At 38.0% G+C, this 1153433-nt stretch overlaps 2 protein-coding genes, 1 non-coding gene and 1 pseudogene across 5 annotated transcripts; 1 reads left to right on the top strand and 3 right to left on the bottom strand.

Annotated features, from left to right (window-relative positions):
- Nucleotides 1-227478: 227478 nt before the first annotated feature.
- Nucleotides 227479-968635, top strand: LSAMP (limbic system associated membrane protein). 3 transcript variants are annotated; one of them, XM_066240924.1, is made up of 9 exons: nt 227479-228069; nt 608223-608455; nt 692038-692163; nt 919152-919286; nt 929995-930115; nt 930603-930751; nt 939313-939348; nt 959159-959191; nt 965172-968635. In XM_066240924.1, the coding sequence occupies exons 1-9, from the start codon at nt 227915-227917 to the stop codon at nt 965267-965269; spliced, it is 1086 nt and encodes a 361-aa protein (XP_066097021.1). In that variant the 5' UTR covers nt 227479-227914; the 3' UTR covers nt 965270-968635. The 3 variants fall into 3 exon arrangements, with proteins under 3 accessions (XP_066097021.1, XP_066097023.1, XP_066097024.1); XM_066240926.1 differs by lacking the exon at nt 959159-959191; XM_066240927.1 differs by lacking the exons at nt 939313-939348; nt 959159-959191 and having other exon boundaries at nt 227480-228069.
- LOC136312304 (U2 spliceosomal RNA) lies at nt 251570-251763 on the bottom strand. Its single transcript, XR_010726926.1, has one exon. It is a non-coding gene; the product is annotated as a U2 spliceosomal RNA (small nuclear RNA).
- On the bottom strand, nt 279088-280162 carry LOC136312095 (isocitrate dehydrogenase [NAD] subunit alpha, mitochondrial pseudogene; annotated as a pseudogene).
- A 43839-nt stretch (nt 968636-1012474) lies between the features above and the next one.
- On the bottom strand, nt 1012475-1132876 carry GAP43 (growth associated protein 43). The gene is made up of 3 exons (XM_066241161.1): nt 1132739-1132876; nt 1055628-1056246; nt 1012475-1012701 (listed from the first exon to the last, which is right to left on the bottom strand). The coding sequence occupies exons 1-3, from the start codon at nt 1132766-1132768 to the stop codon at nt 1012613-1012615; spliced, it is 738 nt and encodes a 245-aa protein (XP_066097258.1). The 5' UTR covers nt 1132769-1132876; the 3' UTR covers nt 1012475-1012612.
- Nucleotides 1132877-1153433: the final 20557 nt, after the last annotated feature.

Genomic DNA, 1153433 nt, shown 5'->3' with positions numbered 1-1153433 from the left:
TTTTCTTTTTCCTTGTCATTATTTTAAAAATCTTTATACTTTTTATTGTATTTTTTCACTTCTTATTTTTATTTTTCAAGTTGTTTTTTGTTAGACTTCTTAACAATACCACTCTCAAATGCCATCAAGAAAGAAGAAATTGAATATCATGGTTACACAAGACAGAGATGCAGAGATGTAGTTCAGAAAAAAATGAAAATTTTCTAGAAATTAATCTCAATCATATAAAAACCTTGGAGTTAAATAATAGAGAATTCAAAGTTGAAGTTCTGAAAATACTCAATGAGATGCAAGAAAACATATATAGGCAATTTAATGAGCTCAAAAAAACAAATTAAGAAACAAAATGAGTACTCCACCAAGGAAATTGAAACTTTAATTTATTTTTAATTTATTTTTTATTTTTTATTAAATGAGAAGCACGAAAGCAGAGAGACAGACTCCCACATGTGCCCTGACTGGGATACACCTGGCAAGCTCACTAGGAGGTGATGTTCTGCCCATCTGGGGCCCTTGATCCATTGCAACCAAAGCTATTTTTTTAGCACCTGAGGTGGTGGCCATGGAGCCATCCACAGTACTTGGGGCCAACTTGCTCTAATAGAGCCATGGCATAGGAGGGGAGAGAAGAGAGAGAGAGAGAGAGAGAGAGAGAGAGAGAGAGAGAGAGAGAAAGCAAGAAAGATAGATGTGGAGAAGCAGATGGTTACTTCTCCTGTGTGCCCTGACTGGGAATTGAGCCTGGGACATCCAGACACCAGGTCAGTGCTCTACCTCTGAGCAACTGGTCAGGGCCTGAGATTAAAACTTTAAGAAAGAACCAAACAGAGATGAATAACTCCATAAATAAATTAAAAATGAAGTAGCAAGTTTAGCTAATAGAACAGTATGGAAAGAGAATAGAATGAGTGACACTGAAGTCAGGAAACTAGAGATGTTACAGAGAGAAGGAGAGAGACTCACAAATTAAAAAAAAATAATAGAACTCTACAAGAATTATTTGACTCTATCAGCAAGAGCAATATAAGAATAATAGGTATCAGAAGAAGAGAGGGAGAAGGTAATGGAAAGTCTAGTCTAACAAATAATCGATGAGAACTTTCCAAGCCTATGGAAAGAGTTAGATCCTCAAATCCAAGAGGCAAACAAAACACCAAGTTAACTCAACCCAAACAGACCTACTCCAAGGCACATCATAATAAAATGATCAAAAATCAATGTCAAAGACAGAATCCTGAAGGCAGCTTGGGAAAAGAAGAACATAACATATAAAGAAAGGCTCATTAGGTTTTACCATCAGATGTCTCAGCAGAAACTCTACAAGCCAGAAGAGAGTGGACCCACATATTAAAAGTACTGAAAGAGAGGAATTACCAGCAAGGAATACTATATCCATCAACGTTATCCTACAAATATGAAGGAGAAATAAAAACTTTTGCAGACATACAGAAACTGAGGGACATTATCACTAGAAAAGCTGGACTGCAGGAGATACTCAAAGAAGTTATTCTACCAAATACAAAGAACAAAACAAATCAAAACTACAAGTAAAAGCTCCAACAAGGTCACAATATAGACAAGGGTAATCTGTGACAAAAATAACATAAAGGGAAGAGGATAAAGATATGCTGTAGCAAAAGAGGCACTCATAAAATGAAGGATTCTTGTACATATGATAATTTTTCTCTTAATAACCTAATGATAACCACCCATGAAATAGCTACTACTGAAACACATAGTTTATTATTTATTTATTTATTTATTTATTTATTTATTTATTTATTTATTTTCTGAAGCTGGAAACGGGGAGAGACAGTCAGACAGACTCTCGCATGCGCCCGACCGGGATCCACCTGGCATGCCCACCAGGGGCGATGCTCTGCTCACCAGGGGGCGATGCTCTACCCCTCCGGGGCATCACTCTGCCGCGACCAGAGCCACTCTAGCGCCTGGGGCAGAGGCCAAGGAGCCATCCCCAGTACCCGGGCCATCTTTGCTCCAATGGAGCCTCAGCTGCGGGAGGTTAAGAGAGAGACAGAGAGGAAGGAGGGAGTGGGGGTGGAGAAGCAAATGGGCGCTTCTCCTATGTGCCCTGGCTGGGAATCGAACCCGGGTCCCCCACACGTCAGGCCGACGCTCTACCGCTGAGCCAACCGGCCAGGGCCTGAAACACATAGAAAACAAAGAGCCAGGGGAAAGAAGTATGGAATACCACCAAAAAAAAAAAAAAAATGACAGAAACACACAACAGAAGAACCAAAGGAGACACAGAGTTACCAGAAAACAAAACATAAAATAACTATAGGACATTCTCAATTGTTAATTACTACCCTGTATGTAAATAAACTGAACTCACAAATAAAGAGGCACAAAGTAGCAGATTAGATGAAAGAGTATCACCCTTCATATGTTGCCTTTAAAAGACACATCTAAGCTGCAGGGACAAAAGTAGACTCAAAGTGAAAGGTAGGAAAACAATTCTCCAAGCAAATAACACCCCCAAAAAAGCAGGTATATCCATAATCATATCTGACTATGCAGACTTCAAGACAACCAAGGTAACAAGAGAAAAAGATGAACATTTCATAAAGGAAACATTTTATCAAGAGGACATAGAACTTATTATATATATGCACTGAATCAGGGAGCACCAACATATATATATATATAAAACATCTACTAACTAGTTGTCCCCAACTTTTTTTGGGCCACGGACTGGTTTAATGTCAGAAAATATTTTTACGGACTGGCCTTTACGGTGGGACAGATAAATATATCACATGACCGAGACAAGCGTCAAGAGTGAGTCTTAGACGGATGTAACGGGGAATCTGGTCATTTTTAAAAAGTAAAACATCATTCCGACTTAAATATAAATAAAACAGAAATGATGCAAGTTATTTATTCTTTCTCTGCGGACTGATACCAAATGGCCCACGGGCCTCTATCAGTCCATGGCCTGAGGGCTGGGGACCACTGTACTAACTTATCTAAAAATAGAAACTAACAGAAACACAACCACACTTGGAGTTCTCAACACACCGTTGACAGCTTTATATGTATCATCCAAACAGAAAATCAATAAATAAATATTGACCTTAAATAACACATTGGACCAAATGGACATAATAAACATTTACAGAACATTTCATCTCAGAATATCAGATTATACATTCTTTTCCAGTGTGCATCAAACATGCTTAAGAATAGATCATATATTGGACCAAAAAACTAACATTAACAAATTCAGGAAGAATGAAATTATACAAAGCATATTTTCTGAACATAAGTCTTTAAAATTAGGGTTTAACTGCAAAAAGGAAGTAGAAAAACCCACAAAAATGTGAAAATTAAACAACATATTTATAAAAAGTGATTGGGTCAAAGAAATAAAAACAGAGATCTAAAGATATATACAGAGAGATGAGAATGACAACATGCCAAAATTTCTGGAAAGCAGCAAAAGCAGTAATTAGAGGGAAGTTAATATCATTACAGTCTTATATAAAGAAACAAGAGAGATTCCAAGTAAATAACATAACATCACATCTTAAAGAACTAGAAAAAAAGAACAAAGTTGACCCAAAGTCATCCAAAAAAAGAAAATAGTAAGAATTAGAGCAGAACTAAGTAAAATAGAAAGCAGAAAACTATAGAAAAATTTACTACAACAAAGAGCTGGTTCTTTAAAAATTTCAATAAAATTGACAAACCCCTGGCTAGACTCACTAAGGAAAAAAGAGAAAAGACTCACATAAACAAAATTCGAAATGTAAGTAAAGAATTTACAACAGACATCTTAAATATACAAAGGATTTATTCTAGAGTACTATGAAAAATTATATGCCATCAAATTTAACAATCTAGAAGAAATGGATAAGTTCCTAGAACTACTCAATATATAATCTTCCTAAACTAAGTCATGAAGAAGCAAAAAATCTAAATAGACTCATAAGCAGGGGGATTTATAAACAATATCAAAAACTTCCCCACCTTTGGCCAGTTAGCTCAGCAGATAGAGTATTGGCTCAGTGTATGGATGTCCCAGGTTCAATTTCCAGTCAGGGCACACAAGAGAAATGACCACTTGACTCCCATCCCATTGCCATTCCCCTTTTCTCCTTCTTTCCCTCCCTCAGCCAGCGGCTCTATAGGTGCAAGCCTTGGTTCCAGGCACTAAGGATAGCTCAGTTGGTATAAGCGTGTCAGCCTCAGGTGCTAAAAATAGCTCAATTGATTCAAGCAAGCACTGACCCCAGGTAGGGTTGCCCAGTGGATTCCATTCAGAATGCATGTGGGAGTCTGTCTATCTCTTCTTGTCACTTAAAAAAAAAAACAAAACCCACCTCCCCCAAAATAGAATAGAATTGCAGAATCCAGGACAAGAAGGCTATTCTAGTAAATTCTACCAAACATTTAAAGAAGATTTGGTTCTAATTCTTCTTAGTGTCTTCCCAAAATAGAAAAAGCATACTCTCTAACACATTTTATGAGGCCAACTTAACCCTGATACCAAAACTTGGCAAGAATAACGTGTGCGCGTGCACACACACACACACACACAACAAACAAACAAAAAGCTACAGACCAATATCTCTAATAAATACAGATGCAAAGTTCCTAAACAAAACATTGCAAATTGAATGCAATACATTAAAAAAATAATACATGATGATCAAGTGGGATTCATTCCAAGATCACAAGGATGGTTCAACATACATAAATCAATCAACATAATACACTACATCCACAAAACAAAACAAAAATTATATCATCCTATCAAGAGATTCAGAAAAGGCATTCAATAGGATACAACATCCATTCATTTTTAAAACACTCAATACAGGAAAAGTACATCAACATAATAAAAGTTGTATATCACAAACCATCAGCTAATGTCATACTAAATGGTGAAAAAAGGAAGGTTTTTCCCCTAAAATCAGGAACAAGAAAAGGTTGCCCACTCTCTTCACTCTTATTCAATGTAGTTCTGGAAATTTTAGTCAGAGCAATTAGGTGAGAGAAAGAAATAAAAGTCATCCATTTGGGGAAAAAAGAAGTAAAGGTATCACTTTTTGCAGATGACATGATCCTGTATATAGAAATTCCCAAAGACTCCACTGAAAAACTATTAGAAACAATAAACCAATATAGTAAAGTTGCAGGATACAAAATCAATATGGGAAAGTCTATTGCATTCCTATACACCAACAAAAATACTTCAGAAAATGAACTAAAAAAAATTCCTTTTCAATTGTAACAAAAATATTAAAATACCTAGGAATAAACTTAACAAAGGATGTGAAGGACCTATATACTGAAAACTACAAAGCATTATTGAAATAAATTGAAAAAGACATAATAAAATGGAAAAATATTCCATGTTCATGAATTGGAAGAATCAACGTAGTAAAAATGGCCATATTACCCAAAGCAATATATACATTTAATGAAATCGCCATTAATATACCACTGCCATTTTTTAACGAAATAGAACAAAAAATCACCAGGCTTGTATAGGACCATAAAAAACTCCAAAAAATTAAAGTAATCCTGAGAAAAAATAATGAAGTCAGATGTATTACACTACCAGACTTCAAATTATACTGGAGAGCCACAATAATCAAAGCAGCAAGGTATTGGCAGAAAAATATACATACAGATCAATTAAACAGATTCAAGATCCCAGAAAGAACACCACATATAAATGAACAAATAATCTTTGATGAAAGGAGCCAAAAACACACAATGGAGTAAAAAAAGCTTCATAAATAAATGGTACTGGGAGAATTGGAAAGCATCATGGTAAAGAATGAAATTGACTAGTTTGTCCTCCTATACAAAAATTAATTGAAAATGGATCAAAGGCCTAAAAATAAGATCTGAAACAATAAAGCATATAGATAAAAACATAGGTACAAAACTTATGGACCTTGGCCATAGAGAACAATTTATGAATTTGACCCCAAAGGCAAGGGAAGTAAAGGCAACCATAAATGAATGGGACCATATCAAACTAAAAAGCTTCTGCACATCAAAAGAAACTGACAACAAAACAAAAAGTCAGCCAGCCAAATGGGAGGTAATATTTGTAAACAACAACTCTGATGAGGGGTTAATATCCATATTATATAGAGAACTCACAAAGCTCAGCAACAAACAATCCCATCAAAAATGGAGAGAGGACTTGATCTGATATTTCTCCCCAAAATACATACAACTGGCCAAAGATATATGAGAAATTGCTCATCTTCAACTAGCTGTTCAAGAAATGCAAATCAAAACTATAATGAGATACCACCTCACACCTGCTAGATTGACTATTATCAACAAGACAGTAACAAGTGTTGGAGAAGCTGTGGAACAAAAGGAACCCTCCTTCACTGTTGCTGGGAATGTAAAGTGGTACAGTTATTATGAAAGAAAGTATGGTATGGTGCTTCCTCGAAAAACTAAGAATAGAACTATCATATGACTGAGCAAACTCTCTTCTGGATATCTACCAAAAAACCTCAGAAATATTGATGTGTAAAGACTGATGCACCCACATGTTAACTGCAGCATTATTCATAGTGACTAAGGCATGGAAACAACCAAAGTGCCCTTCAATAGAGGACTGGATAAAGAAGATGTGGTAGATATATACAATGGAATACTACTCAGCCATAAGAAATGATGATGTATTGCCATTTATGACAACATGGATGGACCTTGAGAACATTATACTCAGTGAAATTAGTAAACCAGAAAAAGCTAAGAACTATATGATTTCACACATAAGTGGGATATAAAACTGAGCCTCCTGGATGTAGATAATAGTGAAGTGGTTACCAGGGGGAGGGGATTATGGAGGATAGGTTGGGGTGGGGAAGGGGAGTAAAAAGGGACAAATGTATGGTGACAGAAAATGATTTGACTTTGAGTGATGGGCATACAACATAATCAACAGTTCAATTGCTATAGAGATGTTTACATGAAACCTATTTACTCTTTTTGTTCAATGTCATCAATTAAATTTAATTTTCTAAATTAAAAAAAAGAAAAAAAATAATGTGAAAGATATTTAAGTCCCCCTTAACTGAAAGATGATATAAAACTCTAGCATTTCATAGTTTCCATGAGGAAAAAATATTTTAGCCTTGACATAAGAAGCAAGTTGAAGGGGGAGGGGTAGAGTGAGGATTTATTCCATTTTGGTCCATTGACTCTATGCCTCTCATTCATGACAGCACATTAGAATCACCTATGATGCTTTAATAGAGACAAATACCTTGGTGACAACCTAGACTATTTAAATAAGAATATCTGGAGGTGGGTCTGAGAACTGATATTTTAAAACAGCTTCTTGTGATTCTTGTCCATAGTCAGAACTGAGTACACTCATAGAATCCCTATCTCAAGTGACTCAAGGATAAGAATTACTATCGATCTACCTCTGATGTTACAGTATTAGCCTAAGAGAAGACAAAATAATAACTTAGAAGATAATGAATGCCTTAATTGAAGTTGCAAACTATGTAATTAAAACTAATCCCCAAATTTATAACCATACCACCACGCTGTTTCCTCCACGACACTCTACCTTCTTTTCATATATGCAATAATTGATAATCTTGCTCAGGGTGTTCTTAGGCTGTATTTCCTCTCTTTTGTAAAAACTCCCTTAATTACCAGCTATTTCAAATTTTGTCATAGCAGTTAATCTTACTTTTGGTTCTTTCAGATGCCTACTCAGCCCCCTGGGGGGAAAAAAATGACAACTTATTAATTAATGAGACAAATCAGGATTCAAAATATCTCTTCAGTCAGGAGCTTCTAAAGACTGACAAAGATCAAATGCATGTGAATTTGTCCACTGAAATTAGCATTAGGGGACACGGTGAGGCCAGTTCTGCCATGGGCTGTGACAGCCACGTCTGTACCTTACCAAGAAAGCCCCTCCTTATTTGATCTTTACTGTAACTCTGTGAAGTAAGAGTGAATGGGAATTATTATACCCATTTTACTGATGAGGAAATTGAACTTTAAATCTACTTAATGGCTTCTGAAGTATAATTTTACTTCACTAGTATCCACCACTCAATTTTTGTTTGTAGAGATGGTTTTTATATGTTGGTTTTTATATGTTCGCTTTGCATTCAGACTCCTGTCAAACTCCTCTTAATGGCCCAATGCTATTTCAGTTTTATTTCCTCATCTGATTTTGCTGACACATGAGCATGGTACTTCTAAATAATGACAACTGCTTTTACTTTTCTATTAGCACACACCTTATTTCTTTATCTTGTCTATTTATAGTGAACACTGATTACAAAAAAAATTAAGTAGTTTTGGTACTGAATATTTTTTCTTGGTACTAACTTAATAGGGAATATACAAAATGTTTCACATTTTAGTTTTAGTTTGAGAGAAAGAAATCTGTGTGTATGTTTATTATATATGAGCTTATAAGATAGATTCATGTTTAAAATGCAATAATAAATAAATCTAACACTAACAACTAAACTTATAATATGACTTACAACAAAATCAACAACTAAAAGACAAACCACAACATTTTTAAAAATGGGTAAGAGACCTGAACAGACATTTCTCCAAAGAAGATATTCAAGGGCCAGCCAATAGGCACATGAAATGATGCTCAATCAACACTATTTGTCATTAGAGAAATGCAATAAAAATCATATGATACTACTTCATTCACACAAGGATGGCTAAAAATTTTTATTGGAAATTAAGAATGTTTGTGAGGATATGGAGAAATTGGAACCCTTATACAGTGCTGGTGGGAATGTAAAATGGTACAGCCACTGTAGAAAAGTTTGTTAGTTTCTAAAAATGTTAAATATAGAATTACCATATGCCTCAGTAATTCTACTCTTCAGTATGTATATACCTTCATGTAAAGATGTTATGGGCTGAATTATCTCTCCACTTTCCCCATCTTGATACATATGTTGAAGTTCTAAATCTCAACATGACTACATTTGTAGGTAGAGATTCTAAAGAGATAATAAAGCTTAAGTAAGGTTATAAGGGCCCTATATGGCCCTACTCCAACATGTCTGGTGTCATTTTCAGAAGAGAGACTGCATCCTCACGTAGTCACATCTGAAAGGCCATGTGAGGATGCAATGATAAGGTAGCCATCTATAATGAAGGAGAGAGACAGCAGGAAAAACCAACCTGCTGACACCCCTGATCTTGGTCTTCTAGCCTCCAGAATTGTGAAGAAATAAATTTCTGTTGTTTATGCCATTCAATTGATGGTATTTTTGTTATGGTAGTCTTAGCAGATCGGTACAAATATTTAAACAAAAACTTGTACATAATATTTATAGCAACAGTACTTACAATAGCCACAAAGTATAAACAACATGAATGTCTGCTAACTGATAAATGGGTGAACAAAATATTGTATCTCCATACAATAGAATATTATTCAGCCATAAAAAATGAAGTACAGGTACATATAACAACATGGATTAATCTGAAAACATTTTGCTAAATAAAAGATGTCAGACACAAAGGGTCATGTAGTGTATGATCCCATTTCCATGTAAACCCAGAATCGGCAAACCCATAAACACACACAGACAGCAAAGTAGTGTTTATCAGGGACCAGGAGGGGAAAACAGGAAGTGACTGGTTAATGGGTACAGGATTTCTTTTGGAGTAATTAAAATATTTTGGAGCTAGATAGAGGTTATCATTAATTGCAAAATATTGTTAATGTAGCAAATGTCACTAATTGTATACTTCAAATGCATAAAACTGTGAATTATGTGAATTTTATGTTAATAAAAAAATATCACTGGCAGGAAGCACACATGATCCCAACTGATAAAATTAAAAAAAAATTATCCATGTACTTTATTCAGATATTTTTTTCTAATCAGAAAGGCAAGCATATTTTTAAATATATGTTTAACATTTTTCCAATATATTTTTATACTTCTTATTTTTGTATTTTTCTGAAGTGAAAAGCAGGGGGAAGCAGACAGACAAAATCCAGCATGTGCCCAACTGGGATCCACCCAGCATGCTCACCAGGGGATGATGCTCCGTCCATCTGGGATGTTGCTCCGCTGCAACTAGAGCCATTCCAGTGCCTGAGGCAGAGGCCACAGAGCCATCCTCAGCACCTGGGCCAACTTTGTTCCAGTGGAGCCTTGGCTGCAGGAGGGGAAGAGAGAGACAGAGAGGAAGGAGAGGGGGAGGGGTGGAGAAGCAGATGGGTGTTTCTCCTGTGTGCCCTGGCCGGGAATCGAACCCAGGACTCCTGCACACCAGGCTGACACTCTACCACTGAACCAACCAGCCAGGGCTATTTTTATTCTTGACCCTTTAATATGGTGAACAGTATTAGTAGATTTGCTCATTTGAAACTCCCGTGCTATGAATCTTGCTATAAGCCCTAGTTTATATTCCACTACATGCTATTTAGTATTTTGTATGTACATGTATAAAATTTATGTAAGGCTTCTATCTTTTTGGCATTCCTTTGACAGGATTTAATATCAATGTTTGTTAGCTTTGCAAGGAGAACTTGAAAGTTCTATCTCACTTATACTCAAAAGCATAAGATTTTTCTCTGGGTGGCAAACATAAAACTGTCCTTAGGGGTTCTGATTGTTTGCTTGGTTATTCATTCATTCATTCATTCATTCATTCATTCATTCATTCATTTATTTATAGCATGTACCTGCATGTGTGTGTGACAGGGACAGACAGACAGGAAAGGAGAGAGTTGAGGAGCATCAATTCTTTGTTGTGGTATCTTTTTTTAAAAAATTTATTCATTTTAGAGAGAAGAGAGAGAGACAGAAGGAGAGAGAGAGGACAGACAGAGAGAGAGAAGGGGGGGTAGGAGCTGGAAGCATCAACTCCCAAATGTGCCTTGACCAGGCAAGCCCAGGGTTTCCAACCGGTGACCTCAGCATTTCCAGGTCGACACTTTATCCACTGCGCCACCTCAGGTCAGGCCATGTTGTGGTATCTTAGTTGTTCATTGATTGCTTTTCTCATGTGCCTTGATGGGGGGAGCAAGGGGACTCCAGCTGAACCAGTGGCCCCTTGGTGAAGCCAGTAACCTTGGACTTCAAGCCAGAGTCTTTTGGGCTCAAGCCAGCAAGTCATGTCTATGTTCCCACACATAAGCACACAACCCTATGATCAAGCCAGATGAACCATGTTCAAGCTGGCAACCTCGGGGTTTCAAACCTAGGTTCTCAGCATCCAAATTCAACACTCTATCAACTGCACCACCCTTGGTCAGGCTTGTTTGATTACTTTTGACAGTGGTAATGGATGGTGGTTTATGAGAAAAAGTGGTAATTTTTTGACAACTTTTTAAATTTTTTTCATTAGCAAAAATCTTTTAAGTTCTCCAGATCTTCTGGGGTGATTTCTTTTTAGGTGCCTTTCAATGAATTTTCACTGAATATTACTTAGTTACTGACATGCAGATGAAAATACAGAATTGTTCCAGCATTCTAGCTGTTAACTCATTCTCATTGCTACCCCATTCCCAGTGGAAACCTCTATTGTTACTTCTCCCACTGTACCTTCCTTCTGACTATTTTTATACTTTATATAAATAGAATTCTTCACTTAGATACTCTTTGTATCTAAGTCTTTTTCTTTCTCAACATTATAGTTGTGAGATTCATTCATATGATTCTGTTGTTTATTCTTTTTGCTGAGCAGTATTCCACAATGTGAAATTGTGAAAATACCACAGTGTTCTTCTGTTAAACATGTTGGATGTTTTCAGTTAGAGGTTTTTGTGAATATTTCTATCCCTCACATTCTAGTATTTTTTTAATTACAGATTTATATCTATTTAATACATACCTAGAAGTACACTTTCTGAGAGGTAGAGGGTGTTTATTCAGGTAGAATAGATATTGTAAAACAGTTTTCCAAATGGCTATACAGATACATATTTCTGTCAAAAGTGTATGAGACTTCCAATTGAGCTAATTTCTTACCAACCTTTGTAATTTCTCTTTTTAATTTTAGTCATTTTTTTATGTGGGCATTGCTAAGTATTGTGGTTAAATTTGCATTTTTGGAATGACTAATGAAATTACACAACCTGTAATATATTTATTGGTCACTTAGATAGCTTTTTCTATAAAGTTTTGTTAACTCATTTAACTAAATATCTAGTAGATTGTCTTTTTCTTATTGATTTTTATAAGTTATTTACATACTATGATTATGATTTTTAAACCCTTTGTTATAAAGGCATTATAAATTTCTCTCCTACTCTATAGGTTGCCCTTTTATCCCCTTTTTGATAACACCGTATATAACTTTCTTTATGTCACTGCTTTTATTCCTGGTCAATTTTGTATTGTATCCAAGTTTTACTAGCATCAGTATACATTTAAGAAAGCCTGCCCTGGCCGGTTGGCTCAACGGTAGAGCATAGGCCTGGCATGCGGAAGTCCCGGGTTCGATTCCCGACCAGGACACACAGGAGAGGCGCCCATCTGCTTCTCCAACCCTCCCCCTCTGCTTCCTCTCTGTCTCTCTCTTCCCTTTCCGCAGCCGAGGCTCCATTGGAGCAAAAGATGATCCCGGGCACTGGGGATGGCTCCTTGGCCTCTGCCTCAGGTGCTAGAGTAACTCTGGTCGCAACAGAAGCGACGCCCCAGATGGGCAGAGCATCGCCCCCTGGTGGACGTGCCGGGTGGATCCCGGTTGGGCGCATGCCGGAGTCCGTCTGACTGCCTCCCTGTTTCCAGCTTCAGAAAAATACAAAAAAAAAAAAAAAAAAAAGAAAGCCTCTTATTCTTCTTGTACATTATTCAGTGTCTTATATATCTGTGAATCATTTTCCAAAACTATTTGTAATTTTGAGTTTTTATACTTTTTTTCTGTTATTTCATTGACTAGGTTAAGTAATATAATATAAGTGATTTTATTTTCCTCCTCAAAAAGAGCAGTCTAGATTTATTTACTGGCTCTTTAGTTTTTAATGTATTAAATTTTACTTGCCTTTTATATTTATTAATACTTTTTTGTTTCTATTAATTTTAATTTGTTGCTCTAATTTATTGAGTTGAATAATTAATCCATGTATTTTTATTTTTAATGTAAAATTTTAATTATATATATAAACGTTTGTTCAAGCACAGCTTTCTTCATGTCCATTAGATAGGATACATAATGTTTTAAAAATTATTATTTTATGAAGTAACTGTTTAAAAATAAGGGGAACAAATAATTTAGAAAAACAAAAATCTTCACTTCAGGTAAGTTTTCTCCAAAGAGTTTTCTTATCAAATTCAACATGCTCTCTGCCACAGTGACATGTCTTTATTCCTTTAGGTTCTGCCTTCTTAATCAGCAGCAGCTTATGTGCTCCCAATTCCCTTGGCAAACGCACAGCCTTCTGTGTCCTGCTTCAATAATTTACCCACCAGTTTCTTGCTGCCTCTTATCCATCTTCTTTTTGCCCACGTTCCACGCTGAAACTACATTACCTGCCTTCAGAAGAGAAGGCATACATAACCCACCTGAGTGCAGCCTGCTGTTCAATTTCCTCATCCTCAAAGAAAGGGGTGCCTGTATGTGCTTGTGCCCACATGTGAGGACTTCCAGTGAGAGATTGCCTTTGATCTATGCATCTAAGAAACATTACTCATAACTTTGCAGTTGAAACTGTAGCTACTTGCTAGTTTCATGGGAAACAGGGTTTTCTTCACTTTACACTTGTCTTTCAGTTTTCAGTTGGCTTTGTGAAGAGCAGATTAAGCCCTACCCTGCCATGTTCATGCAGAATTCTGTAGTGTTAGTTTACAAGTAAATTTTATTAATCAGAAAACACAACATAATAATTTTAAATGAGCAGTTTTAAAATGTGTTTTGTGTTTCTACTTTTATATTATTCTTTAATGAGGTGATCTCACTTTTCTCTCTCTACTCCTAGTAAAGCAAAGGAAAGTAGTAAAATATATATGTTTTTGTGAATACTCTTAATGAGGTAATAAAAGAAAAAACATTTGATTAGACAAATTAAATACTCATTGACAGCATCCAACACTAAGTAAACCCGATTTATTTAAATTTTCTCCAAATTACTTAATCCAAGTCTGGTTCTTACAGCAAGTTCTTTCTGACACCATCTTGCTAAGACACTCCAAAGTTCCTAATAGGTTTATTAATTTGTTGCAATGAATTTATAAACCTAAGTTTTAATATAGTAAAGTTTATAGTAAAAATCTACTATAGATGTTTCTGGTGGTTTTAGCAACAGGTCATTGACAAGTAATATATTTCTTTTAATTTCATAAATTTATTTAGGACTGTTTATTGAGCACATTTTATTTATTTTATAAAAAAGAAATTAATAATAGATAATATTGTTATATATTTTATATATTTAATAGTAAGTTTATTATATATAATATGTGAGGTTTATAGAATGCTTTTACATATGTGTTTTAACCAACAAACACTCTTTAAAATGACATCTTTCACTTTACAAAAATTGAAACTCAGCAATAGTAATGGGAAGCTATAATGTTAAATTATTAATTACATACATTTGTTATGAAGTAGATACTACTGAGATAGTTACTAACCATTTTAAGTAACCAATGAGGGAATTGAGTTTCAGAAATGCCTGGTAAATTTCTAAAGGTCATATACATAGCAACGGGCAAAACCAGAGCTTGTTTCTTTATCTGTTGTTGTTAATTATTTTTATTTATTTTAGTAAGGAGAGAGAGAGAGAGAGAGAGAGAAAGAGAGAAGAGAAGAGGAAAGGAGCAGGAAATATCAACTCCCATATGTTTCTTGACCAGGGAAGCCCGGGGTTTTAAACCATTGTCCTCAGCATTCCAGGTCAATACTTTATCCACTGTGCCACCACAATTCAGGCAGGGCTTATTTCTAAAACTCATCACCCCTGTTTTATTGAGTTGTAATTTATAGGTAACACTGTGGTAAGTTTAAGGTGTACAACCTGTTGGTTTGACACATTTATATGTTGTAAATTATTACCACCATGCCTTCAGCTAACACATGCATCGTATGACACAATTATAATTTTCTTTTTGTAGTGAGAATGTTTAGGGTTTACTTTCTTAGTAAACTTCAAGTATATATTAGAGTATTAATAAATCACTATGCTGTATATCAGATCCCCAGAATTTATTCATCTTGTAACTGGAAGTTTGTACTCTTTGACTAACATATCCCCCTTTCCCACCACTGCTCAGCACCTGGTTACTACCATTCTAGTCTCTATTTCTGTAAGTGAAGTTTTTTTAGATTCCATGTACAGGTAATATCATACAGTATTTATCATTCTTTCTCTGTCTGACTAATTTTACTTAGCATAGCACCTTCAAGTTCCAACCATACTGTCATAAATAGCAGGATGTCCTTCTTTCTCATGGCTAAATAATATTCCATTGTGTATACAAATTATGTCTTCTCTATCTATTTATCTATTGCCAAACACAGGTGGTTTTCTTGTTTTGGCAATTGTAATTAATGCTATAATGAACAGGAGAGTGCAGATATTTCTTTACAATCCTGTTTTCATTTTCTTTGAATATGTACCCAAAAGTGGGTCACTGGATCATAAAATAAAACTACTTTTAGTTTTTTGAAGAACCTCCATACTCTTTTTCTATATGGAGGTTGCGCCAATTTACATTCCCACCAATAGTGCAGTAAGGTTCCCTTTTCTTCATATCCTCACCAACATTAGTTATCTCTTGTCTTTTTGATGATAGTCATTCTAGCTAGTGTGTGATAATATTATCTCAGTAAGGTTCTTATTTGCATTTCACTAATGATTAGTGAGGTTGAGCACCTTTTCATGTACCTGCTGACTATTTGTAAGTCTTTTTTGGATAAACCTCATCATTTTGAATTCTATGCTAATATTTAGATTCTGAGAGGAGAAAACACATCCCAAGCAAAAAGAAAAGAGAGAGTATATGGTGTTTTTTAGAATATGCAATGTATTTATTATTGCTTGAGTATATGCTTAGTGATAGAGAAACTAGAAATGGGGCTGGAGAACTTAGGAAGGCAGTAGTGTGTGTGTGTGTGTGTGTGTGTGTGTGTGTGTGTGTGTGTGTAGGAGAGAAATTGGAATCTGTTTCAAATAAAATAAAAAGACTTATACAGAGGAATGCCATGTACAATTGTGTGTTTTTGAAATAGTGCTCTGACTTCAAAGTAGAAGATAGATTTAAGGAAAATAACACTAATGATAAGGAAACCAATGAGGAGGTTATTTTAGTGTTCTGGGAGAAAAATTATGTTGCTTTGAATGACAGTGGTGACAGGAGCAATGGAGAGAAGTAGGAAGATTTAAGAGATTGTAGGGCTAGATTCCATGGGATTCTCTTGTTGATTGAATTGAGGGGATGACAGGGTGACTAGAGTCAATGATAACAAGTAAGTATCAGGCTTGAGTAATTACTGGGATAATGATAAGTAGAAGTAAATTTGATGGGGGAAGAGAAGTTTTGCTTTGACATGCTGATTTTCAGAAGTGCCTGTGTGTAAGCACTTAATTAGGCAGATTGATATTCACACCTGGAGTTCAGGAGATATCTGGAATGAGTGTCTGTTAGTTATCTGCATATATATCTCGATACAATAGGACTAGAAAAACTGTCCTGTGAAGTTTCTAAGAGTGAGAAACATGGAAGAACCAGGACAAAACACCAATATTAAAGGAGAAGTACAGGAAGCAGAGTATGCAGAGGAGATTAAGAAAGAGCAACAGGAAAAGGTGATGCCATGTAAGTCAGAGCTCATGGAGCCAGACAAGAATTCTAATAATATTGGATTTGGCAGAGAGACACAAGAGTGTTGAAAGTCTTCTCTTCCTTTTCTTTCATATTTTTCATTGACACAAACAGCATCTACAGTGTCTTCTCAGATCATCCTTTCTTTTTATACTTTATGTTTTCATTGGTCATTTGTTTTTACCCTCAATTCTGCCAATGGGTGCTGACTTCATCCAAGAAAGCACACCCCAAGGTCTTTGTGGTCCTAAGATTGTCTTGGAGGGGTATCCATTCTTTATTATGCATCTTTGGCTGATGTTTCTAAAAGATCAAGTTCTGAGATCAGTACATCTGTGGACAAAGACTCCTTTCTCTTGATAATATTGGTCAACTCTCATTGAATTACTTTGATGAGTTATTATGTGAAAAATATAATCCCAGGTTCCTACTCTGTTTTACCAAAGACCTTCTTCCTAAATAAGTAATAAGGGAGGAGAAAGGAAAATAAAGATAAAAAAGTTGTGTCTTACTATTCTGAATATGTATGGAAAGACTGTAGAGAAGATAGACATTGTGGTTAGACGTGCTCATTCTACTGGTTATTCATAGACAGTGGAGTTCACAAATATTAGTCCCTCTCCATTTAATCCCATGGCATTTCCAGGCACCTATTTGAAATTATACTTTTAAAAAAACTGTTATATTTCAAGTGAAATAAAATATATTGTCATCATCATTATTATTATTCACATTGGACGGTTTCCTCCCAAAGACAAAGAGAGATCAGTCTGATATAATTTTCTAACTTTTAGTTTAATTTTGTAGGCACTCCAGTTTAACATATATTCTGCATAATGGTTTTAAGTTAAGAAATGGACTCTTGATATTCTTTTATCATTTTAAACATATAAACCATCCACTCTTAAATTTTTCTTTTTGCTTTATCTAACCTTATGTTTCTGGCCATTCTGATAGGTTGTATATATGCAAAGAGAGATGGAGGTGAATAATACTGCTACTTTTTCCTTTTCTGGGTCCTGATATTTTTCTGTTTTTATTTATTGTCTTTATTTTTATGTTTTCCACCTCCTACTCATTTTCAAAAAAGAGAGGGGGAGAGAGCTTTTTATATGCTTTAAAAAAAAACAACTTTGAAACGATACTATCTCTGTCATTTTACTCTCACTTTTTAAATTATAAACTAAAATTAAAATTGGCATATTGATAAAAAAGTTTCAAGGCTGCTGCCTGCTGCTTCTGGTGATTAGGTATGAGAAGGTAGCCTTCCTCAATTCAGATAAAAATTATGCAAATGATTATATTTAAACCTAAATGACAATGTAGTAGAAGAGAGATGAGCATATTTATTACCTTTTCTCCCCACCGTTTTTTTGTTTTGTTTTGTTTTGTTTTTTGTATGGCTTTGTAGGCAACACTTTAAAACTTTTTTTTTTCTTTTCTGAAGCTGGAAACGGGGAGAGACAGTCAGACAGACTCCCGCATGCGCCCGACCGGGATCCACCCGGCAAGATGCTCTGCCCACCAGGGGGCGATGCTCTGCCCCTCCGGGGTGTCGCTCTGCCGCGACCAGAGCCACTCTAGTGCCTGGGGCAGAGGCCAAGGAGCCATCCCCAGCGCCCAGGCCATCTTTGCTCCAATGGAGCCTTGGCTTCGGGAGGGGAAGAGAGAGACAGAGAGGAAGGGGGGGGGTGGAGAAGCAAATGGGCGCTTCTCCTATGTGCCCTGGCCAGGAATCAAACCCAGGTCCCCCGCATGCCAGGCCGACGCTCTACCGCCAGGGCCAACACTTTAAAACTTGAATGGGGAGTTAAAGACTAAGGAAAAGGTCATACAGAACTGCATAGTATAGTTCTTCACTGTGAACAACAAAAAACAACAACCCACAAAAACAATCCTGACCTGGATCAAAGATTCCAAATTATTCCTTTTTTATTTGGATGATGACTTAGTCTTGAGAATTTTCTATATGGACAGAAATCTGACCTATTTTTAGCACTTGTTATGGATCAAATTTATGATGTACTTTTTTTTTTTTTTTTTTTTTTTTCTTTTTTCATTTTTCTGAAGCTGGAAACAGGGAGAGACAGTCAGACAGACTCCCGCATGCGCCCGACCGGGATCCACCCGGCACGCCCACCAGGGGCGGTGCTCTGCCCCCCAGGGGGCGATGCTCTGCCCATCCTGGGCGTCGCCATATTGCGACCAGAGCCACTCTAGCGCCTGAGGCAGAGGCCACAGAGCCATGCCCAGCGCCCTGGCCATCTTGGCTCCAATGGAGCCTTGGCTGCGGGAGGGGAAGAGAGAGATAGAGAGGAAAGCGCGGCGGAGGGGTGGAGAAGCAAATGGGCGCTTCTCCTATGTGCCCTGGCCGGGAATAGAACCTGGGTCCTCCGCACGCTAGGCCGACGCTCTACCGCTGAGCCAACCGGCCAGGGCTATGATGTACTTTTAAATATAACTTTTCCTGGACTCCATTCAATAATCCTTTAAAGTAGGTACCATTATCCTTATTTTCAGTAAAGAAAATACGACACAGTGACACCACACATCCAACATTAACATATCCAAGATCACTCAGTAGAAAGTGAGAGACAAGGACTGGGTCTTTATAACTTTAAATTAAGTACTATTGTCACCACACAAGAAAAGAGATGGGTAAACTCAGGGTGGAAACTAATGAATGGCCAAAGTCTCTGTGCATGAGCTTGTGTCTGGCATAGCTGAAGATTAAAATCAATTGTCATGTTTATTTCAGTGACTTCAATCAGCAATATAGATGCGATCCAGAAGACTGTACAGAAATACTGTAAAGAGACTGGAGAGAACATAGTGATAACTTCTCAATTGCATGCATAGAGTTTGTGGCTGCACTAATAAAGTCTGAGTCAGAGCTTTTGAAGTCCATCATCTACTCTGACATATTTATAGTCACAGTCAATTTAACATGTCACCCAATAAACTGATGCAATCATAAGTTATAATATGTATACAGGTCAGGAATTGGAGTTTTCTGGTATAAACAGAAATCTAAGAACTGTGACTTCACAAGTGCTATGAATGTGTTGAAACTTAATGGATAAAAGAACAGAGTGTAAATATAGTTTACCACAAAATTTGGCTAGATGTAATTGATGTGTGAATATGTATGTATTGTGTTCAGATGTGTGTTTTTCTGCACAAAAATAGGCTAATAAATACCTGGAAAACTGGAATGGGTGAAGTTTTCCAAACAGTAGCTATGTGTATTGAGTGAAGGGCAGCCAGACTGCTCAAATTCTAAATTCCCATTTTTAGCATGCATGAAACCTTTAGCAATACCAGCCAAGGTTCCGAGGACAGAACAGCCTTCAGGACAGAAACAATGTCCCGATGAAGCACTGGAATTACTTGCAGTTCCTGCTGCATCCAGAAGCAGGCATGTGGACCCGTTTTCTCACTAGGAAAGTTAATACTAACTGACTTAGTATCAAACTTCCTCAGACTCCTGATATCACTTAAAGTTAAATATTTAGTAAAAATGTTAGGGAAAGGGAGGAAGAAAGAGCATGGTATCAGCTAAGGAGTGGGTGCGTACTCCTTTGGGTAAATGTCTAAAATGATTAGAGCATGGATACTTCTGATGCTGTTTCAAGGACCACATGTCCCATTCATACTTTATGGCCCCATTATTCAGCAGCTTCTAACAAAACTGTCTTTTTGTCATTTATTTTCCCACAAAGTACAATCCTTCAAATGGAGAAAGGTAGCAGTCTATCTCTGTAGTTGAAAAGAAAATGTTTGATAGGAATTGGACATGTGTGCCTTTCATGTCATCCATGTGGAAGAGACAAAACAAGGGGAAGACAGTAGATATGGCCAGCTGGTGCTTCGCCTATTGTGGAGACCATGGGAACCCAGCAGCTTTCTCTAGAGACAACACATCTCTTTATTCTCTCATCAAAGAGAATTCATCATGTTGAAAGTCTAAACCCCTTTAGCGAGGGAAAGACCTGAGGGTGCTTTTTTTTTTTTTTTTTTTGTCTCCTATCTCTTACTGCTGTTTGATATGCAAGCCTTTTGAGAGGTAGGTAGCATGAGACCAGGAACCTAACACCATATCCACCTCTCCACACATTCTTCTTTCTCTTCCTTTTTACTCAAATGCTATGGGAAGAATGAGAATGAAGCCTTGTGAATTTGGAATGTTTCGGATAGTTTTCTATGAGAGAGAGAAAATGGAAGTAGTCTTCAGGCAACAAGTATAGGTTCATGTTACAGGCCTTAATAGTCTGTGAAATACAAATGACATGCAGTATTAGACAAGATTGACCCAGAATCTACTTAACATATTTCTAATCTTTGTACTAACAACAGATAATCTTTTTGAGGACTTGAAGTGCAACAAGGAAACCAGGATGCCATAGTGCTCTTTTTCCTTATAATTCACTTAAGGATAAAAAAGCAAAACAGAAACCACCAGATTTATCAGCAGTTCTGCCTTTAACCTAAACTTGTTAGGATTTACCAATCTTATATCAGTCACACCTCCCTATGTACTCAGAGTTAAATAAAATATAAAATAATGGGTCTCCCCTTCTTTTGGCTTCAGTTATCTCTGACCTAGCACAAGCAAGTATTGTTTATTCTGACAACAACTGGTATATTGCAGCTTAATGCTGGCACTAAACTCTCAGAGTTAGTGTCAGACTTCACAAGTTTCCGGCTACAGTCCCCAACACGACTGTCATTACAGCAGGTACCAGTTGAACATGAGGAGTTTTCAAATCACTCACTCTCTGACTGCAAATGCATGGGTTCCTATGACCCTCCTCAGGTTCAATAATTTGCTCTGATACCACACAGAACTCAGGAAAGTGCTATACTAATATTTCAAGATTCATGGTAAGGGATATAAACCAGGACTAGACCAATAAAGAGACACATAGGTCAAGTCTGGGAGGGTCTAAAACAGAGCTTCAGTGCTCTCACCTCATAAAATCAGGGTGTGCCACCCTCCTGGCAGAGTAATGTGCCCACTAAACCAGGAAGGTCTATTGAACTTCAGTGTCTAGAGGCTATACTGGGGTTCATTTACATAGACACAATTGACTAAATCATTGGCCACATGATTAAACTCAATCATATATATATATATATATATATATATATATATATGGACCTAAGATTGTCTTGGAGGGGGTATCCATTCTTTATTTATGCATCTTTGGCTGATGTTTCTAAAAGATCAAGTTCTGAGATCAGTACATCTGTGGACAAAGACTCCTTTCTCTTGATAATATTGGTCAACTCTCATTGAATTACTTTGATGAGTTATTATGTGAAAATATAATCCCTGGTTCCTACTCTGTTTTACCAAAGACCCTGGTATGTATGTATATTTTTTTTTTTGTATTTTTTCTGAAGTTGGAAATGGGGAAGCAGTCAGACAGACTCCCGCATGTGCCTGACTAGGATCCACCCAGCACGCCCACCAGGGAGCAATGCTATGCCCATCTGGGGCATTGCTCTGTTGCAACCAGAGCCATTCTAGCGCCTGAGGCAGAGGCCATAGAGCCATCCTCAGTGCCCGGGCCAACTTTGCTCCAATGGAGCCTTGGCTGCGGGAGGGGAAGAGAGAGACAGAGAGGAAGGAGAGGGGGAGGGGTGGAGAAGTAGATGGGTGCTTCTCCTGTGTGCCCTGGCTGGGAATCGAACCTGGGACTCCTGCACACCAGGCCGATGCTCTACCACTGAGCCAACCAACCAGGGCCCTTATATTTTTTTAATATACAACAATTCTAGATCTAGATGGATCTTAAATATGCAAATATAAATGTTAGCTCACCCTTGATCATAAAACACATGAGGGAGAAATAAAATGAGTACTACAACCCAGGCCTTGTGTCTATGTACCATGTCTACGCTGCCCATGTCTCTCATTTTATTAACTTACAGTAAATTGCCCTCTTAGATTGTCTATATCATATGCATGTTGGTTTGTCTGATTTGAAATTAAACATAAAGTAATTCAACATGAGATGGAGCTTTCTCTCTTCCTCTCTCCCTTCTTATTTAACATCCAGAAGTCCCTTCACTTTGTCAAATAGAGAGATGGCTTCTTAATGGTAAATATTTTGAGGAGAGTAGAGTGACTGAAATATATTTAAGGCATGTTTTTTGAACACGAATAGTCCAGCCCTGGCCAGTTGGCTCAGTGGTAGAGCATTGGCCCAGCATGTGGAAGTCCTGGATTTGATTCCTGGCCAGGGCACACAGGAGAAGCACCTATCTGCTTCTCCACCCTTCCCCCTCTCTTTCCTCTCTAATTCTCTCTTCCCCTCCCGCAGCCAAGACTTCACTGGAGAAAGTTGGCCCAGGCACTAGAATGGCTCTGGTTGCAATGGTGCAATGCCTCAGATGGGCAGAGCATCACCCCCTAGTGGGCATGCCGGGTGGATCCTGGTCAGGTGCATGCAAGAGTCTCTCTGCCTCCCTGCTTCTCACTTCAGAAAAATACAAAAAAAAAAAAAAAAAAAGAATAGTCCAATCTTCAAATGAGGAAAGTGAAGTTTTGAAAGACTCAACAATTTCTGCCATTGTGTGTTGCTCTTATTCAAGAGCCATTTCATTGTTCCTTCATTCTTCCAGGGAGAAAGACCACACTTTCCTTTATCTGAGAATCCATCAATCCAATCCAAAAGACTGGATGAAAATGGTACTTAGCTTGCCCCTTTTGGATTTATCTCTCTTGTCCTAAAAGAGAAAAAAAAAATTGCTCTCTGTGCTGAATCAACTACAGGATGTACCAATGAGCCAGGCTTGGTATTTGCTTTTTCATACACATGTGGCCACATTTACACATTAGCAGGATTTGAGGTTCCTAGTGATCATTTGTGCTTGAAGATAATTACGGCTTGCAGGTAAGGCCAGTTTTGGCTTGATTTCAGTTGTATCTATTTGCCTGCCCTCAATCAGATGCTAAACCTTATTGTTTCTCTTCACCCATTATTTTTTCCTTTTTCTTCACTTTCCATTATTCCAGATATTGAATGTATAGTGAGAGATTTTCAGCTTTTAATATTGTTAAGCCATTAACATTGTCACTCTTAGTCTACATAATACTGCTACTTATTTTTTTCATAAATATTACTAATCTCTCAAAATTTTTTTATGATCTCTTGTTACCCTTCATTAACTTTTAAATGAAGTACAAATTTAACCTGCCATACCAGGTCTTTCCTAACAAAATTTATCTCTAATCTTATTTTATACTATTCCATTTGTATACACTTGATCTGCTTCCCAGCTGGACCAAAAAGTATGTCCTAGATCCCTATCAATATTTTGCCAACTGCTCCATTGCCAAAATTCTTCTCCTCAACCAATAAAATTGAATTTTTCAAAATCCAGTTTTAAAGCCATGTCTGCCAGAAAACCATTTATTCTTGTCCATATGTACTTCTTTTCTTCTTCCATGGGAGATACACTTTTATTGACAAACCGTGGTATGTTAGGCCCAACATTAGTTGCTGGAAATATATACAATGGTGAATAATTTAGCAATAGAAGTTTTGTGCCTTCAGGATTATTAAGCCCAGGAAGAGGTGAATGAGAGCATGATAATGTGCAAAAGGTGCTGTACTGGAGAAGCCAAGAGGTTCTATGGGGACACATAAAAAGGAAACTTAGCCCAGTCTCAAGCAATGAAAGAAGGATTCTAAGAAAAAGTGACATCTTTGCCAAAGCTGAAATAAGAATTCAGCACATGTCAGAATGATGAATAAGAAAGAGGGAAGAAGTTTCTATGCAGAACGAAAACATGTCAAATCTCAGAGGTGAGAAAAGACACAGAATATTTGGGGAGTACACAGGATTTCCAAATTATCTTAGCATGAAACAAGTCAAAAAAAGTGATAAAAGTTGACACTGAGAGGAAAGTAGGGGCTTATAATAGTTGCTATTGAATTATAATAAGAAAATTTATCCAGTAAGAAAATAGATTTACCAAAAGAAAAAAGAAAAAAAAAGATACAGTTTGAAAATTTAGATTTGAAAATCTTCAGGATACTGATAGTTACTAACTCACAACATAGTATGATATCACAGAAGATGAGTGTGCAGAAGTGAGAACCTAAAACATAACTGTGAAGAATACTAATATTTAAAGAATAGTCAAGTAATCTAAGCAGAAGTAGCCAGAGAAGTGGGAGAAAACGTAGAGTGTGATAGCACATCAGCCTGCAAGAAATAAAGCAAAGCTGATCAGTAGAGTTAAATGCTCCTAAGAAGCTATGTGAGATAAGAGATAAGACGTGCCCATTGAATTTAGCTGATAGGAAATCATTGGGAGCTCTGGCAAAAGCATCTTCAATGGACTCATGGAGGCAGAGCCTTGAGTTAAAATGTGAGTGGGAGGTAAAATAGTGATACAACAAGTGAGACCTATTACAACAAAAGTTTGGCTATGGGGGATTAAAAAGGACATTGGTTGGTTGCTAAAGGAAAATATGGGTTGAAGAAACGGTTTTTAAATTATGAAAGAGATAATATGTTTACACAGTATAGAGAAAGGGCCTATAAAAAGGTCAAACTGAAAAATACAGAACAGAGAAAAAAAATTGTTAAGTAAGTCTGTGGGAAGAAGGTAGAGCACAGCAAAGCATTAAGTAGCCTTAGACAGGAGGATAATTAAGTATTTAAAACAGTAGGAAAAGCAGAGGGTTCAATGCATATTTCCAGTATGTGATATACAGTTTGGGGAGCAGGAAGTTGGGGCAGCTTCCTGAATGATAACTTATACTCTACAAATTTCCATAATATTTCACTTTTGATGTCTTTTTAGCAATTGTCACCTTGTCTTATAACTTTTTGTTTTACTTGTTCTATCTCAACCAGACTATAGGTTAGTGCTGTTCAATTAAAGTATAATATAAGCCACATATATTTTCTTAGTGGGCTACATAAAAAATGTTTTAAAAGAGAAAATTAACTTTAAAAATGTTTTATTAAATTTAACATATCTAAAATATTATAATATAATTCAACATATTACCTACATAACAGTTACTGGCATGTTTTCACATTCTATTTTCTGTACTAAATATTTGAAGCCTGATGTATATTTAAAATTATATTAATTCTTAATATAGACCAGACGCATTTTAAGTGTTCAGTAGCCACATCTGGCTAGTAACTATTGAATTGGACAGGACAGGCATAGGTGGTAAGTATCATGAAAAAAAGATATTATTATTTCCCTTCACCTCAAGTCTCTTGCTCACTCATTTGGCTGCTGAGTCAAAACTATGTTAAATGAAAACATCTATTGATGTAGTCACAAAGCATTCAAGAATTTAATAAAGAATATTGAATTGATGCAATAAATATAAGTTGGCAGTACTTATGTAGTCTGTCAAATCTGCTACTGGAAGAATCATGTTTTCCCCCTCAAAGGTCGTTGGGACACTGAGCTAATCTTTATAAAAGGAAATAATGCTATTTTAATTTGAGTGACTTAGATGGGAGTAAGTTAAGTTGTTTTCTTTCTGCTTTTCCAGAATAGATTCTGATATAATGAGTACAGATTAATAGAGAATTCTTCTGATTTGGTATTAGAGTAGTTTGTCTTCTTTCCAGTAGTAAATTCTACCATCTCCCAGAAAGGTGATAGGTGGGGATCAGTAGAGGAACTGAGGACTTGCAGGCTCCTCACTATCGTCTAAGCACACCCAGAAAGCAAATAAGAATCAGAGACTTTCTCTCCTCTACAAATAGTCCTTGTGCAGATGGAAGCCTACTTTTCTTAGATACATAGCTCCTAGTAGTGCCAAATGTGCTACATGAATAAACTAGTCACAGAATCATACTATTAGAGTTGGAAGGGACCTTAAAAATCATCTATGCACACTTCTACACCCTCCTCTCTCAAGTTCTTATTTTACGTGAGGAAGTAATCATAATAGTATTTATTCTGATACTAAAATGAGAATTGAGCCCTTGCATTAAGATTTTCCCTAGAAACACATTTTCTTTAAAAGCATGGTTAGACCAGACTGAATGCGTGTTATGCCCTACAGAATAATTCTTGCGCATGTGGCTTTTGTATCAGCCTCTGATAAAAAATCGGTCTGCACAGATTCTCTTCCTCTAATAGTTAAGTTTAATATATTCTTGCAGCATTGAATGTGTCCCTTTAAATGGATTTTCTCATTCATTTTAAATTTTCTAAAATAAAAGAAGGTCCCTGCTATGTATGGAATTCTTTGTCAGTTCCCACCACTGTTCTCCCGGCTGTGGCTACTGAAGAGCTCCCAACAGATTGCTCAGCCTTGCCTAATTCCTGAATCATTAAGATTCATGTATGGTGGTATATTAGAAACTAATTCCCTACCAGCAGGAATAAGAAAATTAGTCTGTAGCCCTATGCTAGGTGTGCATTTTTCCCACAGACTGCATCAGCACCAAGCTGAGCTTTCTCTCTACCACCATCTCCCCCTCCCTGTTCTCTGCATTTCCATTCCATTCTACTGAACCACCTACCCAACTGGGTCCTTTGCAACAAACCCCTAGCCCAAACCCAGTTGTCAAGGGCTCTGAGCTTTCTTCCAATCTAGTTCCTGCCGACCTCGTGCTCCAGGGTCTAGTTCTTGTCCCCAGCATCATCAGTCACTGGTTGCTTCTCTGAATCATTTCCAGTGGAACTCCCTGACATCACAGCTCAGTGCCCTCACCTACTTCAAAGTATCAAACCAATCCCTTCTTTGGCTTCTCTTCCTTTAAATCATATTTTTTTGGAGACGTGGCCCAAACCTGGATGATTGCCTGTGTTAGTCTGAATTTAGCAATTTAAACTTCCAACTCTCTTCCCCAGAAGTTATCACATCTACCCTAGGATTATTCCTCCAAGCCTAGATTTCCATAGCCTCCTCCTCCCCACTCCTCTGCAGTAAGGCATAGTATGCTTCAGGCTAAAAGTTATGTTGAGAATTAGATTCAGGCTGATTTTAAGAAATGGAATAACAAATATTTGTTTGTGTTATACTATCTCATTTCAGTGGCTATCAGGAGTCTTTCTGCAAGGTTATCATACTTTTAGATCTTTGATAGCTGTCTTAATAAGACAAATTAATCACCTACCAATTTTAAACATCTAATTTAAAAGGCACTATCAAAACTTTAGCTATGATATAACATCTCATAAAGATGAGAGAAGAGATTCTAATGCTGTGAGTCCAGTTTATGTAGAAAACCATAGATATTCAGGCTGGTTGTGAGAGAATGCAAACATGTCAAATATTACTGTTTACTATTTATTTCTTTTGTTTTTACAATTTTTTCTGCTTTTGAGATGCTAAGAAGAAATTCACTGTATAAAGTCAAGTCAGAATATTTAGGTGTGGAAATATTTGTTATCAGAAATGTGTACACTAGAACATACCCTGGCTCCATATATTAGCCTGTGGAGACTTCATCATATATGAGCTGCAGCAAAAACACAAAACAAGAAATATGTTTATATAGCCATCTTGAAAATTATCAGACAATATATCACTTAAAGGCTGTCATGTCAAAGAAAGCATTAAAAGGAATATTTGTGGGGTGTTGTGCTGTCTATGCATTACAACCTCAATAAGTCATTCAGAAGCATGTATCCTTCCCTCCTTCCCTTCTTTCCTTGTAAAAGTGGCGCAGCCTAACAGTTGGTTAGAACTCGCACAGTCACACGCCTGATAGAATCCTGACGTGGAGAGTGGTGATTCAACTGTCACGCTGCAGGGTGTTGCTCCCTAACCTGTGAGCACCAAATGACAGTTTGCACACTCCTTGAATGTATTTAAAACTAATTTGTTAAAGGAAAATGACTACATAATAGATTTCTTTAAAATCGAATTCCTAACTAGCACTAGAAAAGTGCAAATTAAAATAGCAGCCAGTCCGAGTCATTTTGACAATGTACCAACACTGAGCAGTTAGAGACATCACACTAGCAGTGGGTTTCAGAAGTGCTGTTAAGTAAGTAAGTAGTTTATCTTTCAGCAGCTGTGAAGCTCTCCTGCTCTTTCTGGTGCTTTCCGGGTCTCTGTTCGTTCTTGGGTCAGCCTCCATGCTGCCCTCAGTAAGAGGTAAGAAGTCTGAACAAAAGTCAGAACTTTCATTCTGATAGGCAGCCCATTTGAGGGGAAAAAGAAATAGTGAATATTTCCAGATGCAATTTCTGACATTCTACATATATGAGCAATATTGTTGACTTAGCATTCAAAAGTACCTTTTTTTGAGTTTTAATTTTTGCTTTGGATATACTGTGAAGTTGCTGCTGGGTCTGCAGTCCACTGGAGATGCTAATGTATTCACAGTTTAGAAGGATCTGAAAAGGAATTGAACCTGGGTTTTGAGTACCATTAATATTCAGAACAGCTTTCACAGTGGGGACCCCTGGCCAACATGACAGGCAGGTGTGCAGTGCAGCTAGGATTCAGGAGGGGAGGGTGTTACTCAGGTCCCCATCTTCATTTGTATTTTGTTTCTGTACATTAAGTTTTGAAAAAAATGTGGTAAGTACCTTTAGGCTTTTATTTTCTTCTTCTTCTTCCATATGTAGTTCTCTATTTATACAAAGATGAGAATGGATATCTTTCTCTTGTTTGAAAATCTCATTTCTTGTCATCAAGATTGCTAAAATAGTAGGTACAAAATGCAAAAAAATGCCATCACAAGACGAAAATAAAGAGATTAACAATATATGTGCAAGGCAGCTAAATGTGACATGAATATTCACTCCTTATATCTTACTCTGTCATTTAAGACAGACACATAAATAAAAAGTATTTTTCTGTAATGTTGTGAATGAACACTGTGAAATCCAAGCTACAGATTTGCAATGAAGACTTAAGATAACTAATCTACAGTGCAGTGTAGTGAGCATGGTGCCCACTGTCATGACCCTGCATAAAAATTGAGTATATAATTCAAATTGCTAATTAATTTGCTTACTTGCTCAGTTAAAACACATATCTTAGATTTCAATTTTTCTCTAATTAAAGGTTTCTTCTTTTTTAAAAAACTGTCTCATATTTTAAACCCCCTGCCTTTGATCAAATTATAAATTTAGGTAAGTGAATAGTAATATCAAATTAAACAATGTTTATCTTAATAAATAAACTGGCAAACAAAATTTGCATATGACATGTAAAACTGTTCAAATAATATCAATTTATATGTATGTATTTATGTAATTGAGGGCCTCCCAGCCTAGGAGCCGGATTTGTAATCTCAGGGAATTTCTTTGATTTTTTTAATCGGCATGTTTATAAAATAAAGATCTGATAATAAAACAATACTGTGACTCCCAAAGAATTATACAAAATTCTGTAAAGAACCTGACTAAAGTATTGTGTTGTAATAGTATTAACCTCACGGACTCTGTGAAGGAAAAGGCAATGGTTATGTATTTCCTGAACCTAACATAGTGATTGGCATATAGTAGACAATAAGAATTCTTGAATTAATGAATGGAAGCCCTTTGGTTGTAAAGTCATACATTTTTAACATCAAAAATAGGTTATGCTAAAAAAAAAATAGGTTATGCTGACCTGTGGTGGCGCAGTGGATAAAGCGTTGACCTGGAACACTGAGGTTGCCGGATTGAAACCCTGCACTTGTCTGGTCAAGGCTCATATGGGAGTTGATGCTTCCTGCTCCTCCCCCCTCTACTCTAAAATGAATAAATAAAATAAAAATTAAAAATAGGTTATGCCATGTATAATCTATGACCTTGAGCAAATTACTCAAATTGTGTTTCGGTTTTAGCATCTGAAAAAAAAATAAGGAAAAAAAATAGGGTAATTTTGAACTTTAAATTTAAAGGATTTTTAATACATTAAGAGCTGGCATCTTTTCAGGACTCAAAGCATATAACTTTTCTTCCCTCCACACATTCTATGTTGATATGGTAGGAATTAAAATTCAAGTCTAAGTTACAGAAACTTGCTAAAACATGGTTCTTCAGTCTTTCCAGTAAAGTCTTTCTTTCTTTTGATGTAAAAATATTAGAACAATAAACCTGGAATCAGGGATAGTGAGTAGCAGAGAAAGAAGAATGAAGAGGAAAGAAAGAAAGAAAAATATTAACCTGGCCCTTGGGAATTTGATGGATTGTGGGAGATGCTTACTTCAATGCCAATGGTGTGCACTACAGAGCTGTGAAGCAGATAATATATGTTTCTGTTCTACTTTGCTTCTTCACAGTTGAATCTTTTTTTTTAAGCGAGAGGTGGGGAGGCACAGAGACAGACTTCCACATGTGTCCCAACTGGGATACACCCAGCAAGCCCCTACCTGGCGATGCTCTGCCCATCTGCGGCAGCTGCTTCATTACACAGCAACCAAGCTATTTTAGTGCCTGAGGCAAAGCCATAGAGCCATCCTCAGTACCAGGATCCATCTCAATCATTTGAGCCATGGCTGTGGGAGAGGAAGAGAGAGACAAAAAGAGAGAGAAAAGGGAAGGGGTGGAGTGGAGAAGCAGATGGTAGCTTCTCCTGTGGGCCCTGATTGGGAATCAAACCCAGGACATCCACTCACTGGGCCAACACTCTACTACTGAGCCAACAAACAAGGGCCTTATTTTTTTTAATTGAGGTATAATTGACATAATTTACTACTTATATTAGTTAAAAGTGTAATGATTCAATATGTGTAGATACACCAAAATAGTTACCACAATAAGTTCAGTGAACATATATCACCATATATGGTTGCAAATTTAAAATAATTTTTTGGTTAAGACTTAACAGTGGTTGGTGAGAGCTGTTTTGAGCTTAGCAATTTTGGCCTTTGAGAAGCTAAAAACTCTAAAGAGGGTATTTTTTCTCAGTCAACATAGAAATAGTTTTATCCAAATTTTTGGTTATCAAGGTAATCCATACACATATTATACCACTGTGGATAACATACAGATAAAAAGAAAATAATCTCTTATAAGACCTTTATCCAAGAACATCAACTCTTAATATTCTGGGTTATATATAGTTTTGATATTTTTCTTTGCTAATATAAATAAAAGTGGATTATATGATATAACATACTTTATCCTCTCCCCTTTCCATAACTATATTATGGAGAAATTTTCATATAAACAAAGACAGACCTATATAACAATTTGTTATGGCTGCATAGAATTCTATTGTTTGTTATTATTATTTGTTTGATCACTTCCTTGTTAATGAGCATTTTGATTGTGTCAAGTTTTACATTCTTTTTTTTTTTTTGTATTTTTCTGAAGTGAGAAGCGGGAAGGTAGAGAGACTCCTGCATGAGCCTCACCGGGATCCACCCAGCAAGCCCACTAGGGGACAATGCTCTGCCTATCTGGGACATTGCTCTGCTGCAACTGGAGCCATTCTAGTGCCTGAGATGGAGGCCATGGAGCCATTCTCAGTGCCAGGGCCAACTTTGCCCCAATGGATCCTTTGCTGCAGGAGGGGGAAAGAGAGAGAGAAAGGAGAGAGGGAAGGGTGGAGAAGCAGATGGGCACTTCTCCTGTGTGCCCTGGACTTCCACACACCAGGCAGATGCTCTACCACTGAAAAAACTGGCCTGAGCCAGTTTTACATTCTTATAAACAATATGCATGACCTTTTTTAAAAATACAATTTCAATAATAACCTGATTATACCCTGATTGTATTTTTAGTTGAGTCTAACAGAATACATATTTAGAATGATGATTTATTTTGTCAGATCGCTGTATGTGTGAGCCAATTTTCCTTTCTACTAGAATGCTTAACGGATCTAGGAGCTGACATATATACTTGGTAATAATGAAACCCATTTTGGTGTTTTCAGAATGCTTTCACAATCATTGAGTCACTTGGTACTTATCCTGTGTTTTAGGCAGGGCAGCTGTAATATGCAGTTAAGTAAAGTGAGTCAAACAAATACGTGCACTTCCTTAATGGCCCAAGGAGTACTGCTTTCAGTTTATCTTTCATTATCATCTCTTTGTGGAGTTAGGATGATGATTTAGTATATTTATATTTCAGATCTATTCAAAACTCTTTGATCTCTGCTAAAAGAATATAGCAATGGCAACTGACCTTTCATTTGCATAGTGTTTACAACTAGTTTATAAGATGACATTGTGTACAGAAATCCTCTTAGACCTTATTAAAGAAAGCCACCTATGGGGGTGAAAGTAACACTCAAATTTTTAAGTTTTGTGCTGTTGGGATACCTTATTATTGAGAAAGAGGAACTTCACTGTGCAATACCATTTTGCCTCTAAGGGCCAGCTTCCCCATGGGATTCCCTTACTATTAATGCTGACATTTCAAAATTTCCCACAAGACTTGATTTCTCTTTTAATACACTGGTCATTTTCTAAAGTCTTCATTGAATACTCACCCTCAGCGGAGACAAAAGGAAAATCAACAGAGGACACATCTTGTCATTGTGCTGTTATAGACATTTGAGAATCAAATGTAAACCATGGAGTCACTTACTGATTAAATTTCACCTAAACGATAAAATGTTTTTATATTAAATAATAAAATTCATGAATTCTCTAGAGTTCATACATAGACCACAAATAATAATCTTGGGATCTTTACTGGAGATAATGTGATCTAAAAAATCAGCTTTACTTTCTTGGGTTACTTCTGGTTTCTTCAAAAACAATTTTTGTGTTTCTGTAGTCTTTCTTCATCTTAGTAGCGAGCAACCAACACTACATCTCTATATACCTAGACTCTCTAAAGTGTAGATCAAGGAAGGTCAATGCATATTATTAACTATTATTAGCCCTGAACTCCAGTATTTGGCTGTTTGTTCTCTGACTTCACCTGTCAATCAATCTCCTGGTTCTACACAGACATCAGAAGAAGAGCCACGCTTCTATATAACACAGCCATCACAAGACCCATACAGCCAAAAAAGATGAATCCACACAGAGCTTAGGTGGTAAAGACCTCCCATCCCTACTCTTGTTTACTGTTTTCCTCAGCCTCTTGTCAATGTTTGGTGTAGTTTTCTTCATATTTGCTGAAAGAAAATTTAAAATTCTATATTAGTTTGTCTTCTAAAGCCTTCTGTGACTTGAAAAAACTCTTTCTCTCTGTATCTTAAACAGTTGCTAGGAGACACTTGTTAAACAATGATACATCAATAAACCTGTGGTCTTATGTTCCCTGGAAGTAGAGGGGTAGCATGTCCTTGTGCAGCAGAGAATATACTAGAGACAGCTGAGCCAACTACTCACAGACAAGATCTCCTAGTTCTTAGCAGAGGATGAGAGAGAACAGAATAACAAAGATGATCTTTTGAAGCAGGAGCTTCTGAGATGAAATAAAAAGCTGGGATTTGATGCAGAACTTAAGAGAGTTGGTATTAAAATGAAGAAGTGGCTTTCTGCAAAGCTGTATAAAACTTATACAAGTAAAGTTTTCTGTTTAGAGCATTTTAACCAGATGCTTTACAGTCCAAAGGGTGGCGCTGAGAAGGAAGGAAGGCCTCTGTCTCATTTGGTAACTTAGTAGAGTGGCTTTCCTCAATTTCTCTGTTTCTAAGTCTAATGAAGGTTTTTTCATCGTATACCACTCAAAAAATAAACCAATTGCTCACAGGGGTGTGGAGGGTGGGCTCCATTTTTAGTTCTCTGGAGTTTTAGGACTAGGCTAGAGTTTTCTCTATTGTTTTATTTGAGGAGCAATAGAAGGACTATATTGCTTCTCTGTTTTTGTTTGTTTGTTTGTTTTTTGTATTTTTCTGAAGCTGGAAACTGGGAGAGACAGTCAACAGACTCCCGCATGCGCCCGACTGGGATCCACCTGGCACGACCACCAGGGGGCGACACTCTGCCCACCAGGGGGCGATGCTCTGACCCTCCGGGGTGTTGCTCTGTTGTGTCCAGATCCACTCTAGCGCCTGAGGCAGAGGCCAAGGAGCCATCCCCAACCCCCAGGCCATGTTTTTGCTCCAGGCCATGTTTTTGCTCCCGGAGCCTCAGCTGCGGGAGGGGAAGAGAGAGACAGAGAGGAAGGAGAGGGGGAGGGGTGGAGAAGCAGATGGGCGCTTCTCCTGTGTGCCCTGGCCAGGAATCGAACCGGGGACTTTCGTACTCCAGGCCGACACTCTACCACTGAGCCAACCGGCCAGGGCCACTCCTTCTGTTTTGTGTGTGTGCACTCTGTATGTGTTCTCTGTATGACTGAAATTCCTCAATGATGGATTCATTCCCTTTCCTATTAAAAGACTGTGGCATGTTAAGCACACACTATTGAAGGAAGGAAGGAAAGAAGGAAAGAAGGAAGGAAGGAAGGAAGGAAGGAAGGAAGGAAGGAAGGAAGGAAGGAAGGAAGGGAGGGGGGGAGGGAGGGAGGAACAAAAGGAGGGAGGGAGGAAGGGAGGGAGGGAGGATGGGAAGATGGAAGGGACAAAAGGAGGGAGGGAGGGAGTGAGGGATGGAGGGAGGAAGTAAGGAAGGAAGAAAGAAGGAAGAAAGGAAGGAAGAAGGGAAAAGGAAAGAAGGAAGGAAATAAAGAAAGATGAACCCAAGTAAAAGGTAAAGAAAATTTATTATTATCAGCAAAGACCTTAGAGTAATTAGTTGCTATAGTAGGAGCAGAGCTCTCAGCAACATGGATGTTTGGATGAGGGTTGAGACCCTGAGTGGGTAAATATATTACTTCAGCAGTTTTTCCAGAGGTCGATCAGACTAAACCTCTAAGGGTTGTATAAGCTCTGAGGAGCCAAATAAGACATTAAAATATCCAGTTTGGGAGGCTAATTTTGGCTGATCACTCAATCTGGTACAGAATTAGTATTCTGTAACTTTCATCCCTACTGGCACATTCCAACTCAGTGACCCCTAGTTCCTAATGGTTTTTAACTTCATGCTTTTTCAGTAATTTAGGTTTTTGTTTTGTTTTGTTTTGTTTTTAGGTAAGAAGAGGGCAAATAGTGAGGCACTTGCTCACATGCTCCCTGACCAGGATCCATCCAGCAACCCCATCTGGGGCCTATGCTCAAGTACCAAGCTATTTTTAGCACCTGAGGCTGACACTGGGACCAACGTGCTATCCTCAGCACCCAGAGCCTATGCTCGAACCAATTGAGCCACTGGCTGCAGGAGAAGAAAAAGGAGAGAAGGGGGAGAGGGAGGGGGAAAAGAAGCAGATGATCACCTCCCCTTTGTGTCCTGATCGAGAATCCAACCTGGGACATCCTAATGCCAGGCCGATTCTCTGTCCACTGAGCCACCAGCCAGGATCAATTTAGGTTCTAAATAGCATCTCTTCCAAAACTACTCCACAGAAAGCCTCATTGCCGTACAAATAGTAATGACCAGAGCATTTTTCAGTCATGTTGATACAAAGAATGAACTTTTTATCTTTCATGAACTTTCAATGTGAGTTCATAAAAGCCTTTCTGGGCTTGTTGACTTCCTTTGACCTCAGCATCAGGTCTTACTTGACCCTCAGCCCCTGGAAATCTTCATATTGCTCCCTAGGGGGAAGTAGCAGAATAAAGTGTTAAGAGTTGTAGCCATGGGAGAGACCAGATTTTAGCTGTGATGTACTATGTAATGTTTTTACTTCAACAGGTCACTCCCCCTCCTCCTCAACCAGGACCAAGTTTCTGCATTTGTACAAGGAGAATTTATTCATTCTTATCAAGCAATAGCTTACTAAGAACCTACCCATGTCAGACATGTGTCAGACACTGTGAGTCTAGTCCTTAACTCCTTTTTATGATCTAGAATCCTGAAGCATTGCTTTCAGGGCACTAGGTCCATTTTGCTGCTGCTGATCATGATATAGTCTTCAAATCCAGTCAAATGATTCCTTATTTCCCAAGAAGTAGTAAAGGTTCAACATCTAAGTCTCTCAAACACTGAATTGTCCCCCTGCACCATTATAGTTATTACTACTGTATCCCTTACCTTGTAACCCCTGCCTATTAGCCGCTATTGGAAACTCTTTTCTTGTACCTTCTTCTGTTTTGTTTGTTTGTTTGTTTGTTTTGTTTTGTTTTACAGGGACAGAGAGAGAATCAGAGGGAGGGATAGTTAGGGACAGACAGACAGGAATGGAGAAAGATGAGAAGCATCAATCATCAGTCTTTGGTTGCGACACCTTAGTTGTTCACTGATTGCTTTCTCATATGTGCCTTGACCAGGGGCCTTCAGCAGACTGAGTAACCCCTTGCTGGAGTCAGCAACCTTGGGTCCAAGCCAGCGAGCTTTTTGCTCAAGCCAGATGAGCCCACGCTCAAGCTGGCGACCTCGGAGTCTCGAACCTGGGTCCTTCCACATCCCAGTCCAACGCTCCATCCACTGTGCCACCACCGCCTGGTCAGGCTACCTTCTTCTGTTTTAAAGGACACTTTGGCCTCTGGCCCAGTGTTCTTGAGGTTGGCATTCTGCTTTCTCTGTAGGTTGGTCTGAGTCTTGATCTCTGCATGATCTTCCCTGCCTTACGTACCTGCCACAGGCACGCTCTGCTGGGGCATACTTGCTGCTGGCTTTCCCACAATAGAACGCTTCTGCCACATGCTAATCCCAGTTCTGACAGAACTCTGATTAAAACACACCGGCCGAAAAATAGAAAATGATTATAGCAAATCTTCAGGCAAATAAAGCATCCTTAGGTTGGTTTGTTTTTGCTGTTTATCTAAATAGAAATGCCAAACAGCAAGAACTTTGTATTCTAGTCGGTAACAAACTAAAAGAGAACCAAGCGCCACATTTCTGTTGTCTCATCATCCCCTTTTCTGTTTCTCTTTATTTTTGATTGTGTTAAATATCTATCTGCGCATAACCTTCTCACCTCTTAAGCATTGACGCTCGTTAAAGTTTTGGTTTTAGAAACATGCACACATATATATGCAATTAAATGCAGACTTTGACTTTTCTCCTGGGAAACGGGAAGGATAAGGTGAGGTAAGCTTTTAATTACAAGTACCCTTCCGGGAGGCGGGGAGTGCGAGCTTCCGACAGCTACCGCTGCTCCGCCTGATCCTGCCTTTCGAGAAAGAAAAATAAAAGCCTACATGTATCTATCTACAAAAATGTTGACTTAGTATGTTCAGCATTTTTTTTTATATTTGCTAATGTAAACTCTTCTTAAAAACCAGAGAAAAGAATATTATTATTGTTAAAGTGAAGGCTTAATGTACGTATGATTCTTTGATTCCTTGTAGATTCTTGAATTGTTCTATTTCTGTTTTGTTTAAGGTTGTTTGAAGATACACAGAAATGCGAGTGCTCTGCACTTTTCTAACTGGCTTTATTCAGAATCCCAAATCTCTTTACAAATACTAATTATTGTGATCTAATGTCACTGGAAATTGTTAAATGTGCTTCAAAGAGGTTAAACACTTTAAATCCCAATTTACAAATTAAAAACTAGAACTTGGGAAAGCTAAATTTTGATGGGGATTTAAAGGGATTTGGGTTGAAACAACTGGAAATGACAGCTGTCAACCCAATCCCTGGGCCTTGGACTCATTTGATATCTTCCACTTCTTGAATTATTCTACACGTAGGAAGACAGGTTGCCATTGTAGATTCAGGCATCGAAGATCTCTTTTCCTCCAAATAATATATCGTACCTAAAAATATCATGGTAGAGTGGTGGCAGCTTTCAAGGTCAGACTTGAAAATATTTCTGTCTTATGAAAGTCATTTTCTTTTTAAAACCAGAGATTGTAATCAGTGAAATTATTTCTTTCTTTTATAGTAATTTCTAAATATCTACCAATTGGATTCAGCTTTGTAAGTTAGAAAATAGAGATACACATATAAATATAGGTATGTGTATATGTATGAATATGCATATATGCTTACATATAACATATATATGCATATATATTATATAATATGTACACACATAAAATAAGACAAACAAAAATTACTCCTGTTAAGATCTTGGTGTAAGGAATAAGCAATTGAAGTCTCTTGTCTTTATACAACCATGTGTCGATATATTTCTAGCACTGCCTTCTTATTTTTAAGGGCTTGTCTGTGTATCAAGTTTTGGTGAAGCAAGAGGACATAACATCTGTACACATGAACTAATAGTTTAACTTCATCTCAGTCTTACATTAATATATTTTTATCTCAAAAACTATTGAGCAAGAAGTGCTACTGAAGCCAAATTGTAAGTATACACAGGCTAGACAGTGTGTCTAAAGAACACAGCTGATCTTAAAATAGGTAATAGGTGATAAGAACTTTATTAGGACTTTCACAGGCATGAAGTAAATACATGTGGCATTAGGAGATACAGAGTAGGTATTTGGAGAGTGAGAGTAAGAAATTTGAAATATATTCTATTGTATATAGGTAGGGAAATTAAAAGACTGCCATTGAGACAAATAAATTTTTATTGAGATTGCAAAGAAACTTGGTAATGTTACAAGCAAGTGTTGCCATATTTCCTCCTGAGCTGTATCCTAGAGTATTAGATCCTTTGTGTCTCAATCCAAAGAACCTGTTGTCCTTCCTGGATGTGGATCAAAGAGTATTCTTGGATGGCTCTTCTGGAAGTGGATAACATTAGGTAGAAGGAGAGATATTGGTTAGTGAATGGGTGAGATGCTAATAAAACATTTCAATTAACAGTCAGAGCACTTTTTTTTTTTTTTTTGTATTTTTCTGAAGCTGGAAACCAGGAGAAACAGTCAGACAGACTCCCGCATGCGCCCGACCGGGATCCACCCGGCACGCCCACCAGGGGCGACGCTCTGCCCACCAGGGGGCGATGCTCTGCCCCTCCGGGGCGTCGCTCTGCCGCCACCAGAGCCACTCTAGCGCCTGGGGCAGAGGACAAGGAGCCATCCCCAGCGCGCCCGGGCCATCTTTGCTCCAATGGAGCCTCGGCTGCGGGAGGGGAAGAGAGAGACAGAGAGGAAGGAGGGGGTGGGGGTGGAGAAGCAAATGGGCGCTTCTCCTATGTGCCCTGGCTGGGAATCGAACCCGGGTCCCCCGCACGCCAGGCCGACGCTCTACCGCTGAGCCAACCGGCCAGGGCCTAGAGCACTTTTTGTACCTAATAACTGGAAAAATTTATTTCTTTTTCAAAAATGTACATTTATTAAAATTACTTTTACTAATTTTTAAGTCCTCCCAAGTTGCCTTGCAGCATAAAGTGATGATTGTAAACTGATATTTCTCTACTGATAATTTCCCTCAAAATGTACTTTTGGTTTAAAAAAAATAATCTTGGGTTTTAGGGTCTCAAAGTCTACATGTGGAACGTCATTATCTAAATTCAACTTATTTCTACCTTAGTCTATCATTAGAAAAATCCTAAAGGGTTTGCTACAATTGTAAAGGAGGTTTTGGCACAAGATTACAAGCATAAATATCTGCAAACATGGAACCTGTGAATCCCTAGGTTCCTTCTGATAACTGGATGATTTGGGCACAGTTTATATGTGAAAATTAATGTGACTTTGATTTATGTATGCTCTATGTATACACACACATCCATATATATATGAGTTATATGAGTTAATAGATGTAAAGCATAAGAAAATGTTTCTGGCCCATGGTTCAAAGCTGTTAGCTGTGCTATTGTTGTTACTGTTGTTTTATTTGTCTCTTTTTTTTAGTTGTTATATGACATAATAACATTTCCAGGGAAGGGTGAACCATGATTTAAAAGGAACCTGCATGATTAGCAGCTCTCAGATTGGCATGTCATATACCCACAGACATGCTAACTAGCTCTCCCCACAGCCAGAAGGCTTCATCTCACTTAAAGGTCTCGTATCTTCCACTCTAGAAGGTTCCTCCATGATAGACACTCTTTTCCTGATGTAGTCTCCTGGGAAGGAGTTGCAGGACCTTCAGAACATAGGTCAATATTAATTACTTTCTCGTGATCTTTGAACAAGCACTCTCTGTGGAGGATGAGTTTTTAGTATGGTCAGTTATGAGAAGGATATGGAGAGCAGACAACGAGGAGATGTCCTAGTAAAGCTCACCTAGGCCTTTTCCTTTGGCTTGTTGAGGCTCAAAGGTTGGCCCTGGAGGTTCTGGTACTGTCTCATAGCTTCAGGTCCACAAGAGATTGGGCTCATATCTCAAGTTAAACGCTGTTCTGATTGGTGTACAGAGAAAGTGAAATGGCATCTGGTTTGGAGCTAAGCTTTGTGCCAAATGAACTGTGAGTCATCCTCCATAAGCCCAGGGTTGTTATCCATTATCACACACATGAATAACCTCTCCATCTTGTCACTCCTAGGCAGCATCTTCTCTAATATTTCTCATCCCTGCTGTTCATCTCTCCAGTCTCCAGGCTAGGCAGCATAGCCTGCTTGCTCCCATCATTATCTATCTTAAGAGTGTGTATTGTTAGCAGTCAGATTACATCCGCCAAATTGCTCAAGTCTCCAGAAATTAATAGTATCGCAAAGCTGTTTCAATCACAGACTTTGGAATCAATCCCACTTAACTTCATATTCCTTCTCTAACTGGCTAGTTGTTTGATCTTGGGCAGGTTATTTAACCTCTATGAGTCTTTTGTTTATTGTCCATAAAATAGTGATATCAATAACTACAGTTTTCTTTCTGGAAAGACTAAAAACATTGATATAGATAAAGTGCTTGATACTAGCCAGCAGTTGTTTAATTTAAATGAGATGAATATGCAAAATACTTAATACACTATTTTGACATGGATAAGCCCTTACAGTATCCTAGCTGTTATTACTGTTTGCTTCTTAGCCCTTTCTGCTTTCCTCAATCCCTTCTTCGCCTGCTCCCTCCCTTTTCTAGGCCCTTTGGAATAGAAGAATAGAATAATGAATCATCTCTGGTCCTCCAGCTGTTGAGGGTGGGAAGATGGCCAGGGTAGGTAGAAAAAAAGTATAAGCAATGTATATATTATGGGAATTCTGAGGAGGAAGACATTGATTCCAACTAGAGAGGGAGGTGTCAAAGAAGGCTTCACACAGCAGGTAACATTTGGGCTGACACTCGGAGCACTCAAAGTGTTTGCTTAATGACACGGAATAAAGGAAGGAAAGAAAGACAAGAACTGTGATTGTAGTCAAATATATGTATACTTGAGCTGCCATAACTTGCCAGGTAGTAGGAGTGAGGTCAGCAAAAATGACATCTGTGTGCTGAGAGTCTGGATATAAGAGAAACATCTGTTCAGAACAGTTTGGTTAAATATTCATTTACTGTTTCTCAGCTCTGGAAGAGACTTCAAAGTGAGCAAGCAGAAGGCTAACAGTGAAATTCTTATTTTTGCTGTTATTTTAAAGCCTTTATAAATTCTGTAACAAGTAGATTTTTCTCTCAGGAAACACATTTTTCTGAGTCAGAGATAAGATGGTCTGCAGTCTTATTTTGGAGGCACCCCGCCCCAATCCCCCACCACACAAACAAATCTGTCCACATCCAATACATTTGTTGAATCGTAAATAAAAATAACATTGAAAGTATAAACATTCATCTTTCCAAATATTAATCATGACTAACCAAACGTTGTTTTTGTTTTTAAACACATAAAAATAGATAGCTTCCTTGAGAATACAGTTGCTTGTGCTTACACATGTATCATTTCAAAGAGCATTGCAGGAGCCAGCACAGTTTGAGTGAGACTGAGAGGAGAGATTATCAGGATTCCTCCAGCAGAGTTATTATGGTAATCACATGTCACTTGTCATTACGTATAAATCCCATTGGTCTTCATTCCTCAGTTTGAGCTTGGACTTAACTTATACTTGAGAGCTCACTCTTTATTTTATTTTCCTCTTTTAGAAATCACTTCATTCATCTGACCGGATACCAATCCACCCTGACTTATCCTATGATCCACCTTCATGCTGTCTTTCTCTAAAGCAAAAAAAAAAAATATTTTTGTATATGTATATTAAACATAGACAGTGCATATGCTGTTATGTTGAATGAGATGCCTCATATGATGCAAGCAAAAAAAGGTACTTAAGATAGCCCAGAGTCAATAAAATGGCATTGAATTGCTCTGAAAAATGTTTGTGTTAATAGGCTGTTTAGAAATTCTATAACATATCTTGACAAAATTCATCTTCCCATAATGTGTACTTGCATTTTGGAATAATAACTCTAACACAGATATTATCTTACAAAACAAATATTTTCCTTTTTCAATATTTTCTTACTCCATTCTGTTTATAGTTTAAAAATATAAATATTTTTCTAATACTCTACAAATGATTCTTTTCTTTGCTATCATTTGCTGGCTCATTTCCCTATGTGACTAAATGTGACTACCCACCCCATGCATACATTTATTGCTTAATGAAACTTGCCTATTCCTACTTTAAAGACCTTCCTTGGCTTTAAAGTAGCCTAAGAAAAAAATCTCAAATTTAGCATCAAGCTCAATGTTGGACATAAAATGAGATTTCATTGTCAATTTAGTAAATAAACAGAAATGCTAGGAGCTATAAAAAATGGAATTATTTATAGTCTCTACTCTTGTTACTTACTTTATGTATACTATGTATCAATAATTTTTTAGAGGGGACATCCGTGTCTGTGAAGAAACTGCAGTAAGTATCATATTTTGACAAATGCATTAGAAAGTTTGCCAATACGGACATCAAAAGAAACCCCTAATTTCAGGCCAAAAATAATTATACTGCTAATGACCATTGAGTTTACTTTCAAGATGGTTATAAAATACAACTTTATATTTGAAACACAACTATTACTGCCTTCATCACTCTTTAAAAAATTTTCTTCATTCCTTTGTGCACTCCCAGCTCTCTAAATATATTCTGAGAAAGATCTTATTCTTTTATAAAGTTCTGCAACAAAAAGTTTTCCACAGTAGTTTGCGACAAACAGCTATAATTCCATCCGCCAGTTAATAAATTATCGCCAATCAAAATATTAAGAGGGGTGGAACTCACTTCCATTATCAGGTCTTAACAGTTTAACCTGGATCTTTTCATCATCACCTGGGATTTCCTTTCTACCAAAGGAAGCAGGAGATAAATAATAGTGGGTTGACATGTGTAAAGATAGGATTAAGAGTCATGTATGTAAGTACAAATGCACCAGAGTATAAGACTTAAAGGCAGGCCTGGATATGGGAATGCACACTCAGAGCTGGTTAGAATAGGGAATGGGGAGGTTTGATGGCCTGACGAGTAAAGAAGGCAGGAAAAGGGACTCAAACAAACAGGAAGCTATGAAGACCTTCATTTTGTCTAGGGCTGAACATAAACACTTCGGTAAGGTGAATTACACTTGTACTGTACATATTAATAAGATAAATATGTTATAATCTGCAAATGATAGCTTGTTGAAAGTGAATAATATCTTCCTGTAGGCAGTAATTTCTACTGATTTACTATCAGGACAGCATTCCTGAGTAAGCATGATTTGTATCGTACATGACAGATAATCTTTCCTTTCTGTCTCTGAGAATATACACAGCACTCTTAACAAAGGAAGAGTCAAGTAGAGCAGGGCTCACTTCTGAGATCTTTGAGTTCTCTGCTGATATTTAACACTTCTCTAATTAGAATAGACTTTGCCCTCTTTTTTCAATTCAGATCTTTTTTTTTTCTTCTTAATATTTTCTATCCACCTAAAACAAAGAAGACTTTTAAACTGTGTTGGTAAAAATAATTTTACTCTATTATGCAACTTTTGCCATAGCCTAAATAACCTGCGTAGCACAGGTTTTTTTATCGAGTATGTAGTGTAGACCTAGGCATTGGCAAAACCACAAGACTTTGTAATTTACCAGCTTTCAGAAGGGAAGAAGTGAAGAGGAGGGCCTGGTCTATTTATTTTGTAGTACTTAATGATAGGATAACTACAGAGGAGAAGGGCTCTTTTAAGGAATTCCTCTTAAAGTACCAGCGATGGCCCTTTATAATGGCGCTAAATGATTCTACCTGTAGGTCCCTTAAAGCTATTTGGTTCTGCAGTCACGTTCCATTTTATCTTTTTCAGTATCCTGAATGTACACATGGCTTTCAACACAATTAGACCATCATTGCTCTGACTTTTCATGACTTTCCTCTTTCCTTAACCAGCCTTCACCCTCCACTCGCTGTCACTTTATATCCCCCAAGCCCAAACTCATCTTTTCTCCTTGAACTTACTTAGGTCTTTCTGGTCTAATGCTCCCAAGGCTCTATCATTTAACTAATGACATCTAATTTCAAGACTAAAAAGTTTACAAGGTTAGAAGTTTCTGTTTCAAATATTTCCCCATCCTTTGTCTTCAATTTTGGCTGTGCCTTTTTTCACTTATTCTAAATTAATCTTCTTCTCAGGCATAGAATTTATAAGAATTTTTCAGTTTCCTGAACTCCTAAATCTAGCTTCTTTCTCAAATTCTTAAGCCAAATACTACTTGTCAGGTTATTTATTCTGGGTTAAGAATAGAGAAAAGAAAAGTCACCTACCAGATAACCTACTTGTTTTACTCTTCTGTGAAAAAGAGAGAGAGGGAGAGAAAGAGAGAGAGCCCTGTACCAGACTTTTTTGTTGTTGTTGTTAGTAGAACTGTTCCTAGGGGGGGAAAAAAAGCTTATAAGGAATATAAACTTATAAGACTTATGCCACATCATAAGGCAGATGATGTAGCTTTATGAATTTCAAACTTAAAGGTGAGGATCAGCACACTGTGAGCTAAATTGCATGATGAAATATGTAATGGGGAACAGTCAGTCTCATACATCCAGGTCCTATCATGTACAATAATTTCCAGTAACAATTACAGTTTAGATGCCAGTAGGCATAGACCTTTGTCCTACATGCATTTTGACCGTAAAATCAAGAACAGCCACAGACAGAACTTAACGTCAGTGTAACTAGCCAGTCAACTAGCCAAGGCCTCTCTTTAGTAAGCCTCTTTCTAATTTTAAACTGTTCAAAATCATTTGTTTCACTGACTACTTCTTGCTTCCCGCAATATACAGTTTCCAATTCACTTCTTACAACTTCTTTGCTAACTTTTATTTTTAGTTGTTGAAAAAAACTAGAAGGATATGAAAGAATTCCCTTTGCTTAGATGTCTTCACAGCATTTCAACAAAGTGTTTTCATAATATACCTTCTTTCTCAAATTGCAGTTTCATGCATTTATCTTTAATACCTATCATCTCCCTAAGAACCTTTTTTTAAAAAATTTTAGTCTCTGTTTTGCTTTGCCCAATTATCTTTCCCGTGATGAAATAGAACTGTAGTGAAAAGAGCACATTTCCTGCTAAACTCTTAAAGAAAAAGATGGATTAGCTGTACTCCGACAGTCATAATTTAGTTTAGACAATTAAAATAATACATAATTATTTATAAAGCACTAAATAGATTTAAATGTACTTTCTATTAAAAATCAACATGTCTGATTTCACTAAAATTAGCATTATTGTTACTATTTTATGAACATGAATAAATCCTGAATGGATTAAAAAATAAAATACCTTTTCTTAATAGCCCCACATGCTTTACTACTTCTTACTTCCTTAGGAAACAATTAACAGGTCTTTTAAGAACACCGACTATAATCGCACTCAAGGCTGTGATGAAGTAATGTGTTTCTCTCACTAGAACATTGTGACCACTACCTGACTCACAAACTTCTATAAAACTCTAGCTGTTCCATTATGAACTCCACATTTATGGAATTACTTACATTTTTATTTATCCATTCTGTTTCCTGGCAATACAGTCTATTTTTTTCAGATTCCAAAACTTAAGGTTTAAAAGAAACATTTACAATGAAGTAATATTTACTCAACAGATATTTATCAAGGGCTTATTATAAACAGTACTCTTCTAGGTACTGGGAATAAAGAAATATAAATACGAAATCCCTGCCCTAATAAGCACTCATTCTTCTTAGGGGAGATAATTGCTAAAACCTGAATAGGTAAATGCTATAGTAAGTAGGATAGTGCTAAGGGCTGCAGAGAAGAACAAGGCAGTTAAGAGGAATGGAGATTCCTATTCCTACAGTGTAAGTGTTGTGTAGATGTGTAGATGTGTGTATGTGCATGCCTCCATGTGTGTCTGTATGCAATTTTTTTTAATAGAGTTGGCAGAAAAGATTTCATAATAATATGACTTTGGGGCAGATACTGAAGGAAGAAAGAGAACAAATTATGAAGCTCTGGAGAAAATTTTTCCAAAAGAAAACAGCAGGTATGAAGACTGTAAGTGTGACTTTGCCTGGTATATTCATGGAACAGCAAGGAGACAAGAGTGGCTGGATCAGAAAGAAAGAAGTGTGATCTGAAATTAACAGGGTGGAGCTGAGGGAAAAAGATCATATTCAAGCCTCTAAAGCCTTTGTAAAAATGTTGACATTTTTACAGGACTGCACTGTCTTATGTGTATTTTTAATTTTTCTTTTGTTTAAATTATTGAAGTATAATTTACAAACAAAATACACTGCTCTTAAATTTTCAGTTCTAAGAGCCTTGACGATTATACATTTCTATACTGTATACCCATGTAACCACCACCCAGAGTAAGCTATAGAACATTTGTATCACACCAGAAAATTCCCTCAGGCATTTTTCCATTCAATTCTCCACTTTTTCTGTTCTTAAACTTTATATAGATGGAACCATTAGTATATACTACACTTTTATGTCTTGTATCTCTTGCTAAATGTAATATCTCTGTGATTCAGTCATATTGTTACATAAATTTCTTTTTATTGCTTTGTAGTATTCTAATGTTTATTTGTTTACATTGGTTATTTATGCATTTTCCCATTTGATGGATATTTGGGCTGTTTCTAGTTTTGGTTATGAGTAAACCGTGATGATGTCTTTTTTGAGGATGTGTTTTTATTTGTTTTGAGTATATACATAGCTGTGGAGCTGGGTCATGGGGTAGAATAGAAGTACATTCAACTTTATAGTGAACTCACAGGCAGTTCTCCAAAGTGGTTGTATAATATTATACTTCCATTAGCATTTTATAAGAGATGTGGTTGCTCTCCACTGGTATAGCTAATATTTTTCAATTTCATTCATACAAGTGAGTGTAAAATGGCCTGCCTTTGTTCTTCTGATTTTCATTTCTCTGTTGGCTAATGATAATGATAAGCACTTTCCTATGCTTACTGGACTCCTGTATCTTCCTCTGTCAACTGCTAGTTCACATGTTGTGTCTGTTCTGTAAACGACTGGCTTGACTTTTCATTGTTGATTTGTGGAAGTTCTTTATATATTCTCTCAATAAGTACTGCTTTCACATCTATGTTTTGCAAGTATATTCCCCAGTACGCAGTTTGCTTAATTTATTTTCTTCATGGAATCTTTTGATGAGCATAAATTTTTACTTTTGATAAATCTAATTAATCATTTTTGTTCTTTTAAGATCAGTACTTTGTGTCCTGCTTAATACATTTTCAAAGCTATTCTCTAGGACATTTTTAAATAGCTTTGCAAAGCTATCCTTTGGTTTCTTCTAAAAGTTTTACAATATTAGTTTTTACATTTAAGTATATGATATATCTCAAATTAATTTTTGTATATAAAATAAAGTAGAAATTGAGTGGTTTGTTTTTCATTTAGATGCATATGTTAAAAAGATTCTCCTTTTCTCAATTATATTGGCTCAGTGGCTTGATTTAACATCAACTGACCATATATGCCTCACATTCTTAAAAGATTACTGGTTCCCATGTTGATAATATACCATTGAAAGTGCTGGAAGGGAAGAGGCAGAGTTAACTGTTAAATGGCTATTGAAATAATTCAAATGATAGGCTTGGACAACAGACACAGCCAATTTACTTTTGGACATGTTTTGATGGTAAAACCAGAAAGATTTGTTACTATATTAAATGTCGTTTGTAAACAGAGAAGACAGCAAGCATGGCTCCACGTTTTTTAGGCTTGCATGATGAGTAGAAAGATGGAGCAATGGAATTACTATTTACTAAAATGAGCAATACTGTGAAAATAGCTTTGAATGGCAAAATCAGGAGATATGCATATATGCCTTTTGGTCTCTAAATGAAGATGTTCTTAGCATTGAACAACTGTGATTAATTTTATTCTTTTCAGAAGCCACTGGTGATTTCCTCAGGCATATTATTGGAAGTCTAAGTCCCTATATCCAACTGCCTACTAGACGTTTTCACCTGGAATGCACTCAAGACCTCTGTGTTTAAAACCAGACTCAACAGCTCACCCTACCCTTGCTCTGCACAACTTTTTTTTAATAGTTGGATGATGTTCAAATGAAACTAAAGCTCTGGAGTCATTCCAGACGCTTCCCCCTCACTTGAGTTATATCTAAGTCTTATCATTTGCCAAGCCCTAGCCACCTATATATTACAAATTTATACAAAAGTGACCTTTCACTTTTAGCTTTTTTATAGATCTTGTATAAGCCTTTTTGAGAACACCCTGATCATATTCCCACTAATTTCTACCTCTTTGTTCCTTCTTACTAAGGAAATCTGACTCCATCGAAGAGTAGTACATGCAGCACCTGTTGGTTAGACACGTTGTTCCACCTCTTCCGAGCTAGTATATTACTTCAGACAGACCGGGAACCATCTCTGTACAATGAAGATAACATTGACAATAACCTCATAGGATCACTGTATAGATTTGATTAGTTAGTAAGTGTAAAGTGCTTAGTTCTTGGCATAGGACACAGTGTAGATGTTAGCTGTGTAGCTCTTTTTTAAATTATTTCTAACCATGAAACATCACCCCTACCACCATCTCTTTAAATTCAGCTGATATCACTTCCCACTTGGCATTACCCTCCCTACTGGATTCTCTGCCACCAAACGGCAACTGTCAGTGATTCTTCTCTAAAATAGAAACCTGTTCAATTTATTCTACAACATAAAAAGTCTACAATAACATTGAAATTACCTATGCGATAAATTCCAAGACACAGTGTATGGCCTTTATAACATTATCTTGCTAATCTTCTCTCTCCCCAGTTCCCACTTTATTCCTTTCTAGTCTTGACTCACTAAAAATTTTATTGATTTTCATATATTTGCTTATGCATGTATCTGTTTCCGCACTGGACTACACTCTCACTCAGTACAGATGAAGTATCTTTCTCTCAGTGGGGCAACACATGAGTCACAGCTAAGACAGGGTAGATGGGCCATGATATTTTTTTCAATAAGTAAAAGCTTATACAGATTTTCTATAATTTTCAAGAGGATGAAATGCAAGGCTAACCTATCGTCTCTTTTCTCTTCCAGAATCTTCTTTGAATACAACTTTTTCCATTCTCTTAGGCTAAGCAAACTTAGCTCATAATTTGTCTGTAGTGATAATTAGTCCAAGACTGAAATATTTTGTTTTAAGGCAGAACAGAAAAGTAATTTTACTTTTCTATAATATAATTGTTTTCAGCCTGATTATTTCATGTCTAAACAATAGAAGGAGGCAATATTTTGTCAGAGAAGGAAGCTGTCTTCCTCAGTGAGCCATTGTAAGCTCTCTAACAATTCAAAATCTAGAGAGAAAGGTAGACATATAAACAAATAATTATACTACAATGCGAACAAGGGGAGAAAATGTCACTGGGATTTCCTTGCCTAAAATAGTGACTGGTTTAGAATAGGTGCTTGCTAGATTAATGTAAAGAGGCCTGGTATAAGCCTGACTATCATGAAGTTTAATAAGTGGCCACTTGAATGCAATGTGTATAAGATTTGTATGTGAGTATATTCTTAGCACTCTATCAGGACCTTCCTAAAGGACCTGGCTACGTTTACTGAGGGATTCAGGGATCTCCATGTTATAATGTTTTTTTGAGGTTCAGTCTGAATTTGGAGAACAAAAGACAAGGAAGAAAAATTTTGTTTCTTCACTGGTTTTGTCCCCGTATTCTCATAAACACTACCCTCTGTCCAGATGATAGCAGCTGTAATTCCCAGATGCTGTCTCATGGGCTACATCTCTATCTGTTCCCTTCTCATGAAATTACTCTCCCTTTACCTCACCTATCAAAATCTTACTTGCTTCTTAATATCCAACTCAAAAGCTCCTCTGCCATAGAGCCTAATAGACCTCTCCCTTCCTGAGCATCAACACTGAGTTCATCACACTTGATACCAACTGTTTGAAATTCCATGGTCTGAACAATACCCTTTGTTCAGGTGAGGGGAACTCTCAGTAGTATAAGTGGCATGAACTTTTGGTCATGCAGATTTTTTAAAAAGTATATATTTTACTTGAGACTTATTTTTGTCATCTATAAAACTGAAAGAATAACATATAGGACTTAAATCAGGTAGCATCTATAAAATGTATTAGATGTTCAACAAGCCCACTATTCTGCCATTTCTTTTTCATTTGAGTGTAAGCTTCTTGATTCTTTTCTTTTTTGGTCTAGAACAGTACATAAAAAGTATGTGCACAGCATTCTTTAATAAACTTTTTTTGAGAGCATTTCTAGATTTACAGAAAAAAAAAACTGTAGATAGTACATGAAGTTTTCATTTACATTGCACTCAATTTCCCATTTAAATTCCTGATTATACCTATGTGATGGCTTGAGAGTTGTTTTCGGACCTGGCAGCTGGCTCTGCAGTAGAGCATTGGCCCAGTGTGTGGAAGTTTCAGGTTTGCTTCCCTATCAGGGTACACAGGAGAAGTGACCATTTATTTTTCCACCCCTTCTCTCTCTCTCTCTCTCTCTCTCTCTCTCCAGCTTTGGCTCATGGTTGAGCAAATTTGGTTTCAGGAACTGAAGATGGCTCCATGGCCTTGCCTCAGGCACAAGAGTGGCTCATTTGCTGAGCAATGGAGCAGCAGCCCAGACAGGCAGAGCATCGCCTGGTAGGGGTCTTCCTGGGTAGAGCCAGTAGGGCACATGCGGGAGTCTGCCTCTGCCTCTGCCTCCCACCTCTCACTTAAAATAAGAGAGAGAGAGAGATACAAAGAGAGTTGTTGACCTGCACACCTATGAGAAGCAACATTATCAACTTCATAATTACGTCGGTCGTCACCTTTCCCCTGCCCTCCGCAGTAGAGTTGTCTCATACATATGTAAAACAATCAGATTTTTATTTTCACATTTTTTTATTCTATTTGGGAGCCTGAACATCATAAATGATTTTTTTAATTTTACATACATAATCACTTTATTGCTTTAAAGGTCTATAATATTTAATAAATTTATGGTATTATGGATGCACTAGTACAGTATATGTAGAATAAGTTCCTTACCCTAAAAAATAAGCCATGCTTCACTTATTCCACATTCCTGACCCTTGAATCTCTGGAAAGCACTGATCTTTTTACTGTCTCTATAGTTTTGCCTTTTCCAGAATACTATATAATTAGTGTCATATAATATGTAGCCTTTAAGACAAGCTTCTTTTCCTAGCAATACATACTTAAGATTCATTTGTATCTTTTTATTGTTTGATCACTTATTTCTTTTTATTGCTGAATAATAACCCCTTGCATGGTTATATCGCTGTTTATTTATTCACTTATTGAAGTAGCATCTTGGTGGTCCTAGTTTTTGGCATAACCATTTTTGATCAGTATAAGAATGGAATATGGGATTGAAAGAACAAAATAAGTACTCAGCTTTGAAGATCCACAAAAAGAAAAGAACCTAACCTCTTTCATTTACTTCAACCTCTGATACTTTAATACCTCTTCTTTTCTTGCCAACCCTATGCCTACTTAACTGGAAATTAATTTCCAATTGCTTGTCACTGAGGAATGTAGCTTTTTAAGCAAAAATAATTTGCAGAATTATTATACATAGCCTGAAAATAATCAAAAATCAAAGAACAAAGAGTCTGCATTATCGTACTCTTTTCCTTGAAGAATATATGGATAAAGACATAAAAGGAAAAAAAAACAAGCTAAACATATAGCCATCATGAATAATTGTAAAATGACTTCAACTATTATATTTTTATTCATATGCTCTAGAGCAGGGGTCCCCATACTTTTTACACAGGGGGCCAGTTCACTGTCCCTCAGACTGTTGGAGGGCCAGACTATAAAAAAAAACTATGAACAAATCCCTATGCACACTGCACATATCTTATTTTAAAGTAAAAAAACAAAATGGGAACAAATACAATATTTAAAATAAAGAACAAATAAATTTAAATCAAACTGACCAGTATTTCAATAGGAACTATGGGCCTGCCTTTGGCTAATGAGATGGCCAATGTGCTCCTCTCACTGACCACCAATGAAAGAGATGCCCCTTCTGGAAGTGCGGCGGGGGCCGGATAAATGGCCTCAGAGGGCCGCATGCAGCCCGCTGGCCGTAGTTTGGGGACCCCTGCTCTAGAGTTCCCCATTTCTGGATTTTCATGAGCCACAACTTTAAGGAATGGAAGTTGATAGGTACACTGGAGATAAAATACATAGAGATGATAATTATATGTAAACACTTATTTTTAACAGCAGGTGGATGGAAAATGCATATGCTATGCTATTTTCCTTCTTTACAATATGTGCTCAGGGAGCCTCAAAACCTCCCCAGACTGAAATGCAATAGCCCTTACATCTCAGAAGCAGAATATGTATTGGGGCACCGTTTCGTAAGCAGCAAAGAAAACACGCCATCCTCACTGAAGCATGCCAATTCTAAGGCTGATTCACATTCTAAATTGAGTTGTTTTGCCTTTCTTAGATTTCCTTTGAATCTGTTTCTGAGCTATAATCTGTAGACAACTGTTCGCCCACATACCTGTGGTTAGGGCATTGTGAGACAGTTTTGCCTTTATTCCATATTAAATGTAAAAATTGCTTTAATGCAGCACTGAACTAAAAATGCTGTAGGCACTCCAGAAAATAAAAGCCAGAAATTTCTAACTTAATGGTCCTGCAGAAGAAAAAATCTCAGCTTCATTGTGTATCCTATGCATATCACAATGCACATTTACAATAAAGAGGGAAGATAAATAATATATACCACTTTCATCTTACTATTTATTATGAAGGATTGGAAAAACATATCAAGGGCAAGGTGCTTCTTACTCTTTACCCTGTTTTGCTTTTGTGTATCTGGGTAGGGAGTACTTAAGTCAGATTTTTAGGATGAGCACAGAAGTAGGGCAGAGAAGTGAATCATGCTCAAATGTACAACCTCGTTGTGTATATGTCTTTTCACACATAGAAACTATCAATCCATTTTTACACCAAAATTGTTGAATATTCTTGTGGTTGTGTGTTTTAATTGTGGGAGGATTTTTACATAATCAATAATTATTTCTCAAAAGTTTACTTTGGCCATAGAATGCTGATAAATTCTGAACAGACACCAAAATGTCAAGGAGATAGGTCACATTTATTACCTACTTGGAGAAAATAGACTCAGAAGATGTGAACAATAAAACAAGATATGATTAACTGCCTGAGAAGTGGTACAGAATAGTTGTTCCCATGAAAGGAACACTTGTGGCATGAGAACACTTGCATGAGAAAATGACAGGATCTCCTTGAACTATTGGAATAGTCAGAACGCTGTAAGAACTCAGAGAAAAAGAGAGCAAGACAGCATCATGGAACCAGAACATTTAAGGAAGACATCAAAAAGAAGGGGAAAAAAGGCAACGAATGTATTCACTTCATGATTTTGTGGATGACTGGATAGTTATTCTAGACCAGGCTGGTTCTGCTCATTTTCATTAGGTCTCTCGGCAGTTGTTGGTTTGGCTGATGTCTGGTAATTAAGAATGGCCTCATTCCGTGTCTGGCGATTTTCCAATGTCAGCTAGTGTGCTCCTCCACTGTGCTAGTTTAGAATTATTAACACAGTGTTCTCTAAGTTCCAAGTGCAATAAGAATATGCAAGTACTAATGCAAAACCACCTTTTCTGTGACAGAGACAGAGAGAAGGACAGATAGGGACAGATATACAGGAAGAGAGAGAGATGAGAAGCATCAATTCTTCGTTGCAGCCCCTTAGTTGTTCATTGATTGCTTTCTCATATGTGCCTAGACTGGGGGGCTACAGCAGACCAAGTGATCCCTTGCTCAAGCCAGCGACCTTGGGTTCAAGCTGATGAGCCTTGCTCAAACCAGATGAGCCCGTGCTCAAGCTGACAACCTCAGGATTTCGAACCTGGGTCCTCTGCATCCCAATCTGATGCTTTATCCATTGTGCCACTGCCTGGTCAGGCCATTTTTATTTTTTATGTATTACTTTTAATTTTATTAACTTTATTGGGGTGATATTGATTAATAAGATGACACAGGTTTCAAGTGTAGATTTCTATGATATATGACCTGTATTTTTCATTGTGTGCCCACCACCCAAAGTCAAATGATATTCTATCACCATATATTTGGCCCTTTTACCTTTTCCTATTCCCACCCCTCTTCCCTCTGGTAACCACCATACTGTTGTCTGTGTCTATGAGTTTCAGTTTCATATTTCACATATGAGTGAAATCATATGATTCTTAACTTTTTACGACAGAGTTATTTTGCTTAGCATAATATTCTCAGAGTCCATCTATGTTATCACAAATGGAGTATTTCATCTTTTCTTATGACTGATTGGAATATCGTAGTATATATGCACCAGATCTTCATTAACCAGTCCTTTATCAAAGGAAACTTTGGTTATTTCTAGGTCTTGATCACTGTGAATAATGCTATGAGGAACATAGATGTGCATATATTTTTGTGAACAAATGTTTTCAAGTTTTTTGAGTAGACAGCCAGAAGAGGAATTGGTGAATCATATGGTAACTCTATTCTTAATTTTTTGAAGAACCACCATATTATTTTCCATAGTGGCTATATCAGTTTACATTCTCAACAGCAGTGAATGAGTGTTCCTTTTTCTTCACAACCACTCCAACACTTATTATTTGTCTTGTTGATAATAGCCATTCTAACAGGTGTGAGTTGGTATCTCATGATAGTTTTGATTTGTATTTCCTTAATAACTAGTGAAGTTGAGCATCTTTTCACATATATGTTAGCCATTTGCAAAACCACTTTTAAAGTCTCTGTTAGAGTCATGTTTGTTATTGTCCACTTGGCCAAAGCTAGTCACAGGGTAAAATAGATGCCACATTACAACATGTTAGTTATGTGAGGATGGGAAAAGTATAGTGATTTTATCACTATATTACAATTTATAAAGCAATAAGCAAAGATGTAGCTTTAGTGGAATAGAGTTAATGTTGAAAAAAATTTTTTAAGTATAATTTGGCCTCAAATGAACTACTGGAGGGATTTTGCCAGGAGGAAAAAGAGGTAACCAAATTATCACTTTATAAATAGTAATCTAAAAGTTGGGATGAGGATACTTTAGAAGGGAGAGAATCATTCATGTTTGTGAAAACAGCTAGCAGTATCTGATACCTAGCAGGTGCTCACTAAATGATTTCTATATCTTAATCTAAATCCAGATGTGAAGTGATAAGGACATGCAAAGTGAGTAACAGATTTTAGAAGTAATTTTGAATGACTTATTAGTATGCCTTGATTACTGATGGATTTGGAAGTTAGGGGAGATAAGTAGAAGAAATAAAGAAAGATAGCTTCAAGGTTTCAATATTTAGTGAGACTCTGTATACATGAATAGATACAGAGAAGAAAGAAAGAATTAATTGAAGTAAAGTTTTATTTGGACATATTAAATTTTAGTGGATGGCAGCATAACCCATTGACTATGATCAAAGTGGCATTGGAAGTACTAGTGTGAAGCTTGAAAAAGGGTTGGGAAAATATAATTAAATACAGATTATTACCTACCTTATCTTCCAGATAGAAATCTAGAAATCTGATCATTGGATGACTTCTCTGAGAATATGGTATAGATAAATAAACAGATAAAGACATTAAAGAATAATTATTAGAGGAACTAAAAAAAATTAAAGAATAAAAGGAGCAGAGGGCAGAGGAAAGAGTGAGCAAAAGATTGCAGAGTCAAGGTGGGGGAACAATGTCAAATAATTTCAGAAAGGCTGAAAGAGAAAAGGGTTTTAGAACAATTCCCTGAGTTTTTATAAGGATAATTAGAAAATAAAAATTAAATGAAATTGTTTTGTAGAAACAATAACAAACAAAAGAAGTTGTCATAAGGTTCACAGAAATACAGAAGAGTCATCTATAAAGATAACAGAGGCCCAACCTTCAGCTACAAACACCTCCCCTAGATAAATGGGAAGTTTTTTTATTATTATTAAGTGAAAAGCCGGGAGGCAGAGAGACAAACTCCTGCATGAGCCTGACCAGGATCCACCCAGCATGCCCACTAGGAGGCAATGATTTGCCCATCTGGGGCATTGCTCCATTGCAACTAGAGCCATTCTAGCACCTGAGGTGGAGGACATGGAGCCATGCTCAGTGCCCGGGACAACTTTGCTCCAATGGAGCCTTGCTGCAGGAGGGGAAGAGAGAGATAGAGAGAAAGGAGAGGGTGAAGGGTGGAGAAGCAGATGGATGCTTCTCCTGTGTGCCCTGGCCGGGAATCAAACCTGGGATTTTCACATGCCGGGCCGACACAAATGAGAAGATTTAACCAATAAACTTTCTGTGTTTTGGTTCATCAGCCAGATTCACCATTGGAAAGAGAGCAACTGTATATGAAGAAAAGAAAATTCTCTGACCTGAACAGACACATGAGCAGAGTCAATATTTTATTTGTTCATTTTGTTATCATTTCTGCTCTTGAAAATAATGCCAACATTTGTTATTTTCCAGTGTTGAGTGTGTGGCCACTGTTTGCATGACCACTTGTTGATTATGAGATACAAAGTTGGTGGAAGCAAACACTTAACTGAACCTCACTTTTTACTCTGTAGTTTTTATTGATAAGATCCTCTAGAGTTATTGAGTGTAAAATGTATGTGACCATTTGTGACAAGTTAAGATGAAAGGAAATCACCTCTGAATGATTTACAGTACACTCTCACATGGTGGAAGACAGAAAGAAAAAATACAGCAATTGGAAAAATCCCAAAATAGTTCACAGAAAGATCAGTCAAAGGAACCCATGACCAGAGGAGATTCTGAGAAGTTGTTGTCTGGAGAAGAGTAATTAGCCAAGATTCCCTGAAAGAAAGTTTATGTTGGAGATAAGTAGGTGACAATGACAGAAAACCAAGTATGTAGGTATTCAAATGCCCCAGTCTAGAGTTTAGCTATTATCCCTAGGTTATATAGAAACTTGAGGGGTAGGAATATGTTCAGAAGAATACTGAGTGAGGGAAACAGTTAAGGTATGGTTTCAGACAAATAATCACTTTTATTTTTTATCTTTTATTTGGAAATTAAAATCAATGGGGTGACATAGGTTAATAAGAATATATAGATTTCAGGTAAGCATCTCTATAGTGTTTGAACTGGGTTTTTTTAATCTTAAGAATTATGTTTACCTGTACCCTGACAAGGCGGTGGCGCAGTAGGTAGAGAACTAGACTGGGACGTGGAAGACACAGGTTCAAAATCCCGAGGTTGCCAGGGTGAGCACAGGCTCATCTGGTTTGAGCAAGGCTCATCAGCTTGAGCCCAAGGTCACTGGCTTGAGCAAAAGGTCACTCGGTCTGCTGTAGCCACCCCCCCCCCCCGTCAAGGCACATATAAGTAAGCAATTAATGTACAACTAAGGGGCTACATGATGCTTGTCATCTCTCTCTCTCCCTGTCTGTCTCTCTGTCTCTCTGTCTCTCTCTATCTCTGTCACAAGAAAAGAAAAGAATTATGTGTATATAAAGCAACATAAACTTGTCTGATCTGCTAGGCCAAGTTAAGAATTCCAAAATAAAAGAAATTTGTTCTAATTTATTTTACAACTTATTTCTGGATTCCTAGGGACATTGCAAACTGAGTACTTTTCATATACAGTGAATAAAACTCAAGTAATTAAGAATACATTTACAGTCATCAATGCCAAGCATGTTGTCCTAGTACATTATTTTTCTTATTCAACTCTCTTTAAATTAAATGATATTAAGTTGACTGTCATAATCTTGTTGACTTGCTTAATTTGATAAGCACAATTTTCATTGAATGGATATGAACAAATCAATTGCTAATCAGTTTAAATAGCAAGGATTATTGAACATATTCATGGGAATTTAATTACTATACCATAGTGACCTGTGAAGTGTGAAAACGCATTAAAATATACTAGGATGTGTAACAAGCAATGTCAGAAAGTGCAACGGATTATAAACCCATTAAACTTTTATATTTTTATGTACTTTACTTGGACAAATCATGAAATCTCAGTAATAACTTGCAAAATATGCAGATTAGTAATATTGAACTTCCAAGCAAGCCATGACACATTCTTGGCCTATTTGTACATTCACAGTATGCCACACAACTTACCATCAGGGTTGCTGTTGTTGAGTTCAGATTTCAGTTTTTCATCTGAAATTCTGATGATGATCTTAGACAGGTGGTGAAAACTGCATTGTCTGTTTAAGCAATTCTCTCTAGATCTATCTTATTTCTTTAAAATATTTTGTACTTTATAAGTCAGCTTATTTGACTGGACAAGCTTGCCTTAGAAAATGGGAATGAGGGGTATGAGACAATGGCAATACAAATGTTAATGCAAAGGTTCAGAACCCTGTGGTGTGTGTAGTATGGCCAGGAGAGATTGGTTCTAGTTAGAAATTAGAGTGGGGACTCAGTGAGCATGAGGGGAGGGAGAAAGTGGCTGCAAAAACGTGAGAGGAATGTAAAGAGAATTATTCCCATTTCAGTTTTAAAATCATTTTAGAATCCAAGATCACAAACATTTTGTTGGTAGGAAGCCAACACTTATTAAGAGATGTTTTTATATCTGTCAGTTATATCCATATCTCTCACTATATCTCAGATTCAGGTGCATACACCTGTCAGGGAGGAAACAAATTCCTTCAACCCTTATAGATTCTCCTGGCTGATTTAAGAGTTAAATTAAGGCCCTGGATTGTTGGCTCAGTGGATAGAGCATTGGCCTGGCATATGGATGTCCCAGTTTGATTCCCATTCATGGCACACATGAGAAGTGATCATATACTTCTTTCTCCCTCTCTTACCCCTTTTTTTTCCTCTTCTCCTCCCAAAACCAGTGGCTCAAATGGTTTGAGTATTGGCCTGAGTGCTGAGGATAGCTTGTTGTTCCCAGTATCAACATAAGATGCTTAAAGTAGCTCAGTTTCCAGGTGGATCTCAGTTGGGGTTCATGTGGGAGTCTGTCTCATTACTTCTCCTCCTCTCACTTAAAAAAAAGAATTAAATTGACATGATACAGATTAACAGAAGAAAATCAAGTTTAATTTTGTATCTATAAAGGCCTCATACTTATAGAACCTAAAGATATGACCAAAGAAACAGCTTTTATATTTTTTAGACAAAGAAGCAACAACATGTTGGGCTTGGGTAGTGATTAGTTAAGAATCCAAACCGAGTTTGTTTACACAGTCTTTGAGCCTTGAGTTTTCAATCTGTGACAATGAAGATGTCTCCTTACCTCCTGGTGCAGCATAGACTCAAAAACATTGGTACGTAAAGACACATATACCGTCATGTTCATCACAGCATTACTCACAGTGATCAAGACATGAAAACAACCAAAGTGTCCTTTGATAGAGGATTCCATAAAGAAGATGTAGTACATATATAGAATGGAATACTACTCAGCCATAAGAAATGATGACATAGTGCCATTTACAACAGTATGGATGGCCCTCAAGAACGTTATACTAAATGAAATAAGTAAATCAGAAAAAGCTTAGAACTATATGATTTCATGGATTCCTTTCACATTGGAGATTCATGTCCTACTTTCAGGGAGAAAGAAAGACAGATCAGAGGGTACTTTTTTCACAGTCTGTTTCTCAAGTAACTTTAATTCCAAATATCAATATGCCCAAGTGGGATATTTTGGGATGGCACATTTTGCTCCCCTATACTTCTACCTTGAAACTTCCCCAAGAAGTTTCATAGACCTGAAGTTCAATTTGTAGATTATTATATCTCACTGAACCAGTCTCTTAGTCCAGACAATAGGTAAGTTCAGGTAAAGAATTACGTCTTATATCAGGCGGTGGTAACGTAGATGGGCTCGCAAAGTTACACATATCGTACAAGCAATGGGTATAAATACAGTTCTATAAAAACAGAAGAAAGCCAATGGTTAGTGATTTGTACAATTTATAAACCAATTTCTGAGATCTGAGGTAGCTAGTGGGAAAGAGTTCTATATGTCAGGGTGAAAGCATCCTTTGTAGTCTGAATGTTTCTGATGATGTCATGAAGTGTTCAAGAAAACTGAGAGGCCCACACAACAGGTAGAAAGACTGCCTAATCATGGAATAGTGACATAATTTCTCTGAAGTTATCATAAGTCATCTAGCTTCAGTTTGCAGTTTCAGGAGAAAGGGCTATTTCAGTTCTCAATGATTTCAAATCAGAAGGGAAGGGTGAGAGAAAAATTGAAAATATTACTGTGGAGAGTTGTATGTGCATATCCACATTCTCAAATATGACATTTCATTCAAAGCCTCGGCAATAAACCAACGTTTTCAGTTGTGTCTTGTTACAAGAAGAACAGATTTTCATTGAACTTAGTAAATAACTATAATGACATAAAAATAAGAATACTTACTAAGTTCTCAAATTCTGGGAAGTTCAGTCAAGGGAGAAAAATATAGATTAATATTTCCATTATGCTTACAAAGGTGTAATTTACCAAATTATTGTAATTAGCTCAACAGAAAAGGTTTCCTTATATCTGAATGTAATAAATAAATAAATAATAACCAGCAAAATTTCAAGTAAAAGTTTATAAAGTTATAAACATCCTCCTCAATTTATTCAGTCCCATGATATTAATTCTTGTTGATGTTGATCTCTTTTGTAGCAGTTTTATGAATTCAGTTTTCTCTTGATTTCTGTGTATTCTTACCCACCTCAGTGGTATGATCTGAAAGTTATCAGAGACCTGGATTTGTCAGAAGTCCTTTTTTTTAATCTCCTTGAAGATGAAACATTTTTACAGAAACATTTTTGCAAAGCATCATATTAAAACAAATCTATAAGTGACAAAAGACTTTAAAAATGCCATTGTTAGAGGTCTGATAAAAGTTCATTATAATGCAAATGACAAAGGGACTTGGTTCTATTTGTGATATATATTATTTTAAGAAAATAATTGGAGCCTGACCAGGTGGTGGCGCAGTGGATAAAGCATTGGACTGGGATGCAGAAGACCCAGGTTCGAGACCCCGAGGTCGCCAGCTTGAGCGCGGGCTCATCTGGTTTGAGCAAAAGCTCACCAGCTTGAGCCCAAGGTCGCTGGCTCAAGCAAGGGATTACTTGGTCTGCTGAAGGCCCGCGGTCAAGGCACATATGAGAAAGCAATCAATGAACAACTAAGGTGTTACAACGCGCAACAAAAACTAATGATTGATGCTTCTCATCTCTCCATTCCTGTCTGTCTGTCTCTGTCTATCTCTCTCTCTGACTCTCTCTCTCTCTGTCTCTATAAAGAAATAAAATAAAATAAAATAAATAACTGGAATATGACTGATAGTATTACATATCAGATTTTTAGAAATGTTATATAATATGTTATGATAATAACATGCTTATAAATATACTGTAATTATTTTTTTCTTATTTGATAATGTTTCTTATTAATTTTAACATGTCAAATAATCCCAGTTAGTTTACTATCTCTTTTTTTATATGAAAAGAGAACAAATTTTTGAGATATGTAAGGGGCACTCTGAAAAATGTCAAAGTTAATTTGAGGCTATAAAGACCTTAGTTAGACCTTGGACAGATAGCTCGGTTGGAGCATCATCCTGGTACACCAAGGTTGCAGGTTTAATCCCTGGTCAGGGCCTATGCAGGATTCAACCATTGAGTGTATGGATAGGTAGAGCAAAGAATTGATGTTTTTATCTCCCTTATTCTCTCTCTAAAACAATCAATAATTTAAAAAATAATGACTTTATTTAAGATATGAGAAGTTTGTCAAAATATTAAAGTGTTTTAAAACACTTGATTAATAGGATCATAGGTCACTGTGAAAGAATACTATTTATTCATTTAATCATAGTGAGAAAGACTTCATAGGCAAATATTGACAGGCCACAGGCAAATATTGAAAGTTACATAGTTAAAAGCAAAACCAAAAATCTTACAAAAAATTGAAAATTATATTGGTAAAACATAGAATCTTTGTTTTCTAGGCAAACAGAACCCTTCATAATTTTATTAAGAGTAGATAATTAGTCCAAGATAACTTTATTCTTTTAATAGAGAAAGAAAACAAAATTTTAATTTTGTACCAGCTTACTCAATATTGAAATTTATTCACCCACTTATATTCATTTCAATCTTAGCCAGCTTGACCACACATTAAATTTTCTTTTCAAAGTTCCCTTTGAGTGCCTGGCCTGTGGTGGTGCAGTGGATAAAGCATAAACCTCAAAGTTCCCTTTTTTACAAAACTATTACAACTTTCTTTTTACATTTAGATTTTGTCATGTTCTTCCTCTTTCCCATTCTGCCTCTCTTTTGGATAAAATAAATTTTCCCCAACAAAACGTATTTCCATTTTTTATGCCTTCTTTTATTGAAAACTCACTCCTACTTACCTTGCATTTAAAATTATTCTTCTAATTATTTCTAGTAGTTTTAATCACATACACTTGTTAGACTACTTAACCTTTAGAAACTTTAGTTTCTAGTGCAAACTAAGAAGTATGCAATTGTGAATTGTCGGTTACATTAGCAATCTTTAGATTGGCAAATTTATCAGTACATTTCATAAATTCATAAGCATATACTTCTTTATAGTATGATTTGTTAAGTGTGGCACAAGGCATGTTTGTGAACATACCCAAATATCTTTAGTTCTTCTCTAATAAGAAGTCAAAAGTAAACTTAGACTTTTTTAGCAGTTAGTGTTTTAGTATTTCATCTTATTTGGGAATGATTCAGACATTTAGTGAATTCTCACCATTTCATTTAACTGAGCAGAAATTTAAGGGAAAAAGTTACACAAGAGTTTTGGGTAACTATTTTTAAGTAGGCATATTATTAAAAAACAATGATTACTGAAAAGTTTATCTAAAACCTATTGGGCCCAACTACATCTATTTAATTTATACTTGTTCCCAGAAACCATGTCGAACTTACTTGCAAAATATTTATTAGACATTAGACAATGTCAGCTATTATATTCAGTTATTTTTCTGACTGACAGATTTTGCAACAGAGACAACACAAACTTATTTGACCAATAAGCTTAGGTAGAATAAAATTTATTTATCTGCATTATATTTAATTCTGGATAACTCTGAAGACATGCCTACTCAATTAAACCAGCAAACTTAAACTACAGTTGACTCTTGAACAACATGGAGGGTAAGCGCACCAACCACCTGCACAGTTGAAAATTCACATGTAACTTAAGTTGGCCTTCTGCAAGCACAGATCCCCAAACACAACTCAAAAACATAGTTAAACCTTTAACAATGCAGGTTTGGGCTTTGTAGGTTCACTTAAACAGTTTTTAAAATCCATATATACCTAGAACTGCACAATTCGACCCTGCATTTTTCAAGGGTCAACTGTAGTTTCTATTTGATGCAAATTATCCTAGATAACGTGAACTTGAAAATATTCAATTCATAAATGCTTAGTTTTAAACCAGCTAAACAGAGCTTTCATACAAATTAATTTTCATAAATCAATTTGGAAATAGAAAAATTACATACTTATAATGTATCTATGCAGACATACATACAAAGATCTCATTGCTTCTTTATTTTTATTTTATTTTGTGACAGAGACAGAAAGAGAGAGACAGAGAGAGGGACAGAGAGACAGGAAGGGAGAGAGATGAAAAGCATCAAGTCTTTATTGCAGCACCTTAGTAGTTCATTGATTGCTCTCTCATATGTGCCTTGACTAGGGGGCTACAGCAAAGTGAGTGACCCCTTGCTCCCGCCAGTAATCTCTGGGCTCAAGCCAGTGACCATGGGGTGATGTCTATGATCCCATGCTCAAGCCAGTGACCCCATTCTCAAGCCAGATGAGCCTGCGCTCAAGCTGATGATCTTGGGGTTTCAAACCTGGGTCCACTGCATCCCAGTCCAATGCTATCCATTGTGCCACCACCTGGTCAGGTTCATTATTTCTATTTTGAAACAATTTAAAACTCCTAGTTTATAAATAACAGTAGGAATGAGTTATTTCTTCAGATGGCTAAAGCTTTTTACTGTATACTGAGAAGACTTTTAAGATTTGTATTTGTCCTTGGAAGTAATCTTAAAGGGTCTACTGTGTGAGCAAGACAGCCCTCTCAGCAGTTTGTATATTAAGAAAGCTTCTTTCCATTTTTTTTTTCAGTTTCAGGCAATTATGAGGTGGAGTGTTTATATATATATTTAAAAGACATAGATATATTTATATATTCTTTGGTGTTTTGGCATATATCAGAAATGTAGAGTAATTATTATTTAATTCTTTTAAGTAAAGGACAATTATACTTCCAAATGTTCTGATTTTTATATCTGCAAACACCTGAAGGCACATAGGAAGTGTCTAGATAGATAGTTCTCTCATAGTCATGCTTTTGTTTTTCCAAAGATTTAAGTTGCTATTCAAGAATTGTTGGTTCTCTTTTTTTCTGCATTTCTGCAAGCTATCTTCAAAAAATTGGGTAGCTGCCAAGTGGATCGCATAGGAAGGCCTGAAGCTGCAGAGCCTGATTATAGAGTCGAGCAAATTGAGCCTTATTTTCCATCCTTGGTGTTTTTGCTGAATTTATTTTTTGGTGTTTAGCATTTCCATTAGTAACTTTAGCCTAGAGATTAGGCTGGAGTGGTATGTGTAAATCTTGTGGGGAAAGGGATGTTACAACAGGCAGCTAGCTGGGTGTTTAAGGGCTTTTCTAGGAAGGGTGGAGGAATTTTAAGGTTTAAGAGAACTGGCTAAGGAGATGGAGCTGGATTTTGATAGGGATTGGGTATTAGACCAGGGCACAGTGATCCTAAAGATCTCCTGGAGGGTAAGAGACAGCTGGTTGGGGATAAGGGAATACCCAGGAGGAAAGAAAAGGGAAATTTTAAGTTTGGTGGGAACTTTAATTTTGTTCTAGGTTCAATTTCTGAAACCTTAGGAGTATCCCTAAGGGTCTCCCTAAAGGCTAACTATTATATTTCTTTGTATCTTTTTTTTTTTAATTTGGTCTTTCTATCGATACCAATAAAACAATTAAGATGAGAGTACTTTGAAGCTTTTTTCAGTTTAGAAGTATTTCCAATTCAAAGAATCCATCATCTGGCCACTGATGAATATAATCTTAATAGTGACTCAACCCAATAAGTCTTCTCATGGCTTAACTGTGGACACAGAAGATGTCCCCCCAAAAGGTGTTATACATATGGGACCCAAAGAAATGACCAAACCAAGCAGCTTTTATAGTTTTTAGACAAAGGTGTTTTAGGCATGGATAGTGCTTAAAGACTCAAGTAGTGTTTGTTTGTTCACACAGCCTTCTGAGCCCTGACTTTCCTGTCTCTGGCAATGAGGATGTCTCCTTATCCCCTGGTGCAGCATGGATCCCTTTTCCATGGGAGATTTAGGTCCTGCTTTCAAAAAAACAGAGGGAAATCAGAATGTCCTTACATAAGCTATTTCTCAAGCAACTTCAATATAAAATAGTCAGTATGCCAAAGTGACATATTTTGGGATGGCAATTTTTTTTCCTGTACACTGCGAACATGCTCATTCTCACAGACATATACACATTCATAGACACACACACATCCTGTTATTTCATGTTTCCAACATGAAATAAACATTATTGCTACTCTTATCTTTCCACTACTCTTCCTCCCAAATGCTTCTGCTAAGCTTTTATTGAAAAGTCCATTCCAAAAGCCAGATCATCAATTAAAAAGAAAAATATTCTTCTTCTGTTGTATGGAACCCTTTGTCTCCCATTTTGAATCAAAGGCAAAGTAGGAAATAAAAGCAATTTTTTTTCATCGTTTTCCCCTGAAAGCCTCTGAACCAAGAGCACTTGATCTTGAGGACTTTTATGTTGCATGTATTCATTCCAGAGTTTCTATAAGAGATAAGATATTTCTATTTTTTTTTCTCACCTTAATTAAAACAGTGCTTAGAAACTTGGAGGCAGAGTAAGGAAAAGGTAAAAAGAGTTAATTTTAGTCAGAGAATAAGTTTGAAAAGAGAGACCAAGACTTGGCAAGAGAGACAAAAATAAGAATGCCGGGGGCTAAAAAAAAAAAAAAAAGGCAGAAAGAAAGTAATTACAGAGGTATATAAGCCTTGGCCAAAAGGTACTGGACAACTCTGATACATGTGTTCTGGTTTCATGTCTTGGCTGCCCCTTTGTTCACTCAGAACTTTCATATTCTTTGTATTCCCCTAAAAAAATAAAAGGAAGAAAGAAAAGAAAAACCTCCTGATGGATTGATTGCTATGACACTTGCACCCATAATACAAAACTCTTCCAAATTTGAGCAGGCTAGGGTCATGAAGATGCACATGTATGGAGATTGCTGGCTCATAATGTAAAATACCCCTAGGCCCTTGAATAATGAAAATTTAGACCATCTCATCTGTAGGCTCCTTTCTTTTCTTTTTTGAGAAAAGATATACAATTCTGTATCTATGTGCTCACATGATGTATAACCTAAGAGTTTAGATTAGTATGTTTTCCTTCAATGCTGAGACATTTTCAGGTTTAGGTTTATTATAACACTGTAAGGATGAGGACATATTTGTCAATTTTACTAAACTACTAGCAAGAAAAAAAAGAAAAGAAAACCAAAAGCCATAAACAAAACAAACAAACAAGCACATAATAATACACAACATAAAACAATGAGTAGCGAGAGAACAATCACTAAATGGGCAGTGGGTGCTGTCTGGATTTTGAGTTACTGGACAAATACAAAACTACTCATTTTTATATCTACAAAATGTTCTTATATCCAATATGCACAATAATATTCATATGGATATTACTGCCAAAATTTGTAATCGGATAAATGCAGAGTAAAGGAAAGCATCCTGCTAAGTTCAAGGAAAATCTGTTCTGGAGACTAGAGGATAGTATGTCATATTCCTTCCAATATTTTATACATAGAAAGTGAAGAGAAGAGCTGACGGAAGCAGCTGGATATTGAGAGTTGTTGATGAAAAAGCTTTGAATTATCCATGCTAACTCTCCAATAAATCAGATTCCCTACAGAATCATTCTTTTCTTCCCTCTACTTTGCCCTACAGATGATCTGATTCTTGTGTTTTGTCCATTTAATAAGATAAGCATCCCTTCCAAAGGGAAACAAGCTGACCTTAAATTTTCAGATGCTTGTTGGAATGAATCTCCACTGAGATAAACTACTACTATCTCTCAAACCAGAAGTAGAACATGAAATCCATACGGCTCATTAAAATCCTAGACTTCTCCAGCCCCATCTGTAAAGATGACAAGTAGTAATCAATGTAATTGCAAAGTATACTTAATGCCATCATATATCAACACATGCACACATGTGGCATGGTTTGGAAAGGTTGGGAATATTTCAAGACTGTTTAGATGTCTTTCAATTTCAGACTGTATCATAGTTTCTGTTACACAATGTAACTGAAATGGGTAATGATCTAGATAAGAGAGAAGGAGCTGCTTTTGTGACTTTTTCACCCATTGTGGGCTTTTCGGGTTTCAGAAGCCCAAAACTCTCAGTACCCAATGTGATACCCAGGGATTCTGAACATAAGCCAGACCAACATCTAGTGTTAACATCCAGAGATGATACAACCAGCAAATGTTTCCTTCTGGGAGGCCTTTAAGGATCCCAATTACTTCTAATCAAGGGAGAAGTCAGTCAGGCTTGAAGTAAGGGGCTTGCATTTAAAATTAGCAGAGAGGGAAAAAAGTGATGAACAGATGAAGTTTCTTGGCTTGTCAAATCTGCTGAAAACTATTACTGTCAAACTTCCCACCTTCCTTCCACCCCTCCTTCTCCTATATGGTATTGATAGGAAATGCAATCAGATCCATTTTTCTTCATCTTCCTGCAAGACCATGAGGTTCCTTATTGACATTCTCTAAATTTCAACTCAAGAAGTTATCTTTCAGCACAAAATTATGGAGAAAGTCCTGTATATCTCTCTTCACTCAAAATTAAAACCCTAGGAGTGCTTCTCAGGGAGAAGAAAAGAAATATCCACAGCTCTATCTGATGACAAAGGACTTAAAGATTGCACTTACCACATCCTCTGTACTTGTGTTTCAGCTTGTTCCGCACCTGGGAGTCCAGTAGCCACAAGGGAATTATATACGAACACATTGTCCTCCATGGCTATGGAGGCCGGCGTAGAGAATGAAAAGAGCATTCATTATTCACGGAGATTTTCCATGGCTCCTTAGGAGGGGGTCAGATGGGAGGAGTCCTTGGGCAGCAAAACACTGAAGCTATGCTTCCAGGATGCATTTGACAGTCTAGCTAGTCACATGCTACTCGTTCTTTTTTTTTTTTTTTTTTTTTTTTTTGTATTTTTTTTTTCTGAAGCTGGAAACGGGGAGAGACAGTCAGACAGACTCCCGCATGCGCCCGACCGGGATCCACCCGGCATGCCCACCAGGGACAACGCTCTGCCCACCAGGGGGCGATGCTCTGCCCCTCCGGGGCGTCGCTCTGCCGCAACCAGAGCCACTCTAGCGCCTGGGGCAGAGGCCAAGGAGCCATCCCCAGCGCCCGGGCCATCTTTGCTCCAATGGAGCCTTGGCTGCGGGAGGGGAAGAGAGAGACAGAGAGGAAGGAGGGGGGGGGGGTGGAGAAGCAAATGGGCGCTTCTCCCATGTGCCCTGGCCGGGAATCGAACTCGGGTTCCCCCGCACACCAGGCCGACGCTCTACCGCTGAGCCAACCGGCCAGGGCCGCTACTCGTTCTTTAACCATAGCTCTTCTAAAAGTTGTAGTAAGAAAATACATAAATATTCAGAGTAAATTGCTTCCTCTGCTTCTAAAACCAGCTGTCCAGCTATAAGGTATTCAGCTGTTTTGGGCCAAGAAGCTTTATTATAGATTATGCATTTTCTTAAAATATTTTTTAAAAATTAACTATGGTAAAAACATAACATAGAATTGACCATTTTATCCATTTTTCAGTATGCAGTTCAATACTGTTAAATACATTCACACTGATGTGCAACAGTTCTTCAGAACTTCTCCATCTCACACTCCATCTGAAGCTCTATACCTGTTGGATACACCATCCTATTTCTCCCTCTGCAGTCTGTAGCAGCCACCATTCTGCTTTCTGTTTCTTGAATTGGACTACATTATGTACCTCAAAAAAGTGAAAACATACAATATTTGCCTATGTTGTGTGTTTTTATTTAAGTAGTTGTTATCTTGTTAATACTGGCTGAGCACTAATTCCACAAAAATGATTTATTCTGTTCTAGCAACTATAAGAAGGCCTGAGAAATAAGTTTTCAGCCTCATGAAACATACAGTCTAGTCAAGGAAACTGATATTTGAACAGTGACTACAGTACAATGTAATATACACCATAACAGAGATATGTGCGTATCGTAATATTGCTTCAGTTAATAATCTTGTTTCACCAACATATTTCCCACCATGTTTCCATGTCAGAAATTTTCTCTTGCACCTGACCTGTGATGTTGCAGTGGTTAAAGCATTGACCTGGAACACTGAGATTACCCGTGAGAACCCTGGTCTTGCCTGGTCAAGGTACATATAGGAGTTGATGCTTCCTGCTCCTCCCCTTTTCTCTCTCTCTCTCCCTTCTCTAAAATAAATAAATAAAATCTTTAAAAAAGATTTTTTAAAAATTTTCTCCTGAATTTCTATATTCTCACAATAAATTTTGTTTCCTGAAACTAAGATTATATTTAAATCCTTTTCTTTTTTTGGGGGGGGGGGTAATTTTATTTATTTATTTATTCATTTTAGAGAGGAGAGGGAGAGAGAGAGAGGAGAGACAAGAGAGAGAGAGAAGGGGGGGGAGGAGCTGGAAGCATCAACTCCCATATGTGCCTTGACCAGGCAAGCCCAGGGTTTTGAACCGGCAACCTCAGCATTTCCAGGTCGACGCTTTATCCACTGCGCCACCACAGGTCAGGCTAAATCCTTTTCTTAAAAGTCCAAGATCTTCTTTTATTTTAACACTCATACATTGAATAATGGGATTGTAAGTCCTAAGTCTTGTTTTTCACTATTTGTTCTTAGAGATCATAATGAAAAGTTCCCACCCAGCCCTGCCTTTTTTTTTTTCCTTTCTTTATTACTCCATAATTCTCTATTACTTCAGATATTGTACGAGGATTCTTCTTCATCCATTTAAGATTTTATGTCTTCTACCAAGCAGAAGAAGTTCTTCCTCACTTTGTAGATGTACTGTATACTCTAGGAATCCACATTATTTTTATTAAAAAGCTGCTATTTAATATTTTTTCTTTGAAACACCCACATAGTAATCTTTACTTTGACTACCTACATTAAAAATCTCTTCCAAAATTATTATTTTAAAATGTAGATAAGGCCCTGGCCGGTTGGCTCAGTGGTGGAGCATCGGCCTGGCGTGCAGAGGTCCCGGGTTCGACTCCCGGCCAGGGCACACAGGAGAGGCGCCCATCTGCTTCTCCACCTCTCCCCCTCTCCTTCCTCTCTGTCTCTCTCTTCCCCTCCTGCAGCCGAGGCTCCATTGGAGTAGGGATGGCCCGGGCGCTGGGGATGGCTCCTTGGCCACTGACCCAGGCGCTGGAGTGGCTCTGGTCGCAGCAGAGCGACGCCCCGGAGGGGCAGAGCATCGCCCCCTGGTGGGCAGAGCGTCGCCCCCTGGTGGGCATGCCGGGTGGATCCCGGTCGGGCGCATGCGGGAGTCTGTCTGACTGTCTCTCCCCGTTTCCAGCTTCAGAGAAAAAAAAAAAAAAAAAGGAAAAAAATAAATAAATAAAATGTAGATAAAATTTTACTTGTACTGATAACTGCTACTCAGGTATTGAAAGCATATAATTGAGTATCTTGAGGGTACTCTAAATATCATTGACATCAGTGCTCTCATTTTAAAAATAAGAAAGATAAATTCTGGAACTCGGAAATGACTGTTCAAGGTTAAAGTTACATTCCAGGTGTCTCTGACTCAACCATTTTTTCCAACATAAATCAACAGAGTGGGTAGCAAGTGGATTTGATGAGTTTTGGGAGGATCAGAATCACCCCTTGGATGAGTGCTCTGGGAAAACTATCACTGAACTTTGTCAATCCACGTAAAGGTACTTTTAAGTGACTGTGCTCATAACTTCCTCTAATAAGATGCCTTGAATTTATTAGTGCGTATAAATACTCCTTAATGTAATATGGCTCATGGGAAGTAGCTACTTCTTCAACTGCTATGGGAAGAGACATATAATGACTTTATTTTAGATAATACAGATTTTTTTCTCCTTATTGTCTACATAATTTTCTTCCTCTAAAATACTATAAATCTCCTTTTCATTCATTCATTCATTCATTTTATAAGATATCATGTTGCTCCTAATACATCCCAGCCATTTGATTTTACGCTGAGCATAAAATAGTAAAGCTAGACTTGGTTTATGCCTTTATATCTCTTTTAGAACTGTCAGGCATAACCATAGTTTGTTTTTTTTTCCATTTATTTTGTTTCTTCTAGAAGACCTTAAGAATACTGTAATTTTAAATAAATATGATGGTAGAGAAATATTCCTTGAATATTTCTATTTTACTATTAATTTTACTATTCCCATTGCATAATTTGGACATCTCATCCAAGAAAACCAGTGTGATAGAGATTCTCTAAGACACAAAATGATGAGTTCCTTGACCATTTCCTGAGATTGCACATTGTATCTAAGTTCTTTGCCCATAGAATTACAGTGTGAATTTTGAAGGTAAACTGTTTGTTGTTTTTTTCCTCTTAGATTTGTTCACTTGTGGAATACTATGCATTCAATAATCTATAAACTATTTGCACAGTCTGTAGATAGTAACATGTTTATCTAGTTAAGTACTATGTATCTATAGTGCCTAAAACAGTGCATAGAACACTTTAAATTCAAAAAATATGGGAGAATAAATGAAAAGAAAATGAATAAATGAGCTTCAAGAAAGTACTGATTGTATCCTGGCTGATCATTTTTCTTCCTTATTCTTAGAATTTCCATTAATAGACCTTGAGAATATTATATCAAGTGAAATAAGTAAATCAGAAAAATCTAAGAACTATATGAGTTTACACATAGGTGGGATATAAAACTGAGACTCGTGGACATAGATAAAACTGAAGTGGTTACCAGGGGAGGGGGGCTCAAGGGAGGGAATAATGAGGGACAAATATATGGTGATGGAAAATTGTTTGACTTTGAGGTATGGGTACACAACACAATCAATAATTCAAATGCTATAGAGATGTTTACCTGAAATTTATGTACTCTTATGATCATTGTCACCCTGTTAAATTTAATTTCTAAATTAAAAAAATAAAAGAACTACAGATAACCTGAAAAAGATCAGTAAATAGCACTAACTTTCATAAACCTAGCCATAGTATGTATTGTTGTGGTAAGGACAAATGCTTTTTGTAGTCTCTTCTATATCCTGGGGCTTTCTTTATTCAGCCTCTTTCTGGAGGTTTAGCCATCTAGAAGTCCTGACATGAGCCCCACCTGATGGGGCCCACGTGCAGTCAGGCACCTCAGTGAGTCTTGCTTTGGAGCAAGGGCAAGAATTAGCAAGGGACCTGTCCTGGTATAGCTACTCCCCACAATCTAGTACATATTCCCACTGTGTGCTTCATTTCTCTGCCTGGGTGATGAAATACTTTAGAAAAGGTATGAGGCAGTGAATTTAAAAAAAAATGCATTGTGTTTTTTTTCTCTTCAATTAGTAATTACTGCACTGCAGCAAACAGAGCTGGGTCTGAGTGAGTGAATGTTGACATCTAATTTTCAGGTTTTGAATTGCTTGGAGAAAAGCAAATCTCTCTGTTTTCATCTACTAACTTTTCACTGTGAGGTAATTATGCAGAACAGAGTATGGTTGTGAACAATGTTTAAAACAGGCCCTAGCTAGACAGAAAATGTACCCTTACTTTTAAGATAGAAATAACTAAAGCAGTAGTTCTCAAAATGTGCACCAGGGCGCACTGGTGCTCCCTAGAAGATTTCCAGGTGTGCGTTATGGTATTCCAGAGAAATATGTGCCTATTGGGGACCAAAAAACCAACAGGGTTTTTGGAGTTTAGATTTGGGGAGACAGAGGTGTGGGGAATTGGCTGTAAGCTGACAGTCTGCCCAACCTCCCATCTCACTTGAATGATTAGGTTGCAAAAGGCTGTTAAGCTGTGGTGCTGGATTGTTTACACTACCCTCCATGTTCCCCGGAAAGACTGGAGGCAAGTTTCTTCTATCCTTTGTTTGGTGTAAAGTTAAGATGATATGTATGGTGGGGGTTTTCTGCACTCAACACAATTAAAAGTAAAAAGAAAGGAATTCTTCAATGTATTGATAATGAAATGAGAGTTTGCCTTTCAAATATATGCCCAAACATTGAAGAAATCACTAGGACACATCAGACTCCTGTTTCTCATAAATATAAGAATGAAAAAACTTAACACATTTGCTTGAGGACCTGCTGAATTTACTAAATCTTACTAAGAATGTATCTATTTATATAAAAAGATAACTTTTTATTGTTTTTTTTATTTTTAACCCCTCTTTTTTATGAATTCTAAAGAGCATAACTCAAAAAAGTACCATGAAAATGTTTTTTAATGTCAGAATAAATTTAATTTTGTTGTATTTATTTCATTTAATGACCATAAAAACACGCTTGGACTTTATATATCTTTTCTTTAATATTTGACTTAATTATTATAACATATTTCTCAGAAATTTGTATATAGTGTGCATACAATTATTTGTAGGATTTTAAATGCACCCCAACTTCAAAAAGTATGAGAACCACTGAACTAAAGGTTCATAATTTTGGATAGGCAGTAGTAATGTCATTTAACAGACATAAAGTTGCAGAGAATTGCACATCTGAAAAGCATGTATGTTACCATTTTAGATCATTCATAAAATGCCAACATAATTTGGAAGCAAAGCCACTTTCCTCTTTTTGTCCCAATGGTGAGGGTGCATTTCTGTCTCCATGGGCAAGATTGTGCTTTATGGACTTCTTGATGATTTTGCTTATTTGCAAATGTATGTATGTTTATATTGCAATAGGTTGTTTTTCTCAGAGTCTAAATTAACCAAGTAATTGAGAAAATGTAAATATAAATGGAAAGTAGCATGGAATAATGAAATGAGAATTTTAGGATGTAAAGAACTTTAAAGATAATATTTAACTCCTTTTTAATTTTATTTATTCATTTTAGAAAGAGAGGGAGAGAGAGAGAGAGAGAGAGAGAGAAGAGAGAGAGAGAGACAGAGAGAGAGAAGGGGGGAGGAGCAGGAAGCATCAACTCCCATATGTACCTTGACCAGGCAAGCCCAGGGTTTTGAACCGGCGACTTCAGCATTTCCAGGTCGACACTTTATCCACTGCGCCACCACAGGTCAGGCCTTAACTCCTTTTTTATACATTGAAAAGTTAGACAAACATCACAGTAGGAGGGACCAGTCCCCATGATACTGCCTTCAATAAAGCAACAGCCATCCCATTTCAGGGCTCCCAGGGTCACTCTCATTTTAGATCAGATGACTCTAACTTCAGGGATTCCTATGACCAAACTCAAGTTTGATCACTTGCTACAATAACTCTCAGAAATGAGGGACGTGTTATTCTGATGACTGTAGTTTTATTATCGCACAAGAGCATAAACTAGAACCACTTAGAGGAAGAGATACATAGAAATGAATCTGGAAGGTTTCAAAATGTGCGGTTTCCATCATCTTTAGAGACATGTTTTCCTCCTAGCATCAATAGACAGCAATACAAGTATTGCCAACCAGGGAAGTCCACCCAAGCTCTAGTGTCTGGAGCTTCTATTGAATTTTCAAAACATAAGCATGATTGATTGAATTATCACCTATATGGCTGAACAAGTCATCAGCCTCCCTCTCTGAGCCTCTGAGCACCAACCCTTTAATCACATGGTTGGTCTTTCTGGATTGGCTAACTCTCATCTTGAGTCATCATGTTAGCATAAGTAGGAACCTTTTTGGAACCCGCAATGAGTCACCTTGCTAGCATAAATTATCAGGTGTTGTTGAGGAACCCACCATTAATAACAAAGACACAGCTATCACTTGAGAAATTCTGTAGTTTTAGAAGTTATGTCCATGATCTATGACAGTGGCTAGATCACTCTTTAGGTGAGGGCAAATATCATAGGACACATACATGCACAGCCCAGATTGCTGATTTGATTTAAGAAAGTTCAAATGTGTTAGAAGAAAGACTGAATATTAAGAAAATATTTCCTGGCTCCTTGTCCAGAATATTTTCTCCACTAACCAAAATGTTAACTATAATATACTTTCTAGTAGCTCTCATAATAAAATATATTGAAAAATACAAAATTATAAGACAATGGAGGGGTGATTACTGATTTTAGACCTGAGGGCCTACTTTGCATACGTGACTTCATCCACATGAGGGTGAGAGCCTAATAAATCATGATAAATATGTTACTAAAGAGAAAGGAATTAAGGGCACAGAGAAAATTCTTCAGAGAATAGGTCTTTCTACTTAGGGATTGAAAAAGAACAACCCAGGATTATTTTTTGGGCGGATATTAAAAAAAAAGTGGTGAGAGAATTAAAGAATACCATTGCTTTTATCATATTAAACTAGGAAGATATTGAGTAAATGTAGTTGAAGATGAAACTACAAAGTAACATATAATCTATTTATCTAATTATTAAAAAAGATAATCTGTTTATCTAATTATTAAAAAAGAATCTACAAATATACTTGAATTGATAAACTGGATTAATGATTTCACAATTAAAGAATAGGTCAATAAGAAGTTTCTTCATCTTGTGTTTTTAACCACATAATGTAGGCATTAGGTACTCACAAAAATGCTTGTATAACAGTAGAATATCTTTTGTCTTATGCACAAGTAAGTTACTATAAAAGCTTATATATTATATGCTAGATTTTGTGTAAGAAAAAAGAAAAAGTAAAAAAAAAAAAGTATGCATCTGCTTACTTTAACAAGAGACATGTAGTAATAGATATAACCCAAACAACTAATATATACCTGCAAGGTAGGGGTAGAAATGTAAATGATTAAGAGAGGATATGACACTTTACTGAGTATAATTTTTTGTATATCAATAGTTTGGATTTTGGAAAGTTTGTTAATGATCCACAAATTCAAACATAAATGTTAAGTCGATAAGGATAGGAAGAAAAAACTGATAACTGGCTACTTCCAGAAACAAACAACCCCAACCATTTTTATTTATTTTTATTTATTTATTTATTGTGACAGAGACAGAGAGAGGGACAGATAGGGACAGACAGACAAGAAGGGAGAGAGATGAGAAGCATCAATTCTTCGTTGCGGCTCCTTAGTTGTTCATTGATAGCTTTCTCATACGTGCCTTGACCAGAGGGCTATAGCAGGGCCAGTGACCCCTTGCTCAAGCCAGTAACCTTGGGCTCAAGCCAGTGACCTTGGGCTTAAAGCCAGCAACCTTTTGGGCTCAAGCCAGCAACCATGGGGTCATGTCTATGGTCCCACGATCAAGCCAGCATCCCCGTGCTCAAGCTGAATGAGCCCACGCTCAAGCTGGCATCCTCAGGGTTTCGAACCTGGGTCCTCTGCATCCCAGTCCAACACTCCATCCACTGTGCCACCGCCTGGTCAGGCACAACCCCACCCATCTTTTAAATGAAGAGCCTAGTTACACTTAAATAAAAAGAAACTAAACCAAATCATTTTAATATACATATATACTTATCAACATATAATTAGCATTCAATAAAATTCACCCATTTTAAGTATCTACCACTATCTTTTTGTTTGTTTGTTTTTTGTTTTTTGTTTTTTTTTTCTTTTTTCATTTTTCTGAAGCTGGAAACAGGGAGAGACAGTCAGACAGACTCCCGCATGCGCCCGACGGGGATCCACCCGGCACGCCCACCAGGGGCGACGCTCTGCCCCTCCGGGGCGTCGCCATGTTGCAACCAGAGCCACTCTAGCACCTGAGGCAGAGGCCACAGAGCCATCCCCAGCGCCCGGGACATCTTTGCTCCAATGGAGCCCTGGCTGCGGGAGGGGAAGAGAGAGACAGAGAGGAAAGCGCGGCGGAGGGGTGGAGAAGCAAATGGGCGCTTCTCCTGTGTGCCCTGGCCGGGAATCGAACCCGGGTCCTCCGCACGCTAGGCCGACGCTCTACCGCTGAGCCAACCGGCCAGGGCCTACCACTATCTTTTGAACACAGTACTTTGTATACCATCAAACTTGAGGCAAAACTGGAAACAAATCTTAAACTTTTGTTTATTCTTTTGTTTGTTTGTTTTTAGTAGTGGACTGAGTTAACAATTCTGAAAGTATTTTGTGTGCTTTGCAGGACTGAACAAATGAGTAATTGTGGTCATGTTGGAGGAAGCCAAGGTTTTCCCTGTGATAAAAGGGAATGTGAAATGAGGGAAGGCAAATAAGAAACTTGTGAGGTGAGACTGGAGTTGGAGATGCTAATCGGAACAAAAATGTAAGAAGCAATGACACCTCAGGAATAATGAGAATACTTTAAGCCTATATATTGCTTTCTAAATGCCATTCTCCACTAACAAAACTAGGACTAATCGAAGATATGACTGAGTCCTGAACTGGGTCAGGAAAGGTATAAGATGAGTCTGGAATATCTTACTGTTTAGAAGGTGCTCAAAAAAAAAAAAAATGGAGTCATGTTAAAAGGACAGAGAAGCCAGCTTGAAGGAACTCCTATTGAATGAATCCGGTTTGATTTCAGCATCCATAATTAAGAAGCATAATGAATTATGACAGTATATAAAATAAGAACCCATGAATGCATACTGATAAATAATAGATAAACAATAAAATAAATGGAAAAGAAAATGAGGCTCTTTCTAACTTCTGCCAACTGACAGATGTGGAAAAAATAGTGAATTTGGAAAACACTATTTGCAACCATGACAGAACAAATTTAGGCAAGAATCACCAATAAACACAAGACAGAGGAAGAAAAGTTTGAGGAAAAAGAAAATATTTGCATACCCCAAATTGTTTCCACACATACTGCTTATTAGTTGCAAGAGGAAAATAGAAAACACTTTGACCTGGTGATTAAAATTAACATCATAACGAGTAACAGACAGAAAAAGTGCCTTCAGATATGACACCTTAAGGAGGACACATCACTTATGTAGTAGTGCATGAGGCATATGTTACCTGAATAGAATTCAGAGGAAGTATCACTTGTGAAAACTGAAGGAAATAAATAACCATGAACTGCTTGGTCTTATAATGGTGGGGAAAAATGCTATAAAAGGAAAAAGTTGGTCATTTCATAAAATTGGAATATAGAATGTAAATTAAATAAATATATTTTATTATATTTTGTGAATTTGAGATAATATAAATTTAATATACCTATCATATATATTGACATTAAATTACAGTTGACCCTTGAACAATGCTGAGGTGGGGGGGTAACTCACCCCTTCCCTGTGCAGTTGAAAATCTGTGTTTAATCTTTGCTCAAAACCTTAACTACAGTTATCCCTGGTAGTGTGAGGTATTGGCTCCAGGACCACTCATATCCCCAAATTTGTGGATGCTCAAGTCCCTTATATAGAAGTGGCATAGAACAATGCATAGTTGACCACTGTATCTGCAAACATCCAACCACAAGTCAAAAATATTGTTTTATATTTATGGTGATTTCATTCAAGGTAAGCAACCAGACAGCTCTCCCAACCATCAAGGTGTCCCCGTGTAATAGGAACTCACTTTTCATCTTCTATGGCTGTTGAGGATTAACAAACCTGACCCGGCAAGTTTTATATTGCCTCATATTCGTGATGCTGGCAGCAGCTAAGAGAGCTTTAGTGACATCATTTCATTTACCCTCCCACAGACTTTGAGAAGTGATAAGGGACAAGTGTCACTAACCCATCAAAAGAAAGAAATGATACCCAGATCTATTATGTATCCTCCTTGTAATCCCAGCAAAGCCTTCTCTTCAGTAAAGAAAGATTCACTTGTTTGACAGCAAAGTTTTGCTCTGAAAAAAACTTTTGAAGTTATAAAATGAAATAATCTGAAAGAAGTATTTTAAAAGTATAATTATTATATTTTTTATTGCTAAACTGTACCTTTTTTTAATACATAAATTTTTATTAATTTTAATGGGGTGACATCAATAAATCAGGGTACATATATTCAAAGAAAACATGTCCAGGTTATCTTGTCATTCAATTATGTTGCATACCCATCACCCAAAGTCAGATTGTCCTCCGTCACCTTCTATCTAGTTTTCTTTGTGCCCCTCCCCCCCTTCCCTCTCCCTCCTTCCCTGCCCCCCCATAACCACCACATTCTTGTCCATCTTGTCCATGTCTCTTAGTCTCATTTTTATGTCCCACCAATGTATGGAATCATGCAGTTCTTGTTTTTTTCTGATTTACTTATTTCACTCCGTATAATGTTATCAAGATCCCACCATTTTGTTGTAAATGATCCAATGTCATCATTTCTTATGGCTGAGTAGTATACCATAGTGTATACATACATGCCACATCTTCTTTATATATATATATATTTTTTTTTTTTTTTTTACTGTGATTAAAGCCTTTAAGCAAACTCTTGGCCAATATAAAAGTATAATTATTAAGCATCTATCTCAGGTCACTGTAGAATGAATGCCCTATGGCATCTTTCAGAGTTTTTATCTGACCTCCAGGGTGTGATGTTCGTGTGTGTGTGTGTGTGTGTGTGTGTGTGTGTGCGTGCACGCACAAGCATACAGGTGTGTATTTTAGGAACCCCTATGATGCGGATGTTATTTCTTTTCATGTTATCCAAAGCTCTCTTAGAGTTTCCTCAGACTTTTTGAGTCTCTTTTCTTTCTTCTGCTCTGCTTCCATGCCTTTGTTCATCTTGTCTTCCAACTTGCTGATTCAATCCTCAGTTTCATCCATCCTGTTTTTAATTCCTTCCATTGTGGTCTTCATTTGTGATACTGTATCTCCGACTGATTCTCTTTTAATATTTCAGTGTCCTTTTTTATACTTGCTATTTCTTTATTTAAGTGTTCGTAATGACCATCCATTGTTGTTCTAAGATCCCTAAGCATCCTAAAAATCATTATTTTAAACTCTGCATCTGGAAGTTTTGTTATTTCCATATCACTCAGTTTATTTCCTGGAGGTTTCTCTTGTGGTTTCATTTGGATTGCACTTCTCTGTCTTCCTATTATGTCTGTGTTTTGGGGAGTGTTGTTTGTAGAGCTGGTTGAGTCTAGGCTTGGTATTGTCTCACATGTGTGTATTTTAAATGTTCTGTTAATTATTTCCATGTAATTACTCTTTGAGAAAAATGATCAGATTAGAGGATTGATTATTTTCACTTTGGATTTTGGAGATTAGATGTTTCTAAATGTACATAATCACAGAGCTGAGAGAAACTTGCATTGCCACATTGAATACATTTATTTTAGCAGGATTCTTTTCATGTGAAGATTATTACATTTTTCCTTACTATTCTTGAGATCTAAGAGACAGTGGGAACATAATATAGAAAGGTTGTCATCAATATCAATTGTTATATTTAGTAACAACAAACTACTTTTTTTCCAATATATCTCACTGTGGGTCTCAAGCATTGTTAACTCAAATGTTTTGATTCTTCATTTTGTTCATAACTTACTAATAATGTTGATTTTTCTCTCTGCCCTCTTTGCCTTCACTTTCTTTATACATTCTTTCTTTAGCCTGATTCAGTAGCCACACACTGGTTTCTTCTCAAATCCTTGGAACATTTTTTGAGCTCCTATATCTTCTTTTGTTTTCCTCTGGCTTTTCTCCTTCAGCCAAAACACTGAATCTTTGAATTGGACCCAAAAGATCTAGTCTTTTGGCCCTGGCCAGTTGGCTCAGTGGCAGAGTATAACCCTGACATGTGGCTCTATGGCTTCACCTCAGGTGCTAAAAGAGCTCAATTGCTGAGCATCAGAGCAACGCCCCAGATGGGCAGAGCAGCATGAAGTAGGGCCCTTGCCGGATAGATCCTGGTCAGGGTGCATGTGGGAGTCTGTCTCCCTGTATCCTTGCTTCTCATTTAAGATAAATAAGTAAATAAATAATTAAATAGATCTAGTATTTCCTTCTTGACCCACAATTATGAGGTAAAACAAACATAGCATAATTGTGGGATAACTTCAAGGTTTTTATTTCCAAAGTAGTTAAGAATATTTATTTTAACAGGGTTTTAAAAAGATAGTCATTAGTCAAACTATTTTCCTCTGTAAGTTATGTGGTATATTCATTTCTTATTTTATGGCTAGAATTTTTACACCCAGATTTATTAAAGAAGTGTTTCTGGGTGTTTATTAATGGTGTTCAAAAGCTGATCTCTTTTTAATATAATACACAACTGAATGCTGAAGTTTGGACCCTGGGCTTACTGTAGGCAAAAATACTGAGAGAGATTTTGGTATGCCTTTTCACGACCTTCTTCCACATACTATAATGTTGCATATGATTAACCCAGTGGTTCTCAAAGTGTGCACTGGGGCACACTGATGCAACCTAGAAGATTTCCAGGTGCACCCTATGGTATTCCAGAGAAATATGTGCCTTTTGGGGACCAAAAAACTAACAGGGTTTTTGGAGTTTATATTTTGGGGGGACAGAGGTGTGGGGAATTGACAGTAAGCTGACAGTCTGCCCAACCCCCCCATCTCATTTGAATGATTAGGTTGCAAAAGGCTGTTAAGCTGTGGTGCTGGATTGTTTACACTACCCCCCCCCCATGTTCCCCAGAAAGACTGGAGGCAAGTTTCTTCTATCCTTTGTTTGGTGTAAAGTTAAGATGATATGTATGGTGGGGGTTTTCTGCACTCAACACAATTAAGAGTAAAAAGAAAGGAATTCTTCAATGTATTGACGAGGAAACGAGAGTTTGCCTTTCAAATATATGCCCAAACATTGAAGAAATCACTAGGACACATCAGGCTCCTGTTTCTCATAAACACAAGAATGAAAAAACTTAACACATTCACGCCGGGACCTGCCGAATTTACTAAATTTACTAAGAATGTATCTATATATATAAAAAGATAAACTTTTTGTTGTTGTTTTTCATTTTTAACCCCTCTTTTTTATGAATTCTAAAAAGCATAACTCAAAACATGTAACATAAAGATGTTTTTTAATGTCAGAATAAATTCAAAAAGTTTGAGAACCACTGGATTAACCTCATACTACAGAAATTCAAGGAAATTTTTGATATTTCAGTGTTAAAAGTTGAACCAGTTCTATCAACCAATTTGTTACTTCATTTAACAAGTTTATATTGAGCACTATATCAGAAAGTATTGTTTTAGCTAGAAACTAGATATGGGGAATACAGTGGTCAATCAAACACTGCTTTCAAGCATCTTATATCCCGTTTAAAAAAGACAATAAACTGGCAAACAGACAATGAATAGGGTAGCTTCAAGTAGTAGTAATTCTATAATAAGAAACAACAACAAAACCCAGGGTATGTGTGAAAAAGTGAAGGACTGAAGGAGTGCTAGAGAAGTTGTTCAACTTGGTATTCAATACAGAAAGTATTATCTATATCAAGATATGTATAATAAGAGGACTTTCTTGGAGAGTGCAGATAAGTTGGTCCTAAAGCCAGGAGGTTGCTGCATTTGGAGAACAGGAAGGTCAGGTCCCCATGCCTGACCACGTGGTGGTTAAGTGGATAGAGTGTTGGCCTGGGACACTGAGGACCCAGGTTCAAAACCCTGAGATCCACCAGCTTGAGCGCAGGCTCATATGGCTTGACCAAATGGTCGCAAGCTTGAGCATGGGATTATGAACATGACCCAATGGTCCATGGTTGCTGGCTAAAAGCCCAAGGTCGCTGGTTTGAGAAAGGGATCACTGGCTCTGCAGGAGCCCTCCCCTTCAACCTGCCAAGGCAAGGCACACATGAGAAAGCAATCAATGAACAACTAAGGTGCCACAACTATGAGTTGGTGCTTCTCATCTCTCTCCCTTCCTATCTGTCTGTCCTTGTTTCTCTTTCTCTCTCTCTCTCTCTCTCTCTCTCTCTCTCTCTCTCTCTCTCTCAAAAATAAAGAAAGAACAAAAGGTCAGGTTCCAAAAGAGAACAGTAAATGATGATGTCAGAAGATTGGTAGAGCCAGCAGGTGTTGTATATGGTAGACTAAGATGACAACTCCCACAATTCGTAATTTCATGCTAATTTTGCATCTATGACAAGCAAACACATTGGAATACAGGAAGTAATTGTATAGAGAAGATGAGGAACAATGAGTTATTGATCTAAGAGAATAGCTGTATCATTTAGGCTAAGGAAAAATCTGAATATTACTTGGGTCTTTTAGCTAAAACCTGTAGAGCCATTGAATAGGAATTGTGGGATCATTTTGGGAGGGTTGGGCTGTGAATGAAAATGTAGTGTCACTATTTCTAGCTCTAGATTGCCTTTCAACAAGCTGAGATCAGACAACCTAGCATGCCCTTACTACCAAGGTATATCTTAGTAACTGGTAGATTTCAAGGGATATTTTTGTTTTTGCTTTTTTAAATCCAATTTATTTGAGGTGATGTTGATTTGCAATACCATAGAGATTTCAAGCGTATATCTCAATAAAATATCATCAGCACACTGCATGGTTTGCCCATTGCCCCAAGCAAAATCTCTTTCTGTCTCCATTTTGCTCCCTTTGCCCATGTACACCTACACTCCTATCCTTTTCCTCTGGCTATCACTATGCTATTATCTGTATCTATGTCCTCCAGTCCTCCTCTCCTCTGAAAGCTGTTAGTCTATTGTGTGTACCCATGCCTCTGTTTTTATTTTTTTCATTAGATTTCACACATAAGTGAGATTACCTTTCTCTTTCTTTGTCTTTCTCTGCCTGCCTTATTTTACTTAGCATAAAAATCTCCAGGTCCATTCATGCCACCACAAAAGGTAAGATTTCCTTCTTTTTCACAGCTGTGTAGTATTCCATTGTGTATATGTACCACAGCATTTCTTTCTACTCGTCCACTGTCAAACACTTGGGCTGTTTCCAGATCTTGGCTATTGTAAACAATGCTGCAAAAAACATGAGGGTGCATATCTTTTGTTTGTTTAATGTTTATTTTATTGACTTTAGAGAGAGAAAAAGAGAGAGAGATGGGAACATCAAGTTGTTCCTGTATGTGCCCTGACCAGAAATCAAACCAGTCATCTCTGTGCTTTGGGACAATACTCCAAACAACTGAGCTATCCAGCCAGGGAAGTGCATGTCTTCTTTTGAATTTATGTTTTAGAATTCTTAGGATATATTCCTAAAGTGGAATAGTGGGGTCAAAAGGCAGTTCCATTTTTAATTTTTTGAGGACATACCATATTGTTTTCCACAGTGGCTGCACAAGTTTGTATTGCTACCAACAGTGCAGGAGAGTTCCTTCTTCTCCACATCCTCAACAGCACTTGTTGTGTGTTGATTTGTTAATGAGAGCCATTCTGACAGGTGTCAAATAGTGATTTTAATTGCCATTTCTCTGATGATTAGTGATGTTGAACATTTTTTTCATATGCCTATTAGCCATCTGTAGGTCCTCTTTGGAGAAGTGTCTATTCGGTTCTTTTTCCCTGTTTTTAATTGGATATTTTACCTTTGTGGTGTTGAGTTTTAGAAGTTCTTTATAAATTTTATTAACCCTTTATTGGACATGTTGGTGAATATGTTCTCTCAATGAGTGGGTTTTCTTTTTATTTTATTAATGGTATCTTGCTGTGCAGAAGGTTTTTAGTTTGAAATAGCCCCGTTTGTTTATTTTGTCCTTATTTCACTTGTCCATGGACATATATTGGCAAAAATACTACTACGAGAGATATCGGAGAGTTTATTACCTATGTTTTCTTCCAAGGTGTTTATGGTTTCATGACTTCCATTTAAGTCTTTTATCCATTTTGAGTTTGTTTTTGTGAATGGTATAAGTTGGTGTTCTAGTTTCATTTTTTTGCATGTCCCTGTCTAATTTCCCAACATCATTTTTTAAAGAAACTTTCTTTACTCCATTGTATACTCTTGTTTCCTCTATCAAATATCAATTGAACATAAAGGCATGGGTTTACTTCTGGCTTCTTTGTTTTTTTTTTTTTCATTGATATCTATACCTGTTCTTATGTCAATCCCAAGCTATTTGCTATTGCCTTGATATCAGGAAGTGTGATATCTCCCACTTTGTTTTTCATTTTCAAGATTACTTAGGCTATTCAGTTTTTTTTTGTTCATATAAATTTTTAGAATATTTGTTCTATATCTGTAAAGTGTGCCATTGCTATTTTAATAGAAATTGTGTTAAATCTATAAATTTCTTTGGGTAGTATGGACATTTTAATGATGTTCTTCCTATCTATGAACATGGTATATGCTTTTATTTGTTTCTATCTTCCTTGATTTCTTTTTTCAATGTCTTATAATTTTCCAAGTACAAGTCTTTTACCTGCTTGGTTAAAATCATTTCTAGGTACTTTATGTTTTGTTGCAACAGTGAAGTGTAGTTTCCTTTTTTTCTCTTTCTGACAGTTAATTGTTGGTGTACCAAATGCCATTGATTTCTGAATATTAATTTTATATCCTCTTACCTGGCAAAATTTATTTATCAGGTCTAGTAGTTTTTTGACTGAGACTTTAGGATTTACTATGTACAGTATCATGTCATCAGCAAATAATGACAGTTTTACTTTTTCTTTTCCAATTTTGATGCCTTTTATTTCTTCTTCTTATCTGACTGCTGTGGCTAGAACTTCCAAAACTATGTTGAATAAGAGTGATGAAAGGGGGGCACTCCTGTCTTATTCCTTATCTTCAAGGGATTGCTTTAAATTTTTGCCCACTGAGTATGATGTTGGCTATCATTCTGTCATATATGGCTTTTATGTTGAGGAATATTCCCTGTATTTTTACTGTGCTCAGCGTTTTTATCATGAATGGGTGCTGAATTTTATCTAATGCTTTTTCTGTATCTATTGATATAATCATGTGATTTTTATCTTTCATTTTATTTATGTGATGAGCCATGTTTATTGATTTGCAAATATTGTACCAGCCTTTTTGTTGATTCCCTTGGGTCATATTTCTTTGTCTGCCCATTTTTTCTGTGTATTAGGTAGCTCTTCTCTGAATTTGAAATTTGTTGAGGCATCTTTATGAGGAAGATGGACTCAGTGGTACTGACCTCCAGATCTTCTGAGTTCCTTGTTCTAGAAATGCTTCTTGAGTATAATATTTACCATCCTGTTGTATGTGAGTATTGAATGCTGTTGGTCCTTTCATGGGTAGTTGTCTAGCTCTAAAGGTCAACCTTGATCATTTTATTAGACACTGTGCAGTGTCTGTCTTGTTGAGCATATTTATTCTTGGCAGTGACTGATGCCTGCTGGACTCCTCCATTGGGCATGCTGCTTATATAGCTAGCTGAGTCTAGTGTTGGTGTGGTCTTCCACCTACTACTGTTTGTGTTGTTTCTGGGTCTTCTTTGGTTGGTGTCAACCATTGCTTGTAATCCGCCATGGGCTACCTGTCTGGAATTACTGCTCTGTTCGCTATTTGTGTCTGTGTTTTCTGTGCCTGGGTAGTGTGGAAGGGGCCAGCCTGTGTATAACAATCAGCTTTCTTCTGCTTAGATACCACAGCAGCTCCTTAAAAGTCCCAAGCTCCGTTTGACTTGCCTTCACTTTTCAGTTGCTTCACCTCTTCTTGCAACTGCCTGGTCTTCCCGCAGACTCTTATGTAGAAATAATGTAGTATGGGTTCAGACTTTCTTCACCCCATCAACCCCTCTATAGGTGGCAAACTTGGTGGGCTAGGGCAGCTGAGGTCTGGAATACATTAACAGGACCTACTACTGAAGGGGTTGCTTGGTCAGGGGCTCTGTATGGGGAAAGTGGCCCTGAAGCAATGGTCTCTGCAGCTAGTCCCTGGCACTGATCAGTGGGGGATACTGCCTGAGATGAGCCCTCAGCAACCTTCTTAGAGCTACTAGCAATCCAGAGTTTGTGGCTGCCTCTGCTGGGCCCAGGTGCACATAGAAATACCAAGCTACACAACTTGGCTGGTTTTTATCCACCCTGTGCCTGGAGGAAGGTCAGCAAAAGGCCTAGGTTCCATAAGCGCTGCCTCCTGCTATCTCTGTCTACTGGCTGATTGTTGTGCTCAGCCACTAAAATAAAGCATCTGGCAGAATCTATAGCCTGGGGCAATTCATGAATTAGGAAGGGTGGTTGGTATATGAGGCTCCTACCCCTCAACCCCAGGTGTCAGCCTGTCCAGACTTTTTTCACAGACCTCAGTGGGATATGGCCCCAGGAGTCCAGAGGGTGTGTTCTCTGAGACCCAGAGCTATGATCTGCCCACAGTCCGGACAGTTTCTACTGAGTCTTCCATGAGGCAGAAGCACCAGCATAGTCTCAAGAGAATGTATGGGAAATCTCTGACCTTACTGCCAGAAAATTGAGTCATTAACTCACCCCTGCTTTTTATATGACTTCTCAGGACAGCCCCTCTCTATTAGGTCGGGCAGGAGAGATTCCCAAGGGTGGGGCAGTGATTTCCTCAGGCTGAGGCCACACAGAGGGAACTGCTTTATCCAAGAAAGATTGCAACCGCAGTATTGGAGAATGATTCAGCACAGGGGTTCCAGATGCCATCCCCCACAGTGTATCTCCCTGGGCCTTGAACTTCACACTCTCCTCCATGACTAGTCTAGTCCTTTTAGCCCTCCCTCCTCCAGAGTCCCTGGTAAGTAGCTGTAAATGAGATTTTGTGTGTGGATCCTTTAAAACAGAGCCTGCATCTATAAGAGCTCTGTCTCTTTCTCATAGACAGAAACCTTGCCTCTTTTCACCTCCAAATGCTCTGTGGATGCCTCTTCTAGGCTCTGGGGCTCTTGGTTGGGGTGCCCCGCCTGGAGCTGAGGACCCTACCCTCTCAGGGCGACCCTCCCCACAATGAGAGACCCTCCAGACCCTTCACCCCACTCACTCCTGGGAGTGGGGCAACACTGTTAGCATCTCCACCCTTCCTACCAGTCTTGGTGTGGCTTCTTTTGTGATCTTTGGTTATAGACTCCTCTTCATTTATTCCAAAATTGGTTTTTCAAGATGATTATTTTTTTTTCTTGTATTTTTTTAGTTTGCTCACTTTTTTTTTATTTATTCATTTTTATTAGAGAGAGAGAGGAGAGAGAGAGAGGGAGAGATAGAGAGAGAACAGGAAGCATCAACTCCCATATGTGCCTTGACCAGGCGAGCCCAGGGTTTTGAACCGGCGACCTCAGCATTCCAGGTTGACGCTTTATCCACTGCGCCACCACAGGTCAGGCAGATGATTATTTTTAAATTAAGTTGTAAACCAATTTGGTCCTAGGAGGTGACAGTTGGAACATCTGCCTACTCTGTTGCCATCTTGGAATCTCTTTATTGTTGATGGTTTCTTTTGCTATGCAAAAGCTTTTCATAGTTTCATTTGTTTCTTTTTCCCTTTGTTTCCCTTGCCCAAGGAGATATGTTGGCAAAAATATTGCTGTGAGAGATGTCTGATATTTTCTTGCCTATGTGTTCTTCTAGGATTTTTATAATTTCATGATTTCATGTTTTACAAAGAGACCAAAAGATAGCTCTACTCTGAATCTCTTCATCAGCACAGAATGGGTTTTTTCTGAAGCTTCCTCAAATAAAAATGAGTTTGTTTGTTTTTTTAAGTAAAATTTTGTTCACCATCATTTCAGAAGGCAACAATGATAGTAATAATCCCAAACAACAATGAATGAAAATTTTCATCTAATTCTGGTTCTTAACTGTATTGGATTGCTTTGCGTCATTTAGTATTTAGTAGCTATATCATGCTAGCCAACCTACTTAACCTCCCTAAGTCTTATTTTCATCTTATGTATAACTAGACTAATAATAGTACTCACCTGGCAAGATTGTTGTAAGAATTATATTAAATGAGGTAATATGTGCAGAGTTTTCAGCAATGCCTATTACCTAACATCCACTCCACACAGTTGCACAGTTGCAGAAGTTAGCAATAATAATAACCATTCACATTTGTCTGATGCTTAAATTTCATAAGATGCCTCCACATGAATTGGATAATTACAGTTATCCTGCAGGGCAATAGTACTTGCTCAAGCTCATGCAGCTTTAAGTGATCAAAGCTGATTTTAAAATAAATCTCTGTACCTAAAGACTAGGCACTTTTTAGGAGGAAGGAGACAGGGAAAGCAGGAATAATGACCTAGAGGCCAATTAAGTGGTAAGAGAATTCAATCTAGGGTTAACAATTTTTATAATCTATAAAATAATGTCTTATGCATGGGTAATAAAATTGTCAATCCATTTGGTGTATATTAATTAAAATGTTATTAATACAATACTTTTCATTCTTTTGGAAAAACCATGACAAAGATTCATAGCTAAATTGTATTCCAAATTAGATTCACACACCACTCATTAAGTGATGCAGATGATCTGCTCTGTTCTATTTTAGACTTACTTGTCTGACATGCAACCAGCCCTCAGAAACAACATGGGTCCTCTTTAAAAGATACACAACTATGTAAATTCTTCATATAGGAATGGAAGAAGGTTCTACTTCCCACTGCAAATAGCATGGAGATCAGGGGTGACATCACCAGCAGTAATGTATAATTAATATGTTTCTCTGTAGTGCATGAGGCACTCTTACTAAACCCTGTAAGTGGTTCAGCATGCAAACTGGGATTTGGCTAATGCTCTGGAACACTCCTTTAGCACAACCACTATCTCTCTTAATAGAGGAATAGGGCCAAGTTGACCAGAAGTGGCACTAAATAGATTGATAGAGAAATGTCTGCAGCAGCGATATTTTCCTATGGGTTGTAGCTATGTTTTCTTCATTCTCATCACCCTACCTTTGGGAAGTTCCTCTTTTATTCAAGAATGTGACTCTATATGAGGGACAACCATCCTTGACAGCCTCCTTATGCCTTCAGGTCAATGCCAGACACACAAAGGTCACTGACTTACAAAGAGAAGACTATATATTGCTCTGACTCAGACAAGATACAGGAAAGCAATGGCTCCCTTAGCCACCTTTGTGTTTTTCTTAACCTGAGTTATCCTTGGGCAAACAGTAAAATAGTTGAAACCTGAAGCTGATCTTTTGTTTCTGTTTCTCAATATCCTATTCCTCTTGTTAAGCCTTTCTCCTGTTATGCAGAGCTTACACTGTGCAACACACTGTAAGAAAGGTTACAGAAGATACAGAGTTATATATGACACTATCCTTTTGCAAAGAAACTTTTGTGACTAAAATAGCTAACGATACTATCATTTCTAACATAAAAGTACCTGAGAAGTTGGGCCAATTTATGATGAGAGGGTGTTCTCCAAATTATAGGCATCTGAGGGCCACCAAGACTGCCTAGGAGAGATAAGCACACTATAAATAAGGAAATGGACATAAATGCATGGCCTCTAGTGATTTGTCTCTGAAAGAGCCACTGGGTTGACACATTATACTGACTGTCCTTATATCATCATTCACTGTCTCTAGGGTAAAGCACAGGTATTATAAATCAAGAATCATAACTTAAAAACCCTTGGACATGATAGAATTACATAGCTTACAGCACCTGACTACTGCTCACAATAATTGTTCTCTAATATCTGTTGATTATTTGGATCACAAATGCTAGAAAATTCTAACATAATTTGATGTACCTCAGTTTGATTTATTTATACGTTTAAGTATCCTGGCTCTCTAAACTGCTTCGAGAATTTAATAATGTAGTTAACTTCTCCAGTAACAAATGATGGCCAAAAAGAAAAGAAAGTGAGAAATATGGAGCATATTTTTCAGTGCAAGTTATAAATGAGATGAAGAGTCAATAGTGTTTTCTGTATTCTTCCAATGAGCAGGGGTTCATACACAGAATAGGTCACAATGCTGAAAAGTAAGAATATAAAACCACCAAGACTCACAGACAGTGAACTCCCAGAACTCTAAATTAAGAAGCTTGTCCTCCACCACTTGCACGCACACACACACACACACACACACACACATATACACATTTCTACCTCGATTCCAACCCTTTTATTTCATGCTATCTAATATGTGACTTACATAGCCTACAAGTTTACACAGCAGACAAGATTTTTCACTGCTAGTGTTGAAGTCTGGACTACGTTCTCACTGCCTTCTCTCTTTGACCCAGATGCAGTGTATCACGAAACAAACAAACAAAAAACAGACTTGGAATCAGAAAACTAGAGCTTTAGTCTTGACTTAACCATTTAATATTAGTTCTATGTCATTTAAAACATCACTTGTCCTCTCTGATCCTTTCTTTACTTAGAATACAGAAGCTAATTATAGCTTGCAAATACAGTATTAAGTAAAAAATCTGCAAGTGTACAACATATATTTAAAAACCACGACTGTCATTCATGTTCCTGTAATTGGAATGAGTTTAAGTTGAATGGAATTTAGGGGCTGTTTTTGTGGAAACCTTGGCTAATGTGGAAGCTTTCACCTAGTGATCAGAGACTTGAGTGGTGCTCCTGACAGGAATGATAGGAAGTAAAGTCCACGTGTCAGTGAAATGTGTTCAGCTGCAAGTAACAACAACAACAAAAAAAATTGTAGTCATTTTTAAAATGAGTGCTTATTTTTCTTATAAATCAAGAAGCCTAGATGTTGGAGGCTGTAGCTCTTAGTTCAATATCTCATTGTTGCCAGGGCTAAAGTATCTGCAATGTATTTAGGCTTTTCTTTATGATGATAGGATGATGGCCTCAATTTCAGATACTGGGATCTTTTCAAAGCAGAAAGAAGAGTGGAAATATAACAGACAGAAATAGTCTCTTTCATCAATAAACCAAAGCTTTCCCAGGAAGCACAGGCAAATATTCACTTTTGCCTCACTAGAAAGAAGGCAATATGGCTGTACTGAACGTATAGCTCAGTTTGGTTAGAGCATCATCCTAATACACAAAGGTTGTAGGCTTGGTCACTGGTCAGGGCACATACAGGAACAGATCGATGTTTCTGTCTTTCTCTCTCTCTTCTTCTTCTCTCTCTAAAATCAATAAATAAAATTTTAAAAAAAGAAAAAGACAGCATTATGGATACCTCTTAGTAAAAAGGGGACTGAAAAGAATAAGGTTTACCTAAAAGCAATGCTATTCTGAACCCACTGGGGAGTTTCTAGCTAGAAAGGGAGAGAGAGAAAAAAATTAGTTGACTCACAGTATCTGCCGCAAACTAAACTTCAATGAAATAATTTAAATTTGAATTATTTCTCTGAATTAGGCACCAATATTTTCTTTAAATTGAGATTTTAATCACCAACATTTGGCATGTGTGAAACATTTTTATTTACCGAAATATGTCACTCCTCAAATAGAATGACTGCATTTGGTGTTAAACTGACTTTTCTAATTAGTTACTCTAATTGAGGAACATTTAGTTTCTTGGAACAGAAAACATCCAAACCATGGTTTTTTTTTGTTGTTGTTTGTTTGTTTGTTTCTGCTATGTCTGTAACCACAGAAATAAGCAAATAGGAAGAGCCAGATCAGCAAGGCATTGACTTGTATACAAATAAAAGTTTACCAACAGCAGCTAATTAGTAGTTGTGCCTGGATGAATTATAAATAAGAACATGGCAAATTGGCAACTATGACTCCTATGCAGGCGGCTGATCTTTGTTGCATCTGTAAATATGGCAAGATTCAGTATTGTGTGCTCCTTACATATTTGAAGAGAACATGCTAACTTGTGTATATAAAAACATTCTGCACATATTGACGATGGTAACAGAGCTGCCCTGCATATCTCAATGAACTTATCCATGAGTTTGACAGCTTCTCTTCTGTATCCATGGAGGTAAATGCAGTAACATCTATGTGATCAGTATACTATGCTTTTGGGATAAGGATTCTGCTCTAGTTATGGCCTTTTTTTTTTTTTTTTTTAGTTATGGTCTTTAAAAGATGAATTTGAGGAAAAGCTAATACTCAAAGGAGAGGAAAGCCAGAGGGTGGGGGGGAAGAAGTGTGTTGAAAGACATTTGGGACAGGAAAAACCATCTATCTATATACCCAAATGTCCAGAATGTATTTCTTTAGTTCCATTCTTCATCAGTCTTCTACATAGGTGTAGAATGATAGGAGTAATGCTGAATGCAGTTGAGCTTTGGGATTACATGAAAATTACACTATGTTATACACAATTTCAGAGTTCTGGAGCAAGAGCATGGACATGCATGGCCTTACTTGTCTCAAAATATTTAGATATTCATCTCTATGGAAATTGAGCTATCTCAGCAATTTGATTCTAAAATAGGAAAAAATGTCAAAATTTCATCAAAGCTGAAGTCATCTAATATTAGAACAACTTTATCTTTCCCTCTGAATGGCCAACACCAAAGCACCATTGACTAGCTTGGTCTAATACATTCATTTGACTGGAAGCATGTCCTATTATTGGATACAGTAGTAAATCCTAGTTAAAATCCTTAGAGATTTCTGTAGGGCATCATCAATCACAAACCCACAGAATAACAGAATGGTTTTAGCTATAGTTTACTATACGTTGTTTCCCCCCCTTAAATCTCAGTCTTAAGAAAGTAGAAAGACTAATGCACTCTGCTCATTCACTTTAAAAAGTCCAGAGACTTTTAGAAGATCTGGAAAACTACAGCTCTCCTGCAGCTTAGTTGTTCCAACAATCTTGCCAAGGCTACTTGATGTGTTTTTGTTCAGTCTGTTGCTGCCCAGCCTGCCTGTCCCCATAATTAGCAAAGTAGAGCACTGACACAGTAGGCTCATTAGCATGCTAGTTCTTACGCCATGGTACTGCAAGCCATAAGAAGCTTGGAAGACAACACTAGAACACCATCCCCGACAGTTGAAAACTTTTTAGCTCAGTAAGATTATTACAGCATTATAAACCCTTTGGACTTTATAGTCTGTAGACAAAAGACTTTTTTAGTAGTGTCCGTGCATCACAATGTGAAAACAAGCAGCAGACTGCATCAGTCTGCAACTGAAGAAAATAAAGGTTGTATACTAACGTGCCTCAGAGAAAACAGATAAAAAGTATAGCTTCTATTTGAAATATAAATGCAAGCTGAGTGCCTGACATTGATAAACTGGTTGACCGTAGCCAGTCAAGTAAAATTTAATTTTGGCTTTTTTTTTTTTTTTTTTTTTTGCATCAATCATCTCTTACTTGAGAAATCATTATGTCCGGTTTTCTTGTAACTCTGATTAGCCATATAGGCCCAGGAGAAGATATCTGACTCAGAACTGGCCAATTAGAAGAGCTCACCCCTGTCCTGACAACAGTGATTGGTTCAGGAGTGGTCATGTGAGTAAGCCTGCTGACTCAGAGTCCTCACCAGACTATTTATGGACTATGGAGGTGAAAATGCTTCCTAGAGCTTCATGTAACAAACTTCCCCCCTATGTAGAAGAACATCTGCTTGAGAATTCAGCCAGTGGAGAAAAACCAATCTGAAAGACAGATGGAGGGAGAAAGACAGAAATGGAAGAGAAAACTGACAAAGGGAAAGTGAAAGAGAGAAAGAGAGTTTGATAAATCGTTTGAGATGAACCCAGCTGGAGTTGATTCTAGATTTATCTTTGGAATTATATTGCCAACAATTTTTTTTTCTTAAGGTAGTTTAGTTGGGATTTCCTCACTTGAAATTTTGAGTACACCATCAAATACACAAAATTTAAATTATAATAAATTCCAGAAACTAGCTCGTGCTTTAAAAAGTTTTTAAAATACAGTCCAAATGTTCTTACACAGCAAGACAAACCAGAAGCTGGTTTAGTTATGCCCTGGCTGTACTGTGGGTGGGGTGTGGACTGTGAACCTGCTAACCCTGTCCCACCTGGCTCTGTCAGTGATCTCATAGCTAGTGTTCCAAGTCAGGCCTGCATCAGTCATTGACATAAGTAGCACCATGCTCTAAGAAGCTCACAGAAAAATACTTTTCAAGCTAATGTGAACTTAGAGCCCAGGATACTGGGAATACCAGAGGGTACTCAGCAGGAGTGAGCAGCACTATGTATGTAGCTAGAGGTTGGAATTTTGCCAGAAATACTGATAGAAGTTACTGTTATGGAAGAAAATTCAGTGAGCATGAGTTTAACGCTCACAATATATTTGCTGCACTAATATCTTGCACAAACAACAATGTGGTGATTTCCAGGGGTAGGGGTGAAAGAAGATACAGGGGGGATGAATGGTTATAGATAGAAACTTGGGGTGGGGTAAACACACAGTATGGTGTACAGAGATGTGTTGAAGAATTGTGAACCTGAACCTGTATAATTTTGTTAACCAGTATTACCCCATTAAATTTGATTTTTTACAAAATTATATTCTGTGGCAAAAAAAAAAAAAATGTTTTTCACTATCTCCTGGTCTGAGGCAGGAAACAGTCCTATGTTTATCTTAAGGGGGCGCAGAGTTGTGCTTAAGGGCCTAACGTTTAATCTTACACCATTGCTTCTCTACCCACAAGCACTTAACCATAAGTAGTAACCATAATGACTTATGTATAATAGCATGACATAAATGGGAATCCTGAATTCTGACTATATAACAAAGCCTAAGGAAAAACAAAACTACTTAGTTGAAGAAAAGATGACTAGCAGTGCTTATCTGTCAAAGATTTTTAACTAAAATGTCACAGGACAAAAAGGAAAGAGGTGGCCCTGGCCGGTTGGCTCAGTGGTAGAGCATCGGCCTGGTGTGCAGAAGTCCTGGGTTTGATTCCCGGCCAGGGCACACAGGAGAAGCGCCCATCTGCTTCTCCACTCCTCCCCCTCTCCTTCCTCTCTGTCTCTCTCTTCCCCTCCCGCAGCGAGGCTCCATTGGAGCAAAGATGGCCCGGGCGCTGGGGATGGCTCCTTGGCCTCTGCCCCAGGCGCTAGAGTGGCTCTGGTCGCGACATAGCGATGCCCCGGAGGGGCAGAGCATCGCCCCCTGGTGGGCGTGCTGGGTGGATCCCGGTCGGGCGCATGCGGGAGTCTGTCTGACTGTCTATCCCCGTTTCCAGCTTCGGAAAAATACAAAAAAAAAAAAAAAAAAAAAAAAAAAAAGGAAAGAGGTTTCGCAGACCAGAGGTTAAAATCCTTTCCAGATCAAGTTTATTTTGCAAATAGCCATTTGACATACATTAGTCCACTGGGTCATTTTTTTTCCCCTTAATAAGCATGTTGTGAGACTCATCTGGAGACCAGACAGTCTTGTACACATTGGCTTTTTAACAGCTCCATGAGGGGATTGATCAGAAATACTCTCTGGTTTTAACCTCAGAGCATGGGGTAGGCTTAGTTAAGTGTACTCACTGTCAATATTTCTCCTCCATATATAATGCAGAACACATGCTCCAAGTGCTAACTGGGTAATTTGGAGTTCAATACTTAGGACAGTGAGAGGAGGAAAAGCTCACATTATGCTTTATAACCGTTCTTGTTTAACACTTAGATCAAAAGCTTTACAGCTATCACACCTTTGGTATATTTTACTTAGCAAGAGTGGCTGGAGGTGATTTATTTCTATTATAGCTTATTCCCCATGGAAAAGGTAGTAGTTGTCAATGGCTAATGCATTAGGAAGTGTCATACTCTGCATGACTGTTGTGAAGCTAGTGGTGATAGGGACAGAGAGTGTCTGTGGGTCTGTGGCACTGTTAGCCACAAACTGCTATAAAAGCTATACATTCTGATTTGGAATAAACAGATAATATTGCCATTTTTTTATTTTAATTATAATATATGTATGTACACATATATTCTTTGTATGTATAGCAGAAAGGACTTGATAGACTTTAGGAGGATAGTTTGATAGCTTTAATATATTCCACATTGCACAGGAAATCAGGGGCTCAATTAAATGACTATAACTCAAGCTGTCCTTTACCTGAAGGGAGTCTCATACATTAGGACATCACCTATATTGGTTCCCAGAATCAGTGAAGCTTTGTCTACTTTTATTTTATTTTATTTTATTTTATTTTGGGCAGGGGTTCTCTCCAAAAAGAGCTTATGGCTCTACTGGTAAAGCAGTGTCATGCTTAGGGTAGCCCATTTGTATGCCAGGGGCCTCTAATCTCTAGGGCAGCTCCCAGGAACCGCATACCCAGGGACTCAGATGCCTGCAAGGGGTATTTTAACACAGATCTAAACCCTAGAAGTGTGAATAGGACTCAGTCTTTGTTTAGAATGAATTCTAATTTGACCTCTGCAGGACATCTTTGAAGACCTCATTTTGTCTAGTAACGCTCAATGATTAGTTTGAAATCTGGCATTTAAAACAGCAGGTGGATAGTCCCACAGATCTAGGTGTTTTGCAAACTCTGTGAGTTAGACTTATTCTGACATATTTCAGACAATCTACTATTCCAGTTTCACTGAGGCCTTTGTCACAATAAGTATAAACTGTAAATACTATTTAAAGCAACTGTGAAGTAAGTGAAGTCCATTTGTTGATCTCCACCTTGTCCTTTGAAGAGAGACGGTATAGAGAGGAAAGAGTCAGAATGTGGGATTAGGAGCCAGAAACACGAGCCAGCCACTATGAACTCAGTCACTGGGTATAATGATTCCATCACTTAACTTTCTGAGTCTTAGTTTCCCTTACAAATAAAAAATAAGAAAATTTTGCATTTGATTTCATACTGTCAGATACTGAGACAATGAAATAAATCTTCTGGGATCATCTTATTTGTCACAGCTCATGAAGTAGGCATTATCATTGTTCCTAACACACTGGTGAGGGGTTCTTACTACACTGAGGCATCGAGGTTACAATTTCTTTGTGAAATCACAAAGGTAGAAGAAGGTGGTGAAACAGGGATGTAAACTCAGGAAATTTTGACTGGAAGCATTTTTGTGAATCATTGCACTCTACTGCTGATTCTACTAATTTCTTTCAGAGGGTGGTCATAGGCATAAAATTAAAAGTGTACATGAAAATATTTTATAAACTGGAAGGTGATTCATAGATATGGCTAATATACCATCTTAAGTCAAATTTTGAAGTCTCATTCCTCCTACCCTCCACTGATTTGCAGTTTCCCAGCGTGCCTGATCTCCTATCTCAGTGACTCCTTCCAAATGTTTCTGCCTGCCCATTAATTCATCCCTGTCCAGTCTCCAAGTTCTGGTCATGGTTGAAGTCTAGCAAAGTGTTTTCTGTGCTCAGTATATATTAAAAGTCCCTGGTATATTAAATATATTATTTTTCAATTTAATATAATATACATTCACATTTTAATATTCCATGATAGCACCACCTCAATACCTCAATAAAAATGTGGTTTTTAAAAATAATTATATAACATGAAGAACCTAAAGGGTGAGCTTCCTATGAAGACTTCAATTCTGTGAGTCAGGATTTCTCTGAGTCTGGCCAATAGACCACTTGCATATGAATGATCAAGCCTATGTAATCAAAATTCAGACTCCCAAGCCCACATACAGATTCTGATTCAGTTGTTCTAATAGGATCTTAGTTGAATCTTGAGCACACTATAGTTTGATGCCCATTGCTCTGAAATTAATTATAGCTTCCAGTCTATAATATCTTACAGATAGTTTTATACACTAGTAGGTATTTCCCATGAGGAATATCAGGGCCAGTTTTCTCAGGAAAGTGTTAACTATCAGCTATCAAGAATGAATATAACATCAAGTTGAAAAAGATTTTTTGCATCTTGAAGGAGTAGATCTATGAAAAATATAGACTGATCTATTTATTAAAAGGTGTATTTTTCTCATTGAGGGTCAAATGACTTTTTTTTGGTAAGAGGACAAGAGTCAGTGAGGCAGATTCCTACATGCACCCTGACCAGTATCCACCCAACAACCCCATCAGGGCCAATGCTAGAGTACTGAGCTATTTTTAGTGCCTGAGTCTGATGCACTCCAATGGAGCTATCCTCAACACCTGGGGCCATGTTCAAACCAATTGAGCAACTGGCTGTGGGTGGGGAAGAGGATAAGAAAGAGTAGAGGGAGAGAGGGAGAAACAGACGGTCACTTCTCTTGTGTGTACTGACTGAAAATAAGACTGGGACATCCACACTAGGGGTTGACACTCTACCACTGAGCCACCTGCCAGGGGAGCCAATTGACACTTTTATGTTATGGTTTGCATAACACCTTTCCTGGAATCAACTAGCAATACAAACAAATCCAGCCACTGCAGTTGCACTTAGCTCCAATTTTTTTTTTTTTTTGGATGTCTAGTTGATTCACTTGTGACTTTGCTTCAAATTATTTTTCTTTTTGCTGAAAACAATATCATCAGCGGTGGGATTCAGCTGGTTCACACCATTTCAGCAGAACCGATACCAAATTTTTTGTTGAGTTTGGCAAACCGGTTGTTAAAATGGCGCTTGTAATCAGGGTTCTTTCTAAGGTGGGCGCCTGGGCAGCTGCCTAATATGAAAATCACAAATGTACATACCTTACACTTTTTTTAAATTCATCTGCACAACAGCATATTCTAAGTGCCTGTAGTAATGTTCATTCCATCCATAGGTGAAAAAAATTTGATGGAACTAGGCTTGGAATATTTATTTATTCATTTCATAAAACTTATTATTCGTTTGATGAAATACTACATTTTAATTCCCTCGGGTTTGATACTTCAGTAAACAAACATATAACTTAAAGAGAAAAAGTACCAAGCAACCAGGGGGTGACAAGCTGTCACTGGAAATATCTTAAATAACAGTTTTATTGTTTTTTGTCACATATTATTTAATATTTTCTCATTAATATTTTAAAACTCTTTCTTATAGCATAATTTAATTTTGTATACCTCTTTGTTGTTCTTAATTAAGTAGTAAATGCATGATATAATAAACTACCTTTCAGTATTTCATTTTTATACTTAAAATGAAAGTCATTAGGGCAGAGAACTCATTGTTAAATTATTTGAATCCCACCACTTAATATAATAAATATGTAGAGATGTTTATTTTAAGACATCTGCTTTTCCATCGTCCCTCCTGGATACCATGTAAGAGACAAGAGATGAAAAGAAGACGTTTTCTAGGTCTGACCAGATTTCAAACAGCCAATGAGCGGGAGGAAAGGGGTCATTGGAGCAGTCTGTCTCTGCATGGTACTGACTTGTAACACAGGAGCTTCTCCTGTGACTGAAAGGACAGGAGAAAAATCAACCATCCTAGGAACATTGAGGTCTACTGAACCATGTACTCTAAACAGCCAGAAGAGTCTCAAGTCTTTAAAGGTATTGGAAAACTTTCAAGTACCAATGCCAGAGAGCTGGGGACCCAAGTTGAAAGAGAGTAGTGTGATTTTTGTTTTATTTTCAAAAGAGAACAGTGTTGCCTGACCTGTGGTGGCACAGTGGATAAAGCGTCGACCTGGAAATGCTGAGGTCGTCGGTTCAAAACCCTAGGCTTGCCTGGTCAAGGCACATATGGGAGTTGATGCTTCCAGCTCCTCCCCCCTTCTGTCTCTCTGTCTCTCTCTCCTCTCTCTCCCTCTCTGTCTCTCTCTCTCCTCTCTAAAAGTGAATAAATAAATAAAATTAAAAAAAAAAAGAGAGAACAGTGTCTTCTGGAATCACCACATGTCCTTTTTTTTTTTTTTTTCTGAGTGGGAGTAGTTTTTATTTAGGGACTCTGAAACCAAGACAAAACGTATGAAGTTGATTGTAACACTCAAAGCACTTTCGTTCCCGAGAGTCTGTCAGTCATCATACTCCATGCCTGTTCTGTCCTAGCTATATAAATTGGCCCCAAGGTGCAGTTTTTGACACAGAAAGCATCAGTTACAGAATATTTCTCTCAACCTAGTTTTCTTTGAAATTTGTCTGGCTATTAAGTTAGAAGACAAAAACAATGTAACCTTAGTGAGGGACATCTCACTAAACAACTGTATTTCCCATTCACAGGGACATCTGCCACTCAAGGCCACTGTATTTCCACAGTTCATCCATGAAGTGCTAAAATATTCATGTCTATTGAAGGACATAGGAAACAGCAAATTTTAGTGACTATTTGGAGATGCGTTTATGGAATTCGATATAGATTCCTTTGTTGGAACAAACTGGAAGCTGCTCCTTTGGGACCCCATTCATAGAATTTTAGTTTCCACTGAGTTACAAAAGCAAAGGGAATTTTCTTGTGGTTCAGTGGCTACGTTAGTCAATTATTTACAGAGGGCACGACAAAAAGTCTTAAGACACATAAAATATAAATGGCATAAGATATTTCACACCTTTTGAAAATCTGTGGGTAGACTTATCCTCTGCTAATGGGTGCGCTGGGGCAGCTGGAGGGTTTTAGCAGCTCTCCTCTCTCTGGCACACGTGCGCACGGAGCGGGGGGGGGGGGGGGGGGGGGGCGCTGTTGCCTAGTGCGGCTGGCGCTCTGAGTGAAGTCAGGAAATCTTCAGAAACACACTGCAAATAGAAATTGGTTAGTACAATGCAATTGTTCTTCAAATTTCTGAATGAATGACTTTAGGAATGGTTCCAGAAAAAAATCTTCCATGATCTGACCCAGACCCTAGTCTAGTCCAAGTTCACTAGTTAAATGTGTAACTAGGATATTTGATATTTAATTTTCCCCATTTGGGCTATAGAGATATTTTAAGATTTTATTGTTTTAAAATATGCTTATGATTTTTTTTACTGGATGGTTAGTGGGTTATTTCCAAATTGTGTGCGTGTGGGATCTGGTGCCTCTCTTATTAGCTATTCCTTCATACTGGGGAGAATGTGGCAGAATTTATATCTGAATGAATATCAGAGAGAATGGTGTGTCTCATATGTGTCAAACTTATTTTTTTCGCCCAAATCAGCAAAGCTTCTCTCATGGAGCTTATGTTCTAGGTAAAGGAGAAAAACAAACAAACAATTAAACCAACAAATATAGTGTATATACCACAGGATAATATGGTGGAACGATATATTGAGCATAAAAAGTAATGATGTGGAAGACAGCAAGTAGGCCTATATTACTATCTTTTATCAAACCAAGGACACAAGCAATTTCAAATACATACCTCTATTTTTCTAACTAAAAAAAGAAACAAAAGCTTCCAATTATGATTGTAAGATGCCATCAATTGTAAGATACATCCAATACTTAAAGATGCTAAAATTTAAAGAAAAGAAAAAAAAAGAAAATGGGATTTTAAGTCAAAGAAAATGAGTGCATCATGAGTTGTCAGAAAATACTCTATTGGAAAAGTGATTTTTAAGCAGAACCCACGGGAATGGAGGGTTAGAGAGGTATGACTATTGGAGGAAGAACATTTAGACAGAAATCAGCAGGTGTAAAGTTTTTTTTTGTGGAGGATGCTTTAAATTCACATGTTTAAGGCTAGCAAGCAGGCTGGTGTGACTGGAGAAGAACATTCTGTAGGGCCTTCTAGGTCATGGTAACATTTTTAGATTTTACTCTGGGTGAGAAGGAAAGTCAAAGAAGGTTTTGTCTAACTATTTGAGTTGAGGAGAATTTCAATATGATTTAGAATGTCAAAGCATTATTCCAGCTACTCTCCACTCTGAGAGGAATAGGCAGTAGAAAATAAATGGCAAAAAAGCAGAACATCACAGTAGGAAGCTATTGAAATGCTCCACACAGACAGGATGGTGGCTTTGACTAATGGGTAGGGTGCTGCAATGAAGATGAGAAGAGGTCAGATTCTCAGTGTATTTCAAAGTGACAGTTCTTGAGAGCAGGAAACTATATAACCCAATTTTTAAAAGGGTATCTATTCTCCACGGATGCTAATCGTGTTGTTATACAATTGAGCTGGTATCTAAGGACATTTCTTAGATAGGAAAGAAAAAAAACTTGATGGAAAGTGTTAGGAAGGATCAGAATTTAGAAACCAGAAAATGTCAATGTCCAAGATCTCTGGAAGAGGAGCTCAGAGGGAGCCCCACCTGATCACAGATACTCGCTTAAAAGAATAAATTAAGAAACAGAATTTCTCTGCAGAGTGAGAACAGCCTGTGTGCCTAAGTAGTTAATGTACTGAAGAAAAATGAAATAGCTGGTATTAGATGAGGAAAATTCCTGGATGCTGAGAACTAGTATATTTATCCAGCCATGTTGATGATCCCAGACCACACTGTTTTATGATGTCTATACTTGGCAAATCAATCTTTTTATCTATTTTTTATGATTTCTTTAAAGTAAACATTGCTTAGCAGAATTTAGGCTTTTTTATTACTGAAAATTAAGTGGTAATTGAGGATAAGTAAGTAAATGTAATTTGGAAGTCTACATATTTGGGCTTGAATGTCAGGCTCTTTTTTGCCTGGATTTTGGAAATTAATTAATTTTTTGAACTCACAGGGTCAATGTCTAAAAAATTAATCTAACAATAACAATAAGATTAATAATAATACCTTCTTCATAAAATTGTTGTGAGGAATGAAAGAGATTACATAGTTTTGGCATCTAGAACAATTAGTGGCACATAGTAAGTTTTCAATAAATAGCTATCATTATTATGAGTATCATAATATAAAAATACCGAGAAGCACATAATGCCCTGGAGACCATGTGACAGCAGTCATCCTCACCACTGCAGAACCAAAAGTCAGTCTGCTCATCTCCTATAGACAGGCAAATCTAACTCCAAAGGGGCAGGATAAGGATGAGTTCCAGTGGAGGCTCTTCTCCTGCCTGGGTTTTCTTCCTCTTACAACAGGAGGACTTGCTTGGCAACAATGTATCTCCTTAACCCAGGGTCTCCCTTGAGTTCTGCCTCTGATTAGAATCTGTGTTAGCTGGTTGGAGTCGCTGAGTTAATTAGGTAAGCAGGTAGAACCCTAGAGAAACATTAGAATACCTGCTACGGAGTGGCCCTTTGGGAACTTCTTTAGCAGTCGCCTGGGGATCGTCCTTTATTATAATCGTGCACAGTTGTTGGACATCTCAGAGAAGCCCTGCTGAATTCAGCTGTGGTGAATTTATTGAACTGAAGTCGTTGAATTCAGTGGTGTAGTTCCTGTTCTGCCTTTGACTAACTTTCTCCTTCTGTTTTCTGCCTGAAACATCATCAAGTTCCTCTCTTGCCTCTCTCTCTTTCATTTTCCATATGTCTGTCTCTCACTTTTCCCCGTTCTGGTCTATACACATTCCTGTGGCACCTTTCACCACAGATCCTCAGAGCGAAACCTAGTTGTTACCTAGTAGGCTTTGTAGAGCATTCATCATTGTTTTTGTCAGAGGACCAATTAACTCCCTGCTGCCCTTCACCAACCTGTAGCTGGCCCCATGCCGTTTCTGGTTAGTTTAAGGCAGCAGGGAGCTAATTGTTCCTTTAGTCAGTGTGGTGGTAAACTCTTTTTACAATGTTTACAGATTCACACCCTGCTCTTAAAAGCATCTATTTTTACTAACTTTTTTGGCTGATTACTACCCTGCCTGTAATCCACTGTATGGCAGGAAAGGTGCTGTCAAGGCAGCTCTAGGCAAAGTGGGATAATACAGCGTTTTTGACACCATTCAGTGTGAGCTCCGGCTTTCTTAAGTAATGGAGACAGACTGCATCATTATTTTTAAGAAGAAAGATGTCACTGTGTGGCTGAGTTTGTGTTCACTAATAATGTAGATTTGGGAGGCCATCATTTTCTATTTTCCTCGCATGCATTGTCAAGAGATGGATAGAGCAGAGTGGTCCCTGTCTCACATTCAATGCTACAGGGCCTTGAAAAATGCCGGCATTTTACAAAGGCTACAATTTATGGTGTGCTCATCCCACCTAGGCGGTAGTTAACACCTGCAAGCATTGTGAATGAATGTTAGAAATATTCATGAGAAATGGTAAGTGCAGGCACCACTTATATCAGAAAATCTCTATAATACCTGGGGGCTGGAGGACTGTGTGTGCCTGATATTATGGAGGCAAATATGCACAGTAAAAATGTTATCTTGCCCCATAAAGCCCAATTATTGATTAGTACCTGCTGGTTCTACCTGTACAGCATACATCCTGTGACACTGCCAACAGTGAAAAAGAGAGGTTTGCCTAGCAGTACCCAGTATATGTGAATGTGCAATAAATATTAGGCCACTACTACCTCAGTAATTGAAAGATTAAAAAATAACATTGGAGAATTGATTTACTGACACTACTTATGAGTGTGATTCTTTTAGATGAATCACAATGCACACACACCTAACACACACATGCAATTCTTTTCCTTTTATACCTGGCTCTTCTTCCCCTCTACCTCCTCATTTCTTTCACCCTCCTTCTAGCCCACCTTCACTTCCTTTTCTAACAGCTGTCTTTTCCCTTGGTCTTTTAATATTTTTTTTTGCATTAAGTTACTTCAAATAACAAATGTGAGATTGGCATAATGACTTCTAATCAGTCATGTCAACTCTTCCTCACATTCATCTTTCTCTCTAATCCACAGCCTCTACTTCAGTGTAGGGGTTTGTTTACTTTCATTTATTGACCTCAATCCTCCCTACATGCATTTATTCTTCATACAGCTTTCACATAATCTTTTCTTTTCCTCTCAACCCCAACCCCCCAACACGTTTCCTGAATGCCTACTGAGTCATATTTTAGCCCCAAGCCTATAATTCAAGACCCTCTGTCATCAGCCCATGCCATTCTTTCCCACTGGAATCACTTGCCACTCTTGCTTTTGAGCTGTCCCCATTTCAGCCAAGTCTGGTTGCTCACACCCCCATCAGACTGTTGACTCAGTTCCTTCAAAGTGTTTTGAAGCATGTGCACAGATTGTCCTGCCAGTACCCTGCTGGTGAATGGGCTTCATTTTCTTCCATGGGCTCAAAGCTCTCACCCTCCTGGAAGTGTTTCTGGATATTGTCATATATCTTCACATATATACGTTCTTCTACTTTGCACCATGCATCAACATTGCTGGCAGCTGGGTTTCATTTGCTGCTCTGTTACCTAGCAGTATTTCTCAAGGAGTTCAGGACATGTATTTCTTTCTTATTTTCTATTGATATATTTCTTGTGTTGCTGTTCCTTTCAAAATAGATGTAAAAAAATCATCCTAACTGGATTATAAACCCCTGAAATTATAGATATTGACTAATTTGTAAAACTCTACATTCAATGGGTCATCAAAATTGTTTTGACATACCAAAACAAAATAATAAAATTAATGTTTTTTTATTTATAATAAAAGATTTACCACCTTTTGGCTATTGCTGCTGTAATTCATTTTGATTCACTTTTCAATTTTTTATTTGTATTTATTGTTTTAGCAAGAGAGAGAGAGGGACAGACAGACAGCAAGGGAGAGAGGGAGATGAGAAGCATCAATTCTTCTTTGTGGCACCTCAGTTGATTATTGATTGCTTTCTCATATGTGGCTTGACCTGGGAGCCCCAGCCAAGCCAGTGACCCCTTGCTCAAGCCAGAGACCTTTGGGCTCAAGCCAGCAACCATGGGGTCATGTATATGATCCAACACTCAAGCTGGTGATCCCCTGCTCAAGCCGGTAAGCCCATGCTCAAGCAGGATGAGCCCATACTCAAACCGGTGACCTCAGTATAGCAAACCTGGGTCCTTTGCATCCCAAGCCATTCTATCCACTGTGCCATGCCTGGTCAGGCATCTGATTTTTTAGATATTATTATTATTATTAAAGGAAAGTTGCAAGCTCCTTGAGGGTAACTCAAGGATTAATTTTTATGTCTGTACCTATATAGTACAAAACACTGAAAAAGTTAAGCTGAAAAAGTGTTGGTGCTAAGTAATAATTTGCTAATTGACCTTAAAAGAAAAACAAGACTCATGTCAAATACTTACTGGAATAAAAGCTTAGTGTGCAATAATTACTAAAAGTATTTGTTATTACATCTTTCCCTCAATTTGCACTATAGTTCAGTCCAGTAGTTTTCAACTTAACTCTAATCTTTGATGGCTACAATAATTATTCTCAGCTTTGGAGCTTTTAAAAAATAAATTTATATTCTTTTTTAAGTGATATAGTGTCTCATGCTCCCTTTCTTGTAGATTGGTATTAGTAATGGATCCTGTTAATATCAGCAGATCCAGGAATACTAGTTTATAAAATAACAACAATGAATAATAAAGTTAAATAAGTATTTAGAGACTATACAGAACACACACCTGCAAAGTGCAAGTGTAACTAGTGTTTAAATTGTCACTGCAGTATTCTGAGTTCTTGACAAGAAGAGTGTGTATAAATGGGTGTTGACATTTTTGAGATGATGGCTTTGAAGAGAGGTGATTTTTTTTATAGTGTTATCCTTGGAAAATTGTAATTTGAACTTAGACACTAGGTAGCTGCATCGCTCATGATATATCTATCTACCCTCGGCCCAGAATCCCTTCTTCCTCTTATAACTGTCTTAAGCCTCCACCCCAGGCAAACTCTTATTCATAATTCAAAATACAACTCAGGTGTCATTTTCTAATTCTCTGTCCCTCTTCTCCTACCTCCATCTCCATAAATGTAATCAGTTCTCAAAGCTTCTTCCACACTCATATTCCTAACGCTATATTTACCACCTGTGTTCTAATTTATTTGTTTACATGCCTGTCTTCTTTTGGCTTAGTTACTTTATGGACAGGGCTTTGATGAGCCTTCTATCCTGAATTCTAAGCCTAACTCTAGTACACTTTAACTACCCAAAGTTTTTGTTTTGTATTAGTTTGTTTACAGAATTTTTATCATATTTTAAAGTTATTTTATTAAATGTTATGAAGTTGTTCAATGGGAAATTAAAGAGTATTAAGAGCATAAATTCAGTATTGATACTAAAATTCCTAATAAGAAATGGACGTTAGCCCTGGCCAGGTGGCTCAGTGGCTAAAGCATTTACCCAGCATGCCAGAGGTCATAGGTTCAATGCCCTATCAGGACATGTATGAGAAGAAATTAATGAGTGCACAACTAAATCAAACAATTAAATGAAACTAAGAGTTAATGCTTCGTTCACTCTCTAGTAATGAGTATTGTCTGTGTAAAGAGTTAAAATGACACAAAAAGGAAAAAAACTTCAGCTATGTTTTCTCACAGAAAACTAGACACTTAAAAGCAGAAGTTACAGAGGGCTGAATGAGAAACGAGTGTTTGGGCCGAGGCAGTAAGAATATGTTTTAGGGTCAGGTGGACTTGGTTTCTAACTCTAGTTCAGCAACTTGTCATGTGACTTTAGGCAATTAATGTATTCTTTCTTATCCTCAGTCTATTTACATGGAAAATAAAACCTCTCTGTGAGGGCTGCTATGAGGTTTAAGTATTTCAAGCTTAAATGCTTGGCCTAAGTTACTGCTGAATAAATATTAACTATCACCATCACTAGAATATGTAAGATCCAGGTTCATTTGTGGAAGCAATGTAATAATAGCATGACCATTATTTTAGCGATTTAATTTAGCAAAATTCTTGAGAATGAAATCCATTCAAATTTGTTAAAAAATAGTCACTCAGAGGTACTACTAGGAAATGTTAGTACCAGATATTCATTTTCGTAAACACTTTATTTTCTCACAGTATGCCAATCTGTACTTTTAAAAAGATTTAAAAAAATTTAAGTCAGGTACAGTGCCTTAACAATGAAGTAATATTGAACTGTGGTGTTTTTTTAATAAAATCAAATATATATATACAAAGTAAATGTTTTCAGTGTAAAGTTTTAAATAATTATTTGATGTTTCTAGATCCATAGATCATCAAATATGTTAAAGGAAAGGGTTAAATTCAAGCAATACAACTTTCCATTATTCATGGATAAGCCCAATGAACTAATTCTATGTGAAAAGACATGTAACTCGATCTAGTTTTATATATATGATTAAAAGTTTGAACTCCCTAGAGTGTCAAGATGTGACCACTCTAAATGCCCCTTTTTTAAGTTGATAGGACTCCTGAATTGTGACCATAGCTTTAGAAAACATTAGACTTAAGGTTTGTTTTCATTCTTCCCTTCCCCTACCCCAGCTCCTAGAAAATAAAGAAGAATGATACTCTTGAAAAGTCCAAGAGTTTTAGCATATTAGTAATAGAGAATTTTCATTTCAGCTTTTCATAACTAGGTAATTTTTAAGGGAAGAAAATTGAGTATTGTAACATGGTTTCATTAGCAGTCTTTTTTAAAATTTATTTATTTATTTATTCATTTTTTTAGAGAGGAGAGGGAGAGACAGAGAGAGAGAAGGGGGGGAGGAGCTGGAAGCATCAACTCCCATATGTGCCTTGACCAGGCCAGCCCAGGGTTTCGAACCGGCGACCTCAGCATTTCCAGGTTGACGCTTTATCCACTGCACCACCACAGGTCAGGCCTCATTAGCAGTCTTATTAATAAGTTCAGTGGATTGGCACCTAACAAAAACAAATGCAAAATATTTGCATCTTTCATCATTTTAAATTTTCTCCTAGAGCTAAAAGGTTGAATGACTCCAAGCCTGATATATAGAGATCTATATCTGTTATAGAGATCTTCCTCCACACATCTAAGAATAAAATCTTACACTGTCCTCACTTTAGCTTGACACTATTATTTTTATATCATATTATCACTTGTGTGTTTCTTCATAGCATCCCTCTGTTAAAAAGTTCTGCATCCATTTTCAGAAAAGTCAGAACATCATATCTTAGTAACTTACCCAAACTCATGGATGAGTCATAGCAGAGAAAAAACTCCATGGGTAGTTTCAGAAAATAAACTGACACATTCAGTAGTGGAATTCAAATACTTTAACAACCGGTTCTCTGCCCTAATGACCATTTTAAGTATATATATAAAAAAAGATATACCAAAAAGTAATTTATTTCATGCATTTAATACTTAAATAAGAACAATAAAAGAGGTACACAAAACTAGATTATAAGAGTTTAAAATATTAATGAAAAAATTATTTGCCTGACCAGGCAGTGGCACAGTGGATAGAGCATTGAACTGGGAGGCAGAGAACCCAAGTTCGAGACCCTGAGGACACAAGCCTGAGTGCGGGCTCATCCAGTTTGAGCACAAGCTCAGCAGCTTGAGCGCAGCATCACTGGCTTGAGCATGGGTTCATAGACATGGCCCTATGGTGGCTGGCTTGAGCCCAAGGTCAGTGGCTTGAGCAAGGGGTCACTCACTCTGCTGTAGCCCCCCTCCAGTCAACGCACATGTGAGAAAACAATCAATGAACAACTAAGGAGCCACAACGAAGTCTTGATGCTTCTCATCTCTATCCCTTTCTGTCTTTCTGTCCCTATCTGTCCCTCTCTCTGACTTTCTCTTTGTCTCTGTCATAAATAAATAAATAAATAAATAAATAAATAAATAATACCTGACCAAAAAAGAAAAATAAAACTGTTATTTAAGATATTTGCAATGACAGCTTGTCACCCCTGGTTGTTTGGCACTTTTTACATTACATGTTTGTTTACTGAAGTAAAAAACACGAGGGAATTGAAATGTAGTATTTTATCAAAGGTATAATGAGTTTCATGAAATGAATTAATAAATATGCCAAGCATAGTTCATCAAAATTTTTTCACCTATAGACGGAGTGAACATTACTACATGTGCTTAGAATATGTTGTTGCTCCGATGAACGTTAATAAAGAGTAAGGAAAGTAAATTTGTGGTTTCCACATTGGGCAGCTCTCCAGGTGCCCACTACAGAGAAAACCCTGATTATAAGTGGCATTTTAACAACCAGTTCGCCGAACTCAACAAAAAATAAGGTGTTGGTTCTGCTGAAATGGTATAAACTGGCTGAATTCCACCACTGGAAACATTATAAGTTTTCTAGTAGTTAGCCAAGGAGTAATTTTTAAAAAGGTAAAGGAAATCTGTGCACACATATATAAGGATTAGGAGATATTTGGAGGCTTGAAATCCTCTTAATAATGCACTTCTTTGTGAGCCTATGCATTTATATAGCCATCTATCTCTTCTTCTTTATCCTCCCCACTCTTTCTTTATTACAAAGGGACTACAAACAAAGTTTCCCCATAAAAACATGGCCTGTGTCGCTCACACTATTCTCCTGCTTATACGCACACTGCCTTAGTTTGACAGCTAAATCAATTAATCATCACCAGGCTCCTCCTGGCACTGACACAGAGGCCCTTTCAGTTGGCAGAAGACAAAAAGAAAATTACATAAAAAGAGGAAAAAAATAAATGTTTCAGTAGACTAATACTGCATTTGCATTCATTCCTGCCTCCCCCACTTATTAATAGAATAAGCTCAGATTTTCACTCAATTCTGAAAAAGAACTTGCTCCTATGTTTCCTATTCTAGTTTTCTTAAGGTTGATGCTACTTCACATTAAAGCTCACTGGAGACAATTTGTCTTTCATGGGAGATAAAATATAAATTCTCTCATGAGACATTATGAGGGACATGTGCTAAGGTTCCAACTTTCTTCAGTATCTAAGTGGATCTTGAAAGTCTTAAATTGTTATAGGTACCAGGGATCTTCAAACTGAAATTACAGTAATCTTCCAGAGGTGTCCCAGATTAAAGGCCATAATGGCAGACTGCCTTTATGTAAATATATATAAAGGTTCTCAGAGCATGGGATTTGGGTGGCCCATCGCATTCATCATGAACTGCTCTTAGATCCAGCAAGGAGTAAATATTAATTTTACTAATTCCCTCTGAATTCAAACTTACTGTACATTTCTATATCCTTGATGGACAAAAATAAATATCAGAGTTCTTATAATAGCCTGCTTCATTTTGAGATTGTTTTCATACACTCTTTATTTCTGTGGTAGCAGAGATTTGGGGATGAGCGAAAAACTGAAGCCCTGTTTGCCTCATTTGACGCTATGCAGAATTGTCACCACTATGGAAGCCCTCCTGATAGTCTTACAGTTTGGAACACCTGGGACAGACAGTTTTATATTTCTCTCCTTGGTCTCGAAGCAAAAACTGTCATACACAGTATCACTTCAGATTTAGAACTAAAATTCCATTTAACAAAGTTTGCAATTGCTTATTTTGTATGTGGGATAATTTTCTTTTTAATGAGTTTAGAGGGGTCCCTAACAGAATCGAAAAGAAAGATAGATAAGGATGCAATAGAAGTTAGTTTAGAAAGTTAATCTGACCGGCACTTAGTGCAGATGCCCCTTCGGACGCACCACTTGGGGTTAGTGAAGGTAGTGCCAATATTAACTAAATCCCTGAATACTCCAAGTTCAAGAGTACCAGTGGTAGTCAACCTGGTCCCTACCGCCCACTAGTGGGTGTTCCAGCTTTCATGGTGGACGGTAGCGGAGCAACCAAAGTATAAATTAAAAGATAGATTTAACTATAGTAAATTGTTTTATAAAGATTTATTCTGCCTGACCTGTGGTGGTGCAGTGGATAAAGCGTCGACCTGGAAATGCTGAGGTCGCCGGTTCGAAACCCTGGGCTTGCCTGGTCAAGGCACATATGGGAGTTGATGCTTCCAGCTCCTCCCCCCTTCTCTCTGTCTCTCTCTCCTCTCTCTCCCTCTCTGTCTCTTTCTCTCCCTCTCTGTCTCCTCTCTCTAAAAAAAAAAAAAAAAAGAAAAAAGAAGAAGAAGAAAAAAAAGATTTATTCTGCCAAACTTAGCGAAAATCTGACATAAAGTACTTGGTAAGTAATTATTATTATATGCTTTAATTTGCTATAACTCTGCTTTATAAATTTTATAAAGTAAAGTTACTTCCCTATTTTATAAATCACCATTACTGTGGAACCAGTGAGCGGTTAGAAAATTTTACTACTAACAGAGATACAAAAGTGGGCGGTAGGTATAAAAAAAGTTGACTACCCCTGATAGACAATCAAGAAACTTTATTGAAATTTGCAGATTTTACTTGATCAGTTTGAATTCAGAACAAGTAAAACTTTGATATTTTATAATTGCACTCACAAGGTTCAATAACACTTAGATGATAAAACTTAGTTTTAAAAACTAACTTATTTCATGTCATTGGTTCATAAAATATTTTTGCAGTGATAGTATCTCTTTCATGGCTTGGGACTCATTTTGGTTGACTCTATAATAATTTTGAATCATTCCCAATACCACCTTTAATAATCATTATTTAATCTGAGCTCCTTTTCCACCCACTGTGTCTAATCCACCACCTGCAGCTGCTCCTCAGGCCACCCGTCCTTTTCATTCCTGTCTTCATCAAGTTGGTCCTACTGTCAATGTGCTGAAATCTTGCCATGGCTCCACAATTCCTGTTTTCTTTTTATGTGGTCTCCGACCTATCCTGCTCCTCCCCACAGTTAAAAGGCATTTTAAAAAGACCTTTCTGATGATAATTCACCCTTTCTTTAAGCTTTTTGGGAGACCCATTTCATTTGGAAAAATGCTAGAATCTGATATGTAAGGCCCACAACCCGTGTTCTATCTTAAATTCTGTTATTTCCCCCCACGAGTCATTTCTTGATAGAGTAATCAATGGGCTATCCACTGAACCTTTCATGCTCACCCCTTGCCGTTTGGATTCCGCTATGTGTGCTCAGGGTCTGATTCCCTCTGCCCCTTTCCTTGTAAACATTAACAGTGAGTCATCTTCCTCTTCCGTGATGCCTGCTCTACCAGACTTCTCAAAATTCCCCATAACTCATGCCTTTATCATTCATTCTGTCAGTTAATCATTTTCTCTCTTGAATTATTATATAAATATTCCCCCTGTATGTCATATAAACTAAATTCCTCAGCATCACCATTTCCTCTGAATTCCCAAATCACCTAGCAAAATCATGGGGAGGTGGCAATAGAGAAAATGCATAGGTGTGAAAACATTACCAAAAAATATTTGATAATGAAATACTATTATTCATTAAAACTGCATTTTAGGCCCAAAACACTACATTCATTTTTTAGATGTAAAATATTCAAAACAATACATGCACATTGAAGGTAGGCATTTTGGCCATTTGTAGCTTAAGGGTAAAAAAAAAAAAAAGATACTGGTTTATATCTGTACATTTTTGTTAAATAAGAGAATATTTAATAAATTGTACTAATATGTTTAAACTACCAAATGTCATACCTCAATCACTGCTTTCTATCATTTCTATATATTTTTTCCATTTCTGGACCATTTCAAAGTATAACAGTGGTAACTTACTTTGGTCTGATTACTTTATGCCCTCACCCCAATCCTTGATTACTGTAGCCCTAATTTCATTTCATTCTATTAAATAGCCTGTATATCCTACATCCTTTCTTGGTCCCCAAACCTATAACTTCACCTTTCTATGTAAAGGTAAATATTTTCCTTGCCAGAGAAAATACCAGAATCCATAAAACTACCTGTTTATTAATGTCTAGTTTGGGAAAGGGAAAGGCCAGTATGTTAAACCTTCCTGCATTGATATAATTAAGGCCTAACTTTTCAGTTTTAAAATGGAACGTACAGTGCGAATTTGCAAACAATGAAGGTAAAGGTCGAATATAGAATTACGTATGATTCAATCATTTCACTCCTGGAAATATAACTAAAATAATTGAAAACAGCTATTCAAGCAAAAACTTGCACATGAATGTTCATTGCAGCATTATATTTAATATCCAAAAAATGAAACTAACCCAAATATCCATCAGTGGGTGAGTGAGTAAACACAATCTCTTTTATCTGTACAATGAATATTATTAGTCCATTTAAAAAAAAGTACTGACTGATACAACATAGATAAGCCTTACAAACATTATGTTAAGTGAAATAAACCAGTCATAAAATAACATATTATGTGATTCAATTTATGTGAAATATCAAGAATAGTCAATACTATAAAAACAGCAATGTGATTAGTGACTATTTAATGCTGAGAGTAGTGATATCGAAAGGGCACAGGGTTTGTCTCTGTGGTTACAAGTGTTCCATAATTGGTTGTGGCGAAAGTTGCACACCTGTTTGCATATACTAAAACCATTAAATTGTATATTTTAACTGGATGGATTGTGTGGTATGTATTATAGGCTATATGTATTAAAACAGTTTAAAAATTAAACTTAGAACAAATGATTTTCTATTTTCACCGAGACATTTACTCACAGATAATGGAGATGTAAAATAAAACTTAAAAAAAGAAAAAAACAAGTTTCAGTACTGCCTCCTGACATCCTGTCTCACTGAAAAGGAAATGAAGGAGCCCTTACCTTAACTGACTCTAGGGGTTATAGTTCCCATGTAGCCTAAGGCAGCACGTGCTGAATTTAAGGGGGCCAAGGATCCTCAGGGAGACGTCCCTTGATCACAAGTCAGAGGAAGGACAGGAAGTCTGTAAGGTCCCAAGCAGATACAATAGCATTGGACTGGCCCAGGTGTCCATCTGTTCATCTCAGATTGTACTGGTAAAACAATCAGATCTCTCCTTTCTTATAAGGTTAACAGAGTATAGTTTGATTTTTTATTGCCAGAGGACAACCCTTGACTCTTAACCTAGTTACTGGTACGTGTTAGTTGACTGGATGTTTAGAGGTGCTGTATGCTCAGGATGCTGAAGGTTAAAGCATCCTAAATAAAAAAAACTCACCCTTTAAAAACACATAGCATTAGTGCCTAAATTCCAACTACTACAATAATTTTTTTTTTACCCCTCCATGATATACTTCACTAGTTATATTTACACCTAGGATTTACAGCCTTTATTTCACAGAATGAAGTAATGATCAACAAAGAAAGTTGCATTACACATGGTATTTACTTAAGAAGATAAAGTCCCAGAGTGGGCCAGTGCCAGAGCCTATGGATCAAATAATTGAAATATTCCCCCCTCCCTCTAGTTTCTGGCCTTGAATGACCTCATTTCACCAATGAGCAGAATGATGTTCTGCAAGGGGATTTCCCATGGCCAGGAAAGATGCCATGAAACATAAATGATATCCAGGGCTGCAACTGTTGCCCGATCCTTCTTTCCTTTGATTTCTGTTCCCAAATATAAAAAATAAGGAACTTATAAACACCACCTGTCAGTAGTGGCAAATCATTCCCTCCTACCACAAGAGACTTTCTCTGAAAACTCAAACTCTTCACATTATACTTTTTTTTAATTAAAGGAATTAGTGAAGAATGATATTAAAGAATTCTAGATTCTCAATTATTTGCTTGACTTTCCACTATTGTCTAATAAAAAGGATTGTTAATATAAAGGCTAATTAAGGTTTCTGATGACTATAGTAGAATATAGCCCACAAGTGACCTGATTTTACTTCTCCTTTCATCCACCCAATTTAGAGTGAAAATATTAACACACCAGAGGAGGAAACTTTCTGAGTAAATATAAGAATGTCTTCTACCCTTCCCAATGTTAAAAGCTAAATATTTTTAATATGAAGACCAAAATATGTATGTGAGTTCTATACTAGTGCTATATTACTTGTGACACTGAGAGCATCTCTATACGTCTATACCTTCCAGATGAACAACGGGGGCAAATATATACACAACGCAGTTGGTACCAAACAATGCCTTACTGATAAGTACAGCTTGTAGTAGAAACTTAAAAACCGTACACACATTCATAGTAAAATTATTAAAAAAACTTTTTCTCTCTCTCTCACCTCCAAGATTCCATGACCTCCTTCACTTTTGATATAGTTAATATAATATTGAAGTACCAGCATAAATGCAAATGCTGAGCTGGCAACTGCTGGTGATTAGCTACAGTTGCTCAATTATACCCCTTCTGATTCTGATACGTCTACATATCACACTATGGAATATTTTGTGTGTGTGCACATGCATGTTTCTTGGCAGTCATGGCATATGACTGTGCAGAAAGCACTGATCTGACAAATGACTTTATATTTCTCTAGAGAAAAATTGAAGGAAAAAAAAAAGCAGATACGTGCCCACATGCATGCTTCTTCTATCTTCTCCACACACCATGCACTATTGAGTGGTGTCTTTGATTAGAATACATGAACCAGAAAAGAGTAATCGGCTCTTGTTGAAAAGTAGAAAATCTCATTGATAACTCTAGGGTTGTTTTGCTCACTTATGTGGAAATAGCTCAAAGTATCTCTGTATTAAAGGAGGTGTTGAAATTTTTCTCTTGTGCTTCCTGAGTGAGGATTAGAGAATACCAGATTTCCGTGATTATCATAAGTAAAACTGTTGAAGTTTACTCACAAAGAAATTAAATCAGGACCCGCATAATTATCTATAGTCAGCTCACTGAGAAACAGGCCAACAGGCTGAAAGTTATGTGAACTTTTTATCATTTTATCCTTTTCTCATTGTTGAATTTGGGAATATATGCCTCTGCTTATTCACTGCTGCCTTTTTTTTTTCCAGGAGTAAAAAAACTGTTAGTAGTCCCTTATAATGAGAGAAATTTGTTATTCATTTTGTATTATCAAAGCCCCCAGCCCCTAAAATCCCAAAGAGTGAATTAATTTTTCATTTATATTCACTGTGAAAGGCAGTATAACATTCAACTGTGTTTTTATGAGAAAACAAAATGGTTATCTATGGTAGTAACTAGTAGAGTACTGTGCATCATCAGTTCATCCTACAAAGAGGAGTGCCCGAGGATCAAAAAAGACCAGAAATAGGCATGAATGACAACTCTACCAGATTGATCATGCAAATTAAGTCTTTAGCATAAATGCATAGGGTATCTTCTTAGGGGAGTTATGTAAATACTTGAAGTATATATATTTTTTTAATTTTCTGATCTTGGAGGAGAGTTAAACTTAGGAAATATTGATGTAGATCATACTTGATATTCACAAAAAATATACATGATTTCATGTTGTGGGCATCTCACTCAACAATTCTCTCCTTGCCACCTACCACACCGCCTATCAAAGTAATGGACTCAATAGAATCATGAGATACTAGTGTGCATTCTTGGGTTGTAGACTTTTATATGGTGTCATTGACTCTAGGATCTAAATACCTTTGCAGTCAGGGCCAAGAATGCCCACTAAGTGGCTGACTCTTAGAGATCAGGGAGCCATCTTTGCCTTCCTATCATGCAGAACACAAACAAATTTGTTGAGTTTAAATAGATTTGATGAAACTTAGGGGAATTTAAGAATTTTTCATTTTCCTTCTTATCTTTTCTTTTTTCCCCATCTCAGGGTAAAATTTAATTATCATTTTGTGATGAAAATGTAATTGGATTATTATGTAAACTTTAATGGGTCACTTATCTGGGAAGATGCAGTGAGTGTCAACATATACACATTAATACACAATAGTGGGTTATATTTCTGTAAAAAGAAAGCCCCTAAAGGGTAGAGCAAAAACTATAATGATCTTGGACTACTGCAGTGGTGGCTGAGGCAGATGTTAGGCAAACAGAATGGGGAAAGAAAAAAAAATATGAAGATTTTTGATGTCCATCAGCATGAAGCCTGGCTGCAAAGGGTACAGGGAAAACAGATGTGACCTACTTTTTAATTACACTTCAGGCAGGCATCATTGAAAATTAGTTTTGGGGAATATAGAAACTTGAATATTTTATTATAAAAGTTTTAATGGTAAATATTGGGGAGAAAACATGAGTCAGAGAAAGTCATACACACACAGAGGCATATATATAGAACATGCATGTAATATATATTTATATATACAGTGTGTGTATATATATATACCTATTTATATACATATGCATAGATAAGGAGTGGTTCAAAATATTTTTCTTTAAATAAGTAAAAATTTGACTAAAAATGAATAATAATGTGGAAAGAAACCATTTGATTAGAGAATGATTTTCTATATACAAACAAGCAAAGTTACTTGCAATCAAAATTTGCCATTTCAAGTCTGACACTCTATAAGCATACATAAATAAGCAAATCAATCACTTAAACACCTTTTATTCTTGGACTTTCAGCGTCTCAATAGTTCTTGAAACTTTCACAGGAAAGAAAAATGTTAGTTTTTAGTTCTTTTGCCAGTTACTTAGCATTCTATCCTCAGAATAGGAGCCAAAGCTGATTTTCACATTTTTCATTAAAATTATATGTGGAGATGTATCTGTTAAACAAACATTTATTTATTAGTTCCTACTATGGGTAGGGCACTAAATGTTACACATAAGTTGAATAAATTTTCTGCCTTCCAAAACTTCACTGGAAAGCAGATGTGTAAATATATAGAATAAGTAATAACAGTAAGCATGTAAGCCTTGTTTGCTGTATGCCAGACCCTATTCTACCTATGGTATCTATCTATCTATTATCTATCTATCTATCTATCATCTATCTATCATCTATCTATATATTTATGTATCTATCTATCTGTACATACTCACTGATTCTCAGAGAACATGAATGTGAAAACAAAGATTACTATCCCATTTCACAGATATGAAATTTAGGCATAAAGATATTAATATAACCTGTCCAACATCACACAGCTGTTAAATGGTAGAGTCAGAATATGCACATAGACAGTTTAGGTCCTGAATCTGTTGTTTTAACCATGGTTCTATAAAGGCAAAACACATGGGATACAATGGGGATATAAATGAAGGAAGTCATTGGGGATAGGAAAAGGTTTCCTAGAGAAAGCTCAACCTGAATTGATTCTTTAATGCCTGACCAATGGTGGCACAGTGAATAGAGCTTCGAAATCCCGAGGTTGCCGACTTGAGCGTGGGATCATCAACATGATACCATGGTCACTGGCTTGAACCCAAAGGTTGCTGGCTTGTGTAAGGGGTGATTTTCTGGGCTGAAGCCCCCTGGTCAAAGCACATATGAGAAAGCAGTCAATGAGCCCTGGCCGGTTGGCTCAGCGGTAGAGCGTCGGCCTAGCGTGCGGAGGACCCCGGTTCGATTCCCGGCCAGGGCACATAGGAGAAGCACCCATTTGCTTCTCCACCCCTCCGCCGCGCCTTCCTCTCTGTCTCTCTCTTCCCCTCCCGCAGCCAAGGCTCCATTGGAGCAAAAAGATGGCCCGGGCGCTGGGGATGGCTCTGTGGCCTCTGCCCCAGGCGCTAGAGTGGCTCTGGTCGCAACATGGCGACGCCCAGAATGGGCAGAGCATCGCCCCCTGGTGGGCAGAGCGTCGCCCCATGGTGGGCGTGCCGGGTGGATCCCGGTCGGGCGCATGCGGGAGTCTGTCTGACTGTCTCTCCCTGTTTCCAGCTTCAGAAAAATGAAAAAAAAAAAAAAAAAAAAAAAAAAGAAAGCAGTCAATGAATAAAGAAGGTGCCACAATGAAGAATTGATACTTCTCATCTCCCTTCCTCTCTGTCTCTTTCTCTCTCTCTCTCTGTTTCTCTTTCTCTCTCTCTCACACACACACACTAAAAAAAAAAAAAGAAATCTACTTTATCTAAAATATTTTCACTGTCAGCCTGCTTATGCCTTGGTGTCACAGTATTTAAGGCAGCAGATATTATCTGGAAGAGATAAACCCTTTGATGATCATTAACACATTAGTTTGCATTACATTTATTAGTTCCGTAGCAGAGTGCAAAAATGCTGAATGCTAGTCAAGTGAGGCAGAGAACAGATAGGTTATGACTAGTAGACTTTGGAGGCAAGAAGAAAACTAAGAAAGATGGTCCATGCCTTAGGGGCTATATCAGTCTGAGATAAGCAATGGTGCCCAGGGCAGAGGGGGCATGGGCAAGGGAAATACTAAAATCTCAGTTGTATAGCCAAAAATTGCACTCAAATGTCCAGGAATGTTTAACTTGGAAACACAGTTCCAGAAACAAAGGGGTATTATTATTATTTTTTTTCTGTGAAAGGGGAACTGGGACATTCATCTATATCCTGAAGGGTTGAAATAGGATAGAAACAGACAAAAGACAAATCCTTGGGTACAAATGTCTCCCTTGACTGATTACATGTATAGAAAAGTTAAGAAACTGTCAGAGCTTAGAGATCATTCAGTTCTCTGAGTGGCAGGATTGAAATACAAGATTATTCTTGTCAGTTCAGTTGTTTCTCCCAGTTCATGGCATAACTGGCACACTTTTGCTGTCATTGATGATAAACGTTATCCTGCAAACTTTGATAATCTTCCCAAGAGCACAATGCACCTTGTAAGTGTTGACCTAAATATGGGAGGTAAACTGAGAAAAGCTCAAATTACCAGAACAGAAATTGAGTTTATTCTGTAATAGCAAAGGGACTGCAATTTGGGAAACATATGCTGTAGTGAGCTGCCATTGAGTCCATTGTGGGTTTGGGATGGACTGTATTCATGGGAAGAGGGGAAAAGAGGGGAGAAGTTCAACCAGAGGCTGAGCAGTAAGTTCATTGGTCTGAGGATGGGGAGAGGTTCTTAGTGGTTGTTCATTGGTTCAGGAGAGTATCAGTCCTCTATAAGTCAGGCATTTAGTGGAAATTAGTCTCTCGGTTCTTAGTTTTCATTCTTCTAAGGGTGCATGAGTAAAATTCTCCATTTCCTATCCTCCATTTCCATTTTAGATTAAAATTCTTTCACATAGGAACCTGCTGACCCTGGATAAGATAGGTTCCTCAATACTCTCTCCTCTTTTCAATGAAAAACAACCTTTCTTTATAAATGCTTTGCTCCCTCTCAAAGATAGACAGCTGAATCCAGATAAAATATATAGCAAGAGTTGTCAAGCTTACCAAATTTAAAAAATAAAAAGGATATTCAGTTAAATTTGAATTTTAGATAAATAATGATACATTTTTGGTAGAAGTATATCCCGTGCAATACTTGGGATAGACTTAACGCTAAAGAAAATTATTTCCGAGCAGATGTGTAATTTACTTTAAATAATTTACTTAGCCTTTCTGGGGCAATTGCCTTCTTTTAACAGAGATAATCCTAAATTGATTACAGGGTTAGTAAGAAGATGAAATAAGTGAATATGTGAACTGAGTGGTAGAATGCCTGCAAATTAAAGAGTTTCAATAAATGGTGGCTTTATCTGGGGTATACCAGCATTGGGGGGGGGGGCTAAACACTGGTAACCGTTATTGATGATGGGTTTTTTTTGTTTTGGGTGTTTTGGTTTTTTTTTTGCATTTTTCTGAAGTTGGAAACAAGGAGGCAGTCAGACAGACTCCCACATGCACCTGACAGGGATCCACCGGGCATGCCCACCAGGGGGCGATGCTCTGTCCATCTGGGGCGTCGCTCTGCCACAATCAGAGCCATTCTAGCGCCACAGAGCAATCCTCAGTGCCTGGGCAAACTTTTGCTCCAATGGAGCCTTGGCTGCGGGAGGGGAAGAGAGAGACAGAGAGGAAGGAAAGGGGGAGGGGTGGAGAAGCAGATGGGCGCTTCTCCTGTGTGCCCTGGCCGGGAATCGAACCTGGGACTCCTGCACGCCAGGCCGACACTCTGCCACTGAGCTAACCAGCCAGGGCCAGGGGTTTTTAACTTCTTACCTTCTGTCTGCATTTTCTTTTCTCAAGGCATGATCAATATCTAACTTTCATGTAAATTTCAATATATTTTTTAATTTCAGAAGGATTTAGAGGATGTGCTTTTTCTGTAAAGTATTTTAAAATCTCCCTGAAAGCAATCAGCCCTAATGTTCCTTTGCAAATTCATCCTCTAAAACTTTGCGTGGTGCATACCTCTGTTTCATTCCCAAAGCTGTACAGCCACTATGCCCATTACCACCTTCCCTTTTGTATATGACTAAAGACATGTGAATTTTGCAGTACTGTGACTCTTTGCCAGTGAATTCTCAGGCTCTGTCTCTGTCTGTGTATCTCTTTGTCTCTGTTTATTTCTCTTTCTCCCTTTTGACACACACATATATGAACACATACTCACTAACTCACTTACCTTTCCCTGGGGAAAAAAAACCTATTTGTCTGTCTCAAAGTGAATAGGGTAGGTGTTCTAGAAATTTTTTTTAAATGTATTTTCGATTTAGAGAAGAGAGGAAAAGAAAAAAGAAGAGAGATAACCCCCAAGAAAGTCAAACTATCTATTTATTTAGTTATGTGTTTGGGGTTGCATTTTGCATTAATTGCCACCATACACAGGAGCCCTGCAATTTATTATTGCTGATAAGTGTGGACAGTAGCTATTATTTTCTCTCCCTGTTCTAAAATGTGGCATAGTGGGACATTTAGATTTATGGAACATGCATTATTCAAAACTCTAGGTCTGGAATGGTTCAGCAGGAAGAATCCAGCTATTTCCATAAGCTTTTTTTCAAAATTTTTCATCATTTGCTTTATTCAAACTTTCTATAAGAAGGTATTAGAAATTACTCAAAATTCAGAAGTGGGAGACTTCATCATGGAAATCAGTCAGTACAATATTTTTCATAAAGAGAAATGAGTACAAATTCTCTAATCTACAAAATTTTCTAAAAAGCCTTTTAGAAACAAAAGAAATTTTCATTGAACTAATGACATAATCACCTAATTCTCTACCAAATTCTTTAGGTGTTAATGACCCAAATGATAGAGCCTTCCTCACCTTGAACGTGCTAGTAGCCAGGAATTATTTGTAATCAATTGACATTTTTACTCTGTATCCTAGCGTTTGTACATGAACAAGAGACCTGGAAGGAAAAAAAACAAAGTAGGAACCTGAGAAGAGTACACATTTTAAAAAATTAGGGAATGGGAATATTTATAAAGAAAAGTATATGTATAGTATCAACACTATCCTATATGTATCCTTTATATTAATACTAATATATGTAACGTGAATGCATTTGCAAATATGAAGTATTTGGAATTGTCAGAGTGCATTACTCATAATTGCTACTACTAGTAATTATCATTGTATGTGTATAATTTTATGAGAGCCTCTCAATAAATGGGAATTATGTATAATTAACTCATTCATGCCTGACCAAGCAGTGGTGCAGTGGATGGAGTGTTGGCCTGGGACACTGAGGACCTAGGTTTGAAACTCCAAAGTTGCTAGCTTGAGCATGGGATCATAGACATTTGGTATAATGTAATTCTTGGCTATAAATGATACAGAAGAGAGATTATAGAGGTGTGGTTACTTCTTGGCTATAAACGATACAGAAGAGAGATTATAGAGGTGTGGTTAGTTCTTGGCTATAAACGATACAGAAGAGAGATTATAGAGGTGTGGTTAGTACTAAGCTCAAGATAGCTAGCTGCTCTATAGCACTGAGTCTGTTTGATAGATATTCCTCTAGCTTTCAAAGTGTAAGTTCTGTGCTTGACTTTCTTCAGATTGGTGAGACTATTAACTTCTTAAAGTCAGGAATTATACATCACATTTTATGACTTCTAAATGCTTAATTTGTACTATCATCTATACTTTTTATGTTTGTGTATGACAAATAACCATTCATAGATGCCTATTAGATGTAGCCACCATGCTATAGCTATCTATTATCTACCAATTGATCAATCGATCAATCTATCTATATCATCTATCTCCTTTCTTCCTTTTTCTTCTTTCCTTCTCTTTCTTTCTTTCTTTCTTTCTTTCTTTCTTTCTTTCTTTTTTCTTTCTTTCTTTCTCTTCCTCCCTCCCTCCCTCCCTCCCTCCCTCCCTCCCTCCCTCCCTCCCTTCCTTCTTTCCCTCCTTCTCTCTCTCTCTTCCTTCCTTCCTTTCTTTCTTCCTTCCTCCCTCCCTCCCTCCCTCCTTTCTTTCTTTCTTTCTTTCTTTCTTTCTTTCTTTCTTTCTTTCTTTCTTTCATTTTTTTATTCCTTTCTACAAGATCTTAGTGAATTCTCATAACACCTTGAAAAAGTTTTCTATTAATATCCTCAGTTTTACAGATACTGAAAAGGTAGGGACAAGTTTGTTTACTGAATACCTAAAGAATTTCTCAATATTGAGATACAAATGAGTGAAGCTTTGGTTCACTGAAATCAGCAATTACCTGAAAGTTAATACAAGTTTTATTACTATTCTTTCTCCCAATCCAACAATGAAAGTACTATCTAATGCGTTCAGGCTGGATCCAAGTTCTGCCATGTAAACAGAACTCCTTCAGGCCCAATTCAATATAGTATAATGGTTAAAGACTGGCACTAGACTCTTTGGAATTGAATTCCAGTTATGTAATTTACTAGAATATGACCTTGATCAAGTTACTCAGGTGAGCATAGTGATGGTATATATCCATGTCATGGGTTTGCTGTGAGAATAGTAAATAACTATGTAGCACTTAAAGCAGTACCTGGCATATAGCGAGAATTATGTTTTAGCCATTCTATTACCTGCCTTCTTGCTGTATCCTGGGTCAAATGAGACTTTGAAAATATTTTTCCCACTGAGAATAAGCAGGGAATTTTACACAAGCACAGGGGAACACCCCAGACTCTGATAAATTGGGATGGAGAGATAAGACATAACTTTAGCCTGACCAGATGGTGGTGCAGTGGATGATGCATCAGACTGGGACACAGAAGACCCAGGTTCGAAACCCCAAGGTCGCCAACTTGAGAGCAGGCTCATCTAGTTTGAGCAAGGCTCACCAGCTTGAGCCCAAGATTGCTGGCTTGAGCAAGGTGTCACTGGATCTGCTGTAGACCCACGGTCAAGGCATATATGAGAAAGCAATCAATGAACAATTAAGGTGCCACAACCAAGAATTAAGCTTCTCATCTGTCTCCGTCCCTATCTGTCCCTCTCTCTGTCTCTGTCAGAAAAATAAAAATAAAAAAGACATAACTTTACCTTTTCACTCCAAGTCAGTTCACAATTATCTAAGGAAAAGAGGGATGACAATTCAGGTCATTTGAATATCTTACGATTGTAATTGGAAAGAATGAGTCATGCTATCAGTCAGGTATAAAACAAATCCAAGGTGATCTCTTTAATGGCAATCTTCTAAAAAGAACCTCTTCCCTGAGTTCTCACATTGTGGAATATTCTGCTCCCCAAGGTGAGAAACAGCTTTAAACAGAACCCTTTCTTTACATTCTTGTTTACTTGATTGGTATGTATGGTTGGGTGGTTTGGGATACATAAAGGTTAGTAGGGAAAAGGAGGAAACGGCAATTGAAAATGTCCTGAAAATGCACATGGTGAGAGTAAAACGTCTGGAGCCAATATTAGCTTAAGGAAGATGATAAATATAGCAGGCTAAAGGATCTGTTTACAGGAAACTCAAGAAAAATTATTGTCTTACCTGTGAGATATTTAAGAATAAAGTTAAAATGAATGCATAACTGCGTTTTCAATATTGAGAGGAAAATTACTAAGGTGAATAGAAGTAATATTTTTTCAAATATAACTTCGCTATAGTTTTTTTCTGCGAACACTAGTAATTCACGTTCATGAATGGAGATGCTCTGTTATGTTGTATTTCATTTTGTCGGTAAGGTTAGATGTACCCGATACATAACTTTCATTGCTTTAAGGCTCATATCTCCACCAAAACCTCATCCTGGCAGCATGAAGAGTTCTTAAAGTTTGGGTGCTCCATCACAATACATGCACCTCACTTACTTTCATCCTCTTTGCAATTAACCATCCGGGTATGTGTTTTATTTCTTGTAGAAAAAAAATGACAAAAATTAAATATGGCATTTTAAGTGAGAAAAAGTGTGAGTTTGGTATAAGTAAAATCATGGTTTGCATTTCGTTTTCAATCCCCTTCCTGATAAAGACCAGTCTTCTACTGCTTATTTTTATCTTACAGAAAAACTATTTCAGATTTTTTATGGATTAATCAGGACAGGTTCAAAACATTTCTTTCTACATTGTACCTGTTAGCCCTACACTTAATTAAGGGTTCATACTGTCCTTCTAAACATTTTGTTTTTTAAAAGGTATTGAAACACAGTTAAATGTAAGTTATTTATCAGCTATTTTGTGTATGTGTGTGAAATCAAACCCAGCCTTTAGGATTTTTCTGCATTTGAATATACTTTGAGTAACTTAAGAGTGATCATACACCTGAAATTTCACTGTTCACCATATTCCAGAATTTATAACAGTAGTTAAAATAGGATAAAATGGCCTCACCAGGTGATGGCACAGTAGATCAAACATCGACCTGGGAAGCTGAGGACCCAGGCTTGAAACCCTGAGGTTGCTGGCTTGAGTGTAGACTCATCTGGCTCAAGCATGGCTCACCAACTTGAGCTCAGGGTTGCCGGCTTGAGTGTAGGATCATAGACATGACCCTGTGGTCTCTGGCTTGAGCCCAAAGGTCACTGGCTTAAAGCCCAAGGTCACTGGCTTGAGTCCAAAGTCACTGGCTTGAAGCCCAAAGTCACTGGCTTGAGTAAGATGTCAATGGCTTGGCTGCTGGCCCCCATGAAGGCATGTATAAGAAAGCAATCCATGAACAACTAAAGCAGCAGAGCTATGAGTTGATGCTTCTCATCTTTATCCCTTCCTTTCTGTCTGTGCCTGTCTGCCTGCCTGTCTGCCTGTCTGTCTGTTTCTCTCTTGTGCTTAAAAAAAATCAGGATATAACAAAGATATCTGAGTAAGCTCACTACAGTACTCTTTCCTTCCCCTTGGGGGATACATTCCAAGACCCCCCTGAGATGCCTGAAACTGAAGATAGGACCAAACCATATCGTTTTTTCTACACATTCATATCTATGATAAAATTTATTATACTTTAGGTGCAGTAAAAGGTTAATAATAATACACTAATAATAAACAAGAACAATTATAACAATATACTATAATAATAGCTATGTAAATTGTGTCTCTCAAAATATTATTGTACTATATTCATTCTTCTGAGATGAGTTGACACAATGTTTACATAATGTAGTGAAGTGAGGTGAATTGTAGGCATGCGACCTACTGTTAGGTTCCTTGAACACAAGCGCTGCGATGTTGCAAGAGTTGATCTGATAATCAAGACAACTGCTAAGTGACTAATGAACAGGTAGCATACACGGTGTAACTCTGCCAGCCAAAAAGATGGGTGGGATAGAGCTGGATGGCAGAAGATTTCATCACACTACTCAGAACAGCACGCAATTTAAATATCAATTGTTTATTTCTGGAATTTTTCATTAAATATTTTCCAACTGCAGTTGATCACAACTAACAGGAACTGGAGAAAGCAAAACCATAGATAAGAGCAGAGTACTGTGTATTTTTTCATTAAAATGTATAGTGATTGGTTTGTTTTCTATATTTTACTAACACTCCATCATTATTTCACTTTTTTTATTATTGCTGGTTAACTACCTTCAGATTACTAAAAATTATTATGAAGCTTTAAGAAAATCTATAGAAATAATTGTTACCGATTTTTATTTAATCATATGATTATTTACTTTCTTTTGAAAACCCTAGCAAATTAATGAACACATGCTTTAATAGGTTTTACTTATTCCTTGATCCTACTTTCCATAGATACTATATTTGGGATATGTCTTTAGTTCTCTTTATCTCCCTCTCTTTTCAATTAAAACTAGAAGAGGTATTTCGGAATGAAGAGTTGTAATATAAACCCTAGCAAGAAAAATAATTTAAAGAAAAAATAATAATAAAACAACAACAGCACCTAGCATGTATTGTGTTTCCAATTTGTCTATTATTTAACATGTTTTCTAAGTACTTTAAATGTATTAAATCATTTAATTCTCTCAACAACCTGAGTGAAGTCGAGAGAGGTGACATAACTTGCTCAAGGTCTTTAGCTAGTTAATGATGAGTCAGGATCCAAACCCAGAGACTCTGGATTTAGAACTTGAGCTTTTAACTATTTGCTGACCCTGGCTCTCAATTCGTTTTTTATGTGGTAGACTTGAGAGCATACTCAATAAAGATATCTCAGAGTAATATAAAAAGAATTAATTTTTTTTCTGCTGGAGAGAAGTAAGTTCCTTAATACTATTTCTAACTTTGTTGATAAACAGAGAAATGTTTCTATGATAAATTTCCAAGGACTCCACTTATAAATTAGTTATTACCATGTAATCATTGTATTAACATAACAGATGTTTGGGTTTTGTTTTTGTGTTTCAGTGAATAATACATGACAAAACCAAAATACTTAAACATTAAGATTATTTTGATTATGGCTTCTCTTGGATCTATGTAATTGTTAATCTTAGATATATTTTTACCCTAATTCAGAAATGCCTATTGTATACAGTAGATACTCAAGAATATTTTCAGGAATGAATGAATTGCATACATGACAGATAAATTCTTGAATTTTCTCCATGACGTACACAGTTTTAGAGATTTATCCCCTTTGCCTCTTCTGATAATATAACTTTTTTGCAACATTAATTTTATCATGTGTATACATTTATTTCAGCAAAAATTTTAAAGTCTTTGTAATCAGATAGATGTAGATTCAAAGCCCATGGCTGCCAAGTGGGTAATAGTGGATAATCAATTTCTACCAGACTCAGTTTCCTCACTCTCCCTACATGAATGACCACAGTAGTTACCCCAAAGGGTTACTGTGAGAATTAAATAAGGTAATTCTGTGAACTGCTCAATACACCACCCACACTTAGTAGGCATAACATTAATACTATATAAACTACTCTTGAGTGATGGTAACAATAACTGCTTGCAGATACTTTTGCTAAACCTTTTTCATCATAGTCAATGTGCTCTTAAAATAGATCTCTATTAAATAAGTTTGAATACTGTTAAGCTGAAGCATTGTCTCTGCTACAACCATTTGTTGATATATGCATCAGTTCATTGATCATAATAAGCTCCTTGTAGACAATACAGTTCTGAGTTCTATTAGATTTATGATGTATGTGTTTATTTTTGCTGATTAAGAGTAGAAAAATAATAGAACACCTATGCTATATGAGGATGTTTTTCCTGTTCCTGTGTTTTCCTGTGAAAGATCTGCTGCCATGAAGGATCTGTTCCCATGCAGCCCTATTCTGTTTTTGTGAGCTCTGGCAATCCTTCCCTGTCCTTTGAGACCAAAGGGCTGTCATCACCATTCCAATACTTGCGTAATTACACATAATGCATGCATAATCTGCCAGTTTGCATGTGGAGAGCTAACATTCTGGCATGTTTATGTGTGTATTCCAGCCAGTCCTCTAAATCCTGTGGGCAGCTCTCAGCACAGCTTTTAGGGGTTCTGTGAAGAACTTGAGTCAGAATTAGATGGGTGAAAGAAAAAGGGGTATGGGGCAAAGGAGCAGTTACACCAGGGTCTTACTTCTGATAGTTAGGCTTCAGATTTTGGGAAACTACAAGAAGCACCTGAGTTAAAGATTATGCTTTTTCCATTCTCAAAGATATCACTAATTCTGGTGTCAAAATAATCATAAAGATGTTAAGACAGTATTTTACATAAAGCATGATAAGAATGGAGTAGAAGGAAGAATGAAACATTTGTTGAACTCCTATAATGATCCAGAGCAAGGTATTTTTTATATGTATTATCACATTTAAGTGTCACAACAGACTGCAAGGTAGGTAGCATTTGATCCATTTTGGATATGAGGATTCTGACCCAGAGATGTCAATTAGTTGGCCAAAGTTCATCCAGTTGAAACCCAAAAGGAAATATTTCCAATATTAGAAACTTCAAGTGTTTTTAATGCATACATAGCACTGCTTCCAGAGGAATTTTGTGGATAAGGATGTGTGCCAACATTTCAGAACATAACTGAACTCCTTAGGGAAGACCCAGTGAGAAATGATACATTTCTATTGTAGATGGTTCTAGGATCCCAGCAGAACAAGGTTACCGTTACACTCCTCCGCTGCAGTCTTTAAGAAAGAGATTGATCTCTGTGTCATGATGAAAAAGAAAGGAAATGGTTGAGCAGTGTATAGGGAAGAAATTTGGTCCACTTGACCTTGTACTGAAAGTTTTCACCTTGAAGTTGTCCCAAGTCTGCCTGAATAACGAGGGCTGTCATGAAGGAGACTGATAAAGACCGAATGTCTGACACTGACAACAATAACATTTCATCATTGGTAAAAATGTTCCACAAGGGGCTGATAATATACCCAGGGATCATGCATGACTTATTCACATAATGGCAGTGACTCCCATTCAGAATAGCTTCTGAAGACAATGGAATATGGGCTGGCAAAGTGTTTCCGCTCCATCAGCAAAGACACCTTTGTCCAGCAGAGAAGATAATGAAATAACACTACTTGAATCCTGTGTGTGTGTGTGTGTGCGAGAGAGAGAGAGAGAGAGAGAGAGAGAGAGAGAGAGAGAAAGGTGGAAGGATGAAAGTTTAAGGCAAGATTTAGTAGTCTCGTGTACTTTTATGTTTGAAATATGGAATTTAGTGATACTGTAAATTGGTACATGAAATAGACTTTGACAAAAAGTAAGAAGAAGATAAAGTTCATTTGGTGTTTTAGAACTGATTGTATTGTGGACATCCACTTACATCCTTTGAACAATAATATACCTGCCTGTGGATTTTGTAAAATTCAAGTATGTAATGCGATAGACATTTTACCAGAAGAATTTGATTTACTTTAAGCATTGTGTAAAAGTTAGAAAGGAAGACAGTGTCACTCAGTTCCAGGGAGCATATAAACAATCAGACAGAGGTATGGACAAATAAAAATTGGTACAATCCTTTTTGAAAAAAAGTTAAATGTGCATGTCAAAATTTGAAAGGTGGTCTCTTTGGTTCTGCAATTTCTACTCTATATAATATTTACACAGGAATAGTCATCCAAGTACACAAAGATAGACATATACTCAAAGATATTCATCATAATGGCAAAAAAAAATGGTAAACCATCTAAATTCATAAAAATAATTAGATAACTATTGGAAGATGTGTACAATAAACTTCTAAACAATTGATAAAGAATAAGATAGGTTTATGTCCAGGTATAGGCACATCTCTAATATGTATTGATAAGTGAAAAGAAGCAAACTAAAAACAAGAGGTGACATCTTATCGTGTAACATTAAATAAGATAAAGTGTGTGTGTGTGTGCGTGTATCTGTGTATATAGAGTATTATACAAAAACAGAAAATTGCAATTGAATGAAGGGGTATAAAAATAATGTTTAATGCAATTAAGGGATTTAAATTTTACCAATTTTACATTTTTATACTATCTTATTTTTCATAATAAATAATATATATTTAACAGAATCATATAAACTACATACATATAAAAATAGATATGTATTTATGTAAAACTACAGAGTAAACTAAGGAAAAGGAGCAGAAACCCAGGCCTGGGGAAGCTTTTCAAGCTACTGTTATGGCAGACATACATGAACAATACTCTTAGGGTCTCGAGTGTGTGCTAAAGAAAACCCAATAAAACAAATGCACAGGCCAAAAATACCTAGAATTTAGAGTTCTTTGATATTTCCTAGTTCTCCCTAAATAATTCTTTGAAAGTCTTCATATTTCTCTATCATTTTTCTATATTTCTTGCTGACTGATATTCTTAAATGGCTCTTCAATGACAGAAGATAAGCAGAAAAATGCCCTATGTGAAGAAATAAAACTCACTTAACAGAAGTTTTGATGTTGGTAGTCCAGAAATTGAGGGAGAAAGGGGTTGATTTTATTTCACATTTCTAGATAAATTCTGAAGAATCATATCCTCAGCAATGTCTATTTATGAGATGATAGATGGCTAAGACTATTGAAAGAAATTCTGAAGACCTAGTAAGAAGAAATATGTATATTGGTTATTATTATTTTTAAAAGGCTAACTCTAAAGAATTACCTGCTTGGAAACTAAAATTTGGCTAGTATGATATTTTTTATTTTTATAAAATATATGTCTTCTTTCTAAAAATGGAAGTAATGCTAGAATATTCTGTGTGAATTTTTGCATAAATTGTTTCTTGAGAGCATTGACCTTATTCAGAAAGTGGTAAGAGTGTATTTTAAGCAAAAATTATTAAAGAAAGACAACATTGATTCTGAATTCATATGGACATGAGTTATATTTGATTTTTAGTAAGTTGTAAATATTTAAAATGTACAATTTGTTGGGTGTAGGCATATGTAGAGATCCACAAAGCCATCACTACAATGAAGACAACTAACATTTCTATCACCAACAAAATTTTCCTTCTGCGTCTTTGAAATGTGTTGTTGTTTTCTCCACCCCCATCCTTAGAAAACTACTGGTCTGCTGTCTCTTACTGTAGATTATTTTGTATTTTTTAGAATTTTATTTAAACTCTAGACTCACTCAACATGTATTTTTCTTTGGTCTGGTTTTTTATTTTTAATTTATAGATTGATTTTTAGAGAGGGAGGAAGGGAGAGAGAGAAAGAGACAAAGAGAAACATCAATCTGTTTCTGTATGTTCCCTGACCAGGGATCGAATTGGCAACTTCTGCATGTCCAGACAGTACTGGACATGTATGCATTTCAAATTGAGCTGTCTGGCTTTTTTCACTGAACATAATGATTCTGAGATTCATCCATGTATTTGTTTATATTGATAACTTCTTTCTTTTTATTGCTGAGTGGTATTACGTGTACAGATATAATCTGTTTATTTGCTTGCCAATTGGTGAAATTGGGGTTCCAGTTATAAGCTAGTACAAATATAGCTGCTATGAACATTTCTGTATAAGGCTTTATGAGGACATATGTTTTCATTTCTCTCAGGTAAAATACCTTTGTGTAGAATGGAAGGATCATACAGGAAACATATGTTGAACTCTTTGAGAAATTAACAAAGCATTATTCAAAATGGTTGTAGCATTTTACATTTTCACCACCCACAAACAAAAATCCCAGTTGCTGTACATCCTGAGCAATTCAATAGTTGTGTAGTGTTATCTGATTGTGCTTTTAATTTGCATTTCTCTGATTACTAATAATGTTAGGCAAATTTTTAGGTTTTTAATGGTCATGATCAAACCTTTTGTCTACCATTTAGTGTGCCCATCTTATTATTACTGAGTTGTAAGATTTCTTTATATGTTTAACATACATACAAGTTCAACATACATACAAGTTCTTTGCCTGGCATATATGTTGCAAATAGTTTCTCTTAATCTGGGGTGTGCATTGCCTTTCTTTTAATTAAGATTTTTTGAAGACTATAAGTTTCTAATTTCAGGGAAGTCCAATAAAAAATTTTATTTTGTGCTGTATGTTTTTTTGTGTTTCACATAAGATTCTTTTAAGTACTCTAAGGTCACAAAGTTTATGACATTTATTTCATTTAAAGACTTTATTGTTTTAGGTTTTACATTTAGGGTTATGATCCATTTAAAGATAATTGTTGATGGGGTGAAGAATTAATTTTTTTTGTCATATAGATATCCAGATGTTCCCTAACCATTTGTTGAAAAGATGTTCCTTTCCCCATTGAGATACTTTAGTATCTCTGTGGAAAATTATTTTATCATGTATGTGTGGATTCATTTTTTGGACTTTCTATCCCATTTATATATATATATATATCTTATATATTAATATTTATATCTTGTGAAAGATATAAATATTATATCTTTCACAAATATTAAATTACCTTGATTGCCATTAATCTTATAATTAATTACTTCTGAAACCAGGCAGGGTGAGTCTTTTAACATCGTTCTTTTTAAAAATTGTTCTGGCTTTTCTATACCTCTTGCATTTCTGTATACAGTTTAGAATTGACTTACTTTATACAAAAAAAAATCCTTACTATAAATTTGATTTAGATAAGTGAATTTGGAGAAGGGTGCACATGGAATCTTTTAATCAATGACCATGGTATATCTCTTCACTATTTCAATCTTTACTCTCTCTCAAAAATGATCTGTAGCCTTACCGGTGGTGACACAGGGGAAAGAGCATCGATCTGAGACACTGAGATCCCAGTTGTGAAATCCTGAGATCCTGGGCTTGAGCGCAGGCTCATCTGACTTGAGCGTGGGCTCATCAACTGGAGCGCGGGGTCAACGGTTTAAGCATGGGATTATAGACGTGACCCCATGATCACTGGCTTGAGCCCAAGGTCACTGACTTGAGCAAGGGGCCAATGGCTTTGCTGGAGCTCACAGGTCAAGGCATGTTCAAAAATATTTTTATTTTATCTTTTGATCTTTTTAAATTCATAATGTTAATAATTTGTAGATAATTTTGATTTCCTAAATATCTTCTTACTTATTTATAATTTAATTTCAGAAGTATGCAGAGATTATTCTGGGTAGGTAGGTGTTTAACCCTTTTCAAATATTATAAATTGCTTTATAGTTCAGCATTTAGGCTATCTTACTGAATATACCAAGTAAACTTGGAAGTATCTGAATTCCAAAGTTCCTATATGCACTGTTCTATAAATGTCACTTGGTTGATAGTACTGTTCAGATGTTCTATGCATTTACTCATCTTTTATGCATGATACTTCTATGCAATTACTAATTTTGACTACTTATTAATTGCTTGGAGAGTAGGGTTAAAAATCTCTTGCTATGATTATGACATTATCTATTGTATTCTTCAATTCTTTTAGGTATATGTATGATTATTATACCTCCTTGATGAATGGCCCTTTCACAATTCTGTCTCTCTTTATCCTTGTAATATTCTTTGTATTGAAATCTAGCTTATCTGATATTAATGTTGCCACTTCAGCCTTATTTGCTTGTTATTACCTGATATAGGTAGGTAGGTAGGTAGATAGATAGATGATAGATAGATAGATAGATAGATAGATAACTTTCTGTGTGTCTCTGTGTGTGTGTTTACAACCATTTTCTTTTTTTTATGATTTTATTTTTTTAATGGGGTGACATCAATAAATCAGGATACATATATTCAAAGATAACAAGTCCAGGTTATCTTGTCATTCAATTATGTTGCATACCCACCACCCAAAGTCAGATTGTCCTCTGTCACCTTCTATCTTGTTTTCTTTGTGCCCCTCCCCACCCCCTATCCCTCTCCCATTCCCCCCTCCCCCCGTAACCACCACACTCTTATCAATGGCTCTTAGTTTCACTATTATGTCCCACCTATGTATGGAATAATACAGTTCCTGTTTTTTTCTGATTTACTTATTTTGCTTCGTATCATGTTATCAAGATCCCACCATTTTGCTGTAAATGTTCCGATGTCATCATTTCTTATGGCTGAGTAGTATTCCATAGTGTATATGTGCCACATCTTCTTTATCCAGTCATCTATTGATGGGCTTTTTGGTTGTTTCCATGTCCTGGCCACTGTGAACAATGCTGCAATAAACATGGGGCTGCATGTGTCTTTACGTATCAATGTTTCTGAGTTTTGGGGATATATACCCAGTAGAGGGATTGCTGGGTCATAAGGTAGTTCTATTTTCAGTTTTTTGAGGAACCACCATACTTTCTCCATAATGGTTGTACTACTTTACATTCCCACCAACAGTGTATGAGGGTTCCTTTTTCTCCACAGCCTCTCCAACATTTGCTATTACCTGACTTGCTAATAACAGCTAATCGAACAGGTGTGAGGTGGTATCTCATTGCCGTTTTGATTTGCATTTCTCTAATAGCTAAAGAAGATGAGCATCTTTTCATATATCTGTTGGCCATTTGTATTTCTTCCTGGGAGAAGTGTCTATTCATATCCTCTTCCCATTTTTTTATTGGATTGTTTGTTTGTTTGTTGTTGAGTTTTATGAGTTCTTTGTATATTTTGGATATTAGGCCCTTATCTGAGCTGTTGTTTGAAAATATCATTTCCCATTTAGTTGGCTTTCTGTTTATTTTGTTATCAGTTTCTCTTGCTGAGCAAAAACTTCTTAGTCTGATGTAGTCCCATTCATTAATTTTTGCCTTCACTTCTCTTGCCATTGGAGTCAAATTCATAAAATGCTCTTTAAAACCCAGGTCCATGAGTTTAGTACCTATGTCTTCTTCTATGTACTTAATTGTTTCAGGTCTTATGTTTAGATCTTTGATCCATTTTGAGTTAATTTTTGTACAGGGGGAGAGACTGTAGTCCAGTTTCATTCTTTTGCATGTGGCTTTCCAGTTTTCCCAGCACCATTTATTGAAGAGGCTTTCTTTTCTCCATTGTGTGTTCTTGGCCCCTTTATCAAAAATTATTTGACTATATATATGTGGTTTTATTTCTGGACTTTCTATTCTGTTCCATTGGTCTGAGTGTCTATTTTTCTGCCAATACCATACACATTTTATGAGGCCAACATAACCCTCATACCAAAACCAGGCAAGGATGGCACAAAAAAAGAAAACTACAGACCAATATCTCTAATGAATACAGATGCTAAAATACTAAACAAAATACTAGCAAATCGAATACAACAACATATTAAAAAAATAATACATCATGATCAAGTGGGATTCATCCCAGAATCTCAAGGATGGTTCAACATACGTAAAACGGTTAATGTAATACACCATATCAACAAAACAAAGAACAAAAACCACATGATCTTATCAATAGATGCAGAAAAGTCTTTCAATAAAATACAACACAATTTTATGTTTAAGACTCTCAACAAAATGGGTATAGAAGGAAAATATCTCAACATGATAAAGGCCATATATGATAAACCATCAGCTAACATCATATTACATGGCACTAAACTGAAGGCTTTCCCCCTTAAATCAGGAACAAGACAGGGTTGTCCACTCTCTCCACTCTTATTTAATGTGGTACTAGAGGTTCTAGCCAGAGCAATCAGACAAGACAAAGAAATAAAAGGCATCCATATCGGAAAAGAAGAAGTAAAGGTATCACTTTTTGCAGATGATATGATCCTATACATCGAAAACCTCAAAGAATCCACAAAAAGACTACTAGAAACAATAAGCCAATACAGTAAGGTCGCAGGATACAAAATTAACATACAGAAGTCAATAGCCTTTCTATATGCCAACAATGAAACAACTGAGAAGGAACTCAAAAGAATAATCCCCTTCACGATTGCAACAACAAAAAAATAAAATACTTAGGAATAAACATAACAAAGAATGTAAAGGACTTATATAATGAAAACTATAAACCATTGTTAAGGGAAATCGAAAAAGATATAATGAGATGGAAGAATATATCTTGTTCTTGGCTAGGAAGAATAAATATAATCAAGATGGCTATATTACCCAAAGCAATATACAAATTTAATGCAATTCCCATCAAACTTCCAATGACATTTTTTAAAGAAATAGAGCAAAAAATCATCAGATTTATATGGAACTATAAAAAACCCCGAATAGCCAAAGCAATCCTAAAGAAAAAGAATGAAGCTGGGGGCATAACAATACCTGACTTCAAACTCTATTATAGGGCCATGACAATCAAAACCATTTTCTTTTAACCTATTTGCCTCTTCATATTTGAAGTATGTCTCTTATAAGCAACATCTAGGCTATTGCGTTTTTTTCCGCTTGGTAATCTATACCTTTTTTTATTGTTGTTTTATTTGTAGGTGTTTTTTGTTTGTTTGTTTGTTTATTTGTTTGTTTTTTGTTTTTAAGTGAGAGGAGAGGAGATAGTGAGTCAGACTCCCACATGCACCCCAACCAGGATCGACCTGGCAATCCTCGTCTGGGACTGATGCTCGAATCAACCAAGATATCCCCAGCACCTAGGCCAATGCTCAAACCAATCAAGCTACTGGCTGCTGGAAAAGGGAGAGAAGGGGGAAAGGGAGGGAAGAGAAGCAGATGGTTGCTTCTCTTTTGTGCCCTGACAAGAATCAAACACAGGACGTCCATATGCAGGGTAACACTCTATTCTTTGAGCCAACCAGCCAGGGCAATCTATATTTTTTAATATAAGCATTTAGATTATTAACTAATATTGTTGAATTTAGCCATGTGTAAATACACACACACACATACACACACACACACACACACACACACATATATATTAACTATAACATTGGCATGGCAGGCAATTTCTTCCTATACATATGATACATGTGTGTGTGTTTCAGTCTACTTAGAGTTAATATTACACTACTTCATATAAAATGTAGAAATTTCACCACCATAAAGAATAAATGTTCACTCTCTCATCCTTGCTTTCTTTTATCTTATAATGTTTATATGCCTTATATCAATATATATTGAAAACACTAATGTTATAATTTTTGCTTTACAAATCATAGGTATTTTAAATAATATAAAGTAAAAATATTTTATATCTATTCACATACTTACATTTCTGATGCTCTTTATTTGTTCCTAGAGTTGCAAATTGGTGTCACATAATTTGCCTTCAATTTGAAAATGTTTCTTTACATTTAGTTTAGAGTAAGTCTGCTTGCATCAAATTTTCTTAGCGCTTCTTTATATGAAATGTGTTTATTTTACTTTCATTACTAAAAGATATCTTTTTTTTTTTTTACAGAGACAGAGAGAGAGTCAGAGAGAGGGATAGATAGGGACAGAAAGAGGAATGGAGAGATGAGAAGCATCAATCATTAGTTTTTCATTGTGCATTGTGACACTTTAGTTGTTCATTGATTGCTTTCTCATATGTGCCTTGACTGCGGGCCTTCAGCAGATCGAGTAACCCCTTGCTCAAGCCAGCGACCTTGGATCCAAGCTGATGAGCTTTTGCTCAAACCAAATGAGCTCATGCTCAAGCTGGCGACCTCAGGGTCTCGAACCTGGGTCCTCGGCATCCCAGTCCGACACTCTATTACTGCACCACCACCTGAACAGGCACTAAAAGATATCTTTTTTTTTTTTGTATTTTTCTGAAGCTGGAAACGGGGAGAGACAGTCAGACTCCCGCATGCGCCCAACGGTGTTCCACCTGGCACGACGCTCTGCCCACCAGGGGGCGATGCTCTGCCCCTCCAGGGTGTCGCTCTGCCGCGACCAGAGCCACTCTAGTGCCTGGGGCAGAGGCCAAGGAGCCATCCCCAGTGCCCAGGCCATCTTTGCTCCAATGGAGCCTTGGCTGCGGGAGGGGAAGAGAGAGACAGAGAGGAAGGAGGGGGTGGGGGTGGAGAAGCAAATGGGCGCTTCTCCTATGTGCCCTGACCGGGAATCGAACCGGGGTCCCCCGCACGCCAGGCCGACGCTCTACTGCTGAGCCAACCGGCCAGGGCCAGAAGATAGCTTGATTGTACAAAGTTTTAAGTTTAAGGTGAGAGGTTAAAAACTTTTTTTTTCAGTATATAAATAAATTCTGTCATTTAGCTTCCATTTCTTAAAAATCTATTTTGTTTATATGGTTTATCACATTAATTAATTTGAAGACATTGTACCAAACTTGCATTCCAGGAATAAATCCCACTTGATCATGGTGAAAGATCTTTTTAATGTATTGCTGGATTTGGTTTGCTAATATTTTGTTGAGGATTTTTACATTTATGTTCATCAGAGAGGTTGGCCTATAATTTTCTTTCTTTGTAGTATCTTTATCTGGAATTATGATAAATTTGACCTCATAAACTGGAAGTATTCCCTCCTCTTGAATTTTTGGAACAGTTTGGGAAGGATAGGTGTTAATTGATCTTTGACTACTTGGTAAAACTCAACTGTCAAGTTGTTATCAGTCTGTTTAGATTTTCTATTTCTCCTTAATTCAGTTTTTGGAGATTGTATGTTTCTAGAAATTTATGTATTTCTTCCAGATTGCCTAATTTATTGCCATATAGTTGTTCATAATATATCAGTCAGAGAAAAACCAATACCATTTTGATTTCACTTATCTGAGGATTGTAAAGAACAATATAAATTAATAAATAACACAGAAACAGACTCAGAGATACAGAGAACAGGCAGATGGTTGCCAAAGTGGGGAGTATGGTTGGTTCTGGGACTGGGTAGTAAAAGTGATGGACTGAGCAGTACAGATTGGTAGTTAGAAAATAGTTATAGGGATGTAAGGTAGCATAGGAAAGATGGCCAATAACGTACGGCTCACAAAAATTAGGGGATATTTCAAAACAAATATGAAGCTATAAAATATCCCCTAATTTTTGTGAGCAGTATTATAACACCTATGCATGGTGCCAATTGTGTACTGGAAATATCAGGGGGAAGGCTTTATAAACTATATAATTATCTACCACTATGCTCTGCACCTGAAACTAATACAAAATAATATTGAATGTAAACAGTAATTAGAAAAATAAAATTTTAATTACTACAATAAAATATTTTAAAAGTCTATTAACTCTGTGGTTATTGGAAACATTGCACCCAAGTGCATAATATGTGAATTTTCTCTAGTTGCTTTTAGGATATAGCCCTGGCCAGACAGCTCGGTTTGTTGGAGCACCATCCCGGAGCATGGAGGATGCCAATTTAACTCCCTGGCCAGGGCACAGACAGGAGCAGCTCCATGTTCCTGTCTTTCTTTCCCTCTCTCTTTTACTCTCTTGCTAAAAAACTTAATAAATAAAAATTTAAAAATAGATATAATTTAGCTTTGATTTTCATCAATTTAATTATGATGTACCTAGATATGATTTTTTAAAAATTTATCTTATGTGGGGTTAATGAGCTACCTGAACTTACAAATTTATGGCTTTCATGAGTTTGGAAGACTTGAGTTATTATTAATTTAAAAAATATAATTTTACCTCAACCTTTTTGTACTCTTCCACTGGAACTCTAATGATATTTTTGACCTTTTGATAGTGTCCTACCAATTTTTAAATATCCACTCATTGTTTAAAGTTATTTTTCTTTCTGCCTTTGTATTAGGTAATTTCTATTGAGATATCTTTAAGTTCACTGATGATTACCTCTTTTGACTGTCACTCTTTTTGAGATGATCATATTTTTCTGGGTTTTTATATGTTCAGTAATTGTTTTAATAGTTACCTTTTATAATATTTTTAAAAATTTATTTATTGACACTAGAGAGGGAGAAAAACATTGATTTGTGCCCTGGCTGGGGATTGAACCTGAAACCTTCTCCAGCCAACCAAGGTATCTGGCCAGGGCTGTTGACTAATTATTAATGTGATGTTATATAGACTCTGAGTCTTTTTTTTGTTAAAGAGAGACAGGAAGGGAGAGAGACCGAAAGGAAGAGAAGAATCAACTTGTAGTTGTATCACTGATTGCTTCTCATACATGCCTTGACAGGGAAGTGGGGTTACTCCAACAAATCCAGTGACACCTTGCTCAAGCCAGGGACCTTGAGCTTCAACCTGGCAATCTTTGGGCTCATGCCAACGACCATGAGATCATGTCTATGATCCCATGCTCAAGCCAATGACCATGCACTCAAGCTGGTGAGCCTGTGCTCAAGCCGGTGACCTCGGGGTGTTGAAATTGAGACCTTTCGGTCAATGCTCTATGAGTCTTGCTATAATCCTGTGGAGGATGTTGAAGTTTTTGTTTTTTGCAGCAGTTCAGTTAGATGACTATAAATTTGTTTTCATTTTCAGTGAGATGTTGTTCATATTCCAGTTCAATTTTCTCTGCCTTTGTCACCATTGTATAATGTTAGCCTACAGAGGTGTGACTCATGGTCTATGCTAAGATTTGTGTGGGTTCCTGTACAGAATTTGAAGGTGTCCTTTCGCTATTCAAATCCTTCCAGTACTTCCTTCTTCCCCTCTGGCTATTCATGTTCCACACTGAAGTTTCCCTGGCACTTATGGTTCATTATCAGAGTGTCAATTAATCCTATTCTCCCATATGAGGCTCCTTCTTGAGGCAAAGCTATGAGGAAAAAAATATAAAACAACAAGCTCATCATGTGAGTTGCCTTTCCAACTGTTTTGTCCATCACGTTCTACCTGCTTCTGTCTAGTTTTTGATTCCTCAGAGCGTTGAGATTTTTTGTATGTTTTATCAAAAGCTTTTAGTTGTAATGAGTGTGATCATGAATATCAATGTTAAATCTCAGTTTTATAGTTCATCAGTTTATGATATTGGGTTAAATGCTAAACCATTTTTGAGCTTTGATTTTATCACTTATAAAATGGAGATAACATTCACCCTTTATGAGGGTTAAAAGAGATAGTATTTATAAATGTCTCACAGAGTTTGCACACCATTTTCTTATACTTCCTTTTGGATAATAAGCCTATGAAAGGCTATTTTCTTGAGTTAAATTAAAATTCCTAATTGGGTCTCTGGAGAAAGATATACTGCTCAGATAATTTTCCAATCAGTCTTCAGCTTTCTAAGTTAGGTCTGGAGTGAACTTTCTATTATGCTTGGGAAAACTGTTCTCTTCTGTATGAACATCCTTAATATTGACTTTTCTACCTTTGTACTGAAAATCAGCAAGAAGTAAAAAAAAAAGAGTTGGAAGACATCTAAGGAACCATCTAGTCTAGTCCTCACAGAGGGGCTTTTTGATGTAGCAAAAGTCACAAATTCATAGGTAGAACTTAATTTTTCTTTACTACTCCAACTCCTTCAACTGTTTTGAAAATTAGTGTTTATACACTCATTCTGAGATATAAAGGGAGACAACCATTTTTACTTCAGGTCTAAAAATGTTAAGAGCACTTTTTAAAATTTTATCCAGACACCCAGAAGTTAAACAAATGGTTTTGTTCAAACTCAGGGTAAGTGTTCTGCTCAATGTGCATATCCAAAGTTAGCCAAAAAATTCTTGTAAGCATGCCTAAGAATCTCTATTTTTAAATGCATAGATTAAATGTGTATTTAACTCCTTGAATCAGCATAAACTCTACTTTTATGGGAGTGCCTGGTCCTTTCCTAGATACCTAGAAGTAACACTGGTGAAATAGAATTTCTTCTCATTAAAATGCTGTGCTGCAGCTTGAGTTCTTAACATCACCAGTCTTGGATCCAAGCAAGGGCTCTCTAAATGAAGATTATAAATATAGTTTTAGACAAATGTATGATAATGGCTTTTCCAAGCTTTCTTTGTTTAAGTGTCATGTCAGGGACTTGTTATGGAGACTGATTGTGGTAAGGCTGAAGAGTTTGTGGTAGCTGTGAATTCATTTTTGTGCAAACAGAGTGGAGGTGAACTGTTGTATGTGCACCAGCCACATAGAAGTTGACAAGGTTTTGTCTGTTAGTATCTTGACATGACCATATCATTTCTAACAGTCATAGCTAGCCAAATTCAACCACAGGTAGTAAAGAAATAAAAAAAATAGAGTTGGAAGACATCTAAGGAACCATCTAGTCTAGTCCTCACAGAAGGGCTTTTTGATATTGCAAAAGTCACAAATTCATAGGTAGATCTAGAACATAATTTTTCTTTACTTTCTGCTTCAGATACTGTCCCAAATTCTGGGCTGACAAAAATAACATCTGATGCTATATAACAGGAAAAAAATACCATTTTATTACATATACCATGTTATTACAAATCCTACCTCTGGCACTACTCTTGTTATTCTTGTGTCTTTGCTTGTCATTCTCACAGATAGTTTCCTTGAGGGTAGAAATCCTGTATTGTTCACCTTTGTATTCCCAGAGTATAAGTCAATGTCTGGCAAAAAGTGGCTCCCATGTTTTCTGAATGAATTTAAAAAAAAAATCAAAGGGCTAAACTTAAGACAAAATTAGTCAGCACTTCGCCTGACCAGGAGGTGGCGCAGTGGATAGAGTGTCGGGCTTGGATGTGGAAGACCCAGGTTCGAGACCCTGAGGTCGCCAGCTTGAGCAGAGGTTCATCTAGTTTGAGCAAAGCTCACTAGCTTAGATCCAAGGTCACTGGCTTGAGCAAGGGGTTACTTGGTCTGCTGAAGGCCCACGGTCAAGGCACATATGAGAAAGCAATCAATGAACAACTAAGATGTTGCAACGAAAAACTAATGATTGATGCATCTCATCTCTCTCAGATCCTGTCTGTCTGTCCCTATCTATCCCACTCTCTGACTCTCTCTCTCTCTGTCTCTGTAAAAAAAAAAAAAAGTAGCACTTCTTAGAGTAAGTGTGCATGGGCTATGGATATCTGGTTCATTTTTAAAATAGTTTTTAAAAATGTTTAAAAAAATTTTAAACTTTTCATTTTTAAAATAGTTAAATAATTTTATATACTAACTGGTAATGTGTCTGTTTCCCCTGATCATGATGGATTCTCTCAATTGAGAAGCATTTGAGGGTAGAAAAGAACATTCTTTAGCCCAGGGGCTGAAAGCTGAAAGCAAAACTCACTCCTCTCTATTCTAGATTCTCTATAAATTAGGATTAATATTATTCTGTCTTCGGTCATTTAAATATTATTCCACTCTCAATTCAATCTTCATCTGCATTTATCATTTTAGCTTTACTCATTAGAAGAATGGTATCAGCTACTTTGTTACAGTTTTGGTGTCACACATTTTCCTTATAAATTTAGGTTTAGAGTCAAAATTCTTATGCAATATCCCTATGCAGATGAGAAGCCTTTCCTTTGTTTTCTTCTAGGGAAAGAAAAGAAATAAAAAATTTTAAAAAGGATCATGGGCTGACACATTGTAAACTTAAGCCAGGCACATCATTAATGAACCTAGAAGAGTTTTTGTTTGTTTGATTGTTTGTTTGTTTCTTTTGTTTTGTCTTTAGCAAGAGAGAGGGAGAGGGGGAGAGACAGAGACAGACAGAAAGGGAGAGAGATAAGAAATGCCAGTTCTTCATTGTGGCACCTTAATTGTTCATTGATTACTTTCTCATATGTATCTTGGCTGGGAGGCTCCAACTGAGCCAGACCCCTTGCTCAAACCAATGACCTTAGGCTCAAGCCAGCAACCTTGAGCTTCAAGCCAGTGACCTTTGGGCTCAAGTCAGAGACTATGGGATTATTTCTATGATCCCACACTCAAGCTGGTGACCCCACACTCAAGCCAATGTGTCCTTGCCAATGCTCTATCCACTGTGCCACCACCTGATCAGGTGAACCTAGAAGTTTTGATGAGGAGTCTGATGGGTAATGCTAGTGCATTGTGTTTGCTCCCTTTGGACACAGCTAGCTGTCCTGTTTCTCAAGCCTCTGCCATACAATTCTGGCAAGTAATTGAACTTAACTTTTTTTTATTATTATTCTTATACCACTGTTTCTTTTGCCATCCCCTAATTATTCAATAAAAATAAATAAAGAATCAGAATGTAAGAGATAACAAAGAATCGAATGAAGTGAAAGATTCAGACCATGCTCAGACAACTGAAAATAAGCAGGTTGTGCCATAGATGGTCTAATTATTTTAACTTCTTTGATGGCTTGTTCAGAGTACTATCGTTTAGCTGTGATTAATTATTGGGCGATCTCTTATTAATATGACATGGTAAAAAAAAAAGAATTAACTATGCTGTTGCAGATTAGGCATGTCATATAGACATTGCAAAAACTTGGGTTTATAAACTCAAAATGAAATAATTGCTGAAAAATTAAGGGTGACTAATCAGTGCAAACTACCAGTATGGAAAACTCAGCATTTCTCAACATCTATCACCCTCTCTGCTCTCCCTCCCCTAGCCATCCTCCTTTTCCTGTATCTGAATATATGTACTAACTTTGGGAGATACCAAAGCTATTAGTTTGTGAGTGATAAGCGCTATAGCTAGATGATGATGGAGAAACAGCAGTTGCCTCTAATTTAGGTACGGCAATATCATTCCGATCTTAGAGAATAAATTAGAAGAGCATAGACCCCTGCGGGGGGAGGTGGAGGTCAGTTCAAAGTTAAAGAATAGGAGGACTATTAGAGATGATATTATTAATAATAGTCACTGAAAACTCATTTAATGCTAAACTCATCACTAAGCCCTCTTTATACCATTTCTTGTTTAATCCTCATAATAATTTTGATGTAATATTATAATTATTTATTGTTTACAAATGAGGGAGTTGAGGCAGAACAATTGGTTGCCAGAGAATAAATGATATAGTTAGAAGTTTTACTCAGACACTAATTCCAGAACCAACAGTCTCAAAGAGCATTAATACTTAGGTAGCCAGGTGAGTGTGGCTCATAACAAAATGAGAGAAGAGAAAGTGAGGTTTAGAATGTGTCAGCAGCTGGTTGTGATGGTAGAAAGATGTAGGGGTCCAACACTTGAATTTCTAACATGACCAAAGAAGAGATTTCCCAGGAATCCAAATACCATGAATATTGGAACAAAAAATGGCTTGGCTCTAGGCATCAAAGTCATAATTTAAGAAAATCTTATATAACATCTAAGTAAAAAAAAAAAAAAAGTCTATCCATACTTGGTTAGTGTCTTATGAATGGACTTCCTAGATATCATTAGCAATTTAAGAATAGTTTCTTTATAGAGACCACACCTGTTGTTTTCCTCAACACTAATTTATTTGTAAGGTGTAGGCTCACTTCTAGTTTTCTTTAGTAAAAAATTAAAGAGTAGGACTAACCATCTAGACACACTTACTGAACATGGGCAGCAAGCCTGTTGCTTTTCACGAGGTTTTTGCATTAACCTTGCTTCAAAACTGTTTCCATCTCATCTTTAATTTGTCCAAGTTGATAAGGACAGAACTATTTTTTTTTTTTTGCTACATAATTCAGGAAACTGTAGAAGAGATAAAGAAGAACGTAATTAGTATTTTTTAATGGAGAGATATCAATCAACGAGCAGAGATTATTTTTATAAGTCAATGGTTGGGGGAAATACATTAATTTATGTGTTGTTACTTTTACAGATGCTTTATAGAAAAAAATAAAGTTTTAAAAATACTAAATATGCTTTTTATTTCTTGAATATTTGTAATGCATGTTTGCATATAAAGTTCTTCGAAGTCCTTTAGTAAAGAATTCCTACTAATTTTTTTTAACCCTCTATATCCCAAATATATTTGACCTATAGAATCTATTATTTTGGAGACTACCTTTTAATATCTAACTGGTGAACTTTAGATCTCACTTTGTGAAATATTTCTTTTTTTTTTTTTTTTTTTTTTAATTTTTTATTTATTTATTTATTTTTACAGAGGCAGAGATAGACAGGGACAGACAGACAGGAACGGAGAGAGATGAGAAGCATCAATCATCAGTTTCTCATTGCGCGTTGCGACTTCTTAGTTGTTCATTGATTGCTTTCTCACATGTGCCTTGACCGCGGGCCTTCAGCAGACCGAGTAACCCCCTGCTGGAGCCAGCGACCTTGGGTCCAAGCTGGTGAGCTCTTTGCTCAAGCCATAGGAGCCCGGGCTCAAGCTGGCCACCTCGGGGTCTCGAACCTGGGTCCTTCCGCATCCCAGTCCGACGCTCTATCCACTGCGCCACCACCTGGTCAGGCACTTTGTGAAATATTTCTATGGTTAAAAACATTATTTTTTTATTTGATTTTTAAAGAGAGTAAGAGAGGGAAGAAGTGGGAAGCATCAAGGCATAGGTGCTTCTTGTACGTACCTGGACTGGGCAAGCCCGAGTTCCGAACCAGTGACCTCAACATTCCAGGTCAACAGAAAGATTATTTTAGAGATGAAGAAATTAGGAGGTAATTTAGATATAGATATAAATAGAAATATTTACTGATTCTTCATCATGTGCCAGGCAGTATTCTAAGTTCTTGGTAATGACTATGATCACTGCCCTTACAGAGGTTGACAGATGGTCTTCTCTAGCCAGTATTGGCAGAACAGAACAATTTTATTGGTAATTAAGTAACTTCCATCTATGACTTTCAGAGCCTACCCAAGAACCAAACTGGTATTTTAAAGACATTAAAAACTGAAGGGAAAACTGAAGGGAACATATGATATTCTTCAAATACACGATCACAGTTTTATCAGAATGAGATATGATTCAGATATCAAATTACATTTGTTTAGTCCAACACAGCCTAATAAATCACAGTCACATTTAATAAATACTTATCTTCTTTTAATCGCCATGTAGCATATTTCAGTATTCTCATTTCTTTAATTATTTCACTTCAATGTTTCTTAGATAGAATTTCCATTTATAATCTATTCACCTTTATTTTATTTTTATTATTCAAATTTACTTTGCCTGCTTATGCAAGATTTAGTTAAGTTTATGTTTAGATCTATAATTTTGAAACATAAATTCCTATATTTTTACAATTAAATCATTACTAAGTAACATAATTTTGACATTACTATCCATTAGTACAATAATAAATTGCAAACATGGCCTTTAGTATTACTAAATTCAGAAGTTCTTTTAAAGAGAAAATGATTCTGTGGTAGCTAAGCCTACCAACTGAAAAAAAATTATACAACATGATTATTTAAAGAAAGTATAACCAAGGATAATATTTTCTGTATGCATTTGATATAATTCTCAGATTTTAATTAGTAAATGGCAAATGAAAATACTCAAAAATTTTAAGAAATGTCATCATTCTAAGAAACTGTAGAAAAGCATCTAGTAAAGTTTGGGTTCTCCGGTACTTTTGAATTGCAATCTAATTGAGAGTTTTATTGTTATTATTTTGTAATAAAATATGTTGGGCTTTCATTATTTCTGGAGCACTGATTTCTGTTAGGCATACCTAGAAAGTGAGCAACCATTGTGAAGTGAAACCAGATTGCCATAGCCTCTGCTCTAGATGATAAGCTCTCTTTATGAACAAATTCTGAATCAACTTCACATTCTTCCAGAGCAAGGGATTTTATTCAAAGGAAATTTAATAAATGTTTGTTAAATAAGTGAATTAATGCATTGAATTATTTAGCCAATGAATGCAGTAGAGAACTTGGCCGCCTTTAATAACATTCTCTAATCTTCCAGAATTATAAATTTACAAAGTTTAGAATTATGAGTTTAGCATGTGGGATTCATTTGTTACTTAAATTGTTTGGTTTATAGAAAAGTAGCTAATGATTTTGAGAAACACTTTGTTATAACTACAGCCTGGAAAACAGGCTATTCCATTTAGAGACAATGCCTGAGAAGTTCTCACAAATAGCATTTTCATTCATTCAAGCATTGTTCTCAGTGTTATGGATACAACAAACTCCTGCCTTAAAGAGTTTATTGGCCTGACCTGTGGTGGCGCAGTGGATAAAGCGTTGACCTGGAAATGCTGAGGTCGCCGGTTCGAAACCCTGGGCTTGCCTGGTCAAGGCACATATGGGAGTTGATGAATAAAAATAAAATAGGATAAAGGGCATAAGGGGATAAGATAGTAAAGGGGTAGCATATCTAAAATACGATGTTCAGAGGATTTTTTCAGTAGCTATATGAGTTGAGATCTGAAAAAAGTAAAAAAGAAAACTATTTAAGATAAAACTAGAAATATTGACATTTTTGCTACCTGTCACTGTTTCAGTTAAATAAGTAGAGGCAGGGATTGAATCTTTATGGGTGCTTTATTTAAATGGCCAGCCACCTGAGGTGACAGGGGTTATGTATCCTAATAAACTGTCTTGCCCTCCTATCCCAGGCCAACCTTTTTATGAGACAGAAAAGGGTAAATAAGAGTTTTGAAATTTCAAGAAATAGTTCATCAAATTATAGTCTTAGTTAATTGGATCCTGCTCAGCAGGCTTCCATCCTTGGAGCACAAAGGCTTTCTTTGCAGACCCCTGGGGCACAAAAGTGGATTAATTACAGTCACCTGGGGCACAAAGGTGAATCCCTGGCAGATCTCCTGAGGCACAAAAGATTACTTGCATATCTTGTTAAGTCATGTAGGCCTCTTCAGCTATCCCAGTACTTGAAACAAAGTTTTTACTTGAATTAAACATTAAGTCTATTGCTTATAACTAAAACCACTACTACCTAAGCTAAAATTATAACTCTTGAGTTCTTCCTATCAAAGATTCCAGAGAGGAGTTTTCCAGAAAGAAAAAATAGTAAGAAAAACTGCCTAGAGGAAGAAGGCCAAGACTAACAAAAAAGGAAAAGGACAGTATGTCTAGAAGATGGTATGTGAAAAACTAATAACAGAGGATGAGGTCAGACAGAGGTAGCAAGAGGTGGATAATGTGGGACTGTCTGAAATGGGAAACCATTGGATTGTTTTAAATGTAATGACAAAACCCGACACATTTTTAAAAGATTACTTTGGTTGTTGAGTGGAGAATAAATTCTGGGCTAGGCAGTCTTTTGTGGAAGGAGAGGTGCCAGTTGGGATTATTATAACAATCCAGACAAATAAAATAATGTCTGGGATAGGTTTGGAGCTAGGGTGATTGTTAAAAGTGGTAAGTTTATGGGATATATTTTAAGAAAAAAGATAACATGATCTGTTCATGGGTTCAATGTAGGGTATAAAAGAAGGATTATGACTCTAGAATCACTCTATGGTTTGTAGCATAAGCAACTAGAATAATGGAAGTGTTATTTACTGAAACAGAAAAAAAACCCAAAACAACAGAATATATAGGTTGAGTTGTGGCAGGGGTTGAATTAAAGAGTTCTGTTTGTTTGACCAGTGGTAGTGCATGTATAGAGCATTGACCTGGGATGCTGAGGTACCAAGTTCAAAACCCCAAGATTGCTGACTTGAGCATGGGGTTGCTGACTTGAACATGGGATCATTGACATGATCCCATGGTTACTGGCTTGAGCCCAATGTTTGCTGGATTGAGCCCAAACTTTGCTGGCTTGAACAGAGTCAATAGCTCATCTGGAGCCCCTTGGTCAAGGCATTTATGAGACTCAATCAATAAACAACTAAAAAAAAGTGCTAAAACTACGACTTGATGCATCTCATCTCTCTCTCTTCATATTTCTGTCTCTCCTTAGGAAAAAAGAAAAAAGAGTTCTGTTTGGAATATATTCCTTTTCAAATGCCTGTTAGACAACCATGTAGAGATAACTGTTGAGCAGGTATAAGATTCTGGATAAAGGAAAAGGTGTTAGGTAGGAATATATATTTGATATGTACTAGATAGCATTTAAAGTGTAAAGAGTAATGAGATTATCTGAAGATTAAAATAGAAGAGATAATATAGATACAGAGAATAGACTGATGGTTATCAGAGGAGAAAGCATGGTTGGGAGACTGAAAAAAGTGAAGAGATTGAGAAGTACAGATTAGTAGTTACAAAATAGTCATGAGGATGTAAAGTACAGCATAGGAAATATAGTCAATAATACTGTAATAACAATGAATGATGCCAGGCAGGTACCAGAAATATAGGGGGGGACACTTTGTAAAGTATATGATTGTCTAACCAGTATTCTGTACATTTAAATACAAAATAATATTGAATGTAAGCTGTAATTGAAAAAAATTAAAATAATTTTAAAAATGGAAGAGAGAAGTAATATAATACCAGGTCCTAGGTCATGGGGTAATTAGTACATATATAATAATAAAATTTAATTAACATAAATAATTATAACTGTAAAAAAATTAAGACCAGAGAATCAAAATATAAATTTTGTGTTTTGAGAACCAAGACATAATCATGCCAGTGATATATTTTTTTTTCCAAAAGAAGGCATTGGAATTAATTATCATCACCTTTTAAGCTCTGATTGAGCCAATTAGTCTATTCTATTTCCTTGAAGCTCTACTTACTCTACTTATATAGGATTCTTCTAAATTTTGCCTTGCATTTTAGTTCCAAGCAGTTTAAGAACAAAAATATAAGCTCTTCCTGAGATATTGAAGGTATGGAGAACTCTGGATCCAAAATCAGATGAGATGGCCCTTCACACGACGCATCAGACATAGTTAAGATTGAGGATTATGGCCTGACCAGCCAGTGGTGCAGTGGATAGAGCATCAAACTGGCATACAGAAGACCCAGGATCAAAACCCGAGGTCACCAGCTTGAGCACAGGCTTATCTGGCTTGAGCATGGACTCAACAGCTTGAGCACAGGGTCACTGGCTTGAGTTCAAGATCTCTGGCTTGAGCCCAAGGTCGTTGGCTTGAGCAAGGGGTCACTTGCTCTGCTGTAGCCTTCAGTCAAGGCACATAATAGAAAGCAATCAATGAACAACTAAGGTGCTACAATGATGCTTCTCATCTCTCTCCTTTCCTGTCTGTCTATCCCTATCTGTCCCTCTTTCTGTCTGTCTCTGTAAAAAAAAAGAGAAAAAACAAAAGATTGAGGATTATGGACCTTAAGTTTTCAGCCTGCACTTGAGGAAGTAAAAGTCTTGACTGCTGTAGAGTCAAGGCTCTGTCTCATCTTCTTCATAATGCAGTGAATGCCTTTGTATATTTTAAAGGGAGAAACAAGTATTCTTTTATTTTTCTCCTCCTATCTGCTCCTGCAGGATAGGAAACTATGAAAATTACATAGTATTAGTTCTAACTTTACCTTGGCTTTACTAAGAAAGAACACAAAAAAGTGAGCTGTCAGAATTAAGTGGAACATAAGGAAGACTGGCGTGGCAACCAGGGTTGTTACTAAACTAAAATACATTATTTTTAAAACTGTTAAGAACTTAAAGGTTTTTTTTTTTCTACAAGGCTTTCAAAATCACAACTAATTCTATTTTAGAAGTGTTTTAGCTGTAATTTGGATTGAAGGGCAGTGGCCATTGTAAATTAATATGTTTTAAAGTCTCATTTACTACATGATTTTATTATTTTGTTTCCTTGGGAAGTTAACCTCATTTACCTTTCATGTGGCAGCTTTTTCCCCTTTCATCATATTTTCCAGATGACTGCGCAACTATTAGAGAGATGCATGTTACATAAAGAATAAGAATAAGGAGGGAAAACACAGCCAAGAAAGTACACAAGAGAATAAACCAAGCTAAATTTTATGTTATGAAATCAAACAGCTATCTCTTTATCATAGTAGCTGAAGAGGATTGGGATCTCAGTGGAAAATTACCTGTTCCTGGCCTTCTAAATCAAGACACAATTAGCTATACTTATGTTTTTACAATATAAAAGAAAAGTAAAGTTACAATTGTTATGGTCCTTAGTACCCAAACTACGCAAACATTACAGAGGAAAACCTTGAAAGTATATTCAGAATGTAGTAGACTATTTCATAGTCCATCATTGATGAGATAACAGTGCTGCTCTATTTGACTATGAATCATAAAAGTATAGCATAGTCAAAGAAAAATCTGTATTGTAGAGAAAGTATTTCGTTATGTGTGACAAATGGAAATGGCTAAATAAGGATTGTCTTCCAGAATTTCAGATAGTTTGCACCTGAATTTTGTGAAATTTAGTTGCATAAAACACATCAACTGTGGACGATTCCTATTGTTGCTCACCCTGCTGCTTGTGGTTTTATTAGTTAAAAATAACAGCTATTTTAACCCTGTAGTTTTCTCCTCTTTTAAAGAAGATTCTTTTTGCCCTACTCTCCAAGAAGATTTTCATGCCTGTTACTTATAGCGTGCATGTTTGCCTAATAACTTACAAAGAACATATAAAAAAGATTACTATGTTACAGCTCATTTCGATTTTAATTTTTATTCAATATTCTTGATGTATAACATTCTAATCTTCTATAGTCAAGGCCAACATTTTAGAATTTTCAAAATGTACCAAGAGACTCTATGCCTATCAAATAATTGATTATTGACATTAACTGACACAATAGACTAGCTTTTATCTTCTTCTCTATGTACCTATAACATAGCCAGAAAGTATTTTGGACATGCAGTGGAGCTATTTAGGGTTTTAGTAATAGATTAATGTTCATAGTTTCATTTACCTACCCTTACATTAGTCCTGAACAATGAAATTTGAAACAGCTGTCTATTGGAATCACTAAAGAATCACCAGGTAGAGGTTAATTTTTGTACAACATTATGCGTAGAAGAGGTGTAGTTCTGATTCCTTATGGAGCAGTGAAGCAAGTTCTTCCAAATTCTGTAGTATCAAGTAGAAATACTGTTTCAATGTTCCAAGCTTAGTGGGAGGTACTTGTGGAATAAGTGAGCTTATCCCACTGTACATAAAGGAAAACAAACCTTGATGAGACTAGATGTAGAAATAGACCTCTAGACAAGTACCTTGGTTTCTTTGAATAAAGATACTTCCAACTCTGCAGTTCTATGATAGGTTCATTCAAAAATCCTCATTATATCAATCTTGAAGTTTTAAATTTAACATTGTCCTGCTTTATTTTTACAAACTAGTTAACAAAACAATGTGCCATTACATAGAATCTCAGTCTTTTGCCTTGTACAATTTTTTTTTCTTTAGTGAGAGAGACAAAGACAGGGACAGACAGACAGGAAGGTAAATAGAAATGAGAAGCATCAATTCATAGTTTTGGAGCCTTAGTTGTTCATTGCTTTCTCCTATGTGCCTTGACGGGGGGCTCCAGGGGAGCCAGTAACTCCTTGCTCAAACCAGCGACCTTGGGCTCAAGCCAGTGACCTTGGCTTTAAAGCAGCAACCTTTGGGCTCAAGCCAGCAACCATGAAGTCATGTCTATGATCCCATGCTCAAGCCAGCGACCCCACACTCAAGCTGGGAAGCCTGTTAGCAAGCTGGATGATCCTGAGCTCAAACCAGTGACCTCAGGGTTTGGAACTTGGATCCTCAGTGTCCCAGGCTGATGCTCTATCCACTGCATCATTGCCTCATCAGGCTTGCCTTGTACAATATCTGATGGCTAGGAAAGTCTATTATGTCAGAAATGCCCACATTTTAGCTTGCAATTTTGTTGAATCTTATAAACTAACTTTATCACTAATTGCTGAAAAGTTAGTACATTTAGGAAAAAGTTCAAACATCTTTAGGAAAAAGTGTTTATGACTGCTTTCCTTGTTCTGTTTTTTTTTCAAATTTAGTCAATTTTATAACCATAACCCACTTAAAGTGCTTTCTTTCAGATAAGCTGTAAAACCAAACACCATAACACACTTCTTTATGCAAAATAAATGTGTCTGAACTAAATTAGTTGTTTATACATTATGCTAAAAGTTAAAGGATTCATTATCTTGGTTCTTTTTAAACAGAGAAAATTAATACTATGTGGCACTGCTTTAGACAGGGGAAGGCAATCTACAGCCCATGAACCAAAGCAGACCGACCACCTGTTTTTGTAAATAAAGTTTTATTAGAACACAGATATGTTTATTCCTGTATATATTATCAATAGCTGATTCTGTACTCCCACAGCAGAGTAATAGTTGAGACAAAGAACCTAAAGCCAGCAAAATAAAAAATATTTACTTTTCAAACCTTTACAAAAAGTTTCCACACCATGCTGTTTAAGCTGTGATTCAATGGGAATTTGGCATCTAAAATTCCTCCAGAATTTCCTGGTCAGATATCCTGATCAAAAGTAATATTCTTGTTATTTCATTAACATAGGAATTTGAAGTCCAAATCAGACTTTTAAAGGCCATGATATGTGGAGAGAAGTATTTTCTCTTGTATACAATATTAATATGTAAAGGCAGCATGTATATCTTTTAAAAAATAAAATTAATGTTGTTAATTTTATCTTTGTTTCCATGAGGACATTTCAATTACCTGTAGTTGATTTGCCCATCACCTTTCCTATTCTTGTCACAGATATTAAACAAGTTATTGTGTGTGTGTGTGTATGTGTTTGTATGTGTATGTTTGTAATATGCAGTGTCCATAAGATGGAAATAATTGGCCTGACCTGTGGTGGCGCAGTGGATAAAGCGTCAACCTGGAAATGCTGAGGTCGCCGGTTCGAAACCCTGCACTTGCCTGGTCAAGGCACATATGGGAGTTGATGCTTCCAGCTCCTCCCCCCTGTCTCTCTCTCTCCTCTCTCTCTGTCTCTCTCTCTCCCTCTCTCTCTCCTCTCTAAAATGAATAAATAATAAAATTAAAAAAAAAAGATGGAAATAATTTTTGATTTTTTAATTAATTTTTAATAGATTGGTCTTTTCACTTATTCTGAAAACTATCTCTCTTTTTAACCCTTAGTAGAAAAATGTAACAGGACATCATGCAAGATTTCATTGTTATTATCATCTATTTTCTTCTATTTTATTCCTTTCTACAATTTATAGCTGCTTTATTTTCTGTGTCACACTCGGTCTTCCTTGATACAGCAATGTTTATCCTTTGCACTCTTTTTTTTTTTTTTTTTTTAAAGAGAGGGGCAGACAGACAGGAAGAAAGAGAGATGAGAAGCATCAGCTCATAGTTGCGGCACCTTAGTTGTTCATTGATTGCTTTTTCATATGTGCCTCGATGGAGTGGAGCTCCAGATGAGCCAGTGACCACTTGTTCAAGCCAGCAACCTGGGGCTCCATTTAGTGACCTTGGACTTCAAAGCAATGACCTTTGGGTTCAAGTCAGCGACCATGGGGTCATGTCTATAAGCCCATGCTCAAACCAGCCACCGCGTCCTCAAGCTGATAAACCTGGGTTCAAGTCAGATGAGCCCACACTCAAGCCGGAAGCCTCAGGGTTTTGAACCTGGGATTTCAGTGTTCCAGGCTAACACTCTATTCACTGTGTCACTGCCTGGTCAGGCTATCCTTTGCATTCTTAATTTCATCTGTTTTTGTCACTGTTGTTGTTTTCTCTTGTTTTGTTTTATAACTTAAGACATTTACTACTAAAGAAATAATGTCCTAGTTAGAAAAGTCTATTGAAGTCATGAATCTCTGAATTCCTTTGTAGCAGACAGGGTAATAGATTCATACTTAAGTATACCCAGGTACCAGAATATTGATCTGTTGCAGGGAGTTTTAGGAAGGGAGAAGCAGATGAGAATGATTGGTTCTAATCTTCTCTCTGAATGTTGACCTTTTAGCTTACAAAAGTTGAAATATAAATTAAAGATTTATATTTTCAGCCATAGAGGTATCATTTTACAGAAGTTTTTCAAGAGAATTATTGGTTAAAAAGAAAAAGAATCAAGCCAGAAAGAAATGTAAGTCTTAATGGAGCAAAAACAAAATAATTTATATTATCAATTTCTTTCAAAATTTTAAAGATTTGAAAGAATATGGGTCAGTGTCTCACTGATGTGTCAGAAAGTCTTTTTCTCCTTTCCTTAAGTTTCTGTTTTTAAAAGACACTATATAAAAGAAGTTGGAAGATCCCCTCGTGTATCTGATTTTCACTTGTTAATTCTATTTGAGTAAAAGAAATAAAACAGCAATGTTGTACAGTATTTCCATCCTCCAAATGCTTTATTGTCTGTGAGGATATTGTCCCACAGTTCTCTTGGACTTTAGAAGAATTTTTCTCTTAATTGGTCTCTGGAGCTTTGACTTTCATTAACTATTTTAAACAAACTTTTTTCTATTGAAAAGAGACCTAGAAACAAAGTGTGATATTGGTGATTTTTGTGATCTTAATCATGTTCATATGAAGCCAGTCCCAACTGGACCTGTTGCTGAATAATCAGACACCAATGATAAGCTAAGCAACAATGTAGGTAAATAGGGGAGAAAATCACGTACATTAAATGCCTTGCTGAATCTGATATATAGTAAACGAAGCAGCAAAATCTATAGCAATAATTAAGAAGACACACTTACAAATGTCCCAAATAGAGGATGATAGGATTCTTGACAAAATAAAGCAAATATATCAATTCCTTCTGATTCTCTTAGTAGTAAACTTAAGTTTACTTACTCGGTAAAAATGCAATAAACAGATGATGTATTATAGAATTATACACCTAAAACCTGTATAATTTTATTAACCAATGTTACCCTAATAAATTCATTACAACTTGTTTTTGTTTTTAATTTAAGAGACCTGAGAAAAAAAAGAAAAAGAATGCAATAAATGCTAAGAGTTGACTGATGGAAAAACCTGTGGGATTAAGTCATTCTCAATAGATGAATAACAAAAATTAAAATTGTTATTTGAAGGCTTATGTAAGCGTTGCTTAACACTCACTCATTCCTTTTTCTACCACTTTGATTGCTTTACCTGTTTAGTTAATTATAAGGGAAGTCAATAATCACTATGTTTTCCTAATTTTTAATGCTGTAAAGCTAGAGAAATTGAGCAATTTTAAATTTTCTTTCTTTTAGAATGTGCCTTTTTAGGTATCAATTACAGGGCAAGAAAAATATAACATAAAAGATGAGAAATGAAATATATCTGGAATCATAATAAACATCCACTGAAAAGTAAAAAGAAAGTTCTTTTTGATCCAGTCACCAGTCTAACCTATTCCATTGTACTGTCACCTCAGTTTCATTGCATACATTTCATGGGCATCTAAAGTTAGTTCACTAGAGCAGCATGAGAAATAGATGGCATGTTTGTAAACAACAGTTCTAGTCACTGCCATGGAAACATTCATTTTAAGGCATCTGCTTCCATGGTTCTTACTTTTATAATAGAGAAATGAACACAGATTTTTGTTTTCTGGAGAGTCTCCCACTCAGTTTACTTCCAACTTTTACTTGAATTCTACCAGGTGTCAGATACCATGTCTTAAGCACAACTGGAAATTATGAAGATCTATTCATTCATCAATAAATATCTATTAAGTATCTCTCATGTGTAGTTTTCCAGGTCAAATATGATAAATGAAAGTCATAACTGTCAAGAAGCTTGTAAGTAAAGCTGAAAAAGAAAACAAGTGCAATAAGAATTGTGATACAAGGCAACATGAGATAAACATTATTCAAATGTTATAATCAACAAATTTCAAAAACACTTGAAAGAGAAAGTCATCACCTCCTAGCTGAAGAGAGTCCTGAAGGAAATGGCACTTAAATCGTGTTTTGAGGGAAGTATACAAATTTAACAGACATTGATGTAGGAAATAGAAATTGTCATTCCAGACAAAGGCAGTGGTATGAACAAAGACATAAACCCGGGGAATGGGAATGTGTGTTAATAGAACCAAATGTATTAATAAAATGTGGCAAAGATGAAAGTGTACTAATGAGTCACTTTGTATGTAGGAAAAGGGTGTAAGTAAGAGATAAAACTGAGAAAAGCCAAAAGTAGGACTAAATTAGAGAGGACTCGGATGGCAGGCTTAAGTGTTTGGTCTTCCAGGCCTGACCTGTGGTGGCGCAGTGGATAAAGCATTGACCTGGAATGCTGAGGTCTCCGGTTCGAAACCCTGAGCTTGCCTGGTCAAGGCACATATGGGAGTTGATGCTTCCTGCTCCTCCCCCTGTTCTCTATCTCTCCCTCTCTCTCTCATAAAAAAGGAATAAATAAATAAAAATCTAAAAAAAAAAAAAGTGTTTGGTCTTCCAAAGGCAATGAAAGCTAATGGAAGATTTTTAAGTGATGGATTTAATTTCATAGAATAGTTTGGCAGCGTTTGTTAGGAGAGAAAATAAGAGGGCAAGAGATGCCATGCAGCGGGCTGGCTGGCATGCTAACAGAGCAGTGAAGAACAGAACTAAAAGCAGCAGGCCAGCACAGTGAAGACACTGTAAAAAAAAAAAAAAAGAAGTTGATTCAAGTGAGTGACCCTAAGAACCCTTATTTTATCCATTTTACATTCACATAAACACGCTGGCAAGTACAACAAGAGACAGGGAAAATGTGGCAACAAGTCCAGGAGATAAGAAAAACTTTATCACAAAATTTTTTACTTGGTTAAAAAGTGTTTTGCCTTGGCCTGACCTGTGGTGGTGCAGTAGATAAAGCGTAGACCTGGGAATGCTGAGGTTGCTGGTTTGAAACCCTGGGCTTGCCTGGTCAAGGCACATATGGGAGTTGATGCTTCCAGCTCCTCCCCGCTTCTCTCTCTCCTTGCTCTCTCTCTTTGTCTCTCTCTCTCCTTTCTAAAAAAACGAATAAATAAATTTTAAAAAAAGTGTTTTGCCTTAAAAGAAACACTCATTTTTCTAATGTTGAAAATTCATTAGACCTGTGGTGGCACAGTGGATAAAGCGTCCATCTGGAAATGCTGAGGTTGCTGGTTCGAAACCCTGGGCTTGCCTGGTCAAGGCACATATGGGAGTTGATGCTTCCTGCTCCTCCCCCCGTGTCTCTCTCTCTCTCTCTTTCTCTCTCTCTCTCTCTCTCTCCTCTCTAAAATGAATAAAATTAAAAAAAAAAAAGAATTCTTTTTTCATATCATGTTTGCTGAATTTAATATCACCACATATATGCATATTATATACATAAAATACATAAATGCATACATATCCACATATATTATACATACATATAAATGTAAATACATACTTTTGGACTAATGAATTCATCTGTGCTACTAAAATGTTTCTAAGTTAGTCTTTTTCAGTTTAGGCTGCCATACTAAAACAGCACAGTCGAGGTGGCATTAAAAAGAGAAATTTATTTCTCACAGTTCTGGAGGCTGGAGGTCCTTGATCAGGGTGTCAGCATGGGTTTGTTCTGTGACCCTCTTCTGGGTCACAGGCTGCAGACTTCTCTCATGTCAGAAAAAGTGTGAGAGAGTTTTTTGGGCCGCTAATTTCATTCATGAGGGCTCCACCCTCAAAATTTAATTACCTTCTAAAGGCCCCACAACCTAATACCATCACATAGGGGGGTTATAACTGCAACATATAAATTTGAAGGGAACATTAGTCTGTAACAGTGTTGGATGGAAAAGTGTTTTTTGTAATTTAACAACTATGTTTAGTTAATGTTCATTATTTATTGCATATTATGATGGTGAGGATTTGATTATTGATTTAAATAGTGATGATTGAAAATGTATAGATAGATCTGTGTTTGTTACAGGAGTGTTACACTTCATTAATTAAGTAGCACCTAAATCAGCCATGATTGTTTGTCATACATTAGCTCTTCAAGAAAAATGGTATAGTTATAGCTGAAGATTCTCTACAAATCACCAACTTTTCAGTCTTAATGAGTCTCTCCTCCTTGGAGCTTTATCCGTCTTGGAGCCCCATCTCCTTAAACACAATCAGTTCACTTGCAGTATATTTTAATGCAGAATATAGAGAGAATGTGTCAGTCTATGGTGCCCAGGTTTAACTGCAGAAAAATAAAGATTGCTTCTTTTGCCTAAGGCCTTCCTCTCAGCAATGTTTTCTTTCTACTCTGGCTCTCTTTATTCCATTGACTCTTCACTCTTCTTTTGGGAGAACTCCAGTTGTCTTCAGTAAGTCTTGGAAATGTTCAGACACCTGTCTTCCTTGATTCTTTGGGTACTCTCTGCCCAGATTAAATGCCCTTTCTTTCTCATGGATTACTGCTATATCTGACTTTTTAAGGCCCACTGATCACCCTGTATATTCTAAATAGTTTGTGAAAAAAAATAGTTTTCTTGGTATTTCATTAAGCTTTACTTGAATAGAAAGATGAGTTTAAATTAAAAAACGCAACGGTAATGTGTGGATTTAAAGAACAAAGATTTCAGATCTGAATGATTAGCTAAATATAGACTTAGCTTGGCTTGGCGAAGGAAGCTGTTGATTTCCCTCATCTCAAATATAAAAGAATTTAATGTAGAGGAATCCACAGTTGGCAGATGCTCAGTCAGTTACCCCAAGATTCATTTGGTTTAACGAGGAGAATTTTATTCCTCAGGCTCTAGCATAGCCTATGTTACATTTTTATCTACAGGCAGAGATTCCAGGTTTATTCCTTTCACTACAGGTTCAGTAGAAGTTTCTGCTCTGCCTGGCCTTGACCTTATTGATCTTTTTCAGTAACAACAAAGTATCTACTCTTCCGTGGTTCTCTATACGTGGAATCCCTGACTCATTGTTCTTTTCTCCTATTTGATTTATCTAACCTAATGATGGATTGGTCCTACTCTATGGGGTAGCCAGGGTATTTACTTGTATTTCTTTTCTAAGAGCCCTGTGGCCTTCTATTTACCCAATGGAAGAATAAAGCAGTTTTAGAAAATGGCCTCCAGAATAAAGCTCTTGCCAGTTAGCTCAGTCGGTTAAGAGTATCATCCTGAAACAGCAAGGTTGTGGGTTCAATCCCTGGTCAGGGCACACACCAGAAGCAACCAATGAATGCATGACTGAATGGAACAATAAGTGAATGCTTCTCTTCCCCTTACTCTTCCCCTCTCCCTTCCTCTCCCTGTCTCTAAAAAAGGAAGAAAAAGCCTGACCAGGTGGTGGCGCAGTGGATAGAGCATCAGACTGGGATGCAAAGGACTCAGGTTCAAGACCCTGAGGTCGCCAGCTTGAGCACGGGCTCATCTGGTTTGAGCAAAAGCTCACCAGCTTGGACCCAAGGTCGCTGGCTCAAGCAAGAGGTTACTCCATCTGCTGTAGCCCATGGTCAAGGCACATATGAGAAAGCAATCAATGAACAACTAAGGTGTCACAATGAAAAACTAATAATTGATGCTTCTCATCTCTCTGCGTTCCTGTCTGTCTGTCCCTGTCTATCCCTCTCTCTGACTCCCTCTCTGTCTCTGTTAAAAAAAAAAAAAAGGAAAAAAAAATTAAGGCCTGATCAAATAACATAGTGGGTTAGAGCGTTGTCCCAGAACATGGAGGTTGCCAGTTTGATTTCCTGGTCAGGGCACATATAGGAACAGCTCTGTGTCTTTCTCTCTCTGCCTCTCAAAAACAAAACGAAACAAAACAAAACAAAGCAAAACATAAAGCCTTCTTTTTCTACTTAAAATCAAAATTCCCTTGTAATTTTCTCCTATTTCAAGTATGTCAACTTCCTTTTTTGAGGTAACTACGCCTCATATCATCTTACTTTATTCTCAACCCCACTTCAGTTACTAAGTTCTTATCCAATGTGTCCAATGCAAGAACTGACTAAGAACCTTGTTTTAAAAAAAAGTCAGGTCCTCAAAATAACCAAATTTCCAAACCATAGTCTAACACAGGGGTCCTCAAACTACGCCTGCGGGCTGCATGCAGCCCCCTGAGGTCATTTATCTGGCCCCTGTCCCACTTCCGGAAGGGGCACCTCTTTCATTGGTGGTCAGTGAGAGGAGCATAGTTCCCATTGAAATACTAGTCAGTTTGTTGATTTAAATTTACTTGTTCTTTATTTTAAATATTGTATTTGTTCCTGTTTTGTTTTTTTACTTTAAAATAAGATATGTGCAGTGTGCATAGGGATTTGTTCATAGTTTTTTTTTTATAGTCCGGCCCTCCAGCTGTCTGAGGGACAGTGAACTGGCCCCCTGTGTAAAAAGTTTGGGGAACCCTGGTCTAACATGTGACCAGTGTTCTCATAACTAATTTCAATTCCTAAATTAATCTCATTTGATTCACTTTTGTGATGCAGTAGCAGGGACTGAGAAGGTAGTTATTAAATCCATACCCTGATTGCTTTTATTATTTGATTTACCTAACCTTTTGGTGGCAGTGATCCTACTCTATAGGGTAGCTAGGAGCATTTATTTCTAATTCTTCTATAAGTGCCCTGGGACCTTCGTTATGGATCAACTTTTTTTTTTCTAAGTTAGAAGCTGAGAGGCAGTCAGACAGACTCCCACATGTGCCATGCTGGCATGCCCACCAGGGAGTGATGCTCTGCCCATCTGGGGTGTTGCTCCGTTGTGGCTGGAGCTATTCTAGTGCCTGAGGCAGAGGCCATGGAACAGAGCCAACTTTGCTCCAATGGAGCCTTGGTTGCGGGAGGAGAAGAGAGAGATAGAGGGGAAGGAGAGGGGGAAGGGTGGGGAAGCAGATGGGCGCTTCTCCTGTGTGCCCTGGCCAGGAATCAAACCCGGGCCTTCTACACGCTGGGCCTATGCTCTACTGCTGAGCCAACTGGCCAGGGCCTCAACTTCCTTTTTTGAGGTTATGTCTACCTCATGTCATTTTTCTTTATTCTCATCCCCTATTCCCATCATCAAGTTTCTATCCAGTTTGAGAATTTGACTCCTAAAAATCAGATATTAAAGCCACATGTATAACTAATGTGTATGCCTGCCCTCACAGTGCTTATAAGTGGAATAAATCGCTGTATACTTAGAATTATTGGTTTAATATTTTTTTCTGAAAACCAGGTTTTAATGTCTTATCTGAATAGTCCCTATATCTTTATTTTCCAAGGAGAAATGATTGAATTTTTTTGTCTAATTAATCATTAGGTCTTTCTTGGCTCAGGTAACCAGCTCCTAATATTTCTCCTCATTCTCTTTGCTGAATCTACCCTTAATTAACTCTAGAGGTATGACAGTCCAGCATTCTATCACCATTATATACGGTATCAAAAGTATTTTAAACCTAGATTCTAGGTCCTTGAGGAATAACAACAGTAAAATTGTTTCATATAAAGAAATGTCTAAAACAGAAAACCCTGTAATTACCAAACAAAATTTAATATACTTATATTTTAAAGTAAATATTAGTTTAGCCACTTTTGAATGGGGAGAGAAAATAATAACATAAAACTGAATCAATAATAAAAAGGCATTGATATTCCTGATAGTTTTAAAGTACTTTTTTTTCCTACTATAGTCAAACCTTCTCTTACTGCCTGTCAAAGAAGCCTTTAAAATATGAAAGGTTTTATTTTTGATTTGTCATTTCTAACCCAGAGGTTTAAAAGTCCTATATCATATTCTTTCAAGAACTGCTTTTAGTTTTTTTAGTTTTTTTTTTAATTTTTACTTTTTTCTTTTAGCTAGTTCTCTTTTTTCCTTTCTTCTAAGAAAGGAGAGAGATGAGAAGCATCAACTCATAATGGCAGCACCTTAGTTGTTCATTGATTGCTTTCTCATATGTACCTTGACCTCGGGGCTCCAGCTGAGCCAATGACCCCTTGATCAAGCCAGTGACCTTGGGCTTCAAAACAGCGACCTTTGGGCTCAAGCCAGCAACCACGGGGCCATGTCTATGATCCCACGCTCAAGCCGGCAACCCCACACTCAAGCTGAATGAGCCCCCACTCAAGCCAGTGACCTTGAGGTTTCCAACTTGGGTCCCCATCATCCCAGGCTAATGCTCTATCCAATATACCACAGCCTGGTCAGTCTTATTTTCTATTTAATCTCAATATTGTATTTTTATCCCATATATTTTATGAGAGACCATAAGGCACCAACATCTTTTATACAACTCAAGTAAAATGTACAAGGCATTTGTGTTTAGTTTGGTTTTATTTTAAGAAGTTTTCTCATATGTGCTCCCAGCTGCAAGTCTACACATGCAGATGCTTTAAAAGTACAGTTCTTTGGCTTTGGCATCCCAAGTCCAGTAGATATCTTATTCCTTTGAAAGGAAGAGGCCAAGTGTCTCTATTTCTATTTAACAATAAGTTACCACAAGGTGGCATTCTCTCAAAACACAATATTGCTCCTACATTTGCCACTTGCATTTTAAAGATTTAGCACATTTTTAGTTACATTAATGAGTCAACACAAATGTTTGTTGTTTTTGTCCCTTTGGGTACCTTATTGAATTTCACAGAGGTTCTTAGTATACAGATACCGTAGCACTGATATTTTATTACCATTCAGGGTTCATTAACCGGATTTAAGATTCCATAGGCAAGTCCTTCAACCCCTTTCACACCCGTAACTAAAGTTTCTCTATCCTCAAGGTATTTAAAAGGCCCATTTTTAATCCCAAGACCTAGAAACTCACTCTTAGATAGTTTACTCACAGAATACACAATAAAATATGGTGGTTAAGATCATGGTTTTGGTAGACAGATTGGACGGAAAGCTCACCACTGCCCACTATAACATAGATAACCCTAAGCAAGCTACTTGACTTCTCCAATTCCTTCCTCAGTAACACTACCTCACATGTTTATTCTTTACATTAAATGAGACAATGCTTGTAAAATACTCGGTACAGGGCCTGGTACATGTTAGGTGCTCAAAACAAAATAACTACTTATTCTTAATTACAACCAGCCTCATAGTTTCAAAACATGTCTGCCACAGCCCTCCTTGCTACCTGAAATACTTTCTATATAGTAACTCTCAGATTTAAGAAATTGCCTCTAGAATGGCACGGAACAGTAATGCATCACTTAATTGGTATGGTTGAATTTGTTAGAAGCACTGATTTTACCTCACTTTCGAACATGGCCACAAAACAATGACAAAAAAGCAGAGAAAATTGTGATAAAATGATGAGGTTGAAAGGATGTAGAGCCTGACCTGTGGTGGTTCACTGGACCAAGTGTTGACCTGGAATGCTGAGGTCGCTGGTTTGAAATTCCGGGCTTGCCTGGTCAAGGCAAATATGGGAGTTGATGCCTTCTGCTCCTCTCTCTCTCTCTCTCTCTCTCTCTCCCCTCTCTAAAATGAATAAAATCTTTTTTTAAAGAAAGGAAGGATATAGAAAGTCTACAATGTTGAGGGAGAATAGAAGAGAACAGAACTTGGAGACAGTGTGGCATCCATTCTGGAAATCCAGCAAGGCCAAGGGGACCTGGAGTGCAGACTTACTTTTTTTCTATTTTCCACTCTATCTGCTTCTCCTGAAACCCCAGTAGGAGTGCCTAATCTAAACTACTTTCATATGAAACATAAGAGAGCTGATATTTCTAAATTATATTAAAATTTATTCAATATATTGATGACAATAATCATTTTGAATTTTAACAATAAATGTAACTATGTATACATTAGTATGTTATACATAAATAAAGTTAAGTTAAAGGGATTGCCTACCAAGTTCCCATAAGTAGTAAAATTTGGTTACCATAGGCCCTACACTTAGGAATATTTAACTCAAATTCTAGCTCAGCTTTTTAATCTACTCATCCACTAATGGACACTTGGGTTGTTCCAGATACATTGGATCATTTACAATGACATGAATGGACCTTGATGACATTATACTGAGTGAAATAAGTAAATCAGAAAAAACTAAGAACTATATGATCTCATACATAGATGGCACATAAAAATGAGACTCAAAGACATGGTCAAGAGTGTGATGGTTACTGGGGGAAGGGGGGAGGAGAGAGATGGGGTGGGGGAGGGGAGGGGCACAAAGAAAACCAGATAGAAGGTGACAGAAGACAATATGACTTTGGGTGATGGGTATGCAACATAATCAAATGTCAAAATAACCTGGAGATGTTTTCTGTGAACATATGTACCCTGATTTATCAATGTCACCCCATTAAAATAAAAAAAAGAGATCCAGAAATATGACAATAAAGAAAAATTCACTGACAAAAAAAAAATTTAGCTCAGGCACATACCTACAATATAATCCAGGGATGGTTAAACAGCCTCAGTATTCTCTCACTGTACAAAGTTGATAGCATAGTTTTTTCTTTGAAAAGCCATTTTTATGAAACTGTGCAAGATTGTATGTAGAAATGTGTGGCACAGTACATGACATATTGTGCTTGTTCAACAAATGCCAATTTCCATCTCTCTGATGCTTAATGCTGTGCTGTTCTTGCTATCCTATGGGATTATTATTATTATTATTTTGTACTTCTAAGTTTAGAAAAGAGATAATCCTCTTGCATCCTCACCTAAATCCTATCCTTTCTTTCTTATCTCTATTCATCTATACATCTCACACACTCATTCTTTATTGATTAATTTGCTAGTTAGCAAATTGGATTACAGTTTCCTTTCTTCAGCATTTTTTCAGTCAAAACACTTAGTATTTATTTATTTATATTTTGTATTAAATTTATTGGAGTGACATTGATTAATAAACTTATATAGGTTTCAGGTATAAAATTCTATAATGCATTATCTGTATATTGTATTGTGTGTTCACCATCCCAAGACAAGTCTCCTTTCATTACCATTTTCAAAAACTAATTATGAGTATGAAAAAGATCTGTCTTTCAAAGTCTTAGGCTTCCAATCACCAACAGAATGTCTAGTGCTATATTATGGACTCCCTGTACAAAGCTGGCCCTTCTTAAAGATGTCAGAACAAACAGACTGCCCATCTGTGGAGATATTATGCTTTCTACAATTAGTAAGAACTGTAACTCAAATGAAAGGGGGTATGTAATAGGTAGGGCATCTTAGATTTTAATAGCAGATACATAAATGTCAATAGTCATGCCTGGATATTAAGCTGAGCAGATAAATTCTACTCCAGGTGATCATGATGGGACCAGGTCCTTCCAACTTGTTGCTCCACAATCCCACAGAGCCATGCCATAATAAATATACAACCATAGAAAGAGCAAAAAGCAATCATGGAAGAGATACATGTCATTCTCTAATAGCCTTGGTTTGACAGTGACCCACATAACATTTGCTCATATCTGTTGGTAAGACATAGCTACAGGCACACCTAGCGACAAGGGAGCTTCCTAGTTACGATCCTCTTACTGGAGGAGGAAACATAATAGCATTCAGTGGACAGTGAAAGATCACTGCTACCGTGTATGGAAGAGAAGCTACATTTCAACTGTGTTTTTCTTGACTCTAAAATAATAACTTGCTAGTCTGTTGATACTTATCCCATTTTGCTGAATAATCCCTCAAGAAATAGTAATTTAAATTCTGTCTGTTTCCAAATGGATAACCTGTTATTTGGGAATGTGGGTGGCATTAGTTGTAGAAGGGGAGGGGGTAATCTTTCTTAATGTAATTTTAAACAACAGACCCAATTTAGTGTGGTACCAGCAAAGTATTCAATTAAAATCACATTATTAAAATAAAAATTAATGTTCTGTTTCCTGAATTGCTTGGCTGAATGCACCAATTAAAAGTTTTCTTATTTTCTGGCCCCGTCTCCAATCTCTGGGGACCAGAGGTACACACAAACAAATTTCAGAATAAATAAATTGAGGCTAACGATGAACTTTGTCCCCAAGATAGTATAATCTAAGAATCACCCAGCAGAGGTCCCCAAACATTTACACAGGGGGCCAGTTCACTGTCCCTCAGACCATTGGAGGGCCACCACATACAGTGCTTCTCTCACTGACCACCAATGAAAGAGGTACTCCTTCCGGAAGTGTGGCGGGGGGCCAGATAAATGGCCTCAGGGGTCCACATGTGGCCCGCAGGCCGTAGTTTGGGGACACCTGACCTATAGCATTTGAGTCATTTGTAATATAAAAAAAAAATTTTTTTTAAATGCATAATGCAAATACTTTATTAAAACAAGCATAGCTTATATCTTCTCTAACTTCAAAATTTAAAAAGAAAACTATATTTCACTTGAATTTCCCTCTCTTCCTTGCTTTATCTTCTAAAAAGGATTTGAGAAGTCACCAGGCCTACATGGAAATTAGCGGGGAAAGAACGGTAGGATAATGATTGTGAAAAATCTTAGATTTAGCAAGATATAGCCTCTGACTTTAAATACTACAGTTTTTGTTCTCATTCAAGTAGCCCATATATCAGGGAAGACATCACTCTGAGCCCAGGTGACTTACACAAGACTTTCACCCCAGAAGTGCTAGATGAAAATCCATACCATGTTTGACAACTATGAAACAAACCATTTCTTTTTTTTATTAGCCCTTTATTACAAGTCATGCTCTTATGTAGACTTATGTGGGGGGGGGGGGGGGAATCAAATGTATCCATGAATAAAGACGCAGCGCATAAAGTGACATATGCATTCCAGTTTTCGCGCCAGACTCATCGGGCGCCCAGAAAAAGCTCTTGTAAAACGGCCTGCCTCACAGTGGGGGTGGGGGTGGGGGTGGCCTCAGGCAGAGTGTGGGCAGCCGGCCTCCCCCTGTGGCCTGGTGGGTGGCTCAGTACCAGCTCCCGTGGCTTCAAGGGCAGCAGGAACCCCAGACCAATGCACCTTTAGAAGCCCTGGCCCTAGTTAAATTTTTTTTTTTTTTAAAGAAAGATTTCTATAGAATGGCCCACACCTGCGAGTCTGTTTGGAGGGAGAAGTGCAGTGCTTCCAGGGAACCGAAGGTTGAGTTCATCTCGCCCCTTCCCACTCTGTATTGGGAACCTATCTGGAGGGAGCCGTCAGGGCTCCGAAGGACCCGAAAGTGTCTGAGTGGCCCTGCTGCCTGGCCTCCTAGTCCGACGGGGGGCGGTGAAAGGGCAGCAGCTCCACAGACCCACTGAAACGCTTGGCCCCAGGTGGACTGTGGAAGAGCCTCTCAGGCCCCAGCTGCCAGCAGAGGCGGAAACGGGTCAAGTCCCCACCCGCGCGCTTGCGCCGCCGCAGGAGGCACTCCTAGCGCTGAGGGCCTCCTCCAGGGCAGTGTAGCCTGTCAGGAGGCTCTGCTCACTTCAGCCGGCGGTCCACGGTCCCTGTATTCCTTTCCTTCCGCACTGCCTGCTTCCCAAAGTCCCGGCCCGTCAGTTTCTGATCTTGCCCACCAGCCAGCAACAGTGAGTTCCCACGTTCTGGAAGGACAGCTTGACGTGGATCCACAGATTGGCCTTTCATGGGTCCCCATAGGTCATGTCCTTCTCAGGGTTTCAGACCTTATCCACGGAATATGGCTCAGGAACCAGTCCATGGGCTTGTCCCACTAGAACATGAGGATCAACCCCATAATCAAGCTCAGGTCCTGGGATTTGAACATCTTCCCAATGAAGTCCAGCTGGGAGAACTATGGGACCATCCAGTTCTCTGAAGGCGGCTACAGAGCGAAGTTCTTCCTGGAACTTGGGTGTTGGCTCAAGTGTTGTTGTCCAGCTGCAGGTAATAGATGCCTTTGGGCTGCACATACATTATAAGAGAGCAGCAATCAAGACCCCTTTGTCATTTTCTCCTATTTTAAATATTTCTTTCCAATCTTTTCTGCAGGATATTTTATATCTAGAGTCCCCTAAGATCCATCTATATATATAAATGTGCTCTACCAGACCCTTTTCACCTTCTGAGAATGCTAATACAGTGAGTATGTTTTAGCGTTCATCCACCTTGAGGAAGTTTGTTTCTCAAGATTTCTTTGTGGATGTATGAAATATTGGAGCGCCTGACCAGAGAGCATCTGCCTGAGATGCTAAGGACCCAGGTTGGAAACCCCGAGGTCACCAGAGCACGGAGCCGGGGAACCTCATCCCGCTTGAGCGTAGCCTCACCAGTCCCAGCACGGGGTCCGACTTGAGTGTGGAATTGTAGACATGACCCCATGGTTGCTGGCTTGAGCCCTAAGGTTGCCCACTTAAGCAAGGGATCACTGGCTCAGCTGGAGCCCCTTGGTCAAGACACATATGAGAAAGCAATCAATGAACAGCTACGATGTCCACAACTACAAGTTGATGCTTCTTATCTCTCTCCCTTTCTGTCTGTCTCTCTCTCTTGCTCGCTAAGTGAATAAATAAGTCAGTCAGAGAAAGGCAAATACCATATGATTTCATTCATTGTGGAATCTAAAGAACAAAATAAAATGAGATTGAAACAGTCATAGACACAGAGAACAGGCTGATGGTGGACAGAGAGAAGGGGGTTTGAGAGACTGAGTAAAAAGGTGAAGGGTTTCAGAAGTACAGATTGGCAGTCACAAAATAGTCACAGGGATGTAACTTACAGCATAGGGAAGAGTCAATAGTATTGTAATCACTACGTACAGTGCCAGGTAGGCACTGGAAATATCGGGGTGGGGGACCACTTAGAACAGAATATGATTGTCTGACCACTATGCTGTATACCTGAAACTAATAGAAAGTAATGTTGAAAGGAAACAATAATTGAAAAAAAAAAAAAGAAATATAGGATCTTCTGAAGCAACAAGTTTTCCAGTTTGATCTGGCTTTCATTTCCCATCTTCTTTGAACCATTACTCTTTAAATAAGTTAGCCTTTTATTGTAATGGAAAATTCTTCCAAGTTTGTCTGTAAAGCTTTTTATTCAGGTGAACATTGATTGCATAGAAGTGGGAATAGATATGGAGTTGCAAACCAACCCTCATATCTGTGTGCATCTGCACATGCTGATTGACAGATTTTTATGAACTGCACCTAAGTTAAGATTCCCTGTTTTTGTTTGTTTGCTTGTTTGTTTTTAGATGTAGATAGAAGACTTTTATTTTATTTTGTTTTTTTAATAAATTTTTATTAATTTTAATAGAGTGACATCAATAAATCAGGGTACATATATTCAAAGAAAACATGTCCAGATTATCTTGTCATTCAATTCTGTTGCATACCCATCACCCAAAGAAAGATTGTCCTCCATCACCTTCTATCTAGTTTTCTTTGTACCCCTCCCCCTCCCCCTCTCCCTCTCCTTCCCTCCTTCCCCCACCCCCCGTAACCACCACACTCTTGTCCATGTCTCTTAGTCTCATTTTTATGTCCCACCAATGTATGGAATCCTGCAGTTCTTGTTTTTTTCTGATTTACTTATTTCACTCCGTATAATGTTATCAAGATCCCACCATTTTGCTGTAAATGATCCGATGTCATCATTTCTTATGGCTGAATAGTATACCATAGTGTATATGTGCCACATCTTCTTTATCTAGTCTTCTATTTTTTTTTATTTTTTTACTTATGATTTATTTTTTTACAGTGATTAAAGCCTTTAAGCAAACTCTTGGCCAATACAGCAATAATCCATAAAAGAATAGTGTTCTTAACATGTTCACCAAGTCCAAGTTGGCCCCAACACCATGCCAAATCCCTGAAAAATGCAACCCAACCACAGTTCAGTCTGTTAGGAGCTGTCACAAGGAGCAGGAGTCCAGGAAAAGTTTGCATGGCACTGGAATTGTTGTCATAATTCTATACTTTGGAGTTCATGTCCAAGTCCCAAAGACCACTGCTTCTAGCTGGTAATGATTCAGGTAGACTGGAAAAGCCATCTGCAGCATGTGTGGAGATGGAGCTTCTGTTCTCCTCTGCCTGGAGAGATGAGACCAGGTTGCTTTCCCTGGAGCTCTGTGACTGTGGTTTGGTAAAGAGAACCTTGGGATACACTAAGCTGGGTGGCAAAGGTAGATTCATAATAGAAGCTGGAAAAAGGGGGAAAGAGAGCTCTAAATTAGGAGTAGGTCCCAGCCTGTAATATGAGTGGGGCATTGAGGTAGAAGGAATAAAGGAAACACTTTATATTAAACAAAGCATCAGAAAATAGGACTATCAACACCCACAACAGAGATCTTCGAGGGAAGAATAAAAAAACCTGACTATTCAGGCAAGACATAGTTAAGAGGCCCTTGTGCAAATGAGATCAGTTTACCTGCTTCTTGGAAGAAATACCCTAGGCTCATCCACAGTGTTGTAGATGGGACTGACAGCCCTGGGCACCTTCAGCCTTCAGTGGCAAACCCCAGCATTCTGGGCAAGGTTAGGTCATAGGTGGCTGGAGCAGGGCTGGAAGAGACTGAATCCTCCCTTAGAGGAGTGAGGGGGAAACCTGCCTTCCAGTGTCCCTGTTTCCTCACAGCAGAGGCTTGTAAGTCTGGCAGGCTTTAGCTCAATGACCTTCCTTTCCACTATTGAAGCAGAACCCAGATGGCATCCTATGCGACCCCTTTGGGGTATTGGAGTCTTTAAGGGCGTATCCTAAAAGCTGGTAGTTCCCCTGATCTTTATTGGGCTTTTTCTGCCTCTAGGTATCTTAAAAGCCATGCTCAGAAGATTTCGCTGAGGGGTTTGAGGATCCCCATTCGCCTATATAAATCTTTTCCATATATCTGGAGCTATTTGGAAAAAGACAAAACAGTGTTATTAGCTGGATCAAATAAAGAAGGTAGTAGTTTGCAGGCAAAAAAGATTTGGCATCTCCTGTTCATCATCATTCAAAAGAAATTTAAATTTTTTTTTAAGTAAAAAGCATGATATGGTAGACCTGTAGGAGTTCCAAGATATGACTACCCCCTTTTAAATTTTTTTAAATTGACCATAAAATTTTTGCTGGGTACACTTTAATAATACCTTAACTTTAAAGATTGTAAGAATGACAAAATAAAGTAAATACTTTTGCTCCATATGCAGGAGCATTTTCAGTTTAACCAGTTTAAGAAATCCAATAATAGAACAATGCATACAGACAATGAGCTATAACATGCTTAGCAGCCTCTCCTGTTCTGACAGAGGTTACTATAAATCCAGATTATGAATCCACTGTAATGTGGACATAGGACTGTTTGCCAAATGAAGGTATATGAGTAACATCCATTTACCAAAGTTGTCCTGGTAGAGGTCCTTGAGGGTTAACTCCAAATGAAGGGGCAGATTGTAGTATAGGACCCCTTGGACAGGATTTCCCAATCTGCTGTGCTGCTTCCCAAGAAAGTTGAAACTGTTTACACAGGGATGCAGCATTCTGGTGATGAATAGTATGAGACTGAATTGCTCGATCTGTCATGGTTGCTCCAAATAATTTTCTTTTGGGTAGCTTGATCAACAAGGGCATTCCTAGGCCCTGGCCGGTTGGCTCAGTGGTAAAGCATCGGCTGGTGTGCAGGATTCCTGGGTTCGATTCCCGGCCAGAGCACACAGAAGAAGCGCCCATCTGCCTCTCCACCCCTCCCCCTCTCCTTCCTTTCTGTCTCTCTCTCCCCCTCCCGCAGCCAAGGCTCCACCAGAGCAAAGCCATCTCGGGCGCTAAGGATGGCCCCGTGGCCTCTGCCTCAGGTGCTAGAATGGCTCTGGTTGCAACAGAGCAACACCCCAGATGGGCAGAGCATTCCTGCCTGGTAGGCGTGCCGGGTGGATCCCAGTTGGGCGCATGCAGAAGTCTGTCTGACTGCCTCCCCATTTCCAACTTCAGAAAAATACAAAAAAAAAAAAAAGAAAAGAAAAGAAAAAAAAGGGGGCATTCCCTTGTGCTGAAGCTCCCTGGTTTTAAGGAACTCTATGCCATCCAAGAACACAAATGGCCAGAATGGTAATTATTTGAACTGTTTTTAAAATGTGGCAAGTGCATATACACTATGGAATACTACTCAGCCATAAGAAATGATGACATCAGAACATTTACAGCAAAATTGTGGGATCTTGATAACATGATACGAAGCGAAATAAGTAAATCAGAAAAATCCAGGAACTGTATTATTCCATACGTAGATGGGACATAATAGTGAAACTAAGAGACATTGATAAGAGTGTGGTGGTTACGGGGGGAGGGGGGAATGGGAGAGGGATAGGGGGTGGGGAGGGGCACAAAGAAAACAAGATAGAAGGTGACAGAGGACAATCTGACTTTGGGTGGTGGGTATGCAACATAATTGAACGACAAGATAACCTGGACTTGTTATCTTTGAATATATGTATCCTGATTTATTGATGTCACCCCATTAAAAAAATAAAATTATTAAAAATAAATTAATTAATTAAAAAAAAGAACAAAAAAAATGTGGCAAGTGAAGTCATAACTAATCTCAGTTTCTAAATATTCAATAAATCACATTCAACAAGCTTTCATGATAGGTTAGAAGGAGGTTAGAAGGCACTTACTAATTTTTGAGTGTGTGTGTATTTTTTTAAAGTGAGATGCCAGGAGGCAGAGAGACAGACTCCTGCATGCACCCAACTGGGATCCACCAGGCATGCCCACTAGAGGGCGATGCTCTGCCCATCTAGAGCATTGCTTTGTTGCTACCAGAGCCATTCTAGTGCCTAAGGTGGAGGCCATGGAGCTATCCTCAGTGCCCTGGCCAACTTTTCTCCAATGAAGCCTTGGCTGTGGGAGGGGAAGAGAAAAATAGAGAGAAAGGAGAGGAGGAAGGGTAGAGAAGCAGATAGATGCTTCTCCTGTGTGCCTGGGCCGGAAATCAAACCCAGGACTTCCACACTCTGGGCTGATGCTCTACCACTGAGCAAATCGGCCAGGGCTAAATACTAATTTTTTTTTAATGGCAAATAAAGATAGCTATCAGGAATGGTCTTTGGTCATATCAGGGTTTAGAAAAAAAAGCAGTACCCTCAGAAAATTCTGTCTGGAAAGAGCCAATTATATTATTCATAAACAAGGATAAAAACACACATGCAGCCCATGTAAAGAGACCTAACAAATACACGCTTGAATTCAAAGACTGCTGCATACAGAGGCACAACAGATATCCACACACTAAATGAAAAACAAATTGGGAAAGAAAATTAAGTACAGGATAAGGGATTCATGTATAATCTTAAAGCCATTGTCTCAAGCTGCTTTATTCTTCTAAACTTTTAAAATTGTGCAAATGTCTCCTAGATCAGGGGTCCTCAACCTTTTTACACAGAGGGCCAGTTCACTGTCCCTAAGACTGTTGGAGGGCTGAACTATAAAAAAAAAAAACTATGAACAAATCCCTATGCACACTGCACATATCTTATTTTAAAGTAAAAAACAAAATAGGAACAAATACAATATTTAAAATAAAGAACAAGTAAATTTAAATCAACAAACTGACCAGTATTTCAATGGGAACTATGGGCCTGCTTTTGGCTAATGAGATGGTCAATGTCTGGTTCCATATTTGTCACTGCTAGCCATAACAAGTGATATGATGCGCTTCCACAGCCATGGCCGTGTCACCGGAAGGAGTACTGTACGTGAGTGACGCTGTGCTTTGTGGCGCTGCCACATACAGTACTCCAGGAGAACAGGATGCGGATGCATCCTGTGCTTCTCTCACTGACCACCAATGAAAGATGTGCCCCTTCCGGCAGTGCGGCTGGGGCCAGATAAATGGCCTCAGGGGGCCGCATGCAGCACGTGGGCCATAGTTTTGGGACCCCTGTCCTAGATAGTGTTTTATATTTTATTTTATTTTTTTTTTAAAGCTGAAAACGGAGAGAGACAGTCAGACAGACTCCCGCATGCACCCGACCGGGATCCACCCGGCACGCCCACCAGGGGCCACGCTCTGCCCACCAGGGGGCGATGCTCTGCCCCTCCGGGGCGTCGCTCTGCTGCGACCAGAGCCACTCTAGCGCCTGGGGCAGAGGCCAAGGAGCCATCCCTAGCGCCCGGGCCATCTTTGCTCCAATGGAGCCTTGGCTGCGGGAGGGGAAGAGAGAGACAGAGAGGAAGGAGGAGTGGGGGGTAGAGAAGCAAATGGGCACTTCTCCTATGTGCCCTGGCCGGGAATCAAACCTGGGTACTCCACACGCCAGGCCAACGCTCTACCGCTGAGCAAACCGGCCAGGGCCTAGATAGTGTTTTTTAATGAGATCACAGCCTGGAAAACATAGTCACTCATTTTAGAAAACTTGTATATTTGCTGCAGAAGTGTGACAAGACTGAGAGCCTTAAAGACTTGCTTGGGTTTATGACTTGAAATGCCAGTAAGACACCTAATACAGAGAGAGTTCCTTGTTCTCAAATCCTAGCTATAGTTGCATGGTTACTCACTCATCTCACATGAAGACACATTCTCTGTCATCTCCACAAGAGTAACATGCACCTGGCCCTAATGGGTCTCAATTCATACTCTTCTGTATCTGTTTTTGATATGCTTCCAATGAGGAGGTTCTTGGACACTTGAAGGCACTTTATGATGAAGTTTATATCCAGCCATTTCAAGGAACAACATTCTTTGTTACAGGAAGCAACTAGAAATCAGGAATGCTTTCTAGTCAATCTCCCTATCACCTCAGGACACCTCTCAGACCCTAAACAAACTTACCTATTCCAAATGAATATCATCGATATGCATTTCTCAAGAAGTGGCTCAATTATTTAACTCAAAATTAATCAAATTACCTAAAAGTAATGCAAATTATCCTTTCTAGTTGATGAAGTTAAAAAAAAATAAAACCACATGAGGCTTTATTGTTTAGTGTGGTTCCTATTAGACTGTAGATGAACAATAATTGTTTTTTTTTTTTAAAAAAAGACTGTATGAACAGATTGCCCTCCCAATGGGAATGAACTCTAAATATCAAGGAGAAGGATGACCTAGAATCTTGAAAAGCTGAAATATTCCCAGGAGGAGGCAGCCTCTCAAGTGGCTTCCTTCCAGTCTTTGCATAGCTTCTCATCCCTGAGAAGTGCACAGTATTGAAATAGGTCAGCATGTGGAGAAATATTAAAGAAGTGTTATCTTCCTCTGAGTTATGTCATTCAGTGCTTTATGTCCCCTAGAAAGTGAGGAAAAGCAAAACATCATTAGAAAAAAATAAGACCCAAATTTACAAGCATGTTTTGCCTCTTTTGTGATGGATTCTGCTTGGAGTTCAAATTGAGGTTGAAAGAATGACAAACATAGGGGCAGGGGAATGGCGAAGTGGGGTCAGCATGCACCCTCTCCTATTATTGTTTGCTATTCACCTGTGCCTCAAACGTCTGTCTCTTCATTATGCATAATAATTGGGTATGTGTTGCCTGGGATAAAATTATACAAGTACTGCTTCCAAAGAGCTGACAGGAAGGGATAAGGAGAAATGTTAATGTGCACATTTAATTTGAAAAATATTATCTGATTTCTAGTTGTGTATATATATCTGAGCTTCTGGCATTTTTCCAAGGGACTATGCATGGATTACCTCAGGTGATTCTCACAAAAATCCAGTAAGGTAACTGTATGCTTGGTTCCATTTTGCAAATGAGGAAGCTGGAGTTATTGAGCTCAAGGCTGTATACTTTCTGCGTCCAGTCTCTTCAAATTTTTATTTTTATGTGTTTTGCACATGATTGCCAAAGAAATCTAATACTGCTTTGATTCTATTGACTTTTTTCAATGATCCCTACAGTGCACATAATAAAGCACAGTGGTGGACTTGAGACCCTAAGATCAGAGCCCAAATTTGGCTGCCTTATTGGCTTCTGCTCTTTCACAGGAACCAGTTGCTTTTGCCTGCTTCTCTTGCTATTGACCCACATAACTTAAACTTTTTAGCCTTTGTTACCTCTTTGTGAACTCCTGTTTTCTGGGTAATTCATCCTGCCTCAGGGAAGACATTTCATCCAGCCTGACAGGGCCTCTGCCATGGCACCTGCCATTTGGTTGGATTTTATACCCGACTGTCCCTTCTTGTTTGACACCTGTACTTCTCCCAGTTGTCTACAAGGCATCTTTTCAACTTGACTTCCTCTGTTAGCTTTCCAAGGCTGCTGTAACAAAGTACCACAAACTGAGTGGCTTTGGCTTAACCAACAGAAATATATAGTCTTACAGTCTGGCAGCTAGAAGTCTGAGGTCAAGGTGTCTGTAGGGTTGGTTCCTTCTAATGGTTATGCGGAAGAGTCTGTCCAATGCCTCTACCCTACCTTCTGGTGCTTTGCTGGTAATCTTGACCATTCATTGGCTTGTAGAAGATTCACCCAAACCACTGCCTTCATCTTCACAAGGTATCTTCCTGTGAGCATGTCTGTCCTAAATTTCCTCTTCTTATAAGGACATCAGTCATATTGAATCAGAGTCCATCCTAATGACTTCATCTTAACTAATTATATCTGCAGTTACCCTATTCAGAATTAAGGTCACATTGGAGGTACTGGGGAATAGACTTCAGCATATGAATTTCGGGGTCCTATATTATTTTTCCAGTGCTTTACTATGGCGCCCTCTGATTTACTTTGCAGCCACCGAGTCCTACATTTTTATGCCTTTGTTACTGTGTGTAACATATGGTAGCCTGTGAAGCATGGTAGGAATTTGGGAGATATAAGCAGTTAGGAAAGATCCTAGTGTTAGTTCATTCTCATAGTCCTCGTGCAAGCGATTGCTTCACAGCTCATGTCCAAGCAAGGAGCAGAGAGAATTTCTAGTCATAATTATTTGGAGAGGGGGTACTTCACAATTCATTTCTTAAAAATTAAGAACTTGACAGATGATTCACTATGGCTATGTCTACAAAGCATAGTCTAATCATATAGAATGAAGTATGGCTGAATAGTAGAGCTGGACCCAAGGAAAATGTTATTAAGTCTTTCTAAATGTTATTAAGACAATTTTTTGGAACAAATCAGATGGATTAAATGTTTCCTTCTGGTATCTGGGACAAAAGTACAAAATAAAGCTTATCAGTGTCTCTTTGAGTTACCATGTAATTCTACAAACACATTGCTTTATCCATATAACCCATCATAGGGTTTTCACAATAACATTAGGACTTCATAGTGGCTACAAATTTGGCCTGCTAAACCAATGAGATATTTTTAGCTTTTGATGGATATCACTGTGACTGTGTTTAAGAATCATTTTGTCCTTTTACATTTCGAACCGTTTTTAAAGGTTAAAAAGAGGAAAAACCATCTGACCAAGCAGTGGCACAGTAGACCGAGTGTCGGCCTGGGATGCTGAGGACCCAAGTAAAAAATTTTGAGGTTGGCTCTGACCGGTTGGCTCAGTAGTAGAGCATTGGCCTGGTGTATGAAAGCCCCAGGTTCAATTCCTGGCCAGGGCACACAGAAGAAACACCTATCTGCATCTCCACCCTTCTCCCTTTCCTTTCTCTTTATCTATCTCTTCTCCTCCTGCAGCAAAGGCACCATTGGAGCAAAGTTAGCCCGGGCATTGAGGATGGCTCCATGGCCTCTGCTTCAGGTGCTAGGAAGGCTCTGGTTGCATTGGATCAATGCCTCAGATGGGCATAGCATCACCCCCCAGTGGGCATGCCAGGTGGAGCCTGGAAGTGTGCATGTGGGAGTCTATCTCTCTGCCTCCTCACTTTTCTCTTCAGAAAAATAAAAAAGACTCTGAGGTCAATGGCTTGAGCTCAGGCTCATCCAGCTTGAGTATGGGATCATAGGCATGACCCCATGGTCACTGGCTTGAGCCTAAAGGTCACTGGCATAAAGCCCAAGGTTTCTGACTTTAGTAAGGGGTCACTGGTTTGGCTGGAGCTCCCCAATCAAGTCATATATGAGAAAGCAATCAACAAATATCTAAGGTGCCACAATGAAGAGTTGATGATTCTCATCCCTCTCCCTTTCTGTCTGTCTGTCCCTATCTTTAGGGAAAGAAACCTATTTTTAAACTAAGGCTCAAAAATATTTTAAAAGATTTTTTTTTGAGGTTTTATAGCTAAATTGTACAAATCTGCTCTAATCCCTTTTGCAATAGGAAACTCATTCAATATTTACGAGTAATTAAAAAGAGATAATATTGTAAAATACCAAAGGAATAAAAGGTAAAGGAGAGAATGAGAGCTTTGTCTCCAAGGAAAGTATATCAAGATTAGAAAATTAAAGTCAGAAGTTGATAGGAGACCCTGGCCGGTTGGCTCAGTCGTAGAGCATCGGCCCGATGTGTGGAAATCTTGGGTTTGATTCCCAGCTAGGGCACACAAGGGAAGCACCCATTGGCTTCTCCACTCTTCCCCTTCTTCTTTCTTTCTATCTCTATCTCCCCCTCTTGCAGCCAAGCTCCATTGCAGCAAAGTTGGCCTGGATGCTGAGGATGGCTCCATGGCCTCCGCCTCAGGTGCAAAAATGCCTTCGGTTGCAATGGAGCAACAACCTTGATGGGCAGAGCATCGCCCCCTAGTGGGCATGTCCAATGGATCCCAGTCAAGAGCATGAGGAAGTCTGTCTCTCTGCCTCTTCACTTCTCATTTCAGAAAAAAAAAAAGGTTGATAGGTAATCAGTAGGAAATGAGGACTTAGTAGACTTTTAAATACTTTTTAAAAGTACTTTTTAAGTACTTTTTAAATTTTAGCCTTTTCTATTTTCCTAGCTGTATTATTTGCTATGAAAATATGGACAATACTTAAAACTATAAGAGAACTGCCTAAAGCCAATTCTCCATACTTCTATAGACAGTCACTAAAATTGTTGGACAAAATACTAATAATAATTAATTTTTTTGACTATGACATGCAAAGTCCAGTCTGTATTTTGAGATAGCACTCAATACTATTTATTCCCATGCATACCAATTGTTTTAATAGAGGTGCCCAAAATTTTATTAAATTTAGTTGAATTTGGTTTGCAGGGCAGTTTGGAAGAATTTGACATTTGCTGTCAGAGATTTAAGGTATGACTAATGACAGGGACATGAAAAGTTGGCATCATAGAAAAAAGCAGTGGCTTTTAAGCCTTTATTTAAAATGAAACCAGATGGAATACTACTCAGCCATAAGAAATGATGACATTGGATCATTTACAACAGAATAGTGGGATCTTGATAACATTATACGGAGTGAAATAAGTAAATCAGAAAAAAACAAGAACTGCATTATTCCATACGTAGGTGGGACATAAAAATGAGACTAAGAGACATTGGCAAGAGTGTGGTGGTTATGGGGGGGGAGAGGAGAGGGGAAGGGGGAGGGGGAGGGGCACAAAGAAAACTAGATAGAAGGTGATGGAGAACAATCTGACTTTGGGTGATGGGTATGCAACATAATTGATCGACAAGATAGTCTGGACATGTTTTCTTTGAATATATGTCCCCTGATTTATTGATGTCAACCTAGTAAAACTAATAAAAAAAAAATAAAAAAAGAAAATGAAACCAGGCCTGACCAGGTGGTGACACAGTGGATAGAGCCTCGGACTGGGATGTGGAGGACCCAGGATCGAGACCCCATGGTAGCCAGCTTGAGCGCGGACTCATCTGGTTTGAGAAAAGCTCACCAGCTTGGACCCAACGTTGCTGGCTTGAGCAAGGGGTTACTCGGTCTGCTGAAGGCCCGCAATCAAGGCACATATGAGAAAGCAATCAATGAACAATTAAGGTGTCGCAACAAAAAACTGATGACTGATGCTTCTCGTCTCTCTCCATTCCTGTCTGTCTGTCCCTATCTATCCCTCTCTCTGACTCTCTCTCTGTTTCTGAGAAAAAAAAAATGAAACCAGGCTAATAATTTTGAAAAAATAATAATAATAGGTATTAGAAGAAGATTAGGAAGAAGAGCACACAGCATAAGTAGATATGGACACCATGGAAAAATGATAAAGGCGGAGAGACTCTCTACAGGATGACACAGGACAGAACTTTCAGGATGATAGTGTGGGGATCTATGGAAAAATTGTAGAAATTGTCATAATTTTTAAACTTTGTATACATTCAATTAATAATAAAAAAATTAGAGGACTGTTATAATTACATACAAGTAAATAAGTGGTTATTTTGAGAAAAAACATCAGCCTGACCTGTGGTTGCGCAGTGTATAAAGTGTTTACCTGGAATACTGAGGTTGCTGGTTTGGAACCCTGGGCTTGCCTGGTCAAGGAACCCAGGAGAAGGAATTTACTGCAAGTTGATGCTTCCTGTTCTTCCCCTCACTCCCCCCCTCTTTCTCTCTTTCCTCTCCCAAAAATCAATAAATAAAAAGTTAAAAACAAAAAAAAATAAGTACAGCATGCTGTATTTCTCTCATTAGACACAGAAGCTCTTAGAAGTTTAAAATGCTGTATTCAAACCGTTTTTATAGAATACAACAAGTCATTTAAAACTTTTCAATCACAAAAGAGTAGGAAGTAAAGAAGGAGAAATCTAAGGTTGATTAAATGCCAGAGGAAGATGAAGGCAAAGAGATAAAAATTACCGGAAGTCATGCTTTAGTCAGGATAGAAAGACATGTCCTTAAACAGATTTTCATAACTTTTCACCACAATTCATTATTTAAAAATAATTGTCAATCATTAAAAGTCACTTGGGGTAGATTTTATGTCTTTTCTAACAAATTGTATTATTTTGTGTGATATTTTGAACTAAATATTTAATAAACCAAGTTTTTTTGTTTGTTTGTTTGTTTGTATTTTTGTGAAGTGAAAGGAGGGGAGGCAGAAACAGACTCCCACATGTGCCCGACAGGGCTCCACCTGACATGCCCGTCTGGGGCACTGCTCTGTTGCAACCAGAGGCTTTCTAGCACCTGAGACAGACCCCATGGAGCCATCCTCAGCTCTTGGGCCAAATTTGCTTGAATGGAGCCTTTGCTGCAGGAAGGGAAGAGAGAAATAGAGAGAAAGGAGAAGGGGAAGGGTGGAGAAACAGATGGTTGTTTCTTCTGTGTGTCGTGTCCTGGCCAGGAATCAAACCCAGGACTTCCACACATCAGGCCAATGCTCTACCACTGAGCTTGCTGACCAGGGCCTCCCCTCCCCTTTTTTTTTAAGTGAGAAGAGGGAATATAGATAGATTCCCGCATGTGTTGTCCAACTGGGATCTATCCGACAACTCCTGTTTGGGACCAACGCTCGAATCAATTGAGCTATTTTTAGTATCTGAGGCTGATGTGCTCAGACCAATTGAGCTAACCTCAGTTCCCAGGGCCATTGCTCAAGCCAATGAAGCCACTGGCTATGTGAGGGGAAGAGAGAGATAAGAGGGAGAGGGACAGGGACAGAAGCAGATGATCACTGCCTGTGTACCGTGATTGGGAATCAAACCCAGGATGTCCATACACCAGGCTGATGCTCTATCAATTAGTCCAACTGGGCAAGGCCTAAACCAAATTCTTTAACCTCTATTTCCGTTAAATTTTTCATCTATAAAATGTAGGTGATACTAGTAATGAGTTCTTAGAGTAGATTGATGGAACAATTATTATCTTAAAGGATCTTCAGACATAATAAATAATTACTGAGAAATAAGAATAGCTGTTACTATTTGTAACAATAAAATAATTTTTATATGAATTAAATAAATCAAAAATTGCTACCTCCTTTTAAATTGAACTATTTTATATATATTGTCACTATTCATATTCATATTTTATATATTTGGAGGATACAGTGAAGACATTTTAAATCTATGCTTTAGAAATTTTATGCAATATTTTTTCTAAAAATTATTTTCTATCATCTGCTTTTTGTGTGTGTGTATGTGTGCAAGAGGGACAGATAGGGACAGATAGGAAGGGAAAGAGATAAGAAGCATCAGTTCTTCCTCATGGTACCTTATTTATTCATTGATTGCTTTCTCATATGTACGTTGACCAGGGGGCTCCAGCTGAGCCAGTGATCCTTTGCTCAAAGCCAGAGACCTTGGGCTCAAGGCAGCAAACTTCGGCTTCAAACCAGTAACCTTTGGGCTTAAGCCAGCAGTCATGGGGTCATGTGTATTATTCCACACTCAAGCCAGTGACCTCATGTTCAAGCTGGTGAGCCTGTGCTCAAGCCGGATGAGACCACGCTCAATCCTTGGGGCTTTGAATCTGCATCCTCTGCTTCCCAGGCCAACACTGTGTCTACTACACTACCACCTGGTTAGGCTATCACTTTTTTTTTAAACTGTAGCAATGTATATTGGAAATAAACTAGACATTACATATACCCAATCATCTTTTTTATTTTAAAGGCTATTTTAGAAAATAGTACATATCAAAGGTAGTTTGAAAGGCCTCTGTAGGAATATGATGCAAAAAGAAATGTGAGGTATATGCACATATGTATATACCTTATATATATACACACAGGTGTCTATACCTTATATGTACACATAAGCACATATACATTCACACACACCCCAATCATGGTTTAGTAGAATATCTCACAACAAAAAATGTAGGGATTCTTTTAACTTCTAAATAATTTTAAATCTATTTTAAAAACACTTATTTGAGCAGATGGAAAAGTCTACTTATTGATTGGCAAAGTCAGTTATGTTTGTTGTTTCAAAACAATTTTGAGATAGAATTTTTTATTCTGAGCTCCTCCAAGACAAGGAATAGGTGTTACTCACCCAGCACACTTTATGGGTCATAATAAGACACTTAATACCTATTTATAAATAAATGAGTAAATCAATCAATAAGTAAACACATGAATGTGAGAATGAAAGATAAAAAGGTTAGAAGCACCCTGGCCGGTTGGCTCAGCGGTAGAGCATCGGCCTAGCGTGCGGAGGACCCGGGTTCGATTCCCGGCCAGGGCACACAGGAGAAGCGCCCATTTGCTTCTCCACCCCTCCGCCGCACCTTCCTCTCTGTCTCTCTCTTCCCCTCCCGCAGCCAAGGCTCCATTGGAGCAAAGATAGCCCGGGCGCTGGGGATGGCTCCTTGGCCTCTGCCCCAGGCGCTAGAGTGGCTCTGGTTGCAACATGGCGACGCCCAGGATGGGCAGAGCATCGCCCCCTGGTGGGCAGAGCGTCGCCCCATGGTGGGCGTGCCGGGTGGATCCCGGTCGGGCGCATGTGGGAGTCTGTCTGACTGTCTCTCCCTGTTTCCAGCTTCAGAAAAATGCAAAAAAAAAAAAGGTTAGAAGCAGAACAAAAGGAATCGAACAACGACCGTACCTGTCCTTCCTTTCCCACCAGTTTTATTGTTGTGGCTGTGGTGGTTGTTTTGCTGCTTAGACAGAGAGATCCTAGGAAGATGTGTTTTTAGAATGCTGAGCAACTTGCTTAAGCAGGAAACATGTATTAAACAGAAAACTGTAGTGGTAGTTTGCAGTTTAGAAAGAAACTAGGTGTACCTTGCTACCTTGAATTCAAGGGTCACTGAAAAGCAAATCTAAAGTACACACTCACAAAACAAATTAAAAAAACTACAGTTGGTTAGAGCATCATCATGATACACAAAGGTTGTGGGTTTGATCCCTGTCAGAGCACATAGACGAATCAACCAGTGAATGAATAATAAGTGGAACAACAAATTGATGTTCATCCTCCCTTTCTTTCTCTCTAAAATCAATAAATTAAAAATTAATAAATAAAAGCGTCTCAAGAGGACTTAATAAAGACAATTCCTACAATTTTTTTAAAATGTCTCTTAGGCAGGGCATTTTTCACCCCTGTTTTCCTAGCACCTAGACAGCATCTTGCATGTATGATTTTGGCTTTAATAAATTTTTATGTAATGAGTGAATGAGTAAATTAGTGATATGGGAAGGGTGTTTTGAATGATGCAAAAGTTTAAGGGGTTGTGGGTATGTACTAATGGAGAAAAGGATTGATAGAAATACATTAAAGACTGTGCACAGAAAGAAAGATATTGGATGGATATGAAGGAAGAATGAAAAGATGTCAGATGCCAAGTTAAAATGAGAGACACAGGGTATGGAAAGGGGCCTCTGTGTCAAGATTTGGTAATGTTGAGATTGGGTTATTTTCTCTAACCAAAAAGTGTTTAAGTAATTTGGGAGGAAGGCAAAATTCAAAAATCACAACAAAAGCCAGTTATATATTATGTTTCTCTGAAGACCTCATAAAAGAGCAATTTACTCTTGTATGTTCTCTAAATATTTATGAGAGTGTTTTATGGGCATACAAATTTTAGATTTCTTCTCTGAGTCTTAACTAATGCACATAAAAAGTAACTTTCTACACCTGGCAAACTACGGCCTTTCTACAGCTGAGATCTTTGATTTGAAGATTTGAGTTCTGGGTTGGTCACTCTTTCTCAAAATTAACATAATTGAAAAGCTATTTTAAAAGGAAATTAGCATGACCAGGCAATGGCGCAGTGGATAGAGTGTTGGACTGGGATGCAGAGGACCCAGGTCCAAAACCCCCAAGGTTGCTGGCTTGACTGCAGGCTCATCTGGCTTCATCATAGGTTCACCAGCTTGAGCGTGGGGTCACTGGTTTAAGCATGGGGTCATAGACATAGCCCCATGGTAGCTGGCTTGAAGCCCAAGGTCACTGGTTTGAGCAAGGGGTCACTTGCTCTGCTGTAGCCTCCCAATCAAGGCACATATGAGAAAACAATCAATGAACAACAAAGAATTGGTGCTTCTCATCTCTCTCTCTCTTCCTGTCTGTCTGTTCCTATCTGTCCCACTCTCTGACTCTCTGTCTCTGTCAAAAAAAAAAAAAAGAAAAAAAAAAAAGCTATTAGAATTGAAATAAAGACAAAAATAGTCAGGTCTCAGTTTCCCCCAAATCCCAAATCTTTGTTCAGCCCTTGGTTTTACTCACAAGCATTGGCTCAGTGAAAATACCATAAAATGTCAGTTAATGAGAGTATATATAGCCTGGCCAAGAAATTGGAGTCATCTTCTTCCATGATGAACAATTTCCCCCCTAACTTACAGCTTCATTGTAAATAGATGATATCATTCTTAGTACATGTAATAAAAATAAAAACCAATAAAGATGTAGAGCTTAAAAGAATGTTGGACATTTACCCTTGTTTTGCAGATAAGGATATTAAGGATAAATGTGTTACTCAAGGTCACAAAGCTAGTTAAAGACAGAAATATGGATAAAACTCAGGACTCCTGACTTCTTATGGCACACATTTTTCAGAAAAAAAATAGTTGTTATGTTGACAGTAATGAGAAGGATGTAATGAGATCCAAGTCCTTGAATGGCCAGAGAAAGGTCACTTATTGGATATCTTAATTTTATGAGAGCAGAGTTCATCACTTTATCTCTAGTGAGTTGCACAGAATCTGGCACTTGGTAGGTTATATATATATATATATATATATATATATATATATATATGTGTGTGTGTGTGTGTGTGTGTGTGTGTGTATGTGTAATTTACATACAAAAATTGCATAGCTCTTAAACGTTCAATTTGGTGAATTTTGCAATTATATATATATAACCATGTACAGAATATAAATATTCTGGATATGTGTGCTTTGCTGTATATATGTATTAGGAAATATTTTCTCAGTCTGTGACTATCTTGTTCTTTTTCTTGATAATGTGATGTATACTACCCCAGAAAATTTCCTCATACCACTTTGATCAATCTTTCCTTCAGTCTGTCTACTTATGAAAGTGACCACTCTCTGATACCTATCACCATAGGTTAGTTTGTCTATTTTTGGAAGGGATATAAATAAAATAATTAAATTAATATATTTTTGTGGTTGGTCTCTTTTACTCTTTTTTTTTTTTTAAGTACGAGGAGGGGAGATAGTGAGGCCAACTACCACATGGGTCCTGATTGGGATCCACCTGGCAACCCCTTCCTGGGGCCAATGCTCAAATCAGCCAAGCTATCTGTAGCACCTCAGGCCAGTGCTTAGACCAACCAAGCTATTGTCAGCAACTGGGCTGACACTCAAACCAATCAATCCACTGGCTGAGGGAGGGAAAGAAGGAAAGAGAGGGGGAGAGAAGCAGATGATAGCTTCTCATGTGTGCTCTGACCAGGAATTGAATCCAGGATGTCCATCGCCAGGATGCTGCTATATGCACTGAGCAACTGGCCAGGGCCAACTCATATTTTTGAAATCTACTGATATTGTTGCCTATATGAGTAGTCTCTCTTTATACTATGTAGTAGAATTTTATTGTATGACTATAACAAATTTTGTTTATTCATTCTCCCACTGATGGATATTTGTGTATTATGTATAAGAAAGTTGCTATGAACATTATTTTACAATCATTTTAGCCATTTGGAACACATTTTTATGAACTTATTGGCCATTTGTATTTCTTCTTTGTGAAATATCTGTTCATGTTACTCCTCATTTTGTAATTGGGTTGTTTTCTTTTTTGTTATTGCTTCATAGGTGTTTCCTATATTTCATGAATATGAGTTCTTTGTTAAATATATGTGCTAAGCCTGATCAGGCAGTGGCACAGTAGATAGAGTGTCGGCCTGGGACAGTGAGGACTCAGGTTTGAAGCCCAAGGTTGCCAGCTTGAGCATGGGTCCATCCAGCATGAGAATGTTGAGAATGGGTCTATCTGGCTTGAGGGCAGGCTCATCTGGCTTAAGTGCAGGTTCACCAGCTTGAGCGCAGGGTCCGCAGCTTGAGCGTGAGATCATGGACATGACCCCATGGTTGCTGGCTTGAAACCCAGGGTCACTGACTTGAGCAAGTGGTCACTGGCTCTGCTGGAGCCCCCATCCCCATCAAGGCACACATGAGAAAGCAATCAATGAACAACTAAGGTGCTGCAACTATGAGTTGATGTTTCTCATCTTTCTTCCTGTCTTTCTCTCTCTCTCTTTCTCATTATAATTTTTTTTAAATAAAAATAAAAGTATATGTGTTAAGAAATCTTTTTTTTCCAATTTGTTTTGCCTTTTAATTTTCTTAGTATTTATTTCTAAAAAATGTACATTTTAATTTTTTTTTTCTGAAGCTGAAAACGGGGAGGCAGACAGACTCCCACACGCGCCCGACCGGGATCCATTCGGCACGCCCACCAGGGGGCATTGCTCTGCCACAACCAGAGCCATTCTAGCGCTTGAGGCAGAGGCCATAGAGCCATCCCCAGCGCTCGGGCCAACTTGCTCCAATGGAGCTTCGGCTGCGGGAGGCGAAGAGAGAGAGAGGAAGGAGAGGGGCAGGGGTGGAGAAGCAGATGGGTGCTTCTCCTGTGTGCCCTGGCCAGGAATTGAACCCAGGATTCCTGCACACCAGGCCGACGCTCTACCGCTGAGCCAACCGGCCAGGGCCTGTACATTTTAATTTTGATAAAGATTATTATGCTAAGTGAAATAAGCCAGGCAGTGAAAGAAAAATATTATATGATCTTAGTTACATGTGGAATCTAATGAATAAAGTGAACTGAGCAACAGAATAGAAGCAGAGGCAGAGTCACAGGGATCAGAGGGATGGCTGTCAAAGGGAAGGGGGATGATGGGATGGGATCAGAGAAGGTAAAGGGATTAGTGAAATTATATATACATAACACATAGATACAGATAACAGGGGACAATAGGGGTATAACAGGGGACATGGGGGTGAGGATGTTATAATGAGTGAACACTTGAATCAATTTTAACACAATAAATTAAAATTAATAAAAATTTAAAAAATAACACAATGTAATGCACACAAAAAAAGACTAAGTTTTATTTTTTTTCTTTTAGCATTACTAATTTTTAAAATCAGTTGAAAATATTTTGTTTTTTAACCTATTGAAAACACCTTTACTTATCCCTAAGGTCACAAAGATACTCTTCTTTTTCTGTGCTTTATGAATTGAAGTCTATGATTCATCTCTAATTAATATTTAGTTTATGAATTATAAGGGTTGTAACTCTAACACCATTTGTTAAAAATACTTTTCTTTCTTCCATTGCATGAAGCTGGATTCTTACCTTTTTTTTTTTTTTTTGATTCAGAAAATTAAATTTAATGGGGTGGCATAAATCAGTAAGAGTACATAGGTTTCAGGCAAACATCTCTATAGCATTTGAACTGTTGATTTCTCTCCATCACCTCATACTTGTCCCTCTTTATTCCCCTCTTCCACCCCCACTCCCCTCAAATCTTCCCCCCTGGTAGCCACTTCACTTTTATCTATTGTCCATGAGTCTCAGTTTTATATCCCACCTATGTGTGAAATCATGTAGTTTTTAGCTTTTTCTAGTTTATTTGTTTCACTCAGTATGATGTTCTCAAGGTTCATCCATACTGTAAATGGCAATATGTCATTTCTTATGGTTGAGTACTATTCCATTGTATGTATGTACCACATCTTTTTATCCAATTCTTATTTTATATTTTTAAGTCAATTCTACTGTGTTGCTTATCTGTGGCTATATAGTAAATCTTGAAGTAGATAGTGTTACATACTATAAGTTTCTTTAAAAGATCATTTTGGCCATTCTACATTCTCATTTTACCCAAATTTTAGAATCAGCTAGCCAAGATCTTGGAAATGGCCTGATAGATATTTAATAGGTATTTCATTAAATATGTAGATCAATTTAGGGAGAAAAATATTTCTAGAAATATTAAATTTTATCATTGAACATAGCTATAGGTCTGTATTTATTTGAGTCTTTAAGTTTCACAAAAATATTTTGCAGTTTCATTGTGTAACTTTGAATATTTAAAATAAATTTTCCTGCCTGACCAGGGGGTTGGCACAGTGGATAGAGCATCGGACTGGGATGCCAAGGACCCATAGACCCCAAGGTTGCCAGCTTGAGCGTGAGCTCATCTGGTGCAAGCTCATCTGGTTTGAGCAAAAACTCACCAGCTTGGACCCAAGGTCGCTGGCTGGAGCAAGGGGTTACTCGGTCTGCTGAAGGCCTGCAGTCAAGGCACATATGAGAAAGCAATCAATGAACAACTAAGGTATTGCAATGCACAACAAAAAACTAATGATTGATGCTTCTTCTCTCTCCATTCCTGTCTGTCTGTCCCTGTCTATTCCTTTCTCTGACTCTCTATCTCTGTAAAAAAAAAATTAAAATAAAATAAAATTAAATAAATTTTCATTTTATATTTAATATTTTTAATAATACTGTAAATTATTTTTTTTATTTTGTTTCATTGCTAATGTATAGAAACACTTGATATTTGTGAATTGACTTTGAATCTTGCAGTCTCACTAAATTTACTTAGTTCTAGTCTTTTCTTTGTAGATTCCATGAGGATTTTTAACCTATATAATTATTTTCCTTGCATATAACACGTTTTAAGTCTTTCTTTTAGATCTTTAAGCTTTTTTACTTGTTGCTTTATTGCACAGGAGGAAAGCTCTAGGAAAATATTAAATAGAAGTGATTAGAAAGGCCTTCTTACCTTCTCTGGGAGAATAGGAGAAAAGCATATAATATTTCACAATTAAAAATATTAGCTGTGGAGTTTTTAGAGGTGTTTTTGACTAAGTTTAGGAGGTTTCCTTTTATTCTTAATTTGCTGAGATTTTATCCAGAATCTAAACTGATTTTGTCAAATGTAGTTTTCTACATAGATTTAAAAGATAAGACTTTTTCTCTTTTATTTTGTTAGCATGGTGAATTATATTGTTTTTTAAACATGTTGAACCACTTTTGCGTACCTGAGATAAAATTCATTGCTCATGATTCATCAGTCTTTGTGTATGTGTGTGTTTTCAATTTGTCTCTATAGTTTTGAAGATTTTGCACATGTGATCATAATAAATATTGATTCATAATTTTTCTTATAATATCTTTGCCAAATTATTATATCAAATTATATTTGTTGAATGATTTATCATCCTCATTCATTTTTTTGAAAAAATTTATGTAGACATGATATTATTCCTTACTTAAATACTTCATAAGATTTTAGTGATGCAATCTGAGCTGGGAGTATCTTTTTAAGAAAATTTTTTATTATAAACTCTATTTTTTAGTTACAGGATAATTTTGATTGCCAATTTCATAGTTTAGATAGGTGTATTGTTCAAGGAATTTGTCTATTTTATCTAACTTGTAGAATGTATTGGCATTATAAAGTTGTTTATGTTTTAAGATTTATACAATCTCTACTGATACACCCTTTTGGTTCTTGATGTTGGTAACTTGTATTTTCTCTCTTTTTTGATAAATCTTACTAGACATTGATCAAGTTTACTAATCTTTTTAAGATTCTACTTTCATCATTCTGATTACCAAATTTTTAAAATATTTTGTTGATATGTGCTTATCTTTATTTTTTTCTTCTTTTATTTATTTGGGGTTTAGTTACTACATTTTGTTTACCTTCTAAAGTAGAATTATTTATCATATTTTAAAAGTCATTCTTATTTTCTGTAAACATTTGAACTATAAGTGTGCAACTTTAGCTAAATCATAAAGATTTTGACATACTTTCTTTTTGTTATAATTTATTTTGTATTATTTTCTAATTTTTCTTGTGACCTCTTCTTTGATCCATAGGTTATTTAGAAATCAATTGTTAAATACAAAAAATTTTAAGATTTTCTATGTAGCTTTTAAAATATTAAGTTCTAATTTAATACCACTGTGTTCAGAGAATACACTTTATACTATTTAAATTTTTTAACATTTTGGGAACCTTTTAATGGCCTGCTGTGCATTCTGTTTTGGTGAATGATTTAGGTGCATATGAAAAGACTGTACAGTTTTGTTGGGGTGGCATTATATACACACAGCTAATGGGCATATAAAATGTCTGACCACACATGTGGATTTCTCTGCTTCTCCTTTTAGTCTGCTAAATTTGCCTGCTGTATGTTGAAATCCTATCATTGGGTGCATACACATTTAGAATTATGACTTCCTGAGCTTCAACAACTTTAATTTTATGAAATGCTCCTCTTTATTCCAATAATAATTTTTTTCATTTGAAGTAGACTCAGTCTGATATTAAGATAGCCTCTCAACTTTTAATCTTAGTATTTAAATGTTATATTTAACATAGCAAATTTTAAAATTATAATTTCTTAATCTTAGTGTTTAAGTGGTATTTTTTTTAACACATTTACTTTTAACTCCTCTGTCAGTACACATAAAATCCATACAGTTGTGTCTTTATTTACTTAGTTATTTTTACAGTGACAGAGAGAGAGTCAGAGAGAGGGATAGATAGAGACAGACAGACAGGAACGGAGAGAGATGAGAAGCATCAATCATTAGTTTTTTGTTACGACACCTTAGTTGTTCATTGATTGCTTTATCATATGTGCCTTGACCATGGGGCTGCAGCAGACTGAGTAACCCCTTACTCGAGTCAGCTACCTTGCGTCCAAGCTGGTGAATTTTGCTCAAACCAGAAGAGCCTGTGCTTAAGCTGGTGACCACAGGGTCTCAAACCTGGGTCCTCTGCATCCCAGTCCGACTCTTTATCCACTGTACCACCGCCCAGTCAGGCTGTGTCTTTCCTTTTTATACAACCTTTTATTTCTGACTTTTACATGGGATGTTCAGCATATTAATATTTAATATAAGATTAATATTGTTTTGTTTAAATTTTCTGTCTTCATATTTGTTTTTAATTTCAGTTATTTATCTGTTTTTCTGTTTCTCCTTCTTTGGGGTAAATGACATACTTTTTGTATTTCATTTTTACTTTTATTTTTAATGTTTAGACATGATTTTGTGTCATTATTTTTGTGGTTTATCTAGAACAGTGCCGTCTAAAATAACTTTCTTCAGTGATGGAAATATTCTATATCAGTTTAATGTGTAATGGTAATTACTGGACATATGGAGTTATTTAGCACTTGCAAAGTGGCTAGAGCAACTAAAGTACTGATTTTTTTATTTTGTTTACTTTTTTATTATTTTCTACCTAAATTTAAATACCAACATGAATCTAATGTCTACAATATGAATCTTAGATTTGTTACAGCCTGCCTTCCAAGAATATTATGATATTTCACAAACAGTATTTTTTTAGTCCTCTTTCTACCCTTAAAGGCATTTTATGTCTTATGTTCTAGTTTTACATATGCTATAAACCATTCATTATATTCAACATCTTATTATTATTTTTATTTTAAATGCTCTTTAGTGTTTTAAAGGAATGGGCAGATAGATATAAATATAGAGAATAAAAGTCTTTTATATTTTCCCAGATATTTACTTTTTCTTATGCCTTTTATTCATTTCTGCAGATCTGGGGATTCATTTGGTATCACTTCTACTCAGCCTGAGGAACGTTGCACAGGGCTGCTGAAAACAAATTCCTGTTTTTTGTCTTCGAAATGATTGTATATATATGCCTTTTTTAAAAAAACGAGAGCTAGGTAGATAGCCAGATATTTAACAGGCTTATTTTATTTAAATATGGTTTTCATGCCCTAGCCAGCTAGCTCATTTGATTGGAACATTGCCATGAGGCATAGAGGTTCCTGGGTTGATCCCTGGTTGGGTCATGTAGGGGAGCAGATCAATGTCCCTGCCTCTCTCCCTCCCTTTCTCTCTCACTAAAATCAATCAATAATAAATAAATAAATAGCCTGACCGGTGGTGGTGCAGTGGATAAAGCGTTGACATGAATGCTGATGTCACTGGTTAGAAACCCTGGGCTTGCCTGGTCAAGGCACTTATGGGAGTTGATGCTTTCTGCTCCTCCCTCTCCCTTTCTCTCTCACTCTCTTCAACGAATAAATAAAAATCTCTTTTAAATAATTAAATAAATAATGGTTTTCAGAAATATGACTATGAAAAACATAAGTGTGTTTGTTTTGTAGTAGTCTGCATGGGGTCTACTTAATATCTCTAGTATGTGTGTTAATGTCTTTCAATCATTTTGAATCATTTTCTGACATTTTTATTTTGCTGTATTTATTTAAATATATTTTTCTACCCTATTCTTTCTCTACTCTTTCCATATCCATGGTCCCATACATCTCAAACATTTTACTATTACTTTTTCCACTATTTCTTGCTTCCTTTTGGATGCCTTCTATTGACTTATCTTTGAAGATACTTATATATTTTTTTCTGATCCAGTTTGCTGTTAAATCTATCTAATGAACTCTACATATATAATACTGCATTATTTTCTGGAATCTACAGTAGATTTTGTTTAATATAGTAGACATGACTGCTAAAATTTCTGTATCTCTTCATTCATTTTGCATACTTTTTCTACTAGACCTTATTAGATGTATGTTATTTAAAGTTTCACACTGATAATTAATTCTAACATCTGATTTATCTCTGAGTCTGCTGCTCTTCCTAGGATCTCTATCATGATTTACATTTTCCTGAGTCTTTGTTTGTCATGTAAATTTTATGACACTAAAGATGTTTTGCATAAGAAAACAGTATAAATGAATGTAAATAGTATTTATTTGTAGAAAAGATCTAAAGTGGAGAGGTAAATAAATCTGATGTCTAGGTGAGATGTGTTTCGACTTTGTTGCAACATTATTTTGACCACAGGCTTTAAATGTTTTGAAAGTGGAATTAGAATTTAGCCCCTGTAAGCTTGAGGTGTGAGCATCAATGAGATTCATAGATCTCTCTGCTTTTCTGCCCAAGTACTAGCTTTTTTAAAACTTGGCTTCCAACTCTTTGTATTTTGGGGGAGTTTTCTTTGCTCTCCTCTAGTTTTTCACCCAACTTTCTATGCTTGGGAAAATCTCTCTCCTTACAGAATGCCTCAAAGCACTCTCTCTCTGAACTCCTGTTAATCCTCAACTCTTAAAAGCTGATATGTGGAGGTGAAATTGATCCGCCTCAGCAAGCAGTCCTCTCCTGCCTTCAAGCATTCAGAAAACTACCCCTAAACACTCAGGAAGGACCCAGGCAATAGAATTTGTGAGTGAACCCATGTTTACTCTGTGACTGGGGGCTCAGAATTCAAATTTTTCTTGACAGCCCACACACAGGCCTTAAAATTTTTATTCAAGATTCTAATGATTTCCTGTCCATGGGGTATTTTTCATTTCTGCTTGCAGACAGGGAGGAGAGAAACTTTGTGTATCTTTTCTCCCATGAAATATTCATTACTGAGGTTTAGTTTATCAAAGATTCTTTGCAATGTCATTTCTCTGATGAGTTCAGAAAGACTGATTTTGCATCTCACTTGATTTTTGCTTGTAATGAGAGAGTTACACTCTTTTGTAACTTCCTACTTTGTAACTAGAGGTGGGATGGTCACTCAATACATTTATTGATGGAGTGGAGGGAAGCAGAAGGGCATTTCTACTGTGTTCAGTTTTCAAATTCCAGGTGTGTTCCTAATTTGCTCCTTGCTATAATCTTGAAAAAAAAATGTTTAATATTTGTTTTCTCAAATGTAAAAGGGGAATAATAATAATGTCTAGGTTATAAAATTTTTGTGAAGATGAAATGAGTTCTTTGTAAAGCACTTAGAATGGTGCCTAAATCATTTAAAATTACGAATGTTTAGTTTTATTTTTTTATTTGGAATAGAAATAGAAAGCATAGAGTGTGTTCAAAAATCTCAGCACAACAGAGAGAGGATCAAAATAATTACCCCCACCTCCACATTGTAAGGGTGGAATTAAAAACCACTACCAATTACTAAAACAAAAGGTATTTCCATGAATAGAGCTGTGTTTAATCAACCTGAATAACTACTTTCAAGTTGCTGGTGAGTTAGGTCCTTCATCAGTGGAATGAAATACTTTGTTGAGTGGGGAGAAAATATGTTGTTACATAAATTAAAATAATTGAAAATGTAATCAGCCCCTCTGGCTTTGAGATATACACCATCATTGCTGGTCAGTACATTTCCTGGGGTTGATGGAATACCCTAAAAACATGGCAATCAATGCACAGCTGATGCTTACTCTTCCTTTTTTTTTTCATCATATTGTGTGTATTTATTGAAGACCTTTGACACATACTCCAGTGTGGAGCATACAGATTTAGTGTAAGACATTGCCTTGATTTTAGTAAGTTTGTACTTTAATGTTTTTTTTAATTTTAATTTTTATTGAATTTATTGGGGTGACATTTGTTAATAAAATTATATAGGTTTCAGGTGTACAATTCTGTACACCTGAAATTCTGTACACATCATCTGTATATTGTGTTGTGTGGTCACCACGCCAAGTCAAGTCTCCTTCCATCACTATTTATCCCCTTTACCCTCTTCTACCTCCCTCGTTTGGCAACTATCACCATACTGTCGTCCATGTGTATGAGTTTTTTTTTTGTTTTTAGGGGTTTTTTTTTTTTGCTTAATATCTTTACCTTTTTCACCCCGCCCTCCAAATACCTTTCCCTCTGACAGCTGTTCTCTATCTATAAGTCTCTTTCTATTTTGTTTGTTAGTTTATTTTGTTTATTGGATTCCATGTACAGTGACATCATATGGTACTTTGGTACTTGTCTCTCTCTGACTGGCTCATTTATGTCACCCCACACTAGCTGACTGTACCTGATTCTACATTCCTGAGATTTTTCTATAAACAAAAGAAATAGCTGCAGAAACCTAATGGAACATCATTTTAGCCTCCAGTCTCTCCCTTTTCTTGGTCTTTGACTCTCAGAGTCTTTCCCCTCCAAAGTCTTTTCATTTCCAAATACTTTCTTCCTACTTCTTAATACCATGTAGCATCTTCCAATAATCTTCCCATTTTTCCTCTCCTTTCTTCTCATGAACCTTAAGCCAAAATAACAATAAATCATCATCATTGTCAATTATCATTATCATCAATATAGTATTTCTTATAGACTACAGAGATGGATGTCTGATATTCTTCAATGAGTATATTTTCTTAATAATAATTATTCATGACTCTAAAAATGTAGAAAAACATTAGATATTTAAAAATCTTGAAAATTAAAAAAATAAAAACCAAAATTTCAGTATCACCTAAGTTTGGTCTACCCTGTCAAAATTGCAGTCTAGAAGAACTGTGTTCTGACCAATGAACTCTTGCAATCTCTGTCATTTTCAGCTCTGTGTTTTAGGTCTTCTTAGCCTGTCTGGTTCTCTCCAGTTTTTAATAATACAATCAACAGCAAGGTTAGTATATTAACTACTACTGGGAATATTGAAACACCCTATTTCTCTGTCAGCCTCATTCTTCTCTAACACCCCCAAACAACACACCATTTTTTATTCACCCACACAGCTGAAAATAATACAGTATATATTGATGCATTTTCAGGTTCTGTGATTGCTGGTTCAGGGAGGTGTTTCTAGGTAAGCGGTTCTTCCAATATAAACAACAAATTATATATGTAAGTCTGGCTTTGTTTCTAATGAATTTGCCAAGAAACAAGGGTTTCCGGATATAGTATGTACATTTTCTGAAGGAGGAATTGAAAGTGGGCAACCTACACTCCCTCCCACTGGTCTCTGTGCACTCTGTGTGGCCAGCAATGGTCCGCAGCCACATGGTCTGCCCCATCTCCCCACTGATGGATTGTTTCCTCTTTGCCTTGTTTGATAGTCACTGAGCTAGACAGGCAGGCAGCTGCAGAGGACAGGAGTACAACTCTCAAATCCTAAGATAATTGCCAAAGGCAGCTGAGTTCAGGAGCCCCACCTGTTAACGAGCTGCCAATTATTTATATGCTTATAAATCACCTTTTAAACAGTAACAAGCTCTAATAAGCCTTGGCTCCTTGTTACCATGGTAACCAACCATGTCCCAGAGGGGAACGCTACTATTGGCATATGGACTCGGGGTCAATTCTCCAGTATCTCTTGGGACTGACATTTTTATTCCTGCACATGAACTGTTCTGTCCAAGTATAACCTAAAATCACATGATAAAGGAGGCATAAGATATGATGAAATGCTGCTTTTCCTGCTACAGCCCAGAGTGTCTAAAGGGAATAAAATTGTGTTCAACTCCCCAAAAACTATCTATGGGCACCAGCTACCCTACCTTGTTTAAGTGGCAGTGTCTATGTACAGCCACATAGCTAGTCTACCCCAGACCACCTACTATCAGATATTTTATTCCTCAAAGCTTCCTGGTAGGCTCCCCCAGTCTGAAGAGGTTTCTCTTATACATTTGGTTTGCTGTTACAAATAGATAAAAAGATAAGCGATTGCCTGACCTGTGGTGGTTCAGTGGATAAAACGCTGACCCAGAACACTGAGATCACTGGTTCAAAACCTCAGGCTTTCCTGGTCAAGGTACATATGGTAGTTGATGCTTCCTACTCTCCCCCCCTTCATGTTCTCTCTCCTTCCCCCTCCCCTCTCTAAAATAAATTAAAAGAAGAAGAGGAAGATAAGCTACTTTTGGGATGCTCAGTAATATTTTGTGAGATGAAAGGAATGGTTTCGGGTGAAAAAGAACGTATTTTTGCTCCCAGCAAACTGAAGGCATTTTTTCTCTTTTAAAAACGCACTGAGAAGGCAACCACCCATGACATGAAACTCTTTTTATAGTAGAGAATAAAAAACACCTTCTGTCTTTAACTGGTTTTCAAGACTAGGTATTAGGAAGCTCACCACAAGTGGTATTAGGTATGAGATGACAGCTCAAAGACACTGGTGGTTACAAGGCTTTAGTGAACATTGACCTAATTAAACAATAGAGAATTGTGATTGTAATCATTTTGTCTTGACTGACCCAGAAATGGCTCTCACCATGACTTCTAAAGATACTAGTTTTCAGTAGAAATTTGAATTGCTGATACCACAAAGAGACTCCTTACCCTTCAGCAGGTGTTCAAATGGATACCTTTTATCTCCCAACTGCCTATTATAGGGCAAAGAGAATGAGCTTTGGAAGAATCAGGATTAATTAGTATCACTACCATTTTTGTGCCTCCCCTCGGTTGGAGAATCCAAGAAATGGATGCAGCTCTTTGCAAATCCTCAGATATTGATGATGGTCACACTGGTAGTGGGAATATCTTGCACCCACTACGTTGGGGTGTTTTCCAGCCACTGCATGTACTATATTATGGAAGGGATAGGAATTCAGAAGCTGCATGAGATGAAATTTATTTTATATATCTAATTTTATCTGTATCTATATTCCTATCTTTTATATATCTAACTGAATGCATGCAAGTTTTACCTCGGAGTTATGCATATGCCAGTGCTGGGGAATTTTCCTTTTCTTGTCATTGTTATTTTCTGTAGAGAGTGTCTACTTCATGTTTGGCTACTAGCAGTCCTTCTTTCTTCCTGTCTCTTGTGCTTACTAGACTGAATAATTCAGATAGATGTTTAGAGTCTCCATAGAGGGACAAAGATATAGTCAAGGTTTGGGGTAATGTATTACACAGGGTTCTCAAAATGAAATATTCTGGTGTGGATAGGGTGACTATGTGAATAAAATCTAGTGGGAGGGGCCATGGCCGGTTGGCTCAGTGGTAGAGCATCGGCCTGGCATGCAGAAGTCCCGGGTTCGATTCCCGGCCAGGGCACACAGGAGAAGCGCCCATCTGCTTCTCCACCCCTCCCCCTCTCCTTCCTCTCTGTCTCTCTCTTTCCCTCCCTCAGCCGAGGCTCCATTGGAGCAAAGATGGCCCGGGCGCTGGGGATGGCTCCTTGGCCTCTGCCCCAGGCGCTAGAGTGGCTCTGGTCGCGGCAGAGCGATGCCCCAGAGAGGCAGAGCATCGTCCCCTGGTAGGCAGAGGGTCGCCCCTGGTGGGCGTGCCAAGTGGATCCCGGTCCGGCGCATGCGGGAGTCTGTCTAACTGTCTCTCCCCGTTTCCAGCTTCAGAAAAAATACAAAAAAAAATATAGTGGGAGGGAAAATGTACAACTGATGAGAGGGCAAAAGAGAATCAGTTATGTTAAAAAACAAAAGAGTGTCAAAATTAAAAATCCTCAAAGAATGCCCAGATGAAAGGGCAGTCAACCATGTGGATTGTAGAGAAAGTGTATGAAGGAACATATGACCCTTTAGTCTTGTCCAGCCAGATAGTGGTAAGGTTGGCAATTTGACAGAGTAATTTGTAAGTGTATGCATGACTGATTTAATATGGAGCTAAGTCATTTGAAATGTCAAGGGAAAGCAGAGTAATCTTCCATTCAGGTGGGAATTTAATACATTCTACCACCCAGTCCTCTTAATTTGTAGTGGTCAAGAAGAAAGAGCAGAGCCTGGGAAACAGAACTCCAGCCTGTTTGTGTTTCTAAATAGTTCTGAACCATTGCCAAGTCATTTCTCATTTCTGGGTCTTTGTTTTTATACTTGTATATTGTATTTCATAAGGTTTATACCAATAAAATGTATGTGTCGATCCATAAAAGCTGAATGTCTCTAAATAAAATATTTTCATCATGGAAGATCATAATATGATAATGATAGTGACTCCTCAATTCTTTTGGCAGTGGACTACTATTCTCAGAATTGATGAGAAAAGGATATTTAATAAAATACACAGAGAGAACTAAGACAAGACTACTCTGGACACAACTATAAAGTGCTGAAAGAAGAAAGAAAAGTGGGTAAATTATCAAAGGAGAATAAGTAGCAGTCAACTGGGTGGAAAGAGGAATTAGAGGATTTGGGGGTAGAGTGGCAGAAAAGATGCAGAGCCAATGAAGACTCTGGAGACCTGGTTCTAATCCTGCCTCTGTCACGAGCTGAGTGATCTGAAAGAAGTTTCTGAATCTCTCTCAGGCTGGAATTTCTCATCCACTAACAGAAAGGTCTTTTATCAAATAAAATTGAAAGTGGAAGCTCAGAGTATAAAAGCAGCTTAAAGTCTTGTTCCTTTTGTTGAAACCTTTCTTGGCGTTCTTTCTGCTCCTACTCAGTACTGTGGCCTTGGGCACCTGTTTAAAATTCCAAACTTGTAGGATCATAATTTGAAAACCAGGGAACTGGATGGCATCTAATAGTCTCTCTAATAGTATCATTCTTGCTTTTGAGATTCAAGCACTCTTGGAGTAGTTTCATTTCCCTTGAGAAGGGAATTAAAGTGGATGTTAAAGATCAGCTCAGATGGAAAAGGTAGCCATTGAATGTTGACTAAGCTGATTGTTGACTGCTCTGAAAACAAATACTTAGAAACAACATTTCACCATAAAAGAATGATGAGTTCATGGGGAAGTAATGACCCCAAATCAATACTAGTCTAAGAAATATTTATATACATAGAGTAGAAAGAGGAATGATGAAAGTACTCCATGAAAAGAACTTGGATCAGAAAACTGAACCCTCTACAATTCATTGATATCCAATACAGCACGGTCAAGTTTGCAACCCAGAGGAGCAGAATGCCTCAACACATTTCCAGCAAGAGGTTGTCAGGGATATAATCTAAGCTAGTTGTTGTTCATTCAGGCTCTTTTGTTCCATTCTTTCCCCCTTCACCCAATAATCAGTGAAGTTTCTTAAGGAAAATATCAAATGTAATAGCCTACTTCTAACACGAGGCAGCTGGGCAGACAGCTGACCAGATTCATTCAATCTTTTGTAAGCAAGAGTAAAGGAGGGTTTGTGAAGTAGGTAGTGAAGGAGCTTTCTGATTTGTACTGAAATTATTCTCTACCAGAGAGTTCTGCAAAATGCTAATATTAGCAGTGCTTTATACAGAAAAGTTTACACACCTCTTTCCTCAGTTTCAGAATAGGATGGCTATAATTGTTTAGGGATTTTGAAGCTTTTGATAAATCCTAAATATTTTCACCTTTTCTTTAAGGCTGAAATTTTAATGTCCAGGTTTGAATTCTTACATGGCGTACACGCACTGCCAGGGTGGCTAGTGAGTTGAGAGAGAAAACGGAGCAATGGAGTTTTGGATGGGAAAATACATTTATACAATAGTCCTTTGATAGCTCTCATCTGTATATTGTTGTAGTCGTAATAAACCCTTGAGATATTTGTTAAAATAAAATTTTTTTATCTCAAAAATTTTTTTCAATGTTCTAAATTTATAAGTCTGTAATACAAACATTTTAAGTTTCTATAGCACCCACTTTTGTTGGTTTTCAGATCAGAGGCTCTCACTAAGGATTATTAAGTCAGACATTTGGTTGAAATCTCATTTGATATTCCTGATGATCCTGGAAATTCAGCTTATATAATGGCTAATATCTCAATGGTCAATTAATGAGTGAGAGGAAGTAGCATCCTAAAAGTTTTTATTTCTTCTTGTCTAAGCAGTTGAAGATCTCATTTCCAGTCACTCCCATTGTTCTGTCCTTCCTTATATACATACGTATCTATATTTGGTCTTCTTTGACTTTCCTAAAACTTCCTGTGCATGTAAGTGTGGTGTGTTTTTGTTTATGTTTGTGTGTGTATATGTGGTATAAAGAGGTATATGTGAAGAAAATAACAGGTACTAGACTTAGAGGTTTGGGAATAAAATATAAGGATGCATTTAAATTATATTTTTATTATTTCAAGTTTTTTATGCCCAGAACTGAGCCAGACCTTAAATGAGTATTTACTTTTTTTTTTCTTTTCCAAGTGAGAGGAGAAAAGATAGAGAGACAGACCCCTGCATGTGCCCCAACCAGGATCTACCCAGGGACCTATCTCGGGCCAACGCTCTGCCCATCTGGGACCATGCTTGCAACCGAGCTATTTTTAGCAACTGAAGCAGAGGCTCAAGGAGCCATCGTCAGCACTTAGGGCTGATACACTCAAACCAATCAAGCCATGGCTACCATAGATGAAGAGATAGAGAAGGAGAAGAGGGAGAGGGCAGGGGAAGTATGGAGAAGCAGATGGTAACTTCTCCTGTTGTGTCCTGACTGAAAATCGAACCAGGACATCCACGTAAATGGGCTGATGCTCTACCACTGAGCCAACTGGCCATAGCCTTTAAATGAGTATTTAATTTGGACAAATATGTGATATTCTACCTCACAAATATAGAAAGAAAATGATGTGTGTGGTCTGTGTGGAGTGTGTGTGGTAAGCCTATGTATGGCTGCAGAGGAAGTATGGCTCTGTGACTATATATGTTGTCCTCCTACATCATCTTGCCATTCCTGTTTGGTTGCTGGTTAAGAATTAGCACAAGCCTGCTGATCCTACTACTGTGTTTTTCTCTAGATCTCTAGCTCATTGCCTAATTCTAAACGTACTAAACAGCTTGCACTATCAATTGTATATAACAATGATGACTTTCTTTCCACTTTTTTCTTTTAAATTATTTAAAAATATATTTAGTTCCAGCATTCCTTTAACCATAAAACTTTTCTTGAAATTACTTGCCCTGTTTGGGAACTTTGAGAACATGTAATTCATCTCACCTTTGTGCCTTCATTCTTCCTCTTGCAAATGTCTTATCCCAGCATCTCAAATTTCTACTGTGGTAATGTATTAGCTGGATGATATTTCCTATTCCACTAAACTATGAGATGGTATCAGAAATGTAGCAAGCCTGAACTTCTGGAAGGGGGCTGGTGGAGGATTGAATTGCTTGGGGCTGATTAAGTCAGTGTCAACAAAATAAAGTTGTGGTGACATTAATGGCTTAAAAACATTAACTTTACAGAACTATTTTCCTAAGGCCTTTGGGCAGATTCTAATTTGATCCAGCAACAATATCTGCTTGGCTCTAAACTGATGGGCATCTGCTAATTTTCTAACTGCTTTAATCATTTTAGGGGTTCTGCTTTAAAATCTCTCCAAGTCTTCTTCTCACTAATGCTTCAAGTCTTCGAAGTCTCTGCCAGTTTTAAAAGTGGTATTGAAAGATCACCTTATGTTTCCAATTTAGCATTCCTTTGTAATATTCACTTAATATATCAAAATGTAGAGTGGAAATTCTAGAATTTCCATGAGTCAGTGACAACAGAAACAAAATTTGAAATTCAATCCAATATCACACATAAGCAAAAAGTGGTTTGTATGGGTATCTACCTTATCCACTCTAGTATGATATTCTTGAGAACGAGGACTATTCAGTTTTCGGAATCTTCCCCCAGCACTTAGCATGATATCTGACTCTTTTTTATTGTTGTTGTTCTTTTGGTCAAAAGTAAATATTTAGGGCTATTTCACTGTTTCATCTTCAAATACTCCTGATCAAGTAGACTTGGTACCTGAAAACTAAATGGTAAATTGACAGCCAAAAAACAAACAAACAAAAGAAAAATCACTAGAAAATATTTTCAAGACACATATCAGATAATTTTCTTTTTTCATATTAGATAATTTTTAAACTTTTGGCAACCTTTTTATGATCTAGTGTGGGGCATAGGATAAAAAGTGAGATAATACAGGGCCCTGGCCAGTTGGCTCAGTTGTAGAGCATCGGCCTGGCGTTGCAGGAGTCCCGGGTTCGATTCCCGGCCAGGGCACACAGGAGAAGCGCCCATCTGCTTCTCCACCCCTCCCCCTCTGCTTCCACTCTGTCTCTCTCTTCCCCTCCCACAGCCAGGGCTCCATTGGAGCAAAGTTGGCCTGGGCACTGAGGATGGCTCCATGGCCTCTGCCTCAGGTGCTAGAATGGCTCTGGTTGTGACAGAGCAACGCCCCAGATGGGCAGAGCATCGCACCCTGGTGGGCATGCCGGGTGGATCCTGGTCGGGCGTATGCGGGAGTCTGTCTGACTGCCTCCCGTTTCCAACTTAAGAAAAATACAAAAAAAAAATTGTGAGATAATAGAAACAAAAAAAAATTAAGAGGTGCTAAGAAGTATAATTTTAGGAATGAAACTAGACTGAATATGAATTAGAAGAGTAGGGAAAGTAGGGGGAAGTAGAAATAGAGAAAGGGCAAAGACAGAGATGTTACATGTTTTAAAAATGCAAATGCTCTGGAATGACTTCCCCTTACTTCCCCACTGATCAAAATTTTCATAGTTTAACCTGAGAAGTCTGGACATACAGCTTAGGTTAAATGATCCTTCACAATCTGTCATGAAAGACACAGCTAAACTAGAAGGTTGGCCCCTTTTTTTGTCTTATCCTCAAAGGTCTTACTCATATATTCCAAAATTGTAGCCTTCTCTAAATAATCTATTTTTAGTCTTATAGAAATAGATGTGATAGTTCATATATTCCCCAGTAGCAAATCTTCAGGCTAGTGAATAGATCGTTAACTGAAGCATCACCCACTTAAGATGAGGCCTAAAATTTCAGATTGTCTCTGATGACTTTAGCAAAATAGCTGTAAGCAGATGAGAAATGTCATCTTTACACAGGAAGATAGCAGAGAGTTTTTATAGGTCCTGGGAAGTTATGGTGCTGTTTCTATAAAATAAGACTTAATGGGAAGTGGAGGTACCGGAGCTGCTTGTCTTTCAAGGATGTGGTGCATTTCATCTCAGTTATCGAATTGGCGGCATAGATCAGTGTTGCTTCTGAAAAAAAAAACCAAAAACCTGGCTCACCCCCAATGTCCCACAAAGTACTTATTAAAGTCAGGTCCTTAAAATGTGTAAACATTCCAGATGAATTAAAACAAAGTACATTATGATGCCTAGAGTAAAGGTAAAATTCTTAGTTGAACAATATACTATGAAGGGTAAGGTTTAGCTCAGTTGATCTAATGGAAATTGAACCATTTCTGCAAACCATGTGGAGCACTCATCACTATGAAGCACTGCACTAGGCACCATACATTCAAAGGCAAATAGTCTGTAGCTTCTATCGTGGTGCAGTGATGATAGTTCATCATGTACTTAGTGAGGTAGACAGAAGTATTTGCCGAGAACGCTGACATGTTTGACAATTGTGTTACCCAAAGACTCAAGTGCATCAAGAAGGATATAGCACACTGCCTGAAATAGGTCAATAGGTCAAGAAGGCAGGAGAAATGGTGGTTGTTTTTTGTTTGTTTGTTTGTTTTTAGTGCGCACAAATATGCATGCACTCATGTGCGCAAGAGCGTGAGGGACAGAGACAAATAGACAGACAGAAGAGGAGATAGATGAGAAGCACCAGCTCATAGCTGCAGCACCTTAGTTGTTAATTGATTGCTTTCTCATATGTACCTGGACTGGGGATGAGGCTCCAGCCAAGCCAGTGACCCCTTGCTCAAGCCAATGACCTTGGGATCAAGCCATCAACCTTGAGCTTCAAGCCAATGACCTTTGGGTCATATCTATAATCCCATGCTCAGACCAGCAACCCTACAGTCAAGCTAGTGAGCTCAGGGTTTTTTTTGTTTGTTTGTTTTTGTATTTTTCTGAAGCTGGAAACGGGGAGAGACAGTCAGGCAGACTCCCGCATGCACCCCACCGGGATCCACCTGGCACGCCCACCAGGGGGCGACACTCTGCCCACCAGGGGGCGATGCTCTGCCCCTCCGGGACGTCGCTCTGTTGCAACCAGAGCCACTCTAGCGCCTGGGGCAGAGGCCAAGGAGCCATCCTCAGTGCCGGGGCCAACTTTGCTCCAGTGGAGCCTCAGCTGTGGGAGGGGAAGAGAGAGACAGAGAGGAAGGAGAGGGGGAGGGGTGGAGAAGCAGATGGTCGCTTCTCCTGTGTGCCCTGGCCAGCAATCGAACCGGAACTTCTGCATGCCAGGCCAACGCTCTACCACTGAGCCAACCGGCCAGGGCCGAGCTCAGGTTTTGAACCTGGGTCCTCAGCATCCCAGGCCAATGCTTGATCCACTGCTCTACCACCTGGTCAGGCTAGTGATGGTGTTTAAACTGGATCTTGACAAAGAAATAAGAATCTGCTGCATAAAAACAAGTTGGAGGCAGGGAAAAGGGGAAGGAGGTAAGGATATTTTCCTCAAGGAAAGAGACTAAGCAAAAGTACACACATACACATAGATACACACTTGTGTACGTGTTCCCCTGTGTCTGTATATCAGTATTGTTCAGAGTTCTGAACTGACTATAAGAAGAAGTGCTTTTTCATCCTGGCTCTGCTAGGATTTATTGTGTGACCTTGAGCAAGACCTTTAAAAATCTCTGGATCTCAGTTATTCCATTGGTAAAATGAAAAGGCTAGATTATATGATAACTAGGACCCTGTCAAATGGAAAAAAAAGAAAGAAAGTGACACAGTTAAGTCTGTTTGATCTAAAACTTATGATTTAGGGGATACAAGAATAATTTATCAGAAGTAAGCTAAACTAGCATATTTGTTATTTCATAAAGGGGAAGCATTTTAGACTCAATCATAGGAAAAATAGTTGCAAATTATATATTTCTTTGCTATGTGCCAACAGAATTCTTAGGATATAAATTTGACATTTTTAAAAAAAATTAAGGATACATTGTTTTAAATTTTATATATAAAAAAAGCACTGCTAACAGTCAGGACATTGACATAAAGTATACTAAAATACTCTGGCTCTGCCTAAAAACATAGAGATGATACAGAATCAGTGTCATACACAGCCCCAAGTTCCAGGTGACAGCAAAAATTTAATGACTGGAAATATGGTGGAGATGTACCAAATCTTCTGTTCGTATCTGAATATCTGTAGGATTTGCATTTGTCAAATATGAAAACTTGAGCTCACAAACTATGTATAATACCAAAGATAACACCAGGGACAGTGTCCTTCCTTCTGCAAATCTCTCAGAGACTTGGAGCTCAAGTATTCAATTTACTGTTCTCTGGTACCTCATTTGCCCCATCTGGAAGCACCACCAACACAGATAAGAAGCAACTTGAAATTTAAACTCTGTCAGTCACATAGTTAGGTTTTAGTTGAATTAATGAGTTACTGGATTAATAATTAATAATTAACTGGCTAATAATGTCTTAATAAGTCACCAACTGTCCAGTTGTTGGTTTATTTGTGATAAACATATTTTTGCACATGTGCCTCTATGTGTTTGTATGTGGGGAGTGATGTTCTATATCTTTTCAAATTTCATTTAGATGTTTCTTGGATTTTAGTACTCAATAATATTCCATGTCTGGATATATCACAGTTTATCTGTTCACCTGCTGAAGGACATCTTGGTTTGTTCTAATTTTTGTCAATTATAACTAAAACTGCTATAAACACGAAAAACATAAATAAATGTTTCTTGGGGATAATTATCATTTAGTGCTGGTTGTCAAAGGTAATTTTTTCATTTATAAAATGTGTACCTGATATCAAAATTTCAAACTATATTTGCGAATTAGAGTAACTATTGTGAAGTGGAATTTAAGGACTAGAGTTTATTTCAGTTGTTTACTAGGAAAATAATCAAGCATGTATTTAAACCATTCCCTTCATAAAGGTCCGTCATCTGCTAATGATGAAGTTAGGGCCTGTGATGTTAGGATTTCACTTGAGAACGTGGAAGTCCCATTATACATGTAGCAATCATCTCTCTATTCATCTGTTGATGAATCTTCCTAATCATCTTTTGAATTAGTGACAAGCCTAAATGAACTCTGGGTAAGACAGAGGGATGCATTTGGAGTAGGGACCATCCCCTTTTCCTGAGGGTCTTTATCATCTCATTGCATGCATAAGGATGTCCTAAGCTTTGTCGAAGCTGATTTCTCATTATTCTTTGATATTGATCCAAACACTTAGTGATGAATACAGGCTGCACTCTCCTTCTATTTAAAGGTCTTGAGTATCTATTATTGTTTTTGTGTTTATTATCTTAATACCTGACATTTATAACATCTATCTTCAAAAAAGCTCTCTGGAGTGCAATAGAGTGTCAGGTGAAGACAAATGGAGGTGAAAGCACTTTGCATTTTACAGACGAGAAGAGATTCACGCAGGACCTGTGGCTTTCCAAGAACACTTCCCTTGCTTCCTCCTTGTTTTCTTGTTCCAGCATGGCAAGCCCTACCCCACGTGCAGTTCGTAGACTCTGCTCTTCTTCTTCTTCTTCTTCTTCTTCTTCTTCTTCTTCTTCTTCTTCTTCTTCTTCTTCTTCTTCTTCTTCTTCTTCTTCTCTTCTTCTCTGTCTCTAAACAACACACACACACACACACACCTACCTACATTTCAACTCTCACCTTGATCCCGATGACTCTACAGACTTTATTTTACTACTGGATTCTTTCTTAAAGTCCAGGTCCATATTTATAGGTATCTTGTGTACATTTCTTCTTTAATATTTAAACAAATTTAACAGTGTCAACATAAAGCTCATTATTTATTTATTGTTAGAAAAACTATTTTATAACTTTATTTGATATTCAAAAATGCATTTTGAAATGTACTGATTTTTGTTTAAATGGCCTGGCCCCAGTTAAGAATGGATCGGAATAAAGAAAGGCGGAAGAAGCTCAAGGGCAGAGGAGGATGATGAACAATCAAATCCAGTAAACATAGTTTGGAATATTTTGGACTCTGAGAGTTTGAGGATGAGATCTAGTGAGAACTAGTAAAAAAAAAATCTAGCATTGTATTAAAACAGAAATTTAGCACTCAAACTGTAGTGAGGTCCATTTTAGCTCAGGTGTTATGCATATTATGTTCCAAAGTGTGTATCACATTTTTAGAGGATGGACATTAGCAAATAATTAATGCTAACTTATTTGAGTAATTATATATAAATATAAGCATCATACTGAAAGGATCATATGGTTGTTTTTTTTTTTTAATTTTGAGTTTTTTAGTTATGCACATCTGGGAAATTAATACCAATTGTGCTAATGCAGCCAAATTCATTAACAAGCACTCCCTCCAGTAGCAGTAGCTAACCAAATGGCAAGCCTGATGCTTAGGAAGGATTACTTACTCCCACTCCCACTTCCCAAAACACTCCACTCTGCTTTTTCAACTCTTCGTTCTCTATCAATTATAATACATTCTTCAGAAACCCAGGAGAGGATGACAGGACTCATCTTGGTATCTTCCTCTTATTCATTTCATCTACTCAGTAAACAATTCCATTTGACTCTTGGTTTTTACCTTCTATTTCCTTTTTCACCCATACAGTAAGGTCATGACCTGTAAAGCCTTAGTTGACACAATATCCTACCTTCATTTGTTACAAGAACAATCTGATTTTGAGACAGCTCAGTGCACTCAGCCAATTAAATGAGATGAACTGGACTGAGTATATAAGAGTGTCTTGAATTCAGAAATACCAGTACCCAGGAAGGCGGGGGAGTCCTGTCCACAAAGCTGCCTTAACACTCTTCTAGTGCTGGCAGTTTTTATAGGGTTCAGGGGGAAAAAAATTAAAGTCCATGCAGTTAGTCACGTAACAATGTGCAGCATGTGGGGGTTCAGCTGCAGAAACATCTCCTCCGCGAGTCTTTCTGATGTAGCACAGACCCAATCAGCATAGTCCTATCGGGCGTCCTTGGGAAATCTTCAAGACAGTGGGGGTCAGGTGTCCCCCAGGAACAGCCAGGAGGGACCTGGTGCCTCTGGAAATTATCTATGAAAACACTCCTTGTTCCCTTTGGATACAAAGTAAAGATTTAAGATTGGTGAACTAAGTTTTAATTAATTTATAGCCCTTAACTTTTCACAGTAAATCTGTGACACCTTTCTGCGGACACCTGTGGCTAGACATTCCTTCAAAAGTAAACTTTTTGCTACATTTCAAAGTAAAGGCCAGGAAGGCATTAAAAGAGATTAGCAAGCTAATTAACTATTTCTTAACCTTTACATATCTCCTACTCATTAAAACTGAAAAGCTACTATTACTGGACCAAAATACCTCACTTTTGGGCTGCCTTATCACATTTTATACAATTGCTACACTGAACGTCCCTTTCAAGAACTTGTCCAAGTTTAGGTCTCTTCCTTTTATCTTTTTAAAATATTTTTTATTCATTTTTAGAGAAAAGAGAGAAAGGAAGAAAGAGTCAGAGAGAGAGAGAGAGAAGGGGGGAGGAGCAAGAAGCATCAACTCCCCATATGTTCCTTGACCAGGCAAGCCCAGGGTTTCGAACCAGCAATCTCAGTGTTCTAAGTCAATGCTTTATCCACTGCACCACCACAGGTCAGGCATCCCCGTTTTGGTCTTTTAAGACACTTTATAATCCATTGCCATACTCTTTATCCTACTACTGAGTAGGAGTTTCCTACTACTCTTCAGCGTGGACCCTTCTTGGTTGGGGTCACTTTCTTCCCTGCCCAAGATGTTGCATTCTAAGTCAGCATTTATATCTCTTGTTGATGCTTATTTCCAACTGTTAACATCCCTGATATTCTTAATTCATCCCACTGTCCTACCCTCTCAAATGAATTCTCTTTTAGGACACAGCTCAGTTACCATCTCTCTCAGAAAACCTTCCCTCCAGTCTGGAGTGGGTGGCTTCCTTTCTGCGGACACACTACCATGTGGGTACTTGGTGTAGTTCACACTCATTGTCATTGCCCAACTATCTGTGTCTCTTTTAAGGCTGTTCACTCTGAGAGCAGGGATCCTTTCCTGTTCTTTGTGACCTCGGTGCCTAGTATCCTGACTGTCACATAGAAGGTTGAAGTGATCTCCACATATTTGAATTTCTCTGTATTTGGAATTCTTTTCTAAAAATTTTAGATTTAATTATATACTGGTTCTAAATCATTCACCAGTCTATTGATCTTCTTTTCCTAACAAGGTTAAAATTCCGTATTACAGGGGAAATGTATCACAGAGACCATACTGAATGGTTTCCACGATCTTTCAGAGCTCCCCCTTCCACAGTAGGTGATCAGTAAATTTTTGTTATTCAAATGATAGTATCACAAACCAAAAGTAGTGTTAATCAAGCTGGTATGAGTGGAAAGAAGTTGCAAATCAAGGTGGTCAATTTTGTCCCATGAAAAATCATTCTACTTAGTTACTATATACATTAAAACACGTACCAGCATTAGATGGTCTCACATCAGCTGGTGAATAAAAATGTCCTGTTTTAGGAAATAAGTGATCCCATTACAAATTGCCCTTTACTTAATGGTGGGATTCAGCCAGTTGCACTGGTTCGGCAAAACCAATACCTAATTTTTTGTTTAGTTCAGTGAACTACTTGTCAAAATGGTACTTGTAATCAGGGTTCTCTCTAAGGTGGGCGCGTGAGCAGCCACCCCATGTGAAAATCACAAATGTACATTTCTTAGTCTTTTTTTTTTTTTGTATTTTTCTGAAGCTGGAAATGGGGAAGCAGTCAGACTCCCACATGCGCCCGACCGGGATCCACCCGGCATGCCCACCAGGGGGTGATGCTCTGCCCATCAGGGGTGCTGCTCTGTTGCAACAAGAGCCATTCTAGCACCTGAGGCAGAGGCCATAGAGCCATCCTCAGTGCCGGGGCCAACTTTGCTCCAGTGGAGCCTCGGCTGTGGGAGGGGAAGAGAGAGACAGAGAGGAAGGAGAGGGGAAGGGGTGGAGAAGCAGATGGGCGCTTCTCCTGTGTGCCCTGGCCGGGAATCAAACCCGGGACTCCTGCACACCAGGCCAACGCTCTACCACTGAGCCAACTGTCCAGGACCTTCTTAGTTTTTTTTAACTTTCATCTGTGCAACAGCATATTCTAAAAGCCCATAGTAATGTTCATTCCGTCCATAGGTGAAAAAAATTGCAGTTGAGAACTCCAATCAAGAAGTAATATGGAAATATCTTAACAGTTTTATTTTTTTGTCAGGTATTATTTGATATTTTTAAATTAATATTTTAAAACTCTTATAATCTAGTTTTGTGTACCTTTTTTATTGTTCTTATTTAAGTATTAAATGCATGAAATAATAAACTATTGGTATATCATTGTTTTATACTTAAGACGGTCATTAGGGTAGAAAACCATTTGTTAAATTACAGTATTTGAGTCCCACCACTGCTTTACTTCCTTGTTTCTCTCATTGCCTGTGTTGGCTTACACTTCCTCTTGTTCACTTAGTGCTGTCACAATCCAAATAGTTGCACCTGGTGATTATTTTCTCCATTCTTCTACTTCCCTAACTGTCTAGTCCTTATATACAAGCTAGGTATTTCCTAGATCAAAGTTCCACCTATAACCTATTTTTCCTGAAACAGTGAATCATTCTTATATCTGCTCATTCTCATTGCTTTCAAACATCACAAAAAGCTTCTAAAACCGCTTACCAACCTGATTCTATCCTAAGATCAATACTATGTCATACCTTCTTGCAATAGAAAAAGAGAACAGCATTGAAGAAAAGACTATAATTTTGAGTTTGCTACTAGGAAAAAAAAACTTATATGATAATTTTAACTGATAAATTGTTGTTGGATAGGGGTATTGGGGATATTTACTATTTGTATTGAAAATTGTTTATATTTTAGAACTGTCAGTATTGTCTATATTTCTTTATAGCTGTATATGTATATTGTATAAAATTTAACTATTATTATTTCTCTATTCCTGACCAATATTTATTATCTATATAAAATCTTTTTTTTAATAGGCACACTTTGTTGAATTGATGGTCCAAGCTGAGTTTTCTTGTGTGCGGGGGGGGGGGGGGGTTAATATAATTTAATGTATCATATAGATTAATAAGATCATATAGATTCTTTTTTTTAATTAGTTTCTTTTTTTTCAATTTTAATTTTAGCTCTCTTAAGATACTTTAACAGGTTTTGGCCCAACAGACTTTATCTCTTGTCAGTAAGAAACAAAAGTTACAAAAGGACTGTTTCATTTAAAAATATTTTTTTTACATATTTTACCTGTTAGAGAAACTCTTCTTGCATGATGATCAGAGGCTGGTGTTTCCAACTCAGTCACACACAAGTATAAATTATTTTAATCAGCTTTATTTATTCTGTTAAGAGAGAATGGGACTGTCCATCAAGAATAGAGATAACTGGGAAGTAGTATGTTAGGTGGAGAAGCAGAGAGCTATAGTAGACTGTCTGTGGAGGGCATACAAGCAGAAGAAAAGACAGCCTCAGGCAGTTAGAAGGTGAGGCATTCCACTCTAGTTCTGCTGCTGACACAATTTATAATACTCTGACATCCCTAAAAGTACTCTCAACCTTGCCTGTGGTTCTAGAGCTCCAGATAGTATAAGAGCACAGATATATTTAAACAGGTCATTGGGGTTGATCTTTTGCCTTGTTATCTATTTGTCCAACCAATGTACTTTTGTTTTTGTTTCTTACTTGCTTAAAATGTTAACATAGCTATGAATTGTTCTAAGCCAATGTAAATCTAGCCTAAGAGACATAGGTAATTCTAATCTACAACCCTGTCTTCTTCTGTAAATGTTTTAGCTACAGTATAAAGGATTCATATCCTGACATTATTAGGCAGGCAGCATGGTCCAATAGAAAGAGCACTGTTTGTAGAGTCATGTTCTCTTAATTATTAATCTCAGTGATACCAAATAACTGTGTAATCTCTTAAATTTCCATGTATCAACTTTAAAAAGGGTAAATTAAACAAAATCTTCTGGTTCTTTTCCAGCTTTAATATTGTGAGAGTCTTTTAATTACATGTGCTTCCTGATTTTCTTCTAATTTCTCACATTTCATATAAGATCTAATGGCTTGGTGTCTCAAAGTGTTTTTTCTGACAAGTGAGGTAATAATACTTGCAGTGTTGATCCACAGGGTTATAATAAAGACAAAATATAAAATTATGTGTATTGCTACATATTGTGAACTGTGAAGCCCGGTGTTTGTGTTAACAAATTATTATTGGGTTTTTCTATTTCTACTATTACTCTGGTTTAAAAAGACCCATGATACCTCAAAGTACAACCAGCAGAGGGAGACAAGTTCAGATTATATTTCTTCCTGAAACTTACAATCAGTTAATTGATGTGTGCATGTGTTTTTAACAATGAAATGAGGTTCATGTTATTGATAAATATGTCACTTACTCAATGCTATATTTATATATCAAAGTTACAAAGAGAAATGAGAGAAAACATAAGGAAAAATATGGGAGAAAAATCTTGATTTGGTGACTTAATTTATTACAGAACTCAGAGACAGTGCCCTATGAAGAAGGTGGTATTCCCGTGACAACTTCCTGAGTATGTCCATCTGGAGGTTCAGGCTATTTAAGTACCAATCTGGGAACCAATTCTAAAAGTAGAATTGCCAAATATTCTTCAAAACCAACTTCTTAAATCCTTTCTCCTATTTTATCAGTCTAGTTTTCGAGGGAAAAAAAAATACAGAACACTGTTTTGCCCTTCCTGTTTCTTTAACTTTTATATCCAATTAATTGACAAGTACCATCAGTCCCCCTGTGAAATTTCTCTAAAAGTCTTTGCCTTTTTCCTTTTCCACTGTCATTGCCCTGTGGCCTCCTCTTGTCACCTCTTGCTTGTTCTATTTCAGAATCGTTATAACTGGTCTTCCCTGACTTTGACTTGTCTCCACTACATTGCTGGTTAGTTATCTTTTTAAAATACAGATGTGATTATGTCACTGGCTTCCTGAAAAATTTTAAAGGCTCCTTTTTGCATACGAAATGAAGCCACACTCATTAACATGCCTATCAAAACCCTCACTGCCCCCAATTTACAAAAACCAGTCATTTTTTCATCCTAACTTTTCCCCATCTCTACCACCACCCCCTTTTCTACAATTTCCCTCTATTGCTGATACAGTCTTTAGGAAGAACTTCATGTCTCATTAATATCAGAAAGCAATAGTGAATATAATCAATGACATTTATCCCTTTCTTTCTTATCATGTCATCAACAACTTTATTAATCTTCTAGTTTCTACTTTTTCTTCCATTTCTCTAAATTTACATCGCCAACCTAAGCTCCCTCAAATGTCAGTATCTCACTTCACTCTCTAGTCTTCTGTGAGATGACGAGAAGTGTGATTTTCATGCAGGATTCTCAATTTTGCAGTTTCTCTCTCCAACCTTCTCTCTCTCCTCCTCCCTGCTAGTCAGGTAAGGCTTCCTCCAGGTACATTGTTTCAGGCCGGCTCTCATGGTTTTACTTTGCATCTTTTGCATAAGATGCAGTGTTCCTCCATTGTTCTCTTCCATATCCTCCCAGGGAGGGCATTGGAGAATTTGAGCAGAAAAGGCTCTGCACCTTTATAATTTAGTCTTTTATCACTCACTGGTCATGCTTATTATCTGTGTCATGTGTGTTCACCTTACATTCACCATTTTGTTTGTGAGTTCCTGGGTTCCTGGGAACTCTGAATTTTATTTATTATTTTGTAGTACTGGTCAGCAACAGAGAGGTTTGGTTATATGTGTTTATTAATTTTGGTTGAGTTCTGTGATGAAGAGCAGGTTTGAAAGGACTGCCTTATAATTGTACAAAAATAACGTGTGGTACTTCTCGAAGAGAAGCTTTGAATGGCATAGCCCTAATTAGATTGCATGAGGTAGTGTCAATTTTAGTTTTTATTGTTTCCTCAGAGCTTAGTACAGTGTCTATCATATGAGAGGTCTCAAAAATATTATTTTAATAAATTGTTTTATAAATGGCAACACAACTGATGAGACATATCTTTTGAACCCTCTTCCTGTTATGTAAGCTGTGCTCCTACATTCATGCATTCATCACTAAAAGCAGAGAGCACTGAAAATAGTAAAGAAAGATACTCTTTTTATTTTTTATTTTTTTGCGAGAAAGACAGAAACAGACAGGAAAGAAGAGAGGTGAGAAGCATCACTTCTTCGTTGTGGAACCACACTTGATCACTGATTGTTTTTTTCAAATGTACTTTGATGGGGGTGGGAGTAAGGGGGGGTTCCAGTCAAGCCAGTGACCCCTTGCTCAAGCCAGCAACCATGGGGTCATGTTTGTGATCCCATGCTCAAGCCAGCAATCATATGCTCAACATGGCTTAGCCTATGCTCAAGCTGGTGACCTTGGGATTTCAATCATAGCTCCTCTTTGTCCCAGGCCGATGCTCTACCACAGGGGTCGGGCACCTTTTTGGCTGAGAGAGCCATGAATGCCACATATTTTAAAATGTAATTTCATGAGAGCCATATAACAACCTGTGTACATTACGCATTATCCAATAAAAGTTTGGTGTTGTCCCGAAGGACAGCTATGATTGGCTCCAGCCACCTGCAACCATGAACATGAGCGGTAGGAAATGAATGGATTGTAATACATGAGAATGTTTTATATTTTTAATGTTATTATTTTTTTATTAAAGATTTGTCCGTGAGCCAGATGCAGCCATCAAAAGAGCCACATCTGGCTCGCGAGCCATAGGTTCCCTACCCCTGCTCTACCCAATGCGCCACCACCTAGTCAGACAGAAAGAAAGATACTTTCAAGCAGGCAAACTTCTGGGACCCTTTGAGTAATGTGATGACCTAACAATAGATTTGCCCTGCAGCTCAATATTGTCAGTAAACTCTTGAGAAAACATATTAGTGTTATTTACATGATTTATAGCTTCAAGATATTTAAGTAGGCATTCTATTAAGATTTACTAGGGTAGCTATTGCCTGCAAAATAAATATAAATATGTAAGAAAATATTTAGTAAAGTTTAGCAGTTAAATAGCCTCTGCTCATTTTGTGAGGTACTTCTTAATCTGTAACAAAGCACTTTCTATGACATTTAATTAACATGTAATAAACATAATAAAAAGTAAGAGGAATTATACTTGAAGAAAAGCACCAATGGAAACACATTATTTTTTTTCTATCTAGTATAAATAATAGTCTATTTGAAATTTCTTCGGTTCTTATTTGATGAGTGTTGGTTCCTTCAAGGGAACACTAAAATTAAACAATTGCTGTAAGAAAGAATGCTGGTATGTGGAAACATTGATCACTTGTGAGAGAATGTAAGCCTTCTCACTATGAACAAGTCAAGTTAACTCAGTCATCTCTCCATTTCCATTGTTAACCTCTAACCCAAGCCTGTTGCCACTGGATGACTAAGATTTCTTTTTGTTTGTCTCCTTGTTCCTACCATTATCTTTTACTATCTATTCTTTATGTGGTATTCAGAACAAATCTTTCTAAAATGTAAATCAGATTATGTCAATCACTTGCTTAAGATCTCATACCATTCAAATCACTAGAATAAAATCTAAATTACTTAGTTTGGAATCTCTTCATTATGATGCCTCCTCAATTTCTAATTTAATCTGCTTTTTTCAACTATCTCTTATAACAAACACAAACTTCACTTCAGGTATATTGTTCTTATTTAGATGCCTGGTGTGTGACATACCTATTCCTACCTCAGGGCCTTTGCACTTGCCATTTCTTTTATTTTGAGGGGCCTTTTTTTATAGATATTTGCATGACTGCCTTCTTAGACTTCAGGACATATAGTCCCTTGATCAGCATCCAGGCCATTTTTTTCTATATCATAAACATTTTTATTTGTAGACTTTACTTTAAAAAATAATGTTAATATGTATTTACTTGTTTAGTGTCTGTTTCTGCCTCAAGGATGTAAGTTTTACGAGAATATCATCTTGGTCTGTCTTGATTTACTACCACATCAATAAAAATATACTGAATGAATGAATGAATCATAAACCTACTGAGCATGTCAATATATACCTGTCTCTACTCTTCCTCATTTCTTCTTGGCCCAATTTTTTCCTTTTTATTGAATTTATTTGGGTAATGCTGGTTAACAAAATTATATAGCTTTCAGGTGCACAATTATATAACGCATCATTTGTACACTGTATTGTAGCCTAATTTTTGACTGTAGGAATCTAAGTCACTGTGGCAGTCATAAATGGAGAACATAATCACCTGATTAATTGCTTGTATTCACATCTTGCTATAATGAGGATGCTGCTACTGCCATTTTCCCAGATGTTTCGGTGTTCTTCCTATATGTAAAGATCAAAAAGTGCAGCAACATTGCAGATACAGCATTACTTAGCAATTGCCACCTCCTTGTACCTGGTGGCAGAGTGGGCAGTCTAGAAAAGAAGAAGGTCCAAGGGCTAATGAGTACATGTTTGAGAAATAATAAGGCATGTATGTGAGAATAAGTTTTCTGGTATTGGAAGACTCAAGCAGCGGCTCAAGAATTACAAAGAGCTTTTGAGAACTTGGACAGATCTGAGTAAGCCCTGACACCTACCAAAACAATGAGTGAACAAAGAAGCAGTAGACAATTATGAAAACAATGGCTCAGAAAGGCATGAACTAAAAGCAAACCATGAAAGAGCAGTTTTAATTGTGAAGGGGATGGTTTGAGTGTTTTACATCATTGGGGGTTCCATAGCAAGGATTTGAATGATATGTAACTGTCTTACTTAAAGCTGATTGACTTTGTTAGGCAGCAGGACACATGTGAAAGAAACTTCTGTATTTGAAAGAGGCAACTTCCAAAGGAAACACACGAGATAGTGCCATGCTTATGAGCATAAACTGAGATACTTGAACATTGTTAAATTATGATGAAATCATTGAAGATGTCATAGCAGGGATCCTAAGGAGAAGTTTTAACAATGTTGCATTTCTAGTTCATATGGAAATGCTAATACCACTTATGAAAGTAGAGTAGAGGAATAGTGTTATGATTAAGACCTTACAACTGTAGAAATGTAGAATGGTATATTAATAATATTATAGACATCTTTAGCATAAAATGCAAGCAATGTAGCTAAATTAGTTATACATTCCAGGCTGCATCTGGATTTCCTGTGAGCCTATTACCTTCCAAAGCTAACAGAAGAATAAACCTTTCATGCTTTTTAGGATGCTCAGACATTAGCCAGTTTTGTTTTTCCTGCAGCATTTGTCCCTGGAGAGTGCCAAAATCTTCTAAAGCCTCTTTTAGAATGGCAGTATGTTATTTTAAAGTAGTAGTTAAGATCATCTTACTTGGGTGATGATGGCAGTTTCACGTGGCTACCAGCCATATTGCCTCACAAATAACCTGAAAGTATGCTCATTTTTGCCAGCCCTCTTGGAAGAATGAATATAGTGGTTTACAGAAAAAAATAGGTTGTATAAATTTTAGTAACTCACTGGTTGTTTCTTTCTCTTTGTTTCTTAGAAAAGTAAGCGGAGGAGTTAATATTGAAGTAGATTTGGAGGAGTGACCATTAGGATGATATAAGTTACTCAATATAGAGTGACTGTTGGATTTATTAGATCTTATTGAAAGGAGGGAAAACCAGAAGGATTCCATAAGGGACTGAAAAGGGAAAGGATTCTCAGACAGCATAAGGTTGAAGTGGAAGTCAATAGTACACCCACAAATAGATTTATTATTTTGTAAATGATGAGATGTGAGTGGACTTGGACATTCAACCATTTCTTTATTCATATATATATATATATATATATATATATATATATATCAATATAGAGTGTCCCTTTTTGCTAAGGCTTGGGTTAAAAAATTGTATTTGGGCCCTGGCCAGTGGCTCAGTGAATACAAAGTTGTCCTGGTGTATGGATGCCCTGGGTTTGATTCCTGGTCAGGGCACACAGAAGAAGTGACCATTTGCTTCTCTCCCTCTCTCTTGTCCTCTCCCACAGCCAGTGGTTTAATCGGTTCAAGCATGGCCCTGGGAGCTGAGACTAGCTCAGCTGGTCTGAGCACATCAGGCTCAGGTGCTAAAAATAGCTGGGTACTCTAGCATTAGCCCCAGACAGGATTGTTGGTTGTATCCCAATAGGGGTGCATGTGGGAGTCTTTCTTACTATCTCCCCTGCTCTCATCTAAAAAAATTAAAAAAAGGAAAGTTGTATTTGAAGTGATGTAAATTTTACATTACATTTTACACTTGGATGTAAGTGATAATGAATAATTAACTTATATAATAAACTTCATGATTTTGAACTTGTTCAGAAATCCACTCTGAATTATAGAAGTCTAAATGAGAGCATTTTTAAAATGTAGTTTTCTTTTTGTGTCTTCTAGTGCACACATTAAGTCAATGTAGTTTAATAAATGTTGGCCAGAAATGGACTTCATTTGATGAAAATATGTTTAAAATATCCTTTAGGCCCTGGCCAGTTGGCTCAGTGGTAGAGTGTCAGCCCAGCGTGTGGAAGTCCCAGGTTCGATTCCCGGTCAGGGTACACAGGATAAGCACCCACCTGCTTCTCCACCCCTCCCCCTCTCCTTCCTCTCTGTCTCTCTCTCCCCCTCCCACAGCCAAGGCTCCATTGGAGCAAAGTTGGCCTGGGCGCTGAGGACGGCTCCATGGCTTCTGCTTCAGGTGCTAGAATGGCTCAGGCTGTGCCTGAACAATGCCCCAGATGGGCAGAACATTGTCCCCTGGTGGGCATGCCAGATGGATCCTGGTCAGGTGCATGTGGGAGTTTGTTTGACTGACTCCCCCCATCTCACTTCAGAAAAATACAAAAAAAAAAAAGCCTTTAGTTGCATTATATGACTTTTGTATATAATATATACTTATGATTTTAACCTCTTAAGTAGGTAAGGCATGTCTATGTTAATTTTGATTATAATCCTGATTAGCTTAATACATCCTTTTCTCAGAATGATTGTAGAGACAAACCCCAGATCTCATTGCTTTGCAACAAATTTTATATTCTTACTACTTTGGTATGAATTATTTGTGTCCTAGTATAATAAATGTCATGCTTTATCCTAGGACCTGACAAATCCTTCTGGTAACTTGAGATTACTGGTATAGTCATTAGTTATAAACCATGTGTAAGTATCCCCTACAAAAAATAGTGTATTACCACCCCACCATACTTCCTCCTTGCCTTGGAAAAATTCTTTCTCTTTTTATTCAAAATGCAGTCCACTGATACAAGGATATACTCATACTCTTGATATATCTGATCCTTCCCCTCAGAGTTTTTTATTTTTTTTTATTTTTCTGAAGCTGGAAACGGGGAGAGACAGTCAGACTGACTCCCGCATGTGCCCGACTGGGATCCACCCGGCACGCCCACTAGGGGCTACGCTCTGCCCACCAGGGGGTGATGCTCTGCCCCTCCAGAGTGTGGCTCTGTTGCCACCAGAGCCACTCTAGCGCCTGGGGCAGAGGCCAAGGAGCCATCCCCAGCGTCCGGGCCATCTTTGCTCCAATGGAGCCTTGGCTGTGGGAGGGGAAGAGAGAGACAGAGAGGAAGGAGGGGTGGGGGGTGGAGAAGCAAATGGGCCCTTCTCCTATGTGCCCTGGCCGGGAATCGAACCTGGGTCCCCGCACGCCAGGCCGACGCTCTACCGCTGAGCCAACCGGCCAGGGCCCCCTCAGAGTTTTTAGTTTCCACTACGGTAGACAGTCACACAATTCAAGTAGCATCATCAATGAAAACAGATGTGCTAGCAGCCCCAGTCCTTTATGTCTTTCATTTTTTCCTCCTGATGCTGGAGAAACACAACCCGCCCAAAGAAGATTTTATACTTAAGCCTTTGTCTAAGCCAAACCTTCATCTTTAAAAGCTCAGAAGAAAACTCCTGGGGCCTGATGGTGGCACAGTGGATGCAGCATCAGTTTGGGATGCTGAAGGCCCAGGTTCGAAGCCCAAGGTTGCTGGCTTGAGCGTGGGTTCATTCGACTTGAGCATGGGCTTGCCAGCTTGAGTGTGGGATTGTAGACAGGACCCCATGGTCACTGGCTTGAAGCCCAAGGTGACTGGCTTGAGCAAGGAGTCACTGGCTAGGCTGGAGCCCCCCCCCCCCCCCGGTCAAGGCACATATGAGAAAGCAATCAATGAACAACTAAAGATGCCATAACAAGTTGATGCTTCTCATCTCTCTCCCTTCCTGTCTGTGTGACCCTGTCTGTCCCTATCAACCTCACCACCACCACCTTCTCTCATTCTGGCTATATAAATAAATAAACTGCTGGTGATTTTCAAACCTGGTGTTGGTGGTGGGTGCACTTTTCCCTGCAGAGAGTTATGTAATTTATCTCTACTTGACACTTGCAGCTAATTTTTCCACTGATACTGGGAACCATAGAATTTGGAATTTTTTTTAGATCTACCAACCAATTAACCTTTTTTTTTTCCTGTGGCAAAATAGGTTCTAAGTTTTAACCATCTTAGTTACAAATTAGTGGTGAAACATCATTGGCATATCATCTGGGGACTGCTTTCAGCCCCAACATAGAACAGCTTGATTTATATAAATGTAATGTAGAGTAACAAGAAAAATTAACTCTACTAATCTTGAATTTTTGACAATTCTATCTCCAGCTTTTCAGATTCTTTTAAAGAAAAGTAAGTCTTATTTTTTTCCTCTCATAATCTAAAGGAGTGTATCTGCCTTTTACATTGATAAAATGGAGTAGATAAATTTTTTGAATATTCTGGGGAAATGAGGCGGGTGTCAGAGTGGTAAATGCCTCCCTACAGCATGTATTCTAGTGGGTTTGAGAAGAATGACTAAACATATTTTTTCCCCTAAATATCCTTGGCTAATTATGTGTAAGACTGGTAACATAATACATGTGAATATGTATGTGTGTGTGTGTATTTACTTTTATGAAATTGAATATTTGGGAAACGATGTATAAGAAACTGGAACAGTTTGTTGCTTCCAAACAGGAGAAATGGGTTGACTAAAACAGGGATAGGAAAGATAACTACAATGTACTCTATAAGTCCGTGGCTGGTCCACTCCCATTTTTGTATCCTCAGCATCAGTACTGAGAAAGATGCCTAATAACTAACTAGTTTTGGGATCTCACATGAGTGACTATTAGCTTTAGCCCCTATGGCCCTTATCACTTGGCTTGACTCTTGGACTAGAAGCAATAACAAATGATGATAAACTGTCAGCCATTTACTGAAGTGCTGTATGCAGTCTTATTGTCCCTCTGTAAATGACATGCTTTCTGATACAAATCCCCTGCCTTGCATATGAACTTTTCAAGAAGAAAGTGCCGGTGGAAACTTGGGTAGCAACTGCAGCATGACGTTTAAACAATCACCCTTAATACTATTCCTCATGCGCGAGACTGAGTGAGGTTGGTTTAGGGATCAGGGATCAGCTGCTGAGGCTGGCACTTGGAAAAGACAAACCAAGCATTCACACCCCAGACCACTCAATACCAGCATTGTCTCCAATCCATCTTTCATAAGGGGGCTCCAAGAGGGGGAGGGGGTAAGGAAGGAGAGAAAATAAACCTTTTTAATCCTGTAAGAGAAAGCGCAGGAGAGAGAGGGAAGAAGGAACAAGATGTGAGCCTGAAAAGGTAGTTGCCAGGAATATTTAGCTTTGAAATCAACTTTGGCTTTTAACCTTAGCCTCCACTGTCAAGTTTATTCTGTTTTCCATTCCTCATCTCATCTTTGAGGGCAGGTTCCCCCCCACCCCCACCACCCCATGCTTTCTTGCCCTTCCCTGTTTCACTCCCTTGGTCGTGCTTTGCCTTCTCTTCTCCCCACCTCCTTTTTCCTGCTTTCCTCATCACCTTTCCCTCACCTTTCCTGGACTCTTGCTCCTGTCCTTTTACAGCTTGAGTCTCTCTCCTTCTCCCCTTTCTCTTGCACAGTATCTCCGAGCTCCATTCCCTTCTTCTTAAGGAAATCAGCCAGGCCTCAGATGGAGCTGTTGTCCTGACAACCTAAAGGTGCATCAGGCTTTCACTGAGGCTGGCTGCTGCTGAAGGGGGCAGTTGTGCTAAGCGAGGGGCTACGCCAAGGGGAGCGCGGAGCGGATGACGCGGAGAGGCTGTTGAAATCGTGGGGGCTGGGGGAGGGGCTGCGCTGGGAGAGGGAGGGACTGGAGAGAGAAACAGGAAAGGGAGGAGGGGGAGAGACACTGGGCTGCTGCCACTGCTGTGTGGGTTTCTTTACACTCCCTCACTGCCCACCCGCCCGCCTGCCTAGGAAAGTGGGTTACAGAGGAAGAAGCTCAACTGACACACTGGCAAAGGAGCATCCAGCCACACACAGAGCAGAGAACACCTTCCTTCTGCAGCCTTCTCTTCATCTTTTCTAGAGAGTTTTATATTTCTACTCTCTCTTTTTTTTAAATCTTGTTTCTTTGACTTTACCCCCCACCCCCTTGCTTGGGCTTTATGAGTGCTTTGTTAAGTCTTGGAGGGAAAAGAGACTGAGCGAGGGAGAAGGAAAGAGAGAGGCAAAGTGGAAAGGACCACAAACTGGCCAAGCCCGTTCTGCTTTGCTGCTGATGAAAGCCCTCTGTTTGTAAAGCCCCCTGGCTGAGCGGCGCGCACACACACACCCCGGAGCACACGGACCCGCAACTCGGCGTGGCCACCATGGTTGGCAGAGTTCAGCCTGATCGGAAACAGTTGCCGCTGGTCCTACTGAGATTGCTCTGCCTTCTTCCCACAGGACTGCCTGTTCGCAGCGTGGATTTTAATCGAGGCACGGACAACATCACCGTGAGGCAGGGGGACACGGCCATCCTCAGGTAGGGCTTTCCGGCAACTTTTCTACTGTATATATGTGTGTGTGTGCCTGTGTGAGTGTGTCTGTGTGCGCGCGCACATGTGTCTCTGATCTCCAGCTCTTGGTGCTGCAGGCGTGTGTGTGTGTGTGTGTGTGTGTGTGTGTGCGCGCGCGCGCGCCTATATGTTATGACTTTTACTGACTGACCCATGTGAGGTATCTACCAACAAATTTCAAGGGAATTCGGGTACCTGTCAAGGACTAGTATGGCTGGTTACATGTTATTTGGTTCTGAGGACCTTGTTTCTCTTATCAAGAAAATCTGACTTCCCCTCTGGTATTGGTGACTTTTGGACAGTTCTTTTTTTTTTGTAATTACAGATGCTTTGCACTTCAGAGTTAGTTGAGGTTCCTTAATTGGGCAAGAAGAGTTGTTATATTATGGCTCTCAGAGAGTGGTATACAGTACTGCATTCTCCATGGTGTGTGTGTGTGTGTGTGTGTGTGTGTGTGTGTGTGTGAATAAGCATATCAAGGTTTTTCTTTGCTCCAGCAGCAGACCTACAGGAGATTTGCTGTAGGGATCTTCTAATTGACATTGAGACAATAAATCAATCTTAGAACTTTGGTTGATTATGGTGCCTTTTTTGGAATGTGGATAGAAATCAACAAAAGAATGAAGAGGAGAACAAGAGGAAGAAGAAAAAGAAAAAAGAACTTGCCAAATTGCTGCTATTTAAGAATATGATTGTTAAGCACAGAGGATAGAGAAGAATTAACCTGGCATAAAATGAATATTTCAAATTGATGACTGACCTCAAAGTCTTATCTCTGCAGCTCTGCCAAACTCTGAAATATAATTTGGGATTGAAATTTGGAAAAAAAAGAGTCCCAAGTCCTTGGTAGTTTGACCCCTAAAAGGGACAGTGAACTAGAGAAACTCAAATGGAATCTAACCATAATTCTATTTCTGCAAAGCTCCAAGCTTCTTTTCCTGTGTTTCTATTCTTTTTAAACCTCCTCCACCTAGCGCTACCCTTAGTCCTTTTTTTTCTAGCTTTCCTTGGATTTCCATCAGTCTAACAAAAATTTAAAAAAAGAGAGAAAGAGAAAAAAGAATGAAAGAAAATGTTTTCCTTGGAGAGCTTTTAAAGTCTCACTTATCCAATAAAATGACCCTGTGTCATTTTGTCTATCTAGCTAATATTGCTTGTTGTGGCAATAAAATAAACAGTATACAATAGAAAATAAACCTCTAATCTGTGTGCAAGGAGCTGAGAGTGCATAAACCCCGGGCATCAGGGAGCAGTTTTGTGGCAGAGCTGCCTACAGCAGCAAAGTTTTCTTTCTCTTTCTCAAAAATAAATTTGGTTGGCTGTCACAGTGTCCTGCTTTGGGATCTCTAGCCTTATTAGAGAGGAGTGTGTGTGTGTGTGTGTGTGTGTGCTGTACATACTATGTTGTGTGTATGTTGCTGCTGATTGTAAAAACTAAGGGAACCCTAATGTGTAAGTACTCCTTTCTTCATTTCCTGAGCTCTGGATGATTATGGATCCCAAAGATCCTGGTATCCTAAGCAGATTTTCCCTTCCAGCTCTCCAGCCCTATAAACCTGCATGTATGATTTATCCACATGGAGTAATAAGATTTATAGAGTAATTTATCTGTTTGCGGAGGGTTTTGGACATGATACAGATAATGTTTTTGCAAACACATGAGCATGCTGTCTACAGTGCTAGAATTTATACTTTCTAACGTCATTAACCCTTCACTACTAAAGCAGTCTATGTAAATTCATGCTCTCCCTAGAAATATTTTTTTCCCACTGATTGTAAGAATAAGTATGGGAGACATAAATATCCTGGATGTCTAAGTTTTTATTTAAAATGCCTATGAACTTTGTAAGATCTTTCTACATCAGCAACTCCTATATCTTAAGCTGTAGCTAGTGAAGAGTTAGATAAGCATCTAAATCTTAATTCAGAGGGAAAAAAAGGTATTCTAATACTTCCACAGACTGTATGCACAGAGGTCTGTGTCTGTGAGAGACAGTCTTACTACCTGAATATCTCTGTATAATATAGATGTGTCTTTAGTCTCTGTGAGTCTGCAGCTCAAAGCAAATGGAGATTTTAAGCAATAACACTTTAGTAGACATTATAGTGTGAAATGAGGGTAGTGAGAAAAGAGAATAAATATAGTCGCACTTATTCCTTGGGAAAGAAGGGAGAGCAGCAGAGCATGCAAAGAAGGCACCTGTGAGAGTACATTGCTTCCCCAGACCTCTCACCTAAGGTGCCCTCATTTTCATTTATTTTGCCTTGGATAAGGCTTTCTTTCTGGGTTGGTGGAGCTCGATCAGAAATAACTATCGAGAGAGTCCCCTTTGTTTTCCTAGCTGACCTTCTCAATCTCTAACTGAATCCAGTAAGCTCTGTGGGTCAGTTTCCTGATGAAGAATGGTGTTCTTGCGTTCTGTTTACAAGTCCAGCCTGGGAAAGGCTTGCTTCTACTTTATTTGTGACATTTTACTGAGAGCACGAGCTTCAGGGGAGGAGAGGAAGGAGAACTGGATTCATTGGAAGTCACAGTAGATGTTTGGCACTGTGAAAGTTAAGTGGCAAGCAAAAAAAAAAAAAAAAAAAAAAAAAGAAAGAAAGAAAGAAAGAAAAATTCTCCCTCAATGAGTCTGTGGCCCTGAATAATCTGAAATGGTGTCAGAAGACAAGGGTGGTTTGTAGTTCTGGTGATCCAATGACAGAAGTTTGGCTGACAGTCCCCAATACATTTATCTTTACTGCCTTACAAGTGTTTCTTTTGCGAATTGTGCTCATTTTTGTATGATTATGATCTTTGGTGTATAATTATGCATCTTGCTAGAGAAGCATACACTAGTTTGGGGGGGGGTCTTGTTCTATAATTTCTATCTTTTGGAGGGGGAGACTATAGAATGAGGTTGACAAAACTAGATGGAAAGAGAGATACTCGTGTATATAAACATAAGCCAGATGTTTCCCAGAGAAGACTGTAGATCCTTATGAAGTCCTTACTGAGATTATTTAAGAGCTGAAGAAAACCACAGTACTATCATCCAACTCAAAGGCAAATAATTAAAGTATGATCTACAGACCAGTCGTGGCAGCAGCAGCATCTGGGGATACTTCCTTGGTCTACTGAACCAGAATTTGTGTTTATATTTGTATGAGCAGTGAAGTATGTGACACAGTTATTTGCCGGACTTATTTGTGGAGAAGTTTTAGGTGGCTTTTTTTTTTTCTGAACAAAGCCCATCTGCCTCACTGCCACCCCTCACAAGTGGAGGACTTCATCAGTTACTGGGTGAGGTCCTAGCACTGAGCTTTCCAACCCTCTATCTTTGCACACAGGCACCCATAGTGATTCATCTCCTGGTTAATCTCGGCAGATTGCAACCATGTTGCACTCTTGTGAAGTCAAGGGGAAAGTAGGACTAGATAATGTTCCAATCCAACCTTTAAAATTTAATTTTCAACAGTCCCACTGAGCATATTTTTTGTATTAGCATCATGTGTCTCTAAAGATATTTATAAAATACTTGATCTCAAGGTATCTGTTCAAAAAGTAACTTTGTAAAAATTACAAATACACATATATCAGGATATATAGCATAATTATATATATATATAATAAAATACAGGTGCTTCACATTATTATGACTTTAAATATTTTAAATTTGAGGTATTAAATTTTTATTTATTTCATGATTTTGACTATTTGATGTTTGGGAATATTATAATACTTTTTATGGAGATAACATTTTTCTCGTTTTAAATTGTAAATGTACCTAATAAGTGTTGGCTGTAAGAAACTTAGTATCTAAGTTAAGATAGTAACTATTTTTAAGTTTTCAAAAATTTAGGTCTTTTGTTCCCTCTATGTGTTTCTACATTAAGGAACAAAAGAAGAATCAACATAAAGAATGTGATTAATTGACCAGAAAATGTAAAAATTGTGTGCAAATTTCAAGGGAAAAAATAGCTTCCCTTCTGTATGGCATCTGCACTCAAACTCCTGACACAATATGTAGGTTTCTACCACTTACAATTCACTCTTTGAAAACAAACTTTGTGGGCTTGAGTCTATAGGGAGAGCCTGAAACAATTGTAGATTATTTTGTTCTGTAACTGAATCACTAAAAGTAATCAAACTTTGTTTGTTATTACTGACACTTTAAGAACCATCCATTGTCCTTAATATCTTTTATTAAATATATCTGATAAATAATGGAGTATAGCATACTACATATTATCTAGGAATATAGCATATTATATACTATTTTTAATATATTGATTTACAGAGAGAGATGAAGGGACACGCACACACAGAGGGAGGTAGAAACATCAATTTTGCTGCTCTACTCCTTCATGCCATCATTGCTTGACTCTTGTATGTGCCCTGAATGGGGATCAAATACATAACCTCAGCATGTTGGGATGATGCTCTCACCAACAAGTTACCTGACCAGGGTTTTATATACATGTTTTTAAAGGATGTTCGTGTCCCTGTGAATAATATCATCTGTTGTCATTAATGGCCTGAGAAACACAGCAGGCAAGTTTCATGTGACAAATACACATTATGATCATTTGTGTTTCTGTAAATACGAATCACCTCAGTATGTACACACACACACAATCACATATTTAAGTGATTTTTCTCTTATATGTAATTTGACTTTGATGAATTATTTGTAGAATTGTAGTACAAACAACCAAAAGTGACTGACTCATCCACAAAGTCAGTTAGTGAGGTTTAAACATTTTCTTCCTTCCTTCCTTCCTTCCTTCCTTCCTTCCTTCCTTCCTTCCTTCCTTCCTTCCTTCCTTCCTTCTTTCTCTCTCTCTTTTTCTCTCCTTCCTTCCTTCCTTCCTTCCTTCCTTCCTTCCTTCCTTCCTTCCTTCCTTCCTTCCTTCCTTCCTTCCTTCCTTCCTTCCTTCCTTCCTTCCTTCCTGTTAGAGGAGGGGAGATAGTGAGACAGACTCCTGCATGTGCCCTGACTGGGATCTGCCTGGCAGCCCCATCTGAGGCCAAAGCTCAAATATTCAGCTATTTTTAGCACCTGAAGTTGATGTGCTCCAATGGAACTAACTTCAGTGCCTGGGGCCACACTTGAACCAGTTGAGCCAATGGCTGTGGAAGGGGAAAAGAGAGAGAAGGGGGTGAGGGAGAGAGGGAGAAGCAGATAGTCACTCATTCTGTGTGCCAAGGAATCAAACCCAGTTTGTTCATATGCTGGGCCAATGCTTTAGCACTGAGTTACCCGCCAGGGCCATTTGTGTTTCTTGAAGTTGGTTCCACATAGTGGCAAACTCGGGCTAAAAATTGATAAGTGCATTTCGCTGTGGTCTCTGAGTGCTCCTCTTACAAATATTTGTGACTCACCTGATAGGAGGTTGCCTAAATGTGCACTTGTACTCCTCACTGTCATTACTTGAGCCTTAGAGAGTCCTTCTGTTTAGGTCATTACTTAGGGCCTACAGCCATTTGCCCTGTTCTTTTCTGAATGTCCTGCCTGTTACTTTGTAAGACTCAGAAGGTGTGGGCTCTAATTTTGGATCTATCCTTGCATACAACATGACTTGGAGCAAATCCCTTAAATATTTTGAGCTTTAGTTTTATTTATAAAAGGCTAAAACTATCTAGTTTAGTTACTATATGGGATTATTTACGGAAGCTCATAGAGGTAAAGTTGGAAAGTTTGTTGATTTGTAAACTGCTATAGTTAAACTATTAGTGATTTTACAACCATATGACTTATTAGTGATTTTCCAACCATAAGAAGACAGTTGTTCAGACTTAAGGCAGATCATTTTTGAAAATCAGTGTTTCTCATTCTTGAAGGTATATCAAAATTACATGAGTGCTTGTTAAAGCATAGGTGAGTTGGACTCTACATTCAGAGTCCCTGATTCAGTGAGTGTCTGGGAGGTTCTGAGATTTGCATTGCTAAGAAGTTCTCCAATGATGCTGATGCTGCAGGACTAGGCCATGCTTTGTGAGCCTCTGACCCCTGCTACTACAAGTATGTTCTGCAGATGCACATCTTAAGTATCTCATAGTCATTTATTAAAATCCACAATCTTAGGCCCTGGCTGGTTGGCTCAGTGGTAGAGCGTCGGCCTGGCGTGTAGAAGTCCCAGGTTCGATTCCCGGCCAGGGCACACAGGAGAAGTGCCCATTTGCTTCTCCACCCCTCCCGCTCTTCTTCCTCTCTGTCTCTCTCTCTTCCCCTCCTGCAGCAGAGGCTCCATTGGAGCAAAGATGGCCCGGGCGCTGGGGATGGTCCTTGGCCTCTGCCCCAGGCACTAGAGTGGCTCTGGTCACAGCAGAGCCATGCCCGGGAGAGGCAGAGCATCGCCCCCTGGTGGGCAGAGCGTCGCCCCCTGGTGGGCGTGCCGGGTGTATCCCGGTCCGGCGCATGCAGGAGTCTGTCTGACTATCTCTCCCGGTTTCTAGCTTCAGGAAAATACAAAAAAAAAAAAAAAAAAATCCACAATCTTGAGGTCTATCCAAGACCTAATAAATCAGAATTCACTTGTACCAAGTCCCCCAAGTGAATTATAAGCATATTAAACTTAGAGACATACTGCTTTAGACAATTCACAACCGTGACTGTATATGACAGTCAACTGGGGACCTTAAAAATACTAAAGCCACACATTCTCAACTCTCAGACAGTCTGATTTAATTAGTTTAGGTTAGGACCTGGGCACAGGTATTTTTTAAAAAATGATTCTCATATGTACACATGTTAAGAATCACTGCTTTTCTGGTTGAGGAACGTCTTTTGAAAACAATTTTTGACTATTTTTTCTTTCTTTCTTTTTTTAAAGTGAGAGGAGGGAAGATAGTAAGACAGAGCCCCACAAGTGCTATGTAATTTGATTTTGATGAATTACTTGTAGAATTGTGGTGCAAACAACCAAAAATGATGGACTCATCCACAAAATCAGTTGGTAAAGTTAAAACATGTTATTTCTTTTCTTTTCTTTTCTTTCTTTCTTCTTCCTTCCTTCCTTCCTTTCTTCCTTCCTCTCTCTCCCTTTCTCCTTCCTTCCTTCCTTCCTTCCTTCCTTCCTTCCTTCCTTCCTTCCTTCCTTCCTTCCTTCCTTCCTTCTTCTCTCTCTTTCTCCTTTCTTCCTTCCTTCCTTCCTTCCTTCCTTCCTTCCTTCCTTCCTTCCTTCCTTCCTTCCTTCCTCCCTCCATCCCTCCCTCCCTTCCTCTCTTCTTTCTTTCTTTCTTTCTTTCTTTCTTTCTTTCTTTCTTTCTTTCTTTCTTTTTTCTTTCTTTTTTAGGTTAGGAGAGGGGAGATAGTGAGACAGACTCCTGCATGTGCCCCAACTGGGATCCACTTAGCAACCCCATATGGAGCCAAAGCTTGAATCAACCAAGTTATTTTTAGTACCTGAGGATGATGCTCAGACCAACCAAGCTATCCTAAGTGCCAGTTTCCATTCTCAAACCAGTTGAGCCACTAGCTGTGGAAGGAAGGGTGAGAGAAGGGAGAGAGGAAAGGGGATAGAAGCAGATGGTCACTTCTCTTCTGTGCCCTGACTGGGAATTGAACCTGAGATGTCCATATGCTGGCCGACACTTTATCCACTGAGCCAGCTGGCCAGGGCCTAAAAACTATTTTTGGGATGCAGCATGTAATAACTATATAGTAAAATATTGGAGTTATATTGTATGGCTTAGAAAATATGTCAACAGCAAAGTTTTAAAAATTCAGTTGGGAGAGAGAAAAGAGATTGTCACCCATCCATTTTTTTTTTTTTTTTTTTACCATATGATCTCCTGTCTACAGTGTCATGGAAAATGGAGTGACTTTATTTTAATATGGATCCAATTTACATAATATCTATTGAAATAACATTATGCTTGATTTTTTTAAGTTGATTGTCTTGTGTTCTTTCATTTATATGAAGCAAGACACAATGCAGTTCTAGATTTTTGGTTTTTGGTTTTTTAATTTTTTTAGCTGTCTCTAAGAGAGAAAAGAGATAATATTTAGGCAAGAAAAATCTCTTCCGTGTTAACCAATGCAAACAGGCTTAGTTGTGTGTCTATTTTCATATACTTAAATATACTGCTGACAAAAATTAGGAGATACTTTATAGCTTCATATTCATTTTAAAATATCCCCTAATTTTTGTGACCAGTATAGATGATTTATGAGATACTGGTTACATGTTTGTAGAATTCATTATAACTTTTACACAGTGATAAATCTTTAGCTGAAATTTATAGATAAGTCTTTGTGTCATAAAGACTTTCATTGATGATACAGTACATTCAGAATTCTCAATAAATACACAGACTAAGATCTCAATAGCTTGAAACAGTCTGATCTACTAAATGAAGGTAACTGACAGTTACTTGGCCTACTATATAAGCTATTTTTATAATCAAATAAGATACTTTGTATCCATGTGTTTGATAAACTGTGAAATGGCATAAATATAAGCTCTTAATGAGATTATTATCATTATATTCACAGTAGGAAATAACTTTTAGAAAATGAGAAGATTTAATAAAATGAGCTTTTAATTTTTATTCTATGGTCAAGTTCGGTTATTTGCTCTAAGATGTTTGTATTGGTTTAAGTTCTTTAAAGTCACATATATCTTAGCATATATTTGACTTATTTTTTTCACAGGAACACAGGACAAATAAACACATTTTTTTTTTTGTAGTTACCTATAATCCAAACACAGTCTCAAGTTAATGAGTGATTAGCATTTACACACACAAAAAGAAACTTTGCTTCAGATTTTGTTAATTACTCTAGGATAAACTTTTAGAAATTTAGAGTATGGGCAGTCTTTGGATATTAAGCAGTCTATCATCACATTTTTAAAAATATTTTATTTATTGATTTTAGAGAGAGGAGAGAGAGAGAGAGAGAAAAGAGGGGCAAAGAGTAGGAAGCATCAACTCATCATTGCTTCTCATATATGCCTTGACTAGGCAAGCCCAGAGTTTTGAACCAGCAACCTCAGCTTTCCAAACTGGCACTCCATCCACTGTGCGACCACGGGTTATGCAGTCTACCAATTCATTTTAAAGTGTTGTAACTGAGAAGAGAAAAAAATGTAGTTGTCTGTCCAAAGATTTGAGTGACCATTTGAAAACTAGAATTCATATTTCCTAATCATTATTCAGACTGCAATGATCTTCCTGGTTTGCATCTTATCCCACGTTGTGCTGTTTTTAACCAAAAATTATGCTAAAAATGTCTCTCCCTTTCTTCTCTTCCTTCCTCTCCCCTCCCTTCCTCTCTCCTTTCCCCATCATTCCCCTTCTCCCCTCTTGCCTCCTTTCCTATTTCTTTTCCATCTTCTCCCCTTCTCTCCCTCCTCTCTTTTTCTTTTCCTCTTTTTTTCCCTCTCCTCTGCTCCCTTCTTCTTCCTCTCCTCTCTTCCCTCTCCCATCCCTGAAACTTAAAGCTGGACTTGCCCACATGGAGGACTTTCTAGCTAGAGGAAGTCAAGAAGGAATTTTGGAGGAAATGGCTCGCTTTTCACATACCCACTATTTGTATTAACCAAGTAGGTTTTCTTTCCTTTACTTGAAGCCTCCATGTTATATTTTCAAAGCCATTGTTATTGGCAGAACCTATACAACATTTTGTAAAAATTATTTTCTCCTTGTTTCTGGTACCCTGCCTATTACTCAAATATTTTTTTTTTTGAATTCTTAGCTTATCCCAACCCCACCAGTACTTTCCTTGGGTTCCTAAACCTTATTACCTTCTCTTTGTTGCTTATAACCTTCTGCCTGGTTAAGTCCCCTAGTACTTGTCCTTCTCAGAGACCCTAATTAGGATGGCTATAGTGATTGCAGTTCAGGCCACTGCTTTCAGCGGGCAGGCTGTCTTCTGCGCAACCTCAAGGATTACTCTGCACCTCGTAGTCCTTGTAGACGGTAGTTAAAATTCCTTGAGGAGGGTAGAATTGTTTTTCTAATTTGTACAAACTTTACTTTGGGCTAACAGTCGTCTAGGGGTGTTAACCTGGGAGGAACTGGACAGAGATCCAGACCAGTCTTCTGTGATGGTGGAAGCCCTGTGTGATAAGCCCTCCTGCAAGTAGCGGGGGGTTTCTGGGATGGCATGCAGGACCAGGTCTTGTGAAGCTTAGCAGGAGAGTGGTACAGCCAAGGGGGCTCCAACATGTTATACCAAGAAAAGGGTAGAGCACACTAAGGGAAAGAACAAGTCAGCAGGTCTCAGTAAGCCCCTCAGGGAGGTCTGTTAGATCATTGGAGAGACTCAGTCACATGGCTGAGGCTCAGAGAAAAAACAGAATGCTTTGGAGAAGGACTGGCTTAAATAGAGCATAGCTCTCAAAAATAAGAGACCGAAACCCTAGATATATTATTACAATAGGTAACATGGTCAAAGATAAAGTGAAGATCTGTATCAAAACTGTTGTAATCAAGAATACGGAGCTGTATCTTTTAAAACACTTGCTATCTGAACTTGGGATCATAAATCCTGGTCCAGCTAGATGCGGGAAAATGATGGCAAAGGTCTGAGATGAAGTAAGAATTGGCCCTACGTGCCTCTTCAGCCTTAGGCAGCTTGAGCGGATTACATCTTTAGTCTACTGAGGACTTCCTCAGTAGTAGTTAGCAGAACCATGGACCTATCTCAGGCCTGTTGTTTTCCATTATCAATCTAGAAATGGGACTAGATCCTTCAAAGGCTTCTCACCCTTCCAGTTAAAGTTAAAGCTCCTTGTATTGGCTACTTCTTCATGACCTGCTACCTCATTGTGTTCACTAATATAGAACCACTTACAGTTTCTGCTTGTGAATATATGAATGTATGTACACTACAGTGCTGGTTCTGACCTTTACGATGCTCTCTCTGTCTGGAGCCTTGTTTCCTCCCTCTTGAACTGCCCTCTCCCCCAACATACTTCTTTGATAAGTTACCTCCATCTGTTCCTTCCAGGTTCAAGGCTAGTGCTGGTGCTGTCTCATCCAGTAAATTTCTTTTCCATTCTCCCAAACTGGGCTAAGGACTCTCTTTATTATTACTGATAGTCTCTTTGCATATTTCCCCTTAACTTTATTGAGGTATAACTGACTAAAAAATTTTATACATTTAAGGTGTATAACCTGATGATTTTAAATATGTATAAATTTACATATATATGTGTGTGTATATATATATATACACATATATATAGTGAAATGATTACTACAGTCAAGTTAATTAACACATCTGCCACCTCAGATTGCTACCATTCTTGTACATGTGGTGAGAATACCCACGATTTACTCTCCTAGCAGACTTCAAGTATACAGCACATTATTACTAATCATGCTGTGTATTAGAGCTCCAAAATTATTCACCTTATAACTGAAAGTTTGTATGCTCTGACCAACATCTTCACATTTCCACCATCTTTCAGCTCCTGGCAACCACCATTCTACTCTCTGTGACTTTGATTGTTTTAGATTCCACATGTAAGTGAGATCATGTGGTATTTGTATTTTTCTGTTTAGCTTTTTTTTTTTTTTTACCATTTAGCATAATGCCTTTCAGTTTATCCACATATTTGCCAATGACAGGATTTTCTAGTGTTTTTTTTATAGCTGACTAATATTATAGTGTGTGTTTCTATGTAGATAGATAGATAAATAAAAATGTAGCTCACATTTTCTTTATCCATTTATCCATCAGTAAATACTTGGGTTGTTTTCATATGGTGGCTATTGTGAATAATGCCACACTGAACAGAAAGTGCAGTTATCTCTTCATGATACTGATTTTGTGTCCCTCAGATACATATCCCGAAATGAGAATGCTGGATCATATACATACCTCAATTTAGCATTTACTACACTTTAAAACATTTATATCCACTCTTGTCTTAAGTATATTATCAGCTCTTCCAAGGAAGGAGTCTCATCTGTTCTATATCCCAGAATTTAGCTTATTTCCTGCAGGTGCTCAGCTAAATATTTGCTCACTGAATTGAACAGATAGGGATAGTCATACTATAAATCAATCAGACCAGATATTGGCTTATTAAAGAGGAAACAAATCGGGAAGAGACACAAGAACAAAGCAAGAAGTGTTAGTGGTGAAATCAGCCAGTGCTGAAAAAATATGGATGTCTACTTTATGAAGATAAAGTCATAAAGTCAAAGGTGGATTCTTTTCTGACCACTGGTGGCAGGGGGGACTTGGCTAGTCCCACTTTCAACATTTTCATTTCAGCTACTCTTTTCAAGCATAGATTTCTGGAGAATGAGGAAGGCAAATAGAAACATTTTAGGGGGATCCAAAAACTTTAGTTGCAGGCGCCCTAACAATGTGTTCCATTCTCTGATAATTAACTTTTGGTGAAACTAGCAGTCACTCAGTGCACCTGAAGTGAGGCACGTGCAACGTCTGTGAAGAGCTCAGCACCACAGGTGGGTGTGAGAGAAGGCAGCCACCTTCTCTGAGCTGCACAGGCTTTCTCCCTCTAGTGGTGGCTGTGAACTTTCAGGGACTAAGTTAGGGATTTGGGAGTTCTGCAGTGTTGAGGTTGTTGTGCTACAGGTATATTCCCTTAATCTGTTCTATTTTCTTGTGAAGTAAGGCAAGGTACAGATTACTCACACTCATTTGACTCAAAATAGTTATTTCTACTGACCAATGATGACAACCTGGCGTTTTCAGTGTAGAGCTCATGACCCACTCCTGGAGAATATCAAACTTGGTTGTGCAGTAGACTGTAAAAATCCCAAATTTCCTCCTGTATATTTTGCCATAATGCACAGGGCACTATTTATATAAGTCAGAGGAAAATCCTGTAACTGAGGAAAAGTACAGTTTGGCTTCCCATACAATCATACATTACTACTTATTATAATATTTTGATGATGCATTTCTCTATTGACTTCATGCTTTGAAGTTATCTACAGTTAACAATATTCTTTCTAAAATTGTGCTTTAGTCATGCTAATATTTCCCACACTGTTAGGGACAAAAGATAAACATAAAAGTGAAACAGTTTAACACTAAGCCATGCATAGCCAAATGTCTACATGTGAAAGCACTGAGAAAATTAATTGGTTTCCTAGTTTCTAATTTTTGTGCTGCTTCAGTTACACCTCATTCTAGCACTTCTACAACAAGCCTGTTTATTCTCGGGGGGGGGGGGGTTGAGTCATATGTGATTGCCAGTTTTCAGCTTATCACCATCTGGCAATAATCAAAGATTGCTGTAATCTTATGCATGTTCATAATATAATTGTATGAGCATCTCTTAAGATCAGCGTTTTATATTATTGAATTTTTAACTTAGCAGATGAACAGATTTTTCTTTGACTTTCTGACCTCAGTTCTTCTATCTTTTGAGATTCTAATATAGTGAACTAATATGTAATATCATCACTATGACAAGGAACTTCCTAAAGTCTATGATGTCAATAGATTAGGTTAATTTCTAGATTGAACATTAAGGAATTTAAGTGTTGGTTCCACCAAAATTATTAACTGTATAAAGCTGGGAATTATCTTTTCTTGTTCCAATGCAAAAATGAGTATAATACTTTTTTTTTTTGTATTTTTCTGAAGTGAGAAGCAGGCAGGCAGAGAGAGAGACTCATGTGTGTGCCCGACCGGGATCCACCCGGCATGCCCACTAGGGAGTGATGCTCTGCCTATCAGGGGCATTGCTCCGTTGCAACTGGAGCCATTCTAGTGCCTGAGGCAGAGGCCATGGAGCTGTTCTCAGTGCCCGGGCCAACTTTGTTCCTGTGGAGCCTTGGCTGTGGGAGGGGAGGGAAGGGACAGAGAGAAAGAAGAGGGAAAAGGATGGAGAAGCAGATGGGTGCTTCCCATGTTGTGCCCTGTCAAGGAATCGAACCCGGGACTTCCACATGCCTGGCTGACACTCTACTACTGAGCCAACTGGCCAGGGCCTAATTCTTTACTAACCTCTTGAACAAAGAGATGCTAGTCTGATGAAGTGACATAGTTTTTCATATGGCTGAATACATCAGAAGAAGTGCATAATTTTATAAGTGTGATAATGCTATGCTTTAATTAAAAAATAAACTCTGACATTAACTTATAAGGGTCATTTTATAGGGAATTTTAAAAAAATATTTTTCATTGATGTCTTGAAACTTGTATAATAATAAAACAGAACTCAAAATTCAGTTCTTCAAAAAATAAGAATATGTATTTATGTGGATTATGTAATGGTATGTAAACAATTTATGATCTGCATTGTATAGATATGTTTGAACATAATATTTTAATTTTAATTTTTTCTGCTTATATTTATAACTATAAAGCAAAGTAAAAACATGTACTGTATGTGCTTTTTGTATGTTCATAAAAATTACATAGACAAAATATCAAAATATAAATGTGATATAATTGTGAACTTGGGTCATAACACAGTTTATTGGAATAAGTAATTATGATACACTGATGACAGGAAACTTTATTTCAGAAAACCAAAATTTTCAGGCAATTACGGATGTGAACAGATACAATATATAAGAAGGATCACCTCACCAGGCAATGGCACAGTGGCTAGAGGATTGGCCTAGGATGCTGAGAACTAAGATTTAAAACTTCGTGGTCCTCAGCTTGAGTGCGGGCTCAGCTGGCTTAAGCACAGGCTCACCAGGTTGAGCATGGAATTGTTGGCTTAAGCCCAAAGGTCACAGACTTGAAGCCCAATGTTGCTGGCTTGAATCCAAGGTCACTGGCGTGAGCAAGGGGTCACTCTCTCAGATGGAGCCCTGAGGTAAAGATACATATGAGAAAGCAATCAGTGAACAACTAAGGTGCTGCAACTATGAGCTGATGCTTCTCATCCTTTTCATTTCCTGTCTGTCCCTCTTTCACTCTCTCTCAAAGAAGAAGAAGAAAAAGAATCATCATCTAAGGGCTTTCTTAATTTATTTTGGTTAATATGTTTATTTTTAATTAATCATTATGCGAGTGCTAAAATAATTTTGTAAGACAGGCCAGACAGTGTTTCTTGTTTATATTACACTTTGACTATCATATAGCTCCTAAGAGCAAAAGAAAATTTTATATTTTTTTTCTATATGTATTTTAAGATAGACACCAATGTTGTCTTAACTAAATCAGAAATAACTTTTAAAAAAATAGAATACTTTTTTTGTATTTGTGATCTCGATTCTAGGCTAAATTTCGCTTTTCTTTCAGGGTAAGTCATCATGAGATCTAGCGGTTGTTTACAGTCATGTTTAGTCAAGGTGAGACTGGCCACTGAAAGAGAAGAATATGAATTTAATTAAATTTTAATGTTTTTCAAGTAAAATAATTATAATTATGCTTTTATACCATTTTCAATACTCAAAACCTAAGACATGTAAAAAATTAATAGAGCAGTATGAACAGTTTCAGCTGTAAGATTCAAATGCATATTCCCCAAGTTACTAAAACAACTTGATGGCATGATCGCAGAAATACTGTTGCTACCATGTGAGACCTGTAGAAAACAAAAGGCATTTCACACAGTTGGTGGCATGCAACATTGTCCTAGTTGTAAATAAAATGGGGTAACTAATATTAAATCAATAATAACAATAAAAGCTTAAGTACTAGAATATTATAAAAAGTTAGCAGTGAGCCAACATGGGTTCTCTGGGAACAAAGTATAGCATGGTAAATAGATTTCTTTAAAACAACAAAATTTCAGAATGGTAGATCAGGGACATATCATTCACTCTGAGTATCTGTTGTTTAACAAGTTTCTCCTGATATAAACAGATGTTGGGTCTATAATGAACTAGATTTTGTTTTTAGTTGTTTGGATAATTATGACAAAGAAACACAGACTGATAGTGGTGAAGGATTCTCCTAGTCTGTGTTTGGCCATGTTCAATATTTGAAGAAAAACACAGGAAGCAAAGTTCCTACTGTGCATATAACACAAAGAAAAAAAGATTGTTTGTTGGCAGAATTATAAGGTAAAAATGAATGAAATCTATAGGGGGCAGATTGTAGCTTTATATAGAAAGAATGTTATTCATATTTCATAAATATGTGAGTTCATATATCTCATTAAAAAGAAGGAAGAAAAGAGAGAAAGCAAGCAAAAGCAAAGCAAAGAAAAAATATAAGGTGGTTTATAATTTAAATAAGCAAATAAGCTTGAATTATTTTGAAAATGAACATTCAACTAGATTTATGGCATAAGGAAAATAACGCAGCTCTGAGCCAGGAGTCATAGCTCCAAGTATCGCCTCTGCCAGTACGAGCTTGTGAAAGTGGGCAAATCACTTATGCCTGCTGAACCTCAGGCCCTTTATTTACAAAATGAATATGATCATAATAATATTTACCCTCTCACCTCAGAAGGTTAGAATAAAATAAAAAGGATCTACAATTATATTTAGATAGATGTATTTATTTTATAAATATCATTTGCTATATTCTGCCAGGTGGAATAGTTTTCCTTGCAAAAAGTAAGTTTTTAGTCACTTTAGTATTTAAGAAAAGGCTAGGTAACCACCATTAGGAAACATTATATTAAAAAAACCGTTATGTAATAGAAGGTTAAAATAATGTCTCATATTTATCTACCACTAATAATCTATTATTCAGTATTATTCTGAATTTCCACTGTGGTTTATTTTCTGTGTGTGTGTGTGTGTATTTTATTTTTGCTGACATCCCATTATAATTTTGCTTATGAAGAATTTCATTATTCTTTCAATGGATGTTAATATTCATACTTCTACTACTTTCTTTCCACTGGAGAATTTGCAAACATGTTGAGAGAGAGAGAGAGACTCTGTTTTCTAAAATGGTCTATTTAGGCCTTTCTTCTTTCTATGTGAAACAATGTCAAGACAAATCCGGTCATAGAAGGAAACCTTTTCATACATCCATCTTCATTGAAATAGATAACATTGATCAGGTCAAATGGTGAGCTCTCTTACTTATTCTTTTTTTTTTTTTTTTTTTTTTTTTGGACAGAGACAGAGAGAGAGTCAGAGAGAAGGACAGCTAGGGACAGACAGACAGGAAGGGAGGGAGATGAGAAGCATCAATTCTTTGTTGCAACACCGTAGTTGTTCAATGATTGCTTTCTCATATGTGCCTTGACGGGGGTGGGTGGGTACAGCAGAGCAAGTGACCCCTTGCTTAAGCCGGAGACCTTGGGCTCAAGCCAGTGACGTTTTGGGCTCAAGCCAGCGACCATGGGGTCATATCTATGATCCCATGCTCAAGCCAGTGACCCTGCACTCAAGCTGGTTAGCCTGCTCTCAAGGCAGATGAGCTTGCGCTCAAGCTGGTAACGTCAGGGTTTCAAACTCGGGTCCTTCGTGTCTCAGTCTGATGCTGTATCTCCACTGCACCACCACCTGGTCAGGCCCTTACATATTCTAACTACATCTATTACTTCAGCTAATATGTTAATATAATTTCACCTGAAGTACACCTTATGGTTCTATACTCTACTAATGTTCATCTCTAACTGAGTATCTTGTTGCCATCTGAATTTGGAAATTATGGGGAAAAAAAAAAAATTTTTATATTAACCCTTAAGTAGTCACCATATCTCAACCTTTTTGTCCATGGCTCATTGTTACCTCACCTCCTGCTGAAACCAATCCCTTTTACCAGGTTCAGCATTTTAGCTTTCTTATATTTTTGTATGCATCTTTACTTATCATTTTTTTGTGGAACAACTTTAACTTACCAAAAAGTTCAACGGTCAAAATTTATAGACTACAACTGTCAGAGTATGAAACCAGTCTCTTTCCTGTTGAGCTGACAGGGACTAATCCAGTTACCTCGTCATCACCTCAGCGGTGTTTACGGTGAAAGAAGCAGTGATGCGCAGCTTTGTCTTTGGAACCAGGTGACTTAATACACAATGTGGCATTTTGGGTAATAGTTTTGAAAGGACTCAAAAAGATCAAGGAAACAAAAGTGGGGATTTAAAAGGAGAAATGAAAAGACAGAGACAGATTAGGAGCAAGCAGATTAGGGAAGAATCATATGTCTAGATTTGAGTAAAACACAGATAGCCCCATTCCAAAGTGGGTTATCTATATGTAAAGCTGATAATATTCCCAGGAATGTCACAATTTCCCAATGGAAATCTGTGGGTGCTAAAATTAAAATGGAGCTTGTTAAAAGATAAGGACAAGGGATCCTAAGAATTATTCAGTTAAATCCTAACTATGTCGGAGTTAATTCCTTGTGGAGAGTCTCAGTTTTCTTTAATCTTAGTACAGTACTAAGAGAAAAGGTTTATGTAACCAGTTTCCAAGCTGTTGTCTCTTAGCAGCTACAAAATTATTGCAAAGGTTTCAAACTCCCATGAATAATGTATCTTAAACATTAATAAAGTACCTTTTTAAAATATGTGTAGACTATTAAAATAAAAATGTTTTTTTCTAAATTTATGGTAACTTTTTAAATGTTTTTTTTTCCTGCTTTTTATAATTTCCTCAATTACAAACAGGTTAGAAAATTTGATGATAAAAGGATTCTGCTATTTAGAAAGTTTGAAGACCATTCTATACCAAGTAAAGATAAGTTCAATTAAAATATAGGTAAGAGCCTGACCTGTGGTGGCACAGTGGATAATGCATAGGCCTGGAAAGCTGAGGTCACTGGTTCAAAATATAGCTAAGAAATGGAGATAAGTCAGGGTGGTAGAGAGAGTCCTAAGTAAATAAGGTAGACAATGATTGGAAATGCAAACATGGGAAAAATAGGGAACAAATACAAAAGGATATATAACATGGAATAGATTTTTAAAGTAAGATAAATTTAATTGGTTAAACTAAGTTTGAGGGGTAGAATTGCCTGTTGATGAGTGAACCTGAAGATTTGGTGGTCAGAAAAAGATCTGAGTTTCTTAGGATCATGAACTATTTTCTTGAGGAGATAGCTTAAACCAGTGGTTCTCAAAGTGTGCACCAGGGTGCACTAGTGCACCCTAGAAGATTTCCAGGTGCACCCTCTGGTATTCCAGAGAAACATGTGCCTGATGGGGACCAAAGAACCACCAGGGTTTTTGGAGTTTAGATTTTTGGGGGACAGAGGTGTGGGGAATTGGCTGTAAGCTGACAATCTGCCCAACCCCGCACCTCACTTGCCTGATTAGGTTGCAAAAGGCTGTTAAGCTGTGGTGCTGGATTGTTTACACTACCCTCCATGTTCCCCGGAAAGACTGGAGGCAAGTTTCTTCTATCTTTTGTTTGGTGTAAAGTTAAAATGATATGTATGGTGGGGGTTTTCTGCACTCAACACAATTAAGAGTAAAAAGAGAGGAATTCTTCAATGTATTGATGAGGAAATAAGAGTTTGCCTTTCAAATATATGCCCAAACATTGAAGAAATCACTAGGACACATCAGGCTCATGTTTCTCATAAACAAAAGAATGAAAAAACTTAACACATTCATGCTGGGACCAGCCGAATTTACTAAATCTTACTAAGAATGTATCTATATCTATATCTATATATATATATCTATATCTATATCTATAGATATAGATATATATAAAGATAACTTTTTTGTCCTTTTTCAAGTTTTTAACCCTTCTTTTTTACAAATTCTAAAAAGCATAACAAAAAATGTAACATAAAAATGTTTTATAATGTCAGAATAAATTTAATTTTGTCATATTTATTTCATGTAATTATCGTAAAAGCACGCTTGGACTTTATATTTTTTCTTTAATATTTGACTTAATTATTATAACATATTTCTCAGAAATTTGTATATAGTGTGCCTACAATTATTTGTAGGATTTTAAATGTGCTCTGACTTCAAAAAGTTTGAGAACCACTGGCTTCAAATGTAGTTTGCATGACATTGCCAGGGGAAAGAGTGCAACATAGGTAGTTAGTATGCATTACTAGTGGTGGGATTCAGCCAGTTCCTACTGGTTTGGTAGAACCAATACATAATTTTTTTTGTTAAGTTCGGCAAGCCGATTGTTCAAATGGCACTTGTAATTAGGATTCTCTTAGAGGTGGGTGCCTAGGCAGCCGCCCAATGTGGAAATCACAAATTGAACTTTCTTATTCTTTTTTAACGTTTATTTGTGCAACAACATTTTTGAAACACCCATAGTAATGTTCATTCCATCAATAGGTGAAAAAATTTGACAGAATGATGCTTGCAATATTTACTTTTTCATTTCATAAAACTCATTATACCTGGCCCTGGCTGTTTGGCTCAGTGGTAGAGCGTCGGCCTGGTGTGCGGAAGTCCCGGGTTCGATTCCCAGCCAGGGCACACAGGAGAGGCACCCATCTGCTTCTCCACCCCTCCCCCTCTCCTTCCTCTCTGTCTCTCTCTTCCCCTCCTGCAGCCAAAGCTCCATTGGAGCAAAAGATGGCCCGGGCGCTGGGGATGGCTCCTTGACCTCTGCCCCAGGTGCTAGAGTGGCTTTGGTCACGACAGAGTGACACTCCGGATGGGCAGAGCATCGCCCCCTGGTGGGTGTGCCAGGTGGATCCCAGTTGGGCGCATGCATGTCTGTCTGACAACATGTCTGTCTGACAACAACAACAAAAAAACCCTCATTATACCTTTGATGAAATACTACATTTTAATTCCCTTGTGTTTGTTAATTCAGTAAACAAACATATAACATAAAGAGAAAAAGTGCCAAACAACCAGAAGATAACAAGCTGTCATTTGTTTCACCTTTGTGTTACACCCAAAATTCCCCCAAGATATTATGAGTGCATTGGTGTTCCCTGAATAGTGAAACCGATAGGAAGTTAGGACACAATGAACCAATAAAAATATAGATTTCAATGGTTATCTTATCACCCATTTCAGAAGCCAAGGAAGTATTATATGCTTGAAATAATAAACTACCTTTTAGTGTATCAATTTTTTATACTTAAAATGGTCATTAAGTCAGAGAACCAGTTGTAAAATTATTTGAATCCCACCACTGTGCATGACCCTCTCCTGGACTTACTATGGGGATTAAGTAATTGTCCAACATAAGTAAATTTATAGTAAAACTCAAGCTTTGGGGCTCTTCACTTACATGGGTTACCCACTATGAAGCTTTATCTCTAATTATTAATTTATCATTTAGTACTTTATTTTATTTTATTTATTTTTTTAGTGAGAAAAAGTAGTCAGACAGACAGGAAAGGAGAGAGATAAGAAGCATCAACTCATAGTTGCGGCACCTTAGTTATTCATTGATTGCTTTCTCATATGTGCCTTGATGGGGGGGGGAGAGGAGGGGAGGGCTCCAGTGGAACCAGTGACCCCTTGCTCAAGCCAATGACTTTGGGCTTAAGCCAGTGACCATGGGGTCTATGATCCTCTGCTGAGGCTGGCGATCTCTGGGTTTCAAACCTGGGTCCTCAGCATCCCAGGTCAATGCTCTATCCACTGCACCACCACCTGATGAGGCAATAATGGAAATTCTTATTCCCATTGTTATCACTCTCTTCCAAGTCCTTATAAGTACATGACTGACTGCAGTGTTTCCGTGTATTTTTTTTTCTGAAGCTGGAAATGGGGAGAGACAAACAGATTCCCACATGCGCCCCACCAGGATCCACCTGGCACGCCCACCAGGGGGCAACACTCTGCCCACCAGGGGGTGATGCTCTGCCCCTCCGGGGCGTTGCTCTGTTGCGACCAGAGCCACTCTAGTGCCTGGGGCAGAGGCCAAGGAGCCATCCCCAGTGCCAGGTACAACTTTGCTCCAATGGAGCCTTGGCTGCGGGAGGGGAAGAGAGAGACAAAGAGGAAGGAGAGAGGGAGGGGTGGAGAAGCAGATGGGCGCTTCTCCTGCGTGCCCTGGCCGGGAATCGATCCCGGGACTTCTGCACGCCAGGCTGACGCTCTACCACTGGGCCAACCGTCCAGGGCCTATTTTTTTTATTTAATTGCTGACATATTCAGTATTTTTTTAAATTATTGATTGATTTTTAGAGAGATAAAAGAAGGGAGAAAGAGAGAGAAAAAAAATGATTTGTGGTTCCACTGATTTATGCATTCATTGGTTTATTCTTGTATGTACCCTGACTGGGGATTAAACCTGCATCCTTGGTGTATCAGAACGACACTCTAACCAGCTGAGCTTACTTATGCTATGCACTGAGTTGAACACTGGCAGTAAGCAATCAACAGTATGGAACTTATAATCTAATCATCAATATTTTCACCACTGTTTGGATTCACAGCTTTTCATCAGTTCCTTTCTTTGCTCAATACACTCAAATGTGTGTCTCATCAGCTTCAATTTCAAAGCACTATCAGATACTAGTATATCTCTCTGTGATACTTATCCTTTCTTTTTGTCAGGAATGTTTCCTGATACCATATTTTCCTTTTTATTTTAAGCTTTATTTTTCTGCAGGAAATATGTTTTATTTTTCCCCCTTTATCTACCTAAATTTTACTCAACCTAAGCCCTTTATTCTGTAAGAAATCATTAATCATTCCATCCTAAACTTAGTTTGTTTATTTATTTATTTATAGACTTATTGAAAATACCAAACAATTTTAGTGCTTGTCAGCTCATGGTTTTGTACATTTTAGTTTTGTATTCTCAACTAGAATGCAAGCTCTCTAAATCATATAATCAAAGGAGGTTGGAGACCATATGAGTATCTTGGTCTGCCTAACCTCTCCATCAGTAATTGTACTGATACACTTACTCAAATATATCATATTCTCTGCATTTTAAAGAGAGGAAATAACGTGTCAGGAAAAAAAAGTAAATGACTTTCCAGTGGTCAAACAATTAGTGATTAGCAGGTCCTGGTCTAGATCACTACTACTTCCATAAAGCCTTGTCTTCTGTGCCCCACTTATTGCACGGAGCAGAGCTAGACAAGCATCAGGGGCTCACTGATTTCATTAATGGGCAGGTACAATGGGGAGTATATTTGCTGCTGTGCTCCATTCAATGTGTCATATATGGCAAAAGGTATGGAGTGACAATAGGAAATCTGTTTCTCCCTTTTCATAGGTAAACATGGGGTGGTAAACCTGCAGGGTCAATTTTTTTGAAATTATTTTCATGCTGATTTTGGGTGATAATTGCATTTCCAGAGGTAATGACTTGGCAACAGCTTATGACGTAGACATCTACTGTCACCACCATATCTAAGTGCCCAGCCCCCACAGTAGGCAATTTATTTGGCTTGAAAAACTCCATTCTCTTTTTCATTAGTGAGGTTAGCCTCTTGAGGATGGCATTTTCAAGAGTAATGCAAATACTTCCTTTTCTACCAATAAAGCTGTGATTTACAGTATTTAATCTAGTTGAAAGGCAAGAAAAATGGAAGTCTGCATACAGGAGAAATGAAATTAGAATAAAGTGGCACACTCCCCAAAGTTTTCTTAATAATATGTAAAGTATTAACCTGGCACCCAGTCTTATGTGCTGCATGCAGACCTCCATCAATCAGCCAGATAGGAAATCTGGCTTTCTAAGAGTCTAATGGGGCATTGGACTCACTAGGTTCGGTAGATTTTATTAGGTAAATAACATGATATTTAATCTACTATATCTCCTCTTTTGTCCTGTGTAAGACTGTCTGTAAGACCTAGACAGATTTCTTCTAATTTTTGCCTCGTCCTTATTCAGGTTTCACCTTTAACCACATATGGCTCTACTCTGATAAGAACAGATACTACACTTGATCTTAGCCAAAAGGCCGAAAAGCGATCATATGGCTCTACTCTGTATCATTCTATGACTCCACTTGATTATAAAACACTCAGTTTTCATTAGTAAGAGCTTTCTCTGCCCATCCCCCACCCCCTACCACCACAGATAACTGCCCCTTGGGAAAGGTAGGGTTATGGAAAATTAGTAGTGTTTTGCTACTAAGTGAGAAATGCTGGAATAAAGTTAAACTATATCTCCAGTGAACTATAAATTGCTCTCTCATGCTCAGCCTTAAAACTTGAGAGTGACTTAATGTTTTATTCAGCACCAACAATGTACAGCCACTTCAAAAAAGCATTCTGTTTATCCAGCACTCCAAAGTTATAAAGACATGTCACGTACTTTGCCTAATTAGTTCTCACTAGACCCTCGTGAAGAAGGAAAGAGGGACATGCACATTAACCTCACCTCTTACACTGGCAACAATAAAACTCAGACTTCTTAACAAGATAATTGAAGTGAGTGGCCACAGGACATAGATGGAACATATAGTTCCCTGATTCATTCTGAACTAACCAGTAAATGGCAATACTTAATTTTCTTTATTTTCCCTTTGAAATAATCTATTTCTAATATCTGTTTTACACCTTATTTATTGTCATCTTAAGTTTTTGAGAAAATGGATACTCTTTTATCTTGCTATCCTCTCCCCCTTTTTGCAGTATTGTTATCAGTCCACTCCCCATTTCCTTTCTTCTTTCACTCACAGTTGCATTGAAACCTGTTACTGTGGGAGACATCCCAAGGGGGAAATATGCAGGGATGGGATTCAGCTGGTTCGCACTAGTTCAGTAAAAACAATACCTGATTTTTTTGTTGAGTTCGGCAAACTGGTGGTTAAAACGGCACTTGGAATCAGGGTTCTCTCTAAGGTGGGTGCCTGGGCAGCCTCAATGTGGAAATCACAAATTTATATTCCTTACTCTTTTTTTAATGTTCATCTGCACAACAGCTTGTTTTAAGCGCCTGTAGTAATGTTCATTCCATCCGTAAGTGAAAAAGATTTGATGGAACTGTGCTTGTAATATTTATTTATTCATTTCATAAAACTCATTATACCTTTGATGAAATACTACATTTTAATTCCCTCATGTTTATTACTGCAGTAAACAAACATGTAACATAAAGAGATTAAGTACCAAACAACCAGGGGTGACAAGCTGTCATTTGTTTCAGCTTTGTGTTACACCTAAAATTTCCCCAAGATACTATGAGTGCACTGCTGTTCCCCAAATGAATAGTGGAACCAAAAGGAATCTAGGGCACAATGAACCAATAAAAATATAGATTTCAAGGGTTATCTTATCGCCCTTTTCAGAAGCCGTGGAAGTAATAAATGCATGAAATAATAAACTACCTTTTGGTATATCATTTTTTTATACTTAAAACGATCATTAGGGCAGAGAACTGGTTGTTAAATTATTTGAATCTCACCACTGAAAATATATGAAGACATTAAGAGGTGTTCTCTCTCCCTCCATCCAGCCCTCCATCCCTCTCCACTCCCTCTCTCCCTCCGTTTCCCTTCCCTCTCTCCCTCCCATCATTTCTGTTGCTGTGTTGTTCAGTTCAGGCTCTCTGTTGTCATTGAGGCTGCAGCTTCTTTGCTGAATCACTGCTTTGTATTCAGCCAGGGACCACGGAGTATTCCCAGTGTATTTATTTTTTGTTCCTGAGCAGAATGCTGGGTGCTCCTTTGTCCTGATGCCTTCTGCAAAGGAGTTCAGGAGGTGGGGGATAAAGGGGGGGAAAGTGAAGAAGGAGGGGTAGGAATGTCTATAAAGCTTTCTCTATCCCCCAGAGGACTGTGCACAGACATCTTTAACATTGCTTCTCTCACTGTTCTCCTCTCTGCTGCCCTTGCTTTTAATTGGATCTAGACCCTAGAGAAAATCACTTTGTTAATGGGATGGTTAAAGAAAAAGAGAGGTGGAAGTTGGCTGTGCTCAGTTCTGGCAACTAGTCCTCTTTGGGAATAAAAGTCTCAGATGCCTGATCTAGGGAAGGGATTGCTTTTCTGATCATGAGCAAATACCACTTCCCTTCTGCTGCAATTTTTTTTTTCTTCTCAAAATGTCTCCTGAAAACATATAAACCGACTTTGCTTAGAAAATATGGGCCATTCATTTACTCAGCTATTTATTTATTTATTCATATATTTGACAAATGGCTGTTTAAAATGTCTTTGTGCCAGATACTGTGCTAAGTTATGAGGAAAAAATGATGAATAAGAGAAATAAAGTACTTGCCTTCATTGGGCTTTCATTCCGATTGAGAAGGAAGACAATAAACAAGTGTTTAAAAAGAAAAACTAAGAGTTATAACTGTGGTAATGCTATTGAAAATCAATAGGATATAATAACAGAAGCTACGAATGGGGCACTTTAGGTAATGTTTCCAGATAGGGCCCCTCTGAAGGAGAGATATTGAAACTGGGCATAGAAGCTGCTTATGCAAGTTTATCAGAAATATGTATTTATTGTTAGCAGGTTTTTTTTTTTAATGTTTCTTTCATTGACTTCAGAGAGAGGAAAGAAGAGAGCAGGACAGAAACAAGAACATCTATTCTTGTATGTGCCCTGACCGGAGATCGAACCGGCAATCTCTGCACTCTGGGACAATGCTAACCAAAGGAGCTATCCTGCCAGGGCTATTTTTAGCAGGGTTTTTTTTAATGATGTATAATGTATCATAAAATTTATCCATATAAAATATTCGGTTCATTATTATTAATAAATGTAGAGAGTTGTACAACCATCAATACAATCTACGTAGTTTTACAACATTTTCATCATTCCCAAAAGATCCCTCAAGACCATTTGAGTAAACTTCCATCTCCTCCCCAGACACAGGGCAATTACCAGTCTACTTTCTGTCTCTATCCATTTGCTTTTCCTGGACAATTCGTATCAATGGAATTATTCAACATGTGGTTTTTTACATCTGGCTTCTTATACTTAGCATAATGTTTTGAGGTTCATCCATATTATAGCATGCATCAGTAGTTTGTTCTTTTATATGATAGACTAGTATTTCATTATATGGATGTATACCATATTATGTTTAATCATTCAACAGTTAATGGGCACTTTGCGGCTATTATGAAAAAATGTGGCTATGAACATTTCTGAACCATTTCTTATTTTAACCTACATGTATTTAAATCTTCTATAGATACCTAGGATTGGAATTTCTAGATTATATGGATAATTATATTAAACTTTTAAGAAATTGCCACACTGTTTTTCAGTATAGCTATACCATTTTAAATTTTTACCAGCAATATATAGTAAATATTCAATAGTTTCAGTTTTTCAATACCCTTGCCAACATTTATTGACGTTTGTGTTTTTCATATAACCAAACATTTGTTTATGTTTGTCTTTCCAGGTATACTTATAGTGGTATCTTATTGTGATTTCAATTTGTACTTATCTAATACCTAATGTTAAGTATCTTCCAAGTGCTATTTGCTGTTAATATATCTTTTAATTAATAGTAATATGTTATTCATATATTTGGCCCCACTTTTAATTGGTGTAGTCATCTTATTATTGAATTGTAAAAACTCATATGTTTTAGATACAAGTCCTTTTTCAGATATATTAATTTACAAATACTGTCTTATAATAAATGGATCACCTTTTCATTTCAAAGTATAAATTTTTTTAATTTTAATAAAGTTTAATTTATCAAGTTTGATACTTATAAATTGTGCTTTTGGTTACAGATCTAAGAACTTTCTGCCTGGCTTCAAATTACAAGGATTTATGTATGCCCAGTTGTTTTCTAAAACTTTTATAGTTTGTGCTTGTACATTTAAGACTATGATTCAGTTTTTATTCATTTTTGTGTGTGCAATAGGAGGAAGATTCTAAACTCTTTTTTTTTTTGATGTGGATATTCAATTGATTCAGAATGATTTGTTGAAAAGACTATTCTATTCCTATAGAATTGATTTGGCACTGTTGCCAACCAGTTTATTTTAAATTACTCTTTTTCATGAGGGAATAATGGCCCACGAAGCTGAAATCTGTTACTTTATTCTTATATCAGTTATTGTCATAGGATACCTAAAATTTGTAGTACTTCATCCCTGTTACAATTTGGTTTTCTAAAGTATGTATAAGATAGAGTGCTTTAATTGAACATTATTGTATTAGGCACAGAGGGCTTTTTTAAAAAATTCTCACAAAGTAGGTTTTTTTAATTTTTAAAAATTTGAGTTTATTGGGGTGATATTGGTTAATAAAATGAAAAGGTTTCAGGTGTACAGTTTTATAATACATCTTCTGTACATTCTATTGTGTGTTGACCACCCCAAGTCAAGTGTCCTTCTATCATCACCACTTATACCCTCTTCAACCCCCCCATCCTCCTCTCCCTGTTAAACACTGTACTGTTGTCTACACGAATATCTTTAGAACAACATACGTGTCAACCTGCTTTTAGTAAAGTAATCCAGTAATTTACCAATACACATAAAATTTGCTACCAGTTTGCAATCAAATACCACTTATGTTGTGTGACATATAACAGAATATTTACTTATTAATGATTGTTTTAAATTAAAGAATAAAAAGGTGCAATTCTTGGTGGGCTGGCTTTCTGTCCTTTCATTTTAGAGATTAAATTTAATGTGGTGACATTGATCAATAAGAGTAGATAGGATTCAGGTACACATTTCAATAGCATTTAAAATATGTATTCTGTTGTGTGCCCATTTTTTTAACGTAGGGGTGTTATATATGCTTTAGCAGACACGTCAACAAGAGTAGGTATATTGTCACATTTAGATGTTATAAAGAGGAAAATAAAACAAACTTAGAATTTTAAGTTAAAATTTTGAAGCTGACATGAGAGTTATTCTTCTAAAAGGCACTGTTTGTTGTTTAGTAAAAAGCACTATGGTTGTTTAATTGTATATCAGAATGCTTTGCTCTAATATTTTAAATGCCACTACAAGTAGATGAATTCTGAGTTATATCTATCTCCATGTTGGACAATGAACATCACACCCTACCTTTTCTAGTCCAAATTCGCTCATTTTGCCTTTTTGTTGTTTGTCTCCATGCTGTTAATATATGTACCCTTGTTTCAACTAGTCTGCCTTGCTCATATTGGTACTGGTTTTAGATTATTTAAAGATTACTGTTTTATTCCCAAATAACTATCTTTGAGATCTTGTCTTCATACTTTGAACCTTGACCCACTGCCTGACTTCACTCTTTTATTTTCCTAGTACTGTTGGACCTAAAACCTAGAGCACCATTTTTTTTCAGAAAAATAATTTAAATACTAAAACCAATACTACTTCAAATCTCATTAACCTATTCTCCAAACCTTGCAGAAGCACAGGACATTATCTAATTAGTATAACCTCCAAATAAAAGCAGTAAATGATTTAGGAAATAAGCATTTATGGAGTTCATTTGCATTGGGTATGGTCAAAGACTTCAAAGATATTTGACAAGTAAAGATCCTTAAAGGATGGTGAGATTATCTTTATAGAGATGTGGCAAGAGTAGAAAAGTAGGCAAGTTCAAATGGTATAGTTTAATTCACTCATTCACTAATTAATTAATTAATTCATTCATTCATTTATTCATTACCAAATATAATGCTAGAGAAAAAGAATGCATAGAGTGCTTTTGGAGATTTTTTATGAGTCCTCTACACAAATTGGGAGACCTAGGGAAACTGCTAGAAAAATGACATCAATATTGAATATTTTGGCCCTTGCCAGTTGGTTCAGTGGTAGAGTATAAGTCCAGTGTATGGATGTCCTGGGTTTCATTCCCAGTCAGGGCACACAGGAAAAGTGACCATCTGCTTTTCCACCCTTCCCCCTCTTCCTTCTTTCTCTCTCTCTCTCTCTCTCTCTCTCTCTCTCTCTCTCTCTCTCTCATCTCTTCCCCTCCTGCATCTATGGCTCAGGTGGTTTGAGCACATTGGTTTGACCACATCGGCCATGGTGCTGAGGATGGCTCCATGGAACCTCCGCCTCGGGCACTAAAAAAAAAAATAGCTTGGTTGCGAGAAGGACCCTAGATGGAGAGAGTATCAGCCCCAGACAGGAGTTGCCAGGTGGGTCCTGGTCCGGGTCCATGTGGGAGTCTGTCTCTCTGTCTCTCTTCCTCTCACTTGGAAAAAGAAGGAAAACAATATTGAATATTTTACATTTAAGGAAGAGTTAACTAATAATGTTTAGAAGGAAGAAGAATATGTTTCAGGATGAGGAAATAACATGAGCAATGGCATAGACACTTAAGGGTGTATGGAGAATTCAAGTTCTTGAGAGTGTATTTATACAGATGAAACACAATATAAATGTGAGCGTGAGCAAATGGGTACAACTGAGAAAGCTCCAGGTAATTTTAGGATATGATGAATCTTTGTTGAGAAGGTACAAAGATTGCAAAGAAAATCAAGATAGATACATTTGGAAATGCAGAATGGATTAGTTGTGAGTCATCTTTAATACAAGGTTTAGGAATCTGAATTTAATTTTAATGTTTTCAGACAAAGGAAATGGTTTGTCAACTCATATTACCATAGGTGTGGTCTGTGAACTAGTTTGAAAGCGAGGAAAGGCTCGCAAAAGGGGCATCATCTACCAGCATTGTGCAGTAGTATGGGTTTGACAGCAAAGGGATGAGCTTGAGTAATGAGTGTGGTACCGAAATAAATAAAAAAATGGTGAGAACTATCTTGAAGAAATTACCATCAAGCATCTGTGATTGGTTGACTTAATGTGGCATGGCTGAGTGAGGAGTCAATGATGTCACTGGTTTTAAGCTTGCAGAAAATAGAAAAATTTTAACAAAACAGCATTTTGCTAAAGAAAAGGTGCTAAATTTGGTTTTTAGATTTGCTGAGTTTGAGAGACACTAAAATATGTATGGAACTTTTCTGGTACCTCATTAAGATAAATGACTAAATTGTAAAAGTAATATCAATGCTGAAAATTGGATTGGGATGTTTTATTTTGTAATGGAAGAAAGAATAGTACTTTAAAATAAACATAAATGGCATAAAAATGCACTGACTTTACTGTGGTGGTACTGGCAAAGAACTATGTGGAAATTCAGGCACCTATGAGAGAGAATAAACACATATTTATAAAAATAAGTACTTCAATGATGGTGCTACTTTCAAGATTGCATCAGGGGAAATTTGGTTATTAAAGCCGATTTAATATTTTCCTCTTCAATGTATAAAAGGGCCACAGGTTCTTGCTGTGACCCCTCCAGCAAGAAATCCACAAGATCTACAGGACCGGGTTCTTGTCCTTAGAGACAAAGATCTAAACTCTTTTACTAATGGAATCCTAAAGAAACACAAAAGAGTTGTGTTGCCCTCTTGTTATCATTTTATTTATCATAGTCAGGATTGACAAATGAAACAGAAACTCATTCCCATAAAGCAACAAGAAACCAAGCAGTTGATTTAAAATAAAACCAACCCCCCAAAGGCCAGGATATAAGCCAAACTCTCTTTTGCTTCCTTTCACATCCCCTTGTCCTGTTTCTGATTTGTGTGTTCTTGTCAGCATTTTCTCCAACACATTCATTCCTCTTCAGCTAGTCCCAGTGATTTTTTAAGCAGAGGGAAGCATACTCTTTACAGGTGAGAGATAAACAAATTGAATATTACACATCCCTTGAAGTGCAGGCAGCTGATAACAAGAGCCAAACTCAATATCCTGACAGATACTGTTTTGGATTGATTAATTCCTGCTCTCACTCTAGGGTAGCCACCCCACTGCATGGATAGCATGGCCCCTTGGTCCCATCCCAGATGGGCTTCTGCATGCCTGGGACTGGTTCAGAGGAACAACCCTATTAAGAGTTCATGATAATCTCTTATTTTGAAGAGGAGGAAATTAAATCCCAGCTTGCCTACCTTTGTTTTGTTGTTTTAAAATCCACTGTAGTGGAAGGCCCAATTCTGAGCTTCATTTATGGTGCTCAGAGTAAAGGAATAAAAAATCTGAGTTTTTCATTAAGCCTAATAATAATAATAATAATAGTAATAATAGACTTTTGCTTCTTGAGCTTCAAGGATTGAGAGATGCACATGTTTGTGGGTGAAAATATGGGAGATTAGAACAAATAGGATCTTAAAAAGTAAAAACAGAAAAGCAAATAATTATAAGATTGCTTCCAGTTTTAAGTGAGGGAAGATAAAAGGGATTCTTTTATTCTTCCACTTTTCTTTTTGCCTTTTCCCTGTCCACTTCTTTCCTTCGTGCTTGACTCTTCTTTCTCTAAATCTTCTTCTTTGATTCTGTTTAATAATATGTATTATTTAGTTTTAAGATACTCTCTAAATGTTGAGGACACAAATAGGGCAAAAAAAAATCTCTGTTAGGACATGTAGAGGACTCAGGAGGTAGAGAAATCTAAAACAGCAATGTGAGAAACCCATAACAGAGTCCCACGTGGTATGGGAGCAAGGAGAAAGCGAGGGAGGCTTTGTGTAAGTTCAGGCTTGTCTTGAGCTTTGAAGGATGGCTACTTTTTCACCAAAAAGGCAAAGACAGGGGCATGTGTGAAAGAACATAGTGTAATTGAAGTAGCATGTCAGCTTTATTCTAGCCTCATGAAGTATCATAATTAGCATGTACACTACCTTGAAAACTAGGGCAGATTAACCACTGCATACCTTCATACATTGTCTCTTTTTAAAATAATTTTAAATTTAAAAATTGGTTGTTATTGGTTGATTATTTAGAGAGAGAGAGAGAGAGAGAGAGAGAAAGAGAGACATTGATTCACTGCTTCATTTACTTATGCATTCATTGGTGGACTCATATGTGCCTTTAACTCCACTGTTTTCTTATCCCCGGTTTGATTCCATACCTCATTCTTGCTCCAAATGTAGTTTCTCAAATTAGTGACCTAGTGTTCAGTTTTCTCCGGCTCTAATCTTGGTGCTTCCTTAAAACCTGCTGTTTAGAAGTTACATAGCACTGCAACTAAACAAAAACACTTCACTCCTTCTCCAGTCCTAGGACAAAACACGTGCAGGCACCCGCTTAGCGAGGGGCTCTGCAAGGTCTGAAGAGCAAGCAGTTGGGTGGCTTGAGTCCTGGAGGAGTACAGGGGAGGGGAGTGAGTCTGGAAAATATGAGGGCTAGCCCAGGATGGATGTGAAGAGGAAGAGCTCAGGAATACACTGGGTCTTACTCTAGAGAGTGATAGGAGTAGTGGACAAGTACAACCACCAAGATGATGAGTTCCTTGAAACCTTGCCCGGTTCAGCTTTGGGGTCTCAGGCTCAGCTCAGTTTCTGGCACATAGAAATACTCAATTACTGCTTGTTGACTCGTTTATTTCAATAGTTCTCACTGCAGGCAAATGGCCCAGAACCATTTCTCATACTACCTTGGTTTTACAGAATCAAGTTTTAATCTATAGACATAAAAGCAAAGTGAATTATAACTGTTTCTTTGACTTTATGTATGATTTCTATGCTGAGGATTACAAGAATATACAGTGTAACCTTTGTGAATGTCATTGCTTTAAAGAAAGCATTTGAATTGGAAACAATATTTTATTTTAAAATTTATAAAATTTCTTGACTGCATTTACCCCAGCCCTGCTCCTGTCACCTTTATCCCCCACTAGGCCACCTGTCTTCCCCCTCTGACTATTTCTTACCCTATCCTTTGCTCAAAGCCCTGTTGACATATTCCAGAGTCTTTCATTTGCTTTCTCGGCAAGGGCCTATGTTAATTTGACATGGAAGCATTACAATACCCTTGAAGGGTAAAGCACTGTTATTATGATGTTTTGAGTTACACCTTACAGGTGGGAAGTTTCAGATGACCTCCTCATGCCAGTCTGCAGTCATCAGCTGTACACATAATTTGAGGGCATGTCAGCTCTTTCTCCAACTCAAGATAACCTGGGTAACTCTTCCTACCACAGTTCCAAAGAGAACAATCCCCTGCCCTGGACCTTTGCATATTAAAAAGCGCCATGAAACCCATTTTTGGGTCTCAGGTCCAAGGAGCTACCTATATTTATTATAGCAGATTTAATTCTGTCCTATGGCCACTGTCAGGCTGGACTGATGTATCTCTAGCTGTCCCTCAGTAATATTGTGAAAGAGGAAATGCTTGTTTATACCCTGCCCAGAGCAACTATTTTTGGGACTCATCTTTACTTTATCATTTATGACCTCAAATGACCATCGTATGACCTTGAATCATGTCTGTGAATCTCAGTTTTTTCATTTGTAAAATTGTTGTACAAACCACTGTCAGAATACTTTGGAATTAGACAGGGAGAGACTCTAATTAGAAAGCAAGACTGTTGCAGTCGGGAGAACACCCTGATCTCAGAGATCAGCAAGTATCTCCAAATCAAACAGAAAATGATTTTGTTTTATAGAGTCAAGTATGGGCAAGCAGCGAGAAACAGGATTTTTGGCCTGGAAGCTGGACAAGCAAGGGAAAATGAAGGTCGTGATGTGGCAGGAAAGTATCTCTGTGGTCAGCCAGTTCTCAGAAGACACTGATAAGGGGGTATGGCTTGATTTTTTGGTGCTTGCTCAGTCTTAGGAGTAAACTGTAGTCAGGAGCCTGTAAGGAGAGAAGCTTGACTAAAGTTAAGTCGGAAAAAACAAAACAGAGGGTAAGAAATGGTCCATTGAAAACTCTTTTTCTTTTTGTTTTATTTATTGAATTTTGGAAAGAAGGGATAGAGAGAGAAACAGAGGGAGAGTGAGAAAGAGGAGGACAGAGAAGCGGGAAGCATTTATTCATAATAGTTGCTTCCTGTATGTGCCTTTACCGGACCATCCCAGGGATTTGAACTGGCAACCTCAGTGTTCCAGGTTGACACTTTATTCACTGTACTACCACAGGTCAGGCAAGAACTCTTGATCTTTACTATTGAAGATTATTTTTGGGAATTAAATGGCAGTGTGCAAAGAGCTGAGCATAGTAATTGCAGCAGACTACAGAACAGAACTCACTGAAATTTCATGAGCCAACAGAGAGAGTATTCAATAATACAGGGGTCCTCGGGTTATGACAGTCTCGACATTCGACGTTTCGAGTTTGTGAAGCTCACTCCCATAAAAAACTTTAAAAAAATTGAGACATAAGTGTTTCAGCTTACACCGTTAGCATCATACTTATAGACTAGCCTGCAACAATTCTTTAAGAAGGTAGAGAGGCCGGCAACAGATCCTGTACCCTTTACATCAGCTGTTTCTCGAGATGAAACACCTGTAGTACAGGTAGAATCATCTCCAGCGTCTCCTGCCTGTTCCTTAGACAATCCTGCCTCACCTGACCCAGTATCTCCAGCACCTTCTGCAGGTTCTCCTGCCTCTCCAGCTTCTTCCTCCCAATAGGTCACTCTCTCCCACCCTGCAATGCCCCTTCCAGTGTGCAAACCAACCCCAGGAATAAAGGTAAGAAATTGTTTTTATACTCATTTTTGTCATTTTTTTATGTTTCTACAATACAGTGTACTGTACAGTATATTTATGTCCTTTTTCCTTTTCTGTGGCTTAGTTGTGTTTTTATGTTCTAGATGATGATTTTGCAACTGTGTTAGAATAGGTATGGGACTTAGGCTAGGGTATGTTTCAACTTACACCAAAATTTGGGTTACATCACTATCATAGGAATGGAACTGTGTCATAACACGAGGACCTCCTGTACTAGTTTTATTCCTCCCAGAATTCAATTCCTTCTTGAATCTTCAGACACACTGAAGGGTCTAGTTAGGCTTTCTTGGAAATTAAATGAATTTTGGCAGAAATATAATTCCCACTGAGAAAGAAGGAACCCAGGATGGATAATTGCTCTGTCTGCTCCACATTGTAAAATGTTTGAGGTCAGGTCCATGTTTTTAATACACGTCTGGTGAATGAATGAATTAATTAATGAACGAGCTGGAAGGTACAGGTCAGACAGCATTGTCGTATGCTGAATGAATTGTGCAGTGAACCAGAGAGGATTGAAATCCGCTGTTCTGCAGGGCAGGTCATTTTGATAAATCTGCTACTGTAGGAGTATGGAGTATTTTAGGGAAAGATAAAAATTCTTCTGGCTTTGTTTTTTCTGTAATAAATACTTCTCCCAGTTTTGCATTCATTGAGTTCATATCTAACAGTGATAGTGGTGCCCAGATGAGTAATAAAACTCACACTCTCAAAAAATATATGCCCTCACATGAAAATTGTCATGATGATCTGACAGTGTATAACAGTTTAAAATAAAGTTGTTGTTTTTTTAATTGTGAAAATGTAAATTGGGTAATATTTATTTGAAATAGATTTCCAATATACATTGTGACTTTTGAGAATTGCTATATATATATTTTTAATAATTTTATTTTTAATGGGGCGACATCAATAAATCAGGATACATATATTCAAAGATAACAAGTCCAGGTTATCTTGTTGTTCACTTATGTTGCATACCCATCACCCAAAGTCAGATTGTCCTCTGTCACCTCAAAATAAAGTTTTTTTAAAAAAACAATATACCCACTTCCTTTACCGCTCCTTAAAATTAATTAAATATTAGAGACATGTATGTCCTGTAAAGGAGCAAAAAAGACTAATTTCCAAAACCATTCTTCTAGCAGAAGAGGAGAAAGTGCAGGATATTGGGTCAGATCCAATTTGAAGTATAGTGAGCTTTCTCACGGGGACTGAATTATTTGGTTCAATGGATGACTAATTTATAAACAATCATATTAAAACCTCTCCGTCCTTCATGGCAAGCAAGTAAAAGGGCACATCAACACATGGGGAGAACATTTGAATATCTTGTATAAATAATTTAAGTATTATATAGAATAACTCCAAAGAATAGGACACTGCCTAAGACAGAGTAAATTAGGAAATGTTTCTTTGTTTTACAATGTTATTTTCTAGTTATTTTATTAAGCATTAGTTTGCAGGATTTCCAAGGAAGTCCCTTATTCTTTGAAAGAACCTAATTTATTATAAATGAAATAGGAAAATATGAATTTATATATTTTTAGCCTATATGATATGAATGTATTTGTACATGTATGTGTATGTGTGTATATATATGACCAAAAGTATGTTTTTCCCCAAAAAAGTGTGATTCATTTGAGGTCATTGTTTTTTGTTTGTTTGTTTTTAGTAATTACTGTCTATAGTGGGATAGTCCCAGACTTCAGTGGGGTCACCTGCTTACTGGACAACATCATAACCAGTGTTTTTGATTCAGTAACTCTGGATAGAGGCCAAAAATTTGTATTTCTCACGAATTTCCAGATGAACCTGAAGCAGCTGATCCAGGAAACCACGTTTTGAGAATTACTGCTGTAGTTAAGTGCCAATGATGAACAACTCCTGAGAATTCAGCTAATTTAATTTTTTCTATGTGATACATGGAAATTTAGTATTAATTTCAAGGAGCAAATTTCTACCTTCTCAGCAACACTTTATTAACTGCACCTGAGATTTAGTCCCAGGTTTGTCCCATCTTGCTGAGAATTATACAGGACTTTCATTTTGCTCTGATTCTTAGGTTTACTTCATTATTTGTAATATTTAGAAAATTATCTGCTCATAACAACAATAGATAATAATGTAAAATATATGTCAATTATATCTCAATCAAACAAGACCCAAAATAATGTTAAACATTAAATATCCCTATGCTTTTTTTTAAATTAAAAGTAAAATTTTAATATCCTAGGGTACATTTTTTTTCCTTAGATACTTAATTGTATGACTGGTTTTTTGGATCCAAGCCCAGATTGTTATACAACTAGTGATATTTTCCCCCTCAATTCATTTTTTATTGTATAAATATTATACAAAAAAAAAAAAGAATGAAAATTTGCATCTGGTTCTTTATTCTTGCTCAAATATTGTGGTCTTTATAACAGGTTAAGAAATACTGGCCCTGGCCAGTTAGTTCAGTCAGTTAAGAGTATTGTCCCAAAATGACAAGGTTATGGGTTCGATCTTTGGTCAGGACACACATGGGAAGCAACCAAATAATGCACGACTGAATGGAATAACAAATGAATGCTTCCTTTCCCCCTTCCCTCTTTTTCCCTTCCTTTCTCTGCCTCTAAAAATCAATGAAAATTAAGCCCTGGCTAGATAGCTTAGTTGGTTGGAGCGTTGTCCCAGAGCATGGAGGTTGCTTGTTTGATTTCCTAGTTAAGGCACATACAGGAACAGCTCATTGTCTTGTCCCTCATCCTCTCCCTGCCTCATTTAAAAAGAAAAGAAAAGAAAAAAAAGGACAAAAGATAAAAGAAATACTATAGCACCACTGTCTTTTAGATTTAGCCTTTATAAAACATCTTAATGGACTATGTGTATAAGCTAAGGATAAATGAAAATAGAATTATGTTAAATTGTGTGGCCTCAAAATAGGTTACAAAATTTTTAAATAAATAGTGATTTCTATAGATGCTACTCAAGTAGGAACTTGCTGTCAGTGCTTGTGCAATTCTTGCTCAGTAGTAGATTATATTTTCATTAAAAACCTATTTCTTATTGAGATGGGTCCTTGGTTTCTCAAAATATTTCCTATAAAGAGGAAGAGAGTTCAAGTGAATTACCAGACATGTAGAAACAGCCATCAGTGAAGCAAGTGCTTGTAATGCCCTTGGTGTGGGAGTACAGTATTAGGGCTGCATGTCCCAAGGGAGTTCCAGGCGTGCAGAAAAAGTCAAGAGATTCCTCTGTGACTTTTCCTAGAGAGTGGATCTCTTCAACTTAGTATAATTTATGGCTTTACCTCCCTGTTCATTTCATGTCTTCATCTCCATTCTTGCTGTTGGTCCGTATAATCATATGAAACATTGGGACTTCTATCTGTGTTCGTCCAAGTCCTTCCACAGGATCAGCTCTAGGAGAACAGATGTAGAAGTAATAGCGGTCTCAGTAATATAACCTTACAGACAGCCACCTACGACCTAGATAGAGCTGTTCTAGGGGAGAGGGGACTAAGAAGGAAGGCCCTGTGATAAATTGAGAAAGTCATCATAACATATTTGCTGCTCGTGCTTGGAAGCACAGGTTAGACCACAGAAGGAAAGGCGTGAGAAACCCCCATCTCTCCTGTCAGTGTTACCCCACTGGGGGGCTGGGAAGTGAAGCAAGAAGAGCTGACCTGGATAGGGAGTTGGCAAAGCATTCCCCTGATGGACCCAATGACAACCACTGTGCACTTGTCTGATCCTGTGTCATTTTGCTGTGACCTGAATTTTGCTATGAACAGTATTGGTCTGAAAAGCAGTGAAGGAGGGTGTTTCAAAATAGAAGCCAGAAATAGAAGAAAGCAAAGGAAGTTTGTGCCAAGATCAGAAAAAAATGGACTAATTTGATAATTCTACAAAGATTTTACAAGCCAGCAGATACTTTTAGAGGTGAATTCCCGCAGGTGGTGGAGGAAGGTTGAAAGAGCTTCCTCTCACACTAATCCTTGTGTCTGCAGTGTCCTTCAGTTTGCCAGAGGCCACTGGAATGACATGACACCGGAGGTCTTGACGTGAAACTCCCTTTCATAAGCTCCTCTCCACACTTCAATATTTAACTAAGCCTCCCGTGGTGGGGACCAAGAATCAAGGGTCTTACAAAAACAATTCTGTTCTTTTTATTCAATATAGCAGTCTATTAAGAGTGCTAGCAATCTTTTCACTTTGATTTAGGTGCTATATGAAGATTTAGCAACAGAAGCCAAAGAAATTGTCTTAATGTGATAAAAATTGTTTCCTAGTAATACAAACTCAGGAACGAATGGAAAGTGAGGTTTCCCTGAGGTTCAGTAAAGATACTGTTTGGAAAGAGACCATTAAAGAATCCATGAGTTCTCTTGACCCTGGCACCAGCCTCAGTGAGAAATGCCCTGGCACAGGAGTCAGAGTTTTAGTAATCTGAGCAGATACCTACTGGGAGAGCTGCATTAAATACACCAAGAACTCTTACATTTGGTATAGTCTGTAAATAATGTCTTTCTCCTTCTAGTCTGCTCCTTCAAAGCATTTACAGCCCCTTAATTAGACATATGAGTGCTATTTATTACCTTTTGAAAGGTCAAGCGGTTAATATCCCACTGTTGAAAATTCCTAGTAATTAATAATTACCATAAGAAGCACAGCTCCTCTATCTAGCTCATCTTTGGTTGTCTCTCTGTATTTATACATTAATATGTAGTAATTAAATGATGGCAGGAGAAGCTCTCCAATGGTATCAGCATAACAATGTATCTATTTCTCACCATTCCAGTTTCATGAGCGCTATTTCTAAAGGATAGAATGAAAGGGGATGATTCTACCTGTTGTTGCCTTTACAAATTCTTACAGTTACAAGGGCAGTTTCCTATAGGTATACATTGGAGCAGATGACCTTAAATGTCATTTTTAAAACGAGATGTAATAATGAGTGAAAACTACAGACTCCAGCATGCAAAGCAGCTTTCTACAATTGATCAAAAAAAAAAAACCTACATAAAGAGATGTTTCATTTCTCTGAAATGTTTCTCATCACTAAAGAGGAAGATTATTGAGGTCACTTTAAAGTGACTTTGCAGCAATTTTGACTTGAAAAACTGTGCTTTGTCCACACAAGTCTTACGTTGTACCTGAGGTTCCAGAAGGAAAATGCTTCAACAAACAGCTGGTGGTTAAGCTCTTACTGTGTCTCATAACAATACCAATGATAACCTAAAGGTTTGTATTTAAAAACATCTGTCATCAAGAAACTTGAAGAGCTTTACATATGGTTTACTCATTAGAGCTCCCAACATCCCTCCTAGGTAACCACAAAGCAAATGTGATCTTGGCTGTACAGATGGGGAACCCGATGTGGAAGAAAGGCAAAATGCTTTTGCCATTTCACAATGACTCAGCAGCAGTCCTGGAAATAGAAAGTATGTCTCCTGACTACAGTCCATCTAGGTAGGCGCTGGACCACATTCTGAATGAGGGATTCTCCATGAGAAAGACTCTGCTTACACCTAAAGCAAAGACAGGTTTACACTTTTGTAGTCATCAAGTCTGAGAATCAATAAGATAATTCATTTTCAAATGGCCAGTTATGCTTTTATGCAGTTACTTTGCTCTTGGTGTGACAGAAAGACAGCTGACTTGGGGGTCAGAGAGATTCAGCCATTGAACGAGCTGTGAAACATGGTGCAAACTCTCTAACCTTTTTGAGCCCATAAAATGGAGAAAATACTATCTAACACACATGGTGCCTACAAGAATTACACACCTCTTTTTACTATGCTCGTAGTCAAGATAAGATGTTTCTCAACATGTTGAACATAAATGTAAAGTTTGTGCTAGTCATTCAGGTGTGATTAAATTACTAGGCAGAAAAACTCAATTCAGTACCCACCGTTTCCCCTCAATATAAAATGTTACATATGGAAAGATGCTAAATATTCTTTCCTTTTTTTATGTTAGAGGGGGGCAGAGACAGACTCCTGCATGCACCCTGATTGGGTTCCACCCAGCAAGCCCCTTACCAGGTGAAGCTCTGCCTGTCTGGGTCACTGCTCCACTGCCCAGCAATTGAGCTATTTTAGCCCTGAGGTGAAGCCATAGAGCCATCCTCAGCACCCGGGGCCAACTTTGCTCAAACCATTAGAGCCATGGCTGTAAGAGGAGAAGAGAGAGAGATGGGGTGAGGACAGGGGGAGGGGAGAAGCAGATGGTCACTTCTCCTGTGTGACCTGACCAGGAATTGAACCCGGGACTTCCACATGACGGGCCAATGCTTTACTGTTGAGCCAACCAGCCAGGGCCTAAATATTCTTCCCCATTCAGATTTCTTTTTTGGAAGTTACATACTTTAGGTTTGTTCATTTCAAATAAATTCTCTAGTTTAATGAATTTCTCCCAAGCAGGAAAACAAACATTCTTTCTGCACTTAAAGAACAAACATGTAGTGTTAGTAAATGTTTCCTTAATCTATTTATTTACCTACACTAACTTTTACCACTTTACAAATGTAAAACTTTATATAAATTACATTTTCCAATTATTAACAATATACACTTATTATATGAAATTTAATTGACTCAGATGTGTGTAAGAAAGAAAACCATTAATAGTATTTGGTGTGTGTGTGTGTGTGTGTGTGTGTGTCTAAGATTTCTTTTAAGAAACATATCTTAAAGAGCCCACATTTTGTCTCTAGTTAGTTTATAATGTTGGCAGCCAAACAGCACCAGCTGTTAGGCCGGTGGTGTCAAACCAAACCTTGGCTCAGCAACCTCAGTACCTGAGTTCTAAGAATTCGGAACCAAGGCTCAAACTATAAGAGAAAGTTTATTTAGAAAGGCAAAGAGATAGAAGAAATGAGCCATAGAGGAAATGGGCTCAGAAAGCAAATCACAGAGGCAAAAGCAGGGCCCTTGGAGCTTAGGAGAAAGAGAGCGGCAAGGGAAAAGTGCCAGGGGAGGGAGTGGGGAACAGTACTGACTGGGCCTTCCACCTTCAGGGCATTTATCTCAGGTCGTAGGGGAGGATCCCAATAGAATATTCATTGACTTTACAGGTGTGCCCTTTCACAGTTGTGGTCTCTACTGATTGGTGGCTGCCAGGGCAAGGCAGCTGGTCCTGAGGTCAGCCATGGCTTAGCCTGTCTGGTTTTGCTGCTTTTCTGAGCCTGAAGCCGAAACACAACTGAGGTCTATGTATTTGATGCAGGTCAGAACCTTATTGTTCCGGGGGGCATAATGCTTATGGGTTTTTCTCTGGGCCTTTATGTTTGTTTAATCCAAATATTCCAGGGGAGGAAATGTCAGAGGAGGGTCCCAACCACCTGACCACGTCAGGGGATCTAAACGCATGACCAGTGATATACTAGTGAAGGAAGGTTACCCTGGGGGTGAGGGCTTTGTTTTCCCCATTGTTAGCCACCTGGGGCCTTCTGCCCTGTTGACCTTCTTTATCTGGCTGATCATCTTTGCTCTGCTCATGCCTATCTAACTGCCTCCACAATAAGTGTTATGCAAAAAATTTATGTGCTGGTTACCTCAAAGCCTTCTTTCCACTAAACTCTGGTGTTTACCTTTTTATCCATCATAGTTTAGTATGTATATTTTAATACTAGACAAAATATAACAAAACTTGTTTGGAGTCTAATAGTGTTCCTTGGCACTTATGACTTGGTAGAATGTCACTAGAATAGGTCCCCTATCAAATAATAGTCAGACCTGGAGTTAAGAACAAATACTATCAGTGGCCACTAGGGAAGTTGGGGTTAGTAGGCACTGACCTGTGGATTGCTCCTGTCATGCTCAATTTACAAATCCTAGCATACAAATTCATCATTTCACCTGACAGGGCAAGTCAGGCATACAAATCATACACAATGGTCATGAATAGTGCTATGTGAACGATAAACAACAATATTCTAAGGCTGAGCAAACCCAGGCTTGCCCTCATAAGTCATCATTTGCTTTTGTGCAAATCCTCTTTCTCATAACTTAGACATCCATTGCAAAAGCCTGAAGATAGGGAATATAATCTTGCTTATCCTTCCTGAAAATAAAAACAAAACAAAACTAAGTGGCATTGAAGTTTCTGAAAGACTTGCTTCCATTGAAAATAATCTTACTTAAGATGTAAAATAATCAGAATTGAGATTTCACCAAGGGTCATCTGTTTTTACAAAGCACTTTTTAATTTGAATTTAATTATTTTATATTTATGCATCAAATAGCAAAGCTATTTCTGCTTTGTTCCAAATAGTCTGCCCTCAGTATCTGCTTCACTTAGGTGTTTGATGGATGCACGGCTAGACAGACACATACTGTACATAAATAATACACTGGTACAGACCGGTAGATGGAAGATCAACAGAGAGGGAAACATAAATTGATGATGAACTGATGAGAATGTACTATGTGTTCTCTTTACAGACAGATATTCTTGGCTATTTTTTATGAGTCTTTCTATGGAACTTGAAATTTGGATTTTAAATAATTCAATTACTGAAGGTAGAAAGTTACATTTTCTTCATCATCTCACAGATGCTTTGAGAATCAAAGACATGTTGGCTTAAGAATTATTAAAAAGAGCCATCATTTCTCTTTCTCTTTCCTGTATTATTTTTCCCCCCATAACTTCTTCTACCATTATTTTCCTTTTTTTTTTTTTACCTCTTTTTAGCCTTCGTCTTGTTGTGTTTTTTTGGCATTTATAGATTCAAGTGCTCATTTTGCTGATATTTCCTCTCACTCTCCCTATTCTCTATTATTTTATTCTCTTCTTAACTGTCAAAAATGACCAAACTCTTATTTAAGTTTTCCTAATTATTATGGGGATGCAGAGTGGAAAGGGAACAGGCCTGTTCTTCTCAACAGGCCTTTTGAGAAGAAATAGGAGTGTATTTTAAATTTCCCATTTTCCTCCCTCTTGAAGTAATGAGCATTTTCTACTCGATTTCTAAAAAAGAATGAGAAGAAGATGGAGAGAAATGGGAAGTTAAAGTGGAATTATTTGATTTAAATATCAGTACAAATTAGAGAGGCAGGAAGCACATGTATGCCCACAGAGCAGTAGAGTGGGTTCAGTGGGACATAATCAAGATGGAAATAGCCAAGAAAGGATTCATACCAATACCGTTTCTCCTAAAAGAGAGCCATGTTCCAAGGTTTTAAAGCTAATAACTGTTTGATGCCATTTTTTGATTCTAGTTTATACTTTATATTATAGACTTTAACCTATATCTACAGTGTGATTTCCAAGATGGAAAAAGAGTTGACTTTTTTGGATACATCTCTTTGTATGTTAATTTATTCAGAATTGGTATTTGTAGCCTGCATTGCTTTATGCAACACATCCCCAGATCCCCCCCCCCAATTTCAAATTAATGATTATTCCAAGTAGAAAATGATTTGGATAGTATGTTCATGGATCTTTCATTTTTCTTAGACAGATGTATATGTTGGTGGCAAAAATGTTACCAGGTGTTAGACCAATGGGGTCAGACTGGACCTCAGTTCAGCAACCTTCGTGCTTGAGTTCTGGCTAAGAAGGAATCCAGGGCCAAGACTCAAGCTATAAGAGAACATTTATTTAGAAAGTCACAGAGGTAGAGGTGAATAGTAGAAGAAATGGGTTCAGGAAATAAGTTAGAAAGACAAAAGAAGGGCCCTTGGAACTTAGGAGAAAGAGACAGGGAAAGTGGTGCCTGGGGAAGGTAGTGGGGAAAAGGCGCTGGGTTCTCTGCCTTGAGGGTATTTATCTGGAGATTTTAGGGAAGGATTCTAGTAAAATATTCATCAGCTTTCCAAGTATGTCCTTTCAGGGTTGTAGTCTCTACTAATCGACCAGTGCCAGGGCAGGGGGTCATTAGCAATGCAGCTGGTCCTGATGTCAGCCATGGCATCACTTATCTGGCTTTGCTGCTTTTCTGGGCCTGGAGCTGAAACACAACTGAGGCCTAGATGTATTTGATTTGGGTCAGAACCTCATTGTTCAGAGGGCTTAATACCTAAGGGCTATTTTCCAGTGCCCTTGTTTGTTCCCTCTCTAAGGTGGTCTAAGCCCCACGTCAGGGGAGGGTCTGAACTGCATGACCAGCAATATGCTAGGGGAAGAGAAATCTACCCTGGGAGCAAGGTTTTTGTTTTTCTGGTTTTGCCCTTTGCTAAACACCCAGGCTTTACATCCTCCCTCCCTGGTGACATTTTGTACCTGGCCCATTGTCCCTGCTCTGCTTCTGTCTATCTAACTGTCTACCACACTTTCATATATATTTTAGCCAGGACTAAAAAAAAAAATGTAGAAATTTAACTGCCATAAGAAAATTATATTATTTGTATATACAGCAAAGTAAGCATAGTGAAAATCCAGAAATCTCATGAAGCTTTTGCCTGAGAGTCCAGATAATTTCTAGGCTCAGATACCAATAATAAATCAATTTTTAATTGCCTCTTGTTTATGCATCTTCATGTAGTTATTTCTGTTCTCCCCACTATGGTTCACGTATACAACCTTACTGGAGGATCATAAGGGTCAGTTATGCTCATTCCCTGTTAGTAACTTAACTACATGATTGTTCACCTTTGAACATCTATGGATTCAGTATCTTCAGTTGAGGACACAAAAAAATAAATCTGTACCACCTCTGAGACTTATAGGTCTAAATATTTGAGACTTATTTAAAACTTTTTTTTATTTTATACTTATCACTCTTGGTAATTACAAAACTGTGTCAGTCAAATAGAACATCTAAAGAGTGGTGCTTTTGCAACCCAGACAAAAGAGTCCCCACCACTGTCTGTCTTCCAGACAGTTCCTACCTATCTTCTGCCCATATCAGGATGATAAATAAATGGCTAATCTTCCCCATACAAATAATTTAGTAGTTTGTCTGTCTAGAAGGTAATCACATGGCATCTGCAATTTCTGCAATTTTGATAGTGTAATATAATATGATATAAGACAACCCCGAACTGCAACCCAGACAGCTCTGTTGTTAAGAGTGGTAAATTACTCTGACTTCCTACTCACAGAAATATTGTGGTCAGCAACACTCATCTCCGTTTGTTCTTTGAATCTCTTTGATTTGTCTATATCTAGGAAGTAAATGCATTACTATTTTTACTATGTATTCCATAGACATTTCAATTTGAGTAAAAATTCTTGGCCTCTGAACACAATAATTTGGTGCTCTTTATATTACCATTTCCCATTGATTTATTTCTTTTCATTAAATCCCTTTTTTTTGTACAATGTTAGCATATCTAAAGTCCTGACTCGCATTATTACACCAACTTTGGATACAAGAAAATGAACCATTTAAAGGGAGAAAAACAGAATTGTCATATATTTGATTATGGTATATAAAAGAAGAAGAAAAATTCTAGGAAAAAGTATGATTTGTATTTCTCCTGTAAACTCTGAGCATAGCTTTTGATAGTTAACCCGACAAAGAAAATTTTGTTCCCTTCCTTGAAATCATGTAATCTATCTGAGGTTGGCCACTTAGAAGGGGAAAAAAAGCATATTTTATTCAGATAAATTAGGGTGTTTCTTTCGTGTGCTATAAAAAGCTGTGTTCATCATCATTATCATCATCAGTATTGTAATAATAATAAAAGCATGCTTTTGAATGTACAACTTATTTGCATTCATATATCTATTTATTAATTTCACATTTGTTTTCTATGCATAGACTCTGTGTAAGACCCAATACTAGGAACTAGGAACTGGTTTCCAATCACTATTTATTAAGCTAATTAGAGCTAATAATAATTGGACATATTTTTACTTTTTAGAAACTCCAACAGGGCAAGCATACATTAATATTGTCTAAAACATTAAAAACACAGGAAATTCCAGCTTTAACCATTGGGTCATAAGAACTAAGCACTTAACTTTGATTTTGTAAGAGCCAAATCCACATCTTGCAATCAATATAATCATGGAACAGGCAGAATATTTATACTCATTTAAATTTTTAAAAAATTTATTGATTTTAGAGAAAAATAGAGAAGAAAAGAGAGCAATAGAAACACTGCTTTGTGAGGCCATGAAAAAGAAGGAAATCTTACCTTCTGCGACAACATGGATGGTCCTGGAAACTATAATGTTAAGTGAAAGAAGCCAGGCAGAGAAAGAAAAATATCATATGACCTCACCCATTTGAGGAACCCAAGGAACAAAGTGAACTGAGGAATGGAATGGAGACAGAGGAGAGATCAAAGGGACCAGAGGAAAAGAGGACAGAGGGGAAGGGGATGATAGGATGGGATAAACCTGAAGGGAAGGGGGGAGGGTGTTCTCGGGAGGGGGGCAAGGGGGATGTTGAGGGGAATACAAGGGAGGGGGATGCATTCGGGGCAACACTAGAATTTATGTAAACACAATGAATTAAAATCAATAAAAAACAACAACATTGCTTTGTTGTTTTACTTATTTATGTATTCATTGGTTAATTCATGTATGTGCCCTGACTGGGGATTGAACCTGCAGCCATGGCATTTGGGAATGATGCTCTATCCAACTGAACTACCTGGCCAGAGCTCTATCCATTCTTGCTATTAAAAATCCACATTAACATTTCAAATGTTGAATTCTTGTACCAGATATTTTAAAATTTATTTAACCATGATTAAAACTTAAAAAATAATATTTTCTCTTAAATATCTTATTTTTAACATGTAAATTATTCTAAGCCAAACTTAATTACAAAACTTCATGTGGTTTATCAGTCATGTATGACAGAAATTCACTGCATCAACCTTGAGAAAATATGTGAAATAACAAACCCATATGTATTCAACCCATAAATTTTTGAGAGCAAGCAGAATCATTTCAATTAGACTTTTAGCTGAATTTATTAATGTGAACTTGGTTAATGCATGCTTTCTAACTTGTAGATTGATTAGATTTGTACCAAGGGATTTTTTTAATAGTCTTTAAAAATAAACAGAATATTTTTCAGAATAAGCTAGCATCAGTGGTGGATATATGTGTTCAATAAACATGAATTGTAAAAGCAAACTCAAGAGTACATATCTAGGTGTCTTACGTGCATGGAGAGTGATTTTTATGGAAGTAAATTCATTGTTCATTACTTTCTTTTCCTTAGTGTATTCTTTACTGACCCCTACAGCCCCAGGAGCACTGTCCATTGGTTCTGATTGCTGTCCTAATTCTGGTTTTGGTTTAGACTTTATTTAAAAAAATTTTTTACTCCCTTCGTTAACCCAGCTGGCTGCCCCTATTGTTATTATTCCTGCTATTATTCCTGTTATTAGTTCTCCAGTCCTTCTCTCTGCCTTTCCTTACAGCAGTTAATGAGATAGAACTGGTGTCTATCCTCATGGAGATTTCATTCTATTCGATACTTTATGTCTCTAAAACCTCCCTAAGTTGCCATTCCTTAGATGAAGTAGCTTTCATCTACCAAAAGAGTGTCTTTACCTCTAGGATACTTGATATTCTTCTTATACTTTCATAATTATTCCCATATTCACATAGTTAATACATGAATAAATATGGATATTTGGAGGTAGTAAAAGTTTCTAATGAAAATTTACCCATTGGTGTATATGTAAACAAATGATTGGCTATGTGTCAAATTTTGTCATTATAAAGGAAACTTATTAGAGGCAGACTATGAAATGCTGGATTTTATTCATTTATCTGTTAATAATTCTGGAAGTATTTATTAAATTTTCATTAGGTACAGAAAATAGGAATTATATCAAAAAGTTTCCTTTAAAGGAGACAATTTTCTCTTAGAATAATGAATATATTTATGATATAAAAGAACAAAATCATAATTTGTAGTAATATAGAAAAGATGTTACATGTCTAAAGAAAAATGAAAGAAAGGCAAAGACCAGAGTTATTTGCTGACTTGGAAATATATTTGGATTCTTAGATAAGCAATTTTACCTGGAGGACCTCAGTCTGCTTGTCTATATATAAAATAAGGTACTTGAACTATATAGATAGTTTACAATGCTTCTGTTATTCAAGATTTTTGCAGGTTAACAGAAACCCAACACTTAGTAGCTTAAGAAAATTTTTTTCTACAGATGTGAGTGAAAATGGCCTCAAGATGCAATGGGATCTAAAGGTTTCTAACTTGTAAACACTCTCTCTTCTTTTTTTCCACTTGCTATTTCCACTTTTCTTATTTCTGGTGTCTTTCTTCAGTGCTGCCCATTGGCTTTTTTTCATGTCTCAGAAGACTACAGGGTTGCTGGCAGCACTGGGTGTACACCTATAACCACAGATTTATAACCATAGAGGAAACTTCCCATGACAATACCATCAAGAAAATCTCTGGAAAGAAGGTTACCAATAATTTCTGTTTATTGTCCAAGATACCATAAACCTCTTGTCCCAGCCCAACTATTAAGAATGTTCTCTTTCACTCTTGAAGGTCCGGTGTGGGCAATAAATTATTCAATCACCCCACCTTAAAGGAGACCAATTAACTTGGTTTAGGTTACATTCCCTCTTTTCAGTAATCACTTTGGAGTACTCAGAGGAATGAGATATAGTGATTGGCCATATCTGGATCATATGCTCGCAGTTAAGGTCAGAGACTTGGGGTACTGTGATTGTCAGCTTCCACTTGAAACATAGGTAGATGAAAAGGGAGTGGTGCCTGAAGGAAAGAGTGATTTTCGCCAGCTGAAAGCATAAAGATTTACTTGCTGCATAGGTGCAAACACATAGAGCTACTCTGTCATGAGAGAGCAAGGTCTATGCAAATAATGCTGAATAGAAGAATGATTGGAGTTGCATAGGGTTTTATAGCATCTAGTACTATATAATAGACTTACCTTTTATTTTTTTTCTTTGATCTCAAGTCTTTATTTCTACTCAATAATTCATATAAAGGAGAAATGTCTTAATTTTCTGTTTCATAAAGAAATACACTGCCTCATCAGGTGGTGGCACAGTGGATAGAGCATCGGACTGGGACATGGAGGACCCAGGTTCGAAACCCAGAGGTCGCCAGCTTGAGCATGGGCTCATCCGGCTTGAGCATGGGCTCACTAGCTTGAGTGCGGGGGTCACTGGCTTGAGCTTGGGATCATAGACATGACCGCATGGTCACTGGTTTGAGCCCAAATGTCGCTGGCTTGAAGTCCCAAATCGCAGACTTGAACCCAAGCAAGGGGTCACTAGCTCTGTGGTAGCCCTTCACCTCAAGGCACATATGAGAAAGCAATCAGTGAATAACTAAGGTGCCACAACCAAGAATTGATGCTTCTCATCTCTCTCTCTCTTCCTGTCTGTCTGTTCCTAGTTGTCCCTCTCTCTGACTCTCTTTCTGTCTCTATCAAAAAATTAAAAGAAAAGAAAAAAACGTTGTCACTGTTGTTGATGTGAATTTTCTTAGGAAATTTTTTTGTACCCATTTACTTGATAAGAATGTCATCTTGTGCTATTCTTTCAGTATTCTATTTTATTTCTATTACATTTTTCATAAACTAAGGAAAACTCTCTTTAAAAATGTTAGATGTTTTCTCTTATTAATTCTGTATCACATTTACAGCTGAGGACAAACTCTCCTTAACTAAAGTGTAAAATGGTTAACAATGACTACTGATCCGGTCCACTCAGAGTTTGCCAAAAATGTATACCAAATAGACATTAATAAATGAAACAAGCACTTGGAAAAGTACTTTGAAAGCAGACCTAGGGATATCACCTGCATACTTTGCACTGATTTTGTTAAAAGGCCAGATCTGGAAATGTACTCTGTCAGGAAACAGGGCAACCAAGTTCACACAGGATGGAGTGTGTTCTCATATGGCTTTACCTGGTGTCCTTAGGAGGGACTCATGAGAATACCATCTTTAGAAGACTTAATCTAAATCTTTCACATGGTAACAGATTTCTTCTGTGAAGTCTGAACATTTTGAATTGCCTCCCAAATCTTCTGTTAAGCTCTTCCTATCCTTAATCGTATCAAAGCTGGCAGCTCGTTCTGGGCGGCGTGGTCAAACAACCCCATGTGGTGCGGTATCATCACTGTGCTGAGCAGCAGGGCTGTGGGGTTGGCCATGTCTTTGTCGGCCATGGTCTGGGCTTGTTCTCTGAATCGATTGAAAGATTGCGACCCTAATGGCGCCAATGTTGCTACTTGGTGTCACATTGAGACCCCTAATCAGTCCTGCACAAAGGTCACTCAGAATTCTCCATACAAATTTGGCATAACCAGAACATTGAATTAGGACGGGTCTTGGACCATATTCAAACATACTGTATCAAGGTACATCTCATAAAATTTAGTATCTTTACAGTTTTCTGTAATTTCTCTCTGCACTTTTGCCAAAAAAGCCCATCTGACATACACATGATGGCGTTATGCACAGCCATGACGTTGCTCCGGCAATTCTTCCAGGTGTACTCAAAGGCGAACTCTGCAATGCGCCTGCTCGCCTCCTCGTGCTATTCTGCACAACTCCGTCCACAGTCACATGCTTGATTCCACTGTACTCTCCTATGGTTTCGCGAATCGTGACACTATTTACATCGCTGTAAGGGGGTTATAGTCTTCGACTGAGACACGTGGTCCGACATTTGCATAAAAGTAGAAGTTTTTGCATAGCAATAAATTCATGCATGGGTAACTAGCTGCTATCAGAGTCTTGTAAAGGCCTTTCAGGCCCATTCTTCTTGTTCATGGACTCTGGCTTCTCGAGGGATCATCCACTTTCCTCCTGGTCCTTGATTGACAGTGACGTTTTGCTCCTCCCGCTGAATGGGGACTTTGACAGCATCAAAAATCTCTATAACTGAAGCTGAAATTTCAGGGCCAATACTGCCTCCTGGGGGTTACTGACTGAGTCCACCAGCAAAACCTCTGGCCACCTGTGTTGGCTCGTAGAATGCGTCCAGCAGTTGAGAGACCTCGAACATCCACATGGGCCCCGCCATCGCGTCTCCTCTCACTGCTACCACAGCACGGCACCAGTGTCAGTAGACTTATCTTTTAAAACTGAAGATAATCAGAGTACCTACGGTAAATAATTAACTCAGTTATATATATAGGTTTAATTTAATTAATACATACATATACATTCATATAGAGAACCTTAATTTGGTTTGATATTCATATATAATAGTATAATTATTACAAAACCAATTTAGGATTATGCTTATGTTTACATTTCAATAAGGTACCAAAATGACTTAAATGACTTTATTTTAACAAAGATATTAGGGGCTGCGTGTGTGTGTGTGTGTGTGTGTGTGTGTGTGTTACTTCTAGTCATTGAGACATCAAGATGAGCTATTTTTAAGCTGAAGTGGTGTAAGTGTTATATTGGTGTCAGTGCACATATCTTGCTTTTCTTAGCAGGCCTATCTTCCGTCAGCAATTCCACAGGATGACAGTTTCAGGGAGAGCCAAGATTTTTTTTGTAAATGAAAAGTGATTATTCATCACAATGGAATTGCAAATAGTACATTAATGAGAAGATGTGCTAATGTCTATTCACGATGTAGACCTATTAGCCTAAATTTAATTTTTAGTTCTAATAGGTGAAGTCACCAATAAAATACACAATTCTCACTTTAACATAGCATTATATAAGATGTTTTTATAGTATATTTAGACTGTGAGTCACCAAATGTTTTCCACAATGAGGGAGTGAAGTGTATTATTTAAAAATGTCAGTGGTTGAATTTTTTATATTGGTTTTCTATTTGGGGCAATGGACACATGAAATAAGATTCTACAGGAAGTAGCAAATGGTTTAATTCTTTTTATTTAAGAAATGTTAACTACCTACTGTATGCCAGGTGTAGTTCAGGCAGTGAGGACAGAAACCACTAAGCCTCTGATCTCAAGTTCACTATCTGCAGACGGAGCAGACTTGCACAATTTAACAAATGTGTAATAAATGTATGCATCTCTGTGTGATATTACATGACAGAACATATTTAGCCTTGATTTGGTCTGTTGTTCATGAATAGTGAATGAATTATTAGTATGAGCTGCTGTGGGAATAGAGGAAGAGAAAACTAATTCTGCGCAAAGGAAAAGTCAGAAGCTGATTAAGTATGATATGCAAGAGAAGATTACATATGTCTTTTTTAAAATTTTATTTATTTATTTATTTTTTTACAGAGCAGAGAGTGAGTCAGAGAGAGGGATAGACAGGGACAGACAGACAGGAACAGAGAGAGATGAGAAGCATCAATCATTAGTTTTTCATTGCGCGTTGCAACACCTTAGTTGTTTATTGATTGCTTTCTCATATGTGCCTTGACCACGGGCCTTCAGCAGACCGAGGACTTTTGCTGGAGCCAGCGACCTTGGGTTCAAGTTGATGGGCTTTTGCTCAAACCAGATGAGTCCGCGCTCAAGCTGGCCACCTCGGGGTCTCGAACCTGGGTCCTCTGCATCCCAGTTCGATGCTCTATCCACTGGGCTACCGCCTGGTCAGGCGATTACATATGTCTTAAGTGATAAGAAAAGATGATCAGGTCAGCAATGTCATGGAGGATGTAGGTTGTTTTAAAGAAATCATTCCAGATGTAAAGTATAATGCAACAAGCTTTTACCTAACCAATTTTCATAATTTTATATGCAAATTCTTATCATGTGGCAAAGTACAGAGGATATTAAGTAAGTAATATTTTATCAGAAGCCAGCTCTTATCTTGCTCATGTCCCAGATGTTCTCCTGGTGGCTAGGGATGGCTCACGAAAACATGACAGTCTATGTCAAATGTTAATACATCCTCAATGGTAAACTAAGGCTGTTAGAGGAAAGGGACATCTTATCAGACCACTATATTCCAACAATGCAAAGTAAGAACAATGGAAATTATCCAGCTAGTTTTTTGTTCTGTAATATATGGGAAAAGCAAAGAAATTCAAAAGCTCTTTTGCAATTTGTTGAAAGTATTAGCTTAACCTTAATCTTTAGTCCACAGATTTTGCTGAGTAGTTTGGAAGGACGGAAGCATAGAAAAAATGATTTAAGCCAGAATTCAGCTCTAATACTATAATTTTGCATCTTTTCATCGCTGTTCTAGCTCCTTTCTTCACTTTTAGCCACCAAGGAACACATATACCTACCATTCTAAATACTTGCACAGTCTCTTCCCTTTCTTGCCAATGCTTTCTACATAAATGAACCCACGGCAGGCTCGACATGAAGTGTAATAACATTTCAGAGCTGATGATTCACCCAGACTTTGTGGGCTGCTGGTCAATAGTTTTTGCTTAATAAGGTATAAACTTGTGGATCAAAAGGAATTGTTTCTCTCCATGATGCTGCAGAACATAGAACCTCAACTGGAAGTTAGAAGGGAAGACCCAGGCACTGTATTTCTCAACACTACAACACTAATTAGGTATTTTCCCTCCTTATTGATAAAACCTCTGTTCTGTCATTAGTCTTCAGCTGGAGTTTCACCGGATTGCCCATTTCTAGTGCTGCTCCCCTTTGTCTGATCCTAATCACTTTGCCTCAGACCTTTTCTCTGCTCTCCAATGTTTTATACAGTGAGTTACTGCCGATTTCACTTCTTTAAACATCTTTTAAATTCATCCTCCTTATTTTCTTCCTGTATCATTACTACACATACTCAGGCATGCTATTTTTATTTCTATCATTGTAAGGGCCTCCAGTTGTCTTCAGTTCTCCACATTGGCCCTCCAGTTTATTCTACATACTGTAGACAGGTCGTTCTAAATGCCAATTCTACTTTAATTACATATCATTGCTTTTCATATATAATTTTAGTTTCTCACCTTATGATAAATTGAATTTTCTTTCAAAGACAAACAAACTCTTTGTAACCTTGCCCCTGCTTATCTACTTCCTCAGTCTCATTTTAAATTAGTTTCTGCCTACCTTCTGCTCTCCTCCTCTGCCTCCTTGTTGCTTTCTAATGCATTTGAAGTTCAACTACAGTGACCTTCTTTGTGTCTTCCAGTGTGTCATTTTTCTCTTTCACAGTTCTTTTTCCAGCCCCTTTTATAACTTCAACTTTTTCTTCACTCTTTATCTTGGTTTTTATTTTTCTGGGAAGCCTTCCCTGAACCACCAGTAGTCTAGGTAAGGTAACACTGTTGGATTCACTTATTTCATCATGTTTCTCTCCCCAAAGATTGCTACCTCTTTGAGAACAGTGACATTTTTTTTCATTTCCAGGATCTAGAGCAGAGACTGGCACATGCAGATACTTAAAACATAAATAGCCCTTTTATAATGAGATAATATTGGAGATCCAAGAACTCTTCTCTGATTCTAGTAGTTATCAACTATTATTCACCCTCCATAAATACACATTTAAAATGTTCTCCAAATACATTAATTCTTTGGGTGATTTCCCCCTGGAAACTAATGATTATATAGTCTAAGAACCATCTCTTTATTTATTCAAATAAACAGAAATTCTTAAACTGCTAAATCCTTTATGGAGTTTTATGAGATAATGGGTCAATTCAGTAAGAAGACAATGTCCATGATCATCTGAGATCTTCATTTCTCCCCTTCTCAATAAACACACACTTTCAACAGTAAATCATTTTTGTGTTATATTTTTGCTCCATGAACATCTACTGAACAGATACTATGGAGTAGGCAGTGTTAGACTGATGATATAATTGTTAAGTTTAGGATTATAATATAGTATTAGAAAGGCTAATTATGTCTTTATTTTGTGTTTTAAATTTATAGTTCACAGTTTTTTTACTTGTTTTTCCATATCAGAATGTAAACTTTGGAATGATGCTTATTTTATTTACTAATCCTGTACCTTCTGTCCACCACTGGCTATAGAATGCTATGTAAAAGAGATAGTCTTCTCTGTATTGGAAGTTAGTTAGTCACAGAGAAGACAGAGATGAAAAAATTTACAAAACAGTGTGTAAAGTACTAGGTTAATGGCTGGGATCATAACAAATTCACAAATGTGTGTCTAAGGCAAGAAGAGTTTCAAGCTTTTGTGGGGTTTTGTTGATAACCAGTAACTACATTTGGCCTGGAGCCTTCCACCCCTAGCCTTGGTGGGATACATACAACTATTTGTGCCAGAGGAAATATATACTTTTTTTTTTGAGTAGTGCCTTACTCTGAAATATTTTCGAAGAAACTCCCATTTATTTTACACAGTACTCATTTAATAAGAACTTAAGCATTTAGCAAGACTATGTTGCCTGCCTACTTGTTCATTCATTCATGTATTCATCAAAATAATTACTAAGCATTCACTTTTTTCCTGCTGATATTCTAGCACCTGGCAATAGAGCAGTGAACAAAGCACACAGAAATGTCTATCTGTAGGAGGCTTACGTTCTATTGGGAGAAGGGAGACAAAAAAAGAAAAGTAAATATTTCAGTATGTTAGCTGGTGATAAGTACTATAAAGAACAAAAATTAAGAGGAAAAGGCTATTCAAAGGTGTTTTGCCAAAGTGTGGGTGGATGCAATTGGGTGCAATTTACATGGAGAAAAGCACTCCAGTCTAAAGGAAAAGCAAGTGAAAAGGTCCTGGGGCGGAAATTGACTGGAGTATTTCAGGAATAGTAAAGAGGCCAGTGTGCTGGAGTTGACTGAGTGGTGGAAAGATAAGGAGAAGAGGTCAAAGAGATAAAGGAATGCCAGGCCTATAAGGCTTTATAGGGCCTTTAACATTTTGTTAAGATTTTGACATTAATTCTGAAATGCAAGGACATTTAGGAAGATGAGTGACATTATCTGACTTATGTTTTCAGAGTACTTCCTGGCTCCTACATTGAGAATGAATTGTAGGGTGCTGTGTGGAAACAAGACCAATTAGTATTTTGTAAGAGCACTTTAATAGAAGAGAGACAATGATGGCTTAGCCAAAGTGATAGCAATCAAAGGAGAAATGATAGTATTTAGGATTTGTTTTGAAGTTAGAAGTAAAATGATTTAATGGCAGATGAGACATAGCATGTGATGAAAAGATGAATTAGGTGTTCTGGAATGAGCAACTAGAATGATAGAGCTTCCAAAAATTGAGACAGAGAAACAACGCGAGAAGCAGATTTTAGTAGGTAAAGACTAAGAATTTTGTTTTGCATATCGTAAGTTTGATATGCCTATTAGACTCCCAAAGGGAGATGTTGGGTAGACAGTTAAATAAATCTAGGGTCCAGGGAGTGATCCAGGATGAAGATGTTTTTATGATGGAGATATGTTAAATATAATGTAGTGGATGTGTTAGACACATGAAAGTAATAAGCAATGCATAGGAATGCATGTATAGAAGTCCCAAATTAGATTATAAATGATAGAGCTATGTTAAAACTTATGTAAGCTTGGTCTGGTAAAAGGTATTTCTAGAGATTTCTGAGTTAATAAATAACATATATAATGCATTGTTTTCAATAAATGAATCTGGTGCTCACATTGAATATATTCAGTTTTGCAAATCTAGCTTTAGTATTTTCTTTAAAATATTGTCCATTGGAGCCCTGGAGCCTAATTGGTAAAGAATAAATAAAGTCTAATTCCATAGCTATGAAGTGCCCTCATTATTTTGAAATATAAATAAACCTAATGAAAATATATAAATACTATTTATATTAACTTATTTTGTCCCCATGTTTATAAAACTGACTATTATGAATCAGTCATATTAATGCTATGGCTTTTTTTTTTTCTTCTTTTCAAGTGAGAGGCAGGAAGATAGATACCCACTTGTGCCTCTACTGGGGTCCATCTAGCAACCCCCTTCTGGGTCCAATGGTCTGCCCATCTGGGGTCATACTCATAACCAAGCTGTTTTTAGTGCCTGAGGCAGAGGTTTTACGGAGCCATCTACAGTGCCCAGGCCAATGTGCTTGAACCAATCAAGCCATGGCTGCAGGAGGGAAAATGAGAGAGAGAGAGAAGAAGAGAGAGAGAGAAAGGGGAGGGGGTGGTAGAGAAGCAGATGGTCCCTTTCCTGTGTGCTCTGACCAGGAATCGAGCCCAGGACATCTACACACTGGGCCAATGCTCTACCACTGAGCCAACCATCCAGGACCTAATGCTATGGATTTGAATAATCTAAAACAGGATATAGGTTTTTGTTCTAGGCAAGGTTGTCTTTCATTCCTGTAAGAAAATAGACAATTTTCCCTTGGCCAGGAAAAAGTACCCTACAGAAGTAGAAGGTAACAATAGGAACTAAAAAGGTTAAAATACTTTAAAACTCTGAACATATTTGCCTTCCATGGAGTGGCTGTGCTCGCCCTGTTTGAGTTACACCTTGGTTTTCTAAGTAGACTTTACAATCTGAGTCTTTCTCTGGAGATAATACAGGGTGCAAGCCCCTTTAATTTTTTTTTTAATTTATTCATTTTAGAGAGGAGAGAGAGAGAAACAGAGAGAGAGGAGAGAGAGAGACAGGGGGGAGGAGCTGGAAGCATCAACTCCCATATGTGCCTTGACCAGGCAAGCCCAGGGTTTCGAACTGGCGACCTCAGCATTTCCAGGTCGACGCTTTATCCACTGTGCCACCACAGGTCAGGCCAAGCCCCTTTAAAGAAGGTATTTGTACTTGTTGGCAGCTCCCGGAGCTCTGTTCTGTCTAGTTGTTAAGATCTCCAGAGTGGCTTATGAGCTTTGTGTAATTTCTATCTGCACCCAGACAGCCGGACTTCATTTCGTTTTTATTTGCATTTAATAATACGCCGCCTTTCGTTAGCTGTTAAATTGTGAATTTTCAAACACTATCAAATCCTCCTTCCCATATTCCAACTACACTTTGAAACAGACCCATTGGCTACATGCTGGTTCCAAAGAAAAGCTGGGCTTCATGCCCATGTACTTCAGGGTGGGAATACTCTTATATATTTCTTTTGGAGGCAAAATATTCCATTTCTGATCTAATGTGAACACTGGAAATAGCAGAGCAAGTTTTGTGGTGGATTCATCTTTAATTATTAAAGCAGGAGAGATCATTCATGCCTCTTTGAAGTTCTTATTTTATTTTCAGGAGAGGAAATGAATGTATTTATATAAATCACTACATATGAAGCATGGTAGACAGTGAAGGTAAAAGGAAGAAAACAAACCAATGACAAAAGGAATAAAATGTATGGGGGAATAGGGATAACAGAGAGGAAAGAAACTGTAGGAATGAGAACAAAGGACAGAGATGTCCTGCCTTGTAGGAAGCTGGTGCATCTCTCAATAATATTTGGAAATACATGGATTTACCGGTAATCTTTTGCTAACTCATTGTTAGTTAATATAAATGCAAGCCTGTGTTGGCAGTCACTGGGCTTATGAGAGCTAATGGTGAAGGAAAGGCTAAAGAACGAGTGGGAAACATTTTCCATATTAAGAATTGCCGAGGGATTATGTACTCTTGCAATGGATTGAAGGAGAAAAAAACACATATTAGTTTAAAAATTTGGGGAAGCTGGAAGGGAGTGAGGAGTTGTTAGAAGAAAGAGTCACAACTAGAATAAAAAGTCACTTAGTATCAAGGATGAAAGAACTCAGTGTGTGGCTTTTTTCTTTCTGTCTAAAATTATCCAGTCCTGGTAATTAGAAAGTGAGTATAATGAGGGGGCTGGTCTGAGTCATGCTTTAGTGAGACAAAATTACAGCAGGATGGCATCCTTTACAGGGAAGCACTTATGTGTATTGGGGGAAAGAGGAGGAGAGACAAGATGTAATTTTTCAGGGCAGAATATTGCTAAAGCTCAAGGTGTATTTATCTTGGGCCTAGGCCAGGAGTAGCAGACAAGGCACACAGTTGAGGTACATGAATGGACTCTATGATTGTTATTCTAAAGGTTATTGTAATCATGGATAATGTGATATATATATATAACTAATTATCATTTATGTAGTTGATTCTCATGCTTTGAGGAGTCTGAGCCTTTTCCGATGGAATAACCCTAAGATAAAGAGTGAGGAGGGAAATGATGATGTACACAATTCCTGGATGTCTGCTACTGTAACACAGTTCCCCATTATTTGTCCTCTAACCTGACCTATGTGGGTATTAAAATCAACTTTCCCCAATAAAGAGAAAAATATGGAAAAGAAAAACATTTTATATAGGGTACCTTAGATACATAGAGTCCTAGCAGGAGTCAGAAGACCAGATTCACAGTTCCAACCTACATAGAACAGGACCATGAAACAGTGCCCCAGGGCAAATGAAACAACTAAAGCCCATGTATAAATGTATAACCTCAACTTTTCTGATGCCACTAATCTTGCAATATGCTGAAAGCTAATTAGAAGATTTCCCATTTCATCATGGTTTTGTATTATTTAGTATATCAATGAAACATTTTCCCTTCTGACTTACTTAATAACTCACAGCTCTAAGTTTAAAGTATATCTTAGATTGGACTTCACCAAAAGTAGGTAGATCCTAAAATGGAGAATTGTATCAGTAATTTGTCAGGAATCATTGCCAAGAAAAAGCAGTAGAGGAGTGGGAATGCGGGTATCGGAGGGGAAGAATTGCAAGTGAAAGTACAATATTGTGCAAAATCCCACGGTGGGTAAAGCACACCTCAGTGTTCCTTGCTGGAGAAATAGGGCCTGAGTGTTTATATCTCAGAACTGAGAATTATTGGTTAAGGGTTTTATGGGGGGAAGACAAATTGCTGAGCATCTCGAGAGCTCCATATGGTTAGGCAAAACAAACTCTAGGGGAACCCGCTGACAACCTCTGGTGCTGGGTATTCTAAGTCAGTGGTCCCCAACCTTTTTTGGGTCACGGACCGGTTTAATGTCAGAAAATATTTTCATGGACCGGCCTTTAGGGTGGGATGGAAAAATGCACAAAATAAAATTATGCAACTGGCATAAAAACTGTGGTATTTTTATTTTATTTATTTATTTTTTAAATTTAATTTTATTTTTATTTTTTTAATGGGGCGACATCAATAAATCAGGATACATATATTCAAAGATAACATGTCCAGGTTATCTTGTCGTTCAATTATGTTGCATACCCATCACCCAAAGTCAGATTGTCCTCTGTCACCTTCTATCTAGTTTTCTTTGTGCCCCTCCCCCTCCCCCTTTCCCTCTCCCTCTCCCCCCTCCCCCCGTAACCACCACACTCTTATCAATGTCTCTTAGTTTCACTTTTATGTCCCACCTATGTATGGAATAATGCAGTTCCTGGTTTTTTCTGATTTACTTATTTCACTTTGTATAATGTTATCAAGATCCCACCATTTTGCTGTAAATGATCCGATGTCATCATTTCTTATGGCTGAGTAGTATTCCATAGTGTATATGTGCCACATCTTCTTTATCCAGTCATCTATTGATGGGCTTTTTGGTTGTTTCCATGTCCTGGCCACTGTGAACAATGCTGCAATGAACATGGGGCTGCATGTGTCTTTACGTATCAATGTTTCTGAGTTTTGGGGGTATATACCCAGTAGAGGGATTGCTGGGTCATAAGGTAGTTCTATTTTCAGTTTTTTGAGGAACCACCATACTTTCTTCCATAATGGTTGTACTACTTTACATTCCCACCAACAGTGGATGAGGGTTCCTTTTTCTCCACAGCCTCTCCAACATTTGCTATTACCTGTCTTGTTAATAATAGCTAATCTAACAGGTGTGAGGTGGTATCTCATTGCAGTTTTGATTTGCATTTCTCTAATAGCTAAAGAAGATGAGCATCTTTTCATATATCTGTTGGCCATTTGTATTTCTTCCTGGGAGAAGTGTCTGTTCATGTCCTCTTCCCATTTTTTTATTGGATTGTTTGTTTGTTTGTTGTTGAGTTTTATGAGTTCTTTGTATATTTTGGATATTAGGCCCTTATCTGAGCTGTTGTTTGAAAATATCATTTCCCATTTAGTTGGCTGTCTGTTTATTTTGTTATCAGTTTCTCTTGCTGAGCAAAAAACTTCTTAGTCTGATGTAGTCCCATTCATTAATTTTTGCCTTCACTTCTCTTGCCTTTGGAGACAAATTCATAAAATGCTCTTTAAAACCCAGGTCCCTGAGTTTAGTACCTATGTCTTCTTCTATGTACTTAATTGTTTCAGGTTTTATGTTTAGATCTTTGATCCATTTTGAGTTAATTTTAGTACAGGGGGACAAACTATAGTCCAGTTTCATTCTTTTGCATGTGACTTTCCAGTTTTCCCAGCACCATTTATTGAAGAGGCTTTCTTTTCTCCATTGTGTGTTGTTGGCCCCTTTATCAAAAATTATTTGACTATATGTACGTGGTTTTATTTCTGGGTTTTCTATTCTGTTCCATTGGTCTGAGTGTCTATTTTTCTGCCAATACCATGCTGTTTTGATTGTCATGGCCCTATAATATAGTTTCAAGTCAGGTATTGTAATGCCCCCAGCTTCATTCTTTTTCTTTAGGATTGCTTTGGCTATTTGGGGTTTTTTATAGTTCCATATAAATCTGATGATTTTTTGCTCCATTTCTTTAAAAAATGTCATTGGAATTTTGATGGGAATTGCATTAAATTTGTATATTGCTTTGGGTAATATGGCCATCTTGATTATATTTATTCTTCCTAACCAAGAACAAGGAATATTCTTCCATCTCATTATATCTTTTTTGATTTCCCTTAACAATGGTTTATAGTTTTCATTATATAAGTCCTTTACATTCTTTGTTATGTTTATTCCTAAGTATTTCATTTTTTTTGTTGCAATCGTGAAGGGGATTATTCTTTTGAGTTCATTCTCAAATGTTTCATTGTTGGCATATGGAAAGGCTATTGACTTCTGTGGTATTTTTAAATATAATTGGTGAACTTACCATATTTATTGGGCTAAGTTAAAGGAGGAATGAGCATGTCCTCATTATTCAGGATGCATTTAAATTTGTTATTCTGACAATGTTTCATGTCTGACATCAATATTTAATATGATAGGTTCAGGCTCACTACCAATTATAAACCTACGACAATAAAAATAAACACGAATCCACTGTGTACTCGTATGCAACTTTATTAGAAGCGTCCTCTTCACATGCACCAACAATATAACATAAGTAACATCCTCTCTGCCTCCAAATACTTTCCAGTCGCTATGGTAATGTTTAAACATGCCTTAAAAATAAGATACAACACAAAAACAAATATAAAGTCCATGAAAAATACAACTCACCATTGTTATGAATATTGTAAGTTAAGGGTTATTTATTATAATGTTTATATAGAATGAGAGATAGTAGCCTATCTCAACAACCATAACACTAAATCAGTGGGAGTCCTGAGCTTGTTTCTCTGCAACAGGATGGTCCCATCTAGGAGTAATGGGAGACAATGACACCCGAAGTGTGTTGCTTATGTCCAGTCTATTCCATAATTTTGTTGTGGTTGCTGTCACTGCAGAAAATCCCGCTTCACACAAATAGGATGTCGGAAATGGCAACAGGGTTTTTAGTGCTTTTGTGGCGATCTCGGGGTATTCTTCCGTGACTTTAATCTAGAACACCGGCAGAGTTGTAGTCTCGAACATATTTTTAAGGCCGTGTCATTTGCAATCTCCAGTAGTTGATCCTCTTCTTTCATAGACACGCTGGATTCACCTGGTTTGTTGACAAATGGATCGCGAATCCATTCCTTGGCAATTCATGGGTCTTTTGTGGTTGGGAAGTAGCATTCAAACTCTTTTAAAAGCAAATACAGGTGATCATGCACCAGCTGGGACAATGAAGGCTTGAGCTCAGTCTCTTCCAAAATTCCCGCGAATGTTTGAAACATGTCAAATATACCCCTGTTCACGCGTCGTCCTCACAAATCCAGTCTGGCTTTAAATGCAGCTACTTTATTTGCCAACTTGAAGACAGTTATCATTTTCCTCTGAAATGACTGATTGAGTTCATTGAGGAGGTTAAATATGTCACACAAGGAAGCGAGTTTTGCGACCATTCCTCGTCACTGAACTGTGCTGCTAGCGGTGACTTTTTTTCTGAGAGAAATCTCTGCAGCAGCTCTCGTAATTCAAACACTCTGGCCAGGGACCTCCCTCAGGATAACCATCTTATTTCTGTGTATAAGAGGAGGTGTCTGTGCTCCGCGTTCATTTTCTCACAAAGCTGCTCAAACAGGCGCGAGTGAAAGGTGTGTGCTTTGATGTGGTTAATAACTTTAATGACATCATTTAATATGCTGTTAAATTCCGGTGGTATATTTCAGCTAGCCAGCATTTCCCTCTGAATGACACAATGTGTAGACTTGCATTCAGGTGCAACCTCCTTAATCCAAGTAGTTAATCCAGACATCCTTCCGGTCATGGCAGCAGCTCCATCAGTACATATGCTGACACAAAAAGACCATTTCAGTTTTCCTGATATATAGTCATCCAGCGATTTAAATAGTTCTGCTGTGGTTTTGGTTGGCAATGGTAGTGCACATAACATAACCTCATGCACATCCTCTTGATAAAGATAATGCACATAAACAAGTATCATTGCCTTGTTGTCAATATCTGTAGATTCGTCAACCTGGAAAGCGTACCACAGTGATTTATTAATCTTTTCCAACAATTGTGATTCAATCTCCTCTGCTATTTCCTCAATGCGCCGTGTGACGGTGGTAGCCAAAAAAGGCATCTGTGCTATCTTTTTAACCAAAGCCTCTCCTAGAAGTTCACGACAAATGTCTTTAGAGGCTGAAAGGATCAATTCTTCACCAGTGATGAATGGCTTCTTAGCCTTAGCAATACAATTAGCCACCAAGTATGATGCTCTCAGTGCACTCGCATTTACTGATATAGTGGCCACCAGTAATTGTTTCTGTCCTTCTTGTTCATGCTTTTTTCTTTTGAAATACTCAGAAGGCTTGTCTTTTAAAGTAGGGTGCTTGGTCTCCAAGTGGCGAAGCAGTTTTGAAGGCTTCATTGCCTCATTACTTAGCCAGTCGCCACATATTATGCAGAGCGGCCTTGGTGCGCGAGAATCACCAGTTGCGATAAATCCATACTTCAAGTAGGACTCTTGGTATTGTCTGTTAAATGAAGCCTTCTTTTTCTTCAAGGTCATAGGTTCTTCTTCTGTCTCCTCACTGGCCCTTTTCCATTTCGCAATAAAAACTTTCGATGGAATTTGGTTTTTCACTCATTTTGCTAGTTTATGGGTTTAATTTTAGTGGCAATGTATCACGTGACTGAGACGAGCATCAGGAGTGAGTCTTAGACGGATGTAACAGAGGGAATCTGGTCATTTTTTAAAAATAAAACATCATTCAGACTTAAATATAAATAAAATGAAAATAATGTAAGTTATTTATTCTTTCTCTGAGGACCAGTACCAAATGGTCCACAGACCGGTACTGGTCCGCAGCCCGGGGATTGGGGACCACTGTTCTAAGTGAACTTCAATGGGAGACAATGTACATAAAAATGGTAGGGAATTAGAGAGGAAATAACAGAATGAGCATATGGTACTCCATAGGTTCCATACTGCCTGCAAAATATGGATATTGTCATTACGTCTTAGTACGGTCCTTGATTTTTTTTCCATTGTCCTCCATTCCCTTCCAATTTTTTTTTTCTTTTTCATTTTTCTGAAGCTGGAAACAGGAAGAGACAGTCAGACAGACTCCCGCATGCGCCCGACTGGGATCCACCCGGCACGCCCACCAGGGGTGACGCTCTGCCCCTCCGGGGCGTCGCCATGTTGCAACCAGAGCCACTCTAGCGCCTGAGGCAGAGGCCACAGAGCCATCCCCAGCGCCCGGGCCATCTTTGCTCCAATGGAGCCTTGGCTGCAGGAGGGGAGGAGAGAGACAGGGAGGAAAGCGCGGCGGAGGGGTGGAGAAGCAAATGGGTGCTTCTCCTGTGTGCCCTGGCCGGGAATCGAACCCGGGTCCTCCGCATGCTAGGCCGACGCTCTACCGCTGAGCCAACCGGCCAGGGCTCCCTTCCAATTTTATAGAACTGCTTCCATTATCTCAATTGTACCATGTTGTTATGTGTTCCCCTTCCTTTGTTCATGACTTTCCCTTCCTGGAATGCTCTTAACTAAATCTCTTCCCTTCCACTGGCTGATAAACTCTTGCCTCATTCTTGAAGACCCTACTCAAAGTTTATATTTTATTTGACGTTTTCTCAAACAATGTGGAATAATTGACACTTGTTTGTTTTATCATACAACTATAGCTTCTTTAGTCTCTCACATAGCATATATCCCATTGGAATTTAACTGCCAATTTTTGACAGTTTACTTTGATTATAATGCCCATGTTTTTATTTATCTTTGAAAACCTAGAACCCTAGATCCATGTCCAGCAAATGGTTTGTATCAGCGAATGTTGTTGAATGTAAACTAAATATATAAAAAAATAATTTATAGGAGACACATTGAACTTTTTAATCGGAGAATCCCTTTTGAGGTAATCAAGTCCAAGTTTCTGCCCAGTGCAGTAATCTCTATTTATTGCATCTACAAGCAATAGGTATTTTGTCTGTTTATTTTAAACAATGTTCCATTAAAACTGTTACCTTTTGTTTAACTAGGCAGGGCATAGCAGTGATAGTCAGCTCTGGGAGTGCTTGCTCCTTGGGGCCAAAACCTCCACACCCTTCTCTTAGTAACTGGAGTTTATGTGTGCCTGAAACCTCTTTCTTCTTTAGTCTTTTAAGTAACATTTTCACAGGATTAATAATAGCTGTATTGACAGTCAATACTTTCAAAGATGAGAAATCAACAGAGAATATCAACATAGATGATTTATTCTTATCACAGTCACAGCTCCCACTACCACCACAGCACATTTCAGGGACATTCACTCTTGCTTGTATGTTTTCCGCTAGCTATGTCATGAGAAGGATCTCTGGCTGTGTCTTTTCCTGTGACCCTGTCATGCATTTGTAAATCAGATCACCAAGTTTTAGCAATACTTTTGCTGGCTCTCAAGTAATGCAATGTAAAGAGCATGGTAAAAATAAACAATAGCTGAAGTGTTTTGTTATCATCAGAGGGACAAATAATAGAGAATCTGGATAAGATACAGACCTGTTTTAGAGGCAGACACCATGGGTGTTATGTGGTATAGCTGATATAAAAGTGATTACACTGAGAAGTTATCCAGCATCACTGTACTCAGAACAGGCTCTCTTTGCTTCCCATTCTTTTTTTTTTTTTTTTTTTTTGGTGCCGAAACCCAGGAACAAACCAGGGACATTTTAGGTTGCTTCCCATTCTTAACCATTTAAAAGTATATTTTCTACTCTTTATAAAATTCTCCGCCACCCATTAGGACCTTTATCATCCCTTGCTTATCCTACCACAGCTGGGAGTTGGATAGCTTTTGGAATAAACACTAGAGAGCCTGTGTTTGCATTTTTTTCCTGTGTGCCATCTGTTCACAGAATGAATTACAGTTGCCTCTAGTTAAAAAGCAGATTGTCTTGGCCCAAGGTCAGGAGTCTCAGCATCCTGTTTGACTGTTGAAAACCTCTTCTCCATCCCTTCAAGAGAAGAATGCAACATCTGCAATTAGAATTTTGGTCCCTTCACTGGTTCCTTTGGCTATGGCTTCACAATCCATTATTGGAAGTTCACACAAGCACCTACTCTTTTTCTAGCCTGGCCTCCTGTCTCTTCATCTCAATGTATGTTCTGTTAGGCTCACCTTAAAGAAAGATGCCTGCTGTCAGGATTGATTTACCTCTATATGTGCTTCTGCTCAGAATTCTCAGCACTGTGGTCCAATGAACGTTAGGGCTGGTGAAAAGACCTATAGATGATACTTGCCAAATCTCTTTGGGATCATCTTCAAAGGAAAACTTTCTATGTTTCCATCTTTCTACTTTGTTTATTGGAGATTAAAAGCAGAGAAAGAGAGAAGACATTGAAGCTGAAAATTAAAATCTATCCCAGACTTTGGGGCTTCCACTTTGGAAGAGAGGTAAACAGATGTTTTCTATATGTATGTATACATATACACTCATATATATTCTATCTGCCTCCTCATCTCCAGAGCTTTCTGCTGGTATCTAGTAAAATAATTTTCCATGTTTCAGAGCCCTTATTTTTGTTAGATCCAGCCAATTACAGAACAATGTACCTTTGGACAATAGAGATACATGGCTATTGGTGTAAATTGTCCAGAGACATAAAATGTCAAGAGTAAGTAAAAATTAAAAGCCAAATAAAAAATACTCAAAATCTATTTCTTCACCTTTACCTTCAGGTAAATGACCAAACTGTTATTTGGAATCCTGAATAGTAGGGCCAGCGAATGAGTCCTCCTGTTGACTTCCTAATTTTTGCATCCAGTGATTTGTTCTCTTGATGTATCTAGAATATTTGTTCAGCTACAACATTCTTTTTTTGTTTCTATTCTCTCCATATGTTTACCTCCCTTCCTCTCAAGGTCCAAACTTCACCTGCCCAAATTCTAGTCATCCTTTAAGATCCAGTTTCAATGTCACTCATTCCATTAAGACTTCTCTGTTCACTTTAAATGGAGGCTCCAGGACGGAAGATGGCATTTTTGATCAGTGAAAAAGAATATGTACATATGAATGCTTTGGGAATACTGTGGAGGGTTAGTGGGCATTAGGACTGGCAACATAGATTATAACCAGATGGTGGCTCATGTGGAATATCTGTTGGAGATAGTTGAATATAGAAGGTAAGAGATGTATTCTCATGAAGATTTTTTTAAAAAAAATTAGAACAGAACTTCAAGAAAAATAACTCTCTGGCGGAGTATACTATGGATTAGAAAAAGCTTGTCAGAGACATTTTTTACTCCAAGATCTGTCTTAACCACTATGCCATACGTAGTTATTGGCACTCACTATGTGCCAGGGGATTTAGGATGCTCTAACAGATCTGAATTATAAACCTACCTCTACTGCTTTACTAACCATGTAACCCTGGACCTCTCTGAGTTAGTTTCCTCATTTATCAAATGAGGAAAATAGTAAAAATTTTATAAAGTTCTTTTAAGGATTAAATGAGATTAGTTATTGGTACAGTTTCTAGTCTATGCCAAGTACTCGGTAATTGGTCTCTATTTGTATGAGTATTAGTATTAATATCAATAATAATGTCTATTCTTTGCTTAATTTATTTAATTCAGAATCCAAAAAGATCAGTGTACACACAAATCACTCGTGGCTTTCTTTTATTATACAAAAAACTCCCTATGCTTGGCAACATCATACCCCCCCTTCCCAAAGAAAACTCCTTTGTTGAGGTCTTAATCCTCAGTACTTTAGAGTGTGACTTTATTTAAAGTTACAGTTTCTATCATAGATAATGAAGTTAAAGTGTGGTCCTAAGGGTGGGCACTAATGTAATCTGAGTGGCATGCTTAGAAGCAGAGGGAATTTGGATACAGACACATACAGAGGGAAGATGATGTGAAGACACAGCAAGCAGATGGCTGTCCACAAGCCAAGGAAAGAGACCTAGAACAGATCCTGTCCTCAGAGCCTCAGATAAACCAGCCCTACAGCCCCCTTAATCTTGGACTTGTAGCCTTCAGTACAGTGAGAAAATAAATGTCTTTTGTTTAAGCCAACCAATCTGTAGTTCTTTGTTCCAACAGCTGTAATAAACTAATATACTCTCCCAGTTTGCAATCCATTTGTTACCTTTTAAATAAATTGCTCCATTCAGTGCCCCAAATAATAACTAGACAAAGTAGATATTTAAAAGGAGACAAGCCATCATATTAAGTAAAGACATTTCTATAACATGCAGATGGGCTTATGAAAGTCTCTTAACAATCATGAAGAGACATAGCCTGAGATCCTTGTAAATCCTAAATTTGAAATGACAGCAGAGAATGGAATACCCACCCTACTGATGCAGAGGCTGGTAGGCTTAGTTAGTTTCCCCACATCACAGCCTCTTGGACTTGGCCAGGGCCAATTTGTATTTTGCGTTTCCTGCACCTTTAGGAGTTTTCTAAAGTAGTGGGAACTATATATAAATAAATCCTTGAATGCCAAAGAGCTTCCTTACATTACTGAAGTCAGTTTATGTGTATCCCATCATACTTTACTCTTTGCTGACCATTAAAAAGAATTTTAATCAACTTTCTCATGTAACCAATATAGAAACTGAATCCAGAAGATGGAAAGCATTTTGGCCAAGGTTGCAACTAATGGCAGTTCTCCTTAATTTCAGTCTTCCTTTTTAGACTCTTAGAGAGGAGAGAGTCATATTAATACAGCATTTCTCCCTCCCTGCTTTCTCTTTGTTTTTGTCTCTTATTATCCCTTCTTCTTGTGTTCCCTGTGGAAATAAAAAGAAATAGATTCTGAGCCCTGTGACTTACATGCACGCCTGCTTGTCCTGTTATCCAACCAGCTTCAGAGACTACTTAGCCCCTAGCATCTCAATAATTCATTTCACATATTCTGGATGACATTGTTTTGATAAACGGCTTTTAAAAGTGAAGGGAGTGAAAGGGAAGGTTAAAGGAATTTGGCCCATGCTGGACTTCTTTGAATTAAGCATACATGATCACTCAAATAATAGTGTGAGATAATTGTACCTTCTAAATTATATGACTCAAAATTAAATGTGTTTTCTGTGTGGGTGGACAGGTGGTGACATTCAAAAGAAAGAAAAAAGTTACAAAACACCCCCTTAATGTTACCTTTTCTCTGCTTAGGATTTTAGATTGTTCACATTCACAGAGAACAATGTACCATCTGCCATCAATATTGGGAACAATACAACTGACTTGTTAACTTTGTCACTCTAAATATCCCATATTACTTGGTTCTCCAGGTTAGTAACCTAAATATGTATTTGAAAACGCACTGATTTCCAGCCTTCACTGTGAATCAAACTCATCTTTGAGCTTAACATAGATAAACCAATACAGATGCCCAGGTACCACTTCCGGAAATTCTGAGTCATTTGGTCTGGAAGGTGGACCATATGTCAATATTTCTTTGAAATATTTCCAGGTGGCTCTCATGTACAGACAGTTGAGGACAGCTAATAGTGGCTTCATAAGCCAAGGCAACTTATGACTGATATGAATGAAATAGAATATTCCTCAGAGTAAATATAATAAAATGGGAAGCGGCCTCTTCCTGAGCTGAGATCTGAAATAGGAGCAGTCTAGGAAGTAACCAAAGAAAGTCTGGAGGATGCTGCTGTAATTTTTGGTTCTTCCCAAAATGTATGACAAGCCATTTTAATTAGAGAAAGTTGGTAGATTATTGTGTATTGCTGAGCAAAGATGGGCCAAATAATTCCCTGGCTTGATTAATAAATTTCTTCCTAAGCAGGTAAATTGGATTTCTACTTATTTAATTTAATAAAATCTCTTTACATGGCTTGGTCTGAGGTAGCTGGTTTAGATCTCAGAGGAAGTGGAAAGTGCTAGTTAGAGGGCAGCTATTAGACACTAATACACTAATGAGCCAACTATGGCATGTAATCAATGCGTGAAAACTGGGTTATTCTCACTAATGTCCTGCTAATGTTCTCATAATGATTTGTCAAAGTACTGGAGCTAATTATTGTCATGCAATTTGGCCCCAGTTCACTGGGATAATCCTGGCATTGGTGAATAAAACCATTGCCAGTTTGTCACCCACTTTGAGTACTTTTTCCTATTTTCTTCACATTACAGATTCTTTATGTCAATTTATGGATACTTACATACATCATTTTTCTTTTATTTTCTTGTGTTTTTAAGCTCCATGTTTCATCTTTTTTCCCTATTTTTTTTTAATTACAAAAAATACTGGATGGGAATTCAGGAGACTCAGTTTTGAGCAATAGGACATAAAAGCCACAGGAAGTGCATGATTGCCTAGGGCACAGGAAGTGGAGTTCAGCTGCTAGCACAGGAAGTAGAGTTCAGCTGCTATAAGGATTTAGAGAAGAGAGAAGAAAATGGAGCCTTGAGCAATGCAAACATACTTCCAAGTCCAAATCAAAGTGACACTTCTACCTTCAAACTTTTTTTCTGGGGTAGTTATTCTTGTGGAAGAAGTTTTCATTAATAATCTCTTAAATAATAAATTATTATAACAGTGCCTTAGATCAGTGTAGAATCTAGAGAAAAGCTCGGGTCTCATCTCAGTTTACAACATCTGTAAGATATAGTAGTTGAGGCAGATAATAATTATTCCTTCTTTGTTGATGGAGAGCAAGCAAAGGTGGATAATAGCATTTATAGACAGAACAAATTTGCATTATGCATTTTCTTTTTAAAGCTACCTTTCCAACAAGACTCGTGTATGTGTGTGTGTGTGTGTGTGTGTGTGTGTGTGTGTTACTTTTTAGCAAATGCAGCTCAGCATAGTAAGGTACTTTGCCCTTTTCTACCTTGGAATCAAATTGAGAATGAGTATACCTTTTACTCCCATAATAGACAAAAACTGGAACAAATAAATTTGGAAATTTAAAAGATTTTTTTTAGTCACATATTCTTGTTTTGTTTATTTATTTTTATTGAACACTTTACAAATATATAAAAACATTATTTTTCTTGATGGATATAAAAAAACCAAGCCCTGGGTCAGATTTTACCCTTGGTCTATAGTTTGCCAACCCCTCCCTGCCTCAGAGTCACGTCCATATTGTATAATCCTAAAACTCTTTTGCCAAGAAGAACACTGAGTTTCACATGCAGGTGCTCATGACAGTGGACACTAACGTATTATGAAGCATTAAATTGACATGTGGAAAGTAGTCTCTTTGCTAGTCACCTTGCCAACCATTAGAGACAAAACTCATTTCTCGGAAGGGACCAGTTTTCCAAAAAGCAACATAAAATCTTGAATAGCAGATTTCTGAATTCTGTCAAAAGCTCATCAGGGTTCCAGATAAAAGTTATTGTCCAGGCTGTCTCTAGCATGTGCAACTGATATAATTTTGAAAAGCAATACTGAAATTGAAAATTTGTGGACAAAATTTTGCTTTCCTTTTTTTTTTTTTTTTCATATAACTTCAGTGATGGAAGTTTTCCCCTGGAAAAATATCATATATTATTGTGAGACATAATGAAGAACGTGTGCTTTATAATACTAATAATCCCTTCACTTTTAGCAGTAAACAATCTATATTCACTTCATTCTCCCATATAATCCTCAATGAGAAAAGTTAGTCAAGAGATAACAATTATGCATGATCTTTCTTACATATATTATATAATGCACACATGTGTATACATACACAAACGCAGTGCTAGGAGAGATGTCAAGTAGTTAGTACCTGGTTCATTGGCCATTCCCAGTCACTCATAGAACTCTAATATATCTGCAATAGAGAATTCTCAGTTGAGAGAGAGAAACAGAAATACTTTCTAAGAAAGAACCCACCATGTTGTTAATATCTTTCTCTCATTCATATCTGATAAAACCAAAGAATAACAAAAAAAGGGAGTGAGTTTTTTGTTTTTGTTTTTTTTTTTTACAATAAAGCAAACATCACTTGCCATATGATATTGATGAGGGACAATGTCTACCATGTATTGTTAAGACATAGTCATTTATATAGGCACTTTGTAAACATAACCCTCAGAATATGTGTATAGGTTTATATGAGTGTAGAGGAATATGAGAACCAGCATACATTCAGTCTATTAAATTTGTTTGCCTCAGGAGGGTACCAATGGGGTAGGCAAGAAATAATGGGTAAAGATTGTGAAACTTTTCTTTATTCATTAAGCCAATAAGAAAATAAAGATAGGAAAAACCACATATATAAAGCAAATATATAGCATAAGTACATAAATATATGGGATAGCTTATATAGATAATACTAGTTAATGCCATATAAATGAATTATATGCCAACCAACATATATATAAAAACATTAATTTTGATAATCATTGATTTTTATAACTTCAATCTGATATAACTAATGATATTAATAATACCTAATTTTAACTTTATACATCCAAGTACCATGCTCAGCACTTCATTTGGATTATCTTCTTATTGCCAACCACAGCAACCCTAGATGGTTGCTGCTATTAATAACATCATTTTACCAATGAGAAAACTGAATTAGTGAGATTGAATCAGTTGCTCACACTAATGTGACCTGAAAAAAGGTTGCATTTGATTTAATTTAAAATAAATTCTTTTTTAAGTGATGAGAGGGGATATAGTGAGACAGACTCCTGCATGTGCCCAGACCAGGATCTGCAGGCAACCTTTGTCTAGGGTCAATGCTTGAATCAACTGAGCTATTTTTAGTGCTTGAGGCCAATGCCAAACCAAGGAGCTATCCTCAGCATGGGGCTGGTGCTTGAAACACTTGAATTACTGACTGCAGGAGGGAAGGGGGAGAGGGAAGGGAGAAAAGCAGATGGCCACTTCTCCTGTGTGCCCTGACCAGGAATTGAACCCAGAACATCCATATGCTGGGCCATTGCTCTATCCACTGAGCCAGCTGGCCAGGGCCAGATTGCATTGGATTTTAAACTTTGGTCTAAGCCTAAAGCCCTTGTTCTTTCCAACATGTTGCTATCACACAATGTGTATAGTAGTCCCCTGAAAAGTGTAGAGCTTTACACATAGGAAAGCCAGTGATTATAGAATACTCAGTCATAAATTTTGAACATGGAAGGAATCTGTGTGAGAGCCATATTTTATGACAATGACTAAGTTTCCATTCTTCTGTCCCACATTTCCTTACAAGTGGACGTCTACCATTGTGCCATTATATCAAGTTATCCATGTACAACTATTTTCCTTGTTTCTCAAAATGTAATTATTTTAAGCTAGAAAGAGAGAGAGAGAGAGAGAGAGAGAGACAGACAGGTAGGAAGAGAGAGAGATAAGAAGCATCAACTTCTTGTTGTGGCACCTTAGTTGTTCATTGATTGCTTTCTCGTATGTGCCTTAACTGGAGGGTTCCAGCTGAGCCAGGACCACAGGGCTTTAAGCCAGTGATCATGTCTATGATCTCATGCTCAAGCGAGATGAGGTCGTGCTCAAGTCATGACCTTGGGGTTTTGAACCTGGGTATTCAGCCTCCCCCGTTGACACTGCATTCACTGCACCATCACCTGGCTGGACTATTTATAATTTCTTGTTAACGTATTGACTACAAATCTTTTTGACTTCTGAGTGCTATGGCTTTTACTTTTGGTCAGAGTTTTTTTTTCTTCTGTACCCTCTGACATTCTATTAATGATTATTCTTAAATATCATTTTTAGTTGGATCACTGTTATTTCCATTTCATATGCTTAGTTGATTCCAAGAGACTTTTGAGCTATCTTCTAAAAATGTAAGTCAAATCAGGTCACTTTTTTCTTAGGATTTTGAGTTTTTCCAAAGTTTCTAAAATAAATTCCAGTTTTCTGCTTCAGCCAACAAAGACCACAGATGATCTGTCCTTTTTCTAATTTCCAGTAACATATACTATACTCACCGTTACTGCTACTATCTGTATTCTTTTTTACAATGTGATCCCTGAATTTCTGAGTCTGGGTTTATATCTTTCTCACCTTCTCAGAAAGGTTGCTTGGGCCATCTAGTCATTTTCTGTCTCAGCAAACTGCTTTAATTTTCAGCATGGCACTGATAACAAACATATAAGGATATATCTTTGGTTAAGTCAATTTAAAATGATTGTCTTTATTTATAATTACTAAAACATTAAAATTTGTGATTAATAATACAATTAAATTATTCACTGATGGTGCTTTTATATCTTTAAAATAATGTTTAAGTAATAACAGCATTTGGAATGTCTGCAAACACACAGATGCTCTTTGTAATGAGAATGAAGTTATTTATATCATGAAAGAGTTCACTGTTTGTTGTTCTAAACATCACTTACTGTAAAAACAATAGATCAAGCATAAATCCTGTTACATGTGTTACTTTTGCCACATAGCCACTATGTGACCTTGATTCAGGTCAGTTTAATTTGTGAAGTTTAATTCATTTGCATATAAGCTTAAATTGATACTATTTATCTTACAGCCATATCTACCATAAAGATTGTGGGCAGGGCCTGACCTGTGGTGGCGCAGTGGATAAAGCGTCGACCTGGAAATGCTGAGGTCGCCGGTTCGAAACCCTGGGCTTGCCTGGTCAAGGCACATATGGGAGTTGATGTTTCCAGCTCCTCCCCCCTGTCTCTCTATCCTGTCTCTCTCTCTCCTCACTAAAATGAATAAATAAAAATAAAAATAATTAAAAAAAAAGACTGTGGGCAGGAAACCCCTGTCAAGACAGAATATGGATATATAGAATGGATTCCTATAGGCAATGGTGTCAGACAAGAGTGCATTTTTCCTTCATGTTTGTTTAGTTTGTGTGCAGAACATATACTGTATACTGGGCTAGACTACTCAGAGGAAGGAGGAATGAAAATTTGTGGAAGAAAGGTCAAAAACTTAAGCTATACAGATAATACCATCTTCTTGGCAAGAAGCAGCAATGATTTGAAATGACCTCTGATGAAAGTGAAAGAAGAAAGTGCCAAAACAGGGCTATATTTAAATATGAAGATGAAGAAGACAATAATCATGACTAAGAGAGACAAGGAAGACATCGAAATTTTAAAGATTTTTCTTATCTTGATTTGGTCACCAATTTGAATGGTGACTGTAGTCAAGAAATCAAAAGAAGGCTAAGATTCAGCATCAGTAAAAGTTAGGAAAGTTCTTCAAGAACGAAGATATATATCATTGGAGACTAAGGCTAACATCATCTATACTTTTACCTTTGTATTCCCAATTACTATGTACCAATGTGGAAGTCAAAGAGTGAAGGAGGCTTATAGGGAAAAAAATAATTTACTTAAAATATAGTGTTGGAGGAAAGCTTCATAGATACCCTGGACTACCAGATAGATAAACAAGTGGGTCCTAGAGCAAATTAGGTTTCAAACATTGTTGAAGGCAAAAAAGACAAAACTGAAGCTGTCCAACTTTGGGTACATCATGAGAAGGGAGGGTTCTTTGAAATACAGAGTAATGCTGAGAAAAAGAGAAGGCAGAAGGAAAAGAGGAAGACCAAATAAGAAATGAGAAGACTCCGTAAAAGAAGCCAAAGACATGAGTCTACAGGTGCTGAGCCAGGTTATGAGGAGAGGACACTGGCCATCACTCATTCATAGCGTCACCAGGATTCAGAGGTGACCTAACTACTATTTGTGTTATTTACTCAAACACCATACAGAATAGGTGGTCTTCTCTTGAAGGGATAAAAAATTCTCATGTCAACCTTAGTGTAATTTTTACCCTCATAACTGATAATTATTTGTACAGTTTAATTTCTCTTTATACCACTACACTGTAAGTCTCTTGATATCAGAGGTAGTATTTATCTTATAAGACTATGAATCTGCCTGATCAGGAGGTGGTGCAGTGGATAGAGCGTCGGACTGGGATGCGGAGGACCCAGGTTCGAGACCCTGAGGTTGCCAGCTTGAGCGCGGGCTCATCTGGTTTGAGCAAAAGCTCACCAGCTTGGACCCAAGGTCGCTGGCTCGAGCAAAGGGTTACTCGGTCTGCTGAAGGCCCGCAGTCAAGGCACATATGAGAAAGCAATCAATGAACAGCTAAGGTGTCGCAATGCGCAACAAAAAACTAATGATTGATGCTTCTCATCTCTCCATTCCTGTCTGCTGTCTGTCCCTGTCTATCCCTCTCTCTGACTCTCTCTCTGTCTCTGTAAAAAAAAAAAAAAAAAAAAAGACTATGAATCTTCAGCATATAATTCAGTGCCAAAAATAGAAGACCCTCAATAAAAATTTATTAAATTTAGTAATTATTTATGTTCTTAGGAAGATCAAATAAGATTATAAGATTATAAGGGATAGTATTTTATGAATATAAGATAAAATACCAGTTTATTTTCTCTACTACTGTAAACTCTCCTCATTCTTTTTTATATCCACAAAAGGATGGCCACCGACAGGGTCAGTAGGCTTTGTGAAGGTATTTCTTTTGTGTGAAGGCCTCTATTTATGTGAATTTAAAAAATCCCCCCAAATTAGTGTGTCAACACCATTCTGGTAACCTAAGCTCACATGATCCCTTGAAGAAATACTTCTTTAACAGCCACCAGGAGCAATCTACTAACCAGGTCACCCCCCTGGAAGTAGCCCTGGCCATGTTCCCAGTTGACTTTATAGTCATGAGCCTTTGAGTTCTCTTTAAGACAGCTAGTTGACTACACACAGAGCGGAGGTTTGGAAGGCACTGAGAAGGTTTACTGTGGCTGGCTTTAGGCCCTAGAGAGAGAGATGTAAAAAATTTGAGAGAGATGCTACAAAGTTTAGGTCCTGGTGGGGAATATGGACCAGGTCATGGCTCTGCTTTCTGAAGTTTGAGCTGAACGAGTCATACTGACACCTGTGGCATGGTACACTCAGAGGAAATGTGCTACACTGTGTTCCTAGCTTTAATTTTTCCTCTCAATTAAATGTTTTTTTTTCTTTAAAAAATTTTTTTTTTTAGAAAGTTAAATTTGATGGAGTGACATTGATCAATAAGAGTACATAGGTTTTAGGTAAACATCTCTAAAGCATTTGAACTATTGATTGCCTTGTGTGCTTATCACCCAAAGTCAAATAATTTCCCATCATTGTATATTTGTCCTTTTTTACTCCCTCCCCTTATATCCCTTTATTTTCAATCCAAATGCATTCTGTGTTTTTTTTCTGTGTTAAAGGAGACTAAAAATGTTTTTCTAATCTATCTCTTGGTATTGTGTGTGTATGTGTGTGAGTGTGTCATAGACACACATATTCTTTATGAAGTGAAAACATTTCTGTGGAATTTAAATATTATTAGCACTCATGAATATTATGAAAATACAAGAAGTAAGTAGGTTATGACTTTGAAGAAAATGTAGGACATTTGTCAGTGAATTCAATAGTGAGATTTTGTGTGGTAAGGGGAAAAGTATTTGACCTGGTAAGGTGAAGAAAGGAGGAATATAAAGTGAAAGTTTAAAATAGTACAAATACATAATACAAATTCTGTTAATGGCTGCCTTAAAATACAGTGTTGTGGAATTGGATTTTATTTAACATCTTTGGGGAGGTTATAGACCAGAGGTAGTCAACCTGGTCCCTACCGCCCACTAGTGGGCGTTCCAACTTTCATGGTGGGCTATAGCGGAGCAACCAAAGTATAAATAAAAAGGTAGATTTAACTATAGTAAGTTGTTTATAAAGATTTATTCTGCCAAACTTAGCAAAAATCCAACATAAAGTACTTGGTAAGTAATTATTATTATATGCTTTAACTTGCTGTAACTCTGCTTTATAAATTTTATAAAGTAAAGTTACTTCCCTTCTTTATAAATCACCATTACTGTAGAACTGGTAGGCGATTAGAAAATTTTACTACTAACAGAGATACAAAAGTGGGCGGTAGGTATAAAAAGGTTGACTACCCCTGTTATAGGCCATGGAAATGATTGACAAAAAAAATATTTTAGAAATATTGATTTGGCATTAAGGGATGGATTATATAAATATTTCTAGGTGTTAATTGACCACATAGAGGTGTCTTTGAAACGTGTTCTTCTTCAGCTTCCTTTGTTTTGACATCAATAAAAATACCTAATCTGGAGATATCCAGATATAGAAATCAAAATACTTGCATAGTTAAATGTAAAAACTGCACTAAGAAAAACATACTTAAATACAGATCAATTAATAATGCAGAAATATCCTTTCTTTGTATGAACCCAAAGAACCATTGCCTGTGAAAATTAAACTATAGCTTTTATCAAGAGTTTGTGTAGCTTCAGGAATAACACTCCAGTTCCATCACAATCTCCTGATCTAAGAAGTGCTGCTATTGTTTTGTTGTCTTTTATTTTTGAAACATCAGGTCAAGTTCTGGTGTGGCCTGTAAAATTAAATATTTTATTATTATAATAAGAAGAAACTTCTTTTTTACATACATATTATTCAGAATAAGAAATGCAGGTTCTTATATTTGAGCAATAGTAATTAGATGCAAGAATAGTTTATCAGTGTTTAAAATTAATCCACCCAGTGGGTGTTTTTACCTTACTGTGATTGTATTTATCATCCTTCAGAGAATATTCTTTATAAGGAAGTGATAAATCACACAACCTTTCATTACAGCAGCTTTCCAACTTACATATTGTGTTTTGAAAGTTTGTTAGCAAACATTATTCTAATTATTTTAAAGGTCGACGAGTAAATCCTTCTATATTAGTAGCAAAACTCCCAGAATATTAATGAACTTATTGTTTTGAGTCAAATAAAAATTATAAAATGTAAATCAATTATATAGTAAAAATAGGTACAATAGTTATTATCCTACAAAGAAAATAGTCTGAAATGATAAGCAGTTTACATAAATGTCTCCATTTTGAAGTATTTTTACTCAAAATTAGTGTATAGAAAAGTATGTTGAAATTTTGATCCTAAAATCCTAGAAGGTTTGATGACTAAAGTAATATCTGGAATGCTCTTAAAGTAAATTTATTTATTATTTTTAGTTTCTTTTCAACACTGAATTTTAGGATGATCTTCTGATCCTCAACTATAACAGTTAAGAAAATGCCTTATAGAGAAGATATTGCAAATTCAAATCTACCATTATTATTGTTTTTATGAACAACAAAAATAGTAGTTGTGTTAAAATAATGGAAAGAAAAAAAGGAATGATGCAACATTTATGAATATTATAGTCACAGTATAAAACTAAAACAAAATTCATGCATAGAAAATAATACTTATTAGTACTAAATATCATTAGATGGTGGACTATGGGTTTTTATTTTTACTACTTTTATATTTTAAGTGTTTATGAATTTCCTAAGTTTAATGAATGCATTTTCTTTAAAAACATTACATTTTTTAATGATGATTTTTTTTATTTTGACAGAGACAGAGAGAGAATCAGAGAGAGGGACAGATAGGGACAGACAGGCAGGAAGGGAGAGAGATGAGAAGCATCATTTCTTCATCACAGCTCCCTAGTTGTTCATTGATTTGCTTTGTCATATGTGCCTTGATGGGGAAATGGGCTTCAGCAGAGTGAGTGACCCCTTGCTCAAGCCAGTGAGCCTGGGCTCAAGCCAGTGACCTTTGGGCTCAAGCCAGCGACCATGGGGTCATGTCTATGATCCCACGCTCAAGCCAGCGACCTCATGCTCAAGCTGGATGAGCCTGCGCTCAAGCAGCGACCATGTGGTTTCACACCTGGGTTCTCCAAATCCCAGTCTGATACTCTTATCTACTGTACCACTGCCTGGTCAGGCTTAATGATAAATTTAAAAACATTTTTTTTAAAAAATACTGTTTCACCCTGGCCAGTTTGCTCAGTGGTAGAGCATCGGCCTTATGTGTAGTAGTCCCAGGTTTCATTCCTGGTCTAGGCACACAGGAGAAGCAACCATCTGCTTTTTCTCTTTCTTTTCCACCCCTCATCAACCCCCCCCTTTGCCTCCTGCAGCCGTGGCTCAAATGGTTCTAGCAAGTTGACCCAAACACCCAGGATGGCTCCATGGCCTCTGCCTCATACACACACACACACACACACACACACACACACACACACACACACACAAAAGACTCGGTTGCTGAGCAACGGACAAAGGCTCTAGATGAGCAGAGCATTGCCCCCTAGTGGACTTGCTGGGTGGATCCCAGTTGGGGCACTTGTAGGAGTCTGTCTCTGCCTCCCCACCTCTCACTTAATTAAAAAAAATTACTGTCCCAGCAACAAACAACAGCTCAAAATTCTTCAGTAAAAGCCGTTTAGAGAGTCCTTTTTCCCAACAATGACTTGAAATAGCCTTGCTTTCTTCTTTCAGTAATAATATCATGATCATAATAGTGATGACAGGCAAAGAAGACAAAGTAGCATGTATTTGAAAGCATAACATACATTTCAAAGCAATTTTTATATAAATATCATTTGTTTCTTATGATATCAACTCTGTGAAGTAGATTACTTATTTACCAAAGGGAATCAGTGATTTTTTTCAGCTGAGCCCAAGACAGGAGGATCTTGAATTGTACAGAATTTCTGCAAGAAACAAAGAAAAAATAGAGGGTGATCAGAAAATCTTTGACAGTTTAAAGTCAGTATTCATATTAACAATATTTAGCTGGTAGGGGAGGCATCTTGCATCTTGGCTGAACTATTATTTATTAGGGAATTTATTCATGATCATTTCCTCATTCTCAGAACCTCCATTGGTAGCAATTTATTCCCTGAGGTCCTAGAAGAGCTCATCTTGTGACCTTTCAGTTCTAGAATCGTGGGTCAGTTCCATAGTCTATAGAGAAATTTGTAGGCTGATTGTAGTTTGGGCTTATCAGTAAATGTACTGTTAACACATTTCGGACGGATCATGAAAACTCTCCTGTTTCCATATTACACAGTGTTTTACAAATATCATACTTTAAAACTATATTAGGTTGTAAGAATATATAGTAAACAACTTCAAAATGCAGTGGGTATTTAATTTTAAAGTGTGCCTTTAATTAACATTTATATAAAATGTTTTTCATACTCATTCAATAGAAACTTATCTGGCCACTGGGTAAAGCTAGCAATAAAACTACTGGTTCGCAATGTATTTATATTGGCTTTGAAGTGATTGCCAAGGATTTTCTGATCACCCTATTTTTTGTTTCTTGTAGAAATCCTGTACAATTTGGGGATAAGTATACAATCAGACATCTTGTTGCTAAGGTGCCGATGACCAGAGTTTATTTATCTCTATAGTGACTTGTTTGAAGACATGGTTCAGACATGTAACTTCTTTGTATCTTAGTTCATTTCTAGTAAAATGCATTTAATGTTGTAATTATTCTTGCTGTGCTTATTAAAACTCTTAGAAGTTAGGTACTGTCAACTGGCATTATACCTATACACTGACAAATGCCTACTATTTTACTCAAAGCTTTTCATGAAAATCAAATATCTCCATGCAGATAAATGCATATTTTCTTGATTTTGATATAACAACAGCTTCTTATTTTATTTTATTACAACTTAATATGGTTTTATTGATAATGACTAGGAAACCATTGTTATCCTTAGCTGAATAAAGAAATTTTCATTGTACATGATCATAAATGAATTCCATAGTTTAATTTCTGTGCTGCTGATCTGTCTTATCGTATAACTTGAGCACTATATAGATGATACTTTGTATTATATAAGACATTAATGATGGAACATTGAATTAGGCATTAAATGGAGGTCCTTAAAGAGGTTACTGTAATAACACGTGGAAGTTCTCAGTTGTTTGTGACCAGACAATGGGATTCTTAAGAGGTTGCAGATACTGTCTTTGATCATATTAGTCTAGTCAAGCTAGAATGTTTTTCTGATCACCTTTTTTTTTTAGTCAGAGAGACAGGGAGAGGGACAGATAGGGACAGACAGACAGGAAGGGAGACAGATGAGAAGCATCAATTCTTCGTTGAATCACTTTAGTTGCTCATTGATTGCTTTCTCATATTATCACCTTTAATATTGATATATAAGGAACCAAAGTTAGCTACTCCATGAGACCTCAGTATTGGTTATAGCAGTGGTTCTCAACCTGTGGGTCGCGACCCCGGTGGGGGTCGAATGACCAAAACACAGGGGTCGCCTAAAGCAATGAGAATACATTCCGAATCATAACTATAGCAAAATTACAGTTATGAAGTAGCCACCAAAATAATTTTTTGGTTTGGGGTCACTGCAACATGAGGAACTGTATTGCGGGGTCACAGCATTAGAAAGGTTGAGAACCACTGGGTTATAGAATCTCATTTAAAGTGTGTGGTAATTCAGGTGCAATCTGTTTATCCAGATTATTGTAATCCTCTTTTATTCAATCTATAAAATTGTTCACAAATTCCATTTAATGGAAGAGGTTCAGATGTCTTCCATAACATTTCTGAAAATATCTAAGGTGTTATTTGGGGGAGTTATAGGGAGTTAGGGTGATTATGTACTTTTGACAACTTTTCTCCCTGTTTTAAACTGTGGTGAAATAAATATAACATAAAAGTTACTGATGTCACCTTTTTAATTTTACATTTGAGTGATATTATGTATATTTGTATTGTTGTACAACTATCACTGTGCACCTCCAGAATTCTTTTTATCTTGTAAAACTGAAAGTCTCTAATCAGTACACAATAACTTCCCATCCTGCCTTCCCCCATCTTTTGACAACCTCTGTTCTGTCTTCATGATTTTGACTACACTAAGTAGCTGATATAAGTGGAATTACACTTATATCTGTATTTTGGTGACTGGTTTATTTCATTTAGAATGATGTCCTATGTTCATCTATGTTTTAGGATATGTCAGATTGTTCTTCCTTTTTAAGGCTAAATAATATTTTGTTGTATGTATGTATCACATTTTGCATATTCGTTCATCGGTCAATGGACATTTGGGTTGCTTCCATATTTTAGCTATTAAGAATAATGCTTCTATGAACATGAGTATACAATATCTTTTCAAGACTCTGTTTTCAATTCTTTGGGTGTATACCCAGAAGTGGAATTGTTGAATTATAATTCTATTCTTAATTTTGTGATAAAGTGTCATATTGCTTCCAAAGCACTATATTATTTTGCATTTCTACTATCAGTGTGCAAGGGTTCCAGTTTCTCCACATACTCATCAACACTTATTATTTTATTATATTTTTTTGTTGGTAGTCATTCTAATGGGCATGAGGTGGTATCTCATTGACATTTTTAGTCTGCATTTCCATAATGATTAGTGCTCTTGAGCATCTTTTCATGTGCTTATTAAATATTTTCTTTGGAGAAATGTCTATTCAAGACCTTTGCCCAATTTTGAATTGGGTTGCTTATTTTTTGTTGTTTTTGAGCTTTAGGAGTTATCTGCATATGCTTGATATTAATCCCTTGAATAGATATTTGATTTGTAAATAATTTATCTTATTTTGTGCATTACTTCATTACTATCTTGGTATCTTTTTATTTAGAATTTTTTTTGTGGCAGAGACAGAGAGAGTCAGAGAGAGGGACAGATAGGGACAGACAGACAGTAAGGGAGGGAGAGAGAGATGAGAAACATCAATTCTTTGTTGCGGTTCCTTAGTTGTTCATTGATTGATTTATCATATGTTCCTTGACCAGGGGGGGGGCTACTGCAGATTAAGTGACCCCTTCTCAAGCCAGCAACCTTAGGCTCAAACCAGATGAGCGCGACTCAAGGTGGTGACCCTAGGGTCTCAAACCTGTGTCCTCCACATACCAGTTCGATGCTCTATCCACTGCGCCACTGCCTGGTCAGGCTATTTAGAAAATTTAATTTAATTTAATGTTGGTATCTTTTGATATACATTTTTAGAAATTTTTCATGAAGTCAGTATGTCTTTTTGTTTGTTTTGTTTTACCTGTGCTTTAGATATCATTTTTCAAGAAATCATTACCAAATTCAGTGCTGTGAAGCTTTTGGCCTATGTTTTCTTTTAAGAATTTTAGAGTTTTAGGTCTCAATATTAGCTCAAAAATCATTTTTGTTTGTTTGTTTTTAAGGTGAAAGGAGGAGAGATAATGAGGCAGACTCTCAGACTTCCAGAAGCACCTTGACTGGGATCTATCTAGCAATACCATCTGGGGCCAATGCTTGAGTACCAAGCTATTTTTAGTGCCCGATGCTGTCATGCTCCCACAGAGCTATTCTCAGTGTTGGAACCATGTTTGAACCAATTGAGCCACTGGTTACAGAGAGGGAAGAGGGAGAGAAGGGGGAGAGGAAAGGAGGAAGAAGCAGTTGATCATTTCTCCTATGTGCCCTGACCCAGAATCAGATCTAGGACATCCATATGCCAGGCCAATGCTCTATCCACTGACCCTCTGGCCAGGGCCATGAATACATTTTGACCATGTATATTAGAATTTATTACCAGACTCTTATTTCATTGAGGTATATATCTGTCTCTATGCTTGTACCACATTCTTTTTATCACTGTATCTTTGAAGCATGTTTTGAAATAAGAAAATGTGAATTCTTCAGCTTTGTCTTTTTCAGGTTTTTTGTTTGTTTGTTTGTTTTGGTTATTAAGGGTCCCCTGAGATTTTATCTGAATTTTGGAATGGGTTGTCCATGTCTGTAAAAAATGTCATTGTGATTTTGGTAGTAGGAATTTTATAAAATCTGTAGATTGCTTTGAATAGTATTGGTATTTTAACAACATTGTCTTCTGATTTGTGAACATGAAGTGTTTTTTTCCTTTATTTCTGTCTTCTATAATTTTTTCAGAAGTCTTTTATAGTTTATATTGAAAAAATATTTCAGCTCCTTGGTTAAATTTTAAGCATTTTAGAGTTTTTGATACTATTGGTAAATGGGATTTTCTTAATTTCCTATTCATTGTTAGTGTATAGAAATGCAACTGATGCTTTTTGTTAAGAAAAAATAGATTTATTTATTTATTTGTTTATTTTTAGTGAGAATGAGAGAGAGACAGACAGACAGACCGGAAGGGAGGGAGATGAGAAACATGGACTCATAGTTACGTCACTTTAGTTGTTCATTGATTAATTTCTCATGTGTGTCTTAGTGCAGGGGATGGGGAGAGCTCCAGCCAAGACAGTGATTCCCTGCTCAAGCCAGGGACATTGGGCTTCAAGCCAGTGACCCATAGGGTCATGTCTATGATCCCACACTCAAGCTGGCAACCCCATGCTCAAGCCTAATGAGCCCGTTCTCAAGGCTGCAACCTCCCAGTTTCAAACCTTGGTATTCAGGGTCTGAGGCCAATGCTTAGTACACTGCGTACCTCTTGGTCAGGTGATTTTATTTCATTTTTAAAAAGATTGTATTTATTGATTTTAGAGAGAGAAGAAAGAAAGAGAAAAGGAGGAGGAATGGGAAGCATCAAGTTGTGGTAGTTGTTTCTTGTGTGTGCTTTGACCAGGCAAACTTTAGCATTCCAGGTCAATGCTTTATCCACTGCACCACCACGGGCCAGGCTGCTTTTTTTGTTTTTGCTGATTTTTGTATTCTGCTAATTTGTTAAATTCATTTGTTAGTTCTAATATTTTTTGGTGAAATCTTTAGGGTTTTCTACATATAAGACCATTTAATCTGCAAACAGAGTAATTGTACTTCCTCCTTTCTGTTTCAGATGCTTTTTGTCTACTTTTGTTGCCTTGTACTTCCTTGGGCTTCTGGCTACAATTCTGGTACTATGTTGAGTAGAAATGCTGAGAGCAGGTTTACTTGTCATTCTGATTTTAAAGAAAAAGCTTTCAGTCTTTCACCAATGAGTCCGATGTTTGCAGTGGGGTTTTTTTATATGGCTTTATTATACTCAGGTAGTTTTTGTCTATACCTAGTTCATTAAGCATTGTTATCATGAAGGATGTCATATTTTTTCAAATGCCTTTTCTGAATCAATAGGGATATCATGTAGTTTTACTTTTCTTTCATTCTGTTAATGTGGTCTATTATATTGATTAATTTTTGTATGTTAAATTGTTCCAGCATTCCAGGGATAAAACCCCATTTTGCCATTATGTATAAACATTTTAATACGATAGGGAATTTGATAGTATTTTGTTGAGAATTTTTGCATCGGTACCCATAAGAGTTATTGTTCTGTAGTTTGTCTGATTCTGATCTCAAGGTAATAATGCCCTCATTGAATGGGTTAAAGTGTGTTCCTTTCTCTTCATTTTTTGGGGGAAGAGTTTGAAAAGCATTTATGTTAGTTCTTACTTAAATATTTGGTAGAATTTACTGGTGAAGCCATCAGGTTCAGGACTTTTCTGTCAGATTTTTGAATACCGATTTAATCTCCTTTCTAGCTATAGGCTATTCACATTTTCTATTTCTCCATTGTTTGATCTTTCAGTGGGTTTTGTGTTTCTAAGAAACTGTCTATATCTTCTAGGTTATTCAATTTATTGGTGTAAAATTGCTCATAAAATTCTCTTAAATTTTTAAAAACTTTTTAAGTTTTCTTAAATTTTTAGAAGTGGTAGTAATATCTTCACATTCATTTCTGATTTTAGTAACTTGAGTATTCCTTCTTTTTTTCTTAGTTTCCCTAGCTATGGGTTATTTTGTTGACTCTTTTGAACACCCAACTTTTGTTTGATTTTCTCCATTATTTTCTTAGTCTTTATTATTTCCTTCTTTCTGGTAGTTTTTGTTTAGTTTGTTCTTTTTTTGATAGTCCTTAAGTGGTAAAGTTAGATTGTTGATTTGAGATGTTTTTCATTGTTTTTTTTTTTAAAAATGTTTTTATTAGCAATAATTTTATCACTTTGTTTTGCTTTCAGAGTGTCCTACAAGTTTTTTTATGTGTTGCTTTTACTTTCATTCATTTGAAACTATTTTCTAATATTTCTTGGGAGTTTTTCTTTGAACCACTACTCTTTAAAAATCTATTCTTTAAATTCTATGAATTTGTGAATTTACAAGTTTTCCATTTCTAACTTCATTCTGTAGTATTCAGAGAAGATACTTGTATTATATCTATGTATTGAGATTTATTTTGTTGTCTAATATGTAGTCGTTCCTGAAAAGTTTCCCCTGTGTACTCAAAAAGTGTATATTCCCTTATTGGCAGGTACAGTATTCTGTTTAGTTTTGTTATATCTATTTGATACATTGTGTTGTTCAAGTTCTCTACATCCTTACTGATCTTTTGCCTGGTTTTTGTATACATTATTGAGAGTTGGGTATTACAATCTTCAACTAATATAGAACTGTCTATTTTCACCCTATAATTCTGTTAATTTATACTTTATACAATTCGATGGTCTATTGGTAGGCCTATTAATATTTGTATTAATTAATTAATTAATTTAAAAGAGAGAGAGAAAGAGCATCATCAATTTGTTGTTCCACTTATTTATACATTCATTGGTTGTCTCTTGTATATGCCCTGACTGGAATCAAAACCACAACCTTGGCATGTCCAAACAACACTCTGAATGGGCTACCTGTCCAGGGGAGGTGTGTAAATGTTTATAATCGTTATATCATCTTGCTGTATTGAAACTTTTGTTAGTATATAATGTCCTTCCCTTTGTCTTGTAATTGTCTTTGATTGAAAATTGCTTGTTGGCCCTGGCCAGTTGGCTCAGTCAGTGGTAGAGCGTTGGCCTGGTGTACGGAAGTCCCGGGTACAATTACTGGCCTGGGCACACAGGAGAGGCGCCCATCTGCTTCTCCACCCCTCCCCCTCTCCTTCCTCTCTGTCTCTCTCTTCCTCCCCCTCAGCCGAAGCTCCATTGGAGCGAAGATGGCCGGGGTGCTGGGGATGGCTCCTTGGCCTCTGCCCCAGGCGCTAGAGTGGCTCTGGTTGCGACAGAGCGATGCCCCAGATGGGCAGAGCATCGCCCCCTAGTGGGCGTGCCGGGTGGATCCCGGTCGGGCGCATGCGGGGAGTCTGTCTGACTGCCTCCCTGTTTCCAGCTTCAGCAAAATACAAAAAAATACAAAAAAAAAAATTGGTTGTCCAATTTTAGTATAGCCACTGTGTTCTCCTTTAGTTACTATTTGCATGGAATATCCCTTTCTGTTATTTTATTTTCAACCTGTTTGTGTCTTTTGACCTAAAGTGAGTCTCTTGTAGGCAGAATATAGGTGGATCCTTTTTTTTTTTTAAACCATTCTACCAATCTATCTTTTTTATTGGACAGTTTTTATAATTGTTGTCGACAGTCTTTGTGCTAACGATAAACTTAAGGACTAAATTTAAGGTGTTCTCAGGTCTTTTTCTGAGCCTGAGCCTGCTTATTTCTATGGGAAGGTACAGTGACTGTAAATTCCCCCATGTATGTGGGCTCATCTGGCTTGAGTGTGGGGTCACTGGCTTGAGCATGAGATCATAGACTTGAGCCCAAAGATAGCTGGCTTGAACCCAAGGTGGCTGGCTTTGAGCAAGGGATCCTGGCTCAGCTGGAACCCCTCCCCCACCCAGTCAAGGTACGTATGAGAAAGCAATCAATAAGCAACTAAAGTGCTGCAACTATGAGTTGATGCTTCTCATTTCTCTCCCTTCCTGTCTGTCTCTGTCTGTCCATCTCTCTTTCTCTTTGTTAAAAACATTACATTTTTCCCCACTTTATCATACTTTTTTTAATCTTGACATCACTAATTGTATTAGTTTGCTTGGCCTGTGATAACAAAATGCCATAGCTGCATGGATTAAACAACTGAAAATTATTTTCTCAGGCTTGGAGGTCTGAGAGCTCAACATGCTGGCAGGGTTGGGTTTTTTTGAGTCCTATCTCCTTGGCTTGCACATGGCCACCTTCTTCCCGCCTATTCCCATTGTTGTCCCACTGTGTGCACATGCCTCTGGTGTTTCTATTTTATTTTATTTTATTGTATAAAGAAAGCAGTCATAGTCATACTGGTTTAGGCACCCACTCTAAATGCTTTCTCTTAATATAATCACCTCTAAAACCGTATTCCAAAAACAATTACATTCTCTAGTACTGGTGGTTAGGACTTCAACCTATAGATGTGGGTGGACACAAGTCAACCCATATCCACCTATCTCCCCAAGACCCCAGACTACCTTTATGTTTCTTACCTGGCCCTTTTCAACCTTCTTTATGCCAGTTCCTGTGCCACTTCCTAAAACACTTTATTTTAGAGCTGCTAAAGTTTCAGCCCATGTTCTTATATTTTATTCCTTCTTAGTCTCTCTTCTGTTGGCCGGACCTATGGGGGTGGGGAAAGGAAATACTACCACAGAGTTCCAGAAAGATGTTTTTCATAATGTAAGATCAATTGTGTCCTTGGAAAGACTGCTACTATTACCATGATTCAAATTGCAGTCAGTATTGTAAATAACATTTCTCTTAAAAACCTTTGTTGGCTAGAACTAGATTATTCAAAGGAGGTGTCTTTTAGAGGAAGCTTAGTAGACTTTTTTTTTTTTTTTGTATTTTTCTGAAGTTGGAAACAGGGAGGCAGACAGACTCCCACATGCGCCTGACCAGGATCCACCCGGCATGCCCATCAGGGGGTGATGCTCTGCCCATCTGGGGAGTTGGTCTGTTGCAACCAGAGCCATTCTAGTGCCTGAGGCAGAGGCCATGGAGCCATCCCCAGCACCTGGGCCAACCTTGCTCCAATGGAGCCTTGGCTGCGGGAGGGGAAGAGAGAGACAGAGAAGAAGGAGAGGGGGAGGGGTGGAGAAGCAGATGGGCGCCTCTCCTGTGTGCCTTGGCCAGGAATGGAACCCAGGACTCCTGCACGCCAGGCCGACACTCTACCATTGAGCCAACCGACTAGGGCCAAGCTTAGTAGACCTTAAACCAGGCTTCTTCAAATACTATTCAGCCAACCTGGGCATGTTTTATGGAACAAATCTAAATCATGTTTCCTTTATTTAATCTCTTTGTCTACTATCTGGATAATCACAGTCAGTTGTAGAGATTTGTTATAACTCCCACTTAATTTTTTCTGTATTAAAAAATATTAAGCTGATTAACATTGTCTCCCTCCACCCCCACGCTTTACTCACTATGTGTTTTGGCCCTGAACCGGTTGGCTCAGTGGTAGAGTGTTGGCCCAGTGTGTGGATGTTCTGGATTTGATTCCCAGCCAGAGCACACAGGAGAAGCACCCACCTGCTTCTCCATCCTTCCCCCCCCTTCTTTCTCTCTATCTCTCTCTTCTCCTCCTGCAGCCAAGGCTCCATTGGACCAAAGTTGGCCCGAGTGCTGAAGATGGCTCCACGTCCTCTGCTTCAGGTGCTAGAATGGCTCCAGTTGCAATGAAGCAATTACCCAGATGAACAGAGCATCACCCCCTGGTGGGCATGCTGGGTGGATCCCAGTCAGGTGCATGAAGAAATCTGTCTCTCTGCCTCCCTGCTTCCCAGCTTGAGCCCAAGGTCGCTGGCTTGAGCAAGGGGTTACTCGGTCTGCTGAAGGCCTGCAGTCAAGGCACATATGAGAAGGCAATCAATGAACAATTAAGGTGTTGCAACGCACAACGAAAAACTAATGATTGATGCTTCTTACCTCTCCATTCCTGTCTGTCTGTCCCTGTCTATCCCTCTCTCTGACTCTCTGTCTCTGTAAAAAAAAAATCATAGTCTCTGTCCTTAATAAGTTTAAAAGATAATTTGAAATATAATATTTCAAAATAACCACAATAAAAAACTTAAGTAAACCTACATTTCAGTCAGTGAAGCTAGAGTTTTCTTTCTTTAGTTTAGTATGACAAAAAAGGTTTTATACATGGTAAAGATACCAAACAAATAGGCAAATACTTAAATGCAGTCTACAATTTTTAAATGCAGTCTAAAACTTTATATCCTGCATAAACTCCAAAATGCTCTTTGATGGAGAAGAATAATTACTAAATGTCATTCAAATACAAATCTGTTCTATTGCCATTCTTAGCTTTTTATTTGTACTACCTGTACTACTATTTTTATAAATGTTTTAAAACCAGTAACACCTATCATTAAAATAAAATGTTTGGACATCTCACATTTGTATTTCATAGAAGAGACTTACTCAGAAAACATTTTGTGTAGAAACAGGTGGCAGAAAAACAGAATGTCTTTCATGTAATACATCACTCATATCAGATTTTAAAATACATTTCAACTGTTAAATTTATTATTGTATAAGAGCAATGAGCACATTAATGGGCTTCATATTTTTATTCTATAACATGTAATTTTGTAGAACAAAGTTTTTCTTTCTCGTAAATGGGGGGAGGTTCTTAGGCTTCTGTTCCATTTCCTCTTCTGTGACCTTGCAATTGTGGTTAGTGCCTTGTTCCTATGACATCTAGACTGTTGTCACCCAACAACTCTCCTATATTTATATATATCTCCTATATGCTCACACATTAGCTCACTACTCAAGTCTAGCAAATGCCTACATTGAATGAAGACCTACAATGAATGAAGGAATTTGGCCTACCAAAATCCCTGTTTCTTTATTTCTATAAAAACAACTAGCCTTTCTTTTGGAAAACTGCCACTCCTACATTCCATCTGGTGCTATTTGGGCTGTCAACCATGAAGCCTTCTCCACCTCCATTACAGAGACTAGACTGAACAGACTAGACTTCTCAACAATTTAAATATGTAGCATGCTCATATAAGTACGGAAAGTCCTGTATCCTAAGAATGTAAACTCAGGAGACACTCCATGAATACTGATCTCCAAGCTCATTGAAGCTTTCCAGGTGTTTTATTTTCTTAAGGCTTGGGTTATTCAACTCCTCTTTGTCTCACTTTATGAAGCCAGTCAGTTCTGCTCTTTCTTTTTCTGATGTTATTTTCCATGTAAATTTTCTATTGCTTTTTTTTTTTTTTTTAATTTTTATTTATTTCAGAGACAGAGCGAGAGTCAGAGAGAGGGACAGACAGGGATGGAAAGAGATGAGAAGCATCAATCATCAGTTTTTCTTTGCAACACCTTAGTTGTTCATTGATTGCTTTCTCATATGTGCCTTGACCGCGGGCCTTCTGCAGACTGAGTAACCCCTTGCTCGAGTCAGCGACCTTGGGTCCAAGCTGGTGAGCTTTTTGCTCAAACCAGATGAGCCCATGCTCAAGCTGGCAACCTCGGGGTCTCGAACCTGGGTCCTCTGCATCCCAGTCCGATGCTCTATCCACTGCACCACCGCCTGGTCAGGCTTCTATTGCTTTTGATGAAGAGCATGAACTCATATAAATTTGTTTTAGACTCTGTTTTTGGTTTATTTATTATTTATTTATATTAGCTTTGGAACAAGATAATTGGGCCCAATGGTTGTAAACCTCACCTAAATTCATTCAGCAGATACATAAAATTGGTCTTAAAACAAACCTTTTAGCTGGCATACTTAACCATTGTAAAGCCAGTAGCCATGGCCACCATCACAGCCACCTAACCCATGCATGTTTGCATTAGATTCAGACAGCTGGTAATGAAACAACGGAGCCAATAACTGGTGGGCCATTATCTTCAATCCTAGCTTGCACCTGGCGGGCAAGTAAAAACACACACTGGACTCCAAAACCCACTCATTCAGTGCTCACAAAGCTACTGACTTATCCGAGTTTCCTAGAATCAAAGGTTTGTACCTCACTAGCCTTATTCACCTCTGTTCCCTTTCTCCTTCTCTCTGCACAAACTGCACTAACTAGCTTTTCCCTCAGCACTCCACCATCTTGGCTGCTTCTCCTGGCCTCCCTGTGGCCCTTCTGTGCTCTCCTACAGCATGGGTTCCTCCTAGAACATAATCACTGTTCTCCCGAACAATGTAATCTCTCTTCCTTTTAAAACCTTTTGGCATGAAAGCCCTTCCCCAACACATATTAACATAATCATGCCCATCCCAAGCAATCACCTGGATAACGGGCTTCCACGTGGGCAGCGCCATCTTTAACAAAGTGAGCATAATATATTTTATCTGCCCAACAACTATCTCTTTGAGGATTTTATGCCGTAGATAAACATTTATTTTTATTGTTTTGTAATACACTGGGTGAATTATGGTTTCAAATCTCTTAGACCTAGCTTTTGTGAATGATTTAATTACCACTATGACTGGTTTGAGATGATCTACTTCAACTACTCTTTAAACCTATAGCTGTCACCCACCATCATTATTTCAGGTAATCTCAGCAGGATACTCACTGTCCTTTTGTAACTTGAAAAGACTTTGATCCCATAACATCTCCAGTGACTTTACAAAAGATTCATGTTTTTCAAAGTAATTCTGGTAATTTACTTTTCAGAGAAAAATGTTGAAAATGATTACTTTTTAAGATAATATAACCAATATTTTCATTTAATTATATAGAGCTTAATTAAATAAGTAAGATTTGCTTTATTTTATTATAAAATTATAGTTTTCAGCATTGAGTCTAAAAATTAATATGGGGTAGTCTAACCTAGTGATCTTGTTTGGCAATTTGATTACTTGCTGTAAGGTTAAATAAAGGCTTCACTTTTCATTAAGTCTATAATTTTAAGAAACTTCCTAAGGAAAACAATTAAAAAATATTTTTATATAGTAGTTCCTAATCATCAGGAATGCTTATTTAAAAAGAGAATTACCTGCCCTGGCCGGTTGGCTCAGCGGTAAAGCGTCGGCCTAGCGTGCGGAGGACCCGGGTTCGATTCCCGGCCAGGGCAAACAGGAGAAGTGCCCATTTGCTTCTCCACCCCTCCGCCGCGCTTTCCCTCTCTGTCTCTCTCTTCCCCTCCCGCAACCAAAGCTCCATTGGAGCAAAGATGGCCTGGGCGCTGGGGATGGCTCTGTAGCCTCTGCCCCAGGCGCTAGAGTGGCTCTGGTCGCAACATGGCGACGCCCAGGATGGGCAGAGCATCGCCCCTGGTGGGCAGAGCGTCGCCCCTGGTGGGCGTGCCGGGTGGATCCCGGTCGGGCGCATGCGGGAGTCTGTCTGACTGTCTCTCCCTGTTTCCAGCTTCAGAAAAATGGAAAAAAAGAAAAAAAGAAAAGAGAATTACCTTATAACAGACTGTATGTATTAGCTTGTTTTCCCATTATTGCGGATATTGCTCATAGGTTATCAGAATGTATATGCACATATAATTGAGGAAAACAGTAATGTGTGTTAAACCCGAATTGTCTATATGTAGCGGATTTCATTTTATAGAATCAATAGCTAATAGAGTCAACTATTTATTTGAAAATATAAAAGACAATTGTATATTCCTATATAACAAGCAAACGGCATCTATAGAAGAGGGCTGGGGAATTAGTCTTGCCATTTAGATGGAAGTGTTGTGTACATTTATTCATTCAGTCTTCTGAATCCTCTTTTCGGCAAGGAAATAACATACACACACGGCACTTTTTATGCAGCCAGAGAAGTCTTTAATAACTTTCTCCATCTTCCCTTATAAAATTATAAAAGCTCCAGGGTTTACCTGGTCCTGTTTTCTTTGAGAATGCATGGATATTAGACATGTTCCGTCTCTGCTTTTGCAGACTCTAAAAGGCAACCTACCATAAAATGCTATATTTACATACAATATCCAATTCAGTTTTAAACTTGGAAGGATTTCTTCAGTCCCAATGAGATCTACAATTTTTATGGCTCTATGATTCTAAGTATAGGGAAGTACCTAAGCTTTCCTGTTGCCAAGGGAAAGCCATTAGAGTTCTTATTCTACAGATTCAACAAAGACTAACTCACAGAAGACTTATGGTATTCAGCAGAGCTGTGATTCAGATAGTTGTGGAAACCATCAAACCCGAAACAGCTAAGCCTGGTGGTAAAGGCGTTTCTAAGAAGGTGATTATAAACCTGATCAGCATCAGAATGGTCTGCAGTTTGCATGAAGGTGTCTGCTCCTGGAAATGCCTGCTTTGGGTTTTGATCTAGGACTAGTTTTAGAAAGAATCAGGGATTTATGGCTGGAAGGGACAGAACAGTCACTAAAATTCAGGATTTAGGTGTGAAGATAGAGCAAGGCTATTCTAGTCGCTTAGATCCCTTAACATGTTCCTTGATCAGGGTTAAATTTACATACTGGTGCTAAGTGGCTCTGACTTCAAATGTTAAAATGAAAGAGTGGGATGATTCTAGCAGATGCTCTTCGTTTCAGCCAAACTCTATCAGTGATCCTATAGCTGTTAAGTTTAGGAAAAAATAAAGCATGAAAAGGATACGCAGTTGAGGCATCTTTGAAGCTCTTCTGCTATGATTTTCATGAACTTTCTTTTAATGATTATATTCAAATGGATATTTCCTGAAGTGGCTCCAATAATATGTACTCCGATGTTTGTGTGAATGTGCTCCTACCTGTGAACTTTAAGGGAACTTTACATAATTAAGGCATGTTAAAATATGACATGGAATATTAATGATATGACTGTTATTACATAGTATTCTGATACCATGTGCACTTCCTCTTCTCTCATTTTTCTTCTTTCACTGGGCTAGATAGTAGGTGAAGGAGATTTATGCTATCTTAATTTCAGAATAATTTTAAAGATTTATATATAACAAGTAAATTCAGTAGAATTAAGGCATGTCCTATACATGCACTGGATTATCTGGGTAACTATGGAGGAACCCAAGTTAGGTGGGAAGATGTGACCCCTGCCTTTAACAAGACTACAGTCCTATAAAAGAAGTAAAATTTGTGAACATGAAGCAATTAAACAACAATACCAAGACAGTCATAATAAATTGCTAAATTAAATATCAAATACCATAATTACATGGTTCAAACTGTCACTCTGATGGGCAGAACTAGCCAGAGTTAATTTATCTTTTTTAATAATTCAGCAAGAGTAGAGGAATATCATCTATCTTTGTCTGAATTTTCTCGGTTTGGTCACCCAACCCTTTTTATAACTTAGTCACATTCCCAGGAAAGTGGCATTATTAACCCTCATTATCTCATGGTTTGACTGTAGCTGTGCCTCCATCTTAGGATCCTTACACTTTTGCTTTAAGTGTAAAACTCAGGTTAATCAGAGGTCAGAGTATAGAGCTAATTACTACCATCCAGATATAAGGTACAGAGCTGAGCTGAATGAGTTTTAGAAGGTGAACTATATTTTGATCTTAACCAGGTTGGATGTAAATTCCACATCCTTTAAAAAGAAGCAAACATTTCTGTGTACAGGCAACTAATGACAAAGAGTTGAAACTAAGTGGCTTTAAACTTAGGATGGGGGCCCTGGCCATTTGGCTCAGTGGTAGAGTGTCAGCCTGGCTTGTGGGAGGTCTAGATTCGATTCCCGGCCAGGGCACACAGGAGAAGTGCCCATCTGCTTCTCCATCCTTCCCCTTCTCCTTTCTCTCTCTCTCTTCCCCTCCCACAGCCAAGGCTTCATTGGAGCAAAAGTTGGCCAGGCGCTGAGAACAGCTCCTTGGCTTCTGCCTCAGGCACTAGAATGTCACTAGCTTCAACAGAGAAATGACCCAGAGGGGCTGAGCATCACCCCCTGTGGGCATGCCACGTGGATCCTGGTTGGGTGCATGTGAGAGTCTATCTGACTGCCTCCCCACTTCTAACTTTGGGAAAAATACAATAAAACAAACAAACAAACAAAAAAACAAAAAACTTAGGATGGGGTTTGAGCCATTCCATATTGGGGAAATAACTCATGTACATATCCTAAGAGAGCCCAAGAGAGTTGTTTTACAGCATTATACATGTAGTAAGATAATTGGTGCTTGATGGAAATAGAATATATATGAATCAAAGAAAATAGGTACTTGATATAGTCTATAATTAGTTACAAGAAAACTGTTAAAATGAAAGCATGTTTCAGAGATTAAAGAGATAACTTTCAGTTATTAGAATGTTTTACTTTAAGGCATACCATATTCTCTGGAGAGAGGGGTAAAGGAATTATTTTACTACTCTGTTACCTAGCAGAATATTTTCATGTTACAGTTCAAAACCTTTTTTTAAATTTTTTTGACTTTATTCATTTTAGAGAAAATAGAGATGGAGGGAAAGAGAGAGAGAGAGAGAGAGAGAGAGGAGGGAAGAGCAGGAAGCATCAACTCTCATATGTGTCTTGACCAGGCAAGTCCAGGGCCTCGAACTGGTGACCTCAGCATTCCAGGTTGATGCTTTATCCACTGTGCCACCACAGGGCAGGCCAGATCAAAACTTTAAAGGCAATTTCTTTAATAAGCGGTCATATTCAGAATGTTCACTCTGGCAGGTACTGTGACAGGGCCGGTTGGCTGTTTCCCACTCCTGTCTCCACCAGTGACTTCTGTTGGTGCTCCTCATTTTCTCTCTGCACTGATCTTCGTGTGAGACCCTCAGCTTCCCACTAAAACACTCCTGTTCTATTGGCCTTGACTGCAGAGTCCCATGCCCTGGATCTGTCTTTCCTTCTCCTTCTCCTTCCCCATCCCAGCTCTATCTCATGTGCATCGGAGAACTTTATCCTCCTTTAGAGACCTTAATAACCAACCCCACATTAATAATAAGTGGACATTAATGAAATGATGGGTGTTTTTTAAAGGAACCCCACTGATGAAATTAACTTTAATTGTAGTAATTCCAGAGAAGGCAGGAAGTCTTTTTTAAGAAAAGTGAAACTATCTGCTTCAATTCCTAAAGTAGGTATCTGCTTTCCTAATTGGTACATCTGGACAAGCCTGATTAACCTTTTAAAAGAATCATAGAGCTGATGAAAAATCATGTCACAATGACTGAAGAGTTTAGCTAAAATGACCTCTGACATCATCGCCGATATTTTTATACTCTGTTACCCAAAAGAAGATGATATTAAAGTGTTTCTGATATTGGTCTATTTAAATAAAGAGCTGACTAATGTTTGTCCCTGGGAAGAAATGAGATACTGCTTTTGTTGGTCCTCACGTGTGAGATAGAGTAGACAGTGCGAAGGGGATGGGACTGGGTAGCAATACTATTTTTCACATTTTCTGCAGCAAGCTAGGTAAACGTGCAATTTTTTTTTTTGGGGGGGAGGCTATGTTTTTATTTATTTATTTAATTATTTCATCACTGCCAAATTACTCACTTGTAGTTTTGAGTGGAGTATGTTTCTAATTATTAGAAGAGTCTGTTTAGTGCAGGCTGAGGAGCTCTGACTCTAGTCAGTTGAGAAAGGGCGTGAATACACACAATGTGAGAACTGAGGATGGATGGGTTACAGATGTGAATATGCTGCTGACTCTGAAAAGTGCTCCAGGATCCTTTCCTGACACAGCCCATCAGGTGAGGGAGCCACCTGTCCATTTTTTCTTACATGCTGCTGAGGTGTCATCCTATTCCTTGTCTCTTCAGATGTTTAGCTTTCGGTCACTTTCCTGTTTAGCAACACCTGCTCCAGAGCAGGACACTGCAGGTGAGCTGTCTTCACTGACAGCAGTGCGGGTATTTCTTATCTTCTCCTCCCCCACACCCGTACTCCCAAACCCCTCTTTCCTTCATCTGAACTGTTTCAGCAGACTCTCTGACAGTCTTCAGGGACCCAGCAGGAGACTTCTTTTTTTTATTATTGATTTTAATTTATTGTATTTACATAGATTCTAGTGTTGCCCCGAATGCATCCCTCCTTCCCCCATATGACCTGTGGTGGTGCAGTGGATGGAATGTCAACCTGGAACACTGAGGCTGCTGATTTAAAACCATGGGCTTGCCTAGACAAGGCACATATGGGAGTTGATACAGGAGACTTCTTTACAAGGAGTATTGAGGGTGGTCTACAGGTAAATCCCCTGGAGATAAAGTAGTATAGACCACACACTATCAACAAGTAAAATTTGTGTGTTGCACTGGCCGGTTGGCTCTGTGGTAGGGCATCCACCCAGCGTGTAGAAGTCCTGGGTTTGATTCCTGTTCAGGGCACATAGGAAAAGCAACTATCTGTTTCTACCCCTCCCCCCTCCCCTTTCTCTCTTCTGCTCCTGCAATCATGGTTTACGTGATTTGAGCGTACTGGCCTTCCGTGCGGAGGGTGGCTTTGTGGAGCCTCCACCTCAGGAGCTAAAAATAGCTCAGGAGCATTAGCCCCAGATATGGGCAGAGCATTGGCCCTAGACAGGTTGCTGGATGGATCCTGAAAAGGGTGTATATGGGAGTCTATCTCCCTTCCTCTCACTTAAAACAAAACAAAATAAAAACTTGTGCGTCCTGGACCATCATTTAACCTCTATAGGTCATAGTTACTTTAGCTGCCAAATCTTGAAATGTTCTTGAGTTTTATGACAAATTTATATTTCTGTTCCACCGATATTTATTTACCATCTACTATGGATTGTTACAAAGAAATTGATTAATCTGGTTTTTGCCTATTTTTCAGCCACCCACTTAGTTTTTTACTTATTTTTTTCAATTGCTTTTATGTTAAAAGTAACATTTATATCGATAATAAAAGAAGGCAAAAATAACCTTCCCCAACATTGTCCCCTCCTCACTCTATTCTTATTGAAGTAATTAAATTTATTACCTTGGTATATTCTCTTATATACATTTCTTTTTGTTCATATAAAATATTTAAACATATGCACATAATGAGAAAACACAGAGCTTACCAAGCAAGCTGAGATATATGGTCATCCTACATATCTTGGACTTTTATTTTCTACTCTTTCCACCTAAATGTTTCAAAATGAACTTGCAAAATATCTTAAATAAGTGATGGACAGTAATATTTTCCATCTCATTTACTTCTTTATATTGGTCACTTTTCATCCCTCTTTCCTTCTCTCACTTGATATTTTTTTCATTTCTCTACATTGTCACATTCCTTTAGCCTCAAAATATAATATTTCTACTTCTAATTGCTAACTTCTAAATAGGAGAAAGAAATCACCTGAAGTCCACTATGACTTTGTTGGACTCTATTGTGGATGGGCCATGGAGCAACAATGGTCCTGTCCACTTGGTGTTGACATTACTTGCCCTTTTAGTACTGTCTCATTACCTGAAATTTTTATTATTAAAGATCATTGTATGGGATTTTAAAGAAAGAGAGTGAGAGAGACACAAAGAGAGAAATTAAAATGGGAGAGGTAGAAAATGAACTAGACAGTAAGGGCAGAAAGAGTGACAGGGCTATCCTGACATAAGTGATCAAATTCTTCAACCACAGTGAGTGTTGTTTCTGTATACATTCATTGATACTGCCTGACCATGCTAATGTGCCTATAAGTCTAAAGAAAGTCAATGTGCTTTCAGAAGCAACTATTTGATTGACCTACCAAGTATGAAAATGTTTCTTCAAGTTAAGGGTGAGGGTAGGGAAGAAGTGAGTTCTGTATACAATAGCAAAAGATTGACCTTCATCAAAACTCATTTCATGAAGAGTGAATAGAAGAAAAGCTTAATATTATTATGACTTTGTTCTGTCTTTTAAGTATAAAATGATCCACACTTTAGTGCTCAGTGCATAGCTCTAGGCAAATGTAGAAAGTGCACTTGTCCTATCTTCTTCCAGCATTACTCTGGATTGTTCTTGCTGTTGTGGAGAGTGGATTGTCTGTGTAAATGTTTTATCATAAATAAGAACAATACATGAATGTAAGTAATGTTCTTACATTTTTCAAAACTGTACATAAATAAATCTTTTTTTTTAGTATACTTACCAAACCCAGAAAATTATTTTATTTTTTATTTTTTTAGTTGATTTTTTTTTTTTGAGAAAGAAGTAGGGAAGAAAAAGAGAGAGAGAGAAGCATTAACTCTTTGGTTCACTTAGTTGTGTACCTGTTGATTCCTTCTCATACATGCTCTGACTAGGACTCCAACTGGCAACCTCCAGATTGAGCTGGAACCCCCCAGGATTGAGCCAGAGACCCCGGAATCTAACCACAGATCTCTACTCCTGGACAATGTTCAATTCATTGTGCCACTGACCAGGGAATCCAGACAATGATTTTAGTGGTGGAAAGATTTGTTGTATAATTTACTCTTACTCTGGCAAGTAAATGAACATAGAGATTTATAGATATTAGGAGAGAAGAGAGAATTGCTGGTATGTCAGGAGATCACTGTTCTAGGACACATGTAGAACCCAAACCAACACATAATAGGTACTTAATGAATAATGAATGTTTGTTGAATGAAATAATTCCCAGGCTGCTTGAAATGCCTGTGTGACTTATGGCAACACGTTCAGCCTTTCTGGTTCTCACTATCCTTTTTTGCAAAATAAAGGTGTCAGACAATGAACTATATGGATTATTTCAACCCTAAAATTCTGCAATTCATAATGATAATTAATAGCAATGAAGCTAATTATATGAGTTAGTGCCAGAGTCCCACAGATATTCAGGTAAACTATAGACAGTTATTAGAACTCTATCTAATAAGATTTAACTAACCCTTTAAAAATAAATAATCTATTCTGATTGTAGGAAAAGAAACTCTTTGGGCATCCATGTGCATATAAATTTAAATTAATTAAATTTAAATTAATGCATATTAATCTCATTAATAGGACATCTAACAGTAGAAAGTAGTACCTGTCTTCAAAAAATGCTTATATATGATGATATAGTTTATTTTTTGCAATTGAAGAGTAATTTTCTTTTTCATATGTTTTCACTGAGGTTCCAGAGTCTAAACCTTTTAGGATGTATATTACTATTAATAATTTACACTCAGACTTCTTAAACTATAAAATACTTTCTGGTTTTTTTCTTCCTCTAATTTCAAAATATGTTCTGTCTTTAGATTATGTGCACAGAATACTGTCTTTATTCACCAAGTATGACATTTATAGTAAAGGAACAATATATAAGAAGCAATTTATAGTTATTGCTATCCCCAATTCTGTTTCCTGCGTCTCTGTTTTTTTTATGTTTGTTTGAAATCACATAGTTATACTCGCTCCTCGGGGCTCAGTAGCTGAAGCTGCAGCTGACAACACCCTGCTAAATTTTAGATAACAATTTTGGCCTTCTGTGCCTAGGTATCTAGGTATTAACAAAACAGTTTTTCTTCCTCAGTTTAGTCAAAAGTTAAAAAATAAATAAATTCTAAAAGTAACATTATCTGGCAATTAAAGGAAAGCAATAATCTAAAACCTGAAATTATGGAAATTAATGAGATTGTAAGCCCAGTTTTCTTACTGAATGTAGCTAAGTATGTATCTAAGTTTGCCTCTTCCCAGCAGTCACTGGACACATCCCATTTTAATGGTTGTCATTCAGATAAGGAAGTTACTTCTCTGTTCATTTACAGAAAAGAGAAGAATGATGGATCCTGAGTCCTCAATCTTGGGATGGATATCTAATTCCTCTCATTTCTCCAGGTGACTCCTGCTCTGAGGGTCGACAGCCCTGAAGAATTCTAATTTCTCCAATTTTACAATAATAAAATTATTTTATAACTATAATGATGATGATGATAACAACAGTATGAGAAGGTTGATCTTGCACATATGATTGATCTCTTATATAGCTGCATATTTTTCTTTCTAAATAAGTGGAATCAACTTTCTCCATATTTTAATACACTGACTATATCTGGTTTTAAATAACTTGACCTTATCAAGCAGAGCAGACAGATAGGTGGTAATCTTTATGAAAGCAGAGACCATGTCTATTACTTTATTCATAGTAGTTGGCCCAGTGCCTAGCACAGACTTTTGTGCTCAATACATATTTGTTGAACAAATAAAATCTGTACATACATGCATGCACACATGTACACACAGATACTGCAATCTATATGCTTATCACCTAAAAGAAGCTAAAGCAACTTTTAAGAAATGTGGTAAATGATACAGAAATCAGAGTGGGGTCTAAATGAATTTAAGGAAGCCTGTGTATCTCTTTTTCACTGTTTCTCTGCTGGAAACTTTAGAATTAGCCAGGCCTAACTTTGAACCTTGACTCTTAAACGGGCTGTGTAAGTATGTATCCTTCTAGTTTCTTCTTTAACATCAGAATAAATAGCACTTACCTTGTAGGGTTGTTGTATGGAGTCAATATATTACTGAGGAGCCTGAAACATTCTGTCTCAATAAATAGTCATTGTTCAATTGTTGTGGAGCTGGCATGAGAATTTTAGTTGGAGTATTTTGTGATGGTTTTTTAGACGTCCTTGTTAGCTGCATTTCTGATATGACGATTATGGGAGGTAAAAAAAAAAAAAGGAGGCTGGAAGTAGAGATTTATTTTGTAAATATGGTGTCATTAATGTGGTTTTATGGGTATAATGAAACCTCTGTTGAAGATTTTCTCAAAATGTTTTGCAAGTCTGCAGTGAGTTGCAATATGACATCCTGCCTGCCCCGCCCCCCATACTTTGGCCAGCCATCAAGTTAGTTATTCTACTTCCTCTTTGGGCTTCTTGTCCCATAAGCCATAAATGACTAGGGAAACTCTGCATTATTTGCTTTTATAATTTTACAGTCTTTCAATCAGTCAAAACTTTATCTGTCTGTTGTCTGCATCTGTACAATCACAGCTAAGTTGGACTAAAAGCATGAGTACAGTGCACTATGACCTAAGACTTGTAACTAGTCCATGTGGTAAAACTACCCGGCTCTGAATGAGGCACAGAGGTATTACTACTCACATGTGATAGAAGCCTGATGATTTTTTTGTTTGTTTGTTTTTGGTACTTACCTGATGAACTTACTTATCTCTCTAGAATTCAAATCCTTATATAGCTTGAAATCTTGCTTTCTGCACAACTGCTACCTTAAAATTTTGGCAAGGAGATTTTCACATATAATGTAACTTCTCTCCTTCTCATAAACTATAAATGAGTGCTCTGACAGTGTCTACACTGTGAGGCTATAATGGAAACTGTCCAGGTTTGTTTGAAGAAATCAGGTGGCTGAAGAATCCTTACCTTGGAGTGGTTGGAACCAAAACAGACTCTGCAAGCTGTTTCATCCTGCCTATCTATGCAGTTCAGCGACCCACATTTTGTATTTGGTTTCTGTGGTGTTGACCCAGGGTGTGTCTCTGGAAAGCTGGAGAAATTTATGAGACATGGCTATAATAGTTCTTATGATTGGTCACTAATAATTAACACAGAGTCGCACTCTCAGTAAACCCCTAGTGACCTGAATCTATCATTAAGATGGCCTGTGGGCAGTTAGTACAGGCCATTTTATACCCAACATGATGCATTTTCCTGGCCCTGTTTAGTTAAACTGGCTGCCTCGGGTGACTATCGTGTTTCCATTATAGCAGTTGTATTAGGAAATTACCTGAAACTTAAGAAGCTATTTTCTTTACTATTTGAATATCAATAACAACTGGACCCTCGTGATTATTATACTGCTTTCATATTCCTGCCCATCCCTTTAGGCCAGTCACTATGAAATGCAGGGTGGGTTTTTCCTCAGCCTGCATTGCCTACTTTCTGGTCACAATCTGGTCCTCTCTGTAACTTAGGGGCTCTTTAGTGACCCATGTTTCACTGTGTTTGCTTTACAGCAGATGTCTGACTCTTTCAAGTTTCCCCTGAGCAAGATAGCCTGTCTTTCCAAATAGATCACAAGTAGGTGCTGGAATTTCACATTTTCTTCCCTTCCACTCCAGGGATCGGTGATGAATGGTCATGGCAGTTTGGTTGGATTTTTTTTAAAGATTTTCCCCTTTTGTTTGCTAACCTTATATACTTCATCACTCACTTTGTTCCCAAATTGTGTCTCCCTGGTATTGTAAATACTTAACACATAATGGAACAACTCTCCATTTTCATCTCTCACTTTCTCACATTTTCACTTTGGAAAGAATCTATCAATATTGACTCTTGAATCATGAAAATGATCCTTTAGTCACTGAATTATAGTCTTAGAATGTTGCTGCTGGAAGGGTGCTAACTTATATTTCTCTCGCTTCTATGCTTTTAACAGAGCATGCCCTGGCTTGTTGTAGCTACATGAAAATTATCCCCACAGAGTTTCGTGTTATAAAACACATCACATGCTCTCGATGTTTGGGGTTTTAATGTAAAACCCCAAATATCTATTAAATAGAGCCTATTTGATCTCTAAGACTATGCTGCATCTATTTTAGCAGCTTGGAATGGTACATGGGCACTTTCAAATAATAGCACTTGACTGTGATTTGAAGGACACAGGGATGGTCCGTATCAAAACATATTTTCTTCTCCTGGACAGAAAGATCCCTTTGTGGGGAAAGAGGTACTGTCTTTTAGGTATGAGAAATATATTAAACTGTTATCTCACAGACTAATACCTTGATATAAATTGGTTCAGATTCTTCATTTATTTCCTCTGTAATTTCACTTAGAAGGTAAAAGTTCCTAGAGGTGGATAATTAGAAATAAGATTTGATGTGGGCTCTGGAAAAAGGATAAGGAGATTAAATTTTGACTTAAGAATGAGATAATGGAGACCAGTGTTAAGAAAGGCACTAAAATGACAGAAGTTTTCATTGTTCCCACTAAGAACTTTCAACTGTTCAAGTTTCTCTACCATGAGATGAAGAAGAGTATCTGTCCTGTGCTCTCCAACAACATGGCAACTGAAAGGACTGCAGTTAGGATAGCTAACGTCAGGAAGTGATCTCAACTACTAACTATATGCTAAGGCTATGCCATCGCCTCTTGGATACTTTTCTTCCATGATGTTTTGATATTGTCACTATTATTTTACATTTATATAGCCCTTTCCCATGAGAAAAATTAGACCTTCCAAATGTTGACTCAGTGCTACCCTAGCTCTGTTTGTCATTGCTTATCCAGCCAGAACATATTTTGCTTCTTACATCTTTTCCCATAGATACATCATTCCATTTCTTTAATCATTTCAGTGCTATCCTCTGAGCTAGGTTCTATTTTTCAACACATTTTGAGTGTCAAGAAGCCTGATGCTATAGGTTAGCCATACCGGAGTCAAGAAAGGTGGGAGTCATTTCTCTATATTTTTGCTCTTTCCTAACACAATGGATCATTGTACTCAGTTCAAAATAACATTAGCCCTTTGGCAGCCATATCACCTTGCAAATTATCTAATTTGTCTTCCATTATCAGCTTCAGATCTCCTTTAGTGTTACTACTCTCCAGGTTTCTCCTGTCCATTGGATTATTTTCCTCAAGATGCATTGGATTTCATTTTTCTAAGCTGAATCTCATTTTGTTATTTTTGACTTATATCACTACCATCTTTGGGCTCATGTATATATCATCTTAGAGCTTTTTTGTCGCCTGCCATACATCTTATCACCTGCAAGTTTCATTAATAAGATATTTCCCCTCTTTCCTTATACAGGAGATTATTAACACAATGAAAATAACCTTTCTACCGGGACATTTGAAAAGGGATTTATTAAGACCTGAGCTAAGAATACTCCAACAAGATAAATTCTGTTTAACAGTATTCTTACACAAAAGAAAACTATTCCTTCTCCTTTCCTTGTTGAATTATGTGAGTTAATTTGGATTATTTTTTAATGGAAATTTTGAAAGTTTGATAATACATATGTATTTTCATGGAGACTACATTTTGCCTGTGCATGATTTGAAATTGCTAAAATAAAAATCACTGTCGAGAGTGTTTAAATGTCATTGTCTCAGTTACTTGAAGGTCATCTACATCCCTAAAAGGATCATTTAGCTTCTCTATTGTCTACGCGCTATGTAAGTAATCACATCAGCTTTTCTTCTTATAGGAGGACTGACAATTGATGTGTACAGAACTTATCAGAAATATTTTCTCTAAGTTGTAAGAGCCAAAGAAAATTACAAAACATATTTTTAATTGGGTGTGAATATGTAGTATCACTTTTAGAGAGTCTAGAAATGGAGAATTAAAAAAGGACATTGACTTATGAAAATACTTAGGTTCTGAGGTTTACTGAACAATAAGAACATTATTCTAATAGAGCCTTGGATTTGTATTTGCACAATATTATTTGTCAGCTGTGTGATATATATATGTGTGTGTGTGTGTGTGTGTGTGTGTGTGTGTGTGTGTGTCCAGTGGTTGTTTTATACATAAAAAAGTACTCACATTGGAAAATTATGGCTTCATTGACCTGAAAGAAATATTTTAACAGTGTCTTATCTGTATAAGGAGTTTGTTGGGAAGGATAAATTTTGTAATCCTCTTTCCCACTATGAGATTTATTTGCTATGACTCAGATGCATGCTGTTGATTTTCTTAAATCATAAGGGATAGTGATTTTGATCTCCACTGAGACATTTATAGATTTGTTGTTAGTTACAGCAGTGTCAATGACAATAACAATAAAGGTAATAGCATCAATTATTTCATTCTCACTGTCTTACAGGCACTGTGCCTGGCACATTCCTACATAAACCTTTTTAATTTACTATAATTTTGATGTATTAGTTTTCTATCCATTTTACATATTAGAAATTTGATATTCTGTCCTGGCCACATAGCTCAGTTGGTTAGAGCACTGTCCAGATACACAAAGTTTGGGGGTTCTATCCCAGGTCAGGGTATATATGAGAAGCAACCAATGTATATATAAATAACTGGAACAACAAATTGATGTTTCTCTTTCTGTCTCCATTCCTCTCTCTAGAAAATCAGTTATAGAAACACCTTACCTATGGAAAAGAAAAGGAAGGAAGACAGGAAGGAAGGAGGAAGGGAGGGAGGGGGAGAAAGAGAGAAAAATAGGAAAGAGAAAGAGAGAGAAAGAAAATGAATGATGTGACCTTCTGAGAGCATGAGTAAATTAGCCAGTCAATCGGATTTTAATTGAACAACAAATTTTTGACAAAGCCAGGACTATCAGATTCTATAATCCTTGTTTTCCCCATAAAGTCCTGCATGATTTCTAGCCATGCTGCATGATCTACTCCACAGCTTGGTCTTGAAAAACCACTGTGCTACTATGCTCAAAACTCTATGGGTCAAGAATGTGAAAACAGTTTGATTCTGCTTCACAGTGTCTGAGACTTCAACCTGATTGACCCAAAGCTGAGGTGACAAAATATCTTGGAGTGATTCAACGATAGTGATAGTCATATCTGACAGCATCTTCACTTGGTTCTATGGCCATTGATGCTGGCTGTTGGCTGGTTTCTCAGCTACGGCTATTAGTCATATTACCTACAGTGATGCCTTTATGAGAAAGATGGCAGCCTAAGACTTCTGCTTGGTGAATCAAGACCCTGAAGGCAAGTGTCTTAAGAAGAACAGACAGAAGCTGAATCATTGTTTAGTGTTACCTTCTCTGTACTCTATTGGTCATTTGTTCCTTAAGTTAAATCCAGGTTCAAATGGAGGAGTTATAAACTACACTTCTCTATGGAAAAGTGTCAATTTTCAGACATGTTTAAAACTTTATAATTCCATGTTTGTTTTGTTTTTTTTTAAATTGAGTCTTATTGAAATGGCATTGCTTAACATAATAGTGCAGGTTTCAGTTGCCCAATTCTACAACACGTCTCTGTATACCACACCGTGCGTTCACCCCTCCCAAGTCAAGTCCTTGTTTGTCACCATTTATCCCCTTATACCCACCTCCCCTCCCAAGTCAAGTCCTTTTTTGTCACCATTTATCCCCTTATACCCACCTCCATCGATCCCCTCTTTCGGCATTTACCACACTGTTGTCTGTGCCCATGAGTGTTTTTTCTTTTTCTGGTCCTTTTTTGCTCTATCCCTCCACTTCCCTTCCCCCGCCTCCAACAGCTGTCAGCCTGCCCTCTATGTAAGATTCTGTTTCTATTTTGCTTGTTAGTTCTTTTTGTTCATTTGATTCCACATGTGAGTGAAATCATATGGCCATTATCTTTCTCTGACTGGCCTATTTCACTTAGCATAATGATCTCCAGCTCCAGTCATGGGGTGGCAATAGACAAGATTTCCTTCTTTTTATGGCTATGTAGTATTCCATTGCATAAATATACCATAGTTTTTTTTATCTACCCACCTACATATAATTTAGATTTTGATGTCCTTTTTTAATTAATTTTTTTCAGACACAGAGGAAGGAAAGACAGAGAGAAAGATCATTTTGTTGTTCCTCTTATTTATGCATTCATTGGTTGATTCTTATATGTGACCTGGCTGGGGATCAAACCCACAACCTTGGTATATTAGGACAATGCTCTAACCAACTGAGCTATCTGTCGAGGGCTTAATGTGGGTTGTTGAAGAACTCTTTCTATGGCTTTGGTTTAGTTGATATGCTTCTTAACCATAGAAACACATTTACATCATTGGGAAGCATGACAAACCTATCAAGTCTCGTTCTCGACTCCAACTATGTATTATGAAACAAACTCTCTGGGAGACGGGGTTGGTAATCTGTAATTTTCCCAAGCTTCTGGCAATTCTTAGGCAGCCAGCCTATTCTAAGCATCAGAGTTTAGGTACACTGCTTCTATACGTGGAGATGGTCTCAAAAGCCTACAGCCAGCCGCCCTTGTGGAAGAGCTGCTACAACCTGGTAAAATCCTTGGCATCTGCTATTAAAGCTGCTTGCCTGTCATCCCCACCTCTTTTCCCTGAATCTTTTAAAAATACTTCCTCTACATTTCCAAAAAGGATCCTGGGAGCTCCTTCCACATCTCATCAGGGATGGGTGACAAGACTTTAAGTAAAATCTTTGCTGAAGCTATCACAGCAGGGGTGTACATGTTTAGAGCTGTCAGTTGATAATCATTGTGCTGTGAATGGTTGAGATAGTAGCACCCAGTGATATGATTTGCATATTTATAACTTCATGTGTGCACCGAAATGCCGCTTTTGGGTGCCACTGACACAGCTCCACGCCTGTGGAAACATCTTCAAAGAGACTCAAAAGCTTCCTTCAGCATTTGTCTGAAGTTTAGAACCAGAGGAGGGTGGCAGTCCACACATTGGGGGAAATATCTGATAAAATTTCTTAACTCCTTCTCCCCTTAGATATCATATCTCTCAGCTACATCAGCAACCAGTCCCCTCTGTGGGGCTTAAATTCTCTTCTCTTAAATAAAAGAGAAAGAGTACTTCTATTGTATTGTCTGATTTTCAGTCTTCAGATTATCAGGAGTTTCACTTTTCTAATGTCCATGAATGGAATTGGAGAGAAGAAACTATAAAGAACCAGCTGGGGAGGATGAAGAGAGTTAAGGAAAGAGTACTTGTAGGAAGAGCTTCCTGCAGCTTTGAGACTGAAATGCACTTGAGCAAGGGACTGGTTACTAAGGATATTGTCCTGGAATTCTACTGGAGAGACTATGGTGAGAATCTTACTACATTTATCCACTGAGCAGGAAAGTCAAACAGCTTGCTAAATTTACTGCTTGACAGTCCTAAATCTCAGCCACCACCTCACAGTCTTATCTGAAGGTGGCTAAAGAGATGATGATCAGTAAAAATTACATTCCTCAAATCATTCATAGAGGTAAGAGTCTTTGGAAAAACAAAATAAAACTAGGAAAAATCCAATAAAAGTCACATCGTATTTATTGTAGGACTGAGTTAAGGTTGTGTAGATCAAGAAGCAAATGTACAATAATATATCCTCTTCCTTTCTTGCCTCTTTTGTGATTTCAAACTGGGTCCAGCTATCTTCATAAGCATATTTCTTGAGCAGCCTGCATCAAAATTCCTTAGGAGTTTTATTAAAAATGATAATGTCTAAGACTCACCTTAAATCTACTGAATTGGAAACTCCTGGGATGGGACCCTGAAATCAGAATTAGTAACAAGTTTCCCAGTGACTCTGATACACACCCAACTGAAAGAAGCATTATCCTAGATCCTGACAAGGCCAGTGTTAGGGAAGCCAGCAAAGAGGTGGCTGAATTTCTCTATTAACATGCATGAACTCTGTCTTTGCCCTTGTACCTCAAGGGGACCCATGTGCACTAAGGAGAGTCTTTTAAAGTTTTATGGTCTAAAGCGGTTGACCTTTATGAAGTAAAGTCTCCATTGCTATTAATTAGTCATTAGGTCACCAAACATTCCAAAGCAATGGTCAGCAAACTCATTAGACAACAGGGCAAAATATCAACAGTACAATGATTGAAATTTCTTTTTGAGAGCCAAACTTTTTAAACTTAAACTATATAGATAGGCACATTGTTATCAACTTAATTAGGGTACTCCTAAGCTGGCCACACTCAAGGGACCAAAGAGCCGCATGTGGCTCACGAGCCATGGTTTGCCAATCACTGTTCTAAAGAAAAGGGCTACCTACAATGCAGAATGTAATAAAAATGCCTATGTGGTTTTTGATTAAAACTTGTGTCTTTTTTCTGTCTTTGAACCCCTTAAAATTGCATATCCAAATGACTACTAAATTTTCCCAACAATGGAAGATTCAGTAGGAGCTGTGTAAAGTCCCCCAAAATACTGAATTAATTGTGTTAAGTAATAAACAATGAACAAAGATCATGTGATTTAATTGCCTTTTTGACTAAACTTTTTGGAGGAGTGAGATAGAAAAGAGAAATGGAAAGCAGTAATTATTGGTCACCTGATCTGTGCCAGGCACTGTGCTAGGTCATTAACATTCAAACCGTCATTTATTTATTTATTTATTTATTTTTTCTGAAGCTGGAAACGGGGAGGCAGTCAGACAGACTCCCACATGCACCTGACCGGGATCCACCCCGCACGCCCACTAGGGAGCGATGCTCTGCCCATCCGGGATGTCACTCTGTCGCGACCAGAGCCACTCTAGCACCTGGGGCAGAGGTCAAGGAGCCATCCCCAGCGCCCGGGCCATCTTTTGCTCCAGTGGAGCCTTGGCTGCAGGAGGGGAAGAGAGAGACAGAGAGGAAGGAGAGGGGGAGGGGTGGAGAAGCAGATGGGTGCCTCTCCTGTGTGCCCTGGCCGGGAATCAAACCCCGGGACTTCCGCATGCCAGGCCAACGCTCTACCACTGAGCCAACCGGCCAGGGCCACCTTCATTTATTTGAATGCAAGCAGTAGACTTTGTACTTATATATGAAAAGGTATTATTTTAAATAAATTTTTATTAGATTCTTATTGCTTATTTATTTATTTACAGAGACAGAGAGAGAGTCAGAGAGAGGGATAGACAGGGACAGACAGACAGGAACGGAGAGAGATGAGAAGCATCAATCATCAGTTTCTCATTGCGACACCTTAGTTGTTCATTGATTGCTTATTTATTATATATGATACTAACTGTTGCATCCCACACACTAAAAATAAATCACAGAAATAAAATGGGAGTGACTGGATAAACATGTTTTAGATGTATTGCCATTTAACATTTGAGTGAAGTTAAGTGGTCCATTTGTTCTGGCCCAGTCCTTACCATCAGATCACAAAGTTCACCTCTATAATATTCGGGAAAGGTATCTACACCTGGTATTGGTAGAATTCCTCTTGAATCTGAAAAATGTGGACACTATTTTATTTGTGACTTTTTCATAAATAAGGATTTGAATACACAGCATCACAGAATTTTAGATTTTTTCTAAAACATTTACTGTTTAGACAGAGGCGGATTTAACTGCGGGCACTTCAGAGTGCATGTCCTGGGCCCTGATTCCTGAAGGGCCCCACAAACCTCAATTTTACACTTTTTTCTAATGACACCAAGTTTGGTTTCATATGTGCAATTTTAACATTAATAGTTCTTAATATTTTTTTTCTTTCATTTTTCTGAAGCTGGAAACAGGGAGAGACAGTCAGACAGACTCCCGCATGCGCCCGACCGGGATCCACCCGGCACGCCCACCAGGGGGCGATGCTCTGCCCACCAGGGGGCGATGCTCTGCCCATCCTGGGTGTCACCATGTTGCGACCAGAGCCACTCTAGCGCCTGAGGCAGAGGCCACAGAGCCATCCCCAGCTCCCGGGCCATCTTTGCTCCAATGGAGCCTTGGCTGCAGGAGGGGAAGAGAGAGACAGAGAGGAAAGCGCGGCGGAGGGGTGGAGAAGCAAATGGGCGCTTCTCCTGTGTGCCCTGGCCGGGAATCGAACCTGGGTCCTCCGCACGCTAGGCCGACGCTCTACCGCTGAGCCAACCGGCCAGGGCCTTCTTAATATTTTTTATTTATTTAAAACTATGATTAACATGTATTTTTGTTTCCCCTGTCTTTCTTTTTATTAAGGGGCCCAATATTTTCTTCTGTGCCAGGGGCCTCAACTGACCTTAATCCACTTCTGTGTTTAGATGAAGAAGCCAAGGTCCCAAAATCATATCTATTAAAAAAAATATTTTTTCTGATAATAATTTTTAGTTTTATTCTTAATACAGCAGTCTACTTTAATATCAAAGAATTTTATAAAGCCAGAAACAAACAACTATGATTTTTTGGCTTAACAGTTTTCAGAGAAAAAAATTAACTAAATGTTAAAAAAATATTGTGTGGTGATTTCTTCACTTGTAGCTGATGTGTCTTCGGTGACAGCACTTGAGTTCCTTTAACCCTAAAATGAAGAAATGATATCTTATCTGAATTAAGTTCATTGGGCTGTTGTAAGAACTAAAGTAGAAGATGTACATTCAGTATTTAGCATAAAGCTTATTAAAGTTTGGTATGTTTCCAATTATTTTATAAGTAGATAAGTTTATGACATGATTTAATTTTACCTACATGCAGTAGTCTATTTTTATTGAAAGCTACTTTATAATTCATACTTTTTAGTCATCTAAATTGCCTTTATGCACTACTCTGATTTGGGTAACATTTTACTTTATTCATAATTATAGAAACATTTTGATGTCAATGAAAATGACATCAAATTATAAAGATCTGGAAATTTTAACTTATTTGCTTTAATTTTTGCATATATTAAGCTGTAGCCCTACACTATAGAGAGAAAGGAAGTTGACTTCCATCTTAAATAAGAAGAAGAGTATACTCTTAATTTTCTGCAATAAGCATATAAAAGATACATTAGTCTTAAAAGTATACCTTAATCAGAAAGAAGTGGACCATCTTTGAAGAATGGTAATTAGCTTAGTTTTTTCAATTTATTTATTTATTTTAGAAAGAGAGCAGAGGAAGGAAAAATTTTAGAGAAAGAGCAACATTGATTTACTCTTCCACTGATTTATATATTCATTAGTTGATTCTTTTTTACATTTATTTATTTATTTATTTGAGAGAAAGAGAGAGAGAGGCAGAGAGAGAGGCAGAGAGAGAGAGAGAGAGAGAGGGACAGAAACATGGAGCTGCTCCTCTACATACCCTGACTGGGGCATTGAACCAGCAACCTCTGCACTCCGGGATGATGTGCCAACCACCTGAGTTCTGTGGCCGTGGTTTAATTTTTTTGTTTTTTTTTTTTTTTTTTTGCATTTTTCTGAAGCTGGAAACAGGGAGAGACAGTCAGACAGACTCCTGCATGCGCCCGACCGGGATCCACCCGGCACGCCCACCAGGGGCGACGCTCTGCCCACCAGGGGGCGACGCTCTGCCCACCAGGGGGCGATGCTCTGCCCATCCTGGGCGTCGCCATGTTGCGACCAGAGCCACTCTAGCGCCTGAGGCAGAGGCCAAGGAGCCATCCCCAGCGCCCGGGCCATCTTTGCTCCAATGGAGCCTTGGCTGCGGGCGGGGAAGAGAGAGACAGAGAGGAAGGTGCGGTGGAGGGGTGGAGAAGCAAATGGGCGCTTCTCCTGTGTGCCCTGGCCGGGAATCGAACCCGGGTCCTCCGCACGCTAGGCCGACGCTCTACCGCTGAGCCAACCAGCCAGGGCCGTGGTTTAACTTTTATTGACTTATATACACAGAGAGAGGAAGGGAGAGAAAGGGGGAGGGGGAATGGAGGCATTCATTTGTTGTTCCACTAAGTCATGCATCCTTTGGTTGCTTCATGTGTGTGCCCTGGACGGAGATCAAACCTGCAACCTTGTTGTTTTGGGATAATGCTCTTAACCAACTAAGCTAACCAGCCAGGGCCCATTGGTTGATTCTTGTATGTGCTTAGAACAAAGATCAATTCCACAACTTTGGTTTATTGGGTTAATGCTCCTACTAACTGAGCTATTTGTCCAGGGCCTGAAATAATTAGCTTATTTTTATTGGTCACATAAAATAGTATGATCCTTTTTCTCTTTTGCTTTGGTATGTATGTGTTCATATAGGTCTTTTTGTCGACAAGGTACTAATGATGAAGACCCTGTTACTCTTCAGCTTTTCTCATTAGCTCCTCTCTTTACTTATTACTACTGATTCCCTTGCATTCAGTATATAAATGTAAAAATGGTTCTTATTTTACATGATAATTCTAATAATTAATAAGTATAAAAGCATATTAGACACATAATATCAACATATATTACCCATAATATTTTCTAATTTGAGTTATTTTGTACATTTGGAAGAGAATATGTTAGAGATCACAGTAGGAACACAAATTCACCTCTACCTTTTCTCAGTCATATGCCTACTACCTCTTAGTGAAGAATTCTAAATCTAGTTTTCCATTAGCACTGTTAGACTTTCAGGAAAAAAAAAATTTGAGGCCCAAGAGAGTAGTTGAAATTCATAATAAAAAAGAGAGAGAATGTGATTAAGGGAAATATTCTTCCATTCTTTGCATGATGGAAGTGATATTACTCTTCCCTCTATCTGGCTTTGGGTAGGAGACTGAGAGCAGAGGAACAGGCTTAGACCCTTAGGTTTTCAGCTCATGAGCATCCGGAGGGCCATAGACATAGCCCTGAGAAGGAAAATGCAAGAGGAGGTGAGGGAATCAGTGCCTCAGATGTAAGGAACAGAACTGAGTCACTGATAGGACTTTGTTGCCCAAGTGTAACCCAAGTGTTCAGACCTTTGTAATATCTCAGCACAAATACGGTGATTGCGAGGAAGACTCATTCCTGTCTTCAAGGTATATCACACATATTTCAGCCTAATTCATTCTTCTTGTTAAATTAAAAAACATATATATTTTCAGTCCCTTTTTTTTTTAACATCTGTCACAATCATACTCATTGCTGACTGGGTGTTATGTCATAGAGCATGATAAGCTGTTATTAGGGACTGACATTTTGCCTGATCCTCGATGACTGTTCAGTCAGGTGTAGGTTTAAAATTCAGTGTATTCTACTTAGTTGAGCAAATATTTACAAAGTTCTCTAGTATGGCTCAGAAAAATGCTAAAAATCTTGGGATGTAGAAAATCAAATGGAATTCTTGTCCTCAATAACTTCAGCATTTACGGGGAAGAAATAGCCACATACACTGAAACCTTGATATAAAGGCACTGTAGAACAGGGAAACAGAGAAGTTACTAGGATTGGAGGTTCACAAGGTAAGGTCCTGGAGAAGATAGTCTTTTGGAAGACTCTAAAGAGATGTATAAGCATCATTCCAAATTTAGGATAAGCTGAAGTATCCAATAAGAAACTGCCAGAGTGTTCCTCAAAACAATAACTTGTTCTTACTAGAAAGTAAAGTGCAGGAGCACAGGTAGCACACATGGTGGGAGAGGTGGGCAACAAGTCACAAAAGGTCAGATTGGACCTTGATACTCAAGGACTAGTGTCCTCCCTCCGCATTGGCCTTGGTTGGAACTTGCTGGAAATGCAACTCCTCTGGCCAGACCAACTGCATCAAAATGTGGGTTTTAACAAAGTCCCTAGGTGACTCATTTGCACAGTCAAGTACAGAAAGCACTGGTGAAGTAGATGTGGGCAGATGAAGGAAGACATAACTGGAAGCTGAAAAACCTGAAGTTTTTCTCAGCCAGTCTGTCTCTACCTTTCTCTTTTCCTTCTTCACCAAACATTCTTGATTTCGATGACACCTGCCCCACTCCCCCCACTTCCGTACTGTTAAAAACCTGGACATAGAAAGCAGTGGGTATATGAGGGTAAAAGGAAGGTGGCAGGGACACCTTGGAAAATATTGAAGGCTAATGTAACAACTAATATTCTTTCACTGTATAATGATTTTCAGTTTTTTTTACATATATTTTCTCCACATCAACTCTATGCAATCATGATTAATTTCTTAATTTTGCAGAAGAAAATATTTGAGACAGGTAATGTCAATTGTTGAAAGTCACATCACTGAAGAAGCAAAATACAGATTAAGTCAGCTTTTCTAATCTGAAGTTCAAATCTGCTTTCTCTTCTCTGAGTTGCCCACTTAGCTCATGAGCTCATGATACTCTGGCCTGGCTAGTTCCTGTTTCTGCATTGTATTCCAGCATTATTTTGGAATTAGGGGTCCAAGGACACTGAGAGACAGGAGAGACTCAGGGCAGAGGTCCTCTAGAGCAGTGGTCCCCAACCTTTTTTGGGCCATGGACTGGTTTAATGTCAGAAAATATTTTCACGGACCGGCCTTTAGGGTGGTATAGATAAATGTATCATGTGACCAAGACAAGCATCAAGAGTGAGTCTTAGACGGATGTAACAGGGAATCTGGTCATTTAAAAAAGAATAAAACATTGTTCAGACTTAAATATAAATAAAACGGAAATAATGTAAGTTATTTATTCTTTCTCTGTGAACCGGTACAAAATGGCCCACGGACCGGGACCAGTCCGCGGCCCCAGGGGTTGGGGACCACTGCTCTAGAGCAGTGATTTTCAACCTTTTTTGAGCTGCGGCACATTATTTCCATTTACAAAATCCTGGGGCACACCACCTACCAAAATGACACTCTAATACAGTACCTATTATACATATAGTTAATAATATAGTTTCTAAATGTATTTATACTCACTTAGTGTGAAACCTGGGCCTGTTTTAATGAACACAAAAGGGATATCCTATCCTGGCAGGAATGGTAGAAAGACACACACGAAGCTCTTCCTCAACAGTTCTCAGTCTCTCTCTGTTTTTAGTTTTTATTGCAGTCAAGCTTGAGAAGCTCAGCTCACATAGATATGTGGTTGAAAACGGGAGCAATGTCAAAATAGCTTTGTTGGCCAGAATGGGGAACTCCTTGGCAACAGATAACCAAAAACTGTCCAAAGGAAGATCAGCAAACTTTAGCTTTAAAATTAAATAACGTTGTGATGCATTGTGATGCATTGTATATCACCCTCTGCGGGGGCCTCTTTTAAAAAGAAAAAGGTCAAATATCTATATACACCATCAGGATAGACATAACCAGCTGAGGCTGAGGCTTCATCTAGCGGTGGCAACATTTACCTCCAGTCGTGACCAGGATTAGAAATCGGGACCATGGGGAGGAGTAGCAGCTTCAACTACTTGCTGAGGCCACACAATGACAAGTACGAGGCAGCCCAAGTGGGGACCTTCCTGGGTGTGGATGAAAGGCGGCCTACTATTGGTTCATCGCTAGTGGTCGGGATGAATCCTAGAAGGTGATTGGCCAGTGAGCATTCCCTGTGCCTCCACTCTTCCTGTCACTTATAGCTGGAGGGATTGTGAGGGGAATGTTTATGTTCGGATGGAGGCGGCTGTCGGCAGGCCGTAGTTTGGGGACCCATGTTTAATTTCCCCCCCGGCACACCTGACCATGTCTCATGGCACACTAGTGTGCTGCGGCACACTGGTTGAAAAACACTGCTTTACATGTTTTCTTTGAATATATGTACCCTGATTTATTAATGTCACCCCATTAACATTAATAAAAATTAAAAAAAAAAGAAAAGAAAAACACTGCTCTAGAGGATGGCTGTGTTTATCTCTTCCAAGAAACTGGGACTCAGTGAAATGTTAAAGCAATGTGATTCTTTCCACCCTTTAAGCAGAACAGAGCCAGGAAAAATATTTAAATTAATTTTATATTAATCCTAGCTGAGAATAGGGATCAAGTCAAGATTAAAGTTGCCTTGCTTTACTTTTTTATTGCTCAAAAGTACAAAATACCATGGCTTTAGGATAAAAGCCACTCCACTGAATCATGGCCAGTTTAAAATTTAGAACTCATTTTAGTGATTAAATTGAACTATCTACATAGGTGATTTGATTTATTAAATGGAGATTAGTCATTATATATATTATATAATATATAATATACATTATATATAATATATATATGTATATATGTTAAGTTGGAAATAAAGATTCTACTCAAAAATGTCTGAATGTCCAAATGTGGGTAGAGTAAAATTTCCCATTCCTCAATTATTCAAGCCTTTGACCATTCATTGAAAATGGGGAAAAGAGACCTGTGGAAAAGAATTATGAATGTTTTCGGATGTGCTTATGTTCACTTTATTCTATTTTCTTTGAGGTTTGGGGGTATTAAGCTTCTCTTTGGCTGGTAGAGAGAAAGAAGAACATTTTTATCATCAAAATAGAAGTGCTGCTCTGTTGTGGCAGTTTTCAAATAAAAGTTTGATCATTGAGGGCTCCAGATAGCTCTACATTCAGTTATTTGGAAAATATTCAGCTCAAAGGCAAATATTATTGCTTAAACACTAAAACTCTGCATCTGATATGCATGTGAAGAGGTTATAACTGTTATAAATTCAGACAGCAGAAATCGCAGAGGCAAAGGATAATATTTGAGAGTTGGGGTTAAGAAAGTAGAAATAGGATGGTTGGTTCTTCTGTTTGTTCCTATTGTTTATTTGATATTGTTTGTCATCTTTGGAAATTGTCTCTCCTGTTTGAAATATAATCTTGATTTATCTCAAGGTTTGAGGAGGCTCTTTGCCTTCAGTGAGATCAAGGACATTAGCTCTTAAAGCATATATATGACCTTCTTTGTTTTCCTTGTCATTCACTTCATAAGCATAAGAACATCAGAAAAACAAGGGATAAGAGTGTGTGACTAAAATGAGATTGGGTTAGAGCAGAGGGCAGTAAAATAGCAATTCCTTGTTAATATATATATATTTAAAGTAGCTGGATTATATGTTAACAGAGTCATCTGGGTTCGGATCTTCTTGAGATGGCCAAGAAACATTAAAAAAAAAGTTATCATCTTGGACTATGACAGCAAGACAGGTGTTTATCAACACCTTGCTAGCAGGAAAGGCTGTGAAAGAGGACAATAGAAGAGATATAAGAGGCTGAGGGGCCCAATCTAACCCTGAAGGACTAAAATAAAATTACAGTCAGTACAACCTATGAAGAAGAAGAGGCACTTAAGAGGGAATGCAATTGACTGTAAAGTCTTAAATGTTATAGGTAATGTCAAGGCACACTGGTTATCATGGGCCAGCTGGTGTGCCAGCTTAGAAAAGACAAGCTGCAGAAGAAAAGCATAATTTCTTTCATCTCAAGTAAAAATGCTATTCAGGGGCTGTTAGTATCCAACATGACTTGTATCAAAAAGATGAATTCAAAGAAACCAAAAGAAGAGCATTCAGGGGGAAGCAAAACCTTGGATGGTGTGGCTGAGATGCCTAAGATCTCAAAATGACTAGATTAGGACAGTAGCATTATTAATGAAAACAAGCCTTTTTTTAAACTATATACTGTATAGGTCTGGCTATGTAATCTAAAACTGTCAAATTTGGGGGGTCTAAATCTCAAGTAAAAACTAAGATGAATAATTTGTGGACTCTCCTTTCTCTGCTTAGAATCAAAAGCAAAACACTTAGGAAGACCTTTGACAGCCTGAATATCACAGACAGGATTAAGTAGGAAAGGCTGCTTTAGCTCAGAGCTAAAAGTATGGTGGTAAGAAGCCCCTTGTTACAACTTTATCAAATGAATAGAATAAATCAATCCTATACTTTGACTTATGTATAACAGTTACAAAAACAGGGAAAGCCCTGGAATATCAGTTTTATTATCAAATTTTTAATCACTCTTCTCATTCATTCATTCATATGTTCACTCAGCCTATAAATAATAATTGCATGCCTACTAAAGGGTCAGGAAATATTCTGTTATAGATATAATTTTCAACACATAGACCCTATTCTTGTATTTATAGAACTTATAGACCAGTAGAGAAAGACAGATGATTTGAAATGATAAAATTACTTTGATCCTGGCCCAACGCTTCAGTAGGTTAGAGCATCATCCCAAATCACAGAGGTTGCCAATTCAATCCCGAGTCAGGGCTCTTATAGGAACAGATCAATGTTCCTGTCTCTCTCTCTCTCTCTCTCTCTCTCTCTCTCTCTCTCTCTCTTTCTCTCTCACTAAATCAAAAAATAAAAATAAATTACTTTGAAGGAAGAGAATAATATGGCAGTATGGATCTCTATTTCTTAGATAAAGAGGCTAGGCTGCATTGCAAGGTTGTCTGGAAAGGCCTTTCTGGGGTATCATTTAAGTTGAGATCCATGATTAGAAGAAGCAAGGTTTCATCAGCATTATACTTACATGCAGCAAAGTAAAAACATTTCAGAATATGCAGTATAGAAATTAATAGTTTCCTAACATGGTAAAGTCCTTAATTTTTTTTATTAAGTTAAAGATAGGGAGGCCATGGGACAGACTCCCTGTGCTCTCTGACTGGGATCCACCCAGCAAGCCCCCTAGCTGGCGATGCTCTGCCCTTCTGGGGCCACTGCTAAAGCAGCTGAGCTATTTTAGCACCTGAGGCAAGGCCAAGGAGCCATCCTAAGCACCTAGGGCCAATTTACTTGAAGCCTTGAGCATTGGATGCAGGAGAAGAAGAGAAAGAGAGAGAGAGAGAGAGAGAGAGAGAGAGAGAGAGAGAGGGCAAGAGAGAAAGACAAGGGGAGGGTAAGGGGTGGAGAAGCAGATGGTTGGTTTTCCTGTGTGCCCTGACCAGAAATTGAACTCAGGACTTTTACATGACAGACCAATGCTTTACCTCTGAGCCAACCATCCAGGGTCTTAAATTTTTTAAGTTGGGGAGAGAATCTCTTTCTCTCTCTCTCTCTCTCTCTCTCTCTCTCTCTCTCTCTTTCTCTCAGAAGTGGAAATTGGCAAGGCTTCTTTATGTGTTTGTAAAGGTCACATGTCTCTGTCTTCTGGAGTTGAGATGTTTCTTAAGCACAATGAGAAGCACGTCTAGACTCCTAGTCAATCCCATAGAGTTCAGAAAATTGTCTTTAACTTTAATGAGTTCATGTGCCTGGTAGTTGTTCAATGAAAACGAACCAGTGTAAGGAATGAAGTTTTGTTTAATGATGGTAGTTGCTAAATACATACTTGTTGGTTGAAGAAAGAAATTGAGTTTAATGAGATTATATTATATTTTTATGCTTCTTTTTCAAAGACTCAAAAATGCTTTATTACTCATTCCATAAATAGCTGTCATTCAGTTGCCAAAATCAGGTGTTAGAGCACTAATCCTGAAGTATAACCTGAGTAGCAATTCAGTGTTGGTTCAAAGATGAGATATGACTTAAAGTGACATTTTGGTCCCTATTTAAATTACACTTAGGTAAATAAAAATATAAGGAACAAACTTCTCTCTCTAGGAGGGGACAGACAGAGACAGACAAACAGGAAGGGAGAGAGATGAGAAGCATCAACTCATAGTTGCGGCACCTTAGTTGTTCATTGATTGCTTTCTCATATGTTCCTTAACTGGAGTGTTCTGGCCAAGCCAGTGACCCCTTGCTCAAGTCCGCGACCTTGGGCTTCAAGCCATTACCTTTGGGCTCAAGCCAGCGACCATGGGGTCACATCTGTGATACCACACACAAAGCAGCAACAAAACGCTCAAGGTGGTGAGCCCAAGATAAAGCTGGATAAGCCTGTGTTCAAGGCAGTGATCCTAGGGTTTCGACCTGGGTCCTCAGCATCCCAGGCTGACTCCCTATCCACTGTGCCACTGCCTGGTCAGGTGAACAAATTTTTTATATAGGTTATTTTTTTCCAATTACAGGGGATCCTTGGGTTACGAGTCTCAACATACAATGTTTCAAGTTTATGAAGCTCACTCCCATAAAAACTTTAAAAAGTTGAGAAAGGAGTGTTTTGGCTTACTCATTTTTTTGTCATTTCTTTCTGTTACTACAGTACAGTGTATTTATGTCCTTTTCATTTCTCTGGAGTTTAGTTAGGTTTTTATGTTTCAGATTATGATTGTACAGCTGCATTAGTATTGGTAAGTGACTTAGTCTAGAGTATGTTTTGACTTACACCAAAATTTGGGTTCTATCACTGTCGTAGGAACAGAGCTATGTCATAACCCGAGGACCCCCTGTATATTGTAAAGTACATGAACATACAAGCTAATTATGTATGCCTCTTTAGAACCCTAACTTTTATCAGGTATACAAATGATAGATGATAGCTAATCTTGTACAGGGAACTAAAAAATGGGTGGTCTTTAAGACCAGGAAGATTGGTTTGAATCCTGGCTTTGCAGCTTGCCAGCTCTGTGGGCCTAACCTAACTGGTATGTTAACTAAGCCTCAGTTCTTTCACTTATAATGAAGATCTTGCTATGATTCTAGGTGGACCTGGAGATTAGTGATATTTTATATAAAAAATAACTCCAGGATAGCTATTATCATTTAAAAACCAGAAGGAAAACAGGCAGACTGTGCTGTTAAGTTCCTCAAGGGCAGCAAAAGGAAATATATCTTTTTTGTAGCCACAATTTCTGGCTCTCACTAGTAGGCACTGAACAAGTACTTGGGTGAAGAATTCTAATGAAGCTGAGAAAATGTTCTAAATAAGGCAGTTGTCTCCATGCTCTGAAAGCATGACTGTATGTTCTAATAATTTCTTTGGGCCATGATCAGTCTTCAAGGGAGTCTATATACTTGTTGGAAGAGTTAGTATTGAGCTAAAAAGATGTTGAATTTGGACTTTAGGTGAGAAAAGATTATTTTATTGCAGGGACATGAGAATCTAAGACAAACAGTTCTGTCATTTACTGATAGTAGAAGTAAGGTAAGTTACCAAGGAGAAAGAGAATTCATCTAGGTCCAGAAATAGCCAGATCAGATAATCCACAGAGTAGAGTGTTGGAAAAAAAAATACTGCTTTCTCTTCAGAGTTGGTTTATAATGTTTCAATTAGAAATTTCCACCCTGGCTGAGTAGCTCACCTGGTTCAAGCATTGTTCCAATCAAGGTTGAGGGCACAAAAAAGAATCAACCAATTAATGCATAAATAAGTGGAACAACAAATTGATGATTTTCTTTCTTTCCCTTCCTCTCTCCCATAGTCAATTACTTTTTTTTAAAGAGATTTCCACCATAGTGCCATTAATGAGCACAGTCACCTCTGAAGGAAACTGTCACACCTTTCACCTCTGCTGAACAACTATTGATATATCTAAGCATTAAGTTTGCCCTCCTGTCTCCTCCTCTCTATACTGTTCTCAGTTTGACTCTACCACCATTCACTGGACTCAACTGGGCATCTGCTAAGTGGGAAACAAATCTGTAAACCTACCTAAGATATAGCTAATATAAAATGATCAAGTGGGCTCAAGAGATTTGCTCTGGACTATGAAATGGGGGAGTTACTAAAAAATGGCTCTGTTAGCAAAGAAAACTAAAGTTGAGTCATGATTGAATCATGCAGATAAACTATGAGTTAAAGTCATAAGAAGATTGACTTGTGAGAAAATAGAAGCTATGAAGTTGAAAAAAAGATATGTAAAGAGGGAAAGAATTCACATTCCAGTTGGCACTAGAAGAAAAAGTAGACGTCCAGTGATGGAGAATTATAAAGAATAGCTGAGTCATGTTTATGGTAGACAAGTATGTACCAATTCCCACTCTTTGTGCAACCTTGCTTTGTTATAATTCTTGCTCTTACTAAGTTTAAAGTTTTCAATCTTTCTAGGTTTACCAAACAGAATATCTTTTCAGTTGTGCCATATTCTTTGTGGTAAAAGTACTCTATGACCTAAGTATCCAGAGAAAAAGCTGTATGAAGACTAAGCAGCAAATTTTCCTTGGCACAGTCTCAATTATAGATATCCATTCTCTTGTCCACACACAACTGGTAAAGCTGGTTCCATTTGTGATTGGAAAAATATGGATGCTGTACTATTAGCTCTGGCCTAATACAATTTTCAGAGAAGAGGGGAGAGGAGAAAGAAGGAAGAAGAAAGAAGCAAGGGAAGTAGAGAAGGAAGGGAGAAAAGAGGGAGGGAGAAAAGGAGAGGAAAAATGAAGACTGGAAGATTAAAAGATTGAAGTATTTGGATAGGAAAAAAATATAATCCAGTAAGTGGTTAGCAAATTTCCCTGAGTTGGACTTTAAGAAAGTTTGTTCACCCTTCTAAGCCTTTAAAGTTATCTATTGTCTGTCAAAAAAGATAGTCAATTTAAAAATCTTTTGCAAGCTTAAATGTGTAAGGCCTAAATATTCTGGATAGGTAATATGCCTCATAGTATAACAAAATAAACATACTCAAATAGTGTTTTTATGGGATGATGTTTGAATGTAACTTGTAAACAAAGAATCCATCTACTAATAATACATATATTTTTAGAAGCATAGATATTCTTACAGAGCCCAAAAACATATTAAATAAAAATGTCTGGATGTCCCTGGTTGGGTTCGCATAAAAGAGGCAAGCATATGTCATATATGTTGTTATATGCCATATAACAATTCAATGGAATGGTTATAGCCAACTCAGTAATATAATACAGTAAAATTTATTTTTATATTGGGTCATAAAATTACAATACTAGAAGTGGCCAACAGTTTATCCATTCTCAAAATGGCTAGTGTTGCATGCTACTGAGAATGGCGTAAAATCTTTCAAATGTGTCTAATTATCTAAAATTGTACTGCCCAAGGGAAATATTCTCCTGACCCTTTCTGTTGATCAGTTTATGTTATAAAACAGATGGGTTGATAACTCTCACAACATAGTTTTGCTTCAGTGGATATTGTAAGTACAGATCTGTTTTATTGTTTCATAAATAATAGTATGTCTTCCCTTGAAATAATATCACATTCGCCATGTGTTTTTCTCAAATTATTTTCTAATGTCATTATTTTACATATTAATTACACATCACTGAACCTTACTTAGAATGAATGGATTTTGGGAAACAGCTATGAAAACGACCTAGGCTGCAAAGCTGGGAAGCTTGTTGAAAAATAACTGGGACAAAGTTCAAATGCTATGTCCTCTCTCACCACCAGCCCCAGTCTCACCCCATTTGGTTGGTTTTGAAAAAGGACAGTTTAGACACCACTTACTCTTTTCAGGAATTAAGAATGAGTGTGTGAGAGAGAAAGAGAGAGAGAGAGAGAGACAGAAGACAGAGAGTAGAGAGAGAAAGAGAGATTTATTCTGAAACATTAACGCTGCTGTAAAAGAGCAGATGTCAAAGTAGTTAAATGGGAATCCAGGTTCCATCTCTTACTAGCTATGCCACTGGAGCTAATAATACTTCAACTCACTGTCCTTGGCAGTAAAACATCAATAATAGCACCTTTAGCATATGAGTAGAAAGAGCTCCAAAAATTCCACACCTGGGACTTGGCACATAGCACCTAGTAAAGATGAATTGCTAATAATGACCATGGCCATTCATTAGGTAGTCACAGTGATTAAACCTGTTCCTGTATAGAAGGATTTTCTTTTATAATATCTCCTTTGGAAAGATATCCTCACAAAGAAATCACTGGGAGAAGGAAGAGACAAGTTTAGGCTAGGGAACTCTGGCATGAAAGTAGGTTGGAAGAAAAATGCACAACCCAGATGCCCTCACAGTGCTCCTGAGGCAGGAAGAGAAAATACTGAAGGCACATGGAAGAAAAATATATTGATAGTAAGTTTATACAAGTGTGGGATTCCATTCACTCTTTGCATAAGATATGCCTTTTGTGTGCTAGTGCCACCATTGTAATGAGGGCTGGGTGGGGAGTAGTAACCGGAGAGAGGGAAAGAAAACCATCTGTTTTAAAATGGTATATAGTGTAATTGACATATAGCACTGTACTAGTTTTGGATGCACAACATATTTTGATATATGTATATATTGCAAAGTGCTAACCTCAGTATGTTTAGAACATCTAGTGTGAAGAGGATAGTGGACAAATGAAGTAGAAAACAGGGTAGAGAGAAACAGGAAAAAGTGAGGATAAATGACATTTAAGCTTTGTCTTAATATTTGTTTCTTAACTCATTCTGTCCATGATTTCTAAGCAACACAATCAGCTAGATGTCACAGCAACCTCAGTGAACCTACTATTTCTGGCTTGTGTCAACTGTTGTATGTGTACTGACCTAACCGTACAATGGGAGAAATGGAGGAAATTTTAACTGAAGGTACAGATTAATGCCTCCCTCATGCTATGAATCATTGCCGTTGCTTCCAAGGGCTGCGACATTTAGAAACACAGTGGCAGTTTTCTTGTACATTTATCTGAAAGGCTGGTGTCCAACATCATTTGAGAGGAATAGAGGTTGGGGGTTACAAGATAACATATTGTTTTACTGACATATGCAAATGTTTGGAAATTCTTCCAAATTTAAAGGAGAACAACAACAAAAAACATAAATTGTAGTCAAAGAAAAACAAACAACCCGTTGTTTGGTTTTCCATCCACCCTGGGGAGCAGCAGCTGATTTTCCTCTAATTTTAGCTGCTATTGCTTTGAGCTAAACTTTCCATTTTTATTTTTTAAAAAAAGCCTTGAGTCTAGAGAATTACAAGCTCCTGTGCTTTTGATTTTTAATAAAAAGCAAGCATTTACCTCTGAACAGTAGCAGCAAGAAAGGGAATTAAACCTGAGGCTAGTGAACTGACCTTTAGTGGGGTGCCGATCCAGAGGGAGATGAGGAATTTAACACATGTGCCATTTCTTTCTCATACACACATTCTTCAGCTAATATTCTTTTAAATATCTATCTATCTATCTATCTATCTATCTATATATATTTAAATGGGACAGGTATTTGATTTTTTTAAAAATCTGTGTCTGTTAATATTCATGTTTCATGAGTTGTCTAGATGGATGCAAACCCTTCTGAGTGCTATGCTGGCTGGTGTGCTTGGCTTTCCATATATGATACGAATGGTGATCGTGCCAATTTAAGGTACAGAATAGAAGAAATTACAGATCCATCTCTATACAATACTCTACTGAGAGAAAAACCTGGGGTGATGCCTGACATAATAAAACTAATCACTCCAACACGGCTGACAAAATACTACTTGCAACTGGGAATATATATACCCAAATAGCAGGGAAATCTCATTATTTAATCTGTTCACTTTTTTATAGAGGAAAGGAAGCATAATAAATTTAGTCTAATTTGCATGTGACTTTTCTGTAAAACAAGTGTATTCCTGTTGTGTTAAATGAATACCACTGCTTCAAGAAAAATGGTCTATGATTCACTGATTCAGTTTAAAAATTACCATTTACATTATTCCCCAACCTTCCCCCACCACCAATTCTATTTTGTGTCAGTGAAGGAACTCACCTATATCTAGTTTCGAACTAAAATGTTGAGCCTCAAACAGCCTTTCACTGTGGCTTTTCTCATTCTTCTGTCCTTCAACCTCTTGTGGAAAGAGTGTCATCCTGCTAGAATATGGTTCAGAATTCTCATTTCTCTTAGAAATTACTCATGGCTTTAATTCTTTCTGTCAAATGGCTCACTACTCTCACAGCATTTAATTAGCTTTATCATCCCAAAATGCTCTGCTCTCTGAGAAAATATTAAAGAAGCCTTTGTTAGAGGATCCAAATATAATATACATTGCATTGAGTTGTTTTCATGAATTTTGCCTTCCTATGGGTATTGGCATTAATTAGGTGTGTACATTGAATGCTAACTGTATTATGTTTAATTATTTTTGTTATTTAACTTTTCTTGTAATTTTGAGTTAGTTAAAATTATAACTATGGAATAATAGAAACTTCTCTTGGCACTAATTAGACAGCTAACAATCATTTGTAAAGGTCAGGCTAGCAGTTGTCTTGGAAAAGCAGGAGGTTTGTTGGATAAAGAATGCCAGTGAGGAGACATTCTATGTAGACTGTGAGAGTGTCAGACAGGAAGAGCTTCAGAGATGGTTGTGCTCAATCCCTTCCCTCTTCTGGTGTGAAGACTAAATGGAAATTAGGTTCTATGTCTAACTGTGAATGGCAATGAAATCTTTAGATGAATAATTTTATTTCTCAATATCTGGTTTATGCAATCTATTATAAAAAAACCTTGACTTTTGATTAGTGTCATGTGGGTTGTCTGAGGGACTTGAAGGATTTGATGTAACTTTGCTGCCATCAGAGGTAATAGCGAATATTTTATTATCAAGCTCATACAAGACACTTACATTAACAAGTTAAAGGAAGAGACTTGACTCTTTTCAAATGGTTTCTTGATACAATTGCTCACTTACAAACCTCTTTTCCTTCTGCTAATTAAAAACAAAATTATAGACTCTGCTGCCTTTCTGTTCTCCTTTGACATCATGCAGACTACACTGGTTTCTTTCTATCATTAGAATCACACTCTTGCAAATCACCCAAACACCCCTCTAGCCAAATGAATCACCTTTTCTCTACTTTCAAACTACTTTATTTCATTTTGCTGTTAACTGTTATACTTACCACCTTGTTTTTGAAGCATACTTATTTTCTTTGCCTTTTCACACTGTCCTATATAATTTTCTCTTAACTCACTTTCCATACATTTATTCTTTCAATAACCAGTTATGATTATTTGCCCAGGATTTTGCTAGGCATGTAGGATACATTGATTGATAAATAAATTCTAAAACAACCTAAAAAGCATAATAAAAATGAAATTTTGTAGAGATTATAAATTATTTAATACAGTATAAAATCCTACTCACAAATAATTCCAAATGATCAATAGTTGTAATACAGCATCTTTTTGCTTCTCTAGGACCTATGATGGCTCTACATTAGTTGGGTTATCATATCTCACTCATTAACTTATGTTTAAGGCCCTGTATCATTTTCTTCACCTGTTTATCTTTATTTGCCATTGGTTCCCACCACACAAACCATGATTTTTATGATTTCTGTGACTTTGTCAAAGTTTCTTCCTCTATCCCAAATATTATACTTTGTCTATTCTGTGTAGTCAGTACTTCCTGTTTTATTCCCCGCACTCTGAACACTTGGATTCCTATTTGAATGCACTGATATTTCCCCCCACTGAGTGCCATTTTCAGTTTCTGAACATGTAGTTGGAATTCCAAAATTTAGTTACTTATCATACATCGAAGACAGTACATCAAGGACATTAATTCTGGAGTCAGCATGTCATCATTTACCAACTGAGTGATGGCTTCATGCTTCTACAGTGTGTCCATAAAGTCATGGTGCACTTTTGACTGCTCACAGGAAAGCAACAAAAGACAATAGAAATGTGAAATCTGCACCAAATAAAAGGAAAACCCTCCCAGTTTCTATAGGATGATGTGGCAGCATGTGCGCATGTGCAGATGATGATGTAACACCGTGTATTACAGTGGAGCAGCCCACGACCATGCCAGTCGAGATGTGGACGGTACAGAGGAAAGTTCAGTGTATTCTGTGGCTCACTAAATTCAAATTCGTGACCAAAGTGCAATGTGAATATCGTCGTGTTTATAACAAAGCATAACCACATAGGAATTACATTACTCGGTGGGATAAGCAGTTGAAAGAAACCGGCAGTTTGGTGGAGAAACCCTGTTCTGGTAGGCCATCAGTCAGTGACAAGTCTGTAGAGGCTATACGGGATAGCTACCTAAGGAACCCTAAAAACTCTGTGCATGAGGCCACATCAAACTGCACTGAATAAGTATAAAACTGGGAGGGTTTTCCTTTTATTTGGTGCAGATTTCACATTTCTATTGTCTTTTGTTGCTTTCCTGTGAGCAGTCAAAAGAGCACCATGACTTTATGGACACACTGTATTTTTTCTCCTTGGTAAAATCAAAGTAATAATAGTACCCACCTCTTAGAGTTATAGAGATGATCAGGTGAGGGGATATATAGGTAGGTAGATAGATGATATATATATAGATAGCTCACTTCTTCACTTAAACAATTCCTAAAACAGAGTAAACATTGAGCAAAATGTTAGATATTATTATTTTATATTTACATTTATAATTGTTCTGAGTATAGGTCTCATTTCTTTAAGCATATATTCTGTAAAGGCAGAGTTACTATATTTTATTTTTCTCCAGCCAGTAGAGAACTGTCTATGGTGCTTGTCATATAATGGATACCAAATAGACTAAGGAGTTTAACAGCTTTTTTCCCTACTCGACTCTATTTGCACCCCCTACGGACATTGATCTCTCTCCCTACTTATTAAAAACGTATCTCCCATGCAGTTTAATAGGCTACCTAGAAGTAGTGTATCTGGAACTAGTATAGAACGACTGGGTTTTGGACAAAGACAATGTATTTCCTCTATTACATCTGGGAAAATATGATATTTGATTCCTTGAAGAGGCTTCAGGAATGAATAGGCCACTGATTGAATCTTGGAGGCTTGGTAAATAGAATTTGAGAGGTAGAGATTAGGATATGGGTAAGATCAATTTGATGGAAGGGCTAAAATGAGCAAAGTTCAGAAGCCAGGATGCCTGGCGACACGTGTAGTCAAATTTCAAGTCATTCAGCTTAGCTGGTATAACACAGTATCAGGGTGAGAACTGGAATGGGATGAAATACTGAAATTGAGGGTCATTCTATTTAAGGGTCAGTAATATTTATATCTGATTTATATTGTTTAAATATCATCATTGTTTAATAGATTAAACAAAAACCAGAAATTGCTATTGCTTTCTGTTTTCTGGGAATTGTGAGACTTTTTTTTTTTTTAATGGAAAATGATTTGTTCCCAGGCCTTATGTATGGCATGTTTGAATAAGATATGTTTAGCTTTTTATAAATGTTGACAGCTCTAAAAACAGCAGTAGTAATAATGGTCAAGCTAAGTTCTCGATACAGCAACCCCAGAGGGCTTCCAGAAGCAGACAGGGGAGCGGAGAGTAAAAAATGGCCCCTGGCCCTACCTTATCTGTCTTCACCAGTTAAACCCATAACTGTTTCCTGGCACCGCCTGTTTCCATAGACAACATTATGAGTTTTGTTTTCTTTTTATTAAGGCAACTTCATTTTACATTTTATAGGATGGAGGGTGCTAGGCAGGAATTTTCTGAAGTTCCACAGCATTTATTCTGTCACTTTATTTTAGTTGTCATAATGCAGTATAATTATCTGTTAATGCATCTGTCTTCCTCACCAGGCTATGAATTCTATCAGGAGTTTCCTGAAGTATTACCATATTTCAGGTATTGTGCTAATGGTTTTCCATGGATAATTATTCACCATCATAACAATTCTCTGAGATAAATACTATTATGATATGAAACCGATTTTACAAATAGGTAAGTGAAGTATATAGAATGGCAATTTTCAACTGGGATCCCATGGCACACTGGTACGCCGTAAGAAGTTTTAAAACATGCAATGCTGACTGTGTAGTCTGGGGTACTGACCTGGTTTTCCTTAGACTGTCAAATAAAACAATGACAGCAACCAACACAACAATAGTTACCGAGTGTGAATGAATCACAATTATACCTATATTTTTTTGTAAGATGGACAAAAATATATTATTCGGTGTGCTGCAGAATTTTAGTAAGTAGTTTATCTGTGCTAGGAGATGAAAAGATTAAAAATTACCTATGTTGTGTAGTAGTAGATGATGAAGTCAGGATTTGAACTCAGTCTAATTCCAGAGCATGAACTCTTAAATATCGTATCATACAAAAATGAGTATCTGTTGATTAAATGCATAAATGCACGGAACAATGTATTATGTCCATTTTGGTAGAAAGAAGGTTGGAAAAGGCACTAGGAAACCTGCTCTCTCATCCAGGTCTGCTTCAACCTAGCTAGGTGATCCTGGGCAATTAATTTCTTTAAACCTCATTTCTTGACTAGGTTATTGTGAGAATTACATGACATGACATGTGTGAACGTGCTTAGCACAAGGTCTGGTACATTCTAAGTTTTTATAATTGCTAGTTTTCCTTTGTTTTTCACCCTTCTTTGCCCTTTGAGTCCTGTGAACCTACCTTGACTTTTCTAAGGCACATGGCATTCTGTCTCAATCTGTGACCAAACCCCATGGGCCGTAAGGTGCTTGCCCTCACTTGAACAAGGGAAAACATGGTCAATGCCAGATGATTATTGAGAGGACAGAACTAGATGAGGTTATTGCAGCTGCCACTTCAGTGACCAGTGATGGCAAGAGGCCATCACACTAGCACAGGGCCCCATGTGGTGACGCTGGGTGCAGCAGCCCAAGCCGCTCTGTATCTCTAATGTGAGTTACACATGTAATTATCCAGGCAGCAGGCTAAAATATCACCACAGACAGCAGTTTCATCAGCAGAAGGGCACATTTTGTTTCATGTGACTTCAGCAGAGCACTGTCAAGTGTTATAAAGCTGTGGTGATTAATTGAAGGACAAGTTAGAAAGTCATGAAGTAATATGTTGTCCCCATGGCCAGAGCCAGACCTCCATGAGTTAAGCCACACTGGAGATGGCGGTGTGCACCTGAGACTGTCAGAACAAAAATATACTCATAATGTTGGTTTTAGCTATGTGTCCTCACTAGAATATGTTTTTCTTTCAAAGATCTCAGAATCTTTATTTTTGTTATTGAGTTCTTAATATTGACCAAGACTATCATTGCAAAATAGGTTGAAAACTTCATTTTAGATAAAATTTTGTTTGGTAACATGGCATGTGTCAAATGCATGAATATTTTGAGTTAGTTGTATGTTTACAGATCAAAACACACACACATACACACATGCTTGCAAAGACATGTTTTGGGTTCCTTTTTTAGATCACTTGATTAAAAACTTTATTGTTCTTTTATTTTGATATTGTTATGGTTTACTACTACTTTATGTCCATCACTGACCTCAAGTTTCTGAGAGGAACCAACCTGTGTGTGGGAGGCCAGACAACCATACCTCTCTTTGGGAGGAATATAGATAATTGGTAAGCCCTTTCTGCTCCAGTGTAACCAGGAAATGCTGGCGAGAATTATGGATAGGTTAAATGGTGTAGAAAATAGAAGAAAAACATGAAAAAAAACCCCACCAAAATCAATTATGAAAAACTTGCAAAGAGGAGGACAAGAGAACAAATAAAGGACTCTGAGTGGAAAAGGGGGAAAGAGAAGAAGGTGAGCATTGCCAGGACACGAGGACCACCAGCAGTCATTGCTGCTGCAGAGGGTCTGACTGGATGTTAGATTAGTAATGCTTGGATTTTATGTTATATCATATTTTCTAGAGAGGTCAAATGAAAGACCATTGGGGTTGTTGACCCAACATTTTTATTTATCTATCAATCTATCTATCTACCTACCTACCTACCTACCTATCTATCTATCATCTATTTATTTATTTAGAGAGGCAGGGCAAGAAAGACAGAAACATCGAGCTGCTCCTGTATGTGACCTAACCAGGGAATTGAATCAGCAGCCTCTGTGCTCTGGGACAATGCTCTAGAACTACACATCCAGAGCTTAACTTTTATTGATTTTTAGAGAGACAGAGAGAGGAAAGGAGAAAGAGGGGAGGGAGAAGGGAAACATTTGTTGTTCCACTCTGTTGTTTATTCTTTGGTTGATTCCTATGTGTACCCTTACAAGGGTTTGAGCCCACAACATTGTTGTTTAGAGGTGATGCTCTTAACTGACTGAGCTAACCGGCCAAGGCCTGATTTTTAAGGAGGACTTTGAACTTGATCTATGCTATTTACTGCCATTTGTACCCAATCCCGATGTAAACACATCCTTCCAGATCTGGATTTTTATTTTTTAATTTTGTTCCTTTTTTTTTTTTTTGGAGAGGGGGTCGTAATGAGAGAAATTGGAATGTAAAGGTGGATGTAGTGTGCAAAAGGATTGTGGCTGCACAGATCTAGATCACATTTACCTGCTTATTGATGGGAATCCTAAATGGAACTGAATCAAAAATATTATTGATCGATAGATTACATCTGTTGCTTCTCCTTTTCTGCATGACTTGCTACTCTATCTGAGATGAAAATTACATGGCTTGGCCCCATTTACTTCTCACATAAGCATTAGTTGTTGCTCAAGGTCTTATTTCTTTCTGATCATTGAAATAGATTGTTTCTTTTTAAATTAAATCAAGGGTGTTTTTTGAGCAAGGACTAGTAATATTACTACTACTACTGCTGTTATTGCTAATACCACTATCTCCATTAGTACAACTTCGAGGTACCATTTATGAAAAACCCATATTGTTATGGTTTACCTGCTTGGCAAATCATCTTATTTGTCTTTTACGACAAACCTTCAATGCATATACAATTATACAAGCAACTAGGGCTCACTGAAGTTTTGTAATTTACTCAAGGTTATAAAGTTAGTAGTGGAAGAGCTGGAATTCAAATTGAGATGTCTTTGGTTCTAAACTGTTGTAATAGATCATTATGAAAGGAAAAGCATTGAGGCCAGACCCTCACTTTCCCCCAAAATAGAAATGTAATTAAGCCTGTTTTCTACTTTAAAATTTAGTGGATGAAAAGACAGATAAATAACCTCAGTGTAACTGGCATCAAATGTTCTGAACAGTGATTCTCAAATGATGCATTTGAATTACTTGGGGAATTTATTAAAAATATAGATTCCAGACTAGAACCAAGAAACTTTGGACTGTAACCAAGGAATCTATAATTTTAAAGAAAAAAAATTAAAAATCTTTATTGATTCCATGGCTCTGGCTAGGTAGCTCAGTTGGTTAAAACATTGTCCCAATATGTCAAGGTTTCAGATTTGCTCTCCAGTCAAGACACACACAAGAATCAACCAATGATTGCATAAATAAGTGGGAGAAAAAAATGATGTTTCTCTCTTTCTCTTTCTCGCTCTCTTTCTTTCACACACATTCTTTCTCTTTCTCTAAAATATAATAAATAAAAATTTTAAAAAATCTTCATGGATTCCAAAGCTCAGCCTACTTTGAGAACAACTATTAATCCTTAATAGTCAAGGTAATATATGCACCCCTTCTTACAAGAAGAGGTAAAATACAATAGATCCTACCTGAGAGTATGAAGATTGGAGAAGTAAGTTTGAGGTTGTTTATCTGAGCTGATAAATTCTAGGGTTATCTAAGTCTTAGATATCACATCAAACCTCTAGAAAATAGTTGTCTGTAGCTTTAGAATAGGACCCACTACTTCTGTAAATGTTATTCTTAACCCTTGATAGTTTGAATCAATCTTTTGTTTCAAAGAATACTTTTACTGAGTACTTCATTACAATGATTTGATCATCTAAAGTTTCATTTTACTTATTCTAGCAATCTGGTTATATACATGAAAAAAATTTATCTTTTAACTTATAACTGTCAACATTTTTTCTTAGACACTAGTTCTGTGTTACTGGTTAAGTTATTTTACCTCTCTGGGCTCAAATTTTCTGTGTCATGAGGGAGTTGGACTAGGTAAAGTTAAAATTGTAAAATTCCATGAAATTAAGAATTTGAGCCATCATCCATCAGTACTCAATTATCTTGAGACATTTTTCTTCTCAACTGAAAAACTTCTTTATAATTCCGTAAATATAGAATCACTACTTCAAAGGCCAGCTCTGGAATAAGTTGGAATCTTGCTGGGCAGATTTGAGACTTGAGCCTGAAAAGCTATATATATAAAGCCTAGAGGATTGAAATAGTCCAGAGCATTTCTGGACTGGACAGATGATGAGTGGGTAAAGGTTTCCTATGCCTCACTCTGTCAGCTTGCCATTTTAATGAATATCAGAATCACCCACACACCAAAATGGGAAGCCAAGGACCTCATCTTGGCTGAGAATGAGCCCCTCCCAGAACCAGGCTGAGTTGTGACAGCAGTTTTAGTTGCTAAAAGTTTTACTCCTACCTGCTACTGTAAGGACTTACATTGCCAGAATTTTGTGACCTCTCTTGTCCTTGATTATAATATTGGTGAATAACTGCCTTGAAAAGATAAAGATATTTTTACATGATTTACAGTCTGACCTTAAGATGCTCTTGACAGTCTGAAGGTAAAGAAGAAATGACTGTCCCCAAACAGGTTGAGTTCATTCCTTATCAGAAGGGTTAAAATAAATATGTTTCCCCTCTGTTCCTTCCCAGCTTTTCTCTGGCTGATAAAAGGGAAGATCTGTGTGTTGGACTGAGAGTTATGGGAGAACACATCCAAAGAGATGCAACAAACTTTTCTCCTGCTAGTGCATAACAAGAGTAAGTTTGGAGAAAAAGAGAAGGACCTTTCAAGCAAAACAAGGGCTGGCCACAGAAAGGGGAGTAACCAAAGCAAGGGCAGCTGCGCCTGTCCAAGCACTATTCAAGGAAGGTCTTGGCTGGTGGTTTAAGTAGCCTCGTTTTTCCTGTTGTCCAAGTTATTATAACCAAATGCCAGTAAACATTTGAACCATCCAGTCGTTCTCTTTGTTTAGATTCTGGGCCTCCTACACCAATCTTGCATCATAGTGTTCATCCAACAGAGAAAAGACACTGGTCATGCTGACAGCGTGGGAGTTTTCTTTTACATTACAAAATAATAAACTCTCATTTTATTTTTAAGTGTTCATTTGTTCATTTGGCTAATGAGCAAATCATCATGCTAAATATAGCGACTGGTTAAGACTACACTGTTTAGTAGCCACTAAGTAAAAAGAACTATTTAAAGTTAAGTTAACTTAAATTAAGTTTCTTAGTCATAAAAACCACATATCAATTGCTAAAAATCCACGTATGGCCACCATACTAAAATAGTGTAGATTATCAACATTGCCATTATTCTAGAAAGTTCTATTGGGCAGCTTTGGGTTAGAAAGAAATTCTCAATTGCTTTGCCAGATTATACTTGGTAAGTCAGCAATAATACATTTAGACCTAGCCATGCCTCATTTTGTTTAGAAAATGGGGAAAAGGTGCTATCAACCAAATAGAAATTATGTGGGCATTTTAATGTAATTACTAATTGATGTTTTAGAAACAGAACGAAAAAGGATGTTAGTATATTTAAATATTATGTGAATTACATTCTTCATTTTTAGTGTGCTCTATAGGAACTCTATTTAACAGTCTTAATATTCTCCATCTTTTCAACAACTTATTTGTAAAATGAAGCAAAGGGAAGTATTGAAAGTTTGTTTTAATCTTGTCAAAGAATTACAGGCTGTTGAAAATTTGTAAAATGTCTGATATTAAATGTAAAATTTTGAATGAGCAAAGCTTTACCAGCAAACTAACCAATGATAATATCTTATATTTGCATGCTATCTTTTCAAAATGCTCTCACATGCATTCTCTAATTAATACTTAAAATAGCCCTTTGAAGTAGATGGATACAGGATGTATATTACCATCCATATTTTACATGTTCAGAGTAACCAACTTACTTGCTCAAGGTCATATAGTTTAAGTGTCAGCAACAGAACCTGGGCTTTTGACTCCTAAATTAATTTCTGATTCTGTTTTACCACCCTGTTCAACTCTCAGGGTGAGTGTGATATTTTAGGAAAGCAACAATAAAAGGGAATAGAAATGTTGAGGATTTGGAGTCATGAAATACAGACAGAAAATAGTCCTCATTCTTCCTCCAGGCCAAAGAAGTATACCTGAGCCTTTGGAATTCATAGGGAAAGAAACTGCTGTCCTATCTTTTTCTTCCTTCCTGTTTCACTCACGGAAATTAACATTCATTCACTTACTCATTTGTTTGTCCAATTTTTCATCCAGCATGGTCTTAGCGCTTTTCACATGCCAGGTGCTTGCTAGGCTGTGGGGATACAAATAGTAGGACCTGTTCCTAATCTTAAAGCCCACATTCTCATGGGAAAGACATTGATTACCATCCTGCGCTATAGGTGCTATGACAGAGTTTATTGTCAAGTGTTCTGACAGTGAAAAGGAAGGGGTGGTTAGTTTTGTCATGATAAAAAGCCTCATACTCTGTGTAGGTGATGTGTGAGCTGGATATCAGAGGGCAAGTGGGAGCTAAGTAGAATAAACAGCATGAGCAAAGTTATGTTAATTTAAATCAAATAAAAGTAGTTTTTTTATGGTACTTACAATGCTCCAGGCATTTTATAAATACATTAAATACCTCTTCATCCTATAGCAACACTTTGAAATAGGTAGGGTAATTATCTGCATTTTACAAATAAAGAAACAAACTCAGAAAGGTGAAGTAATTTAGGTCAAATATTTAATAACAGATACAGTCGGGACTCAGATGTATGCAGCCACATTCTTGAATTGTGATCTCAACTATATAGTGGTGATAATATTGTACAGTTAATTTTATAACCTGATTTTTCTTCCTTTTTATGGTTTATTATTAGCAGTTTCCCACATCATTAAAATTCTCTAAAATGCTATTTTAACGGTATAAGAACTAATCTTATTGATGTATCATAATTTATTTTACTAGTTCTTTATTGTTTAACATTAAGTTGTCTTCAATATTTTACTATTTTGAATAACAGTGCATGACAAGTTTTATGAATCAGGATTTTCTTCATTGGTCCAACCTAATGGAAAAAAATCCCATGAGATTTTCTTGGTATTATCTCCAAGAAGAGTAAGAGCAGTCCTTGAAGGTTAGAGCTCATACTAAATGCACTCTGTTTTCGATTATTCTCTTTGGGAATGATCCCTGGGGTATTGAACAAACCAAGTAGGTACCTTCTAAAGACCTGGATATTTTGAGATCTCTGCTACCCAGTTAGTATATTCAAAAGGATTGCAAATTAGTTTTAATATTAACCTGAAACTATAATAAAGTAAACCAGTTTAAAATATTTTGCAAACCAAATAGAGGTAATCTTTGGATTATCTGCTCCTCTGTGTTACTTATCACATCGCTCTGTCCATTTTAGTGAAACTGGGCAGAGAGAAATGTGAGATGTGAGAATTTTTTTTTTAATCTTTAGGATAAGATGTGAGAATTCTTTGCGTCTAAATAAATGCAATTAAAATTATTAAGTTTCACATGACTTATACTGATTCTACACCTCTTTTCTTATTTGGTGATGGAATCCATCTTTGGAAGAAAAGTAGAAATGCTGAGCAAAGAACACACACCCTTCATTTCCAAAAAGGCTCATTTCCCACTTCTGCTTTAGATTGACATTGAGCTGTATTCACAGGCTGCCCAGCAGGGAAGCTCATACACCCTATAATTTAAAGGCCCTCAGATGCCTCATGGGAAACTTGGTAAAACATTCTACTATTTAGAGACATGCCTGCTGATAGGATATACATTTTTATAGTTATATTTTTTTATTGCCGAGACATAAAACCTGTTTTTCTCAAAATGTGCCTGCTTTCAGAAAAAGAACAGTAGACATGCAGAAAACAGTGATCCTATTATCGTGTATTATAGCTTCTGTTTTACAGCTTTCTTCTCCATCTCATTTTCTTTCCCTGCAGCTATGGGGCTGGACAGAAAAATCTTCTGGTCATTTCTTCAACTAAGCCCAAGGATGACGCCAGTTTATAGACCTAGTGATATCGAGTTTGAAAGACACTTCTGCAATCCTTATTCCCTTTTACCAGCCAGGTCCTCTAAGTTCAAGCACAACAAAAGCATTCATTCAGTCCTTCATTCCTTTCTTCCCCTTAAAGAACTCAGTTTACATTTCTGGAGCGCTAGGCAAGTGCTAAGAATTCTGCTACATGCCGCCAAGAGCACACACAGGAATAAATGATCCTGACCTTGCCCTCCCAACTCTCCCAGAAAATGACGTTTCTTGTAGATTTTTGCATATGGGAACATTCTCCACTTCCTGACTTTAAACATTCTACTCTGACTGCACCTGAATTCATCCCTTCAACCTCCTAACTTCTTTTACAGTGGAGAGGTGAGGAAGGGTGTGGTGGGCCACATTTTATTATTTAAAACAATGAAATACTCTGGTTTCTCTTCAGATCGCATAAATCTTTCGCCTTTTTTTTTAAAACAATGAAGAAATAAGTTCAGTATAATATTTTCAGAAGAATTTCAGAATCCCTCAAACTGGGAGATGAGAGAAGGTTTTTATTTGTGATTATACATCAACTTATACTTTGGTTTCTCCTGAAAAGCTATATTCTTCTGTTTCATTTCCTAGGTTAGATAATTTCATTTTTTAGTATCTTCTTATAAAATGGGTCTTATGAGGGGACTTTTAGAATACATAAAGAACTGTCATGAATATAAGTGGTAAAATTTTGTGTGTGTGTGAAATCAAGAGGCATTTGTTTTGTCTGACCAGGCTGTGGCACAGTGAATAGAGCATTGGCCTGGGATGCTGAGGATGCAGGTTTGAAACCCTGAGGTCACTGGCTTGAGTGTGAGCTCATCTGGCTTGAGTGCAGGCTTACTAGCTTGAGGGTGGAGTCACAGGCTTGGGCACTGGATCATAGACATGACCCCATGATCATTGGCTTGAGCCCAAGGTTGCTGGCTTGAGCAAGGGGTCACTGGCTCAACTGGAGCCTTCCCTCCAGTCAAGGCACATATGAGAAAGCAATCAGTGAACAAATAAGGTGCCATAATAGCAAGTTGATACTTATCTCCCTTCCTGCCTGTCTGTTCCTGTCTCCCCCCACCCCTCTCTCTCTCTCTCTCTTTCTCTCTCTCTCTCAAACACACACACACACACACACACACACACACACACACACACGAGGCATTTGTTTCACTGGGTATTGATGTTTGCATTTTTATACAAATATTACGTTTTTATCTCCCTACCCTTCTTCTTTTCTTTTCTCTTTCTTCTTCCTCCTTTTTCCTTCTTCCCTTCTACTCCCTTCATCACTATTCCTACCATTTCCTTCTCCTCCCTTTAATTTTTCCCTTTCCTCCCCCCTCCCTCATCCTTCCTCTCCTCCTTTTTCTGTGAGCTGACCCATACATTATTTCAATCTAAAGGAAATGAAGGCTTAGAAGGAAAAGGGAAATGAGACTAAAGGTAGTAGATTGTATTTGAGTCAGATTCTTTTTGATTTAAAGACATCTTGGCTCAGGCTTTGAGGTTTTCTAGGATATCTTTATTCAAGATGAAATAAGTTTACATAGTGCAGACCGTACAATGAATGGTGTGGTCCTAGATTTTAGAACCATGGAAGGTTTAGAATTGTCTTCTTTCTCTCATTTGTTTTCTTAACCTAATAATTTGCTTTTCTTATATTGACCCATTTGAGTGAAATATTTAGCCCTGAAATAAAATCTGTCTGCTTTTACAATAAATACTATGAGCTGCAATTGGGATATATTATGAAGGAATTACACACAAGGCCATGTAACCATCTGTAATTCTTTGGTCCTACTGTAGAAACAGGGAGGGATATAGCATTTAAGCAAAAGGAGACTGTTTTTCTTTAGAAAACAAATTTGTTATTTCACATTAGCTCTAGATATCTGGTACCATTTTTGTCACAAAAACACCTGAAGTTGAGTACTTTAAGTTTGTTCCCTGATATTCATTCTGGATTCTATAACTCAGATTGCGACTTTCTGAATCTTCTTCAGGAGAAAATCATTTAGAAGCGGAAAAATGACATTTTATTCTTTCCTTTCTATCATCTGACCTTGCCATCAATAACATGCTAAAATAAGTTTCTGTTTCTTCCTCTGCAGCATTGTATATGTATCCTATTTAGGTATCACCAACATCATTGCCTTAGATTAAATCCTACTCAGCAATCACCAGGACTATTATAAAGAGGTCCTTGGGTTATTACATAGTTCCATTCCTTCGACAGTGAAATAACCTAAATTTTGGTGTGTGTTGAAACACACCCTAACCTAAATCACTTAACTATTCTAACACAGTTGTAAAATCATAATCTTGGACATAAAAATGCAACTAAGCCACAGAAAAAGGAAAAGGACATACATATACTATACTGTACACTGTACTGTAGTAACAGAAAAAAAAATGAGTGTAAAAAATTTCCTTACCTTTATTCCTGTGGTTGGCTTGCACACTGGAAGGGGCATTGCACGGTGGGAGAGAGTGACCTATTGGGAGGAGGCAGCTGGAGAGGCAGGAGAACCTGCAGAAGGTGCTGGAGATACTGGGTCAGGTGAATCAGGATTGTCTAAGGAACAGGCAGGAGATGCTGGAGATGATTCTACCTGTACTACGGGTGTTTCATCTCAAGAAGCAGCTGATATAGAGGGTACAGGATCTGTTGCAGGCCTCTTTACCTTCTTAAAGAATTGTTCCAGGCTAATCTGTATGGTTGATCACTTCCTTTCTTCCAAAATCTGCTTATCCCACTGCAAGACATCCATAACAGCCAAAACATGTATATCTCAATTTTGTAAAGTTTTTATGGCAGTGAGTGTTGTAAACTTGAAACATCATATGTTGAGACTGTCATACCCAAGGACCCCTGGTACTAAGATTCCTAATGTTCTCCACATCCCAGACTTACACAAAAATTCATTTTCTTTAACTACTGTCAGAGAACTCTTTCTTTGTTTCTGTTTTTTCTTTATTTCCTTTTTTCTTTGTTTCTTTCTTTCTTCCCTTCTTTCATTCTTTTCTTTTCTTTTCCTTTCCTTTATTTTTCCTTTCTTCCTTCCTTCCTCCCTCCCTCCCTCCCTCCCTCCCTCCCTCCCTCCTTCCCTCCCTTCCTCCCTCCCTCCCTTCCTTCCTTCCTTCCTTCCTTCCTTCCTTCCTTCCTTCCTTCCTTCCTTCCTTCCTTCCTTCCTTCCTTCCTTCCTTCCTTTTGGCCTTCCTTCCTTCCTTCCTTTCTTCCTTTTTTTCTTTTTCTTTTTTTTTTTTTTTAGCAAGAGAGAGAGAGACAGGGACAAACAGATAGTAAGGGAGAGAGATGAGAAGCATCAACTCATGGTTGCAGCACCTTAGTTGCTCATTGATTGCTTTTTCATTTATACCTTGACAGAGGGTCTCCAGCTGAGCTAGTAAACCCCTGCTCGAGCCAGTAACCTTGGACTCAAGTCAGCAACCATCAAATCATTTCTATGATCCCACACTGAAGCTGGCAACCCTGTGCTCAAGCTGGCTAGTCCATGCTCAAGCTGGTGAGCCCGTGCTCAAGCCAGATGAGCCGGCGCTCAAACCAGCAACCTCAGAGTTTTGAACCTGGGTCCTTAGTGTCCCAGGCCGACATTCTATCCACTGTACCACCACCTTGTTAGGCTAAAAACTTTTGTCTAAAATCCACATCTGACCTCCTCATTCAACTGCTTAAGTTCACTTGTTTTGTCTTTAGTCTGGATGATTACCAGCATGTCATGCAGCCCCATGCCTCCCTGCCCAGTTTCCTCCTCCATAGCACCACAGCACTTTCCTCACTCATCTCTCTTACCTTGAACTTCAAAGATATTGCTAAATTGTTTCTTCTTGGACTCCATATTGTTCTGTAGTTTTCTGTTTGTTTGTTTGTTTGTTTGTTTTTTGCCTGTAGCCTGGTTTTCTTTAAGTCTGTATGTCCAACTGGCTTTCACCTTTAAGAGGAGTCTCCCTGATTATGAACTTTCCCTTCAACCCTAGATCCTACATCATTACTTACCCCTTCCCCTGTATACCCCTCTCTCTTACCTATTTTTTGATGATTATAAGTATATTGAATTGAACTATTTACATGTCTGTTTTTTTCCCAGTTAACTCTTGACTCTTTGAGGCAAACATTGTCTGTTGGCCTATAAGTCCTGAGGATATGGCACATAGCAGTAGCTCAATATCTTTACTGAACTGCATAACATCGGACCAGACAGACAGACCAAGCTGAGCTAGCATAGCCAATGAAAGAACATAGACATTATTAACCATGCCCCATTTAGTAAGGTAAAAATCATTGATGACCTGTTTATGATTATTCTTAGGAAGTTTTATTCTGGCTTTGCCTGCTTTTCTCACTCCTCCAAAGGTATTACCCCAGCCCTGTCTTTTAATATCCTTTCAACCACCTTCAAGTAATGCCGTCCCTTACATTTCTTTGGCTATTTTAACACTTCTGTCAGTTCACACGTTTTTCACAGTGATGTAAGAGATAACCCAAATACCACACATCATGTAAAAGATTGCTCTGTGCATCCAGTTGTTAAATCTGTTGTGCTCGGGGTACACTCGTGCCAGTCTGCTCATACAGATTATTTGCTCGCAGGGTTAGTGACTGTAACATTTTTGATTAACCTCTTAGTACACTTCGCAAGTACTTACACTGGGCCGTTTTCAGATCAGGAAGATACTGTGAATCACTGAGATGTTGCTGGACATCTGTTGACATAATTTGTACCAGTGTGGAATAATTCTGTGCTCCTGAAATTCAGGGAGAGTCAAAGAATTTTTCCTCCTCGTTTTGTTTCGATCTTTGATATAATTGTACATTGAATTACAAATTTTAAAAAGAAAAAATCTATTAGGGATTATTTATGCCTACATATAAAATTCTGTGTATTCATAGACACACATTCAATTTTTTGGTGCCAAGTAGGTCAGTTTTTTAAAATCTGCTTCTTAAGTGTTTTTAATTTGAAATAGGCAAAATAGTACATATCTTTCATTTATTTTCTAGACTTTAATGACATAGGAAATTTTCTCAAAATCTTTATTTCTCCTAACTATCTTCTACAGGAAGCATGACTTCTGCAGTTTGCTTAACTCAAGTCAGAGATAACTTGACATTTCAGTTACTATTTACCCTCTTTCAAGTAGAAGTCATACATTTGCATGAGACTGAGAAAGCCTCCTTAGTTGTTTCATTTCTCAATGTTCATGGGCACACAGTAATTCCAGAGTTTGTTAAAGCAAAAGTAAAACCAAAAAAAAACTCAGAATGTACGTAATTTAGAGTTCAAGACCACAGACAACAGCTAAATGTCAAAATAGTTTAGAATTTCAGATCCTCTGATTGAGAAAATTTGTATATTTATTTGGTTGACTGACAAATACATGTATGACTAAATTGTAGACTAGCCCTTGCCATTTTGTTTATCCTTCTGAATGGAAACATTGGGAAACAGCTACTTCTGAAATGTCAAATTTCTTCCTATAGTGCTATCAACTATCCATCCAAACATTTATTTATCAAAATTTTTTTCTTTTAAAACTAATTATTGACCTACTATACTGTTTCATGCACAAAAGGCATTGAATTACTTTGGAAACAAAATAGACCTGTAAGTTTGAGTGACCATTATGCTTTACCTAAGCCAAGTATGTGGTAAAAAGATGAGAGTCCTTCAGACTTATAAATCAAACGTTGTTTATATTTTTAGTGAAAATATGTTCAACAGTCCACAAAAGGCAACAGAGTAGCTTCTATGGTTGAGAACTACATTAAGCATGAATAGTCTCTCCTTCAGGGTTTAGAAAGTCAGCAGAATGGAGGTGGTCTTTACATAAATTGGATGTGTGAGGAGGATTTTATAAAGGTGATTGCTGTTAAAATAACTGTTGAAAAACGTCATTTTAGTGGTTTAAAAGCTGAAGGCTGGGAACTAATGGAAGGAGGAACAGATAAAATGAGTCTACTTACAGAGGGATAGTGAATTACAGGAATAAAAATTATTACATACAGTTTTTCCCAGGACTACCCCAGGCATGCTTAATTGGAAATGTGCCGCAGTCAACAAACTGAATACATTATTTAGCATGCCACTGGAGATTATCGTAACTATTGGACCCGTTCCATTGTATTATTGGGTCACAATTATCAGTACCTTCATTTCAGAACCTGTTCTTCCTTCTTGACAGATTGCCATGGTATTTGGAGCCCTTGAACAGTCTGTTACAAAGAATAGACCTGAACTGAAGAATCTACTTATCCTTAACCAGCAGAGCTGCTCTGAATAGTAAAAATGTGGGTGAATTTTTACCCTGCGCTGGCAGCCACAGTCAACCATATTTTCTTTAGGAGGGCTTTTCATTGGAGAGTAGGGAAGAACCATTAATTAAGGTCAAATTTCCAGCTCTATCATGATGGCTTTGTGTTAAGGAAATGTCTTACTTTCTCTATGTCTTTAAATTTTTGAAGTTATCATCTTATATCTTCATTCAGTTTTTTAAGAAATGTACTTTATAAAGCCTTAATTACAACAAGAATACTTTTTTCCTATGAATATATGTATGAGGAATGAGGCTCAGTTGTACCCAATGACTCATCCAATGAAATGTGTTAACTCTCAGGCCATTATTGGAAATGTCTCTCAGTCCCTTCAAGGTGGACAGCTTTCTCAAAAAACCATTTTAAGGAAGAAGCACAATTGCTGAAGTCTTAGAAATCAGCATACAATTTTCTTTTCTTTAGATGAGTGAGCATTAGAAACTGTTCTTGATGTCATCTTCTACTATGTTCCCATGTCTGCATCATTAGATCGTATGTTTGTTGAACACACCCTCGTTGGTTTTCTTTCTTTCTTTCTTTCTTTCTTTCTTTCTTTCTTTCTTTCTTTCTTTCTTTCTTTCTTTCTTTTTCCTTTTTTCTTTTTTTTTTTTGCTTCTTATTTATTTTCTTTTTGACCTCTATTATAGAAGGTTGAGTTAATTTTTCTCCTGAGTTCAGTGTCATTTGTCATTAATGATCAGTTTGATTGTCAGAGAGTCATTTTTATTTGCAAACTATAAGTAATTTTATGGTCTGTCCTTCAGCACAAGTGAAATATTGTTAGGTCTCAAGTATATGGGTGTGGCTGTTTAATAACATTTTTCCATTTCTGGATTTTCATTTCAACAGGCTTATTTAAACTGAAATGACCCTTGTGATGGGTAATATCAAATTTTTCCCCTTTAATTTTCAAATATTAAAATATTGTTTTAATGCCTTAAAATATTTCAAAAATATACTTTATGCATTATTTTTTTTCATTTTTGAGAGAAATAATATTCTGAGACCTTAAGTTAGTAACCAGGTACTAAAATATTATTTTGTTGTTGTTGTTTTTGTTAAGACAGACACAGATGACCTGAAAGTATTAAGTCATTTTCCCAAAATAAGTATCCTATTTCCAGTGGTTAGATTGGTCTTTCATCTTAACAAAAAGCACATATAACCTTATGTGATGAAATAAAGAGTATTAGCTCCATTATAGACATGGTAGATGGTTGATGCAAGTTTAAGTGACTCTATGCACAATACAAATCAAGTTAATTGAAGAGCAGAGATTAAATTCCAAGACTTCTGAATGCTTGCCCAGAGCTCCCTCTAGGGATTATGTGGTTTCTCATGTCCTATGAACTCTAGGTGTGAACCTTTGGGAACCACGGCCGAGCTCTTTCTGTCGCTCTTCGCGATGGCTTTCCTGAGGAGGGGATGGATGCCTGAGAGCTGCTCACAGCCAGCCTGCATTCTTCCTTCTCCTCTCTGCTAAATGGATGTGATCAAACTATGCCTGACCCAGGAGCCTAACCACTGACCACATTTCCTTGTGGAGCTCAGTGATATGTACTGAGACCAACAGCTTCTCTTTCTGCAGTCTCTGCTGCATTAATGCCTGACTTGATGGTGGGAGGTAAGAAGGGAGGGAATGAAGAATTGCTGAGGGGGACTCAGTCGACATGCTTAACAGATGGCCTTATTAGAGACACTTTCCCTAGGCCTAAGTCTTTTTTCTCTGAGTCGGCAAGAACTGGGTCATTTTCCTGAGCTGTCGGGCTCAGTGCTTATGTGACTTGTGGCTGTATTTGCAGCCAGCTGCAGGTTTCTCTAGTGGTTTTTGGTTTTCCGAGCTATGCTAAAGGCCCTGTTTCTCTTATCCATCCCAGAGCACTTCCCACAGACCATTTATTTCTTTTCTGAGCTGTGGCCTGCTTCATAACTCTGCATGCCTCATACAAAACTGGCCACAGTTGGGGATCTCCGAGTCCCTACCCCTAAGGCTCTGTCAATTTCTGAGCTGATACAATGGTCCAGTGGTTCCAGACACCTGGAGAGCCAGGGAAATACTATGGAGTCTCAAAACCATAAGCACACCAAGAAATATCTATATATAGAATACAGAACAAGCCCAACTCAAATATGTATTGCCATCATTTCTAATGTAAGGACATGTTACAGTAATTACATTTAAAATTTATAATAATTACAATTTTCTAGGAATTTCTTGTCACTGTGCACTTTCTCAATCAAATGGATATTAAAGGAATAGACATGGTCCTGTGTGGTTCTGCCTAGTCCTTTCACAGTGTTTTCATATAATTTGCTAAGAATTTGCTTTCCATCAATACGTTTCCAGTATGTGACATGCTGTCTCCTGTAGGCTCTACCTGTCATAGATTATACATCAGTGACCTTTTAGCATGTCATTAGTAATCCTTTCCCACCCACAGCTGTTGTTTTGGAAGAATTCAGTCACTGTCTTTCTGTTCCTCCTGCTTTAGCAGTTCAAGGCATTACAGGTGGTCATTGTTCCTAGGGATATCGTAAGGGCAGAATACTTGGATGGTCAGAATAAAAGGAAATCTATAGTCTGTTACTTGGCAAGACTGTTTTCTGAGTCATTTTCACAAGGTTTCATTACCCTGTTATTCATGCTGGTTAAATTTTTTTTAAGTTTTGATTTCATTCTCTCCCTATTTCCAACATATCATTTTTCCGAAGTCCCTAAATGATTGTCCATATATACAGATATACACCATATATAAGAGTAGGTGCTGCTCTTTAAAGATAGGTTGTATCCATTTCTGCTTCTTATACCGAGAGTATGGCACAGGATGAGAAATTCTGAATATACCGGGAAATAAACCAGTACCACTTGACAGGATCCTGTGGATTGAAAAATTATAAGTGCTTAATTAAGGCAGACTTGGTAATCATTTTTATCTCCAGTTTGGAGAATAGAAAATAAAGTGAAACTGTACCTTGAAATTAGTCCTTATAACATATAATATATTTTAATTGATAAATAAGAAAATTATTTTATGGAGCTTTATCCTCCCCCTTTCCAAAGCCACAGATTAATTACTTCATCTTTACCAGTTAAGAAGAGACACTTACAAACATTTTCTATTGAACAATTCTTCCCATATTTCCTTGTGCCTCTATGCCTCCTTCCTTCCCCTTCTCTCTAGCAAACTCCAAAAATCAGAGAAGAGCCTCCTACCTCTCCCAGTTGTTATTTTTCCACTTCTGAACACACACATCTCTCAAACATATTCAGACATGTTGCAGCCAGCAGATATAAAGCTGCTGGTTTTAAGTCCATGGTTTATTTGCTAAAACTGGACACGATTTTCGGTAGAAAATTAGAGATGGGAACAAGAGGAGGGTTTCTCCCTTCTGTCTGTGGGACTACAGGGATTTCTATTGGAACCAGAAGAGAAGAATCCAACAGAAGGTTTCATTAGCTTCCAAAAGATAGTAAGTCAGTTGTCGCATTATATTTTAGGTATCTGTTTCTGCAACACAAGCATAATGGATAGCTTGATGGATTTATAGATAGATATCTAGATGGATGATAAATAGAAATGGAACATACGTGGAGGAATTGTATCACAGAATGCCTTGTGGAAGATTATTTGCCTGCCATAGATGCCACACATAAAGAAGATAAAGGAGATAGAGCCAATAAGCAGTAAATCTAGTACAACTACAGAGTTAGATTCTGGGAGAAGACAAAGGGTGGTAGTGGGAGATATGGCTGAAGAAGAACAACAAAGATGGAATTAGAAAACATGATCAACTTAAACACCTTGCTTTTTACCCTTCTTATGAATTCAAAGGCTAAATGCTTTTTCTGAAAAATATAATTTTCAGCCATTTTATTCTATTATACATAAAGAAACCAACCTACAGAGAAATGAGTTGGCCTTATCAATTTGGTTAATGTGTCTTAAAATAATTCTATGGTTTTTTTTATTCTCAATCTATTCAGAAAGACATTTCCAAACATATGGCCAAAAAGAATAAGGCAAAGGGATTGAAATGTACCATGCTATATGATTAGAACTAAATTTAGCATTTAAATTTAGGTAAATCAGTAGACAATATCATATTGTATAAATATATTATCACCTATATAAGAAAAGCATTTTCTTATTTGGTCCTCAAGAAATAGCATGAACACTTTGTGTATCAAACAGAGTTTATTCCTTTATAATATTAAGCAGTATTTTTTTTGTACAGAGACAGAGAGAGAGAGAGAGTCAGAGAGAGGGATAGATAGGGCAGACAGACAGGAACAGAGAAAGATGAGAAGCATTAAACATCAGTTTTTCATTGTGACACCTTAGGTGTTCATTGATTGCTTTTTCATATGTGCCTTGACCGTGGGGCTACAGCAGACCGAGTAACCCCTTGCTCAAGCCAGCGACCCTGGGTCCAAGCTGGTGAGCTTTGCTCAAACCAGATGAGCCTGTGCTCAAGCTGGCGACCTCGGGGTCTCGAACCTGGGTCCTCCGTATCTCAGTCTGATGCTCTGTCCACTGTGTCACCACCTGGTCAGGCTTAAGCAGTATTTTCTTTAGCAGACAATTATATCATAATTAGGGATGTCAACTAGGGGTCTTATTAGCCTAGAGCAAAATTTTTTTGACTACACCAATGATATTGAATCATTGGGGAAGTTCAATGGTCTCCCTAAGATTTAGTGATTCTAATTAGAAGAGTAATAACAAGTGCTGTGTACATTAGTCTTATTCCAGATGCTCCTCGATTTATGATGGGGTTATGTCCCAATAGACCTATTATAAGTTGAAAATACTTTAAGTCAAAAAGGCATTTAATACACTTAATATTTTGCACATCACAGCTTACCTAATCTACCTTAAATGTGCTAAGAGCACTTATTGAGTTGTAGCCCCATCATAAATTAAGAAGCATATGTAATTGACTTTCTCTTCTCACCAGAGGCAGAAGACAGAGATGGGTGTTTTGTAGATATAATATGATTTGAAAATACAGAACACAATATCAAAAAAACGCTGGTACCTCAGTACACTATAAGCAGTGGTTTTCAAACATTTTCATCTTATGGCACATATAAGGTAACTGCTAAAATTGTGCAGCACACCCCAAAAAAATGTTATATTTTTTGCCTATCTGACAAAAATAATTGATATAATTTTGATTCACTCATACCAGATGGCTATTTTTGTGTTGGCTGTTGTCAAATTTTATTTGACAATGTAAGAGAAAAGAAGTCAGTGCCCATGACTGTAGAATCATATATTGCATGCCTAAAAATGCTTGCACAGCCATTAAAAACTGCTGCTGCAAAGTACTGGTTGTTTCCCCTTAAGGTTGCATAGCTGACTGGGACCTCGGGGTCTCTACCACTGCCCAGCATCACGAGAGAGTGTTATGCCATGGATCACTTGCCCTTGAAAAGATCAAAATTCAAAATTTGAAGTATAGTTTCTATCGAAGGTGTATTGATTTTGCACCGTTGTAAAGTTGTGAAATCATAAGTTGAACCATGATAAGTTGAGGACTTCTGTATTTTTCTTTGCCTGTGAGTATACTATCTATGTATCCCATCTTCTTTCACTCATTTCCAGCTTGGATACAAGAATTCGGTCTCTTCACTAGGATCTACAAAAATTGCAGTCACAGCATTTTGTTTTGTTTGTAGTCTTTGCAGAATATTGGGAAAGAGAATGATACTACATGGTGTTCAGAATCCTGCCATTTTTCTCACTATTCTTTTTACTTCCACAAACAGAGGCACGGATATAAAGGGGGAGGGCAGTTAGTTCAAGCTGACCCTTTCTGGTTGTGTAACCTGAGTCTTGTCACTTAAATTGTTCAGACTCTTGTCCTTTGAGTTTCTTATCTGTAAAATGAGGACCTTGGATTATTGTTCGAGGCTCTTTCATGGTTATGGATTTCAATAGCCTCCATAGCATAAGGGTTATGTATTCAACTTCTTTGAATCCCCCAGAAAACTTGATTTATTTTTGGGAATGACATCTTAGAGGGTATTTAAGGATCACTTATAAGAAACAATCCTTATTTTGGTATCAGCCTAACACCTGAAGAACTCTCTGGATGTGAACCTACCTCTCTTGAACAAAGCAAACATTGCTACAATAAAACAATGTAGTTCTGGACTATTTTCATCAACTTTTTTTTGTGGGGTGTCTTTAGGGAATTATTTTTACAGTAAAGTAAAGCCTTTATGCTTTAAATAACTCACAGAATATAACAGTTTCCTGTTGTTTAATATTCAAGAAGAAAATCTTCTTTACATTCAAAGTTCAGTAGGGTATATTAACTCAAGAAGTAGATAGTAGCTGCAGTATCTGTTCATTTCAGATTCTATATGTGATTTGGCTAAAAAGATCATATTCATACTTATTGTCATTCATTGTCATTGCATTATGTGGCCAGAATGGTTCAATGCATCCAGAAAATACAAACAGATATGGATAAACTTTGTAAACTCATTGGGAATGGGTTCTTTATTCTGAACTAGGTCTTGATTTTTAATCGAAATTTATGTAACCAAGTATGCAGGTTTCCTAGTGTGCTGTTCTAAAAGCACACACATACAAAAGCACTCTGCTTAGCTTGTTAACCTAAGTTTGAAACTTTCGAGTACAGTCGTCCCTCTCCATATCACAGTTCAACTTTCACGGTATTATTGTATCACGAATTTTTAAATTGTATATATCTAATTTTGTTTTGCAGATTTTTTGCTATATCGCAGGATTTTGCAGTATATAGGTATTTTTATATACTTATTATTTGAATTATCTTTGGGGTAAAATAAGCAAAATAAGTGTGGGAAAGGTTAGTAACAGTATGCGAAAGGTTTATAAGAGTGTGAGGAGGGTTTATAAAGCCTTAAAATATATAGAAATAATAAAATAAATATTAAGTCGCTACTTTGCAGATTTTCATCTATCGTGGGGGATTCTGAAACCTAACCCCCACAATAGACGAGGGATCACTGTATATTATATTTTCTCACATAGAATCTTATTGATACATTTATTTTAATAGCAAAATGCGCATCGGATTTTTCTTTGGTGGGTTTAGAGGTGCCAAGCCCCCTTTGTTGCCCTTCTGAGTTCTAATCCAATTAAGAAATAAAACACAGAAGACAAATGTTTCTTCTGATATGATGAGATGGGTATTTTGTTATTATTGATAATGGCAAATGGAAAATAAAACTATAGAACTGTGACTAAAGTACATGCTAATGTTTTTTGTCTCCTCTCTCCCCAACTGTTTTTATTCCTAGTGTCTAGTCCTTGGGACAAATTATATAACAGAAAGTTTATTTTCTATTAGAAATTAACTATAATGAGGTGACATTGATCAATAAGAGTACATAGGTTTCAGGTAAACATCTTTATGGGATTTGAACTGTTGATTGATTTGTGTATACATCACCCAAGGTCAAATCATTTTTTGTCCTTATTTATTTTTCCTTCTTTACACTCTTTTCCCCATTGCCTCCCCCTAGTAACCACTTCACTTTTATCTATGTCCATGAGTCTCAGTTTTATATCCCACCTATGTGTGAAATCATATAGTTCTTAGCTTTTTCTGACATACTTATTTCACTCAGTATAATGTTTTAAAGGTCCATCCATGGTGTCATAAATCACAATAGAAAGTTTAACTCTACAAAATCGTCACACTTACCTAGAATGGTAGCTTTGTGCTTTTCAAGATGGAGATAGAGTCAACAAATTCCTATAACTTGCAACTTTTTAATGAAGATTATCTTCATCCAGTCAAGAAATATGGCTCCATAGATGTCACCTGATATTCAAATAACTCAGACTTGGAGAGTCAGGAGACCGAGGTATTTCCAGGTAGAAAATAGAAACCAAGAAAAGGAGAATCCACTCAGCATTACTTTTATTCAGAATAAAATATTCCTCAAGGTTGTTAAAATATCTACAAAACAAGTAACATGATGCACCACATAAACATAATAAAGGATAGAAATTATATGATCATAATAATAGATGCAGAATGAAAGTATTTGACAGAATACAAAATTTCTTCATTATTGGCCAGAAGTATAATTTTTTGAGTTCCTACTCTCAATTGTGTGATGTCAATTCTGGCTACTTGTTCTTTTTCCCCTCAAGTATAAAAATATGATTTTCTTGTTCTTTTTTACCACCTTCTTCCTTCTAGTTTTCTATCATTTCTTTGTGTGTGTTCTGCACAGGGGCATTCTTATAGTCCCCTACAGCCAGGAGAAATTTGTCCTATTAGTTTCTTATTTCCTGTACCCTTACCCGTAAGTTTTAATGAAGCTTTGGGAAAAGATTGTGAAAAAACGATGCAACTGTTACAGCTCCTCTGATATGGCTTGTAGGCAGTATAAATGCTGTAAGTTCTATCAGTGGTGACAAATTGAATTGTGCTCCTTCTGCTACCGTCCCTCACTACCCCCAATGTCTGATCACTGCAGGCTTGAAACTTAAGTGCAGGTTACTTATGTTATTTGATGTTAAAGATGAAATGGCTGCCCCTATAATATCCCACATCAGATATTATCCACAGAACATATAAATTAATGTTTGATTCATAGCAGTTTGTAATATTTAAATTTAAATGGGATCTAAGCTTATGACATTTTCTGTCACTTTTAATACCTTGAAGCACAATAGAAAACACTGATTACTATAATGCTGAATCTGTATGAATAGTGTTTATAAAAATCACTACCACTATGGTAACCAAAAAAAAATCCTTATTCTTTATTGAAAGAGTCGATTAATGGTTTTCTTGTTACTTTAAGAAAAAGCATGTGGATTGATTTCCACATGCTTTTATTCATTTCATATGAAATAACTTTTTCAAAATAGAAATGATTATTTATTTTGCTCCTTATTTCTGAATCCAAGAATATTCAAATGCTTTTGTAAATTGTAGTAAGAATCAGCAATCAACATTTCAAATAATTATAGTAAAATCAGGTCTCAAAATTGCATAGAAATATTATTTCTAAACATTGTACTTCTGGCTTATTTTATGAAATTCAACCATTAATAGTAGATAACATTCATGTGAACAGACCACTTGTATGGACTGATTTTAGCCAGTGTTCAATGTCAAGTATTTATACTTCTGCTGAATTATTGCACCATAGCCTTAATAGATAGATATGTGTGCAGGACTAGTAGCTTCAAGATGATGATGAAGCTATAATGATTCATTCTATTATGTAATCAATTGTTCATTCATTTATCCCCTTAGTTAGACAACTAAATAGCCTATGAAGTTACCAACCAGTATCTACTGAAGACATTGTGAATAGCACTGGTTTTATGTTGTATATCGTCTAGAAAGAGAAAGTGAGTTTGTGTGTGTGTGTGTGTTCAAACTAATATATGCATATAACTAAAGCATTAAAGTACTAAACAAGCCTGATCAGGCAGTGGTGCAGTGGATAATGCATCGACCTGAGATGCAGTGGTCTCAAGTTCAAAGCCCAGAGGTGGCTGGCTTGAGCATGGGCTCACCAGCTTGAGCATGGGATCATAGATATGACCCTATGGTCTATGGCTTGAGCCCAAAGGTTGCTGGCGTGAAGCCCAGGGTTGCTGGCTGGAGCCTAAGGATGCTAGCTTGAGCAAAGGGCCACTCACTTTGCAGTAGCCCCCAGTCAAGGCACATATGAGAAAGCAATCAATGAACAATCGAGGTGTCGCAATGAAGAATTGATGCTTCTCATCTCTCATTCTTCCTGTTTGTCTGTCCCTCTGTCTCTGTCTCTCTTGCAAAAAAAAAAAAAAAGTACCAAGCAATCTCTGTCCTTAGCCCCCAAATCTAACTTACCACTTTTATAATTTTAATTATGTTGACTAGCTCCATAGATCTTATTATAATGTTTATTAGGATGTTAATAGATTTATCAGTTTTAGATAACATCTATTGATGTCATGTTATAATAGATAATTATTTTGCTTATTCAAACCATCCCCTAATTTTTCAAATCCAGTATGATTATAAATCTTTTCTCCCAGTTCTCTTACAAGTTAATTTGATTTGTAACTAGTTTAAAGCACCCATCTTTTCCATGAACCAAAGACAATATTTCTTAACCCTTAAAAGTTAAGAGCACTTAACACACAACAAAATGGGTATAGAACGAAAATACCTCAACATAATAAAGACCATTATGACAAACCATCAGCTTACATCATACTAAATGGTAAAAAACTGAAAACTTTTCCCCTAAAATCAGGAACAAGACAAGGTTGCCCACTCTCTCCACTCCTATTCAACATAGTGCTGGAAGTTCTAGAAGAGCAATCACACAGGAGAAGGAAATAAAAGGTATTCATATTAGGAAAGAATAAGTAAAGGTTTCACTTTTTGCAGATGACATGATCCTGTATATAGAAAACTCCAAAGACTTCACAGAAAAGTTATTAGAAACAATAAATTAATACAGTAAGGTCACAGGATACAAAATTAATATATAGAATTATATTGCTTTTTTATATGCCAACAATGAAACTTCAAAAAAGGAACTCAAAAAAATAATCTCTTTTACAGTAGCAACAAAAAAAGTAAAATACCTAGGAATAAACATAACAAAAAATATAAAGGACCTATATACTGAAAACTACAAAGTATTATTAAAGGAAATTGAAAAAGACACAATAAAATGAAAAAATATTTCTTGTTAGTGGATAGGAAGAATAAATATAGTTAAAATGCCATACTACCCAAAGCAATATACAAATTTAATGCAATTACCATCAAAATTCCAATGTCATTTTTTTAAAGAAATGGAAAAAAATATCAGGTTTATATGGAACCATAAAAAAACCTCAAATAACCAAAGTAATCCTAAGGGGGAAAAAAACCCAAAAAAACAAAGCTGGAGTGTTACAATACCTGACTTAAAACTATACTACAGAGCCACAATAATCAAGACAGCATGGTACTGGAAGAAAAATAGACACACAGACCAATGGAACAGAATAGAGAGCCAAGAAACAAAACCACTTATATATGGTTAAATCATCTTTGATAAAGGATCCAAAAACACACAATGGAGAAAAGAAAGCCTCCTCAATAAATGGTGCTGGATAAATTGAAAAGCCACATGCAAAAGAATGAAACTTGATTACAGTTTATCTCCTTGCACAAAAATTAATTCAAAATAGATCAAAGAACTAAATATAAGATCTGAAACAATAAATTACATAGAAAAAAACATAGGTACTAAACTCATGGACCTTGGCCATAAAGAACATTTTATGAATTTGACTCCAAAGACAAGGGAAGTAAAGGCAAAAATAAATGAATGAGACTACATCAGACTAAGAAACTTCTGCACAGCAAAAGGAACTGTCAACAAAACAAATAAGCAACCAACTAAATGTGAGATGATATTTTCAAACAACAGCTCAGATAAGGTACTAATATCCAAAATATATAAAGAACTCATAAAACTCAGCAACAAACAAACAATCCAATAAAAAAATGGGAAGAGGACATGAACAGACACTTCTCCCTGGAAGAAACACAAATGGCCAACAGATATATGAAAAAATGCTCATTATCACTAACTATTCAAGAAATGCAAATCAAAACTACAATGAGGTACCACCTCACATCTGTTAGATTAGCTACTATCAACAAGACAGATAATAACAAGTGTCAGAAAGACTGTGGAGAAAAAGGAACCCTCATTCACTGTTGGTGGGAATGTAAATTAGTGCAACCAATATGGAAGAAAGTATGGTGGTTCCTCAAAAAATTAAGAATAGAACTACCATATGTCCCAGCAAGCCCTCTACTGGGTATATTCCCACAAAACTTGAAAACATGGGTACGTAAAGACACATGCACCCCCATGCTCATCACAGCATTGTTTATGGTGGCCAAGACATGGAAACAGCCAAAATGCCCTTCAATAGAGGACTGGATAAAGAAGATGTGGTACATATATACAATGAAATACTACTCAGCCATAAGAAATGATGACACAGTATCATTTATGATAACATGGAAGGAACTTGATAACATTATACTGAGTGAAATAAGTAAATCAGAGAAAGCTAAGAACTGTATAATTCCATACATAGGTGGGGCACAAAGTTGAGACTCATGAACATAGACAGGGATGCAGTGGTTACCAGGGAAGGGTGGAGAAGGAGAGGGATGGGGCAAGAGAAAGGGCTAAAAGAGAAACAAAATATAGGGTGACAGAGGATGATTTGACTTTGGGTGATGGGTATACAATATAATCAACTGTCCAAATGATGTGAAGTTGTTTTCTCTAAATCTATGTATTCTGGCTGACCAATGTCACCCTGTTAAATTTAATTGTCTAAATTTAAAAAAATAAATAATTAATTAAAATAAGAGTAAAATAAAAAAAGTTAAGAGCATTTAAATTTCTGCCTGTTCCTCTAACTTGCTTCTCATCTTTAAAAAATGTTATATTTTAATGGAAATAAAAAATAAATTGTTCTTATCACATTTTTATATAGTCATTCATAGTTTGTAAAATTTTCAGGTTTTGGTGGTAATCTTCAAGACTACTGAGAGTGTCTATTAGAATTTAAAGTGAGGGCTATCTCTATATAGATATTAGCCACATCCTTCATAAGGTTCCCCAATGTGATTATCAAAGAGTAATTATCAAAATAATTATCAAAGATTACTACCTTGATGGCAGCACCTGTAACAAGAGACAAGGAGTTCAGCCCCATAGGTAAAAAGCAAAAAGATAAAATAAACACTCTGAAGAAAATAATGGTTGGAATAAGAGAATAAGGGTGTTAAAAAGTGAGCCCTTTGTGTTGGCATTCATTCTTGACAAAGAAGGAAAATAAATGAAGAAATAGTTTTTGCTTTCTTTTGTGAAGTTTGACACAACAGAGTTCAAGAGGTAACCTCCCATAGGATATAATTAAAAAAAGGTTAATGTGATAGCCTTTGGGTTATTGAATATTTATACTATTCTGATCTTTACCCTTATATGCACTTAGATGCACTATCTTGTAAATGAACACTTACTGGACAACAGAGAAACTATGTGAACAAACCATTTAACCTTGTGAGCTTTAGTTATCTTTTCTGGAAAATGAAGGTGGGGAACAAAATTGTGAAGTCATTTTGGGGTGTTAAATTTTATACTGTGGGTCAAAAGTCAGGATGTACATCTAGATTCACTGAGGTTAAGTAGGAGACCTAGTAATAGTGTCTTACATTTGTAAAGCATACTCCAAATTATAAACTCAAATGTTCACCTGGCCTTATTGATTTTTCAGGAAATGCAAGGAAATGCTGTGGGTGCATTTGCCCAAGATCTTGCAGTGAAATAATGGCTGAGAGCTGAGATGAAAAACCTGATTTTCTCTTTCCTAATAGAGTTTTTTTCTCATTTAATCTGAGGTAGAAAACACATAGGTATACAAATGTTTTATCCATATTCATGATTTATTTCTATCATATACACACAGTTTGTGTCTTAAAATAATCATTTAAGAAGTTATGGTTCACCTGGTCTTCTCATTCTTATAAACCACTTTCAAATAGTGAGACCCAAGATTAAAGATGAGTTGACTTGATAAACTGACTATTAATATCTTGGGGAGATTAGAAGCTTTCTCAGTATGATAATATTTCCTACTTATATTTAATTATAAAATGTACATTCATCTAAACTGAAGAAATAAATGAAAGAAGTAAGGGAGATTGTCAACAATAAATTTTAAATTAAGTCAATGCTCTGTAGATCAGGAAAGAAAACAACTTCTCCTATACATCTTTTGTGAGGGCTATCATTCTGCATGGCTGGTGTTCCCAGAAGGGTATGTTTCAAAAGATAAGAAACTATAAGTTTTTCTGAGATTTATTTACCCTTCTTTATTTATTTGTTATAGAATCACTCTTACACAATTTACTTTGAAAGAGATTGCTAAGTGGTGACCTTAGAGTTGAGGAAATTTGTAGTGATTTAGAAGAGAGCAAGAAGAGGAGAGATAAAGAGGAAAAGTGTAAAAAGTTGTTGCCTGGCAGATTGCTTCATAAAAATTTGGAGCTCTGCCAGGCACTTTCATGTATGAGTCAAGGACTATTTTTCTCAAGAAAACTGTAAATTAATGCAACTTCTGAAGTCTGGTTTGCAAGTGGTTGTGTCTGTTTCACAACTGAGGAACTCTGCCAAAGTTTCAAGTAACTACTCTGTCTGAATCATGGCGAGATCAGGAAGTTGCAGGGAGGTATGAGAAATAATTGGGCTTTGGGGGAGGAAAGAAACAATGAAAGCTTGATTATATATCTGAAATGTGATTTTGGAAAAATCTCTATCCCTGAATTCTAACCTAGGACATTTCCCAACCTAATGTTAGTTGTGGCAAACCAATGAAGCCAACTCATATTGGAATTAAAACATCCATCATGCATTATAAAATTTGAGAAAATGAAAACACTCCAGGTATCATCTGGGCCAAAGCACTAATTTTATAGATAAAGATACTTAAACCCAAAGAGGTGAAGTGTCTTGCCGAGGGTTAAAGAGTTTGTTAGTCCCATATCTGGGATTAGAACCCAGCTCTCATGTCTCCTAGGCCAGTGCTTTTGGTGAAATTCAATATAGCTTATGTATATTGCCAAGCCATATGGCAGAGCCTCAAAGACCCAGTTTTGCACCTAGAAAATCTAAACTAATCATTTCTCTTTTTAATTCAGTTTTTTGTTTGTTTGTTTGTTTGTTTTTTAGAGAAAGAGAGAGAAAAAGAGAGAAAGAGAGAAATAGAAGGAGGGACAGGGACAGACAGGAAGGAAGAGAAATGAGAAGCATCAACTGAAGCCAGTGACCTTTGGGCTCAGGCCAGTGACCATGGGGTCATATCTATGATCCCATGCTCAAGCTGGCATCCCCTCACTCAATCTGGTGAACCTGCGCTCAGCTGGATTTGTCTGCCTTCAAGCCAGTGATATCAGGATTTCAAAGCCGGGTCTCCAATGTCCCAGGCTGATGCTCTATTTACTGAGCCACCACCTGGTCAGGCTTAATTCAGTTTTTAATTCCTTTAGCCATATATATTAATCCTGATTAGTAAGACACAGGCTTGTAAATTAGAGTATCTATGTACAGAAGAGTAGGCAGTTTACGTTAGGATAAAGTGGCAAAGATGAATATGCCCAACAGAGAGAATGACCTAAACATGAGATATAAACATGAGAATTTGGCAATATCCTGAGCAACCAATGCAGAGATTAACAGTTTCCTTTTAGACTGAAGGGACCCATATCCTTAGGGATATACTTCAGAGTAAGGATATGTAGAGTCTTCAGTGAAATGTCAGAGTTTGCAGGGCATCCTGGGTGCAAGAAGAGATACTGGAGATTTTTGAAGAGAACAGTTGTTTGTCCTAACCATTATTAATCAGAATAATACAATAGCAGTAAGTAGGATTGATTATATCAGGGAGAATTTAGAGGTATAATGACAAAGTAGGAAAGTATTTTTTTTTCTAAATTATTTTACATGTATCTTGGAGAAGATGGGAGAAAATTCTTCAATGTACAGATTTCATTTTTTAATGTCCACTTATTCTTAAATATGGTATAGCACAATAATATTTCCCCCATATTGATATAGTAAGGGACAGTGAACATGCCATTTAAGAAACTGCCATATACAATGTCTCTTATAAACTAAACTGTCACTAATCAATTTTTATCATAAAAGTTGCTATAGGCTGAGTAAACAGAAGTCCTTTTTACTGAAAGAGGGAGTTGTCGCTCCATCCTACAAGTGCTGTTCTAGAGTCCACGATGTCAGTTGATACAAAGAACTCTATATAATAGGAGTTCTATCTATATTTTGTACAATCAGAATAGCTGCCTCTGGTATTTTTCCTACGAAATATAAGAGATGAATCAGAGGTAATGAAAAGAGAACACAGAAGAAATCCAAAGAGGGAGAGAGAAATGGGGCAAGTAACTAGTTCATACAACCACTAGGTACTGCGATAGAGTTTTAGTCTGGACTTAGCTTCAGGCTACATGTCTTTACAATAAATCTTCTTTCTTTAAGGTAGCTGGAGTGACTCTCTGTTCTGTGCAGCAATCTGATAAATATATTGATCTAATATTTAATATTGCCAAGTTGATAATTTAACATTTAATAAGTGAGGTTTTTGTTGGAAACAGTGAACTAAGATTTCTATTAGAATGTACTACCAAATGAGTACCAGATGGTCTATTTGACTTATAGGAAATTATCACTGAGCTACATTGGATCCAACAAAGTCAAACAGATAAGTTTTGTGAACCTGCAATTAGGAAATGACATGTATAAAGGGAACAGAGTTAAAAAAAAGAAAAGGTCAAAGACATTGATCACAAAGTCAGTGGGTCTCCTGCAGCCTTTGCCGAATCATTTGGCTATTGACATAGCTGACCATTTTCCTAAGTGAGTCGTGACAAAATAGGATGTCCTGTGTTAGTGGGCATTCTATTTTCCTAAAAAAAGTCTATTCTAAATTAAATATAGGTAGAAATTTCTATTTAAATATTTAATTTCAAATAGGTAAAAATTAAACATGTTTTGGGAAAATAGGACTTTCCAGAGCCTTTTGTATGTTATTGTATATGGTCAATAAGTGTAAAGTGATATAATATGCAGTGGTTTTTAAATGTTTGAGAATGAAAGTCCCTACTCTCAGTTTTTGAGAATTGTTTATTTATATCTCAGGGAAATTCTAGTCTTGATTTGTTCCTCTTTTTTATAAACTGAAGTGTGCTCTTTTGTGTTAGGCCTTCTTTGATCACTGAAGATGCTATTGATTGTTTCTTTTATGCAATTTTATAAAACAGATAGCCAAGCAAAAACTCAGGGTTTAACAAGTTCAGTTTTTAATCTCTAAGCGTTCACTGTATATTTGAATAAAACATTTCAAGACAACCTAATAAACCTATGGGATTTAAGACTGGAAATTCACAAATCTGTTACTATGTGTGAAATGGCTTAAACATTTATAAAAAATTGAACTTAACTCCACTTCATTTATTCTCAAATGAATTGGTCTTCAGTTTGTTTCTTCTTGTTCTTCACAGGCCTTAAATATATACCAGGGCAGTTAATGTAAGATCCCAGCTCTTGTTTGAGGTCCTTTTATGAAAAATATTCTACTGGGTGATGTGACAGCAAAAGAAATTTCTCACTGCTCTATGCCAGGAAAATGATAGTGCTGTGCTGAAGATCCAAGAGACCAGACAGAGTAGGTTGAAAAAAAAAATTCAACTAGTGCATGTTATGCAGGAGTTAGGAAATTGAAATTCAGTATTTTTAGGGTCTTATCACAAAAGGCAAATAAACAAACAAAAAATGACAAAATAAAAAAGCCTTCAGATATGGTGCAACAGAGAACAGCAAAATGGAATGAAGTTTTCATTTGGCTATTCAAGTTTTAAAGAGTTAGATATTACACCATCTTCACTCTCCAGATCCCCAGTGAAGAATCAACAACGTGAGAGTAATCACAGGTGCACCAGTGAACAAACATTTTAATGCACTGCTCATTACAGTACTGGTGGGGGGAAGACACCGACTAAGTGACAGTTTACCATTATTTTTAACAACCAAACTGTGCTGCCCACATTTAAATGTGCCTCCCTTGATCTGTCTTTTCTTTGAGGAATCCACACAGAGAGAAAAGCAGAAGCAGCAGAGGATGAGAAAGGGTTGAAACATGAGAGGGTGCTCAATGGTAGATTTTATCCACTACAAAGAGCCATTGTGTGTCACCTCTCTACATGCTTAGGTTTGCATTTTTTCTTGCTCTTTTTTCCCATTTCTTCCACCAAAGACACCAGAACCATAAGCTCTACCTCATTCACCTGAAATAAATAAATATATATATACCTTCTCCTCTTTTACATGGTCATGGTATCCTACTAGTTGTCTCCTGCCTCTTATCTGGGGAGGCAGCACTGTTCTCTTTTGAGGTCAAAGTTAATAGAAATGAAAAGGGAATATCACTCTTCCTGAGTTTAAACCAGTGGGATTGGAATTACACAAAGTCTGAGGCTTGTGTTGTATTCCCAGCCAGGGACACTGCCCATTAATGGTTGTGGTTGAGGGCAAACAAGAAGTCCTATAAGAGCAGAGAAATATGCAGTGGGAAGGGGATTAATGATTGGAGCATAAAATGATCAGACTGGAGGTGGGACTTTGGGACATGCTGGTGATAAAAACAATAAAGTCTGATAAATGGTTATTGCTTTCAGTTTCCATCTTTTTCATTTGATAAGGAAGAGACATTTAAAATTTTCTTCCATTTTCTCCCTGGCCAGTTGGCTCAGCAGTAGAGCACTGGCCTGTCATATGGAAGTCCCCTGTTCGATTCCACATCAGGGCACACAGGAGTAGTGACCATCTGCTTCTCCACCCCTCCTTTTCCCCCACATCCCCTTTTCTTCTCCCACAGTCATGACTCAAATGATTTGAGCAAGTTGGCCCTGGGTGCGATGACCCTGGCCCCATGGCCTCACCTCAGCTACTAAAGTAGCTAAGTTGCTGAGCAACGGAGCAACAGCCCCCAATGGGCAGAGCATTGCCTGGTAGGGGCTTGCCTGGCGGATCCTGGTCGAGGTGCATGCAAGAATCTGTCTCACTGCCTCCCTACCTCTCATTTAGTAAAAAAAAAATTTCTTCCATTTTCAATATTCATTTTTCAGGTTTATTTCCAGTGGATTTTACTTTCAAAAAAGTCCTTAATATTTGAAATCTTTATCTTTTTGTCTTCAGAAAAATGTTACATGCAGTAACTGTCAGAACCAGATATAATGTATACATCAAGGAATACACATTTCATAGACCGTCTCTCTTCACCAATGTGCACAAGCACACGATTACTATACAGGGGCCTGACCATTATGTCCACAGCCCACTTACATAGAGGGATTTGTGTGAATTGAAAATGAAGTCTTTGTGCTTGGGAGTGTATCTTCTCACATTACAGATTCACTCTGTGAGAGCTATAGGTAAGAAAATCGGAGAGGAGTGCTCAGCAGTTCTGACTTTACTTCTGTAATGCACACAACACCACGCCAGTGTTTTATCTGCAAAGATGAATGTATGGATCTCTGCCTGTGATAGCAACCTCACTCTGTATACTCATACACATACGCATGCACCCGCACACAATCACCAAGCTGTAAACAGTTCACTTCTTTAAAATAAATTTTACATAAATATCTGAAATGTTATATATTTGGGCCAATCCTGGTTAGGTCTATAAGTGGATGTCATGAGGCAAGCACTGAGAGACTGGACGGGGACATTTCATCCAGGTGGGCATAGACAGAAAAGAATGACGTAGTCACAGCTGGTGGTGACTATATCTTCTTACAGACCTTTTAGGCCTTAGTTAGCTACCTTTTGTTTTTTAACTTTAAGGATCAATAGAGGTGGAATCGAAGTGGAAAATGCGGAACTAGGAAAGAGTCTCTGGCATTCATACTGAACATTAGGTTCTTACACTGATCAGAACTAGCTAGATGCCAAACATGTTTTTTTGAAAATTTCTGACCCTGTTTTTGTATGGTACAGATGATTTATGTAACTTTTGGTCTAAATAGTTTAAAAATCACTAGTCCTTATTGAAAAATGGGATACCAGTTCCTCTGCTAATCAAGGCAAATGAGCCATAGTCAGATAGATGGAAAGATAGACCAAAAACTATGAACCGAAAAAAAAGCTCAAGGGGGTGGAGGGGCGGGGGCTGAGTTAGAGAAAAATAGTGGTTAAACCACAGGAGCCTCGTGGAGGACACCGGCCTGAAAAACAGCGTTGCTCTGAGCCCGAATTACTGTGAGAGCAGTGCCTTTCCGTCATTTTTAATGGAACGTTATTAAAGACAAAGCTGGAGTAGTGAACCCTTCAGTGCTTTCTTTTAATTTATTTATAACTGCAGAAGGAAACCCTGTTAACCCCAGCAGATAATGTATTCAGCCGCTCGCATCCATGGCAAGGTTGTTTTCTAAAAATTTTATAGGATAAATTTAGTTCAACATTTGCACATATTTACACATGAGGTCCCCATTTCAAGGTCTTTGGCTTGAGTAAGAAAGTCATTCTCAAAGCAGGATGCCTGCCAGGGCTGCAGAGTTGATTCCGTGTGCACTGTGAAGCACCTCTGTTTCCTAGGATAGGAAGAGGACATTGCATCCAGTGCCCTCCTCCCTGGAATTTCAAAGCCTATTCTGGGACAGCTGCAAACCACAGGAAGCTTTCTACAGTTTAGCCCACTGGGTCATGTCTCAGACCTAGGACGACTCCCATATTCTTTTTTGTAAGTTTTCCCCTCTCCTTTTTTGTAAGTCCTAGAGATGAGACTGCTTCCCTTTCCTCCTTAAAAGAGCTCTTCTTTTAGCTCTTTTCCCCTTGGCACTACTGAGGACTAGCTCATAACCCCCTTATCTCCTAGGTTCCTATTGGTAGACCGATACAACTGCCTTTCTGTCTTTTAAGGGTTTTCTAGCTAGTATTTGTCTCTGAGGAAGGGAGCTGTAGCAGAAGATAGAACATTCACTTTTTCCCCTTCCATTGACATCTAATGAGCACCTATTGTGCACCTGGCCTTATAGGACACACCGTGGTACAGAAGCCAAGTTGCTATTTTCGTGACTCTTACATTCTAGTGAGACAAGACAATAAATAGCATAATTTGATTTTTATATAAACTCTAGGAAGAAAACGGAAGCAGGGATAAGGGCTCAAGGAATGGGGGCTATTTGGAAAGTATATTCTATTTTAAAAATACACATCTCAGGAGCAGTTAGTTACCTTAGAGCAGAGACCTAAAAGAAGAGCGAATGAGCTATGTAAAGGTCTGGAGGCAAAGCATTCCAGGGAGGCGTGACCGGGCGGTGGCGCAGTGGATAAAGCGTCAGACTGGGATGCGGAGGACCCAGGTTCGAGACCCTGAGCTTGCCAGCTTGAGTGCAGGCTCATCTGGTTTGAGCAAAGCTCACCAGCTTGTACCCAAGGTCGCTGGCTCGAGCAAGGGGTTACTCAATCTGCTGCAGTCCCACAGTCAAGGCACATATGAGGAAGCAATCAATGAACAACTAAGGTGTCACAATGAAAAAAAAAAGAAGTGGTGTTGCACTGATAAGCTTGGGCTGCCTGACCATCTACAGGATTGCCGATGTATCTCGAGGATGAAGAGCAAAGCATGGGCTGGTGGCAGGGGAGGCTCACTGCCTGTAGAGCCATAGATTAATAAGGAATGGGAATTGCATTCCCTGTGTGATGGGAAGGCATTGCGGGAGAATGACACAAGATGATTTACATTTTGAAAGGTCACTTGGTACAACTAAAGATCAGGAAATTGAAGGAAGTTCCCCAAACCACTCAATTAGGGCTAAACATACAACTCAAACTTTAAACCAGCTTTACTCAGGAACCCAGGATTTCTGTCTCAACTTGGAAATCAAGACCTTTATTTTCAGTGTTCCTTCTGGTATTTGTCCTTGAAAGGAGATGGATTATCATATAGTCATCAATTTAGCAAGGATATTTGACCATAGTGTGAAGAATTCTTGGAATATATACTGGTCCTAGTTTATTATATTCATGTAATTGATCATATTTTACATTTCCTCAAATACACTGCTTACAAATATTAGGGGTCAGGGAACATGCAGATACTCCAGGATTTTCAGCCTTTTGAATATAGTGCAAGTGAAATAAAAGTTGGTTTTGCACCTCATTTGCATGATCAATCAATTTTCTTTGACTTGTCATTGCTTTTCTGATGTTCTTGTTTAATAAAAAATAGTCAAATGCTTCTTTTCTCACTGCTTCATATTCATTTTGAAATATCCCCTATTTTTTGTGAGCAGTATAGTATAGATGGGCAGATAATTTATAATTCTGGATGGACATAATTAGTCTAGAAAATCAAATATTTAAATTTCAGATGGAATTGACCATTTTATTAGGATTCTAAAGTTTAGACTCTTTCTCTGTGTTATCTGGATGGGGCGCTCATGAGATGGAAGTAATGCTGCTGATGGGTTGTCTCACTTACAGCAGAGCAGCCATGAAGGAATTAAACTCAGTGGTCATTCTTCCTTCAGTACTAATGAAGCGATGTGTTATGTTGAAGTCAAGAACGGAAAGAAGATAGGATGAATTTCTCAGAAATAGTTCACAGCTTCTGTGATGAATTAGCCTTGGAGAAGATAAAATTTAATTTTAAATTATTGAACCAGAAACATGCAAATGAATTATTAGCAAATTACATGCCTTCTAGGTTCTCTTGAGTCCTAAGGAATGTATATGTGTTCTCTTCTAGGAAAAATGTTATTAAAAAATAAAAGAATATTAAAACTCTACTGCTAGCTTTATAAGATTAATACATTAATAAATGACCCCTTTTATTAAAGGGGAGGCAGAGAACTCTGAATTAAAAGACCCAGTAGTAAAGTACTTCATAAGAAGAAACATAATAATAGAGAAGAAATTTCAGGAATGAAGCAAAGCTGCCTTTATGGTGCTCTAAAATCAGACTTCCAGTCACCTGCACCTTTCCTTTTGGAAGACACAAATAGCAAAATTGTTTTCCATATGTTTTTCCCATTCTTTGAATCTTCTCTCCTGACCACATGTAAAATCACAAATGTGTGTGTGCGCGCAGACACACACACATGTGAATAAATGTCTTGAGTATGTTGGGGCCATTCTAATGAGAAGCAAAATAGAAACTGGCAGGACTGAGAAGGGATGTATGATTTTCCAGAGGGTCTACTTCTTATACCATCACAACCTCTATCTAAACCTTGAAAAAACTAGGCTCACCAGTTTCATTGTAAACCATCCTCAATTTTTGATTCCCAGTACCTGTTTTAAAATGTATTCATTGGGATATTTCCCCCTGAGCTTGACCAGAACTTTGCTAGTCACTCAAATAATACAAAGCCTGAAGGTTACTTTAAGTACAAAGTGTAGCTTTGGTTGAAAAGTAAACTGATGCCTGCCCTGTGGTGGTACAGTGGGTAAAACGTCGGCCTAGAATGCTGAGGCCTCGGGTTTGAGACCCTGGGCTTGCACAGTCAAAGCACAATAAGAAGCAACTACTATGAGTTGATGCTTCCCATTCCTCCCCCATATCTATCTATCTCTCTCTCTCTCTCTCTCTCTCTCTCTCTCTCCTCTTCCTAAAATAAATAAATAAAATCTTTAAAAAAAAAGTAAACTGACAAATTTTATTAGTTATTGAACAATTTTATCTTCATTTGCAGGAGAATGGGGGTACCAGCTTCTTTTCTCTTTCTACCCCCTCCGAAACTGTTTGGTTCTTACTGTTTTATCTGAGACTGGTCCTTGTGCAGAGAGAAAGGGTAAGGAGAACAGGAAATATCTTACATAACTGGTACTATTATGAAACCATTTTACCTTTCCTAATCCTAGAAAAAGGTCAAGTTAACTCTTTTGCTAACGAATAACCTTCAAGTATTGTTAGGAGACCCCATCCATCTCTGGAAAGCACTCACCTACAGCTCTTTGATCACACTAAATGTATCCCCTCTCACAATGATGACTGGCTCCTTCTAAAGCCCTAGTAATCACATTATGTTAATTTCAATTGATCTTTGCTTAATCCTCTTTTTCTCTTCTGGTTGCTGTATAGGGAAGGACCTAAGAGGACGTCAGCTTGGGTTTCTGCCATGTCAGACACATGCTGGTACAAGGAAAGATCTTTGGCTATACTGGGCAGTGGAGATAATATAATAAACAATTTCATCTTAGCTCTACTTCTAGCCCATGTTTTACCCTTCTGAATATTCAGGTATAAATCATTTCACTGTGACCCTTGACTGTCTATAAAGCTCTCAGAGAACCTTGAAGGCTCCCTCTTGAGGTGACGGAGGAGTCATCAAACAATTGGAAACAGGGCTATTGCATAACTTTTCCCAAGAGTTTCTCTTTTCATATGCCTTAGCTTTCAAACCTTTTATTTATTTTCTTTTAGTGTTGGTGAGTTTTTTAACAGTCTTCTAGCCTATTTTTTTTCTAACTTGAATTTCACAACTCAGTTTGATACCTGATGTCTCCATCAAATCTTACATTGTAACATTTTTATCATCACATATACTACATGGCAGACTATATATTCATTAAAGTCAGTTAGAAAATTGTCCTTATTAATGCTTAATTTATTGAGAATCTTTAATATGTTCTAATGTAGGCTTAAGTTTTACAAAAGTATATAAGTTGGGAATTTTTCATTTTATCTCACCCAAACTTCCTGAATGGATAATCTGAATGTCACTAGCTTTATTCATGAGCAGTTTGTCCCTGTTATAACTTAATAGCTCAGAAACCCTTTATATCTTTCTTTTCATAACTTCCCATAACACACTCTACTGATAACTAAGGTCTTCTAGTGTCTAGTGTGAGATTTGTTGTGAGTTAGAGTCAGAAAACCTGAGCTCAAACCATTTTCATTTCTCTACTTAACACCTGTAGGAGTTTATTCCCATTAGTGCAAGATTAGCTTCTCTGAATTTTAATCTACTCATTTGTAAAATGTGATCAGAAATATCACCCTTACAAGTTTGTCATAATATCATGAACGTTTAAGGACAATACAAGCTTAAACTATTCACCAAATATACATTCTTATGATTACTGCTACTGCTAATGCCCCTACTACAGTTACTACTTCCGCACTTTATTTATAGGAGAGATAGCAGAGAGATGCATGCAGACGTACCCAGCTGTTAAGGAAGGGCAGAGTGTTATACAATATTGACAGGACTATGGATAGCCAGCAGCAGGATGAGGGCAATAAGCAGCTTATTGGAAGAGAAGAAATGGAAGAGATGATAGGAAGCATTGAAAATGAATGAACAAGGAGTCCAAATCAGACATTTTCAAGAGTTTGCTTCAGGTTTGTCTGGAAGAATACACTGGCTTCAGTTTAGGTCTCAATGTCCCCTGGAGAGTGGGTTTTATATGCATGCTTCTCATAGTTCCTTCATATGGATATGATTGAGATTGCTGAGTTAATGAGAAATCTTCTGATAGCATAACATCTTTGCTTAGATACTTGCAGAACATTTCTGTTATTGTTCTTCTGTATTGTCTGCTTAGCAGACAATAGCATATAGCATATAACAATAGCAATAGCATATGGTTAAAATCCACATGCTAGAAAATGTAAGTTTCAGGAGACTGGAGGTGTAGCTATGTACAGATAAGGAGCATAGGTCCACAGCACAGCTATGTATGAAATATGTAAGCTGTGTCCTGCCACACTGAAGCCATTTAAAGTAATTACATCATAATTTTCTCTTTCAAAGGGAGGTGTTCATAAGGAAAGGACATATTAAGAGAAAAAAAATAGGGTGTTACAGTGACAAAGTGAAACTGAATAAATTACTTTTATAAAGAGCTTATTTACCACTGGCTAAATGAACTGATTTTTTTTTTCAGAATCCCCAAACTATGGGTTCTTTTCAGGGGCTGACGCTCCAAGAAATATTTTGGATATGATGTGTCATTCTTGCCTTTGTATAATTTGGGATGAAAGAAATCAGAGACGAAATAGCGTTGATCCTCACCTCTTAACCCCTTCTCTCTGCATCTTATCTTCTGTCCTAGTTACATCAAACCAACTTGTCACTATTTCAGTTTGGTCATGCCCAACATGAGCCTTGTCTATGGTGTAAGCATGCCAGTCTATCAAAATTATCTTCACTTTCAGTAAAGAGTGAAGATGTTTAAAGAGCATCTTGATTTTCTTGTATAAGAAACAAAGTAACAGCACATACATGATCACTTAAATAGCATCCCTTTCAACAACTGAAGCTTCTTATTGGCCGTGTCAAAAGGTTAATAAGAAGGCTGTTAATGTGAAAAAGGATGTTTTTATTTCTGATCAACACCCCTCAAGACATACATATACACAATGGAATACATTTGGCTAACATTTATTGATTAGTACTTAAAGATGGCATACATAGTGTGGGGAATAACCAATAGCCACAGAAAACTCAAAGTTAAATGCTGGGCATGGAGTGGGTGGGGCTGTGCTCCAAACTCTGGTGATACTCTCAATGAAATCATCTTCCTCTTAAAAGATGTAACTAGTGTCTTTATTTATGTATTTATTTATTTTGTGACAGAGAGAAGACAGAGACAGAGACAGAGAGGGAGAGATAGACAGAAAGGGAGGAAGATGAGAAGCATCAATTCTTCATTGCAGCTCCTTAGTTGTTCATTGATTCCTTTCTTATATGTGCCTTGACTGGGGGGCTACAGCAGAGTGAGTGACCCCTTGCTCAAGCCAGTGACCTTGGGTTTCAGGCTAGCAGCCTTTGGGCTCAAGCCAAATACCATAGGGTCATGTCCATGATCTCATGCTCAAGCCAGCTACCTCACACTCAAGCTGGTGAGTCTGCACTCAAGCCGAATGAGCTCGCACTCAATTCAGCAACCTCAGGGTTTTGAACTTTGATCCTCTGCATCCCAGTTTGATGCTCTATCCACTGCACCACCACCCCTGGTCAGGCTGTAACTAGTGTCTTTAGATTTAACAGAGCTTCTGTCTAACATGAAAAGATTGTATTATATTCATGCTAAAAATAATATTGGTAATAGAGCTTTATTATTTGTGTAGCATCTTTTATTTTACAACATAGTTTCATATTTAAACTTATTTTCACAAGAGTCCTGTACGGTAGTGTTATTATCTCTGTTTTTCAGAGAGTGGTTTAATGTACACTGTAACTGCCATGTGCAAATATGGCCATTGTAGAGATAAAGTATAACTCTTTTATTTATTGGTAAGGATAGCTGTTATTCTTTCTCATCTAATTACAAAACAGATAACTGTCAGGAACACTAAGAAAATGAACTGTCTCAACAACTTTCCTAATAAGCACTTTGCTTTGAGAACAGTAAAGCATCAGACTATGTGAAGCTTAAAAAATAGGTGGTGAGAATTTAAAGGAAGTATGAGCTATCCTCCCAGCCTCTGTTTTATGTCCATGTATCTTCAATGTCCTTTTTTTCCTCTCCAAACTTCCTCAAAATTTTTCTTCACAAAACCTGTTCAGACTAACTTTCTGCACTTCTTGTCTTCCCTTATTTCAGGAATTCTTTAAGTTTCAGGCCTATATGGTTTCAGGGTTTATGGCTGGTGGTTTGACTTTCATATTTATTTCACCTCTTGTAACATTTTCATCACATATACTACATGACAGACTGTATATTCTTATATTTACTAAAATCAGCTAGGAAATTGTCCTTATTAATGTGTAATTTATTGAAAATCTTTCATATGTTCTAATATAGACTTAAGTTTTTACCAAAGTGTATAATTAGGAAATATTAATTTTATTTCAGTAAATCTAGATACCCTAAATGTGCCTGGCTTTATTCATAAGCAGTTTGTCCATGCCAAAATTTAACCACTCAGCAGACCTTCATGCCTTTTCATAACTTCCTGGAGACCTTCATGCCTTCTCATAACTTCTTGTAGCCCATCTCTACTGATAAGTACGGTCTATTTGAATGTCTGCCATAAATGAGAATTTGTTGTAAGTTAAGAGTCAGAAAACCTGAGCTTGAACCATTTCCATTTCTCCATGCAACACCTGTAGGAGTTTATTGCCAGTACTGCAAGATTAGGTTATCTGAATTTTAATCTACTCATTTGTATTTCCCTTCCCTTCCCTTCCCTTCTCTTTCTTTCTCTTTTTCTTCCCCTTTCCCTGTCATTTTCTATTTTTTTATTTACATTTTAAATATTTTTACTATTTTAAGTGAGAGGAGGGGAGATAGGATTCGCCTGGCAACCCACATCTGGGCTCCATGGTGGAATCAACTGAGTCATCCCTGTGCCTGGGGCCAATGCTGGAACCAATTCAGTCATGGGCTGCGAGAGGGGAAGAGAGAGAGAAGGGGGAGAGAGAAGGGAGAGAATCAGATGTGTGTCCTGACTGGGGATCTAACCCAGGACATCTGCAGGCTGGCTGACACTCCATCCACTAAGCCAGTAGTTCTCAAACTTTTGGAAGTCGGGGCACATTTAAAATCGTATAAATAATTATAGGCGTACTATATACAAATTTCTGAGAAATATGTTATAATAATTAAGTCGATACTAAAAAAAATATATAAAGTCCAAGCATGCTTTTATAATAATTAAATAAATTAAATATGACAAAATTAAATTTATTCTGACATTAAAAACATTTTTATGTTACATTTTTTGAGTTATGCTTGTTAGAATTTATAAAAAAGAGGGGTTTAAAAATGCTATTATGTTAAGTGAAATAGGCCAGGCAGAGAAAGAAAAATATTATATGACCTCACTCATTTGAGGAATACAATGAACAATGTGAACTAAAGAACAGAATTGAGACAGAGGAAGGATCAAAGGACCAGAGGAAAAGAGGACAGAGGGAAAGGGGATGATAGGATGGGATAATCCTAAAGGGAAGGGGGGAGGGTGCTGTCAAGAGTGGGTAAGGGAGAAGTTGAGGGGAATACGGGGGAGGGGGAATACATTCGGGGCAACATTAGAATCTATGTAAACACAATAAATTAAAATTAGTGAAAAATAAATATAGATAAATAAATAAATGACAAAAAAGTTATCTTTATTTATATATATATATATGGATACATCTTAGTAAGATATAGTAAATTCAGCAGGTCCCGACACAAATGTGTTAATTTTTTTTTCATTCTTGTGTTTATGAGAAACATGAGCCTGATATGTCCTAGCGATTTCTTCAATGTCTGGACATATATTTGAAAGGCAAACTCTCATTCCCTTGTCAATACATTGAAGAATTCTTCTCTTTTTACTTTTAATTGTGTTGAGGGTAGAAAATCCTAATTCACATAAATAAGATGTTGAAAATTGCAGTAAAATGTTCAAAGCTTTTTTAGATATTGCCACATATTCTTCTTTTATAGAAATCCAAAAGGCTTCAAGAGACAATTCCTTATGTTTAATCATCAATCCAAAACCCCCACCATACATATCATCTTAACTTTACACCAAACAAAGGATAGAAGAAACTTGCCTCCAGGCTTTCCAGAGAACATGGGGGATAGTGTAAACAATCCAGCACCACAGCTTGACAGCCTTTCGCAACCTAATCAGGCAAGTGATGTGGAGGGGTTGGGCAGATTGTCAGCTCATAGCCAATTCCCCACACCTCTGTCCCCCAAAAATCTAAACTCCAAAAACCCTGTTGGTTTTTTGGTCCCCAACAGGCAAATATTTCTCTGGAATACTATAGGACACACCTGGAAATCTTCTAGGGTGCACCAGTGTGCCCTGATGCATACTTTGAGAACCATTGCACTAAGCCAACCAACCAGGGCCTGTCCCTGCCATTTTCATTTGCATGTTCAATGTCATCCAATTTCTTGAAGATGGAATCATTTCCTTTACATATTAGTAAGTATTTTGTCAGGGGGAAAAATTACACTTCCTGGGATTTTCCCAAAAGTCAACATGTCATTCCTATTCTACTTTTTAAATTTGTGTTGAGTGGTCACTGCTGCTGGCTGGAGAGGAATAAACAGGATCATGAAGAAGAGAGGCAATAATATTGGAAATAAACATGACCAGGTGGTAGTGCAGTGGATAGAATGTCAGCCTGGGATGCTGAGGACCCAGATTTGAAACCCTGAGGTCACTGGCTTGAGCATGGGATCATCTAGTTTGTGTGCAGGCTCACCAGCTGGAGTGCACAGTCACTGGTTTGAGGGTGGTATCATAGACTTTACCCCATGGTCACTGGCTTGAAACCCAAGGTCTCTGGCTTGAGCCCAGGGTTGCTGGCTTGAGCAAGGGGTCACTGGCTCAGCTGGAGCCCCCAGGTTAAGGCACATACAAGAAAGCAATCAATGAACAACTAAGGCACTGCAACTAAAAATTAATGCTTCTCATCTTTCTCCCTTCCTATCTGTCTGTCCCTATCTCTCTCTGTCTGTCTGTCTCTCTCTAAAAATAATAATGATAATAATAATAATACTGGAAAGAAAAAAGAACTACAGGGCATGAGCTGGTCACCTAGAAAAGGCTGCTGGTTAACCCACTCCTGGAAGTAAGTCTTTATTTTTAAGTTTGTACAAGTTTTTTTTAGAAGTCTCAGTCTCTAAGCATCATTCAGCAGCACAGCATTTGAAAAACTACCTGGCCAGCACCGTGGAAGTGGATGCCATCACTGGGTGTCATTTTTAGTCAGTTGAATTTTGACATGCAGCCAAGCCACTTCAGGAGAGGAGAACAATATGGTACATATAAATTGAAAAGTCCAGTCACCATGTCCTTGAAAATGCTCCCTTTTTTCCAGTTTAGTACAAAAAAATGTAGAGGGCTAGGGCTTGGGAACCTGGTCTAGGTCCCTCCAGGTCATGCATGGGTCACATAACCTTAGATGCTTCATTTTTCAGAGCCTCTGTATCTTTATCTCTAAAGTGAAATATATATATATATATCAGGTGTGCTTTCCTCACTCAATTGTTATGCTTGGGAATCAATATGATTTAGCTAAAATATAAGAAAGTTAAAAAGTTGATGCATATTGGTTTAACACTATTCTCTGTTTTTATACTTTTGTCTTCCATGGTATAAGTATTTCTGGTAACATTCTCTTTTGTATTAAGTTTTGCTAAAATAAAAGGTTTATAAGGATTATCAGTAATTGAAGCCACCCATATTTATCTCTTTAAATATAAAGAATTCTTTGTAAATGCCTGTATGCAGGCTCCATTTCTGGCCCAAACTCAGATCTCTGAATTACTATTTTTCTAACCAAGACTGGTCATAAATAATGGTAAATGTTTGGAATGTATTTCTGACATTTACCAGAACAGGATAAAAAGGGTAAATGCAGCTACTCTATCATAGATTATGCAAAATTCATTTACAACAGAGTTCAATAATCATTAACTGGTAGAATTTTTGGAAAATATGTCTCTAGAAATGCTTACCATTTAAACAAAATTTTTATGACTGTATAACAGATTCCTAAAATTCAATACTGATAATATATACTCAGACATCAGCAATATACAAGTAGTAGTATTATTGAACATAATTATAATTCTTCAATACTTGCAAGCAATAAAATACAATAACCAAAAATATATTTTCTCTAGACATGTGCATAATTCTTTTAATAATATGAAGACTATATTATTTCTAAGATTTGAGGCTAGCACAAGCGAAAATCAGTACAGGGAAGCTTTCGTGTGCTGCAGACACAATTACTAATGGGTTTCCTGCCCTTTTATACCTGGTTTTAGGCACAGAACATAGTTAATCTGAAGAAGAGTTCAGGGAGAGAAATATATTCTAGGCAGCCAAGAAGGTTAGTATCAGAGTGCCATCATTTTGGAAACACAGGGCTGCAAATCACGTTTTTTGTTTTAGACAGTGCTCTTGATTGTGATTCTTTCTCTTCTGGAAGTTACAAGAAGACTTCTTGTAACTGGTAATTTACTAAGGGGTGACATGTATGTGTTTTAGGGCAAGACAGGAGGCTCTCTCACTCAGGGTTTAATCTGTAGGTCTATTTTTTACAGACACATAAAATTTAATATAACTTTATAATACAAGACAAAATAATGGTGAATGCATTCATATAGCAAAATTTTGTTCAAGTGGCAAGAACCATTGAAAAAAGTCTGAATGAAGCAGGAAAAACAAAAATCAGGCACAAAGACTTGCTGAGAGTTGTACAGAATGAAGCTGCAAATACATTCTCTGAGGGCCGACTAAACAGCTATTCCCCAAAGGATGAACTCGGGAAGAGAGTCACCACCTTGTTTGAGGCAGACGAATTAATACAAAAGGATTGGAAAGCATTCAGTTCGGTGGGCATACATTCAGGTTCAGTAAAGATTACTTACCAAAATCTGTTCAATAAAAGTCAGTTGAGCAACAGCCATGTGCTAGGTGGTGAATTTTAACTTAATTCACATCAAGCAGGGACACTGTAATTCGTGAACTAACTTTAGTGGGTACTTATTCAGCAACAACAACAATAAAAAACTGGTATGACCCCTATGGAAAACAGTATGGAGATTCCTCAAAAAATTAAAAATAGAGTTATCATAGGACCTAGTAACTTCTCTACTGGGTATCTACCTGAAAAATTTGAAAACATTTAGTCGCAACGACATAAGCACCACTATGTTCAATACAGCATTATTCATAGTTGTCAAGACATGAAGTGTCCCTTGATAGATGATTGGATAAAGAAGATGTGGTATATATACAGTAAAATACTACTCAGCCATAAGAAAATATAAAATATTGCCATTTGCAACAGAATGAGTAGATCTTGAGAATATTGTGCTAAGCAAAATCAGAAAATGTCAAGAACTATATGATTTAACTCATATATAGCATATAAAACTGAAAGCAAATGAACAAACAGAAACTCATAGACACAGACAACAGTATGATGGTTACCAGAGGGCAAGTGAGGTAGGAGGTGGTGAAGGGTAAAGGGAGTCGAGTGTATGGTGATAGAAGGAGATTTAACTCTGGGTTGGGGGACACACAATGAGATATACAGATGATGTATCATAAAATTGTATACTTGAAACCTATGTAATTCTATTAACCAATGTCACCCCAGTAAATTTTATTTATTTATTTATTTTAATTTCTAATTTTTGCAAGAGAGGAGGTTGGGGGCAGAGAGAGAGAGAGAGAGAGAGAGAGAGACAGGAACATCAATCTATTTCTGTATGTGCCCCAATCAGGGATCGAACCAACAATCTCTGTGCTTCAGAACGATGCTCTAACCAACTGAGCCATCTGGCCAGGGCTCCATTAAATTTAATTTAAAAAAAAGAAAGGAAGGATTCATTATTTTATCCATGGCCACAATTATATCACAATTAAAGAAACTCTTAGTTGCTTCAACCCCCAGTACAGTAAATTCAGGACCTTAGAAGTGATAAGAAACGATCGCAGGCCCATGCCTCCCCAGAGACGCTTTTCTTCCTTGTTCTCTCTGCTTTATATATCCCTCCATTCCTCTTGTTTATTCCCCTCAGCTGGATTCACGTTCCTGTTTGGTTGCTTTGCAGATGAGTATGATCTCATGAATTGAGGATAATAACTTCAGGTGGAGAAGAAGCAGGAAGAAAATTGGCTAATAGTTTCATGTAAATGTCCTCAGTAGTAAGGAGCAGAAAGAGGAAACCTAGACAATATATAATCTAGGAGCTGAATTGTTTTCAAATGGAATAATTTTCACAGTTCCACAAGTGACAATGGCTTTTAAATCACGTGAAAAGAAAAGCTTATTTCAGCTTCTGAGTGTACGTATGACTTTTTTTTGCTCCCCAAAGCTAGAATTGCTTTGATAATCAGCACAGAGAAGGGTTGCCCTGCTGGGACTAAATTATAAATAAGAGAAATGTTCGGTGCCCTCAAAGGATTTTGCCTGTGGTAATAGTGCTCTCCATCTTTAATACACTTCACTTGTATTATAGGATTATTGTTTTCAGCCCCTCTTCTAAATGTGCAGTTTTGTCAGCACAATATCTCATATAGATATATAACATTAAATAGGGTTACAGTGATTATTAAACATTGCAGTGATTTCTCATACATCACATTAACAAATATCAAATACTTGTCCAAAATATAGGGGCAATGTCTTATATTAAGCAACAAGCATTACTCTTTCTTTTCTCTTTCTTTCTTCTCTTTTTATTTATTTATTTATTCATTCATTTATTTATTCAGTATATTGAAAATGAGGACAGGCTGAGTTCATTAATCACTCTTTAAACAATTGGTATATTTAACCTGGGACATTCGGAAACCTTACACCAGGTGACTGATGTAAGTTGAAATGGGCAAGCATATTATGATTGCATTCTTTTCACATATGTATAAAAACTGGTACAAGAAGAACCAATGAATTATTACATTAAAAGCACATGTTGATCAAGTATCAGGACAAAAATAACCCTGGCCTGTCTTGCATCGAGACTCATACTGCATTCTTACAAAGTTCAGTATGTTATGTGGATCAGTAAGTGTTGGCTGATAAGCTACATAAATATTAACCATGTGCTAACCACACACATCTTTCTACTAGAGTATTGTGATTCAGTTCTGTTTACAGATCTACTATTGTTTGACCTCCCCTTTTTCAGAGACCATGTTCTCTCGCATACTGTTTCCTAATCATTCAAGTGTTCTTCACGGGGCAGACTAAGTGTTCAGAGCTGCAAGCCCTACTATCACTACTGCCTTTTCTTTCAGTTCATCTAACTCTACGTCTTCTGTTCTTTGTGTACTAACTTGTGGGTGGACAGAATCTGCCACAATCGTGACTGTGAACAAAGGAAGACCATGAGTGCACCAAAGTCCTGTTCATCCCAAAGTGCCTCCTGGGTAACCATTGCGGTTTGTCCATTCAAACACAAACACTGCTTTTGGCTGCCTCTCTCAGCAGGCTGTCTAGGATGTTCTCAGTAAGAATTGCTCCACAGGGGCCAGCTCTGTGTGTTTGGACTCATATTCTGTTCCTCAGGAGATTGCTTTACAGAGTTTAATCTTGAAGCTTTGTATCTGCTCAGAGACCTTCTTCTCTTCCCATTCCTTTGTATATGTGTTGCCCATGAAAGTCCTAAACTCTTTTTTAAACTATATTTATTTTCACCCTAACTCTTAATTCTTAAGTTTCTTGTTGACTATGCATAAAGTAACAGGGTTTTTTTTATTATTTAAAATATCTTTTTGAGGACTTTAAAAGGTACATCCAATCCTAACAAGAGTAACAGGTGGATGCATTTATTTTCTTTCTAATCCAAATATTTCTTAGTTATCAATAATGCCTTCTTTGCATGACCTTCTCTCAAGATAACATCTCAAACTGCAGAGCAGTTAGTACATATATAAAGCAATATTTCCCTAGGGATATATATGATTTATACTTATGAGGAGAAGCTTCTTAAAGGCATCAAATAAATTAGCTCTAATATTAAAACTCCGCACCTTGTCAGTCCTGTTGTCCTTAAAATCTATAGTCATCAGGGTGTCTTTTATCTCCTTCTGCATGTGCTTGGGTATAGTTCAAGTACTTAAAGTCTATATAATTTTACTTTTGTGCCTTTTATCAATATAGTATTTAGTTCTGTAGAATGTTCCTACCATTTATTATAGCTTTGTCCTGTTTATTCATTATGGGAATAAAGTGAATTAGTATATAGATTACAGATTGGAAGTATGAAAGTAGGAATAAAAGATGTAAATATAGAGGAGATGAAGAGGAAGGGTTGGCTGTTATTGCTAGTGATGCTTTACTTATTCTTTAATCAGATTTATTGGAGTGACACTGGTTAACATAATTATACAGTTTTCAGGTGCCAAATTCTACAACATATAACTATATACCATGGGTGTTTACCCACACAAGTCAAGTCTTCATCCATCACCATTTACCCATCCCCTTTCTTTCCTCCATCTTCCCCCTATTGCTGCTGATGTTTTAATCCTCTTAATATGCAGATTTTAAAATTTTACCCATAATCTCTTTGAATAGTTTGGGAAGACTGTTATTTAACCTGATGATAGCCTGACCTGTGGTGGAGCAGTAGATAAAGTGTCAACCTGGAATGCTGAAGTCGTCGGTTCAAAACACTGGGCTTGCCTGGTCAAGGCACTTATGGGAATTGATGCTTCGTGCTCCTCACCCCTTCTCTCTCTCTCTCTCTCTCTCTCTCTCTCTCTCTCTCTCTCTCTTTCTCCTCTCTAAAAATGAATAAATACAACCTAAAAAAAATGTTTAACTTGATGATATTTTGACATAAGTCTAAAAGCCTAAAAAAATTTGAGGTTAAAAAAATAGAAAATCGCCTGACCTGTGGTGGCGCAGTGGATAAAGCATCGACCTGGAAATATTGAGGTCGCCAGTTTGAAACCCTGGGCTTGCCTGGTCAAGGCACATATGGGAGTTATGCTTCCAGCTCCTCCCCCCTTCTCTCTCTCTCTCTCTGTCTCTCCTCTCTCTCTCTCTGTCTCTGTCTCTCCCTCTCCTCTCTAAAATGAATAAATAAACCCCCCCAAAAAAATAGAAAATCTAGCAACAACCTGTGTGATTTTTTTTATTACTGTCCTGCTTAATAGATAAATAACATTTCTTTAAGTTATAGGTTCCCCACTATTCATCTACACACACACAATTGATTTTTCCAACCACACACAGAAAAATACTGAGGTGGTTAAACATAGATATTTTTTTCAGGTATTATTGTCTTAGAAAGTGTTATTAGTTGATGCTATTCCTTATAAATTGTGGAAATACATCACACATGACTATATTGGCACCTGATGAGTTATCTGAATTTTGTACACTTAATTTGTTAATACTGGGGGAAAAAATTACTGCAACATGCAAATAAGTTTTATTTTTTTCTGCAAAAATGATTTGACTGGAAAATAATAAAAATAAACTAACAAAAACAACTGGCAAACAAACAAAAACTTCTTTGCCAACTCTAGTGACAAATACCTCTTGTGTCACTGTTCTATCAGGTTTAACCTCATAGAGGCTATGGTGTTAAGTAGCTTGAGAGATGAGGAGAGCCTATTAGTAATATCTAGTAAATACTTAGTAAATGTATTTTGAATTAATTACTGAAATTATAGCACATAGAATGAGGATGTTTATTTCATGTAAACCAGTATTGTAAGCATAAAAAGCACAGTAAAATGTACTAAAAGTAAACAAATACAGTGGTACTGATTTAAGTCAGAGAGCCTTTAATACATCAGTTTTATAAACATTGTTCCCTTTATATTCCTAGTTCTTAACAGCTGCTGACCCTTATTTTGTCTTCTATTAGCTAAATTCTAATAACAGAAGCTCCAAGATAATAATGAAACAGAAGTACGAGCTATACAATGTTAATCATATTCCAAAGCAAACTACGTGCCTCTCAAATTCTAACACATGGACTAAGTGTGGAAACTACTAGAAGTTTAAAGGCAGTGAAAAGGGAAAATTTAGAAAATAATATACCAAATGTGAAAGGGACCAGGCTGGAAAACTCTTCTGGGATGATTCATAGTAAAGAGGTAAAGTTTCTGAGAAAACAGAGAGGAAGTTGATGGGGATGGGAGACAAATAGGAGCCAGAGGAGAATCTTTAACTTGGAAGGAATCTTAATGGTCATCTAGGGCTGCTCTTCTAGCCCATAACCAAACACTTCTTATAAACCAATGATAGTTTGTCATCAGGCTCTTCTGGAGGTTGGGGGGAGGGGTGGAGAGAGTCAGAGAGAGAGAGACAGAGACACAGAGAAACCAAGACAGAGAGACAGACTGAGACAAAGACAGACAGAAAAAGTGTATTACACATATATGTAATTCAAAATAATGTCATAATTTTACATTCTGAAATACATTTCTGCCAGAAAGCAGTAATTCATTTCTACCTGAGACTGAAACTAAAAACCCAAAAGTACATTTAAAGTTAATATTTTCTATTTTATACACAAGAGTGCCCATTATCTGTCCTCAGATAATGGGGTGGGTTTCTATCTGTGACTGGTTGGAGGGACATAGCAAATGAACTTAGAAGCCAGGGCGAGACTGGGAAATCATGAGAGTCTCTATCCAGCACTGTGTGTGCCGACAATAGGGTGAGGTGAACGTAGGATTGATAAGGACTAGCAGTTTGGCTGTTGTAGCAGGTCACATGTGAACTCACATTTGATATACAGATATGGTCTGTCCTGCTTATCTCTTTCTGAAATTATAAGTCATTTGATGACCTTTTGAAGAGCAGTGAACAATTCTAAGTAGTGGTCAAACACTGAAATGACAGCAATCATTATCATCCGAAGGACTCGGGAAACCATTAGCATATCATAAGGCTCTAAAAATAATATACTTGATTCTGAGAGGTTATTTATACTCAGAGTGCTGCTTCTATAAAAAAGTAAAAAACAAAAAATAAAAAAAGTTACTTTGTTACAGCTGAGACTGTTAAGTCAAGTAGCAAACCGAAATTACTGATTTTTTTTTCATGTGAATAGACTTTTCTACCACTTATTTAGAGCAGATATCTACATAAAGTATGGCACTATTTGTGTGTGCCCTCCATTGTGGAGGTCATAGTCATACAGAAAATGATGGATTAGCTAGGAGATAAATAGTTATTCCTATTGTCTTTGAATCAACCCAAAGCAAAAACAAGAAAACACCATGACCAATAGAAACATAAAACTTCAATGTAGTTCAAGGTCTTTTCCTCAAAATATAAAGCCAAGACAAATTAGGTTAATTCTTCATCTAGAAAATTCAGTTCCTCATTAGCCAGTTAGCTGTCATATGACAAATTTAAGGAAGTGTGAACTGCTACTTCTGCAGCCATTATTAAACTGTTAGTCTGGGCATAATCATTCAATAGACTATCTCAGATGACCTTTGTATAAAACAATGGAATTTCTTATCTTTCTTGGGCATAGAATACTAATTCAAAGTCTTGGTGTCATAGGTTTTAGTTTTTTGTGGGGTTTTTTTTGTATTTTTCCAAAGTGAGAAGTGGGGGGTGGGAGGGTTAGACAGACTCCTGCATGCACCCAACTGGGATCCACCCAGCATGTGGGGCGATGCTCTGCCCATCTGGGCCGTTGCTCCACTGCAACTGGAGCCATTTTAGCACCTGAGGTGGAGGCCATGGAGCCGTCCTCAGTGCCCAGACCAACTTTGCTCCCATGGAGCCCTGGTAGTGGGAAGGAAAGAGAGAGACAGAGAGAAAGGAGAGGGGGAAGGGTAGAGAAGCAGATGGGCACTTCTCCTGTGTACCCTGGCTGGGAATCAAACCCGGGACTTCCACACCCAGAGCCGATGCTCTATCGCTGAGCCAACCGGCCAGGGCAGGTTTTAATTTTTATTTTCTAGTGTTAATTTGCCTTTCTTCAAATAATTAGTGTCTTCATTTTTATGTTATAATGGGACTCATGATAAATCTGTGCATGTACAATAATATAATGCTAGACAGGAGGTTTATTAACACATATGGTACTTGTATTTGTTTTTGTCATATACATGTTTATTTGTTTGTGATTCTATAATTCATAATACATATATGTAAATAAGTATTTGATGCTGTCACAAAGAAAGGGCTTCAATAACTCTTCTCCTCTTTAAATTCATCTCCTCTTTCATTCTACTTGCTTCTCTGAACTTCAAGCTGTTTCAACACTTCTTTTCTTTTTTTCTTTCACAAATGCAGCCCAGCCATGTTCTCTTTTGGTATTTGCTTCCCATACTCAATTCACATAGAACATATAGAAAAATACTCCACTGTACTTTCTTATTTCTCTCAGGTTCCCTTCTCTGTAGCAGAAAGGAGTCCAAGAATGAATGTGTTATTGAATTACTCCTCCCACAAAACAGGAATAAAAGTCCAGCTTCTTTTTTTGAGACTAAGTGCAACTTGGCTCATTATCCCTCAGCAAGTTGTACTTTAAGTTCTGTCCAAAGGCAGATTATATTGTACTTCTATGGTATATTCTGGGAGGTTTAAGCAAAAATGTTTCTGTTTGTTTCCTACTGTTAGTAAAGTAGACTGTTCCTTCCTAATAATCCTAGAACAGCTAACTCCAACTGTTTTCTAATATAATCCAGTTTTGTTATTTTCCACCTGAAGAAATCTAAACTATGAAACTAACTGAGAATAAGCAAATCTAGAGTATTCAAGTTCTGGCAAACTTGGGGAAGATATTTTTTTTCCAGTCTGTTTTCTCTTTTGTATGATAAGGAATACAATTAAATTAGGTATTGAAGAATAATTTTTATATTAAAAATTTGATAGTAATTACATGATATTTTGTTTGCGTACTGAAAATAAGCTATATCCTATCAGAAAGGCTGAATTCTGTTCTTATTGGCTTAAGTCTTGAGTTAATTCCTTTCTTGGCCATCAACTTTTTACAGTGGAACCATGGATCATAATTATATCATCCAATAACATTCTAGGTTTTAGTCTATTTAAGGCTTTGAAGAATCACTCTCCCTTCTCTTTCTCTCTCTCTTCCCCCCTTTTTTTCTCTCTCTCCCCACTCCTGCAGCCATGGCTTGATTGGAGCAAGTTGTCCCTGAGCACTGAGGATGGCTCCATGGCCTCCACCTCAGGTGCGAAGAAAAGCTTGGTTGCTGACCACGGAGCAACACCCCAGATAGCCAGAGCATCACTCTCTAGTGGGCTTGCCAGGTGGATCCCAGTCAAGGCACATGTGGGAATCTGTCTCTGTCTCTGTCTCTCCTCCTCTCACTGAATTAAAAAAAAAACCCTGACTTTACTTCTTTTTTTTTTTTTTTTTGCATTTTTCTGAAGCTGGAAACAGGGAGAGACAGTCAGACAGACTCCCGCATGCGCCCAACCGGATCCACCCGGCATGCCCACCAGGGGGCGACGCTCTGCCCACCAGGGGGCGATGCTCTGCCCATCCTGGGTGTCGCCATGTTGCAACCAGAGCCACTCTAGCGCCTGGGGCAGAGGCCACAGAGCCATCCCCAGCGCCCGGGCCATCTTTGCTCCAATGGAGCCTCGGCTGCGAGAGGGGAAGAGAGAGACAGAGAGGAAGGAGAGGGGGAGGGGTGGAGAAGCAAATGGGCGCTTCTCCTATGTGCCCTGGCCGGGAATCAAACCCGGGTCCTCCGCACGCTAGGCCGACGCTCTACCGCTGAGCCAACCGGCCAGGGTCCAAAAACCCTGACTTTAAGTTATAGTATTGTTGCTGCTTATTATATATAAGTATTCAAGTGGATTGTTTGGATAGGTGTGAAGGGTTGGGTTTAACATATATTACTTAACATCTTCTGTAAAATGACATTCTGTGATCATGGCTCAACAGGATAAACAGGGAATCCTCATAAAAGTCAGATATGAAAGGTTTTCTGAGGCCCTGCAATATATGCTAAACATTAATGCTCCCTCAGTAAGTCAAGGTATACTGGCCAGCAATTATAGCACCTGTCTTCTTGAACCTGAGAGCAATTTAACCAATATTTCATTTCCTTATTAATCCTTGTTTGCTTCTGAAGAGCCAAGGCTGCTGTTGATCCACCAGACATATCTCTGCTGTTCCCAAAGTCATTCCAACAAGTTGAACTGCTAAGACAATTAAAGTCTGGGTCTTAAATGCAATAAAGAAACTTTAGGAGTTCATCTCACATTGAAACCTCAATTGCAGACAAGTTTACTTGAGTTGCATGGCACGGACAGATGTAAATTCTGTGGCCATCCAGGGAAGTGAGGTGCTAGCGTGACAGAAAATTGCCCTTTCATTCAGTGACACTCCTCTACCATTTTAGCACCCCTATTAAAGTGATAATTTTCACCATCTTAAAGATTTTTTTTAATTTAAAATTTTATTTATTCTTTTTACAGAGGAGAGAGAGAGAGAAAGGAGGGAGGGAGGAGTAAGAAGCATCAACTCCCATATGTGCCTTGACCAGGCAAGCCCAGGGTTTCAAACCAGTGACCTCAGTGTTCCAGGTCAATGGTTTATCTACTGTGCCACCACAGGTCAAGTCACATTAAAGTTTTTGTATGACTAAAAGGGTCCTCAGTGACTAATTGACCAACTAGAAAGTATTGTACATGACTGTGGCCTAGAGGTTGGTCTTACTTTGAAAAACTCAATATAAAACTAAACAAAAAGGCCCTGGCCAGGTGGAAGGTTGAAGGTTGAAGGCCCTGGCTCAGTGGATAAAGCATTGACCTAGTGCACCTAGGTCACTGGTTTGATCCCCAGTAAGGGCATGTATGAGAAGTAATCAGTGAGTGCACAACTCAATGACAAGTTGATACCTCTCTCTCTCTCTCTCTCTCTCTCTCTCTCTCTCTCTCTTAGTAATGAAAAAAAATTTAAAATGAAAACAAAATTTAGTTTACAACCAAATAAATTGTATATCAGGGTTTGTGGTGGGAGGGTTGATTATTTATATATTAGAATTTATCACTTTAAAAATGGTTCAATACTGAGATTCTTAAAATAGAGTGCCCCCATAGCAATATATATACACTTTCATTTATTAAAAATCCAGTAAACACAGTTGTTCAGTAATTAGTCCATTGTGCAGAGTAAGGCATATGTGTACAGTGTTTGGATAGTTTTCTGAGCTTATTATTGGAAAAATCAAACCTGTGCATACTTTCACAATTACAAATTTATTTGTAATCCTGACCAATGATTAAGCAATGAACCATGTGCTCTTTAAGAAGAAAAAAAAACCACAACTGTTTATACCAGTTGTTCTGTAATAATTATAAATAGTACCCCCTTTATTTTCCAAAGTGTCCTGGCTTGAGGTGGCACTGCAGTGTATAGAGCATTGACCTGGCACACTGAGGACGCAAGTTTGAGGTCCCCAAGGTCACAGGCTTGAGCACAGGCTTGTCCAACTTGAGCACAGTCTCACCAGCTTGAATTGTGGGGTCACTGGCTTGAGTGTGGGATCATAGACATGACCTATGGTCTCTGGCTTGAGCCCAAGGTTGATATCTTGAACCCAAGATTGCTGGCTTGAGCAAGAGGTCACTGATTTGTCTAGAACTTCCCTTCCCGACAAGGTACTTATGAGAAGAAATCCATGAGCAATTAAAGTGCCGCAACTATGACTTGATGTCTTGATGTTTCTCATCTCTCCCTTCCTGTCTCTCTCTCTCTCTCTCTCTCTCTCTCCCTCCCTCTCTCTCTCTATCTCTCACTTAAAAAAAACTGTCCTGGCTTGGATAATACATTATATGGTCACTTTATTGATAGAATTGATAGAATTGCTGTACAATGCAGTAAGCTCAATGTTAGCTTGACTGTAGAATGGCATTACATAAACAAATAAAATTTAGCTAGGACTCAAAGCAATGCCATCAGGACATTCATTCATTAGTTCATTATATATTATTCAAACATTAGCACATATTTATTAATATCTGTATGTCAGTCAATAGTTTTGATCAACTTATTGAGCTTTGTATGTACAGTGCCACAAATTCAAATGAAAGTTGTAGATGGGCAAAGTATATTATAAGTGTGTTATATATTATTATTTAATATTCAATAAAAGATGTTATAATTCACATTGTACAAATGAAGAGACTGGTTTTCAGAAGTTATTCTTGCTTATTCTCTCACAGCTTATATGTGGAAAGTTGAAATTTATAGCTTTTCACTTGCCCCTTCATCATTTTACCTTTTAGGATGAATTGAGAGATGCATTAAAAGAACCTTAGTATATGAGAGGAAGTAAACAGTGATGGTGATAAAAAAGGATAGAACCATCCTAAATATAGTAGCTTTCTGAGCTGTTGGGACCATTCATTGGGAGTTTGTCTAGGCCCAACCAGGGAATTGTGACCCATGTAGATATACTAACAGAAGAGACAGCATGACTATCAGGCCCACTGAATGATCTGATGTTATATAGATTCTTCAATCTGGTTAGACTGCCATTTTATTTACTATTCAAACCTCCCAAAAAGTTAACTGGTACATTCTTTTCTTTACTCCATAGAAATTCCTGTCCTCTAACCAGCCCTATCCTTTATCCTCAAAAAATATTTTAAAATTTGAGACAATTTAAAAAATTATAAATTTAAAGTCTAAAGAAACAAAATAAAAATGAAATAAGATAGAAAAAAAGGGCAGATATGAAAGAACTTTAGAAATCCTGAAACACACAAAAAATAATAAGGTCAAATCAATAACGGAGGGATTCTATAGTTGTCAAGTTTTCCAAAGCAATGCTTTTTTTCTCTGATGCTCCACAAACTGCATGGCCCTAAGGATGTTAAAGAAGCACCATGAGTCTCCCATGTGGTAACAGCAGCAAATCAAGAAGCTGGTGGTCCTCCCCTTTCAAACTGTCATCCACCTCCACGAATTCCTCAGGTATAGCTAAGAACCACAGAAGAAAACAAATTAAACCATGCCTTCTGGGTATGAATTTTGTCTAGTCTTGGAATTACAGGTAAAAAAAGGAATTTTTGGTTAGCCAGGCAAGAGAGGCATTCATATCCAACATGACTACTCTACTTTATAAACAATTGTAAGAAGGGCTGGTTATGTCTTATCTACCATAAAAGAAAATTTTAAATGGCCATTTTTATTAGTCTACTTATAGTAAGGGGAAATTGGGAAAAGGATATATTAGTTAGGGTTAGAGATAGTTGCATATTACAGAAAGCCCAAGTAAAGTGGCTGAAATGAATTAGGCCTTTTAGTTTTCTTTCATAAAAAATAGACTAGAAGAAATATCCAGGACTGAAATTATATCAGAATTGATCGGGGCCTATATTTTTATTTTGCCAACTTTTTTGCATAGCTTCCATCCTCAAGTCTCAATGAAGCTTTGGAGCTGTCTCATATGTGCCTTGAACAGGGGGCGAAGGGCTCCGGCTGAGCCAGTGACCCCTGACTCAAGCCAGCAACTTTGGATTTCAAGCCAGTGACCTTGGGCTCAAGCCAGTGACCATGGGGTCATCGCTATAATCCCATGCTCAAGCTGGTGAGCCCGTGCTCAAGCCAGCGACCTTGGGGTTTCAAACCTGGATCCCTCAACATTTGAGGCTGACGCTGTATCTACTGCACCACTGCCTGGTCAGGCGATACGGATATTCTCTTATGGAGGGAGAAGGGAAGAATTAGATACTGAGCAGAACACAGATGGAGATTGTTTTTGTTATTGAAATGCACATGATGGCTGGAAAACAAAAGGTCCTTAACCTAATGAGCAGTTCACTAAATGAGCTGCTACTCTAGTGACAGTATCTCTGCCAATTTGACCCTCAGGTGTCCAGGGTATGAGGATGGGCGTGGCATAGTGTCTTTTCTCCTTTGCAAGGAAGGGACTTCCCTATAAATTCTGTCTGTTGCTTCTTTTCTTTCAGTAGGTAAGACTTAAGAAGACAGGGAGTAGTTCTTCCTGATTTAAGGGAAACACCAGCAGAAGCACATCGAGAAACATTGTACACAAACACATTGTGGGGGCAGAAAAATAAAATTCAGTGCTTTGCTAATTCTACTCCTCATAGTGCATCCCATAATAGAAGTTAGTGATGATTCAAATTACTGGTGGTGACAGCATCCATGCATGAAAGCCATTTCTCCTTCTCTAACCCCCTTTCCTGTTTGGACACTCAAACGTGCAGCACCTTAGTGTACCTGGTGGGAAACCGTTCTGCTGGTGTGTTGCAGGCATTCCAATCAGACAAAAGTAATTGTAGATACTTATTCTTGCTAAGTTCCCTCTCTTCCAGTGTTTTCTTTCTTTCCTCACTCTACACTTCTGTGCTTGCTTCTGACCTCACCTCTGCATGAAATGCTAATTTTTTTAGGCTGTCTTTGGCAATTTCTGGACTAATACAATCAATTCTGGACAGATGGCATACATACAAGTAGCTAATCAATAGTTTCCTGCCAATATCCGTTTTAGGGCCCAACCGAAATAATAATGAAAGTTTCCTGTTTATTGAAAACCTTCTGCCAGGTGCCTTGCAATGTGGAAACACATTCCAGTTTCCCATAAATCAGACTTCTTTGACTCATGGTTTCTGCTCAGGTGTTGCTTCCTCTGAGTGATTTTGTTGTCTGACATTTCTGCCCTCTCCCAGAGTTCTTGTCTTGTGAATGGCATAATAAATTCCAATCTCATCATCATTAATTGTCAACTGGAAATCCATAGTAAGGTGAAGGATAGAATAGGAACCTGTGTCTTATCACTAAAGCATGCTGGATCTTTAATAGCTCATTATCATACCATATATAAGCATCCTCTTTTTAATTAATTATGTGGTATAATTAACTGTATTTCTTTGCAGTTTTCCCTTGTGTGGGGGATAAAAAGGGAGGGAAGAGGTTAGCTAATGATGGAAAGGGGTGTTAAAGCTAAGTTCAAAGTTTTAAGTGATTGTCACTCTAGAGACAAAGCAGCTAGCAAACTCTCAGGGGAGAAAATAAAATATGTCCTTTATGTTAAAAAATAAAATCAAGAGACAGAAACCTCCCTCTCCCTATTCTTGCTATTAGGTATTTGAAGGAAAAGTTTACTAAACATTTAAACCAAAGATGAAAACATACTTTGTCTTTGATTTTGATACGAGATCACAACTTACATTATGGCACCAGTGCAGGTCGGGGAGAAATGGACAAGGGGAGGCCAAGGGCCAAAGTCATCAGCCAGTGAAAGAACCCTAGTGGGACCTTGATTGTTTAGCACAGAACGTTTCAGGAAGCCTGGGTGTGAGGCCCAAAGAATGACCAAGATAGTTACGTTGCTGAGTATAATGTTTTCTTCTTAACTTTGCTAAAGATGATGCACCACTCGACTGTCTCTGGACATTGATCATGACATTGGTGTGAGGCAAGGCACTGTGGGAAGAAATTTCTCCTCTTAAGAGCTTCATGGGTAATGGCCACACAACACAATCAACAGTTTAAATCAGTTGTCCCCAACCTTTTTTAGGCCACGGACCGGTTAAATGTCAGAAAATATTTTCAAGGACCGGCCTTTAGAGTGGGATGGATAAATGTATCACGTGGCCAAGACGAGCGTCAAGAGTGGGTCTTAGTCGGATGTAACACAGGGAATCTAGTCATTTTTTTAAAATAAAACATTGTTCAGACTTAAATATAAATAAAACAGAAATAATGTAAGTTATTTATTCTTTCTCTGCGGACTGGTACCAAATGGCCCATCGACCAGTACTGGTCCGCGGCCAGGGGATTGGGGAGCACTGGTTTAAATGCTATAGAAATGTTTACCTGAAACTTGTGTGCTTTTATTAATCAATGTCACCCCATTAAATTTAATTTCTAAATAAAAATAACCTTAAAAAAAGTACTTCATGACACTGAAAAAATTAATTAGATTATTACGGCCAGGGCAGCAGTACATATAAACTAAAGCCATATTCTGGTAGACTGTAAGCAGTCAGGTTTCTTCTAATGGAGAAGCAGATGGAAGGGCTATGAGTCCTGTACATGTGGATTTGAAAATGATCATATCATCAAAAAGACAGTTATAGCCTGACCAGGCAGTGGTGCAGTGGATAATGTGTCGGACTGGGATGCGGAGGACCCAGGTTCGAGACCCGAGGTCACTAGCTTGAGCGAGGGTTCATCTAGTTTGAACAAAGCTCACCAGCTTGGACCCAAGGTCGCTGGCTTGAATAAGGGGTCACTCAGTCTGCTGAAGGCCCATGGTCAAGGCATATATGAGAAAGCAATCAATGAACAACTAAGGTGTTGCAAGGAAAAACTAATGATTGATGCTTCTCATCTCTCTCTATTCCAGTCTGTTCCTATCTATCCCTCTTTCTGACTCTCTCCCTATCTCTGAAAAAAAAGACAGTTATATCCTCATTGAACCTAATAGACATACATTTCCATAATCTTTGGAAATTATATCTACCTCAAGCAAGTGCAAGTTCTCAATTAAAAAATAATTTCCAACATGAACTTTAGCCTTTGTCTAGGAGACCATCCTTAGGAAGGGAAAGATGGACAGCTCTGGTGCTCTTGAGCATACACTTTTTCATGCCAAAGATAATTTTCAGTCAAATATGTGTAACATCATAAATCTGTTTAAAACGAGAGACTGATCTCTAACCAACCTCCTTCCACTGAAAGTCAATATATAGGGAAGCATCAATATACATGTAGTACATAGAAAGCGGTTGTCAAATTGCTAAGGAGATTATAAAAGAAATAGATGACTCTAAAATAAAGACTTGGAAAATAAGTGGATTTAAAATAACAATCGGGCTGATGAATTTAATAGCATTTACCCATGCCTCCCATCATCTTCCCTAATTCTTCCTTACCCCTTCTCTCTCTTGTTCTCTTATTATTTATAGCAAAGCAGAAACACTGAACAATCTCCCTGAGCTCTTATAATCCTTCCACAGAATCTGACCTCAGAAATTAATCTGTGCCAGCATTCAACGAGGCTGCACAAAGGCCTGGATTTGGTGTCTTGAATGCCACCCCCTTTCAGTGTATGTATGGGAAATATCACAAGGCCATTTCATTGCCCAAACTCGGCAGGCAGTCAATTCCAGATAACTCCGCCTTGGTTCAAAATTAAGTCCAGATTAAAATGTAATATGAAAGAAAAACCAAGAACTTTTTTAATCTCTTCATCCCAGAAGAATTTTTAGGGTTCTACCAACTAAAGAGGAAGAGACCAGGAAGATAGAAGAATATATTGAGCATCTTCCACTTTAATTTGGTGAGTAAATGCACCAGAGTGGCATTCTGCAGAAGTAGCAGATGACTTAACACTAAAAGATAGTATTTCCCTTTAATGAGACAGACAGGTGGTAACAGCTAAGTGCAAGTTAATATGCAGACCTTTTCACTGCCATCCTGCCTGATAGCAGCACACCATTTTCAGAAGGAGCCTCTCAGAACTGACCTGTACTTTCTTCTACACTTGCTTCTGGTTCTGCCAAGCAACTGAGTACATCACATTTCCATCTGAGTAAAGAAGCCACATATGCCTCCCTTGCACTTTCAGTAAAAATCCTGACATCAAAGTCATGCTGCTGTTTCCTCAGAAGTCAAAGGATGTAACAAAGAGAATACATTTTTTATGTAGCTGAATATTAGTGGGCAAGGTCATTAATTGTTTGGATTGAGTCTTAATAAATGCAAGGTTGTATTTCTAGAACTCTACTTTAAAACATAAAACTGTTCATCTAATGGGAGACAATATAAAATTGTAATCTTGATATGTGCATTATAGAAGTATGCCGTACTCCATAGGAGTGAAGCGGAAGATATTTAAACATGGTACTCAATATACAGTTTCTTACCAAATATATGCAACTATAAAAATATTCGTCCTTTTATGTGGTAGATTAATCACTTCCTCCAGTTGAGAGCTTGCAGAGTTCATCATGATCACCTCCCTATCTCGGTCTAGATCGCATTCTTTGTTGTCTTTGTCACTGAAAAATTAAAAGAGCAGCCTTATACCACCATTTTTCCCTTCTCCTGTGAAGTATTATCTTCTCTTTAAGCATTAGAAAGCAGGCTGGTTTCCCCTGTGAGAATGGGTAGAGTGACAGAACCGAACCCATGGAATATCTCCCTAACCAAACCATTACTCAGGAGCCTTGGGCTTTCTGCTCGCTGAGCACCTACCAAGCCAGTTTCTGTGAGTGCATCTGAACCCCTCAATCCCTGCACCTACCTAATGAGGGGCCTAAGAGAAAATTCCAAGTGCACTTAATTGGAAGTCATGTGTCTTGCTCCAATTGTGATGATTGTAGGCTTTCCCAATACAATTTCTTTTCCTTCTTCTTGCCACCCTCTCCAGCACATGATATTCTTCGAAACTCTCTCACTGCTCCCTTAGCAAAATGTGCTAAGTGATTTATGACCAGAAATGTACTGCATTCTTTTCTATGCAATGATAGCTTTTCTTGATACAACAGTCTAAACAAGTTTTACTAGTGCCATGTTACATGTACTGAAAAGTGCCTGCCATCCCTCCAGTGCCCATAGTGAACATCAGAGTGAAGAGACAGTCACTTGCCTTTGGTGCAAAAGTCTAGGCTATCAGGCAGGACCTGGGACATTATGCCGAGTCAGAATGGCCAACATTTCATCATAAAAAGATGCATTTATGGGCGGATGCAAGGCCACCTCAATATGGAGTCAGAGGGTAAATTGATCACTTTGTATCAATTATTCCCTAAAGTCTATATAAGTCCAAGAATACAGACACCTTCTCCTCATGATATAGAATCTATAGTTTATGATTTCTACTGTACTGATAGATAAAGTCAAACTTGAGATTCAATCTCATTAAGTCAAAGACACAACAAAAAGTGGTTACTAATGATTCTGTTTGCATAGACAAAGGAAGAGATGCTGCAATGTCTATGCTTTTAACTCAACAGTCCTTACACTTGGGTGTGCCATACCTAAAATGATAAATAAAATATGAGTATTTCTATCTCCATTTAGGTGAGAAAAATAGTAAGAAAATGGTAAGAAAAAGGATCCATTAGATTCATTAGGGCAGTGATTTAGTATTTATTACATTTTCAAGTTTTTCTTCTGTATGTATATCAGCCACATAGGGTTTTAAAATGTTTGCTCAATCCCCTCTTAGTTTAATTTAGGGAAAAGATGTGAGTGCAGATATGTGTTCCCAGATGGAGAATAGCAATGTGTTCTAGTGGCAAAGAGACTGATCAAAATCAGAGCATTTTGGAAAGAAGATTACCAAGATCAGTGCATTCTGGGAATGTGCTCACAGTTTGCTAAGAATTTTCTGAAGACCCTTGTCTTCAGAAAGATTGGATGCAGGACACCGTGCTAATTTCCTAGACAGGCAATTGTTTCCTAAACAAGAAATGGTACAAACCACAGATCACTTTAAGCAAAGCAAAACTGGGAAAAAAAATGAAAATCTAAGCTCCCAGAAAGATTGAGCTAAAGTGGAGGTATGCCATAGAGAAGAGGGAATCAGATGACAGCTTTTTAAATGGGAAGGTAACATGCTGATAATTCAATGTGATGTGATGATAATAAAATGCAGAAGCGCACTGGCTTCATAAACAGACACAGGCTATCATAGTACAGACTAACTGTAGCCTATAGCTCCTATTTATAAGGTAAGGTGAGACTCTATCAGGCAATCCCCTTCCAAGCATGAGAGCCCCAGGAACAGAAAGATGCTGATAACTGGAAATGAAAGAAGAAACCCACAACAAAAATGATTAAAGAACTTTAGGACACATGAAAAAAGATTAGAAGAATAAAATAGCTCTCGTTTCACTGTGATAACTAGCAAGGAATATGCATGATCACTATCTACAAATGCTATATCAGAAAATTGTAGACACTAAGGAAGAAAAGGAATAATTTACAATACTGTGATACCAAGGCATATGTGGTTGAGGGTAATAGGATAGAATTACAGTATGCAAAACATAATTTGGAAGCTTTGGAATATGCTTCAGAAAAGTTAATTGTGCACAAACTGTTTAACATGCCCTGAATGTTCATCAGCCGCATCGTCCCCCAGGTGATGCTCTATCTCTGCCCACACCTCTACCCCCATCCACAAACACCCAAGAAGCAGCACTTTACTGAAGGCTGAATCTCCCGCAGGAGATGCTGCCTCGGACTTTGGGCCTTGGGCCCAGGCTCTCCCTCCCCAAGGCACAGATGCACACTAATTGGCTTCCGCTTCTCTAAGCCTCACAAATGTTGATCTGGCTCAGGCCAGAGAAAATAGGAAGCTAAGAATTAGGCCGCTGTAGCAATACAAATGTTTCACTCTACCCCACTAGCTCCCTGGAGCCTCCTCAGGTGATCTGTGCTCCCCCTCGGTATTCAAATGCAATTGCTAATGACCTGTAGTGATCCCAAAGAGGGTCCCAAAATTGCACACTGAGAAATATTAGAAATTCTATTATTTTTTTATCTCACTCATATTTATATATTTATAGTTATAATATATTAATGTTTTATAATATATTAGTAAAGCAATTCATGAATATTATTTGAAAATAAATATGCATGAATAAGATTATATGCTTTAAATATATTTTTTTTAATTTGTATATTACTGGATAGGAGGGAAACTCCCAGAGGTTGAAGAGGGCTACTTATAACTAGAGGTCTCAGATTTCTTTGCTCCTCATGAGATAAAGCCGTTTAAAAAAAAAAAAAACCTTCAGAAAGTTAAATATGCTATACAAATGTAAAAAAAAAAATAGAAGGATATTTATTGAAAGAATCAGAAGGAAGGAACATTTAGTATCCCTTACCGTTGAGAAAGACAGTCAATCATCTGAGAACTTCCTAAACGCAAATTGAAAACTTGACCCTACTTCTGAGGCAAATACTTAAACTTGAAAATGCGTTCTCTCTCTTTTTTAAAATACTTTTGATAGTTTATTTATTTTTTTTAAGATTTTATTTATTTACTTTAGAGAGAGGAGAGAGAGAAAGGGGGGAGGAGCAGGAAGCGTCAACTCCATGTGCCGTGACCTGGCAGGCCCAGGGTTTTGAACCAATGACTTCAGCGTGTACGTCATACCAGAAAATGCATCTTCTCAAGCAAAACCCATAACTGGGAAATTGTAGATGGAAGCCTAGGAGAAAAACTATAAAAAACAGAACGTATTTTGAGTTGAAGCAAAGAAGAGAGGACAAGTAGCAATGATTTTTCAGAGGATAAGGCTAGTTGTTATGATGGCGAGGAGCAAAGAAGTGTAAGACTCAAACACTCATTTATATCTTAGGGTGCTCAGTCATTTACATACTCCAACGAATAGGAGACAAGCATTATTATGAGCTACTCGACTACAGCATTACATACTATCCCACCAGCACCACAACTACACATATTTATGTAGGGCTTTCTAAATTAAAAACTAGCTTCATGCACATTACTATCATATAAGCTAATAGTGTGAAAGATACAGAAGTAATTTATCAGAGTACTATAAGCCTTAACATAAGAAAGAGCACACATATAATTATGAGGAACAATTAACATGAAAAAAAGCTTTGACAACATTATCCAGTTTTAGTTTATATTGTAGACTGTCAGGACTGAAAATGAACCAGTCTAAGTTCTTCACCATTTTTAAGCAAAATACAGCTATTGGATGATATCTTATACATATAAAACGATATTAGAACATACACATCATATTTTTATTTGGATGTTTTTAACTGCTTTCTGTGGCCCAATGTGCCATGAATAAGCTAAAACAAATGCTTTTGAGTATATACAATTGATTGAGGCATATGCACTTTTGGTAAAATAGCATTGGCATTTTAAGATTGATGTTTGATTGAATAGCTAAATATATGTTGTGAAAACCTACCAGCTAACTGCATAGCAACTGAACAAATTTTCAGAATTTGAATTTCTTTGCACTAATTACTAAAAAGCTTGACAGCATCAGCAAACTGATAACCTGATATTTTTTGTTAAAGAAGACAATCCTTGTGTAGGATCAAGCCAAATTCAAACATTTATGAAATAGGTGAATTAAGGATAAAATATGTATGCAGGGTTTTTTTTTCCTATTTTTATGAAGTAAGAAATGGAGAGGGGGGAAGCAGACAGACAAGACTCCCACATGCACCAGACCGGGATCCATCTGGTATGCCCACCAAGGGGTGATGCTCGTCCCCTCTGGGGCATTCCTCCGCTGCAACTGAAGCCATTCTAAGCACCTGAGGCAGAGGCCATGGAGCTGTCCTCAGCATGTAGGCCAACTTTGCTCCAGTTGAGCCTTGGCTGTGGGAGGGGATGACAGAGATAGAGAGAAAGGAGAGGGGTAAGGGTGGAGAGGCAGATGGGCGCTTCTCTTGGGAATCAAACCCGAGACTTCCACACGCCGGGCAGACGCTCTACCGCTAAGCCAACCGGCCAGGGCTTGTATGGAGTGTTTTTAAAAACAAAATTTTTATTGATGCAGATGTTACTCAGAGGTTTTCAAGAGTGTTACATATAAACCATTTACTAACAAAGTACAAATTTATGCATAAATGTCATTCTCTCTTATCTGTTGAGCAGCCCTTTTGCATTATTATATACACAAAAAGACATCGTTCTAGAAGCATATGCTTACCTGAAAATAATAACTCTGTTTTACTGTTAGGTAATTGTTACACTCACCTTCATGAAGCAGAGCTAAAAGGTGATGAGAGTTTCTTATTTCCTGATTGGCCATTTTTGCTTCCTTAATTCAAACTATGGGCCTAGTTGTTACTTAGAATATGATACATTTCTACAAAAGAGGTTGACATCATCTAATGATAGTAAAATGTATTTAAAATTTTTTTAAGAGTTCTGTTAAATTTTAATGTAAAAAAATTGGAAAAAATTGTTCCTGACCCTCTGTTTAGTACTTTAAATATTAAGGTTCTCAAATATACTAATTTTTTATTTTATTTTATTTTCAAATATACTAATTTTTTAAATGGAGAAGATTCTACTGCAATTAAAAAAACAAGAATGCAGTCAAGAGTCCATATTTAACTAAGTTATTGTTAATGCTGCTTAAAAAAAAGATATTTTGAAAGCTATTGAAAATTCAAAGGAGAATGATACAAATGGTAAAAAAACAAAGATGATAATGAGGGTTGAAAAACAATTTGGAAGAAGATAGATTCATCCTTAGATTTGCTTGTTAATTTTGGAGAAAGACAACCGTGTTAAATTTAGTTCAGATGGCCATAGGCTGGCACATCCTTTATTCTTTTATGAGAATGAGATAAAGGACAAGAAAACAAGCTGGAATCAAAGAATTACTCAAAAGCAAGCAGGGTGAGAAGTTAGGGTCAATGAGCATCAGTTTTAATTCCTCCCATTTTACCTGATAATTGACAGGTTATTAATTTTATAGTGCTAATTAATATTACTCATACTTAATGAAGTACTGCAAAATTCTGAGCTATTAAAGTCAAAGTATGTTTCTGTATTTACTAAGGAAGCAAAGAAATACTTAAAAATGCTTTTCAATAGAATAGTTGAAACAAGAAAAAGACACAAAGAATAATATTCCCTTAACTAGTCATTGATTTCATTAATACTTATGGAGTACCTACTATATATCAGAAACTCTAGGTAATTAGGTTACAGTAATAAACACGACTAAAAATGTCCCCAGAGCTTACATTTTGTTCATTCTAATTCTCAAGCAAATGTGTAAGCTGATTCTATGCTCTTTTTTGTTGTTGTTGTTTATTTCATAATTGGTAGAAGGTATTTAGAACAAATCTATAACTTTATATAGGAAAGTAGAATAACACTGTTGTTTTATATGACCCAAATTTGTCACATAAAATAGTCATAGTGTAGTAGTCTTTGCTTATAAACTGAATCCTACATGATTACATGAGTAATTATCCAAAGACCGTTGAAAAACAGAAGGCAGAAGAGAATGAAAGAAAAGAAATAGGACTTAAAAAAACAAAACAAAAGGAAATAGTGTTTGTTGTGGATGGAATATTTTTTATTTCCCACATTCATATGTTGTGATCCTAATGCCCAATGTGATAGTACTAGGAGGTGGAGCCTTTGGGAGGTGATAAGATAATGAAGATTGAGCCCTCATCAATGGGACTGGTGTCCATGTAAAAGAGACCTCAGAGAGCTCTCTTGCCCCTTTTATCATATAAGAACGTAGCAATAAAATGGCAGTGTATGAACCAAGAAGCGAGCTCTCACTAGTCACTGAATCTTCTTGTGCCTTGATCTTCTACTTCCCAGCTCCACAGTTGTGTATAATAAATGTTTGTTGTTTAAACTACTGGTATGTGGTATTTCTTTGGTAGCAGCCCAGCTAAGATAGCATCCATGACAGAGGAAGAATGCTTTACATATTCTGTGTTTGGGCTTACCATTTACTCTTTTCTTCTTCCAGGTGTCTAAGGGATGAAAGCTATATGCATAGATTGGGTATACTCCATTTGTAAACATGTATACTAGTTGTATTAGTCTGTCAGAGTGATTTCCTCTAACTCTGCTTTCAGTGGAGTTAGAGCACATGATGTAACTCAGGCTGAAAGGCAAACCTTGGACCTCCCATCCTAAATTTAGAGATTGAGACCAGCACTCTGATGTGCCTTGTTTTAGTACCACAATTTTACTATGGAAACCACACCTGGGGCCTTGCCCGAAAGTGCCCCCAATATGGGATTTGGAAGCAGATGGCCCAAAGCATGGTACTCCCAGATGTGGAGGAACAGACAAGAAGCGCTTGCTGCACCTGAGGACAGCAGCTGAAAAAAATCAAATGGGACTTGTTTTTTGTTCCTGAGGAACAGCAGCTTGCGCCACTCATAAAGTGGCTTGATCAGTGTCAGGGTCTGACCCATTGTATTCATCCTATCTCTCCTTCATCCTCACTTGGAATGAAGAAAATGAGGGGGTCAGATTCTCTTTAAGGGAAAATGAGGTGATGAGGGCACAGAAGAAAGAAGGGTGACAATCACAGGAGATGTGGATGAATTATATTGGGGATTGAGAGAGCATCCGATAGTTTGAGTAGCCTTTTGACCTTCTGGGAATTTGGTATATAATTATAGATAAAGACATATTACATATTAATCAAGTCATTGATGTAGTTCTGTTACTCACTCCAACCAATTCTTCAACTTCACTCAAACTGCAAATCACACTCTCAAAAATTAAAGATTGAGAACACCTGTGAGATCATAGCTTGTACTCTCTTTTGAGGAGTGTGAGGAAAGCCAGCCTTTTCCTCAGTATTTACAAAAGTGATGTTCTGTCTGCCCACACTGGCGTGCACAGAGGTCTGCCCAAATACTCCTGCCTCGCTGGTTGGTTTTGCACAGAGACAGATTTTAAACACACCAGGGAAGCAGCTTTTGCTGAATGTTTTATAGCATGTGGAAGCCTTTATCAAACATTTAATCCAAAACCTGGCTTTGAACCAGGGAGGCATACCATTCCGTAATTAATTTTTTTTACCTTCTTTTGCTAATCGCTGATAAAAAGCTTAATTCTATTAACAACTTGACTTGACAAATTGCACCGCTCAATGGAAGCATTTAGAAATTAATTATGCATTTTATTGCATTAGATTGGATAAACAGGGAAGCACCAGCAAGAAAAAGAAAAATCAGGAAAGAAGGAAAATGGCCACAATATAAACAATCCATTGGTGTCTAACTATTCAATATTTTCATTATGACTCAATGTGTCACCTAAAAAAATGAGTAAAATAAACACACAAACCTCTTAAACAGCACCTCTCATTTAAGTATGGTTTTGCCTCTAGGCTATGTTAGAAATACAATTTTTTTTCTTTTTTCCCTGGAAATGTACATTTCCCCTCCCTGAAGCCCAACCTGAATTGGATTCCTAGAGGAACTGCTTGTCTAATTACCATGTAAGCTCAATTCATCTCCTTATATCCTCCAGTGTCTAGTTTTAAGAATCTCAGAGCATGGCCTTCAGGGATTTAAATAGGAGTAACAAATTGTAACAGTAGATGTGATATTGTGGTACCAGAGTATTTTTTTAAAAAGGGAGAAAAAAGATTAAATGGGCTTCTACTTCGCTTCTCTAGATAAAGTTAAATACTCAAGCAGTCGGAAGACCATATGCAATTTTTATGGTTCTCTGTCCATAAATATACATGTTTCAAAGTGGCTGGGGAGAAAGAGACTTCTGGGACATAATCATGCTGTCCTCGCACGTGGTCTTCTAGACTGTTTCTGCTCTAAAAAAAGACTCATCCATAAGTTCATACATCGTGCTCTTTTTCTTTTTTTTTTTTTTGTATTTTTCTGAAGCTGGAAACGGGGAGAGACAGACAGACTACTGCATGCGCCCGACCGGGATCCACCCGGCACGCCCACCAGGGGCGAAGCTCTGCCCATCAGGGGGCGATGCTCTGCCCCTCTGGGGCGTCGCTCTGCCGTGACCAGAGCCACTCTAGCGCCTGGGGCAGAGGCCAAGGAGCCATCCCCAGCGCCCGGGCCATCTTTGCTCCAATGGAGCCTTGGCTGCGGAAGGGGAAGAGAGAGACAGAGAGGAAGGAGGGGGGAGTGGAGAAGCAAATGGGCGCTTCTCCTATGTTGCCCTGGCTGGGAATCGAACCCGGGTCCCCCGCACGCCAGGCCGACGCTCTACCGCTGAGCCAACTGGCCAGGGTTACTATTTTTCACTTATACTCTTGCACCTCTCTAACCAATCTTAATTTTCTTAACTGATGTCCTAAAATATAACTACAATTTTAATTTTTTTTCAAAAGTCTAATGCTCTCAATTGTTCAGTTTTTTTTATTCCTGTTCCATTTTTGTCATATCAGTGCATAAGCATGTTATTGAAAAAAAAACCATCAACACCAATGACGATGAGTGGATCAAGATGGTATTGACTATAAGGATTTAGAACAGATATATTTTATAAAATAAGATGGTAATGGAGAGAAAATATGTTTTCAAAAAGAAGTGCTGTATAAAGAAAGACACATTAAGACCAAAGGACAAAGGAGAACGGCACTTTTCTGAAGTCCAATCTCAGTAATTGGTGAAAAGGCCCCTTCAATCTCAAGAAACATGAGAGTAAATAGCCTCATAGAAATCCTCTCCAGGGAGCTTGGGCTGGTTGGCTCAGCAGTAGAGCACCACCCGGCGTGTGGAAGTGCCGGGTTCGATTCCTGTTCAGGGCACATAGGAGATGCGACCATCTGCTTTTCCACCCCCTTCTCTCTCTCTCTCTCCACCCCTTCTCTCTCTCTCTCTGTCTCTCTTTCTCTTTCTCCACCCCTTTCTCTCTCCATCTCTGTCTCTCTGTCTCTCTCTCTCTCCACCCCCCCTCCCACAGCCATGGCTCGAATAGTTCAAGCAAGATGGTCCTGGGTGCTGAGGATGGCTCCACAGCCTCACCTCAGGCACTAAAATAGCTCAGGTGCTGAGCAATGCCCTGGATGGTTAGAGTATCACTCCAAAGAGTGCTTGGCTGGTGGATCCCAGTCGGGCACATGTGGGAGTCTGTCTCTCTGCCTCCCCACCTCTCACTTAATAAAAATATGAAAAGGAAGAAAGAAGTCCTCTCAGGGAAATAGAAAAGGGAAGTCTGAGAGATTGGAAAACACCCAGAGCAAAAGTGCATATCCTTGGCAAAATTATGAGATTTTATTGAGGGAGGTTTGTGGGAAAATACATTATAGGGAAATTTGTGAAATCTGGGAAATTTCTTGGGAAATAGTGCCAACTATTAATTTTATCCAAAAACATTGAAGCTATTGCATCAAATCACTAAACTATTGTAATTCTAGTCAAAAGTTTACATAAAACCTCAGGTTGGCTTTTTCTAGTCCTGGTGAAGTTAGTGACACTTGCTTAACATTTGAGTCCCAGCAAAATCAAGCTATGACATTAAAGAAAGAAAGAGTAATAGAGCCACTGGTTTTGTTTACCTGTGTGAAGCAGAAGTAGAGCAAACCACTGTGACAGCTGTTTTCACTATATGTTGGGTTTCCTCTTAATCTCTCTGTGTCCTTAGTAGTCTATTTCCTTTTCATCTTTCCTCTGGCTACATTATGACATTTTTTTTCCCTGTAAAGCAATTAGGCAGTTGTAAGTGAAATTCTATATTAACCTATTTGTTGCATGAATGCATATAAAAACTGTCAATCCAGACCGTTGATTATGGAATGGATACAGAAATTTTTATCATCAAGATAATTTTTTTTTGACAGAGACAGAGAGAGAATCAGAGAGGGATAGATAGGGACAGACAGACAGGAAGGGAGAGAGATGAGAAGCCTAAGTTTTTCATCATGGCACCTTAGAAGTTCATTGATTGCATTCTCATATATGCCTTAACTGGGGGGATACAGCAGAATGAGTGACCTCTTGCTCAAGCCAGCGACCATGAGGTCATGTCTGTGATCCCATACTCAAGGTAGTGACCCTGTGCTCAAGCTGGATGAACCAGTGCTCAAGCTGGCAACCTCAGAGTTTTGAACCTGGGTCCCCCGCATCCCAGTCCGATGCTCTACCTACTATGCCACTGCCTGGTCAGACAACAGATAATTTTTTACTTCCTTTCTTTGTTGGATACTACAGGGTTTGGGAATAGTAAGAGCTATATGATGGTCCCTGTCCTTAGGGAATATTTGTGCATATTCAGGGTATATTAAAAGAGAAACTACAGGTTACCATATTAAATGACTTTCATGAAAGATGTGCAGTCAGTGTTACTGGACTTTAGAGAATGGAGGATCATTGTGAAACTAAACTGTAGGGAAAAGAAGCATGGGAAAGAAGCACATGGTATTTACATTGAGAAAAATAAGATGGTCTGAAGAGGAATATGTACTTCATAAAATGTTGTGATGATTGGAGAATGAGAATGATCTTGCTGGGCTCTTTTGAAAAAGAAGAGCTCCCACCTTGACCCTTACAAATAGCTTGCCTCATGCCATTCCACTCAGTTTTCCTGGCAGTGCCCTTCACTCTTAAATCTCAGATTTAGTTGGTTTTATTTATTTACTTTTCTTGTGACTTTAAAACTTCTGAATTCAGTAAAGCACAGCATCTGCCCATGTCCAGTGTAAAACAAGAAATGAGAAATGTTCATACTTGCATAAGGAACCTACACAGGTCCCCCTTTAGACTAGCTTCAGCTCTGTGAATAAGCAAGAGAGAAATATTAAGATTTATTACACATATGGTTAGGTAAAGCTTCCTTTTGCCCTTGCCTCTGCAGTTTTATTTTAGATTGCTGTGAATTGTCATCTGCAAAGATATGTAAAAAATAAAAGACAGATAATAGCAATAAAATCATGTTGCAATTATCACATATATGCAATGATCTAGAAAAATGTGTTTCTCTAGGGAGTTAAGCTCAGGCTTTCAACCATAACAGAAATTGTGTGGGGATTGGATGTCACTAATAGAAAATACCACCTCCTGTTTTCTGTATTTCCATGGATAACATCTGATTATTGCATATCATGTTATATGGCTGGTCAGTATATGCATATGGTAAAAGGTGTTTTATTTCTATATTTATTCAATTTGAAAAATGTATCAGTTTATCGGATCTCTTTGCAATAGTAATACTATATCAAGAACATTCCTAGCTCTCCCCTCAGGGAGAAAAAAGAGGGAAAGGATGAGGCCATTTGCTATGGTCCATAGCTCTGATAATTCTTCAAGTCTGGGACAGGTCTGCGACTGTTGGTGTAGCTCAGGATTATATTGATCCAAACCTCTATACAGGGATAGTCTTATTCTGTATTTAGGGTGTCTTCTTAATATGGGCAAGACATTGTTGACCAAATAGGCCTCTCTCTTTGTTGACCAGGACTTATGTCTCCAGTTCACTTGAGGCATCTCTTAATTCTTCTTTTTGTAAAAAATTTTTAGTTTAGTGAGAAGAGGGGAGTCAGAGACAGACTCCTGCATGCACCCTGACTGGGATCCAACCAGGAAGCACACTAGTGGGGATGCTCTGCCCATCTGGGGTGTTGATCTATTGTAACTGGAGCCATTTATTAGCATCCAAGGCGGAGGCCATGGAGCTATCCTCAGTGCCTGAGACTAACTTACTCTAATTGAGCCATTGCTTCAGGACGGGAGAAGAGAGACAGAGACAGAGAGAGAATCTGGGGGGGGGTGGAGAAGCAGATGGGCACCTCTCCTGTGTGCCCTTGTGGACAAGTCCTGCTGGGGGTGAATACGACAGAGACGCAAAGACCCGACTCCGGGAACCAGGTTCGGTGACGCAGATCCACTTTATTCAGGAAGTAAGCTAGCTTATATACATGGGTTCAGCCTATAGGGTGTTACAGCATGTCCTTCATAGCCAATGGCTGAAAAGATCAGGGAGCTGCGTGGTTGGCACTAAGTCACTTCCTTATAGTGGGCGAGCTTCCTTCCTGGGTATGCCCAGGAGGCTTCTGGGAGCTGGAGTATTCTCACAGCATCACATCAGCCACAGCTGCTAGGAATATGCTCTGCGCTCCACCCACATGCCCTGAACTGGAATCGAACCTGGGACTTCCACATGCTGGGCCAACACTCTACCACTGAGCCAACCAGCCAGGGCCAGAAGCATCCCTTAATTGTTAATGCTGGGTGTCATAGACTTAGTCTTCCTGGACGCTGTTATAAAGCAGAAAAAATATCCCTTAAGGTTAACTTTATGGTGATATTTGTGGGAATGACTGAAACCACACTAATTACAGAAATGGTAGCACTGAATGCCTATTGAGTAGACATTTATTGTAGTACAATTTTCCTTGAATTATTCACATTCATAATGCTAAAATATGTTCTTCTCAGAGAAAAATCCAGGTTATTTATAAAAATGTATAGCTGCTTAGAATCACAGGGAATCATCATTACAAGCGCCTCTAGAGATTTCCAAATGTACCACCTACCACCCTAGAGTGCAACTTCAGATTTTCTCTCACAGGGAAAGCAGTGGGGGTGGGGGTGTAAAAAGCAACAATGATGAAATTCTTTCACTACTATGAAGACTGAATAAGAATCTTTATCTCACAGATCACAGGCTATGGCAGCCAATTCCCTTCTGGCTAGTTTTAAATGGATGACTTGAAAAGTCTAATTTTTTTCTGTATTGATTTCATGAGAGTTCCTTCTTGGAGTGAGATTACTGGGTTCTTTCTCTAGCACATCTGAGTGGTCCCCAGTGGTGGGAGAACAAACTGCTAACTGCTCCGCCCTCCTAAGTGTGTACCATCCATGTGGTCCTCACATTTACCTCCTCGTGCATGGACACTGGGTGTGCATTTGGGGACAACTTGGCACAGGTCTGGCTGTGTTCAACAGAGGCTCCCAAACTGCCCGTGTGTTTAAGAACAATGAATGTTAATGTTCTTAGCCAGCAGCAAGAGGAGCAGAGATGCTCCTAATGAGAACTGACACAAGGAAAAATACTGGCTTTTTGTCTCTCTTGTATGTTAAACAATTCATGAGGTTTGGGGTTGAGTGAGACATTTAATAAACATTGGCCTCTTGGGCTGCCTACAGCAAGTAATTTGTCACTATTGGTCAAATATATAAGAAGCAGAATGGGTTTTTCAGCTTTCAGGATTTACAGCTTAACAAATAATGTAATGCTGTTTACCAATAATTTACATTTAAAGGTACAAACATGATTTAAGTGTTAAGCACTGAATTCTGGTATGTCTAAAAAGTGTAAGACTCCCATAAGACGAAATTAAGGTGTTTGCAAATTGAAATTTGTTATAGAGCCTTAGCCCTGGAATTGTTATCAGGTGTCATTCAGCCTAAGGTCCAACCCCTTTGTAGGAACCTCTCCTGAGGAATGGGTCAGCAGCTATCTAGTCTTGCTTAAATATTTTGCTTTGCCTAGCAGATTCTTTAAGGGATCAGCCCTTTATGGTCTTGAGACAAAAGGAATGACCCACCAGACTTAAACTATCTTACCTCTGTACCTATCACTTTATTTGTGACCTCTCCTATGCTAATCAATCTTCCTGCTTTCACTGGGAGTAACCTTAGGAGTAAAGCATCTGCTAGGTGGCTTTGGCCCCCATGACTGACTCCTGTTAAAATAGTGTTCTAGGTATTGAGATGTTTGCTGCCTCTGTCTCATCTTTGCCTTCATGTACTACCAAAGCCCTCCTCAAAAAAAACTAACACTAAACTTTATGGCTGAATTAGTAATTTTAGATTCTAGAGTTTATGAAATTTGAATGATTTTATGAGAGAAATCATAAGTCAAATTGATGCTTAAGTCAGATGTTCCAACCATGAATTAATAATTTGTTCCAGGATTTTGTTTTATGTCAACTAATTCAATCCATGTAAAAGGCAGGGATGTGTTTTATAAAAAGGGAAAGTGTTACTTGGGAAAGCATGTTTTCACAAGTGCATTGGCAGGGAAGGGTCTAAACTTATGTCAATGAGACAAAGGTAGGCACACGGACAGCTATTCTTCTGTCCCTTGAGGGAATCTCAGCTAAAGAATTAGTTGATCATTTATTTTCCACTTGAATATTTTGTCCCACCTTTAATATAGACACATGGACAGCATTGAGTTTACTTTCCCTTTTCTTGTATGGGTTTATTTACTTATTTATTTTTCTTTTTTTTAAATGTATTTAGAAAATTAAATTTAATGGGATGATATTGATCAATAAGAGTACATAGGTTTCAGGTAAACATTTCTATAGCATTTGAACTATTGATTATGTTCTATACCCATCACCCAAAGTCAAATCATTTTCCATCACCATATAGTTGTCCCTCTTTACTCCCTTCCCTTCACCCCCTCTCCCACATCACCCTACCTCTGGTAACCACATCACTTTTATCTATGTCCATGAAGCTCAGTTTAATATCCCACCTATGTGTGAAATCATACAGTTCTTAGCTTTTTTTGATTTACATACTTCACTCAGAATAATGTTCTCAAGGTTCATCCATGTTGCCATAAATGGCAATATATCATCATTTCTTATAGCTGAGTACTATTCCATTGTATATATCTATCATATCCTCTTTATCCAATCCTCTATCGAGGGACACTTTGGTTGTTTCTATGTCTTGGCCATGGTGAATAATGCTGCGATGAACAGCAGGGTGCATGTGTCTTTGCATACCAATGTTTTTGAGCTTTTAGGGTAGATAACCAGTAGAGGGATTGCTGATTCATATGATAATTCTAGTGTTAATCCATTCTTTATTTGGATAGGCTCTCCATTCCTTTCTCCCTCTCTTCTTCTGATATACCCATTTTTCCTATATTGCTCTTTCTGATGGACTCAGACAGTTCTTGCAGAGCACTAACATTTTTAAAATTTTTTTGAGTCTATCTCTTCTTCTCTGTAGCATCTCTAGTTTCTTGTCTTCAATGGTAGTGATTTTCTCCTTTATCTGGCCTGTCCTATTAGGTAAACTTGCTACCTTAGTTTTTAATTCATGTATTGATTTCATCTCTGGTTCTTTTTTAAGGTTTCAATATCCTTGGTGAGGACTCATTTTGTTCATTAATTTGTTTTTTGAACTCATTAAATTGCCTATCAGTGTTGTCTCACATCTCATTGAGTATTTTCAGAATTTCAAGTTTAAATTTTCTGTCATTTAACTCCATGGTTTCTGTGTGATTGAGATTGCTTTCTGGATATTTTTTCATTTTCTTTCTGAACTACTTATCTGTGTTGTGTAGCCTTGGTATTCAATTTCTTCTTCCTTGGTCACATTTGAGAATGATGTTAAAAATCTTAACAACAACAAAAATAGCCTGACAAGACAGTGGCACCGTGGATAAAACATTGGATTGGGAAGCAGAGGACCCAGGTTGGAAACTCTAAGGTCACCAGTTTGAGCATGGGCTTATCTGGCTTGAGCACAGGCTCACCAGCTTGAGCGAGGGGTCACTGGCTTGAGTGTGGGATCATAGACATGACCCATGGTTGCTGGCTTGAGCCCAAAGGTCGCTGTCTTGAGCAAGTGGTCACTCGCTTTGCTACAGCCTCTCCCCCTCATCAAGGCACATATGAGAAAGCAATCACTGAACAACTCAAGAGCTGCAATGTAGAATTGATGTTTTTCATCTCTCTCTTTTCCTGAATATCTGTCCCTATCTCTCCCTCTCTCTGACTCTCTTTCTCTCTCTGTCAAAGAAATGAATTGAAAAATCAGAATAAAAAGTATAAAAATATTTAAAATAATGACAAGTAAAAAAGAAAAATCATAAAAAACAAAGAGCAAAACCCAAAAACATAAATCAGAAACAAACAAAACACCCCCCAAAATAAGACTAAAATATATTAAAATGAGAGAATACAAGTTTTAGCTCTGTAAAATTCTTGGGCTGACATCCCCTGAGATGTTGCTGTGGTAATGATGTAAGTGGGATTACAGGCAAATTGGTAGGTGGGGCATGTTGTGAAGGCTTTGCAGCTTTACTGCTCTAGCAATGGTGACCTGAGGCCTCAGGGAGCTTCTCTCTATGTATCAACAAACCAGGGGGCCAGACAGGGAGTATCTCTGTTCTTTAGGGGAGAGAGTGGCTCTGGAGAGTTAGCTTTGAAATATATCTCTTCCATTCTCTGTACCCACCAGGGGAGGGAGGAGGGATCTCGAAGGCTGTGGTGCCACACTTTGGTTTTCTCTGTCTCTGAGATGAGTGTGGGCTGTGAGCAGACCATGGGAACATTCAACATGACCCCTTATTCTGCCACTGCTTTGGTTTAGTGTTTCCTCTTCTACCCCTCAATCACTCTGTTCCTCTTGGCAGAAGGAGAACCAGCCACTCTGGGCTTCTCCCCATTCTGTAGCCATGAATCCATAGTCAGTCTCTCCGGCCTCTCCTCACTCTGAAGCCAACTGCAAGTGTTTTATTGTCCACCCCCATTTTTAACTCTTCCTACCTTTAGTCCATTCCATGCATGCATCTTTCAGGTGCAACTGTGAGCCCAGCTGGGGTTCCTTCATTGCTTTATAGTTGTTCAATTTGTTGAAATTTCAAAGGGAGAGATCAGGAGTATCTCTCATGCTGCCATTACTCTGACATCATATTCATATATCTATTTTCTTTTTTTATTACTACTTTGAGTATCTAAAGAAAGAGATTCAAAAATCTGTTACACTGTTGGTAATAATTTGTGTTTAATTTTTACACAGACATAATTTTTTTTGTATATTTTCTTGGGAAGAATGACTCAAAAGCAAATGGAAGTCAGGATGAATTAAGAAGGAGGCAGCTCTTTAACAAGGGCAGTGTTACTGAATGCATAGTCAGTAGTAGAGTGCATTCTTTGGTCAGAGAGAATGTCCCAGGAACTCCTGGTAATCTGAATTTGACATTAAGTTTCAGGCAGCAATGATTTCACCTCACTTGAAACAAGTGTTCATAGGGAAAATAATACCATGATATAGCTGCTTAAACTAAATAGGGGAGGAAATATAGCATGTCTTTTACAGTCAAATATCCTGTTATTCATTTAATGAGTTTGATTCTGTATGATGCAAGTTATCATTTGGGAGTAAAAAATGGCATAGGATTAAGAAGAAGTTCTGGTTTTTCTGTGTAACTACTGTCAAACAGCCGAGTGATCCTGGGAAAGTCAGCTGTTTCGCTGAACCTCAGGCACCTTGTTAATCAAATGGGGTTTATAATACTGTTCATATTAGGAATCATGGGAGCCTTAAATGAGATGATGCACTTGGAAGCCCTTTGTAAATTATGAATGATCATTTAAATGCCAGGGGCTCTTGGCAGTATGATATTTTTGTTCGTAACAATAACAACGACAATAAATTTGTGCTAAAGTGTAGTACTGGCCCATGACTTTGGTGAGGTATGATCTACAGGGCTTCCTTAGAACAATATTTTTGAAAACTCTCCTGAATATGCAGTGCCCAGAAGAGTAGATGGATATTAAAGGATCTTCTACTACTTTCATCTAGAACTACATGGAACATCTGAGAACTCCCAGGATTAGGCAGAAAACTATCTTGTCATCCAGGCACCAAGGAAAAATAGTATCAGCTAAGAGACTAGATGACTCATTTAATCCTGAAATCAAGAGATATTATTTGGATACACCTTAGATTAACACATTCCCTGACTTTTTCAGTATCAAAAGTGTTAATAAACTTTAGTTCATTTTTAAATACTCTTCTGATGTGAGTTATAACACCTGGAAGAACAAATGCCAGCCTTTTAAACATAAGTCTGTACAGACATATGGTCTACTCACGTCTACATACATCCACAGACTTTTGGCCTAACTACTTGCTGAAGAAACCCCAGTGAAGCATGAGCATGGCAGGGCAGAGGAGTGCTAGTAGCCAAAAGGGCCCAAAGTGGTTGGTATGAAAATTAAGCAGGTTGGCCATGACATAGAAGGCAGCCCTATCTCCTTTGCCTGAGCTTTTGCCAAGTCAAGCTAATGTTTATAGAACGGAGGATATAGGCTAAATGGTTTATTCTGCCTCAGAATTCTTGTCCAGATTTCACAGCTGATTACATGTCCCTTTCTCTATTTCTAGCTGTTAAAAATCCCACTCATTCTTCAATGCTCTGGAGGCTAAAATCTTATTTTCTTTCTGAAGGCATTTCTAACTTTCCCCAGAAAGTAGGCCTTCTTCCTTGCTTCCAAGTAAGTTAGTTGGGTGTGCATCAATCTCACCTTCTAATCTTTGACTTTCTACAGATAGATAGAACATCTGTCTGTTTATCTTTGTATATTTAGAACATAATTTATTATCTGACACAGAGTTTGGTAACTGTTACTATTCAGGTGATTAATAGTGTGACTTTCAAAGAGTATGTCCTCAAGAGTCACCATTCTTTTTGATATTCTCTCGTGATTTTTCTACTATTTTATGTGGACTCAAACCCACCGTGTTCTGTGGGTCTCCATGTGCACACCTGCCATTTCACTATAATTTAGGAAGAACAAGTAAATCATTTTAAAACTCTCTCAGATGAGTCAATTTGGCCTGTAAAAGATTCTCTTTTGTTGACTTTTATTGTCACTTTATGTTTACATAATTCACTTGTATTTTAAGTAGTCAAATATTAGAGATAGACCTTAGTTACTAGTCTCTTCCTTATGGATTCCATAGCTGCTTCCAAGCTAAAAGTCAACTTGATATTCTTTCCTGTTTCTATACATGAAACGTTTTCCCCCTGAGAGCGCTCATAAGCTTACACTAGTCCCAAAATTTTCTCCTTTCCAAAATGTTATTAAATGCTGTTTCCCAAAATTTCTCCAAAAATATTTCCAGTTCTCTCTAGAATTTTATTTTGCTATATTTGTAGGATTTTCATCCTCACATCTGAAAAGTGTTTCTTGACCTGTTAACTTTCTTGAATATTTTTTCAACCTATTTATTAATGTCTTCAATAGGGGATAACATTGATGCCATATGACAATTTGCTTTATTTACAAGCCAAGAAACTGTGTCATATATCAAAAGAATCAGGAAAGTCTAGAATACATGTAGAAAGGAGGTCCTGGTCTGATATAAAAAAGAAAGACTTTCTTATTACTGATTGTTCACAAACAGAAACCAGCTCAGTAGAGAAGTAGGGAAATTATGGAAGCATTTAAATATACAATGCTCGCTCCCAGACTTATCATTCTCTCAACTTTTACATCACTTAGTCATGATCAGAATTTCATACCTCACTTCTATTTATTTATTTTTATAAGTATTTTATTTTGTTTTTTGAGAGAGGAGAGAAAGTTAAAAGGAGAGTGGGAAGCATCAACTCATAGTAGTTGTTTCCTGTATGTGCCTTGACCTGGCAAGCCTGGGGTTTCTAACTGGCAAACTCAGCATTCTAGGTGGACACTTTATCCACTGTGCCACCAGATCATGGTCTCACTTCTATGTCTTAACTGAAAATAATATGTAAGCCCTGCGTGAATTGTTATTACCACACTGTGCTATGATTTTACCACATTCTTTTCTAATACATATTTATTTCCTGAGCAAAATTTCTTTATTAGTGGGAAGATGACCACAGACACAAACAAAAAAAAAACACAAAAAACTGAGGGTAAAAAAGCTGATATGAGGCACGTTGATTTTAAAATATTCTGAAATGAACATCACTCCCATCCCTACTCCACATCCCTTCTGCCCTATCATCACCACTGCCAGGACAATTGCAAAATAAGAGAGAATCTTTCTGTCCTGTGACTTTTAGTATTTCTAGGTCTGTTTTCCCGTGAATGATTCAAGTGTTCATTTACTGCCTCTCTCTTCCCCCGCCCTACCATAATGCATCACTTTGGATGTGACATAGGGGGACCACATCCCCACCCTTCTCCTGCCGCAACGTGCTTGTGGAGCTGAGAGAATGATGTGCGGTTTAGTTGTTTATCACCGTGCTGCAAAATGGAAGGATGGCATCCCTACAGGAGCAGATGGCATTGCACACTTGGCATAATTTTCTCAAACTAGGACTAGGGCTGCAAATACTGGCATTTGCCTGCTAGTCATTCACATCAAAACATAACAATGAAAACAAGGTATTTTTGCAGAAAAGGTATGGAAATTTTAAATGACATGCGTGTGAATGTCATAAGCTTTCATGGTGTGTATACAACATGATTGTACTCATAACATTTTTTATCAAGCAAAATTATGTATAAAAAGGCTTTTTTGGTATATATCTTTCTATATAGTTCTATAGAGGTGCTAGGGCAGTGATGCATCAGAAAAATACATTTGAGCATATAGAATGTGTTTTGAAAAAATAGAAATAAAAATGATGGTAAAAAGAATAAGAATGTGTTTTAAACTCTGGGAACTAAAAACTGTCTGAAAGAAAAATATGATGTGATGAAGCCGTCTTTAATCTTTGTTTTAGAAAACTCAAATTAAAATACTACTATGTATTAACAGGGTGACTTTAAGCAACTCAAATCTATTTTTTCTCATTGGGAAAATGAAGAGCTTGGACTGGATGACTGTAATGAAACAATATGTAGGACAACTACCTTTTGACCTACTTATGTGGGGTTTTGTTTCTTTGTTTTTATTTTGTTAGTTTAAAGAACCACGGAGTGAAAGGAGAGAGAACACAATGAAATGGCTGCCGAGTTCGGTGTGCATTTTATTTCTGAAGTACATTCCACTTTTTCTTTCCTGTTTTCTTCTCTCTTCTTTTAGAATTAATACTTCTGTGCCTATTCTGATTTTCTTAGAGAAAACAGACAACTCCCGAGAAAATACTATAGTCTCTGATATATCTGAATTGACATACTTATATATTCATTCACCTAACAAACTCTGGGAGCAGGTGCTAGAGTATAGAGATACTGTGATGGTCAGGAAATACGCTCTGCAGGAAACTGACAGTCCAGAGGAGGCCTAGCGCCGACACAGGTATGTAGTGAGATGTAGTAAGTGCTAAAATAAAACACAGGAGATGGAACCAATTTTACTAAGATGATATGGAGAAGATGTCACAAAACAGGTTTTGTTGAGATTAAGGTTTGGAAGAAATTGTCATAATTATCCAATGAAGGAAGAAAACAAAAACTATGCAATAGAAGTAACAGTATATTCTAGAATATAGGGTCATGTAAAGATCTTACATGGTTGGAGAAAAAAAAAGATACGTTTATATGACTTGGATGTAGGGTGTAGATAAAGGTGGTAAATGGTAAAAGTTAAGAGGGAAATATGCACCAGATTTTGAAGACTTTGTATTCTTATCTTAAACATTTGGATTTTATCTTCTAAGCAATTAGAAAGCAGTGGAGGTTTTTATGTGCAAAACTAAGTATCATGATCACATTTTTTGTTTTGAAATAAGATTTTGACAGTAATTTGGAGGATGTGCCCAGAAAGAGATGTAGATTTAGGCCATTAGAAATAGTCTGGGAAAAACAAGGGTATGAAAAGAGGCCATGTAAAAATGTTTCTGAGGTAGGAGCAACAAGATGTGGTTAATGATCGAATATCTAATGGAATCAGAAAATCTTTGTTTCTTCATTTAATAAATATTTATTCAACACCTATTGTGTGTCAACAATAAATAAGACTGAAGCCTTGTTTTCTCAGAGCTTATTTTCTAATGGGGGGGGGGATAGACAGTCCATGAATAAACAAACAAACAACGTTATCCAAAGATGGCAATGCTCGGCAGATCATTCGCACCAGATGCGGTGTCAGACCAACAGGACAGCTGTTTTAAGTTGATGTGAGGAGGTAAGTCTCAGTGAGGCAAAGAGTAGAGTGACAGGGAAGATCAAGACACATAAAGATAAGGAGGAAGAACATTCCAGGCATTGGGATGGACTGATAATTTTGGAATTTAAACAGATCAGAATAAATGAAGCAGAGCATGTTTGGAAGGACACATGATTTCATCAAGGACATGTTAGATTTGAGAACATGGATTTACCTGATAAGCATCTGGAAATATATCTGGCTACATAATAAGAGATTAGATCCATGTGCATAAATTTGGGAATAACCAAATTGTAGAGAAAAACTGAAGGTATAATTGTTGTCGAGAGAGAGAGAGAGATAAAGTAAAAAGTCAAAGAAAGAGTCTGATATAAGCAATTGCTAGAGTTGTGGAGAGGAGAGGACCTCAGTAAGGCTTAGCTAATAGAGGACTCTAGGGAGAAGGGGCAGAGTGCTTCTTTTGTGGTAAGGATTAAGTCTAGATGAATATACCTATAAGCGTTAAAGCAGTAGTAAGGAAAATTAAGATCTCCTCTAGAGAAGTTTATTCTGAATGTGTTTAGGATATAGACTCAAAAGCTGAGCCGTAAAAGTTTAGTAAATCTACCACAGGATTGCACTAGAGAACTTCCCGGGGACAAATAAAATAATTGTCTAAAAACATAGTGTTCCGCCCTGGCCGGTTGGCTCAGTGGTAGAGCATCGGCCTGGCGTGCAGGAGTCCCGGGTTTGATTCCCGGCCAGGGCACACAGGAGAAGCGCCCATCTGCTTCTCCACCCCTCTCCCTCTCCTTCCTCTCTGTCTCTCTCTTCCCCTCCCGCAGCCAAGGCTCCATTGGAGCAAAGTTGGCCCAAGCGCTGAGGATGGCTCTGTAGCCTCTGCCTCAGGCGCTAGAATGGCTCTGGTTGCAGCAGAGCAATGCCCCAGATGGGCAGAGCATCGCCCCCTGGTGGGCATGCCGGGTGGATCCTGGTTGGGCACATGTGGGAGTCTGTCTGACTGCCTCCCCGTTTCCAACTTCAGAAAAATACAAAAAAAAAAAACCCAAAACAAACAAAAAAACATAGTGTTCCACTGAAACTAGACAACCCTAATTCTACCTTTTCTGCCATTTACCAGATTTATAATTTAGAAATTCACATTTTATAATTGTGAGTCTGCAGAGAATTTATAATAGATTATCCTGCCTTTAAATAAAAAATGCATATCATAAATTTTATTTTTATCAACCTCTCCACACCTCTGTAGCATATCCTTGTGCACATTTATTTTTGTAGTAGCATATGATTTGTAAAAGAAATGAAGTTTGCAGCTGTACAGATATTGTATCTTTCTCTAGCACTGATTTTTACTCAAAATATATGGTTGGATACAGTTGAGAAAATCATGTCTATAAGAATTTGAATTCCTGAACCCTTAATGTTTCAAAATAGCTAGTTCAGGCCCTGGCCAGTTAGCTCAGGCGGGATGAGCATCATCCCGAAATGCCAAGGTTGTGGGTACAATTCCTAGTCAGGCCGCACACAGGAAGCAACCAAGGAATGCACAACTGAGTGGAACAACAAGTGAATGCTTCCTTTCCCCCTCCCCTCTCTCTTCCTTCTTCTTTCTGTCTCTCTAAAACTCAATAAAAGTTAAGCCCTGGCTGGATAGCTTGATTGATTGGAGTGTCATTCCAGAGCATGAAGATTGCAAGTTTGATTCCCTGGTTAAGTCACGTATAGGCAGCTTGCTGATGTTCCCCTCTCTTTCTCTGTCTCTCTGTCTCTGTCTCTCTGTCTCTGTCGCTCTCTCTCTCACACACACACACACAAACACACACACACACAGCTAGTTCAAAGCTAAAACATGAATTGAGTAATTAACACTTTGAGAATTTAGAAACTCCAAAACAGTTCACGTTTCAATGTCTTATAAATATTTAAATTCTTTTGACACAAGCATTGACTGTATGTCAACATAGGAAATAAAAATTTTAAAACACAGAATAATCCAGGTCCTTACTATTCTGAAGAGCAGGGAGTATGCTGGCCCCAGGATGGTTGCCCCTCAGATTGAGGCCTCCCACTGCTCTGCTCCCTCCACGGGACTTGTTTCCAAGGCTCCCCTGCTAAGCTGGTCTTTTGCTAGACTCAGCCAGTGGAAGGTATTGTGGGCACCTGGAGGGCAGAAGAAAAGAAACAGCTAGAGTATTTCTCTCTCTTCTCCCATTGATATCTTGGACACCCCTGAATTTCTTCTGTGACTCCAGATCCCCAGGACAGTTCCAGTTATTGCTTTTAGGTTAAAATGATACCATCTCCCCTGTCTCTACAACTAGAAGGAGGGAGTAGCTTTCTGGTTGCTCATCCCCTTCTGGCCTTAGTGTCCCCTGGTTGACTTCTCATCTGCTTTCCTCACTTCCGGCACTGCTTTGTCAGGTCCCCACAGCCTTTTTGTTTTTGTGTTTTGGTTAAATACTCATAGGGGACTGTGTTTTTGGCTTATAATTTGACTCACAGAACATTAGGAGCGTACTTCAGGTTACGAGAGCCTGATTATTTTAATTCATATTAGAATAGAATTAAAAAACTATTTGAATATTTTTTTCTAACTTTGATACAAAACAGAGCAAAAGGGCTGGAAATATTCTTTAGAAGCCAAATCTGAATATATTTTTTAATTAAAATTTGAGTTAGATAGGTTAAATGTGTTTGGGTACAAAGATCAGTACAGAGAAAGGCATCTTTATAATGGGAAAGTGGAAACAGAGCTTTGCAGCAAAAAAAAAAAAAAGCAAAAAAAAAAAACTATTTGGAAAAATATGTTAGAAATGATAATAGGGCAGCAGAGAGAGAGAGAGAAAGAGATAGAGAGAGAGAGAGAGAGAGAGAGAGAGGAAAGAAACAATCTAAAGAATGAAGGAAAAGAGGGAAGGTAGGAGACCCAGGGAAGAATGCAGTCTTTCACGGCAGGAAGGAGATGAGCTGGCCTGGGTGCCCACAGGGGCACTGCCCACTGCTGCAGGGTCACTGGGCCTGCCTGCAGGGTCCTCAAAGCTTTTTAATTTCAGTTCCAGACCAGCCCTTTCCTTCCTCCACTATCAACCTGCTAATGCTTTTGTAATAATTACCATTTTTGAAACTCTTTTGGCTGTTAAAAATGTTTCTTTTAATAAGCTGATTAAAAGAGGCTGCTTATTAGCATAAGGTCTTTGCTGTTCAGCCCTCTTTCTAATTAAAAGCACTCATCTGTGGAGACCTCGATTTTTTTCCTTCTCTCTGTGATGAGTTTTTGGATATTTTTCCTTGGCCATTCTTTTTTTTTTTTTTTTTTGCTCTTCTTTCTTTTGGTGGTTTTCTGCTCTTGTATTCCACAGAGATAGAAGCTATTAAGCAAAATAACACATGGAAGGGAATGTACAGTCTGAATATTTGAGAGAGAAATGAAACACACACCATGTGGTTAAGTTGGGTCTAAACAGAAAGTCCTGCTTTTATAGTAGTTGTGCAGTTGTGTCAGATTTCTAGGATCACAAGTTACCAAAAGTGCTCTGTAAAGATGAAAGGTAATGCATCTAAACACTCTGGTCTTTGCAAATGATTATACTTCCAACATCAATGGATATGCCCTTAGACATATCCCTTTTCTGATAGTGATAATGTTATGAGCACATATTTGGGAGCTTCTCCACAATGTTTCTAGAACATAAGGATATTCATATTCAGTAAATGATATTCTTTGATCATAGATATACCCATCCTTCACATAGGATTTTTTTTTCTAAGTGAGAAGCAGGGAGACAGACAGACAGACTCCTGCATGCGCCCAACCGGGATCCACCCGGCATGCCCACCAGGGGGCGATGCTCTGCCCACCTGGGGTATTGCTGCATTGCAACTGGAGCCATTCTAATGCCTGAGGTGAAGGTCATAGAGCCATCCTCAGTGCCCAATCCAACTTTTGCTCCAATGGAGCCTTGGCTGCGGGAGAGGAAGGAGAGAGATAGAGAGAAAGGAGAGAATGAAGGGTGGAGAAGCAGATGGGTGCTTTTCCTGTGTGCCCTGGCTGGGAATCGAACCTGGTATTTCCACACGCTAGGCCGACACTCGACAACCAGCCAGGACCACATAAAAATTTTAAATATGGAACTAAGGAATTAGGCAAAATAACACCAAATGCTGTGATTTGTGTAATATTTCTATACATTTTTATGGGATGAAATTTTTAACATTAAAAATTATACATTAAGAAATTGCATGAAGTATATAATAACAGAAAGGGTAGTCTGTGTGAAAGCTAGAACAAAGGGAGTAAAAGTGAAAAATACATGTGTCTGAAAGTTGTTTAAGGAAAAGAAATTTCCGCACAGATGATATAAGATTTCCTGATCATTTAGCATGGCATATTATTTATTGCTTAACATTGTATTGTAGACCCTCTAGAGGCCTGAAAAAACTGTTGCCTTCTCACTCCTGAAGAATAAATATTTGCTTATAAACACACTTTTTTTTCCTCTCACAGTATCTTGGGTATCACAGATGCCTTAAAGCCCAAGAGTTCATGAACATCAGTTCAGAATACTTAATACAACTTCTGTAATTGGTGTTGCTAGCTATATGGATTATGTTTTGTTTTGGCTTTACTCTATTATCTTGCTCCTTTTTCTATAGTGTCTTTTTATAGGGAAGAGATTGTGCCAACCAGATCTAGTATGAAAGTTTTGCTTTACTTGGCAGACATCTTTCTCAATGAAAATTAATAATCTAGCATTCCTTCTTACTATACACTTTTTAAAAATTTTTTGCTACTGTGAATTGTGTCTCTGAGCCTTTTAACTCTGGGGTAAGTCGCAGGGTTTTGTTTTGATACTCAAGGCAGCAGCTCTAGATCCAGTATTTGGTTTTCTCATTAAGGTCTTATGGAAGGCCTTATGGAACCTTATAGGTCTTATGGAATCTCTAAGACATCCAGCCCCCCCCCCATATTTTATAAATGGCAGTCGTGAGACACATCATTTTTGTCCAATCAAGTGTTCATATCATGTATATCTTTTTCATAATTGGAAGCTTAAAGAATACTTATTTTTGTAAAGCTTCTTGACTTCTCAGAACCATATATCCTTATAACACCTATTAATTATATAATTTGAGAATATGTTTTACAGGTAAAGATGTTTAAAACACATGAAAAAATGATTCTAGTAAATTATTTTATGATTCTCAATAAAGTGAGCCTAAAATTTATATGGAGAGGCAAATAATTAAGTGAATTAACAGAATAGCCAACACATTATTGAAGGAGAACAGATTTGGAAAACTGACACTGACCAACTCCAAGACTTACTATAAAACTACAGTTATAAAGACGGTGTGATAGTGGCAAAATAATAGACAGGTAGATCAGTGGGACAGAATAGAGAGACCAGAAATAGACCCACTTAAATAGAGTCAACTGATCTTTGAATAAGGAGCAAAAAAAAAAGTACAATGGAACAAAATACCTTGAACAAATGGTGCTGGAATAACTAGATATTCATATGCAAAATAATGAATCTGTACATAGACCTTACACTCTACACAAAAATTAACTCAAAATGGATCATAGATCTAGAAGTACAACGTGCTATCTTTATGTCACTGAGCCAAAAATGGATCATAAATCTAAATGTTAAGGGCAAACTACAAAAACTTATAGACAGTAACAGGAGAAAACCTTAGGTACAGTGATATCTTTTTATAACAAAGAAATAATTTGTAAAAAAAATAATAATTGATAAGCTGGTCTTTATTCAAATTGAAATCTTCTGCTCTACAAAAAATATATCAAAAGAATTAGAAGACAAGTCCCAGACTGGGAGAAAATATTTGCAAAAACACACACTGATAAAAGATTCTTATTCTTATATACAAATAACTTTTAAAACTCTACAATAAGAAAACAAAAAAACCCAATTTAAAAAATAGGCCAAAAGCCTTAACATATACTTTACCAAAGCAAATACAGAGATGGCAAATAAGCATATGAAAAGATATTTTACATCCTATGTCATCAAGAATATGCAAATGAAAACAACAGTGAGATACACTATGCACCTTTTAGAGTCGTCAAAGTTCAGAACCCGGACAAAACAAAATGCTGCCAAGAATGTGAAGCAACAGGAACAATATTTTATTCCTGGAAGTAATGCAAAATAGTGCAGCCATTTTGGAAGACGGTTTGGCAGTTTCTTACAAAACTAAACATAAGATTCAGCTCTTATGCTCCTTGGTACTTACCCTAAAATGTTGAAAACTCATGTCCACACAAAAGCCTGCACACAGATGTTCATAGCAGCTTTCTTCATAATTGTCAAAACTTGGAAGCAGCCAAGATATCCTGTGGTAGGTGGATGGATAAATACATTGTGTTGTATTCTGACAATGGAATATTATTCCACTGAGCTATCAATCCGTGAAAAGACATGAAGGAACTTCAATGCATATTATTAATTAAAAGAAGCCAATCTAAAAAGGTGTATATTGTATGATTTTAATTATATAACATTCTAGAAAAAGCAAAAATATAGAGTCACTACAAAGATCAGTGGTAATAAGAGGGGGGTGGGAGATGAATAGGAAGAGCACAGAGGATATTTAGAGCAATAAAAACACTCTGTAGATTATTATAATGATGGATATACATCCTTATACATTTGTCCAAATCCACAGAAGGAACAATAAGTATAAACTATAAGGTCAACTATGGACTTTGGTTTCAATGTAAGTTCATCCTTGGGAAAAAATGTACCATTCTGGTGAGTGATATTGATAATGCAGGAGGCCATGAATGTGTGAGGAAGGGGGTATATAGGGAATCTCTTTACTTTTCTCTCAATTTTGTTGTAAAATTAAAACTGTTCTAAAAAATAAAGGCTCAAAAATGAACAAATATTTATGATATAATGCTCAGTGGCTTATACATGATTAACTGTATATCCATTGTGATCACAAAAATGGGAATAAAATGGAAAAGAGTAGTAGCAGCTAAGGTATATTCAACTGAAGGGACTCCAAATGGCAGAGTTTGTGGATCACGAATTTGTTAATACAATGAAGCATCAAATGTAACCTAACGGAAAAAATCTAACCTAGAGAAGGAAGGAAGTACAGACATGGCTTTCTAAAAATTTATGAATGACTGGTATAAGAAAGAAGGAGTATGTTAATCCTGCATTGATCTGAGAGTCAGAACTAGGGATAATGAGTATGAGATATGTGGATGATGTGGATGGGGTGGGGTTGGAAGATATCAAATTACTATCAGGATGACTTAAAGTAAGTAGATTGTCCAGTTAAAGAATATTGAATCTTTTAAATCATAAACTCTCTATTCCTGGAAGAGTTTAAGCAGAGATTAGATGATCATTAGTTAGGAAACCTATTCAATGCATTCTAAGAATTATATTTTTAAAATAAGTTTAATCTAAAGAGTGTGATGGTTTTATGTAACTGTTATATACCTTGTATTTCACCACTAATTGAAAGGTCTATTTTTTTATACTTAGGTACCTCTTGATTGTTTTGCAAATTAATTTATTTTCTCTGCTTCAATCATTTAAACATTTAAATTATTTTTTTTAATTTTAAAGTGCTTGTTAATTTATTCAATGAATCAAACAACACATTCCTTAGTATAGTGCCTTGTCTTAAATTTTATTAGGAATTTAGGAATAATATTTCTGGCTTTCAATCGATCTCTTTGAGCTCACCAATCTTTTTCTTTTTCTTCTGTAATTCCAAAGCCTATCAAGCCAGGAAGTCAATTTTGTTTTCTACAGTTCAGTAAGTGCACTTTGTCAAGCTAGAGACATATAGCTCTGTGTATGCATGTGTGTTTCCACTTGAATTTTCATTCAGCAGCATATCATAATTTGAACCCCAAGTCATCTACTTTACTCTCCCGATTGGTGATATATATATATATATATATATATATATATATATATATATATATATATATATATATATATTTCACTGTCCTGTGGGGAGGTCAAGTCAGCAACCCTCTATCTGGAATAGATTCCCTTTATTCTAGACTTTGACTATCACAGGTGACATGACACAAATACAAGTCTACAACTCATAGTTTCTAAAGCATAGCTATGCCTCGCCACATGGGGAGAACTAAGCTGAATTCACGCTCACCTTGTGAATCATCAAAACCTTGTCGGTTGAGTTATGGTTATAGGATAGAGTGTTGATGATACATGGGGTGAGGGAAAAATAAAAGCACAAAACTCCATCTGTTTTTAAGACTGCAGGTAGTGCAGGTACAGTAGTTTAGCATTGCTACCTAAAAAAGAAAGGTATCTGTGTCCTTATTTCATTTTTATATTGAGCACATTTTTCCGCTGAAGTTAGTGAACCCCACACTACATGGTATGCTTTGATGTCGGGTTTTTATTCTCTTCGATAGTTTTAGAGCAGATACATGTATATTAGAATCTTTTGGACTGATTTTATTGGGCACAGGGAAGGGAGATTAGAAAACGGATATGACAACCAAGGGGAGGGTTCTAGTATCATCCATTATATACGTTTTGTATAAAAGGCAATAGATACAGTTATCTTCGTTCTCTTCTTCATGTTTTTACTTTCTGGATATCTTGCAACTGATACAGAGCAAGTATTCCAGACAGGTAGACACTGAAAATTCTGTCTTGTTGACCATGGTCCCATATATGAGTAATGCCCTGCAACAATTGTGACAGATACTTAAGCAGGTCACCACTATGCAGGGATAGAGAAAAGGTCAGAAATTTTTTTTTCTTCAAAATTACAGCTATTTTATGCTTCTGTTCTAGGATCTTAACTATTTTCTAGAAATGTCAGGCAGGATCAATATAATGCTTCAATGAAAAACTGGCTTGATTTGCTTAGTGAAAGCCAAAAGGAGCATGTGGTTTAGTGAGTCTTTGAGGGAGTCTGTCCCTTGGTAGAAGAGAACCAGGAAGATCCAAGCCTCAGAAGGCTTGTGATAAATATTGGGACCTTTTCAGAGTTGATTATTCAGGTGGTCATAGGAAAGACATTATTCCACTAGAAAAGAGCTTCTCAACCTTGGGTGATTTTTGCCCCCCTCCGAAACAGTCAGCCATATCTAGAGACAGTTTTGGTTGTCACATCTCAATTAGGAAAGGGATGGACCCTAATGGCATCTAGTTAGTAGAAGCCAGAGATGTTGTTAAGCATCCTACAATGCACAAGGGTGTTCATTACAATAAAGTATTATTCATCTCAAAATATTCATAGAGCCAAGGCACAGAAATCCTGATGGAAGAATTTTATTTGGATTGCCCTTTAAATGTCAGCCCTCTGATCCTCTGTGTCCTCATCAACTTTAAGACACACATGAGAACTTAGGTTAATCTGTTCTTGAACTATGCAATAGTTAAAGCATGGGTTTCATAGTTAAATGGCCTGAGTGTGAGTCCTAGAAAGTGAATGGTGTGACCTCTGACCACTTACAAATTCTCTCTGAACCTCAACTTGTTCATATATATAATAGGGCTAGCAATGACTCAACGTTTTCTTGTGAGAACTAAATGCTCTTGTAAATGATGGCAAAGATAATTGATGTGGATGGAAGTAGATATTCTGTAATTACATACCTCCATATTAATTGGGTCAGGAAACATGTATGAAGCCCGTGAATCTGGCAGTGTAGTAGATGTTCCATTCCATACTTCATTACCTTTTATATAATTATATAAGTTTCTTGCTCTCTTTTTTTTTCTCCCTGCTTTGCCCACTTATCAGCAAGCATTAGCATTGTCACTGTAGAGTCTAAGCAAAACAAGAATGAAAACAAAGGGTAAATTTTATTAAATTGTTACTGATTTGAATGTTGTATTTACTTTTCAGCACATTGAACAAAGAGTTGCACAATTAAGATAAAAGGATACTACTTATAAGTTCTATATGCTGTTACTGATACTGATGTAAGACTCATCTATGCTTGAGTCTTTGTGAGGAAGAGTGTAGACAGTAGAGAGTGGATTTTAATAACATGGTACAATAGGACAAAGCCTGTATTTCAACTAAATTATATTCACAAAGGCATGTTTCTGATGTTACCATCAGGAAGTAATCTTAGTATCTCCAGTTTTACATTCCAGACTTTGAAATGGCTTATTTCAAATGGCAAATGGCATTTTTTGGGGGAATATATGTTGTTTAAATTGTAGAAGCACAGCATTTTTTAGTAGAAAATGAACTTAAAATAGTGTTTTTGCAATTATTATCCTGATAACTTTATAAAATAATATATATAATGTGCTTTTTAAAAGTAAGTGACACACAGTAGGTACACAAAATGTAATGCCCTTTTCATTTCTTGATAACAACACTACTTTCAATATTATGTATGAAAAACAAAGATTTGGAGATTAAATTATTTAACACTTAAGGCAAAATCAATCTCTCTATCTCTGCCTCTGTCTCTCTCTTCCTTTTCTCTTCCCTCCCTCCCCAGCTCCCTGCCTTCCTTCTTCCATTCTTCCCTCTGTGCATCCATGTGCATGTGTGATTTTTAAAGTTAATACAGACATACTTTAGCAGGAAAACAAAAAATTAAATGTTGGCTTTATTGAATATGTCCATTTTCTTCTCACGATAATGGCATGTCCTAAATCATAGTGTTTAGAATATTTGTTCTTCAAAAAATATAATTGCATTACATTTATTTTTTTAAATTACAGTTGACATTCAATATTATTTTATATTAGTTGAGGTATATAACCTAATGGTTAGTCATTTATATAATTTATGAATTATTCCCCCTGATAACCTAAGTACCCACCTGGTACCATACATACTTATTACAATATTATTGACTATATTCCCTATGCTGTACTTTACATCCCTGTGACTATTTTGCAACTGTCAAATTATACTTATTAATCCCTTAATTATACTACATTTTAAAAATAGGTGTTTGTGGTCAAACAGGTTGGTGCTCATAGATTTAAAGTCATTTTTTATAGGACTGCTCAGAGCCTTAGTATGCTTATATGAGTTGTGAAATTCCAAGAAGCATATTATTATATTAAATGTCTGAAACATACTCCAAAGATCCAAAACATGTCCCACATACTTTATGAAACATAATTCTCGGATGTCTATCACACTTCAGAATTGAATGTAATGGAAAAAAAAGGTCTTGTAAAAAATAGGATTTTCCATTTTCAGTATCAAGAAATTCAAGTATTCCTGTTTTCAAGTCAAGAGCAGAGAATTTAAAATTGAACTGTGGAAAAAAAGATAAATTTTATTTTACAGAAGAGGCCTTGTTTTTGTTATATTTCAGTTAACACATTTAGAATACATTATTTTTTCTTTTCTAATAACCTACTCTATCAGGACTAATGGAGTCAGCTCTGATGCTAATTTTATGGTTGTGTTTTAAACAAAAAATAACTTTTCTTTGGTGAAATAGGATTCCTTATTTGGATGAATGAATGAATGAATGAATGAATGAATGAATGAAGTCTCAAAGCCTCCAAGCTGGCTACAATGTCTTTTGCCAGTTTTATCCATCAGGCATCCTTTGGTCATGTCATGAATTATTCTCTGTGTTTGCCGGTTTATTCTTTATTCTTTCTTCTTTCTCCTAACATTCATATCCCAAGATAAGTTAAAATGAAAAATGAATGAGCTTGTTTTCTCCAATCCATGGGATCTGTGATCAGACCTGTAAAAACCTAAGGAAAGTCCCTCCTCAACGTGCACAACAGAACAGAACTGAACTATCACAGAAAGAGTGTGTATAGAGATAGGCTGTGTCCTGTGCCACCAACCTCAAGATTCCTGATCTTACTGTATTTATTTCTAAGAGCCAAGCCTTAAAGTATTCGAGCCAGTAGTTGTGCACATGCCAGCTGCCAGTCAGCAGTTCTTTGCTCGAGCCAGATTGTAAGTTCAGCACTTCAAGGGGAGAGTCTATGAACCAGTCAGCAGGAGAATTTTCTGCTGCTCACAGAGCATGTTGCTATGCCTTCTGGAACTAGGAGGGAAGACTCAAGTAAACCATGTGACCATTACAAATTGAACTGCAAAGTACAATTCATGGAGGTCACAGAATATCAATAATTCACTTTAAACTAGTAATTTACTATCATTTCTATTCTGGCTCATTTTCTTCACACTGCATCACTACTTTAAGGTCCATCTTTTCTTGTGTCATCATATAATCTAGTCTATCGTTTCTTAATTAAAATGTTGCTGCACATTTTTTCTTTCAAGCTCTGGTATATTTTACTTAGCAGTTTCCTTTTCTACAAGGTTCTAAGGAATGATTAAAGGAAGGTAGGAAAACAATCAGCTGTGTACTTTGCCTTTGTCAATACCACACAGTTTAACAGTACATTGTTGCACATCATAAAGGCTGGCAGGGAGTAGGGAGGGATAAATAAATTTCCCTTGCTTACTAACTCCTTACTCTCATAGCCAAAGGATGCTTCCAATTGGTATTGGCCTCTCCCTAGTATGAGTAGTTCAGCAGCTGCTCAGAAGCCCAACTGACATCCATCAAAGCCCAGCTAGGTTCATTTAACCTAATAGCTCTACTTTCTGGGTGTTTAAGACTTGTGCTCATCTGAGACTCAGGATCTTCCTTTCCTCAGGCAGGAAATGTACCCTGTTGCTTAAGAAAGAAAAAGAAAAAGCAGCTCTTCAAACCACTTCCTGTGCCCTTTCTCAGGCTGAACTATCTGGAGCTAAGATTGATTTTCCTCACTTGGAAATTACAGAGGCTTCATAGCCTCTGTAATGCCAAGGCCTTTATATAGGGCTCCACGGGCTGTTAGCACACTTTCCATCTAGATAGTGAATGGACCAGGTGAACCTTTTTCTCTAAACATCTTTGGTTGAAGGGACTTTAACAAGTTCCCTTTGCACAAATCCATATGACTTTACAAAGAGAATATTGACTTTGTTCTTAAATCTAAGGAATCTAATTTTACAATCTGAAATGTTTGAGAAGAGTTGTTGAAGAAGTTGGATAGTCCACTCACTTACTACCATTTTCTTGGAAAGCTGTTACCTGGGGATGTTAATGAAATGGCCCGAAACAGGAGTGGGATGTGGAATTGGGAGGACAATGTTTCATACTTCCAAGAGATTATCTGAAGGTTCTCTTCTCCTATTAATATCAACACCCAAGCAGAGAGCTATCAGTTCAATGTGTGTTTCTCTAAATGTGCCTCCTTCATACATCACAACTAGAATCCTAACGTTGGAAGATGAACTATATACTGATCCCTGTCTATAAACTGAGGGACTATGTTTCTGGTTGAAAATGTAACAAAGGCATACCACAAATTCTAGGCCTTAAAAGGTAGAATGCCCAAGGTGTGACAATCTATAGAAAATCAAACAGAACCACAGAAGTCTTCCAGGTATTGTTAGAGGACAATAGAAGCATTCTAGAGTGCTAGAGAAAGTTTATAATTCTATACCTGCTGACAATTATACTTCTCTCTTGAAAGATGACTGAGATGTATAGATATTATATGTCCTTAGTGGTGGTGAAAATCCCACCACTCGAATGATGACTGAGATGTATAGATATTATATGTCCTTAGTGGTGGTGAAAATCCTTTCCTCAACTGTGTCCTTTTTTTGCTGCTTCTTTCCTTTGGTTCATTCTCCCCATGAAGTCCTGACTCCCAGGCAACAGTGCTCTTCCTTTTCTTTCCTTTACAGACTCTCATTTCACTTAGTGTCAGAGCCCTTAGCCTTCAATTGCCCACTTGTAAGTGGTTTATGCATTTTAGCTTTTTTTTTTCCAGTGAGTGTATCAATTCTTTGACAACAGAGTTGTATTTTTCAGTTTCTGTAGCCCTGGAAGCACCTGACATAATCCTTATGTACGCACTAGGATTTTATTAAGCAAGTATTTATTGATTAATTGGTAGCTATTTCTTCGTGAAATTTAGGACACCATTGCATTACACTAATTTAAAAGAAGCTGTGCCCCAAGACTTATGGGGGATAATTTTGGATGTTATATAAATGTGTAACCACTGTGCTCTATACCTGAAACTAATATAATACTCTGTGTCAAGTATAATTTTAAAAATTAAAATTAAAATGGAAACAAATGAAAAGAAGAAGCTGTGACCCACAGATAGAAATGGGAGGCTAAATTTAGAAAAATCAGGAGAGTGGATGATGACACCAGCTCTGTGTTTCAAGATAGGTAGAAGTCAGGTTTACTCACTTAAAACTCTGTTATGATTAGTGACTAAATTTATCAGGACTTTGTCCCATGAAAAAAATCTGTCTTTTTCACTGCATCAAGTGTTAAAAAAAAATCAGGCATTGAATCTAATTAATAATCATATAAAACCCAATTTTACAGCTCATTACTTCAAACAGACCAACTCAGGAAATTTGAAAGAGGGCTTGAACAAACATGGGCGTTCGTGTTTGTGGTCTTCATAGTGACCCATAGCTAAATGGAAGAAAAGTGGAACATTTTTGTGTTCCCTTCCTACTGATAGTTTTGGGCTCCATTAACCCGGAGCGTAACACAAAGGAAGAAGAATCAGGAGAAAATTTAAAGCCCAGCCTCCTCTGTTTGCCTCACTAATAAGGCTACAAACTCTTAGTCAGTTTCCTCCTCCTTTTATCCCTCCCTTTCTCTTTTCGTTTGGTTTAACTGAAGGCAATTTATTTCATTTTAATTAATTTTTACTTGCAGCATTATCATCCTGAGTATAAAAGCAAAAAGTTTTTTTTTTTAATTACGAAGCTAACAGCATTAATTACTAGTACAGTAAATGTGTTGGCGCCCGCAAGCTGAGTGGTTTCCAAGGAGCTGAGGCAGCAATTGGTGAACATCTCAACAGCTGGAAAAGGCTTAGTCACAAAGGAGAAACTGTTCTATGGCAAAAATATGAAGGCTGTCTTCACTCTGATTGAGCCACTGTTTAATTGAAGTTGACAGAGCCTGCGATCTAGGAAAACCACTATTACATTACAGGAAAAAAAGTTATTCATAGAGAGTCTCTGTAGACTTCTTACTGTGTCTACTGTCAGATTTGAACCTAGAAATCAAACAAATTTTGAAATATGTGAAAAGAGTGGCGATGGACAAGCACCACAGTATAAACAAATATAGTATCAGATACCCTTTTTATGCTACCTACTTTGTTTTTGCTACTAATTGAGAAGCAGTTGCATAATGTGCTAAAAAGCCAAAACCCAATCCCTAGTACATAGCTAGACAGGACTGGCCAATGTTTGCATATTAACCTGGTAAAGACAAGCAAAAGTGTACTTTCCACAAGTTTGAAAGGCTCAGTAAGTGCATCTCATGAAAGCCTTGTAAGTGTGCACTGTCCTACCACTCTGTGGACAGTTCATGCAATTAGTAGGTCCCTATTTATGCCCCAACATTTCCTTAACCTGCTTCCAAAGGATCATACACAATCCTGTACCTCTATCATTCTCTGCATACAGTTCAATAACTTCCTCCCAGGCAACCTTCTTGGATTGCAACAATTCTACATATTTATTTAAAAGCTTCCTTTCTCTCCTACCTCTATTTCCTTGTAATTCTGTTACCTTTTCATTTAATCTCTCCATTGCATTTGTTAGTCAAAATGGATCATTTAAACATGTTTCTGAAAACCTATTTGTATTAGCTGTAAGTTCTGAAATTATTTAGGGAAAAAGAGAATCTTGCCTAATAACCACTGAAGGCCTTGAAGATGCTCTTCTGCCTTCTTCAGAAACTCAGCCAAAGACACCGTACCTCTCTTCCCTTTTGAGTTTTGCTATCCTTTCATCCAATATACAACATTTCAAATAGATATTCCACCTTTTATTGAAGTTTAGAATCTGATTTTTATCTTATTATTTTATTACTGAATGACTATATATTAATTAGTTTCCTTCTGTAGATGTAAAATACTTCAATATGATTATTAATTAGATTCACTGCCTGATTTTTAAAAAAAAAAACTTGATGCAGTGAAAAAGACAGATTCTTTTTATTACACAAATTCTTTATGTAAATATAGCATTTATGGCCTTATGTATGAATTTAATCACAAATTATTAAAGTGTTTCTATGGAGCCTGACCAGGCGGTGGCACAGTGGATAGAGCATCGAACTGGGATGCGGAGGACCCAGGTTTGAGACCCCAAGGTTGCCAGCTTGAGTGTGGGCTCATCTGGTTTGAGCAAAGCTCACCAGCTTAGACCCAAGGTAACTGGCTTGAGCAATGGGTTTCTCAGTCTGCTGTAGCCCCATGGTCAAGGCACATATGAGAAAGCAATCAATGAACAACTAAGGTGTCGCAACAAAAAACTGATGATTGATGCTTCTCATCTCTCTTGGTTCCTGTCTGTCTGTCTTTATCTATCCCTCTCTCTGACTCTCTCTGTCTCTAAAAAAAAAATAATAAAGTGTTTCTATGGAAAAAGTGTGTTGCCAGTTATAAATGACTGAATTATAAATGAAATTTTGGAATACATCCTTTGTATTTTGACAATTGCATGTAGTTATAGGTGTTCAGGAGCACAACTCAGTGTTGTCATATAGCAAATTTATCTCTAACCTATGAAAATTTTTAGAAAGCAGAAATTTATAGCTAATTTTGGCTCTGTGGTATTAATATTGATCTGAATTTAGATTTCATTTATGCCTACTCTGAAATATATTTCAACTTCTAGATTTACTTTTGTTTTCCTTAAATAAGTAAATGAGTTGTGTGTTCTTCTTTGAGAAAGTGAAAGGCAAGCGTTTCTGTTCATTTTTCTCTGAATATCTTAATTTGGTAGAAAAAGACTATAATTCCCCTAAGAAAACATTTTTAGAAGAAGTTTTGATATCTCTTGCTTGTGAAACTTCCATGAGAAAGCTTACAAACTGTAATGGAAAATAATAATTGCTGGATTTATTCAAATTTTTATAAAACATGACAATTATTTAGATTTGAATTTGTCAAACATTTTTATTACTTCTTAAATGTCATTGGATTCACTGATCCCTAGAGCAACATGAAAGAGCTGACATTTCCCAAGTGGTCCTCAGTTTATCATTTGAAAGAGCCTATAAGAAATACTAGAGAAGATATTGAATAGGCTACCTGCCTACTCTACAGAACCCCAGCTTCTTTCATGAGTAAACAGGGGACTAATGTTAATCTTCTTTTGAAAATTTGTGCTAATTTTCTTATGGTAACCACATTTGCTTTACTTGTCATATGTTTTCCATATGACAACACTTAGAATTGACCTCCCTTATTTTGGCAAATTCTTTTCACATATAACCAGAACAAAGTGATCACCGCCAATATCACAATTACATAGCAATGCCAATGAGAATCACAGTAACAGTAATAGATATAATTTAATTGAGTACTTACTGTATAATTAATTTATTACCTTTATTTTACATACAAGGAAGGTGAGGCTCAGAGAGTTCAATGTTTTGCACAAAGTGGATGGCATGGTTAGTAAGGAGTAAAAATGAAATCAAACCCAAGTCTATATTAATCCAGAGCCTGAGCTGTAAATATTCTAAAGATACCAATAATGAAATTATACATTTATTTGTGTATGTCTCTCCCACACTTGGTATCCTTTAAGGATAATGAATGAATCCCTAACCCTTGCAACATTGATTTCCATCAGCTACTGTCACAGGAGCCTTTATGAAGGGTGCCTTCTCTAATACTTTGCCACCTCCCCAAGAACTTATATAAGTGTAGGAAAAACTGTGACCTACATACAATAAGGAGAATTTAAAAACACAAAATTTGTAGTAACTGACAGGAATGATGTTTTCTGCCATTTGAAGGCAGACTATTAATCTGTCACATCTCATATTTTGTCTTTAGGACTTGGCTTACATTACTTTCTTCCAAGAAAACCAGCTCATGATTATTATGTATAAATGTGCATCAATATGTTTAGATAGCTGTATCCTTGTATATGATTACTATGAGTTATTAGATTGCTTTATCATCATTCTCCTTTGAACCAATAACCAGTATGACTCTATTTTGATGACTTTAAATCACAACTGTTACGATACTAAGCAAAATTATATGGTTGAAGGTTATGAGCCTTTAAAATGTGAATCAACTCTCATTTTTGTTGTTTATATGTAAAGTGCCATCCATAAAATTTATAAATAGAGTGGCAGAGAAGCGAGAAGAAATGAGGAAAAGAGGCGCAAAATGACAATAGACACATACAGATAGGAAAGGAAAAACAAAAATAGAGAACAGGAGGGAAAATTCTATTTTGAGAGAAAAATACCTTGGACCCAAATAAATAAATAAACAAACAAACACATAAATAACATCAGTTAAGCAGGGTAAGGCTGGACTTTGAATGCATGTTACACTCAGTCATTTAACAAATATTTATTAACATATTTGAGATGTACCTGGTGTATGGAGCCAAGTGAGAGAAATAAATTTTAATCCATAAATATTATACAAATGCATATTCTGATTAGTTTCTTAGGTGTAGTGGTTAGGTTAGATGACTTCAAACAATGGTTAAATTGAATCTGGAAAGATGAGAAGGGCTTACCTATGTGAAGAACAGTGCAAGAGATGCTTTATAGGTGTAACTGAAAAGCATGTGCATAGGTTGTACTAGAAAATGTTCACAATGTCACAGTCATTTCATGAATCCTAAGCAAATGACTCTGATGATTTAAATACCTCACAATGCGGGGTGGGGTATTGTTTTAGAGGAACTTGGAGAAGAATGGCAGACCCAATTTTCAGTTTCTAGGAGAACCCTTTAATTCCTCGGTGACAGGGATGGACAAAATCCGGATGAAACGCCGCTTGTGTATTTCTGGGGGGAGGAAATTCATGACTTAAATTTGTTACAAAGTGGAGGGAGGAGAAAGGCAGGGCTACAAAAGACATTCAGTGTTGATGTGTGGGGGGTGAGGTGGAAGGGGAATTCAGAGAGACTGGCTCTTCAGATTCCACTACAGGAGAGATTGAAAGAGGTAGTTTTTCTATTATAATAATGCCAGCCATGCATTTTATGAAGCTCATCTATGACATGTCTACATTACACAAAAAAACAGAGAACAACACTGGGATGGATTAAACTGGCTAATATATAATTCTGCAAGGAGATGGGCCATAAAAGGATGAAGAATAGTCCATACTAGATGTGACTGACTCTAGACAAGGACGTACTTGTGCTGTTACTGGAGCCTTGAGTGATTCTCCAGTGATCAACAGATAAGTTCTGTAGACCAGAGGATGGTGTCTCTGGGAGACAGTTATTAGAACAGCTTCTGGTGATAAAATAAAGTAAATGGACTGCTCTATCCCTCCAGGAAAGATCAGCAATGGGATGAGAGAGAGCCAAGGAGTACCAAAAAGAAAATGTAATTTGCAGGGATCACCTTCTAGTAGAAGTGAAATGAGTAGCAATTTGTCAAACTTTGATGTTGTCCCTCTGGGGTAGACAATCAGCTATTTTCAGAAGTGGAGGAGACAGGCTATCATCCAGGAGGGGACTTGACTGTGAAGCGTGGGAATAATTATAAGCCTGGTGTCTAACATTCAGAGAGTGGGGAAAGGGCAGCCTGGAGATGGATGGTTGTCGGTCAGTGGAGAAGTTTATGGGGTAATGTGGGAGAATTAGAGAAACCTACCAATTATTCACTGGTCAAGGCAATAATTTTAACCTGAGAAAAATAAAGATTTAAAGAGATACCATGAAGAACATTCAATTTGATTTTGAAAACTGGAGAGATAAATGTATAGAGCAGGGGTCCCCAAACTTTTTACACAGGGGGCCAGTTCACTGTCCCTCAGACCGTTGGAGGGCTGGACTATAAAAAAAACTATGAACAAATCCCTATTCACACTGCACATATCTTATTTTAAAGTAAAAAAACAAAACGGGAACAAATACAATATTTAAAATAAAAAACAAGTAAATTTAAATCAAGAAACTGACCAGTATTTCAATGGGAACTATGGGCCTGCTTTTGGCTAATGAGATGGTCAATGTGCTCCTTTCATTGACCACCAATGAAAGAGGTGCCCCTTCTGAAGTGCAGCAGGGGCCGGATAAATGGCCTCAGGGGGCCACATGTGGCCCACGGGGCCATAGTTTGAGGACCCCTGGTATAGAGCATAGTTGTGAAAAGATTAAATACACCAGTCACAAGGCATAGAAGAAAAAAATGTGAAGATGAGCGTTTATCTCTTAGACATTAGAAAATCAAGTGTCTGTTTAAAGACCTGATTGTTATTTTAAAAAACCAAGCACCATAATTTAAGACATAATTTAAGTTTAGGACAATGTTTATTGTCAGCTTTTTATTAATTTTAAAAAATATATACAGGAAATAATATAATATGTATTCAAATATTCAATTCTTAGACTTAACAGTTACCACATTTTCATATCATCTATATTTTAATGTTGTATTTCAAAGTAAATTAAAGATATATGATCACCCCATAAAAGTCAGTTAAAAATAAAATGAAAAAAGATACCTAATATATCAACCTTAATAATGAAGTTTTAAATTTCAAAAATATGTATTTTTCTACATAGCCTCAATAACCATTATTACACTTAACACAAATAATAAGAAGTTTGGTATCGCTAAATACCATTCACTATAAGATTTATATTCACTTCCTAATACTGCCACAACAAATTGCCACAAACTAGGTGGCTTAAAATAATAGAAATTTATTCTCTCACACTTTTGGAGACCAGAAGTTCAAAATCAATGTGGGACACGGATGCACTTCCTCTGAGGCTCAAGAGGGGAACCCTTTCTTGTCTCTTCCAGCTTCTGGTTGCTCCAGGTGTCCTTGGTTTGTGGCATCATAGCTCCAATTTCTGTTTCTGCAAATAACTCTCTTCACTGTGTTTCTGTGTGGTTTCTTTTTCGGTCTGTGTCTTCTCTTATAAGGACACTAATCTTGAATTTAGGAGCCACCCTAAATCCAGTATAATCTTATTTTGAGATTCTTAATTGCACTTTGCAAAAAAACTATTTCTATATAAGGTCACATTAGTAGGTACTGGGCATTAGGACTTGAAAATATCTTTTGGGGGCCACTATTTTTCTTTTTCAATTGCAGTTGACATTTAGTATGATTTTATATTAGTTTCAGGTGCAATGTATAGTGATTAGAGTTTTATATAATTTATGAAGTCTTCCCCCCAATAATTCTAGTACCCACCTAGCACCATACATAGTCATTATAATATGTATTATTGACTATACTTCATGTGCTGTACTTTACTACCCCATGACTATTTTGTAACTACCGATTTGTACTTCTCAATCCCTTCACTTTTTTCACCCAGCCCCCCAACCCCCTCCCCTCTGGTAACCATTCATCTGTTTTCTGTATCTATGAGTCTATTTCTGTTTTTGTTTGTTGGTTTGTTGTTTTGTTCTTTAGATTCCACATATAAGTGAAATCATCTGATATTTTTCTTTCTCTGAGGTATTTCACCTAGCTTATTACCCTCTAGTTTCATGTATGTTGTCACAAATGGTAATATGTTTTTTATGGCTGAGTAATATTCCATTGTATATATGCAAAACTTCTTCTTTTCTATTTATGGACACTTAGGTTGCTTCCATAGCTTGGCTATTATAAATAATGCTGCAATGAATAGAGTGGTGCATATATCTTTTCAAATTATTGTTTTGGCTTTCTACAGATAAATACCCAGAAGTGAAATTGCTGAGTCATAAGGCAGTTTTATTTTTAATTCTTTGAGGAAACTTGGTACTGTTTGCCATAGTGGCTACACTGTTTTTCAGTTGCAGAGCCAATTGTATTCACTACCTGGTCCATATTCAAATTTCCCCAAAGTGATTTCTCACATATGCATTACAGCTTGGTGTGTTTAAATTACTATCAAAGTAATTCCATTTATAAACTGAGAAAATCTGTTTCTGATCAATAAATCAAAAGTACTATAGACTTATTCACTTAACAAATATAGATTACTACTAATCTATATACACTTCCAAAAGGCCAGACCTACTGTCATACTTTCTGTCGTATATGATGGTGAACAAAATAGATGGGGACTCACTCAAAAGATCATCCTAGGACAAGCAGCACTATCACAGAGCAACGTGGCCTCTCAGGTGTTACTTTAAGCTGAATAGGCTGAAGGAGTATAGCTGTAGCGCATGGATGGATATAAGGTTGCCTTTTCTTTTGTGCCTTTGGCTTCTGTAGACTGACAAGGCTTTTTCTCAGGTCTCAGAATTCTTGGCATGTATTTGCTTGATTGGTTACATGTTTATAGGTACTTTATAGACCAGAATGATTAATGATTAGCTAGAAAATGAACAGGCTATGAAGATTTTTTGGAAGATAGGAACATTTTGGACACAGAAAAATATATCCTCTTTATCTGTTTGCCTTCTGTTTTTTTTAAACCAAATGTTTATTGTGTTATCTAGTTCTGTATTCTCTACCTTTTGTCATATTCATTTGGAATCTGCCAGCGAATTGACAAGTTATTATAAGAAGAAAAGAAAGAATGAGTATATACCATTCTTTTAAAGGAAGCTGTAAGAACTATGATTTTTAATATTGCTCACCTATTTCTTGGATGTCTTATGCAAATTACTGAGTGAATAAATCTTCACAAAAATGCTTAGAAATCCTCAGGTGAAGGGTCTAATTAAGTGAGCATTACTATTTTTATTATTTCCTGGGCATGGTTTAAAATAATTATGGTTGAATAATATGAATAGTTGTTCCTTGAAATAACTAACCCAGCAGCCAGTAGGAAGGTTATGATCTTGCAGTTGTAAGCCTAGTTGAGTCATTAAGTAACAGAGAGCACAATCTAATTAAATTTGACATCCTCACACAGGGAATCATACTCACAGGTAGTACTCCAGCATAAAACTTCAGGAAGGATTTCTACTTTTTAAAGAAAGTTCATTAGAAAGAGACTGAAGGGAAAAGTTTGAAAATGAAATTTATGAAATCAGCAAAAGAGCCACTTTCAAATATCCTCCTGGAGGAAGAATTAGGACTGTGAAAGTATCAGCCATTTCCAAAGGGTTATCCAATCTCCTATGCAGTTGGTATGTATACAGGGTTAGACCTGAGACAGCCACATTGTGGACTGGAATCACCATGAACTTTAAGCAGTTTCCCATGTGGCTAAATATACTAATCACAAAAATTAGGAGATATTTTATCGCTTCATATTCATTTTGAAATATTCCCTAATTTTTGTGAGCAGTGTAGTATCACAGGCACACAATGTGTCATTAGGGAATGTGGCCTTTTTAAAATGTGAAACAAAAGTAATATAATATCAATATAAAATACCAAATCTTCAAAAGAAGAACACACAATACCACCACTTTAATAAAACTCTGCTTTAGTTCTCCATATTTCTTTCAAATCTCTGTTTATATGAACACATTTTACATGGTTGAGACACTATCCAGGCGTCCCCAAACTATGGCCCACGGGCTGCATGCGGCCCCCTGAGGCCATTTATCCGGCCCCCCACCGCACTTCTGGAAGGGGCACCTCTTTCATTGGTGGTCAGTGAGAAGAGCACTATATGTGGCGGCCCTCCAACCGTCTGAGGGACAGTGAACTGGCCCCCTGTGTAAAAAGTTTGGGGACCTTTAGAAGCCATTTGTGCTTTTCTTTTTTATTTAATGTGATAGCTTGAACATCTTTAGTAGGTTTCAATTCTTTTTTTTATTCCTTTTTAGTGACAGAGATAGAGAGGGAATGATTGGGACAGACAGGAAAGGAGAGAGATGAGAAGCATCAATTCTTTGTTGTAGCATCTTAGTTGTTCGTTGATTGCTTTCTCATATGTGCCTTGTGCCTTGACCTGGGGACTACATCAGAATGAGTGAACCCTTGCTCCAGTCAACGACCTTGGTCTCAAGCCAGCGACCTTGTGCTTCAGGCCAGCAACCATGAGGGTTACATCTGTGATCCCATGCTCAAGCCATTGACCCTGTGCTCAAGCTGGTGAGCCCACGCTCAAGCCAGCAATCTTATTGTTTCAAACTTGAGTCCTCTTTGTCCCAGTCTGATGCTCTATCCACTCTGCCACCATCTGGTCAGGCAGTAGCTTTCAATTCTTATTTATTTTAACGTTAATTGGCTTCATAATATTTGATTGAATTTATATGCCACACTAGATAAATATTCTATTTTTGGACATTGAAGTTGGTTCTAATTTTTTATTACTATAGATAAATTATTTTATTTTATTATTTTTTTAAGATAGAGAAAGGAAGGGACAGACAGGGACAGACACATAGGAAGGGAGAGAGATGAGAAGTATCAACTCGTTGTTGTGGCACCTTAGTTGTTCATTGATTGCTTTCTCATACATACTTTAATAGGGTGCTCCAGCTGAGCCAGTCACCCCTTGCTCAAGCCAGTGACCTTAGGCTTCAAGCCAACAGCCTTTGAGCTCGAGACAGCAACTATGGGGTCCTGTCTACAATCCCATGCTCAAGCCGGTGACCTTGGGGTTTTGAACCTGGGTCTTCAGCATCCTAAGCTGATGCTCTATCCACTGAGACACTACCTGGTCAGGCTATAGATACTTTTCAATTAATTTTTGTTCCATTTAAAAAGTTCTGGTATAATGTAAGTCAGGGGTCCCCAAACTTTTTACATGGGGGGCCAGTTCACTGTCTCTCAACCGTTGGAGGGCCGGACTATAAAAAAAAAACTATGAACAAATTCCTGTGCACACTGCACATATCTTATTTTAAAGTAAAAAAACAAAACGGGAACAAATACAATATTTAAAATAAAGAACAAGTAAATTTAAATCAACAAACTGACCAATATTTCAATGGGAACTATGCTCCTCTCACTGACCACCAATGAAAGAGGTACCCTTCCAGAAGTGCGGCGGGGCCGGATAAATGGCCTCAGGGGGCCGCATGTGGCCCGCGGGCCATAGTTTGGGGACCCCTGATAAGTGTTTAATAAAGATTTGGCAAAGAGATGAATAAAATTATGTTTGTCCTTCTCAGCCAGTATTACCAAGAATGTTATTTTGAGTTTGGAATTTCTATTACTTATCCAAAGAGTTGTATATTTTACAATGTCACAAAATTGTGTAAACCTTTTACTCTTAGCCTGTCCAGTATTTATTAAACATTAAAGACAAATCTAAGTTAATAGTACTTTTAGTTTGCATGCGTTGCATTATGTCTATTACACAAAATGATATTATACTTTTTAGGCACTTTTTGTATTTTGAAAAGAGGATTTCTACGGAAAAACCACAGAAGTCTATTAACAATGGGGTGAGAAGATAAAAGATAAGAAAAAGGAGCAGCAGCGGGAAGGCAGATATTAAATTCCTTCACAGAGCCCACCTCTAGCTTCTGTAAAATTGTCTCCTCTCTTACTTTCCTCATGCCCCAGTATACCCTGTTCAGAGTACAAAACTCTTCAAACATAGCTCTTATCACACAACCTCACACCTAGAATAAAAGTCCAACCAACAAAATTAGAATGGAAAATTATAAGGTTAAGTCTTTTTCTACCTTGCATTTAAATAGATTGATATAAAAATGTGCTTATGCCCTAAAGGGAATACTTAAAATTTTTTAAACGAGCATCAAATAAATGGTTATTAAAAAGTAATTTCATCCATGGCAGGCGACTATCAGCCCATAGGATGCAGCACTATGGCAGTAAAAAAAGTATATAATTGTATTTTTAAATCATAAAATATGTATAACATTATATACTGTCAGAGCTGGAAAAAGTCTTAGGGATCACATTCATTTTATCAAGAAGAAACCACACCTAGTGAGTGACAAGGTTCCCAAATTCACAACCTTAGTGCTGGAGCCAAAACTAGAACCCACATTGGAGGGTTGTACAACCCTGGCATTATGGATTTTTCTCCCAGAAAGAGAAGCAGCCTCTGATTCTAATGGCAAAGAGCCCATTGAGTGAGACTGTCTCCTCAGACCCAGCTCATAATAGATGCTTAACTGTAAGGTATGATGCCTGAGAATCCATAATGAATGCTTCCTAATCTGACAAATCCCAATTTCTGATAGAAAAAAGACAGCAGTGTCTCCAACTGTCTACCTTCTTTAATGTGTGGCAGCACAAATTGCCTCTATGTCCCAATCCTCTCCTTTCCAATGACTGATAAATTATCCTCTATTGCAAATTATCCCACATTGAGCTTCTGTTCCAACCAAACTCCTTTTTTTTTTTCTTTTTGCCAGAGACACAGAAAAGGACAGACAGGAAGAGAAAGAGATGAGAAGATCAGTTCTATGTTGTTGCACTTTAGTTGTTTGATTGCTTTCTCAAATGTGGGGGAGTGGGAAGGCTCCAGCAGAGTGACCCCTTGCACAAGCCAGTGACCTTGAGCTCATGCCAGCAATCATGGGATCATGTCTACCATCCTACGCTCAAACCCGCAACCCTGAGCTCAAGCTGTTGAGCCCATGCTCAAGCCAGATGAGCACACGCTCAAGCTAGTGACATCGGGTTTCAAATCTGGGACCACAGCATCCCAGGCTAATACTCTATCCACTGCCCCCCCACCTGGTCAGGCCCAACTGAGCTCCTTCTATTGTCATTGTCTTTCTTCCTTTCATACTTTGTTCCTTTTAGAACTTTCCTGTGTGTATATTTGTATATGTATGTGTCATACATATATATTATACATAAAATATATAGTATATACATATACATGCATACTCATATACACATGCATATATACAAACAACAGAGAAAAATGGCAAGACTTTATTAAACTGTAGTTTGTTTGGTCTCACCTGTGGTGGCACAGTAGATAATGAATCAACCTGGAATGCTGAGGCTGCTGGTTCTAAACCCCAGTTTGGCTAGTCAAAACATGTACAAGACGTAACTACTATGAGTTGATGATTCTCAACTCTTCCCTGCCTCCTTCTCTCTCTCTCTACTCTCTCTACAATAAAAGAATAAAATCTTAAAAAACTACACACACACACACACACACACACGAAATAAAATGTAGTTTGTTTGCTACTAGGGCTTGAGGACAGAAGCACAAACTGTTCCCAGTAAGACATTTGAACCAACTCAAGATAAAGGTAAAAAGCTGCAGACTGATTACATATTATTAACAATGAAAGCAGAAGGAAGAGAGATGCAGCACATTTAGCAAAGTGCATGGTTTGGTGGTGGTGGTGGTGGAGGAAGGGTTGTCAGGGAACTCCACCCAGTACTGCTGGACACAGAGCGGATCTCAGTGCTGTAATTTTGGAAAGCAAATTTGGCAAATCTGCATCAAAGCTATTGGCAATTGGAGGATGATGATGGGACACGGGAGAGACAGTGGTGGCAAGGAGAGTTTTAAGTTGAACAGTAAAGTAGTGAGTATATTTTGGTAACAAATAACCAACAAAACCCCACTCTTTCTGTATCTTCTAAAACAGAGCTCATCAGATAAAGCCTGATATCATCTGTTGAACTCCATAGGTAATATATGGACCTTTGATCCATATTATTTCCTTCTGGGATCAATTACATAGTTAGTTTGCATTGTCTTTGTCCTGAATCCATGAAATGTTGGAAAAGGCTGCCAAAAAGGTTCTTGTGGGCTCTACTGCTTTTGGAAGGTGATTCTATGGAAGGAAGGATTCCCACTGGTCTTCCTCCTTCTCTCTCCAGTTCCTCACAATTGCCTCTCACTCCTGAGTACCTAGACCATGTGATCCACATGCCTTGTTCTTTCCTGCATTGTCAGGATTGCTCAGCATCTTCAAATGCTGAAAGAGTTTATAACTAGACATGCTTTTCACCCTTTTCAGTGTACTGTCCTTTCACCTAAACCTCTTTGGGAATAAAATTTTCTCTGGAACACTTTGAACTAAATATTACTACTCCCTGGGTTTTGGCCTGGGTGGGAGCCCCTCAGTGGTTCTCAGGGTCCTCTCTAATCTCCCACCCTAGCTCTCAGGCAAATGGAAGCAGTGAGCTAGAGGCAGGAAACAAAAGCACAGGGTTAGAACTGCTGATTGCAAACATTAACCTGGACAAATTACTTAAACTTTTTAATCCTCAGTTTTCTCATTTGCAATTAAAGTATTATCTTCATAGGGCTCATGTGCAAAATAAATAGGGAAATACTGTATAAAATGTTCAGCACAGTACTTGGCTCATGACAGCTCTTTTATTTTTTTTTATTTTTTATTTTTTCTGAAGCTGGAAACAGGGAGAGACAGTCAGACAGACTCCCGCATGCGCCCGACCGGGATCCACCCGGCACGCCCACCAGGGGGCGACGCTCTGCCCACCAGGGGGCGATGCTCTGCCCATCCTGGGCGTCGCCATGTTGCGACCCTCCTGGGCGTCGCCATATTGCGACCAGAGCCACTCTAGCGCCTGGGGCAGAGGCCACAGAGCCATCCCCAGCGCCCGGGCCATCTTTTGCTCCAATGGAGCCTTGGCTGCGGGAGGGGAAGAGAGAGAGAGGAAGGCGCGGCGGAGGGGTGGAGAAGCAAATGGGCGCTTCTCCTGTGTGCCCTGACCGGGAATCGAACCCGGGTCCTCCGCACGCTAGGCCGACGCTCTACCGCTGAGCCAACCGGCCAGGGCATGACAGCTCTTTTAAACAAGAGAATAGAAAACTATAATCCTATGTGCTTCTTCCCTCGAGAATGCAAACTCCTTGGAGCAGACACTATGTCTTAATATCTATGCAGAACATAGTAGACAATTAATTTGGAGTTAATGAATGCAAGAACGTTTGCATTTATGAACAAATCATAAAACAAGAACTCAGAAGATTTAAATAACTGACCCAAAGTCCATCCATTTTTAGAAGGGCTGGAATTGAGGCCAGATATATTTTATTGTGTGCTGCCTGCCACTCCGTCTTCTGTAACATAATGCTTTTTTAAATTTCTTTACTATGTGAGGGTTGGCTCCTGCTTTTTTAAAGCACAATTCCTTGAGCTCCACAGGCTTGGTGATAAAAACAGCCATAAATCCTTGGGATTTGATATTAAAGTGTTTTGGCTCAATTACCTGTATGCATTTATCTATTTGGTGAAGGTGTGAGCTCATACCAAAACAGCCACCAGCAGTGAGGATTAATCTCCTGAGTCTTAATTAAAACAGTCTTTGGAGAATACAACTGCCTCAGGAAGTGCCAGAAATCTCGTTTGAAAGCTTCCTGATTGTGATATTTCCAGTGTCATATTGCAGATTCAAGAAAATTGGGTGTTTGAAAAAAGCTTAGGATAAGAACCGCCTCACTTTAAGTGCTTATCTTAACCACCAAACCATCTGTTCTGTTCCCATCATGGTTCTAAACAGTACATAAGAACAAGCATTCTCCTCTCCCTGTCCCATTTTGCATCTGAACATGATCTATTTCCAAAGTAGTTTATTTCTCTCCTTTCCCCAGCAAGTAAAGCAGAAACTAGCTGTGAACATTTCAACAGAATTGAATCTTCACCTCTTCCTAATACTTCCTCTCCAACACTCCTCCTTCAATATCTCCTGTTTTAAACTCATAGTTATTCCAGTGAAAGTTTTTTTTAACTATTCACATCCAATTCATTACTTTACCAACATTTATTTTTTCTAAACAGTTTCTGTATCTATCCCTTTCTCTTTACTTCATGCATTAGATTATCACAAAATTTTTATACTTTGCTGCTGTTAGATTCTCTCAAGCCCATACCATTTCAGGGAAGATGTAAAAGTAATAGATGTTAGCTAAGAAAGCTGGGCTACCAGGTAAAACCAAAACAAAACAAAAATGCAAGAAGCTCATTTGATCCAATGCTCTTTGTAATCCAATCTATTACAAGATGTACTTTGCCCAGAACAAGTACAATGAATGTCACTTTTCTTCTCTGTTCTCATTCAAGCATACCTAGAGTAGGACATTCAATTCTGGGCAAATTTTAAGAACCTCAGCAAACTGAAGGAGAGTCCTTACAGGGTGATTCAGGTGGCAGTGGCCTGGAGGTCATGGGAGGTAAAGGACAAGCTAAAAACCTCAGGGAAGTTTATTTGAAAGTGAAGAGGCTAAAGGGGACGTGGCAAACTAAGATATTAAGATATGTTACCTAGTAAGAGGATTAAACTTACTTGCAAAAAGTAAAACTTAAACCACTGGTGGGAACTAAGGACAAGTGGATTTCAGATCCATTTAAAGAAGGATTTTTTAATGTTTGGTCTCTATAAAAGGGTATGAGCACCTTTATGAAGTAGTGACCTTCCTCTATCAGAAGCTATTGAAAGACTACTTATTCTAGACATTACATGAAGGGAAATAAATCACATAACCTCTAGGATTGTCTGAAATAATTGACTGATTCTTCTAACATTTCAACCTTGTTATTTGCCTTTTTTTTCTTTTCTGCTTATTTATTTTTTAAAACAGCTTTAGAGATGTATAATTTCCATATACATTTCAACCCCATTTAAATAAACTTTGGAATGTCTTAAGACTTTACTATTGTTTTTTTGAATACAGAAATGTCTTTATTTTTATTTAGAAAATTAGATTTAACAGGATGACATTGATCAATAAGTGTACATAAATTTCAGATAAACATCACTACATAAGACAGTTTTATTTGGGGGGGGTGTATTTTTTCATAGTTAGAAACGGGGAGGCAGTCAGACTTCCGCATGCACTCTACCAGGATCCACCCAGCATACCCACCAGGGGCAATGCTCTGTCCATCTGGGGCATTGCTCTGTTGCGGCCAGAGCTATCCTTAGCACCCAGGCCAACTTTTTGCTCCAATGGAGCCTTGGCTACTGGAGGGGAAGAGATAAAGAGAAAGGAGAGGGGGAAGGGTGGAGAAGCAGATGGGCGCTTCTCCTGTGTGCTCTGACTGGGAATCGAACCCGGGATTTTCACACACCAGGCTGACGCTGTACCGCTGAGCCAACTGGCCAGGGCACTTTATTTTTTTTTTATGGAAGTTTTAAGTTTACAGGAAAATTAACAGGAGAGTAAGGAGATATTCCATATACCTCCTTCCCCTGTCAATGTACGGCTTCTTCCCCATTATCAATATCCCCCACTGTGGTGGTATATTTATTACAACTGATCCTGCATTGACACATCATAAACACCTGAAGTCTACAGTTCACCTTAGGATTCACTCTTGTCGTTGTACTTTATATGGGTCTGGGCAAATGTATAAGGACATGTATCCATCATTATAGTATCATACAGAGTATTTTCACTGTGTTAAAGATCCTCTGTTTTGTCTATTCATTCTCCTCTATCAACACTGGCAACCACTGATGTTTTTATTGTCTCTAAAGTTTTGTCTTTTTCAGAAAGTTACATAATTTAGTTTCATATAGTATGAAGCCTTTTCAGATTGTCTTCTTTTACTTAGTAATGTTCTTTCAAGGTTTCCCAATGTATTTTCATGAATTGATAGCTTATTTCTTTTTAGTGCTAAATAATATTCCATTGTCCGGATGTACCCCATTTTATATATCCATCCACCCACTGAAGGACATCTTGGTTGCTACTTATAAATTTTTTAGTGAGGCCCTGGCCGATTGGCTCAGTGGTAGAGCATCGGCCTGGAATGCAGAAATTCCGGGTTCGATTCTTGGCCAGGGAACACAGGAGAAGCACCCATCTGCTTCTCCACCCCTCCCCCTCTCCTTCCTCTCTGCCTCTCTCTTCCCCACCCGCAGCCAAGGCTCCATTGAAGCAAAGATGGCCTGGGCGCTGGGGATGGCTCCATGGCCTCTGCCTCAGGCGCTAGACTGGCTCTGGTTGCAACAGAGCGTCGCCCCGAATGGGCAGAGCATCACCCCATGGTGGGCATGCCGGGTGGATCCCGGTCGGGTGCATGCAGGCATCTGTCTGACTGCCTCCCAGTTTCCAGCTTCAGAAAAATACAAAAAAAAATAAATTTTTTTTTGGTGAAAATCTTTTGCTTTAATCAACAGTTATCAGCATCTACCATGGTTTATCACTGTACCACTGCATATACATACCTTCTCTTGGAAAATCTATGCCCATCATTTCCACTATTCAACTAAAGGGGTCTTCCCTAATTAACCTCACCTCTCATTGTTTGTCATCTGAGTTGCTGAGAGTTCAGGTTTAGAGTCCATAACAAATATACCAGCGGGGTGGGGGGAGGGGAGGCAATGGCAGAAATGCAATAGGCCATTTCTCTCTCGAGTAGCAGCTCAGAAGTAGACAGTCTTGATCAAGGTGTTTTTGCATATTCAATAAGTGACCTCCATCTCTTGGACCCAAGCGGTTTTTTTCTCTTCTTACCTTGCAGCAGCAGGCTCCTGGAAGTGTGCCAAAGCATTGCATGCTCAATAATTTAAAGATCAAACTGGGAAGTGGCTCATATCACCTTCACTCACATTGCATTCTCCAGAATTTTGTTCTATGGTTGCATCCAACTGTAAGGAAAACTGGGTAACAGAGTCATCCTTGAGTGATCAGGGACCAGCTGAAAGTCAAGTATGGATGAAAGGGAGAATGAATGTTGGAGAACATCTCACAGTTGACCAGAGCAACCCTTAAGCAATTGCTTATTTGGGTGTTTGTTGCTTTATTTTTTTCCTTTTTTATGACACTAAATTTTACTTTTCAAAAAGAAAAACAACTTTATTTTGAAGCATAATTTGCTAGGAAATTCCATATAAAGTTTTATGGATGAATTAATATGTTTATAATATATAGCCCTTGATCTAGCAACAATTTTAACATGTTCTTTTTTAGTGTGAAATCTCTATCCTTTCAAACAAATGCCCCATGATGCTTATAAAAGGAGATAGATAGTGAAGCTTCAGAATCTTTGAACTTAGTTTAAAAATACACAAATTACAAAATGATCCACTGAAAATTCCCATACTGCTGGAACTTCTCACTGATGAGACTTAAAACCTTTACATCTTCATACGGGTCACACCATTTGTGCAGGAAAGCAGCAGAACTTGGTGCTGCTTAGAGAGACAAATAAGTCAGACTTCCTGCAACATGCTGCTTCCCAATGTATGCACATACAGTTACACTCACCCGACTAAGAAAGAGAGAAGAATGCTATAAGGAATTAGCACATACAGGACCTGCTAATCCAAAATCTGTTTTTATGATTTTTTTTTTTCTGAAGCTGGAAACGGGGAGAGACAGTCAGACAGACTCCTGCATGCGCCCGACCGGGATCCACCCGGCACGCCCACCAGGGGCGAAGCTCTGCCCACCAGGGGGCGATGCTCTGCCCCTCCGGGGCGTCGCTCTGCCGCGACCAGAGCCACTCTAGCACCTGGGGCAGAGGCCAAGGAGCCATCCCCAGCGCCCGGGCCATCCTTGCTCCAATGGAGCCTCGGCTGCGGGAGGGGAAGAGAGAGACAGAGAGGAAGGAGGGGGTGGGGTAGAGAAGCAAATGGGCGCGTCTCCTATGTGCCCTGGCCAGGAATCGAACCCGGGTCCCCCGCATGCCAGGCCAAAGCTCTACCGCTGAGCCAATGTTTTTATGATTTTTAAGAGCTTTAAACATTAGTTAGAATGGTCATTAAATGCTTAAATAAACATTTATAATACAAAATTAACTTGGAACAGTGTCTTTGAAGTTAATTTTACTTCTGTAGTTTCTTTGAAGTTTTATTTTGTCTCTAAACAAAATTCTCTAAATTAAATCTCTGCCTTAATAGAGCAAATGGCAAAAGCGAAATTGCATAGTGAATATACTCCGAAGAATGCCAGTCTTTGTGGAATTGTTTCTCAATTACTTGCCTGTCTATACTGTTAAAAATTGGCTTTTCCTTTTATTCTGACCTTTATAAGAAAATATTATAGTATTGCCACAAGTGAAAATAAATTTTTACCTTTAGCATCTTTAAAATTTAGTTTTCTTATCACTCCTGAATTATTTTGCACCTAAAACTGAACGTTGTGCATCACACAGCTGAACGTTGTGTGAAAATGCTGATCATAAGCATTTTCTCAGTTCCAACTTCCATTTATTTGATATCACAGCACATGTGGTTCATTATTTTCCAGAAGTACTAGACTGTGAATTGCCTCACGCTGCTCAATGAATTGTGTCAAGCAGCAAAATCCTGTGTCACTGGATTGGGGAAGAGCCTCATTTCTTAGCATTCTTTTCAGTCTTTATCACAATCAGAATCGAGTTGTAACCTGACTTCTCTCTTCTATTACATGTGAGAAAGCACAATCAGAATCCTGACACAAACTTTAACCCATAAAACTGAGGTCTCCTCCTATGATCTCTCTCCTGCTCAGTTCTCACATTTTGTTTATGTCTAAAAATAAGGATTGGTAGATAGAATCCTCATTAAATAAGAAGTGATATGAGCCTCTTTCTTCAAGATAAATTCTAATCCCAAATTAGCTGTCATTGTTTTGCCAGATTGATTTGTTCTTTTAGTCTGGGTCCCACATCTGGGACATTTAATAAAAATGCAATCATATACACATAAAATCAGCATATTGTTGCCCACTACCATATGTAAGCTATAAATAAGGGGTCAGCTACTTTACCCTTTTTTAGATTCTGTTGGGTAAATGATTTGTAAAAATCTGTATTTTCTGGTTTTGTGTACTCTTTTTGTTAAGGATGGTGCTGCCCATTGCCCAGGTGATAATATTAATGCCCTTGCTTGGGATGGGCTTTGGTTATGCTATCTGTGCTGGGGAAAAGTTTTAAAAGGAGGAGTTAGGAGGCCATTTTGGAGAGATCACGTTGTTCCAGGGGAGAGTGGCTATGTTCTTGTAGAGAGGAGGAGCCCATGCTGTAGCAGGGCAAAGAAAGGCCACGTGGAGGAGAAGAGGCAGCCAAAATGGAGGCAAAGAGGTGGGAGTCTTTGATTCTAGGAAAACTCAATTGAGTCAGTGGCTTTGGGAGCCCTGAATGGAAAGGGAGGTTTTCCCCACTGTGTGTATTTCTTGCTTACCGGGTACGAGCTGGGATTAAAGAAAAATGGACCACCAGTTTTTGGCTCAATTGTTTCTTTACAATTGATCCGAATCAAACCTGAACCTATGTTGGCCAGGTGGCTTTAGGGTGGCGGCTGCTAATACTGGATTTACAGATTCCCACTATTTTAAATATCCTGAAAGCTCTTGGCTTTCTCATGTTTCTGGGTTAGCAGACAAGAAAGTCAGTCTAGCTTAATTCAACCTTCGTTATTGCATTTTGGTCACCTGTCTCTGACTTTTTAATTAGTTACTCACTATTAAAAGTTTTCTCTACTACTAGTTCATACTAGGTATTTATGTTTTCAAATCTTCATCACCATAATCACAAATAAAACATGGGACACTAAAGCCAGATACATATTATTTATTTCTACACAGTTTTCTATTAAGTGAATCAAAAAAATAAAATAAGATCCCCAAATCTATTTGTTCAGTTTTAGACTCTAGACTAAGGACTAAATACCAGCTCATTGAACACTGCTTTTTTTTGTGTTTCACCTTAACTTTTCTTAGTTTTCCCAAATCAAAGCTCCCTCCAAAGGCATGTGAACATATACAAACACTGTAACCACAGTGTATGCAAAAGATTCCTCAGTTTGAAACTTACTGGTTTAAATAATCACATGTGTATGAGAAAATTTGGAAAACTATAACATGGGGAAAAATAAAAATACACATACTTCAAACAATAGAGTAGAATTTGGGAAGGACATTGATATAAAATAACTGAGAAAATAATTTTATAAATTTATATATACATTTATAATAAATACATTTTTCAAATTAGGATTAAAGGAACTTTCTTACCTATAAAGGAAATATACTGATAAAATAGCCAAATATTTAATGGAGGTATTAAGTATTGCCCTGAAAATCAGTAATGTGATAAAGATGTTCAATATCACAGATCACATAGAAAGCTTCATAGCCAGTTTAAGAAGGTAAGAAAGAAAATAAAACCATGATGATTGGAAAGTGATAATTAATGCTTTATTATTTGTAGAAAATATGATTGACTACGTAAAACAAGCAGATTTATACACTGTTAGAACCATAAAATAGTTTAGAAAAGTAGTGGGATATAAAATCAATAAACAAAAATCAACTGTGTTTGTATAATTCAACAACGAATAACACATTTCCATATTTCTCCTCCTTGGGTAACTTATATAGTGGTGCCTATATAATAACTGAGGTTTGGATGCTTCACTTTCAAAGAGATGGGAATTTCCAGGACAGAAGGCAAAAGCTGCAGCATCCTAGGGAAGTTTATTTAGGAGCAGGAAAGGTTTTCTAGAGCAGGAGTTACGAGCGCAAGTGTTCAGTTTGGGTAGGAATGAGGCCAGGAAAGGATGTGGATGGCTAGGAGCTGGGTATTCTTGACGGACATGGTAAGTAATGAAGAGATGGAGGCTAGGGCAAACATGGAATTGCAAATGTCAGAGAATAAATCAAAGGCCTTGGGGGAGGAGGTAAATTTATTAACTTGCCAGGCAACAGCAATGAGGTCATTCACTGAGTACTTCACTGAGGGAGAAATATTATGGTTTCTGAGTAATGGAAAGTGGGGATTCATGGTGTTTATACTAATTTACAATGAAAAGCTAGCACTCCGGATAGAAGAGAATGAGTCCATTGGTCTCTATATAATTGGTTATGGAAAGAGACTTTCAGTTTGGTCCCATAAAGCTCTGGGCATTGGGAGGAGGAAGTCCCTTAGAACTCAAGGTACTTCAAGAGCTTCAGTGGGTTAGAGGAAGTGCCAGAAATAGCCTGCAGTTTCTCTATCTTCTGGGCAAGTGCCTTAGTACATGGAACATTTTCTTCTTACACAGGTAGTGCTGGGTGACTGAATCTAGATTAGAAGCCATTTGAAGGGGTTTGTTAACCTGTAGGCAACAGGAAGTCACTGTACTGCTTCAAGAGCAGAATGGCTCAGACTTCTACCCTGAGGCCGGGGTACTCTCAGGCATACCAAGGGTCTTGGTGTGGATCACAGAGAGGAGTTGACTGTCTCTGACTCTTCCAAAATGAAATCAATTTCGTTTTATGGGGGAAAAAAACAACAACACACGAAAGCATGAAGATGGGGAAGGCACAGCCCCTGCCTTCCTGAGAAGTGTTAATGTTTTGAGTGTTTGAATGAGTTTAGTGTAAAGAGGCAAGGCTGCTTTTAAATCTGTGCAGGCTTTTTTGCCTCCTGAGCTTTACTGGGACCTGAAGGAGGCTGTGCTGGGAATGCCAATTAACAGTCTAGGCACAAGCTAGGAGCCAATGCATGCAAATGAAAAACAAACAAATCTGAAGATGGGATGGAGGGACATGGGGGAGGGACAGAGAGCAAATGAAACAAACCCAACCATCCAACCAATTCTTCTCTGCTCATGTTTCCAAACTGCACAGGCTTGGCTGAGCGCAGCTCACTTGTTAATCTCTTTTTTGCATCCCTGTTTTTGTGTCTGTCAGAAGTCCATATTATGCAAATTCGGTTTAAGCAATTAAGGCAATAATGTTTCCCTTGAAGAGTTTGACAAGGTGGTGGGAGCTTGGACTGAATTTTGCAAGCAGTAGTTTGGGTGTTTATTTACCTACCGTAGAAGAGGATTGAGAACAGGGAAAACACTGCAGCTCCGGGCTTCCTTGAGCTGCGAGGCTGATTTTGTTGTTGTTGCTTTTCCTTGGTTGCTTCCCAGAAAAACAAAGGGTTGCTTTAGAACAAATTAATACTTTTCACAAGATGTCGATTTAACCTGTTGAATTCACTGCCTCAGAAAGCCAAGGAATCACATCTGCAGAATTTGAAAGTGATCTGTGTTTCATGATCGATAACATTTGAAGCCATGGGGGCTGTGTCTCATTGTTGGGGTGATGAGCTGATTATCTTGCGGTGTGAGACAAGCAAGGCCAGTAAGCCTGATTGCATGGTAGATGAGAATGTCAGAGTTACCTTCCTCTGAAAAACATGTCATCATTAGGAAACCAGGTATGACACATTAAACTTAATTGGGAATGGCACATTCCACCTTTCTATACTTAGAGGGGCAACACCCAGATTCCATCTGTAGGGCCAGGGGCCACCATCATCATGGCTGTGCAGGTTCAGGTTCCCATTGGATGTGGACAGTCAGTAAAGAAAGAGTGGAGCCAAAAAATGGTGGCCTATTCCTTGATTAAAGTCTCACACCAGCCGATGAGCAACACACAAGGAAAACACTTTCCTTTCACTCATTCAGGGCTCCCAAAGCCACTGACACATTCTCGGGTTCCACAACCAGGGGAATCTTCTCCGGTTTCTCCTAGGATCAAAGGCCCCACCAGTCTCAGTGAAGCTCACAAAGCCCCTCATCTTCAGTTCCCCATCTGCACACCTTTATTTTCCCTGCCAACATGGCTTCTGTTGGTCAAATAAGTTTGTAAAATGTTATTTTCATGTTTGCTCGCTTATAGTTTACATTGAGGGCTGTGCAGCACTAGGTATATGTGGGTCTGTGAAATTGCAAATTACTTTTCTGCTTGGGAAGGGCCATTGTTTTGCTACTGTTTGCTGGAGGAGAGGTTTACTCACTGGAAAGTTTTGCAGTGATGGAGAAGGAGAAGGAGAGGGAAGCCATGTTTGCAGAGTGAGAGCAGAGAGAATGCAGGGTGTTGAAGAAGAAGTCATGTTGGCAGAGAAGGGACAAGGTGTGCAGATGGGGAACTAGAAGTGATGGGCTTTTGTGAGCTCCGCTGAGACTGGTGGGGCCTTTGATTCTAGGAGAAACCGGAAAGGATTCTGTTGGTTGTGGAACCGGAGAGTGTATCAGTGGCTTTGAGAGCCCTGAGTGAAAGGGAAGTGTTTTCTCTGTGTATTGCTCATTGGCCAGTGTAAGACTTGAATAAAGGAATGACCCACCATTCTTTGGCTCCACTGTTTCTTTACCGTCTGCCTGAATCCAATGAGAACCTGTATGTGAATGGTCATGACAGTGGTGACTGCTGTTCATACAGCTTCTCTGCACAAACTGGTTGATTCTTCAGCACTCTGCATTCTCTCTCTTTCTCTCAGCAAACATGGCTTCACTGTTTCTTTACCATCTGTCCAAATCCAATGGGAACCTGAACCTGGACCTTGACAACGGTGGTCCCTGGCCCTACATCTGGTGTAGTTTGCATCAAGATTTGAAATAGATCGGTAGGGAGCCACCACCCTCCTTGAGGGATGGAGTAGAGGACTGGTTGTGGTTATGGTTCCCCATGGCTGTCCTTTTGGGGACCATGGGCTGGCTGTATTTTACAGCCCTGTGAGAGGATACTGAGAGCTCTGTGCAAGAGGTTGCCTGAGGCCTGTAAACTAAGCAGCTACAGCAGGAGCTGAGAGAAAGTTTAGCAGAAGGAGAAGGAAAAAGAAGCCATGTTTGCAGAGAGAGAGAAAGAAAATGCAGAGTGCTGAAGAAGCAGCCAGTTTGTGCAGAGAAGCCATGTTGGCAGGGAAAGAGAAGGTGTGCAGATTGGAAACCAGAGATGAGAGGCTTTGTGAACTCGGCTGAGTCTGGGGAAGCCTTGATTCTAGGAGAAACCGGAGAAGATTCTCCTGGTTGTGGAACCAGAGAATGTGTCAGGGTTTTGGGAGCTCTGAATGAGTGAACGGAAAGTGTTTTCCCTCTGTGTTGCTCGTCGGCCGGTGCGAGACTTTAATCAAGAAATGGCCCACCATTTTTTGGCTTCCATGTTTCTTTACCATCTGTCCAAATCCAATGGGAACCTGAACCTGCATGGCCACAATGATGGCGGCCTCTGGCCCTAAACCCCCTTTCTATTCTTAGGGGAGCAATACCCAGATGCTGTCCTCAACTGGAGCATGTGGCCAAAAATGCACCTCGTATACCTTGCCAGAAATAATTTTTAAAATATTCTTTATTAAAATCCCACTATATGACTGTGAATATTTTCCTCCCAATAATGTTTTTGCAGCTTTTTGAAATATCAGAGTACCAGTAGAAAATGGAGCTCTCTTTCTTGACTGGCATTTATTAACTATTGGACCTCTCAGTCGATCAACAAGTGGTTAGGAAATACCTGTTACGCATTCAGCAGTGTGTGTGTGTGTGTGTGTGTGTGTGAGAGAGAGAGAGAGAGAGAGAGAGAGAGAAAGAGAGATACAAAGTGAGACTGAGCAACAGTAAAAATATAAGGTATCTTTCTCCCAATTCTTGATTATTTCCATTACCATATCCCTGTTGTTTCCTTATACATATCTTTTCAGTTACCCTCACAGGCAACTCTTTTATCATTTTGTCAAAATTCCTCCTCCAAACAAATACATAATCCTGATCACTCAACATCAACATCTACACTCTTACTTTCCCTTAATTCTCTAAATTCTCTGAGTATAGTCAATTGTAGCTGGAACTACTTTTTTCCTTTCATATAGTCATCAAAGAATGGAATTCTCACCTCTACTCCCTGAAAAAAATTATTTAAAAAACAAAAAAGCCTAAACATATAATTACATATTATTTGCCTAAACTAATCATGTCCTTCTTCTGATCTCACTCTACTTAAAAGTTGTACAACATTTCACATTGTTAGCTTTCTTGAAACTTTGGCCTTCCACCTATCTTTCTGATAATACTGTCTTATTGTTCTTCATTCTATTTATTCATCCATACACTCAGTTTTTTATTCATTTAATCTAGTAGGCATGCATTAGACTTCTGCCTTCTACTAAGAATTGTGTTTTTCTTAGTTTTAAGGAGACTTTATATCAATGGAGATAAAATGATGCAAATGAGTTAAAATATTATAGCAAGGTAAGTTTAATGGTAATGCAAATATGGTGTGATCAGAGGCTGAGAGGAAGAAGCACAGGTATCTGGTCAGGTTGAACAGCAGGAAAGGCATCCTCAAAGAAGTGACTACTGAGCTGAGTGTAAAAATTTTAAGAACAAATTAACCATGTATGTTTTTGAGGGAAGGTGAGGAAGGGAAACAGAGAGAGAAATGCATCAACTCATTGTTCCACTTAGTTGTAAACTCACTGGTTGCTTCTCATACATGCCCTGACCAGGGGGCAGGGGACACAAACCAGGGACTTCTGGTTCTAACTGGAGCCCTCAAGATTGAGCCAGTGACCTCAGCACTCTGGACAATGTTCTATCCATTGTACCACTGACCAGAGTATCATGTGTTTTGTAAAATTAGATGTTGCCTAAGCTTTCCTGCTCAGCTCCAGACCCTCTATAGCTTTAACCCCAGAGTTAGTGCTGATAACTTATTACCATATGTCTCAACACTAGTTTTTATACTAAGTTTTTATTTTGTCACAGATATTTCCACAAGGATTTCTAACTTCCTTATGCAAGCTTCTCTAAATTTAATTCTCTATAGCACGAATGATGTTGTAATAAAGCTGGCCCTCCATGTGTCCTCTCAGTGGACTACATCCCCATGGGGTAAAGTGGTGAGTTTTGTACTAGTGATTAGTAGATGCCCAGCTGCCCATCTGTAGACTGAAACTGTGTCTCCTCTCACTCTCAGTTTCCTAGAATTTTTCTGAAGAACCAGGGTGTATGGCCAGTAATCATGGCCATCGTGGCCATTCACATGCAGGTTCTCATTGAATTTGGGCAGATGGTAAAGAAACAGTGGAGCAAAAAACTGGTGGGCCATTGCTTTATTAAAGTCTCACACTGGCTGATAAGCAAACACTCAGGGCTCCCAAAGCCACCAACACTTTCTCTGGTTCCACAACCAGCAGAATCTTCTCTAGGTTCTCCTAGAATCAAAGGCCCCACCAGTGTCAGCGGAGCTCGCAAAGCCTCTCACCTCTGGTTTCCTATCTGCACACCTTCTCTTTCCCTGCCAACATGGCTTCTTCCTTCAGCACTCTGCATTCTCTCCCTCTCACTCTGCAAACATGGATTTCTTCTTTTTTCTCCTTTTCTCTCTTTTCAAAACTTTCTGACATCAAAACCTCTCCTCCAGCAAACATTAGCAAAACAGTGGCCCTTCCCAAGCAGGAAGGTAATTTGCAATTTCACAGACCCACATATATCAGGCACTGCATAGCCTCCAATGCAAACTATAAGTGAGTAAACAGTGGTTCTCTTTACTAAAAGTAACCTGAAATAGATGGCTTGATATTAGAATAGAGGAATTAAGAGTGTAGTGTAAGGAATAGAGAAAAATCCACATGGTTGGGTTGTAAAATCTGTTACCCTGCCTGGAAGTGAAATAGGGAAGGATTTGAAGAGTTGGCACAGTGCTTTAGGCAATCTTTAACTTAATATGCTGAGTCTGTAGAGTTGTAACTTATCCAATATCGCTGAGTAAGGTCAGTTTGTATACTAAATACTAGTTTGTAAACCATGACTGCCTGGCTCTGTAGTTTTAGAAAAAATGATGTTGTCTGCATCTTGAAACAGCTGGCTCTATGTGAATATTTGGAGGTGAGATGTGTAGAACAAGTGACAGTAACAAAGCTATAAATTCCATACCTAGAGTGCATTCATGAAGCCCACTGGCAACTCTTCCAAACCAGTCCTGGTCTTTCCAGAATGGAAGGGGCAAGCAGAGACAAGGGTAGCTTTGAGAGGTCGCTGATGGAACCCAGAGATAGAAATGCAGGAGAGAGAACTTTTTGTTTGAGGACTGGCCAGAGGACCCTATTATCAGAGATTGCTGATTAAAAGTGATTTGTTATTTGGAAGAAAGAGATTTGCAACAGTATATAGTCTCCCCTTAATTTAAGGGACCTTTTAAGAAGTGCAGGCAGCTTGGTACCCAGGTAAAGAGAGTAACGGAATTAGGGAAAATGGCAATGAAAAACCTAGACAGGAACACTTTCAGGAGTTAATCAGCGTGTTAGTAGGGATATGTTCAGAAAGGGTGTAGAAGCCCAAAAAGGAGGTGAGTTCTTGAAGGAGATAGTGCCTGGAGAGAGGGTGACCTAAAGGAGAAGACTGATGGAAAAAAGACTAAGTTGAGGCTGTAAACAAACAAACAAAAAAAGGTGACAGGATTGAAAGACATGCTGGTAGTTATAAAACTTCCATGGGGATGTCACGTACAGCCTAGGGAATATAGTCAATAATATTGTAGTAGTTACAGATGGTGCTAAGTGGGTACCGGAATTATTGAGGGGGGGGTCACTTCATAAATTAGATAATTGTCTAACCTGTATGCTGTATGCCTGAAACTAATATAAAATAATCTGGATCATCAACTGCAAATGAAAAATATTTTTTAAAGTAAAAAAATAAAAAGAAAAAAGAAAAGAAAGTAAAATTCATGTCCTTTAGAATTTTACTGAAGACAGGCACTTGCTTTATCAAAACTGTACAGGGTTGCTAAACTAGTTAGTGTTGTCCTGATACACTAAGGTTGCAAGTTGATCCCGAGTCAGGGCACATACAAGAATCAGCCAATGAATGCATAAGTAAGTGGAGAAACAAATCCATGTTTCTCTCCCTCTCCCCCTCTCTAAAATCAATAAAAGAAAAGTTTTAAACTGTACATGGTAAGGCAAATTTCTAAAATTATAAAAAATCCTTGCTATTTATAAAAAGTTCTCCCCCTGTCCTTATATAATTTTCATATAAAATTGAAATTTTATCCTGGCAACAATAGCTAAAGTGAAAATCTCTAGTAATAAACATGATGGCTTAGGTAGTGTATGAGGAAAAATAAACCAATTCTATGACTAAGTATGATCTAGCTCAGACACGACTGAAATGTTTGTATCGGCTTCCTGGTAAATCTGCATGAAATAAATGGACTTAGTGGAATTATTGTCAATTCAATTCATGTAAACACATATTTATTGATATGTAGTTGGACACTGTACTATGTTCTGTGGATTAAGGAGATGAATAAAACAGTGTCATAATCAAATATTGACAGAGGACTTACTAGAACCAGAAATTTTCTAGTTACTAAAATAATAGGGAGCCTACCTAACATAACCATAACTATGGATCAAACTCTGTTCCCTTGAGTACTTACTAGTAGTCTTATTTAAGCATATCCAAATTTAGCTCATGAACTCTTGATATTAAAATTCAGCTGAAGATCACTGGTTTTTCTGGTAAGGGGTAAAGGGATCTAACCATTATGGTCATATTATAAAAATAAAAAGAAAGCCTTTGCATTTCTAAAATGTGAGCTTTGTTCTAACTATCAAATTATTACTATGTCAGTTCTTTCTGATCACCAATAGTATTCTATTTTCCTTTTCAGAGCAGCAGCTCTCAAAACTTAATGTACATAGCCTGACTAGTGGTGATACAGTGGATAGAGCATAGACCTGGGACACTGGGGCCCCAGGTTTGAAACCATGAGGCTGCTGGCTTGAGCACAGGCTTGTCAGCTTGAGCGTGGGATCATCGAAGTGATCCCATGGTCTCTCTCTTGAGTCCAAAGGTTACTAACTTGAAGCCCAAAGTCACTGGATTGAGCAATAGGTCACTGACTCAACGTGAGCCCCCAGTCAAGACAGACACGTATGAGAAGCAATCAATGAACAACTAAAGAGATACAACTACAAACTGATACTCCTCATCTCTCTCCCTTTCTCTTCCACACAAAAAAAGTAATGCACATAAATATTGCTAAGTGTGTTTTATTTCTTTTAAAATAGATTTCTGTATTTCAATCACCAAAGATGTCAGTATATCTAATGTTAGCAAGTAGCCTAAATGGTTCTAACATAATTGGTCTATGAAAAATAATTTGAGAAACACTGCTTTATGGAAAAACCTTTATTTGAAAAGTAGTCTCCATTTTTTTTTCTAAAAGAACTTTCTCCTGGAACAGATTATTAAAACTGTATTCATTTATTTGGGGGCTTTCATTTTTACCAAAAATAAGTAAGTGTCATTAGATGGTATACTCTTTCAACTCTTCCTGTTACTTTGCTCCTTGTTTATGCTCAAACAATAGTGATTATGGCAGATTACAGTGTGATGCTGATTCATTGCCATGCCAACTGAGGAGAGGATTTAGCAAAACTCTCTAGAACTAGAGTTGGATTGTTTATATTGCCTATTTAATTTAATTATATTTGGTTGGTCCTATGAATTAATACTAATATGACAAAATTATTTAATCTGAAATATTAAAATCAATTTTAGTCCCAGGAAATCTGAAAAAAGTTGATTGAATCAGTGAAGGCATAATTAGGGTTGGGGGGAGGAATCACTCTAAGTATTTAAATAAGAGAAATTAAATTAAAAAAATTTGTTACACAGGTGATGAAACTGTGAAAAGTTTATCAGAAGGCATTGAAGTAGCACAGATTAGCATCAATTTCAGAGACAACGGGAGGGATTGGGATTACCAGAACTAAATGATTGATCTTTAGGGGAAATGTATCCACAGACAAAGATGGTGACTGAAACAGAAATAAAAGTAGAGAAATACTCTGGCTTCTGCCAAGAGAAAAGGTGGAAGCGAAGTAAGAAAATTATAAATTTGCTATAGTTTAAAACCTAGTCTGGGCCCTGGCTGGTTGGCTCAGTCGTAGAGCATCAACCCGGCATGTGGATGTCCCGGGTTTGATTCCCAGTCAGGGCACACAGGAGAAGCGCCATCGGCTTCTTTACCCTTCCCCCTCTCACTTCTCTTTTTCTTTCTCTATTTCTTCTCCTCTCTTCCTGCAGCCATGGCTCATTGGAGCAAATTGACCCCAGGTGGTGAGGATGGCTTCATGGCCACCGCCCCAGGCACTAATAAATGGTTCTGGTTGCAATGGAGCAAGGGCCCCAGATGGGCAGAGCATCATCACCTTTTAGTGGGGTTGCTGTGTGGCTCTCAGTCTGGGTGCATGCGGGAGTCTGTCTCTTCCTCCCCTCCTCCCACTAAAATAAGAAAAAAAAAATCTAGTCTGTTTGATTTGTTGTCCTTCGGTTTTGGTGGCATAACCTGAGATATTTAAGTGTTTAGATTTGGGCTTATCACCAAACTAAACTCTAATGATTCACTTTGTCTAATAGCCTTATTGTTTAATTTAGCAGGGTGGTAGAGCCAAGGAACAGCACAGAGGTGTATATTTTCCCCAAATTTATTCTAATAATCCTCCCAAATCTAATTTAATGCCAAGAACTTTGTCTCTGATAGTCTTTATAAGCCCCGTTTTATATTGTACAAAACCTGAACCTTAAACAGTGATTTAGTTGAGCATTAAGGCAAGGTGGAAGGGTGAGTAGGAGGCGTCATTCCAGAATGCCCTACATTAGCACTACAGTTTCATTCCGGGAGTGTGGTTCTTGAGATCCACAGACGTGAAAAAGAGTTGCTCTTCTCTGCATGCCTCTTCCACTGCAGACATTGTTCCTGGACTGCTCTGTGCATTTCCTGTAGGAGTCTCATGTGGTGGCCATGTGCGTTTGGCCATCTTCAGCTTCATATATCCTGATTTAGTCACAAATATCTTGCACCCATTTCCTAATGGATATCATCACTTCTCTTCGCCTACCTCTTTCACTTCTCCCACTTCTTCCTAACATAATGTGTTTTTAACACAGACTTCTTTCTTTCCTAAGGGAGTGGGCTCGATTTAATTGGCAAACTTTAGGAATGGCCAGTTCGAATTGCAACTTGAATGTGGCTACAAAGAGGTTTTCAGCTTTTTGTCTGAAACTCAGCATGACCTAGCTCTGAAAAGAAACCCTGTGCACCACTAAATGAGTGGACTGTGGTCAGCAAAGAGAAGACTGTGGAGCTGGCAATAGTGTGCCATTTAATTCAATTCCCAGAGTATTACAGTTATTGTTTTGTTGTTCTAGCCACGGTTATAATGTTTTGTTTTTACGGTTTTATATTCTTCATCTCACCTTAATGTGTTATGTAGCTGGATGGTGTTGGCCAAAGGATAGGAAGCTTTGGTGTATTTTTCTACATTGGTGGCCAGGCTGTCATGTCTTCTCCAGCTCCATTTTTCATATAAATTTGAGCAGGTTCCAATCCCTAAATGAAATATATTGTTGCAAAATGAGATCAGCCTTTGTGTAGCACAGTGTTTGGCTTGCAGTAAACATTTTTCTTATTTGTAAATATACCTCTTTGTAATTTACAAGGTTCATCAAGTCTTTCAGATGAATGGGATTCATTTAAACCTGAGAAATCATCACATGATAATACAAATGGTACCCTGCTTTTCCAAAAAGAAATGACTCAAAGACTGTTTCTCTTGCCAGAGAGGAATGAACCTTTCTCTTGCAAGCATCGTGAGTCATTGCTGTGATAACTGACTCTACAGAAGGACACTTTGAGGAAGAGACTGTCTGAGTTCCAATCCTCCAGTTACCTGCACAACAAAGGAAAAATTTAGACACTTGGGAATCAGTTCACCTTTTATAGGAGATAGAAGACTGCCTTATAGTTCCTGGTCAACCATTAACAAATCAAAGGATTCTAAACTCAGCATTCTCATTTGTAAAATGTGGAAATAGTGCCTATAGTTCAGGATTTTAGTGAAGAATTAGTATATGTGTGTGAACGTGCTTTAGAAATACCAAAACATTATGAAAACAATGGATATTAACAGCTTCCTCATCCTTGCTTCTAATTGCACAAGAAACTAATCATCTACCATGGAGGTGTTCTGTCACAGTGCAGGGGTTGGCATATGGCTACAAAATTATCTAATTAAATAATAGTGAAAGCACCTCTGATACCAGTGTAATCCAATTATATTTACCAGGTAAGAGAAATTAGACTGGACATTTAGTCTCTGGATTGGACAGCTCCCTGCTCATGAGCTGGCCTTTCAGAGCTGAAAAGGTTCATAGTGACCATCTACTCCAATATCTTAATTGCTTCATAAGAAAAACCACTGAAAACCAGGGGAGAATAGCATAATGCTAACCTTTACCAAAATTGTAGCAGAAATAATGGGCAGGATGCAGAAACTCATATATTCATTTGCCTATATTTGCTGACTCACCCATTTAATTCTCTTCTCTAATTTTCTGCCTTGCCAGGTGTCATTATTGATAATATTTTCATATGCCTTCATATTCTCCAACTCACTCTCTTTCATTTCATTCCTCCAGCATATTGGGGAATAAAGGGAGAAGGCGTAAAATTGGTAAAAAAAAAATGACTGAGGGAGAGAGAAGGGAAAGGAAGGAAAAGTGAACTGCAGAAGTTGGAGAAATTTAGTAGGCAATAGAATACAAAAAGGTAATGAGGATGGCTGGTCAAAGAGGCAAATGATTAAAAAGAAGTAGATGGAGTGCTGGGGTTTAGAACTGATTTCTAAGTACATGATAAGTTCTCATGTACTTACTCTTGTTTTACTTTTTTCCAATTCACATTTATTCCTCTGTCACCACTATAGTAAAAGGTGGTTCTCAAGCCACCTCTCACTGATAAGAATAATCAGAAAGTCTTGGTTAAAGACTTTGTATGGCTCATGAATTATTGTATTAATGACATCTCTTCTCATGGAATATGTCACTGACTAATTACAGGGATATCATGCAGAAATGTTGGGACAATGACACAGCACAGAAAACCAGATTCAGACCAGAATAGTTAAACCAAGAAACCAAATTAACAAAGGAAGTTAATCCCATTTCTTGAGCCAAGCTACCTCGTTGACCCTGGGACACATGAAGCTGGTTGGGATCCATAAGTTGAGTGAAATCTTCAGACTGCTCAAAATCATGTTTCCCCAAGGTCGTTAAGCTTGTTTGGATGGCAGACCCATGTAGGAATCCTAAGAAAAATGCGTAGTCCTAAAAACTCGCAATATTTCATTCAACATTAGGCATTCATAGACTTCCTAAACCTGTCTGTTGACTGCTTCTGTGTTCTTCTTATGCCACATATTAGAATCTGTGAAGGTGTGTTTGCTTATTAAAATTCAGATTCTTGATTCTCATCCCAAAGCCGTGTGTGATGCCAGTGGCCGAGGCCAAGTGGGTTCACATTGGGTTCGGGCAGATGGTACAGGGACTGAAGAGCCAGAAAACTTTGGGCCATTCCTGTTTAATAGATTCTCATATCAGAGCACTAGCAAACAGGCAGGGGAAAACTACTTCTCAGGGCAGGGGGTGGTGAGTAAAGAGCAGAATCACCCCTGGTGGAGGCAGGTGAGCAGGCAGAAAAAAGGCCACTCATAGTGGCAGGCAAGCAATCTGCCAAATAGACCCTCACAGTGGTGAGCAAGCAATCTGCCATCTGCCCTGAGGGTAAGCACCATAGCCTTACATAGGCTGTACACACATGGCTCTGCCATGTGTTCATGCACTAATCATACGAAGTATAAGCAAGCAAGCCTAACACCACTGCTTTACCTACATTCCACCCCTTTAGGGTGGCTCACCTCACAATCTTTGTGATAGGTATCTTCTGCGATGGTTCCTGTGCAAGGAGTGAGGTACATTATATAAACAGTAGAGACTACCACAACAGCACAAGCTGTATCAAAATGACAATAATTACAAAGATGCCTTCACAAAGACATCTCTCTGAGCACCCAAGGGAGAACACACTTCTACCTTAGGTGACCAGGTGCCAGTTGCCCAGGGAGTTAACTGAAGGTCCACCTCCAACCCCCTTCCCTACAGAGCCAACAAGGCCACCCATCATAGGTGGGGAACATGTACCATCCAGGGCCATGTTCATTGAAGAAAATGTACTTGGTGTCTCTCCGGAGGTGCTAGGACCCCCCTCAGGGTCTCTCATATGTTCCACAAGTGGCATCCAGCAAGGGAGCTGGTGCCCCCTCTTGTCACACTCCCTGCTTCAAGAATCCATTACACCACTCAATGATCAGCCCACAACAGACAGCCCAGATATCTGTGCTAATCACCCAGGGTGAAGGTCCATTACAGGCTACTGGCCATACAGCTCTTTGATAACAGACCCTAGCACCTTCTCATAAGTGCTCTCTCCATTGCCACAAGCCCCATTCAAACCCCTCAGAGGTCCAAGCTTATAGGGCCTGGGAAGGTCAGATACATTCAAAGGCCCGTGCCGCCTTGACAGTTAGTTCTCTTAGAGGCTCCTGTTGATTTTTATTGGCAGCTCTCTCCAACGTATAATCTTACCACCAGGCAACCTGAACACCAGCCATTTTCTTGACTGCTACTGGGGCCGACTACTTCCCCCACTTTTTCAGCAGCTAGAACATCTGTACTGGCTTAAGCTGCCACCAAAGCTCTAGCAGGACTTTGTTAGATCTGCCATCTAATTTCTCTCTATCTTCCCTGGCCATAATCAAATCTACCCACATCTGTGTTTGGGTAACCTTTATAGGCCCGTTTCTCTTGTCCGGGAGTGGGGCAGCACAGGCAGCAGCTCACACAGAGTTTGGGGCTGTGCTGCCTCCACCTCTCTCAAATATGCCACCATAAGTGTAACAGTATTAATGGGCTGCCCCACACAAGGGCTGAAGATAGCCACTAGTGACCCAAAAAGGGCTGACAGGGCACTACAAAGAATCAGGTCCCTCTTCTCTGCAGCAAATACTTCCTCATCTGGCTCACAAGACTTCAGGATGAAAGCAGCATTTCTCATACCTAGTTCCCAGAGGACCTGCTGCAGCTCAGTATATGGCTACCCCCAACTAGTCTCTGTCATGCTGCCAGACCGTATGAATGGCAGCCATCACCCATTCTAAAAGGGTGTGATTTCTTGGATTGTCATGGTAGTCCTGAAGGTGCTGCCTCATTGAGGAGTGCATGGATGGGTTGACTAATTTCTCCATCCCTGTTCTGGAGAGCATGATGCCATCCACTCCTATATTCCACAATTGCAGCAACCAAACTGCCACACACTCGGTGGGTTTCTGCCTGAATTTTGCCCCTACCTCCATCCTCCATCAACTCTGTCTGGGGGTAGGACTGGACCAGAGAGTGCTCCACTACTTATAAAGGCGGTTGTTTCTGGCCCTGAGGCATGTTTGGCTACTGTGTTTTTACCTTCTGGGTGACCACTGGTTAGGCTCTGAGTCTTCCAACAGTGGTTTTAGCCTGAACTTCTGAATGGAAATGCCTGCTCCTACCAATCAGAGCCACTCCACTGGCAAAAATGCAATTCCTTCTTCAGTGACTGCTTTGACTCTTGCAGCTGCTTGCTTTCAGCCTGAAGCTGAAACTCAAGCTCTTGAACCTACAGTTGTTTCTCACACTGCCATTGCCAGCATTTGGCTTCTAGGGCAAACTGGAGCTCTCGAACTCAGGTGGCCTCACACACGGAACTTTCAGTCTTCATTTTCAGAGCTGTAAAAAATGCCCAGCCCATGGTCCCCAACAGCGTAGCCATAGGGAACCATGTACTCAAGAATGGCCACCCCTCTCTCTACTCTACCCTTCAAGGATATTGGTGGCTCCATATCGATCTGATCCGAATCCTGCCCACTATGCCAGATGTAATGCCAAGGCTGAGGCTAGGCAGATTCACGTTAGATTTGGGCAGATGGTTGAGAAACTGCAGAGCCAGAAAGCTTTGGGCCATTGCTGTTTAATAGGTTCTCACAATGGTAGATGAGCAAACAGGCAGGGGAAATCCACTTCTCCTGGCAGCCAGTGAGCAAAGAGCAAAATCACCCCTCACGGAGGCAGGAGAATGAACAGGAAAACGTCCCCTTACCATGGTAGGCAAGTGATCCACCATCTGCCCTGAGGGCAAGCACCCATAGCTTTACATAGGCTACACACACATGGCTCTGCCACATGCTCACACACTAATCATGCAAAGTACAAGCCAGCAAGCCTAACAGCTGTTTTCCCTATAGCATGAAAATGTTCTCTTTCTGTGTATGGTAGCTAAGAATTTGCATTTTCAACAAGCTCTAGAGCTGATTCTTATGCAATCTAAAGTTGGAGAACCTCTGTTTTAAGTATCTTTGAGCCCAGATAAATACCATCCATCTTACAAAAATAATTTTGAGAGAGCCCCACAAACTCAGCCATCCTGTTCCAACTTCAACAATGTTGCCATACTGCACATATTGAAACTAAGATGAACATTGCCCCTAGAAAGAGCAGTGGTTCTTGGTTCTTTTTTTTTTTTTCCTGCATTGAAGGTACCCAAGATAGGAGAGCATCTAATTTAGTGTGAGCCTCAGAAGGCATCTAAGGGTGCGTCCCATTTCCTAGCAACACCTGAAAGAGTAATCTAAGCTCTTATATTCAGTTTACAAAATGTTATGGTTCCATGTATCCTTAAACTCCATCCATAATGACAGAAAATGTTATCCTCCTTGTAACTTACCATGGTTTATGACAAACTTTTCACTGTATCCCTCTGGTTTAGAAATATGAAGCCAGTGTAGTTAGTAAAAAGTGAAAGAGGCTGTCCTGATTATTCCATTAAAATGCAAGTACACACTGTTTGTTTATCTCCCTCTGGGAGAAGCTGGGAAACTGCTTTTGTTGGGGAAAATAATAATAAAAAAAAAGTCTTTAAGTGTTGACTCCACATTTTCAGAGCTTGATAAGTCCTTCTGAGTATAGCACTCCATCACTTTTCTCAGCAGGTTATAATTACTCATAACTTAAAGGTTTTATCTCTGGGCTGCCTATAATAAAAAGGGAGAGGGAAAAAAGGTAAATCTCTCACTCACTGGAAATGTAGATATTTAATTAAGTATCATAGATAATTATTTCAGTCTCTTGTGTGACAATTGCACAATCTTGGACTTTGGAGTGGAGGTAGGGAGAGCATCTGTTAGATTGATGAGCATTTATAAAGTAAAGATTTCTTAATACATCATCTGTGTATGTGTATGTGTGTGTTTCTGTTGTGTGCTTCTACGGCTGTGCCTGAGGCTCATCCTGGTGTCTGGCTTCTGAATCTCATAGTGCTTGATACATATTTGCATTCTCTTTAAGAACCCATCACAGTAATTTTATTTATTTTTTATTTTTTAATTACAGTTGACATATAGTGTTATGTTAGTTTCAGGTATACACCATAGTGATCAGACCATCATATAACTTACAAAGTGATCACTTCAATAATTCTAGTACCCATCTGACAACACACATAGTTATTACAGTATGTATGTATATATGTATGTATTTATTTATTTATTTTGTGGCAGAGACAGAGAGAGTCAGAGAGAGGGACAGATAGGGACAGACAGGAAGGGAGAGAGATGAGAAACATCAATTCTTCGTTGCGGCTCCTTAGTTGTACATTGATTGATTTCTCATATGTGTCTTGATTAGGGAGCTACAGCAGATCGAGTGACCCCTTGCTCGAGCCAACGACCTTGGGCTCAATCTGGTGAGCCCTGCTCAAACCAGATGAGCCCGTGCTCAAGCTGGCAACCTCGGGGTCTCGAACCTGGGTTCTCCAGATACCAGTCCAATGCTCCTGCCACAGCGCCACCGCCAGTCAGGCTAGTTATTACAGTATTATTAATTTTTTAGCCTTTGTCTTTTCCTTTATTATTAATTTTAATGGGGTGACATTAAAATTAATGATCAATCAGGGAACATAGGTTCAGAGAAAACATCCCCAGGTTATTTTGATATTTGATTATGTTGCATACCCATCACCCAAAGTCAAATTGCCTTCCATCACCTTCTGTCTGGTTTTCTTTGTGCCCCTCCCCGACCCCCCCTTCCCTTCCCCCCCCCATAACCACCACACTCTTGTCCATGTCACTGAGTCACATTTTTATGCCCCACCTATGTATGGAATCATATAATTCTTAGTTTTTTCTGATTTACTTATTTTACTCAGTATAATGTTATCAAGGTCCATCCATGTTGTTGTAAATGATCCGATGTCATCATTTCTTATGGCTGAGCAGTATTCCATAATTGACTATAATCATTATGCTGTACTTTTACATCCCTGTGACTATTTTTATAACTGGCAACTTATAGTTCTTAATCTATTCACCTCTTTCACCTAGTCCCTCAAACCTCCTCCCATCTGGCAACTATCTATTCCTTCTCGGTATTTTTAAACTACAAAATAATTATTTTATCCTCACTTCAGCTTTTCTTGTATCTCCTCTTGTCCCTTTTCTTTTCCTTTTCATTAAATTTATTGGTGTGATGTTGTTTAACAAAATTATACAGGTTGGCCTGACCTGTGGTGGCGCAGTGGATCAAGCACCGACCTGGAATGCTGAGGTCGGCGGTTCAAAACCTTGGGCTTGCCGGGTCAAGGCACATATGGGAGTTGATGCTTCTTGCTCCTCCCCCCTTCTCTCTCTCTCTCTCTCTCTCTCTCTCTCTCTCTCTCTCTCTCCCCTCTAAAATGAATAAATAAATAAAAATAATTTTAAAAAAATATGAAAAAATATTATACAGGTTTCCGGTGCACAGTTCTACACTACATGTTCTGTACACTGTATTGTGAATTCACCACCCCAAGTCAAATCTCCTTCTATCACCATTTATCCCCATGCCCTCCTCCACCTCCCTTCACCCACCTCAACCTGCAGTCACCACACTGTTGCCCATGTCAATGAGTTTATTCCTTTTTTTTTTTTTTTGCTCAATCTTTCCACCCCCATACTCAGCTCTCAAAGCCCTCTTTTGACAGCTGTCAGCCTGCTCTCTCAGTTTGTCTCTATTTTATTTGTTAGTTCATTTTGTTCATTAGATTCCACATCTAAGTGAAATCATATAATCATGTCTTTCCCTGACTGACGTGTTTCACTCAGTGTACTGCTCTTCAAGCCCATCCATGCTGTTGCAGATGGTAAAATTTCCTTCTTTTTTATAGCTGTGTAGTATTCTACTGTGTAAATGTACCACAATGTTTTTATCCACTCATCTACTAATGAATATTTGGGCTGCTTCCAAACTTTGCCTATTGTAAATACACAGCAAAGAACATGGAAGTACTTATATTTTTTCAAATTAGTATTTGAGTATCTTTGGATAAATTCCCAGAAATTGAATCGCTGGGTCAGAAAGCAGGTCTACTTTTAATTTTTTGAGGTAATTCCATATAGATTTCCACAGCGTCTACACCAATCTGATTTCCGTCTAACAGAGGGTTTCCTTTTCACATCCTTGCTAGCACTTGCTGTTTTTTTATTTATTGATATTAGCCATCTGACAGGTGAGGTGATCTCTCATTGTGGTTTTAATTTGCATCTCTCTGATGATTAGTGATGTTGGGCATCTTTTCATATGTCTATTGGCTGTCTGTATATCCTCATTGGAAAAGTGTGTATTCAGGTCTTTTGTCCATTATTTTTTTAAATTGGATGTTTTTGGGTGTTGAGTTGTATAAGTGCTTTATGAATTTTGGATGTTAACCCCTTATTAGATGTACTCTTGGAAAATATGTTCTGCCATTCAGTGAATTGTCTTTTCATTTTGTTGATGGTTTTCTTACAGTGTGAAATCTTTTTAGTTTGATGTAGTCCTATTTGTTTGTTTTTTCTTTTGTTTCTCTTGCTCAAGGATATAGATCAGAAGAAAATATTACTATCAATAAGGCCTGAGAATTTACAGCCTATATTTACCTCTAAATTTTTATGGTTTCAAGTCTAACATTTAAGTTTTTGATTCATTTTGTGTTTATTTTGTGTGGTAGAAGGAAGTGGTTTAGGTTTATTTTTTACATATTTTTGTCCAATTTCTTAACACTATCTATTGAATAGGCTATCTTTACCCTGTGGTATGTTTTGCCTCCTTTACCATATATTAATTGACTGTAAAGGTGTGCCTTCATTTCTGTGTCCTCTATTCTGTTCTATTGATCTAAATGTCTGTTATTATGCCAGTACCATGCTGTTTTGATTACTATGTAGGCCAATGTTTTTTATATATAACTAGCATTTATATGTGGTATATCTGATATAACCTCATAGGACATAAAGTAGAAAAGGCAAACTAGAGTTCTGTGTGGATTTTAAATATGGTCAGGGGAAGACATGGCTCTTTCAAAGCTAATGTAGGCTGTTTTGAAAAATTATCTCAAAAAATTAAAAAGAAAATTGCCTTAACCCTTTGAGTAGTGGGTATTTTTTTTATGCTTACTGACCCCCAGGATTGAGTTTTTTTTTTTTTCAAAAAATGAAATTAGTTTTAGTTACAGTTTTATTAACTTAAAATCATGTTTCTTTGACAACCAATTTATGCAAACAAGAAGAATATACATTTGCCCTTTTTTAATGTTGCTTTATACATTTTTAAAATAGAATTTTTGTATGATCGTACTCTGGATGGTCAGGAGGCGCAAGGATGTACATGAACATTCATACTACTCAAAGGGTTAATGACCCAGAAATTTCACTTCTGAGAATATATTAAAAGAAAGCTGAAACACTATTTAGAAAGAATATATTCACCCCTATGTTCATTGCAGTGTCATTTACAACAACCAAGATATGGAAATAGCCCAAGTACCCATCAGTAAATGAGTGAATAAAAAAGCTGTGGTAAAATTTACAAAGAACTCATAAAACTCAACAACAAACAAAAAAACAATCCAATAAAAAAATGGGAAGAGGACATGAACAGACACTTCTCCCAGGAAGAGATACAAATGGCCAACAGATATATGAAAAGATGCTCAGCTTCATTAGTTATTAGAGAAATGCAAATCAAAACTACAATGAGATACCACCTCACTCCTGTTAGATTAGCTATTATCAACAAGACAGGTAATAGCAAATGTTGGAGAGGCTGTGGAGAAAAAGGAACCCTCATTCACTGTTGGTGGGACTGTAAAGTAGTACAACCATTATGGAGGAAAGTATGGTGGTTCCTCAAAAAACTGCAAATAGAACTACCTTATGACCCAGCAATCCCTCTACTGGGTATATACCCCAAAACCTCAGAAACATTGATATGTGAAGACACATGTAGCCCCATGTTCATTGCAGCACTGTTCACAGTGGCCAAGACATGGAAACAACCAAAAAGCCCTTCAATAGAAGACTGGATAAAGAAGATGTGGCACATATACACTATGGAATACTACTCAGCCATAAGAAATGATGACATCAGATCATTTACAGCAAAATGGTGGGATCTTGATAACATTATAAGGAGTGAAATAAGTAAATCAGAAAAAAACAAGAACTACATGATTCCATACATTGGTGGAACATAAAAATGAGACTAAGAGACATGGACAAGAGTGTGGTGGTTACCAAGGGTGGGGGGGAGGGAGGATATGGGAGGGAGGGAGGGAGAGAGTTAGGGGGAGGGGGAGGGGCACAGAGAACTAGATAGAGGGTGACGGAGGACAATCTGACTTTGGGCGAGGGGTTTGCAACATAATTTGATGACAAAATAACCTAGACATGTTTTCTTTGAATATATGTACCCTGATTTATTAATGTCATCCCATTACCATTAATAAAAATTTATTAAAAAAAATAAATAAATAAAATAAAATGTTCAATTATAATAAAAAAAAAAGCTGTGGTACATTTACACAATGGAGCACTACACAACCACAAAAAAGAAGGAAATATTACTTTTTGTGACAGCATGGATGGACCTGGAGATTATTATGATAAGTGAAATAAGGCCATCAGAGAAAAGCAGGTACCATATGTTCTCACTTATATGTGGAATCTAATGAGCAAAATAAACTAACAACATAGAAACAAACCAATAGGTATGGAAAACAGACTGATAGCTGTTAGAAGGGTTGGAGGTTGGGGACTCTGGGTGAAATACATGAAGGGATTAAGCAAAGAAAAGAAAACCTTATTGACACAGGCAACAGCATGGGAATCCTAGGAAGAAAAGGGCATCGGGGAGGTGGAGAAGGGTGAAGGGGGATAAATGGTGAAGACAGGAACTTGTCTTGGGGTGATGAACACACTATGCAATATACAGATGATGTAATGTAGAATTGTACACCTGAAACCTGTATAAGTTTATTAACCAATGTCACCCCAAGAAATTTAATAAAAATTAAAAAAAAAACTTATACTAAAATATCTCTGAAGACTTTCTCTCTTTGTTCCTTCTACCCTGGACTCAAGCAGGTTGAAAAGTTTCCAGGCACTCTGATTACAGGGATGAGGCCTGGTGACTGTCCGTCACTGCTGGAGATTGTTTCTGGAACAAAGATGTTTTGGAGATCCGAGAAGTAGGCTTTTTTCCTAGATCTTTGGCACTACCCAGACAGAACATTTCCTGTACCCAGACCAAGGAAAACCTGATTTGTAGTGTTTTCCAATATACATGATTTCAATACTCCCATTATGGTGAATTGAGAGACTGTGCTGTATCTGTCCCGTTCTTTACAATCCACAGACTGCCAGTGTCATTCACACCTCAGAAATTTCGCTGCTGTTTCTTTTTTATACCAGAAATATTCCTCCCTTTGGCTATCACCTAGCCATCTCTACCTTTCTTTATTTTAGGGCTCCACTGTAATGTCACCTCCTCAGGGAGGCCTTCCCTGACCACATATTGCTTTCTATCCACTTTTTCTTCATAGCATTTATCATGATCTGAAACTATATATTTTTAGTTTATTCATGACTTTCTCCATTAGAATAGAAACTAAGAAATTAGTTTGGTTTCTTTATTATGGCAGCTCCAGTGCCTACAATAAAGGTGACATGTGATAGACACTCAGAAATAAGCATGGGATTAATAAATAAAATGTATGAATAATCAGTAGTCATCAGATGAAAACTATAACAACTTTTTACAATTCTGGAATTTTTTTAACTTTAAATATATCAGGAACTGTTTGTTCTGCTGTGTCTTCTATATTTCTCTTTCTACATGAGTGTCTGTGGAGTATATGTGAGGTTTGTCTGCTAGTCTAGGAGCCTCTTGGAGGAAGGATCATTTGCATTTACTCTTGATGTCCCCATGCCTGGGATAGAGTAGAAGCATTCTCGCATTCCCCCCCCCCCTCTCTCTCTCTCTCTCTCTCTCTCTCTCTCTCTCTCTATATATATATATATATATATATATATATATATATATATATATATATATGGAAAAGATGAACTTAACACATTTCTGATTTTTCTTATTTTGTATCTCTCAGCAATGGTTAGCAATAAATGTGTTATACTAAAAAGGGTCTGTGTGCATCTGTCAGGGCCAGAAAGACTTGAGAGCCTATAAATACACTATATTTAGCTCCACAAACATGCTGGAAGGAGATACTATAAAGTCAGGGGATGCAGTGCATTTTGGCAGCTGCCCATGAGTAGCAGCTAAAATCCCTGGGGTCTCAGTGCAAAGAAGGAACAGTCCTGTGGTTAAACAGACTAATGGTGCCCATGGGAGCCTCAGAAAACATTCAGATGCCAGACATTCTTAAATATGTTTTAAGATGTCATATTAGATCACTAATAAATTGAGCCTCCTAAGATATTCTCAAAGTTAACTGTTCCTGGAGAATCTGCCAGAAAAAGGCATGAGCCTACAGGAGGCCCTATGAGGCCATGGCTTTTCCAGATTGGCCTTTCTTCATACATAGCTGAGTCACTACGTAAGACAAAGAATTCAACTAATAACGCAGAATAGGGAAAGTGTGGAAGGACATGCAGCTGTGTTTGACGTCAGCAAGGAACTACGACAAACTTGTAAAAAGCCCATTATTTTTATGTGTTAGGATAATTTGCTTAGAAAGACATGTAGAAAGGTAAGAGTATGCCTCCTCTAACTAAGTAAAAAAAAATCCAGGTATGATAGACCACTGGGGTGGGTGAGGGGGTATTGAGGGGACGCTGTGGGATTGAAAAAGAAGGATGCTGAATGAGTTAGAGAGAAGTTTCATATCTCAATAATTTACTATGTAATTACTCTGGAGGAAGTTTCCTCTCAAGGGGGAAAGGAATAGGAAGAATACAAAGCTCTCATGTTCTGCTGGGTCCTTGATCCTGTGAGGAAAGCACTGCTGACATTTTGAGGCAATAGAAAGATCACAGTAATTGAGAAAGAAGGGTAGGGGGGGCTAGGGATGAGGCAATGAAGGAAGGGAAGGCTGCTTTTTATTTCCTGTTTTTCAAAGGTTAATATTGAAAAGGGTTTTTAAAGTTCTGAAATCTAACCTCTTCATTTTGCTTCAACTTTCTGGGTTAGGTTTACCATCTGTAAACTGCTCAAAGCTACAGGGATGGATTTTGGTAGTTAGGGCTTGGATCCAAGAAGTTTCTCCTTAAGCCAGTCGACTTTTGCACAATACTTCCCTGGGGTACCCTTAAACTAATGTGTTACAACTTACATTTTAAGTACAATATGGAAAAAGTGTGTAATAGGCCAAGGAGTCAATGTAGATCTACAAGATAGGAGGGTTGAAGACATTTAGAAGAACTATGGAAATCAGAAAGGTACGGGTAAGGGCATGATGCACCCTCTGTGGTGGATTTTATTATCCCAGGAAACTTGATCATTATAGTTTACACCTGACACTGAAAGTTGCCTTTCTCTACCACCCCCACCAGCAATACTGCCATGAATAGCAGGGCCTTTCTTCTACCTACCCTAACTCAGGTTTGTTCAAAGTCACAGGCTTTAATTCACTCGGAGGCATATTTAGCTGATGCAAGCCCGGCTGGTCAAATAGTTCAGACAGTGGGATGGAATCTGATACCAAGAAAGACAAAGCAGGAGTAAAGATGGTAAGTGAGGTCTTCTGAGAGTCAAGAATTTATATGGTATAAGAAGCAAGACTGTGGAGAAATGAATTGCAGTCCTATAATTTCATTGGACTAATTTTGAGACCTTGAAGCTCAATTTCCTCTCTATAAAATGAGGAGATTTGTCATGATGTCCTAATGGTGCCAATGTACTGCAATTAAGTCTGTTCAAGAAATAATCCTTATCTTGATTAGGTAAATAGGACTTGATTAATAGTACTCTGATTAACCACTGCTTCTCAAAATGTCCTAGAGGGTTCTACCCATTTACCCAGCAATTCACCATTTTCTCTGAGCAGAAATGAAAAATGCTCTAACCCTCAAGATAGAGATCAAGCTAACATCCAAATGCTTTGAGACAGAAAGCACTTGTATAGATGGTTATGGTTTGCCTTGCAAGTGGGATGGCATTGGCAGGAGAAGATGATGAGGGAAAAACGAGAGGGGGAGCATAAAGGAGAGGTTCCTTTAAAACCTCAAAAAGACTTTCCACCTCTTTTCTGCTCTTTCATAGAGACTTCACCTGGCAGCCAGATTACCTTAATGGTCTGCCTATAAAGGCCCACCCCACGCTTTCAGAGCTAGACACACATTCTCCATCGCTGCCTTGCTCCTTTGATGCTGTCACATGTCCTTCATTTTCTACATTTTATTCATCCTCTGCCTTTAAGCTACAGGATAAAAGTGCTTGGCATTAAAAAAAATCAGCTTACAATTTTAAAGGGGCAGACATCTTGTGCCGCCTTTGATTTCCTTGTAGGAGAAAAAAAATCCTTACTTTCCTTTAAAGGGGAAACGAGAGATTTTTCCGCTTCCTTCTCCTCCTTCCCACCCTTCGTCACAACTCTCCCATTTTTAGCAGTAAGAAATAACACTGAGTGTAGTACAGAAAAGGCATTGTCTCCTAGGAAGCACTTATGCCATGATAGTGAATAAAAACGCCCGAACATTCATTTACCGCTAAACAATGACAAAAGGTAATTAGACTGTTTCAAAGCACTGTGCTGTATTCGACATCTGTTATACATTGGTTGAGATAACTGTTTTTTAAAACTAGGCAGTGTTGAGGAGGAAAGGTAACCAATAGAATATAATGCTATAGCCTTTGGAAACTATAATAAGGGTACGTAAAAGAGGTATAAAGCAGAAATGGAGTAAAAATCCCACTGTACAAAGGAAGCACTGTATGATGGAATTTTCTCTGTGTGAAAATACTCAACTAAGAAAATGTGGCAATAAGACTACACTTTTGACTTTCTCTTTAAAATAAGCCTGACCTTAAAATATGGAAGGGCACAGAGCATTTTTAAAAAGGGTAAGTAGTAATGCTAAGGGCTAAAAGTTAGCCAGATATGAAGTGTTGAATACACACAAAGGGAGGAAAGGAAATGGTAGGTTTTCAGATAGGATAAATGACTACTTCTACAACAGGTGTCTAGAACTCAAATGAAAAGTAAATGTCTGGAGATCATCTTTAGACTTGAACAAGAACTGATGCAGGAGATATGTGTCAGTATATTAAACACACACACTTACACAGTTCTGGATAGAAGGAAAACACATTGAAGAAATCTGTCATCCAGATATTAAACTCCAGGAAGTGAAACTGTGCCAAAATGTGGGAATTGAAAAAAAAATTAAAGGGAAGCGTCAGAGTTAAATAAACCACAAAAAAAACCTGGAAACATTTAAAACCATCTCGTGGGAAATCCAGATTAAATGTATTCCAAGGATCAAACAGACCAAGGGCTGGTAAAAGTAACATGAAGCTGCCTTCGTAACCAGCAAAGTCAAACAATCTCTTGTTGGAAGGAGCAAAAAAGACATCTATGGAGGAGAGAAAAGCAATTAAGAACTGAAAAATTAACCAACCAGAGCAAGCCCCAAGCATGCAAGAAATCAACATAGGAGAATCCCATGAGAAGTGTTCAAAATTTAATACTAAAGGTGTTTTTCCATCAGGTAGCTAGCTGTGTTTTGGTCAGGCCTCTTGGAAGCTCCCGGAAGCCTGAACTTCAAGGGGTCAGCATCCTTTAGGGAGTTTGAATGATCATTTGATGGTCAATCAGTGTATAAATGGTGGGCTTAGGAGAAAAAAGAAAAATCTGAGAATTTGATTGAACTATTCCTTCTCTTTATTTATTTGGTCAATAAACCTCCAAAAATTGCTAATGTTTCATAGTGATTAGATAAAATAATGACAAAATCACTGGCCGTTTTACTTCCATACTGGCCTTACTGATGGTACACCTAATAAATGCTTACAGACCCTCCTCTATTCTATAGGTGGTAAAAATTTATAACAAAACTGTTGGAACTCCTCTAAACTTACCACATTTTAAAACAAAATTTTAAAAACCATTAAAATTGATATTGGGAAAATATTTTGTTCTTTTAATACAAAGTAGAATCTTTCTTAAAATTAGAAAATCAGCCCTGGCCGGTTGGCTCAGCGGTAGAGTGTCGGCCTAGTGTGCGGAGGACCCGGGTTCGATTCCCGGCCAGGGCACACAGGAGAAGCGCCCATTTGCTTCTCCACCCCTCCGCCGCACCTTCCTCTCTGTCTCTCTCTTCCCCTCCCGCAGCCAAGGCTCCATTGGAGCAAAGATGGCCCAGGTGCTGGGGATGGCTCTGTGGCCTCTGCCTCAGGCGCTAGAGTGGCTCTGGTCGCAATATGGCGACGCCCAGGATGGGCAGAGCATCGCCCCCTGGTGGGCAGAGCATCGCCCCTGGTGGGCGTGCCGGGTGGATCCCGGTCGGGCGCATGCGGGAGTCTGTCTGACTGTCTCTCCCTGTTTCCAGCTTCAGAAAAATGGAAAAAAAGAAAAAAAGAAAATCAAACATAAAGAAACATACAAAAAATAGGCTCAAGAGACTTTGGGGCAAATGCGGTACTCGCCTCCTCCTATAACTACATCAAAATTACAGCTAAACTACAGAAAAACCATTATTCAGAACCATCTGGAATCTGGTTGAATGGAAGTCCTACCACTAGGGAATTAAAGTCACATCAGGACTTGTAGGAGGTGCAGAGATGCCAAACAGATTGGTCCCATACCTATGTGTGGCAAATAAATATTGGAGGGCTTTCTCAGCTGTAGAGGTCCCTACGGAAGAGCAAGGTGTTCCACTTTCACACCAAGCCCCTATCCCAGAGCTCCAGTGCCAGGAAGAAAAGTCTCTATACTTTTGGCTGTAAAAACCAGCAGGGATTGAGGCTGAGGAAGACGAAGACTGCTGGAGTCCCAGACAGATCCTCCTAAAGGGTCCATGCACAGATGTACTTGGACTTACTCCCTCTGAGCTCTAGCCTGGAAGACACCAGAGATATACAGGGAGGAACTGAATTATTGGGCATCAGAGCTAGGGCTGTGAGGGGCAGCTTTCTCCCAGACAGACGTGCTAAGAGAGGCCAGTGTTCCTTTGATGAGTCTTGCACCCACAGAGCTGGCAGGCAAGTGCCATATCTGAAACTCCATCAGCCTGGTTCACACTGTTTGACCCACCCTGGTGATTCCCTGAGGGCCCATCCAACTTTCAGTCCAACCCAAACTGTTTCCAGTAGTTTTTCCATGAATAGCCTGCCTTGGCTCATACCTCAGATTTTTCTAGACTTTCTCAAATAAGCAGCATCTAGTCTCAACATTCCTTGTACTTCTTGATAAGTGGCTTAGACTTGGCACTAGTGGCAGCTGGCCTTCACAGCTTGGCCTCATCTGGGTACCTCCAAACCCAGCACAAGTAACAGCCATATGCAGATTGATTTGTAGCTCATGCTGACTGGATCTGAGAAGAATAAAGATGGAGGCTGACCTTAGCCTACAGCTCCTGGGAAGCCCCAGAGCTAATGCACGCATGATTCAATTACATGAAGGGAGTGTACACAGCCCACATAGGGTGAAGGGGTGCTCTTTGAGTTCCCAGCTTAGAGAGGATCAGGAAGGCTGTACTACTGGATCCTACAGCAAACCTGCTATATTAGGCCATTCTAACAAGCCTGGGAGACATAGCAGCTCTACCTAATATATAGAAACAAACACAAGGAGACTGCCAAAATGAGGAGACAGAATCATGTTCCAAATAAAAGAACAGAACAAAATTTCCGAAAAAGAACTAAACAAAAGGAAGTCAAACAATCTATAAGAGGCTGTCTTTACTCCAATGTTTGCTCTTACCTCCTTTGTCAAATATCAGTTGTTCATAAAAGTGTGGGTTTAGCTTGCTTTGGGTAATATAGACATTTTAATGATGTTTATTCTTCCTAACCATGAGCATGGTATATGCTTCCACTTGTTTGTATCTTCCCTGATTTCTTTTATCAATGTTTTATAATTTTCCGAGTACAAATCTTTAAATTTATTCCTAGGTACTTTATTTTTTTGGTTGCAATGGTGAAGGGGATGGCTTCCTTAATTTCTTTTTCTGACACTTCATTGTTAGTATATAAAAATGCCTCTGATTTCTGAGTATTAATTTTATATTCTGCCACCTCGCTGAATTCATTTATCAGGTCAGGTAGTTTTTTGACTGAGACTTTAGAGTTTTCTATATACAATATCATATCATCTGCAAATAATGATAGTTTTACTTCTTCTTTTCCAATTTGGATGCATTTATTTCTTTTTCTTGTCTGATTGCTGTGGCTAGGACTCCAGAACTATGTTGAATAAGAGTGGTGAAAGGGGGCACCCCTGCCTTGTTCCTGATCTTAAGGGGATTGCTTTTAATTTTTGCCCATTGAGTATGATATTGGCTGTGGGTTTGTCATAGATGGCCTTTATCATGTTGAGGTATGTTCCCTGTATTCCCACTGTGCTGAGAGTTTTGATCATGAATGGGTGCTGGATTTTATCAAATGCTTTTTCTGCATCTTTTGAAATTATCATGTGGTTTTTCTCCTTCCTTTTGTTTATGTGATGAATCACATTGATTGATTTGCAAATATTGTACCAGCCTTGCCTCCCAAGAATAAATCCCACTTGATCATGATGTATGATCTTTTTCATATATTGCTGGATCCAGTTTGCTAATATTTTGTTGAGGATTTCTGCATCTAAATTCATCAGGGATATTGGCCTATAATTTTCTTTTTTTGTGTAGTCTTTGCGTGGTTTTGGAATCAGAATTATACTCGCCTCATAAAAGGAGCTTGCAAGTCTTCCTTCCTCTTGAATTTTTTGAAATAGTTTGAGAAGGATAGGAGTTACTTCTTCTTTGAATATTTGGTAGAATTCACCTGTGAAGCCATCAGGCCCAGGACTTTTCTTTTTTGGGAGTTTTTTGATAACTGTTTCAATCTCATTTGTTGTAATTGGTCTGTTTAGATTTTCTGATTCTTCCAGATTAATTTTTGGAAAATTATATGTTTCAAGGAATTTGTCCATTTCATCTAGGTTGTCTAGTCTTTTGGCATACAGTTATTCATAGTATTTTCTTACAATATTTTGTATTTCTGTTGTGTCAGTTGTTATTTCTCCACTCTTGTTTATAATTTTATTTATTTGAGTCCTCTCTCCTTTTTTCTTGGTGAGTCTGGTTAAAGGTTCATCAATCTTGTTTACCTTTTCAATGAACCAGCTCCTGGTTTCATTGATCCTCTGTATTGTTTCTTTAGCCTCTATGTCATTTATTTCTGCTCTGATCTTTATTATTTCCTTCCTTCTACTACCTCTGGGCTTTACTTGCTGTTCTTTTTCTAGTTCTTTTAGATGTAGGGTCAAGTTGTTTATTTGAGCTTTTTCTAGCTTCTTGAGGTATGCCTGTAATGCTATAAACTTCCCTCTCAGGACTGCTTTTGCTGTGTCCCATAAATTTTGAGTTGATGTATGCTCATTATCGTTTGTTTCTAGGAATTTTTTTATTTCTTCTTTGATCTCATTGTTTACCCATTCATTATTTAATAACATGCTATTTAGTTTCCAAGTGTTTGAGTATTTTTCAGTCTTCCTGTTGTGGTTAATTTCTAGTTTAATGCCATTGTGATCAGAGAAAGTGCTTGATAGGATTTCAATCTTCTTAAATTTGTTGAGACCACTTTTGTGCCCTAACGTGTGGTCTATTCTAGAGAATATACCATGAGCGCTTGAAAAGAATGTATATTCTGCTGTTTTAGGGTGAAAGGTTCTGAAGATAACTATTAAATCGAGTTGATCTAATATGTCTTTTAAGTCTGCTGTTTCTTTGTTAATTTTCATTCTTGAGGATCTATCTAATGATGTTAATAGAGTATTGAAATTCCCTACTATTATAGTATTGCTGTTGATCTCGCCCTTTAAATCCATCAAAGTCTGCTTTATATATTTAGGTGCTCCTATATTAGGTGCATAGAAATTTATAATGGTTATATCTTCCTTTTGGATTGCTCCCTTTATCATTATGTAGTGACCTTCTTTATCTCTAACTATAGTCTTTGTTTTAAAGTCCATTTTGTCTGATGTAAGTATTGCTACCCCAATTTTGTTTTCATTTCCATTTGTGTGAAATATTTTTTCCATCCCTTTATCTTCAGTCTATGTGCATCTTTTGATTTAAGGTGTGTCTCTTTTAGACAGCTTATGTGTGGGTCCTGTTTTCTTATCCATGCAGCTACCCTATGTCTTTTGATCGGATCATTTAATCCATTTACGATTAAGGTTATTATTGATATGTATTTGTTTATTGCCGTTTTATTCTTTAAAACTGTATTCCTCTTTTACTATATTCTTTTTCTCCTTTGATCTGTTTACAACAGGTCCCTTAGCATTTCTTGCAGCCTTGGTTTGGTTGTAGTGAACTCCTTGAGTTTTGTTTTTTGCTTTGTTTTTTGTCTGTAAAGCTTTTTATTTCTCCTTCAATTTTAAATGATAGCCTTGCTGGATAAAGTAGTCTTGGTTGTAGGCTCTTGTTCTGCATTACTTTGAATATTTCTTGCCATTCCCTTCTGGCCTCAAGTGTTTCTGTTGAGAAGTCAGAAGTCATCCTTATGGGGGCTCCTTTGTAGGTGATAGTCTTTTTGTCTAGCAGCTTTTAATATTTTCTCTTTATCACTTAGCTTTGGTATTTTAATTATGATGTGTCTTGGTGTTGGTTTCTTTGGGTTTCTCCTTAATGGAGTTCTCTGTGCTTCCTGAACATTTGAGATGTTTTCCTGCCTTAATTGAGGGAAGTTTTCAGCTATGATATGCTTGAACAAAGTCTCTATCCCTTGTTCTTTCTCTTCTTCTTCAGGAACCCCTATGAAGCGGATGTTATTTCTCCTCATGTTGTCACAGAGCTCTCTTAGAGTTTCCTCAGACTTTTTGAGTCTCTTTTCTTTTTTCTGCTCTGCTTCCGTGCCTTAATTGTGTCCTCTAACTCGCTGATTTGATTCTCTGCTTCATCCATCCTGCTTTTAAATCTTTCCATTGTGTTCTTTATTTCAGATACTGTATTTATCATTTCTGATGGATTCTTTTTTATTATTTCAATGTCCTTTTTATATTTGCTATCTCTTTATTTAGGTGTTCATAATGACCATCTATTGTTCTAATATCTTTGAGCATCCTAACAATCGTTACTTTAAACTCTGCATCTGGTAATTTGGTTATATCTGATTCATTTAGGTCCTTTTCTGGGGATTTCTCTTGGTTCATTTGTGTTGCATTTCTTTGCCTTCGCGTTTTCTCTGTGTAAAGGAATGTTTTGGCCTCTGGAGTCTACTGGGTATGGCCTTTGTTCCCTAGGTATGGTCTGTCTGCAGACCCGCCACCCCCTCTTCTGTTGCTGCCTAGAGCTTTTGGGTTTGAGCGTTGCCGGTGCCTGCCCACTGGGGCTGTTGCTGTGGTTTCCACCTCTCCTTCATGGGAGTGGCTGTGATCATGTGCTCAGGTGCACAAGCCTTGGTGGCCTTGGCCTTTGCCCCGCCCTTGTGGGTGGCACTATGCTTGGCCCTGAGGGCAGGAATAAGCACCTTTGCTCAGCTGCGGGTCTTTGCCTGATTCCAGGCTTTCACCCTGCCCTTGCAGGGGGAGCCCACTCATGGAATGGCTGCTATCCTTGGCTCTCCTGGCAGAGCAGGACTGCGTGCCCACGCTCACCTCAGTAGCAGAACTCCGCCTGTTCTGGGCTTTTGGCTCCACCTCCGCGGGAGGAGCCGGCTCCCAAGTCAGGCCACAAGCCTTGGTTCCACGGGCAGAGAAAGGCTGTGCTCCTGCACCCTTGCTCAAGGGCTGGTCTCCACCCCTTCTTGGGTTCTTGCCCTTCTCCCACAGGCTGAATTACAGGCTGCTGGCAGCTGAGCTTGACCACTTTTGCATGCCTACTCCTCCCCAGCCGGGCAAGACTGAGCTCACACTGAGCCCAGTGACAGCCAGCAGGCTTCTGCCCCTGCCGACAGAACTGCGCTTCTGCGTTCCGCCGCTGCCCGCCCTCGGGTGAGCCCTCAGCTGTGTGGGTGCGGGCGCTGCAGCTCAGACCCTAACACTCACTGCTGTAGACCTGAAAGCTCCCTCCTTCTAAGCAACTCTGCTCTGAGTGCCGCGGGAGAGCTTGTTTGGCTAGTATCCTGCTTTCCTTTGCTGGTATTGCTTTTTCCGGGGGAAATATTCACTTCAGATTTGGGGAGTGACTTGTCCCAGGGGTTAGGGTTGCTGTCTCCTAAAATGTTTCTCCCTGTGCCTCCTAGATTACAATCTCTTCCTGCTACTCCGGTCCTCTCCTCTCTCCCTGTTCCCCAGAGCCCCAGGTGAGTGGTTGTGAGAGAGGTTTTCTGCATGGTCCCTTTAAGAAGAATGCTGGGTCGAGAAATCAGTCTCTTTCTCACAAACAGTATCCTGCCTTGTGTCCAGCTAAATACTGTCCTTAGCCTCTTCTAGGCTCTGGGGCTGCAGGCTGGGGCTTTGTTCCTGGGACTCAGGACCCTCCCCTCTCTGCTAAACTCACTTCCCGCCACACAAGTCTGTCCCAGCTGCCATTCGCTCCGGGGAGCTGGGCAGCCCTCTCTGCATTTCCGCTTTTCCTACTAGTCTCAATGTGGCTTCTTCAGTGTTCCTTCATTGAAGAGTCCTCTTAGTTTAGTCCAAAGTTGGTTTTTTCAGATGATGGTTCTTAAAATTAGTTTGTAATCCACTTTGGTTCTGGGAGGTGGAAGTTGGTACTTCCGCCTATTCCATCACCATCTTGTCTTCCTCCTGCTTTAACTTTTAAAAGAAAGTATGATAATGCAGAACATCTGGGAAAATAAATCTAAATCTCCAAATTTCCTTAGCTCCAAATTTTGGTAAATATACCCTCATAGCATCTTGTATTTAGCCTATCTTTCCCTGATGCTAGTAATCATGTGTTCATTTTTAGCAATTATTTATATAATGGCTACTGCCTTCCCCAAGTGAGTTCTAAGTTCCATAAGGACAATGACTATGTCCATCTAAACTAGGGATATGTCCCAAATACAAAGCATGTTACCAGACAAATGTTTAGATTATATATTCCCTCTAATGTCCTGGAGACAGAGCATATGGGTATAATCTTAAAAATATTTGTCATATGAAAAAATGAATGACAGAAATTGATTTGATCTAGAGATCAGAGTCCAAGCATTTTGTTGTAATGCTATTTTACTTGGGTTCTGTGTTCTTAGAACAAAAACTACTTCCCTTGTCCAAGTGCAAACATGCTATTTAAAAAATTCAAAAAAGATGGCTCTGGCCAGTTGGCTCAGTGGTAGAGTGTCAGCATGGTGTGTGGAAATCCTGGGTTTGATTCCCAGCCAGGGCACACAGGAGAAGCACCCATCTGCTTCTCCACCCATCCCCTCTCCTTTCTCTCTATCTCTCTCTTCCCCTCCCACAGCCAAGGCTCCATTGGAGCAAAGTTGGCCCAGGTGCTAAAGATGGCTCCATAGCTTCCACCTCAGGCACTAGAATGGCTCTGGTTGCAACAGAGCAATGCCCCAAATGGGCAGATCATCACCCCCTGGTGGGCATGGCGGGTGGATCCGGGTCAGGTGTATGTGGAAGTCTGTCTCTCTGCCTCCCTGCTTCTCACTTCAGAAAAATAAAAAATAAACATAAATTAATCAATTAATTTAAAAAGAGACTAAGAGGTCAAAAGTACTGTATTTCCCCATGTATAAGATTCTCCCATGCATAAGACACACCTTAATTTTGGGGCTTGAAATTTGAAAAAAAAGTATTAGATAAAGTTATTCAACTATAGTTTTATTCATCATAAAATTCATTCAATTCTTCATCACTGTCAAAACTCCTATCCATTAGCTTGCCCTCATCTGTGTCTGATGATGAATTGCACAGTGTTCATCCATGAGCACAAAAACAAGTGTGTAAAAGCGGAAAATACAAGTAAAAATAAATCCACAAGCAGTGTATAAGACACACCCAGTTTTTAGACCCCAAATTTTTCAAAAAAGGTTGCATGGGGAAATATGGTATTTCATTCTAGCAGAAATTGACTAGGTACTATTTTATTACATTTGACATTAATATCTGTGGGGACTATCAAGCATGTTCATCTGATCAATTGTTCCCTCTCTAACCACCTCTATCTACTGAAATTTATATTCCAATAACCAGTATCATGTATAGATGAGTTTTCTCATGGGAAGTGTTAAAGGACAGAAGTTATGCACCTGAGTGATCTTACTAGTATAATTGTTTGCTGAGTTGAGGAATTATGTTAGGATGTGCCTGTATATGCAGCTGCTTCTAAGAGATGTCTGTAAAGGATTTTGTGCTTAGTGGGAGCTGAAGGGGCAGTTTGGAGCAACAGGAGAAGCAACAGCAGCAGGAAGAAGCCTTGCTCTGTCAGTTTTTGTTCCCAACATGTTTGACTAAATTCTTGGAGAAATTTAAACTATGTTGCAATCATGGGGGTCATAACTCAGGAAATAGAAGGAGGCCACTGTGCTGTCAACGGGCAGTATTTTTAAGTGTTAAAAGTTGGGTAGCTGAAACACTTACATAGGCACTGGATGCAACATCTTTTCATGAACTATACAATTATTAAAACTCCCAATCTTTGGGATTCTAACCACTTCAGGAGAAGGAGGGTGGAAAGAAAAAACAGTAAGGCCTGATAGGGCTTAAGGGAGCTTCAGGCAGGAAGTTTTTACTAAGAAAGAACTAGTAATTTTGTCCAATAATACCTCTTTAATACTTCTTTATTTGTTTAATTTTTATATTTGTATATTTTTATTATCTATTTTGGAGGCTAAAATAGATAAGAAATGGACTTGGATTATCTTGGGTTCCCAAGAAAAGGGTTTCTTTTTTATTAATAATCTTCTTTAAGGGAGCAGAAGTTCTGTTACCTACATGGCTTAATTTATCCTGCTCCTTCTTAGCATTCATAATATGCACTCCTTAATCCATCCTGTCATTTCTTCTCTACCACTTCATTGATTTAGGTAATAATGCCTAAAATTATAATCGGTTCCTAACTGATCTGTCTCTTTCTTTTTGCATGCATGTGCAAGCATGTACAAGTATGCATACCCACTCACACACATACACACATACACAGGACTGCCAGAATGGTTGCCCATAAAGACTGATATTATTATGTACTTATCTTGCTTTCAGTATTTTCTCATTAAAAACCTAAACTCTTTTTTTACTTTCTTTTTTCTTTTCTTTTCACATGAGAGGAGGGGAGATAGACAGATGGACTCCCACATATGCCCAGACCGAGATCCACCTGACAACCCCCATCTGGGGCCAATGCTCTGCCCATCTGCTCCCAACTAACCTATTTTGAGCTCCTGAGAGGCAAGGGCTCCATAGAGCCATCCTCAGCACCTGGGCTGATGTGCTTGAACCAATTGAGCCATGGCTGCAAGAGAGGAATAGAGAGAGAGAGAGGAAGAAGGGGTAGGGGTGGAGAAAGCAGATGGTTGCTTCTCCTGTGTGCCCTGACTGGGAATCAAACCCAGGACAATCCCCCTGTCGAGCTGACACTGTATCACTGAGCCAACCAGCCATGGCTCCTCTTTACTACTTTCAAGACTTCCACTGACTTAACTCTAGTATCTCTGACAAAACGTAGCATTATATACCATATATCTACCAGTCAATGTATGGAAGCATTGTCCTCTCCATCTAATTTGTGAACTCCTATATATCAGAGACATTTTCTTGATATATACATGCCTACAAAACCTAGGACACAATTTGCACATAGTAGGTACTTAATAGATACTTGCTGAATGCATGGGTGACTACTTGTAAAATGATTTTGAGGTTTATCTCATCTAGGCCATGAGACAAATCAGATGAAATTATTCCCCTCTTCCCCATGTTTTCTTTTTCTCCCTGTGAGATGAATTTTTATTGAAATCTTCAACAAGATCTATTGTGCTTCTCATCCCTAGATAATTCGGAGGAAACTGTTTTTATTTTTCAATTAATTTTTTATTTACAGTCTCTCCTGATTTTGTTTACATTATGGCAGTTCACACTGTAAAACACACATAAAACCCCTTTGGCTACATTGTAAAAACATCCAGACCTATTTTATATTTATTGAATCTCAAGAGGGCTATCTCAGGGCTCCCTGGTGCGAGATTTCTTAGGCAGAGAATTCGGATCCTGTATAGTACGTGGATTCCTATTAACTTAGATCAGAGTGAAGTATCTCCCCCTTTGATTCTGGACAAGTTTCTCTTGCAGGATCCAAACATTCCTTATCTCTGAGACATACTGCAATTCTGAAATGTCAGCCTTGGGAGCTGCTGTTCCTTCCTCTAATCAGTGTTACATACAAAGCTATAACACAACTACACAAACATTGCACCTTAGAAATGCAGTGCGCTTCTTGAATCTTTCAGGGCAGTGGTTTTTAAACTGTATCCCAGTGATTTCTAGCCTTTATAAAAGAGTTCTCAAGATGTTTCCTTTGAGAGAAACTTCAATGTTTGCCAACTTTGCTTTTATTTATTTTCTATAACTTGAATTCCAAGTAAGACTTTTGTTTGGAAAACAACATGCACCACAACAATAGAATTCCCAAAGCTTAAAAAAAAGGTGAAATTAACTATATTAGGGACTAAATACAAAGGTAGGGAACCTGATACTAACTTTAAATAATTCTTCAAATATTAGAAGCTTTTTAACACCCTTTCTCATCTTTCTTAATGCCCATCCCATTAAAAGTCATTTACAGGGGCAGAATTGTATTGCTTTCTTCACACCCACTATCACTCAATATGGTTCAAGATTCTATGAGTATTTACTGAGTCCCTCCCTGTGACAGATATTAGGTGTGTAATTAGTTACATCAGTTCAAACACACAAACAAAAATTAGATACGGTTCCTACTATAGTCTGAATATTTATGTTCATCAAAAATTCATATGTTGAGGCCCTGGCCGGTTGGCTCAGTGGTAGAGCGTCAGCATGGCATGCAGAGGTCCCAGGTTTGATTTCCAGCCAGGGCACACAGGAGGAGCGTCCGTCTGCTTCTCCCCCCCTCCCCCCCTCCTTCCTCTCTGTCTCTCTCTTTCCCTCCCGCAGCCGAGGCTCCACTGGAGTGGGGATGGCCCGGGCGCTGGGGATGGCTCCTTGGCCTCTGCCCCAGGCGCTAGAGTGGCTCTGGTCGCGGCGGAGCGACACCCCGGAGGGGCAGAGCATCGCCCCCTGGTGGGCGTGCTGGGTGGATCCCGGTCGGGTGCATGCGGGAGTCTGTCTGACTGTCTCTCCCCATTTCTAGCTTCAGAAAAAAAAATACAAAAAAAAAAAATTCATATGCTGAAATTCTAATTCATAAAAGTGATGGTATTAGTAGATGGGGCCTATGAGGTTAATTAGGTTTTGAGGCAGAATCTTCATTAATGGGATTAGTGCCTTATACAAGAGCCCCAGAAAGATCCCCTATTCCTTCTACAATATGCAGCAACAGGGCAAAGCCTGGCACCTAGAAGAGAGCCTTCACTTAACCATGAGGGCACCTGATCTCAAACTTTCAGCATCCAAAACTGAGTTTCGCTTATAAGCTACCCAGGCCCTGGCCAATGGCTCAGTGTATAGAGCATTGGCCTGGCATATGGATGTCCTGGGTTTGATTCCTGGTCAGGGCACAGAGGAGAAGCAACAATCTACTTCTCCCTCCCCCCTTCTTTTCCTCTTCCCCTCCCATAGCCAGTGGCTTGATTGGTTCTGGTGTGGCCCAGGGCACTGAGGATAGCTCCTTTGGAGCACATCAGCCTCAGGTGCTAAAAATAGCTAGCTACTCAAGCATCAGCCCCAAAAGGGGTTGCTGAGTGGATCCCAATCAGGACACATGTGGACATTTGCCTCACTGACTCCCCTCCTCTTACCTAAAAAAATAAAATAAAATAATATAAGGAAATAAACTATCCAGTCTCTGGCATTTTGTTATAGTAGCCTGAATGTGAACAGACTAAAAGAGTGCCCAGTCACATGTATCTTATTCTCTAGTGAGTACTATATTTTGATATCTATCATTTCTATTACTAAAAAAGAGCCTTTGGGTAATTGGTTAGTTGCTTGGTTTTTTGGTTGGTTAATTCACTCTTTCATTAATTTGACAGGTAAGATCATGGCAGTGGTTATCATGAAATGTGCTAATTGCTCTTAGATATTAAAGTCAGTGATGCACTGCCCCCCAGTTTTAAACACAGACTAGTTACTTCCTTCCTTACCCAATATGTAATATTTCTCTTGCATATTTTTTCTGTAAGTTTATTAAACCTTCCTACCTCTTTTGAGGGCAAAGATTATTTTTAATCTATCTTTGAATTGCTTCATTCCCAACTGTTTCAAGTGCAATTATTTTCACATATAGGGTACTCAATAATGTGTCTGAAAATACTGGTTATTATATTTCATCATTTCTGACTGTACTAGTAAGGTAAATGATTGAAATATTGCCAAGCTCTATCAGGTGGAAACTATTTTTAGAAGAGATATTATATCAGAAATTTATGCATCAGATAAAGGGTTAAAGTGAATGACCTCCATAGCTCCTTCCATTTCTTTATGATTCCATGTTATTGCACATTTTTATAAACATTATATTGTAATCTGTTATAAACAGAATAAATAAATTTGTCTTTGGGGGTCAAGCTTTCACATCCTTCAATTTGAATTTTCACTGGATTTACTATAACCATTAACCTGATGGTCTTTGCTTTGTAGTGAAAGAATCAAGAAACTTGGCTCTGCTTCTTAGCACAAAAATAGGTTCATCATCAGCCATTTTGCAAAGATATCTGATTATACCTCTGTGTCAGCTTACCCACTCTGACCCAGTTTTGTTTTTTTCAGAAAAAAGGAACTATTCTAAAATGTATACACATATATATCCCTATATAATATATATACACATATATAAATGCCTATATAATATAAATATATGTATATACAGTGGTATCTTGATATGAACAGACCAACATATGATTTTTTTTAAGATACAAGCTGTGACTTGGTCCATACTTTTGTTCGAGATCTGAGCAAAATTCCAAGATACGAGTCATGATTCAGGAAGCTGCCGCTAGTTGGCGCGTTGGCGCGCAGGTCCAGTATTGGCAGTTTGATATATGAGTTGACTGACTTACGAGCTCGGTTACAGTATGAAGTAAATTTGTATCTCAAGGTACCACTGTATATACACACACATACATATAATTCTGTTTGATTATGTTCATGGTGCCACAGATCTATTTATCTTCATATTCTTTCAGCATATACCCCTCATACAGTCATGTAATCAATATTTCTTGAGTATTTTCTGGCTTCCAAGCGCTGTTCTGGATGCTTTCATAGAATCAGAGAAATAAGATAGCATGCATTTGGCCTTGCAAAGACTAGTATGATTAGAGAGACTGAAAAAAAAAAACCCCACGCAAATTAAAGAATAGTAATTTCAGATATCTTAGGACAGGTATGATAAAAATATGAGAAAGGATTACCATCTAGGTTAAAGGATGGTTCTGGTAGTGACTTTATGTAATAAGAAAAAAATTCTTGGAGTCTAGACTTGTCCTTATATTTATGGAGAGGATATTTTTAAAATGGAGAGTGGAGGGGTAGTAGCATAAGTCAATACAAAAAAAGTAAGATACAAAAGAATAACGTCAGGTGATGGGAACTGGGTTGAAGCAAAGGATAACATACATGGTCAAGTTCAAATACAAGAATGGAGAAGAGAGTAGTGGACGAACAATATGAAGAATGATTTAGCAAGGAAATTGATAGAGCTTGTACAGTATATGATGTGATAGATCAGATAAAGGGTTAAATAGGTCAGGGAGCCAATCTGCATCATTTGGATAAAGTGAATATTGTATTTGAGATGACTCACATATATAGAGAGGAGAAACGGAAAGACAGGAAAGCCCCCTGCAGGCTGGACAGAAAACTCTCCTTATGATGTAATGAGGTGCTCTTTATCATGGTTATGGGAGTGAAAGAGAAGGGACACATACAAGATGTGACTGGATTTGATGATCCATAATTTTATAGGCTAATTATTTGCAGCTTTATAATGAAGTTATCATGTTTTCTTTACTAAATAATGCCTCTGGTCTATAAATAGGGGAATATAATGAGCATAATTGAAGATATAACTACTTTAATAGATTGCTATTATTATAAAATCCCTTGATGATTTAAAGAAAGAATAATAACCTTAATGTGATATTTTGTGGGCCAGTGTTAACTTAAATAGCCATTACTTTTTACCCTAAGGTGGCTGCATATTGAAGATGGCTGAAGTGATAACCAAGAATATGGCTTATAGAATATTTAGGAATTAGATCAAATAAAAGGCACTGTATAAATGAAAGGTGTCATTACCAATAGTTATGACAGTGTTGGTTCTTATTATTGTCTTGGGAAGTTTATAAGAACAAATTGCAATGGTAGCTCATGCCATAACCGTAAAGTATAAGAAATAATCTCTTGAGTTATAGTATTAAATATGTCTACAGGCATGTTTAATGAATGAGAGTGCTTTGATTTTTACCTGTGACAATGCACAAATCTGGCATTTTCTGATTTGGTAAAAGAAGTTCTGAGTCTGAAAATTAAACTGTCAGAGTTGAAAAGTATGGGAATGTGAGGACCAAAAACTATTTAATCAAAGTGCTAGATGCTTTTTCAAAAGTAGTAGAAAATAGATTGTCCAATAACAATGGAACTGTGAAATGCATCTTTGGAACAAGGAAAGACAGAAGAAGAAGAAGAAGAAGAAGAAGAAGAAGAAGAAGAAGAAGAAGAAGAAGAAGAAGGAGGAGGAGGAGGAGGAGGAGGAGGAGGAGGAGGAGGAGGAGGAGGAGGAGGAGGAGGCACAAAAAACTGGAGATTGCTTTTCTAGTAGATAAGAAAATGTATCTCCCTCTTTCTCTTTTGCATCTATTATGTCAGACATACATCAGCTATTAAATAAACTCTGCTTTAACTTTCATTAATAAAAACAATTGCCTTTAAAATTCTTTTATAATTCAAATCTCTGGGTTTTCAAAATATGTGATGCAAGATCAAAAACACATTATATATATATGATATAAATCAACAGAAAGGGAGAAGGAAGAAGGGAAAGATGACAGATACAGAGAGAGTGAGAGCTTTTTTCATTGTTAAGTTTAAACACTTATAGTCCTGCTATAAAGTAGCAACAGGCCCTGGATGGGTGGTTCAGTGGATAGCATGTCATCCCAGCATGCCAAGGTCGTGGACTGGATCCTTGGTCAGGGCATATACAAGAAGCAACCAATGAGTGTACAACTAAATGGAGCAATGAGTTGATGTCTCCTCTCTCTCTCTCTTACTCTCTCTTTCTTTATCAAGTCAATGGTAGAAAATGGCAATGGAGGAACAGAGGGTGATGGCAAATAGTTTTGCATAGCTTTTAATTCTGAATTATTAAAGGACATTTGGCACTGGACTGTAAATTCTAGAGTTACTATTCATGTTTTTCTAATGAATCTTTTTTACCCACAAGTTTATCAGTTTTTAGCCATTTAATTGACAAACCAAAAAGGCCACAGTATATATTCTGCTCTGTTAATCCAGCCTGTTTGGAAGAAACAATTCAAACAAATGCAATGGGATTTACCCAAATATGGGTTTCTTCTGCTTAGTCAGCATTCAGGACAACTACTTGGCCTCATCTGACTAACATAAAAATTCATGCATGTTGTACTAAACAGATGTTAATATTTTTGAGCATTTAATAGATAGCACTATTGACGATTTACTTGTCTCTCTGTGTCTTATTTGAAAAGGTATTTTTCTCTCCTTTCAATCATTTCTTTTCCTATTTCCCAGTAGTCATTGTAGGTGTAAAGACTTTGTTTGGTTTCACATCATGAAAGGTATGGAGAGGAGAAGAAACACTTCACTCAGCAATGCCAATATAAGTAAACTGATCCTCATTTATAGGTTATTGAACAAAGCTTGAATCATGACACACCACATCAATAACACTAATGATTTTAGAAGTAGGCATTCTTGAGAAAATTTGCAAGCAACTAGATACTTACATTTTTATCCCAAATTCTCTCTACAATAGTGCTACCATCTTCCATTGGAGTTTACAAATGCTCTTAAATCTAAGTTTGAAGTTGCCTATTATACTCACTGCATTTTCTCCTCTCTATCACATGATTAAGCAAAAAGTTTCAGTTGTTTGGAAAGCCCCAGTAACAAATTCCAGATGTTTCTATCTGGTTCTTTTGTATATTCTTACCTTTAGCAGAAGTCACAGAGATTGATAATTTGGTCAAAAGCATTTAAGAGCTTTTAATACACTTTGAAAGTAAAACCGTAAAACAATTAAATTGCTAAACATCCAGTTTTATTTGCCTGGTAAAATTTTAACCTGTTTTGCATCAAGTTTTAGAAGACTGTGAACAAAGAAACATCCAGCTGTAATGTCTACATTGTCAGAGGCCCGATCTTCTTTATTCAACAACCTATAACTAGATACACTTGACTCCTGAACAATGTGGGGGTTAGGAGAACTGATCAATGCACAGTCAAAAATGCATAAGTCACTTTTGACTCCCTTAAAATTTAACTATAGCGTGCATTGCTATCTGCAAAAAATTGGATCCAACATTTCCTCTATCCTATCAGTGCCAAAATTTGCTACTGCTCAGTTGGTTGAACCCACAGATGCAAAACTTGGGAATACAAAGGGCTGACTGTATATTTATTTAAAAAAGACAATCTAGCTCTGGCTGATTGGCTCAGTGGTAGAGCATCAGCCTGGCATGTGGAAGTCCCAGGTCCAATTCCTGTTCAGGGCACACAGGAGAAAGAACCATTTGCTTCTCCACCCCTCCGCTTCCCCCTTTCTCTCTCTCTTTCTCTCTCTCTCTCCCGTTTTACAGCCATGGCTCATTCAAGCAAGTTGGCCCCAGGCATTGAGGATGGCTCCATAGCCTTGCCTCAAGCACTAAAAAATAGCTCAGTTGCTGAGCAATGGAGTAGGGGCCCCAGATGGGCAGAGCATCACCCCATAGGGAACTTGCCAGGTGAATCCCGGATAGGGCACATGCAGGAGTCTGTCTCTCTGCCTCCTGCCTCTCACTTAATTAAAAATAAAAATAAAAAATATCTGTGCACAACTGGACCCATGTAGTTCAAACCCTTGTTGTTCAAGGATCAACTGTACTTGCCTAGTACTTGACAGGATGTAGAAGAGCAATTAATACTTATTGAATAAATTGGGGTGGGTGTGATACAAATGTTTTGTCTTTATTGTGTTGGTGGTTACATGACTATATATATATTTATTTCAAAATTAATGAAAATAAACACAAAATGGATATATTTTATTATATGTAAATAAATTTTGTTAAATGAAAACATGCTCACTTTATAAAGATCCATGACTGTCTGTTATTCACTAGCTCTTTTTTGAGGAACCACAATGCACAGGGCACTGTGTGGAACTCTATGAGATACAGATAGTAAGCTCTTCCCCTCCCTTCTGAGGGTTGGTCCTCTCTTCTCCAACTGCTCCATATATTCCTACCTCTCATAGTTCCCTGTTGTTGCCACCTTTCCTTACTAGGACCCATGGTTTGTGGTTATCTAAAGGACAGAAAAGTTCAGAGGTTCTGGAAGGTTCTGTATCCTTTGGGCTCAAAGATACTACAGCAGACTTAAAATAACTCAAGGCTAGTTTAAAGTCCCATGATTTCAGTGATATTATGGGTGACAAGTAGTTGTACAAATACATTTTTTAAAAAATACTTGAGGCCTGACCTGTGGTGGCGCAGTGGGATAAAGCGTCGACCTGGAACACTGAGGTCGCCGGTTCGAAACCTTGGGCTTGCCTGGTCAAGGCACATATGGGAGTTGATGATCCCTGCTCCTCCCCTTTTTTTCTCTCTCTGTCTCTCTCTCTCACTCCTCTTTCTCTAAAAAATCAATAAATAAAATAGTTACAAAAAAATACTTGCTGAATAAATATGTTCCATGTTCAAAATCACAGGTAAAAAATAAAATCATCATGTAAGGTTCATCTGTGGGTTTTCATTTGGAGAGAAAGATAATGTGGTGATGTTATTAAACAAATAGGAGGAGGAGTAAGAGTATTCGTGCTTTGAGTTTGGTGATCAGATTTGGTTTCCTACCTAATATAACTCAATTTTGTTAAAGTTTCTGTTCTCCCACATGATTCAGTAAAAAGCAATCCTGTCTCAAGCTAATAAATTCTGACTAATCTAGACCAATACTAGTACTTTCATTCGTTAGATGAAATTAAAATTAAAAATAGAAAACACATGTATTATGTGTCAGGTAATATTTTAACTGTTTGCTTTAAGTTAGCCCGTGTAATCATCATCACTACAATTCAGTGAGGAAGGTAGTACTGACATCTTCATTTTATTTTATTTTATTTTATTTTATTTCATTTTATTTATTTATTTATTTATTTTTTTTTTTTGTATTTTTCTGAAGCTGGAAACGGGGAGAGACAGTCAGACAGACTCCCGCATGCGCCCCACCGGGATCCACCCGGCACGCCCACCAGGGGCGATGCTGTGCCCACCAGGGGGCGATGCTCTGCCCCTCCAGGGCGTCGCTTTGCTGCGACCAGAGCCACTCTAGCGCCTGGGGCAGAGGCCAAGGAGCCATCCCCAGCGCCCGGGCCATGTTTGCTCCAATGGAGCCTTGGCTGCGGGAGGGGAAGAGAGAGACAGAGAGGAAGGAGGGGGTGGAGGTGGAGAAGCAAATGGGCGCTTCTCCTATGTGCCCTGGCCAGGAATCGAACCCGGGTCCCCCGCACGCCAGGCCGACGCTCTACCGCTGAGCCAACCAGCCAGGGCCGACATCTTCATTTTATAGATAAGGAATCTGAGGCACAGAAAATGGCAGTAACTGCCCAGCATTGGGATTTACTTATCTCTTAAACAGCTATGATCACAATGTTGGATTTTAGACTGAAGTTATCTTATTCCAGTTCTCATGCTCTTAACCACTACTTTACTCTGCACATGACTCAATTCTGGCCAATAATATGTGATAAAAATGTTGTCTGGCATTTCTTAGAGAGCTTTCTTGCACCTGACAATTGAACCAACAGAGAGAAGAGGGAGCTACAGGGAACCCGAGAGAAAAGCTAGTGATCTGGTGGACCACCTTGGAGCCTGCTCCACTTACACACTTCTAGTTATGTGAGATAAAACATTCTCATTGTCTAAATCTTATCTCAGGGTTTTCTCTATTTATAACCAAAAGCATCCAATCAGTTATTAATATATTAAATGCTAATCCACTCCTTGTAGCAAGTGTGTTACATATATTATTTTATGTAACCTTCACAATCTAAAGTAGATTTTATTATTCTACTATCCAGACTAAGGATTAAGAGACGAGTTATTTTTCCACAATCATGAAGCAAGTCAATGGCAGAGGCCAGTATACTGGATGCTGAAACCCATGTTCTTAACACCCTGCACAATGGTCTTTCCCAATTATAAATATTATTTCATATTAAAACCCTTTTATCCAATGGCTATTATATAAAGCAGGCTTTACTTTTTATAATGGGAAAGTCATCTTTATCTATATCCATATATATATATATTATATATATTATATATATAATATCTATATATAAATTTTGTTAAATAAAGAGCAGTCACATAGTGTTATGCCACTAAACAATTAGATTAAATTTTAAATATGGCTCACCTCTGATTGTCTTATACAACAGATAAGGGCAATTGACAGCTAAAATTTTAACATCTTTCTTTCTTTCAAAGCTGATTAAAAAATTTTCAATTTAAATTTTACTTAATTATGCTTATTCACATGACTAGTTTTAAATATATATATATATATATATATATATATATATATATATATATATATGCCTTTATTGAATTGGCTTATTGAAGAGGATCATGAACAAATTTTGGCATCTTAAATCTAAGCATTATGGTAAAACAAATAGAGAAACACATGAAATGGATTAAACATGATCAGGTGAGCTGGCCATATATATATATATGATAATGATTTCTCATAGATGAGTTTTAAGCCCATTAATCATCAGTAGCTGTGGGCTTTGGCTAAGAAAACTGCCAGTGCCTACCCTTGGTGTTCACAGCCTGTAACATGGGACACAAGCTTTACTCAAATGCACAGCTATTTATTTTTAAAATGTACTGAATGGCAAGCGTTAAAAATAGATGAGTCTAGTTTCACAAAACCCACTGACAGTAATCAACAGCATGAGTGGGGAGAAAAATAAATTAGATTTTTTAAACTTTTTCGACTAAACTCATCAATGATTTTTCTGATCCACAAAGAGTGAAATAAGTTTAAAGAAATACACTTATCATTTGGGGGACGTGCTTTTAAAACGAAGAACAAGTTTATAACAGTAAGTTTATCTAAGGGCCTTTCTCCTAAGCAGTGATGACTTTCTCTGCAGGAGTGGAGGGTGTTCTGTTGGCATTGCTGGGCCTGGGACTTCCTGGAAGTACTCAAAAGGACAGTGTTGGTCACTCATATCTTTCGTAATGGGAGGCAGACAGAGAGATGGGTGGCAATTGGAAAAGAAGCAGGCTTTTTAGCCATAAGCTTAACCTGCTGGGAATGCCTCAGCCACTGTGGACAGCCCTGCCTAAGCCTGTGTCTCTCATTTTGTTTTTTGATTGGGATGTAAACTGGAAAATAGCAAAGGGTCTGAAAAAAATAACTGCTTTGCTACTAGGTTCACTAGAAGCAGGTTAGGGAAAAAGCAATGTAAGTTTTTGTGGGGTTTTTTGCCTTTCTTTTTTAATATGCCTTATCCCAACTTGTTAAGTGTAGGGAGTAAAACTATTTGACTTACAAATCAGTTTTAAAAACTTCTTTCTTATGGCTGAGTAGTATTCCATTGTATATATGTACCACATCTTCTTTGTCCAATCCTCTATTGAGGGGTACTTGGGTTGTTTCCATGTCTTGGCCGCTGTGAATAATGCTGCAGTGAACATGTGAGTGCATGTGTCTTTACATACCGATTGTTTTGAGGATTTGAGTGATATCTAGTAGGGAGTTGCTAGGTCATATGGTAGTTCTATTCTTAATTTTTTTGAGGAAATACCATACTTTCTTCCATAATGGCTGTACCAATTTACATTCCCACCAGCAGTGAATGATGGTTCCTTTTTCTCCACAGCCTCTCCAACACTTATTACCTGTCTTATTGATAATAGCCAGTCTAACAGGTATAAGGTGGTATCTCATTGTAGTTTTGATTTGCATTTCTCTAATAGCTAGTGAAGATGTGCGTCCTTTCATGTATCTGTTGGCCATTTGTATGTCTTCTTGAGAGAAGTGTCTGTCTCTTCAGGTCCTCCCCAATTTGTTTTAAATTTTTATGTTTAATTTATTGTGTTGACATGGTTTCAAGTGTCCCACTCAATACAACACCCTCACCACCATGCATCGTGCCCCCATACCCCATGCAAAGCTTCTTTCTATTTCCATTTCACCCCCTCTTCCACCTCCCTCTACCTCCATCCTCCCTTCTCTCTGGGACTTGCTACCCAGTTGGCTGTATCTATGTGTGTTTTATATACATATAAAATTTGACTAATCTCTTCACCTTCTTTGATCCCATCCCTTCTTCTTCTTTTCCTCTGACAACAGTCCATCTCTTTCCTGTTACCCAGCCTCTGCCCCTATTTTGTTTCTCATTTTATTGTGTTCATTAGATTCCACATATAAGAGAGATCATATGATATTTGTCTTTCTCTGCCTGGCTTATTTCACTTAGCATAATAATCTCCAGGTCCATTCATGCTGTTGCAAAAGGTAAAATTTCTTTTTTTTTTCCTGGCCGTGTAATATTCTATTGTGTAAATGTATCACAGCTTTTTTATCCACTCCTCCACTGATGGACACTTGAGCTGTTTCCAGATCTTGGCTAATGCTGCAATAAACATGGGGATGCATGTCTTCTTTTGAATTAGTGTTTTGGGATTCTTAAGATATATTTCTAAAAGTGGGATAGCTAAGTCATAAGGTATTCCATTTTTAATTTTTTCAGGAAGTGCCCTACTGTTTTCCACAGTGGCTATATGAGTCTGCATTCCCACTAGCAGTGCAGAAGGGTTCCCTTTTCTCCACATCCTCGCCAGCACTTGTTTGTTGATTTGTTAATGAAAGCCATTCTGGCAAGTGTAAGGTGGTATCTCATTGTGGTTTTAACTTTCATTTCTCTAGTGATTAGTGACATTAAGCATTTTTTCATATGCCTATTGGCCATCTGTATGTCCATTTTGGAGAAGTGTCTGAATAGGTCCTGAATAGGTCTTTTAACTATTTTTAAATAGGATTGTTTACTTCCCTGGTGTTGAGTTTTAGATGTTCTTTATTAACCCCATTAGCAGACATATCAGCAAATACGTTCTCCCATTGAATAGACTGTTTTTTTGTTGTGCAAAAGCTTTTTAGTTTGCTATAGTCCTATTTATTTAGTTTGTCCTTTATTTCACTTGCCCGCAGAGATATATCAGCAAATATATTGTTACAGGAGATATCTGAGAGTCTACTGCCTATGTTTTCTTCCAAGATTATTATGGTTTTGCAACTTACATTTAAATCTTTTATCCATTTAGAGTTTATTTTTTGCAAATGGTATAAGTTGGTTGTCTAGTTTTATTTTTTCACATGTATCTGCCCAATTTTCCCAACACCATTTAATAAAGAGACTGTCCTTACTCCATTGTGTACTCTAGCCTCCTTTGTCAAATATTAATTGACTCTAAAGGTGTGAGTTTATCTCTAGGCTTTCTGTTCTATTCCGTTGTTCTTTATGCCTGTTCCTATATAAGTACCAGGATGTTTTGATTACAGTAGCCTTGCAATATAGCTTGATATCAAGATGTGTGTTACCTACTGCTTTCTTCTTCATTTTCAAGATTGCTGAGGCTATTCATGTTCTTATTGGTACCATATACATTTTTGAAATATTTGTTGTAGCTCTTTGAAGTATGCCATTGGTATTTTAATAGGAATTGCATTAAATCTATAGATTGCTTTGGGCAGCATGGACATTTTAATGAAATTAATTCTTTCTATCCATGAACATGGTATATGTTTCCATTTGTTTGCATCTCCCTTGATTTCCTTTTTCAATGTCTTATAATTTTTTGAGTACAAGTCTTTTACCTCCTTGGTTAAATGTATTTCTAAGTGCATTATTATTACTTTTTGTTGTTGTTGCAATAGTGAAGGAGATGGTTTCCTTAATTTCTCTTTCTGCCATCTAATTCTTCATTTTTAAATTGAATTGCTTACTTGTTTCTTGCATATTGCCATTTATAACAACATAGATTGACCTTGAGAACATTATATTAAGTGAAATAAATAAGTTAGAAAAAGCTAAGGACTATGTGATTTTACACATAGGTGGGATATAAAATTGAGACTCATGGATATAGATAAAAATGAAGTGGTTACTAGGGTAGGCTGAGTAGAGGAGGTTGGGGATAGGGGAGGAAAAAGAGACAAATATATGGTGATAGAAAATTATTTCACTTTGGGTGATAGGCACACAACCCAATCAACAATTCAAATTCTATAAAGATGTCTACCTGGAACTTATGTACTCTTATTGATCAATGTTACCTCATTAAATTTAATTTTTTAAATTATAATTAAAATACTTCTTTCTATATCTGTCCTTTTAAAGAGAATTTTTATTTTAAAATGACACCCGTTAAAACAGCAGAATTAGATTTAGTGTTTAGAAATACAATAAAATGTACCATACTTTTTGGTTATTAAGAAACTAAACTTATAAATATGTAATCCATAACAGCTCCTGTTCCACTAAGCATCAATCACTAATAGTAGAATTTTAGGCATCATTGGGGAAGATGTGCAGGTCATCAAGGCTGCCCTGAACCCTGTCAACTCACACCACAAGGCAAACACATCCTGCATAGCCAGGAGTATTCCAATCAGTCTTGTCAGGACTTGGTAAGTTAAATGCTCAGATATCAGATATATGCAAAGGAGAAGCAAAAGGAAATGCCTCCGTCCCACATTACTTTCAGGGTGCATTCTTAAAAATTGTAATGATCAATATAATCTCAGTAAAATTTTTATTCTATTTCTGGGATGAATTTTTATTAAAGGTCTACTTGGTAGTCATACTGAAAGGTGGATTGTTTGGAACAGAACTGACAGTAAAATGAGGGTGTTTTTTATCTCTTATTTCAAATGTAGATTAAGGTCTTTTGATTTTGGGGAGATGCAGCCATATTCTGCTACCCATAATGCACAGAGAGAGCTTGCTTCCAGAGATATTATCTCCTGTACCCTACCAGACCTCTTCAGTCAATGAAGAAGTAGAAGCTCCCCCAAACAAATATAGTGCTGATGGGCTAGTGGAGTTTGTTGTATTCCTTAGAAAAAGTAAGAATTTGAACAACATGTTTATGTCCACTAATATATCTTAAAACACTTTTTAAAATACTTTAAGATGAACAGTCACCACACTTGTCCTAGGTACATGGGATCAACGGTCTGAGTTTCATGACACAGAGTTCTCATTCTTTCTTTCCTCTGTCCCATCCCTAGGTCGGTCCCCTTACATTTATCTCCTCATTTTGTACTTGCTCCTTTCTCCTCACCACTCCTTTCCCCATTGCCCAGAGTTTCTCCTCTGTGTCCATGGCTCTGTTTCTGTTCTGCCTTTGGTCTGCATATGGGGTGAGGTTCTGGGAGTGTTTGGAACAGTGTAGCTCTGATCCGGCAGGGGCAGGGACAATCCCTACTTGGTTATTGCTTTCTTTTGCTTAAGTCTCACACAGTGATGAGTTTATAGCAGGAATCAAATGAATGGATGGATGGATGGATGGATGGATGGATGGATGGATGGATGGACGGACGGATGGATGAACATGTAAACCAGGTACAAAGCCTATATATATATAGCTTCATAATATCCTGAAGCCTTTCTTTCTCATTTTGTTCACTTGTATAGTTTTTTACACACACACACACACGTATTTCTCTCTACCCCTTTTGAAGAGTGTATTTGCATAACAACCTCCAAGTGATGCTGTGAAGAAATGAGTTTTCACTCATATGCAATACAACTGCATAAGTTGCTTGAGATCTAAGCTGAAAAGTTTTGATGATGTCACAGGACCGTGCAAATGGATTCTCAATATCTATACTAAATGTTTCTGGGGTACCTTTGATTCTGTGTTCTGGGAGCCTGTGGTCCAATGCAATTCATAAAGTGCATGCAGACATAACCCTTTACACACACATACACACACACATTTGGCCTTTTGGTGTAATTGTTGTTTAATTGTGCTGAGTGCCTATAGTTGTTTATGAGAATGTTGAGAGATGGTATAGTATAGTCCCTAAGAACATAGAGTCTAGAGCCAAATTGCTGGAGTCCAAATACTAGTTCTGCTACTTGGCAACTTTATGAACACAGAAAAGTCACCGAAGCTCTGTGTACTCTCCGTCCCTCAGTTTCCTCATTTAAAAATAAGAGATATAATAGCACCTAGTGTGTAAAGAACTTAGAACAATGCCTGGTCTGTGACAAGTGCTATGTTAAAGGTAACTGACATCAGTTGTGATATGGTTATAATAGCAAAAGTTGTTTAAAGTATGTTTTTTCTTAGTAACTGTTATCTTGATATATCATTTATTCATTAATTTAGCACATTTAATAAGTATTATAATAGTTACTCTTACTGCATAGGGAATAAAATAGACAATTTTCCTTCCCCCACTGAACTTATCTTCTAGTGGGAGAAACAAATATAAACAAAGACATGCATACATAGAGAGATAGAAAGATAGACAGAACTAAGATGGATATTTGATAATAAATGGTAGATAGATAGATAGATAGATAGATAGATAGATAGATAGACAATAGATAGATACAGAGATACAGAGATAGAAATATTGATAGATAGATACATAGATAGATCTCAAGGCTCTAAAGTATGCACCAGGATTAAAGTGATCAGAGAGCTTGGGTAAGGTGAGAAGGCAGATGAAAATTCAGTGAGAGATAACCAATCCTGCATAGAGTGAAGGAAAACATTCAAAGGATTAGCAATGCAGGGCCCCTGGTGATAGGAAACTTGGCATTTTTGCAGCATACAGGTAAAGGTGGGAAGTGATAGCAGCCGAGGTCTGTGAAGTTGAGTAGAGCAGCTTGTTCTGCTTCTGTTTCCCCCGTAATTAAAATTACCCTTTGGGACTACCCTTAAATTTCCAAAACGCAGATAGAGCCCCAGTTTTTTAAAAAATGATTAATTATCATCTCCTATTAAGTGGATTTCTGAAAAAAATAATTATTTGTGTGTGTACAAATATATACATACATACATACATATATTTGTACACACACAAAAGACATATGCTCATCTTTAATTGAGTTCTTTTATTAATCCAGTTTTAATCTATCTACTTAATTGTGCTTTGTCTGTATCTCTTTCTTTATCCTCCAACTGCTTCACTGGGTGGGGGGGGGGTCTGAAGGGCAAACATATTCATTATGTTGCCAGCACACAAGATAAGAATCACACTGTAGAGGATAAAATTAAATTTACAGCTTTCCCTTGTACATGTCATAAACTATTGATTTAACACAAGAGGAAACAGCAGCAATGATGGGGAACCGTTGCAGTGTGGAGCTGGCTCTGGCTGAGGAGAGGTCACCAGTGCCTGCAGATAAGCCAGGACTGGGCTCCTGACACCAGCTTCTGCTCCCTGCCAAAGAGCACCAAAGAGCAGAGGGAGTCAGACTTGGTCTACAAGACTTGGTCTACTGAATTACAACTGAGGGGGATTTCCGGCCCAGCCATACTAACTTTATGTCTGGACAAAACATTAAGTGATCAGTATTGGGAAGAGTTCAGTGAATGTTTATTTTTACTAAACCTAGTATATTACAGCTACATTGCATCTTTTTAAAATTACATGTGAGGAGTCAGGCTCAGAGAGGCAATAGCTGATGAAGGCTACTCATTTGGGAGTATTAGTCAGAATTACTTCCCTTTGCTGATGATATACCTCAGTACTAGTTAGGGACAGCTCCTTCAAAATAAACCATATATCTGGCAGTTCTATTGTTCCCTGGCATCATTCTCCTTCAGCTATAGGCTCCTTGAGGGCAGACAGTGCATCATGTGCATGCTTATATCTGAGGCCAGGAGAAGACGGTGTGCCATGTAACGACCCTCCATATATATACTATGTTAGTTGAATTAGCAACCCCATGTTCATTTCTAAATGAGTCAAAATTAATTACAATAACACATCTTCACAGCCAAATCTTCATGTCAAAACATCTTCTCTGCCCTCACTCTTTTATTATTTTTTAAAACTATTTGGCACAACTCTTAGGAGACACAAATAAAAGGGAAGGAGAATGGGCTAGACTTTCAAAAGGAGTTAAGCAGGTTGTTTCTCTTCCCATTGTAATAGGACATTGTTGGCTGTTAAATAATCTGACTGGGAACCAGATGCTTGTTAACTGTATTTTGTGTCAGTATATAGGACCCAAATTTAAGAAACAGATACATGGTTGAGTTAAAAAAATTATTATCCAACATTTGCACAAATATTTGCCACCTTTGTGACTCAGAGGACCCAACTCAAGCTGACTTTATTATATGTACTTCAACTTTCGCATCTATAAAATCGTGACTGTCAAAGAAGTCACACACAAAGGGTTACCTACAAAGGGAAACAAGTGCCATGTAGAAGATAGCTTTTTAAACATTGTAATAAAGAATAGTTTCCAAACTCTGATTACAAAGTGAGTCCTTAAGAACAAGTTTATGAACTGAGCCCTCACTATATCCTGACATCATTGGGTAAAGAGTTAGAGGTGTTGATTCTAGAATCCTTCTTTCCTCCTGTTTTCTGTTAAGAACCAGTTTTCTGGGGGAATTTCTCCCCAGAACCAGGTAACTTCACCAAGCTGCACAGGTTATGGAATATTGCCAGGACCAAACCGTACAGAAGACATGTGTGCTGCCAATCACAGAATTTCTAAAAAAAGTTGTCTAACCACTTATTACCAGCCACATGAAGATGTCTAAGATTTTAGTAAGAAGAGCAGTAATTAGTCATAGACTAACAGTAGAATTCATTTTCATATGCCAAAATACAAATCAGAATGCATAGAAAGAACCTTTGTCTTTATAGGTGAAGGAAGCAGATTCCATTAACTTTTTTCTGCCTTATTTTTATTTTATTTTCTGCTTGGGGTGAGTAATTTTGACATAATTAAGCACTCTCATTCCAGCATCCAAATCTACTACTGCTCACCCTAGCCTGCTGAACCCCATTTATTTATTCTGTGTATACGTATTTGTGTGTATGCAGTTTTTAGCTTTTCTATCTAAATTCTTTTCAGCATAGCTCAGTAAAGATAAGGTTTCACATCATGCTAAGCCTGGCATAGGAATCCAACTAAGTTTTGAAGGAGAATCCATTCTGTCATTTCTGTTTGGTGCAGGAATACTACACCCTGATGCTCCTTGATTTAGAGTATTTATTGGCACTAAACCCATTCACAAGATAGCATGGAATCTCAATTTCTTATCTTATGACTTTTTTTGGCAGTCTTCATTCCTACTGTTTGCTTAAGGAGAAGCCTACAGATGTGGTGAGCTTCTTAAGCTCATGGTATAACCATTTTTAATACCTAATCAAGACTATGTGCCTGACCTAATTATCCACAAGCAGAACCATCATGAAGGTAATTGGTGGGATTGCCAGTTGGTTTAACAATGTATTCACTGCATGTTCTTCAGCCATTTTAAGTACAAATAAATGGAGATAATCACATAGTTCATTTAGTTCACCCTATGAATATGGCATTACTCACTATTTAAAGACTGGGATAGGAATAAAAATGTTTACTCTGAAAATAATGTAAAGCCATATTGCTATATGCACTTGTGGGATGAATGGAAAGATCCTGCAGAAAATGCTATTTTGAGTTCTTATTTAGATATAGAATCTCTTGTTTCCTTGCTGTGTTGGGTATAATTCAAAAGAAAACTGTATACTCCTTGACCCAAAACAAAGTATTCTAAAGCTGATATCTCTGATATGGCACCCAGTAAACACATGTGGCTATTTAATTTTGAAATAGTTAAAATTAAATTAAAACGTCAGTTTCTCACGTGCACTAAGAAACATGTCTAAGAGTCCCTTCCTTCCTGACGCCCTGATGTTACGTTTCCTTGTACTTTCTAGTAATAATAATAATCAAAGAACTGACAGAAAGAGGAGGCCATCAGTAAAAGTTTGAAGAACTTTGATTTATGGATTTTCAGTGAGAGTTTTTAGTATAGGACTCAACCTATACTCAGTTTTTAGTATAGGACTCAACCACATGTTTCTAGGGACTACCTCATTGCATAGCTCACAGAGAGCATTTCCACCTTTGCCGATAGTTCTATTGGTGTATGCCATAAAATATTGTTTCTGCAGAATGTGGTCGAGACAATTGTTCCTTCTGCTTACTAAACACACAGATTTTGTGCCACACTCAAGACCTTATTTGTCAGCATCTCTCTGGTGCAGCCTTCAAATCTGCATGTCAATACACTTCTCAGATTTTCTTGATCTGCAGTGAAGTTTCAGATGCTTCATCATGTCCTCACATCCTTTGCACATTTGCATACTACTTACCCAAATGTTGCCAAATATATTTTATTGAAAATACTCTCCCATGCCTGTTTTTATTTTATCTTTTTTTTTCATTGAGATTTGTTTTTTCCATGTATTTTGAGCTTGTAAAAAAATTCCCGTCAGGAGAGTAATTACTAAATGGTTTGGCTGAAATGACTAGCAAGAATCTTTCCCTCTTCTCTTTGCCAAAGACAGCATTGACAAAAGTAACCAGAGAATAAAGTACAGAGCATAGCAGTACCCGGAGAAACTAAAAACTCTCACTGAAAATCCATAAATCAAAGTTCTTCAAACTTTTACTGATGGCCTCCTCTTTCCGTCAATTCTTTGATTATTATTATTACTAGAAAGCACAAGGAAATGTTAACATCAGGACCTCAGGAAGGAAGGGACTCTTAGAAATCATCTTTTGGCCCTGGCCGGTTGGCTAAGCAGTAGAGCATCGGCCTGGCGTGCGGGGGACCCGGGTTCGATTCCCGGCCAGGGCACATAGGAGAAGCGCCCATTTGCTTCTCCACCCCCCCCCCCTTCCTTCCTCTCTGTCTCTCTCTTCCCCTCCCACAGCGGAGGCTCCATTGGAGCAAAGATGGCCCAGGCGCTGGGATGGCTCCTTGGCCTCTGCCCCAGGCGCTAGAGTGGCTCTGGTCGCGACAGAGCAACGCCCTGGAGGGGCAGAGCATCGCCCCCTGGTGGGCAGAGCTTCCGCCCCTGGTGGGCGTGCCAGGTGGATCCCGGTTGGGCGCATGCGGGAGTCTGTCTGACGGTCTCTCCCCGTTTCCAGCTTCAGAAAAATACAAAAAAAAAAAAAAAATCATCTTTTCCATCCTGTTTGAATTATGTTTACCTCACGAAATGATCATCTAGTCCTGGGGTCATACCCTTTGCCTCATCATAAGAATCACTTGGCTTGGGTCTTGGGGATGGGTAGGGAGTTCTCCAGGTGCTTTGGATAATCTAGCAAGTTTAAAAACCAGCAATCAGGACTGTAATTGATCCCCTCCAGTGTTTCGTGTTTACCCTCTTTCTTGAGGCTGCTGACAGAGTCTCAATAATTCCCTTTCTTAAGTGGAGTTGAACTTGTCTTTGAAGCATCTGTCCACAGGGCCCAGTGCTACGTTTAAAGTCTTACAGGATATGCCTAATTCTCTACCTAGTACTCCTTTCACAAAACACACTCTTCCATTTGATGCTACCAGTCACATTCTTCCAGAGCTTGCTTTTCTCCTGGTTACATCCTGATAACTTACTTTTTGTAATCATTCTATTTTAGCTAGACAGCATTGTATCATTTCATCACAGTGGTCTCTCTCTTCCAAAAGGTTTTTAGTTTGCTATACTTTTAAAATATAACACTCTGAACTGTGTTTTTCTATCAGTGAAGCCTGACTTAATTTACAATATTCAGTGTCTATATCCCCATCATATCATACTTCCTGCCCATTGAAACTGTGGCACCATTTACGTGCACTGCTGTTCATCTTGCCACTGCTCCCAAACCTCAAACATGTGTCTTGTTAAGTTCTCCACCGATTTACACACACGCACATGCACACACACTAATATGTGTATAGATGATAGATATAAATATCAGTAATCTATATTAAAATAGATTAATATGGTTTTAGAGAAGGATAATTAACTTTCCTTCCTCCAACTCCAACCCAAATCCACAAGAGTCTTTTATGACCGCTTCATGGATTCTTTGACTCAACGGTTAAGATTTCAGCAGCAATAGCTCTTTCTTCCTGTGGCAGGCAGTACAAACCGATCTGATCAGTTCTACTACAAGTCAGTCCTAGAGGTCTCCTTTCCCTTCTTTCATTTTCTCTCCTACAGTGTTGGATTATAGGTTTGCTATCCCCTGCCTGGGAACTCTGAATGAGACCTAAAGTGAACTGGAATTTTCACCCGTGTCCTAAATCACCATTATTAAGTCCAAAGAGCACATCCTGTACAGGCAAATTGCAGCAGCATATGGGCCGCCCTCTGCCTGCCACGCGTCCTCCATCACATTACGGAGCCCTGCCACATGTTTCTGATGCGGCCAGGGAAGAACTTGGCTCGGCGCTTGCTGAAGAGAGCCTCTTAATCTGTTTTACAGCCAACAGTTTTGCAATTACTGTGGGCATCATGGATCCAGCTGATGTTTGAGCTTTGTCCTGACAAGTCTGTAGCAAATAAACATATGACACAATATAGTCTGCTGAAATTAATGGAAAAAGAAACTAGAAATATGGAGAAAGGGTTTATTGGTCATTTGTCTCCCATCCAAGTACTAACCAGGCCCGACCTTGCTTAGCTTCCGAGATCAGACGAGATCAGATGCGTTCAGGGTGGTATGGCCGTAGACTATTGGTCATTTGTAACAAATGGAGAAGAAAAACATTTCAGCTCTCCCTTTGAAGACCTTTGACTTTAGCTGATTTGTATACTATACATGTATGTGTGTATGTTTCAAATGTATATGTTTTAAATATGTATATACATGTAGGTTTCACATACATACTATTATGTCATCAAATATTTATCAAGTACTTCCTGTAAATTAGGCAGCATGCTAGGCATTATGAAGGAAAAAGGTAGTTAAAAATAGACTTCAGTACCTGACCTCATGAGAGAATCCAATGAATGAAAACAGATATTAATCACATAGTCTCACAACTAAATGTAAAATTATAAGTACCAGAAAGCCTTACAGAAATGTATTGCATAATGGGTCTATAAGGGGAGTATTTTACTTAGTCTGAGTGATAAAGAAGGCTTTTGTGATGAGGTGACAGTTGAACTGAGATCTGAGACCAGTGGCCTGCTAGTATATTTCATATAATATACATACTTTAAGTATATATTTATTATATGTAAATAACCTGCATACATTCCTGCCTATAGATTTAATATTTTCTCTTTCTTTCTTTCTTTCTTTCTTTCTTTCTTTCTTTCTTTCTTTCTTTCTTTCTTTCTCTTTCTTTCTTTCTTTTCTTTTTTTTTCTCTTTCTTTTTTTTTTTATTAATTGAGAGGCAGGGAGGCAGAGACAGACTCCTGCATGTGCCCTGATGGGGATCTACCCAGCAAACACCCTACCAGGCAATGCTCTGCCTGTCTGGGCCGCTGCTCGGTTGCTCAGCACCATACTGACTGAGGTGAGGTTATAGAGCCAACCTCAGTGCCTGGGGCCAGCATTGTTTGTACCATTCAAGCCATAGCTGTGGCAGGGAAAGGGAGAGAAAGATAGAGTGGGGTCGGGGAGCAGATGGTTGCTTTTCCTGTGTGTGCCCTGACTGGGAATTGAACCTGGGACTTCCACAAGCCAGGCTGATGCTCTATGGCTGAGCCAACAGGCCAGGGTCTGGATTTAATATTTTCAAAACATAATTTGCCTTTAAATTTAGGTAAAAGTAAATAGAAATAAAAGTGGTCATGGCCCTGGCCGGTTGGCTCAGTGGTAGAGCATCGGCCTGGCATGCAGGAGTCCTGGGTTCGATTCTCGGCCAGGGCACACAGGAGAAGCGCCCATCTGCTTCTCCACCCCTCCCCCTCTCCTTCCTCTCTGTGTCTCTTTTCCCCTCCCGCAGCCGAGGCTCCATTGGAGCAAAGATGGCCCGGGTGCTGAGGATGGCTCTGTGGCCTCTGCCTCAGGCACTAGAGTGGCTCTGGTTGCAACAGAGCGACGCCCCAGATGGGCAGAGCATCGCCCCCTGGTGGGCATGCCGGGTGGATCCCGGTCGGGCGCATGCAGGAGTCTGTCTGACTGCCTCCCCCGTTTCTGGCTTCGGAAAAATACAAAAAAAAAAAGTGGTCATTTTTTAAATTTTCCAGCCCCTAAGGACAGTTTTGCATTCTTTTAGGAAGTGGGGGAAGAATATGTGTCAAGTCCCTGAAGGAAAAGAGAATAAGACATGTTTAAAGAACATGAAAGGAGCCCAGTGTGAATGGGAGAGAAATGGTACAGTTAGGTGACACTCAAGAATATCTGAGGTTCCAGACCAGGCAGGCCATTGTCAAACCAAGTCTTAGATCACTAACCTAAGACCAATCGGTTTAATCAGTGAGTGAGAAGATCCTATTTGGATTTTGAAAAGACCATTTTAACTTATTGTGGAGAATGGATTTTACCAGAGCATATTAAACATTGAACAACTGAGTTTGTCAGTGAATGTGTTGCTTAAAATAAATGAAAGTTTATGAGAAGGCTTTTTGTGGTTTAAGCTTTGTTATTAAAAATGCCTTTCTAAATTAGTCAAGGTACATACCTTACCAAGTGGCATAGCAAATATAACTGAACCTTTTGTCCTGCAGTTTCTCAAGGTGGGCCAATTTATATTTGTGACTGATAATTATCATGACAGTGTTCATCATCATCATCACTCTGAATCAGATTTTGTTTGACATTTTTTTTTATTGTCTAAAAATATATACCAGAACAACAAATTAGTTTTGTACTTGCAATAACTATTAATTCTCACAACCACACTGAGGTACACAGGCCCAGGAAAATCATTAGGCTGCTTATGTTATAGGTTATCGCTACAAGTGATACCACAGTAAATGAGCTAATTAGGGAGGTTGCTAATTTTTTTAAATAAAGTGAGCACATTTAGAATGCTTCATTTGCTACAGCCTAGATGAATGTTTGGTTTTGAGGCTCTTAAAACAAAGACATGACAACAATTTTGTATAAAATTTATCTTGGTTTTCCTTTCTCTTACTTACAGAACAAATCTACCAGATATTGTTAGACAAGGTGACAAGTAGACAAGTAGTTTCTAACTAATGTAAATGTGATCATTTAGACTAGGTTTTCATTAAAGGCAACGTGTTAAAACTACTCCTAAAGAAATCTCACAGCCTGGCCGGTTGGCTCAGCGGTAGAGCGTCGGCCTGGCGGGCGGGGGACCCGGGATCAATTCCCGGCCAGGGCACATAAGAGAAGCGCCCATTTGCTTCTCCACGCCCCCCCCCCCTTCCTCTCTGTCTCTCTCTTCCCCTCCCGCAGCCAAGGCTCCATTGGAGCAAAGATGGCCCAGGCGCTGGGGATGGCTCCTTGGCCTCTGCCCCAGGCGCTAGAGTGGCTCTGGTCGCGGCAGAGCGACGCCCCGGAGGGCCAGAGCATTGCCCCCTGGTGGGCAGAGCATCGCCCCTGGTGGGCGTGCCGGGTAGATCCCGGTTGGACGCATGCGGGAGTCTGACTGTCTCTCCCCGTTTCCAGCTTCAAAAAAATACAAAAAAGAAAAAAGAAAAAGAAATCTCACAGGATTGAAATAAGAGATTTTTAGGTCAAGTAGCCCTTGGCCTCTGGAACTGGTTCTCAGCCCTAAGCAAAAGCTGAGTGATAGACAACCTAATTAGTGCAACGACAATTCTCCTCTTAACAATATGTGAGCATACTCACAGTTTCTATGAATCTGTAACCATATTATGGTTACCAACTTATAAAACTTATTATTCTGAGTTATCTTTACTATTGGTTTTATGTACCATCACCATTCTGTAGAAAAATAAAAAAACAATTATGTACTCACTGCTACACTGAAGTTGGAAAAAATGGACTGTGGTCTGTTACCAAAATGGGTCAATTTGAGGGTTTTAGATTGATCTTATTATTTCTCTACTCAATAGAATTATTATTAGAATATATATGTGGCCACGCCAGTACCAAAGCTATTTTAATCCTTGTTGAGTTCTTTTGCCTCGTCGGTTTATTGAAGAGATAGCACAGTTCAAAAAGTCCATCTCTCCTTAGGAAAACATTAGCCCTCCATCGTATGTAACGTAATTTAACTCCATTATTCAGGAGAAACCCTACAGAGCTGAGCTACTAAATATGGAATTACTTTCATTTTCTTGTAGTCCAGATGAGTCATTAGCTACGTCATAGAGGTATAGGCTGAGAAACCCTTTTGAATTCTTAGATGGTATGGGGTGGCCGAATGATAACAGAGGGGCTTCAGCTTTAGAAGAACCTGAGCAGGGCAGGAAATCAAACTCAAGGGAATTTTTCAGAAAGGCATATAATGTTTCTGAACATTTAAATTTTTTTGAGAGGAGAGTAGTGTTATCATTTTAAACATTTTTTTTCCTCAGAATATTTGCATATCTTTAATGTGGGTCCTTTTTAAAGTATAAAAGAAAGTTTTTTTTATTAAATAATCCATAATATCATAGAAAAGTAAATACTGGTCATATTTATTTTTAATCTTTTTTTTAAACATTGATTTATTTATTTGGAGAGTTAAGACCATGCTCAGAGGCTTGTACTTAGTAGCACACAAGTGACAAAAACTAATGGGATGGAATATAGAGACTGGATTTCAGTCCTCGCTCTTCTAATGACCTGTTTATAACTTTAAATAAGTTGTGAGTGCATGTATTTATACTGCTCACAAAAATTAGGGGATATTTTATCACTTTCTATTCACTTTGAAATATCCCTTAATTTTTGTCAGCAATATATAATAAATTTTATTTAGGTTCTCATTTTCCAGTTGTGCTAAATAAGTAAATAGGAGTTGATGATCTCTGGATCTCCTATGGGTTCCACCTCACATGACCTTTTATAATTTCAATTACCACCACTAGAATTTAATCTACATAAGGATATAAACCGCATGATTTTTCCCACTGTGTGTTCAGGTTCCTAAAACAGTGAGCCTGGCACATAGATATTGCTTGTTCAATGTTTATTGACTGATTGATTGTTACAATAAAGGACTTAAATGGAGATGATATCAGTAACCTTCTTAAGATACACAAGCTCAGTCTGGTACAACTGAGGCATAATAGAGCAAAGTGATTGAGGCAGTACAGCGTCATAGTGAAAACGGCAGATTCAGAAGGCAGACTACCTGGATTGCACATCATCTCCTCCATTAATTAGCTATGACCTTCTTTGCGTTGTTTAGCTTAAAACTGTTGTTTAAATCTTAGCATGTGGGTAACAATTGTAAATAAGTTTTAGAGTAGTTATTAGAAATAGATAAATTTATACCTGGACAGCACTTTGAAGGCTAATGGCACATAGTAAAGCCTTCAGTAAGTGTTTTCTACTAGTCATGGAGTGTATCACAATGAGGTGAGCCCAAAGAATGCTCAGGCATTTAAAAGTTTTACAACATAATAAAATTAAGATAACTTTTGCTCCAATGCTTATGTCAAACCTGATTTGGGGCAGGAACTAAACAAGCTTAGTGAGAAAGAACAAAGTCCAAGGCGTTTCTTAGAATAGAGCTAAAAGATAAGTTAAGTAGATCTGAGGTCAGGTCTGCAGATGTCAGAATAAGGAAAGAGGAAATCACTGAACAGAAGTGTAAGTAAATTCTTATTCCTTTGTTCCCCAATTTATTATGGCTAGAGTCTTATGTCACTTCATGGATGCCTTGCTTAGAAAGGAACAAGTACTTATTCAACCTTATACATGGGTAAAGCGAGAGAGATTAGCAAAGTTTGTGGAATGGAGAGGTAGGTAAAGGGAGTTCTCTCTACACTGCATTATAATGAAGAAATGAAAACAGTTCAGGAACCTGCTCCTTTGACCAAGTTCCTACTGTTCAGTCTTCACAAGGGAGTCCTAGGATATGCAAGATGGTGTGTCCACCCTGAAGTTCAGTAGCAAAGAAGATTTTTCTGTCTCTTCTCCATCACCACATTCTACTTTCAGTATCTTAAGGGAAGAGGCTGAACTAATAATACACAGAAGAGGCACAATAGATATTTGTGTACTAAAAAATTATGTGGTCTCTAGGCCTATGAATAAATTGTAACTTTTGCTTGGAATATCCATTTCTGTTTCTTACAATGGGGCAAATCCTTCAAATCCTTAAAAACTCAGCTGACATATTGCTATTCCCAGGAAATTCCTTGTTATTGTGTCCTCTCTGCCTCAGCTCAGGTTCAGGTAAATAAATGACCTCGTTTATAACTCAGTCACACCCTATACATATTTGTGTCTATTGCAACGTTAGTAAATTATAAATTCCACTATTAGTTTTCTTTCTTTTTAAATTGTAAAATTTTTGATGCCAGTGACTTAGAATTTTGGGTTGGTATCCTCAGGGCTGATCTTTACTCAATGTAAGAAAGAAATGTGAAATAATAGAGTTTAAAATAAGCTGTGCAAAGGAGGAGCTCTGTATGCACTAGTTAAGGATAGAAACTAAGCTGTGCTTTGTTCCTGTCTTCGTCGGAGGCTTTGTGGAATGACTTGTCCAAATCCTAAAGTGGATCCAGTAGGACATAACCTAGAAATTTATTATTAGCTAAAAATAGTTAATTTTACATATGCTATAAGTGGTAAAATTGCATTTCTTTGATATATTTTGCAATTTAGATTTTTACCTATTCAGCAGGTATCTCTTCTTTCCAAATTAGTAATTTGTATTATACCATAGCATCCATATATATATATTTGTAAGAGAGAGAGAGAGAGAGAGGCAGACCATGATAGACAGACAGGAAGGGAGACAGATGAGAAGCATCAACTGGTTGTTGTGACACTTTAGTTGTTCATTGACTACTTTCTCATATGTGCCTTAACAGGGGTAGGGGGCTTTAGCTGAGCCAGTGACCCCTTGCTCAAGTAAGCAACCTTGACTTCAAGCCAGCAACCTTGGCTTCAAGCCAGTGACCTTGGGCTTCAAACCAGCTATTTTAGGACTCTAGCCAGAGATCATGAGGTCATTTCTATGATCCCACACTCAAGCCAGTGACCCTGTGCTTAAGCTGGCGAGCCTGCGCTCAAGCTGGCGACCTAGAGGTATTGAACCTGGCTCCTCAGCATCCCAGGTTGACACTCTATCCATCGTGCCACTGCCTGTTCAGGCCTCATATTTTCTCTTTATATTTTAAAACTTGCTTCTAACACTTCTAAGTCAAAATTAATCTGCTCGTTTCCTCTGTTAGTGCTTTTTCCAGCCCTGTAGGTAGACAGCTGTATGTCTCTTTTCATCATGTCCTAATCATCCTGACTGCTATAACTGATCATCAATCTCCTTTTTGAGCCTCAAACCCTTGCATCTTTGACTCCTTTTCTCCATCTTTAGCTTTTCTTTAGACATCTCTTTTATTGATAATATAAATGCCATTTTCTGATTTCTTGCTGCCACCATGTCACTGGTATTCAATTAATTTCACCTAAAGCATTCATTTGCAGTGAAAAAAATATTACACAACAATCCTGGTAAAAAAAAATAGCTCCGCCTGACCTGTGGTGGCGCAGTGGGATAAAGCGTCGACCTGGAACACTGAGGTCGCCGGTTTGAAACCTTGGGCTTGCCTAGTCAAGGCACATATGGGAGTTGATGCTTCCTGCTCCTCCCCCTTCTCTCTCTCTCTCTCTCTGTCTCTCTCTCACACTCCTTTCTCTCTAAAAAAAATCAATAAATAAAATATTTAAAAAAAAAAATAGCTCCTCATTTTGAGACTTTAAAAAGGTTCTTTACACTAAGTGTCTAAGTATATATAAATCAACAAGTACATTAGACTCAATTATCAAACAATAGCTATAGTTTAGTATAGGGGAGAAGAATTAGCTATTTTATGAATAGAGACCTATTTTTATGTTGGGAATTCAAAAACAATTTGTTGGCCTAAATAAACTCTAGGCCTTGATTTCTTGTGTTATTTTATTTATTTATTTTTAGAGCACATACATTTGAGAGAGAGACACACAGGGATGGGGACAGACAGACAGGAAGGGAGAGAGATGAGAAGCATCAATTCTTTGTTGTGGCACCTTGGTTGTTCATTGATTGCTTTCTCATATGTGCCTTGACTGGGGGGGCTCCAGCCAAGCCAGAAACCTTGGGGTTCAAAGCAGCAACCTTGGGGTTTCAAACCTGGGTCCTGTATTCCAGGCTGATGCTTTATCCACTGTCCCACCACCTGGTCAAGCTTTTATATTACTTTATGAGTAGTGAGTTTTTCTCATGCTCGCTGTCTTCCGGGAGTGAGTGTTCTTTCAAAAAATGAAATTAGTTCCAGTTCCAGTTTTATTAACTTAAAATCATGTTTGTTTAATAACCAATTTATGGAAACAAGGAGGACATACATTTGCCTTTTTTTAATGTGCCGTCATACACGTACGATCTTACTCTGAATGGTGAGGAGACATGAGTACATACATGAACGTTTGTACTACTCAAAGGGTTCATTAAGCCTGACCAGGTGGTGGCGCAGTAGATAGAGCATTGGACTGGGATGCTGAGGACCCAGGTTCAAGACTTCAAGGTCGCCAGCTTGAGTTGGGCTCATCTGGCCTGAGCAAAAGCTCACCAGCTTGGACCCAAGGTTGCTGGCTCAAGCAAAGAGTTACTCAGTCTGCTGAAGGCCCGTGGTCAAGGCACATATGAGAAAGCAATCAATGAACAACTAAGGTGTCAAAACAAAAAACTAATGATTGATGCTTCTCATCTCTCTTCGTTCCTGTCTGTCCCTATCTATCCCTCTCTCTGATTCTATCTCTGTCTCTGTCTATATATATATATGGTTAATTGAAAGTGATGTCTCAACTTAGGCCCTGAGGTGAAAAGCAAGTTTGTGAAATTCTAACACACTCATGAGGTTAGAAGAATGTAATTTGTTAATTAAAGCACAAGTGGCTTTAATGAGGTCCATATACTTTTGAATCAGCTTTGCATATTCAGTTTAACATTCAGTCAATAATAATTGAACATGATAATTGCAATCAAATTAATGAATGTAATTATTGCTTTTTTGTACACACCCTGAGTAATACTCAGTGCTGTAGTTAGAAAGATACTTGCTGTTTCAACAATATATATTTTTGGTAGGGTTGTGGATAAACAAGGAGTTTTCATACATATATATCTCAGCTGCTGAAGTCAGTGTGTGTATAAGAAATGCTTCCAGTCACTCAGAGAGCTCTCCTTTTAAAAAATGATATTTATTTAAGAGCTCCATCAAAAAAGAAGTGCATCAACATCACAGCAGAGTCTCCTTGCCTGAGATCTTGCAGAGTAACAGTACATATTCAGATAAGTGAACTATTGAAAGCTGTGTGTAATAGCAACAGCTGGGACCTCTCAGATAACGCTGAGCTGCCCAGCCCCCATACATGAGAAAATGGGCAGCAACTAAGTTGAATTTTTATAGATCTAAAGTCTGCTAAATACCCACTGAAAGAGAGCAAAATATGCATTCAACTTTGCTGACAAATGCTCAAGATTCAATCTCTCAAACAGTTCTGCAGACCAACAAAAACAGGAGTGAAGAGATTATTTTCATCCTCAAATTTTCAACATGGTCAAAGGGACTGTAAAATCCTTCTGGTGAGCAAGCCAGGTTTAATGGTTGGGAACAAACGCTTCTTTAGTCACAGGCCAAGCCTTTAGGATTAGTTATAATTTCCTGCAGGGGACAGCACAGGCAGGATACAATCTCCTGTCTGACCCTGCCCTGCTTTCCAGTCCCTTTGCTGTACTGTTTTCTCTTCTTTTCTTTCCCTTTCTTCCAGCACAAACCTAACTATACTGCAGGGCTTCCTGGAGTCTGTACTTTGAGAGCATGGGGGCCATATTGTGATCTTACACCACAATTTTGCACATAAGCGCACTCTCCAAAGAAGTAACTGTGTGCTCGAACTGCTAATTGTAAACATAATTGGTGACTAGTAGGAGGTTGAACAGAACACCAGCAGCAGCTTATTAGATGATGGTATGCAATGACTTGCTCTGTGGCTGTGTTTCACAGCATAGCAGTGGGCCTCCTGTTATTACTAGTCTTTTCATAGCCTGTGCCATTTTCCCTATTGACTTTTGAGATTGCCAGAAATGGAGAGTAGGTGCTGTTGTCCAAAATCAGTTGTATACTATATGCACACAACTATAAGCAAACTGCTGACATTGTTTTGAAGCATACTGGGTAAGTCCAACATCAGTTACTCATTTATTATGAGTCTGGAATAAACCTCTTCTTGTTTACCAATCACATGTTAATTACTCTGACAGATGCATTTTAAAAGGCAAATGAATTTAGTCTCTGAGATTACATGGAACAAAGAGGTTGGCGGACTTATCATTATCTCCTGGTGTCACTAACTCACTAGGACCTATATGTCCATGAATTTCTCACATGGCTAGAAATCGCCTTAAACCTATTAGGGGTTTAGTATCTTTTTCTTGAACATTGGATTGTGTCCCCAGACAGCTCTTTTTATTTGCAATTGGGTATAACTATAAAGATAATATGACCAATGATTTTTATGTTACGGTAACATGTAAGGCTTTTGCCTCAAAACATAGAGGACCAAGGTAAATTTCTTACATTGTTTCTCACTGTACTGACTTGAGATCTTCCTAATAATCCAGAGAAGGTGAGCAGGGACCATTTGTATGACATTATCTAAGTATTAATCCAGGTCAGCAAAGTGATTTCCTGTTCCATTTAAAAGGACATTGGCTAAAGGATGGATTTGTATAAATAATTAATCAAACACCATTTCTTTTTCTTTGCTTTTGTTGTTGTTTTCAGTTTTTCATTAGCTCTGAGTGTATAAATATAAAACTGACACCATTCCTAATGAGTAGAAACAGCATACATTGATTTTTTTCTGTGTATTAAAAAAAATTAAGGGTTATTACACGATAAGGGGAAAAATGCCAAAAAAAATTATGCCACGAACCTCAAGAATAGTGTTTGGAAATTTTAAAATTAGAACTAGGTAAAGTTTGGAGAAAATATCTAAAGACAAAAAATTATATATTAGTTTCATTCAAATTAAGGGAAAGAATAAAGAACAACTAGGCTCAGACAACAGGAAAGATGAGGACCACATTTTTCCAGTTTTGAAATTTTCACTTGTGTAATAGAGAAAGATTTTCAAACTAAAAAAGATGAAACTCAAAAAACACAGAAATAATGAGAACAAACACCTAACTTGAGTTTGGTTGTATTTGGCCAGATAAAATATACTCCATTGACTGCTGATGAAATTAATGAAAATGTGTTGAGCATTTTGAAAAATGAAAGATAATGGACCAGAAGACTAGAGATGAAAACACTGGGCCCCAATTTTTAAAAACATTAAAGGAAATAGATTTCCCAAACTATATAATATAGGTCCTGTTACCAATTCTTGAATGATATTAAAGACACATTACTAAATTGTGAGAGAAGAAATTGGTATTCACAATGAGCTAGGCTAGGGTCACTAAAAATTATGTTATGTCAAACTGAGCTCGTGCTTTTCTAACCATCTTACAAAACTATTGATTAAAAGAATGAGTATAATGTAGCAAAAATGAATGTTACCAAAATATTAGAGAATATCTGCCATGATACCATTGGTGACAGAATGGAGAGAAATGTGTAGAATTTAAATAAAGCTGAGTTTACCTAAAGGGAATTTCTTTTTTTCTTTATTTTTGTATTTTTCCAAAGTTAGAAGCAGGGAGGCAGTCAGATTCTCGCATGTGCCTGACCAGGATCCACCCAGCATGCCCACTAGGGGGCGATGCTCTCTCTGTCCAGCTGGGGCATTGTTCCGTTGTGGTTGGAGCCATTCTAGCACCTGAGGTGGAGGCCATGGAGCTATTCTCAGCACCCAGGCCAACTTTGTTCCAGTGGAGCCCTGGCTGCAGGAGGGGGAGAGAGAGACAGAGAAAAAGGAGAGGGGGACAGGTGGAGAAGCCAGTGGGTAGTTCTCCTGTGTGCTCTGACTGGAAATCGAACCAGGGACTTCCATATGCTGGGCTGACACTCTACCACTGAGCCAACTGGCCAGGGCCTAGAGGGAGTTTCTTAAGCCATGTTGTACAGATCAGTGTTTTTAATAGATGTGCTAAGTAGTAGACCTGGAATTGTCAAAGTTTTTAGGAATTTAGAATAATGATACAAATTACAAAAAACATAAGACTCTATGAATATGTATCAAATTTAACATTTGGGTATATGTAAAAAAAAGTTTGACTATCAAGTTCACTGCAATTTCACTTCAAGTCAATAGTCTAACAAAGTTTTATCAAAAATAAAGGGAAATAAAGATTATATTAGAATCAAAAGGACAATGATACAACTTTATGTCTGGACCATGAAATACCAGAATCCTCAGTTTGGTAGGACTCTGAAAAGCAATCTTGCTCAAAAATTTTTATGATTCATATAAATTCTTTTAACAACACTTCTAATAAGTTGTGTTTCAGCCTTTACAATACCACTGAAATAGGGCATTCCATTTCTATGTTGTTAAAACGGTCATAAATGTGTTCCTTTGAGCCCAAATTGATTTGCTTGTAACTTTTACCAAATAGATACAATTCTCTTCACTTGAACTGCACTGAACAGTTTTAATCCATCTTGTATCTGATAATTCTTTAGGTGTCTGAGAATCCCTTCTATATTTTTTTGTATTTTCCTATAAAATATTATCATGTCAACATCTCTTCTTTTGTTAACATTGCCATCCATTTATACAACACATAGTTACTGTTCCAATTGATGTGCTAGTGTTGGTGATAGAAAAATAAGACTTCTCTGCACTCAAATATACATGTTGTTTAAAAGGGAACAACATATTATTGACTCATACTGTGATTTTTGTCAACTAAGACATTTAAGGCCCCTTTTGTTTGTATAACTAAGAGTAGCTACTAAGCCATGTCTCACCTGTTTTATTTATGTAAATTTTAGTTCAGTTTCGAGCCCACTAAAAAAGATATGCTTCAATGATCCAGTGATATTAAAGTTGCTTAAAATTTGTAAATTCAAAGCAACCAGCTTACATTAAGGACCTAGTACAGCTCCTACTTTTAAGGTCACCATTCTAGTCATAGATGAAAGTATATAAAACAAAAACTACATTGTAAAGTTATATATTTTGGAACAGAGATATGTATTGAGTGGTATGGGCAATACAGAAGAAAAAGCAAAAACTATATTACTATTTCAATGAAAAAGATTTATTCACAATTGTTCATGTAGCACTTGAGACTTTTACATTAAAGACAGTTGGCATTTATTTTTGAAGAACTGGGGCTATTTCCCGGAGGAGACTTGAAACAGATCTGAAAACTATCTTTTAGATAATTAAGGGGCTAATGTACACACACACACACACATACACACACAGACACACACACAGACACACACACACACATTTGGTCTGGTTCTCTGAAGAACCCTGAATAATATAAAATGAGAATTTCAAAATAGGTCTAATAGGAGTTTCAGAAAAAGGCAGTACGCAAATGAGGAAAAAGAAATATTCAAAAAAAAATCTTAGGAATTTAAAAAGCAAAATTTCCATACAAGATAAACAAAAGTAAATTTGGACAAAGCTATCTTGTAGTAGAACTAAAGAACACCAAAAGAAATAAATTCTTAAAAAGCAACTAAGCAACACCTACCTGTGATGGCACAGTGGATAAAGGGTTAACCTGGAATGCTGAGGTCTCTGGTTTGAATCCCTGCGCTTGCTCTGTCAAGGCACATACAAGAAACAACTACTACAAGATAATGTTTCCTTCTCCTCCCTTCCTCCTTCTTGTCTCTGTCTCTCTAAAAAAATTAATAAAAATAAAATAAAATCTTTAAAAAAAAACAAGGAACATAAGACAGAATACACAGACACACACAAACATGCACACATAAATTCAGTTATGCAGATTTCTTTCTTATCAACAACAGAATACATAAGAAGGCAATGGAATAAAAAGTAAAGGTAATGGAGTATTTTCTTCAATGTGGCAAAAGAAAAGGATCATTTTCTGACAATTCTGTACCCAACTATACTATTTTTATATATAGTTATATATATATATAAATTATATATTACATATACATATAATTCAGTTAGATATGTATGTTTATGTGTGTATATATGAGTGCATAAATATAAATTTTTGCCCTGGCCAGGTAGCTCAGTTGGTTAGAGCATCATCCCAATACTCCTAAATTTATAGGTTTAATCCCCAGTCAAAGCACATAGACGAATCAACCAATTAATACATAAAGTTTCTCTCTCTCTCTCTCTCTCTCTCTCTCTCTCCCTGTCTCCTTCTTCCTCTCTCTTTAAAGTCAATAAATAAAATTAATGTATATATAAATTTTTAAAACTGTAAACACAACTAGAACATAGAAAGACTAAAAAAAATGATGGAAAAAAACACACATTTAAAATTTTTAAAAGAAATACATGTAGTAGTGGTGATATGTGACAAAATCTATTTTTACTAACAGTATACAGTAAAACTGAGCTTTTATACCAACAAATAAAAGATTTCAATTATATTCAGATCAATTTGACCATATACTTAAAACCATTGACAACCATAAACATAGTGAAAAAGTTAATATACTCTTACTCAAATCTGTAGATAAAAAGACCAAAAAAAAAAGAAAAAAAGAAAATAGGAAGGTATAATAGAAATGGGGGAGGGGAAGACGAGCAGGTGAAATAGAAGGTTGAGAGTGTGCTATTTCTTTTTCCACTTCTAAGTAAAATTGTACTTTTTTTCTTTTTTTACTAATGCATACCTTTCTGAAGTATCCTTCTCTCCATTTTTTTTCATGCTTCCCCTATCTCCTTCTATCTTTATCTTTTTTTATTTGTCACTTTATCTCTTTTCTTTTATATTTCTTTTTTATTATTTTATTTTATTTTAATTTTTTATTAAATTTATTGGAGTGACATTGGTTAATAAATTATATAGGTTTCAGGGGCACAGTTCTATACTGTATCATCTGTATATTATATTATATATCCACCACCCAAACTCAAGTCTCCTTCCATCACCATTTATTCTACCTATACTTTCTACCTCCCTCCACCCAGCTTTACCTTTGGTAATCACCATACTAACGTCTGTGTCTGTGAGATTTTTTTTTTTTCCTTTTTCCCTTCACCTTTTTCACCCAGCTTTCTGATCCCCATTTTCCCTGACAGTTGTCAGTCTGTTCTCTGTATCTATAAGTCCATTTCTATTTTATCTGTTTATTTACTTTGTTATTAGATTCCACATATAAGTGAAATCATACAGTACTTGTCTTTCTCAGACTGGCTTATTTCACTTAGTGTGATACTTTCCAGGTATTCATGCTGTTGCAAAAGGTGAAATATCCACCTGACCTGTGGTGGCGCTGTGGATAAAGCATCGACCTGGAATGCTGAGGTTGCCAGTTCAAAACCCTGGGCTTGCCTGGTCAAGGCACATATGGGAGTTGAAGCTTCCTGCTCCTCCCCCTCTTCTCTCTCTCTTTCTCTCTCTCTCTCTCCTCTAAAATGAATAAATAAATTTTTTTAAAAAAAAGTAAAATTTCCTTCTTTTTTACTACCAAGTAGTATTCCATTATGTAAATGTACCACAGCTTTTTCATCCAGACATTTACAAATGGACACTTGTGATGCTATTCATCTCTTTTAACCTGCCTAAAAATAGAAGTAGTAGACAGCACTTGAATGGTGTGTAATGAAGAGAACATTGTTTATAATCAGGGGTCTTCATATATATTATAGCTCTGCCATGCACTGTAAATAAATTTTAATATCAAATATATAGTTTCAAATGAACTATATAAATATTTCAATCATTTGGCCGATAATGTATATGAGACATTGTTGCAGAAATGAATGGAACTTGAGCCACCAGCTCTAACTGCTTAGGTAATAACATGCTTCTAGATACTAAGGATAGCTCATTGCTTGAGCTAGTTCCACTAGGTTTTATTTTTATGATTCTTCCATTCAGGCCAATGTAAATCCTTTTAGTTACTAAATACCAAGCCTTTGGAGAAAACCAGTGATTATTTTTCCTTTCCCTCTCCTTTTTTTCTCCTACTCTTCTTTCCAGGAATCTGGAATTGGGTTAGCTTAAACATGTCCCCTGTATAGGTTTGATTTTTTAAAAAAATGACTATTTCAGCAAATGAATCTCAAATACTCATTTTATCTGTATTTGTCAATATAAGCCCTTCAGCAGATATGTCTTTTCAACAAAATTACATGAATGTTTATTTCACTGTAATCATTTGCTACCTCTTGTTTTAAAGTCTGAATGTTGTTGCGTTTTGTTGCCACCATGTGACAAATATAAATTCTATTTTTTACCTTCTGTAGTTCAGTTTAGCTGATCTTAATCTCCAGAGTGATTTCTAAAAATTAGCTTCTTAACCAGCTTATGCACATTTCTTTTCTAAAAGGATCTAGTCATTCTGGCCTGCCTATTCAGCACGAGATTAACCCCACCACTGTCACTTGGGTAGGTGAGCTCATCACACTTAATTAATTATAATTAAGAAAAGAAATTCAGCTGTGTTTGACTTATGTTTAACAATAACCATGTGATTGTTCATTCACTGGTCTGTTGAAATGTGGTCCCACTTACAAAAAACAGATCTGGGTGCTCTAGATTCAAAGGTTAATTTTTGAAACACTGTCACCTGGTGGTATAGTAAGTTATTGCACTTGGCTTTGCCTCAAGTTTTTTTTAATGTCCATGCCAAATGAATGGCCCTCTGAGAAACTAAACAGCACATATTTACCAACTGTAGTTCAGATTGAGAACTACCCAAATTTTCCATCATGCTGTCTTTAATATTATAAGACCAAAGATCATTTCTCATTCTGAGAAGTCCAACCTTTTTGTTCAGGAATCCTTTGTGTCTCCTCTTGTCTTACATCATGTATATTTGTAACCTGTAGAAACTTGAAGAAATCTTGGGTGATAACTTGGACTAATAAAACCATCTCTCTTCTATTGTGGCCTTTTACTGGTTTATAGAAAGTAGGGCATATACTCTGTAAAAAACCACAGACAAGATAATGTAACCCAATAGATAACTCTGTCTGCAGGTACAATACTCTCCTCTCTAAATTGAAATGAATCATAAAATGCCTGACCTGGAAAGCAGTATGCTAGCTGAAATAAAAGTATGATTTCACTTATATGTAATTTCTAATGTACAAAATAAACTAACAAACAAAATAGAAACAGACACAGAGAACAGGCTGACAGCTGTCAGAGGGGAGGAACATAGGGGACTAGGTGAAAAAAGTGAAAATATTAAGCAAAAACTGGTAAGCAGAGACAGCAGTACAGTGATTACCAGAGGGAAAGGGGGTGGGGGAGGTAGAAGAGGGTAAAGGGGAAAAAGATGATGATGGAAGGAGACTTAACTTGGGGTGATGAACAAACAATACAATATACAGGTGACGTATTATACAGTTGTATACCTGAAACCTATATTATTTTATTAATTGTCACCCCAATAAATTCAGTAAAATATACAAATAAATAAAAGAAAAAATGCCTAGCCAGCAGGAGAACAGGAAACAAGGTTGTCCCTTTCTGCATCATTCTTGTTTTTCCCAGTGCAGAAACCATGAGAAGCACTATAGGTCTTGTGTGGCCAGTAGTCACGGCCATCACAGCCACCAGGCAGGAGCAGGTTCATGTTAGATTTGGATAGATTGTAGAGAAACAATGGAGCCAAGAAATGGTGAGCCATCCTTTATTCTAGTCTTGCAACTAGAACCCACTCACATGTTCTTTGGCTCCACAATGAGGAGAGTCTTTCCCAGTTTTCCCTAGAATCAAAGGCCCCCACCAGTTTAGTGGAGCTCACAAATCCTCTCACCTCTGTTCCCCTTCAACACCCTGCCATGTTGGCTGCCTCTCCCTTCTCCAACAATGTGTTCTCTTTCTTCTTAAAATTTTTTGATGCGACAACCTCTCCTTCAGCAAACATTAGCATAACAAAGCCCCTTCCCAAGCAGGAAGGTAATTAACTGTTTCACCTGGCAGTGGCCATTTTTAAGAATAAAAGTGAATGAAATCAAATAACACAAATTTTACAAACTTGTTTGCCCAACAGGTCTAAAAATAGGTTAAAAGAATTGCTAAATATATTGGTCTGAATAGGCCTTTAAGGAGAAAAATAAAGGTCCATAGGTTATTAATCAATGACTTAAGCAATTCAGCAATACATAAAATCCTGCAACATATATTTGGCAATAAGTTAGCTTGTTTGATCAATGAAGATAGCAAAACCAAACATTGCATCCACTATGTCTGCTTTGGGGGTAAAGAAATATAGTTAAACTTTTTAAATAGTCATTTTGGTATCTTCTTTAATGTTATGATGAAGGACTCTAGGTTGGCCTTTGAACCCTTAGTCTACTAATATAAAGACCAAATGTATTGTAGTCTTAGATGCTTTTGATCAAAATAAAAGTTTAAATGTAAACACTCATCCTTTTAGAACTGGTCATTGATATCAGGCCATGTTTGTGATGGTAGCAGCATAATAATCCCCTGATGTGAGAATTTACTGGGTGAAAGTCATGATATGCAACTTCCTTTGTATCTTCAAGCTTGAAAAGAATTGGAAGTCCCTGAGCCTTCCACAGCAGAGGGAATATGAGCAGATTCCTCATAGGGCAAGTTTCCAAACACTTTAAAGAATGTGTGTGTGTGTGTGTGTGTGTGTGTGTATAATTTATGTATAACACAGATATACTCTTAATAATACATATATGTTACATATGTGTACATAATATACATATATTATATATACACAGATATGTATTATACTCAATGTATATTTTCAGTTGACAGTGCTAACATCTAGACCACTCTCATGATCAGACTAGGTTCTGGTGTATTTTCATTCAAACTGACTGAACAACAATCATAGACAAATTGCCTTGGTTGCTACCTACCCATGAACTCCAAAATCTTAACTAACCAAGCCAACATGAAAAAAAAGAGGCAATTGGCCTTAAGTTAAGACTTCAGCATCCAGGGCCATTAGTCTCTACCACATCTCTTCGGCAAAATATAGTATGAAATTTAATCAAAACCAAGAACCTATTGATTTTTAACTAAATTAAATATTTTTTTTCTGTGAATGTTTTATTAGCTCTTTTTGAGTTGTCCCTACTCTATGCTACATCTGGTTCCTGTCAGGAACCCCAACAAGCACTGTTCTGATTGCTGCCCCCAGAATCTGAGCAGGAGTTGTATTGTCATGTTACCTCTTTGAGAACAGTGCTTAGGAAAGCAAGATATTGCCCTCACTGCTGAGAGATTATATCTTTTAGATTAGAGACCAAATGTGTATCCTTTTTTTAGTTACTAAATGTAAATTAACTTTTAGCCTATTAATAAAATACTTTATTTCTATTCTTTTTCTAACATTGTTTGAAATAGAAAGTAGATGCCAAATGCCATACCTAAAAAATAAAAATTCACAGTTGGTCAAGAGAAAAGCTCTTGAAGATATGAATCATATTTCATTTATTTTTGTATGTACCACAAGGACTGGTACAGAATAGGATCCCAGTGAATGTCTTCTGAATGACTAAAGCCTTATTTTCTTTAACCTGTATGACATAATAATTTTTGTCAGCTCTGTTAGAATAGCTTGATCTTCTACAACCTGGTTCTAGAAGTGTGGTCCGTGGTTATTACCTGAGAGCTTGTTAGAAATACAAAATCATAGGATCTACCACTAACCTGCCACAGTAGAATCTTCATTTTAACAAGATCTCCAAGTTTTTCTTATGCAAAAGCACTGCTTCTCTATATGTCTTGGATTTTATTATGATGGTCAGGCTTTGTTTACCTAAACTCTTGCCCTATGAATATGTTTGTTTTATATTGATTCCAATGGGACCTTTTATTGAAAGGGTAGAGAGGTTGTGTTTATATCTATTGCCTTTAGGCTCAAACACAAGCCCCCTTTTGTGGGTGCTCACTACCCTTTGATAAAGGTGTTATTATATAGATTAATATGAGCCTGATCTTCTTGAACAGAAAGCCCAAGAGTCTAAAGTCTAGAATGTAGAATACTTTATAAGTATACTAGATGTTTCTGTCTTGTTTCAAACTCTTTTGAAGATCAATCAATAATTCTAAAATTGATTAGTTAAGACAGCTATAAAAAGCATTTAAAATCATATAACCATACACACACACACACACACATCTACACACACATATGCATATCTGAAGACTGGTCATTTCTTAAAGAATATATGTTATATATGTAGCATCATTGGAAGGATAAAAAAATGTAACTAGTGCATATAGTTTCTTGATTTCTATGTCATGAGCCAAATTTTTAGATTTTTTTGTTAGTCTTAGAAATATTAGCATTGCCAAATAAATTATATATTACTTGTTAAGAAGAAGAGACACCCTCAGATTAATTTATTGATTTAAATGTCTATAAATGGTTATAGCAAGTTGAATTGTGACCCTACCGTATATCTACCCAAATCCTCAAAATGTAACCTTATTTGGAATAAAGATCTTTGCTGATAAATTTAAGACAAAGATCTCCATATTGGATTATTTTGGATTAAGGTGGGCTCTAAATTCAATAAAAAGTGCCTCTGTAAAGGAAGGAAAAGGAGAAGACAGATAAACAAAGGGGAGAAAGCCACATGAATAAGGATGCAGAGGTTAGAGTTGATGTCTTTGTAAAACCAAAGAACACCAAGGATTGCCAGAAGTCACTAAAGTTGGAAGAGGTAAGGAAGGATTCTCCTAAAGCCTTGCTGACACCTTGAGTTGGATTCTAGCCTCCAGAACTTTGAGGAAATAAATTTCTGGGGGTTTATGCCACCAAGTTTGTGGTACTGGCATGTTATTGCATCTCACTTGGCTGCGCTTCACAGATGCTGAGTTTTTGCAGATTAAAGGCAAACCTTCAACCAGCACAAAGATCAGTACTGGCTTTATTGAAATGCTCACTTTATTGAGGTGGTCTGGAACTGAACTGGCAATATCTCCGAGGTTATGCCCATATTTTGTAGCAGCCCTAGGAAATGGACATAGTGAACTAAACAAATCATTGTTTGGTGATGTGTTGACTGAGTGGCTTTAACACTATAACACTCTTTCCTTATTCTGTATATGTATCACCCTCTGATCCTGTTTCTGTGAGTACAGAATCATACACTATCATAGAATGCAGGACACATGCACACATGATTAAAGCTAAGAAAACAAAAAGTGGACAAGTGGGTAAGAAGAGATGATATTGCACAAGAATGGTAAAGCTGGTGGAAAAAGAGAAAAGCAAAGTAAGATTTTAAAGTAACTTTTGAAAATGTAAGGGCAATGGTTTCAAAGAAACATAGCTCAGGATTAGATCTGTTTATAAAGGGCCATAACTATTACTGGACAGGAATCAGATGTGGAGCGGGTCTGTCTTGGGCTGGCCTGTAGAGTGTGGATTCTTGAAATCATACAGGAAAGATTTCACACCACGAGTCCAGGTGATTTTCAGAGGACGTTTATTAAAGCTGGGGACAGTGAAACAAGGGAGGACTTAGGGTAGAAGAAACAATACGGAAGCCTAGGCAGTGCTCTGCTTTGGTTCTCTAGAAACATTACAGGGAGGAAACGAGCCTCGGTGGGGCTGCTTTGGCTCACTGGAAAGGGGCCTTGGAGACAGGTTCAGGGGTTAGCCCTGAATGAACTGCCACTGCCCACTGCTCCCCTGGTTGCAAATCTCATAGAGTACCTTAGAGTTTAGGAGATGCAGATCTGAGAGGGAAGAAAGGTGTGGGCATCTCCCAGGAGGAAGAGTGTACCCTGGGTCTTTCATTTGGGGCTTTAAAGAATGGGAGTTTAGGGGATCTCTTAGAGAAGGATCTCAATAGACTATTCTTTAGATTTATGCTGAGTCCCCAAAAGGAGATTTATTGCCTTAACTTCATCCATCCTTGGGTGTGGTTGGCACAGATGGCACTAACTGAATTCCTGCTATTTCCCTGAGTAGGGTGATTTAAGCTACTTACCCTCTGGTTGGGATGAGAAGTGTAACCCATTTGCTCTTAAGTGTACCTGGTTAGGGAAGACAGGACTTTGTGATTTACTAGATGCCTGTAAACTGTTTGGCCGCTTAACTATCTATCTCTGTTTCCCTATTCCACTTGTCCTGGCTGACTAGACTAGCCTGTCTCAATAACCTTTGGCTTATGATATTTCTAATACACAAAGAAATGAATAAATAGCCTTTACTTTCTAATTCAATAATCACAGTTTAATGCTAGGGGTTTTTGAAGTCATTAGAGTTATAACATTTTGTTGTTATACCTGGAATGACCTCTATGAATGTGAGGGCATGTGTGTGTATGACTAAGGTGGGTTCTAGGAGGTGTCTGTTGTACTCTTGCACAACCCAAGTGTAAATAGAGCAGTAGTCATAGGGTTGGTTGAATGAATACTTGTGTGATTTGTTCCACACCTGCTCCAATCCTTTGCCAAAACTGAATGATCCAGCAGGGTGTTAAAATTATTGACAAATTAGGTATGTGAAAGAAATGGGTAGGTTTTTTTTAATAGTTTGTGCCATCTGTGTCACTAATGTAGGTCTTGCCACCTTGTAACCTCACAAGTCAATATCAAAATTCAATGACAAACTTTTTCAAAAGCATAACTCATTAAGCTTTAATGCTGCTTAAGACAAGGACCTTGCCTGTGTGAGGCAATCAAACACTGATATTGACTCTCTAGGACATTTTTAAGGCTATTTATATCACAATAAAGGCGGTTTATTAGCCTCATCAATCAGGAGAGTACAAATTCCACCTGGAATCAGCTCTGGCTGATCCCTTGAAACAGGGAAGAGTGAGAAATTATGGGATGCATTATCTTCAATCGTATTTGAAACTTTCTAATTAAAACAATGGATGAGCACAGTTTATTGCTTATAAATAAATGGAGGAAGCACCGTTAACATAATAATGAAAGTTGAAACTTCTGATTGTTTTCCTCTACCTGACACAGAATTGGTGGACAGCCAGCAGAGCAATTGTGGTTTCCAAAGTTAGAGACACAATGCATCTGTCATTTGACCAAGATGAATGTACTGACCATGCAGTAGGGCTGCACCCAGGCTGTGTCACAGGCCTAGACTAGCAGTTTCTATCATGTGATTTGGCAAGTCATACTGCCTTTCACTGGTTGAGAGAAATGCTATTCCATAGTATTTAACAGTGCAGGCTCAGGAATCAAACAAGAATGGGTTCAAATTCCATTTGACTTATTTAAGCTGGATTTTTTTCTCAACCAAGAATAAGGGACCTACATCTTAGGGATGTTGTGGAGAATTTGTGTAGATAATGTCCTGTACATTGTAAATTGTAAATACTCGGTAAATGCTCTCTGTTATCATTATAACTTTTGACATGTTCTCACTTCTAGTTGGGGATCTAGCACTGGTATGAAAAAATATGGTTGATGGTGATATTTGTATGATTAAGACCACCAATTTTAGTGTCAGACCGTTAGATCTGAACCTCAGTTCTGTCATTTATGAGTTGTGAATGATTGTGTAATAAACTTACTTTCTCTGAGTTTGAGTTCCCTAAGCTATAAGTGGTTATGAACACAATAATGCCAAACTCTCAAATGCATGTTGAATGTTTTCTACATGTCTGTAGTGCCTGACACACCATAAACATTCTATCAGTAACATTTTTATATGATTATTGAGAGCCTGGAAATTTTTAAAAAGAATTATCTATGTGAATGCCCAGATAATTGTTATTTTTTTCTTCTTTTTCCAAGTGAGAGGAGGGGAGATAGAGAAACATACTCTGCATGCACCCCGACTGGGATCCCAGCAACTCCCATATGGGGCCAATGCTCTGCACATCTAGGGCCATGCTTACAACTAAACTATTTTTAGCGCCTGATGTGGAGCCTCCACAGAACCATCATCAGTACCTGGGGCCAATGTGCTTGAATTAATTGAACCATGGCTGTGGAGGGGAAGAGAGAGAGAAAAAAAGAAAGGGAAGGGGAAGTTGTGGAGAAGCAGATGGTCACTTCTCCTGTGTGCCTTGATTGTGTATTGAACTTGGAACGTCCACACTCCAGATCAAAGCTCTACCACTGAACCAACCAACCAGGGCCTGCCCAGAGAATTATTAATTTGTATATTTTATACATTTACTTAAGTATATATTGATTGCCTCCTATACCTCTGTTCATGAATTATATAATCTAGACAGGGAAGGTGGACTCATACCTTATATAGTTACTAAATCACAAAGTAATGAGAAAGAGAATGATTAGAAGATTGAAAGAGGTTATTGGTCAACATAGACTCCTCTGAAATTATACAATTTAAACTAGGAATGAATGCAAACATAAGAACACATTTTAAGCAAAGAGAATGCAAGTACAAAGGCTCTGAGGCAAAAACAAGCTGATAAAGAGGGCCAGGGTTTCTGGAGTGTGGTGACCAAGAATTAGAGGCAAGATTATGTAAAGGCTTTGTAGCTGATTGTGAGAGTTTGGATTTTATGGTGAGTGCTCTAAAAAGGCATCAAACACTATTTAGAGCTGATGAGAATGGTCTGCCTTCCCTTTTTGAAGGTAATTCTATCTCCTGGGAAGACAGATGATGGTAGCTTATACTAATGTTCAGAAATGGATACTAGGGGAGTAGCAGTGGAGACAAAAGAAAGGAAAATCTATATGAAGTACATCTGAGGAGTATGATTGCTGATGAGAATTTCATGAAGATTTTATTTAAAAATAAATTAAAGATGGCTTGAAAAAAATTTAGTCTAGAAACATATTTGTCTTTTTTTAAAAATAGCATTGGCCATCTCTTAATCAGCTTGAACAAAATCAGCCCCAATATTTTATGAAAGGGAGAGTTCTAGATTATTCAAGTCATATTTTGGCTCATTACAAAGCATGATGCTTCTTACCTAACTTTTCCAAAAATCTTAAAGAGACTAAAGAAATTTTTAACAATAACAAAAAAAAGGTAGGAATGTCTTAATTGAGAAATATAGCTCACCTTGAATACCCTTGAATACCACGTGTGGAATTCTACTGTGTGCTAGGCTCTGTACCCGGGATTTACTTAAATTATATAATTTGGTTCATTCAACAATGTTATTAAGTGAATTATAAACTCCACTGCAATAGAATTTTGATTATTTTAATCAGAATACATTATGAATCCCTAGAATAATGCTTTACCAGGTGCTAAATAAATGTGTTGAATTAATTAAGTAGGTATGACTAATTTCAATTTAAATGTGAAAACTGAGGCCCACTAGATTTAAGCCAGATGATCAAATTCTCAGACATTGGGCAACTGAGCCAGAATTTGAATTCATTAAGTGTTTTTTCACCTTCTGCAGTTGACTGGACAGGAAGCACATGCTAGTCATTAAAACCTCCATTCTGCCTGATCAGGTGGTGGCACAGCGGATAGAGCATCGACCTGGGATGCTAAGAATCCAGATTTGAAACCCTGAGATTGTTGACTTCAGCGCAGTCTCATCCGGCTTGAGCATGGGCTTAACAGCTTGAGCACAGAGTTGCTGGCTTGAGTGTCAAATCATAGACATGATCCCATGGTCGCTGGCTTGAGCCTAAAGTTCCTGCCTTCAGCCTAAGGTCACTGGTTTGGCTGGAGCACCTGGTCAAGACACGTATAAGAAAGCAATCAATGAACAACTAAAGTACTACAACTATAAGTTGATGCTTCTCATTTCTTTCCCTTCCTGTCTACCTCTGTCTCTTTCTCTCCCATGCAATAAATAAATAAATAATTTTTTTAAAAAATCTCTATTCTGAGACTCCCTGTTAATAAAATGTCTTGTTTTATTCAAACCCAGAGAAGAGGTTTGGCTATGTTAGGAAACTTTGGTTTAGTGATCTGAGGCATGATTATGAACATTGTCAAACCCTTTCCTATGCTATATTTATACCAACATGGAGGATATAGAGGAGCTACCATGAAAGAACAGAAATAGCATGATGGGATAAGTTGCAGGTTCCTTTACGTAAACATTACAGGACAATTCGAGACAGTGTATTTAGAGAGATAAATATCCTAAGGTTGAAATAGACTATGAAATAGTGCACTGAATTATACCAAGTCATTAATTATTAATTGATTTAAATACTTTGTTTTTATTATTTCAGTTAAAGAGAGCTAGAAGTACTAAGCTATTGTAGAGAGGAAGAGAGAGAACTGAGGGGAGATGGGAGAGATGAAGAAAGGGGGAATATGTTTAGAAAAACACAATGACAGAGAATATTACCTGAGGATTTTTTTGTTTTAAAATTTTTGAAAGTTTTCAGTCATGAGAAACATACTATGTACTAGAAGGGTAATTTCTTTATTTCTGTTCGAGTCCTTATGGTTCCTCTTTTACAAAGGAAATGTGAGCAACCATGTGTCATTACAAATAACCCCTCAGATGTGAAACAGCAAGGTGAAAGCAGCCTGATGTTTCATGTTCTCTTCATCCCCATTCTTGGTGCCAAAATGTGTGGATTGAAGCTTATCTCAGCTGCGAGTGTCCTGTGGGAAATGATACGTGCTTCCAGGTTAAAGAGATTTGTCTTTCAGGGACCTAAGGGACATTAATTCTGAGGCACTTGGACTATTTTCTTCACTGGATTGCTCTATCGGTAACTTGCTCTTTAGTAGCAAAGGATTCAGGTAGTTGTTCTCGATGGGTGAGTAGCAGTTGTTCAAGGGGATCTTTGGTATTGAAAATTTGGGAGCTACTGATATAGGCCTCAGTCTCTGTCTACCTATTCTGCATAGTTTGTAGGCTAAGTTTATCATTCAAGACATTTTTGGTTACAAAACGCAGAATACCTGACTTAACCTTGCTTAAGAAGGGTATGTATTGACTCACATAAATGAGAAACCAGTAGGGAGCCAGTGGCAAGTGTCAGTTGACCCCTATCTCTGTGCCTTACTCTGTTTGCTTCCCTATTGACTTTATGCCCAGATAGGCTCTCTTCTCATGGTTGGTGGATGGCCATTGCAGCTCCAGACCTTGTGTCCTCTGGGTGTTAAATCCCCTGGAAAGAGCAAGACTCTCTCTCCCACAAGTCAATACAAATCTCAAAACACTTCATTCCATTTCACTGGCTCTGATTGGATCACATCTCTGTCTCTGGACCAGTAACAGATACACTGCTTGGCTCAGCCCTGGGCACCATTTCTGCAGTCAGCAGGTAGATCTCAGCCAAAATATAAAGACGGTAGTTGAAAGTACATATCCCCCAGCGAATTCTTAAGTAAAGCATATGAAACTTGAGTGGTTAAAGAACAATACATATTCATTAGAGAAAGGCTGAGTGAACAAAGTGGAAGGATTTGATGAGGAAAGAGAAGGGTGAAAGAGAAGAGGAAAGGAAGGGAAAGGAAAATATCTACACAGACATGACCTGTACTTAGATAATGTTTAGAATTTCTAAGTTGATAATTTTTTTACTTATACAGAAGAACCTGTGACTATATGTACATATACATAAACTGTACTTCTGATATTTTATTAAAAAACTTATACCAACAAAAGGCTTAAAAAATGAGACCATGAGAACAAGAATTTTTTTTTCTGAGTTTCATCATTATAATCAAAAAGATTCTCATATTTAACTTCAGTTTTCAACATGGTCAATGTTGTATAAAAAAAAAAATTACAAGAATCTCTTGTCCCAATTCCAAGGTCTTATTTTTTAACACATTTGTAGTATATGTGTTAGCATTGAATAATTATTTTTTTCCCAGTCAGGAATTAGAAGCCTATGCTATGTTTGAAAGAACAAACCAGCTCATGTAATAATTTTTGCTACCTGTATTTGTGCCTATACAGTTGAGATTTAGTCAACTCTAGCTTTCTAACCATATGCTGATAACCTTGGCTTTTGTATACAAAATCACCCTACGAATTTGTAGGAGTCTTGATCTTTCAAATTGCCTTTCAGGGAATTTCCTGGAACACAGGCCAGTAGTTTTGTAAATAAGGGAAACAAGTAACAAGGCAGGAGAGGCAGCGGTGATACATGATATCAAGGGAAAGAGAAGGTCAGCTAGATAAGGCAGACTTCAGATGGGCTAGAAAGCCTGGTTTTTGGTACAATTACCCAAGGAGAAGACATATTGTCCTTGAAACTGCTGGGAGTGTTCCCTGAGATGCTTGTGGAAGCTTGGCATCTTTATGTTTGGACTCTGAAATAAAAGATATTGGGCTGCTATTTTTGGAGTTGGTATCCAGAACGCAGCGAATATTGAAAGTGAGATTGGTAACCCAATTCTTTTAATCACCTTCCAGATAAACATAGAATCCAGAGTCTGGTACATCTCTAAGGCTTTGCTTTCCACTGGGCTGACCTCCAGAAAGAGACAGCACATCCCTGCAGGGCTAGATGCAGCTCCCATGGCTTTGCAGGCAGAACTTAGTAGAATTGCCATGGAAACCTTGCATATGCTCATATGTGCACGTCCCCACCATATTCGTCCTTCCAGTGACCAAGCCAAATGAGGCAATCTGTGCTCCAGCCACTGGAAGCAGGGCTTGCTTCATTAACCCCATATCATGCTAGCAGGGTTATAGGTAAAGGGTATGGGTTTTCTTTAGGGAAAATAATTTTTTTCTGGTCCCTTGCCAAAGGTCACACTGACAATATTTTGAGACAAGCTGGGTCATACCCTTCACAAAACTGCTATGTATTTTGGGGCCAGAGTTCCTTTTTGTAAATAAAATCTAATATAGCAGAGGCCTACTTACCTGGGGAGAGGAGGATGCTATTTACTCAAGGTAGGAAATTGGCAGTATATTAGCAGAGGGTATTTTCTGAACAAATATTTAATCAGAACCTCTCCTATTTGTCTTTTTCAGTCTGAGCATGGTCTGTGAAGTGCAATGCAGTTCCACTCTTATGTTCATGATTTATCCGGAGCTTTGCCACAAGCTGTTGTGTGTGCAGAAGGAAGTTCAGCATTTCTAATTATATTGTACACCTAGTCTATTATTTGACACCCCTCTGTATTGCTAAATAAATTTTACCAGCATTTCCTATTGCCAAATACAAGGTCCTATGAATTCTCATTTGTTAAATTTTCAGGAGATTCCATGGATGCAGTATGAATAGCCACAAAGTCTTACATATATTTGCTGTACCATATCCACCTAGGAATCCACCAAATCCTATTTGTGATTTCATACTTTTCCGTAGCCTGAACATTTGTTTTTGACAAATACCCAGGCATATTGTCACATTGCTGAAAGGATTTTAGTTAGCTCAGGTGACATATGAATGGCATTGAGCAAAAATTTTAGGGACATATTGTTTTAATGTTCTTTCTATCTGCAGAGGTCACATGAAACTGAGAATTAAAATTTTTTCTTTTTTATTTTTTGCATTGCATTCTACTTCTTCATCTTATTGAAGAAGTGTATTGTCTGGATGTATTCTCTGAGATATCTAACTGAACCGTGGGAGAATGCCTTTTGCAATTTTAGTGATGGGACCCACCTCACATATAGTGACAATGGTCACTTAAATAATATATATTTTTTGAAATATAGAAGTCATTTCCAAATGAGCAATCTGAGAAGGTGGCAGCACAGCTGCGTCCTAAGCTATGTCCACTATACCACATGGTATAGACCACAATGTAATTATGAAACCAATGGCTATGGAATTTGAGGCTGAATGACATGAACAGATTCAGCTAACCTCTCACCCATGGGCATTGTGGAAATCTGATCGCTAGCCAACGTATTGAGGAAAGAAACTGCTTAACCAGTGTCCAAGAACATCATTTTGTGGGGAAAATGTGTTACTTTTAGAGTCAGGAACTCAGGTGTTTGAGTTCCATTACTACTTTTTTCCAGCTTCTAAAACTGGTCAAGTTCTCTAAGTATCTTTGTTGTTTTCTTGGGAGAAATAAATAAAGAAATATTCATAAAAAGGGGTCTAATTGATCATAGTTGTAAAATACATAACTCTTTCTCTACTATGCTATCATCCTGTTAGAGCAAAAACTATAAAATATATTTTACCCCTGTGATCCCCAAAACTTAAGACATTTTCTGAAACAGAAAACATTTTATAATTGTTTATTGAGAAAATGAACGAATGCATGACTGTTAAAACTGTGAATTATAGACAATTACACCAGAGATTTGGATTAAAAACTGAAGCAAACCAATGAAAGTATTCCAAAGGTCTGGATCATCTTGTCTGACCTAGTTACGATAATGAAGATAAAACTAAACCTTGAGGAACCTGTTGAATAATTGGCAACGATGCTTTGAAAACTTCTGTTAGAGATGCTAAGCAGTGTGATATATGAAGTTGATTTTCAAAAATAGTTGCTTTAGATAAAATGTATGTTGCTTAAAATTAAATTAATCCTCCTAATGAATAAAAAGCAGAAATACAAAATTCTCATTTTTACTGTCTCCATTATAAGTCAAAGGGTTTCACTGCTATTTGCCTCATGAGCCAATGTCTGTACAAGAAACATCCACAAACACTGAAAGAAAACATTTGCCTATTCAGCTTTTAAACTTTCTAGAGATACCCATTCCCATTTTGAAAAAAGGTATATTAAAAGGGACTTTCTCAACTTTTAAGTGTATTTTTCTATGTATGGATTTATACTTCTGAAAATGATATAAGACCTGAAAATGTACTCTGATGATATTAATTTGAACATTTGTTTCTCTAATTTTCTAACTTTCTTTTTACCTGTTACCCCCATTTCTTTCCGTTCACTCAAAATGCTTTGCTGCATTAAAAAAAAAGAACAATTGTTGCATCCTTCTATTTCTACATGACAAAGATGAAGTCTATAGATGCAAAAAGAATGAGAAAGATATAGCTACATCTTATATCCAACACACATATGTGTCACTTGGATGTGATTATTAATATTGACAGATAATTGTTCAAACATTCAAATCAGTCACTATATAATTTAATATATAAATCAAACTCATTTGGTACCCTAATTAATTGAACTTTTATATGACAAATTAAATAATAAGAGCCTATGCATTTTGCATTTTGTTACTAGATAATTCCTAGCAAATCCTGAAGATACCTGCTGTATCATTTAAGTTATTCCTTACAAATAAACCACAATAAATGAATCCAGACACCTAAGAAATTTACAGAAATGAATGAGCTAAACAAGCAATTCTCATTCTAGCTAGATTTCTATTTCACAAAATACCCTTAAACTTCCGCAACACAAGAAAGAATTAGTATCCCGACAAATCTCATGTGTGAGTAGTAGTAGAATTTATTGGTGGACTTTCCTAATCTCCCCAACTATATTCTTAACCTCTTGAGCATTCCTATTGAACAACATCAACAAAAAGGAAAAAGAAAGAAAGAAGAAAGAAAGAAAGAAAGAAAGAAAGGAAGGAAGGAAGGAAGGAAGGAAGGAAGGAAGGAAGGAAGGAAGAAAGAAAGAAAGAAAGAAAGAAAGAAAGAAAGAAAGAAAGAAAGAAAGAAAGAAAGAAAGAAAGAAAGAAAGAAGAAAGAAAGAAAGGAAAGAAAGAAAGAAAGAAAGAGGAAACTCATGGAGACAATTGCTGGAGGTGAGCAGTAGAGAGGAGGTAGAGGAAGGTAAAGGGGGAATAAATGGTGATGGACAAAGACTTGACTTGTGAGTGTGAACAGACAACAGTGTTCAGAGATGTATTGTAGAATTGGTCACCTGAAAACTGTATAATTATGCTAACCAGTGTCACCCTAATAAAATTCAATTTAAAGAATTTTATTTTTATCTTCAAGCACCGAGCCTAGTGCTCTGACTTTGGGTGTTGATGTTTAACAAACATAAATGAAGGACATAATCCACGGTACTATTTTCTATCATTTATCAGACCTTGAATGCACCCTGCCTTACTTCTAAGAGAAATCTGGCAGAGGGATTGGTATCCTTTGGGCATGCCCCATTTATAATGCTCTTAAGAACGACTTGTCCTCCGGAATTCTGTCTCCATATACCCTCAAATTTCACCAGTTACATTGAGGCAGCTAAGGTGAGTCATAACTCATATCGATTCAACTGAGATTCAAGTCGAGTTTACACATTGCCAAACAAAGTGCAGTCAGATGTCGAGATGTACTAGCTGCTTTTTTGAGCTTCTCTGTTTTTGTCATAATTTTTTTTTACATAAACAACAGTTTACAAGCTTTGGATTAATATAGTCATATTCCAAAGCTGTGTTTATGTCAATTTCCCAATCTTCTCCTCCCAAAAAACAAGAACAATAACCCCTTGTTTTTATCTTTGGGTTCTCCAGAAGAAGAATACCTGCAATTATGAAATGCTGCAGCATGGAGGAAAGACTCAGAGTCCAGGTTCTATTATCGACATTTCTCCCACAGCTATATATTTTGTAGTGTGTGATGGAGTGTTATTTACCATGAAAAAGCAATGAGCTCAGGCACAGCGACAGATCCGGATTCGCTAAGCCTAACTTTCTTTTCTTTTTTGGTTACTAATTTAAAATCATTTCCAGTTGTCATTCTTGCCAGAAAAAAATACCATCAAGTGTATTCTGTTAGGATTTTGATTATGTTTCTGTTTCTCTCTATTATTTATTGAACTGCCCTCATTTATAAAGCCCATATGATAGTGGTTTGAAGGTGAGTCCAAAAAAGAATTCCTAGGAGCTAGTGTAAAAGATGCTCTTTCATTTCATTGTTTTTCCAGCTGAAATAGAGCAGCAGGTAAATGCAGTCAACCTGTGAATAACCAATTCCTTTTGAGCATGGAACAATCAAGTTGAGGGAAGTTAAGGAAGAGAGTTGTAGAAAGTGTTAGAAAAGTGGAGAAGAAGGTGAAAGGAGGGAAAGAGGATAAATGAAGAAGACCATCCTACTAAATGCCACCAAGAAAGAAAGACATTAATAAAGGAACATAGACACCAAGAAAAGCTAAAGGAACACGCTGAAGAAAAGAGGAAAAAGTAGGAGGGGGGGGGATTGTAATGTATAATTAACATTGAAAGGAAAAGAAGTAGAGAAAGGGAAAGCAAAAAGAATTTTCCAGGAGATGGTCTCTCTTGATTACCATTGGAATAAAATAGGCAGGAAACAGATGAAGTATTATTTTGTTCTCGTAACAACTTCATTATATGATGGTATTTCAGAGCTGGCTTTTGATATGGAAATGAGTTTGTCACTGTCTTGCTCCCTATAACAGAGACCATTCTGTGATTTCAAGTGGGAAAGACATCACAGAACAGATAGGACACCCTACACAATGGGAACACACCAGGCTAAACCAGAGGTTCTTGGAAAATAAATAACCTTGAAGTGCTGCAGGGAATGATTTTTTTCTCCCAACATCTCCTTTTTCAAACCCTGATCTCAGCATCCTTCTATACCCTGCTTTCTGATCCTCCCTCCCCCAATAGAAAAAGCCAGTCAGCTTTTTTGCTCTGCCAGATTAGGAGTGGAGTTTTCAAATGAAAACAATAACCCCTTTCATGCGTAAAATGAATATTTTTGTAAGACTTCCAAGTATTTATGAGCCCAGTTGAATTTCCTTCTTTGCATACGTGTATGACCATCTCCATGCCTACAGCAGTCTGTAACTGCTATAAACAACTTCATTTCTTTAAATGACTCCTAACTCCACACATTCTGTTTTGTAGTTTTAAAGTTGAACGGAGAATATTTACTCTCTTTTTCTTCTCACAGTTTAAGATTTTCATTTTATGTTTTTAAATCTCTTTTATCCAGAAACTTGTTCACAACTGTAATTATAAATATGCTTGATGGTATATCAGTCCTTAAAATGTTTCCAAAGTTATTTACATTTTAATTGACTTAAAATGTTTAAATGCTAAGGATATATATTTAGATTTAGTTTTCCCCAAATGCTTTAATTGTGAAATAAATAAACTTTTTAAGGTTTGAGACAAAAACCTCACCCTAGATGATTTTGCAAAGACATGGTTGCTTTTAGAGTAGAATGTAATACTTTTGTATAATTTTGGAATAACACAGAAGGCCTCAGAGCCCACAGATAATTTTCTTAAGTGAGAAGCAGTGATGTCTTTGACTTTCTCTAGGGTATAGGTAGGTCTCCTGTTCAAACTGCAAAAGCTTCAGTGGAGGAAGATTTGCAATTCTTGTTGTCCTTTCTCCATTCATGAGGCTCAGTTTTATTCATCTTTGTACATCAGTGGACAACGCTGAGTGATTTCATTGTTCCTTCTAAATGAGAAGTTGGTCTTCCATCAAACATATAGAAAGAACTTCATATTTTTTGCTTTTATACCTAGCAGTCTAACAATGTAAGGTAATAAGGAAGTATTTGCCCCAAACTTTAATTCTTATAGTTCCTAAATACTTTGGTTTTTTCTTCAAATCATAATTTGGTAGAAAAAAGGCATATGGCCACTTTTTCCATAGTTGTAGTTCTGTAGTTCCTTAGTGAACAGAGCTTTTCTCTCAATGTACCTTATATTATCTGGGACTAAATTTATGGGGCTTTCATCAGTATCAAAGCCAACGCAGTAAGGCAGGGGTCCCCAAACTTTTAACACAGGGAGCCAGTTCACTGTCCCTCAGACCATTGGAGGGCCGGACTATAAAAAAAACTATGAACAAATCCCTATGCACACATATCTTATTGTGAAAAAACAGGCCCTGGCCGGTTGGCTCAGCGGTAGAGCGTCGGCCTAGCGTGCGGAGGACCCGGGTTCGATTCCCGGCCAGGGCACACAGGAGAAGCGCCCATTTGCTTCTCCACCCCTCCGCCGCGCTTTCCTCTCTGTCTCTCCCTTCCCCTCCCGCAGCCAAGGCTCCATTGGAGCAAAGATGGCCCGGGCGCTGGGGATGGCTCTGTGGCCTCTGCCTCAGGCGCTAGAGTGGCTCTGGTCGCAACATGGCGACGCCCAGGATGGGCAGAGCATCGCCCCCTGGTGGGCAGAGCTTCGCCCCTGGTGGGCGTGCCGGGTGGATCCCGGTCGGGCGCATGCGGGAGTCTGTCTGACTGTCTCTCCCTGTTTCCAGCTTAAGAAAAATGAAAAAAAAAAAAATAAATAAAGTGAAAAAACAAAACGGGAACAAATACAATATTTAAAATGAAGAACAAGTAAATTGAAATCAACAAACTGACCAGTATTTCAATGGGAACTATGGGCCTGCTTTTGGCTAATGAGATGGTCAATGTGCTCCTCTCACTGACCACCAATGAAAGAGGTGCCCCTTCTGGAAGTGCGGCGGGGGCAGGATAAATGGCCTCAGGAGGCCATATGTAGCCCGCGGGCCGTAGTTTGGGGACCCCTGCAGTAAGGGGTACTCCAAAGACGGGTTGGGTAATATATGCTATGCTAACAAAGTCTCAGGGCATACAGTGATTTTTTTTTCCTTTCTGTCTAATATACTGGATACACATTTATTTAAGTCAAAAACATAATTCAAGAGAACACTTTTGATTCACAGCAGTTATAGTGAAAAATGTAAAGAGTGTAGGAGTTAAAGCAAGAGGGCTTTTGTTCTTCAAGTTTCATAATAACTCAATCATTGTTATTAATTTTCAGCTTTCTTCCACGTCATGTTTTCCAAGTAGTATAGCTTTGCCTGTTGTTGGAATGTCATCAAATTTGAACAACCTAGACTTTCCTTGCTTTTTCTTTCCATATGAATCGTGAGAAATAAAATTTATATTTAGAATATATGCAGAGGAAAAACTATGTATCTGAGGAAAAACTGCTTTAGTTGTGGCCGGTGCCTGGTGGTGTCATGGACCACTTTCCCGAAGCTCCTATTAACACAGTAATTCATATCCAATTGAGAAGACAGCTCACACTCCCTTTGGTAATTTCTATGTATAAATGGGCAAAGGAGACCTGATCAAACACTAATAATTTACTTCAATATTCTCATTGTTGATTTCGCCATGAGAATTGCTTTAGTAATTTTCTTATAATTAAAAAAATAAGTATGTTTTAAAATACTATTCTAGCTTCTCTAGTTTGGGAAGTAACTCAGACAAAGTCTTTCCTCTGGGTCTCTGCAGTATATATTACCACTGATATAGCTTTGATCACTATAGAGTTATTTGTTCAGAAGTCTTTCAAACCCACTAGATATAACCTAAGAGACAGGAGTATCTCTTCTATGTCTCCTGTGGCTACCATACTTCAGTGCATACCCAGTTACATGTGATACTAGAAGTGAAATGTGGGGATGGGTAAAAGGAAAGAATCTATGGAGTTCCTTTGGTTAAATATGAGGTTGAGACTTGCTGTGGTTAAGTGACAGGTTTTTAGAGTACACTAAATTTTAGATATATAACTTACTCATTTGGCATTTGATCAATACATAATTACAGAGCACTCACAACTTGCTAAATCATAGAAGTATACATAAGTGAACTAGAGGGGCATGGTCATGTAGGCTACTTATAGTAGAGGTGACAGAAAAGTAAAAACCTGTATAATACTAATAACAAAAGATAAGAGTAAGTATTGAAGTGTGATAAAAGTGATAGAGTACTTACCATGTAAAGATATAGGGAGAGGACCAGTGTGTCTACTTTAGACCAAGGGATATTTAATTTTTTTTTCTTAGGTGAGTAGCAGGGAGGCAGAGAGACAGACTCCCACATGCTCCTTGATCAGGATCCATCAGGCAAACCTCCTACAAGGCAATGCTCTGCCCATCTGGGGCCACTGCTCCACTGCTCGACAACCACGTTATTTTAGTGCCTAAGGCTGGCCATGGAACCATCCTCAGTTCCCAGGAACAACTTGCTCCAATTGATCCATGGCTTAGAGAAGGAAAGAGAGAGATAGAGAGAGAAGGGATGGGAGATGGAGAAGCAGATGGTCACTTCTGTGTGCCCTGACCAGGAATCGAATCCAGGACATCCACACACCAGACCAGCACTCTACCGCTGAGCAAACTAGCCAGGGATGGGACATTTAAACTGAATCCTGAAAACCAAAAAAGAGCCAGCCATGTAAAGCTCAAATGAACATTCCTGAGAAAACAAATGAAAACACCTATTTACCCACCATTATGGTTATTATTGTAATTAACATTTTGATAGATATCTTGTATTTGTGTGTTTGAATTTTGTTTTTCTGTGTGTATGTATGTATGTATAAGTTGTTTTTTCTATAGGAATGTTTGCTTTGTTTATTCAGCAGTATATTGTGAATATTTTACCACACTATTACATTTATGTCTACCATTTACATTTTAATGACAGCATAGAATTCAATTAAATTCAACTAATATTACTTAATCAGCTTCTCCTATTATTTCTACACTTATTTTGTCTCCAATGTTGTGATAGCCTGATTTTTATTTTTGCACAGTGAGGCCTGTGAGAAAGGAGCACCTATAATGAGACAATGAAAAGTGCAGGCTGTGCACTCAACCTGCCTGAATCTTGACCTGGCTGTGCCCTTTTATAGCTGTATGAACGTAGGTTGCTTAACCAAACTATTTTGTCATCTCTGATGGGCATAATAATGACACATACATCACAGTGTTGCTGCCAGAGAGTTTCATTGAGATAATACTTGTAATTTGTACAGAAGGATGCTTGTCACCACTGGAGCATCTCATTAAATGTGAGCATCAAATTTTAGGGTCTAGAGAATGTTTTAGAGAAGGCAACAGACTGTGACAACCAAACATTGTCAGTTATTATTCCAATCATTGGAGAAGTTTGCGATTTGTTGTTAAAAATTTTTAAGAAAGTTTAAGTAAAGTCAAAATTGTACTCATTGCTGTCCATCATAACTCCCCCCACCAGAACTGACTCAATAAACAACTTTTCATTACCTTTGAAGTTTGTAGTTGTGTTTTCTGGGAAGGTCAGAAAAGTTGTAAGCTTGTGGCTAGGCCCAATATTTGTGGATTGATAAAGTACTTATCTTTTACTTACTGAGATCTCCATGTTTACAAGAATGCAAAATTTCAGATTTTAGTTTAAGGTCTTACTGTAGGCAACTATTATTGGGTAAAAAAGTCTGCCGAAAGGCCACTGAGTTCAAGTAATGAGAAAAGTACACACAAGTGAAACGTAAGTAGGATAAAATAATTGAAGATGTTGTAACTTTAGGTCATCACAATGCACCTGGTCTGAGTGTTCTTTTTTTTTTTTTAATTGTGTTTACATAGATTCTAGGGTTGCCCCAATTGCATTCCCCCTCCCCCTTATTCCCCTCAACATCTCCCTTGCCCCCCTCACTATAGCGCCCTCCTCCCTTCCCTTCAAGTTTATCCCATCCTATCATCCCCTTTCCCTCTGTCCTCTTTCCCTCTGGTCCCTTTGATCTCTCCTCTGTCTCAATTCCATTCCCCAGTCCTCATTTTTCCTTGGGTTCCTCAAATGAGTGAGGTCATATGATGTTTTTCTTTCTCTGCCTGGCTTCTTTCACTTAACATTATAGTTTCCAGGTCCATCCATGCTGTTGCAAAAGGTAATATTTCCTTCTTTTTCATGGCCCCATAGTATTCCATTCTATATATGTACCACAGCTTTTTAATCCACTCATCCACTAACAGACACTTGGGCTCTCTCCAGATCTTTGCTATTGTGAACAATGCTGCTATAAACATGGGAGTGCATTTCTTTTTTTCAGTCAGTGATATGATGTTCTTGGGATATATTTCTAAAAGTGGGATGGCTGGGTCAAAAGGCAGATCCATTTTTAATTTTCTGAGGAATCTCCATACTGTTTTTCACAGTGGCTGCACCAGTCTGCATTCCCACCAGCAGTGCAGGAGGGTTCCTCTTTCTCCACATCCTTGCCAGCACCTATTGTGTGTTGTTTTGTCAATGAGCACCATTCTGACTGGTGTGCAGTGGTATCTCATTGTGGTTTTAATTTGCAATTTTCTAATGATTAGTGATGTTGAACATTTTTTCATCTGTCTATTAGCCATCTGTATGTCCTCTTTGGAGAAGTGTCTATTCATTTTTTTTTTTGCCCATTTTTTTTATTGGATTGTTTGTCTTCCTGGTATTGAGTTTTACAAGTTCTTTATAAATTTTGGTTATTAACCCCTTATCAGATGTATTGTTGAATATTTTCTCCCATTGTGTGATTTGTCTTTTTATTCTGTTCATATTGTCTTTAGCTGTACAAAAGCTTTTTAGTTTGATATAGTCCCATTTGTTTATCTGTCTTTTATTTCACTTGCTCATGGAGATAAATCAGCAAATATATTGCTGTGAGAGATGGCAGTGAGCTTACTGCCTATGTTTTCTTCTAAGATGCTTATGGTTTCATGGCTTACATTTAAGTCTTTTATCCATTTTGAGTTTATTTTTGTGAATGGTGTAAGTTGGTGGTCTAGTTTCATTTTTTTGCAGGTAACTGTCCTATTTTCCCAACACCATTTGTTAAAGAGACTGTCTTTACTCCACAATTGATATTTAACAAAGGAGGCCTGAGTGTTCTTAACCTAAGATTCCCATCATGGGCTCCATGGGGTCTGACATCTATCTGAAATTGTTGATATTCTATAATCAGAATGCCATTTACTAAGCATAGAATTAAAGTAAAGGGAGTTAGCAAGAATATCTGAATGGCTTCCTGTTTCAAGTTATGCTGATAACCTGATGAATCCATCAAATTTTGTTCGTTTGTTTGTTTTCTCAGCATCTAAGGAAAACTCAAGGTCTGTGACATTCTTAAAACCCTTTAGCCCAAACCACAACTTGAATGTGTATTTGAGGTATTTCTAAGTAGAAGTTAAGTAGACAATTATATATATCTATATCTATATATGTGTGTGTGTAGCAGCATTTCACTTCACTGGAGAAATATATATATATTATTCCATCAGGAACTGTATTCCATCGGATAGTCGTAAAATTGTTATCTGTGAAGAAATGACTGGGACTACTAATAATTATTGCATAACTATATACATATGTGTGTATGTATATTTTTAGTATACATTACATTATAGCTAATACCAAACTGACTTAAAATGGCTTAACTATGCGTTCAAGTAATATTTATTAAAGGAGACAAAGAAGTGAAGGCAAAGGAAAAATGATAAGGAACAAGAAATAAAACAAATGTTGAGGTTAATACACAAAAGACTTGCTGTGTACAAAAAATGTACAGAAAATAAATGCACACTAATCACAGGGTTATGGTAAGTGTGGCTCTGGGCAGTCAGCTCAAAATGGATATAAATATTAAAGCTGGTTGTACTCTCACAATGCATCCTGTATTTTACTCAGCGGGTAGGTTAACTTGAACTCCTAGTTTTTCCTTTCCCCAGGACAGTTCAACTTGTTACTCTCCAAGTACCAATTTTGACAAAATTTTTATGCAAATAGTATCTCTACAATAGAAATAAAATATGAAATGGCATTTTTAATGCCAGAATACATAATGCTATATATCCATTAATAAGCATTCTGGCTATACAGGATCAACGTCCTTGGACCAGCAGAGATTGAGCCCCACCTGGACTTACTGAATGAGAATCTGCATTTTGAAAGATCCCCAGTGTATCTATCTGCACATAAAAGTTAGAAAAGCACTAATCTGCAAGATATTGTGATCAGAAATTCCATTTTAAATATTGAAAATAACAAATTTTATAATTAATGACTGGAATTTCAATGTAAAATAAAAAAAATAAAAATTAACTTGGATTTAGATTTGTATGTGAGTTCTGACTCTGCTTCCTATTTTCATTTATAGAAGACTTAATTTGTATTTACCTCCTACTCTTCCTCAGGCATGTGTGTGTATAGTTGGAATATAAAGGCAAGTAAGGCAGAGCCTCTGTTCTCAGGGGGCTAACTCTGTAGTCCCAATTGAATCCATAAAAAGATGGTAGATGAACATCCAATTTTGTTTTCCTTCAAACTCTACTAAACTTGCTATATAGGGTTTTATCTTTCTTTTTTTTGTTTGTTTTTATTTATTTTGGGAGAGAAAAAGAGAAAGAAGTGGGGGGAGGAACAGGAAGCATCAACTCCCATATGTGCCTTTACCAGGCAAGCCCAGGGTTTTAAACTGGCTACCCCAGTGTTCCAGGTCACGCTTTATCCACTGCGCTACCACAGGTCTCTTTTTTATTTATTTATTTTTTCTCTAAAGATAAACAGACATGGGGAGATGGGGAGAACAAGACAGGAGAGCACAGCAAAGCAATGTTGGAAGCTGTAAAGCAGTTGGATGAGTGAAAATGTTTAAACAAACATGAAACTCTGAAGCCAAAGCCAAAAATGAGGCAGGCTGAGGACCAAACCAATTCTTCCCACAAAATCCCCAAAGCATTCAGGAATTGGCAGCGCTGCATACTACTGGCAATAGAGAGAAGATCAAGGTGGAGACGGAGGATAACTAAAATAAACAAAAATGTTTGAATATTTTTTTTATTTCTTTTTCTTGCAAGAGAGACAGAGAGAAGGACAGACACACAGGGAGGGAGAGAGATGAGAAGTGTTGTGGCACCTTAGTTGTTCATTGATTGCTTCCTCATATGTGTCTTGACCTGGATCTGAGCCAGTGACCTTGATCTCAAGCCAGCAACCTTTGAGCTCAAGCCAGCGACCATGGGGTCATGTCTATGATCCCGTACTCAAGCTCGTGAGCCCACCCTCAAGTGGGCATTCAAGCCAGCAACCTCAGGTTTCGAAACTGGGTCCTCTGCATCCCCGGCCAATACTCTATCCACTGCACCACTGCCTGGTCACTGTTTGAATGATATTTAAATTGAGTTAAATCCCTAGATCTCTTTCTTTATTCATGCTCCTGGCTGATTCTTCTTAACTAAACTAAGCAAAATAATTTAGATTCATTCCCTAGAGAAAGTAAAGCAAGGTCTCTGTGCTGGGGGAAACAAGATAACAATTTAGGGTTAGGTATATGATATTTTCATAAATATAAAACCCAGACCTAATTTCCCACTGAGACTCCAGAATATTGGCAGCCATATTTAACCTTCTTTGCAGAAGGTTCTATTACTCTTCCTGGGGAATATAACCAACTCAAAAGGAAAGATAGAAATATCTATGAACATGAATCCATAATGATATAAATGATTGATCAAGTAAATAAATGTGGGAAGAAACAAATCTCCCATGCAGAATAATTTTAAGTAATCTGTATAGATGTTATACCTTCCAGGAGGTGGAGCATAATTCCCTTCTCTTTGAGTGTTGGCTCTTCATAGTTTTCTCTTTCCTAAGAGGATAATATGGAAGGAAAAGGAAAAGAAAGGGAAGGGAAGGGAAGGGAAGGGAAGGGAAGGGAAGGGAAGGGAAGGGAAGGGAAGGGAAGGGAAGGGAAGGGAAGGGAAGGGAAGGGAAGGAAAAGTACAGTAGAAAAACTTGCCCAACCCTGCTTCAACCAGGTCATCAAGGTCAGTGTGGTCAGGCCAACAACAAAAGTGACAACAAGTCGTAGCCCTGGCCGGTTGGCTCAGTGGTAGAGGCTCGGCCTGGCGTGCAGAGGTCCCGGGTTCGATTTCGGCCAGGGCACACAGGGGAAGTGCCCATCTGCTTCTCCACCCCTCCCCCTCTCCTTCCTCTCTGTCTCTCTCTTCCCCTCCTGCAGCCGAGGCTCCATTGGAGCAAAGATGGCCTGGGCGCTGGGGATGGCTCGTTGGCCTCTGCCCCAGGCGCTAGAGTGGCTCTGGTCATGACAGAGTGATGCCCCGGAGGGGCAGAGCATTGCCCCCTGGTGGGTAGAGCGTCGCCCCCTGGTGGGCGTGCTGGGTGGATTCCGATCGGGCACATGCGGGAGTCTGTCTGACTGTCTCTCCCCGTTTCTAGCTTCAGAAAAATACAAAAAAAAGAAAGTGACAAGTCATGTTGATAGCATGTACTCTTCCTAATATGAGGTAATAAAAGTGGCACTATACCCCCTGCAGTTTTCTCCCCAAAACTCACAACACTGATCTAAATATGAGAATAATATGAGACAAATTCCAATAGAATAATCTTCTAAAAAGCCTCAATACAATCAAAGTAATCAAAAATAGGGCAAGTCTTCCCTGGCCGATTGGCTCAGTGGCAGAGCATCAGCTCGGTGTGTGTGGATGTCCTGGGTTCAATTCCTGGACAGGGAACACAGGAGAAGTGCTCATCTGCTTCTCTACCCCTCATCCTCTCCTTTTCTCTCTTTTTCTCTTCTCCTCCTGCAGCCAAGGCTCCATTGGAGCAAAGTTGGCCTGGGCGCTGAGGATGGCTCCCTGGTTTCACCTCAGGTGCTAGAATGGCTCCAATTACAATGGAGCAATGGCCCAAATGAGCAGAGCATCGCCCCCTAGTGGGCTTGCTGGATGCATCCTAATCGGGTGCATGTGGGAGTCTGTCTTTCTGCCTCCCCGCTTCTCACTTCAGAAAAATAGAAAACAAAATAAAACCAAACAATGCAAGTCTGAGAATCTGGCACAGGCAAGAGGATCCTAAAGAGAGAGGTCTGTAATCCTGGAACAGAAAAAAAGACATTAAGCAAAAACTAAGGAAATGTCATCCTGGAAGAGAAAGTGGACATTAGGCAAAATAACTGAAACAGTGCACTTTAGCTAATAATACTAATATTATTATTAATAATAATAATGTATCAACACTACCCCATTAATTATGACAACTGTACCATACTAGGTAATATGTTAATAATAAAGGGTAATTGCTATGAAGTTTATGGGAAGTTTGTACTGACTTTGCAATTATTCTATAAATCTAAAATTATTCTAAAAAATAAAACGCACTTTAAAAATAACAATGTCCCTGTGACTTATTTGTACTACTTAATCCCTTCACCTTTTCCACCCAGCATTCCAACTGCTTCCCCTCTGACAACCATGAAACTAATACAAAACACAATATAGTATTGAATGTAAATTATAATTGAAAAATAAAATAATAAACCTAGTCCAGATAGGTCAGTTAGTTAGGACATTGTCTGGATGTGCAAAGGTTTTCAGTTCAATCCCAGTTTGCAGCATATACAATAGGGATAGTCAACTTTTTTATACCTACCACCCACTTTTGTATCACTGTTAGTAGTAAAATTTTCTAACCACCCACTAGTTCCACAGTAATGGTGATTTATAAAGTAGGGAAGTAACTTTACTTTATAAATTTATAAAGCAGATTTACAGCAAGTTAAAGCATATAATAATAATTACTTACCAAGTACTTTATGTCAGATTTTTGCTAAGTTTAGCAGAATAAATCTTTATAAAACAACTTACTATAGTTAAATCTATCTTTTTATTTATACTTTGGTTGCTACGCTACCACCCTCCATGAAAGCTTAAATACCCACTAGTGGGCGGTAGGGACCAGATTGACTACCACTGATATACAAGAACAGATGGATGATTGTGTCACTTTCTCTCTTTTTCCCTTCCTCTCTCTCTAAAAAAATCAATCAATAAAAAATTAAAAAAAAAAAGAAATAGAAAAAAAAATAACAGGGAAGGGCAAAGCTGAACCATTCCTCTAAGAAACCTCCCAGTCAAGGAGTCCCACCCAAACCATCAGAATTTCTGATCATTATTTTTTTAAAATCATTGTACAAGTTGCACTTATTTTAACTTATCAGTATTCTAGCCATCACCTTTTTATGTTAGTCCATATACATGTAATTTTTCAATTATCCATTGCTACGTAAAAAAGATAGCCAAATCTTAGTGACTTAAAACAACACCACTTTGTGTTACATCAAGATCCAGGAATTTGAACAAGAGTTGACCAGGTGACTCTTTTTTTAATGTGGTGTTGACTGAGGTTGCTTTATGTAATTTAGCCCACAACTGGTTTCCAGGTCCAGGTGGGTTTCACTAACTTTTCTGGCACTTTTATAGGATGACTGGAAGGCTAGACTCAGCTAGACACCTGGTGGGTACCTACACATGGACTCTCAGCCTGGAAGCTTCATGGTAGTCAAACTTTTTACATGACTGGAGAGCCTTTTAAGACTTACATGTTTTATGCCCTATTTTAGATATTAATAGCAAATGAAGATCACAAGATATGTAAGGAACGCCTCTAACACCAAAGAAAGAAACCAAAAGGAACAAACAGAAAAAAGCAACTTGAAGAAAAGAGAAAGAAATTCAATAGGAAAATATTTTAAATATTATTAATATTCCTAGCAAGAGAAGATAGTGCCTCCGTACGCAAGAGGTTTTGGAAATTTTAAACATGATGGTAGAAGTGAAAAACTCAACAGACTTATTGATGTTAAACACAGAGAAAATACTTGTCTTTTGTGGAGGAAAAAACAAAACAAAACAAAAAAATCCCCCAAAACAAAAAGATAGGAAGGAGGAAAACAAAAAAAAAAAAAAGAGAGAGAGAGATTATATTACTTGACAAATCCAGAAGACCAACCATCCGAATAATAGTAATTACAGAAAAAGAAAGTGGAAATGAAAGAGTTGAATAAAAATTTCCTGGCCATGGCTGGAGGGTTAAGTTAGCTGGAGAATTGTCCTGATACACCGAGGTTGCAAGTTTGATCCCTGGTAGATACACATACAAGACTCAACCCGAATGAATGCATAAATAAGGAAAACAACAAATTGATTTTGTCCCCCTTCTCCCTCTCTCGCTAAAGTCAATTAATTTTTAATAATTCCTGAATAACATGAGTTTTCAGGTCAAAATGGTTGAAATTGCAATGAAAAAAAATAGCCCCACCCAAAGTACTTTGCCTTGAACTTCCAGAACACTGGGACGGAGAAAAGAATCAATAGCATCCAAGTAAGAGAAAAAATAAAAATGAAAACAGAAAAGCAAGTCATATTCAAAGGATCAGTTATCAAAGTGATTTTGGAATTAATAGAAAAACTGGGATTTAGAATTCAATGGGAAATATGTTCAAAATTGTGGAGAAAAATTATTCCCAATCTAGAGCTCTCTATCTTCACATTTGATTGATAGACATAAAATTTATAAAAAAAATGAATACATGTCATATATCGTAATCAAGCAGTTGCTGTAGGATGCGTTTTACCAAAATGAGTAAATAAACAGAGAAAAGAAAGCTATAGACTAGAGAAAAATAGAAGACAACTTAGGACAGAGATAAAGAGAGGTAAGGAATATAGAAAGCAAATAGTTTAGAATGGACTAAATGGCATTCCCTGCACCACCATTTATTGACTGAATTCCCTGAGCAATGTAATTGACCTGTCTGTGACTCCCTTTCTTCTTCTACACAGTAGGAATTATCAGAATATTTACCCCTCACATGGATTGCTGTGAGACTTAAATGTAATACACATAAATATATTTGAGCAGTGCTTGGCATAAAGTAGGTGTTCAACAAACATTGGCCTTTACTATTTTTTTACTAAGGCCCCTTCCAACTTTGCTTTCTATTCAGTCTCTGTAAAAGTAACATAAATGTATTGGCTTATTTTAAGAAAAAAATAAGCCTGCAAGCCACATTGTTTTCATTTTATCAGTTCATAAAATCTGAGCTAAACTATATGTTTTATTTAAAGTGTTTCAAAAACCTACAAACAATTATAGAGAGATGAATAATAAGCAATTCCTTCCACCTCATAAAATACTATTGAAAACATCTACATTTGTAAATTCTCCTAGATACTAAAAGTAGTGATACTCAGCTATTAATCCAGTGGAGTAAAATAAAGGAAAACATAATAAAATGTAGAGACTCGCCACCTGCTGATATAATAACTAAACTGAATAGACAAAGAATGCCAAATTCCTAACTTTATGACCCACACAGAGGAATGATCCAAAGTGTACGCAGACCATTGGAATCTAAAATCTACATAAGAGGTTCCCTTTCAGTATTTTTCTTTATGTGACTAATTTGGTGGGTATCACAGGATTATGAATGTTGAGAGTATTATTGTCAGTGGTTTATAAAAGCAGAATTATTATTTCTTTTAAATAGGTGAGTATAAAAAGTGCTACTACTTCTTTCTTAAGTGTCTGATTTTATTGCATTTCAGGGTTTTATTATATTTAGGGATCTCTGGTTTTCAAATAGCAGACCCTAAGGCACTAAGGAAAAAGATGCATTTCTGGAATGCATATATTGTGTGAAAAAAAGGGATAATATAATGAACAGGCTCACACTCAAATAGAAGTAGAGCCTTCCCTTTCTAACTTCTTCCTGCTATTCCGTGCACTGTCCAGGACTTGCTCTGGGCGCTGCTCCCGGACCATGTTTTCAAAGCGTAACCCACAGAGAACTCTGTGGCACATGTAAAGGACAAAAGGCTTCAGACTGTTAGAAAAATTATATTATTCACATTACTGCAATAAGAAGGAAGAGAGAACCAGGGTTTTGTAGGGGCAGAGAGTCATCGGAGTTTTATGAAAGTTATGCAGAAGAATAGGGATGAGTCTTCCCTCGTGTTCTATCAGAGAACATTGGCATCCTTTGCAGTTAGCCCTCACCTGGAACACAAAGCAGGGGTCAGGGGTGGGAGTGGGGAGTGATAATCATTCTTGCTTTCTGGGAATGCAGGGCTTAGATAAAGTTCAACATTTTCAAGTAGCATTCTATTATTTTCTTCCTTCTGATTTAGAACGTGAACTCAGTAAATTAAACCTCAATCAGTGTTTTCCTCAGAGTGGACATTCCTGACACCCTCCTCATTGCTCCTGTATCTTGCAATGATTATCCTTACTGATTCAGAAAAAAATATGTCTTACATTCCATCCTTCCTCATTCCAATTAGTGACTAGTATATATAGCAGCAATAATAACAACAATGACAGTATCAATAATAATTTGTAACAATTATTCATCATTTTTCATATGCCAGATACTATTCTATGGGCTTTTACATGTCATGATTTAGTAAGTCCAAAACAATCCAATGGAGACACTGAGACTTAGGTGAAATAATTTGCCTCAATTATTATAGCTGACGTGTTAGGGGCTGAGATTTTTAACTTCCTTAGACTACTTTTGCTCATTAAACAATACTAACTTCATAATTCCACGCAACACAGCAACTCATGCACTTTGGCGACACAGTCCAGTGTTGGTTAGACACAGTCTAGGAACCAGTTACAAATCCTGAGAGTGGTAGTGAGGGAGAGTAGTGCTGGAAATGACTCCCCCACTGAAGTTTAACTTTACTGAGCAGAGTAAACGTCATGCTAGCCTCATGAATGTTGTGCTACACAGGCATTAGTGTGGTTGTCCCAGGATTTGTATTTTATGGGAACACCTTCAGGAGCCACTTTGTAAATGGGTAAGAGGGAAATTATATTATTCAATGATTACCATGCACTACTTGTCTAATACAATCATTTTTAAAAGTAGAGTTCAGTGTTATATACATATATATGTGTATAATACATAAGCTATAAGCTCAATATGATTTTAATTCAATATAAATGTGACTGTATCACTTTTAAATATAAGTCACCAGAGATAGACGTTTTTAATATTCTGATTGATTTTATTTCCTTGATACTTGTGTCTATCTTTCCCAACTTTTTGGAGCAGAACAGGTATTATTTGATAATCATAAAACATACAGTGAAAATATTTGTGAATTTGTAGTCTTCTCTACCCTACATCTCTTTAAGTTTGCTGTTTTACAGGTGGTGGGAGGGGCTAGGTCTTGAGAAAAAGAGAGAGAGAGCATGACTTAACATGTCTGAACACAAATACTCTTATTTCTCTTTTCTATATCTCCTACTTAAAAATAAGTTATTCTGAATATCTATTCTGGAATTCTCTTTGGCTTTTTATTTTATTTATTTATTTATTTATTATTTTTCCAAAGCTGGAAACGGGGAGACAGTCAGACAGACTCCCACATGTGCCCGACCGGGATACACCCGGCATGCCCACCAGGGGGCGATGCTTTGCCCCTCTGGGGCGTTGCTCTGTTGCGTCCAGAGCCATTCTAGCGCCCTTTGGCTTTTTATATAAGCCCCTTGATCTGATTCTATAGTAGTTGCTCTGTAGCATATCTCTTTTCTCTCTTTCTCTCCTCTCTTTCTCACTGTTTCTCTCATTCTGACACTGAGTGTGTGTTCCTTCTTTATTTCTGTCTCACACACTCTCATGTTTATTTGCTATTGATATATTTCTGGGTTTTTCATCTACCGGAATACATTTTTAGAAAAGCACCTGAACACTGGAACCTTAAACTCACTAGTACCGAAAACAATATTTCAGAATCTCCCTACAAAGCTACAGAATTATCAGGTATATGAATATAGCTCAGGAACTCAAATTTAAATTTTAAAAGGCTAAAGTCATGGCAGCTATTTAGGTAACAAGTCATGAAAGATTAAAAAAAAAAACTTATTAAATCAATTATTGGTAAATCTAATAGATTGTAAAATTTTGGTACTAAGATGGCCTGGTGTGGTGTAAAAGAGAGATAGAGATATACATATTGACAAAGGTATTGTGGGGTGGGTCTGCCCAGGTGTTTGACAGAAGATACCCTGGAGAGAGCATAGTTAATTTTCCTTATGGTTCTCTTTTCAAAACAAACTCTCTTGTGCCTTCCTTCAATAATTACTAAAAATTCCCAGGATTTCTCAGACTTGCCTTGCAGATTCCACCAGATCCAGTCTTTCTAATGGCAAACTTCCTAGGCTGGTTACAAAGTTTCTAAAAACCTTAAGAGATCATGATCTCCATAAATCGAAAGATCCACCTATTAAAATAGTAAAGGATTGAGTAGGGAATGTAGCATTTAATTGCTAAATGAATGTCTGTTTTTCAGATTGTGAGCCATTCTAATTCCTAGATCTTTTATTACTTTCTTATCATAGTCATTTGGAAGCTTACTGCCCATCCCAGTCTTGTCCTTTGGTTTATAAATAAAAGATGTGCTACCTGTTTTAGACTGCATAGTCAGGCTGAATTCTGTCCTTCTCTCCCATCCTGCCCTTCAGCACACATTTGAGTCCTTTTGTTAAGGTTCATTGTCTCTATCACTAAAAAGGTGATTGATTTTGATCAGCTCTGGTCCACGGATGTATAATTCTACGTGGTACCTGTTTCCTGATCTTGAACTCTCTCATTAAAGCATCTGTAAAACTCTAATTTCTCTGTCATACATCATTCTAGGTTGAAATACAACTTCTGTTTTGTTATCCAGCTATAGGAAGACTTATTCCTGCAAAAAGCAGACCTCATTACAGCACATGGGTTCTGTCCATTTAAATCCCACTGAATAATTATCTTTCACATACTAGAGAAGAAGTTGTTTTATGTTATCTAAACCCTTTAACTCATCTCCCTAACTTTGCCTCTGCATATATAGTGCTAGTTGGCAGAAGCAGAGTGGTTTTCAGGAGCTGCCAACTTTTTGCTGGAGTCCTCTTGACTTTGCACTAGTCTCCATTACAGCCACCTCAACCTCACTAAAAGCACATTTTAAAACAAGCAGCCAATATTTCTCTCTCATTAGAAAACTCTTATCAGGAGAATAGTGAAAAGGGAGTCAATGTTGTTACCCAAATTAATTGATAAATTAGCAGAATTAATGGAACAGAAAAGAAACAGTCTTGCAAATTTGTGCAAATAATATACTAAACAAATTTTTCATACCTATGGCTCAAAATGAGTGTTAAAGGAGGAAGAAGGAAAATGAAAAGAATAAACTATGAAGATTATAAACTCTGTTGACTTTGTGAAAATCAACTTTTGCATAGGGTGTTATAAGTCCAAGCTTCAAAGTAGGGATATTTTGAAATCATTTATTAAGTGATTCTAAATAAGCTATTTGAATACTAATTGCATTGATGGAAATGAATTAACTCCTGTCACTGCACAAATTCATGAACCCACAAGTATCAGGAATTGCCTTCTGTTAGGCACCAATCAAATTAAATAAAACTTCTTATTGATCAAAGGAAGACATTTATTACCTACCATTTCTCAATGGCAATGCCTGCTTGGCTATGCAATAGTCCACAACCAACTGTCCTACCGTCTGTCCAGAACTGTTTCTATTTAGAGGGAAGTGCCTGGCAGTAGACTATACATGAAGCTGGAAGGTCTTTGTGGCAGTTAGTTCTGTCACATTATGTTTCTACTGTGGTTGTAACCATCTCAAATAATTGGCTAGCCATACTTGTTCCTTTATTCCATACTGTGTAACACCAGCTGTGGCAAAAAAGTTCTTCCTAGGCAATTGAAAAATACTTTTTCCCTAGCCAATAGCCCTATAAATGTCTTCGCTGTGCTAACTTTATCACACCCCAGTCAAACTTTCAAAAGGCTTTTAGAGAATAATTGGGTCTTCCAAGTGTGTGCTTGCTGATGCTCAAGCACATTTCCTGCCCTGTTTCTAACACTGGAGTCTGCCATGAAAACACCTGGGACACCAGGTAACAGACAGCTCTTCTAACACTATGCTTCTGCTGTGGCTGTGTTTCCCAAGGATGAAAAGTAAAAGTACATTTGTTAAGTCAAGAATGATTCTGACTCATAATGTATTCTTTCTTTTTAATTGATTTGTTTTTCACTTATTTATGCATCATTGGTTGATTCTTGCCAGTGCCCTGGCAGTGAGTGCATGGAACATGCAACCTTGGCATATTGGGATAGCACTTTAACCAACTGAGCTACCCTGCCAGTGCTATAATATATTCTTATTAGCTTTTCATCTGACATTGAGAAGAATGGAATAGCTATAAAGTCTTTTGGGGAGGTTTTGGTCTGATCTTCTCACACTCTGCACCTGCTGCTGAAGAGGTAAGATGAGCAGGTTTACTGTTGTAGAATGACGGTGTTAATTGCATTTTCCTGTTTTAGAGAAATTTGCAGTTCACTTGTGAATGGCCTGCAAAGGATCACACTGTAAGAATTATATTATTTCCTACAATGAAACCCTGCATCTGACCTTCTATGCTGTTTCAAAATGAAGGGTTTTAGCAAACCTAAGATCATAGAAGGAGTTAATAGCTAAAGTAAGATTGTTACTCTCTTCTAATCTTCCCTGTAAAATAATATTAGATTCCTGACATGAGGGACAAAGATTACGTGAGTTATGTGAAAGAAAAAAATATACAGGCCTGATTCAGTTTTGTTGTTGAGCTGTTAATTTTCCTTTTTCTTTTTCTTTTTTAACATTGCCTGGGGCAGATTTGCATCTAATAGCAGCCTCCCAGAAACACACTTTACTACACAATGGAGAATGTTCTTCACTTATTTGTTGCCTGAGGCTAATAGGCTGAGCTGTTTTGCATTGAATATGCATCTTTTAATCTTGCATTATTTTTCTCCTGCCATTTTGTAGCTGTTAAGAACTAATGATTAGGAGAAATCTGTAAGTGAAAACTGCCAAAGGGTTTTGAAATGGTGAGATTGGAGTAGCTGGCTTGCTCACACTGAGTTCTCTTGGGGCCACAGAGGCCCTGTGTAGAACCAGTGACTGGAAAAATCAGCTGAGTCTCACTCAGAGGAAGCCTCTACTTAATGCACAATACATTCTTTCCCCTCCTGTGATCTGATTCTGGTTTTTATGGGCAAATTTGCTAAATTTCCCATTTGGTGTGCCGCAGTCACGCAGTTCTGTGATTCAGGTGTTATACAAAGGTAGAATGAACCATAAAAACTGTATATTAGTATTACTTTTATAGTTAAGAAAATTTTTATTGAACATCCATGAAATTTTCATGCACTCAAATGTTTCTTCACTGATACACATAGAACAGAGAAATTAGGGACTCTGATTTAATTTATAGTCTAGCAGAGGTATAATTGTAATATAAAGCATCTTGTTATAAGCATTAGGTCTTATTCAGACAGAAGATTGTTTGTAAAGATTAAGGGATTCACATTACATGAAAGCAAAAGGAAAAGACATAAATAAGCTATTTTTTTAGATCGATTTATGTTCTCAATGCAAAAAGTGTGGCAAAAAAAAAGATGAAATGAGAAGTGACAGAAAGATAAATAAAAATACAGCTTTATACCTGCCTATAAGACTGAAATATTCTAGTCTCAAGGCAGAATAGAGACAATGATTAATTATGTAAAAAAAAAAAAAAAAGAAAGATAGAAAGAAATGAAATAAGGCCATCCTCATCACTATTCCCGAAGTTTGATATAAGAACATACCATTAAGAAACAAAGTTCAACTGAGTAAATTGGAAGGTCAAATTAAGCATCCCATAGTTGGGCAAATGAGTTTGTAAAATCTGTATTTTTTGAGTTTGGTCACTTTTAGTGTTAAAAAATGGCGCTGGGCAGCACTAGGTATGTGATCTATGAAATTGCAAATTACCTTCCTGCTTGGGAAGGGCCATTGTTATACCAATGTTGCTGGAGGAGAGGTTTTCTTTCACATGAAACAAGCTTTAAAAAGAAAGGAGAAGGATGAGGAGAAGAAAGGAAGAAGCCACGATGGCAGGGAAAGAGAGAGAAGCCAGTTTTGCAGAGTAAGGAGCCATGTTGGCAGATGGGGAACCAGAAGTGAGAGACTTTGGGACTGGTGAGGTCTTTGATTCTAGGAGAAACCGGAGAAGATTCTCCTGGTTGTGGAACTGGAAAATATGTCAGTAGCTTTGTGAGCTCTGAGTGAAAGGGAAGTGTTTTTTCTGTGTGTTTGCTCATTGGCCGGTATGAGACTTGAATAAAGGAATGGTCCACTATTTTTTGGCTCCACTCTTTCTTTACCATCTGCCCAAATCCAATGAGAACCTGCACCTGCATGGCCATGATGACAGTGACTACTGGCTGTACACCCATCTAGAAAGAAATTGAGAAACTTGACAAAATGGAAGGTTTTTATAGACCAAGAAGGGCAGCCCCAAAGCAAGAGTGGATTATGTCATCTTTTCACAGGTGTTGGAAAGGGTATATCAGAAAGATTACTTAACTATTGCTGACCAGAAAATTCCAGATTGGCTGGTTTAAGATAACAATCCTGGGAGAGACTGTTATTGCAATTAGGTTAGGTATTAAGTTTGGTTTGGTGACATGGGCTTAGCACAACTGACTCCATTTTAGACCTGTTATCCCTTTTGTTAACAATACCTTGAGGAACTATCATAGCTACTTCTTTTAGCAGAGTTTTTTAGGAGAATACGGTGAGTGAAGGTAATAATAGGAACTTTAGTAAACCTATCCTTAGAGGAAAAGAAAAAGCAAGGCATAGAAGCAATACCATGTTATTATCCATTTGACTGAGATAAGCTCAGTGGAAAATCATTACAAATATTTGTTCATGCTATCTTCTCTCATTCTGTATTTTGGAGAAGTTTTGCTTGGTTCTGATGGATGATTTGGACACAGTCATAAGAATGAGGAAATTGTGTCTTATAATATCAGATAAAAGAAATGTAGGACAAACTAGTAGTAAAGACTGAAGCATTCTTACCTAAATAATCACAGTACCCATATTGACTAGAATACTTAGGATGTCTAAATTTAGTGTATTTTCTGAAAACAAAGGAGCAATAAAAAAAAGTTTACTCTATTTACCTCTTTATCACCTTTCTTAGTTGTATTCTTGATAATATTAGTATCTTAAGAGTAAAAAAAGATTGCTAATTTGACAATGAAGTATAGGAGGAAAGAAAACCTTAAAATGTTCTTTGATATCAAAGTAACCTAGTCCACTAGAGATGAATAGTGAGAAAATTGGTTATGACTTCCTCATAAGCCACTATAAACTCATAAGATATTAGTTTACACTGCTGGAGGTGGTTAGTCCTCAGTGTGAAACCACTAGGAAGAGTAACGTTCTTCCACCTTCAATATTGTATTAGAAAAATTATCTCTAAGAATGTGAAGTGAGAGGAGAAAAATATTACAATGTTCATTCTTCTATCAAATAATTATTGAGTGTTTTCATGTGTCATGCTCTTTGTAAGGTAGTAGAAACACAAATATTAAGAACACTGGTCAAAAAATTATACTGGTTTAGGTGTATAGTTCTATAACACATCATCTGTATATTATATTATGTGTTCACCACCCCAAGTCAAGTCTCCTCTCATCACTATTTATCTCCCCTTTATCCTCTTCTACCTCCCCTCACTCTGTTTTTCCTTTTGTAATGCTCATACTGTTGTCTGAGTTTTTTATTTGTGTGTTTGTTTTTTCTTAATACCACTTCACTCTTAAATAATGAGAGCAGAAAAACAAAGAATTAAAATGCTAGGCCCTGGCTGATTGGCTCAGTGACACAGCATCAGCTCAGTGTGTGGAAGTCCCGGGTTTGATTCCTGGGCAGGGCACACAGGAGAAGCACCCATCTGCTTCTCTACCCTTCCCCCTCTCCTTTCTCTTTATCTCTCTCTTTCCCTCCCACAGCCAAGGCTCTATTAGATCAAAGTTGACCTGGGTGCTGAGGAAGGCTCCATGGCCTCCGCCTCATGTGCTAGAATGGCTCCAGTTGCAACGGCACAATGCCCCCAGATAGGCAGAGCATCACCTCCTAGTGGGCTTGCCAGGTGGGATGGATCCTGGTTGGGTGCATACAGGAGTCTGTCTCTCTGCCTCCCCACTTCTCAGTTCAGAAAAATACAAAAAAGAAAAAAGAATTAAAATGCTAGCACAAGCAGTGAAGCAACTAGGGAAATTAGAGAATGCTTCATAAGGTGGGGGCTAGGGGCACACCTGAGATGGATTTTGTGTAAGAGCTTGCCAAAGGAAAAGGTTGCAAAGGTAAAAGGAAAGGAAGGCAGAGGAGGAGGAATAAGATTCGATTCTGAATAAAGAATAAGATTCATGGCAGAGAATCTTATTAAGCTCTTAATTTTAAAGTCTTGACCTCTTATAATGAAGGCAAATTAGACCACAGAGCCTTTTTCTAAAGGTAACCCTGATAGAGGGTCTTATTACCTATTACTTACTAAGAAATTTAGAGGAAATAAGGGAATAAGTTCAAAACAATGCCTTATTAATCTCCAGTTAGATTTAGCTCTTTTCCTCTCTCTGCCTATTTTTTTTTCATTTAGCAGCCATAACTTGAGTCACCTTAAGAGAAGATGCCTCTCCTGTAATATAATCTCAGAGCTAAAGTGCCCCAAGAGGCAGAGAGGGTGAGAAAATGGAATGCAAATGCTCTCAGACTAAAGAGATGGTACATTTGAATCACAAGAGTCTTCCTGAACTTAGAGTATGACCTCCATTTTGAAATTTATGCAATTCTCTTTTTAACTCAACCTGACTGTGGAATTTCAGAGTTAGGTAATGTGGGAGATGTATTAGTACAAGAAGTGGTGATGGCCTTTGGCTTTTTCTCCAAAGTCCAGACACCAGGTACCTCTCATTGTCATCTCCTTCCCAGGATCTGTGCTTTATGCAAATTGAGGTATGAGTCTAAGATGTCATTCTCCAGTTCGAGTAAGTGGAGTTCCTTACAAAAGCTTTTCCATCCAGCTGACTCAAGCTCATCAATCAGCTCTTGAGGTCTTCATGTCCATTCTCTCGGTAATTTCTGAGGCTTTTTTGATTACCTGATTCCAAGTCTTATTCACATTCTGACTATTGATCTGTTTAAGAAAGCCTTCAAAGAAAGATATAAATGAGGAAAAATAAGTGGTGGGGGGGGAAAGAAGAAAAAAAAACCCCACAAAAATAAGTTGTCACACATGGGGGAAGCCTCTTTATACCGTGTTGGAAGAAAGTACTAGGAGAATATAATTCTGGATATAAGAAACACAGGAGGTGAGGTGAGGTGAGGTAGAAAGTAGGTGATAAGAAGCAAAAATGGAAGTCATAACAATTACCATGCTTATAAGTCTCATTTGATAAGTGTCCTTGTGATTTATAAGCATTCACCAATGATCTATGGGTTTCTTGTCAGCTGGAGAAAGGGACTACTACATTTCCTTTCCGGATAGATCTGGTTGATAGTACTGCTCCTTGGATTTGCAGCTGCTGCAGTCCACAATTTCACATTTGTACTCACGACATATGTTAAAAATTGGAGAATTCTTTTACTTTTTTATATTTATATACCTTTATTTCTCACACCTCTGCCTTTTACAGTGAAGGAAAACTAGACTGCTGAGCCCTTTTTTAAAGGGAGCCCTGGTAGCCAGTCTCATTACTTATTATTTACTTACTTAGTTATTATATGTTAACTCTGTTATACCATACATGGTAAATCTATTAGCTGTCATATTTTAAAGGGCATAATTTGATCCACATTATATCTAAATTCATATATGATGATTGATAACATTTTGCTCCAATGATAACAACTTACATAATGTACATAATGCTGTATATGATATAAGACTATAAAGTAAGGGATTGGGTTTTTTTAGTGAGACTTATAGAAAACAGTATCCTGACTTTATAGTCATGTCTTATACAGTGGAATGTTTATCAAAGTGCATTATAATTTATTGGAAGCACTTTTATTTCTTTTTACTTCTGAAATGAGATAAATAATAAACCCATGGTATATATAGAGCATATTATTTCTTGTTCTAGAATTTAGGAAACTTTTGATATTTACTTTGTAACGACTGAGAAGGTAACACTATTTTTTTTTTCAAATAGCTGTAGAACTTTTTTTAATTGCATAGAGAGTTAAGTTTATAAATCAAAATTTGAGCCAAGATTCCAAAACTAATTTTACTTTTTCAGAGATACAACTCAGAGCAGTCCTTTTCCCCATTCTAAATGAAAGCGATTTTTCACAGAGAACAGAGCTTCCTAACAAGAATCAAAACAAAAAGCAAGATTTAAAATTGTTTCTCGTCCTCACTCAACCGAGTGGAAAGAAAAGAGGAGAAGAATCCATAGTTCAAAGAGGAAGGAAAGGTTATAGTTTCTTGCGACTTCAGAAAGCATGTAATTGCCACTCACACACTGAGAAGGAGAAGGAATAAGCCTCATTCTTGCAACCTGAAGACTCACAAAGCATAGACTATGCCTCATTAAACAAGGAAGGACTCCAGTGCTGCCGAGCGTTACCTCAGCAGATCACAGAGTACAGAATGGACTAGTTGTTGTCCTCTGTTCAGACTGTCCTGAAGAGAGAACCTTGTGCGTGTTTTAACTGGATCTGCATCTAAGGCCTGAGCTGCCTATGCACAGGTATGCCCAAATCCTTTAACATTCTAGAGATGACATTAGAGCCTCAATTTACTGCACACTGTTGCCTCAATTTACTGTACACTGAACCGTGTACAACTTCATCCTGCTTGCAACTTAACACTTATAGGCTCTAGGGGACCAACTGCTGACCAGAGGGACCAGATGTAAGAGAATGTAAGGCCCTGGAAGGAGGCTTCCTTAGTGGTGCTTATTAATGAAAAACAAATTTGAATAAACAACAAAATTTGGAGGTTTCTGGATTTAGCTTCCCCAAATGAGATTTCTACAGAATGATTGTCCATAACTCAAATTACAAAAAGTGACTGGCACAAAAATGTATTAGACTCTTCCAAAGCTCACTGGGTGTACCTTGGCTCAGTTGGTAATCACAATCATAAGCGAAGGTAGTTATTGTTCCTGTTTTGCTGAGACAAAACAGTGGCACTCTTCAGTAATAGTGGACACATTTAATGGTCAGGCACTGCTCTACATGTTTAAAATTAACCCATTTAGACATTACAACTACCATTAAAGTAGATACTATTATAATCTTTATTCTACAAATGGAGAAACCCAAGCAGACAGAGGTTAAGCAGATGTCCCAAGATCGCAGAGTGATGATGTGATGGAGCTAGAATGAAGAGCTGGACACTCCTCAGCCTGAACCCTTTACCGCCCCAACACGCTGCCATTCTGTGCAAATGACTTGCCTCAAGCTACAAAACGACAGAACCCAAGACTTTCCTACTTCATCGCTAACAAGAAAATCGGGATCTTGAGATATAATGTGATTGAGGAAATGATGATTTATTTTCTGAAGTGATCGAGACTCTTTGCAAGACCTTAGGAAAGCTATTTTCAAGCGTTTATAGATGTTCCTGGGAGACTGATCTCACTCTAGCTGTGACTGAGAGTGAAATCAAGTTTTCTCTTGGTCTCAGCCTAAACTTAAATCACTTTTTGAATTTATTTCTTTCCTTTTTCCATTATTTCTTCTATGTAAATGTAGAAATGACAGCTGAAGTGACAAGAGGAGCACAGACTCCTAGAATTGGCTTTGCTGAGGTGTGCTCAACACTTAATGTGGTGGTTCTACTCCTCCTATATTTGCCTTTCTCCTTACCTGCACCATCTGCATGGAATATACATTTATGCATCTTCAAGGAGATGACCTGAAAATACAGCAATGCATATGTCATATATATGTATATATGAAAATGTACATATGGCTGGGCAAGGGGACCACAGTTATAGGAAGAGACAAAAAGCATCTCTAGGGAGGTTTTCCATTGTTCCAGGGGTGATACAGCCTATGTTGGCTTTACTATACGGCACTATGGATTCTTTCCTACTCTTCTAGGTGATAAATTACTTCTGTAGGTGGAACCCAATCACAGAAAGAGTGTTGTGTCAATATGGAATGTGCAAATAATTAACACTAATTGAGAATTTAGGGAAATATATAACTGATCAGAAAGAAATACCACCAGGCCCGCCCTGGCTAGTTGGCTTAGTGGTAGAGCATTTGCCTAGCATGTGAATGTCCTGGGTTCAATTCCCAGTCAAGGCACAGAGGAGAAGCGCTCATCTGCTTCTCCACTCTCCCTCACTTCTCTCTCTCTCTCTCTCTCTCTCTCTCTCTCTCTCTCTCTCTCTCATCTCTCCTGTAGCCATGGCTTGATTGGAACAAGTTGGCCCTGGGTGCTGAGGATGGCTCCGTGGCCTCCACCTCAGGTGCTAAGAAGAAGAGCTCAATTGCCAAGCAATGGAGCAATGCCTCAAATGGGCAAGGTATCACCCCCTAGTGGGCTTACCCATGGGTGCCATTCAGGGCACATGCAGGGGTCTGTCTCTGCCTCCGCTCCTCTCACTGAATTAAAAAAAGAAAAAAAAGAAATATACTGAAAGCCAGAAGTAAAATAATCTTCAGGAACTGAACAGTATGTCTTTTACCCTAATACACTCCATCATCATGACCATAATACAGTCATACAAATCTGGTTCCTGTGGCTTACCACCTCTGTGTTCCCACTCTCTTCTGAACATCTACTAGTTCATGTATGTGTATACACATGTGTATGCAGGCACCTGTACGTGACTGTGTGCAAAGGCGATAGAGTGAGAGGACATGATCCTACCATATAGATACTGTCATGGTGTTAATTAGACTAAAATTCAGTATGAATCTAGAAAAATAAACCATCATCCCACTAAGATAGGTTTCTAGTTTAAATGACTAAAAATAAAGAGAGTAATCATGCACAAGAACAAGAGAATGAGGGCAAGAGAATTGGCGGGGTCAAAGCCAGAAGTGAAGTGTGGAAAGAAGTAGAGATAGGAGCAAGGCAGCGAGGGCTGCAGCTGTTCGCTTCAGGCAAAGCTTTGCAGGTGTGCCTCGCGTTCAGCAGCAAAACCCCCGAATTCTCTGATTTCTTACTGAGTTTACTCTTAGAATGTGGGAATGAAGTAGAGATGATCTAAACTGATTAGCTAATCAAAATTCTTTAAATTTGTTTTTTTAGTAACTTGTTATTTTTTTAGAAACATATATGTTTGCATACGTGTTGTTGGAATTCATTTTATTTAAAAAAAATATGCTGAAGTCAGACTAAAGACTTCTGATTCAAGAGAATCTGGGATATTGCCCTTATACTTTATTTCATCCTCTGCTTAGAACTTCTCCTGATTCCATACTTTAACATTGGGGATTGCTTCCCAGACCAAGTATATTGTCTTCTAGAGGGTAATGAGTCTATGATAGTTTTGTTGATTTCCTAAGGGTTCATTTGTAGGGTTTAAGTTACAAGGCAAACAACATCAAAATAAATGACCAACACATTCTTACATTCTTGAAGACTTTCTTCCCATCTACTTCTTGAATTATTCCACATCTTATAAAAGAGGGAGAATTACAAATGTGAAATAAATAAATAAACTTCTAACCAGAACATCACTAGTCTGTATTGTAGTAGCTCTGTGATGAATTTGACTTATATATTCAGGGGTTTTGCTGGTGGTAATTAAGTGCTTGTAAATTAAGAAGCATGCACCTATAAAAAAACACTACTGTGTTATAGATGTTTGCCCTATGTTTCCAGATATTTAAACCAAGAGATCAAAGTCTAACTCAGGGATTTTTTTAACTTTACCATGTCAATATTTTAGACGGAATATGTCTTTTCTGTGTGTGTGTGTGTGTAGGGGGGGTGTTGTCCATGTAAAGGATACCATGTAGGATGTTTAGAAGTATCCTTGGCCTCTACCCACTACATGCTAGTAGCAACCTATCAGCTCCATTTGTTACAACCCAATAATGTCTCCAGATATTGTCAAATATCATTGGGAGCACAACATTCATCTAACTGTCTTTCTTAATTTAAGAAACAAATCTTCCTTCCCATCCAGTTCTACTCCCCTCAGTCCTTATAATTAAAAAAAAATTATGAGGATAGATAACTAATGAGAGCTTAAATAAGATATAATTATTTGTTATCAATGTTAGTAAGTACTCTTGAGAAATAGCAGAAAGTTTAAGTTTAAATTCTAACATTGAATTGGTACATTCTTAGTAACGGATAATGATTATTACAAAATGAAGAGCTGTTGTCTAGTAACAATTGAACAGTCTTAAAATATCTGGTAGATGTGTATCACTTACATCATGGATACAGTGTCAGTAAATATGCTATTAAGCAAGCTGTTGGTACAAACTGAATTTAGTATTTCTTTTCTGCCTCCAATTAGATTCATTGTTTTGGAATCATAATCCCCAGACTTATACAGTAGGTGTGAAATTGTCAATATACCTGTTTGTATGAATGAGCATAATATATTTAGTATAAAATGTTTGTAGCGATCCAATGCTTGAGATTTTTATGGGTGTATTGATTTTTTGTGTTAGTTTTATGGATTTAGATATATTGAACAAGAAAGATAGAATTTTGCATTACTTTCCTGCTATATATTTTTTAAAGATAATTTTTTTAAAATCATATGTTCATAGTTAAGTAACCACCTGATATTTAGGGGTCCATGGTTAAAACAAGAAACCCACTAAATATTTATCTAGTGTTTTATTTGTTTGTTTGTTTGTTTATTGCTGTTTTTCACATTCAGGATAGATTATTTAATTCCCAGAGGTGATCTTTTTCCATAGTGGAAACATTGAGTACATTTTTTTAATTTTGCCTTTACGTTAATACCACACTCAATAATTTTCTCTAAATGTTCCCTTTGTATCTGATCATTTTAATTATTTCTTAAGAAAAATTAAGTTATTCATTTATTCTGCACCTATTAGATAATTAACGCATATTTTATAATTGACCTAATAGCAATTTGTTTACTAAATTCAGTTAATTTATTCCACATTTCTGTGCGTGACTACTGTGTAATTGGTGAGATTGTGCTGCTAGGCCCCAATAAGGCTCTATCAGATGTATTTCAGGAGGTGCACTGTCATTAATAAACTTATAAAGAAAAATGAGCACAAATATCCCTAACGCAATTAGAGTTATTATAATGACGTCATAAGAAGGGGGAAGATAAAAGGATGAAATAGTAATGAGAAAAGATATCTTACAGAGGTGGTACTCTACTATATCCTGTGTCTTCAGCTGCATGCCTAGAGTGGGAAGACATTCTTGATCCCTCTCCTTTTGTCAACAACACCCACTCTCTTTAGGGTGCCATCTTTTCTACATCCTGGAATGATTTGCGACATCTTGAGCTCCATGGAGGAAACATTCTATTAAATCCAAACAACATGGAACATTTACAGATTTTCAAAATACATCTCTTTACACTTTTCCTGATTTAGTGATAGATGGTTTTGGAGATAAAGTCATTAGGTATCCAGTTTTAAACTAGATTGTCTGGTACTGAAACAGTATTCTGAGTGGGGGATAGTACATTATTACCATAGCGTGAGAATTCTCATTTTCTCTACAGGTATGTCTAATGCACAGTTAACCCAACTTGCCTTCTAGATGTAAGCTCGAGATGCTTACTGGCCAGTGAGTGCATGCTGGGAAACTAGACCTGAATTTAATCAGCATTTCCTCATTTCAAATAGCTAGGCAAGCTGGACTACACTGTGTGATTGGTTATTTTCATTTAACAAACATATTCTACAAAGTGAGACCATTACTTTGACTCTTTCTTTTTTCCTTTTCCAAGTGAGAGGAGGGGAGATAGACAGACTTCTGCATGCACACCTACTGGGATCCACCCAGCAACCCTGCCTGAGGCTGATTCTGTGCCCATCTGGGGCCATGTTCACAACGAAGCTATTTTTTAGCACCTGAAGTGGAGGCTCTACAGAGCCATCATTAGCAGCTGGGGCTGATGTGCTTGAACAAATTGAGCCATGGCTGTGGGAGGAGAAGAGAGAGAGAGAGAAGAGAAAGAGGGGAGGGGTGGAGAAATAGATGGTTACTTCCCCTTTGTGGCCTGACCAGGAATCAAATCGGGACATCCACATGCTGGGCCAATGCTCTATCACTGAGCCAACCGGCCAGGGCCTCTGTGACTCTTTCCATATTTCTTTCTTACGTGCACTTCTTATAGTTTAAAATAGTCACTACCTTATATCAAGATTTTAAAGTTAATTAGTTCTGAAATTGTGTTATTCTTTTGCTTGTTTTTCAGTATGTTAGTTTTAGATATATTATAGAAAGATGATTTTCTAGTATAGAGAGTCAGTGTATTTACTTTGGAACTATTGATTACATAAAAAAGAACTCAAATATTTGGAGGAGTGGTTTTCTTTTAAACAATAGTGCATTGCACTCTGGTGCTTGGAGTCGGCTCACTGTACTGAGTTATTAAAAACAGTGAATGCATGTGTATGTGACTGAATTTCAATACACTTTTCATTTATTTTGATGTAAAGGATGAATTTAAACATTAAATATGGGTGAAGCACAATGTGAAAATAAGATGTTATATAGATTGTCATAGCAAAATTTCCACATAATATATTGTTTCAAATAGGTGCAGTTTTATGGGTCTGGCAATTTTGCAGAAATAGTCAATTACTTCTTTAGGTAAGATAGATCTGAATCCTCTCAGAATAATTTGGAATAATGACCTGTGTGGTTAATTTTAACTTTTAATGGACAGAATTGCTAAAATATCAAGAGGACCCTAAAGACCTGACTTAGAGACTCTCTATTGTGTAGATAAGAAAATTCACCCATTCATTTGTGGAGGCTATAGAGCTTGGAATTGATGATGGGGGTGGGGTGAAATAATCTGTGTGGGGCCAAAGTAGGTTTACAGTTGTTCATATGGAAAATAATATACTCATCAATAAATAATAGTACAAAAATAAACTCTGTGTTTCACATGCTCACAACTGTAAACTTATTTTTGCCTCACTCTGTACATTGTGACACTGTTAATTCACAAGAGAGGCATTTACCAGGCATTTGCTGTTTTATCATAGATTAATTTTGGAAGGTACCTTAATGAATTAGGCAAAACCTCAGTCTTTATTGATGACTGATGGGCCTCTTTTGTGTATATTTTTTTTTCCAAAATGAACATATTAGGACCATATGCTGGGCTAAACTGCATGTAGAATACATCTCTTTATCTGCTTGCTGCTGTGTTGGGCTGTGTAGATGAGAAAAGTGTAAGGAGAAATGTGATAAAGGATTAAAGTGCATTTGTAGAAGTACATTTCCATTCTTCTCAGTAGAAAAGAAAAACACAGGAAATCTACATGGACAACTTTACTTATGATTAGAAGTCAGAAAACATCCAATTAATTAATTCATAAATGAGTCTAAGTTGAGAAGTGATACAAACATCACCAAGGAGAGATGGTACCATAAAGAATAATACAACAGAAGAGGTAAAATAGTCTGCAAAGAAGCAGCAAGTATCCAGGAAGTTAGCTTTGCACTTAGCTTGGAGTTTTAAATTATCAAAAGCATATAATTAATCCCGGTAATATCTAGGTGGCAGAGAAACACCCACTGAGTAATGGAGATAGTAAATGATACCTTAATTTACTTGTATTTAGGAAAATAAATAGGTTGAGAAGAAAAGAAAGACCTGCATACCAAGTCACCCAACTAATTAAATAAAATAATTGTGCAGAATAAAATACATGATTCAACAAAAATTAGGTAACGTGTTCTTCTGAATAGGAATTTTTTTAAAACCTCAGCTTTTCTCCTTCTTATAAAAGATACAGATTGGCCTCTGTATCCCTATGGTGGACAGCCTGTGGGTAGGACATCAATTTCCCGTCTACGCACGGGTGTGGAATCTCTATGCCTGGATGTTCTGACCTGAGAGGAAATCTGGCTTTGACTTGGTTTGGAAAGGACAGGGGAACATAGTGTTTTAATTGTTTTGCTGTCATTTTCCTGGCTCCTTCTGCCCATCCTTTGTGCCCCAGGGTGCTGAGCAGCTGGCTCTGGATCTGTGAACAGGGTCTAAAACAATCTTCCTGTGGGGCAGAGAGAAATCTTGCCAAAGTGATACAGAGAGAATTTTAAATTTTTGCTTGATTTTTTTTCCATTTCCAGATTGTTGATAGAATTGAAGAAAACTGCACTCAACATGAAGCATTTTCCCTTTCCACTAAATCTGTATTCTCTGACCCTTTCTGTCAAGTTTCAGGGAGACACTCTTTTAGGTTTCCAAAATAAATAGTCATTAAGATAAATATTTTTTTTTCTTTATCTTTCTCGGATTAGAAACTACAAAATTTGTTTCTTTGTCTCTGATAAAAGATTGAGTTTATTCTAACATGGTCAGAAATGCTGGTAGCAAGCTGTCTCACCAGACAACAGCCAGCTGCCCTCAGCAGCTGGAACCAGAATTAGGCAGGGTAATGTTAGTTTTGATCGCCTCAGCCTAACACCTATCCACCTACCTGGACCTGCTCACACGTATCTCACGCCTGGGAGTGAACATTGCAAACTCATAGAGATCAGATGCAAACTCTGAAATCTATTCTAATTCCTACAGTGCTGGGAAAAACTTGAGTATACTATCACACAAGACTTAGGAATAAGTGCAATTCAAAACTGACTAGATGTGCCACATTATCAATCATCTAATTCTCACAGTTACTTAAACAGATGGAGTTCTGTGTGAATGACCTTTTCCTAGACAAGAAGATAATCTGGTGGGAAATCAATACCCATTTAACTTTATTTGCCTGCATTACTCATATTCAAATTGTTTATTACTGAATTGAGTTTAATATAATGACATCTATCCATTAAATGGTAATTAGGTGTTAAAGGAGAAATGGAGATGATACTTAAGATTCTGAGAAAGAGCGTGGTAGTAGTTCAACTTGCATATAATTTTTTTTTTCTTGCCTGGTCTTGTTGAGTCGAATTGTGTGGAAAATGAATGAAGATGCAGGTATGGCTAAGGCTCTAATGTTATTCTGTTCTGGCAGGTGCGTTGTAGAAGACAAGAACTCAAAAGTGGCCTGGTTGAACCGTTCTGGCATCATTTTTGCTGGACATGACAAGTGGTCTCTCGACCCTCGGGTTGAACTGGAGAAACGCCATTCTCTGGAATACAGCCTTCGCATCCAGAAGGTGGATGTCTATGATGAGGGTTCCTACACTTGCTCGGTTCAGACACAGCATGAGCCCAAGACCTCCCAAGTTTACTTGATTGTGCAAGGTAAGAAAGGGATGGGATAAGTATGTGGTAAAGGAGAGATGGGAGGCATTGAATAATCAAGAAGTACAAAATACTTGCATCAATCTTTCTGGGAAGAAAAAGAAGACTTTCATATACATTATGGCACTTAAGTATCTGTTTTATCTCTAAAAGGATACACTTAAAATAAGAGGACTACAGAGAATATAGAGAATTGAGTCTTGCCACTGTGAGCCAGTACCTTGTGTGAGAATGTTTTCTCTCAGTCCTGATTGTCAAAACACACAGCAAAGGCCACAGCTGTCAGAATAAGTTGAAACAGGAGCACAAGAACACAGAAAGTGCTTAGAAACACATCAAGTTCACTTGATGACTCTATTAAGCACCAGGTACTTTGCTGAAGATTTGATTTTTACCTGTCCTTCATCTAAAGAATATTACTAATGATCTGTTTTTATAATAGTAAAATGTTGTTTGAAAAAATAAAAATTTTCAGAGACCTTGACATCCTCTCAGCTGGTCAACTTTCTACATAATTTGTGTCTCCATCTAATGGCAAAATATTTGTGAGCAAATTTCAGTGACAAGGATCTGCAAATTCATTGGGGACAATCTGCTTCTAGATCGGGATTTCCAAGGGCACATCTGAATCATAGTCTTACAGGATGAAAACCCTAAATGGCATACACATGCCCACAAACTATAGCTCTCTTGGGCCCCTTTCCCCATAATTGCAGAATGAGAACAAAGCTGACCAGCTGCGCAATTTTATTGCAAGGGAAGTCAAACCACCAACAGTTTCAATCCATCTAACAAGAAAGATCTAAGCACTAACAAATATTAGGGCTGTGTTCATGTGTTCTTGATTTATAATTTTATGTAAATTTAATGCAAATTAGGCATGGCTCTAGGGCTTCAGTCAAGATTCCAATGCAGTCAGTGGTGTGGCAAAGTTTGACTGTAGCTTCTATTAATGTGTATGGAATTGATTATTGCAGCATTTAAATTATTGCACTTCTAGCTCCTCTGATTAATAGGTTGAAACTGGAGTAAAATATATCAGAGGCTTCCTGGTACAAGGCTGGTATAGTCACGTGACCTCCATCTTGGTCCATTTTGCAGTGGCTGACAGCTTCATTTTATTGCTTTTGAAAGGCATGTCTACTGACTTAAAAAGTCCCTACCACAGTCCAAGCATAGAATCTTTAACTTTTAGTTTAGTAGAGAATACTTGAGGTCCAATAACAAGAGATCTCAGGCAGCCTATTAAAATGTTTAAATATAACTACAGAATTGTAAATATGTAAACAGGTTAATTAACCATTTTCCTCAAAACATAAACACACAGTCTCTCTCTCTCTCTCTCTCTCTCATCCCCCTACACACACACACACACACACACACACACACACACACTCACACACACTCAATAGCAGAAGAGGGGAGATGACTAGTTTACTTAAGATCACTTAGAACAGATTTTATCTAGTGACCAGCTCCACATTATATTATGGTGATTTCTACATAATGTTTATAGCTTTACAACCTACAATGTTATTGGAAAATCACTAGAAGTCACATTAGCAATCATGTATTTGTTGACTTGTTCTGAATAAAATTGGACAGTCTAAGTATATTTTTTTTTGGTTTCTAGATGAAGAAACAGAAGTTCATTAAATTTAAGTTACTTATTCAAGCTGGATCAAATCTGAAGCACTTTATACTAGAATGGAGAATGTTTTATTATTATTTTAAGAACTGCCACATTTACATTTAAGTTGGAGTTCTCAGTGCCAAATGCTCTTTCCCTTTTTTCTTATTTATCTATACTCTTTTTAACTACAAGTATGATCATTCTGAGAGGGTTAGAGCTAGAACTAAGTTAGCTTATACTGTGAACACCTCTATGCCATGTCAGCACAAAGTAAATTAACTTTAATCTAGCTTAATATTAAGTTCTTAAAATTCACTTACTATTAAAGGATGGAGGTGACCTACTAAGTGCTGGGTACCACTTACTCTTTTCTCATTTACTTTTTTTTTATTAAGCGAGAGGCAGAGAGACAGAGAGACAGAATCCCGCATGCACCGCAACCCAGAATTCACCCAGCAAGCCCGCTACCCAGTGATGCTTTGCCTATCTGAGGCCACCGCACTGTAGTTCAGCAACTGAGTTATTTTAGCACCTGAGGGGAGGCCATAGTCATCCACAATGCCTGGGGCCAACTTGCTTGAACCATTCGAGCCATGCCTGCAGGAGAGGAAGAAAGAGAAAAAGAAAGAAGAAGGAGGTGGTTGCTTCTCCTGTGTGCCTTGACTGGGAATCAAAACTTGGGACTTCCATACACTGGACTGACACTCTACCACTGAGTCAACAGGCTAGGGCCTCATTTAATTCTAATAATATTATTAAATAGGTATTAGTAGCTTCATTATAAATATGCAAAATTTAAAGTTCAGAGACAATTATGAACTTGCTCAAGGCTCCCTGTTTGCTGAGACAGAATTTCAAACCCACATCTGTTCAATTCAAGATGTTATTGACTATTTATCTTTAAAATGAGCAACAAAGCCTGTACTTATAAGAAAGATGCTGAGGCTCTGGCTGGTTGGCTCAGCGGTAGAGTATCAGCCCAGTGTGTGGAAGTCCCATGTTCAAGTCACTGCCAGGAAACACAGGAGAAGCACCCATCTGCTTCTCTACCCTTTCCCCTCTCCTTTCTCTGTCTCTCTCTTTCCCTCCTGCAGCCAAGGCTCCATTTGAGCAAAACGTTGGCCTGCGCGCTGAGGATGGCTCCATGGCTTCTGCCTCAGGTGCTAGAATGGTTCTGGTTGCAGGAGAGCAATGCCCCAGAAGGGCTAAGCATTGCCCCTTAGTGGGCATTCCGGGTGGATCCCAGTAGGGCGCATGCGGGAGTCTGTCTGCCTGCCTCCCCCCACTTTCACTTCAGAAAAAAAAAAAAAAGGACTGTCTCTTCCTTGAGCCTGAGTTATGAAGGGATATTTGTTGGGCAATTACAGACCTGGGCATTTGATCTTTAGCACGAGATGGCTGAACCACTTCCCATTAAGCGATTCAACTGTGTGATTATGTCAGGGGTTCCATTTTTATATGCTGTTTGCTCATTCTGCTTTCTACCCCATGCTTTAACTGTGTGTTTCCGCCAGGTCAAAGATTCTGCTTCCAGATATGGCTGGTATCCTTCTTTCCTTCAATATCACCACACCTTTTTCAGATTACAAGTCTTTTGAGTTTCTCAAGTTCTTCCTTGTTTGCTTTCTATGGTTTCTGCAAATCCAACTATTGTTGTTAAATAAATACTGTATTTTTTGCTTGCCCCGCCCTTTTGAGGCAACACTTTGCTCAAAGATGCTATGCGGTATTACTCGGGAATAGCAGCAGTTCAAAGGTGTGCTTTATATTCATAGTGCCTGGTTAGAATCTGTTTTTCTTCTTGCTGCTGAAATAAATTTGGGATGAGCCACTTAAGTTCGCTAAAGCTTAGTTTTGTCATATGTAAAATACAAATGTAAAGTTAAAATTTTGAATTCTCTAAATATATTGTAAGGATCAAATTAGATGATCTATGTACCATATTTCCCCATGTATAAGATGCTCCCATGTATAAGACGCACCTTATTTGAGGGGCCCAAAATTTGAAAAAAAGACAACAAGCATGAAAAAGCAAGAAATTCAAGTAATAAAATCTACTCCACCATATAAGATGAACCCAGTTTTTAGACCCCAAATTTTCTAAAGACGGTGCATCTTACACATAGGGAAATATGGTAAGTACCTAGCCTGGTGTCTGCAGAACATGTATTCTCAGCCAATAGATGATGATAATGATGATGATGATGATGATGATGACGACGACGACGACAACAATGAGGATGACCACTATGATCTTTTACTGCAGCAGCTACCATATCCCTCAATAGGCTCACTATGGCCCTCGAGGGTGCTGTCCAGTGTCTAACAGCTGTTACCCTTGTGGTGGACTCTTTCAGCTTTTATTTTGGGTCAGTCCAGTCGATTTTCTTTAGCTGTCCTTTTTCAGCAGCCAGTGCTTTACTTGTTTAGGATTCTAAAGACTTTTTAGACAGCATAACTTTTAAGTTCTTAGCTACATTTATTAAGGATTTTTGAGGAGAACATGCAGCACACGTCAGCAACAAACAGATGTTAACTTTTAGATTGGTGGGACCTCCTCAAGAATTTCTGTTTAATTAGTTTTGGGGTGGAGCTTGAGAATTTACATTTCTAACAAGTTCCCCAGGTGATGCCCACACTACTGATGCAGGGATCACACATTGAGAAACAATGCTTTAAAATAAGTATGTACCTTATAACCTGGCTGGATAGCTTAGTTTGTTAAGAGCATCATCCTGCTAAGCAAAGCTTGCTGGTTCAATCCCCAGTCAGGGCGCATACAGGAATAGATTGATGTTTCTGTCTCTCCCTTCTTCTCTAAATTAATCAATAGAAAAGTTAAAAAAAGAATGATGTACCTTAAAAACGTCTGAGGAAGAAATTGTACAGAATTTAATTTGATTGCAGTCAGCGCTACACCCCCAAATACTTCTAAAATGAATCTTGTTAGGTATGAGATAGAGAACAGGTAGGGTGAGAAATACTTGACCTTTCATAGTAACATTTTAGGGCTTTCCACTCTGCTTACCTAGCCTAGTCCTCTGGAAAGAAAATGTTCTCCTCTCTTTCCAAGTTGTCAAGTTTTAGGTATCAAAGCTGAAAGAAAAAAAGGGTTGAGACATAAAAACAGCTCTCTACTTCAGAAAAATATTTATAAATTATTAATTGTTTGTACTCTCTCACATTTCCCTGGCATTCCATTTCCCCTGGAACATCATTTTTTTCCTTTTATATACATTTTCACCATGTTAGTGACTTTTCAACATCTCCAACATTTTCTCTCTTATTTTGGTGATTATTTTTCACACAAAAGAGTAAGTTTTTGTTGGCTTATGGAGGTCATTAAATGCAAAATAAACTGTTTTGAAATAATTGCCCTGATTAGTTTGCTACACTCAGTCTTTAGCTACATGACACCTCTTCTCACCTTCCTCTTGAGATAGACAGGTGAACGTTTCCACATCAGCAAATACACACATCAATAATGACCTTTGGGATCACTTGTGATCTGTGGTATTAAATGTTACATCAGTGGAAACCAAGTCTTTTCAAATATAAACATGTATTTGAGATGATAAATTTTGAAATCCACTTCTAAAGCCATACATATATTTTGGTTCCTAAACCATCTCCTTTACAGATTCCAAGATCAAACATTAAGATACATCGCCCTTACACCTTTAACTTCAAAAAAAGAAGAAAAAAAAAAGAAAGAAAAAGGAAATAGAAACAGAGTACTTTGAAATTATTCCCATTAATAATATCCATTCCTTCCCCATAGGTTACCCTCCTATAATTTCCTAGTCTTTCTGATCATGCCATAGATCAGGTGTCCCCAAACTACGGCCCATGGGCCGCATGCGGTCCCGTGAGGCCATTTATCCGGCCCCCCGCTGCACTTCTGGAAGGGTACCTCTTTCATTGGTGGTCAGTAAGAGGAGCATAGTTCCCATTGAAATACTGGTCAGTTATGTTGATTTAAATTTACTTGTTCTTTATTTTAAATATTGTATTTGTTCCCGTTTTGTTTTTTTACTTTAAAATAAGATATGTGCAGTGTGCATAGGGATTTGTTCATAGGTTTTTTTATAGTACAGCCCTCCAACAGTCTGAGGGACAATGAACTGGCCCCCTGTGTAAAAAGTTTGGGGACCCCTGCCAGAGATGGAGGTACTTGTGTTAAGGCAACGTTTCTCTCTCTCTCTTTCTTTTTACTTTTATTGAATTTACTGGGGTGACTGTTTAATAAAATTATAAAGGTGTCAGGTGTACAGTTCTATAACACATCATCTGTATGTTGTATTGTGTGTTCACCACCCCAAGCCAAGTCTCCCTCCATCACCATTTACGCCCCTTTACCCTCTTCTGCCTTCCCCACTCCTCTTTCTCTATTATAATCAACATACTGTTTGTTGTCTGTTCCTATAAGTTTTATTTTTCCTTTGTTTAATCCTTTTACCTTTTTCATCCAGCCTAGCCCCCAACCCTCTCTTCTCTGACTGCTGTCAGTCTGTTCTCTGTATCTATGAGTTTGTTTCTATTTTGTTTGTTACTTTATTTTGTTCACTAGATTTCATATGTAATTAAAATATATGGTATTTGTCTTTCTCTGGCTGGCTTACCTCACTTAACATATTACACTCTAGGTCCATCCATTATGTCCCAAAGGTAAGATTTACTTTTTACTTTTATTTTTTACAGCCGAAGTGCATTCCATTGTTTAAATGTATCACAAGTTTTTTATCCATTCATCCTTTGATGGATATTTGGGCTGCTTCCAAATCTTGCCTGTTGTAAATAATGGTGCAATGAACATAGGGGTGTATATATTCTTTCAAATTAGTGTTTCAGGTTTCTTCAGATATAGTCCCAGAAATGAAATTTCTGGGTCATAAATCAGTTTCATTTTTAATTTTTTGAGGAATCTCCATACTGCTTTCTATAGTGGCTGCACCAATCTGCATTCCTACCAACAGTCTGCAAAGGCTCCCTTTTCTTTAAATCTTTGCCAATACTTGCTGTTTGTTTATAAATTGATGATAGCCATTCTGACAGGTGTGAGGTAATATCTCATTGTGGTTTTTTTTTTTTTAACATCTGACGGGACTTATTTATTTGTTATAACAGATAAAAATCTATTTTTTATAATAATTTTATTTTTTTAATGGGGTGACATCAATAAATCAGGATACATATATTCAAAGATAACAAGTCCAGGTTATCTTGACATTCACTTATGTTGCATACCCATCACCCAAAGTTAGATTGTCCTCTGTCACCTTCTATCTTGTTTTCTTTGTGCCCCTCCCCCTCCCCCTTTCCCTCACCCATTCCCCCCTCCCCTATACACTATGGAATACTACTCATTGTGGTTTTAATCTGCATCTCTCTGATAATTAGTGTTTATTTGGTCACCTGTATGTCTCTGGAGAAGTGTCTGTTCAGGTTTTATGCCCATTTTTTAAATTGGAATGTTTGTTTTTGTTGTTGAGTTATAAAGGTTCTTTATAAATTTTGGATATTAACCCCTTATCAGATGTATTGGCAAATAAATCCTCCCATTCAGTAGGTTATCTTTTTATTTTGTTGATGATTTTCTTTACTATGCAAAAAATTTTAGTATGATATAGTTCCATTTATTTATTTATTTATTTATTTATTTATTTTCACAGTTTCAATTGCTTCTGCAGATATATCACAAAAAGACTGCTACAAAAAATATTCAGAATTGTAGTGGCTGACCTGTGGTGGCACAGTGGGATAAAGCATCAACCTAGAACTCTTGAGGTCACTTTTTCAAAACCCTGGGCTTGCCTGGCTTGATATCAGGTAGCATGATTCCTTCAACTTGTGCTTTTTCCTCTCAAGATTCCTGTCTATTTGGGGTCTTTTGTACTTCCATATAAATTTTTGAAATATTTGTTCTACTTCTGTGAAATACACCATTAGTATCTTGATAGGAATTATATTGAATCTATAGATTGTTCTGGGAAGTATAAACATTTTAGTGATATTATTCTTCATATCCATGAATATGGTATACATTTCTACTTATTTAAATCTTCTTCAGTTTCTTTCTTCAGTGTTTTATAATTTTTCAAGTATAGTTCTTCTACATCTCTGTTATTTTATTCGTAGGTTGTTGTTGTTTTTTGAGGCAATTGTAAATGGGATTGTTCTTTTAGTTTCCCTTTATGAGAGTTCATTATTAGTGTATAAAAATGCAACTGATTTCTGGATATTTATTTTGTATTCTGCTGCTTTACTGAATTCATTTACCAGTTCTAGTAGTTTTTGGTGGAATATTTAGGGTTCTTTCTATCTAGTATTATGTTATCTGAAAATAATGAGAGTTTTACTTTTTCTTTTCCACTTTGGATTCCTTTCATTTTCATTGTCTGATTGTTGTGGCTAGGACTTCCAGTAATATGTTTTATAAGAGTGGTGAAAGCAGACATCTCTGTCTTGTTTGTTTGTTTTTGTTTTTGTTTTGTGACAGAAACAAGAGAGGGACAGATAGACAGGAAGAGAAAGATATGGGAAGCATCAGTTCTTCATTGTGTCACTTCAGTTGTTCATTGATTGCTTTCTCATATGTGCTTTAACCAGGGGGGCTACAGCAGAACAAGCAATCCCTTGCTCAAGCCAGTGACCTTAGGCTTAAGCTGGTGAGCCTTGCTCAAACCAGATAAACCCACGCTCAACCTGGTGACCTTGAGGTTTGAGCCTGGGTCCTTTGTGTCCCAGTCTGATGCTCTATGCACTGCACCACCACCTAGTCAGGCTGTTTTTTCCTTATCTTAAAAAAAAAAACTTTCTCTGTTTTGCCTGTTGAGTATAAAGTTGGCTGTAGGTTTGTCATCTATGGCCTTTATTAAATTGAGGTATGTTCCCTCTAGTCCTACTTTGTTGAGAGTTTTTGTCATAAATGAGTGCTGAATTTTATCAAATGCTTTTTTCTGCATCTATTGATATGATCATGTGATATTTTTCTTCATTTTGTTTATGTGGTGTATTATGTTTATGTGGTGTGTCATGTACCAATGTTGTATCTCCAGAATAATTTTACTTTATCATAGTGTGTGATTTTTTTAATGTATTGCTGGACATGGTTTGCTAATATATATTTTATTGAAGATTTTAACTTCTTTGTCCATCAGGTATATTGGGTTATAATTTTCTTTCTTTGTTGTGTCATTGTTATCTGGTTTTAGAATTAGGATAATACTGACTTTGTAAAATGATCTTGGGAGTCTTCCCTCCTCTTGAATTTTTTGGAATATTTTGAGAAGAATAAGTGTTCTTCTTTGAATGTTTGATAAAATTCACCTGTGAAACCATCCATTCCAGGACATTCATTTGTTAGGAGTTTTTTTGAAGACAATATTACTTTTTATTTGCTTTTTGCATAACCTGTAACAAGTCCACATTGGGTTTATTATACTTATCAAAATGCAGATTCCTCAGAATGACTTCCAGAACTATTAGGTCAGAATCTCTTGGGATGCAGCCAAAATGTGCAAATACATTTTGCTCTGCAAGTGATTCAGATGTATATGAAAAACCAAGACAACTGTTGTAGGAATCTAAGCAACAATGAGAGGGATTTGCTGCTTGCTGCCTGCCTGCTGCCTGCCTGCTCCTTTTCCTATGTGACATAGTATTACATTATATTCAAAGCTCTGAGGAGCAGGTACCAAATAGAGCTTTGTAATAGAAAAATAAAATAAACCTGTGTAGTCATCAAAAACAGAGATTAGTCTCATGTTCTTGAGCTCCCCATAATAATGGAAATAATGACTATAAAAATATGACTTGTTTTTTAACTGTAATGTTAAGAGTTTCCCTATATATGTAAACACAAAAGAAATTCTTTGTATTATAAAGATGTGAACTTTTATTTCAATATCTCATTCACTATACATTTATCATATTTTCAATGTATTTATTATGTTATTCTTGAGTTTGGTATCCCTACAAAAGTGGTCATTTTCATGTTGAACCTTTTGCTCTCTTTTTATTCTACTCTAATTTGGTTAACATTGTTTTAGAAAATGCTTAATCTTGATATACAAAAATTTGAAATAGTTTTTAAAAAAAACAGAAATATATTTCTAAGTTAATATTTAAATTTCACTATAATACAAAGTAGAATTTTAGAAATGTTCTCACCACTATGAGTCAAATCACATATATAGATTGTGAGATTCTCAACTTGTAAGGATTTCAACACATAATTATCTTAATTATATGAATATAATTATGGGAAAAAATAAATTGGGACTCCTCATGAAATCAAACATATTTGGTGGTTCCTTTCCAATCCACACACTTTAAAAAGCCATAATTCCTGTATCTTATATTGAGTTAAAGAATATCCATGTTGAATTACAATTGTAAGGTTGGCAGGTTCCTTTTTAAGTTAATAATTGAAAACTCAAATATTAGAAAATAAATTTAATTTTTTAAAGAATACACCTCTAAAATTTATTGCTTCTAAGATTTAAATTTTTAGAAGCATTTTACAGTTCTATTAAACATTCATAAGTCTCACCAAATCTATTATCCAGTACTCTTACTTGGTATCCTTTTTCTCTTTCTTAATATTTCTCCTCTTTACTTCTTTTATTACTTCCTTGGTTTTCACTTCCCTTACATCTCTCTCCTTCTGTTCCTTAATTACCATCATATTGCATTTATTATTCTTCCAGTAACTTAACATTGCCTACAAAATTTCATACAAGTTTTGTCACTGTATTCTAATTGAGGTTAGCCTGGAGCTCTACAGTTTTGAAGGGTTCTAATAAAGTATTTGAAATCTTTAGTTGGATTTTATCTGAAGCTTAATTCTGTTGATTATTGAGAATCTCAATGATTAACTGGAATTCTCATTTGGGTTTTACATGCTGAAGTCTACTAATTTTTCTACTCTTCAGCTTAATTTTTCAGACAATAGCCCCTTGATTAGCTGTTAATAGGTCAGGTTCAGACTTTAAAGACATCACTATCCACATCAGCAATCAGACAGCTAATATAATGGGAAGAAGTAAAAAATCGGGGCTAAAATATTTGGGAACATTACCTCATGCAGTTTTAATTTGATGTTACCTCTGTAAGAAGAATTTCAAACTTTATCTAAACCAATCTCACCCATCCACAATTAATTACTCTCTCCAAGCTTTTCATATGTATATGCAATCCATCTTTTAGTTAAAATAAATCAACTATTTAAATTTACATACTTCCTATTCTAACATGTATTTGTCCATCTTGAAAATGAGATAAAATAAGAGAAGAGAGGCAAAAAAAAAGTTGTCTCTGTAAAAACTCAAAGGAAGAAAGCTACTTGAAGAAACAGGCCTATGAATGTTCAGTAATATTTAAATCTTGATTTATTACACCAATAAAGATTTTAATTGGGGGATTTATTCCATATTGAATTTTTATCTGCTAGGTAGTTTAGCTACATCCAGTCTGCACCATAAGTTATTTTTACTTATATTTGCATACTACCCTTTCAAATAATGTAAAATAGTACTGTTAATCACCATACATCATAATTATCTGTAGCATTTATATTTTCTATACCTTGCAAAAAACAAAGTGAAAACAAAACAAAAATGTGCACTCTTTTTTTTTTTTTTAATTTTTCCACTGATTTGAGAGAAAGAGAGGAAGGGAGAAAGAGAGAGAGAAAAGGGAAAGGAAAGAGAGTGAAGCAGCAACTCATTTCACTTACTGTATTTCCCCATATATAAGATGCACCCTTTTTTGGAAAAATTTGGGGTCTAAATGAGTACATCTTATACATTGGTGTAGATTCATTTAAGAAGTGTGGCATTTCAAATGCCATAGATGGAACTGAGGACGAGGCAATACGTTATATGAAGACGGTGATTCATCAATAGGCACAGATGAGGACAAGCTAATGGATGGTAGTTTTGACGGTGATGAGGAATTGTATGAATTTTATGATGAATAAAACTTGAGTTCAATAACTTTATGTAATACATTTTTTTTTTAAATTCTGGGCCCCAAAATTAAGGTGTGTCTAATATATGGGAGCATCTTACACATGGGGAAATATAGTAGTTGTTTCATTTACTTGTGCATTCATTGGTTGTTTCTTGTATGTACCCTGACCAGAGATTGAACCTATGACCTTGGCACACTGGAATAATGCTCCATCCACTGAGCCACCCAGCCAGGGTCAAAACTGTGTACCCTTAAAAATATTAAAATTAACTTTTGAATACACATATTTAAAATTCAATAAATATAGCATACATATTGATATTTTTTCCAATATGTTGGTACTTTCATTGTTTTCATTTTGTTTTAAATAAGCAATGTTTATTTTAGACAATGAGATGATTTGGTTTTCTTTATTTTTTTATTATTTTTAATTACTTTTAATTGAGTTTATTGGACTGACACTGGTTCACAAAATGATATATGTTTCAGGTGTACATTTCTTTTTTTATTGATTTTTAGAGAGATGAGAGAGATAGAGAAAGAAAAGAGAGAAAGAGTGGGGAGAAGCAGGAAGCAGTAGTAGTTGCTTCCCGTGTATGCCTTGACCTGGCAAGCCCAGGGTTTTGAACTGGTGACCTCAGTGTTCCAGGTCGATGATTTATCTACTGTGCCACCACCGGTCAGGCTCAAGTGTATAATTCTATAATATATCTTCTGTATATTGTATTGTGTGTTCACCAACCCAAATCAAATCTCCTTCCATTATCATTTACCCCCTTTTACCCTTTTCTGCCTTCCTACTCCTTTCTCTCTGTTAACTACAACACTGTTGTCTGTGTCTATAAATTGATTTTTACATAGGTTATCCTTAAGCGAAGATCTGGAAACAACCCAAGTGTCCATCAGTGGACGAGTGGATTAAAAAGCTGTGGTACATATATTCAATGGGATACTATAGGGCCATGAAAAAGAAGGAAATATTACCTTTTGTGACAACATGGATGGACCTGGAAACTATTATGTTGAGTTAAATAAGCCAGGCAGAGAAAGAAAAATGGCATATGACCTCACTCATTTGAGGAATCCAAGGAACAGTAAGAAGTAAGGAATGGAATTGAGGCAGAGGAGGGATCAAAGGGACTAGAGGAAAGGAGGACAGAGGGAAAGGGGATGATAGGATGGGATAAACCTGAAGGGAAGGAGGGAGGGTGCTTTCGGGAGGGGAGCAAGGGAGATTTTGAGGGGAACATGGGGAAGGGGGATGCATTCGGGGTGACCCTAGAATCTATGTAAACACAATTAATTAAATTTAAAAAATATTAAAAAAAAAAGAAAAAAAATCCATCCAGTCCTCTGTCTGCCTCATTGACAAAGTGTACAAAACACATTCAGGCCTCTTTCCTTTTTCTTAGTAAAAAAGCTGTTAGGCAAGCTGAAGTGAAGTGAAAAAGCAGCCCAACCTGTGCCAGGAGCTACCCAAGGAGGGTTTCTGAGGGGGGTGTGACCACTACAAGACACAAGGTTCATAAAGGAAGGGTACCTCAGAGGGAAGACAGTCATGGAGGGTTAGGACATTGCTACATTTAAGGTAATTGAGAAAGTTAGTAAATGAGTTGAGGATAATGATAACCAGTTTCTTACTGTTAGAGAATTATAAATATGGAAAGAGGAAGCTTAAATGAACCCTGTGTTGTTCAATAGTGGATTGAAATTGGAGTTACAGTGGTACCTTGAGATACAAATTTAATTTGTTCTGTAACCAAGCTGGTAAGTCAGTCAACTCTTATATCAAACTGCCGATACTGGACCCATTCGCCAACGCGCCAACTAGCGGCAGCTTCCCAAATCATAACTCGTATCTCTGAATTTTGCTCAGATCTCGAACAAATATACAGACTGAGTAGCAGCTCGTATCTTAAAAAAAAAAAGTATGTTGGTCTGTTCGTGTCTCAAGGTACCACTGTATTAATGTTTATTTGTGAATTTTAATAGAGGATAGATAGATAGATAGATAGATAGATGATAGATAGATAGATGTAAATATGTATCTATACTACCTACCCTTGCCCATTGAGAGGGACTCATAATATTTATATCCTAGTAGCAATGAACATGTCTAGCATCCAATGTTGATTTTAAAATATCACTCTTCACTAGAAAGAATAAGACTGACAGAGAAATAGATGATTCTAGGGCTTGGATAAGGTAGAAACCATATGATTTTTGAGCATCTGTTGTGTCAGAAAGTAAGGAAGCCCTCAAAAAAAAAATGAGGTATTCTAAAACTACACAGAAGCCAATTTGAAAGGGACTTCCACTGGCCAATTCTGGGACAAGTTGGGTATTGAAATGCACTAAAGCAATATAACACTGGTATAATTTAAGCAAGATTTATTAAAAATGAGAATGTAATTCTTTTTTATAATAATGTCAACTAAGCACTGTAAAAGTAATGATAGAATTTGAAAATTATTATCTGGTAACCATTGAAGAAATAATTAACTCAGGCAAGAAACATCAATGGATTATAAAACTAGCTGGTAAAAGTAAAATAAGGACTAGGATTTTAACATAATCTTAAAATAGCTTCCTACAAACTATTTATTAAGTACCAAAGGAAAAAAAAAAGTAGAGAAATCTAGCTGACACCATTCAACGTTAACACTACAAGTAATAAGACATATTGGTATCATGTGCCAAATGATAAGATGCAAAGAATAGAGTACAGCATGCTTTCTCTGATGTTTCTATCAAAACCTGATTCTAACCATAAGACATTGGATACACCCAAATAGGAGGATATTCTATAGAAAGACTGGCCTGTTAATCTTTTTAAATGTCAAGTTCATGAAAGTCAAGAGAGACGGAACTGCCCCACATTGAAGGAGACTAAGACTTGGTACCTGGGTGTAATATGTAATCTTACATTGGACTATTTTCTGGAGTCTACATTACTGGTACAATTGACAAAACTTGAATGGAGACTCTGGGTAAAATGTACAGGTGATTTTTTTGTAGTATTCTTGAAATTTTTTATAAATCTGAAATTATTTCAAAACAGTAAAACAGATATAATAATACTTAAGGTAGGTGTTAGACTTAAAAACTAGTTAATAAAATCCAAAATTATGTTAGGTATTAAATATGGCATCATTAAACAGGATTTCTTCAAGCATAATCTATTAAAAGAAATATATGAATACTACATATTACATCAAAACATTAAAGGAAAAAAATCATGAGATAATTTCAATAATTAATAAAAACACATAGGACATAATTTAACCAACTTCTATTTTTAAAATTTTTAATTGTTCATAAATATAGTGAGCTAAATATAGAGAATCTCTTTGTTAACATGAAAAAAAAAACTAGACAATTATAACAGCAATATAGCAAAACAGGAATAAGGGAAGGATACCAACATTTTTTTTTCTTACTTAACATTATTCTGGATGTTTTAGTCAATGTATTTGGGCAAGATCAATAAAGAGAGAAAAAAATCAACATAGACAATATGATGAAAATTTGTTGAAGGGCATATTGCCAGTTTACGAAAGGACTCATGAAAATAGCAAACATATGGAGAACTATTAAAACTTCACTAATAGTCAAAAAAATGTAAAGTAAAACAGCAACAATTTTTTTTTAAATCAATAATACTGGGAAAGTGTTAACAAAATGTGGCTAGCCTGAATTGAAAAGTCAGTAGATGGAAAGCCACATGCAAAAGAATGAAACTCGACTACAGCCTGTCCCCGTGTACTAAAATTAATTCAAAATGGATCAAAGACCTAAATATAAGACCTGAAACAATAAAGTACATAGAAGAAGACATAGGTACTAAAATCATGGACCTGGGTTTTAAAGAACATTTTATGAACTTGACTCCAATGGCAAGAGAAGTGAAGGCAAAGATAAATGAATGGGACTACATCAGAATTAAAAGTTTTTGCTCAGCAAGAGAAACTGATATCAAAATAAACAGACAGCCAACTATATGGGAACTGATATTTTCAAACGACAGCTCAGATAAGGGCCTAATATCCAAAATTTACAAAGAACTCATAAAACTCAACAACAAACAAACAAACAATCCAATAAAAAAATGGGAAGAGGACATGAACAGACACTTCTCCCAGGAAGAGATACAAATGGCCAACAGATATATGAAAAGATGCTCAGCTTCATTAGTTATTAGAGAAATGCAAATCAAAACTACAATGAGATACCACCTCACTCCTGTTAGATTAGCTATTATCAACAAGACGGGTAATAGCAAATGTTGGAGAGGCTGTGGAGAAAAAGGAACCCTCATTCACTGTTGGTGGGACTGTAAAGTAGTACAACCATTATGGAGGAAAGTATGGTGGTTCCTCAAAAAACTGCAAATAGAACTACCTTATGACCCAGCAATCCCTCTACTGGGTATATACCCCAAAACCTCAGAAACATTGATACGTGAAGACACATGTAGCCCCATGTTCATTGCAGCACTGTTCACAGTGGCCAAGACATGGAAACAACCAAAAAGCCCTTCAATAGAAGACTGGATAAAGAAGATGTGGCACATATACACTATGGAATACTACTCAGCCATAAGAAATGATGACATCAGATCATTTACAGCAAAATGGTGGGATCTTGATAACATTATAAGGAGTGAAATAAGCAAATCAGAAAAAAACAAGAACTACATGATTCCATACATTGGTGGAACATAAAAATGAGACTAAGAGACATGGACAAGAGTGTGGTGGTTACCAAGGGTGGGGGGGGAGGGAGGACATGGGAGGGAGGGAGGGAGAGAGTTAGGGGGAGGGGGAGGGGGAGGGGCACAGAGAACTAGATAGAGGGTGACGGAGGACAATCTGACTTTGGGCGAGGGGTTTGCAACATAATTTGATGACAAAATAACCTAGACATGTTTTCTTTGAATATATGTACCCTGATTTATTAATGTCATCCCATTACCATTAATAAAAATTTATTAAAAAAAAAAAAGAAAAGTCAGTAGAAAAAATAATACTTTTATATCTCCCTGTTGAGAATGTAAATTAGTGGAAACTTTGCTAGGATAATATAGGAATGTCTATGAAAGTTTTAAAATATATTTGTTTCATTTGATCTAGTAGTTCCAGTTTCATGAATGTGTAGAAAGAAAATTCTTCGAAAGGTAAATACAGACTTTTTGTACAAAGTGATCATGATAGAATTATTTTTTAAAGAAAATTATGCAAAACACCCTAAATGTTTGGAATAAGGAATGAGGGAGACAAACTAATTTCGTAAGAAGAAATAATATTGTAATGGATGTTAGATTGGCTGCCTAGCATTCAACCTCTTCTCTGTGTCTAGGAACTTTTCTTCTTTTAGGATTGTTGGAATATAAACATTACCAACTAGTGTCAAAGCTAAAATAAATTTAGACTGTCCCAAAACTAGAGCTTGGACATAAGATTAAGGCCTTGAAACTTGCACTTCCTTCAAACTCAGAATTATAATAGTCATTGATACAAAAAATTTGGGACCATAGAGACTCTATTAGGTCCTGGGTGGACCAGTAACAGTGAGTTTATGTGAGAATGCTTGTATCACTGATGTTTCATTAAGGCCTTCTGACCTGTCAGAATCTAGTCATATACCAATGACATTAAAATTTTGTTACACATTTTGTTTTTAAATCACTTTGTCACTTCTCAATTTTATGCATTTATATATGTAGAGTCAAATTCATTTTTCTTTATGTTTTTTTTACTTGTTTTTATGCTAAGAAAGTCTACCTTACTCTTTTGAGATACATATTTGATGATGGTTCTCTTAACCTCTTCCTTTATTTACTTTTTTATTATTATTGTTCCTTCCAGCTGATAATACTATTAGAAGGGCTGTTAAAAGAAAGTTTATGCCCATTAGTGGTCAAATGACCATGGGGTCCCCAGTCCCACAGTGTGCCATTTTTTAATTAATTTTAATTTATTGTGTTAACATAGATTGAAGTGTCTCAATCAGTATAACACCCTCACCCCCAAACCACATGCCCCTCATTACACCCTTCCCCCACCTTAACTCCCTTCTCCCCTCACCTCTAGGATTTGCTGTCCTGTTATCTGCTTCTATGTGATATGTATACAGAATTTTACTAATCCCTTTACCTGTCTGATCTTGTCCCCTCACTCCTCTTCCCTGTGATAGTTGTCCTTCTGGTCCCTATGACCCCACCTCTGCCCCTATTCCATTCCTCAGTTCACCTTGTTCATTAGACAGCACATATAAGTGAGATTATATTATATTTTTCTTTCTCTGCTGGGCTTATTTCACTTAGCACAATAATCTTCAGGTCCATCCATGCCATTGCAAAAGGTAAGATTTCCTTTTTCACAGCTGCATAGTATTCCATTGGGGTGTATGTACCACAGTTTTTTAATACACTTGTCCACTGACGGACACTTGGGCTCTTTCCAGATCTTGGCTATTGTAAACAATGCTGCAATAAACATGAGGATGCACATCTTCTTTTGAATCAGTGATTTGGTGTTCTTAGGATATACCCCTAAAAGTGGGATAGCTAGGTCAAAAGACAGTTCCATTTTTAATTTTTTGAGGAAACAGCTCAAGCGTCTGTCAGTGGATGAATGGATTATAAAGCTGAGGTACATATACACAATAGAATACTATGCAGCTATGGATGATCCTGGAGATTATTTTATTTTTCTACTTTTAAATCTCTTAGAGATCTGGTATTAATTTTCAGGAGTGGTTATTCAATAAAAGTATAAATTTATTTTTAAAATTAATCATAACCATCTGTTGAATAATCACACTTTTTTCATAAAATAAGTAAAAAATATTTAGTTGGTCAAGAGAAAATAAGCTTGATATTTACAGCTGAAATGATTGCTAAGTTAACTCTTATAAATTAATGAGAAAAATATGAACACCAATAACAGTTTGATAAGTTGTCCAGTTATCTGAAGAAATAGATAAAAATCAATAGTTTTTATATTTGGTTATGATAAACACATAAAATATATTATAAAATGGCCACTCACAACACTTCAAAAATATAAAATCAATTAAGAGTTAATTAGATAAGCAATGTGGTGAACCTGAATGCAGAAATTGATACTACTTTACTTCAAAGGATAAAATAATTTCTTTTTGTCTGTTTGGTGGTGGTGGAAAAGAAATAATACTTGAATGGCAACACAAATAATGTAAAATAAAATTTTCCAAAACTTTTTCAAATACAAATTTTTTTGTATGTCTCTAAAAATTATTACAGCCTGGATCCAGGGCCACATTGGTGGTGGTGAAAGCTTGGTTATCTTATGCATAGATGCACCGCAGTCATGCCCCTCCGATGGTATTTTTGGCAGGATTCTGGTTATGCAAGTTTTCCAGGGATGTGAGTTGCAGTAAGTTCCTTTTCTACACAAGATAGCCAGAGGTGTTTTCTGTTTCTTCTAACTAAAAACTATGAGTTATACAACTAAGCATGTATTAACTATCATGCTTTATAAAATGTTGTATTGCATGATAAAAATATTTACACTATATGGTTAAGGGAAATGGCAGCTTACAGAACAGTATAATCTATAACCTCAATTTTGTAAACTATAATAAATATGCACTCAAGTCATATGCACTCATACAGCCCATTTGAAAAAAAAAAGATAAAATTAAGTAGACCAAAATAGTTTCTATAATAGTTTTGTAAATGTCATTCTGTAGGTAAAATTTAAAAAGTTTAGTTTACAAATGGAATTTGTGTGTGTGTGTGTGTGTTAATGACTAGAGAATAGCTTTAAAATTATTAAAATAATAAACTCATGATTATTGTAAGGACAAACCCAGTAATATTTCTAGAGAGCAAAAATGGTACCATCTACCTCCATTTATTTTATTTTTTCTTCTACAACCCTCAATCATTTCCTGACCTGTGTTTTTCTATTTTTCATTTTTTAATGATGAGAACAAATTAGTAAAATAATATATTATAAAAATAAAAAGGCTTTAATTTCTTATGCCTTGCAAAGATATATTCTTTCTAAAAAAATATTATAAGCTAATGCTACACACACACACACACAGACACGCTACAAGGCCTTGGGGTGGAAGAACAGACAAAGATTTTCTATAAATAGAACCTTGTCAAACTCTCAAATCAAGTAAAATTATAGAATAAACAATTTCCTGAATAAAATTTCTAAGTTTCATATTGATTTCAAAACAAAAACAAGACACAACAAAGAAAAAACCTTTTTTCTGTATTTCTTACAAGACACACACAAAAAAAACTTCTCTCTGTATTTCTTACAAAACAAAACAAAAAAGCCTTCTTTCTGTATTTCTTACAAGACAAAACAAAAAAAAGCCTTCTTTCTCTATTTCTTAGATGCTGCTATAACCACATACCAGATTCATTCACTTTCCTGTCTACCCAAACTGGAGCCCATACTCTGACATTTCAGTGGCCTACTTACTAGCCCCCTAAATTTAAGTCTATCTGATCTGATCTTGTATGACCTGTCGAATCTCTAGCCATGAATAACTTTGATAATTCTTTTTCTGCTCTCATCTAAAGGTTGCTCGGAAATGGGATATCATAACGTTTATTGAGTACCCTACAAAGTCATGCTAACCTCAGCTGAGTCCTTATGCTTTCTGTAAATTTCTCCTTTCACCACTAGCTGGTTTTCAACTAAGTTGCCTAAACTAGCTTTTCCTAATCTTCTCCTTGTTCTGTGTTTACAACCTTCCCTCCCTTTCGAAAGGCCAGTCCTTTCATGCCAGTCTCTCTTACTTCTTTTTAGTCATACTACTAATAATTCCCTTTTCACTTTCAATCCTTTACTTTTTTCTTTTTTTATTTACTGATTTGAGAGAGAAGAGGTAGAGAGAGAAACATCGATTTGTTATTCCACTTATTTATGTATGCATTGGCTGATACTTGTAAATGCCCTGACCTGGGGATCAAAGCCACAAACCTGGTATATCCAGACGATGATAACCAACTGAGCTACCCGGCCAGGGCCCCTTTGTTTCTTATTTTCTGAAATTATATCCTATCTTAGTGTTCGTTCTGCCTCTCAGATTATGTCAACTTGAAATTCTTTGGTTGTATGATCTTATTTCTGTATGTTTCCAAGCTGCCGTTGCTTCTTCCTTTTGATATTTAATCCACTGGTGACCTCATCTTTGATGTAACGTTCATATACCATAGTTTGATTCCAAGTCTCCATTTCCAGTTTTGCTTTTTACAGGGGGCGGGGGTGAGATCCTTGTCCAGAAATGCCTTGTAAGCATTTGTTTCTATCTACCAGGCTTTCCATGTTCAATGTGTTCCAGTCAAAAATAATCTTTTCCTACAAAGCATCTCCTTCTCTTCCTTCGGATTTCTGAAATATTTCTGATAATGGTACAATTGTTGATGTACCTGAAAACTGGGTTATTTCTGCCTTCTCTATCCCCACCTTTCTCTTCAATTCAGTCACATATTTTTTATGAATAATGCTTTCTTACATTCTCTAATTTAGGCCCTTGTTACTTCTTTCTCATATTTTGTCAAGAAAAGTGGTATCCTTTGCTTCTACATTCCTGTGTTCTAAACTGTCCTGAATATTACTTGTAGATACTTTTGAGATATAGCTCTGATTATTACCATTTCTTATCTCAAAACAGCCACAAAATAGTCTACTTCTGAGTGATTTTTCTTTAACATCTTGTTCCAAACTAACTTCTTCATGTGTGCATACTCTGTATTCTGGATAATCAAAATCATCCACCAAAATTATAAAAAGTAGAGTTAGCCAGGCATGGAGTGTGAAAAAGAGGATTTCAGGTGAAATGAGGGAGTGTGGGGTGTATGGCCAGTGAGCTGGAACATGGTGAGCAAGGAGAGGTGGGAAGGAAGGTGCTGCAAAGGGACACAGAACCCTGATGTTAGGGTTCTGTTTTACTTTACTTTTTAAAAATAAAGTTAGAGGCAGGGAGGCGGAGACAGACTCCTGCATGCTCCCTGACCCAATATCTACCAAGCAAGCCCCCTACCAGGTGATGCTCTGCCTGTCTGGGGTCACTGTTCTGTTGCTCAGCAACTGAGCTATTTTTAGTGTCTGAGGTGAAGCCATGGAGCCATCCTCAGGCCTGAGGCCAACTTTGCTCCATTTGAGCCATGGCTGTGGGAAGGGAAGAGAGAGAGATGGGTGGGAAGGGGTAGAAAAGTAGATGATCACTTCTTGTTCCCTGACCGAGAATCAAACCTAGGAATTCCACATGCTAGATCGATTGATGATCTACCACTGAGCCAACCAGCCAGGGCCTATTTTGCTTTACTTTTGCAGGTATTTCATATGTGACTGAAATCAGTTGAAGGTTGTATGCAGGAAAGGAACAAGTTCCCATTAAGGTTTTTAAAATCACCCCTCATACTCTACATAGAGTGGTTTCTTTCTGATGGCTTATTTGATCTTACCATCTACACACAAGCTCTCTCCTTTCTAGCTGGCAGCATTTTGTCTCTTTCTGAACACATACCAAATTTCACTTTATAACCTGTCTATTTGAATACACATCTTCTCTTCTTTACTAGTAAAAGCTTTCAACATGCAAAGACTGTGCCCTGTTTTTCTTTGAAACCACACAGAACTTCAGAAAATAGAAAGTTCAGAAAACCCTTGGCAATGGATTAATCACTTTAGCTTTCTAACAGTAATATACAGATTCACAGTGGAGTATGGAGTCATATAAAGAATGTTGACTCTTGATGAAAATCTTAGTATTTTTCATTGTGATTCTTCATCACTCCACCTTTGCACGGAAGGAGCAAATCTTTGTAATTATCTGTACCTCATTCCCTCTGTCTTTGAAATAGCCATAAATCTCATCAATTTCTTTATAAAAGTGAAATGAACATCACCCAACTAATAATTATTGACTACTTTAAATTTTCCAAAGAAAAGTGTCAGTTTTATCATCTAGTATTTACCACAATGAGAAAATATTAAAGCTGAAATAAAACATTATTTTCTACCAAACATCCAGTCAGAAAAACTGTACAATGCTTATAACAAAAATAAGAGCATTTTAGATGGTTCCAAGATAGAAAAAGAGGGGTAGATATAACTTTCCTGAATGCTGATGGATTGCTGAACAGATAATGATTTATGGTACATTTTAAATTACTCTTTGGGATGAAATGGTTTATGGAGGGGGAAATGAAATTGTTCTTTAATATCATGAAGCTTCTGAAAACCTATGCAGCTTTCATTGATCTGCTCTCTGCTGGATAATACTGGTATTTAAAATCAATGACATACTTACTTCTCCAAGAATGCCTCTATGCTGATAAACCATTCTTCGTTGTTTGTTGAGAAGTAAATTTCTTATTCATTTTTCCCTTTAAACTTGAGTCCATAGTGTTGGGGTTATCATAGGTCTGTCAGTACTCACTCTACCTTTCATCCTCCTCCTCATTCCACTTGATTTTGTAATCACTTGTGATTACTTGAGGGTCTAGAATCGTCTGGGCAAATATTCTCCTGTAGTCTTTGAGAGGGAAAAACGAACCAGTCATAAAACTCTGCATGTTGCCCATCACCTATATCCCAGCAAAACCTTTCCTAATAGTTCTTTATTAAAGAAAAACAAAATATTTGCATGATATTTTTATTTTGTTAAGTAGGGGATGGACAGGAATGCAGGCATTTTCAAATGGCAAGATTCAGAAAAGTAAATGTGTAGAGAAGAATAAACTCCTTATATACAACTCGGATAAAAATTTATACCAGATTATTTCCTTCCCCCTCCCCCCAAAAAAGTTCTGTAACTGAGTTAAAAGAGGGAGAAAACCTGTTCAAGAATGCAGTCGGGCCAAATGGCCCATGATTGATGGGGCAGCAGCAACCAGGGGGTATTTACCAATTCGCCAATGCCAAGTCCTTGGAGTGATTGTGCTGCCTGTGACAGCTGGCGTTCTCTATTGGAAGGCTGTATCGGCATACATCTATGATTTGCATATTTATATACCTCGGCTACTGTATGAGGTCTGAATTTCACAGCAGTGTGTGTAAGCTGTGCAGTTTTGATGCTTGAGTGCCTCTGGGCATGAGATGGTATAATTGGTTTGGGTAAAATTAGAATTTTAGGGTTTTGTGTTATGCAGGCTAGCCAGTAATAGCACGTTTTTGTTCATCTTCCTCTTTATCAGCTTTAGTAATATTTTTGAAGTATCTCTTTGCATGTGACACCATTTGAGGCAGACACATTGTATGCCTCCTAGAGAGCATATAATGGTCTCTAGGTATTTTTTAAATCACCCCTCATACAGGTATTATACATAGATAGGAAGGAAGACATTAAAGGAATATATTTGGTCAAATTGAAGCCCCAAGAGTGATTTGTGAGATTTGGACACTAAAAGGAGTCACTGATGCTTTCTCTAAGTTGGAGAGGCCTTAAGCCGGTAAAATTGCTCCGCTAAGGCAGAAATATGAACTCATCTAAGGCTTCTCTTTTTAAATAGTAATCTCACAGGGTTGGAACAGGTGGGATTTTCACAGGTTTTTGAAAGATCAGAAGTAGAAGAATATTTGTTAAGTATGAAAACAATGAGGGGAGGGCTTTGGAGGGAAAAATATAGAGGCTTGAAGGAAATAGAAGTGGTTCAAATAGACAGTGACTCTGTGGAAATGAATGATCTTAGAAGCTGGAGAGTGATAGATGATTAAGAGGAGATAATTAGGGTAGGAATATCATATAATTTTTTTTTAGAGATGGTTGATGGAAATCTTTGTCTTTACTCCATGAGAAATTGAAAGTTTCTAAAAGTCATAAAAATACTTTTAAGAGAAATATGTGTTTCGCTTTGCAATTAAAAATGAGAAAGTTTTTTAAACTCTAAGGCATTAATATAGTACACATGATGGGGGTACTTCAGTATTAGAAAGGATAAACTGAAGTAGGATGTTTTGAAGGTAATTTCTTGAAAAAAGTAGTAGTATCAGAAAGAGGGTATCTAGAATACAATTTTTTTTTTTGACAGAGACAGAGAGAGAGTCAGAGAGAGGGATAGATAGGGACAGACAGACAGGAAGAGAGATGAGAATGATCAATTCTTTATTGCATCTCCTTAGTTGTTCATTGATTGCATTCTCATATGTCCCTTGACCAAAAGACTACAGCAGACCAAGTGACCCCCTTGCTCATGCCAGCAACCTTGAGCTCAAGCTGGTGACCTCGGGGTTTCGAACATGGGTCCTTCATGTCTCAGACCAACACTCTATCCACTGTGCCACCGTCTGGTCAGGCTAGAATATAATTCTAATGAGCAAGATGGGATAATTTTTTAATTAAGTAAATTGTAACTATCTGACAGAAATATTTAACTTTTATCAGAAGGCAATAAAGAGTTTTAAATGAACTTAAGTTTTCTTCAAAGCCTATTTCCACTGGAGTGTCATGGAATGTTGTGGTAATTCAATAGCTCTCATTTTGAACAACCCACTATATTTACTGGACACTCTAATTTACTAGCTAAGAACTTATTTCAAATCCTATTGAGTGAATATTTTCAGCCCTCTTATGGATGAGATAATGGAAACAGAAAAAATTAAATAACTCACCCAATTTCATATACTTATATATAGTATAGTAATGTCATAATTCAAACTCAGGTCTGTCTGATTCCAAAAGTGACTTTTATTTATTTGTATATTTGCTTACTTTTTAAACATGCTGCTTCCTTGAGCACATAGAATGGATATAAAGAAAAGATGGTGAATAGTTCTCTTGGGAGCATTTAATTTGAGTTGGCAGGGAGAGAGACATCTGGAGATGTAGCTTAGATAAAAGACTTGCTGGGTTCTTGCATACCTGTGAAATGTGTGGGGTTAAGTATTACAGTTTCATTCAAGGACTGGAGTGGATGAATAACTCGACTATGATAAAAAAATATGTAGTTTATGCTAACAGTGCTAAAATGGATCCACATGGCTAGTCTGTATTTGTTCCCAGTATCACAAACCAGTATAGGACGGGTCATTGAAACTACATTTTAATTGCTTAGATAACTACAGCAAGTAACAATTATCACAATATTGACCAAATGTAGAAAACAAAACCGAACGTGTAATTCTGGGGAAAAAAATAACAACCCTGAAGATATAACCTTCTTTGAGGTCTTACTATCTCATGAAATAATAGATGTCATAAATGCTATATAAACTTCATTATTTTTAATCTTTATTAATTCTCTTCTTATTTGGATTGGTTTGGGTATAATTTGAACCCACTTTCAGTGTAACAGTTATATAGTCTGAGTGAACAGCTGTTCACAGAGTCCTTTGCAGGTTCAATCACAAACTTTAAAGTATATGCTATTTACCTGTCTATAGGAGACATTTTTCTTTAAGGGGGGAGAAATGTTATCTTTTAAGTAATGTCTGAAAAAAAGGATGCCATTGAATGTTGTTCTTAAACATCAAGTAAATGTTTATCTAAAAAATCGAGTTTATACATGGGAAAATTTGTTAAATATTTCCTTTTATATTATTATTTTTATTATATTGAACTTGACATTTAGCATATTGGACTAAGGAGCAGCAAAAATCCCAAACTTAGCCATAAAGACTTAGTACATAGTGTATTAAGAGCATATGTTTTAAGGTAACAATACATGAATTATATTCCTGTCTCACTCATTTACTAGCTGTATGATTCAATGCATATTATATTATCTTTTGTGATTTCGAGTGCTTATTTTGTAAAAAGAGACTATAAGAGTAACAACATTATCATTTTTGTGTGTGTGTACACATGTGGACATTAGAAGAAAATATAGTCTTTACTATATTACCTGACAAATAGTAGGTACTCACTTAATATTAAGCAAAATTATTGTTATTTTTAAATTTTTTTTTATCTCCTATAAAAACATGTTAGCTACAACTGGGCTATTATTTGCTGTTTTTTCACATTAAGAAAAATATTTAAATAACTTACCAGCCTGAATTTCCACAGGGGATAAAAAGGTACAAATTCATTTTATTTTCTGTGTTTCTGAAAGTGTTATGTTTATTTTGTACAGGAATTGCCAAATGGTTATAACATTGAAGAAAAGAAGGTTATCCTTCTACTAATTATTAATGGTATTTGCTTTACCAAATTACTGATTTTTCATTAGAACCCTGTTCTTCTGTCCCTGGCCAGTTTGCTGAGTGGTAGAGCATCTGCCCAGCCTGTGGATGTCCCAGGTATGATTCCTAGTCAGGGCACACAGGAGAAGTGACCATCTGCTTCTTTACCCCTCCTCTTCCCCCTTCTCTCTCTCTCTTCCTCTCCCACAGCCATCACTTAATTGGTTTAAACACATTGGCCCCAGATGCACCTCTGCCTCAGGAGCTAAAAATAGCTCTGTTTCAAGCATGGCTCCAGATGGGGGGTGCCAGGTGAATCAGGTCAGGGCACATGACGGACTCTGTCTCTCTATCTCTCCTCCTCTCACTTGGAAAAGAAGAGAGAGAAAAAGGAAAAGAATCCTGTCCTGAGACCAAACTCTAGAAAAAAAATATGACTATAATTTATTGATTTAGTAGCCTATATCAGCATTTATTTGTAGTGTTTACCTAAAATTTGGCCAAAGATACAACATAGAGCAAAGCAAATAATAATAGATTGTAGGATGTCTCAAAGTATGAGGGAAAAATCAGATGTTTGGAGTGAAAGGGGTTTAGAAGAAACATAATATACTGCTCACAAAAATTAGGAGATATTTCAAAATAAATATGAAGCAATAAAATATCCCATAATTTTTGTGAGCAGCATAGTTTTGATAAGATGCCATACCTTCTGAAGAAAAAATTATTAATTTTTTTGCATTAGACACCTAATGAAGGTCTATATCAAAATTATCTTCATTGATTTTTTTTATAAAGTGACACTATTTAAAACATTTTTATTTCCTAATTGATCTTTGATATTACATTCATGTTTTAAATGTAATGTGGGCTTTCATAGAGCAGGATACACAATTATTCTCTTTATTTTTCCCACGGGATTGATGAATCAGTTCTTTGGAAACATGATATGAATTGAATTGCCTTTGACAACAGAGAGAATAATCTCATTTTCTCGCTTTAAAAAAAAGTGGCTTAGGCTGGGTCTTGTGTGTTTTGCTTTCTCAATGTGTTCCAACAGCATAATTGGTAAAGAATCACAAAGCTTGTACTGTGTGCAGTCCAGAAATAGTTTCCAGTACTAGAAACTGTGCAGCAATTTCAGTTGTAAAATGCTTAAGGAGATTTGTCAAATCCAAAGATGAGGACACCATAAGCAGATACGCAGATTTGATGTTTAGATTAAATTAGAAAAACTTACTCTGAATCTAAGGTAGTTATGTGTACACTCACATACACACACACACATACAACAACATACATTTACAGACATAAGGAGTAATAATAAATAACTGAATTAATTTATAAACAATAGGAATTTCTTGTAAATTCAAATAAATTTTATAATTTAAAATAGTACATTCTATTACAATGGTATACTTATCTTTGAATACTGTAGTGTTGTTTTTCTTTTAGAAAATTCTTTATTTACTAATATGTTTATAAACAATGGGAAAATAATTTTTACTACTTTTTGAATGTTTTATTTATTAATTAATTATTTATTTTTACTGAACATAGTACTATATTACTTAGCTCAATTACACACTTTAATTATTAATATTAAGATTCAGTCTTGGTGAATAAATATTTGTTACCTTAGTATCAAGGTATCAACATCTTAAGAGTGAATTTCAAAAATAATTTATCAAAATAATTAGAACAACAATTACATTATTGAACTAAGAATGTAATTTTTAAAATGTTTATAGGTAACTATGTTATACTTTTATTTGCTTAGAAATAAAAGTAGTTTTGTTAACATAAACATACCAGATATGTCTGTATAAACTCCAACACACATATAAACAAATTATATCCATGTATCATGATAGAATAAATCCTATTGTATGATCTCTGTATTTTAAAAATCATAAAGTATTAGTTGTGATCTTCTAGCATTTCTATTTAACTAAACAAGAGAATAAGAACAGTGACTACGAACTATAAAACTACTCCTAATGTTATACCCCCTCACCTCTCAGTCTCTCTTCTTAGACTAAACAGAAAAATGATAGGGATGTTTTTGCTTCTTGGCAATTCTTTTCTACCAATTACACAAAGTAAACGAATATGTCTAAGATGGAGTTTTTCAAGTTAATCCACTCCATTCATCAGAAACAGATATGTTTGAGAGCCATAACTATAAATGCCAAAAATTTAGGGAAAACACACTGTGATAAATAAAAGTTAAAAGTAGAAACCATCAGTAGTAGCAGAGCTGGTTATGTTATATGCCAACACTTTAATATAAAAGTGGAAATTGAAACTAACATGACAGACCCTATGCAGAGTGGAGTTGCTGGAACTGGTTGCTGCACTTAAAACCAGAAAGAGCTTTCACTATGAGACCTGGGTCTGGAGTAATCCCACCTCCCTATAAAAGGACCTAGAATAGAACCAATCTGAAAAATACCAGTTCTGGGATGAGAAATATACTAATACCTACAAAATTCTTACTTTCCATAAATAATAAAAAATAAGTAGATATTGGGTTTAGGATTATCACATTAGAAACATTGTTTATTCAAGTATACATACAAAAATACATTTAAAACCAATGATTACCATATATTGTATATCTAGCAAAAAACAATAATGAGACTATCTCATAGGGATACATCTTCAACCTAGGGCTGCATAATTCAAGTGATAATTTCCATTCGTTATTAATTCACAGATTTAAAATGTGCAAGATCAAGAGAAAAATTTGATACTATTAAATATAATGTAGAAATTCAATATATAGGAAGATTACATGAGACAGTGCTGATTATAGGACAATCTAAAAAGCACTTTAAAATTAGTATGCTTAAATTTTCAAACAAGTTATCTATTAAGCAATAACAGCAAATCATGAGAAAAAAAACAGGTACATTATTAAAAAAAACTTTCACTTTCATATAGTTCCATGGTTTATTTTTTATTTTGTTTTTCTTGTCCAAGGTGATATGTTTAATAAAATATTTCTATAAGAAATGTTCAGGATTTTGCTGCTTATGCTTTCTTCTTAGATTTTCATGGTTTTGAGTATAGCATTTAAATCTTTAATTCATTTTGACTTTATTCTTATATATGTAATAAAATTGGTCCACTTTGATATTTTTGCATATGTCTGTTCAATTTCCCCAACACTATTTATTGAATAGACTATCTTTACCCCCATTATATGTTCTAGCCTCCTTTGCATATATTAATAGACTATAATGGTGTGGGTTTGTTTCTGAGCTCTATATTCTGTTCCATTTATCTACATCAAACTAAAAAAGTTTTTGCAAAACAAAGGAAACTATCAACAATATGAAAAGAAAATGCACTGAATGGGAGAACATATTCACTAAGGATGCATCTGATAAGGGGTTAATATCTGAAAATTATGAAGAACTTATAAAACTCAACATAAAAAAAATTCAACTTAAAAACAAGCAAAAGACATGATAGACATTTCTCAAAAGAGGACATCAGATGGCCAATGGACATATAAAAAGATGTTCAATGTCACTAATCGTCAGAGAAGTGCAAATTTAAAAACCACAATGAGATATCACCGCACACATGTGGGAATGGCTGCTGTCAATAACAAACAACAAGTGTCGGTGAGAATGAGGAGAAATGGCAACCTTCATATACTGTTGGTGGGAATGAAGATTGGTTCATGCATTGTGCAAAGAAGTATGAAGTTACCTCAAAAAAAGTAAAAGAATGTAACTACCTTCTGACTCAACAATTTCACTGAAGAATTTGTTCAATTTCACTGGGAATTTGTCTGAAGAATTTCAAAATACTAATTCAAAAAAATGTATGCTCTCCTATGTTCATTACAGCATTATTTACAATAGCCAAGATTTGGAAGCAGCCCAAGTGTCCATCAGTAGATGAATGGATTAAGCACGATGTGGTTCATTTACAAAATGGAATATTACTCAGTCATAAAAAGAAGAAAATCTTACTTTTGTGACAGTATAGATAGACGTGGGGAGCATTATACTAAGTGAAATAAACCAGTCAGAGAAAGACAAGTACCATATGAGTTCACTCATCTGTGGAATCTAATAAACAAGCAAAATAGGCTAATAGAGAAAGAGCAGGCAGGTGGCTATTAAGGCTGGGGGAGGGGTTGGAGGGATTAAGCGAAAAAGAGAAAGAGAAAATATTCATGGCTAGGACAACGGTTTATTGATTATTGTAAAGACTGGGAATAAGGGAGTTAGAGGAGAGTATAGGGGATAAATGGTGATGGAAGAAGACTTGACTGGGTGTGGTGAACACACAAGACAGTTTACAGATGATATGTTGTGAAATTGTACACCTGAAACCTGTATAAATTTGTTTACCAATGTCACCCTCCCCCCAATAAATTCAGTAAAAAGGAAAAAATTAAATATATGAAATAAATAAAATAAAAAAATTAGAATACTTGTATGAAAGAGTTAAGTTGTAGGTTAGACACAGCAGAAGGAAGGTTGAAGAAGTGAAAGATAGTTCAAAGTAAATTACCCAGAATAAATCTCAAGTAAGTAAACTATAGAACACTTTAAAAGTAAAATGTTATGAGACATGAAAGATTGAATAAATTGCAAAATATATCTAATAGAAGTTTCTGGAGTGAATAAAAAGAATTGAAAAGCTGTATTAATTTAATTGGACTTGAAAATTTTTTATGACTTAAACCAAATTGTAAATTAAGTAACCATATTTAGTTAAAAATACCAATATTAAAAATATTTAAAAAACCAGACAAGTATGACAGAACTGGAACACATGGAAGACAAAGGGAAAAAAATATCTCAAAACATCCATGGTTAAAGCAGGTTGCCTATGAAAGAAAAACAGCCAGTCTGACTGAAGACAATCCTTTAGCAACAATAACAGTGATTTTCAGAAATAATGGTATTATTGTTATAAAGGGTGAGGGAAGATAACTGTTTGCTGTGTAGAAATGAACTCAGGTAAAAATATTCAAGCAGGAGATCAAAATAAAAATATTTTCAAACCAGGAAAGACTGAAAGATTCAGCATTCACAGATCTCAGTGATATATGTCCTTGTGGGTAAGAGTGTTTCCAGTGAGAGAAAAGGTAAACCTAGGAGAAAGGAGTAAAGTACAAGAAGAAATAATGAGCAAAGATATTAACAAGTTATCTGGTAATTATAAATAGGTATAGAATTTAAAATGATGGCTAATTTGCAAATTAAAAATAAGGAGGGACTATTAATAAATGCAATGATATCAAGAAGATAAAAAAACGAGATGTCAGTTAAAGCAACCTAAGGTTCTTGAGTTGTTGAAGGAGGCATTTAAGCCTTCATAGCAACATCAGGCAGGTATAGTCCACCCCTGAGGGAGATGCAGCAGCAAAGATTCAGGGGCACTTGCGCAAGGTCAGTATATGTCTGAGCAAGAAGGCAAACAAACAAAAAAACCTTCTGCCCTTTGGGCTTCACACTGACTATACAAGGGTGGGTAAAAGTAGGCTGACAGTTATTTGTACACAAAACAGTTTATTCTTGTATTATTATTTATTATTGCATTTATTTGCATTACAACTGTCAACCAACTTTTGCCCACTCCTGTATATCACTGTCCATCTACAAGGGAGTAACAAAAGAGCTGAGGTCCATCCCTCCACTTTAAGGAACAGGAATACAAGTTCTGCCTAATCATGAGGAAAAGAACTAGGAAAAGCCCTCTTTAGTTAGGTTTTATGTTAAGACCAAGGCATGCAAGTCTAGCATTGGGAGAATGGATCCTCAGGGATGTACTTGAAGATAACTAAAGCAAAGCCCAGATTCAGGTCAACTGTAAACTACATAGATTCAGTCCTTGGCTTTAACAGCCCAGAAGTAAAAGAGATGGGTCATTGCCTAATTGCTAATACATTATTTATCTCACTCCTTATTCTTTTATGTACAGTTTTTGTCATGTGATAAAATATTATGGGTTAATAGAAGAAAGAAAATAGAATTTTTTATTAAGAGGTAATATAGTGAATAGAAATAAACCCAGAAATGACCCAAATAATGGAAATAACAAAGAGGAATTTATTACAAAGCTAAATATGTAAAAAGATTTATTGGGAAAACATACCTGAAGAGGTAAAAATATTTCAACAGAGAAATGAAACCTATTTAAAAAAAAAACCCAAAGAGAAATATTAGAAATAAAAAATAAACACATCAGGATAAAGAATTGATTTGATGATCTTATCAGCAGACTGGATAACAAAAGAGAAAAGAACAAGTTAACAATAGGAAAGACCATAGGAAGTATCCAAAATGAACAAGCACAGCAAATCAAGAATTGAAAAATATGAGTAAATTATCTTAGATCTGTGTAAGGCCATGAGATGCTAAAATCGCACAATGAAAAGAAAAATAAGGTTGAAGAAATGTTGGAAATGATAATGGTGAAGAATTATCCAAAATTAGTAAAATATACAAACATCAGATCGAAGAAATATCAAGTTATGTAGAAATCAGATAGATGGCCAGACCAGGTGGTGGCGCAGTGGATAGAGAGTCGACTGGGATGAGGAGGACCCAGGTTTGAAACCCCAACATCACTGGCTTGAACAAGGGGTTACTCAGTCTGCTGTAGCCTCTCAGTCAAGGCACATGTGAAAAAACAATCAATGAACAACTAAGGTGCCACAATGAAGAATTGATCCTTCTCATCTCTCTCCCTTCCTGTCTGTCCCTATCTGTCCTTCTCTCTGTCTCTGTCACAAAAAAAATAAACAAATAAAAAGAAATCAGATAGATGGATGAATAGATAGATGTAGATACACACAAATATAAATATATCTGCATATATATGTATATATGATTTGCCTCATGTATTGTATGCACTTAATAAGAGTCAGCTATTTGTGTTGTCACTATTACTTATTATTTTAGTGCTCTGTGATAAAAAAAAAGTAGTAACACAAGGATTTCCCTATGTCTTGGCCATGAGAAAATAAATGAGACTGTTATTTGAGTTTTGGGGAAGGACTATAAACATATTAATAATGTGTTATATCTCAAAAAATTCCTTATCTCAACATTTCTTGCTCTTATATTTTTAATTCACATAGCTCTGTGGTTTGTATACTACTCGTTATTGACTGAATAATCTTTTATTCATTAGTTCATTAAGTGGCATTCATATGCAAAACATGTTGGATGTTTTTATGCAAATCTTAATAGGGAAAATGGGTATAACAGTAATGAAGCTGATTTTATTTTTTGTCATATTTTTACTTATTTTCTTTGTAATTTTATAAGTAGTTCATGAATGTATTTTTCTTACAAAATTCTCTAACAAGACAAACTGAAAGTACATTTCACCACAATTTTCAGGCCATTTTCTTCTAAGGAACTAATTACATCAGATTGGGCCAGTGTTCTTATTTCACAGAGTCATATCATTTATAGAGAACAAATAAAATAAGTCATGAAAATAGGAGGGATAACATCCTTGAACTCATTCTGCTATACATGTTGCCTAAAAATTAATATTAATTAATATCTTCAGTCTTTAACATCTTCTACATGCCTTCTAGATGCTGGATATAGAATAGTGAATATAAATGATTTAAACATACACACACACACATACACACACACACACACCCCCCAAAATTCTTCTCTCGTGGAACTTAGATTCCAGAAAAGGAGGCAGCTAATCAAATGGAAAGCAAGAAAACCAGACAGTATGTCTAATGGTGAGAATGCTACAGAGAAAAAGAAGGCAAGATGATAAGGGTGTAGGAGGTGTGGGCTGGGAGGGTGTTAGCGGTTTTCAGTACTGTGGCCTCTTGGTGATATTTGAGCTGCTAGGCGGATACTTGAGACCAGACCTGAAGAAGATGAGGAAATAATGATGCACTGACCACCCCTGACAACTCTGCCTGTCACCCCACAGACTGGGCTGCATCTCACAAGCACCATGTCGAAGCAAGGAGGATAATTAAGGCAAGCTGTTCCCTCAGCCCTTAGGAAAAAGGACCTAAGTAGTTTATCATAGTTAATTATGTCATTTTCATTTTAAGTCATATTCTCTTAAGTGACTTATGCACAGTTCTCTTTTCAATGTGACATGCTAGAAAAGAGCATGGGCTTTGGAGCAAAGAGATCTGTATAAAAACCCTGACTCTGCTAATTGCTAGCTAGGTACTTAATACAGGAGAGTTTCTCATTTGTAAAGTACAAATAATAATATTAAAAAGGGTTTTGGAGACTATAATGTGTTAATAGATGAAATATGATAAGGTATGCTAAGTGTTTAGGGCCTCTCCTAGTCCCTGACTCAATTTTCTACAACTTCATTTTTCTTACAACTTGAGACTGAATGTCCTCATGTATTCTGTATACAGTAGTTCCCCATTATTGGTAGGGAATAAGCTCTACAACCCCTAGTGGATGCTTTATACTGCTGATTTTATCCAACCCTATATATATTATTATTTTTCTATACATTCAAACAATTTATGGCTTTTCTTTGGCATATTCGAATTGCTAGCATCACTACTTTTGCATGTTGGGGTCATTATTAAGTAAAATAAGGGTTACTTGAAGACAAGCACTGTGATATGGCAACAGTTGAGCTAATAATGAAGATGGCTACTAAGTAATCAATAAGCAGGTAACTATAAAGTAGATATGCTGGAGAGAGGGATGATTCACATCTGGGTGGGATGGAATGGAATGACATAAGATTTTATCATACTGCCCAGACAGAGGCGGATTAAGGTTTGTTGAGGTCTCAGGTGCAGAAGAAAATATTGGGCCCCTTACATTAGAAAAAATTGTAAAGTTGGGGTTCTGAGGGACCCTTCAGAAGTCTGGGCCCAGGACATGTGCCTGGTGCACCCATCGTTAAATCTACCTCTGTACCCAGAATGTCACACAATTTAAAACTAATACATTTTTGAAATTTTCTATTTAATTATTTTATTTTATATTTTATTTTATTTATTCAGTGAGAGGAAGGGAGAGAGAAAGACAGATTCCCACATGTGCCTTGACCAGGATCTACCCAGCAAGCCCAGTAGGGGGAAATGCTCTGCCCATCTGGGACACTACCCCATTGCTCAACAACTGAGCTCTTCTTAGTGCCTGAGGTCTAAGCCATGGAGCCATCCTCAGAACCTGGGGCCAACCCACTCCAGTTGAGCCATGGCTGCAGAAGGGAAAGAGAGAGAGAGAGAAGCAAGAGGGGAGGGGTGGAAAAGCAAATGGGTACCTCTCCTGTGTGCCCTGCCTAGGAATCAAACCCAGGACATCCACATGCCAGGCCAATACTCTGAGCTAACCAGATAGGGCTATTTTAGTATTCTTAATATTCTAAAACTGCAGTTGACCACAAGTAACTAAAACTGCAGAAAGTGAAACCATGGATAACGGTGGATAACTGTATTTCTTTCTACTAGAATATAAAATGCTATACGGTTGAAATTATTTTTTCATTGTGATGTTTAATTTTTATTTCTGTATCACTTATAGATAGTCTAGAGGCTTGGATACTAAAGGCATTAAAATTTTGTGAAATGAATGAATGAGTTTAAAAGAAATCCATATGTTTTAGAGACCCCCATCTCTCAGATATTGAAACAACCTATTTATTAATGCTTCAGTTTTCTTAGCCATTAAAATGTCACTGAGTATCTGAATTACCTCTTTTATAGAAAATTTGTTGTATTTATGTTTTTTACTAATTTTATGCTTTGAGCAGAAAGAAAAGTGAAGAATTCACAATCAACTTTTATTTTGTTACCTTCAAACTCTCCTAGTATAGAAGTATATTGCCAGAAAGCTTTGCCAAGAGAGTGGTGCAGATGGGAAAGGAGAAGAGTTAATGAAAGCAGATGGGAGGGAAGGGATGAAAGAGAAGGGAAGAGAAGAGACGCAGAGAACAACCCAGAGAAAGCCTTTGTATTTTCCCAGTCCCCCTTAGCGAGTAATTACTGGCTGCACTTTCTGCCTAGAGACATTGCTCTGTAACATAAATCACAGAATTCCTGTGTTCAGCCACGAATGGGGGACTCAGGGAACTCCAAGTAGTCATAGCAGGCCAGCCATTGCTCCAGCAGGAGGGCTGCACGCTCATTTAGATCAGTAAGGTCGCCTTATTACCCTTCCTGGTGATTCACACGAGCATCCACATGCCAGGCAAGAAGCATTTCATCAGAGCCGGTTCTGTTGGATTTTCTTCCTATGAGACTGGACTGCCATACAGCCAGGTTAGTCAGTGGAATTCCAGACTCCTGATTGAGAAACCTCATTTACGTCTGTTTGGCTAAATGTGTGTCCGTGACCTTCAGTGTATCACAGCTGAGATTCTAATGAAATCTCCTATGTTAGAAAACACCAGCTTGACCTGTTGACTTCCCTAGGCCTAGTGGAACTGTGCCATGCCTCTCCACAGGGGAACTATGATGTTTGGTGTAGGAAATATTGGAGGAAAAAAGAAGAAAGCTCGGAAAAGTAGAACAAAGGTGATAATTATATCATCAGAATTCTCAGGAAGTAGATGTCTTCTTCCATAACACTTCACTGCCATTAGATAAACAAAATACCAAGGGAAATCTAAAGTAAACAGAATTGAAGGAACACACCTTTTTCTAGTTGTTTTGTTTGTTCACTTGTTTGTTTTGTTGGTTTATTTTTTGCTTTTAGTCTGTTTAAAAATGTGAGTGGCCTGAACGGGTCGAATAAGGCAAAGGCAAATGTCTTAAGGACATTAAACATCCCTTAATGAAAATAACTTACCATTTTACTTTACCAAAGAGATAAAATAAGGTTTTTTGGTGAAACCTGTCATTTGAAACTTCAGCTACCCAGGTGGTAAATGAGCTACATTCTTGTTCAGACAGAAAATTTAACCTCTGCACACAACGTTTGAAGCTTTGCAGCTGTAGTTATATTTAAGCTCATATCTGTTCTTAACTAAATGAGGAACATGTCATAGACTTTCATCTAGTACAGGTATCTGTCATTCTGTCCAGAACAGAGTGGTCATGGAGCTGGTGTTTGTTGGTAATAATAGTGTAATGCCAATGCCAGTGGCTGAGACCCACACTGGATTCAGGCAGATGGTAGAGGAACTGAGAAGCCAGAAAGTGTCGGGCCATTCCCGTTTATCAGATTCTCGCAAAGGCGGACAGACAGGTAGGGGGAAACCTCTTCTCACAGTGGCATGCGAGCAATCAGGAAAATGTCCCTTCACAGTGGCAGGCACACAATCCGCACCAAGGGAAAACACCCATAGCCTTACATAGGCAATGCACTAATCATGCAAAGTGCAAGTGAGCAAGCCTAACACAGCTGTTTCCCCTACAGATAGAAATAAAACAAACAAAAACCTTTTTCTAATTTGTGAATACTGTTCATCTGTGTTTACTTTTTTTCCTACTGGCTAGAAGGCTAAAGACCTGTATGTGTTTTAGAAACATTGAAGTCATTAATGTTTAGTGTCACAGTGATGTGAACTGAGTTTGTCCTTTATTTCTTAAATGTTCTGAATCTGATTATCTTAAACGTTACTTTAAATTCTCACACTGTTTTTTTTTTTTTCATTTAAATGCCATGATTCACAAAGGTAAAGATTCTGAGTATTTAAATATGACCAATAGGCTTGGATTAAGTAAAAGCAATTATAGAGGATGTTTATTTCCTATGAGCAGGGTGCTGCATTTCTGATATAAATACTAATTTGGAAATTAACTTTAAAGAGTATTTAAAAGCAAAAGGGATTTAGGGATCATCAAGCCCAGTGATTTTAAACTCTTTTCCTCTGAATTTTAGACCACAGAAACCCTTCAATTGAAAGCACATATTCCAACTTAGAAGATAAAAGAGAGATAATGTTCAGAGGCCCTCTGGTTTATAGAACAGGGTGGGAGGATATGAGACCTCCACTTTGTTGCTTGATCCCACATTCCACCTTTCAGTGTGTCCATAAGACATCCAGGGGTCATCAGAGTCTAGTGTGAAAGTCATTGCTCTAGCCCCCTTATTTTACAAAGAAGGAAACTAATCAAAGAGCTAGTTTAGAGTAGAATGGGAACTAGAACCCAGACCTTCATAATTCACGCCCAAAACGGAGTTGCCTTTATTCCTTTTCTGATTTTAAAAGTAAAATATATTCACTGTCAATAATTTGAGAGACTTCCTCCCTCCTGATTCCAATAGAATACTTTCCCCCACTCTACCATGCCACCCCATTGCACTTCATAAAATAAATGCAATTCATTTTCAAATACCTATATGAACACATGACATAGAAGGCATAGATTTATTATATAATACAGTATGCCCTTTTCCTAAAAACAGATATATTTTGGCAAATCAATTCTACTGTATCTGATTCAGATTATCTGTGTGTAGGTATATTTGTATATGTTTATGTATATGTGTATATGTGTGTGTGTTCAAACCACAGTCACAGTCTTAATTTTTTTTTATGTTTACATATATAAATTATATTTATTTATTTTTTTTTATAATTTTATTTTTTTAATGGGGTGACATCAATAAATCAGGATACATATATTCAAAGATAACAAGTCCAGGTTATCTTGTCGTTCAATTATGTTGCATACTCACCACCCAAAGTCAGATTGTCCTCCGTCACCCTCTATCTTGTTCTCTCTGTGCCCCTCCCCCTCCCCCTTTCCCTCTCCCATTCCCCCTCCCCCCCCGTAACCACCACACTCTTATCAATGTCTCTTAGTTTCACTATTATGTCCCACCTACGTATGGAATAATACAGTTCCTGTTTTTTTCTGATTTACTTATTTCGCTTCGTATCATGTTATCAAGATCCCACCATTTTGCTGTAAATGTTCCGATGTCATCATTTCTTATGGCTGAGTAGTATTCCATAGTGTATATGTGCCACATCTTCTTTATCCAGTCATCTATTGATGGGCTTTTTGGTTGTTTCCATGTCCTGGCCACTGTGAACAATGCTGCAATAAACATGGGGCTGCATGTGTCTTTACGTATCAATGTTTCTGAGTTTTGGGGATATATACCCAATAGAGGAATTGCTGGGTCATAAGGTAGTTCTATTTTCAGTTTTTTGAGGAACCACCATACTTTCTTCCATAATGGTTGTACTACTTTACATTCCCACCAACAGTGGATGAGGGTTCCTTTTTCTCCACAGCCTCTCCAACATTTGCTATTACCTGACTTGCTAATAACAGCTAATCGAACAGGTGTGAGGTGGTATCTCATTGCTGTTTTGATTTGCATTTCTCTAATAGCTAAAGAAGATGAGCATCTTTTCATATATCTATTGGCCATTTGTATTTCTTCCTGGGAGAAGTGTCTATTCATATCCTCTTCCCATTTTTTTATTGGATTGTTTGTTTGTTTGTTGTTGAGTTTTATGAGTTCTTTGTATATTTTGGATATTAAGCCCTTATCTGAGCTGTTGTTTGAAAATATCATTTCCCATTTAGTTGGCTTTCTGTTTATTTTGTTATCAGTTTCTCTTGCTGAGCAAAAACTTCTTAGTCTGATGTAGTCCCATTCATTAATTTTTGCCTTCACTTCTCTTGCCATTGGAGTCAAATTCATAAAATGCTCTTTAAAACCCAGGTCCATGAGTTGAGTACCTATGTCTTCTTCTATGTACTTAATTGTTTCAGGTCTTATGTTTAGATCTTTGATCCATTTTGAGTTAATTTTTGTACAGGGGGAGAGACTGTAGTCCAGTTTCATTCTTTTGCATGTGGCTTTCCAGTTTTCCCAGCACCATTTATTGAAGAGGCTTTCTTTTCTCCATTGTGTGTTGTTGGCCCCTTTATCAAAAATTATTTGACTATATATATGTGGTTTTATTTCTGGACTTTCTATTCTGTTCCATTGGTCTGAGTGTCTATTTTTCTGCCAATACCATGCTGTTTTGATTGTCGTGGCCCTATAATAGAGTTTGAAGTCAGGTATTGTTATGCCCCCAGCTTCATTCTTTTTCTTTAGGATTGTTTTGGCTATTCGGAGTTTTTTATAGTTCCATATAAATCTGATGATTTTTTGCTCTATTTCTTTAAAAAATGTCATTGGAAGTTTGATGGGAATTGCATTAAATTTGTATATTGCTTTGGGTAATATAGCCATCTTGATTATATTTATTCTTCCTAGCCAAGAACAAGGTATATTCTTCCATCTCATTATATCTTTTTCAATTTCCCTTAACAATGGCTTATAGTTTTCATTATATAAGTCCTTTACATTCTTTGTTATGTTTATTCCTAAGTATTTTATTTTTTTTGTTGCAATCGTGAAGGGGATTATTCTTTTGAGTTCCTTCTCAGTTGTTTCATTGTTGGCATATAGAAAGGCTATTGACTTCTGTATGTTAATTTTGTATCCTGTGACCTTACTGTATTGGCTTATTGTTTCTAGTAGTCTTTTTGTGGATTCTTTGGGGTTTTCGATGTATAGGATCATATCATCTGCAAAAAGTGATACCTTTACTTCTTCTTTTCCGATATGGCTGCCTTTTATTTCTTTGTCTTGTCTGATTGCTCTGGCTAGAACCTCTAGTACCACATTAAATAAGAGTGGAGAGAGTGGACAACCCTGTCTTGTTCCTGATTTAAGGGGGAAAGCCTTCAGTTTAGTGCCATTTAATATGATGTTAGCTGATGGTTTATCATATATGGCCTTTATCATGTTGAGATATTTTCCTTCTATACCCATTTTGTTGAGAGTCTTAAACATAAAATTGTGTTGTATTTTATCGAAAGCCTTTTCTGCATCTATTGATAAGATCATGTGGTTTTTGTTCTTTGTTTTGTTGATATGGTGTATTACATTAACCGTTTTACGTATGTTGAACCATCCTTGAGATTCTGGGATGAATCCCACTTGATCATGAATGTATTATTTTTTTAATATGTTGTTGTATTCGATTTGCTAGTATTTTGTTTAGTATTTTAGCATCTGTATTCATTAGAGATATTGGTCTGTAGTTTTCTTTTTTTGTGCCATCCTTGCCTGGTTTTGGTATGAGGGTTATGTTGGCCTCATAAAATGTGTTTGGAAGTATTGCTTCTTCTTCAATTTTTTGGAAGACTTTGAGTAGAATAGGAACCAAGTCTTCTTTGAATGTTTGATAAAATTCGCTGGTATAGCCGTCAGGGCCTGGACTTTTATTTTGGGGGAGGTTTTTAATGGTTTTTTCTATTTCTTCTCTACTGATAGGTCTGTTTAGGCTTTCTGCTTCTTCTTGACTCAGTCTAGGAAGGTTGTATTTTTCTAGGAATTTATCCATTTCTTCTAGGTTGTTGAATTTAGTGGCATAAAGTTTTTTATAGTATTCTACAATAATTCTTTGTATATCTACGGTGTCCGTGGTGATTTCTCCTCTTTCATTTTGGATTTTGTTTATATGAGTTCTTTCTCTTTTTTCCTTGTTAATTTTTAAAAGTGAGTAAATCAATGGCAAAATAGTCATATCAAAATAGGTTAAGTAGAAAGTAAAAAATATGGACTGGAAAACATACGGGTAGTTTAATTTCCAGCATGGTTGGGTTCAGAAGTTCAAATCGTATCATAAGTATTCAATTTATCTCTGTACCTCTTGGCTCTGATCTTTTACCTTAACCTTATTCTCAGTCAGGGTTTTTAGATTCAATGGGAATAGTGACGCTGAAGGAAAATAAATGTCTATCTCTATCTCTATTATCTCTATCCCCCCCCATCTTTCTCTCTCTTCATCCAGTAATCTCAGCCTATGAAGAGAGACTCTGGCACTGTCTCAGTCACATTTCTACTCGTTAATCAACCACTCTTTCTAAAGTGAAACAGTACTCTGACGGTAACCCAAGTTAGATAAGCAGTGCTTGTATCAGTGGAACTTGAGTGAGATGACCAGTGTTGTATCAGCTGTATGCCCCAATAGGTGGCTACAGTTCTTTAAGAAAAGATGCTAAGGGCCCTGGCCGGTTGGCTCAGTGGTAGAGCGTCGGCCTGGCGTGCATTAGTCCCGGGTTCGATTTCTGGCCAGGGCACACAGAAGAAGCGCCCATCTGCTTCTCCACCCCACCCTCCTCCCTCTCTGTCTCTCTCTTCCCCTCCCGCAGTGAGGCTCCATTGGAGCAAAGATGGCCCGGGCACTGGGGATGGCTCCTTGGCCTCTGCCCCAGGCGCTAGAGTGGCTCTGGTGGCAACAGAGCGACGCCCCGGAAGGGGCAGAGCATCGCCCCCTGGTGGGCAGAGTGTCGCCCCCTGGTGGGCATGCCGGGTGGATCCCGGTCGGGCACATGCGGGAGTCTGTCTGTCTCTCCCCATTTCCAACTTCAGAAAAATACAAAAAAAAAAAAAAGAAAAAAAAGAAAGAAAAGATGCTAAGCAGATAAAAAGTAAAAAATTTGAAAATAAATCACATATGCATTTATAGCTAAAAATGCCCAAATCTGCTTTTGCATACTGAAGTAGTCTTATCTATAATCTAGTAGTTGGCTTATTTGAGTTTCATATATGTTTTGTTTTTTCTTTATTGGTAAAAGTGCCCATAAGCAAAGCAATATCCAAAGTAAGGTTTCTAGTGGGTCTGCAGCATTCACAAACAAATAGCCTGTCAATGGATCTTAACTTTCCATGGGAAATCTGTTCAGAAGAGGTCTCAGCTGGGGTTGCAGCCAGGGTCAGGCTTTGGTATAAAAACTGTGCGCTAACTTTACAAAGGCTGCATCTAGAATACTTCATGGCTCAATGTGATTATGTATTTCTTTATATTTTAAATCAGGCCACCTCTCTCATTCACTTCATAAATGCCCTATTTGGCATACTGCTTAGTACATAGTAGATACACACTCAAGATTTGTGTAGTGAATCCACAAATCAGTGACTTTCCAGGGGATGGTGAATCTAGATCCCTAATATTTTGGTGAAAATTTGTTATTTGGTTACCTTGCCTCCCATGACAGAGAAGTCTGTTGTAAGCATTTGCGCTCTCTAGAAGGAAAAGGAAACATTAATAGAGCAAAGGAAGTATAGAAAGTGGAGGCAAAGGGAACTGAATTCATTTTTGTAGAGTTGTCTCTTTGAACTTGAAGATAACTTCGTTTTTGGAAAATATTTTTTTATGCCCAGAGAATTAATTAAACTAGACTTTCTCTAAGAACCTTTCTTTCTGACTAATATCATTGTATAATATATTGTGCTCTCTACCTTCTGTTGGATATCTATATACTGCTCACAAAAATTAGGGAATATTTTATTGCTTCATGTTCATTTTGAAATATCCCCTACTTTTTGTGAGCAGTGTATATCTGTTATGATATATAACCCAGCTATATCATAATTGTACCTATTACTAGTTAGGTCAGTTTATCTGTAGGAATCTAGTTATGAATCATATTTCTCCATGAGCTAGTATAGCTCTGTACTATACTGTTATTACATAACAACCCCATTCTCTAATGCAGGGGTCCCCAAACTACGGCCCGCGGGCCACATGCGGCCCCCTGAGGCCATTTATCCGGCCCCCACTGCACTTTTGGAAGGGGCACCTGTTTCATTGGTGGTCAGTGAGAGAAGCATAGTTCCCATCGAAATACTGGTCAGTTTGTTGATTTAAATTTACTTGTTCTTTATTTTAAATATTGTATTTGTTCCCATTTTGTTTTTTTTTTACTTAAAAATAAGATATGTGCAGTGTGCATAATAGGGATTTGTTCATAGTTTTTTTTATACTCCAGCCCTCCAACGGTCTGAGGGACAGAGAACTGGCCCCCTATGTAAAAAGTTTGGGGACCCTTGCTCTAATGTATACTGTTTCTTGTGAAAGACTGCATGCCAGAGATGAAAATCAATAAATAAAATCAGCGTCAGAGTGAGGATTAAGAGCTTAGTATCTTTCTTTATAATTATGGAGTTATAAATATTATTTTAATGTGTAAAACAAGTCTGCAGGCTTGTTGTAGCTGCTGCCCCAGTAGCCCTGTTAAATTCCAAGAGCTGTGAGAAAAACAAATAGGCCCTTTTTTGTCTTTTTCTTAGTTATAATGTTACACTCCAACTGCAGACTCTTTGAAAATAGTGATGATGCAAGAACAGGCATAATTTCAGAATCTACATGGATTTTGCAACCTTAGCTCAAAAAATCCTCTCTTGCCATGTAGACTAAGTAGATTTGTTATGTAAGTGATTTAAAAAGGAAGCATATGGGATTCACTGTCGCTTTTCTCCAATAGCTCTTTACTCCCTCAATGTGTTTTTGAAGAATGAGAAATATGACTCATGCTGGGATAGGTCCCAGGATGGGACAGGACTGAGAAACAGGGTCTACAGTGAGCTCCAGAGAGTCCCATCCCTCTGCGTTAGGTTATCTGCGAGCTGAAGGCACTGCCACGTGCAGCCATTCTCCTATTTTTGTGTGTGAAGTAGATCAGTGTTTACGAAAGGTTGGGAAGGGAGACCTCACCCCTCAACTTTGACTTCTAGCAAATTCTTGCCATCATCATTCTAAACAGACTCCTCAAATCATAATGTTTATCTCTAACCATTCAACTGCCAACTAAGGTAAGTGAACACAATTTTTAAACCTCTCTTATGGCAATGATCACAAGTCACTTTATGTATTTCCAGGTTACGCTTGTCCACTCCTATCTTTAGGCCTGTGTTATCATCGCTGTCTCCCCAGCATAGTACGCTGCATGACAAATAAGCATAGGAATAGACAGTAACCTCTGTTAGTTTAGAACTTCTATTTAAAAGGATCTTTAAGTATATTCTCTCTTTTCAGCCCACAACATCTCCACAGCATACCCAGAGACAGTATTTTTTTAAAAAAAATTTTCTCATCTTTTTTTGTTTTTTTATTTATTTTTTGAATTATTTTTATTTATTTATTCATTTTAGAGAAGAGAGATAGAGAGAGAAACAGAGACAGAGAGAGAAGGGGGGAGGAGCTGGAAGCATCAACTCCCATATGTGCCTTGACCAGGCAAGCCCAGGGTTTTGAACCGGTGACCTCAGTGTTCCAGGTCAACACTTTATCCACTGCACCACCACAGGTCAGGCCCAGAGACAGTATTTTTTTTAATACTTGAGTAATACAGGAAAACTTAAAATAATAACGTTCATTCATCTGGTCCTGATCATACAGCCAATCAGGGACAGTTGTGGTGTTTTCCTAAATCCCAGGCCAACCATCTTTATAACATATTCTTATATCATCTATACACATATGTCAGAATATATTTTCATGAACTTGGAGCATGGAAAATACAATAATTGAAAAAATATCTGAAAACTATCAAAGCCTCAAGCCCTCGAAAGGAGCACCCCAAACACAGGACTCTATTGCCCTGTGATCTTGCAACAGGACAGGGTCACATGGTAGTGAATATGACTATAAATGTCAGACTGCTGCTAAACTTTCAGGCAAAGGCATAAGTATAATCTCAGTTTTTCAAATGTTTAATTTACTATTTTATAAAAATTAATTATCTGTTTACTCCTGACACTAAGTGAATGTAATCTTTTTTACCCTTGTTAAATCTATTCAGTGTCACTCTGAAGTATAATGCAAAATAGTTTAAATATGTAAGTGGGGCAGCAAAGTTTTAATTGAAGCCCTTTCCTACTGGACTATTTTGATTCACCTTTGAGAAACTGGCTAAAATCTAGGACATGGCTTTAGAAGTCCATGCTTGAAATGTCACCCTCCACCCTCTCCTTTTATGCATTATAGTCTGCACTGAGTATGCCTATGTAGGCAGAAAAATGCCTCCGCTCTGAAGCTGTTTGAATCCTAATCCGGGAAGCTGGTAATATGTTATCTTATATGGCAAAAAGGGCTCTAAAATGTGAATAAATTAGGGATTTTGGCATTAGATTATCCAGAATAATCCATATAGTCCAGAGTAATCACACGAGTCCTATATGAGTCTGAGAAGGAAACATGATGTTGAAAGCAGAGTGTAAGATTCAGAGAAAGTTTTGACTGAGCTAAACTGCTGGCGTTGGAGATGTAGTGGGATCAGCAACCCAGAATTGGGCAGCTTCTAGACACTAGAAAAGGCAAGGGACATATTCTCCCCAAGAGCCTGCAGAAGAACCACAACCTTGCCAATGCCTTGTTTTTAGCACAGTAAGACCCATTTTGAACATCTAACCTTTAAAACTATAAGATGGTATTCTTAAGCTGCTCTAAGTCAACAACTCTGTGGTAATTTGTTATAGCAGTAATAGAAAACTAATACAGTGGTCAATAATGTGTATAAGACTAAAAGAAAAGCAAATTTACTAATTGCCTCTAATCTAAGACCCTCCATTTGCCTCCTTATTTGAGCTGCCTTTCAAAAACACTCTAGTGCCTAATACTCTTCTATGGAAAACACTTGAATGACCTACTGAATACAGTATCACGCTTTAGCCTGCCGTTCATCTTTCTCGTGAATTTCCAAATACCTTACATTCCAATGATCTCTTGTTACATTTACTTATATTCCCCATTTTTAGTCATATCAAATGGCTTGTTAATCCCTGAAAAACATAAACTTCACCCCATAGAATAGTTTCACCCCAAGTGTTCCTCAACCTAGAATTTCCTCTTCACCCCTTCAATGTAAGTTTTCTGTTCATCTCAAATGCTGTGTCCGTAAAGAGACTTTCCTAGCATCTGTAAATGATCTCTCCTTCCTCAAAATGTTTTTAGTTTGGTTTTATTTCAGTGTCACCCATTTCATTGTGCTATATTTGTCTGTATACTTGTCTCCTCTGAACTGTAGGAACACTGCAGATAGGAAAGTAATCATGAGTAAATTGCCTGTTTTCTTCCCATAGTACCTTGAGCTAGGACCTCAGTAACCCTGATCTAATTGAATTGAACATTGGCCTTTGAGGTTAGGGCTACAGAGCTAGGATGAGGATATACAGTTCTCAAATATAATATAGAAATTGATACTTGAGGTTGTGAATTAATAATTTTTACTTTTGATGACAGTGAGCAACACATAATAGACAGTACCAAAGGCTTCAGGGTGAATGTCTCCTTTTGCTCTCTACTACCTCAGAGCCAGCCCAACTTGTGAATAGAGATACTTTCCCCTGATATTATTTCCAGGCTTTTCCCTCTGCATGCCACTCTGCTTCCTTTACTGACCGCAAGTCTTGCTTCAGATCTGGTTGATTTTCTCCACCAGGTTAGAGAGACTGAAGAGCATGTGCATTCAAATCCCATCCAGCTAAGCAATGAGATGTGAAATAGGTTCGGGAGCACATGAACACCTCGAGTGACATCACACTGACTTCTTTGCTACCAGAATGCATGAATGCGGACCCTTTCTGAAAGCAGTGTCCTGGGTAATGGAGTCCAAATGCCTGGAAACTACTCGCTAGCAGGTGCACAATTTCTTCTTAACGGGAGGTTAAACATTACAACCCTTCTGCAGAACATCTTGTCTCTTTGCCCTATCATCTTTTAACATTTCACTTGTTGGCCTCACTGGCACAGTGTCCACCTACCAGGAACCTGGAGGCATAAAACCAGCCAGGACTTTTCTATACAAGATCTTGGGAGAAAGCAGTCCTTATAGTAAGTTTACACAAAAAATGCAAATGCCATATAGTTGTTCACATCGTTTAAAATAACTACTTATTGCGAACTACAACTCAGATTGTTCTGTGGAACAAGAAGAAAATAAAACAAAAGACACATATAATGTTCTAAGTTTTTAATTAGGATGTTTGTGTGTTCTCTCTCTCTCTCTCCCTCCTCATCCCTCCTTCCTCTTCTCTGTCTTCTTCTTTCTATCCTTCTTTGTCATTGCTGGCTATCACAGAAGACTTTGTCCACTCCATCATAAGCTGTCAATAAAGAAACCATTGTGAAGAATTCATTGTTGGCCCGCTGCAGTACTTGGGTCATTGGCCAACCTGGAGCAGCAAATCTTTAACTCATGGCCTCTCTTCCTACCACTTCCTTTTTTTTCTTTTTAATACCTCCTTCCTCTATTTCTCTTATCTCACTTTACATCTTAGCCCTTCTCCTGGTTTTTCTGTTTTTTGTATAAACGGGTGCAAGGAAGTTCTGAAGCAGTTGGTGGTAAGATGACAGCTGTTCCACTTGTATTCCCCCAGGAAGCAATTGTACTCCAGCAGGAGAGGAAAATTGAATCACCCCCTTCCCCAACACCCCGTGCCATTTCAGCAATCTGCACCTGCCGATGTTTCTACTGGTCGCTTTGTCACAGATGGGCCTTCATTGCGTTCTGCGTGGACATCCACACTAAGAGTAACATTCCTAAAACTCTGCTGGCAGTCAGACCTGGTCACAAAGCCATTGGTCACAACTCTATGAAGAAGAGGCTGAAATTATTTGCATGAAGGCCAGTGGGATAGAAGCCGAGGATAGTGGCTTTGGGGGGAGCTTGTCTTTTGAATTTTCATTTCCTCCTCCAAGGAAGATTGTTAGAGCTGGAAGGTGATCCACATTTGGTGGTGGTGGGGAGGGGGGATTCTCAAGCAAAATTTAGTCATTTGAAGTGGAGAATACTACTGCCTTTCCCAGCAAGTTCTGCATTTTCAAAGGCAGATTTGTGCTGCAAGTAGCAGTTTTGGAAGTCATCTCAGGAGAAGATCCTCTTTTTTCCCTCACTAATCATCCCTTTTGTGTTGTCTGGGCCCAGTGACGAGTCACACGGAACCTGCAGAAAAGCTATTTTAAACCCTCATTTTTTCGTGCCAAATGTATAGGAGGCTAAAACCTGACAAGGGAGGTCAGCGTCATTCACCTTGCTGCTCCTGGGCCAGCCTTAATGATTCACAGCCTTTGGCTGTGCCAGGTGCCCAAGCTCTTTCATTTATTTTGTTGTTGTTGTTACAGATTCCATACCTCTGGAGGGGAAAATTAGACCACCAAATATGTCCCTCACTGCCACTGCCACCAGGTTTCTGCTGAAGGCAGTCGAGGAAGAAAATTCAATTGTATCACCATTTCAAATGTTCTATGCTGCTTTATTATTTAACCCGTTCCTGGAAATTCTGGAACTCCTGCTTGGAGACATGTTGTAATTCTGGTCTTCAGTGTACCCTGCACTGTGGCCTTCCAAGGCATAGTTTATCTTTCATAAGATGTCACTGATCACATTGCTGATACAAATGAATTTTATGGCTCTTGGAGAAAAGGAAGCATTTCCTAGCAACTCATATGTTGGATCTTTTAAACAAGAAGTCATTTAAAAGTAACTGGGAAATATTCCCTTGGCGTGGGGAGAGCAAAACTGACTCCAGACCTTTTATTTTGCTATTAAAATTTTGGCTGAGAGACATGCTTTAGTGGGTGAACGTGAGTCACATTATAATGTCCAGTGTCTGGTGTGGGAAATTCATCGAGGGTCCTGGTGCTTTTCTAGGCAATCCTGCCCATTTTTGACCCCGTAACTTAGTAGATTTTTTTTTCTTTTTCTTCCCAATTTCCCCAAGAACCATATTCAGGCTTTGGAATAAAGGTAAATCTGAGACACAGGGCTTTACTGTCAATGTCCCTTGCAGGAAATCAATGGGACTCTCAAACTGGATAATTTCAAAAGAGTTTAATAGAAGATTTTCTTTTAATATTTGGGCAATAGGCAGGGGTTTGAAAATTACAAGGGACAGTGCAGTGCCCAGGACTACTAACTTCTGGAAGATATCACGTCTAAGTGTGAAGAGAGAAAGTAATGGGAGGGAACAGTTGCTAGAAGCCAGAAAATGAAAGAACTGTGTGCATAGAGCCTCTGACAAGAGCAGGGCGTGCAGTGCTGGAGCCAAGGCAAATAATGCCTAGACCACATTCTACTCGTCCTTCAAATCTCTCAGCAACGTTCGTCACTGGCCCATCCCAACTAGAAGCCAGAGACAAGGAAGCCATTGACATAATTTATGTGGTCAGCCTTCCAGGGCACAGAGCAGGGGGAATCTGGGATGGAAGGCAGTGTATAAATAGAAGATTCCCAGCAAAAGAATAATTCCTGGGCTATGTAGACCCCTTTATCTTTTCTTTAAAGAGACACAGTCTCTATTAAGTAGGGTAAATGAGCAGGAACTTTTACTTTTCTTCAGATAAATACCTTGCTGTCTATTTTGGTTTAGCATTTGATATTGGTTAAAATATACATGCAACAGAATATACAATGAAAAAGCTGACATTTTAATTTAATTTCTGAAGGCTGATTATTGGTACTAAAAATGTATTTTTATGTATGTATCTAGAATTATCCTTCTTCAGAAAAAAATACTGGTTAATTGATCCAAGGAGATGCAATCTGGTTTCGCATGAAGCAGCTAGTGGCCCCCTATATCCAATCAATGAAAGGGGGTAAAAGAATGTCTTTATGAATAGTCAGCAAAGGTGGTTATATGAGTAATCACTCCATTATAACCTCTGCTGCAACTACTCCACCGTCACAGAACCTAAGACAGGATATGTAAAGGCAAATACCTTTTAGTTGGGAGAAGGTAGAAGAGAGAGGTGGCAGATGCCACTAACACCTTGCTATAAATTACTGGAATGTTTCAAATACTTTCTTTCCCAGCTAATGGTCATGGGGAAGAATGGGACACTTAGGAACGTAAAGAAGATAAACTGCCTACTCCCTGGTTTTGGTACAGGCTGGTCCTGAATCAAACTTTACTGTCCATAAATTCTACTAACAGCCACTTACGTAGCCAAAAACTGCTCTCAAATTACTAACACTGATGCCTTCTGATTCTGTTTGGCAGAAAGAAGAAAGAGCAAAGCCTGATCAATCCCATTAAAGCTAGGACAGATGGACACTCCTGGCTTCAAGCCCCAGCAGGTCACTGCAGTCCTCTATAATGTGGACTCTGTATTTATCGTCTCTTAACCACTATCTGAGAGTGAACTCGGAGAAGGTTCTGGGCTCAACTGAGTTTCTACAGTATCAGCTCCCATAAGAATTACAACAGAGAAACTCACTTCACTCATTCCTCTACTGCCCTTTACCTCTTTTTTTTTTTTCAGCTGAGTCTTGGTCCTCTTTATTTTTAATTCCTGTGTCTTCTCAGCATCATATTTTATTTTGTCTCCCATTGTAGTGGAGAAAAGAAACCGGAAGTTATTGCATTATAATAGGAGTCATGGCCTTGAAACTCGAACGCTTGTTTGAGTTGGGTACTGCAGCTCTAGATCTACGGCTTGGATGAGGATATAATTTCATTAAATCTCAGTTTTTAACTTTTTAAATGGGGATGATAATATCTTGTCTAAAATAACATTAAAAAGACCTAACATAATGCCCTATATATAATAAGTGCTAAATAAGTACTTCAATTTTATTTTCCCCTCTCCTAACATTAAAATAGTGTGAAGCAAAAGCAACCCAGAGATGGGACTGTTGTTGTATTTATATTTGATTTACTCACAATGTTAGTCACATGACTGTTTATTGATTAATTCTTCTCGTGAACAGTCCTAAGACACACTATCTAGAGATGGGCTCTGATGGGTACTTCATGCATTACCTTTTGTTACTCCATTTCAATTTATCTTTTTTCAGGGTCTCACATATAATTCACCATACCTTAGTCCTCAGAACTGATATTGCACCAAATATTCCTTTCTAGGTAGATTGGTGACAATCTACAACATTATGTTTGACTTTTTTCTGTCCCATCTTATGTAATGAATGTGCATACATGACAAAGTTTTTCAAGGTGGATACATTCGTCAGTTTTACCAAATAAAAGATGTCTGGTCACTCAGGAGTCCCACCAACGATACTCTTCTCTAACAATGAATCCCTGCACCATCTGCTACCAAGACAGTTACATTCAGCGGCAAAGTTTACTCATAAATTCATCCCTGTGACAGGTATTTATTAAGAGCCTACCAAATCCCAAGCACTGTGCCAGATTTTGTAAATTCAAAGATGGCTAATAATATAGCCCTGCTATCAAGGGCTAAATATTGTGTGGGTTCCAAGCAGGGACGTTGAGGAGATGGAAGACCAGAAATGCAAACAAAATTTATCATGTGTGATAAAAGGTATGGAAACACAAGCAAAGTGCAGTTGGCACACAGAGCGGGACAGGCTCTTCCCCTAGATTATGAGAGAGGTTTCCCTGTGGAGGAAGTGCAGGGCGAGCCTTGAAGAATACACCAGAGTTGTCAGGTAGTCAAAAGTAACGAACGAGACACAGGTGTGGAACTGGCTGGGACACTTAAGAAATAGCAAAGAGCCTGTTTTAAATAGGTTAAGAGGAACAGAGAGAGGAAGCTGGAGAAATGAAGCTGGAAGAATCAGTTGACACCGAAGTAGGATGGCTTTTGAGAAGGATATTTGACTGTGCCTTGCAGACTAGGGAAAGTAAAGATTTTCAGAGGGGAGTGTAATGATTAGAAGACGTGTAGTAAGGGATTCCAGGAACAGTGAGGGAGAGACTGAGTCTGTATCACCAATGGAAATATTTGCCTGTATATAGAATTTTTCTGTGTGGGACTGAGATGCAGCCTTTTCTTTCTTCAGCTTATTTACAATGCATAATGTGCTGCTTCTGAAAGAAGATCACAATCTTTTAAATGTATTCACTGGGAGAGTAGGCGTCAGTATAGACCAGCTCATGGAAGATTTCCTTGAGGTCATCAGATTTTTTTTTTTTACTTGCTCAACTGCAAAACATGTCCCAAAGGATGGGAAAGGCATTCTGGCATCAGTTAAATATTTGAGAACAGCTGCATAAAAGAGAATAAATGAAACAGGACTTATGTCTCTGTCCTTTGCAATGGGAGATGATTTGAACAACTCTGACCTCACCAGCATTTATCACCTGCTTGACTGCTGTATGAGTGAGCCTTGGAACTGTCACTGCATGCTCGTGTCTGAAATACAAGAACAAATGAGACTTGGGGATAGGACAGGAGGGGCATTCACAGTGCTTTTCCTTTTTGCATGTGTGTTTTGGCCCTGTTAATATCTGGAGCACCATTGTTTTGCCGCTGGAAATTCAGAACATGCCTATTATTTGGAGATACACAAGAAAGGATCAGACTATTATGCATGATTGCCATGGCTTCCCAGCCATTGCTATTTCCTCTCAGGGTTGCTGCAGCGGAAGTATCTGACGTTGCTGAGGTGCTGACAAACTCTATCTGTTGTCTTTCCCCGTCTGCTCCGGTCTCCTACACCAGGGCCTTTGAGCTCTGCTCCCCATCTAATCTGTGCCTCCCTACTTAACGACATCCACTAATGTGTGCTAACAGATGTCTGAGGGAAAATTAGCTGTGGTGTCCAAATCAATTAGACCGGAGTTGCTGTGCAGTAACAATTGCTCTGTAGGCTCTGTGGGCTGTATTTTTTTTTCTGTTTTGTTTTTTCTTTTTTCTAAAGGTAGCACAGGTTGAGCTTCCCTGCTTCATATTTTCTACTTCCAGGCAGTCTACCCCAGTGCTTAATGGGTTCTGATTGGACCACCAGATGGAGATGCCTCTACCAGGTGCAATCTCCCAGCAACCAAGTTAAGAACAGGAGGACTGCATTCACCCCAAAGGCAATGCAACGTGAAATAAGAGTTGTGTCAGCTTAAAAAATAAAGCTTTGTTGTGTCTTTTAAATTCTAAGAAATGTTATATCAATGGACTCACCTTCTATGAGTCTTTAGAGAAAGTCTGAAAATAATATGAACGGAGAACGGTTTAAGTAGCAAAACACACCTGTGTTAGCCTATCAAAAGGGATTTCAATTTCCCATCTCCTAATACCAGAACCAAGTCATCAAAAGCATGAGAGCTTCTAATCTGAAGTTAGGCCAGTCAGGACCTGGTAGGCTGTGGTACTTTGGGGAACCCTAAACTTGAGCCAGGGCTTTGCCTTGTGAGAGTGAAATCATTTACTTTTCAGCATGGTTTATCTCTCTGAGCCTCAGGTTAGTTATGTGTGAAGTAGGTATAATATATACTTCTCAAGAAGAATCTCATAATTAAATAAAATGCTTTTAGAACATGGCTTGCTATTATAGTACATTATCAATAAATGATAGCCATATAATTAACCTTTCCATTCTGCTTTTCAGAAATACTTAAGAAGCGTTCAACTTGTAAAAGATTCCAACCTTTTATATTTTTTATCATCCCCCTTCCCACAAAAAAAAAAACAAAACAAGTTTTTTTTGGCTACTTGTGCTTTTAGACTTTTTTTCCCTATTATCATCTTCTCTCAGGTTTGCCATCTCTTTCCAAAATCTGATCATCACCAAATTACTACCGCTACTTTCTTCACTCCCTGGTTGTTGCCTGACAATGTTCTCTTCAAAGACAGTCACTGGATTGTCTGGGATGTTTGGTGTTAAGAAAATGGACACTTGTTCCCAAACTATAATCAAAGCTCATAAGAGAAATTCATACAGGTTGGTGTCAGATGAGTACTGAACTTATTGGAGCAATCACTTTGTAAGTTATAGAAATGTCTAATCACTATGTTATACACCTGACACTAATATAATATTGTATGTCAACTGTAATTGAAAACCAAATAAATAAATAAAAATTTTATAAATTAAAAATATTGCCCTGGCCGGTTGGCTCAGTGGTAGAGTGTCGGCCTGGCGTGCAGGAGTCCCAGGTTTGATTCCCGGCCAAGGTACACAGGAGAAGCGCCCATCTGCTTCTCCACCCCTCCCCCACTCCTTCCTCTCTGTCTCTCTCTTCCCCTCCCGCAGCTAAGGCTCCATTGGAGCAAAGTTGGCCCGGGCGCTGAGGATGGCTCCTTGGCCTCTGTCTCAGGTGCTAGAATAGCTCTGGTTGCAACAGAGCAATGCCCCAGATGGGCAGAGCATCGCCCCCTGGTGGGCGGAGCGTCGCCCCCTGGTGGGCATGCCGAGTGGATCCCGTTCGGGCGCATGCGGGAGTCTGTCTGACTGCCTCCCGTTTCCAACTTCAGAAAAATACAAAAAAAAAAAAAATTAATACTGGAATACTAAAGAAGATAAAGGCAACGTTTGGAGGCAGTTGTAGAAAGAACTTCAATCTTCTCTCTTTTATTTATGTGCCCATATTTGGAGTTTTATCTTGCTTAGGCTAGAGGACCCTTTAGCATAATTAATAACTGTCTTTCTGCTGCTGATAAGCCTTTAACATTATGCCACTTGTTTGTATATTCTCATTTAAAGCTAACAACCTGCATGAGGCCCCCCCTCAGGCAAGCCATATACATGGAATGATCCCATTTCCAAGAACTTCTGACATTTGCTATACAGCTTTTTCACAAATGGCAGCCAGTTCGTGTTTTGGTTTTTCTTGTTTTCCCCGCCATCCTAGAAATGTAATTACCACCTACCACCATAAGCATCTAGCCTTTTGGGGCAACTTCTACCACTAGGGAAAAACAAAAGGAAATGCAGCCTGAGCCCCCCATGATCAACTCTTCTCCTAAACACAAGGTTTGCTTTTATTACCCTCCTGGGCAGCATTCTGGTTCTGGCCAGCCAGGGCTGGGAGAGCTGAGGATTCTCATACGTGAATAACCTCCTAATCAGTAAGTAGTCGGGCTTGTTTTATCTTCACAAGAATTGCTTGTTTTGTTATTGGATGAGGTTTTTAAATTATTTTTAAGTGTAATTACATTTCTACTCTATGTTGCTTGCTGTGGCTCCAAAAGAGAGACCTGTCATACTCCCCATCTCAGTCTGTACCCCTCTTGTGCATGAAGCAGTTCCCCATGAACACACAAACATCACACTTAGCTCTGTCAGATTGGCTTCATGGCCACATTTATCAAAATTATCCCAGAGTCCCTTGCAGAGGCGAATATTAATAGGGTTCGTTTAAAACCAAGAGTGTTACTAATGCTTTTTTCTATGTGCTAAATGGGAGGAAACAAGAATTACACAAACAACAGAAAAAAAAAGGCAGGTTGTTAGAATAGTTAATAAGGCGAGGTGAAATCTTTGGGCAAGGGGAAATAACGCTGAGCTTTCAGAAATCTTGATACATCAATTTACATATTATTATTCCCATTGCTTTGCATCGAGAAAGCAGGGCAGCATCTTTCTCAGTATACAACATACTCCCAGGTAATCAACCCTGAGCATTTCCTCGACTACATTCTGTCTATCTGTGTAGCTAAAGCATTCTTTCTTGGTAATACCTGAATTCAAAGAGGAATATTGTTACCTCCACCTTAAGTTGGTAAGGGAGATAAAGTAGAGGGATCTATGGAAGCGTAAGTGCAAAGACATAAAAAATGGATGCTTTCCATTTTCTCTCCAATTGGGTCAGGTGTTACTGGCAGATCTGCTTTTGCAAAGCAGCCAGCTAACATAGTGGTGTTCTTGGTAAGTTTTGTTGGATAGTATTTCACACTGTGATGCCACTTCAGTGCCCAGAAATGCCATTTTGTTGCCTTGTGCTGAGGTGACATCTGCTTGGGGTTAGGCAACTAGGGGTAATATTCTTCCCTTTAGCAGAGTGGAGAATCAGAAGCAATCTTTTCATGTCCATCAGCATTAAAATGATGTCAGTAATTATAGATTTACCTGCCAAAACCCTCATGGTTTCCATTCTACATGGAAGAAGGTAAACAGAATGTTTTCCTTAGAATCTTCTGCAAGCACCTAAGCAGAAGGTGTTTAATTAATTATTTTTAAAAGGGTGCAGCACCCACAGACAAGTGTTTAAAAAGTAAATCATAATAGCAATAGATGAAACCATCCTCTATTGCTCTTTTAATTAATTGGAGTAGTCTTAAGATTCAAAACTAATATGTTTTTTGGAGCTGAGTAAGAACCTGATGGTATAGTTAATTCTATTCTTGGACCAGAGATGCAAGAATAATTTGATTTTTGGGTCAAGTCCTCTATTGTGGGAACTGCCATTGTCTTTGAGAAAGATGGGCCATGCCATCTTCATTTACTAGTAGTCGAGTAGATAACTCTATCCAACTCTTTCCAACAGAACCCTCTATCCAACAGAACCTTCTAGAGCAATGATTCTCAACTACGGTTGGTTGGTTTTGCCCCCCAGTGACATTTGGCAATGTCTGAAGACATTTTTGATTGTCACAGCTGGCTGGGAAGGGGGGTGGGTGGGGATCAGAGGCTACTAGTAGTGGATAGTGGCCAAGGGTGTTGGTTAGCATTCCATAAATATAAATACAACTCCCACAAACAAACAAAAGAAAGAGTTATCTAGACCATAATGTTAGTACTACCAAGGCTGAGCATCCCTACACTAGGAAGATGTGTAGAAAGGTGTAAAGCTTATAAACAGATCAAGGATTGACTAAGAAAAAATACATTGGATCTCTACCCTCCAGGAGTTTCTAGCTGGGGAACATAACCCATTTATACAATTCTATGTAACATCCCTGAAGTGGAAATATTAATGGTACCTATCTTCTAGAGTGGTTAAGAGGGTTCAATGAATTCTTATGTGCAAACCCCTTAGTAAGTATTAGGTATTGTCATCATATCCCTTCACATCTTCTCATAGTGGCAACATAAGAATAGGTAATCCTAAATTTGTTAGAGTCACATGTGCTTCAGAATGGTAGGTGAATTTTTAGGCAGGGAAGGTCCCTTTCCTCACCTAACATTAATATACAATCACTTCAATCTAAGTAATTCAATCTATACATATGTACATATGTTGATTCTACTGTAGCAATGTGTGGAGGCCTGTGACAAGAAAAAGCAAATAACATAGTTTACTTCAAGCATAAATTAATGCTCCAAGTATATTCAATTACAATACCCATAAAGTAAATTATCCCGTGTTCAAAAACATGTTACCAAACATGTTGCTATATGAAATGGAGTATTCCATTTGGAAGTCAAGGTAAACCTTTTTATACTTTTGTTTATTTTTTTGGCACTCAAAACATATGCATGGCTTTGTTTCCTTCTTACTGAATTAAAATGATATGTAAAATGATATTCAAATAAAGTGAAATCTCAGGAGCAGTATCTATGGAGAGTACCCAGAGGTATCTCTGCTGGCATCAAGCATTAGCTTCTACTGCCTTTTCTACTGTTTCCTTCTTGATGGTACATTTCTCTGTGGTACAATCAAGGCCATTTGAAAAGCAAAATTTCTAAGTTTATCCTTCCACCTCCCACTGTAGAAAAAGGCAGAAGAGGGCTCATCCTGAGAGACACTCACTGTTTAGTGATTCATTTGCAGACAAACTGAATTTTGAAAACTATCCTATTCTCCTGCCTAAACTCAGAAGACTTTGATTTCATAGAAAAAAGAGACAATTTTACGATAGAGTGTTTCATCAATTTTCTGTTAAACCTGTGACAAGCATATCTGATAAATTGATGTTCATTACCAGAGAGCTGTGCAATTCAGAAGTCACTGATTTGTTATACACTCTTCTTTTCATTGTTACCCAGGATCTATATCTGTATGACCAGAATAGTCCTTAAAATCATGTGACCTAGTTCACTCCATATACTTATTTACTTACTTACTTACTTTTATCTGGCAGCGAGAGGGAAGAAAGAGAAGGAGGAGCAGGAGGGGAAGGAAACAGATTGTTGCTTCTCATGTGTGCCCTGACCGGAGGTTGAACCCAGCAACTCCGCATGCCAGGCCGGTGCTCTATCCACTAAGCCCACTGACCAGAGCCTCACTCCATATACTTTATAGTCTCTAAAATGAAGTTCTTATGAAAGATTATGCCATGATCTTGTCCATTTCCCACAAAGGTGTTCAACAGAAGAATTGTTAAGATATTTAATAATGATGATAACATAGGGGTAAAATCCAATCAATATAATAGGGATGATGGGTATAAAAATATATAAGGGTTAGTATGTGTGTGTCATGTACATTTCAGTGTTATGTGTGCTTTTATTTCATTTATTTATTTATTTATTTATTTATTTATTTATTTATTTATTTATTTATTTATGAGTGAGAGATGGGGAGGCAGAGACAGGCTCCCCTATGTGCCCCGACCGGGATCCACCAGGCAAGCCCTCTACCAGGCGATGCTCTGCCTGTCTGGGATGCTGCTCTGTTGCTCGGCCACAAGCTATTTTAGTGCTTGAGGTGAAGCCATGGAGTTGCCCTCAGCACCCAGGGCCAGCTTTGCTCAAACCATACCATTCGAGGAGGAGGGGAGGAAGAAAAGAAGGGGAGGAGTGGAGAAGCAGATGGTCACCCCTCCTCCTGTGTGCCGTGACTGAGAATTGAACCTGGGACATCCACACATCAAGCCAATGCTCTACCACTGAGCCACATCCAGGGCCTATGTGTGCTTATATGTAAAGGGGGATTTTTTTTTTTTGTCCCAAAGCACTATACCATGAAAACAGACATTTCTCCTTGCTTATCTGAGGTAGGGAGTTGGAAACTGTCAACTCCCTCCATCTTCTTTCAGTGAAGATAGATTGCTTTCATCAGCATCCCTATTCTAAATTCTTCTCATCTGACCTGTGTCTCTCAAGTCCCACCCTGAAAAAAGAAAGAAAAGCTTTGAATTTTCTGCTATCTGTTGAAATGCAGTCAACATTTCAGAGGTCAGAGTCACACTGTTTTGCCAGAGCTTTCTCCTCCCCTCCGTTTGTGTTTATACAGGCAGGACAAGACCATCCCCACCCAACACACATGTCCTTACCTTTTGGTATATTGTCCCACTGTGCAAGTTTTTTTTATTGCCTTCTTTTTAGTTTCACTCCCAATAAGCAGAAAGGGGACCAGAATATTTTTTTCCAAATAGGAAGCAGGGTGAAGAGTGTCTGTTACCTGGAGCCTAGGGACTGGAGATGAGGCAGAGCTTTGGCAATATAAGTTGAGGGTAAAAGGGAGGACTTTGAAAGGTGAACCTTGGAGAGACAAGCTGGTCATTGAAAACTAAATTGCCAACTTGCCTCCAGTGAACAAATGCACCTGCCATTCGTACTGCAGCCAATTTGCTGTTTCTACTTTTATCTCTCTCACACAGCAGGCTCCAAACTCTCAAACATTTTCCTGTGCTTCTTTTTGTGATGCCCCAAACAGCCGGACTGTTAGATAGAGGCTTCTGTGTATGCATTTAATTCCCACCTTCTCTCCCACTCATTGCATTAAAATAAATTGAGACAATAATATTCATAAGAGAACTAAAGTTCTAAGGAGCAACAGCTCTTCCTCCAAACCCTAAAGCTACTGGAAAGAATCCAGCTTTGCAGGATGTTGCATGGCATCTACATAAAATGCAGGCACTGGAACCTCGCCACCAACAAAAAGATGCTCTGTGCTGTGCACACGTTACTTAGGCGGGAAGTAACGTTTTTAATCCCACTCTCCAGGACGGAATAATAGCTTCTGGAAAAAGACTTCCTTTGAAGGATTGCATTTTGCAAGCAAGGTCTGGGCCCCAAAACATTTTTTTTTACCATGTGCGGAAATGTTTAATAATGAATGATCTTCATATGACTATTTTTAATTACCTAAACAGGAAGGAGAAACACCATCTTTCTATATAAAGAATTCAGAATGACAAATGTAGATTTGCTTATTTGAAAACATCCAGTTCAATCATTTCCAAAAGATTTAATTATTTCAACACGTATTGTTGAGCTTTCACAATAGCTTACATTTCTCAACCCCAAAAGATACTTCCAGTTACAGACTTCTAATTCTCTATGCCTGTGGTTCTCTAAAGACATCTCCATACATTTAAATGTAGGCTATTTCAAACCCTGGCAGGAAAGAAAGAAAGACCTTGGAACGGCATCAAACGATTTTCCCCCTCATAAAAATCTTCAGTAAATGTTATGTGAAATATTCTAATGCTGCCTTAAGGTTGGTACTTTAATTGCATAAAAAAGGAATTATTCAATTGTAGTTTCTCAATCAAACATAATTGTTAACTGGTATAAAGGGAGATTTCAGTCATTTGTCTTATGATATGAAGAAAACGACAGACATTTAGGCAACATTTCTATTCTGGTGCCCTCTCTTGCCTTTCTGACTTGCACTTCTGTCTTACTTTAGACCCATCAAATTAATTGCCTTCAAGTAACGGCGGCAGTGCTAAACAACGATACTGTACATCTCAGAAAGAAGCTGGGATCTGACTTCTCTGAGAGCAAAGACATTAGGAATAAAAAGAAAACATTCAGTGTACGACACTGTTGAAAGAATACATATTATGTAGATGTAAATGCTGTAGTTTACCCTTCGGAAACATCACAGAATAAATTAAATAAAAGCTACTGGTCAATGTTAGTTCCCAAAAGTATATTTCCAGAGAATTCTTCTGTGCTTACTGGTTCATTCATTCATTCATTCATTCCCTCTGTAATTAAAAAATACATGCTTTAAACTACCATTCCTGACATTCCAACCAGGTGGCACTAAAATGTTCTGAAATCAACATTTATTACAAGCATTTACTATATACCAGGCGTCAGGTTAAATTGTTTCACATGCATTAATTAACTCATTTCATACTTGACAATCTCATGAGTTAGGGACAATTCACATTCTGAGGAACAGAAAACTGAGTCAAAGAAAGACTAAACAATTTCCCAAGATTTAAGAGCTAGTAAGTGGAGGATCCAAATTGGAAGCTTACCTGACTTCAGAGCCCAGTTAGCCACTAAATTCTTCTCTAAAATATGTTTGAAAAGATGGTTCCTACACTTGTATGTCTTCAGTCATACTATCCCTTTGGTCAACACATTTTTCACACTCACAACTTTGACATTAGACCCTTGGACTCATATTCGTGGGTACACAGAAGCATTAGCCACAGGGCTGTGTGACCCACACAAGGAGCAGTCCTTTTCATTGACTTTTAAAGCCATCTAAATAGAGTAAGTTTTTAACACTGAGGTTGGGTAGAACCTTTTATATAGGCTATTATTGACATATGCAAACTAGAAAGGTTAATCCCTAATTAGTATAATAATATGTGGTAGGCCGCCTGACCAGGCGGTGGTGCAGTGGATAGAGCATTGGACTGGGATGCAGAGGACCCAGGTTCAAGACCCCGAGGTCGCCAGCTTGAGTGCGGGCTCATCTGGTTTGAGCAAAAGCCCACCAGCTTGAACCCAAGGTCGCTGGCTTCAGCAAGGGGTTACTCAGTCTGCTGAAGGCCCATGGTCAAGGTACATATGAGAAAGCAATCAATGAACAACTACGGTGTTGCAATGCACAATGAAAAACTAATGATTGATGCTTCTCATCTCTCTCCGTTCCTGTCCGTCTGTCCCTGTCTATCCCTCTCTCTGACTCACTCTCTGTCTCTGTAAAAAATAAATAAATAGATAAATGAATGAATAAATAAATAAATAAATAAAAAATGTGGTAGGCCAAATACAGTGGTACCTTGAGATATGAACAGATCAACATACAATTTTTTTTTAAGATACAAGCTGCAACTTGGTCCGTATTTTGTTTGAGATCCGAGCAAAATTCCAAGAGATGAGTTGTGATTCAGAAAGCTACCGCTAGTTGGCACATTGGCTCACAGGTCCAGAATCGACAGTTTGATATACAAGTTGACTGACTTACGAGCTCAGTTACAGAACGAATTAAATTCGTATCTCAAAGTACCACTGTATAATTATAAAGTCATGGGGCATATTCTACCACTCATGTAAAAATCAGTCAACCTACCATATAATCCTGACTCAATTTTACCTTCTTTTCTGCTTTCTAAAAAGAGATTACTTAACAGAAACTATTTTAAGCATATATACCCAATATATTTTCCCTGAATTACTTAGTTAATCTTTGTTTCTATACTGGAATTTTAAAAATTAGCACTTTTAGAAAACTGTTATTTTTAGAAATTAATTCACTAAAGTATGGGGAGACTTTTGTGGCCTGAAGGAGCCCTCCTGGGAGTGAGAGGAAGTATGGGGCTCAAAATCTAGGCCTCCTTGAAGGCTTGTGTTTAGCGAGTGCGGCTGCTCTTAGATAACTGTTTACTTACATGGGTCAGATCTTATTTTCTATTCAGAGTTACACATATTCAGTATGTCCCCCTCACCATTATCCTGAAATTCTTCTTGGCCGGCCTGTGCTGATTTTGTATTTAGAAAGGAAAAGGACTCCTTGCATTGATTATGTAACACAGTTTCCTTGAATAATTCCTGAGGCATTATCCTCTTTCTCTAGCTGGGGGAAGGGAAAATAACATACAAACAAACAAACAAAACCCTGCAGTTACAAAAGATAACAAGACAGAGAGAAAGCAAAAAATATACCCAGGATTCCTGTATTTCCAGGCAGTGTGCTATTTACTAGCAAGGATATGCAAATGGAGAGAAATTTGATTCTAGTTCCTGGAGTACAAAATAAGCATTTTTAGTACAATATTTCCTCAGGCAGTTTCTAGAAATGTCTGCTACTATTTGTTTCTTTATCTCTGTAGTATTTCACATGCATTAGTGAGTAGAGGTTGTGACTCTTGTGATGGAAAACACATTGTGGTAATCCAAATAATATTCATTTACACTATCTTTGCTTAGATTTTATAGAGCAATTGTTTTTACACTATGTATCTTATATAGAATTCTGAAATTCAACTAGAGAATGCCTAATTTCTAGGATATATGATTTATAGATTAGAGGTCAGTGGTCCAGAAGCAGGCATCTCCAGGTTCTCAACACCAGAGATTTATAACCAGAGGTAGGTGTGCGAGTAGGTAAATTTGAACAGGTGGCAAAGACAAAACTAAAGCATAGAATTAGGCAGAGATATCCATTTCTGCCTCTGCAGTGTGGCTTCAATACTACAGAGCAAAGAAGAGGTTCTACACCTCTTATAGGTGATGGCCAAAGTGAAGCAGGAGGTTAGAATTGGTCAGAAAATAAAAAAGAAATAAATGAGTAGACTAAAAGATTAATTATGTAGCCATGGCAATGGCTAATCAAGGTTTCACTGAATAGAGAAGAGGTTTTTCATTCAAAAGCCATATTTACGAAATGTGAGAAACCTTGAAAGAACATCTTATCTAATTTTTTATTTTAGGCCAAGACACTTCTAAATAGAAGCTGTATAGCTTGCTCTTCTTAATGATGTTTTAAGATCAGAGTAATTAAGGTTAGCTGCCACAGCAGCTATTGCTGAACTCTCATGGCTTATTTTCTTCTGGAGTTCAATGCAGGTCAGGCAGCCCCCTGCTTCATAGCAGCTATGCCATCTGAATGACATATCGCCACAGTTGCCATGACAAGGTAGGGAAAAGCTGGCATGACATGCTGGCCTTTTTTCAGGGCCAGCCCTAGATGTGGCTGAGCTCACTTTCTTCAACATTTTATTGGCCAGAGATCAGCTATATAATCCAAAACTAACCACAGGAGTTTGGGAAATGTAGTGAAGCTCGTAGATACTTGGTGAGCACTGAGAGCCTCCCTGTCAACCCCAAAGGACATCATGGACAATGAATTGAGAATATGCTTCTAAAGAGCTCTGTCAAAATCATACATTCATCCCTTGAGGAAGCAGATGAACTCAAGATGTGGTCCATGGTGTCCTGATGGCATTCATACAACAACTGATATAAGAAATGCCTAGGCAGGTGGCTGGTTTGGAAGCCAAGGATTAAATGTTACTGTGTTTGTCTTTGGTTTTTCATTGTGATATGAGGAATGGACAGCATTTGAAATATTTTAATGGAGGATGTTAAAAAGAAGAAGATAGATCAGTATTTGGGAAACACACATTCTCTTTCATTTTCCTATCACCTTTCCCTTCCCATGACTAATTGACTAATTGTTTCTGTTTTAATAGAGAGATTTGAAGTTCCCTTCAGTGTAGTATAAGTGAAATGTTCCTATTACTCCCATTAAGACCTATAAAGTAAGGTGTACCTTGAGTGGAACATTTTAGCATCTGATCAAATGAGAAAGATCAAACTGTTACAAAGTTTTTAATGTGTGGATGCCAGATTTAGGTACTGTATTAGAAATAGCCAGAGCCTATAAAAATTTACACACATGAATGTCCTAATACCAAATGAGGCCATCAACTCCCAGCATAGCAGATTTCTGTTTGGTTGATAATTTTTCTTTTTTACAGTGTTTTAAGACACCCCTAAAAAACATTTATAATAATTTACTCTACTTTGTAATTATATATAATGATTAGAACCTTGCTCACTTGTGTAGCTGTTTTCCTTCAAATGAATGGCACCAGCTGGCTTATAGCCGAAACCTGCTCTGACTCCCAAAGCTATCAGAGGGGCCAGCATATTTTACACTCTTTTAATATTTCCTTGGTAAATATAAATGTTGGAGAAAATTTCCTTTTAAACTTAAACTTTAAATCTATGCTACTCTGGACATACACCTAATTTACCTGACACAGAAACAGGCTGATGTTATCCCTCTCCTAACAGCCTCTGATCATTAGAGGAAGGACAAATAGCTAAAAATGTGCAGTTTGGACTTGAGCTGCTTAGTCTATTTTATAATTAGGAGATCTGTGACGGGTATGTAATTAATAGAAGAAAGAATTTAGCAAAGGCTAAGAGAGCAAAGGAATCACAAGTGGGCCCGAGTATTACTTGTTTCTGTGTAATTTTGCACATGATATTAAGGATTCATTTTACTCCCTAACATACAGTTCATGAGAAGCTGCACCAGGCTGGGCACTTGTATTTTTGTTGGTGTGACAGGTATGAGTGAGTCTGACTCAGGGAAATCAATGGCCTGTCTCTCAATGTCAAGTCATTTTCCAGATAGAAGTGACTGGCCTAAGGCCAGGAGTGAGGTGGTGGAGGGGTGGAGTAATAGAGGTACACTTTCCCTTTCCCAGTGGATTGAAATGAAGAGATTTGGTCTGAGAATCAAGAATATTTCTGATGGCTAATAGGCCTGGTTCTCAGTCCATCTGGAGTTCTTTGGAACCAATAAAAACACACAACTCCCTCTCACTATTATGGTGCGCATGTGTTGGGCAGATAAAATATATTATGCTCACTTTGTTAAAAATGGCGCTGCCCACGTGGAAGCCATTGCCCAGGTGATGTTAATGTGTGTTGGGGGCGGGCTGTGAGCAGGCAGGATCCTTTTAGCCTGGGGCTTGGTTTTAGGACTAAGCCTTTCCCACCCTTTCTGATGTGGGGTGGTACAATCCCATCATGTCTCTGATAAGTGACTTTGTATTAAAGACTTCCCTATTTTGTATATTGGATTAAAGGTTTTGATTTCTACACTATAAAATGGGGGCAGAATGGGAGCTTGCACTCTCAGTTCTGGAGATTAGCATTAGAGAGCAGAAAAAGGCCACATGGAGGAGGTCAGGAGAAGCAGCCAAGATGGCAGAGTGTTGAGTGATGTTGGGCAGATAAAATGTATTATGCTCACTTTGTTAAAGATGGCGTTACCCAGGTGATATTGATGTGTGTCTCTGGGCAGGCAGGATCGTTGAGCCTGCGGCTTGGTTTTGGGATTAAGCCTTTCCTACCCTTTTTGATGTAGGGCGATACAATCCAATCATGCCTCAGATAAGTGACTTTGTAGTGGAGACTTCCCTGTTTTGTATATTGGATTAAAGGTTATGGATCTACACTATAAAATGGGGGCGGAACGGGAGCTTGCGCTCTTGGTTCCTGAGATTATCATTAGAAGAGAGAGCAGAGGAGAGCAGAGAAAGGCCACGTGGAGGAGGCCAGGAGAAGCAGCCAAGATGGTGGAGTGCTGAGTGAGATGCCAGTTTGTGTAGAGTTTGTATTTGGGATAAGGAAGGAGATGGGGAACAGAGGTGAATAAGTCTGGTGAGCTAGAAACCTTTGATTCTAGGAAACTCGGATAAGTCAGTGGCTTTGTGAGCACTGAATGTGACTGGGTTTTGGAGCCCAGTGCGTATTTTTACTTGCCCACCAGGTGCAAACTAGAATTAAAGACTATGGCCCACCAGTTTGTGGCTCCGTTGTTTCTTTACCGACTGTCCGAATCCAATGCGAACCTGCATGGGCCTGGTGGCTGCTTTGATGGTGGCCATGGCTGTGGCTTCTGGCTTTACAAGTGAGAAGCCAATTTGTGTAGAGTTTGTGAAGGAAAAGGAAGGAGATGGGTAACAGAGGTGAATAAGTCTGGTGAGCTAGAAACCTTGGATATTCAGAAACTCGGATAAGTCAGTAGCTTTGTGAGCACTGAATGTGAGTGGGTTTTGGAGCCCAGTGTGTGTGTTTTACTTGCCCGCCAGGTGCAAGCTAGGATTAAAGATGATGGCCCATCAGTTTTTGGCTCTGTTGTTTCTTTACCAACTGTCCGAATTCAATGTGAACCTGCATGGGCCAGGCTGCTGTGATGGTGGCCTTGGCTACTGGCTTTACAGCATGTCTGCCTTGTGCGGTCTGCTGCTTATTGAAAACAAAGTAGCCATCAGCTGCTCTCAGTCAATTGAATGCTGGTAGTCAAGAGGACTAACTAGGCAAATGTGCGTCCAAAGGCATGGCCACATCTTTGTAATTTCTGCTCCATAACCTGTCTGGTGTTGGGAAAATAGCTGTGTTAGGCTTGCCTGCTTGTATTTCACCTGATTAGAGCATGAGCAGGTGGCAGTGCCATGTTTGTATAGTGTAGGACGTAAAGCTACCGGTGCTTGCCCTCAGGGCGAGTTGCAGATTGCAGATTGCCTGCTGCTGCTGTGAGGGGCTATTTTGATGTTTGTTTGTCTGAGAAGCTGTTTTCCCCTGCCTGTTTGTTTGCTGGTCCCCCATTGGGAGAGTTTCTTAAATGGGAGTGGTCCAACTCTTTCTGGCTCCGCAGTTTCTCTACCATCTGTGGGAATCCAATGTGGACCTATCTGGCCAGGGGTCACCAGCATTACACCTGGTGTACTTGCGACAGAGGTAAGATAGACAGAGGCTAACTAGACAGAGAGGGTGGGAGCTGCTTGCGTTTCTCCTCTAATGCTCACACTTTCTGTAGAGCCTGTGTAGAAACTCCAATGCATTTCCATAGTATTCTGGCCTAGCGCTGTGGACAAGCTACTACCCTGCTGGCCAACAGAACACTAATGATCAAATACAGAGCTGGTGCAGAGCCCGGCACAAACCCCTCCTGCTCATGTTGCTGACTCCCACCCGTCCTCAGTCACGTCTGCATCACCTCTCCCCCCCCCCCCCCCAGCATGCCCTATTTTCCCAGCAGTTTGATTTTTTTGATATGATCCCAGGGTTCCACTCGTACTTAAAACCATCCCTTGTTGGAAGGCTGGGTCAATGGACACATCGTGTTGTATAAGCACAAGCATTGTGAGATGGAGACAAACGTAGTCACAGAGGGTCACGCTGCCTCAGAAATCATCCGCCCCAGTGCCCCAGCCTCGCAGCATGTTACCAGGAGACTGCTTTCTGCGAGAATTGATCAGCTCTCCCCAACACAGGTGTTGCGCGTGTTTATGTGTGAGACGGGAAGCCAGGTCGGGGAGTTTTTGATAGGCAGTGTTTGCTTCCTTAGGACATGGAGGTTTGAATAAAACATCACGGCAGGGTGCAGAAACAAGAAAATCTTTGACATTTTCTCCATAACGTGCTAGGGCTCTGAACAAACAGGTAGGACCCGAGGTGCCTTCATGTCTAATTTCACATTTAGCTCAAGATTAATGAGTGACTCGCCCCGTTCCCGTTTCATTTCATTGAGGAAGCAGGGACAGGTCGTTCCTTCTCACTGCCACCACCATGCCCCACACCCCTTAAGTTTGAAAAAGAGGAGAGAGAAGAGAAATCTCATTTTGAGTTGGCCAAATTGACAGAGAGGAGATGTGTTACAGCAGTAAATAAGGCCTGTGAGGATGGCTCTAGTTTCCACTGTAAAATTGTTCAAGATTTTCAAGTTTACAGACACAAATAGTATCAGCATTATTTTTTTTTAAATCCTTCAAAACCCGGAAGCCAAATTCTTAACCTTACAAGATTAATTGAACTGAATTATGCAGAGAAAACTAACTTCAGTAAACTAAACTTTCAGCAGCTCTACACAATCAGGGCTGTTTCCATCATGTACTCAGTAACACTACCCACCCAGACTTTCCTATCTCTACCTGTGACCAGATTATCTTGGCAGCTATATGCAATCCAATCAACATGGAAGCATCTCACATCTCAGCAGTAGATAATCTAGTCTGTGAAATAGCAAGGCGTTCCTGGATCTTCTTGACACAGAAGAGCTGGTAACCTTGGCCAAGAGAAAGAGCATTAGTGAGTTTCAGTTATACAACCAATACATACATAGGTTAGAGATGGTGGTAGTAATATTTGTCCAAGCTAGCACACAAGAATGGGGTATGGATTAAGTAAAAAAAAAAAAAAAAAAAAAAAAAAAAAAGAATATACCAGCATTTTATAAACTGTATGAAGTTATACTATTTCAGATAATATTAATTATCTTTATTATTCTTCTTATTTCTCCTTTTCTCCTCGCTTGTGTCTGCTTTTGTTATGTAATGTTCATTTGCCCCTCCAACAGAGGTCAAGCAAAGATAAGTGGAAATCTAACATATATTATTTATCAACTAAAGGTTTTAGTTTTTTTATGCCATTCCTCCCCTCAACACACACATGCTGCACACCTATTTACCGCTCTGGAAATTTCAAACCTGCTTAGAATTGCAGAAAGTATTCTATTTCTCCTACTGACATTTAACACTTGCAACAATTACTGTGTTTTCTACCATTGTATGTAGTTTTTGAAAAATTATAATTGACATGAATGTATTAATTAATTCACAATGGCAGCTCTATTTATTTAGAAGAAAATAATGTGAATGTTCCACATTCTGTTTGTAATGGTACGTGGGTAAGCTTTGAACAGGGGCAATGCAAAGAAAGGATTTCTGCAAACCTCCTGTTGATTTTATTCTTTGTCTGAATATTCTATCTTCTGAGCCCTTGAGCAATGGTAGGAAACAACTTTTATTATTTTCTTTGTATTCTAGACATGCTTTAGTTCACCCTGGTTGGTTTCTATTAGAATCTACTTCCTTCCCTACATGCAAAGAACACTATATGCCTTAAGCAGCTAAAAAAAAATAGAATTTAGGCTGGTAATGTGGGCATGAAATCATGAAGGTTAAGGAATTCTTATAAGCACCTTCGTTATCTGTACACATTTCTGATTCCAAAATTCAGTGAAGAAATAGGATGAGCATATTATTTTCATAATAACCTTTTACTAGCACTTGTGTTGAAAGACTAAAAAACTGGCTGGTTTGGATAATAATTGTCATTTTTTTTCCCCTCCACTTCTGCCCATGTCTAGCACAGTGCCTTTTCGTGTTGTAGGTGTCAGGAAATGTGGTCACTTTGTATTATTCTTAAACATAATAGAGAACAGATTGGTCTCTGAAACCTTTATACTTCTCTTTTCTACTCACGGACAGCTCCTTTCTCTCTGATTTAAAATCCTCTTCTGCTTTTGATATAAGGACTTGTTTATAAGGTTCTTTAAATAGCTAAAGAATTCATCCATGGGGTACAAGCAATGTTTACCCTACACTTAATTTTTTTAAGATAATAGAACACCAAAACAAAACAAAACATACTTTTGTTGCCCATAACGCATCTTGTAGCTTTTAAGGATATGTCCTGGTTTAAGGCTAAATCTACAGGTTGTTATTCATGGAATAAGGAGTGGGGTTTTAATCAATGCCAGGAATAAAGCCCGAGTTTTCATCTATTCTGAGAATTATACCAAACAATTTTCTTTACCATGGAAAAATGTCTTTTTCAGTCTTGAAGAAAGAGGGGTGAGATGCTCTCCTTTGTTCTCTGATAAAGTCTCAGGGTGCCACTTGTCAGACCCTGGAATTCTCCCAGTTGCTGTTTGCCACCTACCCTAGGTAGCCTCATCTTTCTGAGCTTCCCTCTGCTCGATATCCCCATTTCTGCCAAATAACAAAACCATCTGGTCTGGTTAGACTGTATCTAAATACTATTCTGTAAGTACCAGAATGAGATTAATTCCCTCCATCTATTGATTAGATCAGCTTCTGGATGCTCTCCCAGGTTAGCAAAAACAAATACCCCAGGACCTAGAATAAGGGTCTGAGACTATTAGATTCTGGAGAAGCTGCTCACCTCCTGAGTGACTGCAGCCACAGTGAGCAGAGTCAGGATGGTTCCATTGGCTCTTACTGAGCAAGGCAATGACCCATGCATGGAAAAGCCATTTGCTATCCCAGAGTAGATTTATTGCTGAAGCAGTTATAATGGACACCCTCAGCTGGTCATGAATGCAAATATTGGTGTCTGAATCATTTGTCCCTTTTTTAAGTCAGCCCATGCACTTAGATACTAGGGTAATTTTCAATATTTAACACATATAAAAAATTTTAACTTAAAATACTTTCTTTTTACGTAGACCAGGAGACTCAATCAGATGCAGATATCTGTGTCACACACATATCACCACAAGCACACATCCACCACTGCATATTGTTTAAATAAGCTCACAGCACTTTTTATACCATGGCTACTGCATTTCAGTTATTTAGAGCAGTCTGACCCTAATTAACCCTCTCTTTTGATGATGGCTACTGTCTGGGTGAGTGTCTAGGGATGGGTTTCGTATAAATCTGACATCCTAGGACAGTACCAGGAATTCATGACCATTTGGGAATATTAAAATATAGCATTCAAAGCCCCAGAAGAGTATCTTACCCGACTGATACCTTTGACCAATACAGAAAAATGCCAGCTACCTCTCAGAGGGCTATGGTGAGTGAGTTTTTGGGAACTACCTGAGTTGCATGTGCAGTTTACAAACTGTTTCTCTCTGAATAAAAGAAGACAGCTTTGTTTTTGACTGCACATTGTTTTTATATGTCATTTTCATGATCTTCCTGTCTCCAGTTTCCCTGATTTTACCACATTACCATTCACATGGCTCTTGGCATTGCTTTGTTTTATACATACATTGTATCTTTTCCTCTAAACTGTTAACATATTCTTCTTCTTCTGTTACTTTTTTCATCACTTAGTACATGCATAAGTGCAACATTCTATTCACTCCAGGCAGAAGAATCTGAGTAACTGATACTTTCAATGAGTTTCTCTCACCCTCAGTTTCATGACACTCAAAGAATCTATAGTTTCCATTTTCCCTATTTACCTATAAAATTTGTGTCTAAAAGAACTATGTACCTGCAGTGTTCCTTTTCTAATATGTACTTCAGAAGCTGATGTTTATTTTCTTTTTTTCAAATTTATAATATTTTTATTACCTCTGAAAAAAAACTCTATATACATTAGTAGTCACTCTACATTTCTTTCCAACACTCATACCAACCTTTACCACCCCGACTCCTATTCCTTATCTATTTTTTGTCTCTATAGATTTATATGAAATTGACCTGTTATATAAATAGAATTGCACAATGTATGGTTTCTTTTTTCCCTGGCTCCTTTCATTTAATATAATGCTATCAAAGTTCATCCATACTATGGCATGGAACAGTACTTAATTTCATTACTGATAATTACTACGGATATAGCTCATTTTGGTTTTCCATTCTTTGGGTGCTGAAAATTTTGGCATTTTACTCTTAATATAGCATTTTCTAATGATTGTATTAAAATGGAAGCCAACTCATGTAATATAGCATTTTCTAATGATTGTATTAAAATGGAAGCCAACTCATGTAACCAACTCATGTAACTACCCATCACACTTTGAGTAAAAATCAAACTCTTTACAACTACCTACAGGCCCTATGCATTCTGAATGTACTTTATCCTCACTTTGGAAGCTGATATTTCTTGCTTTATAAATAGATCCGAATAGTAGTAGAAACTGATACCAGTGGAAAAAAAATGATCACTGCTGGTTATATTCTTCTACTGCAAACCCTAAGGAGTCAGAGACTCAAATTACACACAAAAAACACCTAGCTTTAAGAACAACAAATAAAAGGAGAACTCCCTTTTACTGAGACTTACATTTTACTTTATATAATGGTAACAGAAATTCATTTGGAGAATATTTTCTTGGGATCCCAAGAGTTAATCTTCCAAAACTTTTTGGTAAGACTTATTTTTCTTATGACTGTACACTCACACATCTTTGTGTCACTTTTATTATAGGTATATAATGTCTAGACATTGGCCAAGGGGCTGAACATATTGGTATAGCTCTGCCCATTAGCAGATAAAAACTCAATATATATCTTTGGGATGATTTATTATTAATGACAATACTAATGATTAATTATGAATTGTAATAATTTCCTACTCTTTTTGGCAATAACAGTATCCTTAAAAATATAACTAGAATGCCATTTGTCATAGAAAAGCATGTACTATTTTATCATGTTATCCTAAGAGAAGTTAAGCCAACCTTGTTTTATTGCCTAGTTTTAGCATGTCATAAATAATAGCTACACTTGTAGGACCTTTTATAGTATGTAGAATGAGTTCACATGCATTATCTTACTTGACCCAAATAGCAATCTTGTAATATTGCTTAATATTGACTTTGTACATTCCATTACTAGATGAGGAAACTAAGGCTCAGAGATATTTAAATAACTTGTCATTAACTTGTTCATTTATTCATTCAGAATTTGTTAAGCACCTACAATGTGTCTGATATTGTGGATCAAAAGCAAATAGTAAAGATTATGTGGTTGCCTTGTGAGCACGTGGTAGGGTGGGATCAGAGTCCTCTGGCACTCAATCTAGTACACTGTGTTACATTTGCTAATTTGTCATTCATCCCGGAAACTGCCATACCATGCAGCAAAACATACTTCATGGCATTTTCAGAAGCAAAATGTCAGGCCGATGGATATTTGATGTTTCACAAGATAACATTTATGTGTTATATTGTATATTTTTATTCTTATTATTGAATTTTTTAGATCATACTTATTAAAGCCAAGTGCTGCTAAGGAAACATCCTGTATATTTCTGAACCTGACTCTTATATAGGCACACCATTCTGTTCCATATAGTCTGTTACATATGCAACAAAATAAGGACTAAACTTCTCTAGATATACCGAAGAAAAGTTAGAGATTAGGCAGTTGATAGTGTGGTGCTTTTAACACACTTACCACCAACACATAGAGTAATGCATTCACCTTGTCCCAACTTCAAATAAACAAGTAAGACCAGTTTGCTGCTAATTTGTACCATTAGGAATGACATTTTGAATTGAATACAAGTAATAACAGAAAATTACTTAAGGTTAAAAACATTAGCCAACTGATCATTCTTTTTCCTTACTCTGAAACTAATATTTCCTACTATAAGCTGGTTAGTTAGGGACCAAGAATAAAGACATTAAAACAGTCACAGCTAGACTTAGACAGTCTTGCAAGCCTAGGATTATTTTTAAAGAAATGTGTACTGACAGATAAGAACCAATACTAAACATGCAACTAAGTTGGTTTTGTGAAAACCCAGTTAAGCAGATGTGACAATTTACTTCTACAAAAAGCTCCTCTTCAATTTCTTTCCTTATGGTTGCTTTCTAATTTGCAACACTATGATTCTTTGCTTTAAACAAAAGAAATGAGCTAATTTGATGTAAAAAAATAAAAGGAATAATATAGAATAGTTGATTGGAAGAATATGGAATCACTCATAGAATCAAAACAAAAGCAGAGAAATCTTGCCTTGGAAAGCACAGAAGTCATGCCTCTCTAGCAATGCACTTTGCAGACACTAGTTAAAAATAATGGTCATTTCATGGCTGCTCTTTCTTATTAGCTAACCATTGCTGCTGAACAAACCACCCAAAATTCAGAGGCATAAGACAATAGTCTTTAGTTTTCACAAATATATACGTCAGCAGAGCTAGGCTGGACTTCACTACAGGTGATTATTGCTGAGATTGTCAGAGATATCAAATAAAGAATAGGATGCCAGTTAAATTTAAATTTTATATAACAAATATTTTAGTATAAATTTATGCCATGTAATGTTTGGAACTTATATACTAAAGAAAGGTACTTGTTGCCGATCTGAAATTTATATTTAACTGGGTATTCTGTATTTTATCTGGCAACCCCATTTGCCATCTTCCATCAACCTTTGCCTGGAACCAGCAGGCTCAGTTGGGTGTGTTCTCACAGTGATGGCAGAGATACAAGACAAAGTGAGTCCAATTGTGCCAGAACTTTTCAAAATGCTGCTTGTTTTCCCTATGCTGATATCCTTGGCCAAAGAAATTAACATGGCCCAGAAATGGAAAACTGCATGCCACCCACTATAAGAATACATGGGCATGGCAAAGGATGTGGATACAGGGAAGAGTAGGGGCCATTAACACAGTTTGCCACAGGTTAAATCAGTTTTAATATTTCTCGATCCATTTCTTATTTTAAAAGGTTCCTGGGAGGGAGAGACTGAAAGACCCAGTTTATACCATATCCCTAGTTCTTGGCCAAGGAAAAATGGGTCACTTGATTGACAGCCCCAACAAACCAATAGCAATAGGTGAAAGTTGGTTTCCCCAAAGGAAAAACAGCATGTCTTACCAGAAGAAGGTGTGGATTTGGGCAGGTAAAACACTTCACTTGAACTTCTGACTTTGCCTGCAGTTCCACCTTGGTCAACATAAGAGATGCTAGTCTTATATAAAAGAGAAGGGATGATTGAAATCTTCAGAACTGTAAAAACATGTACAGGCACCTCTGGATCTACAAATGCCAGGGAAGACTCTGGATATTTTGTAGAGACAGAGGGCATAAAAATTACAAAATAAAAAGTGAAGAGCGATGATAAAATCATGAATAGCACAGTCAGGTTGTATCATTATTCTACTTAATGTGGGTTCATTCATGTGTCCAAGTATACCTAGATATTACAATAGCATTATTTTAGAAACTACCATTTAATTCGTACTGAATAGAAAAAGCATACATTTCTTAACTACAGAATTTATATGTATTTCAATAAGTGTGTATCCACACAATAGCTGGCTATTTCAGTAGATGAAAAATCATCTACTTAATAATTCAGATTTTAAAATTTGATCTATTAATTGTGGCACCTCTATTTTTTTATTTTTTTAACAATGGAAAAACCTGAGGATTTCTTTGAATAATGGATTTTGCTAATGTCCTGAAGATGGATATCTAAATTATGTCTTTTACTCAACAATGTAGATGGTGTTCATTTAATAAACAATCAACTTTGGAACTGGCAACATGTAATAATAGTGTGGTGACCAAAAGATTAGTGACTTTTAGTTTTAAATACCTTTCATAAAATTAATTTGCATGGTAAGTAAGGTTTATATTTCCATGTTTCCCAGAAATATTGATCTGACCAAATTATTAGCACTGTATAGAGTATTTCTAAAAACCAAAATGATGTATAGATTTTATATTATTTCACATATGGTATTGGGAAAATTGACTACAAATAATGGGGGGAAAATTCTGGTTATACTCACATCATAAATAAGTCAAGCCCTGGCTGAATAGCTCTGGAGCATCATATTGGGGCATGGAGGTTGACAGTTCGATTCCCCACTGAGGACACACACAGGAGCAGCTCAATGTTCCTCTCTCTCTCTCTCTCTCTCTCTCTCTGCTTCTCTTTCAAATAAATAAATAAATAAATAAATAAATAAATAAATAAATCCCTGTATACTGAAAGAGTTCAATATAAAAAAAATTGAAACAAACCATTAAAAGAAAAGAAGAAATAAAGATAAACATTTAACTGATCTTATGCTAAGAAAGAACATAATATGCACAGAAGCAATGGAAGAAATCACAAAACAAAGATAAAGAAACATAAAACTTTGGCAAAAACAATATTTTGAAATTAAGAAGTTAGGAATAAATTTGAGAAATTTTATATAACATGACAACAAAAGGTCAATTCTTTATGATATAAGGAACTCATATTAATCAAGAAAAAAACAATAATCCAAATAAATTGAAGACATCACTGAAGCTGAATAGATTAAAAAACATCAAATACATGGAATTACATTTGTGAAAATATAATAAATCATACTAATATTCTATGAATAAAAATTGTTAGGCAATACTCCAAAAATTAAACAACCTCCCCAAAACAAAAACACCACAGAACACTATGATGACCCAAGAATTCAAGAATTATGTGTACATAAATCTGTATTACAGTGATCTTGAAATATGACTTATATTTGCTAGGACAATTAAGAGTATCATATTAAACACTACTTCCTAAGTGGTAATCCTTATTGAGAATTAAAACATAGCAAACAATACTATTTGGGACCACTTTTTTAAGAGTGAATTAATCTAGAGGAACAGTTAAGTTTGGGTTATCTGTAACCTTTGGTTTTAGTCCTGGCTTTATAATTTCTTAGCTATGTGGCTTTTATTCATTTTGTCCCCTGTGTCTATATCTATAATATGGCAATAATGATAACAATACTTTTTCTTTTCCAGAATCTGTATAAAAATTTTATGAGGTAATAGAATAAAATCTCTGAATTGCTACTTTAATGTTATATTATCAATGATGGTATAAATGTATACTCCATGAAATACTACAAAAAACTAGAAAGAAACTATTAAATCATTAAACTAAAAAAATGTTTGTGTACGACTACTTATAGGGCCTGACCAGGCAGTGGTGCAGTGGATAGAGCATCAGACTTGGATGCAGAGGACCCAGGATTGAAACCCTGAGGTCACCAGCATGAGCATGAGCTCATCTGGTTTGAGCAAAGCTCTCCAGCTTGGACCCAAGGTTGCTAGCTTGAGCAAGAGGTCACTCGATCTGCTGTAGACCCCTGGTCAAGGCACGTATGAGAAAGCAATCAATGAACAACTAAGGTGCCACAACAAAAATTGATGTTTCTCATCTCTCTCCCTTCCTATCTGTCTGTTTCTCTCTGTTCCTTTCGCTGTCTCTTTGTCTCTGTCACACACACACACACACACACACACACACACACACACGACACTTTATGGGGAAAAAAAAGTAAAAACCCTGAAAAATCGATAATTGAGGAAGTTGGGCACCAGGTTTGTCTTGTTTCCTATGTTTCTAAAATACAAACATTTCTTTACGCTATGGTTAATTTTTTTCTAAGGGTCAAAAAAATTGATAGTGAAATACATGACCAGAGGGGTAGCTAAGGAAATATTGATACAAGCTGTGTTTTTTTTCTTGTGTAGAATAAAAACTTCCTCTTTTCTGACAGAAATTCAGTGAAATGGCTTCCTTTGTCTCAGAAAAGAGTTGGGGAGTAAATTTCATTAAGTTTTTTGTTTGTTTGTTTGTTTGTTTGTTTAAACACTCTGTGAGTACCATGTTCCAAATACCATGTGGTATAAGACTCAGTGGTCAAGAAAACAAAGGACTTCCTGTCTGTCTCTTTCAGTTTAGGGACAGGCATAGGTAAATAATCCAGCAATTAAGATTCAGTACCATGGGGGAGAAATACAAGGCACAGTGTTGAGAACGCAGAAGGGCTACTTCACCCAGTATGGAGTCAGAAGGGGAGGGAGGCTGGGATGGGGAATAACAGGACAGTTTTCCTGGAAAAAGCTGACAACTAAAACCTGAAGGAGGAAAGAGGCTAACCATATAAAGAACTGAAAGAAGACTATTCCACATAGGAAAAAGAAAAGAAAAGAATGTTAAATGTCTGGGAGGAAACAAGGATAGTTTATTACAGGGACCAAAAGTGGTTTGATCTGATTGGATGATGTAGTGCAAACAGATTAAGAAGCAAGGTTAGAGAGAGAAGCAGGGCCAATAATGAATGACCTATTAAGCCATATTAAGAAATTTGAATTTTATCTTCAGGGCAATAAGATTAATCAGGAGATATTATACTCACATTTGCAGTTTAGGGGAAAAAACATCTTATTGCTATGTGGTACCTGGATGAAAATGAGCTTGAAGAGAAGAAGGCTAGAGTCAAAGAAACCAGCTGTGAGGCTCTTGCAAAAATTCAGGGGGAAAAAAGAAATGTTGATGGCTGGAAAAGGATAGTGGAATAGGGATTGAGAGTAATGAATGAATCTGAAGATTTGTTAGCCATAGAATTTGGGGATCCATTTTTTATTGACAGTAAAGGAGAGAGAGAACCATCAAGAGAGATAAATTCCTTTTTTGTTTGTTTGTTTGTTTGAACAGCTGTTTACATGATGGCATTATTTAATGAGCTAGCAAGTGTTATATGAGAAGGAAGATGGTGAGTATGTGTAATCTTGGGAATCTGTGAGGTATTTGAAAAAGATGTAGTGTAGTCAAAAAGAAAACTCAGTATAAAGGTCATGAGAAAAAACTGGGCTACAAATACTGATTTAAGAATCATCACTAAATGGCTTAATGCTTCTGAAGCTAAGGAGTAGATGAGGACACTCACAGTGAATGATAGGAAGAAAGAAGAAGATGATCAAACCCTTAGAAATACAGATATTGAAAGAACAGGACAATAATAAGCCCAAGAGTCAAACTGGGAAAGCTGGCTAGAGGGCTCGGTGGAAAGCAGTTGAGTTTGGTGACCTAGAAAGTAAGGAAAGAATGGAAGAAAGAGGTTATGATTAACAAAGTCATATACTTAGAGAAAAATAGAATAATAACAAATATGTTTCATTGGGCCTAAAGACAATATGGTTCAAACAAATTGGTGAGCTTTCTGAGAGCAGGTTCTTTAGAGGTTAATGAGGGTCTCCAGATTGCCCTGAAGGTTGAAGTGTGAGTGGGAGATGAAGATGCAGTCTAGACACTTTCTCCAAGAAATTTGGAGAGAGGTTGAAAGTTAGTGGGATGGCAACATAAGATTTGCAGAAGGATTTTTTTCTAGAGCTAAAGAACTACATCATTTATAAATATTTATGGGAAGAAGCTGGTACAAAGTATACAGTAAAGTAGGAAGATAAATAATGAAGTGAAACCCATTGATAGTGACCTAATGAAGATGTGACACAATGTCAACATGATTACATTTCTAACTATTCAAAAAAAAATTTTGTATCTTTGGTATCTGAGATCCTGGACCTTAGTATATTCTTTAATTAGAAGAAACAATAAAGTTTGGTGGCCAAAATATAGCCATGCATTCAATTATTCTCTATTGGATTCCCAATTATATCTCTACTTGTCTCTGTGCCATTGAGCAAGTGACTTGACTTGCATGCCATGTATAAAATTGAAGTCCTTAGTGTATATTCCTCTCATAGAAGAGAGGTAATATGAGTAAATTGTATCATAGGTAATAACTCTGTGAGATCTTGAAATATCTCCAATGGGAGATATTTTTTGTTCTATAAATTTGAGTGTTTTTATATTAGCAATATAGAGTCTCCCCCTCCCCAACTCTACTTTTTAAAAATATATATCTATATCAGAAATCATTTTTATTTTCTCTACACTGGGTCCTTTATAATTCAGAATTAACTACAACTTGACTAACATGAGCTCTTATTATTACTATATAGATTTCTATTACAGTTTTTAGATTGTTGAGAAAGGCTTCTAGGATAACTAAATCTAGTTTCATCATAGATATATATCCTATTGTAGTTTTTTGGAGATGTTCAGAAACTTGGCTTATGCAGTTGGGAGAGAAATTGCAAATATTGAATAACGAAACAGTTGGACATTCATTAGCTCTGAGCTCTAAGCCTTGCCGCAGTTCTTCTTCTTCTTTTTTTCTAACAGAGACAGAGAGAGAGTCAAAGGGAGGGATAGATAGGGACAGACAGACAGGAACGGAGAGAGAGATGAGAAGCATCAATCATCAGTTTTTTGTTGCAACACCTTAGTTGTTCACTGATTGCTTTCTCATATGTGCCTTGACCGCGGGCTTTCAGCAGACCGAGTAACCCCTTGCTCGAGCCAGTGACCTTGGGCCCAAGCTGGTAAGCTCTGCTCAAACCAGATGAGCCCACGCTCAAGCTGGCGACCTCAAGGTCTTGAACCTGGGTCCTCTGCATCCCAGTCCGACACTCTATCCACTGTGCCACCACTTGGTCAGGCCTTGCCGCAGTTCTTGATGAGATCACTCTTGACCAGCCATTATTTCTCTCTGTGCTCCCTGTTCTTTTCTTTCAAATGTGTGTAACCTTTATGTCCTCATTGTAAAAGTCTGGAAGAATATATTGCAAGTCAGTGTATGAATATAAGAAAATAGCCCTTAACCCCAATAGATAAAAGGAGAAATAGAAAATCTAAAAATAGAAATTACTAAATAATGAGAATCAACTACATCCTGTTTCTGCCATTGAGTTTGATTTGTAATCACTGGTTTCTACCCAGAGGCCATATAAGATGTCATTGTGAGAGGAGTGTTAAGATAATGAGAATTCTCATCCCACTTCCTCCTTGTGACACTCTGATCTGGTCAGTTGCCCAAGTGCCATCAACGTCTCCTAACAGGGATCTACGGGGATTATATATTTGTCAGGCAGCTGCCTCTACAAAGAGAAAATGTTCTGTTTTATTTGCCACTACACAGAGTTCCTAATGGGCAGAAAGAGTGAGATAAAGTAAGATTCTTGAACTCCTTCATGCTTTCTTGGAAGACAACTTCTTCCCTCTCCTCCACACATACTTTCTCAGGGACAGCATAAACAACTAAGAATAAAAAAGAAAATCACAGTCAAACCATAACCTCTGCTATTTGTAATCAGTGCATAACCTCTGTGATGAAATTTGTGAGTAATTCACTTTCCACTTGAGCCTACCAATGCGAGGTCTAATGTTGCCGCCCGGAACACTAATGAAGGAAATCAGACGGCAGTACAACTAGCCTTTGGGGACTCATTCCTCACATCACCAAAAAGTAATTCTCGTCATTTTCAGCCATCTGGTAGCCTGGATTATGAAGATGAACTTTTACTCAAGAAGTGCTTAAGTGCGTGGGCCCTGGAGTCTGCCTAGAGTCAGATCAATTTTCTGCTTCTCACCTAACCCCCTCTGTGCCTCAGTTTCCCACCTATAAATAAAATCCTCATAGGATGTTATTTCCTTATTATAAGGAGTTATTAAGATAATATTTGCAAAGCACTCTACATCAGGTCTTATGTATAGTAAATAATTAAAGTTAGCTATTATTAAATTGTTAGTAGTGGTAATGATAATTATTAGAAATAATATATATATTTTTAATATCTACCTATCTGTGACACAGGCATTATTAATTCAATATTTAAGCTCTAAGGCAGTGATTTTCAAACTTTTTTTTTCATGGCACAAACACACACTAATTACTAAGGTCATTGCCCCTGACTAAATACAACCATTTTCATCTCATGGCACAAATAAATAAGTTACTAAAGAAGAAGAGGTCAGGGCCCCTTTTTCTTTAGTAATTAGTTTATGAGTGTGTGAGAAACAAAGGTTGAAAATCACTGCTCTAAGGTACATTATCTGGCCTGCTGTACACCAAGATGAGATTTAGAGACTTTCTATTGCAGTGATTGACCGATGTTTTCCTCATGTGGCTAGATTAGAAGTACCCAGGTTTTACTGCATCTTAATAACACAACTATGCAGTCTTATACTAAATAACACTTTATTCCTGACATTTGAAGGACAGAGTAGGTTATATATTCATTTTATATATATAATAAAATAAATATAGGTAATAGTAATAAGAAAATTTTGTTCTTTCTATGTATACATGACCATGATCTGTAATATCCAAAAAATATTCTAATCAGAAAAGAGCTGAAAGATTTTCATCATATTACTCTGTGAACTTCCTATAGCACTTGGCCATAGTAGGGAGAATCTCACCTTAAAATAAGATTCATGCTTTTTATCTGCTCACTAAGTCTCTAAGAAGGTCCTAAAGCACTCTGCCTTCTTAACCCCCTAATTCAGAGGGTTACGTCAACACTTAGTTCAAATTTGCCACTTCCAGTTACCTGGACCAATGCTGCAAACCTGTTTTAACTGACATCTTTACACATTTCATTTGCTTTTATCCTTCCAGTTCCACCAAAGATCTCCAACATCTCCTCGGATGTCACTGTGAATGAGGGCAGCAATGTGACCCTGGTCTGCATGGCCAATGGCCGTCCTGAACCTGTTATCACCTGGAGACACCTTACACCAACTGGTAAGCAACCCTCCCATCTCCAAAATGCCACACACTATTTAAGAATTCCTCACACTTCTGAGATTCCATTGGATCTGAAGAACAAGAGCATACCTTGTTATTACAACACTAATAAAAATGTGACACAGAAGTTAGTTAGGGTTCTCCCTGGTCTTTGCTAATGTGTTCATCTCTATAAAGTCTACAACCATGGTATAAATATATTTATATTATTTTATTTTCAATAGAACACTCCCCCAAGGCAACAAGTATAGAAACATTAAATACCTTAAATTACTTCATATTATGACTAAAACATATGCCAGTTTGGTACTTGAGAATCTTGGGACGTTTTGTATGGATTAAATTTATATACTTTGTGGGGTTTTTTTCTTTCTTTCTTTCTTTTTTTTGCTTTGTTTTTAACTATAGTTTGCTAATGTGCAACACCTTATGAAGAAATTTTTAAGAACAATACAAAATTGTGACTTCTAGTGTTCCGTCCTTGGCATCTGGATCAGTGGAGGAGCATCGGGAATGGACTAAGCTGCCTGAGCTCAGCTGGATCCCCACCTATTGGTGCTAAGTCAGTGAAAGTTACAGACAGTTGCACTAGGAATGTCTTCTGCATTCCTTCCTTCTTTTTTTCACCACCATCACCATAACTGAGATCCGAGGTCCTGCTGCTGTATTTATATATTTTACCACATTGTTAAGGCTTTAACTATATGCATACTCCTCTACTCTACAAATTCTGTTTACTTGTATGCAAAACCATGCCTTTGCAAAATGACACATTCTTTGCAGAATGGAGCCCGCTGTTTAAGTTTTCTGGAAAAAAAGGAGGTATGGATCAATTAGCCTTATAAAATGTCATTTATTTTAGTAGATAACCACCAACTTTAACTGATTTATATCTGATAACTCTCCTAAAATTTTCTTATATAAGAATCTAGAGATTTAATTTACAGCAATTTTTAGTTTAGAAGGAACACCATGAAAAGTTGTGTGTGAAGATGGACCTATAATGGAAGATATTCTGAGAAATTTCTAAAAGGTCAGGGTAGTATCTGGTTATAGTATATTTTAAAAATACTCTGTACTTTGTATTGTGAAAATATTGGCCTCCATTTTTATGTTGGCCCTCAAATTAATTTATCAAGTAAAGTTTGGACCAATCTATGGAGTGATCTTTTATTAAGGCAGCTATTCTTATTAGAGGCTTCTACTTTAGTGAGAATATGTTACTCAATACCTTGATACTGTTAATGCATGTAACAGGTCATTTATTTATAATATATAAAAATAACAAATGAGGCAGTCATTTGGGAGATCCAGCTCATTTCCTCTCAGATCCATTTTATACCTCACATGGGAAAAGATACAAATGGAGAATAACTTGAAGTGTGAACCTCTGGATATCACATACCTTTCCCCCGAATTAAATGAAACCACAGAGCACATTCTACTTGGATGACATTATATTATTCCCCAATCTCACACCACCAACAATTTTCCAAGTAGAATTGCTTTTACCGAATGACAACTTGGGACAAAAACTATTGGCCCACATTTAAAATGTTGTTAAAGATCTCCTCTAAAATCTTTTAATTTAATTTGTTGTAATGTTTTTAGAGATCATTAATATTATTATATACTTTCCTTTGCAAGTACCCTTTGAGGAAATTCCTCTTTGCTCTCAATATTTCTATTGTCCTCTTTCTAAGCAGTGGTTTATTTTTTCATAAATGAACTCAGTGAATTTTTATTAACGATCATGAGTCCTTCATTATATTGACTGTTATAAAATGAAGAGCCAAATTTATGGCCCATCTATAAAATAATATAGGAAATCATGTAAAAATTACATGTTAACAATATGGATTTTAATCAAACTATATTAGATTTTATGGCATCAAATTCCTATTTTCTTACCATTATTGTCATTCTGTCTTACTTTCTATAATTAATTTAAATGTGTATGTAAAATATACTATTTACAATCTCAATTTTTGTGAAAAATATTATAAAGAAGAGAGAAAGGAAGGAAGATAGATTATATTCAAATTTTAATTAAGTAATGAACTGCATTAATACAAAATACTTTATTTCCTTTGGTACACTAATTCCTAATAAATGTTTTTTCTCAGACAAAATTGCTATTGGCAACCTGAACCTAAAGATATATGTACTTTTTTTACCCCTTGAGTTCAGAAAAATAATTAGATAGAACCAGACTTATAAGGCCTGCCCAAATTTGGTCTAGGAGTTTAAATCTTCATGGTTAATTCTGTAAACTTTTTAATGATAATAAACATGTGATTTGAACCCTGAATAACTTGGTTATCCATAATGGCTTAAGTCAATGAAGGCCATAGGTCTGGCCAGATCTTCCACAGTAAAGGCAAAATTTTTATACACTCAGAAAACCTCAAAATCAACTAGAAAAATTGGTGTCTTCATAAGGCTTCTCAATTGACAGGCCAGGGGTCCGCAAACTACAGTTTTGAGCCAAATTCAGCTTGCTCCGCATCTGTACATCGTGTAAGCTAAGAATGTTTTAAACGGTTGAGGTGAAAAATGAAAAGTATAATTTTATTTTTGTCATGGAAAAATATATGACATTCAAATTTCATTGCCGCCAAGTAAAGTTTTATTGAAACACAATCATGCTCTTTATCATTTATATATTGTCTATGACTGCTTTTGCTCAAAAACAGCAGAAGTGAATAGTTGCAACAAAGGTGGCTTAGCCTGCAGAGCCTAAAGTATTTTGTTTGTTTGTTTTTAGCTGAGAGGAGGAAAGATAGTGAGGCAGACTTCCACATGTGCCCCAACCTAGATCCACCCGGCAACCCCATCTCGGCCAATGCTTAAGTACTGAGATATTTTTAGTGCCTGATGCTGACATGCTCAGATCAACCAAGCTATGCTCAATGCCCAGGGCCATGCTCGAATCAATGAGCCACTGGCTTCAGGAGAATAAGAGGAGAATAAGAAGGAGAGAGAGGAGGGGAGAAGCATATAGTCCCTTCTGTGTGCCCTGACTGGGAATTGAACTGAGGACATCTATATGCCAGTCCAATGCCCTATCCACTGAGCCACTGACCAGTGGCCCTAAAATGTTGTCTATCTGGCCCTTCACAGTATAGTTTACAGAACCCTGTTGAAGCCTGTGGCTTGAAGCATAGGGCAAGGATTTTGTGTACTCATTGGACCCCATAGAGCTTTGGAGATATCATCCATTAAGTGGCTAAGGACATCTCAAGGGAAAGGACTTTATTCTTCTGTAATCTCTATCTAGGCCTTCCCTGTGGGTCAAATTCTATCTGGCACATGCAAAAGTAGCTCCTAGCTGCATTCACAGGCTTAAGAGCAAACTTCAATTCTCCCTTACAATGGGTATTAACTTCCAAGCCTACTGTTTCATCTCTTTCACATCTGACCTAAATAAGCATCTCCCTGATTAAAATCATATTCCTGGTGACAGGAGAAAGAATCTGCCTTTACTGGTCTTCTATAAAGAAATATAGGATTTTTATTTCTTACTGTCATTTTTGGTTTTAGTGGGTCCTTTTCCTTTTTTTTCAAAATTTCAAAATGGAATGATCCTTTTCAGACTATAGTACAAAAGCCTTTCTTGGAGGCACCCAAAAAGAGGCTGTGCTCCTTGTATGACAGCAAAGCTACCTGCAACCATGGCCTTGTGAAAAAAAAATCCAGCTAGCTTTGTTCAATTATTAATTGTGCCTTCAACAGTACAGAGTGTGACTGCCTTGCAGAGGAAATGTACCTGTAATTAGCTCGACCCTACAGGGACATCAAGCCCTCAAATGGGAAGATTCCATGCAGGGATCATAAGTACCTGATTACCTGTCATTTGATGACATGGAAGGGGGAAGGAAGAGAGTGCAAAGTGTATTTTGATGCAAACTATTTGTTACCTCTCAATTCCATTATTATTTGTTAAATTTTAGGTTGAGTCATTTTGTTTCTCTTTCTTTTGACACCTAAAATTTTTTTTTTCATGTATACTGCAAAAGGTTTTAAAGAGGGACATTAGAAGAATGGTGAGTCTTTCATAAATATAAAATCAAACCGTGTACCTGACTTAAATGGAAGAGACTAATGCATTCTGTGGTTGTTTTTCTTGTATGTCTGATTTCTTAATTTTTCTCTCTTCTTCAGATAGTCTATATAGTCAAAGTGATGTGTTATATATGCAGTTGTTAAATGTGACCTATTTTCTCCCTTAATGAAGTTAGACTTTCATAATCCTGTAACACCCAGAGGGCAATTGCACCGCAACATGTATTTTCTATGGAGTGTTTGATCTCCCTTCTGTGAGTGGTGCTACTCCCATCTTCATTTAACTTTGTTTCTAAGTCCTCCTCACAATCCAGAGGCAGTCCCTTTCACAAGTATGCCTCATGCAGTGTCAGTACTGCTCAGGGTTACAGGAAGTTTTTATTCATTTAATTTCTATGAAGATTTTTATAACCCCAGTAGCTTTCTGTACCAGAAGAAAGAAAGAAGGAAAGAAAGAAAGAAAGAAAGAAAGAAAGAAGGAAGGAAGGAAGGAAGGAAGGAAGGAAGGAAGGAAGGAAGGAAGGAAGGAAGGAAGGAAGGGGTAAAAGAGAAAAGGAAGGAAGGAAGGAAGGAAGGAAGGAAGGAAGGAAGGAAGGAAGGAAGGAAGGAAGGAAGGAAGGAGGGAAGGAAGGAAGGAAAGAAAGGGAAAAAAAGAAAAACACATTGATGATGTTAGCTGTTTAGGCTGACAACAACTTGGTGCTATACATTTCTCCTGTCCAAGCCAGAAGCAAAATTTGACATCATCAACACAAAATGTAGAAATCTCACTTAAGAAGAATTTTGTATTTTGATGGGGTGAGTAGGGAGCTAAAAGGATTCTGAAGAGTCTGAAATTTCATTTATTTTATTTTTTGTATTTTTCCGAAGCTGGAAATGGGGAGGCAGTCAGACAGACTCCCGCATGCACCCAACCGGGATCCACCCGGCATGGCCACCAGTGGGCAATGCTCTGCCCATCTGGGACACCACTCTATTGCAACCAGAGCCATTCTAGCACCTGAGGCAGAGGCCATGGAGCCATCCCCAGCGCCCGGGCCAACTTTGCTCCAATGGAGCCTTGGCTGCAGGAGGGGAAGAGAGAGACAGAGAGGAAGGAGAGGGAAGGGGTGGAGAAGCAGATGGGCGCTTCTCCTGTGTGCCCTGGCCGGGAATCGAACCTGGGACTCCTGCACGCCAGGCCGACACTCTACCACTGAGCCAACCGGCGAGGGCCTTGAAATTTCATTTCTTATTGGATTTTGGGTTTTAATCAGTTGGTCAGACATTTCCTTTTAATTCATTTCCACATTTGAATCATTGCCTGACGGTACTCTTAAACTCCATTAATGCTTTAACCCCATCTGTCTTCTAATTTTATAACTCACCCAATTATTATTATTTCTATCCCAGACTCTGCCCTGCTCTGCTTAGAAGAAATATATAATGTTAAAATAAACTCATTTATTAAAGTTGAATTTCAGAAGTATGTGTTATAAGTAACTATTGATATTATCTGCTCTTTTTAGTTAATGTGTTAGAATTAGTATGACTTCACACTTAATACAGAGAGTACGTGATCTACAGTTTAAGTTTCAGAAAATTCTTTCTCTGAGATATTTCTTGTGTGGACCTTCCAAAAGCTTCTCTGAGTCAATCCTGGTAATATATGGATGTGCAAGAATCAAACCTGAATGCTTTGCAAATAAAGGCTCTTGACAATATGGTAAAAATTTAAATAATGGTTCTACCTATTCTATTCATTGCTTTTATTTATTATTTGTATTTTTATTTTTAATATTCCATTTCCCTGTACAAACAGAAAAAAATGTTGTTTTCATTGTCTTACTTGTATATTGTTTTTAAAATATGTCATCCATTTTACAGAGTTATATTCAGATTAACCTTGATCTCCATCTCGTAATTTATTCTTTAGCAAGAGATACTTATAGAAATGCTCACTCTGTAAAAGGACAAAATGAAGAGCAAGACAGACATGGTTCCTGCACAAATGGAGCTTATAGTTCAACAAGAAAGCAGAGCATTAAACTAATAATTGCGTGGATAACCACTTAATTAGATTTATACAGTATAAAGGAAAATTATAGCATTCAATAAAGCCATAAAACAGGGCCATAGAGTAAAATTTGCAAGCCTGCAAAGCTCCACTGAGAAGAACTTATTCTGAGACCTCAAGAATGCACAGACCTGGCCAAGAAAATAGGGGAAGGAAGAGTATTCCAGGCAGAGAAGGGGCATATATAATAATGCATTTTAGAATCCAGGGATCATCTTTATGTGAAACCATGATGTTAATGTTGAGTTGTGCTACATTTAGCACACATTATTTTTTTCTATTTTTTAATATTCCTGGGTTTTTTTTTTCATTTCAAAGAGCAGAAAAAATAGGTGAATAAAATTCTTGTTTTATATATATATATAAATATTTTACTTTTATATACTGGTTTTAAGTCTACAAAGCTGTATAGCCTAGTATTTATACTTTCCCAGTAGAGCAGACATATAGACAGTTATTTGTGTGTATGAGTATATTCAATTTAGATCAGAAACATTCTTCCCCACACAGATGATTTCAAAATAGCTTAATCAAGCCAACATAAACTCCTTTTCAGTACCCTTATTATTAAGGCAAAAAGGTGCCTGACCTGTGGTGGCTCAGTGGATAGAGCATTGACCTGGAAATGCCGAGGTCACCGGTTCGAAACCCTGGGCTTGCCTGGTCAAGGCACATATGGGAGTTGATGCTTCCAGCTCCTCCCCCCTTCTCTCTGTCTCTTCTCTCTCACTCTCTCACTCTCTCTCTCTCTCTCTCTGTCTCTCCCTCTCCTCTCAAATGAATAAATAAATAAAAAAAAGTTGAATAAATAAAAAATAAAAAGTATTAAAAAAAAAAAGGTAACTTAGAAAATGAATGCTATATAGTTTAACCACATGATTACTGGCATCCAAGCCTTAAAAATCCTGGACAATGCCCTGGCTGGATAGCTCCACTGGTTGGAGTATTGTCCTGGAGCACAGAGGTTCAGGGTCCATAAAGGAGCAGCTTGATGTTCCTGTCTCTCTCTTTCTATGCCTCTTTATAAACAAACAAACAAACAAACAATCCAGGACATGCCTCACAATAACCAGCACTGTCAACCTTTAAGCCATTGGAGGATCTCCATAACTAGATGCACTTACATTCTGACGAGTGTTGAACAAATGCCCTGGCACTCACTCTTAGCCAACCTACATCTCTCATCAAATTCCCAGAATACTTTTTCTGAAGAGGAATGAGTCACTCTAGATGTGTCCTTGAAGGACTAGCTTGGACTTGAGTGCTCCAGGGCATTTTGGAATCTTGAGTGGAGAGGAGAAATAGCTCAATCACAAACTTCGTATGTGACCTAGTAGAACATGAGTCCATATCTCTTGGCATCTCATCACTTCCAAATATTTCTACCATGATTCCAAATAGTATATATTTTCTCATAGATAAAATAGACTTAAACATAGATTCTTCATCAAAGATTTTCATGAGAATTAAAAGAGAATATGTAAGCAAAGTTCTAAGTACAGTATTAGATATAACTGATTTTCTTATTTTATTATTTATTTTAATTATATTTATCCATATATCAACTTCCTGTAATGATAATTTTGGGGGAGACTAATAATTTGATCGAAAACAACCTCAATGCCATCTTTATCCAACTCTAGCTTCCAGTTTAATGCAGCAACCAGGGAGATTTTTTAAATGTTCTTATCAAGACAAGTTTTACTATTTGATAGTTTATATTGCATCACATCTCAACATACGCATGACAACAATGTCTTGTCAAGGAGAAATTTTCTAGCATAGCTCACTCATGAATTCATGCTTCTCTTAGGAAACAGTTTATACCAAGTCTGGCTATGTAACCACAAATATTTATGTAGGTTGGAAGATACTGGGATATATGAATAGCCTACCACAAAGGAACACGTAGGTAAGTCCCACAATGTACACAGTATTCACCAAATATTGTTAGTTTTTTCTTATATTTTAATTTCTCTGTATCACCCTAGAGATTCAGAGATGATTCAGAGAATAATAAAAATAATTATGGTTTTAAGAAGATTGAGAGGGTGTGGTTGGGGGAGGTAGAGGAAGATAGAGGAGGGATGAATGATGACAGATGGAGACTTTACTTAGGGCACAGATGGCATGTCATAGAATTGTGCATCTGAAGTTTCTATAATTTTAACCAGTATCACCCCCAATAAATTCAATAAAAAGGAAAAAAACAGAAGCAAAGTTGATCCCTGCCTATCAAGCTTGAACCATGATCAACAAAATTGTCATCACCTTGGAACTTTATAGAAATGCAACATATTGAGCTGCATTTGACCCACTAAATCAAAATCTGCATTTTATCAAGATTCCCAGGATTGTATGCACTTTAAACTTTGACAAATCCTGGACTAATAGAGCTGAAGAGACTTTACTTGCAGAGAAAGCTGTTTTGCCTGAAGTATAGAAATTAAAGAAAGACCTTTCCCTACTTTTCTACCAATTAGTATCCCTAAACTTCATCCCCACCTCTCTTCCCTCCAAATGCATTTCTACCAAGAAAAAAAAATCAGAACCATACAATGGGGAGGAGTGGGGTTAAACTACTGTGCCATCGCTTGTGAACTGTATATCGCTTGGAAAGGAGAGCATCTAATACTTGACTATGTCAGATGCTGCTGGTAAATATAAATATTTCAGGAAAATTTAGCCTAGTATATGAAGAAATACTGTCTGAAGGACAGTAACTACTTTTCTCATCATCACAATAATATGTGCCCTTCCTGCCCTACCCAACTGCTTTGAGGATCAAATAAGATAATGAATATGAGAGTAGTTTTAAAAGTATAAAGTTTTTTCTGTTTGTTTTATTTATTTATTTTTTATACATTTGTGGAGCTACAAATGTAAGGAATTAACAGGAAGAGTAACTTGGTAGAGAGAATATAAGATTTAGAGTCAGGGAGCTTGAGTTTGAGTCAGTTCTCCACAGTTTACTTTATTTGGGATTTGAGGTAAGTCATTTAGTTCTCAAATTTTCATATGTAAAATATGAATATAATACTTGCTTACCTACCAGGATTCCTATGTTCTTATGAAATAGCATGTATAAAAGTGATTTATTAGTGATAAGGCATTATTCAGGTGCTACTTGTTATTATTATCATCTTAGATTCAGCAATGCAAAATATGGACTTAAATTACAATAGTTGTTTTTGTTTGATAGGAGAAAGGACTGACTACAAAACTATAAAACATTATATTTGACCAAAATAGGTGATAAAGCATTGGTTTTCAGATTGTGGTTTCTGAAACAGCAACATCAGTATCACTTAGAAACTTGCTAGTAATGTAAGTTACCAGACCCTCACATCAGACCTACATAAATCAGAAACTCTAGGCTGAATGATTTGTAGTTTAGTAAGCCCTTAAGGTTTCTAATGCTTATTAAACTTAGAGAACCCTTGGCCCTGGCCGGTTGGCTCAGCGGTAGAGCGTCGGCCTGGCGTGCAGGAGTCCCAGGTTCGATTCCCGGCCAGGGCACAAAGGAGAAGCGCCCATCTGCTTCTCCACCCCTCCCCCTCTTCTTCCTCTCTGTCTCTCTCTTCCCCTCCCGCAGAGAGGCTCCATTGGAGCAAAGATGGCCCCGGCGCTAGGGATGGCTCCTTGGCCTCTGCCTCAGGCACTAGAGTGGCTCTGGATGCATCAGAGGGACGCCCTGGAGGGGCAGAACATCGCCCCCTGGTGGGCATGCCGGGTGGATCCCGGTTGGGTGCATGCGGGAGTCTGTCTGACTGCCTCCCCGTTTCCAGCTTTGGAAAAATGAAAAAAAAAAAACTTAGAGAACCCTTGTGATAAAGAAAACATATCCTTTTGAGGGAGAATTATGTGCTCTTTTTACCAATCATGAGTATGAAAGCATTTGAGATTCTTTCTGTGTAATAATAATAAACCAATAAGAAAATTTTTGATGACCTGGAGGGTGTGTGTGTGTGTGTGTGTGTGTGTGTGTGTGTGTGTTTATGTGTGTGTGTTTGGTGTGTTTAAAACCATTTGGTATATAAATGCACTACCACATTTCTATGGTTAGATTTTCTGTCACTTTAAATGAGGAGGTTCAGAAGTAACAATCGCACAGAAATTCCCACTTTGTCTTTTTTCCACCTACAGGCTAATAATGGTTGAGGCTAACATATCACTTAAAATGTGCAAAGATTTCTGAAATCCTTATCCTTCTCTAGGCATATTCATTTTCAAGTCTCCCAGGAGACTGAGGCTGCCTTTAATTCTAATAAAACAGGAAACCTCAATAGCGAACTCAAATGGGGTCGCATTGTCCACAGAAGACATGCAAATCAAGGTGTCCCATGTCACGTAAACATTTGTGAGAAGCAGACTCCTTTGCAAAAACTACTTTGCAATTTCTTTTATGTGTCATCACCTATCTTCATTTTATTAATGAAATCAGATATTTTTCTCAAGTTGTTCAACAATTCAAACGCCCAGAAGGCTCTGTGAAGTCACATGATTGTTAAATGTGTCTGCTGTTAACTAATGTGTTAAAATCTGATGAAGGGAAGAAAAAGGAAAAAAGAACTTTTAATATTTAGTTGGCAAATATCAATGCAAATCAGATCTAATTCTTCAAGGTATTCTAGTAATAAAAACTGAAATGTCAGTCTCTGAATGACATCAGTCTCTCTTTCTTTCTTCCTTCCTTCCTTCCTTTCTCCCTTCCTTCCCTTCCCTTCCCTTCCTTCCCTTCCCTTCCCTTCCCTTCCCTTCCCTTCCCTTCCCTTCCCTTCCCTTCCCTTCCCTTCCCTTCTCTTTCTTTTCTTTCTTTCTTTCTTTCTTTCTTTCTTTCTTTCTTTCTTTCTTTCTTTCTTTCTTTCTTTCTTTCTTCTTTCATTTTGCCCTGATCACTGCAGTTTTGTGCCACTCTGGCTGTGGAAAGACAGTGGTTGAAGGTCTTCAAAAGGCAATCCAGGAGACATTTTGCATTTTGAAAAATTTCTAGCACCCCAGTAAAAACCATCATGGCAAAATTCCTTCAAATTGCAACATAATATAAATTTCAGAATTGTACCTTGAAACAAAAGTCATCCAAGTATAACATGATATTGAAAACATGGCTGCCCATGAGTTATGGTCACTTGCTATGGACACAGAAGTGGACAATTCTTTGGATAACTGAAATCTGGACAGCTTAGCTTAGGAGCCATCTGAGAAAAGACAGGTAAATCCCCCTTGTTCCTTGAAGAAAAAAGCAATAGATATCTTCTATATTTTAGCAAAGTAATTAATTGTGATAACTATGCTGATTATACCTATAATGTCTTCTATAAGATCATATATTTAAAAATAATTAAATAAGCCTGCTTTTTTTTTTAATCATCACTTCAGTATATTAGTCCACTTGGACTATCATATCAAAAACCATAGACTGGGGTCTTAACCAGCAGACATTTATTTTCTCACAATTCTGGATTCTAGACAACCATTATAAGAGAATAACACGATCAGGTTCTGGTGAGAGCTTTCTTCCTGGCTTTTGACAGCCAGTATCTCACTGTGTGCCCCCCAGTCCTTTTCTTTGTGCACACACATAGAGAGAGTGGAAGCAAATTCTCCAGGCTTTCTTCTTAAAAGGCACTAGGCCCACTTTGAGAGCTGTACCCTCATGACCTCTTTTAAACCTTAATTATTTCCTAAGGCCTATCTCTAGATACCAACACATTTGAATTAGGGCTTAAACATATGATTTTGGGGTGTGGGGACACAAATCAATCCATAGCCTATAGTATCTGCTCTCATGATGCTGTCCACCTGGACTCCCAGCTCCTCTGTCTTCTGAGTTCCTGAGGCAGAGACCTACAATGGCTCTGTTCTCACATTTCTTTAGGATTGGATATATCCTACAGTTAAATCCTCTTTAAAGTCAGGATATATATAGCCAAATGATGAACAACATTACCACTCTATCACTTGCTCCTCTCCCTGAATCTGAATGTCCTGTCAGTAGAGGATATTCCAGGTATCTTCTCCATAATGCCAAAGAACCAGTAGGAGACCCAAAGCATGTCCCATTCTTTTATTTCTAGAACATACCCAGGCCAGGCAGAAAGACGAATTTGTTTTATAAAAGTGTGAGTAGCTATAACTTTCTACCACTGAAAGTTCTGTTACTGATGGTGGCTGGAGGAGATAATTCCCCGGGAGCATGTCAGCACTCGGAGGTCTCCACAACAGGCTGACTCAGCTGCTTGGGTGTCAGAGTGCGTCAGAGCTTCTGCTAAGTCTAGTAGGCAGTGTTGCTAAGCCTTTAAGAATTTAAAGGTCTGTTTCTTGTGATTCTGCCAAGGAAGTGTCTGGCAGCAGCAGTCATCTATAATCTCATTCTATCGTGCTCCATAAGGGTGGGTGATTGGTGACTGGAGGAAGTGCCATGCCCAGCCTATAAACACCGCATCCTGCTCCTGATCTGATCCTAAATAGAGTCTTCTTATGGAGATAGACTAAGAGTTGTTTTGGCAGATCCAGAACATCCTTTTTTTTTTTAATCTCAGCTTCTTAAGGTTATACCTTTCTGGGTTCAAGTAGATTCTTTGTATCCACTGAAATAGCAAGAGAGAGGCTGGCTCCCTTTCTTTGGGGCTTCTTCTATGACAGAAAACCATGAAGTTTAGACAACACAAGTTACTCGGGTCTTTTTTCAACACATGTACCATTACTATTACTATTATTGTGACTACTACCATCACCAGTAACAACCACACTATTATAAACTGCTGCTGTTAATGACAGAGTGCCTGCTCCATGTCAGTCATGTCCAAGGGATTTAGCATTTTGAACTGCTGATTTTTATAAGAGCTACTGGTCACTCTGATTCCACAGATTTCCAAAATTCATTCTCAACCCAAGTCCAGAGCTCTATAGACAAGTTCTTAGGAATTAAGAACTGGGTTTGAGGCTATTGCCAAGGGACATTTCTGGCATTAATCAGAGACAGCAAGATCTACAAGGTATTAGTAGGGTTTCTATATGAATTGTCACCTTGTTGGCCTTTTATGGGAAACCAGTCAAACATACAACAAATAATGCCAAGATTTCATATATCTGTATATATACATTTGCTTATATACACTATATTCATTTATATATATGTACATATTTGTTTCTATTGTTTGTATAAATTTGATATTATTGAACCTTTTAGGTTTTTAAACATTCTATTTTTTTATTTTTTTTAATTCATTTTTTAGAGAGGAGAGAGACAGAGAGGGAGAGAGAGGAGAGAGAGACAGAGAGAGAGAAGGGGGGAGGAGCTGGAAGCATCAACTCCCATATATGCCTTGACCAGGCAAGCCCAGGGTTTTGAACCGGCGACCTCAGCATTTCCAGGTCGATGCTTTATCCACTGCGCCACCACAGGTCAGGCCGGACCTTTTAGGTTTTTAAAAATAAATATTTCAATACATTGTGACTTCTCAGTTTGTATCAATAAGAAACTAAGGCAGAAAGCTACATTCCTGAGACCCAGTTATAGTCATAAGTCACAGTGGGGTGTTTTTTTTCAGAAATGTTTGTCAAATGTTTTTGTTATTGTGCTTTGAAAATGTATTTATGTCTTTCTAAGGCTGCCGCACCATATCATCACATGCATGGAGGCTTAAAACAACAGAAATTTATTTCCTCAGAGTTCTGGAGACCAAAGTCCAAAATGAAGGTGTCAGCAAGACCATACCCCGTCCAAAGGCTGGAGGGTAGGACCCTTCGTTGCCTCTTCCAGCTTTTGTGGCTCCAGGCATTTCTTGGCTTGTGGCTTCCTAACCGCAGTCTCTGCTTGGGTTCTCACATGGTCTCCGCCTCTTCTATTTATCTCATAAGGGCATCAGTCTCTGGTTCCACCCCAAATCCAGAATGATCTCATCTTGAGACCCCTAAATGAAATACCTCTGCAAAGATCCTTTTTTCAAATAAGGTCATCTTTGCTGGTTCTGGGGGTTAGAAATTAGACATATCTTTTGGAGGGCCACTATTCAACACACTACAATCTGCTTTGCAGAGAAAAAATAGAGAGTAATGATATTTGACTGGAACGAACCCAAGTGACTTTTGAAAGGCAAACTGTGAGAAGCTCCAAGTATTGCCATAATCAAATCAAATGTAGTTAGATCTTGCCTTTATTATCTATTAAGAAATCTGAGAAGAGATTTTATATACTTCACAATTCTCTGAGTTTGCCTGATCAGGCGGTGGCGCAGTGGATAAAGCGTCAGGCTGGGATGCTGAGGACGCAGGTTCGAGACCCCGAGGTCACCAGCTTGAGCGCAGGCTCATCTGGTTTGAGCAAAAAGTTCACCGGCTTGGACCCAAGGTCTCTGGCTCAAGCAAGGGGTTACTCGGTCTGCTGAAGGCCCGTGGTCAAGGCACATATGAGAAAGCAATCAATGAACAACTAAGATGTCGCAATGTGCAACGAAAAACTAATGATTGATGCTTCTCATTTCTCCATTCCTGTCTGTCTGTCCCTGTCTATTCTTCACTCTGACTCTCTCTCTGTCTCTTTAAAAAAAAAAAAAAAAAATTCTCTGAGTTTACCTCTAAAGACAAGTGTTTTGTAGAAAAAAAAATAAAGCAAATAGGCATTGTTGCTGAGGGGATAAAAATGGGAAGTAGGCTAACCTGGGTTTGAGTTTTAGATATGATTTGCTAACTACAATTACGGCAAAATGACTTTCTTCAGCTATATAATGACCTACAACATGGGAGGATGATACGACTTTTTCATTATTGTGGGAATCAAAGAGAAAATGTTCACTAGGCCCTTCTCACAGAACTGACCTGTTAAGCTCTTGATAAAGACAATTGTTATTGTTCTATTTCAATTTCTAAAGAATGAAGGTATAGTTGTATAGTCTACGTGAAAAGCACCAATTCACAAGTGACCATGACCATACAACAAGAAAAAATGATAACAAAACAAAATAATAGCCACTAGCAAAGATTCATCTTTCCCTCACCCCAGTGCTTTGCTGGGAAGGAGGTTTTCCATCTCTTAACTGGGCTTAAACACAGTGAAATGATAGATCTTGCTCTTTCACATGTTGCTTATAATATCTCTGTCAGGTATCCTATTTAAATCCTAATGGTTTTGCAAATGACAGGGCTTATAAAACACCCAAATTTGAGATTGAAAAGAAATATCTGACATAATTCAGAGGCAGGCAACCAACATGAGTTTAGGGCAGAAGGTGAGCAGAGAGGACATTTGTCCAGAGCTGAAAAAGAGAGGATGAGTCTGGCTCAGCCTGTGCAGACTCTCTTCCTGTCTGAACATTTTTTTACACAGCTGTAACCTCTGCTGCCCCTTGGATAGTGTCTCCCATAACCTTATTCTCTGGGTGCACTGAGATGTGTTTTCCCCAAGGGATGCTTTCTTGTTCCTCTCTCAGTTCACAGGGAGATACAGGGTATGTGGTACAGCTGGGCAGGCAGCCAAACCTGTACATTTAAAAGGCCTGTCAGATGGCATCCAAAGTTTCTTTCAGCTTGGCTATCTGCCTCTTCATTTCACCTTCCTAATATGCTCTTGTGTTCTCTACTGTCTGGCACCAAGAAAGTATTCTCCATCATTTCTTTTCTTCCTTTTAAACCCCAACTCCAAGTCGTTCTAATCTTCAAGTCAAAGCTTTAAGAAACAGAAGTCTCATCTTTGGTTCATAAGTGCCAGTGGGCCACAGACAGTGCTATGGTCAATTGCCAGCTTTGCCCCTTTGTTGCCAGATTTGACCCTTTGGTCAAATATTAGTAGAAGTTATGTATGAACTTGCTTTCTTCCATATTATGAACTTCAGTAATTTTCATTTCAAGATCACCCTATCCATCCTTTATGCAAAGGGGCTATTGCTTCCAAAAATTTGAAGCCAAAGAGAAAAGACAGAGAAGAGGATTATGATGAATGAGTTATTGTTAAAGGGGGTATGACACAAAGATAGAGGAGGAAGCCACTAGCCAAGGACTGTAGGAAGCTTCTTGAAGCTGAACAAAATATGCAAACACATTCTCCTTATATACCTCCAGAAGAGTTGTAACTCTGCTGAATGTAACTTTGATTTTAAGCCCAGTGAAACCTATTTAGGACTTCTCACCCCAGAACTGTGACTTATTGTAAGCTAGTAGGATTGTGGCTATGTATATTTAGTAAGAGAGAGATATATATTTAGTAAGACAGAAAAGAAGGAAGAGGGGAGAGAGATGAGAAGCATCAACTCACAGTTACAGTGCTTTAGTTGTTTATTGATTGCTTTCTCATATATGCCTTGTCTGGGGGGCTTCAGTTTAGCCAGTGACCCCTTGTTCAAGCCAGTGACCTTGGGCTCAAGTCAGAGACCTGGGGTTCGAGTTAGCTACCCAACACTCAAGCTGGTAAGCTGATACTCAAACTGGATGATCCTGTGCTCAAACCAGCGGCCTTGGGGGTTTCTAACCTAGGTCTTCAGCGTCCCAGGTCTACACTATCCACTGCGCCACCGTCTGGTCAGGCTGTGGCAATTTGTTATACTAGTATAGGAAATGAGTGTTAGGAGTGACCCCTTAGAATTGTTCTTAGTCAGACACTCAGTTATATAAGATTGGCTGGAGTTTTTTGGGTGGGGAAAGGATACTGAACACATGTCTGTACAAAATTACTTGTTTTGTTATAATGGGGAACTTAGGTGGTCTGATCAATGGTATTACATATTTTACTAATGTTGACATACTTAAAGAATTGTACTATGCTGAAATACAATGCAAAAACACACAAAATATTTCAGGAACTTGCCTGCCTTGGAGTAATTATGCATATTAATTATCACTGTATCGGTAGAGTGTTGGAGTACAGAAGCACCCATTAGTAGTAACATTTCCATCACTCTGGTATAGTGCCTAGATTATGTCTGTTACACTATAGCTTTGGGGATACTGATTGTTTTAGAAATAAAATTTACTCAAGTATTCATCTTGAAATTTCCTACAAAGTGATAGACTAAGAGATAAAAGGAGATCTCATGTTTACTGTTAACTCAATGTTTAAAACACTGACAGTAGATCTCACTGTCAGTGACCCCTGCTAGAGCAGGGGTTAGGTAAACAATGGTTTGGTGAGCAACTGGATGTCCTTGAATTCTGGTGCTATGAACCAACTCTACAGATATACTATTTTTCTTCCCAAAAATTTATAAAATGTAAGTACTTTAGGGAAGAGCCAAGAGCTTCTTTTCTCATTCCCCTTCTCTAGGTTATAACTAACTATACTTTGAAGAATAGGACCATTTTTGTAGCATGAATAAATAAATAAGTTAACGTTGAATTCTTTAAATAGCTCTAGCTAACATTGGTACAGCACTCGGTGTACAATGTGCTTCCAACATGCTCAGTAGACCACCATTCACAGGGTGCAGTGCATCGTATTTAAGGAGGCACAGTGCTGGTACATGACAGCTCCTCACCACACAGCCTGGAGTGGAATTCTGGCTGCACTGCCCCCTGTCCCGGGGTTGTAGAAGAAATTTACTTAAACTCCTGAAACTTCAGTTTCCTCACCTACAAAAAATGGTAAGAATGGTTACTGTCTCATTAGGTTATTGTAAATTGAGGTGATAACTTCAGTGTGCCCTAGCATGGGGCCTGCCACTTACTAAGGAGTATTTAAGTCATCGGTTGTTGCTATTCTCCATTGGCAGAGGAAAAATAAAATGAAGACACAAGGCATAGAATGAGTTACCCTAACTCCCTAATAACAGAATGGAAAATTTGGCGCAAATCCTACTCTCTTCCCTTTATACTGTGTAACTCTCTCTCCTTCTTTGTTGTCTCTTCCCAGTGTGCACATACTTTGTAAACACACACACGCACACTCACACACCACCTTCATCACTGCCCAGCTTCAGCTGGGGAGACGGACTGGGGAACTCCACATGCCCCTGTCAGGAACCTGCTAATGGCAGATGACTGCTGTGCAACCGCAGAAGCTGTATGCTTTAGGGGCCAGTCCCCTGCAGAGAGAAACACTTTCACATTCAACCCTAAAAAGCCACTCAGTGTTTTCCCTCTTCCCATGTGAACCTGTGGCCATCTCCTTGCCCATAAACCACTGTGCTCATACAGCGGTTAGTTTACCTGCCCTTTATAAACCCACTAACTCTGGGAAAGCAGAACCCCTTCCCCTTTGCAGAAGTGGTTCACCGACCCACTCCCAGGCTTGAAGGAGGCAGGGCTGCCCTCTCACTCCCAAAGCTTAGAGATAGGGATCGGTTTCTTGTCAAATGAAAAGCAGCCTTGAGGATTTGAATCACTTTTCTTATCCTTCTTTCCCCTCCAGCTCATCCTCCAAATCGGGCTCTCTAATTTATGATATGTCAGGTCTCACATATTGGGATAAGCACAGCATATTAGCTCTGCAGGAGCTGCCAGAAAGGACAGTAGCTATTTTGTGCTTTAGGTTTTAAGCAGAAGAGAATTTGACAAATGGTCCATTTCCCTGGGGATGAAAAAGAGGCAAGTCTGGGCTGGCCAGAGAAGAGGATGATAAAGACAAGGGGTATACAGACTGATACTTGGTTTCTCCAAAATCTCTCTTTACATGAAGAGAAAAAGAAGCATGGTTCAAGTTGCAAATCCTGCTGCTTGTGATCCAAAATATTCTTGTCATGCAATATGCAGCCAAACAGCTTTCTGAGCAGCGGCTGATCTCAAAACCTCATCGGCATTGCCCACACCCCAATCCTGGCATCACTTTTCGAGGGATTTGTTTTGTATTTGCAATGTTAACACTCTGAGCAGGAAAAAGATGCCAGCCCTGTGAACAGCAGCAACACAGCTTGGTAATTGGTTTTTAAATGCAGCTTTTTTTTTTTTTTTTTGCTTTAAATTGATACCATAGGTCTTTCATTCTTCCCTGGAGGAATTTCAATCCTTTATTTTTTGAAAGGTGACTTTCTTACTCCCATGAGAATTAAGAGACAAACTTACAATTTCTGGCTAAGGAAGGACTCTAACAGGAAATATGTACTATTCTACCAAGCAAGCTGATAGAGAGGGCCTGGAACCAGGCAGGGAGGCAGAACTGGGTTCCAGTTCTGATTGTCCCTGACTCTCTGTGACCCTGGACAGACACTCTCTTAATGCATATCTGTTTTTATATATGTAAGTTAAATGAGAAGGTAGCCTAGAGCTCATTTCTCAAACTTTTATATACATAGCAGTGATCTAGGGTTCTTTTAAAATACAGATTGGGCCCTGGCCGGTTGGCTCAGCGGTAGAGCATCAGCCTAGCGTGCGGAGGACCCGGGTTCAATTCCCGGCCAGGGCACACAGGAGAAGCATCCATTTGCTTCTCCACCCCTCCGCCGCGCCTTCCTCTCTGTCTCTCTCTTCCCCTCCCGCAGCCAAGGCTCCATTGGAGCAAAGATGGCCCGGGCGCTGGGGATGGCTCTGTGGCCTCTGCCCCAGGCGCTAGAGTGGCTCTGGTCGCAACATGGCGACGCCCAGGATGGGCTGAGCGTCGCCCAATGGTGGGTGTGCCGGGTGGATCCCGGTCGGGTGCATGTGGGAGCCTGTCTGACTGTCTCTCCCTGTTTCCAGCTTCAGAAAAATGCAAAAAATAAAATAAAATAAAATAAAAAATAAATAAAATACAGATTGTTTGGCATGTCTGGGGTAGAGCCATGGGATGGTACATCTACACTCACAAGTTAAGACCATGTATCTGGTTGATCTCAGTTTGGGTAGCAAGGGACAAGAATATTGTTTCTCCAAGTCTGGTCTACTGACCACCCAGAGTCTTCCCAGAGGTCCTTCTAATATACTGCTGAATCCAAGGGCTTCTCACCATCTTTCCAGCTAACCACTATTTCAATCCCACCGTCTCTTTGCTAAACTACCTATTTCAGTAGTCCCAGCTTTTCCCTCTAGTCTCTGTATTCCCCATCCGGTCAAAGGGTGCCATAAATCAGATTATATCAACCTCCTAACACCAATTGCAAACCTCCAGTGACTTCCTGAATCTCTGGGAATAAGATCCAGGGATTATTATGGCCCTCTGTGAATCAGCCACTTTATTTTATCACCCCCATCTCCTGCCATTCTCCATCTTCCACTAGCTTTACCCTAATGGTTCTAAGTTGGGGTAATTTTATTCTCCAGGGAACATTTGACAATTGTTGGATTAAATTTTGGTTGTCACAGCTGAGTGGAAATAACCAACATCTAGTGGTTAAAGGCCAGGGATGCATTAAAACCCTACAGTGTACAAGAAAGTCATTAAGAATCAAAAATTATTTAGCTCAAAATATCAATAGTTCTATTGTTGAGAAATCCTGCTCTAGCCACACTTACCTGTTTTCTATTATTCAAGGTCACCAAGATTCTTCCTACCTCAGGGCCTTTGCACATGCTTTATATCCTGTAACTCAAGATACGTACACACATACATTTCTTACCAGTAAGCTTTAGTTCAAATACAGTATCCTAAGGATAGTTGTTCCAATCACTTTAGCTCAAATAGCACACTCTGCTACATTTTTGCTATTGTGCTATTTTATTTTCTTGTACCACTGTCACTGTTTTAAAGTTTATTATGTGCTTATTTATGAGTCAGTTTTATCTGTAGCCCCACAGTAGAATATGTCTCATGGTGCTATTCATGTTCTTTATCTTATTTATTGCTATATTCTTGATGATACTCCTATATCCTAGAAGGATGCCCAGAGCATATGTATTGCTCAATAGTATATGTTGAATTAACAAATAAATAAGCACAGATCTGAATCTACTTGGGTACATTTTTTTAAAATGTAGAATTCTAAACCACATTCCAGACATACCAAAACACAGTCTCTCAGGTATGGGGTCCAAGAATCAACATTTGAAAAAACTTCCCTCGTGACTTCTATAAACGGTGGAGTATGAGTTCCCATGGGTTCGATGATAACAACTCACTAATTCCTGTGCTTCACATGGAGGCACTCAGTCCCCAGCCTGCACATGGATTTTGCTAGCAGACCTACTTCTCTTCTGCTGGGGAAAAACCAGGAATCCAGTCTTTGGCTGTATTTGTTTTGGTGGACATGAGGAGGAAGATTCAGAACATGACTCTGACCAGGAGCCCAGTGCATCCTACCTTAAGGTTGAATAGACCTGGTTTATTTTACTTGAAAGTTCAAAGAAGCTGGAGGGGTGAGGAGGAAATGATCTTTTCTGAGAAAATTGTAATAAAGTGAGAAATGAATAAAAGATAAGCAAAAACAATATGAATATAACCTCAAGATAATGAGTTTCATAAGGACTTTTCAAAATTGGTGGGACATTTTTGCCCATAGTCATACCAGTGGCTGTGAGGTCACAGTCAACCAAAAAGCTTCTGAGTGATTTCACAAACAAGCCTAATGAACCATCCATTTCCTAGCTTGAACTTACATTGTTCTTTAATGTAAGAGAAAGACTTTACATTTATCCTGTTATATGCAATCTTAGTAGGTTTGTTTTATTGTTGAAGTATTTTAATAAGGCAATGATTTTGAAATTCTTGTTACAAAAATCTGAATAAAACATCAATTTCCTGATTATTTCCCTTGAAATAAAAGGTGACGGGGGCAAGTTGCATATGTCAGTTCAGATATCAAACTCACTGCTTGGATATTATTCTATCATCTTATTCTAACATGTAGTAAAACCAATGTTTGATCATTATTATTACTGTTATTCTGTGTTTTAGCTATTTTAATCAGTTTAACTAGTTATAATCAGTAAATTTGATTATTTTATTCTTTTCTAAGTCCCTTAGATTGACATCAGTCCTTTAATTAATTCTTTGAAAAAAGTTTTTAATCAGTTATGAATCCATTTTACCATAATCTAGTCCACACATTTCATATAGCTTGCAAAATAGGTTCTGACAAATTTCTTTGTTTAAATTCTATTATTTTCTACTGTGTTCTCTTAATCACTTGTTTGGTAATCATATTCAGTGGAACCCAGGTATTTATTTAGTCTAAGTTCTGATTGTTAATGTATTGTGTCTCAAACTAAGCCTTTTCTGATGATAATTCATATGTTCCCAGATTCAAATCACTTATACTTTCTGGAAAATATATAATATACAAGTTTCCCTACCAGGTCTCAATAAATATTCATTAATTTTATAAGAAAATTTGATCTTGATAATAAGTCATTGGTGATCAGCTATAACGTTTGTTGCTTTGTTTTTGTTTTTTTAATTTTATTTAGAAAGGTAAATTTAACATGGTGACACTAATTAATAAGAGTACATAGGTTTCAGATATATGTTTCTGTAGCATTTGAACAATTGATTATCTTGTATACCCATCACCCAAAGTCAAATAATTTTCCATCACTGTATATTTGTCCCTCTTTACTTCCATCCCTCCCCCTCCCCCACATAATACTCCCCCTAGTAACCACTTCAATTTTATCTATGTCAATGAGTCTCAGTTTTATATCCCACCTATTTGTGAAATCATATAGTTCTTAGCTTTTTGTGATTTACTAATTTTACCCAGTATAATGTTCTCAAGGTCCATCCATGTTGTTGTAAATGGCAATATGTCATCATTTCTTATGACTCAGTAGTACCCCATTGTATATATGTACTGAATCTTTTTTATCCAATCCTCAAGTAAGGGACACTTTGGTTATTGTATGTCTTGGCCACTGTGAATAATGCTACAATGAACATGGAGGTGCATGTATCTTTCCAAACCAATGTTTTCAAGTTTTTTGGGTAGATACCCATTAGAGGGATTTCTGGGTCATATGGTAGTTATATTCTTAATTTTTTAAGGAACCACCATACTTTCTTCCATAATAGTTGTACTACTTTGCATTCTGATCAGCAATGAATGAGGGTTCCTTTCTCTTTATAGCCACTCCAACACTTGTTATTACTTATCTTGTTGATAATAGGCAATCTAACAGGTGTGAAGTGGTATCTCATTGTAGTTTAATTTGCATATCTCAAATAGCTAGTGAAGATGAGCATCCTTTCATGTATCTGTTGGCCATATGTATGTCTTCTTGAGAGAAGTGACTGTTGAGGTCCTTTCCCCAGTTTTTAATTAAACTGTTTGCTTGTTTGTTGCTGAACTTTGTGAGTTCTTTATATATTTTAGATATTAACCCCTTATCAGAACTGTTGTTTGCAAATATTATCTCCCATTTGGTTGTCTGCCTATTTGTTTTGTTGTCAGTTTCTTTTGCTGTACAGAAGATTTTTACTTTGATGTAGTCCCATTCATTTATTGTTGCCTTTACTTCCCTTGCCTTTGGGTTCAAATTCATAAATTGTTCTCTATGGCCAAGGTACATGTGTTTAGTACATATGTTTTCTTCTATGTAATTTATTGTTTCAGATCTTATATTTAGGTCTTTGATTAATTTTAAATTAATTTGTGTGCAGGGGACAAATTGTAGTCAAGTGTTATTCTTTTGCATTTGGCTTTCCCATTTTCCCAATACTATTTATTGAAGAGGATTTTTTTTCTCTAGTGTGTTTTTGGCTCCTTTGTTGAAGATGATTTGTTCATATATTATATGTGGTCTTATTTCAGGACTTTTGATTCTGTTTCTATTGGTCTGTATGTTTTTTCTTCCTCCAATATCATGCTATTTTGATTATTGTGGCTTTGTAGTATAATTTGAAGTCAGGTAGTGTGATACCTCTGGCCTCATTCCTTTTTTTTCTGGATTGCTTTGGCTATTCAGTGTTCTTTAATAGTTCCATAAAAACCTGGTGACTTTTTTGTTCTATTTATTTAAAAAATTACATTGAAACCCTGGCTAGTTGGCTCAGTGGTAGAGCATCAGCCCAGTGTGGGAAGTCCCAGGATCAAGTCTCAGCCAGGAGACACAGGAGAAGCTTCCATCTGCTTCTCCACCCATCCCCCTCTCCTTTCTCTCTATCTCTCTCTTTCCCTCCCACAGCCAAGACTCCATTGGAGCAAAGTTGGCCTGGGCGCTGAGGATGGCTCTATGGTCCCTGTCTCAGGCACTAGAATGGCTCCCAATTACAGCTAAGCAGCACCCCAGAGAGGCCGAGCATCACCCCCTGGTGGGCATTTCTGGTGGATCCTGTGGCAATGTCATCATTTAAATGGTGACATTTATATATAATAATATATATATTACATTGAGATTTTGATGGCAGTTACATTCAATTTTATATTGTTTTGGGTATTATGGCCATTTTAACTATGTTGATTCTTCCAGTCCATGAACATAGAATATTTTTCCATTTCACTGTGTCTTTTTCAACTTCTTTCAATAGTGCTTTGTAGTTTTCAGTATGTGGATACTTTACATATTTTTTAAGTTTATTCTTAAATATTTTATTATTTTCTTGCAATTATAAAAGGAATTTTTTTTGTTTTTTGTTTTTCTTTTTGTTTGTTTTTTTTAGTTCATTTTAGGAAGTTTTATTGTTGGTATATAGGAAAGCAATAAACTTCTGTATATTGATTTTATATTCTGCAACTTTATTGGTTTATTGTTTTGGGTTGGGTTTTTTTGGTGGGGTTTTGGGGGTTTTCTATATTCAGGATCATATCATCTGCAAAAAGTGATATCTTTACTTCTTGTTTCCTGTTATTGATACCTTTTATTTCTTTCTCTTGTCTGAATGTTCTGTCTAAAGCTTCCAGAATCATGGTGAATAAGAATGTAGAGAGTCAGTAGCCTTGTCTTGTTCCTAGTTTTGTTTTAGAGAAAAAGCCTTCATATACCCACTATTTTGTATAATATTAGTTTATGGTTTGTCATATATGGCCTTCATTATGTTTTAAACATAAAGTGATGTTGTATCTTATTGAATGCCTTTTCTGCATCTATCAATAGGATCATATGGTTTTTCTTCTTTGTTTTGTTGAAGAGGTGTATTACATTGATTGATTTACATATATTGAACCATTCTTGTGCTCCTGGAATGAATACTACTTGATCATGATCTATGGTCTATCTTTGAGGAAGTTCCATGCACACTGAAAGGAATATACAGTGTGTCCGTAAAGTCATGGTACACTTTTGACCGGTCACAGGAAAGCAACAAAAGATGATAGAAATGTGAGATCTGCACCAAATAAAAGGAAATCTCTCCCACTTTCATACCTATTAAGGGCAGTTCGATGTGGGCTCACACACAGATTTTTTAGGGCTCCTTAGGTAGCTATCCCGTATAGCCTCTACAGCAGGGGCCCCCAAACTACGGCCTGCGGGCCACATGCGGCCCCCTGAGGCCATTTATCCGGCCCCCGCTGCACTTCCGGAAGGGGCACCTCTTTCATTGGTGGTCAATGAAAGGAGCACATTGACCATCTCATTAGCCAAAAGCAGGCCCATAGTTCCCATTGAAATACTGGTCAGTTTCTTGATTTAAATTTACTTATTTTTTATTTTAAATATTATATTTGTTCCTGTTTTGTTTTTTTACTTTAAAATAAGATATGTGCAGTATGCATAGGGATTTGTTCATAGTTTTTTTTATAGTCCAGCCCTCCAACGGTCTGAGGGACAGTGAACTGGCCCCCTGTGTAAAAAGTTTGGGGACCCCTGCTCTACAGACTCATCACTGACTGATGGCCTACCAGAACGGGGTTTCTCCACCAAACTGCCGGTTCGGTTTCCTTCAACTGCTTATCCCATAGAGTAATGTTATTCCTATGTGGTGGTACTTCATTATAAACGTGCCGATATTCATGTTGCACTCTGGTCACAGATTTGAATTTAGTGAGCCACAGAACACACTGAACTTTCCTCTGTACCATCCACATCTCGACTGGCATGGCCGTGGGCTGCTCTGCTGTATACACGGTGTTACGTCATCATCTGCGCATGCACACATGCTGCCACATCATTCTACAGAAACTGGGAGGGTTTTCATTTTATTTGATGCAGATTTCACATTTCTATCATCTTTTGTTGCTTTCCTGTGACCAGTAAAAAGTGCACCAGAACTTTCCGAGCATACTATATAACACTGGGGAACAAAATTTTTGTTGTATCCACATAAACACTTGTTCTTACCTAATTCAAGTGTGCTGATCTCAAATCTGACATTAGTTTTTCTCTGTAAGCTACAGTTATTTTGCAATTCAATATTTTAGGTTTTTATCTTATTGTAAAATTTTCAACATTTAGTTTAACATAATAAAGTAGAATGTCTTCTTGGGCATCATCTTTGTGAAAATATAATAATTTATATAATGCAGTAAATACACTAATACACTAAAAGATATGATTGCATCAGAATTTGTCTACAATTTCAAAATAGAACATATTAAAACACTTATTTTAATCTTAAAATTTGCGCAAAACTTACTTAAATTCTATTCAGGCAAAAATTTGCGTTTGTAGCTCTTGCGTTTGTGTACTTGTTAAGGACAATCTTGTTTGATGCTCCAGTAGTAGTCTGCTCATCACTAACAGCTCCAAGATTTTCAGGAAACTTATCAAAGTGACTGTTCAGGAAGTGAATCTTAATGCTCGTGTTACATCCAATATTGCAGAAAGCCAACAGCATCCTTTGAACCAGAAGTTCATAGTTTTCTGCTTTTTTGTTGCCAAGGAAGTTCTTTGTAACTGCCACTAAAGACTGCCATGCTGCTTTCTCCTCCTTATTCATCTTCCTGGCAAGTTCTTTGTCACATATGGGGGTTCAAATTTGAGGTCCATCGAATATACCTGCTTTTATCTTCTCAAAAGACAAGGCAGGAAAAGCAGAAATAATATGTTGAAAGCATTCACTTTCTCTATTCAAAGCCTGAATAAACTACTTCTTTAAGCCAAGTTTGATGTGAAGTGGTAGAAACATGATGCTATCTCAATTAACTACAGGTTCATTCACAATATTTTGCATACCTACTTCCAGAGCTTCACGTTTTGGCCACTCCTTCTGTGTCCAGTGTTTCTCCCGAGCTCAGCTGTCCCACAAACACAGAAAGCAAGGATACTTCTTGAAACCTTTCTGTTGTTCTAGCAGGAATTTACCATTTTAAGATCTACACAAATGATTCAGTTATGCTCCTCATACTTCAGAAAGTTGAGGACAATTTTTATGTCATTATAATCTTCTCGCAGATGAGTTGAATAACCAATTGGAACCGCTGCATAAACATTACTGTTGTGTAGGAGAACAAATTTCAAACTTCATTTAAAGCTGTCAAGAAATAGCCACCATTCTGTTGGACCATAAGTGGTAACACCTAGCTGGCTGAGAAGACTACTGATATTATGACAGTAAATAAAGTGTTTGTCTTTGGAAAAAAAAGTCCAAAAAATTTGTTCATGCTTCCTGAAATGGGATACTTTAGCTGACCAGTGAAGTTCAGTCTTTTCTTGAAGCCTGGAGGCTAATAACTCAGCTGCTTTCTTTGATAGGCCCAAATCTCTTACTAAGTCATTCAATTTGGGTTGGCTAAACTGCTGAGGGGTTAATGACTGATTGGCATCAGAAGAAGACCCTTCAGATTCTACAACCATTTCCTCATGCATCTTATCAAAATACACTTGATCACCATGTTCACTTTCTTCATCCTTAGAGGAAATAAAACCATTGAAAACTGGAACCGGGAGTGTCTCAGAGTGTGGGATAGGTCGTATTGCTGAAGGAATATTAAAATATGCAATCATATACTGTTTTTTCTTGCTGATGCCTTTTGTATGAATCAGACAGAAATAATAGCCACTGCTGTGGTCCTTAGGTTTATGCCAAACCATGGGAATACTAAAGGGCATTTCTTTGTGTTTTCCTTTTGTCCAGTCACGAAGCATTTCCTCACAATTGTGATGCACAATATGAGGAACCCAATTCTTGTCTTGATCACCAAGGGGAACTTGAAAATAGGCAATATATACACGTGTCACAAATGATAAAATATTGCGCCTTTGACATTGAAGAGTGTAACAGCCACATATATAACAGAAGGTGTCAGGACTCTTCTTACATTTATGCCTACTTGAAGAAGCATGATTCAATCTTCAAACAAAATAAGAGTGTGTTTTTATCAGATAATACTTTTTTACATTTAAAAACAACTACAATTATGTAAAAGTGATGTTTGTAAAACATTAATTGCCTTGTGGTTATGTTCAATCCAAGAATCATTGTCCTTTAACTTCAATTTAAAAATCAATGCATGCCATTACTATAACAAAAAGAAATTAAAATTGCATAAAAATGAGAGCATGCACCAAAAAACGGATTTCAGATTTGGAATCAGTGATGCAGGAATATATAGAAACAGTTCTAAAACCTCATGCAACAGAAAATTAAAAAAAAAAATTGTTCCCCAGTGTGATGTTCTGGGATGAAATGTCCTATAAATGTCTATTATGTCCATTTTGTCTAATGTGTTGTTTAAGGCAGATATTTCTTTATTGATTTTCTGATTGGATGATTGTGTTTTGGTCTATTTTTAGATCAGTTAGATGTCTTATATGGTTTTTTATCAGTTAGTAGATATAAATTTTGGTGGCCCCTGGTTTGGTGCATATATATTAAGAATTGTTATGTCTTCTTTATACAGTGTCCCCTTTATCATTATGAATTGTCTATATTTGTCTCTGGTTACCTTTCTTGTCTTGAAATCAGTATTGTCAGATATAAGCATGGCTACACCTGCTTTTATTTGGGTATTATTTGCTTGGTGAATCATTTTCCAACCTTTCACTTTGATCCTACTTTTATCCTTGCTGCTTAGATGTATCTCTTGAAGGGTGTGTATCGTTGGGTTTTCCTTTTGATCCAACCTGCTACTCTGTGCCTCTTTATCGGCAAGTTTAGTCCATTTACATTTAGGGTAATTATTGACTCTTGAGGATTTCCTATAGCCATTTTATGCTTTGTTTTCTGGTAGCTCTGTGTTTCATTTGGTTATTCTCTTTTTTGTTTCTGTCAATTGTTTTGGTTTGGTGGTATCCCATACTTCTTTCTTCTATTTCTTCTTTTTTAAGCTGTGTGTTTCAGTAGTGGATTTTTTTGTGGTGGTTACCATTAGGATATTAAGAGAAAAACTGTCATATGTACAAGAGTTTTTTGTCTTATGAATGCTTCTGCACTCCATCTTTCTTTGCTATGCAGATCTTTATCCTCTCCCCTTTTACATTATTGTTGTCACAGATTATCCTTGTTTTTATTGTGACCCTGTTGGAGCTTTTACTTATAGTTTTGATTTGTTTTATTCTTCATATCTGGTACCCCTTTGACTATTTCCTGCAATGGGTATTTTCTGGTGATAAATTTTCTCAGCTTTTTTATGTGTGCAAAAGTTTTAATTTCTCCTTCATATTTGAAGGATAATTTTGATGGATTACAGTATTCTTGGCTGGTAATTCCTCTCTTTCAGTACTTTGAATATTTGGGTCCACTCTTTTCTGGTTTGTAGAGTTTCTGCTGAGAAGTCTGATGATAACCTAATTAGCCTTTCTATATATGTTATATTCTTCTTTTCCTTAGCTGCCTTGATGATTCTTTGTCATTGATTTTTGGCAATTTTATTATAATGTGCTTTGGAGTAGTTCTGTTTGGGTGGAGTAACTCAATGTTCTGTTTGCTTCTTGGATTAAAGGCTCTAACTCTTTTCATAGGCTTGGAAAGTTCTCATCAATTATTTGTTGAATAGGATCTTCATTCCCTTTTTCCTCTTCTGATACGCCCATTATTTTTATATTGCTCTTTCTGATGGAGTCAGACAATTCTTGGAGAGCTCTCTCTTTTTTTGAGTTCATGAGACTCTCTCCTCTTCTATCTGTAGCAACTCTAGTTGCCTGTCTTTGTTGTTACTGATTCTTTCCTCTATCTGGCCTTTCTGTTAGCTAAACTTACTACCTCCATTTATTAGGACTTTAGCAATGGAAATCTCAGGCCGTCAGGCACTCTTTCCCATGTCTCAACAAACCAGGGACCAGATGCTGAGTACTTCTGTTCCTTAGGGGAGAAAGTGGCTCTGGAAAGTTAACTCTGGGTTATGTCTCTGCCACTCTCTACACCCATGAGGTGAGGGAGGTGGGATCTGGGAGGCTGAAGGGTGCATTTTAGTCTTCTCCATCTCTGTTCCAAGTGCAGGCTGTGTGAAGATGGCTGAACACTGGCCATGACCTCTGTTTCTGCCACTGCTTTGATTTAGTATCTACCCCACCCCCCTCAGTCTCACCACTCCTCCTAGCAGGAGACCCAGTCACTGTGGGCTTTCCTTTCTATATCCCTGGTAGACAAAACCCAGACAGCCTGAGCCTCCTTCCTACCTATATTCCTTGCAGAAGAAAAAAAAAAAAACAGGACAGTCATTCCAGGCTTCTCTCCGGAGCAGACTGTGGGTGCATTTTATCTTTCACCCTCTTTTCAACTCTTTTCACCTTTAATCCATTTAGTGCATTGATCTTTCAGTCATGCTTGCAAGCCCTGTTGGGGTTCTTTCACTGAGTAATAGTTGTTCAATTTGTTGAAATTTCTAGGGGAGAGTATCTCTCATGCCGCCATTACTCTGACGTCCTACAGACACTTTTCACTCATTGCTTTTTTCAATTTTGCATTGTATGACTCTTCTGCCCTCTTAGTAACATGCAAAGTCAAGGGAACTATAATATATATCTTCCTATTCTATTATTTTCTTTTCACCAACATAAACCTAGTACAACATTGGTCATTAAATAAGTGATTTTAAAAAAATGTCTGAGTCTGTTCCTAAAACTAACTACCTTCTAAATATTCTCTGGAATGTAGGTAGTCTTTAATTCACTAAAAAGAAAAAGAAAACATAAAACCAATAATTAAGAAATTTAGTGTTTCTTCATCAGAGAAGGCCCTATTAGTCTGCAGTATGAAATAATTATCACTATCATCATCAACAAATATTCACTGAGTAGCCTGTGTCATGGACCATGCAGTCAGCTAGGTCCTAAATACTGTGGAGAGGATGGCACTAAATTATACAAATGGAACAATGCCCTCCTTATCTGGCATGAGCACTGACTCTACCATGATGGGCACTTTTACATGAAGATATAACAAAGCCCTGAAAGAGGTAAGCTGTTGATCCCTTAATTACATGGCTATCAATAGAAATAATAGTGATATCACACAGGTTTCTTTCCTACCCATATTCCTCCCCATATTTTTAAAAAGAATTTATGGAAAAGTGTTTTAATGAATTCTATGGGGAGAAAGTTGAAAAGCTAAATCAGCAAAACCAATGATAGTAGGTATACAAAGGAAGTTTCTAGGAATGCTTTGCATAAACACTTATGAGCATTATGCCATGCCTAGGTACTTGGTACATGTTTCACAAAAGGATGGAGGAATGACATTCTCTAGAAGATTATCACCCCAGGACTCCATGCAAATGTTTTATTAACCAAACTCCAATAAGTGTCAAATGCAAAGATGTAATTGCTAAAGTTGACTGTAGTTCCCTTCAGAACCATGCTGCTCACAAAAATTAAGGGATATTTTATTGCTTCATATTCATTTTGGAAATATCTCCTAATTTTTGTGAGCAGTATATTTAAGCTAAAGGAAGTATGGGATCACCTTTGGCCAAATTTTATTTTAAATTATAGCATAAATTTCAAAGGGAAGATTCCGTCTTAATGACTACATTGACATGATTTCTCTTATCCAGAAACTTCCCAAGGCATTCCACTACCAGTATTTAGGGAACATTTACTCTGTGCTGAAATAAAGCTGCCTTTCAGCAGGTAAACATGGCCATGCTAAAGATTATTCAACAGCAAAACACATGAGTTACAGACAAGGACTAAAAGAATATTAAAAGAAAGTAAGCCTTATAAAAGAGTCACAGAATTCTGACATTTTATAACTGCTATAACCCACTTTCTAAGTTGGGTTACCAAACAAATTTGCATTTTGAGTGGTGGAAGCTGGTTTTATCATGACTAGAGCTCTCTCCTTGCCTACACTGAGTGAGACTGTCTTTCCCTCTTTTCTCCTCTTTAGAGTCTCCTCACAAATCCCCAGAAAATTCCATCCTGGTTACTGACTCTTGCCCTGAAGCTGACTGCTTGTTTTCTGAATATGCCACCATTAATAGAAGGAGTTCTAAGGGGCTCATGTCACTTTCACACCCAGAAAGTCACTCTCCTGATTGCTGTTGTCATTGCTGCTACGCTGAGGTTGCTATAAGTCATTTTCAAAGGCCCTGCTCAAATCACAGAAGTGCGGGCGGGGGGGAGTGAGGACAATAAAAGTTTATTTATCCCAACTTCCGCGATTTGGAAGCCCAAGGACCCTTAAAATAGAAGTTAAACCTGGAAACAGTCTCTGCATTGTTTCTAAGAGTATGCACTAATAGAACCCATCCACCCCATTTTCTGAAAAAAAAAATCAAACATTTGCGCCTTGATTAATTTATGTTTTAGGAATAAAAGTATTGCATACCAATAAGAAAAGGAAAAGGGATAGGAGAAAAATGATCCTTTTATATTTTACCTTATTTTTGCATTAAAAAATTTTAAATACCACCATTGCAGAAGTGTCACAATGTTTACAGCAGAAGGTAAAAAATGCACATTCATCTCTATAATTAAAAAAAAATCTGTTCCTTTAAGAACACAAGGGACACAATGATGAAAGTAAAAAATAAAATCAAATTAGCATGAATTATCACAACAGAAAACTTTCAAGAGACAAGTTATTAACAAATTTCAGAAGAGAAATAGGTGAACTTAGTTTACATAATCACTAAATGTTAATAAGATTATCTGAACCTGTGTAATAAACTCAGAAATTTTGAAAAATTGATTCCTTTATGGAATACTAAATTCCTACATCTCCTAGATGTACTTACACATCAGAGAAAAACATGTCCATAGGAAACACAGCAGTTGGAATGAAAAACAATTATGAATTTTTCCTAACATTTTCAAGTATGTCAAAAAGATGTGTAGGATTTTATAGTGGAGCTGAGCTCAGGTTTATGTCATGTATTCTAGTTGCTAATGGAAAAGCTTTTGTTTATCACTTTATCTCCTGAATCTCTGTGCTTTACAAACATTGACTTACGAATAATAAGACTATAACCCTATATTCTACGCTGGTATGTAGGAAAAATGTAAAAGTATATCCTGCTCACAGGGTAAGGTAGTGGGATAAGCATAGCTTTGAGGCCAGATATTTGCACGCTATACCATGCTTAGCAACCTGAAAACAGGTGCTGGATACATTTCTACCATCCATACAACCATTGGCCAGGCAGAGAAGAGAAAGAGAAGCAGAAAAGAGGGCTTTACCAGGTTCTCAGTTCCTGTGACTGAAGAGACAGAGAACCTTGTTATCCCAACACAGAGCGTTAATATGGGCAGCAGATTCATTTATGATTAGTCATGTCAATGCAACTTCTTAATAACCCATCCTAAGGCAACTTTGATTTGTTGGTTATTTACTTCAATCTATTCCCTTGTTACCTGTAGTCATCTCTATGACTGTCAACACAGATGTCCACAAAAGAGGAAAGACCATCGGTACACAAATATGCATTTTGAAAAATTTTCTAAGGAGAAACATTTGCAAAATCTTTTTATATTTATTTGCGTTATATGAGAAAACTTTTCTCTGAAGTTTCAAATGACCAGATCTACTCAGTGGTATCATCTGATTTGCATGCTGACTTTAATCCTGTTATTTGAGAGAGAAGGGTAATTTTGGTAGGAGGCCAAACACCATGTATCTTCAAAACTATAAAGCAAGACGACTAGCAGCCACTGCAGAGGGGGGAAAAATGATTTTTGACCTGGAGAGAATTACAGTTCTATGAATCATCGCTACATCTTCCTCACCCACCTTCTGGACCTCATTAACTACATCTGTCATTGCAAATGAGGGCTTGGCAGCCATTTTGATTGGGTCTCCATCTGTGTCACACTAGGTTGATGCTGGTATAAAGTTGGAGCTGGGGGCTAAGGCTATCTAATCTGGGGAGGGGGAAAACCAATGTATTATTCTTCAGCTAACATACTTCATAAAGAATGTCATACCAAAATTGTATGTGCTGTACATTTTCTCCTGAAATTACACTGATGGTAAAGATAATCGCTTAGTTCCTGCAGCCATGCTATCCACCTGTCACCTCCCAGAACAAGAAACTGAGCTATTTTTGTTTTAAAAAGTTTTAATAGCATATGCAAGAACAAACGTGGATGGGGAAAGGAGACAGTTCCAGATGATCTGCTTTACCCTAGAGCGTGCCACAGCCTTATTTCCACCACCTGAGCTTGCAGCAATATTTCTGGGCATGGGCCAACCACAGCAGTTAGTCACCTACAGTTCGGTCCCAGGGCATTTCTTCCAGAGTGGCTGCTTGTCTGTCTTTAAATGGCACCTTTTCTTTCTCTGTTTTATTGCTACTTTTACTTTACCTATAATAAGGAAGACTAGGTTAGAGGGATTGGCTAAAAGCCTAGAAGCCATATTTTCCTTTTCTCAAATAGCTAAAGATTTTTTAAATGTTAACATTTCTCTCTAGTCTCTTGATGATTACAATGAAGATATAAGATCATTCTGGGTCAAGTATTATATATATCAATATATATTTAAATTTTATAGAGCTCTGTAAGATATTATTCTTATTTTACAGATGAGATTATTGAGAATTAGAGGGTTAAATAACTAAGATCCAGTAAGTGACATTGATGATACTTGAACTCACATCTCATGTTCAAACCACTCTTTGGTGTGTTATGACCTTGGCAAAGCTTTATAAAGTCTAATCTCTTTTCATTTTTATAATCATGCTATGCAAACACAAAAACTCTGTATTTTTTACCTTCTTTTTTCTTTCAAAGAAATAAATGTTCTCACATTCATTTATAAAACACTAGGGAAGTGATTATTTGGTTTAAAGGAAATGGAGGCATAGGAAGAAAAAAGAAAGAAAGAAAAACTATTTTATCAATGCATTTAGATAAAGTGCTGAGATATCTTTACCTATGATATCTAATCTACCAGAAATTGGCCTATGCAGCTTTTTTCAAAATGTGACCCAGGGCTACTTATATCAAAATCACAGGGGTGCTTGTTAAGTGGAGTTTCCTGGGACCACCCAAGACTTAATAAATAAGAACCTTTGAGGATAAGCTCTAGGAATCTATATTTAAAGCATACTCTCCTGGTGATTCTTATGTCCACTACAGGTGAAGTACAAATGCCCTAAGATCTTGTGTTGTTTCTCACCGTGTTAGTGTGACAAGTTATTGGAGAATGCTTTGGTGACAGGAACATGGTAAGTTTTAGGTGGACATAGCTTGTGACTTTGTATCAATGACAGTGACAGATCTTGTTTTGGAAGTTCTGGTGCATTATCAACAGCTACTTAGAGCAAAGGCACGTTTGGAACTACTGAGGAAGGAGAAGCTGATTGGTGTGTTCAGACTGTTATAATGGATGAGTAGGAAGAAAATAAACATTTTGGAGAAAACTTTGCCCACATGGTGACCTTGTTTGCAAGACAACATGCCAACTACTAGGTCACACAGATTATTTAAAAGAAATGAGCATTTTACCAAAGGTTTTGCAATGTGTGCTAATCAGAAGCTGCCTGTCAAGTTGAAGTAGCGTCAAGAGGCGCAGAGTAAGGGCTCTTGGGCGTTAAATGGTTTCTACCAAATACCAAACCTATTATCATGATTGGCTGTTATAGTCCTCTAAACAGCAAAGTGATTAAATTGGTCATTATAAAACCCTAAAGATGCATAATTATAACAAATAAGACTCAAGTGTAGGGAGATTTCTATCTCACTGACTGGATTACATTTCAAGGAGGAATCAATGAAGGTATGTTTTTAAAACCATTGTTAGCTTAGAGGAAGTTGCTTAGGAACTGGATTCTCTTGATCTTCACATAAACTTCCTTTGAGCATCATCTCAACACATTCGGTTTAAAAACCTCTCCAGATCTTAACGCTAATCCTAAATGTCCATCCTTCTCTCCATTTATATTATAGCCCTGAATTACATCTGGAATATTCTTCTTGATCATTTTACTAAGTATCAGACACCTCTAACAGAATCTTGAATTTTTTCTGAGTTACTCTAATTAGCTCTAAGTCAAGTGGTCAGCCTAGAGTTGATCCACTTATTATTACTAATGATAATGGATAAAAACTAAGGTGACAAAATAAGCTGATCCTATCTAATCTCTTCTACATCTAAGAATTGTAGGCAATAACTTGTGGCAAAATACACTGCCAAAAAAGTTTTCCTCCTGGAAGTAGACATACTATAAACCCTTGTAAAATATGCCTGGGTTGCTGACAATAAGGATATACCAGAGTACACTCAGAAACTTCAGCACACGAAGATCCTTTTTTTAATCATTGTAGCTGCAACCGATTTTATAAATTCAGTTTCTTGAGAGAATACTTTTCAGTAATACTATTCTAATGTGCAGTATCAAGCTTTGTCATTAGTACAAATTAAAAATGCTACTGGATAATGATACTTGTCACATTACCAATATCTTCTTGGAAAGAAACCCCTTCTAGTATGTCCTATGAGGTATGATGCAAACTGTAATTGTGATAGTTGATGTTTCTTTAAAACAGAAGGTCATCAGGAATGTAGCCAGAATTTATTTTCTCTACTTATATTGTACACAGAACATAAACTATTTACTTTTTCACTTCCTCTCCCTATGAATTACTTTCACTTCCTTCAGTTCTGTTTTCCACATAACTTGAACTGAACAACTCACTTACTGTGAAAATTGAATGCTCTTTAAGAAGTGAATTGTCAGTGTTTGATATTACTGTGCTCCTCTCATTTAAAGAAATTATGTGATTTTATTGGAAAAAAGGGAAAACATTAAGAGAAAGGTAATCAGAACATCCTGAAGGGTAGTTATTTCCTTTTTTATGTTTTAGTGAGAGAGACAGGGAGAGGGACAGATAGGACAGACGAATAGAAAGGGAGAGAGATGAGAAGCAACATTTCTGCATTGCAGCAACTTTTGGGGTCAAGCCAGCAACCCCATGTTCAGACTATATGAGCCCGTCCTCAAGCTGGTGACTTCAGGTTTTGAACCTGCGTCCTCTTTGTCCCAGGCCAACACTCTATCCAGTGCACCACCACCTGGTCAGGCTGAAGTGTGAAATATTTTAAGTTATTTTTAAATGCATTATTAGAATATCTTAACAACATAGGAAAAAGAACAAAATAAATGATGTTTATGAAAATAAGCAAGGGCATCTGTGTGATGTTTTTGGAAACAACTACAAGAATCTTTATCAACTCAGAGCTTACAAAATAATAGCCAGCTTGATAATCAAAAATATTACTTACCTAATAAAATGAAGGAAATTGTAAAGGTATATTAACAAAGTCAATGTGGAAAAAAAAAAGTCAATGTGTTTAAATGTGTAGTTCTCTAATTTTTAAGATTGTGCCTTTTTTACAAGGTTCATTGCTAAATCCACTCATACTTACTGTATTTTTTGCTACATAATATAAACTTTTCCCCCCAAAAGTGGAGGGGAAAATGCCGTGCATCATATGGAGTGAAAAATAAAGTATTTTATTAAATATTTTAACACACCATTTGGTTCAGGATATTTTTTTTCTTATTTTCCTCTTTAAAACTCTAAGTGTGTCTTATGGTCAACTGCATCTTATGGAGCGAAAAATACGGTAATTATTATCAAGAATGCCTGCTTGACCAGGCAGTGGTGCAGTGGATAGAGCATTAGACTGGGATGTAGAGGAGCCAGGTTTGAAACTCCGAAATCGCCAGCTTGAGCATGTACTCATCTGGTTTGAGCAAGGCTCACTCTCTCCCTTCCTGCCTGTCTGTTCTTATTTTTCCCTCTCTCTCTCTCTTCTCTGTCTCTGTCACAAAAAAAAAAAAAAAAGAATGTCTTACTCATACTCTGGGACCATTCTATCCTCTGCTTTGACACCAATGTTTAGCTTATCCCCTACACAAGCTTGGGAAAGCACTCACTGTTTGCTACTTTTTTAGATATGCTTGTTATTTCTATGGGTATATGAAAGCAAATTAAATGCTCTATAAAGAGAATTAACTTTATTATTTGAAGTGAAATATAACCACTGAGAACAAATATAAGTTATTCATATAATATGTGGAGGCATTTCAAGTGAATATTTTTATGTGGTTGTATTATTAAAATGGAGGTATAAAGAAATTACCCATTGTAGTGGCCTACATTTTTCTGGTTTCCTTCTAGTTATAAAGCTTTTTGGATGAGATGGATATTCTCATATTTATCAAGGAGAAGGGACAATGTAGGCTTTATCAGAATAGAAAATCATTCCGATAGTGATTAGAGGGAAGATATTGTACATATTGACTTTAGAAAAATCACAGACATGCAATATCTTATTGCTTTTATATACAGAAAAGTTTAGGAGAAAAGTAAAAATTTTAGCCTGCTGGAAAATTAACTTTGAAAATTTTAATGTATATAGTGATATGGGAGCCATTGCATACAATTATTTAAAGAGGAAGAAGCTCTGTATTTAACCCTATTCTCCTGATTGATAAATATACTTGTAATAAAAGTTTCATATCCAAAGAATTATTTGTAGGTATGGAGCAGAACTCAGTACTTAGATAAAATAGGTCCTGATATATAATCATATGATAGCATAAACATGAGTTCACAAATCATTCTAGATACCTTTTTATAAATAAATATTATAAAACTACGTTCTACCTTATACGTGTTTCCAAACTGTTGATCAAGTAAGTTTGTAAATATGGTATATATGTTTGCTCACTTATAGTTTGCATTGGGTGTGGGAGACTGGCTGTAAGCCCGCAAAGTTTAAAGACTAAGCTTTTCCCCACACCCTTGACTGTTGCACGATATGGGGTGGTACACTCATATGAGGAATCCCATTTATGCCTCAGATAAGTGACTTTCTATCCAAGGCTTCCTTATTTGTATATTGGATTAAAGATTTTTATTTCTACACTATAAAATGGGGACAGACCAGGGGCTCGCTTTCTTGGTGCCTGCTATCACCATTGCAGGGGCCTCCCTGATCCCTTGCCCTCCACAAGCTTCTCTTGCGGCTTGCCTGTCTTGGTGAGACACCAATAAACAAATGCCCCCCATCCTCCGACTCCGCCATTTCTTTACCATCTTCCTGAATTCAATGAGAACCTGCATGTGAATGGCCACGATGGTGGCTCCTGGCCATACACCAACCTTTGAGAGTATTTACCATAATAATATCACTTATTTAGTAGATGTTCTTAATATTCTTATGTGGGGTAGAGAAGAAAAGGGAAAGGAATCTAAATGTCAGGATAATTAATCCTAGCTGACACTCTAGTCCCTGAAGTCTTAGTGGCTTAACACAATAAATATATATTCCTTTCTCATATATATTTTCTTATATATTATAGCCTTATATATATCATTATTCTCTATCATTTAGCTCTTCTATCTAAAAACATAGCATGTAAGTTCACTTTGAAAGGGGTATGGGGAGAAACCCAGGTCACTTTCACTCAATTCACTGGCCAGAAATCACTCTTGTGGCCATCTGTAACTGCACTGAAGGCTCAGAAATGTAGTGTTGACCTTTAACAAACAGCCAGACATTTCTTCAGAAAAATGTGTTTATTCGGAAACAACAAAGAAATTGCACTTTACCACATGCAGTCTAGTGCCAAACCATGCTCAGGTCAAAAGAAAGGAAGGAAAGGGTTGTTCATTTATAGACTTGGCCAGGGCTGTTGTAAACAAAGAGTCTATTGGAGGAAATTGAAAGTTTAAAGTACAATGATTTTTCATTGGCTGAGTTATTACAATCTTCTATTGGCTGATCTGTTACTGGGCAGGAGGAATCTTTTCTTGAGGTAATAAAGTAGTATCACTTCCTTTGTCAAGGAAGGTCTTCTTCCTTTGGGGTCAGTAGTGTGCTTTGAGTGAAACATGTGGGAGAAGTTTTTTAGCCTCTGGACACCATTTTAAATGAGGTTTCTGTTTGTTAATTTTTATACTGCTCTCATTTTTGCCTAGGAAGTAGAAATGAAATGAGATATGGTAAACACAAAATATTTTCTCTTCTGCAGTCAACCCTTCCAGCCTCCACATTGTCATATACTTCTATTTTCACACAGAATACCATCACCCTTCCCAGACACTGCATTCACCTCAAATTTTACAGCCTTACCCATGAGATATTATTCCTCCCAGACCAACAAATGAGGAAATAAAAAGATAAGTTGTCTGTCTTCTAACCTCTTTCATCACACATACATCTAATATCATATATATATATATACACATATACATACAATGATGGAACAGTGATGTTATTGTTTCAATAAGCTTTTTCATGGGGGAGAAGGATGAATGGAAGATATATATTGGTTATTGGTCCAAAGCAATTGCCAATTTCCACTGGGACTTATATTATAAAAACTCTCTCCCCCAAGTTTGTGGTTATTGAGCCTCTGATTTTGTTTTCTTCATTGGCTTCTAGATCTGCCTCTGTAGCAGGAGAGGAAACTATCACTCACCTGCCATTTTCTTGATGACATCTGATGTGGGAATTGCAAATAAGCTTATCTTGAAGACTGCACAACTTCTGCAGTTCAACTTCTCATTGTGTCCCAAGGTTTAAAATAACAACAGCAACAACAACAACAACAACAAAAAACAGCTAACAAAGTCTTTAGCCAATATCTTAATCAAATACAAATTCAAAAATTACTTCTTTCCTGAAATTTTAGCATGTTTAGTATGAGCTGAAGGGGTTTTTTTGGTGATAGAGTTTTCTCAACATGTTAGTAGTCTTCTGATCTATTTGCTATTAGTCAGGGACACAGCATGCAAACCTGTTTGTGCCTTTTGTTTTTTGAGTTTTATATTCTCTCCCCACCTATTTAATAGTACCTACCTTGATATTATTTTTACTTGGATTCTCTTTAGTCAACTAAGAGGATTTTTTTCCCCTTTGTTATTTATACTCTTTTAAAAGCTCTTGTTCTATGATATGAGATGAAGAAGCAGTTGAATTTTCTAACTGTTCACATCTCCAATTTCCGGACTCTCTCTTCTTTCGTTTCTGCTTGCAAACTTGCAAATTCTCTTCTTTGCTCATCTCTTTCAAAGGCAGCAGCATTAGTTATATATTGCTGAGTTAAAAATTGACCTAAAACCAACTCATTGTTTCATCTATTTAAAATGGCACACATTCATCATCCTATAGCTTCTTTGGATTTGGAATCCAGCAGCAGCTTAACTGGGTGATCCTTTCTCGGAGTCTTTTCATGAAATTGCAGTCAAATTGCTGGCTGAGGCTACAGTCTCAGAAGAATTGACTGGGGCTGCAGAGTCAACTTTCAAGCTCACCCACATGGCTGGCTCTTTGACAGGGGACTTCTGTTTGTCTCACTTGGACCTTTACATTGGGCTCCTCATGACATAGTTTCTGGCTTATGTGTGCTCCAAAGGAAGTGGAAGAGAACAAGTGAACAAGAGAGCATCCAACGCAGAAACCACAGTCTGTTATAACCTAATCTGAGAAGTGACATGCAGTCATACCTGCCACATGCTATTGGTCACATATACCAAGCTTAGTATGGTATGGATATAAGTTGTGAATACCACAAGATGAGGGTCATTGGGGGGTATCTTAGAAACTGGTTACCAATGGCAGCCAATAGTAGCAGACACAGAGATTTCAAACGTCTTTTCAATCTGCTTACTCTGTAACCATATGTAGCTTACCTCATAAGTTAACACAGGTGACAGTTTTACCAAATGTTTTACTGCTTGATGTAATAGAGCATATGTCTAGTCCTCAATTGGCCACCAAACTTTCAGTTTGCTTACCAATTAACTACTAAGCCAATATTATATACTGTACTTTTGTTGTTGTTATAATAGCACTCTACTACAGGTACTGATGTTTTGAAATTGGACATGATACTTAAACAATAGCTACCATACACACGCAAAAATAAACCCTAAATTATCCTCAATGTTTCTTGTTTCCAGGCTCTTTTATAATCAACCCATCCTCCTTATTGTGACCAAAATTTCCTCTGTAAAATATGTGTTTGAGCATATCAGTCTGTTAGCGAAAGCTCATTGGTTCCAGTGCCTTCAGAACAAAGTTCACTTCTTACTGTTGCTCAAAAGGCCCTTTATATTCCAACCTTAGTCTATATATCGTCCTTCATCTCCAACTACTCTCCGTACATACTTGGTACTGTAATCACATGATTTCTCATTATCTATAAAACATAATAACCACTTTTATTTATTTACTTACTTACTTATTAAGAGAGACAGGAAGGAGAGGTAAAAAGTATCAACTCATAGTTGCAGCACTTTAGTTCTTCATTGATTGCTTCTCATACGTGCCTTGATGGGGGCGGGGCACCCTGACAAGCCAGTGATCCCTTGCTCAAGCCAGTGACCCTGGGCTCATGTTGATAATCTCACACTCAAGCCAGAGAACCCACGCCATAGCCGGTGAACCTGCGATCAATCCAGGGACCTCGGGGTTTTGAACCTGGGACCTCAGAGTCGCAGGTTGATGCTCTATCCTCTGCACCACCACTGGTCAGGCTATAACAACTGCTTTTACACCTCTGTGCTTTGTATGTACCACTTTACCTAAGATTACCTGCCTTTCCCCAAAACCTGTATAGATCCCTTAAGCTGCTCCTTCATTTATGCTGCCATTGCAATGTATGCAGACCTTTTCTATAACATGCTGTACAGTATTTTATCTCCTTGTCTCCTGAACAACAGTATTTAGTCCTCAGAGAAACTGTACTGGAAATTACTTTCCATTACATTAGAAGCTTTATCAATCTTACTTCCTAACTCACTGGAGTCCTGGAAGTAATCACATAATATATATTTATTGACTGCTCAAGTGAATATATGAATGAATTGACAAGGGTCATTCCTTCTTTGTCATACCCTTACCATAGAGCTAAATTCCCTAATCTCCTCGTACCAATAGTAGACTTCAGGAAATATTTAACAATTCTAAAGTCGATGAAAATGGCTGATTTTTCTCATTGTCTCTATTCTCCCTGGACGATCCAATTTATTTACATCTTCATTTATACTCACCTTCCAGAAATTTATCATGTCTTCGGTTGGCTACCACAAGAGGCACCTAACTTGTTCTCCTACCTCCTGTCGGTCATTCCTCCAGTTTACTTTCTACACTGCTGTAAAATAATTGTTCTGCACACAAATCAGCCACGTGCCATCTCTTTTTGAACAACGTCAGTAGTTGCCCATTGCCATCACGTTAATATTACTACTATTGCACTGACACAGGTATCACTCTGTGGTTCCCCTTTGACTATCTGGAGACACATCTCTTGTCTGTCCTCCTCTCTGTAGGCCCCAAATGTGGAAAGAAATACCTAACTAACCTAATAATTTACAGTCCCTAGAAGGTACGATCCTCTTCTGTGCTCAGCTTTTCCCTTCACATGGGTGTTTCTCTGACTAAATGGTAACTACTCATTGCCCTGGATGGTTGGCTTAGCAGTAGAGCTTCAGCCCGGCGTGTGGAAGTCCCAGGTTCTATTCCTGGCCAGGGCACACAGGAGAAGCAGTCATCTGCTTCTCCACCCTTCCCCCTCTTTTTTCTCTCTCTCTCTTCCCCTCTCGCAACCAAGTCTCCCATTGGAGCAAAGTTGGCCTGAGCGCTGAGGATGGCACCATGGCCTCCTCCACAGGTGCTAGAACGTCTCTGGTTGCAATAGAGCAACGCCCCAGATGGCAGAGCATCGCCCCCTGGTGGGGATGCCAGGTGGATCCCGGTCTGGTGCATGCAAGAGTTTGTGTCTGTCTCCCCGCTTCTCACTTCAGAAAAATACAAATATACAAAAAAAAAAAAGTTAACTACTCATCTTGGAAAACCCTCCTTATGCACAGTCCTCTCTGTAAATATGTGTTGAATCAATGCATACTTATTAGAAATCTTAACACAGAAGACCACAAAAACTAAAAACAGAATGCATTTTGTAATTTAGCTATTAATTAACTTATACGTCTAAATGTCACCTTAGATGTTGGGATCTTCCAATAAAGTCCGAGATGATTCATCCATTTTTCTTTCTGTCTCAGAAAGTCTGGTTTTTAATTTGGGTTTTCAGGCTTTTGTTCGATTGTGTTTGTGTGTGTGTTTGTTTTTTGCTTTTATTTTGGTTTTGGCAGGAATGGTGGCATGAAAAACATATAGAACAGTTTGGTTTTTTGTAGCTTCATTTTTAAATAGAATCTCCAGTGACCTCTCTCACAAACTAGTCATACTAAGCCTTACCCTAGATTAAAAAAAAAAAAAAAGATGCCTTTGTGGGCAGTGATTGGTTAAGACAGAGAAAAGAGATAATGATTCACCTACGGGAGGAGGCTGAAGCAGGCAAAGACAGTGACAGGCAGATAAACAGAAAAGGAGGAAGCAGTTAAAAATAAAAAATCCCAGGTACCTAAGAAGGCTTGGATGAGACAGTAAAGGAGATAAAAAGTAAAAGAGGAGAAATACAATCTGTACTTCTGGTAATTGGAGAGGTTGAAAGGATGGGGGTGTAAGCTCAGAGAAAGAAAGAAGGGCACGGAGGAGAAATGTACAATAAGGGGGGAAAGGGAACATGGAAACATGGAGAGACATTGAAAAAGTGAGAAACTGCCCTGGCCAGATAGCTTGGTTGGTTAGAGTATTGTCTGGCTGTGTAAAGGTTGATGGTTCGATCCCAGTCAGGGCACATACAGGAAAAACTTGATGTTCTTGTCTCTCCTTGACTCTCTCACTGAAATCAATAAATAAAATTAAAAGAAAAAAACTGAGAAACCAGTCAAAGAGAATATAAAATGGAAATTGAAGACATTGAGAGCCTCTTGCACCTCAATTCTCAGATGTTTTATTAACTTCTATATCAGAAGAACCATGGGTAGTTTAAAAAAATTCCTCCTTTTATTTAAAATAAATAAATATTTAAATAAAGAACTTCTGTCTTATGAAACAAAATTCAAAATCAGGGTGAACTTACTATAGGCATCCAGATGATTTAGAAGCTCAGTTCCTAAAATAAGAAATTAGAGAACTTGGCAAATATCTCTCTTGAATAAGAGTCATACCGTCTGCATTTCCTGCAATTGCCTCCCATCCCTGCCTTTCTTTCTATAAATATTTTCTTTATGCACAGTTTATCCTAGCGCATCCACCAGATGAATCAAGTGGTTATTGCCTCTCATTCACCAATAACAGTTGGAGAAAGCCTTAGAATGTCTTAATTTTATCCTTTCTCTATCTGCAGAATGGATTCACAGAGATGGTCATTTTATTCTATAGCTCCCTCTTCCTTCGAAGATGAATAAAATATGAAGGCATTGATATTTGTAAATTGCTTTTCTTTTCCAAAAGGAGAAAATATTACCAATAGCCTACAAGTGGTTGAGATGGTACACTTTGGTCCTCCAATTAACACTATTCTATCATTAGTGACATCTTTTCTATTAGACAGCATCACATGTAGATGGGGTATTTTTAGATACCTCTGTGAAGGTATCCTTGTGTGATTGACTATTCAAAGAAAAGAGCCACAAGGGCTCTTGGTTAGAATTATGATGTGCAGATGTGGGTTTCTTTGTTGTTAAATAATGCTCTCAGGTATCAAATCTGCAAAAGAATATGGGACAATATTGACTAAAGTACAAAACAATTCAGCAAGTGACCTTTATGCTTCTGAACAACTAACCAATCAGAATTCATGGCAAGCTGATACTGTCCAATCAGTATTCACTTTATGTGATTAGTTGCCAGCTGATGTCAGAAAATGGATGAAAGTCAGCATTCAGGTATGTAATGACTATAAAATAATGGATCACAGTTCAATTCTGCAAAGCTGCAGGGTTAACAGGCTTGAAAAATGTTTTATGAGACTTAGAAAAGATGCAATTTTAAAAAAAATAAGATCTTACTATCAACAAGAGAAAAAAAGTTCACCAAATAAATAGAAAAATATTTATAGCATAATACCAGTTACTTTCTATTTCTTGCAAAAGTCTCAGCTTTAGATAAATATCTAATAACTTATCTGAGAAAGAATATTACCAGAAAGCTATAGTGCATTTTAATTTCCCAATGTCTTCCTCAGAACCTGGCTTTGGAGGGCAGGGTCTTTTAGCTCTCTCCTGATTTTCCTTCTGGTTGATCAGAAGCTCAATTCCTTTCTTTTTTTCCTAAGTGTTTTCTATGATGAAGCAATTTCTTATGGAACAAGTTTCATTTCGCACCAGGAACGGCATACCATTGTTGGGTTATACTTTATAGTGTTTAAATGGGATGGGAACTCATTCTGGGACAGTGTCATTGTGACCTAGGGTTAAAAACAACTCCGGGCAGTACTCCCCAAAGCTCTGGTTATCACCAGTGCAATGACAATTCACTTCTCTGGTTTCTTCTTCTGAAACTGACAGTGTAAGTAACAAAATGTAGTGAGGTTTCAAAGAAAGGAAAATGACCTTTAAATTTTCTGAAGCATAAAGGCCACTTCACGCAACAGAGAACAGCAAGAGATACGTGGCCTTAGGAGGTGAGTGAGATGACTCAGATTAGAGGATAAAAGGGAAATGCAGCTGGGACCTTGGCGCTTGTTCTTTCTAAAGTCACAAGGACCAAGGTCTCCTTTAGTTGGAAAACAGAGGTGGATGAACCTCAAAAGATTTGGTACAGATAATAACCACAAGTCTCCATTTAAAATGGGTCAGCCAACATGCGGTATTCCAGTATCTTTCATTATGCTTTTATAAAACCAGGATTGAAGGGAATTTACTTATATATATAAATTAATATGGAAATGTTTTCTACTGTCTGGTAGTCTCAAAGTAAAAAATAAGACTTTCTCTACACTTTAAGGAAAGACAGAATCTAATTTGAGGGATTACTATTATAAGGTTTATTTTTCTTCGATATAGGACAAAAATTTTTGAGAAGTTGCAAAGCATTATCTATTTAGAAAGTCAAAAAAACTGTGGACATTTTCTAAATTATATAAAGTGATTTCAGCAGCTAAATTCAATAGGAGAAAATAGTTTTTTGTTTGTTTTTTGGTTTTCAGGGTCTTTTTGCTTTTGTCTTCAGGAGAAAAATAGATGTGATCTACTTTTTTTTTTAGTACTATGTATTATGCAGTTCCATATGATAACAAATTTACAGTTTAAATAAAATGATCTTTTTTTTGCAAGGTGGGGGACAGAGACAGACAGGAAGAGAAAGAGATGAGAAGTATCAACTCGTAGTTGGAGCACATTAGTTGTTTATTGATTACTTTCTCATATGTGCCTTGGCCAGAGGGCTCCAGCAGAGCCAAAGACCCCTTGTTCATGCCAGTGACCTTGGGCTCGAGCCGGTGACCTTGTGCTCAAGCTGATGAGCCTGCGCTCAAGCCGGCAGACCTCTGAGTTTCAAACGTGGGTCCCCAGCTTCCCAGCCCAACGCTCCTTCCACTATGGCACCAGAGAAAAATGATCATTTCTAAAGAGGGAAATGAAGTGGCAAAGGATTAATAGTCTGAAATTTTAAGAATAATTTTCTACACGTCCAAGCCTCTCCCAATTCTAGGATAAACTTTAGGAATATAACAGGGCATCTTTTATATTTTGTATGACAAGCTTATCTTAAATAAGGTACTCTGTATTGCAGGTACTAAATCTTACTAAAGTTGATACACAAATTGGTTTTAGAGCCAATGAATACATGAATTTAACTTAATAAATATGTAAGAAAAATAGTAAAACAAATACACCAATGATGAAAAAGTATCTTAAGACAGAAAAATCTTAAACCTGACTAAAAGTGCTTGAAACTATTCAAAGCCGATTTGCATTTAGAGTTGTTTACTAAATAGTTACTAAACACATATTGCATGCAGAGATGAATGTTTGAACTAATTGAAAATATACCATGATTAGAAGAAATAACCTCTGCCCTTTTTTTATCTACTCATAGGCAAGAAATCTTGTGCATTGATCAAAATTATTTTTTGTAGAATCAAAGTATGCAAAGGAACTTTATTATTTATTCTATTGGATATTTTAGAAATGGAGATTTGTTAGTCTCTCTTGGAAGCTCATTCCAAGATTATATCAAGAAACTGTTTCTAAACCTCCAATCAGGATACTAGCCAGTATCTAATTTCAGTTCATATTCCCAGGCCCAAAAGTATTTCTAAAGAAAATCATAGAACCATCAAATTCATGCTTTCTAAAGTCACCTCACTTTTTGCAGCTACTAGGAATACTTGTATCTCTTTCTGTACATCCCTTATACACTCCATAATGGACATAACAAGAGTTTTTTTATTTTATTTTATTTTTTAAGTGAGAGGAGGGGAGATAGTGGGATGGAATCCCACATGCTCCTCAACTGGAATCCACCCAGCAACCCCCATCTGAGGCCAATGGTGGAACCAACTAAGCTATTCTCAGCACCTGGGGCCAATGCTCGAACCAATTGAGCCACTGGCTGTGAGATAGGAAGAGAGAGAGCAGGAAGAGAGGAGGGGAAGAGAAGCAGATGGTCACTTCTCATGTGTGCCCAGACCAGAGATCGAACCTGGGATGTACAGACACTGGGCCGACACTCTATCCAGTGAGCCAGCCAACCAGGGCTTTATATTCATTTGAAGCTTGTAAATTCCACAATATTCTTGGCTTCTCACTTTCTTCTGCCAGATAAGCTACAAGCCTTGAGTATCAGCATTTGATGACTGAGCATTAATATGACAAACTACCCTACTCTTTTCTTTTCTCCCTGACCATCTCTGTGCTCTTTTCCCTATGTCCTGAATGTTCTGTTTGCTTAGCATTCAAGTATGATCTTATTTTGCCATTTCAGTATCTCTCCATTCTTTCTCTTTAGCTTTACTGGTTTTAGTTCTACCTTTTTTAATTAAAATTTTTAATTTATTGTGTTTACATGATTTCAGGTGTCCCACTCAGTATAACTCCCTCAACCCTCTGCAGTGTGCCCCCATTTCAACTTTTTTTGCCTCCCCCACCTTCTTTCCCCCTTTTCCCCTGAGACTTGCTGCCTGTTATCTGTATCTATATGTTATGTATATATAATATGGCCTATTCCTTCACCTTTCTTGAACCCAAACCCACATCCCTCTGTCCTTCTGTTCCTTGTGGCCCTGTCTCTGTTTCTATCTTGTTCTGCAGTTCATTGTGTTCATGAGTTTCCACATATAAGTGAGGTCATATGATATTTGTCTTTCTGTGCCTGGCTTATTTCACTTAGCATAATAATCTCCAGGTCCATCCATGCCATCACAAAAGGGAAGGTTTCCTTTTTTTCACAACTGCGCCATATTCCACTGTGTATATGTACCACAGCTTTTTTTATCTGCTTGTACATTTTTGGATACTTGGGCTGCTTCCAGATCTTGGCTATTGTAAACAATGCTGCAATAAACATAGGGGTGCATATCTTCTTTGAGTTAGTGTTTTGGGATTTTAAAGATATATTTCTAAAAGTGGGATAGCTGGGTCACAAGGCAGTTCCATTTTTAATTTTGGGGGGAAATGCCATACTGTTTTCCAGACTACACAAGTCTGCATTCCCAACAGCAGTGCAGGAGGGGTCCCTTTTCTCCACACCCATACTAGCATTTGTTGTTTGTTGGTTTGTTTATGAGAGCCATTCTGACAGGTGTGAGGTGTTATCTCATTGTGATTTTAATTTACATTTCTCTGATGATTAGTGACATTGAACATATTTTCATATGCCTATTGACCATCTGTATATCTTCTTTGGAGAAGTGTTTATTCAGGTCCCTTGTCTATTTTTTAATTGGACTATTTACCTTTCCTGGTGCTAAGATTTAGAAGTTCTTTATAAAGTTTGGTTATTAATCTCTTATCAGAACATATGTATCAGGAAGATAATGTTCTCCCATTGAGTTAGTTGTTTTTTGTTTTGTTAATGGTGTCTTTTGCTGTGCAAAAGTTTTTTAGTTTGATGTAGTCCCGTTTGTTTATTTTGTCTTTTATTTCACTTGCCTGAAGAGATAGATCGACAAAAATATATTGCTACAAGAGATATCAGAGAGTTTATTGCCTGTGTTTTCTTCCAAGATTTTTATAATTTTACAACTTATATTTAAGTCTTTAATCCATTTTGAGTTTGTTTATATGAATGTTGTAATTTGGTAGTCTAGTTTCATTTTTTTTTTGCATCTACCTTTTTTCCAACACCATTTATTAAAGAGACTGTCTTTACTTCATTGTATACTGTTGCATCCTTTGTCAAATATCAATTGACCATAAAAGCGTGAGTTTATTTCTGGGATCTCTGTTCTGTTGCATTGATCTATATGCCTGTTCTTATGGGCAGTACAAGCTCTTTTGATTACAATGACCTTGTAGTATAACTTTATATCAGAAAGTATGATACCTTCCAATTTGTTCATTATTTTCAAGGTTACTGAGGATTTGGAATATTTGTGCTAGATCTGTGAATCATGCCATTGGTATTTTAATAGGCCTTGGACTGAATGTATAGATTGCTTTGGGGAGTATGGACATTTTAATGATGTTAATTTTTCCTATCCATGAACATGGTGTATGCTCCCCCTTTTTTGTATCTTCCTCAATTTTTTTTCAATGTCTTATAGTTTTTTAATACAAGTCTTTTACCTCTTTGGTTAAATTTATTCCTAGGTACTTTATTTTTTATTGTTGTTGTTGTTGCTATAGTGAAGGGTATTGTTTCCTTAATTTCTCTTTCTGACAGTTTTTTGCTGGTATATAAAAAATGTCACTGATTTCTGAATATGAATTTTATATCCTGCCACATTGCCAAATTCATTATCAAGTCTAGTAGTTTTTTGGCTGAGACTTTAGGGTTTTCTACGGACAGTATCATGTCATCAGCAAATAAGGACAGTTTTACTTCTTTTTTCCAACTTGGATGTATTTTTTTTTCTTCTTGTCTGATTGCTTTGTCTAAGACATCCAAAACTATGTTGAATAAGAGTGGTGAAAGGGGGCACCCCTATCTTATCCCAATCTTAAAAGAATTGCTTTTACCTTTTGCCCATTGAGTATGATGTTGCCTGTCAGTTTGTCATATACAGTTGTCCTTCACCATATCATGGTTTACTTTTGGCGGTCTCACTTTATTATATATATAATTATATATATTAATATATATATAAATATATATATTTTTACATTGTATATATCTAATTTTGTATTATGGATTTTTCACTATATCATGGGATTTTGTGGTATATAGGTATTTTTTATATATCTATTATTTTAATTATTTTTGTGGTAAAATAAGCAAAATAAGTGTGGGAAAGGTTAATGACAGTGTGGAAAAGGTTTATAAGAGTATGGGGAAGGTTTATAAAGCCTTAAAATATATATAAATAATAAAATAAATAAAAGGTTGCTACTTTGTGGATTTTCACCTATCACGGAGGGTTCTGGAACCTAACCCATGCCAATAGATGAGGGACCACTGTGTGGCTTTTATTATGTTGAGGTATGTTCTCTGTATTTCCACTTTTCTAAGAGTTTTGATCATAAATGGGTGCTGGAATTTATCAAAGGCTGTTTCTGCATCTATTGCTATGATCATGTGATTTTTATTTTTCATTCTGTTTATGTAATGAATCATGTTCATTGATTTGCAAATATTATATCAACCTTGCCTCCACCGAATAAATCCCATTTGATCATGATGTATGATCTTTTTAATGAATTGCTGGGTCTGGTTTGCTAATATTTTGTTGAGAATTTTAGCATCTATGTTCATCAGAGATATTGGCCTATAGTTTTTTGTTTTTGTTTTTTTTCCATTGTAGTGTCTTTACCTGGTTTTGGAATGAGGTTAATGCTTTTCTAGTAAAATGAGCTTGGAAGTATTCCCCCCTCTTGAATTTTTTAGAATAGCTTGAGAAGGATAAATGTTAGTTTTTCTTTGAATGTTTGGTAAAATTCACCTGTGAAGCCTTTTCCAGGACTTTTGTTTGCTGGGAGTCTTTTAATAACTGTTTCAATTTCATCTGTTGTAGTCAGTCTGTTTTGGTTTTCTGATTCTTCCAGATTTATCCATTGTATGTTTCTAAGAATTTATCCATTTTACCTAGGTTGTCTAATTTTTTGGCATATAGATCTTCATAGTATTTTCTTGCAATCCTTTGTATTTCTGTGACATCAATTGTTACTTCTCTTTCATTTCTAATTTTATTTATTTTGGTCTTCTCTCTTTTTTTCTTGATGAGTCTGGTTAAAGATTCATCAACCTGTTTATCTTTTCAAAGATCCAACTCTTGATTTTATTTATCTTTTGTATAGGATTTTAGCCTCTATGTCATTTGTTTTCACTCTAATCTTTGTTATTTCCTTCCTTCTTCCTCTGGTCTTTATTTGTTGTTCTTTTTCTAGTTCTTTTAGGTGCAGGGTTAGGTTGTGTATTTGAGCTTTTTCTTGCTTCTTGAGATAGGCCTGTAATACTATGAACTTCACTCTGAGGGCTGCTTTTGCTGTGTCCCATAGATTTTGTGTTCTTGTATGTTCATTTTCATTTGTTTCAAGAAAAGTTTTGATTTCTTCCTTGATCTTATTGTTAACACATCTGTTATTTAATATCATGCTATTTTGCCTCCAAGTTTTGGAATATTTTTTAGTTTTTTTTATTGAAGTTGATTTCTGGTTTTATGCCATTGTGATCAGAGAAGATGCTTGATAATGATTTTAATCTTCTTAGTTTATTGAGACTTGTTTTGTGTCCTAACATGTAGTCTATCTTAGAAAAAGTACCATGAGCACTTGAAAAGAATGTATATTCTGCTGCTATGAGGTGAAATGTTCTGAAGACCTCAATCAAATCCAGTTGATCTAGTGTGTCATTTAAGGTCACTGTTTCTATATTAATTTTCTATCTGGATGATCTATCCATTGATGTTAGTGAGGAATTAAAACCCCCTACTGATGTAGTATTGCTGTCAATCTTGCCCTTTATGTTTATCAAAATCTTCTTTATATATTTAGGTGCTCCTCTGTTGGGTGCATTAATATTTACAATGATTATATCCTCTTATTGGATTGCTCCCTTTATCATTATGTACTGACCTTCTTTGTCCCTTACTATAGCCTTTGTTTTAAAGGCTATTTTGCAGCCCTTGCTGGTTGGCTCAGTGGTAGAGCGTCGGCCTGGATTGCGGAAGTCCTGGGTTCAATTCCCAGCCAGGGCACACAGGAGAGGTGCCCATCTGCTTCTCCACCCCTCCCCCTCTCCTTCCTCTCTGTCTCTCTCTTCCCCTCCCGCAGCCAAGGCTCCATTGGAGCAAAAGATGACCTGGGCACTGAGGATGGCTCTGTGGCCTCTGCCCCAGGCGCTAGAGTGGCTCTGGTCACAACAGAGCAATGCCCCGGATGAGCAGAGCATTGCCCCCTGGTAGGCATGCAGGGTGGATCCCAGTCGGGCGCATGCGGGAGTCTGTCTGACTGCCTCCCCATTTCCAGCTTCAGAAAAATACAAAAAAAATTAAAATAAAATAAAGGCTATTTTGTCAGATATAAGTAAAGAAAACCCAGTTTTTCTTTCCACTTCTATTTACATGAAGTATTTTTTTTCCATTTTTCACTTTCAATCTCTGTGTATCTTTTGTTCTGAGGTTGATCTCTTTAGACAGCATATATGTAGGTCTGTTTTTTTTATCCATGTAGCTACACAATATCTTTTGATTGAAGTATTTAATCTACTAACATTTAAGGTTATTATTAATATCTATTTATTTATTGCCAATTTTTTCTTTAAACCTACAGTCCTCTTTCTCTTGATTTCTTTTTTTTTTTTTTTCTATCCTGTTTTTATAGTAGGCCCTTTAACATTTCTTGAGTAGTTGCTTGGTTGTAATGGACTCCATGAACCTTTTTTTTTTTTTCAGTCTGGGATGCTCTTTAATTCTTCTTCAATTTTCAATAAGAGCTTTGCTGAATACAGTAGTCTTAATTGTAGGTTCTTGTTTTGCCTCACTTTGAATACTTCAAAGCAACTCCTTCTTGTTTGAAGTGTTTCTGTTGAGAAGTAAGATGTCCTCCTTATGGGGGCTCCTCTGTGGGTAATTAATTGCTTTTCTTTTGCAGCTTTTAATATTCTTTCTTTACCTCTGAACTTTGGCATTTTAATTATGATGCATCTTGGTGTGGGCCTCTTTGGGTTTATCTTTAATGGGACTTTCTATGATTTTCGAACTTGTGTGACTTTTTTCTTCATCAGTTTAGGGAAGTTTTCATGTATGATTTCTTCAAAGTACTCTATTCCTTGTTTGTTCTTTTCTCCTTCAGGAATCCCTATGATGCTGATTTTGTTTCTCTTTATGTTGTCACAAAGATCTCTTAGAGTTGCCTCAATCTTCTTGAGCTTCTTTCTTTCTGCTGCTCTGCTTCTGTGCCTATGTTTATCTTGTCCTCTAAATCACTAATTCAGTCCTCTATATCCAGCCTGCTGTTGATTCCTTCTAGTCCAGTCTTCATTTCAGATATTGTATTTGTCATTCTGACGGGTTCTTTTTTATGATTTCAATGTCCTTTTTAATGCTTCCTGTCCCTTTGTTTAAGTTCTCATTGTGACCATCCATTGTTTCTCTAAGATCTTCTGGTATTCTAATAACCATTATCTTTAACTCAACATTTGGTAGTTTGGTTACTTCCATTTTATTTAGTTCTTTTTCTGGGGATTTCTCTTGTTGATTCATTTGAAATTTGTTGTGGCATCTTTGTGAGGAAGATAGGTTCAGTGGTACTGTCCTCCATGTCACCTGAGTTCCTTGCTCTAGAAATACTTCTTGAAGGCTATATTTACCCTCTTGTTGTATGTCAGTATTAAATGCAGTTGGTCCTTTCATGAGGAGGGTATCCCTTCAGGCTGGCTGGGTCTAAGGTCAACCTTGATCATGTGTATTATAGACTGTGCAGTGTCTTTCTTCTTAGGCTTAATTATTCTTCACAGTATCTGGTGCCTGCTGAACTTCTCCTTTGGCCATGCCACTTGTACAGCTACCTGATTTTAGTACCATAGTGAATTGCCACCCACTACCATTTGTGTTGGTTCTGGGTACTCTTGGGCAGGATCTGGGTATGGGTTGGCATCAGCAATTTTCTGTAAACTGTCAGAGTCTACCTTCAGTAGCTACTGCTCTGTTCACTGTTTGTATCTACTTTATCTTGTGTGTGTAGTGTGAGAGAGGCCAGCCTCTGTATAAGGATCAGCATTCTCCTGCATAGAGCTGACAGTAGCTCTGTAAAAGAACCCAAGCTCTGTAAAATTTGCCTCCACTTTTTAGCTGCTCCACCTCCTCTGGCAGCTGCCTGGCATTCCCACAGAGTCTTTTGTAAAATGACTGTAGTGTGGGTTCAGACTGGCCTCATGCAACCAACCCCTGTACAGTTTGCAAACTTGGTGGGTTAGGGCACCTGAGGTTGGGAATACAAAATTGGTGGTACCCCCTACTTCAAGGGCCCCTTGGTCAGTGTCAGTCAAATAAGTTTACAAATATGATGTATATGTTTGCTCGCTTATAGTTTGCATTGGATGTGGGGGGACAGGCTGTAAGCAGGCAGGATCCTTATAGCGTAAGGCTTAGTTTAAAGACTAAGCCTTTCCCACCCTTTTTGATGTAGGGTGGTACACTCTCATGAGGAATCCCATTATACCTCAGATAAGTGATTTTGTATCAGAGACTTCCTTGTTTGTATATTGGATTCAAGGTTTTGATTTCTACACTATAAAGTGGGGAAGAACAGGAGCTTGCTCTCTCTTGGTTCCTGGGATTAGCATTAGAGAGGAGAGCAGAAAAAGGCCACATGGAGGAGGCCAGGTGAAGCAGCCAAGATGGTGGAGTGCTGAAGGAGAAGCCAGTTTGTGCAGAATTTGTGCAGGGAGAAGGAAGGAGATGGGGAACAGAGGTGAATAAGTCTGGTGAGCTAGAAACCTTTGATTCTAGAAAATTCAGATAAGTCAGTGAGCACTGAATGAGTGGCTTTAGGAACCCTGAATGGGATCAGAAGTGTTTTCCCACTGTGTGTATTTCTTGCCCACCAGGTGCAAGCTAGAATTAAAGATGATGGCCCACCAGATTTGGGCTCCGTTGTTTCTTTACTGACTGTCCAAATCCAATGCAAACCTGCATGGGCTGGGCAGCTGTGATGGTGGCCATAGATACTGGCTTTACAGTCAGGAACTCAGAATGAGGAAAGTAGCCACTACTCTATAGCCTAATCCTTTAGACCAGGGGTCCCCAAACTACGGCCTGCAGGCCACATGCAGCCCCCTGAGGCCATTTATCCGGCCCCACTGCACTTCTGGAAGGGGCACCTCTTTCATTGGTGGTCAGTGAGAGGAGCATAGTTCCCATTGAAATACTGGTCAGTTTGTTGATTTAAATTTACTTGTTCTTTATTTTAAATATTGTATTTGTTCCTGTTTTGTTTTTTTACTTTAAAATAAGATATGTGCAGTGTGCATAGGGATTTGTTCATAGTTTTTTTTATAGTACAGCCCTCCAACAGTCTGAGGGACAGTGAACTGGCCTCCTGTGTAAAAAGTTTGGGGACCCCTGCTTTAGACATTGCTAGATACTTCAATTCTATTTTTCCCCAGTGAGGTGAGCCACAGATTTAGATTGGGAGGGGTTAAAGGTCCCCTCTGCAGATGTTTTTCAGTTGGGATGCCCCTGGCCTCAGGGTGGAAGACTGAGAGAGATCTCTCCTGGGGCTGGTTGTACTCCCCCCAAACTGACTAAGCCCCTCAACTGGACCGCCCAACAATAGGCTACATGGGACCCACACTTTGAATTTTCATGTTCATAATCTCTCTCTCTTCCCCCAGTGGAACCTAACCCAGCAGGGCAGGATATCTGGACCCAGGCCTGCCAAATGTGAAGCTTCACCCTGTTTAATATGTGTGTGAGTTGCTGTGCAGGTGCTGACAACATAAAGCATAACTTGCCTCAGCTGGACCCAGTGTCTGATGAGACCTCCCTTTGGACATGCCACCAGCAAGGGTCATTAGGTTCTGGACCAATGCTTTCTACAGCTGGCCACTGCATGTGTTGTCCCTGGGATTCCCTGGAAGTAACCTGGTACAGACCAGTGAAGGACCCTGCCCCTAGTCCTAAGCAGCCTTCTTGGAGCTACAAGCAAACCAGAGTTGTGGCTGCCTCTTCTGGGCTCAGGTGCACATGGAAATGTCAAGCTGCATGCCTCAGCTGGCTTTTGCTCTCACTGGGAAAGTCCTCAGTAGTCCCAAGTTTCCCTGAGGTTTTCTTCTTGCTGAATAAAAAAACTTCTGGCAAAGTCTAGAGCCCGGGGCAATTTAGAGATAAGAAAGGGTGATGGTTGAAGCTCCCATGCCTTGGCCCCAAGTGTCAGTCTGTCCCGATTTCTTTCACAGACTTCAGTAGGGTGTGGCCACCAGGAGTTCAGTGGGTATGGCCTCTGAAACCCAGAAATGTGATCTACCTGCAGTCCAGATAGTATCTTCTGAATCTTCCCTGAGGTGGAAGCACCAGTCATAATATCAGGAGTGTGCAGGGAAAAGTTCCAGCCTCAATGCCAGAAAACTGAGTCACTAACACACCTTCTCCTGGCTGACTTCTCAGAACAGTCCAACTCCATAGGGTGGGCCAGGAGAGATTCCGGGGGTGGGGCAGTTGCTTTCTTCCAAGCTAATGTGGCATGAATGCAACTGCTCCACCCAAGAAAAATGGCAACTGAAGTTTTGGAGAATGACTCAGCACAGAGTTTCCAGCAGTTGTCCACTTAGTACTTCTGCCTGGGCCACCAACTTCACATTTTCCTCATGCAATTCTAGTCCTCTCAGCCCTCCCTCTGTCGGACCCCCAGTTATGTGTCTGTGAATAAGATTTTTGTGTGTAGGCCCTTTAATAGTGTGCCTGCATCTCTGAAAGCTCCGATCTCTTTCTTGCAAACACCAAATGCTGTGTGGGCACCTCTTCTAGGTTCTGGTGCTCTAGGCTAGGGCTGCCAGTCTGGGGTTTAGGTCCTACTCCTCTCAGGGAAAACCTGATCAGTGCTGAGTGTCCTTCTGGACCCTCAGCTGCCACTTGCTCCTGGGAACAGGGCAGCCCTTTTAGCATCTTCGTCCTTCCTACCCATCTGTGTGGCTTCTTCTGTGATCCTTGGTTATAGACACCTCTTCATTTAGTCTGAAGTTGTTTTTTCAAGATGATTGTTCTTAAATTTAGTTGTAATCCAATTTGGTCCTGGGGGCTGCAGTTAGAATATATGCCTCCTTCTTTACCATCTTGGAATCTACTCACTCTCTATTCATTCTTAACTCTCTTTCTTAAAATGCATAAGACTCTTTTTTATTTTTTCCTACTTAACATCATTGCCCTCTCTACAAATAATCAATTTTTTTCTTCTTTTTGTAACCAAACAAGTAGGTTCAGCTACCTGCCTTAACAAAAAACAAACACATGAGACAAGTGCTGGTACAAAAGGAAAGAAGCTTTGTATGGCCAGTGACTGCCATCATTGTGACTATGCAGGTTCCCATTGAAGTTGGGAAGATGGTAAAAAAAAAAACAGTGAGCCAAAAAAATGGTAGTTTGTTCCACTTATTAAAGTCTCATACCGGCAGATGAGCAAGCAGGCTGGGAAGACCACTTCCCTTTCATTCAGAGCTCCCAAAGCCATGACATAGTCTCTGGTTCCACAACCCGAAATATCTTCTCTGGTTTCTCCTCTAGAATATAAGGCCTCTACCACCCTCAGCAGAGCACCCAAAGTCCCTCAGCTCCAGTTCCACATCTGCACTCCTTCTTCTCTTCCTGCAAAACCAAGGTTGGGGAAAAAAAATCCCTTCTCCAGCAAACATTAGCAATACAATGGACCCTCCCAAGCAGGAAGGCAATCTGCAATTTGCAATCTGCCACCCTGAGGGCAAGCACAGCAGCCTTTCACAGACTACATACATATGGCACTGCCCAGGCCAATGCAAAATATAAGTGAGCAAACCTAAGAAACACATTTTACAAACTTATTTGCCCAACAGGCCTTATACAAATGCTGCGACAATAAGAGAATGGTGGACTCCCACCACAAAGACCATCTCTGCTTTCTGCTTGTGGGTCAAGTAAGTTTGCAAATATGATGTATATGTTTGCTCACTTATAGTTTGCATGGGGTATGGAAGACAGGCTGTAAGCCAGCAAAGTCATTATAGCCTAAGGCTTAGTTTCTTTTTGTTTTATATTGTTTTTTCTTGTGGGAGAGACAGAGGGAGTCAGAGAGAGGGACAGATGGGACAGACAGGAAGGGAGAGAGATGAGAAACATCAATTCTTTGTTGCAGATCCTTAGTTGTTCATTGATTGATTTCTCATATGTGACTTAACCGGGGGGCTACAACAGACCAAGTGACCCCTTGCTTGAGCCATTGACCTTGGGCTCAAGCTGGTGAACCTTGCTCAAACCAGATGAGCTCGCACTCAAGCTAGAGACCTCAGGGTCTCGAACCTAGGTCCTCCACATCCCAGTCCAACTCTCTATCCACTGTTCCAAAGCCTGGTCAGGCTTAGTTTTAAGACTAGGCCTTTCCCACCCTTTTAATACTAAGATCTTTTCAAAACTAAGCTTTTCCCCACACCCTTGACTGTTGTATGATGTGGGGTGGTGCACTCTTATGAGGAATCTAATTTATGTCTCAGATAAGTGACTTTGTATCAGAGACTTTCTTATTTGTATATTGGCTTAAAGGTTTTGATTTCTACAGTATAAAATGGGGCAGACCAGAGGCTCACTCTCTTGTTCCTAAAATTAGCATTAGAGAAGAGAGAGCAGAACGCCATGTGGAGAAGAGGAGAGGCAGCCAAGATGGCAGAGTGCTGAAGGAGAAGCCAGTCTGTGCAGAGTTTGTGCAGAGAGAAGGAGATGGGGAACAGAGGTGACTAAGGCTGGTGAGGTAGAAGCCTTTGATTCTAGGAATACAGTGGTACCTTGAGATATGAACAGACCAACATACAATTTTTTAAGATACGAGCTGCAACTCAGTCTGTTGGTCAAATAAGTTTGTAAATATGATATATATGTTTGCTCGCTTATAGTTTTCATTGGGTGTGGGGAACAGGCTGTAAGCAGGCAGGGTTGTTATACCCTAAGGCTTAGTTTTAAAACCAAGCCTTTCCCACCCTAAGTGACTTTGTATCAGAGACTTCCTTATTTGTATATTGGATTAAAGGTTTTGATTTTTACACTATAAAATGAGGCAGACCGGGAGCTTGCTGTCTCTCTGTTCCTGAGATTAGCATTAGGGGAGAGAACAGAGAAAGGAGAGCAGAGAAAGGCCACGTGGAGGAGAGGAGAAGCAGCCAAGATGGCAGAGTGCTGAAGGAGAAGCCAGTTTGTACAGAGTTTGTATAGAGAGAAAGAGATGGGGAGCAGAGGTGAATAAGGCTGGTGAGGTAGATACCTTCGATTCTAGAAAATTCAGATAAGTCAGTAGCTTTGTGAACACTGAATGAGTGGGTTTTGGAGCCCAGTGTGTGTTTTACTTGCCCACTGGGTGCAAGCTAGGATTAAAGCTAATGGCCCACCAGTTGATGGCTCCATTGTTTCAGTAATGTCTGTCTGAATCAAATGTGAACCTGCACAGGCCAGGTGGCTGTGATGGTGGCTGCGGCCACTGGCTTTACACAGTCCATATTTTTGTTCAAGATCCGAGTGAAATTCTGAGATACAAGTCGTGATTCAGGAAGCTGCCGCTGTTGATGCATTGGCACATGGGTCCAGTATCTGCATTTTGATATACGAGTTGACTGACTTACAAGCTCAGTTAAAGAATGAATTAAATTCGTATCTCAAGGTACCACTTTACTCAGATAAGTCAGTGGCTTCGGGAGCCCTGAATGGAAAGGGAAGTGTTTTCCCACTGTGTGTATTTCTCGCCTGCTGGGTGCGAGCTAGGATTAAATGTAATGGCCCACAAGTTCTTGGCTCCATTGTTTCCTTACCATCTGTCTGAATCAAATGTGAACCTGCACAGACCAGGCAGCTGTGATGGTGGCCGTGGCTACTGGCTTTACACTGCTCAAACCTGCAGTTCTTACAGTGCTAGGGAGGGTAGAGTATTTTTCTTCTCTCTTTCCAATTATGTTGCTAGCTTTTGTGCTTTCGGTGTAAGAACCTCCCACTGTGCCATTTTAGCCAATGGGAGAGACTTCTTAGTGCTTCCTGACTGTCAATGGTAACATTTTGGACCATATTTTAAAAAATAATAGACTTTATTTTCTTAGTCACCTCTTTTGCTTTCAGTTGAATTTGGCAATCACCAGTTTCCACATAAGTGCAAAATCAAATGGTATTAGTATTATTTTAATTCTCTGTTTCATGGTAATACCCACTTAGTCCCTATAGGCCACCACTAGGTCCTGTTCCTTTCCTTTCCTTTCCTTTACTTCACTTTTTCCTTTGTCCTTTCCTTTTTCCTTTTTGACCACTCCTTTTTCTTCACTGATTCTTTTTTATTTTCTCATCAATGTAATGGGATAAGATTTGTTTGTTACCTTGGATGTGTTCTTCAAAAGATAGAATTTGGTTTGTTTTTTTTTAGGAGGAATTCTATTAATAATACTGCATTTCTGAGCTTATATTCTCCTTATAAGTTGTTACTATCATAAAAGGATTAAAACTTCTTTCTTGGCAACATTGCTTTCCCAAATTTCATAATAAACTATTGGTGAGTTATTTTGATATAATGGGAAGATTACTGGATTAGAATGCTAAAGATCTTGGTGATTTAGCCTTATTGACTTTGAGTTTCCTTATCTGCAAATGAGGATTAAAATGTCTGCCTCCCTCATTGTTGTGATAATCAGATGTCAGACTGTACATTAAAGCACCTTGTAAATGTGAAAGTACTTTTTGATGCATCACATAATCTTACTGGAAGCCATTATTAAACACATTCACATATTACCAAGTTGTCTTTTACTTTTCTCTTTTATAGGAGGCATAGTTTTTTCCTCTGATATGGGAAGGAAAATACTATAACTTTCTTGATTTAAAACAGAAGATTATGTCTCCAAATCCCTTCCAACTCCCAGAACTTTGTGTTTGGGGATTTCATCTTTTTACCTTCCATGACTACTCAAAAATAATAGCAATTAAGTGTGTCATAACATCTACCAATCTCTTAAATAACCTAGGATGAATTTAATTCATTCAGTTCCCCAAGACTGAAAACCTCTTCTTTCTTAGTTTAGCCCTCATTCTTTCCTTCATAATTGAAACTTGCTCCGATTATTCATATTTAAACTTGAAAGAGAGACAGAGATAAAAACAGAGACAGAAACAGAGATGAAGAGAGGGGGAGAGAAAGAGAGAGACAAAAGAAGCTACAGAATGTACTAATGATAACATGAAAGAGAGTGAAAAACTAAAGTTCCTTGTAAGGTTTTAAACTGTAGTGAGTTGGTATATGTATGGCCAGTAGACACGGCCACCATCACAGCCGCCTGGCCCATGCAGGTTCGCATTAGATTCAGACAGATGGTAATGAAACAATGGAGCCAAAAACTGCTGGGTCATTATCTTTAATCCTAGCTTGCACCCGGCGGGCAAGTAAAAACATACACTGGGCTCCAAAACCTACTCATTCAGCACTCACAAAGCTACTGACTTATCTGAGTTTCCTAGAATCAAAGGTTTCTAGCTCACTAGCCTCATTCTCCTTTGTTCCCCATCTCCTTCTCTCTACACAAACTTTGCACTAACTAGCTTCTCTTTCAGCACTCCACCATCTTGGCTGCCTCTCCTCTCCTCCACGTGGCCTTACTCTACTCTCCAACCTACTCTCTGCTCTAATGCTAATCTCAGGAACCAAGAGAAAAAGCTCCTTCTGCCCCACTTTATAGTGCAGAAATCAAAATCTTTAATCCAATATACAAAATAGGGAAGTCTCTAATACAAAGTCACTTATCTGAGGCATGATGAGATTGTACCACCCCACATCAAAAAGGGTGGGAAAGGCTTAGTCCTAAGATCAAGGATCCTGCCTGCCCACAGCCTGCCCCCAACACACATTAATATAATTACTCCCATTCCAAGCATAAGGGCAACTAATATCACCTGGGAGATGGGCTTCCACGTGGGCAGTGCCATCTTTAACAAAGTGAGCATAATATATTTTATCTGCCTAACAGTACATTTGTTAGGGTTTTGCAGAAAAACAGAACGAAGGACATGAATTTACATAACGGTTTGACTCCCACAGTTGTGGGGGCTGGGAAGTCTCATGATCTATAGTCAGCCAGCTGGAGATGCAGGAGAACTTGTCATGCAGTTCTGGCCTGATTCCAAAGGACTGGGAACCAAGAAAACTAATGATGTAAATTTCAGCTTGAGGAAAGAAGAAACAGCCCCAATTCCCTCTAATTTTACCTTTTTATTCTATTCAGGGTTTTAATTAATAGGATGAAGCCCATCTACAGTGGAAGGATGGTCTCCTTCTTTAGATCTACCAATTTAAATGTTAATCTCATCTATAACAACCTTTATGGACACACTCAGTGTAATGTTTGACCAAAAGTCTGGCATCCTGTTTTCTAGTCAAGTTGACACATTTAACTAACCATCATACTGAGAGAATTGTGACATGAAGAAACCAGAAGAGAAGGTGCTTTGAAAAAATAGGAATGTTGGTACATGATGAGTTTGAGTTTCAGGTAGGCATACATGTGAAGATGAGCATAAAAATGGTTAGAAATGATAGGCTATGACTCAGAAAAGTGATTAGGATTATAAATATAGACTTGTGCTTTATTTACATATAAAGTATTGGTCAAGGACTTTCAAGAGGTCAATAACAGGCTGTATGATACCAAAAAAAAAGTCAACAGTTACACATCGTTATGGTCAGAAAAGTTGGAGGATAACTTGGTGGACACAGAAGTGCAGAACCCAAGAGAATAGTATTTATTCTTGAGTAAGGCATTCCTATTCATTGTCTCTATACCATCATTTTCTCTCTCTTACTCTTTCATTAATCGAGCTCCTCATTTTATAAATTTACTAAAGTTTCTTTCTCTGAAAACATCATGTCCTCAGTTCCATTGGCTTCCTCCTTGCCTTCTAAATGCAGTAATCCCCTAAAGCTCTGTCTTCAGTCCCCTGCTTTAGTTATCTTTATAAGTCAGAAAAATACAAAACTGACCTATATCACAATCTCTTTTATTAGTTCAAGACCTGTATTTACAATAAACTGGCCAAAAAACCCACCTAGATGTCTGTCATGTTTGTATCTAAAACAAAAAGTATCTTAAACAGAACCCAGAATCTTCCAATAAAATATTTATAATTGCTAAGGAGTTCCAGATGCCCAGATTGTACCTCAAAGGCAGATTTGATTTGTTTCTCTGTCTTGTCCCTTATCATCCTCCATTTCCAAAACCAAATCCTGTCAGTTCTACAGTTCTACCTACAAGACATCCTCCAAATTGTCAATATAAGAACATTTATACATGTAGATAAATTTTATGAGTTTATCTGAGCTAAACTGAAGACATATGCTGGGGTGCTAGATTTCAAATACTTCAGAGAAGTAACAGTTTTGCAGCTTCTTTATTTGAAACTAAGGAGGGGAAAAATGTTATAGGGAGGTGAGAGAAAGCAAGGCAGGGATTGAATTACAGGATAGTTAACAAGATTGTATGTTCTCTTGAGGGTGGTTATGACTTATTGCAAAGGTGTTTTAACCTGGATGCACAGAAGTAATGGTCAAGTTTTACTTAAAGAAAAGATACACCTTTTACTAAAGAAGTTATATGCCTGAGAATGACTATCCACCATGACATGCCCACTTAGGAACTTATGATCAGATTACTCTGAGAGGTTACTTTTCATAAAACTTCATTTTATTCCCCAAATCTATACCTCTTGCATCATTACTTTAACCACCATCACCACCATTCTAATTCAAGACCTCATTGTCACATAAGAATGGTATTAACCTTCTACAGAGACTTCCCATATCTAGCTATTATCACATCTAATCTATTCTTGTAGATTGCTGCCAAATTAATCTTCCTAAAGTACAATTTAAATCATGTCATTTCACTACTCCAGAACGTTTAATCGCTTTTTATTACCCATTGAATAAAGGAAAAACTCTTTAAAATAATATTTGATACCATCCACCATCTGGTGATATTTTCTTTTCAGATAGTCATGACTATGTTCAAACTATAAGTCATTTGCCTGTCTGAGCCCCTTTGTTCATTCAATTCTCCTTGCTTTTCTCCTCAGCTTTCTCCAGGACACCTTTGTTGTTTGCCCCAGTAGAACGTAATATATAATACAAAATGTTGTGGGCTGTATGTTAGGTATGTTATACACACTATCATGTTAAATTCTCATAATGATCCTATCACATATTTACTATTTTTTAAATTTACCCACAAATAACCTGATGTTTATGTGCGTTTTTTAAATTAGTCTGAAGTAACATAACATAACTCAGCTTTCCATATTTGCCTGACCTTAAAGTCAATACTCTTAACATTAATCCAAATATTTTTAATATTAGTGAGTCCCATAACTTTACTGTAGCCATAGTAATAAATAAAATTTTTAATAATGACCTTAAATATTTGTAAATTCTTAGTCTGATTTATCAAATTATAGTTTACATATAATAAAATTCACCCTTTTTAGTGCATAGTAGTATTAATTTGGCATTTGTATCTTATTTTTTAAAAATTCTCCTTTAGAATCAGATGATTTATTTTGGCAGTTCTCCTTAGTAGTTTGATTTAGTTTCAACATGTTTTTGTCTTTTCTTTTACCCTGTATTTCTTTGGAATGCTAGATGTTGTCAACATTGTTTCTAGTAACATGCCAAACCTTTCTTATGAACTGGTAGAATTTATTCATAGAATGAGAAGCTAAGTACATAATTATAACCAGAATTTATAGATTATTTTTCTCATTAGAGCTTTTTTATTAGTCCTAAGCCTAAAGAAATATATATTCTTGAAAATTATTTTATTCACCTTTAAAGAATATATAAAATATGTATAGTATTTATTTTATTATATAGCCACAGAAAATTTAAAAAATTTACTTTCTCAAGTGATAGTTCTGTGGAATTCTAAATGAAATTATAGAAAAAAATATAAACATAGAATCCATTTTTAAAGCTACATTTCTGCTAAACTTGTTTAAATAATTGATTGATTCCTTTATTTTTGTGATTTATTTATCGATTTTAGAGAATGAGAAAGAGGGAGAGTGAGAGACATCAATCTCTATGTGCTCTGACTGGGGATCAAACTTGCAACCATTGTGTATCAGAACAATGCTCTAACCAACCAAGCTATCTGTCCAGGACCATCATTCCTTCATTTAATAAGCATTTATTGAACACCTTCTATGTGAACATTATAAAACTTCTCCTTATACAGGCTACTGTCTAATACGTATTCTAATTGCTTAATTTATATGTAGTATGCAGAGGAAATCCCCAGGATAATAATGACTTTGATAAGAGTTAATCACTAAGTTAAACTGTTGGAGTCACCAAAATAAATTTTTTGAGAATTTTTGTTTTTAAATAATTTTTAGAAAAAGCTAAGAAGATAATATCTTGTGTGTTATTCATGATCAGCAGTCATGAGAACTAGTAATTAAGAAAACAGGACTTGATGTGGAGAATGGTTTAAAGGTTAAGTGTTAGGTCAATCAGTGCATTAGAAATGAAAAGACTAGTTTTCATAAAAAAGCAAGAGTATTTTTACTAATGTGAAAGCAAATGAGCAAGTCTTCCACTTTAGGGTTTTTGAAGATAAGATAAAGCCCTTTTAAAAAGCTTTATTATGGAGTAACATCAAAAGAATGGTGAAATGAGAGATCCCCTTGGCCTCTCCCCTTGAAGTTTCAACAGTTTGCACAGTTATAATTTAACAAAAGATTCCCTGCTCAGTATATAAATGTATCTGAAAGATATGTTGATTGAAACACATCTCTAAAGGTGGGAAAATGGGAGTGAACTGGAGAGGGGAGAATGGAGAAAAAGTCAAAGGAGACACAGATGCAGTTCTGTGACCCAAGCTCACTGTGGGGTTCAGCCCAAAGGGGGGGTAATTAGATTGTGGCTGGTACTCCCTTCAGCTGGGGGAAGCAAAGGGATTTAGTGAGCATTCCTGCAGAAGTGTACAGTGCAAGCTGTGTCTGAGCCCAGTGACCTGGCAAGTGAAGAAGCACAGAGATGTGACCACCATTGTCTGGCGATAACATTCCAGACAGAGAAACAAAGCCACAGAGCCTGGTTGCTTCTTTTCTCCTTCCAGAGCTCACCTTCCCTCACACTTCATGGTGGATTGCAGAGCACATTATCTGAAAAAACAAGAACTGGTACTACAAAAACACTTTTTTTCCTGAGTAAAGGGCAAATTCTGTGATTTATGCCAGTGTCAGGTGGAGGTAACAGGGGCAATGTGACGAAGGTCTACTAGTTGCCATTGCTGGGAGGGCAAAACAACAAAGAATGCAGTGTGATTCCTCCATCTCATCTCACTCCACACATCAAGGCTGCGCTGCTGGTAGCATCTGGCTACAGGGTAAAGCCATGGAACTTCACAGATTTGAAACCCTATTGCCTACTGTGTTGCCTTGCAGGGTTGGTCCCCTGGGACTAGAACAATGAAATCACCTGGGAGGCATCCATCTCTCTAGGGAACACAGGAAATTTTCCACCAAATTGTGGAAATCTGAAAAGCCAGCAAGTGCAAAAGAGCTAAAAAGAACTTACCAGTGTACTAAAGAAGTACCACTAATGCATGGATGCCTAGACAGATAAGGAATTCATCAAATGCCATGAATAATCAAGGGAACAGAGCAGCTCAGAAGAAAATAAAAAAGTCTCCAGAAAATAAACTAAAAGACACAGAAATACATGAGTTAAATTTAAGATTGACGTTCTGGAAAAAATTGAGATGCAAGAAAGCACAGGCAGTTTAATGAACTCAGAAAACAAATCAATTAGCAAAATGAGTACTTTACCATAGAAACAAACATTTTTAAAATAACCAAGTAGAAATTTTGGAGATAAATAGCTCAATAAAGAGAATGAATTAGCATAGGAATTAGAGTGAATTAGCATAGGAAATAGAGCTGACCAACTGGAGGAAGGAATTCATGATATCAAAGATAGAAATCTAGAAATGATACAGAGGAAGGAAGAGATACTTGAGGATTAAAAAATAAAAGAACTCTGTGACAACTCTCTGAATCCATCAGAAAGAGCAATATAAGGATAATAGGCTTACCAGAGGAAGAAGAGAAGGAAAAGGGAACAAAGAACCTTTCAAACAGATAATTAATAAGATGTTCCCAAACCTATGGAAAGAGCTAGAGCTTCAAATCCAAGAAGCAAATATAACACCTAATTATCTCAATCTAAAAAGGCCTTCTCCAAGGCACATTGGTTTAAACTGTCAAAAACTAATGACAAAAATTCTCAAGGCATCCAGTAGAAGCAAAAAAGTAATGTATAAAGGAAAGCCCATTAGATATTATCAGACTTCTCAGCAGAAACTATACAAGCTAGAAAATAGTGGAACCAAATATTCAGACTATTGAAAGAGAGAAATTACCAGTCAAGAATAATATATCCAATAAAGTTTTCTTTTAGATATGAAGAAGAAATAAAGACATTTCCAGATATACAGAAGTTGAGGGAAGTTATCTCCAGAAGACCACCATTGCAGGAAAGACTCAGGTTATTCTGTGTGAAACAAAAACAAGAGATCACAAAACTATACATAAGATCACCAAAAAATGTACAGCATAAACAGAAATAATTTGTGACAACAAAAACATAAAAGGAAAGGTGGTAAATGTCTGAATTTGCAAAGGAGAATGAAAATTAGAAGCATTAAAAAGAAAAAGGACTACTGTATATGTAAAACTTCCTTTTTCATAAACCTAATGGCGCTCGCACACACACACACACACACACACACACACACACACACTCTCTCTCTCTCTCTAAAACTGAAATGCATAACTTAAAAAAAAAAAGAGGAAACAGAGGAGAAAAGTATGGAATACTACCAAAAACAAGAAGCAGAAATGCAAAGAGAAAGAACCAATGGAAACACAAAGCTACTAGAAAACAAAAGATAAAAGGGCTATAGGAGACTCTCATACTTCAATAATTGCCCTAAATGTAAATGTAATGAATTCACCAATAAAAAGGCACAAAATAGCAAATTGAATCCAAAAACAAAATCCAATCATATGCTGCCTTTAGGAGACACATCTAAACTGAGAAGGCAAAGATAGACTCAAAGTGAAAGACTATTGCCACCAAATTCAATAACCTAGAAGAAATGGATAACTTTTTAAAATTATATAACCTTCCTGAATTGAATCATGAAGAATTGTAAACCTAAGTAGACCAATGACCAGTGAGGAAATTGAAACAACCATTAAAAACCTCCCCAAAAATAAAAGTCCAGGACCAGATGGCTTTACTAGTAAATTCTACCAAACATTCAAAGATTTTATATCTATCTTCCTCAAACTCCTTCAAAAAATGGAATGAGACAATACTTTCTAACACATTTTATGAGGCCAAAATATCCCTAAAACCAAAACCTTGCAAAAATAACACACACAAAAGAAAACCACATACCAGTGTCTCTTATGAATACAGATACAAAAATCCTAAACAAAATACTAGCAAACTGAATACAACAATACATTAAAAAATAATCATGATCAAGTGGGGTTCATTCAGGAGCACATATTGAGCCATAAGGATGTTTTAGCATACTCAAATTGATCTATGTAATCTACCACATTAACAAACAAAGGATAAAAACTATATAATTTTATCAATAAATGCAGAAAAAGCATTTGATGAGATACAACATTCTTTTTTGATTAAAACAATGAATAATATAGGTATAAAAGGAAAGTAACTCAACATAATAAAGGCCATATGTGACAAACCCTCAGCTAATATCTCACTCAATGATGACTGAAAGTTTTTTCTCTAAAATCAAAAACAAGACAAGAATGTCCACTCACACAATTCTTATTCAATATAGGTCTAGAAGCCCTTGCCAGAGCAATCAAGCAAGAGAAAGAAATAAAAGGCATCCATATCAGGAAGAAGATATAAAAGTCTCACTTTTTGCAAATGACATGATTCTTTATGTAGAAAACCCTAAAAATTCCAATAAAAACTATTTAAACTATAAACAAATACAGTAAAGTCAAAGAATACAAAATCAATGTACAAATGTCCACTGCATTCTTACATACTAACAATGAAATTGCGGAAGAAGAAATGAAAAAATTCCTTTTACAATTTCAACCAAAAGAATGAAATACCAAGGAATAAATTTAACAAAGGATGTAAAAAAAAAAAAAGAACCTATATACTGAAAACTACAAAGCATTACTAAGAGAGATAAAAAAAGACACAATGAAATGGAAAGATACTACATTTTCATGGATTGGAAGAATCAACATAGTTAAAATGTCCATATTATCCAAAGCAATATACAGATTTAATGCAATCCTCATCAAGATCCCAATGACACTTTTTAAATAAATAGACCAAAAAATCATCAGATTTGTATGTAACTACAAAAGACCAAATAGCCAAAGCAATCCTAGAAAAAAAGAATGAAGTCAAGTATCACACTACTTGACTTCAAATTATATAACAGATCAACGATAATAAAAACAGCATAGTATTGGCTGTAAAACATACACAGACCAATGGAACAGAATTGAGAGCCCAGAAATAAAACCACAGATATATATGAACAAATAATTTTTAAAATATTTTTGATTGATTATGGAGAGGAAGAAGAAAAGAAAGAGAAACAAAGAGAAACAGATAAATTGATTTGTTGTTTCACTCATTTATGCATTCATTGGTTGATTCTTCCATGTGCCCTGACAAGGGATCAAACCCACAATCTTGGCATATTGGCACAATGCTCCAATCAACTGAGCTACCAAGTCAGGACTGGGAAAATAATTTTTGATAAGGGAACCAAAATCATACATTAGAGAAAAGAAAGCCTCTTTGATAAATGGTGCTAGGAAAATTGGAAAACCACATGCAAAAGAATGAAACTAGAGTACAATTTATCCCCATATACAAAAATTAATTCAAAATGGATCAAAGACCTAAATATAAGATCTGAAACAATAAATTACATAGAAAAAAACATGGGTACTAAACTTATGGACATTGGTCTTAGAGAAGATTTTTATTAATTTGACTCCAAAAGCAAGGGAAGTAAAGGCAAATACAAATGAACGAGGCTATGTCAAAACAATAATGAGATATCACTTAACACCTGTTAGATTGGTTATTATCAACAAGGTAGATACTAACAAGTGTTGAAGAGGTTATGGAGAGAAAGGAACTCTCATTCATGAGAAGTATCATATTCCCACCCTAACAATCTGTGTTTTCACACCCTATAGAAATTTCTACATATATCTGTGATATATACATCCAAATGCACAGCTAAAATATTCAAATATCCATAATAAGTCAATGCAAGTACTTCTTTGTTCTGACCACAAAGTATCTCATTAGCACAGACGTCTAAGACAAACAGCCCCAATACACTGAGGTCTAAGGACATGAAAGAGCCCTTACTTCTATAGACTAACAAACGAACTCAGGCAAATTAGTGTGTGAACTTGAAGAGATTATTATGGCAAACTGATTGGTACACACTTTCGGCCAAAGGAAAATACCAGCAAGGAGAAATTACTATTACTATTACTGCTATAATTATTGCTCAAACCGTGAAACTTAAAGCTTTCTGGATGAAAGGCTTACAAGGAACAAATAATCTATCCTAGTGTTTGCCCTGTGGACTTGAAATAACTTTTCCAACTTTATATTTACCCAACTCATTTCAAAAGATGAAACAGCTATTCCAAGGTGAGAAAGAGGCCTCTTGGAGAAAGAAAATATAAATTCTTCAAGATGGTATTATTATTTTCTGTTAATTCTCCTTATCCCCTTTTTTTCTGCCTATTTCCTGGGTTTTAATTTGTCTTACTTGTTTCTATCCTCTCGCCCTCAATTTTTCCGAATGTTCTTTCCTCTTGGTATCCCATCTTCCAACCTCTCAGAATAATTATCAGTAATCAGTCAGAAATTTACTCTATTTTTTTTGTTTGGTTTCTCTCTTAAAACATTTTAATGACTATTACTTCAGGGAAGCCATAGTACTCATTATTGCAAATGAAGGGATTACAGAAAAAACCATCATATTTGAAATGAGGGCTTTAGAGAAGTGGTGTAATGGTTGAGAGGACACTTTGGAAACAGACGGGTTTGCATTTGAACCCAGGCACTCCCTTTACTAGCTATGAACAAAGCTAGTTTATTTATTTACCACTCTAAGTTTAACTTCGAGCAGATATTTTTTATTTTATTTTTTAATCTTTATTTTTCAATTTCAGTTGACACACAATATTACATTAGTTTCAGGTGTACAACCCAGTCATTAGACATTACATAACTTACTAAGTGATTATCCTGATAAGATTCATACCCACCTGACACCATACATAATGTATTAGAATATTACTGACTATATTCCCTATACTGTATTTTGCATCCCCATGACTATTCTGTAACAACCAAATTGTACTTCTTAATCCTTTTTTCTTTTTCACCCATCCTCCTAACCCCCTCCCATCTGACAACCATCAAAACATTCTTTGTCTCTATGAGTCTTTCTGTTCTGCTTGTTCATTTATTTTGTTTTTTAGATTAAATTGTTAATAGATATGTATTTATTGCCTTTTAATTGTTCAGATTTTTTTTTTCTTCTTAAAGAAGACCCTTTAACATTTCATGTAATACTGGTTTAGTGGTGATGAACTCCTTTAGTTTTTTCTTGTCTGGGAAGCTCTTTGTATGTCCTTTGATTCTAAATGATAGCTTTGCTGGGTAGACTAATCTTGGTTGTAGGTCCTTGCTTTTCATCACTTTGAATATTTCTTGCCACTATCTTCTGGCCTGCAAAGTTTCTGTTGAGAAATCAACTGAGTCTTATGGGAACACCCTTGTAGGTAATTAACTGCTTTTCTCTTGCTGCTTTTATAATTCATTGTCTTTATTTAACCTTTGGCATTTTAATATGATGAACTTTGAGTTTATCTTGTTTGGGACTCTTTGTGCATCTTTGTGGATGAATGTCTAGTTCTGTCACCAGGTTAGGAAAGTTTTCTGTCATTTTTTCAAATAAGTTTTTAATTTCTTGCTTTCTATCTTCTCCTCTGACATTAATAATGCAAATGTTGGTATACCTGAAGTTGTCCTAGAGGCTTTTTACATTATCTTCATTTTTTGAATTATTTTTATTTTTTCTATTCTGTTTGGGTGGTTTTTGCTTCCTTATATTCTAAAACTCTGATTTGATTCTAGGCTTTATCTACTCTATTGTTGGGTCCTTGTAAATTATTCTTTATTTCAGTTAGTATATACTTCATATGTGACTGGTCCTTTTTTATGGTTTTTATGTCCTCACTAATTTCCCTGAGCATCTTTATAACCATTATTTTGAACTCTGTATCTGATATTTTGCTTGTCTTCATTTCATTTAGTTCTTTTTCTGGAAATTTCTCCTGTTCTTTCATTTGGAACATGTTTTTTTGTCTTAGAATTTTGGCTGCTTTCCTGTGTTTGTTTCTATGTGTTAGGTAGAGTTCTATCTCTCCCAGACTTTGTAGAGTGAACTTGTGTGTGTGTGTGTGTGTGTGTGTGTGTGTGTGTGTGTGTGTGTAGTACAGCGGGGATGCCCTGCCCTGCTAGGGCCAACCAGCCCACCAGGCGGAGTCCAGGCTGTAGGCCAGACTGCTTGGCAGGGGCTATATTTGATTTCACCTCGCAGTCTGCCTACAAATGCAAGTCGTTGTGACTTCTCCTCTGGTGGTTGGGCTGCTACTGAACCATCTGCTGCTCCCTGGCTGGGCCTGCAGCTGGGGGCTCATGCCCAATAGAGACTTCCTCCCATGATGAGAAGCTGCAGCCAACCCAATAGGTGGGGACACAAGTGGTGATCATGTATTAGAGAGGTGAGAACAGGCTCCTGGGTGGGCACTTTCCCCAATTCTCCAGAATACTCCACTAAAACCAGGAGCAAGGAGGGGATGCATTGTTCATCTCATTTTAGAGATGAGACTAAATTCACTTCTCCAAGCTTATATAGTGCATAACTAGGGAGCCAGGCTGAGGGTCTGACTTCACACCTGCCCTGTATCCAAGACTGACAATTTCTCAAGTCCGTGGCCATTTCTTAGAGGCAGAGGCTGAAAAGAATGGCTATCAACCCTGGCTCGAGTGAACTTGTTTAATAGGTGTCCTGTATGGCTCAGCCTCTCCAGTCACTCAAGCTGGGCACTCCAGGTGTGCCTCTGTGTGGGCTTTGTGCACTGCCCAGTTGTAGTTGAACTTTGATTACTCTTGATGTCAATGGGAGTACTGGCCCACAAGCCAATTGGCTAGGAGGACTGTCTGTGACTACAGTGGTGGAGCTGCTGTGCAAGAGTCAACCCTATGGAGGAAGACTTGCTTTAGTTGGGCTTTGGTACTCGCTGAGTTCATTCCTTGAGTTTGCCACACTCAGACTGGTGTGGTTGAAGCTATTCACTTGGTGTACTGGCTCTGGGGCCTCCTAGAAGGCACAAGATCAGCCACCACCTATGCTCTGCTTGGGTCCACCCAGAATGAGCTACAGAGTAATGTGCAGATGGCTGATACTTGTGTTGGTCTTGGAGGTGCCCAGGAGAGGCCAAGTTGTGAACCAAGACAGCTGCTGCTAGTGCCAGGCCTAGGGCCACTTAGCAAGAGGTACAGGGTACACAGAGGCCAGATGCTGCTTGTTTGGGAATTTTCAGGAAAATTGGAAGAATGAGGCAAGAGAGGCCATTTCTATGGAAAAGCTACTAGAAGCACCTTGGGTGGGCCCACGAGTTGGGTAGTGCAGGGTTTTAGGAAATCACCTGGGTGTGCAAACAGTGTGAGCCAAGTTGATGAAAACTCAGATATAGGGCCCACCTCTTGGCTCTGTTGGAGAGGAGGGCATCTCAGAAAAGGAACAATGGCCTCTGCTAGTGCTTTTATCTGACAGAGTGCTGTCACACCCACCCCCACACCTGATTCTTTCCCTGATGACAGACAATCCAGTTCCTCCTCATATGTCCTTGGTTCCCTTCAAGCTGCTACCCCAGTGCTGGAGCTCAGAGGGAATGAGTTTGAATAAACATGTGTGGGCCCTTTAAGAGGAGCTGCTTGAGGCCCTGGCTGGTGGCTCAGTGGATAGAGCATCAGCCTGGCATATGAATGTCCTGGGTTGGATTCCCAATCAGGCCACACAACAGAAGCAACCATTTGCTTCTCTCTCTCTTCCTCTCCTCCTTCTCTTCCTCTTCGCCTCCCAAAGCCAGTGGCTTGATTGGTCCAAGCATGGCCCCAGGCACTGAAGATAGCTTGTTTGGTCTATGTCAGACTCAGCTTCTAAAAATAGCTTGGTTGATTTGAGGTTAGTCTCCAGACAGAGTTGCCAGGTAGATCCCAGTCAGGGAGTATGTAGGAGTCTGCCTCACTATCTCCCCTCCTTTCACCTAAAGAAAGAAAAAAAGAGGAACTGCCTGGGACTCCTGCAGCCTACACCTCACTCAACCATAATGCCTGCTGACTTTTTTTTTTTTTTGTATTTTTCTGAAGTTGGAATTAAGGAGGCAGTCAGACAGACTCCCGCATGTGCCCGACCGGGATCCATCAGGCATGCCCACCAGGGGGCTACGCTCTGCCCATCTGGGGCGTTGCTCTGTTGCAACCAGAGCCATTCTAGCGCCTGAAGCAGAGGCCATAGAGCCATCCTCAATGCCTGGGCCAACTCTGCTCCAATGGAGCCTTGGCTGCGGGGAGGGGAAGAAAGAGACAGAGAGGAAGGAGAGGGGGAGGGGTAGAGAAGCAGATGGGCGCTTCTCCTGTGTGCCCTGGCCGGGAATCGAACCTGGGACTCCTGCACGCCAGGCCGATGCTCTACCACTGAGCCAACCTGCCAGGGCAATGCCTGCTGACTTTTACAGCTAGATGTTATGAGGACTTCTCTTACTGGCACTGGAACCCTGGACTGAGAGGCCTGGTATGGTGTTGAGAACTCTTACTTCTCAGGGCGGACTTCCACAGCCAAGATATCCCTTTCAAATTTAAAGTGGCACACATGAGTGTGGGACCAGCCTGTTCCACATTTTCACCCTTCCTACCAGTCTCCATGTGGCTTCTTCATTAAATTACTCATTGTAGGACTTCCATTCCGCTAGATTTGAGGTGGTTCTGAATAATGGTTGTTCTGTAGTTTAGTTGTGATTTTGATGTGCTTGTGGGAGGACTCAAGTACCACGTTCACTTATGCTGCCGTCTTGACCAGAAGTCTGAGCAGATCTTATATGGGGTTAATAATATCTAGCTTACTGTACTATTGAGAATTATTGACATAATGATATAAAGCATCTAGTAAAATGTCAGGAACATAAAAGGCTTACTAAAAAGTAATGATATCAAGACCATGGTGAAAGTGGTAGCAGTGGAGGAGACAGTTGTGTTGGTAGTGATGAGACATCAGCTTTCAGTCTCTTTGCAAAACAAGTGTTTGCCTTTGTGCATTTCGATTGCATGTCCTTGATAATTATCTGCACATTAAAAGCAGAGAAAGGAGAGCTCTGCTATGGCGGTTGTATTTAAGTCTAAGTGTTATGGGCAGACTTAAATCTCAAGTTTCCAGAGTTAGGTTTATTTTACTCACACATCTCAAAATCTAAGTACTCTTTTTCCTTTATACTCTTTTTAATATACTCTGTTATTATAAAGATTTTACACTCAAAAGAATGTTTAAAATACATGTAAGTTGAAAAGAAAAATATAAAATCAATATTTTTGTATACATACTTAGCACCTAGCGTTTAAAAAAAAAAAAGCGGCTACTTATTAATATTTTGAAGTTCCCACAATGTCCCTCTCTGATTGTAGCACCTCTCCCTCCCACACTAGAGGTAATAACTATCTGAACCTTGGACTTATCACTCCATTAGTTTTTACTTATAATTTGTAGATAGATGCATGTAACCTCAAAGAATATATTGTCTTGTCCTTGTTAAATTTTTATAAATTATGTCATGCTGATGGATTTGTTAGAGATTGAGTTATTCCTAGCTGGGTATTAGTAGTTTATTGAAGGAGAACACTATATCAAATTATCTATTATTCTTCCATCTATGGGTTTTTGGGTTGATTCTAATATTTAGTCTTAGAACCAGATTATTATTATTATTATAAACATCTTTGTACATGCTTTCTGGTACACACATGGATGTGATCTTTTGAGCCATATACTTAGAAGAATACATTGCTGAGCTGTAGGATATACACATCTTCAACTTTATGAGATAATGCCAAAGTTTTTCCTAATGTGGTTGTATTGTTTAGGCTTTGGTTCAGTGTTGTAAGTAATAAAAACTCCAGAATTATAATAGTTTAACCCCATCCATTGTTATCTCAGGTTCAAGAACTCTGAAGTTGGCTTGTCCAGACATGGTAAGGCACTCCACAGTGTCAAAGACCCAGGTTCCTTCTATTTTACAAGTCACCTCATATGAACAGTTCATATCCACAGAATCAAACCGTGGTTCAGAATGATTTCTGAAGATCCGGCCAGGATAGTCACACTTTGGATGAGAAGGAAAAAAAGGGAACAAGAAGTACATAGCCCGTTTCTCAAGGACGCGCTCAGCCCTTCCACTTACATCCCCTTGGTCAGATCATACATGGCCACATATGGCTTCAAGGAAAGTTGGGAAATTAAGTCTTCATCCCAGCTGGCCATGGATCCAGCTGAAAGTAGGGTTCCTGTTACTGAGGAAGAAGAGCACAAATAGTGGGGGATAATTTGCAGCCGCAACACAGTGGTTGTGCTAATTTATACACCACCTGAAGACTGAATTTTTGTTTCTGTGCACCCCTTGTCACAATAAAAATTATCAGACTTTTAAAATTTTGTCCAAAAAAGTTAAATATTACACTATTTAAAAATTATATGTGAAAATGTGAAAGTTTTATCTTTTTATATGTTTAAGGGTCATTGGTATTTTCTTATCTATGAATTGTCTGTTCATACCTTTCCCAATTTCTGTTTATCTTATTCTTATTGATTGTATTAGTGTTGTATCTATTATGACTAATAACCTTTCATCAGTTATATAAGTTATAAATTGAAAAAAAAGGAACATCTTGTCAGTGTCTTAGCTTTTTATTACTTGAAAGTGATGTTTGATAAGAAGTTTTTTACTTTAGATCCAAACATTTTTAGCTGCCCCCAGATTCAAATTTACCCTCAGGTTATAATTTACCACCCTTGAGAAGATTCACATGAATAAATGAGTATTTTAGGACAACTCTCAAAAGAATATCTAATTTTTAGCAATGGTGATATCCTTAAAACAAGTATATAAATTCACAAAGTGTTTTCAAGCAAGCAGTCATTTGGATGAATTATACATTTGTGAAAATCCTAGTCACATTATTTAACATATATTATTTCTAGACCCCTTGTTACATGAACTGTGAGGAACTATGGCCCTGCACAACCAAATTGTTTAGAACTTTTAAAGATGGAAAATAATGAGAAATATAAAAAAAATGTATATTTGAATACATAGATAACCCACACCTTCCTCTCATTATATCACTCAGTAGCAGTTTAGCCCTTGTTTAATGTATTACTTGCAATTTATTAAGCCTCAGTAGCTCAGAAACCTGATAGCTTATGGATGATCCTCTAATTAGTGAAATTAAAGGATGATACTGTTTCCTTTGATTAATTGGCACATGCGGAGATGGGGTGCCCTCTGAGGCCTTTTATTTGCATATTAAGTTACCACGTATCAGTGTGCTGGAATGCAAAGGGCTGGGGGCTCCATCTACCCATGTGAAGGCAATGTCCTGTGGATCTAATTAAATCATTACGCTGTTCCCTTTTTCCCGTTTTACCCTTTGGCACAACTTTCTAAGGAGCAACCTAGAAGTTGTAAAAAGAAAGGAGGGGGATAAACAACTCATATACATGTAGCGATTTTCCATTTTCAATTTGTTTTCACATATATTATCCCATTTAATGCTCTCAAAATCCCTCTTGAGGACATACAGCTTTATTCCATTTTATAAATAGTGAGATTGCTAGGCCTCCTAATTTACAAGACAGTAATTGATCAAGCTGGGACTCTCATCTGTATCTTCTTACTCCAAGGTCAGAGTTAACTTCACTATGCCGTGTTGCATCGTTACAGAATTATCTCAAATTGTATAGTAAAAGACGTAAAGAAAATGTTGTGCTTCCAGCACTAGTACATTCTATACAAAGTGACATTATATACATGGCTCTTGAGATAAGGGACAGGTTAAATGGAATTAATGAAAAGAGAGTTTAACCATACTAAAGTGGAAGAGCCAGTACAGAGGAGATAATAACCTCTGTATTCTTCATCCCAGAATTTCAAGTCAAGATTAGACTGCTCCTTCATTGCAATGCTAACTCAAATGTCACACATTCAAATATGTGGTTGAGCAAGTGGGTGATTTAGGTCTCTTTGCTGATTTTCTGTGGTTTTAAAAGACATAGCACATCCTATTACTAGGTCAAAGAAATTTGCAGGCCAGTGCCTTTGCCCGGCATGTGTCAAAGTCTAGACACAAATAAGAGAGTTATTTTAGATAGCAGATAGTTCCAACAGCCAAAAGCTATGCAGTCATCTTCTGAGCACCTGTCACAGAGCATATTATCTTTGCTGGGTAGAAGCAAGAGAGTATATTTGGAAGGATTTAATAAAGGTTCTAAAGGACCCTCTTGGTATAAATCCCTATTGTTGTTGTCAGTGTTATTTAAGAACAGCAGGAGGGAGGTATTTCAAATAGAAGTTCAACTTCTATTCCCAGAAACCTTTCCAGATCCAGAACTGCTGTGGTCTTTAAGCAATCTGTGAAACCGGCCTCCAGGAAGGGAGTGTGGGAGAAGGCAGAGCTGCTCCACATGGTATTTATTTGTTAGTGCAGAGAATTGGTTGGGAGACTGATTCTCCGTTTAGTTACTGAGTTGCTTCTCATCTGGTCCTGTGGCCATAGGGAGGGTCCTTCACTGGAAGTAGGAATGAGAAAGCTAGATCAGCTCCCCCAGTAGTAATATATGCTGTGAATATGCTTCAAGCCAGACTTGTCTAAGAAGGCAAAACGAAATGTGTGCGTGTGTTTTGTTAATATTTCTTTCTCACTGTGAAGTCTAAAGGAAGCCCCCTAATCTAAAGCGGTAGACCATCCTGGAGAGAGGTGGGTCTCTAATCACTAAGAGATGCATGGGGAGAAACTGGAACAGTCTGCAGTTTCTCCATCAGATAAAATTGTGAGGGTGGCCAACCTGCTGTGATTTGGTGCTGTCTAACTCATCTTCCATTGCCAGTTCTGATGCTAGACGTTCAAAACAACACATCTGCATAGAAATGACGATGTGAGATCTTAGGAGAAAAACCCTGTTGCTTAATGGCCTGTATCTAGCTTTTCTCCACCACTGCTTCTCTCTCAGCCTTCCCTCTAAAACAGCATTTGCCTCTTGGTGATGCCGCTCCCTCACCTCGTTAAGCTGCTGCAGCAAAGGAGACCCGGGGATTGATGGCCGACAGATTTAATGTGGCCCGCACGAGGCAGTCAAGTTTGGCGTGTGGGAGGCTGCTGGGAGAATATTCCCGCAGGCTCAGGCACACCAGCTGATTGAAGTTGCTGTGAGCTGACAGCTAATGGGGGCGCTTTCTTTGATAGCTATTTTATTTTGGGTGCAGCTAGATTTAAACAATATTTTTTTCTTGACGGGAAAAAACGTTAATGATTTCTTTTGTTTGTTTGTTTGTCTTTTATTAACAGCTGATTCCAGGGTATACCAGAGTCATTATCTTGGCAGGCATTATATTGTCTAATTAAAACCTCAATTGATAACTCTTTAGGGCCTTCCTCTAGGTAGTGAGTATGCCAGGCAGCCGTGTGTAGCTGAAAGCAATGCCGGCCACATGCTAGAGATGCCGTCACAGCGACTGAAAGGGGAGGTGGTGGAGCGTAGCAGATGGAAGGCTGACTGAAGCATGCTGGCTGAAAAAAATTAAATGCCATTTTAGAGATGCCTAAGAGATCCCAACATGTAACATCTCTCTTTGGGAAGAAGACGAGTGGAACTGGAAGTCCGGGCAAGAACCAGGCACCAGCCCATTCCCCCTGCGTTTGGACTGATAAAGAAAATACACTTTTTGGAATTCAACTAAAATATGAAATTCCCCCGGGTTGCTAGGGCTGCCCTAACAAAGTGCCACAGGCTGAGTTTATTGTTTATATTTCTTCAACAATAGAAAGTTCATTTTTCCCAGTTCTGGAGGCTTGAGGTCTGAGCTCCAGGTGTCTGCAGGGCAGCTTCCTGGAAGGCTGGGAGGGAAGGGGCCACTCCAGCCCCCCTGCTGGGCGTGTAGGTGGCTGTCTTCTCCCTGTGTCTCCACGTTGTCTTCCCTCTGCATGTCCCTCAGAGTCCGCATTTCCTTGTTTGGGGACACTAGTCATATTGGATTAGGGCCCATCCTAATGACATTTTAACATAATTACTTCTTTAAAGACAGCATTTCCTAATACAGTCACAGTATGAGGTATTGGGAGTTGAGACTTCAACACATGAATTTTCTGGGGTGGGGGATTTAGGGAGTGAGTAGGATAGACCAGTTTGGTCTATTACAGTAAGGGACACAAATCTTCACTCTGACATGGGTTATGTTTAGGTTATGTTTGGCCAATCAGGACCATCTCGACCCTGAAGCACCATCCTTACATAGACTTTCTTTCTATTCCCATTACCACCAGAATGTTTCATGCTCTCTCTTTCCATGAGTGGGGGGCCTGTCATTCATGGTCAGATCATTGAAGTGCCATGGCATACTATACAGATGCCAAACTAGGTTAAGACAATGAATCCAACTTGTTAGAATATCTCTAATAATAATAGCAAAAGGAATAGTAAGGGCAATAGTAAAATAATAATAGCAGCTACCTTTTAGTGAATATATATTGTGTGCCAGGCTCAATGCCAAGTACGTCTATATATTCTCCTTGAGGTCCTGTTACAAACCGATGAGGAAGACACAATTATTACCTCATTACTACAGATAAGGTAACTAAGGCACAGGGATGCTAAGCACCTGGTCCCAGTGCAAGGAGTTACAATAGTTAGAAGCAAAGTCATAGTCTACCTAAAACCAGTGCTCATGCTCTTATATAGAATCTACTATTTTCTAAATCAGGCTTTTAAAACTTTTTTAATGAGAAAACCTTATTTTTCCAACCAAACTGACATTGTTCTCTATTATATGGCACAGATTTATAAGATATGACCGGGGAGTGGGAGACAGGGCGCTGCCCATGCCTTCTCCCCATTTCTTCTTCTTGGAGTGTCCGCTGACTTGAAAACCACAGCCTTGAATCATGTCTAACATTCCTGCACTTTTAGATTCTCTGCCTTGAAATTCTTGAACCCTGTCTCATCTATTCTCATCTCCTTCTCCTCCCTATAGACTTTATATTACTATCTCCTGCTCAAGAAAGAATCTGGGGCTAAAATCCATAATGACTTGTCCAATGAACTGTATGAAACACTTAGACTAGTAGTTTATTAGTGGCCTCTAGTTACAGTGATAAAGAAATGACTTGGCCTAGTAATAGCATAGGATATTGCAGATTATTGCTAACTAGAATGGAAGCATCTAGATCAGGAGACATTTCTAGAACTTGTGTTCTAAATATAGGATGTGGAGAGGGACAAAGGAGAGAGAACAACAATTATGAGCAACCCCTCCAGGAATAACACTGAGTACTTGGCATGGCCCTTATCATTTATTCCCTGTCAGGGCCTATGGGGAGGCTTGCACACCTCCTGTCCTCACTTCTATCAGCTTCCCCTGACAATAGGAATGTCCAGAAATTGATCTCATTCAAGGGGAAAAGTTGTATCATTTGGAGACAAAAATAAGAAAAGCACTTAATGCTTCACTTGCTGAATTCTCTGCAGAAAAACAGCCTTTGCAGCTACCCGTCTGCAGGAACAGATCCTGCTATGGAATATTATCTTTTCATCCTCTCTGCCATATGTTCAGGCAATCTGTGTTTCATAGTCTATATTAATGCATGAGTCAGAGGTGGTGGGGTTCACTCGGCTAAGCACAGCCTGGAAAATGAAGGGCTCTGAGTTCTAATTCTGTCCTTCCCCCCAGTTTGCTGGCTGACCTTCAGGGAAGTTATATCAACCTCACGTTATCATCCATTTCCTCCTCACCATGCATGACTTACAATATCTGAGCAAATTAAAGAAAAATACTAACAATGCCAGCATAGAATTTCACAAGCATCCTCGAAGCTTTTAAATGCCCACCATTTGAAAATCCTGTCTGGACCCATTAAAGATCCTTAAAATAAAAGTGATCCCTGGCTCTGACCAAGCATTGTCCCAAAACAACAAGGTTATGGGTTCGATCCCTGGTCAGGGCACACATGGGAAACAAACAATGAGTATACAACTTAAATGGAACAACAGATGGATGCTCCTCTTATCCCTCCCCTCTCTCCCCCTTTCTCTCTCTGTCTCTCTAAAAATCATCCAATAAATAAAACCCTGGCTGAATAGTTCAGTTGGTTGGGGCATCATCCCAGCACATAGGTTGTTGGTTTGATTCCCGGGCCAGGGCACACACAGGAGCAGCTCAATGTTCCGGTCTCTCTCCCTGCCTTTCTGTCAAAAAAAAAAAAAAAAGAAAAAAAAAAAAGAAAAAAAAGAAAGATCCCTACCTTTTAGTTATTTGTAATCTAGTTGAAAAATAAAACATAATAAGATTTGTTAAAATCAACATTTCAATAGCTTACAGATAGTCACATTCCCTGTAAAATTTAAAGTTATAGTAAGAAGGCATTAAGAAAAGCATTCCACAACTCCTATAACAACGTATTTATGTAACACCTGAAATACTTTATAAAATGAGTTAGAGTATGTGTGTGTATTCATATATCTGAGTAAGCAAACAAAAGTAATTATTTTCATCTCAAAAATTATACAGGCCCCAAAATGGTTATTACCACATTTCTGTCAATAGTAGAATTTTTCTTCACCCTGCCCATTCAGGGAGCAGAGAAGCTTTCTTTCTCTCTCATTCTACTTTTGGGAAACCTGAGCAGCACACACCCAAAAGTGCTGGATGAAAGATGAAGGTGACATAGATGTTGCAGACGAGGAAGGACCTTCTGTAATGAGGTGGTCATTCAGTTAAAGTTGGGACTCCTATGGTTTTAGAGAACATGTTTTTGAAAGCTCTCCTGCATAAGAGAGTCACCATGTCCTCCAGAAAAAGGTACTTGCTCTAGTCTTGCTCTAAACACTAAATAGTCTTGATCTAAACACTAAAACTACAAGGATAGTACCAGAGCTTTGAGATGGAGGCAAATAAGTCATTCTGTTCATTCTGCACAAAGGTATTTGAAGTGGACATGGAAAATACAATTCCCTCAGCTTTTTTGTCCTGGCACAAAACTCACAGTAGTGACATAATTGTCAGATCATGGCAAGAAAACTGGTAATTTATTGTCTCCAATGTCCCTTTAAGGGTCAGGTGGTTCTATCTGGTTGCCACAGGTGAACTGGGGTTTAGATCTTCCCAAAGAAGACATTAAAAATAAAAAGTAAATATAAATATATTGGAGATGGTGACTCAGGATACTCAGGATACAGCTTGAGGTCAGGATAGAAATGACATGGTATTGCTGAATGGCCACAAAGTGCTCAAGGCAAAAATTTTCTAAACAAATAGGTTCTGTTTCCAACATAAACCGTTCATACTACAGTTGTAGCCACTGGGAGTGAATGTGGTGTGGAGTGAACTCCTGTGTCTGTCTCCAGTGGAGCTTCCTCCTTGTCTGATAAGAGTTTTGACCTATTATGGGTACTGCATTGCTTCAATTAAAAAAATATTTTTCATGCCAATCATGAGTACATTTACTTTACATAAATTACCATATTTTTTGCTCCATAAGGCGCACGTTTTTTCCCCCCAAAAGTGGAGGGAAATGACCGTGAGTCTTATGGAGCGAAAAATACGGTATTTAATGAAATATTTTAACACACCATTTGGTTCAGAACATTTTTTTCTTATTTTCTTCCTTAAAACCCTAAGAGTGTCTTATGGTCAGGTGCATCTTATGGAGTGAAAAATACAGTATTCACTTAATTTGAGTTAAACTTCCAAAACATATTCACAAAGAGAAAAAAAGATACCATTAAGGTACTCTCAAAACAAAAATGGGGCCTGACCTGTGGTGGCACAGTGGATAAAGCGTTGACCTGGAAATGCTGAGGTCGCCGGTTTAAAACCCTGGGCTTGCCTGGTCAAGGCACAAATGGGAGTTGATGCTTCCAGCTCCTCCCCCTTCTCTCTCTCTCTCTGTTTCTCTCTCTCCCTCTCTCTCTCCTCTCTAAAAATGAATAAATAAAAATTTAAAAAATGGGTAAAATGCAAATGTTTAAGGTATTAATTTTGACCATAAGTGGTTGTTAAGGGTACATTTGGACAGGGATTCTCAAAAACAAACAATACAAAACAATAAATGTAAGCTTTCAAGTTCAAGAAGACTTATGGCATCTGAAAAATTTTGAACTGACTTCTTCAGGAAGTCTGAAAGGGGGAAATTGGGGCTGAAAGGAGAAATGTCCTAAATCTAAGAAATCTTTGAACATCCCTAATGTGCTAGAGTTAAATGTTGACTGATATGTTTTATTGGAAAGGAAAGAATTGTAAAGGTTTTAACCATAAGTCCCCAATTTTCTTCCTCATTTCCCGTGCCCTTATTGACTTGTGCATTTCTTCTATCATGGAAACAAGCTGACAGGGACATAAATCCAAATCTTTAGGGAATTATTTTCCACAGAAGTCTCCACTTATCTTTACTTGTCTCCTCTTTCATGGAAGATATCTTTAGAACATAAGTATCTTCTACCAAAAAAGTAGGTCTGATCTAAGAACAGACATGGGCAATAAGCTGGAGGTCATGAGTCAGTTGAAAACTGTGGCACAGAAATAGTGAATTTAATGTGGACAGATACTCAATCGTGTCAATCTGGCAAGCCAAATATTTCTGCCCTGTGTACTAAGGTCATTTAGACATGACTATTTAGACTATAATAAAAGCTTTTCTCTTTTAGGGTTGTTTTTCCAGAATGACACAATCATTCATTCTTGGATAAAAGGCCTACTGGATGAGATTCGTCTTGCAGAAAAATTCTGTGTGCAGGTTTAGCCCTCAATCCTCTGATCTTAGATACCCCAGTGCTTTGCCAAGTCTTCCCTTCCAGTCAGATTTTAAGTTTTCCAATATAGCTATATGGAGCTAATAATAATCATGAAAGAGGCCATAAGTTCTTCTAAAAAGTTGTTGTTGAGCAGGGGTTGGGAAACTTTTTGGCTGAAAGAGCCATGAATGCCACATATTTTAAAATGTAATTCCATGAGAGCCATACAACTACCCATGTACATTATGCATTATCCAATAAAAATTCGGTGTTGTCCCAGAGAACAGCTGTGATTGGCTCCATCCACCGCAACCATGAACATGAGTGGTAGGAAATGAATAGATTGTAATACATGAGAATGTTTTATATTTTTAACGTTATTATTTTTTTTTATTAAAGATTTGTCTGCAAGCCAGATGCAGCCATCAAAAGAGCCACATCTGGCTTGCGAGCCATAGGTTCCCGACCCCTGTTGTAGAGGGTAGTATGTTTCTAGGTGAGATTCTAGACTTGAACGTGTATTGTGGTAGCTTCATTTTAACCAGGTTACACCCCGCTGGCCATATATATGGCTTCATTTATTTTGGTTTTTTTTTTCTTTTTAGTAGCTTGAATTTTCTAATAAAAGTCTTGGAGGAAAGAAGATCTGATACTGGCTGAAGGAGAGCTTTGAAGTTATTTATGTACAAGACCTTATCACTTTCACCTGCCTAAATAGTTAAGGGAGGGGGACCACTGACCTTACCAGGATCAAAAGCATTCGTTTTGGAGATTTGTGTTGGAGTCAGCTCCAGAGTCACACGAGTTCCCTGTCCAGCCAAGCAGATGGGATGTAGGTACCGCAAGTGAAGCAAGCAGAGAATCTCTCATTTGCTATTGTTTATACGAAGTCCTTAGCTAATTCTGCTTCAGGTCTCCACTTAGATAGCATTTCCTCCAATAAGTTTTTGTCTAATAATACACACAGACAGAGCTACCAGCTGAGTTAGCACCACTTCTTTTCCCAACAGCAGTCACTATAGTGACTTGTTTAATCCCTGTTTCCATACCTAACTATGAGTTCTCTTAGGGCAAGTATACTGATTTTGTGTAGTGTTGTACCCTAAGCACTTTTTTTAGTGTCTAGCATATACTAGTTGCTTAATAAACATTTGTAAATGAATGAATTAAAAGAATGAGTGAAGTGTGATATCACCTATTTTCATGAGATGTGAACATGGTCTGCTGAGATATTTAGTAAAGAAGTTATCAGGGCCCTGGCCAATTGGCTCAGTGGTAGAGCGTTGACCTGGCATGCAGGGGTCCCGGGTTCGATTTCCGGCCAGGGCACACAGGAGAAGTGCCCATCTGCTTCTCCACCCCTCCCCCTCTCTTTCCTCTCTGTCTCTCTCTTCCCCTCCCGCAGCTGAGGCTCCATTGGAGCAAAGACGGCCCAGGCGCTGGGGATGGCTCCTTGGCCTCTGCCCCAGGCGCTAGAGTGGCTCTGGTCGCAACAGAGCGACGCCCCAGAGGGGCAGAGCATCGCCCCCTGGTAGGCAGAGCGTCGCCCCCTGGTGGGCATGCCGGGTGGATCCCAGTCGGGCGCATGCGGGAGTCTGTCTGTCTCTCCCTCCCCATTTCCAGCTTCAGAAAAGAAAAAAAAAAAAAAGAAGTTATCAGGACTAAACCGCATGGGTAAAATGTATAATTTTAGAGGAGCAACAACAAAAACAGAAATCCTACTCAAGATGCAAGGATTTAGCATGGGATTAATTTACAAGTAATAAGAGAAAATGTCACCCTGGCTGGATAGCTTGGTTGGTTAGAGCATCATCCTGAAGCACAGAGATTACTCATTTGATCCCCAATCAGAGTACATACAGGAAAAAAAAAAATCAATGTTTCTTTCTCTCTCTCATTCTCTCTTCCCCTCTCTCTCAAATCAATTAAAAAATTAAATTAAAATAAAAAAATATTAGAAACATTCGGAAGCATACCAGTAGAAGGATAATGCCAAAGTCAAGTACAGAAGGCCTGTACTTGACTTGGTAACATAAATTACCGACAGGGTCAGGAGCCAGTAGACACCAATCTGGTAACAGGATATGGTACATTTATGAGGAAATAATTATGGAGCTACTTTAAGAAATTGATAGTGTCTTCCTCTTTGATAAGAGACCATCATAAAGGTACCATCCAATATATGCTGAGCTCTGGAAAGAGTATGCCTTTTCTTTGCTAGCCATCTTAAAATTATACATTTGGTTGAAAACACATTGCCCGTTCATTCTAGTTCATATTTGGCCATGTTATTGAAAGAACTTGGCTTTAACACCTCTGGGTGTCCTCAGTGCTGCAGCTGATGCACTTTTTCCAGTCTTCTTTCTCTCTGCATTTGTCATGTGCATTTCAATTTTCCTGGCCTCCTACTAAAAATGTAGCTTGGCAACTTTTGCACAAGCGTTCTACTATGGGAAGCAAGAACTTGTTCTTTCTTGTTCCCCATGATAATTTTCTTGTGTTTTTATATCTAGAGGAGCAGACAGTTCAGTTTTGTCCCATCAGTATGACTTTATAGAAATAAGTACATGAAGCCCAAGGGTGAAGAAGTGGAGAAGGCACTTCAGGGCACTGTCATCCAATAAAATCTTGTTTTTGTAATATGATTTATTACTTATGAGAATAAGTGTATTTAGAAGTTTACATCATTTCAACTAAGGCATCTTTACTGTTAAGACCTGAATCAGAAGAAACAGAAATGCAAGATGCTATTATTGTTTAAAACTGTAGATATTCAGTTAGCTAAACCAAATATTTTTTTCTCCAGGGTACTCTTTATTTCTTTTGCATTACTGTTCTTCTATGTGGAATCATTTGCATTCTCTTTTTCCTTTTTATTGAATTTTTTGGGGTGACACTGATGAACAACATTATATAGGTTTTAGGTGCACAATTCCACAACACATCATTTGTACCCTGTGATGTGTGTTCATCACCCCTAGTCAAGTCTCCTTCCATCACCATGTATCCCCTCCTAGAAGTTCTTCCACTTCCCCCCACCCCCACAATCACCACCATTTACAGTCTGATTGAAAAAAATCTTCTTTGTGTTTCTTTTAAGTTTAGTGTAGTTCTGATAATAAATATTCTGTGTTTATTTGGAAAAAAAATGTACTTTTGCATTAAGTTTTAATGAATAATTTCACTGGTATAGAATTCTAGATTGGTAGATTTTTTTAAAGCATTTTAAAGAGGCCATTCTACTGTCTTCTGCTTCTATACTTTCTGTTTAGGAGTTATCTGTCACTTTTATTGTTGCTGCTATGAGATAATGTGTCTTTCCTTTTAATTTGTTTTTGGTTTTTTGTTTTGTTTTGTTTTTTCTTTTACAGAGACAGAGTCAGAGAGAGGGATAGATAGGGACAGACAGACAGGAAGGGAGAGAGATGAGAAGAATCAATAATCAGTTTTTCATTGCAACACCTTAATTGCTCATTGATTGCTTTCTCATATGTGCCTTGACCATCGGCCGTCAGCAGACCCCTTGCTTGAGTCAGCGACCTTGGGTTCAAGCTGGTGAGCTTTTTGCTCAAGCCAGATGGGCCTGCGCTCAAGCTGGCAACTTCGGGGTCTCAAACCTGCGTCCTCCGCATCCCAGTCCGATACTCTATCTATCCACTGCACCACCACCTGGTCAGGCCCTTTCATTTGTTTTTAAACTTTCTATTTCCCTTTGATTTTTAGCAGTTATAGCATAGTATGCTTAGATGTGATCTTTTTGAATATACCCTTCTTTCTGTTTATACATCTTGAATTTATAGTTTGATATATTTTATTAGTTTGGGGAATTTCTTGATATTTCTTTCAATGTTGATTCTGCCCTATTTTCCCTTTCTCCTCTACTTGCAGAACTCTAATAAAACTTATTATAAACCTTCTATCATGTTCCATTGATCTTGTATATCCATTGCTGTATTTACTTTCATTTTTTAAAGTTATCTATGCTTAAATCTGTATCAATCTGTCATTTGATGCCCCTACTTGTTGTTATAGCTATCCTTTAAATATTGATTCAAATTTTGATATTTCTAGAATATTGTTTCTTAGAGACTATTTGTTTTTTGCAAAGTTGTCCTCTAATTTTTTGTATACACTACTTATACAGTATTAAATTCTGTATCTGATAGCACCAATACTTGGATCACCTAAGGGTGTTTTGAGGTTTTTCTTTGGTGGAGTTTTTGCTATATATTTTCTCTTAGTCTATGATCATTGAATCCTATTTCTGGGCATGTCTGGTAATGTTTTATTAACTACGAGAAATTGTATTAAATAATATTAGAGACCCAGGTTGATGCTGCTTTCTTCCAAGAGGATTTGTTAGAGTATGGGCAGATTAACTTGACTCAATTAAAGCTGGTCTATTTCATGTTTGTTATTACATTTAGTGCACAGTCTTTCAAAGGTCTCAGCTGAAAGCATGTGCTATTTAACAGGACCCCTTAGCAAGTTTAAATTCAACTTTATTGCTCAGTATTATGAGAATGAAAAAATAACTGCTTAGATTATTTAGACTCTTAGTAGCTGTTTTCTTGGCATCTTGCCTAATGCATATACATCTTTGAAGCTGACAAATGCCTTTAGGGGAAATTTCTTGCAGATCCCAGGATTATGCCGCTTCATGTCTTAGCTGCTTTGATAGCACTATGTATGTACATATGTATGTGTGTATATATGTATGCATGTATGTATATCTTCCAGTTCAGGGACTAATGCCTTCTTAGGCTTTTCACCCCATAATTTAAATCAGGAAATACTACAGAGGCAGCAGGGATAGGGGGCAACAGCTGCAAATACATGATATATCTCAATAGCTGCTGTTTCTTCTTCTGGCATCTTGTCCCATCACCCCCAAAATCCAACTGGGGGTAATCTGAAAAGTTCTGTGGGTTTTTAAAACCCATTTTTTATCATTTTTGTCAACAGAAAAGTTAATGTAATAACAATTACTTTGTCATATCTAGAAATGGGACGTCTCATTGGAATTAATTTTTATGTTGACTGTGATGCTTTGTTCAATCAATATATATTAAATATGTGAGTTGAGTTTTTGGAGAATGTTTTAGTTAAGAGTTTAATTTAAAACAGGTTCTCCTTCAGACTCTTACTGTATTTAAAACTTCAGGAGAGTACACTGATGTTGCCTTAACAAAATATTTAACTGAACTGAGCAGGTGATGTCAATAAGAACTGGAAAGCAAAATTTGTTCTTGATAATCCCCCTGGGAATAATTGAGAGGTGTCTACTTGAGCAAAGAGTTTCTATGACAATTAAAACTGTTAAATTGAAAATTTTTAAAAGGTATTTAAGTACATTTTATTTTTTCAAAGCTGAGCTCTGATTTCTTCTAAAGTTTACAGTTACAATGTAAAGAAAAAGGTGTTGAACTGTAGGACCAGAGCAATTAATGGCAAGATATTTGAAATGCCACTGCTTGTTCTGTTTGTGTCAGCATGACATAGTAAAAAGATTGTTGCACTGGTATGAAAACAATATGAATCACAGTTCAGCGGCTCTGAAGCTTCAGGGTTGAATGACATTTGTATGTACTTTTTCCAGCCTCTCGTCCCTCACTCCTCACAATATCTGAAACATTGTAGAGCCTAGAAAGTTTTATTACAACCCTTAGTCCTTCACATGGGAGCCAGAGACCCATTATTACAGGTCCCCGTGTGTTAATACCTAATAGAACAGGTCCTTAGTCTGAGCCCTGATCCAGATTAATCCTGGAAGCACTTGTAACAAATTACATTTTATAGATATTTATTGAGTGCCCACTATATGGTAAATACTTGATTAAGTCTTTTAGGGATACATGTTAGCCATAATTTGGGAATTTACACTTCAATATCCAAGTAAACAAGGCAAAATAAGGTAAGAACTACAATAGTTATAAGGAAGCTGCTCAGAGTATGCAAAAAAAATGGAGCCCATATCTGGTTAGCAATGTGTAGAAAGAGTAAAAGTAAATAAGGAGAGGCTTCATCAAGAAGCTGATACTTAAGATCAACATTGAGAAAATATATAGAATTTTGATAAACAGATATGGGGGAAGAAGAAAATGTAGATAGGGAATGTAAAGCCAGTATCCATGGCCACCATCATAGCCGCCTGGCCCATGCAGGTTCGCATTGGATTCAGACAGAGGGTAATGAAACAATGGAGCCACGAACTGGTGGGCCATTATCTTTAACCCTAGCTTGCACCTGATGGGCAAGTAAAAACACACACTGGGCTCCAAAACCGACTCATTCAGTGCTCACAAAGCTACTGACTTATCCGAGTTTCCTAGATAAAATATATTATGCTCACTGTTAAAGATGGCGCTGCCCATGTAGAAGCCCATCACCCCGGTGATATTAATGTGTGTTGGGGGCGAGCTGTGGGCAGGCTGGATCCTTGTAGCCTGGGGCTTGGTTTTGGGACTAATCCTTTCCCACCGTTTTTGATGTGGGGTGGTACAATCCCATCATGCCTCAGATAAGTGACTTTGTATTAGAGACTTCCCTATTTTGTATATTGGATTAAAGGTTTTGATTTCTACACTATAAAATGGGGATAGACCAGGAGCTTGCTCTCTCAATTCCTGAGATTAGCATTAGAGAGGAGAGCAGAGAAGGACCACGTGGAGGAGGCCAGAAAAAGCAGCCAAGATGGTGGAGCGCTGAAGGAAAAGCCAGTTTGTGCAGAGTTTGTGCAGGGAGAAGGAAGGAGATGGGGAACAGAGGTGAATAAGTCTGGTGAGCTAGAAACCTTTGATTCTAGGAAATTCGGATAAGTCAGTAGCTTTGTGAGCACTGAATGAGTGGGTTTTGGAGCCCAGTTGTGTGTGTGTTTTTACTGGTCCACCGGGTTCAAACTAGGATTAAAGATGATGGCCCACCAGTTCGTGGCTCCGTTGTTTCATTATCATCTGTCCGAATCCAATGCGAACCTGCATGGGCTGGGCGGCTGTGATGGTGGCCGTGGATACTGGCTTTACAAAGATATGTGACCTTGAACAGTGCCTTAGCTCTGGATCTCACTTTCCTTATTTGTAAGATGTGGATAATGACAGTAACTTAAAGGCTACTGCAATTATTAACTAAGATAATTTATGAAGTATTTAGCACATAAGCGCTCCTTAAGTGATAGCTAGGACTATTTCAGGATTGACAGAATAAGGTACACTGTGGTCTCAGAGCCTTTGGGACCCATCATATTTTATTTCCCTCAGGAAGAACTAAACTATATATAAACTACAACTAAACTAAACTATATATAAACCACAACAGGGTGGAGTTGCAAGAGCTGAAACTTAGTTGATAAGGTCATCTTTAAAGTTTCAAACTGACAATCACCCAGAGCTTCAGTGTGAAACATGAGGCTGAATTTCAAATAGGCTGAACTTCCATGTTATTGATAATAATGCGTGTATCCAAAGAGATTGTTTTTAATAGCCTAAGGTCAATATGTCCTTCCTTTCAATGAGAGCTAATGCCTCACCTTTAATCCTTTATCTCGTCAGCAGGCCAGCAAGGACATTCCTACTGAGAAGAGGTTAGCTCAAACTCTAAATGCCTCAGCCAGTAGCAGCTTCCTTTCCCAGAGGCCCCCTGGCCAAGAGTGTACAGTTAGAAATGGACTGATTACCACTAGCCATCATCCTTATTAAGTACTGTGGGAAAACTATATTCATGACTGTTTTTAATGCTGCACTGTGGATTTGGTTATGTATCATTTTCTTCTTAAGAAGTCCGTAAATTTTGAGCCACCACCTTTGGGAACTTTTCCTAAATAAGCCTGTTGTAAGGAGATGCATTCTCCCTCAGGGAGAGAGAGAAGTAGTTAGAAGCAGTTTGGGAATTTCCCCAATGGCTTATTTGAGGATTGGTTCATACATTCTTGGCAAAGTGGGATGCGCTAAGAGTGCCTGGCAGCCCAAGGTCTTGTCAGAGGCTCCGGGGAAGCAGCAGTGCAGGCCAATGAAGAACAGGAAATTCTAAATTTCCTTCCTGTAGTTTAGTTCTGGCTTTAGATTAGAGCTCAGAAAGTGAAGTAGCAGTGCTGAGGCTACTTCACCATTTAAGTGACAACAGCTTGCTCAGGACACAGCAGCTGTCTATCGAGGAAGATCTCAGAGAGGGCTTGAGGAAGTAAGATCCCAGGGAGTTAAGAGCAGACAGCTGCCTGTCATGTGCTCAGTCTCTAACTGATTTTAGGGGGTAATTGTCAGTCTAACAGTAGGAGCAAAGCAGTAAGAAACCAGCATCCAACTTACTCTTTCTTTGTGGGTGGACACCTCGATTAGGGGGAAATGTGGTTCATTTTGACTTCCCAGTGAAAGAGGCAGGAACTGCCAGCTCCCAAACACCGTGGCAGGGTGTGTGCAGCTGGTCTAGAGGAAGAGTCGATCCAGATGATGAGGAGTCAGAGCCAAATCTGGGGAAAATGAGAATAAAACCATCATCTGAGTCTTCGCCCCGCACTCTTCCCAGCACTCTGTGACTTGCGTGTAGCGCCCCTGCCTCACCGGCTCACCTGCTGCACCACAGGTGCAGCCTTCTTCCAGGTGGGTTCTTTTTTTTCATAACTTGCTCCATTACTGAAAGGCTTTTCTCCTTCACATAAATGCTTGCCTTTCAAATCTCATTTCAAATGAATTCATCTCTTGAACCTTACAACTGAAAATGATCCTTTCTTCCTGTGCACTCCTTTTAACTTATGTTGTTCATCCATGCAATTCACTGAGTACTTTTTTATTGCATTGTATTATGCTTATTTGAGTCTATACTCATCTCCTTCCACAGATCCATCTGTGAAAGTGCTAATGTTGACAACTATATGCGAGGAGACTGTTAAAGCCATGGCTGCTGGTATGGTTTTATTTTCACCTTAATATAAACCTAAGAATTCAAGATAGGTCTTTATCTGAAGTATCCAAAATGTGGTCTTCAGGTCATTTGCATAAAAATTTACTGGGGAATTTTAAAGATATTTGTTCTTAGGCTTCACCACAGACCTACTGAATCTGAATCTCTGAGAACAGGAGACCTGGAAACACCCGTTTTAACAAGCATATCAAGAGCTTCTAGCATGTACTGAAACTTGAGACAATGGAATTATTACCTTTTGGGTTATAAGATAAAGCAAAAACAAATGATGTGAGGGAAACTAGGAACATTGCTATTCAAATTTTGATTATAAGAGAGTGAACACTTTTCTGAATATTGCACTCTCTTAAAATATATATTCTCCACTGCAAGGTCGTTTCCTTAATAGAGTGAGATAATTCCCAGTTTATAGAAGAGGAACTGACTCAATCATCCTGGCCTAGCTTTGGCCAAGTGCTTTTATTTATTTATTTTTTAAAATTTTATGAGTTTATCTGAGCCAAATCTGAGGACATGCTTGGAAAGAAGCTATCAAAGAATTGGGAAAATGCTCCAAAGAATGGCATTTCTGTAGCTCATTTTATGCATTTAGACTTCAAGGGGAGAACATAAGGAAGATTACATGAATCCACTGGTGGTAGATTAAGGAAATGAGAGAAAGCAAAACAGGGATTCTCTAGAATTGAATTAAAAGCAAAATGGAGTGACGCCTACTTCTTTTACATTGTTGGGTACAGGGTAGTTAACATTTGCAGTAAGTAGAGACGGAATGCTGAGAACAAAATGACAATGAGGGGTTTAGTGGTCTTGTGCTTCGGGCCCACAGTTATTCTTCCAAGGGGTCTGGAAAAGAAAATTATGCTGATGTGTCAAAGTTCGGTTATCCCAGAGATTCTCTAAGCAGACCCTTTTGTTCCTCAGATACCAATAGAATTATGACCCTGTGTGATGGGAAATACTTGCACTTTCATAAGGAAACCAGGTTTTCATACAAAGAAGAAGATAATAGAAACACACTTGAAGCCAGACAATATTTATTAATGGAACTTTAACACTAAATTTGTCTGCAAAGCTATTCCTTGTTTTTGTTTTTTAACCAATTCTTTCATTTCTCTCTTTGTTTAGCAGCAATCTACTATTTCTTCTTGTATCAGCTACCTAGATTACTGGTTCTCTTTTGCAATATATTCACTTGGCAGAATTTATTAAATAGATATCAAGTTATTATACAACTAGTAGGAAAAAAATAATTTTTACAAAGAAATAAATTATCTTTTAGGAAACTATCTGGTGTAGTGAAGGAGCATGATGCTCAATAAAATCAATGCCTACTTGTTTTGTTCTATTTTAGGTTATGTATTTCTCCTCTCACTTTTTATTTTATATCTTCTTAAGATGGTAAGACTGAGATTGAGACTGCACTAAAGCTTATATCTCAATGCCAAATATATTTCACTATATGTGAGAACCTAGCTTTTAATTAGTGGAACATCTCTATTCCCATACAACAAGCTAAGCTTGTGATAGATAGCAAGTTACTTTGTGACCTCCAAGACCTCCACTCAAGGACAAAGAGCATTCCCTTTGTTATTTTATTCTGGTATAGACAAGAAGTCATAGACCCAGAATCTGAAAGTTAATGAAGCATATAAAATATTAATTATAAGTCTATGTTGTGATAATAAATTACTACTTCCTTGATACCTGCTATCCTGGTGCTAAAAACTCAGAGAAATTTTAGACAAGGTTCTGAAATAGATTAATTTAATATTTCATATTTATAGAAACCAAAATTATATGGTGGTTTGTACAAATGTTTGTTTTGGTAGCCTTATATGACTGCAATTATTCATATACTGAAAAATCACTATTAATCCTCCTATATTGATATGTTCACATTTAACAAGATGTATCTATCTAAACAATGAAATTCTTATGTATTATAAGTCTCTTTTTATCCCTGTATTTTATGTGTTTCTTAAAACCTTCTATAATTCAAAACTCCATTATTCAGGACTAATTCTATTAAAGGTGGCATGGATTGATATTTTGCTCAGATACAGTGATGCTTTCGTGTTCTAAAAGCATAGACATAGTTTACAGTTTACTCAACATGATCTCTGATAAAATGTTATTATAATTTTCAATTAAATATTTTGGGAGATACTCATTACAGAAGGAACCTGTTATAATAGAAAATTTAAATGGTTATTGAAAAAGTCAGTTCATGTAGGTTTTACTTGGAGCTTTTAATTTTTATTGATTTTAATTTATTGTGTTTAAATACATTTAAATGTCTCACTGAATATATCACCCCCCACCCCCATGTTACCCTCCACATCCCCCTTGCCTTCTCCCCCCAATGCCTTCCCCCCTTCCCTTCAGGATTTGCTGTCCTGCTCTCTAGAACGCTGTGTTATGTATATATAATTTCATTAATCTCTTTCCCTTCTCTGATCCCATTCTCTCATCCCCTTTCCCTCTGACCACTTTCCCTCTGGTCCCTTTGATCTTGACTCTGAGTCTATTCCATTCCTTAGATCACATTGTTCATTAGATTTCTCAAATGAGTGAAGTCATACATATGAAATATTTCTTTCTCTGCCTGGCTTATTTCACTTAGCATAATAGTTTCTAGGTCCATCCATGTTGTTGCAAAATGTAAGATTTTCTTCTTTTTCATGTCCATGTAGTATTCCATTATATATATGTACCAAAACGTTTTTATCCACTCGTCCACTGATGGACATTTGGGCTGTTTCCAGATCTTGGCTATTGTAAAAATGCTGCAATAAACATGGGGGTGCATTTCTTCTTTTGAATCATTGATTTGGTATTCTTTTTTTTTTTTTTTAATAATTTTATTTTTTTAATGGGGTGACATCAATAAATCAGGATACATATATTCAAAGATAACAAGTCCAGGTTATCTTGTCGTTCAATTATGTTGCATACCCACCACCCAAAGTCAGATTGTCCTCTGTCACCTTCTATCTTGTTTTCTTTGTGCCCCTCCCCACCCCCTATCCCTCTCCCATTCCCCCCTCTCCCCCATAACCACCACACTCTTATCAATGTCTCTTAGTTTCACTATTATGTCCCACCTACGTATGGAATAATACAGTTCCTGTTTTTTTCTGATTTACTTATTTCGCTTCGTATCATGTTTTGATTTGGTATTCTTAGGATATATTCCTAAAAGTGGGATCGCTGAGTCAAAAGGCAGTTCCATTTTTAGTTTTTTGAGGAATCTCCATACTGTTTTACACAGAGGCTACACCAGTCTGCATTCCCACCAGCAGTGCAGGAGGGTTCCCTTTTCTCCACACCCTTGCCAGCACTTATTCTGTGTTGTTTTGTTAATGAGTGCCATTCTTACAGGTGTGAGGTGGTATCTCATTGTGGTTTTAATTTACATTTCTCTAATGATTAGTGATGTTGAACAATTTTTCATCTGTCTATTGGCCATCTGTATGTTCTCTTTGGAGAAGTGTCTGTTCATTTCTTTTGCCCATTTTTTGATTAGATTGTTTACCTTCCTGGTGTTGAATTTTACAAGTTCTTTATAAATTTTGGTAATTAACCCCTTATCAGACGTATCATCAAATATGTTCTTCATTGTGTGGTTTGTCTTTTTATTTTGTTCATATTATCTTTATCTGTGCAAAATCTTTTTAGTTTGATATAGTCCCATTTGTTCATCCTGCCCTTTATTTCACTTGCCCATGGAGATAAATCAGCAAATATATTGCTGCAAGAGATTTTGGAGAGCTTACTGCCTGTGTTTTTTTTCCAAAATGATTATGGTTCCACAACTTACATTGAAGTCATTTATCCATTTTGAGTTTATTTTTGTGAATAGTGTAACTTGGTGGTCTAGTTTTGTTTTTTTGCAAGTACCTGTCCAATTTTCCTAACACCATTTGTTAAAAAGACTGTCTTTACTTTATTGTATGCTCTTACCTCCTTTGTCAAATATCAATTGTCCATAAAGGTGTGGGTCTATTTCTGGGTTCTCTGTTCTGTTCCATTGATCTATATGCCTGTTCTTATGCCAGTACCAAGCTGTTTTGAGTACAATGGCCGTGTAGTATAACTTGATATCAGGAAGTGTGATACCACCCACTTTATTCTTCTTTTTCAAGATTGCTGAGGCTATTTGTGTTCTTTTTTGGTTCCATATAAATTTTTGGAATATTTGTTCTATATTTTTGAAGTATGCCATTGGTATTTTAATAGGAATTTCATTGAATTTATAAATTGCTTTGGGTAATATAGACATTTTAATGATGTTTATTCTTTCTATCCATGAACACAGTATATGCTTCCACTTGTTTGTATCTTCCTTGACTTCTTTTATCAATGTTTTATAATTTTCCAAGTACAAGTCTTTAATCTCCTTGGTTAAATTTATTCCTAGGTATGTTATTTTTTTATTGTTACAATAGTGAAGGGAATTGTTTTCTTAATTTCTCTTTTAGACAGTTCATTGTTGGTGTATAAAAATGCCTTGATTTCTGAATATTAATTTTGAAACTGTATCCAGGAATGCGGTGGGTGTGACCTGAGGCTCTGAAGTCCTCTTCTGCCAGTTAATCTCTCTGGGAGCAGGTTGCTTTCTCAGCTTCTGTATGGGGAGGTGTATCTCAGATCTCCACGGAGACCTGAGTTACTGCCCCTCCTCCCCACTTCTGGTTTTCAGCTGTGTCTTGTTGCGCTGATTGGAGCTGGAGAGGTGTCTGTATCTCTGTTAACTGGAAGTACTTTTTTATTTTGCTTTGTGGAAGGATCAGCCCCTCCCCCAGTTATGGCCGCCTCCAGCACTGAATGAGTCAGCTTTTCATGTCATCACCTATATTCCTCTCCCCCTCACCATCTGTCTCTCTCTCTCTCCTTTCTTTTTGGAGGACAAGCAGGCCCTTTCAACACACCTCGTTCCCTGGTTGCCAGGCAAGTGGCTGTGAGCAGTATTTACTGCTCTTTTCCTTGGAGTGAGAGCCCAGCCTCATCCCCTCCCCCATTCCTGTAAGCAGGAGATATTCAGGCGCTCTCTACCAGGTTTGTTGTGGCTTCTTCTTTGCTCCTTGGTTTTTAAAAGCTGTTCTTGTTTTTGAAATCTCACTTGATCATGATGTATGAATTTTTCCAGATTTGGTTTTTCATGCTGAGTGTTCATAAATTAGTTTATAATCCAGTTCGGTGGTATGAGCTGGGAGTCTGTGCATCTGCCTACTCCTCTGCCATCTTCAGGTCTCCTGAATATTAATTTTATATCCTGCCACCTTGCTGAATTCATTTATCAGATCCGGTAGAGTTTTGACTGAGATTTTAGGGCTTTCTATGTACAGTATCATATCATTAGCAAATAATGATAGTTTCACTTCTTTTCCAATTTGGATGCCTTTTATTTCTTCTTCTTGTCTGATTGCTGTGGCTAGGACTTCCAGAACTATGTTGAATAATAGTGGTAAAATGGGCCATCCCTGCCCTGTTCCTGATCTTAAGGGGATTGCTCTTAATTTTTGCCCATTGATTATGATGTTGGGCTATAGGTTTGTCGTAGATGGCCTTTATCATGTTGAGGTATATTCCCTGTATTACCATTTTGCTGAGAGTTTTGATCAAAAATGTGTACTGGATTTTATCAAATGCTTTTTCTGCATCCATTGATATTATTATGTGATTTTTCTCCTTCCTTTTGTTTATGTGATGAATTACATTGATTGATTTACAAATATTGTACCAGACTTGCCTCCCCAAAGTAAATCTCACTTGATCATGATATATGAATTTTTCATGTATTGCTGGATCCAGTTTGCTAATATTTTGTTGAGAATGTTATCATCTAAATTCATCAGGGATATTTGCCTATAGTTTTCTTTCTTTGTAGTGTCTTTGCCTGGCTTTGGAATGAGAATTATGCTTGCCTCATAAATGGAGCTTGGAAGTCTTCCCTCTTGAATTTTTTGAAATAGCTTGAGAAGGATAGGAGTTAGTTTTTCTTTGAATATTTGGTTAGGGTTAGGGTTAGGGTTAGGGTTAGGGTTAGGGTTAGGGTTAGGGTTAGGGTTATGTGGGCATTTTCTATGCCTTAGCTGGGTCAATTGTGAGGAGTTCTTCCTGCAGATACCATTCTAACTAAGGTTGTTATGTCTGCGGCTGATGCTCTCCATATCTGGCCACTGGATGTGCCAACTTTGAACCTCCCTGGCTGTAATCTTGTGCAGACCAATAGGAGTCAGTGCTTATGACAGGCCTTTAGCAACCTTCTTGGAGCTGCCGGCGATCCAGAATTTTTGGCTACCTCTACTAAGCCCAGATGCTGTTGTAAATATCAGCTGCACTCCTAGGCTGGCATTTATCTACTCTTGCCAGGGGGTGTGGCCTCTCTATTCCTGAGGTGTGGTCTGTCCACTGGCCCGCCACTACCGTTGCCTCCTTGGGTGCTCATGTACTGCCTGGCATATGGGCTAGCAGGCCACAGTGCAGGCTGCCTGGCAGACCTCCTTGCAGGCAGCCTCGTTGGGTGCTGCCCCCCGTGGGCACGCGGGACACTTTGTCAAGCTTTGCCCCCACTGCCCCACAGGTGGCCCTGGCAGGCTCTGCCCCCACAGTGAGTATCACAGCCACCGCCGCCATAGCCAGGTTCCCCACTTGGAGCTTTTAATTGTTGTTTTGATTTGTTTTGTTCTTTGTGTCTGGTTGAATAATCCCCTTGAGAATTTCCTGCAATGAGAGTTTTCTGGTGATAAATTTCTTCAGCTTCTGTATGTCTGTAAAAGTTTTGATTTCTCCTTCATATTTAAAGGATAACTTTAATGGGTATAGTATTCTTGGCTGGTAATTTCTTTCAGTACTTTGAATGATTGGATCCATTCTCTTCTGCCTTGTATAGTTTCTGCTGAGAAGTCTGATGATAATGTAATGGCTTTCCTTTATATGTTATGTTGTTCTTTTCCCTAGCTGTCTTGTTGATTCTTTCTGTGTTATTAATTTTCAATAATTTTATTACAATGTGCCTTGGAGTAAGTCTGTGTGGGTTGATGTAACTCAGTGTTCTGTTTGCTTCTTGGATTCGAGGTTCTCTTTCCATAGGTTTGAGAAATTCTCATAATTTATTTGTTTTAATAGGCTCTTTTTTTCTTTCTCCCTGTTTTCTTCTGATGTACCCATTATTTCTGCTCTTTCTGATGGAGTGAGACCATTCATATAAAGTTATCTCCGCTTCTCTCTGTAGCATCTCTAGTTGCCTGTCTTCAATGTCACTGATTTTTCCGCTATCTGGATTTTTCAATTAACTAAACTTGCTACCTCAGTCTTCAATTCTTGTATTGAATTTTTCATCTCTTTTTTTAAAGTTACAATCTCCTTGGTGAGGTATTCATTTTTTTCATTAATTTGCTTTCTGAGCTCATTAAATTGCCTATTGGTGTTTTCTCACATCTCGTTGAATATTTTTAAAACTTCAATTTTGAGTTCTCTATCATTTAACTTCGAACTTTCTATGTGATTGATATTTTTTCCTGGAGATTTTAATTTTATTTCTGAACTGTTTCTGTCTTGTGTAGCCATGGTATTCAATTTCTTCTTCCTTGAGAGTGGTATTGTTAAGAACCCTAACAAAAAACACAACTAAAAAAATGAAGGATTAAGATTTTAAAAAATACAATAAAATATAAAAAAAATAAATTATGGCATTAAAGAAGAAAAGGACAGAAAAAATTGAAAACAAAAAATAAAAAACAAAACAAAATAATAAAAAATATAAAAATGAAAGAAAATAAAACTCAAGAGTAAATTTCAGTTTTGAGATGTTTCTTCCAGTAGTTGTGGCTGTATTACAAGTTTTAGCTCTGTGAAGTTCCAAAGCTGTCCTTCACTGAGATTTTGCTGTTTCAATGATATAGGCTATTGGTTGGCAAAGTCATTAGACAACAGAGCCAAATATCAACAGTATAATGATTGAAATTTCTTTTGAGAGCCAATTTTTAAATTTTTTTTTTCTGAAGCTGGAAACGGGGAGAGACAGTCAGACAGACTCCCTCATGCGCCCGACCAGGATCCACCCAGCACGCCCACCAGGGGGCGATGCTCTGCCCCTCCGGGGCATCGCTTTGCAGTGACCAGAGCCACTCTAGCGCCTGGGGCAGAGGCCAAGGAGCCATCCCAAGCGCCTGGGCCATCTTTGCTCCAATGGAGCCTTGGCTGCAGGAGGGGAAGAGAGAGACAGAGAAGAAGGAGCGGGGGTTGGAGAAGCAAATGGGCACTTCCCCTATGTGCTCTGGCCAGGAATCGAACCCGGGTCCCCCACATGCCAGGCCAACGCTCTACCGCTGAGCCAACTGGCCAGGGAGAGCCAATTTTTTTAAACTTAAACTATATAGGTAGGTACATTCCTTATCAAGGTAGCACCTGCACATGATATTTTGTGGAAGAGCCATACTCAAGGGGCCAAAGAGCTGCATGTGGCATTGAGTCGCAGTTTTCCAACCACTGTGGATCCACAGTCATGTTGGTGGGTAGGGTGTGTTAAGAGGGCTTTACAGCTTCAGTTTTCCAGCTCTAGCTATGGCCATCTCAGGCTTTCAGACACTCCTCCCCATGTCTCAACAGACCAAGGCACTGGTCATGGAGCACCTCTGTTTTTCAGGGGAGAGAGTGGCTCTGGAGAGCTAGCTGTGGGACTTGTCTCTGCCACTCTCCATACCCGCAATGTGAAGAAAGCAGGATCTAGGAAGCTGGGGGCCACACTTTAGTTTTCTCTGTCTCTGCCCAGTGCAGCCTGTAGGCAGATCACAGGAACACTGGCCGTGACCCTGCACTCTTGCAACTTTGGTTTATCTCCCCATTTGCCCCTCTATCTCACCACCCCTCCAGGCAGAGGAAGACCCAGTCTCTCCAGGTTTTTCTTTCTGTACTCCTCAGACAAAATCCAAACAAACTGAGCTTCCCTCCTCCCCAAAGTCCAGTGCAGAAAAAAAAAATCCATTCACTCCAGGTTTGTCTCCTTTCCTCTCCAAAGCCCACCATTAATGCATTTTATCTCCCACCCCCCTTTTCAACCCATCCCACCTTTAGTCCATTCAGTGCATGGATCTTTCAGATGTACCTGTAAGCCCAGCTGGGGTTCCTTTGCTGCATTATAGTTGTTCAATTTGTTGAAATTTCAAGGGTAGAGATCAGAAGTATCTCTCATGCCACCATTACTCTGATGTCATCCATATATATTATTCAATACATTTCAGCATGCCTTGTTTATCCCTTTCAACAGAGGAATAAAGAGCTAAGTAAGGCAGATGTGGTAAAGTGAAGGCTAGATAAGAAATAAAGCACTGTATTTTGAAATTTATTTCTAATGCAAGACATTATATTTTTATGCCACCATAGTTCATTTGTAAAAAAATTAAAATCCACATATAATTTTATTGCATTGAGCTATATTTCCTATTCATTGTGCCTAAAATTCTAGAAGACTACTCCAGATACTGCTGTTACCAATTTGGTAGGGAGAGTGGTAGATTCTCCACAAGTAAATATTTCATAGAAAAAAGACTTTTTAAAAGTCGGTCAATAGATAAGGCACACAATTTTCTGGTTAAATTATGCTTTGTCATCTTAAAATATCTTAAAGATGAATATTATTTTAATGGCATCCTTAATATAAATCATGAGTATATGGAAGAGATACAATGTGAAAAAAAAATTAAACTTAATTAAAGTATATGAATATATATTTATGTAATTAACTAAATGACAATGACGATTAATTCCAGCTTTATCTAAGACTAAAGTTATTAAGATCTAGTTTGCATAGTTCCTTCAACTTTCTTTTTGGTGTCAGAATTCCCCTAAATTAGCTAATTTTAATGTGGCAATTCTATTATATGCTCTGTTGTATGTATTTCTTGCATCTAAAACTGTGCCCAGCATACTGTTGGATCTTAATCTAACAATTTTAAATGAATAAGTTGAAAAAATTAACTTTGGATATGATATTTTCCCTGGTTTAGAAATACCATCCAGGCTCCCAAAGTATAGTTTTTAAGACTGCTGCTTTCTCTTATTACCTGGAACTATCACTCTTCCTCCCTAACTCTAGAAATAGTGATAAGTCTTGATCAACTCCTTGAGAAGTCAGAGTAAAATGACCTTCTTTCATCACTTTCAATTCTACGTCAAAACTAAAATCAAAAGGATGCTGTCAAACATAGCATCTGATGTTTTTATGACCACTGACCTCATTAAAGAAAATAATATTTTGGCAATATTATTATGGTGATAATATTGTCACTGTCTCAAATAAACTAAACATTTAAAATACATGAATAGAGAGAACAAAGCTAGTTATCACATTTAATGATTTTCTTTTAATATATATAAAGGACCTTATTTAATGCCCAATGTATATATAACAAGAATAGTTGCTCATCTAATGCATCAGGTATTATGTGGCACATGATAGAGATGTTACTAATGCATGACGTGGCTGATCCAGGCCTCTCTTTTCATGACCCCTCATTATTTTGTGTTTTCAAAATATATTAATGAACAGTAAGGGAGAAAAACACCCAGCTAACAAAAATGGGAAGTATCCTAACTGCAGGATTTGTTTTGTTCTGATTTCTGAAGGGCCAATAGCAGCAACTCAAATCTGTGTCCATGATAGTCTGAACTTAAAGTTTAAATTTGACCTACAAAATCTTGTGCAGGACCCGCTCTCTGACTCCAGTCAAGATCCACATGAAATCTAGTCTCATAACTCTCCCAGCTATCAGGTAATACTGATCTCTAAAACAACCTTGAGGTATTAAAGTAGCAAAACACTGAAAGACCCTGGAAGTGTTGTAAGAAAGTGTGGTTCTTTCCGGCTTTCAGTTCAATTTGCTTGTTCAGAGAAGTCTGGATGTGACTTATGGAGAAGGCTGCCTGGTGACCTTGCCTGGTGAGTGTTCAATAAATGTTAATTGAACTGAAGTGAATGGAGACCCAAGTTCAAATTCAATTTAATACCAAAATAGTGAAGGTTTGGCCAGATCACAAAGTCACAGCTGATGGGATTGCCTGGGACAGGTATTATATAGCCTGTGTGGTGGGAAGAAAAGGAAGGTACTGACACGACACCTCAAATTACATTTCAGGTTCTGAAAGCCTGCTACTTAACAGCTAAGAAGTGTCATGACACCTTGCTACCTTTTACGGATACTAAAACATTTTGCTCTTTCTTGAAACTGTCATGATGTGAAAAATCCTTGTCTCTTCCTTTCCTGCTCTCCCAAAGACATTTCCCCATGTCTGGCCATTCTGGGATGGGAATATCTTATCACATAAAATGCAGCAGGTGCATAACTGTGTCTCAAAACCGGAAAGTAACAAAGTTACAACTATCCAACCAACTCCCAGTGAGGCAAGCCTTCTGAAATCATGTCCAAGGAAGCAGAGGAGATGAAGTAACAACTTGATAGCAAACAGCAAAGCCACCTGTTTTACTCTGTTTGGTCTGCTATAACAAATTACCATAGTCCAGGTAGCTTGTAAGTAATAGATAATTATTCCTCACAGTTCCAGAAGCTGAGGAGTCCAAACTTAAGGCTCTGGTAGATTCTGTGTTTGATGGGAATATGCTCCCTAGAGCTATCTTTTCACTGCAACCTCACATAGCAGAAGGGGCATTGGAATTCTCTAAGGCCTCTTATATAAGGGTACTAATCACATTAATTAAGGCAACTCATAACCTAATCACCACCTAAAGATCCCACTTTTAAATATAATCACCGTGGGGGTAAGATACAGCATATGAATGAGGGTCAGGGGGACACAAATGTTCAGACCTCAGCAACACCTATGCCCAATAGACTTTCATTCTACAAGGACCAGCAGCATGTGAAGTGCAGCACACACACTCGGTTCACTACCTACCCACTTGCCTTATAAAGGCAAGATTGCAGTTTGCCATTGTCTTGTTCTTCCCACTTGACTTTCTCAGACGGCTCTGTACCCCACAAAATGTTCTCAGAAAGTAGAGAAATCACCTTTCAGGCCCTCTCATGCTTCCAGTTTATTCATCTTCCTCAAACCAAGACTTTTCTTTCATCTGAAATTGATATGGTACATCACCTGTGTTGAATGAATTTTACTTTCTCTGTTTCCCTCTCTTTATCTCTCTTCATCCATTTCCCAAATAAGATACAACCAAAGAGACTATCAGGTGTCTGCCAAAGTGATTGTGGATTAAAAGACTACTACAAGGATTCTTATTAATTAAGCCTAAAGAAAGCATGTGCTTGGGAGGACAATATATTAAATGTTGTGCTTATGTATTTTATTAATCAAATTACCCTTCCATGTTTTTTTCCAAGATTATATTTAACATTTCAGAAATTGTAATTCTCTTTATTTTTTTTGATTGGTGCATTTTCTGTATTTTGTCTTATCCATGTCTTACCTTTATGTTCAAATCAAAACTATATTGCTCAGTTCTTTAAGCTTTTCTCTTAAAGTTTGACGCATTTTCTAATTCTACCCATTACATGTTTATAATGTATTCAAAGCCCTTCCCAAAATACATCCAGAGGAAGAAGGGGAAAACATCATACCTTCTAGATGGAATCTAAGAAATCATCAAGTCTATAATCTTTATTTTAAGATAAAGCCCATATGAGTCAATTAATTTTCCCAGGCTGCAGAGCCAGTCAGTGACACACCGAGAATTATTACCTACACAAGTCCTCCTTAAATGGAGGAAAAGTCACATATAACTAACCTGTGAAGAAAGGAAAATAAATTGTCTGACTTAATGGCAAAACACATTATCTACTCAAACCATTAGTTCATCAAGTACTACTATCTAACATAATACAACATCCAATTTTTCATGGTCTAGAGCAGGGGTAGCCAACTTTTTTATACCTACTGCCCACTTTTGTATCTCTGTTAGTAGTAAAAATTTTTAACCACCCACTTGTTCCACAGTAATGGTGATTTATAAAGTAGAGAAGTAACTTTACTTTATAAAATTTATAAAGCAGAGTTACAGCAAGTTTAAGCATATAATAATAATTACTTACCAAGTACTTTATGTCAAATTTTTGCTAAGTTTGGCAGGAGAAATCTTTATAAAACAATTTACTATAGTTAAATCTATCTTTTTATTTATACTTTGGTTGCTCCACTACCGCCCACCATGAAAGCTTGAATGCCCACTAGTGGGCGATAGGAACCAGTTTGACTACCACTGCTCTAGAGGTTCAAATAAAATATAGTATACTTGTATTTTACATAGGGATTTTATTTAGTTCAATAATACCTTAAAAACACAATCGATACTATACATTTAAGAAAATCATTTTGGTGTAGTATTTTAGAGAAAGTAAATTTAAGCTTTTAAATTCCTAGGCAGTATCCAAAAGACATGGATAGAATTATGTTTTATCATATAAAAACTTCCCTTTAACATAGCTAGTTCCTCATACCACTGCTCCATCTTTCTCCTTTCCTCTCAGTGCCAGCATTGTGAAAAGCATGGACCTCATTTATTGCCTTTGCCTCTTTGACCACATTAATTCTACTTGCAGACTCCTGTCCGAAATACTCTACTATTTTCTTCCCAGAAAGTTATCAGTGCCCTCATTACTGGCACTGCAACTTTTGACTCACCTCTTCTTTTCCAATAATACTTTGCCAAGGTTCTACTAACTCTTGAAATGTCTGCTCATTTCTTTGTCATCTGAATACAGAGATACTCCTCATTTTTCTGTAATTGATCTTAACAACAGTCTTCCAGGGCTGCTCTTCTGCCTATGTAGGCCTAAGGTTAAAAGCAGGCTGTTCTGAGCTCTAGACCAGAATTTCATTGCCTGATGATCATTTTATTTGGATGACTTAAAGATACCTCAATTTCAACATGGCCAATAAATCATTTTTTTCATGACATCTATTTTATCTTACTGTTTATTTCTATACTCACCTAGCATTATCTCAATTCTTTCTCCTTTGTTCCTTAAATGTATTCATGTATTCTGTCTGTAACATCTTTCCTCCCAATCCATCCTTTTTATTTGATAACTATCATTATCACTTACCCAAGCAAGAGCTAAGGTATTCCAACTGCTCTTTCTCACTTCCAGTTTGTTGAACTTCAACCCATTTAAAATAGATACTTGTAAAGTCAATTTTCTAATGCTCTGGTGCTCTGTTGCTGTCACTACACTGTGAACAGCCCTCAGTGGTTTTCCATTGCTGTCCCAGTAAAGTACAAACTCAGCTTAGACTTGACAGAGCCTCCCCACATTGATTAAGAATTAGAACACTCCCTTTTGTGAACCTACGCTCCAGCCATCCTTGACTGCTAGCTGTCACATTGCCCATTACTGTTCCCCAATGTTTTTGTCTTTCTTTCCCTTAATTATTATCAGTTGAAGGAATGTTCAAGGTTCACGTTCTCCTCCTTCTAACAGTCATATCACCTCTATCTCCATCATGTGCCTGCTGTTCAGCACAGAAAATGATCTCTTCATTTGAATAGAATTGTCTCTCTTAAATTTAATATGTGTTTCTTGGACATTGCTCTCTTATTTATCCAGTGACTTTCATATCATAGTAATTAGAAAACATTTTTAATTGGATGAGTATTTCTCTAATAAAGTCATGAGATAGATATGATTTTTAAAAATGACTACCTGTTTAGAAAAAAATAAGTATTCATAAAAAACAGGGCACCAAGATATGGTCCACAGAACCATTTCATGTGTTACAATTTTTTCCTCCAAATTGACTGCTCTGATTCTTCTAATATTTACATTGTTCTTTATGTTGTATTATGGATGCAGAACAAGATTTAAGTAATAAATCATTCTTTAGGCTTTAGCTTTAACAATAAATTGTCTCTTCTCCATATCCATAATTGACTACTGAATCTAAAATCTACTCTGATATCTTAGCACACATCTGAGCCTTTCACACAATTTCTCATTGCCTGCAATCCATTACCCAAAATAAACTATTTTCTATAAAATGTGAAAATTATTGTACCCTGATATCCATTCATGTCTAGCTAAAATTATAATTTCTCTATAAAAATTTCCCCTGTCAGTCAATTAGAATTGCATAGAAATTAAGAATGCAGGAACTATGGTCAGAAGACCCAGGATCAAATTCTGTTTCTTATATTTCTTTGGTGATTTAAAGTAATGCACAGTTTCATTGCCCATGGTGTAGAAATAATCATGGTATCTTCCTCATAAGCTGCTGTCAGGTTTAAAATAACATGATGAGGCCCTGGGTGCTTGGCTCAGTGTTAGAGCATTTGCCTGGCGTGGATGACCAGGAAGCACCCATCTGCTTCTCCACTCCTCCCCCTCTCACTTCCCCTCCTGCAGCCATGGCTCAATTAGAGCAAGTTGACCCTGGGCACTGAGGATGACTCCATGGCCTTCACCTCAGGCACTAAGAAGAGCTCAGTTGCTGAGTAATGGAGCAATGCCCCAGATGAGCAAAGCAGTGCTCCCTAGTGGGCTTACAGAGCAGATCTCCATTGGGTCACATGGGAGTCAGTCTCTGCCTTTCTTCCTCTCACTGAATAATAATAAAAAAAATTATGACATTATGAATGTTATTTATGCTATTTTATTATTGTCTTACATCTTAATGTTACCAGAGCATTTTCTTTGTACCCCTATCAAGGTACAATAATTTTCACATTCTTTTATATATTGTATTTCTATAATTTAAGTTTATGTATCTCAATCACTCTATTGTAAACTCTTTGAAGCTACAACCTGGTCTGTTTTGTACCCACCCATCTGGGAAGAGATAAAACTGGATTAAAGTCTCTACTCTGCTATTTACTAGCACTCTATTTTGGGGAAAGTTACTCAACATTTTTGAGACTCAGTTTTTCCTGTGATAAACTTGGTTCTTCCTAATGGAATTGCCATTAAGTAAGGGAATAATGATTAGTACAGGAATGTGCAGGGTGAGCTAAGTGCTCAGAAAAATAAGTATATATCAGATAATCCATATATCTTTTTTGAAATCAATTCAAGTATTTGCATGGGAGATTCTTGCAAGAAAGGTGCATCATGACAAGAAGAAAGGAGAAACATGGGGGCAGGGAGTGTGCTCTCAATAGGACCTTCTGTGGTCCGAAAGCTCATTTTTACCTGAAATCTGACCTGTGCCTCCAAACATAAGAATCATTTTGATCTAACCTCCTGACACTTGATTTTATTCTTCTCTTTGTGAAACAACCTCATTAGAGAAATCGTGCTGCTGAGAAAGCAGGTCACTCAGCTGAGGGCAGGGAAAGAAAGTCTTGCTCAGCTTACCCATGACTTTGATGGAAAGTAAAGTGTTAGTGAGGAGCCATGGGAGGCAGCATGCCGTGCCCAAGGTGTTCACCAGAGGCTGCTGGGTTTGGGGCAGAAGGAAGAGTAATAAAGGGCTTGGGTGAACTACTGCTGTGGGTGTTAGCATCAGTTCTCTCCCCCCCCCCCCCGTTAGTAATGAGCTCTCTGCCCATCTGGTAGGAAATTCTGAATGGGAGGAGGAAGAAGGGTGCTGCCAAGGGTGATATATTTAGAATACCCAACTGGGTTGCTCATCATCTGCAGTCAACATTGACCTTACTGCGTTTTCTTCAAAAACAGAATTGTTCATTAAAGCACCTAGGACTCACTTCAATTGAAGACCATTTCTTTTCATCCAATATATATGTCTTGTATTTATAAAATATTATAGCAAAAAAGTAAAATAAAACATAACATATATATCATTAAGATTTTCAGGATCACATCTTTATCCCAGTCATTTAGACATGGAGAGCCAGAGGACCTTTCCAAAACAAGCCAGGAAAAGCCCTGTGGTATCAGCGTGTTAAGCAGAAGAAACTTCCAAAGACAGAGGTCACTGTTAGTCTCTTCTTATCTCAAAGTAGAAAATGCAAAGGTTAGCATCTACGCCACCAATGAAATATTTTGCTGTGCTTTAAAGCTATCAAACCAAAAAATTCAAAGGTGCATTGGATTGTGGGCTATTCAGTGATACAAAATTAAGATCAAAGATATTAAGTGCTAGTACTATTTGAGTGTGCTAGAGTGGGTTTTCTTTCTTCATATACCTCTCCTTATACTTTTCTGTAGACTAGGTCCCCAACCTAATCGCTCTTGGAATGTAACAAGTAAGAGACTGTCCTACCTAAGAATACTTTTCTCTTTTCCCTGGTAGCAAATTAACTATTTAATAGCCTTATTGTTACTATTGAATCTCCCAGAATCCTTCTTAGAGGAGGTGTTCTAATAATAAAAGTGAAAAAAAAGAGTATCTAATACTCTGCCTGAGCCATAATAGATGTTTGTTAAATGTTATTTATGTATTTATTTGTTTGTTTGCTTGTTTGTTTATTTACAGTATAGAGCCATGAGGTTAAAAGGCTGCATTTGGACTAACCGAAAAATTGATGTAACTGATGTTGGAGTCATACCCCATGCCACTTCTTACTTATATATAGTTAACTACATAACTGAACTTTTTATTCATTCTAAATTCTGTACTCACAGATTCCAATACTTCACGAGACCTATTTTATATCTTACTCAATAAAGGATCTGAGAAATATATAGACTTGTGCTGGAGACACACCGCAAAACCCCTGCTTATGTAAATAACTACATAACTAATCCTTTTCTCTATTCTAAATTCTGTGCTCATAGATCCCAATACTTCATGGGACCTATCTTATGTCTTAGTCAATAAAGGATCTGGTAAATAACTATATATAAATCTAGTGTTTAAACATTTATTGTGTATACAATTATGTGCCAAGCACTGTCCCTTCCAGAAATGCTAGTGTTTTAAAGATGACTGATATAAAACTAACTTAATAAAAAAAGACTGAAATCAAAAGTAGATTTTATTTATTTTTTTTTCAAAAGTAGACTTTAAAGGAACATGGTACAGGAGTGGAAGGGATCCTTATTCCTTTCGAGTTATCTACTTTTACCACTAAGTTTACCACTAAGAAGTTGGCTACTTTTATCACTAAGTAAAATTTTTACTACCAAGTCATAGAAAAAAACCCAGATATGCTCTCCCAGGAGGAGTTTCTTCGCCTCCTCGACTTCTGTTTTATATAAGTAACGAATTTAGAATTTCATGGCATTTTTTAGTAGGAAAAAAATTTATGATCCATCTACTCAACAGGTGAAATCTATATAACATTATACAACTGGTTAATGGCTAAGCTTCTACAAAACAAATTCTCTGACTCCCTGCTAAAAATATTTTATATAAACTATACCATGTTTCTAGTTCTGTGTGCTTTTATCTAACTGCTCGGTGGGTCTAGATATTTTTCTCTTCAGAGCCACCAACAAGAAACTAAAAGACCCTTCTTCATATTCTCACCCATTCTAGTTCTATCCAGAATATATATATATAATTTGATCAAATACCATGTATTTGAGGACTAAAGCCTGAGGTTTGAAATAATATAAGTAGAGTCCCAGATTTATCACCCTCACCAATTTTTATTGACCCTTTCTACTTCTCCTCCTGACTTTTCCTCTTTCCCTTTCAGGATTAAGGTATTTTTCTTTCTTTCTTTCTTTCTTTCTTTCTTTCTTTCTTTCTTTCTTTCTTTCTTTCTTTCTTTCCTTCTTTCTTTCCTTCCTTCTTTCTTTCTTTCTTTCTTTCTTTTTTTCTTTCATCTATCTATCTATCTATTTATTTATTTATTTATTTATTTTTACTACTCTGACATGCTTTCTACTCCCCATTCCTGAGTTAATCAATAAACTTTTCTTCTCCTTTTGGGGCACTAGAAGATTAAGATGCTTTCTTGGGAGGGTCTAGGAAAAGCTCTTACTCTAGTTATATTCAGGGTACACATTAATCAACCATAGCCTTCCAGAGAATATTATTGAATATTATTACAGCTAAGTGATACCTAACTAATTCTGTCCAACTTCCTATAGTGTACAAATACAAACACCCAAAGACCTGCACAATAAATCTTAAGTCAAAAGAGGAAGCAGAAGGCACATTAGCATCCAAACATTTATGACACTAGTCATTTTCCATATAAATCTTTACTTCTTTATTCTTCTTTCTGTCCTTAATATTTCAAATGAAAGTATATTATTAACATTCCCTCAGGTTTCTCATTTTTTTCCTCCATGTCCTTATATGGACTTATGACCTGAGATCCATGATTACAGAGTGTAGGTTCTCCAGGCTAGGTAAAGTGTCCTGAATATTCTGTACCCGTGTTCTCTTTTCTCTCACCCTTCTCCTATATGCTACCTACACAAGAACACCCTTCCCCCTTCCCCTCACCCAGTCACTCAGCTGCATTCTGTCTTTCTTGACAGGGGTCGTTTCACTTGGATGTAATTTATAAAGTCCTATAAACAAATCCAGCAATTTAGAATATTCACTTAATATTTTAAAGGCAGCTTCTTATCTTCCCTGCAAATCCCTGGCTTCCATTAAGCAATTAAAGCTATTACATTTTTCACAGATACATGTTAGCAAAGGAAATGTGGTATAAGCCTTTTTCTGTGGACAGGTGACAGTTTTATCAGTGTTCTCTTCATATCTGCATTGTGAGCTACTTAGGACTCTCTTTTTTTTTTTTTGCTTTTGCCTACTTCAAGAGCTCAGTGAGGTGTTGCATGGTAGTGTTAAGTACGTGCTCTTTGAATAAATTAATCATTGAACAAAAGAAACAAATAGGAATGCAAGGTGGAATCTAAAGTCAAAAGGACTAGGGATTCCCAGGTTCTTTCATTGGAATAAGAATTGTTTAGTACTCTTTCCTGTATTTTATTTTATATATTATTCATGCATTCATTTTGTGAATCAATAAATATTTATTGAGTAGGTACTACATGCTAGGTACTTCTCTGCTCATGGGAATATCATTTCAAACAAAAGAAAACTTCTTTACTGCCTTCATGAGCGCTCTAGTGTGAGGAGGTATTGTGGAAAGGCAGATATCTTTAGATATAATAAATACAACTTAAGAGCATATCATCAAGTATGGAACAATACAAAACATGGAGCAGGATAACGGTCTCAGGAGTCTGCCAAGAAGGCAGGGTTGGGGTTTGAAACAGAGTTGTCAAAGGCAGACTCACTAAGGTGAGATTTGAGCAAAGGCTTGTAGCAGGCTGGGAAAGTCAAGGGGCCCTCTGGCGGATGACCTTTCCAGGCAGAGCACGGCCAGCGCAAAGCCCTGGGGTAGAGGCATACTTTGTGTATTTAAGAAAAACAGGAAGGCCAGTGGTGGCTGAAGTAAGCAAGGGCAGAAATAGCAGGAGAGAGAGGAGAGGAGGACAGATAGTTAAGGGAGGGAGGAACACAGATCCTTTTCTTCAGAAATTAAATAATATATGCCATGGTTAGATGAGGTGGAGCTAACTCTCCTTTGGGAAAGAAGAAGGTCTTTCTGAGAGTGAATGCCCAAGCAGCAAAATGCTGAGTATGGGTGGTAGGTAGGAGAAGAAAGGCATGGAAAGCAGATTACAAATGTTCACACAGCTCCCTCAGTGCACGTCTGTTATTTCAGCGTGGTGAATATTTCAACAAGTCAGCTGCCACAGCCAGCTTCTCAACAAGCAGTTTCACTCCAGTGCTCTCTGGTTCCTGCTTCGGTCTGCTGCCTTTTATGCCAGCTCTCTCCTCCTCTTCTTCTTCAGCATCCCCTATCTAATCCTTGTGACTGAAAAAATATTTTGAGATCAATTTTCCATATAATGCATAATTTCCCCCAAAGCATCTTCAAAAGCTGTGGTTGGCTAACCCCTGCTTGAACATCTTCCCCATAAATGGGGGTACCATTCAATCTGTAAATCAAACTGTTAACCAACCTATAAGCACTTATTCAAACATTTATCAATTCATTAATTTAACAAATATTTCTTGAGCACTTACGGTTATCCAGGCTTTCTTATAATAAATGTATATACAGCAGGGAATAAGACATCACTGTCTTAGCACATATATGCCAGTGGTGAAGAAACCAATAAACGTATAAACAGAATTTCAGATAAGCAGTAAATTTGAAGCAGAAAAAGAAGACAAAAGAAAAAAAAGGTGATGGGAGATGAGCCTATTTTAAATCTGAGCGAGGCAGCAGAACTTTAAGAAGCCTCAAGAATAAGGTACTATGTAGAGAAAACAGCAAGTACAAAGGTCCAGAGTCAAGACATTATTATGATCTTAGCATGTGTCAGGCCATGTACTTCACAACAGAAAAATGATTCTTCACTAGTGATATACATCAGCACCCTTATGGAACACTTCCGACTCCAGAGGAGCATAATTCTGTAAGGTCTCCTAAATCCAAATCTCTGGTGATGGGGGCTTAGTATGTGTACTTTTTCAAAAGACTCCTTCAGATGTTCAGTCAGGTTTGAGAACCACTGCACTAGTGATCCATCTGTGAACACAGAAAACATTTTCTATCCTCATAGAACTGTGTGAGTCTCAATGCTAAACACTTGTTTATGTATATGTTCACTCAAAACCTATATTCCTGTGACTTCTTGTCCTTTGTCCTTAAGTCTTCTCGGACTACAGTGAAGTTCAATTGTACTTGCATAAGCAGTCCTTCAGCTATTTAAAGACAGCACTTTTTTTCTTTTTTTTTCATTTTTCTGAAGCTGAAAACAGGGAGAGACAGTCAGACAGACTCCTGCATGAGCCCGACCGGGATCCACCCGGCACGCCCACCATGGGGCGACGCTCTGCCCACCAGGGGGCGATGCTCTGCCCATCCTGGGCGTCGCCATGCTGCGACCAGAGCCACTCTAGTGCCTGAGGCAGAGGCCACAGAGCCATCCCCAGCGCCCGGGCCATCCTTGCTCCAATGGAGCCTTGGCTGCGGGAGGGGAAGAGAGAGACAGAGAGGAAAGGGCGGTGGAGGGGTGGAGAAGCAAATGTGCGCTTCTCCTGTGTGCCCTGGCCAGGAATCGAACCAGGGTCCTCCGCACACTAGGCCGACGCTCTACCGCTGAGCCAACCGGCCAGGGCCTAAAGACAGCACTTTTTATAATGAGTTCTCTCTCTCTCTTTTTAGCAACACAGAGACAGACAGACAGACAAAGACAGACAGACAATAAGGGAGAGAGATGAGAAGTATCAATTCATAGTTGCGGTGCGTTAGTTGTTCATTGATTGCTTTCTCATAATACGTGCCTTGACCTGGGAGCTCCAGCTGAGTGTGTGACTCCTTGCTTAAGCTCAACCTTCGGGCTCAAGACAGTGACCATGGGTTCATGTCTATGATCCCACGTTCAAGTTGGCAACTTTGGGGTTTCAGACCTGGGTCCTCAGCGGATGTACCCAGGCTGATACTCTATTCACTGTGCCACTAACTGATCAGGCCATAATGAATCCTCTTGATCCCTCTGTGTGAAAGATGTCAGATCCTTTGCTACCCCAGTCACTCGCATCTAGACATGTGTCAAATGCCCACACTCCTTTCCAAGTGCAGTGCCCAGAAGTAACCCATAATGCTCATCTATAGGTACCTGTTTTCCACATTCCCTCATCTCACACAATAGTCCAACACAAACCCTTGCAAAGTTTTATTTTTAATACACCCTAGGGTTTATAGTGATCCTTCTCTGTTTTCTTTGTATCTTATGTATTTAACATCTTTGTTGCTTAGTTTTCTTTCACATTTTTGCCCTTTGGACCTAAAGTTCTCCTCAAATAGTATGGTTAAGTGATTCTTTTTTTTCCCTTTGGATTGTAAAATCCATCCTATTGATTTGGCCTCTTCTCTGTTTCCTGCACTATGCATGTCAGCATCTTTTATCCATTCGTAAATAATATGATTCAGAAGAATCTTGATTGACCCAATTACTGGAATTCTGGATTACTCAATCAGTGGCATTTTACTTTTAGGATAAAAAGGGAAATTTTAAATAAGTGAATCAATAGTTGAAATTTTTATTAAGAACTTTCAAAGTATGTTCCACTGTCAGTTCATATTAGCTATAATCTAAAATGTTTACAATGTCTTTGATCCATATTGTTGTACAGGTTACAACTATCAAAATAAATCTAGTCTTGGCCATGGTTGGTTGGCTCAGTGGTAGAGCATCAGCCCAGCATGTGTAAATCCTGGGTTTGATTCCCAGCCAGGACACAGAGGAGAAGCACCCATCTGCTTCTCCATCCTTCCCCCTCTCCTTTCTGTCTATCTCTCCCTTCCCCTCCCACAGTCAAGGCTTTATTGGAGCAAAGTTGGCCCCGGGCACTGAGGATGGCTCCATGGCCTCCACCTCAGGTGCTAGAATGGCTCCAGTTGCAATGAAGCAATGCCCCAGATGGGCAGAGCATCAACCCCTGATAGGCATACTGAGTGGATCCCCATCGAACACATGCAGGAGTCTGTTTCTCTGCCTCCCTGGTTCTCACTTCAGAGAAAGACAATGAAATAAATAAATAAATAAATAAATCTAGTCTTTTTTATGATACTTAATATGTACAAGGCAAGAGCCCCCCACACACAACGTTTGTGAGACCTATAGCCAAAGTGTAAATGAAGGCGCATATCCTAATATATATATTTAAAGTTTCACACCAAGTTTTAAAGAAATTCTATCCTCTACCTCTTAAAGTTATTTTAAATGGCTCAGAAACCAATTTTGCATTAAAATTCCTGAATTCTCAGAATTCTGTGACAGAATGTGGTGCTGTTGAGAGCTGAATCCTGGGTCTGGCTCATAGCCCATCCTATTCCCTTTCACACTTGGCTTTGTCTAAGACACATGCAGTTTTCTGAAGACTTCTGTGAACACCCTTGACCATGTGTCCAAACTCCATAAACATTTTCTGTTAATATTGTTCTTTTTCCGCCCCCTAGGCCTAGGAGTACACATACTTGGGACATGGCCCACTTCCAGAGAATGGGTTGTAATGCATAGCCTGGGGGCCACATAGGAGCTACTTCCTATTTGGGCGGAAGATTTGGGGCTCTCACATACTTAGAGAATGGTCTAGAAGTTTGTGGAGTAGATAGGGGCTCAGACAAGGGTATGTCCTATAGATACCATTAAATTCTTTGTTTCATAGTGTAGATAATGGCAAGAAAAAGTCAGAACAGGACCAGCAGAAGTGTAAGACCTAATCAAAGGATTCCCTAGCCTGGGTCTAAGTGAAATACAGTACTAGCAGAGAAGTAAAATTCTATATTTTATAAGGATTTTAAGTTGCAGAGACTAAAGTAAATGGGTTTCTAGTTAACAATTTGACCCAACATTTATGCATAAGTTCTAATTTCTTTAAAATGTATTATGTTTTTCTATGATACCTTCCTAAGAGACCCAATAAAGAATTTTGCAGAGCAAGAAAATAATTTTGTCTTAATCCATCAGTCTGAGTTATTCAGTGAAATAATCTATTTTGTTTTTCTTTTTAAATTTATATTTAGGAAATTAAATTTAATGCAGTTACCTTGATCAATAAGAGTACGTCGGTTTTAGGTAAATATTTATATACCATTTGAACCACTGATTATGCTGTGTACCTATCACCCAAAGTCAAATAATTTTTTATCACTATATATTTGTTCCTCTTATGTCCCTTCCTTTCTATATTCCTCCCCCTTTCACTTCCTCCTGGTAACCACTTCACTCTTATCTATGTCCATGAGTCTCAGTTTTATATCCCACCTATGTGTGAAATCATATAGTTCTTAGTTTTTTTCGATTTACTTATTTCACTCAGTATAATGTTCTCAAAATCCACCCATGCTATTATAAATATCACTGAGCCATCAATTTTTATGGCTGAGTACTATTCCATTGTATAGATGTGGTACATATTCTTTATCCAGTTCTCTATTAATGGACACTTAGGTAGTTTCCATGTCTTGGCCATTGTGATTAATGCTGCAATGAACATGAGGGTGTATGTGTCTTTACATACCAATGTTTTTGAGTTTTGGGAGTAGATACCCAGTAGAGGAATTGCTAGGTCATATGGTAGTTCTATTCTTAGTTTTCTGAGGAACTACCTTACTTTTTTTCGTAATGGTTGTACTAATTTGCATTCCCACCAGCAATGAATGAGGGCTTGTTTTTCTCCACAGCCTCTCCAACATGTTATTACCTGTCTTGTTGATAATAGGCAATCTAACAGGTGTGTGGGGGGGTATCTCATGTAGTTTCTATTTGCATTTCTTAAATAGCTAGTAAAGAGAAGCATCTTTTTATATATTTGTTGTATTTGGTGGCCATTTGTATGTCTTCTTGGGAGAAGTCTCTGTTCAGGTCCTCCCCCTAATTTTAATGGGATTGTCTGGTTGTTTGTTGCTGAGCTTTGTGTGTTCTTTATATATTTTGGATATTAACCTCTTATTGGAGCTATGGTTTGCAAATATCATCTCCCATTTAGTTGGTTGCCTTTTTGTTTTGTTGTCAGTTTCTTTTGCTGTGCAGAAACTTTTTAGTTTGATATAGTCCCACTCATTTATTTATTTATTTTACAGAGACAGATAGACAGGAACAGACAGATAGGAATGAAGAGATAAGAAGCATCAATCATTAGGTTCTCATTGTGCACTGTGAAACCTTAGTTGTCCATTGATTGCTTTCTCCTATGTACCTTGACTACAGGCCTTCAGCAGACCGAGTAATCCCTTGCTCAAGCCAGTGACCTTGGGTCCAAGCTGGTGAGATTTTGCTCAAACCCAGATGAGCCCACGCTCAAGCTGGCAACCTTGGGGTCTCAAACCTGGCCCCTTGGCATCCCAGTCCAATGCTCTATCCACTGTGCCACCACCTGGTCAGGCCCCATTCATTTATTTTTGCCTTTACTTCCCTTACCTTTGGAGTCAAACTCATAAATCTTTCTCTATGACCAGGGTCCATAAGTTTAGTACATATATTTTTTTTTCTTCTATGTAATTTATTGTTTTTGACCTTATATTTAGGTCTTTGATCCATTTTGAATTAATCTTTGAGCAGGGAAACAAGTTGTAGTCAAGTTTCATTCTTTTGCATGTGGCTTTCTAATTTTCCCAGCACCATTTATTGAAGAGGCTCTCTTTTTTTCATAATGTGTTTTTGGCTCCTTTGTCAAAGATTATCTGTCCATATATGTGTGGTTTTATTTCTGGGCTCTTCATTCTGTTCTATTGGTCTGTATGTCTGTTTTCTGCCAATGCCATGCTTCTTTGATTATGGTGGCTCTATAGTACAATTTGAAGTCAGGTAATGTGATACTTCCAGCAGCTTTATTCTTTTTTCTCATATTTGCTTTAGCTTTTCGAGTTTATTTATGGTTCCATCCAAACCTGGTTATTTTTTGGTTCTATTTTTTTTTAATGACGTTGGGATTTTGATGGGGATTAAATTAAATTTGTATATTTCTTTAGGTAATGTGGCTATTTTAACTATGTAGATTCTTCCAATCTCTGAACATAAAATAATTTTCTATTTCATTGTATTTTTTAAAAAAATTTCTTTCAACAATGCTTTGTAGTTTTTAGTATATTAAAAATAAAGTAATGAAACCCACAAAAATGTGGAAATTAAACAAAATACTTTTAAAAAATGAAGTTAAAGAAGTAGTAAAAGCACAGACCAAACAATATACACAAATGAGAATGACAACACAACATATCAAAATTTCTGGCATTTAGCAAAATCAATAATAAGAGGGAAGTTTATATTATTACGGGTTTATATCAAGAAACAAGAGAGATCCCAAGTAAACAACTTAACATCACATCTTAAGGAACTAGAAAAAGAAACCTGACCAGGCTCTGACACAGTGGATAGAGTGTCGGACTGGGACACAGAGAACCCAGGTTCAAAACCTGACGTCACCCGCTTGACCATGGTCTCATGCAGCTTGCGTGTGGGCTCACCAGTTTGAGCTCAGGGTCACTGGCTTGAGTGTGGGATCATAAACATGACCTCATGGTCGCTGGCTTGAGCCCAAAGGTCACTGGCTTGAAGCCCAAGGTTTTTGGCATGAGCCCAAGGTCTCTGGCTTGAGCAAGGGGTCACTCACTCTGCTGTAGCCCTTTGATCAAGGCACCTATGAGAAAGCAATCAATGAACAACTAAGAAACAGCAACAAAAAGCTGCAACAAAGAATTGATGCTTCTCATCTCTCCCTGTCTGTCTGTCCTTATCTTGTCCCTCTTTCTGTCTCTGTCACACAAAAAAACTAGAAAAAGAAGAACAAGGGCAAACCAAAGTCAGCAGAAGAAAGAAAATAGTAAAAATTAGAGCATAACAAAATGAAATGGAGAGCAAAGCACTATAGAAAAAATTAATACAATAAAGAGCTAGTTCTTTGAAAAGATCTATAAAATTGACAAACCTTTGGCTTGACTCCCTAAGGAAAAAAGAGAAATGACTCATATAAAAATAATGAGAATTGAAAGAGGAGAAAAAACCACAGACATCGTAGATATACAGAGGATCATAGTAGAATACTATGAAAGATTTTATGCCACCAAATTCAATAACCTAGAGGAAATAGGTAAAGTCCTAGAACTATGCAGTCTTATGAGACTAAGTCATGAAGAAATGGAGAACCTAAATAGACACATAAGCAAGGAGGAAATAAAAAGAACTATCATAAACCTCCCCCAAAATCAAAGTCCAGGACCAGAGGGCTACACTAGTGGATTCTACTAAATAAACAAAGAAGATTAGGTACCTATTATTCTCAAAGTCTTTTAAAAAAATAGAAGAATGAGCAATACTCCCTAACACATTTTATGGATCAACATAACCTTGATAGCAAAACCTGGTATAGACAATACAAAAAAACTACAGACCAATATCTCTAATGAATACAGATGCAAAAAATCCTAACCAAAATACTAGCAAATCTAATACAACAATACATTAAAAAGATAATACATCAAGATCAAATGGGATTAATTCCAATTACACAAGGATGGTTCAACACATATAAATTAATCAACAAAATACACCTCAACAAAACAAAAAGCAAAATTCATATGATCTTATCAGTAGATGCAGAAAGGGCATTTCAATAAGATAGGACATCCGTTTATGTTGAAAACACTCAAGAAAATGGGTATAGAAGGAAAGTATGTCAATGTAATAAAGGCCTATACAACAAACCATCATCCAATATCAAACTAAATGGTGAAAAATTAAGACATTTTCTCTAACATTAGGAACAAGACAAGGCTACCTACTTTCTCCACTCTTATTCAACATAGTTCTGGAACTTTTAGCCAGAAGAATCAAGCAAGAGAAAGAAATAGAAGGCATCCATATCAGGAAAGAAGAAGTATAGGTATCATTTTTTTCAGATTACATGATTCTGTATATAGAAAATCCCAAAGACTACCAAAAAACTATTGTATGAGAAACAATAAACCAATACAGTACAGTCACAATATACAAAATCAATATGCAAAAGTCTACAGCTTTCCTATAGACCAACAATGAAACTTCAGAAAATGAATTTAAAAAAATGATTCCTTTTACAATTATAATGAAAAGAAAATAAAACACCTAGGAATAAACTTAACAAAGGATGAAGGACCTGTATAACTGAAATAATCTTTCAAAATTGTCTTGTATCCAAACTAAAATGAACAATGACTTCATTTTTCCTAAAGGGCTAAGAGAGTTTAGATAAGTTGTTTCTCTCCTCTAGGATATGAGAAGATAATATTTTGGAAATCTGTAAGTTCCCATTCAGACTCAACATTGTCTCTGCCATGCTTATGCATTCACTGATCTCAAGCCACACAGAATAAGTCCATTGACATTTCATTTTGCCTGAGAATTTTAATCAAGGCCAAACTATTTAAATAAGAAAGAAACAGAACTTTATTATCTCTTGCTAATGTGAAACTGAATTAAGTTTCTAAGTATTCAGAGAAAGCAGCATGGCTACCCTATACAATTAAATTGCTAAACATTTAATGAACAACTCATGTGTGTCACCTTGTTTGGTACTAGACAGAAAAACAGAGAAGACAAATGTCAGCAATAAAAACATAGATCATTTTAGGTAGTAACCCTCTTCTGAATAAATTTGGAGACAAATAAGGCTAAAACCCATTATAATACAATGTGATATGAGTTCTAATGTAAAAATAAAAAAGGGGGGAGATTTTCTCTGGTGACTCACAATAAACATAGCATTCAGATTTCTAGAAAGCTGACTGGGAGTTTAATGAGTGGCAGAGGAAGGAAAGTCCTTTCAGGTGAAAAAGATAAGACATGAAAACACGCTGCTTGTGTTCAGGAAAGAGTATAAATTTTCAGTAAAGTAGAAAAAGATGATTAGAATAATACTAATAGCTAATGTGATACATTGATCATATACTGTGTAACAAAAAATGTATCTAACACTACACGTAGACTATCAATTAATACCTATAGAGGAGTGATATCAGAAGGATGTTGGAATAAGAGGTCCCACCCCTTGTTGCCCCATATAAACAATAATTCAACAGCAATATGTGGACCAAAATACCTTCATGAGAATTCGATAATCCAGTTAAGAATTTTCAGTACCCAGGTGTGTACAAAACCAAGAACACTTGCATTGAGACAAGTATGAAGAGCAATTTCACTGTATCTGTACCTGCTCTTTCCCCAAGCTGACACACCTTAGTATGGGAAGAGAACACACCACCTTGCAACTTCTCCCATGGGAGTTAAGAAAAGTGTAGTGTGTATCTAATGTTCCACCTTTTTGCTGAAGGGACGGGTTTCAGTCTTGTTTTACCTGGAGTGCTGCTGGAACAGACATATATTTTGAGACAAACAAGAAATCAGGAAAACATGTACAAAATAAAAAGAACAAAATAGGCCCTGGCCAGTTGGTTCAGTGGTAGAGTGTCGGCCTGGCGTGCAAGGGGTCCTGGGGTTCAATTCCCGGCCAGGGCACACAGGAGAAGTGCCCATCTGCTTCTCCACCCCTTCCCCTCTCCTTCCTCTCTGTCTCTCTCTTCCCCTCCCGCAGCGAGGCTCCATTGGAGCAAAGATGGCCCGGGAGCTGGGGATGGCTCCTTGGCCTCTGCCCCAGGCGCTAGAGTGGCTCTGGTCGCAACAGAGCGACACCCCGGAGGGGCAGAGCATCGCCCCCTGGTGGGCAGAGTGTCGCCCCCTGGTGGGCGTGCCGGGTAGATCCCGGTCAGGCACATGCGGGAGTCTGTCTGACTGTCTCTCCCCGTTTCCGCTTCAGAAAAATACAAAAAAAGAAAAAAAAAAAAAAGAAAAAAATAAATCTCCAGAAATTGTTCCTAAAGAAATGGAGAGGTATTAATTATGTGGGAAATAATTCAAAATAACAACCTTAAAGTCGTTCTACTAGCTCAAGAAAACAATGTGTGAACAAGATAAGAATATCAGCAAAAAGATAGAAAACATGAAAAAGAAACAAACTGATATGTTAGAGCTGAAAAATAATTAAACTGAAAGATTCAATAGCAGACTTTATTTAGCAGAAGAAAGAATCAGCAAACTCAGAAAGGTCATTTGAAATTACCCAATCAGAGGAACAAAAATGGAAAAAAAGAAAGAATTAAGAAGAATAAAAAGAACCTAAGGTGCTTATAGGATACCAAAAAAGACCAATATATGCATTATGAAAATTTCAGAAGAAAAAGAGAAAAAGGAGCAGAAATCTTATTTAAAGAAATGATGACTGAAAATGACCCAAATCTGGAGAAGGAAAAGGACATCAGATTCAAGAAACCTAACAGGTTTTGCCTAGAAGCAGCTAAAAAATAAAAACCTACAAGACACATTACAATCAAATTACCAAAAGTTGGAGACAAAGGGAGAATTATGAAAGAAACAAGGGAAAAGCAACCGGTTGTGTACAAGGGAATTAACATAATGCTATAAGCAATTTCTTAACATTAATCTTCCAGGCAAAAACAGAATAGAATGATGTGTTCAATGAACTGAAAGAAAAATAAATACTGTCAACCAAGAATACTATGTCTTACAAAACTAGCTTTTAAAAAATGAAGGAGAGATAAAAACTTTCCCAGGAAAACAAAACCTAATGTAGTTCATCACCACCAAACTTACTTTGTAAGAAATACTAAAGGGAGTTATTCAAGTTGAAATGTAAGGGTGCTCATGAGCACAAAAGTATATGAAAGTATAAACTTGGCTGGTAAAAGTAAATATATGGATAAATATAGAATATTGTAATACTGTCATGGTGATAATAATTACTTTAACTTCTGGTATAAAAATATAAAAGACAAATATAACAGTAAAAAGTTAATGGATCCATAATATAAAAGATGTTATTTGTAATACAATAATATAAGGTTTATGTGGAGTGGGAGAAGCAAAAATATATAGGAATCATTTGTAATTAAAGTTATCAGCTATAACAGATCATTGTAACTTTTACATGTTTTATGTAAGTCCTATGGAAACCAAAAAGAAAATGCTTATAGAAAATAAACAATAGAAAATGAGAAAGGAATCAAAGCATATCACTACAAACAAAATCAATAAATATATAATTAAAAACACATAAGCACCCAACATCAGAGTCTCTAAATATATGAGGCAAACATTGAGATACCTGTTTGGAGAAATAGACAGCAATGCAATGAGAAAAGGAGATTTCAATACTTCACTTTCAGTAATGGATAAAACATCCAGACAAGAGATCAATAAGGAAACAGAAGAATTGAACACCATTACAAACCAAATGACCTAACTAACAGACATATAGAGAACATTCACTCAACAGAAGTAGAATATGCATGCTTATGTACACAAGGAACATTCTCCAGGACAGATCATATTAGATCACAAAACAAGTCTTAAAATTTTTTTAAATTGAGTTTGTTGGGTGACGCTGGTAAACAAAATTATACAGGTTTCAGGTGTACAATTATATAATGCATCATCTGTATATATTATATTATTGTGTGATCACCACACCAAGTCAATCCTTCCATCACCATTTATTTCTCTTTACCCTTTTCTACTCCTCCTGCCCCCCTTTCCTTCTGGTAATCACCGTACTGTTTTCTGCATCTATAAATTGTTTTTTCTTCATCCCTTCATTTTTTTCACCCAGCCCTGCAACCCTTCCTCTCCTCTGACAGTTGTCATTCTGTTCTCTGTATTTATGAGTCTGTTTCTAATTGTTAGTTTATTTTGTTTATTATATTTCACGTATAAATAAAATCATATGGTTCTTGTCTTTCTATGTCACTTACTATAATACTCTCTAAGTCCATCATGCTGTCAATAAAGGTAAGACTTCCTTTGTTTTTATGGCTCAGTAGTATACCATGGTGTAAATATACCACACAGCTTTTTTTATTCACTCATCTATTGACGAAAACTGGGGCTGTTTCTAGATCTTAGCTATTGTAAATAATACTGCAATAAGCATAGAGGTGCATATATTCTTTTGAATTAGTGTTTCATGTTTCTTTGAACATATTTCCAAAAGTGGAATCACTAAGACATAGGTGGCTTCACTTTCAATTTTTTAATTATCATTTGTTCAATGACTGCACCAATCTGCATTCCCACCAATAGAGGATGAGGGTTCCCTTTTCTCCACATCCTCACCAACTCTTGTTTTTACTGATTTATTGATGATAGCCATTCTGATGGGTGTGAGGTGATATCTTGTTTTGGTGTTAATTTGCATCTCTTTGATGATTAATGACACTGAGCATCTTTTTATTTTTTTTTAATTTTTTAAAAGACTTTATTCAATTTTCATAGAAGAGAGAGAGGAAGAGAGGAAAAAAGAGAGAGAAGGGGGAGGAGCAGGAAGCATCAATTCCCAGGCAAGCCCAGGGTTTTGAACCGGCAACCTCAGTGTTCCAGGTTGATGCTTTATCCCACTGTGCCCTGAGCATCTTTTTATATGTCTACTGGCAATCTATATGCCCTCTTTGGAGAAGTGTCTATTCAAGCCTTTTGCTCATTTTTAAATTAGATTGTTTGTTGTTGTTGTTTTTGGTGTTGAGTTTTATAAGTTCTTTATAAATTTTGGATATTAACCCTTTATCAGATATATCCTTGTTGAATATATTCTCCCATTCATCAAGTAGGCTTTTAATTTTTTTGATGGTTTTCTTTGCTGTGCCAAATCTTTTTAGTAAGATGTTGTCCTATTAGTTTATTTTTTCTTTTGTTTCTCTTGTTGAGGAATCATCAGAAAAAATATTATAACAAGGAAGGTCTGAGATTTTACTGTCTGTGTTTTCTTCTAGGAATTTAATGGTTTTAAGTCTAACCTATAAGTCATTAAACCATTTTGAGTTTATTCTTATGTGTGGTATAAAATGGTGGTTTAGTTTCTTTTTCTTTCTTCTTTTTGCACTTATCTGTCCAATTTTCTCAACATCATTTAGTGAATGGACTATCTTTATCCCATTGTTTTTTGCCTCCTTGGTCAAATATTAATTGATAATAAAGTTGTGGATTTATTTTTCTATTCTGTTCCTTTGATCTGTTATTTTTTATGCCAGTACAATGCTGTTCTGGTTACTATGGCTTTATAGTATAATTTGATTTCAGGTTGCTTGATTCCTCCAACTTTTTTTTCTTTCTCAAATTGCTGTAGCTATTCAGGGTCTTTTGAGTTTCCATATAAATTTGTGGAATATTTGTTCTAGTTCTGTGAGATATGTCATTTGTATATTAATAGGAAATGTATTGAATCTACAGATTGCTTTGGGTAATATGGGACATTTTTTTTAATTTAAAAGAGAGGAGGGGAGATAAAGAGACAGACTCCCTCATGCACCCCAACTAGGACCCACCCAGCAACCCTTGTCTGGGGCTGATGTTCTGCCTATCTGGGGCTGATGCTCACAGCCAAGCTATTTTTAATACCTGAGGCAGAGGCTCCATGGAGCTATCCTCAACTCCTGGGACACACACACTCGAATCAATGGAGCTATGGCTGTGGGAGGGAAGAAAGAGAGAGAGAGAGAGAGAGAGAGAGAGAGAGAGAGAGAGAGAGAGAGAAAGGGGGAAGGGAAGAAGAATTAGATGGTTGCTTATCCTGTGTGCCCTAATTGGGAATTGAACCCAGGACTTCCACATGCTGGTTTGACACTCTACCACTGAGCAAACCAGCCAAGGCCAGTACAGACATTTTAATGATGTTAATTATTTTTTGAGGAACTTATATAAGGACTTTTGTAGTTATAGGGAGAAAATTGGACAGTTAAGCTTTGAACTGTTCTCTGGAGGAAAGAAAGGAGACATGAGGTGTCTGTCCCCTGTCAGGCCCCAAAAGATGAGTTTATTTAAGCCCTGTGTAGAGGACTTCAATAAAAGACAAATGGACCTATTGTCTTGAAGTGCTCTATGACTTATAGAGGCCCAAGCAGAGTTGCTTTTGGGCCCATAATGTTATTTCTTTCTATCCATGAACAGTATATACTCCCACTTATTTGTATCTTCAGTTTCTTTCTATAGTGTCTTATAATTTTCTTAGTACAGGTCTTTTATATCCTTGGTTGAATTTATTCTTAGGTATTTTTTATGCAATTGTAACTGGCTGTGATCAATTAATTGTAGGCACCACTGCACTCGGACCAACCATTTTATGCAATTGTAAATGGGATTATTTTCTTAGTGTTCCTTTGTGATAGCTCATTATTGGTGTATAAAAATGCAATGCAGCCTGACTTATAGGGGTGCAGTGGATAAAGCGTCAACCTGGAATGCTGAGGTCGCTGGTTCAAGGCCCCAAGCTTGCTTGGTCAAGACATGAGAAGTAACTATGAGTTGATGCTTTCTGCTTTTTCCGCTATGCCTTTCTCTTTCTTTTTTTTTCTCTCTGTAAAATAAAATCTAAAAATAAATGCAACACATTTTTGGATATTTATTTTATATTATGCTACTTTACTAAATTTTTGATCAGTTCTAGTAGATATTTTTATGGAAGCTTTAAGGTTCTCCATATACATATCATGTCATCTGCAAATCCTAACAAAGTTAAGAAGCCTAAACTAAATAGCAAAATAAATATTAATATTAATAACAAATAAATAATCCACTTAAAAATGAATATATCTCCCAAGAAGACATACAAATGAATACAAATACTGTATACAAGTGATAAATGAAAAGATATTCAGCATCATTAACTAACAGGGAAAGGAAAATCAAAACTACAATGAGATATCACTTCATATCTGTTAGGCTGACTACTATCAATGAAGCAAAACAGAAAATAACAAGTGTTAGAGAAAATGTGAAAACTTAAAAAGCCTTATGTACTGTTGGTAGTAATGTAAAATGGTATAGTCAGTATGGAAAACAGTGTGGATGTGTCAAAAAATTAAAAATTGAACTACCATATGATCTAATAATCTCACTTCTGGGTACTTATCCAAAAGAAATGAAATTTAGGTCTCTAAGAGATAGTTTCTCTCCCATGTTCTTTGCAGCAATATCCATAATAGACAAGAGGTATAAACAACCTAATGTCCACTGATGGAAGAGTGGATAAAGAAAATGTGGACTATATACAAAATGGAATATTATTCAGCCTCAAAAAAAAGGAAATCCTGTCATATGCTGCAACATGATTGAACCTCAAGAACATTGTTAAGTAAGCTGCTCACAGAGCGATAAATACATGACTCCACCTATATAATGTATCTAGAATAGTCAAATACATAGAAACAGGAAGTAGAAAAATTATTGCCAAGGAACTCTGGGAAGGAAGACCTGAGGATATGCTGTTCAATGAGTGTAGAGTTTCAGTCGTGCGCGATGAAAATGTTCCAGTGATTGCTATAAAACAGTGTGCTTATAGTAAACAACACTCTACAATTAAAATTTTAAGAAAGTACATTTAATATCATATGTTTTTACTATGAGTTAAAAAAAGACACAATGACCCTAACAAATAAATATTACTATCTCTACTTCTGCAGATGAGAATTCTGAGTCTTAAGCCAAATTTTTCAATGTCTCACAGCAGCAAGTGATAAAGTTGTCCTATGAACACAGTCTCCAGTATGCTTTAGAACACTATGTTATTCTCTTTTTTCCCCTAATGTGAGTTTAAAGGAGTAACTTATAAAAAATCTTATCTAAAAAAAAACTTATCTACATTGCTAATGAGTTTACATTTTTCAGGTATCATTAAATCATGAATCATCAGGTTAGAGCAAACTTATCCAATATTAGATAATAGATAGATGATAGATAGATAGATAGATAGATAGATAGATAGAAATAGATAGATAGATGAAAGATCCAAGAGTCATTGAAGTAGAGTACATTGTACACACACATATGTGTGTGTGCATATATATACACACATATATATATATGAGAGACTTTTTCTCAGGAATAAATTATTATAGTACACTTAACTTTTTTAAAATTTCAGATTTGACCACTCCAGAGAATCCACCAACTTCAATCTATATGAGAGTCTATCTCTTGCAGTCTGAGGTCTCTGTAGAATTGGGCAATTAAAAAAATAAAATAGAGAGTAATGGCGGAGTAGGAAGCGATACCGATAAATCTCCCCCAAAACTCAACAAGATCTTCAACCAGAAACAGAAAAACCTATACTTGGAGCTTCCAGATTCTTCGCAATACACCCAAAGGTATGATTGAGTGAAAAATTGGCTAAATATATAACCAAACCCCGAAGGAAATAGGGAGTAAGAAATGCTCCGCCTTCCTCACTAACCTAAACAGGGCGGCTTTCTCTGGTAACTGTGAATATAGAAACTGAGGCGGGCAAAGGGGGTGAATAGATCCAGGCCCCCGCAGCAAAAACGGCCGAACCAGGCTGTGGCTCAGAGATCCAAGCCGAGGAAAATCTGATCCTGTGGCAACCCGGGCAATACAAGCTAGCACTCGCGCCAAACCCAAACAAAGAAAGACAAGCGGAGCGGCCATTTTACCTGGTCTCCTGGTCGGTGCGCAGTTAGTGGAAGAGAGATTTCTTCCTAAGCCGCGGAAGTGGGTGCCCGTGTTGCCCAACGGAGAGGCAGGGTCAGAGGCCTTTCTGTGGGCTGAGGGCAGAGTCTCTGGGCAGCCCCAGCACCCTGGGAAAGCCACGCACGGGAGGGAGTGAGAACTAATCCCAACGGTGGAGATTTTCCGTGCTGGAGGCTGTTTCACTCAGAGGGAACCACGGCCGGCCTCATATCCTGGTTTGCGCGCGCAGATAAGGAGTGAGCGATTCCTCCGAGTGCCTCGGCAATGCGCGCCCGTGTTACCGCACAGAGGGGCAGAGTCAGGGGCCTTTGTGTGGGCCAAAGCGGAATGTCGGGCCGCCCCAGCGCCTTGCAAAAGTCGCACACGGGACGGAGCGAGACTCAATTCCAACGCTGCAACTTTTCCCTGCGGTTGGGGGTTTCACTCAGAGCGTGAGACTGCTGGCCGGATATCCTGGTTGTAGACAGTAAGTGAGAGTTTCCTCCAAGCGCCCCGGAAGTGGGCGCCCGCTTATGTTACCGGATAGAGTGGCAGAGCCAGAGGTCTTCGAGTGGGCAGAAAGCCCGCCTGATTATGCTAGCAGCTCTGACTGACTGAGCCTTACCCAGAGCCCTGTGCTGAGTGGAAATAGAGTGGGGAGTTGCCAGCAATTTGAGCCTCTTACTATCCAGGCAGAGGCAGCAGCAACCCCATACCTGGACTATCAGGCTACTAATTGAGGAAGGAAAGACTAGGAGAAAGGCTCCAGGAACACAGACTCTCTCACTGTCGGAGCCTATAAATGCTAATGAGCCTCGACTCCCAACGAGAATAAAGCACAATACATGACATTGCCATAGAGACTTATCAACTGCAAACCTCTACCTGAGCGTGCCAAAGGGGCAGAACCCGGGGTACAGAGTCACCGACCAGGAAGAGGGAGAGAAAAGAAAAAGCAAGAAGATAACCTCTCAAAATCAAGAATAATCTGCAGACTTTATAACCTATCCCATTTTATTATATTTGTTCGTTTGTTTCTCTTATCTTCATTCTTGAGACTTTTTTTTCCTCCTCCAATTTGGCCGATTAACTCTCTACTGGTCTTACTCTCTCCTCTCCTTGAACTACACTACCCATAAGTGTTACATCTCCCATTATCATTTCTCTTCTCTTCCTTTCTCTCTATGAGGGTTGCACTCCAAAACCCTTAACTCTCTCTCTCTCTCTCCTTTCTTTTTTCTTCTTTTAGTGGTTCCCTCTTTTTTTCTCTCTCTCTCTTTCTTTTCTCCCTCTATATTAGTTTCTTCCTTTCTCCTTTACATCTCCTCTCATTCAAACCTCAATAACAAACAAATTATCTTATCTGGGACTCAAACCTATGTTTGTGGCATTTTGGGGGGTTTTTACTTCACCTTTTTAACTCACTAGCAGTGCTCCCATCCCTGGCTCTCCATATTATCTAGTTCTTGTTCCACTAAATACAATAGTAAGTTTTTAATTTGTCCCCCCATTTTTCCATTTTCCTCTTATTCCTCTCATCATAACTCTTAGAAAACCAACACCTAAAAGCAAATCATTTTATTCTTGACCCAAATTTTTTCCTTATTTGCTTTTTGTGGGTCCATACGCTCTTTTTTTTTTCTTTTTTCTTTTATTTTTTTTCCTTTTTTTTTTTTTTTCTTTCTCTCTTTTTTGCCCCTTTATTACTTTTCCCCAATTCAGGCCTTCCATCACAGGCATTGTTTGTTATAACTCACAGTCCACCACAAGATTTTCTCAAGAAAGAGGGGAGAGGAGAGGAGAGGAAAAAAAGAGGGGGGGAATAATTTCCTTTTTTAAAAATTTTTATTTTATTTTATTTTTCTTTATTTCATTATTAATTTTTTTTAAAAAAAACAACTCTTTTCGATTTGTTATTTTTTTATTTTTTTTAACTTTTTATTCTTTATTAAATCTCATTAATACTATCAACAAAACCACCCTCAGATGCCATTAAGGAAGAGAAAATCGAATATCATGGATACAAAAGAAAGAGAGGTAACACAGCTAGATGAGGAAAAATCTATGGAGAAAAAATTTAATATATTGGAAACCTTGGAGCTAAATGACAGAGAATTCAAGATAGAAATCCTAAAAATCCTCCGAGATATACAAGAAAACACAGAAAGGCAATATAGGGAGCTCAGAAAACAACTCCATGAACACAAAGAATATATGTCCAAGGAAATTGAAACTATAAAAACAAATCAAACAGAGATGAAAAACTCAATTCACGAGCTGAAAAACGAAGTAACAAGCTTAGCTAATAGAACAGGTCAGATAGAAGAGAGGATTAGTGAAATAGAAGACAAGCAACTTGAGGCACAACAGAGAGAAGAAGAAAGAGACTCAAAAATTAAAAAAAATGAGATAGCCCTACAAGAATTATCTGACTCCATCAAAAAGAATAACATAAGAATAATAGGTATATCAGAGGGAGAAGAGAGAGAAAATGGAATGGAGAACATACTTAAACAAATAATTGATGAGAACTTCCCAAGCCTGTGGAAAGAACTAAAGCCTCAAGTTCAAGAAGCAAACAGAACTCCAAGTTTTCTTAACCCCAACAAACCTACTCCAAGGCATATCATAATGAAATTGACACAAACCAACAGCAAAGAAAAAATTCTCAAGGCAGCCAGGGAAAAGAAGAATACAACATATAAAGGAAGGCCCATTAGATTATCATCAGATTTCTCAGCAGAAACTCTACAAGCTAGAAGAGAGTGGACCCCAATATTTAAAGTCCTGAAAGAGAGGAACTTTCAGCCACGAATACTATACCCATCAAAGCTATCCTTCAAATACGAAGGAGAAATAAAAACATTCACAGATACAGAAAAGATGAGGGAATTTATCATCAGAAAACCCCCACTCCAGGAATTACTAAAGGGGGTTCTCCAATCAGATACAAAGAACAAAAAAAAACAGAGCCACAAGTAAAAGCTCCAAGAAGAACACAATAAAACCAAATTTAAACTGTGACAACAACAAAAAGAAAGAGGGGGAGAAGACGGAGATTAACAGTAGCAAAGGACGATGGAGTGCAAAAGTACTCACAAAATAGTTCGCTACAATGAACAGGGTAGGGACCCTTTTCATTACTCAAAGGTAACCACCATTGAAAAAACCACCACAGAAGCACATGAGATAAAAAAGATAGCAACAGAGGAAAGATGTATGGAATACAACCAAATAAAAACAAAAGATAGAAAAACGAAAGAGAAGGATCAAACAAGACACAAAACTAACAGAAAGCAAGATATAAAATGGCAATAGGGAACTCACAAGTATCAATAATTACACTAAATGTAAATGGATTAAACTCACCAATAAAAAGGCACAGAGTAGCAGAATGGATTAAAAAAGAAAATCCAACTGTATGCTGCCTACAGGAAACTCATCTAAGTAACAAGGATAAAAACAAATTCAAAGTGAAAGGCTGGAAAACAATACTCCAAGCAAATAACATCCAAAAAAAAGCAGGTGTAGCAATACTCATATCGGATAATGCTGACTACAAGACAGGAAAAGTACTTAGAGACAAAAATGGCCATTTCATAATGGCTAAGGGGACACTGAATCAAGAAGACATAACAATTCTTAATATATATGCACCAAACAAAGGAGCACCAAAATATATAAGACAGCTACTTATTGATCTTAAAACAAAAACTGACAAAAATACAATCATACTTGGAGACCTCAATACACCGCTGACGGCTCTAGATCGGTCATCCAAACAGAGAATCAACAAAGACATAGTGGCCTTAAACAAAACACTAGAGCACCTGGATATGATAGACATCTACAGGACATTTCATCCCAAAGTGACTGAGTATACATTTTTCTCCAGTGTACATGGATCATTCTCAAGAATTGACCATATGTTGGGCCACAAAAACAATATCAGCAAATTCAGAAAAATTGAAGTTGTACCAAGCATATTTTCTGATCATAAAGCCTTGAAACTAGAATTCAACTGCAAAAAAGAGGAAAAAAATCCCACAAAAATGTGGAAACTAAACAACATACTTTTAAAAAATGAATGGGTCAAAGAAGAAATAAGTGCAGAGATCAAAAGATATATACAGACTAATGAAAATGACAATACGACATATCAGAATCTATGGGATGCAGCAAAAGCAGTGATAAGAGGGAAGTTAATATCGCTTCAGGCATATATGAACAAACAAGAGAGAGCCCAAGTGAACCACTTAACTTCCCACCTTAAGGAACTAGAAAAAGAAGAACAAAGACAACCCAAAACCAGCCGAAGAAAGGAGATAATAAAAATCAGAGCAGAAATAAATGAATTAGAGAACAGAAAAACTATAGAAAAAATTAATAGAACAAGGAGCTGGTTCTTTGAAAAGATCAACAAAATTGACAAACCCTTGGCAAGACTTACCAAAGAAAAAAGAGAAAGAACTCATATAAACAAAATACAAAATGAAAGAGGAGAAATCACCACGGACACCGTAGATATACAAAGAATTATTGTAGAATACTATGAAAAACTTTATGCCACTAAATTCAACAACCTAGAAGAAATGGATAAATTCCTAGAACAATACAGCCTTCCTAGACTGAGTCAAGAAGAAGCAGAAAGCCTAAACAGACCTATCAGTAGAGAAGAAATAGAAAAAACCATTAAAAACCTCCCCAAAAATAAAAGTCCAGGCCCTGACGGCTATACCAGCGAATTTTATCAAACATTCAAAGAAGACTTGGTTCCTATTCTACTCAAAGTCTTCCAAAAAATTGAAGAAGAAGCAATACTTCCAAACACATTTTATGAGGCCAACATAACCCTCATACCAAAACCAGGCAAGGATGGCACAAAAAAAGAAAACTACAGACCAATATCTCTAATGAATACAGATGCTAAAATACTAAACAAAATACTAGCAAATCGAATACAACAACATATTAAAAAAATAATACATCATGATCAAGTGGGATTCATCCCAGAATCTCAAGGATGGTTCAACATACGTAAAACGGTTAATGTAATACACCATATCAACAAAACAAAGAACAAAAACCACATGATCTTATCAATAGACGCAGAAAAGGCTTTCGATAAAATACAACACAATTTTATGTTTAAGACTCTCAACAAAATGGGTATAGAAGGAAAATATCTCAACATGATAAAGGCCATATATGATAAACCATCAGCTAACATCATATTAAATGGCACTAAACTGAAGGCTTTCCCCCTTAAATCAGGAACAAGACAGGGTTGTCCACTCTCTCCACTCTTATTTAATGTGGTACTAGAGGTTCTAGCCAGAGCAATCAGACAAGACCAAGAAATAAAAGGCATCCATATCGGAAAAGAAGAAGTAAAGGTATCACTTTTTGCAGATGATATGATCCTATACATCGAAAACCCCAAAGAATCCACAAAAAGACTACTAGAAACAATAAGCCAATACAGTAAGGTCGCAGGATACAAAATTAACATACAGAAGTCAATAGCCTTTCTATATGCCAACAATGAAACAACTGAGAAGGAACTCAAAAGAATAATCCCCTTCACGATTGCAACAAAAAAAATAAAATACTTAGGAATAAACATAACAAAGAATGTAAAGGACTTATATAATGAAAACTATAAACCATTGTTAAGGGAAATCGAAAAAGATATAATGAGATGGAAGAATATACCTTGTTCTTGGCTAGGAAGAATAAATATAATCAAGATGGCTATATTACCCAAAGCAATATACAAATTTAATGCAATTCCCATCAAAATTCCAATGACATTTTTTAAAGAAATAGAGCAAAAAATCATCAGATTTATATGGAACTATAAAAAACCCCGAATAGCCAAAGCAATCCTAAAGAAAAAGAATGAAGCTGGGGGCATAACAATACCTGACTTCAAACTCTATTATAGGGCCACGACAATCAAAACAGCATGGTATTGGCAGAAAAATAGACACTCAGACCAATGGAACAGAATAGAAAGTCCAGAAATAAAACCACATATATATAGTCAAATAATTTTTGATAAAGGGGCCAACAACACACAATGGAGAAAAGAAAGCCTCTTCAATAAATGGTGCTGGGAAAACTGGAAAGCCACATGCAAAAGAATGAAACTGGACTACAGTCTCTCCCCCTGTACAAAAATGAACTCAAAATGGATCAAAGATCTAAACATAAGACCTGAAACAATTAAGTACATAGAAGAAGACATAGGTACTCAACTCATGGACCTGGGTTTTAAAGAGCATTTTATGAATTTGACTCCAATGGCAAGAGAAGTGAAGGCAAAAATTAATGAATGGGACTACATCAGACTAAGAAGTTTTTGCTCAGCAAGAGAAACTGATAACAAAATAAACAGAAAGCCAACTAAATGGGAAATGATATTTTCAAACAACAGCTCAGATAAGGGCCTAATATCCAAAATATACAAAGAACTCATAAAACTCAACAACAAACAAACAAACAATCCAATAAAAAAATGGGAAGAGGATATGAATAGACACTTCTCCCAGGAAGAAATACAAATGGCCAACAGATATATGAAAAGATGCTCATCTTCTTTAGCTATTAGAGAAATGCAAATCAAAACGGCAATGAGATACCACCTCACACCTGTTCGATTAGCTGTTATTAGCAAGTCAGGTAATAGCAAATGTTGGAGAGGCTGTGGAGAAAAAGGAACCCTCATACACTGTTGGTGGGAATGTAAAGTAGTACAACCATTATGGAAGAAAGTATGGTGCTTCCTCAAAAAACTGAAAATAGAACTACCTTATGACCCAGCAATCCCTCTACTGGGTATATATCCCCAAAACTCAGAAACATTGATACGTAAAGACACATGCAGCCCCATGTTTATTGCAGCATTGTTCACAGTGGCCAGGACATGGAAACAACCAAAAAGCCCATCAATAGATGACTGGATAAAGAAGATGTGGCACATATACACTATGGAATACTACTCAGCCATAAGAAATGATGACATCGGAACATTTACAGCAAAATGGTGGGATCTTGATAACATGATACGAAGCGAAATAAGTAAATCAGAAAAAAAAACAGCAACTGTATTATTCCATACGTAGGTGGGACATAATAGTGAAACTAAGAGACATTGATAAGAGTGTGGTGGTTACGGGGGGGAGGGGGGAATGGGAGAGGGATAGGGGGTGGGAGGGGCACAAAGAAAACAAGATGGAAGGTGACAGAGGACAATCTGACTTTGGGTGGTGGGTATCTTTGAATATATGTATCCTGATTTATTGATGTCACCCCATTAAAAAAATAAAATTATATATAAAAAATAAAAATAAAAAAAAAATAAATAAAATCAAAAAAAAAAATAAATAAATAAAATAAAACCTGTTTTATAGCATTTTCAGATACAGGAAAGAAAGAAGTAAACTAAGAAGATGCTAATTATTATCATTTTAGACTCCACATTCACACTTTTTCAGAGATATACACCACATATCTTTATACACACAAAACAACTCTAGAGTTCACACTCACATTCACATACACATACACACACACACTTCACATGCACACCCAACCTCTAGAATGGAGATGGAAAACAAAGCATTGACCAGCAGAACTCTGGCCTCTTATGGGACAATTATATCCTTTTTTCTCAGCTGGTGTGGTCAAGCTACTTTAACTACATGTATTATTGAGTCCCGTAAAAACAAGAAAGGTCACCTTCAACTTTTCCCTCAGGGCTAAACAAACCCAGGTATATAAAACAGAACTCTGAATTGATGTGTTGGCATTTAATTTCTACATCTAGCAAACTAAATATAGAATGTCCTATTGACAATCTAGCATCCAGCAGGACAGTGGGGTCTGGAGTGGAGGAAGGGAGGGAAGCAGAATTTCTTCAATTTCTGTGTGGTCTGCCTTATAGGAAGTAGGGAAACATCAACTCTTTTAGAGCAGATAATTTCTCTCTCTTCACCTATCCTGGAAGACAGTGGAGATCTTGTTAAGATTATGGAATTAAATAAAATAATGCATGTAAGGAGTTTAGCACAATGGTTGTCATGTAGAAAGCACTAAATAATTGGTAGCTATTATCTAATCTGGTCAAATTTAACTCATTCTAAACTCCTTTCAAAGCAGTTAAGAGTACAGTACCCCCACTCCATCTCTTTGAGCTATAAGGACCATGGAAATAGGGACAAAATGCTCTCTTTTCAGATCTTGTCCCTTATCTAAAAATGAAGCCATCTGGGGATTTTCTCAGCAAAGCAGCCATGGAGAACAGTATAGTTCATCATCACCCAGCCAAAGCCTCTGTCAGGCAGGAATAATCGAGTGGACTGTGGTGCAGTTGCCGTTGTCTGACATCACAGTTATGCCAACAGGAGACTGATGTAGGTAGGAGTTTTGACCAGAGACAAAATGAGAAGCTTCTTCCCAACCTCAGATCTTAGCAGGCTATCCTAAGAGGTTATCATGATCTTAGAAAGTGTTGTTTAAATGATCAGATCTGGATTTGTTTTACTGAAAGAACACATAATGCCGTCCCAGATAACATCATTCATTTCTCAGGCTGGGGGAAAATCTTTGAGCATTTGATTTTACTTGGTGATTTTTTTTTACCGTGGGCAGAGACAATAATCCTTAACCTTTGCATCGCTTGGAATTATGTGATCTTATCTTAGACCTGTGCTAATAATCTTTCCATATAAGAATCCACCAATAAACCTGAGATCTTAAAGGCACTTGAAGAATAAAACTTCTTTGTTCCCTGCTAAGAGTCAATGGCCACTGCCCTGAATGATCAGCCAACTGGAGAGGTCAGCAGAGAGAAATGTGCAGTTGAACCTGAATGCTGCCGACCGCCAGAGCATCAGCCCTGGATGCAGCTTTGACTGAACACTGCTTGTGTTTTGCAGACTGCCTCAATCTGAAGATAGAGGTGCTCTTAAGAAATAATAATATATAATTAAAATCTCTCTGGGATAATTTTTACATTCAGGGAAGTTGCCAAGGCAGCAGATTTTCAATCATTAGAATATTTATAAGTTTAATGTACAATAAAATAAAGTGTTCTACAACTTTTTAGGCAAATAGTAAAAATGAGAACAGTAAAGAACATTCCATTCCATTTCGAATATTCAATAGACATCAAATGAATCCTTCTTCCTTTCTGGTTTCTGGGTGTACTTATCCAAAGAAAACTTTCAGATAGTTAGTAGTAATAAACTTGTAAAACTAGTCAATAACTTAGAAGAGAATTTGATAGAATGAGGAGAATTGGAATAAATGGATGAGATAATAGGAAAAATATAGTGACTTTTATGGATGGTGCAAAACAAAGAGAGACACAGATCATGTAGTTTTTGAGGATGGACAATATAAAAAATTATCAAGAAGGAAGACAGGGTGGTAATAATAATACTCTCGGAGCTACCTCTGAAAAAGTGATAAAGAAAAAATCAATGAGAGACTAGTTTTGTTGCTAAAGAGGTTCTATGATTCCTGGATTGAAGCATTTTATTTCAGAGGGCAGCAACAGTATATGAGCAAAGGCAAGTAATAAATAATAAGCTAAAGTGTTGGAACCAAAGGGTTGGTAGCAAGTTAGATGTATGGAAGCAAGTGTCCAGGGATTGCCTAAGGCTATTGAGCATTTTTTTATGCCCTAGTTCAACACTCACCTTAATATTTTATTTTTCCTTTAAATTTCTCAACCTAGAAAATAACTGAAACCATCTACAGTAAGTAGATCTCAGTGCCTTGAGATGCAATCATTTCCTTCTTCCCAGCTGCAAGCCTGAGGCAGGTTTCAGGAAATCATTAGCAGAAACCCTTGTTCCTCCACTCTTGCAGAACCATGCGTCTCTAACTTAGACTTTTTAATAATATACATGTTGGGAAGCTCACTCACAGAAAAGTAAAGCTACCCTTTACAAGGAGAATATTACCACTTCTTTTCTATTCCATGTTTTTCTATCCTTAACTCTCCCCAGGTCTCCAGGAATATAAGGCATACAGGTAATGTGAATAGTGCTTTGATGTCGAACAGACAGACAGATGTAGTTTCTGACTTTGGCCAAATGACATACTCTTTAAGTTTTAGTTTTTCCATCTGCAATATGAGAATCATGTTTATTTCATTATATTGTTGTCATGAGAAATAAATGAGATTATATTCATTCATTTCCTCATCCTGAAAAAATTTCAAACTGCTAGAATATCTGGAAAGTTGGATTTTGAATGAATGAATGAATGAAATTAGTGTAAGAGAATTAAAGTTGATAAGAGAATAGATCTTAAATGTTCTCACTATAACAATAAAACAATACAGCAATTATGTGAGGTGAATAATGTGTTAACTTTATTGTGGTAATCAATTCACAACATACACATTTATGAAATCATCATAATGCACATCTTAAAGTTACACAACAGTGTTATATGTCAATTATCTCTCCATAAAGCTGGGGGAAGAGAACGTATGCAAAAAGTAATTAGTATAAGGAAAGATAAAGAAGACTACCACTAAATGGCATTGAAATTTTCCTTAGTTTGATAAATCTTATACAACATTATGATTGAATGTCATTTATGCTCTTAATTTGAGCTGTAAAGAACAAAATAAAATCTGTTAGTTGATGGAAATATACACTAGAAGAGAAGAGGTGATATTTGTCACACATGTTATAGAAGTTAAATTTCTGTTTGTCTGTTGTATATTTCAGATGCTTTGGGTTTCATATTCCATTGTATAAGCATCTGTATGTCTCCTGGCTACTGAGCTCCATTCTTAATCCCTCATAGTTCACACCCTAGCTGATTAAGAAGTGGGCTTTGGCTTGACCAGGCAGTGGTGGAGTGGATAGAGCTTTGGACTGGGATACAGAGGACCCAGGTTCGAAACCCTGACATTGCGAGCTTAAGCGTGGGCTCATCTGGTTTGAGCTAGGCTCACGAGCTTGAGCCCGAGGTCACTGGTTTGAGCAAGGGGTCACTTGGTCTGCTGTAGCCCCCAGGTCAAGGCACATATGAGAAAGCAATCAATGAGCAACTAAGGTGCTGCCACAAGAATTTGATGCTTCTCATCTCTCTCCCTTCCTGTCTGTCTGTCCCTATCTGTCCCTCTCTCTGTCTCTGTCATACAAAAAAGTGGGCTTTGAAAAGACAAGTGGGAGATGTCCTCCAAAGCATTCTCTGTGGCTTTCTATATCAGCTTGCATTTATTTAGTTGTTGAATGATTGGTATAGGACCTTAAGCTTTAATAGTCAAGTTTTCAGATGTGTTTCATTCATCTATAAAGTAAAAAAAAAAAAATTCTTTCATGCTCTGCCAAATGAGAGTGACTGAAAACAGGTAGTCTTTTCAAAGTATTTGTGGTGACTTCTACGTTGACCACCCTGCCTTCTGGTCTACAGTTAGCATAATATGCTAGGGGTTGTATCTAGTAAAAGGTATTATCATCCCAGATCACCAAGATCAACATTTAAAGGCTGCAACAAAGTGAACTCAGGAGTGCTACATACAGTGATGGAGAGGAAAGAGCTAGAAGAAACCAAAAACCACCCAGCCATTAGTTAGCTGGGTGATCTAAATCACATTGTTTCATTTCTCTAAAACTATTTTCCCTTAATAAAATAAGGGAGTAGTTGATCTAGTTGATCTCAAAGGTCTTTTGGAGGAGCACAATTCTTTAGTCAGCAAAACCGCTTACAATAAGGCAAGCAGACAGCAGAAAAACACTATCTCATTTTTCCACTTCTAAATTTATCACTTCAGTCGTCAACAAGACATCATCCGATACACAGGAGCCGAGTTAGCCATATTTAGTAGCATGGGAGTTATCTCAGCCAACTTAGGAATGTCAAACTTCCACTTAGGTGTTTGGTCACGGTTAAAGAAAACCAAAGAGAATGGGATGGTGCAGCACATTCTGGGTGTCCCAATTCCAGCTTAATTTATGTAACAGCAAGGAAAGGGTAAGAAGACATTCCTTTTCAGACAGTTTCTATATCACAGCAAGGCACCAGTCTTTCTTTGCCTTCTGGCTTTCTGGTAAATAAAAGTAAATTGCCTCCACTTTCCACATCCCTCCCACAACCCACACCTTTCAAGGTGATTCCTCCTTTGTGCCCTTTGGAGTCCAACCCAGGATACAGGCCTTTCAAGTATAAAAATGTACTTCCCAGTTCCGACTTCCCAACAGTGCAGAAGAATCAGAAGAGGTTAGAAAGAAAGAAGAAGCTTCTAAAATCTATATGCCTGAGAGTACTCAGTGTCCCATTCTTCCTGACACAATAGGTCAGGTATTTTTGCGATATGCTGCTGAAATGAACAGATCTTAAATGAGTAGCAATAAGCACGTCTGGCTATCAGAGAGATGCTTATCTCTTTGGTTTTTCTAACTCTTAGAGATAATAGAAATATATCAAAAGAGAGAAGAGAAGAAAAGAAGCTGCCTCTCTAGTTCTTCTCTAGATTTAGAATGTGTTAAAGAAAAAGTTATTCTGACATGTGTTAAAATGTTAAGGAGGAATTTATTCGGAATTATTGTGATAGATATAGAGACTATTTCAATGAGGGAGAGAGATAAAGAGCCAGATTCAGTCAGGGGAAAGGAGGAGGTAGTCAGTAGATTGAAATTACTAAAAGGGTGAAGATAGATTTCTTGCTAATTAAAAACTAGCATGATTTGTACTAAAGACAACACAGGATGATTATCAAGGGTGAGCTAGTGGGAGATCCAAAATTTGATCAGATTTGAGGGTAATCAGGGTAGGAGGATTCTCTCTGAATTGACTTAGCCAGATTCTTGCTAGAACTGTGCTATCCAGTCCCAGCAAGCAGAGGTTGAAGTGAAATTGAGAAGATGGCTCAGAAGAACCTGGTGAGAGTTTGATCAAAAAGAGAGTAACAGAGATTCTCTCTTTGACCAAACTTTGTTCAAACTCTTCTTTTTTTGACAAGGCCCTAACTTTTGGGCTTCCATGTTAATCTCTATATTGTCCAATTTCAGTAGGATCCCTGCTAAATCAGTGCAGACAGAATCCCCCACCATCAATATCTATTCACCCTGGATAGATCAGATTCTTCATTCTACTCCATCCCCTGGTGTTATCTAATCGCCCTTACCTGCCTTCAACAAGAATCCCCATTTACCTCTTAGCGATTTTCCATCTACTCACCCCACCTTGCTCCTTAGCTATAAATTCCCACTTTTTGTTGTATTCAGAGATGTGCCTAATTCCTCTCCCTCACTGAAAAACCTCATGGTGGTGGTCCCTACCCCTCTCTTGATGGTCTTGAATAATTGGCCTTACTGTCTTTAATAAGTATTATGAATAATTATTTTTCTTAACAGGAGTCTTTGTCAATTTTCTGAATCTTCTATGTCTTTGGGGGCCTTTATTTTATTTTTTACTTACTTATTTATTTTCTTATTAAATGAGAGTCAGGAAGGTGGAGAGAAAGACTCCCGCATATGCCTGGTCCAGGATCCACCAGGCAAGCACTCTGTTTGTGGGGGGCGGGTGGGAGAGAGGGTGCTCTGCACAGTAACCAAGCTATTTTAGTACTTGAGGCAAGGCCATGGTGCCATCCTCAGCACCCAGGACCAACTTGCTGAAATGAGCCATGGCTGTCGGAGGGGGAGAAAGAGAGAGAGAGAGAGAGAGAGAGAGAGAGAGAGAGAGAGAGAGAAGGGGGAAAGGTGGAGAAGCAGATGTTCACATCTCCTATCTTTCCTGAGTGCTCTGACCAGGAATCAAACCCAGGACTTCCACATGCCAGGCCAATGCTCTACCTCAGAGCCAACCGGCTAGGGCCCCTTTATTTGTTTTTTTTAGACCACTGTTATATTTGCAGGGCTGACAGAGTAACAGTGATCTTATGAAACTTATTGGTTTCATGGTCTTCTGTGTCTTTATCTTTGCTTTCTTTCTTTTGAAATGTTTGACTGTGCTTCTGTATTTGTGCAGTTCAGTTCCTTGGACATTCTTCTTTTAAGGCCTACATGGAATTTACACATGACTGCGGCTCAATGTGACATACACGGATTTTAGTCCTTACTCTGTGCCAGACAACATGCTAGGAGACATAAATGAAGAAGACACAGCTTCTGTCCTTATGGAAAAATTCTCATGGAAAAACTGATATTTTGTGGCAGAGACCATATAAATGATGCGTTAGTCTCTTTTCTCTTCCATTTCCATGTCAAAGAGATATTCTTTATCAATGGAAAGGGCAGTTTACTTATTTATTTTTCTTAAGACAACAAATGCTCAGACCCAGTTTCAAAAGAACTTTGTTGGGGAGAAAAAAGGCATTTCCAGGGCAATTTTTTAAAAAACGAAAACACGATTGTACCCTTCAGCTGTCTTGACAGTCCCTGCCCTGGGGAGGCTGAAGGCCAAAGGACACTGGCCGCTGCCAGCCTGCTAAGCACCCAACATAAGTCTCTGGCCATGGGGGCATCTAATAAATATTTGTAGACTGACAGAAGCCTGCACTTCAGTGAGGCTGAGGATCTGTCATGCAGCCAGGTGAACTAGGGGTGTCATTACAACCCATTCAGTGCGATAGAGAAAAAAAATACTAGGAAACAAGTTGCTATAAATCTAGAGGAATGTGAAGTCAAAGGAAGATAAAAATGACATCAATTGTATTCTGTCCCCTAGAGGTCATTAAGTGGGCAGGTTACACAAATGATAAAGATCAATTTTTCTTTCTCTTTTTTTATTACAACATGAAAATCCAGTAATTTATTGAAGCATCTGTCCTCCCTAAAACCTTGGCTCTGACCTTTGAAGAGCATATTAAAATAATACAGTTTGCCTGCCGGAATGAACATGACATATTTTCTAGAACATCAAATTTTACTTAAAAATCGAATTGGGTAATATCCACTTCTGGAAAGATAGAGTAGATATTTATTTCTATTCTTCCAGAAAAATACAGTTACAAAACCCTACATATTGCATATAAAACAAACTTAGAGGATTCTAAAAGTTAGAGAAAAGAGACACACGAGGTCAGGACTTCAAGATGTGAGGAAAACATGGTCTTACGTTGCTTGTTTGCTTGTTTTAGATGCTACAGATTTAGAGTTGCAGAAGCCAGCAATCAAAGTATGTAATGGACTTGGACAAAAGAAAGCAGAACAAGAGTCTGCTCTCTCTAGCCAAAGGATCAAGAAAGAGGCAGAATATCAAGAAAGAAAACTTCTAGACAATAACTGTTCTAGACCAATGCCACAGAAAAACTGGCTCCAATCCCACTTCTGCCAGTAGAGCTTAAGTATGGAGCCTAGACTTCTACACTGGTGTAGCTATAATGAGGTGTCACAAAGCCTCTGCCAGGTGGTGTCAGAGAAAGCCAACGAAGCTGCTGATATCTTCATCCCCAAAGGCCAGTAATGAGCCCTCAGCCCACTCCCTGTGTGTCAGTGGAGTCCACATGAACAGACTGTACTTCCACACCCACCTAGTAGTAATGAGCCCACCTACCTCCACCACTGGGTTGGTGTCAAATGAGACCCATGGTGTTGTAATGGTTGGACATCCACAGGCAAAAAGACAAACTGAACATTGACCTGAGTCTTAACTAAATTTAACTGAAAATGGCTCACAGACTTAGAGGTAAACTTAAAACTGTAAGAAACAAAAACTTTATACCAGAAGGTAAGCAAAATGTTCTTAGATTTGACACCCAAAGCATTATTTATAAAAACAAAAGAAACTGGACTTCATTCGAAGTAAACCCTCCTGCTCTGCAGAAGATCCTGTGCAAAAGGTGAAAAAAAAATATTAGAAAGTAAAATGAACTACTGGTTTCGAGAATATACTATAAAGAACTTCCAATACTCAACAGTAGAAAACACACAAGTAAGCAGCACTCAAATAAAAAAAACTCAATTAGGCTCTGGCTGGTTGGCTCAGCGGTAGAGCGTCGGCCTGGCGTGCGGGGCACCCGGGTTCGATTCCCGGCCAGGGCACATAGGAGAAGCGCCCATTTGCTTCTCCACCCCCACCCCCTCCTTCCTCTCTGTCTCTCTCTTCCCCTCCCGCAGCCGAGGCTCCATTGGAGCAAAGATGGCCCGGGCGCTGGGGATGGCTTCTTGGCCGCTGCCCCAGGCGCTAGAGTGGCTCTGGTGGTGGCAGAGCGACGCCCTGGAGGGGCAGAGCATCGCCCCCTGGTGGGCAGAGCGTGGCCCCTGGTGGGCGTGCCAGGTGGATCCCAGTCGGGCGCATGCGGGAGTCTGTCTGACTGTCTCTCCCCGTTTCCATCTTCAGAAAAATACAAAAAGAAAAAGAAAAAAAAACTCAATTAGAAAATGGACAAAGATAATGGAAAGATATTTCACTAAAGAGGATATATAAATAGCAAATAAGCATGAAAAGAAGCCACTAGAGAGATGAAAATTAAAGCCGCCATGAGTTATCGCTACACAGTTAAAATAATAAATACTGTATCTGTAAATGATAGAGAGGATATGGAGACACTGAGTGGCTCACTCATTGCTGGTGGGAGTGTAAAATGGTACAGCCACTCTGGGAAAAAAATGTTTGGCATATTCTTGTTAAACATGCAAGTACCATATGCTCCAGTGATTGTATACCTGAGCATTTATCTCAGAGAAATAAAAAGTTATGTTTACACAAGAACCTGTTCTAACAACATTATTTTAATAGCCAAAAACTAGAAAGAACCCAAATGACCTTCAATGGGTATGAACTGTGGTAATACTATATTACTCAGCAATAAAACAGAATTATTGACATGTGCAGCAACCTGGATGATTCTGCAGTGACTTACACTGAGTGAAAAGGATCAATACCAAAAGTTTCGTACTTTATAATTCCATTTATATGACATTCTAAAAAGGACAAAATTGCCTGACCAGGCGATGGCGCAGTGGATAGAGCGTCGGACTGGGATGCAGAGGACCCGGACCCCGAGGTCGCCAGCTTGAGTGCAGGCTCATCTGGTTTGAGGAAAAGCCCACCAGCTTGAACCCAAGGTCGCTGGCTCCAGCAAGGGGTTACTTGGTCTGCTGAAGGCCCGCGTTCAAGGCACATATGAGAAAGCAATCAATGAACAACTAAGGTGTTGTAACGCGCAATGAAAAACTAATGATTGATGCTTCTCATCTCTCTCCGTTCCTGTCTGTCTATCCCTGTCTATCCCTCTCTCTGACTCACTCTCTGTCTCTGTAAAAAATAAATAAATAAAAATTTAAAAAAATGTAAAAAGGACAAAATTATAGAAAGGAAGAGCATACTAGTGGTTTCTAAGGCTAAGTAAGGCAGGGGTAGGACCAGAGAAGGTCAGAACTGTGTCTATAAAGGAGCAATGTAGCAATGAAAATGCGCTGTATCTTAATTATACCACTATCAATATCCTCATTGTGATATTGTGTTCCAGGTTTGGCACTGAAGGAAACCGGATAGAATATTTACAGGGATTTCTGTATTATTTCTTATAATTACCTGTGGATTTATACTTAACCCAAAATGGTTTTAAAAAATCAAGTGACAGGGTGGAAAAGTTAAAGGAAGCATTGCTTACGTTAAAACACTCATGTATATCATTGGTAGAATGCAAATTTTTCTTGAATTTTTCATAAAACATAAGATATCAAAGACATTTGACATCTGCAATTGCCTTTGGAAATGACTGCAGACCCCGTAGGAGCAAGAGTTTGCGCTGCTGCGTTTCCCAGGGAGCTCGGGTGGAGAGCCCTGAGGAGTGCCGAGTGGAAAGGGGGGAGGATTTAGAGAAGTACTTGGAGTCTACTTTTTATTAACCATGGCACTTTAAATATTTTACTTAATTTCTGAGCTTCTGTCCTCTCCTCTGTAAACTGAAAATAATATATATATATATATATATTTTTTTTTTTACTTCCTTCCCAGGGTTATTATAAGAATCAAGTGAAAGACGAATGTATTTATAACCTAGAAAGTATTTTTATTATTAAGACAAACACTGATATGAGCATATCAGATCAAGGACTTAGATATTTTACAAAAATAATAATAATAATAAATAGCCTAACCATATTAGGACAGGCAGGAGGAAAAATATATTTGACTTTTTAGAAGAGTGAAGAAGGTACTATAAATTTATGTATAACAACCTAGATGAGGGCAAAATTACCTCCTGTCTAGTAATGCAGACTTCTCATTAAAGTATGTATATCTTGACTAGTTTCTCTATATTCCACCCAAAACTGATGAAATGCAGTTGATACCTCTTTAGCTATTTGGGACATTTTAAGTTTTGTATTTGTGGCACTATCTCCCAAGAATCAAAGAGAGGGGAAACTTTCAACGTATTGGATGGATACTGCCCCTTCTGAGAAATGATGCATTTCTTGATTTATTTTTTTAAAGTTAGGAAATAAAAATCTACAGTTTGAGCCAATACCTAGGAATAGGAGTTTCCAAGCCAAGGGCTCTTTAGGTGGGACTGGGGACTGGAAAGGAATTTTATAATTTCTGCTGACAAGTACTAATGTAAACTATGTGAATGACTATACCAAGGGAACAAAAATAAACACCGGCTGAACATTTGACACTTGAATTATTCACTTGGAGATCTTTCAGCTAGAGCACTTTACTTCATTCTGGACTAGGGCAGGAGGGAGTCAGTGCCTGGGGCAAGGTTGATCTTCTAGTAGGTAGGTTCACAGGCAGACAAGAGGGGCTGTAAATGAGGAAGACTTCTGAAAGGAAGCTGTAAAAGCTCCGACATAGATTTATTTCCTACAAATTCCATGTCTGTGATGACTCAAAAATAATGCTCTTTGCATGAAAAGTGAAATAATATTTATGGCAATCAGTAACAATGCTACCTCTTGTCCTTTGACTTTTACATTCCTCTTTTGTGCTCTGTAATGGTAAATGCCATATAACTATCAGGGGCTGCATATCTGAAAAATCATAGTTGCTATGAGCAACTTTAAAATTAGGCTTGTCGAGGCTACGAACGGGAGTCCATCTGATCATTCACTTCGTTAAATACCAACTTAGGTTTGTGTTTGGGAATTTGCAAATCTGGCCATCTGCTATGTTTTATTCTGAGCCATACAAATAGACAGATTATATGAGAGGTTTCATGTTCTCAAGATAATAGTAAGAGATGATGAACTCAACAATGCATTAAGCTTGGTACAGCATAATTTGTAAGTTATAAAGGGAACTAAAAGCATTCGACTGGATATGTAGGGTTAGGTTTTTGGTAAGGTGGTGTTTCTCCTAAAAAAAATATAAAGCAAGTATATAGATATTTTTTAAATCTTCCCCTTTGGTTAAACACAAGAATTTTTTTATGATGACCACAAATCTCCCCATAAATTAAGTATATATCACTAGCACTCTTTTAACATTAAGAAATCATTTTTAGCTCTGACTGGTGTGGCAGAGTATAGAGTGTCGTCCCAGAGGACTGAAGTCATAGGCTTGATCCCGGGGGCGCCAGTTCAGGCCCCAATTAGAGCATATATGAAAAGTAATCAATGGGTGAACAACTAAGTGGGACAACTTGATGCAAAATATAAAAATTTAAAAAAATAAGAAAGAAAGAAAAAGAAATTATCTTTAGGTGGTTGAAGTCAGCAGTGACATGAGACAAGGCTATGGCAGCTATGGTATCTGGTTGGAAACTGCCTGTCAAGTGTAGTGTAGCAGTGATCTTTAGGATAAGAAAATTCAGAAACATTGATACGTAAAGACACATGTAACCCCATGTTCATTGCAGCATTGTTCACAGTGGCCAAAACATGGAAACAACCAAAAAGCCCTTCAATAGAAGACTGGATAAAGAAAATGTGGCACATATACACTATAGAATACTACTCAGCCATAAGAAATGATGGCATTGGATTATTTATAACAAAATGGTGGGATCTTGATAACATTATACGTAGTGAAATTAGTAAATCAGAAAAAACCAAGAACTACATGATTCCATACATTGGTGGGACATAAAAACGAGACTAAGAGACATGGACAAGAGTGTGGTGGTTACTGGGGGGGAGGGGGAGGGGGGGCGCGGGAGGGAAGGAGGAGAGGGGTAAGGGTAGGGGGAGGGGCACAAAGAAAACTAGATAAAAGGTGACAGAGGACAATCTGACTTTGGGTAATGGGTATACGACATAAGTGAATGACAAGATAATCTGGACATGTTTTCTTTGAATATATGTACCCTGATTTATTGATGTCACCCCATTAACATTAATAAAAATTTATAAAAAAAAAAAAAAGAAGGCTTCAAATAGCCCCCAAATGGTGTCATGTTTCACTCACATATTACTTACTTGGTACATATGACCTTTTCATCAGAAAAAAAAAAAAATGCTTCAAATATGAGTTTATGATTTTGCTTTGATTACAAAAGCTAAACCATTTCATTGAAAAAGTTTTCACCATTGAGTTTCCATGATACTCATAGATCAGTTTCCAATGATCTGGGTAGTCCCTTTTGCTATTTACTGTTCCTAAGTGAATATTCCCACATGTGGTGTCAGGTTGATCTGGCTGGGAAGTGTGTGTGTGTAGACTTCAGTGAACTTGAGGGAAAGAAGAAAGTCAGAAGATGGATAAGAAGATCAGGGGTGAAAACTGGAGGCAATGTCAGAAACTAATCAGGAACTGGATCAAAGTTCTTATTTGGAAGCAAGCAACAAGATTCATGGGTGACTATTGCAAATACAATCGGATGTGTTGGAGTAGTTTAACAGTACAGGACAGAGGTGGGAAGCCAACCGACTGGAGTGATTTTTGAAGAAAAGGGAGTTTATTTTTAATATTCAAATGATCCTGAGTTAGTGCTAATATTAAAATTTTAAGATTATTGCCTACCTCTTTACTTGGGTGTTTCTATTTGGAACCTAACTTAAAATTCCCATCAACCCCAAAAGTCATTTTGCTTATTTTTGGAACTCAAACTAGTAAATATTATCATTAACCTTCTCTACTTCAGTTTAATATGTGATACCTGATTATTGGACTACATTTGTTTCTGAGCTCTCTTGGAAAACCACGTCTAAAATTAAAAACTGGAGTTACCATGCAGTGAGCACCTGCTGTGTGCCATAAACTGTGTCAACCTCTTATACATCGTAATTTACTGAAAGCCTTCAGCAAACAAAGCCATTAGTTTTACTTTTCAGGTGAATATATTAAATCTTTGATGGTTGAAGTAACTTGCCCCTGGATATGCAGGTTGTAGGAGAAAAAAGTGGGATTTCAAAATTAATGCTTCTCCTGCCCTGCCACACTGCCCCTGTTCTGGATTACAGATCTGTGAATGGCCTGCTCTTTGAAGTGCACTCTGCAGATAGCTGCATGTTGCAATAACTATGATGACAACTAATAATAAATTTGGTCTCATAGCAATACCTACACCCAGACAACATCTGATTCATTTAAGTCATTTCCTCTCTAGAGCAAGATTATTTTTCCCAAGACTTACATGCAAAAACAGTAAAAGAAAACTGAAGGGAAATCAAATGTAATCTCAGTAACTTGCTTAATAAATGCTGATCTCAGATAGATGAAATGGAATAAATAAAAGTAACATCACTTAGTTACGCCAGCTCTCCCAAAGATACAGTGACACATGTTACCAAAGACAGAGCTCCATCACTGAATGCGCTTCTGGCATAATACTGAAAGGAGGCAGAGAGCAAAATTCCCTGGGCTGGTGAACTCATCAGCTCTTTCTCCCTTTGACATTGGCACAGGCCTATAATCTGAATGGGAGCTTTTATTGTTTTCCATAAGGTTCTAGTACTGTTTCCGGGGTCCAGTGGTCAGATGGACAGACTGAATGCCAAAAGTCATATTTGCTACTTCCGGTTTTGCCATAGCCTCGTGACCAGGCAATGCTGGGGAGGTGGGTGACCTAAAACAGGAACGCCTGGTATTCTTCCCTCAAAAACATTCAACGGGCTTTGACTTTCTGATATGCTTGAATGGGAGAGGCTGCTGAGGGGCAGCCAGGATGAAGCCTCCTCTTGCACTGGGAATTGCAAGTTGCCAGTGTCGCTGAGGGAAATGATCATCTTGGCATGGGTTCTGTTGGTTCCTCCTGCTGAGCCTCTAATGTATTGTAAATATGTGACTTCTCTATGTGGGGCTGTATTTCTGTACCACATGTTCCCAAAGATGCCCTGGACAGCTGCACAGCCTGTGACTTTAATAACTCTCAAAACCTTTTTTTTTTTTTTTTTGGTTTGATGTTATTGACTCAATAGCAAAGGATCAATTTATATTAAAGGCCAAATATTAAAAATTCTAGGGAGGACTCTGGGGTATCTATTTTGGAATTTAATTGAAATCAGTGCAATGTTGTTCACAGATGAAAAACCGAACAAGTATATTTTGGAGACTTGTAATGATAGCTCTGTATTGTGAAATGAAACATCAGGGAGGAAAGTAAAACATTGATTTTTTTTTTCAGGATGCCATGTGTCTGTGCACCAAAGAATGCTTCCCAATATTATCAGTGTCTCATATTAGAACAGTTGTGAGCTTCCTGGTTTTTGAAGTACCTAGGAGAGAAAGATGATGCTTTTATTGCTTCCCCATACCCCAAACTTTTGAGAAACTTTTCATAGATGATAAAAACAGATCTCAACCTACCAATGGGTTGTGTTCTAAAATGCCATTACTTGTTCTCATTCCCTGGAATTCACTTTCACATAGAAATAAGATTCTTGATGACTAAGTTAGCCTCTCTCATTCAAGAGTATCAGTAAGTCAAAAGCCTTACTAAGTTTTCTTAGTCTAATAAAGTCAATTGTAAAGAATTTCTTGTGTTTATATATGCAGGAGTAGTATGGTAAATTTGGATCGATTTTATTATTATTTTTTCCTTAAATATTGAATAGAACTTTCCTACAATTTTATTTGAGTCTGATGTTTTCTTTGCAGGAAGTTTAAAATTACCAGTTAAATTTCTAACATGTTTTTGAGACTATAAATATTTCCTATAAATAACTCTGAGGAAAAATACTGGGCGTTCCCATTTTGAACAAGGTATACAAAAAAGCATTTCACCCATGGTATGCCTATATCCACCCTGTGCTGATCCCTGAAGGACCACAAGTAAATTCTCTAAAAGAACTCACATTATCTTAGGAAAGAAAAACTATTATAGTAAGCAGAGTTCAATAGATAAGTACTAAAAAGAAGATATGCAGAAGTGCTCTGCGGGTCCAAAGGAAGGACTAACTGAATCTAGGTTAGAAAGACAAAAATGTGAAGTCAGGGCATGTGTGACTGTAGCAGCAGAGAAGTGCAGAACCGTGGCATCTTTGGAAGAGTGCAACAATAACAAGTGGGAAGTGGTGAATGATGAGGCAGGAAAGGCAGGCAAGAGATGAGATAAATGAGGAGACAGGATACCGGAGGAAGGAGTTCTGATGGTTTGTCCAGGTGGCAATGAAGAACCACCAAAAAGAGTCTCCCTACAGGACCAGCATGACCAGATTTGCATTTTAGAAGGCTCAAGCTGAGGGTAAAAGATAGATCTTGAAGAAGAGAGAGAAACTAGGACACAAATTAAAAAAAAAAAGAAATAATTTCAAAGTTTTCTTAGTCTAATAAAGTCAATTTTAAAGAATTTTTTGTGTTTATATATGCAGGAGTAGTATGGTAAATTTGGATTGATTTTATTATTATTTTTTCCTTAAATATTGAGTAGAACTTTCCTACAATTTTATTCGAGTCTGGTGTTTTCTTTGTGGGAAGGTTAAAACTCCCAGTTAAATTTTTAACATGTTTTTGAGACTATAAATATTTTCTATTTCTTTTTGAATTGGCTTTGCTAACTATATTATTTTAGGAATTTGAAATTTTTATCTAGATTTTTAAAAGCTCTTGACATGAAATTTTCTAACTTTTCAATAAATAGTTCTGAAACATGCATAATAGTTCTTTATCTTTTTAATCTATAGTGACATCCAATTTTTGATTAGCATCTGTATTTATATTCACTTTTTCATGCCTAATATCTACTTGTTTTGTCTCTTGACAGAGACTTGATAATTTTTTATCTTTTTAAAGGATAAGCTTTTAGTTTTATTTTTTCTATTGCTTGAATCCCATTCTAATACTTTAGATTCTAATCTGTGTTATCATTTTCTTCTTACTTTCTATGAGTTTATGTTATTCTTTTTGTAAATTCTAAAATACATGCTGAGCTCATTAATCTTTAACGTTTATTTCTGTAGAACGTAAACATTTGATGTTATAGGTCACTCTCTAAAGACTGCTTTAATTGAAATCCACAGGAGTTGGTTTGTAATATTTCTATTATTGTTCATTCTATTTTATTGTAACTTATAATGTTGCCTTGAATTATCTGATATTTTAAAGAGATTTTTTAAAAACTAAATTTTGTGCCCTGGCCGGTTGGCTCAGCGGTAGAGCGTCGGCCTGGCGTGCGGGGCACCCGGGTTCGATTCCCGGCCAGGGCACACAGGAGAAGCGCCCATTTGCTTCTCCACCCCCCACCCCCTCCTTCCTCTCTGTCTCTCTCTTCCCCTCCTGCAGCCAAGGCTCCATTGGAGCAAAGATGGCCCGGGCGCTGGGGATGGCTCCTTGGCCTCTGCCCCAGGCGCTAGAGTGGCTCTGATCGCGGCAAAGCCACGCCCTGGAGGGGCAGAGCAGCGCCCCCTGGTGGGTAGAGCGTCGCCCCTGGTGGGCGTGCCGGGTGGATCCCCGTCGGGCGCATGCGGGAGTCTGTCTGTCTCTCCCCGTGTCCAACTTCGGAAAAATACAAAAAAAAAACAACTAAATTTTGTTACTGATTTTTAATTTACTTGAATTATGACCAGAGATTACGATCTGTAGATAGCAGTGCTTTTTATGGAGATTTGTTTTTTTTCTTTCTAAATGTAGTCACTTGTTGTAAATGATTCATATATATTTAGAAGAATTCTTATTCTCCCCTTGTTAGGTATGATTCTATCTATGCCCAAGAATTAATTTTAGTTGCCTTTATCAGATAAGATAATGTGTTGAATTAAGGTCATGAAATGGAGAATGGAAGAGGACATATTAGAAATATACTGTAGTTACAAGATTTTAACTGGTAATTAATTGGATGCTAACATGGATATTGAAGAGGACATATTAGAAATATACTGTAGTTACAAAATTTTAACTGGTAATTAATTGGATGCTAACATTATGGATATTGAAAATCTAAGATGATTTAACAATATTGTGACTTAGGTTATTGAATGGGTTCACATGCTGTACATTGAGATCAGAAATATAGGGGCATAATAACTAGTTTGTAAAAATGGAATAAAAAGTAGAGTTTTGGATGTTGCTTTTGAAATGCTGGTGTGACCTCCAGGATATAATATGTAGAAGATGGTTGGAAATAGGACTCTGTAGTTCATCAGAAAGACCTGCATTTGAAATACTGTTTTGAGAGGCATCCATATCAGTGGATTGATTGTAGCCCAGGTAAAGTAATAGAATGAAAAGAGAAGGCAGTCAAGGACATGTTTTGAAATCTAGAAACATGAACTATTATACATATGCCTTCCTCACATGTCTTTCTAGCTAATATTTTGCTGATAAATTAGCCAAAGGCAGTGATTATATAAATTGCTCTTGGCTACCATTTTTTTTCTTCATTTTTCTGAAGCTGGAAACGGAGAGACAGTCAGACAGACTCCCGCATGCACCCGACCGGGATCCACCTGGCACGCCCACCAGGGGCCACGCTCTGCCCACCAGGGGGCAATGCTCTGCCCACGAGGGGGCGATGCTCTGCCCATCCTGGGCGTCGCCATGTTGCGACCAGAGCCACTCTAGCGCCTGAGGCAGAGGCCACAGAGCTATCCCCAGCGCCCCGGCCATCTTTGCTCCAAAGGAGCCTTGGCTGCAGGAGGGGAAGAGAGAGACAGAGAGGAAAGCGCGGCGGAGGGGTGGAGAAGCAAATGGGCGCTTCTCCTGTGTGCCCTGGCCGGGAATCGAACCCGGGTCCTCCGCACGCTAGGCCAACGCTCTACCGCTGAGCCAACCGGCCAGGGCTGGCTACCATTACTGACAGTTTAAATCCAGGCTCTCAGACCCAAAATGTTTTTAGTGGTGAAGCCTCTAAAGTCTCTCCAAGCAGCTAGCAGCACTGAATGCATCCATAAACATGCTTCTCTGCGTTAGTTTCTTTTACTAAGCTTGGCTAGAGGAGCCTGCCACTCACAACTAGAGCAAAGTTGAACACACAGAGTAGAAAGAATATGTGTGGGTTGAAGAAATAGAAAATTTTTGGTAAATTGGAAAGGGAGAAGGTAAAAATCTCAGCAAAGAAGAACTCATCAATCTGTGTGTCCTCTTTAGAAAAGTTTCTATTCAGTCTATGGCCATTCCACCCTGAATGTGCCCGATCTCGTCTCTCTTGGAAGTTAAGCAGGGTTGGGCCTGGTTAGTACTTAGATGGGAGAAAAGTATCTATTCAGGTCCCTTGCCCATTTTTTAATTGGATTGTTTGTTTGGTTTTTATTTTTTTGGTGTTGAGTTTAAGTTCTTTATAATTTTGGATATTAGCCTTGCCAGTTGGTAGCACAATGGATAGGGTGTCAACCTGAGACACTGAGGACCCAGGTTTGAAACCCCAAGGTCACCAACTTGAGCATGGGCTCATCCAGCTTGAGTGTGGGCTCACCAGCTTGAGTGCAGGGTTGCCAGCTTTAGCATGGATTTCATAGACATGACCTTCTGGTCCCTGGATTGAGCCCAAATGTTGCTGGCTTAAACCCAAGGTCGCTGGCTTGAGCAAGGGGTCACTGGCTTGGCTGAAGCCTACCCTTTTCAGTCAAGGCATGTATGAGAAAACAATCAACAAACAACTAAAGTGCTGCTGCAACTACAGGCTGATGCTTCTCATCTTTCTCCCTTCCTATCTGTCCCTGTCTCTCTCTCTCACACACTCTTTCCTTTGCAAAAAATAAATAAATAAGTTGGATATTAATTCCTAATCAGATGTGTCAGTGAATATGTTTTTCCATTCAGTGGGTTGTCTTCATTTTGTTGGTTTCCTTTGCTGTACAAAAACTTTTTAGTATGATGTGGTCCCACATATTTATTTATTTATTTATTTTACCTAAGAAGATATATCAGAAAAAAAAACATTGGTATGAGAAATGCCCAAGATTTTACATCCTATGTTTTCTTCTAAGATTTTTATGGTTTGAGTCTAATATTTAAAACTTTAATATGTTTTGACTTTATTATTGTGTATGGTATAAGAAGGTGGTCTAGTTTCATGTTTTTACATGTATCTGTCTAATTTACCCAATACCATTTATTGAATAGACTGTCAAATGTCAAATATTAATTGACCTTTATCAAATATTAAATGACTATATAGGTATGGGTGGATTTCTGGGCTCTCTGTTCTGTTTTATTGATTTATATGTTTTTATGCCAGTATCATGCCCTTTTGATTACTGTGGGCTTGTAGTATAGTTTGATATCAGGTAGCATGATTCCTCCAACATTTTTCTTCTTTCTTAAAATTGCTGTGGCTATTCAGGGTCTTTTGAGTTTCCATATAAACTTTCGGAATTCTGTTCTAGTTCTGTGAAATACAACTTTGGTAACTTGATAGGAATTACATTGAATCTATAGATTGCTTTGGGTATTATGGACATTTTAATGATGTTAATTCTTTCTATTCATGAACATAGAATATGTTTCTACTTATTTGTATCTTTCATGGCCAACATACATATAAAAAGGTGCTCAATGTCACTAATCATCAGAGAAGTGCAAATTAAAACCACAATGTGCTATATAGCCTCACGCCTGTCAGAATGGCTGTCAACAATAAATCAACAAACAACAAATGTTGACGAGGGTGTGGACCCTCCTCCACTGTTGGTGAGACTGTAAATTGGTACAACCATGTGGAAAACAGTATGGCTTTACATTAAAAAATTAAAAATGGAACTGCCTTTTGACCCAGTGATCCCACTTCTGGAAATACATCCTAAGAATCTCAAACACTAATTCAAAAGAATATATGGATCCATATGTTTATTGAAGAATTATATACAGTAAAAAAGATCTGGCAACAGCTCAAGTGCCCTTAAGTAGATGAGCAGATAAAAATAACTGTTGTACATTTACACAATGAAATACTATGCGACCGTAAGAAAGAAGAAAATCTTACCTTTTACAACATCATGAATGGACTTGGAGAGCATTGTACTAAGTGAAATAAGCCAATCAGAGAAAGACAAGTACCATATGATTGCACTTATTTGTGGAACCTATCAAATAAAATGAATTAACAAGCAAATAAAGACAGACTCGCACATAGAGAGCAGGGTGACAGCTGTTGGTGGGTGAGGGGCTGGGAGACGGGTGGAGGGACTGAGTAAAAAAAGAGACAAACTAAATAAATAAATAAGGACCTCAAAAAAGAAAGAATTTATCCAAAAAAAAAAGTAGCTTATAATAAAATGAACCTTTTTGACTCCAGGTTCTATAGCCGTAAGCAAAATCAGTTATTTTTATCTTGATGCAGAATCCACTGCATAAGTGGGCCCAGGAAGGCACCTAACAAAGGAATAACATTTTCTTCAGTCATCTCTGTTATTTCACTTTCATCTTTGTCCTTGATTCTGAAGACAAGGGCAAGAATCAAATCAGTGGGGCAGCCAGCTCCTCTCTTTTCGGTTCTGTACCGGTACATTTACCCTTCCATTCTACCACCATGCAGAAAATTAGCAAATGTAGAAGATCCTCAAATGCCTGGTCTTTGAGCTTTAGGGTCAGAGTTTGTGAGAAATGCTGCTCTGATATCACATAGCAATTTGAGCTTATATAAAGTTCTTATTCTTGTCCTGCTTCAGTTTTCTCATCTGTAGAATTTGGATTTAGAAAGTAACATCTCCAAGGTCACAGCCCACAATGAAATTCTCTAATCCATTGAGTTTAGGGATGACTGATAGTGACACAGATCTCCTAAGAGTAAATAATTTAGTGTAATTTTACATCACAATTATTTATCATGCTTAGAGCACCACTGTGAGGGAATAAAGGATTCTAAAATAAAGAAGTCCATCTGTTTTCTGCCTTTTACATTTTAAGAAAGCAGGACATTCCTAATGGTCATCAGAAGGACCACATTTCAATTTGGAAACTGGGTCTATGCCTCTGAACTAAATTAGATGTAAATAAATATAGACTGTACTGCCATTTTTAGAGAATTCTGTTGTGGATAGTTAGTGAAAGTGAAGCCAGATGCCATGTCCCCTTTCTCAATATGTTTAGGTTGTTGCTGACTATACAGAGCTGACGTCTGGGCTATGTATAGAGATAGATACCAAATCATTCTAATCAACAAAATGAAAGAGCATCACATTTAGATTTTATGGCAATTTGGCAAATAAGATTTAGTGAGCTCACAAGGTTGTTATGAAATAGCTCAGTCTACACCTTTTATTGAATACTCATTGTGTTTCAAGGACATAGTTTAAAAACAGGCATCAGGAAGTCATACATGCAAAGGAAGTCACAACACTCCTAATAACAATTTTTAAAAGTACCTTCCTCTTATTCACCAAGGAAAGTAAACTCAGTGTTTTATAAGAACTGTGAGTGTTCTGCTTTGCCTCTTCTTTCCAGAATGAGGCATCCTTCCTTCATGTAAATCTTTCTCTGAAGTGTTTCCTAGGAGGGCAGGACCCTTTGAAACAAACAGGTGTTAACGTAAATCTTATGCAAATTAGGGCTCCTGCTGTCACAGAGACACATGCTTTGTACCTATATAAATGCATTTCTCAGAAAGCTCTCACTGTTGAGAAAAACTGTCTGAAAGGAAGCCGAGCTAGCTAAAAATGTTATTCTTTGTACCCTGAATACATCTGCCTCTGCCTCAGATTGGCTGCCTTAGTTATATGTGGGTGTTAAACATATTAAAACGAGGCTTCTTTTCTTCTTTTCCAGGATTTCAGCACAATTCTCTCCCTTTGGTTCTAAATACTGAACTAATTTGTCTATATTTATACTGTGGTAGCATCTGGGGTGCTCATGGCGGTATTTATTTATTTTTTAAGTGAGAGCAGGGGAGGTAGAGAGGCAGACTCCTGCATGCACTCTAACTGGGATCCACCTGGCAACCCCCCACCCCCACCCACCCACCCATCTGGGGCTGATGCTCTAATCAACAGAGTTATCCTCAGTGTCCTGACTGATGCTGGAGCCAATGGAGCCACTGGCTGCCAGAGGGGAAAAGAGAGCAGAGAGAGGGGGAGAGAGAAGTAGGTGGTTGCTTCTCCTGTGTGCCCTGACTGGGAATTGAACCTGGGACATCCATATGCTGGGCCAATGCTCTATCCACTAAGCCAGCCAGCCAGGGCCATTCATGGCTGTATTCATTGATGCGTGGGTTCAAATGACCATTACCTAGCAGTACTTTGGCCTTTGCAGTCCACACTTAAAAGTACATTTGGTGGCCAAAGAGGACTTAACATATACTAGTTCCTCTCTTGCTTTGCTCAAGCTTCCTTTATGTCTGTTTAGTGAGGTGGTCAACACTGCAGATTTCCCATAACCTTCAAAGAAACATTGTGTCCTCCATGTATTGAGCTTTCTGCTAAGTGAGCTCTGCCTTCTTCAAGCCCAGCAAGGGAAAGTGGACTATTGGCTGGTCATTAGGTGAGACTCAATCTCCTTGCATCCTGTTAAACTCAAGGAACTCTCTTCTGAGTGCCTGAAAATATACATCAACCTGCAGACTGTAAGACACATTTAGAGATTTATGTATTGATAGTAAAGAAGTCTGAGATGCTAGATACCTAGGTAGCTTGTTCAGACTTCAATTAAATTCACTTTCTTTGCTCTTCCGGGAATTCAGTTCTCTCTAGAAAAATCTTTAGAAAGCCCAAGTTAAAAAGAAAAATCTGTAGGTGGTCCCAGTACAGTATTTCCCAAAGTGTACTTCATGATTTGACCTGCTAAACACGTTGAAAAACAGTTCATGGTCATATAAATTTAAGGAACACACTGCCTTGAAATTCACAACATATATTAGCATATTAAATGTTTTAAGAACTCCTACAGTTAAAAATAATTTATTAATTTTTTTTCTTAACCCAGTGTTTCCCAAACGTGTTTTGCCATAGCACTACTTTTTGGCATAGCATTGATCATTACCCAGAGCAACCCTAAATACTCACAAAAAGAACCAAGAGAGCTTTCTTGTCCCAGGTTCCTGAAAGTTAAGTCCTTAAACTGGTGGTATTTATTGAGCTTATCTAAAACCCTAGGACACTCTCAGGAGGAGTATGAGGGACTAGAGATTTGATGCATTTATTTGATGGAGTGAGATTTGAATCTAAACTGGAAGGCTGAGCTGCTGCTCATAGCTGGACATTCACAAACTTCTCTCACATGAAGTGATACTTTGCCTACCAGCATAGCTTCCTGACATTGTTCCTCTCATAAGCCAAATTTGCCCTTCCAATTTAATTAACATAAGAAATTGGAGGTGGGAAAGAAGGTGATTTTTGCCAGAGGCACTTCTGAAACTATTCTAGCAGGCAGTGAGTCAGTGCTCCTTTTTCCATTTAAAGAAAGTCCAGACACTCTTAAAATGTGTTCTATTTTTAACAAAACACTATTAAACTGTTGAATATCTTTCTGTTTTCTCCACTGCTGCTGATGGTGACTGAGATATTTGTATGGGAATAAAAGCTGTCTTTTTTATATTCAACTGACATCTCTACTTCCCTGATATTATTATTTTGCATTTCTATAGACTTTATCTCTTCAAAAGGCTGTATAATTATTCATTAGTTATTCCTCACAGCCTCCCTATTAGATTGAACACTATGGTTTATCACTTTCAACATTTCATTCTTCACTACTCAATCCTTCCCCTCTTTTCTTCATGAAGGTAACAAAGAGGTAAATAACTGAGAGCCTACTGTGTGTCAAGCTTTTTACTTTATAATAACCATAATCCTCTAAGGGTAATATGATTTCTGGATGGGATTTAGTAAATTGATCCTGCTCTGCCCTCCTTCCTCTAAGCTTGCTGTAGAGAAAATTATTTTCAACAATAACATTGGCCAAACAAGGGGACAAATTGTTGTCTTTATTAATAGCTGGACAAGCATGTGAGCAATATTCTATACACAGCCTCCCTCCCAACCTCCCATCCCCTCATAGTCCAACCCTACCCAGTTTAAGGTTTCTCTGGTAAGAGGCACCAGTGGAAGCTTAGGCTAGTCATGATAAGTGTGGCTTCTTATTCTTTCCCCATCCTACTCTCTTTACCTAAAAGTTTAAGTCTGCATTTACCCAACCAGTGGCAGAAGCAAGGAATAGGAATAGAAGCAGGCAAGGAAGTCCAACCCCAACCATTGCTTAGGATGTGAATTCAGGGAATACAAGAAGTCCCCCATGCATGAACACAAAAGTGCCAGGTGGAACTTTGAAACTCATCTCCAAGTCATAAAAGCTCTGCACTTGTAAATCATGACCATAAAGAACAGAGGTTCCGTTCCATCAAATTAAAAATTCTTTCCATTGAAGCTAATGAGGTGTGGCTCACCTGGAAAAATAGTGGACGTTGCATCTTACATAACCAGTTTAGGAAAATGAGGGGAGCAGCAGAAATACCCGTCATTTCCCAGAGGTGGTATTAATTATCAAAACCAAGGCTCAAAGTGGTTAGATGAATAATACAAGGTCCTATAAGCTAGTGAATGGCTGACCTTATGATCAATCTATACTCTGTATCTGACAGAGCAGGATGGCCCCATTGTCCACTGTTTCTTAAACTCTGAACTACCTGCATTACAACCAGTGATCCCATCTTTTTCTCATGCTAGTTTTTCTCAGACACCACTGTGTATATCCAGAGGGATTATATGACATTTCATTTATCTACCTGGGATAGATAAGTGCCTATGCTACAAGCGCACCTATTGGGACTAGTTAGCAGCTAATTTGAGTAAAATATCTAAGTGGCTGTTATCTTTGACAGCTTATGGCCTTGTTTATTTATTTTATTTTTTAGCTACTAATGTACTTTCTTCATTGGATACCTCATTAGGACCTTAATGTGGGGCTCTTAAATTTCACAGTGTCCTGAAAACTAAATGTAATGCCTTACTATATTATGTTTAAACCTTAGGAAATAAGGAGAAACAAATTTAATAAAGAATTTAGAAAAATTAGAAACCATTAAGAATAACAGTTAATAGCATGACCAGGATAAGACAGAAAACAAACAAGCAAAAAAAAAAAAAAGAAAGAAAGAAAAGAATAAAGGCAGATATGAAAATTTAAAATTCAGAGCAGAATAGGAATAGTTAGTTAAAAAGCAAAAACCCAAAAGATTATTTAATGAATCTTAAAGATATAAAATCTATTGCAATAATAGATGTTCATAATTATAATCCTGGCTCTTTGGGGAAAGAAGTCAAATTAATAGCAGTGTTTTCTGTTTAAAATGGCAGAGATATATGTGTGACACATTTAACAAAGATTTCTATCCAAAGAATTTAAAATGCAAAATGTCTTACTGCTTAAAGATAGAACCCCTCAGCTACTGAGAAACAAACAAACAAAAAACTTGGCTTTCCAAAATGAATCATTTCCAGACTGTTAGATAAATATAGTCTTACAGATATATATTTTTTTCTGCCAAGAATAAATATAGTAAAAGGGAATTACAAATTTGTCACATGTCCTTATGTATTAAACATATGCAGCCCTCCTCATACTACTTCCCTGCACCTGCCCCTCCCACATTCTACAGATCCATTCAAAGAGATATATCCCTCCTCCTGATGCACTCCCATAAAAGGGGCTTTATATTAAAAAAAAATGATTTGTTGCTTATCTGAAATTTAAATGTAGCTGTAGCCAAGTGTCCTGCATTTTTTTGGCTAAATCTGGAAACTGCACTCAGAAAATACTGATGATCAGCCAGTCTATAAAACCAATGGAGTTTCTGCTGCTTCTGCAGAGACACCTTGCTCTCAGTACCTGGAACTTGCTAGAAGCCATCTGACTTCATTTGCCTGGTCCTTGGGTGGGTATTTGGTCTCTCAAATGCCAGTAGAAGTTTTGACCAACAGCATTACAATAATACACCTCTGACATCCATAGGGATGGTCCTATCCAGACTCTAAGACCTTGTAAATCACAGTAAGAGACTGGACAGTTCTGATGTCAAAACCTGTGACTTGTGAAATGGAAAAAAAAAACATAGGATAACAATCAGATGGTTAAAGAACAAAACCACTATATATGCCTGATGATTCTGGTAACTGTCATTGGAAAGGATGTAGTGCACAAAATTTTTTAAAGGCTATAAACAAACACATTTCTCTATGTTTTACATTTGTCTGAATTTAACAAGGTGTATTAACCCTTGATTAGCCCTTCTTTTCATTTTTTTAATTCATCTGCATTTTGTTCTCTTGAGAATAATGAAAAATAAAAGTGCCTTTGTGAGTGTTGACAGCCAATTGCAAATGGATTGATTAAAAACACGGCATTTGTTATTAAAATTTAAGTAGAGGAGAGATTTGTGGGTAACAGGCATAATATGTGTTTACTGGTAACAAAGTAGCAGTGGAAAGAGGGAGAAAATATGGAAGCATCATCAGTGTTGTTCTGCTTTTAAGCACGAGATTGATTTTAAATTTTTTCTGTGTCAGTTTCATTACAGGCAAATTAATCCTTCTTTCAGTGGCTTGAGACTTTTCCCCAAGCTTCTTGTGGAAAAATAAATATATGAGTAGTTTTCATTTTTTTTATAAACAGTGAGTTAAATCTGAATGCTGGTAATGTTTCTAACTCAGAAGATGGTAGTTGTAAATAAGATAGTCTGATAAAGAAACTCCTTATTTTTACATTACAGTGTTCTGTCTGTTTCCCCAGATTCTACCATCAAGGTAGAAAGCTCAAAATGAGCTCAGTTTCTTGCCATATTTCATAGAATTGCAGTGTGAGGATATTCTTTTATCCATAGAGCACTGAGGGTCTTGGACAAGCTCATGTATGGTTAGCATATACTTCATTTCTCAGCTTCTCACCTTTGCCGTTAGGTGCTGCATGCAACTAGGGACAGAGTGGGAGTACAGAAGGGTGCATTAGGGTATAGACAGTGGCCAGAGGCAAGAAATTATAGGCTGTGAAGAAAATGTTAGGACTTTGCTAGATGAATCAGAGATCTGGGCAAGATTGCCCTAGATGAGGTAGGTCCATCATAGACTTTTGTCCAATTACATGAGAAGAGAAATGTCTAAGTTCTTGGGATAAGGCTGGTATATAGAGAGGTATTCATATATACTTCTTTAATTCAGTTTATGTTGCAAAATGGGACTGTCTAAATTAACAGTAAGAATGAAAAAGAAGGCAAAGTGAAAGTAGAAAGGTGGAGAAAAAAGGCTTGACTATAGCGTCGGAGGAATCATAAGGTGGAAGGCAGTCTGAAGGGATGACGTCCTGCCTGGCAGGGGAGTCTTGCAACTAGAGCACACAGCTGTAGAATATGCATGGGCATCTGAGTTCTCTGGGGCCTGAAACTGCCATAATTTTTAAGTCCTCTTGTAAAAAAGAATACAATTTGAGTATAAAAATCAATTTTCATTTAAAGTAAAAATAGAAGTTGCAATAAGTTATAAACTCAGAAAAAAAACAAGCTGGTACATACCATAAACATAATACCAAGAGAATATCCTTTTATGAATTAACTGTCAGATATACATCTAACCGTTTTATACCTACATTTTTTGGTTGTATATATTTTGATTGCTATTTTATAAGACTACAGTTTTGTAATAATGTCTATAGGTTATGTAGAAGGATAATTTAACTTCTCTATTGTGAATGATCAAAGTTTGTATTACAGTATTGGTCATTTAAAAAGTTCCTTTGAGTTTCACAACAGTTATTGGCAATGTCATCCAAATGTTTAGGGAAGTTGTCAATTTGGGAAAAAGGAAAATTCTATTGGGATTCTTTTATCCATGAGCTTTAAGAGATAGGGACAATTCAAGTTTTCTTGTTCAGTGACTTCCCTTAAATATTCTTTTTTTTAAATTTTATTTAGAAAATTAAATTTAATGGGGTCACATTGATCAATAAGAGTACATAGGTTTCATGTAAATATTTCTATAGCATTCTGAACTGTTGATTATGTTGTGTATTCATCACTCGAAGTCAAATCATTTTCCATCATTGTATATTTGTCCCTCTTTACTCCCTTCCCCTTACCACTTCTCCCACAAACTCCTCTTCTGAGTAATTATTATGTTCATGAGTCTCAGTTTTATATCCCACCTATGTGTGAAATCATATAGTTCTTAGCTTTTTCTGATTTACTTATTTCACTCAATATAATGTTCTCAAGGTCCATCTATGTTGTCATAAATGGCAATATGTCATCATTTCTTATGGCTGAGTAGTATTCCATTGTATATATGTACCACATCTTCTTTATCCAATCATGTAGCAAAAGATACCTTGATTGTTTTCATGTCATGGTCACTGTGAATAATGCTGCAATAAACATGAGGGTACATGTGTTTTTATATACCGATGTTTTCAAGTTTTTTGGGTAGATACCTAGTAGAGGGATTACTGGGTAATATAGGAGTTCAATTCTTAATTTTTTGAGGAACCACCATACTTTCTTCCATAATGGTTGCACAAATTTACATTCTAAAAAGCAGTGAATGGCCTGACCAGCTGGTGGCGCAGTGGATAGAGCATCGGACTGGGATATAGAGGACCCAGGTTCGAGACCCCGAGGTTGCCAGCTTGAGCGCGGGCTCAACTGGTTTGAGCAAGAGCCTACCAGCTTGAACTCAAGATTGCTGGGTCCAACAAGGGGTTACTCGGTCTGCTGAAGGCCCGAGGTCAAGGCATATATGAGAAAGCAATCAATGAACAACTAAGGTGTTGCAACACGCAATGAAAAACTGATGATCGATGCTTCTCATCTCTCTCTGTTCCTGTCTGTCTGTCCCTGTCTATCCCTCTCTCTGACTCTCTGTCTCTGTAAAAAATAATATATATAGCAGTGAATGAGGGTTCCTTTTTCTCCACAACCTTTCCAACACTTCTTATTACCTGTCATGTTGGTAACAGCCAATTTCACAGGTGTGAGATGGTATCTCATTGTAGTTTTGATTTGCATTTCTCTAGTCGCTAGTGAAGATGAACATCTTTTACATATCTGATGGCCATTTGTATGTCCTCTTGGGAGAAGTGTCTGTTCAGGTCCTCTTTCCCTCTGATCCTCAATCTCACCACTTCTCACAACAGAAGGAGATCCAGTCACTCTGGGCTTCTCCCCTCTCTGTGGTCCTGGCAAAAAAAACCTCAGTCACTCCAGGCTTCTCTCCTCTCCAGAGCCCCAGCAGATGAAAACCTGGACAGTCTGGGCCTCTCTCCTCTCTGGAGCCAATGGCAAGTGCCTCTTATCTTCTGCTCCCCCTTCTCAACCATTCTCACTTTAAGTTCATTCAATGAGTAGATGTTTTAGGTGTGCCTGCCAGCCCACCTGGGTTGCTTTACTGTGTTATATAGAGCTGCTCAATTTGTTGATATTTCAAGGAGAGAGATTAGGGGTATCTCTTACGCTGCTATTACTCCGATGTCATCCTAAATAGTCTTTGAGTTGATAATAATCTTTAACCAGTGTGTTGCCAGAATTCTCATTCCAGTGGCAAAATAAGAGTTTTATGGTATTATTGTTGATTTTAGTGTTTTGTGTAAAGTCGACAAGAAATTTATATTTCTCAATTCAGTGATTTTACATTCTGTTTCCTATACTTCCATGCCCAATATTTATAGAAATGTGACAGATGACTTTACCTCTCTAGAAAACAGAAATGCTGATAAATGCCATTTCATACAGTTTACATAAAAATAATATATAATATATAATTTATATACATAATATTCATAATTTTGTATAATGCATCATCAAATATATTCCTGAAAGGAAAGATTTTCATCTTGATGGCAGAATCCACTGTTTATAACTTTTCTAATATTTTATTCAAGTACATACATATTGAAAAGAGCCCATATCATATTGTATGGCTCATTGAATTCTCATGAATATACTTCCATTACATAGGTATTCATATCAAGAAATAGAATACTATGAGGACCCCAGAAATCCCCCATTTTCCTTTTTCCAGTCACAGCCCTCTACAAGAGTAGACACTTTTGCTTGCTTTTGTACTTTACATAAATGGAATAACTATATTACTCTTTTTGTGTGAGTTTGGCCTCTTTCCCTAAATAGGTTTTGACATACTCTTGGCTTAGATAGTTTATTTTTATGTTGTAGAGTTTTCCAATCACAAATAGAGCACAATTTAAGAAAGTTGTTCTACTATTAATGGACATTGGACAGTTCCAGTTTGGGACTGGAAATATATATTAATAGTACTGCTGAGAATATTCTCATAGAATGTCATTTCATAAACATATGAATTCATTTCTGTTGGTTCTGTCTTTAGAAGTGAAGTTACCAGATTCTAGTGTAAGCAAATATTCTACTTTAGTATATTCTGCCATAGTTTTCACAAGTGGCTGAATCACTCAGAAACTTTACATGTCTGATGTTTGAAAAAATTTTCTATTGACTAGCTTCTGGCTTTGAACATTTCAAACTTTGTCCTAAACTATTCATATAATTCTGGTACTGCGTGATTAAGATATGTTTATATCATGTCACAACCTTTGTTCTTGCAATACTGAGTGAGAAAAAGCAGTGGGATTTAGGTACATTTCTATACTAGGGTGCTAATAATAACCTACCTCTTTAAGGAATCAAATATGAACCTCATAAACATATTCCATTCAACTTAACTATATTCACTACCAAATCAATTTCTACTTAGCAAGATCCTCAAGATAACTGGAGCCATGTTTGACCAGGAAGTGGTGCAGTGGATAGAATATCTATCTGGGATGCTGACAACCCAGTTTCGAAACCCTGAGGTCACTGGCTTAAGCACAAGCTCACCAGCTTGAGCACGGGGTCGCTAGTTTGAATGTGGGATCATAGATATGACCCCATGATCACTGGCGTGAGCCCAAAAATCACTGGCTTAAATCCCAAGATCGCTGGCTTGAGACCAAGGTCACTGGCTTGACTGGAGTCCCCCCCAGTTAAGGAACATATGAGAAAGCAATCAATGAACAACTAAGGTTCTGTAACTATGAGTCGATGCTTCTCATCTCTCTCCCTCCCTGTCTGCCTCTCTCTCTCTCTCTCTCTCTCTCTCTCTCTCTCACTAATACATACATACTTACATACATAAATTAAGTAATATATATATAGATATATATATATATATTACTAGTGCCACTATAATATACCTAAAACTAGGAGAACTGTGACAGAGAAGAGGGTTTAAAGGAGGCAATAGTTGTAACCCATTCTGATTAAAATATCATATTTTTGCAAATTTTACAAAACACCAGACCAAATTGAGTAGGCATCTAAGACCTCTCCCATGGGATAAGAAAGGGGCCTTGGCAAGTGAAGAATCCTGAAGATTAAACTTCATTAAACTATTCATTATCTGTTGCTTGATAACAAACAAGCACAAAATTCAGTAGCATTCAACAATAAGCATATTTTGCTCTCATGTCAGGGGTAGCTAACTACAGGCCTCTGCTGATATTGGCTGGGATGACTCAGACATTATGGGCATCAGTTTATCTAAGAAGGCTTTCTCTTTCACTGGGATGACTTGTGATGATTCAGCTCTTCTCATGTCACTCATCTTCCATCAGGTCAGCCCAGGGCTTTTTACTTTTCTCATGGCAGTAGCAGAGAGCAGAGAGTAGAATAAGCCCTGGTGTGTGCTCATTTTAAGCTTCAATTTGTGTCATGTTTGTCAACACCTCAAAGCGCAAAGCAAGTCATAGGGCTAAGGTCAGAGTCAGAAGCGGAAGAGGTCTACAAAACTCCATAGCAATGAGTATGGATAAATTTTAGGAGGAAGATTAGGGCTACTCCTACCACCATTCAATGAAAATTAGATATCCAGTAAGTCTGCTCTGGTTCCTGGCCTTCTTTCCACACATAACTGAAAGTATCTTAGGGAGTAATCTTTGTTGAGTGAAAAAAATTATGCAGAGGGCACACTTGTGGTATAATTTGTGTCACAATGGAAACACCCTTTCTTATCCAGAAAGTCTGTTTTCATTTAGCTGAGTTACCCACAAACTCTTTTCACAGCAAGGCTTGCATGGAAAATGATGACATCTTTAGCACATAGCGGCCGGGGCTGCTTATGATGAGGGGGACAAATTGAGTGGATCCTCTGAGGGCTAAGGGGTTCAATATCTCTACGCACCCAGAACCAATTCCTGTCATATCAGTGCAATCCAGCCCACTAGTTGGGAAGGTCTTCATTAGAGGAGGGAGGCTGCTCAGACTTTCACTACTAAACTTATCACTTTGGTGTGAGACCCTGTCCATATGGAAGCACCTCTGGGAGAACGCAACACAATAAACTTCATCAGTCATTTTACATGAGTCCATGAAGTCTTAATCACTACATGTTTTACTGAGATTTTATTATTTGTTTTGTTTGCTAGGAAAAATAAACAATAGATATGTGAAAGGCTTTACACAATAAAGAGCAGGAGATGTGCTTTGGAAATATTGAAAAGAAACAGGGAAGAGGAAGAGAGAGGGCTTAGAAAGTGGACTGCCTTCATAATTTGGGTTCAGTTTCCTCTTTCTCCTCTACCTGTGACATCTTAGCGTTGATCGGAGGAGTGAGGAGCTTCCTCGTGGCACATTGCTAATGTACCCTGGAAGAGAAACCTATATTAGTAGTGCCATATTATTTCATAGAGTTTAGATATAGTGGCAAAGTAAATCATTCTTTTTGGATTATCATATATAGAGTTATATGACTATTCATCTGTAAATTCATAACTAATTTTAGCAGGTTGATGATTTAGTACCCCCTCTACAAGTTCAAAAAACTGTTTTCAAAATGTCCCAGAGAGAGCACATATTAACATTTTTCTGTATTGAGCCCATCTATAGAGCTACGGATGCTTTTGAGATTTAGAAATTCAGGTAGAATCTTATTTTAAGAAACTTGAAGAAACTCAAAATTGCTGCATTGAATCCAAATCTCATTAAAATGGAAATTTACTGCTACAAAGTATGAGGGGATGTACTGTTTATTGAGTTTTTTATTTGTTTACATAAAACAAATGCTAGGTATGCACTGTGTCTGCAAACAATAACAGATGGGAGAGATGCAAAAGGGGATGTTCTTCCCAGATCTGAAGAAGTACCTAAAATTATCTCTTCTACTGTAACTGTATTTAAATGCAATGTAAGATGCTCTTAATTCTGTTTGCATGTTTCTCACATTGTTCTAGTAGTGATGGAGGCATGGACAGGGCTTCTTTCTAGTGTTTAATATTTAGAATTATGTCTTAGGCAATAATCAGAAAGAGATCCTTAAAACAAATTATTATTATATTGTTTGTAGAGAGTTCAGATATAATAAAGATGTGAATTATTGTTACAGAGTTAGCATATAGAGTTACAGAATATTAATCTCTAAGGTCAGTGCCAGTTTTTACTTTTTTTTTTTTTTTTACCCTCAGGAGCCTTTTCAATGATACCCTAATATCACCTCCTTTATTTATAAGTTACATCGAATTGGGGAATAAACCAGAGGTAGAAACCAGGCCCTCTGAGATTTAATTTAATGACATGTTTTTGTTAGAAATATCAGATATTCTTGTACTTGGATCTATGCCCAGACTATAGTTTGACTCCCTCTAAAGTTTCTAGACCTCATCTAACCATAACCCCAGTTTTAACATCAGAATCCAAGTTTCATTCCTTAGTAACCCTTACACACACACACACACACACACACACACACATCCCTATTGTAGAAGTACATAGAACTATAAAATTTTAACAATACAACATCTGGCATTAAGTGTGTTTAGATTATTCAGTTTTTCAAACCTCAGATTTTACACTTAACTTTATTATTTATTTATTTATTTATTTATTTATTTATTTTGTATTTTTCTGAAGCTGGAAATGGGGAGAGACAGTCAGACTCCCGCATGCGCCCGACCGGGATCCACCCGGCACGCCCACCAGGGGCGATGCTCTGCCCACCAGGGGGTGATGCTCTGCCCCTCCGGGGCGTCGCTCTGGCGCGACCAGAGCCACTCGAGCGCCTGGGGCAGAGGCCAAGGAGCCATCATCCCCAGCGCCCCAATGGAGCCTTGGCTGCGGGAGGGGAAGAGAGAGACAGAGAGGAAGGGGGGTGTGGAGAAGCAAATGGGCGCTTCTCCTATGTGCCCTGGCTAGGAATCGAACCCAGGTCCTCCGCACGCCAGGCCGACGCTCTACCTCTGAGCCAACTGGCCAGGGCCTTTACACTTAACTTTAAATGAGGAATATTTCATTGAGCAGAAGGACAGCCAACCACATTTCCATTTTCAATACAAGGAGCCTTGCTAAACTTCAGGCTACACACCCTTTAATTCAAGTTGGCTCCACCTGGAGTGGAATGGAGGATGCTGAGAAAACCCAGCTGAAACACATGCACTTGTTAAGAGCATTTTAGGGTGACAACATTCACAGGGTCTCAGCAGAGGATGTAAACAAGGCATGGTCTATGTTGTTGCACATCTTTTTTCTCTGTATTTGCTCTGTGTGTGGCAGCGCTTACCGGGCCCTGAGACAGACTGAAATCTTGGTGCTCAGAAGGCTGAGATGGGGTCACTATTTTTTCTTAAGAAGTCAGTTTTTTCAGTCATAGACTTAGAATAGACAAGGCTTTCGTTCTAAGTAATCTCGACACCTTTCAGCCATATAGTCGACTCTCCCCTTTTCTGAATTTATCAACTTCCAAACAGTCCGAGATAAGGGTGGTAAAGAGCAAAGGGAGTTTGAAGAACTGGAAATTTGTTCAATCTATGCGGGGGTTTTTTTCTGAATTTTTTAAAACATTGAAAGGAAAAGTTGTGAGCTTGGAGAGAGCAGGCAGTAAGCACAGAAGTCTATTCACAAAGTGAGCAGGGTTTCAACGGAATGGTGGACCATGGAATGGGGTTGACCAGGGTCAGTCTGAGTATATTTTCTGCTTCTCTTTAAATGTATTAGCAAGATACTTGATGAGAGAGAAAAATGAAGAGCCTCAGAACTCTGAAAACAGAAGGGAGGATTTCTATCAAAAGCATGATTATGTTGCGGGGGGTCAGATGCTGTGTAGAGTAGCGGAGAGATGTTAAAGAGGCAATTAACAACTATAATCTAAATAAAAACTAAATAAAAAAAGGTTTTATAACAAGTAGGGCTAGTTTGTAACAAGTAGGGCTAGAAGCTACAGAAAAGGCCTGGGGTGGGAATAGGAAGATAAAAATGCATGTATTAGGAAAATCGAGAAGTAGCTCTTAGTACAGCTAAGTCAATGACGAGATAATTGGCACTTAAGAGCTGTTACTTAAGTCTTGCTATGGTATTTCATGGTTTGTGAGAAAAAAAGGGGAATAATGATTGTTATGCTGCTTTCTAAACCAACAGAATTATGTGTATAAATAGCCATGTGCACATCTCTACAAATTATGTATTTTTAGAGAGAATATGAAAGGACAAATTTTTTCTTCATACTCATTAATGCCTGATCTAAATCCAATCGAATGACATGATAAATGTCACTGTGCTGTTCTAGAAAAATATTTACTATTTAGCCAATGATCTCTATAGGCGATTCAGACCGAATACTTACATCATTTCCTGATCTAAATCCAATCGAATGACATGATAAATGTCACTGTGCTGTTCTAGAAAAATATTTACTATTTAGCCAATGATCTCTATAGGCGATTCAGACCGAATACTTACATCATTCCGTCCTTGCCACAACAATGCTGTATGACAAACCACCTTCAAACTGTACTTTCAAGGAGAGGCATTCACTCTCTTATTTACAGATTTCTCAGTTCCTGTGTCTTCACCGATCTTAGGCTAGGCTCAGCTGTGCATCTATGCATCAGGCTACAAGTCAGGTAGGATCGGCCTTCAGGCTGTGGTATGGGTTCAGGTGGTTTTTATGCGGGTGCCCAGGCTCTAAGGGCAAGACATGTTATTCTCATGGCAAGTGGAAGAAGCCTGGGAGAGTGAGCTGAAATATATAAGGACACATGAGTAAAGGTTATTAGAGTACTGCAGCATCAATGATGCAGAGCAAGGACTCTTCATCGGTATATTCTTTATTAGTATCAGTAATAACTGCTTGGTACTTACTATTAAATTCTTAATAGTATTGACTATATAGTTTTCATATTTATACTTTTTGATCTAAATATAGGAATATAAAATTTCTTTGACCTGACAAAAAAAAATCACTATTTGACTTCCATTCTGCGATTATAATTTTCTCTGGGTTTGGTACAGTTAGCTTACAAACCAAGAGGACATACGGTCTTTCATCTCAGATAAAATTTTTAACCATAATGAAGAGCAGTCAGTGTCTTTTATTTCACCACAGTCCCTTTGGCATCAGATGGCTGCAGCTGTAAGCAAAAAGGATACCTGAAAGATTCTGACCACTGGGGCCTAGGGACCTCAGGTATTTCCCCCTTGTAAAGTGAAGACCCTTGAGACTTGGGAGATGTGGCTTCCCTTGCTGCCATGGAATAAATCAAGATGTAAGGTTCAGTAGAAAGAGGGCATATCAGGTACTTGTTATCTGAGAATATCAATCATATTTCACTCTGTGGTTTCTGAACATGATTATGCTCACTGAAGCCAGGTGAAGCAGATCCCTAGCAAAATATATATATAATTTACTATTCTCCCTAAAGTCAATTACTCTAAATTTCTACCTGTTTTCTACACAGTCTCTTCTTTGTCACTGAAAATATTGTTGGCATGAATAGATACCAAATGGTGGCTGAATTGATAACTCATTAAATAACAGACAGGATAGTCTCAGCTTTTACCCATGGCATGGAAAAACACAACAGATCCTATCCCCGCCCCCTAGATCAACTGCAATTTGGAGAAATGGGTTAAACATATTTAAAATATTTATCTTCATACATGAATCAATATATAATTGTCCTACTTAATGGGAAAAAGCAAAGGAGCAATATTTGAGTCAAATGAAATTATTAAATGGTAGATACTTGTTAAAACATTCATTTTATCAAGAGCAGTGAAATGGTCTTTATATATGCCGAACTTGGCTTTTTGCTATTTAATAAAATAGAGTCTATCTTTACTTTGATTTATAGGCCAAGATAAAAAAAATCAGCAAGCTGTTCTTATAGTTTCTGATACTTGCATAAATGCATGGACGTAATAAAATTTTCAAATAATATATATATATAATGAAAAAGAGAAAGGGAGCTTTCATAGTCACCCCTCTAATCATAATAAGCTCTACCATGGAGTATTTAATATTAGAAAGTATTAACAGCCACTTAAAAACTAATTGAATTTGCTGAAAGTTTGATATGACAGCTATTTGGGCTCCTATGAAAGCATTTCTATTTATGTAGGTTATTACTTTGCCCCATTTTTAAGGTTGAGATGGTTCAAAGAAAACATGTTGTTTTAATATCAAGAACATATAAAATTCTGTGTATGTTAATTATTGCTGATATGGACATGGCATTTGTATTAGGCCTCTGTCATGGGCGAATGGTTTTTAAAAAATGATTAATGTTGAGCATATTTATCTAAGGGAACATTATTGCTGAGCTCTGCTTACATAGGCAGTGATGAAACACTCAACAATTTGAACAAAAAAGTTAACTTACTATCCAAAGGTGGTTTCCAATTTCCAAAATACACAAGAAAAGATAGTGCATTGTTCACCTGCAAATGATATCCCATCCTCCCTTTAATCATGAGTCACAAGTGAAGTGGGTTTGTGGAGATGAAGCTTTAGCCTATTCAGCCAGCCCTATTTACCCACTGTGTTTCTGACAACCACTCAAAAGAGGATTAGGGCTAGATTAGCTAGAAATACGAAAGGTCAGAACTGAAAGTAGCATAATAATTTGGTTAGGGAAGAACTAGGGACAGAATGCTACTAGTATTTCAAGTCAGGGCAAAGCAAATGCAGAATTTAGGAGTTGAATTTTGGACCTCCATGTACTTGCATATAGCATCTTTAAACCATCTTTGGCTGTTCTAATTTCAAATGGTGCATGTTGTCATTTACATCACTGTTTCTCAAAGTGTCGTCCATGGACGAGTACCAGTGGGTAAACTGTTAGCAATTTACAATAAGATAAATATAGAACTCAAGAATGAATGTTTAAATAGTCACACTTACCTGGTGAACCAGCAAAAAAGTTTACAGCCCACATTTTGAATAGTAGTGATAATTAGCATGTAATTTAAGAAAAACTCTGCATAGCTATAGGTGTCAGAAGATTTAAATTTTAGTTGGAGCCACTGTCCATTGCTCACTTCACCTTTCTGGTCTTAGTTACCTCAAATGTGATACAAGGACTTAAATTGAATCCCTAAGATCTCTTCCATAGTTAAGATTCTGTGACTCTATTGAATATATTTTTGACTTTTGAATATACTTTTGTAATATTTCACGTTAACTTTCTTCATTTGTGTATCCTTATTAACCTCTGAGAATCACAAATCTTTATCTTATAAACAGCAAAGATCTGAATTATCAACATTTTGCTCAGAGTTTGTTAAAATAAGACTTCTCCTTAACTTTTATTTAGTGTTATAGGGTAGACATTAACAAGCTACCTTATAGTTTTTGTTTTAATACTTTAATACATGGACATAGATAAATTATAAAATATCAGTAAAAATAAGAAAGGAAGAGGCATTCACCGTCCTATTCATGTTCAACAGTAACTTCTTCCCAATATTTAAATAGTTCTTCTATTGAAAAACTACATCAAAGGAGACCTGAGAATCTATGCTCTTTAAAGAAAAAAATCTCTGCCAAAGACTGAAAGAAACAAATCCTTCATTTAAAGTATATTTAGTCAGATGATGCCCTGTTACAGATGCAGTACTGCAAAGTTACCTTTGATTGGGTGCTTTAAAAACTCAACTGCTCACTTTTTATTGTCTGGGGAACAATATGGGATGACAGGGCAAACTTGTCTTCAGACCCTCTGGCATCCTTCTACGTAACCTGGCAATCCATGATTGATTTTTGGTTCTAACTTCAGCCTTGCTTACCTAAACTGTTTCCAATATTCTGTTTGATAAAAAAAAAGTATCTAAACAAGATAAAGAAATATCTTGCATTACATAGCAAATAGTTACCCTCCCACACCAATATTTTACCTCCTAAACTTGAGCTCTGCTGGTCACAGCATAATTCCTTGATGAGTCCAGCATTGATTTTTGACCAGCTGCTCATGCCAATAGCTCAGCAATTTTTAACCTTTTTATCTCATGGCACACATAAACCAATTATTAAAATACTGTGGCACAACAACAAAAAATATTTTTTGTGGATCAGACATAAAATAGGTATACATTTTTTTATTTGACAATCTAAAGGAAAAGAGGTCAGTGCCCCTGAATAAGTAGTCAGGTATTGTGAGTTTTAAGATTTTTTGCTGCACCATGACATCCCAATTGAAAATCACTGCTATAGCTGGTACTAAATCTCCCTCCTTCAATCCATCCTTATTCCTTCCTTGATTGATATAGCTTTGTTTCCCCTCTAGTTTTCTAGTCCTTTTCTCAGAACTGAAAACCATGGAAGTGTAACATACAGAAGGAAATTGAGATCATTCTGCCCAACCACTTTATCTCATATTTATAATGGATCTTACACCTCTGCTCCTTTCACTGTCTTTCCCACAATGTCACTTTTACAACTCTTAAAATTCTTGAATGTAAGACAGGTTCCATTGTATATAACTCTCTCTCCCAAAGAAGAATAAAAACACTCGAGGCCAGGAATAGACACATCCAAATTCTGCTTTATTTTGTTTTTCAGAACAATGAGCACATAGCATTGCACGTTGTAGGTGTTAAATTTGAGTATTTCTTGAATTGAGTTTGCATCATTCTTACAGTTTCTCCATCTCATTAGTTTTTGCCTTTCTCTTCTGTAAATAACCTCAGTTTTTGTATTTAGGTGATAAAGATTTTCAATTTAATTTTGCATGTTTAATATACTTTCTTTTGTGATACTGTTGCTTAGTATTTTGCACATGCTAATGTTAAATGACATTTCTTTAGAATTCAATTTGCCTGTGTTGTATCTACAGGCACCTCTCTAACCTTTGAAGAGTACTTTGTTACACTCGGCATCTAAAGGAACAACTCTTCTGTTTACATTTTCTGTACTCAGAATACACTTGTGTTTCTTATAATCATTCATGCTTGTTCTTTTCTTAGTGTTGCTGATTTCCAGGTTCAACTTCTTATTGAATATATGTTTCTGTTAGGTTGATTTCTATTCTGCTAAAGCATTTATTTTTCCTAAGTTCAAGCTTATGCTTTCTGTTCCTTTTGGTAAATATGTTGGCAACCCTAGCATTGTTTTCTGTTCTCTGACATTTGCAATATCTTTAAATCTAGTACCATCTGCAACTTCTCTTTTTTTCTTTTACATTTTATATGTGAAATGAGAGGAGATAGTGACACAGACTCCTGAATGTGCCCCAACAGGGATCCACCCAGCAACCCCCATCTGGGGCCAATGCTCAAACCAATCAAGCTACTGGCTGCAGAAGGGAAAGAGAGAGAGAAGGGAGAGAGGGAGGAGAAGAGAAGCAGATAGTTACTTCTCTTCTGTGCTCTGACTGGGAATTGAATCCAGGATGTCCGTAGGCCAACCGATGCTTTATCCACTGAGCCAACCAACCAGGGCCTGCAACTTCTCCATAATCATATGTGTACGGTAATGAACCTTATAGGACCCTCACTAAAGAGATCACCAGAACTAGATCTCTAGTCAGTCACAATAATCTTCACTTGCTGAAAAACCAATAACATTAATTTCAGATTAAATTTGAACCAAATTAGAATCTTTAATATCTATTTCATGTTTATTGAAACTCAATTAAAAAAAAAGAGAAACAACTTTATGAGTTGTCCTGCGTTGAGTTTTATTACTTGCTTCCATTCTATCTATCATAAAGCTATCAAAAATGATGTCCACCATTTGTTCTTCCTGAGATCATATTGCTTACCTGTCATCTTGATGTTTAAGACTGTTCTCTATGAGCATCTGTTCCTTTTGAAAACTGCTTAAGTCAGCCTCCAAAATCATTCTCTTTATCTATTATGAAGATCAGTTCCATTCACCCATTATTATATCTTTTGGATATTTAGAGAGCTCTCTTTTTTTCCTCATACCTTTGCAAAAATCTAACTCAATCACTGTGACACCCAATTAATAAGTCAATTGTAGGTAACATATACCCAGAGTCACTAATTTATTAATGTCCAAATTTTCCAATTACTCATTTTCTGCTTTTAGGAACTGTTTCTGCAGAAAATTAATTATATTCTAATCCTACACAGTAATTGTTTTCTTATTAAAATAAAATTTAAAAAATTAGTTAAGTCTCTCAGCCATCTGGACATATCATTAATGTCATGCCCCTCATTTATTTATTTATTTATCATTTTTACTCCATTCATTGTTTTCTCTTTCTTCATATACTCTCATGGGCTTTTACAAATACTTTTTTTATATATATATAACTTCAATCATTTGTGTCAATCCTGACTCATTTGTTTTGTAGAATTCTTTTTTTTAATTTTCACTTCTGACTTCTAATACCATTGCTTTATGTAAAATGCTGGCTTCCTAGTGAATAAATAGAGAATAGCCACCAGAATAACTACCCCTAGATTCACACACACCTAGGAACCCTGCAGTCTCCAATGTAGACTCTGCTTGCTCAGGGATCTAATCAGCTACATTTGGACTTGATTTCTAGGCCTGCACTATATGTACACACTGCCCATGCCATCTGTACTGTAGTACCAATCATACACCCTCTAGCCAGTGGAGTAGCCACACAGTCTTATTATTATTTCCAAGCCTGGCCCCATAGAGTCACACAGGAGTTCTCCAGCCACTTTATCTTTCTTTTACCCTTCTCCTTACCTGCTCTTCTCCTGACCTTCGCACTCTCTCTTTAAAATCACTTTTTTGTTCTCTTACCCAAACGTGCCCTGATAAACTACAGTGTAACAAAATCCTCTGTTTAATCAAGATAGTTGCAAGGCTTAGCAAGTGGTCTATTTGTTTCCGTGGCAATTGATGGAAAAAAAGATGGTTTTAGTAACTGAAAACATATGAATAATCTTTTATATATTTAATGTAATAGAAGTTAACCTTTAGTTTTAGTTCACATTTAGTCTGTCTGCCTTATACTCCCTATGTTGTGCACAAATTCTTGCTTATAGTCATCTAACCACATGCCCAGCATAGGGGAAGAAGGTGAAAAGAGCTAAATTTGATCAGCATAAGGTAAACTCAGCACTGGTGCCATAATTACATAGCCATAAAAATAGGAATGGTAGTCCAAAAATAAGAATGGGGAGTGGGGGAGTGTAGGAAGGAGAAGCCACCAATAAATTTCTTTGATATTAATATATTACCCAGTAAAGCATTACCTTCTTTGTATTAATGTGATATGTGGGAATTTAAGTTTCAAAGTAGAATATTTTGTGATTATTTGTTTTATGAAAGAATTAACAATAATGGTTTTAATAGCATAGTACCTTATGTCATTTCAAATTTACAGAAACTCTATTACATAACTTTTTAGAAGCACGGCTCTTGAATACAGGAAGACAAATAAGGATGTGTAGATTCAGAGAAACAAGAAATTGTCATCAAGAAAATTATTTACTGAGGCCCTGGTCAGTTGACTCAGTGGTAGAGTGTAGGCCCAGCATGTGCAACTCCCAGGTTGCCAAAAAACAGAGCAGCAACCTCAAATAGGCAGAGCATTGCCTGGTAGGGGGCTTGCCAGGTGGATCCTGGTCAGGGTGCATGCAGGAGTCTGTCTCTGCATCCCTACCTCTCACTTACTTAAAAAAAAAGAAAAAGAAAAGAAAAGAATTTACTGAGCCAGCAATTATTAAACCAGAATATGTCTAGAGAAATCCAGAGACGAAATAAGCCTCAAGCACTTGGGGGGAAGGAATAATGTCTCATTTAGATTTTTAGTCCTTGTACTTAACACAAAGTAGATGATTATCTTAGGTCAAGTTCCTTGGATACAGGACCTGAGACAGCGTTTTAGTATATGATTCATTGAGTAGTGCTCCTCAGGAAAAAACCTGTAAGAAAGAGAGAAAAGGGATAAGGAAGAGAAAATGGCCAAAAATCATAATGCCTCAAGAAAACTCTTGCGTTGTCCTGTTTATGGTGAGGCTCTAGAATGCAAATTGCATTGCAGCATTGTCCCACATTGAGACAGAAGGGCTGGGCTTTCTAAATCCTTAATCAGTCCATCATTCATTACTTGGGAGAAACTGAGTTGTAACCCTGGAATTTCTTGGGCATCTCGGCTCCCATCTACCAGGAATTCTCCAGAGGAAACCACAGGTATAAGGTGCAAACCATAGCTCTCCCAGCAGCTGGGAGAGAGGTATACACTTTAGAAAGGGGATCTAGACTGGATACTCAAGCATCACCTGCAGTAATCAATACATATTTATTAGGTGAGTAAAAAGATGAGTATGGCCCAATCTGAGTCTCAACCAACTTCACATTTTATAATAATTGGATATTTTCCAATTGTTCTTTATGGCTATGAATCTTATTCAGCATACTATACATGTTCCATCTGCTTAATTGCTGTTATTTTAGAACTCACATTTAAGTAGCCAGGGATTATAAACAACTACCAAGTCCATGAACACAAGCAATCAAGAAGCAGTATAAAAATATTTGCAGAAGACATACTAGCAAAACACATTAAGGCAAGGCCCTGGACAATGCAGAATGGTTCTACAAATCTGGCAAAAAGAGGCCTGGCTAGTGGCCTCAGTGGTAGAGCATCAGCCTGGTGTGTGGATGTCCTGGATTTGATTTCTGGTCAGGGCACACAGAAGAAGTGCCCATCCACTTCTCCACCCCTCTTCCCATCCATTTCTCTCTCTCTCTTCTCCTCCTGCAACCATGGCTTGAATGAACAAGTGGCCCTGGGCACTGAGAACGGCTCTATGGCCTCGCCTCAGGCACTAAAATAGCTCGGTTGCCGAGCAACAGAGCAGCAGCTACAGATGGGTAGAGCATGAGCCCCAGAAGTGGGTTGCTGGGTGGATCCCAGTCGAGGCACATATGGGAGTCTGTCTCTCTGCCTCCCTGCCTCTCAATTTTTTAAAAATATGGCAAAAAGAATAATTGAAAATACAGGGTAGGCAAGTAATACTCAAATATGGATCACTCATTCGAAATAAGCCTATTTTAGGCATTCAAGTGGTCGAAAGCACAGGGGTGACAACTTAACTTTCTGATCCTGGAGAAGTTTTAAAGATGCTCAAACCAACAAATAACAATGGCTATACACTAATTCTTTACATGAACACAGGTTTATGGCCACCTTTAGCAGCAACATCTGTGAATGCAAATGCTAAAACTATTAAAATGCTACTTGTTATTGTACAACATTAATAACTCTGGGTGCAAGAATGATACAATATCACTGGAAATGGTACATAAAGCCCTAGATGCATTATTTTAACAGCATATTTCAAATATTTAAGCTTTAATCTAACCATAATTATTAAATATCATTTTCTCTTTTTCTTTTTTAAGTGAGAGGAAGGGAGATAGAAAGACAGACTCCAGTATACACCCTGACCAGGATCTACCTGGCAACATCTGTCTGGCACCAATGCGCAAATCAGCTGACTATCCTCAGTGCCTGAGGCCAATGCTTGTACCAAATGAGCTATCCTCAGTACCTGGGGCCAACACTAGAACCAAGCAAGCCACTGACTACAAGAGGGGAAGATGGAGAGAAAGGGGAGAGGGGGAGAAGAGAAGCAGATGGTCGCTTCTCATGTGTGCCCTGACCAGGGACAAAACCCAGGACATCTGCTGCCAGATTGATGCTCTACCCGCTGAGCAAACTGGCCAGGGCCTAAATGTGATTTTCTAACTCAGTAAAAATATTCTCCATTTGCTACTAAGTCGTTATATAAATTTTACTCATAATTCTTAGATTTTCTCAATGATTTGAAAGTTTTGATAAATAAACAGAATTTCAGTAGGCTCTTGATTTTATAGAGATTCTAAGTATCTGAAGAAAAAGTTGGTTGTCAAGTAGTTACCTCTATTAATGTCCTTTGGTGGTAAGCAACAGAAGCTAGTCAACATAACATAGGATAAAACAGAGAATTTACTAGAAATTTGGAGAAATAAATTATATACTTGAAACAAAAGTTGACCAATAGCTTCTTGGTAAGGCAAAAATAAGGCAACTCTTGAGCAGGAAGTGTTTGGGGGCTTTCTCTGTAGCACAATGTTTAAGAATATTATTTTACTCTGAGACTCTCCATTTAAGTTTCACATTTCTAGGAGAAAGTTTTATTAGTCTAGCTTTAAGTCATATGTCTTATTAGATCAATCACCTTTGTCCAAAGACTATTATCAGAGAAATGGTCACTAGAGAAATCACTGGTATCCAGGAAGCCATCATAGTTTATGCTGACTTACATATTAGTTTGTCCCTGGGATGTCTGTGGTCATCAGTGTGTTCAAATCCATATGAGCTTTTTTTTTTAATTTTTTAATTTTATTTTTTTTTACAGAGACAGAGAGTAAGTCAGAGAGAGGAACAGACAGGGACAGACAGACAGGAATGGAGAGAGATGAGAAGCATCAATCATTAGTTTTTCATTGCGCGTTGCAACACCTTAGTTGTTCATTGATTGCTTTCTCATATGTGCCTTGACCGCAGGCCTTCAGCAGACCAAGTGACCCCTTGCTGGAGCCAGCGACCTTGGGCTCAAGCTGGTGGGCTTTTTGCTCAAGCCAGATGAGCCTGCGCTCAAGCCGGCGACCTCGGGGTCTCGAACCTGGGTTTTCTGCATCCCAGTCCAATGCTCTATCCACTGTGGCACCGCCTGGTCAGGCTTATACGAGCTTTTAAATTGATTTGTCTGTATGTGTTTCTTTAATGGGTCTTAATTTTATACCTAGTTAGAACTGTTTTTAAAAATGTGGAATTAAATGAATTTAAATTCACAAAACAAGCTTATGTTTTTTACTCACATTTTAAAGTCAAATTAAGCATTTTGATCTGTGATACAGACATTGCCATAAAAAAATTTTTTAATGAAAGATCAGAAAAGAAAAACTCTATTTGTGCTTTATGTGCCTTGGCTCTTAGTTTTATTTAAGTTTTGTTTTTAAAAACATAGCCTCTTTCTTAATGAGATGTTATTTCTCATCTGCACCTTGTTTTAGCTGATGAGCCAATTCTCAATTGTTCAGGCCTTGCTGTCTAGTCTTAAAATTTTTACTTAGATGTCAGCCTCTTAAGGGCAGGAACCCCTACCTTCCATGTGTAGAACCCCATGCTGAGTGGGACATATTATAGGCACCATGATGTATTTGGTGAATGGGTGGGTGAAGGAATGACTACATCTCCTCTTTCTACCTTTTAATGTCAGCTTTTTAAATTATTATTAACAATATAAACTAGTGTATGAAAGTTTTTTGGGGGGGGGGTTACAGAGACAGAGAGTCTATCTCAGAGAGAGGATAGATAGGGACAGACAGGAACAGAGAGAGATGAGAAGCATCAATCATTAGTTTTTCGTTGCGACACCTTAGTTGTTCATTGATTGCTTTCTCATATGTGCCTTGACTGTGGGGCTACAGCAGACTGAGTGACCCCTTGCTTGAGCCAATGACCTTGGGTCCAAGCTGGTGAGCTTTGCTCAAACCAGATGAGCCCATGCTCAAGCTGGCGACCTGTGGGTATCGAACCTGGGTCTCCCGCATCCCAGTCTGACTCTCTATCCACTGCACCACCCCCTGGTCAGGCTGAAAGTTTTTAAGAAACATAAAACCCAGGTTGGTTAGTTTGTCTACCTACTAGTAACTAATAAATGCTTCAATGATGGAGGTGGAATTTGACATTTTTTAAGCAATATAAAGTTTGAGCTTTATCTTTGGGTTTCATTTATTTATTTATGATACTCTAATGGCTTGAGTATTTGAAATTGACAATTTCCACTAATTTTGTTAAATGTACACTTTATGGACCTACACCACAGGCAGCAGAAAGTGTAGAAGCTTGTATCTTTACAATAAATCTTAACCCATTTACCTGCTTGGCTGGATTTGTACTACTTGGATCATAAAATTTGCCCTCTGTAAGCTCAAGGAATAAAAATAATGATGCAAACTTGACTGTACTTGCAGCTCCAAAGTCATGAGAGTGGTTATTTAGAGCCTATCGTAAATTCACTGTCAAGTCATTTTCATTCAAATTTTGAGATATAGGTATGGCAGATTTGGAGTAATGTATTTAATTTGCAGATGGTGCACATACCAAGGCTGCAGAAGCATTCGTCTCCACCACTCAATTTGACCCCATAACTCACCAAAACTAATTGGATTCACCAAATCCTTTTTTAACTGTCACACATTTACACCTACTTTTAAGTAATTCTCAATTACTTCTACAGCTGATGGCATGTACCATCACTGTTACTGTTATTGCACTGCTATTAAAGAATCGCATGTCCTCAGAGTACCAAGCAGATGTTTTATTGATTAATAATGTCTGATGCACGTGCATTCCTTTGCCTCTCCCTTGTTTGTCACTCTTTATAATCAGAACAAAAATGCTTCATCATTGTGTGTTTTCAATACAAAATTGTATCCCGTGACCAATGGTAATAGGCTGGGTGCAAAGTGTTCCCCATCCTCCTCCTCTTGCTTCCCTTCCATGTAGATCATCTCGTGCTGAGACGCATCTGAGTGGACACTCTTGAGTTTTACTTCCTTGTGAGAGTCTTCCTTCTAATATGATTATCTCTCCATGACTACGTGGATGTTGAGGATCATCATTTTAGTTCAGCTGCATTGGCGGCGACACACCTCACATGTGTGCTATAACAACTGTGCCTCTGGGTGTGGCTCAGGGAGGTGGAGCTCACTGAGCTGCTGGCACTCATCCTATGCCATTCAGATGGAAAGCCTGAGCTAAAGTAGATGCAAACACCTCTGTTTCAGCCCTTATTTCTTCATGTCATCATCATATGTTTGCTTGGCTATCTCTGCAGTAATAGACTGTGATCTGCCTAAGAGTGGGAGCCAAATTTTATTTATTTTTGCAACCCTCTCTCCCAAATAGCATGATGCCCGGCAATAGTTACTGATGACACAAGTGACCAAAAGATTCTCTTGCTGAGGTACATGCAGAGCATGACCATGCAATTGGAAGCCTTGGCCATGAAGTCACACATTTGTGACAGCAAAATGAAAATAAAACAAAATGGGAGAAAGGAGAAGGATGTGTTAAAAAATCTAATCTTCCCTCTGCTGCCAGTTGGAAAGTGATGCCTTTTACGAAACAAACACACAAACAAACAAACAAAAAACACTTCTCTCTGAGCTTGTGTTCTTGACGAGATCTGCACATAATACTGATAAGATCTTAGCTACGTTGTCATTCTTTTTTTATTTTTTGTAGACATTGCATTCATGTATAAATGTTTGAGAAAGAAAAAAACCTACTCATTTTGAAATGTTATGTCTGTGAATAAAATATGTACATATATTTGAGACTGTGTTTGACACTACAACAGTATATTTAAGATAAACTATTTATCTTCCACAAACACATTTCACTGTTTTAACACATCCATTTGTTTCTGGAATGAAGGCAGAAGCATGAGGGTAGGAGGGAGGGAGGGAGGGAGGGAGGGAGGATAGGGGTGGTGGGGAGGAGACAGAAACAGGGAGTTTTGTGTTGTAAAATTTCAGTTTTTCTCTTGATGGCAAAATTCTAACTGGAATATGCTTTTGTTATCCCGGACGTCAGTTCACAAATCATGAATAAGCAGCTCAAGCCAAGTGGCACCTAGCAATAAAACTGGCATTTCTCAAAATATTGGCAGATCGAGCAAGCAACTGTTGATTTTAAATGTTTAATGAGCAATATGTTACTTATTTCAGTAATATTGTTGTGTTTGCCTAACCTTTCTCAGACTGCCTCCTTCTGCTTTATTGCTGGAATTCTTCCAAAAAGGAAAGGGTGAGTTAGAGAGGGGAGAGAGTGTGGACAGAATGAGGAAGAACTGTAAGAATAAAAAGCTAATTAAAACTGCTCTCCTGGCCCTGGCTGGTTGGCTCAGTGGTAGAGCATCGACCTGGCATGCAGAAGTCCCAGGTTCAAATCCTGGCCAGGGCACACAGGAGAAGCGCCCATTTGCTTCTCCACCCCTCCCCCTCTCCTTCCTCTCTGTCTCTCTCTTCCCCTCCCACAGCCAAGGCTCCATTGGAGCAAAGATGGCCCAGGCGCTGGGGATGGCTCTGTGGCCTCTGCCTCAGGCGCTAGAGTGGCTCTGGTCGCAACATAGCGACGCCCCAGATGGGCAGAGCATCGCCCCCTGGTGGGCGTGCCAGTGGATCCTGGTTGGGCGCATGCGGGAGTCTGTCTGACTGTCTCTCCCTGTTTCCAGCTTCAGAAAAATACAAAAAAAAAAACAAAAAAAACCAAAAAACAAAACTCTCCTGATATGGGGAACCATCCATGTCTTCTCAGAATTATAACTCAGGGAGTTATATGGTGTTATGGAATCCCGCCATGTTGTTCCTCCCATGTTTATAATCACAGTGGAGGAAACATGAATAAAGGAAGAAAACTAGATTGGTACAAAGACAGGTAAAGCTACTAGGGAGGGGTTGAAATGAGAAACAGGAAGTCTTAGGTGAGAGCTTAAGAGTAAGACCATGATGACAGAAGTGTGGGTGAAGTCACTCTGCACACAGTTGTGACACAGGACTATTGGTCCAGAGAACGAACCTGTGGCAGGATTGCAGCAGAAATCAGATCAATGGAGCAAAGCTGTAAGAGAGAAATCAATAGTAACTTTAGATTCTGTAGCAGAAAGCACTTGGCTTCTCGGTCCTCTTTGCAATTGAACACAGGCTCATTTTTTTAGCAGTACTGACTACTGAGTCTGGATGCATTATTGGTCAGTATGCCTAATATCTGTCTGAAATTAAACCTTTATCAAGGTGTAATTAATAAGCACTATACAAACTATGGATATCATTTGTTGCTTCAAAAAACATTTTGCTTTCTTTTTCAGCCCCACTTTTTTTTTTAGCGAAAGTAAATGAGGAACTGAAGTCATTACTGAGTAAATTTGAAATCCTCTACAGGGCTAACACAGATAATTTATGCAAAAGATCTGAATCAGTAGGGATGTTAAGATGGAGATATCCATATGACTGATTAGCATTAAAAATGAGCCACAGAGACAAATCTCTTGAACAGACCCCTTATTATAGTTTAGAGCAGAAAGGAATTTGCCAGTGCTCTAAGAACTAAAATGAAAAGAAAAGAAAAAGCAAAACCAATTCCCAGTTTGTGAAAGTTAAGGGAGAATTTCACCTTACGTGAATATACCATCAGCCTGCTATTATGCTACTTACAAAATTAGGCATATTGTTCCTAAACTTCAAAGAAAAAAACACTGCTATGTAAAGCTCATCCAAGGTCATATTTTGTAAAGTTACTTCAAACTATATGCATATTTGCACTCTTTCAATATTTGTGCTCCTGTAGAGAGGAATTGTGAATTTCCTTAATGCAGTCATAAGGCCTATATTTGGTATAGAGTTCCAGAACCCTGGGAATGATGCTAATGAGGTCAGAACAATAAGGACAGTCTCCATAATCGAGGGAGCTTTGCTTTGTTGTTTGACCACGGTTTTCAACCCTGGCAGTGACTCCTCAAATGAATATTCAGTCACAACAGCAATGCCTTGTCAAAGAAAAATTATTTCAAATTCATCATTAAGAAGTCATCATTTATTGAGTGTCTACTATGTGACAGGCCTAGTGCAGAGTGATATTTGGGATAATATTATAATTATTCTGGACCCTCTAGTAATGGGTTTCTTTTTATAGAGATATGGCAAGAGTACAGCAGTTTAGATAACCTACCACATTTGTTAAAATGAAATACAGCAACCACTTGTAAAACCCCTACTCTCATCTCTCATTCAATCAAGCATTTCAGTACAGAAATGAGTGAGGGTGTGAAGAAATCTTATTTGGAAAGTGAAGATAAAGAACACAGTTGGAACAAATAAATTGAAATGATAGATTAAGGTTACTTGGCTTGCTTCTTACAAAATAGAAAAAGATCGCATCTCTTCTAAAAAAATTTTTGAAGAGGATCTCTAGAATAATTTGTGATGTGAACTGAAAGTAGTTTGTGTTACATTTCACTCACTGTCTGATTTCTAATTATCTTTTGAAGTTGTGATAAAAAAGGAAAGAAATAATATTCTCTCATGGTTGTTGTGAGAATTACGTGAAATAACATAGATGTGTATAAAAAGCCTTAAATGAATAAGTTATTTTTATTACACTTTTATGTTTTATTTGAAGAGGTTCTTTATTTTTTTGGTTTGTTTTACTTATTTATTTTTAAGCACTTACTATGTAAGTGAGCGCCTTACTTGGTAGTAAAATACTTATCCTTGTGATCTCAACTTCAGTGGTTTTTTCCTCAGGTGATTTTCCCCAACTTCCCTAACCAGGTGAAATCTCTCTTGCATAGGTTTTCTTTTATACCCGATACTTTGCCTTCTTCACACCAAACAGGGTTGTAACTGAGACTTAACCAAATGAACACACACACAGGACGGCAAGCTTCATGAAAGTGAAAATGAGCTGATTTTATTCACTGCTGTGCCTTCAGCACCTAGCAGTGTTCTCGTATGTGGTAAACACCCAATAATATACATAGCTGAACGTATCAATAAATGTACAAATCAATGAATGAATGGGAGTACATAACAAAAATAAGCCTGGAGCCCTAACTTCACGAATCTCATATTCTATTTGAGGAGGCAGGATAGTCCGTGTGGTGTCCGCGCAATCTGATCTAGGGCCCATGACTGTATGGACAAAATTCTTTGAAAGTATAGGGAAAGCAAAAACAAATGCGGGCTGGGACTAGGGATATTTCAAGCAAGGGTTAAGAAGAGAAGGAGGCAGGATAAGGGAAGAGTCTGAGAAAGACTTCATCAAGGAGATGTCACTTGGACTGATTCATGAAAGCTGAGTAGAGAAAGCCAAGACAGCACAGGAAATGTCTTCCTGGAGAGGAAGAGGCACAGCATGCATTATTTGCATCAATCTGAACACCGAAATCTAAAAGCTCAATTCCATATGTCAAACAAAACAAACTGATATTTTGCAATATTCAAAGACAATACTCCATGCTTGATTTGATTTAAATACACAATAAGAATGTGAGAAAGGTTTCAAAGAGGGAAAAAGAAACCTTTAAGATGGCAGAAGCTCAGAGTATAAAATAAGTGAAGGGGGACTCTGGTATCCTGCAAATAACTAGTACTCATCTCTTTGGGGCTGCACCTTCATGAGCAGATTCTTATGTGGAAGGTTGAATCCTGGGATGATCTGTATAAGGGCGCAAAAGAGGAATAAACTGGAGGCTCCCCGTAGCCCAAGACAGTGTGCTATGAAATTTACCTTGTATGCATTTATTTCCAAATATATAGTACTTGGATTTATTACCTCTTGAGCTTTTTAGTCATCTTGTAAGGTCATCAAGAAAAGTGTTGTAATATCTATTTTATAGATGAAAAAGGTGGATTTTGGATATTTTTATTTAAATATTTGCTCAAAATTAATGGCAAAACTATAAACTCAGGTTTCCTAAATTCAGTTTCAAGGTTCTGTTATACTATACAATCTTTTTTTATTTTATAGAATAAAACAATAAAATCAGGTGGAATGACCAGAAAAATTAAATGTAAATATTAAAATAAGTTTTCTGACTCCCTTGTTAGGACAGTTTTAAAATCTAATCTAATTGGCTTTTTTTTTTTTTTTTTTTATTTATTTATTTATTTATTTATTTATTTTTTTATAATTTTATTTTTTTAATGGGGTGACATCAATAAATCAGGATACATATATTCAAAGATAACAAGTCCAGGTTATCTTGTCGTTCAATTATGTTGCATACCCACCACCCAAAGTCAGATTATCCTCTGTCACCTTCTATCTTGTTTTCTTTGTGCCCCTCCCACCCCCTATCCCTCTCCCATTCCCCCCTCCCCCCCGTAACCACCACACTCTTATCAATGTCTCTTAGTTTCACTATTATGTCCCACCTACGTATGGAATAATACAGTTCCTGTTTTTTTCTGATTTACTTATTTCGCTTCGTATCATGTTATCAAGATCCCACCATTTTGCTGTAAATGTTCCGAAGTCATCATTTCTTATGGCTGAGTAGTATTCCATAGTGTATATGTGCCACATCTTCTTTATCCAGTCATCTATTGATGGGCTTTTTGGTTGTTTCCATGTCCTGGCCACTGTGAACAATGCTGCAATAAACATGGGGCTGCATGTGTCTTTACGTATCAATGTTTCTGAGTTTTGGGGATATATACCCAGGAGAAGGATTGCTGGGTCATAAGGTAGTTCTACTTTCAGTTTTTTGAGGAACCACCATACTTTCTTCCATAATGGTTGTACTACTTTACATTCCCACCAACAGTGGATGAGGGTTCCTTTTTCTCCACAGCCTCTCCAACATTTGCTATTACCTGACTTGCTAATAACAGCTAATCTAACAGGTGTGAGGTGGTATCTCATTGCCGTTTTGATTTGCATTTCTCTAATAGCTAAAGAAGATGAGCATCTTTTCATATATCTGTTGGCCATTTGTATTTCTTCCTGGGAGAAGTGTCTATTCATATCCTCTTCCCATTTTTTTATTGGATTGTTTGTTTGTTTGTTGTTGAGTTTTATGAGTTCTTTGTATATTTTGGATATTAGGCCCTTATCTGAGCTGTTGTTTGAAAATATCATTTCCCATTTAGTTGGCTTTCTGTTTATTTTGTTATCAGTTTCCCTTGCTGAGCAAAAACTTCTTAGTCTGATGTAGTCCCATTCATTAATTTTTGCCTTCACTTCTCTTGCCATTGGAGTCAAATTCATAAAATGCTCTTTAAAACCCAGGTCCATGAGTTGAGTACCTATGTCTTCTTCTATGTACTTAATTGTTTCAGGTCTTATGTTTAGATCTTTGATCCATTTTGAGTTAATTTTTGTACAGGGGGAGAGACTGTAGTCCAGTTTCATTCTTTTGCATGTGGCTTTCCAGTTTTCCCAGCACCATTTATTGAAGAGGCTTTCTTTTCTCCATTGTGTGTTGTTGGCCCCTTTATCAAAAATTATTTGACTATATATATGTGGTTTTATTTCTGGACTTTCTATTCTGTTCCATTGGTCTGAGTGTCTATTTTTCTGCCAATACCATGCTGTTTTGATTGTCGTGGCCCTATAATAGAGTTTGAAGTCAGGTATTGTTATGCCCCCAGCTTCATTCTTTTTCTTTAGGATTGCTTTGGCTATTCGGGGTTTTTTATAGTTCCATATAAATCTGATGATTTTTTGCTCTATTTCTTTAAAAAATGTCATTGGAATTTTGATGGGAATTGCATTAAATTTGTATATTGCTTTGGGTAATATAGCCATCTTGATTATATTTATTCTTCCTAGCCAAGAACAAGGTATATTCTTCCATCTCATTATATCTTTTTCGATTTCCCTTAACAATGGTTTATAGTTTTCATTATATAAGTCCTTTACATTCTTTGTTATGTTTATTCCTAAGTATTTTATTTTTTTTGTTGCAATCGTGAAGGGGATTATTCTTTTGAGTTCCTTCTCAGTTGTTTCATTGTTGGCATATAGAAAGGCTATTGACTTCTGTATGTTAATTTTGTATCCTGCGACCTTACTGTATTGGCTTATTGTTTCTAGTAGTCTTTTTGTGGATTCTTTGGGGTTTTCGATGTATAGGATCATATCATCTGCAAAAAGTGATACCTTTACTTCTTCTTTTCCGATATGGCTGCCTTTTATTTCTTTGTCTTGTCTGATTGCTCTGGCTAGAACCTCTAGTACCACATTAAATAAGAGTGGAGAGAGTGGACAACCCTGTCTTGTTCCTGATTTAAGGGGGAAAGCCTTCAGTTTAGTGCCATTTAATATGATGTTAGCTGATGGTTTATCATATATGGCCTTTATCATGTTGAGATATTTTCCTTCTATACCCATTTTGTTGAGAGTCTTAAACATAAAATTGTGTTGTATTTTATCGAAAGCCTTTTCTGCGTCTATTGATAAGATCATGTGGTTTTTGTTCTTTGTTTTGTTGATATGGTGTATTACATTAACCGTTTTACGTATGTTGAACCATCCTTGAGATTCTGGGATGAATCCCACTTGATCATGATGTATTATTTTTTTAATATGTTGTTGTATTCGATTTGCTAGTATTTTGTTTAGTATTTTAGCATCTGTATTCATTAGAGATATTGGTCTGTAGTTTTCTTTTTTTGTGCCATCCTTGCCTGGTTTTGGTATGAGAGTTATGTTGGCCTCATAAAATGTGTTTGGAAGTATTGCTTCTTCTTCAATTTTTTGGAAGACTTTGAGTAGAATAGGAACCAAGTCTTCTTTGAATGTTTGATAAAATTCGCTGGTATAGCCGTCAGGGCCTGGACTTTTATTTTTGGGGAGGCTTTTAATGGTTTTTTCTATTTCTTCTCTACTGATAGGTCTGTTTAGGCTTTCTGCTTCTTCTTGACTCAGTCTAGGAAGGTTGTATTGTTCTAGGAATTTATCCATTTCTTCTAGGTTGTTGAATTTAGTGGCATAAAGTTTTTCATAGTATTCTACAATAATTCTTTGTATAGCTACGGTGTCCGTGGTGATTTCTCCTCTTTCATTTTGGATTTTGTTTATATGAGTTCTTTCTCTTTTTTCCTTGGTAAGTCTTGCCAAGGGTTTGTCAATTTTGTTGATCTTTTCAAAGAACCAGCTCCTTGTTCTATTAATTTTTTCTATAGTTTTTCTGTTCTCTAATTCATTTATTTCTGCTCTGATTTTTATTATCTCCTTTCTTCGGCTGGTTTTGGGTTGTCTTTGTTCTTCTTTTTCTAGTTCCTTAAGGTGGGAAGTTAAGTGGTTCACTTGGGCTCTCTCTTGTTTGTTCATATATGCCTGAAGTGATATGAACTTCCCTCTTATCACTGCTTTTGCTGCATCCCATAGATTCTGATATGTCGTATTGTCATTTTCATTAGTCTGTATATATCTTTTGATCTCTGCACTTATTTCTTCTTTGACCCATTCATTTTTTAAAAGTATGTTGTTTAGTTTCCACATTTTTGTGGGATTTTTTTCCTCTTTTTTGCAGTTGAATTCTAGTTTCAAGGCTTTATGATCAGAAAATATGCTTGGTACAACTTCAATTTTTCTGAATTTGCTGATATTGTTTTTGTGGCCCAACATATGGTCAATTCTTGAGAATGATCCATGTACACTGGAGAAAAATGTATACTCAGTCACTTTGGGATGAAATGTCCTGTAGATGTCTATCATATCCAGGTGCTCTAGTATTTTGTTTAAGGCCACTATGTCTTTGTTGATTCTCTGTTTGGATGACCGATCTAGAGCCGTCAGCGGTGTATTGAGGTCTCCAAGTATGATTGTATTTTTGTCAGTTTTTGTTTTAAGATCAATAAGTAGCTGTCTTATATATTTTGGTGCTCCTTGGTTTGGTGCATATATATTAAGAATTGTTATGTCTTCTTGATTCAGTGTCCACTTAGCCATTATGAAATGGCCATTTTTGTCTCTAAGTACTTTTCCTGTCTTGTAGTCAGCATTATCCGATATGAGTATTGCTACACCTGCTTTTTTTTGGATGTTATTTGCTTGGAGTATTGTTTTCCAGCCTTTCACTTTGAATTTGTTTTTATCCTTGTTACTTAGATGAGTTTCCTGTAGGCAGCATACAGTTGGATTTTCTTTTTTAATCCATTCTGCTACTCTGTGCCTTTTTATTGGTGAGTTTAATCCATTTACATTTAGTGTAATTATTGATACTTGTGAGTTCCCTATTGCCATTTTATATCTTGCTTTCTGTTAGTTTTGTGTCTTGTTTGATCCTTCTCTTTCATTTTTCTATCTTTTGTTTTTATTTGGTTGTATTCCATACATCTTTCCTCTGTTGCTATCTTTTTTATCTCATGTGCTTCTGTGGTGGTTTTTTCAATGGTGGTTACCTTTGAGTAATGAAAAGGGTCCCTACCCTGTTCATTGTAGCGAACTATTTTGTGAGTACTTTTGCACTCCATCGTCCTTTGCTACTGTTAATCTCCGTCTTCTCCCCCTCTTTCTTTTTGTTGTTGTCACAGTTTAAATTTGGTTTTATTGTGTTCTTCTTGGAGCTTTTACTTGTGGCTCTGTTTTTTTTTGTTCTTTGTATCTGATTGGAGAACCCCCTTTAGTAATTCCTGGAGTGGGGGTTTTCTGATGATAAATTCCCTCATCTTTTCTGTATCTGTGAATGTTTTTATTTCTCCTTCATATTTGAAGGATAGCTTTGATGGGTATAGTATTCGTGGCTGAAAGTTCCTCTCTTTCAGGACTTTAAATATTGGGGTCCACTCTCTTCTAGCTTGTAGAGTTTCTGCTGAGAAATCTGATGATAATCTAATGGGCCTTCCTTTATATGTTGTATTCTTCTTTTCCCTGGCTGCCTTGAGAATTTTTTCTTTGCTGTTGGTTTGTGTCAATTTCATTATGATATGCCTTGGAGTAGGTTTGTTGGGGTTAAGAAAACTTGGAGTTCTGTTTGCATCTTGAACTTGAGGCTTTAGTTCTTTCCACAGGCTTGGGAAGTTCTCATCAATTATTTGTTTAAGTATGTTCTCCATTCCATTTTCTCTCTCTTCTCCCTCTGATATACCTATTATTCTTATGTTATTCTTTTTGATGGAGTCAGATAATTCTTGTAGGGCTATCTCATTTTTTTTAATTTTTGAGTCTCTTTCTTCTTCTCTCTGTTGTGCCTCAAGTTGCTTGTCTTCTATTTCACTAATCCTCTCTTCTATCTGACCTGTTCTATTAGCTAAGCTTGTTACTTCGTTTTTCAGCTCGTGAATTGAGTTTTTCATCTCTGTTTGATTTGTTTTTATAGTTTCAATTTCCTTGGACATATATTCTTTGTGTTCATGGAGTTGTTTTCTGAGCTCCCTATATTGCCTTTCTGTGTTTTCTTGTATATCTCGGAGGATTTTTAGGATTTCTATCTTGAATTCTCTGTCATTTAGCTCCAAGGTTTCCAATATATTAAATTTTTTCTCCATAGATTTTTCCTCATCTAGCTGTGTTACCTCTCTTTCTTTTGTATCCATGATATTCGATTTTCTCTTCCTTAATGGCATCTGAGGGTGGTTTTGTTGATAGTATTAATGAGATTTAATAAAGAATAAAAAGTTAAAAAAAATAAAAAAATAACAAATCGAAAAGAGTTGTTTTTTTTTAAAAAAAATAATAATGAAATAAAGAAAAATAAAATAAAATAAAAATTTTTTAAAAAAGGAAATTATTCCCCCCCTCTTTTTTTCCTCTCCTCTCCTCTCCCCTCTTTCTTGAGAAAATCTTGTGGTGGACTGTGAGTTATAACAAACAATGCCTGTGATGGAGGGCCTGAATTGGGGAAAAGTAATAAAGGGGCAAAAAAGAGAGAAAGAAAAAAAAAAAAAAAAAAAAAAAGGAAAAAAAAAAAAAAGAAAAAAGAAAAAAAAAAGAGCGTATGGACCCACAAAAAGCAAATAAGGAAAAAATTTGGGTCAAGAATAAAATGATTTGCTTTTACGTGTTGGTTTTCTAAGAGTTATGATGAGAGGAATAAGAGGAAAATGGAAAAATGGGGGGACAAATTAAAAACTTACTATTGTATTTAGTGGAACAAGAACTAGATAATATGGAGAGCCAGGGATGGGAGCACTGCTAGTGAGTTAAAAAGGTGAAGTAAAACCCCCCAAAATGCCACAAACATAGGTTTGAGTCCCAGATAAGATAATTTGTTTGTTATTGAGGTTTAAATGAGAGGAGATGTAAAGGAGAAAGGAAGAAACTAATATAGAAGGAGAAAAGAAAGAGAGAGAGAGAAAAAAAGAGGGAACCACTAAAAGAAGAAAAAAGAAAGGAGAGAGAGAGAGAGAGAGTTAAGGGTTTTGGAGTGCAACCCTCATAGAGAGAAAGGAAGAGAAGAGAAAAGATAATGGGAGATGTAACACTTATGGGTAGTGTAGTTCCAGGAGAGGAGAGAGTAAGACCGGTAGAGAGTTAATCGGCCAAATTGGAGGAGGAAAAAAAAGTCTCAAGAATGAAGATAAGAGAAACAAACGAACAAATATAATAAAATGGGATAGGTTATAAAGTCTGCAGATTATTCTTGATTTTGAGAGGTTATCTTCTTGCTTTTTCTTTTCTCTCCCTCTTCCTGGTCAGTGACTCTGTACCCCGGGTTCTGCCCCTTTGGCACGCTCAGGTAGAGGTTTGCAGTTGATAAGTCTCTATGGCAATGTCATGTATTGTGCTTTATTCTCGTTGGTAGTCGAGGCTCATTAGCATTTATAGGCTCCGACAGTGAGAGAGTCCGTGTTCCTGGAGCCTTTCTCCTAGTCTTTCCTTCCTCAATTAGTAGCCTGATAGTCCAGGTATGGGGTTGCTGCTGCCTCTGCCTGGATAGTAAGAGGCTCAAATTGCTGGCAACTCCCCACTCTATTTCCACTCAGCACAGGGCTCTGGGTAAGGCTCAGTCAGTCAGAGCTGCTAGCATAATCAGGCGGGCTTTCCGCCCACTCGAAGACCTCTGGCTCTGCCACTCTATTCGGTAACACAAGCGGGCGCCCACTTCCGGGGCGCTTGGAGGAAACTCTCACTCACTGTCTGCAACCAGGATATCCGGCCAGCAGTCTCACGCTCTGAGTGAAACCCCCAACCGCAGGGAAAAGTTGCAGCGTTGGAATTGAGTCTCGCTCCGTCCCCGTGTGCGGCTTTTGCAAGGCGCTGGGGCGGCCCGAGATTCCGCTTTGGCCCACACAAAGGCCCCTGACTCTGCCCCTCTGTGCGATAACACGGGCGCGCACTGCCGAGGCACTCGGAGGAATCGCTCACTCTTTATCTGCGCGCGCAAACCAGGATATGAGGCCGGCCGCGGTTCCCTCTGAGTGAAATAGCCTCCAGCACGGAAAATCTCCACCGTTGGGATTACTTCTCACTCCCTCCCGTGCGTGGCTTTCCCAGGGCGCTGGGGCTGCCCAGAGACTCTGCCCTCAGCCCACAGAAAGGCCTCTGACCCTGCCTCTCCGTGGGGCAACACGGGCACCCACTTCCGCGGCTTAGGAAGAAATCTCTCTTCCACTAACTGCGCACCGACCAGGAGACCGGGTAAAATGGCCGCTCCGCTTGTCTTTCTTTGTTTGGGTTTGGCGCGAGTGTTAGCTTGTATTGCCCGGGTTGCCACAGGATCAGATTTTCCTCGGCTTGGATCTCTGAGTCACAGCGTGGTTCGGCCGTTTTTGCTGCGGCGGCCTGGATCTATTCACCCCCTTTGCCCGCCTCAGTTTCTATATTCACAGTTACCAGAGAAAGCCGCCCCGTTTAGGTTAGTGAGGAAGGCGGAGCATTTCTTACTCCCTATTTCCTTCGGGGTTTGGTTATATATTTAGCCAATTTTTCACTCAATCATACCTTTGGGTGTATTGCGAAGAATCTGGAAGCTCCAAGTATAGGTTTTTCTGTTTCTGGTTGAAGATCTTGTTGAGTTTTGGGGGAGATTTATCGGTATCGCTTCCTACTCCGCCATTACTCTGACCAGAACTCATTGGCTTTTAACATAATTATCAGCTATCTCGTTTTTTAATACGTACTTTTTTATTTAAAAAAATTTTTTTTAAGATTTTTATTTATTGATTTTAAAGAGAGAGAAAGAGTGGGCGGTGGAGGAATGGGAAGCATCTACTCGTAGTCATGTCATCTTGTATGTGCCTTGCGCAAGTATGTCTGGGGTTTCCAACTGGCAACCTCAGCATTCTTGGTCAACCCTTTATCCACAGCACCACCACAGGTCAGGCGCTGTATCTTCTCGATCTCTTTGATCTGGAGCCATAGTTGTTCTTTCAGTCTAGTGCCTTTTCTGCTCTAATTTTAAAAGCATGTATTTCAGAGCTAGTCAGAGCTGAATTCAAATTCTGATTGTCACTTATTAGCTTTATAATCTTGAAAAACTAATTCCAATTTCTATGCCTTGTCCACATTTATTAACTGTAATGGAATATAGATGAAATATATATGAGATATATACATATTTCATAATCTTACATTTTTATGAATTAAACAAAGAGGTATGTGTGGAATTGTTTAGCATGTGTTCACAGTACACTCTCAATAAATATTTATTCAGTGAACTGATTAGTTCCCAACTCCTTCCCCACTCTGTGATATTAGGCCGGATATTTAACAACCGTGAACTTCAAGTTCCTCATCTGTAGGGATGAAACTTGTATTACAGAGTTTTCAATAAGGTTAAATAATATAATTCATGTGATAATTCTTAGCATACAGTTCTCACTCAATAAATACTGACTCATCCTCTTTCTTTTTTTACTTTCATTCTGTACATTATTTAAACTGTTCTTTCCATTCTCCCATCCTCAAAAATCTCAGTTCCGTTTCCTTTCTACCTCCTATCACTGTCCTTCTGGCACTCACCCCTGCTCCTTTATAGACTCTACTTCCTGTTTTCTCCTGTACTTCTCTCTACAGTTTCTCCTTAATCCCTGATGCTTTTCCTCTCACCCTTGCCAATTTAGAGACCTAGAATAGAAACCAGGTGATATCTAGCAGTAGCAGATGAAGAAATCCCACCTGTCCCGAGGATTCTTCAGGTTGTTCCAAGCACTGAAGGATAATGACATAGATAACTTTGATTTGAAAGAATGGAGACAACACATGTATTGAAGAGTAGAGATCCTCTTGATTCTTTGGCATTCTCCATTTGTATACACACGCACACATGTGCATGCATGCATGCGCACACACACACAAACCTACCTAAAAATTATGTATGCTCTCACTTCCTCACTTATTCTTGTGAGAACTTTTATGTTTGTATTTATATTTAATTCCTCTTCACTCATTTTTATTACTCCAGAAATAACAGTATGTGAATCAATAGAAATCTAAGAAGAAAGTGAAAAAAAGGGGGGGGGAGCATAAAATGGAAGCTGTTGAGATGTAAATGACAACAAGATTTAAACATTTCACTACTTTTAGAACCAGCATTCTTTTAACTATACCTACCAGCTAGGCTGTGTGAGTGTTCTAAGCAGCTTGCAACACTCTCCTCTTTCCCACTAAGCCCTCTGCTACATGGTACAGGGATGTTTCCGAGTCCAGCTGTGATCACTGTATATCCTGAGGCAAAAGGATGATGGTGTGTATTGTACTCTTTCTAGCTTATATAATGCATATGCAGATGCTATTCCTGCTCTGTTAATTCACATGAATGTTTAATTCTTTCTAGAATCTTACAAAGTTTCAACAGTACCCCAGAAAAGTCCAATAGGGCACCCTCAGGTGAGAAATATAGAGAAAAAATTAAGGTAGTAGGAAGTTAGAGACATTCCCTTTCCCTCTCTCTCTTTCTTTAAACACACACACACAAACACACACATACACACACACAGTACTTTCACATTGGTTTTCTTTGGATGGAGTTGTTCTTTGTTCGTTGGAATGATTTCAATAGGGGTGTCCTGTCTTTTTACCCCTTTTAATTTCAGCACTACACTGCTAATATTTTCTCCTTTAAGTCTCTGCAATTCCGGAGACCTGCTAGAGCCTTTGGGATCTTTGATGGTAAGGTTGATTTCCCAGGGCTGCACCTTTCTAAGGATTATTGTCTTCTGATTCCCTATAGCCATTTTTTTAAGTGTCCCTGCTGAATAGACTAAATCTTAGTCTTGAGCCATGACTCTGGGTAAATAGGGCAATTGGAGAGGGGGAAGGGATGAATATCTCTGTTTCAGGATCTAAACAATGTGGTCATTTCAGGCTGTCAATCCCTATGAGAATGTCGTGCCATTTCTTCTATGGTCCATCATTTTAAAGAATTCCCAAGCAACATAAAATGAGAAAGAGGTTTCTTGTGAATTTAGTATAATACTACTCTCAGAGGCAAAAAAACTTTTCAACTCTTGGAAATATAATTTCTAGTTTCATCAGTTGGAATCTCCATGAGTACTTTGTTCACATTTCTCTCACATCTTGTGTTTTGGGGTGTTTGTGTGTGATTTCATGTCATAGCTTTGCTCTGCTGTGGAAACCAAGATGCTGTGCACCTTACAGGTTTGTGCTCACCATCTCTCTAGCAGGCAAAAGCAATGCTGGGAGCCTTGACAGCTTTTTCAGGAAGAAATCAGTAGAAGACTGTTAGTCTGACTTTAACTTTTACTGCATTTCTCCTGGGAACAACTCCAAAGCAATCTCTTCCCTAGGAAGTCTCAGGATGCAAGCTCAAATGGTTCTATTTATGCCCACTGCCAGAGCTCCTAAAGATTTCTTTATACCACGCCTATTTTGTTCAGGCCAGGGCAAAAGAACCAGTGAATCTGGGCTTTTTATGAAAGCTTCGTGAAGTTTTGCAGTGGAAATGTCCATCTGAATCACCACCAGAGTGTTAAAATGCAGATTACTGCAGCTCACCGCAGACCTACTGGTCTAGAACTTCTGAAGCTGTGCCTAAGAATATTTCTTTTTAAGGAGTTCCCAAAGAGACTTTATCTAGTTTGAGAACTGCTGCTTTAGAACAGTATTTAGGATGACGTAAAAAAGCAAGTGGACTGGTCAGTATTGCTATCTTAATTAACTAAAAAGAATTGCTTCAAGCCTAGATTATAGAATGATATTTCTGAAAATGTAATTTTGGTGTCATCTACTATACTTGATCACAAAAATTAGGGGATATTTCAAAATGAATATGAAGCGATAAAATATCCCCTAATTTTCCCCAAATTAAGGAATGGGATTCACAACAGCCCAGTGGAAAAATGCAGTTCTTGCTTGTTAGTTTGTTTCTTTATACTAGGGATTGCCAATTTTTTTCCATAAAGGAATAAGCGATAAATACAGTGTGTTCGTAAAGTCATGGTAAACTTTTGACCAGTCACAGGAAAGCAACAAAAGATGATAGAAATGTGAAATCTGCACCAAATAAAAGGAAAACTCTCCCAGTCTCTGTAGGATGATGTGGCAGCATGTGCGCATGCGCAGATGATGTTGTAACACCGTGTATACAGCTGAGCAGCCCACGGCCATGCCGGTTGAGATGTGGATGGTACAGAGGAAAGTTCAGTGTGTTCTGTGGCTCGCTAAATTCGAGTCCATGGCCAAAGTGCAACGTGAATATCGGCACATTTATAACGAAGTACCACCACATAGGAATAACATTACTCGGTGGGATAAGCAGTTGAAGGAAACCGGAAGTTTGGTGGAGAATCCCCGTTCTGGTAGGCCATCAGTCAGTGATGAGTCTGTAGAGGCTATACAAGATAGCTACCTAAGGAGCCCTAAAAAATCTGTGCGTGAGCCCACATCGAACTGCACTGAATAGGTATGAAAGTGGGAGAGTTTTCCTTTCATTTGGTGCAGATTTCACATTTCTATCATCTTTTGTTGCTTTCCTGTGACCGGTCAAAAGTGCACCATGACTTTATGGACACACTGTAGTTTAGTTGTAACTAATTTCTGCAGTTGTAGCTAATAGCAGTATCGACATTAAGTCAATACATAGGGTATGGCTGTGTCCAATAAGACTTCATTAATGAATACTGAAATTTGAATTTCTTGTAGTTTTCATGTGTACAAAATATTACTCTTGTTTTAATCATTTTAATTATTTAAAAATGGGGGAAAAATAAAAAAGAAAGAAACCTTGGCAGCTGGTCAAATTTGGCCTATGGGACATAGTTTGCCAGCTCTCTTTATACTTCTATTGCTTCCAACTTAAAACAAATTTGGCAAAGAAGAAACCACAGTCCCAGGAATTAATTTTTATATTTTTAAATAACAACTTTCATTGTCAATAAAACCATAAGAGATTATATATGTGATATGCCCAAAACAAGAATAGATTTTTGTTCAAGAAAGAAATCTGTGTTAAATCTCCAATCTTTACAAGTGGTTCACCAGAAATAGAGCAGGTTATTCAGAGTCTAAGAAGTAAAAAAATTCTTGGTGACAGTTGTCGCAGAAAGAGAAAGAAGCTAAAATGAAATTCAGATTTAATGAGTATCTACTCATTAAATCAGGGCACTGTTCATCATATTCAAGCAGAACATCCACAAGCAATGAGTATTAACAGTAAAAGCAATTGTAGGTTATTACTAATAAATTATTATCAATATAATGGTTTCTAAATAGTTGCATCCCCTTTACTTTTCAGTATTTTCTTATTATGCTTTGTTGTATCTTCCCAGCACAGTGCTGGACATGTGACGGTTGTCAAATTAAATTCCTTACTCTGCTTTCTATTCTGGTGCTCATCAAGTAGGGATTAATGAAGGGAGAGCCACCCTGCTTATATCTGATCTGCAGTCTCTTTATCCTGTCTCTCTGTCTCTCTCTTTCTCTCTCGCTCTTTCTCTCCAAGGTAAAAGTGTCCAGTTTCTGAAGGACCCAAGCAAATTAGACAATTTCCTGATGGATGTATCTGGCTTTTCACATATGGTTATCAAAGTTTGGACAGCTGGCAGCAGTTGATCTATGCAGCAGCCGCAGTCTTTATCACCCCTTGAACTTACTTGTTTTTAGTTTTTCTCTTGAATATAATTGCATTGATTTTTTTTTTTTTTTGCTTTGGAAACTATTTCAGTGGTTTTCAAACTATCTGCCAAGGAACATTGGTGTTCCAGAAACTGACCTTAGAGGTTCTGCTGTTCAAATAAAATATTGGCATTCTTTTCATGATTTGTTAAAAGAGAAATATTACTAAGTAGAATTTTATTGATTGAAAGTTATCTCATAAAAAGTTCTTAAATTTTTTAGTGTCTGAACCATTTTTCCCTGACTTAAAATCTAACAATCCAATACAGGATAATCATAAGTTCTTGTAATAAAATATTTTGCCTCTTGTATTTGGATTTATTGTTAGACAAAGAGCATTATCATTTTCAGGTGCTTGGCTACTTGAACAATTTTGAGAACCTGTGTCTTGAGTTATAATTTGAAAAAGTTAATAGTGTTTTTTTTTCCAGAAAATAGAGTTTAAGCCTATATGAATTTGATTAAACTTAATGAAATTACTTTTAAACTTTCCTTTACCCAAACTACATTTTAAATATGTTTGAAGTTTCATATTTTGACTCTTAAGTAAAAAATATATTTTTGCTATTTTAAGGAATAACCATACATTTCTTCTAACCCAAATTCAACCACTTACCTTTTCACACATACACAAATACACACATTTTTTTCCCAAATACCTCTTATCTTTCAGTTACTTTAAGATAGTCTTACTTGATAGAGGGATAGATTTCTCAATGGCCAGTGCTTGGATTGCAAAGGGGGATGTCAAGCATTTAACTGCCTTAGAACTGCATCCTTTGTTGATTACTGTCATCCAACCAAACCATGTTCTAATCTAGGTTTAATTAGCCCCATGACAGCCTTGCAATTTTTATGCAGCTAGCATCCTCATTTCCTGTGGCAGCGACCGATAACTCTCATCCATGATAGGACTCGACAGTTCTCTAGGTAGACACTTGATTAGGTAAGAGTTAAACATAGGAGCACTGTAATTATTCCTGAGCAGAGATAACATGCTTCAAGCTTAAACCTAAAACCCTTAGACCTGAAACTCTATCAAGACTGGGGTATTGGTTAAAAAAAAATGTTTAGACCTTCCAGTCCTTTGAGGAGGTTTAAGGTTATCATTTTAATGTCAGGAATGATCACTCCAAACTTTGTGACTCAAGCTTTTTTATACCCAACCACCTTTGCAATTATAGGCTTATCTACTCATTCACTCTCAGATATGTAGAATGACAGGTGACCACTTCTTAGCATAGTTATTTTACATTATATCCAAATGAAGTCTTTTTGTGAATAGGTTTAGGCTGAACCAACCAAAACAAACATCTATCTGCCCTGACTGCCAACAAGGTTGATTTCTTTTCTGGGGGTATTTATGTGTCTACTCTAAGCTGCTATAATTCTGGTAGCATTTTCTTCCTGCTCTTATTTTTCCCCATGTTCAGATTGACTTGATTTCTTCCCATGATCTCTCTGTGCCCCATTGTATTGTATTACCTTCTTGCTTGCTGCAGGACTTCCCTCTCACACACTTCTTCTGACTTCACATCTTTCCTGTGGTCTCCTCTGCCCCTGTACACAGCAGGTCAGGCAGTGCGGCAATGTTGCATGAGAACCACTGCTGAATTTGCCTTCAGGTAAAGCTATCTGTACAAAGGGGTGTAATCCGAGGTGTGTAACTGTTTCATTTGGAAATTGCAAGGTTTTTTTTAGACCAGGAACCTGAAATTGCAATTAGTCTATGTTATGTTGAAATATTGATATAATCAGTTTAGCTTTCTGGAAATAAACAGTATTTTAGAATAGTACACAAGGAAGGAAAGGTTGAGGAGATTTAAAAGCTTAATAAATTATTGAAGACATTCCAAGACCTCCAACTCAAAACCTACCCAAGTATCTTCTGAAAAACTGGATAGTATTGTTCTTACCAAGATATGGATCAGCAAGTTTAAAAGACCATCTAGCACAATTTCAAATGGACTCAAAGACTTCTGGTGTGTTTCATATTTTTTTCAAGGCAGACATATTTATATGTCACAAGTCATGACCTTTCTATTTATAACTGCAACTAATATTACATCAAGATTTAGATATTATTGAGAATGATTTTCTATCTCAGTGTTTACTACTTACTTCTTAGTGACCTCAAATATTTAGAAACACTAAGCCACAGTCTTGTAAAATGTACTTTCTACACCTGTGACCCCCTTTTCTTTCATTCTAGTGCCTTCAATTCCTCAGAACCTATTCCCACAGGTAGCTATCCAGATTGCCTGCAGGCTGACAAGTCCCTTAGGTGTTAATTGAGAATTAAGACATTCTCTGATAAAAGGTAAAACCACTTGCATTAATATTTGCATTGCAAAAGAAGTCTTAATGGGAAAATAATTAAGCTTTAAAGTTTGATATCTTTGAAGCAATTTATCCTGCCTTGCAAACTGTCAAATATCAGCACAGAGGCAGCTCCTGCTTCGTTTCACCTTATCTTCCTACACCTCATGCTGGCCGCATGTAATTTCAGTGTAGCCCTGCAACCAGACTACTGAAGTATAGGGTAGAGTGCTTGGAATCCTACATAATATGATTCCAAAAATAAATTAATTTACTCTTAAAAGATCTTTTTATGCTTAGGAAGGTCAGCAGCCATTTATCTTCCCTTCTCCAAGTTTATGGATTGTTTATCCACTAATCAAAGGTGCGTCTATAACAAAATTCATGCATAATGGGGATAGGAAAGGCGTTTTGTGTTTTCTTGCTCAACTTTGCATGTAGGTAATCTATTCTTGGTGATTTATACAATGTGGAAATCTAATGACCATGCCAGGTAAAATACAGTGAACTGCAGGAAAGAGAGGAAAGTAAAAGACAGCAGACAATTGGGAATTGGGACCCAGGCTTTGTGTAGAGGTCCAGGCAGACCAGCAGGCAGTCATCATTAACTTTTGTCAAGAACCAACTGTCTAGAATAGATAGGCAAGATGGAGATCAAGCCCAGGAACAGAGCTAAGATTTTGAAAATATGGTATAATGGTTAAAAACACTAAAGTCAGGCATACATCTTGGCTCTTCCATTTATCTGTGTGATGTTGAAAAGTTCTTTAACTTTGCTAAATTTAAGTAGCTTCATTTGTAAAGAAAATGTTATGCCTGTATAGGTAAATAAACTAGCTTATGTAAACAGTCTGTGACATGAAATGATACCAACAGATGGACACTGAATTATTAGCTTAGGAATAGAAATTGAGTGTCAAGTTCAATGCAGAATATTGGTTCCTATTATGATAATTTAACTTTTCTCCCCAATCTCCCATGACCTAAAAAATGGATTGATCCACTATCCCAAGTCAATGTTAAATCTATCAGCTGGGGTTAATTCAAGTCCCCTAAGAGAAGAAAAAGGACCTGCCTCTAGATGTCAGACTACTAAGATCAGATGGCTGGTTCCCAAATGTAGGTTTACCCAAGCATCATCTAGGAAGCTTTATAAACACATGGAATTTCTAGACCTCACTTCCAGAGGTTCTGATTCAGTGATTTTATGAAAGGGCTTAGTGGTCTGCATATATAATAAGTTCCCAAAGTCATCCTTACAGGTGGTCCATGTTTCACACTTAGAGAAGCACTGACTTAGATGCTGACAGGAACCTGAGGTAAGCTGATCTCTAGGACTGGCCACAGTATTTCCATAATTTTTCTAAAGTGAGAGCAAAGGGGAAAATACATTGATTCACATAGTTACTCATTTATTTTAAAAACAGTAAGAATTGAAACATCCATCTGAGGAGACATTATTTTCTGTAAGTATCGAGGCATAAAATTTATTTATAAGAGATATTGAGTGATATATTAGATAATATATTTGACTGAGATTTATAAAATACACAGGAAATGTATCCAAAAAGGTAACTATTTAATAGTTTTTATAAAAAAAAACATCATCTCAGTTTAGTGAAATCATTTCTAGGATGTGCATAAATAATTCTGGCCCAAGTGGCTTGCTCTAAATACGTGATCCTTAGATTAATTCCAAAGACTTTTAAATAAATAGATAGTAGCATGCTGAATAGATATTCTGTCTTTGTCAGTTTGGACTGCTGTAACAACATACCAAGGAATGGTGACTTAAACAACAAACATTTATGTTTCAGTCCAGAGGCTAATTGCAAGATGAAGGCACCAACAGATTCAGTGTCTGGTGATAGCCTGCCTCCTGGTTCATAGATGGCCATCTTTATTCTATGTTCTCACAAGGCAAAGCAGTGAGAGAGCTCTCTGGGGTCTCTTTTATAAGAGTACTACCCCCATTCATGAGGGCTCTACTCTCACAACTTTTTTCTGGAAGGCCTCACCTACTAATATTATCACATTACAGGTAGGATTTCAACATACGAGTTTTGGTGAAACATAGTCACTTCATAACAATATGCTTATAATTATCAAATGTCTTAAACAAGCACTTGACAATCTTAGGTTGAAATCCATTAGCAATTGAATCTTTGGACAGTTAGTCTGTGTATTGCTGTGACATCCTTTATATGGTAACTATGGGAAGTAATGAGGGCAGACTTTCTAAATAGGCTGATCCACTGCTTAGAGCAAGATAAAACAGCTTCAACATAGGGCTAGAAAGTTGTCAGATATAAACAAATCGTTGAGTATATGTAAATGCTTTCGTTGAGATACAAAATTCTATGCTATATAATGTGGAAAAAAATACTGAGCCTGATATTTTTGTATGACAGGTATTAATTATCACTTGCTCTCTACATCCATTAAAGTTCTTCATATACATATAACCTATTAATTGTATAATTTTAAAAAGATATTTTGTGGTTCTTGTCTGTTAGGCAGTGAGGGACATAAACCACTAACAAACTTAGAAGTTCCCTGTAAGAAAGAAAGATAAGCTGAGGATTTAAAAAAAATTTTATTTATTGATTTTATATATAGAGAGAAACATCAGTTAATTGTTGCATCCATTCACGCATTCACTGGTTGATTCTTATAACTGCTCTGACCAGGGGTCGAACCCACAGCCTTGGAGTGTGGGGACAATGCTCTAACCAACTGAGCCACCTGGCCAGGGAAGGATAAGCTGAATTTTGATTGTGTTGAAGGAGTATAAAAGTAAATACATCTTCTGTTTTTTTATTTTTTTAGGATTTTTGCATCTGTATTCATTAGAGATATTGGCTTGTAGTTTTCTGTATTTGTGTTGTCCTTGCCAGGTTTTGGTATGAAGGTTATGTTGGCCTCATAAAATGTGCTAGGGGTATTTTTTGGAAGACTTTGGGAAGGATAGGTACCAAATCTTCTTTGAATGTTTGGTAGAATTCACTAGTGTAGCCTTGTGGTTCTGTACTTTTGTTTTTTTGGAAGGTTATTGATAGATGTTTTTATTTCCTCCCTGCTTATAGGTCTATTTAGGTTTTCCACTTCATGACTCAGTCTAAGAAGATTGAATAGGTCTAGGAATTTATAAATTTCCTCTATGTTGTTGAATTTGGTGGCATATAATCTTTCATATTATTCTACTATGATCCTTTGAATATCTATGATATCTGTGGTAATTTCTGCTCTTTCATTTTGAATTTTGTTTATATGAGTCCTTCTTTATTTTTTAGTGAGTCTAGCCAGTGGTTTATTGATTTTATTTATCTTTTCAAAGAACCAGCTTTTTGTTATATTAATTTTTCCTGTAGATTTTTGTTCTCTATTTCATTTACTTCTACTCTTATTTTTACTATTTCCTTTCTTCTGCTGACTTTGGGTTGCCTTTGTTCTTCTTTTTCTAGTTTCTTAAGATGAGATGTTAGGTTATTTATTTGGGATCTCTCTTGTTTCTTGATATAAGCCTGTAAGGATATAAACTTTTCTCTTATTATTGCTTTTACTGCATCCCAGACTTTTTGATATGTAGTTTTATCATTTTCATTTGTCAGTATATATTTCTTGATGTCTGCTTTTATTTCTTTTGTAACCCAGTCATTTTTTAGAAGTATATTGTTTAATTTCCACATTTTTGTGGGTTTCTTTACTTCCTTTTTTGCAGTTGAATTCTAATTTCAAAGCATTAGGGTCAGAAAATATGCTTATATAATTTTAGCCTTCCTAAATTTTTTTTATTATACTTTTGTGGCCTAATATACGGCCTATTCTTGAAAATGTTCTGTGCACACTAGAGAAGAATGTATAATCTGATGTTTTGGGGTGAAGTGTCCTATAAATGTCTATTATGTTCATTTGGTTCAGTGTGTCATTTAAGGTTGACATTTCTTTATTGATTTTCTGTTTGGATGATCTAGCTAAAGCCATCAATGGTGTGTTGAAATCTCCAAGTATGGTTGTGTTTTTGTCTGCTTCTATTTTTAGATCCATTAGTACATGTCATATATTTTGATGCTCCCTAGTTTGGAGCATATATATTAAGAAGTGTTATGTCTTCTTGATACAATGTTCCCTTCATTATTGTGAAATGTCCATCTTAGTCTCTGGTTACCTTTGTTGTCTTGAAGTCAGCATTGCCAGATAGGAATATGGCTATACCTGCTTTTCTTTAGAAATTATTTGCTTGGAGAATTGTATCTAGCCTTTCACTTTGAGTCTACTTTTGTCCTTGCAGCTTAGATCTCTTGAAAGCAGCATAAGGTTGGGTTTGGCTTTTTGATCCAGTCTGTTACTTTGTGCCTCTTTATTGGTGAGTTCAGTTCATTTACATTTAGGGTAATTATTGACACTAGAGGATTTCCTACAGCTATTTTATGTTTTGTTTTCTGGTAGCTCTATGTCTTGTATGGTTCTTCTCTTTTGTGTTTCTGTCGGTTGATTTTGTTGGGTGACATTCCATACTCCTTTCCCTTGTTTTTTCTTCTTTTAAGCATGTGTTTCAGTTCTGGATTTTTTGTGGGTGTTTACCTTTAGGTTATTAAGAGAAAAATGTTTATATGTAGAAGAGTCCTTTGTCTATGAGTTCTTCTGTTCTCCACCTTCCTTTGTTACTGCCGTTATATATCCTCTCCTCTTTTATGTTATTGTTGTCACAGATTATCCTTGTTTTTATGTAACCTTGTTGGAGCTTTCACTTGTAGTTTTGATTTGTTTTGTTCCTTGTGTCTTGTCAAATAATTCCCTTGAGTATTTCCTACATTAGGTGTTTTCTGGTGCTATATTCCCTCAGATTCTGTATGTCAGCAAAAGTTTATATTTCTTCATATTTGAAGGATAATTTTGATAGAGTATTCTTGACTGGTAATTACTCTCTTTCAGTGCTCTGTATGTGAGCATTGCATATAGTTAGCCCTTTCATGGTTGGGATTATTCCTTAAGGCTGGCTGGCTCTAAGGGTAAATCTTGATTATGTATATTAGACACTGTGCAGTGTTTGTCCTGTTAGGTGTATTTATTCTTCATGGTGTCTGGTGCCTGTTGGATTCCTCCTTTAGGCATGCTGCTTATGTAGCTAGCTGAGTCTAGCAGTGGTGTGGTCTGCCACCGAGAACTGCTTGTTTTTGTTCTGGGACTTCTTCAGTTGGTGTTAGCAGTTGTTTGTAATCTACCAGGGGCTACCTGTCTGGAGCTACTGCTCTGTTGCTTCTGCATTTTCAGTGCCTGGTTAGTATGGGAGAAGCCAACCTGTGCATAAGAATCAGCTTTCTCATTTTTAGAGATGATAACAGCTCCATAAAAGCCCTAAACTCCATAAGATTTGCTTCCACTTTTTAGCTGTCCCATTTTCTCTCATCACCAGCCTCACCACACCAACACCTCTACAGGTTGCAAGTTTGGTGGGTTAAGGCAGCTGAGGTTGGAAATACAATGTTAGTGAGATCCTCTACTTCAGGGGTCTCTTGGTCAGGAGCTCAGTATAAAGAAAGTGGTTCCTACTTCAGAGCCTGATCTCTCAGACACTACTGGATACTCAAATTCTATTTTTTCTTAGCGAGGTGACCATCTGACTCAGATTGAGAGGGGCCCACAGCCCCCTGCAGAAGTTCTGCCACCTGGGGATCCCCTGGTCTCAGGGAAGAAGACTGAGAGAGTCCTCCCCTGGGCTGACTATGTTCCCCCAGAGAGTGGCTAAGCCTCTTGACCAGACCCAACAATAGGCTCCAGGGGATCTATATCTTGAATGTACATGTTCTAAGCCTCTCTCCCTTTCTCCTGTGGAACCTAGTCCCAGCAAGGCATGATATCCAGGACTTGTGCTGGCCAACTTTGAAGCTCCACCCTATCCAATGCACACAAGCCACTATGCCATTGCTGACCACAGAAAGTATAACTTGCCTCAGCTAGGCCCAATGTCCTATGAGCCCTCCCTTAGGACATACTGCCAGCAAGGGTCATTTAGTCCTGAACCAATGCTCTCCACCACTGTCCACTGGATGTGATGGCCCTAGCCTCCCTGAAGGGAAGCCAGCACAGAACAGTGATGGACACTGCCCATGACTGGCTTTTAGCAACCTGCTTAGAGCTACAAGCAAGCTAGAGTTTGTGGCTGCCTCTGCTGGGCCCACGTGCACATGGAAATATCAAGCTGCACATCTAGACTGGCTTTACCCACACTGGGGCCTGAGAGAAGGTCAGCAAAAGGCCCAAGTTTCCCTGGAAACTGCCTCAGCAGCTTGTGTCTGCTGGATGCTTGCTGGTGTTGGCCACTGAAAAAAAAATTCTGGTGGATTCTAGAGCCTGGGGGCAAATCAAGAATTAAAAAGGGTGATTGGTGTGGTTTCTACCCTACAGCCCAAGGTGTTAGTCTGTCCAGAATTTTTTCACAGACCTCAGTAGGGTGTGGCCACTAGGAGTCCAGTGAGTGTGGCCTCTGAAACCCAGAGATTTGGTCTTCCCATAGGCTGGACAGTTTTTATTAAATCTCTCCTGAGGTGAAAGCACCAGTCATATTCTCAGGGGAGTACAAGGGAAAACTCCAGCCTCAATACCAGAAAACTGTCTCTGATGCTCCCCCTGCTTCTTGACTTACTTCTCAGAACAGCCCCATCTCACTTGGTAGAGCAAGAGAGAGTCTCAAGATTGGGCCAGTTGCTTTCCCCCAGGCTGATGACCCACAGAGAGGGTTGCTCCACCTAAAAAAGATGGTAACTACAGTACTAAAGAAAGACTCAGCACAGGGGTTCCAGTGTCTGTCCCCTCCAGTGTCTCTCCCTGGGCCACCAACTTTACATTCTCCTCACACAACTCTAGTCCTCTTAGCTCTCCCTCTGCTGGATCCCACGTAAATGGCTGAGAATGAGATTTTCTGTGTGGGCCCTTTAAGATGGAGCCCACATCTTTGAGAGTGCCCATCTTTTTTTGCAGACAGAAACCTTCCCTCTTTTCACTGCCAAATGCTGTGTGGGTGCTTCTTCTAGGCTCTGGGGCTCTAGGCTGGGTTCCCAGGCCTGGGGATTAGGACCCTCACCTCTCTGGGTGACCCTCCCCACAGAGGTTCCTCTGGACCCTCCGCTGCCACTCGCTCCTGGTAGTGGAGCAGCACTTTCTGTGTCTCTGCCCTTCCTACCAGTCTCAATGTGGCTTCTTCTGTGATCCTTGAATAAAGATTGTTCTTCATTTAGTCCAAAGTTGTTTTTTCAAGATGATTGTTCTTAAATTTATTTGTAATCCAGTTTGGTCCTGGGAGGTGGCAGTTGGAATGTCCGCCTACTCAGTCAGTATCTTGAAATCCCTTGAATCCTTTAAGCATTCAAATTCAATAAATATAACAACTCATTTTATTATAACACCCCCCCATGAAAATACCTTACTCCCTACAAATCATTCACACCAGGAACTTCGGTTAACCCTTTCCCTCACTTACCACTTTCATTAGAAGGGAGGTTGTGAAAGCAGGGCCCTCCCATCAAACTAAAGACAGTTTTGTGAGCTTCCTTCATTTCAATCATTTAAACTAAACCTCTGTCATGGCTCTTTTTCTCTCCCTCTGCCTTTATTTAAAAAGAAGTAGAGGAAACATCTCCGTGCAGTACTTTTTAAATGAAGTGACTTGTCAAGTCAGAGACTGTGGCAGTAATCTGAAAGGTAGTAAATTTAGCAACCCTCACTTGCACTGACAGCCTGTCATGCGCTTGAAACATAAATAGCAGTGGAGACAAATCGCTGATGTTTTCCTATTAAGCTTTGGTCCAATGGCCTAGCAGCTTCCGAGAGTGTGTGAGCCTAGCCTGGGAGAGGTATGAGCTTGCTCCTGGTCTCTCCCACTTCGCCTTGATATGTATTCCCAACATTGCAGCTGAAACTGTCACTCCCCCTGAGATCTGTCTGCTTTACAGAAAGTCCAGAAAACCTAACCCAGAATTGAGCGGTGCTGGTATGCACAGAGCTGCCATCCAGACGGAATGTTGTTTCCCAGTTCACACATTTTGGTCTAAGAGCAAGAAGCATATTGCTGGACTTCTTATTTTTATTTGTGTTGACCCCCAAGCAGCCAAAGGCTTGCTCACCTTATGTTAAATGGGAACATTCTAAGAATATCACTTTAGTTCATGCTTAAAGCATTTTCTTTTTTGACCAGTCCTCCTCCCCCCTTACTCTCTGACTTTTCTTTTCATTACTTACTTATTGATTTTAAGTGAGAAGAGTTTTCTTAATTGGGTCGAACAGCTCCTTCCACAGTGAGACTAGCTGAAGAAGTGAGGCTGGGGTTTGGGGGTGAGCCCAAATGAGGTCACTGCTGCATCGGGGCCTGTAAGGAAAGGGCAGAGGGTCAGATGGGTTTTGCCTGCTTTGTTTTCATTACCTTTGAAAGGCTTCTGTGGCAGCCACAAAACTAGTTTAGCAATCTTTCCATGGTGCGATTGCCCTGCTGAGTTTAACACATTCACTTATAAAATGCCCATTGATTTATGTGACTTTGGAAACAGTAACCACTGGTCTCATATCTTTTGATATTTAATCCTCAGCAATGACAGAATCGCTAATGACAGGTCGCGGAATACCCCTACGGTTCTGATGACAATGGTGAAAGATCGTAGTTGTTACTCCCTTAGACCAGCGATTCTTTGTTCTGCCTCACTTCATTCTTAGGCAATAGTCTAGAAAATAATCAACACCTGCAGGAGTTTTCACTTCTATTTTATTGCAAAGGACTCTGCTGGGTATTTCTTTTTACAGTTTTGCCTCATGGCCTCTTCCCCACACTCCTAAGATAATAAAAAATGAAGTGAGACAGTGAGTCCTTGCTTTATGACATCATGCTACATCATACAAATGTCCTCCCATCCCTACTACCATAGTTTGAATTACCACCAATGTATATTTTACTCATTTAGTCCACATTTAGCCCTAGTCTCTTAGCAACTCCATATTTCTGAGTGTCTATGAAATATGGTCCCCAGGATGTTCTAAAAAAAAAACCTGAGACCAACTATGTCAAGAGTCAAACTCATAATCTCCACTCCAAAATAAGCACCCCTTTCTAATATTCTGAGTGGTTCCAACTGCATTTAAACACAGGAAGTCACTAGCTTTCAACCTACACACTGCATATAAAATATATTTCTTCATACCCAAGAAAACTCAAGTGGGCCACAAGAAACTCCAGGGTAGGTGAATGTCCAAGTACATGGCACACATTCCCTCTGCCCTAATGGACGTCACCTCTTGTTCCCATTGAGCCCAGGCTCTTCCTTAGAATCCTTCTCCACATCATGCTCCAGGCAGCACTGCCGGTTAGTCAAGATCAATGATGTTATTAGACATCTTTTAAGAACCGTCTTTGCTTTTATAGCAATTCATGAGGTGTTGTATCACAATACATGTTAGGACTCAGTGCCAAGAAATTTGCACCAAACGTAAGTGGTGTTGCTATAGAAAAGACTTTACACAAATTGAATTTCCATAGGATTCCATGCTTACACACCATGTTGTCTACAGAAAAGAAAGGGAGGAGAATGAGGGAGGAAAGAAACTTAAATGACAATTTTACTTGGTCCTTTGTGGGTGCCCAAAGGTTCCACTGTGTCTTTATTGAGATGCAGAGGTACTGAATGTTGCAAATCCAGAGTCTTCACACCATCTCACTCACCCTGGACTATGTCCCACTGTCACATGTCACTGCTCACTTTTCCTGTGCAGAGAACTCTATGTCAGGCAGGCGACCAGGTAACCACTCCCTTTTACAATTTGCCAGCTCTGAGTCTCTCCCCTTGTGATTATCAACTTCCTGAAAACTCACTTCTCCCAGTAAGTCTTTCCTAATGTAAGTCCATTCTATACTGTTTCTATATAGCTCCTTAGCTGGCTGTTGGCATTTATGTGTACCAGCCCTTTATATTGTTTTGTTTTGTTTTTTGGGGGGGGGCTCTATAAATAAGTGGGTGGGATTAACATTTAAGCACCAACTTTTTTCTCACTTACTGTTTATTTGATTCTTTCAATAAAGAGGTGAAGAGTACAATCCTTATAAAAGCTAACAGCTGTATTTTCATTTCTTTTTTTTTTTAAATCTACAACTGAGCATCTTTACTTTGGAAATTCCCCAAGTGACTTGTTCCCAACTTACCATTTTATACTCAGAATCAGAAATAGAACAGATTCTGAGAGCTAAGAATTCAGTCTAGTATCTCCTGGAATTCTTTTTTTTTTTTTTTTTTAACAGAGACAGAGAGAGTCAGAGAGAGGGATAGACAGGGACAGACAGACAGGAAACGGAGAGATGAGAGGCATCAATCATTAGTTTTTCTTTGCGTGTTTCAACACCTTAATTGTTCATTGATTGCTTTCTCATATGTGCCTTGAACGCGGGCATTCAGCAGACTGAGTAACCCCTTGCTTGAGCCAGCGACCTTGGGCTCAAGCTGGTGAGCTTTTGCTCAAACCAGATGAGCACTCGCTCAAGCTGGCAACCACGGGGTCTCAAACCTGGGTCTTTCGCATCCCAATCTGACGCTCTATCCACTGCGCCACTGCCCGGTCAGGCTCTCCTGGTATTCTAATTATAAAAGTAGTCAAGCCTAGTTGGGAACGTGGGCTCCAAATGATCATAGACCTGGTTCACACCCTGGTTCTCCCTTAATAACATCATAAATGTGGGCATGTTCTTAAGGGTTTTCTTTTTTTTCTTCTTCTTCTTTTGTAAGTGAGAGAAGGGTAGCTAGAGAGACAGACTCCTACATGTACCCCAACCAGGATCTACCCAGCAACTCCTCTTTGAGCCAATGCTCTGCCAATCTGGGACTATGCGCCCAACCAAAGTTATTTTTAGCACATGAGTGGAGGCTACACAGAGCTATTCTCAGTGCCTGGGGCCAATGCACTTGTACCAATCCAGCTATGGCTGAAAGAGGGGAAGAGAAAGATACAGAAAGAGAGAAAGAGAGAGAGAGAGAGAGAGAGAAGAGGAGGGGGTGGGGTGAGGTAGGGAAGCAGATGGTTACTTCTCCTGTGTGCCCTGCCTGGGAATTGAACCTAGGATATCCACATGTCGAGCTGAGATTCTACAACTGAGCCAACCGGCCAGAGACCTAAAAGTCCTCTTTAAACTTGGATTCCTGTGTTTCCTCATCTTTAAGCAATCTTAACAGTATTGTGATTTAAATAAGAAAATATTCAAGTCATCTAGCACAGTGCCTAGAACATGTGTGTTTAAGTGGTAGCTCATTCAACAGTCACTCTGCAATATTTATTGAACATGCCAGCATCCAGCATTGTGCTGCATAATGGGGTACACTGATGAGCAAAACCAGATGAGGTCCTGACAGTGGAACAATAGCTATTATCAATATAATTCCTCCCAGAGAACCAGACATAAGGGATCCTAATTTCGAGCCTAGCATTTAGAAGGGCAGAGTGGTTTCTAAAAACTGAGGTAATGGTTAAGTGTTAGTAAAATAACAGAAGGTCATGGACCAGGACTGAACGGGATGCGTGGATGGCAGCCTCCAGGGGGTTGCGGAGCTCAAACTATGTCAGCTAGCTGATTTTTGTATGTGAAAGGAAAAATGCAAACCATAATTAATTGGGTCTCTCTGGAAACCAGGAAAATAATGCCAGGGAGTCCTTCATTTGGCACATGCTCATTGACAGAGCTAACGACAGTTGTGAATCTTTCCCGGCACTGTGGCTTACCTCTATTTTCTGGGTACTAATTAAACCCTTTATGGCTGCAGAAGGTATAGGGCCAGTTTCCGCACCCTATTATGTCTTACAGTTCAAACAGGGAACAATTCTACAGTAGAGTAACCAACCCCTTCTCTTTTGTGTAGCTCACATATCTTCATAGTCAAATGCCTCTTTCTCTAAAGAACACTCTCTTCTTTCGTTTCCATTCTTCTAACTCATTCTTAAATTTATCTTGATTATGTCACATCTTTGTCCCCTCCCCACTTCTCTTCCATACTTTGCTCTTCCCTGTATCTCCTTCCTTCCTATGATTGCTTTTGACAGCTGTGCCTGCCCCCAACACCTGCCTTCTTTCAATCATGGCTCATTTGCCACTCTTCACTCTTTCCTTGATGGGTGATGAGAGGTAGTAAGAGAAGTGGATTCAGCCTTCCTAACAGAAACATTGTCAAACACCAAAGGCTCTCTCAGGTGAGTGTGAAGCTGAGAAACAAAAACCTTCAAAGGATCTGGAAAGAGACATGACATGAAATAGAAAAACACCATCCACCATCGTAGGCATTTTTTTCTCGATTTCTTGTGTTTCTAACTTCCTTTCTTTATTTATTTTCTTTCTTTTTTTTTTTTAGCATGTTCGTATAAAATAGGGGTAGTCAACCTTTTTATACCGACCGCCTACTTTTGTATCTCTGTTAGTAGTAAAATTTTCTAACCACCCACCAGTTCCACAGTCATGGTGATTTATAAAGTAGGGCAGTAACTTTACTTTATAAAATTTATAAAGCAGAGTTACAGCAAGTTAAAGCATATAATAATAATTACTTACCAAGTACTTTATGTCGTATTTTTGCTAAGTTTGGCAGAATAAATCTTTATAAAACAACTTACTATAGTTAAATCTATCTTTTCATTTATACTTTGGTTGTTCCGCTACCGCCCACCATGAAAACTGGAACGCCCACTAGTGGGCAGTAGGGACCAGGTTGACTACCACTGGTATAAAACATGATGTGTAAAAATAGTAGGGAAAGAGTTAAAAACAGGAACAGGTGAGTATGTCCTTAGGGGAAAAATGTGAAATGTACTGTAAGAACAAAAACTTGTTATAACATTTGAAGTTAGCACAGGAAACTTCAAATGGCATCATTGATTCACAATCTTTTTTTTATTTTATTTTTAGAGGCAGAAGGTTATAGCTTGCTTTTGCTCACCCTTTTTACTCTCCTTTCAACTACAGACCCACACAAACACACACATACACACACACATACCCTGCAAGACAAGTTCTACTTGTTTGCTTTCTGTTAATATGTGTATGTGTTTGTAACTATTGTGTTTGTAGCTACTGCTTGTAAATATTCAAATTTAGGTGAGTGAAGAGAATGTCAACCCCATTTTAAACACATCTTCCCTTCTGTGAAAAATTGATCTATGATGATATTATACTTAAGACTTCTCCTAATAGTGAAAAAAATGATTCACACATTTTCTGACATATAACAATTCTTGGGATTTTACCTTTTCAAAGTCATAAAACAGTCAATTGGAACAAGTTTGATAAATTTCAGTTGTGCCTGAAATAAAAGAAAAGAAAGGCAAATAATGTAATGATTATTAGGGGTAGTAAGCTTTTATAAAATATTTCAAGTAAGGGACTACTTGTAATGTTCAAGGGACTTTTCAAGAATAGGTCTGCTTGTGCCTGACCTGTGGTGGCACAGTGGATAAAGTGTCGACGTGGAATGCTGAGGTTGCTGGTTCAAAACCCTGGGCTTGCCTGGTCAAGGCACATATGGGAGTTGATACTTCCTGCTCCTCTCCCCTTCCCTCTCTCAGTTCCTTTTCTCTAAAATGAATAAACAAAAATCTTAAAAAAAAAAGCCTGACCTGTGGTGGCGCAGTGGATAAAGCGTCGACCTGGAAATGCTGAGGTCTCTGGTTCGAAACCCTGGGCTTGCCTGGTCAAGGCACATATGGGAGTTGATGCTTCCAGCTCCTCCCCTTTCTCTCTCTCTCCTCTCTCTCTCTCTCTCTCTCTCTCTCTCTCCCCTCTCTAAAAATGAATAAATAAATAAATAAATGTATCTTAAAAAAAAAAAAAAAAAAGAATAGGTCTGCTCTGTTTAATGAGCAAATATTTGGGTGTTAGTGAATTGGTATGCTGTTTCCTAAAAGTTAGAATGGAAGATTATATGTAAATAACTGTGTGTGTGTGTGTGTGTGTGTGTGTGTGTGTGAGAGAGAGAGAGAGAGAGAGAGAGAGAGAGAGAGAGAGAAGGGGGATGGGATTGGGAGAAGAGGGAGAGCAATGAGGGAGAGAAAAGAAAGAAGTGAAAAAGAAAAATGCCATGGAAATGTATTTAATTTTAAATGGCTGCTTGTTTACAAATGCCTGGTTGACCTTGGAAATCTAAATGAACATTTTAGATGTGATCTCCACAAGTTTCATCGAAGCAAGGTCAGTACCCTGAAGGTTCTGTCCTTAGAAGGCAGTACCTGGCACACTGTAATTGGAGTATGCTGGCTGATTTGCCACTGTGTTAAGAAGCACAGAAGTGAACCCTTTCCTCATGCCATTAGCTCTAGGCCCTTCTTTCTGACTTATGAAAAGATATTGAAAGAACTAATATGTACAACTTGAGTAAACAGTGACTGAGAGGAGATATGCTAATGATGTGCAAGGGTGTAAAAGGTGCATACACTGAGGAGGATGAGAAGTCATTTAGCTTGGTAACTGCATGTTGCCAGGAGACACAAAAGCACATTAAACAAAGCAAGATTTAAACTAAACATCAGATCCCAGAATGAATGTGACACTCGGTGACATGAGCAAGCTTGTGGAAATAGGTTGAGATGTTTAAAATGGCAAAATACTGAAATTTGCATTTCAAGTAAACATTTATACAAGGGCAGAAACTAATAGATAGAGACAAAAGAAAGGCCCAAGTTGTAGCCACAGGGCTCTTTTTGTTACACAGAGAATTTAACAACAGGTTAAGTGTCACATTCAGGCCAGTCACCCTGTTCAAGTTGAGAGAGTAAAACAAAGTGATGAAAGGACCCTTGGGTTGAGAGAAGCTAGTGAGTGAATTGGAAGAATGTGAAAAAGGTGCCCTTATGGAGACAGACACATTGGGGCAAAGGGTGAGGAACAAGAGAATCTCAGTGCATTTTAGAATTTTATGATTGTAGACTTGTCCAGTGCACCCTATTCCTTGAAACAAGAGACTGCAGTTGCTCAGGTGGAAGAAACGGCATTGTTCCTGTTTCCAGCAGGGGCTCTCATCCCTACACCTTTTTTTTATGAAATAATAACTTCACGCTGCAGGTACATCCTCAGGTCATTACCCGAGATGCCCCAACCAGCCTTGCACAGCAGAGTGGTAAGCGTATCCAACCTTCCCTGGGAAAAGGGTACTCCTAGGATTATTAAAAGGGAATGGGTTTATACACCAGCTTCTCTTACAGAAATACTTAGCCACCTTCAATACTCAGCTTCATTTTCTTAAGCTGTATGATGTCTTGAACCTGACTCTAGTGTTGTTTGTATTTCGATTCTGCTAACTCAACAGACATTTATGGAATAACTAATCTTGCTAAAGCCTAAACTGGTTCATGGGAATATTGCAAGTAAAGCATGGTTCTTGAGGAATTTACAATGTGGTTCTTTGGCTTTTCAGCAACAGAAAAGCTCCCATTTCCTCTCAAATCACTGGGAATTAATGAGAAATCCTCAAGTGAAATAGGAGAGATAATGTGTTGTGGGCAAAGTCTCTCGTGGATACAACTTAAAGTCTAGCAGGAAGTGCCGGAAGTGCAAGAGTTTCGACTAGAGGATCGAAAGCAAAGCGACCAGAAGGAGGGCTCAGAGATGTTGTTTAATATTTTAAGTTCTTACCTTGTTAGATTCTTTTGCATGCATTTGATTTGTACTTTGATACTCTCTCACTCCTCTGAAACAGCTATGTACATGGTATGCTTCGATTAGAAGCATCCATAGAGCGGAAAAGAGTTATTATGGGAGAAGCAAAAATGATCTTTCCACCTTATGGGTGTGCCATTTGAGGAAAAATTCCCCCTTTATACTCAGACAAGATTGGGGGAAATTCTTCTAGACTGAATACTCATCCCATTAGGATCTATTTTATTATCTACTTATCATGAAGAAATAAGATTATTAATATTTACATTGGCATAGAATAATTCCAGGTCCAAAACCCAATAAATATTATTTTATTTTTCCTAATGTATTTTAATGTAACTCTTATGGTGCCATCATTTCAAACTAGTATGGCATGGTGGTGTTGCTGCTAAAATTATCTTTTTCTCTCCTGAAACTGGCTTAAATCTTACAGAAATTCAAAATGCAAGATTTGCTACATCTAAGTATTTTATGGGAGTTGAAGAGACCTCAGTATTGTTAGCCATCCTTAAGAAGGTCACACTTGTTTCCTCTTTACTCACAACTGTACCCATTGGGAATAAGGTTGATGGATGTGGGACAGAAATCCTGAAATATTCTGAAATCATCTTTAACTTTTTTCTTATTCAAGCTACCATTATTTTCAAAATCAATAATTATTTCTTACTGTCAATTTCCCCTCTGCACCACAGATGTTTAATGAGTTCTCTTTGGCCTGCAGTAGTCAGAGCTGCCATTCATCTATAGGGTAATTATGTGTACCTGGAAGATTCTTAGTATCAGTTGCTGGTATGACTCTCAGTCCATAGATACAAGTATGCAGGATCTTTTTTTTTTCTCTAAGTCTAAATTCTGCCCATTTATTCCAATAATGTAGACAATTACTCTTTCTGAGATTTCTGTTCTTTCCTACCACATTTCATTTCTGTGATTTGTGAAGTCAGGGCTGGCTTCTTACTTGAATATGGAGAAGAAAAAAGGGGAGGAAATTAGCCTTTTATAAGGAATATGTAGCTATATACTTATAAACTTCCTCTAAAATATTTTTAGTAAAAGTGTGTGCTAGATAATATTTAGGATTTCAGAACCAAATAATTTTATATAACCATTGCTTTTTTGTTATTGGGATTGCAGAGTTTCCCCAAGATTAGTGATAAAGACATTCACAGAAGACTTAAAATTTGGAGTGTTCCTGACTGTTATCAAAGCAGCTGTATGTTCTATTGGGAATCTAGTTAACAGGCTTAGCTAACATATTTAGATAGTGAATTTGTTTCTGTGTTGGCTGTCTGTTATGTTGATTTGGCCATCGGGGAATTTCCAGAAAGGAAAACAGCTTGTGGTGTTCAAGCAGAGCTATTAATTGGTACCATTTAGTGTAGGATGAGCAGGAGCAAGATTTCTTCAAGATGGCAGCACTGTGTCCATTAGCACTCTTCTCACTGCTATATCCTAACCCAAGCAGCAGTAGGGCTTTGCAATGTGGGGGTGAGGGGGTTCAATTTAGCTAGAGTTGAAGTCTATAAGCCTTTCTGGCCAAAGTCTTTCGGCTCAATCTTTTTTCTTCTTGACCTTCTCTGTCCCCTTGTCCTTCTCCTCCCCCTCCATTTCCCCTTCATTATTTATCTCCTCACTCCTTTTGTGAAGAAGGTAATTTAATCATTTTTACTCCACATGAGAGGATTAAACAAGCCTGCCAACCTTGTGATTTCTTTACTACAATGGAAACCTCCAACTTTATAGAACTTTCTAAAAAGGGCCTCCTGACCTCTAATACCAACTGTTCAAGCCAATGGTACTTAGCTCCCTGCTGTCATCCCAGGTGATACAGTGTGTCACAAAATGCACCATCAGCAGCACTTTCTCATGGACCTGGTCCATGGCCTGAAAGTCTCAGTGTTGATGTAGTTTCATACTGTACAAAGAAGCCATAACTGTAAGACAGAATTTTAAACAAGATTGTTGTGAACAGAATTCCACATAAACTGGGGGAGAACTGAGTTTCTCAGAAGAAAGGCACGTCTCCTTCTAATAACAACCTTGGCTGAAAGAGTGCTTTGCAGCATGGTGTGATTGATGATATCAGTGTTCCACCTGTAGCCCCTCTGAGCCCTTTACAACTTGTGTGCACTTACCTCCCTCAGTTCCCACTTTGCCTAAGCCCTTAACCAATGACTGAGGAATGCAGACATATAAACACTCTAGCTTCTTGCCTATTGGTCAGGACAACTTTGAAGTGGGAATGTACTCCCCACAGAGCTCCCTAAGGAATTGAGCTGGCTTGCCTTCTTTGAAACTTGGCATTGCACCCTAGCTTGGCTTCTTTCTTGCTGGGTCCCACTTGCCTAGCAGTTTTCCTGAGAACACTTCCTCTTTAATCACTTTCACATTAACTTTTCCAGTCATGGGGGTCTGCTTCTGTGGAATTGACCTCAGATAAAGCACATTGCAAATTATTGAAAAGCCATGTGGATTTATTGCTCCTAAAATAAAGAGGTGATCTGCTGCGTGTTAAACTTTAAAAAACAATCATGCAAACCTGTTTTTCAGGAAGAGAATTTGAAGGAGAAGAAGAATACCTGGAGATCCTCGGCATCACCAGGGAGCAGTCAGGCAAATACGAGTGCAAGGCTGCCAATGAGGTCTCCTCGGCGGATGTCAAACAAGTCAAGGTCACTGTGAACTGTGAGTATGGCAGCAGCCAGCAGGTGCTGTGTGCCCAGGACCCACCTCCACCACCACCCCCAGTGAGCTCTAAAGATCCCATTAGCAAAAGAACACTGCATTTCAAGCAGATGTCTCTCTGGGTGGGAATGCCCATTTATATATTTGATACACCAAAGGGCAGGACTTAGCCTTTGGATTTCATAAATCAGCTCTACCAACTCTAAATATAACGCATAATACATTTAACAATACACTCAGACTATAGAATTAAGAAAGTATGATCAGACAGCAATAGCATTTATGGCAACCACAATTTGGGTCTTTGTGGCGACCAAGGTCAGACCACTTTAGAAAAAAGCAACAAATTTATATCAGCTTTAAATGAAATTTTTGTATTAATGCATTGTGTGTCATAGGAAATAACTCAAGATCATATTTTCTCTTCTGCTATTTAACTAATTGGCCTTGGGAACAAATTCAGGTCACTGTGCTCAGATACCATGTTTACCCGAGGGCTAACAGGGATACCTGATAAGTTAATTTTTGTTTCTATTTGTCCCAACGTATGGGTGTTAGAAAGCAAGATTTCTCTAAGATGCATAGGTAAGTGGGCATATTTTGAACTTTTCAGATGAAAGAATCCTTAGATGTAGTTCAAAAGACAGGTGATGGGGATGGATCCCTATATGTGTCACTCAACAAAGGAATAAAGAGAATGTGTTTACTCTTTTTATTTAGGAATGACTTGTCATGTCATTCAAATTTAAGTTTTTCACATCACACAATGTGGCTAATGACAGAGATGAAGGAATGTCCCGACAGTTCTTTCCTCCTATGTATTTAACACACACACACACACACACACACACATACACATACAAATATATATATATATCCTACATACATAGATATATACACATATGCACATCTCTCTCTCACACACACACACATACACATACACACACAAATATATATATATATCCTACATACATAGATATATACACATATGCACATTTCTCTCTCTCTCTCTCTCTCTCTCTCTCTCTCTCACACACACACACACACACATACACACACACACACACACATGCACAATCCCTATTGGAAAATATACTTGAGACTGTAGTGAGTTATTTGTTATCTTATGTCCTCCATGCAGATTCTTATGCCAGTGATTCTACATAAATTCTCTGGAAAGGTCGATATAATTGACTGCATTTTAGAGTTTGAGACACTGAAGCCCAAAGAGGTAGAACAGGCTTTCCAAAGTGACACGGGAAGCTGGTGGAATAAAGGGACTCAGACGAAGCGTGATTCTAAAGCTCGTGCTCTCAGGGAAAAAAAGAGGAGAAGGAGGAGTTTTCAATTCTTATTAACTACAGTGTGCAGCACTGGATTAAGGGCTTTACATATGTCATTTAATATTCACAGTAAACTCGTGAGGTAAATATTATTGGTCTGACTTTTAAAATGTAGGAACTGAGACACAGATGGCTGAGGAAACTTGCCTAAGGTGACCCAGCTATGTTGGGCTGCACTATTATCCAGGAGTCTTCCCCCTGCCCTGCAGCCTGCTGAGACAGCCACCCAATTCTTCTACACAGGATACCTGGAAGAAGCTGGCAGCTACAGCTCTGCCAGAGACATTTATGGCTCTCATTTCCACAAAGCAAGGGGCTGCATTTGATGAGCTCTGGAGTGCTTTTATCCTCTAGCTGTCTGCAATTTTTTTAGTAATGGAGGTTGGAAATGCCAGTATTACTATTCTTTTCCGGCACTGGGTGTGTTTCAAAGACACCTTAATGATCTCAATATTATAAAATGCCTTAGGACCTTTTTTTCACATGAAAGACACTTTCTCGGGGTGTTTATACAAGTTATAATTAGGTTAGTTAGCTTCTTTTGTGTACACACAGTCATTCCATCATCTCACCTTTTCACTGACTTTGGGAGTTAAGATTTTATTTTCCTTTAATTGACCTTCATCTTAATTAGATTTCTGAAAGTCCAATCATGAAGTACACAGAAAATATTTATGCTTCCATTGTGTGAAACATCAAAGAGGTCTGCATTGCAGATGGTTCCCAAGATCAAAGCCAGCCGCCTGGGCCCTTTGATTATTAGTGCAATTAGTCTGATATTGCTCCTTTTGACTGTCCCCAAAGTGTAACTTTGAAAAGAAAAAAAATACTGATAATTTTCAAGAAAAGGCTTTTATGAAACTGTGAGCTTTTGCTGGTGATGAGTGAGACACACAAGATTATGGACAGAACGTTGAGATTTTAAAAAATACCTTGTAACAAATTACGTGAAAATCTAGTCAGACATCCAGTAATAATAATGAGCTTAGTCAGACATCCAGTAAATGTTTACTTAATGAGTAGGTGAAAAACTCACAGGTAAACTCTACCCTGAGTTTCTCCACACTTAGCAAATTATGTTGGTTACAAATGAGAAAGTATAGTTAATATCAGTTTCCTTTGGATCACCTTTTTACCAACACTTTATAAGCTGTGTTTATGATATATCAAAACAACTAGCCATTGCTTCTTTTGCCTTGTTTGAACAATTTCTTCTACTTAAATGTCATCATATTAAGGAGATCGAGTCTCTAAGATTAAATTACAGAACGAGGTCTGGCTAACAAAACTCATAAACACTGAGAAATAGCTAGTTTCACCTTTGTCACATTTTCTAAGCCTGCCTACTATGAAAATGTTCTATTATTTAAACTGACTTCTTTCTTTTTTTCAAAACAAAACACACTGTTTGAAATTAGGTCGTGGGATAAGGATAGCTGAGATAATTAATAGCTGAATAGGTTATTGTAAAGAAACAGACCACTAACAATAAAAAAAAAATCTCAGTGCTGGTAATTATCTCCTACCATCATTTCATTGATTCCTTTACTCAGTGGCCAAGAGGTATTGCAGGGCACTGAGAAGCAGGAACAGTAAACAAAAGAGACATAACAATTCCTCCTGTTCAGCTCTTTTTTTCTCCTTTTATTACTTCTCTTGATAATCTTTCTCCTCAGTTGGTCTGTGGCATTGAACATAGCCATCTGATATGCAAAATCTATTTCTTATATGGTCGGAGTTCCTGGAGTTTACAGAAGCTAAATTATTGACCCGAAATCTTTCCACTTAAGTAAGGTTAGTAAAATGTTGTCCCATGGGCAGAACTTCAGGTTTCTTGTATCCTGCTTATAGTATAGCTGCTAATTTCTTCCAGATTCCAGCTCTATAGACAGCTGTCCTTTCATTACAGGTTCTATGTGTAATACTTCAATTTTAGTTCTCACACAGTGCATTAAAAGTGAATCTACTTATGGGTTCATCTCTTCCTAGAGCCACTATACTGAGGATAATATCTAGTGCGTAGTAAATGTTGATAAATACAGCCTATTAATTTTATTTTGACTCATCCTGCACTGGACTCTTTTCCTATTCCTGGAGAAATTCTCAAAAGTAGTTCTCAAGCCTTTTCCTAACCCAGTGATCAGCTAATATCTGACCTTCTGCCTTCCCACAGCTATCTCTCCAACTAGGTTCACATTGTCATATAACTTCTTTTGCTCTGCTTGTATTCCCTTGAACTCAGCTCTGCTACCACCTTGATGTCTATAGATAACCAATCCAACTTAGTTGCCGGGAGGCATGAGACACTGGCATTTCTAAAGTTCTCCCTTATATTCAAGAGCCATTATTTTAGAGGAAGCAAAGGTTAATACTACAGAATACACAGTTGGGATTGAAGACATCCATTGTCTCCAGATAATATATATGCATTTTAACTGAACTCTTCAGTGCACAAATTAAAAAATTACCTGATGAAGAAATCTTAGGAAAATAATACCCAATGTGAAAGCAACTGACTACCTTCTCTAGCTATTCATAGCATCATCTATCCATCCTCCCTGCCAACATTTAGCCTCTTCTTATATTTGGGATAGTATCAGTAGAAACATGTTCTAAGGTTTATGATCTATTATGGGATCTTCAGAGGAAATATTCAGTAAGAATCCAGAGTTACTGCCTGACCAGGCGGTGGCGCAGTGGATAGATCATCGGACTGGGATGCAGAAGACCCAGGTTCGAGACCCTGAGGTCACCAGCTTGAGCACAGGCTCATCTGGCTTGAGCAAATAGCTCACCAGCTTGGACCCAAGGTTGCTGTCTCGAGCAAGAGGTTACTCGGTCTGCTGAAGGCTCATGGTCAAGGCACATATGAGAAAGCAATCAATGAAAAACTAAGGTGTCGCAACAAAAAACTGATAATTGATGCTTCTCATCTCTCTCCGTTCTTGTCTGTCTGTCCCTATCTACCCCTCTCTCTGTCCCTGTAAAAAGAAAAAAAAAATCCAGAGTTACTGTAATTTTCATCCATAATTTTGCACTGTGAACAAGAACCATAATTTTATGAGTATCTTCAGAGCACCGAGACTATGCTAAAGACTTTGCATGATTTATTGTAATCATCATAGTGACAGTGCCAGCAAAATGGGGAGGCATATTGAGCTATAAAGCCTGCCCTTGTGAAGAGGAATATTTACTTTAGCACTGCCATTATTTAATGTTGCTGATAGATGGTGATTTTTTTTAAAATTACAACTTTTTATCAATTCCATTATTGTTTCTAAATTCTCTATAAGCAATATTTAATTTTTTATTGATTTTTTTTTAAGAGAGAGAGGGAAAGAAACATCGATTTGTTATTCTACTTATTTGTGCATTCATTGGTAGATTTTTGTATGTACCCTGAGCAGGGATCAAACCTACAACCTTGGCATATTGAGACAATGTTCTAAGAACCAACTGACCTACCCAGTCAGGGCCGACAGTGTCTTTTTTATTGCCTGCGTTCTTCATCCCCACCTCATTGTTCCACCACTGCACACTCACCCTGAGAGACAATTGAGTTGTCACCATATAGAGAGGACAAAAGCAAAGTTCTGAGTATGTACACAAACACCCTCTGTAGGTCTGTCTTCTCATTTATCAAATGAGTTAATAGTTTTTACCTCCTAATGGCTATTATCTGAACAAAAATATATCTAAAGCCTAGTAGAATGCTAACATATGGTAAATGCTTACAAATTGAATTCTTTATTTAGTATTTGATTACTTAAACTATAATTCCTAATACTAGAAAGTATAAATGGATAACATTCTGTTTATAGGCCACTGTCATTGTTATCCTATCCATTCTAATTGAAAGAGTCTTATTATTGGTAATATAAGTAGAAATCCCTTATTAATATTTTCAGAACCCAGATTTTGAAGTAATAAAAACTAGAAGAGTCCTTTGACAATTGTAAATTATTCCAATGTCACATAAAGAATAACAATAGGCCTCCATGCAGCATTTTTATCAAGTCACATTTTTATTATAACCATATTTTGAGCAAGGACATCTTTTATTTTAACTGCAATAGGCATGTCACAATATGATTTGTAATAATTTTTCTTAGCTTTACCTATACAGAATTCATCACAAACGAATTTTGAAATGTTCATTCCAATAAGCCATGAACAAATAGACCTGCACCATTGTGTCATTTGAGAAATATTGGAAACAACAAAGCTCTTCAGAAATTTATTATTACCTGTAAATTTATCTTAGCATGAGAAACTTCCTAGATTTTCAGTGAGAAAAGCAAGTGTTTGGCCTTTGTCATTGACTAGTGTCATCCTGTCCCAAGATGAGTACAGTTAATAGTACTCAACCCTAGTCTACTGCCACCTTTTCCATGCTAGCATCTCTGAGGAGTTAATAAATAGCTTACTACTCACCTATACAGGTTATAAATACATTGAGAGATAAGTAGAGAAGTAATATGGGAGGCTTGTTTGCCCCCATTGTTAGGGATCAAGGTGGTTAGATGTGGTAGCTTGTGTGGCTGACTTACTGCACCAATTATGGCAGCCCTGGACTAGGGCAGGCAAGGCCACATGAGAGTGGGGAGGAGAGAGCCCGAGTAAGATGTCAGGGTGGAGAGGCATAAAGGAACCTCTGATACCCACCAGAAACTTGTCCCAAAAGGGAGGAGAGGAAGGGGTTAGCCAAACAAAATTTTGGAGGTTCTTTCCAAAATTTCCATTCAGAAAAACCATTTCTTCCCCCTGGGTCCCAGTGCAAGGAGATATACTAAACAAGCCCCTGCCACATAGAAGGAAACATCCAGAGCAAGGAAGAGCTCTCCCATGAAACCGTAGAATGAAGACCTGTATTCCTGGTCTCCTGGTGAGGGGACTGGGAGGCATCCACCACGACATTATTATGTTGATGTTCTACAGCTGTGAGTGCCAGAGGCAGAGGCAGCAGCATGTGTAGAGTCTGGCCCAGGTTTAGGGCTGGTTGAACAAAGTTCATCATTAAGGATTTGTCAGTTATAACCACATGGCTCCAGAAATTCACAAACTGCTTAAAACTCATTTCACAATCTGAATACTTGAACAAAGTAATAGAATCATGAGCAACTTTATTTCTCCAGTTAACATGCTACAGATTGTGGAGTTATCGGTAGCTTAAGAACCTACTACAGTTGACCATTGAACAATGCAGGTGTTAGTGGCACCAGCCCCTGTATAGTTACAAATCCTTGTGTGTGTGTGTGTGTGTGTGTGTGTGTGTGTGTGTGTGTGTGTATATATATATATATATATATATATTTAAGTGAGAGGTAGAGAGGCAGAGAAACAGAATCCACATGTGCCCTGACAGGGATCCACCTGGCAACCCTCATCTGAGACTGAGGCTCTGCCCATCTGGAGCTACTGCCCTGTTACTCAGAAACTAAGCTATTTTAGTGCCTGAGGCAAGGCCATGGAGTCACTTCAGCACCCAGAGCCAACTTGTTTGAGCCAATCAAGCCATGGCTGTAGGAAGAGGTGAAGAGAAAGAGAGAGAGAGAGAGAGAGAGAGAGAGAAGGAGGATGGGGAGGGGAGGAGAAGCAGATGGTTGTTTCTCCTGTATGTCCTGATTAGGAATCAAACCTGGGACTTCCACACACCGGACCAATATTCTACCACTGAGCCAATCGGTCAGGGCCCTCTTAGAACTTTTGACTCCCCCAAAACTTAACTACTCATAACCTACTATTGACCAGAAGTCGTACTGATATTATAAATAGTCCATTAACACATATTTTGTGTGTTACATGAAGTTATATAATGCATTCTTACAATAAAGTCAGCTAGAGAAAAGATTTTAATACATTTATGGCATTTATTAAAAACAAATAAACATGTATAAGTGGAACCACACAGTTGAAACCTGTGTTACTCAAGGGTCAACTAGCTATACAGTGAAGAGGTGAGGACAGGAAACTAATATTTATTCAGTGTATTTCTGCTGATCATCTATTTCTCTTCTTAGGTACCTTACCTCAGTGGATGGCGTTACCTAGGTGTTTAAGCCAGCAACTTGCCTGGTATCTGTGTTACCTCTGACACGTCTCCTTCTTTCCCTCACCCTTCACATCTAATCTTGTCAGATGAAGCTTCATATTTCCCATCTCCAATCTGTCCATTCCCTTCCAGCCCTTTATCACAAACCAAGTGCCGGCTTCCTCTGGAATCCTTCAGCAATCTCCAAATGGACTCATTCGCTTCTCCTTCCTACATTTCATAAATGAGAAAATTAAAGCAGTATTAACTCTAGAGCTCTCTAATGAGAAAGAAAAATGAGAAACAGGACCTAGACGTGAGCTCAGGTTTGTCAAACTTTAAATCCAAGCTTTTAACCTTTATAGGATGTCCTATCCCTCCAAATACCTCCTTTACCACCACCACTGCTTCCAGTTATTGCAGTATTCTCTGCAATGAATATGTCCAATGATTTATGTAACCAATCATAAGATAAAATAATTTTTAATGGATCCCCTTGGTGCTCATTTTATATGAAGCCCTTGTTTCGAAAGATAAGAAAGAAAAGGCTCAGACTGGTGCAGATGCTTGCGTAGGCCACAGTTGTGGTTAAGAGAAGAATCAAAATCAGACCTCAGATTTTCTATGTCTGACCGCTAATCCTGACTCCTAACCCATGGAACAGATAAACAAGCTATAATTTTGAAAGTTAGCAATTTAACAGTTAAATGAGTTATGGGTATGAAAATACATTTGAGCATCATAATGATATACACTGCCCATTTGTAAAGAATGGGCCATTTTGTCTAGAATTGGATTTTTTTTAATAGCCTGGAGGGATACTATGGTTCCTTCACTGCATTGGTAATAAAACCAAGGCTCAGAAAGATAAAGTGCGAAGGGAGGGCTACACAAGCAAATTGAAGTTAAATTTCAAGGCTCCTAGTTTCCAACCCAGGGTTCTTTCCACTCATGTTGCCTTTCTATGCTGATAGAAAAATGAACAAATAATTCTAAAGCAATGAGAACAACAACAACCATCATCCACTCTGGCGCCCCTGTCTACGCACAGGCTGGTTGGTGCACAGCCCAATGCGCCGGAACTCCTCTTCTCGGACAGTGGTTTAAAGATATCCAAGCTCTGCCTGACCTGTGGTGGCGCAGTGGATAAAGCGTCGACCTGGAAATGCTGAGGTCGCCGGTTCGAAACCCTGGGCTTGCCTGGTCAAGGCACATATGGGAGTTGATGCTTCCTGCTCCTCCCCCCCCTTCTCTCTCTCTCTCTCTCTCTCTCTCTCTTTCTCTCTCTCTCTCTCTCTTTCTTTCTCTCTCTCTCTCCCTCTCCTCTCTAAAATGAATAATTAAAAAAAAAACCTAGGGATATCCAAGCTCATGCGACAATGAAATGGGAGAGAAAACTGCAGCGGACTGGATGCTATTGCACATTCTTTCTAGGATCAGAATCCTTCCTAGGCAGAAAACCTGAAGAGGAATTTTTGAATGTGAAGAAAAAACTCAGAAATAAGTGCACTGAATCAGGCACTGAAGAGATTTAAATTAATTTTATATATTAGAGATTACTTTACCATTTTCCTTAAATAAGCCTTTTTCTTTGCAAAGCCTAAACTGATTGTGGGGATCTCTTTGTTCCATACACACGCAGCCAAGCTGCCAAGCTGCCATTTTTTGGAAAATAGCTTTTGGACGAAAAAAAAAAAGGTTTTTTCCTTAAAGGTTCATAACTTCAAACACAGCATCATCAAACCAGGAGCTCACATCTTTCATTCTAACTCTGTCATGTAGACCTGCAAACACTTGTTCTACCCTCCATAGGATTATTTGAAAGAATCACCCATAGAAACAGGGAACAGACTGCTGGTCTGCCAGACGGCGTGGCGGTTGGAGGACTGGGTGAAAAAGGTGAAGGGGTTGAGGGTTGGAGGACTGGGTGAAAAAGGTGAAGGGGTTGAGAAGTACAAATCTGTAGTTACAGAATAGTCATGGGGATGTAAAGTACAGCATAGGGAATATAGTCAACAACAATGTAATAACTATGTATGGTGCCGGGTGGGTACTGGTAATCTGGGGGGACCCTTTTGTAAAGTATGTGACTGTCTAACCACTCTGCTATATACCTGAAATTAATATAAAATAATATTAAATGTAAAAAGAAGTGGTACTAGAAAAAAATTGAATGAATATATATTTATATTTTAAAGAAAGAATCATGGCAAATGAGAATGTCAGCTGTGTTTTGTTACAGTCCTGTAGGCCAGGTCCTAGAAGACAGTGTCAGGTGCACCCTCGGAGAGAGGAGAAGGCCCATGCACCAGGATAGACTTCAAACTTCCTTCCCATATAAAAGCAAAATTCACCTGGGTCATAACAATAAGGGAACACAGAAGAGAAGAAAGGGTTAAGTAATCATCTAATGCTTAGTGTGTTTGTTTTTCCAAATTTTTGAAAACAGACTAAAGCTTGGGTTCAGAGAGCTTCAGCCCTGTATTATTTTCATCAGGCTTCTTACCATCATCTCTAACCATAACAATCTCAATGATGATAATGGCGAGGATAAGAAAAAAAGAGCCCTGGCCTGTTGGCTTAGCGGTAGAGAGTCGGCCTGGCATGCGGGGGACCTGGGTTCGATTCCAGGCAAGGGCACATAGGAGAAGCGCCCATTTGCTTCTCCACCCCCCCCCCCTTCCTCTCTGTCTCTCTCTTCCCCTCCCGCAGCCAAGGCTCCATTGGAGCAAAGATGGCCCGGGCGCTGGGGATGGCTCCTTGGCCTCTGCCCCAGGCGCTAGAGTGGCCCTGGTCTCGGCAGAGCGACGCCCCAGAGGGGCAGAGCATCGCCCCCTGGTGAGCAGAGCGTCGCCCCTGGTGGGCGTGCCAGGTGGATCCAGGTCGGGCGCATGCAGGAATCTGTCTGACTGTCTCTCCCCGTTTCCAGCTTCAGAAAAATACAAAAAAAAAATGCTCAAAGGATACATTAAAATCTCAAGTCATTTTATATCACTGCTTAATTTATGAAAAAAAAATCTATGCAAATATTAGGATCTGTGGTTGAAAGAATTGATGGTATATTGGAGGAAGGCAAAAGAAGTCCTAGATTTCATTTCCATAAACCCTGTTAGTATCCCATTTACGTAAACCTAGACTATAGCTTCATTAATCATCTCTTATTTTTATTTAGTTTTCTAATGATCAGTCCCATTCAGTTGATCACATAATTCATGTAAATGGAACTGTTTCTTTCCTGCACCTCTCCAATCAGGTTCTCCTCTCCAGTTCCTTCTTGCATGGAAATTCTGGAGTGCCCTCTGACATGTACACTGTGTTCCTGTCCTTCCCACAGACCCTCCCACTATCACGGAATCCAAGAGCAATGAAGCTACCACAGGGAGACAAGCTTCACTCAAATGCGAAGCCTCGGCAGTGCCTGCACCTGACTTTGAGTGGTACCGGGATGACACCAGGTATGTATGTGCCAAACCTGCTGTATCCCCACTGCTCAGATAGGTGGTCCCAGGGGCACCAGAAGCCCTGATGATAAAAAGAAGCCCGGCTATATTGCATAGGTCTATATTCTTAGATGCTTCCTTTTCCAAATCTTTTTATCAAGGGCTGTCAGGGCTGTAATTCTTCAGCTGAAAATTCAAGCACTGAGGTTACGGGCAGAGACTGAGGCAGGTGGTTCTGTGGGTCATTTCCACCTACACATCTTTCTTGCTTATAGCAGAAACCAAAGCCCAGTAAAACTCATCCTTCCTGAGTCTTCTCTGTGGATGGAAGTTGATTCAGATAATATGGAATTGCACAATTCAAATGAGGGAGTGAGCAGGGAACTCAAACTCTAACCACATCCTTTCTCCTCTTTTTCTCCAGTATAATGACAAAAAAGGAATTACTATGCCAAATTCTTCACCAGTGTTTCTTTTTACTCTTCTGTTTTTGAACTCTTAGGATAAACAGTGCCAATGGCCTTGAGATTAAGAGCACGGAGGGCCAGTCCTCCCTGACAGTGACCAACGTCACTGAGGAGCACTATGGCAACTATACCTGCGTGGCTGCCAACAAGCTGGGGGTCACCAATGCCAGCCTAGTCCTTTTCAGTAAGTATGCCCACAGCAGGCCCAATTTGAGAGCATCCAGTTGAATTCTCCCATGAAAAACTTAAAAATCATTTTCTTATTCATTAAAGGTAATTTTATACAAAAATCAGGTTATAGCCACTGAAACAAAAATGCAGGTTCTCAATCCTTATGCATAAGACAAGTTTACAAATGGACTAACTTCTTTCTGTGTTCCCTGGCTTTCTTTTTTTTTAAGTGAAAGAGAGAGAGAGAGAGAGAGAGAGAGAGTCTGGGAGACAGACAGAGACAGACAGGAAGGGGGAGAATTGAGAAGCCAATTCTTCATTGTAGCACCTTAGTTGTTCATTTATTGCTTTCTAGTGTGTGCCTTGACCGGGGGGCTCCAGCAACCTTGGGCTCAAGCCAGCGGCCTCAGGTTTTTAAACCTGGGTCCTATGCATCCCAGGCCAATGCTCTATCCACTATACCACTGCCTGGTCAAGCTCCCTGGCTTACTTTTGATAGCTGCCTTGTTTTTGTTTATTTATTCAAAGAACACATATCTCTTCAGTGATGGTTTCTTTAAGCAGTGGAGGTGACGTAACATCCTGGAATATGGATGACAGTTAAAAAAAATGGCAGTGATAGGAGTGATTAAGTGATTAATATGCAGTGAGGATGGATAAGGTGCTGGGAGAAAAGAGAGACTGAAAAAAGAAAATGTGCTGTTAACAACACAAGAGGAAAAATGGAATGAATGGAACAATATAAAATTTAAAGGAGGAAAAATGGTTGCAGACAGGTTTCCATATGACAGCAGGAAACATTGCTTGTCTGATGTATTTTTAGAAGACAGATGGAATGGTAGGAGAGAGGGGCATTTCTGAAGACCAAAGATGAGCCTAAAGGCAGACGAAGGAGGGGTCAGTCGTGGTAAGTGACTGGTTAGAAGGGGAGCCTCCCTTGGAGCCTGGCGCTGTAGCAATATGCTGCCGGGAGGCATCTGGCCCCTGCCTGGTGGGCTGGCGTCACTGAGCACAGCAGCCAGCGCTCCCTGAGAAACTGAAGTGTGATGGTGAGATCAGAGGAGATGACAACGTTTGGAATAAGGACATGTGTATCAGAATAAGTAAAACAAAAATGTTATCATTTGCTGAGTGAGAAAGTTCATTTGGATTAAAAGTGAAAGTCCGAAGACTTTACTCTTTTTATTATTTTGGAATAACCAGGCACTAGGAGGTTTTTTTTCTACACAGGTTCAACTGGGGAAGCTAGAGATACCATGGCTATTCGAGTGGTTTCCCTCCATCTTATTTTATACAGATTAGAGGTCTTCAAGAAAAAAAGAAAAGATTTTTAGGAGCAAAATCAATTCATGTGAGATTTCTCTTAAAAGGTAGTGTTAAAGTCATTTTAAAATGGCTCAAAATCCAACTTTACTTATAAGAAACAACCACCACAAACTATTCTCATTCATAACTTCCATTGACTTCAGTCCGTCAGGATGTGATATGATACAGCTCCACAGAAGCTGCGTCGGTATAAAGTTCAGAATTCAAATCTCTGTTTACTTGTCTCCAAAGATCAAACATCAATGTTCTTTACTTCAGATATAGACACTAATATCTCAGGACACTTGAGGAGACATTTGTTTAGAAATATAGGTACCTGTTTCCTTTTTGACTTTAGGAGTTTCATAAATAAGGGGGAGGAAAAAGCCTAAATGATGAACTTGAGATTCTGACAAATCTAAGATGATCTGGTTAAATAAAACAACACATACTTGACAAGAGGTTTTCTAGAGATTGGAAAAGAGAAAATTGGACAATTGAGTTAGAGAAAGTGAGCAACTATAAATTTGTATTAAAATATATTTTCTTCTGATCCCACCCGGAAGTGTACTGATGACATATTTCAAGTAATAAGTAAAATGACAGGTATAGACAGAGAGAGGAGGAGAAGGAAGGAAGGCTGGCATTCTTGGGCAGGAGGACAGAGACAGCATAGGCTGGGGCAGAGACAGTGGAGATATTGCAGGTCTGCTGGTAGAGCTGAAAGGTCATCTCAAGCCCCACACTATCGCCCTTTTTGCAAAAAAATCCATTTAAAGAATTTTAAGATTATGCATAATTAGAAATGTCCAGTAAAATGCAGAATGGCAGTTTCTAAACTGAGAATCAAGGAATTTGACGAGTGTTTCATAGCCATATTGCCCTTGACTATTTCACAGAAGTCACCCTCGGTGACCTTGGAGACGTGCACAGTGATGTGATGAACGGTGCACTACTTCCTGGCGAGCCCCCCGTCCTTTGCACAACAGCCCACATGGTCACTAGCTCTGAATTTAGCAGCACGCAGGGGCGGCATGGGCATCAGCATTGGGTTTGGCATTGATTCCCCACCTGCGGGAAAGTTAGGAGGTGTAATAGAGAAGAATAGAAGCTTTGAGGTGAATAAAAGGCTGTTAAAACTACCAAAAATTGGTGATTCTACTACTCTAGTTCTTAGACCCAAAGCTTCAGTATAAACATTTTCACGGGGAAACTCTGTTTTTATATAACAGGAATAATACTTCCACCATGACCACGCTATCACTGCCATTCAGGTTTCAAAGAGAGAGAAAGGAGGGGAGAGGAGGGTAAAACAGAGGAAGGGAGGGAAGGGGAGGAAAGGTGGGAGGGAAGGAGGGATAGATGGAGGTAGGGAGGGAGGAAGAGAAGAGAAGAAAAGGAAAAAAGTGTATCTGTGAACAGACTGCCCATCACTTAGATTCCAAGTAGACTGAGGGGTTCAACGGGACGAAGGAAGATATTGAGGTGGCACTTTTCCACAGAGTAAGGTCAGGAGGGGAGCAACGCCTGAGGGGGCAGCCGCGCCCTGAGCCTGACAGAGAGCACGGTGTGGGCAGCAGGGTGCTCTGCTGACCCAGCCGGTCCAGAGCAGAGGAGGCAGCTGGTGAGCTGCTGCCAGCCAGAGGCAGCAGCAGGTTGGAACCAGAGCCAGAGCCCCTGCAGTGTTCACGATTATCCATCTTCACTGATGCATCAGCACATTTTCTGTGTCCACTGCAGTGACTTGTGCTGACTTTTTCCACAGTGTCAACTTGGGGTCACCAGTACATATTGCCCTTCTCCGTGTACACATAGGCACTTCTCCACTCTATTCAAAGGTTGTTCTCCAAAAAGGTCAAAACAATGGATGAGAGTGCAAGAATACATTGTATCCGTAGGAAATTTTTCCTAAATCCCTGGAAGCATTTCTTTCTCATGTATCTTGTTCTCCACACTTTCTAGCATTCAGTTTATCAAGAATCCATACCTCAGTCTATCTATCTAAGTAATGCCTTTTATATCTTTTTCTTCATCCTGGGCAAAGCATTCCATTATATAATTTTCTGAACACGTTAGTCCATTGGTAGAATGTGTATGGGCAAGGATTCAGCTCTTAGTCTTTGTCAGATGTGGAAATATGCTTAACCTGGGTGAAGACTTGGACTTTTCACAATGCTGTGGGCAGTTCCATTGTCAGCCTATGTAACATAATAGGTTTCATGTTTCCACAACGATGACAGCCATGCACCCACAGAGAAACTCTAGTTTCAGTGGTTACATTGAGTTACTTTAAAAGAAACAGATAGGAAGGAAGAATAATTGTTTTAATGCATTTTTTATCAAGTGAATGTTTACAAGGTAATCTGCACATGTACTACACACTTAACATACTTGATTTCGTTTAATCATCAATACAACCCTATTAGGTACTCATATTTCTCCATTATACAAAGATGTTAAGTAACTGAGTACAACTAAGTAAGGCTGCTGTGACTTAAATTCATAAAATCTGTTTCCAGAATCCTGGCTCTAGACCAGGGGTAGTCAACCTTTTTATATCTACCGCCCACTTTTTTATCTCTGTTAGTAGTAAAATTTTCTAACCGCCCACCGGTTCCACAGTCATGGTGATTTATAAAGTAGAAAAGTAACTTTACTTTATAAAATTTATAAAGTAGAGTTACAGCAAGTTAAAGCATATAATAATAATTACTTACCAAGTACTTTATGTCAGATTTTTGCTAAGTTTGACAGAATAAATCTTTATAAAACAACTTACTATAGTTAAATCTATCTTTTTATTTATACTTTGGTTGCTCCACTACCGCCCACCATGAAAGCTGGAACGCCCACTAGTGGGCGGTAGGGACCAGGTTGACTACCACTGCTCTAGACCAATGTGTTACCTAGATTTGTGTCTGTGGGGAAATGTTAGGAGACGTATCTTTTGTTGTTTGGACATAAGGAGACATCTAATTCCTTTCTCCATTTTTCACTTAATGAGATTGTTCCATTGCTATTATGTACCTTCCTACCCAGGAATACCACTCCTGCCGCATCCCAATTCCATTCCCATTAACTCCCACCAGACTGTATCCACAGGGTAGACCACTGGCTTTTTGGTTTTTTTGCACATTGAGAATCTTAACTGATACGTAAGCCTACTGGTCAGTGTTTGACCCTTAAGGAAGATAATCCCTCATGTTAACGAAGAACAGTACCACTGATCAACACATGGATTAATGAGGTATTTTACCACAATGCTTAAGGCTATTGAGTACAAAAGAATAAAAATATAAAGATATCTATGCTAGGCCATACCACATCAGTGTATAGGTGGTTTTTAAATTTTCTTTTTAATTTTAAAAGATTATTCACTTGTAAACCTATACTTGATTAAAGCTTAAGCACTACCTAAACAACTCAACCCTGGAGAGAACCCTCAAAATAAAGGCCTCCCCCACTTCTTTAGAAACTATTTTGAAGTTATTATCCAAGGGGCCCAGTGTTTAAATATATACTATTTCATGTGGCGAAGCCTCTTAACCAGTGACTTCTGGATGCCACATAATAAAACATTTTGAACAGCTCTTTGAACACCACCCACAAGTAGTTTGAAAGATTGGCTACTTATAAAGTCTCTTTGTGGATACAATAAAAAATAGATGGAAAACTAGTTTTAATTTCAAGAATAGGCATTGAATCTACTGGCTTTCAGAAAGACCATTGAACATCTGCAATACCTGTTAGAATTAAAGGAAAATTATATTGGCGCTAATAAATTACCTCTCTGTATATACCCAACCCTCAACTCCAGCTTTTGTATTTAGGTGCTTTTAATTCAGAGGGTTTTCTTGTGAAGTGAAAATACCCATGTAATTGTTTCTCATAGTGTTCTAGCAGAATCAGCCAATAATACCCCATACCACCACTTAGCAGACAAGAAACTGAAGATCAGAGGTAAGGGACTTACTAAGAACCACACGATACAGTACTGGGGTCAACCTTAAGATTTCTGTTCCTAAAACCTCCCAAACAGTTGCTAAGCTAGGTTGACCTCAAGTACAGGCATACCTTAGAGATTTTGCCTGTTTGCTTCTAGACCACCACAATAAAGCAAGACGTACTGTATTTCCCCATGTATAAGATGTGCACCCTTTTTCAATAAATTTAGAGTCTTAAAACTGGGTGTATCTTACACAGTGGTTGTGGCATTTCAAATGCCATAGATGGAACTGAGGACGAGACCATATATGAAGACAGTGATTCATCATCAGACACAGATGAGGACAAGCTAATGGATGGGAGTTTTGACAGCGATGAGGAGTTCTACGAATTTTATGATGAATAAAACTTGAGTTCAATAATTTTATATAATATATATTTTTTTATATTTCAGGCTCCAAAATTAAAGTGTGTCTTATATATGGGAACGTCTTATACATGGGGAATATGGTAATCTTTTGACTGGTGAATGATCTTGCCTTCACTTTGTAAAAAGCACATCTGTGAAGCACAATAAAAGTGAGTTACAATAACACGAGGTACGCCTTTATTAGCAGCCAAAAGAAAAAGCACACAGAACTCAGGTTCCTGCCCTCCCCTACTTTTGAATATCAGAAATTAGAGAATTTCATTTTCATTTTATAAGTGACATTTACTTCACAGGAACACACAAAACCTGGTAGAAACTACAAAATACAACAGAATGATGGCAGAAGAGTAAGGGTAAAAAGCTGAGATGGGGCATTTCTAAGGAATGACAAGTCCATAGGATGGAATTACGAGAATGAGAATAGCTAATGGAGCATCATAGGGCTCAGATGAGGATTCACAGGGCACAGCTAGGATGATAATAACAAGTTGGAAAACAGTTGAAAAGGCTATGAAAGGAGGGTGAATGAGATGGGTTAGCAATACAAATGGCCTCGTAGAAATGAGGGCAGAGTGCATTTACCCAGCTGTGAACAGTATGATGAGAAAATGTTAAGCTGAGTTATTTAAACAGTATGAATAATAATAGTAATAATAAAAATAAAATATGGTAGAGAGAATATAATATGGGACAGTGGTCTCCAACTGCTACATAACTGCTGAAAGTGGTTTAGCTATTTATTTTCAAAGCTGGAAACTTAACACCAAATAACCAGTGGAGGTTTAAACCATTTTTCTGCTCGACACTTGTGTAACTAAGATACAATTGTTCACTGTGCTGTTATTGACCTGTTCCATCTTAATGCACTTAGGAAACTTTGACATTTAAGCTGCAACTTTCAGCCAAGCTAGAAAAAAAAAAAAACCCACAAAACCCACTTTGCAAGAAGACTGGGATTTCTGTGTCCAGATGTATTGCATGTCCAAATTCCAGGCAAGATCTATTCTTTCTAAGCTGATGGTACAAAATGGCAGGAAGATCACATTTGAATATGTACATAGGCTTTTCTCTTTATGATGTTTATTTTGGTTGATTTTTTATTTATCACTGGTCTTTATTTAATACTAAAAAGACATGGAGGAAAGTGTGTGCTAGTTCTGTTACACTACAGGGTTTGTGAGTAGCACGTAATGCATCCTATCTCTAATGCACTGTTCTGCCTTCCTGAGAGAGCCTCAGAGGAGGATTTGGAGTTCACCCCATGAGATAAGTAGAGGATATTGTCCAGCCTGAACTCTGTCCGCATATACAATTTATGCTCAGTGGATTAAGGATGGAACCGTGAGGGGCAACAAAAAAAGCACTTCTTATTATTCATCAGGGTATATCATCAAGCAAATTTGATTGGTTGATCAAATTTCAGGTGGGATTATACTACTAAAAGCGGGTGAGATTAAGGAAAAGACTGAAAATAAAATTATATCATGCCAAGAAACTTATTACCTTGATATTACTCTTGCACTGATATTAGTAATACGGAAGTAAAAACCTAAGGGAAAAGTTGAATTACTATTTCCCAAAATAAATTTTCCAGATGCTTGGCTAACGCTGATATGAACTATAGCACTTAGGGAGAGGAAAGGAATCCTCAGCCACCGTGGGTCCATCTGCTACTGTTGGCAGCGGTGAAATCAGCACCGGGTGTTAGACGGGTGGGATCAGACCAGACCTCGGTTCAGCAACCTTGGTGCTTGAGTTCTGACTAAGAAAGAATTTAGAACCAAGATTCAAACTATTAGAAATAGTTTATTCAGAAAGTCACAGAGTTAGAAGAAGTGAATATTAGAAGAAATGGGCTCAGGAAACAAGTTACAGAGGCAAAAGAAGGGGCCCTTGGAGTTAAAGAGAAAGAGGTAAAGTTAATACCTGGGTGAAAGGGGAGGATGTGCAGGCCTGCTTCCAAGAAGGACAGCACACTGCATCCTCTTTGCTAAGGCCCTAGGGCTTTTAAGGGTAGGAATTTTAGGTGTGATCCCAGGGGACCATCTTGATAGAATATTCCTCAGCATTTCCTGTGTGTCCTTTCAGAGTCATGGTTTCCACAGATTGGTCAGTGCCCAGGCAAGGGATAATTAGTCAGTGCAGCTGGTCCTGAGGTCAGCCATGGCTTCACTTGTCTGGTTATGTTGCTTTTCTGAGCCTGGAAGCTGAAACACAACTGAGGCCTAGATGTATTTGGTGCAGGTCAAAACCTCATTGTCTTGGGGACTTCATGCTTAAGGGCTATTGTCTGGCTCCCTTATTAGTTCCCCCTCTAAGGGGTTCTAACCCACATGACTAGTGCTGTGCCAGGAGAAGAAAGGGCAGCCTGGAGGTGAGGTCTTTGTTTTCCCAGTTTTGCTTGCCGCTAAGTACCCAGGGCTTTCCACCCTGGTGTTCTCTGTACCCGTCCTGTTGTCCTACTCTGCTCATGCCTGTCTGACTGCCTATCACATTATGACTTAAAGAGACCAGAACCAAGAGCAAAATGTATAACCCTGAATTTGATCACTACTAATTTAACCACACACATGCCTAATCCTTCAAAAAATCTGTAATTTTGGTAGCAGGTTTTTCCAGTAGAGGATAGAGTCCTGTTTGCAAGGTTATCACAATAAGATGTTGTCCCTTACTCTTAGTAGATTTTTTCTAAAGGTTTCAGATATTATATACTAATAACTCTCTGATACTTTAGTGTTGCCAGGAAAAACAGACAAATACTTTATGGGAGATACAATGCTGTAGGTATGGAAATTTATCTGTTTTTATTATCGTCTGAGTAGCTAAACATGACTAATATATATAGATATATAAATACAAACTCTCCATGATGCTTACTATTTTTTCCCCTTCAGAGCGTGTTTTACCCACAATTCCCCACCCCATTCAAGGTCAGTATGATTTTTATCACTGTAGCTCTGTTGCTGGGTCATTCTCCATCATATGTAATGTTCAAACACACAAAGGGGGAAAGACATTCACTAAAGTAACATACAATTGAAATCACTTTTTTAAACCTACAAAAGAAAGTCAATCAGTTGCGCCCACCCTAGTTGATAGGCATGTAACAGACTGGTCACCTAACTAAACTTCAGGTTGGTCAGTAGCTGGAAAGATGGTACTAAATTCAGAAAGCAATTTTTTCTTCAGTTACAGAAACTATGAACCACATACTTGGAACACAGCCAGTTAAATTCTGTAACTTGTAAATATATGAATTCTCTAACTGACCACCCTCATATTTGAAGGCTTATAGAATCCGAATCTGAAGTATTACTTGTAAAAAGGAGTTTACTGCCTAAGGTTGAACTCAAGCAGATAACAAGGACATTGTTTTTTCTTTAAATCTTGGCCAAGTCAGGGGCTTTTCCTTTTAAACATAACTCTTTTGGAAAACACAAATGAAAAAAACAAGATAGTCATTTTGTATTCCTTTCCATAAAAGTTTCTACACCCTTAAATTAAATTCTGCCTCCTACATTACATTTAGATGCAAGTTGCAGCCCCAACCTTCTAGCTTAAGGCTGTTTAAAGGCAAATTGGCAAATAAAATTAAAACAATACAAAAAAAACCCTGAAATGAAACCAACCTACCATTTAAATTAAATTCCAGAAAAGTGATTTGCAAATAATACTCAAAGACCTGAAAAAAAAAAAGAAAAGTAGGCCATGTAGGCTACATGGGGGCTAATGTAGAAAAAACTGAATCCAATTAAACAAGATTATGATATACACTCTAAAAGAAATGTGCTCAGAATTAAAGGTAGAAAGTTGCTTTTTATTAGTTTGAAGACAGATCGTGTTTCATTAACACTTGTCCAAACTAAAAATTAGGCCAGAATCGGGTGTAGATTTTCAGAGTGTCAATAATGCCGTGTTTTCCATCTCTATTCATAGATATGTGAACTTAATTATATTTGAAATAAGGATTGCAAAGTTTTAAGGATCAATTAAACAGCTTAATAGAAGTTATTCTCAAATTAAATAAAGGGTTCAAACTATTTTTAGAACTCTGTTGAATAAAATCCTTCCCTAAAACACTCATGAAATTTGTTTCTTATACCAAACACTAAAAATAAGACTGTTAAAATGTGCCTGTTTTTTAGACTTGACATCAAACTTAGTGGTCATGGAAAGTGTCCCATTTTGAATTCCTGACATACCACATTATTTTAAGACACTCACCTTCTAGTGTTGCAGAGATTGACACTGTTTTATCATGTTGCCACCTTGCAAGTATCTTGATGGGATGAACACATACATACACATTTGTCCCAATAGATAAAATTTTAAAGAGATCATGCTTCATTCAAGATGGACTTTGCACTGTGTCACTATGACTCTCGATGTCCTTTGTGAGAGCAGTTTTGTAGCTACAAACTCAAATAGTCAATTGGATCATGCTTTATGATATACATAACATTGAACAGAATGAACAGCCAGACACTATTCACAAAGATCAGCTAAACAGTCTGGATCAGGAATAGAGGATGTGGGATTTTGTTGAACTTAATATTTTCCCACAAACAGAATTGTTGATTGGAGAATGACCCTAGTTTGTTTTTACATTGTAGCTAGACTGTAGATAGCTTCTGTAGATCCTATAGTTTTAGAGAATATAGTTTATCTTACTAATACTTTGGGCTTCTGCTCGTAGAAATTGAAAAGCTGTTCATGGAGACTTGGGATAGCTGGTGTGAGAAGTTGACAAGGAAAGATGGTGCCCTCTTAAGCCCCCTATTCCTTACAAGGACTTTATTTTTCTAGAGATCAAGTCTCTTTCTTCTTGTCTTCCCAATCAAGATGGCAACCCATGTGAAATGGAGTTTCCTGTGGCGGGGCGGGAGGGGAGGACTAACTTATTGGATCTTTAACTTTTTTTATAAGCCACTTCAGTCCTGAAATACCTATTCAGAACATGCCAGCCTCACTGTGATCCTAACTATGGCAGTAGACACCTTCATTTAATTAAAAATGGTATACTGTCATCATCCATGTGGAATTCTACATTTCAGCCTAAGTGTTAAAACGTCTATAAGTACAATAGTTGGTTGAAGAAATGGCCTGAAGGAGTTTGAGCCAACTAATTTCCTTAAGGTGTTTGGAAATTAGGGAGAAAGTCCAGAAGATCCTTTTTTGTCTTTCTATCATAAAGAAGAGAACTTTTCCTCCCGCTTTCCAGTAACAAAAATATCTACATTTTCAGCTGCTTCATTGTTAGTCCCTCTCATTGGAGGGTCTCCACTCCTTCCCCTAGTCTGCATGGCTCATCAAGCTGACTGGGGGTAAACAGCAAAGTCACAGCAGGAATGTAATCCTAAACCTCTTCAAGCTGTGATTAAACAAAAACAAGGCTCAATAAATCAAACGTATTTCCCCTGGGTTTCCTTCATCATATTGCTTGATTTTCTGCAGCGATAATGATAATACTGGAATTATACCAGAGAATAATTTGTATTGTCTGTGGCCAATCAGAAATGTTTCAAATGTCCTTTTTTATTCTGCCAAAAACAAAATAGAACAAAAGAAAAATCAGCATACTTCCCTGCTCCTAATTTAAAAGCTATATATCAATAAATAAGAGTGTTCCATCGTTGATCTGTTCCTGATAGGTGTTTTTTCTTGCTAATTTTAATTTAGATTTATTCATTCTGAAATGAGTCCTGAATAGTATATATTTGCATAACTATCCCAGAATATATTACTGCAGAAAGCCCACTGAATTGTGAAATGAGGAAGAAGTCTACTCTAAACCTCTAAGGGAACTTGCCTCACTTTTATAAGGCTCAAGTTGTTTCCCAAAGCGTCTGAACACTTGAGTTTCCTGGTGTATTGCCCATCATTATGAAAGCGCACCTAGAGATGCCCTCACCTTGAGGAAGACTGCAGGATCCAAACGGAATGACCAAACCAGCCTCAAAAAATTAAAGTGACATGAAAGAAGACAAAAGGCCAAGGACAAACACCATTGTCTTATTTTTATTCACGCTCAACTGAAGATTCCCCTTGTGTCAGAGCTATCTGGACTCAGTCAGCCCATCCTTCCCTATCACTGCAACTTAAAAAAAAAATTAATAACCCTGGAATGTCTCACTTGTTTGCCTCCCATCTGATTATTTCTCCCAGGTGAACAGCCTTTCCATTCACTAACCCCATGTGGCGAGTGGGTTTGGGAAATACTGAGATTATCTTCCAGATTCAGGCATCGCGCTGGGTTTGTTTGCAGCTACTTGCCATTCAGTGCCTGTTTTTCCATTGATAAAACACATTGCACATGGCTGAGTTTGCATGATTAATACAGCTGTCGAAAGCTTACTCTGAAAACAAAACAACCCCCCCCCCAAAAAAAAATTAAAGTTTTAAAAAAGTTAAAATTCAATCCACAAACAAACCAGGCTTGCGGAAATCTGAAATCTGCCTGGCATGTTTCCCCCGGAGGGAGACTGGTGGCACTCCCAGGAATGGGTTCTCAAAATCAGACTCTCTGGGACGGAAAGAAAAATCCTAAAAATATCCCATGCTCTGAATATGCCTGGATAATCCAACAGCTTTGTTTATTTTTTTTTGTAGAAAGTTATCCTAGGTGTCAATGAGAAAATGCCTTTTTTTTGCTGCTTATTATGACAGCCCTTTCGATTTGTTAAATCAGGGTAATAACAATAATAATGGCTAACATCGATAGTGGGCTTCTCATGTAGCAATAGAGTTCTAAGGCTTCTAGCATGTATTAACTCAATCCCCACACCCCTAAGAAACTAACATGCACCTCCTTACTCACTTTTTAATCATCATAGTACACCCAAATTCCAGTCTACCTATCACAGCTCCTGGGCACATATATTATATAAAACTATAGTACATTTCAAATAAATATCTATATTATGTATGCATTTCTGTTCATTAGATATATATCTGTCTAATTAATTTTAAAAATTTATCTAATACTTTATGTATTATAATGCTTATAATACATAATACTCAGTTACCTTAATATCCATACACTTTTGTTAAGTCCATTTCCAAATATACTCAACACACAGAATGTATGCCCAACTCACACAGAGATTTATATGAAAGCGTTCATCTTTAAAAAACATGAGCAGAGCTCTCTGGCATCAGCGCATCTAATTTCACACACTTATTCAGACTGATTTACATACACACCTCTGTTAATCATGGATAATTACTAGCATTGTTCTCTTTAATTCAGTTTTTCCAACTGTGAAATGGGAAAAAAAATTATGTTTTTCATGCTTACAAGCTCAAAGTGGTGTTTTAAATAATAAATTAAAGAGAGCTTTTGAGTTCCTAAAAAGAAAGCATATTGGATTTAAAATAATCACATATTTAGATACACATATTTCTCATGATTTATAGACTTACCAATATTTAAAGATGGACTTGTTTTACATTGTCTGGATATTAACCAGAATATAAATTCAACTTTCATTATAGTTGGATGTATTATGGGTTCTGGGGATATCTGAAATGCCCACAGTGCTAACAAGTTTAAATATAGAAGTATCCTAAGGCCAAGTTAAAAAAAAATATTATTTTTCATCAATATCACAATATCACACATAAGAGGAGCTGCAAGGTGCACATTTTCCTGTTGCACGGCATCTGCACCTAACACTCCCGCCGCCAGTGAATGCCTGTCATGCACATTACCAACTGTCAGACTAATTCAAAGTCGTCAATTGAAAGAACCTGCCCTTCTTTCTGGTCAAAGGTAGAAAACATGTTCTAGGAAAGGTTTCAGTTTTTACATCCATCACTCCTTGCGCACTAGATGGACTGCTAAAAACAGGGCCTTGTTTTTAATGATAGAATGTTGGCGGTTGTGTGAACACAAATGTACAGAAAAATCACAGGCCCTGATTAATACACATAATTAAGACTTAACATTATTACTCTAGACCAGGGATAGTCAACCTTTTTATATCTACTGCCCACTTTTGTATCTCTGTTAGTAGTAAAATTTTCTAACCACTCACCAGTTCCACAGTCATGGTGATTTATAAAGTAGGGAAGTAACTTTACTTTATAAAATTTATAAAGCAGAGTTATAGCAAGTTAAAGCATATAATAATAATTACTTACCAAGTACTTTATGTCGGATTTTTGCTAAGTTTGGCAGAATAAATCTTTATAAAACAACTTACAATAGTTAAATCTATCTTTTCATTTATACTTTGGTTGTTCTGCTACTGCCCATTATGAAAGCTGGAACGCCCACTAGTGGGCGGTAGGGACCAGGTTGACTACCACTACTCTAGACTCTTTTACTGGGAGTGGCAGTCTGACTTTCTCCTGATTTTCGTTATTGGTTGGGAACCAAGTGGAAGAGTTGTGCCAATACTCCACTTGGAATCAATAACTCACCTGCCAATCCAGTGTTTAGACCCAACTGTAATAGGCACTTGTCTTTCTTGAATCCATTTTTGTGTTTTCCTCTTCTTACCTCTATCATTCCTTCTGCTCCGTTTCCTAAACAGTTCTTGTTTGCTCTCTGTTAAAATTTGCTAGCAAGAATGAATCTGAAATTTATTGACACTGTTGTTTTGATGTATAACCATAGCTTGGAAGTGTTGCTTCTCTCAGAATTTACATTAGCTTCAGGCTGAATGGCTAAAAATCCTATGGCATCAATTTAAAAGTAGGAGAATGTTTAGTGATTGGGACTTTTTTCTAATGCCTCTTCCTATTTTCTAATCTGGACCTGCCTACCCCCAGTCAGCCTTTCCTGGTGCTCTCCCTGTGCTATGGATGGCTGTGCTACTTAGATTTCTGCAGCCAGCCAGCAGGGATTTGAAGATGAACCTTTTCTTTTCTTTTTTTTTTTTAAATCCAAGCTCACACTACATTTTAATTTGAGAGAAATATTTCTCGTCTGTGAGCTTTAAAGGGGAAAAAAAATCTTTCAAAGTAACAATTACATTTGGGGATTAAGTTTAAGTAATTGGCAGTCTTGTCTTTTTAATTAAAAGAAATAACACTGCCTAAAAAGAGCTCAATGAGATTTGCAGCAGAAAATGTTGGCATGCTGCCCCTAAGTGTGAGAAGACCAGAATCTTGGACAGAAGAAGCTGATGCAGGCTCCTCTAGTCGTTATAGTGCACCCCCAGCAGATCTGACCTTGGTGTCTACATCAGTATGTCTTTTACCAAGGGGATAACAGTCTACTGTGAGGAGCATTGGTGGGTGTGGCCAAGAAGGTGGTCCTTTCTGTGGGAGCTTAGCTCTAAGTTCAGAGACATTAGGTGGGGCAAGAATCCTGAGAGGAAGTGGGATGACTTAGAGTCAAAAAGAAAAATAATAATAAATAGTCTTCCAAGGTTTCCATTATCAGTATGATCTAACAAATGTCCTATCTTAGCCCCCGCCAAGTAGAAATTTGAATTTTAGTTTGTCTGTTGACTTCTTCTTTCTTTTTTATTTGAAATTCTTATTCTTGGTTTGTATTTTTTTTAATATTTTTTTCTCCGCATAATCCACCATATTCACTTTGCATGACATATATGATTTTTCTTTAACATCCTTCAAATAAAACCAAAGAAAAAGCTTTAGTAGTATTAGCATTCACTTCTAAACACTAGTTATCAGTCGTCATACAAGCATCACAAAGCCATTATTCCCTCCTTCTGGAGGAAACGTCTATTTCTAAAGAGGCAAGACACAAATTAACTTCAGCAAGAACTTGCCTTATGAAATCACTGTCCTCACAATAGTTTTCATCATCACAAATCATGTGTAGGTATTAAATTAAAAGAGCCCTTCCATGGTGGGAAAAACCAGTTTCACTGTTCCCACCTTCCATCTCCCCTTGTGTACTGCTGTGAAGAAGCAAGCCTGCCAAGTAAGAACACAGCATGACATAATGAATTTGGAATTCCATTTTGAGGTGTTCCTATGTATCGAGATGTATGATGGGAGAAGGCAACCCACTCACTGAGACTCCACTAAAAATTGTCAGCTTGTATTTACCGCAAATCAGTGGGTGCAGGGAGAGTCTGTACAAGTCATTTATCATGCTTCCTAGTTGGACCCTGGAGAGCCATCGCTGTCATAGTTTACTGCACTGTTTTGCTTATCACGGTGATTGTGAAAGAAGGACACTTGCCACATCTATATAACATGTGTGTATGTTTTAACACCTAGACATTACCACTAACAGAGTATCTTTACTGTAAACTATAACTATCGGTCCTTTCTACTTTATCTACCCTATACTCATAACAAAGATTCTAACTTAACACTCACCTTCCACACCAGGGGTCTCAAACTCGCGGCCCGCCGAACAATTTTGTGCGGCCCACAGACTAATCCACGAAGTTCAAAATATTTTGGATAAAATTAAGTAAGCCTAAGGGCCTACTTGTATTTTTCATTTCTCTAGCATCCTAGCTAGATATTAGCTTAGTTAACAGCAGTTGTGATGCGAACTACAGTTTCTGGTCGTTTTGTGACACTGAGTAAACTGCATGTACGATTGTGCTTGTTGTACTGATTTTTTTTTGTTTCCAACTGCAGTGAGAAAAGTGTTGCGTAACAGTTGCCTTTTGTAGACCTAGTGCGGCCCGCCGAACGGCTATGATCTTGCTCTGCGGCCCACATGTTGAGTTGAGTTTGAGACCCCTGTTTGCAGTTTCAATATGACTTTTTTACCTAAGAAGGCATTGTGTGGGGCAAAAACAGCAAGCACCTTGTGGTTTAACAAGGAAAAGCCATAGGAGGTAACTGTGCCTTGGCTGAGTGTGTCCTGGGTGCCGTCCTCTCCTCTTCAGCCTGCACAGCACCAGGCACTCGCAGCCACGTGCTATGCTGGCTAGTTGCTTGGCCATTCTAAAATGCTTTCTCAATTATACATGTGGATTTTGTATGACTTGGAAGCAGGTGATGTTCGGAGAGCAGAAAAAGCTTAAATAATAGAAACCAAGCCGTAGCTTGTACTTCTCTGTTTGAATAGCAAGTTAGAGAGTAACTTGGGAGTTTTGTTCTATTTTTGTCCCTGGAGTTCCGGAGCACAGGTAAGTTCACTATGGAACACCGCTTAGTGTTGCAAGTGCTGAAACTGGAGGACTGATCCTGGAAGTTGGGCTTCCCTGAGCGGATCCACCCTTCCTCTTCAAGTCAGTCAGCTAGCAGCGTGGCTTCTTATTCTGCATGTAGATGTACTCTTTCACTTGCATTTGCTTTGTAGAGTTTCTTTTAGAGTTCATGTTCTCTTTTCCTTATGACTGCTAATCATTAGGCGTCCGAGCAAAAGCCCTCATTCCTCACGGGCAGTGAAAAACTAGTTTCTAGCCACGTTGTTTATCTGTTAATGCACAATATTTTGATTACACCATTAATTCACTCAAAAAAAAAGAGAGAAAAAGAAACACTATTCTAGCACTTTCTATGTGCCACTCTCAGAGCTGGGTCTTGGGAAAGACTGTGGGAAAAGAGCCAGACACGGCCTCTCAGCTGATGGAGCTTACAGACCAGGTGGGGCAGGCAGCACGATGAGTTCAGCAATCGCAGCAAGCTTTGCTAACCTTACAATACCGGTGTGGTATTGGGAAGCGCAGAGCAGGGCTCCGTAGCTAGCTTGCGCTGGTCAGAGAAGGCTTCCAGGGGACAGTGAAATTTGAAAGGTAGAAAGGAGAGAAGGGAAAGAGGGGCAGAATATTCCAGTACATACAAAGGTCTAGAATCCAAAGAGAGCTGAGTACTATTAAGTCTAATTTTAGAAATCTAAAACAAAAAACAACAATTTTTGCCATAAAAATTTCTTATTTCTTCTCCTTTGTGTCTGGCCGGTTTAGAACAAAAACCAACCAAACAACACCAAAAAAAAACAAAACAAAAAAAACAAAACAAAACAAAACAAAAAACCTGATAAGCCAGTTGAGTTAAAGGAAAGGAGATCAGCATTTCCTTCCACCTTTGTTAGACTTTTAGGACAAGAAAGACTACCTGTTGGCTTAACTGTATGGACGAAGGTGAAACTGCATACTGTATGGTAGGAGGCAATATTCAGAGTTGGTTTTCTGGATACTGAGAGCTTACTATTTTGTATGGTAGGGGGCGATATCAGAGTTGGTTTTCTGGATACTGAGAGCTTACTATTTTGTATGGTAGGGGGCGATATCAGAGTTGGTTTTCTGGATACTGAGAGCTTACTATTTTGCAGAACCTCTCTACAGGGAAGCTAACTGGTAGGATTTTATTTTATTTATATGAATGATCAAGTTGTAAGAAGACATCAGTATTTTCCAGGAGCTGCCCCACAACCTGGCTATGATGTTATATTTGGAGTTGTAAATAAGTCACTGAGGCATTCTGCCACTCTGAGTAATAAAATCTCTGGGAGGGGCCCAAAGCACACCTGCCTTTACCAAGTTCTGCACTGTGGTTATTAGTGCCATGTGTGTAGGCCCAAGAGCAACTAGGAGCATGCCACCCCTTTTAATCCCTTATCTTATTTCCAAGAGCCTTAAAACCCCAGGAAATCCCATAAATTCACTTGTTATCTCTGCATTCGAATCCCATATGCCAGTTACCTTGTTTTTTAATGTATTTGATTTTGAAATACACAAAATAAAAATACACACTCCATAGATTAAAGACAGCCCTGAATCACTTAGAATGTAAATCTAAAATGTATTTCAAAAACAATTTGGGGCTAAGAAATAGAAAGAGAAGAAGAAAGCCAGAAAGGATGGAGATCTATAGAGACCTGTCCAAACCTATGCTTTTAATCCTTGTTAGCAATTCAAATAAATGAAAGCAGGAGAAGCTTTAAAATGTATGTTTTTAAACATGGAAAACATAATCTATGTTCACCAACAACTAAGTAGATTTGGGCCTTGGAGGGGTTTCTTTTCTTTTCTTTTATTAAGTGAGAGGAGGGGAGGCAGAAGCAGATTCCTGCATGCGCTGGACCGGGATCCACCTGGCAAGCCCCCTATCAGGTGATGCTCTGCCCATCTGGGGCTGCTGCTCCATTGCTCGGCAACCAAGCTAAGCTATCTGACATCCTGAGGCTGAGGACATGGATCCATCCTTAGTTCCTGGGGCCAACTTTGCTAAAACCATTTGAGCCATGGCTGCAGGAGGGGAAGAGAGAAAGGGTGGATATAGGGTGGAAAAGCATATGATCACTTCTTGGAGAGGGTTTTTAATCTCATTTGGTTATTAGATGACTGTGGTCATTAATTGCAACAAGGGTTAGAAGGCCAGGATAATACTCACAGGTGTAATGGGCACATTCTAGGGCACAAGGGCAGAAGCACTTGTTTCTTTTAAGACAGCAGCTTCCTGTCTGGCCCTAATACCAGACTGAGAGTTGAGTCAAATGAGTTTGCTTCTTGAGTTTTTCCAAACTTTTACAGAATTTTAGGTGGAATGGCCCAGGGAAACCCTTTTATTAAACTTAGCCTCTTGAGCATTCTCTAGCATTTTAATTCTTTGATTATTAAAAATTAAACATCTCAGGCTAACACTGCAGGACTTGAGAAAGCTGACTCGCTGTGAGAGACTTGAGGAAGCCCTCTTTTTATGTCGGGAGTGCTTGGCGAGGCTGTGTTTTCCAGAACAATGCCTTTCACCACTGAACATAGCCCATGGCTGTTAAAGTCAAATCATTCACCTCTACTTACCCTATAGGGCAATTACATTAAGCCTACAGTAGGAAGGACCTCATAAACCATATAATACATTTTTTATTGCACCATAATTTCATACTGTTAGGACTATGTTCCTTAAAAAATTAGACCTCACCTATTTTAGCTTCTCCTTGCTTTTACTATGTGATACCAGCCAGCTAAAACCTGAGGGGGGTGGGGGAGGATTCATTCTTGTAATAATGTCAATCCAAAGCCAAATAATCAAAAACTGATTATTAACTTCCCCATGGACTGACAGGGTATTTTTTTAATGCATTGATTTGTTTTTAGAGATAATTTTCTATTCTGATAATAAATGTTAATGCATTTTCATTATGAAAGAACTTGAAAATTTATGAAACTATAAAGATCATATACAAGCTCTTTCTTCAAAGATAACACCATTGATATGATAGAAACAAGTGTTTTGTCTGAAAGTTTGAGCTGTCAGTGTACTATAAAATATTTAAGTTAAAACATCTAAATTGTTCTTTGTTTTCTGCCCTCTCTGGGCATGTTTTTGTGACTTTGTCAAGGTCATAGCAGAGGCTCCTGCACTGGGCCGGGGCTCTCTTCACAGTGACAGGCTCACTCACAGTTCTTCCAGGCCCTACATCAAACCTGACTCATTCTACAAGAGGATTCCTTTGACTTCAAAGAGGTTTTCCTTGTGTCACCTCCAGGAATTCCAGTAAGAATCTCCTTTTCAGATGTGAGAGCTCGTACATTCTCTCTCTAAATTGGTGTAATAATATTTTTCCTCTTATTAATTGGTTTTTTTTTTTTCTTTTAGTGAAATGACCTTTTACTTAAGAAAGGTTTTGTTTTTCTTTTAATTCTGATTTGATTCAGGATAGGACATTTGGTTTGTAGACAGTCCACTAATAATGAGAAAAAAGAATGAGTCTCAAATATTTAATTCACATTATATATGGAGAAATTATGTCAGTGTTAGTTTTGATTTGTATTTATTAATTCATTACGCAAGGTGTTATCACTGTATGTCCAAGGTGACTGATAATCATGTCCCTAACATACCTTGAAATAGCATCAAACATCTGAAGTCAACTGTAAAAGAAGATGCCCTTATAAGTATTTGAAAGTAAACTGTAGGATTCCTTTTTGACCCAAATCTACCTAAGGGAGATCAACTTCCTTTCTCAAATATTGGTGACATGGTAAGACTTCTTCAGTTTTCAAACAAATATGATAAATTCTCTTGGTAGTTACAAGAATGGTCCATCTATGAACTAACTAATTAAGCAGGAATAACCTGAACATTGAGGTTTAGACTTATTTCTCTATTTTAGCTTTTTGTTCCTGAACTAGATTCAGAATTAACTACTGTGATTCTCAAAGAACATTACTCAGAAAACATTAAGCATTGACGTTTATACAACAGGAATACAGTACGTGGCAGAAAATAAAAAACTTCAGCAATCCAAACAGAAATCACAGACATATCTTTTTCTATGTCAAAAGAAAAATTTATAATAATACTTGTAAGTAGAAACCACTAGTTCCTAAAGCCTCTGAGTACAGTGGAGAAACTTTTGAGAAAGCAATTAATAACTTTCAAAACGTGGCTTTGAAAACTGAATGAATAAAAAAATGTCCCCATTTTAAGCCGCTATAATAATAAAGGTTTTATTTTTTAAAACTTTGACAAAAAAAGAAAAGTCAGGGCACAAAAGCCATACATTCCCTTGGAGAAATCTTACAAGGGTCATGCTGCAGGTCCTCAGCCTCAGAGAGGAAGAAAGAAGCGACACATGGAATCTTCGTCTTTTTTTCTTTTGTTAAATTTCTTCATGACTTTAACTCCGTCCCTACCTCACTTTCTCCAGACACCAGGAGTATAAAATCCCTAATGAATGTGGCCTCTCCCTCTCCCCTAGGTCTTCATTCTGGCCCAGAAAAGAAGCAAGTTCTGTTAATTATTTTCGTTCTCTAATATGTCATTTTCAAAACCTGTGGCACATTAGAAGACTGGCCTTCTAGAAAGAATCGTGCCATACACACAGAAGAGAGAATGTTCCCTTGTTTAAATGGCTGTGGGAGGTTTAAAAATGAGCCACTTATGTTGCCCTGGCCGGTTGGCTCAGTGGTAGAGCATCGGCCTGGCGTGCAGAAGTCCCGGGTTCGATTCCCGACCAGGGCACACAGGAGAAGCGCTCATCTGTTTCTCCACCTCTCCCCCTCTCCTTCCTCTCTGTCTCTTTCTTCCCCTCCCTCAGCTGAGGTTCCTTTGGAGCAAAGGATGGCCCGGGCAATGGGGATGGCTCTGTGGCCTCTGCCCCAGGCGCTAGAGTGGCTCTGGTCGTGTCAGAGCGACGCCCCGGATGGGCAGAGCATCGCCCCCTGGTGGGCGTGCCGGGTGGATCCCGGTCGGGCGCATGCAGGAGTCTGTCTGACTGCCTCCCCGTTTCCAGCTTCAGAAAAATACAAAAAAAAAAAAAAAAAAAGATAAGAATGAATATTTTCTCTAGTAATAAGGGAGTTACCAAATTGAGTTCATCAGAATTTCTAATTAAACATCTCTCACCTTCACAATACTCACTTTAATTGAGAGAGAAAACTAATCATGTCACATAATAGGAGATGAAAGGCGAAAAAAGTAAATCTTCTGGCCTCTGAACAAAAAAGAAGCTTGACCTTTTATTTTCTAAGACTTCAAGTTTCATTAGTCATGAAGATATTCTTAAAGAAAGCTCAGATCTCCAGAAAAACTTCTATATTCTAGAACTTGTGGACTAATGAAAGGGCCTCCTGGCCTCCCATAGCTCCTCCAGTGGCTGAATTTCTAACAACAAACAGTTTTGCTTTGGGATTAAGGCATGGTGTTTCTAAAAGTAAAACAGACTGTTCCCCTGCCTAGAATCTTGCGAGGACAGCTCTTGAGGCCTTGATTCATTCACTTCACTCACTCACTCACTCACTCACTCATTTATGCACCCAGACACTTATTCAAAACATATCTTGGACACTTACCATGTGCTAGAGAAATATGATACTAAGCTGAGGCTACAGTAGTGAACAGCAATACCTTATCTGTGCCAAAGAGAGGGGATGAATCAACTCTTTTTTATGCTGTAGGTTTGTCTAACATGGCTGGGTTTAATAAATCAGAAAACCAAAAGTCAAGGACAGATTAACATAAATAAATTTGTCAAAGCACTTTCCTTTTCTAGTATTAATTCTTTTCGCATTACCTCCTTGTATGCCAGGGGTCCCCAAACTACGAACCGCGGGTCGCATGCGGTCCCCTGAGGCCATTTATCCAGCCCCTGTTGTACTTCCGGAAGGGGCACCTCTTTCATTGGTGGTCAGTGAGAGGAACATAGTTCCCATTGAAATACTGGTCAGTTTGTTGATTTAAATTTACTTATTCTTTATTTTAAATATTGTATTTGTTCCCGTTTTGTTTTTTTACTTTAAAATATGTGCAGTGTGCATAGGGATTTGTTCATAGTTTTTTTTTATAGTCCGGCCCTCCAACGGTCTGAGGGACAGTGAACTGGCCCCCTGTGTAAAAAGTTTGGGGACCCCTGTTGTATGCCCTCACCAGGAGGCAATATAAGGCATACAATAATAATGCTTCCAAAGAATTCTAGAACATTCTCTGTACTAGGCTTCCCAAAAGTTTTATCTATTGCATAGCTGCAATAGATTTATGTTTTTGTTTTATTCTTTGGACCTGCACTGCCACACTTATTAAGTGTGTTTGCTAAAGCAAAACAGATGTGTGCAGAGAAGTTTTTCTGAAGGGCATGAATATCATATGGTTTAGGTATTTTCAAATGAGTACGCCCAGGGAATGCCTATATTAATGCTAGGTCATTTTTCTCAAACACTTGAGATCAACTTTGCACTAGAAAAAGAACAATAATTTATATATTGTGTATAAGAATAGGAAGGACTGGCCCTGGCCGGTTAGCTCAGTGGTAGAGCGTCGGCCTGGTGTACGGAGGTCCCGGGTTTGATTCCCAGCCAGGGCACATAGGAGAGGCGCCCATCTGCTTCTCCACCCCTCCCCCTCTCCTTCCTCTCTGTCTCTCTCTTCCCCTCCGGCAGCCAAGGCTCCATTGGAGCAAAAAGATGGCCCAGGCGCTGGGGATGGCTCTGTGGCCTCCGCCTCAGGCACTAGAGTGGCTCTGGTGGCAACAGAGCAACACCTTGGATGGGCAGAGCATCCCCCCTGGTGGGCATGCCGGGTGGATCCCAGTCAGGCGCATGCAGGAGTCTGTCTGACTGCCTCCCCATTTCCAGCTTCAGAAAAATACAAAAAAAAAAAAAAAAGAAAAGACTCCTTTTTTGGAGTGTAACATTTCAGTCCTACTCTGACTGAAAAAAGTCATGATGCTTTTATTTTTCCAACTGGTGCCACCTGGTGGACAAAGGTGTTTTCTTTAGACAGTACATAGGACCATGTCTTAATTTTACCACAAGATGGCAGCACAAAACCAGGTTTTCAAGGAACCAAGCACAAAAAGATCAGGATTTTGCTCCTCAAGACAATAATGTTCTATTTCAAGAGATGATGAGGATAACTAGGAAATAATAGTACCAAATAAACACTTCCGTCTTTTCCTAAAAGTAAATGGAATTCCAAGTCTTAAGATCATTAGTATTTTACAAACCAGTTCATTTATTGCAATAGGTAAAACTTCCTAAAATTGAAATGGTAAGCTAGTTTGCTTTTATAAAGATATTTCAAACTAATATATATATATATATATATTTAGTGAGAGAAAGAGACAGAGCAAGACAGAGAGAGAGAAAGAGAAAGACAGGAAGTGATAGAGATGAGAAGCATCAACTCATAGTTGTGTCACTTTAGTTCATTGATTGTTTCTCATATGTGCCTTGACCAGGGCCTCAAGCAGAGCCAGCGACCTTCTGCTCAAGCCAGCGGCCTTGGCCTCAAATCAGTGACCTTGGGCTTTAAGCCGGAGACTTCAGGGCTTGAACCCAGGACCTCAGCATCCCAGGTTGAAACTTTATCCACTATGCTACTACCAGTCAGACTGTATAATTTTTGTGAAATTTTTTCATATAGTGTAATATTTTGACAATATTTTTATTTTTTTATGTGAAAGGAGGGGAGGTAGAGAAACAAACTCCCACATGAGCCCTGACCAGATCCACCTGGCAACCCCTATCTGGGGCCAATGCTTGAATCAACTGAGCTATCCTCAGCACCTGGGGCCAATGCTCAAAGCAATCAAGCCACTGGCTGTGAGAGGGGAAGAGAGAGACAAGGGGAGAGGGAGGGAAAGAGAAGTAGACGGTCATTTCTCATATGTGCCCTGACCAGGGATCAAACCCTGGACATCTGCACACTGGGCCAACACTCTATTCACTGAACCAACCAGCCAGGGCCTTGGCAATACTTTAAAAATATTTTTATTTATTGATTTTAGAAAGAGGAGAGAGAGAAAGAAGGAGCAAGGGAGGGAGGAGCGGAAAGCATCAACTTGTAGTTGCCTCTCTCATATGTGCTTTGACTGGGCAGGTCCAAGGTTTCGAACCGGCGACCTCAGCATTCCAGGTCGATGTGGGTCCACTGTGGCACCACAGGCCAGGCTATTTTGGTAATACTTTAAGTCTTTCTTTAATGAACCTCTTCAGATTGATTAGCAATCAATTAAGAGATCTCTTTAGAGCATAGAGACTCTTACCCAAGCCTGTGCCAGTGACTGGTTAACCCAGGCACATTAGTAGTTTACTTCTGACTAAAATGCTGCCTAATCAGGCTGCTTCCCCATCACTTTATGGTACTATGTTTTGTACATCTGAATCATTGCAGTAGATTTAAATTTTTTTTATTTGTTTTTTAGACCTATACTGCCATGGCTTACTTATTAAAATATGTTTTTTTTTTCCTCCAAACTTTCCCTGATAGTCCCCTGTAGAAGCCATTTCCCCACAAACCTGACAACCTATTTATTAAGCACTTACTATGAGTCTGGCAGCATTCCTAGTATGATAATCAATTTATCTAATTGATAACACAAATTTATAAGAAGCATATTAATTTAACTTATTTTACAAATGATAAAACTGAGGCAAACAGAGGTTAAGTGATTATTTTTCTAGTTTAAGCAAAACCATTGGTCCTCCTATCTTCCCAGGTTCCTGAACAATTCCTTGCAATTGTTCCTACGAGGTTTGTGGACCAGGAATCAATCAGGGGAAATCAAGTGTTCTTTGCATAAAGATGTTCTCATCAGGAATCTGGATTCCTTTGGGTGAATAACACCACTCTATGACCTTGAGAGGTCCTTAAAAATTCTAAAGAACAATACGCCAAAAGTTTGACCAAAGAAAGAAAGTTGCATTTTGCACAAGAGCAGAGCCAAACTCTCCCTAGTCAATACTAAGTCATTTCAACATCCAAGTATAACCCTAGAGTTACACAGACTATAGTTATATAGCCTTGATTTTATGAAAATACCAGAGGGGTATTGGGGAATGATGGACACGGTTCCGGCTGGAGAACTGGGAACCTTGAATTATATACAATCTCAGCTCTGCCTTAGGCTGTGTAACCATTGGTAACTGATTAGCCTCTCTGGGCCTCAGTTTCATCATATTGTGATGGGCATATTTTCTATAGTAGTTTTTCAACAATTTTGAAGGCAACATGTTGATTTCAAAAACTAAAGTGTTGTCAGAGGAGGTGTTATGAAAGAAACAAGTGGCAGTGTGTATAACATACAATTGAAACATCAGTGTGCAGATGATCAGTGTGGTCAGTAGGTAGAGACCAGTGTCTGGATAGAAACTGACTTCACATCTATAGTGAGTGTGTGACATCAGTTGCCAGTTTCTGTGAAAAGAGGAACAGAATTCTCTCTCCACCCTTCTGTATGGACTTTCATACCGAAGACTTCATTGCTTCTTCAAGTGATGGACTAGCTTTTTCAAGGACAGGAGGTTGGCTGCGATGACTGAGCATCTTCAGAAATGCACCTGGAGCTGCACCAGAAGTCATGATACAAACAAAAGTCCACGCATCTGACTAGTTTAGCGAAACCATCCTCGTGTGTAGTCAGTTTGCTCTCTTATGAATAGCCTGGCTGACTTTAGTTTTGCTAATGCTGAATTTGCAGCCAAACATTTTCAAGACCTCAGACACAGGATAACTGTGCCTTTCTTACTGCCACCTTAAGAATTCCAGAAAACAGCATGCTGTCTAAGTGCTTCTTCTTGTCACATTCTTTGGATGTGACAAAGTCCCATCTGCAAGGGATGGGACTGATAGATTGCACTGAACCTCAGAAAGTTTGGAGACCTGATTCTGCAGATCTGACCCCTGTGGGCTAAGTCAGAGAATAAAGAATTTAGCTACTCAGATTCTTTGTTGTTTTAACAGAGTCTCAGATCCTCTGTTAGGGGGATGCTTGGCATATATTATTTTCCTCATATTTCAGTGGGTCTAGACCTTCCGCGGTAGCCCATTGAGCATTCAGAGCACTTCCACGCGTTGGCTGGGCTCCCACGTGGATCAGTCACAGATACAGCCCATGCTTGCATGGCACTCAAACTCTAGTCATGGGGACAAGCACTAATCAAAACTTCAAATATATATGAAATTTAAATAAGAAGAGTATTATGCAGTAGAGCAGAGCTTGCGATAAAGGGATCTCATTTTACCAAGGAGACTAACTTTCCCTGTGGAAGTGATAACTGAATTCTGAAGGATGAGTGAATTTCTAGGAGAGATATTATTGAGCCATTGGTTCTATGACGGAAAGTACATGGTACCACGGAGAATAAAGCGAGACTTGAGGTCTGGAATGCAGAGATGATAAACATTAAGAAGGATGGAGAGGTGATGGGTCAGAGCCATGAATACCATGCTAAAAATTTTGGTGTTTGTCCTGGAAGCCACAAGAAAGTATGAACAAGTTTCAAGCAGTACAATGAGGTGAGTAGATGTCTAATTCAAAAGGCTCTCTTTGGCTTCAGCAAATTTACTTTTTCAGTGAAAGCATATTATTCAGGGATACAAGGCTATGTCCTGACCTTCAAGAAGAAAATTGTACCTCACAGCCATGGTTTGGGCTCCTATATTTGACCAAACATTCAGTTGTTTCTCAGATTCAAAGTGGTATCCTACAGATATTTCCCATATTTAGTTCTAAAGATCTCAAAGTATTGTGGTTTAGTTGATAAGGACACTTAAAAGGGAATACAAGTATTTGACCTATTAGAGCTTTTCCAAATCTGAGATTTATTTATCTACTCAACAAATATATATCAGATACCTACTGTATGCCAGGCTCTAATCTAGGCTCTAGAGAGACAATAGCGGATAGGACACACACTGGTCTGCTTTCTGAAGCATGTTATGGAGGAAATAAACTCTAGACAAGCAACTAAGTAAATGTATAACATGATGGCGAGTAGTGATAAGTACTATTAATATTAGCAAATCAGAGTGAAGGAACAGAAAGTAAAGCAGAACGTACCATTTTTGAGAAGATGATGGGAGAAGTCCTTCCTGAGTTAGTAACTAAAACCAACTACTACACTCAGATGTCAGCAGAAATCTGAACGCAGCGACTTAGTGAGCCATGCAGAGAACTGGGGGAAGAGAATTCCAAGCAGATGCAACAGCAGGTACAAAAGTTGAAATGCACTGAGCATGTTAGAAGAAAAGAAAGAGTAGAACACACCAGAGGCAAAATGGTAGGATGGTGTCGGGAGCCAGACCACATACTATTATTTCACTAAATTGCAGTCAAGAGTTCACCTACATGCCATACTAGGAGTTTTTGCACTTGTCTATACATATAACATATAATATCAAGTGCTTGTAGTTACAAATTGATTTTGCCACCTCCAACTGGTCATTTGTTTCAACCAACCAATCTCTTTCCATGCGCCTTTCCTCAATCTAAAATATGTGATTCTACTAGAATGTCTTCCGCCTTTTCTCTCACTCTCCTTTCAGCGGAGAGTCCCAAACTACTTTTGTGCTTATTCTCAATTGATGGAAGTTTTTTATCTGTTTTTGTTTTGCTAAATGTTTCTTTTTTAGAAATTGGCACCACCGTGCACTTCAAGCAAAAAGGTATGGTTCTTATTTCTGATTACCTTCTACATGTTAAAATTAGAATTTCACAACAGTGTGTTGGGATCTTATACAGTGGAGTGTATTTTACCTCAACAATTTGTGATAATAATTTTCATAACACATCTGCCATTATTTTTTTTCTCAAATTGCAAACTTTCTCCTTCACAAAAAGCCCCTGGTCCAACCCATTTCTTTTCTATTGTGTTAAATACTTGTTCATTTTTAAATCTCTGAAACTGAGCAAATTATTTCCCTCCCACTTTTCTTATCTTAAGTGTCCATGGTTAACTCTTGCAAAGCTGTACTTTTGGAAATGTTCACTACCCAGTTGCAGGACCCTCAGAAGAGACATAGAGCCTCCTTTGCCGTTCCTTGTTAGCTATTCAAGTAGATATGTTTCTAAATGAAAAAGAGCAGGGTCTCCTAAAATGAAACACTTGAGGATCTAATACTCCCTCCTGCCTCAGCATTCTCCCAGGTTTTCATCTAACGTCACTTGACCACAGCACGCGTGGGCTGCTGGGACCTCCCAGGAACTTCCTTTTGCTGCCCTCCTGCTGCGCTTGTACTTCCACCAGCCATGTGGCACGTCATTCACATACTTTCCCATACAAAAACAGTGCAATCAGAGTAAAGCTTCAATAAGAGGACCCTGCAATACAAATAATTACCAATTCTGAAGTGCCCTCCCTACAAGTCTCCAGACAAGAGCCACAAGAAATCTCCAGACCAGAGTCACAGAGGAACCTCTGTTTCCAGGCAATACCCTCCTAAGTCCTCATGGCCACTCACTGGAATAGGTCATTGTCTCATAGGGAGATGGCTTCTTCTCTGAACCTCAAAGGAGATGAGACAATTAAGGTCATTATCAATAATCAAAACCTATTCTTATGGGGCTTAGGCCCCACCAGGGACCAGGAACTACAGAGGTATGGATACTTTGTTGTTTACTGTCTGGAAAGGGCCAGCACTTTGCTTATGGCCAGCGCTGGCTAGTCCTCACAGAAGACGGCAAGGAAGAGGCCACCAGAAGTGTATACATAGGACCAACGACATTTGTGGCACCAAGACATAAGCTCCTGCCCTCTAAGCCATTCCTTTCCCACTGCTGTGATTATCAATCACAGTGAATGTTAAGTAGAACATAGGATACCGCAAGGTTTCAGTGTGGATAAAGAAATAAGGCATAGCGTGTGTTTTGGTTTTGGATATTATCCTTTTTTTTAAACTTCAGAGAACATTGACATAAATTCCTAGTGTCATCAAAGTGAATTCTAAGTATCGGCCTAAAGTTCAGAATTTTTCATATCAAAATATTTGATGAAGTTTTGGTGGAAATGATATGCTATTTTCAATTTTACTGTGAGACTATTTCAACATTACCCGACTCATTTTATAGAGAAGGGAGGTAACTCATAAAGAATTATGTCGGAGGAGCCCAAATATAATGCTAGCACACAGTGCTCAAAGATAATATCAGTACAACTCCTCTTCTAATCTGTTCCAGCCAAGACGACAGTCTAGACTTGAATCTCCACATCTTTCACCAAGAGGAAGCTGTACTGGCTGAACATGGACAGCAGGTGGCACCAAAGCCATTGTTTTCAGGCTTCCCTTAAACATGGCTTCCCCAGAACTGGAGGTGCCTTAGTGTGCACAACTGGATAATATCTTAGAGAGATTTAGAAGATTATTTTTCCTTTATCTTAGTAATTATTCTGCATATTTTTTATGTTTTTGTATTATTTTCACTCCCCCAGTCAGCTCTTAGTAATTCTAAGGATAATTCAAACTTAAACCTGCCCGGCCTTTCTTCTTTTCTTGTATAGCTGAATTATGTACAAAAAATAAAATTATGATTGGCCTCAATTGATTCATGGATGAAGGACCATGGCCCAGCGACCATGGAGCGTATGACTAATGATTATTTTGAATAAATCTAGTCCCCAATCCAGAAATGAACCCTAAATACCTAAGAAAAGCAACAGAAATGTTTGTGTTGGCCAGATCTGAATCAAAAAAGTGCCTCTAAGAGCATTCTCTCTAAAGCAGGTGTTTAAAAATCTCCTCTCCTTTGATATTGCACTGAAAGAAAAGTCAACTGGCTCAGCATCCTGCATCAGGTCTGTTGTGTGTAGACTTTGCCCAAAATACTCATATTCCTCATTTTAAGCTGATTTATCAACATTGCCCTTAGTCACAAATTCCAGTTTTAAGCATTTTCATGGCAAAGTGCAACCTAGCATTCACCTTGATACAGTCCCACTTATCATCCTGTCCTGGGGTTGAGAACCTTGACCTGGTACAATAATTCAAGGTTTCCAATATTGTTGTAGTGGAATTTTGCCCCTTTGAATCAGACATTAAAAGCCTTGACCCAGTTCTCAAACCAACCTTTTGATTCAGGAGTATTTTGTGCCTTTCCGTAATCCAAACATTTATAATTATTAATATAATAATTCTGCTACCATTTGTTAAATGTTTACTGGATACCACATATGTAAGTGTGTGCACACGCACGCACACACACACACACACACACACACACATATAGAATGTGGCTAAAGGCCAAGAGATGATATTTGTCAGTTACATAAAAAACTTTTAGCAATTTTTAAATTGTGGTTCTATTCATCTATCTATTCTTAAAGCTAAATTATGTTTGCAGACTTTTGCTTTTATTGTATCTGTCTGTATATAAAATCATTCGCTAAGCCTGGCCATCTGGTGTGGGAAATAAGATTTATCATTTGCATTTCCACAAATAAGCAGAAATTTTAAAACTATGAGCTAAAAGATAATTAATGATTTCACTGAATATTTTTCCCTGAAATGGCCATTAACTAAAGTACTCTCCTACATAATCTTATATACATATTATAATTACACACACACTTATGATGACTCCCTAACTGTCACTCATTTACCTTTGCATTTTTGAGCTTATTTATTTACCCTCAAAACCAACTGTGAAAAGAGCAAGTCAAACAAGTACATCAAGTAGCTATATGAGAGCACTTAATAAATAATAATTGAATGAGATGAAGATATCTTTAACAGATCCACAAAATTCACTTTGAATATGTAATAGTTTCGTTAAGGACAAAATTAAAGATCATTAACACAGTCATATACTGGGATTCCCTATATATATAAAACAGAAAATCATGTTAATTTTCAAATGCGTGTATGAGAAGACCAGTGATGTCTGTGTATATTGTATTTGTATATATGAATATGCATACAACATATATTCTTCTCTTTGTATCTACATATATATGTGTGTATACATTCATTAGCAAAATGTTATATTGAATATGTTTATCTAGGCTCATTTATGTCCCTATTTCAAAGATGGAATTTTTACTTTCTCAAATATTTACTACCCTTCAAATAACATAATAAGACTAGGCTTTTCAGACTTCTTCCCCAGATACCACTCAACTCCAAGATGTCTGAAAAATAATCTAGCCTGTCCCATCACTAAAAATAAGATTAAGGAATAAGCAGAATTAGAATCTTCCTGAAAACTGTTTCACACTATCCCTAGAGAAAAACAAAAATCATTTTTGTTCAACCATGTGTGGCCTCAATTTGCATGCAGTCTTTCTCCGTTTAGAAGCTTCACTGACACACTAATTCAAACAAGTTGCCACAGAGCTCATGCCACCGAAAGCATAGAGAGGAATGAAAATGATGGGGAGACACATTGCCACCAGGCAATGGTGAGCTGCCAGGGAGAGGCTTAAGATACCAAAAGGCCAAAACAGGTGTGGTAGAGGGGCAGGGATGGGGCGGGTGAGGGAGGGCACTGAGCTCAGCCTCAGAACACCTGGGTTCTAGTGCCTGGTCCATAATTACTAAGCAGGTGCTTTATGCAGGATATATGATCTTCTTGAACCTTAATTCCCCTTGAAAGGTGTGAACCTGAGGGGAGTGAAGTGCCTTTTTGTTAATATGACCCTACAGCCATTTAGAAAATTAAAATATTGATTGACTGAATATGGACAATTTTAATCTGTATTCCCATATCTTTACATATAATACAGCTAATTTTACATTATAACCTATCTGTTTGAAGTTTGTATATATTCATATTTTTTATAGTAAGTAGTATTTTTCATATTTTCAAGAAGGCATTCTGGTCCAAATATTCTATTGAAATCATTTTTTTTAAAAGATAATAGATGCCTTCATGTTGTTTTGTTTGTGCTGGCTATTGTTTTTAAACATAAATTTCATTTGCCAAATGTTTGATGAGAGACTCATTCGCACCCCTTCACTGGATAACTTCACTGTGTAGCAGTGACAGGCAGAGACTCGAGCCAGCTGCTTGGGTGAAACCCCAGCTTCCCAGCTGTGTGAACTTGTGCAGTGGATCCAACCTCTCTCTGCCTTTGTCATCTTGCTGCAAAATAGGGCTCATGACACCGCCTGCCTCCCAGCGTGGTGCGGGCTTATACTTGTAAAGTGTTTATAACATTACCTTGTAGTTAGAGCTACATAATTGCTTACTGGTTTTGTTTGGTTGCTGTTGCTATTATCATTTACAAAACACATACAATAGTAGAACACTTTTTTTTTTAAAGATTTTATTTATTGATTTTAGAGGAGAGAAAGGGGGGAGGAATAGAAAGCATCAACTCATTGTAATTGCTTCTTGCATGTGCCTTGACCAGGCAAGCCTGGAGTTTTGAACTGGTGACCACAGAATTCCAGATCCATGCTTTATCCACTGTACCACCACAGGTCAGGCAAAGTGTTGAACTCAACACTTTGTTACCTCTGATTTGGTATGTTCATTGACGATTTTGGCAACATTCACATGCCAGAGGATGCTTTCATTGGACTTGCAAACTATCATAAATTTAAAGACACATGCACACATACACATATTAATCTGCATATGTGACTTCAAAACTTCAAAGTGATCCATAAATACAGTCACGCTGACCTCTCTTTTGAATGTCATAATCTAAGCATAAGCCTTAAATCCTAATGGATATGTGTGAACAGAACTATACAAAAGGAGAGAGTGGACAAGCAAAGCACAGGCGATGAGCTCTTCAGACCTACACTTTCTGCCCCAATTCTCTTTCTGTCAACACATGATCAATTCTCCACTTTCCTCTCTGATCCAATCTCCCTCTTGTATCTCTAGCCACACCCCCCAAATCAAGGGTTCACCTGGGGTAAACGAGGGTGTCAGCAGGCAGCACACAGACTGCCACCCCAGACTGAATTCTGGGCAAGGACATGTCTCACTTCTGCTTCTGGTTCAGACCTGTCCCTTAACATCTCTAGGTCCGTTTGTTTGTGGTGTCCTGCTGTTATTGTTGTTGCCTTTGCTTTTGATTTTTTAAAGTGTCAAGTAAAGAATTTGGACCAGATGAACCCCTGTTGCCTCTTAAAATTTTATAATGAGTTGACTTACTTTTCCACCTTGCAGCTAGTGTCACCAAGTCATAAATATTACTATGAAACAGGTCCCCTCCCTACAACCGATAAATAATTACTGCTTCCCCTCTGAGAAACAAGAGAGTCACAGATTGGTTCCATGTTTTATTGATGGAAATGCTGTGCTGAATCGGCTGGAGGAGCCCGTGTCTGGCGTGCCGAAGGACCCTCGCCATGCTCGGAATCTTAATGAGCGCGGGCATCGCCTTGGGTGGCTGCGGAGCGGGCAGTGTCCGCCGGAGGAGGCCGGGAGAGGAGACGCCTGCGCATCAGCGATAGCGGGTTCAGGGCCTTCTCTGATGAGAGCATCTGAGAAGTGTTTCACCCAATGATACTTATTAAGATACTTGCAGCTCAAGGATTAAGAAAAGATTGTGAAGCCCTGTTGGGCTGCACCTAAGCGCCCTGACTTTGTGGTGCTGGTGCCTGGCCGGGTCTTGACCTGATCAGGCCAGCGGGCAGCTGTGACAGAGAGTGGCCGGATGTAACCGCTGTCTTTTCTCTCTCTTTTGCACTGCAGGACCTGGGTCGGTGAGAGGAATCAACGGATCCATCAGTCTGGCCGTACCACTGTGGCTGCTGGCGGCATCTCTGCTCTGCCTTCTCAGCAAATGTTAATAGAATAAAAATTTTAGAATAATTTAAAAAAAAACACACACAAAATTGTGTCACACAGGATACAGAGAGAAAGAGAGAGAGAGAGAGAGAGATGGGAGGAGACTGTTTATTTCACAACTTGGTGTGTTAATAAATAAAGGGGGAAATAAGAAAATGAAGAAGAAAATACATTTAAAACAATTTCAGAGTCCATCAATACACATTTGAGTATAATTCAGGGTGGGAAAAAATTCTACCAGGATATGTGTAAATCTAAGCCAATGTATGCTGTGTGAAGATGACATCATGCTAAGGACATCCAGATGTTATAAAAAATAAGACAAGCGACGAAGTACCAGATGGATATTAACACCCTCCACACACACACTTAATCCTCCCTTTATCTTTTTTCATCCACGAGGAAAAAGAAAATAAGGTCTTGCCTTTGGCGTCTATATTTCCATCATCTTGATTCTATTTTAAATTCGAGCTGATTCATGACCATTTCAGACTATCAGTGGAATCCAAGCTGGAGTCCTGTGTTGAGCCTTGATCTGGCTTTCTGCCTCCACGAACCCCACCTTTTAAGACCATCTCCTCCCCCATCCAGTGTGTTTTATCTTCCCACATTCACCCCGGATAGTCCCTTTTTCTCTGCACCCCCCACCACCAGCACTTCACTCCCACCACCCCCCGAGCGCTAGTCAAGCCGCAAATGCTAGGAAGTGCCATTTTAATTTTCTCCACTGTGCGTGTGTGCGTGCTCATGTCTCTCGCTCTCACGTGGGTGTACATGTATGTGAGCGTGTGTGTGTCTCTAAAGCATGCCAAGGGAATGGTCCATGTGTACATAGACTTTGTGCTGTAGATACTGTCCCGCATTGTAATTGTGAGACGCGGCTATGACACATTGCTGGGGGCCATGGTGGGGAATGAGGCAAGGAACAGACACCCTTCCCCATCCATGGCTGTCACATGGCATCAGTGTGTATTCAAACCAAGCTGTGCCCCTTTTAAGGAAAGAACCTCATATTTCTCCTAGTCCAATCATCAGAAACAAGTTGAGAGTCACTCAGAATATCACTGTACATGAAAGTGCCTACTATTGACGAAGGTGAGCGAACAATAGAGAGAATCAGTGACGAGGTGACCTAGGAGAGAAGTTTTCTGATTTTACTCTTGTTCCATGAGTCTGAAGGATTCTCCGATTTGCTGGTTTGTTGCAGGCTGGGTCCTGCTCTGCTGCAGGGGTAAGCAGCATGTACTGAGTAAATTCCAGATGCAGGAAGGTCTCCAAGTGTTAACTCCAAATGAAAGGATGAGGAGCCACATGAAGAGCCTAAGCAGCCCTGGTTTGCCCCCTCCCTAATCTTTAAATAACACTGCATTTGCCCCATGGAGTCCCCTGAGCAGAGATTATTTCCTATTTCAGAGAGAATACAGTGAGAGTGAACTAAGCAGGAAAAGTGGACAGGCGCTCAGATTCTTACATTGTAAAGATACTGACAGAACTCTTATACAAAGGATTGACCATAACAAAAAGGAATCCACTCCTATGCTCCTTTGCAGATTTTTGTCTTGGTGTTCTAGGCTAAGACTTTATTTGGTTGTCAACATTATCTCCCTTCTGTTCTACGCATGGTATTGGCAGCACCATTGATCATAGTAGTCTTGTCTTTATCCAGCCAGGCCACTAGGAATGGGGCTGTATTCCAACTTCCCTGCTTACTTTTAGTTTCTCTAGTCTTCTGAAAAAGATACAGTGGGGGATATGCTGTTTAAGTCTATATTTACAAGCATCATCTTGTCATTAACACTGAAATGCAAGTTAGCATCTTAACCAAAAGAGCTGGGAAACTTGTAATACCTGCAGAGAAGTTGTATGCTTACCACAAAGCTTGGCATCATCGCAATCCCAGAAGGGTTTTCTTACAAAAGGCCTCGCAGAGAGAGGTGGCTGTATGTGCATAGATCTTTGTCAGGAAACCTACCCTACAGGAGACATTGGAAATGACTCAGTTTATGAAAGGACAGAGGATTATTATTGAGCTTATAATTGAAAGTAATTTAACAGAGCCAATTATGAAACCTCACCAAGTTTTGAAACCTGAAAAATAGCTGTCATGTGATATAAAACAAAAATTCATAATTGCAAATTCAAAAAAGAAGAAAGGAAAAAAGGAGGACAGAAGAGAGGGAGGGAGGGAGGAAAGGAAGGAAGGAAGGAAGGAAGGAAGGAAGGAAGGAAGGAAGGAAGGAAGGAAGGAAGGAAGGAGATTTTCTTTAAAAGATTTTATTGAAGGCCTGCAATGAGTCTATGATGAGCAGCATATTTATTCTCTTCTAAGAAATTCTGTTGTTTGTTTTAGAAGTTTATCACCAGCTTCTTTTGATGATTTTTCAGTTTAGACATAAACAGAAGAACAAATTGGGCTTGGGGATTGGTAAGAGTGTTTATGGCAAATCCTGCTATGGGACAGGTAACTACTAAAATATAGGCAACGTTGCTCATATTCTATACAGCATCATTGTCAAATTACTGACAATCAGAGATTTCTCTAACAGTTTGGTCTTCTTAGTACAGAATGAAAAGTTTATCATCATTGGTGATATATGTTCCCCATATATGTGAAGAGCCAGCCACCTCCATAAGTGGAAGCTTCAGAGGAATACATGCTAATCTAAAGATGCATAAGAAGAGAAAAGTAACAAGTTAATTCAGTTTAGTATCAGTTTCAGGAACAGACCCAGTGGCGTGTCAAAGATTTTAATCATACACCTAGATTTTTTTTATTGTCCCCAACCTACCATAAGGACAAGGTTTGTTTTATAGGAGATTCTCCATCCAAAATGTCTTTGCCATGTCAGCACCATTTGTTCCCTGAGTTTTAATATAATAGACCATATATTAAACATAATTAAACATATATTGAATATTGTGGTGTTTGCACAGATCTCTGACAGGATCTTGGAATTTTAAAAAATTGTCTTGGCTCCTGTTTCAAAGCAAATATTGATCCCAGAAAGCTCATAGGTTTGAGAATGTCTCTAAGCAATGTAAAAACTGGAGAAACACAGTTTGGATAAAGATCAGGAAAAAAGGTAAAAGCCAGAGGATTGTCATCAAGACATTAAGTTTGAACACGGGACTCCTTGGGATTTAGTTCATCAGTTCATCACTTTGCTATAGATTCCCCTCATGGATCTTTTCCATTGGGAATCAAAGCTTAAACCCTGAACAGAAAATAACGTACTGGTTAGAAACAATACACTGAGACTAGTGAAGTGCATCAATGTATCTGAATGGTTAATAGGTTTAATGTTCTCTGTATGCAAAATAAAATGTCACTATTCACAAAACAAAGTTCTTAGTCCCATTTTCCAGTTTCCTGAACCAAGGTACTTCCTGAAGAATGATAACTAATCCAAGGTTTCACAACTGCAGAATTATACCCTCTGAACAAATTGTTCATCAAAAATTTTTTTGTCTTACTTGTTTTGAGCTACAATATCCCTCTTCCTTAAAAGAACTGAGGCTTATGGGAAAATCACTGAGTTATCTGTTGGAATGAATTTTGTGATCGACTTTTGCCTTCTCTTCCAAGTCAGACAGAATTCTCCCTTGTTATGGGCATTTTTAAACTACATATTCAGATAACTGGGGCTATTCATAGAGACCTTGTAAAAGTACTCGTGATTTTCATGTTCTTGGAGGACAGAAACAAGTCTGTTTCTCCTCCAAAAATGGACTTACCTCCTTTGCACTCAAAAACTAAACTCCTCAGCATGAAATTATATCTGAGTTATATCACTTTCCAACTTGTTAGCTTCTTAACTACTCCAGAGTCACAGTTTCCATCCCTAGGTTAGCTGTGGTTTGACCATTGGCCTGTCTCCCAGAATTTATTTTGTTTGTTTGTTTGGTTATTTTTTGAAGACCTTGAATTATTTGTAAAAAAAATAATATATGTGTTATGTATTATTTTTCATCTTTAAAGATGCTATATTTACAATATTATATGGATTAGAGGACAGATCTATAATAATGGTTTAAACATAAAAGAAAAAAGTATTGAACTTGGTTTAAAAAAGAGCTATGCTCATTTTGCAATACATGGAGCCCTATATTTTCCATTTTGTTATTATTTGTTTAAAAGGAATTTACTCATGGATCATGTGCCATGGGATTAACCATTGCCTTATTTTTTCTTCATCTTCTTAACTTTTAGCTTAGATTTAGGCTTTGTTCTCAATAACTATCATTTGTATAGACACGTAAGTGTAATGCAGTCTGATCTATAAAATATAAATGTAATCTGACTTATAAAAACTATTACTGTTTTGAAACAAATGTTAAATATATGCAAAATAGTGAGATAAGACCCTGCATTAAGAAATGCAAATAAGTTTAGAAAGTATCCTTCCTCCTTAAGTATTTAAAAAATTTTTTCCAAACACTGAATTTGCCCCAGTGATGTAAAATTTCCACCATGGTTGGCATGTTTGTAAATGTATTCCTAAATGCAAAATGGAGTTTACCTTTATGTGCGTGCTAGTGGAAGAGAAGTAAACTATTCTCACTTGCATGTAGCTATGTTGTCAATGTGGCCAATGGAAATTCAAGACCGAATTCTTCACCCAGCTATGCACTTTACTCCAGGCCAAGAAGCTGGCGTTAACATTAGATTTAGATTGACTATTACATCAGTGCAAATGTTTGTAGATATTACGGAAAATTTATTTTAAAATCTTGATTTCCTTTCAGCATATTTACATACTGTGTGCTGATTAATAAATTAGGCACCAATCATGTGTAAATCACTAGTTTATGTACATACATAATATAAACTATGTAAACTTCAGTTTTTAGGCAGGACCCAAGTTCAGCTAAACCTATGAATCTAAAAGAAAAAAAATAGATAAAAATAAATAAAAATCAAAACCTTTCACAGGTCAGATGGGAAGAAGTATAACTAAAGACCCAAACTCGAAGTTTCCCCACAAAAGTTATCAGACTCAGAAATTGTTAAAAGTTCATATCCTGCTCAAGTCAAAGGAGTCCATTCTTTGTTCATTCAGGACTTACGTGGAGTTTCTCCCAAATGTTCCCACAGTTGTTTCAACCAATGAGACAGAGAGGAAGGAGTTTCAAGGGTCATGTGTCTCGTGAATTAACTCCCAAATGTCTTCTTGTTACTTCTTACTTAACATACAAGACATCTTATAGAAATAGCTCCAAGGAAGTCACTTACACCTTGACAGATCAAATATTATTCTGCTTTTATTGTCCATCCATCAAAACCATTAAGAAAACTTCCTTGTCATCTTCATCATAAAAAATTGTGGAATATAAGAAATATGTTATCTTTGAGAAATACTTTGCTAAGTCACCCTAGGAAATAATTACTTTTACTTAATCTAGTAGACCTGTATTTTTACATATCTGTCCTGAATATTGCAAATGAGGATGAAGTTATTTTAATTGGGAGTATTTCTCTCAGCCACATTCCCTTGAAGTCTTTTTTGAAATATCTGATGTGTCTAACAGAATATATACATTTTCTAAAATCTAAACAACTGATACATAAAGAGTCATCAAAGAGATGACTGAGGAGCACATGAATTTTCTGAAAGGGTTGTTATAGAAAGACATTTAGGTAAAATTAACAGTATGCTTTAAATAAACTTCTCTACCCAAGATAAATGACAACTTGAAAGTTAGGTGGAAAGTGGACTAGATTGGGAGTCAGGAGAATTGGGTTCTAGCCCTGATCTGGCCACAAATAAGCTATGTGACTTTAAGCAAGTTATTTAACTTTCCTGATTCTTGATTTTCTCATCCTGAAAGTGAGGAACTGGTGTGACATCTCAAAAACCTCTGTCAACTCTAAACTGATTCTGAATAAGAATTTAACGCTCTTATAGTGCTGTGCCCAGCTAATCATTCCAAGAGGCTGCTTGTCATCTGTAGTTCGGTCTCTGGACTATCTTCACTCCTCAGAGCCATCATTCCATCATCTCCATTTCAAAAGCCTGGAATATAGGATCCGAGGACAAGTTCTATAATCCTCTTCTGATCAAAACTTTCTAGCAATGTTGAAAAGGGGCGCATTCAGACTAAACTGATGGCACTGAAATAGGTAGAGTTATTTCCTTATTTCTAATGATCTTTCATCAGAGGAAAATACTGGATGTAACAAATAAGGAGGTTGTACTTATGAAAGGAAACATCCGTTTTTGCTCATCCCGGGCCTAGTGCCTCACTTTAGTAGATGTATTTCTTTGAAAACACTTTGTGCTGATGACAGTAAGTATGTGGTCCCAGGCAGGTTCAAAAGGCAGTTCTGTGAGAAATAGGCAAGAGAATATATTTTGTTTCAGAAGGAATTTCTCATGGCATATGTTTCCCTAAAGTTGACTTATGGGCTAGGAAGTCAAGTAAATGAATGAAAAGACTTTCAAAAAGAACATGATTCCATCTAAAAAAGACAAGTTGAAAATAGGACAAAATAAACACATTTTTGGAGGTTACAGAGCTGAAATATAGTAAGAGTTGTGGTAAAGCCTAAAACCCTCTGAGAAGAGGGTCAGCAGAAAGGATGGATTCTCGGTTGGTTAATGAGGAATTACTTTTATGTACCATGTTCTGCATTGCATGGGCATAAACGCATTTTCCTCAACTCATCAATATATAGAGCCCCGCACTGTCCTAGTAGCGTAATTTAGCATTTGTCCAGTGGTCGCTTTCCACGCATTGCCTAAGAGAACAGAGAGACTCCAGGTCTCCTGTACACTGAAGAGCAGGGATTCTTCTATACATAACTTCCCAGCATCACTATCACCTTACGTAGATAAAGAAACACTACAAACTCAGTGTATTCACAAAGTTCTCCTTCAGTGGGAGACTGACCTGCCCACAGGACAACTCCTCATTTCCACGGATATTTCAGAGGTGCCTCTTTTGGAGTGGTGATCCTGGATCTACTCCTACAGCTGCATTCTTCTCTGCACAATCCCTCTCTGTGGAAAGCCAGGCACAGAGGTAGAATCTGCTTCTTGTAAACGGAAAACACTTGGAACTGCTAGCTTCATGGTACATGGCAGTTAATTCCAAGCTACCTGGAGCCTTTTTGAGCCCACTTGCTCCTCACCAGAGAAGGTATGTGGCTCATCCTGGTGAGTTATGGCCATGTTCCGCAACCTAAGTATTTACTGGGAGTGGGGAAAGGTTAAACGGAAGAAATTGCAGGGGGAGAGAAGCATGGGAGAAAACCTCCAACTCCCTCCCACTGCCCCCCAGTGCTTCACCCTTCCTTCTCACTGCTGTACTGAATGGTGTGTAAATCCTGCTCTTGGTTAGACTTCTCCTTATTAACAGTGTTATATACATATAAATATATATATAAATATATTCTTTCTTTTTTTTTTTCCAGCCCTGTAGACATAAACAGAACTTTCCTTGATATAAACACATGGCCATTTTTTGGTATTTTTTGATTGTTCGAGATTTTTAATTTTTGCTTATTGGGTGGATTCTTTTTCTCCTGGATACTAGCTCTGTGAAAAATCGCAGTGTGTATAAAAATTTTTTAAATTACAAAAAAAAAGCGCTGTTTTCCTTTTTTCTTTCAATGTATTTAAATTCTGTTTCTCTCTTCTGTTACTTTACATGTATGAATGCTCTGCTCTTCTGTGATCTTAAAACAAAATGAAATAAACGTGAAAAGGAGATGTGTCTTCATTGACCTTAGTCAGTGATCTTGTGGTAGACTGCACCATTTCTTGGACATTTTCATGCATAGGATAGGGAATGAAGCCAATAATAATAAAAATCATGTGAGCAAAAAGTGGGCAAATACTGAAGAATGACTGAAAAGCTCTCTATCAGTGTCTCTTTTCTCTCACAGAAAAAAATGTGCTATTTACAATCATTGTTTTTGTTTAAGCAAAAAGATTATCTGAAAGCTTTTCTCCCTTAAAGGATTATATAAAAAATAAGTACCAATTACCATTAAAAAGCTGCAGACAAAGCATTATTTTTTTTTGTTAGACTAGAAAGAGACCTTAAGACATACTCAAAAAACATTAAGGGGTATACTTTATCTTTAAGTCTCCATTAGGGGTTATCTTTAAGGGTTAATTTTTAGAGGATCCTACCTGATAGAACTAAAAGGAACTAAGTTACGTTCTAAAGCCACCTATTTTTTCTACTTATAAAAAAAATTTTGGTTTTTATTCTTGCTGAGATTTATTACTTTCAAAAAATGTTTTCAGAATCTTCCTAGAATCTTTGTATTGTACAGAACAGACAGGAAGTGGCGAGAGAAGATGAGACATAAGCAATCCAAAATCCAAAGAGGTGAGGTTGACAAACCATACGTCAAAAGTGACGGGGAGGGTCTGAAGTTTGACTCTCCAGAGCCAGATTGGTTCAGAAAAATAAACAAGAGAACTGATTCCAAATCACAGGGGGTGGCTGGGGTAGAGGATGGGAAAGTGATCCTTCATGATCAGCCTCAATAATCAAAAAGAGTCTCAGAAGCAAAACCCTTGGTTTCTTCTGATTCAAAGGGACAGTAATAAGAACACAGTCTTTCCAAATGTGAATTTTATATAAAATTCTGAAATGCTTTTCCTCAATGACTTTGCTCAACTCAAGGTTAAAGAACCAGTACTCAAACCAGACAGCCCTCACATCAGACACCAGCCACAGGGTCGGGGTCCTCAAGCCACTCTCAGCTGGCAAAACTATTCTCTCCAATTTAATACTTTCTAGAATTACTTGCAGAACACAGGAAGGTGTTATACATATTATTACAGTTTCATTATAGCAAAAGGATGGAAATCAGAACCAATCAAAGAGAGAGACACATAGGGCAATGTCTGAGAGTCCCAGATGTGAACTTTCCACTGTCTCCTCCCTGTGGAGTCAGGACACAGGCGAGCATTTTATAGACATGATGGCTTACAAGAACACAAAACACAATATCCAAAAAATTCTGGCAACACAATACACTGCAATCTCAGCTGTTTATCCTCGTGATCGCAGGGCTGACTGGGAGCTGGGGCTCCCTGCTACTGTGCAGTTTTACAAGACAGTATTGTCCTGCATATTTCTAGCTTGGGAAAGGATCCAAATTTAAAATATGATTTCTACAGAATGCATATTGCTTTCACAAAATTGTAAGTTGAACTATTGCAAGTGGGGGAATGGCTGTACTTGGGAAATTTCAAAGACCTAAAAGAAAATGCCTATGACACTCCTGTGTGTGATGTCACAGGAGAGGAGGTGACAGGTTTGAAGGGAAAATACAAATACCTTTTCTATCTTCACAAAGGTGCAGAGCTCTATAAAAGCTCTTGAAAGCTGGTCTAGATAAAGGAGAAAGAGGAGAGAGAAATTAATAAAGAATAAATTGCTATCATAGGCAGCAGAAGAGTATTACAATAATCATTCAGGGAACTCATATCAGGTATAAGGTTGAACTTAATTTGGAAGTTACAAAAAGTGTAGAAAAGTGTAAAGAAAAGATTTTACAGAAATAAATTATTAGTGATGATGATAAACTATTTTTAAGCCCTTATATGGAATATGTATTATTTTTTTTAAATCTTCATATGACATTTATGATGTTGTTTATGTTATTAGTTCCATTTTCCATAGGAAAAATCTGAGTCTTTCAAAGTTAAAGAATGACATAAAACAAAAAAATAGTTGAGTCCAACTTCAGACCCCTGGGACTCCACAGGCACTCTTCTTAACGACTACATTGTTTCTTACTTACACGTCAGAAGAATCACTGTGGAAATACTACATATTGAAGCAACACATATCATTTCATAGGACTGCTTTGCATAGTTACCCTATGGTACTAAAGAGTAATAATAAATGCAGTAATAATTAGTGATAGTAGTCTGTGTTTCATAGATATGGGAACTGAGCCTCAGAAAAGTGCTTGGCTCAGGACCACACAGCCTGCTGGTTAGTGGGACCCCAACACCAGGCCTCGAGACCTTCTGGGTCCAATATCAGTGTGGTTTCTACTACAGTCCACTCTCTTTGTGGAGGCTGGTAGAATACTCACAGTTGCCAGTTTCAGTAGCCCACATGAGTATGCTTTGAGAGAATTATGGGTTAAATTGTGTACCCCAAAAATTCATATGTGAAGGTTGAATTCTCCAGTACACTATAGAATGTAACTTTGTTTCGAGACTTTAAAGAGAAAATTAAGGTTAAATAAGGTCATGAGGTAGGGACTTTACTCCAATATGACTGGTGTCCTTATAAGAAGAGGAGCCACCAGAGATGCATGTAAACAGAGAAGAGGCCTTGTGAGGACAGAACAAGAAGGCAGCCATCGACAAGGCAGAGAGAGAGGCCTCAGGAGAAACCAACCTTGCGGGCATGTTGAAATTTAACTTCTAGGGTCCAAAACTTTGAGAAAATAAATTTCTGTTGATTAAGTCACCCAGTCTGTGGTATTTTGTTACAGCAGTCTCCTAATACTATGAGCAACGGAATACAATGAGCAGCCTAATACAACGAGCAAAGTCATTGGACCATGAGATGTTTTGCTAAATGTTCTTGCTTTCTACCCCAGGGTGATATGTGATTTTCTTCTCGCTCCAAATCTGAAGGCAAACCACTGAATCTTATAAAGTAGTAAATCTTATGTGTAGTGGTAAAAGACATTAATAGAGGGAAGTGTGTGTTTGTGTAAAAGATTACATGTGTGCATGTGTGAGAGAGGGAGTAAATGTATGTACTATGAGATTTCACACACAGACACATATACAAATATATATGCATTGCACTGCATTTTAATCAATTTCTATCAGAAGAAAATACAGTTACAGTGATTCCTACCGCCACTCCATAAATGGTCAGATTCCCCGATTCATCTGAATTCTTGGTGATCAGCTCCTCTAAAGCACACAGCTGATCGCGGAGCTGAGCAGCACCCATGACCACTGCGTAGCCTAACTTGGCCACTGCTTCGGTGAAACCCTGTTAAAGCCTGGTTCCTTGGCTGAGACCCTGATGGAAGATCACAAGAAAATTCATTGAACGTATCTAACGGAAAGACACATAAAAGGAATAAAAGGAAAACTAAGGAAATAAAATGTAAATGTCTGAATGTTAGAGGTATAATTAAACAATTAATTAATGATTTAAAGATATAGCATTGACCGGTTCTGAGGACCCCGTGACAAACATGCTCTTCCCCGCAGCGCTGTCCTACCAAAGCGGACCAACTTTCGACTTTGCAAAGCATGTCCACATATATTGTAATTTTTGAATTTCATAATAACTTATTGAGATAATAACAACATAACTTTCTGCATTTGACAATAACCATGTAACAGAAAGCTTTTGTATTTTGAGGACTCGATATATTTATCTCCAAACCGCATCCCTGGAATAGACCCGGCGTGTTCCAGAATAAAGGTCACACCCCAAGGACGGCCACTGCCCAGGGACCTCCCTCCGAATTACCCGTGCTATGCCCCTCCCCTCCATTCAGTTCTTCAGAGAGCAACCACTCCCCACGTGGCAAAATAAGCCAAAACATTTTTATGAAACTGTGGCAAATGAGCTTAGACATTACTGCCCACGCCCATATGCATTGATGTATCTTCTGCCAAAAGTTAGTACCATCCTGCCCAGGCTTTCTCAATGTGACCCACTCCCCCAAATCTGGAACAAGACTGAGCAATGATGGCAAAGTAATAACCCAAACTGAAAAATGTCCTTCAACCATTTCACCGTTTGTACCCAGTTTGCATAGACCTTGCAAAATCACCCTCCTCCTTTGGTTTTACCAGAGAAAGGGATGCGCGGACCAGGAGACTGAGGGCAGCGACCGACCGGAACCTCTGGGAGACACACAGCTGTGGGGATTGAGCAGAAAGGGATAGATCAAAATTTGCAGATGTGACTCAAAAGAACCAATTTTTGAGGCTTTTTTTTTTTTTTTTTTTTTTTTTGCTGCGGGGCTTTGTTTGTTGATGAGTCAGTGGCAGAAGTCTTTGAGGAAGTGTTTGTCACATATATTTGAATTCTGAGCAGCTATTGGTTTATTTCCCAAAGGACAAGCTCACCGATAGAGGTCAATGGGGAAAGAGCGCCCGTTTTACACCTGGATCAGATTGCAAAAGCAGATGTGTGGATGGAGGCTGGGCAAGGTGGCGGGAGCTAAGAAGCCACAGGCACCCGGGCTTAGTCAGACACAGCGAATGGCATCACTGTTCCTGCCTCTAATGACCTAGTGATGTGGGAGACATGAACATACTAAAACACGACAGAGAAACGGAAACTCATTTCTAGTGTCTGCCAAACAAAATAGGAGAGAGCTATATTAAAATGTTCACAAAGTTCACTTTACCAAATGAAACTGCACCTCCTACTGATGTCAAATTCCCCCCCCATGCTTAAGCCCCTCCTATTTCCCATCAAACTGTTGCTCCCTGCTTCCTTTCTGCATCCTTTGCTGTCACCGTCGTCCCTCATCACTGTCACTTTGCCGCTTTTGCTTCTTAATTTCTTTCCTTTTCCCTATTCCTTTCTCTCCTCTTCATTATCCTGTCACAAACATGCTCGTGCACTCTCTCTCATACACACGCACCTTCTCATGTATTAGTAATTAACCTGGAAAGCACATCTTTTTATTCCCAACAATTGAATGGAGCTGTAAAAACGCTCCCTTGAAAAACACCGAGAAGGGAAGCTGGGGGTGGTGTTGGCGCTGCTGCGCTGCTCGCAGCCGCCAGGAGGGGGCCAAGATGCGCATCAACGGGCGAGGATCACTGTGATGCACACCCCGGAGTTCTTGGCAGGGGGCTGCGAGGTTGCTAATTCCGTGTCACCCATCACAGCGGCTGACAGCCCGCGTAAGGATTCTGCCCGCGTGCCAGGCTGCGCCGCGGGACGCAGCGAATAAGCAAGCGATTTCTGATGAGAGAGGGAGGGGTGATATCCGTCTTGGGCTAGTTCAGAAACAAAGAGTCATCCTGCCTCTGATTAGGGAAGGGAGAGGGGCAAAACTGAGCAGTCCTGCTCAGCCCGCGCAGCCACGTCTCTCCCAGAGGTTCCGGCTGGGTGCCCTCAGTCGGCGTGGTCAGTGCATCCACGCAAGCCCTCCTCCCCTGGCAGCTGGACCGGTCACCCCTGTCGCAGGGTCAGGAAGAATAAAAAAGGCAGCGGTGTTTGACCCCAAGGGGACAGGCAGTGCTGGACTGGTGTGTGTGTGTGTGTGTGTGTGTGTGTGTGTGGCGGGAAGACTGATTTGCAGCACTGAAGAGGCCGCCAGGCAAGCCGCCTTGCACTGTGGGTGCGGCTGTGAGTCGTGACAGTTTGGTGAACCTGGCGGCAGGTGGCAGTAACGCTGTCAACCTGCAGCCTCCTCGCGGCTGGAATCCGAGCTCTGCCACTGTGTTTGCTCCGTCTACACACACACATACACACACACACACACACACACACACACACACACACACGGTCCTGGTGTCCCTAGAGATTTCTCTCCATTTAACACATTTCAAAATACAGTGGAGAGATAAGAGCAACAATAGTAATAACGTACATTTTATAAAGCGCTATTTGCAAGGTATACACTGTTTATACATAATGGATAGTAAACTAGGCTACCTTTGGGCAGGACTCAGCTTCCAGACTATTTTCAACAATGTCTTTTTTTTTTTTTTTTTTTTTGTATTTTTCTTAAGTTGGAAACGGAAGGCAGTCAGACAAACTCCTGCATGCGCCCGACCGGGATCCACTCCGCACGCCCACCAGGGGGCAATGCTCTGCCCATCTGGGGCGTCGCTCTGTTGCAACCAGAGCCATTCTAGCGCCCGCCCCAGGCAGAGGCCATGGAGCCATCCTCAGTGTCCGGGCTAACTTTGCTGCAATGGAGCCTTGGCTGCCGGAGGGGAAGAAAGAGACAGAGAGGAAGGAGAGGGGGAAGGGTGGAGAAGCAGATGGGCGCTTCTCCTGTGTGCCCTGGCCGGGAATCGAGCCAGGGACTCCTGCACGCCAGGCCGACGCTCTACCACTGAGCCAACTGGACAGGGCCTAACAATGTATTATTTTTAATGGGAATTTTTATGGCACTGTCCAGATTTATAGCTTCCCTTGAACAAATAAAACATTTGGAGATACTGGACCTCAAGAGTAGTCACCTCTGGGAACTGAGGAGCTGTGACTATTATTAGAAGGGGCAAGTTTGCCACAGCCCCCACCCCCACAGATTGTCTCACACTCAGCTTTTTCACCCGTATGGACTAAGGAGGCATCTGAACGTGGGATTGTTAGTGCACTAGAACTCGCAGAGAAGGAGGTCCCATGGGTCAGAGAGGTCGGGACTGGCTGAGCAGAGGAAGGAGTTAAATAGAGGAGCCTGGGAAGAATAGTATAATAAAGGGTGTCACTTGCACAGTGTCCCAGGCTTGACCAAATCTTGGTAGATAATAGGGCTGTGATACCTGGGATCGCAGGTGTAAGAGCTGTGGTGAAGAATTCAGGATGAAAGTTCCCTGTATTGGACAGTCCATGGAGGTTTGATCAAGGAGACACAGGGATCTTCTCCAAGAAACTGCTTTAGGGATGCTCTTGGGATTCTTGTATGATCCCAAAAGAAGTGGAAGAGACACTCCCAAGATGGTTGAGGGAAATTTCCCTTTCCAATCCTGATATGTCAGAGCTGAGCCATCATTTGTCTTGGACAAATAAAGAAATGTTAGTTTTTCAGCATCCAAATATTTGTAATACTAACATTTACAGAGGGCTTCTTATGCTAAATTCTTCTAGTAATCCATTGAAGTGGATATCCTTGTTATCCCCACTTAATATCTGAGGAAAATAAAACTTAGAGACTTAGATAAAATGCTCACAATTATACAACTCGTAAATTGGGAAGCCAAGGCTCAAATGCAAGTATGTGGGGGACTCTAGCTCAGAGGTCAGCAAACTTTTTTTTGGAAAGGGCCAGATAGTAAGTATATTTTAGGCTCTGTGTGGCCTATGAGGTCTGTTGCAACTACCAAACTCTGCAATATTACATGAAACAGTATATAAATAAATAAGCATATCTATGTTCTGATAAAACTTTATTTATGAACATTGAAATATAAATTCCTTGTAATTTTTGTTACCAAATGTTATTCTTTTTAATTTTTTTTAACAATTACATATTATAAAAGCCCTTCCTAGCTTAACTTGCAAGCTGTAAAAAAACAGGCAGGGTAAAAAAAAAACAGGTCGTAGACCAGATTTGGTTTGTGAGCTACTGTTTGTCAGTTTCTGCTCCAGTGTCTACGATAATCTCCGCACTTTGTAGGTACTTTCTGCCACTAGACCACACCAGCCAGTCGCAGTAGAAAAAAAATAGGCATTTTGCCACTCACATTTCAACAAGCATTTAAAAACCGTGTAAAGAAGTAGCTCTTCAACCTCTAGTTAGGTTAACAATGAGCATTAGGTCAGACAACGCATATAAAATATACAGCAAAACTGGTTAATCTAGAATTTAGGGTTTCTAAACATTATTCAATTTAGAGGATAGTATTTAAGTTAAAGAATATAAAATTTTTATTAAAGAACAATATGATGAAAAGAAATGTTTGTTTAGAATGAGAAAAAGATGTCAACATAAAATAGGAGACTTGGAGGTTCAGGTCGTTTTCTTCTGAAATTTCTTAGAGCAATTTACCAAAACTGCTTACATGCAAAATTGTCCTGACTTGGTTTTCCTTCCCCATCAGGAACATGCAGGAAACCCCAGATATTCTCAACACTCACAAGGGTCCATGAAAGTAAGAGGCCCTAAAGCCTGTCTTGGTGTGGCAACAGTACTGGAAAGGTAGTGACACAGAGCAACTAAATATGCTAGAAAAATGGGAGCTAAGCTTCTCATTGACAGAGAAGGGAGGTAGAAATATTGAAAATAGAATGAATTTCATAGTGTTAAGATGGAATCAGAGGGAATTGGTATAAACTCATATTTTTCACTATAGACAGATACAAACAGAGCTGAAAGATGACAGATAGATAAATGATACATAAATGCAGATGTAATTTTTTTTTTAAAAGGCTCAAAGAATGAAAGAGATGTATGAAAAGAATACAGAAGTGCCCTGGCCAGTTGGCTCAGCGGTAGAGAGTCGGCCTGGTGTGCTGGGGACCCGGGTTCGATTCCCGGCCAGGGCACATAGGAGAAGCGCCCATCTGCTTCTCCACCCCCTTCCCCTCCTTCCTCTCTGTCTCTCTCTTCCCCTCCCGCAGCCAAGGCTCCATTGGAGCAAAGATGGCCCGGGCGCTGGGGATGGCTCCTTGGCCTCTGCCCCAGGCTCTAGAGTGGCTCTGGTCGAGGCAGAGCAATGCCCCAGAGGGGCAGAGCATCGCCCCTGGTGGGCGTGCCGGGTGGATCCCGGTCGGGCGCATGCGGGAGTCTGTCTGACTGTCTCTCCCCGTTTCCAGCTTCAGAAAATTACAAAAAAAAAAAAAAAAAAAAAAAAAAAGAAAAAGAAAAGAATACAGAAGCTAGATTGAAAGAGCTTTTGTTGACCGAATCTGGGATAATATGAACATTAAAAGAGGTCATGATGGGAACAGATTACAAATTATTAAACAAAAAAGCTTAGTTGTTTACATAGTTTCAGGGTAACCTTCACTTCACCCTACGCACACAAACACAAAGAGAGGGGGTGGGGAGAATACTCACTAATTGCAAAAGTAAAAGAGGACTGTGCAGTGGAGAAGTCCGGAAGATACTAAGATCAAAGAATCAAAGTGAACTTCATCAGTAACGAGGCAAATCAAAACCACGGGCCACCTGACGGTGCAGTGCTGGGAGCATAGCATGTGTCATCACGAAGAAACATATGTAAGCCCAAGTTGCAGGACATTTTGCAAAAACAGTTGACCTGTAATCTTCAGAACTGTCAAGATCAATAACCAGGGAAGGAATAAAGTGCATTATGGTTATGCAAGATGTTAACATTAGAATAAGCCAAATGAAAGGAATGTGGGAACTTTGTACTATTTTTACATTTTTTAGAAGTCTAAAATTATTTATAAATGAAAAGATATTAAAAGAATATTTTTTAAAATAAAATAAGTACATCCGCTATAGACAGTCTGCCTGAATTCATATCCTGGTCTATCATTCGTTAGTTTTATGACCTTGAACAAGTTATATTTCTATGTCTCAATTTTCTCATCTTTAAAACACATAATAATAGTATTTACCTCATTGAATAGCTATGAGGAGTAAATGAGTTACAACATATACATGCCTTAGGACAGACCTGACACGGCATTAGGTCAATAAGCATTCATTAGTTTTATTGTTTTCCCTATATTATTTTTGCCTTCCTCTATGTTTTCATAATACTTTCCCTCTTTAACAGATCATTAAACACATAACCAATTTTATATTGCAGACTATTCACAGGTTTTGGAGACAAGTTTACTTGAATTTATGTTTGTGTTTTGACATGAGTTTAGGCAAGTAACATATAAAAATGGATAGCAATATAAGGTCCATATGGCTTTGTGAGATTAAGAGATATAATGTATATAAAGTGTTTAGATAAACCCAAGGACTCATGGAAAGCATTCAATACGTTAGCTATGTTTCTATTTCTCTCTTTCCAGTAAACTATAGATACAGCTTATTCATCTTGTTAAGTTCCCTCACCCTAAAACCTTCATGTTCAGTACACATTCACAGAAGTATACCATACACACATCATATGATTAACGCACATGTGCACACACACACACACACACACACACACTCTGATTAGCAAACACTATGCTTTTAGTAAATGTTAAATTAGTACTTTTAAAAATGAATAGGCAGCCCTGGCCGGTTGGCTCAGTGGTAGAGCGTCGGCCTGGCCTGCAAAGGGTCCCAGGTTCGATTCCCGGCCAGGGCACACAGGAGAAGCGCCCATCTGCTTCTCCACCCCTCCCCCTCTCCTTCCTCTCTGTCTCTCTCTTCCCCTCCCGCAGCGAGGCTCCATTGGAGCAAAGATGGCCCAGGCGCTGGGGATGGCTCCTTGGCCTCTGCCCCAGGCTCTAGAGTGGCTCTGGTCGCGGCAGAGTGACGCCCGGAGGGGCAGAGCATCGCCCCCTGGTGGGCAGAGCGTCGCCCCTGGTGGGCGTGCCGGGTGGATCCCGGTGGGGCACATGCGGGAGTCTGTCTGACTGTCTCTCTCCGTTTCCAGCTTAGGAAAAATACAAAAAAAAAAAAATGAATAGGCATACTAACAATTGTATTCATGCTCTTTTTTAAGGACAGTGGCCCACATATACCACTGACATGTGCTGAATGTAGGCTGATCAGAGGAGCTTTTCCACAAACTGACAATATGGAAAGAGAGATAGTGGATCAAGTATATCCAGAAGCTGAATCTGAAGTATACTGTTACTCAAACTGAGAACACCTTCTTAGAACAGTGAGTATGAGTCATAAATGGAAGAGAGAAAAGCCAGCAGGGACTGGACAACTGCTGTAGGGTGAGAGTCCGAGTCCCCAAAAAGAAAGAGAGAAAGGAAAGATAGAGAGAGACCGAAGCAAATGCAGGGACAGAGAGTCACTATAGTTTTTTGGTCCCTGATGAATTGGTAGTTAGCTGTTCCTTCTCCTTCATTGTAAGGCCTAGTTACACACTCTGCCCTTGATAGGCTATGGGAAAATAAATGAAATCAATATAATTTTCTATTTTGCTTAAATTCTTTTGAGTAAGCTTTAATCCTAACATATCACAGACTACAATAAAAGCAAGTAAAAGTTATCCCTATATACCCAACTTTCAGTTTAGTATAAGAATGCATTTATTTATTTCTATATATGTTTCACCTTAACTTGATTTCAGGAAGATCATAAGCTATTTCTATAAAAATCAAATATTTACAAATTGCAATTTTAAAATATCACCATGATTTTATGACCCACATATAAGTCAGGGCTCCAAGTAATCCAGTCTTACATAGAGTGGTATTCAAAGGAACCATAAATCTAACTCTACATACCTTAAAAAATGAAGATTCTTACTGTGGATTTTATTGTAAGTCCCAGTGGAGGAAGGGTTTTATATAATAAATTGAATATATAAACTATGGTCCAAATTGGAATGCTTTTGACAAAGACAAATTTCTTTTTAAAAATTGTGCTAGATCAACAAGCAGAAACCAAGATTAATCAAGCATACCTAGATATATGGTCATCCTAGTTTTATGCCATCCAAAACAGAGAGCCCTTCCCAAATAGTTTGTTTAGTCATCTTTTTCTTTTTCCCAAATTCGCAAAATCCAGCTTTCTCTAAATATCACTTTCTCTTACCCTAATTCAGCTGTATCTCCCCATTCTGTTCTTTTCATCTTCTGTCACCTGCATTTGCTGCCCTGTTTCCCTGTAGGAAGTCTGTTTCTATCTTTACCAAGCTAGTTTAGGAGATCTGGATGATCACTCCATGCAGCCATCTTTCCTTGCTTCTTGAGGAGAAAGGCAACATTTTGTTTCCTGGATAATATTTTTATAAGAAACATCTAATGAATAAAATTCTCTCTTTCTTAAAGAAAAAATAAAAAGGACTTATGCTCTTGGTCTTAGCCAGCTTCCACTGAACTCCTTCAGTCCATCAACAAAGTTCATGATTGGCCATGTACACTCACAGAAAGATCATCTCCAACAAGAGAAAACAGTAGGTCTGCAATCAAACTTTGACTAAGCCTTGTATCCCAACAGCCAGAGTCAAGAGAAATGTGAATTGAGAATATACTATGTTCATAGGTAAAAAGTTAGCCTCAGAAATGTATTCTACATTATCTCATGTACCCATCTACCAAACTTTGTACATATATATATATATATATATATATATATATACTACTTCACTTCCTGTTGCAACACATGGCATTTCCATACTCTTATCCAAAGCTCATTTCATGTATCTATTTGTAGACTAGATTTTATTCATTCTTCCTTAAGGACATTGATCCAATGAGTCCTTCTCTCTCCTAATTCCTTAAATATTTGTTCTTCATTCGATTGTTCCCACAGGTATATAAACAGAATACCCCTATCCTTGTATCTCTCAGTTCAAGTTCCTGAAAGAAAAATGATAAATGGTTTAACTTGGATTGGTTTTTCCGCTACAGCAAAGGGAGTAAGGTCACATGATAGAACTCTGGCTTCCAGAACACTGGAGAAAATGTTGTTTAGATGTCACTAACATGTGTATTTCATGACTATTTTTCAGAAAGAACAGAATATGGGAAGTTTCAGAAGCAGGATGATTAAGAGAAGGCAGAAAAGGAAGTGTTGATAAAAAGGAGGGTCTGAAAGATGCCACAAGACTAGAGACCGGTTTCCAAGTCCAGGAAGTCAAGGAAAGGCATTTAGAAATGACATTTCAGCCCTGGCCAGTTGGATCAGTGGTAGAGCATCAGCCTGGCGTGCAGGAGTCCCGGGTTTAATTCCTGGCCAGGGCACATAGGAGAAGCGCCAATTTGCTTCTCCATCCCCTCCCCTCCTTCCTCTCTGTCTCTCTCTTCCCCCCCCTGCAGCCAAGGCTCCATTGGAGCAAAGTTGGCCCGGGCACTGAGGATGGCTCTGTGGCCTCTGCCTCAGGTGCTAGAATGGCTCTGGATGCAACAGAGCAATGCCCCAGATGGGCAGAGCATCACCCCCTGGTGGGCATGCTGGGTGGATCCCCGTTGGGCGCATGCGGGAGTCTGTCTGACTGCCTTCCTGTTTCCAACTTCAGAAAAATACAAAAAATACAAAAAAAAAAATGAAATGACATTTCAAGTCTAGACCAATCAGCAAGGCAGGAACAGCCACTGCGGAACAAGGGGTAAAATCATATCAGAAATTCTTTAACATAGTTATTACAGAACTAAAGGCTTATTTGGAAGAGAAAAATAAAAGTATAACTTGTGTTAAAAATGTATGTCACTTTTAAAAGTTGCATATATATTGAACCTAATGTTTGCAATCATATGAAACTTCTTCAATTAAGGCTTTTGATGAAGAAGAACTTACAACAACAACCAGATTCAAACTGGTCCAGTTTATACTGCAAAGCTGTCAGGTAAAATCTAGGGCCAAACACTTGAAGTACATGATTCAGTGGGTTTCTCTAACACATAAGGGAAAGAAAAAAAATTGTTCTTCTAAACAAAACAGGATTTGTAAAAATAGAAGATGAAGTTTCAGCTTGATTCAATGCTAATTAAATCATTTGGGGAAAGTGTCCAAGGCACCATATATTGAATGAGCAGAAGCACATAAAATAATAATGAATATCGAAGGAAAACCAGAGATGATAGTGGTCAGCAAATTTAATGTGAGTTGGTTAAGCAATCAGTTTGGGCTACATAACACAAGAGGAAAGGGAACAGTATGGTCCTTCCAGCCCACCAGCCACATCATACCTGAGAGAGTGTGCTCTACTCCAGAACCATAGCACCACTTGGGGTCATGGGATTGCATCATTAAAATAACTGAAAATTGGGTTTTGGTAGAGAGGCAGAGTTAGTGGCAAGGCATTGGCCAAGTAGGGACTGAAGACAGAAGATTCAGTTCAATGTCCCCACACATTTCTTAATTTATTAAATTGGTTTGTCCCTAAATATGTGACAGAGCATTGTTTTTTCTTCTTCTGAAACAAAATAGATGATTGTCTTTGTTTTTCTCTCCTGAACAATTTATGTAAAGATCCAATAGATCAGAAGTCAATCCTGAAGTTAACTTGGCAGATTGAAGGACTGCTAGAAGCTGTCCTGTCTTTCAGAGCAGGGCAATTACTAAAGTGCAAGTGAAAGATATGGCATTGGGGTGAACACTAAAGGATGCTTAGAAATGAACGTTGAAGGCCTTTCTGACAGATGGTGTGAGAGATGGCAAGATGTATTTCAGGCCTGGCCAGAAGGCTGATCTGGCTGTCCCTAAGAAATATTTATTAGTCAGAGGCTGTTCAATTACAAGAACAGAAATTTACTCAAATTTAAGTTAATGCGAATTTTTTCCTAAGAACTAGAGTATGACATGGAACCCAAGGGCAGACTGACCACCTAGGCCTCATATTTGAGTACAACTAGGGATAGGTATGCCTTCAAGAGTCAAGGAAAGATGGATTGAAGGACTAGATGATAGGTGAAAAGATTAAGCAAAATATACATATATAAACATGTAGACACAGACTACAGTGTGTTGATAACCACCAGATGAAAGGGGGGTGCTGGATCAGTGGGAGTGAGCAAAGAGGGGGGAAATGAGAATGAAAAGAGATTACTTGGGGTAATGGACACATGATGTAATGTGCAGATGTTTTCTTGAGTTTCACACTTGAAACTGTACCACGACAAACTGAATTTGAAAAAATAAATTAAAATTAATAATAATAATTTTTTAAAAAAATCAAGGCATTTACTTGCCATTTCTCTCTTTCTGGGCCTCTAGTTTTACATTTTGGGGGTTTTAGCATGATTCGCTTCTCTCTTCAGAGTGCTTCTTTTATGCAGCTGTCAGCATCTATAGGTGCCACACAGCTGTGGTGAAATGATGGCCACACACTCTTGCATCAACATTACCAGCAATATTAACCAACTGAGTTGTTGAGTTCCAAGGGGTCACTTGTCTACCCCTTGTCTAGTCATGTGTGAGTAGATAAGTACAACCATGTGACTGCCAAGGAAGATCTGGCAAAGTGTATTCTTTTTTATTTATTTATTCATTTTAGAGGGGAGAGAGAGAGAAGGGGCGGGAGCAGGAAGCTTCAACTCCCATATGTGCCTTGACGGGGCAAGGCCAGGGTTTTGAACCAGCAACCTCAGCATTCCAGGTCGACGCTTTATCCACTGCACCACCACAGGTCAGGCCAGGCAAAGTGTATTCTTTAAAGACCTTTTAGAGAAGAAAGTATAGCAACAAAGAAGCAAACAATCCACTTAAAAATGAAGAGAGGACATGAACAAAGACTTACCCAGCAAAGGCATACAAACAACAAATAGACATATGAAAAGATGCTCAATTTTGCTAGCTATTAGAGAAATACAAATAAAAACTAAAATGAGATACCACTGCATACCTGTTAGATTGCTTGTTATCAACAAGACAGGTAAAAACAAGTGTTGGAGAGGCTATGGGAAAAAAAGAACCCTCATTCACTGCTGTTGGGAATGTAAATTGGTGCCAACATTATGGAAGTATGGTGGTTCCTCAAAATATTAAGAAGTAGTATATGATCCAGCAATTCTTCTACTGCGTATCTACCCAAAAACCTTCGAAAACATTGGTACACAAAGACACACGCACTCCCATGTTCATCACAGTATTATTCATAGTGGCCAAGACATGGAAAGAATCTAAGTGTCTCTCAATATAGGATTGGATAAAAAAGGTATGGTACAATGAAATACTACTTAGCTGAAAGAAACGATGACATAGTGACATTTATGACAACATGGATGGACCCTGAGAACACTATACTAGTGAAGTAAGTAAATCAGAAAAAGCTAAGAACTGTATGATTTCACACATAGGTGGGATATAAAACTGAGCCTCATGGACATAGATAAAAGTGAAGTGGTTACTAGGGGGAGAGTAGGTAGGGAGAAAGGAGTAAAAACGGACAAATATATTGCAACAAAAAATGATTTGATTTTGAGTGATGGGCACATACACAATTAACAGTTCAAATGTTATAGAAATATTTTCTTGAAACCTATGTACTCTTATAGATCACTGTCACCCATGTTCATCACAGTATTAAATTTAATTTCTAAGTAAATAAAAAGGAAGTATAGAAGCAGGTAAGAAATACTGGATAAAAGAATGGTTAAAAAAAGATAACTTTGGTTATTTTTATTTGAAGGCCTTGATGTTAGGCAGAAGAGCTTTTAGTTTTATATTGTAAAAAATTTAAATGATTTATTTAAGTCAATAATTTAAGCAGTTTACACAAAAAAGAGCCAAGCAAAGGATTACTCTAGCAGCAGAAGTAATTGAATAAGGGAACAGCCGAAGACACAAAGCCCAGAATAAAGATGGCAATGACCTTTGTTTGGCCTAATAAAGATTTAAGCTGGATGACAGCAATGAGAATAAAAACAGAAAGAAGAATTTGAGAGAAACCTAATTTGTTGCTCCCTGCTCTATAGGAATCAAGATAATGTAAATGGATCTATGTTAACAACAGAAAAGAACTGTATAAATGTACCTATAAATGTGTCCAAAAATTAAGGATGAGCAGCATGATAATGGTATTTTGATACCAGACATACATTTGAAGGAACTCCATGTGATAAAATATGACAAACTATCAAAAAAGCACGTCTAGAATTGAAGGAAGAGTATATATAGGCTGAAGATAAAGACAAAGAACAACCCCCCTGGACTTGATCATTAGAACGGGAAAGGGGAAGGGTTTCCTTTAAAAAGGCTGGTAGAGAACACAGGAGTGTAAATTTTTTTCACCTATTTATAAAAAGACTCATTCCTCTTACTCTTATCCAAATGAGTATAGGATAGCTTTCCTAGTCTGAACATAATTCAGTAAAAATCTATCTTGCTTGCCTTGAAGTGAGTCCTCTCCTCCACACAAAAGAAGGAATGACCTTGCATAGCCGCTTTTCATGGTCCTTTGCTAAATTTTTTATTGTGTCATTTCCCTATTGCCTGATGATTATGCATGGCAGGCTGATTCAGAGGCCATTGTCTGTTTTAAAATGAACCTGTAGAGTGCACTAATGGAATTTTATGCTGTTGATGCTGAACAGAGTGAGAAGAGAAATCACTGTTCTGATCTGTCTGGTCCTTGGTCTCAGAGCTCATTCTTAGTACAAGTGGCGACCATGAGAAAAAGAACCCCTGAGATCTGGTCTCTTCCATCCTCCTCCTAAGCTCCTGCAGTGCATTACGGTGGCCTTACCTCCCCCACCCCATCTTTTCATATTTTCTGGTTTACTTTAAGACATGGAGTCATCAACTTCCATTTGTGAGGGTAGGTGAGTCATCTGTTACCTTCTCTATAGCCCACTTTCTCCAGAACAGAAAGCATTGTGCTATGGGGACATTTTAATCCAGCAACATTCAGGTTTTTGTTGTGTTTTTTTGTTTGTTTGTTTGTTTGTTTTGCAGGGACAGAGAGAGAGTCAGAGAGAGGGATAGATAAGAACAGACAGACAGGAATGGAGAGAGATGAGAAGCATCAGTGATTAGTTTTTCATTGTGACACCTTAGTTGTTCATTGATTGCTTTCTCATATGTGCCTTGACCGCAGGCCTTCAGCAGACTGAGTAACCCCTTGCTCGAACCAGTGACCTTGGGTCCAAGCTGGTGAGCTTTTTGCTCAAATCAAATGAGCCTGCGCTCAAGCTGGTGACCTTGGGGTATTGAATCTGGGTCCTCCGCATCCCAGTCTGACACTCTATCCACTGTGCCACCTCCTGGTCAGACAACATTCAGTTTTGTAGTGCAAGTCCTATAAAGTATTTCTTTTTGGAATCTTCCTGCAGATTTTCCTTCTCTGGTCCTCCTACTTGAAAAATCAAATGGTTTTGTGGCCTATGGGAATGGAAGGAAGACGGGTTGAGCCACTGCTGCGCTGTGAATATTTTTCTCTTAACTGCAGTGTTAACCCCCCAACTTCCGTCCTCCACCCCCAGCAATTCTGTTTCAAGAGCAAACCCTGAGAGCTGGGTCTGGATGCCTCCTTCCCTGCAAGACAGCTTTTGGGTAGTTATTAATTTACAACCCAGGCTGAACCTGTTTTTCCTTCTTTTTTTTTTGCCAAGAACCAGTTTGCTTTCTATTTGTCCACATTAACAAAATGCCTTTGCAACAAAACCTCCATCCATTCCAGCCATGCTAAAAAGGGTGAGGATTCATTTTACCTTTTCTCCTAGTCTTAGAGGAGATGAGAGGCTCTGAACTGACCTCTACAAGGTGATTAATTTAATCCCAGAAACAATTTGAGATGTAAACATTGTTTTGTTTTTGTTTGTTGTTGTTGTTTGGGTTTTTTTTTACCAATTCACAGGTAAGAAAACTAAAGCTAAAAAGAAAGTAACTTGGCTAAGGTCACAGAGTTACTAAATGTAAAAAAAGTTTAAAATTCAAATGTTGTGACTCACCTCTTTCTACTATGCTATAATGATTTCAAGCTTTTAAAATTAACATAACATTTTATGTGTAAAAATTGATAACCTGACCCTGTCCGGTTGGCTCAGTGGTAGAGAGTTGGCCTGGTGTGTGGAAGTCCCGGGTTCAATTCCCAGTCAGGGCACACAGGAGAAGTACCATCTGCTTCTTTAACTCTCCCTCTCTCACTTCTCTCTCTCTCACTTCTCTCTCTCTCTCTCTCTCTCTCTCTCTCTCTCTTTCACTCCTGCAGCCATGGCTCGACTGGAGCAAGTTCATCCCAGGTGCTGAGGATGGCTCCATGGCCTCTGCCTCAGGCATTAAGAAGAGCTCGGTTGCTGCTGAGCACGGAGCATCGCCCCCTAGTGGGGTTGACAGGTGGATCCCAGTTAGGGCACATGTGGGAGTCTGTCTCTGCCTCCCCTCTTCTCACTGAATTAAAAAAAAATGGATAACCTGATTAGATGATTAAGTTTAAACTATATACACTTATAACAAATGCTCATTCATGGAGATCTTTAATTAATGAATTAGTACATGTAGATTTCTGAATTTTATAAAATAATAGCAACAATTAAACACTCAATTGTATAGATAATAATCTATGCTAAGGGGTCATTAGAAATAATACTAATATTAAAACTCTTCTATCTTTTCTTTGGCAAGAAAGAGAGAGACACAGGCAAGGACAGAAGACAGGAAGAGAAAGATGAGAAGCATCAATTCATTGTTGTGGCTCCTTAGTTGTTCATTGATTGCTTTCGCATATATGCCTTGACTGGGGGACTTCAGCTGAGCCAGTGACCCCCTTGCTCAAGCCAGCAACCTTAGGCTCAAGCCAGTGGCCATGGGGTCTTGTCTATGATTCCACACTCAAGCTGGTGACCCTGTGTGCAAGCTGGTGACCTCAGGGCTTGGAATTTGGTTTCTCAGCATCCCAGGCTACTGCACTGTTGCCTGGTCAGGCAAAACTATTCTATTTTTTTGGGTGAAATGTTGGTTAATAAATTGAGGTGAGAGGTAAAAATTAAAATTGTCTTCCTCCTTCTATATGTTTTTCCATATAAAACATATATTGTATATTTTATGCCACAGAGTGAAAATGAAAACCTGAGTCAAAATAAGTCTCATAAAACATAACAAAGTCTGTGTGTTAAGTGCCACCTGCAAGTGGGCACTTCTTTCTCCCTGGGTCCCCGCTCTGCAGCAGCAGAGAGAGCTTACTCCCATCTTTATCAGGACAGTGCATCCTTCTGCCTGCTTTTTCTTCCTCCGGGTAACGGCTCCAGTGATGTGGTTGTTGACTGACTCTGTGTCTATGGCAGGCAGGCAGACAGAAACAAGACGCCTCACTCAGTACCATGCCCCTGTAGAAAAATCTGTGGGAGGCACGTGAATACCAGGTCATTGAGAGAATTGTAGACACATTATGTTTTTGTGACAGCATGGGACAAACACTTTAGTAAACATTTTACTCTTGGATAGTGTGTAGGCAGATAGATGAACACTTTCATGCTACAAATAAATATGTCAGTGTTGTGGCTCAGCTCCTACTCCATGTCTCTCAATCATATGATGAGAAAGGGAGGGGGAAATTTGTATACATGATATATATGTATACATCTATGTATATGTATGCATATAAATGTATATGTGTGCATATAGGTACAGATGAGAGTTGAGGATAAAATCCAGAAACATTAGTATTAAGGAATAGGTGAAGGAAAAGAAGCTTTGAAGAAGTGATCTTTTCAGAGGTAGAAAGTAATCAGAAGACAAGAAGAAAGAGGGCTTCCAGGGATGTACTGGATAGAGATCAAGGATAATTTTTAATCTTCTAAATAATTAATGAAGAAAGCATCTTCTTGAAATGCCAAGGAAGGTACTATTTTTTTTTTAGTACCCACTGTGTACCAGACACTGAATTAACCATTTTGAAAATGTGTTGGAACATAAAAACATTTCCTGAACTTAGGTTTCTATGGATAAAAATTTAAGACTTAAGAAATTTAAAAAGGCTCTGGCCGGTTGGCTGAGTGGTAGAGCGTCAACCTGAAGTACGGAAGTGAGCAGCAGAAGACACGGTCATCACCAGTTTGGCAGTGAGAGTGTATTAAACTGGAAATGTGCTGATTTTGTATGACAGAGGTGTTTTATGAAAGAAAACAAGGCATTCAAGATACTTCTTCATTTGGGTCTCAAAGTCTACCCTTCAACCCCAATCCTGATTTATTTTATCAGATGCTGACACAGTGGGACATTTGAAGCTGATGCCCAATGCTCTGTTCCTATCAGGACTTGGAGGTGGAAGCCTGAAAGATTACATTCATTTGACCTTTGGAAAGAAATTGTCTTGTGATCTAGTTAATTGAGATCGCAAGAAAGACTATCAAACTTTTATTCTAGCTGGAATGATTATGTAATATCATTTTGTGTTTTAAAGCCTCCTGCAAGAAAAGTTAACTTTTGTAAAGGGAAAAAAATTCGTAGCAATGTGGGTCAGGAACTAACTGTGCTTCTGGCCCTACACCAGCCCCATTTAACTTGCTGTTATTCTCATCTCTGCTTTAAATCTCATCTCTGTAGTTAAATCTGGAGTCCTATCCTCTCCTAACAGCACTGAGGGGGAAAGGATCTCTTTTTATGTTGCTTTTTCAGATATGAAGACAAGTGATGCAAATAGTTTCTCAGATAAAATCAAGCTCATTGTAGACCTAATGCCAGTTTCTGCTTTTCCACCTTAGGAGGTGTGTTATAGGAGGTCGTGTAAAATATTTTAATGCTCTTTTGTACATATTTGGCATCACAATTAATTCTATAGCAATTCCACGTTAGTTTCTTATCGGGGAGTGATTAATTTTGTTTTTGGGTTTCTGGGGGCCTGTCTTTGCTGAGATATTAACAGCGCACCAGATATTTGGGAGTTTGGGTCAGAGATCGTAGGAGGTAGGCTTGACCTCAAGCTTTATTTTCTATGAAATTGTGAGATCCGTAGATGAGTACAGCATGTACCCTCTTCATCTTGTGGCATAGTCAGTCAGTGCCTGACAGTAAGAATGAGTTAGGATTGTGGGTCAGATATTAAGATCTTTTTTTTTTTTTCTTTTTTTTTTTTTCACTTTTCAGAAGCTGGAAATGGAGAGGCAGTCAGACAGACTTCCGCATGTGCCCGACTGGGATCCACCCGGCATGCCCACCAGGGGCGTCGCTCTGCCACATCCAGAGCCATTCCAGCGCCTGAGGCAGAGGCCACAGAGCCATCCCCAGTGCCTGGGCTATCCTTGCTGCAATGGAGCCTCGCTGTGGGAGGGGAAGAGAGAGACAGAGAGGAAGGAGAGGGGGAGGGGTGGAGAAGCAGATGGGCGCCTCTCCTGTGTGCTCTGGCCAGGAATCGAACCCGGGACTCCTGCACACCAGGCCGACGCTCTACCGCTGAGCCAACCGGCCAGGGTCTCAGATATTAAGATCTTGAACAGACTTCATACACAATATACATCTGAGAATGTGGGTATATGAGAGATGTCTTTTGTAGTACGGAAATGAACTTTTTGAATTTGGTTTCTGTTTGTGTCATATGCTGAGTGACCTTGAGCAAGTTACATGATTTCCCTGGATCTTTTTGTGTTCACCTATAAATGAGAATAAAAATAATGCCTAGAACATAAAAATAAATTAGTTATCATAACTCCATAAATACATGTTCAGTGAATAGAAAGAGATGTTTTATTAATATTATATAATCTAACTATAGGTTATGTTAAATAGAAGAATTCCTAAGGGAAGAAAAAATAATTTTTATGACCCAAAGAAAGAGTATTAGTAAATAATCCATTTTTTTTCTAGACGTTGTTTTCTTATCTTGCCCGTTATCACATCTCTGAGTTCCTTTGTGACCAATTGTTAACGTTTTTATTTGATTTGTGCTTTTATTTTGAAGTATTTATTAATTGAGATTACTTATAGATCCAAGAGGTATCTTGCTTTTGAATTCTGGCATTGCTGGAGCAGAAGAAACAACAATTTTGTAGCTGATGAACTCTGAGTGAGCTCCTTCAGGGCAGAGGTGGTATAGGCACTACGATGTTTTATAATCAGTGAATCTGTAGCATCCTCCTATTACAGACTATTCTCTGAGCCATTAAAAAACACTACAATTTTCTCAAACATTGTCTTCATCAGTTCAGTGTGCTATAACAGAATACCATAGACTGGATGGCTTACACACAATGGAAATTTATTTCTCATCGTTCTGAAAGCTAGAAATCTAAGATCAAGGCACAAACGTCATCAGGTTCTAGTGAGGTCCCTCTTCTGGGTTGCAGACTGTTGACCTCACTTTATCCCCACCTTGTGGAAGAAGCTAGGGAGCTCTGTGAGGCCTCTTTTATTATAGCACTGATTCCATTCGGTAGAGCTCAAACTTTATGACCTAAGCACCTCCCAAGGGAAGTACCTCTTAATACCACCACAATGGGAGGTAGGTTTTCAACACATGAATAGGGTGGGGAGACACAGATTTTAGGTCCACAACACAAATATTACTGCCAATATCTTAGAGGCTAACAGACAACCAAATTTAACATCTAATTAACAACTAACTGAGTAGACTACTGAATGTGTGATTATATTGATAATATGATATAATCGAGCGCTAGCACAGGAATAAGGGCCATAGCAGGCACCATACCTGTGGGAGGAGTCGTAACATTGACGAGGGCAATCAGGGAAGAGCTTTCAGAGGTGGCAGCTTCAAGACTGAGTGCTGGAATATGAGGTAAAGTGAGCCCATTGTTTCTAGTTTCATCAGAACAAATTCTTTCGACTAAAATGTGATGTACTTGATCTCAAATCTCACTGTTTTATAAAGATCCCTACTTAACTCTTACATTTCAAATCAATCTCTTCTGTTTGATATTCTATAGCTGATTCACTTATAAATTAGAACTTATATAGAACCAAACCTTTCAGTGTTGTTTCATAACACTTCAAGTCTTTTCACTTCTAGTAAAATATTAGCTTCTCAAGAGTAGGGGTTTTATCAAAGTATATTTTATATTTCTAATATTTGCTGTACGGTGTGGTCAAAAGTTGCTTATCTGGGGTGCAGAAACCACAGGTTCTACTCCTAACTCTGAAAGTGTTTGCATAATTTGCTGAAGTTCTCGTTGATAGGAATTGCTGATTTTAGTTGTCCCATCAATATATTTGAGAATATAAATATAAATACTATGCAAGCTGTGATACTGTGAAGTGGACTCATTATATTAGTTTTATCCAATGTAAATGTAAGAATAGTTTTTACCATGATAAAAATGTATTTTAGCATTGATATGAATAGTCACAATATTGTATCAGACTGTGAACTTGTCCTAACTTCATGACCCCTTAACTCACTGACTCTAGTATTTACACCAAGTGATTCATGTAACAAAAGATCTGGTGTGCTATTTACAACTTCTTTTTTATCCTTTTTGGCTCTGCTACTTTCTGTTTTGTTTATTTACATGTAATTTATACAATATAAAAGTTTATTCATTGTTAAATGAATAGATTGAAGAAAGTCTTAATAAAAATAACCCCACCACATGGGAATGTGTAATGTTAATGGTAGAATTCTTCCAAATATTCTTAAATAGTAAAATACTGTGAAATTGGTTTCTCAAACAAACCACCTAATAATTGCTTTTTATTGAATATAATGCTAGACATTGTACTCATTACTCCCGTACCAATCAGAAGTGAGATTAAGTTCTATAATAAACATGACCCAAACCTCAGGGACTTACATCAACTTAGGCATATTCTTTTTTATTTATTTATTTATTTATTTATTTATTTATTTATTTTTTACTTTTATTTTTTCTGAAGCTGGAAATGGGGAGAGACAGTCAGACAGACTCCCGCATGCGCCCAACCGGGATCCACCCGGCACGCCCACCAGGGGCTACGCTCTGCCCACCAGGGGGTGATGCTCTGCCCCTCTGGGGCATCACTCTGCCACGACCAGAGCCACTCTAGTGCCTGGGGCAGAGGCCAAGGAGCCATCCCCAGCGCCCGGGCCATCTTTGCTCCAATGGAGCCTTCCCCTTGGAGGGGAAGAGAGAGACAGAGAAGAAGGAGGGGATGGGGTGGAGAAGCAAATGGGTGCTTCTCCTATGTGCCCTGGCCGGGAATCGAACCCGGGTCCCCCGCATGCCAGGCCGACACTCTACCGCTGAGCCAACTGGCCAGGGCCAACTTAGGCATATTCTTGATAATTTAAATTGTTGCTCCTAGACTGAAGGTGGCGATTGGAAGTTCTGTTTTTGTAGTCACTAAGGGACACCAGTAATTGGCCTGTTACCATCCCGGAGTACTATCAATTCCAAAGACAAAAGGAAAGAATTTGACAGTCTCACATGGGCACGTAATACTTATGCCAGGGAGTCACTATTACCTGCAACCAGTGGCTAGAAAAAATCATATGACCTCTACACAATCAACGGGAGAGCAAGAAGTACAACCTTAGATGTGGCCAGAAGACAAAGAGTCATAAAGAGTAGTTGACCAGCAGTTCACTATCTTTGGGTAGCTCACAGCATAAGGAAGAAGATGGACAAATAAATAACACTGGGGAACAATTTCTTTTTTTCATTTTCTGTTGCATGAGGTTTTAGAACTGTTTCTATATATTTCTGCATCACTGATTTCAAATCTGAAATCCGTTTTTGGTGCATGCTCTAGTTTTTATGCAATTTTAATTTCTTTTTGTTACAGTTAATGGTATGCATTGGTTTTTAAATTGGAGTTAAAGGGCAATGACTCTTGGACCAAACATAACCACAAGGCAATTAATGTTTTACAAACATCACTTTTACATAATTGTAGTTGTTTTTAAATATAAAAATTTATATGATAAAAACACCCTCTTATTTTGTTTTAAGATTGAATCATGGCTTCTTTGAGTAGGTGGAAATATAAGAATAGTCCTAACACCTTCTGTTATATATGTGGCTGTTATATATGTGTTCAAAGTCAAAGGCAAAATATTTCATCACTTGTGACACGTGCATATATTGCCTATTTTCAAGTTCCCCTTGGTGATCAAGACAAGAATTGGGCTCCTCATATTGTGTGTCATATTGTGAGGAAATGCTTCATGACTGGACAAAAGGAAAACGTAAAGGAATGTATTTTGGTATTCCTATGGTTTGGCGTGAACCTAAGGACCACAGCAGTGACTGTTATTTCTGTCTGATCCATACAAAGGGCATCGGCAACAAAAAACGGCATAGGATCGCATATCCTAATATTCCTTCAGCAATACGACCTATCCCACACTCTGAGACACTCCTGGTTCCAGTTTTGAATGGTTTTATTTTTCTAAGGATGAAGAAAATGAACATGGTGATCAAGTGTATTTTGATAAGATGCATGAGGAAATGGTTGTAGAATCTGAAGGGTCTTCTTCTGATGCCAGGCAGTCATTAATCCCTCAGCAGTTTAGCCAACCTGAATTGAATGACTTAGTAAGAATGACATAAAAATTGTCCTCGACTTTCTGAAGTATGAGGAGCATAACTGGATCATTTGTGTGGGTCTTAAAATGGTAAATTTCCTGCTAGGACAACAGAGAGGTTTCATGAAGTATCCTTGCTTTCTGTGTTTGTGGGACAGCTGAGCTCGGGAGAAACACTGGACACAGGAGTGGTTGAAATGTGAAGCTAGGAAGTAGGGATGCAAAATATTGTGATGAACCTGTAGTTAATTGAGATAGGATCATGTTTCCACCACTTCACATCAAACTTGGCTTAATGAAGCAGTTTATTTAGACTTTGAATAGAGAAAGTGAATGTTTTCAACATATAATTTCTGCTTTCCCTGCCTTGTCTTTCGAGAAGATAAAAGCAGGTGTATTCAATGGACCTCAAATTCAAACCCTCATACAGGACGGAGAATTTTCTAGGAAGATGAATAAGGAGGAGAAAGCAGCATGGCAGTCTTTTGTGGCAGTTACAAAGAACTTCCTTGGCAACAAAAAGGCAGAAAACTATGAACTTCTGGTTCAAAGGATGCTGTTGGCTTTCCACGACATTGGTTGTAACATGAGCGTTAAGATTCACTTCCTGAACAATCACCTTGATAAGTTTCCCGAAAATCTTGGAGCTGTTAGTGATGAGCAGACTACTGCTGGAGCATCAAATGAGATTGTCCTCAACAAGTACACAGATGCAAGAGCTACAAACACAAATTTTTGCCTGAATAGAATTTAAATAAGTTTTGCACAAATTTTATGATTAAAATAGTGTTTTAATATGTTCTATTTCAAAATTGTAGACAAATTCTGATGCAGTCATATCTTTTAGTGTATTAGAGCATTTACTGCATTGTATAAATTATTATATTTTCACAAAGATGATGCCCAAGAGGACATTCTACTTCATTATGTTAAACTAAATGTTGAAAATTTTACAATAAGATGAAAACAAAAAATCTTGAATTGCAAAAAAAACCTGTAGCTTAGAGAGAAAAACTAATGTCAGATTTGAGATCAGCACACTTGAATTAGGTAAGAACAAGTGTTTTTGTGGATGCAACAAAAATTTTGTTCCCCAGTGTAATGCATGGTAACTATAACAGTGATCATATAACTAAGGGACACAGATACTGACCAGTTCATTTATTCAAGAAACATTTATTGGGTGCCTCTACTATGCTAGGAACAAAGGATCCTAAGACAAATCCCTGCGTTCAAGGAGCATATGACTTTAACAAGATAAAATAAGACTGGAAGAGCAAGAATGAAGTGCCACCTCTGTGCCAAACTCAGGAGCTCTGTGGGTTATGACAGTCTCGACATAAAACATTTCAAGTTTATGACACTCAATCCCATAAAAACTTAAAAAGAAATGAGATGGTGAACAAACTTAAATGGTATGTAGAAAAACCTGTGTCCCCAGTTTGTGTATGACTTTGATGGCTTTGAGGAGTCAGTGGAGGCTATAACGTATAAGATTGATGCCATGGATAAACAGCTTAATTTGGAGGTGGAGGCTAAGGGAGGTCATAAAGCTACTGACATCACAAGGAGAGGAACTGTCTGTTGAGGAACTCGTTCAGCTGGAGAAGCAGTTGATTGAAGAGGAAGAGATAGAAACCCCAGAACCCAAAATATTACAAGGGTTTGGAAAAAGGTTTTTTTGTTTTTTTTGGTAGAGGATAGGTTGGTAAAATTTCAGGCTGAGGACCCCAGCGGTAACAGAGTCAGTAAGGTCTACAGAGCTGTTATGGATGCCTTGCAATGCTATAGGAAGATTTTGGAAGAGAAGAAGTCATCAACCTTCCAGACTAGCCTGGAATAATTTTTTAAGAAGGTAGAGAAGCCTGCAAAATATCCTGTACCCTCTACATCAGCCTCTTCTCAAGATAAAACACCTGTAGTACAGGTAGAATCATCTCCAGCATCTCCTGCATGTTCCTTAGACAACCCTGATTCACCTGACCCCGTATCTCCAGCACCTTCTGCAGGTTCTCCTGCCTCTCCAGCTTCCTCCTCCCAATAGGTCACTCTCTCCCACCTTGCAATTCCCCTTCCAGTGTGCACACCAACCACAGGAATAAAGATAAGACTTTTTTTACACTCATTTTTTTGTCTTTTTTTTCTGATACTACAATATAGTATACAGTACAGTATATTTATGTCCTTTTCCTTTTTCTATGGCTTAGTTGCCTTTTTGTTGTAGATTATGATTTTTCAACCGTGTTAGAATAGATAAGTGACTTATGCAAGGGTATGTTTCAACTTACACCAAAATTCAGATTACGTCACTGTCCTATGAATAAAATTGTGTCATAACTCGAGGACCACTTATATTTCCGATTTAATCCTTACCACAATCCTATAAAATTACTAAAGTTTTCATGCTGCATGTAGACTAGTCATCTTTAAAGTCTCTACGTTATCATGACAGAGCTGAAATTGAAACCAAATCTGTCTGTTCCAAAAGCTATTTCAGGTCTATTCCAAGCTTGTCTATTCTTTTTACCATATTGTGCTGACTCATTGGTCATAGAGAGAAAGTGAATAAGCCACAAATGACAGCAAGGGAAATATTATAACACAAACAGTGTATGTACAGTGTGCTCTGTGGACCTTAGAGAGGCTATTAAATGCCTGGGGAGTATCTAAAAATCTTCTCCACAGAAGTGACGTTTTTAGCTGTGACTTTTGAAAGATGAGTCAATATTTGCCATGCAGAAATCAATTCAGTCTAAGTATTAATAAATGAGGTTTATAGGGGCAAACAGCCTAGCAGTTTAATGTCAAGTGTCCCTACAAGCACACATTTCCATTTGTCTTACAACTCAATACTGAGAGTAGATGAATATGGAATATGTAAAATGTTTTCTCTCAATCTGTACCTTGTCCATTCGTTTTATTTATACTGTCCTTAAAAGATCATAAATTTTAGATTTTGATGACATTGATTTTATCTATGATCAGTTTTGAGTTGATTTTCTATATGGCTTACTGTAGGAGTTAAAATTTCTTTTTTCCATACAACTGTCCATTATTCTGGTGCTTTTTATTGAAACTACTACTATCTTTTCCTGTTGATTACCTTGGCTCTTTATCAAAAGTCAAATGAACAGTCAAACGAACATATAATTGTGGGTATATTTCCAAACTCTCTATCCTGTTCCTTTTACATATGGCAATACCATATTTTCTAGATTCCTGTAGCTTTTTAATAAACATTAAAATCAGGTAATAAGAACATATTGCCTTTTGGTCCTCCACATTTCTGAATTAATTTTTAATTCAGCTTGTCAATTTTCCTAAAATAGTTGCCTGGGAGTTTGGTAGTTAATGAAAGGCAAATTAAAAGCACAAGATGACTAGACATACCCACGGAAATGGTTAAATTACAAAGACTGACGTTGTCAGATATTGGTGATGGAAGATTTTGAACAAGTGGAACTCAGCTATATTACTGATTAAAGTGAGAAAATGTATAACATCTTTGGAAAGCAGTTTGTCAATGTCTTTCTTGTGATGAGAGTTATATAGGTATATACATTTTTCAAAGATCATTGAATAGTACAGTTTAAATACACACAATTATTATACATCAATAAAATAGATATTATATTTAATATGACTGACCCCTATTTTATCCTATTTTATTACCCTCCTCTTATCTTTCTGGTTGCTACTTCTTAGTTTCCTTTATTAGTTCCCAGGTCTGAGTGCCCATGGCTTCATCCTGAACCCTTTTCTCTGTTTTCTCTCTGGGTACACTGAACTGCCATCTTTGTATTTAACTTCTATAGCTCCAGCTTAGCTATTTCTTTCATGTTAGAGAATGATACATTTACCTTTCTACTGGAGGTCTTCAATTAAATGTATCATAGACATCTGAAAATTAACATACCCAAGGTGACCACAATCTATCAAACCTGCTCCTCCCTTCTTCTTTACTTCCCCAGTAAAATAACAGCATGGCACACACAGTTGTTCAGGAGAAAAGTTTGAGAAATTTCTTTTATAGCTCTCTTTCCCACACTCTCCAAGTATGGCTTATCAGCAAGCTTTGTTGAGTCAACCCTTAATCACACCATTTGTATTAGTCAGTGTTCTCCAGAGAAATATAACGAATAAAATATGGATAAATAATAAAATTTTTATAAAAATTGACTCACATAATTATGGAGGCTGGCACATCCAAAATATGGAGTGTGGAGGGAGGTGGTTGGCAGGCTGAAGACGCAGAGCCCCAGTGTTCAAGATTGAGTCTGAAGGCCATCAGACTGGAGAACCAGGAAAGCAAAAGCTCCAGTCGAAGTCCAGTCTAACTCCTGGAGAAGTCTCAATTGCTCCGAGAAAGGTCAACTGTTTTATTCAATTTATGCATTGAACTAATTGGATGAGATCTAACCACATTATTAAGGTTGTCTGTTTTACTCGAAGTCATTCCATTTAAATGTTGATCTCAGCCAAAAGCACTGTAATGCTGGTGGTGGTGGAGGACAGGCAGGTCCTCACCGGATTTGGGCAGACAGTAGAGGAACTGCAGAGCCGGAAAGCATTGAGCCATACTCATTTATTGGAGGCTTGCAAAGACAGGTGAGCAAATAAACAACAAACGGAAGCAACAAATGGAAAAGAGCTAATAAACAAAGGAAAATCTGCTATTCGCAGTAAGGGCAAGGGAGCAGGGAAAACCGCCCCTCACAGTGGTGGGAGAGGGAGTGGGAGAGTCTCCGCCCAGGGAAAGCACCGGCAGCCTTACACAGACCACACACACCTGGCGCTGCACGCACCGATGCACCAATCACGCAAAGAACTTGCAGCCGTAAAACTGTAAGCAAGCCTAACACGTCCATTTTCCCCTCAAGCACCCTCACAGAAATCTTATAATAATGTTTTATCAATTATGAGAACAATGTGATCCACCCACTTTGACAAATATTTATCTTCTTTCCTCCTTTCCCTCTTTTTTTGCCCTCAACCCAGACCTTACCTACAAATCAGAGATAAAAGCAAATGTTGTTGACTTTCTTGCTTATTAGAGTCATAAAGGACTCTCCATTCCTCTTAGGGTAAGGTACAACCTTCTCCTTATCAAGGCTAAAAGGCCCTAATGACCTGGTCTATTCTATCCTGACAGTCTCACCTTGTCCCACACAGTTGCCACCTTCTAGCAGCACAGCTCGGCTCTGGTCCCAGGTCACAGCCTGCTCTTGCCCACAGGGTTTTGTAGTTGCTGTTTCCACTGCCTCTTTATCTCCTTCTCAGTTCTTCCACAGCTTTCTTGTTCTCAACTCTATGTTCAGTGCTTCTGTTCATTCCCTATCATCGCTTATCTAAGTGATAACTTTAGCTTCCTTACTTCATCTTCATTTCTTTATACTCCACAGTGTTGCGAGTTTTCAATTTAACCACAAATCCAGACTTTAAAATATCTCAAATACCAAGTTCTTAAACCATTTTTGCTACATAGATCCTTTGGTAGGTAAATATATGCATTCATTATCCCCCTTTCCAGAATATTGTCTGAAAATCATAAAACAATATGCATATGTTATAACACAGATAATTGTGAAATAGGTATCAATTTTCCCCCCAAAATTTGTTATCAATGCATTTCTTTGTTAATAACAAGATGTAGCAAACCTCATCACTAAAATTTTGAAGTGATTAGCATAAAAGTTGTCTCAAGGTGTTTGCAACAACTGCAATGTGTAATGAAAATATCTGATTTCTTTTGGTGACAGATCATAGGTACTGCTTATGCCACTGTGGTTGTTTAGCTACAAATTACAATTGAAGATGAATGGTAGGGTGTTTGGGAGACAAATAGGTTTAGATGAAGTTCTGAGGGTGGAGCCCAATGATGGCATTAGAACAGATAGAGACTCCAGACCTCTCTCTCTGCCATGTGAGAAGGTGGCCTCCTATAAGCCAGGAAGTAGGCCCTCATCAAGAACCAAATTTTCAGTCACCTTGATCTTGGACTTGCAGACTTAAAATCTGTGAGTAGTGAATGTGTTGTTTAAGCCAACCAGTCTATAGTATTTTGTTATACAAGCAGTCCAAGCAGAGTAAAAGAGAAAAAAGCACTACGTTTCACATAATAATCAGTAAGAATAAATGTTTTTTATTTTCCATCTAAGTTTATAACCACCTTTGAATTCTATCCCAGATAGGGTTTAATAGTTGAGTCCCTATATCCTACTATTTATACAATAAAATCCAAAGTTCTTAGTTTTCTAAGCTCTTTACAAATATCTTCAACTCATTTTCTAGCCCTTTCTGTGTATGAAATCACATATCCTCTTGGATTTTCAATAATGGTAATCTCTTGTGGCTAAAGTAGCTTTCTCTTTCTTCTTTGCCTGACAAACTTCCATATCACTTTAGACTAAACTTTTTAACTTCTCCTCCTCCTCCAGAAATCCCTCCTTATTCTCTGCACAATGTAGGTGTGTCTTTCCTTGTTTCCACAGCAGTCTTTGTTCTTCTGCAGCAGTCATCACAACTTTACACTGCCCTTGCTGCGTGTCAGCGCCCCTTAATGAGATAGACCTTGATTCATTTCTTGTGCTGTCTGCTGTGCCTAGGACAGTACAAGCGTTTAATAAATTTCTGTGAAACCAGTTGATGATATCTTGAACATGTCCTGTGGAATAGCCAGAAAACAGAGATTGAGCCTGCAAAAACAGAAGTTGTGCTATTAATGGCGTAAAGTAGCAGGTGAGGACTTGAATGTAATAATATGCAAGAAAAGAACCAACACAATTGGCTGTTTAGAGATATAAAAAAAATTATATTTTTATAAAATATATCTAGGGCAGACCTGGGGTGCTGTGCTGATTAATGTTCTCTATTTTACATGATACCCTGGCAAGATGAATTCTCTCTTCTAATTCTTTTGGAAAATATTCAGGATAAACACAAGTGACAATTGATCCTGTGGATGTTATAGCAGTTTAGGTGGGGCTCCGATGCTGTTTTTTATTTTATCTTCGATTTTTCATTTATCTCATTTTCTACATCTTTTCAAAAGATTATATACATGTATATATACATACACATAAATTAAACATATATGATATATATTGTGGGGGTATTTTTATACCCTAGGTATTTTCAATTTGTACATAAAATCTTGAAAATATTTGTTCAATACGTAAGAAAAAAAATAATGTTTTTGTACATCAGACAACAAATCACCATGTTAATTCCAGTGACACTGTGAACATGTCCAGGGCCAGGAAAGTAAGACTAGTTGGGTGAGACTTTCACCCAGGGAATTTCTTACATGCTAGGGCTGGGGCAGCATGGAGGGGCTGCTATATCAGGAATCTTTTAAGTCGTATATGGCAAAAGTGCAATTTAAATAAACTTATGCAAAAACCAAAAAAGGGTATTAATACACATAACTGAAGAGTCCAAAAACAGTACTTGCTTCAGGAATTGAACTAGAGAAGTAAACAGTGTTACCAGGACTCTGTCTCTGGGCAGGCTCTCTCCAGTGCCTGGGCAGGCTCTCTCCAGTGGTGAGAACACAGCCACTAGCTGTGAAAGACTTACATCCACTTGTGTAGAAATCCTACCAGGAAGAAAAATTTTCTTGCCTAGTTTTGGGAGAAAACCCCAAGGAAGGACCTGGCTTAAGTTGCATTCCACTGCTTAAGACAATCACTGCAGACAGGAGATGTGATTTTCCAGGCCTGGTTCTTGAACCTATTTTATGTTGAGCATGATGGGAAAAGTTTCAGAGTCAGGTCCATTCAAACTTAGTGAAATATGTTAGGGGAAAGAAATTGCCTATTACTAGAGAAATGTAAAAATATACTGGGTGGGCAAGAATAACGAACGTCCACTGCTAGGTAATATTATAGGACAGTGACTCGTGGATAAATACTATAGTTAGAAGGAACAAGTTTGAACAGTGAGATAGCCAACTAAAGTGCCAGATTCAAAGAGCAATTAAAAGGCATTAAAGTACTTTTTGAAGTTGCAATTTTGAAAGAGATTAATTTGCCATTTTGAGATCCTGCTCAATGCTAAGCAGTATCTTAAGAGCTAGAGACAGAAACAAAATATGGAAAGTTCTTGCCTTTTTGAAGCTTATATTCTAGATATGGAAAACTGGTAAATAAAATAATTGAGTATTTTAAACAAAAACATTACTAATCTCTACTTGAATTACTTTTACAGGAATAGATGATAGAAAATATTAAGTGAGCTACTCATGGGAAGATTTGATGAGAAGGTGATATTGATAAAAGACCCAGAAGAACCATGTGCATGTCTGGAAGAAGAGAATTCTGAGCAGAGGGAACCACAAAACTAAAGGTGGCAGTAAAGTCAAGGAGACTCAATCCTGCAATGGCAGAACTGGACAAGCAAGTGACTGAATCAAAATTTGTTAGATTCTTGTGGTTATTGATGCCCCAAGTTCATCATCAGGTTTATCTGAGTTCTCAGAAGTATACTTCTTCCTCCTCCTCCTTCTCCTCCCCTTCTTCTTCTTCTTCTTCTTCTTCTTCTTCTTCTTCTTCTTCTTCTTCTTCTTCTTCTTCTTCTTCTTCTTCTCCTCCTCCTCCTCCTCCTCCTCCTCCTCCTCCTTCTCCTTTCACATTTCTTCTTTCTTCTTTCCTTTTTCTTTTTTCTTCTTTCTTTTTCTTCTTGGATGAGGGGCCTGAGTTACATTGAAGCTCCTGTCAGATATATGCAAAACCAAAGGAGAAGGAAAAAAAGTAGAAAATGACAGTGAAGAAATTACAGTAAGTCCATGCATTCATTTTTTCATTTATCCATTCAAGAAGCATTTGTTTACTATCTGCCTGTTATTTTCAGATACTCAGGAAACCACACTATAAGACTAAGCAGGACAAAAATCCTATGCCTAAACATTTTACTAACAGGAATTGTCTGCACAGACTGGGTAGGCTATACCTAAGACAGAAAGGTAGGATTCATAGGTTTCATTTGGCAGGTGATAAAGTACTTTGCAGTACTATTGGTAATGTCCTATGGCTGACCCAGGTGGAAAGGATGAGTAGAGCATTTATTTGCTCTTATAGCTGTAGAGCCGTGGACACAGGTGTTGCCCTTTGCATTCACCCTTGTCTTAATGAACATTCCAGGTTCTCTGGACTCTTCCATTACTCCATTTAGTAACAAAAAAATGGGGCAAAGAATATGGAGGGTAAAGAAACAAAGAATGATAAAGGACAATATTCCTTCTTTTGTTTCTACCTTGTATCTCTTTTATTTTAAGTATTACATTTCCTTTTTTCTTTTTTTTAGAATTTTATTTATTTATTTTTGTGGCAGAGACAGAGTCAGAGAGAGGGACAGATAGAGACAGACAGACAGGAAGGGAGAAAGATGAGAAGCATCAATTCTTCGTTGCGGCTCCTTAGTTGTTCATTGATTGATTTCTCATATATGCTTTGACCTGGGGACTACAGCAGACCGAGTGACCCCTTGCTCGAGGCAGCAACCTTGGACTCAAGCTGGTGAGCCTTGCTCAAACCAGATGAGCCTGCGCTCAAGCTAGTGACCTTGGGGTCTTAAACCTGGGTCCTCCACATCCCAGTTCGATGCTCTATCCACTGCGCCACCGTCTGGTCAGGCACCTTGTATCTCTTTTAAACTTTAAAAACTATGAATGACTTTACCTTCTTAGCTATATTTTCTACCTTTCAAATAGCATTAGTTGAGTGGTTAAACAATAAAATTAAGATTTTATGATAATCCCATGTGCTCTCATAATCTGATCACATGGGATACAACGTTAACCAGGAACATTTTTTTATGGAGGCATCTCACTTCATCAAAAATTTCCTTAATATGGTACCATCTGTTACATTGAATATGCTGTAATTACCAACAGTGACATGTACCTGTTAAAAATCAGGTAACCAAACAGCTAGAAAATATACATTCAGAATGTCCATGCCATTTTAATAGAATTCTCCAAGAGCATTTAATGACTCATCATTCTCAAAGCTATAATCTTGTCATCAGTGCCATGATTCTAAATTTTTTTCCAGGAAGAAAAAACAAAATTGCAATTATATAGGGGTAAATAAGTGACTAAAAGAGGTGGTGGGTGTGGATGCAGGCCTTGCCTACATAGTAGGCAGGACTGAGTTTTAATCTTTTGGGGGAAAAGTTGAGTTTTGTTTTTATTTTTGGAAATGAAAAAAAAAACCCCTCTATGCTCATTTGTTAACATTTAGCTAGAAAGTTCACTGATGATTAAATTATGTTATAACTAGTTTAGCAGAAGCTGTACCCATGACAATAGACAATACATAGGAAGGTTGTAGAAATGTTAATAGAATTTATGGTGATCTTAATAATGTTTTATGGCAATCATTCATTAATTTGATACTGTTATTGCTCAGGCTTCCATATCAACTGCAGAACTGGCTTTCCTGGGACTGATGTTGGGATTAATGCACTTTTGAGAGCTCCAAAGTCTTATTTCTGGGGAATTGAAACAGAGATTTGAAAATTTCTCCTCATTCTCCTTTATGAGCTGTATATGGGAAGGGATGACTGTAAGATCCTCCGATCACCTCAATTGACCAAGAAAAGTGAGCTTGGTCTGAGCAGCAGGCACAAGTGTATTTTTATTTCTTTTGGAATCCACATCAACAAATTTGCTCATGAATTCAATGTTACATGAAAAAAAGAAGAGCCAGCTTGCTTCCTGGATTTCTGAACAAAGCCTCTAGCTGATAGTGGAAGAGACTAAAGGATGAGCAAAGTAAAGATATGAAAATCAAAGCTTTCATTTTATAAATACCTTTATCTTCAAAGAGAATCAAATTGTCTTGTGTCATGACTTAACATTTTAGACCCAAATAATACAGCTAAGTCAAGAGACTACTTCATGTAGATATGGCTATGGTTTTCTGTCAATGGGATATTGGGTCTAGTGCCTAGAATATAATCTTATTACCAACCAGAAGCATCAACATTGCCAATATTGAGGCCTTTTTTAACTTGTTCTCAACCTAGTTTTAATTTTTTAAAAGTAAACTAGATGAAGATGTTTTAGAATCAAGAAATCATGTTGTTTTCTGCACAGATTTGGAATCTGTTTTTTTATCTTGAATGATCTGTATTTTCCAGTATTTTGTGAAATGTTATGTACATGTGCATGTCGTATGGCTTTGTATCATTGTGAAGAATGCAATTATTCTTGGTACATCTTTTAGAATAATTACTAGCCTCCCTGACATGTATTTCTCCACCTTTAAAATTCTACTAAAAAATAAAAGTGGATATTCATAAGTAAAAAACAAAATCCCAACTCCAACACAACTAGTAAGGTCACTAAATAATGTATAATAATATAGACCTAATCATATGCTATTGTTTTCAGTGTGATTATGAATTCAGTGGGAGAAGTTTACAATTATATCTTGAAGGAGTCGAACTATTCCAAGTCATAGAAATGTTGATTTCAAGTATATATAAATTTTGGGGAAAAAAATTAAATCATTTATTCTACCAAAAAATCTTTGAGGTAAAATAGAATTCCAAAAACAATATACCCCCCATATGGCTCAATTCCATGAATGACCTTTTCTAAAACCTTGTCTCACATTTGATGAGACCTCAATCAGGTGAAGATTGAGTCCCAGATACTTGCTCCAAAGTCTTCTTTGGAAATCATACCAAGTCAGAATAAATTATAAACTCTTACATTATTTTAATATATTATTGGTGATTTATGACCCTTTTTCTTTATGGTTCCTTCTCTCATTGAAAACTCCACTTAATGTCAGTGACAAGAAATGATCCCTTGATCTAGTGAGGACTGATCCTTCATGCATCATTAGCTTTCTTCAAAGCAAGGCACCAACTCCTCACAGAGCTGAGTAATTACCAAGGTGTAGGTTGTACCTCTTAAGATCACATACTCTCTATTACTTGAAGATTTTGAAACAATTTTCTTGCTAGGAAATTCTATATGCAGATGAGTGTAGATAGCTGATAGGGGTCCATTTGTCCATGCTTGTGTATGAGAGAAAATTCATGTCAGGTAGTATATGAGTTGTTAGGAATAGGCATCAAAACTGATTTAGGAAGTTTAGAGGGGAAAAAATATCAAATACTTCAAGATCTAGGGAGATGGTTGTTTCTTAAGGGAACTGTTTATCTGCTAATGAAGGGTACTTAGAAAACAAGAACTGGAAGCAAATTTTAAAAGTATGGATATGCTCAATGAACAGCATTTCTTTATATACTATCACTATGAGCAGAAACAATGATGATAACTAATCAAGAATCTGACAGCTGCCTTATGTGAAGATAAGTGCAACAGAAGATAATAATAAGCAAAAATACAGAATGGGCTGTGTCAATATTTTAATTAAAATTAAGCATCTAAACAAAAGCCTGGTGGTTTCTAAGAGTTATGCATATCTCTATAATATTTTACTTAGCAAAACTTAGAATAATCTTCCACTGGATACTTCTCCTGAGGTATGAAAATACTCTGAGATGATGTTAGTAAAAGTAAGTCTTAGTGCCTGTTATGAATTCAGTTGTGCCTCTCTTCCCCAAATTCACATATTAAATCCTAACCCTCAGTACCTCTGAGTATGATCTTATTTGTCTTGACAGAGGTAATAAATTTAAGGTGAGGTCATTTTGGTAGACTCTAATCAAATATGACTGGTTTCCTTACAAAAAGGGTAAGTTTAGACAGAAATAATGCCATACACAATGAAGAGAAGTAGAGAAGATGGACATTTATATGCCAAAGAGAGGGTTCAGAAGAAGGAGCCAACATTACCAACACCTTGATTTCAGACTGCAAGCCTCCAGAACTGTGAGGGAATTAATTTCTGTTGTTTGAAGCACTCGGTCTGTGGTACTTTGTTACAGCAGCCTGGCAAACTAATGCAGCCCCCCAATCATCCCATTAACCATTAAAGACCAAAGCCACTGGTCCTGGCTACAGCCTTAGGCTTCATCTGTATTTTCTTTATGGGGGTTGTTGGTGTCAGACTAGGATGCCAGAAAGAAGATAAAATGTAAGAGCTCAGAGGGGTCTGAAAACAACTAATGAGAAGGTGCAACAGAAACACAGAGCCATTGGTGTTCAATTACTCTCATGATTTATTAATATTCAGATTGAAAAAGGAGCCTTAGAGCCGCAAGTTACGCTAATTGGCACATTTGCTTTATTTATTTTCAAAACAAACCGGGTTTTTGAATTTTTTTCTTTTTTGTTCATTCCATCAAATTGGAAAGGAGGAAAAGAAAAATGATTTTGAATTCACTCAATATTGTGGACTCCTCAGATGAACGGAACATTGCACACACACTTGGAACAGAGATAGATAAAGAGGAAAGTGGACTCCCACAGGGTCACACGCACCAGATCAAAAAACTTGGATACAGTGCAAGAATTTCCCAAAATGATTGGATCATCATTACCAAAAACTCGCCATAACAACACCAAGAAACAAAAAATGTTTAAGCCACACTGTTTGACTTGGGATCTTTCCTGCTTTTTTTTTTTAATGTTTGCCACATAGAGAGAAAGAGGGGTAGTGGGTGGGAGAGGACAGACTCACAGACGTGAGCAGGACAGGAAGGGAAACTTCAGAGTGGAGCTGAGAAGAGGATGGGGAGAGACAGGGTCCAGGAGAGGGCAAGGTGGGGACGTGGAAAGCCATTTCCTAGAGTTCAGGCATGTTCTTGGTCCACCTTGCGTTCTTCTCCTTGACCCTCATCGTGCCGAGCACTTTCCTTAGGTTTGGTTTCATCTACAGCTTCTGAGGAAGAAAACAAGATGGGGGTGGGGATCAGGAGAAGAATTAGTATTTTGTCTTATCTGTTCTCATGACAGTGCAATGCATTTCTTATTTTTTTTTCATTCCATTTTACAAGAGCTTTAAGATAAAAAGAGATCGCTATCTTAGTAATATAATTTCCAAGTTCAATAAAGTTTATTTTCATAAGGTTGTCCAAAGAAACATATGGAGAGCTCAGGAACAAAACTATGGTATTGGGATCAAGGAGTCCACACAGGAATTACCATGGTCTTTAATCTCTGAGCCTTATCATCAAGGTATCCATATCTAGGCTCTTAACATTAGGAATCAACAATAATCATATCTCTTTTTCCATTAGTGTGAAACTAATTGTGACAGATACTTTATGTGAATCATTAAATAGCCATCCTAACTCTCTCACCCCTTATTTCTAGTATTATAAATGCTGGAAGATAAACTACTTGAATTTCCAGCTCCCTTAAAAATAAGGGTTTTCCAAGTAACACAGTGATGACCAATTAGATAGTCGTAGAATTCTGTGGGGAGGACTCCAGGTGTTTGTCTTTTACTCTCTCCTCATTCTTGATAACTGAGGCATCAAACAGTACCCGGCAATGTAGCATCTATTTTGTGATGGTGAAGACCAAAAGTATATACTAAGGATGGTGGAGCAGAAAGACAAGAAAAAAACCTCTCACTGAGTGACCATACCACAGCTGGACACTTTCTCCTCAGACATGTTTTTAGTATGTGAGACAAATAACTGATCTCTTTAAATCACAATACTAGTTTATAGTTTCTTTCAGCCCAAAACACCCCAAATGAATATTCATAAGGCAAGTGTTCTTTCTGTCTTTAAAATATCACTTTTCTTTTTTCCTCAGGAAGCAGGAGACTTTACAAATACACCTTCCTTCTGGTTTCCATGTAGAACTCAGTCAATTGATTTCATGCTACAAGACTGTTTACTAATATGCCAGCTAGTGGAAAGAGAATTCATTTTCTCTGAAATTACCTATATCACTAACCTACACTTCCTGTTTGGGAATCCCCAAGACCACCCCCAGTTCAAGGATTTGCTAGGAGGACTCACAAGGTTCAATGTACAGTCCTATTCATAGATGTGATTTATTACAGTGAAAGGACACAAAGCAAAATCAGCAAAGGGAGAGATGAGCTGGGTGAAGTTCTGAGGAAACCAGGCACAAGCATACATAGTCAGAGGATAGAATGTGCGTAATTCCTCTAGCAGTGAACAGTGACTTGTGTGTGAGATGTCAGTTTCTAAGGCAACTCACCTGAATTTACAAATCCAGAGTTTTTAAGGGCTGGTCAGGTGGGCACCTACTACCTAGCAGTTACCAAATCCAGACTCCCAGACGTCCAGTGTAAACCACATTGTTGCATCGTTTAGACCAGGGGTAGTCAACCTTTTTATACCTACCACCCACTTTTGTATCTCTGTTAGTAGTAAAATTTTCTAACCGCTCACCGGTTCCACAGTCATGGTGATTTATAAAGTAGGGAAGTAACTTTATTTTATAGAATTTATAAAGCAGAGTTACAGCAAGTTAAAGTATATAATAATAATTACTTACCAAGTACTTCATGTTGGATTTTCGCTAAGTTTGGCAGAAAAAACAACTTACTATAGTTAAATCTATCTTTTTATTTATACTTTGGTTGCTCCACTACCGCCCACCGTGAAAGTTGGAATGCCCACTAGTAGGCAGGAGGGACCAGGTTGACCACTGGTTTAGACAGTTTAGCACAAATTCCCTTAGTTAGGGAATGATGAGAACCTCCTCAAAAATCCCACTTCCGAGATGCCAGCCAAGGGTCAACTTTTTAAGCAAGAATGCCTATGAATTGAAAGATGTTGAGACTAGAGTAATGGGAGTTATTTATTTATTTTAATTTTCTAGTGTTTATTTTTTAATTTTATTTTTCAGTTAGAGTTCACATTCCAGAGTATTTGTATTGTTTCAGATGTCCAGCATAGTGGTTAGTGTATCATCTACTTTACAAAGTGTTTCCCCCAATATTTCTAGTGCTCACCTGGCACCACACATAGTCATTACAATATTACTGAGTATACTCTCTTCATATCCTTATATTTATATTGTAACTACCAATCCATACTTTTTTATGCCTTCACCTTTTCCTCTCAGCCTTTTAATCTCCCTTGCTTCTGGCAACCATTAATCTGTTCTCTGTATCTATGCCTCTGTTTCAATTTTGTTTATTTGTTTATTTTGTTCTTTAGGTTCCACATTTGAGTAAAATCATGTGGCATGTGTCTTTCATTTTATTCTCTTTTATGATTAGTAATGTTCCATTGCCTGTTGTCTGTTAATTTATTAATGATAGTCACTCTGATAGGTGTGAGGTTATAGCTCATTTTGTTTTTTAATTAAATTTAATGGGGTGACATTGGTTGATAGGATCACATAAGTTTCAGGTGTACATTTTTATGGTATCTGGTCTGTACATTACATTGTGTGCCCACCACCCAAAGTCAGACCATCTTCCATCACCGCATATTTGGCCCCCTTTACTTCTGCACCCTCTTTACCCTCTTCCCTCTGGTAACCACCATACTATTGTCTATGTCAGTGAGTCTCACTTTCATGTCTCACATATAAATAAAATCATGTATACAATGAAACACTATTCAGCCATAAGAAAAGATGGAATAGTGCCATTTGTGACAAGAGGGATGGATCTTGAGTACATACGTTACTATGCTAAGCAAAATAAGTCAGTCAGGAAAAGCTAAGAATTATATGATTTCATTCATTGTGGTTTTAATTTGTACTTTTATGATGATTAATTAAGCATCTTTTCATATGTCTATTTGATATCTGTATGTCCTCTTTGGAGAAGTGTCTTCAAGTTCTCTTCCCACTTTTCAATTGGATTGTTTGTTTGTATATTTGGTGTTAAGTTGTATGAGTTCTTTATAAATTTTGGATACTAACCACTTATTGGATGTATTATTGGCAAACAATTTCTTCCATTCAGTGTGTTGTCTTTTCACTTTGTTGATGGTTTCTTTTGCTGTGCAATTTTTTTTTTTAGTGTGATGTAGTGCCAGAAATAAGGTTCTTTTAGAAGACTATTAGAAGAGTTTATAAAAATATATTTCTCTTCATGTCAGTCAGCTATATATTTACATTCATATAAAGCTGAACTTTTATAGCCAAATAAGACCATGTTGCTAAATATTATATATTTTTGGAATTCTTTCTTTGCAATGGTATCCAGTTACATTTTTAAAAATTCTCTTCATTAGCAGAGACTGTATATCGCAGAAATAGATAAAATTCTTTTTAGAATCAAGTGAAGCCAGTTTTGTAAATGAGGTAGCAGTTATTATGAAAAATTTTATTTTATGACTTAGTTTTGACCAAAGTTTTTAAGTCTTATTTATTTGGGAGGTTTTGTAACTGACTGTATGTTATTCCCAAAGTGTAGTTATTTTAGTAAGGCTACCTTATTACTCATAAAGATTTCTGTAAGGCCATAGCCTTCCAAAATAACCATTATTAACTCTTAAAGAACCAGCATACCAATCATATTTCCCAGCAAACAGTTTTGGATGAAACTAATTTCTGATCAGCATAATACTTTATGTACCAGCAGTGTTCCTCATGGATTACAGAAATTTAGTATGGTAATGCATCGTTTAATTCTCTTTCAGAAGGCTTCCATGTTTATTTTAGTTAGGTTTTTCTATAGCAATTTGAAATCTTTTTAGAGAATTTATGCAGTTCCCCAGCCTTGCCTAAATCTTGAATACTACAGGTATGCCCAGGGTGGTTTACAATCCTTAGCAGCTCTAAAAAAATACCCGATGTATTTAGTGCCCCCTTCAAACTATAAAAGAACAGAATGTTGATTTAAGCTCTTTAGACACAAATAGGATTAACTGCAGGAGCAAGATAACACTTCCTAAAATAAAAACTTGGGAACTATTATGTGTGACTTGAGGGAGATTAAAACATTCAAAAGAAAATGTGGAAGCAGGTTGAATAAGGTGAAAGAATTTTATATTTGTGGAATAAAGGGAACAGAATTCAAAAGAGGAAGACAAAAGAACAAAGATCCAGGTAACTTTAAGAAACAACAGCCATACTTTCTCTCCCCTATTGTTATGAAATCAGGTTAAATGCTCCCTAGTTTCCTCACTTTCTATTGTCAACCTTTGTCTGGGCCTAGGAGAAAAGGTGAAACTTGATATGCATCTGTTAATTGTGACAGGACAGAAATCTGTTATTTTCTAATATAAGAGCTTCAATATTTACCTATTCTCTCCTCAAATGCTTCAAAGTATTTGAAATATATTTGCTTATTTATTTGTTCCATAAATTGTTATTGAGCATCTGCAATGTGCCAGACATTCTTCTGGATATTGAGAAGCAGTGTAAAAAACACAACAAATATCTTTCTCTTGTTTAAGCCTTACAAAATATACTTTTAATAAACAATGACATCTATAATCATAGAATCTCAACAGTGAGAGAGACCTTTAAGATCAACTAGTTGTTAAACCATAATTCTTCAAGGGTAAGACAATAATATCTAGTTTACTCAACTAGCTCCCCCATCCCCACCATGTCCAGCACAAAACCTAGTGCAGGGAAGGCTCTCAGTGGATATTTGGGATATTTGTTGAATGCAAGAATGAATAGATAGCTTCATTTCACAGATGAGGAAATGAAAGTCCAGGCACAATGTTGGTCAAATAAGTTTGTAAATATGATGTATATGTTTGCTCGCTTATAGTTTGCATGTTTTCCCTGCCCTTAACTTTGCTCAAGAAAAGTGGGTGTTCCCAGAGCAGGAGCTGGAGCAGAGTCCACAGGTATGTAAACCGGGGGCCGTCAAAGTCTAAAAACGAGTCTTGGTAAAAGCAGTTTAGAATGGAAGAAAGAACTCTGATTCGGGTTTTTTTTGTTTGTTTGTTTTTGTTTTTTAGAGAGAGAGGAAAGGAGAGAGAGAGAGTGACAGAAGCATTCATCTGTTTCTGTATGTGCTCTGACCAGGGATTGAACCAGTAACCTTTGCATATTGGGATGATGCTCTAATCAGTCGAGCTATATGTCCAGGGTGTGTTTAGTCATGAATAATGTGAAATCTTGTCTTGGTACTGTTTGGCCCTAATTACATACTTTGTATTTGTTCAAGATGAGTTAATATGAAGTCTTTAGTATTTTGTGCAAAATCTTTGATCATCGTGGTGAGTGGCAAAGATAAATGAATGGTTGAGGCCAGCTGGTCACTCCAGTTATCATGATCCAATTAGAGTAATTAACCACATTCCCCATCTAAAGGATCAACCTCCCTCTGAGATAGTTATTGCTTAAGAAGAAGCTGTAGAGCTAAAGATTACATGACATTTTCAATACCAAGTGGCATAGAACAAGTGAGTGGAAGGAAGTAAATGGGCTTGAAGGTGACAAATGAGTAAAGCCTGGAGTTGCTAATATGACAGCTCTGAGTATACTTTTATTTATATTAAACATAAAAACCTAATGCTAATGAAGTTCAAATAGATGTTCATCTAATAATACTACTGTAATTTTGGTTGAAACATTACAGGAAAAGAGTAAGATTAAGTTAACCACAGGATATCTATCTATCTATCTATCTATCTATCTATCTATCTATCTATCTACCTACCTACCTACTTACCTATCTATAAATTTATCTATCATTTTAAGTGAACTTATCTCACTAAGAATCATTAATATTCTATCTAATGATGGTTTCTCTCTCCAAATCAGCCTTTACCAAGGGAAATCGACCCTCAGATCTAGTTTTACTATGAGACAAAATATGTCCAAGAAAAAAAATGATGATGCATTTTATCGGTTTGATCTAAAAGAGAAAAAATTTTTGTTTTTTAAAAAAAATAAAATTGGGCAAATTTTGTAATTATTTATATTAATACTTAAATTCTCAGAAATTACATTCTGTCCATTTTTTTTTTTATTTTTCTGAAGCTGGAAACAGGGAGAGACAGTCTGACAGACTCCCGCATGCGCCCGACCGGGATCCACCCGGCACGCCCACCAGGGGTGACGCTCTGCCCACCAGGGGGCGATGCTCTGCCCATCCTGGGCATCGCCATGTTGTGACCAGAGCCACTCTAGCACCTGAGGCAGAGGCCACAGAGCCATCCCCAGCGCCCGGGCCATCTTTGCTCCAATGGAGCCTTGGCTGCGGGAGGGGAAGAGAGAGACAGAGAGGAAAGCACGGCAGAGGGGTGGAGAAGCAAATGGGCACTTCTCCTGTGTGCCCTGGCCGGGAATTGAACCCGGGTCCTCCGCACGCTAGGCCGACACTCAACCGCTGAGCCAACCGACCAGGGCACATTCTGTCCATTTTTGCAGATGATGTTATAGCTCTAGTAAAGAGCTTTCTCTGGTCTTTACATTTTAACCTTAATAAAAACATCACCTTTTCAAGGTCCAAAGACCTCTTAGAATTTGCCATGTTCTCTAGTAGTCTCCATGTTTTTGATAATTTTCTATGTTAACTTAAAAAGAGAGAGTAAACCTCATAAATAGTTTAAATCATATATTCTTTTTAAAATTTTTGTATTGATTTTTTAGAGAGAAAGGAAGGCAGACAGGCAGAGAGAGAGAGAGAGAGAGGAACGTTGATATGTTGTTTCACTAAACTCGTGCACTCATTGGCTGATTCTTGTATGGGCCCTGACAAGGGATGAAACCCACAATCTTGGCATGTCGGGAGAATGCTCTAACCCAGGGGTCGGGAAATTTTTTGGCTGAAAGAGCCATGAACACCACATATTTTAAAATGTAATTCTGTGAGAGCCATACAACGACCCATGTACGTTATGCATTATCCAATAAAAATTTGGTGTTGTCCCGGAGGACAGCTGTGCTTGGCTCCAGCCACCCGCAACGATGAACATGAGCGGTAGGAAATGAATGGATTGTAATACATGAGAATGTTTTATATTTTTAATGTTATTATTGTTTTTATTAAAGATTTGTCTGCGAGCCAGATGCAGCCATCAAAAAGGCCACATCTGGCTCATGAGCCATAGGTTCCCGACCCCTGCTCTAACCAACTGAGCTACTCGTCCAGGGCTGAATGATGCTTCAAAAGAGAAGAAAACTGTGTAAATTCCTTCAGTGAACTGTTCTGGGCAATAGTTACTATGTGCCAGTTCTACATACTGAAAACATAGCAGCAGGGATACAGGAATGAAAACAACCAAGCAAAGATCTCTACCTTCTTGGAATTTATATGATAGTAATTACTGTACTGTGTATTGCTTGTTGGAAAAGGAGTGGTAAAGGAAAAAATATAGTAGCTATGTAAGAACTCAGACTAAAGGAGTATAATATCTCCCAGGCCACATCTGGATATGCAAAATAGAGTACCTTGAATGAATCTCCTAATTTCTGAAATAGGAGAAATTTTAGTAGTTTTCACATTCTGGATCTACAACTACTATTCCTAAAAAAAAAAGAAAATGAAAGAAAAGACAAGAAAGATCAAGACCACATTAAGCAGCAATAAAAATGGAAGCCATTTCTATGCCCCTTTGAAACAGTGTGGTGGTAGCCTTAAAAGGATACGGAGACCCACAGATGCTTTCATAGTTGTCTTTGAAAATGTACACCAAACTGCTCTCTGATTCTTGCTGAAATAGAGTCTTGGAGCAGTGCTTGCCTTCGTGCATGCCATTCATTTCCTCGAAAGGGTGAGAATAGCACGTCCGCACATTCTGTTGGTGAGTGAATACCAGGAGCATATGCAGTAGTGGCTGCTTGTGCGTCAGCCAGGCAGCCGGCTGCAATGCTGCTGGAGTGATGGCGGTGTTCCCAGCTGCCATCGCCTACACTGAGCTCTAATGGCCCTGTTTGCTGGCTCTGGTCCAGACCCCTCCACAGCCCTACATTACTGAAATTAGGTTGAGTGGCTTTCCGAGTAAAACATTACCTCTTGGGACCTGCCCAGTTCTCCCCAGCCTTGTCAACATTGGTTAAATAAAAGCTGCTATCATCCTGGGGCCATGCCCACAGTTACTCTACAGTCACTACTGGGCTGGGGTGTTTTCTCCCTTTCTTTTTTTAATTTTCATCTTGCTTGAATATTAACTATCATCATCTCAAAGGCTTGAAGGAAAGTAATAAAAAAAAATACATTCTGCAGCTAACTGACACATGGTACTTACATGGTCTTCCCCTGGAGCTGTGTACCAGATGCTGATCTGGAGTCTGATCAGGGCTTTTGGTAGTCAGTGCAATCCACATTTTATGTTTTTCATGATCATATTTTACATTCCAAGTTCCTTTCAAAGCCCTGAGCGTGTATATATAGCACGTGATGTTAACTGAACACTGCACACATCACCTACTGTCCCATCCACCCTACTTCTTGAGCCTTTGAAAGAGAGTATAATCCTATTGCTTATAACATTATTCACTTTAGGATTTCAAAAAATACTAAGCAAGAATTTAACCAGGAAGAAAACACAGAGGCAGCATGGCAGGGTCCCAGCGATATCTGAGACATACTACTACTTCTCTCAAAAGTTATGGCCTAGGATCAAGCTGATATGATTTAGCCTTGACTATGCAGCCAATTAGTCAGATGACCTCAGAGAAGGTTCTTTCCTTTCCTTGACTTGGATTCCTAATCTACAAAAAAAAAAAAAAGTAGATTATAATGCTTGTCTCACCTACTGAAGGTTGCTTGGAAGTGGAAGAAAGGTATTTGAAAGAATTGTATAAAATTTAAAGTAAGACTGCTGTATGTTGAGATTTTAATCCAACTTGTGGGATTTGGGTTAAAAAACAATAACACATCAAATTTTAAATTTTTATTCCAGGAAGAAAAAAACCTATTTCCCAAAGGGAAAAATATCTTCTTTCTCAATAAATGATTAAGACAACTTCTACTCTAGAATGTCCCTGTAAATTCTCTAACTCTGATCAAAAAATAATAATACAAGTGATTTATTAATCAGAGTTAATCTGTTACAGATGTTGGAAAATAATCTAGGATTTCTAACCTATAAAACAAAAGTCTGTGTTTTTTTCTGAAAGAGGAAAAGACCAAGAGTTATAAAAATAAATAAATAAATAAATAAATAAATAAAACAAAACAAAACTCAAAGAAGGTACAGTTTAATTGGCCTTAAAAACTTCTTTAACATTCTCTATACAAAATGTTTACAAGTCATCAAAATTAGTGTTCAACATTGTTTATCCATGAGAAATGTAAAGAAAGATAAAAAATTATAATTTGGGCTCTGGCCAATTGGTTCAATGATAAAGCATCGGCCTTGCATGTGGAAGTCCCGGGTTCAATTCCTAGTCAGGGCACACAGGAGAAGCGCTCATCTGCTTCTCCACCCCCCCCCTCCTTCCTCTCTGTCTCTCTCTTCCCCTCCCACAGACAAGGCTCCATTGGAGCAAAGTTGGCCCAGGCGCTGAGGCTGGCACCATGGCCTCTGCCTCAGGTGCTAGAATGGATCCAGCCACAACAGAGCAATGCCCCAATGGGCAGAGAATCGCCCCCTGATGGGCATGCTGGGTGGATCCCAGTCGGGCACATATGGGAGGGTGATGTTGGGGATAGAGAAATAATGCTGCAATATTGAATGTTGCCAATACCAATGATCAGAAATAGTTCAGCCTAGCAATTAAGTTTGTTTTGCTTTTTTCTGTAAAATTGTATGTATATATTTAAAAGTTTAAAATTCTATCTGACAAGAGTACAACTCTATTTCCACTTTTCACTTTATAGTATCCCAGGTGAGGAGTATCCTACCCAGGAGAAAATTTTAGTTGCATCTCTCTATCTTTTACAAACTCAATTATCAAAGGAGCCAGGTAGACAATAACATTAATGTGATAACCTGGCCATGCGTAAAACCAGTGGTGGAGTCTAAGGAGAACTGAAAATGAAGTCATCACCTAATGTCATTTAAAAACTGCAAAACATTCTCATTGGACAAATAAAAGGGAGCAGGTGTATGAAATTGTGCCAGGATGATACAATGTGGACTCTAACTCAAAATGGAAGAGGTTCCCTTTAATCAGAATGAAAAGATAGTCATGTCTGTGTTCAAGAACTAATTTCAGTCAGGACTCCTGAATAACAGTGTCCCCTTTTCTACTTTGCTATATTTAAATTACTCACATTTTAAGATTTTTTTTTTTTAGTAAATGAAGTAAAAAAAATAATGACTATTTCAGATTTTATAAATGGGCTACCAAAGCCCATGCATCACCATTCCTAACAGCTGGAGGTGTTGGCTGCCAATGCCCACACCTGCCCCTTGGATAGGGGATGTGTGAACCACCTCAATCTGAGATCATGACCCTTTTTTCACCCTGGACCCCAGAGCCCTTGCTTTTGGGCAAAACAATCTCTGTGGTACAATTTGTGCTTAAGAGCTCTCTGTGGGATCAGGCTGAGACTCACTTTTCCTGAAGCCACTTCTTACCAATCTACTTTACTGACCTCTCCTCTTTCCTCACTCACTAATGAATTTCCAGCAATAAAGTATTAGCATAAGATTCCGTTCTCAGAGTCTGATTCCAGAGAATGGGACCAAAGTTATTCTTTTAATCAAAAATTAAGGACTGGGGTTAGAAGGCAGATTAGTCAACTGACCCTAGTCAATGCATCTAGCAAGTGCTGCTTCATCATCCCTTAAATGTTCTTTCCACACCTCGAAACCTATCCAAGGCAGAATCAATCACTTCTTGCTCGTTAGTTATATGGAAATTACATCCTTACATTATACATTAGCTTGTGGTATTGCTTCTAGTCTTCTTGACTGAGAATTAACTTCTCAAAGGAAAAAAATATTTGTTGGCATTTAAATTCCACAAAGGCAGAGATTTTTAGTTTTGTTTATTAAGTCCCAAATGCCTAGAGAAGTACCTAGCAAATATATACAAATATATATTTTTAAATTTATTTTCTTTTAAAGAGATGAAGAGAGGGAGAGAGAGAGAGAGAGAGAGAGAGAGGAGAGAGAGAGAAAGAGAGAAGCATTCATTTGTTGTTTCACCTAGTTGTGTTCATTGGTTGCTTCCCATATGTGCCCTGACTGGGGATCAAACCTGCAACCTTGGTGTTTGGTACAACACTCTAAGCAACTGAACTAACTGGCTAGGGTCTACATCTATTTTTTAATGAATCAATGAATTTATATTACCCCCAACTCCTAGTGTCATACTTATCACATGATAAAAATTCAATATTTGTAGAAATAAATGCAAAAAGAGAAAATCCTAAGAATGCTTTTTGACATGTAGCTAAAACCTCAATTTACCTCAGGCAGAAAAAGTGTGGACCTTTAATGTTACCATGATTAAATTGCAGAGGTTTTTTTGGAATTTCAAAATATTGAATTATAAAAAATAACACCCTAATATTATTCTTGTCATGGAAAACATTATCTTCCATTTTTTGCTAATTTTAACTTTATATCTTCTAATTTTATAACAAATTATTCATAGATGTAAAATCCAAATGTAAAAAAAATAGATAACTACTATAAGAATAACAACTTTTACATGACATGAGTCGTAGTTAAGACAGATAGTTCTAGCCTGACCACACAGTGGTGCAGTGGATAGAGCATTGGACTGGAACACAGAGGACCCAGGTTCAAAGCCCTGAGGTCCCTGGCTTGAGCATGGGGTTGCTGGCTTGAGCGCAGGATCATAGACATGAATCCATAGTCACTGGCTTGAGCCCAAAGGTCTCTGTCTTAAAGCCCAAGGTCACTGGCTTGAGCCCAAGGTCACTGGCTTAAGCAAGGAGTCACTCACTCTGCTGTAGTCCCCCAATCAAGGCTCATATGAGAAAGCAATTGATGAATGTTGGGCAGATAAGATATATTATGCTCACTTTGTTAAAGATGGCTGCTGCCCATGTGGGGCAGCTGATTGCCTTTCATGCTGGGGGAGGGGCTTTCACGCCAAAAGGTTTTAAAAGGAGGAGCTAGGAGGCCATTTTGGGGAGAGTGGCCATGTTCTTGTAGGTAGGAGGAGCCCAGGCTGGAGCAGGGCAGGCAGCCAAAATGGTGGAATGGGGGAAGGAGAAGCCAGTTAATGGAGGAGAAGGAGATGGGGAACAGAGGTGAATAAGACTGGTGAGGTGGAAGTCTTTGATTCTGGGAAAACTTGGATGAGTCAGTAGCTTTGTGAGCACTGAATGAGTGGGTGTTGGAGGCCAGTGTGTTTGTTTTTACTCGCTTGCCGAGTGTGAGTCTAGAATAAAGGAAAATGGATCACCAGTTTTTGGTTCCGTTGCTTCATTACCATCGGTCCAAATCAAAACTGAACTTGCACGGGCCAGGCAGCTGTGATGGTGGCCGTGACTACTGGCTTTACAATGAACAACTAAGGTGTTTCAACAAAGAATTGATACTTCTCATCTCTCTCCCTTCCTATCTATTTGTCCCTATCTGTCCCTCTCTGATTCTCTATTTCTGTCAAAATGGAAAAAGAAAGAGAGAGAGAGAGAGAGAGAGAGAGAGCTGGTTCTAGAGCCAGACTATTTATACTTAAGTTCTATCTCTCACATTTACCATGATTTTGATTAAGTTATTTAACCTCTTACTGTCTGATTTTCCTTATCTATAATTGGTGATAATATTGGTCCCTTGCCTCCTGGGCTTTTTATGAGATTTAAATGTGTTAATTATTTAAAGTACTTAATAATGAATGGTATGTTTCAGTAAATGCTCAGTAAGTGCTGACTATCATTATTAAATGACTAAAAGGAACTAACATTGGTTTAATGTTTATTATGTGCCAATCATTGTGCTAAGGAGCATCACATAAAAGTATTCAATATATATCTTCCCCATTTCCCTATTTCTTCATATGTAAAGTGGGAATAATTTCTACCTTAGAGATTTGTGATGAGCATTAAAAGAGAGACTAAAGAACCTAATGCAATGTCACTATCTTGCTCTCCTACATGTCTAATGAATGAGAGTTATCTTCTCCTCTCTCCACATTCACGCTTATCCAAACTTAGCTCATAGTCAAAGAAAAACTGTCTTCACATATCCAAAGAAAGAGAAAGAAAAGTCTGTGACTTATGAAGTTTTGCCTTGTAGTATGAAAAAAATTCTTTTTGAAAAAAGGTTTTGATATCAGGGGCCAAGGCCCAGAAATTATCTCAAGGGCAGAAATGACCAATGATCAGACTTGAAGGGCATGATTCTGGGATGTGGGAATCAAGGCTGCTCAACAGTAATGTCTCAAAAGGCAGGAACGTCTCTGCTATTTCTTACCTAAAGAAAAGCAGCCAGTTGATTTCAAATGGAAACAACCTATCCTCAGCCTTATCTCCATATGAATCTCTAAATTGTGTAGCTAAAGTTTATATCCTGAACAAACAAGAACCAAGTCACCCCCTGCCGCTAGATGTGTAGTAAATCTTGTATCCAGTAGGAAAGTTACAGAGGGGAATGGCAAATCTCTAGGCTTAAGATAGCATATCCAATTTTAAGAAAAAATTTCTTATTCTATAATCATTATCAAATTCAAAACTTGAAAAAGACCCGAAACATTTTGTCCATTAACTTTCAGGAAAATAATCAGCTACAGGAACGATTTTCAACTTCATGATGAGAAAGACCTTTTCATTTCCAGGAAACCTTGCAGTCATCTGGGGACAGGACGTATGTTGGGAGGCTATGTAGCCAACTGTTCTGATGGGATTATTCTTTCTACCTATGAACAATTCTCTCTTCTGGGTTTCAGAAGCAAGGAATTCCAGAAGATTTTGAAGAATAAAGAGAGAAAAGGTGGAGTAGAAAAAGACTATTTTCTTAAAAGAATTTCAGGCATAGAAATATACATTTTGGGGAATCATGTTAAAACAGAATTCCTCACCCCCACTTAAGGATTATCTCTAATTCTTCCTGCTGTGTTTGGGAGGAAATTAATAATTTTCAAAAAGTCAGACTTCTGCTATTTGATGTTAATTGTTTAGGTCCGTACTTAGAAGATAAAGAAAAATCAAACAGGTTAATCATGTTTGTTTGTCATTTTTCATTGAACCTAGTCTATAAGCTTTTCTTTCTAGCATTTTTTCATTTATTGAAACAGGCTGCTTAGCTATTTTACTAGCCATTTCAAGTTTGTTTTCCTTAGTTATTTCTATTATTCTTATTGTTTTTAACAATGAGTCACCCTAGATCTTACCTAGTAATTCATTACAAAAGTATAGTAGTTTGTATCTGTTACACCTTGAGAAAGCTAATGAACAATCTAGGTTATAGTGGTTTTTATTTAAAAATTCAACTAATTATTTATAATTTTTATTTTATTTTTTTTAATTTTATTTATTTTTTATTTATTTATTCATTTTTTAATTATTTTTATTTATTCATTTTAGAGGAGAGAGAGAGAGAGAGAGAGAGAGAGAGAGAAGGGGGGAAGAGCAGGAAGCATCAACTCCCATATGTGCCTTGACTGGGCAAGCCCAGGGTTTTGAACCGGCGACCTCAGCATTCCAGGTCGACACTTTATCCACTGCGCCACCACAGGTCAAGCTATTTATAATTTTTAAACAGATATTGAGTTAATAGACCTTCTTACAAGGTTTTTATTTTCAATATTTGTCTTTAAAAGCAAAAGCAGATCTAGGTTTTCAAATCTTACATTCTGATATGTGGTTAAATGATTTCTCCGACTCCCAGGTTAAAATACAGAAACCAAAACTGGACATAGTTCTAATTCTGTAAGGGTCCAATAGCAATCCCCTGCCTAAAGTTTTTTCTTCCCTATGAATATTGGTTGTTGGGATAACATTTGAATTTTAAAATAAAATTACTATATTTGTGAGTCATATTCAGCTCAAGTCTTGCTGTGACTTGCCGTGATGTGTTTGGGTAGTTTTTACAATAAGCTACACAATTTTTTATCTTCGTTGTTTAATTTTCTGTTATTGCTGTATCTACACACCACAAAAACAAACAAACAAACAAACAAAAAAAAACACCACCACAAAAAACCCACAAGATTTGGCAGTTGTTTTGCTAATTTTATCATTGCAAATGGATAAGCCACATAATTCAGGACAAAAATAAAAAATCTGGAGGTATTGTCATAGAGTCAGCTTGTAATTGTGTGTAAAATTACACAGTAGTGGAAGCTGAAGGAGATCTTATTGATCACCTGATCTCAGCCCCTTATTCTTTCTGAGAATATGCAGATGGAGAGTTTTGCCCAAAGCCACACAGCTAATTAGAATTCAGTGAATCTTCCCAAAATACTATAATACCTTTCACAACTTTGGGGGATACTGGTACAGTAAGTGGATTTTTTTTATAAATGGATTCTACTGCTCCATTTTAATTCACCTTTCTTTCCAGTAGTCCTAAATGTACCATAAATCTATGCTTCTCTCCCTTCCTCTTTTTCCCTCTCCTTTCTTTCCTTACCTCTTTACTGTCCTCCCTCCCTCCCCTTTTTTATCTCTCCTTTACCTCCCTTCCTCCCCTCTTTCTCTCTACCTCCGTTTATTTTCTTCTTTGTAAATAAAGAGGGTAAGCCCAACATAGTTTTGTTTTAAGGACTACCAGCAATAATTTTAGAACCTCTGGAGGCTTGGAGAACCAGGTCTGGAGATTACTGTTGTATCAGACTTCAACATACTAAGTACAGATTGTAAGAGGTAAAGGGGATTTTATATGCAGAGAAGAAAAGAAATGGAGACCTCTAAAACTGTAACTTAGACCCAGCAGTCATTATCAGTTATGGTAGGTTTTATTTTTTAATTTTTTAAATAGTCTAAAATATTTGTTCATTGATTTTAGTGAAAGAGGAAGAGGGAGAGAGTGAGAGAGGGAGGGGGAACATAGATCTGTTCCTGTACATGCCCTGACCAGGGATCAAACCGGCAACCTCTGAGCTTCGGGACGATGCTCTAACTAACCAACCGAACTATCTGGTCAGGGCTATGATAGGTTTTATAAACTAAATGACTGAAGAGTCATTACTTATGAAGGTTCAGAAGTAGTGAAAATTACTACAAACGCTGTCATATTTAGGAATCCATGAGATCAGGACTGTGTCGTGATGAAGAGGAAATAAAAGTGCATGTCATTTCCCCATCTACCACTTCCTCCACTTCCCAATGAAAGCAGAGTGTTAAAAAAACATCTGAGAAGGTTTAACTCAATTTTGAAAATAATTAAAACAAAACTAGTGTAAGAAGCAAGCCATATAAAAGGTGTCTGTGCTACATGCTTGCACGTAGGTAAACAAATGCAATCTCCAATTCTTACTGCGACAATTCGTTTTGCAATCATTGTAAATTTTGAGTTCCTGGGGCCTGTCAAATTATGGCACTGCCTGGGAGTGAAAATTTGCTTTAAAAATCAATAGCACTTACTGGAAAACAACCAGAACTACATCAAAAGGTAATATTTTTATTTGTACTGATTTTTCTCTTTTTAGTCAAAGAGGCCAAAGCTCTTTACTATATTTAGTGGAAACGAATATAATAGCTTTGGCTATTTGGGGACATTGGGACAATAAGCATTTAAAGAATAAAGCCCCATGGTGAGTCCATAGCTTATCTGAAATAGAACTCAAGAATCTAATCTATTTGCCCATTATACAATATTGACATTTGAAAAAACATTACACTGAAGTCTTTCTCTCCTTTCTCCACCCAATGTTTTTTCACCAACAAAGCCATTTTCTAAGTTACACTCTATGCTTAGAATCTGCCTCCTACTATCTTCCTTTTTCAAAACCTATTTTTAAAAGCCATCAGACTACGTACAGAAAATCTGGAGTAGAAAGGCCCTTAGAAGGCCCCCCAGCAGTGCCTCACCTAGTACCACTGTCCCCGAGAATACCCCTAGGTGATGCACAGCCTCTGTCTCAACAAGTTATTCCAACTCTTCACTATAAAATTCTCCCGATATTCAGCCAAAATCTACTTCCCATAAGCTGGTATAGAATTCTTTCTTCTGGAATAACACAAAACAAAATATATCCTCAATGTATTTTCTTTTGTAAAGACAGTTCAAAAAGGAAAAGACAACTTTTCTAACTTTTCTTTTCTTTTTTCTTTTCTTTTTCCTCCCTCCCTCCCTCCCTCCCCCTTCCTTCCTTCCTTCCTACCTTCCTTCCTTCCTTCCTTCCTTCCTTCCTTCCTTCCTTCCTTCCTTCTTTCCTTCCTTCCTCTCTCTCTTTCTTTTTAATTGATTTGAGAGAGAGAGAGAGAGAGAGAGAGAGAGAGAAACATTGATTTGTTATTCCACTTACAGAACTTATGCATTCATTGGTGGCTCCTTGCATGTGCCCTGACAAGGGATCAAAACTGCACAATCTTGAAGTATCAGGACAATGCTCCAACTAACTGAACTATTCATCCAGGGCCAGACTGCCTCTTTCTTTAAAAAGTTTACAAGCCTGTTCTTTTCCTTTTCAGTCAACACACTTCATGAAAGAATAAATTGAAATTATGCCATCTTTTCTTCATCTTACCTTTTTTGGTTTCTTTGTCAGTTGACTATCATTTTTCTAACAGTGTTCTCCACAAACTTACACACACACACAAATCATTATATTTCAAACTGTAAGGCCCTTTCTTATTTACCATTGTTCTTGATCTTTTTTTTACTACTCCTTTTGACAGCGTTGATCTTTACTGATGGCTCTATGCCTCAGAAAAGTGACAGAAATTCCCCCAAGTATTTTTTTCTGAAGTCTCATCACTTTCTAGTGTTTAGAAAATGTCTTACTGCAAAATATCCTTATCCATATGATTTGCTGTACACTTTTTCACATGACTCCCAGAAGAGTCAGGGTGACTCCCTTGTTTACCTGTAACAAGGCCAAACACATATTTTTCCCTCTTTGCCTGAACCTTCTAACAAAGCCAGACACGGACCCTTCAAAATCCATCCTTTGATTCATGAGTGAGTAACTGAGATTAGAATTTTTTGTTCCTTTGAAACAAGTCAGACACAGACATAAACAAATCCTGTTCAGCTAACTATCTAGACTTCTCCTGAATGCAGAACAATCCCAGATGTAAATCACCCCACTTGTAACTTGTCTACTCCTCCCTATAAAAAGCTAAAGGAAAATGACCCCACCAAGACATTTGGGAGCTGGCGTCCTTATTACAACAGCCTGCACAAGATCATCTTCTTAATCACTGGTACATTTTTGTTTTTGACATCTTCTTAAAATATTTGTTTTTTCTTAACTTCAGTGAAGACTATTTCTGGATTTATTTCTTCTGTTTTCTAGCTGTTCTATTCTGTGTCAGAAAACTCATTCTCTCTAATGATTTCAATCTTGACCCCATAATCAAGTAACCAGCTAAGTTATATTACCATTGTCATATTGTTAATACTATAAGTATATTATTTCCTTTATCACAAAACTTTAATGATTACCCACTTTACATACATGAAATTCCCATATTTCTCTACCTCTTTGACTCTACTCCTCACTTTAATCTTATATCTCTGTCTATACTGGACATCACACAATAATCACTATCACTACAAATATAACTAGATTGGCCTTCTAATTCTCTCAGTGATCCAAGTTTAAAATTCTCTCCCTCCATAAGCACTTATCTGTATCTGTTGATTCTTTCTTCTTAACAACATATTTTTTTTACTTGAGGCCATGAAACAGAAAGAAAAAATAAAAATAAAAACTGTACTGATATACCTGATAAAAAGTATGCCAAACTCAAAGAGAATTGAGACTAACCATACGATTACTATTACTTGGGCACGAAACCAGGAGGAAGCAATGGAAGGAAGTGCAAGTGAGTAAGGATAACACAATATCTGAAGTACATGTTTAAGGAAAATAGTCAAATAGGAGGTCACCAATAGGGGAAGTCAATGTGCTTTAGAGGCTAGGGAACATAATAACTAGAAAGAGACCGCTATAGATAGACTATGGACCTGTGGGGATATCTGTCAGCCAGCAACAAGGTCCTCTAATTATGTGTCTGAGAACAAGATTCTTATCTTTAGGAGGGTGATGAGAATAAGGCAGGGCCTTAGTCTCAGAGACCAGAGTACGAATGAGATGAATGAGACAGGGACTTAGACAAAGCAAACCAAGCAGAAGTCTAGTCGGTGGAACTGTTTCAAACAAGAGACCAATTACAGGTGTTTAGGTTCAAGGTGACTTCATGGTGAGCCAATTGTGTATAGGGCCCTTTAAATTTTCCCAGCCTAGGAATGAAAATGATGTCAACTCCAGAACCACGTATAGAACTCAACCTGAAAGTGGGAGAGTGAATTACTCCATTGGTGGGGTCTACAGGGATAGATGGCACTATAACAGGCTGGCATTTAAGGGGGTGGCAGAGACACTAAAGTCTGAACCAATGCAGTCTAAGCATAATACATTTTCTGCTTCCGAGGTAGCCTTCTTAAAAACTTTTTGTGGCCCTGGCCTATTGGTTTAGTGGTAGAGTGTCAGCCAGCATGTGCAAGTCTTGAGTTCAATTCCTGGCCAGGGCACACAGGAAAAGCGCTCATCTGCTTCTCCACCTTTCTCCCTCTCCTTTCTCTCTATCTCTCTTTTCTCCTCCCACAGCCAAGGCTCCATTGGAGCAAAGTTGTCCTGGGAACTGAGGATGGCTTCATGGCCTCTGCCTCAGGTGCTAGAATAGATCCAGCTGCAATGGAGCAACACCCCAGATGGGCAGAGCATCACCCCCTGGTGGGCATGCTGGGTGGATCACAGTGGGGCACATGCAGGAGTCTGTCTGTCTGCCCTCTATCCCCCTCCCCCACTTTTCACTTTGGGAAAATACAAAAAAAAAACACCAAAACACACAAAAAAAAACAAAAACACTTTTTTGTAGTGGATAGTAGCTAAAATAGTTATTGAAAGCCAAAATATGATCATGTGAAAGGGAGAGGAGATAGTTGCTGCCTCAACAAATTTTCTGATACCATTGAATCAGAAGCAAGGGACATGGCTTTCATTGTTGTTTGAATGAAAGTATACTAAATCACTTTTATTTTGTCATAGCGTCACTATCATTTTGCTTGGAAATGTTTGATGTCATCCATCTGTTTGATCCGCATGTCTTTGCAATCACTACTGACTCAGGTCACAGGAGTCCCAGAGAGAAATATAGAGCTTTTCAAACTCTTCTCGGTGCCTAGCCATCTTCTCCGATTGTTGCGAGCAAAAATAAGAAAATGCTAAATATAGGGAAAAGAATATAGAGTTAATTCTGTTTCCTAAGTTAGATTTTTACAAGATCTTATAAGGAGAATTAGTGAATAACAGGAAATATAGTAATCATTTTGGGTATAAAGATAGTATTGAAAATATTCAGAAGTTGTAGGGTTAAATAAGAAAATGATATTTTACTGAAGTTAACTGGAATATAAATTATAATATAGAATGAAATTCTATGAAATGTCAACATATTCTAGCCACAGACTACTAGGAACACACTTATAGTTAAACAAAACGGGGTCTGTTGGCATGTTGTAGCTAGAGAGAACATTCACCATGGGGAGCCGTAAGGCATTGCAGTGTCAGAGGGTTAGAAAGAAAGACTTTGGGCTTGTGCTAGGGGATTTGAATTCAAGGAAGCAGAGCTTTGCTCTGGATTAGATGCTGTCATGAAGTTGGGACCATTTTATGATTGGGAATCTCAATAAATATTATCTAGAAGGCATGTGTCATTCATATTAGTCAGATTAGGAAAATACTTGGATATTTGATGGTTAGACGATGTCCATACTTAGTCTGTGTTCAGACATGATTATGGTGGTTTTGCCTTGACCAATCAGACAAAGTCTGATGTTGGCATTCTGTGAAATTGTTTACATTAAGAGGAAAACTGAGACCTGTCTGTGAGTGCCAGGCCAGCTCCTGGCTGTCAAGGGCTGCTTTTTTCTTTCTCAGAAGAAATACGAAAGATTAAACTTGAGTTTCCATATCTGAGGTGTCATTATTAAGGCCTGATACTGTATTTGCCTGTGTTCCACTCTGACGTTTTCTATCTAGTAATACCCATGGACATTTGATTCCCTTGAGCTTCTTAAAAGAAAAATGACATTGATTGCACAGAGACAGTGGAAAGATTCTACATCAACCCAGTGCTACCAGCTGCCCCATCCTGAAATGCTTTTACTGGCTCTTAAAGACGCTTATAGATCCCAATGGGCTAGTGGCACTGTTTTCTAATTTCAAATATTTTAATTAAATAAAATCCTTTGTGAGAAAGAAAGAGTGAGCCAGACTGGGGTCTGTCATCTCAGTTGTTCTCTCATTTCACTGATATGACAAGACAGCAAGTTTGGGTTTTTCTGCCTCTCTCTTCCCCTCTTCCCTTTAATGGCCTGTCAAAGTAAATTCCATCCGGTGTTGGCATTAATGCCTGCTGTAAATAAAGAGGAAATGGAGGAGAGAGGAGGAGGGAAGAGAGGGGAGTGTGTGATAGAAGCTAGATTTGCAGCTCAATTGCAAGGCATCTCTCAGTGTCTAGACACCAGCTGCCTTGTAACCATAGGAACCCACTAACTTTGGCTGATGGGCTGAGAAGTAATGACTCTCAGGAGATCTGGGTGGGAGCATGGCAGTGGGGGCAGAGGACAGAAGGTTGGGAGAAAGAGCAATATGGAAGAGAGAGAGCAAGAGAAAACAAAACTCTCCTTGTGAAAGGGTGGCATTAGCCTTGTTACCATTTTTTTTTCATGCACATTACACACGTGGTGACAAGATACAAACCTGCATACTCTGCAGGTGTCAGGACCCAGGTTGCTAAAGACCAATAGCTGAGCTGGAATGATTATATTCCCATCAACCTCCTGCCAGTACCAAACAACTTCCTCAGTCAGCCAAAGCTTTTCACAGTAAACAGACACAATCAACAATTGTCTAAAGTCTCTGGTGTAGAAAATTCCAGTCCCTAAGAATGGCTGCCACTTTTACAAGCACTCGGCAATGAAGATTAATCACAGCTCTTTATACCTACAGTGTCCTCCCTTTCAGCTGCTCCCATTTCCCCTTGTCAGGCAAGGGTTGGGCTGCTGTTAAATAAAGGAGGATGGTGGTAGGAATGGCGAGGGGATGTGGAAGAAAGGAAGAGTCAGCAGCTCAGGGCCAATTCATTGATCATACGAACATATCTTGTTCTCTTATTCAAATATAGATTTCTATCATCAGAGGCTTCCAATCCATAGATTTTGAAGCTTTACAGTTTCTTGCTGTCACACTGTTCCCTCCCCATCCCACATTCCTTTTTATTGTGATTTTTAGGTAGCACTGGCACCCCTGCCCAACCCCTCTGGTGTCTTTTGCCACCCCCTGCCCACATTTCTCCACCGCATTTCCTTGACTAAGTCCCGTCACACACACACAGACTCTCTCGGACATCCAGGCCCTTTGGTAGTGCAGAGCTTTTCTCACCCACGTTTATCCACAGCTATCCCGACGAGATTTAGTGTCTGTCTCACAGTGCTTTACCTTGACTCTGGAAACCTTAGCCACCACAGTTAGATCCAATAGAAGACCTGCTGGTTTTATTGCAGTTAACTGAGTCACAGAACTGTTTTCCTATTGTGCAGAGCTAACAAATGATATAAGCATCACTCCTTGGGCTCTGACTGATAAAAACTAACAAAGATGCCTGAATATACATATATATAAGGTCTACCGGAAAGTTCTGTCTATTTCTATCACAACAAGTTTCGACACGTAAGCACATGATTATTTGGCGCATGTGTGCCTCTCTATTTTTATCACTTAATGTATACATACTGATGTAGCAAATTAACTAAAACAAAGTTGATTCATGTTAGTCTTATGTGTGAAGCCATAGTGTACCCATGGCTACTGATAAAGTTCATTTACGCCATTGTAATTTTTACGAATTTCAACAAGGAAGAAATGCTACAGAAGCATGTCTATTGCATCCACCATATTCCCCGGACTTAGCACCCTCCGACTATCACTTGTTTTTGTCCTTACAAAATTTTTTGAAGGGCAAAAAATTCAAAAATTAAGAAGATATCAAACAAGCACTGGTTCAATTTTTCACATCAAAAGATAAAACATTTTTCAAAAATGGGATATACAATTGCCCTCATGCTGGCAAGAAATCATTAATAATAATGGCAATTATATTATTTAATAAAGTTTATTGACGGTAAGAAAAATTTGTATTTTGTTTTATTCCAAAAATGGACAGAACTTTCCAGTAGACCTTATATACATACATACATACACACACACACACACACACACACACCTACACACTGTTAATTTTTATGCAATGGTTCAACAACAACCAAAAAATGCTCTTATGTAAAAAAAAGTCCCAAATATACTGAACTACATGTAAGCAAATTCAACATACTAATGATAAGTAGAACATTTTAACCTACCAGGGAGCTTTATTAGACATTAAAGCTTGCATGACTTTGATTTGATAATTGAACATGAGAAAAAAAGTTTCTTCCTAAGCAAAGGTGTGTTTTTGCCATCTATTTTCAGTCAGTGCAAAACTCCCAGTGGTTTTGAATTGCTGAAATGGTTCTTTGCTTTTAGACATGTAGTTTTTGAATGGGGAGATGGAACCAATTTCTTCCCTATGACTGTGCCCCTTTGTAAAGAGCAACTGAGAAGCACTGAGAGTAGGACAAGGATCTGATCCTCAAGTGTCACTGACACAGCCCATTTATAGTCAGTCAGGTTTCCAACATCGTCTAGTCATTAGAAGAACAGCATAACATGTGAGAACTATATGAATCACCAAAGACCTTGCAAGACCAAAGGAAGAGAGGGGAACATCTGCCCAGGATGCAGAGGGGATAAGGAGTAAATCAGTTGAATGTGAGGGTGATGTGGGGGTCACCTTTGTCACCTATGCATTGACCATAGGATTGACTCAGCTACTCTGACTAGATAGCTATCTTCTTCCTCACTCATTGAATCAACTCACTGAATCAAATACATCTATCTAGTTGCAGGGAATATAGCAGTATACCAAACAATAATAAGACTGAAAACACCCAGTACTCATGGAGCTTATATTATATTGTAATAAAAAATTTAAATGTATAGCGTATTAAGTGGTGGTAAGATCAAAGAAAACAACATTGAAAAGGAGAGTGGTGAGTGCTAAGATGAGGGTGTAGTGACAGCACTAAACAGAGACAGTCTCCATGAGAGGGGATATGTGGACAGAGAGCTGAGTAAGGTCAGAGACTGAACTCTGAGCATGTGCAGGAGGGAGGATTTTAGGGGAAGGAAACAGTAAGTGCAAATACACTAGATGTGAGCACATGTGGTCGCTGGAGTTGTAGCAAGGAAATCAATCTTGCTGTCACGGAACTAGAAAGGGAAGATCGCGTCCGAGTGGTGATTTAGTGGGGAGGATATTAACCACAAAACAATCTGAGGCTATTTTAAGGACTTGGCTTTTATCCAAGTGAGATGAGTGCTAGAGACAAAGTGAGATGGGCTCAGGTTCTAGATCTGTTTCGAAGTGGAGGCAACAAGATTTGCTGACAGATATAATGTTGTTAAAGACAAAGGAGTCATGGATAATTTCAAGATACATAGTCTGAGCCTCAGGAAAAGGTAGGCTTGCCATTTTCTGAGATGAGAAAGACTTGAGAAGAAGCAGGTTCAGGGAGCAAAGACAAGAGTTTGGTTTTCAAAGGTTTAGTTTCAGATGTTTATTGCATATACAAGATGAGGTGTAGAGTATGCAGCTGTTTGAAATGGGGGGGTGAGGGCTGGGCTACAATGGAAAATTGGGATTTACCAGGTTGCAGACACTGTTTGAAGCCATGAACCTGAAGAGATTACCCAGGCAGTTAATGTGAATGGAGATGAGAGAAGAAGAGGTAAGAGACAAAGCCCTGGGTGTACTCCAACCTTTAGAAACCAGGAGATGAAGAAGAGTAAAGAAAACTGAAAGGGAAGAGCCACGGTGTTAGGAGAAAAAATCAGGAATAGATAATACACTGGATGAGCAGTAACGAAAGTATTTCAAAGAGTAGTGAGTGATCAACAATCCAATGCTGTTGGTAGATCAAAGAAAATGACCAACATGGGGGTCACTTATAACTTTGGCAAAAGTTATTTCAGAGTAGGGTGGCAAGGTTGGTGTGATTGTTGTGATTGTTGTGAATTCAAGAGATAATAGGAAAAAAGTTGGAGACAGTAGTATAGACAACTCTGGTTAAGAATATAGATTCAGTCTATACTGTTTGAGTCTGAATCTGGAACCCACCACTTCCCAAATGTGATCCCTTGAGCAAGTTACATAACCTCCTTGTGCCTTGATTTCTCCACCATAAAAATGGCAACATAGTACGTCCCTCACAGGGTTGCTGTAAAGTATGATACATATAAAATGCTTAAATGATATGCTTAGTAAGTAGGAATTAAAATGGTCTTTATTATCACTTCTCTTAATCTTTAAAAAGAGAAGAGCCCTTGTGAACAAATTCTATCCTCAGTTCTGGAGACTAAAATAATAAAAACTGTCGTTTGAGCAACTATGTTGAGAATGCTGCCAATCTTGATCTACTCTCATCATGGACAATTTGGATTGAACCACCTTGAAGGAGTGTCATGTTTCATTTTCCACATAGTGTAAGTTCTGGTTCAATAAAAACACAGTCTAGTGATCCAGAGTACTGAATGAATCTCAGGTTTTCCAAGTACTAATATTCTTTAACTCGGAAAGACCAACCCCCATGTATTTCTCTTTCTGATCACATTGAACTTCAGTGGTAGTTCACATAGAGTACTCTGAAATATATAAAATTCAAAGTGTCAAGACACTGACATTTCTGTGCTACAAATGGTTTATCTGGCATTCTGTCCAGTAGGCATCTTGATCAGCTAGCACATCTGCCTTACAATAAAAAATTACTTCTTCATTATGTAATGGTATTGAAGCATTTTATGATTATGATTACTATATTTTTAAAGTTGTGTACATTGTATTATATCCCAATTGAAAATTCAATAACAACATAGATGGCACTGACTTATCAAAACGTTTCATTAAAACATTAACTAGAATATCTCATTTCCCAATCACATTGGAGAACACAGACTTTACCGTAAATGTGTTGTTTCTTTTTTATCTTGAGGACATTCAAGTTAAATAATAAAAGAACAATAAAAGTAATTATATAGAGGAAGCAGAGATTAGATGTTGATGTAGTCACACTCACTAGCCATGTGGCCTGAGATAAGTAGTTTAAGTTCTTTGGCTTCTGTTTCCTCATCTGTAAAAAAAAGGGACAATGATACCTTCATCATAGATACCATCATCATTGTGAGGTTTACACAAGAAACTCCATGCAGAAAATTTAGCAGATGGCCTGGCAGAAGACAAGTAAATGTTATGCACATTGTTACTATTATTGGTGTTATTGTTGCTATTGCACTTATTCTTTGGTGAGGATCTAAAAAGAGAATAACAACCAAAGACTGAGAAATTCAGAGCTAGCAAACATACATTAGATTGGCTTCACGTGTTAATTAAGGCTTGAGTTAATATTAGAACTTTAGAGTCACCATTGTCTTTGTGAGGAAGTCTCAATTAATTGTAGGAGCTCAATAAACATACATGGTATGTGATATATTGATGTGGATTCATTCCAGATGAATGGCTTTTGGGGTGGGGCTGAAAAAACAACAACCCTCACTTCAATTTCTGGGCTGCTTGCAATGGAAATGACAGCCACTTTAGGTTTCTAGAGAGGAGAAATGCTCACACAGCTGCGGGAACGACTGCGCCCTCCCAAAGTGACAGGGGGACAAATGGCTGCTCACCACACCTCTTCCCTTCCCGGTCCTCCACCCTCCCACCAGCCAGCAGGCACGCGCCGGCAATGAGCTGCCTGTCTCACTGGGATCTTCGGCTCCATTAATAAGCCCAGCAAAACTGATAATTGGGGATTTGTGGAGCCTGCAGTCTTTCAGTAAGCCAAGTTGTTATGGAAACCAGAGGCAGACCTCCATGTTCTTAGTATTGATCTTGGAAAAAATAAAGTATAAGTGGGGTGTTGGAAAGGATCGTTTCAATCCCTTCTCTCTACTTCTCCCATCCTATGTTATAAATTCACCTCCAATTCGCACACGTGAGAATTCACAGCTCTTCTCTTTTGGCTTTCCCTTTCAGTACTCCCCTATGCCTTTCTTAATTACAACTGAATGTTTTTTCAGCTCTAGCAAAAAAAAAAAAAAAAAAAAATCAGTTGAGCAGTCTATTACAGGAACTCCATAGTAGATACTCTAAATCTAATTTAACATCATGACATTAATTCTGATTATTTGAGCCAAGAAATTAGTAGTGAATATCAGGGTGTTCTCCTCATCATTAAAATAACAATAACTGAACAGTATTAAAAAATGGCCTCAGAGTCTCCTACTGGCTTCTCAAGAGGTATAGTTCTATAGCAAGATGGCCACCACCCACGATGAGTCATGGTATTGTGTTCAATGAAAGGACCGTCCATCTCTCAAATTGGCAGAATAAAAGGGGGCAGTTTTCTTGGACTACTTAAAAAAATTAAGCGACAACCTTCTTACAATAAAAACCCGATTACTCCATCTAGTTAATAAAGCCAGGCATAATGCCAGGGCATAACTGACTGGGAGGCCCGTAAATAGCACTAAATGAATCCAGCCTGGAGTCTGCCGTGGGCCTAGAAACACCTACTCAGCCCCTACACTCAAAACACCAGGACACCATTGTTTCCTGCAAAACTTCCCATCTTCTTCCAGCAGAGGGCACCAGCGTAATTCCGTTCCCAGCTGTGGAGCCGGGTGAAAGGCAGTCGGGAAGCAATTACTTCAGACAAGTAAAGAGCGATGTGATAGGAAAGAAAACAACTCATTGTAACTGAGTCCTACTTTTAAAATGCCCTGAAATTAATTTTTATCTTTTAGTTCTTCCAAAATGACTAAAAACTGAGCCTCAGTACTGTTGATTGAAGCTAACTAAAATTATTACTACTCTTTGATTGAATGAGTATGTGTGGATTGTGCGGTGTGTACTTCTTGTAGAGACTATCAGAGTCGTTTTTGGAGCAACAGTAGTATAAGTGAACAAAGTAAGACCATCAACCACCCTCTCTATTCACTACTGCGCTAAGAGTGAAGTCCTTTGACCGCTTTGAGGCTTTTAATAAGTGGATCTGGGATATCCCACATTTCCCACACTAACACCAGTTGCTAGGGGCCAGTGTCCTCACCAATACTCCATAGCTATGTTTCCTTCTTTCCTTTGGACCTTACCCTCCATCCTGATGTCTGAATTTCGGCTCTGCAATTACAGACTGCAGCTTGCAAGCAGGCAAGCACTCAACCCTGTTCCTTACTGGTCCTGGATTTTTTTTAAGACTCATTTCTTTTCCTCAAGCAGATTATAACTTTCACGACAACAAATAGTCACTTTTATACAGCTATATGTGAAGGATACATCTATAGCCTTCATAGTACTTACTGCAGCATGGAAATTATACATACTCAGAAAATAGAAAAATTGAAAGCAGGGAAATGCAGTCATTGGAACATCTAGGTTTATCTCCTGTACTCTGATACTACGTCATTGTGTGACCGTGGACGGATTGTGCGACCTGAATCCCTGAGTATGTTTTGCCTTTCATTAAAACACAGACAACCTCTCCTAGAGGCTGTCTGAGGACAGTGGAGCTTATTTTTTTGAATGTGTGTCATGGTCCCAGTTGAGTATCTGATGAAATACGAGGACGTGAGAATATCATTCACACACACATACATAGTATATACCATGTGGCAAATGAGTTCAGGTGTCAATGGCTTCTTCTGAAACTCACCCAGTTCCCAAGTCTGGGTGATTTTTAAGTTGTCTTTTAGGTTTCAGACTGTAAAATATGACAGTTGATATCTGCTATCTACCTAGAAAGAGTGTATTAGCTATTTCCCTTAGGGAAATGACTCCAACATTTATTACTGAATCCCTAGATCGCAGTTTCTGAGGGACCAATTACATGGAGCCTAAATTAATCTTAACACTACTACCTGGTGGCCTTGGCTGACTTCCAGACTCAATCATTACTGATAATGTAAGAACTGGGCAATCTTGCTGAATTACAAGATATGCCAAATAGAGTAGTTTCTGACTCCCAGAAAAGACTGAAAATCATTGTGCCTTTCTTGCTGGCCATAAAACATGTCTTATATGCACATTAATTTTTTTATATAAAAGCAGAAGTGCCTTGCCAAGGGAAAAAAAAGTTTCCCAAGACTGTCCAATTCCAAAACTGTTTCCATATGAGGTGGTTTAAGTAAAAAAAAAAAAAAAGAAAGAAAAAGAAAAGTTTCTGGTGTCTTGGAATTCACAACCTATTTGTATGAGCAGACCTACATTTAAACTTGTGGGATAATGAAGCTCAATTTCTCTGCCTTGAAGCGGGCAGAGGCAGTCTCCTCCCGTGGTCTGTTGAGGCAGCACCTACGGGGACAATGCTGCAGAAGGGCTCTAACACCAGAGAGCCTGGTGTGTGTGCTGTGGTGTCTCTCCTTGGGGAGTCAGGCCCCATCTGCCACTTGGACCTGCTCAGAGACAGAAAAGCCATTGGCTAGGGAGTCCGTTAGGGCCTCTTGCTATTTGTGTAGTCGAGAACAGAGAGCACTAGAGATGGAACACATCTAAAACATCACATCCTTTTACCAGAGTGGAAGTCAATTTGTCCGGCTCACACCAGACAGTGTGTTAGCAGCAGAGCTACAGGGAACCCACCTGGTACCCAGCTCAGTGCCCGTCCCTGCTCTGCACTGCCCCTCACCGTCTGCTTCTCCCCCGCTTTCTCCTCTAACACCCCCGTCTCCTTTCTACTGTCTCTTTTCTACTTCTTTCCTTATTCTTTTTTTTTTTTTTTTTTTTTCTGAAGCTGGAAACGGGGATAGACAGTCAGACACACTCCCGCATGCGCCCGACCGGGATCCACCCGGCACGCCCACCAGGGGGCAACGCTCTGCCCCTCTGGGGCGTCGCTTTGTTGCGACCAGAGCCAGTCTAGCGCCTGGGGCAGAGGCCAAGGAGCCATCCCCAGCGCCCGGGTCCATCTCTGCTCCAATGGAGCCTCGCTGCCACTGCGGGAGGGGAAGAGAGAGACAGAGAGGAAGGAGAGGGGGAGGGGTGGAGAAGCAGATGGGCGCTTCTCCTGTGTGCCCTGGCCAGGAATCGAACCCAGGACTTCTGCACGCCAGGCTGACGCTCTACCACTTAGCCAACCAGCCAGGGCTCTTTCCTTATTCTTTTTGCTACCTCTGATACTTCCATTTCTGATCCTCTTCTACTTTTGTTCTCCATTTTCTTCCCTGTCCTTCTTTCTTTCTACTACCCCTTTCCTCTTCCTTCATTAAAGAGTCCCTATCCACCCCTCACCTGGTTCTTCCTAGAGGCCCACACTTCTTCTCACATTCTGTCCAACTCTCTTTTTGAGCCCACATCTTCATCAGAGTGTCTGGGTGCCTGGGTAATGTTCAGAAGTAGGTCCCGAAAAAGAGGTTGCAAACTTATAAAGTCTAAAAGAGTTGGGCTGCAAACAATAAAAACGAACAGTTGCCTGAGAAATTCTTAGTTTTTTGTGTGGGTTTTAAAATGGGAAAATGAAATAATTCATTCCCTGTCTCAAACTGCTTATGAAGAGAAATCTTTCCATAGGTGAAATTCATGTTATTGGTCAATTAATGGACATCCATTGAGGTCTACCTGTGTGATGAGCTCCATTCTGAGCACTGCAGATACTGTATTAAAGGATGCCAAACCCCTTTCTTTAAGCAATGGAAAGTCTAGTGAGAAATAAATGAGTCATTCAGATATGAAAGAAAAAACAACAAAAACCCATGTAGAACTGATAGAGTTCAGGGATGGTGTTGTACTGGTAAATGGTCAGGGAAATCTTAGCAAACAACATCCAAACGTCCCCATTTGGATGGACATTCTAAGAGCTAAGAGGTAGCTACGGGAAAATCAAAGGAGAAAGTAAATGCAAAGGACCAAAGGCAGGAACAAGCTGAGTGAGCTCAAGAGACTTTAAGAAAGATAGTGTTAGACTAGAGAACAGTAAAGAAGGTCAGAACAGAAGAACATAAGGTCAGAGACATAAGCAGAAGTCAGATCATATGCAGCCTTTTAGCCATGGTAATAATTTAGATTTCATTTAGGTTGTATAAAGTAAACATCGGAAGGTTTTAGGAAGGGTATTTATATGGAGGGATATAAGTATGCAGCTTTGCATGAGTGGTCTTCAGAGTAGTCTACTAGAATTTAAAAGAATTAATGGTGGCCTCTCAAACCCTAAGCCTAAGATTACTATGACATTATTGGATCTACTTCTTTTATCCCATTGGGTTGTTTCATGTGATGTTAATCATTCAAGTGGCATTTAGGATGTCAACATGTGCAGTTAAATAAGAACTGGCTGATTACCCATGGGTGTTTTCCTTTTAGGCATCCTTTTAAAGAGATTTATTTGATTTATTTTATTAGATTTTATTTATTTACTTTTAGAGAGGAGAAAGAGAGAGAGAGAGAGAGAGAGAGAACAGGAGGAGGAACAGGAAGCATCAACTCCCATATGTGCCTTTACCAGGCAAGCCCAGGGTTTTGAACCAGCGACCTCAGCATCCCAGGCTGATGCTTTATCCACTGCACCACCACAGGTCAGGCTAGGCATCCTTTTAGACAGGCACAGATTTTTTTTGGGGGGGGGGGAGATTCTTAAGACAGATTTGGGGCTTTAACTTTCTAGAAATCTTATTTTTGTGGATATTTCAAAATTTCATATACGGAATTCCTTAAGTAGTGTCTCATCAGAGAGAGTGTTCTATTTATACAATTATGATATAAATTGGAGTCAAACAAAACAATATTATTGCATTATTAGTGTTTCCTTTACCCAGGCTGAGAATTCATTGTTTCACAATGCTCCACCTATAATTAATAGCATCATTCTCATTAAATATTATTAGGATGATAGGGTCAACCCATTCTCTACAATATAGGTTTAAAAAGTCAACAATGCTCACAATTCAATCCAACCTTAAATTCATCTCCAAAAAGATAAAAAAGCTGCATTGAAAAGGTGCAGTTCAGATCTCAATCTTAAAGTACAATATATTTACCCCTTCAGTAGCAATTATTTTTCTAATTGATTAGCAGATACAATTCTAAATTTTACCCTTTTATTTAACTTTTAATAAGTGTCCAATGTATAACAGAAATCACTGCAAATGTTAAAACTAGTTCCCAAATCTTCATGTACATATGCAAATGAGTAGGTGAGTGTTATAAATAGATATTTATATGCTTCTATACTGATACATTGCTTGGGAGCTAATAATTTCTGTTCTAGTATTTTAGAGTTACCCAAAGTAGTTTGTCAAATCACTACAATTGATTTGGGGTATGATGGAGCTGGTTCTCATTGGCTACTGAGAGCAAGTAGTTAGCATCACTTCCCAACTGTGTGTTCAGTGACAACAACCATGGAAACAGCCATGGGAATATTTACACCACAGAGACTGGCAAACACTATAAATCAAGGCTTTTGAGTTTGGGGTGTATTTTTCTTTTCTTTTCTTTCTTTCTTTCTTTCTTTCTTTCTTTTCTCTCTCTCTCTCTTTCTTTCTTTCTCCTATTTTCTTTCTTTCTTTCTTTTCCTTTTTTTTGAGGGCTAGTTTACCACATACCACTGAGATATCTAATAAAACCATTGATCATAATGATTTATGTTTTTTTAAATAATGTAACATATATCCATGTACGATCATTATGCACCTCAGACCAAATGGCAAGACAATAACTAAAATGAATATAGGGAGAGATTAAGGAAGAGAAGTAGTATTCTATACTACCTAAAAATGTGATAAAGCTCATTCAAATTCATATTTCAAGTTAACCCTGTGTTAGAGACTCCTGATGTGATAAACATGTAACCAGAGTCACAGCTTAATCTTGAACATAAAAAACAATTTCTTCATTTGCTGATTGATACTCTTGAAAATACCTGCTTTATTAGCATATTAGAAAAATAGAGAAATGTTTCTCCGAGTACAAGTTCAAAAGCAACATGTAATTTTTCAACTGCATCAACCTTGTATTCAGACCAAGTGTCCTTCAAATACAGTGGTACATCTTAAATGTCTGCTTTTCTGCTGGAGTGAAAAGCATAAATAAATAGTATTTTAGAAAATGGCAGGGTTTTACTTAATTTTTTACCCTCTATTTTTTCTTATTATTTATTGTTTTATTTATTTTTATTGATGAGAGAGATAAACAGGAAGTGAGGAGAGAGGAAGAAGAGAGAAGGAGGGGAGATATGAGAAACATCAATTTATAGTTGCTTCACTTCAGTTGTTCATTGATGACTTCTCATACATGCCTTGACTGGGGCTGGGGAGGGGAATGTTTCAAGCCACCTACGTTAGGCTCAAACCAACAACCTTGGGCTTCAAGTCAATGACCTTTGGGCTCAAGCCAGTGACTTTGGGACCATGTCAGTGATTCTGCTCTCATGCACAAGCCTACAAGCCTACGCTCAAGCTGTCGACCTTGAGGTTTCGAACCAAGGACCTCAGCGTCTTGGGTCAACACTCTATTCACTATACCACCATCAGTCAGGCCTGTATTTCCTTTTTTTAAAAACTGGTAAGAATCATTCTGTGAAATGATTGGCTTGGAGAGTATTATGCTAAGTGAACTAAGCAAGTCAGAGAAAGACAAGTACCATATGAAGTCACTTATATGCGGAATCTAATGAACGAAATAAAATAACAAACAAAATAGAAACAAACTCATGGATACAGAAAACAGACTGACAGTTGTCAGAGGGGAGGAGGATTGGGGAAAGGTAAAAGGATTAAGCAATGAAAAACCAACCCTCATAGACACAGACTACAGTATGGTGATTACAAGAGGGGGATGGGAATGGGAGGAGTAGAAGAGAGTAAAGGAAGGTCTGATGGTGATGGAAGGAGACTTGACTTGGGGTGGTGAAAACACAGTGCAATATATAGATGATGTATTATAGAATTGTACACTTGAAACCTATATAATTTGATAATTATTCAATGCCACCCCAATAGATTCAATTTCTAAAAAGTGGCAAGAAAAGGACAGTGACTTGTACTTTCCAATGAAGACCACATTCTTCTATCAACCTTCTATAGTTACAACCTTCTACAGTTAAGTCATCCAGATTAAAGAAGAAAAAGAGAAACAGAAATCTCCCACTGCTGCTATTATTTCTAAAAGGGTCTGATTATACCAATGGAGAGAATGTTGCAACCACACTGACTGAACTCTGGCTTTCTTAGCCCTTAAATTGGACTGGAGACAGTTGCACAAAGTGGGGACCTGTCTGTCTTTTTATCAAATACATGATAAATTCCTTCAAGTTACCGTTTAATGTGGGGAAAAATCTGTTCAACCTCCCATTCCCATGTTCCCCATCATCCGTAGTCTAAACAGCTCACTAGCTATACACAAATGATGTTTATACTACTGTGGGAAAGGAGAATAGGCAACAGGAATGGAAAAGCCTATTTTCTGGTCTCTGTCCCAATACCTTTGGTTTGGAAACATATTAACAATTCATCCTATAGTGGGGCACAGCAGGTTCCGGAGACTCTTAACACCTTGTAAAGATTACTTAAATATGTCAGATGAGGAAAAGGAGCCAAGCATACTGGCAGATCATTTCTTCCCTGGGTGTACCTGTCACACACTGGCAAGAGCCACACACACAGGTCATTCATGGAGCTGGAATGAAATTAATCATCTGCTTTCCTCTAGCTCTCAATATGTTTCTAAACATAATGCAAAATGCTCACATTGGTCTATGAAGCGCTGAGTGGTTTTGAAATCTGGCTACCTCAAGCATGAAAAATACCCTTAAGTAGCAACAAAACTTTCCCATGAGCTTCTGTATTCAGCTTCTGAAATAGCAGAAAGGTTGAGGGCAGCGAAGCTTTCTGCTGGAGCAGGTATCTGTCTCCCCTTGTCACTTAAAATCTGCATATAAAATTACTGTGTCATAACATGGGCATTGTTGAAATGCTGGTGATTTTGAGATTCTCTGTCCAGGCTTTCTGTATTATGAAAGGAAAAACTCATACCTAAAGAACTCAAGGAATTTGCCTTCCCAAAGTTTAAAGGTAGAATATAGTCTTTTGGACTTTTTCTGTTGTAATAACATTGTTCATTCTTAACTCATTCATCAAATATTTACTATCTTCTATTTACCAATCATTGTTATAGGTGTAAGGGATTCAACAATAAACAAAATATAGTACAGTTACTTTTTTGACTGAGGGTTAATCTTCAATAGCTGCTGCTAAATTGTGATAAATTAAATCATTTGTATTTTTGTGTTAATTTAAATGAGGTGGGGTTTTTACTTGTTTGTTTTGTTTTTTAGTAGAAGGTAACCCATTTCATTAGACACATCTTATTCCTCAAGATTCAAAGTAAACTCTAACCAAGACGTCTTTCTGGACCATTTTTTCACTAATTAGCTTAAGCAGGATTTGAATTCTCAGACACTATAAATTTCATTATAGATAGCCTTAGTCTCAACTTTTAACTCTCCCCATCTCACTGTAGAGTTACAAACAGACCTGGCCTCAAATCCTTTAGCAGAATCTGAATAAGAACCTGGGTCTCTTGATTTTAGGTGGCGTTTAGACTTTTATGCTGAAAACAAAGGGCATTTGCATTACATACATCCTATAAGTTATTGGAGATCTTAAAACATGATACTATTCATTATCTTTATGAAAACAATTTATGGAAAATTCTTTTTTAGAAGACCAGAAATAAATTATTTGCTTGGAGAGTGAACTTCTATTGCTATGAGATCAATAATTGGCTAAAGCTTTTTTAAAGAAGGAAGTGATTCAAATTTTCTTGATTATATGAATGGGTCTGAGGTTCAGCATCTAATTCAGTCATTTTCTTACGATCCAAAAAATATGAACATAACTAAGAGAGCTGGCAAAATTTACACAACCTTCCGAACTTTCCCTTCCTCTTTATGCTTCTTGTAAACCATAAGCTTGGGAGATCTTCATGGGCTCAGATCTTGTAGCTTTAAACAGCACTGTGGCTTCCTCTTTCCTTCTTTTTATGTATGGTTATAGAAAGCTTTTCATTCTTTATTTAATGAAGCAATCATTATGAGACAAAATAAATGTGATGACCATTCAATGCTTTTAGTCTATTAGATTGAGTGCTCCACTCTCCATGCTTAGTCAAATTGACTGACTGTGTAACACTTGCTGCTCTGGGTTCCTTTTCCCTTCCCTTTACTCTTTCTGGAATAGTATGTGTGCACATGTGTGTGAAAATAAAAAGAGAGAAGACATATTTGGTGAATATTCATTAGCATCTGAAACATAGTCTATATTTTAAGAAATATTGTTTTATTTTCAGTTCCAAATATAGTTTTACCACTTTAAAATTGAGGGAATTACTTACAGGTTATTCTATTTTCTTCTTTATAAGGTGATAGTAGTATTTACTATAAGCTATGAAAGAAATGAATTAAAGTTCCCACAATATGAGTTTCTTTACTCTTCTTTCTTTTTTTAATGAGAGAGAGAAAAAGAGAGAGAGACAGACAGACAGAAACAGATAGACAGAAAGGGAAAGAGATGAGAAGCATCAACTTGTAGTTGCAGCACTTTAGTTTTTCATTGATTGCTTCTCATATGTGCCTTGACAGGATGGGGGACTCTAGCCAAGCCAGTATCCCCTTGCTCAAGTCAGGGACCTTGGGCTTCAAGCCAGCAACCATGGGATCATGTCTATGATCCCACACTCAAGCTGGCAACCCTGTGCTCAAGCCGGCGAGCATACACTCAAACTGCTGAGCTCAGGGTTTCGAAGCTGGGTCCTCAGTGTCCAGGGTCGATACTCTATCCACAGCATCACCACATGATCAGGCCAATATGAGTTTCTTGACTCTAAAATATCTTTATTTTTTTCTGCTTACAAATTTTTTTATTTTATTTTTTTTATTTTTCTGCAGTGAGAAGCAGGGGGGGCAGAGAGACAGACTCCTGCATGCACCCAACCAGGAACCAGCCAGCATGCCCACTAGGGGGTGATGCTCTGTTGCAACCAGAGCCATTCTAGTGCCTGAGGCAGAGGCCATGAGCCATCCTCAGCACCCGCGCCAACTTTGCTCCAATGGAGCCTTGGCTGTGGGAGGGGGAGAGAGAGAAAAAGAAAAGAGAGGGGGAAGGGTGAAGAAGCAGATGGTCACTTCTCCTGTGTGCCATGGCCAGGAATCGAACCTGGGACATCCACACACCAGGCCAATGCTCCACCACTGAGCCAACAGGCCAGGGCCTCTGCTTACAATTTTTGAATTGAAGAACTAGTGATTGATCTCTAATCTGTCCTATTAAATTCTTTATATAATTTTAGTTATAAATATAAAGATATCAGGGTCCTTTGGAAATGCACTTGCCAAAAGGGAGAAGGAAGGATATGAACAAGAATTTTAAAATGTACTAATTCTTATAAGCCAAATTTATTTCTTCTGGTTATAAACCAAATTACTTTCATCTGATTGAGATATAAAAAGTTCAATTTCTAATTCTTAGTTGTCTCAGAATATTTAATGGAGTCAGTGGTACTCCTGTTAAGAACCATGAATTCCAATTGATCTTTACAGCTCTCTTAGGCCTAATAAAACAGTACTTAAATGATTTTCAAACTAAGAACACATGACTCAGAACGTGTTGAATATTCCCAATCATTGTGGGGTGATGGGACTTTGAGGGCATTATGACTAGAAATTATGCTTAGGTATTGGATACTCATCTATAAGTGTAAGTCTTTAATACCCAATTATACAAATAAGGGGATGTTTTTAGATTAAATCACAATGTTGGAGTTCTTAGACATCTTTTTTTTCTTTGTTTCTTCCAGAATAGAACTTCTAGTGTCAGGGTTCAGCTACTGGTTCAGCTACTTGCTAGCTATTGACAATGATCCTCCTGTAAAAGGGGAAGAGAAAATTATAGTACTTATATCATAGAGAGGTGTTAGGGTTAGATAGGATAATACCCACAGAGCACTTAGCAACACGGCCACCACTTAATAAATGCTCATTAAGTGCCATGAAGTATAGAAATTTTGTATTCTAAACCTTGAAAAAAACTTTAAAAATCAACTCTTCTTTAAAATGAGAAAGCTGAGGATCAGAATGTAGCAGCGACTTGCCTAAAATCCCACAGCTGGGTGGTAAAAATATTAAGGACAAGAACCTTGTCTCCTTATTCTAGTTCTTCCCCCTGCATTATTACTGGGAATACAGAACATAGAATGCACAAGTAAAGTCCTGATTGGTATTGCCCAAGAATAATCAAAAAATGTCACAACTGATAAGATAAAGAGAAAATGCAGGAATTGAGATTAAAACATAGCATCTTAAAAGAGGTAAAGACGTGCAGGGCAGAAGTTAAGAAGAAGAGTTAGAGGTCTACCAATTTGACTTCTGTTTGGTTTGCCTGTGCTGTGGGCACAATACCATTTCATTTGCCCCTATTTTCAGAACGTAAAAGTAGAAAGAAAAATATTATAAAATGCCATTGGCTTGTTGTCAAGAAAAGCCAATAAAAATGATTACTTTAGCAATATAAAAGTGTGCCATAAAACCTTAATAATTAACAGTATTTAAGCAGCATGCCACTGAGTATCTGACACAGTGCCCATGTTTTATAGACAGCATTTATGGACTTTCATAATCCAAATTTTTGCTCTTTATGAGTGGTGTATAAATTTGGGAAGTGGTTGAAACCACATTTCAAATCAAAACCACCTTTGAGGCACCCTGCCAAATAAGTGTAAATATCTTTGGGAAATCTCACATCTAACACAAAGCTTGGTAGAAAAAGATTTGGCTTATGAAAGAAAAATATTATAGATGGTTATCTTGGGCCTTAGCCAAACATTGTTCTGGGGAACATAAAGAATTTCTTCAAATATAGAAATATAGGCTGAATATTTCACTCTCTTACAAATAATTATCATTCCAGAAACTAAATTTTACATCTATTGCTTTGGCTAGTGTTTTAGCGATAGAAATACACATTATGTAAAAGCTTTTCTTATAGCATGTATCAAACTGCAAAAAGCACCATCTCATTCATATCACGTCCCATAGTCCCTTGGCATAGAGAAGCACTCCATACCTATAAACAGAATTTAATTGAGCTGAAATTATTTCTATGAATGTTTTTAATACCACTCCCTGAATTTTATCTCACCTCCACTACCAAATGAGAAACTTTTAAGATCAGCAACCATATACTACTCATCTTTGTGACCCCAAGACCTAGCACAGTAGAAAGTTAGTAAAAATGGGGAAAAAAGGAAGGAAGGAAGAAAGGAAGAAGAGATGAGAAAGGAGGTGAAGGACGAAGGAAGCAAATGAAGAGAAAGAAAAGTAGGAAGATGCTAAGATAATTTTTCTATTCAGAGAATGACAAATAAAACTATCCTCTTTCTCAGATTATTATTAAGGACACCAATTAGAAAGAGATAAGGAGACTATGAAAATAAAATACAGCTAAAATCAACACAGAAAATCTAAAGTAACTCAAAAGTAGCACTTGTTACACTTCCTACTAGTATTAGTCAGGTACCCCGTGGCAGCCACCCAGTCAATATCTCTGATTTCTAGCCAGCTGGATGTGTGACCCTTGATAATACTGCAGCACTGAATATGGCCACAACAGAAATTTTTGCAGTTTTCTTCTAGGAAAAGTCAGTATGATATCAGGATTAAGAAGAATCCCTTCACAGAGAATTCCTTTACTGGGAGACCAATGGGCACCATGACACTATACAGGAGCCACCAATGACTTAACCAATAAAGAGGTTTGCTAGTTCTTTCCACATGGCTGAAGGAGAGCAATGTCCTGGAATGCCTTGAACACTCCTCTTCTGATAAAGGAATCATGATCAGAAATACACTGAAACTTTTAGGTCATAGGCATGTTGACAAGGGGGCAGGTAGAGTGCCAAAGCAAAAAAAGATCTTGTTGAAGAATTAAAAAAAGAAGAAAAAAAAACCCAAACCACTCAACTTCAAAGGTCCTAATGCAAATATGCAAATAGCATCCACTTGTAACAAACTCAAAAACAGGAAAAAAAATAAAAATAAAAACATGCTTATAATTTACAAAGCATTTTCATATATATTAAAGTAGTGATCACATTTGGTCTAAAACTTTTGACCAAATTGTTGTCTTGAATTCTCTCTTTGACTTGTTTTGCCCCAACCCTAGTCTATCCTCTCAGATTATCTCTTTATACCCCTCCAGGCAACCCAAGGTAAGCATTCATTTCCAAAGAGTAGAGTCCAAATGGAAATATTGTTATTTTAACCCAGATTGAAAAAAAGTCCAATGGGAAATAGAGGAAAATGCTATACAGGGCTCCTGGGAATTTGCGCCAGAGATACTGTGATAGATCTTGTCACCTCTAGTTTCTGTGAAACTCATCATATCTGGGTAATTTGTGCTTGTCACACATAGCAGGCAAGGCTAATAAATACATCAGTCCAGAGAGAAACTACAGGCAGAATTTCAGAATCTAATCCAGAGGACACTACTCAACCAAAGCTCAGAAGCAATGTAAAAGAAACTGGCCTTTGTGTTTACCTTCAAATCAAACTTTACCTGCACCTGCAGTTACCTTTCAGTGCACATAATGACATCAGACTAACTGCGATATATTTCAACCAAACCTTGTAAAATTTGGGACACAGCACAATCTCTCTTTGTTTTTATTGACAAGACACATTTTTAATCAAATAAATGAACAGAATAAGCAAGGCTGTAGAATTATATAAATAAGTAAACAAATTTTTTATAAATTAAACCTCATCAATTTTAATTCATTCCATAATTGACATTTATTGAGGATGAACTATATAAACTATTTTATTAATTCATTTGGATTATCATAACTTGAAAAATAATGAAAGTAAATGTTCTTAAAATTCATTATATTTTAGACTTTTCATTGATTCAAGTAGTCCTTCCTTCTTTCTATTAATCCACCTCATGATTATATACCTAAATTTACAACATATTTTTTTGTCTACACTCACAATTTTAGAAATCCTTGTTTAAAAATATTGTCTATGCAATGCCAAATATTTTCTATATTTTAAAAACATGATTAATTTATAAGATTTTGGAAAATTTACAATAGCTAGTCTATCACATACAAAGTGATTTCCAGCCATCATATCTAAGGCTAAAATCTTCAACCTAAAAAAAAAGTAGTTAACAAGGTTTGTTTTGATGAGTAAATTAAAACCAAAACCCCACTTTTTGCCATATGCCTTATTTTGCCGAAGAAAAAAAAAAATTCATCTTCTTAACTCCAGAGTCTGGCTTCTGGGTCAAGAATGTAGTTAGAATAAAGATTTAAAAATCAGTCACTGATAGAAAGAGGCATGTGATATATTTGAAGCTAGAGAATGCTAGTGACAATAATATAATCTAGATTCTTAACAATTTGGGGGAAAGATTAAAGAGGTAGAAGTAAAAATATTTAGAATAATCATCTGCCACCCTCAAGTAGCTAATTTGGAGAAAGAAAAATAAAGTCAAATTTCCAATAATTCTCGATCTAATGGTCAAATGCCAAAATGCTCCCCAGAGCATTCTCATGGAGTAGGTCCTTTCCGAAGGGCACATTGTGGTCCAGTCCAAATTTGGGCCCTTGGACACATCATGGGTTAAGTCCAAGAAGTTCTAAAGGAATAAACCTAATTGTTTAAACTGGCACAGAAGCAACTTTATCTTTAAGGTGTTTGGGGCTGAAAAGTGTTCATGAGTCATCCTAGACTAGAGAAAGACCATGGAAACTGCTGGCCTCCTTCAGCACTGTGGGTGGGTGGGATGAGGGATGGGTCTAGTCTCCAGGGATGAAAGTCTGTTGAATTTATTTTGCTTTGGAAATGCTCTATTTCAATTTTGCACAGGCTCTTTAGCAATAGTACTGAAAGCACTCCAATTTTCAAGTAAGAGCTCCAAATCAGAGAAATGCAGAATGTTTTTGTAATCACAGTTAGCCCTCGATTATTTATGCATATGGGAGACAGTAGCATCTTCTATAATAAAATGATAATTTATGGTTAACTTCACAACATGTTCTATATTTAGGGTTTTTCTTTTGTTTTTGGCAACATCAACAGACTTATTTTCCTAATTAGTCTGACCCTGATTAACGTCACAGTTAGCATTCCCTGAGTATACACACACATACACACACTACTCACCAATTGATGGTGGGGAGGGTGCCCAGTAACATATTGTGGGATAAGGGAAAGGTGGTCTAGGACTGTTTTTGCTGCTGGCAATTCACAAACTAGATCATCTGAATCAATAAGGAGTTGGCTGCACTCAGAGCAGGCACTTTTTAGAGCCAAATAATCACATTAGCCAATTCCCGTCCAAAAAATATATATGGCTTCAGTAATTACTTATTAAACTAAGTCTATCCTACATGCAGAATATATATATTTTTAAAAAACTAGGATTACCTAGTTTTATTGTTTATGCCAATGCAATAAATAAGATAATTGCCAGATCTTTCTAGTCCTGGCTGTTACCTGCCAGAGGTCTCTCTCAGGCTTGGAGACATTTGGGAATATAAGTGGCTGGAGTTAGTTCTCAGTCCTGCTACTTTGAGAAATTAAGCACAGCTTTCCTTAATTTCCTGAAAAGCCCTTCTGGACTTCCCCCTTTTCTCTGGATGGACCAGGTGGCTTGGCCTCCCAAAAGGCTCCCATGGCTACCCTCCCATAGCTGCTGACCCTCACAGCTGCTCACCTATCTTCTCCTCAGCTTGGCTGCCCTCCGAAGACTCTGTTGGAGGCTGGGTTGTTGCCTTGGTGGCAGCATCCTCTGCAGCAGGGGTGGCGGCAGCAGCAGCAGCAGCAGCAGTGACAGCAGCAGGCACATCGGCTTGTTTAGGCTCCTCCTTGGCTGGGGCGTCTTCCGCCTTGGAGGACGGCGAGTTGTCAGTGGAAGCTTTAGTGGCACTTTCTGTCTCAGCAGAGCCAGCCTTCTCCTCAGAGGGGGCAGGAGCCTGGGAGGCTGCCTGCTCTGTGGCCTCAGCAGAGGCGCCCTCCCCCTTCTTCTCCTCAGAAGGGGTTTCTCCTGCTTTGCCGGTCTCCTCGGGCTTGGGGCCGGAGGTGGGCGCTGCGTCGGTGGTAGTGGTACCTTCTCCTTCCTTCTTCTCTGCACCCTCAGCAGTGGGGGCGTCATCTTTCTTCTCGCTCGCTTCCGCCCCGGCGTCTTGGCCATCACCCTTCTTCTCTCCTTTGAGCTTTTTCCTTGTTATGTGTCCGCGGAAGCTAGCCTGAATTTTGGTTGCGGCTTTATGAGCTTTATCTTCTGGTTTGATGCCATCTTGTTCAATTTTTTGGTCCTCATCATTTTTTTCAACCTTTGTGAAGAAAAAGGAGAGGGGAAAGGACAATGGAGTGATGTTTTTTTTTCCCTTCAGATCACAGTATTTAATAAATATTTATTGAATGATTTCTACTATGCCAAGTGTAGACATCAACAATACTAAGGAAATTCAAATTAAGCCTCTTTCCCTCCATGGTACAGAATTGAGTAGAGAACACAACGTTTTATAGGAAAATTTACATCTTTCTGGTCTTGCAGAATCACTGGCATATTTTATACACATTTCTTTCCCAAGCTCAATGTCCATGCATTGCCAGACTTCAACCAGCCTTATGGTAGATGTACCTTGGCAATTCAAATCACATCCACCCGAGACTTTAAATCAAAGAACTCTGGAAGATACTGGTTTTGCAGAGTTTCTGAGAGGGACTCTGTGTACAACTTCACATTTAAAGTTTATTATGAGTCCTGGCCAGTTAGCTCAGTCGGTTAAGAGTGTCATCCCAAAGCAACAAATTTACAGGTTTGATCCCCGGTCAGGACACAAACGGGGAGCAACTAAAGAATGAATGACTGAGTGGAACAACAAATGAATGCTTCCTTTCTTCCTCCCCTGTCTCTCCCTTTTTCTCTCTGTCTTTCTAAAAATCAATTAAAAAATTTTTTTTAAATAAAAAGCCCTGACCGGATAGCTCGGTTGGTTGGAGCATCTCCTTGAGTGCAGAGGCTTCCAGTTCAATTCCCCTGTCAAGGCATGTAAAGAGCAGCTCGATGTTCCTGTCTGTCTGTCTGTCTCTCTCCTCTCCCCCTCCCCCCCACCTCTTTCTCAAAATCAAGACAAACTAAAACAAAACAAATATTATGGAATCTCATCTTTTGCTATTATTTTTTTCACCAACATTTTAAGTCTAGTCAAGAAATCAATAATAGCTTTGGGGGCAGAGAGTATGTTAAAGGTTTATATAACAAATTCTATCATGGTTTTGTACAAACTGCAAAGGAGTCTCAAAGCTTTGAGGGTATTTTTTTCAGAATGTGACAACTCAGAATGCTGGTCAAAAAATGATGTCTACTTTCCCCTGTGGGTGGACCAACATCAGCAATCAACACACTAAATCTTCACAATGTATAGACAGAAAACAGCCATTATTCTTGAATTTTAAAAAAAGAACAGAAAACAATTTCCACTTTTGAAAAAGCAGCATATATTCACCAAATTACAATTTCTTTTTTCCAAATCAATTTAAACCTAAAATTAATTTTATATTATTACCTACAGAGTCATTCTGGTACTGAAAGCAAGACATTAGAATACAAATTTTTCATCATTTAATGCAACATTTACAGCATAACGTTGCAAATAACTTCTTTTCACAAGGAAATTAAATCAGAGGTTTGAAATAGAAGGCGCATCATGGAAAGAAACATACAGGCAAGTACTCAAATTCTATATCACTCCAGTGCTTACCATGGTGCTCCAGTGTGGTTACGTATAGTCTCCCTGCATTCCTTCTTTCAACTTTGGATCACATAACTTTTGTGAACATTGCTCTAAGCACTGAGAAAGACAACAATGCAGCAACTTTACTTCAAAAGAGTGCTTTCATGTTTCAAATCCTGTGATTGGCCCCGATCTTGACCTTGGCCTGACCGTGGCCTTTGCTCTAGCTTAGAAGGTAAGCCACAGCAGGCCAGCACCACGGTATGTTTTCCACCTGTCATACCAGCTTTGCCCCAGTGACCTAGATCCAGCTAATCATGACGTAGGCCTGTTTGACAAAATTTGGACAAGCAGATGAGCCAGTTGTTATGTAGGTTCATCGATAGGCAATGGATACACAAAGGTAATTTTGAAAATAAGCTATATGTGAGAGTAAAACAGAACTGACAATTTGCCAGTAAAATTAAAGACAACTTTTTTTTCCTGCCTCTGGTAACTGCATATGTATCCATAAAAGAAGGAAAGAGGGATGAAACGCACTTTGCAGAAGGCTGGCCTGCTCCCTCTTCTCAGCAGCGTGATGCCGCACTGCTCCGATCTCCGAGGCGCTACCCCCTTCCCACTGTCCTGCTGCTCGTGGGGACTCCTACTGGGACACTCAGCACAGTCTGCGGCCTGGGAGCAGCTGTCCCTGCCAGGAGCTCTCTGCTCAAAGATGGAAGCATAACCCTGTTAAATTAACAGTTGTGAATGGAGCATGGAGCCAAGATGTTGTTAATTTATTTTACTCTCTCTTGAGTTTTCTGAATGAGGCACCATCTTATAGGACAGGACACGTGCACCTGGGCAAATACTGCTCCTCTGGAAGTAGACAAACCAATGATCTCAGAGTGGGCAGGTATGCAGAAAAAACAAACCTCCTGGTGATTCAAGTAAGCCACAATTTTAGAGTCCACTTCTCCTTTTTTTTAAAAAAAAAAAAAAGAAAAGAAAACAAAGGAGCTGAAAGTCTTAAAAAGCTGGAAAACATAAAAATAAGGAGGGTGGGAATCTACATGATACAAAGAAACTACATAGATTAAAAAAAGAGCTCCTCAGTGTCTCAGGTCATCTGCCACTTTAAGTTTCCAAGTGATTAGGACTTCAATTGCTGCACACAACCTGTGTTAAAATGACTATTTGGAAAGGCTCAGACTAGATTGGGGTGCCAAGATTGTGGAACCAAGCTCACCTGAACAATCCAGAAGTGTAAGAAACATGGAAGGATGGGGTAGACAGGAAGGAAGAGAATTATGAAAAACTAGAGTTAGGAGTGAGACGTGTTACACCTATTCTGTAACAGCTAGGTGCCCGATGGGTTGATACACTCAGGGGCACTCAAAGTCCTTCATGGGCATGTAGCTTATCCTGAAGGAACAGGCTGGACCATTTGACATCATTAGAGATTTAGGGAAACTGGTTTTCAGAGATTGGCTAGGAAAAGACAATTAGTATTAATTTTTCAGCTAGAGGGAGACAGAGATAGAGAGACAAGGGGAAAGGAAGAGAGGAGAGGAGAGAGAGGATGTGAGGAGAGGAGAGGGAAGAGAAGATGAGAAGGGAAGAAGGAAGGAAATGGAAGGAAGCAATCAGCTTAAGAGGAACTCAAATTCAAGTGATTGAACAGAGGCATCTAGAAACAAAAATATTTTAAGTAAAAACTGGGTTATAAGCTAGAGAGTGCCAGATTGTGTGTGTGTCTTCTCTCTCTCTCTCTCTCTCTCTCTCTCTCTCTCTCTCGTACTTGTAACTGATTGTATTTATATTGCTTAACATAGAGGTTATTTTCTGGTATAATTCCTTCCACTGTACTAGAAGTAATTGGACTAGGAGTGTATTTTGTAGAGATGACGAGGAAGAGACTTTTCCTAAGACTAGCTGTAGGAGGAACCCTAAGATGTCAGGCCAAATAGACCTTTTCTCAAATGGAAATAGAAAACTAACCTAAGACAAAGGACTTTTGAGCTCATGGAAACCAGAGATCACTCAGTACATCTAGCATAAACCTTTCAGTTTCTAAAAGAAAAGGCACGGTGGCTCTGAAAAGTTACCCGCCTAAATTCATAGAGCGAGTCAGTCAGTGGCTCAACTTGTATTTGAACTCAGGTCCTCTCCTTTCCCACCCAACCCCACATCTAATTTTACTGCTGTAAAGACCTAGCATAGCTTGGTCTTTCTTATAGCAGATAATTCATAAAACATCTTTTTAATATTCTCATTTATGTATTCATTTAACAATACTGAGTGCCTATGTTAGGCGCTATAGACACACTAGTGAGCAGAAGGATACTGTATCTACCCACACAGAATACACAAATTTCTTTTTAAAATATGCTTTTGTTAAAATAACTTTGTGGTACTTTAACCATCAATCATTTACCAGGAATTCACAGTAGACACCTGATCTTGTTGTATTCATGTAGCAGAGTAAGGCATATAGAGTAAATATGTGAGTTATAGATGGAGGAGGTTCATAAAAAGAGGATCCTGGTATTTAGTGACCGAAGTGTAGAAAAGAAAGGCTCTTAACATGAATAATTTTTGACAAAACTTTCTTTCTCTAAAACAAAGAGACTCTTAGCAGAACTTACCTTTTCTAAAAAGACTCCCTATTGGCCTTGAGGCTGGTTTCCCAGACGGTGGCCTAGGGCTAACTTTGCAAAGTTGTAGGTACTCTCAGAATGTTTCTCCCTGAATTAACCCTATAGATAAACATTGTAAGAAAGCTTGTTTCACTGCTTTGTTTTACTGCTATGCTTCCTCTCCTCCCCTTTCCTCAGTCAGTATGTAATTTTTCCTTTTAAAAGCCACCCAAACTGTGTTCCCCACTGCATTGCTTTGAACGACTTAGGTCTCCATGTGGTCCACATAGCCGGTTAATAAAAAAGACTCCGTAATTTCTTAATTTGGTTAATTGACTGATTGTGTGGCAAGATGTCTTTTCTCGCTATTCTGATATAACAGTGACTAAAGAGTTAGTTCATAAGTCTCATTAAAACAGATTTATTTTTTTATAATCAGCCTTGCCACAAATAAGCTTTGTGCTGAGATCTGATGTCTTCCAGGAAACTTGAAAATTCTCCCATTTTTACATGGGTTTGTTGCTGTCTGTGAATTAAGTGAGGGAGACATTGAAGTGCAGTGATACATAGAAAGATCATCATTATGAGTTGCAATAACTTTTCCAGGAATTTTCTTTTTTTGTGTGTGTGTGTATTTTTCTGAAGCTGAAAACGGGAAAGCAGTCAGACAGACTCCCGCATGTGCCCAACCGGGATCCACCCGGCATCCCACCAGGGGACGATGCTCTGCCCATCTGGGGTGTTGCTCTGCTGCAACCAGAGCCATTCTAGTGCCTGAGGCAGAGGCCATGGAGCCATCCTCAGTGCCTGGGCCATCTTTGCTCCAATGGAGCCTCAGCTGTGGGAGGGGAAGAGAGAGACAGAGAGGAAGGAGAGAGAGAGGGGTGGAGAAGCAGATGGGCTCTTCTCCTGTGTGCCCTGGCCGGGAATCGAACCCAGGACTCCTGTACACCAGGCCAGTTCTCTACCACTGAGCCAACTGGCCAGGGCCTTTTCCAGGAATTTTCAATGCTGTAGCTTAGTATATTTTTTATTAAATTTTAAAATTTATTGTGTTAACATGGATTCAAGTGTTCCACTCAATAAAACACCTTCACCCTCCAACAACATGCCCCATACTACATGTCCTTTGTCCCCCCCTAATTCCCTCCCCCCTTTCCTCTGGGATTTGTTGACCTGTCATCTGTATCTACGTGTTATGTATATATAATTCACTAATCCCCTCACCTTCTCTGATCCTGTCCCCTCATTCCCCTTCCCTCTGACAGCTGTCCCTCTGTTCCCTGTGACCCTGTCTCTGCCTCTATTCCATTCCTCAATTCAACACATTCATTAGATTCCACATATAAATGAGATCATATGATATTTATCTTTCTCTGCCTGGCTTAATCCTCTTCGCATAATAATCTCCAGGTTTATCTATGCTATCACAAAAGGTAATAATTCATTTTTTCATGGCTGTGTAGTATTCCATTTTGTATATGTATCATGGCTTTTTTTTCCTACTCATTCACTGATGGACACTTGAGCTGTTTCCAGATCTTGGCTGTTGTAAACAATGTTGCAATAAACATGAGGTGCATATCTTCTTTTAAATTAATGTTTTGGAATTCTGAGGATATATTTCTAAAAGTGGAATAGCTGGGTCAAAAGGCAGTTCTATTTTTAATTTTTTGACAAAACATCATACTGTTTTCCACAGTGTCTGCACAAGTTTGCATTTCCATCAGAAATGCAGGAGGGTTCCCTTTTCTCTATACTCTCATCAGCACTGATTGTGTTGATTTGTTAATGAGAGTCATTCTGACAGGTGTGAAGTAGTATCTCATTGTGATTTTAATTTGCATTTTTCTGATGATTAGTGACATTGAACATTTTTTCATAGGCCTATTGGTCCTCTGTATGTCCTCTTTGGAGAAGTGTCTAGTCAGTTCCTTTGCCCATTTTTAATTGGGTTGTGAACCTTCCTGTGGTTGAGTTTTAGAAGTTTTTTATAGATTTTGGTTATTAACCTCTTATTATAGGTATGGGTAAATATGTTCTCCATAGTGTGGGTTCTCTTTTTATTTTGTTAATGGTGTCTTTTACTGTGCAAAAGCTTTTTAGTTTGATATAGTCCAATTTGTTTATTTTGTCCTTTATTTCACTTGCCCATAGAGATATATCGGCAAAAATACTACTATGAGAGACATCAGAGAGTTTACTGCCTATTTTTTCTTCCAAGATTTTTATGGTTTTGCAACTTACATTTAAGTCTTTTATCCATTTTGAGGTTTTGGGGAATGGTGTGAGTTGGTGATCTAGTTTCATTTTTTTGTACATACCATTTTTCCAACATCATTTATTAAATAGACTACCTTTACTCCATTGTATACTCTTGGCCTCCTTTGTCAAAAATCAATTGACCAGAAAGGAATAGATTGATTTTTGGCTTCTCTGTTCTGTTCCACTGATCTGTATGCTTGTTCTTATGCCAGTACTTAACCTGTTTTTAATACAAGGGCCTTGTAGTATAACTTGATATCTGGAAGTGTGATACTTTGCACTTTGTTCTTTATTTTCAAGATTGCTGAGGCTATTCGGGTTCTTTTTTGGTTTCATATAAATTTTTGGAATATTTGTTCTAGATCTGTGAGGTATGCCATTGGCATTTTAATAGAAATTTCATTGCTATAGATTTCTTTGGGTAGTAAAGACATTTTAATGATGTTAGTTCTTTCTATCCATGAACACAGTAAATGCTTCCACTTGTTTGTATCTTCCTTGATTTCTTTTTTCAATGTCTTACAATTTACAAGCCTTTTACCTCCTTGGTTAAATTTTTATTCCTAGGTAGTTTTATTTTGTTGCAATAGTGAAGAGGGTTGTTTCCTTAATTTCACTTTCTGACAATTTATTGTTTTGGTGTATAAAATGTCACTGATTTCTGAGCAGTAATTTTATATCCTGCCACCTTGCTGAATTCATTTATCAGGTCAAGTAGTTTTTTGACTGAGATTTTAGGGTTTTCTATGTACAGTTATCATGTCATCAGCAAATAACAGTCTTACTTCTTTTCCAATGTGGATGCCTTTTATTTGCTCTCTTTGTCTCACTGCTGTGACTAAGATAGCAAAAGACACCAGAACTATGTTGAATAAGAGTGGTGAAAGGGGGCACCCCTTTCTTGTTCCTGACCTTAAGGGCATTGTTTTTCATTTTTGCCCATTGAGTATAACGTTGGCTATAGGTTCGTCATAAATGGCCTTTGGTTTGTTGAGGTATGTTCCCTGTATTCTTACTTTGCTCAAAATTTTTATCATAAATGGGAGCTGGATTTTATCAAATACTTTTTGCATCCATTGATATAATCATGTGATTTTCATCCTTCATTTTGTTTATGTGATGAATCACGTTTATCGATTTGTGAATATTGTACCAGCCTTGCCTTTCCAGAACAGGTCCCACTTGATCATGATGTATGATCTTTTTAATGTATTGCTAGATCCGCTTTGCTAATATTTTGTTGAGAATTTTAGCATCTTTGTTCATTAGGAATATTGACCTATATTTTTCTTTCTTTGTAGTGTCTTTACCTGGTTTTGTAATGAGGACAGTGCTTTCCTCATAAAATGAGCTTGGACGTCTTCCCTCCTCTTGAGTTTTTTTTTTGGAATAACTTGAGAAGGATATGTATTAGTTCTTTGTTGAATGTGTGGTAAAATTCACCTGTGAAGACATCTGGTCCAGGACTTGTGTTTGCTGGGAGGTTTTTGTTTTTTTTATAACTGTTTAATTTGTTGGAATCAGTCTGTTTAGGTTTTCTGATTCTTTCAGATTGAGTTTGGAAGATTGTATGTTTCTAGGAATTTATCTATTTTGCGTAGGTTGTGCAATTTTTGGCATATAGATCTTCATAGTATTTTCTTACAGTCCTTTGTATTTCTGTGGTGTCAGTTACTTCTCCACTTTCATTTCTAAATGTATTTATCTGGGTCTTCTCTCCTTTTTTTGTTGAGTCTGGTTAAAGGTTCATCGATCTTGATTACCTTTTCAAAGAAGCAGCTCTTGGTTTCACTGATTTTTTTGTATTTTTTTCCAGCCTCTATGTTATTATTTCTGCTCTGCTCTTTATTGTTTCCTTCCTCTGCTTCCTCTGGGCTTTATTTGTTGTTATTTTTCTAGTCCTTTCAGGTGCAGGGTTAGGTTGTTTATTTGAGCTTTCTTTTGCTTCATAAGGTATGCCTGGAATGCTATGAATTTCTCTCTTAGGACTGCTTTTGCTGTGCCCTATTGATTTTGGGCTGTTGTATGTTTATTTTCATTTGTTTCAAGAAAATTTTTGTTTTCTTTCTTGATCTTATTGTTAATCCATTTGTTATTTAATAACATGCTATTTAGTCTCCAACTGTTTGAATGTTTCTCAGTTTTTCTATTGTAATTGATGTCTAGTTTCATGCCATTATGATCAGAGAAGGTGCTTGATATGATTTCAGTCTTCTTAAATTTATTGAGACTTGATTTGTGTCCTAACATGTGGTCTATACTAAAAAATGTACCATGAGCACTTGAAAAGTATGTATATTCTGATGCTGTAGGGTGAAATGTTCTGAAAATATCAATTAAATCCAGTTGATCTACTGTGTTATTTAAGGCCACTGTTTCTTTGTTAGTTTTCTGTCTGGAGGATCTATCCATTGATATTAGTGAGTATTAAAATCCCTTATTATAATAGTGTTGCTTTTGATCTTGCCCTTTATGTTCATCAAAATCTGCTTTATATATTTATGTGCTCTTATATTTGGTGCATAAATATTTACAATGGTTATATCTTCCTGTTGGATGGCTTCCTATATCATTATGTAATGACCTTCTTTGTCTCGTACTATAGCCTTTGTTTTAAAGGCTATTTTGTTATATATAAGTATTGCTACCCCAGTTTTTTTTTAATTTTCATCCCCTAAGTTTTAGTCTATGTGTATCTTTTGTTCTGAGTTGGTTCACTTGTAGACAGCATATGGGTCCTGTTTTCTTATCCATGCAGCTACCTTATGTCTTATCATTGGAGCATTTAATCTATTTATATTTAAAGTTATTATTGATATGTACTTATTTATTGCCATTTATTCTTTAAACCTACAATCCTCGTTCTCTTGATTTCTTTTTTCCTTTGCTCTTTTGAGAACAGGTCCCTTAACATTTCTTGCAGTACTGGTTTCATTGTAATAAATTCTTTGAGTCATTTTTTTGTCCAGGAAGCTTTTTATTTCCTCTTCAATTTTGAATGATAGCTTGCTTGATAGAGCAGTCTGGGTTGTAGGTTCTTGTTTTGCATCACTTTGAATATTTCTTGTCAATACTTTCTGGCCTGAGTGTTTCTATTGAAAAGTCAGATGTCATCCTATGGAGGATCTTCTGTACATAATTAATTGTTTTTCTCTTGTAGCTTTTATTGATAGTATTCTTTCTTTGTCTCTTAACTTCAGCATTTTAATTATGCTGTATCTTGGTGTAGACCTCCTTAGATTCATCTTTAATGGGACTCTCTGTGCTTCTTAAAATTGTGTGATTTTTTTCTTTATTAATTTATTAAAATTTTCAGCTATGATTTTTTCAAACAAGTTTTCTATCCCTTGTTTTTTCTCTTCTCCCTTAGGAACCCTTATAATGTGAATGTTGTTTTTCTTTATGCTGTCTTAGAGGTCTTTTAAAGTTTCCTCAGTCTTTTTGAGCCTATTTTATTTTTGCTGCTCTGCTTCTGGCCTACATTTATCTTGTTCTTTAAATTACTGATTCAATCCTCCACTTCATCCAGCCCACTGATTTTTCTAGTGAAGGCTTCATTTCTGATATTATATTTGTTATTTCTGACTGGTTCTTTTTTATTATTTCAATGTCCTTTTTAATACTTGCTATCTCTTTGTTTAAGTTCTTATTGTGATCATCCATTGTTGCTCTAACATTTTTAAGAATCTTAATAACCATTATTTTTAACTCTGTGTCTGGTAGTTTGGTTACTTTCATTTCATTTAGTACTTTTTCTGGGGATTTCTCTTGTTGATTGATTTGGGTCTTAGTTCTTTGTCTGCCCATTTTGTCTGTATATTGCTTTCCTCTGAGTTTGAAATTTGTTGTGGTGTCTTTATAATTAAATGGGCTCAGAGTTACTGACCTCTAGGCCTCCTGAATTTCTTGTTCTCAAAATATTTCTTGAGGGTGACATTTATTTTCCTGTTTTATGTGAGCAGTGAAAGCAGATGGTCCTTTCGTGGGTGCAGTTATCCCTTCAGGCAGGCTGGCTCTAAAGGTAACCTTGATCATATGTGTTAGACACTGTGCAGTGTCTGTCCCATTGGGTGTAATTATCCTCCACAGTGTCTGGTGCCTGATTGACTCCCCTGTTAGGTGTGTTGCTTGTGTAGCTAGCTGAGTCTAGTGTTGGTGCTGTCTGCTTCCCACTATCAGTTGTGTTAATTCTGGGTCCTCTTGGGATAGCTTCAGCCATTGTTTATAATCTGCCATGAGCTACCTGTATGAAGCTACTTCTTTGTTTGCAGTTTGTGTCTGCATTTCCTGTGCCTGGGTAGTGTGGGAGGGACCAGCCTGTGTATAAAGATCAGCTTCCCCTTGTTTAGAGATGATAGCAGTTTCATAAAAGCCCCAAGCTATGTAAGATTTGCATCCACTTTTCAGCTGCTCCACCTCCTCTTGCAGCTGCATGGTCTTCCAACAGAGTCTTCTGTTGAAGGCCAGTGTGTGCTCTGACTGGCCTCATCACATCAATTTCTCTACAGGTGCAAGCTTAGTGGTTTTGGGCAGCTGAGGTTGAGAATACAACGTTTGTGGAAACCCTTGGTTCTCAGGGTCCTCTTGGTCAGGAGCTCAGTATGGGGAAAGTGGCCCCTATTTTAGAGCCTAATCCCTCAGACACTGCTGGATACACCAATTCTATTTCTCCTCATCAAGGTGAGCAGCAGGTTCAGATTGGGTGGGGCTGACAGTCTCCTCTGCAGATGTTCTTCCAGCTGGTGAGCCACTGGTCTCAGGGAGAAAAACAAAGAATCATCCCCTGGGGCTGACTGTGCCCCATCCAGAAAGTGGCTAAGACCCTTGACTAGACCCAACAATAGGCTCTCAAGGACCCAAACTTTGAATCTTTGAAAGCTCCAAGCTTCTCTTCCTTTCCCCTGTAGAACCTAGCCCAGCAGGGCAGGATATCCAGGACCCAGGCTGTCCAACTATGAAGCTCCTCTCTGCCCAATGCACATGAGCTGCTGTGCTGATGTTGACCACAAAAAGTAGAGGTCACCTCTGGTGGGCTCAGTCTCCAATGAGCGCACCCTCAGGACATGCCACCAGCAAGGGTCATTTGGTCCTAATCCAATGCTGACCTCTGGATGTGCCAACCCTGGGCCTCTCTGGAGGAAACTCAGTGCAGACCAGTGGGAGACACTGCCTGTGATTGGCCCTCAGCAACTTCCTTGGATCTACAAACAATTCAGAGTTTGTGGCTGCCTCTGCTGGGACCAGGTGCACCTGGAAATACCAAGGTGTACACCTAGGCTGGCTTTTACCCACTCTGGGAGTGGGGGGAGGTCAGCAAAAGGCCAAGGTTCCTGAGAGCTGCCTCTTACAGCCTCTGTCTGCTGGTTGTTTGTTGGGCTTACCCACAGAAATAAAACCTCTGGTAGAGTCTGGAGCCTGGGGCAACTCAGGAATTAGGAAGGGTGGTGGGTGTGGCTTTGCCCCTTAGTCCCAGGTGTCAGTCTGACCTGAGTTTTTCACAGACCTCAGTGGGTTGTGGTCCACAGGAGTCCAGTAGGTGTGGCCCCTGAGACCCAGAGATGTGGTCTGCCTGCAATCTGGACAGTTTTTACTGAATCTCTTATGAGGTGGAAGCACCAGTCATAGACTCAGTAGCTTGCAGAGGAAAGCTCCAGCCTCAATGCCAGAAAACTGAATCACTGTCACACTCCCTGCTTCCTGGTTTACTTCTCGGAATGACCCAGTCTTCATAGGGTGGGGCAGGAGAGATTCCCAAGGGCAGGAAAGTTGCTTTCTCTTAGGCCAGTGGTTCTCAAACTTTTGAAGTCGGGGCATATTTAAAATCTTACAAATAATTGTAGGCGCACTATATACAAATTTCTGAGAACTATGTTATAATAATTAAGTCAAATATTAAAGAAAAAATATAAAGTCCAAGAGTGCTTTTATGGTAATTAAAAAAATAAAAAAATAAATATGACAAATTAAATTTATTCTGACATTAAAAAACATTTTTAGGCCCTGGCCAGTTGGCTCAGTGGTAGAGTGTTGGCCTGGCGTGCAGGAGTCCTGGGTTTGATTCCTGGCCAGGACACACAGGAGAGGTGCCCATTTGCTTCTCCACCCCTCCCCCTCTCCTTCCTTTCTGTCTCTCTCTTCCCCTCCCTTAGCCATGGCTCCATTGGAGCAATGTTGGCCCGGGTGTTGAGGATGGCTCTATGGCCTCTGCCTCAGGCACTAGGATGTCTCTGGTTGCAACAGAGCTGCGTCCCAGATGGGTGGAGCATCATCCCTGGTGGGCATGCCAGGTGGATCCCAGTTGGGCACATGTGGGAGTCTGTCTGACTGCCTCCCCGTTTTCAGCTTCAGAAAAATACACACACAAAAAAATTTTATGTTACATTTTTTTTGAGTTTTGCTTTTTAGAATTAGTAAAAAAGAGGGGTTCAATAATAAAAAAATGACAGAAAAGTTATCTTTATATATATATCTCTCTCTATATAGATATATAGATATCTATATATAGGTAGATATATAGATATATATAGATAGATACATTCTTAGTAAGACTTAGTAAATTTGGCAGGCCCCGGCACAAATGTGTTAAGTTTTTTCATTCTTGTGTTTATGAGAAACATGAGCCTGATGTGTTCTAGTGATTTTTTCAATGTTTGGGCATATATTTGAAAGGCAAACTCTCATTTCCTTGTCAATACATTGAAGAATTCCTCTCTTTTTACTCTTAATTGTGTTGAGTGCAGAAAACCCCCACCATACATATCATCTTAACTTTACACCAAACAAAGGATAAAAGAAACTTGCCTCTAGTCCTTCTGGGGAATATGAGGAGTAGTGTAAACAATCCAGCGCCACAGCTTAACAGCCTTTTGCAACCTAATCAGGCAAGTGAGGTGGAGGGTTGTGTAGACTGTCAGCTTGCAGCCAATTCCTCACACCTCTGTCCCCCCAAAATCTAACCTCCAAAAACCCTGTTGGTTTTTTGGTCCCCAACAGGCACATATTTCTTTGGAATACCATAGGGTGCACCTGGAAATCTTCTAGGGCTCACCAGTGTGCCCTAGCGCACACTTTGAGAACCACTGCCCTAGGCTGATGTCACTTAGAAAGGACTGTTTCACCCAAGAAAGATGGTGAGTGTAGTACTGAAGAATGACTCAGCCCAGGGGTTCTGGAGGCCATCCACCACAGTGTCTCTCCCTGGGCCACTGAGTTCACACTCTTCTCACACAACTCTGTTCCTCTCAACCCTCCCCTGTCAGAGGCCCAGGTAAGTGGCTGTGAATAAGATGTTCTGCATAGGCCCATTAAGACAGAGCCCAAGTCTCCAGGAGCTCTGTCTTTTTCTCGCATACAGAAACCTCACCTTTTTTCACTGCCAAATGCTGTGTGAGTTCCTCTTCTAGGCTCTGGGGCTCTAAGCTGGGGTGCCGGGCCCGGGGCTGAAGACCCTCCCTGCTCAGGGCAAACCTCCCCACAGTGAGAGTCCCTCTATACCCTCCGCCCTGCTCATTCCTGGGCTTCTTCTGTGATCCTCGATTATAGATTCCTCTTTATTTAGTCCAAATTGGTCTTTCAAGATGATTGTTCTCAAATTAGGTTGTAATCCAATTTGGTTGTGGGAGGCGGCAGTTGGAACGTCTGCCTATTCTGTTGCCATTTTGGAATCCCACTGTAGTTTAGTATTTTCATTGACCAACATGTTTGGGAGCTATAAAATTTATGCAAACTTACAGGAAAGCAAGGTATATGAAATCTTTACTTTTCAACCAAGGCTAAAATCTTGGATGAATGTTAGTATGAAGAAGGTGAAGGGTACCATTACCCTAACTTGGTGGGACATAGTCAAAATTTTAAATCCAGTATATAAAAGGGCAATACTTTTCATTAATATTTAATAATCACAGATAAGAATGCCAAAAATAATAAGTCATTATTTAATACCCAACATTGTTACTCTGGTTAATAGTTTACTTTTCCTCTGGGGAAAGAGGAAGTAGATAACTTAGAATTCAGTCCAAGATGTCCAAATATTTACATTCTTTATGTTACAGAACTTTAGGCAAAAATCCATGAATGCTTGACTTTTTGAACTAAAATAGCATCATCCATTCAGCTGGGGACTTTTTGAACTTAAATAACCTCATCCATTCAACTGGGACATTTCAATTCATTTAATATTTTCCAATTATCATTGGAATGCCTCAACCTTCAGAGCATGGAGAAGCTTGGTCCTGTATTTACTTTTTTCAGCTATAAATAAATACTACTATTATAATACTTCAAATTTTCTCTTAAGCTAGATTGAATTTTAAGTAGTTTTTTTAAAAATCAGTGATGTATACCAATTCTTCTAAGAATATCTTTAGTAAGCCAAAATATTTTCAATTTGATTTAGCAAGAGATATTATATTTCTGAGAAGCAAAATTGATAGAACAGGGATATTCTAAGCAAAATTTCCTTTAACACACTATAGTTTTTGTACTTATCAGAATCTTATGCAGCCCATAAAAAAACCAAACAAACAAACCCAGAATCACGTGTTGATGGGAATATATGAAATCTGACAGCTACCGACTTATAACTCATCTTGTATAAATATTTTAAATTAATAATTTATTGAGGTGAAATGTACATAAGAATATTTCCCTCAATTTTTAAGGTTAGTTGATTTTAAGTATAATTGATAGCACATACATTAGAAATTCACAGTGGAGAGAGTCTTTACTTTCTTTGAATCTAGTCAAAGATCAGAAATCCAATGAAATACTCCTTTTGGAGGAGAGAAAGGAGGATGGGCCAACTTCCTCCTGTTATGTAGATGAATTGCCTTCAAGTTTCTACGCAGTTGTAGGGAAGAAGGTGTTATTTAAAAGATGAATCTCCCTGCCTGGGTGGCTCAGTTAGTTAGTGCATTGTCCCAATAAACCTAGTTTGTGGGTTCAATCCCTAGTCAGAGCACATACAAGAATCAATCAATGAATGCATACCTAAAGTAAAACAACAAATAGATATTTCTCTCTTCCTTTCTCTCTCTTTAAAATCAATCAATAAAAATAAAGATGACTATCCTGACCAGGCAGTGGTGCAGTGGATAGAGCATTGGCCTGGGATGCAGAGGACCCAGGTTTGAAACCTTGAGGTTGCTGGCTTGAGCATGGGCTCATCCAGCTTGAGTACAGGCTCACCAGCTTGAGTGTGAGGTGGCTGGCTTGAGCTCAAAAGCCACTGGTTTGAGCTCAAAGGCCGTTGGCTTGAGCCTAACATCGCTGGCTTAAACAAAGGGTCACTGGCTCAGCTATAACTCCTAGGTCAAGGCACATATGAAAAAGCAATCAATGAACAACCAAGGGGACACAACGAAGAACTGATGCTTCTCATCTCTCTCCCTTTCTGTCTATCTGTCCCTTTCTGTTCCCTTCTCTGTTTCTCTGTCTCTCACTAAAAAAAAAAAAAAAAAAAAAAAAAAAAAAAGATGACTAGGCAGGACTGGGATACACAGTGTTCCCTCAACACTCAATCTGGTTTAAAGATCTAACTTTAGTGTAAGGGGTTGAAGAGCAGGACACAAGCAGAAGCAATGAAACTTGTGAGTTTGCCAAGAAATGTCATCACTTTTTTAAAACTCTGGTTTTCAGTCTGGTGAAAAGTCTTTTTTTTAGTTTTTGAGTAGGTGAGAGCACAAATTTATGATGAGTAAGCAAGTGTCCAGGTGAATGTAAGACGTCAAGAGTGATCTAGCAAATCCTGGCAGAGTGGCAGTAAGGGAATTTGATTTTCTCCTTCAATTTAAGGGTGCAGCATGTAACTGCAGCTTGAGGGTTATAATAAGTGGGCAATAAATGCTCACTGATTGAGTTATTATATAAGAAAACCAAATATCCTATTTTGGACATTGGAATAGCAATATTAGATTTTCAAATAATAGCTGGTGATCAAAATATAGGTCTTAGCCCAATTTCATATATTATTTATTTAACATGTACAGCCCACGTGCTTCCAAAAGAATATGATGAGGCATATTCAACACAGCACAAAGTACTATTGGAGAACTCAGTGTCCACTCAAAAGAATTATATTTTATTTTATTTTGTATATTTGTAATTCCATTTGTCCCACAAAGACAGATCAAGAAGAGTCAAAGAGTGTATTATAATTGGTACCTTCTAACAGACAAGAGTCAACATACTAAAAACTTCCTCTGTTTTGTTCAAAGCTTTATCTCCAGTTTCTAGAATAGCATCTGATGCATGGTAGATGCTCACTGATACTTGTTGAATAAATACAAATTTAAACATTTTAATTAGTGCCATTTCAAAAAGATGATGATAGGCAAAGAAGTTGGGGATTTTTTTTATCTCCAAGTGAGAGGACAGGAGATAAAGAGAAACTTCCACATGAGCCCTGACCAGGACTCACCCAAAAACCCTCATTTGATGCCAATGCTCTGCCCATTTGGGGCCATGTTCGCAACCCAGCTATTTTTAGTGCCTGAGGCAGAAAAGGCTTCTGTGGAGCCATCCTCAGCTTCTGGGCCAATGTACTTGAACCATTCAAGGCATGATTGCAGGAGAGAAAGAGAGAGGCAGAGAGAGGGGTGAGGGTTGGAGAAGCAGATGGTGGCTTCTCCTGTGTGTCCTGGCAGGGAATCAAACCCATGACATCCACATGGTAGGCAGATACATTACCACTGAGCCAAACGGCCAGGGCCTAGAAGTTCAGGATTTTGTCAACTTTTGTTAAAATCTTTTATTTTCCAGTGATGAACTTCAAAAATATCTGACTAGACAAGTATGTTTTCTCATGACTAACTGAATAATTGACTTTATATGGTAAGTTTGAACACAAAAACCAATTATGGAAATGAATGAGCAGGGATCAGACAAGGAGAGAAGTCATGAAACTATGAAAATCACATTGTAGTAATGGTAATTTTAAAAGCTCCTAGAAATGTCAATAAATGTAAGATAAAAGACAATTGATTGGCCCTGGCCGATTGGCTCAGCGGTAGAGCGTCGGCCTGGCGTGCGGGGGACCCGGGTTCGATTCCCGGCCAGGGCACATAGGAGAAGCGCCCATTTGCTTCTCCACCCCCATCCCCTCCTTCCTCTCTGTCTCTCTCTTCCCCTCCCGCAGCCAAGGCTCCATTGGAGCAAAGATGGCCCGGGCGCTGGGGATGGCTCCTTGGCCTCTGCCCCAGGCGCTAGAGTGGCTCTGGTCGCGGCAGAGCGACGCCCCGCGGAGGGGCAGAGCATCGCCCCCTGGTGGGCAGAGCATCGCCCCGGTGGGCATGCCGGGTGGATCCCGGTCGTCGCATGCGGGAGTCTGTCTGACTGTCTCTCCCGTTTCCAGCTTCAGAAAAAAGAAAATTAAAAAAAAACAAACAAAAAACAATTGATATATTCATCTTATCTATGGATTGGCTGCAGTCATATCAATCAATTTATTTTTTAATATATATTTCTTCTTCTCCATTAGCAAAACAAGTGAAAATATTCATGAGAGATTATCAGATACTCTCCCCTTTCCTCTATAATTATCTGTGTAATGAGCCCCAAGGCCTAAAGTTGGAAGGTGGGATGACTAGTACCTTAGTATTTAAGGAAAGAAGCTCCGCTTTCTTAAACTGGAGCTGGGAGAAGCCCAGGTTTGAGATGAGGCACATATTCATGCTGGTTGATAAGGGCATATGTTGAGCAGAATAATGTGACTGAACTCACCCAGAAAACCTGTGGGTATGGCAAACAGATTTATACTGATGCCCAAGAAAATACTTTCTGAGTGTCAGCTCTGGGAGGAAGGGGCTTCACTCTTGAGCAGCAGTAATCATGTTTTTAAAAGATTTTATTTATTCATTTGAGAGAGGGGAGAGAGAGAGAGTGTGTGTTAGAGAGAGAGAGAGAGAGAGAAGAAAGACACAAGGGGGGGAGGAGCAGGAAGCATCAACTCCCATATGTGCCTTGACCAGGCAAGCGCAGGGCCCCGAACCAGCGACCCCAGCCCTCCAGGTAGACGCTTTATCCACTGTGCCAGCACAGGTCACGCAGCAGCAGTAATCTTTTAATAAACATTGCCTGTTCACTATTTCTACTCATGTTCACTACCTCTGCAAGTGTTCACTACTTCTCTAAGAGTTTATTACCTGTACAAGTGTTCACTACTTCTCTAAGAGTTTATTATCTGTACAAGTATTCACTACTTCTTGTTCACTACCATTTGTAAGTGGCATGCTCAAAGAAGGGAAAGGCAGGCAAGGTGAGAGAGACACTGAACCCTGTTCTCACAGAGGTCTCTGTGCCTATAGTGACCTCTGAGCTAGGAACAAAAAAAAAGGAACTCCCCACAAAGCCACTGAAAAGGCTGAAATCACACACCAGGACTTAACAGGGACCATGAGACTTTTTCTGCTAACAACTGGAGAAAAGGGAAGAACAGCAGGCAGCCAGTACAGCTAGGAAGAGACAGTAAAGCAGTCCACCAACAGAAAGCCTCTTGTATCACTATCCCAGGTGAATTTCTCTCAGTGGAAAGTTCCCAAGAGCAAACCATAGCCTGAGCTGCTGGAGAAGGTGTACAGAGCCAACCAGTAGAAAGAAGAGCCTGAGCCCAGGGAACCGGGCAGAAAACTGTCTTTCTTCCAGTAAGACATTGCAAAACAACTCTTGTTGGACGCTCAGGAATATAAAACATAACAAGTGTTTATTTTAAACTCACTATATTCTTTCTACTATACAGAGTGGTGATTACTAACTTTTTTTTTTTTGTATTTTTCTGAAGCTGGAAACGGGGAGAGACAGTCATACAGACTCCCGCATGCGCCCGACTGGGATCCACCCGGCACGCCCACCAGGGGCGACGCTCTGCCCACCAGGGGGCGATGCTTTGCCCCTCCACGGGGCGTCGCTCTGCCGCGACCAGAGCCACTCTAGCGCCTGGGGCAGAGGCCAAGGAGCCATCCCCAGCGCCCGGGCCATCTTTGCTCCAATGGAGCCTTGGCTGCGGGAGGGGAAGAGAGAGACAGAGAGGAAGGAGGGGGGGTGGAGAAGCAAATAGGCGCTTCTCCTATGTGCCCTGGCCGGGAATTGAACCCGGGTCCCCGGCACGCCAGGCCGATGCTCTACCGCTGAGCCAACCGGCCAGGGCCCACTTATTTTTAAAATGAAACTTCTTTCATAAATTACATTCTAAATCAGTCGTACTTGATTAGTTTGGTTTAATGAATAAATGAATGAGAAAGACCTTCCTTATCCCCTTTTAATATGCACCCTTCTCCAAATATTGTCACTCTTGGTCTACTTGCTTTGCTTTTCCTTCTTTGCGCTTAGAATCACCTGACATCTATTTTTATTTCATTATTAACTGAATCTTCCCTTGGACTATACATTTTCTGAGAGCAGGACCTTGTCAGTTTTGTACAATCCTCAGTCTTGGTCGCTGAAGTAGTGTTGGTACATGGATGATGCTCCACAAATATTTACTTGTGGTTCAGTGACTATGTGTCACACTATGTTCATGATCAGAGAGCATGGAAATGGGCGGCACCCAGCTAACTGGCTGCATAGCCTTGCTTTGCTCTGGGGCTGATGCTCAGGGTCTTTATCAAGCCACTCTTCCGCAGTCCTGTTCCTCTATCGTCCACACTGATGAGTGTATAGCATACACAGTTAGCATGTCAGTTCAATCCTCAGCATAGCCACATGTGGAACACAACACAATTGAGACAACTGAAGAAACATAAAGAGGGTCATTCTATCCTGCTTCTAAATGACAGAGCCCACACTCAATCTTACTCCTTATCCAGTGTTTTTTTAAGATTCAATGCGGAAAGCCAATATTCCCTGGTGTATAAGAGCATGGGCTATATAGAGTTAGAGGTGTGTAGGTTTGAATCTCGGCTCTGCCACTTAATTATCAGCTCTAGACATTGGGCAAGTCAGCTTCAGTTTTCTTATGTGTAAGATGGGGAACTATCAGGCTATCTCATTGGATTGTTATAAGGGTTAAATGAGTTCATGTAAATAAAGTTCTTATTATGGTCCCTGACATATTGTACATCTTCCAGAAAAAAGTAGCTCCTATTATTTTTCTTATCATAATCATTGACATCATCAATATCATCTCAGAGTAATTTCTACATTATCATTAGATTAAGTCAAGACATGTTAGTAAGATAAATACTGAAGGAGGTTGGGTCATAAGACTGTATTCATCTCATGGTTGCTGGTATCCCCACCCAGGGAGGATAGAATCCAGTCCTTTAAATCACAGTACTACTGAGCTAACTACCCTCAAAGAAATAAGCAGAAAAACAGTCCAAAATGTGCCACCATACCCAATCCAGCTCTTTCCTATCTTTGGTAAAGGGGCAGATCTGTTTACATTGTGAATGATAATTCATAATCCTGTTCCTCTACCACTTAACACACACTAATTCTATTTCTTATTCATCCCTCAGCCTCCATATGGTCCAGCATCTTGTTGATGGAAATCCACTTAAATTAGAAGTCTATTCATTCTCAAAATATATGCCCTTCACCTGACAACCCTCCTCCCATAGAAAAAAAATCTCATTTAGCTACTATTTCATACATCTATCTCACAGACCTAGCTGTATCCCTTACACATCCAGTAAAACAATTTCCTGTACAGGTTTTGAGATCTACTCTATTTACTCATGTCTGATAAAAGCTGTGGGTGCAGCTGCCAGACATTTCGTGGGGGATTAGCCTCAGAGCATCTGGTTCTGAGGATAGAGGACCATCATGATTTGGGATTTTCAATTCCATCCAATTGGATAGTTACTAAAGCTCTTCTGAATGTCATTGTACCTAATATTTAGTGAGGGTTTCACCAGAGTGCATGTCATTATTAAGCCTAGTTGAATAGAAAAAAAAACTTGGAACTTCATTTGCAAAAAAAAAAAAAAAAAAAGAAAAAAAAAAGACAGTAGCTTAAATATTTACTTATATTAAAGCATATAAAGTATTTTCAAATTCACAAAATTGTTCCTTGAGGAATTGCAATGAGATAGGCTAAGCAGATGTGCTATCCTCATTATAAAATTAAAAATAAACAAACCAAATTTTTTAGAAAGCTCCTCAAATGGTAGAGAGGATCTTAAACCTAGGTCTCCAATCTCCTACATTTTAAGAAATGAAACAGAGAATTCAACTTTATAATTCAACACTTAACACTCAGTAAGTGTTATTGAATAAGCAACAATCCTAATATCACTATGACTATTTGAATTAACAGAATTGGTCTATGTTTCAGATCTTATAACACAGGCAGTTCCAGAATCTCTACGTGGGAGGGACCTGGGACAGGAACACGTTTGAAAGGAGAGGTAGGTGATCTTCCTCGAAACTGCACTTACACAGCAAACATACTCCATGCAGTGTGCTTTCTACAGTGTGCTTGTTTATATGAGGTAACTGGTGGGATGATTTTGCAGGACACTGCTATTTATCAACATTAAGTTGAACATGCCTTAATATCCGATGTCAATCACCAGATACAATATTTACAACAGTACTGGAGAAATCTAAAAAAAAAAAAAAAATGTGCAAGTATGTTTCCACTCTGATTCTAGATGATACATTGTATTATTCCACATGTGGAAAAACAATGGCATTTTATTTTTTGTTGTGGGGAAGGTGGGCAAAAGGCATACAGTTTAAGGATAAACAGACTTCCATTTTAACTGAAGGCTTATTCCCCAGCTGCTAGACACTTTAAAGGCAAAAATACACAAGACACAAGAAACTCTGTAAATCATAGCTGTGTCTCAATTTGCTCATGATGTTATTGTCCTTGTCTTTATTCTTTTCTTGCCTCTGCCTTTGTTTTTGACACCAGTTTTCTTTTGGTCATCAGTCACTGACACTGACACGAGTCCATGTTCCCTAGCCTGGTTTTGGGGTCAAATGATTTGAGATCAAATCCTGACTCGGCTGCTGACTAAATACATGGCCTAAGGTAAACTTCTTAATTTCTTTAGAATTCAACTTCTTCATCCCTACTAATACCCATACTTAATACTTACTGTGCAGAATTTTCATGACAATGAAAAATAGTATTGGTAAAGTGCTTCATATGTAGGAACTCAATTAAATAATTGCTTGGAAGAAGACAATATAAGTGAAGTGAAAACTGCTATTTCCTGGAGACTAGGCATTAAGTATATTATATTATCTGATAAGTATTTTATGGTTTTTCTCTCTTTGATAGCTCATGGAAGAATTTTTTTCAGAACTATACACCCTTCATAAAAATAATAAATGTCCTCCTCTAAATAAAAAATAATAATCCTTTAAAGGTAAAGACTATAAAATATGTCAGATCCTTGGAGAAAATAATACTAATATTAAATATAAAAATTATTGCATAGTACTATGTGCAAGTACTCTTGTAAGCACATGATTATGTTTTAGGTATACATTTATTAAATATATTGCTTATATTAGCAAGGCTGTGCAGTGGGAACTATTAGTTACAGATGAAGGTACTGAAACACAGGGACATTAAGTAACTTGCTCGAAATCACAGAGCTAGTAAGTGGCACAGCCAGATTTGAGCTCAAAATACTTGTATAAGTTGCACATGAGGTAAAATCACCCGAGGAAGAAAGGGCTGGTCAACTCTGCAGGCTGATCAGCTCCCAGATAAGGTGAAAAGTGGAATGGAGGGTGAGAGAAGCCAGAGCCAGACTTTGCCATGGGCAGTGCCTGCCAATGCTGGGCTAGTTCTGAGTGTCTGAAGGACCAGGCTTCAGACCTATCACCGCAATTCCACTTTCCCTTTCGAAATCTCTTTACAGTGGAGAAGTGCAAATAAAACTTCAGAGTAAGGGCTGTCGTGTCATGACCTCACACCCAGGTGGTGCTGTGCCTCATTTTCCTTGTGAAGATTTTGACAGGGAAGAGTCACACTGGAGATGCTGAGAACGGTCTGGAGACCAGTTTCTTATTAATTCTGAAAGTAGGAGAGAGAAAATACCAGAGAGCAGAGAAAGCAGGGGAAGTGGAACAGGTCAGTTATAATGGCTGTTTAATTAAATGAGAAAAGCAGATGAATAAACTAGAGTCACTCTTCTGCATTCTGATCAGAAGGAAGGGATTGGGATGGTGGTAAAAAGCAGCTTCTGTGATTTCTTCCCAAGTCTGAGAAATTAAGTACAGCCAGAGTTCCTGAATTAAACATTGCCCTTTCCTTGAACCAACTGCAGTCATCCCTCGCCATACCGCAGTTCACTTTTCACGGTCTCACGGTATCGCGGATTTTAAATTGTATGTATCTAATTTTGTATCGCGGATTTTTTGCTATATTGCAAGATTTTGTGGTATATAGGTATTTTTATATATTTATTATTTTAATTATTTTGTGGTAAAATAGGCAAAATAAGTGTGGGAAAGGTTTATAAGAGTGTGGGGAGGATTTATAAAGCCTTAAAATATATGTAAATAACAAAATAAAGTTCCTACCTCGCGGATTTTCACCTACTGCGGGGGATGGGGTGTTCTGGAACCTAGCCCCCACGATAGACGAGGGATCACTGTATTCTTGTTATTTTTCTGACAGTTGTAGTGAGGCAGGTAGAGAAATCCACTTAGAACTCTTCCATGGACATCATACTTCTTGCTTTGGTTTTATTCTTTAAAAAAATCATAATTTTTATGCCACATAGCTCATTGGAGGGATTTAGTAACAGTGTTCATCATGGCGCAAAGAACCAGCATACCTCCCGAAGGAGAAACACAGCACCCTCTGGTGCCCTCAAAGAGAGAAAATTAGGTCCCATATGTTTTTAAAACTAGGCAGGCAAATTCTACAGCTGCTGGATTAGTCCATATGAATATGTCATCTAGTAATCTATTATAACCTGATTGTTGAGCCAGAATAATTAAACTGAATTGAATTAAAAATTTTAAAAATGTAAAGTCTGATTTTGAGGTGTTGAGACCAAATGAAAATTTATTTCTTCTTAATGCACAGACAGCTATGAGATTTCCCACAACCCTCTCAAAAGCGGTGTTGCATGACTCAGAGACACAGAGCATCAGGTCTGTGCCCAGCACTGTGAGGCTCCATACAGATGTGTCATAACACAGAGCCTTGAGTTCAAGACTTCCAAGGAAGATAGAATGACACAACCACTCTTCCCACAATTCTGATTTACTTACCAGAAGTCCATGATTCCCTACATTCCTGCATCAGCTCAAGACTAGTTCTAAGACTCAGAATAAATATCCCCAGGACAACAGACAATCCAACAATCATCTTTCCCTGTGGTTGGGGCAACTTCAGGCTAGAATAATTCCCTAGCTTTAAAAGTCACAGCAAAACCAAGTGAGCTTAACAAAATAAAACTGCCTTGTACCTGTACAGCCTCTGAGGGTATATATCAGTCCAGCTGTGCCATGGTGGAGAAGCAGCCAGAGATACATAGCAGAAGGTTTAAATCTCAGTGGAGAATCAAGGTAATAATGGGGGTGGCTGGCAGTGGTGGGACAGGCTGTGCAGGAAGCACCTAGACAAAGATTTTCCTTTTACCAAAAGCCTGAAATTTCTACGTTAGAGCATCAGTCCCTTACCTTAAGGTTTAAAATAGACACTGAAAGATAACAGTATAGATGCTCTCTTAATTGGTCTGCCTTCCACTTTATGCTACACATTTTATCAGATTGAGCTAGAACAGAATTATGGTTTTATAGTATGCTTATTGTGAATCACCCCAACCCTGCTCCCCCAAATATTCCTATTGCTTATCAAGCTAAGAAGTTATGCATTATTTTAGCATTTGAAAAATTCATGGAATGCATCCAGTCTGCCCTTCCCACTTCTCTTAGGAACACACCCTTTAGCCAAATAAATCCACATGCTAGACATTGAACATGCTCCTCACTCCCCCCCGCCGAGTTCTCTGACTTCACTTACACAGTGTGGGCCCCCGCTAACTTTTCTTTTTCATACCCTTCACAACTCATCCCAATTCTCACCTCCTTGGTGGGAAAGTTTTCTTACATTGCCCTAAATGGGCAGTCTAAGGGTCAGCAAACTTTTTGTGCAAAGGTCTAGAAAGTAAATATTTAGGTCTTCTGAGACATATACAGTGTGGGCAAAAGTAGATTAATAATAAAAATAAGACAATAATAAATTAATAAATATAAGAATAAACTTTTGTGTACTCACAACTATAAACCAACTTTTGCCAACTCTTTACATGATCTATCTGTATTGCAATGACTCAACTCTGTCATGAGGGTAAAATAAATTATGGATACCACAGAAATAAATGATCATGGTTGTGTGCCATAAAACTTTATTTAGGTATACTAAATTTGAATTTCATATAGTTTTAAAGCATCGCAAACTATCACTCTTGATTTTATGTCAACTATTTTATAAAGTAAAAACTCAGCCCGCAGGCTATAGTTTGCCAATTTCTGGGGCAGGGGCTACCTGTATGTGCACTGCATCCCTGGGGCTTTTTATTTTTGTTTTGTCTGCATTGTGGTTATTAGTGTACTTATTTCCTAAACTCCTCATTACTCTGTAGACCCTTTGAGGACAGGAATATTGTCTTAATAATAGTCTGGATATTGTGACTTATTTTAAGAAAACTACATTTGGTCTTTGTCTCCATTTCTGACACAGAGATCCTAATACCTTTGAAATTTACTGTGATGAGAGCTATAAAGGTATCTTTGGTTATGTTAACGAGATAACTTTTGGACCTCACCTAAGGATGGGGGCCCTTTGCCAAAACAAATCCCAAACCCGAGCATATTGGGTTGGAACTTAACTTTCACTTTTGACCTCTGGAAAGGAGAGAGGGACTGAATGTTGAATCAAATATCACTAGCAAATGGTTTCATCGCTCATTCCTGTGTAATAAAGCCTTCATAAAATCCCCAAAGGACAGGGTGTGAAAAGCTTCTGGCATGGTGAATATGCAGGGATACAGGCAGAGTGGCAGGCTTAGAGAGGGCTTAGACGCTCCTCCCACTCCCCATGCCTTGCCCTATGCATCTCTTCCATCTGGCTCTTACAGAGTTATATATTTATGTTTATATGATAATAAGCCAGTAATCTGGTGAATAAACATGTTTCCTGAGTTCTATGAGCTGCTCTAGCAAATAAACTGAACCCAAGACGGAGATTGAGGAAACTTCTGATTTACAGCTAGTCAGTCAGAAGTATAAATGACAACCTGAACCTCCAATTGGCATCCTCAGTTGAGGGGGGGGGGGTAACTGGAACCTCCAATTTGTGGCTGGTCAGCTGATGCAAAGGTTAAAAACCGGGGCTTGCAACTGGCATCTTAATTGGTGGGTGGTTTTATGGGACTGAGCCCCTTACCTGTGGAATCTGATGCTATCATCTTGTAGATAGTGTCAGCATTAAGTTGAGTGGTAGGTAGGATACCCCGTTGGTGTCTGGAGAATAGTTAGTGTGGGAAATCCTGTCCCTGACACTGTAATTGAGTTCAAGATCCTTTTGGCGAATAAAGTTGATTAATTACTATATGCCAGGCACCGAGCTAAGTGTTTTGCATGGTATGGGGGGTTCAGAGCAAGCCACTCTAAGATGTGCTTCTGTGGTATATGGATTGTTATGCGATGAAGGCAATTTTAGCTTCAGGCTCAAGAGAAACTTCTGCTCCTCCCTTTAACTACCTAAAAGAACTTGAATTAGGGCTCTTGCCCCTAATAAGAGATTCTCAGTGATAATCTTTTTGACAACTTTATGAGAATAGCAAACTCTTATTTACTAAACATCCTTAACTCAGGATGTCTTAGAGCCTATGTTCCCTTTCTGTCTTTGAATCTCTCCTGAATGCGGGGGCTCTGACATTCTCATGTATGTGTGGTTCCCATACATATGTATGTATTAAATCTGGTTAATTTTTCATGCTAATCTATCTCATCTCTGATTATTTCTGATAATCATCTGATTATTAGAAAAGCCGGAGGAACCTTGAGGGTAGGAGAAAATGTGTTCCTCCCCCACAATAGAAAATCTCATAACAAGTGAATGAGGTAGGTATTATTTTTACAGGTGAGGAAACAAATACTTGGGGAGGTTCCAGATTTAATAAGTGTAGAGCTAGGACTTGACAATTTACACAGTCTGACTGTAGTGTTCACACTCCCCACCCCTTTATTATTTGGCCGCTCAATTACTGTTCCATATACATAGTACCTCCATAAATGCCTGTTGGATGTGTATTATAGTTTGGATTAAATTCTGTTTCCTTTCTGAGAATAGTTTATAATAAGAAAGAGGTACCTCTGGGGCAGACAAGCTTCAGGGAACTAAGAAATGGTCACCACTGGAGCTCCCCTGCCATAGAAGGGCGTCTGCCCCATTATCACTTATCTAGTTGCTAACTCAGAGGTGCACAAAGGTACTCAGACCTGAATCTAGGTGTGACGTGAAGCTTGTGAAGCACAGGGCAGAAGTGAGTGGTGGAAGACACTCGAAGAGACTTGCTGAGCCCCAACTGAAAGGCTACATCTCGGAGCTAGCAGCATGCCAGCTGCAGTCCCAGAAGAGAAGCTGCAGTTGCCAGGCCACTTGTGTGCGAAAGTAAAAAGACGGTGTTTTACTCTCAGATATGAGCAAGTTGCCATGTGTGAAAGGTTTTGTGGAGTCAAGTTAGATGGTGCTACCTCTCTAGACAAAAAGATCATGCCCTCCAGCTCAAGACACGGGTGCCTAGGGAGTACTTCTAACAGTCTCAGGTCGGGGTGAGGACAACACAGGGAAAGGCGTCCAGAATAGCTTCGGGAGCACAATGACCTGGTAACAGGAGATAATGACGGGGGCAGGGTGCTCCAAGTCCCCAGAGCTGTTCTATCAGTGGGAAAGGCAGGCCAAGGGGGAAGGTGATATTGGCGGTCTTGCTACTCAGCATACAGGCGCCGCAGCGCCTGGACAGCGGAGAGCTGGGGGGTGGTGCACTCTAACTTCGCCCCAGGGCTCCCGGGCAGGATCTGCATTTCAATAAATCTTCTGTATATCGCAATGTGAAATATACTAGCCTGTGACGCTCAGAAAGAACACACCAGTCCTGCTAAATCCACAGTTCCTCTTAATGTCTGTTTAAACGAAAGTACATTTTCCCAGGTGCCTTTATGAAATTCGGAGAAATAGGAGGCAGCAGGTGAGGCAGCGGCAAAAGCCCCGGATTAGCAACCTGGAGACCAAGATTGTAAATCCGACATGTTTCCACCTGACTACAACCTCATGGAAATGTCCACTTCTCTAGGCCTCGGTTACTGTGTGGGTTCATTGAGGGAGTTCACTAGGAGATTTAAGATGTAAATATTCAAAGTATCGAAAACCTAATTATGTGCAAATTCTGGTTACATATGTTCTGTTTCCCCATTTCCCTGAAAAAGAAAGCATCAGAAAAGTGGACTGTGATCCAATTCTACTCTGGCATGGACAGGGCCCCCCTGTATACTTTGGCCTCTACTGTTATATACCTTCTAAAATTAATTATATACATTGAATATATCATGAGATTAAGATCTTTTTAAAATGCGCTACTCCCCAGAGAAGATCACCAAACTGCTCTCGCACAGAATTTGTCCATTGGCCAGTCTCCCATGTGCTCAGACTCCTGACTCTGCACAGTTGGGGATGACTTCACTCATATGCTTCTGTGAACCAGTAAATGACCCACCTCCTCAGGAAAAGAGACACCACCTTCCTTTAGGCACCTAATTCCAACCCTCTCAGAAGGTGGGAACACATCATTCATCAGTCAGCAAAAAGCTGCCACTTCCCCAAAGCCTTTACACGAGAAAGCGAAGCATTCTAAAGAAACGTGTTGCTTGACAATTTTTAAAGCTAAATTGTCAGTCTATGTGAAACAGCTGAATGAAATCTACTGTCCTAGTTGGAGGGAAAAAACCAAGACTGCTAAAAATAAGTAAATAAGATATGCAGATCACTCATCTTCTGCCACAGTTGGCTTCAACCTATTTAAGCAAGAAAAAAAGAGGTCAGAACACAGGGAGAGGAAGCTCCGCCTCCCATCAGCTCCCTATCCTCAGCACTTGCAAGTGTATCTGGTCCCCCTCTGAAGCTGTTCCACTCTCCCAGGTCTTTATACAGACATCCCATTCCAGGGCCAGGCCCGCCTAAGCCCTAAGTAGTTCAATGCCTGATATGCGGGCTCTCTCCTCCTCCTTTCAGCTTTCCATTCACGTGGACCTGAGGCCATTTTATAGCCAGAAACAAAGTCCATCACAGTGTAAGTGTTCAATACATACTGTTGAAATAAATTTCCAGGCTGCTCTTCCCCAGGGGTGTCATGTCAGCAAACCAAACCTTAAATTATTTTTTATGTTCCTGTAAATGCTCCGCGTGAACAGAAATGCAGTATATTCACTTAGCCAATCCCCAAATGCCAAGCTAACTCTGGGCTCTATACTCACTTCCTTGTTTTGACCCACATAGTGAACCTGACAAGCTCAAGAGAGACCTGTATGGTGGGCCTTACAAACTCAGAGACCAGAAGTAACCATATAAGATGCTCTGAAATGAAAACTTCCCAACTAAAAGCAGATCATGGCAGCAGTCACCTCCTAGGCCCATAGCTTCCTTGACAAAGGTCAATCTTTACCTTAAGTTACCTTGTCTATTATCTTTCTGCATTTAAGATAACATACCCTTAGAATTGTAGGCAGTTAAACAGATAGACCGACATGAGCAGAGCAAGAACAATGAGCCAGGTACAGGTCATCAGGACCAAAAGCTCCAGGTGCCTAGCAATGGGCAACACTCAGAAACCAAGGACCTCACTCCAGGGTAACTCTTCCTCCCCTAGCATATTGCTGCCCATGCTATTTAGACCCTGTGACCTTTTAAATCATTGGCTGCATGGTTTGGACCCTCCTCGGACCTTTCCCTCCTCTGGCATGTCACTAGTCATGTGGCAGAACTTCTTCAAGGAGGAATAAGGGGCCAAAGAGTAGCATCGTGCAACTTTCATGTGGTCCTTATATGACCACTCTCTAAAGCAGGCGTCCCCAAACTACGGCCCGCGGGCCGCATGCGGTCCCCTGAGGCCATTTATCCAGCCCCCGCTGCACTTCCGCAAGGGGCACCTCTTTCATTGGTGGTCAGTGAGAGGAGCACCGTATGTGGCGGCGCCGCAAAGCACGGAGTACAGTACTACTTCTGGTGACGGGGGACACACACGTCACGGCTCCAGAAGCGCGTCATATCACTTGTTAAGGCTAGCAGTGACAAATATGAAACTGGACATTAACCATCTCATTAGCCAAAAGCAGGCCCATAGTTCCCATTGAAATACTGGTCAGTTTGCTCATTTAAATTTACTTGTTCTTTATTTTAAATATTGTATTTGTTCCCATTTTGTTTTTTTACTTTAAAATAAGATATGTGCAGTGTGCATAGGGATTTGTTCATAGTTTGTTTGTTTTTATAGTCCGGCCCTCCAACGGTCTGAGGGACAGTGAACTGGCCCCTTGTGTAAAAAGTTTGGGGACCCCTGCTCTAAAGTATTAATCCCTAGTGATAACATCTAAACCTCAGTTGTGTTTCAGCTCCAGGCTCAGAGAAGTAGCAAAACCAGACAAGTGATGCCACTGCTGACCTCAGGACCATGGACTAATGAGCCACTGCCCGGATGCTGACTAATTAGTGAAGACCATGACCTTGCAAGGACACAGCTGGAAGGCTGCTGAGTATTCTGTTGAGATCCACCCCGAGACCCTTGCCCCTTCTTAAAACCCCCACCCTTAAAGCTTTTAGGATGGTGAATTCAGCATTTTCTCCTGATGGGGGAAGTACACTTGTGTATCTCCTCTCCTCCTCTTCTTCACCCCAGATGCGTTTTCCTTGTTTTCCTTTCTCCTAAATTCCAAGAGCCTTTCTTTTGCTTCTGTAACTTGCTTCGTGAGCCCTTCTTTCTAAAGCTCACTTCTACCTTGGTGACTTTCTAAATAAATGTTTGAAAACAGTTTGAGTCTTGACTCTGAATTCTCACTCCAGTATTAAGGTTGTTGAACTAAGGTCCAGTCTGACCCTACCAGAGCTGTTTGCTCGCTTCCAACAGAATATCAGAGTAATCTTTTCCAGACTCCTCAGGGCACAATTGCTGGAACCAGAGGAGCAGACCACAGAACCCCTCTGTGGGTCAAATAAGTTTGCAAATATGATGTACATGTTTGCTCACTTATAGTCTGCACTGGGTGTGGGGGACAGGCTGTAAGCAGGATAGGTCCTTGTAGCCTAAGGCTTAGTTTTAAGACTAACCCTTTCCCACCCTTTTAATACTAAGATCTTCTCAACACCAAGCTTTTCCTCACACCCTTGACTGTTGCATGTTGTGGGATGGTGCACTCCAATGAGGAATCCCATTTATGCCTCAGATAAATGGCTTTGTATCAGAGACTTCCTTATTTGTATACTGGCTTAAAGGCATTAATTTCTACACTATAAACTAAGGGAGACCAAGGGCTCTCTCTCTCTCTCTCTCTCTCTCTCTGTGTTCCTGAAATTAGCATTGCAGAAGAGAGGCAGCCAAGATGCCAAGATGGCGAAGTGCTGAAGGAGAAGCCAGTTTGTGCAGAGTTTTTTTTTTATTATTATTTATTCATTTTAGAAAGGAGAGAGAGAGAGAAAGAAGGGGGGAGGAGCAGGAAGCATCAACTCCCATATGTGCCTTGACCAAGCAAGCCCAGGGTTTCGAACCGACGACCTCAGCATTTCCAGGTCGACGCTTTATCCACTACGCCACCACAGGTCAGGCGTTTGTGCAGAGTTTGTGCAGAGAGAAGGAGATGGGGAACAGAGGTGACTAAGGCTGGTGGGGCCTTTGATTCTAGGAATACTCGGATGAGTCAGTGGCTTTGGGAGCCCTGAATGGAAAGGGATGTGTTTTCCTGCTGTGTATATTTCTTGTCTGCCGCATATGAGCTAGGATTAAAGGTAATGGCCCACCAGTTCTTGGCTTTGTTGTTTCCTTACCGTCTGTCTGAATCAAATGCCAACCTGCATGGGCCAGGCGGCTGTGATGGTGACCGCGTCTACTGGCTTTACATTTGGCATAGTCTGTGGCAGGATTTGGATCAGTTCGGTATGGAGGCACCACCATCTCTGTGCGGTGGAGTAGAGGACTGGCTGCTGTTATGGTTCCCCATGGCTGTCCTTTTGGGGACTGTAGGCTGGCTGAATTTTACAGTCGTGCATGAAGAAACCGAGAGCTCTGTGGAAAAGGCTGACCAGGACCTGCAAACCGAGCAGTGGAAGGAGCTGGAGCAAACGTGGGAGAAAGAGATGCCGACCTTGGAGCTGGAGCAAGCACTGGGGGAGGCTGACCAGGTTTGCAAGATTCGCTTGGAAATAGAGCAGCTGCTGGAGAAGGAATCACAAGTTCATGAGTTGCAGATTGCCCTGGACGTTGTGGAGAGCCAGCTGCAGCAGGAAGCCAGGGCTGAGGCCAGGCTGGGGCTGCAAGGCCTGTAGGGTGGCAGGCGGCAGCAGCTGGGGGCTCGAGCCTAGAGGCGGGAGCTGGCATTCCCAGCTCCTCTTCTGAGGATGAGAAGGCTACAGGTGCCGTCCACAGTCTCCAGAAGGTGAGAGCCCAGTACCTACTATGCCCCTGGTAGGTCTGCAATTTGGGGACATGGGGGTGGATGCCATCATGCTCTTTGGAGCAGAGATGGGAACGCTGACTGCCATTGCCATGTGCTCCTCCTTGGGACAGTGTAAGACCTTCCAGCACAGCAGGGACGGAGGGGGTTGAGGCCCGATGTGCGTGGACTGATTCCTGGACTATGACTGAAGTGGGCACTGGCTCCTTTGATGGATGGACTTAAGGATTTTGGACAATGTGAAATACTGTGATGGGGGTGGGGGGCGGCTTTGCTGGAGGCCCTCCACCTGCCCCGGGAAGCTTTTCACACGGCTAGAAGGAAGTCTGAGGACATTTTCTGCTTTTGGCAAAGTGCTCAGAGACTGGTGAAATGTATCTTTGTAATTGTTGAAATTGTATAATTTGTCATGTTATTGTAATTTGTGTAATGTGCCTAATTTCCTTATGCAGGAATACCTGTGCTTTAGATTGTAAGCAAGCAAAAGGGGTGGAATGTGGGTCAAATAAGTTTGCAAATATGATGTATGTTTGCTTACTTATAGTTTGCATTGGGTGGGGGGATAGGCTGTAAGCAGGATAGGTCCTTATAGCCTAAGGCTTAGTTTTAAGACTAACCCTTTTTCACCCTTTTAATACTAAGATCTTCTCAACACTAAGCTTTTCCTCACACTCTTGACTGTTGCATGACGTGGGATGGTGCACACCAATGAGGAATCCCATTTATGCCTCAGATAAGTGGCTTTGTATCAGAGACTTCCTTATTTGTATACTGGCTTAAAGGCTTGAATTTCTACACTATAAAATAAGGGAGACCAGGGGCGCTCTCTTTCCCTCCCTCTCTTTCTCTCTCTCTCTCTCTCTGTTCATAAAATTAGCATTACAGAGAAGCAGCCAAGATGGTAGAGTGCTGATGGAGAAGCCAGTTTATGCAGAATTTGTGCAGAGAGAAGGAGATGGGGAACAGAGGTGACTAAGGCTGGTGGGGCCTTTGATTCTAGGAGGACTCAGATGAGTCAGTGGCTTTGGGAGCCCTGAATGGAAAGAGAAGTGTTTTCCCACTGTGTATATTTCTCACTCGTCAGGTACAAGCTAGGATCAAAGGTAATGGCCCACCAGTCTTGGCTCCATTGTTTCATTACCGTCTGTCCGAATCAAACCTGAACCTGCGTTGGCCAGGCGGCTGTTATGGTGGCCGTGGCTACTGGCCTTACACCCTCATTGTTATCTTGTCTCCCAAATACTATCTTTTTGTGCTGTAAATGTTAACTATCCTATACACACCAACGTAAACGCAGTATGTGTCTCTCCAGTTTGTCTTTTATTAAGTCCCAGAGATTTCCCCTGCTGTGCTTTCTCCTGCTTTTAATCTACCAGTGGATTTCATGGAACCCTCCTTACATCTCCTTTTATCCTAATGTATAAAATAAGCTGCAAATCTGCCATCCTCTAGGGCATTTTCTCATCCATTAAGATTTTGCTTCTTGGCAACTGTTTCCAGTCTGTTTCAAATAAACTTATAAACAACCTCTACAGCAGGGGTCCCCAAACTAGGGCCTGTGGGCCACATGCAGCCCCCTGGGGCCATTTATCCGGCCCCCGCCACACTTCCGGAAGGAGCACCTCTTTCATTGATGGTCAGTGAGAGGAGCACATTGACCATCTCATTAGCCAAAAGCAGGCCCATGGTTCCCATTGAAATACTGGTCATTGAAACAATAAAGTACATAGAAGAAGACATAGGTACTAAAATCATGGACCTGGGTTTTAAAGAACATTTTATGAACTTGACTCCAATGGCAAGAGAAGTGAAGGCAAAGATAAATGAATGGGACTACATCAGAATTAAAAGTTTTTGCTCAGCAAGAGAAACTGATATCAAAATAAACAGACATCCAACTAAATGGGAACTGATATTTTCAAACGACAGCTCAGATAAGGGCCTAATATCCAAAATTTACAAAGAACTCATAAAACTCAACAACAAACAAACAAACAATCCCATAAAAAAATGGGAAGAGGACATGAACAGACACTTCTCCCAGGAAGAGATACAAATGGCCAACAGATATATGAAAAGATGCTCAGCTTCATTAGTTATTAGAGAAATGCAAATCAAAACTACAATGAGATACCACCTCACTCCTGTTAGATTAGCTATTATCAACAAGACGGGTAATAGCAAATGTTGGAGAGGCTGTGGAGAAAAAGGAACCCTCATTCACTGTTGGTGGGACTGTAAAGTAGTACAACCATTATGGAGGAAAGTATGGTGGTTCCTCAAAAAACTGCAAATAGAACTACCTTATGACCCAGCAATCCCTCTACTGGGTATATACCCCAAAACCTCAGAAACATTGATACGTGAAGACACATGTAGCCCCATGTTCATTGCAGCACTGTTCACAGTGGCCAAGACATGGAAACAACCAAAAAGCCCTTCAATAGAAGACTGGATAAAGAAGATGTGGCACATATACACTATGGAATACTACTCAGCCATAAGAAATGATGACATCAGATCATTTACAGCAAAATGGTGGGATCTTGATAACATTATAAGGAGTGAAATAAGCAAATCAGAAAAAAACAAGACCTACATGATTCCATACATTGGTGGAACATAAAAATGAGACTAAGAGACATGGACAAGAGTGTGGTGGTTACCAAGGGTGGGGGGGGGAGGGAGGACATGGGAGGGAGGGAGGGAGAGAGTTAGGGGGAGGGGGAGGGGCACAGAGAACTAGATAGAGGGTGGCGGAGGACAATCTGACTTTGGGCGAGGGGTTTGCAACATAATTTGATGACAAAATAACCTAGACATGTTTTTCTTTGAATATATGTACCCTGATTTATTAATGTCATCCCATTACCATTAATAAAAATTTATTAAAAAAAATAAATAAAATCAAAGGTACAGTAAACAAAAACAAAAACAAAAACAAACAAACAAAAAAAAGAAATACTGGTCAGTTTGTTGATTTAAATTTACTTGTTCTTTATTTTAAATATTGTATTTGTTCCCGTTTTGTTTTTTTACTTTAAAATAAGATATGTGCAGTGTGCATAGGGATTTGTTCATAGTTTTTTTTATAGTCTGGCCCTCCAATGGTCTGAGGGACAGTGAACTGGCCCCCTGTGTAAAAAGTTTGGGGACCCCTGCTCTACAGGTTTGGTTGTTTCTTACCTTGACATTTCTCATACTTTTCTATTAATAGCAGCCTAATTTGCATTTCCCTGGACCCTTGGAAAAGGATGGTGCAGCTTCATGAACTGTTAAAGTTTTTATCACTGAAACTGTCTTTTTCAATTATGTTTTTTACAATATTATTGAATGAATGAATGAATGAATGAATATGTACTGGTACCATTTCTTTCCAGGCTAAGAGTAAATCTCACACCAAGTCTCAATTTGACCAAACCTACATAAGTCATCTCACTTCTTTCCACCTGCTTCCTTTATCTTCCACTCCCCACCCCAAAAAAAAAAAAAACTCATTTGCAATTGTCTCTGTAACCCGCATGGTATCATGGGAAATGAAAAGCTCATGTGAAGAAGACCAGAAAAGTTTTCTTTTAAAAAAAATAATGATCATTGTCTCTGGGTTTCGACTTTTGCTAGTTTTCTCATGTTTGCTATATTCTAATAAGGCATTCCTGTTTGGTTTCCAAAAGTCTTTTCCTACAGACATTAAGAAACCTTCCTACCGGCAGCTTTGCGTCAGGCGCCAACAGCCCAAGGAATGCTATTGTGCTCTTTGCAAATTCAAGCAAGAAAAAACTGGGAGGAACCAGGAGACTTCCAACTGACCCAGTTTTCCCGCCTCTTCCTTCCCCACCTGCTGTGTAACCTCCACGGGAGGGAGGGCTCCGTTACAGGGTGCAGGATGCTGCTTCTGCAGGCGGGAGGTCAAGGCCAACAGCCTAACCACGGTTTGGAAGAAAGAAGCCCGCATCGCCTCTCGCAGCTCCCACACTAGCGCTAGGCCTGGCGCACCGTCTGAAGCTGTTCGTATCCTAGACACTGAATGAAGCAATTATCGCCTAGGGTCTATGGTGATTCCTTAAAACTCTTCTTCTTCATTGCCCCGCCCACATCTCCTTGGGGGTGCCTCTCGCACCTCTTCGCCCCACTTCCTGGTCTTTAAGGATCCAGCCTTCGGTCTTATCTCAAATAAAAATGTACGCCGCTTGCCTTCAAAAATGTTTATCTGCTGTTCCGAAGACGCTAGACACCTCCCCCGAGGTTTGGGGCATTGGAGGAGGGGCTCTGCAAGTCCCTCCCGGCTTGCCGGCAGAGGCCACGCCCCGCGCAGGGTCTCAGCCTCGCCCTGCGGCTCCCCCCACCCCCCCACCCCCGGGCCCTCAGGTCTAAGAGATCAGGCCCCACCTCACAGGCTGCAGCTGAGACCTAGTCCGGGGATGAGAGCAGCGCAGGGAGCGGCTGACCGGTGGCAGCGGTGGAAAAACAAAGGGATGAGGTCACCCCGAAGAGAAACCAAAGGGAACGCCTAATACGAGGCAGAGAAAGAGCCGCGCTGAAGAGCTGTGGGACAGAAACCGGAGTCCAAGTGCAGGGATAGGGGGCCTGGAGACAAAGGCTGAATGAAGAAAGTCCAAACTTAGGAAAGAGAGAACAAGCAGACAGTTGTCTGCGCTGAAGAGAAACAGTGGCATAGACACCAGTCAGAACCAGCCTTGCATAGGAAAAATTAAAGTTTGCTTAAACCCTCCATCCTTCTCCCCATCATGCTCCACAAACTCCCACCATTTGGGTCAGTACTTTGAATTATACAACTAAAAAAATATGCAGTGGTCTAAGAATGAGCTTCCCACAGTCCTGAATCTGAAGTAGCATGCAATGTAGTGCCTTTACAATGTGATTATGTTTATATAATTCTTTTTCTGTTGAATGTTCATAGCTTTTCTAAGAATATCAGAGGTGTCCATTACCCAAACGGATTAAATGTTACTATGCTCTGATAGTGTGTGTGTGCGTGTGTGTGTGTCACCTAAAATGCATATAGTACCAGAAACGAGGATGTAATACCTCCTCTCTTTGGTTAATCAGGTTAATACCAGTAACTTAGACAAGGCAAGAGGTGTACATTTTTATTTGAGACGAGACTGAAGGTGGGATCCTGAAAGACCAAGAGGGGGGGTGCAGAGGCACTGGAGGCCATGCCAAGGAGTTGTGGGTAGGTCAGTGGAGAACTACTTGGCATCTTTTGGTTTTAGTTTTGTCCCGGCTGTCACCAAAGGAGCAAACCTGTACCACACTACATGGGAATAATGTTTAGTAGTATTCTAGAGCCACTCTTGTGACTGGTCAGTCCTCCACCCAACTGTAAGTTCACTGAGGGCAGGGACTTTGTCCTGTTGGCCATTTCAACATTAGTTCCTAGCCTAGTGCATGGGACACAGTGGGGGCTCAATATTTGTGGAGTCAATGACTGAACTACCAAGTGATGCATATATCTTGCATTCTTTTTAAACAACTGACCAGTTCCCAAGAAGCTTTGGGTTAATTTTACCATCTGGTGATAAATATGGGTAACTGACAAAATTGCTTACCCAGTGTTCCTTTCTTCTGGCTGGTGGTAAACAAACACCCAGTAAATTTTTCTCCTTAGACCTAAGCAACTCCTTTCTCTACACTTCCACTGTAGGTCATTACCTGCCCATATAAACCACTAATTTCCTCTTCAGTTCTTTTTTTTCTCTTTCCCTGTTTTCTCTCTGCTCTGCTCTTGAACCTCCTTTCCCAGCCCTTCATTCTAACTTTTGCCCACTCATCATTGGAAATTTTTTTTTTATTCATCCCTCTTATACATTCCATATGACCCAAAGGTATCTAATAAACAAAAGTTTTTCTGCAATTTTTATCTTCACTACTAATGAAGGGGACTAGTATAATACCTGATCAGAACGAGAAAGTTGTGTATACGTGTGTGTGCATGCTCATGCATATGAATGTATTTTTTTCAAATGAAGTTACATATAAAGAACTGTTTCTGTTACTCTCTAAAACCCAGTAACATTATTGCTCTCTTCTGTGTTTCCATTACAGATGTATATAGAACTTCAGCTACATTTTGGATCAACCTAAATTTTATAGATAAATTTTATTCTAGAATTCTTTTTTTTTTTTTTTTTTTTTCTTTTTTTTTTTTTTTTCTTTTTTTTTTTTTTTCATTTTTCTGAAGCTGGAAATAGGGAGAGACAGTCAGACAGACTCCCGCATGCGCCCGACCGGGATCCACCCGGCACGCCCACCAGGGGCGGTGCTCTGCCCCCCAGGGGGGGGTGCTCTGCCCATCCTGGGCGTCGCCATATTGCGACCAGAGCCACTCTAGCGCCTGAGGCAGAGGCCACAGAGCCATGCCCAGCGCCCGGGCCATCTTTGCTCCAATGGAGCCTTGGCTGCGGGAGGGGAAGAGAGAGACAGAGAGGAAAGCGCGGCGGAGGGGTGGAGAAGCAAATGGGCGCTTCTCCTGTGTGCCCTGGCCGGGAATCGAACCCGGGTCCTCCGCACGCTAGGCCGACGCTCTACCGCTGAGCCAACCGGCCAGGGCTATTCTAGAATTCTTAAAAACTACTTCACACTATTTCTATTGAGAAGGAATTTTAAGTTTCAGGTTTAACTATTTTTGAAATGCAGTTCATTTGTAACTAGGAAATCACTTGCTTTTCTAAGAAGCTGTTTTCTAAAAGGCTGTGCCACTAAAACTTTTACTTTCTGGGAAGTGAGGAAGGACACAATATTTCCATTATTACAAAAATGAGGTTTAGAGTAGATTAAATTATTTTTTCCCAATAAAATTTTGGATTAGCAGAAAAAGTGCGTTTTCATCTAGATTAGGGGATTTCATTCCCCAGCATATATATAAATATAAATTTACCACAGTGAGTGCTTGTGTAAATCAGAGTCATGACCCCACCTCCCAAGATGCTGAGGAGGGAGTTTGGTGTAGAGCTGAACAGCACCCGAAATTCATTTTAATAAGTAGTCTAGTGGCTTAGACCAGTGGTCCCCAACCCCCAGGCCGCAGACTGGTACCGGTCCATGGGCCATTTGGTACCGGTCCGCTGAGAAAGAATAAATAACTTACATTATTTCTGTTTTATTTATATTTAAGTCTGATCAATGTTTTATTTTTAAAAAATGACTAGATTCCCTCTGTTACAACCATCTAAGGCTCACTCTTGACGCTTGTCTCATAAGTTCGACAATTATATTTAAAAATACCACAGTCTTTACACCGGTCGGATAATTTTATTTTGTGCCTTTATCCATCCTACCCTAAAGGCCAGTCCGTGAAAATATTTTCTGACATTAAACTGGTCCGTGGCCCAAACAAGGTTGGGGACGACTGGCTTAGACCACAGTGAGGCCCAAGCCACATTCCTGTTTGGAAATGTCTTCCTTGATTTTATTGAAAATGCCTATATCAAACAAGAAAAAATTTTTATTTCTATCTCATTGCTTCCTGGTTTTAGAGACAATTGGAGCTATTCCACACCTATGACCTAGATTTTAAATTTCAACACACACAGGCACACTAAACATAGTCATGAGCCTTAGAAGAAATCATCAAGTCCCGTCATTTTATAGCCATGGAAACGGAGGCCTAGAGAGTGAGGCAGGCAGTGGGACACCTGGGGCGAGAGTTCATCTCCTCCTGTGTTTTGGTTCCAGTCCTCTGGCCACAGAGAACAAGCGGCTGAATTTGGGACAAACTAGATAGCAAAATTAGATCATTAGTGTCAAAAGGCATGTTTTGGCCTAAGGCAATTGGCAGATTTCTTTATTATTCTTCCATTTTGGACCTGAAAGATGCAGATTAGCAAACTAGATTGTTCCTCTGTTACATTTCAATTGCAGAGACCTGGTTTAGTGTTGCTGTATAGTTTGTATGGAATCGTGAAAGTAGAGAATCATAGCTCCTGAAGCAAAATTTCCAAGTTAGGCATAATGTCATTGCATATTATAGTATGCAATATAAATGCAAATTAACTTCCAGTGTTTTATTACATTTACTAAGTTATAGGATACATATGGGCTTTCTGCAATATTTGGTGCATGGGAAGGTACAGACAGCCCTGGAGAATCTCATCCTGGAAGCACATTGGATCACTATAACATTGCACACAATATTTGACATAGTGTAAGGGAGAAAGAGAATTCATACAGAGGGAAGATAGTAAAGCTTATAGTGCTATACGTATTTGTGGTAAAAGACCTGTCAATAAGCTTATCTTGTTTGGTTAGTGTTGTTTGGTTTTAATTTTCAGGGATAATACTGATTTCTATATAATCACATAAATATATATTGTGAAGGAAAGCAAATATTTTTAATAAAATAAATGCATTAGTAGAAATGATTTTACCTAATACTTCTTGGTAAAATAAGCTTTTAAAGTAAGAAACAATTGAATTCTAGTTTTCAGGAAAGGCCCTGGAAACACTTGGACCCATGCAGTGCTCACTTGAGGGATATTCTGCTGTTTGCATGTCAAAAGTATGGTTACCTTGAAACAGTCTGGTCTCACTGAAGTCTTCTTTATATCTAAGACGCATAGACCTCAGAGCTGTATGGAGCACTACTCTAATTCAGTTCTCTACTCAATATGTATCTTTTGCCTGGAAAACTTTGCAGATTTGTTATTACCTTCTTTAGATAAGAAGGTTTGTCCTGTATCACTAGGAATTTTTTTTTTTTTTGTATTTTTCTGAAGCTGGAAACGGGGAGAGACAGTCAGACAGACTCCCGCATGCGCCCGACCGGGATCCACCCAGCACGCCCACCAGGGGCGAAGCTCTGCCCACCAGGGGGTGATGCTCTACCCCTCGGGGGCGTCGCTCTGCCTCTACCAAAGCCACTCTAGCGCCTGGGGCAGAGGCCAAGGAGCCATCCCCAGCACCTGGGCCATCTTTGCTCCAATGGAGCCTTGGCTGCGGGAGGGGAAGAGAGAGACAGAGAGGAAGGAGTGGGGGGTGGAGAAGCAAATGGGCGCCTCTCCTATGTGCCCTGGATGGGAATCGAACCCAGGTCCCCCACACGCCAGGCGACGCTCTACTGCTGAGCCAACCGGCCAGGGCCTCACTAGGAATTTTTAAACATACCAAATTGAATCATTTTCTAGGGGCCCCTGGACTTCCCTGCTAGGTTCCCTACTGAACTTCCATATTCTTTAAATATGAGTGCATTCAATTATAGATACAAAAGAGACCTTGGCACGGAATGTTACAGCTGCACTGCATTGTGTGCATTTCTGGAAAGTGGACTTGGTATTGTTTTCCCCCAAGAAACCACCAATTTATACATCTGTTCTTTGCAGCAACGGATATAATTGCCACAGTGCTGTTTGTAGGCACATGACCCTCTGAAGGGGCACTGGTTAAACATCTGTAAATAGGGATAAACAGCATATTGTATCTTTTTCTCAAGCAATTTGAACAATTTTTTACTGGAGGAAAAAACAAAAAAATATTTTTGGTCCAGTCAGTATTCAGCATCTGCCTCTCCAGGACTGTGACTGTGTGAATTTGCTTTTGGCCCTAGGAAGGTAGATTTTACTGAAGCACTCTTTCGGCTCAGGAAAGTAGTGGTTAGATAAAATAAAGCTTTTTTAAAAAGACGGTGAGAGAGGTGTGCTGAAGTAGTAGTATTGGGTTTGCTCGCCATTTCCACAGATCTCCCTAGGAAGAGCTGGGTTCTTCAGTAAAGAGGGTTTGTATTTCCTAAGCCCCTTTCTCTAAAGCAGAACTTTTCAGATAAAACTCTTTTAATTTGCTCTTGCATCCACTGTAGGTGGATAGATGGACAAGTATGTGACTGACTTACGGTCATGCTACAAATGAATATAAAAGTCAATATTTGAATCACTTTGTACTTTGCTGTGAGCATTCATTATGTTTCACACTTATAGTGACTAACTAATAAACTGAAAACAATGGAGTCTTTGAAATATAGACTATTTTACACCACAGCAGAAAACTCCAAACTAATGAGAATCACTTAAGCTGATTTTTCCAGCCTTAAGAATGACCAAATTATCTTGTTGTAGAAGCAATGAATCAATGCTTATATACTGTATTTTTTGCTCCATAAGATATGCTTCCCCCCGCAAAAAAAAAAAAAAAAAAAAAAAAAAAAAAAAAAAGGAGGGGAAAATGATGCAGAGTAATATTTCCTTCCTATTATTGGTCCATATATTTTAAAAAATATTCATTAGGACTAATTCTTACATTTCAAAACTAAGTATCTAAAAATAAGAAGGCAATCTACTTTTCCATGAGAAAATTCATTAAACAGGACAAATATGTGATTTTTAATAGAACAGCAATCTTTTCATTTATATAGAATTGCCCAAACTCTAGAACCAGTACAAAGTTATGGCTTTAGCGATAAGACCCAGAGGAAGCAGGTCACATATCTCAAAACCAGGGGTTCTAACTAGATGGCCAAGTCACTTCCAGGTCATTAATTTTAAGAATCTATAAACCACCTGACCTGTGGTGGCACAGTGAATCAAGTGTCAACTTGGAACACCAAGGTCTCCAGTTCAAAACCCTGGGTTTGCCTGGTCAAGACACATATGGGAGTTGATGCTTCCTGCTCCCCCTCCTTCTCTCTCTCTTTCTCTCTGCTTTCTAAAAACACAAAGTAATCAGAAACCATTCCTAAACCTTTTCCTACTTTTGATTCTGGAAAATCTGTGTCATATTTTGGTCAAGGAAAAGATAAGCAAATGCATATCACCTGATATTCTCCCAAATAAGGTATAGAAGTCCAATCTCCAATTTTTAGCTCAGCCTCGCCTCTCATTAGGGTGTCTCTTTAACATAGGCTAACTCTAGATCCTTCAACTTTCCTCCTAGGTTTTTGACTGGTAGCTTGCTCCATCAGTGGTTCTAAGTAGCAAGACACATTCAGTGCAAACATTTATAAAATTGTACAGAATATAGTGTAATGCTATAGAAATTCGATTAGATTTATTAGCTGCTATTTTGTCTCACAATGATAGTCTGAACCTCAATTAAATTTTTATAGCTATTCGTTTTCATCACAACTGCTAACTCTTTCAAAAATGACCACAAATAAAGCAATATATGCAAAATATTAACAACTTAATTGAAATATCTTAACAATAAAAATCCTTTAGTGAACCAGAATAGGAATCAGGAATGTAGAGATGCAGAAAATGCAATTTTTGCACTCAAAATATTTATTACTTAGATATGGTAAGTAATAAAATGAAAGAAATAACATCAAGTAGCATACATTTGGAATGAAATAGGTGGTACAGTTCATCTGTGCTTAAAAATTCAGATGAGAAAATTGTCTCTGAGACTGAAAACATCAATAGAAAGGAGGAAATTCAAAGGGAAGATGTATTTTTGGAGAAAACCGATGGGCTCAGTTTTAATTATATGGTTGGAAGGGGACTCCAATGAGATATCTAGTAAGAAGCATGTTAGTATAGGAAATATAAACTGGAGTCATTTCTGGAAAGGTGACAGCTGAAGCTATAAAGGTAAATGAGATTTTTGATGGAGAAAATGAGAGATAAAAGGTCTTGTTCTAGAGGATGTCTGTATTTAGAAGCCAAACAGAGAAAGCTAATCTAGTGAAATCCAGCTTAGACAAGGAGAGTGAGAATCGAAGCCAAGAGAAGAGAGAGTCAATCCCAAGAAGGGGTGTCCAGCAGAGTCCAATGCAGTGAAGATGTTAAGTGAAGACTGAGAAAAGGTCTTTGGAAATGAAAATGGAGAGGCCACCAGGGACCTCGGAAGGATCCGTTTTAGACCAGTAGGGGAAGGAGGGGAGGACAGATGACATGTGTTTAAGAAAAGCATAGGCCAGATAAAAATGGGGAAAATTACCATATTATTTTGACTACATTGGCAAAGAGCAGAAAGAAATTGAGACACTAAAACCTCCCATTTCTGCATTGGTAAATAAAATGAAGTACAGAGAGAGGAAAGAAAAATATAGAATTTACATATGAAATGAGTTTAGGATATGTTTACTCATGATGACAGGGTCCAATTCAATGTTGTGGCATTCAGTGTTGACTCCTTCTCACCCTATATAACAGGTAGTGAATTGTCTTTTCCAAACAAAATACCCTAATCAACCGATTAAACAAACTAAAAACAGATAATTTTTCAAACTCCAGCCCCAAATTTTTAAACAAAATATAACAACAGCTCTTGAGTCTTGTCTGTGTTCGTGTGTGGGGTGGGGGGGTGGGGGGGTGGAGACATCCCTTATCAGGAAATTCATAATGCTACGACTCAAAGACCTCCCCCGCCAGTGCCTCTGCTTCCCTGTAGTAGGCCTCCTGGAAAATGGGTTCCAAATAATAAAATAGAAAAATTGGACTGTACATTTTTTTCACACATTTTTTTCTTTCCCTTTTATTCTTTATGAGGAATAAGATTGGATTAACAAACAGTGACCTTTTAACATGCAAAAATATATCAAAGTTATGCTAGAGAAGAGGTCAAGGTTAGCAAGTAAATAGTTTTTATCTTCTACATGTACAGTTTTGAAAGCTTTATAGACCAAATATCTGAAACTGCTAATGGTGACCCTCTAGGATAAAACGTGGGGCAATGCATAGAATTGTAAAGATCTAATGTCCCACCTCAGGTCTTGGGTGGAACTGGGAGGGGGGAGGAAAGACAAAGGGATAGAACAGGGGTCCCCAAACTACAACCCACGGGCCACATGTGGCCCCTGAGGCCATTTATCCGGCCCCCTGCCGCACTTCTGGAAGGGGCACCTCTTTCATTGGTGGTCAGTGAGAGGAGCATAGTTCCCATTGAAATACTGGTCAGTTTGTTGATTTAAATTTACTTGTTCTTTATTTTAAATATTGTATTTATTTTAGTTTTGTCTTTTTACTTTAAAATAAGATATGTGCAGTGTGCATAGGGATTTGTTCATAGTTTTTTTTATAGTCCGGCCCTCCAACGGTCTGAGGCACAGTGAACTGGCCCCCTGTGAAAAAAGTTTGGGGACCCCTGGGATAGAAAATGGGATATAGGGAAAGAAAAAATAAAGGGAGCCCGAGAAAGCAGGGGACTCCTAGATGCCTCTGATTGAAGTAAACTCTTAATGGAGTAAAAGGAAATTCAGTGGAAAAAAGTAAGTGGTTTATATCATCCTCTAACTACCTGTGTGTATATGACCAGTATTGAGGTTTTCATAACTTAATGCTTTCCTGAATATCATGGGCCTAACCAAAAGCTTGTGCCACTGTAGGCTGGGTGAGTTTCATTCTATCCCGTGGGGATATACCTGGAGAAAGGAACACTGTGAGTGAGGGCTGTAAAGATTTTAATTTATTTTATTTTTATTTATTGATTTTAGCCAGAGAGGAAGGGAGAGAGAGAGAGAAAAAGAGAGGAACATCAATCTGTCCCTGTATGTGCCCTGACCAGGGGTCGAACTGGCAACCTCTGTGCTTTTAGGCAATGCTAAACAATGAAGCTATCTGGCCAGGGCAGGGCTGTAAAGATTTAAATGAACACAGGATGAGAGACATGGTAGCTTTTGGTTAGATTCCAAAATCCCGCAATCCGTGTTTCCAAGACAGCTTTGCTTTCCAATAAAGCTCAAGCTTTGATTTTTCACGCACAAGAATTACCTGAGGAGTTTGTCAGTGAAGTCTGGCCTCCAGAAACCTTCATTTTCAAAAGCTTTTCCAGGTAATATGATGTCAGGTGACCCTTAACCACTTGGGATGATGTTTCTTAACTCACCCTTCTTGTTTGGTAAACTCCCCTGAATATTTTTGTTACCTCCTTTCTACTCTGAGACACTAATCACACTGTGTCACTGAAGGGGAAAAAAAAGAGGTGGAGTGGTCAGAATTTTGACAGACTCTCCATCTAAATCTGACAAATCTCTCATCCTCTTCTTTTTCCTTTCTATTTCAAGTTATATAATTTCTTCACAAGGAACCCTCTTGAAAGCTAAGCATTTGAACCCGCCCCTTCATTGATGTCACATTTATTTCCTCCGTTAGCCTGCCAGTCTCCCCTTCTGTAGTCTTCACTTTGCTTTGAGAATGTTCTCTCTCTAGCTTGAAAGGTAGCACCCTTATACTAGAATCTCATTTCCATTCCTTTGTTCGGTGCCAAATTTCTTGAAGGTGTGGTCTTTGCCAATTGTATTTCTTCCACCTCGGTCCCCTTCTAAGCCTCTAAAATCTAGTTTTCGTTCTTGCCACTCTACTAAGTTGCCCACTTGGAGACTGTAACGATACTCCAATATTCAATGGTCTATTCTCCATTCGCATCCTTCTTGAGCATTCTGATTCAATAGTGTTGTCCATTCTACCTTTGGAGCTTTCTCTTTACAGACTTCTCCTAATCTATATGCTGGTTCTTTGCTCACTGATCTTTCTGTTTCTTTAATGAAATATCTTCCATCATTAAAGGGAAAGTAAGCCCATTCCTCAGCTCTTCTCGTTCCAACTCTTTCTCAACTGAAGACCTTGAAGACGAATAAGCCTTCAGTCAGACCTTTGAGTCACTTGCATCTGTCTCCTTTCCCTCAACTTCTGAATCTTCAGTTAGGCATTTGTTTCTCGATGCCTCACTCATGCTGATCACACTGTAAATCAAAACATTGCCTTTCTTACAAAACCAGCTTTTCATTTGAAGTTTATCAAATTCTTCCAATAGTATTTCCACTCCACTAGCTAAGCTGGAAATCTTATCATTATATTTCACTTCTCTACTCATCACAGGGGAACTTAGAAGGGTTGACATGCCTTGTAAGGTTCAGTGAATTAGAAATGAGTTGATGGAGTTCAATGGCATAAATAGTGCTAGAGGGTGGAGAAGAACAGGACTGACAGCCCAGTGGTCAGGAGATCCAGACCTCAGAGCCCAAGAAAAAAATGCTTGATAGAGCCAATTTGAAGGTGTCAGAAATAAGGGTGGGATGCAGAGCTAGCAATCCAAGAACTGAGGAAATGAAAATGAAAGGCAAGCAGGTCTGCAGAAGGGCCATAGTAACTATCAAAAACAGGCATGCCTTCTGTGACTTGCCTTGCCACACTGCCTATACCTCATGTCACTTGGGCAGACAAATCGGAAGGGACACAGATGACATGTATTGGCGGAGATTTTTTTGGTGGGTGTCCCCTAAGCACTGAAAATGGTTAATTTTTCTCAAAAGTTTTGTAAATTAGCTTTACACTCCAATTTCAGTTGTGAATACTCTAGTCCAAGGTTCCTTTTACTCATTCATTCTTTTCAAAAAATAATAACCTCTTAACTTGCCCTCTTGTCTCCAGTCTCCCCCATGCAATCCTGCATGTATAAGTACCCTAAATATATATAATACTTTCTGCCGAAAGCTAATAACACAAATTTCTTAACAAAGCAGGCCAAAGTATTTGGCTAGGCTTTATTTACACACCTTCCCCCCGCCCCCACCAACTTTTACCATCGAACACTCAGGATGGGCTCCATGAGCATCCACTTAGCTGGAATACCATCTCTTCTCCTCATTCTGAACACTCTCCTACTTTTTACACCCTTAAAGCCTTCATGTTCACCTGCCTCTTCCCAATGAGCCCTCACTGATCTCTCACAGCACCTGTCTACATTAATTACAGATTACTTTGTTTTGACATTTTCATGAGTGTCATTACTCAGGTTGTTCATATTTCTTAAACATCAGTCTCTTTTGTCTCCTGGATGGTGAGGTTTGCATTCCCTTGCCCCATCATGAAATGTCCTAATGTACCTAACACAGGTCCATACATGGGTTCAGGAAATATAAAGTGGTTGTTTAGTTTCCTGGAAAGAAATTCTTAATACATATATAAAACAGGGTGAGAAGGGAGTTTCTGACATAATATGGCATCAACTTGCAAGTGAGTTTCAATGGAGAGATGTCTTGTAGTTGGGATCTTACCTTGTTGTGTATTCTCTATAAGAAATGGCAACCTACTCATTTAGGGCACTACAGGTATTTCCAAAGGCTTTTATGTTTGATTCAGGATACTTGTTGAGCTTCTCCTCCCTTATATTGGATCATTTCTACTTTTTTCTATTTCTTCAGAATGATTTGAAGTTCTCTCTCTCTCTTTCATTATACCCTTCTGAATCTACACCTATAGCTAACTGCATCCTTCCTACATCACCAAGGCACATTGTGCAAAAGCTTGAACACTATAATCATGAAATCTCCTTTGACTTCTATCCTTGATCAAAAGGTATGGGTTAATTAAGCCTTTCTTGGCTCTAAAGAAATAGGAAACAGGGGGGAAAAAGAAAGAAGGGAGGGAAAGGGAAGGAGGGAGAGAGGGAGGGAGGGAGGGAGAAGATGGAAGGAATGAAGAAAGGAAGGGAGGGAGGAAGGAAAGGCCCAGCATACTAGTAATTGGTTGTATAAGCAAAGCAAACCTGGGAAATGACAGCTTTGGAAGATTCCACTGTGCATACATAAACAGTTGGCATAAACAGAGATGCTTGCAGGAAAAAATCTTTATAGGTCACAAATGTTGGACAGATTGGTGGCCCAGGCCAGACAATCTGTTTATCTAAGGTTGACTTACCCTTGGCCCTGAGTTTCTGGACCCTGACAGTGAATCTGAGATCATGATTTAAGAATAATCTTATTAGGAGGCATAATCTAATATGCTTTGGTTTTTTTTTTTTTAATTTTAAAAGTTAATTCAATGTTTAATTTTTATAAATTATTATGAAACCAAAGTTCTAATAAATGACAATTTACCACTACTTTAGACTCAAACTAGAAATCTCAAAAATCTAAAATCCCATAGTTTAGATTTTGTGTGCATATATACATAAATATTTGCATGCTAAATTATTTATTTTGTGGGAATTGTTGATGCCTTAATTCTGGCCAAGTTCAATGCTGACAAGCCTCAAGAAATGTTTTCCTTGGGATATTTTTTAGCATTTTACAAATGTAGGAATTTCACTCAACGCTTTAGATTTATTCCAAAGCTTGATTATTCTGTGCAAATAAAACTAAACTGAATCAATAAAGCTTCATTCAGTAAGAAGGAAAAGTGTTCTGAAATATGTTAAGAGGTTTTGATACAATTTTTTTTTATCTTGTGGCAACAAGAGACTAATACTCTTTGGGTTACAAATATCCAAATTTAATATTGAGCTCCCATTTCTGGATGAACGTGGAGAATTGTTAGGTACAGTGAAGTTTGACAAGATCAAGACAAGAAGACAAAGGTGAAAGAGTTCAGTAAATTAACTGTTCAAGGACTCTACTTTGATTCCTGCATCTGCTGTTTTGAATGATGAGGGATAAGCAAACTTTTGGTTGGGCTTCTCTTCCCTTTTAGGTGAGGCTCATCTGCTTTTTCTCATTTGAAGAGTGTGTAAATAAATAGCAACAACGTACAACATGTTGAAGATAATCCAGCAAAGACTGAACTCCACCTTAGAAAGGATATCATCAAGAGGAATGAATAAATCCTACAATGAAGACAACCTGATCTGAGTCACATAATTGGTCTATATCCTTTAGGTTATATTAGGCATTCAGTAAATATTTTGTGATGAATAAGTGAACGACTCTTAGACAAGGTGAGTTCTAAAATCTCCTCTAACTCTGAGATACTATGAGAGCAAAAGGTGATCAACTAGTAAATAAAATACAGTCACGTGCCACATAACGATGTTTTAGTCAAAGACTAACCACATATATGATGGTGGTTCCATAAGATTATAATGGAGCTGAAAAATTTCTATCACTTGCTAGTGTCATAGCTGCCATGACATCACAGCACAACACATTGCTCACGTGTTTGTGGGGATGTAAAACTGACAGTGCAGTAGATTTGCAGGTATGAACAAATCAGTCATATAAAAGTACAACATGCCTGACTGGGCGGTGGCACAGTGGATAGAGCACAGGACTGGGACACAGAGGACCCAGGTTCGAAATCCTGAGGTCGCCGGCTTGAGTGTGGGCTCATCTGGTTTGAGCAAGGCTCACCAGCTTGAGCCCAAGGCCACTGGCTTGAGCAAGGAGTCACTTGGTCTGCTGTAGCCCCCAGGTCAAGACACATATGAGAAAGCAATAAATGAACAACTATGGTGCTGCAATGAAGAATTGATGCTTCTCATCTCTCTCCTTTCCTGTCTGTCTATCTGTCTCTGTCACACACACACACACACACACACACACAAAAGTACAGCACATACAATTATGTACAGCTCATAATACTTGATAGTGATAGCAAGCAACTATGTTACTGGTTTATTTAGTTACTATACTATACTTTTAATCATTATTTTAGAGTGTATTTTTTACATATAAAAAATGAAGTGTGCTGTAAAACATTATGCTGTGTTATGCTGTTTATCTTGTCTTTTGATTGCATCATTTTCCCTTTTGCTTGATTTCATCTTGTGTTACTTTGTACAGTAACATGCTAGATAGGCCTGTAGCCTAGGTATATAGTAGGTTTGTATAAGTGCACTCTATGATGTTCTCACAAGGTCAAAATCACCTAACAACACATTTCTTAAAATGTTTCTCCACCATTAAATGGCACATGACTCTAATACATGGGCCAGCCATACATATACCTCAAATACGTTTTTGGAGAAAGATGAAAGACTAAATAATAGTTTCTTCTTTAGGTTCTCTGCCTCAACAAGACTTTCAGATAAATCCAGACATATTGAAAATGCCCTATGTTAGTAGAGCTATCATCTTGCTTCTGTCTGGAACAAAGATTCTAATGAAAATTAGGTTTTAAGAAGGCCAAGGGGATTAGGTTTTGTTTTGAGATCAGGTTATAGTCACAAAGCCTAGTGTCTCTAATGTTGTGCTATTACACATTTTAATTTTCAATTCTCATGTATCAATTTTTCTTTTATAATGTCTCAGAATGTCTTTTAAAGGTTAATTTAAAAAAATATTGCTCTGGTTAGATAGCTCAGTTGGTTAGACTGTCATCCTGATATTCCAAGGTTGCCAGTTCGATCCCAGTCAGAGCACATAAAAGAATCAACCAATGAATGCGTTAATAAGTAGAACAAATTGATGTTTCTTTTTCTCTCTAAAAATCAATAAATTAAAAAAATTTTTAAGCCTCCATTTGTAATACACTAATGCTGAGAAAAGTTATATACACAGAATTCCAGCTGCAACCACAACCATGTGGGATCATGACATGCTCAGTAACTATAAAAGGTTTTTCTTTTTTCTTGCAAGTATAATCTCCTCCAAAAGATCTTGCTATTTTTATCTTGGAATGTTTTTGCCATGTTGACTCTCTGAAGATTAACCTGGAATGCAAATAGGATGTGCGATGGATGTTCTATTTTATTTAGTGTTTAAAATACCACATGGTGTGTGACTTATTGCTACAGGTTTGTTATCCTTTCTCAACCAGTGTTTGAATACCTCCCACTCTCACTCATTCATCACCCTGATAGTCCTGTCCAAAGACTATCAGGTAAAATAAAACCATCAGTCAAAGCCAGATGGTGCCAGTGGCAAAAGCAAGCCTTTACCCTCATGGTACCTGCAATAGATAAATAAATAATAGTCACAGTTGACAATTTAATGAACATAAATTTACCACAGTAGGACATTCCTCCCCAAATATTTGAACTATTAAAATGTAAAAGGATAAATAAATAAGCATGTTATAGTGGTAGACAGGACCAAATTTCTCTTTTATTAATCTTAGGAAATCCACCGTATCACCTATGTTAGACTGACAGAGGTGGAGAGAAATATATGGGATATTACTGATCAAGATTAAGGGACAGAAAGCTAGACTGATGCTTAGGAAGGTGGAATGGATGTATTAGGACAGAAAGCAAGAATGATGCATAGGAAGGTGGAACGGATCTATTAGCTACAGCACATTTTTAGCTTACTGCTATTATTGCATCTGAGCAGAATTTAAATTCATTCATTCAAGAAATACTTATTGAGCATCCAACATGTGCACTTTACTGTGCCAGAAAACATCAGTAACTAAGAGTCAGGGAGTCCTCATGAAGTTTGTATGCCACTAGTATGAGCAGATAATAATAAATAAATTATCTTGGGTGGACATAAATGACGACTGGATAGGAAAATGAAAGGGAATAAAAGGTGACAGAAAGGGAATGTAGGGGGTGTGGTGCTGCTTTATGTAAGGTGATGAGAGAAAGCCTCCTCATGACATCTACAATAGTGAGATTTGAGCAGAGCCCTGAGGAAGTAAGAAAGCAAGTCATGAGAATAGGTGTGAACAAAGAATTTCAGGCGGAAGGAACAGTAAATTGCAAAGAGCCCTGAGGCTGTTACAATAAGCCAGGTGAGAAACCTTAGTAGTTTGGGCCTGATTACTTGGATATAGGGTTGTATCAGTTGGATTCTTAGGTGCAAACAATTGAAACTGGACTGGATTAGGGTAACATCAGAACTCACGTTACTGATGGGAAGGCCAGACAATCAGGCTCAGAAAATAAGGCTGGAACCAAGGAAAGCAAGCTGGTCCCAGGAAACACAACCATGATGAGACCACTGACTTATTAGGACATCAGTCTGTGGACGCCACAGCCACCAACCCCAGATGCCACCCCACTTCAGACAATTTAAAATATCTTGGCATCATTCTCTGAAGGTTCAAAGTAGCCAAGTCTAGGGAAGACAAGATGGCGCTGGAGTAGGTGGACATACCAACATCCACCTCCCAGAATCAAAGTGGATTACAAACTAATTTTAAGAACTATCATCTGGAAAAACCAACTTTGGACTAAACTAAGAGGACTCTTCAACCAAGGAACACTGAAGAAGCCACACCGAGACTGGTAGGAAAAGGGGAAATGCGGAGAGGGCTGCCCAGCTCCCCGGAGTGAACGGCAGCCGGGAGAGACTTGCGTGGCAGGAACTTAGTGTATCCCAAGGTTCTCTTTACCACGCTACAGTCGCAGAGCTCCAGGGAAAAGCAACCTGGTCTCATTTCTCCAGGCAGAGGAGAACAGAAGCTCCATATCCACACATGCTGCAGATGGCATTTCCAGTCTACCTGAGTCATTACCAGCTAGAAGCAGCAGTCATTGGGACTTGGACATGAGCTGCAAAGTATAGAATTGTGACAACAATTCCAGTGCCATGCAGATTTTTCCTGGATGTGGACTTTTCCTGGACTCCTGCTCCTTGTGATAGCTCCTAACAGACTGAACTGGGGTTGGGTTGCATTTTTTAGGGATTTGGCATGGTGTTGGGGCCAACTTGGACTTGGTGAACGTGTTAAGGACACTACTCTTTTATGGATTCTTGCTGTATTGGCCAAGAGTTTGCTTAAAGGCTTTAATCACTGTAAAAAAAATAGAGGACTGGAAGAAGAAGATGGGGCACATATACACCATGGTATACTAATCAGCCATAAGAAATGATGGCATCAGATTACTTACAACAAAACGGTGGGATCTTTATAATGTTATACGGAGTGAAATAAGTAAATCAGGAAAAAACAAGAACCACAGGATTCCATACATTGGTGGGACATAAAAACGAGACTAAGAGACATGGACAGAGTGTGGTGGTTATGGGGGGTGGGGGGAGGGAAGGAGGGGGAGGGAGAGGGGGAGGGGGAGGGGCACAAAGAAAACTAGATAGAAGGTGACGGAGGACAATCTGACTTTGGGTGATGGGTATGCAACAGAATTGAATGACAAGATAACCTGAACATGTTTTCTTTGAATATATGTACACTGATTTATTGATGTCACCCCATTAAAATAAAAATTCATTTATAAAATAAAATTTAAAAATTAAAAAAAAAAGTAGCCGAGTCTAGACCTTAAGAGGCTCACATTCCAGTTGCCTGGAAGTGATGGGCCTCTCCAGCTTCTAAGTACAAGGCAGGCTCAGATTTCTATTTCTACTTTATTGGCCCCATTTATAAGACAGGCTAAATTGTATCTCAGTTCCAGACTTCAAGAACGGATATTAGTCCTAAGGAGCATTTAATGTTATTAAGCCTTAGATAGGTCACACACACACACTACCCAAAGTCTAGAAATTTGTCCATCGTCAGCATTAACAATAGTAAGCAACAGCTAACATTAAGTGCCTTACTACCATCCAGGTACAGTTCTAAATACTTGCCATGCACTAACACATTTAATCCTTCAAAATTTCTTGGAGTTGTGGTAGTTAAATCTTGATACCTATGAATATTCTCTTATTCACATAACTTACCCTCCAAGCTTCCAAGGCAGGTGGAATAGTCCTATCAACAAGAAGAAAAAACGACAAGTATAGCTGACCTGTGGTGGTGCAGTGGATAAAGCTTTTACCTGGAACTCTGAAGTCACCTGTTCTAAACCCCGGACATGTCTGGTCAAGGCATATATGGGGATTGATGCTTCCTGTTCCTCCCTTTCTTTTCTCTCTCTGCCCACCTCTCTAAAATGAATAAATTTAAAAAAATTTTAAAAGAACACCACAAGTATATTCCTATAATGGGAAACATCCTTGAATATTTAGGAAATATACCTGAGACTGACATAATTATCTAGGAGCACATACTAAAATAGACTTTTAAATACATACACATAGGGAAACCACACTATCTATCCTGTGAGCTAGTTGAGGGTAAAGACTGTTCTTTTTTTTTCTATATTTTCTTTTTATATTTTCTGTATTTGGCATAGTTCTTGACTCAGTAAGTGAATGAATGAATGTTTTTTGAATGAATGAATGACCTTTATATAACATTTAAGGAAAATATTGTCTCCAGATGAAAAAGATAATTGAAAAATGAGTCAAGAGGTGAAACAGAAAAAAAGCTTTTTGTCTTTATTTGTAAAAGGACCTTTTCCACTGATGAACCATATAAATACTGGTTTCACAAAGTTAGAATATTAGAAATATGTACCATATATTCAGAAATTGAGTACACGATCTTCTTTTACTCCTCCGAAAGATGTAGCACTGATACAGGGACATCCAGTTCATCCCTTCTGAAGGGAATGGTCTTGAGCACCAAACTTGCCAACGTCTGCACCAGGAAGAACTGCAATAAATGTTTCCAAAACTCTGCTCCCTGGGCTTCATCAGAGGGCTTTCAAGGAAGAAAGGACAGTACTTACCAGACTCTGGGCCACCAAACTCTGCTTTGACCACAACAACACATTTTGTCTGTTTTGTGTATCTGGATTTTGAGAAATATCTGGGACAAAATTTTCGTGGCTAAAGAAAGTTTAAAAAATAACAAAAAAACACTAGGTGATCTTTAAGATCAACTTAGCTCTACTAATCAGTGATAATTATCACCCTCAGGCATATAGTAGACGGGAACAACTTTCCTCTGGGATACTAAATAAAAAGGTAGCTTAAACTATAGACTGACTATGTGAAAGCACTGTATGGTGCTTTGTGAAATCTAAAAAGAGGAGAACTTAGGAATGAAAATTAAGCAGTGGCTAGGAAATAGGATAGGACAATGTACAGTATGTAAGTTTAAAACATATATATGCAACACACACACACAAAATATGAGGGAGAAGGAATTACTAGGAGGTTACTATAGTGATCACAATATGAATTCAGATAGGCAACAAGAAAATGTCTAGAGTGATCCTATAAAGGAGATGATTTTTCATCAGAATTAAAAAGAATTATTTATTGGTGTTATGTTAATAAAATTATATACATTTCAAGTGTACAAATCTATAATACATCATCTGTATATAGTATTGTGTGTTCACCACCCAAAGTCAAATCTCTATCACCATTTATTCCCCTTTACACTCTTCTACTTCCCCTACACCCTTTTCCCTCTGGTAATCACCATGCAGTTGTCTGTATCTATAAGGATTACTTTTTTTTTAAGTTTGTCAGAATGATTCAATTTATTTGAACACAAATTTCTATTTTTCAAAAATCTTAAGTATTATAGAATATTAATGATAATACATTTGATCAGGAAACCTGTATAAGTTTAGAAAAAGCAAACAAAAGTAGAACAAAATGTGTGGTTGCATTATATTTAATACTGATAAATCCAAAAAAGATGTAGCTGTTTTACATTAAACCAAAGTCATTTAACTAGATCTATTTACCAAAGGTGAACTTAATTAGGTGAACTTAAATCCATAAAATGTTTCTGTGTTAGTTTTGAAAAGAAAATATTTTATTATAAGGAGTGAAATAAGTAAATCAGAAAAAAACAAGAACTACATGATTCCATACATTGGTGGAACATAAAAATGAGACTAAGAGACATGGACAAGAGTGTGGTGGTTACCAGGGGTGGGGGGAGGGAGGACATGGGAGGGAGGGAGGGAGAGAGTTAGGGGGAGGGGGAGGGGCACAGAGAACTAGATAGAGGGTGGCAGAGGACAATCTGACTTTGGGCGAGGGGTACGCAACATAATTTAATGACAAAATAACCTAGACATGTTTTCTTTGAATATATGTACCCTAATTTATTAATGTCATCCCATTACCATTAATAAAAATTTATTTAAAAAAAAAAAAAAGAAAATATTTTAAGTCTAGAATATTTAAAATGTTAAAAGTATATATAGGTTTTCTTATTTGGTGAGAATTTAGGAAGACAAATTGCATAAGATTTTAAAATTAAATTTATTGGGTGACATTGGTTAGCAAAATTATGTAGGTTTTAGGTGTACAATTCTATAATACATTATCTGTATATTGTATTGTGTGTTTACTACACCCAAGTCAAGTCTCCTTCCATCACCATTTATCTTCCTCTTTACCCTCTTCTACCTCCCAACCCCTTCCTTCTAGTAATCACTACACTGTTGTCTGTGTCTATGATGTTTTCTTTTTATTCCCCTTAATTCTTTTACTGTTTTCATCCAGCACCCCAAGCCCCATCCCCTCAATGGTCAGTCTGTTCTCTATATCTACGAGTCTGTTTCCATTTTGTCTGTTAGTTGATTTTGTTCATTAGCTTCCACATATATAAGTGAAATCATATAGTACTTGCCTTTCTCTGACTGGTTTATTTTATTTAGCATAATACTCTCCTGGTCCATCTATGTTGTTGCAAAAGATAAGATTTTCTTTCTTTTATACCCAAGTAGTATTCCATTGTGTAAATGTACCACAACTTTTTTATCCACTCATCTATTGATGGGCATTGGTCTGCTTCCAAATCCTGGCTATTGTAAATAATGTTACATCAACAGAATTTCTGAAGGCAGAACATGATTTGGCAGAATAAAGGAAAAATATAATTTTAGTTAGAGATAACAGCACCACTTAATGATAAGAGATAATACAATTTTGTATGTATAGAGAGTTCTAACAAGATTTTGCATAGCCTAGTCTATTCTCTAATATTGTACCAACATATGCCTGACCTGTTGTCCCCCTACTAGAATCCAAAGAAAATGCCCCCCCTTTTTTTAGCAGTGAGCAAGAGAGGGACAGACAGACAGGAAGGGAGAGAGATGAGAAGCATCAATTCTTCATTGCAGCACCTTAGTTGTTCATTGATTGCTCTCTCATATGTGCCTTGACCAAGGGGCTCCAGAAGAGTGAGTGGTCCCTTACTCAAGCCAGCAATCTTGGGCTCATGCCAGTGACTTTGGGCCTCAAGCCAGCAACCTTTGGGCTCAAGCCAGCGACCTTTGGGCTCACAGCAGCAACCATGGAGTCATGTCTATGATCCCATGCTCAAGCCAGCAACCTCCCCACCCCCGCTCAAGCCAGCAACCTTGAGGCTTCGAACCTAGGTTCTCAGCCTCCCAAGTCAACCCTCTATCCACTGTGTCAACACCTGATCAGGCAAGTAAACTCCCTTTTCAGTTCCAGAGAATTTTGCTGAAATTTGGTTTAATCGAAACAGCCCATATTTGTTGGTTATTCCTGGAGTATGATAAGATTACTAGCAACTTAAAATATACAGTGGTCTGACACTGAAGTGTCTCTGGGTATACATCAATTAAGAAGTCTAGAGCCTTGATGTCAAAATGTTTTTCCACTCTTAATTGGCTTTGTTGAGAAAAGTCTGTGGAAAGTGGAAGCAAAGGAGTGTATAGCTGGATCAGTGGCAAGAAAAATTAATTCTTTTCTAGAAATAATTCTTTTCTAGAACCAGCATGTCTGGTGGATCTTTTAAAGGACCACTATATACCACCAAACTGCCCTCTCCAATGTTTAGTCCTTGTTTCTCTCATGTATTTTCTCAGCAACCCAAACTACTCATGCATCTTTTCCACCTCCTACATAATTACTGAAATGAAATAATGTACAACTGAGAAAAGTGACTCATTTTTTTTCTAGCTGAAATCTGCTTTATTTTGCCTTCCTTATGCTCATCCATTTCCTAAACTGGAAAGTCATATTCCTTAGGTTCTTCCCAAATTTGGTTTTGGAGTGAACATGACCCCCACCTATAAATGAGATTTGTTTCCAAAGTTTGCTTTGCAAGTAAGCAGTTTAAAACTTAGAATATAATTTCCTAAAGAAATAAATCTAAGGAAGTGTTTAAGCTTCCCTATCAAACTAAAAAGGTTTACTTAATCTCTGTGTTATTTAGCTTAACTTCAAAAAAACCTAGCTACCTAATGACCATGAACCATTCTTTTTCCTTGATTCTCATACATATTCTTAAATAAAGAAAACAGACTACATTGAAGAATGTTTCTCTTTCTTCAGAATTCCCTATTCCTTCTCAGCTACACTCCTCAGAAGGAATCATATTTATATTTTTGTGTATGAGAGATGCACATTTGTTTCTTCATCCCCCTGAAGGTAAACCCACTAGTATAATTTCTTTTTTTTATTATTTGGAAATAAATATAACAACACCAGACAGATAGATGCTTTTATAGCACATATACAGGAACCGGAAAAAACAACAACAATTAAACATCATAATGATATAATTTTTTAAACTAGACATTAAAGAGAGTGAAAGAAAAGAATGTGTACATGCAGCTACAAGTCATATAATTAATAAAGAGGAAGGATATAAAGCCTCATCAGTATTCCTGTGGGATCAGTTCCAGAAGACAGTTTTAGATGTTTGGAAAGAGCTAAATGTTTAGCACCAGGTAAGGGCGGCAAATTACTGGATTAAGAAGACAATAGCTATATATTTTAAATGGCTACTCGTCCTTAGCCCAAATCACAAAAAGGGTCTATGTTAAGTCTGGTTCTGTTTTTGCTCATGTTAATGTATCCTTTTACAAGATGGGGACTGCTATTTGTTGAAGCAATCACCTGGAACCACTTGAGTAGAATCCAAGACTGTGTGGCCTTAGCTATGCACACTATATCTACTGGGTGCCCAGCTATAAACTGTGCCAGAGTGGGAATGTTTCATGACTGACCAGTGGAAACTGAGAAACCTTTGCCTCAGACCTACACAAATTTTGTCATCGTATACTACTCACCAGACACTGATAATTTGTTCATTTGTTTAGGCTCTGTTTACTCAGCTCCTATTTAATAGGAACCTATTATGTACAAAGCATTGAACTAGAGCTCTACATTGGCAATAAATGAAACATGATTTCTTCCTTAACAGTGCTCCCAGTATAGCAAAAAAGACAGGCATGTAACTTAATTTCTGTAACACAGTCTGTTGAATGTTGTAGTAGAGGTATGTACTAGACAAAAGGATGACACAAAGGAAAGAATGCCTGGAGAATCAGGGAGTCTCTACCAAAAAGGAAACTTCAGCCACATTGTAGAAATAAATAGGAAATGTGTTCTCTCCATAGAAAAGGAGATAAAGGAAAACACTCCAGGCAAAAGGAACAGTGTTTGGAAAGAGAGAAAATATTTTAAAAAACGTGTTATTCCATGAAATTATACAATTTCAATGGTGTGTGTGATGTAAAGAGGGGTAGATTCAGAAGTTTTAAGAATATAGGCAGGGACCAGAAAATTTACAAGTAAATATTCTTCTTTAAAAGTCAGATTGAGAGCAATCCGAAAGGAAAAGAAAAGAAATGGGGTGATGTGTTAGGTAGCAATCCGGACACCACACAGATGGATTAGTCACAACAGACCTCCCAAGGAGTCAGAGAAAGAGCATTCTGGATAAACAGGGAGCAACACAGGCAAAATATTTGAAGAAAGGAAGTGTGTAGTGGTGTTTTAAAAACTGAAAGGAGGTCAGCAGACTTGGTGATCAAGACAGATAGGGTTATCAGGAGTTTGACAAAGAGGCAAGGCTTGGGTCATGTATGATTTTACAGGCCATCTTATAATGAGTTTGGTTTTGGTTATAAGTGAAGTGGGACGCTACTTAAATTTTTTAAGTGAGGAAGATACCTGATCTGATAGACATACACACAACCTCATTCTGGCTACTGTGGGAAGAATAATTTAAGGGGTGAGGGTAAAAAAAGGGAGGTTAGAGAAACAGCTATTGCATTAGTCTCCATGAGAGACAAATTAGTTAAAGATGACAGTGGAAATGAAGAAAAGTGAACAGAGCCAAGACATAAATGAGCTAGAGTAAAGGAAAAGGAGAAATGAAGGTAGGTTGATTGGTTTGTTTATTTATTTATTTATTTTTACTTATAGAAACTAGAAAAAGTAGTAGAATCTAATGACAAAAGGAAGATCCTGGAGAATGAATTAAGGTTGCATTTCCATTTAGAGGACTAGATGAGAAAGGGGAAGACAAGAGATGATGACTTATTTTTAAGATATGCCGAGACTGGGACTCCTAAGGGTCATCAGAACAAGATTTCTAGTAGACTAATATAAATCTTAAAACCCAGTAGCTAAAAAACCTAGAGAATTTGAGATCCACTAGTCCATGCGAGAGTTATGGCATGGATTGGATTATCCATGGAGATTCAGTTAAGTAAGAACATACAAGAATAAAGACAAAAGTCTAGGTAACACTAATCTTTAGGAGATTGGTAAAGAAAAAGGAGCCAAGAAAAAAGTACATGTTCAGCCAAAGATGGAGGAGAGCAAAAACAGCAAAAATTGATGTTTATGGATGTCAAGAAAGTAAAGCAATTTAAGAAAGAAGGCAGGTTTCATATTTTCAAATGCCTCAGAAATGGCATAGCTTTTACCTGTCTTTCTGAGTTTACAGAGCCTTTGACTTGTATCATCTCGTATACCTCAACAGAGTCTAATACAGAGCTATCACAGAATAGATATCAGTATATCAATTAACAGGTTTTTCTTGAACCAAACACTGAACCCAATACCTTACCTTTAAAGGGTTTGCAAACCAGTTGGGGGAAATTAGGTACATACAAGTACAGATGAATAATCAAGTCAGTCTTTGTTTAATGAATGCCAAAGAAACAGAACAGGTGATAGGTGCTACTGAAGAACAAGTAGAAGGAGAAGTCCCAGAGAATCGTGGTAGTCAGGAAAGCCTTGACAAAGGAGATAACTCTTGATTCAGGCCTTAGGAGTTGGATAAGATTAAGTCAGAAAGGAGCTTTTTCAAGTAGTAGAAATGACAATGAAGAAAACTACAAGAAAACTGATCCTTAAACTTATATTGTTTGTTTGGAAAGAATGCCAAATATAGGAGCTTTGCCCTAGAACAGGGGTCCCCAAACTTTTTACACAGGGGGCCAGTTCACTGTCCCTCAGACCGTTGGAGGACCGGACTATAAAAAAAACTATGGAAAAATCCCTATGCACACTGCACATATCTTATTTTAAAGTAAAAAACCAAAATGGGAACAAATACAATATTTAAAATAAAGAACAAGTAAATTTAAATCAACAAACTGACCAGTATTTCAATGGGAACTAGGCTCCTCTCACTGACCACCAATGAAAGAGGTGCCCCTTCCAGAAGTGCGGCGGGGGCCGGATAAATGGCCTCAGGGGGCTGCATGTGGCCCATGGGCCATAGTTTGGGGACCCCTGCCCTAGAACATGCTATTTTATAAACTGAAAAGCCTTAAAGACAACTTAGTTCAATACTTTTGTTTACATATAAATGATAAGCCAGAGAAATTAAATTTATTTAAATTCACAAGCTTAGTCAATGGCAGATCCAGTAGAAGGTAAGGCAAGAATAGGAAATTGGCATCAGATTCCAAGAAGCCTTGAAAAACAATCATGAATAAATTCATTAACCCTGTAAAAAAAAAGAAAAGCCATTGACATTTTGAGGAAAAGAGAAGTGAAATGTAGGGAGTGAGCAAAGGTGATGATATCTAGAGCAGGAAATTTGGGTGAATATCTAGTCTTTTTCACCTTTCTCAACCGAAACACAAAACAACAGAGGATTTGAGTGACAGTTTCTTTCCACTTTCACAAGGATGGTATGTAACTACTCCCAGTAGAGTTTAGATACATGGGAGAGATGGTCTTTCACTGGCTTTAGGGCCTTACAGTGTTAGGGCTTGGTTCTCTTCTAAAACGCTAACTGAGAAAGGCTGGCAGAAGAGGGAAAGGACAGATGTGAAAAACATTGCAAAGAAAATTTGGTAACTGATAAGATAGTATGTATGGCTTTCATGTAGGAAAGAAGAGTGATCTGTTATTCTAAGTTAATGAGCTCAGTAACTGCGAATATACTGGTATCTGCAAAAGATATTGTGAAAAGTAAGGGAGTCAGTCAGGTGTCTAATCTAAGGAGAAAATAATTATTTTAACATGGTATCTTCCATGGTGATAACAAAGAATAGAAGGAAAATAATATTTTTAATATTTGTAAATCTCAAATTATGAGAGTTAATTTTGTCTATTGGCTTTCCTATGGTTCTTATCATTTGGTTCTTTATAGATAGATTTTTAAAACATACCCACATTCAGTAAAATTAACCATTTTTATAAGAGACATTGACTAAAATAAACTTTAGTTTGTACATAAGCCAATCAGTTTCCGTAATGCTTGATTGATAATATAGGAGAATTGTAGTGGTCTGGAGGAAAACCTTTAACCACTAAAATATAGTCTAGCATAAAATAAGATAATATCTGTGATGACAAAATTGGCACTTTTTTTTTTTTTTTTTTTTAGCATTTCCCTACTTAAGTGAGGATATAAAGTGGTCCTAAGTATGCTTATAAATATACTTTAATACATCACTTTTCTAAACTTCTTGAATTCTTCCCTGAATAGTCTTGTTCTTGGGCTTATTGTGTCTTCCAGATGATGTTTAGAAGTGAAGTCTGAGCCATTTATGGTCATTAATATTCCTATGACAGTTTTCACTGTAGGGTTATGGCCCAGTTCCAAATTGAGTGATTCTATTTTATAACTCCTTCTTCCTTTTCAATTACAAGCTTCATTTCCCCCTATATACTGGTTTTACCCCCAAAATTTAAAGTATGAAGTTGAAGATGGAAGAAAGAATATGCAAGAAAGTAGGTATTATTGATATGTTCTGTAGAGCCTTAACTGCCCATCAGTATGGAGTATAAATGTGGCTGAGTTATCAAAAGTAATCACCCCATGTCTTTCAATGGAAGGCAATTAAAGCCATAGGAACAATGAATTTAGGTTAGCATGGAAGATGTTCAAATAAATACTAAATACGAACCTGATTTCTCCAGAGTAGCTTTCCCAGATGATAAAGAAAATATCAATAGAGTTGCTTTCTCTTTCATTAGAGCAAACAAATGCGGGTTAAAGGTAAGATTCAGAAGATCTTACTCTTTAGAAAAGAAAAAAAATTTTTCTGAATAAAGCAAACCCTCAACTGAGATTTGACTAAAGAAAGGACCAATACTTTTTTTTTTAATTTTTTATTTATTCATTTTAGAGAGGAGAGGGAGAGACAGAGAGAGACAAAGAGAGAGAGAGAGACAGAGAGAGGAGAGACAGAGAGAGAGAAGGGGGGGGAAGAGCTGGAAGCATCAACTCCCATATGTGCCTTGACCAGGCAAGCCCAGGGTTTCTAACCGGCGACCTCAGCATTTCCAGGTCGACGCTTTATCCACTGCGCCACCACAGGTCAGGCAGGACCAATACTTTTTTTATTATTATTATTCATTTTTAAAGAGGAGAGAGAGACAGAGAGAGAGAAGCGGGGAGGAGCTGGAAGCATCAACTCCCATATGTGCCTTGACCAGGCAAGCCCAGGGTTTCAAACCAGTGACCTCAGCATTTCCAGGTCGACACTTTATCCACTGCGCCACCACAGGTCAGGCCAGGACCAATACTTTTTAAATGAGAAAATACCATTTTTTCCTTCCTTTTGAAAATTTCAGAAATCTTAAGAAATGTTAATCTACTAAAATTTAGGGGAAAAAATTCTCCAACTGTCTAAGTGAAGATGAAGTGAAGGAAGTTTATGATGTATCACTTATGAAGTCCCACTATCCCCTTACATCTCTCAAATAAAATATTTTTTCTCCCATTGATTTAAAGAGAAAGGATTTTGAAATGCAATGTCCACTCCAAATATACTCAATGCCTACTTCCCATCTCCTATTAGAATCCTGTTAGAAAGTGACTAACCAAAGGATTTTCTCTTTAAAGAAATTCTGCCTTGGTTTTGTTTGTTTGTTTTCTGATAAATACTAGAGACAGTTGTCTCTACTGGAGTTTGAGTACAACTGTGGAATGCATCCTTTGGAATAACTGTTTAGGAACTAATCTGGCAATTAATTTTGCTTCTCAGTTTATACTCTAAGCAGATAAATTGGTTTCTAAACTAAAATAGGAATGGGAAGGGCATATGCTGTCTAACAGCTCCTAGTCTAGGCTAATTTCTAGGCTAGTTGTGCTAAGAGATTCTGAAGCCATTAGAAAAGCAGCCAGTTCTTGAGTTTGCTTAACCTTTGGAGATCATTTTGTTTATTTTTTTTCTTTGCCTCATCTAGCTCCTTTATATAGTCATTAATAGAAAGATATTAGAATATTTCAAATTTTAATTTAAAAATAAAAATTTTGAGTAGTTATTGGAACTAGGATTACAAATAAAAGATGAAAGACTAATTATCAAAATTCAACATTTAGAGCAAGCTGGTGTATATGGAGACAATAGCTCCATATTTTAGAAAGTGCCAATTTGAGCCCTGGCCGGTTGGCTCAACGGTAGAGCGTCGGCCTAGCGTGCGGAGGACCCGGGTTCGATTCCCGGCCAGGGCACACAGGAGAAGCGCCCATTTGCTTCTCCACCCCTCCGCCGCGCCTTCCTCTCTGTCTCTCTCTTCCCCTCCCGCAGCCAAGGCTCCATTGGAGCAAAAATGGCCCGGGCGCTGGGGTTGGCTCTGTGGCCTCTGACTCAGGCGCTAGAGTGGCTCTGGTCGCAACATGGCGACGCCCCGGAGGGGCAGAGCATCGCCCCCTGGTGGGCAGAGCGTCGCCCCATGGTGGGCGTGCCGGGTGGATCCCAGTCGGGCGCATGCGGGAGTCTGTCTGACTGTCTTTCCCTGTTTCCAGCTTCAGAAAAATGCAAAAAAAAAAAAAAAAAAAAAAAAAGAAAGTGCCAATTTGAAAAAAATAGATAAATATGATGATTATTGATGGAATTAGTTAAATTACATTTAAAATGAGGTTACTAATATCAAAGAGTAGCACTTCTCTGACATAAATCCAAGGTTGAAGTTTTACACCCATTATTGCTCAATATTTTTTGCAGAAACAGATCCCACACACTAGAAAAAGAACAATGCTCACTCTGCCAAGTTAGAAAGAATACATGGTAGCTAGTGTTTCTCTTAGATAGGTGGTACCTGCCAGAGTTCAGTTTCTCAAAGACAGTGTAAAACCTGTACCTGTCAATTTCAGATCCGTAGATTTGCCCTAACCTATTTTTTTTTAGGTATAAAAGCACATGAGGTCATTTATCAATGTGGTTACTACTTCTTTTCAGAATCATTAGTGATGATAGCCCTATCAATAATATATGCAATACAGGCCAAATAAAAAGAACCAAAAGGAAAAATTAGTGGGCAATCACATTTGAGCTAAGTCCTTCTTGATCTGGGTAGCTACCCTATTATGGATATATAGGCATATATTCAGGAGACACTTTGTCAGCCAAAATCACTCTTGCACTAGATTCATAGATGTAGCCTTTCAGAAAATTTGTCAAAACCACGTGACCTAAGTCCTTTCTCTATTCAGAGCTAATTGGTCTGTTGGTAACTAGCTGACTGAAGAAAGATCAATCAGATTCACTCTTTTTTATTCTTTTTCTCATTCTCTCTCTCTCTTTGGTCATTTAGAATTTTGAAAAATTTGAATGGAGAGACAGAAAAGTTGGGGTTATTAGTAACTGAGTCCTTTTAATTTAGGGCTCTGGAAAGAAAGTCTATGCATTCCTGTTGTTGAGGTTCCCAGGTTTACTCTGGTTCTTCTAAATTTGGCTGTTCAACTTCCTAATTTCTGATATACCTAGTTTTCATTAATAGATCCCTTTTATAGACTCATAAGGTAAAAAAAAAAAAAAAAAAAAGACTCATAAGGTTAGTTTCCGTTACTTGTACTCTATCAAAGGACATATAAATAATAGAAGTGTAGGGGTGGGTGTGTGTAAAGACAGAAACATACAGGTGACTAGAATGAAGAATTAAATGAGATACTGACCATTAACCAACCACAAACATAATCAAAGAAATAACTGTACCTTTCTGGATATCAGTTTACTTCCAAATTTCTAGTTAACTTACATTTCTATTAAAATCTATATAAGCTCCCTATATAAAAGTATTTTTCAAAATATGCATGATATTAATTCCTCTTTTTTTAGACTTTTCATTTATAGAAAAAACAAAATCTCTTAGACAAACTTGGTTCAATTATTATACTTAAAAATATTTTCAGATATTATCCATCTATCAAGGAATAAGATTCTTTAGTTTACAAAACTCCATAGCTTATATGAGACTTTGATAAATTTTGTTTTATTAAATTGCTAACTTATCCCAATCACCCAAGGACACAGGAGAACTGAAATATGCTTTGTAGAGATCCTGAGAACTTATAAAATTATTTTTGGCATTTAGAGTTGAGTTGGAAAAAGTTCAGGATCTTATATCACTTCTGATGTGCGATAATTAATTCCTAATGCATGGAGGAACCCTAAAGTTGCATCAAAATTACGTTGAAGTGATAATCTTTGAACTTCCCTCAACCATTTTCCACCTTCTAACCAGTCCCATACTCCCTCTCGCCTCTTCTGCCTGACTGGGCCCTTATGTGATGGATGTGAGCACAGCATGCCTGGTAATATTAGTGCAGAAAACCCAATTTAGAATTGAGTTGGGGGTGGGGAAGGCAATGAAAGAGAAGCAGCCGATTTAGCAAATGGAGAAGAAAAATATAGATGTGAAGAAAAGACTAAAGCAGTAAAAGATATAAGGAAATATAGTGACTTTTTCTAATGCATTTGAACTGATCTTTGGGGACTCATGACAAAGATATACTATACTTCTATTCATTAGCATTGTTAATATTTTCCTTGTAAAGAATAGGAGAGAAGGGATGAAAATGAAAAATCTATCATTTATCTATCTATCTATCTATCTATCATCTATCTATCATCTATCAATCATCTTCTATACAGAGAGCAAGGGTGCTACTTTGCTTAGAACCATGAATACTTTAGGTTCCAGTATGTGGAATTCTTCAATTAATAATACCTTACGCCCTGGCAGGTTGGCTCAGTGGTAGAGCGTTGGCCTGACGTGCGGGGAACCCGGGTTTGATTCCCGGCCAGGGCACATAGGAGAAGCGCCCATTTGCTTCTCCACCCCCACCCCCTCCTTCCTCTCTGTCTCTCTCTTCCCCTCCTGCAGCCAAGGCTCCATTGGAGCAAAGATGGCCCGGGCGCTGGGGATGGCTCCTTGGCCTCTGCCCCAGGTGCTAGAATGGCTTTGGTTGCGGCCTAGAGACGCCCCGGAGGGGCAGAGCATCGCCCCCTGGTGGGCAGAGCTTCGCCCCTGGTGGGCATGCCTGGTGGATCCCGGTTGGGCGCAAGTGGGAGTCTGTCTGACTGTCTCTCCCTGTTTCCAGCTTCAGAAAAATACAAAAATAATAATAATAATAATAATAATACCTTACACTTGAAAAACACATTGTTGGCAAAACACTTTTATTTTTATAACTTCATTTGCACTTCAAACCAACCTAGCAGAAAAGACAAGTCAAGATCTAGAGTGTTCTTTTTATGTGTCCACTACATAGATGAATAAACTGAGGCCCAGAAAGATTAAGTTACTTACCTAAGGTCACATGACAAGCAATTGGCAGAGCCGGGTCTAGAACCCAGGAGAAGGGTTTATTGCACTACAAAGACATGAAACAGGACATTAAATAAACAACATCTATGAAAATAAGATCCGTAAATAGTTAAGGATAGGAAATCTGGAGGGTCAGAAGAGACTTCATAGTACAATTCACAGCAAGTGTGCAACTCTGATCTAAGCAGATGGGAGAAAGTGTAACTTTGACCACAACCACCTTGTGAGGAGAAACAATAAAGTTGAATGTGCATTTACATAAAGTCAGCTCTGAATAGGTACATGAGAATGGTTTTCTGTCCCAAACATCTCTCCTAATGGCCCATCATGGTGACTCTTCCTTTCTTACTTTTATTCACTTAGCAAACATTTTTTATTGAGAAGTTAATATGTGCCAGACATAGCTTAAAATATCTGTTTTGTCTAAAATACCCATTTGGAAGGTTGGAAGGGACACCCTTATCTGAAAGTTTTTCTTTCATAGCCTCACCACTAACACCAGCCTAAAATAGTAATAATGAATCAGAAAAACTCCCCTTAGATCTGAGAGGAAAAGAAAAAGAAAACAGAAAAACTCCAAAAAAGAGATTAAAAGAGATTGAGAGCCATGAACCAGATATAGAATAAGAGATTAGGAAACACTACTCAACTTTAGCAGTTAAAGACAAATTTCACCTATAAATCATTTTGTTTTCTGCTCTTCTCAAAGCCATGCCAATCTAGTCAGAGGAAAATATACTACCTGGAGTCTGGCAGGAAGTACTTTCATGGAAAGCTGTGGTTGCAATTTGCTTATATTGGCTACAATAGGCCTGCTTCAGAATCCAGATCCATTCAGTCTATTCAAATTGATATGATTCTCCTTCATTTTACATGGCGTTTGAAGAACTACTTACCATTTAACCTCCTTTTATTTGAAAAGTTGTGGAACAAAGCAATAGAGTAAACACTTGGGGCCAACCAAAAGAAAGGGTCTGAAAAGGCCCAAGACTATAGTAACCAAATGTCTTTCTTGGGTCTCTACTCATCTTAGAGGGTGGGGCTGTGTGCTGGTTTGTAGGGAGGATAATATCAAAGGGAAATTTCCAAGTAGTAACAATTATGGTAGTTTGGAGAAACACAGTATTAATGGGTTTATTTTGTGCCTATCTTCACTAAAAAGTGATGTTTATCATCCTACAGGTCAGTAACAAAAATCAGTGATAATCAGCTCCACTTCAAAATTTAATGCCATTAAGTTTAAGAAAAAATACTAGTGGTTCCATCCACTTACAAATGCTAAAACTTATGCAAAGTCTATAAACCTGGATCCATATCTATATAGCAAACAGATTATCCACAATTAAAACCAGTTGTTATATTTGGCAAGTATTGTAGTAGGCACTGGAGATAGAAGAATAATTAAGATTCCATCTTTCCCTTAAACAGCTCACAGTATGAATACCAGTATGTAAAAAAAACAACAACAAAAAACACAAATGCTATTAAAAATGTTATGTAATGCAACAAGTGATATAATAGTGATATTATAAAATATAGCATAGTCATAAACAAGGTAAAAGAAACTTAATTTAGGGAGGCCAAGAATGGCTTCAAAGAGCTTACTCATAGAGAGAAAATGGGAATTTTCCAGGTTGAGAGGGAGCGTAATGTGGTCAGAAAGTACAGTATGAGCAAAGGCACCCCAGCCTGAAAAATTTATGTTGTGTTGTAAGTTAAGAGGAGAGCGGTTAAAAATGGCATTGGAAAGATAAACAATAGTAGGTTGTGTCACCCATGCTGAGCACTTTGTACTTTTACTTCCTGTTAAGAGGGGACATTAAAGGACTTTAAGGAGGAAAATCATATGACTAGGTTTGTGTTAGGAAAGGTAAGTACAGTGTTATTTGCAAGAAGAATTGAAGGAGAGCAAGATGGAGGTAGGGAGTTTATGAAACAATCTATAGCCTTTGTCCAGATAAGAAGTAATGAAAGTCTGAACAGACTTGTTTGTGGTGGAGTTAAAAAACAGAGGATGGATTTAAAACCTTTTTACTAGTAGTGGGATGTGGGGATTTAAAAAAGGACTGTGTTCAGGATTACTCCCAGGTCCCTAGAGTTTGGAAGGTGACTAGACAGTGGGAATTTGGGGGAAGACTAAGTGGAGACTGGTTTTGTGCACAATAGATGCAGTCATGTCTTAAATACTTAGAGATACCTGATAGTTCAGGAACTCAGGAGAGATATCCAGCATACAGACTTGGAATTCACACAGGTGGTCAAAACTCTTGACATGAATGAAATCCCCTAGAATTGGTGTGTAAAGTAAGAAGAGATATGGACCAAGATCATGAACTAGGAGATAATTGATATTTTGGAGAGAAAAGGGTGAAAAAAAGCCCGCAAAGAAGACTGAAATGGACCTATCAGAGACAGGACAATAAGAAAAGTTATTATGGCAGTCAAATGGGGAGAGGGTTTCAGGAAGAAGGATAGACAATAATACAAAATATCAAAAAGATATCAAATAAGACATAAACTGAAGAGTCAGTGGATGTGGTGAGTGTGATCTTTTTCAAAATATGCTTTCAATGGAATTATGGAAACAGAAGCCTTATTAAAGTAGATATAATAATGAGTGGGAAGTCATAAAGAGAAGGAAGTGAACGTGGGGAGAACTTTTAGGGACTTTGTTCTAATAGGGGGGTGAGACAGAGCACTGTAGACAGGGGGACAGGAGAGTCAGAGGATGGTCCTTTAAGATAGAAGAGATAGAGCATACTCATAGGCTGTGGGGAAAGGAGTTAATACAGTAGGAGAAGTTAAAATTTCAAGAGAGAGTAGGACATAATGGAATGAAAATCTGGAGGAAAAATGGAAAGAGTAAGTACCCAAGCAGAGGGATCAACTGTGACCAAAAACAACTACTCTCTAACAGAAAATGGCAGTAGTGTGGGCACTGGACAGTCTTGAAAAACTGGAAGTTTCAAAACAAACCTCACATTACAAAACTAAGATTTTTTTATTTTACATTTGTATTGATCTTTGTATTTATATCAATTTGTGCAATTCCTACTAAAATCTTCTTAGTCAAGCAGAGGGAGATTTTTGTTGTTTGTTTTTGATTTTGGTTTTTTAGTCTCCATCTTATAGGAGGAAACCAAAGCCCAAGATTATGTGATTCATTCAAGACCATAGAATCAGTGTGTGTCATAAACTAAGGACACTCAGCACAGTGCTCTTCTCAATACCTCAGAGGACGTTATGAAGATTTCAGTGCAATGGTGCAGAGGTATCCTGACCACTCTTTTGAAATTCAGAAGGGAGAATTCCTGCCCAAAATCACTTCTCTGATTGACAACAGACATTCTTGGTTGCCTAAATGTCTCTATGACAGCTAATAGGAAAGTGAATGCTGTATCTCCTCTTGAGATGACCTAAGTATGTGCACCCTTTGAAATGTTCTTTTAATATTAGAGGAAGATTTTAGACTGCATCAGTATGAACAAGGAAATATTTGGTTAATACATGTGCTCTACTACTCCCATAAAGGACCCCGCCCCCTTTCTTATGGGGCCAGGTAAACTGAAGAATGTGGAATTATCATCTGAGATATATCACTGAGAATTTCACTAGGAAAGAAGCAAAAGAGATCCCTTATCCCTCTCCCTCTCAGTGAACAGTACCACTACCTTTTAGCATAAAACATAAAAGAAGTTTTCTATAGTTTTGCCAGCTCAGCAAGAGAAAAAAATTAACTCTATTAAGTTTTTATCCCAGTTGCCTCAGCATGAGTGGAAAGGGAGTGATAATAGATACAGACTGTCAGCACGACATAATAGGGCTCATCATACATGAGTTAGAAGGAATTACAGAGTCACCAGATATGAACACATTTCTGGATTCACCATGGATTTTTCTAAGGTTCTCTGCAAGTCCAGATAATTTGACAGGAAAAAAAAATCCCTTTATAATATTTCCTCTTCTGTTTAAATTTGGAAATGTGTGGTAGAAAGCAGCATTTAAAAAATGAAGAGTTTCAATTATATTAAGTAGAATGTCTCCATTTAATTAATTCACTTGGTCCCTAGGTGACATTGGGTGTGGCTCAGCCAGATTTAGGAAGCATCCAATTTGTAACTAGGAGGAATGGTCAGCACCAAGCAGCAACAAGGCATCCTTCCACATCACACCTTTCCAACACTGCAAGGGAAAGGTGAGGTTGGAATTCTAAATCACAGATCACATTCTCTTGGATAAGGGTTATTTGTTGAATGAAGATAAAGGAAGATGTTGGTGGGGTTGGAAGGGTAGGGGTAGAGGGGCTATCTGCTTGCATTGGTATTCTTTACACTTAAAGTCTTTAATTTTAAACAAAGGAAACACTGTACAGTTATCTTGCTTTGTGAATTCAGATCCTGTCTTGCAAGTTTTTCATCATCTGCAATATGCATGGTAATTAAGCTATTTAAAGTTAGCCCCAAGATATTTGAAAATCATAAGCCAATAAAATTTCAGGGATTCTTTTATTTTATTCTTCCTTTTCCCACTTGTTTATTATCTTCTCATCCCCACCCCAGTGCCACTCTCTTCTTCCTGCTGTAATAATCTATAGTAGTAGGTAATTAATGGCAAATAAAGATCATTTATGTTTTCTTCTCACCCACTGGCAATGTATTACAACTCAGAAATCCAAGATTGCTTCTTTACGCTGCTCAAGTGGAAGAGGAAGGAAGTGCAATCTCTTTAGCCCCCTCCCACATTTCTGCTGGATTTTATGGGTGTGGCAGAGTTTAGACCTTTGCAGATTTTTGCCCTTGTTTTATTCCCTATTAAATACTGGGATGATGAATAGATGTCAGAAGAAAGATAAACATAATCAGATGATGTAAGATCATTTCACCCACAAGCAGGAAACCTGTGTGAGACTTAAGTACTCACACTATATAAATGCCAGTCAGTGTACTATGGAGTCCACACCCTGAATACATCATTTCCTTCCATCTGATTTCATACTATCCTACATACTGACTTATGTGAGTGATAGACAACAGTGGTAAATAGGGAACAGGACCATTTCACACAGAAGCACACATTTATAAACTGCATGGACAAAATAGGACAGTTTCTATACCTTTCATTATCTCTCTTGAGTATAAATCATGCTAAAACATAGGCAGGCATGTGGAAGTCATACAGAGTGCATGCATGACTACCGTACATAAAGTATGCAGGTGCTATACACATTTAGTACAATTTTCTACAGCTTCCAAACACAAAATTTCAGCTCATCACTGCACATTCCATTGAACACTTGGGGCTGTCACTGAAATAGAATCCTAGTGGGGAGGCAGCAATCCCCTTTTGGGGAAGGGAATTCCTTTAGCCTCAATTCTCTTTCTAAAAATCATGCTTGGTTTCCTTTGTGAAAGGGGGGTTGCATACACTTGTGTGTGTACAGAGAATGGCAAAAAGTTGTAAAGCAGCATATTTTTCTTTCTAAAAATCAAAGCTTTTTTTTTTTAAAGAATAGCATTGGCTTCCTCAGGGCTCCGCCTTCTTAAATTTTATTTCCCTAGTTCACCAATGGGGCAACCTCAGGACGTTTCCTGGACAGTGTGCTTAACCCAGCCACCTGTATCTACTGCATTTATGTATTAGAAAGAAGACGAGAAAAAGTGTCCTGGTTTGAAAAATGAGCCAAGGAAAACCTCAATCTCTAGAACCATAGAGCAGTTTAGAGAAGTATGGCATGTCAGACTCTCATGCTCTTCCCCAAACACTCCAGCACAAATCACACACAAAACCCCAGGTGCATGCTACTTTATCCATCTACATCTATCTATCTATCTATCTATCTATCCATCCATCTATCTATCCATCCATCCATCCATCTATTTTTGCCATGCCTCTTTACCTACTGCTCTGATATTCTGCTTCTGTCTCCCTTCCCCTTCCCCTTCCCCTTCCTTCTCCTTCATCCTCACTCCCCACCCCTCCTTGCAGGGCGCTGGCTAAATGTTCAGATCGGCAGGCTGTTTCTTCTCTACTCCCGCCCTCCACCCCCTTCGGATTCAGCGAGTGTATTACAAATTGCCCGATATCCAATACCTGCACAGGAATAGTGCCCAATTCTTATCTCTAGCACCCCACCCCTGAGGCAATCAATCTGCAAAAGGCTCCTTTGACTAAGACTGTCATCCCTTCCCACGGGCACGCGCGCACACACAGACGCACAAGCACATCCTCACCCATATCCCACACCCATTTTTCTCCTTAACCTTCGCTAAAACCTCTCAAATACGTTCCAGTGAATATTTGAAAGCTTCATTTGGCGAGTACCAGGTCACTGTCGGTTTCTGCGGAATACCATACTCGTCATTGCTCCCCACCCTCACTCTAATCAAGTTTCTAAAATGTCTTTCAAGAAATAAGTGAGCAATTTGAAATGGAAGAAAAACCTGGGCAGTGGGGGAGGGAGGGAGGGCGGGGACCCGGATTCTTGTTAATCCTGTATATGTCTCTCTTCCTAACGAAAATGAGTCACCATGCTTATTATACAGAATGTAGCCTTGCTCTAGTCATTGACAAGCCCAGGAAAGATGTACAGAAGGGGAGGAAAGACCTGATTTCCAACAGGTAATACTCGGCTCGTCTTTCCCATCCCGTCGGAGCTGAAGGATCCTAGGGGCGTGGTCCACCCTCTCCTCGGACCAACTGGTGCACAATCGCTACGGGGATTTTCCCCTTCCACAGGGCCAATGTCTCCCCTAGCCCCAGTTACCTTCAGATTCTCGCTCACTCTTTCTTTCTTTTTTTTGGGGGGGGGGTGTTGGGGGTGGGGTGGGGGAGAGCATCTCCCAAATCACAGTTTCATTCATTGAAAAATAAATAAATAAATAAAGCCTTCGTGTGGTCTTCCATTAATACCTGGGCCCATTTGAGATTTAGGTGTGTAAAAAATAAGGTTTCTCCCGCAGCACATGTGAGAAAATTGTACGACAGAACAAGCAATACTCATTACTGAATATTCTTTCAACCTGCTTTTTGCAAGTAATATAAGGGTTGCCTCCCCATCTCGGAGATGTAGAACCCACATTTTCCCCCCCACACACCCGTTTTACATCCACACCCGCAAAAGCAGACCGAAATGCTGAACATTTACTAATAGCCAAACAAAATAAAATAAAAATCTTATTTCTAGCCAAACAGGCATATTTTTTTCTAACCTTTTGGTAGTAGAAATGCAAAACCAGAGCATAAGAGACAGAATAAAATAAAAGCTGAGATGCAACCATCAGTTACCATATGCTAAGGAAAGGCGAGCACCATGGCCAGAGCAGAAGCAGTTAAAATATTTTTTCTGCCTTTACAGGGAGATACTGCACTCTGGTAATTTCACAACAGCAAGAAGTAAAAATCTTTTTAGCTCTACCTGTTTGGTTCTTCTCATACAGCACAGCATGGTTGTGTCCTCCCTTGCCTTCTTCCTGCTTTCTCTCCTTTCCTCCTCTCTCTTTCTTATTCCCCCCCTCTCCACCTCTTTTCTGCTCGCTTGCTCACTCGCTCTCTCGCGCTAGCGCGCTCTCTCTCCCTCCCTCCCTCTCTCTCTCCCTCACACACACCAGGGCAGTTAGCTGCAACTGTAAGGTCCACAGCTATTGCTCATCGCACATGCTCTCTCCTCTCTCCTCCTCCTCCTCCTCCTCCTCCTCCTCCTCCTCCTCCTCCTCCTCCTCCTTCTCTCTCTCTCTCTCTCTCTCTCTCTCTCTCTCTCTCTTTCTCTCTCTCCTCTCTTCTCTTCTCTCTTCCCCTCCCCTCCTACTCTCTGTCTTTCTTTTTCTTCCCTGGCTCTCCTCTCTTTCTCAGAATTGTTCACTAGATTTCAATGACTAATCACTTCCCCAGCCCCCACCCCCATTCTAGACAGACGCCCCCTCCCAGTTCACTGCCAGCCTCATGAATATTTAAACATCTCCAATCTGGACCCAATTACCCACCGACTTTCCTTGCTGCATTGAGTGGGTGGTAGGGTGGGGACAGAGCAGGATATTCCAGCCGGTTCAGGAGATTGGATGGAATGTGTTTTTATGGAAGAGGGGCTTGAGGAATGCATGCATTTCTTTTCTAACTCTTTTTCCAATATCATAAAAGCAAAGGACAGCTATTCTGAATGAGTAGTCAGGCCTATACAATATATCTGCTATTTAGGTTTTAAGCAGGGTTAATAACTGTGAGGCTTAAGTTCTATCCCCCCTCCAAAATGAAATAACATAAATATTATATATTATATATATACTGTACTCAGTATTTATATAACCTAAAATAAATACATATATATAAGCTCAGATATGCACAAACATATCTCATATACACTCCAATATCCTCAAAAAATCTACATGAATATATACATTTTAAACACTCTAAGCATTTAAGTTCAGAAATAATAACTGATGTTTAGGAGTTAGCATTCATCTCTGAAATCTCATAGCAGTTTTTTTCTTAATGCACATACACCTGTTTGAAAATAGAATTTCTTCTAATTTTACTGAAAAAAAAACTGAGCACATTTGAACAGTAAGTCTGTGTAATATTAATGGTGTCTCAAATGATACTTTAGAGTTTGGTCAAGAAGAATAAAGGTAAACTCATCTGTTATGAAAAAGGAAAATGTATCATGAAGCCTACTCTTCATTTCTTCTATGGTCTTGAAAATCAGGTGGAGAAAAATCTGACTTTTAAAATAAAACAATTTTTTGATATATTGTGCTGTGTGATGTGGGGATGTTACTGAACTTCTCTGCACTTAATTTTCTAATCTCCAAAACAGGGATAATAATGCCAACCTATTACTGGAGAAGAACAAATATTAAAATGTATGCAAAGCACAACAAAGCCATTTTCAATCCATAGTACATTTAACTCAGAGACTACTTTTCTGAAATTATGGTGACATTTTCTTTATATTTATTTATTTATGTATGTATTTTATTTTAGTGAGAGGAGGGGAGGCAGAGAGACAGACTCTCGCATGCTCTCGAACCAGGATCCACCTGGCAAACCCACGAGGGGATAATGCTCTGCCCATCTGGGCCCTTGCAGCATTGCAACAAGAGCCATTTTTAGCACCTGAGGAAGAGGCCATGGAGCCATCCTCAGTGCCCAAAGCCAACTTGCTCGAGCCAATTTGAGCCATGGCTGTGGGAGGAGAAGAGAGAAAAGGGGGAGGGGTGGAGAAGCAGATAGTAGTTTCTCCTACGTGCCTGACTGGGAATTGAACCCATGACATCCACACACCAGGCTAGCACTCTACCACTGAGCCAATGGGCCAGAGCCTAAGGTGACATTTTCAAGAGACTATCTCCAAGAACTTTTGAACTATTTCCTTTTGTTCACTAGTGATGCTAAGAATTCCCAATTAAACAGCTCATATTTTTTCTGTTCTCTTCTAGACATGAGCCTAGTTAATAGGTGTCAAGAAGACAGCTTATTATTATGTATATTATCAGGATCACTGAGCTTAATGTGTGCTTAATACATTTTAACAAAATTTGAGGTATACCCATCTCAGAATGGACTCTCTTGGAGAGACAGATACCAAGGAGTGGTGGTTATGAATTATATCCAGAGATCTTCCCAAGCCTGACCTTACTTGGTCTTTCACTCCTCTCACTTTGCTTCTTAATTTTTATATTTTAGAATTAAAATACAAAATTAGGTTCTGAATTTAATATTTTTTCATGTTGTAATGCACACATTCAGGACCAAGCTTTCAAAAACAGCCATTTGTAGATTGAAGTGATAGAATAGGGTAAAATAAAGCAGGGGGAGTCAACTTTTTTATACCTACTGCTCACTTTTATATCTCTGTCAGTAGTAAAATTTTCTAACCGCCCACTGGTTTCATGGTAATGGTGATTTATAAAGTAGGGAAGTAACTTTATAAAATTTATAAAGCAAATTACAGCAAGTTAAAGCATATAATAATAATTACTTACCAAGTACTTTATATCAGATTTTCGCTAAGTTTGGCAGAATAAATCTTTATAAAACAACTTACTATAGTTAAATCTATCTTTTTATTTATTCTTTGGTTGCTCTGCTACCACCCACCATGAAAGTTGGAACGCCCACTAGTGGGCGGTAGGGACCAGGTTGACTACCACTGGGGTAAAGGATGGTTAAGAAATAGTTTCATCAGAGACATTCTAGTTGTGGATTAGGGTCACCTGGCCTAAGCTGCTAGAGGCTGGAGAGTGATAAAGGAAGGAAGCAGAGTGGGTGAGAACTGAGGGCAAGGGAGAAGCCTTGCTTTTTCTGATGTTTAAACAGACTCATAGATACAATCATTTTGTCAGCCATGTGACCCAACATGAGACATCTTACATAAGCCCACATAGTAGGCCAAAGAAAGAGGACAACTCCTTTCCCTTCCAATGCACTCCTGCCAGCCCTCCCATTTATACCTTCTTTTCCTCTTTATTTATTGGAAGAGAATTTGGAACCTAAGTGGCATAATGAAGTCAAACAGTTTAGAGCTCAAAACTTGGCATGGGCCTGGATGAACTTTGTGACTAAGTATGTTACGCCATCCCTCTTAGCATCAATTTGCTCACTAGTTCACATGCATTATTTCATCTAATACTCTAAGTGAGGTGGTTTCAATCATTAATCCCATTTTTCTGGAGATACTAAAGCTAACTAAGTTTAATACCTAGACTAGGTCACACAGATAATAACAGGTAAAGTTACAACTTTAGTGAGCTACTAAAATACATTGTCACTCAACGGGCCTCTACACCTCATTATTTCTGGTGCTTAGGAAATTAGACTATGTAGTGAAATTTTTGCATTGAAATAAAATTAGCATTCTGAAAAGTCCAACTATTAGACCTATCCTTTACCTCAAGGGCCACGGAGAGCAAGCTGATACCTGCATCCAGTAGCAAGACCTCCACATAATTTCTGTCCAAATATCAGCTGCTTCACCCACCTTCAAATGCCTCAGTGTTTAGAGCCCTGGCCATCTCAGATGCCTCCCTCTGGACATTCTACATTCTGTCAAGGAGCCTCCGAAAATTCCTTCCCAGAAGGGAACTAAAGATTTCAAATTTAATTTGAGTAATATGTAATCAATTCCAATACCGTTTTTTACCTTTATGCAATGGAAAATATGGGGTGGTAGAGGAATGAGAAAGAGAAAAGCACACACTGATGTGATCTTGGCAAAAATATGTATATAACATAAAAATAAAAGAACCAGTATTATTTTGACCCCTCCCCCAACAAGTCTTCTAATTTATATACGTTTATAGCCAATCTCAGAAAATGCTTAGGCTTAAACCCCATAATTGGACCTTATTAATTTTAGATTATCAGATTAACTCATGAGACTACCAGGTAATTTCCTGACTATAGATTAGGCAATAACATCATTCTAAAAGTAGGTGAAGAGTGGGATAGACCAGATCCTAGTTCTATTCTCATATCTCTTTGAATTTCATACTAAAATGATATTGTTTTCATAATAAACCCAGAAGTCTCTGGGCTTTACTAAGGGCTCTGTCAGATAGTCTGTTGTTTTATTGCTGGCACCAGAGAGAGGAGTATCATCAATTTGGGTAGAAACACATTTCTCTTTTTACTCTCCCTTCCAGGAGTCTACCTTTTTAACTTTGAATCTTAATCTTTCACTTGCTATATAAGTGTGCTAGGATTGCCATAACAAAATACCACAGGCTGTGGGGTTGAAACGGCAGAAACTTATTTTCTCACAGTTCTGGAGACTGACCAAAATCAAGGTGCTGGCAGGGTTGGTTTCTTCTGAGGGCTATTCCAGACCTCTCTTCTTGGCTCACTGAGGGCCGCCTTCCCACTGCCTCTACACATTGGAGTCCCTCTGTGCATGTGCACCCCGATGTCTCTCTGTGGCCCAGTTTTCTCCTATTGAAGGACATTAGTTCGATTGGATTAAAGCCCATCCATATGACCTCACTGAACCTCAGCTATCTCTTTAGGGGCCTTGACCAAATACAGTCACATCCTGAGGTGCAGGAGTTAAGGCATCAATGTACAAATTTTGAGGGAGGACACAATTCAGCCCAGAAAATCTGCATATTCTATCAGTACTTTCTGACTATTCATTTATTCAACATTTTCTATGTTGCAAAAACATCCTGCCCTCAAGGAGATACACACATATATGGAAAACAAAACAAATGCTGTTTTAACAAAATAAGATTCGATGGCAAATGTGTGTTGTAAAAATTCAGAATAGGAAAGAAATCACTGTGGACCAGGGTAGGTCTTTTATTTCATGATTAGGATTTGCACAGTGAGTTTTAGAGAAGAGAAAGGCATCATATTAGAAAGGCAAAAGGCACAAATAATCACTGCATGACCAAGGGACTGTTGATATACAGAAGAAAGAAGTTGTAAAGAAGAGGAGTAAGAGAGAACCTTGGAAAGGTGGATTATACACCAATGTTAAGAAGGACCTGAAGGCTCAGGATAAAGGGGTATATTAATGTCCTAGGGCCACCATAAAAATTTTTACAAACTTGAGGGCTTAAAAGAGCAGAAACTTATTCTTTCATATTTCCCTAACCTGAATTCTAATTGTTGGCAAGGTTTGTTCCTTCTGGAGGCTTTGAGGGGAAATCCACTCCATACTTTCTCCTAGCTTCTAGTGCTTATGGACGGTCCTTGCCATTCTTTGGTTTGAAGATGCATCACTTCAATCTGCATACATCTCAGATGGCCTTCTCCTCTTTTTATAAGAACACCTGTCAATGAATCAAGGGTCCACTCTAAATCCACGGTATTATCTTCAGATCCTTAATTTAAATGTATCTGCAAAGACTCATTTTCCCAAGTAAGATCACATATACAGGCACTGGAAGTTAAGGCTTGGATCCAGCCTTTTAAGGTACTCAAGTCAACCCACTATAGGGGATCAGAAAAAGGTTTGTGAAGTTAAACATTTTAGAAAATGCCTATTAGATGATGTATAATATGGAATGGAGAGAAAGATATAATGGGGGCCACTGAGAGGAACAGGGTGCCTAGATCAGGAAGAGAAGGTAGAAGAGAAAGTGAACTGTCACTTGTTGAGTGCCTAGCATGTAGCAGGTATGGCATGTTTTATCCTATACATATTTGGTCTCATTTATCTCATAGGAGAATACTCAGGGGGGAAATAAAAAAGGGAAGAACCAAAAATGTTTTGAAGATTTAACTTGGGATGCTTGGAGAATGAGATTACAAAATTCAGATGTGAGGAGGTCCAAGAAAGGGACTTGATCTTGCGAGCAAAGTGATGAGTCAATTTGGATAGTATTCATTTTATGGATGTGTTTAAATGTTCAAGCACAACACAAGATCAGACTGTAAGAGAGAAGACTCAGAACGTGTCTGAGCCTGCCAAAGTCTTCCAGGCAGACATGGCTGCATCTGGCTCCAGGGAAAGGCAAGCCTCTATGGTATGATGTCACCATATTAATTAGGCTGATAGCATTTCAGTGTGGTCTTACTGCCAGAATTCATCCTGCTTCCCGCAGAAAGACAGGAGTCTGAAGCCAGGGCCTTGATGATTTTTAGGACTTTCTAAATCTCCATCCATCTTTCCAGACTTGCCTCAGATCCTTTCAGAGTTTCTCCTTCCAGCATATCCTGGAGGCCATCTGAAATGCTGAATAGCCAAGATACCAGAACAAGGAAGTCTCAGGGAGGGGACCAGGTGCTGGTGGCACAGGAAGAGAAGATGAAAGCAGGCACCCTACAAACTAAGACTCAACTTGCCATCAGCTCTCAAGAAAGTTTACGATTGCCCAAGGGAACAGGTCTCAGTGACTCGCATCACTATTAAGCTGCTGATGTGAAAAATTCCATCAGATCCCACAAACCTCTACCATCCACACAACATCAGGGCCTGAAATTTGAGTATTTCATTTGATTTGGTCACTGAAGGAACCACAGAAATTTTCACATGCCTCTTTTCTATTCTTCTTGAGTTGTAACCATTTATTTACCAGCCTGTCTCTTCCCCGGGAGCCATATATCTGAATGGCAAGCACCATGTCTTATATTTTTCTGTTTCTGGTGTTTCTAGCAGGGTCATGTATGGGTTTTATGGGACCTAAAGCTTATATAATTTGGGGGATACTTCTAATAAAAATAATACAAGTGAAGTATAAATGTGAATATTTATTTGGAAAAAGAAGTCAGTATATATATTTTAAATAATATATATACCACCCTGGAAGTTTGGCTCAATGAATCGACCCAGCATGCAGATGTCCCAGGTTCAATTTCCAGTCAGGGCACACATGAAAGTAACCATCTGCTTCTCTTTCCCTCCCTCTCCCCTTTCTCTTTCTTTCCCTCTTGCAACTAGTGTCTCAGTTGGTTCAAGTGTCAGCTTCAGGTGCTAAAGATAGCTTGGTTGATTGAGCATCGAGCACAGGCCCCAGACAAGGATTGCCGGATGAATCTCGGTCAGGGCACATGTAGAGTCTGTCTCTCTATCTCCTCTCCTCTCACTTAAAAATAATTAATTAATTAGTTTAAAAAATAATATATACCACAAAATTTGATATATATCACAACATTGGGAAAAATAAGAGCAATATTTTAAAATAACTACCTGACATGTCTCTATAATTCTACGTTTTTTGTTTGTTTGTTTGCTACATGTTTTTTCATCATCTCTTTGTATGGCAATAACTTTGTAATATAATATTCTAAAGGAGAACAGACAGATAATCTAGTCTTTCTACTAATACAAGCAACCGGATTTGTTTTTATTATTGATAGTTGGGAGGCTTAAAATATGATACTTTGCATAGTGATATATTTTTGCTGTAGGGCATCCAGGAATACAAACTACAGAATTCTGGGAAATTCTATTTTAAACAATTGCTATTGAAAGGTAAATAGGTATTATATACTTATAATTAAATTATGTGGTATTTTAAAATGTTTTCCTGATATGAAAGAACTTTGATTTTGGTCAGGTTTTATTGGGAACTGAATCTCCCACTTATAATTTTACACAGCTGATGATTGAAAGTATTTCATACTAGCTTCTGGCTTCATACATTTCAAGCCTTGTTTCTCATTTTTACCACATGACTCAAATGCCACATCATGTAGGCTAGGTAAGGTTTATATTGTAATTTAACTGCTGGTCCTACACTTCAGGTTGCCAAGCCCAGTGAATTGGCACATTGTATTCCCTTTAAGCTATGATGGCTACCAATAACTTAGCTCTACATAAAAGCTTCAAGAAGCAACATAAATATATCTCATAAGCCCACCCTAAATGTAAGACCTGTACAACCTCATCTTAACTTGGTTCCCTAAATTTCCTATAGCCAGCCATTCAATACAAACTGACACGAGGGACAGTGTTGCAGAAGGAAGTATGTTTGGAAAGAGATAAGAGTCTTAAAGGGTTACTAGCAAAATATCTTAGTATTTCAAATTTTATACAAACATACGGCATATGGTCCATCCAAGTTAGGAGCCCTGATGTTTAAGTTGAATTAGCTTCTTGGAAAATTTGTTTCTGGTTTAGTATTGAGTTCAGGACCATTAAGTCTTGAACAAATACATGTTGAAGAACAATAGCAGTGTGGGAGAAAGAGAGAGAAGGGAAAAAGGAAAGAAAAAGACTGAACTAAATTACAAACAATTGACTTTCAAGATTCCCATTTGTCAGTCTGTCATTGTTATTTTGTTCTACAAAGACATGGCTGTGTTTCTCACCAACCTCACTCACATCAATTTGACTTCTTTCTGGAATGCACGTGAGTTGGAGAAATGAAAAATCGTAGCCTTCCTATTAGGCTCTAAACATGAAGCTCCCACCTGAGTTCCATTAAATATTAACTGACAACACATGGGGAATTAGGGAGGTGTTCTTCTCCAAAGACAATTTCCCTAAGTTTATAATATTTTATCTTCTCCCATGTCCTATGACATCACTTATATTATTTTCCATAGACTGCTCAGTGTTGGGAGGTTTTGCATATTATACAATTTATGGTTGGATAATAAAATAAATTTTAGATCCTCGAGAATTCCTCTGCTGGTTATTTAATTTTCTGCTTCCAAGAACTCTATTTCTGTCTTCATCTTAAAATGTCAAAGTTCTCTAAAATTCAACAAACAATCCTACCATTCAGACTTCTCAAGAGTCTTTGTTGATTAGAATAACCCTCTGAATTTCCCAGGTAAAATTAGCATGCAATAATTCTACTAGCATGTAATAATTCACATCATATTCTCTCTAATTCCACATATAAATGTTGAATACTAGAAGGTGATAATAGTTTGTATATTTTTAATCCATTACTTTTGATAATACCAGGCATCCCCAAACTATGGCCTGGGGCCGCATGCAGCCCCCTGAGGCCATTTATCTGGCCCACCGCACTTCCGGAAGGGGTACCTCTTTCATTGGTGGTCAGTGAGAGGAGCACTGTATGTGGCGGCTCTCCAACGGTTTGAGGGACAGTGAACTAGCCCCCTGTGTAAAAAGTTTGGGGACCCCTGGACTATACCTTAGACTATGAAACAGGAGCTCAAAAATGCTATTTTGTCTATCTCCTTGCCACTAACAAATGACTTCAAAGTTTTGGTTATTGTTTTTAAATTGAGGGAATCTCTCATTAAATTTTGTCATCCTCATTTCTAATATCTAATCTATTATGACTCTTCTTCTCTCATATAAGCAAATTGTCATCTTCTTGGCCATCAGCAGAGTGAATGTGCTTAATAGTCTGAAGGACAATGAGAATATGAGCTCCCTCTTAATAAGTCTTCAAATTATCAGTCTCATGAAAATTGGACTTCAGTTATTTGCACTGTATACACCTGAACTTCACAGGTTCCAGGAGTTTAGATGATGCTTCTCAGGTCATCAAGCCCAGCTCCCCATTTGATGTTAACAAATGTTAAAATATCCTGTGCTTGAAGGAAAAGCATGTTACTTCCAAAGCTTTTCATTTTTAACTTTTGGCAACAGTTAAGATATTCTTTCCAAGAGTATAGATAATAATAAAAAATAAAAAAAAGTAGAAAGTGATATGTTTTGAGTATTTATCTTTGTTTTAAGTATAATTTATATAATTTTAAGTTTATATTGTTTATATTTTTGACAATGGCTGTGTTTAACAACAGCTTGTGAAACTCCTGAAAATTTAACAATTAGTTTGCCAAGGTTCATACTGTCTAGCATCCACTTATTTACTCCCACTAAAATTTGAAACATTTGTTTATAGGTGAACCTGCAAAATTAAGTACCCTACCCACCTTCCTAAAGTCATCTAATTCTATGATTAATTTTTCTTTCCTTTATTCATCTAGGTAAAATATTGTGTATGAATTCTTATTTATTTTCCCCTTGTTAAATTCAACCATTCATTTCACCCTGTCAATAACTCTTTAGATCCTAATTCTGTCATCCCACATTTCTGTCATCTTTATCCCTTCTGGCTTCATGTCATTCACACATTTGATGAGCAAACCTTATATATCTCTACCCAAGGCACTGAATTTTTAAAAAATGCCTGACAGGACAGGTCCAAGGACAGAATCCTTGGTCATGCAAATTGAATACTTCCTGCACACAAGCACCAAACCATTAATCAGCATTGATTCAAGAGATATTTGTCTACTGAATTGCCTTTACATCCAGTTCAAATTTCTCCACTTTGTCCATAAGACTCTCGAGAGATTATTTATGAAGTGCATGACTGAAGTCGAGAAACACTCACTTTCTTTCTTCTCGTGTCAGAAAAAAGGTTATACTTCTCCCTTTGCAGGGCTGTTCACTTTCTTCAAGATTATTCTGTTATGCCTCCTCTCTTTTGACTTTTCAATCTGCCTCTTCTTCCACCTCTGCCCACCTAGTATAAAACTGCATATAAACAGTGCCCAAAAATCTTTATTTCTCTCTCTGCTTTTCTTCCTATTTGAAATGTTGCATATTTGAATTTTTTTCCACTTTCCTTGGGCTTACTATTACGTCTTTCTCCTTATTCTCAGAGAGGCCAATACTATGACCTGTTCTCGCTTAGAAAGCAAATGCATTTAGGCAGAGGCTTCACTTATTTGCTGCTTTGCCACCTTCAAACTTATCTGCACTTGTAGGTGGACAGTTCCCCTGCATATTTAGAATAACATATTTTTTAAGATTCACCAGAAACCTTGTTGCTCCTACTCTTTATTTTATACCATTACCATCTTCCTCTCAACTGAATCTTTAGCTTCAACTTTAAAAGACTCTAACTTTCATTTTTTCATAAATAAGATATTCTACTTCAAACCTAGCTTTGCATCTCATTGTGTTCCTCTGCCTACCATCTTTACTTCTTCACCTCCTCTTCAATACTCAGTTCTTGGCAATTTGCCTTTTGTGTTCATCAATCCATTGGCTTTATTTAGATCACCAGAAACCTTATAGTTGTCAGTGTAAGCCACCCCTTTCTGAAACACACCACACACATACCTTTTTATTTTTTACCTTACAAAGCTTCTCTGCTGCTTCATGACTAACCACTTCTTTTTTTAAATTTCCTTTTATCAGCCTGGTTGGTTGGCTCAGTGGTAGATTCCCGGTCATGGCACACAGAATAAGTACCTATCTGCTTTTCCACCCCTCCCATCTTGCTTCTCTCTCTCTCTCTCTCTCTTCCCATCCTGCAGCCATGGCTTGATTGGAGCGAGTTGGCCCCTGGTGCTGAGAATGGTTCCATGGCCTCTGTGTCGACACTAAGCAGAGCTCCATTGCAGAAGAATGGAGCAATGCCCCTGATGGGCAGAGCACTGGCCCCTACTGGGCTGGCCAGTGGATCCCAGTCAGGGCGCATGTGGGAGTCTTTCCTTGCCTTGCCTTCTCTCACTGAAAAAAGAAATCCTTTTATCTTTGTTACAATGATACTTCATTCTCCTAATTTTCCTTCTTCATCTCTGGATGCCTTCTCTTTCTTACTGTCAGATTTATCTTGCTCAGTCACCACTTGCATGGGCATTCTTAACACTTCCCACAGCTTCTACCACCACAACATTATTCTGTATGATTCTCAATTCTGTATTATCAACAGCCTAGACCCTGTTGGAATTGTTTCAAATACAAATCTTTATATGCATGATTTACTCTCCCAAAATGAACATCTTATCTTCCTCTTGCATCTTCTTACCCAAATATGTAGCTCCTTCTGTAATCTCTGTTATGCCATTCATTCACTTATCTAGGTGAAAAATGTGCTGGAAACCTCGTTTTTCCTCTTACCCAGTCAGTAAGTTATGAAATCCTTTAGGATGTCAATACTTTAGGTTCACATTTCTTGTCTGATGTGTGTGTGTGTGATATATTTCTAATTATTTTTCTGCCTGTAGTTTCTCACTTCCTTAATCTATCCTCTACCCACAGCCAGTCATCTTTCTTTTCTTTTCTTTTTTTGTTTTCTTTTATTTTTTAAAATTTTAAAATTTATTGTGTTAACATGAATTCAAGCGTCCCACTCAGTATAACACCCTCAACCCCCAACAACGTGTTGTCGTCAGGCTCCCTTTGTCCCCCCATCGCCCTCCCCCTTCCCTCTGGGACTTGCTGTCCTGTTATCTGTATCTATGTGTTATATATATTTTACAAACTTCTTTGACCAACACCAACCCACTCAATGAGAGAAAATATTTGCTGATACCTCTGATAAGGAATTAATAACCAAAATTTATAAAGAACTTCTAAAACTCAATACCAGTATTGGTCAAATAAGTTTATAAATTGTGATTTTTATGTTTGCTCATTTATAGTTTGCATTGGGTGCTGGGCATCACCAGGTATGTGGTCTGTGAAATTGCAAATTACCTTCCTGCTTGGGAAGGGCCATTGTTTTGCTACTGTTTACTGAAGGAGAGGTTTCTGCATCAGAAAGTTTTGAAAAGAGAGAGAAGAGGAAGAGAGAGAAGCCAGGTTTTGCAGGAAAAACAGAGAGAATGCAGAGTGCTGAAGAAGAAGCCATGCTGGAGAAGGGAGGTGTGCAGAGGGGGAACCAGAAGTGAGGGGCTTTTGCGAGCTCTGCTGAGTCTGATGGGACCTTTTATTCTAGGAGAAACCAGAGAAGATTCTCTTGGTTGTGGAACCGGAGAATGTGTCTGTGGCTTTGGGAGCCCCGTGTGTTTGTTTGCTTGTCAGCTGGTGTGAAACTTTAATAAAGGAATGGCCCACCATTTTTTGCTTCGACTGTTTCTTTACCATCTGCCCGAATCTAATGGGAACCTGCAAGTGAATGGCCACGACAGTGGCTACTACTGGCCATACAGCTGGCTTTTCATTTTGTTAATGGTGTCTTTTGCTGCGCAAAAGCTTTTTAGTTTGATACAGTCCCATTTATTTCTTTTGTCCTTCATTTCACTTGCCTGCGGTGATATATTGCACAAATATTGCTATGAGAGATTGTAAAGCCAGTAGCCACCATCAGAGCCGCCTGGCTCATGCAGGTTTACATTGAATTCGGACAGTTGGTAAAGAAACAACGGAGCCAAGAGCTGGTGGGCCATCATCTTTAATCCTAGCTTGCACCTGGCAGGCAAGAAATACACACAGTGGGAAAACACTTCCCTTTCCATTCAGGGCTCCCAAAGCCACTGACTTATCTGAGTTTCCTAGAATTAAAGGTTTCTAGCTCACCAGACTTATTCACCACTGTTCTCATCTCCTTCTCTCTGCACAAACTCTGCACTAACTGGCTTCTCCTTCAGCACTTTGCCATCTTGGCTGCTTCTCCTCTCCTCCACGTGGCCTTTCTCTGTTCTCCTTTTAAAACCTTTTGGTGCAAAAGCCCTCCCCCAACACACATTAATATAATCACGCCCATCCCAAGCAGGAAGGGCAACTAATATCATCACCTGGGGGACGGGTTTCCACGTGGGCAGCACTATCTTTAACAAAGTGAGAAAAATATATTTTATCTGCCCAACAGAGATATTGGAGAGTTTGCTGCCTATGTTTTCTTGCAAGATTTTTATGGTTTTGTGACTTATATTTAAGTATTTTATCCATATTGAATTTGTTTTTGTGAATGGTATAAGTTGGTAGTCTAGTTTTATTTATTTTTTGCATGTACCTGTCCAATTTTCACAACACCATTTATTAAACAGACTATCTTACTCTATTGTATTCTCTTGCCTTCTTTATCAAACAAATATCAATTGACCATAAAGGCATGGGTTTATTTTTTGGGTTCTCTGTTCTGTTCTATTGATTTCTATGACTGTTCTTATGCTAGTACCAAGATGTTTTGTGTACAATGGCCTTGTAGTATAACTTGATATAAGGAAGTGTGATACCTCCCACTGTGTTCTTCATTTTTAAGATTGCTGAGGCTTTACGGGTTCTTTTTTGGTTGCATATAAATTTTTGGAATATTTGTTCTATATCTGTGAAGTATGCCATTGGCATTTCAATAGGAATTGCATTGAATCTATAGATTGCTATGGGTAGTATAAACATTTTAATGATGTTAATTCTTCTTATCCTTCATGGTATATGCTTTCACTTGTTTGTATCTTCCTCAATTTCTTTTATCAATATCTTATAATATTCCAAGTACAAATCTTTGACCTCCTTGGTTAAATTTATTCCCTAGGTACTTTATTTTTGTTGTTGTAATACTGAAGAGGATTGTTTCCTTAATTTCTCTTTCTGACAGTTTATTATTGGTATATAAAAATGCTACTGATTTCTGAATATTAATTTTATAGCCTGCCACCTTGCCAAATTTATTTATCATGTCTAGTAGTTTCTTGACTGAGACTTCAGGGTTTTATATGTATAGTATCATGACATTAGCATATAATGCAGTTTTATTTCTTCTTTTCCAATTTGGATGTTCTTATTTCTTCTTCTCATATGATTGCTGTGACTAAGACTTTCAGAACTATGTTGAATAAGATTGGTGAAAGGGGGCATCCCGTCTTGTTCCTGATGTTAAGGGGATTGATTTCAATTTTTGCCCATTGAGTATGATGTTGGCTGTTGGTTTGCCATATATGGCCTTTATTATGTTGAGGTATGTTCCCTGTATTCCCACCTGGCTCAGAGTTTTCATCATAAACATGTGCTGGATTTTATCAAATGCTTTTTCTGTATCTATTGATAAGATCATGTAATTTTTTTTGTGTGTATTTTTCCGAAGTTAGAAGTGGGGAGGCAGTCAGACAAACTCCCGCATGTGCCCGACCAGGAACAACCCAGCATGCCCACCAGGGGGCGATGCTCTGCCCATCTGGGGCCTTGCTCCTTTGCAGCCAGAGCCATTCTAGCACCTGAGGCAGAGGACACAGAGCCGTCCTCAGTGCCCAGGCCAAGTTTGCTCCAATGGAGCCCTGGCTGCAGAAGGGAAAGAGAGAGATAGACTGGAAGGAGAGGGGGAAGGGTAGAGAAGCAGATGGGCGCTTCTCCTGTGTGCCCTGGCCAGGAATCAAACCCAGGACTTCCACACACTGGGCCAACGCTCTACCACTGAGCCCACCAGCCAGAGCAAGATCATGTGATTTTAATTCTTCATTTTATTTATGTGATGAATCATGTTTATTGATTTGCAAATATTTTATGAGCCTTGCCTCCAGAGAATAAATCCAACTGATCATGATATATGATCTTTTTAATGATGTGCTGGATCCAGTTTGCTAATATTTTGTTGAGAATTTTAATATCTATGTTCATTAGGGACATTGGCCTATAGTTTTCTTTCTTTGTAGTGTCTTTACCTAATTTTGGAATTAGGATAATGTTTTACTCATAAAATGTGCTTGAAAACCTACCCTCCTCTTGAACATTTTGAAATAGCTTGAGCAGGATAGGTGTTAATTCTTCTTTGAATGTTTGGTAAAATTCACCTGTGAAGTGAACTAGTCTAGGACTTTTGTTTGCTGGGATTATTTTAAATACTGTTTCAATTTCATTTGTTGTAATTGGTCTGCTTATGTTTTTTGATTCTTCCAGATTCGATTTTAGAAGAGTGTATTTTTCTAGAAATTTATTCAATTTTTTGGATCTTTATAGTATTTTCTTACATTTCTTTGTATTTCTGTGATGTCAGTTGTTTCTTCTCCACTTTCATTTCTAATTTTATTTATTTGGGGCTTTTCTCTTTTTTTCTTGATGAATCTAGTTGACGATTCCTCAATCTTATTTACCTTTTCAAAGAACCAGCTCTTGGTTTCATTGATTTTTTTGTATTGTTTTTTTAGCCTCTATGTTATTATTTCCGCTCTGATCTTTATTATTTCCTTCCTTCTACTTCCTCTGTGCTTTACTTGTTTTTATTTTCCTAGTTCTTTTAGGTGTAGGGTTAGGTTATTTATTTGAGCTTTCTTTTGCTTCTTAAGGTATGCCTGTAGTGCTCTGAAGTTCCCTCTCAGGATGACTTTTGCAGTGTCCCATAAATTTTGAGTTGTTGTATGTTCATTTTCATTTGTTTCAAGGAAATTTTTTATTTCTTTTTTTGATCTCATTGTTAACACATTTGTTATTTAATAACATACTATTTAACCTCCCAGTGTTTTAATGTTTTTCAGTTTTTCTATTGTAGTTGATTTCTAGTTTCATGCCATTATGGTCAGAGAACATACTTGATATGATTTCAACCTTCTTAAATTTATTGAGACTTGTTTTGTGTCATCAAATGTGGCATATCCTTGAATATGTACCATGATCATTTAAAAAGAATGTATATTCTGCTGCTTTTGGGTGAAATGTTATGAAGATGTCAATTAAATCCAGGTGATCTAGTGTGTTATTTAAGGACATTGTTTCTTAGTTAATTTTCTGTCTGGAGGATCTTTCCATTGATGTTAATGGGGTATTAAAATCCCCTACTATTATAGTATTGTTATCAATCTTGCCCTTTATGTCCATCAAAATCTACTTTATATAATATATTTAGGTGCTCCTATATTGAGTGCCCAAATATTTACAATGGTTACATCCTCTTGTTGGATTGTTCCCTTAATCATTATGTAGTGATGTTCTTTGTCTTTTATCTTTTTTTTAAAGGCTATTTTGTCAGACATAAATATTGCTACCCCAGCTTTTTTTCATTTCCATCTGCATAAAATATTTTTTTTCATTCTTTCACTTTCTGTGTATGTGTGTCTTTTGTTCTGAGGAAGGTTTTTTGTAGACATCATATATACAGGTCTTGTTTTCTTATCCATTCAGCTACCCTGTCTTTTGATTGGAGCATTTAATCTATTTACATTTAAAGTTATTATTGATATATACTTATTTATTGCCATTTTATTCTTTAAACCTACAATCCTCTTTCTCTTGATTTTCTTTTTCCTTTGTGTTTTTAATAGCAGGCCCTTTAATATTTCTTGCAGTACTAATTTGGTTGTAATGAACTCCTTTAATTGTTTATTTGTTTTTGTTTTTGTTTTTTTCTGGGAAGCTCTTTATTTCTTCTTCAGTTTTAAATGATAGCTTTGTTGGATAGAATAGTCTTGGTTGTAGGTTCTTGTTTTACATCACATTGAATATTTTTTGTCATTCCCTTCTGGCCGTGTTTTTGTTGAGAAGTCAGATGTCACAAACCAGTGTGGCTAGTAATTCCAGGTCCTGAGTGGGAACAGCATGGAATGAAGAAATAAATTTAAAGAGAAAAAGGATGGTATTGGGAGGTCTCTTTGCAATGCAAAAGATAGTTTGCTATAAGCATCTCCACCCCATTACCTGCTTTATTTATAGGGCAGAGTAAAGTCATTAGCAAATCAAAGAGATCATTAAAACAAAGTAACATTTCCAAGGCAACCCAAGAATTCTCCCAAATGCAGAAAACCTTCCACCCTGCATAACATCTTAACTTCACAAAACAAAGGTTAAAAAGAAAACTGCCTCCAGTCTCTCCAAGGGACATGGGGGATAGGGTGAGTAAAAACAATTCAGCATCACAACTAACATGGAGGTGTGGAGAAAAACATTAGCCTTTAGCAACTTAACCAACCAAACAAGGTGGGAGGTTGGACGGACTATCAGCTTACTGCCCATTCCCCACACCTCTGTCCTCCCAAAATTCTAGGACCCTATTGGCTTGCAGTCCCCAACAAGATGTCATCTTTATGGGAGCTCCTCTGTAGGTAATTAACTGCCTTTCTTCTGCATTTTTTAGTATTTTTTCTTTGTCTCTTAACTTTGGCATTTTAATTATGATGTGTCTTAGTGTAGGCCTCCTTGGGTTCCTTTTTAATGGGACCCTCTGTGCTTCTTGAACTTGTGTGACTTTTTTCTACAGCAATCTAGGAAAATTTTCAGCTATGATTTCTTGAAATAAGTTCTCTATCCTTTGTTTGTTCTCTTCTTCTTCAGGAACTCCTATAAGGTGGATGTTATTTCTCTTTAGGTTATTACAAAGGTCTTTTAGACTTTCCTCAGTCTTTTTGAGCCTCTTTCCTTTTTGCCCTTCTGCTTCTGTGCTTGTGTTTATCTTGTCTTCGAAATCACTGATTCCATCTTCCTCTTCATCCAGTCTGCTGTTGATTCCTCCTAGTGCAATCTTCACTTCTGATATTGTATTTTCATTTCTGAAATGATTCAATATCATTTTTGATGCTTTCTATCCTTTAAGTTCTCATTGTGATCATTTATTGTTGCTCTAATATCCTTGAGCATCCTGATAACCATTATTTTAAACTCTATGTCTGTTAGTTTGGTTATTTCTTTCATTAGGTTCTTTGCTCTAAGAATTTCCCTTGTTGATTCATTTGGGTCATATTTCTTTGTGGCCCATTTTGTCTGTGTATTAGGTAGCTTTGCTCTTATTTTGAAATCTGTTATGCCATCTTCATGAAGAAGGTGGTCTCAGTGTTACTGACCTCCAGACCACCTGAGTTCTTTGCTCTAGGAAGGCTTCTTAAGGGTAATATTTACCCTACTTTTACATGTGAGTATTGAATACAGTTGGCCCTTTCATGGGTGGGGTTAACCCTTCAGGCAGGCTGGCTCTCAGAGTCAACCTTGGTCATATGTATTAGACACTGTATAGTGTCTGTCCTGTTGGGCATATTTATTCTCTACAGTATCAGGTGCCTGCTGGACTCCTCTGTTGGGCATGCTTGTGTAGTTAGCTGAGTCTATCATTGGTGTGGTCTGCCACTCACTACTGGTTGTGTTGGTTCTGGGTCCTCTTGGCATTGGCACTAGCAGTTTCTAACCCACCATGGGTTACCTGTCTGGAGCTACTACTACTGTTTGCTATTTGTGTCTGCATTTTCTATGCCTGGATAGTGTGGGAATGACCAACCTGTGTATAAGGATCAGCTTCCTCCTGCTTAGAGATGACAGCAGCTCCATAAAAGTCCCAAATTTTGTAAGACTTGCGGCTGGGCAAATAAAATATATTATGCTCACTTTGTTAAAGATGGTGCTGCCCACGTGGAAGCTGTCATCCAGGTTATATTAATGTGTGTTGGGGGCGGGCTGTGGGCAGGCAGGATCCTTGTAGCCTGGGGCTTGGTTTTAAGACTAAGCCTTTCCCACCCTTCTAGATGTGGGGTGGTGCAATCCCATCATGCCACAGATAAGTGACTTTGTATTAGAGACTTCCCTATTTTGTATATTGGATTAAAGGTTTTGATTTCGGTACTATAAAGTGGGGCAGACCTGGAAGTTGCTCTCTTGGTTCCTGAGATTAGCATTAGAGGAGAAAGCAAAGAGGAGAGCAGAGAAAGGTCTCATGTAGGAGGCCAGGAGAAGCAGCCAAGATGATAGAGTGCTGAGTGAGAAGCCAGTTTGTGCAGAGTCTGTGCAGGGAGAAGAAAGGAGATGGGGAACAGAGGTGAATAAGTCTGGTGAGCTAGAAACCTTTGATTCTAGGAAACTCAGATAAGTCAGTAGCTTTGTGAGCACTGAATGTGAGTGGGTTTTGGAGCCCAGTGTGTTTTCACTTACCTGCCGGGTACAAGCTATGATTAAAGATGATGGCCCACCTGTTCTTGTCTCCATTGTTTCATTACCGTGTGTCCAAATCTAATGTGAAACTGCATGTGAATGGCGACAATGGTGGCTCCTGGCCTTACATTTGCTTCCACATTTTAGCTGTTTCACTTTGTTGGTCAAATGAGTTTATAAATATAATATATAGGTTTGCTTGCTTATAGTTTGCATTGGGTGTGGGGGATAGGCTGTAAGCAGGCAGGGTTGTTATAGCCTAAGGCTTAGTTTTAAGAAGAAGCCTTTCCCACCCTTGGGTGGTGCACTCTCATGAGGAATCCCATTATGCCTCAGATAAGTGACTTTGTATCAGAGACTTCCTTGATTGTATATTGGATTAAAGATTTGGATTTCAACACTATAAAGTGGGGACAGACCGGGAGCTTGCTCTCTCTCAGTTCCTGAGATTAGCATTAGAGAGAGAAAGGCCACATGGAGGAGAAGAGAGACAGCCAAGATGGCAGAATGCTGAAGGAGAAGCCAGTTTGTGCAGAGTTCATGCAGAGAAAAGGAGATGGGGAACAGAGGTGAAAAAGGCTAGTGAGCTAGAAACCTTTGATTTTAGGAAACACTAATAAGTCAGTAGCTTTGTGAGCACAGAATGAGTGGTTTTGGAGCCCAGTGTGTGTTTTTGCTTGCCCGCTGGGTGCAAGCTAGGATTAAAAGTAATGGCCCACCAGTTCTTGGCTCCATTGTTTTATTACCGCCTGTCTGAATCTAGTGCGAACCTGCATGGGCCAGGCGGCTGTGATGGTGGCCGTGGCTACTGGCTTTACCCACTTCCTCTTGCAGCTGATTGGTGTTCCTACAGAATCTTCTCTTGAAAGAATGTAGTGTGGGCTCAGACTGGCCTCACCCCTCCAATCCCTCTACAGGTTTTAAGCTTGGTCGATTAGGGAAGCTGAGGTTGGGGATACAACATGAGTGGGACCCCCTATTTCAGAGGTCTCTTGGTCAGGAACTCAGTATGGAGAAAGTGGCCCTTACTCCAGAGCCTCATTCCTCAGACACTGCTGGATACTCCAATTCTATTTCTCCCTAATGAGGTTAGCAGCAGGTTCTGATAGGTGTGACCAACAGTCCCCTCTCCAGAAGTTCTTCTAGCTGGAAAGCCTTTGGTCTCAGGAAG

This window comes from Saccopteryx bilineata, chromosome 8, assembly GCF_036850765.1.
Source record: "Saccopteryx bilineata isolate mSacBil1 chromosome 8, mSacBil1_pri_phased_curated, whole genome shotgun sequence".
In the NCBI taxonomy this organism is placed as follows: domain Eukaryota; kingdom Metazoa; phylum Chordata; class Mammalia; order Chiroptera; family Emballonuridae; genus Saccopteryx; species Saccopteryx bilineata.
This window is presented reverse-complemented; position numbering and strand designations above follow the sequence as displayed.

What these genes read in the sequence shown, in the direction of transcription:
- LSAMP (XM_066240924.1), top strand. Translation starts at nt 227,915, where the DNA reads ATGGTTGGCAGAGTTCAGCCTGATCGGAAACAGTTGCCGCTGGTCCTA. An exon ending in GAGACACCTTACACCAACTG is followed by an intron (nt 692,164 to 919,151) that starts GTAAGCAACCCT and finishes CCTGTTTTTCAG; the next exon opens with GAAGAGAATTTGAAGGAGAA. An exon ending in AATTCCCCACCCCATTCAAG is followed by an intron (nt 939,349 to 959,158) that starts GTCAGTATGATT and finishes TTTCTTTTTTAG; the next exon opens with AAATTGGCACCACCGTGCAC.
- GAP43 (XM_066241161.1), bottom strand. Translation starts at nt 1,132,768, where the DNA reads ATGCTGTGCTGTATGAGAAGAACCAAACAG. An exon ending in GTATGAGAAGAACCAAACAG is followed by an intron (nt 1,056,247 to 1,132,738) that starts GTAGAGCTAAAA and finishes TTCTTCACAAAG; the next exon opens with GTTGAAAAAAATGATGAGGA. An exon ending in CCAAGCTGAGGAGAAGATAG is followed by an intron (nt 1,012,702 to 1,055,627) that starts GTGAGCAGCTGT and finishes TTTCTTCCTCAG; the next exon opens with AAGCTGTAGATGAAACCAAA.